General features: G+C 46.5%; 6 protein-coding genes and 2 long non-coding RNA genes across 18 annotated transcripts in view; 4 read left to right on the top strand and 4 right to left on the bottom strand.

The window, feature by feature from the left end:
- CCP110 (centriolar coiled-coil protein 110) overlaps window positions 1–57,768 on the bottom strand; it is a 113,222-nt gene extending 55,454 nt beyond the window's left edge. Inside the window, exons 1-4 of one of the 5 annotated variants that reach the window (XM_063934410.1) lie at window positions 54,487–54,576; window positions 52,486–52,761; window positions 52,090–52,222; window positions 36,087–36,215 (exon numbers count right to left, since the gene is read on the bottom strand). In XM_063934410.1, the coding sequence (XP_063790480.1) occupies window positions 36,087–36,191 (105 nt within the window). In that variant the 5' untranslated portion in view covers window positions 36,192–36,215; window positions 52,090–52,222; window positions 52,486–52,761; window positions 54,487–54,576. Of the gene's footprint in view, window positions 1–36,086; window positions 36,216–52,089; window positions 52,223–52,485; window positions 52,827–54,486; window positions 54,640–57,684 lie in introns of those variants that run through there. The other 4 variants (XM_063934411.1, XM_063934412.1, XM_063934409.1 and 1 more) reach the window with 4 other exon arrangements.
- Window positions 57,769–87,846: 30,078 nt separating this feature from the next.
- LOC134944171 (uncharacterized) lies at window positions 87,847–88,930 on the top strand. Its single transcript, XM_063932746.1, has 2 exons — window positions 87,847–88,244; window positions 88,340–88,930. The coding sequence occupies exons 1-2, from the start codon at window positions 87,972–87,974 to the stop codon at window positions 88,928–88,930; spliced, it is 864 nt and encodes a 287-aa protein (XP_063788816.1). The 5' UTR covers window positions 87,847–87,971.
- A 56,413-nt stretch (window positions 88,931–145,343) lies between these two features.
- Window positions 145,344–148,730, bottom strand: LOC134943666 (uncharacterized). The gene is made up of 2 exons (XR_010181674.1): window positions 147,971–148,730; window positions 145,344–145,537 (listed from the first exon to the last, which is right to left on the bottom strand). It is a non-coding gene; the product is annotated as an uncharacterized LOC134943666 (long non-coding RNA).
- Window positions 148,731–178,974: 30,244 nt separating this feature from the next.
- Window positions 178,975–562,725, bottom strand: TMC5 (transmembrane channel like 5). Of its 3 annotated transcripts, none has more exons than XM_063934401.1 (23): window positions 562,556–562,725; window positions 501,262–501,413; window positions 373,895–374,036; window positions 371,539–371,735; window positions 363,224–363,316; window positions 343,761–343,877; window positions 330,199–330,301; window positions 329,911–329,998; window positions 327,368–327,616; window positions 301,855–302,006; window positions 275,453–275,597; window positions 270,375–270,539; window positions 262,080–262,237; window positions 261,849–261,927; window positions 246,289–246,386; window positions 246,117–246,212; window positions 240,629–240,704; window positions 235,922–236,055; window positions 233,972–234,145; window positions 215,452–215,530; window positions 201,852–201,950; window positions 200,366–200,408; window positions 178,975–180,177 (listed from the first exon to the last, which is right to left on the bottom strand). In XM_063934401.1, the coding sequence occupies exons 3-23, from the start codon at window positions 373,966–373,968 to the stop codon at window positions 179,654–179,656; spliced, it is 2,943 nt and encodes a 980-aa protein (XP_063790471.1). In that variant the 5' UTR covers window positions 373,969–374,036; window positions 501,262–501,413; window positions 562,556–562,725; the 3' UTR covers window positions 178,975–179,653. The 3 variants fall into 3 exon arrangements, with proteins under 3 accessions (XP_063790471.1, XP_063790470.1, XP_063790469.1); XM_063934400.1 differs by lacking the exons at window positions 501,262–501,413; window positions 562,556–562,725 and adding exons at window positions 406,074–406,169; window positions 432,832–433,081; XM_063934399.1 differs by lacking the exons at window positions 501,262–501,413; window positions 562,556–562,725 and adding an exon at window positions 432,832–433,081.
- On the top strand, window positions 439,738–441,055 carry LOC134943664 (uncharacterized). Its single transcript, XR_010181673.1, has 4 exons — window positions 439,738–439,808; window positions 439,963–440,034; window positions 440,480–440,539; window positions 440,908–441,055. It is a non-coding gene; the product is annotated as an uncharacterized LOC134943664 (long non-coding RNA).
- A 28-nt stretch (window positions 562,726–562,753) lies between the features above and the next one.
- Window positions 562,754–698,084, top strand: TMC7 (transmembrane channel like 7). Of its 2 annotated transcripts, none has more exons than XM_063934405.1 (16): window positions 562,754–562,930; window positions 622,351–622,591; window positions 625,196–625,344; window positions 667,626–667,787; window positions 667,879–667,961; window positions 681,624–681,769; window positions 683,917–684,064; window positions 685,214–685,387; window positions 685,882–686,039; window positions 686,933–687,050; window positions 688,084–688,181; window positions 694,103–694,286; window positions 694,394–694,524; window positions 694,600–694,755; window positions 695,743–695,821; window positions 696,355–698,084. In XM_063934405.1, the coding sequence occupies exons 1-16, from the start codon at window positions 562,858–562,860 to the stop codon at window positions 696,415–696,417; spliced, it is 2,163 nt and encodes a 720-aa protein (XP_063790475.1). In that variant the 5' UTR covers window positions 562,754–562,857; the 3' UTR covers window positions 696,418–698,084. The 2 variants fall into 2 exon arrangements, with proteins under 2 accessions (XP_063790475.1, XP_063790476.1); XM_063934406.1 differs by having other exon boundaries at window positions 562,823–562,930; window positions 622,351–622,376.
- On the bottom strand, window positions 698,053–793,749 carry LOC134945238 (uncharacterized). 3 transcript variants are annotated; one of them, XM_063934402.1, is made up of 13 exons: window positions 793,630–793,749; window positions 793,409–793,499; window positions 791,093–791,278; window positions 787,552–787,604; window positions 780,192–780,300; window positions 778,606–778,645; window positions 778,200–778,348; window positions 777,391–777,564; window positions 777,236–777,314; window positions 755,423–756,612; window positions 738,872–739,020; window positions 706,676–706,745; window positions 698,053–699,091 (listed from the first exon to the last, which is right to left on the bottom strand). In XM_063934402.1, exons 1-13 carry the CDS (start codon window positions 793,680–793,682, stop codon window positions 698,891–698,893), a joined length of 2,544 nt encoding a protein of 847 aa, XP_063790472.1. In that variant the 5' UTR covers window positions 793,683–793,749; the 3' UTR covers window positions 698,053–698,890. The 3 variants fall into 3 exon arrangements, with proteins under 3 accessions (XP_063790472.1, XP_063790473.1, XP_063790474.1); XM_063934403.1 differs by having other exon boundaries at window positions 755,468–756,612; XM_063934404.1 differs by lacking the exons at window positions 780,192–780,300; window positions 793,409–793,499; window positions 793,630–793,749 and having other exon boundaries at window positions 791,093–791,109.
- Window positions 793,750–793,853: 104 nt separating this feature from the next.
- COQ7 (coenzyme Q7, hydroxylase) lies at window positions 793,854–842,643 on the top strand. Of its 2 annotated transcripts, XM_063934407.1 has the most exons (6): window positions 793,859–794,035; window positions 811,679–811,878; window positions 828,321–828,435; window positions 828,515–828,654; window positions 836,013–836,081; window positions 842,044–842,643. In XM_063934407.1, the coding sequence occupies exons 1-6, from the start codon at window positions 793,975–793,977 to the stop codon at window positions 842,119–842,121; spliced, it is 663 nt and encodes a 220-aa protein (XP_063790477.1). In that variant the 5' UTR covers window positions 793,859–793,974; the 3' UTR covers window positions 842,122–842,643. The 2 variants fall into 2 exon arrangements, with proteins under 2 accessions (XP_063790478.1, XP_063790477.1); XM_063934408.1 differs by lacking the exon at window positions 836,013–836,081 and having other exon boundaries at window positions 793,854–794,035.
- The last annotated feature ends 204,857 nt before the right edge of the window (window positions 842,644–1,047,500 follow it).

The following is a 1,047,500-nucleotide window of genomic DNA, read 5'->3' as shown; positions in this document are numbered from 1 at the left end:
TGCTTAAGGGGGGTACACACGGAGCGATGTTCAGCTAATTTCTAAGCAATCTGACTAGACTGCTTAGAAATTACCTGAACATCGCTCCATGTGTAGGGGTGCCGGCAGTTCATCGCTGTTTGGTGTGAATGGGGAGAGCCCAATATAACTTCTGTCTACTGTCGAAAGCGCCTACAAAAGGGCACGTGAATGTCAAAACTGGACCACGGAACAATGGAAGAAGGTGGTCTAGTCTGATGAATCGCATTTTCTCTTACATCATGTGGACAGACTTCTTCAGCAGGTACATAAAAATACTTTGGTGCTCCTATGGAACATTTGATTATCTGCGCTATCTGCACTTTGCAATACTTTCCTTTGGACTAAGAGACTGAACCTATTGCTGTTGCAGATAAGATGTGCTTTATGTACGGGCATTTCAACTTGAGCCTTTCAGCAATTAAAATAGTTTTAAGAGAGTATTACACAATCTTCTGCCATTTCTCTTTGTAGGAAGACTGAATTACACTGGCTATAGTGGAAGATAGTGACCATCCAAATGGAGGTATGCAGTCAGTTTGCCAGCGTTTAGGATACAGACGCCGAAATCCCAGCAGCCGACAATGCCGCCAGCCGGAATCCCGGCGTACCAGGGCTATTCCCACTCGTCTGTGTCCACGACACCAATAGAGTTGGAAAAGATCCTGTGGAGAGCACTGCGAGCCACCGAGCCCGCAAGGGGACTCTTAGCGCTCCCCCCGCTGCTGCCATTCTGCCCACTGGTAACATAACTTCCAACATAACCCTCTCCAGGAGGGACACAATGCTCTGCTTCTGGACTTCTCTTAATGTATGATTGCCGGCACCTGTGTTGAACAGGTAAATGGATAAGAAAGGTGTTTTAGCACAGGTGATGGTAATCATAAATTAAAAGGGAAGTCCAGGAGTAGAGCATTCTGTACCTCCTAGAGAGGGTCATGTCAGGAGGTATGTAGTAATACATACCGAACCCCAAAGGGATATCATTGCTAGGAGCTGCACCAATATATAAAGCTTATTTTCAGTTTGTAAAAAAAAATAATAATAATAATTATATACTAATAAATATTTTAATACCTACCGGTAAATCCTTTTCTCTTAGTCCGTAGAGGATGCTGGGGACTCCAAAAAGGACCATGGGGTATAGACGGGATCCGCAGGAGACATGGGCACACTATAAGACTTTGAATGGGTGTGAACTGGCTCCTCCCTCTCTAGACTCCAGTTAGACAACTGTGCCCAGGGAGACGGACATTTCTTTTTTTTTTTTTTCTTTTTTTTATTGAAGCATGGATAAGAACATACAGAATTCACAAAGTATTATAATACAATAGAGATATAGTGAAACAATGACATGACAACAGTGAAGTTTTCTGGTGGAAGTCATTAATTATCAACCCGTAAGGAAAGTAAAAAAGGTAAAAGAAGAAATCATTGTTACATGGCGATCATAGTGTAAGGTTACAAATATTCAATTCAAACCCTCAATAGAATACGTGGCTATCACCTCCCATCTTAAAAAAAAAAAAAAAGCAGGAAAAAAAAAAAAAAAAGAAGAATAGTTTAGATCGATGGTTCATCCAAGGCAATGGGGGGGGGGGGGGGGTCCCCGCCAAGGACACGTAGCCCATACCACGAAGTCAGACGCAGACTCTTATAGATTCCCTCCCGTACTGATAAGGGTTGTGTTGCTATGTAGCTTTCCCATACATCGAAGAAAGGGCCCACCCGTCTGTCCTTATCAAACATGGTTTCCACCCAGTCCATCCTAAAAATGTTATGGAATTTTTCCTTGTATAAGGAGAGTGAAGGGGGACCTGGATGAATCCAATTCTGTAGAATTGTTTTTTTTTGCTGCCGAGCTTATGGCCAAGAGCAACTTTCTCCCTCCCTTAGTTATACGCTGAGATTTTGGGGGGAATCCAAAAATGGCCCACTCGGGGGGAAAAGGGACATAATTTAGTAGCTTAATTTCTACTTCTCGTTTGATTCTCATCCAAAAGCCTCTGATTATTGGGCATTCCCATAAACCATGAAATAAATCTGCCGTGTCCCTAGAGCATTTGGGACATCTATCAGAAGGGATTAAGCCCATAAGGAACTGTCGAGTGGGAGAGAGATATGTTCTATGTATGACATTGTAAAATAATTCCTGATACATGTTTGAGGAGAGGAGTTTACATGAGTTGTTGAGAAATTTCAAAAAGGTCCTCGGTAGAGAAGGTTGGAAAATGAACCAACCATTGACTCATTCCAGTGCGTATATTGGTATGATCTATAGGGTTATCAAGGAGGGTGTAGTGGTAGGAAATCGCTTTTTTTTTTTTAGAGGGACCTTTCCGTATCAAATTATCCAAAGGATTATCCCAATCCTGACTTTTAAATTCTCTCAACACCTGGGCAGTGTAATGTTGTGCCTGTAGAAACGCTACTGGGTAGTATTGAAGTATGTCAAACCTAGTCACTGCTTCCGAGAAATTAAGAGGCCTCTTGTCCTTGAAGTGGAGTAAATTCCCTATTGAAGAGACCCCCCCCAACCGCCACAAGGTGAAGGGGTGAGCCGCCATGCCGCCCTGAAAGTCAGGATTTTTGCAGAGAGGGAGGTGAACAGAGAAGTGACCATTAAGCCCGCCCTTATGTCTCAAAATATGCCAGATCTTCCTCGTGTTCCACAAGAGAACATTGTCTCGAAGAGCAATCGGCACATTCCGGTCCTGGGAGTGGAGAAAGGTAATTATATTTAAATCTCCCAGTAGTTGAGATTCAAGCGCCGTGTTTGCATAAATATTGGTTCCATGTATCCAATCAATTATATACCGTAGGTGAGCTGCATGGCTATAACGCACCACGTTTGGGAAGTTAATGCCTCCACGATCCCTAGTCTGGCACAATTTAAGAAAACTAATACGGGGACGTTTACCTTGCCAAATAAAGGAGCGGAAGAGACTATTAATGAGTTTTGCATCCCTTTGAGTAAGGAGCAGAGGGAGAACCTGTAGCAGATAGAGCAGCCTAGGGAAAGTGACCATTTTGATCAGATTCGCTCTTCCTAGATAGGAAAGGGTTAAATTTTTCCAACTGGCCAATTCTGTAGAAATATTGGATATAGCTTTGCTAATGTTGTGTTTATATAGTTGAGAAGGATTTCTAGACAGGGTTATGCCTAAATAATTTATTGATGAGGAAGACCATTGGATGGGAACCAGTCTACTCCAATGCGGAATAGACCCCCCGGGACCCAAAAGCATTCCCACTGACTTGTCCGCGTTGATAACCAGTCCAGAGACCTCGCCATAAGAATTAATTTTATCCAAAAGAAGGGGGACTGTAATGCTAGGATTATTAATATACAGCAAGAGATCGTCCGCGAAAGCTGAGATTTTCACCTCACTCGACCCAATACGTATTCCCCTAAATTGTGGCCAGTGTTGAAGGATCCGTAAAACAGGGTCCAAAGATAAGTTAAAGAGCAGGGGGGAAAAAGGACAACCCTGACGGGTGCCTCTATGCAAGGCCAACGTGCTACTTCTTAAACCGTTAACCAAAATTGAGGTAGAGGGAGATTGATAAAAAAAAGAAATGAGTCTTATAAAATTTTCATCAAAGTCCCTCCGTTCTAGGACAGCAAACATATGTTGCCAAAGCACTGTGTCGAATGCCTTATGAGTGTCTACACTTAGTACCATATTATCTGAGTTGGGAGACTGCATCGAGGAAATGGTCGCTACAATCGCAGATCTTATAGCCCGAACCGAATGCCGCCCCGCAACAAAACCGAGTTGATGGTCAGTGAGTAAATTCGGAAGTATTAGTTGCAGGCGATTAGCCCTAATTTTGGACACAATTTTAAAATCAGTATTCAACGTCGTAATGGGCCTATAAGAACCCAGTAATTGGGGATCCTTATCTGGTTTCGGCAATAAAATCGTATGTGACTCATTAAATGACGGGTACAGTGGGGAGTCTCTATATATAGTTTGATAAAGCTCATGCAATGCTGGGATGATATTGTCATGTAGAATTTTGTAATAATCTCCAGACAGACCATCCGGTCCCGGGGCTTTTCGTGGTGGAAGTTTTTTGATAACTTGAGAGATTTCCTCCAGAGTTACCGCTCCACTAAGTTGTTCATTTTGGGCCTGTGATAGTTTAGGGAGGCGGGCTTCCTGAAGGATTCTGTTTTGTAATTCCGGATCTATTTCCTGATTAGCATAAAGGTTGCTGTAATATTCATGAAACAGATGCAGAATTTGTTTTGAGTCCGTGACGACAGTACGGTCATGCGGGTTTTTGATAGCCCCAATATGAGTCTTAGTCTTCCAGGGGCGTGACATATTGGCAAGAAGTCTTCCCGCCTTGTTCCCCCACCTATAGTATTTGTGTTTGGAAATCTCCAATGAATGTTTAGCCTGAGTGAGAAGGAACGATTCTAACAGTCGCCTGGCTTTTCTATATGTGTCTAAATTGCTGTCATTTGGATTTAAAGAATATGCGGTAAAACTGGCTGAAGCTTCCTCCCCTCAAGGCATTGTACGTGATTGTGGATTCTCTCCTTTTTCTAGCCACATAACTTATTATGTGTCCCCGCAACACCGCCTTTGAGGTTTCCCAGAATAGAAGGGGAGAGTCCCAATGCTCAATATTATCGTCTGTATATTCTGCCCATCGAGCATTAAGATAATAGATTCTGAAGATTTTAAACTTTAAGTGAGAAGGGAATCTCCACAGTCTATGCGGGGACCTAACAGACCCCACAGTCAATGCAACAGAAATTGGAGCATGGTCCGAAATCAGAATGTCATGTATGTTTGTGTTGGAAAGATTCGTCATGAGAGTGTCCGAGATCATAAAATAGTCTATTCTGGAAAAAGACCTATGTACTCCCGAGTGGAACGTGAACGATCTATCCGAGGGATTGAGCAATCGCCACGGATCCGACAGGCCTAGAGATGTTGCAAATGTCGGGACAATTCCCCATTGAGAGGAATGTGGGTTGGTAGCTGGCGGAGATTTGTCTAAAGTAGGATTTGCGACCGAGTTGAAGTCTCCCCCAATTATTAAAGGGAAATTATCCCTCTGGTTGAGGATCTGCAACATATTATTAAAAGATATATGTGTATCTACATTCGGGGCGTAAATATTGACTAAAGTGTATTTGTAGTCATAGATTTGAATGTCCATTATTATAAATCTTCCCTCAGGATCAGTAAGCTGGTTCAATATATTAAAAGGTAATGATCTGCGTAGCAGTATGGCGACACCTCTGGACTTGGTACGATAAGGTGCATCGACACATAGGCTTATCCAAGGGGTACGAAGAGAAGAATACTCCCCACTTTTCCAATGGGTCTCTTGAAGAAACATTACGTCCGCATTAAATTTCCGTAGGTGATTAACAATGCGTTTGCGTTTCACTGGGCTATTGGCACCACTCACATTCCAAGATATTATTTTTAGTTGGGCCGGGGCACTGGGGCTAGTGCTCCTTCCAGGCGGCATGGCTAACCCACCCCCCCAGGGGTAAATGAGGACAAGCAGACATTAGACTGTTTTGAAGAGATTGAGACGATATTTTGTGATGTGAAAAAAAAAATTAGGCTGAGAGGGTGGTTCGTTACCATGAGGGCGATCGCCACATATCCTGTACAAAAAATTATTAACATAGTAAGACATCCATGCTTCAAATCAACACTTTTTCTAATTTTCCTATAGCAGTAGCAAGTATCGTAGGGGCCCCGCAACATTTTAGCTACTTGGGACCACTAAACCTTCCCAAAAAATAAGAAAAAAAAAAAGAAAATTGGGAACAGGTAGGCCAGAGGAGGAAAAATAGTAAAATACCACACGCTAAAAAACAAAACCAATAAGCACAAAAAAAAAAACCAAAAAAAAAAAAGGGGGGGGGGGGGTTGGAGGACAAACGGGGTTGAAAATCAGTTTGTGGTGGCTCTAGCTGCTTATAAGATTGCAATAGGCATGGATCCAACAACTCGATCCGGTGCCCCGGGGGGCTTCCCGAATCACAATCCTCTCCAAGGCAACACTAGTAGGTATAGAGACCAAGGAGCCCTCCTGGTCCGACCAGGGCATTCCTACCATTTTAAACTAAAAGACAGTGTCACCTCCGCAAAGTGAGACATTTGTTACGAGAAAGAAAAAAAAGGGGGGGGGGGGGGGGGGGGGGGGGAGAGTACAAGGGTGCTAAGCATTTTGTGATACAGTCCCTCTAAACTACTGATGGTTCGGGGATCGAGGCGGTGAGTGGTTAGCCATAAGTTGGCGTTGTGCCAGTTGGGGGTCATCAAAGTATACGGGTTGGCCATCTATCAGCAGTTCAGAGTTTGGCTGGATACAGTAAAGCAAATCGGCGTTCGTGATCATGTAGATAACGACAGATCCCAGAAAATGCCTTTCGCTTTTGGGACACATTCGCGGAAAAATCCTGGAAAATTAAGATTTTATGGGTCTGGACAATTAATGGTTGTGAATTACGATATTGGGTCAAGATTTTTTTCTTTCACCCTGTAGTCTAAAAATTTGGCCACAACTGGTCTGGATCTACCCTGGACATTTCTTTGAATTGGGCCAACTCTGTGGGCCCTTTCAATTTGGGGTACAGGGAAATCTGCACCCAGACCCAAAGCTGGAGGGAGATCAACACTAAGAAAATGTATCAATTGGGCATCAGGAATCGATTCCGGGATCCCTATAAATCGAAGATTACTTCGCCTGTTGCGATTTTCGAGATCATCTATTTTATCTTGGAGGGACTGCAAAGCATTGGAGTGGGAATGTCCCTGCTGTTGTACTACCTGCAGGGAATCTTCCACATCACTAGTTCTCTGCTCTAAGGTATCCAGGCGAGTAGAGTGGGAGTCGAGTCTAGCTAATGCTGTGTCCAATTTAGTATTTAAATCCTCAAGAGGCTTATTCAAGAGGGGTAAGAATTTTTGACATTTCTTTTGCCATTTCAGCTAGGGGGAGAGATTCCACTGGGATAACCTGTATGGTAGCGGGTGCGGGAGAATCCTGTGAGTCATCCGACACGCACGCAGAGGGAGTGGAAGCCTTTTTATCCCCTTTATTCTTGTTTCTAACCATGTCTGAAGTAGACGGAGAGCAGTGTGTAACCGATAATTTGTCCACGAATTTATCCATGCCCCACCCCGGGCCCACCGAACAGAATAGGGCACCGCAACCACTCTATACCAGAACAGTAAATAGAAATAAGCTTAACACCTGTAAATTGTGCTGTGGTTACATATGATCAGTAAAAAGTATCCTCCAGCCACCCTGTTCATCTACCCTCCCATATCACATCCCTGTGAGGTAATCTAGTAAGGAAATTCCACAGTATAGAGGCACTGAGGAAAAGGAATCACGTCCGTTAGAGACAATACAATTCTGAAAGACACTGGAGGGTCACGTTAGTGAATAAAACAAAAAATAAAAACAGAAATCAGCCCCCCTGGGCGTATCTTTAGTTGAGAAAATAATAAAGCACCTACTAGGACAGTGCTGTGATGATAACAGATGAAACTTATGCACAATAGTATTAAATGTGAAAACACCTCTTAACCATAAGAAGTTTAAAGTCTGCACAAAAGTGATACATTCCCCACACTGTACCCCCTAGTCCCCCTCTGGTTGCACAGAAAAATAATAGCACTGGTTATGCTAGGAAAAACGCCCCCATCACCTCAGCATAAGAGCACAGCTATATTGAGCTCAACCACAGATAAGAGTAATAATTACAGTAAGGTCATGGGTAGGAATATACGGTTACATACCAATTGCAGTAGTTATTAAAAGAAAAAAAAAAAAAATACTTGAGAGAGAGGTAAGATGAGCAGAAAGCAAGGGATGGAGAGGAGGTAATGGGAGGCTCAAGAGTAATACCCAATGGGGGCAAGAAACCAGGTAAGGAAAAGTGGGGCAGAATATACAGAGGTGTTTGTTAGTACATGTACCACCCAGGTGCAGTAGGATATAGGAGCACCACTCGAGTGCAGAGCAAGTCCGGAGGAACACCAGAAATGCCAGCTGGTCCGTGTCCTCAGGCAGCAGCAGGTCCCATGTAGTAAGATGGGTAGTCTCGTGAGAGACACCCCACCAGCACGGTAGTCCAGAACCAGCTGTAGAGACACCTGCCCCAATCCAGCAGCAGATAATGGTGATTCGGTAAGGGGCTGCTTTCAGCACTATAGCAGAATAGGAGCCACCTTCTGAGGAGTCACAAGGAGGGCCGTGTAGGGAGATCAGGGGGGCAGGCACCCGGGCACACACTCAGAAGGTCCGATGGTGTCTGAGGCTTCCCAGCCGGGAGCAGCGGAAGGCAGTGCAGGGAAGAGCGCAGGATCACTTCACACCACCAATTCACTCCCACGATGGTCACCGCGGCGTCAGGGTTAAGGAAGCTGGGGGGGCGGCCTCCCAAAAGTAGCTCTAACTGAGGGTAGGTCACCAAAGGGGTCACCCGTAGTACCTGCTATAAGCCTGTATCTTTCCCCAGAGTCAGCTGGCGACGTCCGGTCCGCAGTCACTCACAGCAAGCAGGACTCCCAAGGCAGCGCGGTCAGCTCGTCCCTATGAACCGCAGCAGCGGCAGAGAGCCCTCCCGTCTCCACACTCCGCCGGGTCTTGTACAGCAGGCAGGCGCAGCGCACCTCCAACAGCGCCTCTGTTATAGGAGAAGTACACACCGCGGCCGCCGCCTCCAGCAGTGAAGTCCCGGCTCGTCCCCTGTGCTGATCGAGGCAGTGAGCTCCTGCAGCAGAGCGTCTCTCACCAACGGGACTTGCCTTTCTCCAGGTAGCCGCACCGCCGGGGATCTGTTGTGCGTGTGGGGGGTATTACATTCGTAACGAGTCACCGCCGGCCGCAGTCACGGAACAGCCCCAGCCGGATCCGCCTCTCACCGTGGGCTCCTGACCCGCCAATGTAGGCGGCCACGTCCCGGGCAATCCGTTGCAGACAGCCGTCGCCTCGCTGTACCTCAGGGCAATCCCATTCCACACCCCACAGGACAGGAAAAGGGCCGTTGAGAGCGGGTTAGGGAGGAAGCCCAGACAACCCTCACCTAGTTTTCGCGCCGCTGCACGGCGGTCATTCAGGTCATCAACATGTATGGCCAGACACCGGTAGATATTACGTCCACAAAGGCAAACGTACCCTCAAAAGGATCCACAGCCTCCAAGGATCACAGTCCCAATGAAACGGAGACCCTAATCTTGCGAAATAAGGGTAATGGAGATGAATTCTTCAAGCCTCTGCCTGGACTTGCATTAAAAAGCGGCCATGCTGGATGCCCCGCCCACCGGAAGTCCGAGACGGACATTTCGAGGAAAGAATTTATTGTTTAAACACGGTGAGTGCCATACCAGTGCCATACCAGCTCACACCTCGAACATACCGCAGAACGTTACATTCAATAGAACACCAGCCGTCGGCATGAAAAAGATACAGCAATATGCTGACCGAAAACGTAACACAACCTGTGTGTAAACACGACCAATAATAGCATACCGCATGCCATGGCATGAATGTCAGCAACCGACTTGACTGAAAAGAAACACCACATGAGTGTAACCACCAATAGCTGCAGATACAATACGCACTGGGACGGGCGCCCAGCATCCTCTACGGACTAAGAGAAAAGTGTCACGATCCAGGTAATTCCTTATCAGTATTTACCTTCCAAGTGCCTCCTGAGACTGTCCCAGCGTTCCAAGCCTGGATTCCATCTGCACTGTGTGTGCAGCACGCTGCATCTCACCGTCTCTAATCTCTTTACTGTGATTCTGGCAGCATCAGGGTTAAGTTTCACATGCAAGTTACAAACAATCTTTCCCTCCAAAAGCTAACATGGGCGCAGCCATGTTTTCCTAGTCACATGTTACCTTTCAGCTGCACTCTGCTCTCAGCCTGATTTCCCAGCAGCTGTACTCTGGTCTCTGGTTAATTGCCCAGCCAATCCCCGCTTCCCAGCAGGTATAAATATCCTGTTCCTGGGGTGGAAAGATTGTCAGTGCTTCAATTGTCTTCAGTGATTCTAGTGTGCAGTCCTCCCATGGACTCTCTCTGCAGTGTCTCATCATTGCACCCTGTGACTGGCAGTTACCAGACACCGGCTTCCAGCGGTGCTCTGCCCTGCCAGTAACCATCGGTGCTCCGCCATCGATCTCCAGTCACCATCGGTGCTCCGCCATCGATCTCCAGTCACCATCGGTTTTCTATCATCAGTACTCCTCTGAACTGTGTTTCCTATTACCAATACCAAGTCATCAGTACTCCTCTGAACTGTGTTTAATAAACTCTTTATACTTTTTACAAAGTTGTACCAGCCGATTCCAGCACCTTCGGATCTAGTCCTGTCCTATCCGTCGGTCTAAAGTCTCCGCCGGTTCAAGTTTGTCTGGTCTCGTCCATAAGTCCGGTACAGTCTCCTCTGGTTCCAGCCAGTTCAAGTCCATCAGGATTCAATCTAGATCCTTCCGTTTGTTCAGATAAAGAATTTATAAGAAGTGTCCTGGGGCCACTCCTAAAGGAGGGGGTGCTGTCACGATCCAGGTAATTCCTTATCAGTATTCACCTTCCAAGTGCCTCCTGAGACTGTCCCAGCGTTCCAAACCTGTATTCCATCTGCACTGTGTGTGCAGCACGCTGCATCTAATCTCTTTACTGTGATTCTGGCAGCATCAGGGTTAAGTTTCACATGCAAGTTACAAACAATCTTTCCCTCCAAAAGCTAACATGGGCGCAGCCATGTTTTCCTAGTCACATGTTACCTTTCAGCCTATCAGCTGCACTCTGCTCTCAGCCCGATTACCCAGCAGCTGTACTCTGGTCTCTGGTTAATTGCCAAGCCAATCCCTGATTCCTAGCAGGTATAAATATCCTGTTCCTGGGGTGGAAAGATGTCAGTGCTTCAAGTGTGCAGTTCTCCCATGGACTTTCTCTGCAGTGTCTCATCATTGCACCCTGTGACTGGCAGTTACCCGACACCGGCTTCCAGCGGTGCTCTGCCCTGCCAGTAACCATCGGTGTTCCGCCATCGATCTCCAATCACCATCGGTGCTCCGTCATCGATCCCCAGTCACCATCGGTGCTCCGTCATCAATCCCCAGTCACCATCGGTGCTCAGTCATCGATCGCCAGTCACCATCGGTGCTCAGTCATCGATCCCAAGTCACCATCGGTGCTCAGCCATCGATCCCAAGTTACCATCGGTTTTCTATCATCAGTACTCCTCTGAACTGTGTTTCCTATTAACAATACCAAGTCATCAGTATTCCTCTGAACTGTGTTTAATAAACTCTTTATACTTTTTACAAAGTTGTCTTGGTCACGCCTTCGGGCATTTGTTCTAAAGGTTCCCTGCATGTCCAAGAACCCTGTACTGCCTCCCAGGTACACATATACCTCAGCCCCTACAACTGAGGCTTCCCCCTGGTCAGCACCAGCCCTCAGTGTGACAAAAAGGATTTACCGGTAGGTATTAAAATCCTATTTTCTCATACGTCCTAGAGGATGCTGGGGACTCCAAAAGGACCATGGGGTCTATACCAAAGCTCCAGACCGGGCGGGAGAGTGCGGACGACTCTGCAGCACCGATTGACCAAACATGAGGTCCTCATCAGCCAGGATATCAAACTTGTAGAACTTAGCAAAACTGTTTGAACCCAACGAAAGTAGCTGCTCGACAAAGTTGAACCGCCGAGACTCCACGGGCAGCCGCCCAAGAAGAGCCCACCTTCCTGGTAATGGTAACCAGCCGTAGAATGAGCCTGCCGAATCGTATCACAGATCCAGCGAGCAACAGTCTGCTTAGAAGCAGGAGCCCCAGTTTTGTTGGGAGCATACAGGATAAACAGAGCCTCTGTTTCCCCAATCTGAGCCGTTCTGGAGACATAAATATTTAAAGCTCTGACTACATCGAGAGACTTCGAATCAGCCAAAGCTTCAGTAGGCACAGGCACCACAATAGGTTGGTTCATGTGAGACGCAGAAACCACTTTCTGCAGAAATTGTAGTAGAGTTCTCAATTCCGCTCTATCCACATGGAAGATCAAATAGGGCTCTTGTGGGACCAGGCTGCAAATTCCAACACCCGCCTTGCGGACGCCAAGGCCACAGCATGACCACTTTCCAAGTGAGAAATTTTAACTCAACCTTTCGTAAAGGTTCCAACCAGTGTGACATAAACTGCAACACCACGTTAAGGTCCTATGGTACCACTGGGGGCACAAATGGAGGTTGGATGTGCAGCACCCCCTTCCCAAAAGTCTGAACTTCTGGAAGGGTGGCCAATTCTTTTTGAAAGAAAATTGATAATGTTGAAATCCGCACTTTAATGGAGCCTAACTTTAGGCCTGCATCCACACCTGCTTGCAAAAAATGAGAGTCGTCCATACTCAGCTAGTGTTTACTCGTATGGACGACTACTAACAGATAAGCTGTTTTTTTTACCTTTATATTGTGCGGGCAACTATTTTATTATTAGGACTAGTTTTTTTTTATAAATGGGTTTATTTTTTATGAAACGTATTGCACTATTGGTTCTTTCTGCTTTTATCCTATATATGTGAGGTTATAAACCGGGGAGAAGTACCACCAGGATTACTTTGATGAAAAATATCCCTATTACACATTGAAAGCGTGGTATTATGCGATTCAATTAGGTGGTTGTAATTCCACCATCCAAGGTACACCTTGAATTCACTGAGGCGATACTAAAGGTGGAGGTCACAATATATGTGAGATACTGCACTAGGAGGTGCCTATTCTCATTTTTTGTCTTTATATATTGCTTCATATATGAACCCATAGAGCACTAAACAACTGTGCCCCCCTCCGTTTTACACTGTTAGTTGTGCCACAGTGTTTTGGCGGGGACAGCGTCTGTATAGAGTTGTGAGGGCTAAGCCACGCCCCCTTCTCGGCGCGCTTCAGTCCAGCTAATTTTTACTTTTTTATACTGGCGGGGGTCAGTATACAGTGCCTATGCACTGTATACCTCTTTGCCAGGCATGTAAATGAGGTATTTTTGCTGCCCAGGGCACCCCCCCCTGCGCCCTTGTAGGGCCGCTTGTGTGTGGGAGCAATGGCGCGCAGCGCGACCGCTGCGCGGTACCTCAGAGACTCTGAAGTCTTCTGACATCACTGAAGTCTTCTGTTCTTCCTTTACTCACCCGGCTTCTTTCTTCTGGCTCTGTGAGAGGGGTGACGGCGCGGCTCCGGGAACGAGCAGCTAGGCGAACCAAGTGATCAGACCCTCTGGAGCTAATGGTGTCCAGTAGCCAAAGAAGCAGAGCCTTGAAACTCACAGAAGTAGGTCTGCTTCTCTCCCCTAAGTCCCACGATGCAGGTAGCCTGTTGCCAGCAGGTCTCCCTGAAAATAACAAACCTAACAAAGTCTTTTAAGAGAAACTCAGGAGAGCTCCCCTAGTGTGTCCAGTCTCTCTGGGCACAGAGTCCAACTGGAGTCTGGAGGAGGGGCATAGAGGGAGGAGCCAGTTCACACCCATTCAAAGTTTTATAGTGTGCCCATGTCTCCTGCGGATCCAGTCTATACCCCATGGTCCTTTTGGAGTCCCCAGCATCCTCTAGGACGTATGAGAAAATAATAATAATAATAATAATAATAATAATAATAATAATAATAATAATAAGAATAAATAAGAATAAATATTTTAAATACCTACCGGTTAATTATTTTCTCATAGTCCATAAGGGTTATTGGGGACAAAATTAGTACGATGGGGTATCGACTGGTCCAAAGGAGCCAGTGCACTTTAAAATTTCTTCAACTGGGTGTACTGGCTCCGCCCCTCTATGCCCCTTCCCACATGCAGTTATAGGTAAACAGTGCCCGAAGGAGAATGACATACTTGAGAGAAGGAACATAACAATAATGGTGGTGAGAATTATACACCAGCAACACCAAAACATAACCAGGCCAGCAACGTCTGGCAACAGCAACAGCTGAACAGGTAACACAGAACCGCAGAAAGTAACCGCACTGAGGCGGGCGCCCAATATATCTTATGGATTACGAGAAAAGGATTTACCGGTAGGTATTTAAAATCCTATTTTATCTAGCATCCATAAGGGATATTGGGGACAGAATTAGTACGATGGGGATGTCCCAAAGTTTCCAGAACGTGCGGAAACTGCTGCAGCACCCCCTGCCCAAACTGGGTATCCTCTTTGGCCAGGGTATCAAATTTGTAGAGCTTCACAAAAGTGTTCTTCCCTGACCAGGTAGCAGCTCGGCATAGTTGCAAGGCCAAAACTCCATGGGCAGCCGCCCAGGAAGACCCCGCTGATCTTGTAGAGAGTGGGCCTTCAGAGACTTAGGAACAGGTAAGGCTGCCAACACATAGGTCTGTTGGATAGCAAGCCTTATCAAACAAGCAATGGACTGCTTTGAAGAAGGACAACCCTTTTTCTGCACATCATAGAGTACAAACAAGGAATCTGTCTTTCTGATCCGTGCGGTTCTTTTGATATAGATCTTAAAAGGCTCAAACAGCATCCAATGCCTCCGGAGGAGCAGAAGTGCCAGAACCACAATAGGTTGATTTAAGTGGAATGCAGAGACGACCTTCGGCAGGAACTGCTGCCTAGTCCCGAGCTCCGCTCTGTCCTCATAAAAGACCAAGTAGGGTCTTTTACACGATAAGGCCCCAAATTCTGAGGCACGCCTTGCAGAAGCCAGGGCCAGTAACATCACCATCTTCCACGTGAGGTACTTGTCTTCTACCGTCATCAGAGGTTCAAACCAGGAGGACTGTAGAAATTCCAACACTACATTCAAATCCCAGGGTGCCGTGGGCAGCACAAAAGGAGGTTGTAAGTGGAGTACCCCTTGCAAGAAGGTGTGAACTTCTGGCAACACTGCCAATTTCTTCTGGAAGAAAAAAGAGCTGAAATCTGAACCTTAATGGAATCCAGACGTAAGCCCTTATCCACACCATCCTGAAGAAAACATAAGAAACGTCCCAAGTGGAACTCTGCTGGCGGATACGCTTGTTCCTCACATGAAGAGACATATCTTCTCCAGATATGATCATAGTGTTTTGGACATCACAGGCTTCCTGGCCTGAACCATGGTAGCAATAACCTTTTTGGAAAGGCCTTTGTGAGCTAGGATGTTCCGCTCAACCTCCATGCCGTCAAACAAAGTTGCCGTAAGTCCGGGTAGACGGGTGGAGATTGCGACGACTCAGGAAGTCCGCTTTCTGAAACGAAGACTGCGGACATTACTCTTACATTTCTTTCTGCCCAGAGGAGTATCTTTGACACCTCTCGCATGCAGGCCCTGCTTTTTGTCCCTCCTTGTCAATTTATGTACGCCACTACCGTGGAGTTGTCCGACTATACTTGGACTGCGCGATCCCAGAGTAGAGGAGAGGCCCGAAACAGAGCATTGCTGATCACCTGAAGTTCCAGAATGTTGATCGGAAGTAGGGCTTCGTGGGATCCAGTGACCAGCAAGCAGTATGGTTTAGTATAAAGACAGGATCCAACTCCTGTCACACAAAAAATAAGAATTTACTTACCGATAATTCTATTTCTCGTAGTCCGTAGTGGATGCTGAAGACTCCGTAAGGACCATGGGGAATAGCGGCTCCGCAGGAGACTGGGCACATCTAAAGAAAGCTTTAGGACTATCTGGTGTGCACTGGCTCCTCCCCCTATGACCCTCCTCCAAGCCTCAGTTAGGATACTGTGCCCGGACGAGCGTACACAATAAGGAAGGATTTTGAATCCCGGGTAAGACTCATACCAGCCACACCAATCACACCGTACAACTTGTGATCTGAACCCAGTTAACAGCATGATAACAGAGGAGCCTCTAGAAAAGATGGCTCACTACAGCAATAACCCGATTTTTTGGTAACAATAACTATGTACCAGTATTGCAGACAATCCGCACTTGGGATGGGCGCCCAGCATCCACTACGGACTACGAGAAATAGAATTATCGGTAAGTAAATTCTTATTTTCTCTAACGTCCTAAGTGGATGCTGGGGACTCCGTAAGGACCATGGGGATTATACCAAAGCTCCCAAACGGGCGGGAGAGTGCGGATGACTCTGCAGCACCAATTGAGAGAACTCCAGGTCCTCCTCAGCCAGGGTATCAATTTTGTAGAATTTTACAAACGTATTTGCTCCTGACCAAGTAGCTGCTCGGCAAAGTTGTAAAGCCGAGACCCCTCGGGCAGCCGCCCAAGATGAGCCCACCTTCCTTGTGGAGTGGGCATTTACAGATTTTTGGCTGTGGCAGGCCTGCCACAGAATGTGCAAGCTGAATTGTACTACAAATCCAACGAGCAATAGTCTGCTTAGAAGCAGGAGCACCCAGCTTGTTGGGTGCATACAGGATAAACAGCGAGTCAGATTTTCTGACTCCAGCCGTCCTGGAAACATATTTTCAGGGCCCTGACAACGTCTAGCAACTTGGAGTCCAAGTCCCTAGTAGCCGCAGGCACCACAATAGGTTGGTTCAGGTGAAACGCTGAAACCACCTTAGGGAGAAACTGAGGACGAGTCCTCAATTCCGCCCTGTCCGAATGGAAAATCAGATAAGGGCTTTACAGGATAAAGCCGCCAATTCTGACAAGCGCCTGGCCCAGGCCAGGGCCAACAGCATGACCACTTTCCATGAGAGATATTTTAACTCCACAGATTTAAGTGGTTCAAACCAATGTGACTTTTGGAACCCAAAAAACTACATTGAGATCCCAAAGTGCCACAAAAGGAGGCTGTATATGCAGTACCCCTTTTAAAAACGTCTGAACTTCAGGGACTGAAGCTAGTTCTTTTTGGAAGAAAATTGACAGGGCCGAAATTTGAACCTTAATGGACCCCAATTTCAGGCCCATAGACACTCCTGTTTGCAGGAAATGTAGGAATCGACCCAGTTGAATTTCCTCCGTCGGGCCTTACTGGCCTCGCACCACGCAACATATTTTCGCCAAATGCGGTGATAATGTTTTGCGGTTACATCCTTCCTGGCTTTGATCAGGATAGGGATGACTTCATCCGGAATGCCTTTTTTCCTTCAGGATCCGGCGTTCAACCGCCATGCCGTCAAACGCAGCCGCGGTAAGTCTTGGAACAGCCAGGGTCCTTGTTGGAGCAGGTCCCTTCTTAGAGGTAGAGGCCACGGATCCTCCGTGAGCATCTCTTGAAGTTCCGGTTACCAAGTCCTTCTTGGCCAATCCGGAGCCACGAATATAGTGCTTACTCCTCTCCATCTTATCAATCTCAGTACCTTGGGTATGAGAGGCAGAGGAGGGAACACATACACTGACTGGTACACCCACGGTGTTACCAGAGCGTCTACAGCAGGCCTGGCCAACCTGTGGCTCTCCAGCTGTTGTAAAACTACAAGTCCCATCATGCTTTGCTACAGTTTTGCTATTAGGGAAGGCTAAAAAACTGTGGCAGGGCATGCTGGGATGTGTAGTTTCACAACATCTGGAGAGCCACAGGTTGGCCAGGCCTGGTCTACAGCTATTGCCTGAGGGTCCCTTGACCTGGCGCAATACCTGTCGAGTTTTTCCCAACGGTTTATAATCATGTGGAAGACTTCTGGGTGAAGTCCCCACTCTCCCGGGTGGAGGTCGTGCTGAGGAAGTCTGCTTCCCAGTTGTCCACTCCCGGAATGAATACTGCTGACAGTGCTATCACATGATTTTCCGCCCAGCGAAGAATCCTTGCAGCTTCTGCCATTGCCCTCCTGCTTCTTGTGCCACCCTGTCTGTTTACGTGGGTGACTGCCGTGATGTTGTCCGACTGGATCAACACCGGCTGACCTTGAAGCAGAGGTCTTGCTAAGCTTAGAGCATTGTAAATGGCCCTTAGCTTCAGGATATTTATGTGAAGTGATGTCTCCAGGCTTGACCATAAGCCCTGGATATTCCTTCCCTGTGTGACTGCTCCCCAGCCTCGCAGGCTGGCATCCGTGGTCACCAGGACCCAGTCCTGAATGCCGAATCTGCGGCCCTCTAGAAGATGAGCACTCTGGAACCACCACAGGAGGGACACCCTTGTCCTTGGTGACAGGGTTATCCGCTGATGCATCTGAAGATGCGACCCGGACCATTTGTCCAGCAGGTCCCACTGGAAAGTTCTTGCGTGGAATCTGCCGAATGGGATTGCTTCGTAGGAAGCCACCATTTTACCCAGAACCCTTGTGCATTGATGCACTGAGATTTGGCTCGGTTTTAGGAGGTTCCTGACTAGCTCGGATAACTCCCTGTCTTTCCCCTCCGGGAGAAACACCTTTTTCTCAACTGTGTCCAGGATCATCCCTGGGAACAGAAGACAAGTCGTCGGAACCAGCTGCGATTTTGGAATATTGAGAATCCAAATCGTGCTGCCGCAACACTACCCGAGATAGTGCTACACCGACCTCCAACTGTTCCCTGGATCTTACCCTTATCAGGGAATCGTCCATGTAAGGGATAACTAAAATTCCCTTCCTTCGAAGGAATATCATCATTTCGGCCATTACCTTGGTAAAGACCCGGGGTGCCGTGGACCATCCATACGGCAGCGTCTGAACTGATAGTGACAGTTCTGTACCATAAACCTGAGGTACCCTTGATGAGAAGGGTAAATTTTGACATGAAGGTAAGCATCCTTGATGTCCCGAGACATCATGTAGTCCCCTTCTTCCAGGTTCGCAATCACTGCTCTGAGTGACTCAATCTTGAATTTGAACCTCTGTATGCAAGTGTTCAAAGATTTTAGATTTAGAATCGGTCTCACCGAGCCGTCCGGCTTCGGTACCACAACAGTGTGGAATAATACCCCGTTCCCTGTTGCAGGAGGGGTACCTTGATTATCACCTGCTGGGAATACAGCTTGTGAATGGCTTCCAAAACTGTCTCCCTGTCAGAAGGAGACATTGGTAAAGCCGACTTTAGGAAAACGGCGAGGGGGAGACGTCTCGAATTCTAATTTGTACCCCTGAGATATCACCTGAAGGATCCAGGGGTCTACTTGCGAGTGAGCCCACTGCGCGCTGAAATTCATTGAGACGGGCCCCCCACCGTGCCTGATTCTGCTTGTAAAGCCCCAGCGTCATACTGAGGGCTTGGCAGAGGCGGGAGAGGGTTTCTGTTCCTGGGAACTGGCTGATTTCTGCAGCCTTTTTCCTCTCCCTCTGTCACGGGGCAGAAATGAGGAACATTTTGCCCGCTTGTCCACGAAAAGACTGCGCCTGATAATACGGCGTCTTCTCATGTTGAGAGGCGACCTGGGGTACAAACGTGGATTTCCCAGCTGTTGCCGTGGCCACCAGGTCTGAAAGACCGACCCCAAATAACTCCTCCACTTATTAAGGCAATACTTCCAAATGCCATTTGGAATACGCATCACCTGACCACTGACGTGTCCATAACCCTCTACTGGTAGAAATGGACAACGCACTTAGACTTGATGCCAGTCGGCAAATATTCCGCTGTGCATCACGCATATATAGAAATGCATCTTTTAAATGCTCTATAGGCAAAAATATACTGTCCCTATCTAGGGTATCAATATTTTCAGTCAGGGAATCCGACCACGCCAACCCAGCACTGCACATCCAGGCTGAGGCGATTGCTGGTCGCAGTATAACACCAGAATGTGTGTAAATACATTTTAGGATACCCTCCTGCTTTCTATCAGCAGGATCCTTAAGGGCGGCCATCTCAGGAGAGGGTAGAGCCCTTACAAGCGTGTGAGCGCTTTATCCACCCTAGGGGGTGTTTCCCAACGCACCCTAACCTCTGGCGGGAAAGGATATAATGCCAATAACATTTTAGAAATTATCAGTTGTTATCGGGGGAAAACCACGCATCATCACACACCTCATTTAATTTCTCAGATTCAGGAAAACTACAGGTAGTTTTTCCTCACCGAACATAATACCCCTTTTTGGTGGTACTCGTATTATCAGAAATGTGTAAAATAAGAATTTACTTACCGATAATTCTATTTCTCGGAGTCCGTAGTGGATGCTGGGGTTCCTGAAAGGACCATGGGGAATAGCGGCTCCGCAGGAGACAGGGCACAAAAGTAAAGCTTTCCGATCAGGTGGTGTGCACTGGCTCCTCCCCCTATGACCCTCCTCCAAGCCAGTTAGGTACTGTGCCCGGACGAGCGTACACAATAAGGGAGGAATTTTGAATCCCGGGTAAGACTCATACCAGCCACACCAATCACACCGTACAACTTGTGATCTAAACCCAGTTAACAGTATGATAACAGCGGAGCCTCTGAAAAGATGGCTCACAACAATAATAACCCGATTTTTGTAACTATGTACAAGTATTGCAGATAATCCGCACTTGGGATGGGCGCCCAGCATCCACTACGGACTCCGAGAAATAGAATTATCGGTAAGTAAATTCTTATTTTCTCTATCGTCCTAGTGGATGCTGGGGTTCCTGAAAGGACCATGGGGATTATACCAAAGCTCCCAAACGGGCGGGAGAGTGCGGATGACTCTGCAGCACCGAATGAGAGAACTCCAGGTCCTCCTTAGCCAGGGTATCAAATTTGTAGAATTTAGCAAACGTGTTTGCCCCTGACCAAGTAGCTGCTCGGCAAAGTTGTAAAGCCGAGACCCCTCGGGCAGCCGCCCAAGATAAGCCCACCTTCCTTGTGGAATGGGCATTTACATATTTTGGCTGTGGCAGGCCTGCCACAGAATGTGCAAGCTGAATTGTATTACACATCCAACTAGCAATAGTCTGCTTAGAAGCAAGAGCACCCAGTTTGTTGGGTGCATACAGGATAACAGCAAGTCAGTTTTCCTGACTCCAGCCGTCCTGGAACATATTTTCAGGGCCCTGACAACATCTAGCAACTTGGAGTCCTCCAAGTCCCTAGTAGGTGCAAGGCACCACAATAAGCTGGTTCAGGTGAAACACTGACACCACCTTAGGGAGAGAACTGGGGACGAGTCCGCAGCTCTGCCCTGTCCGAATGGACAAACAGATATGGGCTTTTTTGAGAAAAAACCACCAATTTGACACTCGCCTGGTCCAGGCCAGGGCCAAGAGCATGGTCACTGTTCATGTGAGATGCTTCAAATCCACAGATTTGACTGGTTTTAAACCAATGTGATTTGAGGAATCCCAGAACTACGTTGAGATCCGACAGTGCCACTGGAGGCACAAAAGGGGGTTGTATATGCAATACTCCCTTGACAAACTTCTGGACTTCAGGAACTGAAGCCAATTCTTTCTGGAAGAAAATCGACAGGGCCGAAATTTGAACCTTAATGGACCCCAATTTGAGGCCCATAGACACTCCTGTTTGCAGGAAATGCAGGAAACGACCGAGTTGAAATTTCTTTGTGGGGCCTTCCTGGCCTCACACCACGCAACATATTTTCGCCACATGTGGTGATAATGTTGTGCGGTCACCTCCTTTCTGGCTTTGACCAGGGTAGGAATGACCTCTTCCGGAATGCCTTTTTCCCTTAGGATCCGGCTTTCCACCGCCATGCCGACAAACGCAGCTGCGGTAAGTCTTGGAACAGACATGGTACTTGCTGAAGCAAGTCCCTTCTTAGCGGCAGAGGCCATAAGACCTCTGTAAGCATCACTTGAAGTTCCGGGTACCAAGTCCTTCTTGGCCAATCCGAAGCCATGAGTATAGTTCTTACTCCTCTACGTCTTATAATTCTCAGCACCTTAGGTATGAGAAGCAGAGGAGGAAACACATACACCGACTGGTACACCCACGGTGTTACCAGAACGTCCACAGCTATTGCCTGAGGGTCTCTTGACCTGGCGCAATACCTGTCCCGTTTTTTGTTCAGACGGGACGCCATCATGTCCACCTTTGGTATTTCCCAACGGTTTACAAACATGTGGAAAAAACTTCCCGATGAAGTTTCCACTCTCCCGGGTGGAGGTCGTGCCTGCTGAGAAAGTCTGCTTCCCAGTTTCCATTCCCGGGATGAAACACTGCTGACAGTGCTATCACATGATTTTCCGCCCAGCGAAAAGTCCTTGCAGTTTTTGCCATTGCCCTCCTGCTTCTTGTGTCGCCCTGTCTGTTTACGTGGGCGACTGCCGTGATGTTTTTCCCACTGGATCAATACCGGCTGACCTTGAAGCAGAGGTCTTGCTAAGCTTAGAGCATTATAAATTTACCCTTAGCTCCAGTATATTTATGTGGAGAAAAGTCTCCAGACTTGATCACACTCCCTGGAAATTTTTTCCTTGTGTGACTGCTCCCCAGCCTCTCGGGCTGGGCTCCGTGGTCACCAGCATCCAATCCTGAATGCCGAATCTGCGGCCCTCTAGAAGATGAGCACTCTATAACCACCACAGGAGAGACACCCTTGTCCTTGGATATAGGGTTATCCGCTGATGCATCTGAAGATGCGATCCGGGCCATTTGTCCAGCAGATCCCACTGAAAAGTTCTTGCGTGAAATCTGCCGAATGGAATTGCTTCGTAGGAAGCCACCATTTTTACCAGGACCCTTGTGCAATGATGCACTGTTTTTAGGAGGTTCCTGACTAGCTCGGATAACTCCCTGGCTTTCTCTTCCGGGAGAAACACCTTCTTCTGGACTGTGTCCAGAATCATCCCTAGGCACAGCAGACGTGTCGTCGGATCAGCTGCGATTTTGGAATATTTAGAATCCACCCGTGCTGTTGTAGCAGTATCCGAGATAGTGCTACTCCGTGGACTATGCCCTTATCAGGAGATCATCCAAGTAAGGGATACTTAAGACGCCTTTTCTTCGAAGAAGAATCATCATTTCGGCCATTACCTTGGTAAAGACCCGGGGTGCCGTGGACAATCCAAACGGCAGCGTCTGAAACTGATAGTGACAGTTCTGCACCACGAACCTGAGGTACCCTTAGTGAGAAGGGCAAATTTGGGACATAGAGGTAAGCATCCCTGATGTCCCGGGACACTATATAGTCCTCTTCTTCCTGGTTCGTTATCACTGCTCTGAGTGACTCCATCTTGATTTGAACCTTTGTAAGTGGTCAAAAAATTTTTTAGAATAAGTCTCACCTAGCCTTCTGGCTTCAGTACCACAATATAGTGTGGAATAATACCCCTTTTCTTGTAGTGGGAGGGGTAATTTAGTTATCACCTGCTGGGAACACAGCTTGTGAATTTTTTTCCATACTGCCTCCTTGTCGGAGGGAGACCTTGGTAAAGCAGACTTCAGGAGCCTGCGAAGGGGAAACGTCTCGACCTTCCAATCTGTACCCCTGGGATACTACTTGTAGGATCCAGGGGTCCTGTACGGTCTCAGCGCCATGCTGAGAACTTGTCAGAAGCGGTGGAACGCTTCTGTTCCTGGGAATGGGCTGCCTGCTGCAGTCTTCTTCCCTTTCCTCTATCCCTGGGCAGATATGATCTTATAGGGACGAGAGGACTGAGGCTGAAAAGACGGTGTCTTTTTCTGCAGAGATGTGACTTAGGGTAAAAAACGGTGGATTTTCCAGCAGTTGCCGTGGCCACCAGGTCCGATGGACCGACCCCAAATAACTCCTCTTCCTTTATACGGCAATACACCTTTGTGCCGTTTGGAATCTGCATCACCTGACCACTGTCGTGTCCATAACATCTTTTGGCAGTTATGGACATCGCATTTACTCATGATGCCAGAGTGCAAATATCCCTCTGTGCATCTCGCATATATAGAAATGCATCCTTTAAATGCTCTATAGTCAATAAAATACTGTCCCTGTCAAGGGTATCAATATTTTTAGTCAGGGAATCCGACCAAGCCACCCCAGCTCTGCACATCCAGGCTGAGGCGATCGCTGGTCGCAGTATAACACCAGTATGTGTGTATATACTTTTTATGATATTTTTCCAGCCTACTGTCAGCTGGTCCTTGAGGACGGCCCTATCTATAGACGGTACCGCCACTTGTTTTGATAAGCGTGTGAGCGCCTTATCCACCTTAAGGGGTGTTTCCCAACGCGCCCTAACTTCTGGCGGGAAAGGGTATACCGCCCATAATTTTCTATCGGGGGGAACCCACGCATCATCACACACTTTATTTAATTTATCTGATTCAGGAAAAACTATGGTAGTTTTTTCACATCCCACATAATACCCTCTTTTGTGGTACTTGTAGTATCAGAAATATGTAACACCTCCTTCATTGCCTTTAACGTGTGGCCCTAATAAGGAATACGTTTGTTTATTCACCGTCGACACTGGATTCAGTGTCCCTGTCTGTGTCGACCGACTAAAGTAAACGGGCGTTTTAAAACCCCTGACGGTGTTTTTGAGACGTCTGGACCGGTACTAATTGTTTGTCGGCCGTCTCATGTCGTCAACCGACCTTGCAGCGTGTTGACATTATCACGTAATTTCCTAAATAAGCCATCCATTCCGGTGTCGACTCCCTAGAGAGTGACATCACCATTACAGGCAATTGCTCCGCCTCCTCACCAACATCGTCCTCCTACATGTCGACACACACGTACCGACACACAGCACACACACAGGGAATGCTCTGATAGAGGACAGGACCCACTAGCCCTTTGGAGAGACAGAGGGAGAGTTTGCCAGCACACACCAAAAACGCTATAATTATATAGGGACAACCTTATATAAGTGTTTTCCCTTATAGCATCTTAATATATATAAGCATATCGCCAAATTAGTGCCCCCCCTCTCTGTTTTAACCCTGTTTCTGTAGTGCAGTGCAGGGGAGAGCCTGGGAGCCTTCCCTCCAGCCTTTCTGTGAGGGAAAATGGCGCTGTGTGCTGAGGAGATAGGCCCCGCCCCTTTTTCGGCGGCCTCGTCTCCCGCTCTTAACGGATTCTGGCAGGGGTTAAATATCTCCATATAGCCTCCGGAGGCTATATGTGAGGTATTTTTAGCCAAAATAGGTATTCATTTGCCTCCCAGGGCGCCCCCCTCCCAGCGCCCTGCACCCTCAGTGACTGCCGTGTGAAGTGTGCTGAGAGGAAAATGGCGCACAGCTGCAGTGCTGTGCGCTACCTTTAGAAGACTGAGGAGTCTTCTGCCGCCGATTCTGGACCTCTTCTTACTTCAGCATCTGCAAGGGGGCCGGCGGCAAGGCTCCGGTGACCATCCAGGCTGTACCTGTGATCGTCCCTCTGGAGCTGATGTCCAGTAGCCAGGAAGCCAATCCATCCTGCACGCAGGTGAGTTCACTTCTTCTCCCCTCTGTCCCTCGTTGCAGTGATCCTGTTGCCAGCAGGACTCACTGTAAAGTAAAAAACCTAAGCTAAACTTTCTCTAAGCAGCTCTTTAGGAGAGCCACCTAGAATTGCACCCTTCTCGGCCGGGCACAAAAATCTAACTGGCTTGGAGGAGGGTCATAGGGGGAGGAGCCAGTGCACACCACCTGATCGGAAAGCTTTACTTTTGTGCCCCGTCTCCTGCGGAGCCGCTATTCCCCATGGTCCTTTCAGGAACCCCAGCATCCACTAGGACGATAGAGAAAACATTTTTCATTGCCTCAATCATGTAACGTGTGGCCCTACTGGAAGTCACATTTGTCTCTTCACCGTCGACACTGGAGTCAGTATCCGTGTCGGCGTCTATATCTGCCATCTGAGGTAACGGGCGCTTTAGAGCCCCTGACGGCCTATGAGACGTCTGGACAGGCACAAGCTGAGTAGCCGGCTGTCTCATGTCAACCACTGTCTTTTATACAGAGCTGACACTGTCACGTAATTCCTTCCAACAGTTCATCCACTCAGGTGTCGACCCCCTAGGGGGTGACATCACTATTACAGGCAATCTGCTCCGTCTCCACATCATTTTTCTCCTCATACATGTCGACACAAACGTACCGACATACAGCACACACACAGGGAATGCTCTGATAGAGGACAGGACCCCACTAGCCCTTTGGGGAGACAGAGGGAGAGAGTTTGCCAGCACACACCAAAGCGCTAGATAGATAGAGAGATATATATATATATATATATATATATATATATATATATATATATATATATACATACATACATACATACATACATACATACATACACACAGGGATAACCTTATATAAGTGTTTTTCCCCTTATAGCTGCTGTATTGTTAATACTGCGCCTAATTAGTGCCCCCCTCTCTTTTTTAACCCTTTCTGTAGTGTAGTGACTGCAGGGGAGAGCCAGGGGAGCTTCCCTCCAACGGAGCTGTGAGGGAAAATGGCGCCAGTGTGCTGAGGAGATAGGCTCCGCCCCTTTTTCGCGGACTTTTCTCCTGCTTTTTTATGGATTCTGGCAGGGGTTAAAATTCATCCATATAGCCCTGGGGGCTATATGTGATGTATTTTCGCCAGCCAAGGTGTTTTTATTGCTGCTCAGGGCGCCCCCCCCTAGCGCCCTGCACCCTCAGTGACCGAAGTGTGAAGTGTGCTGAGGAGCAATGGCGCACAGCTGCAGTGCTGTGCGCTACCTTGGTGAAGACAGGATGTCTTCTGCCGACGATTTTCCGGACCTCTTCTGTCTTCTGGCTCTGTAAAGGGGGCCGGCGGCGCGGCTCTGGGACCCATCCATGGCTGGGCCTGTGATCGTCCCTCTGGAGCTAATGTCCAGTAGCCTAAGAAGCCCAATCCACTCTGCACGCAGGTGAGTTCGCTTCTTCTCCCCTTAGTCCCTCGATGCAGTGAGCCTGTTGCCAGCAGGTCTCACTGAAAATAAAAAACCTAAACTAAAACTTTCACTAAGAAGCTCAGGAGAGCCCCTAGTGTGCACCCTTCTCGTTCGGGCACAAAGATCTAACTGAGGCTTGGAGGAGGGTCATAGGGGGAGGAGCCAGTGCACACCAGATAGTCCTAAAGCTTTCTTTAGATGTGCCCAGTCTCCTGCGGAGCCGCTATTCCCCATGGTCCTTACGGAGTCCCCAGCATCCACTTAGGACGTTAGAGAAACAAAGGTGTTGGATTTTAGAAATGCTGACTTTGCAAAAATGGGGAGATGCTGAAGTGATTCATTGGCGGACTGGAGGAACTTGGAAGGAGTGCAGGAGAGGTGGGAAAAACTGAAAAGTGCAATACTAAGTGCAACAGTCCTTTGTATCAAAAGGGTTAGGAAAAGCACCAGGAAAAAGGAAGCCAGTGTGGTTCACAAAAGTAGTATCAACTAGTGTGAAAGCAAACAAGATGGCTTTTAGGAAATACAAACAGACCTCAAAATAATAAAGACAAAGAGGTGTATCTTGACAGACGGAAGGATGCTAAGAAAGTGATCAGACGTGCAAAGGCAGAAGCGGAGGAGAAAATGGCCCAGTCAGTAGATAAAGGGGGCAAATTTTTTTTTAAGTATATAAGTGAAAGGAGAAAATCAAATGGAGGAATAATAAGACTTAACACAGAGAGTGAGCATTTGGTGGAGGGAGACAAGGCAATAGCAGATCACCTAAATCATTATTTTTGCTTAGTATTTACTACAGAAGAAGGGATGGGGCCCCAGTTAAGTTGCAAGGACAGTCATAAAAATAAGGTAGATGAAAGTACATTTACAGAGGAGAAGGTCCTAACAGAACTATCAAAACTAAAAGTGGATAAATCAATAGGGCCAGATGGGATCCACCCAAGGATACTCAAAGAGCTAAAAGATGTGCTGGTTACACCTTTAACAGAATTGTTTAACCAGTCACTAAATACAGGTGCCATTCCAGAGGACTGGAAAAGAGCAAATGTAGTTACACTGCACAAAAGTGGAAGCAAGGAAGAAGCAAGTAACTACAGACCAGTACACCTTACATCAGTAGTAGGGAAAGTAATGGAAAAATTATTAAAACAAAGAGTTGTGGAATATCTTAAATCAAACAACTTACAGGTTTTAAAACAATATGGATTTACTGGTGGGAGATCATGCCAAACAAATCTTAGTTTTTTGACTCTGTGACGAAAATAATAGATCATGGGGGAGCTGTAGATGTAGCATATCTAGACTTTAGTAAGGCATTTGACACTGTCCCACATCGCAGACTGCTAAATAAACTTGAAAGCATGGGGGTGGATTATAAAACAGTTAAATGGATAAGAACCTGGTTGCAGGATAGGAAACAGACAGTTGTAGTAAATGGAGTGCAATCTATGGAGGGAAATGTTACCAGTGGAGTACCCCAGGGATCTGTACTTGGTCCAGTTCTCTTTAATATCTTTGTTGGGGACATTGCTAATGGTATTGAAGGGAAAGTATGCCTTTTTGCAGATGATACAAAGATATGCAACAGGGTAGACACACCGGGAGGGGTAAAACAAATGATTAATGACCTAGGTAGGCTTGAGAAATGGTCAAAAACGTGGCAACTACAGTTTAATGCTAAAAAATGCAAAATCATGCACTTGGGTCCCAAAAACCCAAAGGCTAAATATAGTATCAAGGGTACTATAATGGAAACTACTGAGGAGGAATGGGATTTAGGAGTCACTATTTCAAGTGACTTGAAGGCAGGAAAGCAATGCAGCAAAGCAATGAGAAAGGCAAGTCAGATGCTTGGTTGCATAGGGAGAGGAATCAGTAGCAGGAAAAGAAGTGATAATGCCACTGTATAGGTCATTGGTACGCCCCATCTGGAATACTGTGTCCAGTTCTGGATACCATATCTCCAGAAGGATATAAATACATTAGAGTGTAGAAAGAAGGGCAACTAAAATGGTGCATGGCCTACATCACAAAACTTACCCGGAAAGGCTAAAAAGATCTTAACATGTATAGTTTGGAGGAGGGAAGGGAAAGGGGGGACATGATAGAAACTTTCAAATACATCAAGGGTCTTAAAGTTCAGGAGGGAAGCATTCTTCAAAGGAAGAGAAGTATTAGAACTCGAGGACATACACTGAGACTGGGGGGGGGAGGTTCAGGGGAAATTTAAGGAATAATTACTTCACAGAAAGGGTAGTGGATAAGTGGAATAGCCTCCCATCAGAGGTGGTAGAAGCTAAGACTGTAGAGCAATTTAAACATGCTTGGGATAGGCATACGAATATCCTTACAAAGAATTAAAGTTAAGGTTCAAACAGGGTTGAGCTTGCCTAAAGAATAAAAAAAAGGGGCAGACTAGATGGGCCAAGTGGTTCTTATCTGCCATCAAATTCTATGGTTTCTATGTATGTTTGGGTTGTTGTCATGAGGCAGAATAAATTTGGAGCCAATTAGATGCCTCCCTGATAGTACTGCATGATGGCTAAGTACCTGCATGTATTTCTCAGCATTGAAGCACAAAGAGGGCAAAGGGTGATCAACCAAATATTGATTTAAATTAAGATTTCTCTTTTGTTCATTCACTTTGCATTTTGCTAATAGATAAAACATTTCCGTTTTTGAAAGCATTCCTACTTTGCAGCATTTTTTGCCCACACCTGCCTAACATTTTTGCACAGTATTGTATATAATTTGTGATACAAGCACTGTTAAAGGTTGTACATGGGAGATATATTTGTCCCAGATTTCTGACCTATATTTTTTAAAATCTCAGGAAAATGTGTGATTACAAAACAGATGATTTGTTAAAACATTTGGGCTTTAATAAAAATAAGATTTTACTTACCGGTAAATCTATTTCTCGTAGTCCGTAGAGGATGCTGGGGACTCCGTAAGGACCATGGGGATAGACGGGCTCCGCAGGAGACATGGGCACTTTAAGAAAGAATTTAGTTCCTGGTGTGCACTGGCTCCTCCCTCTATGCCCCTCCTCCAGACCTCAGTTAGAGAAACTGTGCCCAGAGGAGATGGACAGTACGAGGAAAGGATTTTGTTAATCCAAGGGCAAGATTCATACCAGCCACACCAATCACACCGTATAACTTGTGATAACTACCCAGTTAACAGTATGAAAACAACATATCATCAGTTCAAGACCGATGCAACTACAACGTAACCCTTATTGAAGCAATAACTATATACAAGTATTGAAGAAGAAGTCCGCACTTGGGACGGGCACCCAGCATCCTCTACGGACTACGAGAAATAGATTTACCAGTAAGTAAAATCTTATTTTCTCCAACGTCCTAGAGGATGCTGGGGACTCCGTAAGGACCATGGGGATTATACCAAAGCTCCCAAACGGGCAGGAGAGTGCGGATGACTCTGCAGCACCGATTGAGCAAACAAGAGGTCCTCCTCAGCCAGGGTATCAAACTTGTAGAACTTAGCAAAAGTGTTTGAACCTGACCAAGTAGCAGCTCGGCACAACTGTAATGCCGAGACCCCTCGGGCAGCCGCCCAAGAAAAGCCCACCTTCCTAGTGGAATGGGCCCTAACCGATTTAGGCAACGGCAATCCAGCCGTAGAATGAGCCTGCAGAATCGTGTTACAAATCCAGCGAGCAATAGTCTGCTTTGAAGCAGGAGCGCCAAGCTTGTTGGCAGCATACAGGACAAACAGTGATTCTGTTTTTCTGACTCTAGCCGTTCTGGCTACGTAAATTTTCAAAGCCCTGACCACCTCCAGAGACTTGGAGTCCTCCAAGTCACACGTAGCCACAGGCACCACAATAGGCTGGTTCATATGAAAGGATGTTACCACCTTAGGCAGGAATTGAGGAAGTGTCCTCAACTCCGCTCTATCGACATGGAAAACCAGATAGGGGCTTTTATGAAACAAAGCCGCAATTCCGAAACTTGCCTAGCCGAAGCCAAGGCTAATAACATAACCACCTTCCAAGTGAGATATTTTAACTCTACCGTTTTAGGTGGTTCAAACCAGTGTGACTTAAGGAAACTTAGCACCACGTTAAGGTCCCAGGGCTCCACCAGAGGTACAAAAGGAGGCTGAAAATACAGCACTCCCTTCACAAAAAAGTCTGAACTGCTGGGAGAGAAGCCAATTCTTTTTGAAAGAAAATGGATAGGGCCGAAATCTGAACCTTAATGGAGCCTAAGTTTTAGGCCCAAATTCACTCCAGTTTGTAGGAAGTGAAGGAAACGGCCCAGATGGAATGCCTTTTTCCGCTAGGATCCGGCGTTCAACCGCCATGCCGTCAAACGCAGCCGCGGTAAGTCTTGGAACAGACATGGGCCCTGTTGCAACAGGTCCTGCCTTAGAGGAAGAGGCCACGGATCTTCTGTAAGCATTTCCTGCAGATCCGGATACCAGATCCTTCGTGGCCAAACTGGAACAATGAGGATTGTTCTCACTCCTCCTTTTTCTTATTATTCTCAGCCCTTGGGTATGAGAGGAAGAGGAGGAAATTCATAAACTGACTGGAACACCCACTGTGTCACTAGTGCGTCTACCGCTACTGCCTGAGGGTCTCTTGACCAGGCGCAATAACTCTGCAGCTTTTTGTTGAGGCGGGACGCCATCATGTCTATCTGTGGCAGTCCCCACCGAACTGCAATCTGTGCGAAGACTTCCTGATGAAGTCCCCACTCTCCAGGACGTATGTCTGGTGAGGAAGTCCGCTTCCCAGTTGTTTACTTCCGGAATGAATACTGTTGACAGTGCTCCTACATGATTCTCCGCCCAGCGAAGAATTCTGGTGGCTTCCGCCATCGCCACTCTGCTCCTTGTGCCGCCATGGCGGTTTACATGAGCTACTGCAGTGACGTTGTCTGACTGGATCAGAACCGGTTGGTCGCGAAGAAAGGTCTCCGCTTGACGTAGGGCGTTGTATATGGCCCTTAGTTCCAATATGTGGATGTGAAGACAAGTCTCTTGATTTGACCAAAAGACCTTGGAATTTTCTTCCCTGTGTGACTGCTCCCCAGCCTCGGAGGCTCGCGTCCGTGGTCACCAGAATCCAGTCCCGAATCCGAATCTGCGGCCCTCTATAAGGTGAGCACTCTGCAGCCACCACAGGAGAGATGCCCTGGGGGATAGGGTGATCAACTGATGAATCTGTAGATGTGATCCGGACCACTTGTCCAGTAGGTCCCATTTGAAGTCCTCGCATGGAACCTGCCTAAGGGAATGTTTTTCCCAGGACTCGAGTGCAGTGATGCACTGACACCTGTCTTGGTTTCAATAGGTCCCTGACTAGAGTCATGAGTTCCTGGGCCTTCTCTATCTGAAGGTAAACCCATTTCTGGTCTGTATCCAGAATCAAACCCAAGAAGGGCAGACGAGTTATAGGAACCAACTGTGACCTCGGGAAACTGAGAATCCAGCCGTGTTGCTGTGACACCTTCAGCGAAAGTGACACGCTGTTGAACAACTGCTCTTATGATCTCGCCCTTATTAGGAGATCGTCCAAGTATGGGATAACCGACTCCTTGCTTGCATAGGAGCACCATTATTTCCACCAATTACCCTGAAATTGGTAATGACAATCCTGTACCGCAAGTTTCAGGTACGCCTGATGGGGTGGATAAATGGGAACATGAAGGTATGCAGCCTTTATGTCTAGATACACCCTCAAATCCCCCCCTTCCAGGCTGGCGATGATCGCTCTGGGCGATTCCACTTTAAATTTGAACCTTTTCCCGTATAGGTTCAGAGATTTTAATTTTGAAATAGGTCTGACCGAACCGTACGGTTTCAGGACTACAGCCAAGGTTGAGTCATATCGCCTTCCTTGTTGCAGGAGGGGAACCTTGAGCACCACCTGTTGGAGATACAATGTGTGAATTGTATTTAATATTATCTCCCTTTCTGGGGGAGAAGCCGGTAGGTCCGATAAGAAAAAAACGGCGAGGAGGCACCTTTCGAATTCCAGCTTGTAACCCAGAGAAACAATTTTTATTGCCCCGGGATCCACCTGTGAGTGAACTCTGATGTGGCTGAAGAGTTGAAGACGTGATCCCACTGGGACGGACTCCCTTAGCGGAGCTCCAGCGTCATGCGGTGGATGTAGTAGAGGCCGGGGAGGACTTCTGTTCCTGGGAACTAGCTGTGCCCTGTGCCCTACCTCTGGTAAGAAAGGATGCTCCTCGTACTTTGTTATTCTGCGACCCAAAGGACTGCATTTGATAATGTCGTTCTTTCTTAGGCTGTGAGGAAATATAAGGCAAAAGATCAGAATTACCAGCTATAGCTGTGGAGACCAGGTCCGAGAGCCCTTCTCCACACAATTCCTCAGCCTTGTAAGGTAAACCTTCCATATGCCTCTTTTAGTCGGCATCACCTGTCCATTGCATGTTCCACAGGACACGTCTAGCAGAAATCGACATAGCGTTGACTCTAGACACACACACACACACACACACACACACTAGGGTCAATAACATGGTATCCTTATCTAGGGTGTCAATCTCCGCTGATAAGGTATCTGTCCACGCTGCTACAGCGCTATAAACCCATGCCGACACAATCGCCGGTCTGGAGTAGTGTACCAGAATGTGTGTAAATGGACTTCAAAGTACTTTTACTGCATGCTATCTGCAGGATCCCTGAGGATAGCTGTTAAGTCAGCGCTACCTTTTGGATAAACGTGACAAAGCTTTGTCCACCCTAGGGGAAGATTCCCATCGTATCCTGGCCCTATTAGGGAAAGGATACTTCCTGAGAATTCTTTGTGGGAATCTGCAGTTTGTCTGGAGATTCCCGCTCTTTCTTCATGAGAGGAGGGAAATTTACCTCAGCTTTCTTCCCCTTAAACATGTGTACCCTCGTGTCAGGGACAGATGAGTCATCAGTGATATGCAAAACATCTTTTATTACAATAATCATATATTGAATACTTTTCTGCCAGTTTTGGCTGTAACTTTGCATTATCGTAGTCGACACTGGAGTCAGACTCCGTGTCGATATCAGTGTCCATTATTTTGGATAGTGAGCGTTGTGAGACTCTGAAGGTCTCTGCGACATAGGGACAGACATGTGTAGATTCACTGTCTGTTCTCAATCTTTTGTGCAATAAATTTACCTTAGCACTTAATTTCACATATCCAATCAGGTGTCGGCGTTGTCGACGGAGACACCACTCTCACACACACATTTGATCCATCTCCTCCTTAGGAGAGCCTTTTACCTCAGACATGTCGACACACACGTACCGACACACCACACACTCAGGGAATGCTCATCTGAAGATAATTACCCCACAAGGCCCTTTGGAGAGACAAAGAGAGAGTATGCCAGCACACACCCCAGCGCTATATGACCCAAGAAAAAACACAGCAATTTAATGTTTTTCCCAGTAGCGCTGTTATTATCTGCGCCGAATTATGTGCCCCCCCCCCCCCCCCCCCCTCCTCCCTCCTCTTCTTTAAAACCCTCTCTTCTACAGTGGTAAAAGCAGGGGAGATTCCGGGGAGCTTCCTCTCAGCAGTGCTGTGGAGAAAAACATGGCGCTGGTGAGTGCTGAGGGAGAAGCCCCGCCCCGACGGCAGGCTTCTGTCCCGCTAAAAGTGTAAAATTGGCGGGGGCTCCTGCATATATACAGTGTCCAGCTGTATATATGCTCCTTTTGCCAAATAAGAGGTTTATATTGCTGCCCAGGGCGCCCTTACAGTGACCGGAGTATGTGAGGTGTGTGGGAGCAATGGCGCACAGCTGCAGTGCTGTGCGTTACCTCAGTGAGGATCATGAAGTCATGAAGTCATGAAGTCTTCTGCCGCCTGTGAAGTCTTCTTTTCTTCTCATACTCACCCGGCTTCTATCTTCCGGCTCTGCGAGGGGGACGGCGGCGCGGCTCTGGGACGGACGGAGAGGGTGAGATCCTGCGTACCAATCCCTCTGGAGCTAATGGTGTCCAGTAGCCTAAGAAGTAGGACCTAGCTTCAGAGAGTAGGGCTGCTTCTCTCCCCTCAGTCCCTCGATGCAGGGAGTCTGTTGCCAGCAGAGCTCCCTGAAAATAAAAAAAACCTAACAAAATACTTTCTATCAGTAAACTCAGGAGAGCTCACTGAAAAGCACCCAGCTCCTCTGGGCACAGTATCAAACTGAGGTCTGGAGGAGGGGCATAGAGGGAGGAGCCAGTGCACACCAGGAACTAAATTCTTTCTTAAAGTGCCCATGTCTCCTGCGGAGCCCGTCAATCCCCATGGTCCTTACGGAGTCCCCAGCATCCTCTAGGACATTAGAGAAAGCTGGTTAAAGGTTCCTAGGGTTATGGATTGAGTGAGGGTGAGCTCCATCCATTAGGGCCATTTCAGGTCTTCAGCCAGAGAACTGGCTAATTAGTGCTTGTACCTGCGAACACTACTAAAGGTGTGTCATACTTTTACTCAGTGTCTCATTACCTGGGGCAACAGGCAGCAGCCCTGATGAGAGACACCATGATTACTGGCTCAGAGTTTTGTGCTTTGTGCTTATGTTTTGTGGTAGGGACATTAGCTCCTACCACTCAGAGGGAACCATCCTGTTTAGTTAGAAGCCTACACGGGCTAGGATTTATTTTTAGCCCCCACACACACACACACTAAACACGTATCACCTACACAAAGATTTAAAAAAAAAAAAAAAAAAAAAAAGTGTAGCAGTTGGTCACTCCACTCAGCAGGCACCTCAGTTTAGGGGGCCACAGAAGTCCATAGTATATAGTGCAATTAGCCAAAGATATCCACAACAGTCAGGCATAGCTTTACCCTATATCAAGCCTTGATAAAGGGTGAAATGATGTCCAAGATGTTGCAGATAGCTTTTGCCGATATGCACATATACTCTTCAGCGTTACGTTATATACCTTTATTTTTGAGCACAGTGTTTACAGATGGTAGCGAGCCTCAGGGCTATATATGTCCCTGTTATGCTATTAGAGACTCCAGCACAACAGATTAAAGGTGATGAAGGACCTTAAGTAATCCCATCTCCCATAGCTGAAGGCAGGGAAGCAAACCTAGTAATTATTATTCTCTATGGAGATGTTGGTGCAGTGGACGTCATCGCCTTGGAAAGGTTAAAAGCAGAGCTAGGATGGGGGAATTTAGAACACATTCTATAGGTCACTGTTACTGTGTAGTCAACCACTCTAGAAAAACCACCAGACCCTCTGCATTACTTTCCATAGCAGAAAAAGATTAAACATTAAATTAGTGCGCTCCCCGAATCTCCAGAGTGCAGGAGAACACACACCCATACCTGCAATTGTTGCTGTGCGGGGCAAGCCTCTCATACATTTGCTTCAGCTGTTTCCAGTGTAAAACTGACAATTTTCTTAATACCCTAAATGGAACATAATCAGACTCCTGTGTTACCTGAACAGTATCCAGAATCTCCTGTACACGATTTAGTAAGGATCTCTTCTTGTTGTTCTGTCGCTGGTCATTAAATTCAATGGCTTTCTGTCGATATTGCTGCATTTCTTGACTCTTTTCCACAGTGAGCTACAAAGAGAATTAAAATACTTGAATCAAATAATTTGGGGTTGTGACCAAAAACAGTTTTCACTAATACGGGCTCTAGAAGAAACGCTAAAGCCTACAGTGTATTGCACATAGCATCAATACTAAAGCCAGGTTTGACAGTGCGACACCACAATGTAGTGTTCTGCTATAAAGGGAGAGATAATTAAATGGAACAATTAAGCATAAACTGACATCTTTGTTCATGCAGATTACTACAATACAAAAATTTACAATTTCTACACATTTACATTTTTTTTTTTTTTTTAAATCACTTTAAGCAATAGGCAGAATAAACTAGCGGAAATACTGTTTGCTAGACTAAACTAGGTTAGAAACACTCAATTCACTAGTGACATCACCATTTGTGCATTAGAATATAATCTACAGCACCTAAAAACAGCATTTGTTTTATGCTACCACTGTTGCGGCAACCAATGCCTGTTCTTTAGATAGCACAGATTTACCGTAGAAAATTACATGGAAGGTTCAAGCCATTTTTAAAATCTACACAAATTAATCACAATATATCTGGCATCATAAAGCTTTGAGGAGTTGTCTCAGTACGGATGGTGTAATGGTTAGCATTACTGCCTCACAGCACTGAGGTCATGGGTTCAATTCCCACCATGACCCTAACTGTGTGGAGTTTGTATATTCTCCCCATACTTGTGTGGGTTTCCTCCGGATACTCCCGTTTCCTCCCACAATCCAAAAATATACTGGTAGGTTAATGGTCTCCCAACAAAATTAACCCTAGTGTGAACGTGTGTGTGTGTACATGTGGTAGGGAATATAGCTCCACTGGGGCAGGGACGGATGTGAATGGGAAAATATTCTCTGTAAAGCGCTGCGGAATATGTGTGCGCTATATAAATAAAATGCAGAAGAGACTGTATAACGTATTAGCTGATACATCCCCCTAGTCTGCCCCGATCACTTGCCTTTTATAAAGTCCAAAGGAGAGATTCATCTGTGAGATCTGCGGTTGTTGCATTATAATTGGAATATTAGAAGTGAACACACAGCAAACAAACAGAGCAGACAAAAAAAATAAGATTTTACTTACCGATAATTCTATTTCTCGTAGTCCGTAGTGGATGCTGGGACTCCGTCAGGACCATGGGGATTAGCGGCTCCGCAGGAGACAGGGCACAAAAATAAAGCTTTAGGATCAGGTGGTGTGCACTGGCTCCTCCCCCTATGACCCTCCTCCAAGCCTCAGTTAGGATACTGTGCCCGGACGAGCGTACACAATAAGGAAGGATTTTGAATCCCGGGTAAGACTCATACCAGCCACACCAATCACACCGTACAACTTGTGATCTGAACCCAGTTAACAGTATGACAAACGTAGGAGCCTCTGAACAGACGGCTCACAACAATAACCCGATTTTTTTGTAACAATAACTATGTACAAGTATTGCAGACAATCTGCACTTGGGATGGGCGCCCAGCATCCACTACGGACTACGAGAAATAGATTTATCGGTAAGTAAAATCTTATTTTCTCTGACGTCCTAGTGGATGCTGGGACTCCGTCAGGACCATGGGGATTATACCAAAGCTCCCAAACGGGCGGGAGAGTGCGGATGACTCTGCAGCACCGAATGAGAGAACTCCAGGTCCTCTTTAGCCAGGGTATCAAATTTGTAGAATTTTACAAACGTGTTCTCCCCCGACCACGTAGCTGCTCAGCAGAGTTGTAATGCCGAGACCCCTCGGGCAGCCGCCCAAGATGAGCCCACCTTCCTTGTGGAATGGGCCTTGACAGATTTAGGCTGTGGCAGGCCTACCACAGAATGTGCAAGTTGAATTGTGCTACAAATCCAACGAGCAATCGTCTGCTTAGAAGCAGGAGCACCCAAGCTTGTTGGGTGCATACAGTATAAACCGTGAATCAGATTTTCTGACTCCAGCCGTCCTTGAAATATATATTTTCAATGCCCGGACAACGTCCAGCAACTTGGAATCCTCCAAATCGCTAGTAGCCGCAGGCACCACAATAGGCTGGTTCAGGTGAAACGCTGACACCACCTTAGGCAGAAACTGAGGACGCGTCCGCAGTTCTGCCCTGTCCGAATGGAAAATCAGATATGGGCTTTTATACGATAAAGCCGCCAATTCTGATACTCTCCTGGCTGAAGCCAGGGCCAGTAGCATGGTTACTTTCCACGTAAGATATTTCAAATCCACCGATTTGAGTGGCTCAAACCAATGGGATTTGAGAAAATCCAAAACTACATTAAGGTCCCACGGAGCCACTGGGGGCACAACCGGGGGCTGTATATGTAGTACTCCTTTTACAAAAGTCTGGACTTCAGGAACTGAAGCCAATTCTTTCTGGAAGAAAATCGACAGGGCCGAAATTTGAACCTTAATGGACCCCAATTTGAGGCCCATAGACAATCCTGTTTGCAGGAAATGTAGGAATCGACCCAGTTGAAATTCCTCCGTGGGGGCCTTCCTGGCCTCACACCACGCAACATATTTTCTCCAAATGCGGTGATAATGTTGTGCAGTCACCTCCTTCCTGGCTTTTACCAGTGTAGGAATGACCTCTTCCGGAATGCCTTTTTCCCTTAGAATTCGGCGTTCAACCGCCATGCCGTCAAACGCAGCCGCGGTAAGTCTTGGAATAGACACGGTCCCTGCTGAAGCAGGTCCCGTCTTAGAGGTAGAGGCCACGGATCTTCCGTGAGCATCTCCTGAAGTTCCGGGTACCAAGTTCTTCTTGGCCAATCCGGAGCCACGAGTACTTTTGGTATGAGAGGCAGAGGAGGAAACACATACACTGACTGGAACACCCACGGTGTTACCAGAGCGTCCACAGCTATTGCCTGAGGGTCTCTTGACCTGGCGCAATACCTGTCCAGTTTTTTGTTGAGGCGAGACGCCATCATATCCACCTTTGGTTTTTCCCAACGGTTCACAATTATGTGGAAGACTTCTGGATGAAGTCCCCACTCTCCCGGGTGTAGATCGTGTCTGCTGAGGAAGTCTGCTTCCCAGTTGTCCACTCCCGGAATGAACACTGCTGACAGTGCTATCACATGATCTTCCGCCCAGCGAAGAATCCTTGCAGCTTCTGCCATTGCTCTCCTACTTCTTGTGCCGCCCTGTCTGTTTACGTGGGCGACTGCCGTGATGTTGTCCGACTGGATCAACACCGGCTGACCCTGAAGCAGGGGTTTTGCCAGGCTTAGAGCATTGTAAATCGCTCTTAGCTCCAGTATATTTATGTGAAGAGACATCTCCAGGCTTGACCATACTCCCTGGAAGTTTCTTCCCTGTGTGACCGCTCCCCAGCCTCTCAGACTGGCATCCGTGGTCACCAGGACCCAGTCCTGTATGCCGAATCTGCGGCCCTCTAACAGATGAGCACTCTGCAACCACCACCTTGTCCGTGGCGATAAGGTTATCCGCTGATGCATCTGCAGATGCGATCCGGACCATTTGTCCAGCAGATCCCACTGAAAAGTTCGTGCGTGGAATCTGCCGAATGGAAATCGCTTCGTAAGAAGCCACCATCTTTCCCAGGACTCTTGTGCATTGATGCAGACACTTTTCCTGGTTTTAGGAGGTTCCTGACAAGTTCGGATAACTCCCTGGCTTTCTCCTCCGGAAGAAACACCTTTTTCTGAACCGTGTCCAGAATCATTCCCAGGAACAGCAGACGTGTCGTCGGGTTCAATTGAGATTTTGGAAAATTCAGAATCCACCCGTGCTGTTGCAGCACTACTTGGGTTAGTGCTACTACGTCTTCCAGCTGTTCTCTGGACCTTGCCCTTATCAGGAGATCGTCCAAGTAAGGGATAATTAATACGCCTTTTCTTCGCAGAAGAAACATCATCTCGGCCATTACCTTGGTAAAGACCCGAGGTGCCGTGGACAATCCAAACGGCAGCGTCTGAAACTGATAATGACAATTTTGCACCACGAACCTGAGGTACCCTTGGTGTGAAGGGCAAATTGGGACATGCAGGCAAGCATCCTTGATGTCCAGGGACACCATAAAGTCCCCTTCTTCCAGATTCGCTATCACTGCTCTGAGTGATTCCATCTTGAACTTGAATTTTTGTATGTACAGGTTCAAAGATTTCAGATTAGAATAGGTCTTACCGAGCCGTCCGGCTTCGGTACCACAAATAGCGTGGAGTAATACCCCTTTCCCTGTTGTAGGAGGGGTACCTTGACTATCACCTGCTGAGAAAACAGCTTGTGAATGGCTTCCAATACCGTCGCCCTGTCTGAGGGAGACGTTGGCAAAGCAGACTTTAGGAACCGGCGAGGGGGAGATGTCTCGAATTCCAACCTGTAACCCTGAGATACTACCTGCAGGATCCAGGGGTCCACCTGTGAGCAAGCCCACTGCGCGCTGAAATTCTTGAGTCGACCCCCCACCGCTCCCGAGTCCGCTTGTAAAGCCCCAGCGTCATGCTGAGGGCTTTGCAGAACCCGGGGAGGGCTTCTGTTCCTGGGAAGGAGCTGCTTGCTGCCCTCTCTTACCCTTTCCTCTGCCTCGGGGCAGATATGACTGTCCTTTTGCCCGCTTGTTCTTATAGGACCGAAAGGACTGCGGCTGAAAAGACGGTGTCTTTTTCTGTTGGGAGGGGGTCTGAGGTAAAAAGGTGGATTTCCCGGCAGTTGCCGTGGCCACCAGATCCGATAGACCCACGCCAAATAATTCCTCCCCTTTATACGGCAATACTTCCATATGCCGTTTGGAATCCGCATCACCAGACCACTGTCGCGTCCATAAACTTCTTCTGGCAGATATGGACATCGCACTTACTCTCGATGCCAGAGTGCAAATATCCCTCTGAGCATCTCGCATATAAAGAAAAGCATCCTTTAATTGCTCTAAAGTCAATAAAATACTGTCCCTATCCAGGGTATCAATATTTTCAGTCAGGGAATCCGACCAGACCACCCCAGCACTGCACATCCAGGCTGAGGCGATGGCTGGTCGCAGTATAACACCAGTATGTGTGTATATACTTTTTAGGGTAGTTTCCAGCCTCCTATCAGCTGGATCCTTGAGGGCGGCCGTATCAGGAGACGGTAACGCCACTTGTTTTGATAAGCGTGCGAGCGCCTTATCCACCCTAGGGGGTGTTTCCCAGCGCGCCCTAACCTCTGGCGGGAAAGGGTATAATGCCAATAACTTTTTTGAAATTAGCACTTTTCTATCTGGGTTAACCCACGCTTCATCACATACATCATTCAATTCCTCTGATTCAGGAAAAACTACAGGTAGTTTTTTCACACCCCACATAATACCCCTTTTTGTGGTACTTGCAGTATCAGAGATATGTAAAGCCTCCTTCATTGCCGTGATCATATAACGTGTGGCCCTACTGGAAAATACGTTTGTTTCTTCACCGTCGACACTAGATTCAGTGTCCGTGTCCGGGTCTGTGTCGACCGACTGAGGTAAAGGGCGTTTTACAGCCCCTGACGGTGTCTGAGACGCCTGGGCAGGTACTAACTGGTTTGCCGGCCGTCTCATGTCGTCAACTGATTTTTGTAATGTGCTGACATTATCACGTAATTCCATAAACAAAGCCATCCATTCCGGTGTCGACTCCCTGGGGGGTGACATCACCATTACCGGCAATTGCTCTGCCTCCACACCAACATCGTCCTCATACATGTCGACACACACGTACCGACACACAGGGAATGCTCTATTGAAGACAGGACCCCACTAGCCCTTTGGGGAGACAGAGGGAGAGTTTGCCAGCACACACCCAAGCGCTATAATATATATGGGAACAACCCTATATAAAAGTGTTGTATCTTTATAGCAGCTTAAATATAGTAATATCGCCAAAAAGTGCCCCCCCTCTCTGTTTTACCCTGTTTCTGTAGTGCAGTGCAGGGGAGAGTCCTGGGAGCCTTCCTCACAGCGGAGCTGAGCAGGAAAATGGCGCTGTGTGCTGAGGAGAATAAGCCCCGCCCCCTATTTCGGCGGGCTCTTCTCCCGGAGTTTGTGAGATCTGGCAGGGGTTAAATACATCCATATAGCCTCAAGGGCTATATGTGATGTATTTTTAGCCATAAGAAAGGTATTATACATTGCTGCCCAGGGCGCCCCCCCCCAGCGCCCTGCACCCTCAGTGACCGCTGTGTGAAGTGTGCTGACAACAATGGCGCACAGCTGCAGTGCTGTGCGCTACCTCATGAAGACTAAAAAGTCTTCTGCCGCCTGTTTCTGGACCTCTTCAATCTTCGGCATCTGCAAGGGGGGTCGGCGGCGCGGCTCCGGGACCGGACTCCATGGCTGGGCCTGTGTTCGATCCCTCTGGAGCTAATGGTGTCCAGTAGCCTAAGAAGCCAATCCATCCTGCACGCAGGTGAGTTCACTTCTCTCCCCTAAGTCCCTCGATGCAGTGAGCCTGTTGCCAGCAGGACTCACTGAAAATAAAAAAACCTAATAACTTTTTCTAAGCAGCTCTTTAGGAGAGCCACCTAGATTGCACCCTGCTCGGACGGGCACAAAAACCTAACTGAGGCTTGGAGGAGGGTCATAGGGGGAGGAGCCAGTGCACACCACCTGATCCTAAAGCTTTATTTTTGTGCCCTGTCTCCTGCGGAGCCGCTAATCCCCATGGTCCTGACGGAGTCCCAGCATCCACTAGGACGTCCGAGAAAAAAAAAAAAAAAAAACCTCAAACTCAGGTCACAGAAGTACTCTGTATCAACTCCAGCCAGCGTAGTACATTAGTGTCAGCAACAGGGCAACAAGGCTACATTACTAGTTCTTACACAACAGTGTTTGACAGTTTGTTTGCTATTGCCAAGGATTACAACGCTGGAACGTATCAGGAAGTTAAAAACATGCTTGTTTGAAAAGCAAAGGGGATAATTATCCCATCTTGTGTGACTTACACCAGTCTCATATGACAGCTATATGGCAAATCTGAAAATAAGAGTGCTGAAAAGAAATTGATCTGCTAATATAAACTTCTAGGACCAGATCTAGTCAACCAGAAGAAATGACGAAAACCATCTTTAATGCGAAATGCATGTCTTAGACCCTGCCATTAATTTGTCCAGTCAGATTTACCAACCTTCCTGAAGGACATCTGATGTCAGGATCTGACACTGGTTGCCGTTTCGGAGCCCATACACTTTTGCATTAAGAGGTCTGTTATAGATGTGTCTTCATACATCCAGCCTCAATACGCCATGCAGCGCGGGATGCCTGGTGTGAGGGAGCCGCCAGGTCCCATGCAATTCTGCTAACGTTTGGAGTCTTTTTTTGCCAAGATTGCATCTTAGTCGCAACGTGATGCGACTAGGATGCACGATAAGACTGTGCTGGTTAATTTGATATATGACACTTGTATATTATGTGCGAGTCTATATACAGAGCAGAACTGAACTTATATTTGGAAAAAGCTGCTGCGGACACATTGTAGCACTTCATTTACAGATTCAGATACTCGGTCACACACAGCTATACAAGTGTCACATCAAATGAATCAGCAGTCTCCTTATTGCATCCTAGTTGCATTGCAAAGAAGCAAAACAGATGCCCGATGCTAGAAGACTCTCACGTGACCTGGTGTGCCAAGAGGGGCTGTTTGTATGACTGCAGCAATGATGTAGGAGGACATATCTGAAATGGCCTACCTGCCCGATAACAGTAGTGTGTAGGAGCACTTACAAAGTTGGGTCCTATAGACACTTCCAAGCCAATGACATGCTTACAAAGCAAGAAAGCTACATGAAGTCTGGACTACATCCAAATTTATGACATTTCTGTTCTACAGGGCGATTCAAAAGTCGCAGTACACCCTTTTGTTTCAAAAACTGTGCTGGAAATGGGAAAACTGAATACTCCAGTAGTGTATGGGTGAGGTGGGCTCTTTTAGGGTATGTACCGAATATGGGTACCATCTTTAAATCGGCCACCTTGAATCTAACTCAGTTTTTTCACATGTAACATGTCAAACAACATCAGAATTTGCTAAAAAGTTTATTGCTGCAAACAGATTTGAAATAGCAGTTATGGTTCAAAAGTTACAACGCTTTTTTTGTTGCAGGTAACTGAAGATGGCTTTGACAAAAGAGGAGAGAATTCAGGTCATTTTGATGTCTGGAGAACAAAGTTACCGTGTTATAGCTGCAGATTTTAACAACCGACACCCAGAAAGACCTCTAATTTCACATAACACTGTCAAGTGCCTAATTTCCAAATTCCAAGAAACTGGGACTGTGGTCATCCAAAAAGTACTACTGACGAGACAACCTCAACAATGGTTTTGGCATCCTTCGCGAAGAGCCCACAACGCCCACACATTAAATAACTGTCCTTTATGGAGACCAGTTCAGCCTGTAATTATAACAAAAAAAAGTGTTGCAGCAATACACTTTTCAGTAAATTCTGATGTTTGACATGTTACATGACCCCCTTTCCATTTGAAAAAAAATGACTTAGATGCAAGATGGCAGATTTCAAGATGGCACCCATGTTCAGTACATACCCTAAAAGATAGCCTACCTCACCCATACCTTACTGGCGCATTCAGTTTTCCTATTTCCAGCACAGTTTCTGAAACAAAAGGGTGTACTGCGACTTTTGACTCACCCTGTATTATAACAAAATCAGAAACTTCGTTTTAGTGACACTATATTCCAGAGATCTCCTGAACAGTCACGTACAGTACACAGTAAGCAATATATTACAGTGTGAACCCAAAGGGTTTTGGCAGAACAGTGCTTCAGGGAACAGAGAGCCAGACTACAATTAGTTTGTTAAAGACACCTTTTGCATAATGACATACTACACTAAACGTTATGACTGATGCCAAAAGGGTCAGATTACCAAGAATTGTAGTATTGAGGTAGTTCTTATAGGTAGAAAACACTGTACATGTATGGGCAAGTGACATGGACACTTCACCTGATCAAGAAAAACAAGTTGTTGACAATCCAGGCTCTTGCTGGACTGTACCAGTAGCTCCTGGGGGGCGGCTCTCTGCTCCAGACAGCAAAAACTCTGTGCACACTACCATATATTACACGATGTTGCGATTACGAACGGGTCACAATGACAGTCATCTGGTGTGTACCCTTGAATCGACCAAAGTAAGTATTTGATGATTTGGGTGGTCACTTCATCTCATCTGGGCGCGTGGCCTCTCTCGTATCCAAATGGTTTTATAAAACCTTTGAGATGAGCAAGTGGCTCTGCATTTACCAAGCTGTAAACAAAGCTAAGATGGGACTTACAGCCCATGTGGCTTGTTTACACCGATTAGCTCTAAACGTGCTTTTCATTCCCTAGTGTATTACACATTTTAATTAGTTTCAGTGGTGCCTCTCAAACCAATCCGTTCTCAGGTCTAGTGATTCATTTCTTCCCCTTGAAAGCAGATGGTGACCTAGTGATTGTTGATCCGCAGGCCTCACCTCAGCCAATCACACCGGTGCATTAAGAACTGCCTGGCAGCATGAAAAGCTTCACTCATGTTTAGTCTGCTGGGCAGAACTATATATTCTATAAACATTGAAACAGTCCCAATGGATATCAACTAATTCATATGGAATGGAAACAAAGCCATGCAAACCTCACTCCCTCTAGTCATCTGGCCAAGTAACTTCCCATTTATGCAAGCCCAAATGTGAATACCTCAGATGGGAGCAGGGTGGATTGGGCCAGTCCTGAGTAAACGAGAGCCAATCGCACTTATGCTCCTCTTAGTATGCCCAAATACAAAAACATTCCAATTTATGCTACCAAAAGGTTTTTTTCATGAGATTCAATAGGGCATATTCAATTGGGAGTGAATATTTAAATAGGAATTTGATACCTACCGGTAATTCCTTTTCTTGTAGTCCGTAGGGGATACTGGGATGGTCTTAGTACCATGGGGTATAAAATAGATGGGTCCTATTGGAGTCTTGGCAATTTAAATCTTTAGTGTGTGTGCTGGCTCCTCGTCTCTATGCCCCACCACCAGACTCAGTCTAGGAAACTGTGCCAGAGGAGACGGACATACATTGAGAGAGGAAATTAGTAGAGGAAAGTGGTGAGATTTCGAACCAGCACACAACAGGAAGATAGTAACATAACCATACTAGAAATTAGGGACAGCAACAGCTCATCCAACCCACAACAAGTAACAACATTTGCAGGAACAAAACCGAAGCACCGAAGTGGGCTCCCAGTATCCCCTACGGACTATGAGAAAAGGAATTACCGGTAGGTATCAAATTCCTATTTTCTCTAATGTCCTAGGGGATACTGGGATGGTCTTAGTACCATGGGGGAAGTCCCAAAGCTCCCAGACCAGGTGGGAGAGTGCAGAGACCCCTGCAAAACAGATTGCCCAAACCAAAGGTCATCAGTAGCCAAGGTGTCGAACTTGTAAAACTTAAACGTATCCGACCCTGACCAAGTGGCACAACTGTAAAGCAGAGACACCCCGGCCAGCCGCACAGGAAGACCCCACCGACCTAGTGGAATGGGCCCGAACAGGTAAAGCTGCCATTGAGTAAGCCTGATCCAACGCGCAATAGACTGCTTAGAAACAGGACAGTCAATCTTGTTGGCATCATACTGTACAATACAAAAAGCGAGTCAACTTCAGTGTCCGAGCAGACCGTTTGACACAGATCATAAAAGCCCGCGTGACATCCAAGGACTTTGGAGTAACAGCAGTGTCAACAACAACAACAACAACAACAACAACAACTGAAACTACCATCGGCTGACTGATATGAAAAGCAGACACCACCTTGGGCAGGAACTGATGACGAGTCCTAAACTCCGCTCTATCCTCATGGAACACCAGGTAGGGACTCTTACAGGACAAAGCCCCTAGCTCGACACACGTCTTGCCGAGGCCATAGCCAACAGCAAATATTATAACCAAATAGAGATCCCACGGTGCCGTGGGGGCCCACAAAGGGATGCTGAATATGAAAGACACCCTGCAGAAAGGTCTGCACTTATGGGAGGGCAGCCAACTGTTTTTGGAAAAATATAGACAGAACCGAAATCTGAAATTTAAGAGAGCCTAAATGTAGGCCCATGTCCATGCCTGACTGAAGATAAGGCAGGAAATGGCCCAGATCGAAATCCACAGCAGAAAACTGTTGACTTTCACACCAAGAGATATCTCTCTTCCATATACGATGCTAATGTTTCGACGTGATCCCTTTTCTGGCTTGGCTCATAGTCAAGATAACATTGGCCGGGATGCCCTTTCTGGCTAGAATCTCCCTTTCAAATGTAGCAGTGTTAAGTCTGAATAGATGAATTGCCCTTGCTGTAGAAGATCTTCTCGAAGTGGCAGAGGCCAAGCATCTTCGATTGACATGGACAGGAAGTCTGCATACCAGGCACTGCGCGGCCAATCCGGGGCAATGATAGTTACCCGAACTCCTTACCTTCTTATTCTTTTTAGAACTCTGGGAAGCAGAGGAATTAGGAGGTAAAAAAGGTACACCAACTGGCAAGACCATGGCGTCAGAGCATCCACAGCTACGGCTTGTGGATCCCTTGTCCTGGAACAATAACACAGGTGTTTCCTGTTGAGTCGATTAGCCATCATGTTGATTTGCGGAAATCGCCATCGCCGTGTTAGTTGTTGGAACACCTGCGGATGAAGGCCCCAATCCCCCAGGTGCAGGTCGTGCCTGCTAAGGAAGTCTGCTTCCCAGTTGTCTACTCCCAGGATGACGATGGCAGAGATGGCTTTGGCATTTTGTTCCGCCCAGAAGAATATCTAAGATACCTCTCTCATCGCAGCTCTGCTTTTTGTACCTCCTTGTCGGTTTATGTACACTACTACCGTTGCGTTGTCCAACTGTACTTGAATGGCTTGATTCTGAAGAAGAAGATATGAGGCCTGTAGAAGGGCATTGTAAATTGCCCTGAGTTCCAAGATGTTTATCGGAAGGACTGTTTCTTGACTTGACCACATTCCTTGGAACTGTGCCCCTTGGGTTACTGCTCCTTAACCACAGACGCAAGCCTCAGAGGTTAAGAGAATCCAAGTCTGAATTCTGAATGCTCGACCCTCCACCAGGTGAGAAGTCTGAAGCCACCACAGCAGGGAGATCCTGGCCTTGGGCGAGAAATGTATCATCCGATGCATCTGTAGATGTGAACTAGGCCCCCTGTCCAGCTGGAAGGGCCACACGTGGAATCTCCCATATTGGATTGCCTCGTAGGAGACTACCATTTTTCCCAGTAAACATATGCAAAAGATGCAGAGAGACCTTGTTCGGCTTCAGGAGGGACCGAACCATCATCTGGATTGTCCTTGCCTTGTCCATATGAAGGAAAATCCTCTGAGACACCGTTTCCAGGATCATACCCAGTAACTGAAGTCTCTGCGTCCGTTCCAGATGGGATTTTTGCAGATTGAGAACCCATAAGTGTGACGTGAGCAGGCGTGTTGGGAGGTTGATGCTTTCCCTCAACTGATCTCTGGACACAGCCTTGATCAGGAGATCGTTCAGATATGGAACGATGTTCACACCCTGCTTTTGAAGTAGCAGCATCATCTCTGCCATCACCTTTGTGAATACCCTCGGTGCCGTTGATAGGTCAAAAGGTAAAGCCTGAAATTCGTAATGACAGTCCTGCAGTGCCAACCATAAATACGCCTGATGAGGCGGCCAAATAGGGATGTGAAGGTACGCGTCTTTGATATCCAGGGAACTTCCTCCAGGCCAGAGACTACCGCTCTCAGAGATTCCATCTTGAATTTGAACACGCGTAAATACTGGTTCAGTGATTTGAGGTTTAGGATCGCTCTTACCGCACCGTCTGGTTTTGGTACTACAAACGGGTTGGAGTAATATTCCCTGTTCTGGAGTTGCGGCGGCACTGGAACAATGACCTGCATTTGTAACAGTTTTTGAATAGCTTCCTGTAGGGTTACTCTTGTTTCTTGTGAAACTAGTAAGCCTGACCTGAAGAATCTGTAGGTGGAATAGTTTGGAACTCTAACCTGTAACCCTGGGATATCATGTCCTTGAACCAGGAATCCTGGCAGGAATTTTCCCAGACTTGACTGAAGTATTTCTGGTGAGCACCCACCTGTAGATCCCAGAGCACGAGGCCAACCATCATGCGGAAGGCTTAGGAGGAGGCTGAACCTCAGCCGCTGGTCTACGAGGTTTACCTCTGTTACCTTTGGAGGTGTTGGAGGCAACCTAAATCTGGCAACCCGAAAGGACTGCAGATTGGATCCTGAGTAAGTTAGTCTAGCTGGCGGAGCCGCAAACAGTAAATAGGTGGACTTACTAGCAGTAGCCCGAGAAATTCATTTGTTCAGCTCTTCGCCAAACAGGGCCTCAACTGTAAACGGCAAGTTCTCAACTCCCTTTTAGGAGTCAGCATCTGCTGCCCACTGCCGTAGCCATAACCCTCTGCGTGCCAACACCGCTATCACGGTTTCAATGTTTTCAATTAAATTACCCGACAATTTGGCAATGGCTCGTGTAATCCAACCACAAGCTATAGTGGGTCTCAGAGCAACTCCCACTGCAGAATACAGTGACTTGAGAGTAGTCTCAAATTTACGATCAGCTGAATATTTTAGGGTGATATCACCAGGCACAGGTAGCACAGTTTTACGTGACAACCTGGAGACTGAAGTATCCACCACCAGTGGGTTTTCCAACACTTTCCCACCCTCAGGAGGAAAAGGAGAGGACGACAACATCTTAGGGATTTGAAACTTTTTATCAGGATTAACCCATGTCTCTTAAAGAGCATATTTAATTCCTTGGAAACAGGAAAGGAAGCCTCAGATTTTGGTTTTACCGAGAATAACATTTCCTCTGCAGTGTCTGCCTCTTTATCAGGAATATTTAGGACCTATCTAGAGTAAATGAGAGCTTCTATTCCTTAAGACACAGTACCATCCCCCACATCTACATCCACCTCCCCTTCCTCCAGATCTGAATTTCATGATCAGAATCAAGAGTGGAGTACTTGGGCTATTGTACGCTTTTGTGGACTAAGTAGAGGGGACTAAGACGCTAGTCTGTGGTCTGAATGTTTAGTTACTAAATCAGCCATAGACTTCTTTAAATCCTGCGTCTCCTGCTTGGCCAAAGCCAGCTCAGTGGAGAGGTTAGTAATCATCCCTTTAATGGAGTCCAGCCATGCTGGTTCTTGCAGACTGCTTCCCTGAGAAGGGACACTAAATTGTGTACACATCAATGATCCCTCTGGTGAAAGGGAAAACTTAGCGTTGCATAACTGACAGACTTTTGCCTGACATACTGTACAGTATAGCTAAACAGCGGACCAAGTACACAAGAAAAGGAATTAGTATGTGTGTATATATATATATATATATATATATATATGTAGCTCTGAGCTACTATAACCCTCTTGGTATCGGTAAGGTGCTGTGGAGGGTGCTGGGGGAGCAGCGCTTCACTGCAGCCAGCGTCTGAATGCAGTGTAAATAGCGCGTCTGATTCTGCTCTGACCTAAAGCCCCGCCCCTTCAATGCCGTGCGGTATTCCTGCTTTTTTATACTGGCATGTCTGTATAATATAGAACCCTGTATCTACACCAGCGCCAGTGTGGGATTTGATCTGAAACGCAGCCGTCCCCTTGTGGAGCCCTGCGTCTCTGTACCTTAATGCCACCAATGGAGCCGGCTCTGTACTCACTAGTCTTCAGCTCTGTTAGGGGTGGCGGCGTGCTGCGGGAATGTACGCTCACCGTCAGCGGTTTGCGAATAGTTCCTCCAGCAGCTATGTCATGTCAGTGGGGATCGGGACCATTAACGCTTTAAAAGGTTGGTACCCCATTCCCCCCCTAAGTCCCATGCTGCGGGCAGGCTGGTGCCATCCAGTCCTGCCTAAAAATAACAAACATAAAAATAAATGCAGAAAACTCTGTGACAGGATCCTTCGGGCACATTTTCTAAACTGAGTCTGGTGGAGGGGCATAGAGTGGAGGAGCCAGCACACACTCTAAAGATTTAAAGTGCCAAAGCTCCAATAGGACCCATCTATACACCATGGTACTAAGGCCATCCCAGTATCCCCTAGGACGTTAAGAGAAAAAAAATCTTGCACCGTGGATTTGGCGGTAAGGGACTTTGTGCGAGAATGGCCGTATTTTTAAAGTGGAATGAAACAGATGCCACTGATAGAACACCTGAATAATACAGCAAAAGATATTATGCCAGCGCTTTACAAAACCCGTAACTAACACCCCCCCCCCCCCCCCCCCACACCCCCTAATCTGCGAATAGTTACAATTTATATATAGAAATGGAAGGCAGCATTGCATAGGTATTATGAAAATGTATTACCGGTTAGAGTTTAAGGAATCATCTGAAAATCTAAGCTATGAGTTCCACTTAACCCTTCCCCTTAATTTTAGGAGGAATGTGATCACTGATTAAACATTGCTGAAACTCTTCAAAAAACATTTGTATATTGTTTACCATAAGGATTCGGAGTACTCAAGCACTTAAACAGTAACAGAAGAATACAATACATAATCCCAGCAATTATGCTGTTAGAAGTGTAATCTTCCCTTAAACTATAGATAAATGGCTGTAAAACACTGTCAGGACTGCTCTCAAGGACACGGATTAAAGCAATGTGTGATGGGTGGGTGCCAAGTAGTCACTGCTTTGAACTTTCGTCAACAGTTACACTATAGAGACGTGGAGTGGAAGCTCATCCTCTGCTCGATGATAATCAATAGAGGTTAGAATACATTAAAAGAAAGTATCCAGGAGATTTGTAATTTTCATCAATGATTGGCATGCACAGCGCTCAAGAACAATTCAGAAGGAGCATCTTAAATAGTCAGCTCTTTGTTTATTATTGTATCGCAATCTCATTGTCCTACCTAGAGTATGTATTTATTTGATTTTCTTCTGCGGTAATCACCATTTGTATTGGTTGTTTCCGTTAACATGTTATGGGGCAGACTCCGATCACTGTGATGTCCCTGCTGGAGCCTTGCGCACAGAAAGGTATTACTGTAAGTAGAACATTGTTTAGTAATTATTCCCAACACAAAAATAAGGGTTGTTTCTTCCCTGTAACATAAAGTGTCCTTACGTGGAAATAAAATGTTGCCTATACAGTAATACCAATAATGTACTAAACCAAAATTTGGGCTATATTTACGAAGCGGTGGCTTTGTGGGTAAAAATTTAAAAGGAGCACTAACATTAACTGGCATATTCAATTAGCAGTGGGGTCAACGGAATGTGTTCAAGCTATATGCGGTGAAACTTACATAATCCTTTGACGTGTGTGTTGCTGGCGCTGACTGCACACATGGACCAGGCTCAGAGTTCCGACAGGAACACCCCTCTCACACGCCTACACTCCTCCCATTCAGGAACTTACTTTCCGGTCACCCTCTCATCTGTGATCCCAGGGCTGTCTCCTGCAAGGTCTCTAGATACCAGGACACAGCAACAGAAAGTACACGGACAGTAGAAGTGCCTTCTTCTACAATCTCTTCATCCGGACAGTCCCTCTGCTCTCTCCTCAGCCGTCCACTGATTCACTTCATGACGACATGACAGCAGAAGCGAAAGGATACATGATTTTTCACTGTTTTTTGGGCACTGACTGAGGAGAAAGAGGTGCGGCATAGAAGATCTACACTGTCTAAATCAGGGATTCTCCAACTCGGTCCTCAGGAACCCACACAGTTCACATGTTCCAGGTCACCCAGCAGGAGCACAAGTGTACTTATTACTTACCGACACATTTTTAAAACATTCACAGGTGGAGCTAATTAATACACTTGTGATCTTTGAGGACACCTGGAAAACACTAACTGTTTGGGGTCCTGAGGACAGAGTTCATGATAGACAGTCATTAGGTCGACAGGGTCAAAAGGTCAATGTGACGATAGTAGACAAGTTTTTTTATTGCTTATTTTTGGGTGCCATTTTGTAGGTTTACCCATATCTAAGCACAATCTGTTGAAACATATCTTCGCTCATCACGCGTTGGGTAAGGTGGCTCGCTGCGTTCTACACAGGTTACTATTCCCAATTGTACAGTAGTCCATGTGGATAGTAAGCCAAGCAAAAGTTGGAACCCCCCCTTCCCTATAAAAAAAAAAAAAAACCACAACAAAACTTGTCGATCATTTGTGTATTGGCCATTGCCACATGGACAGTTTGTACTTGCGGACCTTAAGCACGGTCTACCAGATGAGAAAGAATAACTATGAAAAGAAGTTGCATACTGTATGTTTGGCCACATCTATTTTCGCTTTGAGAAACAGATTGCATACATAACTGTTATTGTTACATGTTATATCTGCCTCCCCTGCAGTGCACATGGTTTTGCCCAATTGCTAACAAAAATCCTGCTGCGATCAACTTGGAATTACCCCCATGGACTACACATATACAGAACTAAATTACCATAAAGCATACCTGACAAAGTCTTTGATGTTTCATTTCTGACTTAAGGGAGCATTACAAAAATCTAAAAGAAAACTTTTCCTATTAATAATTGTAAAAGATACTAGTTGGCTAACTTAAATAAATGCTCTTGCCTCCCACTTCTGCACTCTAACCATCTTGGCTGATTGGGTTGTGGGAGAAGAATCTAGTGCGCATACTATCTCCCTTTGTCAATGTGATAGGACCTCCCCATATTAAACAGACAACACCATGTCACATATACAGTAGCTACAAAGATTTCTTACAGACGGTGCGTCGTTCTGCATACTAGTGCAGAAAATACTTGAGGATAATAAGTGACATTTCATAATGGTATGCAGTCAATTTACCTACAATCAAAATCCCGATGGTCAAAATACAGACAGTTCACCGATTGTCAAAATATAGACAAGGTCAAAATACAGACATTAAAAATGTCGACAGGTATAAAAAAAAAAAAAAAAAGGCGACATGAGTTTTTCATATTTTACCATCCCAGTGGACATGGAGGGGGAATAGAACAGTGTGCCGAGCGCAGCGAGCCATGCGAGGGGACACGGTACACCTATACGTGTCCATGTTGACCTATGTCAACATACACACCCCAAAAAAAAAAAATGTAAAACCCAATGTCTAATTTTTTACATTTTAAATGTCAGTATTTTGACCGTGTCGACATTTTAAACATCTGTATTTTGACGTCCGTATTTTCATCTTGTTGGTATTTTGACCATCGGCATTTTGATTGTAGGCAAATCATACTGATCCCTTCATGACAAATCTCCAAATACAATGAACAGCAAAGGAGTACATAAGACTAAGACACTTACCAATGGTGAAAGGACTGCAACACCATGAAACTGAATGATAGATACTCTTTGCGGATCTGCCAGAGCAGGGTCGCTATGAATCACCTGGCCTTGCAACCTGGCAAATTGGGTTTTGCAAAAATCTTCATATGGTTCCATTGTTCTGAAACAAGACTGATAAATTCCTTGCCGTTACCATTTAATGCAATTAAAAGCCTAATTATTTTAGGACAACTTCAATTACGTGCGCTACAAAGTCAGGGACCAAAGTGATCAATACTCAACAACTGATTCACTGCCTAGTAAATTTTGTTTCTGGTAATAGATCAGAACATGGGGTGCACTCACCTAACATACGTAAACTTGCAAATCATGCCTTATACAGCACCGTTGAGGTTGGGGGCAGGTACAAATCACCCAGGATCGGGCTGCTGGAGGTACCATGGGGCTCCGCTAACACCCTGAGACACCCCCACCCCCAAGTTACCTGTGCGCTATCTTCTCTTTGATATTTTCAGGAAGATGGCGCCACACATAGCAGGCAGAGATTTGGCTATGGCAAAATGTTCAGAACTTTAGGCTTGGTTCCCAATTTAGGCTTAATATATCTGGTTTCTGGTTTTTACTGCATTAGGCTAGAAATGTCTATATGCCCGTAGCTTACAACCCAATTGTCCCCATTGACAACACAAGACAAATACCCTAGAGTCAAACGCTTAGAAGATGCAGATAGAAAACCCTCCATCACTATGACAAGATAATAACAGGTGAGTGTGTATTGTACTGGACCAATGACACTAAAAGCAAGATGTGCTCTAAAAATAGCGTTCAAAACAATAACAGATCTCTGTGTATTTATCTCTGCAGTAGATCCAATTACTTGGACTATAAATCACAAAAGTTCACATTTTACAATAAAACAAAGCACAAGATGATGGGACCCAACTAAATGTGTATTCTAGAGCAAATGTAAGTTGCTGATCAAATATAAATATACACTGCTCAAAAAAATAAAGGGAACACTAAAATAACACATCCTAGATCTGAATGAATGAAATATTCTTATTAAATACTTTGTTCTTTACATAGTTGAATGTGCTGACAACAAAATCACACACAAATTATCAATGGAAATCAAATTTATTAACCCATGGAGGTCTGGATTTGGAGTCACCCTCAAAATTAAAGTGGAAAAACACACTACAGGCTGATCCAACTTTGATGTAATGTCCTTAAAACAAGTCAAAATGAGGCTCAGTAGTGTGTGTGTGGCCTCCACGTGCCTGTATGACCTCCCTACAACCCACACAAGTGGCTTAGGTAGTGCAGCTCATCCAGGATGGCACATCAATGCGAGCTGTGGCAAGGTGGTTTGCTGTGTCTGTCAGCGTAGTGTCCAGAGCATAGAGGTGCTACCAGGAGACAGGCCAGTACATCAGGAGACGTGGAGGAGGCCGTAGGAGGACAACAACCCAGCAGCAGGACCGCTACCTCCGCCTTTGTGCAAGGAGGAACAGGAGGAGCACTGCCAGAGCCCTGCAAAATGACCTCCAGCAAGCCACAAATGTGCATGTGTCTACTCAAACGATCAGAAACAGACTCCATGAGGGTGGTATGAGGGCCCGACGCCCACAGGTGGGGGTTGTGCTTACAGCCCAACACCGTGCAGGACGTTTGGCATTTGCCCAAGAACACCAAGATTGGCAAATTCACCACTGGCACCCTGTGCTCTTCACACATGAAAGCAGGTTCTCACTGAGCACATGTGACAGACGTGACAGAGTCTGGAGACGCCAAGGAGAACGTTCTGCTGCCTGCAACATCCTCCAGCAAGACCGGTTTGCCAGTGGGTCAGTAGTGGTGTGGGGTGGCATTTCTTTGGGGGGCCGCACAGCCCTCCATGTGCTCACCAGAGGTAGCCTGACTGCCATTAGGTACCGAGATGAGATCCTCAGACCCCTTGTGAGACCATATGCTGGTGCGGTTGGCCCTGGGTTCCTCCTAATGCAAGACAATGCTAGACCTCATGTGGCTGGAGTGTGTTAGCAGTTCCTGCAAGACAAAGGCATTGATGCTATGGACTGGCCCGCCCGTTCCCCAGACCTGAATCCAATTGAGCACATCTGGGACATCATGTCTCGCTCCATCCACCAATGCCACGTTGCACCACAGACTGTCCAGGAGTTGGCGGATGCTTTAGTCCAGGTCTGGGAGGAGATCCCTCAGGAGAACATCCGCCACCTCATCAGGAGCATGCCCAGGCGTTGTAGAGAGGTCATACAGGCACGAGGAGGCCACAGACACTACTGAGCCTCATTTTGACTTGTTTTAAGGACATTACATCAAAGTTGGATCAGCCAGTAGTGTGTTTTTCCACTTTAATTTTGAGGGTGACTCCAAATCCAGACCTCCATGGGTTAATAAATTTGATTTCCATTGATAATGTGTGTGATTTTGTTGTCAGCACATTCAACTATGTAAAGAACAAAGTATTTAATAAGAATATTTCATTCAGATCTAGGATGTGTTATTTTAGTGTCCACTTTATTTTTTTGAGCAGAGTGTGTGTGTGTGTGTGTGTGTGTGTGTGTGTGTGTGTGTGTGTGTGTGTGTGTGTACACACACACACACACACACTAAATATAAAAGAAAAAAAAAGAAAAAAAAAACACCACATAGACATGTGAACACCTACCATAACACCGTACTATTAGCCCACCAATGTGACACAATACAAAACTATTATGGTTGGGTTGGGGATTGGTTGGTTCTTAGCCCACTTGATTCTAGCATCTACCAGAGCACCAGTGCGTTAGGTTATTGTTATTGGAAAGCCACAGACAGTGATCTATAGGGCACATAATGCCCTCACCCTAGCAGCACAGGACAGTGCAGGAGGGACACACACAGGTGGCAATAGTGATGCCAGTGACTAAAATAGCATCAGAAAGGAGGGTCTTGCTCCCAACAGCTTACACTCTAACACAATAATAAAAGGGGCATGGTCTTACAACTAACAAATGACAAAGACAGCATGAGTGGGCAAATTGGGCAGAGTGACTGCACACTGCAGAGCGTGAGACCATGAGCCCCATTGTGTGACAGAGCCAGCAACACCCGCTGCACAATATGACGCTATCCAGGATGAGAAGCAGAAGTCACCCGGTCCTCCCGTAACAACACAGCTGACACAGGGACGGGCATCAGCCGGGAACATACCTGACCCGCAGCTGCAGCTCTCACACTGGCATCTCCCCCGCCGGGGCTTCCGGCCGTTATTATGCCGGGGATAGGCGGCAGCTCAGTCCCTCTCCGACCTCCTCCCCGCCATATATGAGCTCCCTGGCGGCACACTGGCTTCGCCTGGCAACGGCCGTTGCGGGACCCGCCCCATTGGGAGGTGTAACAACAGGCTGACAGAGGGTCAGCGAGGAAGACCGCCCACTGCCTAGCACGGGAGACAGAAAGCCGCTTCCGGGAGTGGGCGGAGCCAGGCGGCACTGCTGCTGCTGGGTACTACCCATGTGTGCTACACAGCTACAGCAGCCACACACACACACAGAGCATGCAGTGCAGCAGGCAGGAGGTGACTGTGGTGATTTTGACTATGTAGTTAGTGCATATCGCTGTGTGTGTACACAGCCAGCGATAGCGATGCGTGTCCTCGCTGCTAAAAATAGACTGTGTAGGCAAGTCAATTTTGGCTAGGTAGCTGGAAAAGAAAAAGCATCCCCTTGCTTAAATGAGTTAGCCAAAATGGCCCATAGCCAAAATCACCTGCACACACGACAGATCCCTGCTTAAAATCTAAGCAATCTAGTCAGATTTTAAGCACGGAACTCTCCGTGCCGCCTTGCAAACTATGATTTTGCGCCCTCCCATAACTGAAAAAGAGACAACGCCGCCATAAAAAAGGGTGTTGTCTCACAAGGAAGGAGCCTTGCCACACAATAGTACTTCCAATTTAAATAGTGTCCCTTACAAACATTTTGCCACACAGTAGTGACCCTTATACAAGTTACATTACACATTAGTACCAATAACAACACCTGACGCCTACAGTACCACAGTAGTGACCCTTATACAAGTTACGCTACACAGTAGTATCCCTTATACATAATGCAGGATAGGCTCCTGGGCAAAGCAATGCACAGGGGCCCTTTCCCTATTGGCGTCAGCTCTGATGTCCGAGGGGTGGGGGGTGAGTGCAGTTTGAGGCACTGGAAAAATGCAGGATTTGCATGGATGGGGTTTCATGACATGCAAATATATTTATATATAACAGGGTTCCATGGAAGTTGCTTGCATATCCCCCCTAACAGCAAGCGTAGGAGACAGGCTCGTTTTTTTTCAATAGAAATAACGTGTATTCAATTAGTTAACATGTAAGCATATATTTTTTAATGAAAACAAAAAACGATGAGTGCCACTTGGTTCCTATTTCAGCTGTTTGGGGGATATGCAAGCTACCATCGCCATGGTACCCTGTTTTGCATATGATATTGGAGAAAGGCACCGCAGTTGCTGGACATACCTAAAGTGCCATTTATGTACTGTTTTTATATATATATATATATATATATATATATATATATATATATATAAGAGTAAAGTAAAGGGCGGCACTCCAATGGTTTTGGAAAAAAACAGCTCACCAAGCCAGCTTCAATTCAATCAACGTTTCAGGTGTCTTTATTAGCACCTGACGAAAGGTGCTAATAAAGACACCTGAAACGTTGATTGAATTGAAGCTGGCTTGGTGAGCTGTTTTTTTCCAAAACCATTGGAGTGCCGCCCTTTACTTTACTCTTGTCTGCTGGGCCTTGTGGTGCCACGGGAAGGCACCCTGGTAATTATCCTTTGCCGTAGGAGTGCCGGTCGTATTCAGAGCTATATATATATATATATATATATATATATATATAAAATTTCATATAATACATATATATTATATCAAAACCTGAGCCAAAAGGAGAATGTGAAAGAGGCATGGGGAGAGGGAAACTTATAGCCCTTTCACACCGCACAAATAACCCATTATTGCCGGGTCGACACGGGTTGGTGTGCAGTGGGAAAGCGCCATAGTCGAAATCCTGGGTTGAATACCGGGTCAGTGGCAGCGTAAATGGGCTCCCGGGTCAATGTGACCCGGGACCCATTCACTACAACAGGAAGAGGTGGCACGGAGATGATCTCATCTCCCAGCGCCGGCTCCACCTCCGCTGCCGGCTCCGCCCCCCCCACCGCTAGAGCAACCCGCCCGGCACATTGCCGGGTCGGGGAAGCCAGCAGTAGCGCCCAATGCCGGATTCCACACGGGAAGGACCCGTTTCCAATTCCCGGGTGGGATCAGGCATTGGCGGTGTGAAAGGGGTAATAGAGGGAGACAGAGGCACAGGGAGAGAGGCGTGGGGAGAAAGAGAGAGAGGCGTTGTTTCAGAGAGAAATATAAACATTGGGAGAAAGAGAGAGAATGAGGAATATATGGATAGATAGAGAGAGAGAGGACTCCCGGGCCATCAAACACCTGTAACAGTGGAGCCGCTCTTTAAGCTGCCTGTCAAACATTTGGCAGGTGCAGGCTGCGGCAGCCGGCAGCAAACGTATTGTGCACCGTGACAAGTGGGGGGAAGGGTGGGCGGTACATCAGTACATAGGCAGAGAGGAGGACCCGACCCGCTCTTCAAGCTGCCGGAACCACACACACACACACTACACATACATACATACATACATACATACATACATACATATATAAATACATACACATACACTTTCTCTTACTCTTATTGATGGCTGGCTGCCTTGCAGGCATTAGGATCTGTAGTCTTGTCCAGTGTAGCTCCTCCCCCTTATGTCCCATGTAGCTCCACCCCCTCCGTGGCACGAAGCCTGCCCCCTTTTCAGCCGGGCACTGCCGCTGTCACGGGGAAGGGAGGAGGAGGAGGCTACAAGCTGCCGACGCCACTGCCTGTCAGTGTGACAAGAACAGCAGCCGGCATCAGCAGCAGGAAGGCCAGGTGCAGCACGGAGATGCAAAGCAGGGAGAGCGCCTCTCCGGTTCGGCGCCTACCTGCTTTGCATCCCTTTGCTGAGCGGAAAGCACCGGGCCTGGTTGTCACCTCATACATTAAGTCATTGGCTTAGCCTTAAGTGCTTTTCCAATACAAAACCGGGGAACCCAGCATGCCTACCTCCCATCATTTACAAATACGAAATTAGGGATGGATGTGGGAAGACAACGGCTGGCATCCACTGATGTTCCCGATTCAATAAAAAGGGTTTATCCATTTGATAAGCTTTGAGAGTGTTGCCACCACCACATGCTGGTTTCTGGTCGCCAGCCAATAGTTCTTTACAGTCATTCAGCTGCGGTCACCTGAAAACTGCAGTTCAGCGCTATTGTGTGTTTCAGCGCACAGGGGCAGATTGGGATGGCAAACAGCAGCCCTAATGGGAGTGGGGGGCCGGATCCCTCCTAACAGGTGCTGATTCTGAGTTGGACGCAGTTGCGGCCCTTCTTGCATCTTTTGTTGCAGTTGTATCTGCCACTATAATGCGCTTCCCTGGTGTACATCCATACGTAAGAACATGCAAGGACGGAGAAGCTCACTTTCAGTGTCTATAGATGCTGCAGTCATGCTTTGTGTGACTTCAGACGCCACCATCAGTCGCACCATTGAAACTTTCACCGCATTATCCTAGGTGCAGATCATCCAAGTATGGCCATCCAATGTGAGCAATTCAGCGTCTCTATACACCTCAACTTTCAGCAGCACGCACATACTATGATATATCTGCGTCTGATTAGCCAACTGCCTAGGAGTGCCCAACACATTTCTTATATACTTCTCGGTGCAACTGAATCTATCCTGCAACTCCGTATGAGCACCATCGGGACGCATGTGTGGTGCAACTCAAACACTGCCCAAACAACCTGGCTCCTGCAGGAAAAAATGTGCACTTTGGCCCCCAGAAAAAAAAAACACATTGCCCCCCATTGAACCCCACAGTAAAATAAACTAATTGACCCCAACAGGTAAAAAAAAACACATTAGCCTCCAAAGAAAAAAAAACACATTGGCCCCCGCAAGAATATAATAAAGCACTTTGGTCACCACAGAAAAAACAAAAACAAATTGTCCCTTACAGAAAATAACAAAATGCATTGGCCCTCACAGGAAAAAAACAAACGCATTGACCTCAACAGTAAAATAAAAACACATTGGCCTCCACAGAACTAAAAAGCACTCTGGCTTAGACAAGAAAAAAATAGGGTGGATAGAGTATGTCCATGGGTTGTGGGGGGAGTATTGTGTGCGGCAGCCAGAGGGCAGGATGGGGAATGTATGTCCCTGGGGTGGGGTTGGTAGCGTAGATAGTGAATGTTCCTGCTGGCCTGACAGGGGTGGGGGTACTGAATGGGAGTAGAAGTGCGAAGCTGAAGTTAGGATGGGAGTAGAAGTTGTACGGAGCAAGGAGCAGACTGGGAGTAGCAGTGGTACGGAGCAGGGGGCAGACTGGGAGTAGCAGTGGTGGAGAGCAGGTGGCTGGCTGGAAGTAGTAGTGGGGAGCAGGGGACAGACTGGGCGAAGTAGTGGTGAGATCAGGGGCATGCTGGGAGTAGTAGTGTGGAGCATGGGGCAGGCTAGGAGACATAGTGGGAGGTAAGGGGGGCAGGCTGGGAGGATAGCGTGGCATTGTAACGGTAACCAGGATGCAATGACCTCGGTCACTCAGTGCTAGGGCAGCAGCTGGAGCTATGAGGCGGGAGAAGCGCCAGAGACTCGTTGCACTGTCCCTACTGCTGCTGGCAGGCTTCCCGGCAGGAGTACAGCCACCAAGGTGTGGATAGGGCCCGGCCCACCTGCAAACCATCCCGGCAACCCGATGGGCCTATTCACCCCTGCCATCACCTACTGTGCATGATAGTTAGGCCATTGACTAGTGTCCATGGGATGGTATAGCTATTATTCATTAATTGTGTCTATAATCCATTCAGTAAACTATGGTGAACCATGGAAAATGCCATCTGACCTACGACGGCAGGGGAGGAACAAGGTTCAGAACATGGGACCCAAAGTGTACTCTCGCGGAGTCTCTTCGCTCACTGTGCTTCAGGCTTACTTAAGGCAATAGATGTTGACGTGGATAGTAAAACTGGTAGCCCACCGACCTCGCTCTTTCTCCTGTTAGCTTAGGTCAGATGGTATTTCCCATGGTTCACCACAGTTTACGGAAAAAGATCTAGCCGCTACCATTATTCAATGGCCATCCATCCTGTCACATGTCACAGGCAGCAGCGGCCGCGCTTGCCCCTGCGTGTGTCTTGGATTACCCGGCGCCTCTCTCCCCCGGCGGTCTCCGGGTTCCGGCGTCGGGTCGGTGTGTCTCCTCGGCGGCTTCCCGGAGCGAGGGCGCCGCCATCATGAGTGTGGTCATGGAGGCGGAGCAGGACTGACGTCACCTGCCCGCTCCGCCAATCAGGCAAGGGCGGGAGATTCAAAGTCAGACGCCGGGCAGAGACCCGGCGCCTGAGTATCACCGATTCTGCCGTCAGAAGCTGTGATCTCCAGAGCTCCCACGTTCCTGCGGTCTCCGTGCCAGCATCTCCGTGCCTCCAAGCACCTCCGTGCCTCCAAGCATCTCCGTGCCTCCAAGCACCTCCGTGCCTCCAAGCACCTCCGTGCCTCCAAGAACCTCTGTGCCTCCAAGCACCTCTGTGCCTCCAAGCACTTCCGTGCCTCCAAGCATCTCCGTGCCTCCAAGCACTTCCGTGCCTCCAAGCATCTCCGTGCCTCCAAGCACCTCCGTGCCTCCAAGCACTTCCGTGCCTCCAAGCACCTCCGTGCCTCCAAGCACCTTTGTGCTTCCAAGCGCCCCACGTACCTTCGTGCCTCCAATACCTGTTACTCCAGCACCTCAGTGCCTCCAGCACCTCAGTGCCTCCAGCACCTCAGTGCCTCAGCACTCAGCATCGCTGTGCCTCCGGCATCTCCGTGCCTCAATACATGTGCCTCTAGCATCTCAGTGCCTCAGCACTCAGCATCGCTGTGCCTTCGGCACCTCCGTGCCTCAATACCTGTGCCTCCAGCACCTCAGTGCCTCCAGTACCTCTGTGCCTCAGCATTCAGCATCTTTACAAGTCTTGTCTTTCAGGAGACCTTCAAGTAATCCTCCGTGTCTCCTGCCTGCCGTCTTAATCCTGTATGAGGAAGACCTACATCGGCCATCTCTACTGCGACCCAGTGTTATGATTCCCGTACTCCAGACCAGAGGAGATCTTATGGCAGAGGTCTGAGTACTGGAAAGATATACTGGTTGTGGGAGCAGGAGAGCCTAGTAACCCCTGGCGCCCTAACTCCGTTGTCTCGCCCGTGTTATCAGAAATCCCCTGCGAGACTATGGTTGCTTGAGCCCATGGCAGCCGCGTTCGAAGGGCGGATTATGTCTGCCCAACCCCGATGCCCCCTCAGGTCTTAATGGGAGACAAAGGGAAATCCGAGACAGGGTGATAACAAGGGGCCCTCTGACTAAGCAACCAGGCCAGGGGTTACAAGCTAACTAACTAAACCAAAAGTATGTGCGGACTAGCCGCCAGGGAAAAGGACAACCAAAGATCCACTGATCCGTAACTCCTATCCAGCACCGCTGGATACCAGAGTGGATCAGGGGGAGCGGAATCCTCCGCAAAAGCTCCAGAACACAAAGATACAAAATAATAAACAGTAAGCGGTCAAGCCGCAACACACGGCTACGCCGCGACTCACGAACACCACAGGATGTTAAAGGTGCTCGGTCAGACTCCAGGAACAGATGACAATTTCCGAGTACAGGATCACTAAGGACAGGAACAACCGGATTGAGCAGGACTGGAAACTCTCTGTAACCAACACAGGCAAACAGGAAGCTATCACCGGCGTCTGTGAGAAGTCCAAAGGGTGCTTATAACTGTGAGCTCCCCAATCAGGAGCCAGACTGGGTAATCACAAGTAATGCCGTGCAGCTTGCATGCTGCACGGCCAGCACACCATTATACAATTAGAAAAGACCCAGCAACGGGGAACGCGGCCCGAACGTGGCGTCCCCGTTGCTAGGGTCTGAGCGGCTCCGTGCGCCCGGCGTCTAGCGTTGCCAGGGAGCCGGCGGCTGTACGCGCACGGTGTCCCTGGTTGCTAGGCGCCGGGCCGCACCGACGAGCGGACCCCGGCGCCTAACAGTACCCCCCCCCTTGAGGAGGGGTCAAGGAACCCCTAAAGCCCGGTTTCCGAGGAAATTCTCGAAAAAATGCCCTCTTGAGCCTCGGGGCATGGAGATCCTTATCCAGGACCCAAGACCTTTCTTCTGGACCATAACCTCTCCAATGCACCAAAAAATAAAGCCGACCCCGGGACAACTTGGAATCGAGAACCTTCTCCACCAAGAACTCCTGCTGACCCTGTACAACAATTGGTGATCTCCCCTGAGATATCTTACGAGGAAATCTACTGGGCGAAACATATGGTTTCAGCAATGAGCAATGGAAAGTATTTCCGATCCGTAAAGTTTTTGGTAAACGTAACCGGAAGGCAACTGGATTGACTTTTTTGATAATGTGAAATGGTCCAATAAATTTAGGACCCAATCTGGCTGAGGTTTGTCGAAGTTTAATGTTGCGAGTCGACAACCACACCCTATCTCCTACTTTAAAAGTGCACGGCCGCCGGAGCCTGTCAGAAAATCTCTTTTCCTGAAATGCCGCTTTTCTGAGAGCCAGGTGCACTTTTCTCCAAATGAGCCTAAGATGAGAGGTCAAGGTCAGTGAGGAGACAGAGGAATGTTGAAAAAAGGAATTAGCTCTGGGGTGAAAACCAAAAAATGGAGACACATTGGTGGAGGAATGACAGGCATTATTGTAAGCGAACTCCGCCAATGGAAGAAACTCAGACCAGTCATTTTGGAGTTTGGCCGAGTACAACCGCAAATATTGTTTTAGTGATTGATTAACTCGCTCAGTCTGCCCGTTGGATTGGGGATGGTAGCCTGACGTTAAAGATAATTTCATCTTCAATGAGACACAAAAAGATTTCCAAAACTGTGCAATGAATTGTGGACCCCGATCGGAAACAATATCAGTGGGTAACCCATGGAGTCTGAAAACATGGCGGAGGAACAAGACTGCCAATCCCTGGGCAGATGGCAATCGGGGAAGAGCAATGAAATGGGCCATTTTACTAAAACGGTCCACTACCACCCATATGACTCGGCATCCGGCTGACAGAGGGAGGTCCACCACAAAATCCATGGAGATATGAGACCATGGCCTAAGAGGAACATTCAAGGGCATAAGCTGACCGATAGGCAAAGAACGGGGAACTTTATGCTGTGCACAGACCTGACACGAAAAAACAAACTCCTTAATGTCTTTGGAAAGACCAGGCCACCATACTGAGCGGGAGACTAATTCCAAAGTCTTAGCGATTCCCGGATGCCCGGCAACTTTGCTATCATGAAACTCCGTCAAAACAGTTGCTCTCAAAAACTCAGGGACAAAAAGACGACCAGCAGGAGTATTTCCAGGAGCCTGATGTTGAAGCAGCTTTAACTGGGTAAATAAATCCTGTGTGAGGCCTGCCCGAATGACTGAAGACGGAAGTATGGGAGTAACAGGACTGTTGTCTTGAACTGGAAGAAAACTGCGTGACAGGGCATCTGCCTTGGTATTCTTGGAACCTGGCCTGAAGGTGATAATGAATTTGAAACGAGTAAAAAATAAAGCCCAACGAGCCTGCCGGGCATTCAGTCGTTTAGCTGATTCAATGTATTGAAGATTTTTGTGATCAGTCAAAACTGAAATGATATGAGTCGCTCCCTCAAGCCAATGCCTCCACTCCTCGAAAGCCCATTTAATAGCCAGCAATTCCCGGTTACCAACATCGTAGTTGGATTCAGCAGAAGAGAATTTTCTGGACATAAAGGCACAAGGGTGTAATTCAAGGGAATCCGGATCCTTCTGAGATAGGATAGCCCCTACTCCAACCTCTGAGGCATCAACCTCAACAATGAAAGGCAATTCTGGGTTGGGGTGTCTGAGGACAGGGGCTGAGACAAAGGCTTGTTTCAAGGCCTGAAAAGATAGCTCGGCTTCACGTGACCAATTGGTAGGATCCGCTCCCTTCTTAGTCAGTGCCACAATGGGAGCAACTAGGTCAGAGAAAGAGTGAATAAATCTTCTATAGTAGTTCGCAAACCCTAAAAAGCGCTGAATTGCTTTTAAGTTGGTGGGTTGCGCCCAACTAAGGATGGCTTGGAGCTTCTTTGGTTCCATACGGAATCCCCGAGGGGAAATAATGTATCCTAAAAAGGATACCTCCGTGACATGAAATTCACACTTCTCCAGCTTGGCATATAGGTGATTTTCACGTAATTTTTTTAGAACCTGACGCACCTGGGTAACATGTTGTTCTACAGAGTCAGAATAAATCAAAATATCGTCTAAGTAGACTACAACGAATTTTCCAAGAAATTCACGGAGCACATCGTTAATGAGATCCTGGAAAACTGCCGGAGCGTTAGACAGGCCGAATGGCATAACCAGATACTCATAGTGGCCTGACTGAGTACTGAATGCCGTTTTCCACTCATCCCCTGACTTGATTCTGATGAGGTTATATGCTCCTCTCAGGTCAATCTTAGAAAAAATCACAGCCGAACGTAGCTGATCAAAGAGGACAGAGATCAGTGGCAGAGGGTAAGTATTTTTTACTGAGATTTTATTCAAGGCTCTAAAGTCAATGCAGGGTCTGAGTGAACCATCCTTCTTCTCTACGAAGAAGAAGCCTGCACTTAAAGGGGATTTAGATGGCCTGATAAATCCTTTCCCTAGGCTTTCTTTAACATACTCATTCATGGCCACAGTTTCAGGTCCGGACAATGCATATAACCTTCCCTTAGGCAAAGTGGCACCAGGAATTAGCTCAATAGCACAATCATAAGGCCTATGGGGAGGCAGAATATCCGCATTGCCCTTGGAAAAAACATCAACAAAATCCTGGTATTCCACAGGAATGGGTGCGGGAATGGCAGCAGCTATTCTGATGGGAAGCGTAATACATTCCTTATTACAGATGGTACCCCATTGTGAGATCTCCCCCGACTGCCAATCAATGATGGGATTATGAAAGGCCAGCCAAGGGTGACCCAGAACCACTGGAACTGCTGGGCAATGGGTGAGGAAAAACTCAATTTTTTCAGAATGCAGAGCTCCTACCGAGAGTAGAACAGGAGGTGTACAGAGAGAAATAACCCCATTGGACAAGGGACTCCCATCTAAACCATGCATGGTGATACACCTACCCAAGGCTAACTGAGGAATACCTAAGGTCTTGGCCCATGTCAAATCCATAAAGTTCCCTGCAGCTCCACTGTCCACAAAAACAGAGACCGAGGAACAGAGGCTGCCAAAGGAAACTTTAGCTGGGACTAACAGTGAATTATTTGAGGAGATAAGCTGCAGACCAAAGTGAACCCCCTCACAATTCACTTGGTCGAGACGTTTCCCGACTTGTTCGGACAACTACGGGCAAAATGTCCCTTACCTCCACAGTATAAACAAAGACCAGAATTTTGCCTTCTGGTTCTTTCTTCAGAAGACAGTTTGGAGAGACCTATCTGCATAGGCTCCTCTATGTCCACAGGGATGGAAAAAACACAAGGAGTTGACCCGACAGATGCTCCTTTTTCAGCCCTCCGCTCTCTGAGCCGACGATCAATCTTAATGGAGAGCTCCATGAGTTTATCGAGAGTCTCAGGAGCGGGATACTGAAGGAGACTGTCTTTTATAGACTCAGATAAGCCGAGGCGAAACTGACTGCGCAGGGCTGGGTCATTCCATCCACAGTCGTTCGACCAACGGCGAAACTCCGTACAATAAATCTCTGCGGGATTCCTACCCTGTCTGAGAGCACGCAACTGACTCTCGGCGGATGCCTCTCTATCAGGGTCGTCATACAATAGCCCTAAAGACTTTAGAAAGGCGTCTACAGAAAATAAAGCCGGATCGTCTGTCTTTAAACCAAAAGCCCAGGTCTGAGGATCCCCCTGAAGCAGAGAAATAATAATTCCAACCCGCTGAGCCTCCGTACCTGAGGAGACTGGTCTCAAACGAAAATAAAGTTTACAAGACTCTTTAAAATTAAAAAACTGTTTTCTATCCCCAGAAAAACGGTCAGGCAGATGCATTTTTGGTTCAGGAATGACCCTCGGGGAAGTCCGTAATAGATCTTCCTGTGACCTCACCCGAAGAGACAGAACCTGAACCATCTGAGTAAGCTCTTGAATCTGGCTAACTAGAAGCTGGCCAGGATTTGGCCCGACACCGGTGGGATTCATGAGGCCGACAAATCTCCCAACTGAACAAGGGAAAAAATTAACTCCTGTTTAATTTTAAATTTAGTCTGGCCGGTGATAATGTTATGATTCCCGTACTCCAGACCAGAGGAGATCTTATGGCAGAGGTCTGAGTACTGGAAAGATATACTGGTTGTGGGAGCAGGAGAGCCTAGTAACCCCTGGCGCCCTAACTCCGTTGTCTCGCCCGTGTTATCAGAAATCCCCTGCGAGACTATGGTTGCTTGAGCCCATGGCAGCCGCGTTCGAAGGGCGGATTATGTCTGCCCAACCCCGATGCCCCCTCAGGTCTTAATGGGAGACAAAGGGAAATCCGAGACAGGGTGATAACAAGGGGCCCTCTGACTAAGCAACCAGGCCAGGGGTTACAAGCTAACTAACTAAACCAAAAGTATGTGCGGACTAGCCGCCAGGGAAAAGGACAACCAAAGATCCACTGATCCGTAACTCCTATCCAGCACCGCTGGATACCAGAGTGGATCAGGGGGAGCGGAATCCTCCGCAAAAGCTCCAGAACACAAAGATACAAAATAATAAACAGTAAGCGGTCAAGCCGCAACAAACGGCTACGCCGCGACTCACGAACACCACAGGATGTTAAAGGTGCTGGGTCAGACTCCAGGAACAGATGACAATTTCCGAGTACAGGATCACTAAGGACAGGAACAACCGGATTGAGCAGGACTGGAAACTCTCTGTAACCAACACAGGCAAACAGGAAGCTATCACCGGCGTCTGTGAGAAGTCCAAAGGGTGCTTATAACTGTGAGCTCCCCAATCAGGAGCCAGACTGGGTAATCACAAGTAATGCCGTGCAGCTTGCATGCTGCACGGCCAGCACACCATTATACAATTAGAAAAGACCCAGCAACGGGGAATGCGGCCCGAACGTGGCGTCCCCGTTGCTAGGGTCTGAGCGGCTCCGTGCGCCCGGCGTCTAGCGTTGCCAGGGAGCCGGCGGCTGTACGCGCACGGCGTCCCTGGTTGCTAGGCGCCGGGCCGCACCGACGAGCGGACCCCGGCGCCTAACACCCAGTAGCGGTTCTTCTTCCCGGTCACCGGAAGAAGCCCCGAGTCCACAACACTCCCAAACCAGGTCAGTGATAGTATACTCAGGCCTCATGGACCCGTGGGATCGGAACACGGACTCAAGTGCCATCCAGAACCTGGCTTCCCGAGTACAAAGTCAGGAACCGGCACAAGGTCAGGTGATGCAGTACCTCCAGCAGTTGTCCGGGCGTCTGGATCAGATTCAGGCGTCACTAGCCTCTGTAATTCCGGCACCAGTTCCAGTAGCTGCACCAGTTGCCGCTTCCAGCAATGTCCAACCATCGGCCGGTGCCACTCCGCACCTTCAGCTGCCTACTCCGTCCCGTTATAATGGGAATCCTAAAAATTGTCGTGGTTTCTTAAACCAATGCGAGGTACATTTCGAGCTACTTGCACACAACTTTCCTACAGACCGGTCCAAGGTAGCATATATTATCTCTCTGCTGGAAGGATCTGCCTTGGATTGGGTGTCTCCATTATGGGAACGATCTGATCCCGTGGTTTCCAACTACACCAACTTCATCACGTCCTTTCGAAGAATCTTCGACGAACCCGGCAGGATGACCACTGCTTCTTCCGACTTGCTCCGTGTTCGTCAGGGCTCCCGTTTCGTGGGTCAGTACGTGGTTCATTTCCAGACCATTGCCTTGGAATTACGCTGGAATAATGATGCCCTGAGAGCTGCCTTCTGGAACGGTCTCTCCGACCGGCTGAAAGATGAGCTGGTTACAAGGGATCTGCCGGATCCATTAGAAGAGTTGATTTCCCTTTGCATCAAGGTGGATCTTCGGATGCAGGAGCGTGGAAGAGAACGTAGCCGTTCGGATCGTTTCAGGTTCCGGAATCCTACTCCTAGACCGGTGGCTATGCCTAGCTCGGACGAGCCCATGCAAATTAACCGATCCCGACTGTCTCCGGAAGAACGACAGCGTCGTCGTGAAGGTAAACTTTGCCTTTACTGTGGAGCCGCAGATCACTTTCTCAAGTTTTGTAAATCCCGTCCGGGAAACGGGCAGGCCAAGCTGGGGGTTACGACAAAATCTTCTCCAATTTTGGATTGTTTGCTTCCTGTAACTCTAGTCACCGATTTAGCCTCCAAGTCTTGTGAAGCCCTGTTGGATTCCGGGGCTGCGGGGAACTTTGTTTCTTCCTCCTGTGTCCAAAGCATGGGTTTAAAGTTACGGCCTATCGAGCGGCCAATTTCGTTGACGGCTATCAACGGGACTAGAATTTCCAAGGGTCTCATAATGTGGCGCACGGAGCCAGTTAAGCTGCAGGTCGGGGCTCTACATCAAGAAAGTCTGGAACTCTTGGTGATCCCAGAAATGCACCATGATCTGGTCCTTGGAATGCCTTGGCTAAAAATTCATAATCCCCACATTGACTGGAAGTCTTCACAAATTCTGTCCTGGAGTTCCTTTTGTCACGCTAATTGTCTCACTCCTGTTTGTCCGCTCCGTGTCTCTTCCAAAACGGAGGAAGAGCATGTTCCGGAGGCGTATCAAGGGTACAAGGATGTGTTTTCGGAACAAGCAGCTGATCTGTTACCACCTCATAGGGCTTGGGACTGCCCAATTGACCTTGTCCCAGGGAAGACGCCACCTCGTGGTCGCACATATCCCCTGTCACTTCCCGAGACTCAAGCTATGTCGGAATATATTAAGTCCAATCTGCTCAAGGGATTTATTCGCCCCTCTTCCTCCCCTGCTGGAGCGGGCTTCTTTTTCGTGAAGAAGAAGGACGGGGGGTTGAGACCATGTATCGACTACCGCGGCTTAAACGATATCACTATCAAGAATAAATACCCCTTGCCACTAATCACAGAGTTATTTGATAGGGTTCGTGGTGCCCGCGTTTTCTCCAAACTCGACTTGAGGGGAGCTTATAATCTTATACGCATCCGAGAAGGGGATGAATGGAAGACTGCCTTCAATACCCGAGATGGGCATTACGAATACTTGGTGATGCCGTTCGGTCTTAGTAATGCTCCTGCTGTTTTCCAGGGATTCATCAACGAAATCTTTCGAGACATGTTATATCAGAGTGTTGTGGTATATTTGGACGTCATACTGATCTTTTCCAAGAATCTTGTTGAACACAGGACTCAAGTCAAAGAAGTGCTCCACCGTTTACGAGAGAATCATCTCTATGCTAAGCTTTCCAAATGTACCTTTGATGTAACATCAATTCCGTTCCTCGGTTATATCATCTCGGGGACGGAGCTTCGCATGGATCCGGAAAAGCTTTCTGCCATTCGTGACTGGACTCAACCTCTCTCTTTGAAAGCAATACAAAGGTTCCTGGGCTTTGCGAATTACTACAGGAAATTCATTAGAGGTTTCTCCACCATTTTTGCGCCCATTACTGCCCTGACAAGAAAGGGCTCTAATCCAAGTTTGTGGCCTCCCGAAGCCATTGAGGCATTTTCCCACTTGAAGTTAGCTTTCATGGCCGCTCCAGTTCTCCAACAACCAAATTTCGATGAACCTTTCTTCCTAGAGGTTGACGCATCTTCAGTCGGGGTTGGGGCCATTCTCTCTCAGTACTCCTCTGATAAGAAATTACATCCGTGTGGCTTCCACTCTCGTAAATTCTCTCCGGCCGAACGAAATTACACTATTGGAGACCAGGAACTTTTGGCAATTAAATCCGCCTTGGAAGAGTGGAGATACCTCTTGGAAGGGGCTAAACATGTGTTTACCATTTACACGGATCACAAAAATTTGCTGTACATCAAATCCGCACAATGCTTGAATCCTCGCCAAGGGAGATGGGCACTTTTCTTTACTCGATTTTCTTTTGTTATCAAGTACCGGGCCGGGACTCTCAATATTAAAGCAGATGCCCTGTCCCGTTCACAAGTTTCCACAGACGAGGATGAATCTTTTGAGCGGAGTTTAATTCTAAATCCAGTTTCTGTCTCCGCTGCTTTAACGACTCCAGCTCCTCCTCCTGGAAGAATGTCCGTACCAGCTAGATTCCGGCCAAGAATACTACAGTGGGTCCATAACTCCAAGTTTTCCGGTCATCCCGGTGCCCAGAAGATGTACAAGTTTCTGCAAAGGTTTTACTGGTGGAACACCATGAGGAAGGATGTACAGGATTACGTTAATTCTTGTCCACAGTGTACACAACATAAATCTCCTCGCCTGCCTCCTGCTGGGTTACTTCGTCCTTTGCCTATTCCTGTGAGACCCTGGAGTCACATTTCCATGGACTTCATCACTGACTTGCCCTGTTCCAAGGGTTGCAACACCGTCTGGGTAATCGTTGACCGTTTTTCGAAGATGGCACACTTCGTGCCTTTGACTGGTCTACCGACAGCTCTGAAACTAGCTCTACTGTTCATCCAAGAACATTTTCGGTTGCATGGGTTGCCACAAGAAATAGTCTCTGACCGTGGGGTACAGTTCACCGCAAGGTTTTGGAAAGCCCTCTGTTCGACTCTACAAATTAAACTTAAGTTTTCATCCGCTTATCATCCCCAAACGAATGGTCAAACGAAACGAGTCAATCAAGATCTAGAGACTTTCCTTCGCCTGTATCTCTCCCCTTCACAGGACAACTGGGTGGAGTTGTTGCCTTGGGCGGAGTTTGCCCATAACCATTTGTTTCATTCTTCCACTGGGGAATCTCCATTCTTCGTCAACTACGGGTTCCATCCACGTGTTCCAGAATTACCAAGCCTTCCGATAGAAGAGGTTCCAGCTGTAACGTCCACTCTATGACACTTTGGACAAATTTGGAGTAAGATTCATGCTAATCTTAAGAAGGTTTCAGTCCGGTACAAGCGAGCCGCTCCTCAATACAAGGTTGGTGACAGGGTATGGCTGTCCACACGTAATCTCCGGTTGAAGGTGCCCACCATAAAGTTTGCTCCAGGATTCATCGGTCCTTACCCTGTGCTACAAGTCTTAAATCCTGTGGTCTGTAAGCTGGGTTTGCCTTCCCACCTTCGAATACCTAACGCCTTTCATGTTTCTCTCCTCCGTCCCCTCATTCTGAATCGGTTCCACTCAGCATCCCCTAGGCCAACTTCTGTAGTGACTGAAGCTGGAACGGAGTTTGAAATCAAAGCTATTCTTGACTCTCGTTATCTTCATAAAAAACTACAGTACTTGGTAGAGTGGAAAGGTTATGGTCCTGAGGAGAGAAGTTGGATCAATGCTACTGAAGTAACGGCTCCCCGACTGGTTCGGATCTTCCACTCCAGACATCCAACTAAGCCCGGAAAGTGTCCAGGGGCCACTCCTGGAGGAGTGGGTACTGTCACACGTCGCAGGCAGCGGCGGCCGCGCTTGCCCCTGCATGTGTCTTGGATTACCCAGCGCCTCTCTCCCCCAGCGGTCTCCGGGTTCCGGCGTCGGGTCGGTGTGTCTCCTCGGCGGCTTCCCAAAGCGAGGGCGCCGCCATCATGAGTGTGGTCATGGAGGTGGAGCAGGACTGACGTCACCTGCCCGCTCCGCCAATCAGGCAAGGGCGGGAGATTCAAACTCAGACGCCGGGCAGAGACCCGGCGCCTGAGTATCATCGATTCTGCTGTCAGAAGCTGTGATCTCCAGAGCTCCCACGTTCCTGCGGTCTCCGTGCCAGCATCTCCGTGTCTCCAAGCACCTCCGTGCCTCAAAGCATCCCCGTGCCTCCAAGCACCTCCGTGCCTCCAAGCACTTCCGTGCCTCCAAGCATCTCCGTGCCTCCAAGCACTTCCGTGCCTCCAAGCACCTCCGTGCCTCCAAGCACTTCCAAGCGCCCCACGTACCTTCGTGCCTCCAATACCTGTGCCTCCAGCACCTCTGTGCCTCAGCACTCAGCATCGCTGTTCCTCCGGCACCTCCGTGCCTCAATACCTGTGCCTCCAGCACCTCAGTGCCTCAGCACTCAGCATCGCTGTGCCTCCGGCATATCCGTGCCTCAATACCTGTGCCTCTAGCATTTCAGTGCCTCAGCAGTCAGCATCGCTGTGCCTCCGGCACCTCCGTGCCTCAATACCTGTGCCTCCAGCACCTCAGTGCCTCCAGTACCTCTGTGCCTCAGCATTCAGCATCTTTACAAGTCTTGTCTTTCAGGAGACCTTCAAGTATTCCTCTGTGTCTCCTGCCTGCCGTCTTAATCCTGTATGAGGAAGACCTACATCCGGCCATCTCTACTGCGACCCAGTAGCGGTTCCTCTTCCCGGTCACCGGAAGAAGCCCCGAGTCCACAACACTCCCAAACCAGGTCAGTGATACATCCCTTACAAAACTGAGACAAGATAAGCCCTGCCCTGATCTACCAAGCTCCACCATGGTATTATCACATTTGTGTAAAACCCTATACACTTTTATGTAGTTCATTCCCCTTTCAAGGTCTGCAAATTAGGGCAGGTGGAAGGTGTGCTAATGTGTAGTGGGCAGAGGCCATGAGTATCACCACTGTTTTATTCTAACTTTTTGTCTAACTTTTTCTATTTCTCCTAATTACGGGAAAATAATAATTATTAATAACATTCACAAGAATTTTTAATTTATGTGTCTAAGTTTAAAATGCAAGAGCCGCGAGATGCTTACCTCTGGAATTATAATGTTGTCTATGAATGTGCAACATGTAAGTTTGTTATAGGCCCTACACACTTGTAGATAATACTGCACGATTTGAACGATCTCGTTCATTAATGAACGAGAACTCGTTCAAATCGTGCAGTGTGTATATACCAGCGATGAACGATGCGCGGCCCCGCGCTCGTTCATCGCTGGTCTATCATCGCTGATACATGCAAGTCAATCTGAACGATACCGACATATACAATGTGCGGTATTGTTCATTGTGTATGTATCAGCGATGAACGATACTCACAATACTGACGATCCTCCGCCCCGCCGCCTGCACGCCACGCCCGGCCGTCCGTCATCAGAGGAACTCCCGGCCGTCGTGAAGAGGAGCGCAGCCGCAGCACAGCCAGCCGCAGCATCGTGGAAGAGGAGCAGCGCGTCTTCGGTAAGTATAGCACAGTGTTCCCACTGGCCACCAATGTATAAACCACTGGCCACCAATGTATAAAACACTGGCCACCAATGACACACTGGCCACCAATGAATTTAATAAAATCCACTGCCCACCAATGCATAATGTCCCCCGGCAGTGTGCATGCAGCATGTGTTCCTAGTACACAGCATGCATATTGATATGCTGTGTACTGAGAACACATGCTGCATGCACACTGCCGGGGGACAAACCGCTGCCCACCAATGTATATAATATATCCCCTGCCCACCAATGCATAATGGTGGTCATTCCAAGTTGTTCGCTCATTAACGATTTTCGCTATATTGCGATTTTCCGCTTACTGCGCATGCGCAATGTCCGCAGTGCGACAGCGCCAAGTAAATTTGCTATGCAGTTAGGTATTTTACTCACGGCATTACGAGGTTTTTTCTTCGTTCTGGTGATCGTAATGTGATTGACAGGAAGTGGGTGTTTCTGGGCGTAAACTGGCCGTTTTATGGGTGTGTGTGAAAAAACGCTGCCGTTTCTGGGAAAAACGGAGGAGTGGCTAGAGAAACGGGGGGAGTGCCTGGGCGAACGCTGGCTGTGTTTGTGACGTCAAACCAGGGCCCTCATTCCAAGTTGTTCGCTCGCAAGCTGCTTTTAGCAGCTTTGCACACGCTAAGTCGCCGCCTACTGGGAGTGAATCTTAGCTTCTCAAAATTGCGACCGACGGATTCGCAATATTGCGAATAGACCTTTCTTAGCAGTTTCTGAGTAGCTCCGGACTTACTCTGCCATTGCGATCAGTTCAGTCAGTTTCGTTCCTGGTTGGAGCTACTCAGAAACTGCTAAGAAAGGTCTAATCGCAATATTGCGAATCCGTTGTTCGCAATTTTGAGAAGCTGAGATTCACTCCCAGTAGGCGGCGACTTAGCGTGTGCAAAGCTGCTAAAAGCAGCTTGCGAGCGAACAACTCGGAATGAGGGCTAATGTCCCCCGGCAGTGTGCATGCAGCATGTGTTCCAAGTACACAGTATGCATATTGATATGCTGTGTACTGAGAACACATGCTGCATGCACACTGCCGGGGGACAAACCGCTGCCCACCAATGTATTATGTCCCCCGGCAGTGTGCATGAAGCACACCCATGGATTCTACGTGGACAAGGGGACCGAGACTCGTGTCAACATAGGTAAGTATGTATGAATGTAAGTGTGCATGTATGTAATAAAGTTGTACTGTCACGGTGTGTGTGTACTGTTTTTATTTGGGTGTTTTTTTTGTAGTAGAACTACAGGTACCAGCGCCCCCCCCCGCATGCTGGTACTTGTGGTTCTCCAAGTACCAGCTTGCGTGGGAGGCTTGCTGGGACTTGTAGTTCTGCTGCAAAAAACAATATTCTTTTATTTGACACAAGGCTATCAGCCCCCCATCCGCAGCCCATGGATGGGGGAGACAGCCTCGGGCTTCACCCCTGGCCCTTGGGTGGCAGGAGGGGGGGGGGCCTTGATTTAAGGGGTCCCCACTCCTCCATTGTACCCCGGCCAGGGGTGACTAGTTAGTGATTTAATGCCCGGGCCGCAGGGACCGATATAAAAGTGTCCCCCGGCTGTGGCATTATCTCTCTGACTAGTGGAGCCCGATGCTATTGTTAAAAATACAGGGGACCCCTACGCTTTTTGTCCCCCGTGTTTTTAGCACCAGGACCGGACGCAGAGCCCGGTGCTGGTTGTTAAAATACGGGGGATCCCATGTCATTTTTCCCCCCGAATTTTTACAACCAGGACCAGCTCAAAGAGCCCGAGGCTGGTTATGCTAAGGAGGGGGGACCCCACGCAATTTTTTTCAGGTTTTTTTTAACACTTTTGTGCCGTCCATGAAGTCGAATCCAGGACGCACACTATCGTCAATTGGTCCGTTTTTCAACAGCGGGACTGTCGAATCCGTTTTGAAATGAATATGTTGAATTATTGACATATTGTCATTATGGGGTATTGTGTATAGAATTTTTAGGGAAAAAGTGTTTTTTTTCCCTTTTTTGAATAAGGTTGTAATATAACAAAATGTGGAAAAAGTGAAGCATATATAAATATATATTTACACAGGAGCAAAGGACTGCCACTCCAGGAAAGCAGAAATCAAATCAAATCACAGTTATATACACATCACTGGGCTAATTTGCTTTATTAAGGTACGTTTTTGTATTATATATATATATAACAAGTCAAAACTATATCACGCAAATTCACGTATCCTGTATTGTCAATTTTTAGCAGGCTTCTGATTTTCATCCACTGAATGATTTCCCGGCAGCGTCCTCCCGATAGAGCCGTACCACAAGCTCAATGATGCACATTTAGAGAAAACAAATGGAGGGGGCGCAGGGAGTGAGTATACAACTAATAACTCTTTTAATACGAGTATATGTGTATACATACATCTAGTTTGAGTAACACAGCATAGAGGACTATCACTGGCGCCTCCGAACAGCACACACAGAAAGCTGCTAGCCGCCGCTCGTCAGATACTCCTGGTCTGAGACCGCACACCGTCAGGTCAGCCAAAGAGACGTAGTACGTCCAGTGTCCCACTATCATGCCAACATGTTTCGTCCCAAGGACTTCGTCAGGGGGTGTGACACCTCCTTTTGGCTGACCCGACGGTGTGCGGTCTCTGACCAGGAGTATCTGATGAGCGGCAGGTAGCGGCTTTCTGTGTGTGCTGTCCGGAGGCGCCAGTGATAGTCCTCTGTGCTATGATACTCAAACTAGATGTATGTATACATATACTCATATTAAAAGAGTTATAAGTCGTGTACTCATTGCCTGCAGCCTCCATTTGTTTTCTCTACATATATATATATATATATATAAATATATATCTCCTATATAATAGCCCAGATCTGTGACTTTGTGATTCATTTGCTAACGCTGGGCGGAGTCACAACACTGGGCGGAGTTAGTCAAATGAGTCACAGATCTGGCCAAATCTATAGGAGACTAGGAGCAGAAGCAGATGGTATGGGCATGGCACAGGCAGGGGTGCATACCTCCCAGCTTTCTTCAGGAGCTTTCATCAGGCAGAAGGAGGGACACACACTCAGCGAAAAGGGGGCATGGCTTCACGGGAGGGTCCCCATTTTCGTCAGTGAGGGGGCATGCCCAGCGCTCTGTGAGCTGCTGGCATGCCCCCAGGGGCTGATTATAAGTCCAGGGGGCCCAGGGCACTTGAGACAGGGGAGCCCTATCTCATTGCTGAGCCTGCTGTGGGGTTGGGGGTGTGGCCTAATTGCGGGACGCGAAGCCACGCCCCCTTATGCAAATTCCTGTTGTTGTTTTTTAAATGGAATTTTGGCCCCTCAGCTAGGGCTAAATACAGAGGAGGTGGTCGCTCCCCCCTACACACCCGCACAGGCAGAAGAAAGCAGGGAGACTGCTGCCTCCCTGCAACACCACAGACCTGCCAACACGCAGCAGCATGTGCTGACTGTAGGACAATGCTGCTGCTGTTGCTGGCAGGACGGGGGAGCTTCTGAGCTGGGACAGAGCTACTCGAGCCGGGGGGCCCCCTAAAACTGTGGGTCCAACGGTACGTACCCCCTGCCCCCCCCTTAATTCGGCTCTGCTGCTGGAACCCCCCCTTAATCCGTACCCCCTGATGCCCCCTCTCCCTCTGTCTCCACTATTCACCGCTGCTCTGCTAAGCAGAACAGCGAGTACAGGAGCTTCCCAACTGCCCCCCACCACGGGACACTGCGACCCGCGGGTGGGACAGCGGGACAGACCCCAAAAAATGGGACTGTCCCGCGAAAATCGGGACAGTTGGGAGGTATGGGGGTGTGTGAGGGGGTATGCCGTACAGACAGACAGGCACCGGCTCACTGTGTGCTTGACCCCCCACATCAGGACACTCAGCAGGGTCTCTCTGGCGCTGAGGAGCGTCACTTTCTGGCACACTCCACGCTTCTTAGCTGCAGTTTTGTGGGGCACCTGCCGCTGTGCAGGTTCCGTACTGCCTCTGTTATCTCCAGCCCCGGCAACCCCACCGCTAGCTGCAGCGCTGCCACCCGCAGTGAGGTGCGCCCAGCTCCTTCACACAATTTAGCCGGCGGGTAGCGCTGCAGAAGTCCGAGCTGCTTGCAGGCTCCGACCCCCTCCTCCCTCCAGCCGCAGCGACTCCTGGGAACTAACCAGTCACTCCCAGTCTCCCCTTACCACAGTGCCCAGCTGCCGCGAGGTCCGCGCCGCGTGCATGCTATGACCCCCTCCTCCCTCCAGCCGCAGCGTCTCCTGGGGGCTAACCAGTCACTCCCAGTCTCCCCTTACCACATTGCCCGGCAGCTGCGCGAGGTCTGCGGTGTGTGACTGAGGAGGGGGGGAGGGATGCGGACGGGCAGAGGAAGCAGGACTCCAGCCTGAAAGAGTCAGCCATGCCAAGTCTCCACCAGCAGCAGATCCCAACAGGTTGGAGTGGAACAGCAGCAGTCAGCAGCAGTGACTCCGGTAAGACACATCTGTCTGTCACCACAGTTCTGTCCCTAATACCAATCTCTCCCGTGCCCTGTGTTCTGTCATGTACCCGTCACCCCTGGCCTTGCCCTGTCACTGTTATCCTGGCCCTGTCACCCTTATCCTGGACCTTTCACCCTTATCCTGGCCCTGTCACCCTTATGCTGGCCCTGTTACCCCTATCCTGGTCCTGTCACCCCTGTGCTTGCCCTGTCAACCCTATACTGGCCCTGTCACCCCTGTCCTGGTCCTGCCGCCCCTACCCTGGCCCTGTCACCCCTATCCTGTCCCTGTCATTTCTGTCCTGGCCCCATCGCCCCTGTCCTGGCCCCGTCACCCCTGTCCTGGCCCCGTCACCCCTGTTCTGACCCTGTCACCCCTGTCCTGGCCCTGTTACTGCATACCCTCCAACTACCTTTTTGGCAGGTACAGTACCCGCAGCGCCTCCAGACCCCTCCCCAATGCACCACACCTCCGCACCTTGCCCTCCACCACATGCGGCACTCCACCCATCCCCCACATGCTGTGCTTCCAGCCCCCCTCCACCACCCACGGCTCCCACTCCTCCGCCCCTTCACCACCCACAGCACCTCCAGACCCCCTCCACCATCCACCCCCCATATATGTCTCCCCCCACACCTGCCCCCCTCCACCCGCAGCATCTGCAGAACCCTCCTCCATCCGCGGTCCCCCCCTCACCCACCTCTCCCCCACCCATGGCACCCCCGCATTTGCCCCTCCACCACCTGCAGCACCTCCGGACCTCCTTCCCCATCCGCTGCACCACCCGTACCTGCCTCTCCCCTACCCATGGCACCTGCAGACCCCTACCCCACCCCCGGCACGCCCGCCCCTTCCCATCCCACAGCACCTCCGGAACCCTTCACCCATCCGCAACATCCCCACACCTGCCCCTCTCCCACCCGTGGCACCCCTGCCCCTCCCCCACCTGCAGTGTCTCTGGACCCCTCCCCCATCTGCGGCCCCCACTCCTCTGCCCCTCCCCCACCCACAGCACCTCCCGACCCTTCCCCATCCGGGCCGCCCCGCTTCCGCCCCCTCCACCGCAGCATCTACAGACACCCTCCCCCATCCGCAGTCCCACCCGCACCCGCTACATTCTGTACATCGTGCCCTGCAGGTGCTGTTCACGCCGTCGCAAGGGGCTGCGCCTCTTTCACCATCGCACGCCCTTTCATTGTGCAATATTTAACCACTAACAAAGGAATGCAGGTAATACTCCATATAATACAAATATTGACCCCCAGAAAGGCATTCAAGGGTTAAGGGGGCGTAGCCCCTTGCGACGGTGTGAAGAGCGCCCGTAGGGCTCGATGAAGCACCTAGTATATATATATATATATATATATATATATACACACACACACACACACAAACATTTTTATTATATTATTCTGTGCATATATATATATATATATGATATATATATAAAAATATATATATATATATTTCTCTAACGTCCTAGTGGATGCTGGGGACTCCGTCAGGACCATGGGGAATAGCGGGCTCCGCAGGAGACAGGGCACATCTAAAAAAAACTTTTAGGTCACATGGTGCGTACTGGCTCCTCCCCCTATGACCCTCCTCCAAGCCTCAGTTAGGTTTTTGTGCCCGTCCGAGAGGGTGCAATCTAGGTGGCTCTCTTAAAGAGCTGTTTAGAAAAGTTTTTTTTTAGGTTTCAATCACAGTGATTCCTGCTGGCAACAGGATCACTGCATCGAGGGACTTAGGGGAGAGATTTCCAACTCACCTGCGTGCAGGATGGATTGGAGTCTTAGGCTACTGGACACTTAGCTCCAGAGGGAGTCGGAACACAGGTCAGCCTGGGGTTCGTCCCGGAGCCGCGCCGCCGATCCCCCTTACAGACGCTGAAGAGACGGCAGAACGGAGGTCCGGAAAACAGGCGGCAGAAGACTCCACAGTCTTCATGAAGGTAGCGCACAGCACTGCAGCTGTGCGCCATTGTTGTCACACGGCTCACTGACTCAGTCACGGAGGGTGCAGGGCGCTGCTGGGGGCGCCCTGGGCAGCAATATAATTACCTTTAGTGGCAAAATAAATACATCACATATACCCATTAAGGCTATATGTATGTATTTTGACCCAGGCCAGTTTCTTAAAAACCGGGAGAAAAAGCCCGCCGGAAAAGGGGCGGAGCTTATTCTCCTCAGCACTCAGCGCCATTTTCCTGCTCAGCTCCGCTGGTGAGGAAGGCTCCCAGGACTCTCCCCTGCACTGCACTACAGAAACAGGGTAACAAAGAGAAGGGGGGCATAAATTGGCGATATTTATATATTAAGAGCGCATATATAGTAAACAACACCTTCTAGGGTTGTTTATATACATTTATAGCGCTTTTGGTGTGTGCTGGCAAACTCTCCCTCTGTCTCCCCAAAGGGCTAAGGGGTCCTGTCTTCGATTAGAGCATTCCCTGTGTGGCTGCTGTGTGTCGGTACGTGTGTGTCGACATGTATGAGGACGATGTTGGTGTGGAGGCAGAGCAATTGCCGATGATGGTAATGTCACCCCCTAGGGAGTCGACACCGGAATGGATGGCTTTAGTTATGGAATTACGTGATAATGTCAGCACACTACAAAAGTCAGTTGACGAAATAAGACGCCCGGCAAACCAGTTAGTACCGGTTCAGGCGTCTCAGACACCGTCAGGGGCTGTAAAACGTCCTTTACCTCAGTCAGTCGACACGGGTACCGACACAGATGAATCTAGTGTCGACGGTGAAGAAACAAACGTATTTTCCAATAGGGCCACACGTTATATGATCACGGCAATGAAGGAGGCGTTGCAGATCTCTGATACTGCTGGTACCTCAAAAAGGGGTATTATGTGGGGGGTGAAAAAACTACCTGTATTTTTCCCAGAATCAGAGGAATTGAATGATGTGTGTGATGAAGCGTGGGTTACCCCCGATAGAAAATTGCTAATTTCAAAGAAGTTATTGGCATTATACCCTTTCCCACCAGAGGTTAGGGCGCGCTGGGAAACACCCCCTAAGGTGGATAAGGCGCTCACACGTTTATCAAAGCAAGTGGCGTTGCCGTCTCCTGATACGGCCGCCCTCAAGGATCCAGCAGATAGGAGGCTGGAAACTACACTGAAGAGTATATACACACATACTGGTGTTATACTGCGACCGGCAATAGCCTCAGCCTGGATGTGCAGTGCTGGGGTAGTGTGGTTGGATTCTCTGACTGAAAATATTGAGACCCTGGATAGGGACAGTATTTTATTGACTCTAGAGCAATTAAAGGATGCTTTTCTTTATATGCGAGATGCTCAGAGGGATGTTTGTACTCTAGCATCAAGAGTAAGCGCGATGTCCATATCTGCCAGAAGAAGTTTATGGACGCGACAGTGGTCAGGTGATGCGGATTCCAAGAGGCATATGGAAGTATTGCCATATAAAGGAGAGGAATTGTTTGGGGTCGGTCTTTCGGACCTGGTGACCACGGCAACTGCCGGCAAATCCACCTTTTTACCTCAGACCCCCTCACAACAGAAAAAGACACCGTCTTTTCAGCCGCAGTCCTTTCGCTCCTATAAAAAGCGACCAAAAGGACAGTCTTATCTGCCGAGAGGCAGAGGAAAGGGTAAGAAAGGGCAGCACGCAGCCCCTGCCCAGGAACAGAAGCCCGCCCCGGCTTCTACAAAGCCATCAGCATGACGCTGGGGCTTTACAAGCGGACTCAGGAACGGTGGGGGGTCGACTCAAGATTTTCAGCAATCAATGGGCTCACTCACAAGTGGACCCGTGGGTCCTGCAGATAATATCTCAGGGCTACATGCTGGAGTTCGAAAGGTTTCCCCCTCGCCGGTTCCTAAAGTCTGCTTTACCAACGTCTCCCTCAGAAAGGACGTCGGTTTTGGAAGCCATTCACAAGCTGTATTCTCAGCAGGTGATAGTCAAGGTACCCCTCCTACAACAGGGAAAGGGGTATTATTCCACTCTATTTGTGGTACCGAAACCGGACGGTTCGGTAAGGCCTATTCTAAATCTGAAATCCTTGAACCTGTACATACAGAAATTCAAGTTCAAGATGGAGTCACTCAGGGCAGTGATAGCGAATCTGGAAGAAGGAGACTTCATGGTGTCCTTGGACATAAAAGATGCTTATCTACATGTCCCGATTTACCCCTCACACCAAGGGTATCTCAGGTTCGTGATACAAGACTGTCATTATCAGTTTCAAACGCTGCCGTTTGGTTTGTCCACGGCCCCTCGGGTCTTTACCAAGGTAATGACCGAAATGATAGTTCTTCTACGAAGAAAAGGCGTATTAATTATCCCTTACTTGGACGATCTCCTGATAAGGGCAAAGTCCAGAGAACAGCTGGAAGTCGGTGTGGCGCTAACACAAGTAGTGCTTCAGCAACACGGGTGGATTCTAAATCTTCCAAAATCTCAATTGACCCCGACAACGCATCTGCTGTTCCTGGGTATGATTCTGGACACGGTTCAGAAAAAGGTATTTCTCCCGGAAGAGAAAGCAAGGGAGTTATCCGAACTTGTCAGGAACCTCCTAAAACCAGGAACTGTGTCAGTACATCAATGCACAAGAGTCCTGGGAAAGATGGTGGCTTCGTACGAAGCGATTCCATTCGGCAGATTCCATGCACGGACATTTCAGTGGGATCTGCTGGACAAATGGTCCGGATCGCATCTGCACATGCATCAGCGGATAACACTGTCACCGAGAACAAGGTTGTCTCTCCTGTGGTGGTTGCAGACTGCCCATCTGTTAGTGGGCCGCAGATTCGGCATACAGGACTGGGTCCTGGTGACTACGGATGCCAGCCTACGAGGTTGGGGAGCAGTCACAAAGGGAAGAAACTTCCAGGGCGTGTGGTCAAACCTGGAGACGTCTCTTCACATAAATATACTGGAGCTAAGAGCGATCTACAATGCTCTAAGTATGGCAAAACCGCTGCTTCAGGGTCAGCCGGTGTTGATCCAGTCCGACAACATCACGGCAGTCGCCCACGTAAACCGACAAGGCGGCACGAGAAGCAGGAGTGCAATGGCAGAAGCTGCAAGGATTCTGCGCTGGGCGGAGAATCATGTCATAGCACTGTCAGCAGTGTTCATCCCGGGAGTGGACAACTGGGAAGCAGATTTCCTCAGCAGACACGACCTTCACCCGGGAGAGTGGGGACTTCATCCAGAAGTTTTCCACATGATTGTGAACCGTTGGGAAAAACCAAAGGTGGACATGATGGCGTCTCGCCTCAACAAAAAATTGGACAGGTATTGCGCCAGGTCAAGAGACCCTCAGGCAATAGCTGTGGACGCTCTGGTAACACCGTGGGTGTACCAGTCAGTGTATGTGTTCCCTCCTCTGCCTCTCATACCAAAGGTACTGAGAATTATACGGAAAAGAGGAGTAAGAACGATACTGGTGGCTCCGGACTGGCCAAGAAGAACTTGGTATCCGGAACTTCAAGAGATGCTCACGGAGGATCCGTGGCCTCTACCTCTAAGAAGGGATCTGCTTCAGCAGGGACCTTGTATGTTCCAAGACTTACCGCGTCTGCGTTTGACGGCATGGCGGTTGAACGCCGGATTCTAAAAGAAAAGGGCATTCCAGAGGAAGTTATTCCTACCTTGATTAAGGCTAGAAAGGAAGTGACTGTACAACATTATCACCGCATTTGGCGAAAATATGTTGCGTAGTGTGAGGCCAAGAAGGCTCCAACGGAAGAATTTCAATTGGGTCGATTCTTACATTTCCTGCAAGCAGGATTGTCTATGGGCCTAAAATTGGGGTCCATTAAAGTTCAAATTTCGGCCTTATCAATTTTCTTCCAGAAGGAATTGGCGTCAGTGCCTGAAGTACAAACTTTTGTCAAAGGTGTACTACATATACAACCCCCAATAGTGCCTCCAGTGGCACCGTGGGATTTGAACGTGGTTCTAAATTTTCTCAAATCTCATTGGTTTGAGCCGTTAAAATCGGTAGAATTCAAATACCTTACATGGAAGGTAACCATGCTGTTGGCCCTGGCTTCTGCCAGGAGGGTTTCAGAGTTGGCAGCTTTGTCATACAAGAGCCCATATCTGATATTCCATTCGGACAGGGCAGAATTGAGGACACGTCCTCAATTTCTCCCTAAGGTGGTTTCGGCATTTCACTTGAACCAGCCTATTGTGGTGCCTGCGGCTACTAGCGACTTGGAGGACTCCAAGTTACTGGACGTTGTCAGAGCATTAAAAATATATATTTCAAGGACAGCTGGAGTCAGAAAAACTGACTCGTTGTTTACATTGTATGCACCCAACAAGATGGGTGCTCCTGCGTCTAAACAGACGATTGCACGTTGGATCTGTAGCACAATCCAACTTGCACATTCTGTGGCAGGCGTGCCACAGCCTAAATCTGTAAAGGCCCACTCCACAAGGAAGGTGGGCTCATCTTGGGCGGCTGCCCGAGGGGTCTCGGCATTACAACTTTGCCGAGCAGCTACGTGGTCAGGGGAGAACACGTTTGTAAAATTTTACAAATTTGATACTCTGGCTAAAGAGGACCTGGAGTTTTCTCATTCGGTGCTGCAGAGTCATCCGCACTCTCCCGCCCGTTTGGGAGCTTTGGTATAATCCCCATGGTCCTGACGGAGTCCCCAGCATCCACTAGGACGTTAGAGAAAATAAGAATTTACTTACCGATAATTCTATTTCTCATAGTCCGTAGTGGATGCTGGGCGCCCATCCCAAGTGCGGATTGTCTGCAATGCTTGTACATAGTTATTGTTACAAAATCGGGTTATTACTGTTGTTGTGAGCCATCTTTTCAGAGGCTACTTCGTTTTGTTATCATACTGTTAACTGGGTTCAGATCACAAGTTGTACGGTGTGATTGGTGTGGCTGGTATGAGTCTTACCCGGGATTCAAGATCCTTCCTTATTGTGTACGCTCGTCCGGGCACAGTACCTAACTGAGGCTTGGAGGAGGGTCATAGGGGGAGGAGCCAGTACGCACCATGTGACCTAAAAGTTTTTTTAGATGTGCCCTGTCTCCTGCGGAGCCCGCTATTCCCCATGGTCCTGACGGAGTCCCCAGCATCCACTACGGACTATGAGAAATAGAATTATCGGTAAGTAAATTCTTATTTTTTTTTTTTGTAACATGGGTATTGTAAATAAGGACTCGTAGGCAGATTTTTAGGTTATAACCACAGTGTCTTTAATGACATCAGACACTGTAGCACAGCATACACAGGCTTGGGCCTGGTCACAGAGGTACATAGAGAATATAAACAGACAAACATAAAAGGTCCTAGCAATTCCCGTACTGAAAAGTAACTCTGCTGCAGTGGCTTGCAGCTACACATACCATGGTCTCCTGGCACGGCCAATGTTATATTATATCTGATTACTGTGTTAAGTTCTGATTTTAATATTTTAAAATTAAATCTCACCTTTCACAGAGACATGGATGCAAACCGTGAATTCTGGGCTGGATTCATCGATCTATACCAGGCCAATGAGTGCTTGTGGCGTGTGGGAACAAGGGATTACGCCAACAGAGGAAAGAAAAATCTGGCATACCAGTAATTGGCCATGTACAGCCTTGCCCAAGATAGTGGTGCCGACATCAAGTGGGTGAAAAGGAAGATCCAGAATCTGAGGACAGTATTTCTTAAGGAGCACAGGAAATACAAAGATTCCCAACGTTCAGGAGCGGGGTCAGATCAAGTCAAGAAGCCAACATTATGGTATTATGACTTGATGAAGTTCGTATTGGATGAGGAGCCTTCGAGGACAGCGCGGAGCACGGAGGAGCCGAACACGCCCGAGATGTTCGAGCCTGAGGAAGAGGAGAGTGTGGATCCGGTAAGTGTCCGCACAATACAGATGTCACTGTTTCTTGTTTAATTTGTTGCCTTATTATTTTCACATATTTTTCTTCATTTTGTTGGATAACTCAGCTGTCTTCGAGGGAGCTGGACGTGGAACCTGCAGTGGATGAGCCGGCAGACCAAGCCACTGTAAGGCCGGAGCTGGAGGAGAGTGAGGCGGCGATGGGAACGCCCCAGCTTCCGGCTAGAAAGAGACGCCGGCCAGCTATCCCTGGAAGATCTGTCTCGTCCAGCAGGTCAGATACAATTCTGAGGCAGGCAGAGGAGGTCCTAAAAAACAGACCGGATAGATTTGAAGCTATTGGAGACCATTTAGCCTGTGAGTTGCGGGAGATGAACCCCACTCAGCAAAAATACGCCCAGCGTCTGGTATATGCCATTATATCACATGGCCAGGATGATGAATTGACCAACCACAGTGGCGTTGTGTTAGATACCAGACAGGTGCCTAGTACATCTTATGCCCCTCCCCCAACTCACCCTCCCATTTATTCTGCGCCGGTAATTCCTCCTCAACAATACCCCACATATCCTGCTCCGGGTTACCAAATGCCACAATCCCCCTTCCCTGGCACCTCTTCAGGTGGAGTGTTCACCACTCTGTTGAGTGCACACTCCACTGTTCAAGGCGACCTAAATTTTTTATCAAAATGTTTTTGAATTTTTGAATTTGCGTTTAGGTTTGCTGTCTTCAGATTTGTATTTGACCTTCCTCATCCAATATGTTTTTTCTTGAAGTCAATGGTACCATAATGTTGGTTTTCTACACTTCATTTGACCCTGTAATAGAACGTTGTGAATGCTTTTATTTCATGTGCACTTTTGAAATACTGTCCTCACAATTCTTTTGCTTCTACTTCATCCCCAGTTATGTTGGCACCACTGTTTTTGCTGCACTGTATCTGGCTAATTGTTGGAATGCCTGATGCCTCTATTGGTGTAATCCCTGCTGTCATGGCACAAAAATCGATGAATCCAGCCCAGAATGTTTCTAATTTATTATTTTTCTAAAATTTATAATTACAAATTGTTACTAAAAATTGTGTAGAGTCTTTATTTATGGGGAGTGCTAAAAGGTTTACCAGGTATACACTGCACCAAACAAACTACAGAGCAGATATGCAGTGATTTAAAATGGATGCTGTTATTTATTGTACAAAGAACGAAGACCTGCCCACATTCCTAAAACCATGCTCAGTATTTAAATGAAGCTAGATCTTTCAAATCTTTCAAATCTTTCAAATCTTTCATCAGACATTGGCCCTCATTCCGAGTTGTTCGCTCGGTAAAAATCTTCGCATTGCAGCGATTTTCCGCTTAGTGCGCATGCGCAATGTCCGCACTGCGACTGCGCCAAGTAAATTTGCTATGAAGTTTGGATTTTTACTCACGGCTTTTTCTTCGCTCAGGCGATTGTAGTGTGGTTGACAGGAAATGGGTGTTACTGGGCGGAAACAGGCCGTTTTATGGGCGTGTGGGAAAAAACGCTACCGTTTCCGGAAAAAACGCAGGAGTGGCCGGAGAAACGGAGGAGTGTCTGGGCGAACGCTGGGTGTGTTTGTGACGTCAAACCAGGAACGACAAGCACTGAACTGATCGCAGATGCCGAGTAAGTCTGAAGCTACTCAGAAACTGCTACGAGGTGTGTAATCGCAATATTGCGAATACGTCGTTCGCAATTTTATGATGCTAAGATTCACTCCCAGTAGGCGGCGGCTTAGCGTGTGCAATACTGCTAAAATCGCCTTGCGAGCGAACAACTCGGAATGACCTCCATTGTTCAGTGTGTATGCACATAATCGTTCATGGGAAATCTTTCATCTATCATATCTTTCATCTTTTAAATCTTTCAAATCTACAAGTGTGTAGGGCCCATTAGACACTTAGTTGGTGAATTTACATTAGTCTTCCATAATAAAGCAAAAGGTAGAACAATAAAGCTTTTCATGATTTGCAATATTAAAACTCATTAATGCCACATCTCTTAAGGGGCCCTACACATTTGACGATGCGCCGCCGAGGTGCCCGACGGCCGATACGGCCGACGAGCGACCCGGCGTCGGGGGGGCAGTGACGGGGGGAGTGAAGTTTCTTCACTCCCCCCGTCACGCGGCTGCATTGAAGTGCAGGCAAATATGGACGAGATCGTCCATATTGGCCTGCATGCACAGCCGACGGGAGACCAGCGATGAACGAGCGCGGGGACGCGCATCGTTCATCGCTGGAGTCTCCACACTGAAAGATATGAACAGTTCTCGTTCATTTATGAACGAGATCGTTCATATCTTTCTGAAAATCGGCATGTGTGTAGGGCCTATTACGTTATACACCTCTCCTCCATGAGATCCCAAAGTGGTGCTCATGATGAGATTTGTGAGTCTCCTAGATATTCTGTAAGAGTAGACGTGTGATTAATGCAGGAAGTAAAAAAAGCACCTACCGCATTCTTCACATTATGATGGCGACGATGCTAAGGCGCCTTTTTATTTTCTTTGTAAATTACATCATGCTGAGTTTGACTGCAGTTATTAACTGAGCGCAATTACAGAAGCAGTGATAATGTCCCTACGCATTTCAAGCATTACAGTGAGTTATTGGAAGATGGGGCATAGGAGACACGTATCACCCGGGACGCCTGGACACCTTGGAGGTCATTCCGAGTTGTTCGCTCGCAAGGCGATTTTAGCAGAGTTGCTCATGCTAAGCCGCCGCCTACTGGGAGTGAATCTTAGCATCTTAAAATTGCGAACGATGTATTCGCAATATTGCGATTACACACCTCGTAGCAGTTTCTGAGTAGCTTCAGACTTACTCGGCATCTGCGATCATTTCTGTGCTTGTCGTTCCTGGTTTGACGTCACAAACACACCCAGCGTTCGCCCAGACACTCCCCCGTTTCTCCGGTTACTCCTGCGTTTTTTCCGGAAACGGTAGCGTTTTTTCCCACACGCCCATAAAACGGCCTGTTTCCGCCCAGTAACACCCATTTCCTGTCAATCACATTACGATCGCCAGAACGATGAAAATGCCGTGAGTAAAATTCCTAAGTGCATAGCAAATTTACTTGGCGCAGTCACAGTGCGGACATTGCGCATGCGCATTAAGCGGAAAATCGCTGCGATGCGAAGATTTTTACCGAGCGAACAACTCGGAATGAGGGCCTATATTTTGCTATCTGAATCTCTGCTACTAATATTACTGGCAGTAAAGTGACATGTGTCAGCATCTTCTTAAAGCTTGTCTGCTGAAGGTAGCATGAAGTGCTCTAATATGTCCTGGTAGATGGCTGCGTTAACCATGGACTTAATAAAGCACAGTGGACCAACACCAGCAGATGACATGGCTCCCCAATTCAACACAGACTGTAGAAACTTCACACTGGACTTCAAGCATCTTGGATTGTGTGCCTCTCCTTTCTTCCTCTACTCTGGGACCTTGGTTTCCAAATGAGATGCAAATTTTGCTCACATCAGAAAAGAGGACTTTGGACCATTGAGCAACAGACCAGTTCTTTTTTTCTTTAGTCCAGGTAAGATGCTTCTGACGTTGTTTGTTGTTCAGGAGCGGCTTGACAAGAGATGGAGATGCGGACTTCGGGGGTAATTCTGAGTTGATCGCAGCAGGAAATTTTTTAGCAGTTGGGCAAAACCATGTGCACTGCAGGGGAGGCAGATATAACATGTGCAGAGAGCTATAGATTTGGGTGTGGTGAGTTAAATCTGCAATCTAAATTGCAGTGTAAAAATAAGGCAGCCAGTATTTACCCTGCACAGAAACAAAATAACCCACCCAAATCTAACTCTCTCTGGAAATGTTATATCTGCCCCCCCCTGCAGTGCACATGGTTTTGCCCAACTGCTAAAATATTTCCTGCTGCGATCAACTTGGAATTACCCCCTTCATTTTCCAGCAGCACTTGGCACCTGCCCACACTTCCAAAAGTACCAAAACCTGGTTCAATGACCGTGGGATTACTGTGCTGGATTGGCCAGCAAACTCGCCTGACCTGAACCCCATAGAGACTCTATGGGGCCTTGCCAAGAGAAAGATGACAGACAGTATCTTGGTCTGCCATAACAGCTCAGCAGTGCCACAGGCTGATAGAATCCATGCCACGCCACATTGAGGCACTAATTAATGCAAAAGGGGCCAAACCAAGCACTGAGTATATATGCATGATTATACTTTTCAGAGGGCTGACATTTCTGTATTTAAAATTATTTTTTTATTGATTTTATATAATATTCTGATTTTCTGATATTTTGGATTTGGGGTTTTCTTAAGCTGTAAGCCACAATCATCAAAATTATAACAAATAAAGGCTTGAAATATCTCACGTTGCATGTAATGAGTCTATATAATATATTAGTTTCACCTTTTAAGTTGAATTACTGAAATAAATGAACTTCACCTGTATATGACTTGCTGGGATCAGTATGTAAAACCGGCAGCCGGGATCCCGTCCGTCAGTATGCCGACAGCGGGATCCTTGCCACCGATATTCTGGCAGCGGGGCGAGCACTACCAAGCCCCTTACGGGCTTGCTGCGCTCGCCATGCTGCGGGCACGGTGGCTCGCTACGCTCGCCACAGGACACCCATAGAGGGAGAAAAGCCTGTGGCGTCGGAATTCCGGCGGCAGTATTTCACCACTAGTCGGGATTCCTGCGTCAGCACTGTAACATCCGGGATCACAGCTAGCGATATGGTTTCCCGACTTGCTATGTAATCCCTCTTCTTGAACGCCATTCTCTGGGCTTATGTTAAGGAACTAAAACACAGTAATGTTTTCTAGATCACTTGAAACATTTGTTTAATATTATGATTATTTATAATAATGTAACATCAGGGCAAAAAAATACAATAAAATATATGCTCTATATAAGAGGGTCTATGGGGTGCAGGACCGAGATGTAGCACATATATGGGGTCAATCCAGTTAGGTGCGAGTTGCCGTTTTTGCTGTAAATTCACATTGCAAATTAATTTTGCAATCCAATTACAAACTTGAATTGAAGCAGTGAGAGTATATTCACATTTTTCCATTTGCTACTCCTTGTGGGGGAAATCTTTATTTTATGGTAAAAATATAGGGATTTGCCTCAGAAACCTTTGGAAACCCCCACCCCCGAATGACTAATAAGGCATTTGGAAGTTTTTAATTACCTTAACTGGGCCGATAATTACATGTAATTTTGGGGGTTAAAAAAATGGGCTCAGATTACCCTCAAATCAACTTTTTAGATTCATTATGCACCCCAAATTTAATGAAAGTATTTATTTCAGTCATAATTGCTTTGAATTATTTTTTTCATTTCTATTTTTTACTTTAAAATGGCCGCAAAATACCCCACAAGCACCTTTTTTCAATTTTTTTGCATTTTTCGTTTAATTCCTTTGTAATTAAACAAACTTCATAAGTATGTTCCATTCTTTTCCTTTTTTTTAAAGCAACAAGTATTTGCCTTTTGCACAATAGCATCCTTCTATATCATTCCTCTAACGAAATTGTCACTTTTCTGGGGTCCAGGAAGGTCTCCCCACTTTTTCGAACACTTCTCCCACATCGCATATTGGGGGTCATTCCGAGTTGTTCGCTCGTTGCCGATTTTCGCTATACTGCGATTAGTCGCTTACTGCGCATGCGCAAGGTTCGCAGAGCGCATGCGCTTAGTTATTTTACACAAAAGTTAGGTATTTTACTCACGGCATAACAAAGCTTTTTCATCGCTGTGCAGATCGTAGTGTGATTGACAGAAAGTGGGTGTTTCCGGGCGGAAACTGGCCGTTTTATGGGAGTGTGCGGAAAAATGCAGGCGTTCGAGTTGCAAAACACAGGAGTGGCTGGAGAACGGGGGAGTGGTTGGGCGAACGCTGGGTGTGTTTGTGACGTCAAACCAGGAACGAAAAGGACTGAGCTGGTCGCAATGGCTGAATAAGGGGGTGATTCCGAGTTGTTCGCTCGCTAGCTGCTTTTAGCAGCATTGCACACGCTAAGCCGCCGCCTACTGGGAGTGTATCTTAGCATAGCAGAATTGCTAACGAAAGCTTCGCTAATTTTCTCGTAACGATTACCCCGCAGTTTCTGAGTAGCTCCAGACTTACTCAGCCATTGCGACCAGCTCAGTCCTTTTCGTTCCTGGTTTGACGTCACAAACACACCCAGCGTTCGCCCAACTACTCCCCCGTTTCTCCAGCCACTCCTGCGTTTTGCAACTCGAACGCCTGCGTTTTTCCGCACACTCCCATAAAACGGCCAGTTTCCGCCCAGAAACACCCACTTCCTGTCAATCACACTACGATCAGCACAGCGATGAAAAAGCTTTGTTATGCCGTGAGTAAAATACCTAACTTTTGTGTAAAATAACTAAGCGCGTGCGCTCTGCGAACCTTGCGCATGCGCAGTAAGCGACTAATCGCAGTATAGCGAAAATCGGCAACGAGCGAACAACTCGGAATGACCCCCTAAGTCTGGAGCTACTCAGAAACTGCGGGGTAATCATTACGAGAAAATTAGCGAAGCTTTCGTTAGCAATTCTGCAATGCTAAGATACACTCCCAGTAGGCGGCGGCTTAGCGTGTGCAATGCTGCTAAAAGCAGCTAGCGAGCGAACAACTCGGAATCACCCCCATTGTAGAAAATTTGCACCCTATCATTGCAAGTACCGCAAATAAGTATTTTTAATTGGATTGGAGAACTCTCGGGTGGCTCATTTGTGCGAATGTCTGCGAATTTCATGAAAGAACTCGCACTCGCAGACTCGTACCTAATTGGATTGACCCCACAGTTTCTGTGATTATAAAATATTTTTTCCCCCCCTGATTTTGCTAATCTGTTACCCTATTAATGCATGAGCACAGACTGACATGATCAATATCTAACATACTCAGATAAGGGCATGACCACATAGTTCTAAGTGATAAACCTACTTTCTGCTACACCAGCTGGATAGCTAGTACCACAACACACTTTCATCACCATGATTCGTCACTGTGAAATCTTGGCACTTTAAAAATATGTAATGACTATGACAATAAGGAATGACAAAAATGCATGATACTGGTTATTCTTCTATGATGCCAAATAACACCAATTAAAAGGGTGTGGCCACAGTTTGCACAGCAGACATTTAAATTCTCTTTGCAGGGTAATTTGAATGTGCCATTACACAGTGTAGTGTGCATATAATTAGTGTTAGAGGAATCTTATTTTACAGTGCTGAGGAATATATTGGTACCGAGTATAATAACACTGAAATATATACATGAACATTCAAAAAAGATACATACTGTGGCCAGAGCAGGGTGCCGGTACATTGGAAATAAAAATCAAGCCCATCTGGAAACAGTTCTCTCATAGTATTTTATTATGATATGTAGCATACAGTTACAATTGCTGGAAATCTGCATTCTCCCGGTGCTTAGGTTGGGAATTGGCAAAATGCAACATGTTGGAAATTATTGATTCGCTGATTCTGACACAAAAATGATCGTATTCTGGGAGCTGGGGATCTTGAACCTGCTGTATAATGTTAATTTACTGATAGATTGCCGAATATTAGTATTAAGTAGCTGGATTAGTGGCTATGGGGGTCATTCCGAGTTGATCGTAGCTGTGCTAAATTTAGCACAGCTACGATCATCTTCCCTGACATGTGGGGGGACGCCCAGCATGTCAGTGCCGCAACCCCCGCACAAATACAAAAGCATCGCACAGCAGCGATGCTTTTGTATTTCAGGAGTAACTCCCGGCCAGCGCAGCTCCTGCGGCTGGCCAGGAGTTGTTTGTCACTGCCGCTGGCCGCAGCGTCTGCGTGAGATGTCACGCAGCCGCCACGGCCCGTCCCTCCAACGGTCCGGCCGGACCGCGCCTCCTCCCGCCCAGCAACAGCCGCTAGGCAACGACAACTGCCCGCGCCGGCGCATGCGCAGTTCTGACTCGATCGCTGTGCTGCAACAAACTGCAGCAAGCGATCGGATTGGAATGACCCCCTGTGTCCTATGCCTTATACTAATATAGTTTAATGTGTGCTGCTTTAATGTTGTTGAATGTCGTCAGGTGTAGCCTGTAGGTCATACTTTTCTTCTCTCCCAGAATGTCCAGGAGACTCCATCATTTTTGGGGGATGGGTAGGTGGCCAACCTATATTCTGCCCACTACCTAGTGAAATAGGCAGGACGGGGAGCATTGGACAGTGATTTGCAGGCCCACTCAGAGGGGGATGGTTGCTATTATGAAGCTATTCTATGAGATTTGTGTAATATTGGCTCCATCCACTCTTCATAGACCTACTGGCATGCTAACTTGAAGCGCCCAGACCCACCCCCATAAGCGTTCAGTTGCATCTCTCCTCCAGGCTTCTCTCACTGGGGCAAAAACCAATGTAGACAGAAATGTTGTAGGTGCCACTAGCTTGCCTAACATGTACCCAAAACAAGCTATTTACTAGCAATTGCCCATGTTGTGCCAGTCAGCTGGTGCACCATTTTTACCCCAAAAGACACTATTTTTGTATGTTGCAGTGGTTATCTGTAATAGCTAGTCAAATGCTTGCCCTTTGTTATATGCCCAGCTCAGTAGACACCGTGAAGACAATCCCTGCTAAGCTTCAGGAGGGGCGCTGTGGCCGCCCTCTGTTATGTATGTACCAAATTCATCAGGAGATTGCTATCTAAATTCAGCACCACTGTGGGATGCGGACCAGGCTTAACCACTTAATGTAATATGTATATTTAGGGTATGCCCCCTTCCCCCCCCCCCGTGTCCATAGGCTCCCATTATAAAATAACGTCCCACCCCCCATTGGCAACAGACCCCCCTAGTGGTCTTAAGATCTAATAAATATACCCCCGACAGAAAAAAATAAATACATCCACGTTTTATAACCCCACCCTGTAAAAAGCTCCTTTTCTTAGCACCCCTACTCTGTGACCAAAGTATATGGTTTTTTTTTAATATCATTTTAGCCCCCCTCCAACATCATTTACTTTATAGTACCCCTCCTCCACTAGTTATTGATCCCCCCTGTAGTCCCCCTCCATACACACACATTCTCATAGACATACACACACCCCCTTCCCTCCCACATGATGATCAGATCCCCCTGCTGCAGCTGGTCTCCACACACAAGATCAGACAAATTGTGCTGGTAAGTAACTAAGGGCCTAATTCAGACCTGATCGCTAGGGTACGTTTTTTTCATCCCTGATATCAGGTAGTCGCCGCCTACAGGGGGAGGGGGAATTCGCTGGCAGGTGTGCGACTGCATGTGCAGAGGCACAAAAAATACGTATGTGGTCCCGCGCTGCAGGTGAAGCTGACGTTTTAAATCGATTGGAATTCACCCTCCAGAATCCCCAAACACATGGACAAAACTACAAAATGATAAAAAAAACTGGCGCTCTCTAAAGTATTAAAACTTTAAAAGGTGATGCAAATACACTCCAATCTCTGAAGCTTCCTCCAGATCAGTGCACAGTTTTGTGCAGTCTCTGCAGAGCCCAGGACTTACTCTGCCGCTGCAATGATCGGGGCCAGAGCTAACGTGAGAAACCTTTCTTACAAACGCCTGGATCCTTCTGAATTTTTCCGGACACTCCTCTAAAATGGTCAGTTGCCACCCACAAACGCCCTCTTCCTGTCAGTCACCTTGTGATCGCCCGTGCGATCGCTTTGTTCGCACCATCACGCCGCTGCCCTGCGCTCCCCGTCGCTGCGGACCAACGCGCCTGCGCATTGCGGTGCATACGCAGTTCAGACCTGATCGCCCACACAGCAGCGATCGGGTCTGAATTAGGCCCTAAGTATGCCACCCCACACTGTGCTTCCCCAGAGCATGCGCTCCAGAATGCCGGCCAGACAACATTCTGGGTCGCAATTCCAGAAGTGATGTCAGTAGTCAGAGACCACCGCATCACTTCAGGAGATCTGGGGAGCCAGGGGAGATCCGTTCTGAAGCGAGGCAGCGCGTCACATGGCATCACAGGTCAGGTAACATACTCCTGGCTCTGATCACATAACATGCGACTAAGCCTGGCAAGTGGTTAAAAGAAAGGGTTTTTTTTACTGATGACTAAGGGTTACCGCTCCTATGGCTAGTCTCCATTCATGCTCCAGGTTAAGATAATAATAGACTCCATGGAAGAGCCTTTGGGTCCAATTCAGCATGGATTGCTGAAGTGTGGAAATCGCTGTATGGCAATTTCCACACTTCTGCACGTGCACGCACGCGCGAGGACTTAAACTGCAATCCCCTGCAATTGGCAAACTGAATGGCGCGGCTTGGTGAGTGGGACAGCACTCCAGAGGAATGATGAGTTGAGGAATGGTGACTATAATCTCTTTAGGGGCTCCCTGTATGGTATGCGGTTAATATACTGCTCATCGGGATCCCGACTGTCTCAATACCGAAGGGGGTGCTATACGGGGGTACTATACCGCCGCTGTAATACCGGCAAGGTAGGTGATTTCCCCTCTGTAGGTGTCCACGACACCCATAGAGGGAGAATAGAACCTGTGGCGAGCGAAACTTGCCTACGAGCCCGCAAGGGGCTTTATTGCGCTCACCCCGTGACGGGATTCTAGCGCCCAGGATGCCAATGTCAGTATACCGACAATCGGTATTCCGTGCGACGGGATCACAATCACATACTGATCCCCTCTGTATGATGGACCCCTTGGCTATTAGAACTATTCCTGTGTGAGTTGTAAATACTGTATATTGGCCCTCATTCCGAGTTGTTCGCTCGCTAGCTGCTTTTAGCAGCTTTGCACACGCTAAGCCGCCGCCTACTGGGAGTGAATCTTAGCTTTTCAAAATTGCGAACGAAAGATTCGCAATATTGCGAAAAGACTGCTCTGTGCAGTTTCTGAGTAGCTCCAGACTTACTCGGCATCTGCGATCAGTTCAGTGCTTGTCGTTCCTGGTTTGACGTCACAAACACACCCAGCGTTCGCCCAGGCACTCCTCCGTTTCTCCAGCCACTCCCGCGTTTTTCCCAGAAACGGTAGCGTTTTTTCACACACTCCCATAAAACGGCCTGTTTCCGCCCAGAAACACTCACTTCCTGTCAATCACACTCCGATCACCAGGACGAAGAAAAAAACACGTAATGCCGTGAGTAAAATTCCTAACTGCATAGCAAATTTACTTGGCGCAGTCGCACTGCGGACATTGCGCATGCGCATTAGCGACTAATCGCTCCGTTGCGAGAAAAAAATAACGAGCGAACAACTCGGAATGACCCCCATAGATATTTTGAGATATAAAAGTAAATGACCTTTTGCATTTTTCCAATCGTCTTTGTCTAAGTAATTCTGTACCTAGGTACCACAGTTAGCACATACTTTAGGTATACTTAGGGCAGCTAGCTAGACTGAATGGTCAAAAATAGCTACAGTATGACAGAAGCATGCATGGCTTTCTCTGTGACATGTAAAATGCTGCTGTATGTGCAGTGGAAATGTGGTCAGCCATCATATCTGTACCTGGTTTTTGCAAATAAAAATCTGCGTATTGCCATAGAATCTATTACATTCTTGTGTATAGTGTCTGTCTAACGCAAATGCAGTGGACACCAAACCAGTGGCGGAACTAGCGAGCGGTGGGCCCAGGTGCAACAAAATGCTTTGGCACCCCCCCCAACCCCCCCCCCCCTCCCCCCCCGACCAAGGATCTGGTGAGGGGGACCTGCTAGGGCCAGGGAAATGGATACCTAGCAACAGTGCCGTAATTAGACATTTTAGTGCTGTGTGCAAGAAACGACATTGGAGCGCCCCCCCCCCCCCCACTATGTAGAACAGGGGCAGTGCGCGCCGTAGGTGCGCGTAAAAAAAATAGGGGTGTGGCTTTGTGGGGAAGGGGTGTGGCCACAAAATAATACCAATTCATATAACGGTGCACAGTAGTCTCCATTATTCAAATGACACCGCGCGGTAGCGCCACTACACCAGGTAGAGCCCCTTTTACACCTTACGGCGGACAGATTCCCCTTTTTACACATTACGGCAGACAGCTTCCACCTTTTACACATCACGGCAGACAGCGTCCCCTTTTTACACATAACGGCAGACAGCGTCCCCTTTTTACACATAACGGCAGACAGCGACCCCTTTTTACACATTACGGCAGACAGCATCCCCCTTTTTACACATTAAGGCAGACAGAATAGATAGATAGATAGATAGATAGATAGATAGATAGATAGATAGATAGATGGCATAGATATACTTACTGTTTCCGCTGGCTCAGGCTCCTCGCGCAGCTTCTGGCAGATCCCGGGCAGCCAGGGAGAAGAAGGAGGAGAAAGAGGGAGGGGGACTCGGAAGCCGCAGCAGCGCAGTGTAATTGGTGGAGGCAATGCTGCTGCTGTCCCTCTCCTTCACCATAGGCTGTCCTCCGCCGCTGTGAATGCTGGGAAAGCGCATACCAGCATTCACAGCGGCAGAGGGCAGCCTATGGTGAAGGAGAGGGACAGCAGCAGCAGTGCCTACACCAATTACAGTGCGCTGCTGCAGCTACCTCCTCCCCCCTCCCCCCCTCCACCCCCCCCCCCCCCCCCGTAGCCGGTGCGCTCCTCTCCTAGGCGGCGGCGGCAGCTCTGGCTTTGGGCCCCTCGCCACGGTGGCGGGCCCCAGTGCAAGGCACTGCTTGCACTGGCGGTAGTTCCGCCACTGCACCAAACAGTATCTATATCTCAAACAGCCCCTACTGACAGCATCATCTTCATATGCAGGTCCGGCGCTACCCGCTCAGCAAAGGGATGCAGAGCAGGTAGGCACCAGGCTGGATAGGCGCTCTCCCTGCTCTGCATCCCTACTGCTGCCAGCTGCCGCATCTGTCACACTGTATGACAGGAAGTGGCGCCGGCAGTATGCAGCGTACTCCCACACCAGGCACACCCTAATCCAGGCACCCCACACACACACACAAAAGCCCCCCACCACCTCCGCCAATCTGCGAAATATAAAACAGCATGTGCTGTTTAATTTCTGCCCGGTCAGGGATGACTGTACTCAACTAACCAGGAGGATCACGTCTTCCCTGCTGCTCCCTGGCTCCGCCTCCCCTATCTTTTAAACTATCGGAGCACGCCTTAGCAGTCTCTTGTACACGCATAATGGCGTGACTACATCACGCTGCGCTTTCCCGCCCGCCCACACTTTCTTCCTGTACCATTAGAGGAGCGTTAGTTGCTGTACACAAACGCTCCTCCAAGATGCTGCCTAGTCCAAATTGTTATTGGCAGCAGTATTGTCACCACGACCTGGCTGTCATTGACTCTGGAGTAGCAGCGGGCCAGGCCAGCAGTCAGCCAAATCAAAGCAGCTACACAGCTGTAAGTTACCTGCTGATGCAGCAGCCTACAGAGAGCGTGAGGGGGATGTGGGGTGCATTATAGTCTACTGAGGTAAATTGGCATGAAACTGTATGAGGGAGAGCTGTGTATAAGTGACATTACTACTCTTGGCATTATGTGTAAGCATCACTGATAATGTGGGCATTATGTGTAAGCATCACTGATAATGTGGGCACTATGTGTAAGCATCACTGATAATGTGGGCAGTATGTGTAAGCATTACTCATAATGTGGGCATTATGTGCATAAGCGGCAATGATAATGTGGGCATTATGTGTATAAGCGGCACTGATAATGTGGGCATTATGTGTAAGCGGCGCTACTACTGTTTGTAAATTGTATTATATGTAAGCAGCAATGATAATGTGGGCATTATGTGTAAGCATTACTAATAATGCGTGCATTATGTGTATAGGCGGCACTGATAATGTGGGCATAATGTGTAAGTGGCGCTACTACTGTGTTTTATATGTAAGCAGCACTGATAATGTGGGCATTATGTGTATAAGCGGCACTACTACTGGGGGCAATATGTGTATAAGTATCATTACTACATGCAGTGTAATGTGAATAAGATTGTGCTACTGTGTGGCCACTCCCTTTCTGTATGAGACCACACCCTTTTTTTGCCACGTGTCCCTTTGTTAAGTATGTGAGGGCAAATTTATAGTTTGCAGGGGGGCGACAAACACCCTAGCATCGGCACTGTTCATATGCTTCTTGATGGCCAGCCCAGACTCATTGGAGAACAACCCCGGTGGTGGGGAGGGAGGGAGTCGTGGCGTGTAGCCCCTCATTTTCGTGGGGGGAGGGGGGGCAAGGACAGGGTCTGTGTCTGCTGATTTCCTTGCATCGTTTACGGAGCTGTGGCCGATGGTCCTGCAGAGTGATCCCATGCTACATCTTAAAACACAGCAGTGGATCACACTTGCATGCAGGAGGCATCTATTTACACCAGATGCCTCCTGCTGCATTATCATACTCCTGCTGCATTATCATACTCCTACTAGATTATCATACTCCTGCTTTATCATACTCCTGCTGCATTATCATACCCCTGCTGCATTATTATATGTTAACATCTATGCAGCAGAGATGCTAACAGCGTCCAATTCTAAATAAGGCCCGGTGTCAGCTTCTAGTTATTAGTTTCAAACAAATAATTGTGGAAAACAACAGCTATCATTATTAACTTTTACTTTTAAGGCGCCATAAAGTGTCTGCAGTGCACCATACAGGGCAAACATAGAAACACAGATGTAGGCCATAGCATACGTAATAAACATTAACATAACACCATAGTAGGAAGGTGGATAGAACATATAACAGGGGCATAGGTAGGCAACTCGCTGATGCTGCCAGTAGTCAAAGATGGGAATCGATTCAGTACTCAGTGAACCTGTATCCAAAGTACAACAGAGTCAGAGTAACTGAAGGGGAGAAGGAGGCAAGGGAGCACACATGGATGACATGGAGTGTAGGGATGACCATATGTGGGTTATCCATCGATGGTACCATTTATGACAATCTTCGATGGTATATAACTATCTGTTAGGGAGCCATCGATGATTTCACCCATCAATGGTTATCCCTGCTTTAATATGAAGTGGGCTGTGGGCCAATCAGTGAATGGGGTGGGGCTTCACGGGTGTCAGGGGGTGGAGCTATGCTCTGTGTCCAGACACATTGTAAAGAGGAAAAAAAACCTATTTGGTTGGTCTTTACCATCGCTGGCAGGAAACCATGTGGTTATCCACCCTCAATGGCTGAAATATTCGACATCGGCCATAGACCATCAATGATTTTTAATCGTCTATGGTCAATGGCCAGCCCTAATGGAGTGTGCTTAAAAGAACAAGCTTTCTCTGACGTCCTAGTGGATGCTGGGAACTCCGTAAGGACCATGGGAATAGCGGCTCCGCAGGAGACTGGGCACAAAAGTAAAAGCTTTAGGACTACCTGGTGTGCACTGGCTCCTCCCCCTATGACCCTCCTCCAAGCCTCAGTTAGATTTTTGTGCCCGGCCGAGAAGGGTGCACACTAGGGGCTCTCCTGAGCTTCTTAGTGAAAGTTTAAGTTTAGGTTTTTTATTTTCAGTGAGACCTGCTGGCAACAGGCTCACTGCATCGAGGGACTAAGGGGAGAAGAAGCGAACTCACCTGCGTGCAGAGTGGATTGGGCTTCTTAGGCTACTGGACACCATTAGCTCCAGAGGGACCGAACACAGGCCCAGCCTCGGAGCTCGGTCCCAGAGCCGCGCCGCCGGCCCCCTTACAGAGCCAGAAGCAAGAAGAGGTCCGGAAAAATCGGCGGCAGAAGACATCAGTCTTCAACAAGGTAGCGCACAGCACTGCAGCTGTGCGCCATTGTTACTCAGGCACACTTCCTCACACTCCGGTCACTGAGGGTGCAGGGCGCTAGGGGGGGGCGCACTGAGCAGCAATGTAAAACACCTTGGCTGGCATAAATACACCACATATAACCCCCAGGGCTATATGGATGTATTTTAACCCCTGCCAGAACTCACCAAAAAAGCGGGAGAAAAGGCCGCCGAGAAGGGGGCGGGGCCTATCTCCTCAGCACACGGGCGCCATTTTCCATCACAGCTCCGCTGGAAGGACGTCTCCCTGACTCTCCCCTGCAGTCCTGCACTACAGAAAAGGGTAAAAAAGAGAGGGGGGCACTAATTTGGCGCAGTTTTAATACTAACAGCAGCTATAAAGGGAAAAGCACATTTTATAGTGGTATTCCTGTCTATATATAGCGCTCTGGTGTGTGCTGGCATACTCTCCCTCTGTCTCCCCAAAGGGCTAGTGGGGTCCTGTCCTCTATCAGAGCATTCCCTGTGTGTGTGCGGTGTGTCGGTACGATTGTGTCGACATGTTTGAGGAGGAAAATGAGATGGAGGCGGAGCAATTGCCTATTATACAGTTGTCACCCCCTAGGGAGTCGACACCTGAGTGGATGAGCTTATGGAAGGAATTGCGTGACAGTGTCAGCTCTTTACGACAGACAGTTGACGACATGAGACAGCCGGCTACTCAGCTTGTGCCTGTCCAGGGGTCTCAAACGCCATCAGGGGCTTTAAAACGCCCGTTACCTCAAATGGCAGACACAGACACGGATACTGACTCCAGTGTCGATGATGAGGAGACAAACGTGACTTCCACTAGGGCCACACGTTACATGATTGAAGCAATAAAAAATGTATTGCATATCTCTGATAATACAAGTACCACTAAAAAGGGTATTATGTTTGGTGAGAAAAAACTGCCTGTAGTTTTTCCTGTATCCGAGGAATTAAATGAAGTGTGTGATAAGGCGTGGGTTTCCCCCGATAAAAAACTGATAATTCCTAAAAGGTTATTGGCATCGTACCCTTTCCCGCCAGAGGATAGGGCACGTTGGGAAACACCCCCTAGAGTGGATAAAGCGCTCACACGCTTGTCTAAACAGGTAGCACTACCCTCTCCTGATACGGCCGCCCTAAAGGAACCTGCCGATAGAAAGCTGGAGAATATCCTAAAATGTATATACTCTCACACGGGTGTTATACTGCGACCAGCAATCGCCTCAGCCTGGATGTGCAGTGCGGGCCTGGCGTGGTCGGATTCCCTGACTGAAAATATTGATACCCTAGATAGGGACAGTATATTACTGACTATAGAGCATTTGAAGGATGCATTTCTATATATGCGTGATGCACAGAGGGATATTTGCCGACTGGCATCAAGAGTTAGCGCGCTGTCCATTTCTGCAAGAAGAGGTTTATGGACGCGGCAGTGGTCAGGTGATGCGCATTCTAAAAGGCACATGGAAGTATTGCCTTATAAGGGGGAGGAGTTATTTGGGGTAGGTCTATCAGACCTGGTAGCCACGGCAACTGCTGGAAAATCCACATTTTTACCCCAGGTAGCTTCTCAACCTAAGAAGACGCCGTATTATCAAGCGCAGTCCTTTCGGCCCCATAAGGGCAAGCGGGCAAAAGGCGCCTCATTTCTGCCCCGTGGCAGAGGGAGAGGAAAAAGGCTGCAACAAACAGCCAGTTCCCAGGAACAAAAGCCCTCTCCCGCCTCCGCAAAGTCCTCAGCATGACGCTGGGGCTTTACAAGCAGACTCAGGCACGGTGGGGGCCCGTCTCAAGAAGTTCAGTGCGCAGTGGGCCCACTCGCAAGTGGACCCCTGGATCCTTCAAGTGGTATCTCAGGGGTACAAATTGGAATTCGAGACGTCTCCCCCTCGCCGTTTTCTAAAGTCTGCTTTACCGACGTCTCCCTCAGACAGGGAGGCAGTATTGGAAGCCATTCACAAGCTGTATTCCCAGCAGGTGATAATCAAGGTACCCCTCCTACAACAGGGAAAGGGGTACTATTCCACACTATTTGTGGTACCGAAGCCGGACGGCTCGGTGAGACCAATTTTAAACCTAAAATCCTTGAACACTTACATACAAAGGTTCAAATTCAAGATGGAGTCACTCAGAGCAGTGATTGCAAACCTGGAAGAAGGGGACTATATGGTGTCTCTGGACATCAAAGATGCTTACCTACATGTCCCAATTTACCCTTCTCACCAAGGGTACCTCAGGTTTGTGGTACAGAACTGTCACTATCAGTTTCAGACGCTGCCGTTTGGATTGTCCACGGCACCCCGGGTCTTTACCAAGGTAATGGCCGAAATGATGATACTCCTTCGAAGGAAGGGAGTTTTAGTTATCCCTTACTTGGACGATCTCCTGATAAGGGCAAGATCCAGGGAACAGTTGGAAGTCGGGGTAGCACTATCTCAGATAGTGCTGCGCCAGCACGGTTGGATTCTCAATATTCCAAAATCACAGCTGATCCCGACGACACGACTTCTATTCCTAGGGATGATCCTGGAGACACAGTCCAGAAAAAGGTGTTTCTCCCTGAGGAGAAAGCCAGGGAGTTATCCGAACTAGTCAGAAATCTCCTAAAACCAGGCCAAGTCTCAGTGCATCAATGCACAAGGGTCCTGGGAAAGATGGTGGCTTCTTACAAAGCAATCCCATTCGGCAGATTCCACGCAAGAACCTTCCAGTGGGATCTGCTAGACAAATGGTCCGGGTCGCATCTTCAGATGCACCAGCGATAATCTTGTCACCAAGGACAAGGGTGTCTCTCCTGTGGTGGTTGCAGAGTGCTCATCTTCTAGAGGGCCGCAGATTCGGCATTCAGGACTGGAAAGGGTTGAATTCCACCTCGTTACCACCTCTTGCTTCAGATGATGGCAGGGCAAGTTCAGGAATGTTTGGTGGTGCTCCAGTCTTCTATACGCGGTGCCTGAATGCCGAAAGTGGCCCGCAATTCTTCGGGCCACCGACAGCATCTCTTGCACGCCCCTGTCGTTTTTTAAATAATTCTGCACCACCAAATTCAATGTATGTGCAAAACATGGGACGTGCTGGAATTTGCCCAGATGTAATGCACGCACAATATTGGTGGCGTTGTCCGATGTCACAAATCCCCAGGAGAGTCCAATTGGAGTAAGCCATTCTGCGATGATGTTCCTAAGTTTCCGTAAGAGGTTGTCAGCTGTGTGCCTCTTATGGAAAGCGGTGATACAAAGCGTAGCCTGCCTAGGAACGAGTTGGCGTTTGCGAGATGCTGCTACTGGTGCCGCCGCTGCTGTTCTTGCTGCGGGAGGCAATACATCTACCCAGTGGGCTGTCACAGTCATATAGTCCTGAGTCTGCCCTGGTCCACTTGTCCACATGTCCGTGGTTAAGTGGACATTGGGTACAACTGCATTTTTTAGGACACTGGTGACTCTTTTTCTGATGTCTGTGTACATTTTCGGTATCGCCTGCCTAGAGAAATGGAACCTAGATGGTATTTGGTACCGGGGACACAGTACCTCAATCAATTCCCTAGTTCCCTGTGAATTAACGGTGGACACCGGAAACACGTTTCTCACCACCCAGGCTGCCAAGGCCTGAGTTATCCGCTTTGCAGCAGGATGACTGCTGTGATATTTCATCTTCCTTGCAAAGGACTGTTGGACAGTCAATTGCTTACTGGAAGTAGTACAAGTGGTCTTCCGACTTCCCCTCTGGGATGACGATCAGCAGCAGTAGGCGTTACACTCAAGGATGCATCGGAGGAATCCCAGGCAGGAGAGGACTCGTCTGACTTGACAGTGACATGGCCTGCAGGACTATTGGCTTTCCTGTCTAAGGAGGAAATTGACACTGAGGGAGTTGGTGGTGTGGTTTGCAGGAGCTTGGTTACAAGAGGAAGGGATTTAGTTGGCAGTGGACTGCTTCCGCTGTCACCCAAAGTTTTTGAACTTGTCAATGACTTCTGATGAATGCGCTCCAGGTGACGTATAAGGGAGGATGTTCCTAGGTGGTTAACGTCCTTACCCCTACTTATTACAGCTTGACAAAGGCAACACACGGCTTGACACCAGTTGTCCGCATTTCTGTTGAAATAATTCCACACCGAAGAGGTGATTTTTTTTTGTATTTTGACCAGGCATGTCAATGGCCATATTCGTCCCACGGACAACAGGTGTCTCCCCGGGTGCCTGACTTAAACAAACCACCTCACCATCAGAATCCTCCTTGTCAATTTCCTTCCCAGCGCCAGCAACACCCATATCCTCATCCTGGTGTACTTCAACAGTGACATCTTCAATTTGACTATCAGGAACTGGACTGCGGGTGCTCCTTCCAGCACTTGCAGGGGGCGTGCAAATGGTGGAAGGCGCCACCTCTTCCCGTCCAGTGTTGGGAAGGTCAGGCATCGCAACCGACACAATTGGACTCTCCTTGGGGATTTGTGATTTAGAAGAATGCACAGTTCTTTGCTGTGCTTTTGCTATCTTAGGTCTTTTAAGTTTTCTAGCAGGAGGATGAGTGCTTCCATCCTCATGTGAAGCTGACTCACTAGTCATGAGGAACATAGGAGAGGGCCTCAGCCGTTCCTTGCCACTCCGTGTCATAAATGGCATATTGGCAAGTTTACGCTTCTCCTCAGACGATTTTAATTTTGATTTTTGGGTCATTTTACTGAACTTTTGTTTTTTGGATTTTACATGCTCTCTACTATGACATTGGGCATCGGCCTTGGCAGACGACGTTGATGGCATTTCATCGTCTCAGCCATGACTAGTGGCAGCAGCTTCAGCATGAGGTGGAAGTGGATCTTGATCTTTCCCTATTTTACCCTCCACATTTTTGTTCTCCATTTTTTAATGTGTGGAATTATATGCCAGTAATATATTTATCAATAGCAATGGCCTACTACTATATATACTGCGCACAAAAACTGAAATGCACCACAGGTATGGATGGATAGTATACTTGACGACACAGAGGTAGGTAGAGCAGTGGCCTACTGTACCGTATTGCTATATATTATATACTGGTGGTCAGCAAACTGTGCAAAACTGAAATGCACCACAGGTATGCATGGATAGTATACTTGACGACACAGAGGTAGGTAGAGCAGTGGCCTACTGTACCGTTTTATAAATAACATCCTTAGAATTCCATTTCAATGCAAGAGAAAAAATGAACACCTACTATCTACAGTGTCACAAACAGCTATTAACATATATATTTGTGTCAAAACATACACAGAGATAATCTAAAACGGATATTTACAGTAATTAGCCATGAGGTTTCATCAGAACTTTGCATCCTACTAGGCGGGTAGGGTTACCACCTTTTCAGTTTCAGATACCCGGCCAGAGGGCATGACTGGTATCCGTTCACATGGTCGACCATGTTATGGTCGACAGTCATTAGGTCGACCACTATTGGTCGACATTGACATGGTCGACATTGACACATGGTCGACACATGAAAATGATCGACACATGAAAGGTCGACACATGAAAAGGTCGACATGAGTTTTTTTAACTTTTTTTTCTTTTGGGGAACTTTTCCATACTTTACGATCCACATGGACTACGATTGGAACGGTAAAGTGTGCCGAGCGAAGCGGTAGCGGAGCGAAGGCACCATGCCCGAAGCATGGCGAGCGAAGCGAGCCATGCGAGGGGACGCGGTGCACTAATTGGGATTCCCAGTCACTTTACGCAAAAAACGACACCAAAAAAAGTTAAAAAACTCATGTCGACCTTTTCATATGTCGACCTTTCATGTGTCGACCATTTTCATGTGTCGACCATGTGTCCATGTCGACCATGTCAATGTCGACCAATAGAGGTCGACCTAATGACTGTCGACCATAACATGGTCGACCATTCATACCGGAACCGGCATGACTACAACCATTGTATTTCTCATATTTCAGGCCCACACATACCTCTTTTCTATCTCTAGATGGGGTTATGTATACCAAGTTTATTAGCTTGCAAAGTCAGATCTGGTCTTAACAGTACTGAAATCTTTCACTGTTCATTTGCATACCTCCCAACATGACTCTCTCCAGGAGGGACACAATGCTCTGCTTCTGGATTTTTCTCTTAATTTATGATTGCTGGCACCTGTGTTGAACAGGTTAATGGATAAGAAAGGTGTTTCAGCACAGGTGATGGCAATCATACATTAAGAGGGAAGTCCAGGAGCAGAGCATTCTGTCCCTCCTGGAGAGGGTCATGTTGGGAGGTATGCATTTGCAGCCTTACGACCTGCTCAAGCACAGTCTGAAATCAGCTGATTTTTATTTTTTTAGCATTCTCAAGCTGGTAAGGACACACATATACAGTCTGACATTACCTATAATGTCTGTGCAAGTGTGTGGCCTTACCAGCTCGTTTATGCACAAATAAGAACACAGGGCACTTTGCATCACTGTAATAAGGGTACAAAAATCAGTTGCCAGAGAGCTTGGTTTCCGCAGGACATCTCACATGGATGCTACTTTATTAAATATTAGTGATGTGCACCGGAAATTTTTCAGGTTCTGTGTTTTGGTTTTGGATTCATTTCCGCGGCCGTGTTTTGGATTCGGACGCGTTTTGGCAAAACCTCCCTGAAAATTTTTTGTCAGATTCGGGTGTGTTTTGGATTCGGGTGTTTTTTTACAAAAAAAACTCAAAAACAGCTTAAATTATAGAATTTGGGGGTCATTTTGATCCCATAGTATTATTAACCTCAATAAACCATAATTTACACTCATTTCCAGTCTATTCTGAACACCTCACAATATTATTTTTAGTCCTAAAATTTGCACCGAGGTCGCTGGATGACAAAGCTAAGCGACCCAAGTGGCCGACACAAACACCTGGCCCATCTAGGAGTGGCACTGCAGTGTCAGACAGGATGGCAGATTAAAAAAATTGTCCCCAAACAGCACATGATGCAAAGAAAAAAAGAGGTGCAATGAGGTAGCTGTGTGACTAAGCTAAGCGACCCAAGTGGCCGACACAAACACCTGGCCCATCTAGGAGTGGCACTGCAGTGTCAGACAGGATGGCACTTAAAAAAAATAGTCCCCAAACAGCACATGATGCAAAGAAAAAAGAGGCGCAATGAGGTAGCTGTGTGACTAAGCTAAGCGACCCAAGTGGCCGACACAAACACCTGGCCCATCTAGGAGTGGCACTGCAGTATCAGACAGGATGGCAGATTAAAAAAATTGTCCCCAAACAGCACATGATGCAAAGAAAAAAAGAGGCGCAATGAGGTAGCTGTGTGACTAAGCTAAGCGACCCAAGTGGCCGACACAAACACCTGGCCCATCTAGGAGTGGCACTGCAGTGTCAGACAGGATGGCACTTCAAAAAAATAGTCCCCAAATAGCACATGATGCAAAGAAAAAAAGAGGCGCAATGAGGTAGCTGTGTGACTAAGCTAAGCGACCCAAGTGGCCGACACAAACACCTGGCCCATCTAGGAGTGGCACTGCAGTGTCAGACAGGATGGCACTTCAAAAAAATAGTCCCCAAACAGCACATGATGCAAAGAAAAAAAGAGGCGCAATGAGGTAGCTGTGTGACTAAGCTAAGCGACCCAAGTGGCCGACACAAACACCTGGCCCATCTAGGAGTGGCACTGCAGTGTCAGACAGGATGGCACTTCAAAACATAGTCCCCAAACAGCACATGATGCAAAGAAAAATGAAAGAAAAAAGAGGTGCAAGATGGAATTGTCCTTGGGCCCCCCCACCCACCCTTATGTTGTATAAACAGGACATGCACACTTTAACAAACCCATCATTTCAGCGACAGGGTCTGCCACACAACTGTGACTGAAATGACTGGTTGGTTTGGGCCCCCACCACAAAAGAAGCAATCAATCTCTCCTTGCACAAACTGGCTCTACAGAGGCAAGATGTCCACCTCCTCATCGTCCGATTCCTCACCCCTTTCACTGTGTACATCCCCCTCCTCACAGATTATTAATTCGTCCCCACTGGAATCCACCACCTCAGGTCCCTGTGTACTTTCTGGAGGCAATTGCTGGTGAATGTCTCCACGGAGGAATTGATTATAATTCATTTTGATGAACATCATCTTCTCCACATTTTCTGGAAGTAACCTCGTACGCCGATTGCTGGCAAGGTGAGCGGCTGCACTAAACACTCTTTCGGAGTACACACTAGAGGGGGGGCAACTTAGGTAAAATAAAGCCAGTTTGTGCAAGGGCCTCCAAATTGCTTCTTTTTCCTGCCTACTTGGATGCGGTCACTCATATAATCCTCCACCATTCTTTCAATGGTGACAGAATCATATGCAGTGACAGTAGACGACATGTCAGTAATCGTTGGCAGGTCCTTCAGTCCGGACCAGATGTCAGCACTCGCTCCATACTGCCCTGCATCACCGCCAGCGGGTGGGCTCGGAATTCTTAGCCTTTTCCTCGCAGCCCCAGTTGCGGGAGAATGTGAAGGAGGAGTTGTTGACAGGTCACGTTCCGCTTGACTTGACAATTTTCTCACCAGCAGGTCTTTGAACCTCTGCAGACTTGTGTCTGCCGGAAAGAGAGATACAACGTAGGTTTTAAATCTAGGATCGAGCATGGTGGCCAAAATGTAGTGCTCTGATTTCAACAGATTGACCACCCGTGAATCCTGGTTAAGCGAATTAAGGGCTCCATCCACAAGTCCCACATGCCTAGCGGAATCGCTCTGTTTTAGCTCCTCCTTCAATCTCTCCAGCTTCTTCTGCAAAAGCCTGATAAGGGGAATGACCTGACTCAGGCTGGCAGTGTCTGAACTGACTTCACGTGTGGCAAGTTCAAAGGGTTGCAGAACCTTGCACAACGTTGAAATCATTCTCCACTGCGCTTGAGTCAGGTGCATTCCCCCTCCTTTGCCTATATCGTAGGTAGCTGTATAGGCTTGAATGGCCTTTTGCTGCTCCTCCATCCTCTGAAGCATATAGAGGGTTGAATTCCACCTCGTTACCACCTCTTGCTTCAGATTATGGCAGGGCAGGTTCAGGAGTGTTTGCTGGTGCTCCAGTCTTCGGCACGCGGGGGCTGAATGCCGAAAGTGGCCCGCAATTCTTCGGGCCACCGACAGCATCTTTTGCACGCCCTTGTTGTTTTTTAAATAATTCTGCACCACCAAATTCAATGTATGTGCAAAACATGGGACGTGCTGGAATTTGCCCAGATGTAATGCACGCACAATATTGGTGGCATTGTCCGATGTCACAAATCCCCAGGAGAGTCCAATTGGAGTAAGCCATTCTGCGATGATGTTCCTAAGTTTCCGTTAGAGGTTGTCAGCTGTGTGCCTCTTATGGAAAGCGGTGATACAAAGCGTAGCCTGCCTAGGAACGAGTTGGCGTTTGCGAGATGCTGCTACTGGTGCCGTCGCTGCTGTTCTTGCTGCGGGAGGCAATACATCTACCCAGTGGGCTGTCACAGTCATATAGTCCTGAGTCTGCCCTGGTCCACTTGTCCACATGTCCGTGGTCAAGTGGACATTGGGTACAACTGCATTTTTTAGGACACTGGTGACTCTTTTTCTGATGTCTGTGTACATTTTCGGTATCGCCTGCCTAGAGAAATGGAACCTAGATGGTATTTGGTACCGGGGACACAGTACCTCAATCAATTCCCTAGTTCCCTGTGAATTAACGGTGGACACCGGAAACACGTTTCTCACCACCCAGGCTGCCAAGGCCTGAGTTATCCGCTTTGCAGCAGGATGACTGCTGTGATATTTCATCTTCCTCGCAAAGGACTGTTGGACAGTCAATTGCTTACTGGAAGTAGTACAAGTGGTCTTCCGACTTCCCCTCTGGGATGACGATCAGCAGCAGTAGGCGTTACACTCAAGGATGCATCGGAGGAATCCCAGGCAGGAGAGGACTCGTCAGACTTGACAGTGACATGGCCTGCAGGACTATTGGGTTTCCTGTCTAAGGAGGAAATTGACACTGAGGGAGTTGGTGGTGTGGTTTGCAGGAGCTTGGTTACAAGAGGAAGGGATTTAGTTGGCAGTGGACTGCTTCCGCTGTCACCCAAAGTTTTTGAACTTGTCAATGACTTCTGCTCCAGGTGACGTATAAGGGAGGATGTTCCTAGGTGGTTAACGTCCTTACCCCTACTTATTACAGCTTGACAAAGGCAACACACGGCTTGACACCAGTTGTCCGCATTTCTGTTGAAATAATTCCACACCGAAGAGGTGATTTTTTTTGTATTTTGACCAGGCATGTCAATGGCCATATTCGTCCCACGGACAACAGGTGTCTCCCCGGGTGCCTGACTTAAACAAACCACCTCACCATCAGAATCCTCCTTGTCAATTTCCTCCCCAGCGCCAGCAACACCCATATCCTCATCCTGGTGTACTTCAACAGTGACATCTTCAATTTGACTATCAGGAACTGGACTGCGGGTGCTCCTTCCAGCACTTGCAGGGGGCGTGCAAATGGTGGAAGGCGCCACCTCTTCCCGTCCAGTGTTGGGAAGGTCAGGCATCGCAACCGACACAATTGGACTCTCCTTGGGGATTTGTGATTTAGAAGAATGCACAGTTCTTTGCTGTGCTTTTGCTATCTTAGGTCTTTTAAGTTTTCTAGCAGGAGGATGAGTGCTTCCATCCTCATGTGAAGCTGACTCACTAGTCATGAGGAACATAGGAGAGGGCCTCAGCCGTTCCTTGCCACTCCGTGTCATAAATGGCATATTGGCAAGTTTACGCTTCTCCTTAGACGATTTTAATTTTGATTTTTGGGTCATTTTACTGAACTTTTGTTTTTTGGATTTCACATGCTCTCTACTATGACATTGGGCATCGGCCTTGGCAGACGACGTTGATGGCATTTCATCGTCTCAGCCATGACTAGTGGCAGCAGCTTCAGCATGAGGTGGAAGTGGATCTTAAACTTTCCCTATTTTACCCTCCACATTTTTGTTCTCCATTTTTTAATGTGTGGAATTATATGCCAGTAATATATTTATCAATAGCAATGGCCTACTACTATATATACTGCGCACAAAAACTGAAATGCACCACAGGTATGGATGGATAGTATACTTGACGACACAGAGGTAGGTAGAGCAGTGGCCTACTGTACCGTATTGCTATATATTATATACTGGTGGTCAGCAAACTGTGCAAAACTGAAATGCACCACAGGTATGGATGGATAGTATACTTGACGACACAGAGGTAGGTAGAGCAGTGGCCTTCTGTACTGTACTGCTATATATTTATATACTGGTGGTCAGCAAACTGTGCAAAACTGAAATGCACCACAGGTATGGATGGATAGTATACTTGACGACACAGAGGTAGGTAGAGCAGTGGCCTACTGTACCGTACTGCTATATATTATATACTGGTGGTCAGCAAACTGTGCAAAACTGAAATGCACCACAGGTATGGATGGATAGTATACTTGACGACACAGAGGTAGGTAGAGCAGTGGCCTACTGTACCGAACTGCTATATATTATATACTGGTGGTCAGCAAACAGTGCAAAACTGAAATGCACCACAGGTATGGATGAATAGTATACTTGACGACACAGAGGTAGGTAGAGCAGTGGCCTACTGTACCGTACTGCTATATATTATATACTGGTGGTCAGCAAACTGTGCAAAACTGAAATGCACCACAGGTATGGATGGATAGTATACTTGACGACACAGAGGTAGGTAGAGCAGTGGCCTTCTGTACCGTACTGCTATATATTTATATACTGGTGGTCAGCAAACTGTGCAAAACTGAAATGCACCACAGGTATGGATGGATAGTATACTTGACGACACAGAGGTAGGTAGAGCAGTGGCCTACTGTACCGTACTGCTATATAGTATATACTGGTGGTCAGCAAACTGTGCAAAACTGAAATGCACCACAGGTATGGATGGATAGTATACTTGACGACACAGAGGTAGGTAGAGCAGTGTCCTACTGTACCGTACTGCTATATATTATATACTGGTGGTCAGCAAACTTTGCAAAACTGAAATGCACCACAGGTATGGATGGATAGTATACTTGATGACACAGAGGTAGGTAGAGCAGTGGCCTACTGTACTGTACTGCTATATATTATATACTGGTGGTCAGCAAACTGTGCAAAATTGAAATGCACCACAGGTATGGATGGGATAGTATACTTGACGACACAGAGGTAGAGCAGTGGACTACTGGACCGTACTGCTATATATATAGTTATACTGGTGGTCAGCAAAATTCTGCACTGTCATCATACTTTATACTACAATGCAGCACAGATATGGAGCGTTTTTCAGGTAGAGAACGTATAATACTGGTGGTCACTGGTCAGCAAAACTCTGCACTGTCCTCCTACTATATAATACTGCTGGTTCCCAGTCCCCACAATAAAGCAATTAGCACACTGAGCACAGATATTTGCAGCACACTGAGCACAGATATGGAGCGTTTTTCAGGCAGAGAACGTAGATATTTGCACTTGCAGCACACTGAGCACAGATATTTGCAGCACACTGAGCACAGATATTTGCAGCCCACTGAACATAGAAACTGAGAGGACGCCAGCCCTCTCACGATCATCTCCAATGCACGAGTGAAAAATGGCGGCGATGCGCGGCTCCTTATATAGAATACGAATCTCGCGAGAATCCGACCGCGGGATGATGACGTTCGGGCGCGCTCGGGTTAACCGAGCAAGGCGGGAGGATCCGAGTTGCTCGGACCCGTGCAAAAAAAGGTGAAGTTCGGGCGGGTTCGGATCCCGAGGATCCGAACCCGCTCATCACTATTAAATATAGAGAAAGAGGGAGAGTAAAAATTGTTGAGAGTGTTGATCTTTTACATACAAAGAATACACTATATCACAGGTTCTCAAACTCGGTCCTCAGGACCCCACACAGTGCATGTTTTGCAGGTAATCCAGCAGGTGCACAGGTGTATTAATTACTCACTGACACATTTTAAAAGGTCTACAGGTAGAGCTAATTATTTCACTTGCGATTCTGTGAGGAGACCTGCAAAACATGCACTGTGTGGGGTCCTGAGGACCGAGTTTGAGAACCTATGCACTATATTATAGACCACACAGCATGGCTAGGGCAGGTATGACTCACTCAGTGACTCTCTCCGGATCAGTTCTTCTTAAATCTCTCTCCTGACTGTCATCCTTCATTCTTCCTGGTTCTCTGTCCACTCTATACTAGGGATGGCCATCAAGCATCGATGATTCGAAATCATCGATGGTCTATGACCGATGTCAAATACTTTTACCATCGATGGGGGAGAACCAGATGGTTTCCCGCCATCGATGGTTCAGTGCTACCGAATATATATATTTTTTATCCCTCAAAGTGTCAGGGCATGGAGCTTAGCCACGCCCCCTGATACCCGCAAAGCCATGCCCTCGGGCTCTGATTGGCCCGCATTTCATGTTACTGTAATGCAGGGGTGGCCATCGATGGGTAAAACCATTGATGGATCCCATCCTGATGGTTTTACACCATCGAGGTTATCCATCAATGATACCATCAATGGTGACCATCAATGGATTAACCACCGATGGCCATCCCTACTCTACACTCAGTGCTCACTGCCTGCAGCTCACAGTCAGGCTGCGGGTGGAGAAGGGACTTTGTGGGATGAGCTGTACTTGGTGGTAGTGGGCCAGGAGCCTGACAGGTGTGGTCAGGAGGTGTAGTGGGCATGGGCAGAAGGTAGATAGTGTCAAGCTGGGGGCAGATCTGAGTGGACAAGAATTCCCAAATACCACCTACCTGGGAAGAATAGACACAGGACATTTTTTGTGAATACTGGACTGTCCGGGGCATTCCTGGATGGCCGGTAACACTAGAGATGGGTTATCCAGGCAGAATAACCTAACTACATTTTTCTCTCATCTATAGAAATGCAAGCAAAAACATGCAAGGTTTTCCTCCTGTCATTGCTCACTATTTGCACAGCTGCATAAGTTTCTGATGGAACCTTGCACTTAAATGAATCGTCCCCAAAATCTGTTATGTGGGAATTATATAGTTGTATTAAAATAAATAAAGATTCAATCATCATTCCTCATTTCTGTTTTATTAATGACTTCACAGCATACTTTATAATTTAGTTTGTAACACATTCTATAAATAATAGTAAAAAACTGACTGTGGTCTCCCCCGAATATAGTATGGGGTAAAAAAAAAAAGAAAAATCTTAAGTCTATTGCACCTCAGTCCCAATGATCCAGTGTCAGTCACAATCCAGGGCATCAGTATCATGAGCTGACGTCTGACAGTGCAAACTGGTCAGTGTTATCAAGAATTATCATTACAGTACTGACCATCTGCTTGCTTTCCAGTCTCTGTTTTTCTTGAGTACTGAGGGGGTCATTCCGACCCGTTCGCACGCTGCTTTTTTTTGCAGCCGTGCGAACGGGTCTGAACTGCGCATGCGCGCGGCCGCCAATGCACAGGCGCATCATTGCCCGGCGATGGCCGTCGCCAGGCAGCAACGGCAGCTACGATGGAAGCGTTTGCAAGATTGACAGCAGGAAGTCGTAACTGGGAGGCAACTGACCGTTTTCTGGGTGTGGTGAGGCAAACGCAGGCGTGTCACGGTGTTTACAGGGCGGGCGTCTGACGTCAATTCCGGGACCAGACAGGCAGAAGTGATCGCAGTGACTGAGTAAGTTCAGAGCTACTCAGAAACTGTGCAAACAGCTTATGCACAGCTCCCCTGCAAAAACGTTCGCACCCTTGCTAAAGTAAAGTACACTCCCCTATAGGCAGCGACTAGCTGATCGCAGCGCTGCAAAAAACTGCTACCGTGTGATCAACTCGGAATGACCCCCTGAGTACTGAACTCTGGCTTGTCTCCTGCCCTTTGGTCTGTCTCACTTCTGTATAGTGGATTTTGTCTTATTTCCTGGCCTATTTTTCTCTTGATCACCATGTACCAAGCATTATCCTGCTTTACTGCCATAACAACAGACAGATCAGAATAATTTTCAAACTGCTTCTGGCAAGGTCAGCACTACTCTTCAGGGCTGTTTCTAGCCAATTTGGCTCCCAGTGCGAGATTTAAAAATGCCCCCCCCCCCCCCCCCCCCCCCCCCCATTGACATAAAACCAAAAAAAGCCCCCCCCTCCCCTTCCCCCATATAGTTATAGGGAAAAATGCTCCCGACAAGAGGGCGTGGCCTCAATAAAGCGGGTGTGGTCTTGGTAAAATGGGCGTGGCCTCTTCTGAAACGACTACCTTACACCCCAGTTTTTGACCTTGCGCCGACAGATTACGGCGACCACAGGAAAAAAATAAAAAAATTATATTATGCAATACACTGCAATGCCCTTGATACAGTAAATCCCCATTTTACACATATTATGGCAGGCAAGTGTCCCCATTTTACACATTACGGCAGGCAAGAGTCCCCATTTTACACATTACGGCAGGCAAGTGTCCCCATTTTACACATTACGGCAGGCAAGTGTCCCCATTTTACACATTACGGTAGGCAAGAGTCCCAATTTTACACATTACGGCAGGCAAGAGTCCCCATTTTACACATTACGGCAGGCAAGAGTCCCCATTTTGCACAATACGGCAGGCAAGAGTCCCCATTTTACACAATACGGCAGGCAAGAGTCCCCATTTTACACATTAGACAGACAAGAGTCCCCATTTTATACATTAGGCTGGCTAGAGTCCCCATTTTACACATTACGGCAGGCAAGTGTCCCCATTTTACACATTACGGCAAACAAGAGTCCCCATTTTACACATTACGGCAGGCAAGAGTCCCCATTTTACACATTACGGCAGGCAAGAGACCCCATTTTGCACAATACGCCAGGCAAGAGTCCCCATTTTACACAATACGGCAGGCAAGAGTCCCCATTTTATACATTAGGCAGGCAAGAGTCCCTATTTTATACATTAGGCAGGCAAAAGTCCCCATTTTATACATTACGCAGGCTAGAGTCCCCATTTTACACATTAGGCAGGTGACAGAGGAGGAGGGTGTCAAAGTCAGAAAAATATCACGCTGCACGTTGCCATATATTCACCTCATGCGCGTGCCTGCTGCACGTGCACATTCTCTCCCGTGCGTGCGGATACTCGCAGCCGTGTGATGGCGCCTCGGCCATGCACTCGAGCGCGTGGTATGTGCATTTACGGTAGAGTTTGTGTGCGTCTAGCGGGCGACTCAATCGTTAGATAATAAATCCATATAGCATGTTTTATAGATAATGTTCCCCTTAGTAATAACTGTAAGTTTGTTTAATGTGACTTGTTCACGGACTTGGGAATCCCTCTTTGTATGGTACGAAGGGTCAGACAGGGTTTGAACAGCTGTGTCTGGTACCTAACTGAAGAGTATTTTAATAGCAACAATCCGGTGCTGGTTAGGCAAAGATTAATCGCTCCTGCATATAGTTATGGCCATTAGTAGATTCTGGACATTTCATATATTTGCGATTCATTATCCATGCGGCGGGAATCCGGAGATTCCCACCCACCTGAGCTGTTTGAAATAGTCACAGCCCACCTGTTCAAACTAACCTATGACCTTTTGATATGATGCGAGGAGACATTCCTGTGTCCAATGAACAATGAGATTGTAGGTCCCTTTGTAGTATACTGTACTCAGTGTATATAAGATCAGCCAGCCTGAACAGCTCTCCCACTCTCCACAAACGGTTTTCATATTGATTAACTCGGAGCTGGTACCAGGCTGCGCTGCGATCGTTCCCAGTGTGTGTAAGTAATTCTCTGTGATTATCTCGCTCTTTGTTTGTATTGGCCACATTCTCTCTCTCTCTCTGTTTAGTTTAAGATTGTAACGTTATTGTATATTTCTGTCTAGATATTCTGTTAGAATTATATGTTAGTATGTAGTGTATGACTTGTAACTGTTTTACCCCTTTTCGATATAACTAAAAGCTTGTTAGTAAAGGTGTTGGATCCTTAGCACGGTATTGTGTGTTCATTACATTGCAGAGGGTAATAGGAGCGTCTCGATCGCTCAAACAGCTTTAGTGTTATACAAGGTTAAGCAGCGTTATATCGCTACAGTGTTTCAGTACAAGGTTTACAGTATAAGAATATCCTTTCTGTGTGTTACATTCAAGGTTTACTGATTGTCATCTTGTGAGCGTCTGCGCCGCTCGTGATCTCCTCGTGGTCTCGAGCGTCCGCTACGCTGATAGCGTAGCATTACGGTTGTCGCTCGCCTATAGCGTGCTCGACACCACGCATTAAGCTGTGAGCGAGCGTGCCGCATGTGCGTCTCGATCACGGCCTAGCGTATGCTACGCTAAGTACGTACCCTTACGGTACCCCATACGCCAATTGCGTACTGTGTCTCTTACCCATTATTGTGAAGTTATAAGGTAATCTAAATCAGCATTATCAATTGGCGGCTCGTCCGTCCTCCACATATCCGCACTAGCGAAAACAAACGTTATCCGTCAGCAAGGGCGGGAAGGCAGTATCCCTTCGTATCGGGATACAGGAGTGCTGACTAGATAAGCGCCTGTTTCGCTAGATTGAAGGAGTGCTGGTGGGATCCGGAACCGGAGGTAAGAACAATACGCTATTGTTTTTTTTTTTAACTGTTTATTTCTGTTTTGCATACACACGCATGCACACACACAACTGTATCTCTTTTCATTTGTGTATTTTCACATATCACCTTCCTGTTTGCCATTTCACAATTGATAACGTGCTGAGAAAGATTTGTTGCTATTGGTAGTTAAAAGTTAATATTAATACGTAAGGAAGTAATTTGTAAAACACGCACACGGCTTGCCTAAAAATACAAGGAAGTTCTGTGTGGTGTTCAGTAGATGATTACAATTAAAGGTCATTTACATTGATAAACGTGTTAGCTGTGTTACTGTGGACATACCTGGCTTGCGTACACGTGTCTCTAACAAGGGGCAGAACGAGTGTACGCGACGCAAGGGTCGACGCACGGAGCGTATATTACGCAACAGAGCATCTGGGTACGCCCACATAATACAAATCACACAATAGTATTATTTTAAATAGGCGAAAAGGAGGTAACGCGATAATAGCGCAAGTCAATTTCAGTGTCCAAAATTTTAAGCTAATAGATCCTTCTCTAATTTGCAACTCATCTGGACTGAACTGTGTTACTGAATGAAAGGGATTTCTGCGCAGAAACGAAAGTAAAGTGTATATGAGGTGAAAGAGTGTGTATACATATATATATAAGTTTCTAAAAAATTTTGGGGTTGAACCAAAGGAAATCGAGTTCTCGTGAAGGTACATACGTGTAAGTGACTGCATGGTGGCTTGGGAGGCATCCCTTGTTAAACATTAAAAAAGAGCATTAGAGTATAGCAGACCAGAAGGTCTACTGTAGCACAGACCAGGAGGTCCAGACAGACCAGGAGGTCCAGGTACAGCAGGCTAAGAAGTCCGCTATAGATAAAGAGTAGCACAACACCAGAAAGGGTTGGTGCGATACCCATATAGGCCATTAAGCTCAGGCTGAAGGAATTCGCAGCCACTATTTTCGATTCCACTGGTCGCTCCGCACATAAGATTAGTTGCTTATGTGCAGAACGATTGTACCGCACGTAATTGTGTGCATTAGTTAGTAACTTAACCCAGTACCATTTGCGTACGCTAGAGGGGTCATAAACGCTATTTGTACATTCTAACGTGATTTGTGTAATATTTTTTTTATTTTAAGGGAAGTTCGCTAGTCACTTGGGAACTATCCAACAACCAATAGTTACTGGAAAGGGTTAAGTGCTCTTCGGATCACACCCACATGTTCCAGTAAATAGAGGTTCAGGTCGCAGGGGCCCTAGGTTGAGTACGCCAGCGCTAAGGCAGTGTGTGGGCGTATTGGTCGACGTGGGCGAGTGAGTGGAGTACTTGGTAAACTTCGCCGCCGGCCTGCCCAGGACATCGTGGTTTTGTAAGGGTTTGCTGAAGACCCTGATTTGAAGGTCAGAGGTAGTGAAAGCAACACCTGCAAGGATGGGGGCCAGTTGTTCAGGTAGGGGGCGATCAACCTCGGTTCGGGTTGACTTAGTAAACCGACCAATCGGGTCGGCAAGGTATGTAATGTGTGAGAAATACGGATCACACACAGAGGTTTTGTGCGATGAATGGGAAAGAATGACTGTGCACGATGGGGAAAAGTTCCCACGGGTAGGCAGTTTTAGCCCAGATGTGTTGCAAAATCTAAGGAGAAGGATATGTCTCATTAAATCTGCAAAGAGACGAATCAAACATTATGACTATTTACAGTTATGGCAGCAGGAGGGTGAAATACAGAGAGGATTGGCTCAGGCGGCTGGATCTAACCCTATCAAGAAACTGATAGCCACGGCGCCACCGCCACCATACATAACGGGAGAGCAGGTGGTCACAGAGAATGGCACACTGGTGAATGATAAACATGCACTTAGTAACTGTATAAATGTTAAGAATAATGTGACTAAGATTATTGATGCAAATACTAACCCGTGCAAGCTGTACCCTGTTTTAAACTTTCCCCAGGAGTGTGATCAAGAGGATGAGCCAACAACAATATCGGCACTCTCTCTAGCAGCCACCATAGCAGAAACAACAGTGGGCACGGCCCAACCCGTAAGATTAGCGTCAAAGCCCCCTAGCGGAGGGACAGGTGAGGTCGTATCATCTGGTAAGTACGGCACCATACACTATGCTGAAACCATTTCACCACATATTGTAGAATCTACTCAGAAGGATGTTATTGGACTTAATCCCGTTAGGGTAATAGCAGTGCCAAATGGGAAAACTGACACTTCAGGAATCACTCCTGTCAGAAACATCGCCATGCACTGCCCCTTTTCCCGAATGGAATTAAGAACAATGGTGTCTGAATTCCCTGATCCTAGGAAAGATCTAGCTGCTAGTCAGAAATACATTAGAGATCTAGGAAATACTGTGGAGCCCAATAACAAAGACTGGCAGATATTGCTGAGGGCATGTTTACCCTCCAATGTCGACTCAGCAAGATTTTTAGCTGACTGTAAATTAGATGAAGATGTACCCCTTACGGATGTGTACAACCAAGATAATGTAAAGAGAATAAATTTACAGTTAAAAGAGTATTTTCCAGCTGTTGCCAAATGGAATAAATTTTTTTCCATCAAACAAAAAGAGGGAGAAACAGCTGCTGATTATTTTCATCGGGCACTACAGGAAATGGCTAAGTATACATGCATAGAAGATATTTCGACAAATGTAAATCATAGAGCAGTAGCAGTATCTGTGTTAATGGAAGGTTTAAAAGAAGTATTAAAGACAAGGGTACAGACCACCCAACCATGTTGGCGAGGTCTGTCGGTGGCTACTTTGAGAGAGGCCGCTGTTGATCATGAACGGAATATCACCAGACACAGGGAGTCACAAAGTGATAAGTTAATGGCCGTAAGTATACAGGCCCTGACCACAAGGCCATCTCTGTATAAATCTCCGACCCCTGTGGGTAAGTCAAATGTGGTAACTTGTTATTACTGTCATAAAGAGGGACATTTTGCACGAGACTGTAAATCAAAGAATGCACAAAGATCATACCAACCCCCTAGACAACGACATGACACACGAAATTGGGAGCAAGGACCGCAGAGACGGAGTTATGAGCCACACGCAGGGGAAACAAAAAGGTATCCCCCAAAAAGAGACTGGCAAGTCACTGATAGATCCCATTTACCCCCTTCACTAGTAATAGCTGCCAGCGCAATACAGGGAGGCCACCACGCACCATAGGGGCGAGGCCACACCTGTAATCTGCAGCCAGTGAAATTAATTGCGAACCTTGGAAGTGAACCCGAGGTCACAATTGATGTAGCTGGTAAATCTCTAAATTTCCTTGTAGATACGGGGGCGGCCAAGTCAGTGATAAATTCGACCGTGGGCATGAGAACCACTGGTAAAACAATTCCAGCCATGGGAGTAACAGGCGTAGTACAGCACTACCCTTTAAGCAAACCCGCAGAGATTACGATAGGGCCTTTGCATTCCAAGCATTCTTTCCTGCTGGCTGCATCGGCTCCGACTAATCTCTTAGGGAGAGATTTACTGTGCAAAATGGGATGCGTCATATACTGTACTCCTGAAGGTGTGTTCTTGGACATACCCGAAAACCACGCTCAGGAAGCGCAAGATATGCTAGACTCCCCAACAAGATTAATGTCACACACCGTTACTATAAATAGGTGTCCGTCCAAGGTAGAAGAAATGATTTCCCAGATACCGGAGTCACTTTGGACCAAAGATGGACAAGACACTGGATTGATGGCAAATGTAGCCCCAGTAGTTGTGCAAGTTAATGATGGTAGGATAGCTCCAAAAATCCCACAATATCCTCTGAAGCCAGAGGTGGAGTTAGGAGTTTACCCTGTAATAGAGCGCTTGCTACAACAGGGCATTCTGGTAAGGACGTCCAGCACTGCAAATAGTCCCATCTTCCCTGTTAAAAAGAGTGGGGGGAGGGGTTACCGATTAGTGCAGGATCTAAGAGGGATCAACAAAATAGTTGAGAGTCAATTCCCCGTAGTGCCAAATCCAGCTGTCATCCTAATGCAAATCCCTCCCACTGCCAAATTTTTCACTGTGATTGACCTCTGCTCCGCTTTCTTCTCGATACCTCTGCACCCTGACAGTCAATACTTATTTGCATTTACATACAGAGGAGTTCAATATACATGGACTCGCTTACCCCAAGGTTTCATAGACAGTCCAAGTATTTTCTCACAAGCTCTGCATGATTGTTTACAGTCTTTCCAACCAGTGAGTGGATCAGTATTGATACAGTACGTGGACGATTTACTACTGTGTTCAGATTCATTGGAAGCGTCCCTGAGAGATACGAAACAGCTCCTGTCTCATCTTTCAGACACAGGACACAAGGTTTCCAAAGACAAGTTACAATTATGCCAGACTCGTGTGAAGTATTTGGGACACTGTCTAACACAAGGACTGAGACACCTTACCGCTGATAGAATTCAAGCAATTCGTGACATGACCCTGCCACAAACCCAGCAACAGATTAGAACGTTTTTAGGAATGTGTGGGTATTGCCGTAACTGGATCCCAGGTTTTTCCATACTAGCCCTACCTTTGCAGGAGATGGTCTCATCAAGTAAACCTGATCGGATCTCGCACACAGACGAATCCGAGATGGCATTTGAGAGACTTAAACAGTGCCTAACGCAGGCACCGGCATTGGGTATGCCTGACTATGGGAAACCCTTTGAGCTGTACGGAACAGAGAGTGCTGGTTGCGCAGCAGGTGTCCTAACCCAGAAGCATGGTGATGCCAGCAGGCCGGTAGCCTACTACAGCGCTCAGCTAGATACGGTAGCGCGATTCCTCCCCACATGTTTGCGAAGCGTTGCAGCAATAGCATTGCTAGTCACGAAAAGCGAAGATGTAGTGCTAGGACACAACCTCACAATTCATACACCACATGCAGTGTCAGCCTTACTAAATTCTGCCCAAACCAGACACGTCTCATCAGCGCGGTTTACAAGATGGGAATTGGCACTGATGGCCCCCGTAAACATTACCATAAGGAGATGCAGCGCATTAAATCCTGCAATGTATCTCCCAGGTGTGCCTGGACAGGCACAAAGGGTGGAGGATGAGAATAATGGTGAAGGAGGATTTAATACAGAGGATGACACACATGATTGTATGGAATATTTGACCCAAAATTTCACGGCAAGGCCTGACATCAGTGACAACCCACTGGAAGATGTAGATTTTACTTTCTACACTGACGGTAGTTGTCACAGACAGATGGACTCGGGAGACTTGTGTCCTGGATACGCAGTCGTAGATGACCAAGGTACCATAGAAGCAGAACCGCTAGGCCCACCTCACTCAGCACAAGTTGCTGAACTGGTTGCCCTGACCAGAGCATGTGAATTGGCTAAGGGCAAGTCAGCCAATATCTACACAGATTCTAGGTACGCATTCGGAGTAGTCCATGATTTCGGAGCCCTATGGCGCCTCAGAAATTTCATGACGGCAGCTGGCACACCCGTAGCGCATGCAGCCCACATCAAAAGACTTCTAGCAGCGATACAGGAACCCGACAGAGTGGCTGTTATCAAGTGTAAAGCTCACACGTATAGCCAAGACCCGGTATCACTTGGTAACAGCCGAGCAGACGAAGCTGCTAAATCAGCAGCTAGTAACCCCATACAAACAGATAGTACACGACTGATGGCATTTAATACTGTAAACACACAGAAATTGTGTGAAATGCAAAATTTGTGTTCTCCACAGGAAAAGGCAGTTTGGAAGTCAAAAGGATATGACCAGGAGTCCTCAGGACTCTGGACAGATGGACATGGTAAACCAGTGGCACCCAGAGCATACCTTCCAAGTCTAGTGGAAGCAGCACATGGGCTGACTCATCTAGGCAAAGAGGGATGTGCAAGCTAGTAAGAGCTTATTGGTGCGCCCCAGGATTTTCTTCCCATGCGGGTAAAAGAGCGATGACATGCCTTACCTGCTTGAGGAAGAATATCGGAAAGGCAATACCGACAGAGCCATCTCATATCCCTCCAACAGATGGCCCTTTTCAGGTGATACAAATTGATTTCATACAATTGCCACCTTGTAGAAATTAAAAGTATGTTTTGGTCTGTATTGATGTATTCTCAAATTGGGTTGAAGCATTTCCTGCGGCCACAAATACCGCTGTATTTACTGCAAAGAAAATTGTGCAGGAATTTGTGTGTAGGTACGGTATCCCTAGAATAATTGAAAGTGATAGGGGTACCCATTTCACGGGTGAAGTCTTTCAAACAATGTGTAAATTGATGGGAATTAATAGTAAGCTGCATACTCCGTATCGCCCCCAGGCGAGTGCAAAGGTGGAAAGAGTTAACAGCACTATTAAAAATAAATTGAGCAAGGTAATGACTGAAACAGGACTGTTATGGCCCGAAGCTTTGCCAATCGTATTATACAGCATCAGAACCACTCCCAGGTCCCCTCTTAATCTGTCTCCTTTTGAAATTCTGTTTGGTCGACAACCCCATGTTATGATTAACCCCCAGGATGATTTGAAATGTAACAATGAAGTAACCGTAAAGTACTTGGTTAGGATGAGTAAGCAATTGAGGAATCAGAATGATAATCTAAAGTTGGTGATTCCTGATTTGCCAGACAGTAATTGTCATGACATTGAACCTGGGGATTATGTAATGATACGGAATTTTCTACGCTCAGGTTGCCTTATTGACAAATGGGAAGGACCATATCAAGTCTTATTGACCAGCACAACTGCTTTGAAGGTTGCCGAGAGAGAGACTTGGGTCCATTCGTCTCATTGTAAAAAGGTCACTGACCCAGAGAGGTCCCGTGATAAAGAACAGACGGTAGAGGTTGTATCACTAGAGTGTCTGTTCAGGGAGGATTGAGACGACACCTGAGCGCTGAGAATAACAAGACCGGAAGCTTGTCGAGCCAGATTTCTTTTTCCCATTTGTTATTTTCTCCAGTTCCCACCTCCCTCCTATTTCCTTTCCCCCTTCTTATTTTTCTCCTTTTACTCCTCAAAGATGGACTTGCCCCAAGAGACTGTGATCCGGATTTTCCTGTTGACCATGATGTTGACCAGAGCAGTCTGTTTCGGTGAGAGTACCATGGAGGTCGAGAAAGGATCAGGAATGGGTTCTGATGACCAGGATGCAGGCGTAGATTTCCAAGAACAACATAATCTCCGAGTAAAGGCGAGTATCAGAAAACGATCTGGTAGCATTGACAATAGAAGGATTGTTAGCTGAAGAGAATTGCATCTGTAGGCATTGTGACAATATAGTTGAGGATGGGTGCATAAAGAAATGTCAGTCCAGTTTTAATGTCCACATGGTCCGGCATCCATTGAGTGACTATCACTCATTAGTGGGTAAAGTGTTAAATCAGACAGACTGTTGGGTATGCTCTCAAGTACCTCAAGGCCATAGCAAAACAGGACTAGTACCATTCCCTTTAACGGTAGGAGAGGTACTTGAGCTAAGTGGTGGGAGGCCGGTGGACAAGAGGTTTAACATCTCTAGTCCTCCTAGTTTGAAGCTCCACCAATATCATGTGGACAGGTCCTTAGTGTGCTTTAACATTTCCAATACCCGAAAGCCGGGAAATTGGGAAGTGTCATGGAGTAATCAAACCATGACATTCTCACATAGAGCCGACAGATTGCCCATAGACACAGAACTTATACGCCAGATAGCCGACCATAGGAAATTCTTTCGGTATAGGTACACCTTAGGAAGTAGGATCATGCGAGTTGGAGAAGTATCACCAGGATACTGTGCACAGATCGTACAAACTGATACGTGTACTAAACAGATGGAAGAATTAGGGTTAGGAGAGTTCACATGGAAAATCTGTAATATGGTTATGTCACACTCCGTCCCATATGTTCTCCCCGATGATGCATACTTCATATGCGGGAGGAAGGCGTATAAGTGGCTTGCCCCAAACTCAGAAGGGTTATGTTATATTGGAAAAGTACTGCCTGAGGTAATGACTGTATCCCACACTAAAATGAAAGATATTCACCGTGGTGCCCAAGCTCCTTATACTCACACTCATTACGAGCACATCGTTAAACGGCACCTGATAGAAAGAACAGAGCATTCAGCCTCTGACCTGATCCATGAATCCACCGGGATTCAATTCCTACTCGCATTAGATATCACTCGTACCGCTAGAGGAGTGATAAATTATAAATATATATCTGCGCTTGCAAATTTATTAGACAATATCACCGAAATGTATGACGACACCTTCAGGTACACTGGGAAAGAGTTACAAGCCTACAAAACGGAACTGGTTCAGCATAGGATGATTCTCAATTACCTCACAGCTGTGACAGGCGGGTATTGTGTAACCCTGGCAACTCAATATGGAATCAAGTGCTGCACGTACATTACAAACAGCACGGAGGACCCAGCTGAGGTCATAGACCAAAAGATGGATGACATTTTACAATTAAAATGGGAGTTCCGAAGGAAACACAATCTCACCCTTGCTGCTGTGGGTAATGATCTGACCAGTTGGGTGTCATGGTTGAACCCACGAAATTGGTTCTCTGGTTTAGGAGAATGGGCCCAAGGTATTATCATGGATGTAGGGAAATTTCTTTTGTGTATTCTGGGTGTCATCATATTGGTCGGTCTGATATTTAGATGCGTTCGGGTTTTAACGAAGTGTAAACATAGTGCCCGAGTGATGAGTTTAAGAAGCGAGGACACTGTATTAACAACGATTAATTTGATGTATGACCCAACAATAGAGACAATGTTGTGATGAAAATGTGATTCCACGGTCCGTTTCTTTCACCCGTTTCTCCTTTGTTTTCCTCCAAGGTACAAAGACATCCGCTTGGAAGAAGAATTTGACAACCTTTTACACAGACCATTGATGGACAATGCCATAGACCCTCATTTTCCCTAGTGATTTTAAAATTTTACGATAGCCCAACACTTCAAAGATTGTAAGTCTATGGACATTGAGAAAGCTTTTTGCTCAAGCAATTATAGCAAAAGCATCGGGAGACTACAGTCAACATGTACATCGAGACAAGACACAAGACAAGACCTCAAGCAACAAATGTACATTAAACTCACATAGTTTATGACTGCATTTACCATAATTGCTTCTTATCTTCATCTCTACAACCTTCAGGTAATGACACACATAGTCGATAGGGAATATAGGCACAGATATCAGCACTCACATATCCCCCCATTCATGTATCATCAACTAAAATGTGCTCCCCCATTTTGTTGCAACCAAAAGCCGAAAAGAGCTCGGTAAAGTTTGACAGCTCATCCACAGACCCGTACTACGGGATAAGAAGGAATTCAAATGTATACTTCGCAATACCTCGAAGCGTGATTTAAAACACGTACGGCACAATGATACATGACCCCTCAAACAGGGACTCATACATACATGCTTCTACTATCTTACTAGGTCATACCTTTTTCCCACCTTCTTCTCTTCTCCCTTACCCAATCATAGAAATGTATTTTTACATGACATATATTTTTCTCTTTTTGAACTGTTTTTAGGAAGTGGCAGTTATTGATGACTGCCAAAGGATGGACTGTCAAAGTCAGAAAAATATCACGCTGCACGTTGCCATATATTCACCTCATGCGCGTGCCTGCTGCACGTGCACATTCTCTCCCATGCGTGCGGATACTCGCAGCCGCGTGATGGCGCCTCGGCCATGCGCTCGAGCGCGTGGTATGTGCATTTACGGTAGAGTTTGTGTGCGTCTAGCGGGCGACTCAATCGTTAGATAATAAATCCATATAGCATGTTTTATAGATAATGTTCCCCTTAGTAATAACTGTAAGTTTGTTTAATGTGACTTGTTCACGGACTTGGGAATCCCTCTTTGTATGGTACGAAGGGTCAGACAGGGTTTGAACAGCTGTGTCTGGTACCTAACTGAAGAGTATTTTAATAGCAACAATCCGGTGCTGGTTAGGCAAAGATTAATCGCTCCTGCGTATAGTTATGGCCATTAGTAGATTCTGGACATTTCATATATTTGCGATTCATTATCCATGCGGCGGGAATCCGGAGATTCCCACCCACCTGAGCTGTTTGAAATAGTCACAGCCCACCTGTTCAAACTAACCTATGACCTTTTGATATGATGCGAGGAGACATTCCTGTGTCCAATGAACAATGAGATTGTAGGTCCCTTTGTAGTATACTGTACTCAGTGTATATAAGATCAGCCAGCCTGAACAGCTCTCCCACTCTCCACAAACGGTTTTCATATTGATTAACTCGGAGCTGGTACCAGGCTGCGCTGCGATCGTTCCCAGTGTGTGTAAGTAATTCTCTGTGATTATCTCGCTCTTTGTTTGTATTGGCCACATTCTCTCTCTCTCTCTGTTTAGTTTAAGATTGTAACGTTATTGTATATTTCTGTCTAGATATTCTGTTAGAATTATGTTAGTATGTAGTGTATGACTTGTAACTGTTTTACCCCTTTTCGATATAACTAAAAGCTTGTTAGTAAAGGTGTTGGATCCTTAGCACGGTATTGTGTGTTCATTACATTGCAGAGGGTAATAGGAGCGTCTCGATCGCTCAAACAGCTTTAGTGTTATACAAGGTTAAGCAGCGTTATATCGCTACAGTGTTTCAGTACAAGGTTTACAGTATAAGAATATCCTGTGTGTTACATTCAAGGTTTACTGATTGTCATCTTGTGAGCGTCTGCGCCGCTCATGATCTCCTCGTGGTCTCGAGCGTCCGCTACGCTGATAGCGTAGCATTACGGTTGTCGCTCGCCTATAGCGTGCTCGACACCACGCATTAAGCTGTGAGCGAGCGTGCCGCATGTGCGTCTCGATCACGGCCTAGCGTATGCTACGCTAAGTACGTACCCTTACGGTACCCCATACGCCAATTGCGTACTGTGTCTCTTACCCATTATTGTGAAGTTATAAGGTAATGTAAATCAGCATTATCAAGGGGATGGGGCGGGGGGAGAGAGAGAGAGAGAGACTTACGTTTGAAGAGGTTCTTCCCGCTCTTCGGCCCGCTTCTCCCTCATCGCGCCGGCTCTTCCTTTAGCTTGTCTCCCTCCTCCTCCCTCTTCCCGAGTACCCAGCTCAGGGGGCGGAGTTTCGTGGAATGATGTGATTGCGTCGTGACGTCACGAAGCACCGCGTCATTCCGTGAAACTCCGCCTCCGAGCTGGGTACTTGGGAAGAGGGAGGCAACAGAGAGCAGCAGAAGTGGCACGGCTCGCCCGCCGCAAGAAACGGCACTGCTTCTCTTATAACATTATGCTTTTATTGAGTGCAGTGTGGTCTTGTTGATATTATCTAACTCATTAGCCACCCATTCAAATGGATCCTCCTCGGGCCACTGCAACTTCAATAGAGTGTTCTTTGGCTTAGGACATCCAAACTTTCAAGCTCAGATGTCAGTTATGCAAAATTGTTTAGGGAAATTACAGGCCACTCTACTTACCATAGTCCTGCCCCTTCCTGTCACAAGGATATCTGCCTACACATATACAGTACATAATCTTGGGTTACTCCACTGTCGGAAAGCCAGGACCTGTAAGAGAGTCTTTGATGTTCAGAGTCTTGTACAATTTACAACATTGGCCAGAATTTTTTGTTCTTTTATTTGTCTCACCTAAATCTTGTCACAACTTTTTTCTGTTTTGTGTTGAGTCATGGTTTAAGTTGTTAAGTCGTTAAGTGGTAAAGCCTTCAATCATATCTTAGTTCAATATGCTTGTCAGTGACCTAAGAACGAAAGATACCTCCATGTTATCATGGGGTATTGGTCATTAGGTCGACCACACTTAGGTCGACAGTCATTAGGTCTACCACTGTTGGTCGATAGTGACTAGGTCGACACCTGAAATAGGTCAACACAGTCAATAGGTCGACATGAACAAGGTCGACATGGATAAATGTCGACATGAGTTTTTTTTTACCTTTTTTGGTGTCGTTTCCTTCGTAAAGTAACTGGGAACCCCAATTAGTGCACCATGTCCCATCGCTTCGCTCACCATGCTTCGCCAGGTTACTATTCCCAATCGTAGTCCACGTGGATCGTAAAGTATGAAAAGGTTAAAAAAAATTAAAAACAAATGTGAAAAACTCATGTTGACTTTTTTCCATGTCGACCTAGTCGCCATGTCGACCTAACGCATGTCGACCAATGGTGGTTGACCTAATGACTGTCGACCTAAGTGTTGTTGACCTAATGACCGTATCCTGTTATCATGTTAAGAGTGGATTTATCTAACAGTACATAGGTAGCCATCTAGTGGTTACAGTGCATATCGCAACAGTACAGTATCAGGCATGATTCTTACCAGTTGTGGTATTATATGAACATCCAATAAATATTGAAAATCCACAGTGTCTTATGTCTTTGAATGAGCACAAATTACTAAAGAAAACAAATATTACATGTTAACTATAATTGAAACAACAATTAACATTATCAAAAATGCAAAAGCAAAACCACTAGTCATAAATTTACTCCCCATTTAGAACAAAAAATAGTCTCTAGAAAAGACCTTCTGTTTTATTCAGACCTGGGGGTATATTTACTAAGGTCCCGATTTTGGCCGAGTCTTTTTTTTTTTTAAAGAGTCATCTCGGGAATTTACTAAACACAAATCTCGGCAGTGATGAGGGTATTCTTATTTGTTTTAACGGCAGAGTTAACAAATACGAATGAGTACACTATCGGTCAAACACGCCTGTTATTTTATAGAACTCTGTAATTTACTAAGAATTCGTATTCACAATCACTGCCTTCAATAGCCAAACACTGCCGGTAAATGTTGGAATTCGTAAAAAAAAAGCAGTTTTCAAATAGACCTGCTTTTTGGATGCGTATTCTGATAGGCATGCACGGATCAGCGAGATCCGTGCATGCTTATCTGTGGGAAGGGGTGTGAAAGTGTTAAAAATAGAAAAAAAAAATGCATGGGGTCCCTCCTCATATGTATAACCAGCCTCGGGCTCTTTGAGCCGGTCCTGTTTGTAAAAATACAGGGGGAAAATTGCGTAGGGTCCCCCCATATTTAAACAACCAGCACCGGGCTCTGCGTCTGGTCCTGGTTCAAAGAATACGAAGGACAAAAGATGTAGGGGTCCCCCATATTTTTCAAACCAGCACCGGGCTCCACTAGCCAGAGAGATAATGCCACAGCCGGGGGACACTTTTATATAGGTCCCTGCGGCCGTGGCATTACCCTCACAACTAGTCACTCCTGGCTGGGGTACCCTGGAGGAGTGGGGACCCCTTAAATCAAGAAGTCCCCCCCTTCAGCCACCCAAGGGACAGAGGTGAAGCCCGAGGCTGTCCCCCCCATCCGTGGGCGGTGGATGGAAGGCTGATAGCCTTTGTGTAAAAAATAGTGACCCCCACGCATTTTTTTTTTACATTTTTAACTGTTTAAACTAGAGATGTGCGGCTGGCACTTTTCGTGTTTTGGTTTTGGTTCCAATTCCACTTTCGTGTTTTGGTTTTGGCTTGATTTTGCCAAAACCACCCTTTCGTGTTTTGGTTTTGGTTTTGGATCTGGATGATTTTTGGAGAGAAAAAAACATAAAAACAGCTAAAATCACAGAATTTGGGGGTAATTTTGCTCCTGCGGTATTATTAACCTTAATAACATTAATTTCCACTCATTACCAGTCTATTCTTAACACCTCACACCTCACAATATTGTTTTTAGGCCTAAAAGTTGCACCGAGGTGGCTGTATGACTAAGCTAAGCGACACAAGTGTGTGGCACAAACACCTGACCCATCTAGGAGTGGCACTGCAGTTGCAGACAAGATGGCACTATTCAAAAACTGGTCCCCAAACAGCACATGATGCAAAGAAGAAAAAGAGGTGCAATTAGGTAGCTGGATGGCCAAGCTAAGCGACACAAGTGTGTGGCACAAACACCTGGCCCATCTAGGAGTGGCACTGTAGTTATAGACACGATGGCAGATTTAAAAAATAGGCCCCAAACAGCACATGATGCAAAGAAGAAAAAGAGGAGCAATGAGGTAGCTTTATGACTAAGTTAAGCGACACAAGTGTGCGGCACAAACACCTGGCCCATCTAGGAGTGGCACTGCAGTGTCAGACAGGATGGCACCTAAAAAAACTAGTCCCCAAACTGCACATAATGCAAAGAAGAAAAAGACAGGACATGCACACCTTAGCAAACCCATCATTTCGGCGACAGGGTCTGCCACACGACTGTGGCTGAAATGACTGGTTTGTTCGGGCCCCCACCAAAAAAAGAAGCAATCAATCTCTCCTTGCACAAACTGGCTCTACAGAGGCAAGATGTCGACCTCATCATCATCCTCCGATTCCTCACCCTGTTCACTGTGTACATCCTCCTCACTGAGTATTAATTCGTCCCAACTGGAATCCACCATCACAGGTCCCTGTGTACTTTCTGGAGGCAATTACAGGTAAAGGTCTTACCGGAGGAATTTATAATTAAATTTGATGAACATCATCTTCTCCACATTTAGTGGAAGTAACCTCCTATGCCGATCGCTGACAAGGTTACTGGCTGCACTAAACACTCTTTCAGAGTACACACTGGAGGGGGGGCAACTTAGGTAAAATAAAGCAGTTTGTGCAAGGGCCTCCAAATTGCCTTTTTTTCCTGCCAGTATACGTACGGACTCTCTGACATGCCTACTTGGATGCTGTCACTCATATAATCCTCCACCATTCTTTCAGTGGTGACAGAATCATATGTAGTGGCAGTAGACATGTCAGTAATTGTTGGCAGGTCCTTCAGTCCGGAGCAGATGTCAGCTTTCCCTTCTAACTGCCCTGCATCACCGCCAGTGGGTGGGCTAGGAAATGTTATCCTTTCCCTTGCAGCCCCAGTGGTGGGAGAAATTGAAGGAGGAGCTGTTGACGGATCACGTTCCGCTTGAGTTGACAATTTAATAACCAGCAGGTCTTTGCACCTCTGCACACTTGTGTCTACTGGAAAGAGAAATACAACGTAGGCTTTAAACCTAGGATCGAGCACGGTGGCCAAAATGTAGTGCTCTGATTTCAACAGATTGACCACCCTTGAATCCTTGCAAATCGAATTAAGGGCTACATTCACAAGTCCCACATACTTTGCAGAATCGCTCCGTCTTAGCTCCTCCTTCAATTTATCCAGCTGCTTCTGCAAAAGCCTGATGAGGGGAATGACCTGACTCAAGCTGGCAGTGTCTGAACTGACTTCACGTGTGGCAAGTTTGAAGGGTTGGAGAACCTTGCATAAGACGGAAATCATTCTCCACTGCGCTTGAGTCAGGTGCATTACCCCTTCTTTGCCTATATCATAGGTGGATGTATAGGCTTGAATGGCCTTTTGCTGCTCCTCCATCCTCTGAAACATATAGAGTGTTGAAATACACCTCGTTACCACCTCTTGCTTCAGTTGATGGCGGGGCAGGTTCAGAAGTGTTTGCTGGTGCTCCAGTCTTCGGCACGCAGTGGCAGAATGCCGAAAGTGGCCCGCAATTTTTCGGGCCACCGACAGCATCTCCTGCACATCCCTGTCATTTTTCAAAAAATTCTGCACCACCAAATTAATTGTATGTGCAAAACTTTGGACATGCTGGAATTTCCCAGATGTAATGCATGCACAATATTGGTGGCGTTGTCCGATATCACAAATCCCCAGGAGAGTCCAATTGGGGTAAGCCATTCTGCGATGATGTTCCTCAGTTTCCGTAAGAGGTTGTCAGCTGTGTGCCTCTTATGAAAAGCGGTGATACATAGCATAGCCTGCCTAGGAACAAGTTGGCGTTTGCGAGATGCTGCTACTGGTGCGGCTGCTGTTGTTGCTGCAGGAGGCCATACATCTACCCAGTGGGCTGTTACAGTCATATAGTCCTTAGTCTGCCCTGTTCCACTTGTCCACATATCCGTGGTTAAGTGGAAACTGGATGCAACCGCATTTTGTAGGACACTGGTGACTCTTTTTCTGACGTCTGTGTTCATTCTCGGTATCGCCTGCCTAGAGAAATGGAACCTAGATGGGATTTGATACCGAGGACACACTATCTCCATCAATTCTCTAAGTCCCACTGAACTAATGGTGGATACCGGACACACCTCTAACACCAACATAGCTGTCAAGGCCTCAGTTATCCGCTTTGCAAAAGGATGACTGCTGTCATATTTCATCTTCCTCACAAAGGACTGTTGGACAGTCAATTGCTTATTGGAAGTAGCACAAGTTGTCTTCCGACTTCCCCTCTGGGATGACGATCGACTCCCAGCAGCAACAACAGCAGCAGCGGCGGCAGCAACAGCCGGCGTACCACTCCAGGATCCCCTGGAGGATTCCCGGTTAGGAGAGGACTCCTCAGTCTTGACAGTGACATGGCCTGCAGGACTATGGACGTTCCTGACTGAGGAGGAAGTTGACGTTGAGGGAGTTGGTGGTGTTGCTTGCAGGAGCTTGGGTACAGGAGGAAGATTGAATTTAGGTGTCAGTGAACTGCTTACGCTTTTACCCAAAGTTTCTGAACTTGACACTGACTTCTGATGAATGCGCAGCAGGTGACGTATAAAGGAGGATGTTCCTCAGTGGTTAACATCCTTACCCCTACTTATTACAGATTGACAGAGCTAACAGATGGCTTGACACCTGTTGTCCGGATTTGTGGAGAAATAATTCCACACCGAAGAGGTAGCTTTTTTGGTAGTTTGCCCAGGCATCACAATGAGCTTCTTCGTCCCAAGGACAACAGGTGTCTCCCCCGATGCCTGACTTAAAAAACCACATCACCATCAGAATCCTCATCGTCAACTTCCTCCTCAGCGCCAGCAACACCCATATCCTCATCCTGGTGTACTTCAACAGTGACATCTTCAATTTGAATATCAGGAACTGGACTGTGGGTGCTCCTTCCAGCACTTGCAGGGGGCGTGCAAATGATGGAAGGAGCCACCTCTTCCCGTCCAGTGTTGGGAAGGTCAGGCATCGCAACCGCCGACACACTTGGACTCTCCTTGGGGATTTGTGATACCATCTCAGAACGCACAGTTCTTTTCTGTGCTTTTTCCAGCTTAACTCTTTTAATTTTTCTAGCTGGAGGATGAGGGCTTCCATCGTCACGTGAAGCTGGACCACTAGCCATGAACATAGGCCAGGGCCTCAGCCGTTCCTTGCCACTCCGTGTCGTAAATGGTATATTGGCAAGTTTACATTTCTCCTCAGATGATTTACATTTATTTTTTTGGTTCTTTTTACTGAACTTTTGCTTTTTGGATTTTACATGCCCTCTACTATCACATTGGGCATCGGCCTTGGCAGACGACGTTGATGGCATTTCATCGTCTGTGTCATGGCTAGTGGCAGCAGCTTCAGCACTAGGAGGAAGTGGTTCTTCTTGCTCTTTCCCTATTTTATCCTCAAAATTTTTGTTTTCCATTTTTTTGGGGAGTTATATGAGACAATATGCGGCACAGGAATGACTTATGAGACAGGACACTACCACTGGTCTGATGCAGCACAACACAACAATACTGTAAGAGACTTGTGGTTGTTGTTGTTGTTATTATTATTATTATTATACTGCAGCAGTGGGCATATAGCAGCAGCGTATATCGTCACTGGAATGACTGATGAGACAGGACACTACCACTGGTCTGATGCAGCACAACACAACAATACTGTAAGAGACTTTGTGGTTGTTGTTGTTGTTATTATTATTATACGGCAGCAGTAGACATATAGCAGCAGCGTATACCGTCACTGGAATGACTGATGAGACAGGACACTACCACTGGTCTGATGCAGCACAACACAGTCAACAACACTTTATACAGCTACACTGGCAGGAGAGGACACCAACACTGTGACTGCCTGGACTGATGCAGCACAATACACTGTGACTACACTGGACTGAGCAGCACAACACAGCACAAGACTTGCCACCCCAATTTCCCACCCCCACACAGACACTGGAGGACGGAGACACGTCCTCTCACTACACTCTCCGAGACTGGAGTGAAAATGGACGCGGCGCGCGGCTCCTTATTGAAATCCAAATCCCGCGAGAATCTGACAGCAGGATGATGACATTTTGCTGCGTTCGGGTTTCCGAGTCAGGCGGGAAAACCCGAGCCTGACTCAGATCCGGGCTCAGAAGGCAAAGTCCGGTAGGGTTCGGTTCTCTGAGAACCGAACCCGCTCATCTCTAGTTTGAACACCTCATCAAGTACACAATGAAGCCCTGCACGGATCTCACTGATCCGGCTGGGCTTTAATGTGTTATGTCCGGCAGTGTTTTACTAATCACTCCCGTAAAACACTGCCCGACAATACGATTCACATCGACGTCGGAAAATACGGACATAGAAAACTCGGCAGCTTACTAAATTTGCGTACATGAATTCAAAACGTTGCAGTAAAATACGACCGATAAAAATCGAGATTAATCTCCCATCAAATCGGCCAAAACACGATTTTTTGTAAATATACCCCCAAGTATAAATTCCTAATCCAGGTCCATTCAAAAGTATAAGCTTTCATATAGGGGTATATGCAATTGCCGGCGAATTGCGGCAATTTTTCGCCCGTATTTTAATTCTACACAATTCGACCGTCGAATTCCGGCAGGTGTGTGCCGGAATTCTACATATTCAATAAAAAACGGATTCGACAGTCCCGCTGTCGAAAAACGGCCAATTTGACGGATTTTGATTAGATTTTTAAAAATGTTAAAAAAACGTGAAAAAACTGTAAAAAACCCGAAAAAAATTGCGTGGGGTCGCCCCTCCTAAGCATAACCAGCCTCGGGCTCTTTGAGCCGGTCCTGGTTGCCAAAATACGGGAAAAAAATGACAGGGGATCCCCCGTATTTTAACAACCAGCACCGGGCTCTGCACCTGGTCCTGGTGCAAAAAATACGGGGGACAAAAAGAGTAGGGGTCCCCCGTATTTTTTGTACCAGCACCGGGCTCCACTAGCTGGACAGATAATGCCACAGCCGGGGGTCACTTTTATACAGCGCCCTGCGGCCGTGGCATTAAATATCCAACTAGTCACCCCTGGCCGGGGTACCCTGGAGGAGTGGGGACCCCTTCAATCAAGGGGTCCCCCCCAGCCACCCAAGGGCCAGGGGTGAAGCCCGAGGCTGTCCCCCCCATCCAAGGGCTGCGGATGGGGGGCTGATAGCCTTGAGTAAAATGCACAAATATTGTTTTTTCCAGAAGAACTACAAGTCCCAGTAAGCCTCCCCCGCAAGCTGGTACTTGGAGAACCACAAGTACCAGCATGCGGGTGGAAAAACGGGCACGCTGGTACCTGTAGTTCTACTGGAAAAAAATACCCAAATAAAAACAGGAGACACACACCGTGAAAGTAAAAGTTTATTTCATACATGCCGACACATACATACTTACCTATGTTGACCCGCCGACTGCCACGTCTCCAATGTCGCCGACGATCCGGGGTACCTGAAAATAAAATGATACTCACCTCAATCCAGTGTCCTGTGATTTGTAATCCACGTACTTGGCAAAACAAAAAAACGAATACCCGGACCACACGGACTGAAAGGGGTCCCATGTTTACACATGGGACCCCTTTCCCCGAATGCAGAGACCCCCCGTGACTCCTGTCACAGAAAGGTCCCTTCAGCCAATCAGGAAGCGCGTGGCACTCATCAGATTGGCTCTGCGCATCTGAGCTCAGACGCGCATTGCACAGCCCCCTCCATCACTTTCAATGGTGGGAACTTTGCGGTCAGCGGTGAGGTCACCCGCGGTCAGCGGCTGACCGCGGGTAACCCCACCGCTGACCGCAAAGTTCCCACCATTGAAACTAATGGAGGGAGCTGTGCGATGCGCTGTCTGCCAGCTCAGACGCGCATACAGCCAATCAGGAGAGTGCCACGAAGTGGCGCTTCCTGATTGGCTGAAGGGACCTTTCTGTGACAGGAGTCACGGGGGGTCTCTGCATTCGGGGAAAGGGGTCCCATGTGTAAACATGGGACCCCTTTCAGCCCGTCTGGTTCGGGTTAATGCGGTTTGCTTTTTTGCCAAGTACGTGGATTATAATAAAAGACCAGGACACTGGATCAGGTGAGTATAATTTTATTTTCAGGTACCCCGGACGTCGACATTGGAGACGAGGCCAGAGTCGGCGTGTCAACATAGGTAAGTATGTGTGTCAGCATGAATGTAATAGTTATACTTTCACGGTGTCTGTGTCCTGTTTTTATTTGGGTATTTTTTTGCAGTAGAACTACAGGTACCAGCGGGCCCGTTTCCCCCCCGCATGCTGGTACTTGTGGTTCTCCAAGTACCGGCTTGCGGGGGAGGCTTGCTGGGACTTGTAGTTCTTCTGCAAAAAACAATATTCTTAAATTTTACTCAAGGCTATCAGTCCCCCATCCGCAGCCCTTGGATGGGGGGGACAGCCTCGGGCTTCACCCCTGGCCCTTGGGTGGCTGGGGGGGGGACCCCTTGATTGAAGGGGTCCCCACTCCTCCAGGGTACCCCGGCCAGGGGTGACTAGTTGGATATTTAATGCCACGGCCGCAGGGCGCTGTATAAAAGTGACCCCCGGCTGTGGCATTATCTGTCCAGCTAGTGGAGCCCGGTGCTGGTACAAAAAATATGGGGGACCCCTACTCTTTTTGTCCCCCGTATTTTTTGCACCAGGACCAGGCGCAGAGCCCGGTGCTGGTTGTTAAAATACGGGGGATCCCCTGTCATTTCCCCCCCCCCATATTTTGGCAACCAGGACCGGCTCAAAGAGCCCGAGGCTGGTTATGCTTAGGAGGGGGGACCCCACGCATTTTTTTTTTCAGATTTTTACCATTCCATTTAAAAAAATAAAATAAAAAAATAATAATATTTTTAAAAATATATAAATAATACTTGTGCCTCCAAAATAGACAAACCAAGTACCTAATCCCTTCTAATATAAATAGATATGCTATTACCAATTAAAAAAACACAAAAAAACACATGTTTTTTAAAAAATTTATTAGATTCCGCCAGCAAAGTGTGGCGGATTGAAAATTACGAATTTACTGTCTAAAAGCACTGTTGTCGAATTTACAATCTTCAATTGAATATACTTTTGTCGAATTGCCGCATTTGTACCATTGCAGAAATGTCGAATTTGACAAATGTCGAATTTCGAAAAGTCGAATTTGGAAAGTCTGTTTTTTTAACGAAAAGTACTGAATTGCATTGTCGAATTTTTTTTTGGGGCGAAAATGTCCAGTTTTTCAACATTTTCGGGAATTCGACCGCAATTGCATATACCCCATAGAGACTGTGAAAGCTAAGTAAACCCTGGGCTGCAGACCTGAGTACTATTTCAGGGATGCCAGCGTCGGCATTCTGACGGGTGTCAGGATTCTTGTGCCGTCATTCTGACAGCAGGGATCCCAAATGCCGGGATCCCAACTACATCCCACTATTAGTAATACAAGCTCACTGATGTCAGTGCTCCCAATCCATTAGCTGCATATTGGGGGTAATTCTGAGTTGATCGCAGCAGCAAGTTTGTTAGCAATTGGACAAAACCATGGCCCTCATTCCGAGTTGTTCGCTCGCTAGCCGCTTTTCGCAGCAGTGCACACGCTAAGCCGCCTCCCTCTGGGAGTGTATCTTAGCTTAGCAGAATTGCGAACGAAAGATTCGCAAAATTGCAAATAGACATTTCTTAGCAGTTTCTGAGTAGCTCGACATTTATTCTGCCACTGCGATCAGTTCAGTCAGTTTCGTTCCTGGTTTGACGTCACAAACACACCCAGCGTTCGCCCAGGCACTCCCCCGTTTCTCCAGCCACTCCCGCGTTTTTCCCAGAAACGGCAGCGTTTTTTCACACACTCCCATAAAACGGCCAGTTTCCGCCCATAAACACCCACTTCCTGTCAATCACACTACGATCACCAGAACGAAGAAAAAACCTCGTAATGCCGTGAGTAAAATACCAAACTTCTTAGCAAATTTACTTGGCGCAGCCGCAGTGCGAACATTGCGCATGCGCAGTTAGCGGCAAATCGCACCGATGCGAAGGAAAATAACGAGCGAACAACTCGGAATGAGGGCCCATGTGCACTGCAGGGGGGGGCAGATATAACATTTGCAGAGAGAGTTAGATTTGGGTGAGTTATTTTGTTTCTGTGTAGGGTAAATATTGGCTGCTTTATTTTTACACTGCAATTTAAATTTCAGTTTGAATACACCCCACCCAAATCTAACTCACTCTGCACATGTTATATCTGCCCCTCCTGCAGTGCACATAGGGGGTCATTCCGAATTGATCGCTATCTTTTTCGTTCGCACAGCATATGCGCAAAAATGCGAATATGTTGCACATTAGCGAATATCCGCCCCAACGTATTTTTGCAATTTCGTACGCAGAAGTACACAAAGTAGGCGTATACCAAATGACATCGCACTAATGCGAGAACCCATCGTACTCCCACAAACCTCATCGTAAAAATCCTAACTTCTCATAGATTTACACATTCCTCTTAAAATTGCACACGCTTTTGCTAAAATACGCACAGCGGCCCTCATTCCGAGTTGTTCGCTCGGTAAAAATCTTTGCATCGCAGCGATTTTCCGCTTAATGCGCATGCGCAATGTCCGCACTGCGACTGCGCCAAGTAAATTTGCTTTGTAGTTAGGAATATTACTCACGGCTTTTTCATCGTTCTGGCGATCGTAATGTGATTGACAGGAAATGGGTGTTACTGGGCGGAAACAGGCCGTTTTATGGGCGTGTGGGAAAAAACGCTACCGTTTCCGGAAAAAACGCAGGAGTGGCCGGAGAAACGGAGGAGTGTCTGGCCGAACGCTGGGTGTGTTTGTGACGTCAAACCAGGAACGACAAGCACTGAACTGATCGCAGATGCCGAGTAAGTCTGGAGCTACTCAGAAACTGCTACGAGGTGTGTAATCGCAATATTGCGAATACATCGTTCGCAATTTTAAGATGCTAAGATTCACTCCCAGTAGGCGGCGGCTTAGCATGAGCAAATCTGATAAAATCCGCTTGCGAGCGAACAACTCGGAATGAGGGCCAGCAATGGGGGTAATTCCAAGTTGATCGCAGCAGGATTTTTGTTAGCAATTGGGCAAAACCATGTGCACTGCAGGGGAGGCAGATATAATATGTGCAGAGAGAGTTAGATTTGGGTGGGGTGTGTTCAATCTGCAATCTAATTTGCAGTGTAAAAATAAAGCAGCCAGTATTTACCCTGCACAGAAATAAAATAACCCACCCAAATCTAACTCTTTCTGCACATGTTATATCTGCCTCCCCTGCAGTGCACATGGTTTTGCCCAATTGCTATCAAAAATCCTGCTGCGATCAACTTGGAATTACCCCCAATGTTTGTTTTTTTTTAAAGATAAATTACTGCTTTCAGTTCAAACTACACAAGCCATCCTCAATTACGATTCCAATTACTGTAATGAATGATAATGGTCATGACCAATTAAGTGTTCAAAGAATACCTAAAGCACACTTTGTAGGCATAATTGGCCCTCAACATTTAAATGTTTTAAATAAAAATATAGATGTGGTAAATTTGCCTGCTCTAATGTTGTTGTTTTTTTTTTTTTTTTGTGTGTGTAGAGGTGTAGTTTGTGAATAAAGGTGTTTACATGTTTTGTAAACAATAACCTCCTAACTTTTTTTTTGTTTGTTTTTTTGGTTTTAATTTTGAAATAACATTCTTAAATTAGATGTGTGAAATGTTTAAGCTAACCAATTTCTGCTAGCCAATCTGATGTTCCTTTATTGCATAAATAAACACAACACCCGCTTAACTTGAAAAAAAAAATATTTATTTTTGTTTTAATTTTTTTCATTAATTAACTGTTTTTTTTTTAAATAAAAATAAAAATAAATATTATGCAAACTTTTCTAACTGTGAAACATTATGTAACAAGGCTTGAAGGTTGTGGCGCATGCTGGCCAGAATGCCCGCAAAACTTGTGGGATCTCCAACCGCAACATCTGAAATTAAGAGGCAAAATAAACATGATTAAATTCCTCACATTACCTATTATACAAACAAGGTACAAAGAACACTTTTATGCAGGCATGTCCAAACTGCGGCCCTCCAGCTGTTGTGAAACTACATATACCAGCATGCCTTGACGCAGTTTTGCTGTCACAGAATGCTAAAGCTGTGTCTGGCCATGCTGGGATGTGTAGTTTGTCAACAGCTGGAGGGCCGCAGTTTGGACATGCCTGCTTTAATGGCAAAGTGACTACATCATGGATGTTTTAATGAGAAAACAGTATCAGAACAACCAGAGGCGGATTTAGACCTCATGGGGCCCTAAGCGAAAAACCGATTTGGGGCCCCCCTACCTCAAACAATCCATAGCACTATATTTTTGTTCTGACTTATGCCCCCTTACATTACAGATGGAGTTCCGTCTGTGCCTGGGCCTATCACCGCATCTGGGGCGCGCACGTGTCCGTGACACGCACGCGCCCCATTCACTGGAATGAGAGCGTCTGTGTGCACTCCCGGCGGGGCTAAGCGGCGACCAATCAGACAGAGAGTGCCCCATAGAGGTACTGTGCCCCACCGGCGCGCGCGCACAAAAAAAAAATGGGTGTGGCCAATTAAAATGGGACGTGAAACACAGACATATGCCCCCAATAGTGCAGTGCCAGATCCACAATTGCCCCCACAGTGCCAGATCCACAATTGACCCCACAGTGCCAGGTATACAAATGCCCCCACAGTGCCAGGTATACAAATGCCCCCACAGTGCCAGATCCACAAATGCCCCCACAGTGCCAGGTATACAAATGCCCCCACAGTGCCAGATCCACAAATGCCCCCACAGTGCCAGATCCACAAATGCCCCCACAGTGCCAGGTATACAAATGCCCCCACAGTGCCAGATCCACAAATGCCCCCACAGTGCCAGGTATACAAATGCCCCCACAGTGCCAGATCCACAATTGCCCCCACAGTGTCAGATCCACAATTGCCCCCACAGTGTCAGGTAATACCTGACACTGTGGGGGCAATTGTGGATCTGACACTGTGGGGGCAATTGTATACCTGACAGGTATACAAATGCCCCTACAGTGCCAGGTATACAAATGCCCCCACAGTGCCAGGTATACAATTGCCCCCACAGCAGCCAGTGCTGCAGCTGCTTACCGCTGCTGCACTGCTGCTGCTGCTCCTCCTCCGGGCTCCGGCTGTGAGGGACGGGTGAGTCAGGAGAGGAGAGCGCCCACCCAAATCTGGCGCGGAGGCGTATAGCGGACTTCGTTCAAACCAGCCGCCGGTTCGTGAGCCAATCAGAGCTCGCGGACCGGCGGCTTCTGATTGGCTGCCGGTCCGCGAGCTCTGATTGGCTCACGAACCGGCGGCTGGTTTGAAGTCCGCTATACGCCGCAGCGCCAGACACAGCCGCGCTGGCGGGCGCTCTCCTCTCCTGACAGCTGAGACACGCTGCCGCCGGACTGAGCGGCAGCGTGTCTCAGTGACACAAGCGGGGGGCCCGCTTCGGGCCCCCTGACCCGGTGGGCCCTAAGCAACCACTTAGGTTGCCTAGCGGCAAATCCGCCACTGAGAACAACACACAAGCCTGCTCAGCAAGGTTTTTTTTTTTTTTAACACAGTGTACGACACTATGGGGTACATACAGTAATATGGAAGTTATATTTTAGATGGAACGTTACCCATAGCAACCAATCAAATTCCACATATTATCTTGTAGAAGGTGCTAAATAAATGAAAAGTATAATCTGATTGGTTGCTATGGGCAACATCCCAACTTAAATAGAAATACCATCTTAGTAAATGTAACCTCATGCAGGGATTCATTCACATCTGGAGTGAAGCAGATTTTTTGTTTTTGTGGTTGGCCCTGCATCATCACACTGCATATCAACATCTTCAGAAGGACCACATATCCCAGCAGGCCCACACATCCTGAAAGCCTGCCTTACTACATAAGGTCAAACAGGTTTTTTTAAATGTGTATTATAAAATTTTTGGAGTGTAACTTTCACAACACTAATCACTGTGTCCTTAGCCTGGCTAACAAAGTGAAGCATGCGAGTTCAATGTGCAAATATTGGAATACCCAGGCACAAGTGTAAAAGTCAAACAACATACTAAACTCCACTCAGGTATAACTGTTTTGCTGATAATGTCGCACATATAAACCCTGTTGTCCATGCAACCCTGTCGACATAATGAGTGTCGACCTAGAGTGCTCATCCTAAACATTGCAGACGTAGAAACTGTACATCTAATGATCCTCGCACAAATGTAAATCCAACATCCATACCATGATGAAGAAGTACAAAAGTTGACCTTGGGAAAAATATTGGCCCCACTACAACACTGTATTTATTTGAATGTGAAGTTAAATTAGGTAACAAATTAAATGTAAATGTGTGTGAACTTACTCTCCTCTGCCACTTGTTCACTTCCCTCAAGTCGCTCCGGGGCCTCTGCTGCCCATTCAGATTGTGGGGAAGGAGGCTGGATGGGGGAAGGAGGCTGGATGGGGGAAGGACGCTGGATGGAGGAAGGAGTCTGGATTGTGGAAAGAGGATGGAAGGGGGATCTGGTTACAGAGGGTGGGTCGGATTGAGAGGGGGAGGGTGGCGGAGAGGTGGGTTGGGCCACAGAGGGGTGCAGAGAGGTGGGTTGGGCCACAGAGGGGAGGGGGGCAGAGAGGGGGATTGGGAAAGAGAGGGGGAGGTGGGCGGAGAGGTGGGTTAGGCCACAGTGGGGGAGGGGGGCAGAGAGGGGGATTGGGAAAGAGAGGGGGAGGTGGGCGGAGAGGTGGTTTGGGCTACAGAGGGGGAGGGTGACAGAGAGGGGTTTGGGTAAAGAGAGGGGGAGGGTGGCGGAGAGGGGGATTGGGCCACAGAAGGGGAGTGGGCCGGAGAAGTGGATTGTGAAAGAGAGGGGGAGTGGGGCTGAGAAGGGGATTGGGAAAGAGAGGGGGAGGGGGGCGGAGAGGGGGATTGGGCCACAGAAGGGGAGGGGGCCGGAGAAGTGGATTGTGAAAGAGAGGGCAGTGGGGCTGAGAAGGTGACTGGGAAAGAGAGGGGGAGGGGGCGGAGAGGGGGATTGGGTCACAGAAGGGGAGGGGGGCGGAGAAAGGGATTGGCCTGGGCTGCCACTTTGCGGCCTTCCATCCGCTGTTTGCCGTTGTGCTTGCCCTAGAATTAAATATGTAATATTTAGGTTGTGGCTTAAAAAATAATACCATCAGCATTTAAAAATTACATTGTTCTGTCCCATGTTAAAGACACAGAGCAAGTTATTGGGTTCAGTCGACAGCCTGTGTAGCAACTCACTACAACAACATGAACTTTTTCAGAAGCACTTTTGCTACACAGTCATCACTGCTTGCCATAAACACACATACTGTGTAAACTTGTCATGTTTGTTCTACAATAGTATAATTACAGTCTGCTAATTTTCTCACTATATAACTTCTTAGTGAAAATGTGCAGTATTTGCATTTAAAGTTTCTGCTAATAATCTCAGTGTAATACATATATTTAATGTAATATGTGAAACTTACTGCGTCTACGTCTACAGCGGATTTGTTGGCGCAATTCCGCCAACAGGTCCGGCGTGCGATGTCGGAGGTCACTCCAGCGCCTTTCCAGCTGGATTATACTCCTTCTGGTCCGGGTGCGTGTGTGCAGTATGCGGCGGACCTCCGCGTAGGCCTCGCGCTTTACCCTATTTGGTATAAAGGGCCCTGCACAGCCTACGTGTCGGTCCATTACCGCAACCAACACGCGCAGCTCCCGTCGTAAGAATGCAGCTGCGCACATGGTGCCAATGGCGTTTTCCATACATGGGCATATATTTATAGTGTGTGGTGCCATTTGATTGGTTGTAAATTTATGGTGTCATCTGTAATAAACTTTATTGATATGTGTGCATTAATGTGAAGGACAGTGGGTACAGTTCGCATTAGCGGAAATTCGCAGCCGCGGAAGAAAATAAAAAAAAAAACACACACACTCACTCACAATCACACACACACACACACACACACACACACACACACACTTATTGAAAAGTAATTGTTACAATCTGTGTACTCAGCACATTTTGCATGAACATTCAGCTGCACAAAGTCACAAAGTTTTCGACATTTAGGATCATATGTTGTGTCATTTTTAATGCACAAGCCAAACAAAAAAAATAAAATACAAATTATGGTTATTAACACAAATAGAATTAATTATAAATTACAAGAAAAAAACCCATTGTCAACAACAATATTACACAAAAAAACATGATAAGGAGAACATTACAGATTAATTATGTACTGAAAAAATAATATAGACTCACAAAACAAAACCAACACACTCTGAACTTTACCAAGCTACCTAAATTACATCAGTCCAAAATTATTAAACAAATACAGAGAGTTTTTGGAAACAAAACTAAAGATAAAAAAATAACAATACCTGAAATAATCCCGGACAATTCTAGCCCTTACTGCATTCCCCCGGCGGGACACATTCCCCCCACCGAATGTCCGGCCAACCCCTGGCTCCTCATCCGGCAATTCCTCCGTTTGGGGAAGCTCTACGCGACTCCTTATAGCGATGTTATGTAGGATAGCGCACAGGACCACAATTTTACTTACCATCTCCGGCGAATACATGATGTCGCCACCAGTGCAGTGGAGCACACGAAAACGCCCTTTAAGAACACCAATCGTGCGCTCCACCACCTGTCTAGTGGCAGTAAGCGCAGAGTTAATTGCCGTCTGTGGTCCTGGCCTGGGTTTACTGTAAGGAGTCATGAGCCAGGGGGTGCAAGGATATCCACGGTCTCCTGTTTGATAAGATGAAAATAGAAAAAGGAAAAATAAAACATTAAATAATATAATAGCAAAAATATGACTGCTCAAATCAAGAAAAATACCAAACTCACCCAATAGCCACATGTCTTGGCCTTTCATCGTTCTTAATCTCTGCCATATCCCTGATTGTCTAATGACATGGGCATCATGGGAGTTCCCAGGGAACTTAGCATTCAGGGACAGGATCTGGAGGGATGGCCCACAAACAAGCATTACATTCAGAGAATGAAACAGTTTCCTGTTTCTATAAATTTCTTCACTATGTCTTGGCGCAACAATAGCTACATGTGTCCCATCCACAACCCCAATAACGTGTGGGAAGCGACTACCACCTTCCTGAAATTGCCGCTTCACCACAGCCAGGGCACCAACATCCAAAGGCATTGCGATAAATTGCTTCACTCGCTTTAGGAAAGCTTGGCTGACACGCCGCAGGACCTTACTGAACTGGCCCTGCGACATGCCAACCAGATCTCCTACCGCATGCTGGTACGAACCAGTGGCCACAAAATGTAACACAGCAAGGAATTATGTCAATGCTGGTATTGCTGTAGGATAGCTAATGGATTGTTCTAGATCACTCTCTATTATGGAGAGAGTGTCTAGGATTAGATGAGGTGGCAGTCTGTATCTGCGCAACACTACATCATCAGGCATCCCAAAACGGAGGACTCGGGTAGGGAAAATTGGTGGCCTAGCACGCCTCCGTTGCCTTGGAGGATGAGGAGCCGGTTGGGGTTGGAGGGCTTGCGGCGGTTGGGGTGGGAGTGGTTCCATGGGTTGTGGTGGGAGGGCTTCAGCTGCAACATGAATGGACATCACCAACTTAAAATGAAGGTAAGAATCATTAAAAAACACCAACAAATAATATATATATATATAATTCAAAGTGTATGGGTGTTCACTTACTGCAGGAGCGTACTCCATATCTTCAAGATGAAAATACGGAACAAAATCACATAAATGAAAAAAAAAAACGCCACAGTTAGCTAAGTACCTACAACATAGGTTACCATCACAAATCAAAAACTTTTTGATATTTAAAACATACCCATATAATTACTGCAACAATATATTAAAAAAGTACTAAGTATGTTTTGTTTTGTTTTGTTTTGTTTTTAAATAAAAAAACATGCAAACATTAAAAAAAAAAAATTACCTGATCCGAAAATAAAGGATCCCTTTTTTGGAAACTGAGAATGAAAACTGGCCTACTTTGTCACTCAAAATGGAAATGCAAACACAAACAATAGAGACACCTACAAGAGAGAGAAATGGGTAATAAGAAATAAGACACACACTCGCAACAAACACACACCATGACACCCAGGGACAGGCAACTTACCTGCTCAGAAAAGAAAGGTGCACCTTTTTGTGAAAATTCAAATAAAATCTGGCCTACTTTGGCACTCAAAATGGAAATGCAAACACAAACAATAGAGACACCTACAAGAGAGAGATATGGGCAATAAGAAATAAGATACACACTCGCAACAAACACACACCATGACACCCAGGGACAGGCAACTTACCTGCTCAGAAAAGAAAGGTGCACCTTTTTGTGAAAATTCAAATAAAATCTGGCCTACTTTGGCAAACAAAATGGGACTGCAAAAACCAAGATAGACACCTACAAGAGAGAGAAATGGGCAATAAGAAATAAAATAACCACTCTCAACACTAGAACGGACACTGTAAATTACAGGTAACAAAACTATTAGATAGTACATGTTAATAAATTTATAGCAAAAAACATTAACCACCAAACTACAAATACCCATTTTAAACCACTACAAAGGACCATTGCACACCCATACATACTTGGTTTGTTAATATCCTAATTTTTAAGAAAAATATAAAAAAAATATGCTTTAAATACGCCCTCCGCAACACAACAGTAACACATTTGCAAGCAAACCAACGCACATTTTTATGCTATATACTGCAATAAAAACTCACTCTGAAATGTGAAAGGCAACACGTCCACCTTGCTTGTGTCTTCAAACAGCATTTAGCATCATACACCCACTGACACAGGCTGCAATCAAGGCTTTTAAATAGGCTGTACAACAATTACTGGAAGTATTAGCATAATTGACACCTGTGCGAATTACCGCACTGGAAACCACACGCAGCTATAAATCGCTAGACACCTGTGCAAACACACATGCCACCAGCAACATGGCTACTCGTGAGCAGATGGCAGCAGAGATGGACCAGGTGCAGCAGCAGATGTCCGCTTTGACACATAGGCACCTAGCGCTGCGGAGGCAGATGCTGGAAGCTGCAAGTGCGGATGTTGAAATTGCAGGACCCAGTACTGTACAAACTCCATCTTCTGATACCCAGGAGTTAGGAGTGAATCCCCTGCCAGACATAGATACTGGGGAAACTGAGGGAGATTCTGGCCTAGCATCTCAAACACAAAGTACACAAGCAGCTAGTGAAGAGGAAGCTGGTGAGGAGGGACAGGACGATAGCTCACAGGCTACATCCCCCCCAAAAAAAAGACAGCCCGCATTCACTAAGAGGGAGTTACGTGTTTTGGTCACACAGGCCATGGAAAAAATTCATGGAGGCCCCAAAAACATGGGTGCTGCATCCAAAGATCGAATCTGGAGGGACATCACTGATTCTGTTAATGAAGTTGGCTCAATAGTCCGCACCTCACAGGAAGTTAGAAGACGGTAAGTGTATATTGACACACCATTTTCTGAGCCAAGTATTATTAAAAACTTAGCTAGATGTGATGTTGCCTATAGCAACCAAATACATAACATGTGTACTATCAATTAAAGCAGGTATTCATAACTTTTATGTCCCTTGCCCCTATTTTTAATCACATATGTAGTTGGGCCGACTTCAAATCCCGCCTGAAGGGCAAGAGGTCTGCGGAGTGGAATGCCTCGAGGGCAACAGGGGGAGGTCCAGCTGCCACTGTGGAGTACACAGACCTTGAGGAGATGGCGATGGACTGTGTGAGCTACGAGGAGGGGGTTGGGGTGTCTCATATGGACACGGACCTGCCTGAAATACTGAATGCACATGACTTGCCAGGTAAGTTTACACACATATTCCTAAACAACTAATTTAGTGGTTCCAAAAGTCTCATGTTTTTTTTTTCTACTCTTTTTCCACTCATTCTTCTATTTGCTTTGAACATAACACAGCACAGGTGGGTGAGCAGGTAGAGTCAGAGGAGGGTTATGTGGCTGAGGCTGAGGTGGGGGGACCTAGTGTCTCTGGCACTGTGGGACCACAGATTCCATCCGTCCAGATTCCAACTGGCCCCCCCCACCCAACCCTCTGCTATCCCGGACATCCTGTCTCAAATTGCCAGGTATGGTGAGAGCCTGAATGCCTTTCAGGACAGGATGATCCGGGAGGTAAGCCAGATACCTGTCCGGCTCACTGAGCACAGAAACAGTGTGGAGCAAGGTGTAGCTCAACTCTGCCAAGGACTGGCAGAGATCAGGCAGGGCCAAGAGCAACTCGCCTCCTCCTTCCAACAAATTGCAAATTCCATTCTGCAAGGGCTCCAGGACATCGCTGTCTCCCTTGCCCACAGTGGCAGAGAGCCAGCCACATCTGCTCCCTTCCCTCCCTCTGCCCAGGAAGAACATCCCACTGGGCAGGACCCTCGGAGGTCGCTTCGCAGACCGAGCCGTGAAGAACTACATCAGGCGGGGAAAAAGAAGAGAAAGTGATGTCTCTCCAGATGGACAGCACCCATGTTTTACATGTTGCCTCGATGTTTGGGTTTTTTTTGGCTTGTGTGGCCAGAATGTACAACTCCCTCAAAGTGAAAGGGTATATTTGTGTTTATTTAAATTGTAGCCTGTGAGTTATTTTTGTCTACACCTGAGCCATCTTCCTCTTCCTAGCGTGCTGTGTATGGTTGTGTTTGTGTGTTGGTTCCAGAATCGACCTCAGTTCCCCTAAAAGTTTCGTCTGGCTGGGGGTTCACAACATATACTTAGTAAATATTAAACATCATATTTTGTCAGAAGATGGTGTTACCATAGTACTGGGTTCTGCTATGTGAATTTTGGCACTGGCATCTGCTTGTTGCTATGTCCATCTTTGTATGTGATGCTCATTTGTAGCCATGTTGTGTTGCTGATTTACTTTATTTTTTTAAGTAAAAAAATATATAAAAAAACTTATTTGTGTGTTTTATTAAAGGTTATGCACTATGGAAAACTGTGCCCTGTAAACTTTAACATGGCATATTGACATTTGTGGAACAAGGGAACAATCAGAATATTCATACAAACATTGCATATTAAAATTTAAAACATGTATACCTTGCACAACACTTAAGTGGCCATATAAAAAAAAAAAATTAGGAACTTGGGTTACTAGGGGCAACATGGCATAGTATTAGATATGGACACATATTCCCACAAAAAAACAAAAAAATTGTATTAAGTAACATTGGGGGTCATTCCGAGTTGTTCGCTCGCTAGCCGCTTTTCGCAGCAGTGCACACGCTAAGCCGCCGCCCTCTGGGAGTGAATCTTAGCTTAGCAGAATTGGGAATGAAAGATTCGCAAAATTGCGAATAGAAATTTCTTAGCAGTTTCTGAGTAGCTCGACACTTACTCTGCCACTGCGATCAGTTCAGTCAGTTTCGTTCCTGGTTTGACGTCACAAACACACCCAGCGTTCGCCCAGGCACTCCCCCGTTTCTCCAGCCACTCCCGCGTTTTTCCCAGAAATGGCAGCGTTTTTACACACACTCCCATAAAACGGCCAGTTTCCGCCCAGAAACACCCACTTCCTGTCAATCACACTACGATCACCAGAACGAAGAAAAAACCTTGTAATGCCGTGAGTAAAATACCAAACTTCTTAGCAAATTTACTTGACGCAGCCGCAGTGCGAACATTGCGCATGCGCAGTTAGCGGAAAATCGCACCGATGCGAAGGAAAATAATGAGCGAACAACTCGGAATGAGAGCCATTAAGTGTAGGCTGCATTATGTTGTTCATGTTATTTGGTATGTACAAAAGAATATGTCTATGTCGAGAAGATTTAGCTGATGTAGTTTATAAGTTGGTTTATTCACAGTTGACTACATTTGATAGTATTAAACAAATAATTTAAACATGCATTTAACATCAAAGTATTTAAAAAAAAAATACAGTGCATTATTTGTGAGTGTGTCAGATTTATACGTGCTAACAATAAAAATGTTATGTGGCCATACAATTGCTGTTTGTAGTATTTTGTAAGAGCAATGTTTGCCAAGTAATTGGTCAACAGGTGAATTCATTGGCAAATTAATTGCTAATTAGGGCAGACACACTTGTAACAGTACTTCGCAAGTGCTGAGTAGCTGCAGACTTACTCCTCGGCTGCGACAAGATAGCGAACATTTGTTGTGTACATTTTACCATCGGATACGCATTTCTGCACAAAACAGGCCTACTGCTGGTTGCCTACTCCCACACTAGCCGCCCACTTTCACGCCCATTTCGTTAGATAGCGAAGCCGATCCTCTGTCACGCCTCTGTCACTCCCTGTTTTCGGTGGTGTAGTACGAGCTGATTTTCAGTTAGTAATTTTGCACAAGCGTCGTATTGCTCCCTTTGCGCACGCGCATTTCTGCTTTCGCGCATGCGCAGTTTGCAAATTTTTGCCGTTTGCGATGCGATGAACTGCTGCGAACAACTCGGAATGAGGGCCATGGTTTTGCCCAACTGCTAACACATTTGCTGCTGCGATCAACTCAGAATTAGGCCTATTGCACCTTTCTTCCACATATATAAACCATATTTTCAGAATGAATTTTAAGCAGTCCATATACAAATTGTTTTAGATATTTTTGCATATTTGTCATACGTAATTGTTTCAGATCTTCAAACTAAATATTTTGTCCCCCATGGCCAGTTATTCTCAGCAGTACCCTGATTCCATATGAGGCAACTTTCCCACTCCTCCTCAGGGGAGATAACTGCTGTATCACATACCAGCCTCTTTGAGAATATAGCACTGGAAACTGGCCATTTGGTAATGGTAATGAAAACCAATCTCAGATTCTGAGGAGAAATAATAATCTGGTTGATGAATACTTTCCAACTTTTGAGTTTGGATTTTGGACAATTGTGGGAGTGATGCAGGGAAGTGGCTGCACCCACACAGGAAGGTGGCATGTTCACGCATCATGGATGTTTATCCACCACGTTCCACATGCTGGATTACTGCATGTCTTATTCCGATCCACTAAAAGCACCTCTAGACTACAGTGCACATTATGGAAGGTGTATGCTCACCCCTGCTCTGTGCACACCTCCCAACGTTCTGGTCAAACCGGATCTAGGTTGGTATGCAGGGTCAACGCTCTAAGGGGCTAATTTAGACCTGATCATAGATGTGCTAAATTTAGCACATCTATAATCAGTCACACTGACATGTGGGGGAACACCCAGCACATGGCTAGTCCGCCCCGCATGTCAGTCCCTGCCCCGTCGCACAAGTAAAAGCATTGCATGGCGGCAATGCTTTTGTACTTGAAGAGTAGCTCCCCACCAGCGCAGCTCCTGCGCGCTGGCCGGTAGATACTCGTCGCTGTGAGGGTCACAGCGGCTGGGTGTGACATCACGCAGCCAGTGCGGCCCTCCCCCCAACGGTCCAGGAACGCCTGCGTTGCCCGGACCGTGCCCCCTAAATGGTGGCCAAATGCCGCCGGCCCGCCCCCTCCGGCCCAACGACTGCCTCTGCCTGTCAATCAGGCAGAGGCAATCGCAGGGCTAAGACAGCCATCGGCACAGTTCAGACCTGATCGCTGCTGTGCGAAAACGCACAGCACCGATCAGGTCTGAATTAGGCCCTAAAATAGGTACTATCTCATCTAAATTGGTACAACTGGGAAGTATGGAGCTGGGTCAAAAAGGAAATGTTTTGCCCTAGAAGAGAAAAAGATTAGTTTGTTGGTTCAGACTAATGGGTCTCAGATAAAAATAATGTACTGGGAATAGGCAGGGCCGGATTAACAATGGGGCGGATGGAGCTGCAGCTCCAGGCCGCCCATTGAAAATAGGCCCACAGGCCCCTACAATGCAGCCGGCGCCAGCCAGGGTATTGTACCTGGTGGAGCCAGTGTCCGCTGCAGGTCATCTCGCAAATGTTTGCTGAAATGCATTGTGCCCCCAATCTCCCACTGCTCCGTCTCCGGAAGCTCAGTGCCGTCCAGGGGTGGGCGGAGAGTGTGAAACTGAAACCACGCCCACGATGTCATTGCTGGGCAAATGGGAGTAGGATGAGGCGGGGATGGGAAACTAGCCCCAAGAGCCAGCATCATTGGGTGTGTGGGGTGTCCAGTCCCCGGAGGCTCTGGGTTGTGGGCAGGGCTGGCGCCAGACTGGACATATGATTTTGATGTCACCTGTAGCTACCACGGGTGCAGGATGTACGGCTGCTATGGGGCCGAAAAACCAGTACACTCCTCCTGCAACAAGTACTGCTACACATGTTTGAGAATGCAACAGTGGGAACGCCACGCCTCCCAGCAACATACAGTCGGGTTGGACCACACCAGGCAGCCACTGACAGCATCAGACGGAAAACACCAGGATAAGAGGAGCCCGCAGCCTGACGCCTCCGAGAAGTAGCCGCACACCTAAAGAGGTGAGCGCTCAGTGCCTGCAGTAGCGCCTGAGAAGTGAGCACAAGCGGGAGGTATGCCCACTCATGGGAGAATGCTGTGGAGAGTAGTCACTCTCTTGTGGCTGGGAATGGTAAAGGGCATAGCAATGGGGCCCACACAGATATAGTTACGCCCCTGACCCTGTGTGCCTGCCACCACACCCTGTGTGCCTGCCACCACACCCTGTGTGTCTGTCACCTCACCCCTGTGTGTGCCTGCCACCTTATCCCTGTGTGCCTGACGCCTCACCCCTGTGTGCCTGCCACATCACCCTATGTGTGTGTCTGCCACCTTGCCCTATGTGCCTAATGCCTCACGCCTGTGTGTGCCTGCCACCTCACCCCTGTGTGTCTGTCACCTCACCCTGTGTCTGATGCCTCACCCTTGTGTGCCTGCCACATCACCCTATGTGTGTGTCTGCCACCTTACCCTATGTGCATAATGCCTCACCCCTGTGTGTGATGATCCCTCACCCATGTGTGTGCCTTCCACCTTATCCCTGTGTATGCCTGACACCTCACCCCTTTGTGTGCCTGCCACCCTACGCCTGTGTGCCTAATGCCTCACCCATGTGTGTCTGTCACCTCACCCTGTGTGCCAGAAGTTCACCCCTGTGTGTGTCTGTCACCTCACCCAGTGTGCTTGACGCCTCACCCGTGTGTGTCTGTCACCTCACCCCTGTGTGTGCCTGCCACCTTATCCCTGTGTGCCTGACACCTCACCCCTGTGTGTGCCTGCCACCATACCCCTATGTGCCTGATGCCTCACCCCTGTGTGTGCCTGCCACCTTACCCCTGTGTGCCTGATGCCTCACCCCTGTGTGTGTCTGTCACCTCACCCTGTGTGTCTGTCACCTCACCCCTGTGTGTGCCTGCCACCTTATCCCTGTGTGCCTGACGCCTCACCCCTGTGTGCCTGCCACATCACCCTATGTGTGTGTCTGCCACCTTGCCCTATGTGCCTAATGCCTCACCCCTGTGTGTGCCTGCCACCTCACCCCTGTGTGTCTGTCACCTCACCCTGTGTGCCTGATGCCTCACCCTTGTGTGCCTGCCACATCACCCTATGTGTGTGTCTGCCACCTTACCCTATGTGCCTAATGCCTCACCCCTGTGTGTGATGATCCCTCACCCATGTGTGTGCCTTCCACCTTATCCCTGTGTATGCCTGACACCTCACCCCTTTGTGTGCCTGCCACCTTACGCCTGTGTGCCTAATGCCTCACCCATGTGTGTCTGTCACCTCACCCTGTGTGCCAGAAGTTCACCCCTGTGTGTGTCTGTCACCTCACCCAGTGTGCTTGACGCCTCACCCGTGTGTGTCTGTAACCTCACCCCTGTGTGTGCCTGCCACCTTATCCCTGTGTGCCTGACACCTCACCCCTGTGTGTGCCTACCACCATACCCCTATGTGCCTGATGCCTCACCCCTGTGTGCCTGCCACCTTACCCCTGTGTGCCTGATGCCTCACCCCTGTGTGTGTCTGTCACCTCACCCTGTGTGCCTGACGCCTCACCCCTGTGTGTGTCTGTCACCTCACCCTGTGTGCCTGAAGCCTCACCCGTGTTCGTCTGCCACCTCACGCTAAGTGCCTTCCACCTTACCCCTGTGTGCCTGCCACTTTACCCCTGCGTGTACCTGCCGCCTCACCTGTGTGTATCTGCCACCTTACCCTTGTGCTGCCCCCTTACCCTCAACCTGTGTGCCTGACACATCAAAGACATATAAGCGGAGCAACATAATGTGGGTGCAACTCCATGGGGGGTGCAGTGCGACCGTCGTCGGGACAGATGACTGACGGCAGCCAGCCACTAACACTACGGCATCTGTACACAGTACCAAATAAAAAACAATTTCTGGCCCAGGCACGTTTGAGCCCAGCACTACTCGGAAGACGAGTTCAGCGTTGCATAGGCCTTGATGTCATGCACCTACGCGCCACACAGTGCATACTGACTTAGTCTGCTGCTGAGGGCAAGTGAGGAGGAGAGAAGCCAGATTCCACTGCAAGTTCTGCAATTACATCTCTGACATACTGTCTTTCAGGTTAATCTTCTGTGGGGGCAATGGGGGTGATTCAGAGTTGATTGTAGCTGTGCTAAATTTAGCACATCTACGACCAGGCACACTGACATGCGGGGGGACGCTCAGCACAGGGCTAGCCCGTCTCGCATGTCAGTCCCTGCCCTATTGTAGAAGTACAAAAGCATCACACAGCGGCAATGCTTTTGTACTTCCGGAGTAGCTCCCGGCCAGCGCAGCTTTTGCGTGCGACATCATGCAGCCACTGCGGCCTGCCCTCCGCACGGTCCGGCCAATGCAGCCAAACGCCGCCGTGCTGCACCCTCCCGCCCAGCGAACGCCTCTGCTTGTCAATCAGGCAGAGGAGATCGCTAGGCAACGACAGCCGTCGGCTGTCAGCCATGCGCCTGCGCACTGCGGCGCCGGTGCATGCGCACTTCTGACCTGATCGCTGCACTGCAATAAACGGCAGCGTGTAATCAGGTCAGAATGACCCCTAATGTGGGTTATTATCTTCCTGTGGGGGGAAATGTGGGTTATTATCTTCCTGTGGGGTGCAATGTGGGGGGGAGGGTTTCGGTGGGAGAAAATGTGGGGATGATTGTGCACAGTCGTATCTGTATTGGCGTCTTTTGCCAGATACACATCTGTGACTTTACGCAAATGCAGCTACAAGGCCCTTCCCTGGTGTACATCCATACATATGAATGTGCTAGGACTGAGGCACCCACTTGCAGCATCTGTAGACTTTGTAACAACGATTGGTGCTTCTGTGGGTGCACTATTGAAGCAGTGATGATACTATGATTTGGAGGTCACTACGGTTTAGCATACTGTGTATTGGGGGCATTGTGGTATGTCATACTATGAATTCGGGCACTATGGTGGCATACAATAAATTGGTGGGCACTATGCTGTGGCATACTTTAAATTGGGGGGCGCTGTGTATATCATACTATGAATTGGGGTCACTATGGTGTAGTATACTATGAATTGGGTTCCTGAGACTAACGTGTAGAGGAGTCTGATGACAAATAGGGAAGCCTGAAGGCGCGTATGTGTTGTTCTATAAATTTTTTCATATATTTTTGGCTGCAAATGATTTTTAGAAAAAATTGTGGAGTCCTTCATATCTATCTATCTATCTATCTATCTATCTATCTATCTATCTATCTATCTATCTATCTATCTATCTATCTATCTGTATATACACTTCTAAAACCGATTTTAGGGGGCTCCATTTTTTTTATTTGCCCTGGGCTTCATGAATCCTAGTTACGCCTCTGCCTGCCATCACCAGCTCAGGTCACTCACCTCCCCAGCCACCCCCACCTCGAACCGGCCAGCTGAAGTCCCGACCACTCCATGGCCTGTCTGAAACTGCCTGCCCCTGCCTGAATCTTCCTGAGACTCCGACCCCAGACCCATCCGCGGCTCCGCCCCATACCACACAAAGTCGTTGTCCCCCCCCCCCCCCCCCCCTCATCCAGTGTTATTGTTCATGCTTACCATTTCCACCACTTCCCCTGACAATCAAATGCGGGATGAAAGAGGGGAAGGGTATGGGTCAGGAGGCTGCTGTTTGTGAGGAGATCTGGGTCCTCCATGGATGTCAGAGCAGAGCTGGCGTGCAAATCCTGGTGAGTTGCAGCAGACACCAGGCCTGGGGGTCTACTATCCCATATTTAAGTGGTTTCTGTAAGTTTATCTGTGTTGTGTGTGTCAGTAAGTGTGGGGTCTGAGTCAGTAAGTGTGTGTGTCAGTAAGTGACAGTCATTAAGTGGTGTCTGTCATGTGTGTCTGTATCAGTAAGTTGTATCTGTGTCAGTAAGGAGTATCTATCAGTAAGTATGCACGTGCCAAAAAGTGATGTCTGTGTCCGTAAGCAGTGTGCGTGCCAGTGTTTATGTCAGTAAGTGTGTCTGTGTCAGTAAGTGTGACTGTGTCAGTATGTTTGTTAGTAAGTGGAATTTGTGTCAGTAAGGGGTGTCTGTGTTAGTAAGTGGTATCTGTCAGTAATGGGTGTTTGTGTCAGTAAGGGGTGTTTGTTTATGTAAGTGTGTCTGTGTCAGTAAAGGGGTCTGTATCAGGGTGTCTGTGCCATTAAGTGTGTATGTGTCAATAAGGGGTGTCTGTATCAGTGTATTTGCATCAGTAAGTGGAATCTGTGTTAGTAAGTGGTGTCTGTGTCGGTTTGAGTGTCCCAGGACGTCTCAGTTCTCTCTCTCTCTCTCTGCCCCCATCTTTTCTAATCATTCCACATCTGCTGTGTTGCCCCATCATTGCTACCCTTTCCACCTTCTTTGCATGTTGACACAGCTCTCTGTATTATATGGAGGTCACTGTGATGCTCCCTGTATGATATGGTGGTCACTGATGCTCTGCATTATATGGTCGTCACACACTTTTTTTGTTATAGTTAACTAATAAGTGGTTGAAGGTAGGCACTAGCTATAAATAGCCCCACTCATGGCACAGGCCACACCCCCTATTTAGAGAACATCCACACCACACTGGTCACATCCCCTCATCGCTAGTTACACTGCTGCAGCGCTTGTCACACCTTCTTCTGAGGCACACAATAGGCCCTTCATAAATTTCAGCTCCAGGCCCATCTGGACTTTAATCTGGCACTGGGAATAGGATCAGAATGATAAATGTTGGAGAAAAATAATGTACTGGGAGTGGGATCAGAATGCCTAGACCCAGGAGAAAAAAAATGTATTGAGAGTTGGATCAGAATGCCTAGACCTAGGAGAAAAAGAATGTATCGAGGGTGGAATCAGGATGCCTAGGCTTAGGAGGAAAAGAATGTACTGGAAGTGGGTTCAGAATGTTAGACCTAGGTTAAAAAGAATGTACTGGGAGTGGAATCAGGATGCTAAGCTTAGGAGAAAAAGAATGTGCTGGTAGTGCGATCAGAATGCTAGACCAAGGCAAAAAATAATGTACTGGGAGTGGGATCAGAATGCCTAGACCCAGGAGAAAAAAAATGTATTGAGAGTTGGATCAGAATGCCTAGACCTAGGAGAAAAAGAATGTATCGAGGGTGGAATCAGGATGCCTAGGCTTAGGAGGAAAAGAATGTACTGGAAGTGGGTTCAGAATGTTAGACCTAGGTTAAAAAGAATGTACTGGGAGTGGAATCAGGATGCTAAGCTTAGGAGAAAAAGAATGTGCTGGTAGTGGGATCAGAATGCTAGACCAAGGCAAAAAATAATGTACTGGGAGTGGGATCAGAATGCCTAGACCCAGGAGAAAAAAAATGTATTGAGAGTTGGATCAGAATGCCTAGACCTAGGAGAAAAAGAATGTATCGAGGGTGGAATCAGGATGCCTAGGCTTAGGAGAAAAAGAATGTGCTGGTAGTGGGATCAGAATGCTAGACCAAGGCAAAAAAAAATGTACTGGGAGGGGGATCAGAATGCTAGGTCTAGGAGAAAATGAATGTAATGGGCAAGGGATCAGAATGGAACTGGATCAAATGGTTAGCCTAGAAGAAAAATAAAGAAATGGCAGTATAGAGGAAGAGGGATAAAGAGGACTTACCGTAAATGTTTTAATACATTATTGAGGACAGACATTTTCTATATGTACAAATAGTAGAAATAGTTTATTGTCACTAAAAACATTTAAAAATTAAGAAGTAAAATTAGAATGCAGTACACTTATATTTCAGTGAGCAATGGGGGTCATTCCGAGTTGATCGCTCACTAGCTAGTTTTAGCAGCCGTGCAAACACTATGCCGCCGCCCACTGGGGAGTGTATTTTAGCTTAGCAGAAGTGCGAACGCTTGTGCAGCCGAGCTCTGCAAAAACAGTTTGTGCAGTTTCTGAGTAGCTCTGAACCTACTCAGCGCTTGCGATCACTTCAGCCTATTCGTGTCCGGATTTGACGTCATACACCCGCCCAGCGAACCCCCAGCCACGCCTGCATTTTTTCAGACATGTCTGTATTTTTGCAAACACTCCCTGAAAACGGTCAGTTGACACCCAGGAATGCCTGTCAATATTCTTGCGGTCATCAGTGCGACTAAAAACTTTGCTACAACCTGTGCACAACCACAACGTACGACGCGCGTGCGCATTGCGGTGCATACGCATGCGCACAAATGCCGATTTTTAGCCTGATCGCTGTGCTGCGAACAACGGCAGCTAGCGATCAACTCAGAATGACCCCCAATATACGAATTCAGACCAACAACTTGGACTATACTAGACCACTGGGGCAAATTACACTGGCGACCATTGCTCAGGCCAGGGAATCAGGTGGTTAATGTCAGCAAGGGGAGGTCAGCGCTTCCCCAGTGGCTTCAGCCCATGGTGCCATTCCGCTGAGGTCTTCCAGCCCTGAGCTGCTCCTCCTACACCCTCCTCCCTCTGAGAGACGCTGGGCAGCCATTTTCAGCTCTAAAGGTCTCTGGGAATGCTGGGTCCAGTCTCCCTGTATAGCTCTCCCAGTAGGAGTAAGGCTACCAGCGCTATTTCCTACCAGCCACTGCAGCTGAGTACTTGATTTTGATTTCTGCCAACTGCAGTTCAGTTTTGATTTGTTCATTGTATGTGACTTATGCTAGCTCTGTTGTCTGCTTATTCTTGCTGTTGTGATATGTAGCTATCCCTATTTTTCTCAGTAACCCTCAGATACTTAGTGTGTACAGGGTTTTCCATGATGCACATTACAAAATACATATTTGTAGGGACACATTGTCACATACTATTTTGTGTTGCACACTGCATATTGCCATATTGTGTGTACATCTCTCGCAGCTATGGCTAGCAAAGGCGAAGGAACTAATCAGGCTCTGCCCCTACCCTGGTGTCCTGTATAACCTGTGCACCAAGTCTATCACCTCAGGATGTTTTGCAAAATGTTCAGTGCGCCTCTTTCTATGCCCTGTCAAAGTCGAAAAATATTGTAATACATGCCCCATGTACTAACCCCATGCACATGCCCGCTGCGCGTGCACTCAGTCTGCCGTGCGTGGACATATCCGCAATTTGCATAACGTAGCTCCCCACGGCCATGCGCCTTAGAGCGTGGTATGCGCGTTTACGGTAGAGTTTGTGAACGCATAGAGGGTTATTAGAACATTACATATTTTAACCCAAATAGTGCACATTGTACACATAGCCCCCTGCACCACATCAGAAAGAAATAGCTGTTTAAAATGATAACAGAACAAAGGGATTCACCTTTACAGGATAGGAGGGGACAGAACAAGGTTACAAGGTGGTGTTTGGTATCCAGCTGTAGGGTATTTTAAGGGAAACATTCTGGTGTTGGTTTGAGGAAAATTGCATGTTCCTGAGGATAGTTAGATGCAGAAGCAGAATATAGGTTTAAACTTTATTTACTGTATATTATGTATGCGGGGGGAATCCAGAGGAGACCACCCACAAGAGCAGTTGAGAAAGACATAGCCCACCTTTTCAAATCAACCTATGACCTCTCCCGTAATGAAAAGGTACATCTCTGTGTCCAATAGACAAAGGGATTACAGTGACCATTGTATTGTTTTGGATGAAGTGAATAAAGAGAGCTTGCAGCAGGTTTGGACACACAAGACTCTGAACGCTATCTGTATGACCAGCGGAGGACCGACTCGGGTTGCGCTTGCGAACATTCTCACGTATGTACATTCTCTGTAGCCATTATTCTGTTTAGATTTACTTGTTAGCCTGTAGTGTATGAATTGTATTGTTTACCTTTTTGGAATCAATCCACAGTGGCCTAAGAACCCTGTGGTTTCAACTACAAATCGGTGTGGTGTCTTCAATTTCCTGCAAGGGAGTTTAAAGTGTATTTATCTGTATAAGGTGTATAAGTATTGATAAGGTGTACGCACTGCGGGTACTTTATACCATCAGCGCTACTTAAGGTTTAAGGTATAACATCATTGCAGAGCTTTGCTGCATAAGGTTTAAAGTGTAATCATGTCATTGCATTGTATAACTGTATAAGGTTTTAAGGTGTATTAATTGTGTGTGCGCACGCTGTGTGTGCTTTGTACCCACAGTGCGGCGTTTGTACACTGAGTGCGTACACGGTACGGGACTCTGTGCGCAAATAGCGTACAAAGTACGTAGCGTGAGCTAGCGACCGCAGCAGCTCCATGGTAAAGGTGTGTTTAAAGGTATAGCTTTATGGTTTAAGATAAAATCAACATTATCAGCCCCATCTGGCCAGTCAGCCCCCCATATGGTGAGTGCTGCGCTACCGTATTATGCTGCTGGAGTCGCTGCCAGAGCCAGACATGGATGGCATCCCCCCCAGCCACCACCCGCTGTAAGGGTAAACCGCCGGCATAACCAAGTCTAATGGCATACTCCTCTGCAGCCCTAATAATGCCTCATTCCCCTTCTGCCAGCGTCCCTCCTTCTTACCTCCACACCATCCCTGTCAGCACACCTGGCCTCACACCCTTGTCCTCGCACCCCTGCTGGCAGATATGATCACCGCGCACCCCTGCCCCCCCCCCATTCCGCCAGCACACATGATCATCGCGTACCCCCCTTCCCCCCGCTGGCACACATGATCCCCTGTATAGTGTCAGTGAGTGAGTGAGTGTGTGTTTGTGTGTGTGTGTATGGACCCCTGTATAGTGTCAGTGTACGTGTGTGTGTACGGACCCCTGTATAGTGTCAGTGTGTCAGTGGCGTGCGGTGAGGTCAGTGGCTGGTGAGGAACTGCAGCCCATCGAGTCCCGCTGATGACTCCTACCGCCGTTGAGCCAGTGCTCGCTACTGCCGCCGCCCCATTGTGGGGGGGTTGGGGTACTGTGTCTAGGGGTCCAGTAAACAGGGTGGGGAATGTGTGGGAGGAGGTGGTAGGATGGTTAGTGTATGTACCCACTGCTTTCAGGGGGGGTACTCTATGTTCAGGAGGCCGGGGGGAAGGGGGGATTACGGGTATGTTCCAGGGGCAGGTGGGAAGCATTGAGCAGGATGGGAGCAGTAGAAGTGCAGAGCAGAGGGTAGGATGGGAGTAGTCATGGTGGAGAGCAGGGGCAGGCTGGGATTAGTAGTAGTGAGGAGCAGTGGGGGCAGACTGGGACTAGTTGTGGTGAAGAGCAGGGGGCAGGCTGGGAATAGTAGTGGGGAGCATAAGGAAGACTAAATAGTAGTGGTGGGGAGCAGGGAGCAGGATGGAAGTAGTAGTGGGAAGCAGGGGCCAGGCTAAGAGTAGTAGTGGTGGGGAGCAGGGGGCAGGAAGGAAGTAGTAGTGGTGGAGAGCAGGGGGCAGGCTGGATGTAGTAGTGGGGAGCAGGGGCCAGACTAAGAGTAGTAGTGGGGGCAGGGTGGAAGTAGTAGTGGAAAGTGGGGGACAGGATGGGAGCCAGAGAAGTGCAGAGTGGGGGGGGGTAGGCAGGGATTAATAGAAAGGGGGTCAGGATGGGATCAGTGGTGGGAAGAAGTGGGCAGGATGAGAGTGGAAGGGACTCGGCGAGCGAGTTAGAATAAGCTGAACAATGATCTCACCTCTTCTTTGCAGCTCCCGGGTCTCAGCCACTGTTGCTCCCTCCATGCTGACAGCAGACTCACACAGTACATACGGACACTCGGAAAGCCTGAGTGGAAGTGATGGGTCACTCTTTTCCGGTAGCTCACACCCGTTTCTTCCCTGTGTGGTCCAGGGGAGCTTGGACACGGGGGTGGATGCAGCCTGCGATCGGGTTGGAGGGGGTGGGGCGCAGCACCTCTGCACCAACTTTACATGATCGGCTCTTCAATGCTTCCATGCCAGCCTACACACACTGTAGTGCCCGCCCCCCACCCCCACACGCCATCAAAGTAACAGCCGGGATACTGCCATTGGTATTGTGATCAGCGGTCTTACTCATCATACTCAACCCGTCTCAACACTACCTGTGTATTTTGAAAATGTGTCATGTGGTAATAGATAAACTTGTGCATCAGCAAGGAGATCTGTCAAGGATTCTTAAGGGCCAAGTTTGGCCACCACTGCCCTGTGGGAATGTTTGAATAACCTTTGAGAAGGAACAAGAGTAGACATCACACACAGGACCAGTTGTTATAGGAGGAGGAGGCTGGAGGCTGGTGATAATGCCCTATGACCTCTTGCAGTCACTTTCACTAGTATAACTGTAAATATGGCTGGCGCTGTCTGGGTGACAGTCGGCGGTGGAGGTGGCCCTGGGAGAGGGGCAAGACCTCCTTTGCAGCCCTACTCTTACTGGATATGATGCAGCTTTAGAAAAGGTAATGCCACTGGCGCTGCTGTATATGGTGGGAGTGGTTATATTATAGGCAGCCGCAGGTGTAAACTTGGTGGGGTGGGGGGTGGCTAACACTTGTAGCAGCCGGCCCGGGAAGGGGGATGGTTTGCTGACAGGCAGCCCCAGATAAGACAACGGGTCCGGCAGCTGCCTTGGCGTCCCACCAGGGCAATCCGTCCCTGCCTCCCTGCTCTCCGCTCCTGCTGCTGAGCACAGCATGTTTGCTGCTCGGCTGGACCGGCCCATCTGGCAGATCTGCCAGAAGATGGCCAGTTCAGAACTGCCCACTGCCCAAACACATCTGTTTCAGTGACAGGGGTGTGCTTTCACGTGGCTGAAAGCACGCCCCTGTCAAAGAGGCACTGCTATTAGGTGCCGCCTAGAGGACTTTTTTTAATGGTCTTTTCTGCCCAATGCTTAGCTCCGCCCCCCACTTCCGGACCTTTTACATTGCTATCTCCGAAATACATTTAAAACTTTTTCTTTTACACATTAAAAATGATTAAAATAATAGAAAAGGATATACTTATGACACTTAATATGTGTCATAAGTATAGTCTTTGTATTATATTAATCATTAATGACAGGGGAGGCACTGCCTCCCCTGACTGCACGTCCCTGCAGTGTGTGTGTGTGTGTGTGTGTGTGTGTGTGTGTGTGTGTGTGTGTGTGTGTATGGACCCCTGTATAGTGTCAGTGTGTCTGTGTGCGTGGGTGTGTGTGTAAGGACCCCTGTATAGTGTGTGTATGTGTGTGTGTAAGGACCCCTGTATAGTGTGTGTGTATGGACCCCTGTATAGTGTCAGTGTGTGTGTGTGTGTACGGATCCCTGTATAGTGTCAGTGTATGTGTGTGCGTGTAAGGACCCCTGTATAGTTTCAGTGTGTTTAAGGACCCCTGCATAGTGTGTGTGTCTCCTGTAAAGTGTCAGTGTGTGTGTGTGTGTGTGTGTGTGTGTGTGTGTGTGTGTGTGTGTGTGTGTGTGTGTGTGTGTGTGTGTGTGTGTGTGTGTGTGTGTGTGTGTGTGTGTGTGTGTGTGTGTGTGTGTGTGTGTGTGTGTGTGTGTGTGTGCGCGTGTGCAATGTATGGTGGGTTGGCTTGCTGGCTGCTACACGTGCTTGTCCAGTGCAGCAACACTGAAGCTTCATCACTGCACTCTACAAGGGAGATCCCACTTGCTGGAGCTGGGTGGACGCCGCCGTGAGCCTCCTCCTCCACTGCTCTCCCACTGCTGCTCCCACCACCGCAGACATCTCTCCTGCGCAGCCGCTGACAGCTCCTCCCCCCTCCCGGGCCACACTGACAGCTCCCCTCCACCAGTGCCGCTGATAGCCCCCCCCCCCCCCCCCACGGCGCAGCTGACAGTTCCACCCCCCCAGCACCACTGACAGCTCCCCTCCCCCGATGCCGTTGACAGCTCCCCCTGCCGCTGCTGTCAGCGCACCCGGCAGCCGCTGACAGCGGCAGGACATGACACTCGGAGCGGCCAAATCCGACAGTCGGATTTGGCCTCTCTTTTGAATAGGAATTGTTGGGTCCATTCCGACAACAGCATGTCGGAATGGACCCGACTCTTATTGAATATTCCCCTTTGTCTCCAGGTGGCTCCTGTACTCAACTCTAATACTGTGGCCGGAAGCCAGGGCCGGATTAATGTTTGTGGGGGTCTCAGGGCAATTAACCTGTGGGGGCCCCCAGCAATAAAATGGTCAATAAAATCTGCGGACAGTGCTATTAAAAAGTACCATGTAAATACTCTCAGCATCACAAATGTGCAGTTCACATTATGCCACACAGAAACACTACCCTGCATGCTGGTGACGTAGCTATGTGTGATGGCCGCTGGGTGACCGCCCCAGTTGCCTTGTTGATAATCTGACTGAGGAACAGGTATCCCTGCACTGTATGAGCTATAGGACAAAGTGCATAGCTGCAAACTAAGGGGGTGATTCAGATGTGGTTGGATTGAGCATGGCTGCTGCTTCCCGATGCTCATATGGTAGTGCAGCAGGAGGCGTCTGGTATAAGCAGACACCTTCTGCATGGATGTATGATCCTCTGCTGCATCTGAGGTGCACCATCAGCCAGCTTAGTGAACCTGAGGTTATGCAGCTCTGTTCCTAGGGCCAGGAAATGTCCATCAGAACACAGAGATCCTGGCCTTGTCACTCCCACAAAACATGAAACAGCACCAGTCACCGCCTCCTCCCTGCCTCCAAATGGCTGCAGACTTACTCACTTGACGTCTGCATCTGTACTGTGTATGACGACACAGGACTCGTACTGTACATGCACAGTATGGGCTTGGCATATTCGCAAAGTACCAAACATCAGTATTTGCCAGTACTGTGTCAGGACCTGAATCATGCCCTACTGCATGTGTGAGACTTCTTGTGCCTATTTAATGGACGGAAAGACATGTTATATGAGCCCATTTATTTCTAATCAGCTACAGGACTGGTTCTCTATCACTGCGCAGTGGAACTGGAAGCTCGGATTTTAGCTTTTACTTCCACTTTGTAACAGAAAACGTTTAAAATGTTTAAAAAAAAACAAAAAAAAACACAAAACTGAAATAATAATATTTTATGTATAAACCTACTGGATTTGACTTTTAATTAACAAAATAAATAAAATACTTTTTTTGTATGAATATGCTCAGTATGATAATAGAAACAGGAGGAAAGCCGTGGTACTGCCATTGTTAAATAGGCATCCCCATGCTTTGTACAGTTTCTTGCCCTTTATATAGATTCAGTATGTAATACTGATGGGCGGGATGCCGTCCGTCAGTATACCAACAGCGGCATCTCGGCCACCAGGATGCCGGCAGCAGGGCGAGCGCTAGGTTATGGGGCTAATTCAACAAGGAACGCAAAACTGCAAAAATTGCGAAAATACCCATAATGCGCATGCGCACAAAACACAACAGTCAAGCGAAATAAAATCTGAGACAAAAAATACAACTTCTGAGACGTAGCAAAAACTGCGTATACACTACAAAAACTAGGCGTGTAGGGGGCGTACTAAAGGGTTGGACTTTCAAAAACTATGAGCAGGGGCATGTTGTGGGCGTATGCAGATTTTAGATAGGCGGAGCATACGCATTTTTTGCAACTGAACGCACATTTGTGGTGTGCACTTTCTGAGTGACTACAGGTCTACCTTAAAATCTGCACAAGCTGACCTCAGTTGTAGAATGTTCGATATATACTGCCAGGGCCGGTTCTACACCTTGTGGCGCCCAGTGCGAAAGTTTCCACTTTGCGCACCCCCCGCGGCAAAAGTTTGTGCGCGCAAAAAAAATAGGGGCATGGCCTCATAGGGGAGGGGCGTGGCTGCAGTTATGCTCCTAGTAGCTGTGCCCCCAGATTTGCCCCAAGTAGTTGTGCCCCCAAGTTGATTTGCCCCCAGTAGTTGTACCCCCTGTTGCTTTGCCCCAGTAGTTGTGCCCCCTTTCTTTGCCCCCAGTAGTTGTGCCCTGTTTATTTGCCCCCAGTAGTTGTGCCCCCTCTTTCTTTGCCCCCAGTAGTTGTGCCCCCTTTCTTTGCCCCCAATAGTTGTGCCCCATTTCTTTGCCCCCAGTAATTGTGCACACACACACACACACACACAAAAATGAAAAAAAAAAAACACAATACTTACCACTGCCCCGCTCCTGCTTCCCGATCGCTGCTGCTGCTCCGTCTGGCCGCTGGCTCCTCTCTATGGGAGAGACGTCATGACGTCTCTCCTATAGCAGCGCCGCACAAACACTAGAGGTCAATACTGACCTCCAGTGTCTGTCGCTGGAGCCGGCTGCAGCGGATACCCACACAGCCCACGGCGTCTGCTGCAGCTGTGGAGCGGGGTGCGGGCAGGCGGCGGTGCCTGTGGCCGCGCCCCCATGCCGCAGCACCCCGGGATCCGCTCCTGTATACTGCAATCATTGCTTCATTACACCTAGCTGAAGCAGCTCACACTGCTGACCACAATTCAGTTTATTCAGCTGCATTGAAACGTAACAACATGTAAGGGAGCTTTAAACTATTTAACACATGTATTACTCTAAAATATATGTTAGTAGTAACCTAATAATTCTTTAAGTTAATAACAATGCTGGTTTGTCAAGTACACACTTGTTTTCCTTACAAACATGTACAATAACATTTATAAGCAATTTTTTTTTTTTGGTTAATGGCTTTTTGTTTAAAAGCGGAGTTATTTATGATTTAAAGCAACAAACAATTATCTTCAAAAATCATACCCACATACATGTGTAAGGTTCCCCCCCCCCCCCTTGACAAAGAAACACATGTTCAATAATATCACCAAAATAATTGTGATTTTGTGGACATTTTAATTATGCACCACTTTTTTTGTTTAAAAAAATATATATTTTCACATTAAACAATAACATAAGGAATGTTGGGGGTAATTCCAAGTTGATCGCAGCAGGATTTTTGACAGCAATTGAGCAAAACCATGTGCACTGCAGGGGAGGCAGATATAACATTTGCAGAGAGAGTTAGATTTGGATGGGTTATTTTGTTTCTGTGCAGGGTAAATACTGACTGCTTTATTTGTACACTGCAAATTAGATTGCAGATTGGATACACCCCACCCAAATCTAACTCTCTCTGCACATGTTATATCTGCCTCCCCTGCAGTGCACATGGTTTTGCCCAATTGCTAACAAAAATCCTGCTGCGATCAATTTGGAATTACCCCCGTTAATAATAACAAAGAAACATTAATATGTCATGTATATAAACTTTCAACATAAAAAAACTATTTTGTTTCCTTTTTCCGTCTGCGTTTGTGGATTCACCAGCAGAAGTAGCTCTTCTTGTTGTTTGACGCATCCTGTCAGTAGGCATGGTTGACTCAATGTTATGTGTAGCTGATGTTAAATTGTGACATCAGAAACCTTTACGCAAAAAATGCGACTAACTGTACGTTTTTTCGCAAAAAATGCGGATTTTTAAATTTCATTGCAAAATTTGCAAATTTGACATGTCCACCTTTTTTGTAACATTAAATTAGGGTTGCAGAATTTCCATTTGGATGTGTTTTCGCAATTTTGCGATTGGTCGCAGTTTTTGCAAATTTGTACTTTTTACGATACTTACTGAATTAGCCCCTATATTCCACGACACCCATAGAGGGAGAAAAGTCTGTGGCGTCGGCATTGTACCACTGTGTGGGATCCTGGCATCGGCATTGTGATCGCCGGGATCCCGTACAGCGGGATCTTCACCACTGCCCTTTATATACACTAGATAAATAAAATAGCATGTTATTTACATATAGTGGACACAGACCTTGTGTGGACTGACACAATATTTGTGATAATGCAGCCTGTCTATTTATTATTAAGTGCCAGTTTGTATTTTCATGAATATTAGGTCAGCCCACAACATGGCGGCCTCCACATAATACCTCTGATGTCACCGGGAACTTCCTAGTCATCTGACATTTTATATTCTCATTAAAATTGGTTCAGCTGCCTCTATTTTGTGTAGGTAAACTAGGTATTAGATGCACTTTTAATATGGACTTTTACGGACTGAGAAGATACTTATATAACAACAGACTTTATATTATAATGTGAGTTCTTAATAAAGCACCCTTGTGATACTATGTTATACATGTTTTGTATAGTGATGCAAATTTCTCATGTGGATGGACATCATTCCCCTGCTCAGGAGAAGCTACACAGCAGAATCAGGGAGGATTTTACGCCAGGTAGGAGACTATCAGGTAATTACATGTCACTTTCATCAGTGCCTCCGACTCTTCAGTCTTGTGTAACTAGAAAGCACATCATATCCTTCCAGAGAGCAAGCTGGAATTTGCAGTTCAAAAAATGCTGGAGAACTATAGGTAACCCTGGCATACACCCAGCTATATAATATACTTAGGTGGAGGTCAAATAGTCATGGGAACTTTGCACAGGTTATCTGGGTAGGAAAACTGTGCTTGTTTCCATTCACATCCCTTAGAAGTGTAAAAAAAATAAAGCAAGGTCTACGGTAGTAACCAGATAGGTACACAGATGGAACCTCACACTTAGTTACATCATCCCCTTAAATCAAGTTCTTGGTACCTAAAATCACCTGAAGAGATGGCTTGCTGCTCATGCACAAGTCACAATGGGCCATTACTGTATGCTCACCACCCAGGCTGAGCTTTGCCTGTCAGGCCATGATCTGGGTTCGGCTCAGATAAGGGAAAACTCAGCTAAATTTTCCATCTGTGTCCGAATTAGGGAAAATACCTATATATGTCTCCCCTACATGGCCATCACTGGAGAAGCCCAGGCTTACATATGGTCATATGCTCAAATAGCATGTAACACTAGGATATTCATTATTTGACTCCATTATTGTATATGGTGTTCCCCCTTCTTTGTCTAGTCTACTCTCCCTTGCTTAAGCTTATGCTGAATTTAACTAGCTGTGCCAGATTACTGGTATGGGGGCTGTGGTGTTCACCCCATGGCCCCCATACAGGACTGGACCACCAGGAAGATGGTCCCCACTTCTTTTGTGTTTCTGCCTCAAGTCCTGGTCACAGGCGCTCAGTAGCACTTACTCCCAGATCCGACATTCGGAGCGGGTGCAGGCTCCTATGAAGGCAGCTATAGTGGCATAATGCAGACTGGTAGGTGCTTCAGAGTGGCATAGTACAAATGGGTAGGTATGTCAGTGACGTGTGTGGCATATTGCAAAGTGCTAGGTACTGCAGTGAGTGGCATAATGCAATGTTATTAGTAGGGTCCTCCTAACAAGTTAGCTGTCTTGGCGTCCCAACAAACATTAATCCAACTGCTCTATAGCTACACTTTGTTATAAACTGGAATCCCCTTCAACCATTGGATTTATCAGCACCAGCACCTAGATTATACCACAAGCAACCACTGGAATTTGTCCTGACAAATTATTCAGCATTTTGTACCCTTTCATCTCACACCGAAGGATTCAGGTTAGTGTTGTCCCGAGTTTTTGGCAGGAACCTGCTTTCTATAAATCCCTTCCTTTTATCTTCTTCTAGCCTTTTTGTAGTCTCCTCATTAAGTAAAATATATGTCACCATATCTATAATTGCCTCCAAACCTAAAACTCATATAGAAACATAGAATTTGACGGCAGATAAGAACCACTTGGCCCATCTAGTCTGCCCTTCTTTTTTTTTTTTTAAACCATATTTTTTTCTCAAAACTTATTTGATCCTTATTTCTTTGTAAGGATATCCTTATGTCTATCCCATGCATGTTTAAATTGCTCTATTGTCTTAGCCTCTACCACCTCTGATGGGAGGCTATTCCACTTGTCCACTATCCTTTCTGAGAAGTAATTTTTCCTCATATAATTCTCCTGAACCTCCCCCGCTCCAGTCTCAGTGCATGCCCTCGTGTCCTATTGCTTCTCTTCATATGGAGAATGTTTCCCTCTTGGACTTTGTTAAAACTCTTGATATAGTTTAAAGTTTCTATCATGTCCCCCCTTTCCCTTTTCTGCTCCAAACTATACATATTGAGATGTTTTAGTCTATCTGGGTATGTTTTGTGATGTAGGCCATGCACCATTTTAGTTGCCCTTCTGTGTACAGTCTCTAATGTATTAATATCCTTTTGAAGATATGGCCTCCAAAATTGAACACAGTATTCTAGATGAGGCCGTACCAATGACCTATACAGTGGCATTATTACTTCTTTCTTTCTGCTGCTGATACCTCTCCCAATGCAGCCAAGCATCTGACTAGCCTTCCTCATTGCTTTGTTACATTGCTTACCTGCCTTTAAGTCACCTGAAATAGTGACTCCTAGATCCCTTTCCTCCTCAGTAGTTTCCAGTATAAGGCCATTGATACTATATTTAGCCTTTGGATTATTGAGACCCAAGTGCATGATTTTGCATTTTTGGGCATGAAACTGTAATTGCCACACTCTTGACCATTCCTCTAGTCTACCTAGATCCTCAGTCATTTGTTTTACCCCACCTGGTGTGTCTACCCTGTTGCATACCTTTGTCTCATCAGCAAAAAGGCATACTTTCCCTTTAATGCCATTTGCAATGCCACCAATAAAGATATTAAAAAGCACTGGTCCAAGTACAGATCCCTGGGGTACTCCTCTGGTAACATTTCCCTCCTGTGAATGCACTCCATTTACCACAACTCTCTGTTTTCTATCCTGCAACCAAGATCTTATCCATTCAATAATCCTAGTATCCAACCCCAAGCTTCCAAGTTTATTTAGCAGTCTGCGATGTGGAACAGTGTCAAAAGCCTTACTAAAGTCTAGATAAGCTATATCCACGGCTCCACCTTTATCCATCACTTTAGTCACACAGTCAAAAAAGTCAATAAGATTTGTTTGACATGATCTACCCCCAGTGAATCCATGCTGTTTGGGATCCTGTAAATTACTGGATTTGAGATAATCTACAACTCTTTCTTTTAAGAGTGTTTCCATCAATTTCCCTACTACTGATGTAAGACACACTGGTCTGTAGTTGTTTGCCTCTTCCTTGCTTCCACTTTTGTGCAGTGGGACTATGTTCGCTCTTTTCCAGTCCTCTGGAATTACTCCTGTAGCTAATGACTGGTTGAATAATTCTGTCAATTGTGCTACCAGCACCTCTTTAAGTTCTTTTAGTATCCTTGGATGTATCCCATCTGGCCCCATAGATTTGTCCACTTTCAGCTTTGAGAGTTCTGTTAGGACCTTCTCCTCTGTAAATGTACATGTTTATTTTTCTTGAATATCCCTGCAACTTAACTGTGGTCCCTTCCCCTCTCTTTCAGTTGTGAATACTGAGCAAAAATAATTATTAAGATGATCTGCTATTACATTGTCTCCCTCAACAAGACTCCCAGTCTCTGCCTTTAGTTTTATAATTCCGCCTTTTGTTTTTCTCCTTTTGCTTATATACCTAAAAAAAGTTTTGCCTCCTTTACCCACTGACTGGGACATTTTCTCCTCAGCTTGTGCCTTTGCACATCTGATTACCTTTTTTGTCTCCTTCTGTCTAACAAGATACACCTCTTTGTCTTCATTATTTTGTGTCTGCTTATATTTCCTAAAAGCCATCTTTTTTTCTTTCACAATACAGGTATTTGCTACTTCTTTCGCAAACCACACTGGCTTCCTTTTCCTTGTGTTTTTCCTAACACTTTTGATACAAAGGTCTGTTGCCTTTAATATTGCACTTTTTAATGTTTCCCACCTCTCCTGCACGGCTTCCAAGTTCCTCCACTCTGCCAAAGAATTGCTTACACATACTTAGTATATATCCATCTTAAAAAGTTATTTTTGTTGTTAACATTTTGGATGTTTAATCCTTTTGGTTGTTTTCTTTCTGTACTCTCCCCCCATTAAAATAAAATTGGAAAAAGGTATGTATAGAGTAAAAATCACCTGGCATTTGCATTATTGCCCTCGTTTGCATTGTAGATCTAATATGTGAATGTCCAGGGTAAGGCATCACCATAGCCTCAACTGTACATTGCTACGACTTGTACAGCGGCGGTGGATCCACAATTACTTGATTTTAGTTCTGCTGATCTCCCAGAGGGGATATTTAAAAAGTCAGACTGTATTGCTATGTAAGATACAGGAAAATATGCTATGTTAAGCTGCAAGTGCAGTTTCTTTACTACTCAGCTGATACTATGGTAGTAACTTTTGTTTTATACTACGCAGCAGAAACTAATAATATTTTTTACTAACCAGAAGATTCTAGTAACTACTGTATTTTATACCAATAACTATTTGATCCTGTCAATAATAGGAAAGCAATAAAAACAGGTAATGTTAGGTAAATTAGCCAGTGTCTTATTACCAGTACCCAATATAAACAGTATATGGTATTTTAAATTGAAGACTCACATAACAGTAGCCAAACGGTACTTAAAGCATAGTATTGTAGCTTAGAGAACAAACATAAAAAAAAAACTATGAATGATGATATTATCAAAATACTATTAATTAGTACCCTGAGATCATGGTATAAGTCAATTTCCCAGCACCCTCTCCCCCTCTCGGCCTCGGATGAGGCCGAAAGGGGGAGAGGAGCAGGTATTACTTTTACGGGCCTAGGCCTGTTGGAGGGGTCTGGTGGGGGCCAAGCTTTTCCCCATCTGTAATACTTCTCCTCTCAACCCTCTACCCCTGCGTCCAAGTCTGTACAGCACTGCCTTATTTGCTACTGTATCTGCGCTGCTATACAGCGGTAGTGGGCCAAGAGGAGTAGCGCTTCAGGTGGGCCCCAGAATCATCCCCCCCACCCGCGTGCCAAGTGCACAAACTATTTTGTTAGTGTTTTTTGGTGAGAGGTCATGATCACGACTCCTGGATTTGCCCTCTCCCAATACCTGGGCCTGTCTGAGCTCTCGATGGCCCTGTTTCCCAGAAAGACAAATGGGGAGAGGTCGCAAGCATTGGAGAGTGATACAGTAAAAAAGTTGTCCAAAGCTGATTGGTTGCTCCATTTTGGGTTCTCCATTATACCACTCTCCAGGCCTTGATACATCTACCACACTGAAATTATTTCTATCGATCTATATATTGCATCGTAGGTTTATTTTGTGTATAATCATTATAATACACAAAGGACATGAAACATAAATGCATCATAACCAAAAAAAAATAACATTTGATTTTATTTTAATAAATTATGTGTTAATCATAAGAGATAACAGATTTTCAGAACATCAACATCACTTAACATCTTAAAATAGTTTGTCTAACCTGTGTAATTGTTCCTATAAGGCACATAAAGTTTTATTTTGTGCAAATACATCATGCCAATTACTTATTATTAGACTTGCTGGATAGTTAGTTTGGCTTATATAAACCTCTTTTGGCATATTTAAAAAAAAACAAAAAACAGTTGTTTTGTATCATTCACCCTCTCCCGTTGTGGCTCATGTAGAGATGAATGCAATATATGCCAACATTTGGTGTATTCACGCAATATTTGTCTAATATACAGCGTGCATGCATCTTGTGCAAATTAGGTAAAATGCTTACTTTGCAAAATATATTGATTTCCCTTTTCCATAGGCTATAGAAGGTCTGTGCTGATCATCAGCATCTGCATAGATCATCCACCAGGGGGAAGCAGCTGCCATAGATATGATTCCTAAGAGGGATAGATGTGGCTGCTTTCCTCCACTACGTACATAAGGAACCCCCTTGCTGTACTTAAACTACTCCAGCCTGCCCCTTCTCTACCCCGTTCTACCTCTCTAAATGTGTGTTCACCTCAGCATAAGTCCCTATATGGTCAATACAGAAGTTCAATGTCTGTCAGATCAGTCCTGCACCATTAACAGTAGAGATCTGTCACTCCATCTGTGCTTGCTGTCTTGCTTTCATAGCCATTGCCAAGGCATCTGATGTTTTCTGACCCCTTGGCTGTTGTCTGTCAAACTCATCCATTTGCCTTACTCTGTTATTTGCCTCTGAAGTATTTGCCCTCATCTCCATTGTATCTCTTGGTTCTGCACTGTACGGTGGTTGCTGCTGCTCATGTTCAGCCTGTTGCCTCGCTCTCATCAACATCTCCATTGTATCTCTGCGGTCTGCAGTGTGACGTGGTTGCTGTTCCTCATGTTCACTCTGTTGCCTTGCCCTCATCACCATCTCCATAGAATCGCTAGATTCTTCACTGTACTGAGATTGCTGCTCCTCATGTTCAGCCTGTTGCCTTGCTCTCATAAGCATTGCCATTGTATCTGAAGCCTCAACATTTTCATTGAATGCTCTCCTATTCAGCTCTGGGGATTCTCCTTCTGAGTCTGCCTGCTGCCTTGCCCTCATTGCAAGTGCCAGGGCATCAGATGTACCAGTTCCATACGGTACGGCTTCTGTGATGGACAAATAAAAGAAATGTACTTAGAATGTTTCCGAAAAACATTAAAACACAATTTTTTTCCCAAAGAATACAGAAGAGTGTAAAAATGAACATATACTACAATGTTGTGACCAGTCTTCAGAGCACTCTTACCTGCTGTGGCTATGTCAATTGAGAAGACTAAACTGCCAATGAGCTGCAGCGACCCATTGCAGCCACTCAGACATTTATTTTTAATCATCTAAAATTCTGCTGATAGCCTGCCATGAACTTACTATATAGATGTGGACAAATTTGTTGATACCCTTACTTCATAATGAAACAATGCTTCATTTCTTCTGAAAAGTGATGGAATTAAAAGCTATTCTCTAATTTATACCTGCATGCATTTGCTCCATCATAGAATAAAGCAATGAAAGTGTGAAAGGAGAAAAAATATTGCTTATTCTCACCAAGAATTTGGCCTATACAAATTTGTTAAAGACAATTGGATTATAGGGATATTTAAAACTAATTGCTTCCTTGAAGTAGTATCACACATGTCTTCAATCTTCTAATCCAGGGGTGTCAAACTCAAATTCATCGGGGGCTGCATCAGCAGTTTGGTCCCCATCAAAGGGCCGGTTGTATCTGTAGGTCTATGTGTCCAGAGAGAGCGCGAGGGGGGAGATGCAGAGAGAGAGCGCGAGGGGGGAGACGCAGAGAGAGAGCGCGAGGGGGGAGACGCAGAGAGAGAGCGCGAGGGGGGAGACGCAGAGGGGGGAGAGACGGAGAGAGGAGCAGAGAGAGGGGGAGACAGAGAGGGGAAATGGATAGTGAGGAGATAGGGATAGAGAGGGGGGAGAGACGGAGAGAGAAAGGGGGGAGACAGACAGAGAGCGAGAAAGGAGGAGAGACGGAGAGTGGGGGGAGACAGAGAGGAAGGAGATGCATAGAGGGGATACATGAAGAGAGAGGGGGGGCAGAGGAGCGAGAGAGAGGAGGAGCAGCACTTTCCACTTGTACAACAATAGTATTGCATTTTCCTGCCTGGCATCAGTAGTGCTTACAATCAGGGGCTGTCACTGTGCATGGAGATGGCTGCCAGTGACTCTATGCATCCCTCCCATGAACTTTTGGCGCTGGTGACAATCAGGACCGGGGTGTAACAGCCAGGTGTCCGTGTGAACAGCAATAGAGAGAGGGACTTGGAATAGTTAAACAAGTCGGGCACATGCAGCATTTGAGTCTATGGTGGAGGAGCTGAAAGCAGAGCATCTCCTACTCCCCCTCCGGCCGGGAGTCGGGACCCGAGTCACTGACTGTGCAGTGACTGTCTTAATGCACAGGGCTCCGGGGCACTGGTGGTGGGCAGACAGGCGCAGCGTTGGTGGCGGCATTAAATGAGTTAGTGAGACTCATTGTAATGCCGGAAGCTCGGGGACCTGAACCAGCCCCCACCGCGGGAACAGTCAGCCCCCCTGTCACCGCTGATTGTAACAGCTCAGAGCTAAAGCAGCATCACCACCCGGAGCTGGCCGCGGGATCACGGAGTACCCAGCCCCGATCCCCGGCTGCGGAACACTGGCAGCTCTCAGACCCCAACACCCTCCTCCAGCCGCAGGTTATCCACTGTCCGAAGCACAACTCACCAAATCGAGGAGAGCTGCGCCATCAAGTCCGCACTGGCAAGGCTCCACCTCCTATTTTTAAAGTTTGCAGCCGGGCCACAGAGCCATCAATCAATCTGGCAGGCTAGGGATTGGCTGCAGCGAAGCGCGTCCCACGGACCCACCCATGTTTGAAATGTGAGTCCGCGGGCCATCAGACGAGGTCTGGCGGGCCGGATTTGGCCCGCGGGCCTTGTGTTTGACACCCCTGTTCTAATCAGTCTTTCAGCCTATTTAAACAGAGAAAATAAGTCACTCTGCTGTTTGGTACCATCATGTGCACCACACTGGACATGTACCAGAGAATGTAAAGGAGAAAGCTGTCTAAGGAGATCAGAAAGAAAATTATTGACCAGTGTGTTTGATGGGCCTGTGACTACAGTTCCAAATAATATTAAGAAGTTTACGAAATTTAAAGTCCAAGAGAAAATTGTTCCTTGAAAGGGATCAGGGAACCAAGAAGTAACCTCTTTGTGGGGGCACTCTTAAACAAATATTTAATTTAAAACGTAACTTTTATTAAGTCAAGGATTAAAAAACTAGATATAATACTTAGCCTTTTCCAAACATGAAAAATATATATAGAATAATTAAGTATAAGAACAAATTAAATATACTCAAAAATTGAGAGTTCTTGGTCTTTTCTAATCAGGCCACATAGTGTGAATCGCCCATAGGTGAAAATATATAGTGTCTTGTGAGAAAGAACAAAACAATCAAAATATTCGTGTAATTTCTCTTGGTACAATTAAATGTTAAGAAAAATGGTCGGACAGATAATCATATTCTGACCTAACGGCAAGTAAAGAAATTCATAGCGGGACATCCAGGTAGCAGCTTATAATTCTTTAAGAAAAAGATAGTGTCTTGCACATTAAACTAAACCGTAATACATGTCACTTCTTATTGTAGTGAGATTGTCATAAATATTGTGACTGAAGATATATATTCTCAAATATCTATAGGTGAATAATATCCTTATATATATGAGTAAAACATGCATTCACTGAAGACATAATTAATTGTTTTCACTAATGAGAAAAAAGGAGAGAAACATATAGACAATTCCTGCGGATCAACGTAATCATATGATTATCTGTAAGAGACCAATTGATTTAGGAGTATAGATTGATAATTTTTACAGACAACACGAAGAAGGTAATATCTGAACAATGATAGTAATCATATGATTATCTGTGAGAGACCAATTAATTTGAAAGTATGAGTTGATAATTTTTACAAACAACACAAAGGAGGTAATATCTGAACAATGATAATCTCCCTATGAATCAGACCATGAAACATGGTCCTGCAATCAATATAAGGAGTCCAAACACTCCATGAATTGTTACCGTTTGTTCTAAAGTAAGAGATGTAACAAAAAATCTATTCCAAACAAAAAGAGATAACATTAATTAAAGTTTATCTGTAACAAATAGCAGGATGCAAATATAAACTCACCAGAATATGTTTCTAGCAAGAAAAAGCTCCTAAATGCATGATAGGGAGAATAATAATCGATCTCTTTAGCATGGTAAATTGTCTAAGTAGTCTCCCGTTTATAGATAGTAAAAGAGCCCGTACCATATGTCAGGCCAACCTCTGCTGCCTTCCCATGTGTGTGCGGACACACAGTGAATGAGAGGTGAGAGAGCCGGTCCGACGGTAACGGGCTGAAGAAAGAAAGAAGTGGTTCGTCTGTCACCCGCTGCGGCACCCTGCAACCCTGTTAACCGTAGTCAGCGCAGAGTGAGCAGGAGTAGCCCGGCGGGTGATGAGAGTTCACTGAAATACCTAATGGGGATAAGGTGTCCCCATATACAGCTGCTGCGGCTGGCGTCTCCGTCCGTGCCGCGGTCCGGACCCAGTAACGTCTCTCAGGATTCCGGTAATAGCGTCATGTGACGCTCAAGAACAGAACGTACGTTTCACCCTGCGGCGGGCTTGATCACCTTCTGCCTAAGTGGTAAATCCCTTCATGGGGATTTAAATGATCCTGACCCAATCATGGCTTAGTTGGATATGTGATTGACAGCTAAGCCGTCCAATAGAGAAGTAATTAAATCATTGGTTTCCATATGGTCCAAGAATTACACTAATTGAATAAGGAGGTTTAGAAATGAAAGATTCCTGTTGCTGGTTATAGACACTTTATGGAATTTAAAGGGGTAAGAAAAATTAGACAAATATAAGATACTTATGTCTATAGTGAGAATTATAAAAATAATATTAATGATAACAAAAAATATATAAATAAAATTAATAAGATAATAATAAATAATATTGATAATGGAAATAATAATAATGAAAATTATATGTATATAATAAATAATGAGAATTAAATGGTAATCAATTATAGTAATTGGATAGAAAATAATAGGTATCCTGGAAATGATAATGAATATTGTATTATGATTAGAAACAGAAAAATAAGGAGAAAATTATTATGATAAAAATAAGACATATTGAATAATAAATGGAATAAACATCGAAAAACTGAGTTTTTCGATGTTTATTCCATTTATTATTCAATATGTCTTATTTTTATCATAATAATTTTCTCCTTATTTTTCTGTTTCTAATCATAATACAATATTCATTATCATTTCCAGGATACCTATTATTTTCTATCCAATTACTATAATTGATTACCATTTAATTCTCATTATTTATTATATACATATAATTTTCATTATTATTATTTCCATTATCAATATTATTTATTATTATCTTATTAATTTTATTTATATATTTTTTGTTATCATTAATATTATTTTTATAATTCTCACTATAGACATAAGTATCTTATATTTGTCTAATTTTTCTTACCCCTTTAAATTCCATAAAGTGTCTATAACCAGCAACAGGAATCTTTCATTTCTAAACCTCCTTATTCAATTAGTGTAATTCTTGGACCATATGGAAACCAATGATTTAATTACTTCTCTATTGGACGGCTTAGCTGTCAATCACATATCCAACTAAGCCATGATTGGGTCAGGATCATTTAAATCCCCATGAAGGGATTTACCACTTAGGCAGAAGGTGATCAAGCCCGCCGCAGGGTGAAACGTACGTTCTGTTCTTGAGCGTCACATGACGCTATTACCGGAATCCTGAGAGACGTTACTGGGTCCGGACCGCGGCACGGACGGAGACGCCAGCCGCAGCAGCTGTATATGGGGACACCTTATCCCCATTAGGTATTTCAGTGAACTCTCATCACCCGCCGGGCTACTCCTGCTCACTCTGCGCTGACTACGGTTAACAGGGTTGCAGGGTGCCGCAGCGGGTGACAGACGAACCACTTCTTTCTTTCTTCAGCCCGTTACCGTCGGACCGGCTCTCTCACCTCTCATTCACTGTGTGTCCGCACACACATGGGAAGGCAGCAGAGGTTGGCCTGACATATGGTACGGGCTCTTTTACTATCTATAAACGGGAGACTACTTAGACAATTTACCATGCTAAAGAGATCGATTATTATTCTCCCTATCATGCATTTAGGAGCTTTTTCTTGCTAGAAACATATTCTGGTGAGTTTATATTTGCATCCTGCTATTTGTTACAGATAAACTTTAATTAATGTTATCTCTTTTTGTTTGGAATAGATTTTTTGTTACATCTCTTACTTTAGAACAAACAGTAACAATTCATGGAGTGTTTGGACTCCTTATATTGATTGCAGGACCATGTTTCATGGTCTGATTCATAGGGAGATTATCATTGTTCAGATATTACCTCCTTTGTGTTGTTTGTAAAAATTATCAACTCATACTTTCAAATTAATTGGTCTCTCACAGATAATCATATGATTACTATCATTGTTCAGATATTACCTTCTTCGTGTTGTCTGTAAAAATTATCAATCTATACTCCTAAATCAATTGGTCTCTTACAGATAATCATATGATTACGTTGATCCGCAGGAATTGTCTATATGTTTCTCTCCTTTTTTCTCATTAGTGAAAACAATTAATTATGTCTTCAGTGAATGCATGTTTTACTCATATATATAAGGATATTATTCACCTATAGATATTTGAGAATATATATCTTCAGTCACAATATTTATGACAATCTCACTACAATAAGAAGTGACATGTATTACGGTTTAGTTTAATGTGCAAGACACTATCTTTTTCTTAAAGAATTATAAGCTGCTACCTGGATGTCCCGCTATGAATTTCTTTACTTGCCGTTAGGTCAGAATATGATTATCTGTCCGACCATTTTTCTTAACATTTAATTGTACCAAGAGAAATTACACGAATATTTTGATTGTTTTGTTCTTTCTCACAAGACACTATATATTTTCACCTATGGGCGATTCACACTATGTGGCCTGATTAGAAAAGACCAAGAACTCTCAATTTTTGAGTATATTTAATTTGTTCTTATACTTAATTATTCTATATATATTTTTCATGTTTGGAAAAGGCTAAGTATTATATCTAGTTTTTTAATCCTTGACTTAATAAAAGTTACGTTTTAAATTAAATATTTGTTTAAGAGTGCCCCCACAAAGAGGTTACTTCTTGGTTCCCTGATCCCTTTCAAGGAACAATTTTCTCTTGTTATTCGTTTGTTTTTTGACCCTGGGGAGCACCACCAGCAGGATAATTTTTTTCTGTAATATTTTGACCAAATACTATCTCATATTGCTGGTTTTCTATTTATTTTTCATTATTTTAGGTTGTGCAGGACATCCCCTCTCTTCCGAAATTTAAAGTCCATAGGCTGTAGCCAACTGGATGCCACTGCAAGAGGTTATTTGTTTACAGATGAAAAAATTAAGCTTTCAAAAAAATAATAAGAATTTACTCACCGGTAATTCTATTTCTCGTAGTCCGTAGTGGATGCTGGGAACTCCGTAAGGACCATGGGGAATAGACGGGCTCCGCAGGAGACTGGGCACTCTAAAGAAAAGATTAGGTACTATCTGGTGTGCACTGGCTCCTCCCTCTATGCCCCTCCTCCAGACCTCAGTTAGGGAAACTGTGCCCGGACGAGCTGACATTACAAGGAAAGGAAATTTGAATCCAGGGTAAGACTCATACCAGCCACACCAATCACACCGTACAACTTGTGATAACCTTACCCAGTTAACAGTATGAACAACAACTGAGCCTCACTCAACGGATGGCTCATAACAATAACCCTTATTTAAGCAATAACTATATACACGTATTGCAGAAAGTCCGCACTTGGGACGGGCGCCCAGCATCCACTACGGACTACGAGAAATAGAATTACCGGTGAGTAAATTCTTATTTTCTCTGACGTCCTAGTGGATGCTGGGAACTCCGTAAGGACCATGGGGATTATACCAAAGCTCCCAAACGGGCGGGAGAGTGCGGATGACTCTGCAGCACCGAATGAGCAAACACAAGGTCCTCCTCAGCCAGGGTATCAAACTTGTAGAACTTTGCAAATGTGTTTGAACCCGACCAAGTAGCCGCTCGGCAAAGCTGTAAAGCCGAGACCCCTCGGGCAGCCGCCCAAGAAGAGCCCACCTTCCTTGTGGAATGGGCTTTTACTGATTTTGGATGCGGCAATCCAGCCGCAGAATGAGCTAGCTGAATTGTGCTACAGATCCAGCGCGCAATAGTTTGCTTTGAAGCAGGAGCACCCAGCTTGTTGGGTGCATGCAGGATAAATAGCGAGTCAGTCTTCCTGACTCCAGCCGTTCTGGAAACATATATTTTCAAAGCCCTGACTACGTCCAGTAACTTGGAGTCCTCCAAGACCCGAGTAGCCGCAGGCACCACAATAGGTTGGTTCAAATGAAACGATGATACCACCTTTGGGAGAAATTGGGGACGAGTCCTCAATTCTGCCCTGTCCATATGGAAGATCAGATATGGGCTTTTACATGACAAAGCCGCCAATTCCGACACACGCCTAGCCGATGCCAAGGCCAACAGCATGACCACTTTCCACGTGAGATACTTTAGTTCCACGGTCCTAAGTGGCTTAAACCAGTGGGATTTCAGGAAATCCAACACAACGTTAAGATCCCAGGGTGCCACTGGTGGCACAAAAGGGGGCTGAATATGCAGCACTCCCTTAACAAATGTCTGAACCTCAGGCAGTCAAGCCAGTTCTTTTTGAAAGAAAATGGATAGGGCCGAAATCTGGACCTTTATGGACCCCAATTTTAGGCCCATAGTCACACCTGACTGTAGGAAGTGCAGGAATCGACCCAGCTGGAATTCCTCTGTAGGGGCCTTCCTGGCCTCACACCAAGCAACATATTTCGCCATATACTGTGATAATGCTTTGCTGTCACATCTTTCCTAGCCTTTATCAGCATAGGAATAACTTCACCCGGAATGCCTTTTTCAGCTAGGATCCGGCGTTCAACCGCCATGCCGTCAAACGCAGCCGCGGTAAGTCTTGGAACAGACAGGGCCCTTGTTGCAGCAGGTCCTGTCTGAGAGGCAGAGGCCATGGGTCCACTCCTCTGTGCGCATTTCTTGCAGTTCCGGGTACCAAGTCCTTCTTGGCCAATCCGGAACAATGAGTATTGTTCTTATTCCTCTCTTTCTTACTATTCTCAGTACCTTGGGTATGAGAGGAAGAGGAGGAAACACATATACCGACTGGTACACCCACGGTGTCACTAGGGCGTCCACAGCTATCGCCTGAGGGTCCCTTGACCTGGCGCAATATCTTTTTAGCTTTTTGTTGAGGCGGGACGCCATCATGTCCACCTGTGGCAGTTCCCATCGCTTTGCGATCTGTGTGAAGACTTCTTGATGAAGTCCCCACTCTCCCGGGTGGAGGTCGTGTCTGCTGAGGAAGTCTGCTTCCCAGTTGTCCACTCCCGGAATGAACACTGCTGACAGTGCTTGCACGTGATTCTCCGCCCACCGAAGAATCTTTGTGGCTTCCGCCATTGCCATCCTGCTTCTTGTGCCGCCCTGGCGGTTTACATGGGCGACCGCCGTGATGTTGTCTGACTGAATCAGGACTGGCCGGTTTCGAAGCAGGGGCTCTGCTTGACTCAGGGCGTTGTAAATGGCCCTTAGTTCCAGTATATTTATGTGTAGAGAAGTCTCCAGACTTGACCACAGCCCTTGGAAGTTTCTTCCCTGAGTGACTGCCCCCCACCCTCGGAGGCTTGCATCCGTGGTCACCAGGACCCAGTCCTGTATGCCGAACCTGCGGCCCTCGAGAAGGTGAGCACTCTGCAGCCACCACAGAAGAGACACCCTGGCCCTTGGGGACAGGGTGATCAGCCGATGCATCTGAAGATGCGATCCGGACCACTTGTCCAACAGATCCCACTGAAAGATCCTCGCATGGAACCTGCCGAAGGGAATGGCTTCGTATGAAGCCACCATCTTTCCCAGGACTCGCGTGCAGTGATGCACCGATGCCTGTTTTGGTTTCAGGAGGTCCCTGACCAGAGATGCTAAGTCCTGGGCCTTCTCCACCGGGAGAAACACCTTCTTCTGTTCTGTGTCCAGAACCAGGCCCAGGAAAAGCAGACGCGTCGTAGGAATCAGCTGCGACTTTGGAACATTCAGAATCCAGCCGTGCTGTTGCAACACTTCCTGAGAGAGTGCTACGCTGATCAACAACTGCTCCCTGGACCTCGCCTTTATGAGGAGATCGTCCAAGTACGGGATAATTATAACTCCCTTCTGCCGAAGGAGTATCATCATTTTGGCCATTACCTTGGTAAATATTCTCGGTGCCGTGGACAGGCCAAACGGCAACGTCTGGAACTGGTAATGACAGTCCTGTACCACAAACCTGAGGTACTCCTGGTGAGGTGGGTAAATGGGGACATGCAAGTAAGCATCTTTGATGTCCAGCGACACCATAAAATCCCCCTCTTCCAGGCTTGCAATAACCGCTCTGAGCGATTCCATTTTGAACTTGAATTTCTTTATATAAGTGTTCAAGGATTTTAAATTCAGAATGGGTCTCACCGAACCGTCCGGTTTCGGTACCACAAACATTGTGGAATAGTAACCCCTTCCCTGTTGAAGGAGGGGGACCCTGACAATCACTTGCTGGAGGTACAGCTTGTGAATTGCCGCCAGTACTACCTCCCTTTCCATGGGGGAAGCTGGCAAGGCTGATTTGAGGTAACGGCGGGGAGGAGTCGCTTCGTATTCCAGCTTGTATCCCTGAGATACAATTTGTATAGCCCAGAGATCCACCTGTTAGCGAACCCACTGGTTGCTGAAGTTTCGGAGACGCGCCCCCACCGCACCTAGCTCCGCCTATGGAGCCCCAACGTCATGCGGTGGACTTAGTGGAAGCAGGGGAGGACTTTTGTTCCTGGGAACTGGCTGCATGGTGCAGCTTCTTACCTCTACCCCTGCCTCTGGCAAGAAAGGATGCGCCCCTGACCCTCTTGCCTTTTTGGGAACGAAAGGACTGCATTTGATAATACGGTGCTTTCTTAGGCTGTGAGGAAACCTGAGGCAAGAAGAAAGTCGACTTTCCAGCTGTCGCTGTAAACACGAGGTCCGACAGACCGTCCCCAAACAATTCCTCACCCTTATAAGGCAAAACCTCCATGTGTTTTTTAGAATCAGCATCTCCTGTCCATTGCCGAGTCCATAAGACCCTCCTGGCAGAAATGGACATAGCATTAATTCTAGAGCCCAGCAGGCAAATGTCCCTCTGAGCATTCCGCATATATAAGACGACGTATTTGATATGGCCCAGGGTTAGCAAAACAGTATCTCTGTCGAGGGAATCTATGTCGTCTAACAGAGTATCTGTCCACGCTGCTACAGCACTACACATCCAGGCTGAAGCAATAGCAGGTCTCAGTAGAGTACCAGAGTGTGTATACACTGACTTCAGGATAGCTTCCTGCTTTCTATCCGCAGGCTCCTTTAGGGCGGCCGTATCCTGAGACGGCAGGGCCACCTTTTTAGATAAGCGTGTCAGTGCCTTGTCCACCCTAGGGGATGTTTCCCAACGTAACCTGTCCGTTGGCGGGAAAGGGTACGCAATCAGTAACCTCTTAGAAATCACTAATTTCTTATCAGGGGAACTCCACGCTTCTTCACACAATTCATTTAATTCATCAGATGGGGAAAAGTCACTGGCTGCTTTTTCTCCCCAAACATATAAACCCTCTTGGTATTAACAGGGTTAATCTCAGAAATGTGTAATACATCTTTCATTGCAATAATCATGTATCGGATGGCCTTGGTCATTTTAGACTGTAAATGTGCCTCATCATCGTCGACACTGGAGTCGGACTCCGTGTCGACATCTGTGTCAACCATCTGAGATAGAGGGCGTTTATGAGCCCCTGACGGTTTCTGAGTCGCCTGGGCAGGCGCGGGCTGAGACCCCGGCTGTCCCAAGGCTGCAGCGTCATCAAACCTTTTATGTAAGGAGTTTACATTGTCATTTAAGACCTTCCACGTATCCATCCAATCAGGTGTCGGCCCCGACGGGGGCGACACCACACTTATCTGCCCTTGCTCCGCCTCCACGTAACCTTCCTCATCAAACATGTCGACACAACCGTACCGACACACCGCACACACACAGGGAATGCTCAGACTGAGGACAGGACCCCACAAAGTCCTTTGGGGAGACAGAGAGAGAGTATGCCAGCACACACCACAGCGCTATATAACACAGGGATTCTCACTGATAATAAGTGATTTACCCAATAGCTGCTTTATATGTCTTATTTGCGCCTAAATTTATGTGCCCCCCCTCTCTTTTTAAACCGTCTTGTACCTGGATACTGCAGGGGAGAGCCTGCGGAGCTGCTTCCAGCGGAGCTGTGAAGAGAAAATGGCGCTGGTGTGCTGAGGAAGAAGGCCCCGTCCCCTCAGTGGCGGGCTTCTGTCCCGCTTTCTGTGTGAAAAAATGGCGGGGTTTTTTACATATATACAGTGCCAGACTGTATATATGTATTTTTATGCCAAAAGGTACTTCAATTGCAGCCCAGGGCGCCCCCCCACCAGCGCCCTGCACCCTACAGTGATCGGAGTGTGTAAGTGTGCTGGGAGCAATGGCGCACAGCTGCGGTGCTGTGCGCTACCTTAATGAAGACAGGAGTCTTCAGCCGCCGATTTCGTCGTCTTCAAGCTTCTGTTCTTCTGGCTCTGCGAGGGGGACTGCGGCGCGTCTCCGGGAACGGACGATCGAGGACAGGTGCCTGTGTTCGAACCCTCTGGAGCTAATGGTGTCCAGTAGCCTAAGAAGCACAAGCTAGCTGCAAGCAGGTAGGTTTGCTTCTCTCCCCTTAGTCCCACGTAGCAGTGAGTCTGTTGCCAGCAGAAGCTCACTGAAAATAAAAAACCTAATAAATACTTTCTTTACTAGTAAGCTCAGGAGAGCCCACTAGGAGCACCCAGCTCTGGCCGGGCACAGATTCTAACTGAGGTCTGGAGGAGGGGCATAGAGGGAGGAGCCAGTGCACACCAGATAGTACCTAATCTTTTCTTTAGAGTGCCCAGTCTCCTGCGGAGCCCGTCTATTCCCCATGGTCCTTACGGAGTTCCCAGCATCCACTAGGACGTCAGAGAATATACTGTGAATTATAAAGGAGGCTTGGTTATGTTTTGGGGCTGCTTAGCTGTGTCTGGCTTGAGGTGCCTTGAATCTGTACAGGGTGCAATGACTATCAAGGCATTCTGGAGCAAAACATACTGCCCAGTATCCTCACTGTCTCAGTCACAGGTTGTGGGTCCTCCAACAGCACAATGATCCAAAACACACAGCTAAAAGCAACCAAGAATGGATAAGAATAGAACATTGTACAGCGCAGAAACATGCAGTATGGAGAAGGCACCCATCAAACCTGAGACTGCTGGAGCAGTTTGCCGAGGAAGAGTAGTCAAACTACGTGCTGAAAGGTGCAGAAGTCCCACTGACAGCTACAGAAATCGCAAGATTGCATCTGAAGGTTGTGCAACACAATATTAGGTTAAGAGTCCAATCATTTTTTACCATGCCATTTTCATTTACTTTATTATTTGAAATATTCTATTGCAAAACAAATATCCAATGCAAAGTGTGATTTATATTATTATGATAATGGCTGCCAATTACTTTTGCCAGTTTCAAGTTGTTTCAGAGAAAAATATGGGATCTCCTGTTTTCGTGTAAGGGTACCAACAAATTTGCTGTTTACCCCATGCCAGTAAATCACACCTAAACACATGCAGGTATCAAATGTTCACTAATAACAGTTGCCAGCTGAAGAATGTTGTGAGTATGCTGCTGGTTATGTCTAAGGCAGACATTTACGTAGGCACATTTACACAAATAGGTATGTTTTATGCAGCCATATTTTGAGGTTAGTAATTTACATTAAGAATCTTCCTGCAGTGACATACGGGTATAGTATGGTATGCCGGCGGCCGGGCTCCCGGCGACCAGCATACCGCTGCGGGCACGGTAGCGCGATACGCGCGCCACGCTATTTATTCTCCCTCCAGGGGGGTCGTGGACCCCCAAGAGGGAGATAAAGTGTCGGTATACCGGCTGTCGGGATTCCGGCGCCGGTGTACTGTGCGCTGGGATCCCGACAGCCGGCAAACTGAAGACCACCCGTGACATACCAGTTTGATGTTTGGGGATATCTGTATCATTACTGTAAATGCTCCTAGATCTGTACAGGAGTACTCACTCAGTGTTCTCATCCTACCTAGGCAGCAGACTCCAAACTATCGCCAAAGCTTTAAACTCTTTATATGTTGTAAACAAAGACATAATTAACTGTTATTATTACTCTGATTTTGTGAATAATTCTCAACAGCACTCTACTATCTACCACATTAGTTAGGTCTGCTGCAAGTTATTCCTATAATAATGTTTCAGCATAATTTTATATAATACAGGTTGAGTATCCCTTATCCAAAATGCTTGGGACCGGAGGTATTTTGGATATCGGATTTTTCCGTATTTTGGAATAATTGCATACCATAATGAGATCTTATGATGATGGGACCTAAATCTAAGCACAGAATGCATTTATGTTACATATACACCCTAAACACACAGCCTGAAGGTAATTTTAGCCAATATTTTTTATAACTTTGTGCATTAAACAAAGTGTGTCTACATTCACACATTTAATTTATGTTTCATATACACCTTATATACACAGCCTGAAGGTCATTTAATACAATATTATTAATAACTTTGTGTATTAAACAAAGTTTGTGTACATTGAGCCATCAAAAAACAAAGGTTTCACTATCTCACTCTCACTCAAAAAAGTCCGTATTTCGGAATATTCCGTATTTCGGAATATTTGGATATGGGATACTCAACCTGTAATTTTATTATATTTTATTTATATAATTTTTATATAATTTTATATACTACGTTGAGATCCAAAAAGTGCCACAGGAGGCACAAAAAGGAGGCTGAATATGTAGTACTCCTTTAACCAAAGTCTGAACTTCAGGCAGTGAAGCCAGTTCTTTCTGGAAGAAATTCGACAGAGCCGAAATCTGGACCTTGATGGACCCCAATTTGAGGCCCAAACGTCACCCCTGCTTGCAGGAAGTGCAGGAATCGACATAGTTGAAATTCCTCCGTCGGGGCCTTCATGGCCTCCCACCAAGCAACAAATCTTCGCCAAACGCAGCGATAATGTCTTGCGGTGACATCTTTCCTGGCTATGATCAGGGTAGGGATGACTTCCTTCGGAATACCCTTTTCCTTTAGGATCCGGTGTTCTACCGCCATGCCGTCAAACGCAGCCGCGGTAAGTCTTGGAACAGACAGGGTCCCTGCTGCAGCAGGTCTTGTCTGAGCGGCAGAGGCCAAGGGTCCTCTGCCAGCATCTCTTGAAGTTCCGGGTACCAAGCTCTTCATGGCCAATCCGGAACCCCGAGTATGGTTTTCACTCCTCGCCTTCTTATTATTCTCAGTACCTTGGGTATGAGAGGTAGAGGAGGAGACACATAAACCGACTGGTACACCCATGGTGTCACTAGAGCGTCCCCAGCGATCGCCTGAAGGTCCCTTGACCTGGCGCCATATCTTTTCAACTTCTTGTTGAGGCGGGATGCCATCATGTCCACCCGTGGTCATTCCCAACGGTTTACCCGCATTTGGAAAACTTCTGGATGAAGTCCCCATTCTCCTGGGTGTAGGTCGCCCATCGGAGAATCCTTGTGGCTTCTGCCATCGCCATCCTGCTTCTTGTGCCGCCCTGTCTGTTTACATGGGCGACCGCCGTGATGTCGTCTGATTGGATCAGTACCGGCTGGTTCTAAAGCAGGGGCCTTGCTTGGCTTAGGGTATTGTAAATGGCCCTTAGCTGCAGAATATTTATGTGAAGCGAAATCTCCTTGGAAATATCTTCCCTGTGTGACTGCACCCCAGCCCCGAAGGCTGGCATCCGTGGTCACCAGGACCCAGTCCTGTATTCCGAATCTGCGGCCCTCTAGTAGATGAGCCCTCTGCAGCCACCACAGCAGCTACACCCTGTTTCTTGCTGACAGGGTTATCCGCTGTTGTATCTGTAGATGGGACCCGGACCATTAGTCCCACAGGTCCCACTGGAACGTCCTTGCGTGGAGTCTTCCGAATGGAATTATGCTTCGTACGAAGCTACCATTTTTCCCAGGACTCGTGTGCATTGATGTACCGACACCTGTCCTGGTTTTAGGATGTCTCTGACTAGAGATGACAACTCCTCGGCTTTTTCCACTGGAAGAAACACTCTTTTCTGGTCTGCGTTCAGAAACATTCCCAGGAACAGAAGACGTGTCGTCGGTACCAGCTGTGACTTTGGAATATTGAGAATCCAGTCGTGCTGTTGTAGCACTTCTGCTACCCCCACTACCAACTGTTCTTTGGACCTCGCCTTTATCAGGAGATCGTCCAAGTACGGGAAAATAAAAACTTTCTTCTTGCGAAGGAGTATCGTCACTTCGGCCATTACCTAGGTAAAGACCTTCGGTGCCGTGGACAACTCCAACGGCCGCGTCTGGAACTGATAGTGACAGTCCTGTACCACATATCTGAGGTACTCCTGGTGAGGGGGGTAAATGGGGACATGCAGGTACGCATCCTTGATGTCCAGGGAGACCCTGTAATCCCCCTCGTCCAGGCTCGTAATAACCGCCCTGAGCGATTCCATCTTGAACTTGAATCTTCTGATATAAAAGTTTAAGTATTTTAATTTCAAGATGGGTCTCACCGAACCGTTTCGGTACCACAACCACTGTGGAATAGTAACCCCTTCCTTGCTGAAGGAGGGGTACCTTGACAATCACTTGTTGTGATTATAGTGTTGAATATCCACCAACACCGTCTCCCTGGCAGAGGGAGGTGCCGGTAAGGCAGATTTTAGGAAACGGCGGGGGGAAGAACGTCTCGAACTCCAGCCTGTACCCCTGAGATCCTGCTTGAAGGACCCAGGGATCCATGTGAGAGAGCCCACTGTCCGCTGAAATATCTGAGACGGGCCCCCACCGTACCCGGGTCCGCCTGAGCAGCCCCAGCACCATGCTGTGGACCTACCGGACGCAGGGAGGACTTCTGCTCTTGGGAACTAGCTGTGTGTTGCAGCTTTTTTCCTCTACCTTTGCCTCTCGGCAGAAAGGATGAGCCTCTAGCCCTCTTGCTTTTCTGGGGCCGAAAGGACTGTACTTGATGATACGGTGCTTTTCTTTGTTGTGGGGTAGCCTGTGGCAAAAAAATCGATTTCCCAGCAGTAGCTGTGGAAACGAGGACTGAAAAACTATCCCCAAACAGTTTTACCCCCTTATAGGACAACTTCCATGTGCCGATTCGAGTCGGCATCGCCTGACCATTGTCAAGTCCATAACCCCCGTCTGGCGGCAATGGACCTAGCGCTTATTTTTGATGCCAGCCGGCAAATATCCCTCTGAGCATCACGCATGTATAAGACCACGTCTTTTATATGCTCTATTTTCAGCAAAATATTGTCCCTATCCATAGTTATTTTCCAACAGGGAATCTGACCACGCAGCGGGAGCACTGCACATCCATGCCGAAGCAACGGCTGGTCGCAATATAATGCCCTAGTGTGTGACCATATCTTATAGGGTAACCTCCTGCTTTCTATCAGCAGGTTCCTTCAGGGCGGCCGTATCCGGAGACGGTAGTGCCACCTTTTCTGATAAGCGTGTAAGCGCTGTATCTACCCTATGGGGTGTTTCCCCGCGTGACCTATCCTCTGGCGGGAAAGGGTACGCTGCCAATAACCGTTGTGGAAATTATCAATTTCTTACCGGGGGAAGACCACTCTTCCTCACACACCTCATTTAATTTCTCAGATGCAGGAAAAACTACTAATAGTTTTCTCTCACCAAACACAATACCCTTTTATGTGGTACCTGGGGTATAATCATAAATGTGTAATACATTTTTCATTGCCTCAATCCTGTAACGGGTGGACCTATTTGGAGGGTACACCAGTCTCATCGATGTCGACACTGGAGTCAGTATCCGTGTCGACATCTGTGTCTGTTATTTGAGGTAGCGGGCGATTTTAAAGCCCCCCATGACATTTGAGACGCTGGAACAGGCACAAGCTGAGTAGCCGGCTGTTCCGTGTCGTCGACCTTTTATTTAATGAGTTGACACTTTCACATAATCCTTCCATAAGTTCAACCACCCCGGTGTCGACCCCGCAGGGGGTGACAACATATTTACAGGCATTCGCTCCGCCTCCACCTCATTATCCTCCACATACCTGTCGACACAGCCGTACCGACACACAGCACACACACAGGGAATGCTCTGATAGAGGACAGGACCCCAGAAAGCCCTTTGGGGAGACAGAGGGAGAGTATGCCAGCACACACCAGGGCGCTATATATCACAGGGATAGCACCTATAAAAAAGTGTTTTCCCTTATAGCTGCATATATTTGTATACTGCGCCTAAATTGTGCCCCCCCTCTCTTTTTAACCCTTTCTGTAGTGTATTAACTGCAGGGGAGAGCCAGGGAGCTTCCCTCCAACGGAGCTGTGAGGGAAAATGGCGCCAGTGTGCTGAGGAGATAGGCTCCGCCCCCTTCTCGGCGGACTTTTCTCCCGCATTTTTCTGAAATCTGGCAGGGGTTAATATACATCCATATAGCCCTGGGGGTTATATGTGATGTATTTTTGCCAGCCAAGGTGTTTATATTGCTGCTCAGGGCGCCCCCCCCCAGCGCCCTGCACCCATCAGTGACCGGAGTGTGTGGTGTGCATGAGGAGCAATGGCGCACAGCTGCAGTGCTGTGCGCTACCTTGGTGAAGACTGATGTCTTCTGCCGCCGATTTTCCAGACCTCTTCTTGCTTCTGGCTCTGTAAGGGGGCCGGCGGCGCGGCTCTGGGACCGGACTCCGAGGCTGGGCCTGTGTTCGGTCCCTCTGGAGCTAATGGTGTCCAGTAGCCTAAGAAGCCCAAGCTGGCTGCAAGCAGGCAGGTTCGCTTCTTCTCCCCTTAGTCCCTCGATGCAGTGAGCCTGTTGCCAGCAGGTCTCACTGAAAATAAAAAACCTAAAACTAACTTTTTCTAAGAAGCTCAGGAGAGCCCCCTAGATTGCACCCAGCTCGGTCGGGCACAAAAATCTAACTGAGGCTTGGAGGAGGGTCATAGGGGGAGGAGCCAGTGCACACCAGGTAGTCCTAAAGCTTTCTTTTTTGTGCCCAGTCTCCTGCGGAGCCGCTATTCCCCATGGTCCTTACGGAGTTCCCAACATCCACTAGGACGTCAGAGAAATACGGGGGACAAAAGACGTAGGGATCCCCCGTATTTTTAACACCAGCACCGGGCTCCACTAGCTGGAGAGATAATGCCACAGCCGGGGGACACTTTTATATCGGTCCCTGCGGCCGTGGCATTTAATACCCAACTAGTCACCCCTGGCCAGGGTACCCTGGAGGAGTGGGGACCCCTTAAATCAAGGCCCCCCCCCCCCCCCTCCAGCCACCCAAGGGCCAGGGGTGAAGCCCGAGGCTGTCCCCCCCATCCATGGGCTGCGGATGGGGGGCTGATAGCCTTGTGACAAATAAAAGAATATTGTTTTTTGCAGCAGAACTACAAGTCCCAGCAAGCCTCCCCTGCAAGCTGGTACTTGGAGAACCACAAGTACCAGCATGCGGGGGGGAAACGGGCCCGCTGGTACCTGTAGTTCTTCTGCAAAAAAAAATACCCAAATAAAAACAGGACACGCACACCGTGAAAGTAAAACTTTATTACATACATGCCGACACACACATACTTACCTATGTTCACACGCCGACTCTGTCCACGTCTCCAAGATGAATCCATGGTGTACCTGAAAATAAAATTATACTCACCTAAATCCAGTGTAGCTGTCCTGTTCTTTTTTGTAATCCACGTACTTGGCAAAAAAACAAACAGCATACCCGAACCACGCACTGAAAGGGGTCCTATGTTTACACATGGGACCCCTTTCCCCGAATGCTGAGACCCCCCGTGACTCCTGCCACAGAGGGTCCCTTCAGCCAATCAGGGAGCACCACGTCGTGGCACTCTCCTGATTGGCTATGCGCGTCTGAGCTGTCAGACAGCGCATCGCACAGCCGCTCCATTATCTTCAATGGTGGGAACTTTGCGGTCTGCGGTGAGGTTACTCGCGGTCAGCGGCTGACCGCATGTATGTAATAAAGTGTCGGCATGTATGTAATAAAGTGTCGGCATGTATGTAATAAAGTTTTACTTTCACGGTGTGCGTGTCCTGTTTTTATTTGGGTATTTTTTTTGCAGAAGAACTACAGGTACCAGCGGGCCCGTTTCCCCCGCATGCTGGTACTTGTGGTTCTCCAAGTACCCGCGTGCGGGGGAGGCTTGCTGGGACTTGTAGTTCTGCTGCAAAAAACAATATTCTTTTATTTGTCACAAGGCTATCAGCCCCCCATCCGCAGCCCTTGGATGGGGGGGACAGCCTCGGGCTTCACCCCTGGCCCTTGGGTGGCTGGAGGGGGGGACCCCTTGATTTAAGGGGTCCCCACTCCTTTAGGGTACCCCGGCCAGGGGTGACTAGTTGGGGATTTGATGCCACGGCCGCAGGGACCGATATAAAAGTCCTCCGGCTGTGGCATTATCTCTCCAGCTAGTGGAGCCCTAAGCTGGTGTTAAAAATACGGGGGACCCCTACATCTTTTGTCCCCCGTATTTTTTGCACCAGGACCGGACGCAGAGCCCGGTGCTGGTTCTAAAAATACGGGGGATCCCCTGTCAATTTCCCCCCCGTATTTTTACAACCAGGATCGGCTCAAAGAGCCCGAGGCTGGTTATGCTTAGGAGGGGGGACCCCCACGCAATTTTTTTTTCTGGGTTTTTTAACCATTTTTGTGCCGTCCGAAAAGTCGAATCCAGGACGCACTTATCCGTCAATTGGTACGTTTTTTTTCGACAGCGGGACTGTCGAATCCGTTTTTAATTGAATATGTCGAATTCCAGCACCCGCCGGCCGGGATTCGACGGTCGAATTGTGTCGAAGTTAAAAACGGGCGAAAAAAAACCCGCAATTCGTCCGGAATTGCATATACCCCTATGTTTAAAATACAGAAGATCATTACCTAAGTTTCAAGAGCAAATTATATAACTTACCATTAGGAAACTGCAAGTCTTGTGTTTCGTGTGAAGGATGAACCTGAGGGATATCACAAAGTTACTATACGGTTTTTATTTCCAATGAGAGCAGTGCTATTACAGCACAAAACTACAAAAACCTTTGTTCTTTGTTTTCATAGTATTGTAAGTGAATAAGCTTTAATTTAGTGGCTGTTTACTCTCAAACACCTCTTTCTCCAGTAAATTTACACAAATAAAGTGCTGGTTTAGCAAACAACAATGAGAATATTGAAAAACCAGTTACCCACTTAACTGGCGAGGTCACATGAGCTGTGACGGCAGCTGGCTGGGCTTTCCAATGACACAGTCGCATCCCATGTGACCATGCCATCCTGCTGCACCCCCGGCGTTTAAAGGAAGACAATGTTTTGCATATGGCTTGATTAACATTTTTCACACCCACACGTCACACTTGTTTAGGGAGGATTGTCATAACAGTAATAAATAATAAACATAACCAGGCACATATGTGAATAGTATACAACAGAGGTTCTCAAACTCGGTCCTCAGGACCCCACACAGTGCATGTTTTGCAGGTCTCCTCACAGAATCGCAAGTGAAATAATTAGCTCCACCTGTGGACCTTTTAAAATGTGTCAGTGAGTAATTAATACACCTGTGCACCTGCTGAGTGACCTGCAAAACATGCACTGTGTGGGGTCCTGAGGACCGAGTTTGAGAACCTCTGGTATACAATGTCATACCTATCAAAACAGGAATTATTACAGATGTTATTGTAATCTCGTTATATATGTGCACTCTCCCTACTGTTTATCTGCACTTTACCCACTCTTTCCTTTTCGTTATATAGACCACAACCATTCAGATCCTTTATCACTTAAAGAATAACAACTATATTAACACTACAGAATACATACCTCCCAAATCTCCCAATTTTCACTGAACAGTCCTGTTTTTTTTGGGACTGTCCCACTGTCCCACCCACGAGTCACAGTGTCCTGAGGTGGACGGAGAAGCTGGGAAGCCCCTGTCACTCGCTGCTCTGCTGTAGAGTAGCAGTGTATAGTTGCGTCTATTCACGGTAGACAGAGGAACTGGGGGCATGGCCAGAAGCTCACAGAGTGCTGGACATGCGCCTCAGTGATGAAAATGGGAGGAGTGGCTCGCGATCAAGGCATTACCATGAAGTCATGCCCCCTTTTACAGAGGCCATGCCCCCTTTCAGAGAAGCCACACCCATTCTCGGGTGCGCAAAACTTTGCCACATGCAAGAGTCCCGAATCTCTAATCCTCAAAGTTGGGAGGTATGCAATATATGTATACAAATGATCACAATGCAGATATATCTTATTCAATAGATGTCTCTACAAATCTCTGCACTGGGTCCCCATAACATCTAGACTCAGTTCTGCTTACCCTCACCTACAACATTCTCAGAAACTCGTCCCTCGTACATCTCTGACCGTGTAACAAGATACACCCTGGAGGGTCAGGAACTAACCTGTCTTTGCGATGTTTGGTTTGGTGCACTTCGCTTTGTTCCATTCTGCTTCTGTGATTTCCGGAGTTCTGTCAGCAAATAGGTTTTGTCTTTTCCTTCCTACAGACAATATGAATAAAATAAATCATGCAGAGAAGCATGCAATGCTATATTATATGCTACACAAGTTACAGTCATATACAGGATCATATGACATGTTATATTACTACTAAGCATAGGCAGCATCAGGGGCGGATCCAGAACAAAATGACAGGGAGGGCACCACAATAGGGGAAGGAAGGGGGGGTTCGGCACATGTGCTCCTGTGAAAGGGGTGTGGCTTTGTAGCAAGGGGTTAGCCTCACAGAGAATGCCATACCTATGAGTCACGCCCTCGTTTTCATCACGCTGGGAGCATGGAGTACTCATATACGCAGCCACATATGCGCAGATACAGACACACATACAAAACACAGTCACGTATGCACGGACTGTCACATACAGTATACACACACAGTCACATATACACAGACAACCAGATACAGTAAACACACAGTCACATATAGTCGCATATACACACAGCCACATATGCAGTCACTTATACACCGACAGCCACATACAGTATACACACACACACAGTCACATACAGTTTACGTGTACACAGACAGCTGCATATGCACAGTCACATACTGTATACAGACAGCCAGATACAGTATACACAAAGTCACATATACACACACAGACAGCCACATACAGTACACACACACACACACACACACACACACACACACACACACACACACACACACACACACGTCACATATACAGACAGCCATATACAGTATACAGTCACATAAGCACAACCAGCCACATATATACAAACAACCACATTTGCAGCACCCACACACATATACACACAAACACAGCCACAGAATGTTAAAACATTAATACACTATGCCCCCTTCCCATTCTATTTTGGGCCACATAGTTACGGACTCTTCTATGCACCCTGCTGCATATGTGGTTGTTTGTAGAGGGTGACTGAGGAGGCTGGGGTCACAGGGAGATAGTGGGTGCCATGTGCCCACAGTGCCACATATGACCTCACAGTGCAAGATACAGATATGCCCCCACAGTGCCATGTGCCCACAGTGCCAGATATGCCCCCACAGTGCCAGATACAGATATGCCCCCACAGTGCCAGATATGCCCCCACAGTGCCAGATACAGATATGCCCTCCCAGTGCCATGTGCCCACAGTGCCAGATATGCCTTCATAGTGCCACATATGACCCCACAGTGCCACATATGACCCCATAGTGCCAGATACATATATGCCCCTACAGTGCCATGTGCCCACAGTGCCAGATATGCCCACACAGTGCCAGTCTGCCAGATATGCCCCCACAGCGCCACATATGACCCCACAGTGCCACATAGACATATGCCCCCACAGTGCTGCTTACCGTTTTGTGTGTGGAGAGCGCAGCGCGCGCTTCTCCTGCCTGCCGCTCTGCCCCTCAGTCTGGTCTCCGGCGGTGACGGCAGCGTGTACATCTCAAATCAGGTGCCGGTTCGCGAGCTCTGATTGGCTAACGAACCGGCACCTGATTTGAGTTATACACTCCGCCGTCACTGCCGGAGACCAAACTGAGTGGCAGAGCGGCAGTACTGCAGGCAGGAGGGGCGCGCCGTGATAGAGCGTGCCGTCCGTGGTCCAGGCTGCAGGCTAAAATTAAAGATAAGAAAAAATCTTCTAAATGACAGGGGGGGCACGTGCCTGGGTTCCCCCCCCCCCCCCCCCCCCCCCTGGATCCGCCACTGGGCAGCATTATACTTTATACATGATACAAGCAAAGGAAAATGTAAATGTATCTTCCCACAAGATTTTCTGATTACAGTTCATGAAACAATGGATAAATAGTCCCTGATTAAATACTAATATGACTTAGAAATAATCATTCTAACACATTATGCTCGCTCTCTCTCTATATATATATATATATATATATAGCAATTTATCACCGGCACTCCACTCAGTAAGCTGTATTGCCAGGTTGCCCTCCTTACCCACATAGCAAGTGGGATATGCAGACAGGGGGATGTTGAGGCGGCACTCCTAGGACTTCGTACTCCGATGTAGTAAAACGGCAACTAAGTACCTAAGGTACTTATACTACTTAGTAGCCGTTTTACTAAATCAGAGTACCAAGTCCTAGGAGTGCCGCCTCAACACCCCCCCCCCATTTTATATAATATATATATATATATATATATCATAGTGTGTGTGTGTGTGTGTGTGTGTGTGTGTGTGTGTGTGTGTATGTGTGTATATATATATATATATATATATAATCTGTTTAATTTTTATAGAAATTGCAAAGATATGAAATAGGAATGAGCATAGGCCATGTTGGTAGAGACCGCATACATCCAGGCGAATTTGCAGATAGTGAGTTCTGAGTCTCTTGCCTAAGTAGCACACATAACAGGAAAGACGTCATAACAATGGAAATAATAAGATTTTAAACCTACCGGTAAATCTTTTTCTCCTAGTCCGTAGAGGATGCTGGGCACTCCGTAAGAACCATGGGGTATAGACAGGCTCCGCAGGAGACATGGGCACTATAAAGAACTTTAGAATGGGTGTGCACTGGCTCCTCCCTCTATGCCCCTCCTCCAGACCTCAGTTAGAGAACTGTGCCCAGAGGAGACGGACAGTACGAGGAAAGGATTTTGGTAATCTAAGGGCAAGATTCATACCAGCCCAAACCATCCACACCGTATAACATGGAATATACGCAACCAGTTAACAGTATGCAACAAACAGTATCAGGCAAAGACTGATTTCAACTGTAACATAACCCTTGTATAAGCAATAACTATATACAAGCCTTGCAGAAAGTAGTCCGCACTGGGACGGGCACCCAGCATCCTCTACGGACTAGGAGAAAAAGATTTACCGGTAGGTTTAAAATCTTATTTTCTCTTACGTCCTAGAGGATGCTGGGGACTCCGTAAGGACCATGGGGTTTATACCAAAGCTCCAGACCGGGCAGGAGAGTGCGGACGACCCTGCAGCACCTACTGAGCAAACGCAAGGTCCTCATCAGCCAGGGTATCAAACTTGTAGAATTTTGCAGAAGTGTTTGAACCCGACCAAGTAGCTGCTCGGCACAACTGTACTGCCGAGACGCCTCGGGCAGCCGCCCAAGAGGAGCCCACCTTCCTAGTGGAATGGGCCTTTACCGAATTTGGTAACGGCAATCCTGCCGTAGAATGAGCCTGCTGAATCGTGTTACAGATCCAGCGAGCAATAGTCTGCTTCGAAGCAGGAGCGCCAACGTTGTTGGCTGCATACAGGACAAACAGTGCTTCTGTTTTCCTAACCCGAGCCGTCCTGGCTACATAGATTTTTAAGGCCCTGACTACATCCAAGGACTTGGAGTCTTCCAAGTCACCCGTAGCCACAGGCACCACAATAGGTTGGTTCATATGAAATGATGAAACCACCTTTGGCAAAAATTGAGGAAGAGTCCTCAACTCCGCTCTATCCACATGGAAAATCAGATGGCGGCCTTGTCTCACAAGAGCCCCTAATTCGGACACCCGCCTCGCAGATGCCAAGGCCAATAACATGACCACCTTCCAAGTGAGCAATTTTAATTCAACCGTCTGAAGCGGTTCAAACCAGTGAGTTTTTAGGAACCGTAATACCACGTTAAGGTCCCATGGTGCCACCGGGGGCACAAAAGGAGGCTGGTGTTATGAGCCACGGCTGTGGCTCATTCCTGTTTTGCATGTCAGTTAGGTATTTTATGTTATTCTTCTGTTTATGTTCCCCGTGGGTGTCATGGGGTGCTCGGAACTCACCCTTAAGGAGGGGATACTGTTATGAACCACAGGTAGTGGTTCATTCCTATTTTATGTTTATAAGTTGTTTCGCAGGCCAGGATTTCCCGTTGCTCTGTTTAAGAGTACTCTTGGTTGCTGCCGCTGGTGAGTCTGTGTATTTGCAGCTTGTTCCCATGTGTTCAGCCTCACCTGGCTGCTAATTGCATCTTGTCAGTTTGGAGTCATGCAACAGGGCAGCTGCATGAGATTATTAATTAGGCCTCTCTGTTATATGCTGGCTCAGTGCAATTCACAGAGGCTGGTGATATTTCTTGGTTTCCAGTCTGCTTGAGTTCTGAGCTTGTTCCTGCCAATTCCTGAGCTCCTGTGTAGCAGTGTCTGTCGAACTGCTTCCTGTGTCGATTCCTGTGTCGATTCCTGTGTCAGTCCCTGTGTCTGATCCCGTGTCCTGCCGTGAAGTGTTCCTGTACAGAAGTCCAGTGGCTTTGCCTATGCCTGGTCGAGTTTCTGGCTTCTTGGTGTCCACCGGTCTGTCGTTTGGGATTCTGCCTGTCCTCCAGTTCTGAGAGTCTGTCTCGGCAGCATTGGGGGTTCCTGTCCGTTTGCCAGTATTCGTACCGGTTCCGTGAGTAGCGGCTCTGCCGCGTCCGTCTGCCTAGGCCGCTGTATTCTGTTATTATTTCTGTCACTGGTGTTTTGCAGAGGGTTCTGCTTATGCTGTCACCGCCGGAACACAAGAGTATTGTGTCGGCGTGTGGTCAGCATTTCCTTTGTTGTTCTTTTCCTTTGGCGGCAAGCCGCACCTACATTTAGTTTTAGGCTAGTTAGTAGCCCCTGGCTTTGGTTGTTTCAGTTAGAGGGCCCCTTGTTATCACCCTGTCTCGGTACACTCTTTGTCTCTCATTAAGACCTGAGGGGGCATCGAAGTTGGGCAGACGTAATCCGCCCTTCAAACTCGGCTGCCATGGGCTCAAGCAACCATAGTCTCGCAAGAGTGTACTGACAGCACGGGCGAGACAACGGATATAGGGTGCCAGGGGCTATTCCCTTTCCATTCCCCCTTTCCCAGCATTACGTCCTGGTGCTCTGGACTCACTTCATAACATCTCCCTTGTTCTGAGCACCAGGAACCTAACAGCTGGATGTGCAGCACTCCCTTTACAAAAGCCTGGACTTCTGGGAGAGAAGCCAATTCCTTCTGAAAGAATATAGATAGGGCCGAAATCTGTACCTTAATGGAACCTAACTTCAGGCCCATATCCACTCCTGTCTGTAGAAAGTGGAGAAAACGGCCCAGATGGAAATGCTCCGTAGGAGCATCCTTGGCTTCACACCAAGAAACATACTTCCTCCAGATACGGTGATAATGTTTCGCCGTCACCGCCTTCCTAGCCTTTATCAGCGTAGGGATTACTTCTTCCGGAATACCTTTCCCAGCTAGGATTCGGTGTTCAACCGCCATGCCGTCAAACGTAACCGCGGTAAGTCTTGGAACACGCAGGGCCCCTGCTGTAACAGGTCTTCCCTGAGAGGAAGAGGCCACGGATCTTCTGTGAGCATTTCCTGAAGATCTGAATACCAGGCCCTTCGAGGCCAATCTGGAACAATGAGTATTGTCTGCACTTTTTTTCGTCTTACGATTCTCAATATTTTTGAGATGAGAGGAAGAGGAGGGAACACATAGACCGACTGAAACACCCATGGTGTCACCAGGGCGTCCACCGCTACTGCCTGAGGGTCCCTTGACCTGGCACAATACCTCCGAAGCTTCTTGTTGAGGCGTGACGCCATCATGTCTATTTGAGGAATTCCCCAAAGACTTGTTATCTCTGCAAAAACTTCTTGATGAAGTCCCCATTCTCCTGGATGGAGATCGTGCCTGCTGAGGAAGTCTGCTTCCCAGTTGTCCACTCCCGGAATGAAGACTGCTGACAGAGCGCTTTACGTGATTTTCCGCCCAGCGTAGAATCCTGGTGGCTTCCGCCATTGCCACTCTGCTCCTTGTCCCGCCTTGGCGGTTTACATGAGCCACTGCTGTGACGTTGTCTGATTGAACCAGAACCGGTAGGTCGCAAAGAAGATTCTCCGCTAGTCGTAGGCCGTTTTATATGGCCCTCAATTCCAGTACGTTGATGTGTAGACAAGCCTCCTGGCTTGACCATAGTCCCTGAAAATTTCTTCCTTGTGTGACTGCTCCCCATCCTCGGAGGCTCGCGTCCGTGGTTACCAGTCTTGAATGCCAAACCTGCGACCCTCTAGAAGGTGAGCACTCTGCAGCCACCACAGGAGAGACACCCTGGCCCTGGGGGACAGGATTATCTTCTGATGTATTTGTAGATGGGACCCGGACCACTTGTCCAGAAGGTCCCACTGAAATGTCCTCGTATGAAACCTGCCGAAGGGGATGGCCTCGTAGGCTGCCACCATTTTCCCCAGAACTCGAGAGCATTGATGAACAGACACTCTGTTTGGTTTTAGCAGGTCTCTGACCATGTTCTGGAGGTCCTGGGCTTTTTCCATTGGGAGAAAAACCCTCTTCTGTTCCGTGTCCAGAATCATGCCTAGGAATGATAGTTGAGTCGTTGGAATCAATTGTAACTTTGGCAGATTTAGAATCCAACCGTGCTGTTGTAGCACTCTCAGGGAGAGCAACACGCTTTTCAGCAATTGATCTCTCGATCTCGCTTTTATCAGGAGATCGTCCAAGTACGGGATAATTGTGACTCCCTGCCTGCGCAGGAGCACCATCATCTCCGCCATCACCTTGGTGAAAATCCTCGGGGCCGTGGAAAGCCCAAACGGCAACGTCTGAAACTGGTAATGACAGTCCTGTACAGCGAATCTCAGGTACTCCTGATGAGGATATATGGGGACATGAAGGTATGCATCCTTTATGTCTAGTGACACCATAAAATCCCCCCCTTCCAGACTGGAGATCACTGCCCGGAGCGATTCCATCTTGAATTTGAACTTTTTCAAGTACAGGTTTAGGGATTTTATATTTAAAATGGGTCTGACCGAGCCATCCGGCTTCGGGACCACGAACAGGGTTGAATAGTACCCTTTCCCCTGTTGGACTAGGTGAACCTTGATAATCACTTGCTGTTGACACAGCTTTTGAATTGCAGCTAACACTACTGCCCTCTCTGGGGGAGAAGCTGGCAAGGCCGACTTGAAAAATCGGCGAGGGGGCACCTCTTCGAATTCCAGTTTGTAGCCTTGGGATACAATTTCCATCGCTCAAGGATCCACGTCTGACAGAACCCAGACCTGGCTAAAGAGTCGAAGACGTGCCCCCACCGGTGGAGCCCCAGCGTCATGCGGTGGATTTAGTAGAAGCCGGGGAGGACTTCTGTTCCTGGGAACTAGCCGAAGCAGGCGTTCTTTTCCCTCTACCCTTGCCTCTGGTGAGGAAGGATGAGCCCCGACCTCTTCTGGACTTATGCGACCGAAAGGACTGCATCTGATATTGTGGAGTTTTCTTTTGCTGTGGGGGAACAAAAGGCAAAAAAGTAGATTTACCCGCGGTAGCTGTGGAAACCAGGTCCGCGAGACCTTCCCCAAATAAAACTTCACCCTTGTAAGGTAAAACCTCCATATGCTTCTTTGAGTCGGCATCACCCGTCCATTGGCGGGTCCACAGGGCTCGCCTAGCAGAAATCGCCATTGCGTTGGCTCTCGAACCTAGCAGCCCAACGTCTCTTTGAGCGTCTCTCATATATAAGACTGCATCTTTAATGTGACCTAAGGTCAATAAAATGGTATCCCTATCTAGGGTATCAATGTCAGCTGACAAGGTATCTGTCCAAGCTGCAACTTTGCTACATACCCTTGCCGATGCTATTGCCGGTCTGAGTAAAGCACTCGTATGTGTATAAATAGATTTTAAGGTAGTTTCCTGTCTGCGATCAGCAGGATCATTGAGGGCTGCCGTGTCTGGAGACGGTAGCGCCACCTTCTTGGACAAGCGCGTTAAAGCCTTGTCCACCCTGGGCGAGGATTCCCACCGTACCCTGTCCTGTGCAGGGAAAGGATACGCCATAAGAATCCTCTTGGGAATCTGCAGTTTTCTGTCTGGAGTTTCCCAAGCTTTTTCAAATAACTCGTTCAGCTCATAAGATGGGGGAAAGGTTACCTCAGGTTTCTTTTCCTTATACATGCGCACCCTCGTGTCAGGGACAGAGGGGTCATCTGTGATATGCAAAACATCTTTTATTGCAATAATCATATAATGAATACTTTTGGCCACCTTTGGGTGTAACCTTGCATCATCGTAGTCGACACTGGAGTCAGAATCCGTGTCGGTATCAGTGTCTGCTATTTGGGATAGAGAACGTTTTTGAGACCCTGAAGGGCCCTGTGACACAGTCAAAGCCATGGATTGACTCCCTGCTTTTTCCCTGGACTCTGCTTTGTCCATCCTCTTATGTAATAAGGTCACATTTGCATTTAAAACATTCCACATGTCCAACCAATCAGGTGCCGGCATTGCCGACGGAGACACCACAATCATCTGCTCCACCTCCTCCTTAGAGGAGCCTTCCGCTTCAGACATGTCGACACACTCGTACCGACACCCTCACACACACAGGGATATATTTATATGGAGACAGTTTCCCGATAAGGCCCTTAGGAGAGACAGTGAGAGAGTATGCCAGCACACACCCAGCGCCAACTGACACTGGAAACAAATTCCCAGATAATATAGCGCTTTTATATATATATATATATATATATATATATATATAATTATCTGTATAATTCACTCACTACACCTTACAAATGCCCCCCCTCTTTTCTGCCCTGTGTCACCCGTTTTCAGCAGGGGAGAGCCCGGGGAGCCAGCTTCTCTGCAGTGCTCTGTGGAGAAAATGGCGCTGGTTAGTGCTGTGGAATCAAGCTCCGCCCCCTCCAGCGGCGGGCTTCGGTCCCCTCAGTTTTGTAATACTGGCGGGGGATTTTTATATCTACTGCCTCCGCAGCCTATATATATGTATCTGCCAGTCCTAGAGGTTTATATTGCTGCCCAGGGCGCCCCCCCCTGCGCCCTGCACCCATCAGTGCCTGCAGTGTGTGTTGTGTGTGGGTGCAATGACGCGCAGCGTTATCGCTGTGTGCTTACCTCAGGGAAGATCTGAAGTCTTCTGCCGCCTTAGAAGTCTTCTTTCTTCATATACTCACCCGGCTTCTGTCTTCCGGCTCTGTGAGGAGGACGGCGGCGCGGCTCTGGGACAAACGGCGAGGGGAGACCTGCGTTCCGACTCCCTCTGGAGCTAATGGTGTCCAGTAGCCTTAGAAGCAGAGCCTATTAGTTAAGTAGGTCTGGTTCTCTCTCCTCAGTCCCACGATGCAGGGAGCCTGTTGCCAGCAGTGCTCCCTGAAAATAAAAAACCTAACAAAATTCTTTTTTCAGAGAAACTCAGGAGAGCTCCCTGTAATGCACCCAGTCTCCTCTGGGCACAGGAACCAACTGAGGTCTGGAGGAGGGGCATAGAGGGAGGAGGCAGTGCACACCCATACTAAAGTTCTTTATAGTGCCCATGTCTCCTGCGGAGCCCGTCTATACCCCATGGTCCTTGCGGAGTCCCCAGCATCCTCTAGGACGTAAGAGAAATATACATAAACTATGGTACAGGCAAATTAAAAACCAAGCTAAGTAGTAGTAAAAGGTGTGGAAAGTGTTGAAGAAGTAACAGTATGGGAGCGGGAGAAAAGGGGGTGAGTTGGAGGCCATCTCGGTGACCCCGATGGCTAGAGGAATGAAGGGGTAGAGAACACTCAAAATGAGGCAAACAATGAGATTTGTTAAAAATAAATAAATTATAGGACAAGGTCCAAAAAGACCTGGAAAGGATCTCTGCTGGTTGCCGAGTTACTGTACATAAGCCAATGACATAAACTTGGATATATTCTTGACACTTTTTTGTGGAGATAGGCAAATACTTTCACTAGGGCTGTCAAATGTCAGATCCTGTTCAAAAGATGTTGTCCAAAGGTTGTCTATGGGCAACGATTCTTACAAATGAAGTACAAACACAGAAAGATAGTTAACACACACTAAAGCAGGAGAAATATATTCCAGATAACAAAGAGAGCAGAAACCAGGCAGCTATAATCCAATCTAGAGATGTACAGGAGCAGCCTTACACAACGATCAGTGACCTCTGGCAGGGTGAATTGGCGGCATAGGAGAGTACGGAATACAGGTTCCTGCAACACACACTTTACCTGGCTGAGCTTGAGCTGTTTATTTTGCTTAGCACAGTTTACATCTAAAATGTATATTTTGCTAGATCTGCTTAGGGTACATATCTTAAGTAAGTAAACTCAAGTATTACGCTAGTAACTGGGCTCATTCTAAGGCTTTTTTTTTTTACTTAAAAATAGATTTTACAGTGACAGAAACTTTGATAAACTCAGCAATTTGTAATTTAGAACTAGCTGAACAAATTCCCCTGAACACACATACTCCCAAAATAAAGCATCTGGGTAATATATGTGTGCATGCAGAACACTCCATGAAGTCTCAAAGGCCATGGCCAGAATGTACCAGGCTCTGGTGATGGTCCTGAATAATAAAACTAATTGGTGCTATAAATTATTGTAAGGCAAAAAGGGTGGCCTGGCCTGGTTTGCTGTACCTTTAAGAAATTAATTTCTGGTAACTATACCACCTTGTTTTCTACAATGTTTCATCACTTATCAGCCTCAGTGCGTGCCAACACACTCAGTGTCCCGTGAGATGCCATGACTGCTGAAACTTTAATCACATATTTGGCCCAGAATGCCATGAACACAGGCCAATGTTTTTGTGCACCAATTTTAAAGATGCTCAGAGAAGTTCTCTCTGAGAAAAACTCGAGGGTCCACAGAGTGGGACAGTCCAGGGACAGACCGACTCATGTCTGCCACTGTGATAGGTGGTGACAAGCCCTGTTTTCTAATAAAAAGCTCTAATAGCATGGTGTCTAGAAGGGAAGACTTCATTATAGTTATTATCATGAGGGTTAGCAAGAGTGTGGAAAGCTTTGGTTTGCTGATGAGCAGCTCTGGAACGATGATGCCTGGACTGGGGGAGGGGTTACTTAATTACAGAGTAATTACTGAGTAGTAGTCTCTGATAACATGATATCTAGAATGTGGGACTTAATAACAATGCAATGACCGTAATGAGAGGAGATTTGGTAGTATGAGTTCCATAATGGCGGAATCAGAAGTTGTACAGCAAGAAGAGCTCAGTTTTTAAAGAATAAGACATTTTTGGGGAGGCTGTTACTGCTTGGAGGGAGGGGGTGTGACTTAGACACATGAGCAGTAGAAAAACATGGCTGTACTGTGTCAGACTACGGAAAGGCCAGAATCAGACCCTTATTGTTTTATGCACTACTGTGTAACATGGTATGAATTGAATGCGTAATGTGAGTTCAGGGCACTACTGTGTGTCATAAGAGCCAAGATAGCCTTCAACAGAATCAGTTACTCTGAACATGCATCTGACAGTGGGAGCTGTTACTATACCTGATAAATTGTTACAAATTAGGGCAAGTTCTTGATCCACCCAATACATGTTCGGGCTATCCCATACCCTGACTATTCTCAATGAGACCACACTCATTTTTCAGAGGGACTGTAGCATAAAACTTGGAGGCCCAATTAGGTATAGTGTTATTAAGTTTACTTATACAAGTCACCATTTATTAGAGTAACTGCTGTTACAGTATCTTCTTCACTATTATTTTCTTCTAGAGCTCTCCCATCAATCCTATTAATGTGAGATAATGTATGTGAGATAATGCTCTCTGAGCAAATATACAGTAAATACTAACAGTAAAATCACTGGGCGGTATTCAAATAAAATATCACACCCAATTAGGGTTGCCACCTCATCCCTTTAATTCTGGACACATATTTATTAATTACACAGGTTCTGTGGCTGATTAAAACCAGGTGAAATGAAGTCTTGAAGTCAGCCTGCCACAGACCCTGTGTAATTAATATGTGACTAGAATTAAAGGGATTAGATGGCAACGCTACGCCCAATCTCCTTTCTAAAGTGATCCCCGTTATCGCACACATACTGTAGTAATCAGGTTTAGCTGCGTAAAGGGTTAGGGCGCCTCGCTACCCCAGGGGTAGCGAGCTGAAATGATGATACCACGCCCGTCAGCAAAAACAGAACGGGTGTGGAAGGGGGTGGAAAAAATTGAATACCGCTCATTAAGTGTTGTTATGCTGTGATAGAGGACAGGGCTGATTGCTCTACAACTGTCAACTTTGTAAGATCTTCTAAAGTCTTATTCCAGCTTTATAATATGCTCTGAATTTAGATCCATACTATGCAGTTACAAAACAATACACAAATTATTTTAGCAAACTGTCATGACTGGAGAGTCTTCCCTTGGTAAGATCGGAGAACTCTGAGGATCTCCATCTCCTGAAGGTCTCCTGGTAGTGACCCCTGTACTCCCAGGGTTGAGACTCATAGAACCTACCAGCAGGTCTTCTTGCCTATAATAGCCGCTTTTCCCATAAGGCTTGATGTGCCTACCGGTACTGGGATGCCCACTAGGACTTATACCACTGACGGTAGTATGAGCTCAATGAGTACCGTAAATACACTACAGAGCAGAGGAGAGGTGGACAGGGCTAAGAGAAGGCAAACTATGGAGACAGGGCTGAGACTGAGGTACAAGAGAAGGGGAAAAGTGACGGACTGGGAGGAGGTAATACCTGACTAACAGACAAGATAATCTAACAAAAGGGAAAAGGAACATATAGCAACTGTTACATAAATAACAAGGAATGCTCCAAGCCAGTGGATGTTACTCCCCGCAACCGCAGTAACCTACACAAAGGAACAATATTACAGTTTGAAGGTGATTAGACAGGGAGAGCAGAACAGATACACAAAGAAGACAGAATGGTCCAGGCCAATAGATGTTGCCCCTGGCAACTGCAGTAACCAACAGAGAGGAGCAGTATTACTGTTGGGAGATGATAACAGTGGCAGGAGTGCTAGGTACTCGGGTGGTGATAAAGGTTTAATATCCAGTGAATAATACAATGTACACCTACCAACAGCACATGGAACATAAGCACAAACAATGAACTGGTTGCAGACAGGGGTGGTCTTCTGTATGCCGAATGTCGGGATCCCGGCGCACAGTATACCGGCGCCGGAATCCCGACACCCGGCATACTGACAACTATTCTCCCTCGTGGGGGTCCGCGACCCCCCTGGAGGGAGAATAAAATAGTGTAGCGCGCCACCGTGCCCGCAGCACAGTGTGCTCCTTTGCGCTCGCATACCGTACGACACCCGCAAATAGGGGTTCTGCAAAGCTGCAGCTGAGGAAGACAGGAAGACAGTAAACACACAAAGCTAGGCTCCCACACAGAGGTACAAGGGGCAGACAATAGGGGTTCTACCAGGCTGCAGCTGTGGAGGAATGGAAGATAGTAAACATACAATGCTAGGTTTCAAACACAGAGAGGGACACCGGCTCTCGCTGCAACTAAGCTCTATGATCAGCAAGCAGTGCAAGGCAGATTGAGGGGATAAAGTGAACAGGAGCCAATCACCAGACTCCTGCAGCCAAGCCTCCAAAGATCACTGATCCAATGCAGCTGCTACAGCAATTAAGCAGACAGAACAGAGCTGCAGACAGCACATGTAACAGTAAACAACTGGCAATTCATGTCAACGTGCTATTAATTTAAAGTAACTAAACATTCATTTATTTGAGATATACTGCACAGTACTCACATTGGCTATTTGCACAAGTAGTCTCTTCACCATTATCTTCTCTCCTTGTAAGATTTGCCAATAAAGATATGAGATAATTCTGCAACAATATTGGAAATGTTAGTAACTTTGTTGGGCAACTGTAGTTAACAACTATGATAAACATATAATTCTTTCTATCCTTTCCTCTCTCTCCTTCCTTTTTATTTTTCACTGCTGTAATTGATATTATAAAGCCTAGTTACATTTATTGTGTCATACAGACTAGTCGAATTTTCTTTTTGTTAAATTTACAATTGGTCACTTCATCGGTTAAATGGTTGAAGCGAGACAATGTCGCAATGTACTATTTCTTTTGCTATTTGACTGAATCAACATTTGTAGTTGTTCTTGTTGGAAATGTGTTTATATATATATTTTCTATGTATGACTTAAAATTTAATAAAAACAGTTTAAACAAATCATATACTTATTACAAACCCTATAAATTATGCTTGTACTGTTTGATATATTTTATCATAATATTTTTTTCTACCAAACCACCCATTCAAGGTACTGTACTTTTTTATTTCTCCTTTTGTATTTGTCTAATTAGGAGATGAATATATACAAACACTTTAGTTGTGTGTACTATATAGTTTCTGTGAAGCTGGTACTAATACCCCTTTTCCACTAAAAAACCTGGGTCTAACCGGGGTAACTAAACACGTTGTGGAGACGGCTTGAAACCCTGTTCACACCACAGGTTGGACTTGAGTTAGTAATGGGCCTTCCCTCTACCGGCACTTGGGCTGACTAGTTATGGGGGAGAATTCTATGGATTTGAGGATCCCCGTCAAGAGTGTCCCTTGACTGCGGCATTATCTAATTAACTAATTTAACTAATTTTGTGTGAGTTTACAACTCGCAACCTATTACACTGTATGTTTTCAATGTGAAAAATCTGGATGCGAGATTGCCCCCAGCAAGTAAGGGAAATGAGAGTTACATGCGAGTTTGCATGGTCTCGTAGGCTATTACATGTGTGAATTATAAACATGTGCAAGTTTAGCGCTAAACTTGCACCCTATTACATGTAGCCCAAAGTCTTGATTACAGTGAAACGCTGACATTTATTAAGAATGAAACCAGCACTTGATCCTAGCAGTTAGCCCTTTTTTGATCTGAGACTACAAATGTCTAAACAATTGCATGAATCTTATAAACAATGGATGCTGCACTGACTTACAGTCCAACAGGGTAAATAATAACCTGGTCTTAAAAATGTGTTAATTCTGAGAGCCATCCCAAAACCCATCTGTCACAACTGAGGGCCTGAGCTGACGGGAGGCAGCCTCAGTTGTAGGGGCTGAGATGTACCGGAACCTGGGAGGTTGTATCAGACCCCTGGACATGTAAGTAACATGAATAATAACTGCCCGAAGGCGTGACCACGACAACTTGGATAAAAGTCAATGATGTTTATTATGACAACTCCGCAACACAGCAGCAGTAAAAGAAAACGTAAAAGTCAGCAAAGAATAAATACAGTTCCTGAGTACTACAGGATGGCAGGAGCCACAGGGCACTGATAGTGTGAGATAGTTCTTATGATCTTCTAGATGGAAAGTCCTTACCAGGCCCGACTGTAGCAATGGAGATAACCCAGGATTGTGCCAGCTGGTGTTCCAGGAAAAGCTGGGTTGCTGAAGGTAAAACAGCTGCTGTGGATACTGGCTGGAACCAGACTGCTGTTAGCACGGAGTGGATACTGGCTGGAACCAGTTAAATAATAAATGAACTTGGGAGCGATGAAATATGAACTGAAATGTAGAACTTGAGAGCGGAGAAATAATAATACCGGTGGAGAGTGGTAAAGTGTAGAAAGGACACCGGCCCTTTAAGGGAAGCTGTACTCTGCTGGAAGCAGGTAATGTTGTAGCTGGAAACAGATGAATCCACGATGGATTGGAGAGTCAGGCTACACCGCAGGTGGAATGCTGGTGCGGGTCTCTATGGTGGAAGTCTTGAGACAGGAGCTGGAACCTGGAAGACAATCACAGGAGAGAGACAAACAGGAACTAGGTTTGACAACCAAAGCACTGACGTCTTCCTTGCTCAGGCACAGCTTACTTATACCTGCAGCAAGGAAGGGGTTGGCTAGGCAATTATGCAAATCAACAATACAAACAGCAGATTGGTGGAAATGATCAGATGACAGAATCCAAGATGGCTGCGCCCATGCAGACACTTGGAGGGAAGTTTGGTTTGTAATCCATGTGGTCTGGGAAACAGTAATGGCGGCGCCGGCCACCGGAGACGCCAGGCTGATAGATGCACATTTAACCACGCGGGCACAGCGGAGGCCGCGGCTGATGAAAACACCACTCTGACACTCTGCATGTGGAAACTCAGGAACAGCGGAATCCGGTCCTGGAACGCTGAGCCCGCCTTAGGAGGCATCTGAAGGGTAAGTAATGGCGTCCAGATACCCGGATCGTGACAGCACCCCCCCCTTTAGGAGTGGCCCCAGGACACTTCTTAGGCTTTAAAGGAAACTTTGCGTGGAAATTTCGGACCAAGGCAGGAGCATGGACGTCAGAGGCATTGGTCCAAGAGCGTTCTTCAGGACCATAGCCCTTCCAGTCAATGAGATACTGAAGTTGACCGTAACGGTGACGTGAGTCCAGGATCTTGGCCACTTCATACTCAACGCCTCGTTGAGTTTGGACTTTCGGAGTTGGTGGAAGTGAGGAATGAAACCGATTCAAGATTAGCGGTTTCAACAGGGAAACATGGAATGTCCTGGGTATTTTTAAGAAGGGAGGTAACTGGAGTCTGTAAGCAACAGGATTGATGACTTGATCAATTTTAAAAGGACCGATGTAGCGAGGTGCAAACTTCATACTGGGAACTCTTAACCTCAAATTCTTCGTGGATAACCATACCCGATCACCCACCTTGAGAGCAGGAACTGCTCGACGCTTCTTATCCGCAAACTTCTTGTACCTGAACGATGCCTTGAGCAGAGCTGATCGTACGCTCTTCCAGATATTGGCAAACTGATGCAAGGTGATATCCACTGCGGGAACAGAAGTTGCTGGAAGCGGTTGGAACTCAGGGACTTTAGGGTGGAATCCAAAGTTGGTGAAGAATGGTGTTGAAGAAGATGAAGAATGATACTGGTTGTTATGACAGAACTCGGCCCAGGGAAGTAATTGAACCCAGTCATCTTGAGAGGAGGACACATAGATGCGGAGGAAGGCCTCCAAGTCCTGATTCACCCTCTCAGTTTGACCATTGGTCTGAGGATGGTAAGCCGTGGAAAACTTTAACTTGACTTGGAGGACTTGACATAAACTTCGCCAGAATTTGGCTGTGAATTGAACTCCTCGATCTGAGATAATTTCTTCTGGAAGACCGTGGAGTCGGAAGATCTCTTGTATGAATACTTGAGCCAACTTGGAAGCTGACGGAAGACCGGTGAGAGGAATGAAGTGTGCCATCTTGGTGAACCGGTCAACTACCACCCAGATGGTATTGAACTTGTTGCACATGGGCAAATCTGTAATAAAATCCATCGACAAATGGGTCCATGGTCGACGGGGAACAGATAGTGGAACCAGTTGCCCCGCAGGCGACTGGCGGGATACTTTATGTTGAGCACACTTTGGGCAAGATGCAATAAACTCCAAAACGTCCTTTTTCAGAGTTGGCCACCAATAGGACCTAGAGATAAACTCCAGGGTTTTTTGGATACCTGTATGTCCGGCAAAACGGGAAGCATGGGCCCAATGCATGAGCTTCTTCCTTAGTGTCGGCTTCACAAAACTTTTCCCTGATGGGGGCGTAGAGTCCATCCCTACCGTGGAGAATGCCAACGGATTTATAATAGGATGCTTGTCTAAAGACTCTGACTCATTTTCTTGCTCCCATGAGCGGGAAAGGGCATCGGCCTTGCGATTCTGAGAGCCCGGACAGAACTGGAGTTTAAAGTCGAACCTGGAAAAGAAAAGTGCCCATCTGGCCTGACGAGGGTTGAGACATTGTGCGCCTTTTAGATATAGAAGGTTCTTGTGGTCTGTAAGGATGGTGATTGAATGAGAAGCTCCCTCCAACAGATATCTCCACTCCTCTAGAGCGAGCTTGATGGCTAGCAACTCCTGGTCGCCAATGGCATAGTTGCGCTCCGCTGGGGAGAACTTCCGTGAGAAGAAACTGCAAGGATGTAAATGACCATCTTTAGCCCTCTGAGATAACACCGCTCCTACTCCAACGGAGGAGGCATCCACCTCTAAGATGAAAGGAGAGTCGACGTCAGGCTGTTTCAGGACAGGTGCAGAGATGAACCTCTGTTTTAAAAGATGAAAAGCTTGCATGGCTTCTTCAGACCACTTGGACGGGTTAGCACCCTTCTTGGTGAAAGCAGTAATAGGCGCCACAATGGTGGAAAAGTCTCGTATAAACTTTCGGTAATAATTGGCGAACCCTAAGAACCTCTGGACCCCTTTGAGGGTTAAGGGTACCGGCCAATTCTGGATTGCTTGTAGTTTCTCAGGATCCATCTCTAGTCCGGAACCGGACACAATGTACCCTAGAAACGGAATGGACTTGACTTCAAAGACGCATTTCTCTAATTTGCAGTAGAGATGATTGACACGGAGACGGGACAGAACCTCCTTTACCCAGAAACGATGTTCCTCTAAATCGTTGGCAAAAATGAGGATATCATCTAGATAGACCACGACATGACGGTATAGAATGTCTCTGAAGATCTCATTGACGAAATGCTGGAAGACAGCTGGAGCATTGCTCAATCCGAAGGGCATGACGAGGTACTCATAATGTCCGTCACGGGTGTTAAATGCGGTCTTCCACTCGTCACCCTCACGGATCCGGATGAGATTGTATGCACCTCTCAGGTCCAGCTTTGTAAAGATGGTAGCTCCGCTAACTCTGTCAAAGAGCTCAGTAATCAGGGGTAAAGGATAGCGGTTCTTGATGGTAATGTCGTTCAAACCTCTGTAGTCGATGCACGGCCGCAGACCACCATCTTTCTTCTTTACAAAAAAGAAGCCTGCGCCGGCTGGAGAAGAAGAAGGTCGAATGAACCCCTTTGCTAGGTTCTCCTTAATGTATTCCTCCATAGAATGCGTCTCGGGGAGAGACAACGGATAAGTTCGGCCTCGAGGTGGAACCTTCCCTGGAACGAGATCAATCGGGCAGTCCCATTCTCTATGAGGAGGAAGGATATCAGCAGAAGCTTTACTGAACACATCCGTGAAATCTTGATATGGAGGAGGTGGAACATCAGACGACCTGGGGGAGGAAGAACAGACAGGCAACACTTTAAACAAACATGTCTTAGTACAGGAGGAACCCCATGCCAGGATTTGCGTAGTCGTCCAATCAATTGTAGGATTGTGAAGACGGAGCCATGGAAGGCCCAGGACCACAGGATGTGTGGCTCTTGGAATCACTAAAAGTGAAATAAGTTCGGAATGAAGAACTCCCACTCTCAGACGAACTGGTAGAGTCCTTAGAGAAATAACTGTATCAAAAATTTTACTGCCATCCACAGCAGTTAAGGAAAAGGACGAAGGAAGTCTCTCGGTGGGTAGGGACCACCGTTTAACATAGGCTTCGGTAATAAAGTTCCCAGCTGCTCCGGAATCCAGGAGGGCAATGACGTTCTGATAACGTTGAGCAACTTGAAGCGAGACTGGGAGGTTACAATCTTGAGGAGATGGAGAGGAGATCATTACTCCTAGCCGGCCCTCTCCTTGGCGAGCTAGGATTTGGAGTTTCCCGGACGTTTGGGACAGGCATTAATGGTGTGAGACGGAGCTGCACAATACAAACAGAGAAACTCGGAGAGACGTCTTCGGCGCTCAGCAGGAGTTAAACGGGAACGGCCAATTTGCATGGGTTCATCTTTAGTTGGTGACAGTTGGCGAGGAGGAGGAGCAGAAGATTTTGGAGCAGATGATCTTCCACGCTCAGTTGCTCTCTCTCTGAAACGTAAGTCAACTTTCGTACAAAGTGAGATTAACTCATCTAACTTGGAGGGTAAGTCTCTGGTAGCTAACTCATCTTTAATACGCTCGGATAAACCATGCCAGAATGCAGCATACAGGGCCTCGTCGTTCCATGCCAGTTCGGATGCCAGGATCTGGAACTGTATAAGATATTGTCCTACAGTATGTGATCCCTGGCGTAAACGGAGAATCTCAGACGAAGCTGAAGTTACCCGGCCTGGCTCGTCGAAGATGCGCCTGAATGTTGACACGAATGCAGTGTAAGAAGATAGCAGGGTGTCGGACCTCTCCCATAACGGTGATGCCCAATCAAGGGCTGAGCCACTGAGAAGAGAAATAATGTAGGCAATTTTTGTACGGTCACTGGGGAAATTGCCAGGTTGTAGCTCAAACTGAATCTCACACTGGTTGAGAAATCCCCTGCAGAATCTTGGAGATCCGTCAAATTTTGCTGGCGTTGGAAGATGAAGACGTGGAGCAGAAATGGGTAAGGTGGGTGGGGTTATAGCTGGAGTCACTGTGGTTGACGCACCAGACGCGCCTGATCCACGGAGAGTTGTCTGAATCCCATCCAGCCGAGTAGAGAGATCCTGGAGACATCGGATGATGTGGCCCTGTGCAGCCTCCTGATGTTCTAGTCGGGCTGCCAGTTCTTGCATCGGCCTGGCCGCTTGATCCTGGTCTCCGGCTGGATTCATTAGGTCAGTGCTTACTGTCACAACTGAGGGCCTGAGCTGACGGGAGGCAGCCTCAGTTGTAGGGGCTGAGATGTACCGGAACCTGGGAGGTTGTATCAGACCCCTGGACATGTAAGTAACATGAATAATAACTGCCCGAAGGCGTGACCACGACAACTTGGATAAAAGTCAATGATGTTTATTATGACAACTCCGCAACACAGCAGCAGTAAAAGAAAACGTAAAAGTCAGCAAAGAATAAATACAGTTCCTGAGTACTACAGGATGGCAGGAGCCACAGGGCACTGGTAGTGTGAGATAGTTCTTATGATCTTCTAGATGGAAAGTCCTTACCAGGCCCGACTGTAGCAATGGAGATAACCCAGGATTGTGCCAGCTGGTGTTCCAGGAAAAGCTGGGTTGCTGAAGGTAAAACAGCTGCTGTGGATACTGGCTGGAACCAGACTGCTGTTAGCACGGAGTGGATACTGGCTGGAACCAGTTAAATAATAAATGAACTTGGGAGCGATGAAATATGAACTGAAATGTAGAACTTGAGAGCGGAGAAATAATAATACCGGTGGAGAGTGGTAAAGTGTAGAAAGGACACCGGCCCTTTAAGGGAAGCTGTACTCTGCTGGAAGCAGGTAATGTTGTAGCTGGAAACAGATGAATCCACGATGGATTGGAGAGTCAGGCTACACCGCAGGTGGAATGCTGGTGCGGGTCTCTATGGTGGAAGTCTTGAGACAGGAGCTGGAACCTGGAAGACAATCACAGGAGAGAGACAAACAGGAACTAGGTTTGACAACCAAAGCACTGACGTCTTCCTTGCTCAGGCACAGCTTACTTATACCTGCAGCAAGGAAGGGGTTGGCTAGGCAATTATGCAAATCAACAATACAAACAGCAGATTGGTGGAAATGATCAGATGACAGAATCCAAGATGGCTGCGCCCATGCAGACACTTGGAGGGAAGTTTGGTTTGTAATCCATGTGGTCTGGGAAACAGTAATGGCGGCGCCGGCCACCGGAGACGCCAGGCTGATAGATGCACATTTAACCACGCGGGCACAGCGGAGGCCGCGGCTGATGAAAACACCACTCTGACACTCTGCATGTGGAAACTCAGGAACAGCGGAATCCGGTCCTGGAACGCTGAGCCCGCCTTAGGAGGCATCTGAAGGGTAAGTAATGGCGTCCAGATACCCGGATCGTGACACCATCTACAGAGACCAAGAACTAGTGCTAAGGTTAGCCATACAGTATGTAATACCCCTTTTCCACTAGCTAAATTTACCTGTGTTTTTGCATGGGGGCGCGCATCAACATGGGTTTTTAGTAAGTGGAAACGGCTCAACATGGGTTGAGTGACCCTGGAATCCTACCCGGGTAGCTACCTGGGTTGAACACGGTAACACGGTAATGACCCGGGTAATTGTGCAGTGGAAATGGTCATTACCCGTGTTTTCAGACTGAGTAACGAGTGACATCAATAGCTTTTACAAAGCTTACCCGGGTTAAGTGGAAACAGATCCGACCCGGAAATAACCCGTGTCGAAGTGCAGTGGAAACGGTGGGGCCGACACGGGTTGTAGCCGGGTTAAACATCCTGGATCAGACCTGGTACTCAGGTGGAAAAGGGGTATAATTTTTCCCTGGGGTACTGTTTTTTTTTTTTTTCCCTGCTACAAGAAAAGTACTTATTTCAGTGTTTAGGCTGCAATGTTTCCCAATCAAATTCCAGACGATCAAACAGAGGGGCAGATGTATTAAGCCTGGAGAAGTGATAAAGCAGTAATAAAGAAGTGATGAGTGGTAGGTGATAAAGCATTAGCCAATCATTATGGATTTGAAAAATGACAGTTAGGAGCTGACTGGCTATACGTTATCACCTTGCACTTATCACTGCTTTATCACTTCTTCATCCCTTCTCCAGGCTTAATACATCTGCCCCATTATTCCCAGGAATGTAAACTTCAGGGTTGGATGAAAGCAATTCTTGGTCCAGTGTGTAATAATAAAGTTCATGGTGAGTTCCGGTCTATTAGGATGTGGTAAAAAAAAAAATTGAGGACATTGGGGGTCATTCCGAGTTGATCGCTAGCTGCTGTTGTTCGCAGCGCAGTGATCAGGCTAAAAATTTCCATTTCTGTGCATGCGTATGCACCACAATGTGCACGCGCGACGTACGGGTACAAAGTCCTTTGTGGTTTTGCACAGGTTCTAGCGACGTTTTCATTTGCAGTGGCGGCCGCAAGAAGAGTGACAGGAAAGGGGCGTTTCTGGGTCTCAACTGACCGTTTTCAGGTAGTGCTTAGAAAAACGCAGGCGTGCCAGGGAAAATGCAGGCGTGTCTGGGCGAACACTGGGCGGGAGTGTGACGTCAAAAGCCAACCCTCCAACGTTAGAATCAACGCACACGAATAGTAAGTTAAGGGCTGGTCTTGTTTTGCACAAAATGTTTTTGCAGGCGCTCTGCTGGACAGGCGTTCGCACTTCTGCAAAGCAAAAATACACTCCCCAGTGGGCGGCGACAATACGTTTGCACGTCTGCTAAAAACTGCTAGCGAGCGAACAACTCGGAATGGCCACCATTATCCAGAAGATCAAAAGTTTGAAGGCCTTGTATTCAGAATAACTGTGAGGAGCTTGGAAATTGTCCTTAGAGAAGTTGCCATGTTATGGATGATGTTTATATTGTAAACTTCTTTTTGCTCAAAAGCTAAGGAATTATTTTGCCCCTTGAATATTGGGATACGTAGATAGACATCCTTCTGATGCTACTTGGTTAGCCTACCAATCTGATGTTGTGTCACCCCTGTATGTGTGTCCCTTCCCTTTAGAATGTATGGTTTCACGTGCAGGGCCCTCTTCCCACGTGTGCTTTTATGTCTCTTACATAACCTATCTATTTTTTAATACTCCCTTTGATGGCACCAAATCCCTCAGTTTTCTGCCACCGTGATACTTATTTCAGTGTTATTTGCTGACGTGGCCATGTTTATATACCCTGTACTTGTCCTATATTGTCTTGTACTGTAAGGGTGTGTACACACGGTGAGATCCTTGCTATGTCCTATTTTTACTTGCGATTTCCCTTGGACTCCCCGAAGGCCAGATAGGACAGATTTTGACTAACTTTTCTTGAGATCTGTACTATGTGTGCTTACGATTTTGGCTTATGTGAGATTTTGGCTTATGTGAGATGTCATTGACATGTGAGAAGAACTAGATAGTACACCGATCTAGCAAGGATTGACTTGCCTGCACAGTCTATCTTTTCTTGCGATGCCGACCTGGCGGGACCGCGCTTCGGGATCGCAAGGTGACTTTCACCTTGCGATCTGCACTAACTTTTCTTACGATTTTGACTATATAGTCAAAATCTTACGAAAAAATCTCACCGTGTGTACACACCCTTAGTCACTGTTTTCTTGTTTTTGCTTATTTGTTTATGTACTCTGTAATTGGGTATCCCTTGTGGCACAATATAAATAGAGCATTATAATAATATTAATAATAATAATAATAACTAGTACTGAAGATCAGGAATCTGCTGTGAAGACGAAAATAAGAATTTACTTACCGATAATTCTATTTCTCGTAGTCCGTAGTGGATGCTGGGGACTCCGTAAGGACCATGGGGAATAGCGGCTCCGCAGGAGACTGGGCACATCTAAAGAAAGCTTTAGGACTAACTGGTGTGCACTGGCTCCTCCCCCTATGACCCTCCTCCAAGCCTCAGTTAGGAAACTGTGCCCGGACGAGCGTACACAATAAGGAAGGATTTTGAATCCCGGGTAAGACTCATACCAGCCACACCAATCACACCGTATAACTTGTGATCTGAACCCAGTTAACAGTATGATAACAGAGGAGCCTCTGAAAAGATGGCTCCCAACAATAATAACCCGATTTTTGTAACAATAACTATGTACAAGTATTGTTTTCAGACAATCCGCACTTGGGATGGGCGCCCAGCATCCACTACGGACTACGAGAAATAGAATTATCGGTAAGTAAATTCTTATTTTCTCTAACGTCCTAAGTGGATGCTGGGGACTCCGTAAGGACCATGGGGATTATACCAAAGCTCCCAAACGGGCGGGAGAGTGCGGATGACTCTGCAGCACGGAATGAGAGAACTCCAGGTCCTCCTCAGCCAGGGTATCAAATTTGTAGAATTTAGCAAACGTGTTTGCCCCTGACCAAGTAGTTGCTCGGCAAAGTTGTAAAGCCGAGACCCCTCGGGCAGCCGCCCAAGATGAGCCCACTTTCCTTGTGGAACGGGCTTTTACAGACTTTAGCTGTGGCAGGCCTGCCACAGAATGTGCAAGCTGAATTGTACTACAAATCCAACGAGCAATAGTCTGCTTAGAAGCAGGAGCACCCAGCATGTTGGGTGCATACAGGATAAACAGCGAGTCAGATTTCCTGACTCCAGCCGTCCTGGAACATATTTTCAGGGCCCTGACAACATCCAGCAACTTGGATTCCTCCAAGTCCCTAGTAGCCGCAGGCACCACAATAGGTTGGTTCAGGTGAAAACGCTGGAACCACCTTAGGGAGAAACTGAGGACGAGTCCTCAATTCCGCCCTGTCCGAATGGAAAATCAGATAAGGGCTTTTACAGGATAAAGCCGCCAATCCTGACACGCGCCTGGCCCAGGCCAGGGCCAACAGCATGACCACTTTCCATGTGAGATATTTTAACTCCACAGATTTAAGTGGTTCAAACCAATGTGACTTTTGGAACCCAAACTATATTGAGATCCCAAATTGCCACTGGAGGCACAAAAGGAGGCTGTATATGCAGTACCCCTTTTACAAACGTCTAAACTTCAGGGACTGAAGCTAGTTCTTTTTTGGAAGAAAATTGACAGGGCCGAAATCTGAACCTTAATGGACCCCAATTTCAGGCCCATAGACACTCCTGTTTGCAGGAAATGTAGGAATCGACCCAGTTGAATTTCCTCCGTCGGGCCTTACTGGCCTCGCACTACGCAACATATTTTCGCCAATTGCGGTGATAATGTTTTTGCGGTTACATCCTTCCTGGCTTTTGATCAGGATAGGGATGACTTCATCCGGAATGCCTTTTTTCCTTCAGGATCCGGTGTTCAACCGCCATGCCGTCAAACGCAGCCGCGGTACGTCTTGGAACAGACAGGGTCCTTGCTGGAGCAAGTCCCTTCTTAGAGGTAGAGGCCACGGATCCTCCGTGAGCCTCTCTTGAAGTTCCGGTTACCAAGTCCTTTTTGGCCCATCCGGAGCCACGAATATAGTGCTTACTCCTCTCCATCTTATCAATCTCAGTACCTTGGGTATGAGAGGCAGAGGAGGGAACACATACACTGACTGGTACACCCACAGTGTTACCAGAGCGTCTACAACTATTGCCTGAGGGTCTCTTGACCTGGCGCAATACCTGTCGAGTTTTTTAATCATGTGGACGACTTCTGGGTGAAGTCCCCACTCTCCCGGGTGGAGGTCGTGCTGAGGAAGTCTGCTTCCCAGTTGTCTACTCCCGGAATGAATACTGTTGACAGTGCTATTACATGATTTTCCGCCCAGCGGAGAATCCTTGCAGCTTCTGCCATTGCCCTCCTGCTTCTTGTGCCACCCTGTCTGTTTACGTGGGTGACTGCCATGATGTTGTCCGACTGGATCAACACCGGCTGACCTTGAAGCAGAGGTCTTGCTAAGCTTAGAGCATTGTAAATGGCCCTTAGCTTCAGGATATTTATGTGAAGTGATGTATCCAGGCTTGACCCTAAGCCCTGGATATTCCTTCCCTGTGTGACTGCTCCCCAGCCTCGCAGGCTGGCATCCGTGGTCACCAGGACCCAGTCCTGAATGCCGAATCTGCGGCCCTCTAGAAGATGAGCACTCTGCAACCACCACAGGATGGATACCCTTGTCCTTGGTGACAGGGTTATCCGCTGATGCATCTGAAAATGCGACCCGGACCATTTGTCCAGTAGGTTCCACTGGAAAGTTCTTGCGTGGAATCTAACGAATGGGATTGCTTCGTAGGAAGCCACCATTTTTTCCCAGAACCCTTGTGCATTGATGCACTGAGACTTGGTTCGGTTTTAGGAGGTTCCTGATTAGCTCCCTGGCTTTCTCTTCCGGGAGAAACACCTTTTTTCTGGACTGTGTCCAGGATCATCCCTAGGAAACAGAAGACAAGTCGTCGGAACCAGCTGCGATTTTGGAATATTGAGAACTCAATCGTGCTGCCGCAACACTACCTGAGATAGTGCTACACCGACCTCCAACTGTTCCCTGGATCTTACCCTTATCAGGGAATCGTCCAATTAAGGGATAACTAAAATTTCCTTCCTTCGAAGGGATATCATTTCGTCCATTACCTTGGTAAAGACCCGGGGTGCCGTGGACCATCCCTACGGCAGCGTCTGAACTGATAGTGACAGTTCTGTACCATAACCTGAGGTACCCTTGGTGAGAAGGGTAAATTTTGACATGAAGGTAAGCATCCTTGATGTCCCGAGACATCATGTAGTCCCCTTCCTCCAGGTTCGCAATCACTGCTCTGAGTGACTCAATCTTGAATTTGAACCTCTGTATGTAAGTGTTCAAAGATTTTAGAATCGGTCTCACCGAGCCGTCTGGCTTCGGTACCACAATAGTGTGGAATAATACCCCGTTCCCTGTTGCAGGAGGGGTACCTTGATTATCACCTGCTGGGAATACAGCTTGTGAATGGCTTCCAAAACTGCCTCCCTGTCAGAGGGAGACGTCGGTAAAGCCGACTTTTGGAAACGGCGAGGGGGAGACGTCTCGAATTCCAATATGTACCCCTGAGATATTACCTGAAGGATCCAGGGGTCTACTTGCGAGTGAGCCCACTGCGCACTGAAATTCATTGAGAACGGGCCCCCACCGTGCCTGAGCTTGTAAAGCCCTAGCGTCATACTGAGGGCTTGGCAGAGGCGGGAAAGGGTTTCTGTTCCTGGGAACTGGCTGATCTCTGCAGCCTTTTTCCTCTCCCTCTGTCACGAGCAGAAAAGAGGAACCTTTTGTCCGCTTGCCAACAAAGGACTGCGCCTGATAATACGGCGTCTTATTTTGAGAGGCGACCTGGGGTACAAACGTGGATTTCCCAGCTGTTGCCGTGGCCACCAGGTCTAAAAGACCGACCCCAAATGTCCCCTTTCAAAGGCAATACTTCCAAATGCCGTTTGGAATCCGCATCACCTGCCCATTTTACTGGTAGAATTGGACAACGCACTTATACTTGATGCCAGTCGGCAATTATTCCGCTGTGCATCATGCATATATAGAAATGCATCTTTTAAATGCTCTATAGGCAATAATATACTATCCTTATCTAGGATATCAATATTTCCAGTCAGGGAATCCGACCATGCCAACCCAGCACTGCACCTCCAGGCTGAGGCGATAGCTGGTCGCAGTATAACACCAGTATGTGTGTAAATACCTTTTTTTGGATACCCTCCTGCTTTCTATCAGCAGGATCCTTAAGGGCGGCCATCTCATGAGAGGGTAGAGCCCTTGTTCTTACAAGCGTGTGAGCGCCTTATCCCCCCTAGGGGGTGTTTCCCAACGCATCCTAACCTCTGGCGGGAAAGGGTATGCAGCCAATACTTTTTAAGAAATTATTAATTGTTATCGGGGGGAAACCCACGCATCATCACACACCTCATTTTATTTCTCAGATTCAGGAAAACTACAGGTAGTTTTTCCCTCACCGAACATAATACCCCTTTTTTGGTGGTACTCGTATTATCAGAAATGTATAAAAACATTTTCCATTGTCTCAATCATGTAACGTGTGGCCCTACTGGAAATCACGGTTGTCTCATCACCGTCGACACAGGAGTCAGTATCCGTGTCGGCGTCTGTATCTGCCATCTGAGGTAACGGCCGCTTAGAGCCCCTGACGGCCTATGAGACGTCTAGACAGGCACAAGCTGAGTAGCCGGCTGTCTCATGTCAACCACTGTTTTTTTATATAGAGCTGACACTGTCACGTAATTTTCAACAGTACATCCACTCAGGTGTCGACCCCCTAGGGGGTGACATCACTGTTACAGACACTCTGCTCCGTCTCCACATCATTTTTCTCCTCATACATGTCGACACCAACGTACCGACACACAGCACACACACAGTGAATGCTCTGATAGAGGACAGGACCCCACTAGCCCTTTGGGGAGACAGAGGGAGAGTATGCCAGCACACACCAGAGCGCTATATATATACAGGGATAACCTTATATAAGTGTTTTTCCCCTTATAGCTGCTGTATGTTTTAATACTGCGCCTAATTAGTGCCCCCCTGTCTTTTTTTTAACCCTTTCTGTCTGCAGGGAAGAGCCAGGGAGCTTCCCTCCAACTGAGCTGTGAGGGAAAATGGCGCCAGTGTGCTGAGGAGATAGGCTCCGCCCCCTTTTCGGCGGCCTTATCTCCCGGTTTTTTGTATATTCTGGCAGGGGTTAAATGCATCCATATAGCCCAGGAGCTATATGTGATGCATTTTTTGCCATGTAAGGTATTCTGTCATGTTTTATTGCGTCTCAGGGCGCCCCCCCCCAGCGCCCTGCACCGTCAGTGACCGGAGTATGAAGTGTGCTGAGAGCAATGGCGCACAGCTGCAGTGCTGTGCGCTACCTTATTGAAGACAGGAACGTCTTCTGCCGCCGATTTTTCCGGACCTCTTCGCTCTTCTGGCTCTGTAAGGGGGCCGGCGGCGCGGCTCCGGGACCCATCCAGGCTGGACCTGTGATCGTCCCTCTGGAGCTAATGTCCAGTAGCCAAGAAGCCCAATCCACTCTGCACGCAGGTGAGTTCGCTTCTTCTCCCCTTAGTCCCTCGATGCAGTGAGCCTGTTGCCAGCAGGTCTCACTGAAAATAACAAACCTAAACTAAAACTTTCACTAAGAAGCTCACGAGAGCCCCTAGTGTGCACCCTTCTCGTCGGGCACAGAAATCTAACTGAGGCTTGGAGGAGGGTCATAGGGGGAGGAGCCAGTGCACACCAGTTAGTCCTAAAGCTTTCTTTAGATGTGCCCAGTCTCCTGCGGAGCCGCTATTCCCCATGGTCCTTACAGAGTCCCCAGCATCCACTTAGGAAGTTAGAGAAAACATGCATAATTTGTATGTTTACATCTTCACTAGGGACAGTGGAAAATATATACCTTCCATACACTGATCCCTTATCCACTTTTATAGAAGCCATTTGGAAAGCATTTTGCAGAACTACTTGTTCATCCCGGACATAAATTTTCATCCTTCTAGCAAATGAGGAAATTCCATGTGGTAGCTTGCTGTCAATACTACTCTTACCCATCAATTCTGCTTTATTTTAGCCCAGGTCAGAACTTATCCTGTCTCATACTGGTATCTGTTGGGCTTGCTTATCTTCAGAATGCTTTATCCTTGGTCTCCTTGTTCCCAGTTTTCATTTTCAAAAGCAATTCAATTTGCCAGATTGACAAGACTTTTATGCTTTGATTATGTATGTAACCTGGATCTTATTGCCTATTGTCTCTTCCTTCCTGCAATATCCTCTACTGTGGTTTTGCCAAGTCTGGACCAATATAGGCGTTACCATACAAATTGAAGCAGGCACAGTCTACTTAGATGCTGTATCAGCCTGCCATAGTACAATGCATTGTACCCTTTTTGCAGCTATTCACCATCAGCCTCAGTGAATCCATACATGTTATTGCCATAAAAAGGTTAGCCAAACAGAACGGCTGTACATAGTCAATGCCTCCCTAGATGTGCGCTTTTATTAAGCCATGCTATAATTTTTAGACAGAAATTGACAGGCCAGATAATGTCTAGTCTTAGAGCCATGCCAGGTATTATGTGTGTGTCCTTTTTAATATTGTCTCATGTCTTTTATCCATCTGGACTCTAGCATTCCATTTTCTACTATGAAAGATATTGTTGCAGCCATCCTAGTGATGGCTTCTTTAGACACAACTTCCAGGATCTTGACTCTCTTATTCAATGATTCTATGGGATATATCATTGCCACTCTTTTGAAAGGGAGTCAGGACTAGACCATTCTTCTTCTACACCATCATACAGTATGTATCTGGAAAGAGAATACCTGGAGAAGGCTGCTGAAATAACAATTGCAGTAGTGTCAAAATGAATAGCTAAAGGGCAGTAGAATATGTTGTTCATCAGCCCTTTACTGCACATGTACTGCCTACTTAAAGGCTATCATGGCTTAGAGGGCTATGATAGTATCTAGCCAGCCCCAACAGCAATTATCCAGCATTTTGATCAGTGGGGGTAAAGGGGACACAAGGGAAATCCATGGGAGTCCATGTTGATTATAAACTGGAAGAGAGTTACTATATCTGTCACTCCAGTCCTAACTGCACTGAAGACATAAGACACGACGGTGTCAACCTGTCTGAAATTCAAGTGGCTAATTGAATTCCCCCCATAGTGATGTTCTTTTGCAATGTTGGTGTATTGTATAAGGGGATTGTGGGCATTATCCTTAAACTAGCTAAACTATTTTGACATATCAGCATTGTAGTCAGAGGCGGATTTCACCTAAATGTAAGTAGTGATCATTGTGATCATATCTTGAGATGTCTTTTTTTGAGCTTCTAGTTAATTTAGTATCTTTGCCAGAGTGTACATAACCTAAAAAACATCTCAAGTTACTGTATATATCTAATGGCAAACAGGCAACCCAGGATGTTTCTGGGACAACCACAACACTCTGGAACATTGCCTAATGCAGCCCGTACACCAACCAATTCCTACAATATTTGATTCTCCGTTGATCTGCAAAATTCAACATGTTAGAAATCCTCGAGTCGACGATTCTGACCAGTTTTGGGTTCGTATAGGTGATTCAGGGATTTCCAACCTTTTTCTGATTTTTAAACACAATCACCAGTATAACGCAGAACTGTGCTGATGATTGTTGAAATATGGGCTGATTAAGACTGCTGTGTAATAGATATCTGACACTTTGTAGTTGTGAGCTGAGGTGGTAACGCTGTTGAGAGAATGTGGGCACACTGGCAGCGCCATGCAGCCTGCAGAGCTGCTTAAACATTATGATGTAACGTGCTGAGAGACGGGGACGGCACAAGGCTGCACAGAGCCCATCTCCAGCACTGCATACCCTAATAATAAACAGAGCATATATAATATCTATCTATCTATCTATATATAGTCACATTATTATCTTTGGTAAAACAAGACAACATAATTTTTTGATCTCTTCATCAATTTGATGCCTTGCCCAAGGTCTGCCCAAGGTCCAGGGTTGGTGTTTGAATAACCAGCGGATAGTAATAAACTAAAATAACATCTGTGGCAAAAGACTCCCAATACTCTGGGTCCATACAGAAGATGAGCCACTTCACTGAAGTCTTTAGCTGCCCTTTCTGCGGTTAGGTCATCACGCAAATGTGATGATCTAATTTAATTGAGTGTCCAATTTTATAATAATAGATATATACAGAGGGGAGAGAACAGAGGGGAGAGGTCCCTTCCAATACATGGTGAAATTAACCCAAACTGATGTTGTTCCACAAGTAGAAACCATATAGTTTTCATGCGCAACAGTATAATGGGAAGAGATCATACATATACAGTATTACATACTACTAAATAGCTTTGTGCAGTAATATCCCGTACAACCGTATAGACTGCTGCTCAAGTAGTCTAGTAGTTTCTTAGCATAATGTCCATTTACATTTTATTTTAAGTGCAGTGACTCTTCCGAAATACTGTAGATATACTAAGGACTGTACTGTAGAAATGGAATGAAAATATAACATTGTATGAAGATAAAGAAGATTAAATGCATACTTACAAAATGATCAATGTAAGAATGTAGAAGAAGAGAACGCTTTCAATCAAGTTGTGGTAAATCCACACAACCCATTTTGTGTTGTCAAAAACATTTATGTAAGCAATCCATTCATCAATTGAATCATAAGGAGTGGGCAGATACCGAAAAGGGCCACAACTGTTGGAAGGCTGCCGTCTAAAATAGGGAACATTGTAAAAGGTTTTATAAATACTATCTGTCAAAACAAGAAAAGAAAATGCAAAAGACAAACCGGTTTGGCTAGCGCTGACATGCCAAATATGAGTATATACAAATACTAAGAATTATAGTTGAAAAGGAAGAAACATGAGAGAATCACATTTTGCCATTAAAAGTGTCGCCCTATCAAATGAATGGCTTCAACATGATGGGAAACAGCGGCTTTTGCAAGCCAACACTTACGGGTATATTTATATCCTTAGGGGTATATTTACTAAAGTGCGGGTTTACAAAAGTGGAGATGTTGTCAATAGCAAACAATCAGATTCTAGCTATTATCTTCTAGAACAGGGGTGGGCAATTATTTTAGTTGGGGGGCCACTGAACAGTTTCCAGTGAATATCGGAGGGCCGACCCGGGCTGACCCCCCCCCCCCTTCCCCACGCATTACTGGAGAGAAAGTTACCAGCTCTCTCCCGCCCCCCCCCCCCCCCCCACCAACCCCTGTGGGCAAAGTTACCAGGCTCCCCCCCCCCCCCCCTCCCCCCAATCCCTTGAACACACAGTTACCAGCTTCTCCCCCTCTCCCATGCTCCCTGGACCAAATTATCAGATTCCACCTCTTGACAAAATTGCCAGTATGATATTGTTTAAAAATGTATATAGCATGACCGTGCATTAAAAATGGCAATTATTCTACCTTACAGGAGATTCAGGCACCGTGTATTCAAACTTTCTCTGCTCCTTGCTGTGCCGCCCGCATCCATGATCTGGCCCACCTCCAAGACCACCCACACCCCCAACATCACCTGCCGCCTGTTGTAATGATGGCCGGCTGACGGCAAGTGTCACATGACGTTACCGCGAGACCCACAACCAGGATTTTGCTCAGCGGCACCGGCAGCTTTGGAGGTGCTACAGAGCAATGACAAGCAGCTCAGCCTGTCGGGCCGCTTGTCATTGCACGCTAGTGGGAGGCAGCGGGCCGGGCAGGATCAGTTTGCGGGCTGCATCTGGCCTGTGGGCCGTATTTTGCCCACCCCTATTCTAGAAGATGCTACATAAATAAGTAGAATCTGAATGGTATCTATGGGTAACATCCCCACTTTTGTAAATATACCCCTTAATTGTCTAAAGATAAAGGAGACATGTTAAATGCAGAGCAGAGAATTATAAATGCAGATTTGACTACTGCATCGGTACTCTGTTACTATAGTATCAGCATATACTATTTAAATGACTAAGGTGTCTATGTATTAATTATTATTTGTGGGATATCCTCCAAATACAGCCGATTGAATTCCTAATCCATAGTATAAACAAGTGTCATCTAAAGTACAATCCCATGTTTAATAAATTATTTTTTAAAGAGGACTTACCAGCAGTCACCATACATGAAATATGGGGGATCCCACAAGGGAGGACCAGTATGTAAAACCTGTTGTCATGTCTCAGGCTTCACCCAGTTAAACTAAGGGGGTTAGGAGGAGGGGGGAAGCAGCAACATGACATGTCTGAGTTGTGCCCCAGGTTCTGCAAGACAAGTCCTTTACAGAGGCTGAATTTTATCAGGAAGCATCATGGTGCCCAGGAAATAGGTCCTATAGGAGAGGCTTCCACCATTCAGGTAAAGGTGGTAAGTTTGCTCTCAATAGGCACTATCAAAAGGGGGATTGTTATTTAACATTAACATGTCCCCATGAGGAGAGGCAAGAAAAGACATACAGTAGGATTTGTCTGATTTCACGATTGTAGTTTGTAGTTTTTCTCTACCTATATATAGTGACTCCAATGACACAAAGGACACCCACAAAAGATGGGAAGAAGAGGAGAAATATAAAAAGCGTGGTCATCTGGGATGCTCTCCAAGCTCTCCGAGGTGGGGTACAATTCATTGTGAGGCTCACCTAGATACAGAGAAGATGTTCACAATTTAATATATGTCTCATGTTACAGACATCTGAAGTCTTGTTTATATTTTCTACCCTGTATCTAACAGCAGTATGAATTAAGGAATAATACGGTGGTCATGGTGGGTCACACTTATAAACAGTAGGCTCTGACATCATGTGTAAAAGGATTTATCTTTTATTGTGATTAGGAGATTACAGTGATTTACAGAATAAATACTTACACCATGAAGCGTGTTTAACTGGCATACAAATAACCCAATTTCTGATTTTCTCACATATATCCATAATGTACATCGGAGCTTATTCATGAAATTATTATTTTTTTTATCATCAACTATTTAATTTTAACAATTACTTTTTCAAAAAGCAAAAAGGTTTTTTTTCAGAGTATAAACTGATAACGACTTTTCAACTGCTGCCATTCAAGACATTCTCCTGTGCCACAAACCATCTATGGTAAGACATTCTCCTGTGCCACAAACCATCTATGGTAAGACATTCTCCTGTGCCACAAACCATCTATGGTAAGACATTCTCCTGTGCCACAAACCATCTATGGTATTACTATCAAACATGATCAGACTCTTCTCCATTTTTCTAATCTTATGTTAACCTACTGTACCTCTTATTAGTCCCTATTCTACTCCCACTAACACTAATCTCTGGTACACAATCACTGCTGCATCCACCACCCTAGCTCCTCTTGTCTTTGTTCTGCTTATTGGATTGTTTGATCTCTCATGAGCAGGGCCCTCGCTATGCATTGTTTCCACATCTGCATATTTTTCCACTTTGTAGGTCTTTACTTTGGGCCTGATTCTGATTTACATGTAAGGTGGTTGTCAGGACACACGACCAGCATCGGCATCCTAAACACTCACCAGAGTCGCTTCAGGTGCGGTGGGGGGTCCGTCGGGTCCTCTGACAGGAGGGCTTCGGCATCTGGCAAGCTATGATGATCCTCTGCAGGGTTCCCGGGGACTCCAGTGATTGCTGTGCACACTAGTTTCCAAACTGCAGCACCTTCCCAGGCTGATTACACAGGTGCACAGATTCCAGATTGCAGAAGTGTTCTCAGACCATTTGTTAACTATTCATGTGTATGAGGTTTATTCAAGTTCCTGTGTGCAGTCTATGATATTTTCTGACATTGCTGCATTCCATGTTCCATGTTTAAACCCCATGCTGGGCTGTGACTGGCTGCAGTTTTCCTGCAGCCAGTCACAGCCCAGCTAGGGGTTTAAAGGAAGTCCAGCTGCAGCATTCTGGGCTTGTTCAACTAGTTACATAGTAGGTGTGACAAGTGAACCTGCATTTTGTCTTCTGTGCAGTTACCAGGTCCAGCAGCATGTCTTCAGCCAGTAGCAAGTCAAGTTCAGCTGTACTCCTCAGCCGGTAGCCAGTACGGTCCAGCAGCATCTCTTCAGGTGGTAGCCAGTCTGGTTCAGCTGTATTCCTCAGCTGGTAGTCAGTCCGTTCCAGCAGCATCTCTTCAGCCGGTAGCCAGTCTGGTTCAGCTGCATTCCTCAGATGATAGCCAGTCCAGTCGCGTCTCTTCAGTAGCCAGTCTGGTCCAGCTGCATTCTCCAGCCGGTAGCCAGTCCAGTTCAGCTATAATTCCTCAGCCAGTAGCCAGTCCACAATAGAGCCACTTGGTGGTTCATTACCTGAAATATATACCAACGGCAGTTCTCACTGCTACCCAAGTCTCATGTTAAAGAGCTATATACAACGTCCTCGGTTCTAGCCCAGAGACGCAGCCGATGGACACCAGTCATCACCTGAAACAGGTAACACTGTGCATCAAACCGTGACAGTGGTGTTAATTCCAGACGGTTTTGCAATCCAAAGTCTCAGGCAAATATCCATTGGTATGTCAGATGCATTTATGTAGCCACACCTCCCTCCATTTACCAGAGCAGCAATCATCTCTTTCATCATCGGTGCAGGAGATACAGCAAAAAGACGGAACTTTGCATACGCAGACCTTAGAAATAGAATGCAACTCTGTGTATATGCCTACAGCAAATTTATTCTATGTGCAAATACCCTAATACCACCCCAGCTGCAAATGAGAAGCAACCAAGACGCATACTTCAAGATGCTTATGCAGCTGATGAAGTGCACACAGTTTACTAAGAATCTCTTGACGCATCCACGTTCAGATTGCATGAAACTGTCTTAAATATCAAATAATAATTTCTAGTGCTGTAGAAGCGTGCCTTCAAAAAAATTATGAAAATATAATAATAATAATAATAATAATAATAATAATAATTAAATTGCAGTAGCCTGGGTTAAATATTCATAACTAATGTTAGGTGTATTTCTTTTAACAACTATATTATTCATCCACGGTTGCTGTTAATTAAAATAATAAGCCAGTGAAACCCTTGTGTATTACTAATTTAAGAAGAAATTATCTCCCTCTTATTCAACTCTGCGATCCACACAAGGGGGGTCATTCCGAGTTGATCGCTCGCTAGCAGTTTTTAGCAGCCATGCAAACGCTATGCCGCCGCCCACTGGGAGTGTATTTTAGCTTAGCAGAAGTGCGAACGGTTGTATCGCAGAGCGGCTACAAAGTTTTTTTGTGCAGTTTCAGAGTAGCTCAAAACCTACTCAGCGCTTGCGATCACTTCAGACTGTTCAGGTCCTTTTTTGACGTCACAAACCCGCCCAGCATTCCCCCAGCCACGCCTGCGTTTTTCCTGGCACGCCTGCGTTTTTCTGTACACTCCCTGAAAACGGTCAGTTGACACCCAGAAACGCCCACTTCATGTAAATCACTCTGCGGCCACCAGTGCGACTGAAATGCTTTGCAAGACCCTGTGCATAACTACATAGTTTGTTGTGCCCGTACGTTGCGTGTGCGCATTGCGCCGCATACGCATGCGCAGAACTGCCATTTTTAGCCTGATCGCTGCGCTGCGAACAAATGCATCTAGCGATCAACTCGGAATGACCCCCAAGATTTCTTCTCATGCTCTCTGTACTTCTGTTCTGCCAATCCTATTGCAATTGAAGCCCCAGGTTCTTGATTGTTGGCATACTGCACTTGGATCCAGACTCCAACACACATATATATTCGGATATCCACCTGGACACATACGTTGTTCCCGCGATAGGCTCTACAGCTATGGGTACAAGATGGTAATTCACCCCTTGACTCCTTCTGGTTCCCTGCATGTTGCCATACAACACAGGGGGTGTTTTCCAGCAACAGGTAATTACACCGCATTTATTCAAAGGGTTACGGTCGTTAGGTCGACACAAATTAGGTCGACACTCTTTAGGTCACCACTGAAGGTCGACAATGCCATTAGGTCGACATGCATTAGGTCGACATGAACGTTAGGTCGACAGGTCAAAAGGGCGACATGAGTTTATCACATTTTTTTTCTTAATTTTTGGGATTTTTTCATACTTAACGATCCACGTGGACTACGATTGGAACGGTAGTTCCGAAGTTTGCTCACCATGCGAGGGGACGCGGTGCACTAATATGGGTTCCCCGTCACTTTACGGACAAAACGACAAAAACATCATGTCGACCTTTTGACCTGTCGACCTAACGCCCATGTCGACCTAATGGCAATGTCGACCTTCAATGGTCGACCTAATGAGTTTCGACCTAAGTTGGGTCGACCCAACGACCCATACCCTTATTCAAATAACCGATACACCATCAGTGTATGTACTGCTAATAATATTAGCATGATGATGTCCTTTCATAATTCGAATTATAGTCAATTTATCTGATTGTCATACTTATGATCAATTATTACCGTTTATGAAATATAAACATTGACATATCTTATGTTATTCATCTGTTTAATACATTCTGGTGGTGCATAACTCATACTTGCCTACCCTACCAGAAGCTACGGGAGACACGATTTTTGGGGTAGTCCCGCAGCCCCAGAAAGGTAGGTGGCCCCCCCGCATTTTGCCGCTTCCTACTAAAGCATGCATGGATGAAGATAAAACACACAGCAATCTCAGCTATGGTGCAGAGGGGGCGGAGGCTAAAAGACGCAATTGCATCATTTAGCCATGTCCCCTACCCGTGGAACCGCGACTCTCGGGCATCTCTGTATCTTGGGGGCAGGACCTAATAGATTGACAGTCCAGCCCTGCCACATGAAGTGTCATGGTGTCTCTCCTCTCCAGGCTTCTCCCGGAGAGTAGACATAAAAAGTAGGTAACTATGGCCTAACCCTCCCTCCCTGTAGCCTAACCCTCCCCGTTGGTGCCTAACCCTAACCCTCCATCCCCACAGCTTAACCAGTGTGGAGTCCCGGCAGTTCCTCGTTCGGGGTCACGGCGTCTGCATTTCGATCCATATTTTGGTCCCGGCGTCGGTATAATGAGGCGTGTTGGGATTCTGGCGTTGGTATTCCGACTCCCAGGATCCCAAACACCGGGATCCTGACCGGATCCCCACAGGAAAGTTGTAATTACGTTACACCTGCATTCTCACTTGTCTTTCTGGTGGAATAATCAATAGTGTTGAATATGTCTATTGTTATCTTTATATGATACTGAATTTAGAAATAAATGTTACCTTTTTCACATAAAATATAATGAAGAGTTTGATCATCTGGATTAATGGAATCAGGGGAGAGAAAAAAATTCCAATCCTGTGAAAAATAATAAATAAAATGAAGATGTCAAATAAGATTGTAAATATCTTACAGTATGGTAAATAAGTTGCACTCTACGGCTACCTATTATACATCAGTCAAATCATCTTTTGCCTTTCAGGTGACAAACGTACTAAGGGGGTAATTCAGACCTGATCGTAGCAGCAAATTTGTTAGCAGTTGGGCAAAACCATGTGCACTGCAGGGGGGGCAGATATAACATGTGCAGTCAGAGTTAGATTTGGGTGTGGTGTGTTCTAGAATTCCAATATCCTTCAAACATATCCTTCAAATTACGTCCACGTTGAACGCTTAGCAGCGGTGGTTTTGTGTTGAACGTGGGTACAGTGGATCTGATATCACTCGATGTATAAGGAAGTCTCACCAGCTACACGATAACACAATCCCAAAACGTGAGATTGCTGAGGGATCTAATCGACTTATTTTCAAGACCAGTTGCAATACAAACCTTAGTTTTGTGGAAAAGTCAATCAAAAAGAATTGGCCGATCATCACTTCTGACCCTAAGTTTAAGAAGGTCAACACAAAACCACCACTGCTAAGCGTTCGGCGTGGACGTAATTTGAAGGATATGTTACTGAGACCCACTATGAAACCTGTGACCACGTGACTGAATAAGCGTAATGGGTGCTTTACATGTCTGCAATGTACCAAATGCAGGTTACTGATAACTGGGCAGTTCTTTTGCCACCCTCTGTATGGTACCAAGATTTTTCTTCGACACCATCTGACTTTCCTACTTGATCATGTGGTTTATTTTTTAATGTGCTCATGTGGCAAAATGTATGTGGGTAAAACAACCCGTACGTTCAGGGAACGAATGAACCAACATAGATCCTCCATACATTTAGCATTTGCAAGCGGTAAGACCGATAAACCTGTGGCGATGCACTTCGTACAAATGAAGCACCAACTGTCAACGTTGAGATGCATGATGATTGACTGGATACCTCCACTGGCTAGGGGAGGTAATAGAGGGGCTTGCCTCCTTAAACGTGAGGCGTATTGGATTCATCGTCTGGACACCCTGTCATCCAAAGGACTTAATGAACAAAACTCATTCAATATTTTTATTTAATAATAGACTTTCATTTTTAATTTTTTCTTCTTTTTTTTCTTTTTCTATTTCATTGTGTAAGTTTGTTTTGTGGCTGTTGGTAATTGAAAATGTATTACAATTGCGATTTTTTTTTTGCATAATTTTTTTGTGGGGCAGTCCACTATTTGCTCGTCACCTATACTTTACCTGATGACCACAAGATGTTGGGTTAATTTGTGTCAATGTTTCTGGCTACGAATTAACCATTTATGTAGTGTTTTTGTATTTGTGTAAGTTTGGCTATTTCTGTGTTATATATTTGCACTTTTGGATTTATGAAGGTTTTATATTAGGTATTTTCAGTGAAGCCGGTATCTGGGTTCACCCTTGTGGCACTATATACTAAGGCAAACATTATTGTAGGTGTAAAATCAGTCCCACTTAGTGTAATGCAGTGTTGGTGGCATTTACTAATACTATATTAATTAGCACGGTAACTGCCAGCTGCATTATAGAAGTATACTTTTCTAGCCTTGTTAAACACGGATGTCAAGATATACGCTAAAATGATAGCTAATCGTATATGCCCCTTCCTATCCCATCTTATTAAACCAGATCAGGTGGGGTTTATTCCGGGCAGGCAGGCTCCGGACAATACTCGCCGGGTCCTAGATGTGATGGATTACTATGATTCCCTTGGGTCCCCTCTTCTAATCCTTTCCTTGGATGCTGAAAAAGCATTCGACAGGCTTCACTGGGGGTTTGTGCAAGCTGCGTTGCGTCGCTTTGGTTTTCAGGGAAGTATACTAGACTCTATCCTCGCCCTCTTTTCTTCTCCTTCGGCGATGGTTTCAGTTAATGGATGCCTATCTGCTAGTTTTGATATCACCAATGGTACGAGGCAGGGCTGTCCGTTGTCACCTCTTATATTTGCCTTAGCAATGGAGCCTTTGGTGGAGACTATTAGGTTGGCAGCGGACGTTCATGGTCCTATTATTGGTGATGTTTCTCACAAACTCAGTCTTTTTGCGGACGATATCCTCTTATGTTTAACGAGACCGGAGTTCTCTCTCCCTGACCTTCACCGGGTTCTGAAGTAGTTTTCCGAGGTGTCCTATTATAAATTGAATACCTCCAAAACTGAGGCCCTCCCTTTGCAGATTTCCACAGATTCTATACGGGCACTTCAGGGTGATTTTAGATACGCGTGGCAGTCTAAATCCCTCAAATATTTAGGTATTAACCTAGCTAGAGACCGCAACTTAATCGACTACAACTATAAGCCGTTATTACAGGCCTTTGAAACTCTGACCAAAGATTGGATGCTGCATGAGGTGTCCTGGCTGGGCCGTATAGCGGGCGCTAAAATGGTGCTCCTACCAAAGTTAATGTACCTTTATAGAGCTATTCCGAGACTTCTCCCTAAGCCATTTCTCCATAAGTTTAAGCAAACTCTAATAAACTACATCTGGAAAGGCTCTAAACCTAAAATAGCTAGACATACCCTTTCCCTTCCGAGACTTAGGGGAGGTGCTGCCTTCCCGGACCTCGAGGCCTATCAATCAGCTTGTATCCTGAGCCAGGTTAAGGATTGGTTCTTATCAGGGTCCCCTAAACAGTGGGCTACTATTGAGAGCTCCATGGTGGCCCCCTTTAGGCTCCCTGATCTCCTATGGTTACCTGCTACAGTGACTCCTCGCCAGACCCAGACCTGTAAGGCGATAGCTACTACGCTTCATATTTGGCGTAAATTTATTTCCTCTCAAGCGGAGATTACTTTACCTTCTCCAGAACTGTCCCTGTCTGCTATAGCTGCCCTAATTCCTTCTTTGAACCTGGACACGTGGGCTGAAAAGGGGGTGGCCTCATTGAAGGATGTGCTCCGAGTAGAGGGCCTACTTCCTTTTTCCCACCTCCAGAGTGAGGCCAGTGTTTCACCTCGGGATTTTTATAAGTATCTCCAGTTGAGACATTGGATCCAGAGTCATATCTCATTCCCCTTGACTAATTTAGTTTGCCCTCCCCTACTGTTATCTAAACTTCAACTGACAGCTCGGAGAGGTAATATCTCTTGGTGGTACCAGTTCTTATTGTCGGGACGGGTCTATGGGAAACTGCCCTCTTTGATTAAATGGGAGAAGGACCTCTCCCGGGTCCTGGCCGATGAGGATTGGGATGTCATTTTCCGTACTTGCTTTAAAGTTTCTAAATGTGTTCACCACTCGGAAATGTTTTTTAAATTGCTCCACAGAGCCTATTTCACTCCCGAGCGGCTGTATAAAATCTGGCCTACAGTCTCCCAGTTTTGCTGGAGGGGCTGCGCCTCGATCAGTGATATCTTTCATGTGTTTTGGGCTTGCCTGGTCGTGCGACCGCTCTGGAGGGAAGTATTTTCTCTGATCGGTGAGGTGTTGGGAACTGATGTCCCTGCAGACCCTTTAATGGCTCTGTTTCATTTCTACCCAGGGCCACTGTCACAGGGTGACAGGTACCTTATGGGACATATTTTAATTGCCACTAAGGCCTCCATAGCTCAATTGTGGAAATCTCCTTTAGTTCCCACGTCTACTGTTATTTTAGATAAAGTCCACAGGCACTACCTATTTGAAACGGCAGAGACAGCATTTTCTTCCTCTGCCTCTTCTAGTCATATGAAGTGGTTTAAGTGGATTGAGTTCCGTGAGCGCATGGGTCATTCTGTTATCTACAGTTCACCCATAGACTCTCGATTCCCCTGCAGAAAATCCCTGAGTTAAAATCAATTCTACTGATTAGGTATTAGACATCTTGTTTTCGTATTCCCTGACTCCGTGATTGTGATGCGGCTTTGCCCGCCTTTGCTTTTACTGCTGTTGATTGTGTCTGGCAGTTTCCCTCCCCCCTTTCCCCTTTCCTCCTCTTTTCCTCTATTTTTTGTTATTACTTCTTTTTACCATCTTTGTAGTCATGTTTGATTGTATTTGATTTGTTGTATGCTACTAATAATATATTGACAAAAGCCAATAAAAATTATTGTTAAAAAAAAAGAAGTATACTTTTCTCCGTTTTTGTTTACAGGATGACGCTGTGTGAGGGAGATGGTTTTGTAGTTTAAACGGGCTGTACGTTGCCATGGCAATGAGCGGTCATGCTACTTTTTAAGGTAATGGCTGTGTTTGATAATAAGGCCGGGCGTTACCATGACGATGGTGACGACGTACATCCTGTATGTGTTCCACCGATTGTCTGCTTCTGGCCGCACGCGATCCGCCCGGAAGTGCTGGGAATAACAATGCGGCTGCGGCGGCTTTCCAGTACTTCTATTCTTATAATAGCTATATTTAGCGCAGAGGTGGTTATTACTGATAATGTGCTGTTTACTCTGCTGTAAATATATATGCTCTATGTTGTATATGTGCAGTTATATTGCTAATTGTTCCTATGTGCTGATTGGTTAATTGTTGTGGGAGGTGGTTTGCTTCTGGTATTTGTGGTGCCACGGGGTTGACTTCAGTTACTTTATGATCCTGGCTGCAGCATAACTTGGTCTTGAAAAAGGTCCGTGCCAGGACCAAAACGTCGACCTCTGTACTTGGTCATGTGAGTGTTGATTAAAATAATTTTTCTCTACAAGCAAATCTGGTGAGTGCTTCCCTATTGAAAATTGAATCTATCTATCTATCTATCTATCTATCTATCTATCTATCTATCTATCTATCTATCTATCTATATATACATACACACATATTTACACACCATATTTGTTCTCCCTTTTTTAAGGGAGTCGGGCACCAAACTCCCCCTTGCCTCCGGGTGGCTGTGATGAACTTATGCCCCTGGCTCTGCCAAATGGGTCGCAGGAGAAATGAGCTCCACCACCTCTCCAGGACCACTTTAAGCCCTGCTATTAAATTCTCAAAGAAAAATCCCCTTATCCACTTGGTGGATTAATACTACAGTACAAATAGTGGAGCAGATGTATTAAGCCTGCAGAAGGCATATAGAAGTGATAAACCAGTGATAAGTGCAAAGTGATAACACACCATCCAATCAGATGCAATATGTAAATTAACAGTTAGTAGCTGATTGTCTGGTGCGTTATCACCTTGCACTTATCACTACTTTATCACTTCTCCAGGCTTAATACATCTGCTCCAATGTCTGGAAATAAAGGTCAGCAAGACTCTCATTGGACACGTACACAGCCACTCTGGACATGCTCACCACTTTCCAGCCAGCAATCACATACGCACTCTAAACTCTCAGAAAGGTCATTAGATCCTGTGTGTACACACATAGACATCATTAGTGATCATGCTGAGGACTTGGAGACAGACAATAACTGAAACATACAGTACATGAGTGATTACCATGCCAATGTCTGCGCATAGATCAAATCCAAGACATTCCTTGCTATGTCAAATTCAGGCATTCCTAACTTTTTACAGCAATGCATCCCGATTATCCTACAAAAAAGAAGATACATTTATAAAACATGTATTTTAATCCTAAAAACAGGCACCATAAGGTCACATGACATACCTTCTTAGAAATTCTCCAAATAAGGAGCCCATCAATACAAAAAGAAAATCGATTACCACCAGCCGATAGATATCTTGTCCAATATATGATTCCCAGCACTGCAATGAAAGTAGGACATTATTCTTATAATTTTATAATATCCAGAAATGTACATAGGAGAGTGTTTCCCATAGCATTAACGTTTTTGAATGGCTCTAATAACTACTGTGTGACTACCAGGTATTACATTTTTCTACTGGGACATGTCAATGAGATTATCTTGTAAAGAATATATACTGTAATAACAGATACAGGCATAACTGGGAGCAACCACTAAGGAGCCAAAAGTTGCATCAATCATGGTTTTTCTTGCAAGGACCCTGCACTCCTCTTCTATGCATGCAGCGGTCTTCTGAGAGCAGAATGGGGGCCCATGAGGCTGATGTTGCATAGCAGAAGCCTCCCCTAAATTTTCCTATATGACAAACTACTAGAACATCAAAAAGCAGTGGCTAACAATTTTAAGGTGTGATACAGTTGTTTTTCTCTTGGCTCCAACTGTATTGTGGCCTATAGTGGTTGCATCCTCTGTATACCTAGTAGTGATGATCCTGTATTTAGGCGAGGATGACCTATTGTAGTCAGTCTTGACAATGCTAAATTCCTTTGTCGTATAAACAACCCTTTATGAAGCTAAGAACACTGTACGCTGTTTACTTAAGAAGTACCGTAATGGTACGCTATCTGCGTAGCGATCGCTCAGCCGTAGGCGAGACGCTCAAGCGTCACGTTCGCTCACGGCCCAGTGATCACAGGACACGTTATTGGTTATGTCTAGGGGAATGATTCGCTGTAGCGTAGCATACGCTCGAGACCACGAGGAGGTCACCAGCGATGCAGACGCTTACAACACTATACCTTTATGTTAAAACCTTATACCAATGAAATACACTGAATACCTTAATGTGAGTACAGGGTGTAAGTGCAACCTTGTGTAACCTGACTATCTACAAAGCTGCTTGAGCGTCACCGACGCTCAAGTGAACACTTATCACTATAGAAAATACACAGATACTGGTTTAGGTTCCAAGGCCTATTAACTGTATTATGTCTAATATACTTGTAAAAGGGGATAACAGTACATATGATACACTACAATATAACAGAGACTTCCTAACCACAGATCTAAACAATAAATACAAAAAGACAATACTATACTAACCTGAATGCTATACAATACAATGCTATAATACTATGAGAGATATAAGAGTAAAGAAGAGAGAGAGAGATGGAGAGAGAGAGAGAGGAATTGGCTCACAGAAAGACAATGATTACGGAGAGAAACTTACGCACAAAGGGTAACGATCGCAAGCGCCTCTGGACAGCCAGCTTCCCGATTATCAGCAATGATAACAGTTTGAAGAGAAGTAAAGGCTGGATGTCACAGGCCCGTCTTTTATGCTACTCACACAATGCAATCTATTGGTCCCTACAGTCTCACTGTCCATTGGACGCAGGAACTCGGCTTCGCATTATAACAAAGGTCACAAGTTGATTCATATCAGTGGCCCTGGTTATGCAAAACAATGGGTGATAACTAACACATTCCTGTCTTCTGGAGGGGGTATTGTTTGGCGAATACAAAACAGAATCCTGTCTGGGTTCTGTTCTATATTCATGATGTCCACTTTCAGTTGAGACAATGACATCTCAGCCCTCATTCTCCTGTATACAAATCCAGCCCCATTTGTAAACACAGGTGTTGACCCTCCTCATTGAGTCTCAAAAGCTCAGTGTAATTAAAGACTATTGTACTCCGTCTGCGGGAAAGATACTGATTTGGAGTACAATTGATCTTCAATTACTATTCCTGTGTTTACCTTATGCATGTGTAGATATGAGGCCCTCTTAACATGCAAACTATTGTTTGGGGGATCTCTGAGGTCAAAGAGACATTTGAGACCTACTGATGCCTGTCTCCAACTGTTCAGATGCATGACTAAGTAAGGACAAATAATAATAAATAAATGGACATAACTTCTTATGTCCATAACTATTCGCACGAGCAATTAATCTGCTCCAAACCAACACCGGAATATTGCTATTTAAATACTCTTCCGATAGGTACCAAACACCACTGTCTGACTCCTGTTAGACCCTTCGCACAATACAAAGAGGGATTCCTCCGTTCAGGGACATTCTATATTAACCAAACTTTCAGAATCTATCAAAGGGACCATAATCTATAAACTACATTAATTGTGAAAATATGTAACGAATGAGTCGCACGCTACGACTACGTAAACTCTACCGTAAATACGCATACCGCGCCTGTGAGTGCACGCTATTGCGGGTATGCGCCTCCACGGGAGAGCGCACGCACGCGCAGCGCGGACCAGTGTGCGGTGCAAATATGGCAACGTGCATAGAGACATTTTTCTGACTTCGACAGTCCACCCTTTGGCAGTCAATAATAACTGCCACAAAACATTTAAGGAGAAAAATGTAAGTCAGGGGTTAATTGATTTCCATGGTGGGGTAAGGAAGAAGAGAGGAGTAGGTGTGAAAAGGGTATGACCTAGTGAGAAAGTAGAAGCATGTGTGTATGAGTCCATGTTTGGGGGGTCATGTATCATCGTGCCGTACGTGTGGTAAATCAAGCTTCGAGGTATTGCGAAGTATACATTTGAATTCCTTCTTATCCCGTACTAAGGGTCTGTGGATGGGCTGTCAAACTCTACCGAGCTCATTTCGGCTGTGGTTGTAACAAAATGGGGATGCACATTTTAATTGATGATACATGAATGGGGGAGGTATGTGGTTGCTGATATCTGTGCCTGTATTCCCTATCGTCTATGTGTGTTATTACCTGAGGGTTGTAGAGATGAAGATAAAGAACACTTATGGAGAATGCAATGATATTCTATGTCAGGGAAATGTACATCTGTTGTTGAAGTTGTGTTCGGTATCTGTTGAGAGTCGTCTTCTTTGCGCTGTTTTGCTCCTTAGGCATGAGCAACAAGCTTTGTCAGTGCCATCAGATTTACAAAAATGTTGGGCTAGCGTGAGTTTAAAAATACTAGGGAAACTGGGGATCCATGGCAAAGTTCATCAAGTGTCCATATTTAAAGTTGTCAAATCTTCTTCTTTGGTCAATCCGTTGTCTGTATACATCTCGTCTCGTCAGCTTCCTCGTCCAAGGGGGTCTTTGTATCTTGGAGAAAAGCAGAAAAACAGGTGAAAGAAACGGACCGTATAATCGCATTTTCATCACATCCTGGTTTCTATCATTGGGTCATAAATCAAATCCAGGTTAATTACGGTTTCCTCACTCCTCAAGCTCATCACTTTTGTACTTTGTTTGCACCTCATTAAAGCCTGCCCGCATCTAAATATCAATCCAATCGATATAACGACACCCAAGATACATAGTAGAAACTTTCCAACATCCATTATGACTCCTTGAGCCCATTCTCCCAAACCGGAGAACCAATTTCGCGGGTTCAACCATGACACCCAACCAGTCAGCTCATTACCTACAGCAGCAAGGGTGAGATTGTGTTTTCGACGAAATTCCCACTTTAATTGCAGAATATCATCCATCTTTTGGTCTATGACCTCTACCGGATCCTCGGTGCTATTCGTGATATACGTGCAACACTTTATGCCGTACTGTGTTGCTAATGTAACACAATATCCGCCTGTTACTGCTGTAAGATAATTAAGAACCATCCTATGCTGAACTAGTTCTGTTTTGTAAGCTTGAAGTTCTCTTCCAGTGTATCTAAACGTGTCATCATACATTTCAGTGATATTATCTAACAAATTGGCGAGTGCGGAAATGTATTTATAATTCATCACTCCTCGAGCGGTACGAGTGAAATCTAACGCTACCAGAACCTGAATCCCGGTGGATTCATGGATAAGATCAGAGGCCGGATGCTCTAACCTTTCTGACAGTTGTCTTTTAACCCGGTGCTCGTAGTGAGTGTGAGTATAAGGAGCTTGGGCACCACGGTGTATGTCCTTCATTTTGTCATGTGTAACAGTCATCACTTCAGGCAATACTTTTCCAATATAACACAATCCTTCAGAGTTTGGGGCTAGCCACTTGTACGCCTTTCTCCCGCATATGAAATATGCGTCATCGGGGAGAACATAAGGGACGGAGAAGGACATGACCATGTTACAAACCTTCCAGGTGAAATCTCCTGACCCTAATTCTTCCATCTGCCTAATGCACGTATCAGTTTGTATGACATGTGCACAGTATCCTGGTGATACCTCTCCAACTCTAGTAATCCTATTTCCTAAGGTATATCGATACCGAAAAGATTTTCCTCTACTTGCTATGTGGCGTACCAGCTCTGTATCTGTAGGCATTCTATCTGCTCTGTGTGAAAAGGTCATGGTAAGGTTGCTCCATGACACTTCCCAATTTCCCGGTTTTCTGGGATTGGAGATGTTAAAACATATGAGGGACCTATCCACATGGTATTGGTGGAGCTTCAAACTAGGAGGGCTGGAGATATTAAACCTCCGGTCCACCGGTCTCCCACCACTTAGCTCAAGTAACTCCCCTAACGTTAAAGGAAATGGTACTAGCCCTGATTTGCTGTGTCCCTGAGGTACTTGAGAGCATACCCAACAATCGGTCTTATTTAACACATTACCCACTAAGGAGTGATAGTCACTCAATGGATGCCGGTCCATATGGATATTAAAACTGGATTGGCATTTCTTTGTTACAGAGCCTACAGATACAACTTTCTTTTTGAACTAACATTCCTTCACAGTTGTTTACAAATAACATGGTTGTTAGATCGTGCCCGGTACTCGCCTTTGCTTGGTGATTGGGTTGCTATTGGAAATTTACACCTCCGTCTCAGTCATCAGGACCTTTCTGGATCCTTTCTCGACCTCACTGGTACTCTCACCGAAACAGACTGCTCTGGTCAACATCATGGTTAACGGGAAAATCCATGTCACAGTCTCTTGGGGCAAGTCCATCTTACAGGAGGAGAAAAGAAGAAATTTGTAAAGGGGGTATAAGAAAATCAGTTTGAGGGGGAGAGAACTCGTTACGATAATAAGTTCTCTCGTTTTGTTGTTCTTTTTGTTCTGCTGTCCTCTCAAAAGGTGCTGTCTCTTCAGTCTTCCGAATGAACCTTCTGGTGATGTAATCTTTCTTCCTAACTAGCGATCTTTCTGTGTGGAGCAAAAATCTGGCATTACCATTGGTTAACACTTAGGGGTGACATACCATCTTTAAATCATGGAAACATGAGTGAGGAGAGAGAGAAAATAAAAAACAAAAGAGATAGAGAACAATTCATGTGCATATATACATTACATAACCCGACAATAACCACCAATAAGAGAAGAGAAACAAAGCATTTTTAAACGTTGTCAACATTAAGAAAACATTGTCAGACTATTAGGCTGTCGTATCTACGTGTCTAATGGTTTCCTTGAGCAGTCCCTCCCCACCAGCACTTGCATTATTCCACTGTCTGTATCTGGCCAGAATAAATTGTGGTGGATAGGTCATGCTGGGGTTTGGTAGACTTCTGCAAGGACCAAGCGAATATGCAATGTTTGAATTCTTACCAATAATCGTCAGAGATGGGGATAGAGAGAGAAAGAAAAAACATTTTTCACAAATACATTTACAACGTTTAACCTGGTCATTCCTGTGTCTTCAGTGAATGACCTCCCAATTTACTAACCGTTACCTCAGGCTTACCATCAGTCCTAATGATCACCTTTCCTAACTATATATTATGGGTGTGGCCCAAAATTCTTCCTATATGATCCCTGCTTGTAATTTGGTGTGTCATAACTTTTGCTCATTTTCATGTCTAGGGGGTCTGATTTTATGTGGGCTGTTGCAGTTACTGGCATAATGCCCTTCTCTTTTGCACAGATCACAAATCCTTAAGTTCCTCCATGTGCCAATGGCCTGGGGTTTTGGTTGATTTGATGCCTCCTCAAACGCTCGGATGTTCATCATCATCAATCGTTTCCCCTGTACTTCCCTGATTCTTTGGTTTTTATGATTATGGTGTTGTTTTTCTCTTGACCTACAATCTCTTGCAATGTGTCCCTTTTTATGACAACTGTAACAGACTTTCATATCTGGATTTCTCGCAGGGGTGTGTGGCTTTTGTTGGGGTGGTCTTGTGGTTTGGGCCTGAATATTTGCTGCCATTAACTTATCTTTTAGTGACTCTCTGTACCTGGTGCTATTCTGATCATGATTAATGACGGCCTCTCTTAGTGCGGCCACCGAGATCTCTCTCCAGTTTGGGTTGGTGGTCTGTACCCTTGTTTTTAATTCATCCTTTAAACCATTCATTAATACCTTAACCGCTATTCCTTTATGTTGTGCATTTGTCTTGATGTCTGCGATCCCAGTGTTCCTAGCCATTATTTGCAGTGCTCGATTGAAATAATTAGAAACATTTTCCTTTTCGTTTTGCCTTATGGAGAAAATTTCACTCCACTTGACAGTGGTTGGGAAATATATTCCTAACTGTCGGTTAATCTGCCTAATACATTCCTGATTGTGTTCCTCCATACAGGGTACCTCCATGTTTAATTTACAATCAGCAATGAATTTTTCAGGGTCAACCCTGGAGGGCAAACATGCCCTCAGCACTGTCCGCCACTCTTTGTTGGTGGGTTCTGTGGCGTTTCCTAGTTCTTTAATAAACCTTTGGCATTTGGCTAGATTTTTCCCAGGATCAGGAAATTCGGACATAATTGATCTCAATTCGGTCCGGGACAAGAGACAGCGCATTGCACTGTCCTTGACGGGAATGATTCCCTGATCGTCAGTCTTCCCATTGGGGACTGAGATCACCCTGGCCAGATCGAGCTCAGTTACATCATCTTGTGTTGGTCTTACAATATGGGGTACCTCTGTTTGTGCGTGATATGAAACATTGTACGTACCTGTGGACACGACCTCACCTGACCCTCCGTTAGGGGGTTCGATTATTGCCTTTACCAATTTGGTCGTGTCCACCTGGATGGCTTTTGTGATGGTTGCTGGAAGAGGTGCTGACATCGTTCTGGGCTCACTGTCTTGTTTGTATTCCTGAGGGAGGTTTGACATGGGGGGCAACTTGCACAGGTTAATAGTTGTACATTCAACAGTATTACAATAATCATAGTTACATTTATTACACTTATTCTTATAATCTATATTACAGTTGCTAAGAGCGTTTTTATTGTTCCACTTTTGTGCTTTTCTCTCCGCAATCAACTCCTCTCCTGCTGCCATGTCTCTCCCCTCAAGATAAGAGTTAGAAAAGTCAATAGACTCTTTTTGTAATTCACTTTCCTGTTGCCATAACTGTAAATATTCATAATGTTTATTTTGTCTCTTCGTTGGTTCAACGAGACTTATCCTCCTCCTTAAATTTTGTAACACTACTGGACTGAAGCTACCTATTCTTGGGAATTTGTCCCTGTCTTGTACAGTCATTCTCTCCCATTCATCACATAAAACTTCAGCGTGATTTCCATATTTCTTACACATCACATATCGTGCCGACCCGATGGATCGGTTCTCTGAATCAACCCGAACCGAGGTTGATCGCCCCCTACCTGAACAAATGGCCCCCATAATCTGCAGGCGTTGCCTATTCCTCCTTGAATATCAAGGCTTTCAGCGAACCCTTACAAACAAACCAAGATGTCCTTGGGCAGGCCGGCGGTGGTGGTTTATCAAGTACCCCACTTACTTCTCGCCCACGTTGGCCTGTGCTGCAATCACTGTAGCCAGAGCTGCTGTACCCAACCTAGGGCCCCTGTGAACCTTTATTTACTGGGGCGCTTTCCCCAGCAAGTATCGGTTGTTGGATAGTTCCTGAGTGACCAGCGAACTTCCCTTCCCAAAAAATAAAAAATTACACAAATCACGTCAGAATGTACAAATAGCGTTTGTGACCACTTTACTCTGATGGTATTAGGTCAGATTACTAACTACTGCACACAATTACGTGCGGTCCAATCGTTCAGTACACGAGCACTACTTGTCATGTACTGAAAGATCAATGGAATCGATGTTTCCGGCCGCGATTCCTTCAGCGAGAGCTTGTATGGCCTATATGGGTTCTGCACCAACACCCCAGGCGTTGTGCCACTGTACTTTTATAGCGGACCTCTTTGTCTTGTTACCTTATGACCTCCTGGTCTTGTTACCTTATGGTCCGCTATACTCTAATGCTCAAATATTATTTAACCAGAGATGCCTCCCTAGCCACCGTATATGTCACTTACACGTATGTCCCTCGACGAGTACTCGGCTTTTCCTTTTGGTTCCACCTTTTAAATTGTATAAACACACTCACTCAACACATGTACACTTTGTTTCTATGTCTATTTCTGCGCAGAAATTGTCTTCAGGCCAAGAGTGTTACCAATTAGGAGCAGGATCTGTTAAACTAAATTTCAGATTTTCTAAAAATAGATTTGCGTTATTTACCGCGTCGCGTTATCTACCGCTGTGCGTTAATTATCGCCTTTGCGTTACTTCACTTTATCACAACTTGAGCTACGTGGGCGTAACCGGACGCTACGTTGCGTAATGAACGCTGCGTGCGTCTGCCTTTTGGATTGCGTACGCTAGTCTTTGTTAGCGACACGTGTACGCAATGCAAAGGATCCACCGTAACACAATATATTTATTTATCAATGTAGGTGATCCCTGATCATCTACCGCAATCCACACTGACTGCCTTGTATCTTCAGACAAACCGTGTGTTGTTCTATACTTTAACTATTACCTCTACTATTAAATAACAGCAAATCTCCTTTTAGCACTTTCTATCAACTATAAAATTTGGCAAACAGGAATAGTGATATACGAAAAATGAAATACACAAGTGAAAAGAAATGCAGGTATGTATGCGTACGCAAGACAAAAGAAAAATAAACAGTTTTAAAAAGACACAAGCGTTTTGTTCTTACTTCCGGTTACCGGGTTCCTTCAGCACTCTTTATCTAAGCGAAGCAGACGCTTATCCCGCCAGCACTATGAGACAATCTCCCACCCTTTGCTGGGGGATAATGTCTGCTGATCTACCTAGTGCAGATGTGAGAAGTATAGGACGAGTCCCCAATTGACAATGCTAAATTCCTTTGTCGTATAAACAACCCTTTATGAAGCTAAGAACACTGTACGCTGTTTACTTAAGAAGTACCGTAATGGTACGCTATCTGCGTAGCGATCGCTCAGCCGTAGGCGAGACGCTCAAGCGTCACGTTCGCTCACGGCCCAGTGATCACAGGACACGTTATTGGTTATGTCTAGGGGAATGATTCGCTGTAGCGTAGCATACGCTCGAGACCACGAGGAGGTCACCAGCGATGCAGACGCTTACAACACTATACCTTTATGTTAAAACCTTATACCAATGAAATACACTGAATACCTTAATGTGAGTACAGGGTGTAAGTGCAACCTTGTGTAACCTGACTATCTACAAAGCTGCTTGAGCGTCACCGACGCTCAAGTGAACACTTATCACTATAGAAAATACACAGATACTGGTTTAGGTTCCAAGGCCTATTAACTGTATTATGTCTAATATACTTGTAAAAGGGGATAACAGTACATATGATACACTACAATATAACAGAGACTTCCTAACCACAGATCTAAACAATAAATACAAAAAGACAATACTATACTAACCTGAATGCTATACAATACAATGCTATAATACTATGAGAGATATAAGAGTAAAGAAGAGAGAGAGAGATGGAGAGAGAGAGAGAGGAATTGGCTCACAGAAAGACAATGATTACGGAGAGAAACTTACGCACAAAGGGTAACGATCGCAAGCGCCTCTGGACAGCCAGCTTCCCGATTATCAGCAATGATAACAGTTTGAAGAGAAGTAAAGGCTGGATGTCACAGGCCCGTCTTTTATGCTACTCACACAATGCAATCTATTGGTCCCTACAGTCTCACTGTCCATTGGACGCAGGAACTCGGCTTCGCATTATAACAAAGGTCACAAGTTGATTCATATCAGTGGCCCTGGTTATGCAAAACAATGGGTGATAACTAACACATTCCTGTCTTCTGGAGGGGGTATTGTTTGGCGAATACAAAACAGAATCCTGTCTGGGTTCTGTTCTATATTCATGATGTCCACTTTCAGTTGAGACAATGACATCTCAGCCCTCATTCTCCTGTATACAAATCCAGCCCCATTTGTAAACACAGGTGTTGACCCTCCTCATTGAGTCTCAAAAGCTCAGTGTAATTAAAGACTATTGTACTCCGTCTGCGGGAAAGATACTGATTTGGAGTACAATTGATCTTCAATTACTATTCCTGTGTTTACCTTATGCATGTGTAGATATGAGGCCCTCTTAACATGCAAACTATTGTTTGGGGGATCTCTGAGGTCAAAGAGACATTTGAGACCTACTGATGCCTGTCTCCAACTGTTCAGATGCATGACTAAGTAAGGACAAATAATAATAAATAAATGGACATAACTTCTTATGTCCATAACTATTCGCACGAGCAATTAATCTGCTCCAAACCAACACCGGAATATTGCTATTTAAATACTCTTCCGATAGGTACCAAACACCACTGTCTGACTCCTGTTAGACCCTTCGCACAATACAAAGAGGGATTCCTCCGTTCAGGGACATTCTATATTAACCAAACTTTCAGAATCTATCAAAGGGACCATAATCTATAAACTACATTAATTGTGAAAATATGTAACGAATGAGTCGCACGCTACGACTACGTAAACTCTACCGTAAATACGCATACCGCGCCTGTGAGTGCACGCTATTGCGGGTATGCGCCTCCACGGGAGAGCGCACGCACGCGCAGCGCGGACCAGTGTGCGGTGCAAATATGGCAACGTGCATAGAGACATTTTTCTGACTTCGACAGTCTCCACCTCATGCACAGTCTAGTGCAACCGATTTTGGAGTGAGCTGGGCTGGAACAACCTTTAGCAATTTTGGCAACCAGAATGTTAAATACAATGCAGAATATTTCTGAATATGAGCGTCCTTATATTGTGGGAAGCAGTGACCTACTGAATCATGTAGTGACTGAATTATGCAGATTAGTGATGTGAGACTCCTGTCAAAGCTACATAAAAAAAACAAAGGATCTTGAAAATGTTGTTTTCAAATAACAATGCAGCCTTTTTTACTGAATCATGGTTAGCTCATCATAAAGCACCGCCTCCCTTAACTTTTGGTTATTGAAGGGATGTGATCTTTTATGGTTTACGTGTCCTTGCATCTGGGTTACTTATTTAATCTAGAATTTTCGGATTAATGTGATATTGTGATAATCTGAATGTCTGTTTCCTCTGTTATTTTGTTTTCTAAATTGTCTTGAGTGATGCTGTACTATTCCCCTTTCTCCCTTTTCCCCGTTTTTCCTTTTTGTCTTCCCTCCCTCCAAATGCTAATTCATTTTTGCTGTATCTTGACAAAATCTTTCAATAAATAGTATTTGAAAAAAAATAAAAAAAATTGTTTTCAAAAAGTGTTACATATACTGTACATGTACATTTTAGGAACCTGTGTCAGTGTATGCCCTGGCTCATGGGGGCACTCTCAGAAAGCCAAACAGGCAAATATTAAATAGTTTACAAACGAAACAAAGAAAAATGCGCTTCAAACAATAGTGCTGCAACAGCTGCTAGGGTGGTCACCTCACCCTCAAAAGTGAATACAAAGAATATGGGTTTTGCAGTCGAGCGCATCTCTGGGATACGTATATCAGTCACAATGTGGGATAATAGATTGGTGTTCTCAAATCATAAAGTTCATCTTTCAGTCCAGGATTATACCAATAGTTTTCCTTTTCTCTCCAATCTATTTCAATGAGAGATTGATGTACACTCGTCCACATATAAAAGCACAAAAAGGACATATATAGTGTGATACAATTTATAAACACTTTTAATTTCCGCCGTAATGTCAATTAAAAAGGTTATACAAAATCCACCAATAAAGTGCCAATGTGCATACTGGATAGTGTGGGGTGTTCAAACGCCCACCCAAAACCGCTTGATGTTAAACAGACAGATCTTTTCCGGGTTCAGGATACTGCGGCAATTCCGGAATGGGGCGTCTCAATCCTTCACACTGCGAGACAGGTAGGTCAATCTGGCCACCTTGACCTATAAATTGTATCACACTATATGTCATCTTTGTGCTTTTATATGTGGACGAGTGTACATCAATCTCTCATTGAAATAGATTGGAGAGAAAAGGAAAACTATTGGTATAATCCTGGACTGAAAGATGAACTTTATGATTTGAGAACACCAATCCATTATCCCACATTGTGACTGATATATGTATCCCAGAGATGCACTCGGCCGCAAAACCCATATTCTAATTATTAAATAATGCATTCTTGTTCCACATGCTGGATGCATCAAGCATTGCATTTTGCTTGCGATGCATGCCTCCACTCTTCATAAGCATAAAAGCGTTTATTAATGCCATATACTTGAAGAAAATCACAAAGGACAGTTCTTGCGGTAAGAGCTGTCCTTTGCAGTAAAAGGACTTCCGGGTTTAGGATCCGGACGTGCACCGTGGGGGTGGGGGGGTGGGGAGGTATGCTAGGATGGATCCAATTAGATTCCTCTCAGCAGGTAATTGCAAAGGAAAACCCATAGGCTTCCCACCACATCCAAGCCCCAGAATCTATCGTATTCTGGGGCTTAGAGCATGTGCGGTAAAAGGCCAAACCTCAGAAAATTGCATTTTAAAGCCACATTTTTTTTAAAACATGGTGCATCCAATCCAAAGTGCTTTACAGAGAATATTAGGCCATTTACATCAATAGTCTTCACTACGCATGCGTAGCCCGGCCCACATAACAGTCACATCGGCTACTCCGGCACTAGTTCCATCATTAAACAAAGTGGGTAAAAAACATTCAAGACCACTAAATAATACATTTCCCAGTTATTGCAAGGAACGGACAATTCTTTTTATATCATATCTGTAGAAACATGTTTTGTACATCAGTAAAACCATACACATTATGCTGACGTGGGTCATTATATTCCAATGGAACATTGTAACCTCTACTACTGGTCACACAATCTTTATTTAAAACAATGAAAAGAACATAGAGATCGTTAACAAGTAAATTAAAGAATTTTTGCAAAGAGCAAAAACATTTTATTTAGATTAATACTGGCACATGTGGAACAATTTTTGGAGAATGGGAAAACTACATCACAACTTTATGTACTGCTGGAGGATCACAAATACACGGCTCATTTAATACTTTATGGTACAGTATATGTCCTGAATGGTAGAGGGTAATCCTCCTATTGCCTTATAGTTTTCTCCTATTCGATTTGATGTAGAGTTTTCAGGGGGAGGGGGCGGCGAGCACACAACTATTATTATTTTTTCCTTTTATGTTTTATTTGTAGTTATAGCTGTATATTGAATTTACAGTCTCACACATTAAGGGTTTTGTTCTCCGTGAATTCAGCATAATACTAATGTTATACTCAACCTACGAACTGTTTTGTTTTCGTGTATCATATTGTAACAAAAGACACTTGAGATGTTGACATTGTACAACTACTTTTGTGTTAGTGTCTAGCGAAGATGTGATACACTTGTCATTTATCTGTCATATGATACTGTAACACTCATTGCTTCAATAAAAAAATATATATAAATAGTGGCAGATGTACAGTTGTGGCTGGCACTTTGCTACTTTGCTGAGAAACCCCCACAATGCAGAGAGATCTTCATCATTGTTGGGAAATTTCTAACTGGGGGTTATTCAGAGATGAACGCAGATGGCTGCATAGGCTGAGCACAGTACAAGGCCGCCCAGCATGTGTGGGACTGCCTCCCGATGTGTTTGCAATCTCATTGCGAATGTATCGGATCTAGGGTCGGCCCCTGGCAGCGCAGCCTGGCTGCACTGCCAGGCGGTCAGTGGCCATTTTGGAGCGGCTGTATGTGACACAAAAAGTGTCCAGGATCATAGTGACACAGTAGTATACGCATAACCTCTCATCAGATAACCTTGATCCTACACTGCATCACTAGATCTTTAAAGACCGGTCTGAGTGACTGCAGAGTACTCTACACCCATCTCTTCACCTTCCCTAGTCAAGGAGATGGGCCATAAATTGTGACTGCTATACCACTGACTTCTACATATGTATTTTTCATTAGACATTATTTTATATTAGGTTACTTGTATTTTCTGCTTAGTGGTTTTTCAACGGACATTATACTACAGGACAACTTTTTATAGGAAAAACTGCTTTTTTTAGCGTGGGGGCCCAAAATCATAGTTATGCACCTAAGCCGCCCTTTTGCTAGTTCCACCACTGCTCCGGGGTATAAGAAATACTACTTACTTCTTTGATTACTGTAAACATTTATTAAAAAGAATGAAGCCATATTCTCTGAGCTGGCTTATTACACCTTTGCCAGGCCAGTCTCTGCAGATGTGCATATACGTGATTCAGCTTTGTGGCTCACAAACACACACGTGATCTAAAGGCTTGGATTTGGGATTCAGTTCCATTAATGGAAATTAAAGTATAGAAATAAATGCAATTTATATTAGGAACTAAATACATGCTTTTTAAACAGTATTTCATAAAACTAAATGCATTATTTTAATGGTTTTGGTCTGCTTTCACCATCCACAGATACTGTAGCAATAACAGAACAGATACTTTATAATCTGACATCCCCATGGAAACGCATGACAATGAATTGGGGAGTGAACATAAATCGTACAGTAACTTCTTTGATGAATTGGGTGATAAGCCCTAAAAACAACAAAAATGACTTTTTACCCTTTCATAAATATGCCCCTTAAATCACTCCCTGGTTGGCCTGAGGGCAACATTGTAAATAAGCTTCAGGTATAAAACTACGGGAACACTTTTTAAGTCTCAATTATTAAAAATAATACGTGTACCCTGAGAAATGCGTCATGCTGTGGAACAACGTTCCCATATACCAGTTCAGAGAGAAAAACACAGATTTGATGTACTGTTTATAAATAAAGTAACACCTAGATAAACATAAGGGTCTTGGTGCTGAATAGTTTTTATATTGTCTATGCAAAATTCAAATCTAAAATACGAACTAAATATACTATAAATTAGTAGAGATTGCTTTTGATGCCAGAATTAAATCATATATTACTTTTGTAATCACACATATTATTTATTAACATTTATTTATATCGCACAAGCATATTGTGCTGAGCTATACAATTGGGAACAGTAATAAAATGATTTTGTGAAATAACAGGCAAGAAGCAGGGGCACACTTAGAGAGGAGGAGGCCGCGTGAAGTCTTCATTTGTGCCCCCTCCTCTCCAGCAGACAGCGCAGTAGGAGCACTATTAGACTCTAGCGCTGTGCCAGAGTCTACTGCACGTGGCCACCCCATTTTCCTGGTGCACCGAACACCAATTATAGATATGACACTGGTAAGAGGGCCCTGCTCGCAAACGTACTTTATATTTCCAGAACTCATCTTTATATTAGTATAGTGAAGTGACTTACCTCAAAGCCACTCTCTGCAATATCTTGTAACCAGTAGGCGCACAAGATACCAATGATTGACATTTTCAGGAGTACATTTCTGGAAAGACATAACGACATTAACGTATATAGGAAAGAACATGTTAATTATTATTTGCAGTCATGCCACTTAGTAAGTGTAAGGTGGCTATGTGCTGGCACAGTGTACACATATGTCTAACACTGCATAAGCCTGTCCACTGTCAGTCTAACCTTATGATCACTGCATAGATCTGATGTTGAGGATACTTGAATTTCTCCACTAGGCCCAACATGGCAAAGACAAGGGGCATGATGAGATTAATGAGGGCGACCACCACAGGAACCTGTAACGTTGCTGCTTGTTTTGTCAGATCGTTTGTATTTGAATTCTGTTGAAAACAAAAATAGGATTTGAATTACCTACCGATAAATCCTTTTCTCGTAGTCCGTAGAAGATAGTAGTCTCGTAGAGGATACTGGGGTTCCATTTAGTACCATGGGGGTATAGATGGGTCCACTAGGAGCCATGGGCACTTTAAGAATTTGATAGTGTGGGCTGGCTCCTTCATCTATGCCCCTCCTACCAGACTCAGTCTAGGAAACTGTGCCCGAGGAGATGGACATACTTTGAGAGAAGGATAGATAAAGATAGTGGTGAGATTCCGAACCAGTACACACAAACAGAGGAAAGCTATGCTAACCCAACTTTAAACAGGAACAGCAACAGTGGAACCAACAATACTTAACCAAGTAACAGTGCAGGGAGAACAAAGCACCGGGCGGGCGCCCAGTATCATCTACGGACTATGAGAAAAGGATTTACCGGTAGGTAATTAAAATCCTATTTTCTCTTACGTCCTAGAGGATACTGGGGTTCCATTTAGTACCATGGGGATGTACCAAAGCTCCCAAACCGGGTGGGAGAGTGCTGAGGTTCCTGCAGAACTGATTTACCAAACTGAAGGTCCTCAGAGGCCAAAGTATCGAACTTGTAGAACTTAGCAAACATTTTCGAACATGACCAAGTAGCCGCTCGGCAGAGCTGTAAAGCCGAGACACCCAGGGCAGCCGCCCAGGAGGAACCCACTGACCTAGTAGAGTGGGCCTTAACAGATTTTGAAACCGGCAAGCCTGCCGTGGAATAAGCATGCTGAATAGTGAGCCCGATCCAGCGTGCAATTGTCTGCTTTGAAGCAGGACACCCAATTTTATTGGGATCATATAGAACGAACAGCGAGTCAGATTTCCTGTGACGAATTGTCCTCTTTATGTATAACTTCAAAGCCCGCACAACATCCAAATACTTTGAAGTAGCGAAAGTGTCGGTGATAACCAGAACCACAATAGGTTGGTTGATGTGAAATGCAGACACCACTTTCGGGAGAAATTGCTGACGAGTTCTGAGTTCAGCTCTGTCCTCATGGAAAATTAAATAGGGGCTCTTGTGAGACAAAGCCCCCAGCTCCGACAAACGTCTTGCTGAAGCCAAGGCCAACAGTGTGACGGTCTTCCACGTAAGATTTTACATCCACCTCCTGTAATGGTTCAAACCAGTCTGATTGGAGGAACTGCAGCACCAAACTGGGATCCCAAGGCGCCGTGGGAGGCCCAAAGGGAGGTTGTATGCGCAGAACACCTTTCAAAAACATCTGGACCTCAGGGAGAGAAGTCAATTGTTTTTGAAAGAAAATGGACAAGGCCGAAATCTGGACTTTTATGGAGCCCAGACGTAGGCCCACATCCACACCTGCCTGCAGAAAAAGCAGGAAACGTCCCAGGTGAAAATCCACTGCTCTCACACCAAGAGACATATTTCTTCGAAATATGGTGGTAATGTTTAGACGTTACCCTCTTCCTGGCTTGGATCATAGACGGGATAACTTTATTAGGGATCCCTCGTCTGGCTAGAATCAGCCGTGCAACTTCCATGCCGTCAAACGCAGCTGCGGTAAGTCCTGAAAGACGAACAGGCCCTGTTGCAAAAGATACTCGCAAAGAGGTAGAGGCCACAGATCCTCGAGAAGCATCTCTAGAAGGTCAGCGTACCAGGCCCTTCTTGGCCAGTCCAGAGCACTGAAGATTGCTTGAACCTTTTCCCTCTTTATTCTTTTGAGAATTCTTGGAATCAGAGGAAGTGGAGGAAACATGTACACCATCTGATGGACCCATGGAGTCGTCAGAGCATCCACCCCCACTGCCTGTGGGTCTCTCGACCTGGAACAATACCGTTTAAGCTTCTTGTGGAGATGAGAGGCCATCATGTCGATATGTGGATATCCCCACCGACGTGTCAAGCACCTGAACACTTCCGGGTGAAGGCCCCACTCCCCCAGGTGCAGGTCATGTCTGCTGAGGAAGTCTGCTTCCCAGTTGTCTACTCCCGGAATGAAGGCTGCTGACAACGCCGCAGCATTTTTTACTGCCCAGAGGAGAATTCTTGACACCTCTGACATTGCTACTCTGCTTTTCGTTCCACCTGGTCGGTTTATGTACGTCACTGTCGTAACATTGTCCGACTGGACTTGAATGTCCCAATCCTGAAGAAGATAAGAGGCCTGCAGAAGGGCGTTGTATATGGCCCTGAGTTCAGAATGTTGATTGGAAGGACAACTTCCTGACTTGACCATATTCCTTGAAACTGCACCCCCTGGGTGACTGCTCCCCAACCTCGGAGGCTTGCGTCCGTGGTTAACAGGATCCAGTCCTGAATTCCGAACCTCCGTCCCTCGACGAGGTGAGAGGTCTGTAGCCACCACAGAAGGGAGATCCTGGCTTTTGGCGACAGACGAATCCTCTGGTGCATGTGAAGATGCGATCTGGACCATATGCCCAACAGATCGAGTTGGAAGGTTCTTGAGTGAATCCTTCCGTATTGAAGCGCCTCCTCAGAGGCCACCATTTTTCCCAGAAGGCGAATGTATAGATGCACCGATATCAGGTTGGCTTCAGGACATCCCGAACCATCGACTGGATTACCAATGCCTTTTCCAACGGAAGGAACATTTTCTGCGACTCCATGTCCGGTATCATTCCCAGGAATGGGAGCCTCCGTGTTGGCTCTAGGTGAGATTTCGGAAGGTTCAGAATCCACCCGTGATCCTGGAGCAGTTTGGTTGAGAGGCCAGCAACCTCTCCCTGGACGGCGCCTTTATCAGAAGATCGTCCAGGTACGGAATTATGTTCACTCCCTGCTTGCGGAGTATAAACATCATCCCTGCCATCACCTTGGTGAACACCCTCGGTGCCGTGGAGAGACCAAATGGCAGGGCCTAGAATTGGTAGTGACAGTCCTGAAGTGCAAACTGTAGATAAGCCTGGTGAGGCGGCCAGATCGGACTGTGAAGGTACGCATTCTTGATATCCAGGAACACAAAGAATTCCCCTTCTTCCAGACCTGAGATTACCACTCTCAGAGACTCCATCTTGAACTTGAACACTCTTCAGAACGGGTTCAAGGAGTAGAGGTTCAGAATTGGTCATACCGAACCGTCCGGTTTCGGTACTACAAACAAGTTGGAATAGTACCCCTTGTTGTGTAGATGAGGTGGAACTGGAACAATGACTTGAGTCTGTACTAGTTTTTGGATGGCCTGCTGTAAAGTTATACTTGTCTCTTGTGAAGCTGGTAAGCCTGATTTGAAGAATCTGTGAAGTGGGAGCTCTTGGAACTCCAGTCTGTAGCCCTGGGAAATAAGATCTATTACCCAGGGATCCGGGAACGAACTTGATCAGATGTGACTGAAGAATTGTAGTCGGGCTCCCACCTGACAGACCTTCAGGCCTCGCGGTCCTCCGTCATGCTGAAGGCTTTGAGGAAGCAGAGCCTGAGCTCTGTTCCTGAACACCTGCAGTTGCTGGTTTGCGTGGTTTACCTCTTGCGCCTCTGGAAGCACCTCTGGATTTTCCCTTAAACTTGGCTGTCCGAAAGGACTGTAAATTTGAAGCTGAATAAGCTTTCCTGGCTGGGGGAGCTGCAGAAGGAAGATACGTAGAATTACTCGCAGTAGCTTTGGAGATCCATTTGTCTAGTTCGTCTCCAAACAAGGCCTCTCCTGTGAATGGTAGGCCTTCCATGCCTTTCCTGGAGTCCGCATCAGCAGTCCACTGGCGTAGCCACAAGCCCCTGCGTGCTGACACTGCCATAGTGGTGCTGCGTGCATTAAGCAAACCAATCTCTTTTATGCTTCCACCATAAAGTTTGCAGAGTCCTGTATATTCTGCAGGAGTAAAACAACACCCCCCCTAGACAAGGAATCTAACCCCTCAATTAGGTTACCTGACCATTTAGCAATGGCTTTTGTGATCCACGCACATGCACATGCAATAGTGGGTCTTTGGGCCACCACAGCAACTGTGTACAATGATTTGAGTGTAGTCTCAATTTTACGATCAGCCGTATCTTTTGGGGAGGGGAGGCTGCATCAGGGACATGCAATACAATTTTACGTGAAAGCCTAGAGACTGATGCATCCACTATCGGTGGATTTTCCCATTTTTTCCTATCCTCCAGAGGAAAAGGAAAAGATGAGAGCAACCTTTTAGGGATTTGAAATTTCTTATCAGGATTAACCCACGGTTCGTCAAACAGGGTATTCAATTGCTTTGACGCAGGAAAAGTGACTGAGGAATTCTTTTTTACATTAAAATAAGATTCCGCACACTCCTCTGACACCATATCAGGAATTTGCAGAACATCTCTGATAGCCTCTATAAGAGCCTCTATTCCCTGTGACAGAGTGGCACCCCCCACTCCAAATCCACCTCACCATCCTCCATGTCTGACCTGTCAGAGTCAGACTGCAGGATATGGGCCATAAATTGTTTTTGTGGACAAATGGGAGGGGATTGAGACGCATAAACTCATCCACAGTCTGTCTTAAGTATTGCGTCTCTTTCTCATTGCGGGATAGCTTTGTAAAAATATGTGAGATCATTCCTTTAATGGAATTAACCCATTCTGGTTCAGCCCCGCTATTCTGGGAAGGTGCACTGCCCTGAGTAGCCAGTAGTGAGCCCCCTGGTGAAGAGGAACACTCCGCTGTACAAGAAACACACTCTTTGCCTGACATAATGTAAATGTGATAGCAACAAACACACAGGAAAAGGTTAAGCACAATTAACCCACAAAGAGCCCTTCAGGGAGACACAGAGTAAATTGGAGCCAGCCCCCACCACACCCTTATCGCTAATGCCAAGCTTAGCCAGGTTGCAGACTAAGTACCCTGATAGGGGAGTTAGTACACTAATAATCACTCCCCCCTCCCCCCGCTATGACCCCCTGGTACCGCTGAGGTAATCTGGAGTCACAATGGAGGAGCTGCACGTCCATGTCAGTCAGCGTCTGTGTCCACTGCAGATGGAAAATGGCGCTGAGCTGCTGGATCCTCTCATAGTGAAGCCTCGCCTCTTCAATGGTGGCTGAGGTAATCTGTTGCTTAAAATGGAGAGAAAACCGTTTTAAAGCTGTTTTTGCCAGTGTGGGTACTGTGTACTGTCTGGAGACGCATTCCATCCCAGTTAGAAACCGTGCATCTCCGTACCCTATAATAATGGCCAGCAACCCGCTAGTCGGGATGCCAGCTTAGTACTCACCACTCATCTTTCTTCTGGCTCTGTTAGGGGTGGCGGCGTGTTGCTGGAATGTACGCTTGCCGTGGTGGGGCTTGCGAATAGTTCCCTCAGGAGCTCAGTGATCTGTCAGCGGGGAACGGGACCATTAACCCTTCAAGAGGTTGGGCCGTTCCCCCCCTCCTAAGTCCCATGAAGCAGGCAGGCTGGTGCCAACCAGCCCTGCCTGAAAATAACAAACATATAAAACAAATGCAGAAAACTCTTCAGGAGCTTCCTTCAGCGTGAACGCCTCCTCCGGAGTCTGGTAGGAGGGGCATAGAGGGAGGAGCCAGCCCACACTATCAAATTCTTAAAGTGCTCATGGCTATTAGTGGCCCGTCTATACCCCCATGGTACTAAATGGAACCCCAGTATCCTCTAGGATGTAAGAGCAGTATAGGGAAATGCCCTATGGGGCACCCGGAAAAGCCTAGGGGCATCTGGGCACTCTGGACATCTAAATTCCACTGTACTGGCTCCAGATTTCAGTGTTCCTGGCTGACAGTGCCTGTCCAGCAATGGGATGTACAGGCATTCCAGCACTGCTGCGTTGTTGCCTGTCACATAATATGACAGGCAGCAGAGCAGAAGCAGCAACAGAAAGCCTGTACTGCCCAGCACCGATCATACAGCTCCTGGAGCTTCCATCAGAAGACAGTAAAGGTAAGTCATTTATGAGAACTTGTTAAAGAGAGCAGTTAGGGTTTGCATTGCTGGAGACACACAAGGGGGAGAGATGATTGCTGGAGACACACAAGTGGAAGATATTTCATTGCTGGAAACAAAAGGGGAAGAGATGTGATGGCTTGAGACACTGACACCCTCTGCCTCCCCTGTCGCCCACTGTCAAGAGGCCACCCGTTCTTGGGTCCCACATGGGTGGGAGGGAGACACCAGCCAGAATCTTGCCTAGGCATCAAATTGGTCAGGGCTGTACCCTTATATCAGCTATACATTTACAGAAAGGCAAACATAAACCAGCAACTGAAAAATACATCAATACTTTGAAATATGCTCAAGGCTGAAATATCTGTGTTAGTGGGGCATAGCTATGCCCTATTGTGAATACTTTCATGTTGCAATGCCTGCTGAATGGGCCATGATTACGCCATCTTTGTGCCTAGTTGTACCTCCAAGGCAACCTAGGCCAGCAGACAGGGCTGGGCAGTTTGTAGCAACTTCTCCTCCTGGCATTCCTGAATGTGATAAATATATATTCATAGCTGTAAATGCTTTGCTTCATTGCAGAAGACACAAGTATGTGACAAGCTTGCTTTTGTCCATAAGTATTATCCATATACTGTAAGCAATGTTTGCTTACTTGCAAATAAATACTTGTAACTAACGTGTATCCAGGTCAATATGAAATATACTTTTTATTTGAAAAGTCACAGATGTGTAGACTAGCCTTCCAGCATAGGGGGTCATTCAGACCTGTTCGCACGCTAGTTTTTTTCGCTGCGCTGCGATCAGGTCAGAACTGCGCACGCGTATCGCAAGGATACAAAGCGGATCGTTGCTGCGCGATGGGTTTAACAAAGAATCCATTCGCACAGCCGATCGCAAGGAGACTGACAGGAAGAAGGCGTTTGTGGGTGTCAACGGACCGTTTTCTGGGAGTGGTTTGAAAAATGCAGGCGTGTCCAAGCGTTTGCAGGGTGGGTGTCTGACGTCAATTCCGGGACCGGACAGGGTGAAGTGATCGCAAGGGCTGAGTAAGTTCTGGGCAACTCAGTAACTGCACAAATAGTTTTTGTACCGCCTGGCTGCAACTGCGATCGCACACTTGCAAAGCAAAAATACACTCCCCTATGGGCGGCGACTATCTGCTCGCAGCAATGCAAAAACCCACTAGCGAGGTCTGAATTAGGCCCATAGTTAGATAAAGTGTACTAATTGCCTGCACACCCTACAAACATATGAGACTGAACAACTCCTCACAAGAGCAGTTGACTAGGAACCAGTTACAGGGCCGTCTTAAGAGCAGTGTAGCCCCCTGGGCAAATCAGTGCACTCCTGCGGTGGGGGGTATCACGCAGCTTTGGTGTTCCGCGGGCAGTAGGAGGTGTTCTATCTTGCACTCAGCATGTAAGATCTGGAGCAGTAATTTCTTCTAATTACTCCTCTACTGCACAGATGGTGGGAGATGTGGTGGGAGGGAGAACACTAAACTGTAGAAGGGGTCAGTGGGCAGAATGAAGAGGTCCTGGTACATGACTTACAGGGTGGTAGGTGGTGTTTAATACGCAGGGGAGGGGTGGATAGTGGAGTGGGCTTAATTTTCATCATTTTCCAGTGAGAAGGCAACTTGCTTGACTGCAGGTATCTCCAGTTCCTGGAAATTGATTTCTTAGCTTTCAGGAGGTACTGGGGACTTGGGTATCAGAGTTCAGGAGCCAGAGGAATCCACCGACAAAAATATAGCATTCCAGGCGTGTGGAGCTGGAGCAGGAACCAGCTGCTGGAAGGCTAATATCTCTGGTTCTGTGCATAGTAGAGACAAGCTGTCAGTGTCCATCGAAAGGTGAGAGTCCCAGTGTTTGGAGTATACCCTCAGACAAAATCTAAGTTAGACAGAACCCGAGATATCTAGCTGGGAAGAGCAATTAACAGGCTTGGATGGGGACTGCTACTTTGAAGTCAGATATCTCCGGTTCCCCAGGACTGATTTTTAAAAATCTAGTACCCCTGGAAAATGAGGACTCTCAGCTATCAGTATTGGGCCCATAAACTCCTGGGGCCCTTGGGCAACTGCCCATTAAGCGCATGCGAAAAGACAGCCCTGACCAGTTACATGTCTGAAGTATGAGGTACAAAGGTAAAAACTGACTCGTGATCTGACTAAGGAGCAAGCCTAAATACAGTACTTTCACATTCTCCCAATCAAAGGGGATGTATAGCCACCAAGAGAATTACCTGTGTAGAATTTTGGACATGAAGACAGAGGAAGTATACACCAGAACAACAGCCAAATGAGAGTATTACTGATGCGACCCAAACTGCTAGGTGAACACCAAACCGAGCCAATTTCTGACCAAAGGAAAGCTTTAACTTCTGTAGTAATTTTTCAGAAAGTGTTTCCTGTGATGAAGAACAGGAGAAGTACAAATAAAATATTGTGTCAAGTGCAGAAGAATATACACACTAACTATAATGCATTTGCCATGTAAGTCATTTACTAAATCTAGACTAGTTCCTTACTTAGGGGATCATAGACACTAAACTACTCAGCTAAATGCACAGCTCACTAGACTGACTCCAAACTCCACTATATATCATTGTTTTTCATTCATTACATGACACCCAAGCCCATAAGTAGTACCCTAAGCAGAAAGGTGGGTTGTATTACTACCATTGTTGGATCCTCATCCTTAGTCAGCTGAAGGACCATCACTGGAAAGAGCAAATCAAAAGGTGTCAAAGTGCATTCTTTCCTTACTCCTCGGTGGTGCTGATGCTGGTGGCGAACGGTTGTTTTTACAAAGTAGTATACACATTTGTGATATTTAGTCTTGGGGGTACATTTACTAAGCAGTGAAAAGAGTGGAGAAGTGAGCCAGTGGCAACCAATCAGCACTGAAGTAACATCTATAATTTGCATACTATAAAATTATACACAGCTGCTGATTGGTTGATGGGGAAACTTCTCCACTGGCTCACTTCTCCGCTCTTATCACTGCTTAGTAAATGTACCCCATAGTGTGCAATCAAGTGATCCCTTTTGATATTGTACTGAAGGGATGGTATCGGGATCCCGGCGATTGGGATGCCAGCAGTCATAATACCGAGAGCGGTATCCCGGCGCTCAGGATCCTGACACATACTAGGTGAGTATACTACCTCTAATCACCAAACCCCCTAAACCTAACCCTCCTTTTCTGCAACCTGACCTTAACCCTCCCCATCCCCCCGCAGTCTAACCCTCCCTGGTGGTGCCTAACCCTAACTACCTGGCTTTTGGAGGCAATCAAGCTTTTCATAAGAATGTTGGACGAAATCATTCATGACCAGGCAGATTTGGTGTCTGGACCGTATAGTAAAATTCACTAGATTAAGGGATCGACTCTGAACACCTTGAGCAACAGATTCCATAGCCCGGAGAAGATAATAGTGGTACTAAAATCTGACACACTTCTTTAATCTGCCCCTGCTCAGGGATTGTGAGGATGTAGACATTTGGATAAAGCGGTCACAACCTAGGGTGATGAAAACCATCTTCTCTGATTAAAATTACTTAGTGAAATTTTTCACTATCTTGCTAATTTGGCTCCCAAATAGTAGGGCACATTTTGACATTTGTGAGGCATTTCTGAACAGTTTTTTTGCTATGGACATGCTTTTCTCTTCTGTATATAAGCATGCTCCCAACTGTCCCAAGTTAGGTGGGGGCCCTGTACCTCAGTCCCTATTGGGACTGATTGTGCTGTCTCTGGTTCTTCGGAGCAGCTGTTGGGAGATAAGTATAAGTACATCTCTCTGTGACTCAGCTACTAATTGTTGTGGCTTTGGCCACCTTTGACTCATGTAAACTAATAGGTCCATGCTGGTAGCAGCAAGAAGCAATGCTCTTAAAAGTTCCTGAGCATAAGGAGCCCAGGTCATGCCGGCACTTCTAGTTCTACACGTGCCAAGACACTCTGGCAGCATTCTGGCAGTCATGGGTATGCTGGCACTTGTAGTCCTACAAGCACCTGCTAGGACCAGTAGTGCATCACTAAACAAAATACACATTTATCTTTTTAAATACCGTTACCCCATACCATGTGTGTTGTAAGAGCTCTAGTGCTTTTAGCATAGGGTTGATTTCTTCTGAAGGTAAGGGGCTGCATTCATTTTGTGACCCAGTTACCATAGGAAACATAGCCTGATACTCATCAGGCTAAGGCTGCATCACATTCTGACATTAGGAACGTATAGTGCTGCTTTCCCTGTTATAGAGTCACCCACCCAGCATGTCATATCCTTTTTGCAGACACTCTGCAGTAAGTAATAACCCCTCCTGACTTTACCGCTATCGGCGCGTGCTGATACTGACAATACTTTGGCGGTGGTGCAGTTTGTTTGGTCTTAGGGTATTTATTACACGTTTTCATTTTTACCTTATAAAAGGAAAAAAACAGACCTCTGCATCTGACCACATTTGGGTAATTGCAAACTTACTGCAAAACCCCCCCCACCCCCCCACCCCCATTAAATTCCACCACTCCATGTGTATTTAATCTACCTGGAAGATGTAGCTAGTAAATGTAAATGCTGCAATATAACTGCTATAGCCATTGCTTTAATACACACCTGCACCCTGTAACTAGCTTAAAAATGAAAGTATTTCATGTCTCAGTAAATATTATCAGAACATTCACTCAACAATTGTTTTAGCAACTTCTGTGAATGATGTTAGGGAGATGTTACTTATTTAAGTGTTATGTTCCCACTGAAGTTAATAATTGTGTTACGTATCTGCAGTGTCGGACTGGGGCATGTAGGGCCCTCCGGGGGGATGCAGTGGTAGGGGCCCATGTTTAGGGGTGAGGCCAGTCTGCTGAGGGGGTGTGGCCTGCCACCTCATTGGTTTAGAGAGTGCAACGTCTGGGTCCCTTCATAAATATATGCAGTAAATTCAGCTACTGCATACATGATAATGTACCAGATTAATAACAGCAATGCACTGTAGAAACTAGACCATAGTCCAGTATAAGGTAACATATGTATAATGTATAATTCAAGTGCACAGTCTAGAACCTGATCCTTAGACCAAGAGGTGGGCCCCCAGGCAGTGGGGCCCACCGGCGGTTTCCCCTGTACCACTGTGGGCCAGTCCAAGCCTGCGTATCTGCACAGTAAGCACCCATTTATGTTTATGGGTCCTGTATGTTATCAGCTGTGTGTCATCTGGAATTCCATTGCTGTTGCTTACTCAAGGAAAATGTTAATAATACTATTCCTGCCAAAACATCTCTCTCTCTCTCTCTCTATTGTTAATAAATTAAACTGGAGGTACAAACTAAATATTAAGCTTAAGTATGCATGATGTAATATGTAATAGTAAATAAAATGGTTAATTGAATTTATTCATTTGCTTTGCTTGACAGTAACTTACTTTATGCTGTGTCTACTCTAATTAAATGAAATGGAAAGTAACAGTAAATACATCATGTGAGACTAGAAGGGATGTTTGTACAATAATATTCTTTTGCATGTGTTTAAAATAGTATTTAGTGGCTAGTTCAGAGATATCGGATGTGAGCTGAACTGCGAATGCGCAGGATCCATACTGTGCAGAACATACCGTGCATAGTCGGACACAGAGCCCGCTAAGCCGCAGCGGCGTTTAGGGTCGGGGAAGGCGCGGCTTTGGGAAGAGTTTTGCAAAATAGGGGCGTCACCTGTTTTGTGGAAGTAGCAATGCCAGTGTCATACCCTAAATCTACTTGGAATCCTCTGTTGTATTTATACTAGAGATGTGTGGTTTCGGTTTTACTCGGATTTACTCGGGTCTCGAAACGGCATCTAATTGGATCAAGGATGTCACACGTTTTGAATAGCCAATGAGCAAAACCCGAAAAAACCAAACCCGCACATCTCTAATTTATACCTTCTGTGTCCCACCTGCAAAACTGACTCTAGTTAATGATTAATGATTCTGTTGGACCTATAAAAGCAATTCTTGAAGATTTGGGAACTCTGGCAGCGTCATGCTTACCTTTCACCACAATCAATGGCAATAATTTTTCTTTAATGTTTCTTTTTCCTCAGGGTATGGAGCACACAAATGTCTTAAATATAATAATGTTCACACTTTACTTTTTTCTTTGTACAATATGCTCACTGGTGCCAAGGTGGGAGGGGGTGGGGGTGGGAGGGTCCCTCTCTCTCTGCAGCGCCATCTTCGGAAAGATGGTGCCGCACAGTGAAAGCAAAGACTATGGCACTGTGCCAGAGTCTTTGCTCTCTAGTGCACCTGAGTCACCTTCCCAAATATCACTTGGAAGATGGCGCCGGCCCAGGAGAAAGGACCTATTTCCCAGAGTAAGAAGGTAAGATGTTGTTCCATGCCCCACCCCCTGGGATCTGCATGGGGCCACCCTGTGGGGCGCACTGCAATTACATTTTTAATTATAAGGGTTTTTTTCTTTGGCCATAATTAGGCTATGACCCCTAGAGTCCCAGGCCTGGTGCCGCTCTCTGTGACCCTGAACATGCTCATAGGATGTTATTTCAGTATTCCCTTCTTTGTATCACTACTGAAATTAAAATAAATGAAATCATACTTGCCTACTCTCCCAGAATGACCAGGAGGCTACCAAAAATTGTGTGGCACTACCGGCCACCCGGAAAAGAGGGCAAGTCTCCCGCTTCCTGCTGACACCCGCCTGCAACACCCGCTTATTAAGGGAAAGTAGGTTCTCGCTGAATCGCGTCATCTTGTAGCCCCCCCCTTCCCCGCGGGCTTTATGGTAATGTGTGCATTCTATAGCAGGGGTGGGGCCGTGATGATGCGCTCCCTGTTTTGCCGACCTGGTTGCTCCCTCCCAGAGGCAGCAGCCAGAACGTCGGCAAGTATGAATTAAATTATGTTTCCTTGTACTATTTTTCTCTAAAAGGCAAAATCGGTTTAAGGATAAATTCACGGCATGGATCTCATCACAGTGTATCACATGACCTTTATACTAGTGATGAGCGGATTCGGTTTTACTCGGTTCTCAAAACCGAATCTTATTGGCTATCCAAAACACGTGACATCAGTGAGCCAATAAGATTCGGTTTTGAGAACCGAGTAAAACCGAATCCGCTCATCACTACTTTATACATAAAGTACATGTACATAGCAAGATGATTTATTGTCAATTTATTTTGTGTGGTAAAAAACTGTTTTTCTTGACAATGCAGGAAAAAGTATCCATTAAGTATTGTTACCTAAACTGACAAAACAATTCAACACTTGACACCCATAAAGTCAATAGGTTCTTTGAGCACTGGTTCCATTTAAACCTTACCTTTATCTGTGTACTGAGATGTCTTTTTCTTAATTTTACAGCCTTCTCGTTATTCATGTTGAAATCCCAGCTACACAGCAGCTTTGAAGCATTTCCCGAAAATGAAGATGGGTTAATAAAGTTATTTCGAAATGACTTTGCTATACTGAAAAATACATGAAAAAAAGAAAATGTAAATAATAACGGGTACAAAACCTAGTGCAGTCAGCCTTATTAAAGTGCACCCAGCATCTACAAACGCCAGCAGCAGACATTGCAGCACTCAATTAGCGATGGGTGCATTCACACACTAAGGGTTTTTGTAGGTAAAGATGCATGCAAGAAAAACTCTCAACATGTTTCCAACACAAACGCAGGTTTACAAATAAGTGTATACTTATACCCCATGACAACCATGACTTATGTGACTTTGCATTGTTATAAATACCAAAATCACATGACCATATCTGTGCACAAAATAATAATATAATATGTGTCACATACATGATTGGGGATACGTTTAATTTGCTGGCTGTTGGGATCGCAGCAGTCAGAATACTGATACTGGAATCCCGCCATATGTGGCAGACTCCCGCAATGCTGCCAGCCGGAATACCGGCGCTACAGGACTATTCCGCTTGCCCCGCTGCTGGCATACTGGATGCCGGGATGCCGCAGTCCATATATTGACAGCCGGCCGCCGGTATATCATACATGACAGAAAAGTGACAGTTATTAATAAAATGAAAGCTGCATTTTAAATCTAGAACAGCACCGCAAATGATCCCCCCTGTCATAACCGGCAGAGGCTTATTTAGAGCCAAATCTATGAGTAGTTTATCATACAGCTCCAAGTTGTAACCAAACCGTTCATATTAGAAATGTAGTTATTAGAAAGTAACCATGATAATTTAGCTATTTAAACTTATAAAGAAGGCTTACTCTGTGGCACACTCTTTTATTACATATTTGTTTAGTGTATTATTTAAAACTTAACATTTATTATTTATTATTCTAAAATAGTGTTATCAATAAAACAGACAGGACAGAAAGAAATCTTCTCTTGAGATCGAAATACGACTATGAAAAGATCTCATTGATTGTACTATAACACTGTGATTAGTCTCTTATTGATTTTTTATATTTTCACTCTTGTTTGATCTCTACAACGGTTAGTCAGGAATTTCTATTAATAGGTAGCTTACATTTTATTAAGTACCTAGTTACACATTTATTGTGATTATTTCCAGACTTATTGTGGATTTCTTTCTGTCCTGTCTGTTTTATTGATAACACTATTTTAGAATAATAAATAATAAATGTTAAGTTTTACATAATACACTAAACAAATATGTAATAAAAGAGTTCAGCAAAAAGTATGCCTTCTTTAGAGGACGACCCACTAGTGGTCTATCTCTAATTCTCTAATCAGTTACTGTATCATGCTTATTGGCGCACCTCCAGCCCAATTTATAAGAATATAGGTTGTAATACCTATTCAAATAGACTCTCCAAGGTTGGCTTTCATGATTTATTATTACTAAGGAATCGTAAAAGCCTGTGCACAGCCCATTAGACTATGGGGTATATTCAATTAGCAGTGATAACGGACTTTTCACGTGAAAAGTCCGGTTTTCGGGTGAAAAAACTGACTTTTCACGTGAAACGCAATTACAGCCTATTCAATTTTCCGTGAAAACTTATCGGTGATCATTTTTTCACTAATTTCACTTCACCTTCTCTGAAGCAGGTGAAAAGTTGGGAAAAGTCACTATTTTAAGGTAAAAATAAGAATTTACTTACCGATAATTCTATTTCTCGGAGTCCGTAGTGGATGCTGGGGTTCCTGAAAGGACCATGGGGAATAGCGGCTCCGCAGGAGACAGGGCACAAAAAGTAAAGCTTTAGGATCAGGTGGTGTGCACTGGCTCCTCCCCCTATGACCCTCCTCCAAGCCTCAGTTAGGATACTGTGCCCGGACGAGCGTACACAATAAGGAAGGATTTTGAATCCCGGGTAAGACTCATACCAGCCACACTAATCACACTGTACAACCTGTGATCTGAACCCAGTTAACAGTATGATAACAGCGGAGCCTCTGAAAAGATGGCTCACAACAATAATAACCCGATTTTTGTAACTATGTACAAGTAATGCAGATAATCCGCACTTGGGATGGGCGCCCAGCATCCACTACGGACTCCGAGAAATAGAATTATCGGTAAGTAAATTCTTATTTTCTCTATCGTCCTAGTGGATGCTGGGGTTCCTGAAAGGACCATGGGGATTATACCAAAGCTCCCAAACGGGCGGGAGAGTGCGGATGACTCTGCAGCACCGAATGAGAGAACTCCAGGTCCTCCTTAGCCAGGGTATCAAATTTGTAGGATTTTACAAACGTGTTTGCCCCTGACTAAATAGCCGCTCGGCAAAGTTGTAAAGCCGAGACCTCTCGGGCAGCCGCCCAAGATGAGCCCACCTTCCTTGTGGAATGGGCATTTACATATTTTGGCTGTGGCAGGCCTGCCACAGAATGTGCAAGCTGAATTGTATTACACATCCAACTAGCAATAGTCTGCTTAGAAGCAAGAGCACCCAGTTTGTTGGGTGCATACAGGATAACAGCAAGTCAGTTTTCCTGACTCCAGCCGTCCTGGAACCTATACTTTCAGGGCCCTGACAACATCCAGCAACTTGGAGTCCTTTAAGTCCCTAGTAGGCGCAAGGCACCACAATAAGCTGGTTCAGGTGAAACACTGACACCACCTTAGGGAGAGAACTGGGGACGAGTCCGCAGCTCTGCCCTGTCCGAATGGACAAATAGATATGGGCTTTTTTGAGAAAAAACCCACCAATTTGACACTCGCCTGGCCCAGGCCAGAGCCAAGAGCATGGTCACTTTTCATGTGAGATGCTTCAAATCCACAGATTTGACTGGTTTTAAACCAATGTGATTTGAGGAATCCCAGAACTACGTTGAGATCCCACAGTGCCACTGGAGGCACAAAAGGGGGTTGTATATGCAATACTCCCTTGACAAACTTCTGGACTTCAGGAACTGAAGCCAATTATTTCTGGAAGAAAATCGACAGGGCCGAAATTTGAACCTTAATGGGCCCCAATTTGAGGCCCATAGACACTCCTGTTTGCAGGAAATGCAGGAATCGACCGAGTTGAAATTTCTTCGTGGGGCCTTCCTGGCCTCACACCACGCAACATATTTTCGCCACATGTGGTGATAATGTTGTGCGGTCACCTCCTTCCTGGCTTTGACCAGGGTAGGAATGACCTCTTCCGGAATGCCTTTTTCCCTTAGGATCCGGCGTTCCACCGCCATGCCATCAAACGCAGCTGCGGTAAGTCTTGGAACAGACATGGTACTTGCTGAAGCAAGTCCCTTCTTAGCGGCAGAGGCCATAAGTCCTCTGTGAGCATCTCTTGAAGTTCCGGGTACCAAGTCCTTCTTGGCCAATCCGGAGCCATGAGTATAGTTCTTACTCCTCTACGTCTTATAATTCTCAGTACCTTAGGTATGAGAAGCAGAGGAGGGAACACATACACCGACTGGTACACCCACGGTGTTACCAGAACGTCCACAGCTATTGCCTGAGGGTCTCTTGACCTGGCGCAATACCTGTCCCGTTTTTTGTTCAGACGGGACGCCATCATGTCCACCTTTGGTATTTCCCAACGGTTCACAATCATGTGGAAAAACTTCCCGATGAAGTTTCCACTCTCCCGGGTGGAGGTCGTGCCTGCTGAGGAAGTCTGCTTCCCAGTTTCCACTCCCGGAATGAAACACTGCTGACAGTGCTATCACATGATTTTCCGCCCAGCGAAAAGTCCTTGCAGTTTTTGCCATTGCCCTCCTGCTTCTTGTGCCGCCCTGTCTGTTTACGTGGGCGACTGCCGTGATGTTTTTCCCACTGGATCAATACCGGCTGACCTTGAAGCAGAGGTCTTGCTAAGCTTAGAGCATTATAAATTTACCCTTAGCTCCAGTATATTTATGTGGAGAAAAGTCTCCAGACTTGATCACACTCCCTGGAAATTTTTTCCTTGTGTGACTGCTCCCCAGCCTCTCGGGCTGGCCTCCGTGGTCACCAGCATCCAATCCTGAATGCCGAATCTGCGGCCCTCTAGAAGATGAGCACTCTGTAACCACCACAGGAGAGACACCCTTGTCCTTGGATATAGGGTTATCCGCTGATGCATCTGAAGATGCGATCCGGACCATTTGTCCAGCAGATCCCACTGAAAAGTTCTTGCGTGAAATCTGCCGAATGGAATTGCTTCGTAGGAAGCCACCATTTTTACCAGGACCCTTGTGCAATGATGCACTGACACTTTTCCTGGTTTTAGGAGGTTCTTGACTAGCTCGGATAACTCCCTGGCTTTCTCTTCCGGGAGAAACACCTTTTTCTGGACTGTGTCCAGAATCATCCCTAGGCACAGCAGACGTGTCGTCAGGATCAGCTGCGATTTTGGAATATTTAGAATCCATCCGTGCTGTTGTAGCAGTATCCGAGATAGTGCTACTCCGACCTCTAACTGTTCCCTGGACTTTGCCCTTATCAGGAGATCGTCCAAGTAAGGGGTAATTAAGACGCCTTTTCTTCGAAGAAGAATCATCATTTCGGCCATTACCTTGGTAAAGACCCGGGGTGCCGTGGACAATCCAAACGGCAGCGTCTGAAACTGACAGTGACAGTTCTATACCACGAACCTGAGGTACCCTTAGTGATTCGTTATCACTGCTCTGAGTGACTCCATCTTGATTTGAACCTTTGTAAGTGTTCAAATTTTTTTAGATTTAGAATAGGTCTCACCTAGCCTTCTGGCTTCAGTACCACAATATAGTGTGGAATAATACCCCTTTCCTTGTTGTAGGAGGGGTAATTTGATTATCACCTGCTGGGAATACAGCTTGTGAATTTTTTCCCATACTGCCTCCTTGTCGGAGGGATACCTTGGTAAAGCAGACTTCAGGAGCCTGCGAGGGGGAAACGTTTCGACATTCCAATCTGTACCCCTGGGATACTACTTGTAGGATCCAGGGGTCCTGTACGGTCCCAGCGTCATGCTGAGAGCTTGGCAGAAGCGGTGGAAGGCTTCTGTTCCTGGGAATGGGCTGCCTGCTGCAGTCTTCTTCCCTTTCCTCTATCCCTGGGCAAATATGACTCTTATAGGGACGAAAGGACTGAGGCTGAAAAGACGGTGTCTTTTTCTGCAGAGATGTGACTTAGGGTAAAAACGGTGGATTTTCCAGCAGTTGCCGTGGCCACCAGGTCCGATGGACCGACCCCAAATAACTCCTCTTCCTTTATACGGCAATACACCTTTGTGCCGTTTGGAATCTGCATCACCTGACCACTGTCGTGTCCATAAACATCTTCTGGCAGATATGGACATCGCACTTACTCTTGATGCCAGAGTGCAAATATCCCTCTGTGCATCTCGCATATATAGAAATGCATCCTTTAAATGCTCTATAGTCAATAAAATACTGTCCCTGTCAAGGGTATCAATATTTTTAGTCAGGGAATCCGACCAAGCCACCCCAGCTCTGCAAATCCAGGCTGAGGCGATCGCTGGTCGCAGTATAACACCAGTATGTGTGTATATACTTTTATATGATATTTTCCAGCCTCTTGTCAGCTGGCTCCTTGAGGACGGCCCTATCTATAGACGGTACCGCCACTTGTTTTGATAAGCGTGTGAGCGCCTTATCCACCCTAAGGGGTGTTTCCCAACGCGCCCTAACTTCTGGCGGGAAAGGGTATACCGCCAATAATTTTCTATCGGGGGGAACCCACGCATCATCACACACTTCATTTAATTTATCTGATTCAGGAAAAACTACAGGTAGTTTTTTCACATCCCACATAATACCCTCTTTTGTGGTACTTGTAGTATCAGAAATATGTAACACCTCCTTCATTGCCCTTAACGTGTGGCCCTAATAAGGAATACGTTTGTTTATTCACCGTCGACACTGGATTCAGTGTCCGTGTCTGTGTCTGTGTCGACCGACTAAGGTAAACGGGCGTTTTAAAACCCCTGACGGTGTTTTTGAGACGTCTGGACCGGTACTAATTGTTTGTCGGCCGTCTCATGTCGTCAACCGACCTTGCAGCGTGTTGACATTATCACGTAATTCCCTAAATAAGCCATCCATTCCGGTGTCGACTCCCTAGAGAGTGACATCACCATTACAGGCAATTGCTCCGCCTCCTCACCAACATCGTCCTCATACATGTCGACACACACGTACCGACACACAGCACATACACAGGGAATGCTCTGATAGAGGACAGGACCCACTAGCCCTTTGGAGAGACAGAGGGAGAGTTTGCCAGCACACACCAAAAAACGCTATAATTATATAGGGACAACCTTATATAAGTGTTTTCCCTTATAGCATCTTTTTATATATTTCTAACGCCAAATTAGTGCCCCCCCTCTCTGTTTTAACCCTGTTTCTGTAGTGCAGTGCAGGGGAGAGCCTGGGAGCCTTCCCTCCAGCCTTTCTGTGAGGGAAAATGGCGCTGTGTGCTGAGGAGATAGGCCCCGCCCCTTTTTCGGTGGGCTCGTCTCCCGCTCTTCAACGGATTCTGGCAGGGGTTAAATATCTCCATATAGCCCCCGGAGGCTATATGTGAGGTATTTTTTGCCAAAAAATAGGTTTACATTGCCTCCCAGGGCGCCCCCCTCCCAGCGCCCTGCACCCTCAGTGACTGCCGTGTGAAGTGTGCTGAGAGCAATGGCGCACAGCTGCAGTGCTGTGCGCTACCTTAAGAAGACTGAGGAGTCTTCTGCCGCCGATTCTGGACCTTCTTCTCTTTTCAGCATCTGCAAGGGGGCCGGCGGCGAGGCTCCGGTGACCATCCAGGCTGTACCTGTGATCGTCCCTCTGGAGCTAATGTCCAGTAGCCAAAGAAGCCAATCCATCCTGCACGCAGGTGAGTTCACTTCTTCTCCCCTAAGTCCCTCGTTGCAGTGATCCTGTTGCCAGCAGGACTCACTGTAAAATAAAAAACCTAAGCTAAACTTTTCTAAGCAGCTCTTTAGGAGAGCCACCTAGATTGCACCCTTCTCGGCCGGGCACAAAAATCTAACTGAGGCTTGGAGGAGGGTCATAGGGGGAGGAGCCAGTGCACACCACCTGATCCTAAAGCTTTACTTTTTGTGCCCTGTCTCCTGCGGAGCCGCTATTCCCCATGGTCCTTTCAGGAACCCCAGCATCCACTAGGACGATAGAGAAAATGTTTGGATATGGTACAGAACTCCTGGGACACCCCCCTTAATGACTAATTAGGCACGTTGAAGTTTTTAATTATTATTAATTGGCCAATAATGACATGTCATTTTTGGGGTGAAAAAGTAAAAAGTCATGGAAATTGGGGTTCAAGGTATGGGACAGGTATATTGGGGTGCTTTTAGGTGTTTTTTAGGCTTGCAGATGGGAGTAATCGGTCTGTTTCCACTTTTTTTTAAAAGTACCCTAAAATGACCCAAATATATACTTATACCCATTTTCATGTACCCAAAATTTAATGAGAGCATTTATTTTGCTCAAAAAAAATTGCTTTCTATAATTTTTTTGCATTTTTTAAAAAATGCATATAACAGCCATTTCACACAATTTAAGTCCCCAAAAACGCTCTAATGTGATCTCTAACACACTTCTCTTCTGTTTTCCTATGTTAGTTTAGCATTTTTTGGGGTACAGGCTGATTTCCCCATTTTCACCTGCACTTTTCACTGCAAGAATTTTCATGTGAAACCCGGTCGGAATTGAATAGGTCGAAAAACGGAGCGTTTTCGCGGCATTTTTCGGCCGATTGCCGCGAAAAATTTTCGGGCGCAAAATTGCCGCGAATTTGCGGATAATTGAATATCCCCCTATATGTCTTCTCTGTAAACTATTTAAACTTATATAACTTACAATTATCAGCTCTATATCCCGAATGGAAAGCAAAAGAGAATAGACTGCCCCCCCCCCCCCCTTCCACCTCGGCACCAGTGAGCGTATGTTAATAGATACATGCTACTATACAAACATAGAAATTTGGCTGCTTGACACGTTGCGTATATTTCAAATGCTGTAAATAAACACTTAGTTGTTGAAATCACAACTTGGAGTACAACTTTCCATAACTTACACTGCATCTACTATTTCCTGGCACTCGTGATAACACATTGGAACCTTTATTGTCCATTCTCTCTCTTTCTCTCTCTCTCTCTCTCTCTCTCTCTCTCTCTGTACACAGGATAGATAGATAGATAGATAGATAGATAGATAGATAGATAGATAGATAGATAGATAGATAGATAGACTAGAAGAGTCACAGAAGGTAGCTGCTGGAATCCAATCAGGAACTGGAACAACTTGATAGTGAAAAACAACCAGGAACACTAGAAGGGGCAGGCATCAGGAACACTAGGTCTTTGGATTGCGCTGTAACACTGTATAGCCACCTGGGACACTTGGGTAGGCAGACGTTGGGAACAATGGCCTCTGGATAGTGCTGTAACACTGGATAGCAACCTGGGATACTTGGGTAGGCAGACGTTGGGAACACTGGCCTCTGGATAGTGCTGTAACACTGGATAGCAACCTGGGACACTAGGTTAGGCAGGCATCAGGAATTGAACAGTACAGCAGTAACTTCCATCGGGACTGTGGCCGGGCTGAGCAGAAACCGGACTGGGGCTGGAATGAGCAGGAACCAGAATTGCACCGGAATGAGAAGGAACCGGAATGGCACCAGACTGAGCAGGAACTGCACTGGGACCGGACTAAGCAGGAACTGGAAATTATGCATTTCATAATATATACACACCTTATTGACACATGTAGTATTAATGTTCAGAGAGAAAAACAGGATTTTGATACCTGCCGGTAAATCCTTTTCTCCTAGTCCGCAGAGGATGCTGGGGTCCACTTCATGACCATAGGGTATAGACGTTTCCGCAGGAGCCATGGGCACTCTTAAGACTTTTCAATGGGTGTGAACTGGCTCCTCCCTCTATGCCCCTCCTCCAGACCTCAGTTATAGGAACTGTGCCCAGGGAGACGGACATTTCGAGGAAAGGATTTACTTTAAACTAGTGGTGAGATACATACCAGCTCACACCTCAACCATGCCGCACAACATGGCATTCAACAGAACACACGCCAACAGGCATGAACCAATTACAGCAACATGCTGAAACTAATATAACACAACTTGTGTAACTCTAATAACAATACTGCAGGTAAAGTACGCACTGGGACGGGCGCCCAGCATCCTCTACGGACTAGGAGAAAAGGATTTACAGGTAGGTATCAAAATCCTGTTTTCTCATACGTCCTAGAGGATGCTGGGGTCCACTTCATGACCATGGGGTTTATACCAAAGCTCCAGTACAGGCGGGAGAGTGCGGATGACCCTGCAGCACTGATTGACCGAACTTGAGGTCTTCATCGGCCAAGGTGTCAAACTTGTAGAATTTAGCAAATGTGTTTGACCCCGACCAAGTAGCTGCTCGGCAAAGTTGCAATGCCGAGACCCCCCCGGACAGCCGCCCAGGATGAGCCCACCTTCCTAGTGGAATAGGCCTTCACCGACGTCGGTAACGGCAATCCAGCCGTAGTATGAGCGTGCTGAATCGTACTTCTGATCCAACGCGCAATAGTCTGCTTGGAAGCAGGACACCTAATCTTGTTGGGAGCATACAGGACAAACAAAGACTCTGTTTTCCATATTTGAGCTGTTCTAGCAACATAAATCTTCAAAGCCCTAACCACATCTAGAGACTTTGACTCAGTGAACGTGTCAGTAACTACTGGCACCACAATAGGTTGGTTTATGTGGAAAGATGAAACCACCTTCGGAAGAAAATGTTGACGAGTCCTTAACTTTGCCCTATCTTCATGGAAGAACAGGTAAGGGCTCTTGTGAGACAAGGCCCCCAATTCAGACACCCGCCGTGCGGATGCCAATGCCAAAAGCATCACCCCTTTCCAAGTGAGAAACTTCAACTCTATCTCTTGTAGAGGCTCAAACCAATCTGATTGAAGGAACTGCAACACCACGTTAAGGTCCCATGGTGCCACTGGAGGCACAAATGGAGGCTGGATGTGCAGAACCCCTTTCACAAAGGTCTGAACCTCTGGATGGGAGGCCAATTGTTTTTGGAAGAACACTAATAAGGACGAAATCTGGACCTTGATTGATCCCAATCATAGGCCCGCCTCCACACCAGCCTGCAGAAAATGGAGAAAACGTCCCAACTCAAACTCTTCCATAGGAGCCTACTTGGATTCACACCAAGACACATATTTTCTCCAAATATGGTGGTAATGTTTTGACATTACTCCTTTCCTGGACTGAATAAGGGTGGGGATGACTTCCTTGGGAACACCCTTTCAGGCTAGGATCCGGTGCTCAACAGCCATGCCGTCAAACGTAGCCGCGGTAAGTCTTGATACGCGCACGGCCCCTGCTGCAGCAGGTCCTCGCGAAGAGGAAGAGGCCGAGGATCTTCTATGAGCAACTCCTGAAGATCTGGGTACCAAGCCCTCCTTGGCCAGTCTGGGGCAATGAGGATTGCTAGAACTCTCATTCTTCTTATGATCCTGATCACTTTTGGGATCAGCGGAAGTGGAGGGAAGACATACACCGACCGGAACACCCACTGGGCCACCAGCTCATCCACTGCTATTGCTTGAGGGTCTCTCGACCTGGAACAATATTTCTGAAGCTTCTTGTTGAGACGAGATGCCATCATGTCTACTTGAGGAACTCCCCAAAGACTTGTCACCTCTATGAAGACTTCTTGGTGGAGGCCCCACTCTCCTGGATGGAGATTGTGTCTGCTGAGGAAGTCTGCTTCCCAGTTGTCTACTCCCGGAATGAAAATTGCCGACAGACCCTTTACATGTCTTTCTGCCCAGAGGAGGATCTTCGTCACCTCTGCCATTACCGCTCTGCTTTTCATTCCGCCCTGCCTGTTTATGTACGTGACTGCTGTTACATTGTCCGACTGGATCTTGAAAAAGATGTACCGCTTGTTGAAGGCCGTTGTAAATGGCTCTCAATTCCAGCACATTTATGTGAACGTAGGCTTCCTGACTTGACCATTTTCCCTGGAAGCTTTCTCCCTGAGTGACAGCTCCCCAGCCTCAGAGACTTGCATCCGTGGTTACCAGGAGCCAGTCCTGAATCCCGAAGGAATTATATTGACTCCTTTTTGACGCAGGAGAACCATCATCTCCACCATCACCTTGGTGAATACCCTCGGTACCGTGGAGAGACCGAAAGGTAACGTCTGGAATTAGTAATGGCAATCCTGAACCGCGAATCTCAAATAAGCCTGGTGAGGAGGATAAATGGGAACATGCAGGTAAGCATCTTTTATGTCTACAGACACCATGTAGTCCCCCTCCTCCAGACTGGAAATCACTGCCCTCAGTGATTCCATTTTGAACTTGAATCATTTCAAGTAGAGATTCAGATTTTTCAGGTTTAGGATCGGTCTGACCGAGCCGTCCGGCTTCGGAACTACAAAAAGGCTTGAATAAAACCCCTCCCCTTGTTGTGACAAAGGTACCAGGACTATGACCTGATCCTGACATAATTTTTGGATTGCCGCTGTTACTGCTTCCCTTTCTGGAAGAGAAGCTGGCAAGGTCGATTCGAAAAATCGGCATAGGGGAACATCTTGAAACTCCAACTTGTATCCCTGGGACACTATTTGCAACACCCAGGGATCCAGGCCAGACAGAATCCAACCTTGGCTGAACAGTTTGAGAAGTGCCCCCACCCGAGCGGCCTCCCGCAAAGGAGCCCCAGCGTCATGCTGAAGATTTGGCAGAAGTAGGGGTAGACTTCTGCTCCTGGGAACATGAAGCTGCTGTGGACTACTTTCCCTTTCCCCTTCCCCTATCCGCAAAGAAGGGGGAACCTCTCGCTTTTTTGTATTTATTGGGCCGAAAGTGCGGGTGATATGTGCGGGTGATATGTCTTTTTTGCCGATGCAGGCGCAGAGGGCAAAAATGTTGACTTACCTGCGGTAGCCACCGAGACGAACGCATCCAGTCCATCGCCAAATAAGGCCTCACCTTTATATGGGAGAGCCTCCATATTTCTTTTGGAATCTGCATCCGCGTTCCACTGGCGAATCCACAACGCCCGCCAAGCCGATACTGCCATGGTAGCGGCTTGTGAACTTAAGAGTCCAATATCTTTCATCGCTTCTAGCATGTATGCGGCAGCGTCTTTGATATTCCCTAACTTAAGAAGTATCTCATCTTTATCAATTGTGTCAATTTCTGATGACACGCTTTCTGACCATTTTTCAATAGCGCTACTCACCCACGCGCAAGCAATCGTGGGCCTGAGCAGCGTACCATTGGCAACATAAATGGATTTCAATGTAGTTTCCATCTTTCGTTCTGCCGGCTCTTTTAGTGAAGCTGTGCCAGGTGCAGGGAGAATTACCTTCTTTGTCAACCTGGACAGTGCACTGTCTAACACAGGGGGTGACTCCCATTATTTCCTGTCCTCCACCGGGAAAGGATAAGCTATCTGAATTCTCTTGGGAATACGAAATTTCTTTTCGGGATTCACCCACATCCCTTCAAAGAGTGTATTAAGCTCGTGGGAAGGAGGGAAAGTGACCTTAGATTTCTTTTCTTTATAGAAATAAGCCTTCTCCTGAGGTACAGGAGTGGCTTCCGTGACTTCCAGAACTTCCCTTATAGCCACAATCATATATTGTATATTTTTTTCCAATTTATGATCTATTTCTCTGGAGTCACTATCGTCGACACAAGAATCAGTGTCCGTATCAGTATCAGTATTCACAATGGAGGTAATTCCAAGTTGATCGCAGCAGGAAATTTTTTAGCAGTTGGGCAAAACCATGTGCACTGCAGGGGGGGGCAGATATAACATGTGCAGAGAGAGATAGATTTGGGTGTGGTGAGTTCAATCTGCAATCTAAATTGCAGTGTAAAAATAAAGCAGCCAGTATTTACCATGCACAGAAACAAAATACCCACCCAAATCTAACTCTCTCTGCAAATGTTATATCTGCCCCCCCTGCAGTGCACATGGTTTTGCCCAACTGGTAAAAAATTTCCTGCTGCGATCAACTTGGAATTACCCCCCATATTCGCAAATGGGTGGTCATTCCAAGTTGTTCGCTCGTTATTTTTTTTTCGCAACGGAGCGATTAGTCGCTAATGCGCATGCGCAATGTCCGCAGTGCGACTGCGCCAAGTAAATTTGCTATGCAGTTAGGTTTTTTACTCACGGCATTACAAGGTTTTTTCTTCGTTCTGGTGATCGTAATGTGATTGACAGGAAGTGGGTGTTTCTGGGCGAAAACTGGCCGTTTTATGGGAGTGTGTGAAAAAACGCTGCCGTTTCTGGGAAAAACGCGGGAGTGTCTGAAGAAACGGGGGAGTGTCTGGGCGAACGCTGGGTGTGTTTGTGACGTCAAACCAGGAACGAAACTGACTGAAATGATCGCAGTTGCCGAGTAAGTGTGGAGCTACTCAGAAACTGCTAAGAAGTGTCTATTCGCAATTCTGCTAATCTTTCGTTCGCAATTATGGTAAGCTAAGATTCACTCCCAGTAGGCGGCGGCTTAGCGTGTGCAATGCTGCTAAAAGCAGCTTGCGAGCGAACAACTCGGAATGAGGGCCATGGTCTCTTATGTGACCCAGAGGGGTTGCCTGCGGATGGAAGAACAGAGCCCTGAAAAATCACATCCTCCACAGATTTTCTCCAGCACTCAGCATGAGATTCAGACTTATCTAATCTCCTATTGATATGATGCATACTATCACGTATTTCTTTCACCCATGCAGGCTCTTGGTGTGCCGGCAGCGCCACCACATTACACTTCTGTGTCCCTAAAATGGTTTCCTCCATGGGGAGGAACTTCCTGCCTCTGACATGTCTTACACATGTGTACAACACACACACAGACACACTGGGACTTATAGGGGACAGAACCACAGTAAAATCTGTCAGAGGGACACAGTTTAGGAGCAGCAAGTTCACAACCCCAGCGCCAGTATCTAATGCCTGTGAACACAGAATGCCCACTGACATGCAGCGCTTTTTACAGAGTAAAACACACTTGTAAAGCACCAAATTCGCTTGTGCCCCCCCCCCCCCCTGTTTTGCACCCTGATACTTGTAGTCAGAAGTGAAGGAGGACCAGCGATGTCTCTGCAGCCTAAGGAGAACATGGCACTGAGCAGTGTGCTGCCTGCCTGAGGAAAAGCTCCTCCCTTTTTACCTCAGAAACTTTTCATAATATTTATACTGGCGGGGGTAGGGCTGTGCCTGGGCATCTTATGCCCCCTTTTTGCCAGTTTATAGAGGTGTTTTTGCTGCCCAGGGCACCCCCCCCCCCCTGCGCGCCCTGCACCCTGCAGTGCCTGTGTGTGTGGGCAGCAATGGCGCTCTGCGCTCGCGCCAGCCGCGCTGTACCTCAGCCGTCACTTTTCTTGATAGAAGATCTGTCTTCTTCTACTCACCTGTCTTCTGACTTCTGGCTCTGTGAGGGGGTGACGGCGTGCTGTGGGAGTGAGCATCTAGGCACGGCTAGCGTTCAGTTCCCTTCAGGAGCTAATGGTGTCCTGTCAGCCAGAAGCAGAGCCATGAAACTCTTCAGGAAGTTGGTTCCTACTTCTGCCCCCTCAGTCCCACGAAGCAGGGAGTCTGTTGCCAGCAGTTCTCCCTGAAAATAAAAAACCTAACATAAGTCTTTTCAGAGAAACTCAGTAGAGCTCATCGAGTGCATCCAGTATGCCTGGGCACATTTCTAAAACTGAGGTCTGGAGGAGGGGCATAGAGGGAGAAGCCAGTTCACACCCATTGAAAAGTCTTAAGAGTGCTCATGGCTCCTGCGGAGCCGTCTATACCCCATGGTCATGAAGTGGACCCCAGCATCCTCTAGGACGTATGAGAAAGCCATATTACTATATCAGTATACTGTTTTCATAATGGATCAGAACAGCGTATGTCTCTATATCATTACATTTGTCCACTTTTGTAAACAACATACAAGTGCCTCTTTAAAGCAGTTTGACAGGTAAACATAAGAACAGCATATATCTCTATATCATCAACTTTTGTCCACTCTTGTAAACAACATACATGTGCCTCTTTAAAGCAGTTTGCGAGAGAGGTAAACGTAAGGGCAGTTAGAATCTCGAATTTCAGCATCTGACCTCATAAGTTATGCCTTTAAGGACTCACAGTGATTAAAGATGTTACAAAGGGATACTATGTCAATGGATCAGTATACTGTGCTGATAGCACATCATATTGTTCCACAGATTGAAGAGAACCATATATATATAAGTTGCACAGTTTTAGTAACAGTCCTTAATGATAGTAATATGTGTGCAGGGCTGTTTGGTCAAAATAGAGAAATAGAGGTACAGGTTCAGTCACTGATGTAGAAGAAAGTGTATAACACTACTGCTGCACCTTTCCACACTCGATCTCCCAACACTGGTGTCTTAATATAACATTGCAGTGACGGGATAGAGAGGTCAGCACGAGAGAGATTTTGTAGGGAGAAATAATAAGCAGGGCCGGTGACAGGGAGGGTCAAAGGGGAACACCTGTACCGGGCCCCAAGTATACGCCACTTAGTGCTCAGCAGCAGGGCCGGTTCTGTGATCTGTGGCGCCCCGGGCAAAATATGGGGGGCGTGGCTTCGATTGGGGGCGTGGTCAGCTCGCTGAAAGGAAAAATAAAAATAAATAAAAACTATACTTACCATCCCCGTTCCTGATCCAGACCCCCTCCGCCGGCGGCGCCGCTCTTCTCCTCTCCTCTGTTCTCTTCGATCTATGGGAGAGACGTTATTACGTCTCTCCCATAGAACAGCATAGACACTAGAGGTCAATTATGACCCCTAGTGTCTGTGCCACTATGCTGTGCGGTGCGCGATGACGTCATCGCGCATCGCACAGCAGAGGTCCTCAAGACGAAGGGAAACTAGACCGTAGCGTCTAGTTTCCCTTCATGGAGAGGACCTTTGCTGTGCGGTGCGCGATGACGCGATGACGTCATCGCGCACCGCACAACTAAGGTCCTCTCCATGAAGGGAAACTAGACGCTACGCGTCTGGTTCCCTTCAAAGCGGGGGGGTACAGCAGGGCACTACGGGGGGCACAGTGGCGGATCTTGCCCTGGTGCGGCGCCCTCCGGATGGCGCCGGCGCCCTCCGGAAGGCGGCGCCCCGGGCAAAAGTACCGCTTGCCCGTGGCAAGAACCGCCACTGCTCAGCAGTGATGTAAGCCGTCTCTTATCCAAATAGGGCAACGAGCTGTAGGTGGAGTGACAGGAGACTCTCACACACACAGTAACTGTGTGGCATGAGTGTGCACCCGCTCTTCTGGGTTCAGCTCAATTATGGGACATGACAGCAGCTCCCCATGCCAGGATATCTGTGCCCTCTGCCAAACTTTTCTGGGGGGGTGTGAGGACCGCACGGTACTGTACCTTCTGTGCAGTGTTCAGGTCAATACACAGACTATTTTGTAAATAAAAGTCAAGAAATACAAGTGCTATATATATATATATATATATATACACTGCTCAAAAAAATAAAGGGAACACTAAAATAACACATCCTAGATCTGAATGAATGAAATATTCTTATTAAATACTTTGTTCTTTACATAGTTGAATGTGCTGACAACAAAATCACACAAAAATTATCAATGGAAATCAAATTTATTAACCCATGGAGGTCTGGATTTGGAGTCACACTCAAAATTAAAGTGGAAAAACACACTACAGGCTGATCCAACTTTGATGTAATGTCCTTAAAACAAGTCAAAATGAGACTCAGTAGTGTGTGTGGCCTCCACGTGCCTGTATGACCTCCCTACAACGCCTGGGCATGCTCCTGATGAGGTGGTGGATGGTCTCCTGAGGGATCTCCTCCCAGACCTGGACTAAAGCATCCGCCAACTCCTGGACAGTCTGTGGTGCAACGTGGCATTGGTGGATGGAGCGAGACATGATGTCCCAGATGTGCTCAATTGGATTCAGGTCTGGGGAATGGGTCGGCCAGTCCATAGCATCAATGCCTTCGTCTTGCAGGAACTGCTGACACACTCCAGCCACATGAGGTCTAGCATTGTCTTGCATTAGGAGGAACCCAGGGCCAACCGCACCAGCATATGGTCTCACAAGGGGTTTGAGGATCTCATCTCGGTACCTAATGGCAGTCAGGCTACCTCTGGCGAGCACATGGAGGGCTGTGCGGCCCCCCAAAGAAATGCCACCTCACACCATTACTGACCCACTGCCAAACAGGTCATGCTGGAGGATGTTGCAGGCAGTAGAACGTTCTCCTTGGCGTCTCCAGACTCTGTCACGTCTGTCACATGTGCTCAGTGAGAACCTGCTTTCATCTGTGAAGAGCACAGGGTGCCAGTGGCGAATTTGCCAATCTTGGTGTTCTCTGGCAAATGCCAAAAGTCCTGCACGGTGTTGGGCTGTAAGCACAACCCCCACCTGTGGACGTCGGGCTCTCATACCACCCTCATGGAGTCTGTTTCTGATCGTCTGAGTAGACACATGCACATTTGTGGCATGCTGGAGGTCATTTTGCAGGGCTCTGGCAGTGCTCCTCCTGTTCCTCCTTGCACAAAGGCGGAAGTAGCGGTCCTGCTGCTGGGTTGTTGCCCTCCTACGGCCTCCTCTACGTCTCCTGATGTACTGACCTGTCTCCTGGTAGCGCCTCCATGCTCTGGACACTACGCTGACAGACACAGCAAACCTTCTTGCCACAGCTCGCATTGATGTGCCATCCTGGATGAGCTGCACTACCTGAGCCACTTGTCTGGGTTGTAGACTCCGTCTCATGCTACCACTAGAGTGAAAGCACCGCCAGCTTTCAAAAGTGACCAAAACATAAGCCAGAAAGCATAGGAGCTGAGAAGTGGTCTGTGGTCACCACCTGCAGAACAACTCCTTAATTGGGGGTGTCTTGCTAATTGCCTATAATTTCCACCTGTTGTCTATTCCATTTGCATAACAGCATGTGAAATTGATTGTCAATCAGTGTTGCTTCCTAAGTGGACAGTTTGATTTCACAGAAGTGTGACTGACTTGGAGTTACATTGTGTTGTTTAAGTGTTCCCTTTATTTTTTTGAGCAGTGTATATATATATATATATATATATATATACACAGTGGGGCAAAAAAGTATTTGTACAGCCACCGATTGTGCAAGTTGACCCACTTAAAAAGATGAGAGAGGTCTGTAATTTCCATCATAGGTACACTTCAACTGTGAGAGACAGAATCTGAAAAAAAAACTAGGAAATCACATTGTATGATTTTTAGACAATTTATTTGTATATTCTTGCGGAAAATAAATATTTGGACAATCAAAAAGTTTAACTCAATACTTTGTAATATAACCTCGGTTGGCAATTACAGAGGTCAAATGTTTCCTGTAGTTCTTGACCAGGTTTGCACACACTGTAGCAGGTATTTTATCCCACTCTTCCATGCAGATCTTCTCTAGATCTGTCATGTTTTGGGGCTGTCGCCGGGCAACACGGACATTCAGCTCCCTCCACAGATTTTCTATTGGGTTGAGGTCTGGAGACTGGCTAGGCCACTCCAGGATCTTTAAATGCTTCTTACGGAGCCACTCCTTAGTTGCCCGGGCGGTGTGTTTGGGGTCATTGTCATATTGGAAGACCCAGCCACGTTCCATCTTCAATGCTCTTACTGAGGGAAGGAGGTTTTTGCCCAAAATCTCATGATACATGGCCCCATTCATCCTCTCCTTAATACGGATCAGTCGTCCTATCCCCTTTGCAGAAAAGCAGCCCCAAAGCATGATGTTTCCACCCCCATGCTTCACAGTAGGTATGGTGTTCTTGGGATGCCATTCATCATTCTTCTCCCTCCAAACACGGCGAGTGGAGTTTATACCAAAAAGTTCGATTTTCCTCTCATCTAACCACATTACATTCTCCCAATCCTCCTCTGGATCATCCAGATGGTCACTGGCAAACTTTAGCCGGGCCTGGACATGTGCTGGCTTAAGCAAGGGGACCTTTCGGGCGCTGCAGAATTTCAATCCATGACAACGTAGTGTGTTACTAATGGTAACCTTTGTGACTGTGGTCCCAGCTCTCTTGAGGTCATTGACCAGGTCCCCCCGTGTAGTTCTGGGCTGATTCCTCACCGTTCTCAAGATCAATGATACCCCACGAGGTGAGATCTTGCATGGAGCCCCAGGTCGAGGGAGATTGTCAGTGATCTTGTATTTCTTCAATTTTTTTAATAATTGCGCCAACAGTTGATCTCTTCTCACCAAGCTGCTTGCCTAATGTCGAGTAGCTCATCCCAGCCTTGTGCAGCTCTACAATTTTGTCCCTGGTGTCCTTAGACAGCTCTCTGGTCTTGGCCATGGTTGAGAGGTAGCAGTCTGACTATTTGAGGGTGTGGACAGGTGTCTTTTATACATATAACCAGTTCAAACAGGTGCCATTAATACAGGTGAGTGGAGGATAGAAGAGCTTCTTAAAGAAGAAGTAACAGGTTTGTGAGAGCCAGAAATCTTGCTGCTTGGTAGGTGTCCAAATATTTATTTTCCACAAGAATATACAAGTAAATTGTTTAAAAATCATACAATGTGATTTCCTGGGTTTTTTTTCAGATTCTGTCTCTCACAGTTGAAGTGTACCTATGATGGAAATTACAGATCTCTCTCATCTTTTTAAGTGGGTCAACTTGCACTATCGGTGTCTGTCCAAATACTTTTTTGTACCATTGTGTATATGTATATATGTATATATATATATATATATATATATATATATACATACATACACTAATATTTCTATACATTTTTCTTGTAAAATCCCCATTTCTTTGTACAATGATGTGCAGTATGGAAGTTTTGCAGAACAAGCCATATTACCTGAAGAGCAGAATTAGGAAACAGGTTGCCAGATACAATCCAATAATAAGATTTTACTTACCGATAAATCTATTTCTCGGAGTCCGTAGTGGATGCTGGGGTTCCTGAAAGGACCATGGGGAATAGCGGCTCCGCAGGAGACAGGGCACAAAAAGTAAAGCTTTTTCCGATCAGGTGGTGTGCACTGGCTCCTCCCCCTATGACCCTCCTCCAGACTCCAGTTAGGTACTGTGCCCGGACGAGCGTACACAATAAGGGAGGATTTTGAATCCCGGGTAAGACTCATACCAGCCACACCAATCACACCGTACAACTTGTGATCTAAACCCAGTTAACAGTATGATAACAGCGGAGCCTCTGAAAGATGGCTTCCTACAACAATAACCCGAATAAGTTAACAATAACTATGTACAATTTATGCAGATAATCCGCACTTGGGATGGGCGCCCAGCATCCACTACGGACTCCGAGAAATAGATTTATCGGTAAGTAAAATCTTATTTTCTCTATCGTCCTAGTGGATGCTGGGGTTCCTGAAAGGACCATGGGGATTATACCAAAGCTCCCAAACGGGCGGGAGAGTGCGGATGACTCTGCAGCACCGAATGAGAGAACTCCAGGTCCTCCTTAGCCAGAGTATCAAATTTGTAAAATTTTACAAACGTGTTCTCCCCTGACCACGTAGCTGCTCGGCAAAGTTGTAATGCCGAGACCCCTCGGGCAGCCGCCCAAGATGAGCCCACCTTCCTTGTGGAGTGGGCCTTTACAGATTTAGGCTGTGGCAGGCCTGCCACAGAATGTGCCAGCTGGATTGTGCTACAGATCCAACGAGCAATCGTCTGCTTAGACGCAGGAGCACCCATCTTGTTGGGTGCATACAATATAAACAACGAGTCAGATTTTCTGACTCCAGCTGTTCTTGCAATATATATTTTTAATGCTCTGACAACGTCCAGTAACTTGGAGTCCTCCAAGTCACTTGTAGCCGCAGGCACTACAATAGGCTGGTTCAGATGAAATGCTGACACCACCTTAGGGAGAAAATGCGGACGAGTCCGCAGTTCTGCCCTGTCCGAATGGAAAATCAGATATGGGCTTTTGTAAGATAAAGCTGCCAATTCTGACACTCTCCTGGCAGAAGCCAGGGCTAGAAGCATGGTCACTTTCCAAGTGAGATATTTCAAATCCACCTTATTTAGTGGTTCAAACCAATGAGATTTTAGAAAATCCAAAACTACATTGAGATCCCACGGTGCCACTGGAGGCACCACAGGGGGCTGTATATGCAGCACTCCCTTAACAAAGGTCTGGACTTCAGGGACTGAAGCCAATTCTTTTTGAAAGAAAATCGACAGGGCCGAAATTTGAACCTTAATAGATCCCAATTTGAGACCCATAGACAATCCTGATTGCAGGAAATGTAGGAATCGACCCAGTTGAAATTCCTCCGTCGGAGCACTCCGATCTTCGCACCACGCAACATATTTTCGCCAAATTCGGTGATAATGTTGCACGGTTACTTCTTTCCTTGCTTTAATCAAAGTAGGAATGACTTCTTCCGGCATGCCTTTTTCCATTAGGATCCGGCGTTCAACCGCCATGCCGTCAAACGCAGCCGCGGTAAGTCTTGAAACAGACAGGGACCCTGCTGAAGCAAGTCCCTCCTTAGAGGTAGAGGCCACGGATCTTCCGTGATCATCTCTTGAAGTTCCGGGTACCAAGTCCTTCTTGGCCAATCCGGAACCACTAGTATCGTTCTTACGCCTCTTTGCCGTATAATTCTCAATACTTTTGGTATGAGAGGCAGAGGAGGAAACACATACACCGACTGGTACACCCAAGGCGTTACCAGCGCGTCCACAGCTATTGCCTGCGGATCTCTTGACCTGGCGCAATACCTGTCCAGTTTTTTGTTGAGGCGAGACGCCATCATGTCCACCATTGGTCTTTCCCAACGGGTTACCAGCATGTGGAAGACTTCTGGATGAAGTCCCCACTCTCCCGGGTGAAGATCGTGTCTGCTGAGGAAGTCTGCTTCCCAGTTGTCCACTCCCGGGATGAACACTGCTGACAGCGCTATCACATGATTCTCTGCCCAGCGAAGAATCCTTGCAGCTTCTGCCATTGCACTCCTGCTTCTTGTGCCGCCCTGTCTGTTCACATGGGCGACTGCCGTGATGTTGTCCGACTGGATCAACACCGGTTTTCCCTGAAGCAGAGGTTCTGCCTGGCTTAGAGCATTGTATATTGCTCTTAGTTCCAGAATGTTTATGTGAAGAGACGTTTCCAGGCTCGTCCATACTCCCTGGAAGTTTCTTCCTTGTGTGACTGCTCCCCAGCCTCTCAGGCTGGCGTCCGTGGTCACCAGGATCCAATCCTGTATGCCGAATCTGCGGCCCTCCAATAGATGAGGACTCTGCAACCACCACAGAAGAGACACCCTTGTCCTTGGAGACAGGGTTATCCGTAGGTGCATCTGAAGATGCGACCCTGACCATTTGTCCAACAGATCCCTTTGGAAAATTCTTGCGTGGAATCTGCCGAATGGAATTGCTTCGTAAGAAGCCACCATTTTTCCCAGGACTCTTGTGCATTGATGTACAGACACCTTTCCTGGTTTTAGGAGGTTCCTGACAAGCTCGGATAACTCCTTGGCTTTTTCCTCCGGGAGAAAAACCTTTTTCTGAACCGTGTCCAGAATCATCCCTAGGAACAGCAGACGAGTTGTCGGCATTAACTGGGATTTTGGAATATTCAGAATCCACCCGTGCTGTTTTAGCACTTCTTGAGACAGTGCTAAGCCCATCTCTAGCTGTTCTCTGGACCTCGCCCTTATTAGGAGATCGTCCAAGTATGGGATAATTAATACGCCTTTTCTTCGAAGAAGAATCATCATCTCGGCCATTACCTTTGTAAAGATCCGAGGTGCCGTGGACAATCCGAACGGCAGCGTCTGAAACTGATAGTGACAGTTTTGTACAACGAACCTGAGGTACCCCTGGTGTGAGGGGTAAATTGGAACGTGGAGATACGCATCCTTGATGTCCAAGGATACCAGAAAGTCCCCCTCTTCCAGGTTCGCTATCACTGCTCTGAGTGACTCCATTTTGAACTTGAACTTCTTTATGTACAGGTTCAAGGACTTCAGATTTAGAATAGGCCTTACCGAGCCATCCGGCTTCGGTACCACAAAAAGAGTGGAATAATACCCCTTCCCTTGTTGTAGAAGAGGTACCTTGACTATCACCTGCTGAGAGTACAGCTTGTGAATGGCTTCCAAAACCGTCTCCCTTTCGGAGGGGGACGTTGGTAAAGCAGACTTCAGGAAACGGCGAGGTGGATCCGTCTCTAATTCCAACCTGTACCCTTGAGATATTATCTGCAGGATCCAGGGATCTACCTGCGAGTGAGCCCACTGCGCGCTGTAATTTTTGAGACGACCGCCCACCGTCCCCGAGTCCGCTTGAGAAGCCCCAGCGTCATGCTGAGGCTTTTGTAGAAGCCGGGGAGGGCTTCTGTTCCTGGGAAGGAGCTGCGTGTTGCTGTCTCTTCCCTCGACCTTTGCCTCGTGGCAGATATGAATAGCCCTTTGCTCTCTTATTTTTAAAGGAACGAAAGGGCTGCGGTTGAAAAGTCGGTGCCTTTTTCTGTGGGGGAGTGACTTGAGGTAGAAAGGTGGATTTCCCGGCTGTAGCCGTGGCCACCAAATCTGATAGACCGACTCCAAATAACTCCTCCCCTTTATACGGCAAAACTTCCATATGCCGTTTTGAATCCGCATCGCCTGTCCACTGTCGCGTCCATAAAGCTCTTCTGGCCGAAATGGACATAGCACTTACCCGTGATGCCAGTGTGCAGATATCCCTCTGTGCATCACGCATATAAAGAAATGCATCCTTTATTTGTTCTAACGACAGTAAAATATTGTCCCTGTCCAGGGTATCAATATTTTCAATCAGGGACTCTGACCAAACTACCCCAGCACTGCCCATCCAGGCAGTCGCTACAGCTGGTCGTAGTATAACACCTGCATGTGTGTATATACTTTTTTGGATATTTTCCATCCTCCTATCTGATGGATCTTTAAGTGCGGCCGTCTCAGGAGAGGGTAACGCCACTTGTTTCGATAAGCGTGTTAGCGCCTTGTCCACCCTAGGAGGTGTTTCCCAGCGCTCCCTAACCTCTGGCGGGAAAGGGTATAATGCCAATAATTTCTTTGAAATTATCAGCTTTTTATCAGGGGCAACCCACGCTTCATTACACACGTCATTTAATTCTTCTGATTCAGGAAAAACTATAGGTAGTTTTTTCATACCCCACATAATACCCTGTTTAGTGGTACCTGTAGTATCAGCTAAATGTAACGCCTCCTTCATTGCCAAAATCATATAACGTGTGGCCCTACTGGAAAATACGGTTGATTCGTCACCGTCACCACTGGAGTCATCGCCTGTGTCTGGGTCTGTGTCGACCGACTGAGGCAAAGGGCGTTTCACAGCCCCTGACGGTGTTTGAGTCGCCTGGACAGGCACTAATTGATTGTCCGGCCGTCTCATGTCGTCAAACGACTGCTTTAGCGTGTTGACACTATCCCGTAGTTCCATAAATAAAGGCATCCATTCCGGTGTCGACTCCCTAGGGGGTGACATCCTCATATTTGGCAATTGCTCCGCCTCCACACCAATATCGTCCTCATACATGTCGACACACACGTACCGACACACAGCAGACACACAGGGAATGCTCCTAACGAAGACAGGACCCACTAGCCCTTTGGGGAGACAGAGGGAGAGTTTGCCAGCACACACCAAAAGCGCTATATATATATCAGGGATAGCCTTATAATAAGTGCTCCCTTATAGCTGCTTTGTTATATCAAAATATCGCCATAAATGTGCCCCCCCCTCTCTGTTTTACCCTGTTTCTGTAGTGCAGTGCAGGGGAGAGACTTGGGAGCCGTCCTGACCAGCGGAGCTGTGAGAGGAAATGGCGCCGTGTGCTGAGGAGATAGGCCCCGCCCCTTTTCTGGCGGGCTCGTCTCCCGCTATTTAGAAAAATTAGGCAGGGGTTAAATATCTCCATATAGCCTCTAGGGCTATATGTGAGGTATTTTTAGCCTTTATAGGTAATCATTTTGCCTCCCAGGGCGCCCCCCTCCCAGCGCCCTGCACCCTCAGTGACTGCCGTGTGAAGTGTGCTGAGAGGAAAATGGCGCACAGCTGCAGTGCTGTGCGCTACCTTTTGAAGACTGCAGGAGTCTTCAGCCGCCGATTCTGGACCTCTTCTGTCTTCAGCATCTGCAAGGGGGCCGGCGGCGTGGCTCCGGTGACCATCCAGGCTGTACCTGTGATCGTCCCTCTGGAGCTTGATGTCCAGTAGCCAAGAAGCCAATCCATCCTGCACGCAGGTGAGTTGACTCCTTCTCCCCTCAGTCCCTCGCTGCAGTGATCCTGTTGCCAGCAGGAATCACTGTAAAATAAAAAACCTAGCTAAACTTTTTCTAAGCAGCTCTTTAGGAGAGCCACCTAGATTGCACCCTTCTCGGCCGGGCACAAAAATCTAACTGGAGTCTGGAGGAGGGTCATAGGGGGAGGAGCCAGTGCACACCACCTGATCGGAAAAAGCTTTACTTTTTGTGCCCTGTCTCCTGCGGAGCCGCTATTCCCCATGGTCCTTTCAGGAACCCCAGCATCCACTTAGACGATAGAGAAAGTCAATATATATGTTCCAAGATGTACCTTCGTTTATATGTTTTCAACTTATATCACTCATGTTCCCAATATCTATACTTACCTATTTGTTAAGTTTGTGCCTTCATATATAGGTGATTGTATGATATGGCTATATGACCGTTGGCACTATAACGCTGAGATTAATGAGAGTAGATTATATATGTCATGTAACGTGTAGGTTGCTTAGCAACGATAGAGGCTCTATATAGCGTCTTATGTGAGTAATGACAGAGGATGTGACGTATCGCCCTAGACGGGAGGTGCGTCTTACTGATGCGTTCCACTGCGTATTATCCGCTGGTCCCGCTTCCGCGTAGTTGTAAAGTGGTAATGCGTTCCACCGGTCACGTGTTCCTTGTGTATTTCCGCCGGCGTGATGTTTCTGTGTGTCTATTCTACCTCCACATTTTTGATATGTCACTGTGTATAACTGAAAGGGGTATATATTGTGATATGGTGCTTAGTATATTTGAACCTTGACAAAGGTCCCAGGGGGGACCGAAACGTCTGCACGCTGTTTGTACCCATGCTGAAATAAAAAACTTTCATAGATGCCATGACTAGACTGGTGAGTGCACTCTCAACTACGGATATATATATATATATATATATATATATATATATACACTAATATTTCTATACATTTTTCTTTTAAAATCCCCATTTCTTTGTACAATGATGTGCAGTATGGAAGCTTTGCAGAACAAGCCATATTACCTGAAGAGCAGAATTAGGAAACAGGTTGCCAGATACAATCCAATAGTCAATATATATGCTAATTGCATGTTGTATGGTGCTAGATTGGCTTCCTTCCTGATGGTGCCATTTGTGTAAAATCCATAGTACAAAACTGTATTTGCAAAATAGCCCTGGAAAAGAAAGCAGGAATTTACTGAAATGTTCCTTTATGAATGTAAAACTTAAGCTGTTTATAGGTAAATATTAGGGTGGCCAATACCGGGATCGGGATCGTCGGGATCCCAGGATTTGGGGCCAAAATCGCCGGGATTTCAATCCCGGGATTGGAGCTTCCAATCCCGGGATTTCGGGACTGTGCTGCGCATGCGCTGTTTCATATATCTTCCAGGCAGCGCTGAGCACTCGGCTCAGACACTGCCTGGCTGTGCAGCTGTGCGTGGCGCTGCATGACGTCAGAGGTCACATGGCGCATCGCAGCCACATGCTTTCAGCAGCTCCCGCCAGCTGCCAGTCATCCAAAGCAGGGGTCGAGACTGCCTCTGCTTGTCACAGCGCGACATGACAGATCCTGTCAAAAACAACAGGGGGCTCATCAGTAATGGATGGATGGATGGCCGGCCCCAGAATCGAGTGGCAGTTGGAAGTGGGGACTAGAGGAGGACGGAGCCCTGCTGCTGCAGCTGCCGACAACTGCCTGCAGTAGTGTCAGAACAGCGCCACACTGTCCAGCAGTCCCATGCCCAGTTTCAAACCATAATTTGTGCTGGTCAATCATTTTTATTTTAGAAAAAGTAAAAAATACATATTTTTCTCATTGACCTACTCAATCCCGGGGATCCTGGGAATCCGGGATTGAGCATTTTTCAATCCCGAATCCCGGGATTGAAAAAACGACCCGGGATTGGCCTCCCTAGTAAATACAGTTGTGTGGAAAGTAGATTTTGATAACTTTCCCTAGAAGTATGGTAGGTGGTAGCACCTTATTATATTATCATAATCGCATAAAGGACCAAATACTGGACTATATATTCATGAGTGAAAAAAATGCATTTCAGAAATATTTCAAGAGAAATATTTACATGGAGCTGCAATATTTTAAGTGTAAAGAAATAACAACAAACGTGCAATGATAAATCGAAATAGGAAGTGTGAGTTATCATATTCAAACGAGTTACCTTTTATATTCATGTTTTATGAGATTTGTGGCAATTATCCCTCTTTTTTATGAATTTGTAATAAATTGTTATGTTATATATTTTTATTGTGAAACGTCCTTTTTAATCATTGGATTAACTGCCGACACCAGTATCCTTTCTCTCTCTTTTTTCGTGCAATAATAAATGTCTATTGTGCCAACACTTCCCAATGCCAAGCCCCACACCCATCTCATAAACTTTTTTTTTCATTATTATGATTATTATTATTATTGTTGTTGTTGTTATTGTTACAGTAAGAGCATAGCAGAAATCTTTACAGTGAGCCCTTTTCTCTGGTCCATGCATCTACTGTACCTGACCCCACAGAGAGGAATGGATCTCTAGGTAGATTAGACTTAGGTCGACAGTATCTATGTCTACCACTATTGGTCGACAGTAAGTAGGTCGACATTGTTTCTAGGTTCACAGGGACTCTAGGTCGACATGTGCTAGGTCGACATGAGAAAAGGTCGACATGAGTTTTTTCACTTTTTTTGGTGTTGTTTTTTCCGTACAGTGACTGGGAACCCCAATTAGTGCACCGTGTCCGCTTGCATGGCTCGTTTCCCTCGCCATGCTTCAGGCAAGGTTACCGTTCCCAATTGTAGTCCACGTGGATCGTAAAGTACGAAAAAGTAAAAAAAAATAAGATTTTAAACCTACCGGTAAATCTTTTTCTCGTAGTCCGTAGAGGATGCTGGGGACTCCGTAAGGACCATGGGGATAGACGGGCTCCGCAGGAGACATGGTCACTTTAAGAAAGTCTTTAGACCTGGGTGTGCACTGGCTCCTCCCTCTATGCCCCTCCTCCAGACCTCAGTTAGAGAAACTGTGCCCAGAGGAGACGGACAGTACGAGGAAAGGATTTTGTTAATCCAAGGGCAAGATTCATACCAGCCACACCAATCACACCGTATAACTTGTGATAACTACCCAGTTAACAGTATGAAACCAACATATCATCAGTTCAGGACCGATGCAACTATAACATAACCCTTATTGAAGAAATAACTATATACAAGTATTGCAGAAGTAGTCCGCACTTGGGACGGGCGCCCAGCATCCTCTACGGACTACGAGAAAAATATTTACCGGTAGGTTTAAAATCTTATTTTCTCTTACGTCCTAGAGGATGCTAGGGACTCCGTAAGGACCATGGGGATTATACCAAAGCTCCCAAACGGGCGGGAGAGTGCGGATGACTCTGCAGCACCGATTGAGCAAACATGAGGTCCTCCTCAGCCAGGGTATCAAACTTATAGAACTTTGCAAAGGTGTTTGACCCCGACCAAGTAGCAGCTCGACACAGCTGTAGTGCCGAGACCCCTCGGGCAGCCGCCCAAGAAGAGCCCACTTTCCTAGTGGAATGGGCCTTTACCGATTTCGGTAACGGCAATCCAGCCGTAGAATCCGCCTGCTGAATCGTGTTACAGATCCAGCGAGCAATAGACTGCTTTGAAGCAGGGGCACCAACCTTGTTGGTTGCATACAGGACAAACAGTGCTTCTGTTTTTCTGACCCTAGCCGTTCTGGCCACGTAAATTTTGAAAGCCCTGACCACATCAAGCAACTCGGAATCCTCCAAGACACGCGTAGCCACAGGCACCACAATAGGTTGGTTCATATGAAATGATGATACCACTTTTGGCAGGAATTGAGGACGGGTCCGCAATTCCGCCCTATCCATATGGAAAACCCGATAGGGGCTTTTATGTGACAAAGCCGCTAATTCCGACACTCGCCTAGCCGAAGCCAAGGCTAATAACATGACCACCTTCCACGTGAGATATTTCAACTCCACCGTTTTCAGTGGTTCAAACCAGTACGACTCTAAGAAACTTAACACCATGTTAAGGTCCCAAGGTGCCACCGGAGGTACAAAAGTAGGCTGAATATGCAGAACTCCCTTCACAAAAGTCTGAACTTCTGGGAGATAAGCCAATTCTTTTTGAAAGAAAATGGATAGGGCCGAAATCTGGACCTTAATGGAGCCTAATTTTAGGCCCAAATTCACTCCAGTTTGCAGGAAGGGAAGGAAACGGCCCAGATGGAATTCTTCCGTAGGAGCATTCCTGGCCTCACACCAAGAAACATACTTTCGCCATATGCGTTGATAATGTTTTGACGTTACGTCCTTCCTAGCCTTTATTAGCGTAGGGATGACCTCCACCGGAATGCCTTTCTCTGCTAGGATCCGGCGTTCAACCGCCATGCCGTCAAATGTAGCCGCGGTAAGTCTTGGAACAGACAGGGCCCCTGTTGCAACAGGTCCTGCCTTAGAGGAAGAGGCCACGGATCTTCTGTGAGCATTTCCTGCAGATCCGAATACCAGGTCCTTCGTGGCCAATCTGGAACAATGAGGATTGTTCTCACACCTCTTTTTCTTATTAACCTCAACACCTTGAGTATGAGAGGAAGAGGAGGAAATACATAGACCGACTGTAACACCCACGGTGTCACTAGGGCGTCTACAGCTACTGCCTGAGGGTCTCTTGACCTGGTGCAATACCTCTGCAGCTTTTTGTTCAGGCGGGACGCCATCATGTCTATCTGTGGCAGTTCCCACCGACTCGCAATCTGTGCGAAGACTACTTGATGAAGCCCCCACTCTCCCGGATGTAGGTCGTGTCTGCTTAGGAAGTCTGCTTCCCAATTGTCTACTCCCGGAATGAACACTGCTGACAGTGCGCTTACATGATTCTCCGCCCAGCGAAGAATTCTGGTGGCTTCCGCCATCGCCACTCTGCTCCTTGTGCCGCCTTGGCGGTTTACATGAGCCACTGCGGTGACGTTGTCTGACTGAATCAGAACTGGTTGGTTGCGAAGTAAGGTCTCCGCTTGACGTAGGGCGTTGTATATGGCCCTTTGTTCCAGGATGTTGATGTGAAGACAAGTCTCTTGACTTGACCAAAGACCTTGGAAATTTCTTCCCTGTGTGACTGCTCCCCAACCTCGGAGGCTTGCATCTGTGGTCACCAGGATCCAGTCCTGAGTGCCGAATCTGCGACCCTCGAGAAGGTGAGCACTCTGCAGCCACCACATGAGTGACACCCTGGCCCTGGGAGACAGGGTGATCCACCGATGCATCTGTAGATGTGACCCGGACCACTTGACCAGTAGGTCCCACTGGAAAGTCCTCGCATGGAACCTGCCGAAGGGAATGGCTTTGTATGATGCCACCATCCTTCCCAGGACTCGAGTGCAGTGATGCACTGACACCTGTTTTGGTTTCAATAGGTTCCTGACCAGAGTAATGAGTTCCTAGGCCTTTTCTATCGGAAGATAAACCCTCTTCTGGTCCGTGTCCAGAATCATGCCCAAGAAAGGCAGACGAGTCGTAGGAACCAACTGCGACTTTGGAATATTGAGAATCCAGCCGTGTTGCTGTAACACTTCCAGTGAAAGTGATACGCTGTTCAGCAACTGCTCTCTTGATCTCGCTTTTATGAGGAGATCGTCCAAGTACGGGATAATTGTGACACCTTGCTTCCGCAGGAGCACCATCATTTCCGCCATTACCTTGGTGAAAACCCTCGGGGCCGTGGAGAGACCAAATGGCAACGTCTGAAATTGGTAATGACAATCCTGTACCGCAAATCTGAGGTAGGCCTGATGAGGTGGATAAATGGGGACATGAAGGTATGCATCCTTTATGTCCAGAGACACCATAAAATCCCCCCCTTCCAGGCTTGCGATGACCGCTCTTAGCGATTCCATCTTGAACTTGAACCTTTTTTAAGTATAGGTTCAGGGATTTTAAATTTAATATGGGTCTGACCGAACCGTCCGGTTTCGGGACTACAAATAGGGTCGAGTAATATCCCCTTCCTTGTTGAAGGAGGGGAACCTTGACCACCACCTGTTGAAGATACAATTTTTGTATTGCCTGTAATACTATCTCCCTTTCCTGGGGAGAAGTTGGAAAGGGCGATTTGAAAAATCGGCGACGAGGCACGTCCTTGCATTCCAGCTTGTAACCCTGAGAAAAAATTTCTATCGCCCAGGGATCCACCTGGGAGTGAACCCAGATGTGGCTGAAACCCCGAAGACGTGCCCCCACTGGGGCGGACTCCACCAGTGGAGCCCCAGCGTCATGCGGTGGATTTTGTAGAGGCCGGGGAGGACTTCTGTTCCTGGGAACTAGCTGTGTTGTGCAGCTTCTTCCCTCTGCCCCTACCTCTGGCCAGAAAGGACGCACCTCGCACTTTCTTGTTTCTTTATGATCAAAAGGACTGCATTTGGTAATGCGGTGCTCTCTTAGGCTGTGAGGGAATATAAGGCAAAACATTTGATTTTCCAGCAGTAGCTGTGGAGACTAGGTCCGAGAGACCTTCCCCAAACAATTCCTCACCCCTGTAAGGTAAAACCTCCATATGCCTTTTTGAGTCGGCATCACCTGTCCATTGCCGTGTCCATAGGACTCTTCTGGCAGAAATCGACATAGCGTTTATTCTAGAATCCAGAAGACTAATGTCTCTTTGAGCATCTCTCATATACAGGACAGCATCTTTTATATGCCCTAAGGTCAATAAAATAGTATCCTTATCTAGGGTATCAAGCTCCTCTGATAAGGTATCCGTCCATGCTGCTACAGCACTACACACCCAGGCCGACGCCATTGCCGGTCTGAGTAGTGTACCAGAATGTGTGTAAATGGACTTCATAGTACTTTTACTGCATGCTATCTGCAGGATCCCTGAGGATAGCTGTTAAGTCAGCTCTACCTTTTGGGTAAACGTGTCAATCCCCCCTAGGGGAAGATTCCCATCGTATCCTGGCCCTAGTAGAGAAAGGATACTGCCTGAGAATTCTTTGTGGGAATCTGCAGTTTCTTGTCTGGAGATTCCCGCTCTTTTTCTTCATGAGAGGAGGGAAATTTACCTCAGCTTTCTTCCCCTTAAACATGTGTACCCTCGTGTCAGGGACAGCTGAGTCATCAGTGATATGCAAAACATCTTTTATTACAATAATCATATATTGAATACTTTGCTGCCAGTTTTGGCTGTACTTTGCATTATCGTAGTTGACACCGGAGTCAGACTCCGTGTCGATATCAGTGTCTATTATTTTGGATAGTGAGCTTTGTGAGACTCTGAAAGTCTCTGCGACATAGGGACAGACATGGGTAGAGTCTGTTCTCTAATCTTTTGTGCAATAAATTTACCTCAGCACTTAATTCCACATATCCATTCAGGTGTCGGCGTTGTCGACGGAGACACCACACACACACACACACACACACACACATTTGCTCCATCTCCTCCTTAGGAGAGCCTTTTACCTCAGACATGTCGACACACACGTACCGACACACCACACTCTCAGGGAATGCTCTTTCTGAAGACAGTTCCCCCACAAGGCCCTTTGGAGAGACAGAGAGAGAGTATGCCAGCACACACCCCAGCGCTATATGACCCAGGAAAAAACACAGCAATTTAATGTTTACCCAGTAGCGCTGTTATTATTATCTGCGCCGAATTATGTGCCCCCCCTCTTCTTTAAAACCCTCTCATCTACCGTGGTATAAGCAGGGGAGAGTCCGGGGAGCTTCCTCTCAGCGGTGCTGTGGAGAAAAACATGGCGCTGGTGAGTGCTGAGGGAGAAGCCCCGCCCCTTCGGCGGCGGGCTTCAGTCCCGCTAAAAGTGTAAAATTGGCGGGGGCTCATGCATATATACAGTGTCCAGCTGTATATATGCTCTCTTTTCCCAAATAAGAGGTTTATATTGCTGCCCAGAGCGCCCCCCCCTGCGCCCTGCACCCTTATGACTGCCGTGTGTGAGATGTATGGGAGCAATGACGCACAGCTGCAGTGCTGTGCGTTACCTCAGTGAAGTCTTCTGCCGACTGTGAAGTCTTCTTTTCTTCTCATACTCACCCGGCTTCAATCTTCCGGCTCTGCGAGGGGGACGGCGGCGCGGCTCTGGGACGGACGGCGAGGGTGAGATCCTGCGTACCAATCCCTCTGGAGCTACTGGTGTCCAGTACCCTAAGAAGCAGGACCTTGCATCTCACATGAGTAGGGCTGCTTCTCTCCCCTCAGTCCCTTGATGCAGGGAGTCTGTTGCCAGCAGGCTCCCTGAAAATAAAAAACCTAACAAAATACTTTCTGTCAGCAAGCTCAGGAGAGCTCACTGGAAAGCACCCAGTCTCCACTGGGCACAGTATTAAACTGAGGTCTGGAGGAGGGGCATAGAGGGAGGAGCCAGTGCACACCCAGGTCTAAAGACTTTCTTAAAGTGCCCATGTCTCCTGCGGAGCCCATCTATCCCCATGGTCCTTACGGAGTCCCCAGCATCCTCTAGGACGTAAGAGAAAAAAAATGATTTTTTTTTTTGAGAAACTCATGTCAACCTAGAACATGTCGAGATAGAAACCATGTCGACCGTACTTACTGTCGGCCAATAGTGTTCGACCTAGACACTGTCGACCTACTTACTGTCGACCTAAAGACTGGATCCCCTCTGATTATGCAGCAGCAGGTATGGATCTGGCTACAGAATTACTCTGAGAGCAACAAATGTATGATGAATTCCTCTGAATGAAGCAGATGATGGTTGGTTGGATGATATTATGAGGCTCAGAGGATTAATGCAGAATGATAAAGTGATGGGTTATTGGAGAATGATGATGGTGAAAGAAGGGTAATGATGGAACATGAGGTGTTTGTTATCATTACCATCCTTACTTTATATGGCACAATAAGGGGTCCAGACTGCCTTCAAAGTATATAAACACAAACAGTATGAACAAAACAATAAAAAAAAAGTGACTAACGGCAGACCTCCTAACCGCCCCAATTTTGGTGGGCACTATTTTGCCATTCCGTCTCCTTCTCATTTGCTGGTCTGCATAGCATAGAGTATAGGGGGTGTCTGGGGGCACCCCAGCAGCTTAGGAAGCTCTTTGTATGGCCCCAGCATAAAAAAAATGCATGTGTACAATGTTCCGCTCCCACTCTCCACAATGTTGGGAGGTGTGTTACATACCTCCCAACAATGGAAGGGTGGCATGTGGGACTCCTTGTGCATGGTAGCCGAAAAGGGGGTGTGGACTACAAAGGGGCATGGCTTTGCAGGGATGATGCAAACATAAGTCACGCCCCCCGTTTTTATCACTGAGGGGTCATGCCCAGCACTATGTGAGCTGCTGGCATGCCCCCTGTCCCTCCATCTCCAGTGAATAGATGGTGTGCGCATCACTGCTGCTCTGCTAAGCAGGGCAGCGAGTGACAGGAGCCTCCCAACTGTCCCCCCCCCACCGTGGGACACTGTGGCCTGCGGGTGGGACAGTCCTAAAAAATTTGGGACAGTTGGGAGGTATAGTGTTAATAGTACAAAACTTAACAGAACACGGACAAGGTTTATAAACAGGCTGCAGCAGCAAGACCCAAATAAGCATCGGGGTAGCTGATCGCAAAGGTTAGGTGCTGTTGTTGGCAGTGGGAAGAAAATTATGGCATAAGTGAGGAAAAGCATGTGAGAAAAGAGGGCCTTGCTCATGAGAGCTTACAGTCTAAAGGTATTATATTAATATCCCTTATTTATAATGCTTTTACATTGCGCTGTATATTGAGGGGATCATATTACAAATTACATACAATGGCATTAGTCACAAGGTGAAGATGTCCCTGTCCTAAACCTTATAATCTAAGAGGTGTGGGGAGCAATTGATACATAAGGTAGTGGAATAACAACAGCAGTTTGTGGTGGGGAAAGTGTGTGCGGTTGCAGTCAGGCAGAAGTATTATCAGCCACCAATATTAAGGCAGCCAGTAGTGACTGACATCTTTCAGCGGTCACAGGTGGTGTGTTACGGTTGGAACAATGAGACAATAAAAGATTAGTCGTTGTAGAAATCTTTAGGCCTTTGCTGCTGGCAACCATGATGTTCCGTAACCGGTCACATTAACCAAACCTAATCCCTATTCTGGTTCTGGAGAAGGCTTTCGGTTTTGTACTGCATGGACACTGTTGTGGTAATCCAGCAGCTCTGTCACGATCCGGGTATCTGGACGCCATTTCTTACCCATCAGATGCCTCCTAAGGCTGGCTCAGCGCTCCAGGACCGGATCCCATCTGTTATCCTAATGTTCACATTCCTGCATCCTCTCCTGTCTCTCTGAGACGCTGTCACAGTAACGCCTTATTACATCTGGCATGGCGTCTCCCGCGGCCTCCGCCGCCGTCCCTGAGCTTCTGCATGCAGAGTGTCAGAGTGGCGATTACGTCAGCCGCGGCCTCCGCTGTGTCCGCGTGGTTGGATGTGCACTTGTCAGCCTGGCGTCTCCTGTCTCCAGTGGCCGGCGCCGCCATTACTGTTTTCATTACCACATGGATTACAAACCAAACTTCCCTCCAAGTGTCTGCATGGGCGCAGCCATCTTGGATTCTGTCAGCTGATCATTTTCTCCAATCTGTTGTCAGTATTGTTAATCTGCATAATTGCCTAGCCAATCCCTTCCTTGCTGCAGGTATAAATACACTGTGCCTGAGCAAGGAAGGCGTCAGTGCTTTGGTTGTCAAACCTAGTTCCTGTTTGTCTCTCTCCTGTGATTGTCTTCCAGGTTCCAGCTCCTGTCTCAAGACTTCCACCATAGAGACCCGCACCAGCATTCCACCTGCGGTGTAGCCTGACTCTCCAATCCATTGTGGATTCACCTGTTTCCAGCTACAACATTACCTGCTTCCAGCTCAGCTTCCAGCAGAGTACAGCTTCCCTTAAAGGGCCGGTGTCCTTTCTACACTTTACCACTCTCCACCGGTATTATTATTTCTCCGCTCTCAAGTTCTACATTTCAGTTCATATTTCATCGCTCCCAAGTTCATTTATTATTTAACTGGTTCCAGCCAGTATCCACTCCGTGCTAACAACAGTCTGGTTCCAGCCAGTATCCACAGCAGCTGTTTTATCTTCAGCAACCCAGCTTTTCCTGGAACACCAGCTGGCACAATCCTGGGTTATCTCCATTGCTACAGTCGGGCCTGGTAAGGACTTTCCATCTAGAAGATCATAAGAACTATCTCACACTACCAGTGCCCTGTGGCTCCTGCCATCCTGTAGTACCCAGGAACTGTATTTATTCTTTGCTGACTTTTACGTTTTCTTTTACTGCTGCTGTGTTGCGGAGTTGTCATAATAAACATCATTGACTTTTATCCAAGTTGTCGTGGTCACGCCTTCGGGCAGTTATTATTCATGTTACTTACATGTCCAGGGGTCTGATACAACCTCCCAGGTTCCGGTACATCTCAGCCCCTACAACTGAGGCTGCCTCCCGTCAGCTCAGGCCCTCAGTTGTGACAGTAAGCACTGACCTAATGAATCCAGCCGGAGACCAGGATCAAGCGGCCAGGCCGATGCAAGAACTGGCAGCCCGACTAGAACATCAGGAGGCTGCACAGGGCCACATCATCCGCTGTCTCCAGGATCTCTCTACTCGGCTGGATGGGATTCAGACAACTCTCCGTGGATCAGGCGCGTCTGGTGCGTCAACCACAGTGACTCCAGCTATAACCCCACCCACCTTACCCATTTCTGCTCCACGTCTTCATCTTCCAACGCCAGCAAAATTTGACGGATCTCCAAGATTCTGCAGGGGATTTCTCAACCAGTGTGAGATTCAGTTTGAGCTACAACCTGGCAATTTTCCCAGTGACCGTACAAAAATTGCCTACATTATTTCTCTTCTCAGTGGCTCAGCCCTTGATTGGGCATCACCGTTATGGGAGAGGTCCGACACCCTGCTATCTTCCTACACTGCCTTCGTGTCAACATTCAGGCGCATCTTCGACGAGCCAGGCCGGGTAACCTCAGCTTCATCCGAGATTCTCCGTTTACGCCAGGGGTCACGTACTGTAGGACAATATCTGATACAGTTCCAGATCCTGGCATCCGAACTGGCATGGAACGACGAGGCTCTGTATGCTGCATTCTGGCATGGCTTATCTGAGCGTATTAAAGATGAGTTAGCTACCAGAGACTTACCTTCTAAGTTAGATGAGCTAATCTCACTCTGCACGAAAGTTGATTTACGTTTCAGAGAGAGAGCAACTGAGCGTGGAAGATCATCTGCTCCAAAATCTTCTGCTCCTCCTCCTCGTCAACTGTCACCATCTAAAGATGAGCCCATGCAACTTGGCCGTTCCCGTTTAACTCCTGCTGAGCGCCGAAGACGTCTCTCCGAGTTTCTCTGTCTCTATTGTGCAGCTCCGTCTCACACCATTAATGCCTGTCCCAAACGTCCGGGAAACTCCAAATCCTAGCTCGCCAAGGAGAGGGCCGGCTAGGAGTAATGATCTCCTCTCCTTCTCCTCAAGATTGTAATCTCCCAGTCTCGCTTCAAGTTGCTCAACGTTATCGGAACGTCATTGCCCTCCTTGATTCCGGAGCAGCTGGGAACTTTATTACTGAAGCCTATGTTAAACGGTGGTCCCTATCCACCGAGAGACTTCCTTCGTCCATTTCTTTAACTGCCGTGGATGGCAGCAAAATTTTTGATGCAGTTATTTCTTTAAGGACTCTACCAGTTCGTCTGAGAGTGGGAGTTCTTCATTCCGAACTTATTTCTTTTTTAGTGATTCCAAGAGCCACACATCCTGTGGTCCTGGGCCTTCCATGGCTCCGTCTTCACAATCCTACAATTGATTGGACGACTACGCAAATCCTGGCATGGGGTTCCTCCTGTGCTGAGACATGTTTGTTTAAAGTATTGCCTGTCTTTTCTTCCTCCCCCAGGTCGTCTGATGTTCCACCTCCTCCATATCAAGATTTCACGGATGTGTTCAGTAAAGCTTCTGCTGATATCCTTCCTCCTCATAGAGAATGGGACTGTCCGATTGATCTCGTTCCAGGGAAGGTTCCACCTCGAGGCCGAACTTATCCGTTGTCTCTGCCTGAGACGCATTCTATGGAGGAATATATTAAAGAGAACCTAGCAAAGGGGTTCATTCGACCTTCTTCTTCTCCAGCCGGCGCAGGCTTCTTTTTTGTAAAAAAGAAAGATGGTGGTCTGCGGCCGTGCATCGACTACAGAGGTTTGAACGACATTACCATCAAGAACCGTTATCCTTTACCCCTGATTACTGAGCTCTTTGACAGAGTTAGCGGAGCTACCATCTTTACAAAGCTGGACTTGCGAGGTGCATACAATCTCATCCGGATCCGTGAGGGTGACGAGTGGAAGACCGCCTTTAACACCCGTGACAGACATTATGAGTACCTCGTCATGCCCTTCGGATTGAGCAATGCTCCAGCTGTCTTCCAGCATTTTGTCAATGAGATCTTCAGAGACATTCTATACCGTCATGTCGTGGTCTATCTAGACGATATCCTCATTTTTGCCAACGATTTAGAGGAACATCGTTTTTGGGTTAAAGAGGTTCTGTCCCGTCTCCGTGTCAATCATCTCTATTGCAAATTAGAAAAATGCGTCTTTGAAGTCAAGTCCATTCCGTTTCTAGGGTACATTGTGTCCGGTTCCGGACTAGAGATGGATCCTGAGAAACTACAAGCAATCCAAAATTGGCCGGTACCCTTAACCCTCAAAGGGGTCCAGAGGTTCTTAGGGTTCGCCAACTATTACCGAAAGTTTATACGAGACTTTTCCACCATTGTGGCGCCTATTACTGCTTTCACTAAGAAGGGTGCTAACCCGTCCAAGTGGTCTGAAGAAGCCATGCAAGCATTTCATCTTTTAAAACAAAGGTTCATCTCTGCGCCTGTTCTGAAACAGCCTGACATCGACTCTCCTTTCATCTTAGAGGTGGATGCCTCCTCCGTTGGAGTAGGAGCGGTGTTATCTCAGAGGGCTAAAGATGGCCATTTACACCCTTGCAGTTTCTTCTCCCGGAAGTTCTCCCCAGCTGAGCGCAACTATGCCATTGGCGACCAGGAGTTGCTAGCCATCAAGCTCGCTCTAGAAGAGTGGAGGTATCTGTTGGAGGGAGCTTCTCATTCAATCACCATACTTACAGACCACAAGAACCTTTTATACCTGAAGGGCGCACAATGTCTCAACCCTCGTCAGGCCAGATGGGCACTTTTCTTTTCCAGGTTCGACTTTAAACTCCAGTTCTGTCCGGGCTCTCAGAATCGCAAGGCCGATGCCCTTTCCCGCTCATGGGAGCAAGAAAATGAGTCAGAGTCTTCAGACAAGCATCCTATTATAAATCCGTTGGCATTCTCCACGGTAGGGATGGACTCTACGCCCCCATCAGGGAAAAGTTTTGTGAAGCCGATGCTAAGGAAGAAGCTCATGCATTGGGCCCATGCTTCCTGTTTTGCCGGACATACAGGTATCCAAAAAACCCTGGAGTTTATCTCTAGGTCCTATTGGTGGCCAACTCTGAAAAAGGACGTCTTGGAGTTTATTGCATCTTGCCCAAAGTGTGCCCAACATAAAGTATCCCGCCAGTCGCCTGCGGGGCAACTGGTTCCACTATCCGTTCCCCGTCGACCATGGACCCACTTGTCGATGGATTTCATTACAGACTTACCCATGTGCAACAAGTTCAATACCACCTGGGTGGTAGTTGACCGGTTCACCAAGATGGCACACTTCATTCCTCTCACCGGTCTTCCGTCAGCTTCCAAGTTGGCTCAAGTATTCATACAAGAGATCTTCCGACTCCACGGTCTTCCTGAAGAAATTATCTCAGATCGAGGAGTTCAATTCACAGCCAAATTCTGGCGAAGTTTATGTCAAGTCCTTCAAGTCAAGCTAAAGTTTTCCACGGCTTACCATCCTCAGACCAATGGTCAAACCGAGAGGGTGAATCAGGACTTGGAGGCCTTCCTCCGCATCTATGTGTCCTCCTCTCAAGATGACTGGGTTCAATTACTTCCCTGGGCCGAGTTCTGTCATAACAACCAGTATCATTCTTCATCTGCTTCAACACCATTCTTCACTAACTTTGGATTCCACCCTAAAGTCCCTGAGTTCCAACCGCTTCCAGCAACTTCTGTTCCCGCAGTGGATATCACCTTGCATCAGTTTGCCAATATCTGGAAGAGCGTACGATCAGCTCTGCTCAAGGCATCGTTCAGGTACAAGAAGTTTGCGGATAAGAAGCGTCGAGCAGTTCCTGCTCTCAAGGTGGGTGATCGGGTATGGTTATCCACGAAGAATTTGAGGTTAAGAGTTCCCAGTATGAAGTTTGCACCTCGCTATATCGGTCCTTTCAAGATTGAACAAGTCATCAATCCTGTTGCTTACAGACTTCAGTTGCCTCCCTTCTTAAAAATACCCAGGACATTCCATGTTTCCCTGTTGAAACCGCTGATCTTGAATCGGTTTCATTCCTCACTTCCTCCAACTCCGAAAGTCCAAACTCAACGAGGCGTTGAGTATGAAGTGGCCAAGATCCTGGACTCACGTCACCGTTACGGTCAACTACAGTATCTTATTGACTGGAAGGGTTACGGCCCTGAGGAACGTTCATGGACCAATGCTTCTGATGTCCATGCTCCTGCCTTGGTCCGGAGATTCCATTCCAAGTTTCCTCAAAAGCCAAAGAAGTGTCCTGGGGCCACTCCTAAAGGGGGGGGTGCTGTCACGATCCGGGTATCTGGACGCCATTTCTTACCCATCAGATGCCTCCTAAGGCTGGCTCAGCGCTCCAGGACCGGATCCCATCTGTTATCCTAATGTTCACATTCCTGCATCCTCTCCTGTCTCTCTGAGACGCTGTCACAGTAACGCCTTATTACATCTGGCATGGCGTCTCCCGCGGCCTCCGCCGCCGTCCCTGAGCTTCTGCATGCAGAGTGTCAGAGTGGCGATTACGTCAGCCGCGGCCTCCGCTGTGTCCGCGTGGTTGGATGTGCACTTGTCAGCCTGGCGTCTCCTGTCTCCAGTGGCCGGCGCCGCCATTACTGTTTTCATTACCACATGGATTACAAACCAAACTTCCCTCCAAGTGTCTGCATGGGCGCAGCCATCTTGGATTCTGTCAGCTGATCATTTTCTCCAATCTGTTGTCAGTATTGTTAATCTGCATAATTGCCTAGCCAATCCCTTCCTTGCTGCAGGTATAAATACACTGTGCCTGAGCAAGGAAGGCGTCAGTGCTTTGGTTGTCAAACCTAGTTCCTGTTTGTCTCTCTCCTGTGATTGTCTTCCAGGTTCCAGCTCCTGTCTCAAGACTTCCACCATAGAGACCCGCACCAGCATTCCACCTGCGGTGTAGCCTGACTCTCCAATCCATTGTGGATTCACCTGTTTCCAGCTACAACATTACCTGCTTCCAGCTCAGCTTCCAGCAGAGTACAGCTTCCCTTAAAGGGCCGGTGTCCTTTCTACACTTTACCACTCTCCACCGGTATTATTATTTCTCCGCTCTCAAGTTCTACATTTCAGTTCATATTTCATCGCTCCCAAGTTCATTTATTATTTAACTGGTTCCAGCCAGTATCCACTCCGTGCTAACAACAGTCTGGTTCCAGCCAGTATCCACAGCAGCTGTTTTATCTTCAGCAACCCAGCTTTTCCTGGAACACCAGCTGGCACAATCCTGGGTTATCTCCATTGCTACAGTCGGGCCTGGTAAGGACTTTCCATCTAGAAGATCATAAGAACTATCTCACACTACCAGTGCCCTGTGGCTCCTGCCATCCTGTAGTACTCAGGAACTGTATTTATTCTTTGCTGACTTTTACGTTTTCTTTTACTGCTGCTGTGTTGCGGAGTTGTCATAATAAACATCATTGACTTTTATCCAAGTTGTCGTGGTCACGCCTTCGGGCAGTTATTATTCATGTTACTTACATGTCCAGGGGTCTGATACAACCTCCCAGGTTCCGGTACATCTCAGCCCCTACAACTGAGGCTGCCTCCCGTCAGCTCAGGCCCTCAGTTGTGACAAGCTCGCAGTGGCTGTATACCCTATATAACATGATACTCACTGCTGGCCACATAGCCACGGCACTTGTTCCTCATGCTCTCAGACATTGTGGTGACAAGCTGCGGCCACCATGGAGTGCGTAGGGTGGCAACAGCAATGACGGTTACACTCACCGATAGCTGACTGAAGGGGCGAGGCCATCGAGAGAGATAGAGTGGAGAAGTTGCCCATAACAACCAATAAGCTTCTCAATATCATTTATCTAGTACAGTCTAAAATGACAGAAGCTGATTGGATTCTGTAGGCAACCTCGCCACATTTTCTCTCTCTAAGGTTTGCCACATCTACCCCTAAGAGTTTTCCAGTAGCTCTTTAAAACAACATTGTCCACCGCAACATTTCTCTAATTTCCCACCGCCCTTATATTAGGTTGCCTGTGTTATATTAAGTAATAATATGGTATGTAAGGCATACAATGAATTTAAAGTGCAGCCACCTCTATCTGCTCTCAATCAATCAATTAATGATACGTTAAGTATGAGGGGATAAAGGCTGATGATGGAGGATGAGGGCTTAATGATTAATTAATTAATGAATGAGTGAATGAATATTTGCTTTTAAAATAGAAATTCCTTGGGTACACAACCTAATGAAGTGTGCCTCACATGCTTACAGTGTCGGACTGGGTAATGAAGGGCCCACCGGGGGAATGCAGTGATAGGGGCCAATACTTAGGGGTGTGGCCAGCCTTCACAGAGGATTGAAATACACAATTGTCTTGTGCAGTGTAATGCAATATATCTACCATGTATAATACAAGTGCAGTCTGGAACCTGATCCCTAGAGGAAGGAGTTAGCCCTCAGGCATTGGGGCCCACCGGTGGTTTTCCCTGTACCCCTGTGGACCAGTCCGACCCTGCATGCTTATGCTAAATACATATATACAGGGGCGCAGTCAGGTGAGCCGGGCCCAGGTAATCGGAGAGGGACGTGGCCAATGCAGGGAAGTGTGGCCAGCCCCCCTCCTTTAGAAATAATTTTGTAAAAGTTGCATTTGCAGCCATGAATCGGGCGCACAAGCTGGGGTTGCACCGGGTAAGCAGCAGGTGGCGGAGCCGGTAAAGGGCAGTGGGACCTGGGACCCTCCAATAGGCCCGGGTAACTCAATCTGAATTTTCCCTCATGTTTAAGAGCAATAGATGGCTGTGTTCCAGGGACAGGAAAGGTGAACAACAAATTGTATAGTGTTTACAGTTGTGAAACACTATGAGAATCTGTGGTTACATCTGTCATGAAGGTGCACCAATAGCAGAGCAGAAATCAAGTATTGTGGATCCCAGTAGCTGGTGGCCACTCACTAAAGACACTAGATGGTTCTAATAGTTGTGTAATAATAGTAGTAGGTACAGACTACTGTAGTATGGCTTAGTGAAGCTGTGACACTAGAAGGACCTGGGAGGAATAAGTATATTTCAGGAAATGCTTAGACTGAGATGCCCTTAATGTTCAGAGAGAGAAAAGTATAACAGCCGTGGCCAGGATCAATATGGGGTCTAGTACACAATAAGGGATATATTCATCATGGGAAAATTGTGCAATGATAATTTTTAGTTTTCAATTCTCATTGCATTCTCTTACATTTTTTTCATGATTCATCATGCCACAATCAGAAAATTATCACTTTCGAAAAACTGGTCTTTTTGAGAAGACAGTTTTTTCCGAAAGAGATAACTTCCCCTCTGCAGTCGCATTCCCCCCCAAATACCCTCACATACACACACACACACACACACACACACACACACACACACACACACCTTGTTGCTGTCCGGAACCCGAATCTGAATAGATCCCTCCGCTACACATGCTGTTACACAAGCTGACAGCAGCTTGGGAACAAATTCAGGACGCTGTACGTCATCTCAGAATGGAGAACAATTACCCTTTTAAACTCCGGAAAAAGCTTTTTCAGAGTTTGATGATTGTCACAATTTCTACATTCCCTGAGGAGTGTAGAAATTGTTACATTTAAAGGATGATGAATAGGAAAAATTGGATAGCAGTGGTCTGGATCAACGCCACATTCTGGTTCATAAGTACCCCTAAATTTTACCATGAACTGTGTTTCTCTGTTTGACGAAATAAATCTTAGACTTTGGTGTAACCATGAGATGTAAGCAAAGAACAAAGAACAGTTATGCTGTCTGAGGTGCTGACAGAAGTTTTGTGAAAGGAACAAGATGTTACCTTTTTATGAGGTAGTCTACTGTTCCCCACAGTATAGTACATCTCTGTGTAGGAGGGCACTTTGTTGTGATGTCTATAGATATTTTGTTCCATGAAGCTGAAGATGTGGGTATTGGTTATAAAAGAGACGTGGGAGTCGTGGGACCCAACACAAAGATTTGATTCAAGCCCATATTGGATATGCAGAGACATAATAAAGAAAAAGTTCTCTCAAGTGGCACAGGATAATAGAGTCTAACAAAATAGGACCTGGAGACAGCAGCTGTCCTTCAGGAGTAGGTTAACTCAGTGGTGCCGAGGAGGGGGGGCGAGCATGTATTAATACCCCACTCCCCGTCTTCCGAGGGACATCTTCAGAAAGATGCCACACAATGAAAGTAAAGACTGTAGCATTGTCTTTGCACTCTTTTGACGTGTACATCTTCCCAGAGCAAGCAAGGTAAGATGATGATGCGCAACATCCCAATCCCCCCAGATATGTACGGCGCCCCCCTACCCAACCCCATTGAATATGTGGGCAATTCATTTTTTGTGACTTATACTTTTGTAGGAGGCATAGCCACGTCCCCTCTGATTAGTCCCTCCACCCATAGTACTCGGGCCCGGCAACACTCTCTACAGGACTTGGTTAACCCCCAGAAGGAGATAAAATATAAACAACAAAAATGGACTGTGCTAGTTCCCAGCCTTATAAAAAGTAAAATATACATGAAATGAACTACAATTTGGCACTCTTTTTGTCTTTGAGAAAGTTGTCTAACCAAACGCATCAAATGCAAAATTGCAGTATCCTGTTGGACCCTCTGAGAAGGACTTGGCCTCTAGAGCGACTACCCTACACTTGTCTGGTGAAAACGACTGCCAAGGATTCAATGGAGACCCGCAATCTGCACCACTGAGGATACTCACGGAACTCCCAAGGATTCAATGGAGACCCACAATCTGCACCACTGAGGATACTCATGGAACTCCCATCCCTACAGAGGCTGTAAACCAACATTCAACTCCTGTTTGACTTTACTCAGGGATAACACCCATTTTTTAATGGCAAATCTGTGTCGTGAACTTGATGGTGTACTTCACATTCAGTTACAGTGTGCACACTTATCTACATTGATTGTATATCAGAATTTACACCACAGAACATCTATGTCAGAACACTACAATTCCAGATCCACAGTCTAAATGGATCTATTATCTGGCTACAACTCATAAGTTACAAATCATACTTCGAATCATACTTACTACACTGGTTTTGGACTAACATTCTGAATGAATCTGGGAGTATTCACCTGCTTATGTTTGTACCTTTTACTGAGATCTGGGTCCCTAAGACTGGAAGGGTTATTATATAAGCATATATGAGTACTATGTTTACAAAGATGATGTCAATTACATATTATTGAATGTTTTAATATTGTCATTGTGTTAATCTTAATAAATTGTACTTACTGCTTCTAATTTACTTTATTTAATGCTGAGATCTGTCACTGTCCATTTTTTGTGTTTATTACTTTTTCTAAATTTGAGGCAACCAATAATATCTGGTGATAAGTCTAGGGTTTTCTGACCAACACCTTGAGAGTTATGATACTATTGCAAAATCGGGACCCGGTCTGAAGATCAACAGTATTTAGGTCGACCACTATAGGTCGACAGCCACTAGGTCGACAGGGTCAGAAGGTCGACATGTTCTAGATCTACAGGTCAAAAGGACGACATTAGTTTTTCCAAAAAAAAATTCTTTTTTTTTTTTACTTTTTCATACGTAACGATCCACGTGGACTACGACTGGAACGGTAATCTGCCGAGCGAAGCGGTAGCGGAGTGAGGCACCTTGCCGAAGCATAGCGAGCCATGCGAGGGGACACTGTGCACTAATTGGGATTCCCGGTCACTCTACGAAGAAAACGACACCAAAAAATATATTAAAAACTCATGTCGACCTTTTGACCTGTCGACCTAGAACATGTCGACCTTCTGACCCTGTCGACCTTCTGAACCTGTCGACCTAGTGACTGTTGACCTAGAGTGGTCGACCTAAATATTGTCGACCTAGACACTGTCGATCTAATGATCCACACCCTGCAAAATCTTTTGTCTTAAGGCAAAACTGTTTTAGAGATGCCTTATTGAGCTCCAGTTCAGTTTGTAATAATGGAGAATGAGGGTTAATGGCAATGATTGCGTGAAAGAAAAAAATCTAAGTAATTAAAGCCAGATTAAGGGAGAGTGTCTTGAGGTGAGTGCCCCTGGGTCCCCCCTATCTTAGGGGACCCCCTGACAAGAGCACACTGTTGAGTTGTGGCACTGTGCAGTTCCATAGTGGGGATGGGTCGGATACTCTCAGGAGTTCCTCCTGGCTGGAACTGTTCCACAGGGCCTGCAGTGCTGCTGCCTCACGGAGGTGCAGGGAGAGGGTGGGGGGCACAGCCTTTATCCAACCCTGACCTTGATGAAACATGCCTATACACAAACATCTATTGACTGTTTGACTTGCTAGCAGCTCATATTCACATTGGAATCTGTTAATACGTACTAAGAAACTTGAAAAGGAAACTCTGTATGCAAATAAACGTTGGCAAGGTAACATTATGTTGTAGAAAACACCTTTGTACCTTAAGGTTAAAAAAAACATGTCATAGACGGACATGTTTCTGGGACAGAAAAATATTGAGAACAATTGTACAGTGTATAAAGTTTTGAATTTCTGTAAAAAATTGTAGTTATATCTGTCGTGAAGTTGCCTCAATAAAAATAATAATAATGATAGTAATAATAATATGTTTATTTATATAGGGCTTTTCTCCAAAAGAAAACGGTTTAGTTTTACTGAAAATAAAGAAAATAAGAGTATTTAACAGAGGATTAGACTTGCAGAAAATACAGAAAGCCATGAAAATAATACAGAGGTGAGGCAGCTATTTTGGATAATAAATTCCAAGAATAAATTATCCTGCCGGCAGAGATACAAGGCAAGGCAGTCATCTTGGGTGCACTACATAGTTCACACTATGAGTAAAGTGAAAAATGACTAACAGGATAACTGCTGAATAAATTGTTCTATGGGTTGTTCATTGTGGTCATTAATGTACCAGGTGCGGCAGCCATCTAGGGAACACTACATCAGTTACAGTGTATGGATCGGTAATAGAAGTATGATACACGGTGGGGAATAACAAGACAGAAACAAATTTATCAGAACACAGGGAAGCACCCAGCATGGGACAGGGGAGGGATGGTAGACAAGGGGAGAAGGGACTATGGATTACAGGTGAAACTCAGAAAATTAGAATATCGTGCAAAAGTTAATTTATTTCAGTAATTCAACTTAAAAGGTGAAACTAATATATTATATAAATTTATTACATGCAAAGTGAGATATTTCAAGCCTTTATTTGTTATAATTTTGATGATTGTGGCTTACAGTTTAAGATAACCCCAAATCCAAAATCTCAGAAAATTTGAATATTACATAGAATCAATAAAAAAAGGATTTTAAATACAGAAATGGCGGCCCTCTGAAAAGTATAAGCATGGTTTGGGCCCCTTTGGCATGAATTATTGCCTCAATGTGGCGTGGCATGGACTCTATCAGCCTGTGGCACTGCTGAAGTGTTATGGAAGACCAGGATACTTCAATAGCGGCCTTCAGCTCTTCTTCATTGTTCAGTCTCATGTCTCTCATATTTCTCTTGGCAATGCCCCATAGAGTTTCTATGGGGTTTATGTCAGGCAAGTTTGCTGGCCAATCCAGCACAGTAATCCCACGGTCATTGAACCAGGTTTTGGTACTTTTGGCAGTGTGGGCAGGTGCCAAGTACTGCTGGAAAATGAAGTCAGCATCTCCATAAAGCTTGTCTGCTGAAGGAAGCATGAAGTGCTCTAAAATGTCCTGGTAGACGGCTACGTTGAGTCTGGACTTAATAAAGCACAGTAGACCAACACCAGAAGATGACATGGCTCCCCAAATCAACACAGACTGTGGAACTTCACACTGGACTTCATGCATCTTGGATTGTGTGCCTCTCCATTCTTCCTCCAAACTCTCGGACCTTGGTTTCTAAATGAGATGCAAAATTTGCTCTCATCAGAAAAGAGGACTTTGGACCGGTGAGCAACAGGCCAGTTCTTTTTTTCTTGTCAGGAAAAGGCCATTCAAAAGTGTGGGGGAGCTTCACAAGGAGTGGACTGAGGCTGGAGTTAGTGCATCAAGAGCCACCACACACAGACGGATCCTGGACATGGGCTTCAAATGTCGAATTCCTCTTGTCAAGCCGCTCCTGAACAACAAATAACGTCAGAAACATCTTACCTTGGCTAAAGAAAAAAGAGAATCTCTGGGGCAATGCCAAGAGAAAGATGAGAGACATGAGATCGAACAATGCAGAAGAGCTGAAGGCCACTACTGAAGCATCCTTGTCTTCTATAACACCTCAGTAGCGCCACAGGCTGACAGAATCCATGCCATGCCGCATTGAGGCAGTAATTCATGCAAAAGGGGCCCAAATCAAGTACTGAGTACATATGAATAATTATACTTTTCAGACGGCTGACATTTCTGTATTTAGAATCGTTTTTTACTTATTTTATGTAATATTCTAGTTTTCTGAGAATTTGGATTTGGGGTTTTCTTAAGCTGTAAACCACAATCATCAAAATTATAACAAATAAAGGCTTGAAATATCTCACGTTGCATGTAACGAGTCTATATAATATATTAGTTTCACCCTTTAAGGTGAATTACTGAAATAAATTAACTTTTGCACGATATTCTAATTTTCTAAGTTTCACCTGTATAAGATAACGAGCAGGGCCTTCCTACCTCTATGACTGTCTGTTATTACCCAGTTTTGTTTTATCACTGTTGTTTCCAATTGTTTTGTTTTGTTTTATTTTATCACTGTTGTTTCCAACTCTAAAGCACAACAGAATTCGCTGCTCTCTCTCTCTCTTTCTCTCTCTCTCTCTCTACATATATCTATATATATATGAACTGTTCAATAAATAAATTACAGGGTAGTATAGAGTTATATGGGTAATGTATGGTAGCAACAAATGAATAAGAACATTGAGAAACTACAAAATATCAGATTTCATAAATAGTAATAATACACAATGTTATGCAGTAATGGATACAATTAGGTGAACTGATGAGGGGTGCGAAGCAGCATTAATAGGTTCAATGTTTGAGAAATTGTATAATTTGGGCAGAGCTGTGTATAATAAAAAATATAGACAATAAGAGTACAAATCAAAGTGTTACTTAGATGTAAACCGCATGACAGCATTTTCCAGGGAAGGCGTTCAGTACGTAGCTTCCAGGGTGTTCAGAAGGAATGCGATTAGCATCCTGGCTGTCGGTATGCCAGCGGTCAAGTGACCGATGCCGGAATCCCGACACCACTTGGAATCCCAGCACTGGAACACCTACCGCCGACAACTCGAAGGCAAGTATTGGGGTGACAGTTAGGGTTAGGCACTAGAGGAGGGGCTAGCTGTAGCCACCAGGTAAGTCGTAACTTCCAGGTAGTGCTTAGACGTGATATGCGCTTGAGAGTTCTGAGGTAGTAACGAGAATTTGTATGATATTAATAATGTATTTTTTTTGTACTATTATATTTTAAGACTCTTATTATAATATAATCATAGTTATGTTACTGTTACTATATAATATCAGAACATAATAGTTTGCAATACAGTCATAAATAGACAAACAGATTTAAACTGTGGTCCACAATATGGGGGGTATTCAATTGTTTGAAAAGTCAGGTTTTTCTTGTCCACTAGATAGGAAAAAACAGACACCCAACTGGCTTTTTAAACAATTGAATACCCCCCTTTGTGTCTTGTGTGAATTTACTTTTAACACTGTATAAATAATATTTGTCATTTATTGATTAAAAAAGTTAAAAAAAAATTAACTTTTTTATTATATAGAACCTCAAACACTACTGTGTTCAACATTTTTCATTCAAAGTCCTCAATTAAAAATGACCACTTAAAAATTACCAAAACTTAATATGATAAAATATGCCACTCTTTGGATGCTGCTGCTGTGTGAAAATACTGTATGCTAATGCCTGCAGGAGGCGTCTGAAGGAAAAAGACGCCCCCTGACAGCATCACAGATCAGATTGCTGCGGCCCAAGATCTGGCATAGAATCACCATCGAGACCATCAGTTGCGATTGTGACAGCACTGGTCATCTAAGCAAGCCTAAGCTTACTCAGAATGGCCGCCTCCTGCCTGCTTGTGAGGCCAGTAAATCTGTGTCGGAAGACGCAGACACTGGTTTCGCTACTCCCAGAATTGGGGCCAACACGCATTGTAGTGCAGTTCACATTATACCACATTGTAGTGCTCCAAATCCCATTATGTTGTATCGTGATGCCCCAGTCCAGACAGATTGACTGGCCGCTGAGGAAGCGCTGCTAATTGGCCGGAGTGCATTCTGTGGCAATCGATGACAGAAAACTTTTGATGGCTATCCTTAGTTAGGCAACAGGTACCTGCAAAATGCAGTGTTTGAGAAGAAAAGAAAGAATAGGGAAGACGTACAGAGTGAGATTCACTGTACAGTTAGCAGTTTTGTCTCTGCAGGTAGTAGGTAGGGTACAGGGAAGGTGAGAGCTTGTGACGATAGAGGTTTAGATCTGGAAACTGCATAAAATACAGAACATATGAAGCTGCAGGTTCCATAAAAAGCTCTAAAATGTTTTACTTTCACAGATGTTGCCATTTCTTAAGTAAAATGTAATTCCTTAGAATCATGCACATTTATGCTAAAACAATAGCATAAACTGCATAAGGCAGGGGTTCTCAAACTGTGTGCCGTGGAACCCTGGGATACCTCAGGACACTTGCAGGGGTGCCCTGGGTTGGTGGTCCAGGACCAATTCAAATTATTTATGGACAATGTAATAGGCAAAACCAGTGCTGGGGGCTGCCAATCATAAAATATGTGGACAAACAGAAGCAAATTCTGTCCCTCGCCACATAACTGAACCTAAGGATGACCTATAAACACAATTTACTTAAATGTAATATTTCTTTCTAAATTTCTCAATAAGAAACTTTTGGCCTAGGGGTGCCGTGAAAAAAAATACTGATACTATAGGGCGCCATATTTCAAAAAAGTTTGGGAACCACTGACATAAGGAATACTGTATGCACTGTCAGCACTGCATATTTCACACCTTCCTGAATGACTCTTACTAAAAGTAACTGTAACGCTTCACACTTACCGCTCCTGTAAGTAGTTCTAGACCAGTAAAGGACACATTGTTAGGACCCATGTCAAAAAACTGTGGGATGGTTATAAAACTGAAGTTGATCACAAAGGAAAAGATGTTGAACATCAGCAGCCACTTGAGGAAAATGAAGTAAGATAGAATGCTCGTTCCAAACTTCCCTCCTATGACTTTCAATGTGCCTTGCCAAAGCTGCAATGCCTCCAAGGCATCTGATGCCCCCTGCTTGAATCTCCGGAAAGACTGTTGAGTAAAAATGTGCCAGAAAGATATACAGGGGTTGAAAATAATACAATGCTGCAGGACATACTAACACATTACTATTTATTAATCACAACCTGTCGTGGTTCTCATGTGTGTGTTTTCATGGAACAGTATTGGTTTTTCTTTCTCATAGGAAACTTAAAAGTACGGAAGTCAAATTAATATTTCTCCCTCTCACAATCCCTTTATGGCCTACCATACTGGTCGGTATTTTTATATGTACAGATGTAACCACCCAGAGATTCCAGCAGTGACTGACTGATGTATAAACACTGTACTCTGCTCAGCTGCCTAGCCTACTCTAACATTTGAGTCACAATGCCGACCCACCAGCCATCTTTTTAACCACTTAACTGACGATTTATTTTGCCGAAAACAGCTCCGAAATTGTCAGGGTTTTTTTTTATGAGTGAATTAGGTGAAGAACATGACTTTAACCCTATCCCAAATGATTTAAGTAAAAAAAAAAAAGGAAAAAAATATATATATATTTTTTTCAATATTTTTTGTTCAAACATCAAAACATCGATCGGGAATATCGCGACCACCGGAACCTCGGGAACATTGCGGCTTTTATTTTGAAAGCCGGACAGCCTGCAGGTATACGGGGGGGAGGGGTCTGGGGTGGCTTGGGAGGGTTAATTTACTGTCCCCAGCGGCTGCCATTGTCTGCAGCCGCTGGAGGGGGGGGATCCTGCCGTGCTGACCGATCAGCAGTGATCGGCAGCACGGCAGATACAGGGGGAGAGTGCAGGGAGGCAGCAGCGGAGGTAAGTTTATCCTCCCTGCCGCTGTTAACACTCTCTATCTGACTGGTCGCATCCTGTGCGACCAGGTCAGATAGAGCACTTGCAGGCATGGTCGCATATGAGGCGACCATGCCAGGCAAGTGGTTAAGTGATGGAACAGCAAGGCAATGCAAGTGTAGCAGCCGCCATGAGTGAACAGAGATAGCCACTGAAGCCATCGTAACATGCTCAGCAACTGTGTACTCCATCGCAACTGCAGGCAGATGCAAGGGACATCGCTTCAGAGTGTCTCCATGGCTGGCCAGAATAGCCAAGGGAGCTGCGATGCTGGTGCAATGCTCTATGCGTTCAAGATTGCAGACACCCTGAAAACAGACACGACACACTCCTCGTTACCTCTCCCACACTACCTCTTCCTCCCAATCACTCTGCGACTGATTCCTCACTGCATGGGGCATCGCAAAGGTACCTTAGCACGTGGGCACTGTGCCTGCGATGCAGGCGCAGTCTGCTGATAATCACTCAGTTGCAACACCATCGAAGTTGCGACTGCCTTTCGATCAGGCCCTTGTATGGTACCATATTTCCAGGTTTCTTAAAACTGTGTTTCCAAGCAGCTTTTCTGCATCCCAAATAATATATCATGTTTTATTTTACAGCACATTCTGGGGCGGGATGAAATGGAGTCCGAGATTGCTGAAGGTGCAGGATGACAGCCGATCTCTGACATTTTTTTAAAGTGGCAAACACAAGGCATAACCATGCCTTGTAAGTGATTGCCTTCCTTTAAAAAAAAGTCTGAGATCGGCCAGCGTCCCGCACCTCCAGCAATCTCGGACTCCATTATATCCCGCCGCTGATGTCGGTACATTATGATGCCAATTCCCAATACTATGTGATAGCAAATGTATCCTATTGCAACAGATTAGAGAGGCAGAGCAGCTGTAATGAAGCACAGGTGTGTAGAGCTGCATGTTGTTCTTATTGACCCTGTATGTGATCATTTGGGTTTTGGCAAGTGTCACAATTCCGGGGGAGAAGACTAAAATGGGATTCAGCTGCCACTCCTCAGATTCGCAGAGGAGGCACTTTTAGCTTCAATGGGCCCCTATTAGGTCAGTGTGCTACAAGAGTATTGGATCTGCTTATCAATTTACCATATTTAATATAACCAACACTTCTAATCAGACATTCTTATGACATAACACCACCGTTCAACAGGAATATTTGTGTAGTGTATGGGATAACGCACCTCTTACTATGAATTATTAAAGATATTAGAGTTCTTCATGGATTTCTATGGCATTACTTGAATACAGAATTATTCTTTAGAATTTATAGTAGGCAGTGCATTTATCCAATGTATGTTTGTTATACATCAGACCCTGTATCTTGTTCATTGTGTATGATTTGTTAACTTGACATTCCCCCCCCACCCACAGATACACACACACACACACACACACACACACACACACACACACACACACACACACACACAGACAAAACAAACATTACACCTACTAATTTAACACTACGCAGACATCCGGCGCAACAGTCCATATGGAAACCATCTTTGGAAGATTTCTGCTTCTGTATCATGACACTGTTCCTGCGAAAAGTTGTGTTTATGTTATTAATTCCATCATTAGAAACAATGTCTAAAGGAAATAAATAAAATCTCAGTATTTAATAGAAATTTTTCTGTAGTATACTACAGTTGCCACTGTCTAGCTGAGCATATAAGAGGGCTTATAGCAGGAGGTGGCTCATCCCAGATTTGTCATTTATAATACAGGCTATGGCCATTACCTCAGGTCACGTTTGTTATTCAGACACATCGGAAGTTTCCGCACTTCTTTAGCTATGTCAGCAGATGACATTTCAACCAGTTTTGTGACAAGCTTTTCCTGTTCTGTTTAAATTCAGAAAAAAAATAAAACACAAACCTAATATTACAAACAAACGTAAAATGAATTAACATAATGGTTTCATGTTTTATTACATAACATATTTTACATGGGAGATGCAAAAATCTAGAAACAATTCTGCTGATTATGCAACAGTAAGTCTAAAACTATGGCGTAGAAGAAAATTGTAGCCATAACAAAGCTGATTGCACTGGCAGGTGTCCTGTCTTCTACACAAGTAAAGGAACTAATAGTTTTGGGATGGCTGATAAATTACATTTATTGAGTCAACTTCACTGACTCTCTCATAAGGCTAACAAAAATGTGGGCATATTATTAAAGAGCATCCATTTTTAAGAGGTACCAGCAAATATTAAAGAGGCCCAGGATTTAAGAAGGAGGGACCGCAGGAGATGTCTCCAGTATCTTCTGCCGTCTCTCTATATCCGACAAAATCAAAAGCTGCCCCATAGGATTCTATAAGGGCTGATAAACTGTGCAATTTACCAAGCTTCGAAACACAAAGCCTATATCACAGGTTCTTTTAGAGAGAGGGATCCTCTAGATCCCTCTCCATCTGCCCCTGCTGACACGTGCAAACGCCATAATGCACAGTACACCTACCAACACTAAACCTGGAAGCAGAGTGATAGCGCAAGCCCGAGATAGACTGGGGCTGTATTTCAGCACGTGCCGGCCTACACACAAAATAGGGTGTCGTCATGCGGTACAGAGTTGTAGCCACACCTCATAGAGGCACGTCGTATGTAACAAGGACACCAAGCCACCCCAGCCCTTTTAGCAGATCCATGGGAGGCGGAGCTGCTTGGGCAGACTTTTGAGCCAGACTGGCCCATCAGGCCATCATAGGTATATCGGACTATGCCAAGCCTGGGCAACAATGAGGGGAGTGAATAAGACTGAAAATCTGAGAACAGAGCTGAAGCTTCTTAGGAGTTAGGGTCCAGAGATACATGTAACGTTCACTGTAACACTGGAGTTGCTTTAATGAGAACCCAATCATCACATACAAAGGCATGATCACTAATGTTATAATCATAATAGTAAAGCAAACGTTCATTCAATAAGCAAGTCATTAGGCCTTATTGAGGGTGTAACTTTACTCCTGGATAAACCATGTTGCGATGCAGAGGTGAAAAGCAGTTTATTTTACATGCAGGGAAAATGCTGCTTTTGCATATAGCACACAAATACCTCCCAGCATTATTTTAGCACTGCAATTAGAGTTGAGCTTCCTCCCAGCTAAACCTGTCCACGCATTTTATGTTTTACCCCTTCAGTACAACATGCTTTTGCCAGGGTACAAACGTGTGTTCTCTAACCTGAATGATACATTACTCTATATGAGGAGCATTGCTGTGGAAGAAAGGAAGTCCTTGCCTTAACAGCGTCACAGCATCAATCCCTTCTGCATGGGGTGACCTTCTCTCTTCCCCCTTCCACTTTTGCATAGTCCAAGCGGCCAATAAGAAATGTAATTAGATGGCCAAAACATAACATATTTTAGCTGTGACCCCAATGAATGAAGGGGGTCATTCCGAGTTGATCACTCGCTGCCGATTTTCGCAGCGCAGCGATCAGGTAAAAAAATAGCAAAACTGCGCAAGCGTATGCCCCGCAATGTGCATGCGCGTCGTACGGGTACAAAGCGCATCATTGCTGAGGATGGATCTAGCGAAGAATCCATTCACACAGCCGATCGCAAAGGTGATTGACAGAAAGAGGGCGTTTATGGGTGTCAACTGACCATTTTCTGGGAGTGGTTGGGAAAACACAGGCGTGTCCAGGCGTTTGCAGGGCGGGTGTCAATTCCGGGCCCTTCAACGCTGGATTCATCGCACAGGATAAGTAACTGCAGGGCTAGTCTTGTTTTACACAAAACCTTTTTAGCATAGCAGGGCTGCACAAGCGATCGCAGCCTTGCTATGCTAAAATACACTCCCCCATAGGTGGCGTCTAGTTGATCGCACGAGCAGCAAAAAGTTGCTACGTGCGATCAACTCGGAATGACCCCCGAAGTCCGGATCGCTGAGTGCAGAACACACAGGCATCCTATCAGAAACAAACAGACAGTGCTGCAAGTGTCAGCTATACCCACGGACACATCTATGCATGCACAGGTATCCATGCATATAGGTAAATAGGGGTACATGTTCATACACACGTACCACGCACATACAGGCACACAGAGATACAAAAGCACTTACTGACGTGACAATTACACAAACACACGAGCGATACACACATAAATAGAAATTACACTGTGTGATTAACAAACACACACAAGTACACATGCATCCAAAGGTGTAACAACATGTAAAAAAAAAAATCAAAAAGTAGTTTTCAGTTTATATCAAAATCATTCTCCAATGTACAAAAATATTCATAGCTGCCCAAAAGTACGGTAAGGGCACACATATAAAGAGAAACCTACATATTGTACACACTGTAATGCTGAAAAAAAGCACATTTACAGGATCAGACATGGGGCCTGATTCTGAGTCGCAAACAATGCTGATATTCGTGCAAAGGGTCAACGCTCTTCAACTGCACATACACGGAAGTTGCTAAAAAGTCAAACATTGCATGAATCCCACGGTGTACGTACAGAGCCACGGCAGTGATGAGACGGCTTCAGAAATGTATTGGAAATGACATGGGCTTTCCCAGGCAGTGACTGGGAGGTGGCTATTCAGAGGCGTGTTGCATAACTGGTTGCAAACTCAGATGCTTAATCACTTACACCGGAGGCCATGCTTTGATGGAGAATCTGCACCTAGCATGGGGCAGGAGATCTCCGAGGGTAGCATTTAAAGATGTACCAAGTGGCTTATGATACACAATGTGGGTGCCGCAGTCCTTGCATATTCATACGCACACTTGTGGGAAGGACCAAGGACGACTGGCGCTGTCTAGCAGCCCTGGCATTGTACAGTAGTATGCACATGTACCTGCAGTGCATACACACAGTAAGGGGGCAAGGTCACGGTTTACTGGGGCATGCTGCGAGTCACGGGAACCTGGCCTCGTGGCACGCCCCCGTGTTTCTGTATGCCAAGTGGCCGAGCAGAGGGCAGGGACACATAGCTGTTCCGCCAGCACCTGTCTACAGTATGTGAGCCAGGCAACCAAGCAGAAAGCATTAGCCAGAAGTGCCAGATGGGAAAGGCCGACCCTAGTATTAGCATAAAGTCGCAGATGCGTCTATGGCAAAAGATGCTACATCGGTCGTAACAGCATGCAACTCAGGATCAGCCCCATAATGTAGCTGCATACTCTTACAAACCCTTGTGCATACAAAGAGACACACATATATAGCACACTTGTACAAATCACACATGGACACACATACAATATGTTATGCGGTTGTGCTTCTATTTTACACTCTCTATACTATTTACGTAACAATTTACCATTAGGAAGCAAGCAGATCGCTGTTGCTAGTAACAGTGGCGGAACATGTGAGTGATGGGCCCAGGTGCAAAAATATAATTTGGGCCCCCCTCCTCCATCTCAACCCAAGTTCAGAGTATACCACACGGCAATGAGTAACAGGTAGGAGCAGAGGGTGACAGTGGGAGGGAGAGAGATTCAGAGGGTGACAGCGGAAGGCAAAGGGAGGCAGACGGTGACATGGAGAGGCAGTGGGTGACAGGGAGAGGGTGACAGGGAGATGCAGTGGAGCCCACCCTGCTCTCTGTACTGGGCCATTCATCCAACATTGCTCAAGATGGTCTGTGGAGGGAAGCCAAGGGATAACTCAAGGCTGGTCTGGGCAGCAGTGGGCCCCTTAGTCCTCAGGGGCCCCGGTGCAATGCACCTGCTGCACCAATGGTAGTTCCGCCTCTGGCTAGTAATATATAGGCTACCGTCTGTATTTTTTTGGGGAAAGGGGGTGGAATTTACATTGCAGCTTTGCAGACAATGCTCAGTCATGGACAGGAAAAAAACAAGGTTACTTAAAGACCTTTCTTTCCTCTTTATAACCTGAATATAAAAAACAGGAAGAATCCAAGTGGGCTGAGTTGTACCATTGTTTACAACGGGATGCTCAACCCGCTTGTCCTTGAATACATTCATATACCTATATGATCAGACTTTAATTGTAAAATTTATACTGATTTTCTATTTCCTGCTGTTTTAATTACTTGTATATAGGATATCCTATATTAATAGCACAATAAATCAACTTTTTAATTTCTTCTCATATGATTTAGTAATTCTAAAGAAAAAAAGTTTCTATACATTCAGTGACAGTGTCTGCTTCAAAACACAGTTAAACAGTCAATCTATAGAACAACCATTGTCCTTTTATATGGGTGTAAGCTTCCCCCTCCCAGCATTATCTCTGTATGCACCACTCCCTTCTCTCTCTTATTTATAATTAGAAATACTTTACTTTCTTATCAGTCATTATTATAGGAGAGAATGGTAGGGAGGGGAAGAGAGGGGGAAGACCCCCTTGAGGGTCACTCCGGCTACTGCATTCCTTCCAAAATTAGGAACCCTGCATCCGGGACATGTGGTGTGGGGATCAGTATTATTTGCCAATGGACGGTATACAGACAGCGGCATCCTGTCCATCAGAATTCCTACAGCCCCTCAGTGATGCCCATAACCATCACCTTTTTCTTACCCTAACCCTACCTTGGAGGTGCCTAACCCTAACACTCCCCGCTAGGTGCCTAATTCTGACCCACCCTTTCCTGCTGCCTAAACCTAACCCTCCCCGCTTGATGCCTAACCCTAACCTCCCCTTCTTAGTGGCTAAACCTAACCTTCCCTCCCCGGTCCCTAACCCTAACCTTCTTGTCCCTGATCCCTAACGCTAACCTTTCTTCTCCTGCCTAAACCTAACCTCTCCGTCGGGTCAGGACGCCAGCGCTTCCGGCTGTGAGGACTTTCGGGATGCCGGCTGTTGGTAATGTGGTGGTGGCATCCTGAGCGGCGCCGGTATGTTGACGCCAGCATCACGTCCTCCCTCGGGATCCTAACGTCAGTATATTGACCACCGGGATCCCATCTGTCAGGAAGCCGACTGCTTTCCGTGGTGTGGCCCAGCATGTTTGGATTGTGATCTGCCTGGAGTGATAGGCAACCTTCCTGTCAACATAAAAACCACCCTTCTTTCCACTTCAGTGCACACAGCAGGGGTATACGTCTAAACCCTCTGCAAAATCAGACAAAGTCACGATCATGGGACAGTCCCCTCAAACTGGGACTGTACCACCAAAATTGGGAAAGTTTGGAGGCATGCAGGTGTGTGCATGTTAGGCGCGGCGGCTCTCGCCAGCACCCGACCATTGCTAAGCAACAGGCCCGGCGCGTCATGTCCGCCGTGACTCCCTCTGCTCCCCGCACAGTGCCTGGCAACAAGAGGACGCTGTGCGCGGAGAGCCGCCGGGTCCTTAGAAACGGGGACGCCGGAGGCGGACCGCGTTCCCCGCTGTCCTGTAATTAAGATTCACCTGTCAGCGCTGGGTCGTGCAGCAGAGCAGCTGCACGACATTTCTAATTTGGGTTCCCTTCAGCCATGGGAGCAGATCCCTGTTATATTCTCCCTCAGTGCCTGACACAGATGCCGGTGATAGCTTCTTGTGGGCTGCTTCCTGCTCTGGAATATTCCATGTCCGGTGTTTTGTGATCCAGTCAACCTTGTTCCATTGGTCCTGAGTCCTGTGTCGGAGTCTTTCCAGCCTTCCAGTCGTTGGAATCCTTGCCTATGATCTCAGGGTTCCCGCTCCACCTGCGTGTATTCTCCCCGGTGTTGTGAGTAGCGGCTTTGCCACGCCCTGCAGCCTAGACCGTATTATTCTCTTAATTTGGACTCTGGTGTTCTCTGCAGAGGTCTCCGCTCTAGCTGTTCCCGCCGGAATTCGACGGTGTCGGGTTGGCGTGTGGACAGCGTTGCCTTTGTTGCCTTTTTTTTTGGGCGGCCGCGCTGCACATACTTTTGGTTAAAGTTCTGTAGTAGCCCCTAGCTCGGTATATTGTTTATTTAGAGGTTCCCCTTGTTCTCGCCCAGTCTCAGTTTACGCCTTGTCTCCAACTAAGACTGGGGGGGCATCAGAGTTGGGCAGACATAATCCGCCCTTCAAACACGGCTGCCGTGGGCCCAAGCAAACATAGTCTCGCAGGCGTAGACTGACCACGTGGGTGAGCCAACGGAGTCAGGGTTCCTGGGGGTTGCTGCTGAACTTCGCCCTTCTTGCAGCGTCACGTTCCTGAGCTTGGGGCTTATCCACCCAGTCTTTTTCGTTCTGAGCACAGTGAACGTAACATTATCACCGGCCCAAAAAATTAGAACTGATATTTAAACCAGGGTGGCCTTGAAATTCTGTCCTCATGAACCTGTCAGTACTAGGACAGAATCCCAGCCAGGTTTTGGCCAATCAGATCCAAGAACTCACTCAGATGGTGCAGGATCTTACCCTTCGGGTGAGGTCGCAGGAGGACCTTTTACGAGCCTCCCCGAGTATGTCTCCTGAACCTAAGATGAACCTTCCTGATCGCTTTTCGGGTAACCGAAAAGATTTCTTTAACTTTCGGGAAGGCTGTAAACTTTATTTTCGTTTAAGGCCCCGGTCTTCAGGTACTGAGTCCCAGCGGGTGGGTATAGTGATGTCCTTACTTCAAGGGGATCCACAAACCTGGGCCTTTGGGCTAAAACCCGATGACGCAGCCTTACTCACAGTAGATGCTTTTTTCAAGTCCTTAGGCCTTTTGTATGATGACCCTGACAGGGAAGCATCAGCTGAGAGCCACTTACGTGCACTAAAACAGGGTAAAAATCCAGCTGAGGCGTATTGTACAGAGTTTCGCCGTTGGTCGAACAACTGTGGCTGGAATGATCCTGCCCTGCGAAGTCAGTTTCGCCTCGGTCTGTCAGAAGTAATCAAGGATAGTCTCATTCAGTATCCAGCTCCGGAGACTTTGGATAAGCTCATGGAGCTTGCTATTAAGATTGATCACCGTCTCCGAGAGCGGAGGGCTGAAAGAGGGGCTAGTTTCAGGTCTATTCCATGTGTGTATGCTGTCCCTGAGGACGTCGAGGAGCCCATGCAAGTGGGTCTTTCCCGGCTGTCTCCAGAAGAGAGAGCCAGAAGGCTAAATTTAGGGCTCTGCTTATATTGTACTGGCAAGGGACATGTTACGCGCATCTGCCCTAATAAACAGGGAAACGCTCTGACCAAGTGAATTGTGAGGGGGTTCACTTGGGTCTGCAGTTAGTCTCCTCACATGATTCCTTGCTAGTGCCTGTTGAAATTTCTTCAGGAAGCCTCAGTTCTTTTGTTTCAGCCTTCATCGATAGTGGAGCTGCCGGGAACTTTATGGATCTTACTTGGGCTCCGGCTCTGGGAGTTCCGCAGCTTCAACTAGATAGACCTATTACTATGCACGGACTAGACGGTGGTCCACTCTCTAAAGGGGTAATTACCCATCGGACCCCACCAGTACGATTGACAGTAGGGGTATTACATTCCGAAAGGACTGAGTTCCTTCTCACCCCTTGTCCGGCCGTGCCTGTGGTCTTAGGTCATCCATGGCTCCTCCTTCATAATCCAACCATAGATTGTCAGTCTGGGAAGATTTCTCGGTGGGGTTCCTACTGTGTTAGGGGATGTATTTCTCGTCCAGTCCGGGTCGCGGCCGCCACTCCGGAACTCTTACCTTCGGTATATCAGGACTTTGCTGATGTTTTCTCCAAGGGTAATGCGCTATATTCTGCCACCCCACCGGTCTTATGACTGCACCATTGACCTCGTTCCTGGTGCCACTCTGCCAAAAGGGAGACAATATGCTCTATCTGGCCCCGAGACTAAGGCCATGGATGATTATGTGCAGGAAAGCCTGAAAAAGGGGTTTATTAGGCCCTCGAAATCTCCCTTAAGTGCAGGGTTTTTCTTTGTTGAAAAGAAAGACGGATGTCTAAGGCCGTGCATAGACTACCGAGCCCTGAATAAGATCTCTATTAAGAACACCTACCCCTTACCTTTAATTTCGGTGTTTTTGATCAGCTCCGCACTGCGGTTATTTTCTCTAAGATCGATCTTAGAGGAGCATATAACCTCATCCGAATTAGATCCGGGGATGAGTGGAAGACGGCTTTTAGTACTCAGTCCGGACATTACGAATATCTTGTGATGCCGTTCGGTCTATCTAACGCTCCTGCAGTGTTTCAGGATCTTATAAACGATGTCCTCCGCGACTTTCTAGGGAAGTTCGTGGTTGTCTATTTGGATGACATTTTAATTTACTCTGAGTCTCCTAAACAGCATGTTGTCCATGTGTGGCAAGTGCTTCAAAGGTTACGTGAGAACCATTTGCACGCTAAATTGGAGAAATGTGATTTCCACATCACGGAGGTGTCCTTTTTAGGATATATTATTTCTCCAAAGGGGTTTTTAATGGAACCTAAGAAACTCCAGGCTATCTTAAGTTGGGCGCAACCCACTAACTTGAAGGCTATCCAGAGATTTTTGGGTTTTGCGAATTATTGTGGCGTTAACAAGAAAGGGAGCTGATCCTTCCAACTGGTCGCCTCAAGCCGAATCTGCCTTCCAGGCTCTGAAACAGGCCTTTGTCTCGACTCCTGTCCTCAGACACCCCAACTCTGACCTTCCCTTTATTGTCGAGGTGGACGCCTCAGAGGTTGGAGTGGGAGCCATCTTATCTCAAGAAGACCCCAAGTCTCTGGGGTTACACCCTTGTGCCTTCATGTCCAGGAAATTCTCATCTGCTGAATCTAACTATGATGTTGGTAATCGGGAATTGCTGGCAGTTAAATGGGCCTTTGAGGAGTGGAGGCACTGGCTTGAAGGAGCTAAGCATACCATTACGGTATTCACTGACCACAAGAATTTATAGTATATTGAATCAGCAAAACGGCTTAATTCCCGGCAGGCGCGTTGGGCGCTGTTCTTTACACGGTTCAAGTTCATCATCACCTACAGGCCCGGTTCTAAGAACACCAAGGCCGATGCCCTGTCACACTGTTTTCTTCCGGCTCACCATAACCACTCTTCCGCAACTCCCATTTTCCCAACATCTGTTATCCAGGCCGGCCTCGCACAGGATTTACTCACACAGCTTGTCCTGGTTCAGCAGCAAGCTCCCAGTAATACGCCTGTTGGTCGTCTCTTCGTTCCCGATTTCTTGAGAGGCAGTGTCCTCACAGAGTTTCATGATAATAAGGTTGCTGGCCATCCTGGTGTTGCGAAAACCTTGGAGTTAATCTCTCGCTCAGTGTGGTGGCCTAATCTTTCTAAGGATGTTAGGGAATTTGTTCTCTCCTGTCAAGATTGTGCTAAGCACAAAGTGTCCCGATCCTTGCCTGTCGGGCAGCTCATGCCTCTTTCAATTCCACTCAGGCCTTGGTCACACATTTCCATGGATTTTGTGGTAGATCTTCCTCTTTCATCTGGGTTTCAGGTGATCTGGGTGGTCGTGGACCGTTTTAGCAAGATGGCCCACTTCATTGCTTTACCCCGATTACCGTCCGCTCAAGTTTTGGCAGTCTTGTTCCACCGCCATGTTTTCAGACTTCATGGTTTACCTGTGGATATAGTCTCGGACCGGGGACCACAGTTTATTGCCCGTTTTTGGAAGCATTTTTGTGCCTCGTTAAACATGAAACTCTGTTTAACATCTGGATACCATCCACAGTCTAACGGGCAGACGGAACATGTGAATCAATCACTGAAGCAATATTTACATCTTTATACTGCCAAACTTCAGAACAATTGGTCAGATTATCTTCCCCTGGCCGAGTTTGCCTACAATAACTCCTGCCATTCATCCACCAAGGTGTCTCCGTTCTTTACTGTCCTGGGCTTCCATCCTAGAGCCAATTCCTTTACTCCTCATTGTCCAGCTTCTTCTTTGGCCTTAACCTCCCGTCTCAGAGCTATTTGGAAGAAGGTTCACCTTGCTCTTAAGAAAGCTGCCTTCCGGGAGAAATTTTTTTCAGATAGGTTCCGACGCCCATGCACCTTTAAGGTAGGAGATAAGGTGTGGTTGTCAACCCGCAACATCAAGCTCCAACAACCTTCGGCTAGATTGGGACCCAGATTTATCGGACCATTTCTTATTATCGAAAAGATTAATCCAGTGGCTTTTTGGCTACAGTTGCCTAAGTCACTTAAAATCTCAAACACCTTTCTTTGTCCTCTGTTGAAGCCATATGTTCTTTCCAGGAAATTTCCTCTGAAAATTTTCTGGGGAAGACCTTCGGTGAATGTTCAGGGTCAACAAGAATTCCTAGTGGATAAGGTGTTGGATTCAAAATTTTCTCGTGGCCTACTGTATTTTTTGGTCCATTGGAAGGGGTATGGCCCAAAGGAGAGATCTTGGGTCCTGGACAAGGATTTGCATGCCCCTAGACTTAAGAGGTTGTTCTTTCGGGAATTTCCCCATAAACCCGGGTGTAGGGGTTCCTTAACCCCTCCTCAACGGGGGGTACTGTTAGGCGCGGCGGCTCTCACCGGCGCCCGACCATTGCTAAGCAACAGTCCCGGCGCGTCACATCCGCCGCGCCTCCCTCTGCTCCCCGCACAGCGCTTGGCAACAAGAGGATGCTGTGCGCGGAGAGCCGCCGGGTCCTTAGCAACGGGGATGCCGGAGACGGACCGCATTCCCCATTGTCCTGTAATTAAGATTCACCTGTCAGCGCTGGGTCGTGCAGCAGAGCAGCTGCACGACATTTCTAATTTGGGTTCCCTTCTGCCATTGGAGCAGATTTCTGTTATATTCTCCCTCAGTGCCTCACACAGACGCCGGTGATAACTTCTTGTGGGCTGCTTCCTGCTCTGGAATATTCCTTGTCCGGTGTTCTGTGATCCAGTCAACCTTGTTCCAGTGGTCCTGAGTCCTGGGGTCCGGAAGCCTGTGTCGGAGTCTTTCCAGCCTTCCAGTCGTTGTAATCCTTGCCTATGATCTCAGGGTTCCCGCTCCACCTGCGTGTATTCTCCCCGGTGTTGTGAGTAGCGGCTTCGCCGCGCCCTGCGGCCTAGACCGTATTATTCTCTTAATTTGGACTCTGGTGTTCTCTGCGGAGGTCTCCGCTCTAGCTGTTCCTGCCGGAATTCGATGGTGTCGGGTTGGCGTGTGGACAGCGTTGCCTTTTTGTTTTGGCGGCCGCGCCGCACATACTTTTGGTTAAAGTTCTGTAGTAGCCCCTAGCTTGGTGTATTGTTTAGTTAGAGGTTCCCCTTGTTCTCGCCCCGTCTCAGTTTACGCCTTGTCTCCAACTAAGACCGAGCAGGCACCGGAGTTGGGCAGACATAATCCGCCCTTCAAACGTGGCTGCCGTGGGCCCAAGCAAACATAGTCTTGCAGGCGTAGACTGACCACGTGGGTGAGCCAACGGAGTAAGGGTTCCTGGGGGTTGCTGCTGAACTTCGCCCTTCTTGCAGCGTCCCGTTCCTGTGCTTGGGGCTTATCCACCCAGTCCCTTTCGTTCTGAGCACAGTGAACGTAACAGTGCATAGATACTGACAGTCACCTACAGAAAGGTCTTTACCTAAAGACAGAATATAAACCCAGAGAACAGTGTCACATTTACTTTCCTTCACACAGCACACACTACTAAACATTTTAAGGTCAGTGTCCCAATCCAGTGGCAGGAGGGTGAGTCTTCTGAGTACTCAGAGATATGTGCACCTACAGTTACATCCTCCTTTATTTACAACATACATTTCTCAGTAATGTCATACACGAACTTGAATTCAAAACCTAATACTCTGCAGTCAGTATTTGCTCCTGCATAGAAAGCCTGGTAATTCAAACTACATGAAGCAAGTTGTAATTGTCAGATGAGATCATTGCAGCTAAGCAGATCTATGTAGTGTGCCGCCACACATCCAGTCACATGCCTCCTTGTCTCTCTCCAGCCTCATGCCCCCTGTCTCTCTCCAGCCTCATTCCCCCTGTCTCTCTTCAGCCTCTTGCCCCCTGTCTCTCTCCAGCCTCTTGCCCCCTGTCTCTCTCCAGCCTCATGCCCCCTGTCTCTCTCCAGCCTCATGTTCGCTGTCCCTCTCCAACCTCATGCTGGCTTGTCGCTCTGTAGCCTCATGCCCCCCCTGTTTTTCTCCAGCTTCATGCCCCCTGTCTATCTCCAGCCTTATGTCCACCGTCTCTCTCTAGCCTCAAGCCACGTTTCTCTCCAGCCTCATGATAAAATTCCCCTCAGTATGTCTCATACATAATTAACCCCACTGTGTCTCCAGCATCATTAGCACCCCTCTTCCCCTGTGTCTTCGGCCAGCACCATCCCACCTGGTTTGCTTCAGGCTCCTCTCACCATTGGGATTAGGTAAAAACAGGAATGGTCCGGACCTAGGAATGCCGGACTGAACTGTGTCCCTGCACCAAACTCTGTAATTTTGGTGCTTGTATTGCTCATCCCCATCTGGGAGGTGTCCTGTTTGCGGGGTGGGGAGTGCATGTGACCCACAGACACCCAATGGATGGGACACCGGATGGATGTGAATGAGCTCTATAAGCTCCAGAATGGCAATTTGCTGCAGGAAAACAGTCTAGTATAGCATTGCGGGGTACTGACCGTTCCGGTTTTACCCAATCCCTTTACCATGGTGTCTGATGTTCTACTAGCTGCCTGGTCTGTTAACGCATCTTGGCCCTCATTCCGAGTTGTTCGCTCGGTATTTTTCATCGCATCGCAATGAAAATCCGCTTAGTACGCATGCGCAATGTTCGCACTGCGACTGCGCCAAGTAACTTTGCTATGTAGAAAGTAATTTTACTCACGGCTTTTTCATCGCTCCGGCGATCGTAATGTGATTGACAGGAAATGGGTGTTACTGGGCGGAAACACGGCGTTTCAGGGGCGTGTGGCTGAAAACGCTACCGTTTCCGGAAAAAACGCAGGAGTGGCCGGAGAAGCGGTGGGAGTGCCTGGGCGAACGCTGGGTGTGTTTGTGACGTCAACCAGGAACGACAAGCACTGAACTGATCGCACAGGCAGAGTAAGTCTGAAGCTACTCTAAAACTGCTAAGTAGTTTGTGAGCGCAATATTGCGAATACATCGGTCGCAATTTTAAGATGCTAAGATACACTCCCAGTAGGCGGCGGCTTAGCGTGTGTAACTCTGCTAAATTCGCCTTGCGACCGATCAACTCGGAATGAGGGCCCTTAATTGTACAGCTCTGGCTATTCCCTTCAGCAGCATAATATCAGTAATATCATGCTGCAAAAAACAACTTAGGACCTAGACATGCTCACTTGTCACCAGGCCTGGTGTAGACCATGGCCCACAACTTTCCTACACCTGGTGTAGGTAATACTTGAGCTCGAGTACCACGTAGCCCCCCTAACTGTACCACCGGAGGTACCCATACTACCAGTTGAGAATCGCTGGCATACAGCATTATTTAGGACATTCTGTTTACTGGAGCATTTGTATTGTTGCTAATAGCACTTACCTTGTCTTTTACTGTAATCAAGCTCATCATCCAGGGATGGGTCAAGCATGCAAATGGGTGACGGGATCAGTAGCTGTGTTGGAAGTGTAGCCTGCCGTCTCGATCGTCTATGTATTCCTTTATAGAACATAAGAACAGTTTTAACGCTGTGTAACTAAACAGTGTGTGATTGGTTAAACAAATCTTAATATCTAGGGAGCATAGCAACTATTTTAGAAACATTATACCATAATAATAATAATCATAATAATAATAATAATAATAATAATAATATTTATAATACAAATAATAATGATAATTATAAAATAAAATCATAAAAAAATATAGTATTGTGTAGTTATTATTAGTTACTTCTGTATGAGCAAATGGATAGCTAATGCCAACAGTGTGACCGCCTTCCAAGTGAGAAACTTGACCTCAACCCCCTGTAAAGGCTCGAACCAATCCGACTGCAGGAACTGCAACACCACGTTAAGATCCCAAGGTGCTGTAGGAAGCACAAAGGGAGGCTGCATGTGCAGCACCCCTTTCAAGAAAGTCTGAACCTCAGGGAGGGAAGCCAACTGTTTCTGGAAGAAAACGGACAAGGCCGAAATCTGGACTTTTATGGAGCCCAAACGTAAGGCCACATCCACACCTGCTTGCAGGAAGAGGAGAAACCGCCCAAGTTGAAACTCCACCGTAGGAAACTTTCTGGATTCACACCAAGACACATACTTTTTCCAAATGCGATGGTAATGTTTAGACGTTACTCCTTTCCTAGCCTGTAACAGGGTAGGAATAACCTTTTTCGGAATGCCTTTCCGAGCTAAGATCTGGCATTCAACCTCAATGCCGTCAAACGTAGCTGTGGTAAGTCTTGATATGCGAACGGCCCCTGTTGTAGAAGGTCCTCTCGGATCTTCCAGCAGTTACTCCAGAAGATCCGCGTACCAAGCCCTTCTTGGCCAGTCTGGAGCAATGAGGATCGCCTGAACTCTTGTTCTTTTGATTATTTTGAGAATCCTTGGGATGAGTGGAAGTGTAGGAAACACATACACTAACACGGAGTTACCAGGGCGTCCACCGCCACTGCCTGTGGGTCCCTCGAATTGGAGCAATACCTCCGAAGCCTCTTGTTGAGTCGTGAGGCCATCATGTCTATACGCCCCAAAGACTTGTCACCTCTGCGAACACCTCTGGGTGGAGGCCCCACTCTCCTGGATGTAGATCGTTTCTGCTGAGGTAGTCTGCTTCCCAGTTGTCCACCCCCGGAATGAAGATTGCTGACAGCGCCACCGTGTGTTTTTCCGCCCAGAGGATGATTCTTGTTACCTCTGACATTGCAGCTCTGCTCTTCGTTCCGCCTTGTTGGTTTATGTAGGCCACTGTCGTTACACTGTCTGACTGAACTTGAATGGCTTGATCTTTTAGAAGATGTGCCGCCTGTAGAAGACCATTGTACACGGCTCTTAGTTCCAGAATGTTTATTGGAAGCACGGATTCCAAACCTGACCTTCCTTGGAAGTTTTCCCTTTGAGTGACTGCTCCCCAACCTCTGAGACTTGCATCCGTGGTTAGAAGGATCCAATTCTGAATCTCGAACCTGCGGCCCACCAGTAGGTGAGAAGTCTGCTGCCACCGGAGGAGCGAGATTCTGGCTTTCGGCGACAGACGTATTATATGGTGCATGTGAAGATGAGATCCTGACCATTTGTCCAGGAGATCCAGCTGGAAAGACCGTGCATGAAATCTTCTGTACTATAGAGCCTCGTAGGAGGCAACAATCTTCCCCAGAAGGCGAATGCACTGATGAACCGACACTCGGGCTGGCTTCAGAACATCCCGGACCATTGATTGGATCACCAATGCTTTTTCCACTGGTAGAAACACCCTCTGCACTTCCATGTCAAGAATCATCCCCAGAAAGGACAGTCTTCTCGTCGTCAGGATCCAACCATGAGCCCGAAGCAGTCGAGTCGTGAGAGTAATGGACTGCAACAACTTCTTCCTGGACGATGCTTTTATCAGCAGATCGTCCAGATATGGAAGTATGTTCACACCCTGCTTGCGGTGCAGAAGCATCATCTCTGCCATTACCTTGGTCAACACTCGGTGCCCTGGATAGGCCGAATGGCAGAGCCTGGAACTGATAGTGACAGTCCAAACAGCGCAAACCTGAAGTAAGCCTGGTGTGGCAGCCAAATAGGAATGTGAAGGTATGCATCCTTGATATCCAAGGATACCAGGAATTCCCCCTCCTCTCGACCTGAGATCGCCGCTTTAAGAGATTCCATCTTGAACTTGAATTCCCTCAAATAATAAGAATTTACTTACCGATAATTCTATTTCTCGTAGTCCGTAGTGGATGCTGGGAACTCCGTAAGGACCATGGGGGGGTAGCGGCTCCGCAGGAGACTGGGCACAAAAGTAAAGCTTTAGGACTACCTGGTGTGCACTGGCTCCTCCCCCTATGACCCTCCTCCAAGCCTCAGTTAGGATACTGTGCCCGGACGAGCGTACACAATAAGGAAGGATTTTGAATCCCGGGTAAGACTCATACCAGCCACACCAATCACACCGTATAACCTGTGATCTGAACCCAGTTAACAGCATGATAACAGAGGAGCCTCTGGAAGGATGGCTCACAACAATAATAACCCGATTTTTGTAACAATAACTATGTACAAGTATTGCAGACAATCCGCACTTGGGATGGGCGCCCAGCATCCACTACGGACTACGAGAAATAGAATTATCGGTAAGTAAATTCTTATTTTCTCTGACGTCCTAGTGGATGCTGGGAACTCCGTAAGGACCATGGGGATTATACCAAAGCTCCCAAACGGGCGGGAGAGTGCGGATGACTCTGCAGCACCGAATGAGAGAACTCCAGGTCCTCCTCAGCCAGGGTATCAAATTTGTAGAATTTAGCAAACGTGTTTGCCCCTGACCAAGTAGCTGCTCGGCAAAGTTGTAACGCCGAGACCCCTCGGGCAGCCGCCCAAGATGAGCCCACCTTCCTTGTGGAATGGGATTTTACAGATTTTGGCTGTGGCAGGCCTGCCACAGAATGTGCAAGCTGAATTGTACTACAAATCCAACGAGCAATAGTCTGCTTAGAAGCAGGAGCACCCAGCTTGTTGGGTGCATACAGGATAAACAGCGAGTCAGATTTCCTGACTCCAGCCGTCCTGGAAACATATATTTTCAAGGCCCTGACTACGTCTAACAACTTGGAGTCCTCCAAGTCACTAGTAGCCGCAGGTGCCACAATAGGTTGGTTCAGATGAAACACTGAAACCACCTTAGGGAGAAAATGAGGACGAGTCCTCAATTCCGCCCTGTCTGAATGGAAGATCAGATAAGGGCTTTTACAGGATAAAGCCCGCCAATTCTGACACGCGCCTGGCCGAGGCCAGGGCCAACAACATGACCACTTTCCATGTGAGATATTTTAACTCCACAGATTCAAGTGGCTCAAACCAATGTGACTTTAGGAACCCCAAAACTACATTGAGATCCCCAAGGTGCCACTGGAGGCACAAAAGGAGGCTGTATATGCAGTACCCCTTTTACAAACGTCTGAACTTCAGGAACTGAAGCTAGTTCTTTCTGGAAGAAAATTGACAGGGCCGAAATTTGAACCTTAATGGACCCCAATTTTAGGCCCATAGACACTCCTGTTTACAGGAAATGCAGGAATCGTCCTAGTTGAAATTCCTCCATCGGGGCCTTACTGGCCTCGCACCACGCAACATATTTTCGCCAAATGCGGTGATAATGCTTTGCGGTTACATCCTTCCTGGCTTGATCAGAGTAGGGATGACTTCATCCGGAATGCCTTTTTCCTTCAGGATCCGGTGGTCAACCGCCCTGCCGTCAAACGCAGCCGCGGTAAGTCTTGGAATAGACAGGGTCCTTGCTGGAGCAGGTCCCGTCTTAGAGGTAGAGGCCACGGGTCCTCCGTGAGCATCTCTTGAAGTTCCGGGTACCAAGTCCTTCTTGACCAATCCGGAGCCACGAGTATAGTTCTTACTCCCCTCCGTCTTATAATTCTCAGTACTTTTGGTATGAGAGGAAGAGGAGGTAAACACATACACTGACTGGTACCCCCACGGTGTTACCAGAGCGTCCACAGCTATTGCCTGAGGGTCCCTTGACCTGGCGCAATACCTGTCCAATTTTTTGTTTAGGCGGGACGCCATCATGTCCACCTTTGGTTTTTCCCAATGGTTTACAATCATGTGGAAGACTTCTGGGTGAAGTCCCCACTCTCCCGGGTGGAGGTCGTGCCTGCTGAGGAAGTCTGCTTCCCAGTTGTCCACTCCCGGAATGAACACTGCTGACAATGCTATCACATGATTTTCCGCCCAGCGAAAAATCCTTGCAGCTTCTGCCATTGCCCTCCTGCTTCTTGTGCCGCCCTGTCTGTTTACGTGGGCGACCGCCGTGATGTTGTCCGACTGGATCAGCACCGGCTGACCTTGAAGCAGAGGTCTTGCTTGGCTTAGGGCATTGTAAATGGCCCTTAGCTCCAAAATATTTATGTGAAGTGATGTCTCCAGGCTTGACCACAAGCCCTGGAAATTTCTTCCCTGTGTGACTGCTCCCCAGCCTCGCAGGCTGGCATCCGTGGTCACCAGGACCCAGTCCTGAATGCCGAATCTGCGTCCCTCTAGAAGATGAGCACTCTGCAACCACCACAGGAGAGACACCCTTGTCTTTGGTGACAGGGTTATCCGCTGATGCATCTGAAAATGCGATCCGGACCATTTGTCCAGCAGGTTCCACTGGAAAGTTCTTGCGTGGAATCTGCCGAATGGAATTTCTTCGTAGGAAGCCACCATTTTTCCCAGGACCCTTGTGCACTGATGCACTGACACTTGGCCTGGTTTTAGGAGGTTTCTGACTAGTTCGGATAACTCCCTGGCTTTCTCCTCCGGGAGAAAACACCTTTTTCTGGACTGTGTCCAGGATCATCCCTAGGAATAGAAGGCGTGTCGTCGGGATCAGCTGCGATTTTGGAATATTGGGAATCCAACCGTGCTGCCGCAGCACTATCTGAGATAGTGCTACCCCGACTTCCAACTGTTCCCTGGATCTTGCCCTTATCAGGAGATCGTCCAAGTAAGGGATAACTAAAACTCCCTTCTTTCGAAGGAGTATCATCATTTCGGCCATTACCTTGGTAAAGACCCGGGGTGCCGTGGACAATCCAAACGGCAGCGTCTGAAACTGATAGTGACAGTTCTGTACCACAAACCTGAGGTACCCTTGGAGAAGGGTAAATTGGGACATGTACGTAAGCATCTTTGATGTCCAGAGAGACCATATAGTCCCCTTCTTCCAGGTTTGCAATCACTGCTCTGAGTGACTCCATCTTGAATTTGAACCTTTGTATGTAAGTGTTCAAGGATTTTAGATTTAAAATTGGTCTCACCGAGCCGTCCGGCTTTGGTACCACAAATAGTGTGGAATAGTACCCCTTTCCCTGTTGCAGGAGGGGTACCTTGATTATCACCTGCTGGGAATACAGCCTGTGAATGGCTTGCAATACTGCCTCCCTGTCTGAGGGAGACGTCGGTAAAGCAGACTTTATGAAACGGCGAGGGGGAGACGTCTCGAATTTCTTGAGACGGGCCCCCACCGTGCCTGAGTCCGCTTGTAAAGCCCCAGCGTCATGCTGAGGACTTTGCGGAGGCGGGAGAGGGCTTTTGTTCCTGGGAACTGGCTGTTTGCTGCAGCCTTTTTCCTCTCCCTCTGCCACGGGGCAGAAATGAGGCGCCTTTTGCCCGCTTGCCCTTATGGGGCCGAAAGGACTGCGCCTGATAATACGGCGTCTTCTTAGGTTGAGAAGCTACCTGGGGTAAAAATGTGGATTTTCCAGCAGTTGCCGTGGCTACCAGGTCTGATAGGCCTACCCCAAATAACTCCTCCCCCTTATAAGGCAATACTTCCATGTGCCTTTTAGAATCCGCATCACCTGACCACTGCCGCGTCCATAAACCTCTTCTTGCAGAAATGGACAGCGCGCTAACTCTTGATGCCAGTCGGCAAATATCCCTCTGTGCATCACGCATATATAAAAATGCATCTTTCAAATGCTCTATAACCAGTAATATACTGTCCCTATCTAGGGTATCAATATTTTCAGTCAGGGAATCCGACCACGCCACGCCCGCACTGCACATCCAGGCTGAGGCGATTGCTGGTCGCAGTATAACACCCGTGTGAGTGTATATACATTTTAGGATATTCTCCTGCTTTCTATCGGCAGGTTCCTTTAGGGCGGCCGTATCAGGAGAGGGTAGTGCTACCTGTTTAGACAAGCGTGTGAGCGCTTTATCCACCCTAGGGGGTGTTTCCCAACGTGCCCTATCCTCTGGCGGGAAAGGGTATGATGCCAATAACCTTTTAGGAATTATCAGTTTTTTATCGGGGGAAACCCACGCCTCATCACACACTTCATTTAATTCCTCGGATACAGGAAAAACTACAGGCAGTTTTTTCTCACCAAACATAATACCCTTTTTAGTGGTACTTGTATTATCAGAGATATGCAATACATTTTTCATTGCTGCAATCATGTAACGTGTGGCCCTACTGGAAGTCACGTTTATCTCCTCATCATCGACACTGGAGTCAGTATCCGTGTCTGTGTCTGCCATTTGAGGTAACGGGCGTTTTAAAGCCCCTGATGGCGTTTGAGACCCCTGGACAGGCACAAGCTGAGTAGCCGGCTGTCTCATGTCGTCAACTGTCTTTCGTAAAGAACTGACACTGTCACGCAATTCCTTCCATAAGCTCAGCCACTCAGGTGTCGACTCCCTAGGGGGTGACAACTCTATAATAGGCAATTGCTCCGCCTCCATCTCATTTTCCTCCTCAAACATGTCGACACAATCGTACCGACACACCGCACACACACAGGGAATGCTCTGATAGAGGACAGGACCCCACTAGCCCTTTGGGGAGACAGAGGGAGAGTATGCCAGCACACACCAGAGCGCTATATATAGACAGAAATACCACTATAAAATGTGCTTTTCCCTTTATAGCTGCTGTTAGTATCAAAACTGCGCCAAATTAGTGCCCCCCTCTCTTTTTTACCCTTTTCTGTAGTGCAGGACTGCAGGGGAGAGTTAGGGAGACGTCCTTCCAGCGGAGCTGTGATGGAAAATGGCGCCCGTGTGCTGAGGAGATAGGCTCCGCCCCCTTCTCGGCTGCCTTTTCTCCCGCTTTTTGGTGAGTTCTGGCAGGGGTTAAAATACATCCATATAGCCCTGGGGGTTATATGTGGTGTATTTATGCCAGCCAAGGTGTTTACATTGCTGCTCAGGGCGCCCCCCCCTAGCGCCCTGCACCCTCAGTGACCGAAGTGTGAAGTGTGCCTGAGTAACAATGGCGCACAGCTGCAGTGCTGTGCGCTACCTTGTTGAAGACTGATGTCTTCTGCCGCCGATTTTTCCGGACCTCTTCTTGCTTCTGGCTCTGTAAGGGGGCCGGCGGCGCGGCTCTGGGACCGAGCTCCGAGGCTGGGCCTGTGTTCGGTCCCTCTGGAGCTAATGGTGTCCAGTAGCCTAAGAAGCCCAATCCACTCTGCACGCAGGTGAGTTCGCTTCTTCTCCCCTTAGTCCCTCGATGCAGTGAGCCTGTTGCCAGCAGGTCTCACTGAAAATAAAAAACCTAAAACTAAACTTTCACTAAGAAGCTCAGGAGAGCCCCTAGTGTGCACCCTTCTCGGCCGGGCACAAAAATCTAACTGAGGCTTGGAGGAGGGTCATAGGGGGAGGAGCCAGTGCACACCAGGTAGTCCTAAAGCTTTACTTTTGTGCCCAGTCTCCTGCGGAGCCGCTACCCCCCCATGGTCCTTACGGAGTTCCTAGCATCCACTAGGACGTCAGAGAAATGGATTTAATGATTTGAGGTCCAATATTGGTCTGACCGAACCGTCTGGCTTTGGCACCACAAAAAGGTTTGAATAGTAACCCTTGTTTTCCAGGTGAGATGGAACTTGAACAATGACATTTGCCGTTGCCAATTTTTGAATGGCGTCTTGTAAGATAGCCAGCAAAGCTGGTAAGCCCGATTTGAAAAATCTGTGAGGTGGGAGTTCTTGAAACTCTAGTCTGTACCACTGAGTTACGATATCTTGTACCCAGGGGTCCAGGCCTGAGGATGCTCAGACCTGACTGAAATTTCTTAGACGTGCTCCCACCTGCCCGACCCCCAGGCTGGGAGGTCCACCGTCATGCTGAGGATTTTGAGGAAACAGAACCCGGTTTTCCCCGACCACCTCGGAAGAAGGTGGAAGGGGACTTGGACTTCCTAACCTTTCCGGTCCGAAAGGACTGCATTGTAGACGCAGAGAAGGATTTCTTTGGCGTCGGAGTGGCTGAGGGAAAAATGGTTGACTTACCCGCGGTTGCTTTGGAGATCCACGCATCCAAAGCTTCCCCAAATAGAGCCTGACCTGCGAAGGGTAGGTTCTCCACACTCTTCTTGGATTCCGTATCCGCAGACCATTGGCGCAGCCAGAGTCCCCTGCGCGCCGAGACATCCATGGAAGACGTCTGTGCAGTCAGATTACCAAGGTCCTTCATGGCCTCCACCATGAAACCCGCAGAATCCTGTATGTGACGTAAAAAATTTCAATGTCACTTCAATCCATAGTATCTAAATCCTCTAGTAACGTACCTGACCACTTTACTATGGCTTTAGAAATCCATGCACAAGCAATAGTGGGCCTAAGCGCCACGCCTGAAGCAGTGTATATGGATTAGAGCGTAGTCTCACTCTTGCGGTCTGCCGGCTCTTTCACAGCAGTAGACCCAGGGACAGGTAAAAATAAGATTTTACTTACCGATAAATCTATTTCTCGGAGTCCGTAGTGGATGCTGGGGTTCCTGAAAGGACCATGGGGAATAGCGGCTCCGCAGGAGACAGGGCACAAAAAGTAAAGCTTTTCCGATCAGGTGGTGTGCACTGGCTCCTCCCCCTATGACCCTCCTCCAGACTCCAGTTAGGTACTGTGCCCGGACGAGCGTACACAATAAGGGAGGATTTTGAATCCCGGGTAAGACTCATACCAGCCACACCAATCACACCGTACAACTTGTGATCTAAACCCAGTTAACAGTATGATAACAGCGGAGCCTCTGAAAGATGGCTTCCTTTAACAATAACCCGAATTAGTTAACAATAACTATGTACAACGTATGCAGATAATCCGCACTTGGGATGGGCGCCCAGCATCCACTACGGACTCCGAGAAATAGATTTATCGGTAAGTAAAATCTTATTTTCTCTATCGTCCTAGTGGATGCTGGGGTTCCTGAAAGGACCATGGGGATTATACCAAAGCTCCCAAACGGGCGGGAGAGTGCGGATGACTCTGCAGCACCGAATGAGAGAACTCCAGGTCCTCCTTAGCCAGAGTATCAAATTTGTAAAATTTTACAAACGTGTTCTCCCCTGACCACGTAGCTGCTCGGCAAAGTTGTAATGCCGAGACCCCTCGGGCAGCCGCCCAAGATGAGCCCACCTTCCTTGTGGAGTGGGCCTTTACAGATTTAGGCTGTGGCAAGCCTGCCACAGAATGTGCAAGTTGGATTGTGCTACAGATCCAACGAGCAATCGTCTGCTTAGACGCAGGAGCACCCATCTTGTTGGGTGCATACAATATAAACAACGAGTCAGATTTTCTGACTCCAGCTGTCCTTGCAATATATATTTTTAATGCTCTGACAACGTCCAGTAACTTGGAGTCCTCCAAGTCACTTGTAGCCGCAGGCACTACAATAGGCTGGTTCAGATGAAATGCTGACACCACCTTAGGGAGAAAATGCGGACGAGTTCGCAGTTCTGCCCTGTCCGAATGGAAAATCAGATATGGGCTTTTGTAAGATAAAGCTGCCAATTCTGACACTCTCCTGGCAGAAGCCAGGGCTAGAAGCATGGTCACTTTCCATGTGAGATATTTCAAATCCACCTTTTTTAGTGGTTCAAACCAATGAGATTTTAGGAAGTCCAAAACCACATTTAGATCCCACGGTGCCACTGGAGGCACCACAGGAGGCTGTATATGCAGCACTCCCTTAACAAAGGTCTGGACTTCAGGGACTGAAGCCAATTCTTTTTGAAAGAAAATCGACAGGGCCGAAATTTGAACCTTAATAGATCCCAATTTGAGACCCATTGACAATCCTGATTGCAGGAAATGTAGGAATCGACCCAGTTGAAATTCCTCCGTCGGAGCACTCCGATCTTCGCACCACGCAACATATTTTCGCCAAATTCGGTGATAATGTTGCACGGTTACTTCCTTCCTTGCTTTAATCAAAGTAGGAATGACTTCTTCCGGCATGCCTCTTTCCTTTAGGATCCGGCGTTCAACCGCCATGCCGTCAAACGCAGCCGCGGTAAGTCTTGAAACAGACAGGGACCCTGCTGAAGCAAGTCCCTCCTTAGAGGTAGAGGCCACGGATCTTCCGTGATCATCTCTTGAAGTTCCGGGTACCAAGTCCTCCTTGGCCAATCCGGAACCACTAGTATCGTTCTTACGCCTCTTTGCCGTATAATTCTCAATACTTTTGGTATGAGAGGCAGAGGAGGAAACACATACACCGACTGGTACACCCAAGGCGTTACCAGCGCGTCCACAGCTATTGCCTGCGGATCTCTTGACCTGGCGCAATACCTGTCCAGTTTTTTGTTGAGGCGAGACGCCATCATGTCCACCATTGGTCTTTCCCAACGGGTTACCAGCATGTGGAAGACTTCTGGATGAAGTCCCCACTCTCCCGGGTGAAGATCGTGTCTGCTGAGGAAGTCTGCTTCCCAGTTGTCCACTCCCGGGATGAACACTGCTGACAGTGCTATCACATGATTCTCTGCCCAGCGAAGAATCCTTGCAGCTTCTGCCATTGCCCTCCTGCTTCTTGTGCCGCCCTGTCTGTTCACATGGGCGACTGCCGTGATGTTGTCCGACTGGATCAATACCGGTTTTCCCTGAAGCAGAGGTTCTGCCTGGTTTAGAGCATTGTATATTGCTCTTAGTTCCAGAATGTTTATGTGAAGAGACGTTTCCAGGCTCGTCCATACTCCCTGGAAGTTTCTTCCTTGTGTGACTGCTCCCCAGCCTCTCAGGCTGGCGTCCGTGGTCACCAGGATCCAATCCTGTATGCCGAATCTGCGGCCCTCCAATAGATGAGCACTCTGCAACCACCACAGAAGAGACACCCTTGTCCTTGGAGACAGGGTTATCCGTAGGTGCATCTGAAGATGCGACCCTGACCATTTGTCCAACAGATCCCTTTGGAAAATTCTTGCGTGGAATCTGCCGAATGGAATCGCTTCGTAAGAAGCCACCATTTTTCCCAGGACTCTTGTGCATTGATGTACAGACACCTTTCCTGGTTTTAGGAGGTTCCTGACAAGCTCGGATAACTCCTTGGCTTTTTCCTCCGGGAGAAAAACCTTTTTCTGAACCGTGTCCAGAATCATCCCTAGGAACAGCAGACGAGTTGTCGGCATTAACTGGGATTTTGGAATATTCAGAATCCACCCGTGCTGTTTTAGCACTTCTTGAGACAGTGCTAATCCCATCTCTAGCTGTTCTCTGGACCTCGCCCTTATTAGGAGATCGTCCAAGTATGGGATAATTAATACGCCTTTTCTTCGAAGAAGAATCATCATCTCGGCCATTACCTTTGTAAAGATCCGAGGTGCCGTGGACAATCCGAACGGCAGCGTCTGAAACTGATAGTGACAGTTTTGTACAACGAACCTGAGGTACCCCTGGTGTGAGGGGTAAATTGGAACGTGGAGATACGCATCCTTGATGTCCAAGGATACCATAAAGTTCCCCTCTTCCAGGTTCGCTATCACTGCTCTGAGTGACTCCATTTTGAACTTGAACTTCTTTATGTACAGGTTCAAGGACTTCAGATTTAGAATAGGCCTTACCGAGCCATCCGGCTTCGGTACCACAAAAAGAGTGGAATAATACCCCTTCCCTTGTTGCAGAAGAGGTACCTTGACTATCACCTGCTGAGAGTACAGCTTGTGAATGGCTTCCAACACCGTCTCCCTTTCGGAGGGGGACGTTGGTAAAGCAGACCTCAGGAAACGGCGAGGTGGATCTGTCTCTAATTCCAACCTGTATCCCTGAGATATTATCTGCAGGATCCAGGGATCTACTTGCGAGTGAGCCCACTGCGCGCTGTAATTTTTGAGACGACCGCCCACCGTCCCCGAGTCCGCTTGAGAAGCCCCAGCGTCATGCTGAGGCTTTTGTAGAAGCCGAGGAGGGCTTCTGATCCTGGGAAGGAGCTGCGTGTTGCTGTCTCTTCCCTCGACCTTTGCCTCGTGGCAAATATGAATAGCCCTTTGCTCTCTTATTTTTAAAGGAACGAAAGGGCTGCGGTTGAAAAGTCGGTGCCTTTTTCTGTTGGGGAGTGACTTGAGGTAGAAAGGTGGATTTCCCGGCTGTAGCCGTGGCCACCAAATCTGATAGACCGACTCCAAATAACTCCTCCCCCTTATACGGCAAAACTTCCATATGCCGTTTTGAATCCGCATCGCCTGTCCACTGTCGCGTCCATAAAGCTCTTCTGGCCGAAATGGACATAGCACTTACCCGTGATGCCAGTGTGCATATATCCCTCTGTGCATCACGCATATAAAGAAATGCATCCTTTATTTGTTCTAACGACAGTAGAATATTGTCCCTGTCCAGGGTATCAATATTTTCAATCAGGGATTCTGACCAAACTACCCCCGCACTGCCCATCCAGGCAGTTGCTACAGCTGGTCGTAGTATAACACCTGCATGTGTGTATATACTTTTTTGGATATTTTCCATCCTCCTATCTGATGGATCTTTAAGTGCGGCCGTCTCAGGAGAGGGTAACGCCACTTGTTTAGATAAGCGTGTTAGCGCCTTGTCCACCCTAGGAGGTGTTTCCCAGCGCTCCCTAACCTCTGGCGGGAAAGGGTATAATGCCAATAATTTCTTTGAAATTATCAGCTTTTTATCAGGGGCAACCCACGCTTCATTACACACGTCATTTAGTTCTTCTGATTCAGGAAAAACTATAGGTAGTTTTTTCATACCCCACATAATACCCTGTTTAGTGGTACCTGTAGTATCAGCTAAATGTAACGCCTCCTTCATTGCCAAAATCATATAACGTGTGGCCCTACTGGAAAATACGGTTGATTCGTCACCGTCACCACTGGAGTCATCGCCTGTGTCTGGGTCTGTGTCGACCGACTGAGGCAAAGGGCGTTTCACAGGCCCTGACGGTGTTTGAGTCGCCTGGACAGGCACTAATTGATTGTCCGGCCGTCTCATGTCGTCAAACGACTGCTTTAGCGTGTTGACACTATCCCGTAGTTCCATAAATAAAGGCATCCATTCTGGTGTCGACCCCCTAGGAGGTGACATCCCCATATTTGGCAATTGCTCCGCCTCCACACCAATATCGTCCTCATACATGTCGACACACACGTACCGACACACAGCAGACACACAGGGAATGCTCCTAATGAAGACAGGACCCACTAGCCCTTTGGGGAGACAGAGGGAGAGTTTGCCAGCACACACCAAAAGCGCTATATATATATCAGGGATAGCCTTATAATAAGTGCTCCCCTATAGCTGCTTTGTTATATAAAAATATCGCCATAAATTTGCCCCCCCTCTCTGTTTTACCCTGTTTCTGTAGTGCAGTGCAGGGGAGAGACCTGGGAGCCGTCCTGACCAGCGGAGCTGTGAGAGGAAATGGCGCCGTGTGCTGAGGAGATAGGCCCCGCCCCTTTTCCGGCGGGCTCGTCTCCCGCTATTTTGAGAAATCAGGCAGGGGTTAAATATCTCCATATAGCCTCTAGGGCTATATGTGAGGTATTTTTAGCCTTTATAGGTACTCATTTTGCCTCCCAGGGCGCCCCCCTCCCAGCGCCCTGCACCCTCAGTGACTGCCGTGTGAAGTGTGCTGAGAGGAAAATGGCGCACAGCTGCAGTGCTGTGCGCTACCTTTAGAAGACTGCAGGAGTCTTCAGCCGCCGATTCTGGACCTCTTCTGTCTTCAGCATCTGCAAGGGGGCCGGCGGCGCGGCTCCGGTGACCATCCAGGCTGTACCTGTGATCGTCCCTCTGGAGCTTGATGTCCAGTAGCCAAGAAGCCAATCCATCCTGCACGCAGGTGAGTTGACTCCTTCTCCCCTCAGTCCCTCGCTGCAGTGATCCTGTTGCCAGCAGGAATCACTGTAACATAAAAAACCTAGCTAAACTTTCTCTAAGCAGCTCTTTAGGAGAGCCACCTAGATTGCACCCTTCTCGGCCGGGCACAAAAATCTAACTGGAGTCTGGAGGAGGGTCATAGGGGGAGGAGCCAGTGCACACCACCTGATCGGAAAAGCTTTACTTTTTGTGCCCTGTCTCCTGCGGAGCCGCTATTCCCCATGGTCCTTTCAGGAACCCCAGCATCCACTAGGACGATAGAGAAACCACATTTTTAGACAATCTAGAAACAAAAGCGTCTACTATAGGAGGGTTTTCCCACTTTTTCCTATCCTCTTCAGGGGAAGGAAAAGCAACCAGAACGCTTTTTGTGATCTGGATTTTTTTTCTCTGGGTTCTCCCAGTATTTTTCAAATACTGCGTTTAATTCCCTAGACGCAGGAAAGGTAAGGGAGACTTTCTTATTGTCTGTAAAGAAAGCCTCCTCAACCTGTTCAGGTACCTTGTCAGTAATGTGTAAAACATCCCGAATGGCCTCAATCATTAGCTGCACCCCTTTAGCAAGGGATGCCTCCCCCGCAGAATGTCCCCATCACCGTCACCCGTATCAGAGTCGGTATCAGTGTCGTCTTGCATTACCTGGGCAAGAGCACGCTTTTGGGGGCATATACCAGCGGACTTAGATGAGGTAGTGGGAGATGAATACGACAAAGCCTCCACAGATTGTTTTTAAACCTGTGTTTCAGTCTCATAATGAGCTATCCTAGATAAAATCTGGGATATCATCCCTTTAATAAAATAGAACCCAAGCCACTTGGGTTCGGGTTCAGAGGGCTGAGACAGTGAATTGCATTCCTGAGTATATGGAATGGACTCTTCCGGAGAAGATACATACTTTGCAGCACAAGATACAGAGTCCCTAGACATGGTAATGTGAGATATATAGCACACACACACACACACACACGGAAATGTCAGACACAGTTTTCCCCAAGTACCTTCAGAGAGACACAGAGTTATGGAGCCAGCCCACACAGCGCCCCAGTAGACAGTTATTAAATAATTGCCTGGTGCTAACTGTGCAACCTTAATAGACTACACAGTAATGTACACTCTCCCCCCCCCCCCCCTTCCCCCTTCAGTGCTCCCTGTCAGCGTCTCTGTATGTGATCTGCAGGGAGAAAATGGCGCTGGTGAGCTGCTGGATCCGCTCTGAGGAGAAGCTCCACCCCCTAAAATGGCACGTCTTCCTGCACTTTTAAAGATTATACTGGCCTGAGGTAATCAATGCTAGCAGCAGTACAGTGTCCCTGATAGCTTCTGTGACCAGTGTAAGGGTGTCTGCACTGGCCCAGGGAGACGCTCACAGCGCCGCATCTCTGTGCCTCTGAGCCCTCCTGAGCGCAGCAGCAGCGCTGCGCTCCCACCCTGATGCTGCCATTCTCACCGGATCCCCGCTTGTCGGGTAACCGGTGTCCAACTCACCACCGACGTCTTCTGGCTCTGTTAAGGGGTGGCGGCAGTGCTGCGGGAGCAGGCGTTCGCCTCGGGGGCTTGCGATCGACACCCTCAGGAGCTCAGTGTCCTGTCAGCGAAGATAGTGACCATTAACCTCAGAGGGTTGGACACTACTCCCCCCCTAATCCCACAAAGTAGGGAGGCTGTTGCCAGCAGCCTCCCTGTGTCTAACTCTAAACAAAAAACAATAAAACTAGAAAAACTCCTGTGGAGCTCCCCTAGCTGTGACCGGCTCCTCCGGGCACATTTTCTAAACTGAGTCTGGTAGGAGGGGCATAGAGGGAGGAGCTAGCCCACACTATTAAACTCTTAAAGTGCCCATGGCTCCTAGTGGACCCGTCTATACCCCATGGTACTAATGTGGACCCCAGCATCCTCTAGGACGTAAGAGAAATACCGGCAGACAGAATCCTGACCGCTGGCTGGTTACCCCTCTAGGGTGGTGGTCCACGACACCACCCGGAGGGGAATAGAAACCTGTGGCGACCGAAGCGTGGTGAGCGCAGCAAGGCCACGAGGGGACACGCTGCGCTCGCTGCTGGGATCCCAGCTGTCGGGCTCCCGGCGTTTGTCTCCTGTCTGCCGGGATCTCGTCACAGCTACTGCAGGAACGTCTTCTCTGCCTGAAACTGGAGTTCATCGAAGTGCTTTGTTACAATAGTTCTTTGTTTCTTCCTTTCAGACTCTTCTTAATATGTTTTACTTGTATTACCCTGTCAGAAGCTATACCCTATAATTACAGTTCAGTGGAGGTACATGGTAGAATGGATAGCATGTAAAAGAAAATATTCATGGCAACCTGTGCCAGAATATGTTTGTAACCTGTAACTAAGTAACACAAACTCAAGAACTTGAAAAGTAATTTATGACTCCCATGAAATATATTTCTCCTAGGTAGGCAACCTTTACGGGCAATGCAATCCTGCAGAGAACATTGTCATTGGCTACTGGATGAAACACAATATGTACTATACATGCCCCTTTCCTTATACAATGGAACAAAAATCCTGGAAAATGAACCATATACAAAACACAACTATTCATATCTGTGGTTGCAGAAATATTCTGATTATTGTCATATTCTTCAAAAATCAGATAATGAACCTTAATAGAGACACATGTAACAAACACAGGTATATGATTATTGAAATATGCATCTGACATATAACGTTGTATCCCAAACAGGATCCCAAGCAGCATGGATTTACTGGGGGGAAATCATGTCAAACAAACCTTATTGACTTTTTGACTGGGTGACCAAAGTAATAGATAAAGAGTGTGCCATAGATATAGCTTATCTAGACTTTAGGAAGGCTTGTGACACTGTCCCACATCGCAGACTGCTAAATAAACTCAAAATCATAGGATTGGATTCTAAGGGTGTGTACACACGGTGAGATCCCTGCTATGTTCGATTTTGACTATGCGATTTCCCTTGAACTCCCCCAGAGACCAGATAGCACAGATTGTACAGATTTTGACTATCTGTGCTTGAGATTTTGTCTATGTACGATTTTGACTAAGTGCCAATTTTTACTATACTTTGTACTAGATTGTACACTAGATAGTCAAGATTGACTTGCCTGCACAGTCTATCTAGCCTTACGATACCGACCCCACGGGAGCGCGCATCGGGATCGAATCTGTATCGCAAGCTGCCTAGCACCATGAGATATGCACTAACTTTTCATAAGATTTTGACTATATAGTCAAAATCTCACAGATTTATCTCACCATGTGTACACACCCTAAGATGTTGAATTGAAAAGATCTTGGTTGCAGGATAGAAAACAGAGAGTTGTAGTAAATGTAGTAAATTCACAGGAGGGAAATGTTACCAGTGAAGTACCCCAGGGATCTGCATTTGGATTAGTACTTTTAATATCTTTATTGGTGACATTGCAAATGGTAGATGACACAAAGGTAAGCAACAGGGTAGACACACCAGGAGGGGTAAAACAAATGATTGATGATCTACAGACGGAGCCACGCTCATTGAGGGTGGCTACATTGCAGGCGGGGGCAGGCGGGGGCACCCGGGCGCGCCTGCGAGCACACAGAGACACTCCCATTCACTTTGAATGGGGCGCGTGCATGTCTACGATGCACGCACGTCCCATTCATGCCTGGGAGTCTGCCTCGCATTCAGTCGCAGATGGAGCCACGATTAGCGTGGCTCCATCTGTAGGTAGACTAGAAGGATGGTCAAGAGTGTGGCAATTACAGTTTAATGCCAAACAATGCAAAATCAAGGCTTGGGTCTCAAAAATCCAAAGGCTAAATAAAGTATTAATGGCACTATACTGGAAACTACTGAGGAGGAAAGGGATCTAGGAGTCATTATGTCAGGTGAATTAAAGGCAGGTAAGCAATGTAACAAGGCAATGAGGAAAGCAAGTCAGATGCTTGGCTGCATTGGGAGAGGAATCAGCAGCAAAAAGAAAGAAGTAATAATGCCACTGTATAGGTCATTGGTACGGCCTCATCTAGAATACAGTGTTCAGTTCTGGAGGCCATATCTTCAGAAAGATATAAATACATCAGAGATCGTACAAAGAAGGGCAACTAAAATGGTGCATGGCCTACATCATAAAACTTACCCGGAAAGACAAAAAAATCTGAGTAGATATAGTTTGGAGCCAGAGGGTACCCGTGTGCAGTCTCTATGTGTGGGCCCCCTCCTCTTCCGTAGCCGGCAGCGCGCAGTTAGCGCTCTGAGCACTGAGACCGCGCCATATTATCGGAGTCCTGCGCATGCACTGTAGACTTTGGCACTGTGCCAGAGTCTCTAGTGCTCAGTGCGCTAGCAGTGGCGGTGCCGACTACGGGACGGGAGGGGGCCCACACATGGTCACCGATGGACACCGGAAAAATAAGTATAGAAGAAATGGGTGCAGTGTGTGCGGTGTGGGCCCCCTCTGGACCTAGGGGCCCGTGTGCACCGCATACATTGCCCCCATTATAGATATGCCACTGTTTGGAGCAGAGAAGGGAAAGGAGACATGATAGAAACTTTCAAATACATCCGAGTTTAAATTAGGTCCAGAATGGAAACATTCTACAAATGAAGAAAAGTATTAAAATACAAGGACATGCACTGAAACTGGATGGTGGTAGGCTTAGTGAAAATTTGAGGAAAAAATGACTGCACAGAAAGGGTAGTAGACAAGTGGAATAGCCTCCCATCAGAGGTGGTAGAGGCAAAGACAGTAGAGCAATTTAAGCATGCATGAGACAGATATAAGGATATCCTCACAAAGAAATAAGAATGAAATAGGGTTGAGGTAACAACATGGCTGAAAAGGCGGCTGACTAGATGGGCCAAATGGTTCTTATCTGCTGTCAAATTCTATGTTTCTATCCAATTTCTTTGCCTAATTGTTACAGGCAGCGGTGTCTCAAATAATCTATGTATTATAATAGTGATTGCTGCTATTTGGGTATAAACAGTTATCTTTGAATATACTGCATTGAGAACAGTTCTACCATTCACAGTAAATGTGATTTACTTATTGTTGCTTCAATAAGAGCTAATACTTATGAACTAAAACATCAGAATATCATTCATCCAATTACAGCAATCATACTGCTTGGCTTCCAGCAACATATTCCTATATATGTCATTTTTTAAATGTATGGGTATCTGGTTTTTAAGATATGTTAATTGAATAAATTATTATGTGTATTCCATCTATGCTCGGCTAATCTGTATTCATACCTTCTTGTGATACATCAGTGGCATTGTCAATACCCTGTCTGGAATCAATATAAGAAGGCCCCTGGTTTAGGTCCTGTTGAAAGGCAGGATTATCTAGGAAAGAAAACAAATTACAATTTGTGGAAGAAGTAATGCAAGTATGTAACCAATGACATTTTCGCTATTGCAGTTATATTTTGTAAGAATGTACTGTATGTGTTCCAAATACTGTAAGTAGCTGTAAACTAGCTGGAAAAGAATCAATTTAAACCTGCAGTCATGGTGGCCATTTCTCATGGGATGTCATGAATTAAGACTCACGAATTCCGCTTCCCAGACTCCTCAGACAATTTTAAAACAAGGGCACTTGGCTACTTTCAACATGAAAGTTTTGATGACAAAAATGGTGCCTCTTCCGTACTTTTGTGAGAACATCTTAACTCTTCAACTCCACCCCCCCCCCCCCCCACACACACACACACACACACACACACACATCACCCATGCAAGCTGCTGTGCATATGCAGGCCACTTTGCTCTGAAACCTAAAACATGAAGTGTCCTGGGCCTTTTAATGGGAACTATGAATATGCAAATATATGCCAAATGGAGCACATCTAAATATAAGTGCCATTTTTTATGGAAAGTATGTGCATATTAAGATGGCAGCAGAGGAGGGTTCAGAAATGTGCATTTTCTGATAGGAAGGTCTTGGTGGATTGGGAAGATCCTAACTAAAAAGGACTGATTTTATTTATTTATTTATTTATTTAGTTAGTTAGTTAGTTAGTTAGTTAGTTAGTTTGTTAGTTAGTTATTACTTTCAACTGCCCTTTTTTCAATCCACCCATTGGGGGTAATTCCAAGTTGATCGCAGCAGGATTTTTGTTAGCAATTGGGCAAAACCATGTGCACTGCAGGGGAGGCAGATATAACATGTGCAGAGAGAGTTAAATTTGGGTGGGGTGTGTTCAATCTGCAATCTAATTTGAAGTAAAAATAAAGCAGCCAGTATTTACCCTGCACAGAAATAAAATAACCCACCCAAATCTAACTCTTTCTGCACATGTTATATCTGCCTCCCCTGCAGTGCACATGGTTTTGCCCAATTGCTATCAAAAATCCTGCTGCGATCAACTTGGAATTACCCCCATTGAGTCCCACATATCAAGAGACATTCAACTGGAAACCTACTTCTGTACTAGGTTGGCATAAATCAGACCTGCTGTTGTGCATACTTACGTCCCATTATAGGCCCTCATTCCGAGTTGATCTCTTGCTGCCGTTTTTCGCAGCATAGCGATCATGCTAAAAACCGGCTGTTCTGCGCATGCGTATGGGCCGCAGGGCGCACGCGCCAATTAATATCACACAAAACTAAGCAATTTTACACAGGGGCATGCAACGCTTTTCAGTCGCTCTGCTGATCGGTGAGTGATTGACAGGAAGTGGGTATTTCTGGGCGGAAACTGACCGTTTTCCTGGAGTGTGCTAAAAAACGCAGTCTGGCTAAAACGCAGGAGTGGCTGGGGAAACGGCTGGCCGAACGCAGGGCGTGTGTGTGACGTCAAAGCAGGAACTAAACGGACTGAGGTGATCGCAATGTAGGAGTAGCTCTGGAGCTACTCAGAAACTGCAGGAAAAGATTTTCAAGCAATTCTTCTAACCTTTCGATCGCACTTCTGCTAAGCTAAGATACACTCCCAGAGGGTGGCGGCCTAGCGTGTGCACTGCTGCTAAAAGTAGCTAGCGAGCGATCAACTCGGAATGATAGCCATAGTACACAGATGTAATTCGGCAGTATTAGTAGTAAAATCTAAGTCACATTATTCTATTCATAAACAACAGAATGGAATGGAGTTTCATATACAATTCCATTTTCCATATAAATGCTATGAAATAAAAACATCCTCATTTCATCCTAATATCCGATTCCAATAAAAATGCTTCCTGCACTATTCATCAACAAAAATGGCAAATAAGGGATCCAAAACGACTGCTATAACTCAATATTACATACTGTAGCCAGGCATACCCAGGCATTCCCAACCGCGGTCCTCGAGACACACCAACAGTGCGGGTTTTAGTGATATCCAGGCTGCAGCACAGATGGTTAAATCAAAATAACTGAGCTACTAATTAAGTCACCTGTGCTGAAGCCTGGATATCGCTAAAACCTGCACTGTTATAGTGTGCCTTGAGGACCGAGGTTGGGAAACACTGCACTACCCTAATGAGTTACGTAGTACTATCAGCTGGAGGGGTCCATATGTAAGCGTACAGAAGCGGCTAGACGGTGGCAGTACTGCTGGTTTTAATCAGAATTATCATTGTCATCACTTATCTTCACAGCAGGCCTTCTTAAGGGGGGTACTCACGGAGTGATCGCTGCTTAAAATCTAAGCAATCTAACTAGATTGCTTAGATTTTAAGCAGTGATCACTCTGTGTGTACCCTCACAGCGATAGCGATGCGCAGCCCCGCGCATCGCTATCACTGGTTCTAGATTGGCCTGCATGCAGGCCAATCTAGCAGGTCGCTCACTTCACCCGCTGGGTGAAATGAGCGCCCCCCCCCCCCCCCCCCCCCCGTCTCGCCCCGCACGCTCAGCACACATCACTCCCCACATCTATCGGTGAGTACTGGCCTTAAGAAGCATAGCTGGGGATGTGTCAAAATCTCATCAGGTCACATCTCCAAAGGAATGTGCCATTTTATGTGTACATGCTCTAATTGTACGGTTTACAAATTGCCTACTCTCAGGTGTAACGGGGGATACGGTCGTTAGGTCGACACAGCTTAGGTCGACAGTCATTAGGTCGACCACTGAAGGTCAACAATGACATTAGGTCGACATGGGCATTAGGTCGACATGAGGTTTTTTTAAAAAGAAAATATTTTTGGACTTTTTCATATTTCCGATCCACGTGGATTTCAATTGGGAACGGTAAGCGAGCCATGCGAGGGGACACGGTGCACTAATTGGGTTCCCCGTCACTTTACAAAGAAAACGACACCAAAAAAAGTAAAAAAACTCATGTTGACCTTTTCACCTGTCGACCTAGTACATGTCGACCTAATGCCCATGTTGATCTAGTGCATGTCGACCTAATGCCCATGTCGACCTTCAGTGGTCAACCTAATGACTGTCGACCTAAGGTGCGTCGACCCAACGACCCATACCCTATAAGGGGCAGCTAGTCTAACATATACAAAGCTATAGATATGGACTTTGTATGCGTGCTCATTATACAAATGTGACTGTCTATGCTAATACTATGAAAATTTACATAAATCCAACTCTAATAAGGACCATTAAGGTTCAATTGTTGTAGCAAATGCAGCAGCTGTGTTTTTATTGTTTATTTCTTATTTGCTTTCTCAACCTTCACTACGCTTCAAATAAGGTATAATTTCTATAGAATAGAAAACCTAATGCACTAACCTATACACAGAACAATTTTACCCAAGATCCAAGCAACTTTATTACTTTCTCAGTGAAGAAATGATTTTGAGAACATCTGATTTCTAGTGTACACAGCAGTGATTTATCATTCCCTTCTGAACGATTATCCAAAGTCTCGTCACAAAGTTGACGTTATTAAGTAATAGGATTTTAATACCTACCAGTAAATCCTTTTCTCTTAGTCCGTAGAGGATGCTGGGGATGCTTCAAGAACCATGGGGTATAGACGGGATCCGCAGGAGACATGGGCACTTTAAGACTTTGAATGGGTGTGAACTGGCTCCTCCCTCTATGCCCCTCCTCCAGACTCCAGTTATAGGAACTGTGCCCAGGGAGACGGACATTTCGAGGAAAAGGATTTATTTAATTATTTTAAACTAAGGTGAGATACATACCAGCTAACACCTCCAACACGCCATACAACATGGCATTCAACAAACAACGCATGCAACGGCATGACCAACAACAGTCACAGATTGACTGAACTCAACGCAACATGAGCGTAACTATAACCAAACTGCAGATACAGCACGCACTGGGACGGGCGCCCAGCATCCTCTACGGACTAAGAGAAAAAGATTTATCGGTAGGTATTAAAATCCTATTTTCTCATACATCCTAGAGGATGCTGGGGATGCTTCAAGAACCATGGGGTTTATACCAAAGCTCTAGAACGGGCGGGAGAGTGCAGATGACTCTGCAGCACCGATTGACCAAACAAGAGGTCCTCATCGGCCAAGGTATCAAACTTGTAAAACTTCGCAAAGGTGTTTGATCCCGACCAAGTAGCAGCTCGGCAAAGTTGTAACGCCGAGACTCCACGGGCAGCCGCCCAGGATGAGCCCACCTTTCTGGTAGAATGGGCTTTCACCGATTTCGGTAACGGCAATCCAGCCGTAGAATGAGCCTGCTGGATCGTATTACAAATCCAGCGCGCAATAGTCTGCTTAGAAGCAGGAGCCCCAATCTTGTTGGGAGCCCACAGGACAAACAGAGCCTCTGTTTTCCCAATCTGAGCCGTTCTGGCGACATAAATTTTCAAAGCTCTGACCACATCAAGAGACTTCGACTCCGCCAAGGCGTCAGTAGCCACTGGCACCACAATAGGCTGGTTTACGTGAAACGATGAAACCACTTTTGGTAGAAATTGCTGACGAGTTCTCAACTCCGCTCTATCTGCATGGAAGATTAAATAGGGGCTTTTGTGAGACAAAGCCGCCAACTCAGACACCCGCCTTGCGGATGCCAAGGCCAACAGCATGACCACTTTCCAAGTAAGGAATTTTAACTCAACCTTGCGCAAAGGTTCAAACCAATGTGATTGCAAGAATTGCAACACCACATTAAGATCCCACGGTGCCACAGGAGGCACAAATGGAGGTTGTATGTGCAGCACGCCTTTTACGAAGGTCTGAACTTCTAGAAGAGAAGCCAATTCTTCCTGAAAAAAGATCGACAAGGCCGAAATCTGTACTTTAATAGACCCTTACTTCTGGCCCGCTTCAACACCTGTTTGTAGGAAATGGAGCAAACGCCCCAGGTGAAATTCTTCCATAGGAGTCTTCTTGGATTCACACCAAGACACATATTTCCTCCAAATACGGTGGTAATGCTTTGCCGTTACTTCTTTTCTAGCCTGAAGAAGTGTGGGAATGACTTCACTGGGAATACCCTTTCGGGCTAGGATTTGGCGTTCAACCGCCACGCCGTCAAACGCAGCCGCGGTAAGTCCTGATACACGCACGGCCCCTGTTGTAACAGGTCCTCCTGAAGAGGAAGATCTGGATACCAGGCCCTTTTTGGCCAATCCGGAACAATGAGGATCGCCGGAACCCTTGTTCTTTTTATAATTTTTATCACCTTTGGAATGAGTGGAAGTGGAGGGAACACATATACCGATGGAAACACCCACGGTGTCACTAGGGCATCCACCGCTATCGCTTGAGGGTCCCTTGACCTGGAACAATATCTCTGAAGTTTCTTGTTGAGGCGGGACGCCATCATGTCTACTTGAGGAACTCCCCATCGACTTGTCACTTCTGCAAAGACCTCTGGATGAACACCCCACTCTCCTGGATGGAGATCGTGTCTGCTGAGGAAGTCTGCTTCCCAGTTGTCCACTCCTGGAATGAAGACTGCTGACAGAGTGCTGGCATGTCTTTCCGCCCAGCGAAGAATCTTCGTGGCCTTGGCCATCGCCGCTCTGCTCCTTGTTCCGCCTTGGCGGTTTATGTACGCCACCGCTGTCACGTTGTCTGACTGAATCAAGACAGGCAGACCTTGATGTTCTGCTTGCAGTATGTCGTTGTAAATGGCTCTTAATTCCAGAATGTTTATGTATAGACAAGCTTCCTGGCTTGACCACTTTCCCTGAAAGTTTCTTCCCTGTGTGACTGCTCCCCAGCCTCGGAGGCTTGCATCTGTGGTCACCAGGATCCAATCTTGAATCCTTAACCTGCGTCCCTCCAGAAGGTGAGAACTGTGCAGCCACCACAGAAGGGAGATTCTGGTCCTGGAAGATAGAATTATTTTCCGGTGCATGTCCAGGTGAGACCTGGACCACTGGTCCAACAGGTTCCACTGAAACACCCTGGCATGGAACCTGCCATACGGAATGGCCTCGTAGGCCGCCACCATCTTCCCCAGCAACCGAGTGCATTGAAGAACTGACACCTTTGCCGGTTTCAGAATCTGTTTTACCATGTTCTGTATTTCCAGAGCTTTTTCCACTGGAAGAAAAACTCTCTGCAATTCTGTATCCAGAATCATACCCAGGAACGACAGCCGTGTCGTCGGATCCAACTGTGATTTTGGTAAATTTAGGAGCTAACCATGTTGTTGCAGAATCGTCAGTGAAAGGGCAACATTCTTCAGCAATTGCTCTTTGGACCTCGCCTTTATGAGGAGATCGTCCAAGTACGGGATAATTGTGATTCCCTGCTTGCGCAGGAGAACCATCATTTCCGCCATTACTTTGGTGAAAATCCTCGGAGCCGTGGACAGACCAAACGGCAACGTCTGAAACTGGTAATGACAATCCTGCACAGCAAATCTCAGGTAAGCCTGATGTGGAGGATATATGGAGACATGCAAGTAGGCATCTTTTATGTCGACCGACACCATAAAATCCCCCTCTTCCAGACTGGAGATCACTGCTCGGAGAGATTCCATCTTGAATTTTAATTTTTTTAGAAAGAAATTGAGGGATTTTAGGTTCAGAATCGGTCTGACTGAGCCATCCGCCTTCGGGACCACGAACAGGCTCGAATAAAAGCCTTCCCCCTGTTGTGACGGGGGCACTGTGACAATTACTTAATTTTGACACAACTTTAGTATCGCAGCGCTTACTATCTCCCTTTCTCGAAGAGAAGCTGGCAAGGCCGATTTGAAAAATCGGTGAGGGGGCACGTCTTGAAACTCCAACCTGTATCCTTGGGTTACTATTTCTACTATCCAAGGATCCAGGTCCGAGTGCACCCAGACCTGACCGAAGAGTTGGAGACGTGCCCTCACCGGTGCGGACTCCCGCAGAAGAGCCCCAGCGTCATGCGGTGGATTTGGTAGAAGCCGGAGAGGACTTCTGCTCTTGGGAACTTGCCACAGCCTGTGACCTTTTTCCCCTTCTTCTCCCCCTCACAGCAAGGAAGGAGGACCCACGTCCTTTTTTGAACTTATTGGGCCGAAAGGACTGCATCTGATAGTGAGGCGATTTCTTCTGCCGTGCAGGAACATAAGGTAAAAATGAAGACTTACCCGCAGTAACCGTAGACACCAGGTCAGTGAGGCCGTCACCAAACAAGACCCTACCGTTAAACGGTAGAGACTCCATCGCCTTCTTAGAGTCAGCGTCAGCATTCCATTGATGAATCCACAATGCTCTCCTTGCTGAGACTGCCATGGCATTGGCCCTTGATCCCTTACAGCTTCTTTTAAATATGCTGCAGCATCCCTGATGTGACCCAGAGTCAAAAGCACACTACCCCTGTCTAGGGTATCTACCTCAGATGACAAGTTATCTGCCCACTTTTCAATAGCGCTAGTCACCCATGCCGAAGCAACGGCAGGCCTGAGTAGCGACCCTGTAGTGACATAAATGGATTTTAGTGTATTTTCCTGCTTACGATCCGCAGGATCCTTTAGGGCTGCCGTGTCAGGGGACAAAAGCTCCACCTTTTTGGACAGACGCGATAAAGCTTTGTCCACCGTGGGGATTGACTCCCACCTTTCCCTGTCCCCAGAGGGGAACGGATATGCCACTGGAATTCTTTTGGGAACATGTATCTTCTTGTCAGGAGTTTCCCAAGCCTTTTCAAAAAGTGCGTTCAGTTCATGAGAGGGAGGAAACGTTACCTCATGTTTCTTTCCTTTAAACATACAGACCCTCGTATCAGGAACAGCAGGGTCCTCCGTGATATGTAATACGTCTTTTATCGCCACAATCATGTACTGAATACTCTTAGCCAGTTTTGGATGTAATCTGGCATCACTATAGTCGACACTGGAATCAGAGTCCGTGTCGGTATCTGTATCTGCTATCTGGGTAAATGCACGTTTCTGTGACCCCAAAGGGGTCTGGACCTATGACAAAGCATCCTCCATGGATTTCCTCCATGTCTGGTTCTTAGACTCAGATTTATCAAATCTCTTAGTCAACCTAGTCACAATTGCGTTTAAAACACTCAACATATTCACCCAATCATCCGTCGGCGGTGCCGACACGGCCACTCTCACAGAATTTTCTCTCCCCACTCCAGCCTCCTCCTGGGAAGAGCATTCAGCCTCAGACATGTCAACACACATGTATCGACACCCACAACCACACTGGGGCTATACACACTGAAGATATCACATAACAGGTGTTTTTACTTACAGTGTCCTATGCTGTATGGTTCATCACTTGAAAGAGGATATCTGGGTATCTGCAGATCGTAATCTGTCTCCAATTGCGGTCCCTGGCCTCCCCTCCAGTCTCGCTCCTCCCCGCGATAACTATTATCACCAACATCCTCTACATATGGATTATGGTGGAATGAAGAGTTCTGTCTGGATGAGGGTCTGCTCTGCAGCCTACAAAAGAATGGGTATTCATTTTTCATAAAAGATTATGGAGCAATGAACATACAGTCAGAATAAAGGGTAAACATAATAGTTCCCGGCGAGTCTGCCCAATGTTTTAAAGTAGTATTCATTTAAGAGGCAAAATTAAATCGATTTTTTTTTTAAAAAGATTGCTACTTTAGAATGTTGGGCAGACTCACCGGGAAGCTGCCGATGTCTGCAGTTTGCAAGCTACATTTATCCCTAAGAATACATTTATAGATCCATAGCCAGATGACTCATCAGTTAGCAAATACATCCATAAGCCATACTTATAAATTATTATATATTTAGTTTAGCATAGGGCCATAGAGATAAAGTCGCACATTAATTAGAGGTGGTTGTAAAACTGCGAGTGTTATGTACATGCCAAAGTGTTTCTGTACACTTATGATTCTGCTGCTCGGTTTTCAGTTGATCATACACTAAAATATGTGCAGTTTGAAATCCAGAGTATTGTTATCTATCATCATATTCATCAACGACACAGTAATACACACCAGGCCTGTGGGATGTTTAATGCATGCATCCTATAAGGTACTGTATATTTTAAGGATACATGTATGTCAAACTCTAAAACATGGTTAAATTGTGTTCCCATGTCATTACTGTACTAAGCTTGTAAGTTACCTCCCATGCAAAAAATCTTCAAGTGCAGGATGCCATGGTCTAAGATAAAGTTGAGACAAAAAACTTAACTCATCCACGTCCACTGTGCGCCAAATTGTAGGAAAAGTTGAAAATTCTATTTTTATGAAGCACAAATGGTTTTTAATTCCAACTCAATCAGGCCCTTTCTGTTGCACTTCATGTGTAACGCTAAACTCTTTTAGGCTTACTGTATGCTCAAATGCAGACAACAATGTCATTTTAGTACAAAATACCAGCTACAAGCCAATCTGCCTATAGTATGCTGTACTTTATAAACTAACCTAAATAAGCTGAATACATAAATGACATATTTGGGATAACTATATAGTGGGTCAGTTTCTTTCTGCGTGTTCCAAACTGTGACACATCACATGCCGTTTTTAACTCAACCCCACAGGATAAAATCAAATTTGAATTATTCATTATTTATTACAAAATTGATACTTGATTATACTAAAGGGAGCAATTTTTATTAGCTATTACAACTACAGGGGGGGTTATATAAATTACTTTGCTATCGGTGGAATGCAAAATTATTTATACCTAAATGGTTATTACACACAGTTTTTGCAGTAGTCTGGTAAGTGGGAATACTGGGGGAAATGTATTATAGCAGCACGGATCGTGCCGCTACAGCACTTCCTGCTTCACCTCATTACCAAGGCAAAGCAGGAAGCTACATCAGCAAGATGTATTAACATCTTATCTGCCAGAGCGTGAGAGTAAAAACTCCCCCCTCTGGCAATCCCCTACAGAACAGTCTTTCCACCTGGCCGGCACCTCTGGGCATGCGCGAGATCTCGCTACTATCACGAGATCGCATGTGTAGCCCAGAGCCGGCAGCTGCCACAGCCGGGAACAGCGCTGTCCCTGGCTGCAGTGAATGGGCAATGACACCTGCAGCTGCCGAAGAGGGGAGATATATTATAGTGGCACAGATCGTGCCGCTACAGCACTTCCTTGTCTGCCATAGCGGGGTAGTGAAAAATCCCCCCTCCAGCGATGTTTAGTTAGTGCCCAGGTGGGTTAAGATTTATTTTTATGTTTTGTAGTGCACAATAAGACTAGCCATGGCTTGATTACACTAACACTCTGGACTGGTGTGCTGTTTTCCTAGCTGCTGTGTGTTTGGAGGTGCCCATCTACCCCAGGAGAGAGCACCCTTATCCCGACTCGTCACAATTAGGAATGATGTTTTGGAGATTTAAAGGAGAATAGATTGTTATGATGTTTTGCAATGTACCAATGACTAACAAGACTACCGGCGTCAGCATTGTGACTGGTGGGATCCCCACAGGCCGTCTGGTGATTGCCTCCCGTGTGTAATAACTTACTTAAGCCATTGTCTTTTTGCAGGGGTTTTAAGTCATATACACTTTGATGTGCGGATTGCCATTGGTAGTTTGCTCAGGTTAGAAAATGCACAGATATCACCTGAAAACCTGTGTTAGTATTAGTACCCATTGGCGTGTACATACCCTCTGTCAATCTCCAGAGTCTCTGAGTCATGGTACGCAGCATTATAAAAGCCATCCCTGTAATTTAATGCCATGATAATGCTACTTCCTCTGCTCTGTACACAGGAATCTACTTTCTCAGAACTTCGTCCTCCACGCTATTCTGGGGAAAAAGGAGATATTATATCAGAGCTTTTTGGTCATTTACATCTCACCAATCTGTTTTGATGTAGTTAGGCAGCCTGTTTTTGGCTTGCTGGGGTTCAACAACAGCTGTCGAAAAACAGGTTGTCTACCGATATAAACATAAACATAGAATAATCTGTTAAAGAAAACTATTATAAAATTAACATAAGAATACATTAATTACAACTAATCATCATTATTTTGTATATTTGGTTATTATTAACACAAATAATAAAGATACAAATTATAGATAATAGGAATTTACTCACCGGTAATTCTATTTCTCGTAGTCCGTATTGGATGCTGGGTACTCCGTAAGGACCATGGGGTATAGACGGGCTCCGCAGGAGACTGGGCACTCTTAAAAGAAAGATTAGGTACTATATCTGGTGTGCACTGGCTCCTCCCTCTATGCCCCTCCTCCAGACCTCAGTTAGGGAAACTGTGCCCGGAAGAGCTGACATTACTAGGAAAGGATTTGGAATCCAGGGTAAGACTCATACCAGCCACACCAATCACACCGTACAACTCGTGATAACTATAACCAGTTAACAGTATGAACAATAACTGAGCCTCTCTCAACAGATGGCTCATACAATAACCCTTTAGTTAAGCAATAACTATATACATGTATTGCAGAGAGTCCGCACTTGGGACGGGCTCCCAGCATCCACTACGGACTACGAGAAATAGAATTACCGGTGAGTAAATTCTTATTTTCTCTGACGTCCTAGTGGATGCTGGGTACTCCGTAAGGACCATGGGGATTATACCAAAGCTCCCAAACGGGCGGGAGAGTGCAGATGACTCTGCAGCACCGAGTGAGCAAACTCAAGGTCCTCCTCAGCCAGGGTATCAAACTTGTAGAATTTTGCAAAAGTGTTTGAACCCGACCAAGTAGCAGCTCGGCAAAGTTGTAAAGCCGAGACCCCTCGGGCAGCCGCCCAAGAAGAGCCCACCTTCCTCGTGGAATGGGCTTTTACTAATTTAGGATGCGGCAGTCCAGCCGCTGAATGTGCAAGCTGAATCGTGCTACAGATCCAGCGAGCAATAGTCTGCTTTGAAGCAGGAGCACCCAGCTTGTTGGGTGCATGCAGGATAAATAGCGAGTCAGTTTTTCTGACTCTAGCCGTCCTGGAAACATAAAGTTTCAGGGCCCGGACTACGTCCAGCAACTTGGAATCCTCCAAGTCCCTAGTAGCCGCAGGCACCACAATAGGTTGGTTCAAACGAAACGATGATACCACCTTAGGGAGAAATTGGGGACGAGTCCTCCATTCTGCCCTTTCCATATGGAAGATCAGATATGGGCTTTTACATGACAAAGCCGCCAATTCTGACACACGCCTAGTCCAAGCTAAGGCCAAAAGCATGACCACTTTCCACGTGAGATATTTTAGCTCCACGGTCTTAAGTGGCTCAAACCAGTGGGATTTTAGGAATCCAACACACGTTAAGATCCCAAGGTGCCACTGGAGGCACAAAAGGGGCTGAATATGCAGCACCCCTGTAACAACGTCCGAACTTCAGACAGTGAAGCCAGTTCTTTTTGAGAGAAAAAGGGATAAGGCCGAAATCTTGGCCTTTATGAATCCTAATTTTAGGCCCATAGTCACTCCTGACTGTAGGAAGTGCAGGAATCGACCCCCCTGGAATTCCTCTGTAGGGCCTTCCCGGCCACACACCAAGCAACCTATTTTCGCCATATACAGTGAAAAAGTCTTGCTGTCACGTCTTTCCTAGCCTTTATCAGCGTAGGAATAACTGCATCCGGAATGCCCTTTTCCGCTAGGATCCGGCGTTCAACCGCCATGCCATCCAACGCAGCCGCGGTAAGTCTTGGATCAGACAGGGTCCCTGTTGCAACATGTCCTGACTGAGAGGCAGAGGCCATGGGTCCTCTGAGAGCATTTCTTGCAGTTCCGGGTACCGAGTCCTTCTTGGCCAATCCGGAGCAAAGAATATTGTTCACACTCCTCCGTTTATTACAATTCTCAGCCCTTGGGTCTGAGAGGAAGAGGAGGGAATATATAGACCGACTGGAACACCCACGGTGTTACTAGTGTGACCACAGCTATCGCCTGAGAGTCCCTTGACCCAGCGTAAAACCTTTTTTATCTTTTTATTGAGGTGGGACGCCATGTAGTCCACCTGAGGCAGTTTCCATCAATTTGCAAAACTGCGTGAAGACTTCCTGATGAAGTCACCACTTTCCCGGGTGGAGGTCGTGTCCACTCCCGGAATGAACACTGCTGACAGTGCGCTTACTTGATTCTCCGCCCAGCGAAGAATTCTGGTGGCTTCTACCCTCGCCACCCTGCTCCTTGTGCCGCCCTGGCGGTTTACATGAGCCCCTGCGGTCTGACTGGATCAGAACCGGTTGGTCGCGAAGCAGGAACTCCGCTTGACTTAGGGCGTTGTATATGGCCCTTAGTTTCAGGATATTGATGTGAAGGCAAGTCTGTTGGCTTGACCACAAACCTTGGAATTTTCTTCCCTGTGTAACTGCCCCCCACCCTCGGAGGCTTGCATCCGTGGTCACCAGGACCCAGTCCTGAATGCCGAATCTGCGGCCCTCGAGAAGGTGAGCACTCCGCAGCCACCACAGGAGAGACACCCTGGCCCTGGGGGATAGGGTGATTAACCGATGCATCTGAAGATGCGATCCGGACCACTTGTCCAGTAAGTTCCATTGTCCTTGCATGGAACCAGCCGAAGGGGATGGCCTCGTATGATGCCATCATCCTTCCAAGGACTCGAGTGCAGTGATGCACTGACACCTGTTTTGGTTTTCAATGGATTCCTGACCAGTGTCATGAGCTCCTGAGCTCTCTCTATCGGGAGATAAACCCTCTTCTGGTCTGTGTCTAGGATCATGCCTAGGCGAGGCAGATGAGCTGTAGGAACCAACTGCGACTTCGGACTATATAGAATCCAGTCGTGTTGCCGTTTCACTTCCAGAGAAGGTGATACGCTGTCCAGCAACTGCTCTCTTGATCTCGCTTTTATGAGATCATCCAAGTATGTGATAATAGTGACACCTTGCTTCCGCAGGAGCACCATCATATCCGCCATTACCTTGGTGAAATTGGTAATGACAATCCCGTACAGCAATTCTGAGGTACGCCTGATGAGGTATATAAATGGGGACACGAAGGTATGCATCCCTTATGTCCCGATTCATTTCAGGCTTGCAATGACCGCTCTTAGCGATTCCATCTTGAACCTAAACCTTTTCAGGTATATGTTCAGGGATTTTAATACAATATGGGTCTAACCGAACCGTCTGGTTTCGGGATTATAACATGGTCGAATAATAACACCCTCTTGTTGAAGGAGGAGACCCATGACCACCACCTGTTGAAGATACAATTTACGAATTGCAGTTAACACTGGCTCCCTCTCTTGGGGGGAAGCCCGCCGGGTCCTCGGTGAGGGGGCATCTTCTCACAGTCCAGCCTGTATCCCTGCGATACAATTTCTATTGCCCAGGGATCTAACAGGGAGTGAACCCGCTTGTGGCTGAACTTACGAAGGCGTGTCCCCACCGGGCCTAGCTCCGCCTGTGGAGCCCCAGCGACATGCGGTGGATTTTTGTAGAGGCCGGGGAGGACTTCTGTTCCTGGGGACTAGCTGTGTTGTACAGCTTCTTTCCTCTGCCCCCGGCTCTGACAAGAAAAGACGCACCTCAGACTTTCTTGTTTCTTTATTCGAAAAGCTGCATTTAATAATGTCGTGCTTTCCTAGGCTGTGCAGGAATATAAGGAAAAATATCAGAATTACCAGCTATAGCTGTGGAGACCAGGCCCGAGAACCTTTCTCCACACAATCCTCAGCCTTCCATATGCCTCTTAAGTCGGCATCATCTGTCCAATGTATATTCTACAGGACACGTCAAGCAGAAATCGACATAGCTTTTGTCTCTAGGACCCAGTATACTCATGTCCCTTTGGGCATGCTTTATAATTATATATCTATCACTTAAGACAACATCTTAAAATATTTATATGCATACTAGGGTCTCAATCTCTGCTGATAAGGTACCTGTCCACGCTGCCACAGCGCTATAAACCCATGCCGACACAATCGCCGGTCTGGGTAGTATACTAGAATGTGCACACTATCTGCAGGATCCCTGAGAATAGCTAGTGCAAACAGGACACCCAAGGAGAAGATTCTCAACACATCCTGGCCCTAGTGGGGAAAGGATACAGCCTGAGAATTCTCTTGTGGGAAGCTGCCGTCTCTTGTCTGGAGATTCCCGCTCTTTTTCCTCATGAGAGGAGGGAAATTTACCTCAGCATTCTTCCCCTTAACATGTGTACTCTCGTGTCAGGGACAGATGAGTCATCAGTGATATGCAAATCATCTTTTATTCCAATAATCATATATTGAATATCTTTTAACCCTCTTGGCTGTAACTTTGCATTATCGTAGTCGACAGTGGAGTTAAACTCCGTGTCGATACTTTGTTATTTTGGATAGTGAACATAGAGAGACTCTGAAGGACTCTGTGACATAGGGACAGACCAGGGTAGATTTCCTTTCTGTTCCCTAACATTTTGAGCAATAATTTTACCTCAGCACTTACACATATCCAAACAGGTGTCGGCGTTGTCGACGGAGACACCCTCCCACACACATATCCGCTCTATCACCTCCTTAGAGGAGCCTTTTACCTCAGACATGTCGACACACGCGTACCGACACACCACACACACAGGGGATGCTCTATTTGAAGACAGTTCCCCCACCAGGCCCTTTGGAGAGACAGAGAGAGAGTATGCCAGCACACACCACAGCGCTATATAATACAGGGATGTACACTATACTGAGTGATTTTTCCCCTATAGCAGCTTATATACACAGTTTTGCGCCTAAATTTATGTGCCCCCCCCTCTCTTTTTTACCCTTTGTGTACCAGGATACTGCAGGGGAGAGCCTGGGGAGCTTCCTTCCAGCTGAGCTGTGAAGAGAAAATGGCGCCGGTGTGCTGAGGAAGAAGGCCCGGCCCCCTCAGCGGCGGGCTTCTGTCCTTTTATGTACTTTAATGACGGGGGTTAATGCACATATACAGTTTATCAGACTGTATTATGTGCTTTTCGCCAAGTAAGGTAATCTAATTGCTGCCCAGGGCGCCCCCCCCAGCGCCCTGCACCCATCAGTGACCGGAGTGTGTGGTGTGCTAAGGGAGCAATGGCGCACAGCTGCAGTGCTGTGCGCTACCTTAATGAAGACCGGAGTCTTCAGCCGCCGATTTTCAACTTCTCTTCGTTCTTCTGGCTCTGCAAGGGGGACGGCGGCGCGGCTTCGGGACCGGACGACCGAGGACTGGGCCTGTGTTCGATCCCTCTGGAGCTAATGGTGTCCAGTAGCCTTAGAAGCCCAAGCTAGCTGCAAGCAGGTAGGTTCGCTTCTCTCCCCTCAGTCCCACATAGCAGTGAGTCTGTTGCCAGCAGATCTCACTGAAAATAAAAAACCTAACAAATACTTTCTTTTCTAGGAAGCTCAGGAGAGCCCCTAGGGTGCATCCAGCTCTGGCCGGGCACAGATACTAACTGAGGTCTGGAGGAGGGGCATAGAGGGAGGAGCCAGTGCACACCAGATATAGTACCTAATCTTTCTTTTAAGAGTGCCCAGTCTCCTGCGGAGCCCGTCTATACCCCATGGTCCTTACGGAGTACCCAGCATCCACTAGGACGTCAGAGAAATAACAATTACCTATAGTATTCTAACTCACTGATGTCAGATCTTCTTCCGCTCAGTGATGTGTAACTAATAAACATGTTACAGGTATGTGACATTAGTATGTGATAATAGCAGAGCAGAATTCTAAATCTAAACTGAGCATATGAATGTATGGATCAATAGGTCGACCCTAATTCCATAATTAGGTCAACGGTCAATAGATCAACCCAGTGTCGGACTGGGGCATGAATGGCCCACCGGGGGGATGCAATGGTAGGGGCCCATGTTTTGGGGTGTGGCAGAGCAGAGACGGCCCTAACCAATTTGATGCCCTAGGCAAGATTTTGGCTGGTGCCCCCTAGCACCACCGTTATTTCCGCCTCTGACCATGCGTCCCTTTCCCAGCACCATTACCCCTCACCCATCGCAGTCCTCATTTTGGTGCTGCTACCCCATATATTTTAAATAGGAACAGTGCGCACATTTGGTGCCCAGCTCAAAAAGGGGCGTGTTCTTGCTGGGAAGGGGCATGGCCACACAATAGTACCCCCAATTCAAATTACGCCACACAGTAGTGCAACTTTATTCACATTTTATCATATGATAGTGTCCCCTATTCACGTTACATCACACAGTAGTACCATGTTACTTTATATACATTATTCCACACAGTAGTGTCCCTTATTCACATTAGATCACACTGAATTGCTCCTTATTCACATTACATCACACCATATTGCTCTTTATTCACATTACACCACACAGTAGTGCCCGTCCTATACGTTACACCACACCAGGGGTTAAAGTGATCCAGAACAGGTCAGAACTGCGTTCCATTAGTTCCATTTGGAGACAGGACGCAGTTCTGCCTCCTCTGGCTCACCAAACCCGATGTGTGCCCGGCGCCACAGAGAGATGCCGGGCGCCCACTGAATTTGTGCTACCAGTGGGCGCTTTGCTTCCTCTCCACAATGGCAGCCAGAGGCAGGAGCCACTGGCGTTTCTATAATGGGTGCAGTGTGTGCGGTGCACACGGGCCCCAGAGTCCAGAGGGGGCCCCCATTGCACACACTGCACCCATTTTCTAAATACTCACCCCTCCGGAATCCCACGGTGATGTCCACGGCGGTATTAAAACTCTGTGAAAATGGCCCAGCGGCCATTTTCCCGGAGATCTGCGCATGCACAGTAGAGTCTGAGCACTAGAGTGCTCAGACTCTCAGCGCTGCCGGCAGAGAGGAAGGGGCCCGAACGGAGGAAGCTGCACCCGGGCCTCCTCCTCTCTTAAAGCGCCCCTGGCAGGAGCTCACTACTGAGCTCTGGCTTAGTTATAGCCCCTGTAGTTATAGCCCTTGCAGTTATGTCTCCAGTAGAAAAATGCATCTTATTTGCATTACTATGTGGCTAGGATGCACAAGCAGCTTCTGCTGAATAAAATGACATGCAGCATACCTATATTCTGTGTGCGACTGTGGCTGTATCTGCATACAAAATGCTACATTACAGTGATTTCCAGGAATACACTGTAACGTAGCATTTCGTATGCAGATACAGCCACAGTCACACACAGAATATAGGCATGCCACATATCATTTTAATCAGCAGAAGCTGCTTGTGCCCCTAGGCATACCAAATGCCCTGGGCATTTGCCTAGTTTGCCTATGCCTAGGGCCGACTCTGTGGCAGAGGCTTGGCTAACCATTAGAGAGTGCATGGTTTGGGCCCCTTGATAAATAGATGTAGTAAATGCTGATAGTGCATGCATGATAATGAATCAGATTAATAACAGCAATGCACTATAGAAAATACACCATAGTAATGTGCAGTATAAGGTAACATTTATAATGTATAATTCAAGTGCACAGTCTGAAACTTGATCCCTAAAGGAGCAGGTGGGCCCCCAGGCAGTGGGGCACACCGGTGGTTTCCCCTGTACCCCTGTGGGCCAGGCCAACCCTGGGTCGACCCCATGTGGTCGACTTGGCATAAGTCAACTGAGTCAAAAGGTTGACACGTGAAGAAGTACAACATGGAAACGGTCGACACAGCAAACGAACAATACAACTTTTTAAAGTTTTTTTTGTGTCATTTTGTTTGTCAAACCACACGTGACCCCAATTAATATACCTTGCTTCGGGTACTATTCCTAATCATAGTCCACGTAGATGGTTAAAGATAAAAAAGTTGAAGAAAAAAAAGAAGAACTTGTGTCGACCATATATTGTTAACTATTTGAACCTGTCAACTTATTGCACCTGTCGGACCTTCAGCACTGTCTACCTTTAACATGTCATTGTCAGCCTATTGACTGTCGACCTAATTATGGTCAAGCTATCATCCGGATACTGAGTGTATGGCAGGGGTGGGCATAATACATTCCCCTCCGATGCTCATCTTCCTACCCAGTGTCATGTGGGACCCGACAGGCAATTGTGTCTGGCAAGTTGACTCATAGTCAGCGGTGGATTAAACATGATTTACATAGTGGCAGCGGAGGCAGTGTTATTGTACAGAGCAACACAAACTCATCAGGTCTAGGTGTACTGCGACTACTTATGGCCATTGGAAACCGATTATTGCCAATCAGTAATGTTTCTGACCATATGAAGATACTTCTGCATCTGTTGCCGGGATTGTGATAGTTGACACCAATGCATGCTTCTTTCCGGTGGCTACTAAATTGGCTGGCTTCCAGAAGGAAAAACTCATTGAGAGCACAGCAGAGCTACTTTGCACAGGCACAACCTTCAGCTGCCCACTGAGCATGGACGATATAAAACCATCAATGGTTAAACCAGTGAATGGTTTACATGCAATGGCTACATGCCATGGTAAGGTGTGCCGTAATGGCCTCCTTCTAATTGCCATCCATAGCTACCATACCTGCAGCACAACTACATCTATGCATTGGGTGGATTACCAGCAAAGGAACAAGACTTCATCAAATCTGGTCACACCTATCAACCAATCAGTTTGTGGCTTTAGATGTAGCTCCACCTCCTTGAGCCGTTACAAAACATTAAGGAGCTGGAGGTCACTGTGTAGGAAGATGAGCATCATATGGAGGGGAAAGTATCAAACCATCTAAAGAGTGAAGAAGTGGACAAGTGGAGAAGTTGTATATAGCTTCTACATATTCATTTATAGAATTAACTTATTAAATGCTAGCTATGAGCAAATTCTTTACTTGTCCACCTCTCCATTCTTTAGAAGGTTTGATACATTTCCCTATGGAGGGGTGCTGCAGTGACTGTACTGTACTGTATGATCACCTTGCAAACACGTCATCTGTCAAGTGAGTTACTTCTGTTGTCTCAGATTGGTAATGATTCCATATCTAAGTACTGAAATCATGCCAACAAACACCAGCCAGACCTTTACTCTTTGCAGCAAATGTGTGATGTTATTACCCTAAATCAAACTGCAGGAAGGCTGTATTACTTGGGAAACCTGCCTGAACTGTAAAAACAAAGCGCCTTGTTTTTACTTGCATGATACTTCCTTATTAGACCACCAAAAAGTTTTTTACAGATGTTAAAAAATTTCTATATATATATCAAACTAAAATAATGATAAGGTCACTTTTTTTTTTTTTAAGAATGTATTTTTATTGTTTATACATTTTATTGGTAAAAGCAATGGCTACAATCACATAATTGATTCAACTCAAAACTTTTACTATCAAATACTCAGTTTGTACCACTTTATATGATGTAGCTCTGATGTGCTGTTAGTTACTGTTATACGTTCTATAAAACATTAATGAGACTTATAGGAAAAGAGCAAAATGTAACAAATTTTCCACTTATTTAAGTATTATATTTTTATTTGTAAGGCACCACAAGCTCTGTAGCACTGTACAAAGGGATAAGACAAGAAATTCAGACTAATACAGACTTAATTCAAGCGAACATTTAGCATATTATGTAGTGAGGGACCTACTCATACAAGCTTACACTCTATAGGGGACATAGGTGGACACAATGGAGAGATGAGGGAAGAGACTGCAGAGGTAGGCCGGTTACACATCAGAACGATGTGTAACCGGCTGATCCGGTGGACGACGGGACCCTGCATCGGCAAAAGGGCTAAGAAGCGACGGAGGATGCCATGCTGCATTTACGGTTAGGCACCACTGTATGATTCTGTTTTTGTACAAAGCTAACCCTGGTGTATATTTGTGTTGTTGTATGATGAAAAGCAGATTATAAGCCCCATGTTAGCATGAATAAAATGATGTTTACAGCAGAAAATGAAGCAAACGTTACAAGCTATTTTGTCCTTGCCAGCTTCAGCACTGCAGTCCCTCTGAGCAGCACATGCTTTTCAGCATAAGTTTCAGCAGCATATCCTGTCACCTATTTCTCAGCTGGAAAAAGCATGCTTGTGTGATGGAGTCCTATTACTTTATACACCATGCTCTAAAATAAAGTATCCTTTTGCATACGATGGATCGTATTCGATCCCAGTCATGGCTGCGGGATCCGACAAATCCTTGTGGCAGCCATGACGATCTCTGGATCCGATCCGATGCGCGCGGGACTGTGCGTCGGATTGGGATCGGAGATAAAACACATATGATGTGATACTATTTACACAATTTATCGGCCCGATGGGTCGAAAACATGTGAAAAAGGGCCATATAGTATAAGTGTTTGGGCACCTTAACACTTTACAATTAAATAGTAAATGATGTGCTACATTATTTATTTTCAGGTTCCTGTCTCCTTCCTTTCTTTTTAAATAGCATGATAATAAGAATAAGGAGACAGATTCAGGAGGTATTCTAGTGATGTATAAAGTCACTGTGGTGTTTTTTATATAAACACATACAGTACCGCAGGGCCACAAAATTCCAAATTTCTTTTTCTCAGTACAACAGACAGGTAAGACAACTAACTAGTTAAAAAGATCTGATATGTTATCCAACAGGAAATGTACACGCTTTGTGTAAGGTGATTTACCAGGAAGGAAAAAAGTTGACTTTGTGTTGACGATTGCCCAGCCCTATCACATATTCAACAAGTACACGGATGTAAACTCAATTCAGGTAGTATTAGTGAAGAACATGTAAATACTGTATATTAAGTGATATGGCCACTTTTTTTTTAGAGATTGGCTTGTGCCAAAATCCTACTTTGACAAAGGCATGTTTGAAAAAATCTGTGTTGTAAATTGTCAACCCTAGTTCTAAACATTTAAAATAAAGCATAGCATTTACAGTGTATATTTTTCCACATACATGTGATTCAGTACCTGTTAAAGAGCTCTTGGTCAGACAAAGCAACATATTATGGGACCATGGAAGCTCAAAGGGATACAGCACTATTCCCAATTATGCAGTATAACATGCTTAGCTAGTGACACATGGAAGGACATGGGCTGCTTCTGCCTAACAACCAGGGATTGGATCTAATCATACAAATCGATGGCAGTTGTAGCCAATGTTTTCAGTGTGGGGGCTGAGGGACAATAGAATAGAGCACATGTTCTCAAACTCGGTCCTCAGGACCTCACACGGTTCATGTTTTGCAGGTCACCTGTAGATTTTAAAAATGTGACAGTTGGTGATACACAGTGCAGCTGCTGGGTGACATGGAAAACGTGAACCGTGTGGGGTCCTGAGGACCGAGTTTGAGAACCACTGGAATAGAGGACTACTCCTCCATGTTCACCATACATTTTTCAACCAATTGATATAAAAAGTGTCTCTAAAGCATATCAATATACTGCAGAGGTGATGGATAAAATTAGCATGTGTACAGATAGCCTATGGCACAGATGTAAGGTGAACTAGCAGATCTAGCTGCCATTCAAAATTCCCTATGATTTACTATGTACAAGCAGAGGTGTAGCTCAGTGCCATGGTGCCCGGAGTAAGGGTATGTTTTGTCCCCCTGCACTGAATTGGGGGCCTAGCCAACATATGGTGTTGAAAAGAAACAATATTTAAAAATCCTAAATTTGTGACAGGGCCGGTTCTAGACCTTGTGGAGCTCAGGGCAAAAGTTTCCTTTGGGTGCCCCCCATGTTTAAAATAGGATCAGTGCATGCTGAAGGCTTGTAAGAACAATATCGATGCAGTACAGCTGGCGTAATAGTTAGTATTACTGCCTCATAGTGCTGAGGTCATTCCCACCATGGCCCTAACTGTGTGGAGTTTATATATTCTCCCCGTGCTTGTGTGAGATTCCTCCCACAATACAAAAATATACTGGGAGGTTAATTGGCTCCCAATTGTGTGTGTGGGGTAAGGAATATATATTGTAAACTCCCATGGGGCAGGGACTGATGTGAATGGCAATATATTCTCTGTAAAACGCTGCGGAATATATGTGCACCATATAAATAACAGGTAATAATAAATAAATAAATAATAGCTTCATTGGGAAACCACAGAATAGTACCAATTCACTTTACACCGCTCAGTAGTGTCCGTTATTCACATTACACCACACAGTAGAGCCCCTTATACACGTTAATTCACACAGTAGAGCCCCTTATACACATTACACCATGGTAGAGCCGCAATGGAAGTAGCTGTATTTAACTATTTACTTGTTTCATTGAAATAAATTAAAAACAATATCTATGCCCCGACTGACCTGACCTCACAACCCCCCTATTCTTCAATGAAAATAATGCCCCAAATGTGATCCCCCTGAGATCTGATAATCTCTCAATGCCTCAGTAAAAATAATACCCTAGAACTGCCATCCCAGTTCTGATAATTCCACTAGGCTTCAACGAACATAATGTCCCAGAATTGCCTGAGGGGCAGTGAGCGCTGCACCGCAGCAGCCTGAGAGGCAAAGAGAGGTGCTTGAACAGCCTGCGAGACAGTGATGTGCTGCAGTTTCTAATGCAGAGAAAAGTGCTGCAGTAGCTGGGTCAGAGAGAGTTGTTGCAAAGACAGGTGCAGAAGCAGCAGCTGGGACAGAGAGAGGTGCTGCAGCATCAATGTATAGAGAAGTGTTGCAGCAGCCAAGGCAGAGAGAGGTGCTACAGAAGCATGGGCAGAGAGAACTGCTGCAGCATCTGAAGTAGAGACATGTGCTGCAGCTTCCAGAAAAGAGAGAGGTGCTGCAGCAATGGGGGCAGAGAGTGGTACTGCAGGACAGAAGTAACCCTGCTGCACAGCTACAAGCAGACAGCGAGACATACTGTATAAATAGGGCGGGCAAAGCTCCGGCATGTGCCGGCTGTCAGTGTCTCCAGCTGTCACTTCTGGCCTGCCCTGTTCCCTACCTAGTCTCAGAGTCCGGGTCAGTGTGCGCCCCTCTGCTTCTCCTCCTCCTGCTTTGTGGCTGCCAGTACAGTGGCACACAGGAAGGGGATGGTGGCGGGTGGCAGTGCGCCCTCTAACTTTTTTGGCGCCAGGAGCTCGCGCTTCACTGGAGCCACCCTCGCTACACCCCTGTTACTTTACTAAAAAATATTTTGAACATCCCAAACACAAAATCACTGCATGAATCAATAGCAAAAATTAGATTTTAAACTTTGATTAACTGCTAATTGCTGCCCTCAAATCCTTTTACCCAGGTCTGATTCTGGAGGATGTCATGTAACACTTAGAGGCGATTCTCTTAGATGTGAATTGCCCCACACATAATATTACCACACGAAATGTAGGCAAGTGCTGTACAATTTACATGAGGGTGTGCTTAGCCCAAATGTATGAATTTAGGGCCTAATTCAGCATGGGTTGTAGATATTTAGGGTTGCCCTCTGCCTACGCAGCCTAGCTGCTAAGGCAGACAGCAACCCGCCATGTTTAAGCTTGCAGCGGCTGCGTGTGACGTCATGCAGCCCACCTGTGTTGTCCGGACCGCTCCCCTAAAACGTGGCCACAACGCCCCCTCCCGCCCCTCAAATGCCTCTGCTTGTCAATCAGGCAGAGGCGTTCCCACATATGAGATGTTGTTGCAGTGCGCCTTCTGCGCATGCACACACTGCAGAGGGCTTCAGAATGACAATGCTGTCGGAGCAGCGTTCCATGCTGAATTAGGCACAAAGCCAGGTATGGTTAGATGGAATTCCACGTGCCTAAATTTCATATCGAAAAAATAAGAATTTACTTACCGATAATTCTATTTCTCGTAGTCCGTAGTGGATGCTGGGGACTCCGTCAGGACCATGGGGTTTAGCGGCTCCGCAGGAGACAGGGCACAATAATAAAAGCTTTAGGATCAGGTGGTGTGCACTGGCTCCTCCCCCTATGACCCTCCTCCAAGCCTCAGTTAGGATACTGTGCCCGGACGAGCGTGCATAATAAGGAAGGATATTGAATCCCGGGTAAGACTCATACCAGCCACACCAATCACACCGTACAACCTGTGATCTGAACCCAGTTAACAGCATGATAACAACGAAGGAGCCTCTGAAAAGATGGCTCACAACAAGAATAACCCGATTTTTGTAACAATAACTATGTACAAGTATTGCAGACAATCCGCACTTGGGATGGGCGCCCAGCATCCACTACGGACTACGAGAAATAGAATTATCGGTAAGTAAATTCTTATTTTCTCTAACGTCCTAAGTGGATGCTGGGGACTCCGTCAGGACCATGGGGATTATACCAAAGCTCCCAAACGGGCGGGAGAGTGCGGATGACTCTGCAGCACCGAATGAGAGAACTCCAGGTCCTCCTCAGTCAGGGTGTGCCCCTGACCAAGTAGCAGCTCGGCAAAGTTGTAAAGCCGAGACCCCTCGGGCAGCCGCCCAAGATGAGCCCACTTCCTTGTGGAATGGGCTTTTACTGATTTTGGCTGTGGCAAGCCTGCCACAGAATGTGCAAGCTGAATTGTACTACAAATCCAGCGAGCAATCGTCTGCTTAGAAGCAGGAACACCCATCTTGTTGGGTGCATACAGGCTAAACAGCGAGTCAGATTTTCTGACTCCAGTCGTCCTGGAAACATATATTTTCAGGGCCCTGACAACGTCAAGTAACTTGGAGTCCTCCAAGTCCCTAGTAGCCGCAGGTACCACAATAGGTTGGTTCATGTGAAAAACAGAAAACACCTTAAGGAGAAATTGAGGACGAGTCCTCAATTCTGCCCTGTCAGAATGAAAAATTAAGTAAGGGCTTTTATATGATAAAGCCGTCCATTCTGACACACGCCTGGCTGAAGCCAGGGCTAATAGAATCTTCACCTTCCATGTGAAATATTTTAATTCCACAGTGGTGAGTGGATCAAACCAATGTGACTTTAGGAAACTCAAAACAACATTGAGATCCCAAGGTGCCACTGGGGGCACAAAAGGAGGCTGTATATGCAGTACCCCTTTTACAAACGTCGGAACTTCAGGCACTGAAGCCAGTTCTTTCTGGAAGAAATTCGACAGGGTCGAAATTTGAACCTTAATGGACCCTAATTTTAGGCCCATAGACAGTCCTGTTTTCAGGAAATGTAGGAAACGACCCAGTTGGAATTCCTCTGTAGGGACCTTCTTGGCCTCACACCACGCAACATATTTTCGCCAAATGCGGTGAAAATGTTTTGCGGTTACATCCTTCCTGGCTTCGACCAGGGTAGGGATGACTTCATCTGGAATGCCCTTTCAGGATCCGGCGTTCAACTGCCATGCCGTCAAACGCAGCCGCGGTAAGTCTTGGAACAGGCAAGGCCCCTGCTGGAGCAGGTCCTCTCTTAAAGGTAGAGGCCACGGTTCTTCCGTGAGCATCTCTTGAAGTTCCGGGTACCAAGTCCTTCTTGACCCATCCGGAACCACGAGTATCGTTCTTACTCATCTCCTTCTTATGATTCTCAGTACTTTTGGTATGAGATGCATAGGAGGGAACACATACCCTGACTGGTACACCCACAGTGTTACCAGAGCGTCCACCGCTATTGCCTGAGGGTCCCTTGACCTGGCGCAATATCTGTCTAGTTTTTTGTTCAGGCGGGACGCCATCATGTCCACCTTTGGTTTTTCCCAACGGTTTACAATCATGTGGAAGACTTCCCGCTGAAGTCCCCACTCTCCCGGGTGGAGGTTATGCCTGCTGAGGAAGTCTGCTTCCCAGTTTTCCACTCCCGGAATTAACACTGCTGAGAGTGTTATCACATGATTTTTCGCCCAGCGAAGAATCCTTGCAGTTTCTGCCATTTCCCTCCTGCTTCATGTGCCGCCCTGTCTGTTTACGTGGGCGACTGCCGTGATGTTGTCCCACTGGATCAATACCGGCTGACCTTGAAGCAGAGGTCTTGCTAAGCTTAGAGCCTTGTAAATTGCCCTTAGCTCCAGTATATTTATGTGGAGAGAAGTCTCCAGACTTGATCACACTCCCTGGAAATTTTTTTTTTTTTTTTCTTGTGTGACTGCTCCCCAGCCACTCAGGCTGGCATCCGTGGTCACCAGGACCCAGTCCTGAATGTCGAATCTGCGGCCCTTTCATAGATGAGCACTCTGCAGCCACCGCAGAAGAAAACACCCTTGTCCTTGGAGACAGGGTTATCCGCTGATGCATCTGAAGATGCGATCCGGACCATTTTCCCAGCAGATTCCACTGAAAGGTTCTTGCGTGAAATCTACCGAATGGGATCGCTTTGTAAGAAACCACCATTTTTCACAGGACCCTTGTGCAATGATGCACTGATACTTTTCCTGGTTTTAGGAGGTTCCTGACTAGCTCGGATAACTCCCTGGCCTTCTTCTCCGGGAGAAAACATCCTTTTCTGGACTGTGTCCAGAATCATTCCTAGGAACATTAGACGTGTCGTCGGAAAAAGCTGCGATTTTGGAATATTTAGAATCCACTCGTGCTGTCGTAGAACTACTTGAGATAGTGCTACTCCGACCGCCAACTGTTCTCTGGACCTTGCCCTTATCAGGAAAGCGTCCATATTTCTTTTAGGAAGAATCATCATTTCGGCCATTACCATGGTAAAGACCCGGGGTGCCGTGGACAATCCAAACGGCAACGTCTGAACTGATAGTGACAGTTCTGTACCACGAACCTGAGATACCCTTGGTGAGAAGGGCAAAATTTGGACATGTAGGTAAGCGTCCCTGATATCCAGTGACACCATATCGTCCTGGTTCGCTATCACTGCTCTGAGTGACTCCATCTTGATTTGAACCCTTGTATGTAATTGTTCAAATCTTTTAGATCTCACCGAGCCGTTTGGCTTCAGTACCACAATATAGTGTGGAATAATACCCCTTCCCTTGTTGTAGGAGGGGTACTTTGATTATCACCTGCTGGGAATACAGCCTGTGAATTTTTTCCCAATACTGCCTCCCTGTCGGAGGGAGACGTTGGTAAAGCAGACTTCAGGAACTTGTGAGGGGAAGACGTCTCGAATTTCCAATGTACACCTGGGATACTACGTGTAGGATCCAGGAGTCCACTTGCGAGTGAGCCCACTGCGTGCTGAAACTCTTGAGATGACCCCCCACCGCACCTGAGTCCGCTTGTATGGCCCCAGCGTCATGCTGCGGACTTGGCAGAAGCTGTGGAGGACTTCTGTTCCTGGGAATGGGCTGCCTGCTGCAGTCTTCTTCCCTTTCCTCTAACCCTGGGCAGATATGACTGGCCTTTTGCCCGCCTGCCTTTATGGGTACGAAAGGACTGAGACTGAAAAGACTGTGTCCTTTTCTGCTGAGATGTGACTTGGGGTAACAAAAGTGGATTTTCCAGCTGTTGCCATGGCCACCAGGTCCGATGGACCGCCCCTTTATACGGCAATACTTCCATGTGCCGTCTGGAATCTGCATCACCTGACCACTGTCGTGTCTATAAACATCGTCTGGCAGATATGGACATCACATCTACTCTTGATGCCAGAATGCAAATATCCCTCTGCGCATCTCGCATATATAGAAATGCTCTATAGTCAATAAAATATTGTTCCTGTCAAGGGTATCAATATTTTCAGTCAGGAAATCCGACCAAGCCCCCCCAGCGCTGCACATCCAGGCTGAGGCGATTGCTGGTCGTAGTATAACACCAGTATGTGTGTATATACTTTTTAGGATATTTTTCAGCTTCCTATCAGCTGGCTCCTTGAGGGCGGCCGTATCTGGAGACGGTAACGCCACTTGTTTTTATAAGCGTGTGAGCGCCTTATCCACCCTAAGGTGTGTTTCCCAACTCGCCCTCACTTCTGGCGGGAAAGGGTATACCTCCAATAATTTTCTATCGGAGGAAACCCACGTATCATCACACACTTTAATTTATCTGATTCAGGAAAAACTACAAGTAGATTATTCCCACCCTACATAATACCCATATTTGTGGTACTTGTAGTATCAGAAATATATAACACCTCCTTCATTGCCCTTAACATGTAACATGTGGCCCTAAAGGAAAATACGTTTGTTTCTTCACCGTCGACACTGAAGTCAGTGTCCGTGTCTGTGTCTGTGTCCACCAACTGAGGTAAATGGGCGTTTTTACAAGCCCCTGACGGTGTCTGAGACGCCTGGACAGGTACTAATTTGTTTGCCGGCCGTCTCATGTCGTCAACCGACCTTGCATCGTGTTGACATTATCACGTAATTCCTAAATAAGCCATCCATTCCGGTGTCGACTCCCTAGAGAGTGACATCACCAATACAGGCAATTTGCTCCGCCTCCTCACCAACATCGTCCTCCTACATGTCGACACACACGTACCGACACACAGCACACACACAGGGAATGCTCTGATAGAGGACAGGACCCCACTAGCCCTTTGGGGAGACAGAGGGAGAGTTTGCCAGCACACACCAAAAACGCTATAATTATACAGGGACAACCCCTTATACAAGTGTTTTCCCTTATAGCATTTTTATATATGTAATCATATCGCCAAATAAGTGCCCCCCCTCTCTGTTTTAACCCTGTTTCTGTAGTGCAGTGCAGGGGAGAGCCTGGGAGCCTTCCTCACAGCAGAGCTGAGCAGGAAAATGGCGCCGTGTGCTGAGGAGAATAGGCCCCGCCCCCTTTTCGGCGGGCTCTTCTCCCGGAGTTTGTGAGATCTGGCAGGGGTTAAATACATCCATATAGCCTCAAGGGCTATATGTGATGTATTTTAACCATAAAAAGGTATTATACATTGCTGCCCAGGGCGCCCCCCCCAGCGCCCTGCACCCTCAGTGACAGTTGGTGACTGTTGGTGAAGTGTGCTGACAACAATGGCGCACAGCTGCAGTGCTGTGCGCTACCTTATGAAGACTGAAAGTCTTCTGCCGCCTGTTTCTGGACCTCTGGACCTCTTCAACTTCGGCATCTGCAAGGGGGGTCGGCGGCACGGCTCCGGGACGAACCCCAGGGTGAGACCTGTGTTCCGACTCCCTCTGGAGCTAATGGTGTCCAGTAGCCTAAGAAGCAAATCCATCCTGCACGCAGGTGAGTTTACTTCTCTCCCCTAAGTCCCTCGTAGCAGTGAGCCTGTTGCCAGCAGGTCTCACTGAAAGAAAAAAACCTAATTTAAACTTTTATTCTAAGCAGCTCAGGAGAGCCACCTAGATTGCACCCTTCTCGGCCGGGCACAAAAATCTAACTGAGGCTTGGAGGAGGGTCATAGGGGGAGGAGCCAGTGCACACCACCTGATCCTAAAGCTTTTATTATTGTGCCCTGTCTCCTGCGGAGCCGCTAAACCCCATGGTCCTGACGGAGTCCCCAGCATCCACTTAGGACGTTAGAGAAATTATGTGAGAAGCAATACAGATATAACACTGTCACATGCTGATTTCTTGCACGATAATGTCCTTTTGGTAACCGACAGCTCGGTAAGGGGTAAGGAATGTTGAAATTAAGAATGTTTACATTTGATATATTGACAGCATAATGTCAACACTGAATAATGACATTCAAAATTTTGAGATATTCAGAATGTCAACATTTAACATGTCAACATTAACAGTGTCAACAGTTACATAATGTCAGCACTGCCAAAATGTCACATTGTGAATGTTGTCAGCCAAAATTTTTACAATGATATTTTAGCCTAAAACTAGACCTTATTCTCTCCCTAGCTGAAGCATAACCCTCACCATAAAAATGAATGTGTAGACATTCTGGCTATTTTTTATTTTATTTATTAACAGTTTATTATCTAGCGCAGCATATTTCATTGCACTTTACAATTGGAAACAACAGTGATAAAACAAAAACTGGGCAATAACAGACAGTCGTAGAGGTAGGAAGCTTATAATCTACGGTGAAGTAGGCATTGATACACAAGGATAGGTTTTATCTACTGCATAATGGTCCACCAGATTGCAGAGGTTCTTGGTGGGCTGTATGATATGGTCATACAGAACTGTTGGCCTGGGGTCAGGAGGATGGGAAAGTGAAGAAAGAGAAAATATGTGAGGATATGTGTAGACTGTACTGTGGGGATGTAATTGGATAGGAACGTTTATGAAGGTTCTATGGTCAGTTCTGGAATTTGATAAACTAGCCTGAAGACGTGAGTTTTCAGGGAACACCTGAAGGTTTGGAGACTAGAGTAGAGTCTTATTGTACGTGGGAGGGCATTCCACAGAGTGGGTGCAGCCCGAAGAAAGTCCTGCAATCACGAATGGGAGTGAATAATGAGTGTGGATGAGAGACGTAGGATCTTGTGAACAGCGGAGAGATTGGTTTGGGAGACATTTTGAGATGAGCATAGAGATGTACAATGGTGTAGTTTGGTTAATGGCTTTGTGTGTGAGTACAAGTTATTTATATTGAATACTGTAAAATACTGGTGACCAATGGAGGGGCTGACAAAGCAGATCCGCAGGAGATGAATGTCTGGCAAGGAAGATTAGTCTTGCAGCTGCATTCAGAATGGATTGTAGTGGTGAGAATCTCTTTGTGGTAAGACTAATAAGAAGACTATTGCAATAATCAATGAGAGAGATAATGAGAGCATGGATTACAGTTTTTGCAGTGTCTTGTGAAATGGTCGGTGGAAATATAATCAACTCTGTTTTGGAAATTAAATTTGAAGTGGCGAGATGTCATCCAAGATGAAATGGCAGAAAGGCATTCAGTAATAGGGACCAATACAGATGGTGACAAATCAGGGGAAATAGGCAGATTTGAGTATCATATGTGTACAGATGACGCTGAAATCCAAAAGAGCTGATTAGTTTGCCAAGAGATGTGCTATAGTTTGAGAAAAGCAGAGGGCCTAAGACTGAGCCTTGCGGTATTCCAACTGATAGACATAGCGCAGAGGAGGTGGAATCAGAGAAGCGGACACTGAAAGAGGAATTCAATAGGTAGGATGAGAACCAAGAAAGGGCTGTGGTGGTCATTCCGAGTTGTTCGCTAGCTGCATTCGTTCGCTGTGCAGCGATGAGGCCAAAAAATGCACTTCTGCGCATGCGTACGCGGCGCAATGTGACGCGCCACGTACTATTACAACGAAAAATGTCGTTTCACAAAGGGTCTAGCGATGCTTTCCAGTCGCACTGGCTGTCGCAGATAATTGACATGAAGTGGGCGTTTCTGGGTGTCAACTGACCGTTTTCAGGGAGTGTTCGAAAAAACGCAAGCGTGGCTGGACGAACGCAGGGCGTGTTTGTGACGTCAAATCAGGAACTAAATGGTTTGAAGTGATTACAAGCGCTGAGTAGGTTTGAAGCTACTCTTAAACTGCACAAAATTATTTTGTAGCCGCTCTGCGATCCTTTCGTTCGCACTTCTGCTAAGCTAAAATACACTCCCAGTGGGAGGTGGCATAGCGTTTGCACGGCTGCTAAAAAACTGCTAGCGAGCGATCAACTCGGAATGACCACCTATGTCATTTGCTAAAACATATGAAACATGGATTTAAATTTTTAGGCACTACTAAAATATGTAAATGTATGCTATTCTAATCTGATTGCATCAATCATTTTTAAAGTGGAATAGTTGCAGCAAGCGTTTATCTTTTGCTGTTTTTATCTATAATAAATAAAAAATACTACAGTTGTCCTGGGGATACTAAGCAGAGGTGGTAATAGTAACTTATTGTGTTGCTGACCCCGGCGCAGATTCAGAGGCGCACGCCAACCGCCAGCAAGAGCAATGTTCATGTAGTGAAGTGATTATTTGCTGCTGCGCATGTACAGAAAAGTGTGATAACCCCTACAGCGCATGCGTTGCCCTAAGTGTACACACATAGGCGCTGTTGTAATCCATTTAGAGAGCATCAGAAAGGTGGCGGAAAAGTGATGGTCATTCCTGAGCTCTGACTGGGAGGTGGCCTCAGTGAAGGCAAAAAAATCTGTCTCATGGGCCTTATGGGAATGAATGTTCTGCCCGTCCCAGTGAGGGCAGCTGCATTCTCAGACACACACACTCTTCCACAGAGGTCTTGTACAGATGGAGAAACTGCATGTGCCATAAGGCAGGTGCAAAGGTCAATGGTGGTGTGACTAGAATTACCGGCGGTGTTACAATGCGCAGGGGTAAAGAAAGTGGGCATCTAAGTGCTTGCACATTCATGTGCACACTTGTACACAAGAGGAAGGCTGGAACTTTTGCTGTGTGCACAAAAGATGCAAATTGCTTTGGGATGTCCTACAGCCCACAAGAGAAGGATCACAAGACCCTTTCCTGGCAGGGCAGCCCCATAGCAGGTAATGGACTAACGCCATCTGAAGATGACGTTAGTGCAAGCAGGCAAGATCTGCATAGTTATGCTTTGCAGATCTCGTAAAATACTGTACCAGTGAGGACATAGGGCGGGGGGTGTCACAATCCTGACTGTAATTCTCATATTTGGTGACTTACCCCTGCTTTCTGTCCTGGATCCTGTGTCTTTTCACTCACGGAGTTAAACAGCTTGTCAGCACTGAGTTTCCTGAGTTCTCTGCCTGAGAGGTAATCAGCTCCACCTGTGGTGATCTCCTGTGTGAGGCTGAATTCAGTAATCTAAAAGCAAGCATCCTGTGTTTTGCAGAAGTCCAGGCTTCAGTGTTCTCTTGGCCTGCTAGGCCTCATTCTACATCACAGCCTTGGCTAGAGTAGTCACATGACAGTGACATCACCTAATCCTGCCCACCAATCATCAAGGACCAGGAAGTATAAATCAGGAGGCTGAGTTGGAATCTGGGCCAGTTCCTCGTGTCACATACAGCCTTGTGAGAGTCTTTATGCTGAGCTCCCTTAAGGTAACCATTGTACCTAAGTTCCTGTGGAAACTCTGTTCCCTTGTTCCTGTATGGTTACTTGTGTGTTGCCATTTGATTTCACCATTTCCCTGAGTCTCAATGTAAAGGCACAGCTGCAATGTTTCGTCTTAAAGGCACAGTACTGAATTCCATGTTCTCCACTGAAAACCACAGCTGTCGTGTTTCAGTTTTACTACTGTTGTAGTTGGGATCTCCAGAGCTCAGTACTTCCGTGCTTCCAACACCTCCGTGCCTCCGTGCTTCCAGCATCTCCGTGACTCAGCACCTCTGTGCCTCTGTGCCTCAGTACCTCCGTGCCTCAGGACCTCCGTGCCTCAGTACCTCCGTGCCTTCGTGCCTCAGTACCTCCGTGCTTCCAGCACCTCCGTGCCTCCGTGCTTCCAGCACCTCCGTGACTCAGCATCTCCGTGCCTCAGCACCTCAGTACCTCCGTGCCTCAGGACCTCCGTGCCTCCGTGCCTCAGTACCTCCGTGCTTCCAGCACCTCCGTGCCTCCGTGCTTCCAGCACCTCCGTGACTCAGCATCTCCGTGCCTCAGCACCTCCGTGCCTCAGTACCTCCGTGCTTCCAGCACCTCCGTGCCTCCGTGCTTCCAGCATCTCCGTGCCTCAGCACCTCCGTGCCTCCGTGCCTCAGCACCTCCGTGCCTCAGTACCTCCGTGCTTCCAGCACCTCCGTGCCTCCGTGCCTCAGCACCCCAGTGTCTCTACGCACTCCAGTGTCTCTACGCACCCCAGTGTCTTCACGCACCTCAGTGCCTCTACGCACCTCAGTGCCTCTACGCACCTCAGTGCCTCCAAGTACCTCAGTGTCTCCAAGTACCTCAGTGTCTCCAAGCACCTCAGTGTCTCCAAGCACCTCAGTGTCTCCAAGCACCTCAGTGTCCCCAAGCACCCCGTGCCCTTTAGCACAGTTGTACCTGTTATTCTTCACTGATTCATCAGCGCCTTTCCAGTTCTGTCTTTCAGGAGACCTTCAGCGCCCACACGTGCTTCCTGTCTGCCGACCTCATCCTGCATGAGGAGAACCTGGATTCGGCCATCTCTGCCGCGGTTCCTCTTCCCAGTCACCGGAAGAGACCCCGAGTCCACAACACTTCCAAAACCAGGTCAGTGGTGGTATTCGTGTAGTCCTCCAGTCGCCCGCGCAGACTTCGCTAGCACCGGGTTCACAAAAACCTTAGTCATGACAGTAGGAACTGGCCCCATGGACCCGGCCGAAAGTGTTTGTCTGACGCAGGACCTCCTAAGCAATATTGCAGGACGCTTGGAAGGTCTGGAGTCGACTCAGCATCAATTGGCACAGTGTCTGCAGCGGAATTCTTTCTCCAGAGATTCTCTGACCTTCTGCTCTAAGACTCCTGACCAACTGCAGATATTCTACCAGATGTTATTACAGTTACAAGAACTTTTGCCTAGTATTCTCTCTGTAATGCCTGATCTCCTCAGGAATACTACCAACGTTGTTGATCCTGTTTTGTCCCAACCAGTTAATAGAGTCTCTTCCTCTGTGCAAGGAAAAGTTGTTCATCAGAGCTATCCACGGCCCAAGCTCTCTGAAGCTGAACGTCAGCGGCGTAGGGAGCTACACCTCTGTCTTTACTGTGGAAATTCCGGTCATTTTGTTAAAGACTGCATTCTTCGCAAGCCAGGGAATGGTGACAAATCGCAGTATCACAGTGCTCATGTCTACAAGTCATCCACAGTAGCCGATCCTGCTACTGCTGACGGGGGTATCAAGATGGCTACTCGGAAAGAGACTCAAATTTATGACTGGGGTCCGGTGATTAAAAGACCTTATCCCAAGTTGGGTGTCCAGAGAAGAATATTCAAGCCATTTAGAGTCACAGAGGAGTCAGAGTGTCCAGCCCCAGGGGGGGCGTCCGTGTCTTCAGCCCCAGGAGGGGCGTCTTCAGAGTGTCCAGCCCCAGGAGGGGCGTCTTCAGAGTGTCCAGCCCCAGGAGGGGCGTCTTCAGAGTGTCCAGCCCCAGGAGGGGCGTCTTCAGAGTGTCCAGCCCCAGGAGGGGCGTCTTCAGAGTGTCCAGCCCCAGGAGGGGCGTCTTCAGAGTGTCCAGCCCCAGGAGGGGCGTCTTCAGAGTGTCCAGCCCCAGGAGGGGCGTCTTCAAAGTGTCCAGCCCCAGGAGGGGCGTCTTCAGAGTGTCTAGCCCCAGGAGGGGCGTCTTCAGAGTGTCTAGCCCCAGGAGGGGCGTCTTCAAAGTGTCCAGCCCCAGGAGGGGCGTCTTCAGAGTGTCTAGCCCCAGGAGGGGCGTCTTCAGAGTGTCCAGCCCCAGGGGGGGCGTCCGTGTCTTCAGCCCCAGGGGGGGCGTCTTCAGAGTGTCCAGCCCCAAGAAGGGGTTCTTCAGAGTGTCCAGCCCCAAGAAGGGGTTCTTCAGAGCGTCCAGCCCCAGTGAGGGGTTCAGAGCGTCCAGCCCCAGTGAGGGGTTCAGAGCGCCCAGCCCCAGTGAGGGGTTCAGAGCGTCCAGCCCCAGGAGGGGGTTCTTCAGAGGGCACAGCCCCAGGAGGGGGTTCTTCAGAGGGTCCAGCCCCAGGAGGGGGTTCCGAGGGTACAGCCCCAGGAAGGGGATCCGAGGGTCCAGAGCCAGAGGGTCTACAGAGTGCTGCCCAGCCAGAGGGTCTACAGAGTGCTGCCCAGCCAGAGGGTCTACAGAGTGCTGCCCAGCCAGAGGGTCTACAGAGTGCTGCCCAGCCAGAGGGTCTACAGAGTGCTGCCCAGCCAGAGGGCCTTCAGAGCGCTGCCCAGCCAGAGAGCCTTCAGAGCGCTGCCCAGCCAGAGAGCCTTCAGAGCGCTGCCCAGCCAGAGAGCCTTCAGAGCGCTGCCCAGCCAGAGAGCCTTCAGAGCGCTGCCCAGCCAGAGAGCCTTCAGAGCGCTGCCCAGCCAGAGAGCCTTCAGAGCGCTGCCCAGCCAGAGAGCCTTCAGAGCGCAGCCCAGCCCCGTGAAGAGAGGGCTCTTGCCTCAGCCCAGCCCCGTGAAGTGGGGGCTCTTGCCTCAGCCCAGCCCCTTGAAGTGGGGGCTCTTGCCTCAGCCCAGCCCCTTGAAGTGGGGGCTCTTGCCTCAGCCCAGCCCCTTGAAGTGGGGGCTCTTGCCTCAGCCCAGCCCCGTGAAGTGGGGGCTCTTGCCTCAGCCCAGCCCCGTGAAGTGGGGGCTCTTGCCTCAGCCCAGCCCCGTGAAGTGGGGGCTCCTGCCTTGGTTCAGCCCCGTGAAGAAAGGACTCAGTCCGTCCCGGTTCCAGCCGGTCCAGCAATACTCCAGGCCCAGCCTGGTCAGTCCGTTCCGGTTCCAGCCGGTCCAGCAATACTCCAGGCCCAGCTTGGCCAGTCCCTTCCGGTTCCAGCCGGTCCAGCAATACTCCAGGCTCTGCCTGGTCAGTTCGTTCCGGTTCCAGCCGGTCCAGTGTTACTCCAGGACCAGCCTGGTCAGTCTCCTTTGGTTCCAGCCAATTCAAGCATCCCCGGATCCAATCCAGTCCTACTCGTCCAGTCAAAGATTTCTCCAGTTTCAGCCTCTAAGCTTTCGTCTGATGGTTTACCACCTATTTACTTCGATGGAGATTTACTGCAATATGCCGCTTTGGTTGAACAATTTCTGTCTCGGATGGAGTCTGATCCTTCAGGTGCAGTAACTCCTTCCAACGTTACTCGATATCTGTTCCTGGCATTCAGAGGAAGAGCTTTGGAGTGGGCCAACATGCTTTTTGAGAGTAATGATCCTGTGTTCCATGACTTACAGAATTTTAGTAATGCTGTGGTTAAAGAATTTGGTCCTAAACCTATGGAATCTGACTCGGTAAAGAAATCAGGCTCTAAAGGGAATGCAGAAGGAAGTTTGTGCTGTCCTCCCAGGGATAATCTAAGAATCTCCTTCAGTAAGAATCCGACCATTAAAATTGCTCATGTTGGAGTCTCTCCTAGCCCAGAGAATTTAAATCTCCAGTGCACCTCATTTTCATCTGCAAACTGTGTATTTATGGGAGATTCATATCTTCCATTAGACTTGGACTCAGACTCTGAATTTGATCCAGTCCATGATGCTACTCCTTTCTTGGGAGCCCCCATGTTTTCTAAGGAAGGTTTTTCTTTACAGGAGATCCCGCGGTCCTTGGTCAAAACTAAACGTTCCCATAAGAAGAAGAGGCATCAACGAAGGTCCTAAATTCTTCTGTATGAATTTCTCAAGTTCCCCTAAGATTAGATGGGTGTCCGGAGTCCACCCTCGAAGAGGGGGATACTGTCACAATCCTGACTGTAATTCTCATATTTGGTGACTTACCCCTGCTTTCTGTCCTGGATCCTGTGTCTTTTCACTCACGGAGTTAAACAGCTTGTCAGCACTGAGTTTCCTGAGTTCTCTGCCTGAGAGGTAATCAGCTCCACCTGTGGTGATCTCCTGTGTGAGGCTGAATTCAGTAATCTAAAAGCAAGCATCCTGTGTTTTGCAGAAGTCCAGGCTTCAGTGTTCTCTTGGCCTGCTAGGCCTCATTCTACATCACAGCCTTGGCTAGAGTAGTCACATGACAGTGACATCACCTAATCCTGCCCACCAATCATCAAGGACCAGGAAGTATAAATCAGGAGGCTGAGTTGGAATCTGGGCCAGTTCCTCGTGTCACATACAGCCTTGTGAGAGTCTTTATGCTGAGCTCCCTTAAGGTAACCATTGTACCTAAGTTCCTGTGGAAACTCTGTTCCCTTGTTCCTGTATGGTTACTTGTGTGTTGCCATTTGATTTCACCATTTCCCTGAGTCTCAATGTAAAGGCACAGCTGCAATGTTTCGTCTTAAAGGCACAGTACTGAATTCCATGTTCTCCACTGAAAACCACAGCTGTCGTGTTTCAGTTTTACTACTGTTGTAGTTGGGATCTCCAGAGCTCAGTACTTCCGTGCTTCCAACACCTCCGTGCCTCCGTGCTTCCAGCATCTCCGTGACTCAGCACCTCTGTGCCTCAGTACCTCCGTGCCTCAGGACCTCCGTGCCTCCGTGCCTCAGTACCTCCGTGCCTTCGTGCCTCAGTACCTCCGTGCTTCCAGCACCTCCGTGCCTCCGTGCTTCCAGCACCTCCGTGACTCAGCATCTCCGTGCCTCAGCACCTCAGTACCTCCGTGCCTCAGGACCTCCGTGCCTCCGTGCCTCAGTACCTCAGTGCTTCCAGCACCTCCGTGCCTCCGTGCTTCCAGCACCTCCGTGACTCAGCATCTCCGTGCCTCAGCACCTCCGTGCCTCAGTACCTCCGTGCTTCCAGCACCTCCGTGCCTCTGTGCTTCCAGCATCTCCGTGCCTCAGCACCTCCGTGCCTCAGCACCTCCGTGCCTCAGTACCTCCGTGCTTCCAGCACCTCCGTGCCTCCGTGCCTCAGCACCCCAGTGTCTCTACGCACTCCAGTGTCTCTACGCACCCCAGTGTCTCTACGCACCTCAGTGTCTCTACGCACCTCAGTGCCTCTACGCACCTCAGTGCCTCTACGCACCTCAGTGCCTCTACGCACCTCAGTGCCTCTACGCACCTCAGTGCCTCTACGCACCTCAGTGTCTCCAAGTACCTCAGTGTCTCCAAGTACCTCAGTGTCTCCAAGCACCTCAGTGTCTCCAAGCACCTCAGTGTCTCCAAGCACCTCAGTGTCCCCAAGCACCCCGTGCCCTTTAGCACAGTTGTACCTGTTATTCTTCACTGATTCATCAGCGCCTTTCCAGTTCTGTCTTTCAGGAGACCTTCAGCGCCCACACGTGCTTCCTGTCTGCCGACCTCATCCTGCATGAGGAGAACCTGGATTCGGCCATCTCTGCCGCGGTTCCTCTTCCCAGTCACCGGAAGAGACCCCGAGTCCACAACACTTCCAAAACCAGGTCAGTGGTGGTATTCGTGTAGTCCTCCAGTCGCCCGCGCAGACTTCGCTAGCACCGGGTTCACAAAAACCTTAGTCATGACAGGGGGGTTTATTTGCCCGTGGGGTGAATGCGGTGGGGTGGTTTGCCTTCAGGTACTTCCATAGCTGTGTGGCCATGGGGGTTGGGTTCCTGGCAGGTGGGGGGAGGCTGCACAGTAATGTGGCTGCGAGGGTGGGGGCAGTTGTTGTTTATTTATGGGGGGGCGACGGTGGTCTGGCTCCTACACTTTCATCCTGGCTCCTAGATTTTGAAAAAATTATTTGTCAAGCTCTGCACTATATGGTGTTATTTGTTGTGTACATGGCTGACTAAATATTAGTTTATTTGAATAATGAATATTATTTCAAATATCAGGCTTCAGAGCAGTCATCACCACGATACTTAATAAACAGGTTCGCCCATACACATTGGGGTGCTTTGCCGGTGACACATAATGCCACCAGGTTTATCACCTGCGCCAAAGACTTTGTTGAATTTTCATAATGTGAGAAATTACTGTTTCCGGCAGTCAGTGCCCTCTGATAATAAAGGGCGTAACACTGAGATGGTGTGACACAATTCATAAAAATCTCCAGTTGTAGTCTCTTATAATGTTTCCTGCACAATGTACACAGTTAGGTACGGTATTAGCACTTGCCTGTTATTTACCAAGTGAATGTGTGCTGAAATTCATATTCAGAGACCTATGCAAATATTTGCTAAACCTATAGGACACATTCTGATAACACAATAGAGAGCACTCAAGATAAGATATAGTATTTAAATAAACCTCAATACATTATAAATACAATATATTATAGTGACAGTTAGTTGTGTGTTATTTGCTTGTGTCGTTCTTCCCAGAACAGAATGTTTTTAAATATAGTTACCTGGGAATATGTAACTTTTATCACACTAAGTTAACTATTGATTTCTTTTGAAGATAATGATCACTAAAACTATATTATTTTTGGACTGAGGTGATACTAGGCTGAGGTACGTACTGAAAACTTTATGTGACTTCTATGTACACTGAAGGCAGCATTACTGCATCACCGCACTGAGGTAATGGGTGCGATTCCCACCATGGCCCTAAATGTGTGGAGTTTGTATATTCTCCCTGTGCTTGTGTGGGTTTTCTCCAGGTGTTTCAGTTTCCTCCAACAATCCAAAAATATACTGGCAGGCTAATTGGCTTCCAACAAAAGTAACCCTAGTATGAATGTGTGTGCGTGTACATGTGGTAGGGAATATAGATTGTAAGCTCCACTGGGGCAGGGACTAATGTGAATGGCCAAATATTCTTTGTAAAGTGCTGCGGAATATGTGTGCGCTATATAAGTAATTAGTAATAAATAAATAATAAGGCAGCCATTATGTAGGTGAGATGTTTGTGAGAATGACACCTATCAAGTCACTAAGTCCTTTTGCTACCCCACAAAGGGATGAGGCACAAAGTAGTTTTCAGTGATCGGACATTCCAGTTATACACATTTTAAGATTTGTCCGCGTCCGCACACACCCATATGCACTTTAGTTTACACTGGCATCTTCTGAAAGAGGATAATAGTAATAGTTAATGATGTGGGACCGGCAGACCATCCAGGGCACCAGTAAAAAACCAAGGTATTTTGTGGTGTGCATTGAGAAGGCGCAGTAAGTGAGGTTCTGAGTACCGAGATACTACCCCTGAGGGACCAACCCACTCTACACTAGCTGCATGAAGGGGCGGGACCAATATAACTAACTAGCCCTGCAAATCACACTGGGGCCTAACGATACAAGGTGCCCATCCCCATTGTGGTGCCATTTGCTTATTTGCATGCATGTGATTCATTACAAATAAAGCAATGAAGGTTATTCATAAAGATATGAAATATGGGCTATCTTGATTTTCCAACACACTTTACACATCCTATAAATTAATCCAAACTATTAAACCCAATCACAAAAAGAAACAGCCTCACTAATTCCAGTCAAGAAAATCACAGGAAACATATACTGCAAAATGTTTACTAAAGGCGATAGACTAAAGAAGTACTGGGGAGCCGGATAGCAACTTGACTAGTTTCACCACTGACAAAAGGTGTGGTGCTCTGTGAGCGGCTTCGTCAGAGTGCGTACTACATATGGGCAGCAGTTACATTCCTCAAGGCTGCTCATAGCCTGCACGGAATAACAGCATACACCTATGTACAACGTGTGTATTTCCCTGAGCTGGCCATAATAAAGACTGCAAATAATTAGTGAACATGAGCCATAATGGGTAATTGTATAAAAGTGAATTTCCTCCTTATTTTAAGCTATGACACAGAAGTTTAGTCAGTGTAAGCAATTTCTCTGTGTGTCATAGGGGCCATTGGACTACACTAAGGACCTTATTCAGTAAGGATTGCAAATTCTGCATATTAGCAGAATTTGTAATCCTTTTGATCGCATGCTGGGGGCCGCCCATCTCAGGGCAAGGCCACCCAGCATGTTACCCGCCGCCTCCACCCTGCGACCACGGTCGTACCACAGAATTTGTTGATGTCTCCTGCTGGCATAGCCTAGCTGCGACTGCAGGAGGCCCGACGCCATCTTTGTGATCGCAGTGGCTGCATGTGATGTCATGCAGCTGCCCCGATCACGCCCACGACACGCGCTCCATTCGTCTGCCGCCGCAACCGTTTCTCAGACGCCACCTTCGGCAACGCTTCATCTCTGCCAAATAAACGGAGTGTTGCCACCCCCTTTCCCGCCCCGCCACCGCCTCTGCCTGATTAACAGGCAGAGGCATTCGCATTTTCTGTGGGTTGCCCGCAGTAAATGCAGGCGCCCGCGCAGGACGGGCCCTGCGCATGTACCCCCATCATCTTTGTCATTTTAGCGGTTAGATTACGTTTTGCGATCCAACCTGAATGAGAGTCTAAGTTTCTAGTATACAGTAAAGGGACAAAAGGCTCCTTCCATAATTTCAAATTAGTTTTCTGCCAGTTATTCTTAAAAAATATACATAAACTATTCTGAACTGCTATTATTATTTCCATGCATATACACCTTTACTGTATGTATTAGCGTGCACATACTGGAAAGAGAGGCACAATGCAAGTATATAGTGGGGAGATATACTGTAGATCTATGCAGACACCTGAGTAACTAAGGGGTACAGTCCTCCCCTAGTACAACTAATAAAACATTTAGGGCCTTGGAACCAATACTAATTCATTTGAAACTGGAAAAACATATATAATGTGTAATATCATAGGCCAGTGATTCTCAAACTGCACCCTGGGGTGCCTCAGGGCACTTGCAGGCGTGCCTTGGATTGGTGGATCAGGACCATTTAAAATTACTTACGGTCAGTGTAATAGGAAAAACCAGTGCTGGTGGCTGCCAATCATACAATATGTAGACAAACAGAAGCAAATCTTGTCCCTCACCACATCACTGAACCTAAGGATGACATATAAACACAGTTTACTTAATTTAATCTTTCTTTCTAAATTTCTGACCTAGGGGTGCCATGAAATAATTAAATTGATGGGGCAGTGCAGTTTTTTGGGATGCCCTGTCCCGCTGTCCCACCAGTGAGTTGCAGAGTCCACTGCGCATGTGCATGCAGCATCTAAACTAGGGGTGGGCAAAATACGGCCCGCGGGCCGGATGCGGCCCGCGAACCGATCCTGCCCGGCCCGCTGCCTCCCACCTGCATGCAATGACAAGCGGCCCTTCCAGCCCAGGTCACCAGCAGCGGCTGCGAGCTAATGCCTGCGGCAGCGCGGCTCTGTTGCCGCAGCCGGCACTATGTGATCTCTCCCCCTTCTCCGTCAGCGCAGCTCCTCCTCCCCCTGCTATTCTCACTCACCCAGCCAGCCAGGCGAAGCTCCGCCTCTGAGACAGGGGGAAGGACTGCTTTGCCGTGCGGAGAATGGTGGGCTCTCAGTAGCAGGGGTCTCCTCGGGGCATGTGTCCTGGGCCCCCCTCCTTTAATGGGAAATCCCTGATTATCAGAAAGAAGAAAGGAGGAAGTAGTGTCCCTGCAGGGGGCGGGGCTATCCAGCACGGAGCACAGCCCTGATGCTCCTGCACTTTATTATGAATGGCAGGTAGGATGATGGGCTTCCAAAGAAGTCAAAGTTTTCATGCAGTGACAGTCTTTCATTTAAGGTATGAGGGACCATAAATTATATTATGTCTGTGTAACTGTAAATGATAATGTGCCTGTAACTCTGTGTATGTGTCTGTATATGTATATGTCTCTGTATAACTCTATATGTGTCTATAGCTCTGTATATGTGTCTGTAGCTCTGTATATGTGTCTGTAGCTCTATATGTGTCTGTGTAACTCTATGTATACTGTATGTCTGTAACTCTGTATATGTGTCTGTGTAACTCTGTATATGTGTCTGTGTAACTATGTATATGTAACTCTGTATATGTGTCTGTGTAACTCTGTATATGTAGCTCTGTGTATGTGTTGGATCAGTATGATTCACCGCCACTTGGGATCCCGTCGTTCAAAATACCGACGCTGGGATCCCGATATCTCGAAACTGAGTAAGGGGTGTTCTCCCTTCTTCCCAACGCCCTAACCCTCCCTCCCCGCAACCTAACCCTAACCTCCTCCCTTGGTGCCTAACCCTAACCACCCCCCATGGTTGCCTAAACCTAGGGCCCTTCCCCCAGTAGCCTAACCCTAACCCTCCGAGGGCGGTGCCCAACCCTAACCTCCACTCCTCGCAGCCTAACCCAAACCCTCCCCCCACCCCCACCCACAGTGTGTAAAAGAGAGCTCTACCTGCTGTAATGTGTGTAAGTGACGCTACTGTGTGGCATCATTTAAATAATGGAGACTATTGTGCAGCCTAATATGAATCTGTATGATTTTTTGGCCACGTCCCTATATTTTTGGCGCATGGAGGGGGGGGCTGCTATTTTGTGTGCGGCCCTCGAATACTGACAGGAATGTGTCAAGTGGACCCTCAGCTGAAATAATTGCCCACCCCTGATCTAAACAGTAAAGAGAAAGGCTGGGGCCAGCCCAGCAACTCAGGAAGCCCAGCACCTCAGGAAACCACGCAGTTTCGGTGTGCACACAAAGTACCAATTCCATTTTCCGAAATGTAGGGAGCTATGCTTTACTTCATTTGTTTATATACAATTCAGTGTTCAGTATATTAGGTTAACAGTGACAATATTGAAATTTAAAATTACAAAATGATAATGTTGACATGGTAATATCGACAGACATGTAGACATATTCAGCATGTCAACATTCATGTTCGCCATGTCAACATGGTCAGTGTCGACAATCCATTTTTATGTAAGCCTAATCCTAACACTTATGTCAGTGCGTCATATATCAACATTTTGTCAACATATTTCAGAAGCCAACATGTTACATGCTGATATAATTGCTGCCATTCTGGTGTTGACATAGAGATTGTCACCATACTGACTGCATACCAATTTATACAGCTCATCAAGTAGCATTGAAAATGTAAGGTAATACCCTAAGGGGAAAATTCAATTAAGAGCGAGTAGCCGCAGTCTATAGAGATGCAAGCAGAATTCAGCTATTGTGATTGAATCTGCCTCTAAATATATTTCTCCTTAGCAAAATACTAACATATGCTATATAAATAATAGTAATAATAATAATAATAATTATTATTATTATATGACCAATTTTAAAAGCATTGGAAATACCTCGAAATATTATTTATTATTATTATCCTTTATTTATATGGCGCCACAAGGGTTCTGCAGCACCCAATTACAGAGTACATAAATTATGAAAACAGGAAAACAGCAACTTAGAGTTGAAGACAATATAGGACAAGTACAGGGAAAATAAAACATAGCTACATCAGCAGGTGACACTGAAATAAGTATCAGGTGGCAGTAGACTGCTGGATTTGGTGCAGTTGAAGATTATTAAAGTAAGAAAAAGGATAAGGATACTGCACAACTGGAAGAATGTCCTGATTGCAGGACAGTGGCACAGTTCGCTGACATCATAAATGTTCTGCCGAAATTGGGATGGTTGGGCTGTAAGTCCAATGCCTAGAGGCACTTCTATGCAGCCCTAGGGTACTTAGTTTGTCTCACAGCAGGGGGCTATGTGAAACTGCGGAAGGAGAGTGACGGTGACAGGGACGTGCGGTGAGCTAAATTGCTCAGGAGGCACTGGCTTGCAACAAAGCCAGATTTACACAAAATATTTGAGCATTATACACAGGTGCAGCAGTATAAACTCCTGAAAATTTTGTGAGTTTTGATTAGAGATGTTCTGAAAAGATAAGCAGGTGAGGCAGTCTATAGACTTTTTACTCCACAGTTTTGGCTATAAAAATGATTAGAATAATGCAAATAAGATATTTCAAACATATTCTTTATATTTTTCATATACTGTATACAGTAAAAACTCTGGCACAAATGTTAATATGACAGGAAAGGCTCTGCCTCACCTGCCTCACCCCATCGCACGTCACTGGAGGGTGAGATGAATGCATGGACATCCATACTAAAGTGCTAATCAAAAAAGTCAAAAGTTTCTATACTACAGAAAAGTAACCACCGGGAAATCTTTTCAACATTTAACGGAAGGTATAAAAATACGTATTGCGTAACTGGAAATGCCGCTTATTGTATTTATAGATGTTTAATTTTAGCAACAACTGAAAGCATTTCATACATATGCTCTACTGGAATGCAAATATTAATGAAAGGAAAAGGGATAACAGAGATTACAGGCCTTTATGCAATGCTCCTCATTGTCTTGTTAAGTAAACATAACCTTTATCTTGTTGCAATAAAGTGTATTCAGGTTGTACTGCAAATATTTTTATATTTCCATAATATATATCCATATTTTTATGGCACAGAAAAGAGTCAACAAATAGATGGGTGTAGTGTTACTCAATGAGGAGTATTTCCAGTAATGGAGAGAGGTGACTATGCCAACAAAAGATGCTCTGCAATCAGCACTGTGGTATGTTGTGCAGGAACGACTGCGCATTTCATTCAGCCGCAGACGCAGAGGGAATTGTGAAAGCAAGTTAAGCTGCCCATACATCAACAATCAATTGGCACAAAAAATCTACAAAATCCAACATGCATGATCGAAATCCTCAAGGAGGAAGATTTCTAACATGTTGGACTAATGGACTTTGCAGATCAATGGAGAATCGTAGATTGAGGAATCGGGCTTGTTGATGTATGGACTGCTTAAGACTTTAGTATGGAATCCTAACGCACTAAGCATAATAATAATAATAATAATAATAAAATAATAATAATAAAAATAATATTAATATGAATAATAAAAATAACAACAACAATTTGAAACAAAAATGTATCTCCTTATTTGCCCAATGCAACAAAATCCAGTAAATGTACATATAAACTTTCAAGGGCCCATACATCTGGCATCTATCAAGGCTATTCTCTGTTCTGCCAGTGCCTGTATTGAGTCATCGGCAAAGTCCAACATGTTGGAAATACTTGATTCACCAATTCCTACCCAAAAATGAGAGTCTGGGATTTTTAACATGTAGGATCTCGCTGATCCCCCGAAAAATTGAAGATTTTCAGAAACGACCTGGATCAGATCAATACTGCCCCTTAGATGTATGGCATGCATTACCTCCATAGAGTGTATAGGTAATTCATATATTTGCACAATAAATGGAACAGTGTTAAACTTAAATGCATATTATTGTAGAGAGACAAGTCGTAAAGTATGCGAAAAACAGATTAAAGAAACGTTTTGTCTGCGATAGCCCCACGGAATATCCTATTTGCAAAGGATTGTGTACCCCACAATTATCTTATCACCGTCTCAGGATGACAATAGCATAGGTAGACAGTGCAAAACTGCTTTATTCAATTAAATAAAGTATTTTTCTACTGGAAGCAATTAGTAACTACTAGTGTCCTGGCGATGAAGTATGTTTAGTTTTAATGGTAACCACAGGTGTCTGCTTATAGGATAAACAAAGGATAAGCCAAGTACAAACCTGCTTTAGCTAACAGCACCACTCTTTCTCCCTCTGCTTTAGCAAACTGCACCACTCTTTCTCCCCCTACTTTAACTAACTGCACCACTCTTTCTCCCCCTGCATTAGCTAACTGTAGTGTTCAGTCTCGGCTGTTTTAGCAGGGCGCCGTGCCCTGCCCGTTTTTTTAACAGGCAAAACCCGCCCTGCCCCTTTTGCGGCGCCCTGCTAGAACAGCCGCCCGCTCCCTGCCCTCCCGGCGTGTATAGATGCCGTGCGCATGCGCGAGGCATCCATTCACGCATTGGGAGAGGGCTGGGGGAAGCCCAGCACCGACGGAGGTGCTGGGCACGCCCCCAACAGTGACGTCGGCGGCCACAGACGCTCTCTATAGTAGCGTCTGTGGGCCGCACCGCCCCCTAAAATGACGGAGGTGTGGCCACGCCCCCTAATTTGCGTGGCCGCGCCCCCATTTCGGGCGCGCGCGCGGCTTCGACGCGCGCGCACATGTGCCCCCTTGAGTCCGGCGCCCTGCCCCTTTTCACTCCTAGAGTGAACACTATAACTGCACCACTCTTTTTCCCCCTGCATTAGCTAACTGCACCACTCTTTTTCCCCCTGCATTAGCTAACTGCACCACTCTTTTTCCCCCCTGCATTAGCTAACTGTACCACTCTTTCTCCCCCTACTTTAGCTAACTGCACCACTCTTTCACCGCCTGCATTAGCTAACTGCACCACTCTTTCTCCCCCTGCATTAGCTAACTGCACCACTCTTTCTCCCCCTGCTTTAGCCAACTGCACCACTCTTTCTCCCTCTGCTTTAGCTAATTGCACCACTCTTTCTCCCCCTGCTTTAGCTAATTGCTGTTATCTGCATTCTCCTCCTTTGCCTTCCCCCTGTGTTTCTACCTCTGTCCATTACCCCAAGACTCTGCATGCACCTTTGTATTTTCCTATACCTCCATCTTCAAATGAGTGCATCTGACCACCATGTATACATCTGGCTCTACTTTTATATGTGTGTGTGAGCTAAACTGCAAGATAATCCTCTTGCTCAACTATTTTGTGAGGCCCCCTTTAAAAAAAGTCTCATTAAAGGCACAAATTAAAAAAGGTATCTTGAGATTAATCAATGCCAAAAGACAAATCAAAGGTAAATAAAATTAATTTCAGAATAAAATAGCACATGCTAGATAAACGTAATCTATCACTATCAGTAGACTGCATTGAAACCTGCATTGCTGTTATGGAATTTGGTACATATATTGTATAATGACTGTGTGCCATGTTTTATGCGTGCAGTCATAGTTGCCTACCCTCCCTCATTCTGCAGGAGACTCCCTGAAATAGTAGCAATCTCCCTCACTTCCGGAATAGTCCATCAATCTCCCTGATTGCACCTTACCCCCATTATGCAGCTGTTACTTTCTTGGGAAAAATGAAAAAGTCAGCGATACATAAATTGAAATGGGCTTATTATCAGTGCCATGTCCCTGCATTGGTTATAAAGCACAATGATCCCTATGGCTACATATATTTTAAATAAGGTTTCCCGTGACCATTTACAGTATATGGAACCTCTTGTAATACACAATACACAAAGAATTCCTGAAAATTATCACTGCCTTTTCATTAACAAGTAGATCTTACAAACTTTGGGGCTCATTTACATATGGATGTTAGTCATGTTTATGACGCGTCTCTCAGATGGGATCCGGTCTGAAGATCGACAGTGTCTAGGTCGACAATGTTTAGGTCGACCACTATAGGTCGACAGTCACTAGGTCGACATGGATGGAAGGGGTCGACAGGGTTTCTAGGTCGACAGGTCTAAAGGTCGACATGAGTTTTTCAATTTTTTTATTTTTTTTTATTTTTTCATACTTAACGATCCACGTGGACTACGATTGGAACGGTAAAGTGTGCCGAGCGAAGCGGTAGCGGAGCGAAGGCACCATGCCCGAAGCATGGCGGGCGAAGCGAGCCATGCGAGGGGACGCGGTGCACTAATTTGGGATCCCGGTCACTTTACGAAGAAAACGACACCAAAGAAGAAAAAAATCCTCATGTCGACCTTTAGACCTGTCGACCTAGCACATGTCGACCTAGAAACCCTGTCGACCTTCCATCCATGTCGACCTAGTGACTGTCGACCTATAGTGGTCGACCTAAACATTGTCGACCTAGATACTGTCGATAAAACGAACCACACCCCTCTCAGATGTCCGCACTGATAGGTGTTACTTTCACATCTCCCTGAAATGCTTTTTCAAAAGTAGGCAAGTATGCGTGCAATGCAAATATCACAGAGGAACTGAAATAATACTTATATAACTACCCATTAGAAGCATATGGTTAGGTGTTTTTGTAGCATTGTGTGATATTGTCTGGTGATTGTAGGTGATTAACAAACAATAGCTGCTAAAGGGCTGCATCATTTGAAAGCGAGGTCTCCCCTTTTTCAAGTGTGGGTGTCTCCATGTGTACAGGTGCAATTATGGGTGTAAGGGGGTACATAGTGCCCTCTTGCCCTTGTATGAAAAAAGTATGTCTAGCGATAACTTGTGATCACCAAACAATAGCTACTAGAGTAACGCATCATTGGAAAGAAGGCACTCCCTTTTTCTAAATGTGAGAGTCCCCACATGTACAAGTGCAATATTAGGCATAAGGGGGTACACAGGGCCTGATTCTGGTTAGTTAGTAAGCCCAATGATTCACATACTAATCCGATGGTGGGTGATCTGCGCATGTGTAAAACGAGTCCTGTGATTGTGCTAGCAGTGCTCAACAATCAGGTTGTAGCAGTTTGGGGGCGGAGAGGGGGGGAGGGAGGGGTTCCAGCCAGCATTTTCAAAAATGAGGTGTTGTCCCCATTTTCAGGGAATACTGAGGCCAGGGTCTGTGCCCACTGACGCAGATTTCCTGGCCTTGGTTATGGAGCGGTGTCTGGCAGTATGTGTAATCAGAAGATTATTTAGCTGGCCAATGGTGTCACAGAGTGATCTAATGCTGCATCCTCGGACGCAGCAGTGGACCACACATGCATGCAGAAGATATCTATTTCTATGTATTGCTTCCTGCTGCATTAGCATATGTTAGCACTGCTGTTGCATGCAAGGACGCAGCAGCAATTCTAACAATTTTCAAATCAGAATCAGACCCATAGTGTCCTCCCGCCCATATACATAAAACATATTACAATATTACAGGTGAAACTCAGAAAATTAGAATATCGTTCAAAAGTTCATTTATTTCAGTAATTCAACTTAAAAGGTGAAACTAATATATTATATAGAATCATTACATGCAAAGTGAGATATTTCAAGCCTTTATTTGTTAGAATTTTGATGATTGTAGCTTACAGCTTAAGAAAACCCTAAATCCAAAATCTCAGAAAATTAGAATATTACATAAAATCAATAAAAAAGGATTTTAAATAAAGAAATGTTGGCCCTCTGAAAACTATAATCATTCATATGTACTCAGTACTTGGTTTGGCCCCTTTTGCATAAATTACTGCCTCAATGCGGCGTGGCATGGATTCTATCAGCCTGTGGCAGTGCTGAGGTGTTATGGAAGACCAGGATGCTTCAATAGCGGCCTTCAGCTCTTCTACATTGTTCCGTCTCATGTCTCTCATCTTTCTCTTGGCAATGCCCTATAGATTCTCTATGGGGTTCAGGTCAGGCGAGTTTGCTGGACAATTCAGGCCATTCAGACCGGTGGGGATGGTCATTTTTTTGTTTTTGTGGCTGCGGGAACTGTTGATGACAAATGGGATTTGTCATCCACAGCTTAGGTATATACTGTATGCTACTTGTCATCTGCAGCGAAGATGTTAAATTAAACATCTGTAACTACTGAAGACGCGACAGACTTGAAAAGCGCCAGATAGTAAACTGACCCCTTTGGGTTTTCAGGGACTTGTTTTCAGGGACTTGTTTCTCTGTTGTCTAGACTTTAGGTTTGTAAACTGCTAGTAGAATGCAACAGTGAACGCAAACAGGCTTTCAAAGAATTTCCAAAGAAAATAGCTTAAACTATGATACGGATCTCCTATGTATGTGTTTAACCAGACTGCATTTAGACTTTGTCAGTCAGCACATAAACGCACGGTAGGAAAGCTGATCTAATTTTTGTTTTTGCATGTTGTTATAATTTAATGAGAAGTATCCATTTCTGCAATTGTTTCTACTAAAGCAAGAGAAAAGAAGCATAAATTATACATACTGTACCCTGGATCCAATACCATTGACTGAGTTTGAATTCCAGGTACATAAAGTTTATGTATAACTGTATAGCAAGTGCACTCATTATAGCATTGCCATTTCTGTGCTTCTGGTTTTTTCAGAGACTTCAGTAAAAATTAACCACACAGCCGGAGATGAATTTTGGCGTTGCTAAGGGATAACTAGGGGTGGGCTGGCTTTTTGTTTTGTTTTGCAGAAACGCTAAGAATATTTTGAACTATTTCAAATTGAGTATGGGGTTCCTGTGACTTTTTAGAAATTTCTGTGGATTTTATTGACTTCTTTATGATAAGAGAATCAGTGGCGTAACTAGGGCCCCGCAGCCACTGCGATCGCTTGGAGGCGCACACTGTGCCCTCCCGTGTCCTTCCCGAAACGCACAGCAGCGGGGGAGGGGGGTGTCCCTGGCACTGGGGGAGCATATTTGGCACTGGGAAGGGGGGGGGGTATGTGTGTACCTGGCACTGGGGTAGCATATTTGGCACTGGGGGGGGGGGGGGGGGGGTGTGTGTTATATGTGTACCTGGCACTGGGGGAGCATATTTGGCACTGGGGGGTATATGTGTACCTGGCACTGGGGGGCATATTTGGCATTGGGGGGTATATGTGTACCTGGCACTAGGGGCATATGTGTACCTGGCACTGGGGGGGGGGGCATATTTGGCACTGGGGGGGGATATATGTGTACCTGGCACTGGGGGGGCATATTTGGCAATGGGGGGTATAGCTGTACCTGGCACTGGGGGGGGGGGGTATATGTGTACCTGGCACTGGGGGGCATAGTTGGCAATGGGGGGAATATCTGTACCTGGCACTGGGGGGCATATTTGGCACTGGGGGTATATATGTAGCTGGCACTGGGGGGACATATTTGGCACTTGGGGTATATGTGTACCTGGCACTGGGGGGGGGGCATATTTGGCACTGAGGGTATGTGTGTAGCTGGCACTGGGGGGGCATATGGGGCATATGTGTATCTGGCACTGTGGGGGGATATCTGGCACTGGGGGCATATGTGACACTGGGAGCACAGGCCTAGTAACAAGCATTACCCCCTGGTTACAAGCACAACACCCAGCTCATGAAATCCATGGCAAAAAGCATTACCCCCTAGCAACGAGCATGACACCCAGTGCATGATACACCTGGCAACAAATATTATCCCCTGGCAACAAATTTGAAACCCAGCACATGATACCTCTGGCAACAAGCATAACACCCAGTGCATGAAACCCCTGGCAACGAGCCGAGCATAACACCCTGGGCATGAAAATCCCTGGCACCGTGCATAAAACCAAGAGCATGAAACACCTGGCAACAATCAGGTAATTTAAAAGTAATTAGAAGCCTTACTGTAGGACTTAATGTGTAATGGGCTTTGCGGTGTGTGGCATAATGTATCACGGACATTGCGGTGTGTGTCATAATGTGTCACAGGCATTACGGTGTGTGGTATACTATATCACGGGCATTGTGGTATGTGGTATAATGTCTCAGGGGCATTGCAGTGTGTGGCATAATGTATAACGGGCATTGCGGTGTGTGGCATAGGGTTTAATGGGCATTGCGGTATGTGTCACAGGCATTACAGTGTGTGGTATACTATATCACGGGCATTGTGGTATGTGGTATAATGTCCCAGGGGCATTGCAGTGTGTGGCATAATGTATAATGGGCATTGCGGTGTGTGGCATAGGGTACAGTGGGCATTGCGGTATGTATCACAGGCATTACAGTGTGTGGTATACTATATCACGGGCATTGTGGTATGTGGTATAATGTCTCAGGGGCATTGCAGTGTGTGGCATAATGTATCACGGACATTGCGGTGTGTGTCATAATGTGTCACAGGCATTACGGTGTGTGGTATACTATATCACGGGCATTGTGGTATGTGGTATAATGTCTCAGGGTCATTGCAGTGTGTGGCATAATGTATCACGGACATTGCAGGGTGTGGCATAATGTATCACGGACATTGCGGTGTGTGTCATAATGTGTCACAGGCATTGTATGTACTATAATGTATCAGGAGCATTGCAGTGTGTAACATAATGTATAATGTCATTGCGATGCGTGTCATAATGTGTCACAGGCATTACGGTGTGTGGCATAATGTGTCGGGGGCATTATGGTGTGTTCCATATTGTGTCATGGGCATTATTGTGTGTGGCATAATGTCTAAGGGCCATTGCAGTATGTGACATAATGTATAGTGGGCATTACTATAAGGAGGAAAAATGACAAATAATGTAAGGGGCATAAATCAGGATTATTTATTTTCCTGTGGTGGCCAACGTCTGGGCGTGCAGGTTGCAAAACTGGGGTATAAGGTAGTCTTTTCCTGCAATGCCACACCCCTTTATGCAAAGACATGCCCCTTTTTTTGCAGCGCGTGCAGATTTACTAGTGCCAATTATGAGGCGGGGGGGCAGGGAATGTTTTGGCTTGGGGGAGAAAAATTTCTAGTTACGCCCCTGGAGAGAATTATATGGGGAACGTTTTTTGCCATACTGATTAAAATCTGGCCGTGATTTTCAGAGCGCATTAAGAATGGTCTTATGCATTACAGCATGCCCAGCAGGTAACACTTTGTACTTAATTTTAGAAAACTCAGCTCTATACAGTATGTTGCATACAGTGCACCTATCACATATCAGTTTAATTCAACTTAGTACTGGGCAGGAAACTGCCCAAATTGTGGCATAAGGTCATATACTTTGTGCACTCAATGTGGGTCTGCCTGTGGTTGAAAGATTTTGGTTACTAGTATGTTTTTGCAATCCCCAAGAATTAACTGTGAAAACCTTTTAGGTACAGTATTTGCCAATATGTGTTTAATCTCTGCACCTTGGCCAAAGTATGTAATGATTAGGGAGCAGTTCTGTAATTCAGCACGCTCTTATCCAGTGCCATAATGGTCAGGATGGCATTCGCCATTGTCGACAATCTGGGCGAGCTTCCTGGCTCAGCCACCCACAAACTTAGCAGAGGCCCAACGCTAGGGAAGGATCTCTGCAAAGCCTTGCTTTTGGTCCAAGATCCTGGCTCGGGGCTCCTTTATACAGCCTCCATGGGGAAACAGTTACAATACTGCTAGTCGGGATCCCGGACGTCACAATGCCGACGCCAGATCCCGGCTAGCGGTGGAATACTGCCGCTGGAATCTCAGCACCACAGGCTTTTCTCCCTCTATGGGTGTCGTGAACAACCATAGAGGGAGAATGTTATGGGAGTGTCATGGGCATGAATATAACCTATGGCAAGCGCAGCGAGCCACCGTGCCCATAGCATGGTGAGATCAGCGAGCCGGCAAGGGGCTTGTGTGATATGCGCAAAAGCGTACCTGGAGTCTCACGTCTGTCCAGTTGCGGCCCGTCCGGTCATCCAGTTCCTGCTTGTGCGGAGCCTGCTGGAATCTGCGGGGGAACACCTGTATAGGACCTGGGCAGAAGGACGGAGATACCCCAGTACAGACAACACCCCTACGTGCACAAAGGATCACTACAGTGAGAGGCGGTCACGAAGATTTATTACAAAAGAGAGAGCAGTCACCGTTGAAGTAACTTGTGCGACTGGTTTGTAAACTTAGTACATTTCAAAAGGCACATCGCAACCTTAACATGAATACTTTTGGTTATACATCAACACTGAAACAGGTATTTAGAGAAAATAAAACTATTTCAGGAACCTTTAAGCAGTATATCAATAGGCCACTAGTTGGCGTTATGGGCTCAAACAAAAAGGGACCCCTGGCCCTGCACATAACCCAAAGCAGTTCCAGTGTGAGTCCACACAGTATAGTCACTGCAGGGTATCTCTCTACCCCAGCTGGGGTAGGGCAAACGGGGAAAAGTACAGACTGCCCGGGTTTGGAGTCTATGGTGACTCAAAGCAATGTCTCTGTCGGGGGATCCGGTGGTGGTCCAATTATTAGGGGAGCATACAAGGAGAACGTGGGTTGGAGGTGCAACCGTATGCGAAGTGCTGGGGTTCAGGGCACTGTGGTGCAGTTCCTAAAGGGGTCTTGGGTACTCTAGAGGGCACACTAGGGGAGGTGCAAGTACCTGTGCCTCACGGGTGCTTCCTCCTGGGTGCTCTCCTGCCGAAGGTCAGGCTCTCCAGCGTGACCCTTGTTCTTCCTCTCTCTGGCCCGCAGCAGCTCCCTGTATCTGGCCTCTTCCGCGGCAGTGTGGAGTCTGGTGGCAGGGGCAGTGCGGCCTTGTACCCGGCGGCCGGGCGTGACGTCACTCCTCCGGCAGCTGGCAGCAGCGCACACGCTGGTTTTCTCTGGCTCCCGCCCGCTGTTCTCCTCTTACTGCTGCGGCAGTCAGCGGCGCTGGGCTCCGTCCCTCCTTGCGGCTTCCTCCGGTCTCTCTCTTCACTTCCCTCTTTTAGGCGCCAACTCCTCCTCTGCTTCTCCCGCTCTGCGGGCAGCCAATCCCCGCATTTTTTGGTTAGGAGGCACTGGGTCCTAGTGCCCTCCAGCTAGTCCTCCTGTCAGACGCGGTTGCCTAGCAACCAGCTGACCAGCCACATTAACCACTGCAGTCCCTGGTGGGTTAAGGTATTCAGCAGTGGCTGGGGGGCGGATACTGGGCATCACACTTGCTAGTGCTCGCCCCGCTGCTGGCACACCGGTGGCCGGGATCCCTCTGTGGATGTACTGTCAGTTTTTGATACCGATCCCCCTCCATGATGTTGTGGCAAAGAAATGCGACTTCATGTCAACGCAACGCGGCAGAGTAGAAGTTTTAGTTAGTCAAGTCCGTCACTTTCCCAGGATGCATGGACCCCTAGATACGGAACTCATCTTATCCACACTAAGATCTCAATATGAAGTGTCTAGCAGTGCATAACGCAGGTGCGTGGTAACAGAGCTCACAGGAAATTGTTGGATTTTGTTTCAGATACAATGTTATATTCCTCTTTACCTCCTGTTTAACTCAAGTATTGGTCAGAATAATTCTTTTTTTTTAAATACTGTTTATTGAGATTTCTGCCAAAATACAAAGGAGGACGGGGATGGGGAAGACAGAAGGAAAAAGGGAGGAGGGGAGGGGGGGGGGGGGGGGGGGTACAGCAATGCAAACATTTGATGTCCATTATGTAAGTATATCAGAGACCGAATGTCAACGGGGGGGGGGGGGGGGGCATTTAAAGTGTGCCAACCATGGGTACCAGACCTCAGTGAAGGTCCCAGCCCTGCTCTCGATCACGCTAGAGAGAAACTCCATATGATATGTATCCCATACAGCCGCGATCACCGCCGCAATGGAGGGGACTGTGTGCGACTTCCAATGAAAAGCAATCTTACATCTCAGTGCGGTCGCAATGTGCCAGATGAGTCTTTGTATGGGTCTTGGTGTTCCAGGGATGGGCCTTGGGAAGAGGAAGAAAGTTGGGGAGAAGGGCACGGTCACTCCGGTGATTCGCAAGATCAATTTCCGGATGGCTTTCCAGCGCGATGTTATCCCGGGACAGTCCCAGAATACATGGAGCAGGGTACCCTCCAATCCGCAACCCCTCCAACATCTATCCGATGCGGCAGGAAATATTCTACTCAGACGCGTCGGCACCAAGTACCAACGAACATAAATTTTAAACGAGTTTTCTCTATGTCTAATAGAGGTCGCTGAGGAGACTAGGTTTTGTTTAATCTGTTCCCAGGTATCTGGCTCCAAGTGGTCCTGTAATTCAGTTTCCCAAGCTATTTCATGAGGGGTCAATGTGGGTAGATCATGAGTAAGCATGAGGCGGTATATAGATGATAGGAGGCCCCTAGAGGGAGAGCGCAGAAAGCATAATGATTCCAGAGGTGATCGGGTTAAGGAGCTATGTGAGTGTATGTATGCTATGTGAAAGCTACGTAGTTGTAGATATTGAAAGAAGCAATGTGGAGGGAGTTCATATCTACTCTGTAAGTCAGAGAAGGCTGGGAAAGAGCGAGAGGGCGCCATGTCGTTAATAAACAACAGGTCGAGCGTCTGCCAATGTTGGAAAGTACGTGGGGACTGACCTTCAGGGAACAACGGATTGTCCCAGAGGGGTGCAAGAGCGGGGGGGGAGGACAATAAGGAGAAAGTCTTAGTGAGTCTGTCCCAAAGTGTGATGGTAAATGCTATAGATGGGAAATTAGAACATTCGGGGGGTCTGTGAGTTCGAGGGATCCAGAGGAGGGTGGAGATGGACCTCATACGAACAAGTTCGGATTCCAATTGAACCCATCTACGAGACGCTGTATGTGAGTGCAAGAGGACGGCCTGAGATAGGTGGGCCGCGTAGTAATACAATTTAATGTTGGGTACTCCAAGTCCACCCTCTCTGTTCCTGTTATAAAGTGTCTTAAAACGAACCCGAGGTCTCTTGCCTGACCACAGAAAGTGTAAGAATTTCTTCTGCAAATCTGAGAACACCTGTGAAGGTATTCATATCGGGAGCGCCTGGAATAGGTATAAGAGACGAGGCAGGACGTTCATTTTCAGGGCGTTGGCCCGTCCAGACCAAGAAATAAACTGACCTGACCATTTCTGGAGATCGCCAGTGACATTATGAATTAGTTCAGGGTAATTGGCTTTATATAATTGGGAGTGTTGTCTGGTGAGGAATACGCCTAGGTATTTCAGGCGGGATTTTTTCCAGTCAAATTTGAAGTTGCTGCATAAAGAGGCCTTTAACTGGGCTTGCAAGTGAAAGTCTAGTACCTCCGTTTTAGCATCGTTTACTTTAAAGTTGGAAATAAAACCAAATTCCTGTATAATTTTTAGAAGGTTTGGGAGAGAGATGTGCGGGTTCGAGAGAGTGAGCAAAATATCGTCTGCATATAAGGAGATCTTGAACTGAGAAGAACCAATTGTAATCCCCGAGATATCCGGGCAGTCGCGGATCCCCGACGCCAGTGGTTCCATCATCAGCGCGAAAATTAAGGGTGACAAAGGACAGCCCTGTCTTGTACCATTCGCATGGTCAGAATAATTCTATATACAGTACATTCTTAATACGGGTTCAGTATGATTTACCGACGGACACAGATTATGACTGTCAGTATTGTGTCCGTCGGTAAATCAACTGCTACCTCTTAATACAGTGAGAAGAAGCACACTAGCTATGCAACTAAACTGGATTACAGCCAGTACATGCTGATTAAGCTAACAATACAACGAAGAAAAAAAAAACCAAAACAACAGACCATGTATTAAGTATACACAGCACTTCCGTAAAGCATTTCAGAATCTGGTGTGTTCCCCTTTCCAAAAATTAACGTGGAGGAAACCTTATCCAGCCCACCCAGTATAGATTTATAGGGTGCTAGAGGTAGGGGGCCTGATTCAGAGCCACACACCATCCACACATAATGTGGATGTTCACCTAGTTGAGTGATGTTTTGTAACTGCGCATACGTGTAAATTTCGGGGGGGAAAACAGCGTATGCGAGACACATGCAAGAGTGTATGCACAAAAGCACATTTGTGATCGAGACAGACAATATCAGACATCTAGTGGGCAGTGACTGGGATGAGTCTAGAAATGAATGCAAAAATGGTCCGTTCAGTAGGGGTGTTATGGGAGTGTCACGGGCATGTCAATGCAAGCAGCAAGACACACAGGAGGCCATGGCCAGTCAGAGAAACTGCAACTGCCCTAGGGCTGGTGCAACCCATGGTGGGTGGCTCAGACCTTACACATTCAGCCGCACTAATTCATGCCAAGAGACAGTGAAACGAGTTAATGGTCAGCCTCTGGTACCTATGTACAGCCAGGAACGCTTTTGGTATTACACTTGGACATTTACAGCCATCAGGAAATCCAGCAACAGCCCCTGTGGATAAAAGGAATATCCATTAACTATTGCGGTGGAGCCCATAACCTGCCTTGGACCCTTGCTAGAGTGGACAAATCCAAAGAGACCCACAGGTAATTATACCAAAAAGCCTGTATATCTGAACCTAAAGGCTTCATTTAGCACGTGCAAATTGTCCTTGAGGGGTTTATGAACCTCAGTTTTGTGTTATTTTCCCTAAATTTTAGCACATCAGGAGACTATTGGATACAGTGGAGGTGACCCTTGGATTTTGGTTCTTCGGTATGGTATACCAGGCCCCGGCAGGCAATTGGTACAATTTCCTCCTCCTCTTAAGACAGAGGTTCTCAAACACGGTCCTCAAGCCACCCTAACGGTCCAGGTTTTAAGTATATCCGTGCTTGGCCACAGGTGACTTAATTAGTACCACAGCAATTTGATTTAACCATCTGTGCTGAGCCTTGGATATACTTAAAACCTGGATCGTTGGGGTGCCTTGAGGACCACGTTTGAGAGCCTCTGTCTTAAGATATAATTGTAAAATTGAAACAAAAGGCGGTGACCATATTTTCTCCGCTGCTTGGTGTTTTGTCATTTATTCAATGGGTTATTATTGGTTGATTGTGGGACAGAAACGATCTCTGTCTAATGCTGCATTCAGACTGCAAATGCCGGATCCTACCCGGTAGGACAAACGTTGTACTTACCGGGTGGGATCCGGCATTTGCACTCCGCTGCTGGCTTTCCGACCCGGCAATATACCGGGTCGGTTGCCATAACAACGGAGCGCGCAGCAGCAGCAGGGGCGGGGGTGGAGGCGGCGTCGTGAGATGAGCTCATCTCCAGCGCCGCCTCTCCCTATCTTGTGAATGGGAACCGTGTCGCATCGACACGGCTCCCATTCACACCGCACCTGACCCGGTAATCAACCCGGGTAAAACCCTTCTTTTTTACTGGGTTGATTTACCGGGTCAGGCGACCGGCTAAATCGGCCAGTGTGCTTTCACATCGCACACTGACTCGGTTCGACACGGCAATATGCCGTGTCGGTACCGGGTTATTTGTGCGATGTGAAAGGGGTATAAGATGGGGACAGTGGCAGCACTGAGGTCGGTGACACCCGGTGCAGCCATAGGCTCATCTGAAAAGGGGGCATGGCTTACCAGAATGGGGGTGTGGCCTTGCGGAAGATGCCATTTGTGTCACTATTGGGGGTGTAGCCTCGTAGGAAGCTTCCCAGTCACATCACTTTGGGGGCTTGCCCAGCATCTAAGGTCCCCCCCCATATATTCTATACTGTGTACATGTGTACTTCAGCTTGGATTAGAACCCCACCCATCTACCCAAGGGCATTTTTAATTAGCATGAATCTCTGAAATTTACAGACTGCATTTTGGGAAAGGCACTATGGGGTATATTCAATTGCTGTTGGATCCATTCCGACATGCATTTGTGGGAATGGATCTGACAAGCCCTATTCAATGAGCGGCCAAATCCAACTGTCGGATTTGTCCGTTCTCGGTGTCCCATCTGTGCAGCAGTCAGCCCTCCCCGTGCGGCTCCCGTACCATGCTTCCACCCGCCAGCGCCCGCCACGGCTGCGATGACTGCAGCTACACTATGTGACTGACTAGTGTCAGACAACAGTGTGAGAGACACGGGCCGCGCCAGGACGGTTACCGCGCCGTGCCCGCGGTACTCCCCCGCCGCTGAGACTCGGACCACGTTAGCCTTGTATGAGATCACAGGGAGTGACGCCTAGAGGTACTTGCCGCTGCCCCTATAGCCTGCCGCCCCTATCCCACGTCTCATCTTCTTAATCCGACTTTTTTAAAGTCGGACTGAGACTGTCAGAAACGGGGCCAAAAGTCAGATTTGGCCCCGTTTCCGACAGAAGCACCCAGATTGGCGGCTATTCAGCTGATTCACGTCCTTTCCGACAAGTTGAATTTCCCGACTTGTCGTAAATCTGGGGGGGGGGGGATTGAGTAGGTCGGTACCCCTACCGATCTGAAAAACTCGAATACTGCCATCTTTCGAACAAGATGGCGGTTTCGACAGTAATTGAATATGCCCCTATGATGGTAAGTCCTGAATACATTTATACAATTTGTCAGGTTTAGGGATGAGTATGAGTTGCTGTAGCCCGGCTGCTTTGGGACATCACATTGTAATACTTAATTCAGCACTTTTTTTTAGCACCTAATTATTTAACTACCTATGTAACAATGTTTAACATACTAATTATTTCCTCTCACCCATGTAACACTTTTAACACATAGCTTATGCTTTTAACTTATGAACACATATTAACAATTTAACCTCTTACTAGTGTGGTGCCTTGGGGAGGTTGGCCTCTGCTGGGAATGGGGGGGGGGGGGGGGACTGTGCTCTGGGCTTGGCCCTTAGTATTAGGGGCCCACCAGATGAGGTCACCTGGTCGTTGGTTGGCCAAACATTATGCTAAGAACCTCCTTTTTGATCTATGTTAGATTACAGAGTTTATTTCAATTATTCTGATTAGCAGTGCTTAGTATTATAGAGTATGCATCTGCAATGTTTTCTTCTGTGTGGTACTACAAGTCTCAGTATGTCAATTCTCTTTATGTTAGGCATTAGGGTGTGAAGCCCAAGCCCCCCATATATTTAACTGCCCATATCTTCAAATGCTAGATAGACCAGAAAGACAAGTTGAAGTTACTGCCATCAGCATTAACAATGCATTCTGATAATGATCTGTGAGATCTTTCACATTTGCATTAACCTTTTGGTGACAACAGAACACAACATTCCTCCATTAAAACTACCCATAAGCATGTACTCTAACACATTTCTTAATGCTCACAGTCAGGCCCGGCGCTAACTGCTCAGCAAAGGGATGCAAAGCAGGGAGGTGCCAGGAAGGAGAGGCGCTCTCCCTGCTCTGTATCCCTGTGCTGAGCTGATGCCCCTGCTGCTGCCGGCTGCTGCGCCTATCACACTCCATGACAGGCAGCGGCACCGGCAGCTACAAGCCTCCTCTCACCTCCCTTCCCCTGTCACACACTCACAGTGCAGTGTGCGGACTTGAAATGGGGAGGAGCTACATGGTAATAAGGGGCGGCGCTACACGGGACCAGGCTGCAGACTGTAACACAGGGGATAAGCTGCCAGAGACTTCCTTATGTAAGCGGCTGGAAAACAAATGAGTGAGTGAAAGTGTGTGTTTGTGTGTGTCAGCGGTACAGGGGGAGTTACGTGTGTAAGCATCACTGGTACAGGGGGCGTTACGTGTGTAAGCATCACTGGTACTGGAGGTGTTACGTGTGTAAGCGGCACTGCTACATGGGGTGATACGTGTGTTTGTGTCACTGGTACAGGGGATGTTACGTGTGTAAGCATCACTGGTACTGGGGGCGTTATGTGTGCAAGCGTCACTGGCACAGGAGGCGTTACGCGTGTAAGTGTCACTGGTACAGGGGGCGTTACGTGTGTAAGTGTCATTGGTACAGGGGGCGTTACGTGTGCAAGCGTCACTGGTACAGGGTGTGTTACTTGTGCAAGTGTCACTACTACAGGGGGTGTTACATGTGCAAGCGTCACTGCTACAGGGTGTGTTACGTGTGCAAGCACCACTGCTACAGGGTGCGTTACTCATGCAAGCGTCACTGGTACAGGTGGCGTTACATGTGCAAGCGTCACTGGTACAAGGTGCATAACATGTGCAATTGTCACTGCTACAGGGTGCGTTACGTGTGCAAGTGTCACTGCTACAGGGGGCGTTACGTGTGCAAGTGTCACTGCTACAGGGGGCGTTACGTGTGTAAGCGTCACTGCTACATGGAGCGTTAAGTGTGTAAGCGTCACTACTACAGGGTTTATTGTGTGTATAAGCGGCACTGCTACAGGGAGCATTATGTGTATAAACGTTACTGGTACAGGGGGCGTTATGTGTGTAAGCGTCACTGGAACAGGGGGCATTACGTGTGTAAGCGTCACTGCTACAAGGAGCGTCTTGTATAAGCATCACTGCTACAAGGGCCATTACGTGTGTAAGTGTCACTGCTACAGGGTGCGTTACATGTGTAAGCATTACTGCGTCTTGTATAAGCGTCACTGGTGTTACGTGTAAAAGCGCCACTACTACACAGGTCGTTGTGTATAAGCGGCACTACCACAGGGGGCATTGTGTGTAAGCAGCACTACTACAGGGAGCATTATGTGTTTAAGCGTCACTGTTACAGGGGACATTATGGCCCTCATTACGAACTGATCGCTCGCTAGCTATTTTTTGCAGCCATGCAAACGCATAGTCGCCGCCCACGGGGGAGTGTATTTTCGCTTTGCAAGTGTGCGATCGCATGTGCAGCTGAGCGGTACAAAAACATTTTGTGCAAAACAAGACCAGCCCTGAAGTTACTTATCCTGTGCGATGATCCTAGCGACGGAGGTCCCGGAATTGACGTCAGACACCCGCCCTGCAAACGCCTGGACACGCCTGCGTTTTCCCTATCACTCCCAGAAATGGTCAGTTGACACCCATAAACGCCCTCTTCCTGTCAATCTCCTTGCGATCGGTTGTGTGAATGGATTCTACGCTAGAAGCATTGCACAGCAACAATGCTGTTTGTACCCGTACGACACGCGTGCACATTGCGGTGCATACCCATTCGCAGTTTTGACGTTTTTTTAACTGATCGCTGTGCTGCGAAAATCGTCAGCGAACTATCAACTCAGAATGACCTCCTATGTGCGCTGTCCCTTTGTAAAGTATGTGAGGGCGCAAATTTCTAGTTTGCAGTGGTCGCCGAACACCCTGGCACCGGCCCTGCTCACAGTAATCATTATTTCATAGAAAAAGCAATTTTAATAATAAAAATAGTGATCTTACAAAAAGGTATTTATAGGTGAATGCAAGCTATAGATGGATTTTCCCTTCTAAAAAAAATCTCTTCCTTCTTCATTAAAGTCCTGCTACCGTACGTACAATTGCCCTTAGCAGCCTGGACACTAGTCAAAACATATACAGGAGTGGTGGACGGAAACCAAAACTAAACCACCAATGGTTATATTTCAGAGGTGGGGAGGACCGAACACGAGTTAACGCTTTAGGTGCTGGACTACATCAAAGCTTGCAATCTACAGTATGGGGCAGATGTATTAAGCCTGGAGAAGGCATAAGGAAGTGATAAACCAGTGATAAGTGAAAGGTGATAAACGCACCAGCCAATCAGATCCTAACTGTTAATTTACATATTGGAGCTGATTGGCTGGTGCGTTTATCACCTTGCACTTATCACTGGTTTATCACTTCCTTATGCCTTCTCCAGGTTAATACATCTGCTCTTTGATATCTACAATTTACTTATTTTTCCAAATCTTAAACCTCAGATTTTAGTGGGCAAAATGTCAAAATAATTTGTGAGTAGCCCTTATCCAGAGAAATGATCACTTTTGCCACTGAGCTGTTCTACATCAGAGCTATTTACTATGATGTCTTTTGAGTTTTGCCCTCTGGGCTAGCAATACAATCCTACTTGGGGTGTTGGCAGCATAACACATTTGCATTATTACATTAGAGCATCGGATCTTTAGAACTCACTTTAGGAATGAACGTAGAAGTGTCTGAAAATCCTATCAGTTTCTTGAAAAAAGTAATACACCATTTGGTAAGGAAGGTAACTTTACATCAATCTCACTGTGAAATGATTCTGCCAGTTATATACTATAGCAAAGGCAGGACCGGATTAAGCCCTTGGGGGCCCCAGGGCACCCAAGACAGGGGGCCCCCCCACCAGCAACCAACCCCCGCAGGGGCAAAAGCAGGATTCGGAAGGGGGGTTTCCTTTGATGCACGTGTGTGTGTGTGTGTGTGTGTGTGTGTGTGTGTGTGTGTGTGTGTGTGTGTGTGTGTGTGTGGACTTCGTAATCACATATCACAAACACCAGCTAGTTCAGCAACGTTTCTGGTTTTATTTACCAATATGACGTGATTCTATATCAATTATCTCTTATTAGCTCCACCCCCTCTGCTCTGACCCCCGAATCGCGGTGTACAACCACGAGGGGGCGGGGCTCCCAACGCCGGCCGTAGGACCGGACAGCGGGCATTGAAAACAAAAAAACATTTGGGCCACCCCCCTATACCCCTATACCCCACCTCCCCCTCCCCCAGCACAAAGCCAGCCACCGGCTACAGGAGCTGTCGGGGTCAAGGCTCCACGCTGCAGCAGGGAGGAGAAGACTCCCGGCTGCTGGGGAGGGAGGATTCCGCGCTGCCAGCGGGTGTGTGATGTCCCACTCGCGGCTGTGCGTGTGGCTCCCTCCCCACTCCTCACGGGTCAGCGACTGATACAGGGCAGAGGGAACAGCAGCACCAGAGCGGTGCAGACCAGCTTCGGCTGGGGGGCCCCTTATGCCAGGGGGGCCCGGGGTACTGACCCCCTTGGCACCCCCCTTACTCCGGCTCTGAGCAAAGGTTTAAGGTAGCATTGAACAACTCTGATTAGCCCTAGAAGCATCACATGTTAACCTGCACTAAAGCTCATTATTAATATTAAAATTGGATAAAAAGAGGAGCCTGCATTTACTGTCTAAAAATAATGTAATATAATTGTTGTCAGCAGCTGTCTGATACCAGTGATGACTTGGACTGCCTTTTAAAATGTCAGCACTCAAATTGAATATTATAATACTTGGGCCCCCCCCCCCCCCCCCCCATGTCTGCTTTGTTCCACCATTACTCTTTTTGCTCCTACCATCAGACTGTTGCTCGTTAACATGATGTCTGTACGGAAAATACACGTCTGGCCTGGTGTGTGAAGAGCATTTGCTGTACGTAACATACATAGGAGAACATGCCAATCTAAAGGTGAATCCCAAGTAACATTCTGCAATAATATATTATTTATGCATCTCCTCCCTAATTAATTCTACATTTTAGGCATAATTAGACTTTAAAGTTGAACTTCCCCTACACCTTCCAAATGGGCTGGATTCCCATTATCTTTGTACATAACCAATTCAGTCAACGATTCACAAACCACTACTTTTGATTGCTGACATTCAAGATGAGGACGTTTAAAATGTCAACAGATATATTGACAATGTCACATTGACTTAAAGATGACATATACAAATCGGGTTAGGCTGCGGCTATGGTTAGGCTGCGGTTAGGGTTAGGCTGCGATTAGGGTTAGGCTGCGGTTAGGGTTAGGCTGTGGTTAGGCTGTGATTAGGGCTAGGCTGCGGTTAGGGTTAGGCTGTGATTAGGCTGTGATTAGGGTTAGGCTGCAGTTAGGGTTAGGCTGCGGTTAGGGTTAGGCTGCGGTTAGGGTTAGGCTGTGATTAGGGCTAGGCTGCAGTTAGGGTTAGGCTGCGGTTAGGGTTAGGCTGCGATTAGGCTGCGATTATGGCTAGGCTGCGGTTAGGGTTAGGCTGCGGTTAGGGCTAGGCTGCGGTTAGGGTTAGACTGTGGTTAGGGTTAGGCTGCAATTAGGGTTAGGCTGCGGTTAGGGTTAGGTTGTGATTAGGGCTAGGCTGCGGTTAGGGTTAGGCTGTGGTTAGGGTTAGCGACGATTAGGGTTAGGCTGCGGTTAGGGTTAGGCTGTGATTAGGCTGTGATTAGGGCTAGGCTAAGGTTAGGGTTAGGCTGCGGTTATGGTTAGGCTGCGATTAGGCTGTGATTAGGGCTAGGCTGCGGTTAGGGTTAGGCTGCAGTTAGGGTTAGGCTGCGGTTAGGGTTAGGCTGCGATTAGGGTTAGGCTGCGATTAGGGTTAGGCTGTGATTAAGGTTAGGATGTGGTCAGGGTTAGGCTGCGGTTAGGGATAGGCTGTGATTAGGGTTAGGCTGTGGGGGAGTTACAGGGAAATCGCAGTCAAAATCGTCCATAGACAATATTTCACCATGTGTATGCACCTTTAGACTACAGTTAGGGTTAGTTTTAGTCTAAAAAACTACTGTTGACATTCTGACTGTCGACATTCACAATGTCAACATTATGTCAGTATCAACACTGCGGGTGGCGATACTGTATGTCATCTGTCAACATTTTGAACATATAGTCATGTCGGAACATGACGACATTATGGTGCCGACATGCTGAATGTTTCCATTCTGTATGTCAACATATCATATCCAACCCGCCAGGAAATTTGTGGATGAAGATTAAGCAACCTTCAAACGCATTTTTCTACATTATAGGGACATGGAAAATGGTGATTCCAGGGATCAGGGTAGGATTGGCCATTAGTTTTCCCAGTGGGTGGTTGCCCTATGGGACCTACTAGGGGACTGTGTGGTTTTTTTTTTTCATTCACCTATTTTCTAAACTTGTACTGCTCGGCAGCAGGTATTGGGGTTGGGCATTCTGCTGTAGCCTGCATAAAGTGCCTGACTTTTTTCCTCCCGTGTTGGGGCTGTGAAGCCTACTGCTACAGTGCATGGCTCATACTTCATCCCTCAGCAGCAGTAGCAGTCTCTGCTCTCTGCCTGCCCTGATGTGCCACACACCAGCACTCTGCTGCGCTGCTAGAGCTAACACAACGGGTATTGCCGCCCCTTAATGACCCAATGTCACAATACAATTTAAAGCATGCTAGGCTGAACACTGACTCAAACAATAAAATGAACTCTGACATCTTGTCAACTGTCCAAAATTTCAAGGAACAATCACAGTTTTAAAGATCTGACCCTTGAAATGTCCCTACTCTTCTGCCTTTGCCAAATGCAAAATACGATCCCTCTTTTTTCTTGTAAGAAGCATTTCTTATCAGGTATTATTATCCTCCAGGCATTATAAATGAATAATTACTAAAGCGACAAAACGATTTCAAAAGTCCACATTCCATCCAGACAGTATTATATGTGCTGTGCTTGCATGCCCAGGACCGCTGAGAGATCTATTATGACCAAGTACTAGGGGACATGCCTGGCCAAGCGTATTTGGGGTATGGCCGAGCATAGTTGTGAATACCAGATCCCTCTATACATGCTGGACTGTCCAGCGAAGGGGGTGCGCTCACATTGTCTCACCTCTTCGACAGCCTGGGCCCACAGACATGTAAAGGTTCTGCTACTCTGTACCCAACCCCCTCCTTTCTCTCACAGAGGGTCATTCAGGTGCGGTTGATCTTTCTATTCCTGTTGCAATGATTTGCCGTATGCAATTGTGATTTTATGGTAATATTGGATGAAGCTAACCTCTGCAAAAGGATGCCCACCGCGATTGCATCATTTGTGTATAGCGATGCATGATTACAGAAACATCGCTAACATCATCGCACATGGGATTGCTACGCAGAGCCTGAGAGTCTCTGAAGACACCCACACTTAGCTGCTCTCCAGGAACGCACAGGCCTCCCCAGTAGCAAGTGTGATCACAGCTGCTAATGTATGCACGCCCAGAAAACACCATCCGAATGGCCATGATTCATATGACCTCTCCTCGTTACCACCCCCAAACGCTGACTTCTTGTCACTCAGTTTGCGACTAAACTCTCACTGCGACCGCACTCGCAAATCACTTGCTGCACGTGTCCACTGCGGATAACACATATGTACAGTGCGAAAACATTGATCGTTATGCGTAAAGCTGACGCTTTGCGCCCGCACCTGAGTGACCCCCTCTATGCACCTCTAAAGATGCCACACTCCAGCAATGTCTCCATGAGAATTCTTTTAAAATGACGGCAAAAATGCAATGACCACTAACAAAAACAGCAGAGCATAGTAGTGTTATAACTACAGTAACTGGATATATAAACAACTGGATATCTGGTCTAATTTTGGTCTATATATCTAAAAAGTACAAACACTAATGCAGTCAATTAAAAACAGTATACCCATTACCCACTAATTAAAACGATCTCCCCCCCCCCCCTTCCCCCCATCACTCTCTCTCTCTCTCTCTCTCTCTCTCTCTCTCTCTCACACGTGTTTGTCTTTGTATTCTCTAGCATTAGTTATACAATGTACTTTACATATTGTATAACGTGCATTAAATGAACAGAAGGTAAAGTTTCCCTAAGCCACCCAGGCATACAGTGCATGCTACAAGTTCTCCTGTTCAGTGCTCTTACCTCAGACTACATCCATATGTCATGGAGCGAAAGGATCAGATCCTACAGAACAGCAGTCTGGTACCAGTCCAATGTGTGACCCAGCAGCAGGTGTATAGTACACAGAGTTGTAACACACAGCTGCCAGTCATACAAACACACAGCAGCAGCTCCCCTCCTCTTCTCACTGTTATATACAGCAACACGTCCTCCTGGAAATCTCCTGCACGCTGTTCCCTGGGAGACCAAGCACTGACTGGCTGCAGTCTCTGCCTACTATACAGTACAGACTGTATGACTCTCCTACACAATGACATCAAGTGACAGCAATCATGTATTATACGGCTAATAGTGACATTAGGAAACAGTGCTGTATAACTGTGAGAGGCACAGAGGGCAGGTCCCTGGGCAGTCTTCCCAGTTACACGTTACAGGGAAATATGACAATGAAAAGGAATAGTGTTTCCATTCTTTTTTTTCCTGGTCACAGGGAAATTTGATTCTTGAAATACCTTTAAATGGGATAAAATTACCTTTATTTCAGTGAATTTTCATATTCTGTAGTTAGTTTTGTTAGCTCTCCTGTTATGTACTTACCACAGCATTAGAAGTACAACATTTAACAGAGAAATTACAGGGAATTTAACTAAGAAAGACAGGAAAAAAAGAGACCAGGAAACCTGAAAATAGAATTTACTCACCGGTAATTCTATTTCTCGTAGTCCGTAGTGGATGCTGGGTACTCCGTAAGGACCATGGGGAATAGACGGGCTCCGCAGGAGACTGGGCACTCTTTAAAGAAAGATTAGGTACTACATCTGGTGTGCACTGGCTCCTCCCTCTATGCCCCTCCTCCAGATCTCAGTTAGGGAAACTGTGCCCGGAAGAGCTGACATTACTAGGAAAGGATTTGGAATCCAGGGTAAGACTCATACCAGCCACACCAATCACACCGTACAACCTGTGATAACTATACCCAGTTAACAGTATGAACAATAGCTGAGCCTCATTTAACAGATGGCTCAGAACAATAACCCTTTAGTTAAGCAATAACTATATACAAGTATTGCAGAAGTCCGCACTTGGGACGGGCTCCCAGCATCCACTACGGACTACGAGAAATAGAATTACCGGTGAGTAAATTCTTATTTTCTCTGACGTCCTAGTGGATGCTGGGGACTCCGTAAGGACCATGGGGATTATACCAAAGCTCCCAAACGGGCGGGAGAGTGCGGATAACTCTGCAGCACCGAATGAGCAAACTCAAGGTCCTCCTCAGCCAGGGTATCAAACTTGTAGAATTTAGCAAACGTGTTTGACCCCGACCAGGTAGCAGCTCGGCAAAGTTGTAATGCCGAGACCCCTTGGGCAGCCGCCCAAGAAGAGCCCCCTTCCTCGTGGAACGGGCTTTTACTGAATTAGGATGCGGCAGTCCAGCCACAGAATGTGCAAGTTGAATCGTGCTACAGATCCAGCGAGCAATAGTCTGCTTAGAAGCAGGAGCACCCAGCTTGTTGGGTGCATGCAGGATAAACAGCGAGTCAGTATTTCTGACTCTAGCCGTCCTGGAAACATAGATTTACAGGGCCCCGACTACGTCCAGCAACTTGGAATCCTCCAAGTCCCGAGTAGCCGCAGGCACCACAATAGGTTGGTTCAAATGAAACGCTGATACCACCTTAGGGAGAAATTGGGGACGAATCCTCAATTCTGCCCTGTCCATATGGAAGATCAGATAAGGGCCTTTAACAGCGTAGGAATCATTTCATCTGGAACGCCCTTTTCCGTTAGGATCCGGCGTTCAACCGCCAAGCCTTCAAACGCAGCCGCGGTAAGTCTTGGAACAGACAGGGCCCCTGCAGTAGCAGGTCCTGTCTGAGAGACAGAGGCCATGGGTCCTCCGAGATCATTTCTTGTAGTTCTGGGTACCAAGTTCTTCTTGGCCAATCCGGAACTACGAGTACAGTTCTTACTCCTCTCTTACTTACTATCCTCAGTACCTTGGGTATGAGAGGAAGAGGAGGGAACACATAAACCGACTGGTACACCCACGGTGTCACTAGTGCATCCACAGCTATCGCCTGAGGGTCTCTTGACCTGGCGCAATACTTTTTTAGCTTTTTGTTGAGGCGGGACGCCATCATGTCCACCTGTGGCCGTTCCCAACGGTTCACAATCTGCGTGAAGACTTCTGGATGAAGTCCCCACTCTCCCGGGTGGAGGTCGTGCCTGCTGAGGAAGTCTGCTTCCTAGTTTTCCACACCCGGAATGAACACTGCTGACAGTTTTAGCACGTGATACTCCGCCCATCGGAGAATGCTTGTGGCTACTGCCAACGCCATCCTGCTTCTTGTGCCACCTTGTCGGTTTACATGGGCGACAGCCGTGATGTTGGCTGAGTGAATCAGCACCGGCTGGTTTTGAAGCAGGGGTTCTGCTTGACTTAGGGCATTGTAAATGGCCCTTAGGTCCAGAATATTTATGTGTAGGGAAGTCTCCTGACTCGACCATTGTCCTTGGAAGTTTCTTCCCTGAGTGACTGCTCCCCAACCTCGGAGGCTTGCATCCGTGGTCACCAGGACCCAGTCCTGAATGCCGAATCTGCGGCCCTCGAGAAGATGAGCACTCTGCAGCCACCACAGCAGAGACACCCTGGCCCTCGGGGACAGGGCGATCAGCCGATGCATCTGAAGATGCGATCCTCACTTGTCTAACAGGTCCCACTGAAAGTTCCTTGCATGGAACCTGCCGAAGGGAATTGCTTCGTAAGAAGCTACCCTCTTTCCCAGGACTCGCGTGCCATGATGCACCGACACCTGTTTTGGTTTCAGGAGGTCTCTGACCAGAGATGACAACTCCTTGGCCTTCTCCTCCGGGAGAAACACCTTCTTCTGTTCTGTGTCCAGAAACATGCCCAATATCAGCAGACGCGTTGTAGGAACCAGCTGCGACTTTGGGATATTCAGAATCCAGCCGTGCTGTTGTAGCACTTCCTGAAATAGTGCTACTCCGATCAACAACTGCTCCTTGGACCTCGCCTTTATAAGGAGATCGTCCAAGTACGGGATAATTATAACTCCCTTCTTTCGAAGGAGTATCACCATTTCGGCCATTACCTTGGTACACACCCTCGGTGCCGTGGATAGACCAAACGGCAACCTCTGGAATTGGTAATGGCAGTTCTGTACCACAAACCTGAGGTACTCCTGGTGAGGTGGGTAAATGGGGACATGTAGGTAAGCATCCATGATGTCCAGTAACACCATAAAATCCCCCTCTTCCAGGCTTGCAATAACCGCCCTGAGCGATTCTATTTTGAACTTGAACTTCCTTATATAAGTGTTCAAGGATTACAAATTTAGAATGGGTCTCACCGAACTGTCTGGTTTCGGTATCACAAACATTGTGGAATAGTAACCTCGTCCCTGCTGAAGGAGAGGAACTTTGATTATCACCTGCTGGAGGTACAGCTTGTGAATTGCCGCCAGTACTACCTCCCTTTCCTTGGGAATAGCAGGCAAGGCTGATTTGAGGTAACGGCGAGGGGGAGACGTCTCGAACTCCAGCTTGTATCCCTGAGATACCTGTAGAACCCAGAGATCCACCTGTGCGCGAACCCACTGGTCGCTGAAGTTCCGGAGACGGGCCCCCACCGCACCTGGCTCCACCTGTGGAGCCCCAGCGTCATGTGGTGGACTTAGTGGAAGCAGGGGAGTATATTTGTTCCTGGGAACTGGCTGTCTGGTGCAGCTTTTTCCCTCTACCTCTGCCTCTGGGCAGAAAGGACGCGCCTCTAACCCGCTTGCCTTTCTGAGGCCGAAAGGACTGTACTTGATAATACGGTGCTTTCTTAGGCTGTGAGGGAACCTGAGGTAAAAAGGTCGACCTCCCAGCTGTTGCTGTGGACACGAGGTCCGAGAGACCGTCTCCAAACAATTCCTCACCCTTATAAGGCAAAACTTCCATGTGGCTTTTAGAATCAGCATCACCTGTCCACTGCCGAGTCCATAATACTCTCCTGGCAGAAATGGACATTGCATTAATTCTAGATGCCATCCGGCAAATGTCCCTCTGTGCATCTCTCATATATAAGACTACGTCTTTAATATGCTCTATAGTTAGCAAAATAGTATCCCTGTCAAGGGAATCAATGTTATCTGACAGGGAATCAGACCATGCTGCTGCAGCACTACACATCCATGCTGAAGCAATAGCAGGTCTCAGTATAGTACCTGAGTGTGTACTTCAGGATAGCCTCCTGCTTTCTATCTGTAGGCTCCTTTAAGGCGTCCGTATCCTGAGACGGCAGTGCCACCTTTTTTGATAAGCGTGTGAGCGCCTTGTCCACCCTAGGGGATGTCTCCCAGCGTAGCCTATCCGTTGGCGGGAAAGGGTACGCCATTAGTAACCGTTTAGAAATCACTAGTTTCTTATCTGGGGAACACCACGCTTCTTCACACAATTCATTTAACTCATCAGATGGGGGAAAAGTCACTGGCTGCTTTTTCTCCCCAAACATAATACCCTTTTTTGTGGTAACCGGGTTAATGTCAGAAATGTGCAACACATTTTTCATTGCCGTAATCATACATCGGATGGCCCTTGTGGATTGTACATTAGTCTCATCCTCGTCGACACTGGAGTCAGACTCCGTGTCGACATCTGTGTCTGCCATCTGAGGTAGCGGGCGTTTTTGAGCCCCTGATGGCCTCTGAGACGTTTGGGCAGGAGCGGGCTGAGATGCCGGCTGTCCCAAAGCTGTTACGTCATCGAACCTTTTATGCAAGGAGTTGACACTGTCGGTTAATACCTTCCACATATCCATCCACTCTGGTGTCGGCCCCGCAGGGGGCGACATCACACTTATTGGCTCCTGCTCCGCCTCCACGTAAGCGTCCTCATCAAACATGTCGACACAGCCATACTGACACACCGCACACACACACAGGGAATGCTCTGACTGAGGACAGGACCCCACAAAGTCCTTTGGGGAGACAGAGAGACAGTATGCCAGCACACACCACAGCGCTATATAACCAGGGATTTACACTAAAGTGAGTGATTTTTCCCTATAGCAGCTTATTATACACAGTTTGCGCCTAAATTTAGTGCCCCCCCCCCTCTCTTTTTTACCCTTGAAGCCTGGAAACTGCAGGGGAGAGCCTGGGGAGCTGCCTTCCAGCGGAGCTGTGAAGATAAAATGGCGCCCGTGTGCTGAGGAAGATAGCCCCGCCCCTTTCTCTGCGGACTTCTCCCGCTTTTTTATATGCTTTATGGCGGGGGATTATGCACATATACAGTTTATTAGCTGTATTATGTGCTATTTAGCCATGTAAGGTACTGTAATTGCTGCCCAGGGCGCCCCCCCCCCCCCTCCCCCCCCCCAGCGCCCTGCACCCATCAGTGACCGGAGTGTGTGGTGTGCAGAGGGAGCAATGGCGCACAGCTGCAGTGCTGTGCGCTACCTTAATGAAGACCGGAGTCTTCAGCCGCCGATTTTCAACTTCTCTTCGGTTCTTCTGGCTCTGCAAGGGGGACGGCGGCGCGGCTCCGGGACCGGACGACCGAGGACTGGGCCTGTGTTCGATCCCTCTGGAGCTAATGGTGTCCAGTAGCCTAAGAAGCCCAAGCTAGCTGCAAGCAGGTAGGTTCGCTTCTCTCCCCTCATTCCCACGTAGCAGTGAGTCTGTTGCCAGCAGATCTCACTGAAAATAAAAAACCTAACAAATACTTTCTTTCTAGGAAGCTCAGGAGAGCCCCTAGAGTGCATCCAGCTCTGGCCGGGCACAGATTCTAACTGAGGTCTGGAGGAGGGGCATAGAGGGAGGAGCCAGTGCACACCAGATGTAGTACCTAATCTTTCTTTAAAGAGTGCCCAGTCTCCTGCGGAGCCCGTCTATTCCCCATGGTCCTTACGGACTACCCAGCATCCACTAGGACATCAGAGAAAATGGAAACACTGCCCCTGGGAGAGCAGGCTCATATGGGAGGGACGTAGTAAACGGAATGACAGCTCTGGTCTGCATATCTCCCAACTGTCCCGATTTTCGCGGGACAGTCCTGTTTTTTTTTTTTTGGGCTGTCCCACTCGCAGGCCGTAGTGTCCAGCGGTGGGGGTGGTGGGTTTGGACAGCTGGGAGGCTCCTGTCACTCGCTGCCCTGCTTAGCACCCCTGTGGATCACCAAAATGAGCCGACACTCAAATGGCCGGTAAAAGCCGTGATTTTCACACTTTTCTATGTGAAAATGGCATAATAGTTCTCAGTAGAATAGGTTTTCATTTCCTTATGACTTGTGCTGCAAGCAGAGGCAGACAATTGTTTGTGTAAAAGATCCTAGACGCAAAGTATTATTCCCACCACCCCTAGTAGTGTCTAGTTATTCTGCTTCCAGTGACAGCTACATTATAATGTGACAAGAAAATTTTATTTTTATTACTCTTCTAAGTTTTTTTTTTTTTTTTTTTACCATAAAACATTTTAAAAAGCCTAAAGCTTATTGCTGTCAGAGTGCTTCACCAGTGGTGTAACTAACGAGGGTGCAGGGTATGCAGCTGCTATGGGGCCCGAGCTACCCACAGGGCCCGCTACTCCCCCTGCACCCAGTCATGAGCTGCCTCCAAAGCCTGCAGCTCCCTTCTCCCCCGCCGACCGTGAGAACGGCTGCTGATAGCACCCCCCTCCTCAGCAGGCTGCAGCCATGCAGAGGATGTAGAGGATGGTGTGGGGGGCCCTTCCTGGCCAACTCCATGTCCCGGCTGCTGGTGCTGCGATTCGCAGGTATTTAGGGGGTGGAGCCTAAACCAGAAACTTCTATTTAGGTTTCACAAACTGGCAATTCGGATGAGATCAGGAGATATTATTCCATTCAGTCTTTTTTATTGATTTAGACTTGTCATATTTCCAACTAAGACATCCCATCTTTATAGGGTCTGATCGGATAATATCTCCTGATCGCATCCGAATTGCCAGTTTGTGAAATCTAAATAGAAGTTTCTGGTAGGTGAGCTTGACATCTAATTAATCAATAGTGTCATTAGGATCTCTTTCTAAATAATTTTGATTGTCACATTTTATATTTTAAGTTGTTGCTGCATTGGAGGTGATCTATTGCTAGTACCCCTTTCTAATCAAACACTCCATAACCCTATAGGAAATACATGGATGTACTATTGATGTACTTCAGCCAACACCCATAATTTGATGGTTTGTTAAGTTTCCACAGGTGAGCATATACTCTCATAAATGAGCACACACCTTAATCACGTTTAGTATGTAGAAAAGACTATATCCTATTTCGGCTACATATGAATCGTTTTAGTAGAATTCCCATCGGTTACAATCTACCTATTTCAGTATGGTCCCTCATTAACCACCATATGTATGTATGTAGATACAACATGGACATTGATGTTTTGTTTTAACAAATTCATCGTATATCATTTTGTTAATAAGAGGCACATTTCAATATTAGTGGGAGAATCTATTGAAAACTGACCAGTGGTATGTTTAATAAATGTTTAACGACTATACCTAACTCCTGATGAGCACCATAATATTAATTGAGTGATTGGTGCCAACTATTGCATTTAAGAATCATTACTAATAGAATGATGCCTCATTTCTAAGATGTTTTTGTATTCTAATAGAAGTACAATTCTAATTTGTAGGAATACACTCTCAGTGAATTCATGCTCTGTTTGTATTCCCTTTGGTGAACCCATTCTTTGGTATGTACAATTACTTCATTTAATCAATTAAGTATCACGTGCACTAGATGCCATCCTTGGTCATTATGTAAACTGTTCATTAATTGATGTGTACTGAACTATATAGTTATATGGTATATATTTGGTATTTAAATTTGAACCATTCAGTAGGGATCCAATCCTTACTTTACACTCCATATGTTTTTCCTCCTCCTCCGATGTTCTCCTTACTTTTTTTTCAGTATATCCTCCCTTCTTTGCATTTCTATGTGATTTGTTTTGTATATAAAGCAGGTAAAATTTTATTAAATAATGAAGTGGTTTCATGAAGTTGAAATATATGTGAAGGGACACTGTTTGATATATATATTTTTTGTTGAACCACCCAGATTTGCACCCCTGATGAAGTCCTAAGGGACGAAACGCATTGGGTTTCAACGATTGTGCGTTTTCCGTAAAAACAGTGAACTGATCATTCATACTTTCTCATGCTGAGGAATAAGTATTTCATCTAATGATTGAAAACATCATGTATAACAAACAATCAGAAATGAATGTATTGCTCATATGACATATGTGATCTTGTGATTCATGTTATAAAAGTATACATGTTTTTTAATAAATGATTTTATAATTATATAAGTATATCTGTGGTGGTAAAGCTCCCCAAGAGAACTTTTGTTTTTGTCCATTCTATGTGCAGTACTCCTTCTGACAGGGGGTACCTCTCAGTGGTTTGAGCTATTAGACCAGTGGTTCCCAAACTTTTTTGAATCACGGCACCCTAGAGTATCAGAATTTTTTTCACGGCACCCCTAAGCCAATAGTTTCTTATTGAAAAATTTAGAAAGAAATATAAAATTAAGTAAATTGTCTTTCTATGTCATCCTTAGGGTAACTTATGTGGTGAGGGACAAGATTTGCTTTTGATTGTATTTTTATCTTTTATGATTGGCAGCCATTAACACTGGTTTTGCTTTTTACATTGACCATGCAGAATTTGAATTGGTTCTGGACCATCACCCCGAGGCACCCCTGCAAGTGTCCCGAGGCACCCCAGGGTGCCACGGCACACAGTTTGGGAACCACTGTATTAGACTATAGCGCAATTAAGGGGTCTTAAGTTTTTCTGTTTATATATATATATATATATATATATATATAGATAGATAGAGAGAGAGAGAGATGTGTATGCCCTGCCGAAAATGCAGAAGCATTGAAACGTTGGCAGTATTTTGGCATTTGTACGTGTCTTTTTTTCTCCGGAGTGCTGCTGGATATACTTTGTTGTACATCTGAGGGGCTTGTACTGGTTCTTCAGCAAGGAGGGCAACAGGGAAAGCTATTAAGATATGCAGTGAGTGCCGTTCTAAAAGACTATTTGTATATATAGAGAGAGGGAGAAATTTGGGGATGCATATAGATATTTCTGGAGCTGGGGATACTGTAGATAGATAGATATATAGATACACGCAGGGGGGGGTCCAAGTACCTGGAAACCCCCCTGTCCACAGTTGGATTGGTGCAGTTGAACAATGGCCCTCATTCTGAGTTGTTCGCTCGCTAGCTGCTTTTAGCAGCTTTGTACACGCTAAGCCGCCGCCTACTGGGAGTGAATCTTAGCTGTGCTGAATTGCGAACGAAAGGTTCGCAGAATTGCGAATAGAATAGCGATTAGAAATTTCTTTGCAGTTTCTGAGTAGCTCGAGACTTACTCTGCCACTGCGATCAGTTCAGTCAGTTTCGTTCCTGGTTTGACGTCACACACACGCCCAGCGTTCGCCCAGCCACTCCCCCGTTTCTCCAGACACTCCCGCCTTTTTCCCTGAAACGCCTGCGTTTTTTCACACACACCCATAAAACGGTCAGTTTCCGCCCAGAATCACCAGAACGATGAAAAATCTTCGTTAAGCCGTGAGTAAAATACCAAACTTTTGTGCTAATTTACTTGGCGCAGGCGCACTGCGAAAATTGCGCATGCGCAGTTTGCGACTTATCGCACCGATGCGAAGAAAAAGAATGAGCGAACAACTCCGAATGAGGGCCAATATTTTTAGTTCCTCTGCAATTTCCCTTCCTATGGGGCTTACCAACAGAGCTGGCCTGGTAGAGTCAGATGCAGTGTCGCCTGAGTGCATGTATGTGTCGCCAGTCAGGGGGTGCCGATGGTAGCGGCGGGTTGGATGGGGGGATTAGGATGTGGGCGTCTTTAATAAATGATGCTGGCTGGGTTACCACTCTCTGACCCAGCGGAAGCAGGCAGCGTCTATATTAAATTATGATTGCTGTGTTTTATTTTTATATGAAAGAGGTGTGTGTGTGTACTGTATACTATAGTGTGTGTGTGCGTACAGTATTGTATACTATAGTGTGTGTGTTTGTGTGTGTGTGTTTATGCATGTGTATGTTAGTATGTTGTGTGTGTATGCTATGTGTATGTATTCTAGTGCGTGTGTGTGTGTGTGCGCGCTCGCTATGTGTTAGGGGACATGCTCTGATGAGATTTAATCCATAACATCTCCTTGGAGTAGCGGCCACTGTCTTTGATGGAAAAAAAAATAAAAAAATGGTGCCCGCACAGTCACAATTCCATATACTTCAAAAGTGCAGCACTTGGCGTAATAAACACAGTAGACAAATTACAACAACGTTTCAGTGCTTTACCACTATCATCAGGTTACCTTGTAATCTGTCTACTGTGTTTATTGCGCCGAATCTTTGATGTGTATGTATGTATGTGTGTATATATATATATATATATATATATATATAGATACAAAAAAATGTCTTCCACCCCGCGCTCAACCCACCAGCAGCAATATGGAGAAAGTCCCTGTTAGTGAACTTTCAAAGAATAACATAAACAAAACAATAACCAATTGCGCTTGGTATAACTTTAAAACACTCAGATTTTAGTATTTCCAGTAGCTGTTCTTCCACGGTGTGGATTCTTATAACTGGTATCACCTGCAAGTATACCCTCACACCAGAGAACACACCCGAACAAAAAGACGGCCAGAATGGCCTAAATTAGATATGATACCAAATTGTTTTTATTAAAAAAAAAAACACATATAGAATTCCATAAATTCATATGAACATTTTTTTACAAATAAAAGGTTCCATACATTCATATAAACATTCTTAAAAGAAATACATCCAGATACAGTCAATAGGTTTTCTGTTCAAGCCTTTAAAGAACACCCTCACCCTTATAGGTGTATATTCTGTAGGGTGTACTGATGAACTAGATAAGAGACCATAACTGATTCGACCCAACGCGTTTCGTCAGAACGACTTCATCAGGGGTTTCTGTATGGTATCACAAAAAAGGAACAAAGGCCTTCATGGATATAAAACATCCATAGTCCACATATATAGGACCAACTTTTAATAGAGATGGATAATTCACCCAGAATGGTTGTAGGATGGTAAAACCAAGCATAAACGCATACGCCTTTAAGGGTATTCAGCTAGTTAATGAACCTGATTGCAGACTCTTTTCAGTTTGTATGCAGGGTCTGTTAAATTTGAACCTGCAGCCACCAGGAAAGAGACACAAGTAACAGCCAAATCCAAAATCTTTGGATTTGGCTGTTACTTGTGTCTCTTTCCTTGTGGCTGCAGGTTCAAATTTAACAGACCCTGCATACAAACTGAAAAGAGTCTTTAACTAGCTGAATACCCTTAAAGGCGTATGCGTTTATGGTTGGTTTTTACCATACTACAACCATGTACTATATTGAGATGCACATTTCTAGGCCTACAGTATTTAATATACAGTAAGCAGCATTGTTGTTAGGCAATAATTGAAGAATTTACATACAGTACTGACATGTACTGTATGTAATGCTTGTATATCATGTCAGTCGCCCCTTATGCTGTACACTACTGTAAGTCTCACAGGGCCCATGCACTTCCAAGGAGGGTTATTTACTGTACTGTATCTGTTTCATACAGGAAACTAATTGCAGTCCATAACACTGAAGTGGTATTTTCAGTACTGTACAGTATACAATACTTAAATTTGAACATCAGGTACTGGATAGTAAACATGTACAGTATTAACTTCTATCATAAAACTCTTATACATTTTCAGATGTGTAAATTTTAGACTACAGTATTCACAAATGTTTTTTCTCCATACAGGAATTATAGTTGGACAACATGCCAGTAACTATCAACAAAACGATGAGCAAGATAATCGCCAACATGAAAAAAGAAAATAAAACCATCAAAGAGATCCATGCATTGCTCAAGGAAAGTGGCATTATAGTCACTTTAGAAACGGTGCGCTATCATGCATTCGAGAGAACAACGCCCAGATTTGTATTTCCTACGAAATGCACATGGTACGTACTGTACACTACTGTAATCTTTAAATGACTTGCTTTATACCATAGACAATTTTTTGGAAATAAAAAAAAAACTTCATCTATTGTAACTGTGATTGTGCTGTTCATTAATTCATATTTTTCATACTGTATTGTACTGTAGGAGAGTGCAACAAATTGTGGAGGAACTAACTCGTGAGGATGATGAGCGTACTGCTTTGCAAATAAAACGAATTCTCCATTCCAAGTATGACCTGGACATATCGGCCACCAGCATCAGAAGGATGCGACGGAAAATGGGATGGACCTTTGGCGCAACAAGGTAAAATACTGAAAGCAGTATAAACCATACAGTAAATGCACTGTTAATAATCCCTTGATACGTGATATAACAATGCCATAAATCATTATACAGAGTGTGTACTTTATACTATATACAGTATGTGTGTGTGTGTATATACTGTATATATTCTATCCCAAAAGAGATACCTACTGTATAGGCACTCAGAGACAGCAATGAAGCATTGCCGGCTTATTGTGATGATTACATACTGTATACTGTGTGTGTGTGTGTGTGTGTGTGTGTGTGTGTGTACAGTATGTATATATATATTACTCTGTATGTACCTTAATGTATGTACAGTTTAATGTATACAGTAGGTATATAATACAGTATACTGCACATACAGTCTACTGTATATACAGTAATCTGTAAATCTGTAATTTCATAACTGTATCTGATTTCATTATTTTTGGCTCTTCACAGAGCTGATGTGCACCGGAAATTTTTCGGGTTTTGTGTTTTGGTTTTGGATTCAGTTCCGCGGCCGTGTTTTGGATTCGGACGCGTTTTGGCAAAACCTCACTGAAAACTTTTTGTCGGATTCGGGTTTGTTTTGGATTCGGGTGTTTTTTAAAAAAAAACCCTGAAAAACAGCTTAAATCGTAGAATTTGGGGGTCATTTTTATCCCATAGTATTATTAAGCTCAATAACCATAATTTCCACTCATTTACAGTCTATTCTGAACACCTCACACCTCACAATATTATTTTTAGTCCTAAAATTTGCACAGAGGTCGCTGGATGACTAAGCTAAGCGACCTAAGTGGCCGACACAAACACCTGGTCCATCTAGGAGTGGCACTGCAGTGTCAGACAGGATGGCATTTCAAAAAAATAGTCCCCAAACAGCACATGAAGCAAAGAAAAAAAGAGGCGCAATGAGGTAGCTGTGTGACTAAGTTAGGGACACAAGTGGCCGACACAAACACCTGGCCCATCTAGGAGTGGCACTGCAGTGTCAGACAGGATGGCACTTCAAAAAAATAGTCCCCAAACAGCACATGATGCAAAGAAAAAAAGAGGCGCAATGAGGTAGCTGTGTGACTAAGCTAAGCGACCCAAGTGGCCGACACAAACACCTTGCCCATCTATGAGTGGCACTGCAGTGTCAGACAGGATGGCACTTCAAAACAATAGTCCCCAAACAGCACATGATGCAAAGAAAAAAAGAGGCGCAATGAGGTAGCTGTGTGACTAAGCTAAGCGACCCAAGTGGCCGACACAAACACCTGGCCCATCTAGGAGTGGCACTGCAGTGTCAGACAGGATGGCAGATTTAAAAAAAATAGTCCCCAAACAGCACATGATGCAAAGAAAAAAAGAGGTGCACCAAGGTCGCTGGATGGCTAAGCTAAGCGACACAAGTGGCCGACACAAACACCTGGCCCATCTAGGAGTGGCACTGCAGTGTCAGACAGGATGGCACTTCCAAAAATAGTCCCCAAACAGCACATGATTCAAAGAAAAATTAAAGAAAAAAGAGGTGCAAGATGGAATTGTCGTTGGGCCCTCCCACCCACCCTTATGTTGTATAAACAGGACATGCACACTTTAACAAACCCATCATTTCAGCGACAGGGTCTGCCACACGACTGTGACTGAAATGACTGGTTGGTTTGGGCCCACACCAAAAAAAGAAGCAATCAATCTCTCCTTGCACAAACTGGCTCTACAGAGGCAAGATGTCCACCTCCTCCTCTTCCTCCGATTCCTCACCCCTTTCACTGTGTACATCTCCCTCCTCACAGATTATTAATTCGTCCCCACTGGAATCCACCATCTCAGGTCCCTGTGTACTTTCAGGAGGCAATTGCTGGAATTGATTATAATTCATTTTGATGAACATCATCTTCTCCACATTTTCTGGAAGTAACCTCGTACGCCGATTGCTGACAAGGTGAGCGGCTGCACTAAACACTCTTTCGGAGTACACACTGGAGGGGGGGCAATTTAGGTAAAATAAAGCCAGTTTGTGCAAGGGCCTCCAAATTGCCTCTTTTTCCTGCCAGTATACGTACGGACTGTCTGACGTGCCTACTTGGATGCGGTCACTCATATAATCCTCCACCATTCTTTCAATGGTGACAGAATCATATGCAGTGACAGTAGACGACATGTCAGTAATCGTTGGCAGGTCCTTCAGTCCGGACAAGATGTCAGCACTCGCACCCAGACTGCACTGCATTACCGCCAGCAGGTGGGCTCGGAATTCTTAGCCTTTTCCTCGCACCCCCAGTTGCGGGAGAATGTGAAGGAGGAGCTGTTGACGGGTCACGTTCCGCTTGACTTGACAATTTTCTCACCAGCAGGTCTTTGAACCTCTGCAGACTTGTGTCTGCCGGAAAGAGAGATACAACGTAGGTATTAAATCTAGAATCGAGCACGGTGGCCAAAATGTAGTGCTCTGATTTCAACAGATTGACCACCCGTGAATCCTGGTTAAGCGAATGAAGGGCTCCATCCACAAGTCCCACATGCCTAGCGGAATCGCTCTGTTTTAGCTCCTCCTTCAATGTCTCCAGCTTCTTCTGCAAAAGCCTGATGAGGGGAATGACCTGACTCAGGCTGGCAGTGTCTGAACTGACTTCACGTGTGGCAAGTTCAAAGGGTTGCAGAACCTTGCACAACGTTGAAATCATTCTCCACTGCGCTTGAGTCAGGTGCATTCCCCCTCCTTTGCCAATATCGTAGGCAGATGTATAGGCTTGAATGGCCTTTTGCTGCTCCTCCATCCTCTGAAGCATATAGAGGGTTGAATTCCACCTCGTTACCACCTCTTGCTTCAGATGATGGCAGGGCAGGTTCAGGACTGTTTGCTGGTGCTCCAGTCTTCGGCACGCGGTGTCTGAATGCCGAAAGTGGCCCGCAATTCTTCGGGCCACCAACAGCATCTCTTGCATGCCCCTGTCGTTTTTTAAATAATTCTGCACCACCAAATTCAACGTATGTGCAAAACATGGGACGTGCTGGAATTTGCCCAGATGTAATGCACGCACAATATTGGTGGCGTTGTCCGATGTCACAAATCCCCAGGAGAGTCCAATTGGGGTAAGCCATTCTGCGATGATGTTCCTCAGTTTCCGTAAGAGGTTGTCAGCTGTGTGCCTCTTATGGAAAGCGGTGATACAAAGCGTAGCCTGCCTAGGAACGAGTTGGCGTTTGCGAGATGCTGCTACTGGTGCCGCCGCTGCTGTTCTTGCTGCGGGAGGCAATACATCTACCCAGTGGGCTGTCACAGTCATATAGTCCTGAGTCTGCCCTGCTCCACTTGTCCACATGTCCGTGGTTAAGTGGACATTGGGTACAACTGCATTTTTTAGGACACTGGTGACTCTTTTTCTGACGTCTGTGTAAATTTTCGGTATCGCCTGCCTAGAGAAATGGAACCTAGATGGTATTTGGTACCGGGGACACAGTACCTCAATCAAGTCTCTAGTTCCCTGTGAATTAACGGTGGATACCGGAAACACGTTTCTCACCACCCAGGCTGCCAAGGCCTGCGTTATCCGCTTTGCAGCAGGATGACTGCTGTGATATTTCATCTTCCTCGCAAAGGACTGTTGGACAGTCAATTGCTTACTGGAAGTAGTACAAGTGGTCTTCCGACTTCCCCTCTGGGATGACGATCGACTCCCAGCAGCAACAACAGCAGCGCCAGCAGCAGTAGGCGTTGCACTCAAGGATGCATCAGAGGAATCCCAGGCAGGAGAGGACTCGTCAGACTTGACAGTGACATGGCCTGCAGGACTATTGGCTTTCCTGTCTAAGGAGGAAATTGATACTGAGGGAGTTGGTGGTGAGGTTTGCAGGAGCTTGGTTACAAGAGGAAGGGATTTAGTGGTCAGTGGACTGCTTCCGCTGTCATCCAAAGTTTTTTAACTTGTCACTGACTTCTGATGAATGCGGTCCAGGTGACGTATAAGGGAGGATGTTCCTAGGTGGTTAACGTCCTTACCCCTACTTATTACAGCTTGACAAAGGCAACACACGGCTTGACACCAGTTGTCCGCATTTCTGTTGAAATAATTCCACACCGAAGAGGTGATTTTTTTTGTATTTTGATCAGGCATGTCAATGGCCATATTCGTCCCACGGACAACAGGTGTCTCCCCGGGTGCCTGACTTAAACAAACCACCTCACTATCAGAATCCTCCTTGTCAATTTTCTCCCCAGCGCCAGCAACACCCATATCCTCATCCTGGTTTACTTCAACAGTGACATCTTCAATTTGACTATCAGGAACTGGACTGCGGGTGCTCCTTCCAGCACTTCCAGGGGGCGTGCAAATGGTGGAAGGCGCAACCTCTTCCCGTCCAGTGTTGGGAAGGTCAGGCATCGCAACCGACACAATTGGACTCTCCTTGGGGATTTGTGATTTAGAAGAACGCACAGTTCTTTGCTGTGCTTTTGCCATCTTAACTCTTTTAAGTTTTCTAGCAGGAGGATGAGTGCTTCCATCCTCATGTGAAGCTGAACTACTAGCCATGAACATAGGCCAGGCCCTCAGCCGTTCCTTGCCACTCCGTGTCGTAAATAGCACATTGGCAAGTTTACGCTTCTCCTCAGACAATTTTGATTTAGATTTTTGGGTCATTTTACTGAGCTTTATTTTTTTGGATTTTACATGCTCTCTACTATGACATTGGGCATCGGCCTTGGCAGACGACGTTGTGGCATTTCATCGCCTCGGCCATGACTAGTGGCAGCAGCTTCAGAACGAGGTGGAAGTGGATCTTGATCTTTCCCTATTTTACCCTCCACATTTTTGTTCTCCATTTTTTAATGTGTGGAATTATATGCCAGTAATATATCAATAGCAATGGCCTACTACTATATATACTGCGCACAACTGAAATGCACCACAGGTATGGATGGATAGTATACTTGACGACACAGAGGTAGGTAGAGCAGTGGCCTACTGTACCGTACTGCTATGTATTATATACTGGTGGTCAGCAAACTGTGCAAAACTGAAATGCACCACAGGTATGGATGGATAGTATACTTGACGACACAGAGGTAGGTAGAGCAGTGGCCTTCTGTACCGTACTGCTATATATTATATACTGGTGGTCAGCAAAATGTGCAAAACTGAAATGCACCACAGGTATGGATGGATAGTATACTTGACGACACAGAGGTAGGTAGAGCAGTGGCCTACTGTACCGTACTGCTATGTATTATATACTGGTGGTCAGCAAACTGTGCAAAACTGAAATGCACCACAGGTATGGATGGATAGTATACTTGACGACACAGAGGAAGGTAGAGCAGTGGCCTTCTGTACCGTACTGCTATATATTATATACTGGTGGTCAGCAAAATGTGCAAAACTGAAATGCACCACAGGTATGGATGGATAGTATACTTGACGACACAGAGGTAGGTAGAGCAGTGGCCTTCTGTACCATACTGCTATATATAATATACTGGTGGTCAGCAAACTGTGCAAAACTGAAATGCACCACAGGTATGGATGGATAGTATACTTGACGACACAGAGGTAGGTAGAGCAGTGGACTACTGTACCGTACTGCTATATATATAGTTATACTGGTGGTCAGCAAAATTCTGCACTGTCCTCCTACTATATACTACAATGCAGCACAATATGGAGCGTTTTTCAGGCAGAGAACGTATAATACTGGTGGTCACTGGTCAGCAAAACGCTGCACTGTCCTCCTACTATATAATACTGCTGGTCCCCAGTCCCCACAATAAAGCAATTAGCACACTGAGCACAGATATTTGCAGCACACTGAGCACAGATATGGAGCGTTTTTCAGGCAGAGAACGTATAATACTGGTGGTCACTGGTCAGCAAAACTCTGCACTGTCCTCCTACTATATAATACTGCTGGTCCCCAGTACCCACAATAAAGCAATTAGCACACTGAGCACAGATATTTGCAGCACACTGAGCACAGATATGGAGCGTTTTTCAGGCAGAGAATGTAGATATTTGCACTTGCAGCACACTGAGCACAGATATTTGCAGCACACTGAGCACAGATATTTGCAGCACGCTGAGCAGATATTTGCAGCCCACTGAACATAGAAACTGAGAGGAAGCCAGCCACGTCCTCTCACAATCATCTCCAATGCACGAGTGAAAAATGGCGGCGACGCGCTGCTCCTTATATAGAATACGAATCTCGCGAGAATCCGACCGCGGGATGATGACGTTCGGGCGCGCTCGGGTTAACCGAGCAAGGCGGGAGGATCCGAGTTGCTCGGACCCGTGAAAAAAAGGTGAAGTTCGGGCGGGTTCGGATCCTGAGGATTCGAACCCGCTCATCACTAATATATATATATATATATATATATATATATACACTGCTCAAAAAAATAAAGGGAACACTAAAATAACACATCATAGATCTGAATGAATGTAATATTCTTATTAAATACTTTGTTATTTACATAGTTGAATGTGCTGACAACAATATCACACAAAAATTATCAATGGAAATCAAATCTATTAACCCATGGAGGTCTGGATTTGCAGTCACACTCAAAATTAAAGTGGAAAAACACACCACAGGCTGCTCCAACTTTGATGTAATGTCCTTAAAACAAGTCAAAATTAGGCTCAGTAGTGTGTGTGGCCTCCACGTGCCTGTATGACCTCCCTACAAAGCCTGGGCATGCTCCTGATGAGGTGGCGGATGGTCTCCTGAGGGATCTCCTCCCAGACCTAGACTAAAGCATCCGCCAACTCCTGGACAGTCTGTGGTCTGTTGGTGGATGGAGCAAGACATGATGTCCCAGATGTGCTCAATTGGATTTAGGTCTGGGGAACGGGCGGGCCAGTCCATAGCATCAATGCCTTCGTCTTGCAGGAACTGTTGACACACTCCAGCCACATGAGGTCTAGCATTGTCTTGAATTAGGAGGAACCCAGCGCCAACCGCACCAGCATATGGTCTCACAAGGGGTCTGAGGATCTCATCTCGGTACCTAATGGCAGTCAGGCTACCTCTGGCGAGCACATGGAGGGCTGTGCGGCCCCCCAAATAAATGCCACCCCCACCATTACTGACCCACTGCCAAACCAGTCATGCTGGAGGATGTTGTAGGCAGCAGAACGTTCTCCTTGGCATCTCCAGACTCTATCACGTCTGTCACATGTGCTCAGTGAGAACCTGCTTTCATCTGTGAAGAGCACAGGGCGCCAGTGGCGAATTTGCCAATCTTGGTGTTCTCTGGCAAATGCCAAACGTCCTGCACGGTGATGGGCTGTAAACACAACCCCCACCTGTGGACGTCGGGCCCTCATACCACCCTCATGGAGTCTGTTTCTGATCGTTTGAGTAGACACATGCACATTTGTGGTTAGCTGGAGGTAATTTTGCAGGGCTCTAGCAGTGCTCCTCCTGTTCCTCCTTGCACAAAGGCGGAGGTAGCGGTCCTGCTGCTGGGTTGTTGCCCTCCTACGGCCTCCTCCACGTCTCCTGATGTACTGGCCTGTCTCCTGGTAGCGCCTCCATGCTCTGGACACTACGCTGACAGACACAGCAAACCTTCTTGCCACAGCTCACATTGATGTGCCGTCCTGGATGAGCTGCACTACCTGAGCCACTTGTGTGGGTTGTAGACTCCGTCTCATGCTACCACTAGAGTGAAAGCACTGCCAGCTTTCAAAAGTGACCAAAACATCAGCCAGAAAGCATAGGAGCTGAGAAGTGGTCTGTGGTCACCACCTGCAGAACAACTCCTTTATTGGGGGTGTCTTGCTAATTGCCTATAATTTCCACCTGTTGTCTATTCCATTTGCACAACAGCATGTGAAATTGATTGTCAATCAGTGCTGCTTCCTAAGTGGACAGTTTGATTTCACAGAAGTGTGATTGACTTGGAGTTACATTGTGTTGTTTAAGTGTTCCCTTTATTTTTTTGAGCAGTGTATATATATCTCCTATATATTAGCCCTGTGACTCTGTGCCTGCATTTCTAACGCTGGGTGGAGTCACAGACCTGGGCGGACTTAGCACCTCCTGCCCTGTCCCAGTGTCAGCACACCACACACCACTAGCAGAAGGGACCACCAGCCAGAGATTCCACACACCATTCCCAGGTACAAGCCAGCAGTGCACTGACGCCCCACACTGCCAGGTAAGCATGGACACCCAGACAGCCTCACCCCACACCACCGCTCCCCTGCAAACACCCACCACCACCTAGCACACCCACCTTCCCCTCCACGGCGGGACACATAGCCACAACCGAGGCCGCCGATAACCCCCCCTACCATCTGTAAGATTCCAGCTGCACCACGGCTACACACTCACGGCTAAACGCCCTCCACACCCCGCCCGCACATACCGCTCCCCCCTCCCCACTGCCGCTGCACACACTGTCTGCAGGAGCCGCCCGACACTGGACCGCCAGCCTCCCTCAGGACAACGCCAGCTCCCTCTGCACTTCACCAGCCCCGTCACCCGCACCTGTCTGGCTGCGGGCGACAGGGCCGCACACACCGCTTCCCCCCTCCCCACTGCCACTGCACAAACTGTATCACGCAGCCGCCCGACACTGGACCGCCAGCCTCCCTCAGGACAATGTCAGCTGCCTCTGCACTTCACCAGCCCCGTCACCCGCACCTGTCTGCTGCACCTCACAAGCACATCCCCCAAACAAGCTAACCCCATACCTAACATCCACCGTCCACACATACACCACCCAACCATTAGCCCATGCACCATCCCCCTAACCAACTCCCCACCCCCCTTCCTTACAGCACCCCACCCCAAATACCCTCCATCATCCCACTACGCTCCCCATGTGCAACTCCCCCACCCATGCCACGTTCCAACACCCACCCCTGTCCCTGTGTACCCCCCACACACAAATGCAACAAGTACTACACCACCTACCACCTACACCATCCCTTACCCCTTGCCCCTGTATACCCAGTCACCGGCCACCATCCACAGTTCAGCCCATACACACTCATTCACCTTCCCCAGCATCTTACAGGGCCACAGGCCAAACCTACTAACACTCACACACACCACCACACCAAACACATTACCTTCACCACCATCACAAAGCCAACCTTCACACTCCCTAACACATACATCCTCAATCCCTAACCCATCAAACCTCCCCACCACACCCACAAAACCCCCTATGCACCTATGCACACCCTGCCAAATGCAGCACTCCCTCTCAACCCACATACACACCACATGGTCCTCCCTCACACACAGCACATCCGTTCCCCCTTGGAAAATTCCATACCCCCCACTGCCAACCCTCCACCACTCCCAACAACCACATACCCCATTTATACCACCTCTGCACCAACATCCCCATCCACAAGGCCATTTTACAATCAAACATCCACCACATGCACCACCTACAACAACCCTCTCCACAAACAGTCAATACCTCAATCACAGAGCAACGCCAACACACACACCTCCACCTCACTACACCCACCCCCTTTCACATACAAACTACACACCATGTACACTTTTACCCCACATCCACACAACACACACCTGCCCAACACCCACAACACCTCACAATAACAGCCACCAAACACTGTAGCCCCATACTTGAAACACAGCTTATGCATATACACCACCCCTGCAGCTCACACGAAACCTCAACAAAACCATCAGCCTCCCCCTACCCTACTCTCCACCCCTCCTATGAACACAACAAAGCCCCACATACCCTTCACCATCCACCCACACACCCCATGTGGAACTCCACCACCTATGGCAGCCTCGGACATACCCTCCCCAATCCCCCTGCCACACACACCCACAACTCCAACAAGCCCAACACCTCCTGCCCCCTCCACCATCCCTCAGCCCACAGGGGCATAGCCCCTTACGACGGTGGGAAGAGCGCCCGTAGAGCGCGATGAATCACCTAGTATATGCAGGCTCGGACTGGCCCACAGGGGTACAGGGGAAACCACCGGTAGGCCCCACTGCCTGGGGGGCCCTCCTCCTCTAGGGATCAGGCTCTAGACTGTGCACTTGAATTATATATTATACATATGTTACCTTATACTGCACAGGATTATGATGTATTCTCTACATTGCTGTCATTAATCTGGCACATTATCATGCATGCATATAAATGATCAAGGAGTCCAGACCAGGTACTCTAAAATAGTTAGCCAAACCTCAGTGGTGGCTGGCCACACCCCCTTTGGAGGCTGGCCACACCTCTAATCATGGGCCCCTACCACTGCATACCCCCGGTGGGCCCTTCATGCTCCAGTCCGACACTGAGTATATGTATATATATCGTGATGTGGGCTGAGCGGGGGGAGAGATGTGTGCTGAGCATTCTGTGATAGATCGCTCAGCACACATCTCCCCATGTGTACACCCCTATAGACAGTTAGCACAGTAGGCTAATTAACAGCAGAGACATTTCAGTGTAAATAAAATAACAGTTCAAAATAATAAACTTTCTTTAGGTGAGGGGAAGGAGATAAGATAACAGTTCCAAGCAGACTTTGTTGAGATCAGGAAAATAGAGCCAGTAAGATATGAAATGTATATATAGATAAGAAATCAGAAATGGAATATTTAGTTACCCATAAAGAAAAACATAAGTAGAGATAAGATTCCAGATAAAGCTCTTTGCTGCTAAAGTGACATGCTATTGATGCATGCTTGAAGGTTCATGCCTCAGCATACAAACTGTATATAGGCCCTCATTCCGAGTTGATCGCTCGCTAGCTACTTTTAGCAGCCGTGCAAACGCACAGTCGCCGCCCACGGGGGAGTGTATTTTCACTTTGCAAGAGTGCGAATGCCTGTGCAGCCAAGCGGTACAAAAACATTTTGTGCAAAACAAGACCAGCACTGTAGTTATTGATAAAGCTGAATATTTATCTTATATAAAACCCTTTATGAGGTCTAAGAACACTGTACGCTATTTACGTATGAAGTACCGTAAGGGTACGCTCGTTGCGTAACAATCGCTTAGCCGTAGTCGAGACGCTCAAGCGTCACGTTCGCTCACGGCCAAGAGATCACAGGCAGGCACGCTATTGGCTGCTGACTAACGTAATGATTCGCTATAGCGTAGCGGACGCTCGGGACCACGAGGAGATCACCAGCGGCGCTGACGCCAACAATGTTAAACCTTTAAATCTAAACCATAAACAGTATAATATGCAGTAAAACCTTAGTGTAGAAATAGGGTGTAGATGCAACCTAGTGTAACCTTATTAACTCAAATGCTGTTCGAGCGCCACCGACACTCTGAGAATACTAAACACTATAAGAAATACACAGATACCTGGGCTTAGGGTCCAACGCCTAATAAATATATATTATAAATGATATACTTGCAAAAGAATTAACACAATACAAGTCATACACTACAATATAACATAGACTACCTAACCAGATAACTACACAGGAAATACAATACAATACAATTTACGTTTTAAGGGAAAAATAAGAGAGAAAGAGGAGAAGAGAGAGAGAGAGAGAAATTGGCCCACAATAACAAGAAGATCAATATGGTTGCGGAGAAACACTTACGCACAAAGGAAACGATCGCATGCGCCTCTGGACATCCAGCTCCCGATTTTCAGCAATGATAACCGTTGAAGAGTGAGAGCTGGATGTGATCGGCTTGTCTATTTATGCCCCACACACAATACAATTCAATGGTCCCTACAATCTCATTGTTCATTGGACACAGGAATTCCTCCTCGCATTATAACAAAAGGTCATAGGTTGATTCATACAGGTGGGCCGTGACTATTTCCAACAGCTCAGGTGGGAGGGAAACTGGGTTTCCCGCCGCATGGATAAGTAAGTGCAAATACAGTAAATGTTCATAAACTTCTTATGTCCATAACTATTCGCACGAGCGATTAATCTGCTTCAAACCAACACCGGAATATTGCTAATTAAATACTCTTCCGATGGGTACTAAACACCACTGTATTACTCCTGTCTGACCCTTCGTATCAAACAAAGAGGGATTTCTCTGTTCATGAACATTCTATATTAACCAAACTTTCAGGATCTATCAAAGGGACCATGATCTACAAAATACATTATATAGTGGAAATATGTAATGATTGAGTCGCACGCTACGATCACATAAACTCTACCGTAAATACGCATACCATGCGCCTGCGGGTGCCCGCGACTGTGAGTATGCGCACGTACGGGAGAGCGTACGCATGCGCAGCACGGACCTGTGTGAGGTGCAAATATGGTAGTGTGCATAGAGATATTTTTCTGACTTTGACAGTTCACCCTTTGGCAGTCAACAATAACTGCCACCTTCTAAAACATTTCAAAAAGAGAAAAATATATGTCAGGGGTTAATACATTTACATGGTTGGGTAGGGGAGGAGAGGAGAAGGTAGGAAAAAGGGTATGACCTAGTGAGATAGCAGAAGCATGTGTGTATGAATCCGTGCTTGGGGGTCATGTATCATCGTGCCGTACGAGTTTTAAATCAAGCTTCGAGGTATTGCGAAGTATACATTTGAATTCCTTCTTATCCCGTGGTACGGGTCTGTGGATGGGCTGTCAAACTTTACCGAGCTCTTTTCGGCTTTGGTTGTAACAAAATGGGGGAGCACATTTTAGTTGATGATACATGAATGGGGGAGATATGTGATTGCTGATATCTGTGCCTGTATTCCCTATCGACATTGTGTGTCATTACCTGAGGGTTGTAGAAATGAAGAAAAGACATAATTACGGTAAATGCGGTGGTATTCTATGTCAGGTAAATGTACATTCGTCGATTGAGGTCTTGTTTGGTGTCTGTTGAATGCAGTCTTCTTTGTGCTTTTGCCCATAAGGTGCGAGCAAAAGCTGTCAATGTCCATAGATTTACAAAAGTGTTGGGCTAGCGTAATTTTAAAATTTCTAGGGAAACTGGGGATCCATGGCATAGTTCATCAAAAATCTGTGTATCAGGTTGTCAAAACTTCTTCTTTAATCCATCTGTTGTCTGTATATCGGCTCATCAAACTCCTCGTCCAAGTGGGTCTTTTTACCTTGGAGAAAACGGAAAAACAGGTGAAAGAAACGGACCGTAGAAATCGCATTTTCATCACATCATTGTTTCTAAATTTGGGTCATAAATCAAATCCATTGGAATTACAGTTTCCTCACTCCTTAAACTCATCACCCTAGTACGATGATTGCACTTCATTAAAGCCTGACCGCATCTAAATATCAAACCAATTGATATGACAACACCTAAGATACATAGGAGAAACTTCCCAACATCCATTATGACTCCTTGAGCCCAGTCTCCTAAACCAGAGAACCAATTTCGCGGGTTCAACCATGACACCCAACCAGTCAGCTCATTACCTACTGCAGCAAGAGTGAGATTGTGTCTCCTGCGAAATTCCCACTTCAGTTGGAGAATATCGTCCATCTTTTGGTCTATGACCTCGACCGGGTCCTCGGTGCTTTTCGTAATATATGTGCAACATTTCACGCCGTATTGTGTTGCCAGTGTGACACAATATCCGCCTGTCACTGCTGTGAGGTAATTAAGAACCATTCTATGCTGTACCAGTTCTGTTTTATAAGCTTGAAGTTCTCTTCCAGTATACCTAAACGTGTCATCATACATTTCAGTGATATTATCTAACAAATTTGCAAGCGCAGATATGTATTTATAATTCAACACTCCTCTGGCGGTGCGAGTGATGTCTAACGCGATTAGAAACTGAATCCCGGTGGATTCATGGATCATGTCAGAGGCCGGATGCTCTGTTCTTTCTATCAGGTGCCGTTTAACTACGTGCTCGTAATGGGTGTGAGTATAAGGAGTTTGGGCAACACGGTGTATGTCTTTCATTTTGTCATGTGATACAGTCATTACTTCAGGCAGTACTTTTCCAATATAACACAATCCTTCAGAGTTTGGGGCAAGCCACTTATACGCCTTTCTCCCGCATATGAAATATGCATCATCGGGGAGAACATATGGGACGGAGTAGGACATAACCATATTACACACCTTCCATGTGAAATCTCCTAACCCTAATTCTTCCATCTGCTTAGTACACGTATCAGGTTGTACGATATGTGCACAGTATCCTGGTGATACCTCTCCAACTCTCGTAATCCTATTTCCTAAGGTATACCTATACCGGAAAGATTTTCCTCTACTGGCTATGTGGCGTATAAGCTCTGTATCTGTAGGCATTCTATCTGCTCTATGCAAAAAGGTCATGGTTTGATTACTCCATGACACTTCCCAATTTCCCGGCTTTCGGGGATTGGAGATGTTTAAAACATAATAGGGACCTATCCACATGGTATTGGTGGAGCTTCAAACTAGGAGGGCTGGAGATATTAAACCTCCTGTCCACCGGTCTCCCACCACTTAACTCAAGTACCTCCCCTAACGTTAAAGGAAATGGTACTAGCCCTGATTTGCTATGACCTTGAGGTACTTGAGAGCATACCCAACAATCTGTTTTATTTAACACACTACCCACTAAGGAGTGATAGTCACTCAATGGATGCCGGTCCATATGGATATTAAAACTGGATTGGCATTTCTTTATGCACCCATCCTCAATGACATTGTTACAGAGCCGACAGATACAGTTTTCTTCAGCTAACAATCCTTCACAATTCCTTCTATGGTCAATGCTATCGGATCGTTTTCTGATACTCGCCTTTACTTGTTGGTTAAGTTGTTCTTGGAAAACTACGCCTCCATCTTTATCATCAGAACCCATTCCAGAACCTCTCTCGACCTCCATGGTACTCTCGCCGGAACAGACTGCTCTGGTCAACATCATGGTCAACAGGAAAATCCGGATCACAGTCTCTTGGGGCAAGTCCATCTTGTAGGAGGAAACGGAGAAGAATGAGAAGGGGGAAAAAAAATAATTTGAGGGAGAGGGGATGGGAAGTTGGAGAAAAACAATAAAAGGGAACAGGGGATCGACAACTGCTTTTGGTCTTGTGATTTTCAATGCTCAGGTGCCGCCTCAATCCTCCTGGAACAGACACTCCAGTGATACAACCTCTACCGTCTGTTCCTTATCACGGGACCTCTCTGGATCAGCAACCTTCTTGCAGTGGGACGAATGAACCCAAGTCTCTCTCTCAGCAACCTTCAATGCTGTAGTGCTAGTCAATAAGACCTGGTATGGTCCTTCCCATCTGTCAATAAGGCAACCTGAGCGTAGAAAATTCCGTATCATTACATAATCCCCAGGTTCAATGTCATGACAATTACTATCTGGTAAATCAGGAATCACTAACTTCAGATTATCATTTTGATTCCTTAACTGTTTACTCATGTTAATCAAGTATTTTACAGTCACTTCATTGTTACACTTCAAATCATCCTGAGGGTTAATCATAACATGCGGTTGTCGACCAAACAAGATTTCAAAGGGAGACAGATTAAGAGGGGACCTGGGAGTGGTTCTGATGCTGTACAGTACAATGGGTAAAGCTTCTGGCCATGTCAATCCTGTCTCTGTCATCACTTTACTCAGTTTATTTTTAATAGTGCTGTTCACTCTTTCCACTTTCGCACTCGCCTGTGGACGGTATGGAGTGTGCAGCTTGCTATCAATTCCCATCAATTTACACATTCCTTGAAAGACATCACCTGTAAAATGGGTACCCCTATCACTTTCGATAATTCTAGGGATACCATATCTACATACAAATTCCTGCACAATTTTCTTAGCAGTAAACATAGCGGTATTTGTGGCCGCCGGAAATGCTTCGACCCAATTTGAGAAAACATCTATACAAACAAGTACATATTTCAAATTTCGACAAGGGGGTAATTGAATAAAGTCAATCTGTATTACCTGGAAAGGGCCGCCGGCAGGTGGGATATGAGATGGTTCTGTAGGTATTGCCTTTCCGATGTTCTTTCTCAAACAGGTAAGGCATGACATTGCTCTTTTACTCGCATGAGATGAAAATCCTGGGGCACACCAATATGCTCTTACCAACTTGCACATCCCTTCCTTGCCCAGATGAGTCAGCCCGTGGGCTGCCTCAGCTAAACATGGAAGGTATGCTCTGGGGGCCACTGGTTTACCGTGTCCATCCGTCCAGAGTCCTGAGGACTCCTGGCCATATCCTTTTGCCTTCCAGACTGCCTTTTCCTGTGTGGAACACAAATTTTGCATCTCACACAACTTCTGTGTGTTGATGGTATTAAATACCATCAGTTGTGTGGTGTCTGTCTGTCTGGGGGTAGCAGCTGCTAATTTAGCAGCTTCGTCTGCTCGGCTGTTACCAAGTGATACTGGGTCTTGGCTATATGTGTGTGCTTTACATTTGATAACAGCCACTCTGTCGGGTTCCTGTATCGCTGTTAGAAGCCTTTTTATGTGAGCTGCATGTGCTACCGGTGTACCAGCTGCCGTCATGAAATTTCTGAGGCGCCATAGGGCTCCGAAATCATGGACTACCCCGAATGCGTATCTAGAATCGGTGTACATATTGGCTGATTTGCCCTTAGCCAATTCACATGCTCTGGTTAGGGCGACCAGTTCAGCAACCTGGGCTGAGTGAGGTGGGCCTAGCGGTTCCGCTTCTATGGTGCCTTGGTCATCTACGACTGCGTATCCAGTACACAAGTCTCCCGAGTCTGACTGTCTATGACAACTACCGTCTGTGTAGAACGTAAGTTCTACATCTTCCAGTGGGTTGTCACTGATGTCAGGCCTTGCGGTAAAATTTTGGGTCAAATATTCCATACAATCATGTGTGTCTTCCTTTGTATTAAATTCTCCTTCCCCACCACTCTCATCCTCCACCCTTTGTGCCTGTCCAGGCACACCTGGGAGATATTTTGCAGGATTTAATGCACTGCATCTCCTTATGGTGATGTTTACGGGGGCCATTAGTGCCAATTCCCATCTTGTAAACCGCGCTGATGAGACGTGTCTGGTTTGGGCAGAATTTAACAAGGCTGACACTGCATGTGGTGTATGAATTGTGAGGTTGTGACCTAGCACGACGTCTTCGCTTTTCGTTACTAGCAATGCTATCGCAGCAACGCTTCGCAAGCATGTGGGGAGGGATCGCGCTACCGTATCTAGCTGAGCGCTGTAATATGCTACTGGCCTGCTGGCATCACCGTGCTTTTGGGTTAGTACGCCTGCCGCGCAACCAGCACTTTCTGTTCCGTATAGTTCAAAGGGTTTCCCATAGTCTGGCATACCTAATGCTGGTGCCTGCGTTAGGCACTGTTTAAGTCTCTCAAATGCTGTCTCGGACTCGTCTGTATGCGAAATCCGATCAGGTTTGTTTGAGGAGACCATCTCCTGCAAGGGTAACGCTAGAATGGAAAACCCTGGGATCCAGTTACGGCAATACCCACACATTCCTAAAAATGTTCTGATCTGTTGCTGGGTTTGTGGCAGAGTCATGTCTCTAATTGCTTGAATTCTATCAGCGGTCAGGTGTCTCAGTCCTTGTGTTAGACAGTGTCCCAAATATTTTACCTTAGTTTGGCATAATTGCAACTTGTCTTTGGAAACCTTGTGTCCTGTGTCTGAAAGATGAAACAGGAGCTGTTTCGTATCCTTCAGGGATGCTTCCAATGAATCAGAACACAGTAGTAGATCATCCACGTACTGTATTAATACTGATCCACTCACTGGTTGGAAAGACTGTAAACAATCATGCAAAGCCTGGGAAAATATACTTGGACTATCTATGAATCCTTGTGGTAATCGAGTCCATGTGTATTGGACTCCTCTGTATGTAAATGCAAACAAATATTGACTGTCAGGGTGCAGAGGTACCGAAAAGAAAGCGGAGCAGAGGTCAATAACAGTGAAAAATTTCGCAGTGGGAGGGATTTGCATTAGGATGACAGCTGGATTTGGCACTACGGGGAACTGACTCTCAACTATTTTGTTAATCCCCCTTAGATCCTGCACTAGCCGGTAACCCCTCCCCCCACTCTTTTTAACAGGGAAGATGGGACTATTGGCAGTGCTGGACGTTCTTACCAGAATGCCCTGTTGTAGCAAGCGCTCTATTACGGGATACACTCCTAACTCCACCTCTGGCTTCAGAGGGTACTGTGGGATTTTTGGAGCTATCCTACCATCTTTTACTTGTACAACTACCGGAGCTACGTTTGCCATTAATCCAGTGTCCTGTCCATCTTTAGTCCAAAGTGACTCTGGTATCTGAGATGTCATTTCTTCTACTTGGGAGGGAGTCCTATTTGTCATAATGGTATGTGACATTAATTTTGATGGGGAGTCTAACATGTCTCGTACTTCCTGAGCGTGATTCTCAGGTATGTCCAAGAATACACCTTCAGGAGTACAATAAATGACGCACCCCATTTTACACAGTAAGTCTCTTCCCAGGAGATTAGTCGGTGCCGATGCAGCCAGCAAAAAGGAATGCTTGGTATGTAAAGGCCCTACTGTAATCTCGGCTGGTTTGCTAACAGGGTAGTGCTGGACTACTCCCGTTACCCCTATGGCTGGAATTGTCTTACCAGTGGTTCTCATGCCCACTGTCGAATTTATCACTGATTTGGCCGCCCCTGTATCTACAAGAAAGTTTAATGATTTACCAGCTACATTGATTGCAATTTCTGGTTCACTTCCAAGGCTTGCAATCAATTTTACTGGCTGCAGATTACAGGTATGGCCACACCCCTATTGGGTATGGTGACCTCCCTGAATCCCGCTGGCAGCAACTACTTGTGATGGAGTTAATTGGGAGCTACCAGAGGCTTGCCAGTCTCTGTTCGGGGGATATCTTTTTGTTTCCCCTGCATGTGGCTCATAACTCCGTTTCTGCGGACCCTGATCCCAATGTCGTGTGTCGTGTCGTTGTCTAGGGGGTTGATAAGATTTTTGTATATTTCTCGATCTACAGTCTCGTGCAAAGTGTCCCTGTTTGTGACAAGAATAACATGTTACCACATTTGACTTACCCACAGGGTTTGGTGATATTAACACAGGCTGTTTTGTGGTCAAGGCCTGTATACTTACTGCCATTAACTTATCACCTTGTTGTTCCCTGTGTCTGGTGATGTTCCTATCGTGATCAATAGCAGCCTCTCTCAAAGTAGCCACAGACAGACCTCGCCAACATGGTTGTGTGGTCTGTACCCTAGTCTTTAATGATTCTTTTAAACCATCCATCAGTACCGATACTGCTACTTCTCGATGGTTTATGTTTGTTTTAATGTCCTCTATGCCTGTGTATTTTGCCATTTCTAATAATGCCCTGTGGAAATATTCTGCAGCAGTTTCTGACTCTTTCTGTCTAATGGAGAAAATCTTGTTCCACTTAACTACCGCTGGGAAATACTCTTTTAACTGTAAACTTATTCTTTTTACGTTGTCTTTGTTGTACACATCTGTAAGAGGTACTGTCACAACTGAGGGCCTGAGCTGACGGGAGGCAGCCTCAGTTGTAGGGGCTGAGATGTACCGGAACCTGGGAGGTTGTATCAGACCCCTGGACATGTAAGTAACATGAATAATAACTGCCCGAAGGCGTGACCACGACAACTTGGATAAAAGTCAATGATGTTTATTATGACAACTCCGCAACACAGCAGCAGTAAAAGAAAACGTAAAAGTCAGCAAAGAATAAATACAGTTCCTGGGTACTACAGGATGGCAGGAGCCACAGGGCACTGGTAGTGTGAGATAGTTCTTATGATCTTCTAGATGGAAAGTCCTTACCAGGCCCGACTGTAGAAATGGAGATAACCCAGGATTGTGCCAGCTGGTGTTCCAGGAAAAGCTGGGTTGCTGAAGATAAAACAGCTGCTGTGGATACTGGCTGGAACCAGACTGTTGTTAGCACGGAGTGGATACTGGCTGGAACCAGTTAAATAATAAATGAACTTGGGAGCGATGAAATATGAACTGAAATGTAGAACTTGAGAGCGGAGAAATAATAATACCGGTGGAGAGTGGTGAAGTGTAGAAAGGACACCGGCCCTTTAAGGGAAGCTGTACTCTGCTGGAAGCAGGTAATGTTGTAGCTGGAAACAGATGAATCCACAATGGATTGGAGAGTCAGGCTACACCGCAGGTGGAATGCTGGTGCGGGTCTCTATGGTGGAAGTCTTGAGACAGGAGCTGGAACCTGGAAGACAATCACAGGAGAGAGACAAACAGGAACTAGGTTTGACAACCAAAGCACTGACGCCTTCCTTGCTCAGGCACAGTGTATTTATACCTGCAGCAAGGAAGGGATTGGCTAGGCAATTATGCAGATTATCAATACTGAGAACAGATTGGTGGAAATGATCAGCTGACAGAATCCAAGATGGCTGCGCCCATGCAGACACTTGGAGGGAAGTTTGGTTTGTAATCCATGTGGTAATGAAAACAGTAATGGCGGCGCCGGCCACCGGAGACAGGAGGCGCCAGGCTGACAGATGCACATCCAACCACGCGGACACAGCGGAGGCCGCGGCTGACGTAATCGCCACTCAGACACTCTGCATGCAGAAGTTCAGGGACAGCGGCGGAGGCCGCGGGAGACGCCATGCCAGGTGTAATATGGCGTTTACTGTGACAGCGTCCCAGAGTGACAGGAGAGGATACAGGAATGTACACATCAGGATAACAGATGGGATCCGGTCCTGGAGCGCTGAGCCAGCCTTAGGAGGCATCTGATGGGTAAGAAATGGCGTCCAGATACCCGGATCGTGACAGCACCCCCCCCTTTAGGAGTGGCCCCAGGACACTTCTTTGGCTTTTGAGGAAACTTGGAATGGAATCTCCGGACCAAGGCAGGAGCATGGACATCAGAAGCATTGGTCCATGAACGTTCCTCAGGACCATAACCCTTCCAGTCAATAAGATATTGTAGTTGACCGTAACGGTGACGTGAGTCCAGGATCTTGGCCACTTCATACTCAACGCCTCGTTGAGTTTGGACTTTCGGAGTTGGAGGAAGTGAGGAATGAAACCGATTCAAGATCAGCGGTTTCAACAGGGAAACATGGAATGTCCTGGGTATTTTTAAGAAGGGAGGCAACTGGAGTCTGTAAGCAACAGGATTGATGACTTGTTCAATCTTGAAAGGACCGATATAGCGAGGTGCAAACTTCATACTGGGAACTCTTAACCTCAAATTCTTCGTGGATAACCATACCCGATCACCCACCTTGAGAGCAGGAACTGCTCGACGCTTCTTATCCGCAAACTTCTTGTACCTGAACGATGCCTTGAGCAGAGCTGATCGTACGCTCTTCCAGATATTGGCAAACTGATGCAAGGTGATATCCACTGCGGGAACAGAAGTTGCTGGAAGCGGTTGGAACTCAGGGACTTTAGGGTGGAATCCAAAGTTAGTGAAGAATGGTGTTGAAGCAGATGAAGAATGATACTGGTTGTTATGACAGAACTCGGCCCAGGGAAGTAATTGAACCCAGTCATCTTGAGAGGAGGACACATAGATGCGGAGGAAGGCCTCCAAGTCCTGATTCACCCTCTCGGTTTGACCATTGGTCTGAGGATGGTAAGCCGTGGAAAACTTTAGCTTGACTTGGAGGACTTGACATAAACTTCGCCAGAATTTGGCTGTGAATTGAACTCCTCGATCTGAGATAATTTCTTCAGGAAGACCGTGGAGTCGGAAGATCTCTTGTATGAATACTTGAGCCAACTTGGAAGCTGACGGAAGACCGGTGAGAGGAATGAAGTGTGCCATCTTGGTGAACCGGTCAACTACCACCCAGATGGTATTGAACTTGTTGCACATGGGTAAGTCTGTAATGAAATCCATCGACAAGTGGGTCCATGGTCGACGGGGAACGGATAGTGGAACCAGTTGCCCCGCAGGCGACTGGCGGGATACTTTATGTTGGGCACACTTTGGGCAAGATGCAATAAACTCCAAGACGTCCTTTTTCAGAGTTGGCCACCAATAGGACCTAGAGATAAACTCCAGGGTTTTTTGGATACCTGTATGTCCGGCAAAACGGGAAGCATGGGCCCTATGCATGAGCTTCTTCCTTAGCATCGGCTTCACAAAACTTTTCCCTGATGGGGGCGTAGAGTCCATCCCTACCGTGGAGAATGCCAACGGATTTATAATAGGATGCTTGTCTGAAGACTCTGACTCATTTTCTTGCTCCCATGAGCGGGAAAGGGCATCGGCCTTGCGATTCTGAGAGCCCGGACAGAACTGGAGTTTAAAGTCGAACCTGGAAAAGAAAAGTGCCCATCTGGCCTGACGAGGGTTGAGACATTGTGCGCCCTTCAGGTATAAAAGGTTCTTGTGGTCTGTAAGTATGGTGATTGAATGAGAAGCTCCCTCCAACAGATACCTCCACTCTTCTAGAGCGAGCTTGATGGCTAGCAACTCCTGGTCGCCAATGGCATAGTTGCGCTCAGCTGGGGAGAACTTCCGGGAGAAGAAACTGCAAGGGTGTAAATGGCCATCTTTAGCCCTCTGAGATAACACCGCTCCTACTCCAACGGAGGAGGCATCCACCTCTAAGATGAAAGGAGAGTCGATGTCAGGCTGTTTCAGAACAGGCGCAGAGATGAACCTTTGTTTTAAAAGATGAAATGCTTGCATGGCTTCTTCAGACCACTTGGACGGGTTAGCACCCTTCTTAGTGAAAGCAGTAATAGGCGCCACAATGGTGGAAAAGTCTCGTATAAACTTTCGGTAATAGTTGGCGAACCCTAAGAACCTCTGGACCCCTTTGAGGGTTAAGGGTACCGGCCAATTTTGGATTGCTTGTAGTTTCTCAGGATCCATCTCTAGTCCGGAACCGGACACAATGTACCCTAGAAACGGAATGGACTTGACTTCAAAGACGCATTTTTCTAATTTGCAATAGAGATGATTGACACGGAGACGGGACAGAACCTCTTTAACCCAAAAACGATGTTCCTCTAAATCGTTGGCAAAAATGAGGATATCGTCTAGATAGACCACGACATGACGGTATAGAATGTCTCTGAAGATCTCATTGACAAAATGCTGGAAGACAGCTGGAGCATTGCTCAATCCGAAGGGCATGACGAGGTACTCATAATGTCCGTCACGGGTGTTAAAGGCGGTCTTCCACTCGTCACCCTCACGGATCCGGATGAGATTGTATGCACCTCGCAAGTCCAGCTTTGTAAAGATGGTAGCTCCGCTAACTCTGTCAAAGAGCTCAGTAATCAGGGGTAAAGGATAACGGTTCTTGATGGTAATGTCATTCAAACCTCTGTAGTCGATACACGGCCGCAGACCACCATCTTTCTTTTTTACAAAAAAGAAGCCTGCGCCGGCTGGAGAAGAAGAAGGTCGAATGAACCCCTTTGCTAGGTTCTCTTTAATATATTCCTCCATAGAATGCGTCTCAGGCAGGGACAACGGATAAGTTCGGCCTCGAGGTGGAACCTTCCCTGGAACGAGATCAATCGGACAGTCCCATTCTCTATGAGGAGGAAGGATATCAGCAGAAGCTTTACTGAACACATCCGTGAAATCTTGATATGGAGGAGGTGGAACATCAGACGACCTGGGGGAGGAAGAACAGACAGGCAATACTTTAAACAAACATGTCTCAGCACAGGAGGAACCCCATGCCAGGATTTGCGTAGTCGTCCAATCAATTGTAGGATTGTGAAGACGGAGCCATGGAAGGCCCAGGACCACAGGATGTGTGGCTCTTGGAATCACTAAAAAAGAAATAAGTTCGGAATGAAGAACTCCCACTCTCAGACGAACTGGTAGAGTCCTTAAAGAAATAACTGCATCAAAAATTTTGCTGCCATCCACGGCAGTTAAAGAAATGGACGAAGGAAGTCTCTCGGTGGGTAGGGACCACCGTTTAACATAGGCTTCGGTAATAAAGTTCCCTGCTGCTCCGGAATCAAGGAGGGCAATGACGTTCCGATAACGTTGAGCAACTTGAAGCGAGACTGGGAGATTACAATCTTGAGGAGATGGAGAGGAGATCATTACTCCTAGCCGGCCCTCTCCTTGGCGAGCTAGGATTTGGAGTTTCCCGGACGTTTGGGACAGGCATTAATGGTGTGAGACGGAGCTGCACAATAGAGACAGAGAAACTCGGAGAGACGTCTTCGGCGCTCAGCAGGAGTTAAACGGGAACGGCCAAGTTGCATGGGCTCATCTTTAGATGGTGACAGTTGACGAGGAGGAGGAGCAGAAGATTTTGGAGCAGATGATCTTCCACGCTCAGTTGCTCTCTCTCTGAAACGTAAATCAACTTTCGTGCAGAGTGAGATTAGCTCATCTAACTTAGAGGGTAAGTCTCTGGTAGCTAACTCATCTTTAATACGCTCAGATAAGCCATGCCAGAATGCAGCATACAGGGCCTCGTCGTTCCATGCCAGTTCGGATGCCAGGATCTGGAACTGTATCAGATATTGTCCTACAGTACGTGACCCCTGGCGTAAACGGAGAATCTCGGATGAAGCTGAGGTTACCCGGCCTGGCTCGTCGAAGATGCGCCTGAATGTTGACACGAAGGCAGTGTAGGAAGATAGCAGGGTGTCGGACCTCTCCCATAACGGTGATGCCCAATCAAGGGCTGAGCCACTGAGAAGAGAAATAATGTAGGCAATTTTTGTACGGTCACTGGGAAAATTGCCAGGTTGTAGCTCAAACTGAATCTCACACTGGTTGAGAAATCCCCTGCAGAATCTTGGAGATCCGTCAAATTTTGCTGGCGTTGGAAGATGAAGACGTGGAGCAGAAATGGGTAAGGTGGGTGGGGTTATAGCTGGAGTCACTGTGGTTGACGCACCAGACGCGCCTGATCCACGGAGAGTTGTCTGAATCCCATCCAGCCGAGTAGAGAGATCCTGGAGACAGCGGATGATGTGGCCCTGTGCAGCCTCCTGATGTTCTAGTCGGGCTGCCAGTTCTTGCATCGGCCTGGCCGCTTGATCCTGGTCTCCGGCTGGATTCCTTAGGTCAGTGCTTACTGTCACAACTGAGGGCCTGAGCTGACGGGAGGCAGCCTCAGTTGTAGGGGCTGAGATGTATCGGAACCTGGGAGGTTGTATCAGACCCCTGGACATGTAAGTAACATGAATAATAACTGCCCGAAGGCGTGACCACGACAACTTGGATAAAAGTCAATGATGTTTATTATGACAACTCCGCAACACAGCAGCAGTAAAAGAAAACGTAAAAGTCAGCAAAGAATAAATACAGTTCCTGGGTACTACAGGATGGCAGGAGCCACAGGGCACTGGTAGTGTGAGATAGTTCTTATGATCTTCTAGATGGAAAGTCCTTACCAGGCCCGACTGTAGCAATGGAGATAACCCAGGATTGTGCCAGCTGGTGTTCCAGGAAAAGCTGGGTTGCTGAAGATAAAACAGCTGCTGTGGATACTGGCTGGAACCAGACTGTTGTTAGCACGGAGTGGATACTGGCTGGAACCAGTTAAATAATAAATGAACTTGGGAGCGATGAAATATGAACTGAAATGTAGAACTTGAGAGCGGAGAAATAATAATACCGGTGGAGAGTGGTGAAGTGTAGAAAGGACACCGGCCCTTTAAGGGAAGCTGTACTCTGCTGGAAGCTGAGCTGGAAGCAGGTAATGTTGTAGCTGGAAACAGATGAATCCACAATGGATTGGAGAGTCAGGCTACACCGCAGGTGGAATGCTGGTGCGGGTCTCTATGGTGGAAGTCTTGAGACAGGAGCTGGAACCTGGAAGACAATCACAGGAGAGAGACAAACAGGAACTAGGTTTGACAACCAAAGCACTGACGCCTTCCTTGCTCAGGCACAGTGTATTTATACCTGCAGCAAGGAAGGGATTGGCTAGGCAATTATGCAGATTATCAATACTGAGAACAGATTGGTGGAAATGATCAGCTGACAGAATCCAAGATGGCTGCGCCCATGCAGACACTTGGAGGGAAGTTTGGTTTGTAATCCATGTGGTAATGAAAACAGTAATGGCGGCGCCGGCCACCGGAGACAGGAGGCGCCAGGCTGACAGATGCACATCCAACCACGCGGACACAGCGGAGGCCGCGGCTGACGTAATCGCCACTCAGACACTCTGCATGCAGAAGTTCAGGGACGGCGGCGGAGGCCGCGGGAGACGCCATGCCAGGTGTAATATGGCGTTTACTGTGACAGCGTCCCAGAGTGACAGGAGAGGATACAGGAATGTACACATCAGGATAACAGATGGGATCCGGTCCTGGAGCGCTGAGCCAGCCTTAGGAGGCATCTGATGGGTAAGAAATGGCGTCCAGATACCCGGATCGTGACAGGTACATCCTGATCTAATCCACAGTCAGCTAAAAATTGAGTTGCGTCAACATTGGAGGGTAAACATGCTCTCAGCAATATCTGCCAGTCTTTGTTGTTGGGCTCTACCGTGTTACCTAGGTCTCTGATGTATTTTTGGCTGGCAACTAAGTCTTTTCTAGGGTCAGGGAATTCAGACACTATGGTCCTTAATTCCATTCGGGAAAATGGGCTATACATGGCAATGTTCCTAACAGGAGTGACTCCTGAAGTGTCTGTTTTCCCATTTGGAACTACTATTACCTTAACAGGATTAACTCTAACAACCTCATTCTGTGTAGATTCTACAGGCTGTGGTGAAATAGTTTCAGCATAGTGTATGGTGCCGTACTTACCCGTTGATACGACCTCACCTATCCCTCCGCTAGGGGCCTTTGTTACTAATCTCGGGGGTGGAGCTGTGCCTACTGTGGTCTCTGCTATGGTGGCTGCTAGAGAGAGCGCTGAAATTGTTGCCGATTCGTCCTCTTGATCACACTCCTGAGGAAAGTTCAAAACAGGGTACAACTTGCACGGGTTAATACTTGCATTGGTTAATTGGTTAACATTATCTTTAACATTTACACAGTTGCTAAGTGTTTGTGTGTTACACCTTAGTGCGTCATTCTCCGCAACCAATTTCTCTCCTGATATGTATGGTGGCGGTGGGGCCGTGGCTATCAGTTTTCTGATCGAGCCAGATCCCGCCGCCTGAGCCAATCCTCTCTGTATGTCACCCTCCTGTTGCCACAACTGCAAATAATCATAATGCTTGATTCGTCTCTTTGCTGATTTAATGAGACATATCCTTCTCCTTAGATTCGTTAACACTTCTGTGCTGAAGCTACCTACTCTTGGGAATTTCTCCCCGTCATGTACTGTCATTCTCTCCCATTCATCACATAAAGCTTCTGTGTGACTTCCGTACTTTTCACACATTACGTACCTTGCCGACCCGACTGGACGGTTTATGGAATCAACCCGAACCGAGGTTGATCGCCCCCTTCCTGAACAACTGGCCCCCATAATTTGCAGGTGTTACGGACCCTTACAAAAAACCAAGATATTCACGATAGGTTGACGGTAAGGTTTACCGAGCACCTTACTCACTCTGCCCACGCCGACCAATACGACCTGATCACACCGATATGGTGCTGGCGTACTCGACCCAGGGCACCTATTTAACCTTTGTTTACTGGAACATGCGAGGGATATCCGCAGAACACTTACTCTTTCCAGTAAAGGTGAGGTTGTTGGACAATTCCTGAGTGACCAGCGAACTTCCCTTTGTAAAAATAAAAAATTACACAAATCACGTCAGAATGTACAAATAGCGTTTATGACCTTCGTACACAAATAGTACCGGTCAGGTTTACTAATGCACACAATTACGTGCGGTACAATCGTTCAGCACATAAGCAACTAATCTTATGTACGGAGCGACCAGTGGAATCGAAAATTGCGGCTGCGAATTCCTTCAGCAAGAGCTTGTATGGCCTATATGGGTGTTGCACCAACCCTTTTAGGTGTTGTGCCTGTGGACTGTATAGCGGACTTCCTTGTCTGCTGTACCTGAACCTGCTGGTCTGCTATGACCTCCTGGTCTGCTACAGTATGACCTCCTGGTCTGCTATACTCTAATGCTCAAATTTTATGTTTAACCAAGGATGCCTCCCTAGCCACCGTGCATGTCACTTACACGTATGTACCTCACGAGAACTCGATGATTTCTTTTGGTTCAACCTCAAAATTGTATGTAAAAACACTCACCACATGTACACTTTTGTTTCTATTTCTATTTCTGCGCAGAAATTTCTCTTTAGACCAGATGTGTTACAAATTAGGAGAAGGATCTATTAATTTAAATTTTGAATGTTAAAATAAATTTTTCGCTATTTATCGCCTGTTGCGTTATTTATCGCCTGTTGCGCTATTTAAAAATCAACACTATCGTGTGGCTTGAGTTACGTGGGCGTACCCAGACGCTCCGTTGCGTAATTTACGCTGCGTGCGTCGGCCTTTGCGTACGCGAGTCTCTCCCTTTGTTAGAGACACGTGTACACCAGTCTTTGTCTACCGTAACACAACTAACACGTTTTATCAATGTAGATGATCCTTGATCATCTACCAAGCACCACACCAATCTCTCTTTATACCTTTAGGTAGAGTTGCGTGTGCGCTTTACACTTTATCCCTTTACTTTTACACTTTAACTATGAAATAGCGACAAATCTCTCTTAGTACGTTTATCAATTATACAATGGCAAACAGGAGAGTGATATATGAAAATACACGAATGAAAAGAAATACAGATATGCGTGCGTGTGTACGCAAGACAGAAATAAACAGTTTTAAAAAGACACTATCGTTTTGTTCTTACCTCCGGTCCCGGATTCCTTCAGCACCCTTTACTAAGCGAAGCAGACGCTTATCCAAACAGCACTACGAGGAATATGATCTCCCGCCCTTTGCTGCTGGATAATGTCTGCTGAAATTACCTAGTGCAGATATGTGAAGGACGGGCGAGCCGCCAATTGATAAAGCTGAATATTTATCTTATATAAAACCCTTTATGAGGTCTAAGAACACTGTACGCTATTTACGTATGAAGTACCGTAAGGGTACGCTCGTTGCGTAACAATCGCTTAGCCGTAGTCGAGACGCTCAAGCGTCACGTTCGCTCACGGCCAAGAGATCACAGGCAGGCACGCTATTGGCTGCTGACTAACGTACTGATTCGCTATAGCGTAGCGGACGCTCGGGACCACGAGGAGATCACCAGCGGCGCTGATGCCAACAATGTTAAACCTTTAAATCTAAACCATAAACAGTATAATATGCAGTAAAACCTTAGTGTAGAAATAGGGTGTAGATGCAACCTAGTGTAACCTTATTAACTCAAATGCTGTTCGAGCGCCACCGACACTCTGAGAATACTAAACACTATAAGAAATACACAGATACCTGGGCTTAGGGTCCAACGCCTAATAAATATATATTATAAATGATATACTTGCAAAAGAATTAACACAATACAAGTCATACACTACAATATAACATAGACTACCTAACCAGATAACTACACAGGAAATACAATACAATACAATTTACGTTTTAAGGGAAAAATAAGAGAGAAAGAGGAGAAGAGAGAGAGAAATTGGCCCACAATAACAAGAAGATCAATATGGTTGCGGAGAAACACTTACGCACAAAGGAAACGATCGCATGCGCCTCTGGACATCCAGCTCCCGATTTTCAGCAATGATAACCGTTGAAGAGTGAGAGCTGGATGTGATCGGCTTGTCTATTTATGCCCCACACACAATACAATTCAATGGTCCCTACAATCTCATTGTTCATTGGACACAGGAATTCCTCCTCGCATTATAACAAAAGGTCATAGGTTGATTCATACAGGTGGGCCGTGACTATTTCCAACAGCTCAGGTGGGAGGGAAACTGGGTTTCCCGCCGCATGGATAAGTAAGTGCAAATACAGTAAATGTTCATAAACTTCTTATGTCCATAACTATTCGCACGAGCGATTAATCTGCTTCAAACCAACACCGGAATATTGCTAATTAAATACTCTTCCGATGGGTACTAAACACCACTGTATTACTCCTGTCTGACCCTTCGTATCAAACAAAGAGGGATTTCTCTGTTCATGAACATTCTATATTAACCAAACTTTCAGGATCTATCAAAGGGACCATGATCTACAAAATACATTATATAGTGGAAATATGTAATGATTGAGTCGCACGCTACGATCACATAAACTCTACCGTAAATACGCATACCGTGCGCCTGCGGGTGCCCGCGACTGTGAGTATGCGCACGTACGGGAGAGCGTACGCATGCGCAGCACGGACCTGTGTGAGGTGCAAATATGGTAGTGTGCATAGAGATATTTTTCTGACTTTGACATTATTTATTCCGTGCGATGATTGCTGTGACAAAGTCCCGGAATTGACGTCAGATACCTGCCCTGCAAACGCCTGGACACGCCTACTTTTTTCCAAACAACACACCCATAAACGCTTTCTTTCTGTCACTCTCCTTGCGATCGGCTGTGCGAATAGAATCGTCGCTAGAAGCAATGCAAAACACTGATGCTCTTTGTACCCGTACGCCACACGTGCGCATTGCGGCCCATACGCATGCGTAGTTTTGCCATTTTTTTAAATGATCGCTACGCAGCGAACAACGGCAGCTAGCGATCAACTCAGAATGAGGGCCATAGTAAATACTGTATAAGTGCTTTTCTAAATCATGGAAATATAGGAAGGTATACTGCAATTGTTGCAAACCCTACAAGTCGCACACATGACATGAAGATGTCTCTCAACCATCCTGCTTTTCAGGCACTGTCCCACCATCCCACCCGGGCAGAAAGTGCCCACAGGCCATGTTACTGATGGGGTGTGACCGAATCCAGAGAGGTGTGGCCACACCCCTTCAAACTGTAAAAATATTGTTACGGCAGCCACACAAGGGGAAATTTGTTCCCCTCAGCATAACTGCAAAGGGGAACAATGTCCCTCTTAGCAGCTGACCTGGGCTTGGGCCTCTCCAACAAGCCCAGGCCCCGGTATTTATACCCGCTCCACCCCACCTCTCAGCGATCCTGCACCTACGGGCCGCAGTGTACCAAGGACGGAAAGGTTGGAAGGTCAAGCTCTCACCAGCGCACAAGCTCAAAAAATGTACGAATTACAGGACATCAAGTTATGGAGGAGTAGGTACATACACTGCTCTCATGGTGAATATCAGTGTCAGCTGCTTGCAAAGTACCTGACATTACACAATACAGGTTGAGTATCCCATATCCAAATATTCCGAAATACGGATTTTTTTGAATGGGAGTGAGATAGTGAAACCTTTGTTTTCTGATGGCTCAATGTACACAAGCTTTGTTTAATACTAAAAATTATTTAAAAAATTGTATTAAATGACCTTCAGGCTGTATGTATAAGGTGTATATGAAACATAAATGAATTGTGTGAATGTAGAAAGTTATTAAAAATAATGGATAAAATGACCTTCAGGCTGTGTGTATAAGGTGCATATAAAACATAAATGCATTCTGTGCTTAGACTTGGGTCCTATCCCAATGATATCTCATTATGGTATGCAATTATTCCAAAATACGAAAAAATCCGATATCCAAAAAACTTCTGGTCCCAAGCATTTTGGATAAGGGAAACTCAACCTGTACTAGGAGTGGCCATACTTAATTTTTCACAAGCTTATTCCACAGAATGATGACTATTTTAGAGGATTTTGAGAATGACACATTTTAAATACTGCATTTATCTGTATAATTACTGTATGATCTTCCTTCAAAGCTTTGTGCCCCAAATCACTCTAGTGACACCGAAACTGTGCAGTTATATGTCTGGAGCTGAGGACCTGTGCAGGCACCATTTGGCAGCAGCATAGTATGCAGCATATTTTTGTGAATTGCTGGTATGGCAGGGCCATAACGTGAGCACAAGGAGCTCAGCATTACAGATGTTTACTGCCCTCATGTATGCAACAAAATGTGTATGATGTGAGGGCTGTCTTTTTCAGCCTGTGCACATTACTGCACTGCTACAGATCACCAAATAACCTCTACTGAAATGGCTGCTAATCTTATTTTCCAATAAAATATAATAGAAGACCTTTGTGTGTAGTCTCAAAAATAAAATTTAAAAATAATAAAAATGATATTAAATAGACCACCCTTGAATGTACTAAATGCAGTGGTTAAGATGAGATCAGGGCTGGTGCTAGGGTGTTCGGCGCTCCCCCTGCAAACTATACATTTGCGCCCTCCCATATTTTACAAAGGGACAGCATGCTGCAATAAGGGGTGTGGTCTCACAAGAAAGAGGAGTGGCCACACAATAGTACCTCCATTTCAAATTACGCCACACAGCAGCACAATCTTATTCTCATTACCCCGCGCATAGAAGCGATGTTTATACACATAATATCCCCAGTAGTAGCGCCAGTTATACACATAATAGCCCCTGTAGTAGCGCCGGTTATACGCATAATAGCCCCTGTAGTAGTGCCGGTTATGCGCATAAAAGCCGCTGTAGTAGCGCCGGTTATATGCATAATAGCCGCTGTAGTAGCGCCAGTTATATATAATGCCCCATAGGCGTGCACAGCTAATTTTATAAGGGGGTGCACTGCAGGAGGGGCATGTCTAGCAGTATTTTACATTCTCTCAGTAAAATCACATAGCTTAATCTAATTTCTCTCTAGTTCCTAATGATAATGTAGACATAATAGACCCCAGAGAAATAAAATGAAACCAGCCGGAACTGTTTGTCTGCTACATTATAACCCTGAGTCCTAGCTGACGCTGCACCCTATCGCTGCTTACACTTCTCCAATCTATCCCTGACCCAGTGGCGGAACTAGCATGTGGTGGGCCGAGGTGCATATGCAATCCCACCACACACACCCCACACCCCTTGCACCCCACACCCCGTCATCTACACTCTGTTTTTGAGTGGGACAATCTGTATAATTTACACATGTGCCGTCAGAGCCACATTGGGCAATTTTTTTGCCATCAGACCCCTCCTACGCAGGACACCAGCATTTGTCACACATGTCTCCATGCTCACCAGCTACTGACAGTAGCACCCCTTATTCACATTATGCCACACAGTATGAGCCAAATTCACATTACGTCACACAGTAGGAGCAGAAATTCACATTACGCCACACGGAATCAGCAAAAATTCACATTACGCTACACGGTATCAGCAGAAATTCACATACCGCCTCACGGTATGAACAGAAATTCACATTATGCCACACGGTATGAGCTGAAATTCACATTAAGGCACACAGTATGAGACGAAATTCACATTACACCACACGGTATGAGCCGAAATTCACATTAAGGCACACAGTATGAGCAGAAATTCACATTACGCCATACAGTATTACATAGAGAGAACATACAGTCTCCACACATTATAAGTCGCTATGCTTGCAAATACGCGCAGCGAGCACAGCAATATATGGTAGCACACACATTTACACGGACATGCCACAGAGATAGATTCGACACATATTTCATACAGCACATAATTATAGTAATATCAAGCGCCAGAAATCATAATAATTTAAAATTATATAATGGAGTAACGTCATGTATGCATATTATTGGAGCAGAGCAAGATAGACATGTCGTGCTTGGTATTACAGTAACCAGAATAATGTGTAGATTCATTTGATACTTGTTATTAAGTTGTAGGACATTGCAACAAGTAGTTATGATTAAATGTATGAAAGCTAAAGTCACTCCTATTAGAACAATGGACAGGAAACTCAGGCCAGCCCTTTTGATGTCTTCAAGGCTGAATTTGGTTTGCATACGAATAGACCAGTGACTCATCATGAATGAGAAAGTTCCCTCCCTTAGACTAGATGTGTGCACTCCCCCAAACTATATAGCACATTGCTGAAGAGACACACAGGAGTCTCTGTCCTTCCCTGGGTGCTGTTCGAGATGCTGTCTGCCCAGTTCCTGTATTTATTTACAGAGAGAGAAAGAGTGATATGGAGGGAAGAATTTATATGAGAAAGATATGGTAATTGTATCGCTGGCCTGTAACTGTATGTATTAACTGCTTACTGTATAAATTGTAACCATGTAACTATATGTATACTGTACATTGTGATATATTGAATACATAAACTTTTAATAACAAATATATACATCAATGAGCTTTGGAACTCAGATAATGTGTGGGTGTATTGTTTTCTCTTATGGGATGCAGTGTTTTGCGATGTATTGCGCACATTCATGGCACATGGTAATAAGATGTGCAGGCGTCTACAGTATATATTAGAGCGGGCATTTTAAATATTTGTTAGAAAGCAATTTGGTATTTACAGATGGGGGCTCATCCGGGATATCACGGTCTTAATGATGCACTGTACATTACAAACGCGATGCTGTGGTCGATCAGCTTATGGTGGACGCATCGTGACGCTGAGAAATCATATCCGTGTGTTCTGTTATGTTATCAGTAAGCCGATGATATGAAATTCAAAGGACAATGTGTTTCTCATAATATTTAAAATGCTAAAATGTATTTTTATTGTTGCAAAACAAAGTTCAAATAAGTCATATTGTGTTTGATTCAGATTGGATTGTTTATCTGTTAAGTAGATTTAAAAGTACATTTAAAAGTTGCTGCATAGCCTTGATATAGTTTTTTTTTAAAACTCAGGCCTAAAGTAACTTCTGGTGCTTGTATAATTTGTGATTTTTTTGTGACAAAGGAGCCGCATGGTTTGTCCTCCATTTTGGCCTAACCACATGGCCTGTCCACCATCTTGTGTAAACCTCATGGATGTGGAAGGGGGAGGAGCAGTGGCCATTTTAGGAAGGTCACTTTCTAAATAGCTGATTTTCAGTCTGCTCAGAACAATCAGTTTCCTTTGTCACATCCAGCACCATTTAGGAGTTACCAATGCATTTATTTAACCCAGGCCATAGTCAATTACAAATAGTTTCAATTGGGCCCAGTGAGAGTAAATGGTGAGATAAGTGTTTTTTTTCCTTCTTGTCTGTGCGTAATTACCTTACATCAAATGGGGGGTTGAACACAGATAGAAAAAGGAAAGAGAGGTTTTGGGTTTTTTTTTCCTTCTTTTTCTCTTTTCTTCCAAGACTTGTAGTGTCTGCTTACTAAGGAGTATAGCCATTGACATGCAAATTAACCTGTGTAACTACTTTTTTTTAGTAGTGAAAAGCAAATATCTTTGATATGAAAATTAGAGGCAGTAAAGAGGTAAGGTGTCTCATAGAAGGCCAGTGAATGATACATATATATAATATTATTATAATTATGTGTATATTTATATCAGTGTATGTTCTGCAAGATAGCTATCCAATCTGAATCATATAATTTAAATTATAGATTATTGCAGTCATTATAGATCTGTGTGAAATCGGATATATTTGTTTGCTATACAGATAAATTTGAAATAAATGTATTTAAGGGAGTAATTATAAGAAGAAAAATAAACGCAGTTCTGGCCTGGTTGTTAAGGTTTATTCAGAAAAAAACAAAACAAAACTGGGCGTTGTGTTAAGTGAGCGATTATAGTTAGTATTGATCACATTTATAGAGACTGCGTGGTAGAGCGCTCGTAGTGTAAAAGGCACGCTGGTCGCATGGTTATGCAAGGTTGCATAGGAATACGGACGCTAAGTACAAAGCATACAATATTTGTTCAATTAAGGTGGGATAGTAGACATTCAATACAATAGCACATAACTGTCCAATTTCAAAAGCAGGTTACTCTAAAATTTAGTTTAAAAACTGTAAGCACCTCTGGAATAAAGCTACTGACCTAAAGGGAGTAAACAATTTTCTGTACAGAAAAACAAAGTGTATTTGAGTGAGTGAAAGTGGAGTGAGAGGATTTGTACCCGGGAATTCGGGATCCCGTCGTTGGTACACCAAGTGAGTGGAGGCTTGGCGGCGTGAAGCGGCTGACTCATGTTAGTATAGATAGTAAAGTACGCAAATCGTGAGGTGATTTGTAGAGGAGCGTGATATAGAATTGTGCATTGTGCAGAAGTATAGAAATTGTGAATTGAAGTTTAAAGGTTTTGTATTACGCTCCGGCTGAGGTTTCGCAGCTTGTGATTCGATTCCAGTGGTCGTAGGGCGGATAGGTAATAAGTACCTATATGCTGTGCGATTGGACTGCATGTTTGTGGGTGCGATACATAGCACAACTTGATACCCCTTTTACGAGCTTTTGCGTAAAATCACGGTATCAGCGCCGTGTAGAGCATATGCAAGCGTGATTTGTGTATAAGTGCATAGGGAGTTTTCGCTGGTCTCTCTCGGGAAAATCTCCAACGGTAGATATTAACTGGAAAAGGTAAGTCACTCCTAACACTTTCAGTGAAATAGAAACCAGTTAGGGACCTCACTGGGTACGCGGTGGTCACTATTGGAGTGAGTCATGGTACATCAGCGGAGAAGGAGTGGGTGAAAGCGCTCTAAGAACTTTCACCATCTATTCGTGTTGTGCATTGGGGATTGCGTAAAAGGAAAAAGTCCGCAATGGGATCCAATTGCACAAGCGGTGGACGTATAGTAGCCAGGGTTCAGGCTGAAGAGCCGCGGCCCAAGGGGTCAGCAAGGTTTATTATGTGTGGGAAATATGGTCCACCCGCTGAGACTTTTTGTTCTGAATGGGTACGTATGACTGACAAAGATAGGGTATCATTCCCTAGGGTGGGCAGCTTTGAATCAGAGGTGTTACAGAACGTAAAGATTAAAATATGTCTGATTAAATCCGGAAAACAAAGGGTCAGACATACAAATTGTTTAAACCTGTGGCAGCAAGAGGGGTTGGTGAGTTTGATCCTAAGGTATTGCAGGTGGTATGTCTAACCGAAGTCATATAAGACAAGAATGGAAATATAAGAACTGTTTGAACTTGTAGCAACAGTAAACAAGTAGGAAGACAAAGAGAATGCAAGTACACCGCCATATGTAGATGTGGAAGCAGTTACGGCCAGCATACAAACTATAGAAAATAATAAATATATGAAAAATATGACTGTAACCTATATATGTACTAATCAATGTTGAAGTTTTATTTAGGAGGAGAAGGATACCTGATTGGTTTCACCCATCTCTCATACACTCAGAGGAGTATCCAACTGGTAAAATAAGAGCTGTAGCCTGGGGGGGGGGGGGAAGTGGCTGAGACCAGTGGAACTGGTAAAATGGTATCATTCATGTACATATATAGTAAAACCCAGAAATAAAACAAAAATCAAGAAATTAACATCAGAAGTGGAGAAAAACCTGTCCGCACATTAGTATTTGCCAGTAGGAAGGTGGGCAGAGACAGGGTAACCCCCGGGTATTTCTTTTAGTTACCATATAAGAAGTATTCATTCCTAGTAATGCCCCTAGTCAAGATGAGCTCGGAAATGTTTGTTGGACAATGTACAGACCCTTAATACGGAATGTGAAGGATTGAATGAATACATCGCATGACCTAGAACCTTGTTAAAAAAATTTTTTTTTTGTCTTTTGCTGTAATAGAAAACTCTCCGTCTGGATAAGATCACTGGTAAACACTAATTCGGCAAATGGGAGGTAGCTGTCTCTGTGCTAATGGACAGGCTCAATAAGGCATTGAGGGTCAGGGTGCAGACTTCTTTGCAAAATTGGAAAGGGGTCACAGTAGCTAATCTTAGAGAGTGTGCTATTGAACATCACAAGAATAGTGCTAGGCGCAGAGAACAACAGGTGGAGAGGTTGAGGACGGTAAGTATACAGGCACATACAGGAAAGACCCATCAGTCCAAACCCCAGATCCCTAATGGTAAGTCAAGGTCAATAATATGTTACACTTGTAGGAAGGAAGGGCATTTTGCCAGAGATTGTAGGAGTAGTGGGACACATAGTCAATATAGACCCCCTAGACAGAAAACACAAGCCACATTATTAAACACATAGACGGGACCAAGGGACATATAGTAAGGAATCACGAGCCATATAGAAAACACAGATTCGGTTAATGGGAAGAACGGAATATATGCAACATTACCCTTTGACAAAACTTGCTGGGGTTAAGATGGGGCCTCTAAACTTTTGCTTCTTTTTCCTAGCAGAAATGGCCCCTGATTAACTTAACAGGAGCTTTGTTAGGTATGATATACATATAATGTGCTCCCGCTCAGGAAGTACAAAGTATGTTAGACACCCACGAAGACTAATGCTACATTTCACTGTTCTATATGCATGTCCATCACAGGTAGAGGAAAATATCTCACAGATACCGGGTTCCCTATGAACTTAGGATGGACAGGACACTGGATTGATGGCTGGGATAGTCCCAATAGCGATACAACAAACACAGAATTTTTTTTAAGGGGAGTAGACCAAGTAGAGAATCACTTCCCCGTAGTGCCCAATCCAGTTGACAAATTTTTATAAAATCTTCTCCACCTCTACAAACTCATCTGTCACCAACCTCTATTCTGTTTCTCCACAGTTTCCTCTTCATCTTTTGCGTTCACACAGGGTGGTACAATACATGGACCCAACTACAGTTCAAACTCCACATGCCTAGGTCCTTCAGAGTTTCTGCCCAAACCCAGTATATCCCAACAGCATGATAACACCAGTATTACTGCAGTGTGCCTTGTCATGCACAAAGGGTGGAGGAAGGATGAGAATACTGGTGAAGGGAAATTTTGTATAGACACTGATATGCCTGTTGGTGAATGGCAAACCTGAAATTTTCTTTTTCATTTCTTCTTCTTTCTCTCCTCTAGAGATGTTTTTTTCTTTTTCTTTTTTGAGTTATGCTCATGGTACTCTACATTGCAAACACACAACGACTTCGTACAGTTAACACCCTTTAGGAATTATTGTTATGTATTGGTGTGCACTGATGTTTTCTCAAACTGGGTAGAGGCACTTCCTGCCGCCACGGATGCTGCTGTGTTTACCGCAAAGAAAAATTGTGCAGAAATTTGTGTGTAGATAACGGTACCCCTAGAAGTAGGAGCAAAGCTTGAAATTGTAGACTATTGTGATCATAGATACTGCCACTAGTATTATGTAGCATCGGAACCACTCCCAGATCTTCACTTAACGAATCACCCTCTTCGAAATTTGTTTTAGTTTTGGTTTTGGTATTTGTGTCTTTTTGGTTTTTTTTGGAAGACAACCTCATGTCATGATTGATCCGCACAATGATCAGAAATACACCAATGAGGTGACAGTACAGTACTTTATCGAGATGAGCCAGCATTTGAGAACTTGACAAAAGAACTTGAAAGTGTTGATTGCTGGTATGCCAAATACTAACTATCTTGATTGTGAACCAAGAGACTGTGTGATTGTTCTTACGCACAGGTTGCCTAATAGACAGGTGGGAAGGACCGTACCAAGTTTTGTTGACAGCACTATACCAGTGAAAGTAGCCGAGAGAGAGACTTGGGTCCACAATTCCCATTGCAGGAAAGTCGGTAGTCCGGAAGGAATTCGTAAATGGAGTGAGATCGCAAAAGTATCACCAGAGACTCTGTTCCGTGAAGACTAAGAGGTGGCACTGTTGAACACTACCTGAGCATTCTAAATGATTGCAGAAAGACCAGTCATTGTAATTGATTTGTTATGAACAAGAGTTGTTTTGTTCTATTTCTCTCTTCTCTCTTTCCCGCTGACAAACATTTTGTTTTTCAGGACATTCTATTTTTGCAAGGTTTTTTTATGAGGAGTCGAGTGTGGGACTGGAACTGGTTCTGGAGGAAGGAGTGATTTCCTTATAGGATCCCAGGATTAGCCGATCAGTTTGTTAAAGCCAGATAAAAATCAAAGGTCTAGTAGTTATGGAGTTCGGAGGTAATCAGGAACAATCAGACAATGGCTATTCACACATTGCAGATAAAGAGCTCATTAATATATGTGGAAGAAAGGTTTATGAGTGGCTCTCCCCGAACTCCGAAGGTTTATGTTATTTAGGAAGGACACTACTTATAACCCTTGTTCAATGATTAAACAGACCTAGCATATGTTCCAGAAATGGAAACAATGTTCAGAAAATGATAGGAATATGTAGATCATGAAAATTTTATATGTCACTTTCACGATTTGTTTGTGTCTTCTTCATCTACCCAGCAGAACCTCAATGGAATCCAAACATCAGTGTACAAAGACGTAGGTACATGTATGTGTGAAATGTTCATCCAAATCAGACATTATAGGCCAAAGCACTGTCCCAGCATATTCTATAGGTTGAATGTTGTCCCACACCCAACCAGTGGTCCAGTGACCGCCGAGTGCATATAGAGGATGTCTCGTCCTCCTCCCTGTCTTCCCCAAATATGGTCAAACATCTGATTTGTGAAATGAATACATACTTGTGTCTAGGTCACCGATTATTGTCTGAATTTTTTTTTTCTTATGTTAATAATTGATGGCAGTTATTGTTTAATGCCAAAGGGTGGACTGTCAAAGTCACAAAATTATTACATAGAGAGAACATACAGACTCCACACATTATAAGTCGCTATGCATGCAAATACGCGCAGCGAGCACAGCAATATATGGTAACACACGCATTTACACGGACATGCCACAGAGATAGATTCGACACGTATTTCATACAGCACATAATTATAATAATATTAAGCGCCAGACATCATAATGATTTAAAATTATATAATGGAGTAACGTCATGTATGCGTATTATTGGAGCAGAGCAAGATAGACATGTCGTGCTTGGTATTACAGTAACCAGATTAATGTGTAGATTCATTTGATACTTGTCATTAAGTTGTAGGACATTGCAACAAGTAGTTATGATTAAATGTATGAAAGCTAAAGTCACTTCTATTAGAACAATGGACAGGAAACTCAGGCCAGCCCTTTTGATGTCTTCAAGGCTGAACCTGGTTAGCATACGAATAGACCAGTGACTCATCATGAATGAGAAAGTTCCCTCCCTTAGACTAGATGTGTGCACTCCCCCAAACTATATAGCACATTGCTGAAGAGACACACAGTAGTCTCTGTCCTTCCCTGGGTGCTGTTAGAGATGCTGTCTGCCCAGTTCCTGTATTTATTTACAGAGAGAGAAAGAGTGATATGGAGGGAAGAATTTATATGAGAAAGATATGGTAATTGTATCGCTGGCCTGTAACTGTATGTATTAACTGCTTACTGTATAAATTGTAACCATGTAACTATATGTATACTGTACATTGTGATATATTGAATACATATCCTTTTAATAACAAATATATACATCAATGAGCTTTGGAACTCAGATAATGTGTGGGTGTATTGTTTTCTCTTATGGGATGCAGTGTTTTGCGATGTATAGCGCACATTCATGGCACATGGTAATAAGATGTGCAGGCGTCTACAGTATATATTAGAGCGGGCATTTTAAATATTTGTTAGAAAGCAATTTGCTATTTACAAATATGAGACAAAATTCACATTATGCAACATGTTATGAGCTGAAATTCACATTACGCCATACAGTATGAGACGAAATTCACATTACGCAACACGTTATGAGCTGAAATTAACATTAAGGCACACAGTATGAGCAGAAATTCACATTATACCACACGTTATGAGCAGAAATTCACATTAAGGCACACAGTATGAGCCAAAATTCACATTACACCACACGGTATGAGCCGAAATTCACATTAAGGCACACTGTATGAGCAGAAATTCACATTACGCAACACAGTATGGCCCCAGCGGTGCCAGATACAGATACCCCCCCTTCCTTCCCGAAGTGCCAGTTACAGGTAATCCCCCCTCAGAGGTGCCTGATGCAGATAATCTCCCAGTAGTGCTCACCACCGCTGCTGTTACTGGCTTGCTGCTGCTTCTTGTGCTGTGTGAGGGGAGGAGAGCGCAGTGCAGCGAGCATCTCTCCTAAATCCCGCTCCTCACTGACAGAAGCCTCCTGCGGCAGCCATTTGAAACATGGTGCCAGTCGTCAGCCTATCAAAGCTTGCGGTCCGGCAGCCAATCAAGAGCCGCTGAGGCCGGTCCCCGAACTCTGATTGGCTGGCGGCTGACACCAAATTTAGAATGGATGGGATCGGGCTTGGGCGCAGGGAGAATCGATTGGCACTGTGAGGTGGGGGCGGACATGATTAGGCAAACTCATGTAGGACAGAAACCTCCCATGCGCACGCCTATGTAATGCCCTCAATTTTTTTACAAATCATGCCCCCCCCCCACACACACATACACATAGATAGATACAAATATACACACATACATACACACATACTGTAGATACACATACACATAGATACACACACACACACACACACACACACACACACACACACACTGTAGATACACACACACATTCATACAAATAGATACACACACACACACTTTTTCACTCTCCTTAAACATACCATTTGGCTGGCTGGAATCTGGATCTGCAGCAGTTTCTGTCCTCCTCCTGCAGCATGGTACCGTGTAGCTCTGCCCCTCAGCACCATGTAGCCCCACCCCCTTTCCGGCCAGGACACGAGTGGGCAGTGCAGGGGGCTGGAGGGAAGCTTGCCAGCGCCGCTGCCTGTCAAACATTATGACAGGCACAGCAGCCGGCAGCAGGGGGCACAGGCGCAGCACAGGGATGCAGAGCAGGGAAAGCGCCTCTCCTAGCCTGGCGCCTACCTGCTTTGCATTACTTTGATGAGCGGATAGCGCTGGGACTGGATGAGATATTTTATATTTTCTATCTCCAAGGACAGGAGGAAGATTCACAGTCACCAACAAAATTAAACTATATACACAGTGGCGGATCTACAATTTTGGGTCCCTGAAGCTTGAACTATTATGGGGGCCCCTGTGCAACCAGCAACAATAGGGCAAGGTCTTCCTTGTCCTAGTGATGGAAAAAGGGGTGGTGGGGTAGAATCACCACACATGTACCCCCTCTTTCAATAATCACCTCACAGAACCCCCACTTGCCTGGCATGGTTGCATCAAAACATAAGCATTACTTTTTTTCCTGATATGAGCACTCTGTCTAGAAGTTTTTGAATGCTTTATAGCTAAATAGTTAAATATTAAGATATGAATATATGCTGGCAGCGCATATCCGATTATGAACATAGTGTATACTAATGTATTATGATATTAAAGTGTATACTAATGTATTTATATTAATTTGGTTTAAAACCACTATGTATTGATAATATTTTTATGATTACGAATCGTCGTAATATGTTTTTAATACTGATGGTCAACGTTTATGAACATAAAAACCAACTGTGGAATGCAAAAGTTCAGACGGAACGCAAAAAAAACAGAAGCTGGAAGTCATCATTACAATGGCCCCGCCCCTTGGTCCCAAGATACAACTTTGGGGATTTATTAAATCAGAGTGAGACATTTTTTAGACTTTTTTTTTATTTGAAAAACTTAGTTTTTGTTGTTGTTTTTTTTAGAAAATCAAAATTAAGATTTTTATAATTTGTAATTTTACATTTTGATTGAAACATACTATTTTGTTATATATCATGAAAATTTAAATCTCTCTGCACATGTTACATCTGCACCACCTGCACCGCCACATGTTTTTGCCTATTAGTGTGCTTTTTTGGTTTGCTAAGAAACCTGAATCACCCCTTAGTTCAAATGACATCAATGATGGATAAGAAACGATACCACAGTATTTTAGTGCAACACGCTGTATCATAGTGGAGCTCAAAATATTGGAAAGGGGTTCATAATGCAACAGGATAATGACCCTAAGCCAGTGGTTCTCAAACGGAGTGCCGTGGCACCATGGGGTGCCTCAGGACACTTGCAAGATTGGTGCCTTAGATTGGTGTTCCAGGACTAATTCAAATTATTTATGGTCAATGTAATAGGCAAAACCAGTGCTGGTGGCTGCCAATCATAAAATATGTGGACAAACAGAAACAAATCTTGTCCCTCACCACACAACTGAACTTAAGGATGATATATAAAAACAGTGTACTGAATATAATATTTATTTTTACATTTTTAAATTTGTCAATAAGACACTTTTGGCCTAGGGGTGATGTGAAAAAATTCTGATACTCTAGGGTGCCGTGATTAAAAAAAAACTGTGTATCAATTATTTGAAAAGTAAATAAAAGCAGAAAATTCTACAAATTATGACATGGCCTCCTCAGTCACCTGATCTCAATCCATTGAGAAACTCTGGGATGAATTACACAGATTAAGTTTATGTAATAGCTTCAACAAATACTAAAAACTTATGGCAATGTCTGAACAAGGGGGGTCATTCCGAGTTGTTCGCTCGTTATTTTTTTATCGCAACGGAGCGATTAGTCGCTAATGCGCATGCGCAATGTCCGCAGTGCGACTGCGCCAAGTAAATTTGCTATGCAGTTAGGAATTTTACTCACGGCATTACGAGGTTTTTTCTTCGTTCTGGTGATCGTAATGTGATTGACAGGAAGTGGGTGTTTCTGGGCGGAAACTGGCCGTTTTATGGGAGTGTGTGAAAAAACGCTACCGTTTCTGGGAAAAACGTGGGAGTGGCTGGAGAAACGGAGGAGTGTCTGAGCGAACGCTGGGTGTGTTTGTGACGTCAAACCAGGAACGACAAGCACTGAACTGATCGCACTGGAAGAGTAAGTCTCGAGCTACTCAGAAACTGCACAGAGAAGTCTTTTCGCAATATTGCGAATCTTTCGTTCGCAATTTTGATAAGCTAAGATTCACTCCCAGTAGGCGGCGGCTTAGCGTGTGCAAAGCTGCTAAAAGCAGCTTGCGAGCGAACAACTTGGAATGACCCCCAAGGCCTGCAAAGGTATAACTTACAAAACTTTAGAAAGGTTGGTGTCTGCAATGCCCAAATTATGTGAAGCAGTGATACGCACCAAAGGAGGACACTGTTACGTTCCTGATGCTCAGAACTGGAGAGATGTTGCAAGGTGAGTTCAGAGCACCAGGACGCAACGCTGAACTAAGGAGTGGTATGAGAATAGCCCCTAGCACCCTACCTCTGTTGTCTTACCCATGTGGTCAATTCACGCCTGAGTGACTATGGTTTCTTGGGCCCACGGCAGCCGCATTTGAAGGGCGGATTAGGTCTGCCCAACTCCGATGCCCCCAGGTCTTAGCGTGAGACAAAGCGTGAACTGAGACAGGATAATAACAAGGGGACCTCTAACTAAAACAAACAAAAGCTAGGGGCTACTAACTACCCTGAAACTAAATATATGTGCGGCACGCCGCCAAAGGAAAAGAACAACAAAAGATACCACTGTCCGTTCCCCCACATGGCACCGCCGAGTTCTGGGGAGGACAGTGAAAAGCGGAAACCTCCGCAAAAACCACCAACACAAAAGTAACACAAGGATTAAGCGGCCTAGGCCGCAACTCGCGGCAGAAGCCGCTACTCACAAACCGGGAGAGAATCCCAAGTAACGAGAACCCACGGATGACTGCAACAGGTACGTTTTGGACAGGAAGGATTCCCAGGACCGGCTTCAGAACTCCAGGACACGGGAGCACAGGGAGCAGGATCGACCAGATACAGCTAAACCAGGAACAGACGTTACCAGGCAGGGACAGCATACAGGAAGCTATCACCGGCGTCTGTGCCAGGTAGTGAGGGAGAATTTAACAGGGAACCCTCCAATACCTGCAGTGAAGCCTGATTAGTAATGTCGTGCAGCTGCCCTGCTGCACGACCAGAGTTAACAAGTGTAATGATTGGCAGGAAGCAACGGGGAACGCGGTAGTCAGTGGCGTCCCCGTTGCTAAGGGTCCGGCGGTTAAGCACGCACAGCGTCTTAGCGTTGCTAGGGACCCGGTGGCTCAGCACGCATGGTGTCCTAGCGTTGCTAGGGACCCGGCGGCTCAGCGCGCACGGCATCCCAGCGTTGCTAGGCGCTGGGCGGGCAGGGAAGGAGGTGCGGCGGCCGTGAGCGTCGCTTGGAAACAGACCGAGCGGCGCCGTGGACCGCGGCACCTAACAGTACCCCCCCCTTGAGGAGGGGTTAAAAAAAACCTAAAGCCGGGTTTCTGAGGAAATTCCTGAAAGAATAATCTCTTAAGTTTAGGGGCATGTAGATCCTTATCCAGGACCCAAGACCTTTCCTCCGGACCATAGCCTTTCCAGTGAACCAAAAAATAAAGCCGGCCCCGAGAAACCTTGGAATCTAAAACCTTCTCCACCAAGAACTCTTGTTGCCCCTGAACATCCACCGGAGGTCTACCCTGGGAAGTCTTAGGAGGGAATCTCCTGGAAGAAATATACTGCTTCAGAAGGGAACAGTGAAAAGTATTGCCAATTTTAAGTGATTTAGGCAAGCGTAGCCGAAAAGCAACTGGGTTGACCTTCTTAACGATAAGGAACGGTCAAATAAATTTGGGTCCCAATCTAACCGAGGGTTGTCGGAGCTTGATGTTGCGGGTTGACAACCACACCTTACCTCCCACCTTAAAAGTGCAGGGGCGTCGGAACCTATCAGAATTTTTTTTTTCTCGGAAAGCAGCCTTCTTAAGGGCAAGGTGAACCTTTTTCCAAATCATTCTGAGATGGGAAGTTAAGGTTAACGAGGAGACTGGAAAATGAGGGTAAAAAGAATTGGCTCTAGGATGAAAGCCCAAGACCGAAAAGAATGGGGACTCCTTGGTGGAAGAATGACAAGAGTTATTATAGGCAAACTCGGCCAAAGGAAGAAATTCAGACCAATCATTCTGAAGTTTGGCTGAATATAACTGTAAATACTGTTTTAACGACTGATTAACACGTTCAGTCTGTCCGTTAGACTGTGGATGGTACCCAGATGTTAAAGAGAGTTTCATATTTAATGAGGCACAAAAACGTTTCCAGAAACGGGCGATGAATTGCGGACCCCGATCAGAGACAATATCCCTGGGTAAACCATGGAGCCTGAACACATGGCGGAGAAACAAAACTGCCAACCCTTGAGCAGAGGGTAATCGGGGAAGAGCAATGAAGTGGGCCATCTTACTAAAACGGTCTACTACCACCCAAATGACTCGAAATCCGGCTGAAAGAGGAAGGTCCACCACGAAATCCATGGATATATGTGACCATGGCCTGAGAGGAACGGTCAAAGGTATGAGTTGCCCGACCGGCAACGATCGAGATACATTGTGCTGAGCACAAACCTGACAGGAACGGACAAATTCCCTTACATCTTTAGAAAGATTAGGCCACCACACTGAGCGAGAGACTAACTCGAAGGTCTTAGTGATACACGGATGACCAGAAACTTTGTTATCATGAAACTCAGCTAGAACAGTGCCTCTCAGAAATTCAGGGACGAAGAGACGATCTGCAGGAGTAACTTTGGGAGCCTGCTGCTGAAGCTGGACAAGCTGTGTAAATAAATCCTGTGTGAGGCCTGCCCGAATGACAGACGATGGAACTATGGGGGTAGTAGCCGGATGGTTATTGTGAACCGGAAGAAAACAACGTGACAGGGCATCAGCTTTCGTATTCTTGGAACCGGGCCTGAAGGTGATAATAAACCTGAAACAAGTAAAAAACAGCGCCCAACGTGCCTGTCGGGCATTAAGCCGTTTAGCAGACTCAATATACTGCAGGTTCTTGTGGTCAGTAAACACCGTAATGGTATGCCTAGCTCCTTCCAGCCAATGCCTCCACTCCTCGAAAGCCCATTTAACTGCCAACTATTATCGATAACCAACATCATAGTTGGATTCTGCGGAGAAGAATTTCCTGGACATGAAGGCACATGGGTGTAATTCCTGAGACTCCGGTTCTTCCTGAGAAAGGATAGCCCCCACTCCAACCTCTGAGGCATCTACCTCGACAATAAAGGGGAGCTCCGGGTTAGGGTGTCTGAGTACTGGAGCTGAAACAAAGGCCTGCTTTAAGGACTGAAAGGCAGACTTGGCTTCAGGCGACCAATTGGAAGGGTCCGCTCCTTTTTTAGTCAATGCTACTATAGGAGCAACCAAATCAGAGAAGGTATGAATAAAACGCCTATAGTAATTTGCAAACCCTAAAAAGCGCTTAATTGCTTTTAAGTTCGTGGGTTGTGCCCAATTTAGGATGGCCTGGAGTTTCTTAGGTTCCATGAAAAACCCCTTAGGAGAAATAATATACCCCAGGAAGGACACTTCTGTGATGTGGAAATCACATTTCTCTAGTTTGGCGTATAAATGATTTTCCCGTAATTTCTGAAGGACCAGTCGCACATGAGTAATATGTTGTTCAAAAGACTCAGAGTAAATCAAAATGTCGTCTAAATAAACGACTACAAACTTTCCAAGAAAGTCACGAAGGATGTCGTTAAAGAGATCTTGAAATACCGCAGGAGCATTTGACAGCCCAAACGGCATCACCAGGTATTCATAATGTCCTGACTGTGTGCTGAAAGCCGTCTTCCACTCATCCCCAGATCTTATTCGGATGAGATTGTAAGCCCCTCTAAGATCGATCTTGGAGAAGATAACGGCAGACCGGAGCTGATCAAAGAGTACTGAAATCAATGGCAAGGGGTAGGTGTTTTTAACAGAAATTTTATTCAGAGCCCGAAAATCAATACATGGTCTGAGCGACCCATCTTTTTTCTCAACAAAAAAGAACCCTGCACTCAATGGAGATTTCGAGGGTCTAATGAAGCCTTTTTTTAGGCTCTCCTGTACATAATCATTCATTGCCGTGGTTTCCGGCCCAGACAGGGCATATAGTCTCCCCTTAGGTAAAGAGGCACCGAGAACTAAATCAATAGCACAGCCATAGGACCGATGAGGAGGCAGTATATCCGCATTACCCTTGGAGAAAACGTCGGCAAAGTCCTGATATTCCAAAGAAATAAGTTCTGGGGTGACGGCCGCAACCTGGACTGGACGGGAAATACACTCCTTAACACAAAAGGGACCCCATCGGGAAATCTCCCCAGACCGCCAATCTATGGACGGATTATGAAAGGCAAGCCAGGGGTGACCCAAAATTACGGGGACAGCCGGACATTGAGTAAGGTAAAATTCGATTTTCTCTGAATGTAGGGCCCCTACTGTCAGTTGTACTGGAGGTGTGCGGTGAGTGATAACCCCATTAGAAAGCGGACCACCATCCAAGCCGTGCATGGTGATACGTTTATCCAAAGGTATCTGTGGAACGCCTAAAGCCTGAGCCCAACCAAGATCCATGAAATTTCCCGCAGCTCCACTGTCGATGAAGGCCGACACCAACGAACTGAGGCTACCAAAGGAAATTTTTACAGGAACTAATAAGGAATCGTTAGAGGAGATTAACTGCAGACCCAAGTGAACCCCCTCACTACTCACTTGGTCAGAGCGTTTCCCTGCTTACTCGGGCAATTACGTGCGATATGTCCCTTGCCACCACAATACAAGCAAAGACCAGAATTTAGCCTTCTGGTTCTTTCCTCTGGGGACAGCCGGGAGAGACCCATTTGCATGGGCTCCTCGACGTCCTCAGGGAAAGTATATACACATGGACTAGGCCTGAAACTAGCTCCTCTTTCAGCCCTCCGCTCACGGAGACGACGATCAATTTTAATAGCGAGCTCCATGAGTTTGTCTAGAGTCTCAGGAGCGGGGTACTGAAGGAGACTGTCTTTAATAACTTCAGACAAACCAAGGCGAAACTGACTGCGCAGGGCCGGGTCATTCCAACCACAGTCGTTCGACCAACGGCGAAACTCGGTACAATACGCCTCAGCTGGGTTTTTCCCTTGCTTAAGTGCACGCAGGTGGCTCTCAGCTGATGCTTCTCTATCAGGGTCATCATACAAAAGGCCTAAGGACTTAAAAAAGGCATCCACCGATAGCAAGGCAACATCATCCGCTTTTAGCCCAAAAGCCCAGGTCTGTGGATCACCTTGTAATAATGACATCACAATCCCGACCCGTTGAGACTCAGTACCAGAGGAACGGGGCCTTAAACGAAAATAAAGCTTACAAGCTTCCTAAAAATTAAAAAAATCCTTTCGGTTACCCGAAAAACGGTCGGGTAAATGCATTTTTGGTTCTGGAATCATACTCGGGGAGGCTCGCAAAAGATCTTCCTGCGATCTCACCCGAAGAGTAAGATCCTGAACCATCTGAGTTAATTCCTGAATCTGGTTGGCCAAAAGCTGGCTGCGATTTGGACCTAAAACTGCCGGATTCATGAGGCCGAATTTCTAAGCCCACCAATACAAAACAACATTTTTTTTTTTTTTTTGGGCCGGTGATAATGTTACGTTCCTGATGCTCAGAACTGGAGAGATGTTGCAAGGTGAGTTCAGAGCACCAGGACGCGACACTGAACTAAGGAGTGGTACGAGAATAGCCCCTAGCACCCTACCTCCGTTGTCTTACCCGTGTGGTCAATTCACGCCTGAGTGACTATGGTTTCTTGGGCAGCTGCGTTTGAAAGGCGGATTAGGTCTGCCCAACTCCGATGCCCCCAGGTCTTAGCGTGAGACAAAGCGTGAACCGAGACAGGATAATAACAAGGGGACCTCTAACTAAAACAAACAAAAGCTAGGGGCTACTAACTACCCTGAAACTAAATATATGTGCGGCACGCCGCCAAAGGAAAAGAACAACAAAAGATACCACTGTCCGTTCCCCCACACGGCACCGCCGAGTTCTGGGGAGGACAGTGAAAAGCGGAAACCTCCGCAAAAACCACCAACACAAAAGTAATACAAGGATTAAGCGGCCTAGGCCGCAACTCGCGGCAGAAGCCGCTACTCACAAACCGGGAGAGAACCCCAAGTAACGAGAACCCACGGATGACTGCAACAGGTTCGTTTTGGACAGGAAGGATTCCCAGGACCGGCTTCAGAACTCCAGGACACGGGAGCACAGGGAGCAGGATCGACCAGATACAGCTAAACCAGGAACAGACGTTACCAGGCAGGAACAGCATACAGGAAGCTATCACCGGCGTCTGTGCCAGGTAGTGAGGGAGAATTTAACAGGGAACCCTCCAATAGCTGCAGTGTAGCCTGATTAGTAATGTCGTGCAGCTGCCCTGCTGCACGACCAGAGTTAACAAGTGTAATGATTGGCAGGAAGCAACGGGGAACGCGGTAGTCAGTGGCGTCCCCGTTGCTAAGGGTCCGGCGGTTAAGCACGCACAGCGTCTTAGCGTTGCTAGGGACCCGGTGGCTCAGCGCGCACGGCGTCCTAGCGTTGCTAGGGACCCGGCGGCTCAGCGCGCACGGCGTCTCAGCGTTGCTAGGCGCCGGGCGGGCAGGGAAGGAGGTGCGGCGGCCGTGAGCGTCGCTCGGAAACAGACCGAGTGGCGCCGTGGACCGCGGCACCTAACAGACACATTGATGAAAGCCAAATTTAATATTAAATTTGTTATACTATAAAATTAGAAATAATTTTTAGTTACAATATCATGTGAAACATTTACTATGAATAAATATTTTAATTATCTCACTACATTACATCTTTTATTAACAATTATTTTCCTTGGCCAAAGACTTTTGCACACTAGTGTACATATCTGCCTAAAGATTTTGCAGTTTTCTTCACACCCAAGGCATTAATTGATATACCAAATTTAATTACAATATGAAACGGTCAGTTTGTAACCCTGTGTCATACTTGCCTACTATACTGAAATGGCTGGGAGGCTCCCAAAAATCGGGTGGCACTCCTAGCCTCCAGGAAAAGTGGGCAAGTCTCCCGGCCAGAATCCACCCACCTGAAACCCCCATCCACCCAAACCGCTGCTCCCACCAACAACAACACCCTGCAGTGCCCACTGTGAAGATACCGGGTTCCAGACCCCTTGGTATCCACTGTGTTGATTACAATTTTTCTTGCATGACACAATTCTTGCAGGACTCCTTTGTTGTTGTGTTTGTAGGATTGTGCTGCTGACTCCATTCTGCTGTAATATCCTGCTTCCGTGCTTGTAACCTGAGTGATCCCACTGCTGCCACCAAATGTGAAGATGCCGGGTTCCAAATCACTCAGGGACGGTGGTGGATGAAAAACCAACAGTGGTTTATTAAACAGAATGGGTTATAAACAGTTCAGCACACTTCTGTAATCCAATTCCACATGACAACTGGCCCCAATCCAAATGAACTCGAGCCATGGGTATAACCATCATCTGACCTCCTGCCATCTAAATTTTGATTTTGCTGTTTTTTAGCCATTGATCCAGTGGAACTAAAATGGACCGAACCAGGATAATAGAGGCGCCTGAGTCCCGGAGGCCCTGTAGGTTCTGGCCATTAACTCTGATGGGCTGTCGGTTACCCTCCATATTTGCTGGGGTAGCCTTCCTGGGTACTGCCACTACCTCTACCTGATAAACTACTTCCTCTGCCTCTGGCGCATCGGGATAGTAGTACCCCTTCCAACCCTCAGCTGATGTCTCCTGACACACTGCCACTCGGGGCATGGCTGGTCTCGCTCCCAACAATGGCCTTCTTCATTGTGGGCAATCTCACTGTGTGTGCCCTGGCTGTTGGCAAATGTAACACCTTCTGGAGTCAGACAGCCTTGGACTGCGAGGTCTGGGTGCACTAGGGTGCATGGCTGGGGTACGGGGTGACATTGGGCATGATGTAGCCAAGGGTGTATCTCGATCAGGTGGGGCATTCGGACAAGCACCCATTCTCCTCTACTAGTCCCTCTCCATTGGGGACGGTTAGTCAGAAATTCATCCGCCAGTGCTGCTGCTGCTTCTGGGTCTATGAGGTTTCTGTCCACCACCCACTCTTGGACTTCTGGAGCCATTTTGTTCATTAGTTGCTCCAATATGAAGAGATTTTTAATGTCCTTTGCAGTTGTGGCTTGCTTCCCTTCTAGCCACCGATCACAGTTCCTTCGCAATAAACTACTAAATTCCGTGTACGAAGAATCTCTAGTTTTTGCTGTGGATCGTAACTTAGTGCAGTAGGATTTGGGGGTAACTGCATACCGAGCAAACAACACTCTCCGAATCTCCTGTAGTCTCTTCCTTGCTCTGGGCTCAGGGCATGTTATGCTTCCTGAGCTCGACCCATCAAACTAGGCACTAAATATTTTGACCACTCCCTCTCAGGTATGTCATGCATATTCATCGTGGACTCAAATACCTGAAGGTGCGTGTCAATATCCGTGGCTGATTCCACAAAGTGCGGTACATCGTTGTAGCCCAGTCACGGCATCTGTCTTTCTTCCCACACTGGTGCTGATGCCATCGATGGTACTATGACAGGTCTCCTCAGCGCCTCTCCCAATGCTGCTGCCCTCTCATGTGCAGCAGCTCCTGGTCCCAGGACGTCAAGCCAAATCTTCAGCTGTTCCGTGTTGCCGACAGTTATTGCAGCTGCAGGGGCGGCCATTGCGCCCTAGTACGATTACTAGTCCCCTCCACTGGGTCCTGGACCATATCCTACTGTTCCTCCTCTCCAGCAGGGTGTTCTAAGTCGCACCAATTTTTCGATTAGAGACCCCTTGGTATCCACTGTGTTGATTACAATTTTTCTTACATGACACAGTTCTTGCAGGACTCGTTTCTTGTTTTGTTTGTAGGATTGTGCTGCTGACTCTATTCTGCTGTAATATCCTGCTTCCGTCCATGTAACCTGAGTGATCCCACTACTACCACCAAATGTGAAGATACCGGGTTTCAAATCACTCAGGCATGGTGGTGGATGAAAAACCAACAGTGTTTTATTGATCAGAATGGGTTATAAACAGTTCAGCACACTTCTGTAAACCAACTCCATACGACAATTTCCACCACAAACTCCTGACAGAACATTACTTCTTAGTCAAGGAGCATAGAATCTCTTCCAGCAACACAGAGTCCCAGATAAATCCAATATAATGGGTCCCCAAGCAGATCCATGGCAGAACATTACTTCGTAGCCTGGGGTCAAAGAATCTGTCTTCAGCTCTCTGGGAAGCACTATTTATACCCCAGCAGCTTTGTTTTAGGATTTTAAGGCATTGGAATACAACACATAGTCTCGTCAAGGTAATCACATCAGTCAGAAAGACAACTTGTCTGGCCATCTCACTGTTGGACAATAGGGATAAACAAAATGGACAATGGTACCTTATATGGGTGTAGTACTGGTGACCGGCGGTCTCCTGACCGCCGGTCACCTTACCGACGCCGGGATCCCGGCAGAATACCGACGCCGGGATCCCGGCGGGGAGGGGCGAGTGCAGAAAGCCCCTTGTGGGCTCGCTGCGCTCGCCACGCTGCGCTCGCCACGCTGCGGGCTCGGTGGCGACCTGCGGTCGCCACGGGTTCTATTCCCACTCTATGGGTGTCGTGGACACCCATGAGTGGAAATAGTCCCTGTTGGTCGGCATGCCGACCATCGGGATAGTGAGCCGTCGGGCTCACGGAGGAGGTCATGTGACTGTCGGTCACATGAATACAACCCCCTTATATGACTCACCCTTTGAGTGTCCACTGTGGTGTTAGTAAACAATAGGAAATTAGGTCTAACATGAATACATTATCTAAAGGGTAACAGATAACATAACACAATTGCATATAACAATTTTAAGATTGATTTAAACACAATATTGGGTGAGCAGCAATGGACATGTTATGGAGAATGAACAAACAGACAAATTGAATGTATACAGATATGGGTATAAAAAGAACATATTTGACATGGGAAATGAGGCATAGCTATATTAATTGTCACAGACCTCTCATTTCCTCACACCCACATATAATACGGTTTGGGGAGTCTGATTACACGAATTGCGCTGATTCACGTCATTGTGGCCCCACCCCCTGCCTCAGAATGCCCACCAGCAGGTTAGACTTTGAATACCTGCAAATTACAAACGGTAATGCATTAGGACAACAGGCGTTATGAACTTTTGGAGGACTCTCCTAATTATCCCCAGATCCTGGCAAAACATAAGTGGCTATATTTTGATATCTCTGCCATTCACTCAACTACTATTTTCTCCAGATGATATACTGTATATTCACTATTGGCGTCTGCAGATGGCTATGAATTAGTATGGATAAAGGATACTTATAGCTTTAGTTCTAAATAGGTCCTGGATATAATATATAATAATATATTGCATTATATGTTTGATTCCAATTTTCAATAATTGTGCTTTTTTAATATTACTTACTAATAATTTTCTTTACATTCTAATATATATATAACTAATTTTTTTTCAGGAGCACTAGCATTGACCATGCTGTTTTCTGATGTTACGGACAGGGCCACCAAGAGAGGACACTAGCCTAGGCACTGAAGGGGTCATGGCCAAATCCAGGGAAGCATGGCCAAAATGTTTTGTACAAATAGTTTCCCCAGCGCTGCTTATAACCACACAGGGGGGGACCAGTGACCACACTGGGGGCATCAGTGGCCGCACAGGGGCACCTCAGACTGCATAGGGCACTTTTGTCCCCATGAGCAGTCCTGCAAATCAGGTCAATGTCCCTCTTGGCAGCTGACCCGGGATGAGGCCCTTCAACCAGCCCGGGCCAGGGTCATACCCCCTCCTCTCTGTGCCCCTGGTGACAGACAGGTAGCTTGTCATCAGTGGTGCTGAGAGGGGGCGGGAGCAGGTACTCTTTACCCAGGTCTGTTGGAGGGGCCCGGATCCCGCTGCCCCCTTCCCCCCTTCCCCATTGCAAACAGTGGACAGGCAGGGAGAGAGGACTGACTGTTATTGCTGCAGCAGCAATCAGCCTCTCTCCTATGTGCAGTTATGCACGGGAGGGAGGCAATCGCACCTACCCCCTGCCGCCCACCAAATCTAACATAGGTGTCCCCTCCCCCCGCTGATGCCACACATAAAGAATATTTGTTCTTATTTTCTAAGGAGGGGACCTGGCTACACCACCCCCATTTGCCACGCCCCCTCCCGGTACCGGAGCCCAGAAGAGCTGTCGGCACCCCTGCCTGTCATAGTGTGACCCTGACAACTCCAAATGAGAGGACTTCATAGATGGAAGGATGTGGCAGCTCCCTGCAAATGTCTGCGATTTGTGTGATATTACTGGAATTTGCTCTGTATATTTGGCACACAGATTTGTCTGGATGTTTTATATTGTGTTTTTGCATTCTGGATAGACACTTTTTTTGTAAGTGTTATTTATAAGATTTACTCAGCAATAAACCCATACCTATTTGCTGGGAAGCTAACTTTGAGGGAAAAAATTGTGTCCCTCCATTCAAAGGCATTTACTTAGTATGGCACTCCAAGGAAAAAACCTGGTCGCTCCTATTATACAGTAAATGTTAATGTTATATGGAATATTACAATGTAGGAAAGACTAATGACCCATGACACAGGGACTTACATGTTGTGTCGTCTCTTAGATGTGGGTAAAGAATTATTTGGGGGAAGCCAATCTGCAAATTAGCCTCCAAAGTCTCTTGCAAACCCGGAAAACGAGCATCCCAAGTGCTGGCCTCCTCACAGCCTTTGCCTCACTCATCAACTAGGCAGGCCCTGTAGGAATTATAATAAAACAACATCATCATCAACAAAAACATCTTTGAACATTTGTTTTCACTAGACTATGGGTTCCCTGGCTCTACGAATACAAAGCTGGAACTGAAGGTGTCTGGGGAAAAGGGAACCCCGGCTAGCCACCACTGGGCCAGCACTTTCTGCCTGCAACACACACACTCACTAGCCTGCCTCTCATCAGTCAGTGTATCTAAATGAATCAGATTTTGAGGACATCAATGACTGATGCTGCAACTTGGAGGCCCATAGCAGCTATACATAGGAGAAACAAGGATGGACTTGACAGGTCAGGCATACTATATGGCATAGCAAACGCTTTTAGGTTAGTATCACTGTTGTATGATAACTGTGCTCAGACTGTGACTGTCTGCAAGCTGCAGGAATATGAAATGTATTTGCGGATGCACTGAATTAAGGTTACCCCTAGCGATCGCAATGTTTAAGGTGGCGCATGTGCGATGCGGCTGCTGCACTGCGGCCAGCTCTCAATCAGCCCCAGTGGGTGAAATTCAATTGTTTGAAAAGTCGGTTGGGTGTCTGTTTTCTCCTATCTAATAGGAAAAAACAGACACCCAACTGACTTTTCAAATAACTGAATACCCCCAATGTGTTTATTTTTGTCATCTCATCATATATGTTGCATGGACAAAAGAGTGATTAGTATTTCTCTTACGTCCTAGAGGATGCTGGGGACTCCGTAAGGACCATGGGGTATAGACGGGCTCCGCAGGAGATAGGGCACCTAAAAAGAACTTTTACTATGGGTGTGCACTGGCTCCTCCCTCTATGCCCCTCCTCCAGACCTCAGTTAGATCTTGTGCCCAGAGGAGAATGGGTGCACTGCAGAGAGCTCTCCAGAGTTTTCTGTTGAAAAATTATTTTGTTAGGTTTTTTATTTTCAGGGAGTCCTATTGGCAACAGGCTCCCTGCATCGTGGGACTGAGGGGAGAGAAGCAGGGCTGGCTTAACGGTTGGGCTCTGTTTCTAAGGCTACTGGACACCATTAGCTCCAGAGGGAGTCGGAACACAGGTCTCACCTGGGGTTCGTCCCGGAGCCGCGCCGCCGTCCTCCTCACAGATGTCGAAGATAGTAGCCGGGTGAGTATGAGAAGGCAGAAGACATCATAAGCGGCAGAAGACATCAGATCTTCATGAGGTAAGGCGCGCAGCGGTAAGCTGCGCGCCATTTCTCCCATTCACACACACAGAGCAGCACTGAAGGGTGCAGGGCGCAGGGGCAGGGGGGGGCGCCCTGGGCAGCAATAAACCTCACATTTGGGCACTGACAAGGTAGATTAGGCTGCTGGGCAGTAATTCAACGATCCCCCGCCATTTTCTATAAAAAAATCACCGGGACCGAAGCCCGCCGTCGGGTGGGCGGAGCTTGATCCCCAGCACTAACCAGCGCCATTTTCTCCACAGAAGCTGCATGGGACAACGCTGGCTCCCTGGTCTCTCCCATGCTGAACATTCAGGCTGGAAAAAAGAGGAGGGGGGCATTTTGAGCGCAGTGAGTGGGAATCTGGTCATTTTATATATAAAAGCGCTATCTGGTCATATTTTTCCAGTGTTATTAAGCGCTGGGTGTGTGCTGGCATACTCTCTCTCTGTCTCTCCTAAGGGCCTGGTTGGGGTTTTGTCCCCTTATAGGTTAATCCCTGTGTGTGGGGGGTGTCGGTACGTGGTGTCGACATGTCTGAAGCGGAAGGCTTTTCCAAGGAGGAGGTGGAGCAAATGAGTGGTGTGTCCCCGTCGGTTGTGCCGACTCAGGAATGGATGGACATGTGGCATATGTTGAATGCAAGTGTGGCATCCTTACATAAGAGGCTTGATAAGGCTGAATTAGGGGGGACATCAGGGGGTCAATCCTCGGATTGGACCGACTCACAGGGCCCGTCGGGGTCTCAAAAGCGTCCCTTAACACAAGACACTACTACCGACACGGACTCTGATTCCAGTGTCGACTATGACGAAGTGAAATTGCACCCTAGGGTGACAAAAAGCATTCAGTGTATGATTGTGGCAATAAGGGATGTGTTGCATATTGCGGATGAACCCTCAGTCCCCGACACAAGGGCACACATGTTTCAGGGAAAGAAACAGATTATACATTTTCCCACATCTCATGAACTAAATGATTTCTTTGAAAAAGCTTGGGAGACTCCGGAAAAGAGACCGCAGATACCCAAAAGAATTTATATGGCGTACCCCTTCCCTAAACAGGACAGGGAGCGTTGGGAATCACCTCCCACTGTGGACAAGGCCCTGACGCGCTTGTCCAAGAAAGTGGCGCTACTGTCTCCTGACACAGCTGCCCTTAGGGACCCTGCAGATCGCAGGCAAGAGACTACCTTAAAGTGTATTTATTCTCATACTGGAGCAGTCCTTAGACCGACAATTGCGTCGGCATGGGTGTGTAGCGCGATTTCAGCTTGGACAGATGAGCTGACAGCTGATTTTGATAAGATGGATAAGGATACTATATTCTTAACTCTAGCCCATATTAAACACGCAGTCTTATTTATGAGGGATGCTCAAAGGGACATTGGTTTGCTGGCTTCTAGGGCCAAAGCCATGTCTATCTCTGTGAGAAGATCCTTATGGACTCGCCAATGGACGGGTGATGCAGATTCCAAAAAACATATGGAAGTTCTACCCTATAAGGGAGATGTATTGTTTGGGGATGGGCTGACGGACCTGGTTTCCACAGCTACAGCAGGTAAATCAAACTTTTTACCATTTATTCCCCAACAGCAAAAGAAAGTACCACCCTATCAGATGCAGTCCTTTCGGTCGCACAAGTCCAGAAGAGGTCGGAGATCCTCCTTCCTCGCCAGAGGTAAGGGCAGAGGCAAAAGAGCACCTGCTTCGGCAGGTGCCCAGGAACAAAAGTCCTCCCCGGCAACTCCAAAGCCCACAGCATGACGCTGGGGCTCCCCTGAGGGAGTCCGCACCGGTGGGGGCACGTCTTCGACTTTTCAGCCAGGCCTTGGTCAGCTCAGGCCTGAATCCTTGGGTGTTGGAAATAGTTTCCCAGGGTTACTTAGCTGCAATTCAAACGCTGTGTCTACAGCAAGTAATAATCAGGGTTCCCCTGAACCAGCAGGGAAGAGGTTACTACTCAACCCTATTTGTGGTCCCGAAACCGGACGGTTCGGTCAGACCTATTTTGAATCTGAAATCCCTAAACCTGTACATAAAAAGATTCAAATTCAAAATGGAATCTCTCAGAGCGATAATAGCCTATATGGAGGAGGGGGAGTTTATGGTGTCTCTGGACATAAAGGATGCGTACCTTCATGTCCCCATATATTCCCCCCATCAGGAATACCTGAGATTCGCTGTACAGGATTGTCATTACCAATTTCAGACGTTGCCGTTTGGGCTTTCCACGGCCCCGAGGATTTTCACTAAGATAATGGCGGAAAAGATGGTGGTCCTGCGCAAGCATGGAGTCACAATTATCCCATACTTGGACGATCTCCAAATAAAAGCGAGATGCAGAGAGAAATTGCTGAGCAGTGTGGCGCTCTCTCTGAGAGTGCTCCAGCAACACGGTTGGATTCTAAATCTACCGAAGTCACAGTTGATTCCGACAACTCGACTAACGTTCCTAGGTATGATACTGGATTCGGAACAAATAAAGGTCTTTCTCCCACTGGAGAAAGCCCAGGACATCCAGAACATGGTCAGAGACGTGCTAAAAACGAAAAGGGTGTCAGTTCACCAATGCACTCGAGTTCTGGGAAAAATGGTGGCGGCCTACGAGGCCATCCCCTTTGGAAGGTTCCATGCAAGGACTTTTCAATGGGACCTTCTGGACAAGTGGTCCGGGTCCCATCTGCACTTACATCGGAAAATAACTCTGTCCCCAGGGGCCAGGGTGTCTCTCCTGTGGTGGTTGTAAAGTACTCACCTGCTGGAGGGTCGCAGGTTCGGAATTCAGGATTGGATCCTGGTTACCACGGATGCGAGCCTCCGAGGATGGGGAGCAGTCACACAAGGAAGAAATTTTCAGGGACTGTGGTCAGACCAGGAGTCCTGTCTACACATCAATGTGTTGGAACCTACCGGTAAATCTATTTCTCCTAGTCCGTAGAGGATGCTGGGCGCCCGTCCCAGTGCGGAAACTCTGCAAGACTTGTATATAGTTGTTGCTCACATAAGGGTTCTGTTACAGTTGAAATCGGTCTTGGATCGTTACTGTTATTGTTCATACGGTTAACTGGTTATGTATGATCCAGGTTACATGGTATGATTGGTGTGGGCTGGTATGAATCTTGCCCTTGGATTTCTAAATCCTGCCTTTTATTGTCCATCTCCTCTGGGCACAGTTCTCTAACTGAGGTCTGGAGGAGGGGCATAGAGGGAGGAGCCAGTGCACACCCATAGTAAAAGTTCTTTTTAGGTGCCCTATCTCCTGCGGAGCCCGTCTATACCCCATGGTCCTTACGGAGTCCCCAGCATCCTCTACGGACTAGGAGAAATAGATTTACCGGTAGGTTTAAAATCGTATTTTCTCATACGTCCTAGAGGATGCTGGGGACACTTCAAGAACCATGGGGTATAGACAGGATCCACAGGAGACATAAGAACTTTAAGACTTTCAAAGGGGTGTGAACTGGCTCCTCCCTCTATGCCCCTCCTCCAAACTCCAGTTTAGAATCTGTGCCCAGGCAGACTGGATGCACACTGAGGAGCTCTACTGAGTCTCTCTGAAAAGACTTTGTTAGGTTTTTTATTTTCAGGGAGAACTGCTGGCAACAGTCTCCCTGCTTTGTGAGTTTAAAGGCTCTGCTTCTTTGGCTACTGGACACCATTAGCTCCTGAGGGTCTGATCGCTAGGTACGCCTAGATGCTCGTTCCCAGAGCCTGCCGTCACCTCCCTTGCAGAGCCAGAAGTCAGAAGACAGGTGAGTAGAAGATCAGAAGACTTCAGTGATGGCTTTGAGGTACCGCACAGCGGGCGCACTGCGCACCGTGCTCCCACATTCAGCGGCACTACAGGGTGCAGGGCGCAGGGGGGGGGCGCCCTGGGCAGCATATATACCTCAAATATCTGACTGGCAACAGCGGACTAAGTGCCAAGGCACTGTCCGGACCCCCAGTATAAAAAAGTTTAAAAAAGAGCGGGTCTGAAGCACGCCAGTACGGGGGCGGGGCTTAGCCCTCACAGCACACAGCCCGGCGCCATTTTCTCTTCACGAGGCTGCAGAGACGCTGGTCCTTCCTCAACACTGCTGTACAAGTAACAGGGTGAAAAAACGAGGGGGGGGGGCACAGTGATTTTGGTGCATTATATTATATTATAAAAGCGCTGCAGGTCTGGAACATTGTCTGAAGTGTTTTCAGACCGGGATTAGGCGCTGGGGTGTGAGCTAACAATATCTCCCTCTGTGTCTCTCTGACAGGCTTTACTGTAGGTCTGTCCCCTATAGGCCCAGTGTATCTGCGTGTGGTGGGTGCACGTGTGTCGGCATGTCTGAGGTGGAGTGCTCTTCCCAGGAGTAGACTATGTTAGGGACACAAAACGCTGTGGGAGTGACCCTGTCGGCACCGCCGACACCGGATTGGGTGAATGTGTGACTCTGATTAATAAAAGATTGGATAAATCTGAGTCTCAGAACCAGGCTTGGAAGAAATCCGTAGAGGATGTGTTGTTTCAAGTCCAGACCCCCTCGGGGTCACAAAAACATTAATTTGCCCAGCTGGCAGACACGGATACTGACACGGACACTGACTCAAGTGTCGACTATAGTGATGCCAGATTAGATCCAAAACTGGCAAAGAGCATTCAGTACATGATTGTGGCTATAAAAGATGTATTACATATCACGGAGGACCCTACTGTTCCTGATACTAGGGTCTGTATGTATAAAGGGAAGAAACCTCAGGTAACATTTCCTCCCTCTCATGAACTGAACGCATTTTGTGAAAAGGTTTGGGAAAATCCTGACAAAAAGTTGTAGATTCCCAAAAGGATCGTAGTGGCGTATCCGTTTCTCTCAGGGGATAGGGAAAAATGGGAGTCACCCCCCATTGTGGACAAAGCTTTATCACGGCTGTCCAAAAAGGTGGCTCTTCCGTCCCCTGACAGGGCAGCCCTAAAGGATCCTGCGGATCGTAGGCAGGAAAGTACATTGAAATCCATTTATATCACCGCGGGTACACTACTCAGACCATCTGCGTGGGTGAGTAGTGCTATCGAAATATCGAAAAATGGGCAGATAACTTGTTATCTGAAATGGATACCCTGGATAGGGATAGCATTCTTCTGACACTAGGTCATATCAGAAACACTGCAGTCTACCTAAAGGAAGCTGCAAGAGATATTGGCCTCTTGGGATCACGGGCCAATGCCATGGCAGTCTCAGCTAGGAGAGCATTGTGGATTCATCAACGGAATGCTGATGCTGACTCTAAGAAAGCTATGGAGTCTCTGCCGTATAAAGGTGGTGTATTGTTTGGTGACGGCCTCGCTGAGTTGGTATCTACGGCTACCGCGGGTAAGTCATCATTTTTACCTTATGTGCCTGCACCACAAAAGAAAGCACACTATCAGATGCAGTCCTTTCGGCCCAATAAATACAGAAAAGGCCGAGGGTCTTCCTTCCTTGCTACTAGAGGAAAGGGAAAGGGTAAGCGATCACCAGCTTCTGCCAAGTCCAACCGCATGACGCTGGGGCTTCTCTGCGGGAGTCCGCACCGGTGGGGGCACGTCTCAGGCTCTTCAGTCAGTTCTGGGCTCGTTCGGGCCTGGACCCATGGGTTTTAGAAATAGTGTCCCAAGGGTACAAACTGGAGTTTCAAGAAGTCCCCCCTCACCGATTTTTCAAATCTGCCTTACCAGCTTCTCTTCCAGACAGGGAAGTGGTATGCGCTGCAATACAAAAATTGTGTCACAATCAAGTCATTGTCAGGGTTCCCCCGTCGCAACAGGGAGAAGGATTTTATTCGAGCCTGTTCATGGTCCCGAAGCCGGACGGCTCAGTCAGACCAATCCTGAACCTCAAATCCCTCAATTTCTACCTGAGAAAATTCAAATTCAAGATGGAATCTCTCCGGGCAGTGATTTCCAGTCTGGAGGAGGGGGATTTCATGGTGTCGGTAGACATAAAGGATGCCTACTTACATGTTTCCATGTATCCTCCACATCAGGCTTACCTGAGGTTTGCTGTTCAGGATTGTCATTACCAATTTCAGATGTTGCCGTTTGGTCTGTCCACGGCTCCGAGGGTTTTCACCAAAGTAATGGCCGAAATTATAGTTCTCCTGCGCAAACAAGGACTCACAATTATCCCGTACTTGCACGATCTCCTGATAAAGGTGAGATCCAGGGACCAATTACTGCAGAACGTTACGCTCTCTCTAACAATTCTGCAGCAACATGGTTGGCTCCTAAACTTGCCAAAATCGCAGTTGGTCCCAAAGAGACGGCTGTTGTTTTGGGGAATGATTCTGGACACAGAATTACAGAGAGTTTTTCTTCCAGTGGAAAAGGCTCTGGAAATTCAGAACCTGGTCAAACTAATTCTGAAACCAGCAAGGGTATCGATCCATCAATGCACTCGGTTGCTGGGGAAGATGGTGGCGGCCTATGAGGCCATTCAGTTTGGCAGATTCCATGCCAGAGTGTTTCAGTGGGACCTATTGGACAAGTGGTCCGGGTCCCATCTGCACATGCACCGAAGGATAACCCTGTCCTCCAAGACCAGAATCTCACTCCTGTGGTGGCTGCACAGCTCTTACCTCCTAGAGGGACGCAGGTTCGGGGTCCAGGACTGGATCGTAGTGACCACGGATGCGAGTCTCCGAGGCTGGGGAGCAGTCATGCAGGGGGAAAGCTTCCAGGGGAAATGGTCAAGCCAGGAAAGGTGTCTACACAATAACGTTCTGGAGTTAAGGGCCATTCACAACGGCCTTCTGCAAGCGATACATCTTCTTCGCAATCGTCCCGTCTTGATTCAGTCGGACAACATAACAGCAGTGGCGTACATAAACCGCCAGGGCGGAACAAGGAGCAGAGCGGCAATGGCAGAGGCCACAAAGGTGCTCCGTTGGGCGGAAAGACATACAAGCGCTCTGTCAGCAATCTTCATTCCAGGAGTGGACAACTGGGAAGCAGACTTCCTCAGCAGACACGATCTCCATCCAGGAGAGTGGGGGCTTCATCAAGAGGTCTTTGCAGAAGTGACAAGTCTTTGGGGAATTCCTCAAATAGACATGATGGCGTCTCGCCTCAACAAGAAACTTCAGAGATATTGTTCCAGGTCGAGAGACCCTCAAGCAATGGCAGTGGACACCCTAGTGACACCGTGGGTGTTTTGGTCGGTGTACGTGTTTCCTCCGTTTCCACTCATTCCAAAAGTGATAAAGATCATAAGAAGAACAAAGGTTCAAGCGATCCTCATTGTTTCAGATTGGCCAAGGAGGGCTTGGTATCCAGATCTTCAGGAATTACTCATAGGAGATCCATGGCCTCTTCCTCTGAGGGAGGATCTGTTACAGCAGGGGCCGTGCGTGTACCACGACTTACAGCGGCTACGTTTGATGGCTTGGCGGTTGAACGCCGGATCCTAGCCCGAAAGGGTATTCCCAGTGAAGTTATTACCACACATCTTCAGGATAGAAAAGGAGTAACGTCTAAATATTATCACCGTATTTGGAGAAAGTACGTGTCTTGGTGTGAATCCCAGAAAGCTCCTACGGAAGAATTTCAGTTAGGACGTTTTCTCCATTTTCTACAAGCCGGTGTGGATGCGGGCCTAAAGTTGGGCTCAATTAAAGTTAAAATTTCGGTTTTATCGGTTTTCTTCCAAAAACAATTGGCCTCCTTTCCAGAAGTTCAGACCTTCATGAAAGGCGTATTGCACATCCAACCTCCCTTTGTACCCCCTGTGGCACCATGGGATCTAAACGTGGTGTTGCAGTTCCTTCAATCTCATTGGTTTGAACCTTTACAAGAGGTAGAGTTGAAATTCCTTACTTGGAAAGTGGTCATGCTGTTGGCCTTGGCATCCGCAAAGCGGGTGACTGAATTGGCGGCCTTGTCTCACAAGAGCCCTTATTTGATCTTCCATGAAGATAGAGCAGAATTGAGGACTCGTCAGCAGTTTCTGCCGAAAGTGGTTTAATCGTTCTACTTGAACCAGCCTATTGTGGTGCCAGTGGCTACTGACGCCTTGCTGGAATCGAAGCTTCTCGATGTAGTAAGTGCTTTGAAAATTTATGTCGCCAGAACGGCTCAGTTTAGGAAAACAGAGGCTCTGTTTGTCCTGTATGCTCACAATAAAATTAGGGCTCCTGCTTCCAAGCAGACTATTGCGCGCTGGATCTGTCATACGATTCAGCAGGCTCATTCTACGGCTGGATTGCCATTACCGAAATCGGTGAAGGCCCATTCTACCAGAAAGGTGCCTGAGGGGTCTCGGCTTTACAACTTTGCAGAGCGGCTACTTGGTCGGGTTCAAACACCTTTGCGAAGTTCTACAAGTTTGATACCCTGGCTGATGAGTACCTCATGTTTGGTCAATCGGTGCTGCAGAGTCATCCGCACTCTCCCGCCCGTTCTAGAGCTTTGGTATAAACCCCATGGTTCTTGAAGTGTCCCCAGCATCCTCTAGGACGTATGACAAAATAGGATTTTAATACCTACCGGTAAATCCTTTTCTCTTAGTCCGTAGAGGATGCTGGGCGCCCGTCCCAGTGCGTACTGTATCTGCAGTTATTAGTTATGGTTACACACATGTTGTGTTACGTTTATGGTCAGCCTGTTGCTGATGTTGTTCATGCCGTTGACTTGCGTTGTTGAATGCCATGTTGTATGGCGTGCTTGAGGTGTGAGCTGGTATGTATCTCACCTTAGTTTAACAATAAATCCTTTTCCTGTAAATGTCCGTCTCCCTGGGCACAGTTCCTATAACTGGAGTCTGGAGGAGGGGCATAGAGGGAGGAGCCAGTACACACCTCTTTGAAAGTCTTAAAGTGCCCATGTCTCCTGTGGATCCCGTCTATGGTTCTTGAAGTGTCCCCAGCATCCTCTACGGACTAAGAGAAAAGGATTTACCGGTAGGTATTAAAATCCTATTTTACACCAATGGTATAGTGGTATAGTTTTCAGTTACAGAAGATTCTACATGTGAAGGGGCATACACACTAGACGATTTAAGTAGACAATATGCACAATAAAGATACTATCGAGCATATCGTCAAGTGTGTTTACATGATAACGATGCACGCTCCCATGGGTCGTTATTGTTTATCAACTGAACATTCAGTCCAATTTATGCTATATCTTTTATGACTGCATGTTCAGAGATGGGAGGAGTGACGTCACTGAACGATATCGTTCACTATAACGTTCAGTGTGTATGCTTTCATTCTGCAACTGGGGACATTTCAAGGGAAATCTTTACCTTTATTTGTTCAAAATCTACTAGTGTGTGCCTGCCTTGACTGACAAATTTGTCTGCAGTGCAAACATACCACAAACATTCTCATTTTGCTGACCAATACATTTACAGAGAGGACGCATTCCAGTTTCATTAATGTTAGGTATGAGGCCAACAATCTAGAGTATGCACGATTACATCAAAAAATAACTGAAAAATATTGCAGAGCCTGTAGCAATACTTGAAAGCCTGGGAAACAGGTGGATCTCAAGCCTCACTGACATCGTCTTGCCCAGCTGCCTCAGGCTGTTTCTCTCAAGACACCAAATGCCTTCTGCAGATCTTCTATAATATCACACACAGAATAATTGTATCACATACATCTGGTACATACATGAGGCTCCACCAAAATGTTTAACCTCTAGAAATTAAGTATTAAGTCCCTTATACCCCTTTCAGACATATGACCCGGGAATTTGCCTGCATCAGTCCCGGGATTTTCTCTTCAGCAAAAACCCGGGTTTTTCAACAGACCCCCTTTCACACTACACCACAGACTCGGGAAATTCTAGGGTTGGCCCCTTTCAGACATAAGCTGTTTTTTCCAGTTTTGAGGGCAGTCTCATCATTTTAAGGGGACGGTTTGCTTGCACACAATAATGAGGTCATGCAAATGGAAGGGCAGGCTATAAATGGACTGGGTGTGGTGCCCATAATGTATTGCTGAATTGCTTGATCCATGGCTGACAAACATTTGTGTAGCATGGAGAGTTTGTTTGCTGTGGAGTTGCTGTTTTACACAGCAAATGATGCTCACCCTGTTCTTAATTGCACAGACTGAGCTGAAAAGGAGAACGGAGATATTTTTGGAGGAGAGGGAGACCAACTGCCGACATTATTTACGCCGGAGGAGGGCCTTTCTCATGACCAGCATCTCGTCCATATTGCGGATAACCGGAGGGTCATCTTGCACACTGTGGGCTCGAGATCGCAGACATGGTGAGGCCTTTTGGGCTACGGTGGAGGCATATACAGAGAACCATTGGAAGGCACATTTTAGGATGTCGCATGGCACCTCCTGAGACTCCTCACCCTGGCACTTACCAGCAACACCACCTGCTGGAGACAGCCCATTTCCCCAAGCAGGAGATTAGCGATCGCTTTGTGGTGGTATGCCACCCCTGGCGAGTGCCGTACCGTCTCCTGCTTGTTTGGTGTCGGGATCTCCACCATGTGTGTTTTTGTATGTGAGGTGACCAAGGCAATCCTGGACACCTTGTATCACTGGTTTATTGCCCTACCCCAGGGGAACCGACTGGCTGAGACTGTTTCTGGGTTTTTGCATCGCGGTTACCCACAGTGTGCCGGAGCAATTGATGGCACCCACATCCCTATAATAGCTCCCCCAGACAGCCCAGCTGACTACCACAACAGGAAGGGATGGTATTCAATTATTCTACAAGCGGTCGTTGACCATAGATATTGGTAAGTCACTTTCATATTTTTAATTTGGATGGATACTATATGTGTATATTTGTAACAATATGATATCTGTATTTCCCAGCTTTACTGATGTCTTTATTGGCTGGCCTGGTCGTGCACATGATGCTCATATGCTAGCCAATTCGGATCTGTTCAAGATTGCGGAGCAGAGACAAAATGGGTGGCTGTTTCCTCGTGAGGTAAACATATGTACTATTCTGATTAGCTTTTATGACAAATATATGCATATAATATTTAGTAAAACTATTTTCTTTTGTAGACGTCAAAGTTTGTGGACAGTGTGGAGGTACCTGTTCATATAATTATTTCCCTATAGATTGTAAGCTTGCGAGCAGGGCCTTCCTACCTCTATATGTTTGTTTTTACCCAGTTTTGTTCTATTACTGTTGTTCTAATTGTAAAGCGCAACGGAATATGCTGCGCTATATAAGAAACTGTTAATAAATAAAATAAATAAATAAATATAATTGGGGATGCCACTTACCCATTACGGAGGTGGCTTATGAAAGGATTCAGCCAACAGGTTCAGCTTTCACCGGAGAAGATCTACTACACCCATACCCTCAGCTCTGCCCGAATGGTGGTGGAGAACGCATTTGAACGGCTGAAGGCATTTGGTTGGCTGAAGGGACGCTGTCTATTAAAGTGCAATGATGTGGACATTCACTTTGTGACTGATGTTGTTGCTGCTTGCTGCATCCTACATAACATCTGTGAGATGCAGAGGGACCAATACCTCTCAGAGTGGGATGTCTTGGAGGAGCCTGTTTGGAATGATCCTGCTCCCATAATCACCCCCTCTTTTGGCCAAAGTACTCAGAGTTCCGCAGAATTAATACGAACCAAGATTGTTAATAATTTTAATTCCATGTTAGGAACACAGTAATCCCATATATATATATATATATATATATATACGGCAGATAGAGACATGCAGCGGCACTCAGAGACTGATCCCAGTTGATAACGTGCAAACAGTAACTTTAATCCATAGGAAACAAAGTGGGGTGACCAACGTTTCGGGGCACTAACGCCCCTTTGTCAAGGTGATACAAATGTGCAAAGAAACAGCATAACTTTAAATAAGCAATGAAGACCCGCGAACGGGACACATGCCGGCGGAAAGTCAGTGGGAACGGAGTCCGTTCGGTGCACTTCCGGGTGTGGTGACGTCAGCGCGACCTTGCGTCGTGGTCCGTCACTCCCTGGAAACACGGAGCTTACACGGTCGCCTAGGAGACCAGCGCTTGGTAGTAACCAGTGGGCGGATAGACGTAGGTACAGCTGACGGAACAAAGAAATGCAGTGCAATATAAACATGTATAAGAATCTGTAAAACTAAATACATGTAAAATACTTGTGTGATTGGTGAAAGTGCATTGTTAAAAAGATACACAATATGGCATACATGAAGTAAAAAACACATATGAAGTGAATAATAAAAAATGGAAAATGGAAAATAAAAATAAAGAATAATAATACGAGCAGGTCATGTATAGCTGGATACATACTATAGAATAAATGAGTAAGAAGACAGCGACAGTGTGACCATATATCATTTCACAAGGTAGGTAAACCATGTGGGCAATTAATAGCAGCAGAAGAAGATTATAATTGAATATAAACAAACTAATGCATGGTTAATAACCTCACTGTACACAGATAATGAAAAAACCTTTGTTGCATGCTCACAACATATAGGCCTTAAAGATATGGTCAAAAACTTAGGTTTGAAACACACTCCAAGCGATCTTATCGTTGAGGCCTTTAGGTCTAATAGTATTAAGTGAATAAATCCATCTGGCCTCCAATCGTAGGAGTTGGCCCCCACGGTCACCGCCGCGTGTTGACTTAGGAATATGGTCAATGATCTGTAAGTTCAAGTCCTGAAGAGAATGGTGAAATTCAGCATAGTGTTTCGCAACTGGCTGATCTGAAGATTTTCCAGAGATCGCATACTTGATGGCCGATCTGTGCATGGCAAAGCGTTCTCGGGCAGTGCGTACCGTCTTGCCCACATACTGTAACTTACAGGGGCAAGTAATTAAATATACAATATGGGTAGTGGTGCATGTGACAACATGCCTAATATTGAATGATTTGCCCGTAGAGGTAGATTTAAAGGATGCCCCTGGTTGCATATTGGCACAGTTTTGCACCCAAAGCATCTGTAGCATCCCGGAGGTTTGGTCAAAAAGTTAGAAGTTGAATGTTCCCCGAAGCCTGTTATGTCCGAATGCACCAAATAATCCTTAATGCTTTTACCTTTCTTGTAGCATGTAAGGGGTCTTTTGTTCTTAAAGTTAGGTAATTTCTTATCAGTGGATATTATCGGCCACATAGCTTTGAGGGCTCGAGGTACCACAGGACTGGCGGTGGTATATTTGGTAACTAATGGTACCAATTGGGCTTGTTTCTTAGGTTTTTGTTGTAACAGATTGTGCCGAGAAATATCCGCAACCTCTCGTTTGTGCTTAGAAAGTTCGCCTGCGTCATAACCCCTGACTAAAAAGCGGTTCACAACAGTAGAAAGGGCCTGATCTTATCTAGATGGATCACTAGTGATTCTTGCTGCCCTCATCAATTGGGACCTAGGAAGGCCTTTTTTCAGCGCCCTGGGGTGGTGGCTGTTGGCTCGCAGTAAAGTGTTCTTATCAGTCGGCTTGTAGAAGATATCTGTTCGGATGCTTCCATTGTTAATGGAAACTTGGACGTCCAGGTAATTGAAAGAATGGAAATTGCTTTCCGCTGTGATTTTAATTGGTGAATCTCTACTGTTGATTTTGTTGACTGGTTGCTCGAAGAGCAATTGGCCCCCCGTCCAAAGAATGAACACGTCATCAATATAACGTGAGTAGTGTAGAATATGGCTGCTGCTGACAGTGTCAGTGAAGAACATAGCCTGCTCCTCCTGCATCATGAACACATTGGCGAAGGAAGGGGAGACGTTGCTCCCCATAGCACATCCGCTGGTTTGACAAAAGTATTTCCCATCAAACAAAAAATAGTTCCTAGTCAAGGTGAGTTCTAACAATTTAAGAAATAAATCCAGATTAACAGTGGTCAAATTTTCTATAATGAGGAACTGTTTCATGGCCACCAGGCCCTGGGTATGGGGGATGCTGGTAAATAAGCTGCAGATGTCAATGGTGCAAATAAAAGTGTCTTCAGGTATGTTAGAAAGTAAAGACAAGCGGTTCAGAAAAGATGTAGTATCTTTCACAAAGTTCGGCTGTTTCAAAATAAGCGGTTGCAAAATGCCGTCCAGAAAAACGGAAACAGGTTGATATAATGATTGATGGGCAGAGATTATAGGTCTACCAGGGGGATGGATTAAATTTTTGTGTACCTTGGGTACGGTAAACAAAATGGGAAACTTGGGGAATTCCTGTTTGAGGGCACAGCAAAGTTTCTCAGAAATGTAGGAAGATGCGCAGGCTTGGTCCAAAATATTATCCACCTCTTGCTTGTATCTAGATGTAGGATCAGAAGGCAGACTTTTGTAGACTGATACATCGCCGAGCTGCTTGTATATTTCTGACTTGTAGTCGGCCAGATTCATAATCACGATATCGCCCCCCTTATCAGCGGGGCGGATAACGATGTCTCGATATGATCCCAATTGATTCAAGGCTTTAAATTCAAGTCTGGAAAGATTTTGGTGTACTTTAGAGGAGGCAGCAGTGTATTTGGTGACTGAATCGTCCAGGAGTCTAGTAAAGGTCTTGATTGATGCGTTACTAGACTGAGGGTCAAACGATGATCTGTGTCTAGAATTGATGAATTCCTGATGCGGATCAGTTGATGGAACCGTGTGATGATCCTGAAAGTATTCTTGTAACCTTAATTTACGAGAAAAATTATGTAACTCAGCTTGCCATGTAAGACCATCAAACCTGTTAGTGGGTATAAAGGATAAACCATTATTAAGGACTTTAATTTCCATCTCGGTAAGGGTGCGGTCCGAGAGGTTAAAAATTTAACTTTCCTCCTTGTGTATAAAAGTTGAACATATGAAGCGGCACTCCGAGTCTGTCAAATTCAAATGTATTTCACTCAAAGTGATCCAACGTTTCGGGGTCTATGCGCCCCTTTGTCAAGGTTCACCTTGACAAAGGGGCGCATAGACCCCGAAACGTTGGATCACTTTGAATGAAATACATTTGAATTTGACAGACTCGGAGTGCCGCTTCATATGTTCAACTTATCCATCCTTATCCAAGAGGGCACCAGAGCACTGTGAGCTATATGGGGGAGTGCCGGTCCTAACAGACTTGTGTGTGTGTGTGTGTGTATATATATATATATATATATAGAGAGAGAGAGAGAGAGAGAGAGAGAGAAGAGAGAGAGAGAGAGAGAGAGAGAGAGAGAGAGAGAAGATAGAATAATGGGGGGCGCCAATAGTGCATTAAAAGATGACAATTTATTGACACATCATAAAACACAGGTCTAAAAATGTAAGCGTACTAAAGATGGCGGTATAATCACCGCTGATACATTCGTTTTAAAATCAAAGATACAAGATGGATTCACCGTTGTTCAGCGTCCATCCATAAGCCACGCCCCTACCGGTTTCGTCACCAGGACTTCATCAGAGGGCTTGGCTTAACATTTCCCTTAGAGCTTTTAAATCCTAAAAACCTGTTTGCATTCTCCAATAAGTGTTATACATTAGCAGGTTCAAGTAATCATTCATTAGTGAGTGAAATTTATCAACAACACATACATTTACACAGAAAAAGGCTATCTAATACAAATGAATATCATGCAGTCATATTTTTATCCTAAAATTACATTGATAAAACATTTGTAATAAATGAACAGTTACAAGCAGCAAAGTACACCGTTCGTTAAACCAAAAAAGGAGTGAGTTCATAACCTTCATTTAATCCATCTGGAGATAAAGTGTTCAAAGTAATGATCCAGAAGGTTTCTCGTCTGTTAACTCTGTTTATTCTATCCCCACCACGTTTATCCACAGGTATATGTTCCAAACCTAAAATTTTTAATGAAGATGGTTCACTATTATGGCACTGTTTAAAGTGCCGGGGGACACTATGATTATCCATATTATTTTTTATATTTCTTAGATGTTCTAATATCCGCAGTTTTAGAACTCTTTTGGTTTTTCCTATATACCTCTTTCCGCAACAACATTCCAGCAAGTATATAACATGAGTAGTGTTACAATTAATAAACTTATCGATTTTATATTCTTTTACAGGAGTGCCCCTGTCCTTAAGTGATTTCATGCCTTTCATACCGTGGCTGCACACTTTGCATCTGCCACATGTGAAAAACCCTTTAATCTGATCAAACATGTTGCCATTGGAGATTCCCGTTGCCAAGGGGAGTAAACTTGGTGCCAGGTGTGTTTTCAAGGTCTTAGCTCTTTTAAAAACTACATCCGGCTTTTGTGACACATGTTCTGCTAACACCGGGTCCATTTGTATAATATGCCATTGCCAATGGCGTGTCAAAGACTTTTGAATGTCACTATTGAAAGAGTTATACTGTGTTGTAAAGGGACAAAAAATGACAACCTCCCTATCCTTTTTATTTTTTATTAGTTTCTTTATATTGTAACAGATCTTTTCTTTCTAGTTCAAATTTCGGCTTTATCGGTTTTCTTCCAAAAACAATTGGCCTTTTTTCCAGAAGTTCAGACCTTCGTGAAAGGCGTATTGCACATTATTATTATTATTATTATTATTATTACTACCAGTTATTTATATAGCGCACACATATTCCGCAGCGCTTTACAGAGAATATTTGGCCAGTCACATCAGTCCCTGCCCCAGTGGAGCTTACAATCTATATTCCCTACCACATGTACATGCCCCCACATTCACACTAGGGTTAATTTTTGTTGAGAGCCAATTAACCTACGAGTATATTTTTGGATTGTGGGAGGAAACCGGAGTACCCGGAGGAAACCCACGCAAGTACGGGGAGAATATACAAACTCCACACAGTTAGGGCCATGGTGGGAATCGAACCCATGACCTCAGTACTGTGAGGCAGTAATGCTAACCATTACACCATCCGTACTGCCCAACCAGCCCACATCCAACCTCCCTTTGTGCCCCCTGTGGCACCATGGGATCTTAACGTGGTGTTGCAGTTCCTTCAATCTCATTGGTTTGAACCTTTACAGGAGGTAGAGTTGAAATTCCTTACTTGGAAAGTGGTCATGCTGTTGGCCTTAGCATCCGCAAGGCGGGTGTCTGAATTGGCGGCCTTGTCTCACAAGAGCCCTTATTTGATCTTCCATGAAGATAGAGCAGAATTGAGGACTCGTCAGCAGTTTCTGCCGAAAGTGGTTTCATCGTTCTACTTGAACCAGCCTATTGTGGTGCCAGTGGCTACTGACGCAAGGGGCTTATTTGCGCTCGCCACGCTGTCAGTATGCCGGCAGTCGGGCTCCCGGTGCCGGTATGCTGGTCGCCGGGAGCCCGGCCGCCGGCATACCAGACTACACCCACTGGGATGCAGGGACGGATCTAGACTTTTCTTTAGGGGGGGGGGGGTTTACAGTTTCATCTTGACTCCTCCCTCTACAGTCCCAACTCCTCCCATCTGCAATCCTAACTCCTCCTCTCTCAATTCTGACTGAACTTTTTGAGTGAGACTGAGATAGAGCTTTGTGATCGTTCTATGTACATGTGACTGTGCTATGGGGTAATTGTATTTATTAGCCCTAGTACCCACACGCCAGCAAGTGAGGGGCAAATGCTCTGTAACCCTTGCTCTCCTGGCTCCTCTGTGCTGCTGTGGTATAAGCTGCAGCACATCGTTCTGCCTCAGGCTCTCCCAGTAGAGCTCTCTTCTGCTCAAAAGTGGGCGTGGCTATGACTGTGTTAGGGGGGGCCGTCGCCCCCTTCACCCCCCCCTAGATCCGGCCCTGCAGGGATGTAGGCCCTGAAGATGGGGGAGACTGGGCTTGCTGTGCATACCGTGTTTTTGGACCAAATGCGGTGTAAGAAGGCGATTGTTGGCCAGAATGAGTGTTTGTAAATTGTGGTGTAGAGGTCATTTTGGAAACAAGCTGACCTAGGAATTCACGGTTCTCGCTGCGGATCTTATCCTGCATAGCTACCATTTGCGTTAGCAAATTCCTCTGCAGTTCACGTTCATTTACCATAAATTTTTGCAATCTTGCATCCTCTTGACTCTGCCAATCTGAAGCCATCTAGCATAGTTGCTCTCACAGGATAGTGGTCATGGCTTTTGTAGCGACCTCTGTTTTGGTCTTCTTTTCCTAAGAGCTGGAACTGTGTAAACTGAAAAACAGAAATTATTTTGACCATCTCAAAGGTAACAATGGGATATTGCGCAGAACTGGACAAATAGATTTATTTAAAAAATCGGATTTTAATACCTACCGGTAAATCCTTTTCTCTTAGTCCGTAGAGGATGCTGGGGACTCCAAAAGGACCATGGGGTATAGATGGGATCCGCAGGAGAAATGGGCACCTCAAGACTTTAAATGGGTGTGAACTGGCTCCTCCCTCTATGCCCCTCCTCCAGACCCCAGTTACAGGAACTGTGCCCAGGGAGACGGACATTTCGAGGAAAAGGATTTTTGTTAACCAAGGGTGAGATACATACCAGCTCAAACCACAACACACCGTACAACATGGCATTTAACTAAAACCAATTAACAGCATGAACCAAAAAATCAGCAACAGGCTGATCGAAACTAAAACACAACCTTTGTGTAGCAAAAAGCAATAACCATGAACAAGTACTGCAGATAGAGTCCGCACTGGGACGGGCGCCCAGCATCCTCTACGGACTAAGAGAAAAGGATTTACCGGTAGGTATTAAAATCCTATTTTCTCCTTCGTCCTAGAGGATGCTAGAGACTCCAAAAGGACCATGGGGTTTATACCAAAGCTCCAGACCGGGCGGGAGAGTGCGGATGACTCTGCAGCACCGATTGAGCAAACATGAGGTCCTCATCAGCCAGGGTATCAAACTTGTAGAATTTTGCAAAAGTGTTTGAACCCGACCAAGTAGCTGCTCGGCAAAGTTGTAGCGCCGAGACACCCCGGGCAGCCGCCCAAGATGAGCCCACCTTCCTGGTAGAATGGGCCTTCACTGATTTCGGTAACGGCAATCCAGCCATAGAATGAGCATGCTGAATCGCATTACAGATCCAGCGTGCAATAGTCTGCTTAGAAGCAGGAGCCCCAATCTTGTTGGAAGCGTACAGGACAAACAGAGCCTCCGTTTTCCTAATACGAGCCGTTCTGGCAACATAAATTTTCAGAGCTCTGACCACATCGAGAGACTTTGAATCAGCCAAGGCTTCAGAAGCCACAGGTAACACAATAGGTTGGTTCATGTGAAACGATGAAACCACCTTGGGTAAAAATTGTTGACGAGTTCCCAACTCCGCTCTATCCTCGTGGAAAATCAAATAGGGGCTTTTGTGAGACAAAGCCGCCAATTCCGACACCCGCCTTGCGGAAGCCAAGGCCAACAGCATGACCACTTTCCAAGTGAGAAATTTCAACTCAACCGTTTGTAAAGGTTCAAACCAATGTGACATAAGGAACTGTAACACCACATTAAGGTCCCATGGTGCCACTGGGGGCACAAATGGAGGTTGGATGTGCAGCACGCCTTTCACAATAGTCTATACTTCTGGAAGCGAGGCCAATTCCCTTTGAAAGAAAATTGATAAGGCCGAAATCTGCACTTTAATGGAGCTTAACTTCAGGCCCGCATCCACACCTGCTTGTAAAAAATGGAGAAACCGACACAGCTGAAATTCTTCCGTAGGAGCCTTCTTGGATTCACACCAAGACACATATTTTCTCCAAATACGGTGGTAATGCTTCACCGTTATCTCCTTCCTAGCTTTCAGTAGAGTGGGGATGACCTCACCGGGAATACCCTTTCGCGCTAGGATTTTGCGTTCAACCGCCACGCCGTCAAACGCAACCGCGGTAAGTCTTGGAACACGCATGGCCCTTTCTGTAACAGATCCTCTCGTAGAGGAAGAGGCCAGGGATCTTCTATGAGTAATTCCTGAAGATCCGGATACCAGGCCCTCCGTGGCCAATCTGGAACAATGAGTATCACCTGAACCCTTGTTTTTCTTATGATCCGTATCACCTTTGGGATGAGTGGAAGTGGAGGGAATACATAGACCGACTGATACACCCACGGTGTCACTAGGACGTCCACTGCTACTGCTTGAGGGTCCCTCGACCAGGAACAGTATGTCTGAAGTTTCTTGTTGAGGCGAGACGCCATCATGTCTATTTGAGGAATTCCCCAATGACTTGTCACTTCTGCAAAGACCTCTTGATGAAGACCCCACTCTCCTGGATGGAGATCGTGTCTGCTGAGGAAGTCTGCTTCCCAGTTGTCCACGACTGGAATGAAGACCGCCGACAGAGCGCTTGCCTGTTTTTACGCCCAGTGAAGAACTTCTGTGGCCTCCGCCATCGCCGCTCTGCTCCTTGTTCCGACCTGGCGGTTCATGTGCGCCACTGCGGTTATGTTGTCCGACTAAATCAGGACGGGCAGGCCGCAAAGAAGATGTTCTGCTTGTATAAGGCTGTTGTAGATGGCCCTTAATTCCAGAATGTTTATGTGCAGACAAGCCTCCTGGCTTGACCATTTTCCCTGGAAATTTTGTCCCTGTGTGACTGCAACCTCGGAGACTTGCATCCGTGGTCACCAGGATCCAATCCTGGATCCCGAACCTGCGTCCCTCTAGAAGGTGAGAACTTTGGAGCCACCACAGGAGAGAAATCCTGGCCCTGGGAGAGAGGCTTATCTTCCGGTGCATGTGTAGGTGAGACCCAGACCACTTGTCGTCATGCGGTGGACTTGGCAGAAGCCGAGGAGAACTTCTGCTCCTGGGAGCTTGCCACAGCCGGTGATCTTTTTCCCCTTCCCTTACCTCTAGCAGCAAGGAAGGAGGACCCTCGTCCTTTTTTGAATTTACTAGACCGAAAGGACTGCATCTGATACGGAGGCATTTTCTTTTGCTGTGGAGGGACAAAAGGTTGAAAAAATTACTTACCCGCGGTAGCTGTAGATACCAGGTCCGCGAGCCCCTCACCAAACAAAACACTACCCTTATAAGGCAGTGCCTCCATAGCCCTCTTAGAGTCAGCATCACCATTCCATTGATGAGTCCATAATGCCCTAGCCGAGATTGCCATGGCATTGGTCCTTGATCCCAAGAGGCCAATATCTCTCGCAGCCTCCCTTAGATAGCCTGCAGCGTCCCTGATATGACCCAGCGTCAAAAGAATGCTATCCCTGTCCAGGGTGTCCAAGTCGGATAATAAGTTATCTGCCCACTTTTCAATAGCACTACTCACCCATGCTGATGCCACTGCAGGTCTGAGCAGTGTACCCGTAGTGACATAAATAGATTTCAAGGTAGTTTCCTGCTTACGATCCGCAGGATCCTTTAGGGCCGCCGTGTCAGGGGACGGAAGCGCCACCTTCTTGGACAGCCGTGCTAGAGCCTTGTCCACATTGGGGGTCGACTCCCACTTTTTCCTATCCTCAGAGGGAAACGGATATGCCATAATAATTCTCTTGGGAATCAGCAACTTTCTCTCAGGAATTTCCCAAGCCTTTTCAAAAAGAGTGTTCAGTTCATGAGAGGGAGGAAATGTTACCGGAGATTTCTTTCCTTTAAACATACAGACCCGTGTCTCAGGAACAGCAGGGTCTTCCGTGATATGTAACACTTCTTTTATTGCCACAATCATGTACTGAATGCTCTTAGCCAGTTTAGGATTCAATCTGGCATCACCATAGTCGACACTGGAGTCCGAATCCGTGTCAGTATCTGTGTCTGCTATCTGGGTAAACAAACGTTTTTGTTACCCTGACGGGGTCTGAGTTTGTGACAAAACATCTTCCATGGATTGTCTCCATGTTTGGTTCTGAGACTCAGATTTGTCTAATCTCTTATGCAACGAAGCCACACTTGCATTTAAGACACTCCACATATCTACCCAATCAGCAGTCGGCGGCGCCGACAGAGTCACTCCCACATTCTGTTCTACCCCCACACCAGCCTCCTCCTGGGAAGAGCATTCAGCCTCAGACATGTCGACACACGTGTACCGACACCCACTATCACACTGGGCTATAGGGAACAGACCCACAGTAAGGCCCTTCAGAAAGACAGAGAGGGAGTTTGCCAGCTCACACCTAGCGCCTCACCCGGTCTGAAGGAATATACAATGCCCCAGACCTTGCAGCGCTTTTATATATATATATATATATATATTCAACACCAATTATGCTGTGCCCCCCCCCCCCCCCTGTTTTTGCACCGTTACTTGTGACAGAAGTGAAGGGCCAGGACCAGCGTCTCTGCAGCTTGCTGTGAAGAGAGAGAGAAGATGGCGCTGACAAGAGCTGGAAGGATGAAGCCCCGCCCCCTAAATGGCGCGCTTGAGTCCCGCTTATTATTAAACTGGCGGGGGGTCTGTATACAGTGCCTGGGCACTGTATACCTCTTTGCCAGATCCCAAAAAGAGATTTTATTGCTGCCCAGGGCGCCCCCCCTGCGCCCTGCACCAGTGTAGTGCCGTTTTTGAGCGGGAGCAATGGCGCGCAGCGCGACCGCTGCACGTTACCACCAAGACTGATGTCTTCTGCCGCCTTCACTGAAGTCTTCTTTGCTTCGGTTACTCACCCGGCTTCTCTCTTCTGGCTTTGTGAGGGGGACGGCGGCGCGGCTCCGGGAACGAGCAGCTAGGCTATACCAAGTGATCAGACCCTCTGGAGCTAATGGTGTCCAGTAGCCTAAGAAGCAGAGCCTTTAACTCACAGAAGTAGGTCTGCTTCTCTCCCCTCAGTCCCACGAAGCAGGGAGCCTGTTGCCAGCAGTGCTCCCTGAAAACAATGGCCCTCATTCCGAGTTGTTCGCTCGCAAGCTGCTTTTAGCAGCATTGCACACGCTAAGCCACCGCCTACTGGGAGTGAATCTTAGCTTAGCAAAATTGCGAACGAAAGATTCTCAAAATTGTGAATAGAAATTTCTAAGCAGTTTCTGAGTAGCTCGACACTTACTCTGCCACTGCGATCAGTTCAGTCAGTTTCGTTCCTGGTTTGACGTCACAAACACACCCAGCGTTCGCCCAGACACTCCCCCGTTTCTCCAGCCACTCCCGCGTTTTTCCCAGAAACGGCAGCGTTTTTTCACACACTCCCATAAAACGGCCAGTTTCCGCCCAGAAACACCCACTTCCTGTCAATCACACAACGATCACCAGAACGAAGAAAAAACCTTGTAATGCCATGAGTAAAATACCAAACTTCTTAGCAAATTTACTTGGCGCAGTCACAGTGCGAACATTGCGCATGCGCAGTTTGCGGAAAATCGCTGCGATGCGAAGAAAAAGAACGAGCGAACAACTCGGAATGAGGGCCAATAAACCTAACAGAAAGTCTTTTCTAGAGAAACTCTGTAGAGCTCCCCTAGTGTGTGTCCAGTCTCTCTGGGCACAGAATCTAACTGGTGTCTGGAGGAGGGGCATAGAGGGAGGAGCCAGTTCACACCCATTTAAAGTCTTGAGGTGCCCATGTCTCCTGCAGATCCCCTCTATACCCCATGGTCCTTTTGGAGTCCCCAGCATCCTCTAGGACGAAGGAGAAACAGGATTTTAATACCTACCGGTAAATCCTTTTCTCCTAGTCCGTAGAGGATGCTGGGGTCCACTTCAGTACCATGGGGTATAGACGGTTCCGCAGGAGCCATGAGCACTTTAAGACTTTTTCAGAGTGTGAACTGGTTCCTCCGTCTATGCCCCTCCTCCAGACCTCAGTATAGAAACTGTGCCCAGGGAGACGGACATTTCGAGAAAAGGATTTACTTAAGTTAATGGTGAGATTCATACCAGCTCACACTTCAACCATGCCGCACACATGGCATTCAACAAAACACATGCCAACGGGCATGAACATTACAGCAACCGTGCTGAAAATATTTTTAACAAATTAACAACTGCAGGTAAGTACGCACTGGGCTGGGTGCCCAGCATCCTCTACGGACTAGGAGAAAAGGATTTACCGGTAGGTATTAAAATCCTGTTTCTCAACTCCAGAACGTTTATGTGAAGACAAGTTTCTTGACTTGACCATCTTCCTTGGAAGCTCTCCCCCTGTGTGACTGCTCCCCAGCCTTGGAGACTTGCATCCGTGGTCACCAGGATCCAGTCTTGAACCCCGAACCTGCGTCCCTCTAGGAGGTGAGAACTGTGTAGCCACCACAGGAGCGAAATTCTGGCTTTGGGTGACAGGATTATCCTCTGATGCATGTGTAGATGGGATCCGGACCACTTGTCCAATAGGTCCCACTGGAATACTCTGGCATGGAATCGACCAAACTGTATGGCCTCGTAGGCCGCTACCATCTTCCCCAACACCCGAATGCATTGAATCGACACGCTTGTTGGTTTCAGAATTTGTGTGACCATTCTCTGGATTTCCAGAGCCTTTTCTACTGGAAGAAATACCCTCTGTAGTTCTGTGTCCAGTATCCTCCCCAGAAAGGACAATCTTGTCGTCGGTTCCAATTGTGACTTTGGAAAATGTATGATCCAACCGTGATGTTGAAGTACTGTCAGGGAAAGCGCAATGTTCTGCACCAACCTTTCCCTAGACCTCGCTTTTATCAGGAGATCATCCAGGTAAGGAATTATATTGACTCCTTGCTGTCGAAGGAGGACCATCATCTCCGCCATCACCTTGGTGAACACCCTCGGTGCCGTGGAGAGTCCGAACGGCAACATCTGAAATTGGTAATGACAATCCTGCACTGCGAATCTCAGATAAGCTTGATGCGGAGGATAAATGAGAACATGTAAGTAAGCATCTTTTATGTCCACTGACACAATGAATTCCCCCTCCTCCAGACTGGAAATCACTGCCTTCAGAGATTCCATCTTGCACTTGAACCTTTGCAGGTAGATATTCAGATTTTTCAGGTTTAGAATCGGTCTGACCGAGCCGTCCGGCTTTGGAACTACAAATAGGCTTGAATAAAACCCTTCTCCTTGTAACAAGGGAACCAGGACAATGACTTGATCCTGACACAATTTTAGTATTGCTGCTGCTACCACTTCCCTGTCCGGGATAGAAGATGGTAAGGTCGATTTGAAAAATCGGCATGGGGGAAAGTCTTGAAACTCCAGTTTGTACCCTTGGGACACTATTTGTACGACCCATGGGTCCATGCCAGATTGAACCCAGAAGTGACTGAAGAGATTCAGACGTTCCCCCACCTGAGCGGACTCCCGCAAGGGAGCCCCAGCGTCATGCTGAAGATTTGGCAGAAGCAGAGGTTGATTTCTGCTCCTGTGATCCTGGAGACACTGTGGACTTTTTTCCTTTTCCCCTTCCTCTACCCGCAAAGAAAGGGGAACCTTTACCCTTTTTGTATTTATTGGGCCGAAAGGACTGCATCTGAGAGTGATGTGTCTTTTTCGCCGGTGCAGGAGCATAAGGCAAGAATGTCGACATACCCGCGGTAGCCGCAGAAACTAAAGCATCCAGCCCATCTCCAAATAAGGCCTCACCTTTGTACGGGAGAGCCTCCATATTCCTTTTGAAATCTGCGTCACCATTCCAATGGCGAATCCACAATGCCCTCCATGCTAAGATTGCCATGGTAGCAGCTCTTGATCCCAAGAGACCAATATCTTTCATGACGACTAGAATATATGCAGCAGCGTCTTTGATATGACCTAACGTTAGGAGTATCTCATCTCTATCTATTGTGTCAATGTCTGATGACAAGTTTTCTGACCACTTTTCAATAGCATTACTCACCCACGCACAGGCAATGGTAGGCCTGAGTAATGTCCCATTGGCCACATAAATAGATTTCAACGTATTCTCTAACTTGCGGTCTGCCAGCTCTTTAAGTGAAGCCGTCCCAGGCGCAGGTAGAATCACCTTTTTTGTTAACCTTGACAGGGCACTGTCTAAAACAGGGGGTGACTCCCACCTTTTCCTGTCCTCTGCAGGGAAAGGATAAGCTATCTGAATTCTTTTGGGAACCTGGAACTTCTTTTCAGGATTTGTCAAAACTCCCTCAAAGAGACTGTTCAGTTCATGAGATGGAGGAAAAGTTACATTTACTTTCTTTTCCTTACAAAAATAAGCCTTCTCCTGTGGTAAAGGAGGGGCCTCCGTAACTTCTAATACCTCCTTTATAGCAACAATCATGTATTGAATGTTTTTCGCTAACTTTGGACCTATTCCCATGGAATCACTAGTGTCAACACAGGAATCAGAGTCCGTGTCGGTATCAGTTTGTACTATTTGTGCAAATGACCTTTTATGTGTACCAGAGGAATCCCCTGTGGATGAAAGGGCAGAACTATGAAAAATCACATCTTCAACAGATTTTCTCAAGGTTTCTGCATGAGACTCAGACTTATCCAATCTCTTACTGATATGATTCACACTATCACGTAATTCTTTCACCCATTCAGGCTCTTGGTGTGCCGGCCACGCCACCACATTACAACTCTGTGTCCCTAAAATGGCTCCCTCAGGGGAAGAGCTCCCTGCCTCAGATATGTCACACACGTGCACAATCACACCACAGACACTCCGAGGCATATAGGGGACAGACCCACAGTAAAATCTGTCAGAGGGACACAGAAAGGAATTGCCAGTCCACAACTCAGCGCCTAAAAAAAAATCCCTGTGTTGTGTACTTTGTACACAGAGACAAAAAATCCCTGTGTCGCGTACTTTTTACACAGAGACTTTCTGCGCTATATATTGATAATGTCGATTTTGATTACCTTATAACCTTCACAATAATGGGTAAGAGACACAGTACGCAATTGGCGTATGGGGTACCGTAAGGGTACGCACTTAGCGTAGCATACGCTCGGCCGTGATCAAGACGCACATGCGGCACGCTCGCTCACAGCTTAATGCGTGGTGTCGAGCACGCTATAGGCGAGCGACTACCGTAATGCTACGCTACCAGCGAGGCGGACGCTCGAGACCACGAGGAGATCACAAGCGGCGCAGACGCTTACAAGATGACAATCAGTAAACCTTGAATGTACCACACAGAAAGGATACTCTTATACTGTAAACCTTGTACTGAAACACTGTAGTGATATAACGCTGCTTAACCTTGTTAACACTAAAGCTGTTTGAGCGATCGAGACGCTCCTATTACCCACTGCAAATGTAATGAACACACGAAACCTTGCTAAGGTTCCAACACCTTTACTAACAAGCTTTTAGTTATATCGAAAAGAGAAACAGTTAACAAGTCATACACTACAGACTAACATATAATTCTAACAGGATATCTAGACAGAAATATACGCAATAGTAAACAATCGCAAATACAAATACATAGACTATGAATGAATGGCTAACATTACACGGGTAACAAAGTGGCAACAGAGAAACATACCATACGGGGAACACTCGCAGGCGCAACCGGAATCCAGTCCTCCAATTATCAGCGATAACTGTTGAAGAGAGAGTACTGGCCGGTCTGGGGACAGTGACCCTTATATACACAACATACAGTGTACTTCAAAGGGCCCTACAACCTTATTGTTCATTGGACACAGGAATGTCTCTCTGCACTATAACAAAAGGTCATAGGTGGATTTGAACAGGTGGGCTGTGACTATTTCAAACAGCTCAGGTGGGAGGGAATCTCTGGATTCCCGCCGCATGGATAATGAACTGCAAATATAGGATATGTCCAGAAACTACTAATGGCCATAACTACACGCAGGAGCGATTAATCTTTACCTAACCAACACCGGATTATTGCTATTAAAATACTCTTCGGTTAGGTACCAGACACCACTGTTCAACCTTAATCAGACCCTTTGTACCACGCAAAGAGGGATTCCCAAGTCCGTGAACAAGTCACATTAAACAAACTTACAGTTATCATTAAGGGGAACATTACCTATAAAACCTGCTATATGGATTTATTATCTAGCGATTGAGTCCCTCGCTAGACGCACACAAACTCTACCGTAAATGCACATACCACGCGCTCGAGCGCATGGCCGAGGCGCCATCACGCGGCTGCGAGTATCCGCACGCACGGGAGAGAATGTGCACGTGCAGCAGGCACGCGCATGAGGTGAATATATGGCAACGTGTAGCATGATATTTTTCTGACTTTGACAGTCCACCCTTTGGCAGTCATCAATAACTGCCACTTCCTAAAACAGTTCAAAAAGAGAAAAATATATGTCATGTATAATACATTTCTATGATTGGGTAAGGGAAAAGAGAAGAAGGTGGGAAAAAGGTATGACCTAGTGAGATAGTAGAAGCATGTGTGTATGAGTCCATGTTTGAGGGGTCATGTATCATCGTGCCATACGTGTTTTAAATCAAGCTTCGAGGTATTGCGAAGTATACATTTGAATTCCTTCTTATCCCGTATTACGGGCCTGTGGATGGGCTGTCAAACTTTACCGAGCTCTTTTCGGCTTTTGGTTGCAACAAAATGGGGGAGCACATTTTAGTTGATGATACATGAATGGGGGGATATGTGAGTGCTGATATCTGTGCCTATATTCCCTATCGACTATGTGTGTCATTACCTGAAGGTTGTAGAAATGAAGATAAGAAGCAATTATGGTAAATGCAGTCATAAACTATGTGAGTTTAATATACATTTGTTGATTGAGGTCTTGTCTTGTGTCTTGTCTCGATGTACATGTTGACTGTAGTCTCCCGATGCTTTTGCTATAATTGCTTGAGCAAAAAGCTTTCTCAATGTCCATAGACTTACAATCTTTAAAGTGTTGGGCTATCGTAAAAGTTAAAGTCACTAGGGATATTGGGGGTCTATGGCATTGTCCATCAATGGTCTGTATAAAAGGTTGTCAAATTCTTCTTCCAAGCGGATGTCTTTGTACCTTGGAGGAAAACAAAGGAGAAACGGGTGAAAGAAACGGACCGTGGAATCACATTTTCATCACAACATTGTCTCTATCGTTGGGTCATAAATCAAATTAGTCGTTGTTATTGTAGTATCTTCACTTCTTAAACTCATCACTCGGGTACTACGTTTACACTTCGTTAAAACCCGAACGCATCTAAATATTAGACCGACCAATATGATGACACCCAGAATACACAAAAGAAATTTCCCTACGTCCATGATAACTCCTTGGGCCCATTCTCCTAAACCAGAGAACCAATTTTGTGGGTTCAACCATGACACCCAACTGGTCAGCTCATTACCCACAGCAGCAAGGGTGAGATTGTGTTTCCTTCGGAACTCCCATTTTAATTGCAAGATGTCATCCATCTTTTGGTCTATGACCTCGACCGGGTCCTCAGTGCTGTTTGTAATATACGTGCAACACTTTATTCCATATTGAGTCGCTAGGGTAACACAATACCCGCCTGTCACAGCTGTGAGATAATTGAGAATCATCCTATGCTGAACCAGTTGTTTTGTAGGCTTGTAACTCTCTCCCCGTATACCTGAATGTGTCGTGATACATTTCAGTGATATTGTCTAATAAATTTGCAAGTGCAAATATATATTTGTAATTTATCACTCCTCTGGCGGTACGAGTGATATCTAACACGATTAGGAATTGAATCCCGGTGGATTCATGGATCAGGTCAGAGGCCGGATGCTCTGTTCTTTCTATCAGGTGTGCTCGTAATGAGTGTGAGTATAAGGAGCTTGGGCACCACGGTGAATATCTTTCATTTTAGTGTGGGATACAGTCATTACCTCAGGCAGTACTTTTCCAATATAACATAACCCTTCTGAGTTTGGGGCAAGCCACTTATACGCCTTCCTCCCGCATATGAAATATGCATCATCGGGGAGAACATATGGGACGGAGTGTGACATAACCATATTACAAATTTTCCATGTGAACTTTCCTAGCCCTAATTCTCCCATCTGTTTAGTACACGTATCAGTTTGTACAATCTGTGCACAGTATCCTGGTGATACTTCTCCAACTCGCATGATCCTACTTCCTAAGGTGTACCTATACCGAAAGAATTTCCTATGGTCGGCTATCTGGCGTATAAGTTCTGTGTCTATGGGCAATCTGTCGGCTCTATGTGAGAATGTCATGGTTTGGTTACCCCATGACACTTCCCAATTTCCCGGCTTTCGGGGATTGGAAATGTTAAAGCACACTAAGGACCTATCCACATGATATTGGTGGAGCTTCAAACTAGGAGGACTAGAGATATTAAATCTCTTGTCCACCGGCCTCCCACCACTTAGCTCAAGTACCTCTCCTACCGTTAAAGGGAATGGTACTAGTCCTGATTTGCTATGGCCTTGAGGTACTTGAGAGCATACCCAACAATCTGTCTGATTTAATACTTTACCCACTAAGGAGTGATAGTCACTCAATGGATGCCGATCCATATGGATATTAAAACTGGACTGACATTTCTTTATGCACCCATCCTCAACTATATTGTCACAATGTCTACAGATGCAGTTCTCTTCAGCTAACAATCCTTCACAATTCCTTCTATTGTCAATGCTACCAGATCGTTTTCTGATACTCGCCTTTGCTCGATGATTATGTTGTTCTTGGAAAACTACGCCTCCATCCTGGTCATCAGAACCCATTCCAGATCCTTTCTCGACTTCCATGGTACTCTCACCGAAACAGACTGTTCTGGTTAACACCATGGTTAACAGGAAAATCCGTATCACAGTCTCTTGGGGCAAGTCCATCTTAGAGGAGTAAAAGGAGAAAAATAAGAAGGGGAAAAGGAAATAGGAGGGAGGTGGGAACTGGAGAAAATAACAAATGGGAAAAAGAAATCTGTCTCGACAAGCTTCCGGTCTTGTTATTCTCAGCGCTAAGGTGTCGTCTCAATCCTTCCTGAACAGACACTCTAGTGATACAACCTCTACCGTCTGTTCTTTGTCACGGGACCTCTCTGGATCCGCAACCTTTTTACAATGAGACGTATGGACCCAAGTCTCTCTCTCGGCAACCTTCAAAGCAGTTGTGCTGGTCAATAAGACTTGATATGGTCCTTCCCATCTGTCAATAAGGCAACCTGAGCCTAGAAAATTCCGTATCATTACATAATCTCCAGGTTCAATGTCATGACAATTACTATCTGGCAAATCAGGAATCACCAATTTTAGATTATCATTCTGATTCCTCAATTGCTTACTCATCTTAACCAAGTACTTTACGGTTACTTCATTGTTACATTTCAAATCATCCTGGGGGTTAATCATAACATGGGGTTGTCGACCAAACAGAATTTCAAAAGGAGACAGATTAAGAGGGGACCTGGGAGTGGTTCTGATGCTGTATAATACAATTGGCAAAGCTTCAGACCACAACAGTCCTGTTTCAGTCATTACATTGCTCAATTTATTTTTAATAGTGCTGTTAACTCTTTCCACCTTTGCACTCGCCTGGGGGCGATACGGAGTGTGCAGCTTACTATTAATTCCCATCAATTTACACATTGTTTGAAAGACTTCACCTGTAAAGTGGGTACCCCTATCACTTTCAATTATTCTAGGGATACCGTACCTACACACAAGTTCCTGCACAATTTTCTTTGCAGTGAATACAGCGGTATTTGTGGCCGCGGGAAATGCTTCGACCCAATTTGAGAACACATCAATACAGACCAAAACATACTTTAAATTTCTACAAGGTGGCAATTGTATGAAATCAATTTGTATCACCTGGAAAGGGCCATCTGTTGGAGGGATATGAGATGGCTCTGTCGGTATTGCCTTTCCGATATTCTTCCTCAAGCAGGTAAGGCATGTCATCGCTCTTTTACCCGCATGGGAAGAAAATCCTGGGGCGCACCAATAAGCTCTTACTAGCTTACACATCCCTTCTTTGCCCAGATGAGTCAGCCCGTGTGCTGCTTCCGCTAGACTTGGAAGGTATGCTCTGGGTGCCACTGGTTTACCTTGTCCATCTGTCCAGAGTCCTGAGGACTCCTGGCCATATCCTTTTGACCTCCAAACTGCCTTTTCCTGTGGGGAACACAAATTTTGCATTTCACACAATTTCTGTGTGTTTACAGTATTAAATACCATCAGTTGTGTGATGTCTGTCTGTCTGAGGGTACCGGCTGCTAATTTAGCAGCTTCGTCTGCTCGGCTGTTACCAAGTGATATCGGGTCTTGGCTATACGTGTGAGCTTTACACTTGATAACAGCCACTCTGTCGGGTTCCTGTATCGCTGTTAGAAGTCTTTTGATGTGGGCTGCATGCGCTACTGGTGTGCCAGCTGCCGTCATGAAATTTCTGAGGCGCCATAGGGCTCCGAAATCATGGACTACTCCGAAGGCGTACCTAGAATCTGTGTAAATATTGGCTGACTTGCCCTTAGCCAATTCACATGCTCTGGTTAGGGCAACCAGTTCAGCAACTTGTGCTGAGTGAGGTGGGCCTAGCGGTTCTGCTTCTATGGTACCTTGGTCATCTACGACTGCGTATCCAGTACACAAGTCTCCCGAGTCCGTCTGTCTGTGACAACTACCGTCAGTGTAGAAGGTAAAATCTACATCTTCCAGTGGGTTGTCACTGATGTCAGGCCTTGCCGTGAAATTTTGGGTCAAATATTCCATACAATCATGCATGTCATCCCCTGTATTAAATCCTCCTTCACCATCACTCTCATCCTCCACCCTTTGTGCCTGTCCAGGCACACCTGGGAGATACGTTGCAGGATTTAATGCGCTGCATCTCTTTATGGTAATGTTTACGGGGGCCATCAATGCCAATTCCCATCTTGTAAACCGCGCTGATGAGACGTGTCTGGTTTGGGCAGAATTCAGCAAAGCTGACACTGCATGGGGCGTATGGATTGTGAGGTTGTGTCCTAGCACTACATCTTCGCTTTTTGTAACTAGCAATGCTATCGCTGCAACAGTTTGCAAGCAAGTGGGGAGGGATCGCGCTACCGTGTCAAGCTGAGCGCTGTAGTAAGCTACCGGCCTGCTGGCATCACCATGCTTCTGGGTTAAGACACCTGCTGCGCACCCAGCACTCTCTGTTCCGTACAGCTCAAAGGGTTTCCCATAATCTGGCATACCTAATGCTGGTGCCTGCGTTAGGCACTGTTTAAGTCTCTCAAATGCCATCTCGGATTCGTCTGTGTGCGAAATCCGATCAGGTTTGCTTGATGAGACCATCTCCTGCAAAGGTAAGGCCAGTATGGAAAAACCTGGGATCCAGTTACGGCAATACCCACACATTCCTAAAAACGTTCTAATCTGTTGCTGGGTTTGTGGCAGGGTCATGTCACGAATTGCTTGAATTCTATCAGCGGTGAGGTGTCTCAGTCCTTGTGTCAGACAGTGTCCCAAATACTTCACCCGGGCCTGGCATAATTGTAATTTGTCCTTGGAAACCTTGTGTCCTGTGTCTGAAAGATGAAACAGGAGCTGTTTCGTATCTCTCAGGGACGCTTCCAGTGAATCTGAACACAGTAGTAAATCGTCCACGTACTGGATCAATACTGATCCACTCTCTGGTTGGAAAGACTGTAAACAATCATGCAGAGCTTGTGAGAAAATACTTGGACTGTCTATGAAACCTTGTGGTAATCGAGTCCATGTATATTGAACTCCTCTGTATGTGAATGCAAATAAGTATTGACTGTCAGGGTGCAGAGGTACCGAGAAGAAAGCGGAGCAGAGGTCAATCACAGTGAAAAATTTGGCAGTGGGAGGGATTTGCATTAGGATAACAGCTGGATTTGGCACTACGGGGAATTGACTCTCAACTATTTTGTTGACCCCTCTTAGATCCTGCACTAATCTATAACCCTTCCCCCCACTCTTTTTAACAGGGAAGATGGGACTATTGGCAGTGCTGGACGTCCTCACCAGAATGCCCTGTTGTAGCAAGCGCTCTATTACAGGGTAAACTCCTAACTCCACCTCTGGCTTCAGAGGGTACTGTGGGATTTTTGGAGCTATCCTACCATCTTTTACTTGCACAACTACTGGGGCTACATTTGCCATCAATCCAGTGTCTTGTCCGTCCTTGGTCCAAAGTGATTCCGGTATCTGGGAAATCATTTCTTCTACCCTGGACGGACACCTATTTACAACAACAGTGTGTGACATTAATCTTGTTGGGGAGTCTAACATATCTTGTGCTTCCTGAGCGTGGTTTTCGGGTATGTCCAAGAACACACCTTCAGGAGCACAATATATGACGCATCCCATTTTGCACAGTAAATCTCTCCCTAAGAGATTAGTCGGAGCCGATGCAGCCAGCAGAAAAGAATGCTTGGTATGCAAAGGCCCTATCGTAACCTCTGTTGGTTTGCTTAAAGGGTATTGTCGTACTACTCCTGTTACTCCCATGGCTGGAATTGTTTTACCAGTGGTTCTCATGCCCACGGTCGAATTTATCACTGACTTGGCCGCCCCCGTATCTACAAGGAAATTTAGAGATTTACCAGCTACATCAATTGTAACCTCGGGTTCACTTCCAAGGCTCGCAATCAATTTCACTGGCTGCAGATTACAGGTGTGACCACACCCCTATGGTGCGTGGTGACCTCCCTGCATTGCAGTGGCAGCTATTACCTGTGAAGGGGGTAAATGGGTATTATCAGAGACTTGCCAATCTCTTTTTGGGGGATACCTTCTTGTTTCCCCTGCGTGTGGCTCATAACTCCGTCTCTGCGGTCCTTGATCCCAATTTCGTATGTCATGTCGTTGTCTAGGGTTTTTATGTGCATTATGTGAGTTATTTGTACAGTTACGTGCAAAATGTCCTTCCCTGTTACAATTGTAACATTTTACCACATGCGGCTTACCACTAGGGGTCTGTGATCGGGACTGAGGCGGCCTTGTTGTAAGGGCCTGGATACTTATTGCCATCAGTCTATCACTTTGTGACTCCCTGCGTCTTGTGATGTTCCTGTCGTGCCCAACAGCAGTCTCTCTTAAGGCGGCCACCGACATACCTCTCCAGTTAGGTTGAGTAGTTTGTACTCTACTCCTTAATACCTCCTTTAAACCGTCCATCAAGACGGACACCGCTATCTCTCTATGGTGTATATTTGCCACAATGTCCACGATCCCAGTATATTAAGCCATTTCCTCTAATGCCCTGTGGAAATAGTCAGGGGCAGTTACTCCTTCCATTTGTTTAATGGAGAATATTTTGTTCCATTTTACTACAGCTGGGAAGTATATTCCCAACTGCAGATTGATTCTGGTTACATTGTCTTGATTATATTCGTCCGTAAGGGGTACCTCCTCATCTAATTTACAGTCGGCTATAAACTTTATGGGGTCAATACTAGAGGGCAGACATGCCCGCAGTAGTGTCCGCCAATCTTTGTTGTTAGGTTCAGTGGAGTTACCTAGGTCCTTAATGAACCTCTGACATGCGGCTAAATCTTTTCTGGGATCAGGAAATTCAGACAAAATTGTTCTTAATTCTGCTTGGGACCAGGGACAGTGCATAGCAATATTCCTAATGGGTGTGGCTCCATTTGTGTCAGTTTTACCATTGGGGACCGCTATTACTCTAACAGGGTTAATATTAATTACTTCACTCTGGTTTGATTCTTCAGTGTATGGTGCAATAGTTTCAGCATATTGTACAGTGCCGTACTTACCTGTAGACACAACCTCACCTGTCCCTGAGCTATGGGCTTTAGATGCCAATCTTACTGGTTGGGCGATGCCCACTGAAGTATCGCTTATGGTGGCCGCTAGAGAGAGAGCTGAAATCGTAGTGGGCTCATCTTCTTGGTCGTATTCCTGGGGGAAGTTTAACATAGGATACAACTTGCATGGGTTAGCGTTAGTATCAACATTTGCATTAACTTTTATCTTAACCTTATCACTACTACATTGATTAAGTGCACTCTTATCGTACACCCGCATGTCATTCTCTGTAGCCACTTTGTCCCCTACTATATATGGTGGTGGTGCCGTTGCTATTAGATTTCTACCAGGATTTGGAATTGCTTTCTGAGCTAATTCCTGTTGTATTTCACTTTCCTGTTGCCATATCTGTAAACAATCATAATGTCTAATCCTCTGCTTTGCAGATTTTATTAGACCTATCCTTTTTCTTAGATTCTGCAATACATCAGGGTTCAGACTGCCTACCCGGGGAAACTGTTCCCCATCATCCTCTGTCATACGTTCCCATTCTTTGCATAATACCTGTGTGTGTGATCCGTATTTTTCACACATTATATACCTTGCGGACCCTTTGGGCCAGCAACTACCAACGTGAACCCTTGTTGGACGTCCCTTCTTTGAACAACTGGCCCCCATCGTTTGTAGATATTGCTGTCTTAGCTAATTCTCACAAACAGACCAGATTGCCCGCGGTAAGGCGACGGTGAAAGTTCAACTAGTGCCTTCACTCACTCTGCGCCCCAATTGGCCAATCCAATCCGTGGGATCTTTTGTAACCTCTATTTACTGGGGCGTGTGGGAGTATGCGATCCCTCCCCAGCAAGTATTGGTCGTTGGAGATTTCCCTGAGTGAGCAGTGAAACTCCCTTAAAATAACAAAAACCTACACAAATAACGTTAGAATGTACAAATAGCGTTTATGATCCCACAGTAAATTTTTAATGGGTATCAAGGTAACAAACTAATGCACACAATTACGTGCGGTCCAGTCGCACAGCGCATAAATAACTAAATATTTATACGCTTTACGACCAATGGAATCGGTTGTTTAGGCTGCGAAACCTTCAGCCGGAGCTTTAACTTGACTATATGGGTGCTACGCCAAACCCCCGGGGCTGCGCTTAAATACCTTGCAGTCCTTTTGTCTGCGGAAACTACTTGCTCCTTTTACCTTCTACAAATGTTAACGCGGGCAAGCCAGTCCACGCCACCAAGTGTCCACTCACCTGATGTGGTCTCCGACGGGATCCCGATTTGTGGGTTCACAAAAATAATACCTTAAGTTCCACACTCACTCCTACTCACTCATATACACACTGATCTTTTTCTGTACAGAAATTCCTTTCATACAGGTAGGGGTCTAATCCCTGGGTTTTGCAGTAGAAAAAGGTTTTCTTTTAACTAATACTTTTTGGAAAAACTGAACAACCGTGTGCTATTATCAGGTGGCTGTACTATACCGCCCACCCTAAACAAGGTTATTGTGTGATTTGAGTCTCAGTGGGCGTATCCGTACGCTCCGTTGCGTAAAACACGCCGCGTGCGTATGCCTTTGCGTCACGTACGTGATCTCGCACGTTGTCCGAGACACGTATGCACAAAGTGCAGATATGCCCACCGCGACACAATCAACACGCTTCTATCAATGTAAACGATATTCAACTATAATCGCTTACCGTACACCACACAGTATTTGCTATGCTGTGTGCGTGTCCTTTACAATTATTCCCTTAAAAATTATCCTATTTAATCTCAACTAAATAGCACCAGATTTCTTCAGCACGTGTCTAATAATCAATTCTAATGGCAACAAGAAAGTGAGCTTCAACAATGTAGATGTGTGCGTGCGTGTGTGCGTATGCAAAAACAGAAATAAACAGTTTTAAAAGATACTAACGTATTGTTCTTACCTCTGGTTCCGGATTCCACCCCAGCACTCCTACAGCGTAGCGTAACAGACGCTTATCTAGTCAGCACCACTGTATCCCTCACCACCAATACGGATACGAAGGGATACTGCGTTCCCGCCCTTTGCTGACAGATAAAGTCTGATTACAGTAGTGAGGATATGTGGAGGACGGACGAGCCCTCAATTGATAATGTCGATTTTGATTACCTTATAACCTTCACAATAATGGGTAAGAGACACAGCACGCAATTGGCGTATGGGGTACCGTAAGGGTACGCACTTAGCGTAGCATACGCTCGGCCGTGATCGAGACGCACATGCGGCACGCTCGCTCACAGCTTAATGCGTGGTGTCGAGCACGCTATAGGCGAGCGACTACCGTAATGCTACGCTACCAGCGTAGCGGACGCTCGAGACCACGAGGAGATCACGAGCGGCGCAGACGCTTACAAGATGACAATCAGTAAACCTTGAATGTACCACACAGAAAGGATACTCTTATACTGTAAACCTTGTACTGAAACACTGTAGCGATATAACGCTGCTTAACCTTGTTAACACTAAAGCTGTTTGAGCGATCGAGATGCTCCTATTACCCACTGCAAATGTAATGAACACACGAAACCTTGCTAAGGTTCCAACACCTTTACTAACAAGCTTTTAGTTATATCGAAAAGAGAAACAGTTAACAAGTCATACACTACAGACTAACATATAATTCTAACAGGATATCTAGACAGAAATATACGCAATAGTAAACAATCACAAATACAAATACATAGACTATGAATGAATGGCTAACATTACACGGGTAACAAAGTGGCAACAGAGAAACATACCATACGGGGAACACTCGCAGGCGCAACCGGAATCCAGTCCTCCAATTATCAGCGATAACTGTTGAAGAGAGAGTACTGGCCGGTCTGGGGACAGTGACCCTTATATACACAACATACAGTGTACTTCAAAGGGCCCTACAACCTTATTGTTCATTGGACACAGGAATGTCTCTCTGCACTATAACAAAAGGTCATAGGTGGATTTGAACAGGTGGGCTGTGACTATTTCAAACAGCTCAGGTGGGAGGGAATCTCCGGATTTCCGCCGCATGGATAATGAACTGCAAATATAGGATATGTCCAGAAACTTCTAATGGCCATAACTACACGCAGGAGCGATTAATCTTTACCTAACCAACACCGGATTATTGCTATTAAAATACTCTTCGGTTAGGTACCAGACACCACTGTTCAACCTTAATCAGACCCTTTGTACCACGCAAAGAGGGATTCCCAAGTCCGTGAACAAGTCACATTAAACAAACTTACAGTTATCATTAAGGGGAACATTACCTATAAAACCTGCTATATGGATTTATTATCTAGCGATTGAGTCGCTCGCTAGACGCACACAAACTCTACCGTAAATGCACATACCACGCGCTCGAGCGCATGGCCGAGGCGCCATCACGCGGCTGCGAGTATCCGCACGCACGGGAGAGAATGTGCACGTGCAGCAGGCACGCGCATGAGGTGAATATATGGCAACGTGTAGCATGATATTTTTCTGACTTTGACAATATATTGCCAATAATAGGTTATAGAACCACAATATACACTTCCCCACCCTTTTTGCACCCTGATACTTGATTCAGAAGTGGAGAGGAGGATCAGCGTTTCTTCCCCTGCTGTGTGCTGGAAGAAAATGGCGCTGAGCAGTGTGCTGGCTGCCTGAGGAAGAAGCCCCGCCCCCTGCAATGGCGTGTTTTTCCTCAGCTACTGAATTAGATATTTATATTGGCGGGGGTGTAGGACTGTGCCACAGCATCATATGCCACCTTTTGCCAGTGAGAGTAGGTTTCATGCTGCCCAGGGCGCCCCCCCCCCCCCCCGCGCCCTTCCCGCTTGCTGCGCGGTACCTTAAGCCATTACGATGACCGGAGATCCCTCTCTGCAGACCTCCAGTAATACACTCACCAGTCTTCTGACTTCTGGCTCTGTTAGGGGGGTGACGGCATGCTGTGGGAGTGAGTGCATAGCCGCAGCTAGTGTTCAGTACCCTTCAGGAGCTAATGGTGTCCTGTCAGCAGAAGCAGAGCTATGAAACTCTTTAGGAAGTTGGTTCCTACTTCGTCCCCCTAAGTCCCACGAAGCAGGGAGACTGTTGCCAGCAGTCTCCCTGATAATAAAAAACCTAACATAAAGTCTTTTAGTGAAACTCAGTAGAACTCCACTAGAGTGCGACCAGTCTGCCTGGGCACATTTTCTAAACTGAGGTCTGGAGGAGAGGCATAGAGGGAGGAGCCAGTTCACACTGTGAAAAAGTCTTAAAGTGCCCATGGCTCCTGCGGAACCGTCTATGCCCCATGGTACTGAAGTGGACCCTAGCATCCTCTAGGACGTATGAGAAATATTAATACATCTGTGCTTGCAGTTACCATATGGTAGCACAATTTGAACGCAGCAACAGGTACAGTTTAATAATAACACCCTATTACGTCACATAATATCATAGTCATTACTGTTAGTATACTACATAAAACTATTGTCATATGTTAAATATGTCTCTGACAATGATAATGCAGGAAACTTACTGTTTGAGTGTAGGGTAGGCTTGTCTCCCTGAGTCTGTGGTAGGGAATCGTCCCCCTTGCTCTGCGACGATGCTGTCACATCTGTGTCCTTGTATGGATCGATGATGATGGTGACATCCGAATCAACGTCTGGATCATCATCAAATAGGCTCTGCGATGATGCCGGGCTCTGCTGGCTGCAGTCTGGAGATGATGTTGCCGTGGCTGATGGTATAGCAGACAGCGTGCCAGCATCACTAGATGAGGATAGGGCAACGGGATTGCTAAGTGCTGTATGGCCAAACACGTTGCTGCACAGTTCATATAAGGGCCACTCCATCCTTCCTATACCACTGCGGTTTTGATTGTGGTCATGGACCTTGGTATATTGTTTCTTAAGGGATTTTAGTTTGTTAAGAACTTGCTGTTGTGTCTTCACAATACCTCTGCTGGACAGGATCTATGCAATGTTGCCATATCTCATGGCATCCTTAACAGTGCCTGTTATTTGTGATTTTATTTCCTCCTCACCCCTCACATGTAGTAGCTCCTGGACCTCCTCCCCTCCTCCCCAGTGAGTCATTATGAACAAAATGGCAGTCTCTTCACTGGCACCGTCTGGCACACTTCTCAGCACACTTCTGCAGACTTCTCTGCACAGCTCTGTTACTCTGGCACCCTCTGGCACTGGCACACATACATGCACAGCTCTGTGTACCTTCTGCACTCCACAATTCCCTGCAAAGCTCTCTGCTCCCTCCCATGCTGCTGTGGCGTCTGTTCCCCTCCGTCTGCCGCTGATGAGGTCATCAGCAGGCATCAGGTGGCCCTTTCTGGCCAATGAAAACATTTTTCATGCAGCCAGAGAGCAAATTCCCGGGTCCGCGCCTTTCAGACTTAACCCGGGAAGCCAACCCGGGAAGAAAGACCCAGTAAAAACCCAGGTCAATTGCAGGGTTGGCGACCCGGATCACATTCCCAGGTCGGTGCCTTTCAGACTTACCAAATTCCCGGGTTGATGCGCGTTCATGTGTAAAATCCCGGGAATTTAGAGCATGTCTGAAAGGGGTATAAAAGACCGCTATATGTGCCACAACCCTATGTACTGTATGTTACTTATTTACCAACTTTTTGCTCCTTGTGAGAATTTAAGGTTATTGTAACAATGTACATGATAGCAATTATAAAATAAATGAATATGTATTCTAATTTTTATATCAGTTAAAATACTACAAAATATTTCTATGACCTACACCATTAACGTGAGACATGTTGGTTAGAGAGACCTTCTAAGGAACTTTATTTTCCCTGTATAACATTGTTTGTCTGATATAATTGCTTTCCACTATTATACAAAACACTGGAAAATAGTGCACCTAAGGTCACACAAAGGATCATTAAATAGCCGTGAATACATCATGGGTGCCTGGCAACAGCCGCACTTTACAACAGGCTAAACATGCTGAAAACTGATGGTTTACATAACTCTCTGATGGTGGGGCGGCTGTGCATGTGCAGGACCCATTCTGGCCATGGCCCTCATTCCGAGTTGTTCGCTCGTTATTTTTCATCGCATCGCAGTGAGAATTCTCTTAGTGCGCATGCGTAATGTTCGCACTGCGCATGCGTCAAGTAACTTTACTAAGAAGAAAGTAATTTTACTCACGGCTTTTTCGTCGCTCCGGAGAACGCATTGTGATTGACAGGAAATGGGTGTTACTGGGCGGATGTACGGCGTTTTAGGGGCGTGTGGCAGGAAACGCTACCGTTTCCGGGAAAAACGCAGGCGTGTCTGGAGAAACGGTGGGAGTGCTTGGGCGAACGCTGGGTGTGTTTATGACGTCAGCCGGGACCGAAAAGCACTGAATTGATCGCACAGGCAGAGTAAGTCTGGAGTTACTCAGAAACTGCTAACTCGGTTTTGATCGCAATATTGCGAATACATCGGTCGCACATTTAAGATGTTTAGATTCACTCCCAGTAGGCGGCGGCTTAGCGTGTGTAACTCTGCTACATTCGCCTTGCGAGCGAACAACTCGGAATGAGGGCCCATGTGCAGGACCTATTCTGCGCTTCAGCAGCAAAACGGGTCCTGCACTCTCGCACACAGTGCCCCAGTCTGCCGGTGTGTGGGTAACTATAAATGTGGGGCGTGTTGTTTTCTGGGCGTGGTGAGGTCAGGGTCTGTGTCTTTGGAAGCAGATTTCCTGGTCTCTGCAGCGTGAACAGCCTGGTCAACCTGTGTAATGTAAGGGTTAGCACCAAGCAACTGTTACGATCTGAAGTGTTCAATACCTTCCTATGCACCCAGCTCAATATACTTAATTACCAGTAACAACTACTGCATTGATTTCCAAACCCAAATGACATCACTTTTTATTTGCAAATGCCAACATGCAACGTGTGGAAGTAAAAGTGTTGTATGAACATAACACCATAGCACTGGTTATGGGGTGAATTAATTCAATATGTGGAGACAATATCCCAAGAAACTGCAGTTATAAGATATACATAGTAACATAGTTGTTGAGGTTGAAAAAAGACAATTATCCATCGAGTTCAACCTATAGAGCCATGTTATGTGTAGAGCCATCATTATTACAAATACATACTTGGATGCTGTTTTCGGCTAAGAACATATCTAACCCTTTCTTAAATCCATTGATTGAGTCCGACATTACAACCTTCTCTGGCAGTGAATTCCATAATCTTACTGGGCGCACTGTGAAGAAACCCTTCCAACGTTTGGTTAAACAGGGTGACCTCGTGTCCTATGTATAGATCTCACAATAAGTAAATCGCCTGAAAGTTTCTTATATTGTCCCTTGATGTATTTGAAGATATTGATCATATCTCCTCTTAGACACCCTTTTCTAGTGTAAACATATCTAACCTAGATAGCCTTTCCTCATAATCCATTAACTCAAAGCCTTTAATTAATTTTGTAGCTCTTCTCTGGAGCTTTTCAAGTACTACTATGTCTTTTTTTATAGTGAGGTGCCCAGAACTGTACACAGTATTCGAGATGCGGCCATACCAATGATTTATACAGTGGCAGGATTACACTTGCATCCCTTGTTTCTTTTCCCCGTTTTATGCATGCTAATACCTTATTTGCCTTTACTGCTTTATCCTGACATTAGGCACTGCGGCTAAGTCTACTGTCAATGAGCACCCCCAAATCCTTCTGCATTACAGATTTGCCAAGAATTACCCCATTTAGGGCATAATTCGGTGTGCAATACTACCAGAATTTTTGAGAAAAAGATGCGATCGCCTCTGCCTGTCAATCAGGCAGAGGTGGTTGCGGGGCGGGAAGAGACAGAACGTTGCGGGGGGCGGTGCGGCGTGAATGGGTGGCAGAGGTGGCTGAACGGGGGTGTATCAGGGGCGTGACCACGGTGGCTGCTTGACGTCACACGCAGCCGCTGCTATCAGGAAGATGGCGGCGGGTCTCCTGCGGCTACAGGAGTCTTCCTTAATTTCTGCTAACAAACAGAAATTGAGATCACATCGCAATTTCTGCTTGTTTGATGGGGAGGCTCCGGTCAGCATGCTGGGTGGCCTTGCCCAGTGATGGGTGGGCCCCAGCATGCAATCCAAAGGATAGCAAATTCTGCTAATTAGCAGAATTTGCTATCCTTACTGAATTAGGCTTTTAATTCATAGATTGCAATTTTTTTTTTTTATCCCAAAATGAATAACTTTGCTTTTCTCTATATTAAACCGCATGCACCACTTAATTGCCCAAACCTCCAGTTTAATTAAGTCGCTTTGAAGAGAGTCATCATCTTGGTCTGGTTTAATTATCTGACATAGTTTAGTGTCATCTGCAAAAATGCACACTTTACTCTCAAGACCATCGCCTATGTCATTTATAAATATGTTAAACAGTAGAGGACCTAGTACAGACCCTTGAGGTACACCACTTAATACTTTAGCCCAGCTCGGAAATGTTCCATTGATCACCACTCGCTGTTCCCTATTTTCTAACCAATTTTCCACCCAAGAACAAATGGTGTCCCCAAGACCAAGCTCTCTTAATTTAAGAATCAACCTCACGTGAGGTACTGTGTTGAAGGCTTTTTGCAAAATCTAAGCATTTCCCATGTCTAAGTTTGCACTCACTTCTTCATAAAAGCTAATTAGGTTCATTTGACTTGACCTATCCCTCACAAACCCATGCTGGTTCCCACTAATTATGTTTAAGCATCCCAAATACTCCTGAATGGGATCTACTATGATATCCCAGCTGTCGGGATCCTGACAGTGGGGTGAGTGCAAAAGAGCCCCTTGCTGGCTCGCTGCGCTCACTACGCTATTTATTCTCCCTCCAGGAGTCTCTTGGACACCCCAAGAGGGAGAACAGTATCCTGGTGGTCGGGATCCCGACGCCAGTATGCTGAACGCTGGGATCCCGACAGCCAGGATATCAAATGCTTCCCTCCTAAAAGATATCCCTTAATATACCTTCCAATATTTTCCACACTATAGATGTCAGTCTTAACGGCCTGTAATTTCCAGGATTAGATTTAGTTCCCTATTTAAATAGTCGCACAACAGCTGCTATTCGCCAGTACCTAGGAACTACTGTATGCCTGTTGTAATAGAAGCTTCAAAGATTGAGTATAATGGCTTTGCTATCCCTGAGCTTAGTTCCATTAGAACCCTTGGATGAATTCCGTCATGCCCTAGAGATTTATCAATGTTAATTTCTCTATCGTCCTAGTGGATGCTGGGGTTCCTGAAAGGACCATGGGGAATAGCGGCTCCGCAGGAGACAGGGCACAAAAAGTAAAGCTTTAGGATCAGGTGGTGTGCACTGGCTCCTCCCCCTATGACCCTCCTCCAAGCCTCAGTTAGATTTTTGTGCCCGGCCGAGAAGGGTGCAATCTAGGTGGCTCTCCTAAAGAGCTGCTTAGAAAAGTTTAGCTTAGGTTTTTTATTTTACAGTGAGTCCTGCTGGCAACAGGATCACTGCAACGAGGGACTTAGGGGAGAAGAAGTGAACTCACCTGCGTGCAGGATGGATTGGCTTCTTGGCTACTGGACATTAGCTCCAGAGGGACGATCACAGGTACAGCCTGGATGGTCACCGGAGCCTCGCCGCCGGCCCCCTTGCAGATGCTGAAACGAGAAGAGGTCCAGAATCGGCGGCAGAAGACTCCTCAGTCTTCTTAAGGTAGCGCACAGCACTGCAGCTGTGCGCCATTTTCCTCTCAGCACACTTCACACGGCAGTCACTGAGGGTGCAGGGCGCTGGGAGGGGGGCGCCCTGGGAGGCAAATGAAAACCTTTTTGGCTAAAAATACCTCACATATAGCCTCCGAGGGCTATATGGAGATATTTAACCCCTGCCAGAATCCGTTAAGAGCGGGAGACGAGGCCGCCGAAAAAGGGGCGGGGCCTATCTCCTCAGCACACAGCGCCATTTTCCCTCACAGAAAGGCTGGAGGGAAGGCTCCCAGGCTCTCCCCTGCACTGTACTACAGAAACAGGGTTAAAACAGAGAGGGGGGGCACTAATTTGGCGTTAGAAATATATAAAAAAGATGCTATAAGGGAAAACACTTATATAAGGTTGTCCCTATATAATTATAGCGTTTTTGGTGTGTGCTGGCAAACTCTCCCTCTGTCTCTCCAAAGGGCTAGTGGGTCCTGTCCTCTATCAGAGCATTCCCTGTGTGTGTGCTGTGTGTCGGTACGTGTGTGTCGACATGTATGAGGACGATGTTGGTGAGGAGGCGGAGCAATTGCCTGTAATGGTGATGTCACTCTCTAGGGAGTCGACACCGGAATGGATGGCTTATTTAGGGAATTACGTGATAATGTCAACACGCGCCAAGGTCGGTTGACGACATGAGACGGCCGACAAACAATTAGTACCGGTCCAGACGTCTCAAAAACACCGTCAGGGGTTTTAAAACGCCCGTTTACTTTAGTCGGTCGACACAGACAGGGACACTGAATCCAGTGTCAACGGTGAATAAACAAACGTATTCCTTATTAGGGCCACACGTTAAGGGCAATGAAGGAGGTGTTACATATTTCTGATACTACAAGTACCACAAAAGAGGGTATTATGTGGGATGTGAAAAAACTACCGTAGTTTTTCCTGAATCAGATAAATTAAATGAAGTGTGTGATGATGCGTGGGTTCCCCCCGATAGAAAATATGGGCGGTATACCCTTTCCCGCCAGAAGTTAGGGCGCGTTGGGAAACACCCCTTAGGGTGGATAAGGCGCTCACACGCTTATCAGAACAAGTGGCGGTACCGTCTATAGATAGGGCCGTCCTCAAGGAGTCAGCTGACAGGAGGCTGGAAAAATATCATAAAAAGTATATACACACATACTGGTGTTATACTGCGACCAGCGATCGCCTCAGCCTGGATGTGCAGAGCTGGGGTGGCTTGGTCGGATTCCCTGACTAAAAATATTGATACCCTTGACAGGGACAGTATTTTATTGACTATAGAGCATTTAAAGGATGTATTTCTATATATGCGAGATGCACAGAGGGATATTTGCACTCTGGCATCAAGAGTAAGTGCGATGTCCATATCTGCCAGAAGATGTTTATGGACACGACAGTGGTCAGGTGATGCAGATTCCAAACGGCACAAAGGTGTATTGCCGTATAAAGGAAGAGGAGTTATTTGGGGTCGGTCCATCGGACCTGGTGGCCACGGCAACTGCTGGAAAATCCACCGTTTTTACCCTAAGTCACATCTCTGCAGAAAAAGACACCGTCTTTTCAGCTTCAGTCCTTTCGTCCCTATAAGAGTCATATCTGCCCAGGGATAGAGGAAAGGGAAGAAGACTGCAGCAGGCAGCCCATTCCCAGGAACAGAAGCGTTCCACCGCTTCTGACAAGCTCTCAGCATGACGCTGAGACCGTACAGGACCCCTGGATCCTACAAGTAGTATCCCAGGGGTACAGTTTGGAATGTCGAGACGTTTCCCCTGCGCAGGCTCCTGAAGTCTGCTTTACCAAGGTCTCCCTCCGACAAGGAGGCAGTATGGGAAAAAATTCACGAGCTGTATTCCCAGCAGGTGATAATTAAATTACCCCTCCTACAACAAGAAAAGGGGTATTATTCCACACTATATTGTGGTACTGAAGCCAGAAGGCTAGGTGAGACCTATTCTAAATCTAAAAAAATTTGAACACTTACAAAGGTTCAAATCAAGATGGAGTCACTCAGAGCAGTGATAACGAACCGGGAAGAAGGGGACTATCTGGTGTCCCGAGACATCAGGGATGCTTACCTCCATGTCCCAAATTTGCCCTTATCACTAAGGGTACCTCAGGTTCGTGGTACAGAACTGTCACTATCAGTTTCAGACGCTGCCGTTTGGATTGTCTACGGCACCCCGGGTCTTTACCAAGGTAATGGCCGAAATGATGGTTCTTCTTCGAAGAAAAGGCGTCTTAATTATCCCTTACTTGGACGATCTCCTGATAAGGGCAAAGTCCAGGGAACAGTTGGAGGTCGGAGTAGCACTATCTCGGATACTGTTACAACAGCAGGGGTGGATTCTAAATATTCCAAAATCGCAGCTGATCCCGACAACAAGTCTCCTGTGCTTAGGGATGATTCTGGACACAGTCCAGAAAAAAGGTGTTTCTCCCGGAAGAGAAAGCCAGGGAGTTATCCGAGCTAGTCAGGAACCTCCTAAAATCAGTGCATCATTGCACAAGGGCCATGGTAAAAAATTGGTGACTTCCTTCGAAGCAATTCCAGTCGGCAGATTTCATGCAAGAACTTTTCAGTGGGATCTGCTGGACAAATGGTCCGGATCGCATCTTCAGATGCATCAGCGGATAACCCTATATCCAAGGACAAGGGTGTCTCTCCTGTGGTGGTTACAGAGTGCTCATCTTCTAGAGGGCCGCAGATTCGGCATTCAGTTTTGGATGTTGGTGACCACGGAGGCCAGCCCGAGAGGCTGGGGAGCAGTCACACAAGGAAAAAATTTCCAGGGAGTGTGATCAAGTCTGGAGATTTTTCTCCACATAAATATAGCTAAGGGTAAATTTATAATGCTCTAAGCTTAGCAAGACCTCTGCTTCAAGGTCAGCCGGTATTGATCCAGTGGGATAAAACATCACGGCAGTCGCCCACGTAAATAGACAGGGCGGCACAAGAAGCAGGAGGGCAGTGGCAAAAACTGCAAGGACTTTTCGCTGGGCGGAAAATCATGTGATAGCACTGTCAGCAGTTTTCATTCCGGGAATGGAAACTGGGAAGCAGACTTCCTCAGTAGGCACGACCTCCACCCGGCAGAGTGGGAACTTCATGGGGAAGTTTTCCACATAATTGTAAACCGTTGGGAATTACCAAAGGTGGACATGATGGCGTCCCGTCTGAACAAAAAACGGGACAGGTATTGCGCCAGGTTAAGAGACCCTCAGGCAATAGCTGTGGACGTTCTGGTAACACCGTGGGTGTACCAGTCGGTGTATGTGTTCCATCCTCTGCTTTTCATACCTAAGGTACTGAGAATTATAAGACGTAGAGGAGTAAGAACTATACTCATGGCTCCGGATTGGCCAAGAAGGACTTGGTACCCGGAACTTCAAGAGATGCTCACAGAGGACTTATGGCCTCTGCCGCTAAGAAGGGACTTGTTTCAGCAAGTACCATGTCTGTTCCAAGACTTACCGCAGCTGCGTTTGACGGCATGGCGGTGGAACGCCGGATCCTAAGGGAAAAGGCATTCAGGAAGAGGTCATTCCTACCCTGGTCAAAGCCAGAAAGGAGGTGACCGCACAACATTATCACCACATGTGGCGAAAATATGTTGCGTGGTGTGAGGCCAGGAAGGCCCCACGAAGAAATTTCAACTCGGTCGATTCTTGCATTTCTTGCAAACAGGAGTGTCTATGGGCCTCAAATTGGGGTCCATTAAGGTTCAAATTTCGGCCCTGTCGACTTTTCTTCCAGAAAGAATTGGCTTCAGTTCCTGAAGTCCAGAAGTTTGTCAAGGGAGTATTGCATATACAACCCCCTTTTGTGCCTCCAGTGGCACTGTGGGATCTCAACGTAGTTCTGGGATTCCTCAAAACACATTGGTTTAAAACCAGTCAAATCTGTGGATTTGAAGCATCTCACATGAAAAGTGAACATGCTCTTGGACCTGGCCTGGACCAGGCGAGTGTCAAATTGGTGTTTTTTTTCTCAAAAAAGCCCATATCTGTTTGTCCATTCGGACAGGGCAGAGCTGCGGACTCGTCCCCAGTTCTCTCCCTAAGGTGGTGTCAGTGTTTCACCTGAACCAGCTTATTGTGGTGTCTTGCGCCTACTAGGGACTTGGAGGACTCCAAGTTGCTAGATGTGGTCAGGGCCCTGAAAATATAGGTTCCAGGACGGCTGGAGTCAGGAAAACTGACTTGCTGTTATCCTGTATGCACCCAACAAACTGGGTGCTCTTGCTTTTAAGCAGACTTTTGCTAGTTGGATGTGTAATACAATTCAGCTTGCACATTCTGTGGCAGGCCTGCCACAGCCAAAATATGTAATGCCCATTCCACAAGGAAGGTGGGCTCATCTTGGGCGGCTGCCCGAGGGGTCTCGGCTTTACAACTTTGCCGAGCGGCTATTTAGTCAGGGGCAAACACGTTTGTAAAATCCTACAAATTTGATACCCTGGCTAAGGAGGACCTGGAGTTCTCTCATTCGGTGCTGCAGAGTCATCCGCACTCTCCCGCCCGTTTGGGAGCTTTGGTATAATCCCCATGGTCCTTTCAGGAACCCCAGCATCCACTAGGACGATAGAGAAAATAAGAATTTACTTACCGATAATTCTATTTCTCGGAGTCCGTAGTGGATGCTGGGCGCCCATCCCAAGTGCGGATTATCTGCATTACTTGTACATAGTTACAAAAATCGGGTTATTATTGTTGTGAGCCATCCTTTCAGAGGCTCCGCTGTTATCATACTGTTAACTGGGTTCAGATCACAGGTTGTACAGTATGATTGGTGTGGCTGGTATGAGTCTTACCCGGGATTCATAAATCCTTCCTTATTGTGTACGCTAGTCCGGGCACAGTACCTAACGGAGGCTTGGAGGAGGGTCATAGGGGGAGGAGCCAGTGCACACCACCTGATCCTAAAGCTTTACTTTTTGTGCCCTGTCTCCTGCGGAGCCGCTATTCCCCATGGTCCTTTCAGGAACCCCAGCATCCACTACGGACTCCGAGAAATAGAATTATCGGTAAGTAAATTCTTATTTTTTTGTAGTCGCTCGTGGACTACATCCTCACTTAAACACGTTAAGTGTTTTGGATCATTATTCTTACTGTTATCATGTACTATTCCCACCATTTTTTTCTCTCTAGTAAATGCCGATGAAAATAATTTGTTTAATATCTCTGCATTTTCATTGTCACTATTTAACAATTCGCCTAGTTCACTTTTTAGAGGCCCTTTGTTGTCTATTTTTAACCTTTTTCTATTGCTATACTTATAAATGTATAATTTTTCATATTTGGAGCTGTTGTGCTAGACGTAGGGCAGGATGATATTAATTTCAAGTATTGAGCAGGTTATCTGACCAAAGAGGGGGAATCAGGTTAATTTAATTTATGAAGCTGGTTACCTGACCTCAGTGTGCATAGGGTGTTATTAATGTTATGTATGTAGCAGGTTACCTGACCACAGACGAAGTAAATAAGAATTTACTCACCGGTAATTCTATTTCTCGTAGTCCGTAGTGGATGCTGGGAACTCCGTAAGGACCATGGGGAATAGCGGGCTCCGAAGGAGGCTGGGCACTCTAGAAAGATTTATGACTACCTGGTGTGCACTGGCTCCTCCCACTATGACCCTCCTCCAAGCCTCAGTTAGGACACTGTGCTCGGACGAGCTGACATAATAAGGAAGGATTTAGAATCCCGGGTAAGACTCTTACCAGCCACACCAATCACACCGTACAACTCGTGATACTATATCCAGTTTGACAGTATGAAAACAACTGAGCCTCTCAACAGATGGCTCAACAATAACCCTTTAGTTAACAATAACTATTTACAAGTATTGCAGACAATCCGCACTTGGGATGGGCGCCCAGCATCCACTACGGACTACGAGAAATAGAATTACCGGTGAGTAAATTCTTATTTTCTCTGACGTCCTAGTGGATGCTGGGAACTCCGTAAGGACCATGGGAATTATACCAAAGCTCCCAAACGGGTGGGAGAGTGCGGATGACTCTGTAGCACCGAATGAGAGAACTCCAGGTCCTCCTCAGCCAGGGTATCAAATTTGTAGAATTTTGCAAACGTGTTTGCCCCTGACCAAGTAGCTGCTCGGCAAAGTTGTAAAGCCGAGACCCCTCGGGCAGCCGCCCAAGATGAGCCCACCTTCCTTGTGGAATGGGCATTTACAGATTTTGGCTGTGGCAGGCCTGCCACAGAATGTGCAAGCTGAATTGTACTACAAATCCAGCGAGCAATAGACTGCTTAGAAGCAGGAGCACCCAGCTTGTTGGGTGCATACAGGATAAACAGCGAGTCAGATTTTCTGACTCCAGCCGTCCTGGAAACATATATTTTCAGGGCCCTGACAACGTCTAGCAACTTGGAGTCCTCCAATTCACTAGTAGCCGCCGGCACCACAATAGGCTGGTTCAGGTGAAACGCTGACACCACCTTAGGGAGAAATTGGGGACGAGTCCTCAATTCTGCCCTATCCATATGGAAAATCAGATAAGGGCTTTTACATGATAAAGCCGCCAATTCTGACACTCGCCTGGCTGAAGCCAAGGCCAATAACATGACCACTTTCCACGTGAGATATTTCAGATCCACGGTTTTTAGTGGCTCAAACCAATGTGATTTTAAGAAACTCAACATCACGTTGAGATCCCAAGGTGCCACAGGAGGCACAAACGGGGGCTGAATATGCAGCACTCCTTTCACAAATGTCTGAACTTCAGGTACTGAAGCTAGTTCTTTTTGAAAGAAAATCGACAGAGCCGAGATCTGTACTTTAATGGAGCCTAGTTTTAGGCCCCTATTCACTCCTGCTTGCAGGAAATGCAGAAATCGACCTAGTTGAAATTCCTCTGTTGGGGCCTTTTTGGCCTCGCACCATGCAACATATTTCCGCCATATGCGGTGATAATGCTTTGCCGTAACATCTTTCCTGGCCTTAATAAGCGTAGGAATGACTTCTTCCGGAATACCCTTTTCCTTTAGGATCCGGTGTTCAACCGCCATGCCGTCAAACGCAGCCGCGGTAAGTCTTGGAATAGACAGGGCCCCTGCTGTAGCAGGTCCTGTCTGAGCGGTAGAGGCCACGGGTCCTCTGAGAGCATCTCTTGAAGTTCCGGGTACCACGCTCGTCTTGGCCAATCCGGAACCACGAGAATTGTGTTTACTCCTCGCTTTCTTATTATTCTCAATACCTTTGGTATGAGAGGCAGAGGAGGGAACACATAAACCGACTGGTACACCCACGGTGTCACTAGAGCGTCCACAGCTATCGCCTGAGGGTCCCTTGACCTGGCGCAATATCTTTTTAACTTTTTGTTGAGACGGGACGCCATCATGTCCACCTGTGGTTTTTCCCAACGGTTTACCAGCATCTGGAAGACTTCTGGATGAAGTCCCCACTCTCCCGGGTGGAGGTCGTGTCTGCTGAGGAAGTCTGCTTCCCAGTTGTCCACTCCCGGAATGAACACTGCTGACAGTGCTAGTACATGATTCTCCGCCCATCGGAGAATTCTTGTGGCTTCTGCCATCGCCATCCTGCTTCTTGTGCCGCCCTGTCGATTTACATGGGCGACTGCCGTGATGTTGTCTGACTGGATCAGCACCGGCTGGTGTAGGAGCAGGGATTTTGCTTGACTTAGGGCATTGTAGATGGCCCTTAGTTCCAGAATATTTATGTGAAGGGAAGTCTCCTGACTCGACCATAGTCCTTGGAAGTTTCTTCCCTGTGTGACTGCCCCCCAGCCTCGAAGGCTGGCATCCGTGGTCACCAGGACCCAGTCCTGTATGCCGAACCTGCGGCCCTCTAGAAGATGGGCACTCTGCAGCCACCACAGTAGAGACACCCTGGTTCTTGGAGACAGGGTTATTAAGCGATGCATCTGAAGATGCGATCCGGACCACTGGTCCAACAGGTCCCACTAAAAGATTCTGGCATGGAACCTGCCGAAGGGAATTGCTTCGTAAGAAGCCACCATCTTTCCCAGGACCCGCGTGCAGCGATGCACTGATACCTGTTTTGGTTGCAGGAGGTCTCTGACTAGAGATGACAACTCCCTGGCTTTCTCCTCCGGGAGAAACACTTTCTTCTGGACTGTATCCAGAATCATACCCAGGAACAGTAGCCGTGTCGTCGGAACCAACTGTGACTTTGGGATATTCAGAATCCAGCCGTGCTGGTGCAGCACCTCCTGAGATAGTGCTACTCCCACCAACAACTGTTCCTTGGACCTCGCTTTTTATTAGGAGATCGTCCAAGTACGGGATAATTAAAACTCCCTTTTTTCGAAGGAGTATCATCATTTCCGCCATAACCTTGGTAAATACCCTCGGTGCCGTGGACAGTCCAAACGGCAGCGTCTGGAATTGGTAATGGCAATCCTGTACCACAAATCTGAGGTACTCCTGGTGAGGATGGTAAATGGGGACATGCAAGTAAGCATCCTTGATGTCCAGGGATACCATGTAATCCCCCTCGTCCAGGCTTGCAATAACCGCCCTGAGCGATTCCATCTTGAACTTGAATTTTTTTATGTATGTGTTCAAGGATTTCAAATTTAAAATGGGTCTCACCGAACCGTCCGGTTTCGGTACCACAAATAGTGTGGAATAGTAACCCCGGCCTTGTTGAAGTAGGGGGTACCTTGATTATCACCTGCTGGGAATACAGCTTGTGAATTGCCGCTAGCACCGCCTCCCTGTCTGAGGGAGCAATCGGCAAGGCAGATTTTAGGAACCGGTGGGGTGGAGACGCCTCGAATTCCAGTTTGTACCCCTGAGATACTATTTGAAGGATCCAGGGATCCACCCGTGAGCGAGCCCACTGATCGCTGAAATTCTTGAGGCGGCCCCCCACCGTACCTGGCTCCGCCTGTGGAGCCCCACCGTCATGCGGCGGACTTGGAAGAAGAAGCGGGGGAGGACTTTTGCTCCTGGGAACCTGCTGTTTGTTGCAGCCTTTTTCCCCTACCTCTGCCTCTGGACAGAAAAGACCCGCCTTTTCCACGCCTGTTTTTCTGGGTCCGAAAGGACTGAACCTGATAAAACGGCGCCTTCTTAGGCTGTGAGGGGACATGGGGTAAAAATGCTGACTTCCCAGACGTTGCTGTGGAAACTAGGTCCGAGAGACCATCCCCAAATAACTCCTCACCCTTATATGGCAACACTTCCATGTGCCTTTTAGAATCTGCATCTCCTGTCCACTGGCGAGTCCATAAGCCTCTCCTAGCAGAAATGGACAATGCACTTACTTTAGATGCCAGTCGGCAGATTTCCCTCTGTGCATCTCTCATATATAAGACTGAGTCTTTTATATGGTCTATGGTTAACAGGATCGTGTCTCTGTCTAATGTGTCAATATTTTCTGACAGTTTATCTGACCACGCAGCGGCAGCACTGCACATCCAAGCTGACGCAATAGCTGGCCTAAGTATAATGCCTGAGTGTGTATATAGAGACTTCAGGATCGCCTCCTGCTTTCTATCAGCAGGTTCCTTGAGGGCGGCCGTATCCGGAGACGGTAGTGCCACCTTTTTAGACAAACGTGTGAGCGCTTTATCCACCCTAGGAGGTGTTTCCCAACGTGACCTATCCTCTGGCGGGAAAGGGAACGCCATTAGTACCTTCTTAGGAATTACCAATTTTTTATCAGGGAAAACCCACGCTTCTTCACACACTTCATTTAATTCATCTGATGGGGGAAAGACTACGGGTAGTTTTTTCTCTCCAAACATAATACCCTTTTTATTGGTACCTGTATTTATATCAGAAATGTGTAACACCTCTTTCATTGCCTCAATCATGCAGTGAATGGCCTTAGTGGGCATCAGGTTAGACTCATCGTCGTCGACACTGGTGTCAGTATCAGTGTCGACATCTGGGTCTGCGGTCTGAGGTAGCGGGCGTTTTAGAGCCCCTGATGACCTGTGCGACGCCTGGACAGGCACGAGCTGAGAAGTCGGCTGTCCCACATTTGGCATGTCGTCAAATTTCTTATGTAAGGAGTCTATACGTGCACTCATTTCTTTCCATAAGTTCAACCACTCAGGTGTCTGCCCCGCAGGGGGTGACATCCCTTCTAAAGGCATCTGCTCCGCCTCCACATCATTATCCTCATCAAACATGTCGACACAGCCGTACCGACACACCGCATACACACAAGGAATGCTCCAACTGAGGACAGGACCCACAAAAGCCCTTTGGGGGGACAGAGTGAGAGTATGCCAGCACACACCAGAGCGCTATATAATGCAGGGACTAACTGAGTTATGTCCCCTATAGCTGCTTTTTCTATATAATTTATACTGCGCCTAAATTTAGTGCCCCCCCTCTCTGTTTTTACCCTTTTCTGTAGTGTAGACTGCAGGGGAGAGCCAGGGAGCTTCCTTCCAGCAGATCTGTGAAGGAGAAATGGCGCCAGTGTGCTGTGGGAGATAGCTCCGCCCCTTTTCCGTGGACTATTCTCCCGCTTTTTTCTATATTCTGGCAGGGGTATTTTCCACATATATAGCCTCTGGGGCTATATATTGTGGTATTTTTGCCAGCCAAGGTGTTAATATTGCTTCTCAGGGCGCCAGCGCCCTGCACCCTCAGTGACCGGAGTGTGAAGTGTGTGTGAGGAGCAATGGCGCACAGCTGCAGTGCTGTGCGCTACCTTGGTGAAGACTGATGTCTTCTGCCGCCGATTTTCCGGACCTCTTCTTGCTTCTGGCTCTGTAAGGGGGACGGCGGCGCGGCTTCGGGACCGAACACCAAGGACTGGGCCTGCGGTCGATCCGTCTGGAGCTAATGGTGTCCAGTAGCCTAAGAAGCCCAATCCGGCTGCAAGCAGGCGAGTTCGCTTCTTCTCCCCTTAGTCCCTCGCTGCAGTGAGCCTGTTGCCAGCAGGTCTCACTGAAAATAAAAAACCTAAATCTATACTTTCTTTCTAAGGGCTCAGGAGAGCCCCTAGTGTGCATCCAACCTCGGCCGGGCACAAAATCTAACTGAGGCTTGGAGGAGGGTCATAGTGGGAGGAGCCAGTGCACACCAGGTAGTCATAAATCTTTCTAGAGTGCCCAGCCTCCTTCGGAGCCCGCTATTCCCCATGGTCCTTACGGAGTTCCCAGCATCCACTAGGACGTCAGAGAAATAATGTAACAGGCGGAGTAATGTGAAGTCTGCAGCAGGTTACCTCACCAAAGAGGGTACAAGGCGTAGTATTGTAAAGTCTGTAGTAGCAGGCTACCTGACCACAGAGGGCGCAGGGTGTAGTAATGTAAAGACTGTAGCAGGCTACCTGACCACAGAGGGCACAGGGAGTAGTAATGTAACGTATGGAGCAGGTCACCTGACCAGAGAGGGCACAGGGAGTAGTAATGTAACGTATAGAGCAGGTCACCTGACCTGACAGGGCACAGGGAGTAGTAATGTAACGTATGGAGCGGGTTACCTAACTAGAGAGGGCACAGGGCATAGTAATGTAACGTATGGAGCGGGTTACCTGACCACAGAGGGCACTGGGCGTAGTAATGTTAAGTATAGAGCGGGTCACCTGACCACAGAGGGCACACGGTGTAGTAATGTAACTTATGGAGCGGGTTACCTGACCACAGAGGGCACACGGTGTAGTAATATAACGTATGGAGCGGGTTATTTGACCACAGAGAGCACAGGGCGTAGTAATGTAATGTATGGAGCGGGTTACCTGACCACAGAGGGCACAGGACATAGTAATGTAAAGACTGTAGCAGGCTACCTGACCACAGAGGGCTCAGGGCGTAGTAATGTAATGTATGGAGCGGGTTACCTGACCAGAGAGGGCACAGGGCGTAGTAATGTAACATATGGAGCTGGTCACCTGACCAGAGAGAGCACAGGGCATAGTAATGTAACGTATGGAGCAGGTTACCTGACCACAGAGGGCACAGGGCATAGTAATGTAATGTATGGAGCGGGTTACCTGACCAGAGAGGGCACATGGTGTAGTAATGTAACGTATGGAGTGGGTTACCTGACCACAGAGGGCACTGGGCGTAGTAATGTAACGTATGGAGCGAGTCACTCGACCAGAGAGGGCACAGGGCGTAGTAATGTAACGTATGGAGCGGGTTATTTGACCACAGAGGGCACAGGGCATAGTAATGTAACGTATGGAGCGGGTTACCTGACCACAGAGGGCACAGGGTGTAGTAATGTAATGTATGGAGCAGGTTACCTGACCACAGTGGGCACAGGGTGTAGTAATATAACGTATGGAGCAGGTCACCTGACCAGAGAGGGCACAGGGCGTAGTAATGTAACGTATGAAGCAGGTCACCTGACCAGAGAGGGCACAGGGTGTAGTAATGTAATGTATGGAGCGGGTTACCTGACCAGAGAGGGCACATGGCATAGTAATGTAACGTATGGAGCGGGTTACCTGATCAGAGAGGGCACAGGGTGTAGTAATGTAACGTATGGAGCGGGTTACCTGACCACGGAGGGCACAGGGTGTAGTAATGTAACGTATGGAGCGGGTTACCTGACCAGAGAGGGCACAGGGTGTAGTAATATAACGTATGGAGCGGGTTACCTGACCAGAGAGGGCACAGGGTGTAGTAATGTAACGTATGGAGCGGGTTACCTGACCAGAGAGGGCACATGGCGTAGTAATGTAACGTATGGAGCTGGCTACCTGACCAGAGAGGGCACAGGGCGTAGTAATGTAACGTATGGAGCGGGTTACCTGAGCAGAGAGGGCACAGGGCATAGTAATGTAACGTATGGAGCGGGTTACCTGACCAGAGAGGGCACTGGGTGTAGTAATGTAACGTATGGAGCGGGTTACCTCATCACAGAGGGCACAGGGTGTAGTAATGTAATGTATGGAGCGGATCACCTGACCACAGAGGGCACAGGGCATAGTAATGTAACGTATGGAGCGGGTTACCTGACCAGAGAAGGCACAGGGCGTAGTAATGTAACGTATGGAGCGGGTAACCTGACCACAGAGGGCACAGGGCGTAGTAATGTAACGTATGGAGCGGGTTACCTGACCACAGAGGGCACAGGGTGTAGTAATGTAACATATGGAGCGGGTTACCTGACCACAGAGGGCACTGGGCGTAGTAATGTAACGTATGGAGCGGGTTATTTGACCACAGAGGGCACAGGGTGTAGTAATGTAACGTATGGAGCAGGTTACCTGACTAGAGAGGGCACAGGGTGTAGTAATGTAACTTATGGAGCGGGTTACCTGACCACAGAGGGCACACGGTGTAGTAATATAACGTATGGAGCGGGTTATTTGACCACAGAGGGCACAGGGCGTAGTAATGTAATGTATGGAGCGGGTTACCTGACCAGAGAGGGCACAGGGTGTAGTAATGTAACGTATGGAGCGGGTTATTTGACCACAGAGGGCACAGGGCATAGTAATGTAACATATGGAGCAGGTTACCTGACCAGAGAGGGCACAGGGTGTAGTAATGTAACGTATAGAGCTGGTTACCTGACCAGAGAGGGCACAGGGCGTAGTAATGTAACGTATGGAGTTGGCTACCTGACCAGAGAGGGCACAGGGCGTAGTAATGTAACGTATGGAGCGGGTTACCTGACCAGAGAGGGCACAGGGCGTAGTAATGTAATGTATGGAGCGGGTTACCTGACCAGAGAGGGCACAGGGTGTAGTAATGTAACGTACGAAGCGGGTTATTTGACCACAGTGGGCACAGGGCATAGTAATGTAACATATGGAGCAGGTTACCTGACCAGAGAGGGCACAGGGTGTAGTAATGTAACGTATAGAGCTGGTTACCTGACCAGAGAGGGCACAGGGCGTAGTAATGTAACGTATGGAGTTGGCTACCTGACCAGAGAGGGCACAGGGCGTAGTAATGTAACGTATGGAGCGGGTTACCTGACTACAGAGGGCACAGGGTGTAGTAATATAATGTATGGAGCGGGTTACCTGACCAGAGAGGGCACAGGGCGTAGTAATGTAACGTTTGGAGCGGGTCACCTGACCAGAGAGGGCACAGGGAGTAGTAATGTAACGGGTTCAGTAGGATTTACCGATGGACACAATACCGATAGTCATAATCCCAACAGCCATCGACCGACTGTCAAAATACTGGCACGGTCAAAATAGCAAAATTCATTATGTCATGTTCAATATGCCAACATAGTAAGAAAACCGACATTTGAAATGCCGACATTTCAAAATACCGACATGAGTTTTTCTGCTGTTTTTGGTGTCAATATGGACATAGGTCGACATGGACACTGTGTAAGTGTACCGTGTCCCATCGCATGGCTGGCTGCATTTGCCATATTCCCCCTCCAGGTCCACTGGGATGGTAAAGTATGAACAAGTCTGTTTTTGTGCAAAAATTCCTTAAAAACATGTCGCAATATTGACATGTTGGCAATTCAAATGTTAGTATTCTGACTATGTCAATATTTTGAACATGTCGGTATAATGAAAGTTAGTATTTTGACCATGTCGGTATTTTGACTGTTGGTAAATGGCTGTTGGTATTATGACCGTTGGTATTGTGTACGTCAGTAAATCAACTTCTACCCAATGTAACGTAGCGGGTTACCTGACCACAGAGGGCACAGGATGTAGTTATAATGAATTATGTAGCAGGTTCCCTGACCAGATTGTAGTAATGTAATGAATTATGTAGCAGGTTACCTGAACACAGGGGGTACAGTGTGTCAGTAATATAAGGTATAACCTAGGCACATTGCTTACTGTGAGGGGATTTCTCTGGCCGGTGAATGTATAGAGCTACTGTACTGTAGCTACGCTAGTGCTGTGAGGGGAGGGCGCTGTGTGAATGACCAGTCATAGGTACAGGTATACGTCAAGCACAGTCAGCCCTCTGACCACACACTTACACAGCCTGCCAGTGCCGCCTACTATGCTGCTCATTATCATATGCCGCTGACTCTGACACACCTGGCGTAACACACGCCCCTCGCTTTCCATCCAACCAATCCTTGCTCACAACCGCCTCCCGGAAATGAAGACCCTGCTCTCCGGCTGTCATAGTAACTGCTCGCCGGGGAGGGGCTCGGGGAGGGGGGAGTGGTGAGCGTGTCCTGGGAGGGGCTCTGGGAGGGGCTCAGGGAGGGGCACTCTCATGCTCTGCTCTGTCTGACACAAAACCTCGGTACCGGGGAACCCGGCCCGGACAGCCATGGACCCCGGGCAGAACATCACCATGACACGCAGGGAGCTGGGCTCAGCGGACGGCGAGGCAGCAGATAACGGTAGGTGGCCCCGGGATTTCCGTCTCACCTGAGATGATAAGCCGCACCCCCGGACCTGCGGGAGTCTGTAGCTCCTGGACAGGCACACTGCAGCGTGTATGCGGCGCCCAGGCTTCACTTGCCCCGCAGTTATACATACTTGTATACAGTTTAGGAGAACTTAAAATTACTCTTTTTCATGTCTGTGTCCATTCAGGTCTGTGTGCAGGCAGTGCACCCCCATCATGTGGTATGGAAGGTCGACATGAGTTTTTTAGGATTTTTTTTGGTGTTTTTTTATTTGTCCATACAGTGGCTGTGAATCCCAATTAGTGCACCGTGTCCCCTCGCATTCGGGCAAGGTGCCTCACTCCACTGCGCTCTGCACAGGTTACTATTCTCAATCGTAGTCCACGTGGATCGTTAAGTATGGAAAAGTTCAAAAAAAGAAAAATTGTGAAAAACTCCTGTCGACCTAGAGACCCTGTTGACCAATAGTGGCCGACCTAGTTACTGTCGACCTAGAGACACTGGCGTGCGCAGCACATTTTATTAGGGGGTGCACCGTCGGAGGGGTGTGTCTAGCACCGCCTTTTGGGCGTGTCTAGCACCATCTATTGATGGTCAACGCATATAATATATCCACCTTTGTACCAATCCTAATAATGCAGATACATTGTCAGATGTTGTAGTGTGCATCATACAAACACCCCTGATGGCACTCACTGCAATTACACTGCTCCTCCTCAGCCTGGTCTGGCTCCCCCTCTCTTTCCCCCGCAAGCTGCAGCAGCTTACTTACAAGTCAGTCACTCACTGACACTGACAGTCGCAGACTAGTACTGCTGCTGCTGGAAAAATGAGTGACGTGTCAATGCTGCTGCCGACCGCCTGCCAGTATTGAATTTGTCTTCCTAAGAGGAATGCTGGCTGCATGCTGCTCCACATCAGTGGCTGGCGTTGGCATAGCATAGGAGAGATGTGGGCGTGTGACGGGTGGGCGTGTGAGCAGCATGACGTCATCACGTCACATCACGCTGTTTTTATACATTGAGGTGGAGCCGGGAATTTGAAAGCTGGTGGCAGTGGCACCCGTGTATAACCCATGTGTCCGGTCAGTAATGCAGTCCTGACAGGATGCAGCGCAGAGGGGACAATAATCAACCTGCTCAGCGATCGCTGCATCAGGCATTTGAGATCAGGGTGCCAGACATTAGGGGGTGCCTGTGCGCACTAGGCACCCCCCCTGCGCACACCTATGCCTAGAGACCGGATCCCATCATACAGCCCCAGTCATACCCCCAACATGTCACTCTCTGTGGCTGGCCTCATATACATCATGTGTGCTTTAGTAACTAGAGGGGAGTGTGTGTTTCATGTAGCAAGTAAACTAAAATGATATTTATTTCATAATAATTTTTATTGTTCGTATTATCATCATCGTCCCACAAGAGGTCAGAATAGACTTTGTGGGGCATTGGCAATGAAACTCATTTGTTCTGTAGACCCTGTAGTGCAGGGATGGGGAACCTTTGGCCCTCCAGCTGTTGTTGAACTACACATCCCAGCATGCCCTGCAACAGTTTTAGCATGGCCAAATAGCAAAAATGTAGCAAGGCATGCTGGTATGTGTAGTTCAACAACAGCTGGAGGGCTGAAGGTTCCCCATCCCTGCTGTAATGTGATTGATTAAAAACTGTAACGCAGCGGAATGCTGGAACAGAGCGGCTCCCTGCAGCAAACTCTGCCATTCTGGAGCTTTTAGTGTTTGTCCTATCTGTTGGGTGTCACCAGGGAGATGGAGAGGGAGAGATTACAGCAGTATAGTCTGGGAATGGGGTAATAACCGAAATGGCCCAGACCATACGGGGAGGCTGTAATCTCTCCCCCCCTGGTGACAGCTGTCACAGGCACCCCCCTGGACGGGGATGATCACTACAAGCTCCAGAACAGCAGGGAGTCGGTCTGGTCCGGACTGGTTCCGGTTTTTACTAAATCCCCCTCTTAAAATAACAAAACAGTATTTATTAAGGATACATCATAGATCAGAAATTCATTCATACAGTTCTGTGTCTTGGTGCCAATCCAAAACCGCATACATCAATTCTGTGTAAACGTTTATGTGTTTCATGGGACCGCTGTTTGAACTCCTGACAGGAAGCAGGCTAAATGTTGCTACTCTGTTATATAAAGGGCGGGATTCGAATCCTTTATTGCCCCTGATCTACCGTCTAAAGTGACGGGAGATTGTGGGGCGATATTCTATGGCCCCCTGTTATCGCGCTGATCGCGCCCATAAGAAACGGGTTTAGCCGCGTAAAGCAGCTAAACCCGACTAAAGTCATGGGCGCGATCGCGAAAAGTCCCGTTTGGGTGTCCAAACGGGTCACTTTTCGTGCATTTTAGCTCACCACCCCAGGGGGTGGCGAGCTGAAATGCTGATATCGCGCCCATCGGCAGTAACATTTGAATACTGCCCGAGTGCGCAATGGGGGGCGGGAGGGCAGCTGCAAGATTTGAATCCCGCCCATAGTGTGTTATTTTTACCACAAGATTTGGGATTTCAATAATCAGAAAAATTTTAGGTAAAAACTGAAGAATTGGCCAGTGGTCCCGTGAAATGCGTAACACAAGATTATGCAGAATTTATGTATGCTGTATCGCCTTGGCACCTTTTAAGACACAGATGTGATTACATTTATGATCTATGATGAATCCTTAATAAATATTGTTTTTTAAAGAAATGTTATATACTCTTCAATTGGGGCAACCTGCGCCAGAAAAGACTCTATCTACGTTGGATCTTTTTGAAGAGGACCTGGATTCCTTTTCTCCTTTGAAGTCAGCAAACGCCACCAACTGGCTGGATTTAATTTCCCAAATTGCCAGTCTGAAAGGGGTCTCTTGCCGGGTCACACCCGGGAAGGACCAGTGTACAATTCCCGGGTGCGACTCGCGCTTGCGATGTGAAAGGGGTATAATATGGAGCCAGAATGAATACAGTGGAAAACAGAATTTATAGGTTGAACAGAAAATGGTACATAACTAAGGGATTAGGGCAGTGGTTCCCAAACTTTTTTGAATCATGGCGCACTAGAGCAGTGGTCAGGGAACAGGGGTAAATTACCCCAAATGGGGTAAAAAATAAAATTACTGGGGGTAATGGACGGTCGCTCTGCCGAGACACAGCCCCGTCCAGCACCGGCTGGTTCGCGATATGACGTGCTGATGTCACACCGTGCTCCTGGCCGCCCTGTGCTGTGTTCCTGGCCGCGGTGTGACGTGCTGATGTAACACCGCGCTCCCTCACATCCGCCCGTCCTGCGCTGTACTGTCCTGCGGCCCGCCAACCCACACACAGAACTTGAAGTGTTCTGTGGCTGACCGCTGACGGAGTTCCGCAGGATCAGACAGTGGCCCACATAACAGTGGGAAATTCCCACTGACATTACTGAGGTGAGGATGTGACCATCTGTCTCTTAAAAGTCGTGTGCCCCCCCCCCCCCAATTCATCTTTCTTACATTCATTCTGGTGTTTTGGGAGAAAGTGTTAATTAACCCATTCATTGCCAAAAATTAATTAAAACAATTAGAAAGGGCCGCGCTAGAGAACCAATAATGATTATTCAATAATACCGGTGGTTCCAATTAATACATATTTATTTCACACACACTAAAGCATTTAAAAACACTCATTAATAACAAGTGAGTAAAATAAATATGTATTAATTGGAACCACCGGTATTATTGAATAATCATTATTGTTTCTCTAGCGCGGCCCTTTCTAATTGTTTTAGTTTGTCGCCTAATTGAGACCCGTACAGATAGGTCTCTGGGGTCCGTCGCAATTGAACCAATTATTTATTTTATTTTATATTTGTTTATTTAATCCCCATATTCCACTGATCCATCCACGCTATCAGGTGTTTATATTTTGCCAAAAAATAATTGGTGAAAAAAATAAATAAACACTCTCTCTCTCTCTCTCAGAAATGCCATATAAACAGTGATAACCAGTATATATGCACAATAAAATATGATTTCCTTCCTTTCAAATCAAGGGGGTAACGCAGGCATATCTAAATATATTTTGGGGTAAAAGGTAAAAAAGTTCCCTGACCCCTTGCCCTAGAGCAGGCATTCCCAACCACGGTCCTCAAGGCACACCAACAGTGCAGGTTTTAGTGATATCCAGGCTTCAGCACAGGTGACTTAATTAGTAGCTCAGTTATTTTGATTTAACCATCTGTGCTGCAGCCTGGATATCACTAAAACCTGCACTGTTGGTGTGCCTTGAGGACCGTGGTTGGGAATGCCTGCCCTAGAGTATCAGATTTTTTTTCACAGCACCCTTAGGCCAAATGTTTCTTATTCAGAAATTTAGAAAAAAAATGAAATTAATTAACTGTGTGGTATGGGGACAGGATTTGCTTCTGTTTGTTCCCATATTTTATGATTGGCAGCCATCACCACTGAGTTAGGGGAAAGAGTAGGGGTACATGGAGGAACAGGACTCCCTTATTATATTTTCATAACCTTTTTTAAAACCTTAACAAAGGAAAAAATAAGATTTTAAACCTACCGGTAAATCTATTTCTCCTAGTCCGTAGAGGATGCTGGTGACTCCGTAAGGACCATGGGGTATAGACGGGCTCCGCAGGAGATAGGGCACCTAAAAAGAACTTTGACTATGGGTGTGCACTGGCTCCTCCCTCTATGCCCCTCCTCCAGACCTCAGTTAGAGAACTGTGCCTAGAGGAGATGGACAATACAAGGCAGGATTTAGCAATCCAAGGGCAAGATTCATACCAGCCCACACCAATCATACCATGTAACCTGGAACATACATAACCAGTAAACAGTATGAACAAAACAACAGTAACGGTCCAAGACCGATGTCAACTGTAACATAACCCTTATGTAAGCAACAACTATATACAAGTCTTGCAGAGTTTCCGCACTGGGTCGGGCGCCCAGCATCCTCTACGGGCTAGGAGAAATAGATTTACCGGTATGTTTAAAATCTTATTTTCTCTTACGTCCTAGAGGATGCTGGGGACTCCGTAAGGACCATGGGGTTTATACCAAAGCATCCAATCGGGGAGAGTGCGGACGACTCTGCAGCACCGACTGAGCAAACGCTAGGTCCTCATCAGCCAGGGTATCAAACTTGTAGAATTTAGCAAAAGTGTTTGACCCCGACCACGTCGCCGCTCGGCAAAGTTGTAAAGCCGAGACGCCTCGGGCAGCCGCCCAAGAAGAGCCCACCTTCCTAATGGAATGGGCCTTAACCGAATTTGGTACTGGCAATCCAGCCGTAGAGAGAGCCTGCTGAATCGTATTACAGATCCAGCGAGCAAAAGTCTGCTTTGAAGCAGGAGGGCCAATCTTATTGGCCGCATACAGGAGAAACAGAGCCTCTGTTTTCCTAATTCTAGCCGTCCTGGCTACATAAATTTTTAAGGCCCTGACTACGTCCAGGGATCTGGAATCCTCCAGGTCACCGGTAGCCACAGGCGCCACTATAGGTTGATTCATATGGAACGACGAATCCACTTTAGGCAAAAATTGCGGACGTGTCCTCAATTCAGCTCGATCCACATGAAAAATCAAGTAGGGGCTCTTGTGTGATAGAGCCGCCAATTCTGACACTCGCCTTGCTGATGCTAAGGCCAACAACATTACCACCTTCCAGGTAAGAAATTTCAACTCAACCTTGTTAAGCGGTTTAAACCAGTGTGATTTTAGGAACTGCAACACCACGTTCAGGTCCCATGGTGCTACTGGAGGCACAAAAGGGGGCTGGATGTGCAGCACTCCCTTTACACACGTCTGGACTTCTGGAAGAGAAGCCAATTCCTTCTGAAAGAAAATCGAGAGGGCCGAAATCTGTACCTTAACCGAGCCTAATTTCAGGCCCATATCCACTCTTGTCTGTAGGAAGTGGAGAAGACGACCCAAATTAAAATCTTCCGTAGGTGCATTCTTGGTCTCACACCAAGACACATACTTTCGCCAGATACGGTGATAATGTTTTATCGTCACCTCCTTCCTAGCCTTTATTAAAGTAGGGATGACCTCTTCCGGAATCCCCTTTTTTGCTAGGATTCGGCGTTCAACCGCCATGCCGTCAAACGTAACCGCGGTAAGTCTTGAAATACACAGGGCCCCTGCTGCAACAGGTCTTCCCTGAGAGGAAGAGGCCAGGGGTCTCCTGTGAGCATCTCTTCTAGTTCCGAGTACCAAGCCCTTCGAGGCCAGTCTGGGACAACGAGTATCGTCTGTACTCTTCTTCGTCTTATGATCCTCAACACTTTTGTGATGAGAGTAAGAGGAGGGAACACGTAGACCGATTCGAACACCCACGGTGTTACCAGTGCGTCTACTGCTACTGCCTGAGGGTCCCGAGACCTGGCGCAATACCTCCGAAGTTTTTTGTTGAGGCGTGACGCCATCATGTCTATTTGAGGAGTTCCCCAAAGACGTGTTACGTCTGCAAAGACTTCTTGATGAAGTCCCCACTCTCCTGGATGGAGATCGTGTCTGCTGAGGAAGTCTGCTTCCCAGTTGTCCACTCCCGGAATGAAGACAGCCGACAGAGCGCTTACATGATTTTCCGCCCAGCGAAGGATCCTTGTGGCTTCCGCCATCGCGACTCTGCTACTTGTCCCGCCTTGGCGGTTCACATGAGCCACTGCTGTGACATTGTCTGATTGAATCAGGACCGGAAGGTTTCGAAGAAAACTCTCCGCTTGTCGTAGGCCGTTGTAAATGTCCCTGAGTTCCAACACATTGATGTGTAGACAGGACTCCTGGTCTGACCAAAGACCCTGAAAAGTCTTTCCCTGTGTGACCGCTCCCCATCCTCGGAGGCTTGCGTCCGTGGTAACCAGGATCCAGTCCTGAATCCCGAACCGGCGACCCTCCAGCAGGTGAGCACTTTGCAACCATCACAGGAGGGACACTCTGGTTCCTGGGGACAGAGTTATTTTCCGATGTAAATGCAGATGGGACCCGGACCACTTGTCCAGAAGGTCCCATTGAAAAGTCCTTGCATGGAACCTTCCGAAGGGAATGGCCTCGTAGGCCGCCCCCATTTTCCCCAGAACTCGAGTGCATTGGTGAACTGACACCCTTTTCGGTTTTAGCAGGTCTCTGACCATGTTCTGGATGTCTTGGGCTTTCTCTATTGGGAGGAAGACCTTCATTTGTTCCGTATCCAGTATCATACCTAGGAACGGTAGTCGAGTTGTCGGAATCAACTGTGACTTCGGTAGATTTAGAATCCAACCGTGTTGCTGGAGCACTCTCAGAGAGAGCGCCACACTGCTCAGCAATTTCTCTCTTGATCTCGCTTTTATCAGGAGATCGTCCAAGTATGGCCGGACCACGCCTACGAAACGGCGGCCAAACCCTGCCGTTTCGCCTGCTCCCGACCATCGTTCGCCTCTGCCTGTCAATCAGGCAGAGGTGATCGCTGTCCTGCCACGGCCGTCGTCCGTCCCGAATGTGCCGGCGCACAAAGGCGCCGGCGCATGCACAGCAGGTACCCGTTCGCTCTGCTGCGTGAAAACGCAGCGAGCGAACCGGTCGGAATGACCCCCCTTTGGGCAGTTTTGCCCATTCCTCTTTGCAGCACCTCTCAAGCTCCATCAGGTTGGATGGGAACCGTCGGTGCACAGCCATTTTCAGATCTCCCCAGAGATGTTCAATTGGATTCAAGTCTGGGCTCTGGCTGTGCCACTCAAGGACATTCAGAGATGTACTGAAGCCACTCCTTTGATATCTTGGCTATGTGCTTAGGGTCGTTGTCCTGCTGAGAGATGAACGGTCGCTCCAGTCTGAGGTCAAGAGCGCTCTGGAACAGGTTTTATCCAGGATGTCTCTGTACATTGCTGCATTCATCTTTCCCTCTATCCTGACTAGTTTCCCAGTTCCTGCCGCTGAAAAACATCCCCACAGCATGATGCTGCCACCACCATGCTTCACTGTAGGGATGGTATTGGCCTGGTGATGAGCGGTGCCTGGTTTCCTCCAAACATGACGCCTGGCATTCATGCCAAAGAGTTCAATCTTTGTCTCCTCAGACCAGAGAATTTTGTTTCTCTTACGTCCTAGAGGATGCTGGGGACTCCGTAAGGACCATGGGGTATAGACGGGCTCCGCAGGAGACATGGGCACTATAAAGAACTTTTAGTATGGGTGTGCACTGGCTCCTCCCTCTATGCCCCTCCTCCAGACCTCAGTTAGATTTTGTGCCCAGAGGAGATAGGGTGCATTACAGGGGAGTTCTCCTGAGTTTCTCTGAAAGAATTTTGTTAGGTTTTTTATTTTCATGGAGCACTGCTGGCAACAGGCTCCCTGCATCGTGGGACTGAGGGGAGAGAATCAGACCTACTTAAATGATAGGCTCTGCTTCTTAGGCTACTGGACACCATTAGCTCCAGAGGGAGTCGGAACGCAGGTCTCACCCCGCCGTTCGTCCCAGAGCCGCGCCGCCGTCCTCCTCGCAGAGCCGGAAGATAGAAGCCGGGTGAGTATAAGAAGAAAAGAAGACTTCAAGGCGGCAGAAGACTTCAGATCATCACTGAGGTAAGCGCGCAGCGGTAACGCTGCGCGCCATTGCTCCCACACACTACACACACACTGAAGGCACTGATGGGTGCGGGGGGGGGGGGCGCCCTGGGCAGCAATAAACCTCTGGACTGGCAATAAGGGTACATTAGGCTGCGGAGGCAGTAAATGCAGAGATCCCCCGCCATTTTTTGTATATTGAAGCGGGACCGAAGCCCGCCGCTGGAGGGGGCACTAACCGCGCCATTATCTCCACAGAACGCTGCAGAGAAGCTGGCTCCCCGGACTCTCCCCTGCTGAACTCGGTGACAGAGGGCTGAAAAGAGGGGGGGGGGGGGGGGGCATTTTTAAGGCGCAGTGAGTGTATACACATTGATTATATATATATAAAAAGCGCTATCTGGGTTTTATTCCAGTGTCGGCGCTGGGTGTGTGCTGGCATACTCTCGCTCTCTCTCCAAAGGGCCTTGTTGGGGAATTGTCCCCTTATAGATATATCCCTGTGTGTGTGGGGGTGTTGGTACGTGCGTGTCGGCATGTCTGAAGCGGAAGGCTCGTCCAAGGAGGAGGTGGAGCAGATGAGTGGTGTGTCTCCGTCGGAGGCGCAGACTCATAATTGAATGGACATGTGGCATATGTTAAATGCAAGTGTGGCCTCATTACATAAGAGACTGGACAAAGCAGAGTCCAGGGAGAAAGCAGGGAGTCAATCCACGGATTGGACTGGGTCACAGGGCCCCTCTGGGTCTCAAAAACGTCCCCTATCCCAAATAGTAGACACTGGTACCGACACGGATTCTGACTCCAGTGTCGACTACGATGATGCAAAATTACACCCAAGGGTGGCAAAAAGTATTCAGTGTATGATTATTTCAATAAAAGATATTTTGCATATCACTGATGACCCCTCTGTCCCTGACATGAGGGTGCGCATGTATAAGGAAAAGAAACCTGAGGTAACCTTTCCCCCATCCCATGAGCTTAACGAGTTATTTGAAAAAGCTTGGAAAACTCCTGATAAACTGCAGATACCCAAAAGGGTTCTTATGGCGTATCCTTTCCCTGCACAGGACAGTGTACATTGGGAATCCTCTCCCAGGGTGGACAAGGCTTTAACACGCCTGTCCAAGAAGGTGGCGCTACCGTCTCCGGACACTGCAGCCCTCAAGGATCCTGCTGATCACAGACAGGAGACTACTTTAAAGTCTATTTATGCGCATACAGGTGCTTTGCTCAGACCGGCAATAGCATCGGCATGGGTGTGTAGCGCAGTTGCAGCATGGACAGATACCTTGTCAGCTGACCTTGATACCTTAGACAGGGATACCATTTTATTAACCTTAGCTCACATTAAAGACGCACTCTTATATATGAGGGACGCTCAAAGAGACGTTGGGCTGCTGGGTTCCAGAGCCAATGCCATGGCTATTTCTGCGAGACGAGCTCTATGGACCCGCCAATGGACGGGTGATGCAGACTCAAAGAAGCATATGGAGGTTTTACCTTACAAGGGTGGTGTTTGGGGATGGGCTCGCGGACCTGGTTTCCACAGCTACCGCGGGTAAATCTACTTTTTTTTACTTTTTTTTCCCCAATAGCAAAAGAAAACACAGTATCGGATGCAGTCCTTTCGGTCGCATAAGTCCAGAAGAGGTCGGGGCTCCTCCTTCCTTGCCAGAGGTAAGGGTAGAGGAAAGAGAACACCTGCTTCGGCTAGTTCTCAGGAGCAGAAGTCCTCCCCAGCTTCTACAAAATCCACTGCATGCCGCTGGGGCTTCCCTAAGGGAGTCCGCACCAGTGGGGGCACGCCTTCGACTTTTCAGCCAGATCTGGGTTCTTTCAGACGTGGATCCTTGGGCGATGGAAATTGTTTCCCAAGGCTACAAGCTGGAATTCGAAGAGGTGCCCCCTCGCCGATTTTTCAAGTCTGCCTTGCCAGCTTCACCCCCGGAGAGGGAAGTGGTGTTAGCTGCAATTCAAAAGCTGTGTCAACAGCAAGTGGTTGTCAAGGTTCCCCTGGTCCAACAGGGAAAAGGGTATTATTCAACCCTGTTTGTGGTCCCGAAGCCGGATGGTTCGGCCAGACCCATTTTAAATCTAAAATCCCTAGACCTGTACTTGAAAAAGTTCAAATTCAAGATGGAATCGCTCAGAGCTGTAATATCCAGCCTGGAAGGGAGGGATTTTATGGTGTCATTAGACATAAAGGATGCATACCTTCATGTCCCCATATATCCCCCTCATCAGGAGTACCTGAGATTTGCTGTACAGGACTGTCATTACCAGTTTCAGCCGTTTGCCGTTTGTGCTTTCCACGGCCCCGAGGATTTTCACCAAGGTGATGGCAGAGATGATGGTGCTCCTGCGCAGGCAGGGTGTCACAATTATCCCATACTTGGACGATCTCCTGATAAAGGCGAGATCGAGAGATCAATTGCTGAAGAGCGTGTCGCTCTCCCTGAGAGTGCTGCAACAGCACGGTTGGATTCTCAATCTGCCAGAGTCACAATTGGTTCCAACGACTCGGCTATCATTCCTAGGCATGATTCTGGACACGGAACAAAAGAGGGTTTTTCTCCCATTGGAAAAAGCCCAGGATCTCCAGAACATGGTCAGAGACCTGCTAAAACCAAAAAGAGTGTCTGTTCATCAGTGCACTCGAGTTCTGGGAAAAATTGTGGCAGCCTACGAGGCCATCCCATTCGGCAGGTTTCATGCGAGGACTTTTCAGTGGGACCTTCTGGACAAGTGGTCCGGGTCCCATCTACAAATACATCAGAAAATAACCCTGTCTCCCATGGCCAGGGTGTCTCTCCTGTGGTGGCTGCAGAGTGCTCACCTTCTAGAGCAGGGGTGTCCAACCTTTCACCTTCCCTGGGCCACATTAGAAGATGAAAATTTGGTTTGGGCCGCACATAAAATAAAATAACAGTAACGATACCTGATCATCCAAAAAAACCATAGAAAACATAGTTAACATATTAAACTTACTTGGAAATGAAGTTAGTGAGATGTTTGACATTGTTTCTCAGCCACCAATGCATCCCCCCCCCCCCCACACACACGCACACTGTAGTCCTCTTCCTCTCCTCCTCCTCTCCCTCCCCCCCCCCCCCCCCCTCCACACTGTGCTTCTTCAAGGGTCCACAAATTTATCCCGCTGGGCTGAGCTCTGTGCTGCTGTCACGTGTGCCACTATGCAGTAGAGGAGGGCTACACTGTGACCGACAGCGGACCCCAAACCCCCCCCCCCCCCTCCCGGACACATTGTACTGCAGTGGCACCTGACTTCATCCTCGTTACCCCCTCCCCCCGAACCAATCTGTACTGTGGAGTTTAGACACCGCCGGCCTCATTTTACTGCTGCAGCGCTGGACATCAAGTCCATCCCAGCTCCCAAGAAACCTCCCGGACACTGTATTGCGGCGTGGCGCTGGACTTCAGACCAGACCCTCCCTTCCCCCGACACTGTACAGCGGTTCAGACCTCCTCTTCCCCCCCCCCCCCCCCGGGACACTGTACAGCGGCGCGGGCCGCGGCCACGGACTTCAGATCCCGATTCCCCCCCCCCCCCCCTCCCCCGGACACTGTACAGCGGCGCGGCCACGGACTTCAGACACCCACCCCCGGCTCACTTACGAGTTCTTGTAGAACCAATTTCTCCGCTGGGCTCCTCTACTCTCGTGCTGCTCAGTCACGTGTGCCGCTATGCAGCGGAGGAGGGCTACACTGTGACTGACAGCGGATAGGGCGTGAGCTGGTGCTAGTCCCAGCGGCAGCAATCCAATCAGGATGTGCTGACAGCCTGCTGGGGCCGGCTCAGCTTCACATGTGGTGTCCGTACTCTGCAAAAAAGAAAAATGGATGGGGCGGGTGTAGCGCGCTGGCGTCACCGTTGTGACGTGCCCCGGCCGCATTCCTGCCGCAAGCGCCGGCAGTGTAACTTGAAACTTTAGTTTAGAATTTCTTAAAAAATAAAAAATTGCACTGGGCCGCATTACTAGCCGACCTGGGTCGCATGCGGCCCGCGGGCCGCAGGTTGGACAAGCCTGTTCTAGAGGGTCGCAGGTTCGGCATTCAAGACTGGGTTCTGGTGACCACAGACGCGAGCCTCCGAGGATGGGGAGCAGTCACTCAAGGAAGACATTTTCAGGGACTATGGTCAAGCCAGGAGGCTTGTCTACACATCAACATACTGGAATTGAGGGCCATATACAACGGCCTACGACAAGTGGAGAATCTTCTTCGCGACCTACCGGTTCTGATTCAATCAGACAACGTCACAGCCGTGGCTCATGTAATCCGCCAAGGCGGGACAAGGAGCAGAGTGGCGATGGCGGAAGCCACCGGGATTCTTCGCTGGGCGGAAAATCACGTAAGCGCTCTGTCAGCAGTCTTCATTCCAGGAGTGGACAACTGGGAAGCAGACTTCCTTAGCAGACACGATCTCCATCCAGGAGAGTGGGGACTTCATCAAGAAGTTTTTGCAGAGATAACAAGTCTTTGGGGAATTCCTCAAATAGACATGATGGCGTCAAACCTTAACAAGAAGCTTCGGAGGTATTGTGCTAGGTCACGGGACCCTCAGGCAGTAGCGGTGGACGCCCTGGTGACACCATGGGTGTTTCAGTCGGTCTATGTGTTTACTCCTTTTCCTCTCATCTCAAAAATATTGAGAATCATAAGACAAAAAAGAGTGCAGACAATACTCATTGTTCAAGATTGGCCTCGAAGGGCCTGGTACTCAGATCTTCAGGAAATGCTCACAGAAGATCCGTGGCCTCTTCCTCTCAGGGAAGACCTGTTACAGCAGGGGCCCTGCGTGTTCCAAGACATACCGCGGTTACGTTTGACGGCATGGCGGTTGAACACCGAATCCTAGCTGGGAAGGGTATTCCGGAGGAAGTCATCCCTACTCTGATAAAGGCTAGGAAAGAGGTGACAGCAAAGCATTATCACCGTATCTGGAGGAAGTATGTATCTTGGTGTGAAGCCAAGAATGCTCCTACGGAAGATTTCCATCTGGGCCGGTTTCTCCACTTTCTACAGACAGGAGTGGATATGGGCCTGAAGCTAGGCTCCATTAAGGTACAGATTTCGGCCCTATCTATATTCTTCCAGAAGGAATTGGCTTCTCTACCAGAAGTTCAGACGTTTGTGAAGGGAGTGCTGCACATCCAGCCCCCCTTTGTGCCCCCAGTGGCACCTTAACGTGGTGTTAAGTTTCCTAAAATCTCACTGGTTTGAGCCTCTTCAAACGGTTGAATTAACATTTCTCACGTGGAAGGTGGTCATATTATTGGCCTTGGCATATGCAAGGCGGGTATCCGAATTGGCGGCCTTGTCCCACAAGAGCCCCTATTTGATTTTCCATGTGGATAGAGCGGAGCTGAGGACTCGTCCTCAAATTTGGTAAAGGCCCATTCCACTAGGAAGGTGGGCTCTTCTTGGGCGTCTGCCCGAGGCGTCTCGGCATTACAGCTTTGCCGAGCAGCTACTTGGTTGGGTTCAAACACTTTTGCAAAATTCTACAAGTTTGATACCCTGGCTGATGAGGACCTTGCGTTTGCTCAGTCGGTGCTGCAGAGTCATCCACACTCTCCCGCCCGGTTTGGAGCTTTGGTATAAACCCCATGGTCCTTACGGAGTCCCCAGCATCCTCTAGGACGTTAGAGAAAATAAGATTTTAAACCTACCGGTACATCTTTTTCTCCTAGTCCGTAGAGGATGCTGGGCGCCCGTCCCAGTGCGGACTAAATCTGCAAGACTTGTATATAGTTGTTGCTTACATAAGGGTTATGTTACAGTTGGAATCGGTCTTTGACTTATACTGTTTTTTGTTCATACTGTTAACTGGTTGCGTATTTTCCAGGTTATATGGTATGATTGGTGTGGGCTGGTATGAATCTTGCCCTTAGATTAACAAAATCCTTTCCTCATGTTGTCCATCTCCTCTGGGCACAGTTTCTCTAACTGAGGTCTGGAGGAGGGGCATAGAGGGAGGAGCCAGTGCACACACATACCAGAAGTTCTTTATAGTGCCCATGTCTCCTGCGGAGCCCGTCTATACCCCATGGTCCTTACGGAGTCCCCAGCATCCTCTACGGACTAGGAGAAAAAGATTTACCGGTAGGTTTAAAATCTTATTTTCTCATGGTCTGAGAGTCCTTCAGGTGCATTTTGGCAAACTCCAGGTGGGCTGCCATGTGCTTTTTACTAGTGGCTTCCGTCTGGCCACTCTACCACACATGCCTGATTGGTGGATTGCTGAGGAGATGGTTGTCCTTCTGGAAGGTTCTCCTCTGTCCACAGAGGAATGCTGCAGCTCTGACAGAGTGACCATCGGGTTCTTGGTCACCTCCCTGACTAGGGCCCTTCTCCCCCGATCGCTCAGCTTAGATGGCTGGCCAGCTCTAGGAAGAGTCCTGGTGGTTCCGAACTTCTTCCATTTATGGATGATGGAGGCCACTCTGCTCATTGGGACCTTCAAAGCAGCAGATATTTTTCTGTACCCTTCCCCAGATGTGTCTCGAGACAATCCTGTCTTAGAGGTCTACAGACAGTTCCTTTTGACTTCGTGCTTGGTTTGTGCTCAGACATGCACTGTCAAGTGTGGGACCTTATATAGACAGGTATGTGCCTTTCCAAATGATGTCAACTGAATTTACCACAGGTGGACTCCATTTAAGCTGTAGGAGATTTTTAAGGATTATCAGTGGAAACATGATTCACCTGAGCTCAATTTTGAGCTTCGTGGCAAAGGCTGTGAATATTTTATGTACATGTGATTTCTTAGTTTTTTTTATTTTTAACAAATTTGCAAAAATCTCAAAAAAACATTTTTCATGTTGTCATTATAGGGCATTGTGTGCAGAATTTTGAGGGAAAAAATGAATTTATTCCTTTTTGGAATAAGGCTGTAACATAACAAAATGTGGAAAAAGTGAAGCGCTGTGAATACTTTCCGGATGCACTGTACACACCCAAGCACATGCTCCCTTTTTACCGCATTGACGCTTGGAGCTTTTTAGCCATATACTTAGCTCTCCTTGGCGATTACTCCCCAGAATGCTATTGTGTCCCCCTTTCCCCTGGAAACTACAATACAGTGTGGTGCTTTGGCCTTCCACTTTCGTTTCCACAGTTCCAGACTCTCTGCTGGCAGCTATCTCAGACATGTTTGTTGCTTTATTCCTCCTTCATTACTGGTGCTGCTTTTTGCTCCTGTAACATCTGATTACTCCTTTATTAAACGTTGTACTTGCTGTCATTTCTTTTGTTTGCTCTCCTTTGCTATTATGAGTCTCAAGTCACGACAGCGGCCCATTTGGAAATTTTTTTTGCTCCACTCCTGTCCCAGGACTGGGTCAATCCTTGTCTGACTCCCCACCCTCCGTTAATTTGCTGCAAAACCCTCCCCCCAGTGCCTGATACCCCTACAGTCAACATGGAACAATTACTACAGGCCATCACGGATTCTGAACGAGGGCTGACTGACCATATTGCTGAGGTCCATAATGGTCTGTCGTTGATTTGGCAAGATATGCAGAAAATGAGGGCCTGTCTTGGAGAATCTGAAAATCGTAATTCTACTGTACTGGGTCACCTAGCTATTGGACATTTTGTTGTTGAAACAATATTAATCTGGTTGGTTTACGTGAGAAGGCAGAAGGTCCAGACCCAGAGCACTTCTTGGCATCCTGGTTGCTTACCATGTTCGAATGTAAACTTTTCACTTCTCAATTTGCTGTTGAAAGAGCATATTGCATACCTACAAGAGCTATCCCTGCAGGGGATGTAGTTATATTGCCGGTACCGGCAGTCAGGATCCCGGCGGTCAGGATACCGACGCCAGACTGCTGACAATGCCGCCAGCCGGAATACCGGCTAATGGGTTATTCCCACTTGTGGGTGTCCATGAGCCACCGAGCCCAAAGCGTGGCAAACGCAGTGAGCCCACAAGGGGCTTTGTTGCGTTCGTCCCCCTGCTGGCATTATGACTCCCGGGATCCTGACGTCGGTATGCTGACTGCCGGTCACCCATACCCAACCCCCCTCCGGTAGCTATACCTTTTATAGTGAAGATTCTGCATTATAAAGATGAGACACAGTATAGTTCTGGCTAGATCCAAAGGTACCCTAGAATTAAATGGACAATGACTTGCTTTGTTTCAAGATTTTTCTGCAGATATCCAAAAGTCTAGGGCCAAATTCCAACGAGTTATGAGATGTTCTGTGTGACTTAACAGCACTTGTATGTTATCATGTTTCCTGTCTGACTTAAGAGGCTGCTGCTTGGCTTGACCTTCATTTGTGCTTGGCTTGACCTTCATTTGCCTAGACATAGGGACTCTACTGGCTGATTCTGCTTCCCTTAAGGACCCTTTTTTGCTGTTAGCTCTGCATTCTCATTATTTCTGTTTATTTGTTTTTACCTTGGAGGATTCTTGTCTGATTATAGACCAAGGCTAATGATAGGATTAAATTATGCACCTAGTATAGTGTGTCTCCTGGAGACCCATTTGATGGGGAGTAGGATTTTGACCCTCACAAAGCCATGAGTGGGATGGTCTTTCCAGAGGGTTGTCCATCCTCATTAACAAATGTATGAGTTTTATCTGTCATAAAGTACAGGTTAGAGGGTTGTCCATCCTCATTAACAAATGTATGAGTTTTATCTGTCATAAAGTACAGGTTGACCTCCTGAGATATGTTTTTCTCATAGGATTGGTACATGCCCCCCATTTGTGCTGTTTGCAGTCTATACTCCCCCACCCTACAATGCTGAGATACTTGCTAAGTGTCGTGAATTCCTGTTTGAATTACCAATGGATCCTGTATTGCACAGAATATGGGGATAAATGGGGAATTTTAATGCAGTATTGGATGAGACTTGGATAGATGGGGAGAGTGTTCACATTCCCTTGTTAGTAACCCCCTCCACTTTCTCCTGCCTCATTGTAGAGAAGGGCTTGGTGCATGCTTGGCTATTTAAACTAGTGATGTGCACCGGACATTTTTCGGGTTTTGTGTTTTGGTTTTGGATTCGGTTCCGCGGCCGTGTTTTGGATTCGGACGCGTTTTGGCAAAACCTCACCAAAATTTTTTTGTCGGATTCGGGTGTTTTTTTCAAAAAACCCTAAAAAACAGCTTAAATCATATAATTTGGGGGTCATTTTGATCCCATAGTATTATTAACCTCAATAACCATAATTTCCACTCATTTCCAGTCTATTCTGAATACCTCACACCTCACAATATTATTTTTAGTCCTAAAATATGCACCGAGGTCGCTGGATGGCTAAGCTAAGCGACACAAGTGGCCGACACAAACACCTGGCCCATCTAGGAGTGGCACTGCAGTGTCAGACAGGATGGCACTTCAAAAAAATTGTCCCCAAACAGCACATGATGCAAAGAAAAATGAAAGAAAAAAGAGGTGCAAGATGGAATTGTCCTTGGGCCCTCCCACCCACCCTTATGTTGTATAAACAGGACATGCACACTTTAACGAACCCATCATTTCAGCGACAGGGTCTGCCACACGACTGTGACTGAAATGACTGGTTGGTTTGGGCCCCCACCAAAAAAGAAGCAATCAATCTCTCCTTGCACAAACTGGCTCTACAGCGGCAAGATGTCCTCCTCATCATCATCCTCCGATTCCTCACCCCTTTCACTGTGTACATCCCCCTCCTCACAGATTATTAATTCGTCCTCACTGGAATCCACCATCTCAGATCCCTGTGTACTTTCTGGAGGCAATTGCTGGTGAATGTCTCCACGGAGGAATTGATTATAATTCATTTTGATGAACATCATCTTCTCCACATTTTCTGGAAGTAACCTCGTACGCCGATTGCTGACAAGGTGAGCGGCTGCACTAAACACTCTTTCGGAGTACACACTGGAGGGAGGGCAACTTAGGTAGAATAAAGCCAGTTTGTGCAAGGGCCTCCACATTGCCTCTTTTTCCTGCCAGTTTACGTATGGACTGTCTGACGTGCCTACTTGGATGCGGTCACTCATATAATCCTCCACCATTCTTTCAATGGTGAGAGAATCATATACAGTGACAGTAGACGACATGTCAGTAATCGTTGGCAGGTCCTTCAGTCCGTACCAGATGTCCGCACTCGCTCCAGACTGCCCTGCATCACCGCCAGCGGGTGGGCTCGGAATTCTTAGCCTTTTCCTCGCACCCCCAGTTGCGGGAGAATGTGAAGGAGGAGCTGTTGACGCGTCACGTTCCACTTGACTTGACAATTTTCTCACCAGCAGGTCTTTGAACCTCTGCAGACTTGTGTCTGCCGGAAAGAGAGATACAACGTAGGTTTTAAATCTAGGATCGAGCACGGTGGACAAAATGTAGTGCTCTGATTTCAGCAGATTGACCACCCGTGAATCCTGGTTAAGCGAATTAAGGGCTCCATCCTCAAGTCCCACATGCCTAGCGGAATCGCTCTGTGTTAGCTCCTCCTTCAATGTCTCCAGCTTCTTCTGCAAAAGCCTGATGAGGGGAATGACCTGACTCAGGCTGGCAGTGTCTGAACTGACTTCACGTGTGGCAAGTTCAAAGGGTTGCAGAACCTTGCACAACGTTGAAATCATTCTCCACTGCGCTTGAGTCAGGTGCATTCCCTCTCCTTTGCCTATATCGTGGGCAGATGTATAGGCTTGAATGGCCTTTTGCTGCTCCTCCATCCTCTGAAGCATATAGAGGGTTGAATTCCACCTCGTTACCACCTCTTGCTTCAGATGATGGCAGGGCAGGTTCAGGATTGTTTGGTGGTGCTCCAGTCTCCTGTACGCGGTGGCTGAATGCCGAAAGTGGCCCGCAATTCTTCGGGCCACCGACAGCATCTCTTGCACGCCCCTGTCGTTTTTTAAATAATTCTGCACCACCAAATTCAATGTATGTGCAAAACATGGGACGTGCTGGAATTTGCCCAGATGTAATGCACGCACAATATTGCTGGCGTTGTCCGATGTTACAAATCCCCAGGAGAGTCCAATTGGGGTAAGCCATTCTGCGATGATGTTCCTCAGTTTTCGTAAGAGGTTGTCAGCTGTGTGCCTTTTATGGAAAGCGGTGATACAAAGCGTAGCCTGCCTAGGAACGAGTTGGCGTTTACGAGATGCTGCTACTGGTGCCGCCGCTGCTGTTCTTGCTGTGGGAGGCAATACATCTACCCAGTGGGCTGTCACAGTCATATAGTCCTGAGTCTGCCCTGCTCCACTTGTCCACATGTCCGTGGTTAAGTGGACATTGGGTACAACTGCATTTTTTAGGACACTGGTGACTCTTTTTCTGACGTCTGTGTACATTTTCGGTATCGCCTGCCTAGAGAAATGGAACCTAGATGGTATTTGGTACCGGGGACACAGTACCTCAATCAAGTCTCTAGTTGCCTCTGAATTAACGGTGGATACCGGAACCACGTTTCTCACCGCCCAAGCTGCCAAGGCCTGAGTTATCTGCTTTGCAGCAGGATGACTGCTGTGATATTTAATCTTCCTCGCAAAGGACTGTTGGACAGTCAATTGCTTACTGGAAGTAGTACAAGTGGTCTTCCGACTTCCCCTCTGGGATGACGATCGACTCCCAGCAGCAACAACAGCAGCGCCAGCAGAAGTAGGCGTTACACTCAAGGATGCATCGGAGGAATCCCAGGCAGGAGAGGACTCGTCAGACTTGACAGTGACATGGCCTGCAGGACTATTGGCTTTCCTGGGTAAGGAGGAAATTGACACTGACTGAGTTGGTGGTGTGGTTTGCAGGAGCTTGGTTACAAGAGGAAGGGATTTAGTGGTCAGTGGACTGCTTCCGCTGTCATCCAAAGTTTTTGAATTTGTCACTGACTTATGATGAATGCGCTGCAGGTGACGTATAAGGGAGGATGTTCCGAGGTGGTTAACGTCCTTACCCCTACTTATTACAGCTTGACAAAGGCAACACACGGCTTGACACCTGTTGTCCGCATTTGTGTTGAAATAATTCCACACCGAAGAGCTGATTTTTTTTGTATTTTGACCAGGCATGTCAATGGCCATATTCGTCCCACGGACAACAGGTGTCTCCCCGGGTGCCTGACTTAAACAAACCACCTCACCATCAGAATCCTCCTTGTCAATTTCCTCCCCAGCGCCAGCAACACCCATATCCTCATCCTGGTGTACTTCAACAGTGACATCTTCAATTTGACTATCAGGAACTGGACTGCGGGTGCTCCTTCCAGCACTTGCAGGGGACGTGCAAATGGTGGAAGGTGCAATCTCTTCCCGTCCAGTGTTGGGAAGGTCAGGCATCGCAACCGACACAATTGGACTCTCCTTGGGGATTTGTGATTTAGAAGAACGCACAGTTCTTTGCTGTGCTTTTGCCAGCTTAAGTCTTTTCATTTTTCTAGCGAGAGGTGAGTGCTTCCATCCTCATGTGAATCTGAACCACTAGCCATGAACATAGGCCAGGGCCTCAGCCGTTCCTTACCACTCCGTGTCGTAAATGGCATATTGGCAAGTTTACGCTTCTCATCAGACGCTTTCAATTTTGATTTTTGGGTCATTTTACTGAACTTTTGTTTTTTGGATTTTACATGCTCTCTACTATGACATTGGGCATCGGCCTTGGCAAACGACGTTGATGGCATTTCATCGTCTCGGCCATGACTAGTGGCAGCAGCTTCAGCACGAGGTGGAAGTGGATTTTGATCTTTCCCTATTTTAACCTCCACATTTTTGTTCTCAATTTTTTAATGTGTGGAATTATATGCCAGTATCAATAGCAATGGCATACTACTGTTATACTGCGCACAACTAAAATGCACCACAGGTATAGAATGTAGATGGATAGTATACTTAATGACGACACAGAGGTAGGTACAGCAGTGGCCTACCGTACCGTACTGCTATATATAGTATACTGGTGGTCACTGTGTCAGCAAACTGCAAAACTAAAATGCACCACAGGTATAGAATGTAGATGGATAGTATACTTAATGACGACACAGAGGTAGGTACAGCAGTGGCCTTCCGTACCGTACTGCTATATATAGTATACTGGTGGTCACTGTGTCAGCAAACTGCAAAACTAAAATGCACCACAGGTATAGAATGTAGATGGATAGTATACTTAATGACGACACAGAGGTAGGTACAGCAGTGGCCTTCCGTACCGTACTGCTATATATAGTATACTGGTGGTCACTGTGTCAGCAAACTGCAAAACTAAAATGCACCACAGGTATAGAATGTAGATGGATAGTATACTTAATGACGACACAGAGGTAGGTACAGCAGTGGCCTTCCGTACCGTACTGCTATATATAGTATACTGGTGGTCACTGTGTCAGCAAACTGCAAAACTAAAATGCACCACAGGTATAGAATGTAGATGGATAGTATACTTAATGACGAAACAGAGGTAGGTACAGCAGTGGCCTTCCGTACCGTACTGCTATATATAGTATACTGGTGGACACTGTGTCAGCAAACTGCAAAACTAAAATGCACCACAGGTATAGAATGTAGATGGATAGTATACTTAATGACGACACAGAGGTAGGTACAGCAGTGGCCTTCCGTACCGTACTGCTATATATAGTATACTGGTGGTCACTGGTCAGCAAAACTCTGCACTGTACTCCTCCTATAAAATATTATACTGGTGGTCCCCAGTCCCCACAATAAAGCAGCACACTGAGCACAGATATGGAGTGTTTTTCAGGCAGACAACGTATACTGGTGGTCACTGTCAGCAAAACTGCACTGTACTCCTGCTATATAATACAGCTGCTTCCCAGTCCCCACAATTAAGCAGTGTGAGCACAGATATATGCAGCACACTGAGCACAGATATGGAGCGTTTTTTTTCAGGCAGAGAACGGATAAAACTGGTGGTCACTGATCAGCAAAACTCTGCACTGTACTCCTCCTATATTATACAGCTGCTCCCCAGTCCTCCCCACAATTAAGCAATAAAGCACAATCAAGTTCAACAATAACTGCTCCCCACGTCCTCTCCCTAACATTTCCAATGCACGAGTGAAAATGGCGGCGACGCGCGGCTGCTTATACAGAATCCGAATCTTGCGAGAATCCGTCAGCGGGATGATGACGTTCGGGCGCGCTCGGGTTAACCGAGCAAGGCGGGAGGATCCGAGTAAGCCTCGGACCCGTGTAAAAAGGGTGAAGTTCGGGGGGGTTCGGTTTCCGAGAAACCGAACCCGCTCATCACTAATTTAAACACCCTGGGGCTAGATGTTATTCATGCTTCTCTTGCTCTTATAATGTTTTATTTCCCTGTATAGCTATAGTGTTGGTGCCTCACTCTCTGCAATTGTATCTGTTGATTTATTTGGAAAAATATCCACATTCAAATACCCTTCTACCAACAAAGTTCCAAGCAAAAGCAACCACGTTTAATGACCTCTTGTTTAACCATGAAGTTGTGTCAACAGTGGCACAAATAGATTGGTGGAAAATGCACATTAGTTCAGAAACTGTAGCTGGTAATGAAAATATCATGGTGGCAGTAGAGCAATTGCTCAGAGCTGCAGCATCATCCGCTTCAGTAGAAAGAATATTTTCAAAATTTGGTTTAGTGCCGTCAAAACTGAGAAACCGCCTGGGGAACTGACAAAGCTGCAAAACTTGTGTTTCTTTTTTGTAGGATTATTCAGATTTACGAATCAGTCTAGGGGTGCCGTGAAAAAAATCCTGATACTCTAGGCAAGGCTCTGTGATTCAAAAAAGTTTGGGAACCACTGGAATAGAGGGTCTGTCTCAGAGATGTACACTAATGATGCCGTAGCTGCAAATGTGCACTGGGGTGGTGTGCGAAAATATGCAGATGCCAACCGTTGGTTTTGCAAGTCCGCAGTGTCGGCCATAGATCAGTTGCTTATTGAACTATTAAGTAGCCCTGTGGTTGTGCAGCTTGGTCTCAGGAAGTCAGACAGCAGAGCCACTGTGTACTGCGTATGGAATCGCAGACGCAGGCTGAAAACGGTCATGACAAGCATGTGTTTCCTTCCCCAAATGATCCCTGTCACTCGCATTGTGAAAAAATCCTTGTTGTAACTGCAGTTATAAGACCATCCCTGATACATGTGCAGTGCGGTCAGACAATAATAATCGCAAAAACATCAGGTTTGCGTCCATCTCTGAATCGGGCCCAGAGTTTTTTCGTGAGCACCACCTGCAAGTGCCACTTGTATAATGAGTAAGTACCATCTCTTTATATACTTGCTGATGAAGAGGTGTTGTATTATTTTAGATACAGTACAGATAGAGAGGCAGATGTATTAACCTGGAGAAGGCATAAGGAAGTGATAAACCAGTGATAAGTGTAAGGTGATAAAGGAACCAGCCAATCAGTTCCTAACTGTTAATTTACATATTGGAGCTGATTGGCTGGTGTCTTTCACCTTGCACTTATCACTGGTTCCTTATGCCTTCTCCAAGTTAATACATCTGCCCCAGAATCTCTTATTCCTGAGAGTTCTGATGAACATTTGAATCCTACTTATTGTCAGAATTCACATTAAATTTAAGCACCTTTGATAATATATATGGCCTATGTCGTGGTTTGTTAACGATCCTTTAAAATTGACGATACCAAGTGGATGAATTACTTTCTTCTCCAACATAAGTGCTTGTCTGTTGTTTTGTGATCTCCCGTAGATTTCAATTATTTTTTTAAAGTAATCCTTGTGTCTAGTGATTGTTGTGAAGTGGAAATAACTGTTAAATGGAGATTATATACCTGCCCATGGTGATTGAGAAAGGACATTCCTTTTGGCTGTATTTTCCTCAGTATGGGCTTTCATATATCTCTTATGCACATTTATGTTGATAGTGCAGGATTATGATTCAAATTAGATTTGCTATTGATAAGGACGACACGTTGTTGTTGCTAGATTCAGTCACTGGCGCAATGTGCACTCCCTGTGATAGATTTGCGATTAAGGTCACGGTGAGGATTCATTTGCAAGTGCTGGACAGGGAGCGTCCGTTTGGCGTGAGGTAACGGAGTGGCGGTAATAACACAGGGATTTCAGGGCCATTTTCTACGTGTGTATCAGCCGCTGACTGTGAGCCTGTGTGCAAAAATCACGTCTCCGGCGTCTCAATTGCGGCAGCCAGGCGAAGTGACCATAGACTCACCCAGAAGTTTGATGTGTGCGTGATCTGCGTCGATGATGCGAATGAGTACACAGCTGCGGGCAGCCTGTGAATTTTCCGGTGGACATCTCTATACAAATCCCAGCGGCTGTTACATTAGCTTATATTCACACATCCTCTGAGTCAAAAATCACATCTGTGGCGACATTAAAATACTTTAAACAGTAACAAAATTGAGGAAAAAGTGCGTGTGTGTGTGTAAAGGCAAAAGAAAGATCTGAAAAGAATGACCCTCGCCATTCAGATGCTACGGCCTTAGAAAACTGTGGGCCTGATTCAGAGGTGTATACAGTAGCGTTGTCACACAAAAATGCACAAAGTAGAACTTAGAAATAAATGAGAGCGCAATTGCAATTAATAAAATTATATATACTTTAATACATGCACATCATATATTAGACAGAATTAAAAACAAGGTTAATCTAAAAAGTTAATTAATATTGGTGCTTGACACACCCCCAGTGTCGAAAGCCTGTGTGTATATATAAATAAATATTGCTGATGTTTTATATTATTTTTAAAAGTGGAGTTAGAGATTAACTCTACTAATATTGAACACTTGTTTTAGATTATTAAGTACACCTGTTTGCTGCTAAATGGCCTCTGTGGATTGGCCAACTGCACAATAAATATCGAATCAGCTTGACACCTAATTATACCTTCTGAGGAAACCGCTATACGTTGACAGCGGAGAAACGCGTAAAGGCTACCCCTGTGAGGACCACAACACTGTTCCAAACTCTGTCTCCACTGTTCCACTGCCAGTCTACAACCGCGCTCATTTCCACGTGTACCCTGAGAAACATCTCATCAGCTCGCTCCTAATTGTGGAGTACAGAGCACGGGCTGACAGGGACGCTGTGAGCGGCGCTGCTGACAGCCGCTCTCCCTCTCTTCATACGGCATTTGGATCCAGAGAGGTGTATGCTCCTTCTCCCTCCGCTGCACCAGATATTGGGAAGTTTATTGCTATTGAACTCCAGCAGCGGTGAGCATCAGACTTTACTCCTAAAAACCATCATTTAATATTCCGTGGAACTTTATTCAAATATAGTAGAAAAAGCTACCAACACTTGAGACAGTGATTGATTTACAGGCAATTACCGGATCAGTTACAGGTTGTGGAACCCTCAGGGGGTGTGTCAAGCACCAATATTAATTGACTTTTTAGATTAACCTTGTTTTTAATTCTGTCTAATATATGATGTGCATGTATTAAAGTATATATAATTTTATTAATTGCAATTGCGCTCTCATTTATTTCCAACTATTGTCTTTAATTGGGTGATAATCCAAATCACCTGTTGGGAGCAGCAACTACAATTATTTATTTACAAGTGTTCAATTTAGACCTAAAGGAAGCTTGCGCCTAATAACAAGTGTTATTGCTGTTTATTTTTGTTTTTTACAAAGTAGAACTGAAGGGACCGCTATTGTGATCACTTAATTTCTTACACATTGCAGGATTGAGCTTCTTTTGGAGATCTGTCCATGCAAGTGTTTTTTGTTTTTGTTTTTTTAAATACATTTATGCGAGTATTAAGTTTTATACACATTTGGGGGAGAGGCGGTGGGTGATAGGTGGAGAAAGGCAGTGGGGCTTTGGGTGGGGGGGAGGGGTGGGGGGTAACTGGGAGGAAGAGGGTAAGCAGGGAGAGACGGAAGGTGTCAGGGGTAGGCAGAGAGTGGTCCAGGTAGGTAGTTGGAGGCTTTGGGTGACTATGGAAAGGCAGTTGGTTTTTAATTAAGGTGTGTTCCCCCTCCACAGATCTATCCCATACGGTCAGGACCGGACTGCCCATCAGGCACTTCTGGCATATGCCAAAAGGGCCGATGGGCTGGTCCAGTCCCACAGAGAGCTAGGAAGGCTGTGCGCAGCGCAAACTCCGGCTCCCTGGTTTGGCCACCCCCAATCTGAAGTGTGTGTCTCCAAGAAAATGGGGGCGCGCCACGAGTCCGTGCTCCCTCGACTCGTAACACACCCCTGTGCGCCATATCCATGTGCCCCCGCCTGTAGTGTGCCTTTTAACAAAAATGGGGGTGTGCCACGAGTTCACGCTCCCTGACTCGCAGCACGCCCACATGTACTGTGCCTGTGCGCCCCCTCTGCCGTGCGCACACTTTTACGAATGCCAGGGCCTAATAGTAGCCCCAGTCCGCCCCTGCATACGGTCTATGATCAGTGCTCCCCTCCTTTCCCCTCGTGGTTACCTCCCCATAGGCTGCACTTATGCATTTTTTTACAGACTCAGAGAGTCCTGCTTACTGGCAAGGGATCCGGTCACGATCCCGGCTGTTAATATACAGAAGGCAGAATCCCAACACTAATGAAAAATGCCGGCGCCGGAGTCCCGTCACCCAGGATCCTTATCGATACGCAGCCGGGCTGACGGAGAGGTAAGCAGTGGGGGGGGGGAGGTTTAGGTTTATGCTGGGGGGGGGGTTAGGTTTAAGCTGCGGGGGGGGGGGGATAGAGTTAGGGGGCCTTGGGGAAAGGTAAGTATACCTGCTGGTATTCTGACCGCTGGCATCTTGTCAGTTGGCATTGCAATGCCATCCCACTATCAGCTGGCTCCTCTGAGCCTGACTTCAGCTCTCTGCTGGTGCTGGCTGTCAGCTTCTGTGGAGGGCTGCAGAGCATGCTGCTGGGTGGTATGACGGGAGAGACTGAGCGCTGGGTTGGGGGGGGACTGGAGAGGCTGATCACTGGGGTGGGGGCAGAGCGGCCTGATGGTCTACTCTCCAAGTGTCTCAGCCAGACATCCAAGCAGTCTGAAGTAAAAGATACTTCAGCTTTATTTCAGACTGCTCAGATAACTGGTTGAGAGACCTGAGGAAGCATCAGCACAAACCCATGCTGAGATGGTCACGACCCACAGTTTGAGAACCGCTGCTGTGGTCTATGCAATTATATTGAACCAGAATACCCTTTCGAACTACAGTTTTTTATCACTCCAGTGGTTCCCAAACTTTTTAAAATTACAGCAACTTACTGTAGAGTATCAGCGTTTATTTCATGACACACCTAGACCAAAAGTTATTAAATGAAGTAAATTTTGCTTATATGCAATCCTTAGGTTCAGTTATATACGGGCCATAAATAATTTGATTATTTGATTTGGTCCTGGACCACCAACCCATGGCACTCCTGCAAATGCTTCAAGGCTGCTAGTTTGGGAACCAATGCTCTAACTGATCAATTTTACTCTTTTCCATCTAGGCTTTGCTTCTAGGCGATGCATAGCATATCGACATTGAACATGTTGACATTCATTTTGCCGACACTGTCCTAATCCTTACCCCTACCTCCCCATATTGCCTTTCCTCTTACCCTCCCCTTCTGCATCCTAACCCTTGTGTCGTCATTCTGCACATTGTGGACATTTCACATGTCCACATTTTGAACATTTCAACATATTCCATATCAACAATGTGGACATTGTGACAGCATCCAGGTAAAAAGTCAATTTTCCTGAGGCAATTAATATTGAAGTGGGGTAAAAGTCAGAAAACATCTAGGCTCGTTCGCTGATCATAACTTTACAACCTATTCTCAGAAATTCATAAATATTCTTTCAAGTTAATAACAAATCAAGTTTAATTCCTCACTTCACTGCTACCTGCTCACAGAATGCAGAACTGTATACAATTTACACGGTAACAATACAGGAGATCCTCAGTGTTAGTAAACAGGTGCCTGTGTTTGGAAGGTTTGCACTGCGGTTTATTGTTTGAGCATTGCTATATTTACATAATAAAATAAGGAATATCATAACAATGTTCCTTTTCTGATTTTACACAGAATATATTTTGATGACGATCAAAATACATATTTTGAATGTGAATATTGCTTTACAAACATACTCTGTTTCCGGATACAATGGCAGGTTTACATTTCAGCTCATTGTTACATGTTCATACAAGCTGTAGAAATATGTCAGTTGCCTAGCTTAGATTTCCTTTGTGCCCATGACATGTCAGCAGGGGATGAGAGGTTTTTGTACTATAGTGAACAGAACAGTGCAGTTTATTTGAGGATTTCTTTGTTTTTGCGATAATAGCTTTCATACATTAATACAATTTCTTTGTTGTCTTGGTTATTATTACTTTCTCTTATACCCCTTTCAGATATGCGAGCTGGCAATTGGCCGGGTCTAAGGCCAGGGGTAAGAGCCAGTGTAGTTGGTAGCAGACAGGATATGGATCATGAAGATATTTGTCACACAGGTTTGATTCAAGTGTTCAAAATACCCCCATTAAATTTATTTTTCTCTAACGTCCTAGTGGATGCTGGGGACTCCGAAAGGACCATGGGGAATAGCGGCTCCGCAGGAGACTGGGCACAAAAGTAAAAAGCTTTAGGACTACCTGGTGTGCACTGGCTCCTCCCCCTATGACCCTCCTCCAAGCCTCCGTTAGATTTTTGTGCCCGAACGAGACGGGTGCAGGCTAAGGGGCTCTCCTGAGCTGCTTAGTGTAAAAGTTTAAAGTAGGTTTTTCTCTAACGTCCTAAGTGGATGCTGGGGACTCCGTAAGGACCAAGGGGGAATAGCGGCTCCGCAGGAGACTGGGCACATCTAAAGAAAGCTTTAGGACTATCTGGTGTGCACTGGCTCCTCCCCCTATGACCCTCCTCCAAGCCTCAGTTAGATCTTTGTGCCCGAACGAGAAGGGTGCACACTAGGGGCTCTCCTGAGCTTCTTAGTGAAAGTTTTAGTTTAGGTTTTTTATTTTCAGTGAGACCTGCTGGCAACAGGCTCACTGCTTTGAGGGACTAAGGCAGGGGTGGGCAATTATTTCAGCTGGGGGGCCGCTTAACACTTCCAGTGAATGTTCGAGGGCCACACACATGGGCGGGGACTAATATGAATGACAAATATTTGTAGGAGTAAGTCCTGGGCTGCGCAGAGACTGCACAAAGTAGATTTTTGCAGCTCTGCGTACACATACGATCGTACACTTGCACGGGTGAATTTACATTCCCCCTGGGGGCGGCGACTACCCGAACGCAGGACAGCAAAATTTGCAGCACAGTGATCAGGTCTGAATCAGCTTCTTAGTCAGCAGTTGCTGAAAAATAAGACCCGTTATAGGGCCCAATTCTGACCCGGTCGCAGCTGTGTATTTTCGCACAGCAGATGATCGGGTCTGAACTGCGCATGCATTGCAGTGCGCAGGCACGTCGGTCCGCCGCGCTGGGGAGCGTCGGGCAGTGATGGGATGGTGCGAACAAAGCGATCGTACAGGCGATCGCAAGGTGATTGACAGAAAGAGGCCGTTTGTGGGTGGTAACTGACCGGTTTAGAGGAGTGCACGGAAAAATGCAGGAGAGACCAGGCGTTTGGAGGGAGGGTTTCTGACGTCAGCTCCGGCCCCGATCATCCCAGTGGAAGAGTAAGTCCTGGGCTGCGCAGAGACTGCACAAACTTCTGTTTCTGCAGCTCTCCTGCACATGCGATTACCCTCCTCCCCCTGTAGGCGGTGACTACCTGATCGTAGCAGTGCAAAAATCACACCCTAGCGATCAGTTCTGAATTAGGCCCATAGTTTTTTATATATATATACACAAAGTGTAGTAATCCCGGCACTCCCTCTCCAAATGGCAATGTGCTGCAGTGCCCTCCTAGAGAAACAATGCTGATCCTCAATATAATGGATGGAGACAGGCGGCACTCAAGCAGACTCAAATAGAGTGAAAAAAGCGGTCCGTTTATTGATCCAATATGGATCAATAAACGGACCGCTTTTTTCACTCTATTTGAGGCTGCTTGAGTGCCGCCTGTCTCCATCCATTATATATATATATATATATATATATATATATATATATATATAAAACTATAAAAACATAGTATTATATACATATATATATATATATATATATATATATATATATATGTATATATATAACTGTAAAAACACACACACCATGTGTGTAGCCCCCTCAGCGATAGCGATGCGCGGCCCCGCACATCGCTATCGCTGCTGCTAGATTGCATGCAGGCCAATCTAGCGGGTCGCTCACTTCACCCGCTGGGTGAAGTGATCGCCCCCCCTCGTCTCCCCCCGCACGGTCAGCACAGATCGCGCTGTGCTGAGCGGCAGGAGAAATGTGTGCTGAGCGGTTCGCTCAGCACACATCTCTCCCAAATCGGCCCGTGGGTACTTGGCTTAAAAAACATATCCAGTAATAAAAAAAATAAAAATAAAAAACTGCTGAAAACAAACAAACAGCATCCTGTGTAATGCTGTTATCAATCGTATTCACAGCTCCCCTCTCCCTTAAACCCATATAGTAGTCTCTACCCCCCTTCCCCCACCCCTGAACCCACATAGCAGTCAATACCCCCCTTCACCCCTTCCCCTGAACCTATACAGCAGTCTCTACCCCCCTCCTCTCCACTCTCCCTCCTCCTCCTCCTCTCCCCCCCGCCCTCCTCCTCCCCCCCCCCCGTACCCATATAGCAGCTTTACCTTAGATGTGTTTTTTTCACTGTGGCAGATCTGCTGCCCAGATTATCCACCTTCCCTGCCAGATCCGCTGCCCGCTGCGCAGAGCCGCTGCTGCTACCCGCTGCACTCTCCTGCCGTGGCTCCGCCGCTATGCCGCCCAGCGCCTGATGTCACAGAGGAAATCCCGGTCAGCAGACCGGGTATTTCCTCAGCGGCGCTGCGTCTCGGAGCTTCGTAGCGCAATGACAAGCGGCTCAGCCGGGCCGCTTGTCATTGCACAGTGGTATGGGACAGCGGGCCAGGCAGAATCGGTTCGCGGGCCGCATCCGGCCCGCGGGCCGCATGTTGCCCACCCCTAGACTAAGGGGAGAAGAAGCGAACTCACCTGCGTGCAGAGTGGATTGGGCTTCTTAGGCTACTGGACATTAGCTCCAGAGGGACGATCACAGGCCCAGCCTGGATGGGTCCCAGAGCCGCGCCGCCGGCCCCCTTACAGAGCCAGAAGGCAGAAGAGGTCCGGAAAATCGGCGGCAGAAGACGTCCTGTCTTCAACAAGGTAGCGCACAGCACTGCAGCTGTGCGCCATTGCTCTCAGCACACTTCACACTCCGGTCACTGAGGGTGCAGGGCGCTGGGGGGGGCGCCCTGAGACGCAATAAAAACACCTTGGATGGCAAAAAATGCATCACATATAGCTCCTGGGCTATATGGATGCATTTAACCCCTGCCAAAATACATAGAAAAACGGGAGATAAGGCCGCCGATAAGGGGGCGGAGCCTATCTCCTCAGCACACTGGCGCCATTTTCCCTCACAGCTCCGTTGGAGGGAAGCTCCCTGTCTCTCCCCTTCAGTCACTACACTACAGAAAGGGTTAAAAAAGACGGGGGGCACAAATTACGCGCAGTATTAAAGATACAGCAGCTATAAGGGGAAAAACACTTATATAAGGTTATCCCTGTATATATATAGCGCTCTGGTGTGTGCTGGCAAACTCTCCCTCTGTCTCCCCAAAGGGCTAGTGGGGTCCTGTCCTCTATCAGAGCATTCCCTGTGTGTGTGCTGTATGTCGGTACATTTGTGTCGACATGTATGAGGAGAAAAATGATGTGGAGACGGAGCAGATTGCCTGTAATAGTGATGTCACCCCCTAGGGGGTCGACACCTGAGTGGATGAACTGTTGGAAGGAATTACATGACAGTGTTAGCTCTGTATAAAAGACAGTGGTTGACATGAGACAGCCGGCTACTCAGCTTGTGCCTGTCCAGACGTCTCATAGGCCGTCAGGGGCTCTAAAGCGCCCGTTAACTCAGATGGCAGATATAGACGCCGACACGGATACTGACTCCAGTGTCGACCGTGAAGAGACAAATGTGACTTCCAGTAGGGCCACACGTTACATGATTGAGGCAATGAAAAATGTTTTTACACATTTCTGTTAATACGAGTACCACCAAAAAGGGGTATTATGTTCGGTGAGGAAAAACTACCTGTAGTTTTCCTGAATCTGAGAAATTAAATGAGGTGTGTGATGATGCGTGGTTTTCCCCCGATAACAACTGATAATTTCTAAAATGTTATTGGCATTATATCCTTTCCCGCCAGAGGTTAGGGTGCGTTGGGAAACACCCCCTAGGGTGGATAAAGCGCTCACACGCTTGTAAGGGCTCTACCCTCTCCTGAGATGGCCGCCCTTAAGGATCCTGCTGATAGAAAGCAGGAGGGTATCCTAAAATGTATTTACACACATACTGGTGTTATACTGCGACCAGCAATCGCCTCAGCCTGGATGTGCAGTGCTGGGTTGGCGTGGTCGGATTCCCTGACTGAAAATATTGATACCCTAGATAGGGGCAGTATATTTTTGCCTATAGAGCATTTAAAAGATGCATTTCTATATATGCGTGATGCACAGCGGAATATTTGCCGACTGGCATCAAGTCAAAGTGCGTTGTCCATTTCTACCAGTAGAGGGTTATGGACACGTCAGTGGTCAGGTGATGCGTATTCCAAACGGCATTTGGAAGTATTGCCTTATTAAAGGGAGGAGTTATTTGGGGTCGGTCTTTCAGACCTGGTGGCCACGGCAACAGCTGGGAAATCCACGTTTGTACCCCAGGTCGCCTCTCAACAAGACGCCGTATTATCAGGCGCAGTCTTTTCGTGGACAAGCGGGCAAAAGATTCCTCATTTCTGCCCCGTGACAGAGGGAGAGGAAAAGGCTGCAGAAATCAGCCAGTTCCCAGGAACAGAAACCCTCTCCCGCCTCTGCCAAGCCCTCAGTATGACGCTGGGGCTTTACAAGCAGAATCAGGCACGGTGGGGGGCCCGTCTCAATGAATTTCAGCGCGCAGTGGGCTCACTCGCAAGTAGACCCCTGGATCCTTCAGGTGATATCTCAGGGGTACAAATTAGAATTCGAGACGTCTCCCCCTCGCCGTTTCCTAAAGTCGGCTTTACCGATGTCTCCTTCTGACAGGGAGACTGTTTTGGAAGCCATTCACAAGCTGTATTCCCAGCAGGTGATAACAAGGTACCCCTCCTGCAACAGGGAACGGGGTATTATTCCACACTGTTGTGGTACCGAAGCCGGACGGCTCGGTGAGACCGATTCTAAATCTAAAATCTTTGAACACTTACATACAGAGGTTCAAATTCAAGATTGAGTCACTCAGAGCAGTGATTGCGAACCTGGAAGAAGGGGACTACATGATGTCTCGGGACATCAAAGATACTTACCTTCATGTCAAAATTTACCCTTCTCATCAAGGGTACCTCAGGTTTATGGTACAGAACTGTCACTATCAGTTCAGACGCTGCCGTATGGATGGTCCAAGGCACCCCGGGTCTTTACCAAGGTAATGGCCGAAATGATGATATTCCTTCGAAGAAAGGGAATTTTAGTTATCCTTTACTTGGACGATTCCCTGATAAGGGTAAGATCCAGGGAACAGTTGGAGGTCGGTGTAGCACTATTTCAGGTAGTGTTGCGGCAGCACGATTGGATTCTCAATATTCCAAAATCGCAGCTGGTTCCGACGACTTGTCTTCTGTTCCTAGGGATGATCCTGGACACAGTCCAGAAAAAGGCTTTTCTCCCGGAGGAGAAAGCCAGGGAGTTATCCGAGCTATTCAGGAACCTCCTAAAACCGAGCCAAGTCTCAGTGCATCAATGCACAAGGGTTCTGGGTAAAATGGTGGCTTCCTAAGAAGCAATCCCATTCGGCAGATTCCACGCAAGATCTTTCCAGTGGGACCTGCTGGACAAATGGTCCGGGTCGCATCTTCAGATGCATCAGCGGAAAACCCTGTCACCAAGGACAAGGGTGTCCCTCCTGTGGTGGTTGCAGAGTGCTCATCTTCTAGAGGGCCGCAGATTCGGCATTCAGGACTGGGTCCTGGTGACCACGGATGCCAGCCTGCGAGGCTGGGGAGCAGTCACACAGGGAAGGAATATCCAGGGCTTATGGTCAAGTCTGGAGACATCACTTCACATAAATATCCTGAAGCTAAGGGCCATTTACAATGCTCTAAGCTTAGCAAGACCTCTGCTTCAAGGTCAGCCGGTGTTGATCCAGTCGGACAACATCACGGCAGTCACCCACGTAAACAGACAGGGTGGCACAAGAAGCAGGAGGGCAAGGGCAGAAGCTGCAAGGATTCTTCGCTGGGCGGAAAATCATGTGATAGCACTGTCAGCAGTATTCATTCCGGGAGCGGACAACTGGGAAGCAGACTTCCTCAGCACGACCTCCACCCGGGAGAGTGGGGACTTCACCCAGAAGTCTTCCACATGATTATAAACCGTTGGGAAAAACTCGACAGGTATTGCGCCAGGTCAAGGGACCCTCAGGCAATAGCTGTAGACGTTCTGGTAACACCGTGGGTGTACCAGTCAGTGTATGTGTTCCCTCCTCTGCCTCTCATACCCAAGGTACTGAGATTGATAAAATGAAGAGGAGTAAGCACTATATTCGTGGCTCCGGATTGGCCAAGAAGGACTTGGTAACCGGAACTTCAAGAGATGCTCACGGAGGATCCGTGGCCTCTACCTCTAAGAAGGGACCTGCTCCAGCAAGGACCCTGTCTGTTCCAAGACTTACCACGGCTGCGTTTGACGGCATGGCGGTTGAACGCCGGATCCTGAAAAGGCATTCCGGATGAAGTCATCCCTATCCTGATCAAAGCCAGGAAGGATGTAACCGCAAAACATTATCACCGCATTTGGCGAAAATATGTTGCGTGGTGCGAGGCCAGTAAGGCCCGACGGAGGAAATTCAACTGGGTCGTTTCCTACATTTCCTGCAAACAGGAGTGTCTATGGGCCTGAAATTGGGGTCCATTAAGGTTCAAATTTCGGCCCTGTCAATTTTCTTCCAAAAAGAACTAGCTTCAGTCCCTGAAGTTCAGACGTTTGTAAAAGGGGTACTGCATATACAGCCTCCTTTTGTGCCTTCAGTGGCACTTTGGGATCTCAATGTAGTTTTTGGGTTCCAAAAGTCACATTGGTTTGAACCACTTAAATCTGTGGAGTTAAAATATCTCGCATGGAAAGTGGTCATGCTGTTGGCCCTGGCCTGGGCCAGGCGCGTGTCAGAATTGGCGGCTTTATCCTGTAAAAGCCCTTATCTGATTTTCCATTCGGACAGGGCGGAATTGAGGACTAGTCCTCAGTTTCTCCCTAAGGTGGTTTCAGCGTTTCACCTGAACCAACCTATTGTGGTGCCTGCGGCTACTAGGGACTTGGAGGACTCCAAGTTGCTAGACGTTGTCAGGGCCCTGAAAATATATGTTTCCAGGACGGCTGGAGTCAGGAAAACTGACTCGCTGTTTATCCTGTTTGCACCCAACAAGCTGGGTGCTCCTGCTTCTAAGCAGACTATTGCTCGTTGGATTTGTAGTACAATTCAGCTTGCACATTCGGTGGCAGGCCTGCCACAGCCAAAAATCTGTAAATGCCCACTCCACAAGGAGGGTGGGCTCATCTTGGGCGGCTGCCCGAGGGGTCTCGGCTTTACAACTTTGCCGAGCAGCTACTTGGTCAGGAGCAAATACGTTTGTAAAATTCTACAAAATTGATACCCTGGCTGAGGAGGACCTGGAGTTCTCTCATTTGGTGCTGCAGAGTCATCCGCACTCTCCCGCCCGTTTGGGAGCTTTGGTATAATCCCCATGGTCCTTACGGAGTCCCCAGCATCCACTTAGGACGTTAGAGAAAATAAGAATTTACTTACCGATAATTCTATTTCTCGTAGTCCGTAGTGGATGCTGGGCGCCCATCCCAAGTGCGGATTGTCTGCAATACTGGTACATAGTTATTGTTACCAAAAAATCGGGTTATTGCTGTAGTGAGCCATCTTTTCTAGAGGCTCCTCTGTTATCATGCTGTTAACTGGGTTCAGATCACAAGTTGTACAGTGTGATTGGTGTGGCTGGTATGAGTCTTACCCGGGATTCAAGATCCTTCCTTATTGTGTACGCTCGTCCGGGCACAGTATCCTAACTGAGGCTTGGAGGAGGGTCATAGGGGGAGGGGCCAGTGCACACCAGATAGTCCTAAAGCTTTCTTTAGATGTGCCCAGTCTCCTGCGGAGCTGCTATTCCCCCTTGGTCCTTACGGAGTCCCCAGCATCCACTACGGACTACGAGAAATAGAATTATCGGTAAGTAAATTCTTATTTTTATTTTCAGTGAGACCTGCTGGCAACAGGCTCACTGCACCGAGGGACTAAGGGGAGAAGAAGCGAACTCACCTGCGTGCAGAGTGGATTGGGCTTCTTAGGCTACTGGACATTAGCTCCAGAGGGACGATCACAGGCCCAGCCATGGATGGGTCCCAGAGCCGCGCCGCCGGCCCCCTTACAGAGCCAGAAGAGTGAAGAGGTCCGGAAAATCGGCGGCAGAAGACGTCCTGTCTTCAATAAGGTAGCGCACAGCACCGCAGCTGTGCGCCATTGCTCTCAGCACACTTCACACTCCGGTCACTGAGGGTGCAGGGCGCTGGGGGGGGCGCCCTGAGACGCAATAAAAAACCTTTTTTTGGCAAAAAATACATCACATATAGCTCCTGGGCTATATGGATGCATTTAACCCCTGCCAATTTTTCCATTAAAAAGCGGGAGAAAGGCCGCCGAGAAGGGGGCGGAGCCTATCTCCTCAGCACACTGGCGCCATTTTTTCCTCACAGCTCCGTTGGAGGAAGGCTCCCTGACTCTCCCCTGCAGTCCTGCACTACAGAAACAGGGTAAAACAAGAGAGGGGGGGGGCACTAAATTGGCATATTAATATATACAGCAGCTATATTAGGGAAAAACACTTCTATAAGGTTATCCCTGTATATATATAGCGCTCTGGTGTGTGCTGGCAAACTCTCCCTCTGTCTCCCCAAAGGGCTAGTGGGGTCCTGTCCTCTATCAGAGCATTCCCTGTGTGTGTGCTGTGTGTCGGTACGCTGTGTCGACATGTATGAGGAGGAAAATGGTGTGGAGGCGGAGCAATTGCCTGTGTTAGTGATGTCACCCCCTAGGGAGTCGACACCTGACTGGATGGTCTTATGGAAAGAATTACGTGATAGTGTCGGCACTTTACAAAAGACTGTTGACGACATGAGACAGCCGGCAAATCAGTTAATACCTGTACAGGCGTCTCAAACACCGTCAGGGGCTATAAAACGCCCGTTACCTCAGGTCGATACAGACACTGACACGGACACTGACTCCAGTGTCGACGGTGAGGAAACAAACGTATTTTCCAGTAGGGCCACACGTTACATGATCACGGCAATGAAGGAGGTTTTGAACATTTCTGATACTACAAGTACCACAAAAAAGGGTATTATGTGGGGTGTGAAAAAACTACCCGTAGTTTTTCCGGAATCAGATGAATTAAATGAGGTGTGTGATGAAGCGTGGGTTTCCCCCGATAAAAAACTGCTAATTTCTAAAAAATTATTAGCATTATACCCTTTCCCGCCAGAGGTTAGGGCGCGTTGGGAAACACCCCCTAGAGTGGATAAGGCGCTCACACGCTTATCAAAACAAGTGGCGTTACCGACTCCTGATACGGCCGCCCTCAAGGAACCAGCTGATAGGAAGCTGGAAAATATCCTAAAAAGTATATACACACATACTGGTATTATACTGCGACCAGCAATCGCCTCAGCCTGGATGTGCAGTGCTGGGGTGGCTTGGTCGGATTCCCTGACTGAAAATATTGATACCCTGGACAGGGACAATATATTATTGACTATAGAGCATTTAAAGGATGCATTTCTATATATGCGTGATGCACAGAGGGATATTTGCACTCTGGCATCAAGAGTAAGTGCGATGTCCATTTCTGCCAGAAGAGGGTTATGGACGCGACAGTGGTCAGGTGATGCGGATTCCAAACGGCATATGGAAGTATTGCCGTATAAAGGGGAGGAGTTATTTGGGGTCGGTCTATCGGACCTGGTGGCCACGGCAACGGCTGGGAAATCCACCTTTTTACCCCAAGTCACCTCACAGCAGAAAAAGATACCGTCTTTTCAGGCTCAGTCCTTTCGTCCCCATAAGGGCAAGCGGGCAAAAGGCCACTCATATCTGCCCCGGGGCAGAGGAAGGGGAAAAAGATTGCAGCAGACAGCCTCTTCCCACGAACAGAAGCCCTCCCCCGCTTCTGCCAAGTCCTCAGCATGACGCTGGGGCCTTACAAGCGGACTCAGGCACGGTGGGGGCCCGTCTCAAGAATTTCAGCGCGCAGTGGGCTCACTCGCAAGTGGACCCCTGGATCCTGCAGGTAGTATCTCAGGGGTACAAATTGGAATTCGAGACGTCTCCCCCTCGCCGGTTCCTGAAGTCTGCTTTACCAACGTCTCCCCCCGACAGGGAGGCGGTATTGGAAGCCATTCGCAAGCTGTATTCCCAGCAAGTGATAATCAAGGTATCCCTCCTACAACAGGGAAAGGGGTATTATTCCACGCTGTTTGTGGTACCGAAGCCGGACGGCTCGGTGACACCCATTTTAAATCTGAAATCCTTGAACACTTACATAAAAAGGTTCAAGTTCAAGATGGAGTCACTCAGAGCAGTGATAGCGAACCTGGAAGAAGGGGACTATATGGTGTCTCTGGACATCAAGGATGCTTACCTCCATGTCCCAATTTGCCCTTCTCACCAAGGGTACCTCAGGTTTGTGGAACAGAACTGTCACTATCAGTTTCAGACGCTGCCGTTTGGATTGTCCACGGCACCCCGGGTCTTTACCAAGGTAATGGCCGAAATGATGATTCTTCTTCGAAGAAAAGGCGTCTTAATTATCCCTTACTTGGACGATCTCCTGATAAGGGCAAGGTCCAGAGAACAGTTAGAGGTCGGAGTAGCACTATCTCAAGTAGTACTACGACAGCACGGATGGATTCTAAATATTCCAAAATCGCAGCTGATTCCGACGACACGTCTGCTGTTCCTAGGAATGATTCTGGACACAGTACAGAAAAAGGTGTTTCTCCCGGAAGAGAAAGCCAGGGAGTTATCCGACCTAGTCAGGAACCTCCTAAGACCAGGCCAAGTGTCAGTACATCAATGCACAAGGGTCCTGGGAAAGATGGTGGCTTCTTACGAAGCGATTCCATTCGGCAGATTCCACGCAAGAACTTTTCAGTGGGATCTGCTGGACAAATGGTCCGGATCGCATCTTCAAATGCATCAGCGGATAACCCTGTCTCCAAGGACAAGGGTGTCTCTCCTGTGGTGGTTACAGAGTGCTCATCTCCTAGAGGGCCGCAGATTCGGCATTCAGGATTGGGTCCTGGTGACCACGGATGCCAGCCTGAGTGGCTGGGGAGCAGTCACACAGGGAAGAAATTTCCAGGGCTTGTGGTCAAGCATGGAAACGTCACTTCACATAAATATCCTGGAACTCAGGGCCATATACAATGCCCTAAGTCAGGCAAGACCTCTGCTTCAGGGTCAGCCGGTGTTGATCCAGTCGGACAACATCACGGCAGTCGCCCACGTAAACAGACAGGGCGGCACAAGAAGCAGGAGGGCAATGACGGAAGTGGCAAGGATTCTTCGCTGGGCGGAAAATCATGTGATAGCACTGTCAGCAGTGTTCATTCCGGGAGTGGACAACTGGGAAGCAGACTTCCTCAGCAGACACGATCTTCACCCGGGGGAGTGGGGACTTCACCCAGAAGTCTTCCACATGATTGTGAACCGTTGGGAAAAACCAAAGGTGGACATGATGGCGTCCCGCCTCAACAAAAAACTGGACAGATATTGCGCCAGGTCAAGGGACCCTCAGGCAATAGCTGTGGACGCTCTGGTAACACCGTGGGTGTACCAGTCAGTGTATGTGTTCCCTCCTCTTCCTCTCATACCAAAAGTACTGAGAATCATAAGAAGGAGAGGAGTAAAGACTATACTCGTGGCTCCGGATTGGCCAAGAAGGACTTGGTACCCGGAAATTCAAGAGATGCTCACGGAAGACCCGTGGCCTCTACCTCTAAGAAAGGACCTGCTCCAGCAGGGACCATGTCTGTTCCAAGACTTACCGCGGCTGCGTTTGACGGCATGGCGGTTGAACGCCGGATCCTGAAGGAAAAAGGCATTCCGGATGAAGTACACCCTACCCTGATCAAAGCCAGGAAGGATGTGACCGTACAACATTATCACCGTATTTGGCGAAAATATGTTGCGTGGTGCGAGGCCAGGAAGGCCCCTACAGAGGAATTTCAACTGGGTCGATTCCTGCATTTCCTGCAAACAGGACTGTCTATGGGCCTAAAATTAGGGTCCATTAAGGTTCAAATTTCGGCCCTGTCAATATTCTTCCAAAAAGAACTAGCTTCTGTTCCTGAAGTTCAGACGTTTGTCAAGGGAGTACTGCATATACAGCCTCCTTTTGTGCCTCCAGTGGCACCTTGGGATCTCAATGTAGTTTTGGGGTTCCTAAAATCACATTGGTTTGAACCACTCACCACTGTGGACTTAAAATATCTCACATGGAAAGTGGTAATGCTGTTAGCCCTGGCTTCAGCCAGGCGTGTTTCAGAATTGGCGGCTTTATCCTATAAAAGCCCTTACCTAATTTTTCATACGGACAGGGCAGAATTGAGGACTCGTCCTCAATTTCTCCCTAAGGTGGTTTCAGCATTTCACTTAAACCAGCCTATTGTGGTGCCTGCGGCTACTAGGGACTTGGAGGATTCCAAGTTACTGGACGTAGTCAGGGCCCTGAAAATATATGTTTCCAGGATGGCTGGAGTCAGAAAATCTGACTCGCTGTTTATCCTGTATGCACCCAACAAGCTGGGTGCTTCTGCTTCTAAGCAGACTATTGCTCGTTGGATTTGTAGTACAATTCAGCTTGCACATTCTGTGGCAGGCCTGCCACAGCCAAAATCTGTAAAAGCCCATTCCACAAGGAAAGTGGGCTCATCTTGGGCGGCTGCCCGAGGGGTCTCGGCTTTACAACTTTGCCGAGCAGCTACTTGGTCAGGGGCAAACACGTTTGCTAAATTCTACAAATTTGATACCCTGGCTGAGGAGGACCTGGAGTTCTCTCATTCGGTGCTGCAGAGTCATCCGCACTCTCCCGCCCGTTTGGGAGCTTTGGTATAATCCCCATGGTCCTTTCGGAGTCCCCAGCATCCACTAGGACGTTAGAGAAAATAAGAATTTACTTACCGATAATTCTATTTCTCATAGTCCGTAGTGGATGCTGGGCGCCCATCCCAAGTGCGGATTGTCTGCATTACTTGTACATAGTTATTGTTACAAAAATCGGGTTATTGTTGTTGTGAGCCATCTTTTCAGAGGCTCCTTCTGTTATCATGCTGTTAACTGGGTTCAGATCACAAGTTGTACGGTGTGATTGGTGTGGCTGGTAAGAGTCTTACCCAGGATTCAAAATCCTTCCTTATTGTGTACGCTCGTCCGGGCACAGTATCCTAACTGAGGCTTGGAGGAGGGTCATAGGGGGAGGAGCCAGTATACACCAGGTAGTCCTAAAGCTTTTTACTTTTGTGCCCAGTCTCCTGCGGAGCCGCTATTCCCCATGGTCCTTTCGGAGTCCCCAGCATCCACTACGGACTATGAGAAATAGAATTATCGGTAAGTAAATTCTTATTATAAGGGGAATTATTTTTTGGAAAAAGAATATGGGGTGTGGGGGAAGCTACCACAGGCAAAAATGTATGACCAATCAGACAAAGAGGGAAAGAAATGATTGCTCTATTGTGGTGCGCAACATTAGGGCAATCAATACTTTCCCTCATCTGATTGAGAAGACAGGATATACCTGGGCATCTTGAACTGCTATACAAGATCGTGGGGCCTATGCATCGTGGAGGGCAAATTGTGGCAGAGGATACCAGAGCAATTTAGCATTGCTCCAGTGCCGGAACAGCTGCTCCAGAAAATAAGCTGTCCCTGCTATCATTAACACTGCTATACCACCCCCGTGCTGGCTTCTTTGCATTTGTGACCTGAGGTCATGCATGTAGACAGCTTAGGGTTGCGCAGTGGGAGGCGGCGGAGTGGGGGTCCTCTTTGCTTCCCTGGACCTCCTTCCCATAGTAAGGATTGGGTCTCCGAGAACAAACACCACCTGAAGAGTTTTCGGAGTTAGCTGAATATTAGGCGGCCCTATCTGATTAAGCCCGTTACGTAAAATATTGAGAAATTAGCGTTTCCGTATGTGTAGCAGGCCCTTAAGTGATGATGAATATGCCCCCATGTTCCTCTGAAATGAAACTTCTGTAGTATGTACTGAAAGAGAATTGAACATGTAATATCTCCCCATCACAGAAACTGTTACACCTCGAGGCAATACTGACAAGTAAGGACAGGTTTGCAAATATAAGGATTTCATTTCTGCTCTAAGCTGTTGTCCTATAATGAAACTGCAAAGCTTATGTGCCATTGACCTTGCTTGCTACAGTCTTGAAAACGAGATGCAGTAAATTTACCTACAATCAAAATCCCAATGGTCAAAATACAGACAACCATTGACAATAGTTAGAATACTGACACGCTCAAAATACCGACATTGAAAATGTCGACAGGATTTTTTCATTGGAACCGACTTGTTCATACTTTACCATCCCAGTGGACGTGTAAGGGGAATATAATAGCGTGCCACGCGCAGCGAGCCATGCGAGGGGACGCGGTACACTTATACGGTGTTCATGTTGACCTATGTCGACATACACCCCCCAAAAAATGTAAAAACTCATGTAGACTTTTTGACGTATCGATATTTTAAATATCTGTATTTTGACTAGAGATGAGCGGGTTTGGTTCGTCGAGATCCGAACCCCCCTGAACTTCACCTATTTTACACTGGTCCGAGGCAGCCTCGGATCTTCCCGCCTTGCTTGGTTAACCCGAACGCGGCCGAACGTCATCATCCCGCTGTCGGATTCTCGCGAGATTCGTATTCTATATAAAGAGCCGCGCGTCGCCGCCATTTTCACTCATGCATTGGAGATTGAACGGAGAGGACGTGGCTACGTTCTCTGCTTGAAAAGCTCCAAATCTGTGCTCAGTGTGCTGCAAATATCTGTGCTCAGTGTGCTGCATTTTGGTGACCAACAGTATATATTTGTGCAGTACAGTAGGCCATTGCTGTATCTTGCAGCTCTGTGTCACTGCAAGTATCCATTCCATATCTGTGCTGCATTTTTGTGAGCAGTATATATAGTAGTACAGTGCAGCATTTTGGTGACCAACAGTATATAGTTGTGCAGTACAGTAGGCCATTGCTACGGATATAATAATATTACTGGTATATAATTCCACACATTAAAAAATGGAGAACAAAAATGTGGAGGGTGAAATACGGAAAGATCAAGATCCACTTCCACCTAGTGCTGAAGCTGCTGCCACTAGTCGTGGCAGAGACGATTCAATGCCATCAACGTCGTCTGCCAAGGCCGATGCCCAATGTCATAGTAGAGAGCATGTAAAATCCAAAAACCAAAAGTTCAGTAAAATGACCCAAAAATCTAAATTAAAAGCGTCTGAGGAGAAGCGTAAACCTGCCACTATGCCATTTACGACACGGAGTGGCAAGAAATGGCTGAGGCCCTGGCCTATGTTCATGGCTAGTGGTTCAGCTTCACATGAGAATGGAAGCACTCATCCTCCCGTTAGAATACTGAAAAGAGTTAAGATGGCAAAAGCACAGCAAAGAACTGTGCGTTCTTCTAAATCACAAATCCCCAAGGAGAGTCCAATTGTGTCGGTTGCGATGCCTGACCTTCCCAACACTGGACAGGAAGAGGTGGCTCCTTCCACCATTTGCACGCCCCCTGGAAGTGCTGGAAGGAGCACCCACAGTCCAGTTCCTGATAGTCAAATTGAAGATGTCACTGTTGAAGTACACCAGGATGAGGATATGGGTGTTGCTGGCGCTGAGGAGGAAATTGACAAGGAGGATTCTGATGGTGAGGTGGTTTGTTTAAGTCAGGCACCCGGGGAGACACCTGTTGTCCGTGGGATGAATATGGCCATTGACATGCCTGGTTAAATTACAAAAAAAAAAATCACCTCTTCGGTGTGGAATTATTTCAACAGAAATGCGGACAACAGGTGTCAAGCCGTGTGTTGCCTTTGTCAAGCTGTAATAAGTATGGGTAAGGACGTTAACCACCTAGGAACATCCTCCCTTATACGTCACCTGGAGCGCATTCATCAGAAGTCATTGACAAGTTCAAAAACTTTGGGTGACATTGGAAGCAGTCCACTGACAACTAAATCCCTTCCTCTTGTACCCAAGCTCCTGCAAACCACACCACCAACTCCCTCAGTGTCAATTTCCTCCTTAGACAGGAACGCCAATAGTCCTGCAGGCCATGTCACTGGCAAGTCTGACGAGTCCTCTCCTGATTGGGATTCCTCCGATGGATCCTTGAGTGTAACGCCTACTGCTGCTGTTGTTGCTGCTGGGAGTCGATCATCCCAGAGGGGAAGTCGGAAGACCACTTGTACTACTTCCAGTAAGCAATTGACTGTCCAACAGTCCTTTGCGAGGAAGATGAAATATGACAGCAGTCATCCTGTTGCAAAGCGGATCACTCAGGCCTTGGCAGCTGTGTTGGTGTTAGACGTGTGTCTGGTGTTCGGCGTTAGTTCACAGGGACTTAGAGAATTTCTTGAGGTAGTGTGACCCCGGTACCAAATACCATCTAGGTTCCACTTCTCTAGGCAGGCGATACCAAGAATGTACACAGACGTTAGCAAAAGACTCACCAGTGTCCTAAAAAATGCAGTTGTACCCAATGTCCACTTAACCACGGACATGTGGACAAGTGGAGCAGGGCAGACTCAGGACTATATGACTGTGACAGCCCACTGGGTAGATGTATTGCCTCCCGCAACAGCAGCAGCGGCACCAGTAGCAGCATCTCGCAAACACCAACTCGTTCCTAGGCAGGCTACGCTTTGTATCACCGCTTTCCTTAAGAGGCACACAGCTGACAACCTCTTACGGAAACTGAGGAACATCATCGCAGAATGGCTTACCCCAATTGGACTTTCTTGGGGATTTGTGACATCAGACAACGCCACCAATATTGCGCGTGCATTACATGTGGGCAAATTCCAGCACGTCCCATGTTTTGCACAAACATTGAATTTGGTGGTGCAGAATTTTTTTTAAAATGACAGGGACGTGCAAGAGATGCTGTCGGTGGCCCGAAGAATTGCGGGCCACTTTCGGCATTCAGCCACCGCGTGCCGAAGACTGGAGCACCAGCAAACACTCCTGAACCTGCCCCACCATCATCTGAAGCAAGAGGTGGTAACGAGGTGGAATTCAACCCTCTATATGCGTCAGAGGATAGAGGAGCAGCAAAAGGCCATTTAAGCCTATACATCTGCCTACGATATAGGCAAAGGAGGGGGAATGCACCTGACTAAAGCGCAGTGGAGAATGATTTCAACGTTGTGCAAGGTTCTGCAACCCTTTGAACTTGCCACACATGAAGTCAGTTCAGACACTGCCAACCTGAGTCAGGTCATTCCCCTCATCAGGCTTTTGCAGAAGCAGCTGGAGAGATTGAAGGAGGAGCTAAAACGGAGCGATTCCGCTAAGTATGTGGGACTTGTGGATGGAGCCCTTCATTCACTTTGCCAGGATTCAAGGGTGGTCAATCTGTTGAAATCAGAGCACTACATTTTGTCCACCGTGCTCGATCCTAGGTTTAAAGCCTACGTTGTATCTCTCTTTCCAGCAGACAAAGTCTGCAGAGGTTCAAAGACCTGCTGGTGAGAAAATTGTCAACTCAAGCGGAACGTGACCCGTCAACCGCTCCTCCTTCACATTCTCCCGCAACTGGGGCTGCTAGGAAAAGGCTAAGAATTCCGAGCCCACCTGCTGGCGGTGATGCAGTGCAGTCTGGAGCGAGTGTTGACATCTGGTACGGCCTGAAGGACCTGCCAACGATTACTGACATGTCGTCTACTGTCACTGCATATGATTCTGTCACCATTGAAAGAATGGTGGAGGATTATATGAGTGACCGCATCCAAGTAGGCACGTCAGACAGTCCGTACGTATACTGGCAGGAAAAAGAGGCAATTTGGAGGCCCTTGCACAAACTGGCTTTATTTTACCTAAGTTGCCCCCCCTCCAGTGTGTACTCCGAAAGAGTGTTTAGTGCAGCCAGTCATCTTGTCAGCGATCAGCGTACGAGGTTACTTCCACAAAATGTGGAGAAGATGATGTTCATCAAAATTAATTATAATCAATTCCTCCGTGGAGACATTCACCATCAATTGCCTCCAGAAAGTACACAGGGACCTGAGATGGTGATTTCCAGTGGGGACAAATTAATTCTCTGTGAGGAGGGGGATGTACACAGTGAAAGAGGTAAGGAATCGGAGGATGATGATGAGGTGGACATCTTGCCTCTGTAGAGCCAGTTTGAGCAAGGAGAGATTGACTGCTTCTTTTTTTGGTTGGGCCCAAACCAACCAGTCATTTCAGCCACAGTAGTGTGGCAGACCCTGTGGCTGAAATGATGGGTTTGTTAAAGTGTGCATGTCCTGTTTATACAACATAAGGGTGGGTGGGAGGGCCCAAGCACAATTCCATCTTTCACCTCTTTTTTTATTTTTATTTATTTTTTATTTATCTTTGCATCATGTGATGTTTGGGGCCAATTTTATTAAGTGCCATCCTGTCTGACACTGCAGTGCCACTCCTAGATGGGCCAGGTGTTTGTGCCGCCCACTTCGGTCGCTTAGCTTAGTCATCCAGCTACCTCAGTGCAAATTTTAGGACTAAAAATAATATTGTGAGGTGTTCAGAATAGACTGGAAATTATGGTTATTGAGGTTAATAATACTATAGGATCAAAATTACCCCCAAATTCTATGATTTAAGCTGTTTTTGAGGGTTTTTTGAAAAAAAAAACACCCGAATCCAAAACACACCCGAATCCTACAAAATTTTCAGGGAGGTTTTGCCAAAACGCGTCCGAATCCAAAACACGGCTGTGGAACCGAATCCAAAACACAAAACCCGAAAAATTTCCGGTGCACATCTCTAATTTTGACCATGTTTGTATTTTGATCTTGTCGGTATTTTGGCCATTGGTAAATAGTTGTCTGTATTTTGACTGTTCAGATTTTGATTGTAAGTAAATCATACTCATCCCTTGAAAACACGTGATATTGTTCAGCAATATTCCTGTCATAATATCAGCCACTTACATTAGAAGCCACATGCTTCTGAAGCTTACTAAATGCTGTGAAAAACTGTATTGGCATTTTCATGAGCAATTTTTATCTTTTTATAGTGAATAGCTTTATACAGTTTGTGCAGCATTTTACATTTATTTTTTATCTGTTTGGTGAAAATGCTACATTTACTGTCAGAAACATTTGAAACTGACTGAACTAAAGGTAATTTTATACTAATTTACTGTATGTTTGTACGGGATGCAGTTAAAATACCGTCTGTCGTGATTCCTGCATTCAGGAGACCGATGCCGGCATCCCAACAGCTGGTAAAATACTGCCGGACGGAATCCCGACCTCCGCTGGGTATTACCACTTGGTTGGTGGGTCCACACCACCAACCAAGTGTGAATATAACCTGTGGCAAGCGAAGCAAGCCACCGGGCCCGAAGCATTGTGAGCGCAGTGAGACCGCGAGGGGCCTCGCTGCTGGGATTCCAACAGACGGGATGCCGCTGTCTGTATATTGACAGCCGGCATCCCATCTGTTGGTTAAACATACCAATTCCGTTTAAACAACTCCTGTAATTAAGATGAGTTATATAACATTAACTTTTCTACTGCTGTAGTAGCTAAAAGAACATTGTTTTTTGTGCCTTCTTGTGGATATTTGCCGTACTTGCCTCTCTTTTTCTATAGTACTACTTCAAAGATGTCTACTTTTTTTTTTTTAAGTTTGCTCCACACCCCTCCCCCTTTCCGCTCCCACACTTCCCCACCTAGTGGCCGGCCGGGTCCTGTGGCACTGGGCCTGTCTCTCTCATGGTCCCGGATCACACTGCATGCATATTCTGGAGTGGTGGTTTATTTTTTTGTTAAAACAGTGTTGCTTTTTGCAGCACAGATATCTGCTGCCCAAATTAAAAATAAAATGCCCCCAAATTAAAAATAAAATGCCCATTTTCTCAGAACAGGAAGTTGAAGGCAATTTATGTAAACAAAATACTCCTTATGTACATAATTTATTTGTTTATAAGTGTAACCACCCACAAGTATACATTTATCTAATTGTAGTTAGCAGAGTTTTCATAAGAATTTGTTACCAGCTTGTAGCTCCTTGGTTAACAGAGGAGGCTCAGTGAAGCCAAGTTTGAATGGACAGGCCGAGAAATGCTTTGTGAAGAGTGGGTTTGGCTCTTGCTGCCAGTATAGCTATCAGTGTGGGACTTTATTAAAGGTCCATTATGTAGCCTTATTAGTGAGGAACGATGTACTCCTGTCTTTATTACTTTCAAGTTGGGTACACATCTGGATCATTTGATGGGCGATAGGCCGATATTACGAAAGGCGACAGAATTAGTCAGGTAGGACTGAAAACGCCATGGTCTGTAAGAGCCACAGTCAATTGGAGAGGCAATCGAGACCCAAATCAGAGCATGGTCGGACAAGCCAATGGGTTCTATAGCCGAGTCAACTACCTTAGGTAAAGCGTCACAGGATAATAAAAAATAGTCCATACGAGACAGGGGGGTGTGAGCCGCAGACAAACACGTGAACTCCTTATCAATGGGGTGGAAAGTTCTCCAAACGTCCACCAAGCGGAGCGAGGAAGCCAACTGCAGAACCCCCAGGGGATGGAGTGGGGGAGGGTGGCGTGGGGGGGGGGGGGGGGGGTGCTGCTGTCGGTCTATAGTTGTGGAAGCCACCAAATTAAAATCGCCACTAATTAAAATAGTAGAATCACTAAAAGGGGAAGGTTCAGCCACAATACACTGCATAAAACGTTTAGAATAAGTATTTGGGGCGTAAAGGTTGAAAAGTACATACTTGGTATGGACCAGCGTAACCTCAGATATTACATAGCGGCCTAAGGGGTCACTAATAGAGGAATGGAGGGTAGGAGATGGTTGCTTCCTACCTAAGGTAACCACTACACGTTTTTTTTTAGATGTAAAGGAGGCTGCCGATAATACAGAGTACCCCATAACATTCAGTTTCAAAACTTCCGGCGGCATCAAATGTGTTTCCTGGAGCATAATTACATCAATACCTTTTCTCTAACGTCCTAGTGGATGCTGGGAACTCCGTAAGGACCATGGGGAATAGCGGGCTCCGAAGGAGGCTGGGCACTCTAGAAAGATTTATGACTACCTGGTGTGCACTGGCTCCTCCCACTATGACCCTCCTCCAAGCCTCAGTTAGATCTTGTGCCCGGCCGAGGTTGGATGCACACTAGGGGCTCTCCTGAGCCCTTAGAAAGAAAGTATAGATTTAGGTTTTTTATTTTCAGTGAGACCTGCTGGCAACAGGCTCACTGCAGCGAGGGACTAAGGGGAGAAGAAGCGAACTCGCCTGCTTGCAGCCGGATCGGGCTTCTTAGGCTACTGGACACCATTAGCTCCAGAGGGATCGACCGCAGGCCCAGTCCTTGGTGTTCGGTCCCGGAGCCGCGCCGCCGTCCCCCTTACAGAGCCAGAAGCAAGAAGAGGTCCGGAAAAACGGCGGCAGAAGACATCAGTCTTCACCAAGGTAGCGCACAGCACTGCAGCTGTGCGCCATTGCTCCTCATGCACACCACACACTCCGGTCACTGATGGGTGCAGGGCGCTGGGGGGGGGGGGCGCCCTGAGCAGCAATATAAACACCTTGGCTGGCAAAAATACATCACATATAACCCCCAGGGCTATATGGATGTATATTAACCCCTGCCAGATTCCATAAAAATGCGGGAGAAAAGTCAGCGAAAAAGGGGCGGAGCCTATCTCCTCAGCACACTGGCGCCATTTTTCCCTCACAGCTCCGTTGGAGGGAAGCTCCCTGGCTCTCCCCTGCAGTCTACACTACAGAACAGGGTTAAAACAGAGAGGGGGGGCACTAAATTTAGGCGCAGTATAAATTATATAAAAGCAGCTATAGGGGACATAACTCAGTTAGTCCCTGCATTATATAGCGCTCTGGTGTGTGCTGGCATACTCTCACTCTGTCCCCCCAAAGGGCTTTTGTGGGTCCTGTCCTCATTGGAGCATTCCTTGTGTGTGTGCGGTGTGTCGGTACGGCTGTGTCGACATGTTTGATGAGGAGACTTATGTGGAGGCGGAGCAGATGCCGATAAATGAGATGTCGCCCCTGTGGGCTGAACCAGAGTGGATGGATAGGTGGAAGGTATTAACCGACAGTGTCAACTCCTTACATAAAAGGCTGGATGACGTAACAGCTATGGGACAGCCGGCTTCTCAGCCCGCGCCTGCCCAGACGTCTCGAAGGCCATCAACGCTCCCTCAGATGGCAGACACAGATGTCGACAAGGAGTCTGACTCCAGTGTCGACGAGGTTGAGACATATACACAATCCACTAGGAACATCCGTTACATGATCCCGGCAATATAAAATGTGTTACACATTTCTGACATTAACCCAAGTACCACTAAAAACAAAGGGTTTTATGTGTGGGGAGAAAAAGCAGGCAGTGTTTTGTTCCCCCATCAAATGAGTGAATGAAGTGTGAAAAAGCGTGGGTTTCCCCGATAAGAAACTGGTAATTTCTAACAAGTTACTGATGGCGTACCCTTTCCCGCCAGAGGATAAGTTACGCTGGGAGATATCCCCTAGGGTGGATAAGGCGCTCACACGTTTGTCAAGGTGGCACTGCCGTCTTAGGATACGGCCACTTTGAAGGTACCTGCTGATAAATAGCAGGAGGCTATCCTGAAGTCTGTAATTACACACTCAGGTACTAGACTGAGCCCTGCAGACTGCTGCAGCGTGGTCTGTACCCCTTTCAAACAGGGATACTATTTTGCGAACATAAGACGTCGTCTTATATATGAGGGATGCACAGAGGAATATTTTGCCGGCTGGCATCCTGAATTATTGCAATGTCCATTCTGTCAGGAGGGTATTGGAGACCCGACACTGGACAGGTGATGCTGACTTTAAAAGGCACATAGAGCCTTATAAGGGTGAGGAATTGGTTGGGGATGGTCTCTGGGACCTCGTATCCACAGCAACAGCTGGGATGAAAATATTTTACCTCAGGTTTCCTCACAGCCTAAGAAACGCACTGTATTATCAGGTACAGTCCTTTTGGCTTCAAAAAAGCAGGCGGGTCAAACGAGGGAAGAGGAAAAAGCTGCACCAGCAGCCAGTCTCCAGAATCAAAATTCTTCCCCTGCTTCCTCTGAGTCCACCGCATGACGCGGGGGCTCCACAGGCGTAGCCAGGTACGGTGGGGGGCCGCCTCAAAAATTTCAGCGATCAGTGGGCTCGCTCACAGGTGGATCCCTGGATCCTTCAAGTAGTATCTCAGCGGTACAAGCTGGAAGTCGAGGCGTCTCCCCCCCGCCGTTTACTCAAATCTGCCTTGCCGACAACTCCCTCAGGCAGGGAGGCTGTGCTAGAGGCAATTCACAAGCTGTATTCCCAGCAGGTGATAGTCAAGGTGCCCCTACTTCAATAAGGACGGGGTTACTATTCCACACTGTTTGTGGTACCGAAACCAGCCGGTTCGGTGAGACCCATTTTAAAATGGAAATCCTTGAACACTTACATAACAAAGTTCAAGATGGAATCGCTCAGGGCGTTTATTGCAAGCCTGGACGAGGGGGATTACATGGTATCCCTGGACATCAAGGATGCTTACCTGCATGTCCCTATTTACCTTCCTCACCAGGAGTACCTCAGATTGTGGTACAGGATTGCCATTACCAATTCCAGACACTACCGTTTGGACTGTCCACGGCACCGAGGGTGTTTACCAAGGTAATGGCAGAAATGATGATACTCCTTCAAAATAAAAAGGGAGTTTTTATTTATCCCATACTTGGATGATCTCCTTATAAAGGCAAGGTCCAGGGAGCAGTTACTGGTCGGAGTAGCACTATCTCAGGAGGTGCTACAACAGCATGGCTGGATTATGAACATTCCAAAGTCACAGCTGGTTCCTTCCACTCGCTTACTGTTCCTGGGGATGATTTTGGACACAGAACAGAAAAAAGTGTTTCTCCCGCAGGAGAAAGCCAAGGAGCTGTCATCTCTAGTCAGAGACCTCCTAAAACCAAAAAGGGTATCGGTGCATCGTTGCACACGAGTCCTGGGAAAAATGGTGGCTTCATACGAAGCAATTCCATTCTGCAGGTTCCATGCGAGGACCTTCCCGTGAGACCTCTTAGATAAGTGGTCGGGATCGCATCTTCAAATGCATCAAATGATAACCCAGTCTCCAAAGACCAGGGTGTCTCTACTGTGGTGGATGCAGGGTGCTCATCTTCTAGAGGGCCGCAGTTTCGGCATACAGGACTGGGTCCTGGTGACCACGGATGCCAGCCTTCAAGGCTGGGGAGCAGTCACACAGGGAAGAAACTTCCAGGGCCTATGGTCAAGTCAGGAGACTTCCCTACATATAAATTCTGGAACTGAGGGCCATTTACAATGCCCTAAGTCAGGCAAGACCCCTGCTTCAAAACCAGCCGGTACTGATACAGTCAGACAACATCACGGCAGTCGCCCATGTGACCCGACAGGGCGGCACAAGAAGCAGGATGGCAATGGCAGAAGCCACAAGGATTCTCCGATGGGCGGAAAATCATGTACTAGCACTGTCAGCAGTGTTCATTCCGGGAGTGGACAACTGGGAAGCAGACTTCCTCAGCAGACACGACCTACACCCGGGAGAGTGGGGACTTCATCCAGAAGTCTTCCTGCTGTTGGTAAACCGTTGGGAAAGGCCACAGGTGGACATGATGGCGTCCCGCCTCAACAAAAAGCTAAAGAGATATTGCGCCAGGTCAAGGGACCCTCAGGCGATAGCTGTGGACGCTCTAGTGACACCGTGGGTGTACCAGTCGGTTTATGTGTTCCCTACTCTGCCTCTCATACCAAAGGTACTGAGAATAATAAGATGGCGAGGAGTAAGAACGATACTCGTGGTTCCGGATTGGCCAAGAAGGGCTTGGAACCCGGAACTTCAGGAAATGATATCAGAGGACCCATGGCCTCTGCCACTCAGACACGACCTGCTTCAGCAGGGGCCCTGTCTGTTCCAAGACTTACCGCGGCTGCGTTTGACGGCATGGCGATTGAGCGCCGGATCCTGAAGGAAAAGGGTATTCCGGAAGAAGTCATTCCTGCGCTTATTAAAGCCAGGAAAGATGTTACGGCAAAGCATTATCACCGCATGTGGCGGAAATATGTTGCATGGTGCGAGGCCAAAAAGGCCCCAACAGAGGAATTTCCACTAGGTCGATTTCTACATTTCCTGCAAGCAGGAGTGAATATGGGCCTAAGTCTAGGCTCCATTAAAGTACAGATCTCGGCTCTGTCGATTTTCTTTCAAAAAGAATTAGCTTCAGTACCTGAAGTTCAGGCATTGTGAAAGGAGTGCTGCATATTCAGCCCCCGTTTGTGCCCCCTGTGGCACCTTGGGATCTCAACGTGGTGTTGAGTTTTCTTAAAATCACATTGGTTTGAGCCACTAAAAACCGTGGATCTAAAATATCTCACGTGGAAAGTGGTCATGTTATTGGCCTTGGCTTCAGCCAGGCGAGTGTCAGAATTGGCGGCTTTATCATGTAAAAGCCCTTATCTGATTTTCCATATGGATAGGGCAGAATTGAGGACTCGTCCCCAATTTCTTCCTAAGGTGGTGTCAGCGTTTTCACCTGAACCAGCCTATTGTGGTGCCGGCGGCTACTAGTGAATTGGAGGACTCCAAGTTGCTAGACGTTGTCAGGGTTCTGAAAATATATGTTTCCAGGACGGCTGGAGTCAGAAACTCTGACTCGCTGTTTATCCTGTATGCACCCAACAAGCTGGGTGCTCCTGCTTCTAAGCAGTCTATTGCTCGCTGGATTTGTAGTACAATTCAGCTTGCACATTCTGTGGCAGGCCTACCACAGCCACAATCTGTAAATGCCCATTCCACAAGGAAGGTGGGCTCATCTTGGGCGGCTGCCCGAGGGGTCTCGGCTTTACAACTTTGCCGAGCAGCTACTTGGTCAGGGGCAAACACGTTTGCAAAATTCTACAAATTTGATACCCTGGCTGAGGAGGACCTGGAGTTCTCTCATTCGGTGCTACAGAGTCATCCGTACTCTCCCGCCCGTTTGGGAGCTTTGGTATAATCCCCATGGTCCTTACGGAGTTCCCAGCATCCACTAGGACGTTAGAGAAAATAAGAATTTACTCACCGGTAATTCTATTTCTCGTAGTCCGTAGTGGATGCTGGGCGCCCATCCCAAGTGCGGATTGTCTGCAATACTTGTAAATAGTTATTGTTAACTAAAGGGTTATTGTTGAGCCATCTGTTGAGAGGCTCAGTTGTTTTCATACTGTCAAACTGGATATAGTATCACGAGTTGTACGGTGTGATTGGTGTGGCTGGTAAGAGTCTTACCCGGGATTCTAAATCCTTCCTTATTATGTCTGCTCGTCCGGGCACAGTGTCCTAACTGAGGCTTGGAGGAGGGTCATAGTGGGAGGAGCCAGTGCACACCAGGTAGTCATAAATCTTTCTAGAGTGCCCAGCCTCCTTCGGAGCCCGCTATTCCCCATGGTCCTTACGGAGTTCCCAGCATCCACTACGGACTACGAGAAATAGAATTACCGGTGAGTAAATTCTTATTTTTTACGGATATAAGTGTAAAGCTTTGTCCTCTTAGCACAGGGGTGGGGAACCTTTTTTCTACCGAGGGCCATTTGGATATTTATAAAATCCTTCGGGGGCCATACAAGTCTGCCCCCGCGCGCGCCCAAAAAATGGGTGTGGCCAGTTAAAATGGGACGTGATACACATATGCCCCCAATAGTGCAGTGCCAGATCCACAATTGCCTCCACAGTGCCAGGTATACAGATGCCCCTCACAGTGCCAGGTATACAGATGCCCCTCACAGTGCCAGGTATACAGATGCCCCTCACAGTGCCAGGTATACAGATGCCCCTCACAGTGCCAGGTATACAGATGCCCCTCACAGTGCCAGGTATACAGATGCCCCCACAGTGCCAGGTATACAAATGCCCCTCACAGTGCCAGGTATACAGATGTCCCCACAGTGCCAGGTATACAGATGTCCCCACAGTGCCAGGTATACAGATGCTCCTCACAGTGCCAGGTATACAAATGCCCCTCACAGTGCCAGGTATACAGATGCCCCTCACAGTGCCAGGTATACAGATGCCCCTCACAGTGCCAGGTATACAGATAACCCCCCCCCCCCCGTCTCCGTCCCGCTTACGGCTCCTTTCAGCGGGTACACGGAGGAGAGCGCGGCTATGTTGGGCGGCGGCGTGTAAGACTTGAAACCAGCCGCCGGTTCGAGAGCCAATCAGAGCTCGCGGACCGGCAGCCGCGGCTCCTGATTGGCTGCCGGTCTGCGAGCTCTGATTGGCTCACGAACCGGCGGCTGGTTTCAAGTCCTACACGCCGCCGCCGCCCGACAATAGCCGCGCTCTCCTCCGTGTGGTGACAGCTGAGACACGCTGCCGCCGGACTGTGCGGCGGCGTGTCTCACTGAGAGGAGCGGGTGGGCCGGACCAAACGGCTTCGCGGGCCTTATACGGCCCGCGGGCCGGAGGTTCCCCACCCCTGTCTTAGCAGGTGAGTGGATCCCACCCACATTCCACCAACCAAATATTAAGGGAACCATCCTACAAAATTAAAAAAGGGTAAAAAATAAAAGGCAGAAGTTCTGCTCAAACAAACGCAGCAGCATAACCCGGTAGCGAGCAGGCACCAATCATATAACCTGAACAGGAATCCTCGCGGATGAGGAGGGGGAGGGAAGTGTGGGAAATAGAGAAGAAAAGAGTAAGAAAGAACCACAGAGAAATCGGAAAGAAGTAGGAATGAAGAAAGAGAAACCATCGGAAAGGAGGGAGGAGAGGCCTCCCAAAAGGTCTTGAAAACAAGAGACCAGACTTCCTAGGCATAACAATAACATGAGTACAACAATAAGAAAACATAACAGAACTAAAGCCCCATAGGGCTGCAGCGAATAATAAAGCAGCATCTTCTTAGTCAATAATGTAGAATATACCAAAATAAAAAATAAATGATGAAGACTGCTTGTGGTAAACTGATATCCGTGAACCACCACACACCGCCAGCGAGGGGGTGGGGGGGGGGGAGGGGAGGAGGGAGAGAGGGGTAAAAATAGGAAAATAAATTTCAGTAATAAATCCAGAATTACATTATAATAAACCTATAGAAAATTAGAAGAGAGAGAAACAGAACAATAGTAAAACGGCATCAGCATATATAAGCTAGGGAAGAATTCCCGGTATCACCGTAGAAATATCAAGATATATATTGCAATAAACAACAAAAGGTCACCAAAATATGTGTATCAATCACAAGAGTCCAGCCGGAACTGGGCAGGGGAGACAGAATGGTCACGCGCGGAAGCCTTCTCCCTTAGATACTGCGTGGCATCATCAGGAGTAGAGAAATCCACAGTAGAATCTCTGACAAAGAGCCGCAGCCGGGCAGGAAACATAAGGGCAAAGCGACGGACAGATTTTACCAGATCCGCACAGACCGTAGAGAACGCCTTGCGAGCCCTTCGGCCAAGTAGTCCTGGAATATCAAGAGCTTGTGGCTTTCCCACATCAAAGGACGTTGCTTCCTGGAGGCCTGCCAGATGACCTCGCGGTGCAGGAAATTGAGGCAGTGAAAAATGGTGACCCGTGGCCGGGAGTTCGTATTGGCCCGGGCCGGACCGATATGGTGCGCCCGTTCCACAACCAGGTCAGAGCAGGGAGTCATTCACATCAAGCAGGTCCAGCAGGGTAGTGGTTAAGAATTGAGTGAGCGCTTTCTCTTTAAGAGATTCAGGTAGTCCCACAATACGGAGATTATTTCTCCTAGACCTGTTTTCCAAACTGTCCAGTTTATCCAGGACTTGAAGATGCTGTTTATGCAGGACCTCATATTGCTTAAGAGTGAAAACATCCTGAAAAGTCTCTCCCAGTGTAACCTCAGTAGTATGCACTTTGTGAGTAAGCTGCTGGATGTTGGCATTAGTTTCCTGTAAGGCTTATTTGAAAGATGCAGCCTGCTCCTGCATGAGGGGGGCCATAGTGGAGTTTATAGCCCGCACAATGCCCATATAGCTGGCCAGAGGGGAGCAGGGAGGGTCAGGAGGGGTCCCAGCATCATCAGCCAGGTAGGATTAGAGGCATCGCTGGAAGTTGAGGGAGAAGCCGCGGCCGCCATTTGGATCCGCTGCTCCGCTGATCTCGGCGGCGGCGCTGTTGTTAACTGGGCATGGAGAAGGCAAGAAACCTCTCCATGCACAGCAGGTGGCTTCCCTTCGTCAGCGGAGGCGGTTCGGCTGGCGGCACCCGGAGTCGGGCGGGAGCGGGGGGAGAAGCTGCTGGCACAGAGGAGCAGCACTAGCAAGCTGACATCCCCGCCAGAGCCGGAACAGGAAGTCCACCCCATTTATTATTTATTACCAATTTATATAGCACACATACAGGACCTGATTCATGTTTGTAAGAAAAGCAAGCAACTTGCCAAAACTATGTTGCACTGTAGGTGGGGCAGATGAAACTCGCAGAGAGATTTATATTTCGGTGGGGTGTGTTCAAACCATACTTGACTACTTCTCCTGGAGAGGAGAAGCTGCAGGAGACTTTGGGGGTTGGGGCCGGGCTGTGACCTCATTAAGCCCCGCCCCACATCGGGTGCCTCCCGCAGCTTCCGGGAGAGTAGGCAAGTATGGTTCAAACTGAAATCTAAATTGCAGTGTAAGAATAAAGTGGTTTAACATTTGTCATTTGTAAGCTACATGCAAAAGCAGCTAGTATTTACCCTGCACAGAAAAAAACAAATGTATTTGCACCTCTTGCATGGCAATATGGTTTGTTCCAGACACCGTTATTTACTTTTTTGCTTTACTTACCTATATGAATCAGGCCATATTCTGCAGCGCTTCACGTCAGTCCCTGCTCCATTATGGTTTGTTTTCCCTATCTTCTACACACAACAATTTTTCTTTTTTTTTGACAGTAGCCAGTTAACCTACTAGTACATTTTTGGAGTGTGGGAGAAAACCAGAGTAACCCATGCAAATATGGAGAGAATATATAAACTCCACACAGTTAGGGCTGTGTTGGGAATTGTACCCAATACCGGAGTGCTGTGAGACAGTAATGCTAACCATTACACCATCCATGCTGCTCACAATCTGTACAACACATATTTGCAGTTTTAATAGGTTCCTGCAACATTTGCTTATGCTTTTGTGAGTTACTCTTCAGGCCTCGGCATTTGAAATTAACAGATTTTTAGTTCTGCACAATCACTATGGCTGTCCACAATTAATCTTATTTTATATCATAATGGCCAGAAATCACGTTAACCATGTACGCCTGACATCTTGCAGTCCCCTAGCATTCAGGATTGTTCTCATGAGTCTTTGTTCACATGAGACTGATCACCTGGTAAAAACAAATACAAGTAATACTCTCTCCGCTGCACCAAGTTATATGGAGATAATCTGAGGTTAAGGTGTGGTTCTTTTTTATATTGTATGACTTAAATCTGATTTCTCTTTCAGATGTTTTCCTCCCAGATGAGAATGTGGTACGTCCTAATCAATTTTTGTGTGAGTTACCAAGTTACCAATCCCTGTTAAGACGGAAGCCTTCAAATTATGGAACCATTGAAACACGCAAAAGTAGTCGGCGGCTGAAAGCTTCACTATCCCGGGAGCTGAGTCGCCAGGAATCTGTGGATGGTGACCTAAGTGTTCCTCCGCGGGATCATGCTCTCAGTATGCAGGAAAAAAGGAAATTGAGGTTTCTATGACTGCTCTTAAATTTGAGTGTTTGTTGTTGATTAAGCATGTGATGGACAAGAATGATAGAAATCCAAAATAATGAATGACTCTTATTCTACCACTGTTAGGGGTCAATCCAATTAACCGTAAAGGGGGCGACTAGCTGTTGCAGTGGCATGGAAACGTTTGCATTTGCATTGCAATTCGTCCCCCTCGTGGCTAGATGTCACCCCGGGTTCCCAGATTTTTCTATGCAGCCTTATGGGGCTATCACAATGCAGACACCATTCGCTGGTAAGATCAGTGCAGCCACATCTGTAGGACCAATGAACACTTTATCAAGGTGCTAGTCACATCGAGCATATGACGCAGGCCAATCTTCAGTGCCAGATTAAACCCTGTGGAGGCCCTAGGCAGTCAGAATCTCGGATTCCCCCTCACAAATTATCTCCTATTACGTTTTTAATTTTAACAACCAATAATTTTAATAAACCAATTTTATTGCACAAAACAAACATTATCAATTATTAATGTTATTAAACAAAAGTGTGTAACATTACATTAGTACAGTATTTTCTCTATAGTCTGTTTTTATTTAAAAAAAATCATTTTTATTGTAAAATTTCATATCAAATCATGCAAAATGTTTCTCTTTAATGTAAAGTTTTTGTTTTAGTTGATTTTTTTTTTCTATCTTTTGGAAACAATTTAAGAAAGCTTGATTGTAATTTTCTTTCAAGATAAAATCAATATCATTTTGAGCCATTGTCATGGGGCCCGTAGACGGATACCTACTCTGCCTGTTTGGTAATCTGGCACTGGTGGTCTTTGAGCAGGGGTGGGTGGTGGTCACACAATCAGAGCGGTTGATGCAGAAATCTCTACCTGTCTCCCAGCCTGCAGCCAGACAGTGAATTGCTGTGAACATGCTGATTGGTGGATGGCAGGAGCTATCCACCAATAAGAGTGCTGACAGCCATTCACTGTATGGAAACGTGAAAAGGTGTGTGTGGTGGTGGTGGTGGGGGGGGGGATGATGTTATACTTTTTTTTATTTTCGTTTCCCAGAAATCGGTGTGTAGGGGCCTTAGTGCATTGCTTTGCCCTACTATGCTGTTAGGATGACCCTGATATGACAGTGGGCAAGAAAGATTTTTCCTGTTCCTGCTATTTCACCACTTTGATAAAGTGCTCATGTGCATTGCACTGCCATCTCCCCAAGGAGATCTACTCTCTTGATTTGCCAGAACAGCATTTCAAAAAAATAAATGAGCATGGTACAAGGGATTTGGAATGTGATTGAAATTATCCTGATTTTACGAGTACAATTGGAAATGTTGACAGGTTTATAGGTTGTCAACTGCACTGCAATCTGTTTTCCTATTATTTGCAATCAAGCTCAGAAAGCACCCTGCAACTGGCTTGATGACTGATAGTTTAGAGGCAATTCAGTTGTTCTTTAGGCAGCAATAAGTAATGGGCACCCGATGGAGCAATTCAATTGTTGTTCTGATCAGGCACATGTGCTGCAAACGCCCTAATTTCTGCTCGTAGCCTTCTGAGGTGGTGAGCAGAAATGGGTGAAAAGGCCTACTTTTGGGCACCTAAACTGGCACTTTCTGCATCTCACTAATTAGTTTAGACAGGTTTAACTATTTGCACGACTAAACCTAGTACATTTGAGCACGATAATTCATGGACACCCAAAACAATTTTAATTGATCCGTTGGGTGTCCATTAATTATCGCTACCCCAGAAAAAATTGACTTGTCCCCCTTTGACATGATTGGGGAAATTTCATGCCTCGCCTTTCCCCATCAATACTTTTTAGTATATAGTCTTTTATTAAACTTTTGATTTTGTATTCATAAAATTAGTAATTATTCTTTTGTATGAAACAAAACGTAGGGTAGAAATTTTACTATGTGGGAGTTTGGCAAACTGATGTGGTTTTACTATAGCAAAGCCATTTGAAATATGAAAGGTTTATGTACACAGGGCCTAATTCAAGGTTGATTGCAAAACAACATTGTCATCTAATGGGCAAAACCATGTGCACTGCAGGGGGGGGCAGATATAACATGTGCAGAGAGAGAGTTATATTTGGTTGGGTTGTGTTCAAACTGAAATCTAAATTGCAGTGTAAAAATAAAGCAGCCAGTATTTACCCTGCACAGAAACAAAATAACCCACCCAAATCTAACTCTCTCTGCACATGTTATATCTACCCCACCTGCAGTGCATATGGTTTTGCCAATTAGAGGAAAATGTTGTTTTGCAATCAACCTTGAATTAGGCACACTAAACGTAAATGCCTTACAGATTGAGTATGGTCTCTTTGGTGTTCTATGCGGTATGCCCTGACCTGGCCTCCTCTAGCTCTTTAACCTTTTACAGTGTATATTTGTGTGTGTGTTTGTCCCGTCACTTTGCTGCATTTCATTTCTCTATTTGTATTGACTAAAGATGCAAATAACATTCATATTTTCTTTATGTTTGCGATATTATTTTATTAATATACAAAATCCATGTCTCCACAAATGTGTATTCTAGCCTTGTTTGTTTTTATTTTCAATAGAAAAACTCTTTATGTATTTTAAACTACATTTTGTTTTTATTTTAGGGATTTTCAGACACTGCACTCCGAATATCCTACTGGATGGAGTCAATGGAAAGACAACAGCAGAAATGTATACAGGATCGCCAGAGATGATGTAACTGCGATATTATCTAATTTGCAGCTCTGGAGAAGCAATATTCATAGTATTGAGGGTAAATGTTGGTCATAGTGATTCTTACCATTCTGTCTCTGGGTGTTGTCTGTACAGCTTTGTCCAAGGGACCCCTTGTTTCTGATAAATGGTGAAACTGAATGCTGGGTTCCTAGTATAACTGTAGTAAACTGACTATATATATATATATATATATATATATATATATATATAAAATCTAAAAAAAATAAAGGGTACACTTAAACAACACAATGTAACTCAAAGTCAATCACACTTCTGTGAAATCAAACTGTCCACTTAGGAAGCAACACTGATTGACAATCAATTTCACATGCTGTTGTGCAAATGGAATAGACAACAGGTGGAATGTATAGGCAATTAGCAAGACACCCCCAATAAAGGAGTTGCTCTGCAGGTGGTGACCACAGACCACTTCTCAGCTCCTATGCTTTCTGGCTGATGTTTTGGTTACTTTTGAAAGCTGGCGGTGCTTTCACTCTAGTGGTAGCATGAGACGGAGTCTACAACCCACACCAGTGGCTCAGGTTGTGCAGCTCATCCAGGATGGCACATCAATGCGAGCTGTGGCAAGAAGGTTTGCTGTGTCTGTCAGCGTAGTGTCCAGAGCATGGAGGCGCTACCAGGAGACAGGCCAGTACATCAGGAGACGTGGAGGAGGCCGTAGGAGGGCAACAACCCAGCAGCAGGACCGCTACCTCCGCCTTTGGCAAAGGAGGAACAGGAGGAGCACTGCCAGAGCCCTGCAAAATGACCTCCAGCAAGCCACAAATGTGCATGTGTCTACTCAAACGATCAGAAACAGACTCCATGAGGGTGGTATGAGGGCACGACGTCCACAGGTGAGGGTTGTGCTTACAGCCCAACACCGTGCAGGACGTTTGGCATTTGCCAGAGAACACCAAGATTGGCAAATTTGCCACTGGCGCCCTGTGCTCTTCACAGATGAAAGCAGGTTCTCACTGAGCACATGTGACAGACGTGACAGAGTCTGGAGACGCCAATGAGAACGTTCTGCTGCCTGCAACATCCTCCAGCATGACCGGTTTGGCAGTGGTTCAGTAATGGTGTGGGGTGGCATTTCTTTGGGGGGCCGCACAGCCCTCCATGTGCTCACCAGAGGTAGCCTGACTGCCATTAGGTACTGAGATCCTCAGACCCCTTGTGAGACCATATGCTGGTGCGGTTGGCCCTGGGTTCCTCCTAATACAAGACAATGCTAGACCTCATGTGGCTGGAGTGTGTCAGCAGTTCCTGCAAGACGAAGGCATTGATGCTATGGACTGGCCCGCCCGATCCCCAGACCTGAATCCAATTGAGCACATCTGGGACATCATGTCTCGCTCCATCCACCAACGCCACGTTGCACCACAGACTGTCCAGGAGTTGGCGGATGCGTTAGTCCAGGTCTGGGAGGAGATCCCTCAAGAGACCATCCGCCACCTCATCAGGAGCATGCCCAGGTGTTGTAAAGAGGTCATACAGGTACGTAGAGGCCACACACACACTACTGAGCCTAATTTTGACTTGTTTTAAGGACATTACATCAAAGTTGGATCAGCCTGTAGTGTGTTTTTCCACTTTAATTTTGAGTGTGACTCCAAATCCAGACCTCCATGGGTTAATAAATTTGATTTCCATTGATCATTTTTGTGTGATTTTGTTGTCAGCACATTCAACTATGTAAAGAACAAAGTATTTAATAAGAATTTCTCTAACGTCCTAGTGGATGCTGGGAACTCCGAAAGGACCATGGGGAATAGCGGGCTCCGAAGGAGGCTGGGCACTCTAGAAAGATTTATGACCACCTGGTGTGCACTGGCTCCTCCCACTATGACCCTCCTCCAAGCCTCAGTTAGATCTTGTGCCCGGCCGAGGTTGGATGCACACTAGGGGCTCTCCTGAGCCTCTAGAAAGAAAGTATAGAATTAGGTTTTTTATTTTCAGTGAGACCTGCTGGCAACAGGCTCACTGCAGCGAGGGACTAAGGGGAGAAGAAGCGAACTCGCCTGCTTGCAGCCGGATTGGGCTTCTTAGGCTACTGGACACCATTAGCTCCAGAGGGATCGACCGCAGGCCCAGTCCTTGGTGTTCGGTCCCGGAGCCGCGCCGCCGTCCCCCTTACAGAGCCAGAAGCAAGAAGAGGTCCGGAAAATCGGCGGCAGAAGACATCAGTCTTCACCAAGGTAGCGCACAGCACTGCAGCTGTGCGCCATTGCTCCTCATGCACACTTCACACTCCGGTCACTGAGGGTGCAGGGCGCTTGGGGGGGGGGCGCCCTGAGCAGCAATAAAAACACCTTGGCTGGCAAAAATACCACAATATATAGTCCCAGAGGCTATATATGTGGTAAATACCCCTGCCAGAATCCAGAAAAAAGCGGGAGAATAGGCCGCAGAAAAGGGGCGGAGCTATCTCCCTTAGACACACTGGCGCCATTTTCTCTTCACAGTGCAGCTGGAAGAAAGCTCCCCAGGCTCTCCCCTGTAGTTTTCAGGCTCAAAGGGTTAAAAAGAGAGGGGGGGCACTAAATTTAGGCGCAATATTGTATATACAAGCAGCTATTGGGGAAAATTCACTCAGTTATAATGTTAATCCCCACATTATATAGCGCTCTGGTGTGTGCTGGCATACTCTCTCTCTGTCTCCCCAAAGGGCTTTGTGGGGTCCTGTCCTCAGTCAGAGCATTCCCTGTGTGTGTGCGGTGTGTCGGTACAGCTGTGTCGACATGTTTGAGGAGGAGGCTTATATAGTGACGGAGCAGATGCCGATAAATGTGATGTCGCCCCCTGGGGGCCGACACCAGAGTGGATGGTTAGGTGAAAGGTATTAACCGACAGTGTCAACTCCTTACATAAAAGGGTGGATGACGTAACAGCTGTGGGACAGCCGGATTCTCAGCCCGCGCCTGCCCAGGCGTCTCAAAGGCCATCAGGGGCTCAAAAACGCCCGCTCATTCAGATGGCAGACACAGATGTCGACACGGAGTCTGACTCCAGTGTCGTCAAGGTTGAGACATATACACAATCCACTAGGAACTTCCGTGACTTGATCCCGGCAATAAAAAATGTGTTACACATTTCTGACATTAACCTCTAAAAATGGGTTTTTATGTTTGGGGAGAAAAAGCAGGCAGTGTTTTGTTCCCCCATCAGATGAATGAATGAAGTGTGTGAGAAGCGTGGGTTCCCCCTGATAAGAAACTGGTAATTTCAAAAAAGTTACTGATGGCGTACCTTTTCCCGCCAGAGGATAAGTTACGCTGGGAGATATCCCCTAGGGTGGATAAGGCGCTCACACGGTTGTCAAAATAGGTGGCACTGCCGTTTTAGGAACGGCCACTTTGAAGGTACCTGTTGATAAAAAGCAGGAGGCTATCCTGAAGTCTGTTTTACACACTCAGGTACTAGACTAAAACCTGAAGAGCGTGCTGCTGCAGCGTGGTCGGTGACCCTGTCAAACATACTAGTTTGCTAACATGAGAACATATTAAAGACGTTGTCTTATATATGAGGGATGCACAGAGGGATATTTTGCCGGCTGGCATCCAAAATGAATGTAATGTCCATTCTGTCAGGAGGGTATTAGAGACCTGTCACTGGACAGGTGATGCTGACTTTAAAAGGCGCATAGAGATTCTGCCTTATAAGGGTGAGGAATTATTTGGGGATGGTCTCTGGGACCTCGTATCCGCAGCAACAGCTGGGAAGAAATATTTTTACCTCAGTTTTCCTCACAGACTAAGAAAGCACTGTATTATCAGGTACAGTCCTTTCGGCTTCAGAAAAGCAAGCGGGTCAAAGGCGCTTCCTTTCTGTACAGAGACAAGGGAAGAGGGAAAAAGCTGCACCAGTCAGCCTGTTCCCAGAATCATAATTCTTCTCTCGCTTCCTCTGAGTCCACAGCATGACGCGGGGGCTCCACAGGTGTAGCCAGGTACGGTGGGGGGCCGTCTCAAAAATTTCAGCGATCAGTGGGCTCGCTCACAGGTGGATCCCTGTTTCATTCAAGTAGTATTTCAAGGGTACAAGCTGGAATTCGAGATGTCTTCCCCCCGCCGTTTCCTCAAATATGCCTTGCCGACAACTCCCTCAGGCAGGGAGGCTGTGCTAGAGGCAATTAATAAGCTGTATTCCCATCAGGTAATACTTAAGGTGCCCCTACTTCAACAAGGACGGGGTTACTATTCCACACGGTTTGGGGTACCGAAACCGCATGGTTCGGTGTGACCCTTTTTTATATTTAAAATCCTTGAACACATACATAAAAAATTCAAGTTCAAGATGGAATCGCCCAGGGCGGTTATTGCAAGCCTGGACGAGGGGGATTACATGGTATCCCGGGACATCAAGGATGCTTACCTGCATGTCCCCATTTACTATCCTCGCCAGGAGTACCTCAGATTTGTGGTACAGGATTACCATTACCAAGTCCAGACTCTGCCGTTTGGACTGTACATGGCACCGAGGGTGTTACCAAGGTAATGGCCGGAATGATGATACTTCTTCGAAAAAGGGGAGTTTTTAATGATCCCGTACTTGGACAATCTCCTTATAAGGGCGAGGTCCAAGGAGCAGTTGCTAGTCGGGGTAGCACTATTTTGGAAAGTGCTACAACAGCACGGTTGGATTCTAAACAGTCCAAAGACACAGCTGTTTCCTACGACACGTCTACTGTTCCTGGGGATGGTTCTGGACACAGACCAGAAATAAGTGTTTCTCCCGGAGGAGAAAGCCATGGAGCTGTCATCTCTAGTCAGAGACCTCCTGAAGCCAAAACAGTTATCGGTGCATCATTGCACGCGAGTCCTGGGAAAAATGATAGCTTCCTACGAAGCAATCCCATTCGGCAGGTTCCATGCAAGAACTTTTCAGGGGGACCTGTTGGACAGGTGGTCCGGATCACATCTTCAGATGCATTGGCTGATAACCCTGTCTCCAAGGACCAGGGTATCTCTACTGTAGTGGCTGCAGAGTGCCCATCTTCAAGAGGGCCGCAGGTTCGACATACAGGACTAGGTCCTAGTGACCATGGATGCCAGCCTTTGAGGCTGGGGGGCAGTCACACAGGGAAGAAGCTTCCAGGGACTTTGGTCAAGTCAGGTGACTTCCCTACATAAATATTTTGGAACTGAGGGCCATTTACAATGCCCTGAGTCAGGCAAGGCCTCTGCTTCAAAAGGCCGGTCCTGATCCAATCAGACAACATCACGGCAGTCGCCCATGTAAACCAACAGGGCGGCACAAGAAGCAGGATGGTGATGGCAGAAGCCACAAGGATTCTCCGATGGGCGGAAAATCATGTGTTAGCACTGTCAGCAGTGTTCATTCTCGGAGTGGACAACTGGGAAGCAGATCTTCTCAGCAGACACGACTTCCACCCGAGAGAGTGGGGACTTCATCCAGAAGTCTTCCAAAGGATTGTACACCATTGGGAAAGGCCACAGGTGGACATGAAGGCGTCCCGCCTCAACAAAAAGCTATAAAAGATATGGCGCCAGGTCAAGGGACCTTCAGGCGATAGCTGTGGACGCTCTGGTAACACCGTGGGTGTACCAGTCGGTTTATGTGTTCCCCCCCCTCTGCCTCTCATACCAAAGGTACTGAGAATAATAAGAAGGCGAGGAGTAAGAACGATACTCGTGGTTCCGGATTGGCCAAGAAGAGCCTGGTACCCAGAACTTCAAGAAATAATATCAGAGGACCCATGGCCTCTGCCGCTCAGACGGGACCTGCTGCAGCAGGGGCCCTGTCTGTTCCAAGACTTACCGCGGCTACGTTTTGATGGCATGGCGGTTGAACGCCGGATCCTAAAGGAAAAGGGCATTCCGGAGGAAGTCATTCCTACGCTGATTCAAGCCAGGAAAGATGTAACTGCAAAACATTATCACCGCGTATGGCGGAAATATGTTGCTTGGTGTGAGGCCACAAAAGGCCCCAACAGAGGAATTTCAACTAGGTCGTTTTCTGCATTTCCTACAAACAGGAGTGTCTATGGGCCTAAAATTAGGCTCCATTAAGATACAGATCTCGGCTCTGTCGATTTTCTTCCAGAAAGAATTAACTTCAGTTCCTGAAGTTCAGACATTGTAAAAGGAGTGCTGTATATTCAGCCCCCGGTTGTGCCTCCAGTGGCACCTTGGGATCTCAACGTGGTGTTGAGTTTCTTAAAATCACATTGGTTTGAACCACTAAAAACCGTGGATCTAAAATATCTCACGCGGAAAGTGGTCATGTTATTGACCTTGGCTTCGGCCAGGCGTGTATCAGAATTGGCGGCTTTGTCATATAAAGTCCTTATCTGATTTTCCATATGGAGAGGGCAGAATTGAGGACTCGTCCCCAGTTTCTCCCTAAGGTGGTATCAGTTTTTCACTTGAACCAACCTATTGTGGTGACTGCGGCTACTAGGGACTTGGAGGATTCCAAGTTACTGGACGTAGTCAGGGCCTTGAAAAATTATATTTCCAGGACGGCTAGAGTCAAGAAAATTGACTCGCTATTTATCCTGTATGCACCCAACAGACTGGGTGCTCCTGCTTCTAAGCAGACTATCGCTCGCTGGATCTGTGACACGATTCAGCAGGCGCATTCTGCGGCTGGACTGCCGCATCCTAAATCAGTGAAAGCCCATTCCACAGGGAAGGTGGGCTCATCTTGGGCGGCTGCCCAAGAGGTCTCGGCTTTACAACTTTGCCGAGCTGTTACTTGGTCAGGGGCAAACACGTTTGCAAAATTCTACAAATTTGATACCCTGGCTGAGGAGGACCTTGAGTTCTCTCATTCGGTGCTGCAGAGTCATCCGCACTCTCCCGCCCGTTTGGGAACTTTGGTATAATCCCCATGGTCCTTTCGGAGTTCCCAGCATCCACTAGGATGTTAGAGAAAATAAGATTTTACTCACCGGTAAATCTATTTCTCGTAGTCCGTAGTGGATGCTGGGCGCCCATCCCAAGTGCGGATTGTCTGCAATAATGGTAAATAGTTATTGCTAACTAAAGGGTTATTGTTGAGCCATCTGTTGAGAGGCTCAGTTGTTTTCATACTGTCAAACTGGATATAGTATCACGAGTTGTACGGTGTGATTGGTGTGGCTGGTATGAGTCTTACCCGGGATTCAAAATCCCTCCTTATTATGTCAGCTCGTCCGGGCACAGTGTCCTAACTGAGGCTTGGAGGAGGGTCATAGTGGGAGGAGCCAGTGCACACCAGGTGGTCATAAATCTTTCTAGAGTGCCCAGCCTCCTTCGGAGCCCGCTATTCCCCATGGTCCTTTCGGAGTTCCCAGCATCCACTACGGACTACGAGAAATAGATTTACCGGTGAGTAAAATCTTATTATTTAATTCATTCAGATCTAGGATGTGTTGTTTTATTTTAGTGTTCCCTTTATTTTTTTGAGCAGTGTGTATGTATGTATGTATGTATGTATGTATATGTGTGTGTGTGTGTGTGTGTGTGTGTATATATATGTATGTATGTATGTATGCATGCATGTATGTATGTGTGTGTGTGTGTGTGTGTGTGTGTGTATATATATATATATATATATATATATATATATATATATATATATATATATATATATATATATATATATATATCCAAAAACAGAGGCACTCCCGGACTTCAAGCAATTTCACAAAATCGTGGTGATTCATTCAACGTTTCGGGGTACTGCCCCCCGACATCAGGACACACACAGCACACAGTGCAAACCAAACAGTGTTTAAATACAATTTACAGGTCTCCTAATCACGTTTCCAGACTCTCAGCATGTGATTAGGAGACCTGTAAGTTGGATTGTATGGTAGGGGGTTGGCAGGCCCCAGGAGTGCACCCTGGCCAAGGTATTGCAGTAACTTCCACGGAGTGCCGGCTTTTGGAAATTCTCTCTCTCTCTCTCTCTCTCTCTCTCTCTCTCTCTCTCTCTCTCTCTCTCTCTCTCTCTCTCTCTCTCTCTCTCTCTCTCTCTATATATATATATATATATATATATATATATATATATATATATATATATATATCTATAATCTATATATATATATATATATATATACTAGGCGATTCATCGCGCCCTACGGGCGCTCTTCACAGATTATATATATATATATATATATATATATAACAAAAAAAGGCAGCGGCACTCCGTTGTAGAATGGAAAAATGCTGTGTATTAAATCAAAACATAACAAACAGTGGTCACGATGACCCAACGTTTCGGGGTCCTTAAACCCCTTGATATATATATTTGTTTATTTTTGGTTATTTTTTTCTAACGATCTACATACTGCTTCAATTTATTGTCATGCGTTGCGTCAAGATATTCATACATTCAAATTTGTGTACACGTAGGGTAGGCGGTCATATTTGTGATTTCATCAGTGTATTGTTCATCAGCATTTAGATGTTAGTAGACGAGCTGCATTATAGCTATGAGATTTCCTTATGTCAGTTTGTTTACTACAGCACCTTACTGGTGCTATGTCATGTCCCTATGATGATTCTAGCAATCAGTTTAACTTTAGGTGCACCGGCAATCCTTTGCCTTGTTGTTATTGTATGTTTCTATGGTTACGGGTCTATCTGTTATACGTCATATGACGCTGCCTTTGTTGCGTCATGACGTCATCGGTTATGCGCGGCCGCCGGGTGTGCAGTCCCGTTGCGGTGTTTGGCGCCACATTTGGTGGTATGGGTATATAAGGTAAGATGTTTGCAGTGTATGTTGTTACCTGACGAAAATGCCGCTTTGAATAAAAGGCATTGAAACGTTGTTATCCACTCAGTGTCAGTGTCAAAATCCTTGGAGTGCCGCACCATCAGTCTGCTATTCGTTCTTCTCTTGTGAGGGCACCCAGGTTATCATTACAATATGTGGCTGTGCCGGATCACCACCTCTGTCTACATTTGAACTCCCTATTTGTAGGAGCTCCGATCAGAGCATCCCTGTTACATTCTAACCAGGTACCACCTGTTGTGTTTCATACCAGAAACTGTTTTATTTTTTGCACATTTTTATTAGTGTTGTGTGGGTATTACTGCATTGTTTGCACATTTTTCTCTATCTGCACTTGTGTTGCACTTTATTGTTATGACTGACTTGGAACCTGACCAGATGACTAGCGGTTTTGCAGCCACGTCCTATCCAATCGTTGACACCTACTCATATTCTGAAGCTGAAGCTGAGTCTATCCTATGCTCCGGTGCTTTAAATGAACAAGCTGAAGCTTTGCCGTTTGATGATGTTTATCGTGAGCTCCTTAGGCTCAAAAGGAGGGAGATTGACTATCAGTTTCATGCTCTGTCACTCAGTGATTATCATAGAGCCAAAAAGATCCTTAGGGGCTTACGTGTGCGTAATGGCCCTACAATTGGGAAACATGACCCTGCTTTCTGCAGAAAATGAGTCTCAATAGTGAACAAATGTTCCTTTTATCTCATGCTCCTCATAATTGAGTTTTCAACTAAAGCGGTCACCATTATGAAAGATAAAATTGATGCCTTTGAGGCTATACACAATTCTAATTTGACTGCTGACACTAGTACAGAATGGTACACCAAACTTAACTCCCAATTGCAGGTCTACAAAAGGGACCTGATTAAGTTCAAAAAGACTAAACAGGCCAAAGTCAACGCTGACTATGAACTTAACACCGGATATCAATGGACCTATCCTGCCAGAGGGTCCGATTTCAGAAAACAATTTTTTAGACGTAACAGGAGACCAGGAGGGAGACAAATGGACTCTTCAACAGAAGTCAACTCATCTGCCAGTGATACTGACAGAGGTGGTTCCGACACAGCTTCCCGCGGACAGAAGGACCCTTTAGGGGTGACCGCGCGGGTACAGTACACCCGCGGCAGCGCAAATACACAAGACGCGGGGGCCAAAACAAAAGGCAGGGGACGTGGAAACAAACAGACCACGAAGAAACACTAATTGTGAATCTATCATCTTATGAACTATCCCCTGCAGAGACTGCCGTTTTATCCAAGGGGTTATCTTTCGTACCTACCACCAGATTTAATCTGCTTGAGTGGAGTGTAGAACAACACAGACTACACCGACAGTTGAAGTTGAGTGAATTTCATTGCAAACGCAGTATACCCACCACTGCACAAACCCAGGATCAATCTACTCCTGTTACTTCTGATTTGCCGGTCCAGCTGATGAAATTGGCTCCTAAATCATCTTTTGAACCACAATCTTTCAACCCTTCAATAAAAACATTTATGCGTCTATTACACAATGACGTCCATACGAGCATCTCAAGTCGAACTCCGCATCGGCATAATTTATCCTTCATAGAACAATCAGCCTTAGCGGACCTGGCTGTTAACAAAGATCTGATTTTCCGCCCAGCTGACAAGGGGGGAGCCTTGGTGATCCAGGACTTGGTGAATTATAAGAAACAGGTGGCTCTCTATTTGGATGACCCCAAGACCTACCGACGAATTCCTGAAGATCCCACCAAAGTATTTAAAGGAGAACTATCTACTATCCTCAAATAGGCGGTGGGCAATGGGACTATTTCAGATCAATTGAGTAAAGCCTTATTACCTGCATTCCTGTTGGTCCCCCTGTTTTACTCCATACCAAAGATACACAAGTCGCTCACTGATCCCCCGGGCAGACCTATAATTGCTGCCCGTGGTAGTCTTACACAACCTCTGTCAGTATATCTAGATGCGATACTACAACCACATATAAGGAAACATCCGAGATATTTGCTAGATACAACATCACTTTTAGTGAAATTACTAGCTCTCCCAGCATTATCTTCTGATGTCACTATGTTTTCAATTGATGTAGTTAGCCTGTATACCGTCATCCCCCATGATATGGGTTTGATGGCGCTAAGACGGTTTTTGAATGACCAGTCGTCCTATAATGGTCCTGATGTTTCTTTCCTAGAGGAGATACTTCAATTTATTTTGACAAAAATGTTTTTTCTTTGCAACGGGGTATTCTATCTGCAATTGATTGGGTGTGCTATGGGGGCGGCGGTAGCCCCCTCATATGCTAACATCTTCATGTTTGACGTTGAACAAGCTACATTTTTTTCTGACCCCTCAATTGCCGATAGAATCCTATTTTTTTGCCGCTATATAGATGACTTGCTTATTTTTTGGCGTGGGGATAGTTGCGATTTGGTCAGACATCTTGAATCACACAACTCCAGTACCAACTGTCAAAGTCGAAAAATATCATGATGCATATGCCTTGCACTAACCCCATGCACATGCCCGCTGCTCGTGCACCCACTCCCCCGTGCGCATAAGATGTGTATTTACGGCGGAGTTTGTGAGCGCGTAGCGTGCGACTTGATCGTAGCATATTTAACCCAAATAGTGCATTTTGTAGTTAATATTCCCCTAGACCATGTCAGCGAGTATGATTAGTTTAAACTGTTCCTGGACAGAGAGATTCCTCTTTGCATGATAGGAAGGGTCAGATAAAGGTTGAAAGGTGGTGTCTAGTATCCAGCTGTAGGGTATTTTAAGGGTAATATTCCTATGTTAGTTAGGAAAGAATCGCATGTTCCTGCGCATAGTTATGTGCAGAAGTAGAAAATAGATATAAAATTGTATTTAAAATATATTACGAATGGGGAGGGGACGAGAATGGAATTCAGTCACACATTAATTTCCCACAGACTGAGATACAATGGCCCTATTTACACTAAGCTTTGAGATTCTATGAAGAGGGCATACACCTTTGTTTATGAATAGGGCCAGGTTTCTCTCCAGAATAATGAGTGCTGAGTTACCATTGTCTCAACTGAAAGAAAGAGACAAACAAGAGTGAACAATGCCCAGGAGCAGAATATGTTTGGAAGATCAGAAACAATAGCTTTCCACAACAAAACCAGACAAATAGGAATTTAGAATACTAACAAGTCCTAGTCCAAAATCCATGGAGATAGAGGTATTCATTTATATATAATATATGTGTGTGTGAATAAATATATAATTCCTAACAAATTGTAATAGCAGGAGTGTGTGTGTGTGTGTGTGTATATGTATATGTGTATATATATATATATATATATATAATATGTGGATATATGAATATCTTGAAGATTGAAATAGATAGAAATATCATGTGTGGGTTCATATTGTTCAAAGTCACGTGAACATTAATCTGGTGGGAATAAGAACATTGTTAAAACTTACCTCATTAAGATATTAATAATACCAGATTTATGTTTAATGTGATGGGTTTAAACTGATCATGGGGCGGGAACTCCACATCCCAAGTCCTAGCCATCGCCCACTTCTTGAACTAACCAATGGTCCCCGGTGCAGGACATGTCCCACCCCCTAACCAATGGAAGAAGAGCACACAGTGTCTATTGTATTATGTCTTGAGCTAGTGAATAAATAGAGCTTGCAGCAGGCTTGGTCAGACAAGACTCTGAAGGCTTTCTCCCTGATAGCTGAGGACTGGATTCCAGGTTGCGCTGGCGAAACATTCTCACGTATGTATATTTCTCTGTAGCCATTGTTCGCCATTGTTCGTTTTATTCTCTGCTATCATGTTAGATTTCTATGTTAGTTTGTAGTGTATGATTTGTACTGTTTTTCCCCTTTTACTCTGAATAATCCACGGCAGTGTTAGATCTGCTGCGGTTATAACCAAACCCGGTGTTGTGTTTTCACTTTCCTGCAAAGGGCTCTCTTAGCGTCTTAATCGCTCAAACAGCATACACATTGTTAAGGGTTTTAAACGTTAAATCATTACAGTACTTGGTTATTAAGGTTTATAGTATAAGCATATTCTTACTGTGGTTTTAATAATAAGGTTTAAAGGTTATCGACTGTGTGTGCGCTCGCTGTGTGTATTCCGTACACTCAGCGCAGCGCGTGTACGCCAAGTGTGTACCACGTACGGTACTCTGTACGCAAATAGCGTGCAAAGTACGTAGCACGTGCACGTTGTCTAGCGGCCATAGCGGTTCAGCGGTAATAGTGTATAGCTTTATGTTTAAAGATAATATTTGACATTATCACAGCCCAGTTAAATTTACTTTTTCCTTTAGTATAACTAATATTCATTTTTTGGATGTGGCCATCTCTATTGTTGAGGCCCATATTTCAACTAATCTTTATTCGAAACCTACTGATCGTAACAACCTACTTTCTCTGACGTCCTAGTGGATGCTGGGAACTCCGTAAGGACCATGGGGAATAGACGGGCTCCGCAGGAGACTGGGCACTCTAAAAGAAAGATTAGGTACTATCTGGTGTGCACTGGCTCCTCCCACTATGACCCTCCTCCAGACCTCAGTTAGATTTCTGTGCCCGGCCGAGCTGGATGCACACTAGGGGCTCTCCTGAGCTCCTAGAAAGAAAGTTTATTTTAGGTTTTTTATTTTACAGTGAGACCTGCTGGCAACAGGCTCACTGCATCGAGGGACTAAGGGGAGAAGAAGCGAACCTACCTGCTTGCAGCTAGCTTGGGCTTCTTAGGCTACTGGACACCATTAGCTCCAGAGGGATCGACCGCATGGAACTGGCCTTGGTGTTCGTTCCCGGAGCCGCGCCGCCGTCCCCCTTACAGAGCCAGAAGCAAGAAGAGGTCCGGAAAATCGTCGGCAGAAGACTTCGGTCTTCACCAAGGTAGCGCACAGCACTGCAGCTGTGCGCCATTGCTCCTCATGCACACTTCACACTCCGGTCACTGAGGGTGCAGGGCGCTGGGGGGGGCGCCCTGAGGGCAATATATGACACCTTGGCTGGCAAATCTACATCATATATAGTCCTAGAGGCTATATAGATGTAAAATTACCCCTGCCAGTATTCCAGAAAAAGCGGGAGAAAGTCAGTTGAAAAAGGGGCGGGGCTTCTCCCTCAGCACACTGGCACCATTTTCTCTTCACAGTGCAGCTGGAAGACAGCTCCCCAGGCTCTCCCCTGTAGTTTTCAGGCTCAAAGGGTTAAAAAGAGAGGGGGGACGGACGGACAAAATTTAGGCGCAATATTGTATATACAAGCAGCTATTGGGAAAAATTCACTCAATATAGTGTTAATCCCAAAATTATATAGCGCTCTGGTGTGTGCTGGCATACTCTCTCTCTGTCTCCCCAGAGGGCTGTGTGGGGTCCTGTCCTCAGTCAGAGCATTCCCTGTGTGTGTGCGGTGTGTCGGTACGGCTGTGTCGACACGTTTGATGAGGAGGCTTATGTGATGGCAGAGCAGATGCCGATAAATGTGATGTCGCCCCCTGTGGGGCCGACACCAGAGTGGATGGATAGGTGGAAGGTATAAACCGACAGTGTCAACTCCTTACATAAAAGGCTGGATGACGTAACAGCTATGGGACAGCCGGCTTCTCAGCCCGCGCCTGCCCAGGCGTCTCAAAGGCCATCAGGGGCTCAAAAACGCCCACTCCCTCAGATGGCAGACACAGATGTCGACACGGAGTCTGACTCCAGTGTCGACGAGGTTGAGACATATACACAATCCACTAGGAACATCCGTTACATGATCCCGGCAATAAAAAATGTATTACACATTTCTGACATTAACCCAAGTACCACTAGAAAAGGGTTTTATGTTTGGGGAGAAAAAGCAGGCAGTGTTTTGTTCCCCCATCAAATGAGTGAATGAAGTGTGAAAAAGCGTGGGTTCCCCCGATAAGAAACTGGTAATTTCTAAAAAGTTACTGATGACGTACCCTTTCCCGCCAGAGGATAAGTTACGCTGGGAGATATCCCCTAGGGTGGATAAGGCGCTCACACGTTTGTCAAAAAAGGTGGCACTGCCGTCTTAGGATACCGCCACTTTGAAGGTACCTGCTGATAAAAAGCAGGAGGCTATCCTGAAGTCTGTATTTACACACTCAGGTACTAGACTGAGACCTGCAGATAGTGCTGCTGCAGCGTGGTCTGTAACCCTGTCAAACAGGGATACTATTTTGCGAACATAAGACGTCGTCTTATATATGAGGGATGCACAGAGGTATATTTTGCCGGCTGGCATCCAGAATTAATGCAATGTCCATTCTGTCATGAGGGTATTAGAGACCCGACACTGGACAGGTGATGCTGACTTTAAAAGGCACATAAAGCCTTATAAGGGTGAGGAATTGTTTGGGGATGGTCTCTGGGACCTCGTAACCACAGCAACAGCTGGGAAGAAAATTTTTTACCTCAGGTTTCCGCACAGCCTAAGAAAGCACTGTATTATCAGGTACAGTCCTTTCGGCTTCAGAAAAGCAAGCGGGTCAAAGGCGCTTCCTTTCTGCACAGAGACGAGGGAAGAGGGAAAAAGCTGCACCAGTCAGCCAGTTCCCAGAATCAAAATTCTTCCCCCGCTTCCTCTGAGTACACCGCATGACGCGGGGGCTCCACAGGCGTAGCCAGGTACGGTGGGGGGCCGCCTCAAAAATTTCAGCGATCAGTGGGCTCGCTCACAGGTGGATCCCTGGATCCTTCAAGTAGTATCTCAGGGGTACAAGCTGGAATTCGAGGCGTCTCCCCCCCGCCGTTTCCTCAAATCTGCCTTGCCGACAACTCCCTCAGGCAGGGAGGCTGTGCTAGAGGCAATTCACAAGCTGTATTCCCAGCAGGTGATAGTCAAGGTGCCCCTACTTCAACAAGGACTGGGCTACTATTCCACACTGTTTGTGGTACCGAAACCGGACGGTTCGGTGAGACCCATTTTAAATTTGAAATCCTTGAACACATACATAAAAAAATTCAAGTTCAAGATGGAATCGCTCAGGGCGGTTATTGCAAGCCTGGAGGAGGGGGATTACATGGTATCCCTGGACATCAAGGATGCTTACCTACATGTCCCCATTTACCATCCTCACCAGGAGTACCTCAGATTTGTGGTACAGGATTGCCATTACCAATTCCAAACACTGCCGTTTGGACTGTCCACGGCACCGAGGGTCTTTACCAAGGTAATGGCAGAAATGATGATACTCCTTCGAAAAAAGGGAGTTTTAATTATCCCGTACTTGGACGATCTCCTTATAAAGGAGAGGTCCAAGGAGCAGTTGTTGGTCGGAGTAGCACTATCTCGGGAAGTGCTACAACAGCACGGATGGATTCTATACATTCCAAAGTCACAGATGGTTCCTACCACACGCCTACTGTTCCTGGGGATGGTTCTGGACACAGAACAGAAAAAAGTGTTTCTCCCGCAGGAGAAAGCCAAGGAGCTGTCATCTCTAGTCAGAGACCTCCTGAAACCAAAACAGGTATCGGTGCATCACTGCACACGAGTCCTGGGAAAAATGGTAGCTTCTTACGAAGCAAAATTCCATTCGGCAGGTTCCATGCAAGAACCTTTCAGTGGGACCTCTTGGACAAGTGGTCGGGATCGCATCTTCAGATGCATCGGCTGATAACCCTGTCTCCAAGGACCAGGGTATCTCTACTGTGGTGGCTGCAGAGTGCTCATCTTCAAGAGGGCCGCAGATTCGGCATACAGGACTGGGTCCTGGTAACCACGGATGCCAGCCTTCGAGGCTGGGGGGCAGTCACACAGGGAAGAAATTTCCAAGGACTTTGGTCAAGTCAGGAGTCGTCCCTACACATAAATATTCTGGAACTAAGGGCCATTTACAATGCCCTAAGTCTGGCAAGGCCTCTGCTTCAAAACCAGCCGGTACTGATCCAATCAGACAACATCACGGCAGTCGCCCATGTAAACCGACAGGGCGGCACAAGAAGCAAGATGGCGATGGCAGAAGCCACAAGGATTCTCCGATGGGCGGAAAATCACGTCTTAGCACTGTCAGCAGTGTTCATTCCGGGAGTGGACAACTGGGAAGCAGACTTCCTCAGCAGACACGACCTACACCCGGGAGAGTGGGGACTTCATCCAGAAGTCTTCCAACTGTTGGTAAACCGTTGGGAAAGGCCACAGGTGGACATGATGGCGTCCCGCCTAAACAAAAAACTAGATATTGCGCCAGGTCAAGGGACCCTCAGGCAATAGCTGTGGACGCTCTAGTGACACCGTGGGTGTACCAGTCGGTTTATGTATTCCCTCCTCTGCCTCTCATACCAAAGGTACTGAGAATAATAAGAAAACGAGGAGTAAGAACGATACTCGTGGTTCCGGATGGGCCAAGAAGAGCTTGGTACCCAGAACTTCAAGAAATGATATCAGAGGACCCATGGCCTCTACCGCTCAGACAGGATCTGCTACAGCAGGGGCCCTGTCTGTTCCAAGACTTACCGTGGCTGCGTTTGACGGCTTGGCGGTTGAATTCCGGATCCTAAAGAAAAAGGGCATTTCGGAAGAAGTCATTCCTACGCTGATAAAAGCCAGGAAAGAAGTAACCGCAAACCATTATCACCGTATTTGGTGAAAATATGTTGCGTGGTGTGAGGCCAGGAAGGCCCCAACAGAGGAATTTCAGCTGGGTCGTTTTCTGCACTTCCTACAGTCAGGGGTGACTATGGGCCTTAAATTGAGTTCCATTAAGGTCCAGATTTCGGCTCTGTCGATTTTCTTCCAGAAAGAACTGGCTTCACTGCCTGGAGTTCAGACATTTGTAAAGGGAGTGCTACATATTCAGCCCCCTTTTGTGCCTCCTGTGGCACCTTGGGATCTCAACGTGGTGTTGAGTTTCTTAAAATCACATTGGTTTGAGCCACTTAAAACTGTGGATTTGAAATATCTCACGTGGAAAGTGGTCATGTTATTGGCCTTGGCTTCGGCCAGGCGTGTGTCAGAATTGGCGGCTTTGTCATGTAAAAGCCCTTATCTGATTTTCCATATGGATAGGGCAGAATTGAGGACTCGTCCCCAGTTTCTCCCTAAGGTGGTATCAGCTTTTCACTTGAACCAACCTATTGTAGTGCCTGCGGCTACTAGGGACTTGGAAGATTCCAAGTTACTGGACGTAGTCAGGGCCTTAAAAATGTATATTTCCAGGACGGCTGGAGTCAGGAAAACTGACTAGCTTTTTATCCTGTAGGCACCCAACAAAATAGGTGCTCCTGCTTCTAAGCAGACTATTGCTCGCTGAATTTGTAGCACAATTCAGCTGGAGCAATCTGCGGCTAGATTGCCGCATCCTAAATCAGTAAAAGCCCATTCCACGAGGAAAGTGGGCTCATCTTGGGCGGTTGCCCGAGGGGTCTCGGCTTTACAATTTTGCCGAGCTGCAACTTGGTCAGGGGCAAACACGTTTGCTAAATTCTACAAAATTGATACCCTGGCTGAGGAGGACCTTGAGTTCTCTCATTCTGTGCTGCAGAGTCATCCGCACTCTCCCGCCCGTTTGGGAGCTTTGGTATAATCCCCATGGTCCTTACGGAGTTCCCAGCATCCACTAGGACGTCAGAGAAAATAAGATTTTACTCACCGGTAAATCTATTTCTCGTAGTCCGTAGTGGATGCTGGGCGCCCATCCCAAGTGCGGATTGTCTGCAATACTTGTATGTAGTTATTGCCTAACTAAGGGTTATTGTTGAGCCATCTGTTGAGAGGCTCAGTTATATTTCATACTGTTAACTGGGTGTAGTATCACGAGTTATACGGTGTGATTGGTGTGGCTGGTATGAGTCTTACCCGGGATTCAAAATCCTTCCTTATTGTGTCAGCTCTTCCGGGCACAGTATCCTAACTGAGGTCTGGAGGAGGGTCATAGTGGGAGGAGCCAGTGCACACCAGATAGTACCTAATCTTTCTTTTAGAGTGCCCAGTCTCCTGCGGAGCCCGTCTATTCCCCATGGTCCTTACGGAGTTCCCAGCATCCACTACGGACTACGAGAAATAGATTTACCGGTGAGTAAAATCTTATTTTCTCTGACGTCCTAGTGGATGCTGGGAACTCCGTAAGGACCCTGGGGAATAGACGGGCTCCGCAGGAGACTGGGCACTCTAAAGAAAAGATTAGGTACTATCTGGTGTGCACTGGCTCCTCCCTCTATGCCCCTCCTCCAGACCCCAGCCAGTTAGAATCTGTGCCCGGCCAGAGCTGGGTGCTCCTAGTGGGCTCTCCTGAGCTTACTAGTAAAGAAAGAAAGAATTTATTAGGTTTTTTATTTTCAGTGAGCTTCTGCTGGCAACAGACTCACTGCTACGTGGGACTAAGGGGAGAGAAGCAAACCTACCTGCTTGCAGCTAGCTTGTGCTTCTTAGGCTACTGGACACCATTAGCTTCAGAGGGTTCGAACACAGGCACCTGTCCTCGATCGTCCGTTCCCGGAGCCTCGCCGCCGTCCCCCTTGCAGAGCCAGAAGAACAGAAGCTAGAAGACGACGAAATCGGCGGCTGAAGACTCCTGTCTTCATTAAGGTAGCGCACAGCACCGCAGCTGTGCGCCATTGCTCCCAGCACACTTACACACTCCGGTCACTGTAGGGTGCAGGGGGGGGGGGGCATAAAAATACATATATACAGTCTAGCACTGTATATATGTAAAAACCCCTGCCATTATTTTACACTGAAAGCGGGACAGAAGCCCGCCACTGAGGGGGCGGGGCCTTCTTCCTCAGCACACCAGCGCCATTTTTTCTTCACAGCTCCACTGGAAGCAGCTCCCCAGGCTCTCCCCTGCAGTATCCAGGTACAAGACGGGTTAAAAAGAGAGGGGGGGCACATAAATTTAGGCGCAAAGAATACTAAAAAAAGCAGCTATTGGGTACATCACTTATTAGCAGTGAAAATCCCTGTGTTATATAGCGCTGTGGTGTGTGCTGGCATACTCTCTCTCTCTCTCTCTCTCTCTCTCTCTCTGTCTCCCTAAAGGACTTTGTGGGGTCCTGTCCTCAGTCTGAGCATTCCCTGTGTGTGTGTGCGCGGTGTGTCGGTACGGCTGTGTCGACATGTTTGATGAGGAAGGTTACGTGGAGGCGGAGCAAGGGCATATAAGTTTGGTGTCGGGGCCGACACCTGATTGGATGGATATGTGGAAGGTCTTAAATGACAATGTAAACTCCTTACATAAAAGGTTTGATGACGCTGCAGCCTTGGGACAGCCGGGGTCTCAGCCCGTGCCTGCCCAGGCGACTCAGAAACCGTCAGGGGCTCATAAACGCCCTCTATCTCAGATGGTTGACACAGATGTCGACACGGAGTCCGACTCCAGTGTCGACGATGATGAGGCACATTTACAGTCTAAAATGACCAAGGCCATCCGATACATGATTATTGCAATGAAAGATGTATTACACATTTCTGAGAGTAACCCGGTTAATACCAAGAGGGTTTATATGTTTGGGGAGAAAAAGCAGCCAGTGACTTTTCCCCCATCTGATGAATTAAATGAATTGTGTGAAGAAGCGTGGAGTTCCCCTGATAAGAAATGAGTGATTTCTAAGAGGTTACTGATGGCGTACCCTTTCCCGCCAACGGACAGGTTACGTTGGGAAACATCCCCTAGGGTGGACAAGGCGCTGACACGCTTATCTAAAAAGGTGGCCCTGCCGTCTCAGGATACGGCCGCCCTAAAGGAGCCTGCGGATAGAAAGCAGGAAGCTATCCTGAAGTCAGTGTATACACACTCTGGTACTCTACTGAGACCTGCTATTGCTTCAGCCTGGATGTGTAGTGCTGTAGCAGCGTGGACAGATATTCTGTTAGATGACATAGATTCCCTCGACAGAGATACTGTTTTGCTAACCCGGGGCCATATCAAAGACGTTGTCTTATATATGCGAGATGCTCAGAGGGACATTTGCCTGCTGGGCTCTAGAATTAATGCTATGTCCATTTCTGCCAGGAGGGTCTTATGGACTCGGCAATGGACAGGAGATGCTGATTCTAAAAAACACATGGAGGTTTTGCCTTATAAGGGTGAGGAATTTGGGGACGGTCTGTCGGACCTCGTGTCTACAGCGACAGCTGGAAAGTCCACTTTCTTGCCTCAGGTTTCCTCACAGCCTAAGAAAGCACCGTATTATCAAATGCAGTCCTTTCGTTCCCAAAAAGGCAAGAAAAAGGCGGAAATTCACAAGCTGTACCTCCAGCAAGTGATTGTCAGGGTCCCCCTCCTTCAACAGGGAAGGGGTTACTATTCCACAATGTTTGTGGTACCGAAACCGGACAGTTCGGTGAGACCCATTCTGAATTTAAAGTCCTTGAACACTTATATAAAGAAATTCAAGTTCAAAATGGAATCGCTCAGAGCGGTTATTGCAAGCCTGGAAGAGGGGGATTTTATGGTGTCGCTGGACATCAAAGATGCTTACTTGCATGTCCCCATTTACCCACCTCACCAGGAGTACCTCAGATTTGTGGTACAGGACTGTCATTACCAGTTCCAGACGTTGCCATTTGGCCTGTCCACGGCACCGAGAATATTTACCAAGGTAATGGTCGAAATGATGATACTCCTTCGGCAGAAGGGAGTTATAATTATCCCGTACTTGGACGATCTCCTCATAAAGGCGAGGTCCAGGGAGCAGTTGTTGATCAGCGTAGCACTCTCTCAGGAAGTGTTGCAACAGCACGGCTGGATTCTGAATGTTCCAAAGTCGCAGCTGATTCCTACGACGCGTCTGCTTTTCCTGGGCATGATTCTGGACACAGAACAGAAGAAGGTGTTTCTCCCGGTGGAGAAGGCCCAGGAATTAGCATCTCTGGTCAGGGACCTCCTGAAACCAAAACAGGTATCGGTGCATCACTGCACGCGAGTCCTGGGAAAGATGGTGGCTTCATACGAAGCCATTCCCTTCGGCAGGTTCCATGCGAGGATCTTTCAGTGGGATCTGTTGGACAAGTGGTCCGGATCGCATCTTCAGATGCATCGGCTGATCACCCTATCCCCCAGGGCCAGGGTGTCTCTTCTGTGGTGGCTGCAGAGTGCTCACCTTCTCGAGGGCCGCAGGTTCGGCATACAGGACTGGGTCCTGGTGACCACGGATGCAAGCCTCCGAGGATGGGGGGCAGTCACTCAGGGAAGAAACTTCCAAGGGCTGTGGTCAAGTCAGGAGGCTTGTCTGCACATCAATATCCTGGAACTAAGGGCCATATACAATGCCCTAAGTCAAGCGGAGCCTCTGCTTCGAAACCAACCGGTGCTGATTCAGTCAGACAACATCACCGCAGTGGCCCATGTAAACCGCCAGGGCGGCACAAGAGGCAGGGTGGCAATGGCGGAAGCCACCAGTATTCTTCGATGGGCGGAGAATCACGTGCAAGCACTGTCATCAGTGTTCATTCCGGGAGTGGACAACTGGGAAGCAGACTTCCTCAGCAGACACGACCTCCACCCGGGAGAGTGGGGACTTCATCAAGAAGTCTTCCAACTGATTGCAAACCGATGGGAACTGCCACAGGTGGACATGATGGCGTCCCGCCTCAACAAAAAGCTAAAAAGATATTGCGCCAGGTCAAGGGACCCTCAGGCGATAGCTGTGGACGCCCTAGTGACACCGTGGGTGTACCAGTCGGTATATGTGTTTCTTCCTCTTCCTCTCATACCAAAAGTACTGAGAATAGTAAGAAAGAGAGGAAAAAGAACTACTCATTGTTCCGGACTGGCCAAGAAGGACTTGGTACCCGGAATTGCAAGAAATGCGCACAGAGGACCCATGGCCTCTGCCTCTCAGACAGGACCTGCTGCAACAAGGGCCCTGTCTGTTCCAAGACTTACCGCGGCTGCGTTTGACGGCATGGCGGTTGAACGCCAGATCCTAGCGGAAAAAGGCATTCCGGATGAAGTTATTCCTACGCTGATAAAGGCTAGGAAAGACGTGACAGCAAAGCATTATCACCGTATATGGCGAAAATATGTAGCTTGGTGTGAGGCCAGGAAGGCCCCTACAGAGGAATTCCAACTGGGTCGTTTCCTGCACTTCCTACAGTCAGTGGTGACTATGGGCCTAAAATTGGGGTCCATAAAGGTCCAGATTTCGGCCCTATCCATTTTCTTTCAAAAAGAACTGGCTTCACTGCCTGAGGTTCAGACATTTGTTAAGGGAGTGCTGCATATTCAGCCCCCTTTTGTGCCACCAGTGGCACCCTGGGATCTTAACGTTGTGTTGGATTTCCTGAAATCCCACTGGTTTGAGCCACTTAAGACCGTGGAACTGAAGTATCTCACGTGGAAAGTGGTCATGCTGTTGGCCTTAGCATCGGCTAGGCGTGTGTCGGAATTGGCGGCTTTGTCATGTAAAAGCACATATCTGATCTTCCATATGGACAGGGCAGAATTGAGGACTCGTCCCCAATTTCTCCCAAAGGTGGTGTCCTCGTTTCATTTGAACCAACCTATTGTGGTGCCTGCGGCTACTCGGGACTTGGAGGACTCCAAGTTGCTGGACGTAGTCAGGGCTTTGAAAATATATGTTTCCAGAACGGCTGGAGTCAGGAAGACTGACTCGCTGTTTATCTTGCATGCCCCCAACAAGCTGGGTGCTCCTGCTTCAAAGCAAACTATTGCTCGCTGGATCTGTAGCACGATTCAGCAGGCTCATTCTGCGGCTGGATTGCCGCATCCAAAATCAGTAAAAGCCCATTCCACAAGGAAGGTGGGCTCTTCTTGGGCGGCTGCCCAAGGGGTCTCGGCTTTACAACTTTGCCGAGCGGCTACTATTTGGTCGGGTTCAAACCCATTTGCAAAGTTCTACAAGTTTGATACCCTGGCTGAGGAGGACCTTGTGTTTGCTCATTCAGAGTCATCCGCACTCTCCCGCCCGTTTGGGAGCTTTGGTATAATCCCCATGGTCCTTACGGAGTTCCCAGCATCCACTAGGACGTCAGAGAAAATAAGAATTTACTCACCGGTTATTCTATTTCTCGTAGTCCGTAGTGGATGCTGGGCGCCCGTCCCAAGTGCGGCCTTTCTGCAATACGTGTATATAGTTATAGTTATTGCTTAACTAAGGGTTTTTGTTATGAGCCATCCGTTGAGTGAGGCTCAGTTGTTGTTCATACTGTTAACTGGGTAAAGGTATCACAAGTTGTACGGTGTGATTGGTGTGGCTGGTATGAGTCTTACCCTGGATTCAAAATTTCCTTTCCTTGTAATGTCAGCTCTTCCGGGTACAGTTTCCCTGGCTGGGGTCTGGAGGAGGGGCATAGAGGGAGGAGCCAGTGCACACCAGATAGTACCTAATCTTTTCTTTAGAGTGCCCAGTCTCCTGCGGAGCCCGTCTATTCCCCATGGTCCTTACGGAGTTCCCAGCATCCACTACGGACTACGAGAAATAGAATTACGGTGAGTAAATTCTTATTTTTGGCCAATAGTTGTCACCCTGTACCTTTAATTAAAGGGCTCCCTTACTCGCAGTTTATTCGAGTAAGGCGCATAACCTCCGATATTAAGCAAGCTGAGACCCAGATTGACGTATTATTTGAGAAATTTCTGAAACGTGGGTATGATTTTGCTCAGTTACAACAAACTAAAGCTAAGGTTTTTAAATATTGACAGAATGTCTTTATTGCAATCTAATACTAAATCTAAGAAAACCATTCTGCCCTGGGTTACTCAGTATACACCAGCCAGCCCTGGCATTAACAAAATAGCTAAAAGTTTATGGCCAATTATCAAATCTAGATCCAGATTGTGGTCTTTCAGGCACACAATTGTTGTCTTGCTATAAGCGGGGACGTAACATTCGTGATGTCCTTGTCAAAGCAGACATAACTGAACCCAGCCCTGGTATTTATCGTGGTAAAACAGGTTGCATCAGATGCACCTGTGTAACCTGTAAGTACCTGATTCCAGGTGACACATTCTACCATCCGCATAATGGTAAATTATTACATATAAAACATAGACTTACATGTAACTCAATTTTTACTGTTTACCAAATCATTTGTCCGTGTGGCCTATCTTATATAGGCAAGACGGAACGTCCCTTTAAGGAACCGATGGCAGCACATCGTTCAGCCATCAAAGCTGCATTGTCTACGGGTAAAAGTGACCAGCCTGTCGCGAGACATTTTGCTAAGGCTGCACATAACCTTACCACGTTGAAATATAGAATGATTGACCACGTCCCACACTCCATACGTGGGGGTAACCGCGGCCTCAAACTATTGCAATGCGAGGCCCGTTGGATTTTCCGCCTAGGGACTTTGGCCCCCAAGGGCTTAAACGAGCATTCTGGCATCAGTATATTGGCCTCACATGGCTAATTTATATTTGTGCCTTCAATTTTTTCTGTCTTTAGTTTTACTTTTAGTTTTATGTTTATGTTTATTTTTGGTTATTTTTTTCTAACTACCTACGTACTGCTTCAATTTCTTGTCATGCGTTGCGTCAAGATATTCATACATTCAAATTTGTGTACACGTAGGGTAGGCGGTCATATTTGTGATTTGATCAGTGTATTGTTCATCAGCATTTAGATGTTAGTAGACGAGCTGCATTATAGCTATGAGATTTCCTTATGTCAGGTTGTTTACTACAGCACCTTACTGGTGCTATGTCATGTCCCTATGATGATTCTAGCAATCAGTTTAACTTTAGGTGCACCGGCAATCCTTTGCCTTGTTATTGTTGTATGTTTCTATGGTTACGGGTCTATCTGTAATACGTCATATGACGCTGCCTTTGTTGCGTCATGACGTCATCGGTTATGTGCGGCCGCCGGGTGTGCAGTCCTGTTGCGGTGTTTGGCGCCACATTTGGTGGTATGGGTATATAAGGTAAGATGTTTGCAGTGTATGTTGTTACCTGACGAAAATGCCACTTTGAATAAAAGGCATTGAAACGTTGTTATCCACTCAGTGTCCGTGTCAAAATCCTTGGAGTGCCGCACCATCAGTCTGCTATCTATCTATATCTATATCTATATATCTACGGTATATATATCTATATAATATAATATAATTTTTTTAAAGTTTTTTTTTTTTATCAGTTCAACTTTTCCGTTTGTAGTGAAAGGGGAACATATGTGGTCTTGACTATCTCTGACACCTTAGTAGTTACATATATTATGGTTTTAGTCAAGTACTTAAAAAAAAAAAATAACATATGAGGCACTGAAGGTTGTAGTTGTGTGGATTAAGAGGCTAAAGGGGGGTACACACGGAGAGATCCGTGCTTAAAATCTAAGCAATCTTGCTAGATTGCTTAGATTTTAAGCACGGATCTGCCGTGTGTATGCCCCCCAGCGATAGGGCCGCGCATCGCTATTGCCGGTGCTAGATTGAGCCTGCATGCAGGCTCAATCTAGCGGGTCGCTCACTTCACCGTTGTGTGAAGTGAGCGGCCCCCCGTCGGCTTTCCCCCTCGCTCAGCACATCGCGCTGTGCTGAGCGGGGTGAGAGATGTGTGTTGAGCAGTCTGTGTTAAGATCGCTCAGCACACATCTCTCCCGTGAGTACCCCCCTTTATTCATAGTTGTTGGATAATGGCACAGCCAAAGATATGCAGCAGCTGTGTGAAATTATGCAAAATCCACAGGAGGCGCCTTTTTCTTAAAGATGTGCACTGCCGACTTCTTTTCAACTGCGTTAACATTGGACATCTGAATAACCCTCAGGATACTCGGGGGTGTTCGGCAGAGTCACGCAGGCGGGACCTGTGAAGCCTTGTCCAAGGACAGAGTCACTGGCTTCAGCACGTTCAGAAAATGGGGCATATATTCTCATTTTCTGGAATGCTCCCCATCATCACCCCTGAACATAAGAAAACATCATAGACTTAGATATCTTTGAATCAGACCATGCAGGGGTGATTCAATTTGGCGCTAGGTTTTCACTGCAAAAAAAGAATTTTGTATTACCGTGTGTATATTGGGTGCAGTGCACACTAGCATATTACCATAGCATGGATGTGTGTCCGGGTGAGAATAGCTTGTACTGTTTTCCTGTTCCTCCTCCGACATCCACTTGGATAAGCGCTCCCATGCATTGTACGGATAGTTTCCTGCATTGTGGTGTTCTTTTATTTACAATTACAAAAACGCTCTCTGTAACTTGCTATACAAGATTCTTAGGTCATATGAGAAACAAATGTTTCCTTGGCATACATTGCAGTGTTCACTTCTCTCCTGTTACCTTTTCTTGATGATCTTTTGGTTGTGGATTTATGTTTCTGTCAGTATAACTGTGTACTGGTGTTTTATAGCACTATAGCAATAGGACATTGATTATGGTACATTTTGGAGGGTTACAAAGTTTTCTTCAGTCATTTGAGAACAGTACACGCTCAAAGTCAGCAGAAGATTTTAGGGCTTCTAGATTTTAGGACTGCGGTTAAGGTTAGTTGGTAAGTCTATGGAAAACTGCATTATTGACGTGACGACTGTCTGCTTTTTGCACCACACCCTGAAAAACAACCGCCTGCCATCATCTGGGTAGCGGTTTATGGGAATTTTCATGTATTTCTCTTTTTGTATATTGTAACAGTTCCTAGAAAATATAGTGCATGACTGTAGATCAGTGGTCTCCAACCTTAACTGGGGCGTGAGCTACTTTCGGAAAATAAAACCTCTGAAGGAGCTACCCCCTCCCCCCAATGCGCATGCGTTCCTCCGAAAGTGGGTGTGGCCTCACAAAAGTGGGTGTGGTCTCACAACTACAAGTAATGCCCCACGTAGTGCCAGATACACAAATAATGCCCCTCAGCAGTGCAGTATATATACAAATAATGCACCCCAGCAGTGCCAGATACAATTCCCCCCGCAGCGCCAGATAAAATGTCCCCCCCGCAGTGTCCGATACAGTGCCCCACACAGTGCTAACCCTTGCTGGCTTCTTCTACTGCCGCCGATGCTGCTGCTCCTGTATGAGGGACGGAAGGGGAGGAGAGCGCTGCGCGCGCCTCTCCTGTGAAAAGTCCGGAGTGCGGCTGCAGTGAGGGTGAAAGAGTCTCCGACAGCGGCGGGCATTTAAAATATGGTGCCGGTAAGTCAGCCAATCAAAACTCGCGGTCCTGCAGCCAATCAGGTGCCGCCACTGCCGGTCCACAAGCTCTGATTGGCTGAGGGCTGGCACCATATTAAAAATGAAGGGAGGAGGAGTGCCAGTTACTGCCCAAGCCGGTGCGCTCTGTGAGCTACCAAAAATACTACGGCGAGCTACCGGTAGCTCGCGAGCTACGGGTTGGAGATCACTGCTGTAGATGTTACTGCTATGCTGTAGATTTTGCAGCAGCTTTTGCGTACACTGAACTTGTGTTAAAGCTAGGATTTATCATTCCTACCAGTGCCGTAGTTAGACAATTTAGCGCTGTGTGCAAGAAACGGCATCGGCCCCCCCATCTTATGTAACATAGGGGCAGTGCGCGCGTCAAAAATATAGGGGTGTGGCCACAAAATAACAACAATTCATATTACGGTGCACAGTAGTCTCCATTATTCAAATTACGCTGTCACACGGCGGGCGCTTACCGCCGCTGGTCCCGCGATCCATCCTCTGCCCGTGTGGCTGCCTGCGGCGCTCTGTGGCCACACAGGGATGCGGCTGGGTCGGCGGCAGGGTGACGGCTACCGGAGGCTGGAGGGAGGACCTAGTGGCCTGCAGCTTCCTGGCGTGTCTGCAGTGCTGGGAGCGGCCATGTTGGAGACCAAGGGCAGCACCAAATGAGCGTGATGGGTGAGTGTCAGCCAATCCTGTCTTCCTGCTGCCTATAAATAGGCTGGGATTATTAAATTCTGTGCCAGTGCTTTGTTGTGATTACTCTGTGCCTTAGGTCTGTGCTCCCGCAGTTTGTTCTGTGCGTCTCTTGTTAATTGGTCCCATCAGGCTCTCAGAGTTCTCAGCCGACTTTCGCTGTACAACGCTCGCCAGCTCTCCAGTGCGCAGTCACGGTCAACCGCTTTCCCACCGGTGCCTTCCGATTCCGCAGGATTCTCGCGGTGGTTCACCAGCTTCAGCATGTGCTCTTCATTCTCATCTTCGCATCATCCTGCAACCAGTCTTCACAGTTCTTCATTCACGTCTTCGCATCATCCTGCAACCAGTCTTCACAGTTCTTCATTCACGTCTTCGCATCATCCTGCAACCAGTCTTCACAGTTCTTCATTCACGTCTTCGCATCATCCTGCAACCAGTCTTCACAGTTCTTCATTCACGTCTTCGCATCATCCTGCAACCAGTCTTCACAGTTCTTCATTCACGTCTTCGCATCATCCTGCAACCAGTCTTCACAGTTCTTCACTCACGCCTTCGTATCATCCAGCAACCAGTCTTCACTATTCCACATTAACGTTTTCGCATCATCCGGCTAACAGTCTTAACAGTTCTTCAGCCTTGCCTTCCCATCACTCAACAACTCAACTTCACAGTTCTTCAGTCTTGTCTTTATATCAACCTAAGTATGTTCCTCACAGTTCTTCAATCTCGACCTTGTATCATTCAGTGACTTCATTCCCTGCAGTTTCCCAATCCTGAACTAAATAGTCTCAGTCTTCCTACAGTTTCATTCTGATCTGTTATCCTTAATAAATATATGAAAAGGAATTACTTCGTCCTCCTTGTTTCCAGCACTCAGGGGCATCTGCTCCTTCAGTTGGTCAGAGTCCAACGGATCCACAAACAGCCTGTTCTGACATACGCCGCACAGTAGTGCCACTACACCAGGTAGAGCCCTTTTTACAAATTACGGCAGGTAGAGTCCCCCTTTTACACGTTACGGCAGGTAGAGTCCCCCTTTTACACGTTCTGGCAGGCAGAGTCCCCTTTTTTACACGTTCTGGCAGGCAGAGTCCCCTTTTTTACACGTTCTGGCAGGCAGAGTCCCCTTTTTTACACGTTCTGGCAGGCAGAGTCCCCTTTTTTTACACGTTACGGCAGGCAGAGTCCCCTTTTTTACATGTTACTGCAGGCAGAGTCCCCTTTTTTACATGTTACTGCAGGCAGAGTCCCCTTTTTTACACATTGTGGTGGGCAGAGTCCCCTTTTTTACACATTGTGGTGGGCAGAGTCCCCTTTTTTACACATTGTGGTGGGCAGAGTCCCTTTTGTACACATTGCGGCGGGCAGAGTTCCCATTTGTACACATTGTGGTGGGCAGAGTCCCCTTTGTACACATTAAAACAGGCATTTGCGTTGTGTGCCACCCAGTTACGGCCCTGTATAAATAGATATACAGTAGGTAGATAGACAGAATAGATGATAGACACTTACTGTGTCTCCACTGTCTTAGGCAGTCGGGCTCCACGGTGCAGCTGCTGGCAGTCACAGATCCCAGGCAGGGGAGGAGGAGGAGGAGGGAGGGGGACTCGAGAAGCAGCAGCGCACTGTAATTGGTAGTGGCGCCGCTGCAGCTGTCCCTCTCCTTCCACATTGGCTGGCCGCCACCGCTGTGAATGCTGGGATGAGGGAAGCGCATCCCAGCATTCACAGCAGCGGTGGCCAGCCTGTGTGGAAGGAGTGCGCTGCTGCGGCTCCAGAGTCCCCCTCCCTCCCACTCCTCCCCTGCCCCCGGAGCTGCTTCTTTTCTCGCTCCGGCGGCAGCACACACAGGCTGCTTGTAATGAGTCAGTTTGACTCATTACAATGCCGCTGACTAAAGTCCCCTTGGAACGGGGATGCGGGCAGTTGTGGCCTCAGGGCGACTGTGCTGTGTGCCAGGCACCACTGTCACACACGTAGTTACGGTCCTAATTCTTCCTTAAACTTCTTTTGCCCTATTATTTTGCCCTCACACTCTTGCTCTCTATTACATGCACCCTCTTACTCTTTTCTTTGCTATTTCTCTTACGTCCTAGAGGATGCTGGGGACTCCGTAAGGACCATGGGGATAGACGGGCTCCGCAGGAGACATGGGCACTTTAAGAAAGACTTTAGGTCTGGGTGTGCACTGGCTCCTCCCTCTATGCCCCTCCTCTAGACCTCAGTTTGATACTGTGCCCAGAGGAGATGGGTGTACTACAGGGAGCTCTCCTGAGCTTCCTGTCAGAAAGTATATTTGTTAGGTTTTTTATTTTCAGGGAGCCTGCTGGCAACAGACTCCCTGCATCGAGGGACTAAGGAGAGAGAAACAGACCTACTTCTGTGAGTTTCAAGGCTCTGTTTCTTAGGCTAGTGGACACCATTAGCTCCAGAGGGATTGGTACGCAGGTCTCACCCTCGCTGTCCGTCCCAGAGCCGCGCCGCCGTCCTCCTCGCAGAGCCGGAAGATAGAAGCCAGGTGAGTATGAGAAGAAAAGAAGACTTCAGAGGCGGCAGAAGACTTCATGATCTTCACTGAGGTAACGCACAGCAGTAAAGCTGTGCGCCATTGCTCCCATACACATCACACACCGCAGTCACTGTAAGGGTGCAGGGCGAAGGGGGCGCCCTGGGCAGCAATAAAACCTCTCCATTGGCAAAATAAGTATATACATGTACAGATGGGCACTGTACATGTATATAACAGAGCCCCCACCAGTTTTCAGGAATTTTGAGCGGGACAGAAGCCCGCCGCCGAGGGGGCGGGGCTTCTCCCTCAGAACTCACCAGCGCCATTTTTCTCCACAGCTCAGCGCTGAGAGGAAGCTCCCTGGACTCTCCCCTGCTAATACACGGTGATAGAGGGGTTTTAAGAGGGGGCGGGGCACAAATTTGGCGGATATAAAGTATAAATAGCGCTACTGGATAAACATTTAGTGTTTTTTTTTTCCAGGGTCATATAGCGCTGGGGTGTGTGCTGGCATACTCTCTCTCTGTCTCTCCAAAGGGCCTGGTGGGGAAACTATCTTCAGATAAGAGGTTCCCTGTGTGTGTGGTGTGTCGGTACGCGAGTGTCGACATGTCTGAGGTAGAAGGCTCACCTACGGAGGAGGGGGAGCGTATGAATGTGAGGTCTCCGTCAGCGGTGCCGACACCTGACTGGATGGATATGTGGAATGTTTTAAGTGCTAGTGTGAACTTATTGCACAAAAGATTAGACAAAGCTGAAGCTAAGGAACAGTCAGGGAGTGAACCCAGGTCTGTCCCTATATCGCCGGGACCTTCAGGGTCTCAGAAGCGCCCACTATCCCAGATAGGAGACACAGATACCGACACGGATTCGGACTCCAGTGTCGACTACGATGATGCAAAGTTACAGCCAAAAGTGGCTAAATGTATTCGATATATGATTATTGCAATAAAAGAAGTGTTGCATATCACAGAGGAACCCCCTGTCCCTGACACGAGGGTACACATGTATAAGGGAAAGAAGCCTGAGGTAACTTTTCCCTCCTCACATGAGTTAAACGAATTATGTGAAAAAGCGTGGGAATCTCCAGACAAAAAACTGCAGCTTCCCAAAAGGATTCTTATGGCGTATCCTTTCCCGCCAACGGACAGGATACGGTGGGAATCCTCCCCTAAGGTGAACAAAGCGTTGACACGCTTGTCAAAAAAGATAGTGCTTCCATCCCAAGATACGGCTACCCTCAAGGATCCTGCTGACCGCAAGCAGGAGGTTACCTTGAAATCCATTTACACACATTCTGGTACATTACTCAGACCGGCAATTGCGTCGGCCTGGGTTTGTAGCGCTGTAGCAGCATGGACAGATTCCTTTTCAGCGGTAATTGAGACCCTGGATAAAGATACCATTTTATTGACCCTAGGCCATATAAAGGATGCTGTCTTATATATGAGAGATGCTCAAAGAGACATTAGTTTACTGGGTTCCAGAATAAACGCTATGTCAATTTCTACTATGGACCCGGCCGTGGACAGGTGATGCCGACTCAAAAAGACATATGGAGGTCTTACCTTACAAGGGTGAGGAATTGTTTGGGGAAGGGCTCTCGGACCTGGTCTCCACAGCTACGGCAGGTAAATCGAATTTTTCGCCTCATGTTCTCTCACAACCTAAGAAAGCGCCACATTATCAAATGCAGTCCTTTCGTTCAAATAAAAGCAAAAGAGTATGTGGATCGTCCTTTCTTGCCAGAGGTAAGGGCAGAGGTAAAAAGCTGCACAGCACAGCTAGTTCCCAGGAACAGAAGTCCTCCCCGGCCTCTGCAAAATCCACCGCATGACGCTGGGGCTCCGCTGAGGGAGTCCGCCCCAGTGGGGGCATGTCTTCGACTTTTCAGCCACATCTGGGTTCACTCACAGGTGGATCCCTGGGCAATAGAAATTGTTTCTCAGGGATACAAGCTGGAATTCGAAGAGGTGCCTCCTCGCCGGTTTTTCAAATCTGCTCTACCGACTTCTCCCCTAGAAAGGGAGATAGTGTTAAATGCTATTCACAAATTGTGTCTTCAACAAGTGGTTGTCGAAGTTCCCCTGCTTCAGAGAGGGAAGGGATACTACTCAACCCTGTTTGTAGTACCGAAACTAAACGGTTCGGTCAGACCCATATTGAATTTAAAATCCCTGAACCTATACTTAAAACGGTTCAAGTTCAAGATGGAATCGCTCAGAGCGGTCATCGCCAGCCTGGAAGGGGGGGGATTTCATGGTATCTCTGGACATAAAGGATGCATACCTTCATGTCCCCATTTATCCACCTCACCAGGCGTACCTGAGCTTTGCGGTACAGGATTGTCATTACCAATTTCAGACGTTGCCGTTTGGGCTTTCCACGGCCCGAGGATTTTCACCAAGGTAATGGCGAAAATGATGGTGCTCCTGCGCAAGCAGGGTGTCACAATTATCCCATACTTGGACGATCTCCTCATAAAAGCGAGATCACGAGAGAAGTTACTGAACAGCGTGTCACTTTCATTGAAGGTGTTACAGCAACACGGCTGGATTCTCAATATCCCGAAGTCGCAGCTGGTTCCTACGACTAGTCTGACCTTCTTAGGCATGATTCTGGACACAGACCAGAAAAGGGTTTTTCTTCCGATAGAAAAAGCTCAGAAACTCATGACTCTAGTCAAGAACCTATTGAAGCCAAAACAAGTGTCTGTGCATCATTGCACTCAAGTCCTGGGAAAAATGGTGGCAACATACGAAGCCATTCCCTTCGGCAGGTTCCATGCAAGGACTTTCCAATGGGACATATTGGACAAGTGGTCCGGGTCACATCTACAAATTCATCAGCTGATCACCCTGTACCCAGGGCCAGGGTATCTCTCCTGTGGTGGCTGCAGAGTGCTCACCTTTTGGAAGGCCGCAGGTTCGGCATTCAGGATTGGCTCCTGGTGACCACGGACGCGAGCCTCAGAGGGTGGGGAGCAGTCGCACAGGGAAGAGACTTGTCTTCACATCAACATCCTGGAACTGAGGGCCATATACAATGCCCTACGTCAAGCGGAGAACTTACTTTGCGACCAGCCAGTTCTAATCCAGTCAGACAACTTCACCGCAGTGGCTCATGTAAACCACCAAGGCGGCACAAGGAGCAGAGTGGCAATGGCGGAAGCCACCAGGATTCTTCGCTGGGCGGAAAATCATGTAAGCGCACTGTCAGCAGTGTTCATTCCGGGAGTGGACAACTGGGAAGCAGACTTCCTCAGCAGACACGACCTGCATCCAGGGGAGTGGGGACTTCATCGGGAAGTCTTCGCACAGATTGCAAGTCAGTGGGAACTGCCCCAGATAGACATGATGGCGTCACGCCTCAACAAAAAGCTACAAAGGTATTGCGCCAAATCAAAAAGACCCTCAGGCGGTAGCAGTAGACGCCCTAGTGACACCGTGGGTGTTCCAGTCGGTCTATGTGTTTCCTCCTCTTCCTCTCATACCCAAGGTGTTGAGAATAATAAGAAAAAGAGGAGTACAGACAATTCTCATTGTTCCAGATTGGCCACGAAGGGCCTGGTATCCGGATCTGCTGGAAATGCTCACAGAAGATCCGTGGCCTCTTCCTCTAAGACAGGACCTGTTACAACAGGGGCCATGTCTGTTCCAAGACTTAGCGCGGCTGCGTTTGACGGCACGGCGGTTGAACGCCGGATCCTAGCGGAAAAGGGAATTCCGGATGAGGTAATTCCTACTCTGATAAAGGCTAGGAAAGCCGTGACAGCGAAACATTATCACCGGATATGGCGAAAATATGTTTCTTGGTGTGAGGCCAGGAATGCTCCTACGGAAGAATTCCATCTGGGCCGTTTCCTTCACTTCCTACAGACTGGAGTGAATTTGGGCCTAAAATTGGGCTCCATTAAGGTTCAGTTTCGGACTTATCCATTTTCTTTCAAAAAGAATTGGCTTCTCTCCCAGAAGTACAGACTTTTGTGAAGGGAGTGCTGCATATTCAGCCTCCTTTTATACCTCCGGTGGCGCCTTGGGACCTTAACGTGGTGAGTTTCCTTTTAAGTCGCACTGGTTTGAACCACTTCAAACGGTGGAGTTAAAATATCTCACTTGGAAGGTGGTCATGTTATTAGCCTTGGCTTCGGCTAGGCGAGTGTCGGAATTGGCGGCTTTGTCTCATCTATCTGGTTTTCCATATGGATAGGGCGGAATTGCGGACCCGTCCTCAATTCTTGCCTAAGGTGGTGTCATCTTTTCATATGAACCAACCTATTCTGGTGCCTGTGGCTACAGGAGATTTAGAGGATTCCGAGTCCCTTGATGTAGTCAGGGCTTTGAAAATGTATGTGGCCAGAACGGCTAGAGTCAGGAAAACAGAAGCACTGTTTGTCCTATATGCAGCCAACAAGGTTGGCGCCCCTGCTTCGAAGCAGACTATTGCTCGCTGGATCTGTAACACGATTCAGCAGGCGCATTCTACGGCTGGATTGCCGTTCCCAAAATCGGTCAAGGCCCATTCCACTAGGAAGGTGGGCTCGTCTTGGGCGGCTGCCCGAGGGGTCTCGGCACTACAACTGTGCCGAGCTGCTACTTGGTCGGGTTCAAACACCTTTGCAAAGTTCTGTAAGTTTGATACTCTGGCTGAGGAGGACCTAAGGTTTGCTCATTCGGTGCTGCAGAGTCATCCGCACTCTCCCGCCCGTTTGGGAGCTTTGGTATAATCCCCATGGTCCTTACGGAGTCCCCAGCATCCTCTAGGACGTAAGAGAAAATAAGATTTTAAACCTACCGGTAAATCTTTTTCTCCTAGTCCGTAGAGGATGCTGGGAGCCCGTCCCAAGTGCGGACTACTTCTGCGAGACTTGTATATAGTTTTGCTTACATAAGGGTTATGTTTTAGTTTCATCAGGTTGGACTGATGCTACGTTGTTTTTTCATACTGTTAACTGTTTAATAGATACACAAGTTATACGGTGTGATTGGTGTGGCTGGTATGAATCTTGCCCATGGATTAACAAAGATCCTTTCCTCGTACTGTCCGTCTCCTCTGGGCACAGTTTCTCTAACTGAGGTCTAGAGGAGGGGCATAGAGGGAGGAGCCAGTGCACACCCAGACCTAAAGTCTTTCTTAAAGTGCCCATGTCTCCTGCGGAGCCCGTCTATCCCCATGGTCCTTAGGGAGTCCCCAGCATCCTCTACGGACTACGAGAAAAAGATTTACCGGTAGGTTTAAAATCTTATTTTTTTCTCTCTCTTATTTTCCTAAATTAATGGCAGGAGATAACTTAGGTTATAAGACGGAAGTCTACAGACTTGGGGGTGAATCAGTCAATAATTTAACAGGCAAAACGAACTTGGTTTTGCCGTTTAAATGATTGCCCCTTTAAAACATCATTCAGACTCACCGGGTACTCACCAATGCCTGCAAGCTGCAGGCTCTTACATTCATCCACCTGGTGTCTCTAGCTGGATGTCACATCCATGTGTGTCCTTTGAACTTGGTAACAAAGTTTCTGCCACCCCTCTGGTTTAATGGTCAAATCTTAAAGCAATTGAACTGACTTTCCTCTTTCTGTGTTTATTCTGTAAATCGTAAATAAACCCCTCTATGGGGTTTATTTACTAAAGTGCGTGGTTTGGATATGTTGCCATAGTAACCTATCTGATTCTACATACTTATCATTTATCTAGCACCTTCTAGAAGATCATAGTTAGACTCTGGTTGCTATAGGCAATATCCCCACTTCTATAAACCTGCACTTTAGTATATATATCTCTTTGTCTCTGCCTTTTTATCTCTGTTGTGTTTCCGTTCTCTTTGTTTTCCTCTTTCAATATTTTTCTTCAGAAAGATGCAGATTGAAGGTATGCTGTGACTGGAATAGCATCACACAAGTAAAGTTGTATATAATAAAATGATGATGCCCAGCTCCACACATATTGGCAGTTACTGTAGGGCAGACACCACAAGTTTTCCCTTGCACTTCTATGGGCTGTTCCAGGGAAAGTCTTGCAGTGCCAAGTGATGATGCTGTTCCGGAGCAGTACTTCACGTTAAGCCCAGTACTCACGGGCCGATCAAGGAGAGATGCGTGCTGAGCGAACCGCTCAGCACACATCTCTCCTGCCGCTCAGCACAGCGCGATCTGTGCTGAGCGTGCGGGGGGAGACGGGGGGGCCGCTCACTTCACCCAGCGGGTGAAGTGAGCGACCCGCTAGATTGGCCTGCATGCAGGCCAATCTAGCAGCGGCGATAGCGATGTGCGGGGCCGCGCATCGCTATCGCCGAGGGGGCTACACACGGAGCGATCCTGCCGATATTCTAAGCAATCTAGTCAGATTGCTTAGAATATCGCTCCGTGAGTACCCCCCTTTAGTGTCTGTGACTTGAAGTCCCTCTATGAGGTGCACAGGAAAACTTGCGATGCCGGCAGCCGCGAATTTCAGGAAAGGCACATCACGTCAATGTAGGGGAATTCAATTCCACCATAAATTATACGTACAGTATTACATATTAAACTTCCTCTAACAAACTCCTTTATATTTATATTACCATACTAAAAATCATGTACTATATACTGTACATTCAGAATTGATTGTAAACATTAATATGTGTGAAAGGAAGATTTAAAGGTATGAGATTTACCCCATACATTTATAAAGCTGAACTGCACTCTAATGCGCACATTTTTTTTTCTTTTTTCTGTATTTGTTAACTTTTTCATTCATGCCCATGAAGCCTGTTTTTTTTTTTCCTTAGCTAATTTATTACATTTTATATTGAGCTCCGGGATGGCAGGACTGTGATTTACAGTGCATCCGGAAAGTATTAACAACGCTTTGCTTTTTCCACAGTTTGTTATGTTACAGCCTTATTCCACAATAGAGTAAATGATTTTTTCCCCTCAAAATTCTACACACAATACCCCATAATGACGTTAAAGTTTTTTTTTAGATTTTTGCAGATTTAAGAAAAATAAAAAACTAAGAAATCACATGTACATGAGTATTCACAGCCTTTGCTCAATGCTTTGTTGATGCACCTTTGGCAGCAATTACAGCCCATTCCTCTTTGCAGGTTCTCTCAACTCCATCAGGTTAGATGGGAAGGGTCAGTGCACAGCCATTTTCAGATCTCTCCAGAGATGTTCAATTGTATTCAAGTCTGGACTCTGGCTGGGCCACTCAAGGACATTCACAGAGTTTTCCTGAAGCCACTCCTTTGATATCTTGGTTGTGTGCTTAGGGTCGTTGTCCTGCTGAAAGATGAACCGTCGCCCCAGTTTGGAGCAGGTTTTCATCCAGGATGTCTCTGTACATTGCTGCGTTCATCTTTCCCTCTATCCTGACTAGTCTCCCAGTTCCTGCAGCTGAAAAACATCCCCACAGCATGATGCTGCCACCACCATGCTTAACTGTAGGGATGGTATTGGCCTGGTGATGAGTGGTGCCTGGTTTCCCCCAAACATGACGCCTGGCATTCACGCCAAAGAGTTAAATCTTTGTCTCATCAGACCAGAGAATTTTGTTTCTCATGACTGTGAGTCCTTCGGGTGCATTTTGGCAAACTCCTGGTGGGCTGCCATGTGCTTTTTACTAAGGAGAGGCTTCCATCTGGCCACTCTACCATACAGGCCTGATTGGTGGATTGCTGCAGAGATGGTTGTCCTTCTGGAAGGTTCTCCTCTCTCCACAGAGGAATGCTGTAGCTCTGACAGACTGACCTTCCGGTTCTTGGTCACCTCCCTGATCGCTCAGTTTAGATGGCTAGCTCTAGTAGGAGTCTTGGTGGTTCCAAACTTCTTCCATTTATGGATAATGGAGGCCACTGTGCTCATTGGGACCTTCAAAGCAGCAGATATTTTTCTGTACCCTTCCCGAGATTTGTGCCTCGAGACAATCCTGTCTCGGAGGTCTACAGACAATTCCTTTTGACTTCATGCTTGGGTTGTGCTCAGACACGCACTGTCAAGTGTGGGACCTTTATATAGGGAGGTGTGTGCCTTTCCAAATCATGTCTAATAAATTGAAATTACCACAGGTGGGCTCCAATGAAGCTGTAGGAACATCAAGGATGATCAGTGGAAACAGGATGCACCTGAGCTCAATTTTGAGCTTCATGGCAAAGGCTGTGAATACTTATGTACATGTGATTTCTTAGTTTTTTTTATTTTTAATAAATTTGCAAAATCTCAAAGAAACTTTTTTTCACATTGTCATTATGTGGTATTGTGTATTTTTTGAGGGGAAAAATGTATTTATTCCATTTTGTAATAATGCTGTAACATGACAAAATGTGGAAAAAGTGAAGCGCTGTGAATACTTTCCGGATGCACTGTATGTTCTCACACACCTTATGCATAAAGCACCCTGGGAAGTGTTTAATAATGTATCACTGTTACTGGGTATGAGATTGGCACTGACTGTAAAAGTGTGTCCTCAAAATTATGGGTGAGCATGGAAGCTGTCAGGATTTCCTGTACAGCTACACTGTCTTCCCTATATATTTGACCAAGTGAAGCCCTTAACACATCGCACAAATGGCGATATCTAATCAACCTGCCCGGCCTATCTTATTAGCCCCGATGGCGGTGCTTATTGGGAATTGGTTTCATTTGCCTCAGGCAGGCGAAACCAAATCCCTGATAAGTAACCATTTATTCAACGATAACTGCTGCAAAAACACATAGTTCTGTGGGTTTTCATGGACCCAATGTGTTTTTGGGCGAATAGGAGTAATTTTGTGCACGGAAAAAAATGGGTTATAATTGGATAGCCCAAAAATTACCATTCGGTAAAATCGTGTTAAATACCCATTTTTTTTTCTCCTCTGAAAAATTAGCGTAGCTAATTGGAGACTCCCCAGAGTGTGCAGTTTTAAAATATATCCTGTTCTAAGTATCTTTCTGTTATGCTGCAGGTACAAACAACCGAGTTTATGGGTGCATGTAGTGATTACCTTTAGTTTCTAAACTTGTAGAGAAACTTCTGTATGTTTACAGAAGTTTGAATAGTGTGGATAGTTAATCTTCTCCTTTTTGTTTGCAGCATAGTGCCATTGTGGGGTCAGCAATATAATTATTGTCTGGTGGTCATGTCTTATCATGAATGATTATTGGACAATCTACAGATGTGTCCTCATACCTCTTGCCACAGTACGCCACGCAGCGGGTGATGCCTGGCGTGAGTAAGCTGACTGGTCCTGTGCATCACCGTGCATGTGATATGCAGCATGCCTATATCCTGTGTGCGACCGCGTCTGTATCTGCATACGAAATGGAGCGTTACAGTATTTTCTAGGTGTAGCATTTTGTATGCAGATACAGCAGCAGTCAGGCACAAAATATAGGCATGCTGCATATCATTTTAATCCACAAAATCTGCATGTGCATTCTATTTGCATTGATTTGCAAATGACGCATTTTAATGGAAAAAGACGCACTAGAAGAAGCCAGGCGCTATCGAGTCACGCCACGCCATGGCATGAATAGAAGGGCTGTTTAACGTGCAGGGAGGCTAGATGTTAGTGGACACGTCTGTATTCTTACTGTTATTTTGTGAAGTACTGTACACCTGATAATCACCTTATATGGTCTTACTCCATATGTCCTCTCTCCGCAACTTCAAATATAAGAACCGTAATTATGCAGTTTGTCTTGCAACAAAAACAGTGATGCGACAGAAGTACTGGAAATGTGCATTAGTTGCTGATATCTCATTGCATCTCCTGAGTCCAGATAATGCACATACTGCACATCATTTTTTTGGTTTGAATTGAATAATTTCTTTCTCACAGGTACTTTAAGGGTGTGTACACATGGGGGGTAATTCCAAGTTGATCGCAGCAGGATTTTTAATAGCAATTGGGCAAAACCATGTGCACTGCAGGGGAGGCAGATATAACCTGTGCAGAAAGAGTTAGATTTGGGTGGGTTATTTTATTTCTGTGCAGGGTAAATACTGGCTGCTTTATTTTTACACTGCAAATTAGATTGCAGATTGAACACACCCCACCGAAAGCTAACTCTCTCTGCACATGTTATATCTGCCTCCCCTGCAGTGCGCATGGTTTTGCCCAATTGCTAACAAAAATCCTGCTGCGATCAATTTGGAATTACCCCCATGGTGAGATCCCTGCTATGTTCGATTTTGACTATGCGATTTCCCTTGAACTCCCCCAGAGCCCAGATAGCACAGATTGTACAGATTTTGACTATCTGTGCTTGAGATTTTGTCTATGTACGATTTTGACTAAGTGCCAATTTTGACTATACTTTGTACTAGATTGTACACTAGATAGTCAAGATTGACTTGCCTGCACAGTCTATCTAGCCTTACGATACCGACCCCACGGGAGCGCGCATCGGGATCGAATCTTTATCGCAAGCTGCCTAGCACCATGAGATATGCACTAACTTTTCATAAGATTTTGACTATATAGTCAAAATCTCACAGATTTATCTCACCGTGTGTACACACCCTTACAGCGTTCCCTCCTTATCCCAATCGTATCCCTCTACCTCCCCGTATTATTCCTATTCCCCTGTCTTGTCAATGGACTATTGTCTTTTTTTTACAAATATGAGAGAAATCTGCAGTATGTAGACGTGTGAATTAATGAGTGCTCCTTGGCTATAGTTAGGCAATGTCTCTAAGCTTCTTGGGTGAGAGACGATTATAGAAAACCAATATTTATTGGATTAAAATGTCCACATACTTTTGTAAGCAACTTTAATGCACTCCTGTACTGTATGTTCTAGCTTAAGACCAAAGGGGGTAATTCTGAGTTGATCGCAGCAGCAAGAAAGTTAGCAATTGGGCAAACCCATGTGCACTGCAGGTGTGGCAGATATAACATTTGCAGAGAGAGTTAGATTTGGGTGGGTTATTTTATTTCTGTGCAGGGTAAATTCTGGCTGCTTTATTTTTACACTGCAAATTAAATTGCAGATTGAACACACCCCACCCAAATCTAACTCTCTCTGCACATGATATATCTGCCCCCCCTGCAGTGCACATGGTTTTGCCCAACTGCTAAAAAATTTCCTGCTGCGATCAACTTGGAATTACCTCCAATATGTAGACGCATGCCGTGCACCATTTAGTGTCCTCATAGTGGTTGCTTTTCTTGTTTATGTTTAGACTCAAATCAAAATAAAAAAAGTGCACAGCTGTATTACTGTAGTGGGCCGCCATTGGCCAAGTTCTGTGTATTGTGGTATTACAGACTTGTCTACTAAAATCAGGGCAAACTTTATTTTTCTTGGTATTCTTTTGTAATGATAGTTTTCTTTTTCAGGGAAATTTGGGACGGGTATTGGCTCTTATTTCTCCTTTCTGAGATTCCTGGTGCTGCTGAATTGTGTTATTTTCCTTCTGATGTTCTTTTTTACCATTCTGCCACTCGCCATTTCTAAACAAGGAGCTTTTAACAGCAGCCAAATCATTCCATCCAGTCTTGGTGAGATATCAGCTATTCCATACAATGTACATTACTACAGCAAGCTCAGTCACTGTACGCATACTATTCTAAATGTCCTTCTCATTTGTAGAATCAGAATGCACAGTATACTCTCCAACTACCCAAGGACTTGTGTATTTCTACAATAACATCATAGATCTTCTGTCTGGGACGGTATGTTTCTTTTTTAAGATATTAAGGAGCTATGAGAAATATCACTATAGACAGTGTGTGTGAATCAATGAGTCAAAGGGTCAGGCCATCAATGAGAAAACTATTAGCCGTGCTCACCGCGACCATTAGAGCTAAATTAGGGGGAAATAAGGATGTAATAGCATATTTCAGACAAGAAATCCATCCTTTGCATTCTATTTTTCAATGTATTAAACAATAATAGGACAGATTAGAATAGTTGATATATAGGTACTTTAAAATGTACTATATGTTAAAAACAGGGACTATTTGTTCCATATATTTGTATACATGTTACAGTACATGGTCAACTAAAAGGCTTCATCAGTCTGACCAGCTACAAATATATTGAGCCTTTCCTGTATGCAGTTTTCAATGACAGCATTATTCAACAACAAGGGAATCCTCCTGCTGGAGGGGAGCTGCAACTTGCACTGTATACTTTGGTTGTAAGTGGGGGGGCTATAAGCACCTATGTATTATATGTTATGAAGCTTGATGATTTGGGCACATTTTTTTTATTTTATTATTTATTGCTTAATAAAAGTACATTTTCTATTATATTTAATATATAATTATATTTAATGTTACATTGACCACACAGTTGTGGAATATTCAAGGGTAAAGCAAATATTTAATAATTATGTATTATGATATAAATATATATGATATAAATGCATGACTGTGAAGCACAGAATAAAGCTAGGCTGAAAAGCAATTCTTTTATAAGAAGTTTCAGAAGGATTTCTACAAACCAAATAAATGAAATACCTCTACAGGTGTATCCATCCATTTAATAGTGGTTTAGCCGGCCATTTATTAACAGGTGCTGATTATGTGGAATTGATTTGGACCGAGCGCTTGTGTATGCTGTTGTGATGTACTGAATGAATAAATAAGAAATAAATTTAAATAAACAGAAGTAAATAAAAATAAAAATAAAAATAAAAATAAAAATAAAAACAAAAATAAAAACAAAATAAAAACAAGGGGAAGGGTGGGATGGAAGGTAGGGGGAAGTGCAATGTTTACAGCTCCTCTTGTGTATTTTTTGGAGCTTATGGACACTTTAGATGAAAAAAGGGCTCAGTCTGTTCGTTTGTAGCAGAAAAAACTTTCCCTGACTTACCCTACTATCCACTATGGATGTGGTTCTGGTGTTGCTCTGGCAGGGCAGGGGATGGCTTCTCCTGCCTGTGCTGTTCAAACCGGCTCCACTCTTTCTGGCCACACTATAGCCGCTGCGTCGTTCGCAAACCGGAAGTTCGGGTTTTTACTTCCGGTGTTCGGGCGCTTGCGGCGGCGGGCTCCGTGTCCTGTGTTTAAGGCTTCTTCTTGTACTCCAACGCGTTTCGAATCCGCAGCAGGATTCTTTTTCAAGGAGATGATAAAACTGTATATGAAAAATGTCCGTTTTATATAGTATAACTTTATTAGTAAAACCGGATATGCCCGTGACCGGAAGTGGGTTATCCCGGCGGCATCCTCATGGTAAAAAGCTTCCATAGGGAAGTAAGTGAATATTTCGAATAAATGAATCTTTGCACTTCATAAAAGGGGAAAAAAGGGGTAAGGTAGAGGGTAAAAATGACTAAAAATAAAAATAACAATAAAAATAAATAAAAATGAAAATAAAAATAAATATAAATATAAAAATAAAAATACAGATAAAAATAAAATTAAAATTAAAAAATAATAAATATAAAAATAAATATGGTTAAGGTAGCATTTGTGTTACAGGAAGACATTTAGTTCTATGTCAATATTCAGACCGTATGGTTCTAGACTCTTCATTTTATATATCCATTCGGTCTCTTTTTTCTTCAGTGTTTTTACAATGTCCTCTCCTCTCCAGTGAGCTTCAATCTTTTGAATTCCAATAAATTTCAGCCCAGTGGGGTCCTGGTTGTGTTTTGTTAGAAAATGTGCTGAGACGCTGTGTGTTTTCAAGCCTCTCTTTATGTTGTACACATGTTCTGCTATCCTGACTTTGAGTTTGCGTTTTGTTTGTCCTACGTATTGTTTTCCACATGTACATTCCAGGATGTACACGACTCCTTCTGTGTGGCAGGTTACATGATTCGGAATTTCGAATTCTTCTTTTGTTATGTTTGACTTAAAGGCGGTTACAGGTTTAGTAGATGTCTTCTGGTTTCTACAACCAATGCAGGTCATGCACTGGTGAAAACCTTTTGTTTTTATTTGATTTTGTACTTGTTGCATTGGTAAAAAGCTATGAGTCAGTTGTTGTTTTAAGTTATTAGCTTTCCTGTAGATTATTTTTGGTTTTCTAGGGATAGATGCTTTTAGATCTTCATCAAGAGAAAGGATATGCCAATGTTTTTCAAGTATTTGTTCAACATCTTTATGATTACTGGTGAATTGTGTTATAAAGGTGACCGGTAGTTCTTTTTTGTCTTTTTGTTTGAAAGTCAATAAATCTTTTCTGTCCATGTTTTTCACTTTTTCTAATTGTTGTGTTAAATGGCTTTCTTTATATCCCTTTTGAAGGAATTTTGTTTTCATTTCATTTGCTTGATGTTCAAATACTGTCTGATCTGTGCAATTTCGTTTTAGTCGACGAAATTGTCCTCCTGGGATGTTGTTTATCCATTGTTTGTGATGGTTGCTGTTATGTGAAAGCATATTGTTACCGTTTACTTTTTTGAAATGAGTTCTTGTTAGGATGTGGTTTGTTTCTATGTAAATTTCCAAATCGAGGAAAATTACCATTTCTTCACTATGTATAGTGGTGAATTCGAGATTCATACTGTTACTGTTGATGTGTTCCTTGAATTGTGATAGGTCTTCTTGAGTTCCTTTCCAGATGAAGAACACGTCATCTATGTATCGATGCCAGCTTATGATATTTGACAGAAAAGGGTTGTTATTCCAGATGTTGAGGTCCTCCCAGTATGCAACAAATAAATTAGCATAACTGGGTGCGAATGACGTTCCCATCGCTGTCCCGCACTGTTGTAGGAAGAAATCGCCTTCATACCAGAAATAGTTGTTGTAGAGAATGAATTCAATGCTGTCCATGATGAAATTGATTTGGGAATTGGTGATTGTCGTCTGAGAGCAAAGGAAGTGTCGAGTTGCCTCACATCCTGCATGATGATTAATTGCAGTATACAGGGATTTGATGTCGCTTGTACATAATATGTACCCTTCTTGCCATTCTGTATTATTGATTACTTGCAGTATATTTGTGGTGTCTTTAAGGAAACTTCTTTGCTTTCCCACAATGTCCTGAAGATAATGATCGATGTATTTTGATAAATTCGCAGAAACTGAGCAGATTCCAGATACGATGGGTCTCCCCGGTGGATTGTCCAGATTTTTATGGATTTTTGGGAGGTAGTAGAAGGTTGGGATTTTTGGATCTTTTATACAGATGTAGTCGTGTTCTTTTTTGTTGATAATTCCCAATTCTAAACCTTCTAACATTTGCTCTCTTAGTTTTGCTGTGATTTCCTGTGTTGGGTCTTTTGTCAATTTTTTGTATGTTGCTTGGTCTGAAAGGAGTCTTTCTGCTTCTTGTTTGTAAGTGTCTAGGTCTAAGATCACCACGCCCCCTCCTTTGTCCGCTGGTTTTATTACCACTGTTTTATCTTCTTTTAAGTTTTTTAATGCATTTCTTTCGTCTTTTGTGAAGTTGAAACCCTGCTTTGGTTTGGTTGTTAGGTTTTCTATTTCCTTTTCCACGAGATTTTGAAAAGTGGTGATATGAGGACCTTTTATATGAGTTGGAAAAAAAGTTGATGTTGGTTTTAAATCTGTGTGTAAAAATTCGTGATCCGTTATTGGTATTCTTTCTTTTGGTCGTTCCTGATTTTGTGAAAAAATTTTTTTGATACATAATTTTCTTACAAACTTATGTGTATCGATGAACAGGTTAAATTTATTCGTGCCTGAATGTGGGGCAAATTTCAAGCCTTTTCGTAGAACATTTTCCTCGTAGGTTGATAATGATCTCTTACTCAAATTGAATATCGTCTCTGATGTTGATGGTGTATCTATCACTTCTTTCCTTGTGGTCTTTTGTCTTTTTCCTCCTCTTGTCCCTCTTTTTCTAAAGTGGTGTTCCTCCTCTTTTTGGTTGCTGATAGCACGTAATCGGGTGGTTTCTCTGGTCCCCAAACGGTGTCTAAAAAATCCTGGTCATCATCGTCTTCTTCTTCACTTATTTGGTCATCTTCCAGATATCTTTTTTTCGTATTCCTCCCCTTTTGATCTTCTTTTTGTTCTATTTTCTTCATTAGGTCATTTAGATCATTAGCTTCTTCTTTTCTTGCTTGTTCTACCCCATTTCGGTATGACTGTTTAATTAGTGTATAGGGATTGTTTGGACGATGATTAACAGTTTGTTGTTTCTCCCGTGTTGAACTCGTCCCTGGTTTTGGATAAGGTGTTTTTTTCGGAGTATACGATCTCTGTGGTTTGGTTCTGGATGCTAGTTGATCCCTCTGTGGTTGTCTTCTTTGTTCCCAGTTCTTAATAGGCTGTTTAAAGGCTTGTCTTCTAGTGTTTTGTTGATACTGGTAGTGCTTTTTTTCTTCCTGATCTCTCTTATACTTTTTCTGTTTTTGTACTATGATGGTATCTTCTAGTTTCTCCATTTTTTGATGGGTCAAATTCATCAGGGTTTTATAGTCTTCCATTGTGTGAAGGGGTTCAAATTTCTTTTCTATTTCAATAATTGCATCTGTGATGTTTTTTAAGGATATTTTTCTTTCTTCTATGATTGCATTAATTAATTGCTTTGAACAGTTGTCTAGAATCATGTTCCATTTGTTGTGGAAGTTTGGATCTGCTGGGTCAAACGTGCATTGTTTTTGCATCCGTAGGCCTTTGGGGATCATTTCCTGTTCCAAATATTTTGTTAGTGTTGTTAATTCCCACCATTGTTTGATTTCTTTTATATAAAGTTTTTCTAGTTTTAGAAATTGGCTGCAGAAACGCTCATCTTCTACCTGTATTTCTGCTATTGGCAAGATATTAGTTATAGAGAAGATGTCATCCAAATTTTGACGTTTCTGATTGTATGTTTTGTATGCCATGTGTAGCTGCAGCTGCTATTTAGAAGATATGAAAAATGGATAAGTATAGTGTGCTGCGCTTGTGAATTAAAGCTGCTCAGGTTAGTGTTTAACGTATGTGGAATTGATTTGGACCGAGCGCTTGTGTATGCTGTTGTGATGTACTGAATGAATAAATAAGAAATAAATTTAAATAAACAGAAGTAAATAAAAATAAAAATAAAAATAAAAATAAAAATAAAAACAAAAATAAAAACAAAATAAAAACAAGGGGAAGGGTGGGATGGAAGGTAGGGGGAAGTGCAATGTTTACAGCTCCTCTTGTGTATTTTTTGGAGCTTATGGACACTTTAGATGAAAAAAGGGCTCAGTCTGTTCGTTTGTAGCAGAAAAAACTTTCCCTGACTTACCCTACTATCCACTATGGATGTGGTTCTGGTGTTGCTCTGGCAGGGCAGGGGATGGCTTCTCCTGCCTGTGCTGTTCAAACCGGCTCCACTCTTTCTGGCCACACTATAGCCGCTGCGTCGTTCGCAAACCGGAAGTTCGGGTTTTTACTTCCGGTGTTCGGGCGCTTGCGGCGGCGGGCTCCGTGTCCTGTGTTTAAGGCTTCTTCTTGTACTCCAACGCGTTTCGAATCCGCAGCAGGATTCTTTTTCAAGGAGATGATAAAACTGTATATGAAAAATGTCCGTTTTATATAGTATAACTTTATTAGTAAAACCGGATATGCCCGTGACCGGAAGTGGGTTATCCCGGCGGCATCCTCATGGTAAAAAGCTTCCATAGGGAAGTAAGTGAATATTTCGAATAAATGAATCTTTGCACTTCATAAAAGGGGAAAAAAGGGGTAAGGTAGAGGGTAAAAATGACTAAAAATAAAAATAACAATAAAAATAAATAAAAATGAAAATAAAAATAAATATAAATATAAAAATAAAAATACAGATAAAAATAAAATTAAAATTAAAAAATAATAAATATAAAAATAAATATGGTTAAGGTAGCATTTGTGTTACAGGAAGACATTTAGTTCTATGTCAATATTCAGACCGTATGGTTCTAGACTCTTCATTTTATATATCCATTCGGTCTCTTTTTTCTTCAGTGTTTTTACAATGTCCTCTCCTCTCCAGTGAGCTTCAATCTTTTGAATTCCAATAAATTTCAGCCCAGTGGGGTCCTGGTTGTGTTTTGTTAGAAAATGTGCTGAGACGCTGTGTGTTTTCAAGCCTCTCTTTATGTTGTACACATGTTCTGCTATCCTGACTTTGAGTTTGCGTTTTGTTTGTCCTACGTATTGTTTTCCACATGTACATTCCAGGATGTACACGACTCCTTCTGTGTGGCAGGTTACATGATTCGGAATTTCGAATTCTTCTTTTGTTATGTTTGACTTAAAGGCGGTTACAGGTTTAGTAGATGTCTTCTGGTTTCTACAACCAATGCAGGTCATGCACTGGTGAAAACCTTTTGTTTTTATTTGATTTTGTACTTGTTGCATTGGTAAAAAGCTATGAGTCAGTTGTTGTTTTAAGTTATTAGCTTTCCTGTAGATTATTTTTGGTTTTCTAGGGATAGATGCTTTTAGATCTTCATCAAGAGAAAGGATATGCCAATGTTTTTCAAGTATTTGTTCAACATCTTTATGATTACTGGTGAATTGTGTTATAAAGGTGACCGGTAGTTCTTTTTTGTCTTTTTGTTTGAAAGTCAATAAATCTTTTCTGTCCATGTTTTTCACTTTTTCTAATTGTTGTGTTAAATGGCTTTCTTTATATCCCTTTTGAAGGAATTTTGTTTTCATTTCATTTGCTTGATGTTCAAATACTGTCTGATCTGTGCAATTTCGTTTTAGTCGACGAAATTGTCCGCCTGGGATGTTGTTTATCCATTGTTTGTGATGGTTGCTGTTATGTGAAAGCATATTGTTACCGTTTACTTTTTTGAAATGAGTTCTTGTTAGGATGTGGTTTGTTTCTATGTAAATTTCCAAATCGAGGAAAATTACCATTTCTTCACTATGTATAGTGGTGAATTCGAGATTCATACTGTTACTGTTGATGTGTTCCTTGAATTGTGATAGGTCTTCTTGAGTTCCTTTCCAGATGAAGAACACGTCATCTATGTATCGATGCCAGCTTATGATATTTGACAGAAAAGGGTTGTTATTCCAGATGTTGAGGTCCTCCCAGTATGCAACAAATAAATTAGCATAACTGGGTGCGAATGACGTTCCCATCGCTGTCCCGCACTGTTGTAGGAAGAAATCGCCTTCATACCAGAAATAGTTGTTGTAGAGAATGAATTCAATGCTGTCCATGATGAAATTGATTTGGGAATTGGTGATTGTCGTCTGAGAGCAAAGGAAGTGTCGAGTTGCCTCACATCCTGCATGATGATTAATTGCAGTATACAGGGATTTGATGTCGCTTGTACATAATATGTACCCTTCTTGCCATTCTGTATTATTGATTACTTGCAGTATATTTGTGGTGTCTTTAAGGAAACTTCTTTGCTTTCCCACAATGTCCTGAAGATAATGATCGATGTATTTTGATAAATTCGCAGAAACTGAGCAGATTCCAGATACGATGGGTCTCCCCGGTGGATTGTCCAGATTTTTATGGATTTTTGGGAGGTAGTAGAAGGTTGGGATTTTTGGATCTTTTATACAGATGTAGTCGTATTCTTTTTTGTTGATAATTCCCAATTCTAAACCTTCTAACATTTGCTCTCTTAGTTTTGCTGTGATTTCCTGTGTTGGGTCTTTTGTCAATTTTTTGTATGTTGCTTGGTCTGAAAGGAGTCTTTCTGCTTCTTGTTTGTAAGTGTCTAGGTCTAAGATCACCACGCCCCCTCCTTTGTCCGCTGGTTTTATTACCAGCAAGCGCCCGAACACCGGAAGTAAAAACCCGAACTTCCGGTTTGCGAACGACGCAGCGGCTATAGTGTGGCCAGAAAGAGTGGAGCCGGTTTGAACAGCACAGGCAGGAGAAGCCATCCCCTGCCCTGCCAGAGCAACACCAGAACCACATCCATAGTGGATAGTAGGGTAAGTCAGGGAAAGTTTTTTCTGCTACAAACGAACAGACTGAGCCCTTTTTTCATCTAAAGTGTCCATAAGCTCCAAAAAATACACAAGAGGAGCTGTAAACATTGCACTTCCCCCTACCTTCCATCCCACCCTTCCCCTTGTTTTTATTTTGTTTTTATTTTTGTTTTTATTTTTATTTTTATTTTTATTTTTATTTTTATTTACTTCTGTTTATTTAAATTTATTTCTTATTTATTCATTCAGTACATCACAACAGCATACACAAGCGCTCGGTCCAAATCAATTCCACATACGTTAAACACTAACCTGAGCAGCTTTAATTCACAAGCGCAGCACACTATACTTATCCATTTTTCATATCTTCTAAATAGCAGCTGCAGCTACACATGGCATACAAAACATACAATCAGAAACGTCAAAATTTGGATGACATCTTCTCTATAACTAATATCTTGCCAATAGCAGAAATACAGGTAGAAGATGAGCGTTTCTGCAGCCAATTTCTAAAACTAGAAAAACTTTATATAAAAGAAATCAAACAATGGTGGGAATTAACAACACTAACAAAATATTTGGAACAGGAAATGATCCCCAAAGGCCTACGGATGCAAAAACAATGCACGTTTGACCCAGCAGATCCAAACTTCCACAACAAATGGAACATGATTCTAGACAACTGTTCAAAGCAATTAATTAATGCAATCATAGAAGAAAGAAAAATATCCTTAAAAAACATCACAGATGCAATTATTGAAATAGAAAAGAAATTTGAACCCCTTCACACAATGGAAGACTATAAAACCCTGATGAATTTGACCCATCAAAAAATGGAGAAACTAGAAGATACCATCATAGTACAAAAACAGAAAAAGTATAAGAGAGATCAGGAAGAAAAAAAGCACTACCAGTATCAACAAAACACTAGAAGACAAGCCTTTAAACAGCCTATTAAGAACTGGGAACAAAGAAGACAACCACAGAGGGATCAACTAGCATCCAGAACCAAACCACAGAGATCGTATACTCCGAAAAAAACACCTTATCCAAAACCAGGGACGAGTTCAACACGGGAGAAACAACAAACTGTTAATCATCGTCCAAACAATCCCTATACACTAATTAAACAGTCATACCGAAATGGGGTAGAACAAGCAAGAAAAGAAGAAGCTAATGATCTAAATGACCTAATGAAGAAAATAGAACAAAAAGAAGATCAAAAGGGGAGGAATACGAAAAAAAGATATCTGGAAGATGACCAAATAAGTGAAGAAGAAGACGATGATGACCAGGATTTTTTAGACACCGTTTGGGGACCAGAGAAACCACCCGATTACGTGCTATCAGCAACCAAAAAGAGGAGGAACACCACTTTAGAAAAAGAGGGACAAGAGGAGGAAAAAGACAAAAGACCACAAGGAAAGAAGTGATAGATACACCATCAACATCAGAGACGATATTCAATTTGAGTAAGAGATCATTATCAACCTACGAGGAAAATGTTCTACGAAAAGGCTTGAAATTTGCCCCACATTCAGGCACGAATAAATTTAACCTGTTCATCGATACACATAAGTTTGTAAGAAAATTATGTATCAAAAAATTTTTTTCACAAAATCAGGAACGACCAAAAGAAAGAATACCAATAACGGATCACGAATTTTTACACACAGATTTAAAACCAACATCAACTTTTTTTCCAACTCATATAAAAGGTCCTCATATCACCACTTTTCAAAATCTCGTGGAAAAGGAAATAGAAAACCTAACAACCAAACCAAAGCAGGGTTTCAACTTCACAAAAGACGAAAGAAATGCATTAAAAAACTTAAAAGAAGATAAAACAGTGGTAATAAAACCAGCGGACAAAGGAGGGGGCGTGGTGATCTTAGACCTAGACACTTACAAACAAGAAGCAGAAAGACTCCTTTCAGACCAAGCAACATACAAAAAATTGACAAAAGACCCAACACAGGAAATCACAGCAAAACTAAGAGAGCAAATGTTAGAAGGTTTAGAATTGGGAATTATCAACAAAAAAGAATACGACTACATCTGTATAAAAGATCCAAAAATCCCAACCTTCTACTACCTCCCAAAAATCCATAAAAATCTGGACAATCCACCGGGGAGACCCATCGTATCTGGAATCTGCTCAGTTTCTGCGAATTTATCAAAATACATCGATCATTATCTTCAGGACATTGTGGGAAAGCAAAGAAGTTTCCTTAAAGACACCACAAATATACTGCAAGTAATCAATAATACAGAATGGCAAGAAGGGTACATATTATGTACAAGCGACATCAAATCCCTGTATACTGCAATTAATCATCATGCAGGATGTGAGGCAACTCGACACTTCCTTTGCTCTCAGACGACAATCACCAATTCCCAAATCAATTTCATCATGGACAGCATTGAATTCATTCTCTACAACAACTATTTCTGGTATGAAGGCGATTTCTTCCTACAACAGTGCGGGACAGCGATGGGAACGTCATTCGCACCCAGTTATGCTAATTTATTTGTTGCATACTGGGAGGACCTCAACATCTGGAATAACAACCCTTTTCTGTCAAATATCATAAGCTGGCATCGATACATAGATGACGTGTTCTTCATCTGGAAAGGAACTCAAGAAGACCTATCACAATTCAAGGAACACATCAACAGTAACAGTATGAATCTCGAATTCACCACTATACATAGTGAAGAAATGGTAATTTTCCTCGATTTGGAAATTTACATAGAAACAAACCACATCCTAACAAGAACTCATTTCAAAAAAGTAAACGGTAACAATATGCTTTCACATAACAGCAACCATCACAAACAATGGATAAACAACATCCCAGGCGGACAATTTCGTCGACTAAAACGAAATTGCACAGATCAGACAGTATTTGAACATCAAGCAAATGAAATGAAAACAAAATTCCTTCAAAAGGGATATAAAGAAAGCCATTTAACACAACAATTAGAAAAAGTGAAAAACATGGACAGAAAAGATTTATTGACTTTCAAACAAAAAGACAAAAAAGAACTACCGGTCACCTTTATAACACAATTCACCAGTAATCATAAAGATGTTGAACAAATACTTGAAAAACATTGGCATATCCTTTCTCTTGATGAAGATCTAAAAGCATCTATCCCTAGAAAACCAAAAATAATCTACAGGAAAGCTAATAACTTAAAACAACAACTGACTCATAGCTTTTTACCAATGCAACAAGTACAAAATCAAATAAAAACAAAAGGTTTTCACCAGTGCATGACCTGCATTGGTTGTAGAAACCAGAAGACATCTACTAAACCTGTAACCGCCTTTAAGTCAAACATAACAAAAGAAGAATTCGAAATTCCGAATCATGTAACCTGCCACACAGAAGGAGTCGTGTACATCCTGGAATGTACATGTGGAAAACAATACGTAGGACAAACAAAACGCAAACTCAAAGTCAGGATAGCAGAACATGTGTACAACATAAAGAGAGGCTTGAAAACACACAGCGTCTCAGCACATTTTCTAACAAAACACAACCAGGACCCCACTGGGCTGAAATTTATTGGAATTCAAAAGATTGAAGCTCACTGGAGAGGAGAGGACATTGTAAAAACACTGAAGAAAAAAGAGACCGAATGGATATATAAAATGAAGAGTCTAGAACCATACGGTCTGAATATTGACATAGAACTAAATGTCTTCCTGTAACACAAATGCTACCTTAACCATATTTATTTTTATATTTATTATTTTTTAATTTTAATTTTATTTTTATCTGTATTTTTATTTTTATATTTATTTTTATTTTCATTTTTATTTATTTTTATTGTTATTTTTATTTTTAGTCATTTTTACCCTCTACCTTACCCCTTTTTTCCCCTTTTATGAAGTGCAAAGATTCATTTATTCGAAATATTCACTTACTTCCCTATGGAAGCTTTTTACCATGAGGATGCCGCCGGGATAACCCACTTCCGGTCACGGGCATATCCGGTTTTACTAATAAAGTTATACTATATAAAACGGACATTTTTCATATACAGTTTTATCATCTCCTTGAAAAAGAATCCTGCTGCGGATTCGAAACGCGTTGGAGTACAAGAAGAAGCCTTAAACACAGGACACGGAGCCCGCCGCCGCAAGCGCCCGAACACCGGAAGTAAAAACCCGAACTTCCGGTTTGCGAACGACGCAGCGGCTATAGTGTGGCCAGAAAGAGTGGAGCCGGTTTGAACAGCACAGGCAGGAGAAGCCATCCCCTGCCCTGCCAGAGCAACACCAGAACCACATCCATAGTGGATAGTAGGGTAAGTCAGGGAAAGTTTTTTCTGCTACAAACGAACAGACTGAGCCCTTTTTTCATCTAAAGTGTCCATAAGCTCCAAAAAATACACAAGAGGAGCTGTAAACATTGCACTTCCCCCTACCTTCCATCCCACCCTTCCCCTTGTTTTTATTTTGTTTTTATTTTTGTTTTTATTTTTATTTTTATTTTTATTTTTATTTTTATTTACTTCTGTTTATTTAAATTTATTTCTTATTTATTCATTCAGTACATCACAACAGCATACACAAGCGCTCGGTCCAAATCAATTCCACATACGTTAAACACTAACCTGAGCAGCTTTAATTCACAAGCGCAGCACACTATACTTATCCATTTTTCAGGTGCTGATTATGATGATTGTGTATTCTTATCGCATCAATAAAAAAATCTCTTACAGTGCCAGTTTATCAATAGAATGTCGCCAAGCCAGCTGAGTATATTCAAATATATAATATATGTATGATCTTTGCATAGTCCATTCACAGGAAGTGCGTTTGTGCATTCTAAACATTTTAGCCACAACCTCTTCTGCCATCACAATAAGCATCACAAATATATTGGACTAAAAATAGTTTCTCCAATTTTTACTGTATACAGAATTTTTATCCATTTAAAAAAAAGAAAGTTACGTTTGTTGATGTAAATAACCTTTCAGATGCACTTTGGTTCTGTAGTACTGAGCAGGGCTTCCCTTGGCCTTTGTGGCAACCCCTGTATAAGCTATCATGTCACCGGGTTCACTATGGTATGCCGGCGGTCGGGCTCCCGGCGACCAGCATACCGGCGCCGGGAGCCCGACCGCCGGCTTACCGACAGCGTGGCGAGCGCAAATGAGCCCCTTGCGGGCTCGCTGCGCTCGCCACGCTACAGGACCCCCACGAGGGAGAATAAGTGTCGGTATGCCGGCTGTCGGGATCCCGGCGCCGGTATACTGTGCTCCGGGATCCCGTCAGTCGGCATACTGAAGACCACCCATGTCACCATGGACCAGAATCTCTACAGAATGATTCCAGTTCCTAGTTGAATCCATGCCACAAAGACTTTGGGCTGTTCTGAGGGCAAAGTAAGGCCTACCCAGTACAACAATGGTGTATATAATAAAGTGACTACTGAATATATTATGTGTTTATGTATTATAATGTATTTTCTGTTCAGTGAATATTAGATGAAATCAGGCTTTCTAACTATTCACTGTTACTTTTTATTTCAGGGTTTCCTTGAGCTGACTTACCTGTTCTATGGTTATTATACCGTAGACTTGGTTACTATTTACATCTTCCACTATAGCCTACCACTAGCCTATATAATGGTCACATTTGTTTACTTGTTCTTAAGCATCATCTGGATTGTGAAAAGGTAATATCCCTTTATTTTATTACCTCTACAGTACCTTAGTTTTCAAACCTTTATGGCTTTGTACTAAATAAGAACAGCCCAAAATGTAGTAAAAGGTTTAGTTTAATGAGTTTATGTGGGGGAAAAACATACTTACCATGGATGATCTATTAATTGGATCTGAAAGGGTTATTGATGGATGTAACTGTCCCATGTTGCACTCCTCTTTCCGCATAAAGCTCAGTCTGTTTTGCTGATGCCCCTCCCATGTGCACCATCCATTTGCCTATTTGCCAAAGGTGAGGGTTTGGTGTGAGACAGTTGCAACCACTCATGATCCGATGAATAATGTCTCTGAAGTAGGTGTACTCTCATTTATTTCAATATTGAATGCTGCCAAAATCCTTTTTTTTCTGCTTGTTTTATCCTTTACTTCCCTTGCCCCTGTACTGCCCCTGTACTGAGCCTGTTTTGATCTGGTTACATTCAGACATTGATATTTTGTAAATCTTTTTTTTTTGCTTGGGTTATCCTTTAATTCCCTCGCCCCTGTGCTGAGCCTGTTTTAACCTGCTTACATTCAGACATCGATATTTTGTAATATTTTTTTTTGTGTGCAATGCAGTATCCACACATTTACGCCTTGTTTTTTTACAGAAAACATGACATCTACCCAAAGTGTTTTTTGTTTTTAAAAAAAAAGAAATTGCTAGAAAGGCAAATGTGGATATTTTTATTTAGATTTATTTCCTAAACACCACAAAGACATACTTTTTTTTTGTTTTGATTCTACAAATAGGTTTTCATATTAGGGTGCTTTAAGCAATCAGCTCCTAACTGTCGTGTTTGAAAAATGACAGTAATACCACTTTCAGACAGAAAAATTAAAATTCTCAGATTTTTCCTGGATTTATGAAACCGGGTTGGACTCGGGTAATAGCCCCTAACCCCCTTTCACACCGCACATTTAACCCGGATTATTCCGAGGTCGACCCCTTTCATACACCCCTATTCAGCCCTGCAATATACTATGGGTCATAAGAAATGGACTGTTTTTATGGCACACAGAGATGAGGTCATGAAAAGTGGGTGGTGACTGCTCACTGCATTGCATTAACCGTGGCCGACGAGTTACTGCTGAGTAGCCCGGAGTTCTTGAGTTATTGCTGTTTTTTACAGCAAATGAGAGCCTGATTCAGCTGCTTGCACTGTGCTACTGTCAGGCGGAGAAGGGAGCAATTTCCAATGCGCAATGTTGTGTCTCATTATTTGTGCAGCACAATTGTGACATCAGACGCCAGTGCCCTGCCTGCTAAGCCAATCAGCCAGTTCCCTGCCTGCTCAGCCAGTAAGCGCTGTTAACTGCGACCTGTTTTGAAAAACACGGATCAGACCCTTTCACACAGCCAGCAACCTGTGTAAGAGCCAGGAAAAACCCAGGTAAAAACCTGCGTCAAAGTCCCGGGAATTCAGTCCCAGGTTGACCCTTTCAGACAGAAAAAAAATCCGGGTCGACCTGGCTTGTGTTAGGAAATTACCGGGTTGTTTTGTCTGTCTGAAAGGGGTATTAGGAGAGGATTGGTTGGAGCACCATTTAAGATTAGTAAAGAGTGATAACACAAACGTCACTCGTTAAATCTGCCCCTAAAATCTGATTTTTCTTGATTAGTTTTTTGCCATTTTGAATGAAATGCTTACAAGGGGCTTTTTTGCGCTCACCCCGCTGCCGGCATTCTGGCGGTCGGGATCCTGGCGCCGGTTATGCTGGGCGCCGGGATCCTGACAGTGGGCCAGTCGTACTACACCCCAATAGTGGGATCTGTAGACTGGGCAGCGAGGATACTCAAGACCCAGGCCCAAAAAACGTCTTGCACTGCCCTATTTCAGTGCCCACCTCCATCCCCTGCACTTTTTTTCTATTGTGCATCATAAGCCCCACCCCCTCTGATGATGTCTTTGTAACCCAACTTCATCCCCTCCTCCACACTGGTACTAAATACTGCTGGGGGCTAAGCAAGTATGTTTTTTACTTTTTTCTGAAGTGCATGAGCAGCATTTTTCATATAAGTGTTGAATACGAATCAGACTTGTCCTTAGCACTCAACGGTTTCAGCGTAAACAAAGCGAAATTATTTTTGTTGAGTCTTAGTTGTTACTTTTTCTTTCAGGGCGGTAGAAGGCTTTAAACAGAGCCTGGTGCGTGATGAAGACCGGTTTCAGAGTTACTGTAATAAAATATTTGCAGGCTGGGATTTCTGCATTACAGACCAGTACTATGCACGTTTAAAGCACAGCAGTTTGCAGAACGAATTAAAAGTGAGTTACCTGGTGCCACATTGTGTTCTCCCACAGTCATTGATGTGCAGTGTTTGCTGTGTATATGAATAGGACCTGTATTTCTACATTTCTTAAACCTCAGGAGTAAAGAATACTGCTTAACCTTTTAAAGTGAACAATATTTGCTTAATAAAACCTGGATTGTTACTTTCAGTTTTTAAAAACACCTGTTAAGCCTTTGACCTGTATAGCTAGACTCCATTTGTAGATAATGATCTTCAAGCAAATCCAAAGTCTGTTTTTTGTTGTATGACATTGTTTGGTGCCATAAACATATAGGGTAGTATTCAAATGTTCTTCCCTCCCTCCCGCCCCCTATCGCACCCGCCGACGGTATTCTAATGTTACTGCTGACGGGCGCAGCAGCTTCATTTCCGCTCGCTACCCCCAGAGGTAGCGAGCTGAAATGCGTGTAAAGAGACCTGTTTGGGCGCCCAAACGGAGCTCTTCGCGATCGCGCAAATTACTTTAGTCTGATTTTAGGTGCTTGACGTGCCTAGACCAGACTGTAATCGGCGTGATCAACGTGAAAGCGGGGCACATTTAAATATCGCCCCTCTATATCCCGTCACATTAGATGGGAGATAGTGGGTGCGATATGATTTGAATCCGGCCCAGGGAATGATTCAGTCTCCGTCCTAAATGAAGAGACTACATAAATAGGGCTTGCTGTATTTATCAGTGTGCAATCTATTAAGGCTTTGAGGTAAATTCATGGGTTTTCAAAAGTGTAAGTATTGCCTGTAACAACCGGTCAGATTTTGGCGATCATTAATTTGGTACGTTTGACAAAATTATAACTAGAGTTTGATAGGTTGTTACGGGCAACACATCCACTTTTGTAAACCCGCACTTTATTAATTGTACCCTTTTTGTGTGTGGGGATTTACACCGAGTTTCTGTTGCTTATTTCAGTGAGCATAATCGCTTGAATTATTATAACGAGCCCTATCACAGGTTCAGCTCTGCGTGTATGTATATAATAGAAATAGAGAGAATAATAGATTTTAACTTAATCCTATGAGCATGTCAATAACTTTGCATTAAATTGACCTAGCTACAGATTTTAATGAAAAGAAATTATGTGCCATGCCTGTTAAACATCAATGAATTTTGTTGTACTCTCAGACAGACCTGGCAGAAGAAAGGATACGCCAAAGGAAAGAGAAGCGGACACGAAGAGAGACCATTAGAATCTATTTCTTGAGATTATTTTTGAATATTATTGTCATTGGTGTATTATGTGTCTGTTTTTATGCAATCTACTTGGCTACAGCCTATTCACAGGAACACACCAGTGCTGTGAGTATCAACACTAGAGAACCAAAACAAACATTTTTATGCTGAACTCAGGGTCGCAACTAAGGAGGGGGATTTGGGGGGGTGCCAAGTCAGTCAGAGACAAAAAGCGAGTAAACCCGTGATGAGTCAGAAGCATGCTGTGGTGGGGGTAGGCTTCAGAGGGAAAATCAGGAACAGATAAGGGAGGGGGGGGGGGGCACAGGGGGGCGGGTACCCCTGAGCCCCAGTCTCTCATGGGGCCACCAGCTGGAGCTTCCCCGACCCATCTTTAGCTGATGTCCTGTTGTTGTGATTAATAAGCATTGTGCAAGAATAGAGGGACCCGTATCAACTGACACAGTAGAGTCCCGCTCCCCCCACACCAAATTACTGCCTTGCCCTGGGTAACAGAAATCCTAGTTTCCGCCCTGCTAAACCTATTGTTATTAAGTATCTATGCTAATCTTCTTCTCTTGTATTGTTGTTACACAAATCTCTTTCTGATATCTTTACAGATGAGCTCTCAAAAAACTGACACACTGAGCTTGCTGGTGGAATATCTACCATCTATAGTCATCACCATTGCCAACTTTATCACGCCACTCATCTTTGAAACTATAGTACGATATGAAGATTATGCCCCAGCCTTTGAGATTCGCTTTACACTTATAAGGTATGCACAAAGGAAACTTTTTATTTTTATTTTGTTGTTGCTGTTTTTATAGTATGTCATGAGGGAATGGTGATTTCTCACTGGAGTACTCTACAGGCAGTTGATGGGGAATGTCTGTTATTAAGGGGTCTATTTACTAAGCCTTGGATGGAGGTAAAGCGGACGGAGATAAAGTACCAACCAATCCGCTCAAAACTGTCATTTTTCAAACCCAGCCTGTGACATGGCAGTTAGGAACTGGTTGGCTGGTACTTTATCCCCGTCCACTTTATCTCCATCAAAGGCTTAGTAAATAGACCCCTATATCGTAAACCTCCATGTACTTCTAGAGTCTATGTACTAAGCTTTGGAGAGAGAGAAAGTGGACGACGATAAATTGCTAGCCAACCAGCTCATAATTGTAATTTTTCAAATACATGGCAGTAAGGAGCGGATTACCTGGGACTTTATCTTTGTCCACTTTATCTTTTTCCAATGCTTAGTACATAGACCCCTTAGTCTTGTATCACTCCATTAAATTGGACCATAGCTTAATCCATTATTTCGTTGATGATTACTGATGATCACTTGAAACCAAAACTACCAGAATTATAATCACAAACTTACTAAAGGCCTACAAGGGATGCTTTGTATGTAATTTTTGTCCGGCGCCCTGCTCTGATATAGCATGTGTTACCATGTGGCAGTCTGTAATGCTGTGCAATATGATAAAGCATATGCTGAGCTAATTTGATACAGACTGCACTATGGATGATACTGATTGAGTGGAAGACATAATGATGAAATCACATTTTGTAACAATCAGTTGCTATTTAGAAGGAAATACTGTACACTTGTAACCAGAAATATAACCTGTAAATGGAGTTCTGTGGTCCTGAAATACTGTCTTCTAGGTGTGTGTTTGTACGGTTGGCTAGCATTGCTATACTGCTTATCTCTTTATGGACTAAAATCACTTCATGCTCAAACCGGAACTGCCAGCCTTGTGGATACAACTATAAAGACTACCCGGTAAGCCAGCACTTCCCTGTGATTCCTTTTGAACTAGATAATGATCACTGCTACAGAATAATTTTACATTTTTATGCTGATTGATCTACTGTATTTTGGAAGGAAAGTTTTCATTATTATTATTATTTATTAACAGTTATTTATACAGTGCACATATATTTCGCACCGCTTTTACAGAGTCACTCACGTCAGTCCCTGCCCCAGAGCTTATAGAGCTTACAATCTGTATTTCCCAAGATATTTTTTTCTCCTGCACTGGACCAATGACTCTAATATAATGTGATTAAACCCATAATGTCTGAGCCCTAGTTTGATTGTGGAATCTGATCATGAGTGTTGAGATTTAAACTGCCTGGAGATCCAATCAGCTTACTCGGTAATAAGAAATCCGTATTTAAAAAAGATCAATCAGATGGTGTGGAATGCAAATTATTTGTTAATACAAATAGATACAAATACCTGGGGTGTTCAGTCCTTCACTCCCAGGGCAAACACATAAGTGAACAAATATTGTTATAGGTAAGTAAGGAGGATCATTTTATTTCACTCATAATTAAAGAACATTTAAATCTATATATACAGTATCAAAACGATGTTCATATATAAACCTAAAATTGTTTTACAGAAAAATACCTCAAAACCAGTATAACACAAATAGCAATATTAAAAATCTAGAGTTCTAGATGACAGCGGTCATAAGACCGGCATTGGAATCCTGACTCTGTTCAGAATTCCGACGCTGGAACCCAGACAGCCAGCATCCCGAACATAAGTATGCCGGGAGGCTTTGGGCTAGGTAGTGAGGGGTAGATTAGGGCACTAGGGGAGGTTTAGGGTTAGGCCGACGTACGGATAAGGGTTAGCATGCTTATTAAAATGTGTCTGCATTCTAACCGTCGTGATGCAGCAGTCTGTATTCTGACCGCTGGCATCCTGACTGTCAGGATCCCGTACCCAATCCATAAATTTGCCATGGGCTTCTTCTCTACTCTTTACACTGCTTGATAACTACTGTTTGTTTGTCTTTTTACAGTGCTGGGAATCACGAGTGGGACAAGAAATGTACAAGCTTATGATGTTTGACTTTATAATAATTGTGGCAATAACAATTTTTATTGAATTCCCAAGGAAGTAAGTTTGCATTATTATTTAGGCGAGAACAGTATTGGAATTAGGTGACATGGGGCATATGCTGTACATTATCACATCCAACTGATCTGCAAAGGAACATTGAAGGCCTTCATTGTTAGGATAGTGGTTCTCACCTCCAGTCCTCAAGTACCTTCAACAATTCATGGTTTGCTGATTTCTCTAATCATGCACAGGTGATTTAATCTATTTTACTGGTCACTAATTACCCCACCTGTTTCCACAGGCAGAAATCCTCAAAAAACATAATTGCTAGGAACATGTGATGGTTGAAGTTGAGAACCAATGTTAGGCAAGGAGGTCTCTGAGTGTCTAATACTGACCCCGCTCCCTTTGTGCATGATGTTTTGCATAGGGGGTGGGGCCGCTGGCATTTTGAAGATGCTACGCTGCGAGCAGCTGTAAACACTGCAGGGTGCCTGCCAGTAACGTCCAAAGAATCAGAATCCGCTTTATTGGCCAGGTATACCTGCGTATACTAGGAATTTGTCTTCCGTTTGCTATACAACAGCCAAGTAGGTAACAGATAAGCAGGATGGGGAGCAGTTGGCAAGAAAGTCATACAGATAGGTATATCGTAGGGACACAAGTGAGTTACATATATGTCTAGTCAGTCAGTGTTCAGGAGCTCAGCAGGTGGACCGCTTGGGGAAAGAAACTTTTGAGGCTACCCGGCAGGGAAGGCCCTGTAACACCTGCCTCAAGGATGCAAGTTAAACATGCTGTGGCTGGAGTGTAGCTGGTCCTTTTACTATCTTCGTTGCCCGCTTTTTAGCTGTGGACAGGTCCAGGTCCTGGACTGAGGGATGGTTGGCCCTGATCTGCTCTGTGGTTCTCACCACCTTTTGAAGCCTCCATCTGTCCCTCGCGGTAGTGGAGCCGTACCATAACAGTATCGAGAAGCACAATACCGACTCCGCAATCACGGAGTAGAAGAGGAGCAGAAGCTTCTGTGGGATGTTGAACTTCCTTAGTTGCCTGAGGAAGAACAACCTCTGCTGCGCTTTCCCGACAGTGGTGTCAGCGTTTGACCCCCATTTAAGGTCCCGGGAGATTGTGGTCCCTAGGAACTTGAAGGAGTCCACTAGCTATACCACATTGTCAGCAATCGTTAGCGAAGGTGCACTAGCTGACTTCTTCCTGAAGTCCACTATCATCTTGACAGTTTTGAGGGGGTTAAGCTCAAGGTTGTTGTGGCTGCACCACTGAGCCAACCAGTCTACTTCCTGTCTATAGGCCGATTTGTCCCTGTCCTTGATGAGGGTGATGATGGTGGTGTTATCGGCGAATTTGATGATCTTTACTGGTTGCGCCTCGGAGGTGCAGTCATTTGTGTACAGGGAGAAGAGCAGGGGTGAGAGGACACAGCCCTGGGGGCCCCTGTACTAATGGACCATGCTTGAAAGGTAAATTCCCCCGCTTTCACACCTGTGTCCAGGAACAGGTAGCTTCTGGGACCCCTAGGCTAAGTAATTTGGAGAGGAGGATGCTGGGGACAATTGTATTGAAGTCCGAGCTGAAATAGACAAACAGGACCCTCGTGTAGGTACCCGGGAATGTCTAGGTGCTGTAGAATGTAGTGCAGGCCCAGGTTGACTGCGTCCTCGACACACCGATTCGATCGATAAGCGAACTGTAGGGGGTCCAGTTGGCGGCCAGTCACAATTTTCGGGTGATTCAAAACCAGACGCTCAAATGTTTTCATGACCGCAGACGTCAGTGCTATCGGCCTGTAATTGTTCAGGTTCGTGATAGAGGGTTTCTTTGGGACTGGGACGATAGTGGACCTTTTGAGGCAGGAAGGGACTTTCTGTAGCTCCAGCGATTGCTATGGGCGGCAATGCTGCAGATATACTGGCTGCAGTGTGCCGTTCCAGAAGCAAGGGCCATGGGCTCTGCGTGGCTGCACCGGTTACACACCCCTGGTTAGGAGGTAATGAGCTACCTAGTAAAGTAAAATAACACTCCTATCAGAACGTGCAATGGTACTGTAAGTCTATTTGTAATGTGGCTGTACAGAAACTAAAGTATTTTCTTTACGGTTTGGATGATACAATAGCGTAGCAAAACCTGTTTAGGCACAGAACAAGCTACAAGTTATAAAAAGGCGACAAAATACAAAAAAATGTAATATATTAAAAATATCTCACTAAACATGGTGATTGCAAGAGCACTCTTCTCCTTAAATAGTACGTTCTATTGAGCTTTATGTTAGAGTACACTGTATGAGGATCAGTTTTGCATCAGTTATACATTGCAGCCCAATCATACTGTATACGTAGTGACACAAGTTATAAAACTGGTGACGCTCAGATGTTGTATTCCCATATAGTAACATACTGCAAAGAATATCTTTTAGATTTAAGGTGGGATTTTCTAAGATGTTCATTTGGGGAGAAAAAATAGGATTTCTGTACTTGCGTTAAATCCATTTCTCCTGAACATTGGTGTTGCGTGCGGATAGTGTGCGACTCAGGCCGTGTGTGTACAAGGAGGAAGCCTGCTACTGGCTTCAGAACAGCTGGACAATGACTCCTACCACATAACACAGGTGGGTGTAGGAACCATGCGCGGCCTATTTATCAGAGGGCGTAGTACTGGCCAGATCTGTTTTCCAGTATGATGTCCGCTCCGTAAGAATTAAACTGTACCCTAGATATTGAACTATTTGATTTAGCTGAAAACCGAAATCTTGGGTCTGGGACAGTGACGTAACCAGAACTTTGTGGGCCCCATAATAACGTATTGAAGTGGCTGCTCTCCCAGTGCTTATTGGAAGACCTCTTTTATTAATTTTCTGCCCAATAAAAGTGCCCTTGTTCATTTTCTGAACCATAGTAGTGCCCTAGTTAATATTATGCTCCATAGTAGTGCCCCAGGTTATTTTGTGAACCATTGTAGTTCTCTAGTTTACGTGATGTCACATTGTAGGGCTGCTAGTGCACATTATGCCACACAGTAACCCCATTAATATTGTGACATACAGTGTCCCCAATTCATATTATGCCACATTACAGTGCCCCCTGTTCATACTTTGTCACATTGGAGTTCTTTTCAGCTTGAATTATCCCACGTTACTTTGCCCCAGTTCATATTATTCCACACTGTAATGCCTCCATGTCATATTGTGCCATATTATAGTGCTCCAGTACTACTTATGTAACATAATAGTGCCCTCCTACATTGCAATGAGCAGATCAGATTATGACACATTACAGTGCCCTCCAGTTTATTTTGTTCCACATTACAGTGGCCTCCAGTTTGAATTATACATTACAGTGCCCCCTTACCATTATAACTTCCACTTTACACTCCTCTCCCTGAAAATCTAATGTCACACAATTCAGACTGGATCAGACCCAATTGCTTATGTTGGGCATACAAGCTACAATTATCTGGGCGATCCATCCAATATCAACGGCCAGATAATTGCAGCGTGTATTCGGATGACCGATCCAAAAATATTGATGGGTTGGGCATGCAGGATTGTCCAGCATGTCCCTCTGATGCAGTATTTTCAACGTTTTTGGCCAGCTGTGGCTGACCAGTGGACATTCCCCTATTCCTTCATGTGGGAAGGGGCGGGGAAATGTCTTCAACTTTATAACCTGGGTCCAGGCCCCCCCTAAGCCTCTGGGCCCCATAGCAGTGGCACCCCTTGCACCCACTATAGTTATGCCCATGCTCTGGGAGTATTCCCTGTATAATAAAATAACTCTGAATCCCTGTGGCCTTTTGATTTTGTTTAATTCTGGACTAATTCAGCTATAATTCAGCTTCCAAGGAGCTTGGCCAAAGAGTCTGGCATGGAGTGTCTGCTGAAGCTGAAATTCTGGTATCTAAGATCTGCATCCAGACTAGTCTGACTCAAGTACTCAAATGCTTCTTTAGTATACTTGTTCTACTTTCCTGACCCCAAGGTGACTACAACTCTGCCACTGTAATGACTCTAACTAATCCTGAGTGAGACAATTAAACCCAAGAACCCTGATGAGAGGAACAGAAGGATTCTTGCTACTTGTTCAGTGATGTATTGAGCTAAAGATCTCACCCAGATAAGCTCCACTGTATTGGCTGCGTCCCCATCCATGACATGAACATGCCGCAGACAGATAACTGCATTACAAGGTGCTCATCGGGCATCTGGTTCCTGTTGTCTACTTGGTATTTTAGCCTGGCATTTGGAAGAGGTAAAATACACGGCAGATTTTCCTGCCATAGATTTTGCCTTGGAACACAGTTTATAAAATTGTGCAGTTAAGTTCTACTTGCAAAGACCCTTCACCAGCCAACAAACTAGGATGATGAAGAAAGTTCTATTTGTACACACGTAAAGATCCAATCTAATGGTTCTGTTGCATGTGTTCTTTTGTTTTTTGAAACTTGTATATGGTTTCTATATAGGTACACCAAAATGTTACTTTACATATTTTATTAACCCTGCAATGCTCACGGAGCTACATATGTGTCCTTATACACTATTGCTGCAGTCTTGCCAAACATTCCTCCTCTGCGAGCCGGGTCCCGTGAGACTTGACTTTGCCAGGCATCTTTTTTGCTTGAATGTGCGTCTTAACTGCAATGCGATGTGAAAAAAAAACACACTGCACTGATTCATGGGATGCGTGACACTTATATATGTGCAATTGAGTCTGAATATGTATTTGTAGTGCTACAATGCAGCAATTAGACAATTCATTAATGAAAATATACATGTCTTAAAGTAATTTTAAAGAGAAGTGGGTGGTTTGTTTAACTTGCACACAAAGTACAGATGAGCAGTAACATGGCACAGAATTTTATTTTACTGTAATCTTATCTTGTATGTCATTATTGGTGTATAATGGGAAGCAGTTAGTTTCCCAACGGTCGGGATCCCGGCGGTCATAATGCTGATGCCAGAATTCCGACATCCATAGGAATCTCGGCGGTTAAAATCCCGACCAGGGCTCCGAATCCACACTCGGGGGCTGGTCCACTCCACCCTCCGAGGGGAAATAAGTTAGCGTGGTGAGCGCAGCAAGCCCGCGAGGCGACATTCTGCGCTCGCCGTTGGGATTGCATTGGTATCCCAACTGCCGGTTACCAACTGTGTAACATGTTGTGGTTATGATTACTGATGTGTACCCATGGCATTCTCTTGCTGACAGGTAGTGAAAATCTGGTTTTGATGAACTTTTGTTACTTTTTTTTAGCCTATTGACTAGAAATATGTAACTGTTAGACCTATCTTAAGGCCCGTACACACTGGTCTATATATCGGCCGTTCTCTTGAACGGCCGATATATCGCGGGACCGTCGGCCAGTGTGTACGGCCGATACGTCTGTGAACTCCGTCGTTCACAGACGTATCGCGTCGGCCGTGCAGCACAGCCGACGGCCAATATATCTACCGATATATTGGAGCGTCGCTGTGTGTGTACGGGGCAGTCGGCCGACCGCCTGTACACATGCTGCGGCGGCCGGCGTTGATTGACAGCTGAACTGGGCGGGCGTGTGTACACGCCCGCCCAGTTCATGACGTCCGTCCCTGACGGATCGGGCAGTCTGTATGCACAGCACACTGCCCGATCCGTCCATAGATATATCTGCAGATCAATTGATCTACAGATATATCTATTAGTGTGTACCCACCTTTACGCTTGTAGCTGAATCTTTTCTTTTAACCACATTAGTTGTAGATGTGATCCTCACATTTGTGGTGTCCGCAGTGATTCAACAGTACATGTTGTAATTCAGCAGTGCTATGTAAAAAAATGACTGATTCCACCCAAACAGGTGGAAATGATGGACAGACAGATGGATTAGTATTGCACCACATATCTAAAGACTGATCAAAGCCATCAAATGATTCCTGTGTAAAAGATTTATTTCGCAGATAACCATTGTTCTCTGTCCTTTAGGTTGTTGGTCACCTATTGCTTATGGAAACCAGTTCAGTGGTGGGGCCAGCAGGAGTTTGAGATCCCTCAGAATGTACTGGAGATTGTGTATGGACAGACAATCTGCTGGATTGGAACTTTCTATTCCCCACTTCTTCCAGCCATAGCAGCTTTAAAGTACTTCATTATATTCTATGTTAAAAAGGTAGATCTTTAAATATATAGTCATAGATTATTTCTTTCTCAGTGAAGAAGTGTCTGTAGTACATAAACGAATAAATGATGCATATGTATTACTATTTGTTTTTTCAGATTACTCTAATGGAAAACTGTAGACCGGCTACTAGGCCTTTCCGTGCCTCTAGCTCCAATTTCTTCTTCCAGGTGGTACTACTAATTGGCCTGATCCTTGCATGCGTCCCGGTGGGAATTGGAATTGCCCAGTAAGTAAGGCTCTCCCTATAGACCTGTCTCTTTACACACCTCAGCAGAATAACAATGTATGATTCAATCTGCAGAATACCGGCTTCTAAAGCATGTGGTCCATTCCTGAACTATAACACATCCTGGCAAATCATTCCAAGCACTGTGGACCAGTTTCCAGAAGGCCTAAAGAAGACCATTTATGTAATCGCATCAGAATCCTTTGCTGTTCCATTTTTTATGTTGTCATGGTAAGTTTTCAAAAATGTTTTAGAATATGACTCTGGTAATTAATACAAATGAAAACTATAATAATGTGCATGCTTATTTTGCCTTAAAAATATTTTTTTGGACCTGGTGGCATGAAATTCTATAGGGTGATTGTCCAGAAAGTGAACAAAGTCCCATGCATCACACGCTTTTACATTTCATTTTTCCCTTTTAAACTGGTCTGTGAAGAAATTGTTGTTATATGAAAACGTAGTTGCTCAGTAGCAATGCCTTACCCTATAACTAAAATCTTGATATTTACTAGAAGTATGTAGTTTGAATTTGTGTACCTGTCCCATGCATCACGGAGAATTGCCCCATATCATTTATAGGTCTTCCCTCAAGATGTGCAAAGGCAACTGTGTGTATGGGGGTGTGATTCACATCATTATAACCCTGCCTTTAGCAATTAGACAGATATTCCAATTTAAGTTCATCTTGGCTTATTATTGCCTGGAAGTTAATGAGTCAGACAGATTCCAGTCATACACAGGTCACTCCCCACCGTGCTCTTTTCTTAACTCCATCAATTCCCTTTATTATCTTTGTGTCTATTATTTCTATTTTAAAATAATTTTTTGTTTTATTAATGAAAGTTTTTTTTTTGTTTTTTTTTGGGGGGGGGGGGGGGGGTTAGTTTTCGATGATTATAAAAGAGATTACATGAACTAGTACAGATGTACAGAGGGTAATTGCAGCAATGGCTCCGGCTCAGGTCAGTAATTACGTACAGTAGCACAGTAACTGAGGTGGAGGATGTGAGCTCTGCAGATACATCTGTTGTCACATGTAGGGTAAAAACACCGGTCATGTCCATAAGGTGCCTGGGAAGAATCCTAATGCCCTAGCAGGTATGGCCGGTAATCCAAATACCTGAGTTACTTGTTGCGCTAAATAATAAATAATGCTAGGACATTGATCCGTTCCATGAAGTGTAAATGGTCACATAGTATTCTCTTTTTCTGCAGCCTGGTTATGTTCTACTTCATGGCATTGGTAGGCGCCCACAAGAGGGTGGTGGAGCAGCTGCAGGAACATCTGGTCATGGTAAGAATATGATATTATGACCTATGTGTAATCGTTTATCTGCTGTATTACTTGTGTATTATAAATCTTTATACTGTCCAGGCTCAAAATAGTAAACACTTGGGGTATGTTGCACAAACTAGGCAGAAAAGACTCCTAAATCTAAATACACAGTTTCTTACAGAAAATTAGGGCTTTCCCCAATCCTTACTCTTGATCATTATGTGCAGAATTAAATAAGGATGGCACAAATCTTATTTGATTATATTACGATTAATATGTGCAGGTTGCTCTGCGCCAACACATACATTTGAGCTGGAACTACAACACTGAAATAGGTAATAAAACAGCCCACCCACCGGCTCTGGAAAGGTACCACAGCCTGATAATTGCAGGCAATGTTTCTATGTTCCTGGGAATAACCTTATATTACTGACTTGGAAAATTAGTATTCTGTCTCTTTAATCTTTAATGGCTCAGCCCATATCTGTTCTAGCAAGTTACTGTAATGTACAATGACATTTGGCTAAGAAGTGTTCTATGCTTGTTTGCAGGAGAGCAGAGACAAAATGTTCCTTATCAAACAACTGACAGAAGCGCACTCCATCTATATCTAACACAGCGTATGATCTGTAAAGGGAACAAGGGCATGTATAGTTCTATGTCTACTGAACCAAAGCAACTATGTGACAGTGTGACCTGTGCTACGTTGTTCTCCCGGCTTACTGTTTATTACGCACATTCTAGAATGTAGCTCCCCCAGTTACATGGGGTTACAACATTTGGCTAGGCTAATGTGGACTTTTATTATTGATAACAATGTCTTAAAGTTAAACCTCACAGTAACATGTTCTATGGAGGAATGTGCCTGGAAAACTGTAGGTGGGAATGCATTACCTATCCTATGAGAAAGGGAGAAACAAATGGGTTTATTTATTTTAAATTGTGAATGTTTGGTCCTACTGTATCCATTCTGTGTTTTGCATGGCGAGCCAACTAATATAACTCCAGGATCATGGTGCTCTTGCCTGTAGAATGGAGTACCAGTGTCATTTTTAACAAAATATGTATCCGAAGAAGTTTATTTGTCAATATATTTTTGTAATTAAACACTACAGATGTTTGTCGTTTTTAAGCACTGCACTCCCTCCCATATTTGTTGTGATGTCCTTCTCACGGCTGTCACTGCTCAGCAGGAAAACAGCTGGTGGAAAAGGGTGGTATTCAGGTTGTCGGGATCCCGGCGCACAGTATACCGGCGCCGGAATCCTGACAGCCGGCATACCGACACTTTTTCTCCCTCGTGGGGGTCCACGACCCCCCTGGAGGGAGAATAGATAGCGTGGCACGCGTAGAGAGCCCGCAAGGGGCTCATTTGCGCTCGCCACGCTGTCAGTATGCCGGTGGTCGGGCTTCCGGCGCCGGTATGCTGGTCGCCGGAAGCCCGGCCGCCGGCATACCATACTACACCCGTGGAAAATCCTCTAGTATTTGAGAGGGGTTCCAATGCTGCCAGAACTTGGATGTTTCTCACTAAGAGGGATATACAGTAGCAAACCTTCTAAAGAGGACTGCAACTAATCAGCTTCTAGTTTTCATTTATCAAGTCAATTCTATAAAATGATTGGTAGAAGCTGGTTGCTATGGGTAACTACTCTACCTGTCCTATATAGAAGTTTTCATATATCTCCCTTTTTAATTGTACTTGTTTTTATACAGAACTTTTCTTATTGAATGGCTTCTACTATGATCCTAAATACAGGCAGCATTGTATGAAAGGCTCCTGTGTGATAGCCTGTCATAGGTGTTTATCTGTTAAGCAGAGGTATAGCAAAGTTCTATACACCAGTCACATTGTATTATTTGTTTACGGCATTTGATGGCAATGCTGCTTTAATTAATATTGTATTCATTTTTTATTTAGGTCAATTGAAGCAGCCTAATGTTATACAGTATGTACACTACAAAACATTTATATACATGTATGTAAATGTATGTTTCAGCATTTAATAGCACTTTATTTGGTATGTTGCTGAAACTAGCGGTTTCTCACATGATATTAACTGAATGTTTATGAATAAACAAACACAGGGTTACAAGCGATAAACACAAGAGGTCAGATAAAATAGGCCATTACAGCATGTTGTATTTGTTTGTGCAGGATTCTTGGGGAATACTTTGTACCTGTCCTAGTAAAAGTTTTTAAAACTGTCCTATTAGCTGTCTCTCTGCCAAAGTGTTTTATTTCAAAAGTGGATAAAAATAAAATCTGTATTTTAATGTTTCTGTGGTTGTGTTGTACATATACAGTAGTAGCGCCAAATCAAAATCTAATTTGGTGAAAAAACACTTTCATTCGTAAAGTTACATTTATATAAGTTTTATTCTATCTCAAATGGACATTTGATTTGTATTTAAAGCTGCACAAGTGGGGTCTCTAGGTTGACATGTTCTAGGTCGACAGGTCAAAAGGTCAACATGAGTTTTTCACATTTTTTCTTCTTCTTTTTTTGAATCGTTTCATACTTAACAATCCACGTGGACTATGAATGGAACGGTAATCTGTGCCGAGCAAAGCGGTAGCGGAGCGAGGCACCTTGCCCGAAGCATAGCGAGCCATGTGAGGGGACACGGTTCACTAATTGGGGTTCCCAGTCACTTTACGAAGAAAACTACACCAAAAAAACTCATGTCGACCTGTTGACCTAAAGACCCTGTTGACCTAGTTACTGTTGACCTAGTTACTATCTACCTTCCATACCACCACCAGGGGCGCAGTGATCTACCGATTGGCGCATGATGTCACAAAGCAGCTATTGTTGCAGGGCTGGATTTTTGGAGCATCTTTTCCCTTATTGTACACACTGTTACATGGCCGAGAAAAAGAGAGAGAAAAGAAAATGTGGGGATCAGGAACCAAAACCAAATAAGAGACGACACATGGCAGGTGAGATGGCCTGTGGGTTCTTTTCTGCCTTCAAATTCTGTGTTCAATTACCCAACAGATCCAGTTCCATCTATCTGAGCTTTCACAGTATTACAGACTGTTTCCCCATTTTTTTTTCCTGCTTGCAGTATTGCAATTAATGTTTACTCGGACTGCATCTTCGGAAGAGCAATGTCCGAAACAGTCTTAGAATCTTCATCGGGAATTTCCTGTTTTGCGCCATTGTCCAGAAGTAGTTTCATAGTCTTGGTATTTCCATTTTGTATGGCATAATGTAAAGCAGTCTTCCCAAACATGTCCTCATGGTCTATGTTCACTTTTCCCACATTAGTGTCTAAAATCACCTATGTTAGAAAATAAGAATTTACTTACCGATAATTCTATTTCTCGTAGTCCGTAGTGGATGCTGGGAACTCCGTAAGGACCATGGGGAATAGCGGCTCCGCAGGAGACAGGGCACATCTAAAGAAAGCTTTAGGACCACCTGGTGTGCACTGGCTCCTCCCCCCATGACCCTCCTCCAAGCCTCAGTTAGGATACTGTGCCCGGACGAGCGTACACAATAAGGAAGGATTTTGAATCCCGGGTAAGACTCATACCAGCCACACCAATCACACTGTACAACTTGTGATCTGAACCCAGTTAACAGCATGATAATAGAGAAGCCTCTATAAAAGATGGCTCACTACAACAATAACCCGAATTTTTTTGGTAACAATAATTATGTACCAGTATTGCAGACAATCCGCACTTGGGATGGGCGCCCAGCATCCACTACGGACTACGAGAAATAGAATTATCGGTAAGTAAATTCTTATTTTCTCTGACGTCCTAGTGGATGCTGGGAACTCCGTAAGGACCATGGGGATTATACCAAAGCTCCCAAACGGGCGGGAGAGTGCGGATGACTCTGCAGCACCGAATGAGAGAACTCCAGGTCCTCCTCAGCCAGGGTATCAAATTTGTAGAATTTTACAAACGTATTTGCTCCTGACCAAGTAACTGCTCGGCAAAGTTGTAAAGCCGAGACCCCCTCGGGCAGCTGCCCAAGATGAGCCCACCTTCCTTGTGGAGTGGGCATTTTAAGATTTTTGGCTGTGGCAGGCCTGCCACAGAATGTGCAAGCTGAATTGTACTACAAATCCAACGAGCAATCGTCTGCTTAGAAGCAGGAGCACCCAGTTTTTTGGGTGCATACAGGATAAACAGCGAGTCAGATTTTCTGACTCCAGCCGTCCTGGAAACATATATTTTCAGGGCCCTGACCACGTCAAGCAACTTGGAATCCTCCAAGTCCTTAGTAGCCGCAGGTACCACAATAGGTTGCTTCATGTGAAATGCAGAAACCACCTTAGGTAGAAATTGAGGACAAGTCCTCAATTCTGCCCTGTCAGAATGAAATATTAAATAAGGGCTTTTATATGATAAAGCCGCCAATTCTGACACACGCCTGGCTGAAGCCAGGGCTAACAGCATCGTCACCTTCCATGTGAGATATTTTAAGTCCACAGTGGTGAGTGGTTCAAACCAATGTGACTTTAGGAAACTCAACACAACATTGAGATCCCAAGGTGCCACTGGAGGCACAAAAGGAGGCTGTATATGCAGTACCCCTTTTACAAATGTCTGAACTTCAGGCACTGAAGCCAGTTCCTTTTGGAAGAAAATCGACAGGGCCGAAATTTGAACCTTAATGGACCCTAATTTTAGGCCCATAGACAGTCCTGTTTGCAGGAAATGGAGGAAACGACCCAGTTGAAATTCCTCTGTAGGGGCCTTCTTGGCCTCCCACCACGCAACATATTTTCGCCAAATGCGGTGATAATGTTTTGCGGTTACGTCCTTCCTGGCCTTGACCAGGGTAGGGATGACTTCATTTGGAATGCCTTTTTCCTTCAGGATCCGGCGTTCAACCGCCAAGCTGTCAAACGCAGCCGCGGTAAGTCTTGGAACAGACAAGGCCCCTGCTGGAGCAGGTCCTTTCTTAGAGGTAGAGGCCACGGTTCGTCCGTGAGCATCTCTTGAAGTTCCGGATACCAAGTCCTTCTTGGCCAATCCGGAACCACGAGTATAGTTCTTACTCCTCTCCTTCTTTTTTGGTATGAGAGGCAGAGGAGGGAACACATACACTGACTGGTACACCCACGGTGTTACCAGAGCGTCCACCGCTATTGCCTGAGGGTCCCCTGACCTGGCGCAATATCTGTCTAGTTTTTTGTTTAGACGGGACGCCATTATGTCCACCTTTGGTTTTTCCCAACGGTTTACAATCAGGTGGAAGACTTCTGGGTGAAGATCCCACTCTCCCGGGTGAAGGTCGTGTCTGCTGAGGAAGTCTGCTTCCCAGTTGTCCACTCCCGGAATGAACACTGCTGACAGTGCTATCACATGATTTTCCGCCCAGCGAAGAATCCTTGCAGCTTCTGCCATTGCCCCCCTGCTTCCCGTGCCGCCCTGTCTGTTTACGTGGGCGACTGACGTGATGTTGTCCGATTGGATCAATACCGCCTGACCCTGAAGCAGGGGTTTCGCTTGACTTAGGGCATTGTAAATGGCCCTTAGTTCCAGAATGTTTATATGAAGAGATGTCTCCAGGCTTGACCATAAGCCCTGGAAATTCCTTCCCTGTGTGACTGCTCCCCAGCCTCGCAGGCTGGCATCCGTGGCCACCAGGACCCAGTCCCGAATGCCGAATCTGCGGCCCTCTAGAAGATGAGCACTCTGCAACCACCAGAGGAGGGATACCCTTGTCCCCGGTGACAGGGTTATCCGCTGAAGCATCTGAAGATGCGACCCGGACCATTTGTCCAGTAGGTTCCACTGGAAAGTCTTGCGTGGAATCTGCCGAATGGGATTGCTTCGTAGGAAGCCACCATTTTTACCCAGAACCCTTGTGCATTGATGCACTGAGACTTGGTTCGGTTTTAGGAGGTTCCTGACTAGCTCGGATAACTCCCTGGCTTTCTCCTCCGGGAGAAACACCTTCTTTCTGGACTGAGTCCAGGATCATCCCTAGGAACAGAAGACAAGTCGTCGGAACCAGCTGCGATTTTGGAATATTGAGAATCCAATCGTGCTGCCGCAACACTACCTGATATAGTGCTACACCGATCTCCAACTGTTCCCTGGATCTTACCCTTATCAGGGAATCGTCCAAGTAACGGATAACTAAAATTCCCTTCCTTCGAAGGAATATCATCATTACGGTCATTACTTCAGTAAAGACCCGGGGTGCCGTGGACCATCCCTACGGCAGCGTCCGAACTGATAGTGACAGTTCTGTACCATAACCTGAAATACCCTTGGTGAGAAGGGTAAATTTTGACATGAAGGTAAGCATCCTTGATGTCCCGAGACATCATGTAGTCCCCTTCTTCCAGGTTTGCAATCACTGCTCTGAGTGACTCAATTTTGAATTTGAACCTCTGTATGCAAGTGTTCAAAGATTTTAGATTTTAGATTTTAAAATCGGTCTCACCGAGCCGTCTGGCTTCGGTACCACAATAGTGTGGAATAATACCCCGTTCCCTGTTGCAGGAGGGGTACCTTGATTATCACCTGCTGGGAATACAGCTTGTGAATGGTTTCCAAAACTGCCTCCCTGTCAGCGGGAGACGTCGGTAAAACAGACCTTTGGAAACGGCGAGGGGGATACGTCTCGAATTCCAATTTGTACCCCTGAAATATTACCTGAAGGATCCAGGGGTCTACTTGCGAGTGAGCCCACTGCGCACTGAAATTCATTGAGAACGGGACCCCACCGTGCCTGAACTTGTAAAGCCCTAGCGTCATACTGAGGGCTTGGCAGAGGCGGAAAAGAGTTTCTGTTCCTTGGAACTGGCTGATCTCTGCAGCCATTTTCCTCTCCCTCTGTCACGAGCAGAAAAGAGGAACCCTTTTGTCCGCTTGCCAACCAGGCCTGCGCCTGATAATACGGCGTCTTATTTTGAGAGGCGACCTGGGGTACATCCCCTCTTTTAAGGCAATACTTCCAAATGCCGTTTGGAATCCGCATCACCTGACCACTTTACTGGTATAATTGGACAACGCACTTATACTTGATGCCAGTCGGCAAATATTCCGCTGTGCATCATGCATATATAGAAATGCATCTTTTAATTGCTCTATAGGCAATAATATACTGTCCTTATCTAGGATATCATATTTCCAGTCAGGGAATCCGACCATGCCAACCCAGCACTGCACATCCAGGCTGAGGCGATTGCTGGTCGCAGTATAACACCAGTATGTGTGTAAATACATTTTAGGATACCCTCCTGCTTTCTATCAGCAGGATCCTTAAGGGCGGCCATCTCAAGAGAGGGTAGAGCCCTTGTTCTTACAAGCGTGTGAGCGCCTTATCCCCCCTAGGGGGTGTTTCCCAACGCACCCTAACCTCTGGCGGGAAAAGGTATACTGCCAATAACTTTTTAGAAATTATGAATTGTTATCGGGGGGAAACCCACGCATTTTATTTCTCAGATTCAGGAAAACTACAGGAAGTTTTTCCTCACCAACATAATACCCCTTTTTTTTTTTTTTTTTGGTGGTATTCATATTATCAGAAAAGTGTAAACTTTTTTCATTGCCTCAATCATGCAATGTGTGGCCCTATTTGGAAATCACGGTTGTCTCTTCACCGTCGACACAGGAGTCAGTATCCGTGTCGGCGTCTGTATCTGAGGTAACGGGCGCTTTAGAGCCCCTATATGAGACGTCTGGACATGCACAAGCTGAGTAGCCGGCTGTCTCATGTCAACCACTGTCTTTTATACAAAGCTGACATTGTCACGCAATTTCCACAGTACATCCACTCAGGTGTCGACCCCCCAGGGGGTGACAACACTATTACAGACACTCTACTCCGTCTCCTCATCATTTTTCTCCTCATACATGTCGACACAAACGTACCGACACACAGCACACACACAGGGAATGCTCTGATAGAGGACAGGACCCCACTAGCCCTTTGGGGAGACAGAGGGAGAGTTTGCCAGCACACACCAGAGCGCTATATATATACAGGGATAACCTTATATAAGTGTTTTTCCCTTTATAGCTGCTGTATTGTTTATACTGCGCCTAATTTGTGCCCCCCTCTCTTTTTTAACCCCTTTCTGTAGTGTAGTGACTGCAGGGGAGAGCCAGGGAGCTTCCCTCTAACTGAGCTGTGAGGGAAAATGGCGCCAGTGTGCTGAGGAGATAGGCTCCGCCCCTTTCTCGGCGTCCTTATCATCCGTTTTCTTGTATGTTTTGGCAGGGGTTAAATGCATCCATATAGCCCAGGCGTTATATGTGATGCATTTATTTTAGCCATAAAAGGTTTTCTAATGATTTATTGCGTCTCAGGGCGCTGCCCCCCCAGCGCCCTGCACCCTCAGTGACCGGAGTGTGAAGTGTGCTGAGAGCAATGGCGCACAGCTGCGGTGCTGTGCGCCTACCTTTATCTGAAGACAGGAAAGTCTTCTGCCGCCGATTTTTCCGGACCTCTTCGCTCTTCTGGCTCTGTAAGGGGGCCGGCGGCGCGGCTCCGGTGACCCATCCAGGCTGAACCTGTGATCGTCCCTCTGGAGCTAATGTCCAGTAGCCTAAGAAGCCCAATCCACTCTGCACGCAGGTGAGTTCGCTTCTTCTCCCCTTAGTCCCTCGATGCAGTGAGCCTGTTGCCAGCAGGTCTCACTGAAAATAATAAACCTAAACTAAAACTTTCACAAAGAGCTCAGGAGAGCCCCTAGTGTGCACCCTTCTCGTCGGGCACAGAAATCTAACTGAGGCTTGGAGGAGGGTCATGGGGGGAGGAGCCAGTGCACACCAGGTAGTCCTAAAGCTTTCTTTAGATGTGCCCTGTCTCCTGCGGAGCCGCTATTCCCCATGGTCCTTACGGAGTTCCCAGCATCCACTAGGACGTCAGAGAAATACAACTATTGCATTGTTTATTTTTTATTATTAGAATAACATAGGAATAGGAACATTAAGGGTATACAACAACTTAAAGGTATAATGGCAGATTACTAGGTCTTGTACTAAATACCAGACATCTGATTCCTTTCCTCAACACCGTTATCACTCACATGTTGGCCTAGCATGCCGCAATGCTCATTAGGCAACAATAAATGACGAGAGGGAAAATAAGACATGTGGTAAATTGCATGAAACCTGGGCTCCATCCCCAACATCAACAGCATTGGCCATACATCCTTCCCCATACATAGCAGACCTTGAAACTGCCTAGAGAACACCACAAACACACAAATCATCTAATCTCTACAAATCCATGTTGGAAGCAAGAAAGCAAAAGTTTGCAGGGTCCATTTGTGTATTTCTTTCACCCCTCTTCCTGCTCTCCTTACAGAATTAATGAACCGTGAGAGAAAAAAAGCTGATGAGACCCTTCATTACAAGCCCATATGGCAGGGGCATTTTAAAAGAGGAGGGGATCCGTGTGCAGCCTCCGTTGCGGGCCCCCTCCTCTTCCGGCAGCAGAAGATTCTGGCATAATGCCAGAGTCTATGGTCTCCGGAAACATGGTGCCCGCGCCTTGTACCCGGGGACCTCTCCGTTTTGCAAGTGATTTGTGCCCGCACAGCAGGTAAGTATAATATATGGGTGCAGTGTGAACGGTATGGACCCCCCTGGACCCAGGGGCCTGTTTGCACTGCACATATTGCACCTATTTGAGCAATAGGAAGCTGAAATGAAATCTGTATCAGGGCAGAAACACGGGTCCTACATCATTTACACTAGGAAATGCGTAATACTGGGAGTCTAGTACAGATACACAAATGACCCCAAATATAGGGGCTGGATTTTATGCCTCACAGCAGCCTTATGTTTTGCCATGCCTACCCATAATCTCTTGCATTGAGTTGGGTACGGGAGACCGGTAGTTAAGATGCCAGTGGTCAGAAAACTGACCCCGGCATCACAACTGGTCTTAATCTCGACAGGGGCGCAGCACTAAATGAACCCTAACCCTCCCTCCCTGCAGCCTAACCCTATCATTCCCCCCACCAACAGCTTAACCCTTAACCTTCCGGGCATACTTACGGTCACGTTTCCGGAACAGGCATGCCGTCAGGTGTCGGGATTCCGGCGCTGGGATCCCGAACGCCGGCATGCTGACTACATCCCCTTGCATTAGTATGCTTTATTAGGTGAAGACATGCATTTGATCATGTCTAGGTTATAACAGCTAACTAAGTTGCATAACCCAAGAATGGTGGCACTCTGCCTGAGCCACAGAATTATGGGCAGAGATATGGAGATGTTATCTTATTTGTAATGGAGACCAATTAGGAAAACGGCATTCACTACTTACAGCCAAACAATACAGCTTGCAGAAAGCCTCCTGTGCGCTTATTGGACATCATCATTGCAAGGCATTCATCTATGGCTTCTTTGACAAAACTAGAAGAGTATCTGACATCAAACAAAATGAAGGTATGTTGATGTGGAATAATGTCCCCTACTCCAGAGAGTAATTAGTGAGCCCCCAATGCAGAAAAGGTATTCACATGCTCCTGGCAGGCTAATAGCAAGGCATTCCACTACAATAACACTAGTATTTTGGATCCGCCCGGTCACAAGCATGTAAAATGTGGACTGTTTCGCTGTAACAGAAAAAATAATTCTGGAAGTATTTGCTGAAGATGAATAAATTGTTTACCCTAGGCTAGGGATGTTTAGGGGGTGCTGATAGAAGGTAACAGTCTTCCTTACATCTGTAAGATGCAGTGGGAGCTGTCAGGCAGCTAGTGAGAGCTGTGAGGGAGGGGCGAGGCCTGCAGCTCTCTACGGAGGCTGTGCCTGACTGACACAATGGTACATTGTGTAAAAGAGTTGTCGTTAAGTTTCTATATTTCTACTGAGATTTTGTAAAACTCTGTGTATTATTGTGGCCCTTTATTAATAAATGATAATATAAATACCTGACAAATGACTGGATCCTCTTGAGTTGCTGCATGATGTAATAATGTTTTACCTTCTTCATCCCTGAAACTGTACATGTTTAGGAGATAATTTTTCAGTTAGTGGAACATGCATAATGCAGGCTGAATATTTTAATTCAATATCTTAGGTGTATTTTGTGGTATTCGGATGATAGATCGACAATTTATTGGTCAAGGTCGACATGCATTAAGTCAACAGGTACAAAAAATCGACAGATGAAAGATTGACGGTGCTTAAGGTCAACAGGTTCATAAGATCAACATGAAAATTGTCGACTCGTTTTTTGGTCTTCTACGTTTTCTCAACATTTGCTTGCTTTACTATCCATGTGGACATCTGTTGGAATAGTGTTTTTTTTAAAGTGTTGACCTTTTGTACCTGTCAACCATAACATTGTCAATCCATTGATCCACACCCATATTTTGCAAAGGAAAGAGCTAATTTATTACACTTCCAGTCTGTTTCTCCATACTACAGAATAGGCCATGTAAACTCAATTGGAAAAAGTTTTCAATTGCAAAACAATCTAACACAAGTGATGAAAGCAAAACATGATATAATATGGGGATCCTATGTTGTAGTATTGCAGTACTTAGTCCTAGCAAGGTAGCACATCCCATTATAATAAGCTAGGGTGTGCAGTCCAGGCCCCGTTTCCATATAGTCTATATTATGTGTGTGTATACACACCTGAGGGATCAGGACAGCCCTCATCTCTGGATTAGCACCCCACCCACTGCCTCTCAGGCTTTTAAACAGGGAACCAGCACATTCTGATTGCACAAAAGACATAGGTATGATCCTTTTAATTATATACAAAGTCAGTTTGGGGGTGAGCTTTTGGGGCGTGGAGCTCCCTATATTGCTCTGGCTGGGCCACCTTGGGGCATCACCACCTTACATTTACTTTTAACACTTATATCACATTGTGTTTGTTTTATATTTATGTAGCATTTCTCTTTCATCCACTAGGGGACACTGGAGTCATATACAATAGGGGTGTGAAGCTTGCAACCGGAGGTGTGGCACAATCTAAAAATTAGCATTGTCTGCACAGCCGGCTCCTCCCCCTTCACATCCCTTATCCCTCAGTTTGAAAAATTGTGCCTAGGAGGTAACAGGCACTGAAGGGAGCTCCTGCTCCGTGAAGAATTTTTTTATCTTAATTCATTTTATTTTTATTTCTTTTGTCTTTTGATGACTGGCCCAATCCCTCCTAACTAAAAGGAGGGTGCAGGCTTTACAAGAGGTAAAACAATGCCCAATCCCACCTACATCAAAGGAGGGTGCAGGCTTTACCTAAATACTTTAAGCTATGTCAACCTAATAAAAGGGGGATAAAGGCTTTCAGAATGGAGAGACAAGGATCCCAGATAAAGGAATCTGCATCTCTCTATGGAAAATCCGGAGCACAGAGTCAGCATTTCCAAGGGCAGTGAGTACTGGTGATTTTATGGACCTTAGAAATAAGGGCTATTAGACTTCTTCTATTAGGTGTACACGCTGCTGCATCCAGGCTCCCTGTAACTTAGGTCCTGGCACACTAGCAGCACAGCTCCCCCGCCGCCTCCTCCCTCCCCCCCCCACCTCCATCTCACAGCGCGGGCTCAGACACCGCCGCCAGCGCTCCCTGGCATCGGCTCCCGATAAAGGTCAGCTCCCCTGCGCCTCCCCTTCCTCTACAGCGAGGAAGCGCACTGACTTCCCGCCGCACATTAATGACAACGGAGGGCTGGGGGAGGCTAATCGCGGCTGTCAGCGGCGGTGTCCTCGCATACAGCGGGGACACGCGCGCTGTCCTCCCGCCGCACGCAGAGTTGGGCTCTCACTCTTCTCTCTCCCACCGGCAGTCAGAGGAAGACGGACGCGCCTGTCAGTAAACGGGGCGCTTAGAAAGTACGTCCAGCCGCCCGCTCAGATGGTTCCTCGTCCCTTCCCGCCGCCAGCAGAGGGCTGAGGGGGACGACAACGGGTAGTTAAGCAGGACCCTTTTCTAATAAGGCCGACCGGGGGCAGCCGTTAAGGGGGGAGAGGGACCCTAGGGAGCCTTAGTAATATATATATATATATATATATATATATATATATTTCTCTGACGTCCTAGTGGATGCTGGGGACTCCGTAAGGACCATGGGGAATAGACGGGCTCCGCAGGAGACTGGGCACACTATAAGAAAGATTTGGTACTACCTGGTGTGCACTGGCTCCTCCCTCTATGCCCCTCCTCCAGACCTCAGTTAGATTTCTGTGCCCGGCCGAGCTGGATGCACACTAGGGGCTCTCCTGAGCTCCTAGAAAGAAAGTATATGTTAGGTTTTTTATTTTACAGTGAGACCTGCTGGCAACAGGCTCACTGCAACGAGGGACTAAGGGGAGAAGAAGCGAACCTACCTGCTTGCAGCTAGCTTGGGCTTCTTAGGCTACTGGACACCATTAGCTCCAGAGGGATCGACCGCAGGACCCGTCCTTGGTGTTCGTTCCCGGAGCCGCGCCGCCGTCCCCCTTACAGAGCCAGAAGCAAGAAGATGGTCCGGAAAATCGGCGGCAGAAGACTTCAGTCTTCACCAAGGTAGCGCACAGCACTGCAGCTGTGCGCCATTGCTCCTCATACACACTTCACACTCCGGTCACTGTGGGTGCAGGGCGCTGGGGGGGGGGCGCCCTGAGCAGCAATAAAATCACCTTGGCTGGCAAAATAACCACAATATATAGCCCCAGAGGCTATATATGTGGTAATTACCCCTGCCAGAATACAGAAAAAAGCGGGAGAAAAGTCCGCCGAAAAAGGGGCGGAGCCATCTCCCTCAGCACACTGGCGCCATTTCTCCCTCACAGTTCCGCTGGAAGGAAGCTCCCTGACTCTCCCCTACAGTCTACACTACAGAAAAGAGTAAAAAAGAGAGGGGGGGCACAAAATTGAGGCGCAGTAAATATTATAGCATCTATAGGGGACATAATTCAGTTAGTCCCTGCATTATATAGCGCTCTGGTGTGTGCTGGCATACTCTCTCTCTGTCTCCCCAAAGGGCTTTTGTGGGGTCCTGTCTCCTTTTAAGAGCATTCCCTGTGTGTGTGTGCGGTGTGTCGGTACGGCTGTCGACATGTTTGATGAGGAGACATGTGGAGGCGGAGCAGATGCCTATAAATGTGATGTCACCCCCTGCGGGGCAGACACCTGAGTGGATGGACTTATGGAAGGAATTACGTGCAAGTATCGACTCCTTACATAAAAAATTTGACGACATGCCAAATGCGGGACAGCCGGCTTCTCAGCTCGTGCCTGCCCAGGCAATTCAAAGGCCATCAGGGGCTCTAAAACGCCCACTACCTCAGATGGCAGACACAGATGTCGACACGGATACTGATACCAGTGTCGACGACGAGTCAAATTTAATGTCCACTAGGGCCATTCGTTGAATGATTGAGGCAATGAAAGAGGTTTTACACATTTCTGATATGAACCCAGGTACCTCAAAAAAGGGTATTATGTTTGGGGTGAAAAAACTACCAATAGTTTCTCTAACGTCCTAAGTGGATGCTGGGGACTCCGTAAGGACCATGGGGAATAGCGGCTCCGCAGGAGACTGGGCTCAAAAGTAAAGCTTTAGAACTACCTGGTGTGCACTGGCTCCTCCCCCTATGACCCTCCTCCAAGCCTCAGTTAGATTTTTGTGCCCGAACGAGAAGGGTGCACACTAGGTGGCTCTCCTGAGCTGCTTAGTGAAAAGTTTAGTTTTAGGTTTTTTATTTTCAGTGAGACCTGCTGGCAACAGGCTCACTGCATCGAGGGACTAAGGGGAGAAGAAGCGAACTCACCTGCGTGCAGAGTGGATTGGGCTTCTTAGGCTACTGGACATTAGCTCCAGAGGGACGATCACAGGCCCAGCCATGGATGGGTCCCAGAGCCGCGCCGCCGGCCCCCTTACAGAGCCAGAAGACAGAAGAGGTCCGGAAAATCGGCGGCAGAAGACGTCCTGTCTTCAACAAGGTAGCGCACAGCACTGCAGCTGTGCGCCATTGCTCTCAGCACACTTCACACTCCGGTCACTGAGGGTGCAGGGCGCTGGGGGGGGCGCCCTGAGACGCAATAAAAACACCTTGGATGGCAAAAAAATGCATCACATATAGCTCCTGGGCTATATGGATGCATTTAACCCCTGCCAGAATACATAGAAAAACGGGAGATAAGGCCGCCGATAAGGGGGCGGAGCCTATCTCCTCAGCACACTGGCGCCATTTTCCCTCAAAGCTCCGTTGGAGGGAAGCTCCCTGGCTCTCCCCTGCAGTCACTACACTACAGAAAGGGTTAAAAAAGAGAGGGGGGCACTAATTACGCGCAGTATTAAATAAAACAGCAGCTATAAGGGGAAAAACACTTATATAAGGTTATCCCTGTATATATATAGCGCTCTGGTGTGTGCTGGCAAACTCTCCCTCTGTCTCCCCAAAGGGCTAGTGGGGTCCTGTCCTCTATCAGAGCATTCCCTGTGTGTGTGCTGTATGTCGGTACGTTTGTGTCGACATGTATGAGGAGAAAGTGGAGACGGAGCAGATTGCCTGTAATAGTGATGTCACCCCCTAGGGGGTCGACACCTGAGTGGATGAACTGTTGGAAGGAATTACGTGACAGTGTCAGCTCTGTATAAAAGACAGTGGTTGACATGAGACAGCCGGCTACTCAGCTTGTGCCTGTCCAGACGTCTCATAGGCCGTCAGGGGCTCTAAAGCGCCCGTTACCTCAGATAGCAGATATAGACGCCGACACGGATACTGACTCCAGTGTCGACGGTGAAGAGACAAATGTGACTTCCAGTAGGGCCACACGTTACATGATTGAGGCAATGAAAAATGTTTTACACATTTCTGATAATACGAGTACCACCAAAAAAGGGGTATTATGTTCGGTGAGGAAAAACTACCTGTAGTTTTCCTGAATCTGAGAAATTAAATGAGGTGTGTGATGATGCGTGGGTTTCCCCCGATAACAACTGATAATTTCTAAAATGTTATTGGCATTATATCCTTTCCCGCCAGAGGTTATGGTGCGTTGGGAAACACCCCCTAGGGTGGATAAAGCGCTCACACGCTTGTAAGGGCTCTACCCTCTCCTGAGATGGCCGCCCTTAAGGATCCTGCTGATAGAAAGCAGGAGGGTATCCTGAAATGTATTTACACACATACTGGTATTATACTGCGACCAGCAATCGCCTCAGCCTGGATGTGCAGTGCTGGGTTGGCGTGGTCGGATTCCCTGACTGAAAATATTGATACCCTAGATAGGGACAGTATATTTTTGCCTATAGAGCATTTAAAAGATGCATTTCTATATATGCGTGATGCACAGCGGAATATTTGCCGACTGGCATCAAGTCTAAGTGCGTTGTCCATTTCTACCAGTAGAGGGTTATGGACACGACAGTGGTCAGGTGATGCAGATTTCAAACGGCATTTGGAAGTATTGCCTTATTAAGGGGAGGAGTTATTTGGGGTCGGTCTTTGAGACCTGGTGGCCACGGCAACAGCTGGGAAATCCACGTTTGTACCCCAGGTCGCCTCTCAACATGAGAAGACGCCGTATTATCAGGCGCAGTCTTTTCGTGGACAAGCGGGCAAAAGGTTCCTCATTTCTGCCCCGTGACAGAGGGAGAGGAAAAAGGCTGCAGAAATCAGCCAGTTCCCAGGAACAGAAACCCTCTCCCGCCTCTGCCAAGCCCTCAGTATGACGCTGGGGCTTTACAAGCAGAATCACGCACAGTGGGGGGCCCGTCTCAATGAATTTCAGCGCGCAGTGGGCTCACTCGCAAGTAGACCCCTGGATCCTTCAGGTGATATCTCAGGGGTACAAATTGGAATTCGAGACGTCTCCCCCTCGCCGTTTCCTAAAGTCGGCTTTACCGATGTCTCCTTCTGACAGGGAGACAGTTTTGGAAGCCATTCACAAGCTGTATTCCCAGCAGGTGATAATCAAGGTACCCCTCCTGCAACAGGGAACGGGGTATTATTCCACACTGTTGTGGTACCGAAGCCGGACGGCTCGGTGAGACCGATTCTAAATCTAAAATCTTTGAACACTTACATACAGAGGTTCAAATTCAAGATTGAGTCACTTAGAGCAGTGATTGCGAACCTGGAAGAAGGGGACTACATGATGTCTCGGGACATCAAGGATGCTTACCTTCATGTCCAAATTTACCCTTCTCACCAAGGGTACCTCAGGTTTATGGTACAGAACTGTCACTATCAGTTCAGACACTGCCGTATGGATGGTCCACGGCACCCCGGGTCTTTACCAAGGAAATGGCCGAAATGATGATATTCCTTCGAAGGAAGGGAATTTTAGTTATCCCTTACTTGGACGATTCCCTGATAAGGGTAAGATCCAGGGAACAGTTGGAGGTCGGTGTAACACTATCTCAGGTAGTGTTGCGGCAGCACGATTGGATTCTCAATATTCCAAAATCGCAGCTGGTTCCGACGACTCGTCTTCTGTTCCTAGGGATGATCCTGGACACAGTCCAGAAAAAGGTGTTTCTCCCGGAGGAGAAAGCCAGGGAGTTATCCGAGCTAGTCAGGAACCTCCTAAAACCGAGCCAAATCTCAGTGCATCAATGCACAAGGGTTCTGGGTAAAATGGTGGCTTCCTACGAAGCAATCCCATTCGGCAGATTCCACGCAAGAACTTTCCAGTGGGACCTGCTGGACAAATGGTCCGGGTCGCATCTTCAGATGCATCAGCGGATGACCCTGTCACCAAGAACAAGGGTGTCCCTCCTGTGGTGGTTGCAGAGTGCTCATCTTCTAGAGGGCCGCAGATTCGGCATTCAGGACTGGGTCCTGGTGACCACGGATGCCAGCCTGCGAGGCTGGGGAGCAGTCACACAGGGGAGGAATTTCCAGGGCTTATGGTCAAGCCTAGAGACATCACTTCACATAAATATCCTGAAGCTAAGGGCCAGTTACAAGGCTCTAAGCTTAGCAAGACCTCTGCTTCAAGGTCAGCCGGTGTTGATCCAGTCGGACAACATCACGGCAGTCACCCACGTAAACAGACAGGGTGGCACAAGAAGCAGGAGGGCAATGGCAGAAGCTGCAAGGATTCTTCGCTGGGCGGAAAATCATGTGATAGCACTGTCAGCAATTCCGGGAGTGGACAACTGGGAAGCAGACTTCCTCAGCAGACACGACCTCCACCCGGGAGAGTGGGGACTTCACCCAAAAGTCTTCCACATGATTATAAACCGTTGGGAAAAACTCGACAGGTATTGCGCCAGGTCAAGGGACCCTCAGGCAATAGCTGTAGACGCTCTGGTAACACCGTGGGTGTACCAGTCAGTGTATGTGTTCCCTCATCTGCCTCTCATACCCAAGGTACTGAGATTGATAAGATGGAGAGGAGTAAGCACTATATTCGTGGCTCCGGATTGGCCAAGAAGGACTTGGTAACCGGAACTTCAAGAGATGCTCACGGAGGATCCGTGGCCTCTACCTCTAAGAAGGGACCTGCTCCAGCAAGGACCCTGTCTGTTCCAAGACTTACCGTGGCTGCGTTTGACGGCATGGCGGTTGAACGCCGGATCCTGAAGGAAAAAAGGCATTCCGGATGAAGTCATCCCTATCCTGATCAAAGCCAGGAAGGATGTAACCGCAAAACATTATCACCGCATTTGGCGAAAATATGTTGCGTGGTGCGAGGCCAGTAAGGCCCGACGGAGGAAATTCAACTGGGTCGATTCCTACATTTCCTGCAAACAGGAGTGTCTATGGGCCTGAAATTGGGGTCCATTAAGGTTCAAATTTCGGCCCTGTCAATCTTCTTCCAAAAAGAACTAGCTTCAGTCCCTGAAGTTCAGACGTTGTAAAAGGGGTACTGCATATACAGCCTCCTTTTGTGCCTCCAGTGGCACCTTGGGATCTCAATGTAGTTTTTGGGTTCCAAAAAGTCACATTGGTTTGAACCACTTAAATCTGTGGAGTTAAAATATCTCACATGGAAAGTGGTCATGCTGTTGGCACTGGCCTGGGCCAGGCATGTGTCAGAATTGGCGGCTTGATCCTGTAAAAGCCTTATCTGATTTTCCATTCGGACAGGGCGGAATTGAGGACTCATCCTCAGTTTCTCCCTAAGGTGGTTTCAGCGTTTCACCTGAACCAACCTATTGTGGTGCCTGCGGCTACTAGGGACTTGGAGGACTCCAAGTTGCTAGACGTTGTCAGGGCCCTGAAAATATATGTTTCCAGGACGGCTGGAGTCAGAAAATCTGACTCGCTGTTTATCCTGTATGCACCCAACAAGCTGGGTGCTCCTGCTTCTAAGCAGACTATTGCTCGTTGGATTTGTAGTACAATTCAGCTTGCACATTCTGTGGCAGGCCTGCCACAGCCAAAAATCTGTAAATGCCCACTCCACAAGGAAGATGGGCTCATCTTGGGCGGCTGCCCGAGGGGTCTCGGCTTTACAACTTTGCCGAGCAGCTACTTGGTCAGGAGCAAATACGTTTGTAAAATTCTACAAAATTGATACCCTGGCTGAGGAGGACCTGGAGTTCTCTCATTTGGTGCTGCAGAGTCATCCGCACTCTCCCGCCCGTTTGGGAGCTTTGGTATAATCCCCATGGTCCTTACGGAGTCCCCAGCATCCACTTAGGACGTTAGAGAAAATAAGAATTTACTTACCGATAATTCTATTTCTCGTAGTCCGTAGTGGATGCTGGGCGCCCATCCCAAGTGCGGATTGTCTGCAATACTGGTACATAGTTATTGTTACCAAAAAAATCGGGTTATTGCTGTAGTGAGCCATCTTTTCTAGAGGCTCCTCTGTTATCATGCTGTTAACTGGGTTTAGATCACGAGTTGTACGGTGTGATTGGTGTGGCTGGTATGAGTCTTACCCGGGATTCAAAATCCTTCCTTATTGTGTACGCTCGTCCGGGCACAGTATCCTAACTGAGGCTTGGAGGAGGGTCATAGGGGGAGGAGCCAGTGCACACCAGGTAGTTCTAAAGCTTTACTTTTGTGCCCAGTCTCCTGCGGAGCCGCTATTCCCCATGGTCCTTACGGAGTCCCCAGCATCCACTACGGACTACGAGAAATAGAATTATCGGTAAGTAAATTCTTATTTTTTCCCCCATCTGAAGAATTAAATGAAGTGTGTGAAGAAGCGTGGGCTTTCCCTGATAAAAAATTGGTGATTTCAAAAAAATTACTAATGGCGTTCCCTTTCTCGCCAGAGGATAGGTCATGTTGGGAAACTCCCTAGGGTGGATTAAGCGCTCACACGTTTGTCTAAAAAGGTGGCACTACCGTCTCCGGAAATGGCCGCCCTAAAGGAACCTGCTGATAGAAAGCAGGAGGCTATCCTAAAGTCTATATATACACACACTGGTGTGATACTGAGACCAGCTATTGCTTCAGCGTGGATGTGCAGTGCTGCTGCCGCTTGGTCAGATTCCCTGTCGGAAAATATTGACACCCTAGACAGGGACACGATATTGCTAACCGTAGAGCATATAAAAGACTCAGTCTTGTACATGAGAGATGCACAGAGGGAGATCTGCCGGCTGGCATCTAGAATAAGCGCATTGTCCATTTCTGCTAGGAGAGGCTTATGGACTCGGCAGTGGACAGGAGATGCAGATTCTAAAAGGCACATGGAAGTTTTGCCTTATAAGGGTGAGGAGTTATTCGGGGATGGTCTCTCAGACCTTGTTTCCACAGCAACAGCTGGGAAGTCAGCATTATTGCCCCATGTCCCCTCACAGCCTAAGAAAGCGCCGTATTATCAGGTACAGTCCTTTCGACCCCAGAAAAACAGGCGGGGAAAAGGCGGGTCCTTTCTGTCTAGAGGCAGAGGAAGGGGAAAAAAGCTGCACCACGCAGCAGGTTCCCAGGAACAAAAGTCCTCCCCCGCTTCTTCCAAATCCGCCGCATGACGGTGGGACTCCACAGGCGGAGCCAGGTACGGTGGGGGGCCGCCTCAAAAATTTCAGCGATCAGTGGGTTCGCTCACGGGTGGATCCCTGGATCCTTCAAGTAGTATCTCAGGGGTACAAGCTGGAATTCGAGGCGCCTCCCCCCCGCAGTTTCCTCAAATCGGCCTTACCGACAACTCCCTCGGGCAGGGAGGCTGTACTAGAGGCAATTCACAAGCTGTATTCCCAGCAGGTGATAGTCAAAGTACCCCTACTTCAACAAGGACGGGGTTACTATTCCACACTGTTTGTGGTACCGAAACCGGACGGTTCGGTGAGACCCATTTTAAATTTGAAATCCTTGAACACATACATAAAAAGATTCAAGTTCAAGATGGAATCGCTCAGGGCGGTTATTGCAAGCCTGGACGAGGGGGATTACATGGTATCCCTGGACATCAAGGATGCTTACCTGCATGTCCCAATTTACCTTCCTCACCAGGAGTACCTCAGATTTGTGGTACAGGATTGCCATTACCAATTCCAGACACTACCGTTTGGACTGTCCACGGCACCGAGGGTGTTTACCAAGGTAATGGCAGAAATGATGATACTCCTTCGAAAAAAGGGAGTTTTAATTATCCCGTACTGGGACGATCTCCTAAAAAAGGCGAGGTCCAGGGAGCAGTTACTGGTCGGAGTAGCACTATCTCGGGAAGTGCTACAACAGCATGGCTGGATTCTGAACATTCCAAAGTCACAACTGGTTCCTTCCACACGCTTACTGTTCCTGGGGATGATTCTGGACACAGAACAGAAAAAAGTGTTTCTCTCGCAGGAGAAAGCCAAGGAGCTGTCATCTCTAGTCAGAGACCTCCTAAAACCAAAACGGGTATCGGTGCATCATTGCACACGAGTCCTGGGAAAAATGGTGGCTTCATACGAAGCAATTCCGTTTGGCAGGTTCCATGCAAGGACCTTCCAGTGGGACCTCTTGAACAAGTGGTCGGGATCGCATCTTCAGATGCATCAACTGATAACCCTGTCTCCAAGGACCAGGGTGTCTCTACTGTGGTGGCTGCAGAGTGCTCATCTTCTAGAGGGCCGCAGATTCGGCATACAGGACTGGGTCCTGGTGACCACGGATGCCAGCCTGCGAGGCTGGGGAGCAGTCACACAGGGAAGGAATTTCCAGGGCTTATGGTCAAGCCTAGAGACATCACTTCACATAAATATCCTGAAGCTAAGGGCGTGGACAACTGGGAAGCAGACTTCCTCAGCAGACACGACCTACACCCAGGAGAGTGGGGACTTCATCCAGAAGTCTTCCTACTGTTGGTAAACCGTTGGGAAAGGCCACAGGTGGACATGATGGCGTCCCGCCTCAACAAAAAGCTAAAGAGATATTGCGCCAGGTCAAGGGACCCTCAGGCGATAGCTGTGGACGCTCTAGTGACACCGTGGGTGTACCAGTCGGTTTATGTGTTCCCTCCTCTGCCTCTCATACCAAAGGTTCTGAGAATAATAAGAAGGCGAGGAGTAAGAACGATACTCGTGGTTCCGGATTGGCCAAGAAGAGCTTGGTACCCGGAACTTCAAGAAATGTTATCAGAGGACCCATGGCCTCTGCCGCTCAGACAGGATCTGCTACAGCAGGGGCCCTGTCTGTTCCAAGACTTACCGCGGCTGCGTTTGACGGCATGGCGGTTGAATTCCGGATCCTAAAGGAAAAGGGCATTCCGGAGGAAGTCATTCCTACGCTGATAAAAGCCAGGAAAGAAGTAACCGCAAACCATTATCACCGCATTTGGCGAAAATATGTTGCGTGGTGTGAGGCCAGGAAGGCCCCTACAGAGGAATTTCAGCTGGGTCGTTTTCTGCACTTCCTACAGTCAGGAGTGACTATGGGCCTAAAATTGGGTTCCATTAAGGTCCAGATTTCGGCTCTGTCGATTTTCTTCCAGAAAGAACTGGCTTCACTGCCTGAAGTTCAGACTTTTGTAAAGGGAGTGTTTCATATTCAGCCCCCTTTTGTGCCTCCTGTGGCACCTTGGGATCTCAATGTGGTGTTGAGTTTCCTAAAATCACATTGGTTTGAACCACTTAAAACCGTGGATCTGAAATATCTCACGTGGAAAGTGGTCATGTTATTGGCCTTGGCTTCGGCCAGGCGTGTGTCAGAATTGGCGGCTTTGTCATTTAAAAGCCCTTATCTGATTTTCCATATGGATAGGGCAGAATTGAGGACTCGTCCCCAGTTTCTCCCTAAGGTGGTATCAGCTTTTCAACCAACCTATTGTGGTGCCTGCGGCTACTAGGGACTTGGAGGATTCCAAGTTACTGGACGTAGTCAGGGCCTTGAAAATTTATGTTTCCAGGACGGCTGGAGTCAGGAAAACTGACTCGCTTTTTATCCTGTATACACCCAACAAAATAGGTGCTCCCGCTTCTAAGCAGACTATTGCTCGCTGGATTTGTAGCACAATTCAGCTGGCGCATTCTGCGGCTGGATTGCCGCATCCTAAATCAGTGAAAGCCCATTCCACGAGGAAGGTGGGCTCATCTTGGGCGGCTGCCCGAGGGGTCTCGGCTTTACAATTTTGCCGAGCTGCAACTTGGTCAGGGGCAAACACGTTTGCTAAATTCTACAAATTTGATACCCTGGCTGAGGAGGACCTTGAGTTCTCTCATTCGGTGCTGCAGAGTCATCCGCACTCTCCCGCCCGTTTGGGAGCTTTGGTATAATCCCCATGGTCCTTACGGAGTCCCCAGCATCCACTTAGGACGTCAGAGAAAATAAGAATTTACTCACCGGTAATTCTATTTCTCGTAGTCCGTAGTGGATGCTGGGCGCCCATCCCAAGTGCGGATTGTCTGCAATACTTGTATATAGTTATTGCCTAACTAAAGGGTTATTGTTGAGCCATCTGTTGAGAGGCTCAGTTATATTTCATACTGTTAACTGGGTTTAATATCACGAGTTATACGGTGTGATTGGTGTGGCTGGTATGAGTCTTACCCGGGATTCAAAATCCTTCCTTATTGTGTCAGCTCTTCCGGGCACAGTATCCTAACTGAGGTCTGGAGGAGGGGCATAGAGGGAGGAGCCAGTGCACACCAGGTAGTACCAAATCTTTCTTATAGTGTGCCCAGTCTCCTGCGGAGCCCGTCTATTCCCCATGGTCCTTACGGAGTCCCCAGCATCCACTACGGACTACGAGAAATAGAATTACCGGTGTGTAAATTCTTATTTAATAAATAATGGCGGCCATTATTAAAGAATAGAGGCGCCAAATGGATCCTCAGGCGTTTTTAACTTTAAAATAGGTAGACTTCCTGGCCAGTTACAGCGCCCTCTGCTGGAGCAATAGGACTCTGCTGCAATGGATTTTTTTTAATGTATGATGACAGGCATTTTTATGCTTTAGATTTTCAAGGGACTTCTAAACTAAAGATCCAGATGAAATGATGGGAACGACTGGATCACAACCCTGACCTCAGAACTGAAATACAGTTGAGGATGCGAGGGTTGCAACGTGGCTGGTGATATTATTATTATTATTATTATTGATATTATTAATATTATTATTCTTAGTTTTTATTTTTTTGTGTTTTGTATGTACTGTTAGTAAGATCCAGCTAGATGAATCCAGTATACCTTTACTCCCACCACCCGTTCCCGTCTTTCTGTCCCTAATAAAAAGGAGGGAAAGCACTGAGGGGTACGGTCTTTAAAAGAATCACTTACCACCATCACTAACACTGATTATGTTTGCACAAAATTTAGTAAGAGGGTGAGCGGCTCCCGGCTATGCGTGGCCTGTCTAGTTAAGGACGCCCGGCACGGGAGGAAGGCTCCGCCAAGGTCATGGGAGCAAGCCCTAACAGGCATCTCAAAATACCTGTCAGAAAAAAGAAAAAAAAACACCCGTTACGGTCTTTCTGTTCCTATTATAAAGGTGGAAAGCACTGAGGAGCGCTCTCTGGGGTACGGCTTCAAATGTTAAAAGCACTTACCAAGAGCTTAGTATGTGTGCACAAACTGTAACAAGATCAGCGCTAGTTTGGGTGACTCCCGGGTATGTGTTTCCTGTTTATTTAAAGGCGCTCAACATGGGAGCAAGATTCCGCCACGGTCAAGCTCTGACAAAGCTTTCAAAAGCAATGTCAAAATTCCGCAAACAGCAGTCAAAGGGGCTGAGGGATTATCAAAGACCATGGAGGTATTCTGATTTAACTTAATCCCTCCTGCACAGGCATTATGCAATGTGAGCAGGGCGTTTCGGAAAACCCTCCCCATCTTACACGAAGGAGGATGAGGGTCTTATTATAGATGAAAGGGCGAGATAATTGAGTCTGCCTTAGATCAGGAACTTAGATTCCCTTATAAAAGCGGTTATGTAGATCCTACGCTTCCTGACGTAAGGAGTTCAGGAACCAGAGAGTTTTCAATTTATTCGTATCCCTCTCCTCGTTGACAAATGTCACCTATACCTAAAGTGACTGCCTTAAAGGATACGTCATGTCGCAGGGTGCACACTGCATTAAAATCATTTTATAACAGCACATTTGTCGCATGGGCTGGGCGTAAGAAAGTAGCCTAGAGAAAATTTCTCAGTTAGCGGAGCATATTCGAAAATCAGCGACTTATATGTGTCAGACTTAAAGGGTCGCTAGTAGAATAGCGTCCCGCATCTCGATTTCGGCCATTTCCACTAGAAGAATTTTATGGCTCAGAGAATGGCTAGTGGTCTACGATTCCCGGAGTAGAGGCTATTCCATTTTGGGGTTTAGATGTTATATGATGAGTTCAACAAGTAGATTTTACAGGCAACTACAGTGAAATCTACCGTTCTACCTATTTCTTACTCAAGCACCACTTCACACGTTAGAGGAGGTGGCTCGGGACCAGTGTTTAAGTTCATTCGATCGCTGTCGTACCTAGCCAGAAGACAGTCGACACCAGAAAAGCATGACGGTCTCCCTGCTCACCTAGGGTCCACCTTGGGGACGTCTGGGCCAAAACATCACCAGACGTCTGGGTCAGCAGATATTTCCCAGGGTTACAGGATAGAGTTACAGGAGTGTACACTGAGGCTGTTTATTAGCAGTGCGAGGGCCTAAGGTGCCCATTGCGAGCACGAGCGTTACAGAAGGCAAATTCAAAGACTCCTTCATACAAAGGCTTAAGTCGCCAGTCCCTGACCCTCAATGAGGAACGGGATTTTATTCAAAACTTTTGGTAATGCAAAATACCTTCATATTCCGATTTGGACCCCTCACCAAGCTTACTTAAGATTTGCGCCAGTGTGGAATTACTACCGAATCAGGGCCCTGCCATTCGGTCTATCATCAGCCCCAAGAATCTTTATAAAGATCATAACAATAGTGGTGACAGGATTGAGACAGTTGAGGGTCACGATCATACCTTCTCAAGACGATCTACTGATATAGACCTCATCTCAGAAACAGCTGATAAAGGATGCTCAGCATCTCATCAAAGTAATCCAACCTCATGCTAACTCAACGGACTCAATTCCTCTGTCTCATCTTGGACACTATACAATTGAGAGTATTCCTACCAGAGCACTAGATCCAGGACCCACAAAGGTTACTGGCTCAGGTACTAAGGACACAGACGGTTTCTCTACACCTCTGTGTGCTACTTCTCGAGAAGAGGGTGGCGTCATTCACAGCTCTCCGGTACGGCAGACTTCATTCCCGACCATTCCAGATGAAACTCATTGCTCAGGGAGCAGATTCGCACTGGCTTCTACATCGAAGAATCCAACTTCCACCACACATACGAACCTACTGATTTGGTGGTCGTTGCACAAGAATCTCGCAGCATGCAAGAGATTCGGCATTTGGGATTGGAGGATCCTGACAACGAACGCCAATCTCAGAGGTTGGGATGCCGTCCTAGTGGTACAAAGTCCTAACGGTTTGCAGATTCAAGATGGAATAAATCCAGTCAGTTATTGCGGGCTTAGAACATGAAGGGCAGCCTGCCCAGATACATTCTCAAACTGAGAGCAGTTGGCGGTGCGCTTCTCTTAGCCGCAGACCTAGTCATGGGTCAACACTTAAAGATACAGTCGGACAATGTCACGACGACTGCTTGTTCCCCCTTGATGGTTTATGCAATGAGCAGGATGGCGTTAATGAAAGCCACAAAGATCTTGTTGTGGGCAGAAAGGCGAAACATCATCCTCTCGGCAGTGTTCATTCCAGGTGTGGAAAACTGGGAAGCAGATGATCTCAACTGCCAGGACATGTATCCGGGAAAGTGGTGCCTACATCCACAGATTTTCGACAGGGTGGTGAGGAGATGGGGTCTACCTCTAGTCGATCTAATGGCGTCTTGGCGAAACCATCAGCTGCCCAGATCTGTGTCCAGGACAAGATATCCAGCAGCAGAAGGAGTGACCGCAGTAACACTTCCTTGGTGTTACAAGAGGGTTTTTATTTCTCCACCTTTCCCACTCATACCCAGGGTTCTGTAACGGTTGAACCGAGAATGAGTACGGGCAATTCTAATGGCACCAGATTGGCCCAACAGGAGTTGGTACTCAATCCTGCGAGGGTTACTGGTGGAAGATCGTTGGCGATTACCTCAAAGGGAGGACCTGCTATCTCAGGGACTGTTCCAACATTTAACGGCGGGGCTATTGTAACCCGGATCTTAACACACAGAGGGATACCAAGAACGACTGTTCCTACGATAATTACCGCTAGGAAGCCGGTCACAGCCATGCACTACTACAGGATTTGGAAGATGTACATGGACTGGTGTCAAGAACGTGGGTGGAATTTGACGAACTTCCACTTATCCAGACTTCTGCTGTTCCTTCAGACCGGTCTAGATATAGGACTAAGGCTGGGCTCTCTGAACGTTCAAATTTCGGCTCTCTCCATCCTATGTCAACAAGCGTTTAGCATTCTTGCCAGAGGTTCAAGCTTTTTTACAGGGGGTTCTGAGGATACAACCCCCTTTTCGCCCTACAAATGCGCCATGGGACTGTAGTTTGGGTTGGAATTTTTCAGATCTCCAACGTTTGAGTCGTTAGCAAAAACAGAGCTGAACTATATCTTTGACAAGGTCACGTTATTGCTTGCCTTGGTTTCGGCCAGGTGGGTTTCTATGTTGGGAGCCCTATCGTGTAAGAGTCCTTTGAATGTCGCATGGGGTTAGAGCAGAACTCCGTACAAGAACAGGTTTCCTTCCTAAGGTGGTTTCGGGGTTTCCTGTAAACCAGCCAACTGTGGTCCCATCTTTTCAGAGTCTCACAGATGGGGATGTGTCTTTGGCTGTTGTCCAAGCTTTACGGATATACGTACAAGTTACGTCGGCCTTCAAACTGTCGGACCATTGTTTGTTCTTTATGAGGGTTGGCCAGCATCTAAGCTGCTTTTGTCTCGATGGATTCGACTTGCCATTGGGCAAGCTTATGGTTCCTGTGGCAAACAGGTTCCGGCTCATACGGGTGCTCCTACCAGATCAATGGGTGCCTCGTGGAGGGCCGTCAGAGGTGTTTTTACTACTCAACTTTGCAGAGCGGCGACGTGGTCCTCAACCCACACGTTCGCGAAATTTTACAAGTTTGATGCCTTTGCGTCCGGACACTAAATTCGGACGTTTAGTTTTGCAGACCACTGACAGCACGCCCTCCCTGGGGGATAACTTTGGGACGTCCCCTATTGTATATGACTCCAGTGTCCCCTAGTGGATGAAAGAGAAAAGAGGATTTTGGTACTTACCGATAAATCCATTTCTCTGAATCCTCTAGGGGACACTGGACGCCCGCCTCGGTGCTGTCAACCTGCTGTGTTCAAGGTTCTTGTTCAAACAGTTCGTGCACACAGCGTTGGTTTTTCTGTTAAGAATTACTCGGAAGCTGTTTGATATGTGATACGGTTCGGTTCCTCGCCATGTGCTCTAGTTTCATGTCCTGCTCTCTCGGTAAAATTTTCCAAACTGAGGGATGAGGGATGTGAAGGGGGAGGAGCCGGCTGTGCAGACAATGCTAATTTTTAGATTGTGCCACACCTCCGGTTGCAAGCTTCACACCCCTATTGTATATGACTCCAGTGTCCCCTAGAGGATTCAGAGAAATGGATTTATCGGTAAGTACCAAAATCCTCTTTTTTCACATATCTTTTACACTTATAACACTGCTCAGCTAAACTTCACATTCTAACACTCTAACACTTTACTGCTGTCCTCTTTTTTTTTTCTTCTACATTTAGCAGCCTCTTTCATTTGCTTAACACTGATCTTTCACTCCTATCCTTTTTATGTGTGGTGCCCTGGGGTGGTCTGGGGGGTGCTCTGCGTCCCGGAGGTGAACCCCTATAGTGTTAGGGACCTGTCCGATGAGGTCACCGTGAAGCAGGTGGGCAGGCTCATATACTGGCCAATATATGCCAAGAACCGCAAATATTATATTATATTATGGTTATAATAATTTTAATGGTGTATGGTGCACCTGCACCCTTTGTTCCTATGTTGTAATATTGCAGTACTTAGTCCCAGCAAGGTAGCACATCCCATTATAATAAGCTAGGGTGTGCAGTCCAGGCCCCGTTTCCATATAGATAATATGAGGATTGTCACTTTGGGGCTGATACAGAGTTGGGAACAAGGTTAGTGTCATTTACAAATGAAAAAGCTGTAAATTGTGTATTTTCATCCATATGTGCAGCTCAACATGAAATCCAGAAAGCAACAGTAGCGTATGCATCTGGTTTACGCCGACACAAACCAGACACTTCTGTTCATTTGCACCATGTTGTAAATCATTTAGCTTATGTTCACCAAAGGCATTCACTATAAGGCATGGCTGGCCAAATCGGTCCTCGAGATCTACCAACAGTTCATGTTTTCCAGGCCTCCTGGAGACCTGTAGAATTGTCAGTTAGGAATGAATGCTGCACATCTTTATTAGTAATGCCTACACCTGTGCACCAGCTAGGTCGTCTGGAAAATGTGACCTGTTGGTAGATCTCGAGGACTGGTTTGGCCAGCCCTGCTATAAGGCATTAAACATCGGTACCTCCCTAGTGCAACAGAAACAACTCCCCATCCTGCTCAGAAAAGCATAATCTATACAATCAGTGTACACAGAACATGTGCAATCAGCCAATCACTAGCTGCTGGATAAGTGTCGGTGATTATAGTAATTTGCTGTTTGCACTTCCCTATGCTTTTGCAGTAGTATATGCCCATTATTCCTGGTTAGCATGTGTCAAAGTCAGAAAAATATCTCTACACACACTGCCATATTTGCACCTCATACTGGTCCGTGCTGCGCATGCGTACGCTCTCCCGTACGTGCGCATACTCACAGTCGCGGGCACCCGCAGGCGCATGGTATGCGTATTTACGGTAGAGTTTATGCGATCGTAGCGTGCGACTCAATCATTACATATTTTCACTAATAATGTATTTTGTAGATCATGGTCCCTTTGATAGATTCTGAAAGTTTGGTTAATATAGAATGTTCATGAACAGAGAAATCCCTCTTTGTTTGATACGAAGGGTCAGACAGGAGTAATACAGTGGTGTTTAGTATCCATCGGAAGAATATTTAATTAGAAATATTCCGGTGTTGGTTTGAAGCAGATCAATCGCTCGTGCGAATAGTTATGGACATAAGAAGTTTATGAACATTTACTTTATTTGCACTTTATTACCCATGCGGCGGGAAACCCAGTTTCCCTCCCACCTGAGCAGTTGGAAATAGTCACAGCCCACCTGTATGAATCAACCTATGACCTTTTGTTATAATGCGAAGCCGAATTCCTGTGTCCAATGAACAATGAGATTGTAGGGACCATTGAATTGTATTGTGTGTGGGGCATAAATAGGCAGGCCGACCATATCCAGGTCACTCTCTTCAACGGTTCTCATTGCTGATAATTGGGAGCTGGATATCGAGGCGCATGCGATCGTTTCCCCTTGTGCGTAAGTGTTTCTCCGCAACTATATTGATCTTCTTGTTATTGTGGGCCAATCTCTCTCAATTTCTCTCTCTCTCTCTCTCTCCTTCTCTTTCTCACTCATTTTTCCCTTAAACTTAATTGTATTGTATTTACTGTGTAGTTATCTGGTTAGGTAGTCTATGTTATATTGTAGTGTATGACTTGTATTGTGTTTAACTCTTTTGCAAGTTTAGCATTCATAATATATATTTTAGGCGTTGGACCCTGAGCACGGTATCTGTGTGTTTCTTATAGTATTAAGTATTCTCAGAGTGTCGGTGACGCTCAAACAGCTTTTAAGGTAATAAGGTTATACTGTGTTGCATTTACTCTCTAATATTACACTAAGGTTTTACTGCACAATACACTGTTTATGGTTTAGATACAAAGGTTTAATATAGTGAGCGTCAGCGCCGCTGGTGATCTCCTCGTGGTCCCGAGCGTTCGCTACGCTATAGCGAATCATTACTTTAGTCAACAGCCAATAACGTGCCTGCCTGTGATCTCTTGGCCGTGAGTGAACGTGACGCTTGAGCGTCTCGATCACGGCGAAGCGATTGTTACGCAACTAGCGTACCCTTACGGTACTTCATACATAGATAGCGTACAGTGTTCTTAGACCTCATAAAGGGTATTATATACGATAAATATTTAGCTTTATCAATTGGCGGCTCGTCCTGTCCTTCACATATCTGCACTAGGTAATTTCAGCAGACATTATCCAGCAGCAAAGGGCGGGAGATCATATTCCTCGTAGTGCTGTTTGGATAAGCGTCTGCTTCTCTTAGTAAAGGGTGCTGAAGGAATCCGGGAACCGGAGGTAAGAACAAAACAATAGTGTCTTTTTAAAACTGTTTATTTTTCTGTCTTGCGTACACACGCACGCACACATATATATCTGCATTTCCTTTTCATTGGTGTATTTTCGTATGTCACTCTCCTGTTTGCCAGCTCTATAGTTGATAAACGTATAAATTGTGTTACGGTGGATCTTTGCTTTGCGTACACGTGTCTCTAACAAAAGACTGAGACTTGCGTACGCAATCCAAGGGCCGACGCACGCAGCGTATATTACGCAACGGAGCGTACGGGTACGCCCACGTAAACTCAAATCACAAGTTTTTTTTTTCTCTCCTCTAAACGCGATAAGTAGCGCCACGCGGTAAATAACGCCAGGCGATAAATCGCGCAAAAAATTTTTTTTTTAATTCCAAATTTAAATTAATAGATCCTTCTCCTAATTTGTAACATATCTGGTCTAAAGAGACATTTCTGCGCAGAAATAGAAATAGAAACAAAAGTGTACATGTGGTGAGTGAGTGTGTTGTATACAATTTTACAGGTTGAACCACAAGAAAAGTCGAGTACTCGTGAGGTACATGCGTGTAAGTGACGTACATGGTGGCTAGGGAGGCATCCCTGGTTAAATATACAATTTGAGCATTAGAGTGTAGCAGACCAGGAGGTCATACTGTAACAGACCAGGAGGTCATAGCAGACCAACAGGTTCAGGTACAGCAGACAAGGAAGTCCGCTATACAGTCCACAGGCACAACACCAAGAAAGGGTTGGTGCAACACCCATATAGGCCATATAAGCTCTGGCTGAAGGAATTCGCAGCCGTAATTTTCGATTCCACTGGTCGCTCAGTACATAAGATTAGTTGCTTGTGTACTAAACGATTGTACCGCACGTAATTGTGTGCATTAGTAAACCTGACCGGTACTATTTGTGTACGAAGGTCATAAACGCTATTTGTACATTCTAACGTGATTTGTGTAACTTTTTTTATTTTAAGGGAAGTTCGCTGCTCACTCAGGAACTATCCAGCAACCAATAGTTACTGGAAAGAGTAAGTGTTCTTCGGAGCACCCTCACAGGTTCCAGTAAATAGAGGTTCAGGTCGCAGGGGCCCTAGGTCGAGTACGCCAGCACCATATCGGTGTGATCAGGTCGTATTGGTCGGCGTGGGCGAGTGAGTGGGGTACTCGGTAAACCGCCACCGTCAGCCTATTTTGGGCATTTGGTTTGCGTAAGGGTTGGTTAAATAAAGCAACACCTTCGAACTATGGGGGCCACTTGTTCAGGTAGGGGGCGATCAACCTCGGTTCGGGTTGATTCAGTGAACCGACCAATTGGGTCGGCAAGGTATGTAATGTGTGAGAAATACGGAAGTCACACAGAAGCTTTATGTGATGAATGGGAGAGAATGACAGTACATGACGGGGAGAAATTCCCAAGAGTAGGTAGCTTCAGCACAGAAGTGTTAACGAATTTAAGGAGAAGGATATGTCTCATTAAATCAACAAAGAGACGAATCAAACATTACGATTATTTGCAGTTGTGGCAGCAGGAAGGTGACATACAGAGAGGATTGGCTCAGGCGGCGGGATCTGGCTCAATCAGAAAACTGATAGCCACGGCCCCACCGCCACCATACATATCAGGAGAGAAATTGGTTGCGGAGAATGACGCACTAAGGTGTAACACACAAACACTTAGCAACTGTGTAAATGTTAAAGATAATGTTAACCAATTAACCAATACAAGTATTAACCCGTGCAAGTTGTACCCTGTTTTGAACTTTCCTCAGGAGTGTGATCAAGAAGACGAATCGGCAACAATTTCAGCGCTCTCTCTAGCAGCCACCATAGCAGAGACCACAGTAGGCACAGCTCCACCCACGAGATTAGTAACAAAGGCCCCTAGCGGAGGGATAGGTGAGGTTGTGTCTACAGGTAAGTACGGCACCATACACTATGCTGAAGCCATTTCACCACAGGCTGTAGAACCCACACAGAGTGATGTTGTTAGAGTTAATCCTGTCAGGGTAATAGCTGTTCCAAATGGGAAAACTGACACAACAGGGGTCACCCCTGTGAGGAACATTGCCATGTATAGCCCATTTTCCAGAATGGAATTAAGGACCATCGTGTCTGAATTCCCTGACCCTAGAAAAGATTTAGTTGCCAGTCAAAAATACATCAGAGACTTAGGTAACACTGTAGAGCCCAACAATAAAGACTGGCAGATATTGCTGAGAGCATGTTTACCCTCCAATGTTGACGCAACTCAATTTTTAGCTGATTGCGGATTAGATCAGGATGTACCTCTTACAGATGTGTACAACAAAGACAATGTAAAAAGAATAAACTTACAGTTAAAAGAATATTTCCCAGCGGTAGTCAGATGGAACAAGATATTCTCCATTAAACAGAAGGAGTCAGAGACAGCTGCAGAGTATTTTCACAGAGCATTATCAGAAATGGCAAAATACACAGGCATAGAGGACATCAAAACAAACATAAACCATCGAGAAGTAGCAGTATCGGTACTGATGGATGGTTTAAAAGAGTCATTGAAGACTAGGGTACAGACCACACAACCATGTTGGCGAGGTCTGTCTGTGGCTACTTTGAGAGAGGCTGCTATTGATCACGATAGGAACATCACCAGACACAGGAAACAACAAAGTGATAAGTTAATGGCCGTAAGTATACAGGCCCTGACCACAAGGCAGCCTTTGTTTGTATCACCAAACCCTGTGGGTAAGTCAAGTGTGGTTACTTGTTATTCTTGTCATAAACAGGGACACATGGCACGAGATTGTAGAGTAAAGAATGTACGAAACTCATACCAACCCCCTAGACAACGACACGACACACGACATTGGGAGCAAGGTCCGCAGAAACGGAGTTATGAGCCACATGCAGGGGAAACAAAAAGATACCCCCCAAACAGAGATTGGCAAACCTCTGGTAGTTCCCAGCTAACTCCCTCACAAGTAGTTGCTGCCAGCGGGATTCAGGGAGGTCACCATACCCAATAGGGGTGTGGCCATACCTGTAATCTGCAGCCAGTAAAATTGATTGCAAGTCTTGGAAGTGAACCAGAAATTGCAATCAATGTAGCTGGTAAATCATTAAACTTTCTTGTAGACACAGGGGCGGCCAAATCAGTGATAAATTCGACAGTGGGCATGAGGACCACAGGTAGGACAATTCCAGCCGTGGGAGTAACAGGAGTAGTCCAGCATTACCCTGTTAGCAAACCAGCAGAGATTACAATAGGGCCTTTACATACCAAGCATTCCTTTTTGCTGGCTGCATCGGCACCGACCAATCTCCTGGGAAGAGACTTATTGTGTAAAATGGGGTGCGTCATTTATTGTACTCCTGAAGGTGTATTCTTGGACATACCTGAGAATCACGCTCAGGAAGTACGAGACATGTTAGACTCCCCGTCAAAATTAATGTCACATACCACTATGACAAATAGGACTCCCTCCCAAGTAGAAGAAATGACATCTCAGATACCAGAGTCACTTTGGACTAAAGATGGACAGGACACTGGATTAATGGCAAACGTAGCTCCGGTAGTTGTACAAGTAAAAGATGGTAGGATAGCTCCAAAAATCCCACAGTACCCTCTGAAGCCAGAGGTAGAGTTAGGAGTTTACCCAGTAATAGAGCGCTTGCTACAACAGGGCATTCTGGTAAGAACGTCCAGCACTGCTAATAGTCCCATCTTCCCTGTGAAAAAGAGTGGGGGGAGGGGTTACCGGCTAGTGCAGGATCTAAGGGGGATTAACAAAATAGTTGAGAGTCAGTTCCCCGTAGTGCCAAATCCAGCTGTCATCCTAATGCAAATCCCTCCCACTGCGAAATTTTTCACTGTTATTGACCTCTGCTCCGCTTTCTTTTCGGTACCTCTGCACCCTGACAGTCAATATTTGTTCGCATTTACATACAGAGGAGTCCAATATACATGGACTCGATTACCACAAGGATTCATAGATAGCCCAAGTATATTTTCTCAAGCTTTGCATGATTGTTTACAGTCTTTCCAACCAGTGAATGGATCAGTATTAATACAGTACGTGGATGATCTACTACTGTGTTCTGATTCATTGGAGGCATCCCTGAAGGATACGAAACAGCTCCTGTTTCATCTTTCAGACACAGGACACAAGGTTTCCAAAGACAAGTTGCAATTATGCCAAACCAGGGTAAAATATTTGGGACACTGTTTAACACAAGGACAGAGACACCTGACCGCTGATAGAATTCAAGCAATTAGAGACATGACTCTGCCACAAACCCAGCGACAGATCAGAACATTTTTAGGAATGTGTGGGTATTGCCGTAACTGGATCCCAGGGTTTTCCATTTTAGCGTTACCTTTGCAGGAAATGGTCTCCTCAAACAAACCTGATAGGATTTCGCATACAGACGAGTCCGAAACAGCATTTGAGAGACTTAAACAGTGCCTAACGCAGGCACCAGCACTAGGTATGCCAGACTATGGGAAACCCTTTGAACTATACGGAACAGAAAGTGCTGGTTGCGCGGCAGGCGTACTAACCCAAAAGCACGGTGATGCCAGCAGGCCAGTTGCATACTACAGCGCTCAGCTAGACACGGTAGCGCGATCCCTCCCCACATGCTTGCGAAGCGTTGCTGCGATAGCATTGCTAGTAACGAAAAGCGAAGACGTCGTGCTAGGTCACAACCTCACAATTCATACACCGCATGCAGTGTCAGCCTTGTTAAATTCTGCCCAAACCAGGCACGTCTCATCAGCGCGGTTTACAAGATGGGAATTGGCACTAATGGCCCCCGTAAACATCACCATAAGGAGATGCAGTGCATTAAATCCTGCAACATATCTCCCAAGTGTGTCTGGACAGACCCAAAGGGTGGAGGATGAGAGTACTGGGGAAGGAGGATTTAATACAAAGGAAGATACTCATGATTGTATAGAATATTTGACCCAAAATTTTACCGCAAGGCCTGACATCAGTGACAACCCACTGGAAGATGCAGAACTTACGTTCTACACGGACGGTAGTTGTCATAGACAGTCAGACTCGGGAGACTTGTGTACTGGATACGCAGTCGTAGATGACCAAGGCACCATAGAAGCGGAACCGCTAGGCCCACCTCACTCAGCCCAGGTTGCTGAACTGGTCGCCCTAACCAGAGCATGTGAATTGGCTAAGGGCAAATCAGCCAATATCTACACCGACTCTAGATACGCATTCGGGGTAGTCCATGATTTCGGAGCCCTATGGCGCCTCAGAAATTTCATGACGGCAGCTGGTACACCGGTAGCGCATGCAGCTCACATAAAAAGGCTTCTAACAGCGATACAGGAACCCGACAGAGTGGCTGTTATCAAATGTAAAGCACATACATATAGCCAAGACCCAGTATCACTTGGTAACAGCCGAGCAGACGAAGCAGCTAAGTTAGCAGCTGCTACCCCCAGACAGACAGACACCACACAACTGATGGTATTTAATACCATCAACACACAGAAGTTGTGTGAGATGCAAAATTTGTGTTCCACACAGGAAAAGGCAGTCTGGAAGGCAAAGGGATATGGCCAGGAGTCCTCAGGACTCTGGACGGATGGACAAGGTAAACCAGTGGCCCCCAGAACATACCTTCCATGTCTGGCTGAAGCAGCTCACGGGCTGACTCATCTAGGCAAGGAAGGGATGTGCAAATTGGTAAGAGCATATTGGTGCGCCCCAGGATTCTCCTCTCATGCGAGTAAAAGAGCAATGTCATGCCTTACCTGTTTGAGAAAGAATATTGGAAAGGCAATACCTACAGAACCATCCCATATCCCACCTGCCGGCGGCCCTTTCCAGGTAATACAGATTGACTTCATTCAATTACCCCCTTGTCGAAATTTGAAATATGTACTTGTTTGTATAGATGTTTTCTCAAATTGGGTTGAAGCATTTCCAGCGGCCACAAATACCGCTATGTTTACTGCGAAGAAAATTGTGCAGGAATTTGTATGTAGATATGGTATCCCTAGAATTATCGAAAGTGATAGGGGTACCCATTTTACAGGTGATGTCTTTCAAGGAATGTGTAAATTGATGGGAATTGATAGCAAGCTGCACACTCCGTACCGTCCACAGGCGAGTGCGAAGGTCGAAAGAGTGAACAGCACTATTAAAAATAAATTGAGTAAAGTGATGGCAGAGACAGGATTGACATGGCCAGAAGCTTTACCCATTGTACTGTACAGCATCAGAACCACTCCCAGGTCCCCTCTTAATCTGTCCCCTTTTGAAATCTTGTTTGGTCGACAACCGCATGTCATGATTAACCCTCAGGATGATTTGAAATGTAACAATGAAGTAACTGTAAAATACTTGATTAACATGAGTAAACAGTTAAGGAATCAAAATGATAATCTGAAGTTGGTGATTCCTGATTTACCAGATAGTAATTGTCATGACATTGAACCTGGGGATTATGTAATGATACGGAATTTTCTACGCTCAGGTTGCCTTATTGACAGATGGGAAGGACCATACCAGGTCTTATTGACTAGCACTACAGCATTGAAGGTTGCTGAGAGAGAGACTTGGGTTCATTCATCCCACTGCAAGAAGGTTGCTGATCCAGAGAAGTCCAGTGATAAGGAACAGACGGTAGAGGTTGTATCACTGGAGTGTCTGTTCCAGGAGGACTGAGGCGGCACCTGAGCCGTGAAAATCTCAAGACCAAGAGCTGTTGTCGACTCCCCATTCCCTTTTATTGTTTTTCTCCACTTCCCATCCCCTCTCCCTAAAATTTCTTTTTCCCCCCTTCTCATTCTTCTCCGTTTCCTCCTATAAGATGGACTTGCCCCAAGAGACTGTGATCCGGATTTTCCTGTTGACCATGATGTTGACCAGAGCAGTCTGTTCCGGCGAGAGTACCATGGAGGTCGAGAGAGGTTCTGGAATGGGTTCTGATGATAAAGATGGAAGCGTAGTTTTCCGAGAACAACATAATCAACAAGCAAAGGCGAGTATCAGAAAACGATCCGATAGCATTGACCATAGAAGGAATTGTGAAGGATTGTTAGCTGAAGAAAACTGTATCTGTAGGCTCTGTAACAATGTCATTGAGGATGGGTGCATTAAGAAATGCCAATCCAGTTTTAACATCCATATGGACCGGCATCCATTGAGTGACTATCACTCCTTAGTGGGTAATGTGTTAAACAAAACAGATTGTTGGGTATGCTCTCAAGTACCTCAGGGTCATAGCAAATCAGGGCTAGTACCATTTCCTTTAACGATAGAGGAGGTACTTGAGTTAAATGGTGGGAGACCGGTGGACCGGAGGTTTAATATCTCCAGCCCTCCTAGTTTGAAGCTCCACCAATACCATGTGGATAGGTCCCTATTATGTTTCAACATCTCCAATCCCCGAAAACCGGGAAATTGGGAAGTGTCATGGAGTAACCACACCATGACCTTTTCGCATAGAGCAGATAGAATGCCTACAGATACAGAGCTTGTACGCCACATAGCCAGTAGAGGAAAATCTTTCCGGTATAGGTATACCTTAGGAAATAGGATTACTAAAGTTGGAGAGGTATCACCAGGATACTGTGCACATATCGTACAACCTGATACGTGTACTAAGCAGATGGAAGAATTAGGGTTAGGAGAGTTCACATGGAAGGTGTGTAATATGGTTATGTCCTACTCCGTCCCATATGTTCTCCCCGATGATGCATATTTCATATGCGGGAGAAAGGCGTACAAGTGGCTTGTTCCAAACTCTGAAGGATTGTGTTATATTGGAAAAGTACTGCCTGAACTAATGACTGTATCACATGACAAAATGAAAGACATACACCGTGGTGCCCAAGCTCCTTATACTCACACCCATTACGAGCACGTTGTTAAAAGGCACCTGATAGAGAAGACAGAGCATCCGGCCTCTGATCTGATAAGTGAATCCACCGGGATTCAATTCTTAATCGCGTTAGATTTCACCCGCACCGCTAGAGGAGTGCTGAATTATAAATACATATCGGCGCTCGCAAATTTGTTAGATAATATCACTGAAATGTATGATGACACGTTTAGGTACACTGGAAGAGAACTTCAGGCTTATAAAACAGAACTGGTACAGCATAGAATGGTTCTCAATTACCTCACAGCAGTGACAGGCGGATATTGTGTCACACTGGCAACACAATACGGCGTGAAATGTTGCACATATATTACGAATAGCACCGAGGATCCGGTCGAGGTCATAGACCAAAAGATGGACGATATTCTCCAATTGAAGTGGGAATTTCGCAGGAGACACAATCTCACTCTTGCTGCTGTAGGTAATGAGCTGACTGGTTGGGTGTCATGGTTGAACCCGCGAAATTGGTTTTCTGGTTTAGGAGACTGGGCTCAAGGAGTCATAATGGATGTTGGGAAGTTTCTCCTATGTATCTTAGGTGTTGTCATATCGATTGGATTGATATTTAGATGCGGTCAGGCTTTAATGAAGTGCAATCATCGTACTAGGGTAATGAGTTTAAGGAGTGAGGAAACTGTAATTAACCTGGACTTGATTTATGACCCAAATGTAGAAACAATGATGTGATGAAAATGCGATTTCTACGGTCCGTTTCTTTCACCTGTTTTTCTGTTTTTCTCCAAGATAAAAAGACCCCCTTGGACGAGGAAGTTGACAAGACACTATACAGACAACGGATTGACCAAAGAAGAAGTTTTGACCACTTTAGATACGGACATTTGATGAACTTTGCCATGGATCCCCAGTTTCCCTAGAATTCTTAAACTCACGCTAGCCCAACATTTTTGTAAATCTATTGGCATTGACAAAGCTTTTTGCTCGCACCTAATGGGCAAAACAGCGCAAAGAAGACGACTTTCAACTGATACCGAACAAAACCTCAATCGACGACTGTACATTTACCTGACATAGAATACCACCGCATTTACCGTAATTATGTCTTTTCTTCATTTCTACAACCCACAGGTAATGACACACATAGTCGATAGGGAATACAGGCACAGATATCAGCAATCACATATCTCCCCCATTCATGTATCATCAACTAAAATGTGCTTCCCCATTTTGTTACAACCAAAACCGAAAAGAGCTCGGTAAAGTTTGACAGCCCATCCACAGACCCGTACCACGGGATAAGAAGGAATTCAAATGTATACTTCGCAATACCTCGAAGCTTGATTTACAACACGTACGGCACGATGATACATGACCCCCCAAACATGGACCCATACACACATGCTTCTGCTATCTCACTAGGTCATACCCTCTTCCCACCTACTCCTCACTCCTCCCTTACCCAACCATGGAAATGAATTAACCCCTGACATATATTTTTCTCCTTTTGAAATGTTTTAGAAGGTGGCAGTTATTATTGACTGCCAAAGGGTGGACTGTCAAAGTCAGAAAAATATCTCTACACACACTGCCATATTTGCACCTCATACTGGTCCGTGCTGCGCATGCGTACGCTCTCCCGTACGTGCGCATACTCACAGTCGCGGGCACCCGCAGGCGCATGGTATGCGTATTTACGGTAGAGTTTATGCGATCGTAGCGTGCGACTCAATCATTACATATTTTCACTAATAATGTATTTTGTAGATCATGGTCCCTTTGATAGATTCTGAAAGTTTGGTTAATATAGAATGTTCATGAACAGAGAAATCCCTCTTTGTTTGATACGAAGGGTCAGACAGGAGTAATACAGTGGTGTTTAGTATCCATCGGAAGAATATTTAATTAGAAATATTCCGGTGTTGGTTTGAAGCAGATCAATCGCTCGTGCGAATAGTTATGGACATAAGAAGTTTATGAACATTTACTTTATTTGCACTTTATTACCCATGCGGCGGGAAACCCAGTTTCCCTCCCACCTGAGCAGTTGGAAATAGTCACAGCCCACCTGTATGAATCAACCTATGACCTTTTGTTATAATGCGAAGCCGAATTCCTGTGTCCAATGAACAATGAGATTGTAGGGACCATTGAATTGTATTGTGTGTGGGGCATAAATAGGCAGGCCGACCATATCCAGGTCACTCTCTTCAACGGTTCTCATTGCTGATAATCGGGAGCTGGATATCGAGGCGCATGCGATCGTTTCCCCTTGTGCGTAAGTGTTTCTCCGCAACTATATTGATCTTCTTGTTATTGTGGGCCAATCTCTCTCAATTTCTCTCTCTCTCTCTCTCTCTCTCCTTCTCTTTCTCACTCATTTTTCCCTTAAACGTAATTGTATTGTATTTACTGTGTAGTTATCTGGTTAGGTAGTCTATGTTATATTGTAGTGTATGACTTGTATTGTGTTTAACTCTTTTGCAAGTTTAGCATTCATAATATATATTTTAGGCGTTGGACCCTGAGCACGGTATCTGTGTGTTTCTTATAGTATTAAGTATTCTCAGAGTGTCGGTGACGCTCAAACAGCTTTTAAGGTAATAAGGTTATACTGTGTTGCATTTACTCTCTAATATTACACTAAGGTTTTACTGCACAATACACTGTTTATGGTTTAGATACAAAGGTTTAATATAGTGAGCGTCAGCGCCGCTGGTGATCTCCTCGTGGTCCCGAGCGTTCGCTACGCTATAGCGAATCATTACTTTAGTCAACAGCCAATAACGTGCCTGCCTGTGATCTCTTGGCCGTGAGTGAACGTGACGCTTGAGCGTCTCGATCACGGCGAAGCGATTGTTACGCAACTAGCGTACCCTTACGGTACTTCATACATAGATAGCGTACAGTGTTCTTAGACCTCATAAAGGGTATTATATACGATAAATATTTAGCTTTATCACATGTGTTCACAATTGTACCAACATGCCCTTATTGTACTTGACCTATATTAGAAAGCTGCCAATCTGCCCATCCTGGCACAGGCTCAAGTGCGCTGTGCCGCCCCTTGAGTGCTCGTCATCATGACGTTGCGCACTTGATGTAATTACATTGCATAAAGGGGGTGAGGCTGCTGGTACCTCTTGCAGTGCTAACCATAAAGCCCTCAGTGACCCTGGCTGCAGGGTACCATTCTAGGCACATTTAGGAGCCAGGAAGCAAATGCCGTAGGGCAGTGACTATGTCGCCCACAGAGACCGGTGCTCAATGCTGGTGCACCTGTCACACACCCATAGTTATGGCCCTACAAGTGTAAATGGCAGAATTGCACAAATGTGCATGGGCAAAGAGTGAGCATGCAATATAGACTACACCAACGGGCACAGTACTCCCTCTGCATCAGCACCCTCATCTTACAGAGCTGTGAATAGTGAATGCGGTTTCTAACAGTGATCTGCTGGGAGAGGTGCATCCAGAGCTAGGAAACTACAACCAATAAGATGCCATGCTTCTTAGCCCGTAGTGCTGCCTGTTACTCAAACCTCTTCAAATCCGCAATTGCCATTAACTACTTTTTTAGGGTTCCCATCTCCAGCATGATAAGCCATACCTGGGTATAAAGACATGCGACTGACATAAGTTTCTAAGTTTAATCCTGTCGTTACTGCGAATTGCAGCTAATGAGCTTTTAAACATATTCACAATTTCACTGTAGGAATCCACTCTCCCTTCTCTGTAAATATCTTTCTTCGCTCCTTTCTGGAATAAAAAAAAAAAAAAGAAATGATGACAATGATTAAATAATAATGTTTCCTGCAAGAAACGGGAATCAGGATAACAAAATCTTCCATTTGCTAAGAAACATTCATCTAAAACCTTCGGTAAGGGTACAAACTATGAAGAGATTGCGCTCCACGTGAATATTATTTTGCATGGGGTAAAAGGGTAAAATACATTGCTCTATGTTGCAGTACCTGATCTAGGCAGCTACATGGAAATATTACTTATGTATCTTAATATAATGAATAAGATGTTGGTAAATGGCATAAACAGAGAATAATAAAAAAATAGCCATAATTATTAGTATTACACCTATACAATCGTCAGCCCATTCTTTTGATTTCAAGACGTTTGTTCGATATCGGAGAGTGTGTACGCACCTCTGCTCGTGTTTTTTCAGAAGAAAACCGGTTGAACCGAAGGATTGCATCTTAAGTACTGTTTAATATTCAGCTGATCCGACCAAGGGTCAGATCGAACCAAGGGGGTCATTCTGACCTGATCGCATGCTGCTGTTCATCACAGCGATCAGGTAAAAAGTGCGCATGCGCCACAGTGCGCTCGCTGGGCGGCACAGCGGTGTTTGTCCATTTTGCGGGTGCGGTCCGGCCAACCCAGGCGTGGCCGGTCAGTGTAGGCGGCAGTGACGTCACACGCAGCCGCTGCGACCCGGGCAGCGACGAGTAGCTCACTGCCAGCAAAAGCTGCGCTGGCCGGGAGCTACTCCTGAAGTACAAAAGCATCGCCGCAGTGCGATGCTTTTGTATCTCTGCGGGGGGGGGGGGGTGTTGTGTTTGACATGCGGGGCGGACTAGCCCTGTGCTCCTCTTCCCCCCCTCATGTCAAAATTTTTTGCAGGGCTACGATCAGGTCAGAATTAGGCCCCAAACGTGTGTATGCACCTTCGACCGTTCTTACAACTGCAGTGGCGCAGAGAGAGGAGGGCGGGTACTTGTAAGCAAAGACTCTGGCCAAATATCAGTAGGAAGATGGCAACAGCCGAGGAGGAGGATAGGTCATAAGCAAGGTAGGAAGTGGGCGCCCTCCCCCGTGCTCTCCCTGCCCCTCTTGGATTAGAAGGGTGCCCACTTTGGAGTACACAAATTAATTTTTTTTTACATGTTATTTTTATGGGGTGTGGCCATCATAATGCATCAGAGGGAGGGGGGGGGGGCTCATCTAGGGGATAACTGGTAGTTCATACATATTTACTTAATGAAGATGATCACTGGTTCTGTTGAGGACATGAAGTAGGCCCCCATACATCAGCAATCAATTGGGACAATTTGGTGTTTTGCAGATGATTGTGCAAATGTGCAGTGTATGGGGTTCAACAATATAATTATAAGTATGACTTGCGCTGCCGTCCCAAAGCTCTGATCAGCCACCCAGGAAGCGGATACGTGTAAGTCCAGAAGGTTCAGTGTCTCAAGACTTTTATTATCTTTATTTATCTCTATTAATTTCTTAATAGTGAATCGACTGGAAATGGTACATCCAGTTTTTCAACATGTTTAATTTCATAGATAAACGGGGTCTGTTGATCGCTGGAATCTGGTCTCTAGGTTGACCACACTTAGGTCGACAGTCATTAGGTCGATCACTATTGGTCGACATGATCAGTAGGTTGAAATGGCAAATGTTGACACATGAAAATGTCAACATGTGTTTTATAAAAAAAATAAAAATTATTTTTTAAACTTTTTCTTACTTTATGATCCACGTGGACTGCGATTGGGAATAGTAACCTGAACCATGGCGAGGGAACACGGTATACTAATTAAGGTTCCCAGTCAGTATACGAGGAAAACAACACCAAAAAACTCATGTCGACCTTTTTTCCATGTCAACCTTTTCCACATCGACCTCATGACCATGTTGACCTATTTCAGGTGTCGACCTAATGACTGTTGACCTAGTTAGAGTCGACCCAATGAACCACACCCAGATTGCTATTGTATGGTAACAATCAGTAGATTTGCAGACCATTACTAGTAAACTGATGGGGCCTTTGAAGACTGTCAGATCTATATTTGCTGAAAATTAGCTGCAAATCACTGAAAAAATAGGATTTTAATACCTACCGCTAAATCCTTTTCTCTTAGTCCGTAGAGGATGCTGGGGATGCTTCAAGAACCATGGGGTATAGACGGGATCCGCAGGACACATGGGCACTTTAAGACTTTGAATGGCTGTGAACTGGCTCCTCCCTCTATGCCCCTCCTGCAGACTCCAGTTTAAGTAACTGTGCCCAGGGAGACGGACATTTCGAGGAAAGAATTTATTGTTAAACCACGGTGAGCATCTTACCAGCTCACACCTCCAGTATGCCGCAGAACGTGGCATTCAATAGAACACCAGCCGACGGCATGAAGAATAAGCAGCGATATGCTGACATAAAGCATAACGCAACCTGTGTGTAAACACAACCAATAACAGCATAACGCATGCCACGGCATGAATAACGTCAGCAACAGGCTTACTTAAACGCAACACACCACGTGTGTAACCATACCCAATAACTGCAGATACAGTACGCACTGGGACGGGCGCCCAGCATCCTCTACGGACTAAGAGAAAAGGATTTACCAGTAGGTATTAAAATCCTATTTTCTCATACGTCCTAGAGGATGCTGGGGACCCTTCAAGAACCATGGGGTTTATAACAAAGCTCTAGAACGGGCGGGAGAGTGCGGATGACTCTGCAGCACCGATTGACCCAACAAGAGGTCCTCATCAGCCAGGGTATCAAACTTGTAAAATTCTCAAAGGTGTTTGAACCCGACCAAGTAGCTGCTCGGCAAAACCGTAATGCCGAGACCCCTCGGGCAGCCGCCCAGGATGCGCCCACCTCTCTGGTAAAATGGGTCTTCACCGATTTCGGTAACGGCAATTCAGCCGTAGAATGAGCCTGCTGAATCGTATTACAGATTCAGCGTGCAATAGTCTGCTTGGAAGCAGGATCCCAAATCTTGTTTTCGAGCATACAGGACAAACAGAGCCTCCGTTGTCCTAATCTGAGCCGTTCTGACGATATAAATTTTGAAAACTCTGACCACATTGAGAGACTTCTATTCCGTCAAGACTTCAGTAGCCACTGGCACCACAATAGGTTGGTTCATGTGAAACGATGAAACCACTTTTGGCATAAAATTGCTGAAGAGTTCTCAACTCCGCTCCATCCGTATGGAAGATTAAATAGGGGCACTTGTGGAACAAAGCCGCTGATTCAGACACCCGCCTCGCGGATGCCAAGGCCAACAGCCTGACCACTTTCCAAGTGACGAATTACAGCTCTACCTTACGTAAAGGTTCAAAACAATGAGATTGCCGGAACTGCAACACCACGTTAAGACCCTATGGAGCTCCAGGGGGGCACAAAGGGAGGTTGGATGTGCAACACTCCTTTTACGAAAGTTCGAACTTTTGTAAAGGAGGCCAATTGTTTTTGGAATAAAACCGATAAGGCTGAATCTGAACCTTAATCGAGCCCAACTTAAGACCCGCATCCACACCATCTTGTGAAAAAAGGAGAAAATGATCCCACTGGAATCTTCCGTAGAAGCCTTCTTGGATTCGCACCAAAACACATACTTTCTCCAAATACGGTGGTAATGTTTTTACGTTACTCCTCTACTGGTCTGAAGAAAAGTAGGGATGACTTCACTGGAAATATCCTCTCAGCTAGGATCCGGCGTTCACCTGAAGATCCGGATACCAGGTCCTCTCAGGCCAGTCTGGAACAATGAGGATCACCTGAACCTTTGTTCTTCTTATGATCTTTAGCATTTTTGGAAAAAAATGGAAGCGGAGGGGACGCATAGACCGACTGAAACACCCGCTGAGTCATTAGGGCGTCCACTGCTATAGCTTGAGGGTCCCTTGACCTTTAACAATATCTCTGAAGCTTCTTATTGAGGCGAGACGCCATCTTGTCTATTTTAGGAATCCCTCAACGACTTGTCACTTCTGTGAAAACCTCTGGATGAAGACACCACTCTCCTGGATGGAGAACGTGTCTGCCGAGGAAGCCTGCTTCCCAGTTGTCCACTCCTGGAACGAACATCGCTGACAGAGCACGCATATGATTTTGTCGCCCAACGGAAAATCTTTCTGGCTTTTGCCATTGCTGCTACGGTCTTTGCTTGTAGAAAACCGTAATAAACGGTTAGACCGTTAATGTGGTGACAAGTATCCTAACTTGACCTCTAGACCGTTAATGTGGTGACAAGTATCCTAACTTGACCCTCTTCCTTGGAAGTTTTCTTCCTGTCTGACAGCTCCCCCGCCTCTAAGGCATGCATCAGTGGTCCCTAGGAACCAGTCCTGGAACCCGAACCTACGCTTTTGAGAACTGTGCCGCTACCACAGGAGTGAAATTCTGGTCTTGAAAAAACAGGATTATCCCAGGTGGAAACCCAGAGCCGGCCATAGCTATAGGCAAACTAGGCAATTGCCTAGGGCATTTGATATGCCCAGGGGCATCAGCAGCTTCTGCTGATTAAAATATGTGGCATGCCTATATTCTGTGTGTAGCAATTCATATGCAGATACAGCCACAGTCTCACACAGTATAAAGGCATGCTGTATATCATTTTAATCAGCAGAAGCTGCTTGTGCATCCTAGCCACATAACAATGCAAATAAGATGCATTTTCATTAAAAAATTTGCCCGACATTAGCACTGAGGCAATATTTATGAGGACACATCTGTATCCAAGCAGAGGCAGAGGTCACAGTGTTAGTGGCAGTGTGAGTGCTGTGTGCATGTGAGAGGGTTGGTTGTGCAGTAGTGTTCGGAATATGTGTAAGGAGCATTATGTGTGTCATGTAAAAATGCATTAATAATGTGCAACATATGTGTAAGGGGCACTATGTGTGTCATTATGTGTTTAAGGACATTAATAATGTGTGGCATACTGTATGTGTAATAGGGTACTACTGTATGTGTGTCATTATGTGTATAGGGGCACTAACAATGTGCAGCAAATGTGCAGGGGGCACTATGTGTGTCATTATGTGTATTAGGGCATTAATAATGTGCGGCATATGTGTAAGGGACATTATGTGTAAAAGGGCATTAATAAAGGTTGTCATCATAATGTGTAAGCACATTATGTTTAGAAGGACATTAATAATGTGTCTCATATGTGTTAGGGGCATTACTGTGTGGAATTATGTGTTTAAGGTGCTCTTCTATGTGGTGTTGCGTATAGAAAGGGCACTACTGTGTCGTCTAATGTGAATAAAGAGCAATAGGGTGTAGTGTAATGTGAATAAGGAGCAATTCAGTGTGATGTAATGTGAATAAGGGGCTCTACTGTGAGGAGTAACGTTTATAAGGTAAAGTGATACTACTGTGGGATGTAATATGAATTATGGAAACTATCGCATGATCAAATGTGAATAAAGTGCAGTACTGTGTGGCGTATTTGGAATTGGGGTTACTATTGTGTGGCCATGCCCCTTGCCAGCAAAAACACACCCCTTTTTGGGCTGTGCGCCAAATGTGCGAACTGTTCCTATTTAAAATATAGGGGTACAAACACCAAAATAAGGACTGCTATGGCTGATGGTTCTGGGAAAGAAATGCAAGGTCAGAGGCAGAACCAGCAGTGGTGCTAGGGGGCACTAGCCAAAATCTTGCCTAGGGCATCATATTGGTTAGGGCCGGCTCTGTGGAAACCGGACTACTTGTCCAACTGGTCCCGATAAAAACACTCTGGCATTTAACCTGCTCACTGAATGGCCTCGTAGGCCGCAACCATCTTTTTCATCAATGGAATGTAATGATGGATTGACCCTGTTGCAGATCTGACCCGACTCTGGACCCTCAGAGCTTTTTTCCACTGGAAGAAACAACTCTCAACAGTTCTGTGTCTAACAGTATTTCCAACGCCGACAACCGTGTCGTTGGGATCAACAGTGATTCTGGCAAGTTCAGGAGCCAACCACTTTGTTGAAGAACTGTCAGGGAGAATGCAACGTTTTGCACCACTTGGTTTCTTGATCTCACCGTAATCAGGAGAGCGTCCCAGTACAGAATAATAATGACTCTTTTACTATCGAAGGAAATCCTTCATACCGCCATCACTCCGGTGAATTGGTAATGACAATCCTGAATAGCAAACCCAGGTAAGCCTAATGTGGAAGAAACCGTAATTAGACCCCCTTTCTCCTTTTCCAGATTGGAGATCCCTGCCCTGAGAGATTCCAGCTTGTAGTTCAACTTCTTAAGTAGAAATTTTGGGGATTTTAGAGTTAGGATTGTTCTGACCGAGCCGTCCGGCCTCGGGAGCACGAAAAAGCTTGAATAACAGCTTCTTCTTTTTTTTTCTTTCTGTGACCGGGACAGCAGGACAATGACCTGATCCTGACACAACTCTTGTATGGCGTCACATACTACCTCCCCATCCAGAGGAGAATCGGTAAGGTCTATTTGAAAAAATCGGTGAGGGGAAACGTCTGGAAACTGCAGTATGTCCCCCTTGGGACTCTATTCTTAAACTCACTGGTCCATGTCCGTTCCAGGACTGACTGAAGAGTGTTATACGTGGTCCCACCGGTGTGGGCTCCCGCAAGATAGACCCAGCGTCATGTGGTGGATGTGGCAGAAACAGAGGATAATTTCTGCTACTGCGAACTTGAAAAAGACTGCTGTCCTCTTACCTTATTCACCTTCCTCTGCCTGTAAAGAAAGGGAAATCCGTATCTATCGGTCGAAATGACTGCATCCTACAATAATACGTCACCAACCGTTGTGAGGGAACATAGGGTAAGTAGGTAGACTTACCAGTGGTATCTGCCGAGATCAACTTAACAAGGCCATCCCCAAACCAGGTTTCGCCTTCATAGGGAAGAGACTCCAGTTCTTCTCGGAGTCAGCCTCAGCATTCCATTGGTGAATCCACAACGCCCTCCTAGTCGAGACCGCCATGGAATTGGCCTGCGAACCCAAGAGTCCTATATCCCTTGTGGTCGCACGGTCTGCTGCAATGTTATAGATATGACCCAACTTAAGGAGTACCCTGCATACAACTACTCCCCCATGCGCACGTAATGCAAGTATAATCAACGTACACGCGGACACATAATTAGAGTATCACATATCTTCCTGCATACCATCCTTTGTGACAGGGCCCCGTGCAGAACAGGGGGTGACTCTCACTTTATTCTATCCACGGCGGGAAAAGAATAAACACTCGGAATCCTCTTGAGGATTTGAAAACATCTTGTCACGGCCGCTCAGCACATGAGAAGGAATAACTTTACCTCAGCATTCATTATAAATTTTTTATATATATACATATATACCTTTAAATACACCTATACACACAAATATCTATCTATCTATCTATCTATATATATATATCTATATATATATCTATATATATATATATATATATATATATAAAACTCATATATAAATATCCCTTTTGACAGGAACAGCAGGGTCCCTAGTGACATTAATATGTTCTTAATGTGTATTAAACATGTACTGAATGCCGATTTTGTGGATCTAGTCAGGAAACATTATGGTCGACATAAGAAACAGTATTCGTGTCGATCTCCGGGAGTAGTAACTGGGCAAAAATAAGATTTTAAACCTACCGGTAAATCTTTTTCTTCTAGTCCGTAGAGGATGCTGGGGACTCCGTAAGGACCATGGGGTATAGACTGGCTCCGCAGGAGACATGGGCACCTATAAAGAACTTTTAGTATGGGTGTGCACTGGCTCCTCCCTCTATGCCCCTCCTCCAGACCTCAGTTAGAGAACTGTGCCCAGAGGAGATGGACAATACGAGGAAAGGATTTTGTTAATCTAAGGGCAAGATTCATACCAGCCCACACCAATCATACCATATAACCTGGAATACCCAAAACCAGTTAACAGTATGAACAAACAACAGCATCGGTCCAAGACCGATTCCAACTGTAACATAACCCTTATGTAAGCAATAACTATATACAAGTCTTGCAGATTTTCCGCACTGGGACGGGCGCCCAGCATCCTTTACGGACTAGGAGAAAAAGATTTACCGGTAGGTTTAAAATCTTATTTTCTCTTACGTCCTAGAGGATGCTGGGGGACACTGTAAGGACCATGGGGTTTATACCAAAGCTCCCAATCGGGCGGGAGAGTGCGGATGACTCTGTAGTACCGACTGAGCAAATGCTAGGTCCTCATCAGCCAGGGTATCAAACTTGTAGAATTTAGCAAAAGTGTTTGAACCCGACCAAGGGGGTAATTCCATGTTGATCGCAGCAGGAATTCTGTTAGCAATTGGGCAAAACCATGTGCACTGCAGGGGAGGCAGATATAACATGTGCAGAGAGAGTTAGATTTGGGTGTGGTGTGTTCAATCTGCAATCTAATTTGCAGTGTAAAAATAAAGCAGCCAGTATTTACCCTGCACAGAAATAAAATAACCCACCCAAATCTAACTCTCTCTGCAAATGTTATATCTGCCACACCTGCAGTGCACATGGTTTTGCCCAACTGCTAAAAAATTTCCTGCTGCGATCAACTTGGAATTACCCCCCAAGTCGCCGCTCGGCAAAGCTGTAATGCCGAGATGCCTCGGGCAGCCCCCCAAGAAGAGCCCACCTTCCTAGTGGAATGGGCCTTTACTGAATGTGGTAACGGCAATCCAGCCGTAACATAAGCCTGCTGAATCGTGTTACAGATCCAGCGAGCAATAGTCTGCTTTGAAGCAGGCGCGCCAATCTTGTTGGCTGCATACAGGACAAACAGAGCCTCTGTTTTCCTAATTCTAGCCGTCCTGGCTACATAAATCTTTAAGGCCCTGACTACATCCAGGGACATGGAATCCTCCAAGTCACTCGTAGCCACAGGCACCACGATAGGTTGGTTCATATGAAATGAAGACACCACCTTAGGTAAAAATTGAGGACAAGTCCTCAATTCTGCTCTATCCACATGAAAAATCAAATAGGGGCTCTTGTGAGACAATGCCGCCAATTCAGACACCCGCCTTGCCGAAGCTAAGGCCAATAACATGACCACCTTCCAGGTGAGAAATTTAAACTCAACCGTTTTAAGGGGTTCAAACCAGTGTGACTTAAGGAACTGTAACACCACGTTCAGGTCCCATGGCGCCACTGGGGCCACAAAAAGAGGCTGGATGCGTAGCACTACCTTCACAAAAGTCTGGACTTCTGGAAGAGAAGCCAATTCCTTCTGAAAGAATATCGATAAGGCCGAAATCTGTACCTTAACAGAGCCTAACTTCGGGCCCATATCCACTCCTGTCTGTAGAAAGTGGAGAAAAACGGCCCAGGTGGAAATCTTCCGTAGGAGCATTCTTGGCTTCACACCAAGATACATACTTCCTCCAGATACGGTGATAATGTTTTGCCGTCACCTCCTTCCTAGCCTTTATTAGAGTAGGTATGACCTCCTCCGGAATACCCTTCTCAGCTAGGATCCGGCGTTCAACCACCATGCCGTCAAACGTAACTGCAGTAAGTCTTGGAACGTGCAGGGTCCCTGCTGTAACAGGTCCTCCCTTAGCGGAAGAGGTCAAGGATCTTCTGCGAGCATCTCCTGAATATCTGAGTACCAGGCCCTTCAAGGCCAGTCTGGAACAATGAGTATTGTCTGTACTCTTTTCCGTCTTATGATCCTTAACACCTTTGTGATGAGAGGCAGAGGAGGAAACACATAGACCGACTGGAACACCCATGGAGTTACCAGAGCATCTACTGCTATTGCCTGAGGGTCCCGGGACCTGGCACAGTACCTCCGAAGCTCCTTGTTGAGGCGTGACGCCATCATGTCTATTTGAGGAACTCCCCAGAGACCCGTTATCTCTGCAAAGACTTCTTGATGAAGTCCCCACTCTCCTGGATGGAGATCAGGTCTGCTGAGGAAGTCTGCCTCCCAGTTGTCCACCCCCGGAATGAAGACAGCTGACAGAACGCTTACGTGATTTTCCGCCCAGCGAAGAATCCTGGTGGCTTCCGCCATCGCGACTCTGCTCCTTGTCCCGCCTTGGCGGTTCACATGAGCCACGGCTGTGACATTGTCTGATTGAATCAGAACCGGTAGGTTGCGAAGAAGACCCTCCGCTTGTCGAAGGCCGTTGTATATGGCCCTTAATTCCAGCACGTTGATGTGCAGACAGGACTCCTGGCTTGACCATAGTCCTTGAAAGTTTCTTCCTTGGGTGACTGCTCCCCATCCTCGGAGGCTCGCGTCCGTGGTTACCAGAACCCAGTCCTGAACGCCGAACCTGCGACCCTCTAGAAGGTGAGCACTTTGCAGCCACCATAGGAGAGACACCCTGGCCCTGGGGTACAGTGTTATTTTCTGATGTATTTGTAGATGGGACCCAGACCACTTGTCCAAAATGTCCCATTGAAACGTCCTCGCATGGAACCTGCCGAAGGGAATGGCCTCGTAGGCTGCCACCATTTTCCCCAGAACTCGAGTGCATTGATGAACTGACACTCTTTTTGGCTTTAGCAGGTCTCTGACCATGTTCTGGAGGTCCTGGGCTCTTTCCAACGGTAGAAAAACCTTCTTTCGTTCCGTGTCTAGTATCATGCCTAGGAACGATAGTCGAGTTGTTGGAACCAACTGTGACTTTGGCAGATTGAGAATCCAACCGTGTTGCTGGAGCACTCTCAGAGAGAGTGACACGTTCTTCAGTAATTGATCGTTTGATCTCGCCTTTATCAGGAGATTGTCCAAGTATGGGATAATTGTGACCTCTTGCCTGCGCAGGATCACCATAATTTCCGCCATTATCTTGGTGAAAATCCTCGGGGCCGTTGAAAGCCCAAACGGCAACGTCTGAAACCGGAAATGACAATCCTGTACCGCGAATCTCAGGTACTCCTGATGAGCGGGATATATGGGGATATATGGGGACATGAAGGTAAGCATCCTTTATGTCCAGTGACACCATAAAATCCCCCCCTTCCAGGCTGGCTATTACAGCTCGGAGTGATTCCATCTTGAATTTGAAACGTTTCAAGTACAGATTTAGGGATTTTAGATTTAAAATGGGCCTGACCGAACCATCCGGCTTCGGGACCACAAAGAGGGTCGAATAGTACCCTTTTCCCTGTTGGCTCAGGGGAACCCCGATAATCACTTGCTGTTGACACAGCGTTTGAATTGCAGCTAACACTACTTCCCGCTCTGGGGTAGAAGCTGGTAAGGCCGACTTGAAAAATCGGCGTGGGGGCACCTCTTCGAATTCCAGCTTGTAGCCTTGGGAAACTATCTCCATCGCCCAAGGATCTACGTCTGACCGAACCCAGACCTGGCTGAAGAGTCGAAGACGTGCCCCCACCGGTGCGGACTCCCGCAGGGGAGCCCCAGCGTCATGCGGTGGATTTTGTAGAAGCCGGGGAGGACTTCTGTTCCTGGGAACCCGCCGTGGCAGGTGTTCTTTTCCCTCTACCCTTACCTCTGGCAAGGAAGGAGGAGCCCCGACCTCTTCTGGGCTTTTGCGACCGAAAGGACTGCATCTGATACTGATGCAGGTAGATTTACCTGCGGTAGCTGTGGAAACCAGGTCCACGAGCCCATCCCCAAACAACACATCACCCTTATAGAGTAAAACCTCCATATGCTTTTTTGAATCCGCATCACCCGTCCATTGGCGGGTCCATAAGGATCGTCTCGCTGAAAAAGCTATGGCATTGGCTCTGGAGCCCAACAATGCAATGTTTTTTTGAACGTCTCTCATATATAAGACTGCGTCTTTAATATGTGCTAAAGTTAGCAAAATAGTATCCCTATCTAGGGTATCAAGGTCAGCTGACAGGGTATCTGTCCAAGCTGCAACTGCACTACATACCCATGCCGACGCAATTGCCGGTCTAAGTAAAGTACCAGTATGTGTATAAATAGACTTTAATGTAGTCTCCTGCCTGCGGTCCGCAGGGTCCTTGAGGGCCGCTGTATCTGGAGACGGCAGCGCCACCTTCTTGGACAGGCGTGTTAGAGCCTTGTCCACTATGGAAGAGGATTCCCAACGTGCCCTGTCCTGTGTAGGGAAAGGGTACGCCATAAGAACCCTTTTGGGAATCTGCAGTCTCCTATCTGGAGATTCCCAAGCTTTTTCAAATAACTCATTAAGTTCATGAGATGGAGGAAAGGGTACGCCATAAGAACCCTTTTGGGAATCTGCAGTCTCCTATCTGGAGATTCCCAAGCTTTTTCAAATAACTCATTAAGTTCATGAGATGGAGGAAAGTTTACCACAGGTTTCTTTTCCTTATACATGCGCACCCTCGTGTCGGGAACAGAGGGGTCGTCTGTGATATGCAAAACATCTTTTATTGCAATAATCATATACTGAATAGTTTTTGCCACCCTAGGGTGCAATCTAGCATCATCCTAGTCGACACTGGAATCAAGAGTCCGTGTCGGTATCTGTGTCCACAATTTGTGACAAGGGACGCTTTTGAGACCCTGACGGGCCCTGTGAGTCGGTCCAATCTGTGGATTGACCCCCTGATGTCTTCTTGGATTCTGCTTTGTCTAGCCTCTTATGCAATGATGCTACACTTGCATTTAACATATGCCACATGTCCATCCATTCCTGAGTCGGCACTACCGACGGGGACACACCACTCATCTCCTCCACCTCCTCCTTTGATAAGCCTTCCGCTTCAGACATGCCGACACGCACGTACCGACCCTCCACACACACAGGGATATAACTATACGGGGACAATTCCCCAACCAGGCCCTTTGGAGAGACGGAGACACACCCAGCGCCAAACTGACACTGGAAAACCCAGATAGCGCTTATGTAATGCCACTGCGCTTGAAATGTGCCCCCGTCCTCTTTTTATCAGCCCTCTGATGCGTTCAGCAGGGGAGAGTCCGGGGAGCCAGCGTTCTCTGCAGCTTCTGTGGAGAAAATGGCGCTGGTTAGTGCTGAGGGATCAAGCTCCGCCCCCTCCAGTGGCGGGCTTCGGTCCCGCTTCAATTTCATAAAAATGGCGGGGGATCGTCTATTTGCTGCCTCCGCAGCCTAATATATATATTTGTACCAAAAACGAGGTTTATTGCTGCCCAGGGCGCCCCCCCCTGCGCCCTGCACCCATCTGTGCCTGTGTGTGTTGTGTGGGAGCAATGGCGCGCAGCGTTACCGCTGCGCGCTTACCTCATGAAGATCTGAAGTCTTCTGCCGCTTTGAAGTCTTCTTTTCTTCTCATACTTACCCGGCTTCTATCTTCCGGCCTGCGAGGAGGACGGCGGCGCGGCTCCGGGACGAACCCCAGGGTGAGACCTGTGTTCCGACTCCCTCTGGAGCTAATGGTGTCCAGTAGCCTAAGAAGCAGATCCTATCATTTAAGTAAGTCTCCTTCTCTCTCCTCAGTCCCACGATGCAGGGAGTCTGTTGCCAGCAGTGCTCCCTGAAAATAAAAAACCTAACAAAATTCTTTTACACAGAAAACTCAGGAGAGCTCCCTGTAATGCACCCTATCTCCTCTGGCACAAGATCTAACTGAGGTCTGGAGGAGGGGCATAGAGGGAGGAGCCAGTGCACACCCATACTAAAAGTTCTTTATAGGTGCCCATGTCTCCTGCGGAGCCCATCTATACCTCATGGTCCTTACGGAGTCCCCAGCATCCTCTAGGACGTAAGAGAAATAAAATGTTTGCGATCCCGAGGGGTCTGAGGGAAATCTATTCTATGAATATGACACCCTCCATAAATATTACTACGTCTGTGTTCGTGCCACAGACCTATGCAACCTTACTATACATACATATACATATAGGTATAGCCCTTTCTGATATGCATCACATTATCATGCCAATTTTTACCCAGTCAGATATTGTTGGTGCAGACAGGGTCACCACCACACGTCTGTGTCTCCCATATAGTTTTCTCTTGGGAAGACCATACATCTACTAACATGTTGACACTTATTCACATGTACCAAGTACCATTAGGAGTCGGCGGTGCCGACAGAGTCATTCCCACAGCCGTTTGTGGCATAGCACTCAGCTTCAAATATGCCGACACATGTGTACCAAACACATTACACTGGCTATAAGGGATAGACCCCAGTACATCCTGTCAGGGAAACACAGAAGGAGTTTACCAGCTCATTTCCACAGCGCTCATTATATAATGTGCTTTTTATTTTTAACTTATAATGCACCAAACAACTGTGCCCCCCCCCCCCCCCCTCGTTTTTCACTGTGATCTGTACAGCAGTGCTTTGGAAGGACCAGCGTCTCTGTGAGGAGAAAATGGCGCTGAAATGAGCTGTGAGGGGTAAGCCCCGCCCCCTTAATGGCGTGCTTCAGCCCCGCTATTTCTTACATATATTTATACTGGCGGGGGTTAAACCTAGTGCCTGGGCACTTATATATTCGTTTGCCAGTCTCTGTTGAGGATTTATATGCTGCCCAGGGCGCCCTGCACCCTACAGTGCCTGTGTGTGTGAGCATGGCGCACAGCGCGCCCGCTGTGCGGTACCTCAAAGCCGTCACTGAAGTCTTCTGATCTTCTTCTACTCACCCGTCTTCTGGCTCTGCAAGGGGGGTGACAGCGGGCTCTGGGAACGAGCATCTAGGCGTACCTAGCGATCAGACCCTCTGGAGCTAATGGTGTCCAGTAGCCAAAGAAGCAGAGCCTTGAAACTCACAGAAGTAGGTCTGCTTCTCTCCCCTAAGTCCCACGATCCAGGGAGACTGTTGCCAGCAGTGCTCCCTGAAAATAATAAACCTAACATAAAGTCTTTTCAGAGAAACTCAGTAGAGCTCTCCTGTGTGTGACCAGTCTCACTGGGCACAGAATCTAAACTGGAGTCTGGAGGAGGGGCATAGAGGGAGGAGCCAGTTCACACCCATTCAAAGTCTTAAAGTGCCCATGTCTCCTGCGGATCCCGTCTATACCCCATGGTTCTTGAAACGTCCCTAGCATCCTCTAGGACAGGGGTGTCAAACTCAAATTCATCGGGGGCCGCATCAGCAGTTTGGTCCCCATCAAAGGGCCGGTTGTATCTGTAGGTCTATCCAAAATTTACCGCTCCACCTGCCTTATATGTGCCCAGCCATCTGCCCCCTTTTAAAGTGCCCAGCCATGTGCCCCCTTTTATAGTGCCCAGCCATGTGCCCCCTTTTATAGTGCACAGGTCCCCATTTTACACATTGCGGCAGGCACAGGTCCCCATTTTACACATTGCGGCAGGCACAGGTCCCCATTTTACACATAGCGGCAGGTACAGGTCCCCATTTTACACATTGTGGCAGGCACAGGTCCCCATTTTACACATTGTGGCAGGCACAGGTCCCCATTTTACACATAGCGGCAGGTACAGGTCCCCATTTTACACATTGTGGCAGGCACAGGTCCCCATTTTACACATTGTGGCAGGCACAGGTCCCCATTTTACACATAGCGGCAGGTACAGGTCCCCATTTTACACATTGTGGCAGGCACAGGTCCCCATTTTACACATTGTGGCAGGCACAGGTCCCCATTTTACACATTGTGGCAGGCACAGGTCCCCATTTTACACATTGTGGCAGGCACAGGTCCCCATTTTACACATTGCGGCAGGCACAGGTCCCCATTTTACACATTGCGGCAGGCACAGGTCCCCATTTTACACATAGCGGCAGGTACAGGTCCCCATTTTACACATTGTGGCAGGCACAGGTCCCCATTTTACACATTGTGGCAGGCACAGGTCCCCATTTTACACATAGCGGCAGGTACAGGTCCCCATTTTACACATAGCGGCAGGTACAGGTCCCCATTTTACACATTGTGGCAGGTGGTGGAAGGAGGGAGAGAGAGAGAAAGAGAGGAAGGGAGAGGGGCTGACTTACATTTGAAGCGGTTCTCGCCGCTCTTCAGCCGCCTCTCCCTCCTCGTCTGCGCGGCTCCCTTCTCCCTCCTCCGACGGGGTTTCGTTGAATGACGCGTTTGCGCCGTGACGTCACGACGCAATCGCGTCATTCCGCGAAACCCCGCCCCCCCCGAGCTGGGCACTCGGGAGAAGGGGGTTTCATGGCGGCGGCACCGCGGGCCATCAGACGAGGTCTGGCGGGCCGGATTTGGCCCGCGGGCCTTGTCTTTGACACCCCTGCTCTAGGACGTATGAGAAATATCTAATGTATGGGTACAGGTTGGTGGATTGGGGAATCTTTAAAATGTAAAAAAATTTTTTTTTTTTAAATCACAGAATCTGTGACTTGTTTTTTTGTGTTGCTGATATATGGAGCCATAGGGAGATAGGGAATGAAGAAGTGGGAGGGAAAAGTATCTTTCAGAAACAACACAAAAATGTGTTTAAAGTTGTGCATTTATATTCTGCTCATTGATTATGGCTGTCACATATTGCAAGTAATGAAATCAAAAGGGATAGGTACCGTGTAGCGTCTAAAAGACCTGTTCATGAATGTCACATGGCATACCCTCATGTTGTATTCTTCATTATTATCTTCTGTCCCTGTAACCAAACGGCCGGATTTTAAAGGAGTTTCAGAGTCCTCGTCTTCCGACAGGCTGAGTGAGGTATCATAAAACAGGTAGTCCTCATCCAGCGTGGAATCAGACACATAGCTACAGCCATCTCCACAGGAGCAGCAGTAACCGGATGTTTGTGCGGCATCACTGTCTAGCTGGAAACATGACCCAGTATATCCATGGCTCTGTGTATGGACCTCAATGTCTTCATCTGCTTTAGCTCTGTGAAAATCAGTTGCTTCAGCATTGTTCCAGCAGTTAGAACAGGGCTGAGAATCTGCTCGGGGGGAGCTGGCAGGCACGTTGTCCACAGATTGTGAGAGCACTTGTAATAAGAGAAGCTGTGAGGCTCTATCATCAATCCCATCCTTTGTGCCATCACTGGGTAAATACTGTGAATCCTGATTCATGCCATCAGATGATGCTCTAATGGTTTCTTTTGTGTCTCCATTAATCAAAGCAAAGCTTGTATTTTTCCAGGCATGGCCATTTACTTCATCAATGACAGGTGACTCTTTGCTTTCATGAGATACCACTGCATAGCTTGCTGGGCTGCCAGCGTTCCCATAATTTGGAGCAGTAAGTGCTTCTGCCTGTAGGTTATTCTGTACTAGAAGATTTCCAACTGTACTTATGGCTGTAGCGGTTACACCATTATCTAAATCTTTCTCACCAATTGGAGATTGCTGGATGCTACCGTCTGCTGCTATGGTCTTAGATGGTGGCTCCACCACCATAATGACCTGATCAGACACATTTTTACTTGTCCCATCTGTATTCCCTGGAGACACAGTCGGGGCTCCCATTTCACACCTGTAAACCTTCTGAGGCTGTCTCTCAGCTGAAGCACGTTTCCTTATTACTGTCTTCTGTGATTCTTTACTTTCAGCTCTTCTATGTGATGCAACTGATTTATTAACATTTGTTTTAGAAACCTTATCAGGATTAGCTTTTGTAGCAGTTTCCACTGGTTTGCACGAGGATATCTGAAGTCCCATGGATGTGATTGGAGAAGTGTTCCTGCAGCCATGTAGCTCAGCGTCCGCAATGGATGGTGTGCTTTGTTTCTTGTTTGTCTGACCGTCGTCTTCATCTGAAACGGACAACCACCACAATACATTATGTTTTGTGTGAACGGCTAAACAATATTTGTTTTTGCTGAATAGTTTTAGGTTTGCTGTACCAGGAGCACAAACTCACTAATTAGCCACACCCACCTCATTGCCACGACTACTGGTTACCTTTGGCCGCTGGTGCTGATAATATGTTGGCTGCAGAGACTGGCTCTGTTGCATGAACCACCACAGTCCGGAATGGAGAGAGCCACTTGTTACATGGGAACACATAGGGCGGGATGTACTAATGTACATCGCCGCCCATTGCCACAAAGCTGATCGCATATGTACTAACATATGCAATCAGCATTGCGGAGGACAGCTCTTCCGATAAGAGCTGACCTCCGCGATGCGCAGCGGCAGCCTGACTTTCGGGATTCGGCCCGGGAGTCAGTCTGCGCATGCGCGGGGTGACGGGGGCGGCCGCAGGGCATGCTGGGAGGGATCCGATCGGATCCCTCACACAGCACCGCGGAGAGAAGCCCATAGGCTTCTATGGACTATCGCCAGCTAAAGCTGGCGTACCCCGCCGCGGCGCTGACCTGCCGGCCGGGGGTTAGTACATCAGGAAAATGCGGTAAACAGGGAGTTTACCGCATTTTCCGCTTAGTACATCCGGCTCATAATCTGTTGTCCCTTTCCTCACAGTAATGCTTCAGCAATAGCACCTGCAGTCTGACAGAAATCACATTAGCTTACCCTATGCCTCTGTGGGTGATATTATTATTATTGTATTTTATATATATATGGCGCCATAAGGATTACGCAGCACCTAACAAAGTACACAAACACATGGACAAAACAAGAAAACGGAGAGACAATGTAGGACAAATAAGAGGATTTTGGTACTTACCGATAAATCCATTTCTCTTTCATCCTCTAGGGGACACTGGAGTCCTATACAGTAGGGTTGTGAAGCCTTGAACCGGAGGTGTGGCACAATCTAAAATTAGCATTGCCTGCACAGCCGGCTCCTCCCCCTTCACATCCCTCCTCCCTCAGTTTGAAAAATGTGACTGAGAGAATAGGACATGACACTATAGCCCATGGCGAGGAACCGAACCGTACAACATATCAAACAGCGACCAAGAACTCTTAACCGAACAACTAACGCTGTTTGCACGAACTGTTTTAAAACAAGAACTTTGAACACAGCAGGTTGACAGCACCGAGGCGGGCGTCCAGTGTTCCCTAGAGGATTCAGAGAAATGTATTTATCGGTAAGTACCAAAATCCTCTTTTCTCTTTCATCCACTAGGGGACACTGGAGTCCTATACAGTAGGGGACGTCCCAAAGTTTTCCCCCAGGGAGGGAGTGCTGTCGGTGGCCTGCAAAACCAAACGTCCGAACTTAGATTCTCCGGAAGCAAAAGTATCAAACTTGTAAAATCTTGCGAACGTGTGGGCTGAAGACCACGTCGCCACTCTGCAAAGTTGCGTAGTGGAAGCACCTCTGGCAGCCGCCCACGAGGCACCCACTGATCGGGTAGTATGAGCACCCGTCTGAACTGGAACCTGTTTGCCACAGGAAATATAAGCTTGCCGAATGGCAAGTCTAATCCATCTAGACAGAGTCTGCTTAGATGCCGGCCAACCCTTCTTTGGCCCATCATAAAGAACAAACAAATGGTCCGACTTTCTGAAAGACGACGTAACCTGTACATATACCCGTAAATCTCGGACAGCATCCAAGGACACGTCCACAGCTGTGAGACCCTGGAAGGATGGGACCACTATTGGCTGGTTAACGTGAAACCCCGAAACCACCTTCGGAAGGAAGTCTGCTCTTGTACCGAGTTCCGCCCTATCCTCATGAAAAACCAAGAAAGGACTCTTACAGGATAAGGCTCCCAACTCAGAAACCCGCCTAGCCGAAGCCAAGGCAAGCAATAACGTGACCTTTCAAGAAAGATATTTCAGGTCTGTGCTCGTCAACGGCTCAAAAACCGATGACTTTAAATATTCTAACACCAAATTCAAGTCCCATGGTGCCGTGGGAGGCCGAAAAGGAGGTTGAATCCTCAGAACCCCCTGTAAAAAGGTTTGAATCTCTGGAAAGGATGCTAGCCGCTGTTGAAAAAGAATGGAGAGAGCCGAAATCTGAACCTTCAGAGAGCCCAGTCTGAGCCCTCCTTCTAGACCGGCCTGAAGGAAAAGTAGAAGTCGAGATAAATGGAAGTTCGTTTAATTCCATCCCCGCTCCTGACACCAAGCCATGTACCGTCTCCATATTCTGTAGTAGTGCCTGGCTGTGACCGGTTTTCTAGCAGCAATCATTGTAGGGATGGCCGTTCGTGGAATCCCTCTGTTTCTTAAGATCCGGGTTTCAATAGCCACGCCGTCAAACGCAGCCTGTTCAGGTCGGGGTGTAGGAACGGTCCCTGAGATAGCAGGTCCTCTCTCTGAGGTAACCTCCAAGGATCTTCCGCAAGTAATCCCCGCAGATCGGAGTACCAACTCCTGCGGGGCCAATCTGGTGTGATTAGAATGGCCCACACTCGTTCCCGTTTTACCCTTTTCAGAACCCTGGGTATGAGTGGGAATGGTGGAAATATGTAAACCCTCCTGTAACACCAAGGAAGTGTTAATGCGTCCACTCCTTCTGCCTCTGGATCTCGCGTCCTTGACACATCTGGGCAGCTGATGGTTTTGTCGAGACGCCATTAGGTCCACCTGAGGTAGACCCCATCTTCTCACAATCATGTTGAAAATCCGTGGATGAAGGCACCACTCTCCCGGATGCATGTCCTGGCGACTGAGGTAATCTGCTTCCCAGTTCTCCACACCTGGAATGAACACTGCCGAGAGAATGATGTCTCTTCTTTTCGCCCACAACAAGATCTTTGTGGCTTCCTTTAACGCCATCCTGCTCTTTGTTCCTCCGTGACGGTTTATATAAGCCGTCGTTGTGACATTGTCTGACTGAATCCTGATGTGTTGATTCTCGACTAGGTCTTCTGCTAAGAGAAGTGCATTGTAAACTGCTCTTAGTTCGAGGATATTTATGGGTAGTTTGCTCTCCTGTGGCGTTCACCGTCCTTGAAACTGATGGTCGTCTAGGACGGCTCCCCAACCTCTGAGACTGGCATCCGTCGTCAGGATCCTCCAATCCCAAATGCCGCATTTCTTGCCGGCTGCAAGGTTCTTGTGTAACGACCACCATATCAGAGAGACCCGTACTTGTGGGTGAAGTCGGATTCTCCGATGGAGAAGCCAGTGCGAGCCTGCTCCCTGAGCAATGAGGTTCATTTGGAATGGTCGGGAATGAAGTCTGCCGTACTGGAGAGCTTCGAACGACGCCACCATCTTCCCGAGAAGTTGCACACAGAGGTGCAGAGAAACGGTTTGCGTCCTCAGTACCTGAGCCACTAATCTCTGTAGGTCCTCGACCTTGTTCTCTGGTAGGAACACCCGTAATAGGACCGTGTCCAAGATGAGACCGAGGAATTGAATCCGTTGAGTCGGTATGAGGTTGGACTTTTGGAAATTGACAATCCATCCATGCTGAATTAGGAATTGATGGGATGTCTGAACATCCTTGAGCAGTCGATTCTGAGATGGAGCCTTGATCAATAAATCGTCCAGATAAGGTATAATCGTGACTCCCAACAGCCTCAGTCCTGCAACCATGATCGCCATGATCTTTGTGAAAATTCTTGGGGCTGATGCTAGGCCGAACGGCAATGCCCGGAATTGGTAGTGATCCACCACCAGTGCAAGCCTGGTGAGGAGTCCAGATTGGAATATGCAGATATGCATCCTTTATGTCCATGGATACCATGAACTCGCCCTGTTCTAAGCCTGCAATGACTGATTGGATTGATTCCATCTTGAATCTGTAGACTCTTAAAAACTGGTTGAAAACTTTTAAATTGAGTATTGGTCTGACCGTCCCGTCTGGCTTTGGCACGACAAAAAGATTGGAATAGAACCCCGTTCCTCTCTGAGAAGCTGGAACCGGAATAATGACCTCTGCATGTAGCAATTTGAGAATTGCTGCCCGTGGTGCCCTTGCTTTCTGAGGACACTGAGGCAATCCTGTTGTAAAAAACTGACTGTGAGGCCTCTGTTGAAATTCCAGTTTGTATCCCTGAGAGATCAAGTTGTTCACCCAAAGTTCTGGTGAGGTTTTGGCCCAGATGTCCTGAAAACCTTCCAGTCGGCCGCCCCACCAAGGGGGACCCCAGGTGAGCTGGGAGGCCGTCATGCCACGGTCTTGTCAGCAGGATTATCCTGCTTTCTGGTTGCTGCTTGTGAGCGGCCTCTACCTCTGCCCCCACGTGCTTGTGTACCGAAACCCCTTCCTCTGGCTCGAAAGGACTGAGATCTAAATGAAGTAAATGCTGGTCCCAAATAACCTCTCCTAGTCTGTGGAGCGGTTCTCGTATAAGGAGTAGGCAGAAAAGTGGACTTCCCCGCTGTAGCCTGCGAAATCCACTTGTCCAACTCTGGTCCGAACAGCATTTCACCCCCAAAGGGAATGGATTCTACTGCCTTTTTGGTGTCAGAGTCTCCTTGCCATTCTCTAAGCCATAAAATCTTTCTAGCCGATATGGCCGATGCAGATATGCGTGATGCGATTCTGCTAATATCCTTAGAAGCCTGACAGAAGTATGAAGCAGATTCTCGAATGTGTTCCGCCAGTTGGGTAATCTCTTCTAAGCTATTTTCCTCCTCAATAGCTTGTACAATACGTCCAGACCATGCCCCCATGGCCTTGTTAACCCAAGCACAGACGATTGCAGGTCTCTGCGCTGCACCAGCTGCTACGAAAATTGACTTTAACGCTGTGTCCACCTTACGGTCTGACGCATCCTTTAAAGTAGTTACGTTAGGAATTGGTAAGATTGTCTTCTTTGACAACCTTCCTAGGGAAGCATCCACTACCGGCGGATTCTCCCACTTGTCCATTACACCCCTAGGTAGGGGATAAGTTATCTGAAACCGTTTCGGAAATTGAAATCGTTTGTCAGGTTGTTTCCAAGCCTCCTCCATCTGAGACTGGAGGGATTTAGGTATGGGAAACACTGCTGAACGCGGCTTTTGGGATTCGAACAAATCGAAATCTTCCGGCTCCCGTATTTCTTCTACCTGAAAGTTTAAGATCTCCTTTACCGCGTCAATCAAGGAGTCCAGACCAGAGATTGCCGTGTCCTCCTCTGGAAAATCGGCATCTAGGTTAGGTTCAATTAACTCACCTTCCTCCGTATCAAGAAGAAAAACCTCTTCCTCCTTGGATTCCGGTATAATAGGAAGCATTCTTTTAACTGCCTTGCGCACACTCGTTTCTGCGTGTGTGGGCGGCGTTAACTTGATGAGAAATTCCTCCATCGTCTTTGAGAATCCCGCAGCCCATTCCGATTGCTGCCTGCGCGATTCTGCCATCTCCTTGGAGATTCTATTAGCAAGGTTGTCTTCCCATGCCTTAGCCAGAGCACTGCTCCCAGGTGGAGCGTCCTTGTCTAAGCAGGAGTCGCACACCCCGGAGCTGCCAACCCGCGTGCTCTTCTTGTTACATTTCGTACAGACATAACAGGTCTTTGAGGTCTTGGTTGCCTTAGACATGTTGTTTCTAAAACCCTCTACCGGGTTACTACGCAGCGCTGTCACCCTTTAAACTAGGAAGAGAAAGACTGGGAGATGACGGAAGCGAAGGTATTGGATTCGGCTGGAAATTTTTTTTTTTATCAGCCCTCTGTTATAGAGAAGGGGCAGGTCAATTATTTTTACAGAAAAAAAAAAATTAGAAGAAAATAAAAACACCAGCCGACTCTCAACTCCCACACCCCAACCGTATAGCAGCTACGTTGCTAGAGTTGGTATCCGCCTGCTTCCGTGTATTTTCTTCAGGATCTTTGAAATAGAAGTCCCTTGAAAATATAAATTTGTAAATGATTACTTTTCAGGAGATCCTCATATATATTTATTTTCCCCAGCAGAGGGAGCTGTTTAGCAGAATATCTCTACTGTTATTAATATATGCACTATCCAAACAGTGCAGCAGAGGGAGCTGTTTGCAGAATGTCTTAATATTATATGCACTATTCAAACAGTGCAGCAGGGGGAGCAGTGTAATAAAAAAACAATTTCCCTTCTTTACTGAGCGGGAAGGTGGGGGGGTGGGGGGTGGAAGGAGGTCCCTTCTTTACACAGACGCCATGTCTTACCGCCATTCTGTAACTCAACATGGCCCCCACCAAACGGTAAGACATTTTATTTTATTTTTTTACAGCTCTTCCCTTTAACAATCTCACTGCTCTCTGACATTATTCTCTTAACGCCGCGCGCTTGTTTAGCCGCGCGGCGTACGTCTATATGAGGCTTCCGCCAGCTGGCGCGCGCCGCTTCCCCTGGCTGATGCGCACACCGAACCCGTTGACCAGTGCGCGCCGGGGCTGTTTCCCGAAGCGGTGCCTGTGCACCGCTTCGTCTCCGCTGTGCAGCGCGCCGCTCAGCCGTCTCTCCCTGCACACAGGTAAGACACGCTGAGTCCCGCGCCGCACTTGGCTCCCGCGCGCTGGCCGCTGAAAACACTTTGCAGTGCAGCAGAGGGTGCACACTTAAAGAGAGAGAGAGTGAGAGACATCCTAAGGGAGAGAGGGAGAGAAAGAAGAATTTTTTTTTTTTTTTTAAGAATTATACCTAAAAGACCCTATGCTACTTTACCAGTACTCACTATTTAGAGGACTCTGGAGGATCTCCTGCGGAGAGATGCAGATCCCTTCAATGGGGATCTTTGTCTCTTCAATATCAAGCAGCCTTGTCCCCCTTTTGTTAGGTTGACGCAGATCTTTTCAGATTTTTAGTCAGGAGCTCAGGTTCTCCACGTGTTGTGCCTCCAGCACAATTTTTCAAACTGAGGGAGGAGGGATGTGAAGGGGGAGGAGCCGGCTGTGCAGACAATGCTAATTTGAGATTGTGCCACACCTCCGGTTCAAGGCTTCACACCCCTACTGTATAGGACTCCAGTGTCCCCTAGAGGATGAAAGAGAAACAATGGTCGTGACACTGAAATAGGCATCAGGATGGCCGAGGCTGAAGGAAAGGCGCCGTTGTAGGGAGCATGGAGTGAATGATAGACTAAGGGGTCTATTTACTAAGCCCTGGATGGAGATAAAGTCGCTGGAGATAAAGTACCAGCCAATCGGCTCCTAATTGCCATGTTACAGGCTGTGTTTGAAAAATGACAGCTAGGAGCTGATTGGCTGGTACTTTATCTCCAGCGACTTTATCTCCATCCAAGGCTTAGTAAACAGACCCCTAAGAAAGAAAGGGAAAAGCACATGAGGGGAGAGGGTACCTACTCGTAAGATTTTACATTCTAAAAGGAGAGTGGAAGACAGACCAAGGTGACACAGATGGGGTAGCAGTGAGCATGGAACGGAGGGTTAGGGTGAGAGACAGCTGGGTTTAATGAAGTAGTTGGTATTGAGAGCCAGTTTGAAGTTTTGTAAAGAGGTGGTCTGATGGGTAGAGGTAGAGAATTCCAGAGATAGGGAGCAGGATGTGCACAATCTTGGAGGTAGAATGGGAGGAAGTAATCAGTTGGCAGGAGAGGAATCGTGCATTTGTGTAGTGAAGAGGGTGGGTGGGAGTATAAAGGGAGATAACGTCAGAGATTTAAATGGGTGAGGGCTTTATAAGAGAGTGTGGCAAACTTGAATTGGATTCTGACGGTGAAGGTGAGCCAGTGTAAGGCTTGTTAGAGAGGGGAGGTGGATGTTGTATGTTTGAAGAGGAAGATGAGACAGGCAGCAGCATTGAGGATAGATTGGAGTGGATAGAGGCAGTTGTCAGGGAGGAGATTACAGTAGTCCAATCTGGGGATGACCAGTGAGTGTATGAGGGTCTTAGTAGCATCTATGGTGAGAAAGGGTCTGATCCTGGATAAGTTGAAGACAGCATACTTGGGGTTGGGGACTAGAGGAGATAGTTGTGTTATCAATAGATAATGAAATTGTGGGAGGTGAGGTTATGCAGGAGGGTTGGGAAGATGATAATCTCAGTCTTAGACATGTTAAGTTTAAGAAAGTGCTGGTACAGGAAGAGGTAACAGAGAGACAGTTGGAGATACGAGTGAGGAGGGAAGACGAGAAGTCAGGGGAGGAAAGGTATATCGGAGTATCATCAGTATAGAGATGATGATGTTAGTCAGAAGGGCTAATGACCTTACCTGAAAAGGACATGTAGAAAGAGAAAAAGGACATGTCCAAGAATAGAGCCTTGGGGGACAACTACTGTTAGTGGAAGTGTGTGTGTGTTGAGGTCATGAGAGGAGACAAAGAAAGGGATGGTCTGGGCGGTAGGAGTGCAGCCAAGAGAGGGCAGTATCACGTAGACCAAGGGAGTGAATGATTCGCAGGGGGAGAGGGCAGTCCACGGTGTCAAAAGCAGCAGAGAGGTCAAGAAAAATAAGCAGAGAGTAGTGGCCTTTGGATTTGGCAGCAGGGAGTTCATTGCAGACTTTCGTGAGGGCAGTTTCAGTGGAGTGGATGGAAGCTAGACTGAAATGGGTCAAGCAGGGAGTGGGAGGAAAGAAAGGTGGTAAGGTGGTTGTAACTGGAGAGAGTGTTAGGAACAAGGGTAGGTTTTTTTAAGAACAGGGGAGACAAGGGCATGCTTGAAGGCAGAGGGGGCAGTGCCTGATGAGAGGGAGAGATTTAGAAGGTGGGAAAGATGGCAACAGGAAGGAGAGAGGTAGCGGAAGAGGCCGGAGAGAATAGGGTCAAGTGGGGAGGTGGTGGTGGGTAGACTGGATGAGGGCCATGAGTTCCTCTCCAGATACAGGGTATAAGGAAGTCAGGGTTGGTAGGAAGGATGGGGAGAGGTTGCTGAGGGTCTAATGGAATTTGATGTCCTTACGTATGTAGTTAATTTTAGATGTGAAGTGGGTGGCAAAGTCAAGAGCAGAGAGTGAGGAAGAGAATTGAGGTGGGGGAGGGCAAAGGAGGGAGTTGATAGTGGCAAAGAGACGCTGGAGGTTTGAAGACTGGGAGGATATGAGGTTCTTGAAATATGACTGTTTAGAGAGGGAGAGGGCAGCACTGTAGGATGAGAACATTAATTTGAAATGGAGGAAGTCCACCTTAGAGTGTGATTTCCCTAACTGCCCCTCAGTGGTACGTAAACATTTTGCAGCTATCTGGTGAATTTGCAGTGCCAGGGTTGAGGTGTTGATGTGCAAGGGTGAATAGTGGTTGCTGGAGTAAGAGCAGACGTAAGGGTGGCATTGTATAGGGAAGTGATTAGTTCAGGGCAGGAGAGAGAAGTGAGTCGAACAGGGAGGATAAGGAAATGGCACTGATAACCTCAATGTTACGCTAAGTGATGGTAGTCTTAGGAGGCAGAGGTGGAGAAGCATAGTGGGATACGTTAAAAGAGAGCATGTGATGGTCTCAGAGGGGAAATTGGGAGTTGAAGTAATCAGAAATATTACAACGGTGAGTGAAAACCAGATCAAGTGAGTGCTCACTCACATGGGAGGATGAGGGGGTCCACTGGGAGAGACCAAGCAATGATGTGAGGTTAAGGAGTTTAGAGGCAGAGGATTTTCTGGGGATATCAACTGGGATGTTGAAATCACTTAAGATAATGGAGGGAATGTCTGAGGGTATCCGGTCGTTAGGTCGACCACTATTGGTTGACAGTAAGTAGGTCGACGGGGTCTTTAGATCGACATGTTCTAGGTCGACAGGTCAAAAGGTCGACATGAGTTTTTCAATTTTTTCTTTTTTTAAACATTTTCTTACTTAATGATCCACGTGGGAACGGTAACCTGCCCCTAAGCATGGTGAGCAAAGCGAGCCATGCGAGGGGACACGGTGCACTAATTGGGGTTCCCGGTCACTGTACGGAGAAAACGACACCAAAAAAACATTAAAAACTCATGTCGACCTTTTGACCTGTCAACCTAGACCATGTCGACCTACTTACTGTTGACCAATAGTGATGACCTAAACACTGTGGACCTACTTACTGTCGACCTTACATACCACACCCTGTCTGAGGAGGAGAAAGTGAGTGAGCCAGGAAGCAATGTTGTTGAGGAATTTGGTAGGAAACATGCGCATATACTTTGGAATAACTGCATTTATGTGGATATGTAGATATACAGCCAGGTTCATAAATATTGGGACATCGACACAATTCTGATATTTTGGGCTCTATACCAGTGGCGGAACTAGCAAGCGGTGGGCCCAGGTGCGACAAAATGCTTTGCCCCCCCATCCCATCCAAGTCCACCCCCTCACCCCTTGAGAGGATCTGGTGAGGGGGACCTGCTCAGGGCCAGAGAAATGGATACCTAGCAACAGTGCCGTAACTAGACATTTTAGCACTGTGTGCAAGAAACGGCATCGGAGCCCCACCCCTGCATGCAAAACAGGGGCAGTGCGCGCCGTAGTCGCGCGCAAAAATACATAGTGGCGTGGCTTCGCGGGGAAGGGGTGTGGCCACAAAATAATACCAATTCCTAAAACGGTGCACAGTAGTCTCCATTCTTCAAATTACGCCGCACAGTAGCACCACTACACCAGGTAGAGACCCTTTTACACCTTACAGCGAACAGATTCCTCTGTTTACACATTACGGCAGACAGCGTCCCCTTTTTACACATTACGGCAGACAGCGTCCCCCTTTTTATACATTACGGCAGACAGCGTCCCCTTTTTACACATAGCAGCAGACAGCGTGCCCTTGTTACACATAGCGGCAGACAGCGTGCACTTTTTACACATTACGGCAGACAGCGTACACTTTTTACACATAACGGCAGACAGCGTGCCCTTGTTAAACATAGCGGCAGACAGCGTACACTTTTTACACATTACGGCAGACAGCGTCCCCTTTTTACACATAACGGCAGACAGCGTCCCCCTTTTTACACATTACGGCAGACAGTGTCCCCTTTTTACACATAACGGCAGACGGCGTCCCCCTTTTTACACATAACGGCAGACAGCGTCCCCTTTTTACACATAACGGCAGACAACGTACACTTTTTACACATAGCGGCAGACAGCGTGCCTTTGTTACACATTACGGCAGACAGCGTGCCCTTGTTACACATTACGGCAGACAGCGTGCCCTTGTTACACATTACGGCAGACAGCGTGCCCTTGTTACACATTACGGCAGACAGCGTGCCCTTGTTACACATTACGGCAGACAGCGTGCCCTTGTTACACATTACGGCAGACAGCGTGCCCTTGTTACACATTACGGCAGACAGCGTGCCCTTGTTACACATTACGGCAGACAGCGTGCCCTTGTTACACATTACGGCAGACAGCGTGCCCTTGTTACACATTACGGCAGACAGCGTGCCCTTGTTACACATTACGGCAGACAGCGTGCCCTTGTTACACATTACGGCAGACAGCGTGCCCTTGTTACACATTACGGCAGACAGCGTGCCCTTGTTACACATTACGGCAGACAGCGTGCCCTTGTTACACATTACGGCAGACAGCGTGCCCTTGTTACACATTACGGCAGACAGCGTGCCCTTGTTACACATTACGGCAGACAGCGTGCCCTTGTTACACGTTACGGCAGGCAGATTCCCCCTTTTTACACGTTGCGGCAGGCAGTGCCCCGTTTTTACACATTGCAGCAGGCAGATTCCCCATTTTTACACATTGCGGCAGGCAGATTCCCCATTTTTACACATTGCGGCAGGCAGATTCCCCATTTTTACACATTGCGGCAGGCAGATTCCCCATTTTTACACATTGCGGCAGGCAGTCCCCCCTTTTTACACATTGCGGCAGGCAGTCCCCCATTTTTACACATAGCGGCAGGCAGTCCACCCTTTTTACACTTTGCGGTAGGCAGTCCCCCATTTTTACACATAGCGGCAGGCAGTCCCAACAAATAAAGAAAGAAAGAGACAGAAAGAAAGAAAGAAATAAAGAGAAAGAAAGAAAGTAGAATCATACTTACCCTCTCCGCTGGCTCAGGCTCCTCGTGCAGCTTGACGATTCCCGGGCAGTAGACGAGGTGGAGGAGGGAGCCGCAGCAGCGCTGTGTTATTGATGGAGGCGCTGCTGCTGCTGCCCCCCTGCTTCACTATAGGTTGTTCTCGGAAGACAGCCTATAGTGAAGCAGAGGGGCAGCAGCAGCAGCGCCTCCACCAGTAACAAAGCGCTGCTGCGGCTCCCTCCTTCACCTCCGTCCTCCTCCTTCCCCCGTCCGTTCCGCTGCTCTTCTCCTCTGTGGGCGGCTGTGCGCTGCGGGCAGCGGTTGCCCGCAGCGCACAGCGGCATGTAATGAGTCAGTTTGACTCATTACATGCTTGGGCCCCTGGACAGAGGCGGGCCCCAGTGCAACGCACTGCTTGCCCTGCCGGTAGTTCCGCCTCTGCTCTATACACCACCACAATGGATTTGAAATGAAACAAACAAGATGTGCTTTAACTGCAGACTTTCCGCTTTAATTTGAGGGTATTTACATTCAAATCATGCGAACGGTGTAGGAATTAAAACAGTTTCTATATGTGCCTCCCACTTTTTAAGGGACCAAAAGTAATGGGACAATCGACTCAAAAGCTATTTCATGGACAGGAGTGGGCTATTCCCTCATTATTTCATCATCAATTAAGCAGGTAAAAGCTCTGGAGTAGATTCCAGGTGTGACATTTGCATTTGGAATCTGTTGCGGTCGACTCTCAATATGAGATCCAAAGAGCTGCCACTATCAGTGAAGCAAGCCATCATTAGGCTGAAAAATCAAAACAAACCCATCAGAGAGATAGCAAAAACATTAGGTGTGGCCAAATCAACTGTTTGGAACATTCTTAAAAAGAAAGAACGCACTGGAGAGCTCAGCAACACCAAAGACCCGGAAGACCACGGAAAATAAGAATTTACTCACCGGTAATTCTATTTCTCGTAGTCCGTAGTGGATGCTGGGAACTCCGTAAGGACCATGGGGAATAGACGGGCTCCGCAGGAGACTGGGCACACTAAAAGAAAGATTAGGTACTATCTGGTGTGCACTGGCTCCTCCCTCTATGCCCCTCCTCCAGACCTCAGTTAGGGAAACTGTGCCCCGGAAGAGCTGACATTACAAGGAAAGGATTTGGAATCCAGGGTAAGACTCATACCAGCCACACCAATCACACCGTACAACTCGTGATAACTATACCCAGTTAACAGTATGAAACAAAAAACTGAGCCTCATTTAAAAGATGGCTCATAACAATAACCCTTAAGTTAAGCAATAGCTATATACATGTATTGCAGAGAGTCCGCACTTGGGACGGGCGCCCAGCATCCACTACGGACTACGAGAAATAGAATTACCGGTGAGTAAATTCTTATTTTCTCTGACGTCCTAGTGGATGCTGGGAACTCCGTAAGGACCATGGGGATTATACCAAAGCTCCCAAACGGGCGGGAGAGTGCGGATGACTCTGCAGCACCGAATGAGCAAACTCAAGGTCCTCCTCAGCCAGGGTATCAAACTTGTAGAATTTTACAAATATGTTTGAACCCGACCAAGTAGCAGCTCGGCAAAGCTGTAATGCCAAGACCCCTCGGGCAGCCGCCCAAGAAAGAGCCCACCTTCCTTGTGGAATGGGCTTTTACTGATTTAGGATGCGGCAGTCCAGCCGCAGAATGTGCCAGCTGAAACGTGCCACAGATCCAGCGAGCAATAGTCTGCTTTTAAGCAGGAGCACCCAGTTTGTTGGGTGCATGCAGGATAAATAGCGAGTCAGTTTTTCTGACTCTAGCCGTCCTGGAAACATAACTTTTCAGGGCCCGGACCACGTCCAGCAACTTGGAGTCCTCCAAGTCCCTAGTAGCCGCAGGCACCACCATAGGTTGGTTCAAATGAAACGATGATACCACCTTAGGGAGAAATTGGGGACGAGTCCTCAATTCTGCCCTTTCCATATGGAAGATCAGATGTGGGCTCTTACATGACAAAGCCGCCAATTCTGACACACGCCTAGTCCAAGCTAAGGCCAAAAGCATGACCACTTTCCACGTGAGATATTTTAGCTCCACGGTCTTAAGTGGCTCAAACCAGTGGGATTTTAGGAATCCAATACAACGTTAAGATCCCAAGGTGCCACTGGTGGCACAAAAGGAGGCTAAATATGCAGCACCCCTGTAACAATGTCTGAACTTCAGGCAGTGAAGCCAGTTCTTTTTGAGAGAAAAAGGGATAGGGCCGAAATCTTGACCCTTATGGATCCTAATTTTAGGCCCATAGTCACTCCTGACTGTAGGAAGTGCAGGAATCGACCCCTCTGGAATTCCTCTGTAGGGCCTTCCCGGCCACACACCAAGCAACCTATTTTCGCCATATACAGTGAAAAAGTCTTGCTGTCACGTCTTTCCTAGCCTTTATCAGCGTAGGAATAACTGCATCCGGAATGCCCTTTTCCGCAAGGATCCGGCGTTCAACCGCCATGCCGTCAAACGCAGCCGCAATAAGTCTTGGAACAGACAGGGCCCCTGTTGCAACATGTCCTGTTTGAGAGGCAGAGGCCATGGGTCCTCTGAGAGCATTTCTTGCAGTTCCGGGTACCAAGTCCTTCTTGGCCAATCCGGAGCAAAGAATATTGTTCACACTCCTCCTTTTATTACAATTCTCAGCCCTTGGGTCTGAGAGGAAGAGGAGGGAATACATAGACCGACTGGAACACCCACGGTGTTACTAGTGCGACCACAGCTATCGCCTGAGAGTCCCTTGACCCAGCGTAAAACCTTTTTTATCTTTTTATTGAGGTGGGACGCCATCTAGTCCACCTGAGGCAGTTCCCATCAATTTGCAAAACTGCGTGAAGACTTCCTGATGAAGTTACCACTTCCCCGGGTGGAGGTCGTGCCTGCTGAGGAAGTCTGCTTCCCAGTTGTCCACTCCCGGAATGAACACTGCTGACAGTGCGCTTACTTGATTCTCCGCCCAGCGAAGAATTCTGGTGGCTTCTACCCTCGCCACCCTGCTCCTTGTGCCGCCTTGGCGGTTTACATGAGCCCCAGCGGTCTGACTGGATCAGAACCGGCTGGTCGCAAAGCAGGAACTCCGCTTGACTTAGGGCGTTGTATATGGCCCTTAGTTCCAGGATATTGATGTGAAGGCAAGTCTGTTGGCTTGACCACATACCTTGGAATTTTCTTCCCTGTGTAACTGCGCCCCACCCTCGGAGGCTTGCATCCGTGGTAACCAGGACCCAGTCCTGAATGCCGAATCTGCGGCCCTCGAGAAGGTGAGCACTCCGCAGCCACCACAGGAGAGACACCCTGGCCCTGGGGGATAGGGTGATTAACCGATGCATCTGAAGATGTGATCCGGACCACTTGTCCAGTAAGTTCCATTGTTCTTGCATGGAACCAGCCGAAGGGGATGGCCTCGTATGATGCCACCATCCTTCCCAGGACTCGAGTGCAGTGATGCACTGACACCTGTTTTGTTTTTCAATAGATTCCTGACCAGTGTCATGAGCTCCTGAGCTCTCTCTATCGGGAGATAAACCCTTTTCTGGTCTGTGTCTAGGATCATGCCTAGGCGAGGCAGATGAGCTGTAGGAACCAACTGCGACTTCGGAATATATAGAATCCAGTCGTGTTGCCGTTTCACTTCCAGAGAAAGTGATACGCTGTCCAGCAACTGCTCTCTTGATCTCGCTTTTATGAGGAGATCATCCAAGTATGTGATAATAGTGACACCTTGCTTCCGCCGGAGCACCATCATATCCGCCAATACCTTGTGAAATTGGTAATGACAATCCCGTACCGCAATTCTGAGGTACGCCTGATGAGGTGGATAAATGGGGACCTGAAGGTATACATCCCTTATGTCCCGATTCACGATAAAGTCTCCCCCTTTTCAGGCTTGCAATGACCGCTCTTAGCGATTCCAGCTTGAACTTGAACCTTTTCAGGTATATGTTCAGGGATTTTAATTCAATATGGGTCTAACCGAACCGTCTGGTTTCGGGATTACAACATGGTCGAATAATAACACCCTCTTGTTGAAGGAGGGGACCCTTGACCACCACCTGTTGAAGATACAATTTGCGAATTGCAGTTAACACTGGCTCCCTCTCTTGGGGGGAAGCCCGCCGGGTCATCGGTGAGGGGGCATCTTCTCACAGTCCAGCCTGTATCCCTGCGACACAATTTCTATTGCCCAGGGATCTAACAGGGAGTGAACCCACTTGTGGCTGAACTTACGAAGGCGTGTCCCCACCGGGCCTAGCTCCGCCTATGGAGCCCCAGCGACATGCGGTGGATTTTTGTAGAGGCCGGGGAGGACTTCTGTTCCTGGGGACTAGCTGTGTTGTACAGCTTCTTTCCTCTGCCCCCGGCTCTGACAAGAAAGGATGCACCTCAGACTTTCTTGTTTCTTTATTCGAAAAGCTGCATTTAATAATGTCGTGCTTTCCTAGGCTGTGCAGGAATATAGGGCAACTAGCAGAATTACCAACTATATCTGTGGAGACCAGGCCCGAGAACCTTTCTCCACACAATCCTCAGCCTTCCATATGCCTCTTAAGTCGGCATCATCTGTCCAATCTATATTCTACAGGACACGTCAAGCAGAAATCGACATAGCTTTTGTCTCTAGGACCCAGTATACTCATGTCCCTTTGGGCATGCTTTATAATTATATATCTATCACTTAAGACAGCATCTTAATATATTTATATGCATACTAGGGTCTCAATCTCTGCAGATAAGGTACCTGTCCACGCTGTCACAGCGCTATAAACCCATGCCGACACAATCGCCGGTCTGGGCAGTATACTAGAATGTGCACACTATCTGCAGGATCCCTGAGAATAGCTAGTGCAAACAGGACACCCAAGGGGAAGATTCTCAACACATCCTGGCCCTAGTGGGAAAAGGATACAGCCTGAGAACTCTCTTGTGGGAAGCTGCCGTCTCTTGTCTGGAGATTCCCGCTCTTTTTCCTCATGAGAGGAAGGAAATTTACCTCAGCATTCTTCCCCTTAACATGTGTACTCTCGTGTCAGGGACAGATGAGTCATCAGTGATATGCAAATCCTCTTTTATTCCAATAATCATATATGGAATATCTTTTAGCCCTCTTGGCTGTAACTTTGCATTATCATAGTCGACAGTGGAGTTAAACTCCGTGTCGATTTGTTATTTTGGATAGTGAGCATAGAGAGACTCTGAAGGTCTCTGTGACATAGGGACAGACCAGGGTAGATTTCCTTTCTGTTCCCTAACCTTTTGTGCAATAATTTTACCTCAGCACTTACACATATCCAAACAGGTGTCGGCGTTGTCGACGGAGACACCCTCCCACACACATATCTGCTCTATCACCTCCTTAGAGGAGCCTTTTACCTCAGACATGTCGACACACGCGTACCGACACACCACACACACAGGGGATGCTCTATTCGAAGACAGTTCCCCCACCAGGCCCTTTGGAGAGACAGAGAGAGAGTATGCCAGCACACACCCCAGCGCTATATAACCCAGGGATTACACCACAACTCAGTGTTTACCCAGTAGCTGCTGTATATACAAATTTTGCGCCTAAATTTATGTGCCCCCCCCCCCCCCCTCTCTTTTCACCCTTTGTGTACCAGGATACTGCAGGGGAGAGCCTGGGGAGCTTCCTTCCAACTGAGCTGTGAAGAGAAAATGGCGCCGGTGTGCTGAGGAAGAAGGCCCGGCCCCCTCAGCGGCGGGCTTCTGTCCTTTTATGTACTTTAATGGCGGGGGTTTTTACACATATACAGTACTAGACTGTATTATGTGTGTTTTTATTGCCAAAAGGTAATCTAATTGCAGCCCAGGGCGCCCCCCCCAGCGCCCTGCACCCACCAGTGACCGGAGCGTGTGGTGTGCTGTGGGAGCAATGGCGCACAGCTGCAGTGCTGTGCGCTACCTTATTGAAGACCGGAGTCTTCAGCCGCCGATTTTCTCCTGGAATCTTCCGTCTTCTGGCTCTGCAAGGGGGACGGCGGCGCGGCTCCGGGAACGGACGATCGAGGTCGGGCCCTGTGTTCGATCCCTCTGGAGCTAATGGTGTCCAGTAGCCTTAGAAGCACAAGCAAGCTGCAAGCAGGTAGGTTTGCTTCTCTCCCCTCACTCCCTCGTAGCAGTGAGTCTGTTGCCAGCAGATCTCACTGAAAATAAAAAACCTAACAAATACTTTCTTTTCTAGTGAGCTCAGGAGAGCCCACTAGGTGCATCCAGCTCTGGCCGGGCACAGATTCTAACTGAGGTCTGGAGGAGGGGCATAGAGGGGGGAGCCAGTGCACACCAGATAGTACCTAATCTTTCTTTTAGTGTGCCCAGTCTCCTGCGGAGCCCGTCTATTCCCCATGGTCCTTACGGAGTTCCCAGCATCCACTAGGACGTCAGAGAAAACAACTGCGGTGGATGACAGAAGAATTATTTCTCTGGTGAAGAAAAACCCCTTCACAACAGTTGCCCACATCATGAACACTCTCCAGGAGGTAGGTGTATATGTGTCAAAGTCAACAATCAAGAGAAGACTTCACAAGAGTGAATATAGAGGGTTCACCACAAGATATAAACCATTGGTGAGCCACTAAAACAGGAAGTCCAGATTAGAGTTTGACAAACAACATCTAAAAAAGCCTTTACAGTTCGTGAACAACATCCTATGGACAGATGAGACAAAGATCAACTTGTACCAGAGTGTTGGGAAGAGAAGAGTATGGAGAAGGAACGGAACTGCTCATGATCCAAAACATACCACCTCATCAGTGAAGCATGGTGGTGGTAGTGTCATGGCGTGGGCATGTATGGCTGCCAATGGAACTGGTTCCCTAGTATTTATTGATAATGTGACTGCTGACAAAAGCAGCAGGATGAATTCTGAAGTGTTTTGGGCAATATTATCTGCTCATATTCAGTCAAATGCTTCAGAACTCATTGGACGGCGCTTCACAGTGCAGATGGACAATGACCCGAAGCATACTGCGAAAGCAACCAAAGAGTTTTTTAAGGCAAATAAGTGGAATGTCAATCACCTGACCTGAATCCGATTGAGCATGCATTTCACTTGATGAAGACAAAACTGAAGGGAAAATGCCCCAAGAACAAGCAGGAACTGAAGACATTTGCATTAGAGGCCTGGCAGAGCATCACCAGGGATGAAACCCAGCGTCTGGTGATGTCTATGCGTTCCAGACTTCAGGCTGTAATTGACTGCAATGGATTTGCAACAAAGTATTAAAAAGTGAAAGTTTGATTTAGGATTGTTTAGTTTGTCCCATTACTTTTGGTCCCTTAAAAAGTGGGAGGCACATATAGAAACTGTTTTAATTCCTACACCGTTCGCATGATTTGAATGTAAATACCCTCAAATTAAAGTGGAAAGTCTGCAGTTAAAGCACATCTTGTTTGTTTCATTTCAAATCCATTGTGGTGGTGTATAGAGCCCAAAATATGAGAATTGTGTCGATGTCCCAATATTTATGGACCTGACTGTATGTGCATATACTTTGTATAACTGCATGGCATATATATATATATATATATATATATATATATATATATATATATATATATATATATAAAATCTATATCAGATTGCTGCACACATTTCTGAATGAATCGGAGGTGCTCTTCTCAGGGTTTAATAAAACATCAAACAATGTGAGACTTACTGTTCGGCACTGTCCATGCATGGCTGCCTCAGTTCCATTATCACTGGGCTCTATTAGTCACATATGCCGGGTGATAGCACTCATTTCCCAACCAAATTTGCCAGCTGGCCCAATAATGGGCCTAATACAGACCTGGTCGCAGCAGCAAAATTTTTCTCTAAAGGGTAAAACCATGTTGCACTGCAGGTGGGGCAGATATAACGTGCAGAGAGATTTAGATTTCGGTGGGGTGTGTTCAAACTGAACCCTAAAATGAAAGTTTATATTACTGTGAGATGAATTTAGCATGGACTTTTATAGATAAAGGAGGAATTAGATGTAGAAGAGTGGGATGTACTAAAGGGGGGTACACACGGAGAGATCCGTGCTTAAAATCTAAGCAATCTTGCTAGATTGCTTAGATTTTAAGCACGGATCTGCCGTGTGCATGCCCTCCAGCGATAGCGATGCGCGGCCCCGCGCATCGCTATCGCCGGTGCTAGATTGAGCCTGCATGCAGGCTCAATCTAGCGGGTCGCTCACTTCACCGTTGTGTGAAGTGAGCGGCCCCCCGTCGGCTTTCCCCCTCGCTCAGCACATCGCGCTGTGCTGAGCGGGGTGAGAGATGTGTGCTGAGCGGTCTGTGTTAAGATCGCTCAGCATACATCTCTCCCGTGAGTACCCCCCTTAACAAAGAACAAAAGTCAACAAATGCAGCTGCATTGCTGGAACACCTGCTAATGATTATGTTGTAGTCACTAGGATCATAGGGCCTAATTCAGACCTGATCGCAGCAGCAAAATCTTTCTCTAATGGGCAAACCCATGTGCACTGCAGGTGTGGCAGATATAACATGTGCAGAGAGATTTAGATTTGGGTGGTTTTTTTTTTGTTTCTGTGCAGAGTAAATACTTGCTGCTTTATTTTTACACTGCAATGCCAATAACTGCAATACAATCACACCAGTAGGCTGGTAGAGACTACCTTACCTTTCTGTTTTCTGTCAACTCCTATCATTACGTGCTTCAGTTCTCCAACATCCCTTGTTTTCACATGACAAGTAGCAGCCTTCAATCCAAAGGAGAAAAGTTATGATGTAAGCTGCACTGCCAGGTTTTTGCTGATAGAGGAGCACAATTCTTACCTGCCCAGCACAGGATCTGGTAGTGTTCACCAAAGAGGTTTGAAGAAGCAGTGTTTTAGATCTCCCACTCTCACCAACTAGCCTCATACACAGGGACGGTTTAGCTGCTTTTGGAGAACTGGCTCCTGTATTGATAGCAATGTCATAACCTATCTTCTCACTTGTCGCCAGCACCTACAGTATACATAGATATTGTAAATACAGTGGTTTTCTCGTTGCAAATCACAGTATGGTGGATATAAAAACCTAATTAACAAATTGACAAAACAGCATACTGTGTGACTTTCAGACAACAACACGGCTTAGTATGACAATTGTAGTAATATGTCCATTGATAATCAGGGTTATCGACTAAAGACCCTCAAAGGTGCAAATGTGCAGTCACCCATAACAACTGAGCAGCAGTTTGGTGCCATCCTTCTATTGGAAATTGGACAATGCAATCTGTTTTCTCAATACACTTCAGAACTTAGGGGGAAGACGTATCAAGCCTTCTAAAAGGGTGAAGTGGACACGTTGCCCATGGGAACCAATCGGCTGCATTTTACAAATAGTAGCTAAAAACTGATTGGTTTTTATGGGGAACTTGTCCATTTCTCCACTCTTTTAGAAGGCTTGATTCATCTCCCCCCTCAGCCTTCTATAGACTAATCCTAACCACAATAGTGGCTACTGCAACCTGTGTTTCTGTATCCAGTAAATCATGATCTCGGGCCATACCAACTTTAAGGCAGAAGACAAGAAGTCCGACAAAATAGCTCCAGTCACACAGTGCATTGTGTGGCTACATGGGAATAGCAGTAACGTACAGTCTGATTATTCTCAAAGCCAGCATCCAGGCTCCCATCACAGCCTGCGTGACTGCTTGTGTCCCCCAGAGATGATGCGTCTGTATTGGAAGAATGATCTTGCCCGGAGGTCGGAATATTCACACATAACGAAGAATGCGATTGCCCCACTGCAATAAAAACATGAAGTCAATAAAAGAAATATCCCATAAAATAACTGTTACCTTTTCTCTCTAAGGGGTACGTTTACTAAAGCTTCTAAAACTGAAATGAAATGATGTTGCCCATAGAAACCAATCAGATTCTGTCTATCATTTCCTAGGATGCAGTAAAGAAATGATAGAGAGACGCTGATTGGTTGCTATGGGCAACATCACTTCTTTTCACTTTTAGAAGCTTTTGTAAATTTATCCCTAGGACTACTTACTTCTGCCTCGGTGACAGCGTTGGATAGGACTACTTGGAGTCTAAAACAAGAATGGAAAAAGGAATAAAAACACACATCACTACAACACAATCCTGGGAAACATATAACAAGTGGCCGATTCAATTGTTTAACCCGCGGCTACCACTAGGGGGTGCAAAAGGAGCAATTCAATTGTTGCTCTGTTTAGATCTCGCAGCCTCCTGAGGTGCAAAAAGTAATGTGCCCTAAGTCGGCACTTTCAGCGTCCAAACAGGCGTTTTGAAATCTAATCCAGGATTTTGAATGGGTTTAGCCATTTTACACGGTTCAACCCTGTCTGTTTGGGCATGACATGCACGATATTCATGAGCGCCCAAACATAACTGAATCCTGACAATTGTTTGGGCGTTTATACCCAAAACAATTGAATCAGTCCCTAAGTGCTCATACATACGTGTAAAAAAACGAACCTGATTGAAAGTGAAGACAAAACCCCTTTTACTTTGTCCTCACTTTTACTGGTGTTAGATTATACCTAATAAGTGTGAGGAAAAGCAGTAAGGAGGGGAAGCTGTTGGGGAGGGATAGGGCTGGCAAGTGATTGACAGTCAGGGACCGATTGGGGGAGATAATGAAGGAGAGGTGGGAAAAACACAGGCGTGTCACAACCGGTTTGGGGGCATGTTGTTGCTGTGATCCAGTACACAGTATTAATGTCCCCGGGGTCTTCCTTCCTACGGTCATTGGGCTATTTAGATGGCTGATGTTTACCTCATGTGCATCTGATAGTTGCATCTCTGTATGCAAGCAGTGGGTCAGAAATGGCGAATATGGGTGTCTCTACACAGCTCCTGATGGCGGCGACATCTATATATTTTCCCGTATCCGTAGGGGCAGTACGGATGGTGTAATGGTTATCATTACTGCCTCACCGCACTGAGGTAATGGGTGCGATTCCCACCATGGCCATAACTGTGTGGAGTTTGTATATTCTCCCCGTGCTTGCATAGGGTTTCCTCCGGGTACTCCGGTTTCCTCCCACAATCCAAAAATATACTGGTAGGTTAATTGGCTCCCAACAAAAGTAACCCTAGCGTGAATGTGTGTACATGTGGTAGGGATATATAGATTGTAAGCTCCACTGGGGCAGGGACTTATGTGAATGGGCAAATATTCTCTGTAGAGCGCTGCGGAATATGTGTGCGCTATATAAATAACTGGTAATAAAATACACATTCTCAGCTGTGAATGCATTTGCATAGACCTCTGAATCAGGCCCTAAGGCCCAGTACACACTAGACCGGACGCACAATATATTCTGGCCAAATAGAACATATAAGCCGGATCATTCAGTGTTTACCAGCGATTGTGCACTCCCACATGTCGCCTGCAACATCTTCTGCTGAGCCGTGCTACACAGCCAACCAGAAGATATCGTGTATGATGCCATGCTGCCGAATGCTGCAAGCATCCAACAGCGCACCATTTTCCCCTGCGTCATGCAAGTGTGTATGTACGGCACAGTTGCTCTGATGAGTACACGGCCAAAGACCATGGCCACACTGAAGGCACGGCCCTGGAGAAACATGCTTGCTGGAGCTACTTACAGTGGCCACAATGAGATCTGCCGCAGATGTAACAAGCCTTCTGAGTTCTCCATGTGATATATGTGGCAGGGAGCTGTGACTGAGGCCTGAAGAGTAGTTTCCCAAATCACTACAAAAAGACACATACGCTTTGCTCTGGTCCATGTAACCACACCAAACCCTTAGTAAAGTACACAGATTTACAGTGCAAGTCCACCTTTAGTTATCATATTTATTATACTATAAAGATCATTTTTAGACAACAGCAATTGCAGAGTTTAAACTGGAGAACTGGTGGACGCTCTGGGCTCTGCCAAATGCTAGATACTCAGCACAGACATTCTTGTGCAATACCGCTCTGTATATCCATAAGAAGGGTGCTGAGTCGGATGCAGCTGCAGACCCATCTTTTGGTGGTCACGTGTCTGCCAATTCATGCAAATACGAGTTTTTAGGGGCATTTGCACAAGCACAGTAGCAAACAAATAAATAAATCGCCCAACTCTATCTGCATCAGCATTGTGCGATACTCAGAATCAGGACCACTATATCATAGGTCAGCTCTGTCATTCCCCTGTTATCAAGTGGAAGTCTGGGTACAGCATATAGGGGGGGGATTCCATTCCAGGCGAAAACACCCACTTATCTGAATCAGTGTGGCAGTAGCCATGCTTTATGGCAGCACAGTCTCACAAAAAAGTGTTCACAGACCCATAGTGTATCGAGAACTTTTGAGTGAATTTGGGAATCGGCCAGGCGGGCGAAGGGTGCGAGATGTGGTGCCGTGGCATTTAAACCCAGCAGCAATGGCAATTCGCCCCCTTTGCCTGGAACTGAATTCCCCCATAGAGGCTAATTCAGAGGTGGTTAAAGTTGCTATAACTGCCGATTCCTTGGAAGCAGCAGCGATAGCTCTGTATGTTAGTGCAGCAGGAGGCGTCTATCAAAAGTAGTCGCCTCCTGCTGCAGTAGAGATCTGACCTGCATCCAACGACGCAGCATCGGATCACTCACTCACCATCAGGTGGCTTGTGGCACACCGCCCGTCACAGATCCCTGGCCTCTTCCATCCCCCTAAATGGTGGCGACACACCTCAGTTTTCACAAACGGAGTAGCCACTGTCGCCTTCTCCCCACCAACAAATGACATCAGACTGTCAATCACTGACAATGTGATGCCAGACTGCGTCCTGTGTCGAACATTGATACTTTGTGCATCAGGGCGCAGTAACAACCAGACCTGAATGAGGTCCATTATGCCTCATTCCTTCCCCCTTGCTCCTCCTGAATACTGCAAGATAATCTGTCCAATCAGAAGCAGCCTTTTACCCTATATTGTCTTAATTCATCCTACACCACCTGTAAGGAACTGCCAAATCTCCAGACAAGCCCCAAACTCTGACGGCTGGTGAGTGGCTTATGGGGTGGCGAACAGTGTTCTTCTACTCGAGGGTGAAGTATATAGTAAGAAGTCGAAAGTTGGATGTACCAATAAAGCCAATGCTGTGCACATCCGCAGTCTGCCTTTCCTGTCCATACCCTCTTCTGTGGATTTACACTATAGGCGAGTGGTAAAAGTACAAGGTACATGTGCTGAGCATTGGGATCACAAACCGGAGTCTTGGGGATTTATCCCAAAACAACACACGACATTCATTTAGTTGTAGGACAAAAGTTTCTCTTTAGCATTGGCCCACTCCTCAGTAGGTTATTGTTTCTTTAATGCTGGGTTGGAACAAAGTAATTTTGTTTGGGTTTAGCAATAACTATTATTTAATACCCAGAAAAAATAAGAATTTACTTACCGATAATTCTATTTCTCGTAGTCCGTAGTGGATGCTGGGAACTCCGTAAGGACCATGGGGAATAGCGGCTCCGCAGGAGACTGGGCACATCTAAAGAAAGCTTTAGGATCACCTGGTGTGCACTGGCTCCTCCCCCTATGACCCTCCTCCAAGCCTCAGTTAGGATACTGTGCCCGGACGAGCGTACACAATAAGGAAGGATTTTGAATCCCGGGTAAGACTCATACCAGCCACACCAATCACACTGTACAACTTGTGATCTGAACCCAGTTAACAGCATGATAATAGAGGAGCCTCTAGAAAAGATGGCTCACTACAACAATAACCCGAATTTTTTGGTAACAATAATCATGTACCAGTATTGCAGACAATCCGCACTTGGGATGGGCGCCCAGCATCCACTACGGACTACGAGAAATAGAATTATCGGTAAGTAAATTCTTATTTTCTCTGACGTCCTAGTGGACGCTGGGAACTCCGTAAGGACCATGGGGATTATACCAAAGCTCCCAAACGGGCGGGAGAGTGCGGATGACTCTGCAGCACCGAATGAGAGAACTCCAGGTCCTCCTCAGCCAGGGTATCAAATTTGTAGAATTTTACAAACGTATTTGCTCCTGACCAAGTAACTGCTCGGCAAAGTTGTAAAGCCGAGACCCCTCGGGCAGCTGCCCAAGATGAGCCCACCTTCCTTGTGGAGTGGGCATTTACAGATTTTTGGCTGTGGCAGGCCTGCCACAGAATGTGCAAGCTGAATTGTACTACAAATCCAACGAGCAATCGTCTGCTTAGAAGCAGGAGCACCCAGCTTGTTGGGTGCATACAGGATAAACAGCGAGTCAGATTTTCTGACTCCAGCCGTCCTGGAAACATATATTTTCAGGGCCCTGACCACGTCAAGCAACTTGGAATCCTCCAAGTCCTTAGTAGCCGCAGGTACCACAATAGGTTGGTTCATGTGAAATGCAGAAAACACCTTAGGTAGAAATTGAGGACAAGTCCTCAATTCTGCCCTGTCAGAATGAAATATTAAGTAATGGCTTTTATATGATAAAGCCGCCAATTCTGACACACGCCTGGCTGAAGCCAGGGCTAACTCGTCACTTCCATGTGAGATATTTTAAGTCCACAGTGGTGAGTGGTTCAAACCAATGTGACTTTAGGAAACTCAACACAACATTGAGATCCCAAGGTGCCACTGGAGGCACAAAAGGAGGCTGTATATGCAGTACCCCTTTTACAAATGTCTGAACTTCAGGCACTGAAGCCAATTCTTTTTGGAAGAAAATCGACAGGGCCGAAATTTTAACCTTAATGGACCCTAATTTTAGGCCCATAGACAGTCCTGTTTGCAGGAAATGGAGGAAACGACCCAGTTGAAATTCCTCTGTAGGGGCCTTCTTGGCCTCACCCCACGCAACATATTTTCGCCAAATGCGGTTATAATGTTTTGCGGTTACGTCCTTCCTGGCCTTGACCAGGGTAGGGATGACTTCATCTGGAATGCCTTTTTCCTTCAGGATCCGGCGTTCAACCGCCATGCCATCAAACGCAGCCGCGGTAAGTCTTGGAACAGACAAGGCCCCTGCTGGAGCAGGTCCTTTCTTTGAGGTAGAGGCCACGGTTCGTCCGTGAGCATCTCTTGAAGTTCCGGATACCAAGTCCTTCTTGGCCAATCCGGAACCACGAGTATAGTTCTTACTCCTCTCCTTCTTATGATTCTCAGTACTTTTGGTATGAGAGGCAGAGGAGGGAACACATACACTGACTGGTACACCCACGGTGTTACCAGAGCGTCCACCGCTATTGCCTGAGGGTCCCTTGACCTGGCGCAATATCTGTCTAGTTTTTTGTTTAGACGGGACGCCCTTATGTCCACCTTTGGTTTTTCCCAACGGTTTACAATCAGGTGGAAGACTTCTGGGTGAAGTCCCCACTCTCCCGGGTGAAGGTCGTGTCTGCTGAGGAAGTCTGCTTCCCAGTTGTCCACTCCCGGAATGAACACTGCTGACAGTGCTATCACATGATTTTCCGCCCAGCGAAAATCCTTGCAGCTTTTGCCATTGCCCTCCTGCTTCTCGTGCCGCCCTGTCTGTTTACGTGGGCGACTGACGTGATGTTGTCCGATTGGATCAATACCGCCTGACCCTGAAGCAGGGGTTTCGCTTGACTTAGGGCATTGTAAATGGCCCTTAGTTCCAGAATGTTTATATGAAGAGATGTCTCCAGGCTTGACCATAAGCCCTGGAAATTCCTTCCCTGTGTGACTGCTCCCCAGCCTCGCAGGCTGGCATCCGTGGCCACCAGGACCCAGTCCCGAATGCCGAATCTGCGGCCCTCTAGAAGATGAGCACTCTGCAACCACCACAGGAGGGATATCCTTGTCCCTGGTGACAGGGTTATCCGCTGAAGCATCTGAAGATGCGACCCGGACCATTTGTCCAGTAGGTTCCACTGTGCGTGGAATCTGCCGAATGGGATTGCTTCGTAGGAAGCCACCATTTTTACCCAGAACCCTTGTGCATTGATGCACTGAGACTTGGTTCGGTTTTAGGAGGTTCCTGACTAGCTCGGATAACTCCCTGGCTTTCTCCTCCGGGAGAAACACCTTCTTTCTGGACTGTGTCCAGGATCATCCCTAGGAACAGAAGACAAGTCGTCGGAACCAGCTGCGATTTTGGAATATTGAGAATCCAATCGTGCTGCCGCAACACTACCTGATATAGTGCTACACCGATCTCCAACTGTTCCCTGGATCTTACCCTTATCAGGGAATCGTCCAAGTAAAGGATAACTAAAATTCCCTTCCTTCGAAGGAATATCATCATTTCGGTCATTACTTCAGTAAAGACCCGGGGTGCCGTGGACCATCCCTACGGCAGCGTCCGAACTGATACAGTTCTGTACCATAACCTGAAATACCCTTGGTGAGAAGGGTAAATTTTGACATGAAGGTAAGCATCCGTGATGTCCCGAGACATCATGTAGTCCCCTTCTTCCAGGTTTGCAATCACTGCTCTGAGTGACTCAATTTTGAATTTGAACCTCTGTATGCAAGTGTTCAAAGATTTTAGATTTTAGAATTTAAAATCGGTCTCACCGAGCCGTCTGGCTTCGGTACCACAATAGTGTGGAATAATACCCCGTTCCCTGTTGCAGGAGGGGTACCTTGATTATCACCTGCTGGGAATACAGCTTGTGAATGGCTTCCAAAACTGCCTCCCTGTCAGCGGGAGACGTCAGTAAAACAGACTTTTGGAAACGGCGAGGGGAATACGTCTCGAATTCCAATTTGTACCCCTGAAATATTATCTGAAGGATCCAGGGGTCTACTTGCGAGTGAGCCCACTGCGCACTGAAATTCATTGAGAACGGGACCCCACCGTGCCTGAACTTGTAAAGCCCTAGCGTCATACTGAGGGCTTGGCAGAGGCGGAAAAGGGTTTCTGTTCCTTGGAACTGGCTGATCTCTGCAGCCATTTTCCTCTCCCTCTGTCACGAGCAGAAAAGAGGAACCCTTTTGTCCGCTTGCCAACCAGGACTGCGCCTGATAATACGGCGTCTTATTTTGAGAGGCGACCTGGGGTACATCCCCTCTTTTAAGGCAATACTTCCAAATGCCGTTTGGAATCCGCATCACCTGACCACTTTACTGGAATAATTGGACAACGCACTTATACTTGATGCCAGTCGGCAAATATTCCGCTGTGCATCATGCATATATAGAAATGCATCTTTTAATTGTTCTATAGGCAATAATATACTGTCCTTATCTAGGATATCATATTTCCAGTCAGGGACTCCGACTACGCCAACCCAGCACTGCACATCCAGGCTGAGGCGATTGCTGGTCGCAGTATAACACCAGTATGTGTGTAAATACATTTTAGGATACCCTCCTGCTTTCTATCAGCAGGATCCTTAAGGGCGGCCATCTCAAGAGAGGGTAGAGCCCTTGTTCTTACAAGCGTGTGAGCGCCTTATCTCCCCTAGGGGGTGTTTCCCAACGCACCCTAACCTCTGGCGGGAAAAGGTATACTGCCAATAACTTTTTAGAAATTATCAATTGTTATCGGGGGGAAACCCACGCATCATCACACACCTCATTTTATTTCTCAGATTCAGGAAAACTACAGGAAGTTTTTCCTCACCAAACATAATACCCCTTTTTTTTTTTTTTTTTGGTGGTATTCATATTATCAGAAAAGTGTAAACTTTTCCCATTGCCTCAATCATGCAATGTGTGGCCCTATTGGAAATCACGGTTGTCTCTTCACCGTCGACACAGGAGTCAGTATCCGTGTCGGCGTCTGTATCTGAGGTAACGGGCGCTTTAGGGCCCCTGTATGAGACGTCTGGACATGCACAAGCTGAGTAGCCGGCTGTCTCATGTCAACCACTGTCTTTTATACAAAGCTGACACTGTCACGCAATTTCAACAGTACATCCACTCAGGTGTCGACCCCCTAGGGGGTGACAACACTATTACAGACACTCTACTCCGTCTCCTCATCATTTTTCTCCTCATACATGTCGACACAAACGTACCGACACACAGCACACACACAGGGAATGCTCTGATAGAGGACAGGACCCCACTAGCCCTTTGGGGAGACAGAGGGAGAGTTTGCCAGCACACACCAGAGCGCTATATATATACAGGGATAACCTTATATAAGTGTTTTTTTCCCTTTATAGCTGCTGTATTGTTTATACTGCGCCTAATTTGTGCCCCCCTCTCTTTTTTAACCCCTTTCTGTAGTGTAGTGACTGCAGGGGAGAGCCAGGGAGCTTCCCTCCAACTGAGCTGTGAGGGAAAATGGCGCCAGTGTGCTGAGGAGATAGGCTCCGCCCCTTTCTCGGCGTCCTTATCATCCTTTTTCTGTATGTTTTGGCAGGGGTTAAATGCATCCATATAGCCCAGGAGTTATATGTGATGCATTTATTTTAGCCATATAAGGTTTTTATCGATGTATTGCGTCTCAGGGCGCTGCCCCCCCCAGCGCCCTGCACCCTCAGTGACCGGAGTGTGAAGTGTGCTGAGAGCAATGGCGCACAGCTGCGGTGCTGTGCGCTACCTTATCTGAAGACAGGATCGTCTTCTGCCGCCGATTTTTCCGGACCTCTTCGCTCTTCTGGCTCTGTAAGGGGGCCGGCGGCGCGGCTCCGGGACCCATCCAGGCTGAACCTGTGATCGTCCCTCTGGAGCTAATGTCCAGTAGCCTAAGAAGCCCAATCCACTCTGCACGCAGGTGAGTTCGCTTCTTCTCCCCTTAGTCCCTCGATGCAGTGAGCCTGTTGCCAGCAGGTCTCACTGAAAATAATAAACCTAAACTAAAACTTTCACAAAGAGCTCAGGAGAGCCCCTAGTGTGCACCCTTCTCGTCGGGCACAGAAATCTAACTGAGGCTTGGAGGAGGGTCATAGGGGGAGGAGCCAGTGCACACCAGGTGATCCTAAAGCTTTCTTTAGATGTGCCCAGTCTCCTGCGGAGCCGCTATTCCCCATGGTCCTTACGGAGTTCCCAGCATCCACTAGGACGTCAGAGAAATAGCAGAAAAACATAGAGGGATTACCTGCATTTCCAGTTCATACTTCGCAGATGGACACAATTACTTGAAAAACGGTCCTGTAATAATAAAGCAGAAAGATAAGTGGATAGAGGGATAGTAGGATAAATAAGCAAAATATACAGAAGTTGAGATGGCTTTCCAATGGAAACACTTTACTCACAAATCCTAAATGACACTTTTATAAAACAATAAATAAAACAACAAAAGTAATGTACAAACTTGGGACAGGCCACAGTTACACAATGCAGAGGTAATCCCGAAAATAAAGACCATTTGCGCATTCCCGCCACACAGGTTATTCACCCTCCGCAACCGATCGTCAGACGGTCTCCTTAACCTGTTATGTAAGTGCTCTCTGGTTGGGCGGTCTCCCTAACCTGTTATTAAGTGCTCTCTGGTTGGGCGGTCTTCCCAACCTGCTATGTAAGTGCTCTCTGGTTGGGCGGTCTCCCTAACCTGTTATGTAAGCGCTCTGTGTTTGGGCAGTCTCTCTAACCTGTAATGTAAGTGCTCTGTGGTAGGGCGGGCTCCCTAAACTGTTATGTAAGTGTTCTGTGTAGAGATGTGCGGTTCGGATTTGGCTCGGATTTTCCTGCCAAATTCAGATTCCAAAACGTAATTTTTGTCCACAGAAGAAGATGACGTTTTCCCGCCAAAATGTCATCTTCCATGGACAAAGATGATGTTTTGGCGCCAAAAGACGTTTATAATCCGAATTTGGCTGGAAAATCCATGCCAAATCCAAACCGCTCATCTCTAGTTATGTGGTCGGGCGGTCTCCCAAACCTGTTATTTAAGTGCTCTGTGGACGTGCAGTCTCCCTAACCTGCTGTGTAAGTGCTCCGTGGTCGGGCGGTCTCCCTAACCTGCTGTGTAAGTGCTCTGTGGTAGGGTGGTCTCTTTAAGCTGTTGTGTAAGTGCTCTATGGTCGGGCGGTCTCCCTAAGCTATTGTGTAAGTGCTCTATGGTCGAGCGGTCTCCCTAACCTGCTGTGTAAGTGCTCTGTGGTAGGGTGGTCTCTTTAAGCTGTTGTGTGAGTGCTCTATGGTCGGGCGGTCTCCCTAAGCTATTGTGTAAGTGCTCTATGGTCGAGCGGTCTCCCAACCTGCTGTGTAAGTGCTCTGTGGTCGGGCAGTCTCTCTAACCTTTTGTGTAAGTGCTCTGCAGTCGGGCGGTCTCCCTAACCAAAAATATGCTAATGATTTAGACGCCGTCTTGGGCATAGAGATTGCCACTGCAGGCGCCTCACATCCACCGCTCAAGCACATAAGCAGAAACATTGGGAGCATCAGGAGTACACTGAGCCTCTGAGTAACCCTCAGACAAAGCGGCTCTGCTAAGACATGTGAACAAATCTGCAGTGGCTGACTGGGCAAACCCCAGCAAGTGGTCCCATTATCTCCCCAAAACACTCACAACCTGTCACTCTGTGAATAAATCCTCTGTGCGCTCACCATCGCTAATCGTTTAAGCTGTGACACACGTGCAGTGCCAAAAAATAGCTCCACTGCGTCCAACATCCATATTGTGGTGTTTGCTGGACACGCCTTTTACTGCCCCTGATTTGTAGCCTGCATCAAACAAATAGACAAATACTTGTATGTGCTCAATACAGTGTATATGCCCTTCTTTGTACTAGATGGTGTGGATGGAGGGTTTCAGATAGTGTTATCAGCTAGCGAGAGTCTGGTTGGGTAATTGTCCTCCATGTAAATAAGGTCTCTCATAAACAGTTCTTTAAATCCACTATTTTGCAAATGTCTGACCCAGAAGAAGCCGATTCTGCTTCCGTCTCTCATGAGTTGCTGTGGTTTGAGACGTCATCACATGCTGAGGAGGAGTGTTGGAAGTGGATCACAGGATCCCTGGGCCGTACATTAAATCAGGAGCTAAAGTGGATTCATTCATATGAAAGATGACATCCCAGACTTTGAATTAATACAGTGAATTTATAGAACTATTTATGGCAATTATGGGAGACAATATTTACATGGAGGACAATTACCCAACCAGACCCACACTAACTGATAACACTATCTGAAACATTGTGGACTAAGGGGGGAGATGTACTAAATAGTGAAGAGTGAGCCAGTGGAGAAGTTGCCCATGGCAACCAATCAGCTGTGCTGTATAATTTTATAGTATGCAAATTATAAATGTTACTTCAGTGGTGATTGGTTGCCATAGGCAACTTCACGCTTTTCACTGCTTAGTACATCTCCCTCTTAATACACTCTGCATCTGCAACATCACGTAAAAGAAGAGCATATACAGAGTCGCACTCATCTGAGGCGGCTCCATTGCAAACGAGCACTCCCGGCGTGACTAGATGATCCGTCCTCCTATTCACGCTGGGAGTGCACAGAGACGCTCCCATTCAGAGCGTCTCTGTCCGAGCGCGCGGACAGAGACGCTCTCCAGTCAAATGAATGGGGCGCGTCTCCGTCACGGGCGCGCGCTCCCAGGTGGATGGGGACGATCTAGGTGCGCTCTGGCGGGCGTGCCTAGTCACAGACGGATCCATCTGTACACTGTACTGGGTTCTGTATTTGACTATGTGCTACATATAGGGTGGTATCCTATTAGCCGCGATAACCTGTTTTTGAAAACCAGACTTTTACTGCGAATTACGGAAATCCCCTATCTAATTAGATGAGAAAACTTTTCCCACAATAATTTACTGCAGAATTCACTTTACCTACTCTGAGCAGGTGAAAACTTGGGGATATCCATATTTTAAGGTAAAAATGTGGGGATTTGGTTCAGAACCCCCCGGGACACCCCCACTAATGACTAAATAGGCTTAGAAATTTTTATTTTTAATTGACCAATAATGACATGTCAGTTTTGGGGTGAAAAAGTGCAAAGTGATGGAATTTAGGGTTCAAGGGAGAGGATAGGTATATTTGGGTGCTGTATGAGTGGAACAATTGTTTTCAGGCTTGCAGGTAGGAGTAGTCGGTCTGTTTACCTTTTTGTTTTTTTAAAGTCCCATAAAATGACCAAAATATATTCTGATACCCATTTTTATGTACCCCGAATTCAATTTGAGCAACTATTTTGCTTTTATAACATTTTTCCATTAAAAAAAAAAATGCATTTAACAGCCATTTGACTCAAGTTAAGTACCCCAAATATATTTAAAATGCCCTATAATACACTTCTATACTGTTGTCCTATGTTAGGTTAGCATTTTTTTAAGGTAAAGGCTGATTTCCTCAGATTTTTTACTTTTTTTTTTAATGTGGAATAGGATAGGGCTAAAAATGCGAGCGCGCATACCCGTGAAAAGCCGTTTTTGCTGCAACTTTTACCTGATAGATGCAAAAAAATTAGCACAAAAAATTGCAGTGATTTTGCGCAAACTGAATACCACCATAGAGTGTAGGCTCTATGCAGACAGCACAACAGAGTTGTTAGAAACCATATGTATCTCTATACATGAGCGCAGTACTCATTCATTAATGTAATCCTGCCTGACACAATGACTGCTGTGTGCTGTAGAATTCCCTGGAGCCCATATCATGATGATATTTATACATACAGAAATGGACAATGATGACATCTTCTTCCTGATTTTCCTCTGCACTTGATGCTTCCGCTCCTGGTTTATTTGCACTATCTGGGTCCATTCCGCTCCAGATTTCCCACCGCAGCTCGGAAGGGAAGCTTTTATTTTATTCTCCAGAAAAGTCTTCTTGGGTCTCTGAGTCTGATGCAGTGCGGGGGTCTGAATTACAGCACACGTGCCACATACTGGCGTTATTATAAACATCACATATCTTCATTAATATCATTTACTATGCAAAATATTATTGTTGCAATTATTATTAGTTACACATACAAAATACTCCAGTTTTTATTCATTTTTACACATGCAAAATTGTGTTTTCAATTTATTAACATATGAAAAATATTCTCCTTAAATAATAAAAAATACAGATAACAGAAGTGGACCTTCCCAGGCCTCTCTGTGTGCTCCTTCACTATTGCTGTATGTGTAACCCAATAATTCATTTTAAGAAACAAATCACTGACAGGGGATGAATACAGTGAAATGATTAAACATAAATCCAGACTTGTAAGTCCTGCAATACTCAGCCAGGGACCAAGCAATTCAGGGGCAGTGTCATGCTCTAGGGTTCCACTAGATACTGGAATATTAGGGAGCGGTTTTTATTTATTAAACAAAAGACTATGGGGTCAAATTCTAAGGTGAGAGGTTCTTTTTGAACTGGTGATGTTGCTCATAGCAACCAATGAGATTCCACTTAACATTTATCTAGCTGCTTCTAGAAGATAATAGATAGAATCTGACTGGTTGTTATGGGCAACATCACCAGTTCTAAAAAAAACTCCCATTTTAGTAAATTTAGAGATTATCAAGGAGAAGCTGTTGGAGCAATAAACCACAATCAGAAGCCTGACTTGAGATCAGTGTGCAGAAATCGCTCCCAGAGATAGGGATGGCCATCGGTGCCTTCCCCATCAATGGTTACCATCGAAGGGTGTTTCTGCCAGAACCATTGATGGCTGAAAACTATGCTACCATTTACCATCGATGGTTCTTGCTATCGAACAGCCGCACATGCGCAGAAGAAGCTTCACTGTACAAATAGTCAGTCAGCAGTAATTGTCTCCTCCCTGAAAGGCTGACCACATACGCCCATTTAGGGAGGGCAAGGTGCAAGTAGCTGCCCTCCCTGTCTATGAAAATAGATACAGTGGGCAGGGAGAGACAGGACCGCTCACTGCTGACTGACAGCAGAGCAGACGTCATAGAAACATAGAATTTGACGGCAGATAAGAACCACTTGGCCTATCTAGTCTGCCCCTTTTTTTTTATCCTTTAGGTAATCTCAACCCTTTTTGAACCTTCGTCGCTCGTCTTAAGGAGACTGCCCTCCCATCCATCCACCCCCAACTCCTGCTACATTAAAAAAACATCACCACTGGCCCCACACCCACCATCGATGGCAAAAATCAATCTGGTTCTCTGCCTTCGATGGTAAAAGTATTCAACATCAGATACAGACCATCGATTATTTGGAATCATCGTTGGTAGATGGCCATCCCTACCCAGATATAGCTCGGAGTGCAGCATTAAAATCTGGGACTGTCCCTGAAAATTAAGGACAGTTGCTCACAATGTGACAACGTGCTACATAACTGTCACATATTGAATCATATACCATATATCACATCTGATATGAACGGGAACTTAGGGGGACATTTACTACGCAGTGATAAGAGCTGAGAAGTGAGCCAGTGGAGAAGTTGCCCCATCAACCAATCAGCAGCTCTGTATAATTGTATAGTATGCATATTATATATGTTACTCCAGTGCTGATTGGTTGCCATGGGCACTTCTCCACTGGCTCACTTCTCCGCTCTTATCACTGCTTAGTAACTGTCCCCTTTACTGTCGGAGGGCCCTGCGGTGGGTTAGGTTCCACTGTAGAGTGAAAATTGCTGTATAGCGCAACACTGATGCCTTTTCCAGCTGTAAATGTAGCCACGGACATCCCTTGCTCACTTTATGGAGTCATATGCAGCTTGGCATTTACAGTAGAAGGCTTACAACACCGTAAAGCATCACTGTTCTGTAAGTAGCGCCCTCCCTGACGTCCTGTCAGTATATAACTGAACACCGCAGTATTAGCAGAACACTGAATGGGTGTAGTACTGGTGACCGGCGGTGTGGAAATAGTCCCTGTTGGTCGGCATGCCGACCATCGGGATAGTGAGCCGTCGGGCTCGTGGAGGAGGTCATGTGACTGTCGGTCAGCTGACTGGTGGTCACATGAATACCACCCCACTGAATAGCAGGGCGCTCCTGTATAGAACAAAATGAACTTACCAGATAGAGCAGATACTTTTTATTTGAATCCTTCAGATTCACAGAGAGATCAAAGCCAGCTTCTTTTCTCTCCACGTCAAGATAATATTTTCTGTAATTGAAAATAAACAGTAAATTAATAATTAGATAAAAGAGGAGTACACAACTGCACAACACATTAGGTTACAGATTAAGCACTGTCCATTATTAAGAAGAGACAATCTGCAGAACCCCCAACTCACAGCCTGGCAGCCACTGCCGGGATAATGTCACTGGTGGGGACACTGCAGTCCATGTCTGCTGCTGTGGATGCTGCCGTGCTGTGTGTGCTGTTATAGCTAGAAGGGTGTGGTGCATGCAACAGGTTACCTGGGCACTGGCCGCTAGGTGAGACTTCAACAAAATGGCTCCTTAAATTGCAGACACAGAATTGTTAATTTGTAGCTCTATCATTTAGAACACAGCTGGTTTCCTAGCAGCGGCCGCATGGTGGATGATGTCAGATTAGAGCGACAGTGACACTGACAGCCAGGTTTCGGGCCAGGTTTCTGGCAGAGAGGAGAAGGTCGATTCCCTTGGTTGAGAAGATGGAGAGAGCTGCGGGGCTCAGGCTCCGACAGCTGGTCTCCGGTCTGCAGGGGACGCCAGGTAATACCATTATGGTGCAAGCTGAGGCACAGCCTTGGGCAATTAATGAACATTTAATAAAAACAATAAGGTTCCCTGAATTAAACTAAGCAAAATAAACTTATATACAAAGTTATTTATTTAGTTACTTCGATTTATTCATTTACACTAGTATATGAACTAGGCTTCCCTGGAGTCACTGAGGAGACACCAGTGCATGGCAGGAGTTACAGCAAATGATATTCATGGATGTACTGTTACCTTTGAATGCGCCGTAAACCGATTATCAAGCATTCCCAACCTCGTCCACAAGGCACACTAATGCTGGGTACACACTTATAGAAATATCGGCAGATCAATTGATTTGCAGATATACCTATAGGCGGATCAGGCAGCGTGTTGTGCATACACTGCCCGATCCATCGTGACTGATGCCACAGTGATTAACAGCATCCAGTTGCACTGTCAGTCACCGCCAGCTTGTGCGGCGAGTGTACGGGCGGTCGTCTGATCCCCCCACCCCACAGCGCACACAGCACGATGCAACAGTATATCTGTAGATATATCAGTCATCGGCTGTGCTGCAACAATGTCCTTGAATGACGTTGTTCGCAGACATATTGCTGGTACACACTGGCCGATAGACCATCAACATATCAGCCAGTGTTTGCGCACCTTAACAGCGCAGGTTTTAGTGATATCCAGGCTTCAGCACAGATGTTTAAATCATAATAACTGAGGTACTAATTAAGTCACCTGTGCTCAAGCGTGTATATCACTAAAACATGGACTGTTAGTGTGCCTTGAGGACCAAGAGTGAGAATACCTGTCGAGGACTGTATGTGCCCACCGGATTGCGGTCTATACTAGTGAGGCCACCTTACACACTTTAGGAAGGCTGCACATTGGGCCTTATTTAGAGTCGGTCTGAAACACGACTTGTGGGGAGGGGGAGCTGTCTCACATTGCCTATTCACAGATAACATGCACAATCTACGTCTTTTTTCAGTCTGTGTGTAGTGGTGGGAAGTGGGCGTCCCTGCACTCTCAGCCAGAGTACAGTAAGGGCATGGTGTGGGTGTGAAGTTGGAAAGTGTGACTGAATGGCTGCTGTAAAGTCTCATGTGCAGCCTTCTGAAGGTGCCTGAGCTGCCTGTGCTCTGACTCTGGTATAAGTACAACGCTGATATTGATGACCCACTCTTTTATGCAAAACCCCTAAATTTTCTGCAACTCTGTTATAAGTGATATTACACTGCAGTGCCCACCTGTTTTTCACAGATAAAGAATGGCTCACATACAGTAGGGTAAGCTATATGGGGTTTTTTTATGCCCCTTTTATACTGCCGCACAAACCAGGGTTATTGCTGGGTTAACCCAGGTTATTTATTATTATTATTTATTACCAGTTATTTATATAGCGCACACATATTCCGTAGCACTGTACAGAGAATATTTGTCCATTCACATCAGTCCCTGCCCCAGTGGAGCTTACAATCTATATTCTCTATCAGATGTACACACAGACACATTCACACTAGGGTTAATTTTTTTTGTTGGGAGCCAGTTGACCTACCAGTATATTTTTGGATTGTGGGAGGAAACCCACACAAAACTCCGCACAGTTAGGGCCATGGTGGGAATAGAACTTATGACCACAGTGCTGTGAGGCAGTAATGCTAACTATTACACCATCCGTTGGTGTAATATAGTTAACCAGGTTGGTCCAGGAAGGACCCAGGTTACAGGACAGTGTGAACGGGTAATCCGGGTTGTCTGACCCCTATGGAGAGCCGGCTCACTGGCACTTGGAGATTACTGTATGTCATTTCCAAGCGCCGGTAGAACAGAAGCCCCAGCAACATCCCGGGACCAGCCTGCAGTGTGAACGTGTTACAAAGCGCTGTAACAGTACTTGAAACCTGTGTTCAGATACCTGGGCTGGACCTGGGGTTGGTCTGGAAGGGGTATAAATGTCACTAAATGAAATACAATTTCCTATAGGCCACTGCTTCTCTGTGAATTTTACAGGCTTCAATAAACTTGAATCCTTTATATCTGCTTATCCATTAACTGTGATTCCATTGTGTGCTGCTTATGTTCAGTACTGATAGTGACACCAGTCACTCCTCCAGTCACAGTATCATCTCACCTACTGTAGGTATGACAAGGGGAGGGAGCCGCTGCTCCAGATTCGCCATAGCTGGCAAAGATGCAATTTGTTATCGGACGTGTTTTGTGATTTCATTCCAGACTGACTTTGAATAAGACCCATTACAATAATAAATAAAAAAGGTGCATTTGGCTAAAGAAAGATAATTATCAGTTACATTATTTCAGCAAGAATTTTAAACAAGAGTAACAAGCTATAAGAAACAAAACCTGACAATGGAGCAGGAAAGAGCTGGGGTCGCAAATTAATTTTTGTAGTGCTGCATTCCCATCACTACGTTATACACTCACTACTGTATATGGATTGCAAAATTTGCAATTCACAATCTGGCCGATTATCGAACGACTGCGCATGCACACATTCACATTGCACATGCGCGAGTAAAAATAGCAACAGAAATTGCATACACATCTTGATCGCAATGCAGCCGCTGTTTGACTGACAGGAAGCCGGCGTTCCTGGGCAGAAACCCGCCGTTTTTTTGGTGTTTTTAAGGAGGGCCTCTGACATCAGCGATGACCATTTCCAGCCTTTTGTGTTGCAAGAATTGTCGACGACCTTGCCTGGTGCAGATAGGAAAAATCTTCGATATTCCGGGAATTGCGTATTGTTTTGCGATCAGCCTGCATATTGCGATGCATTTGCAATTTCTGCAATGGGCGTTTTTCTCTATTTCTGGGCGGCAACTATTTGATCGCAGCAACTGATTTTTAGCATAAATTGCAATCCTTACTGAATGAGGTCCATAGTTCTATTCCCTATTCTCTGACAACAGATAGGGTAAAGGCGTGTACACACGGCGCGATGCTGCTTTAGCCCGACATTGACTATTCGACGGGGCCGCAGGCCGGACCCGCCGATATAGTCAATGTTGGGCTGCCTGCACAGTCTATTTTTGCCTGCGATGCCGATCTCGCGGGATCGCGCTTTGGCATCACAAGCTGTGTACACACAGTGCAATATGCACTCAATTTCTTTTCGATTTTGACTATAAAGTCAAAATCGTAAGGAAAGTTAAATACATTGTCAAAGTCAGAAAAATATCACTATGCACACTGCCATATTTGCACCTCATGCGAGTGCCTGTTGCACGTTCATGAGCCCTGCCGTGCGTGCGCATACTCGCCGTTGCGGGCACCCGCAGGCGCACGGTGTGCGCATTTACGGTAAAGTTTATGTGCGTCTAGCGGGCGACTCGTTCATAACATATTTTAACTGTATAACGTATTTTGTAGATCATGGTCCCTTTGATAGATTCTGAAAGTTTAGTTAATATAGCATGTTCATGGACAAAGAGATCCCTCTTTGTTTGATACAAAGGGTCAGACAGGGATTATACAGTGGTGTTTAGTATCCATCGGAAGAGTATTTAATTAGCAATATTCCGGTGTTGGTTTGAAGCAGATTAATCGCTCGTGCGAATAGTTATGGACATAAGAAGTTTATGTCCATTTACTATTATTTGCACTTACTTATCCATGCGGCGGGAAACCTAGTTTCCCACCCACCTGAGCAGTTGGAAGTAGACACAGCCCACCTGTATGAATCAACCTATGACCTTTTGTTATAATGCGAAGACGAATTCCTGTGTCCAATGAACAATGAGATTGTAGGGACCATTGAATGGTATTGTTTGTGGGGCATAAATAGACAAGCCGATCATATCCAGCTCACTCTCTTCAACGGTTCTCATTGCTGATAATCGGGAGCTGGATATCGAGGCGCATGCGATCGTTCCCCTTGTGCGTAAGTCTTCTCCGCAATCATATTGTCTTTATTGTTATTGTGAGCCATCTCTCTCTCTCTCTCTCTCTCTCTCTCTCTCTCTCTCTCTCTCTCTCTCTCTCTCTCTCTCTCTCTCTCTCTTCTCTTTCTCTCGTTTCTCTTATATAGTTATTGTACTGATATTGTATTTCATGTGTAGTTATCTGGTTAGGTAGTCTATGTTATATTGGTAGTGTATGACTTGTATTGTATTATTCTTTTGCAAGTATAACATTCACATAAGGCGTTAGACCCTAAGCCCAGTATTTGTGTATTTCTTATAGTGTTAAGTATTCTTAGAGCGTCGGTGACGCTAGAACAGCTGTTGAGTTAATAAGGTTACACTGTGTTGCATCTACACTCTATCATTTCACTAAGGTTTTCCTGTATAATACATTGTTCATGGTTTACACATAAAGGTTTAACATTGTGAGCGTTAGCGCCGCTGGTGATCTCCTCGTGGTCCCGAGCGTTCGCTACGCTATAGCGAACCATTACGTTAGTCGGCAGCCAATAGCGTGCCTGTCTGTGATCTCTTGGCCGTGAGCGAACGTCACGCTTGAGCGTCTCGACTACGGCTAAGCGATCGTACGCAACGTGCGTACCCTTACGGTATTCCATACGTCAATAGCGTACAGTGTTCTTAGACCTCTTAAAGGGTTTTAAGTAAGATAAATATTTAGCTTTAACAATTGGCGGCTCGTCCGTCCTTCACATATCTCTGCTAGGTAATGTCAGCAGACATTATCCATCAGCAAAGGGCGGGAGATCATATTCCTCGCAGTGCTGACTGGATAAGCGTCTGCTTCGCTTAGTAAAGGGTGCTGAAGGAATCCGGGAACCGGAGGTAAGAACAACACGCTAGTGTCTTTTAAAACTGTTTATTTCTGTCTTGCGTACGCACACACGCATATCTGCATTTCTTTTTTTCGTGTATTTTCATATATCACTCTCCTGTTTGCCATTTTATAATTGATAAACGTGCTAAGAGAGATTTGTCGCTATTTCATAGTTAAAGTGTAAAAGTAATACATTAAGGGATAAAGTGCAAAGCACGCACGCAGCTCTACCTAAAGATACAAGGAGAGATTGGTGTGGTGTTCGGTAGATGATCGAGGATCATCTACATTGATAAACGTGTAAATTGTGTTACGGTGGATATTTGCTTTGCGTACACGTGTCTCTAACAAAGGGTGAGACTTGCGTACGCAACTCAAAGGCCGACGCACGCAGCGTATATTACGTAACGGAGCGCCCGGGTACGCCCACGTAACTCAAATCACACACTAGTGTTATTGTAACAGGCGAAAAGGTGGCAACGCGATAAATAGCGCAAATCGATTTTAGTGTCCGAAATTTAGACTAACAGATCCTTCTCCAAATTTACAACACATCTGGTCTAAAGGAAAGAAAATTTCTGCGCAGAAATAGAAATAGAAACAAAAGTGTACATGTGATGAGTGAGTGTTTTGTATATATAAGTTTATACAATTTTTGAGGTTGAACCACAAGAAGTCGAGTTCTCGCAGGGTACATGCATGTAAGTGACGTACATGGTGGCTAGGGAGGCATCCCTTGTTAAACATAGAATCTGAGCATTAGAGTATAGCAGACCAGGAGGTCACACTGTAGCACAGACCAGGAGGTCCAGAACAGACCAGGAGGTCCAGGTACAGCAGACAAGGAAGTCCGCTATAAATAGAGAAAAGAGCACAACCCAGGGGGTTGGTGCAGAACCCATATAGGCCAATAAAGCTCATGCTGAAGGAATTCGCAGCCGCAATTTTCGATTCCACTGGTCGCTCCGCACATAAGATTAGTTGCTTATGTGCTGAACGATTGTACCGCACGTAATTGTGTGCATTAGTTAATCTGACCAGTACCATTTGTGTACGAAACGGGTCATAAATACTATTTGTACATTCTGACGTGATTTGTGTAATTTTTTATTTTCTAAAGGGAAGTTCGCTGGTCACTCAGGAATTATCCAACAACCAACAGTTACTGGAAAGGGTTAATGCTCTGCGGATCACACTCACATGTTCCAGTAAACAAAGGTTCATAGGGGCCCTGGGTCGAGTACGCCAGCACTAGGGCAGTGTGTAGGTCGTATTGGTCGGCGTGGGCGAGTGAGTGGGGTACTCTGTAAACCGCCACCGTCAGCCTATCGTGAACATTTTGGTTTTTGTAAGGGTTGGCTGAAGAAAGCAACGCCTACAGGTATGGGGGCCAATTGTTCAGGTAGGGGGCGATCAACCTCGGTTCGGGTTGATTCAGTAAACCGACCAATCGGGTCGGCAAGGTACGTAATGTGTGAAAAATACGGTTCACACACAGAGGTTTTATGTGATGAATGGGAGAGAATGACTGTACATGACGGGGAGAAATTCCCAAGAGTAGGTAGCTTTAGCCCAGAAGTGTTACAAAATTTAAGGAGGAGGATATGTCTCATTAAATCAACAAAGAGACGAATCAAACATTATGATTATTTGCAGTTATGGCAACAGGAGGGTGAAATACAGAGAGGATTGGCTCAGGCGGCGGGATCTAATCCTATCAGGAAACTGATAGCCACGGCCCCGCCGCCACCATACATATCAGGAGAGAAATTGGTTGCGGAGAATGACGCACTAGGGTGTAACAAACAAACACTTAGCAACTGTGTAAATGTTAATAAGTTAACCAATGCAAGTATTAACCCGTGCAAGTTGTACCCTGTTTTGAACTTTCCCCAGGAGTGTGACCAAGAGGACGAATCGGCAACAATATCGGCGCTCTCTCTAGCAGCCACCATATCAGAAACTACAGTAGGCACGGCCCAACCCTTAAGATTAGTAACAAAGGCCCCTAGCGGAGGGACAGGTGAGGTCGTATCTACTGGTAAGTACGGCACCATACACTATGCTGAAACCATTTCACCACAGGCTGTAGAATCTACACAGAATGATGTTGCTAGACTTAATCCTGTTAGGGTGATAGCTGTTCCAAATGGGAAAACAGACACCACAGGAGTCACTCCCATTAGGAACATTGCCATGTACAGCCCATTTTCCCGAATGGAATTAAGAACCATAGTGTCTGAATTCCCTGACCCTAGGAAAGACTTAGTTGCTAGCCAGAAATACATCAGAGACCTAGGGAACACTTTAGAGCCCAATAACAAAGACTGGCAGGTATTGCTGAGAGCTTGTTTACCCTCCAATGTCGACTTGGCTCAATTTTTAGCTGACTGTGGATTGGATCAGGATGTACCTCTTACAGATGTGTACAACAAAGATAATGTAAAAAGGATAAGTTTACAGTTAAAGGAGTATTTCCCAGCTGTAGTTAAATGGAACAAGATATTCTCCATTAAACAAAAGGAGTCAGAAACAGCTGCAGAGTATTTTCACAGGGCATTACTAGATATGGCTAAATACACAGGCATAGAGGACATTAAAACAAACATAAACCATCGAGAAGTAGCAGTGTCTGTACTAATGGATGGTTTAAAAGAGGCATTAAAGACAAGGGTACAGACCACGCAACCATGTTGGCGAGGTCTGTCGGTGGCTACTTTGAGAGAGGCAGCTGTTGATCACGATCGGAATATCACCAGACACAGGGAATTACAAGGTGATAAGTTAATGGCCGTAAGTATACAGGCCCTGACCACAAGGCAGCCTTTGTATAAATCACCAAACCCTGTGGGTAAGTCAAATGTGGTAACCTGTTATTCTTGTCATAGAGAGGGACACTTTGCACGAGACTGTAAATCGAGAAACATACAAAAGTCTTATCAACCCCCTAGACAACGACACGACACACGACATTGGGAGCAGGGTCCACAGAAACAAAGTTATGAGCCACATGCAGGGGAAACAAAAAGATACCCCCCGAACAGAGACTGGCAAGCCTCTGGTAGTTCCCATTTAACCCCTTCACAAGTAGTTGCTGCCAGCGGGATTCAGGGAGGTCACCATACCCAATAGGGGTGTGGCCATACCTGTAATCTGCAGCCAGTAAAATTGATTGCAAGTTTTGGAAGTGAACCCGAAATTGCAATTAATGTAGCTGGTAAATCATTAAATTTTCTTGTAGATACGGGGGCGGCCAAATCAGTGATAAATTCGACAGTGGGCATGAGAACCACTGGTAAGACAATTCCAGCCATGGGAGTAACGGGAGTAGTCCAGCACTACCCTGTTAGCAAACCAGCCGAGATTACAATAGGGCCTTTACATACCAAGCATTCCTTTTTGCTGGCTGCATCGGCACCGACTAATCTCCTGGGAAGAGACTTATTGTGTAAAATGGGGTGCGTCATTTATTGTACTCCTGAAGGTGTATTCTTGGACATACCTGAGAATCACGCTCAGGAAGTGTGAGACATGTTAGACTCCCCATCAAAATTAATGTCACATACCATTATGACAAATAGGACTCCCTCCCAGGTAGAAGAAATGACATCCCAGATACCAGAGTCACTTTGGACTAAAGATGGACAGGACACTGGATTAATGGCAAACGTAGCTCCGGTAGTTGTACAAGTAAAAGATGGTAGGATAGCTCCAAAAATCCCACAGTACCCTCTGAAGCCAGAGGTGGAGTTAGGAGTTTACCCAGTAATAGAGCGCTTGCTACAACAGGGCATTCTGGTAAGAACATCCAGCACTGCCAATAGTCCCATCTTCCCTGTGAAAAAGAGTGGGGGGAGGGGTTACAGGCTAGTGCAGGATCTAAGGGGGATTAACAAAATAGTTGAGTCAGTTCCCCGTAGTGCCAAATCCAGCTGTCATCCTTATGCAAATCCCTCCCACTGCGAAATTTTTCACTGTTATTGACCTCTGCTCCGCTTTCTTTTCGGTACCTCTGCACCCTGACAGCCAATATTTGTTTGCATTTACATACAGAGGAGTCCAATACACATGGACTCGATTACCACAAGGTTTCATAGATAGTCCAAGTATATTTTCTCAGGCTTTGCATGATTGTTTACAGTCTTTCCAACCAGAGAGTGGATCAATATTGATACAGTACGTGGATGATTTACTACTGTGTTCAGATTCGTTGGAAGCATCCCTGAAGGATACGAAACAGCTCCTGTTTCATCTTTCAGACACAGGACACAAGGTTTCCAAAGACAAGTTACAATTATGCCAAACTAAAGTAAAATATTTGGGACACTGTCTAACACAAGGACTGAGACACCTGACCGCTGATAGAATTCAAGCAATTAGAGACATGACTCTGCCACAAACCCAGCAACAGATCAGAACGTTTTTAGGAATGTGTGGGTATTGCCGTAACTGGATCCCAGGATTTTCCATTCTGGCATTACCTTTGCAGGAGATGGTCTCCTCAAACAAACCTGATCGGATTTCGCATACAGACGAGTCCGAGATGGCATTTGAGAGACTTAAACAGCGCCTAACGCAGGCGCCAGCATTAGGTATGCCAGACTATGGGAAACCCTTTGAGCTGTACGGAACAGAAAGTGCTGGTTGCGCGGCAGGCGTCTTAACCCAAAAGCACGGTGATGCCAACAGGCCAGTAGCATACTACAGCGCTCAGCTAGATACGGTAGCGCGATCCCTCCCCACATGCTTGCGAAGCGTTGCTGCGATAGCATTGCTAGTAACGAAAAGCGAAGATGTAGTGCTAGGTCACAACCTCACAATTCATACACCACATGCAGTGTCAGCCTTGCTAAATTCTGCCCAAACCAGGCACGTCTCATCAGCGCGGTTTACAAGATGGGAATTGGCACTAATGGCCCCCGTAAACATCACCATAAGGAGATGCAGTGCATTAAATCCTGCAACATATCTCCCAGGTGTGCCTGGACAGGCACAAAGGGTGGAGGATGAGAGTGGTGGGGAAGGAGAATTTAATACAAAGGAGGACACACATGATTGTATGGAATATTTGACCCAAAATTTTACCGCAAGGCCTGACATCAGTGACAACCCACTGGAAGATGTAGATCTTACCTTCTACACGGATGGTAGTTTTCACAGACAGTCGGACTCGGGAGACTTGTGTACTGGATACGCAGTCGTAGACGACCAAGGCACCATAGAAGCTGAACTGCTAGGCCCACCTCACTCAGCCCAGGTTGCTGAACTGGTCGCCCTAACCAGAGCATGTGAATTGGCTAAGGGCAAATCAGCCAATATCTACACCGACTCTAGATACGCCTTCGGGGTAGTCCATGATTTCGGAGCCCTATGGCGCCTCAGAAACTTCATGACGGCAGCTGGTACACCGGTAGCGCATGCAGCCCACATCAAAAGGCTTCTAACAGCGATACAGGAACCCGACAGAGTGGCTGTTATCAAGTGTAAAGCACACACATATAGCCAGGACCCAGTATCACTTGGTAACAGCCGAGCAGACGAAGCAGCTAAGTTAGCAGCTGGTACCCCCAGACAAACAGACACCACACAACTGATGGTATTTAATACCATCAACACACAGAAGTTGTGTGAAATGCAAAATTTGTGTTCCACACAGGAAAAGGCAGTCTGGAAGGCAAAGGGATATGGCCAGGAGTCCTCAGGACTCTGGACGGATGGACAAGGTAAACCAGTGGCCCCCAGAGCATATCTTCCATGTTTAGCTGAGGCAGCACACGGGCTGACTCATCTGGGCAAGGAGGGAATGTGCAAGTTGGTAAGAGCATATTGGTGCGCCCCAGGATTTTCATCTCATGCGAGTAAGAGAGCAATGTCATGCCTTACCTGTTTGAGAAAGAATATCGGAAAGGCAATACCAACAGAACCATCTCATATCCCACCTACAGGCGGCCTTTTTCAGGTAATACAGATTGACTTTATCCAATTACCCCCTTGTCGAAATTTGAAATATGTACTTGTTTGTATAGATGTATTCTCAAATTGGGTCGAAGCATTTCCTGCGGCCACAAACACCGCTATGTTTACTGCTAAGAAAATTGTGCAGGAATTTGTATGTAGATATGGTATCCCTAGAATAATCGAAAGTGATAGGGGTACCCATTTTACAGGTGATGTCTTTCAAGGAATGTGTAAGTTGATGGGAATTGATAGCAAGCTGCACACTCCATACCGTCCACAGGCGAGTGCGAAGGTGGAAAGAGTGAACAGCACTATTAAAAATAAACTGAGCAAAGTTATGGCAGAAACAGGATTGACATGGCCAGAAGCTTTACCCATTGTACTGTACAGCATCAGAACCACTCCCAGGTCCCCTCTTAATCTGTCTCCCTTTGAAATCTTGTTTGGTCGACAACCGCATGTTATGATTAACCCTCAGGATGATTTGAAGTGTAACAATGAAGTGACTGTAAAGTACCTGGTTAACATGAGTAAACAGTTAAGGAATCAAAATGATAATTTGAAGTTGGTGATTCCTGATTTACCAGATAGTAATTGTCATGACATTGAACCTAGGGATTATGTAATGATACGGAATTTTCTACGTTCAGGTTGCCTTATTGACAGATGGGAAGGACCATACCAAGTCTTATTGACTAGCACTACAGCATTGAAGGTTGCCGAGAGAGAGACTTGGGTTCATTCGTCCCACTGTAAGAAGGTTGCTGATCCAGAGAGGTCCCGTGATAAGGAACAGACGGTAGAGGAAGTTGTATCACTGGAGTGTCTGTTCCAGGAGGACTGAGGCGGCACCTGAGCATCGGAAAATCATAAGATCAAAAGTAGTTGTCGATTCCCTGTTCCCTTTTATTGTTTTTCTCCACTTCCCATCCCCTCTCCCTCAAATTATTTCCCCCCCCCTTCTCATTCTTCTCCGTTTCCTCCTATAAGATGGACTTGCCCCAAGAGACTGTGATCCGGATTTTCCTGTTGACCATGATGTTGACCAGAGCAGTCTGTTCCGGCGAGAGTACCATGGAGGTCGAGAGAGGTTCTGGAATGGGTTCTGATGACAAAGATGGAGGCGTAGTTTTCCAAGAACAACTTAACCAACAAGTAAAGGCGAGTATCAGAAAACGATCCGATAGCATTGACAATAGAAGGAATTGTGAAGGATTGTTAGCTGAAGAAAACTGTATCTGTAGGCTCTGTGACAATGTAGTTGAGGATGGGTGCATCAAGAAATGTCAGTCCAGTTTTAATATCCACATGGACCGGCATCCCTTGAGTGACTATCACTCCTTAGTGGGTAGTGTGTTAAATCAAACAGATTGCTGGGTATGCTCTCAAGTACCTCAAGGTCATAGCAAATCAGGACTAGTACCATTTCCTTTAACGGTAGGGGAGGTACTTGAGTTAAAGGGTGGGAGACCGGTGGACAGGAGGTTTAATATCTCCAGTCCTCCTAGTTTGAAGCTCCACCAATATCATGTGGATAGATCCCTAATATGTTTTAACATTACCAATCCCCGAAAGCCGGGAAATTGGGAAGTGTCATGGAGTAACCAAACCATGACCTTTTCATATAGAGCAGATAGAATGCCGACAGATACAGAGCTTATACGCCACATAGCCAGTAGAGAAAAATCTTTCCGATATAGGTATACCCTAGGAAGTAGGATTACGAGAGTTGGAGAAGTATCACCAGGATACTGTGCACATATCGTACAAACTGATACGTGTACTAGACAGATGGGAGAATTAGGGGTAGGAGATTTCACATGGAGGATGTGTAATATGGTTATGTCCTACTCCGTCCCATATGTTCTCCCCGATGATGCATATTTCATATGCGGGAGGAAGGCGTATAAGTGGCTTGCCCCAAACTCTGAAGGATTGTGTTATATTGGAAAAGTACTGCCTGAGGTAATGACTGTATCACATGCCAAAATGAAAGATATACACCGTGGTGCCCAAGCTCCTTATACTCACACCCACTACGAGCACGTAATTAAAAGGCAACTGACAGAAAGGACAGAGCATTCGGCCTCTGACATGATCCATGAATCCACCGGGATTCAGGTTCTACTTGCGTTAGATTTCACTCGCACCGCTAGAGGAGTGCTGAACTATAGATATATCTCTGCGCTTGCAAATTTGTTAGACAATATCACAGAAATGTATGATGACACGTTTAGGTATACTGGAAGAGAACTTCAAGCTTATAAAACAGAACTGGTTCAGCATAGAATGGTTCTTAATTATCTCACGGCAGTAACAGGTGGATATTGTGTCACACTGGCAACGCAGTACGGCGTGAAATGCTGCACATATATTACTAATAGCACCGAGGACCCGGTCGAGGTCATAGACCAAAAGATGGATGATATTCTCCAATTAAAGTGGGAATTTCGCAGGAGACACAATCTCACCCTTGCTGCTGTGGGTAATGAGCTGACTGGTTGGGTGTCATGGTTGAACCCGCGAAATTGGTTCTCTGGTTTAGGAGAATGGGCTCAAGGAGTCATAATGGATGTAGGGAAGTTTCTCCTATGTATCTTAGGTGTTGTCATATCGATTGGCTTGATATTTAGATGCGGTCAGGCTTTAACGAAGTGCAAACGTAGTACCAGGGTAATGAGTCTAAGGAGTGAGGAAATTGTAATTCCAATGGATTTGATTTATGACCCAACTGTAGAAACAATGATGTGATGAAAATGCGATTATACGGTCCGTTTCTTTCACCTGTTTTTCCGGTTTTTCCAAGGTAAAAAGACCCACTTTTGACGAGGAATTTGATGATCCTGTATACAGACAACTGATGGATTAAAGAAGAAGTTTTGACAACCTTATACACAGATATTTGATGAACTATGCCATAGACCCCCAGTTTCCCTAGAAATTTTAAAATTACGCTAGCCCAACACTTTTGTAAGTCTATGGACATTGACAAAGCTTTTTGCCCACACCCTTTGGCAAAAGCCCAAAGAAGACTGCATTCAACAGACACCGAACAAGACTTCAACCGACAAATGTTCATTAACCTGACATAGAATACCACTGCATTTACCATAAGTGTTCTTTATCTTCATCTCTACAACCTTCAGGTAATGACACACATAGTCGATAGGGAATACAGGCACAGATATCAGCAATCACATATTCCCCCATTCATGTATCATCAACTAAAATGTGCTCCCCCATTTTGTTGCAACCAAAATCCGAAAAGAGCTCGGTAAAGTTTGACAGCCCATCCACAGACCCGTACCGCGGGATAAGAAGGAATTCAAATGTATACTTCGCAATACCTCGAAGCTTGATTTAAAACACGTACGGCACGATGATACATGACCCCCCCAAACATGGATTCATACACACATGCTTCTGCTATCTCAATAGGTCCTACCCTTTTCCTACCTTCTCTCTCCTCCCCTACCCAACCATGGAAATGTATTTACACCTGACATATATTTTTCTCGTTTTGAAATGTTTTAGGAAGTGGCAGTTATTGTTGACTGCCAAAGGGTGGACTGTCAAAGTCAGAAAAATATCACTATGCACACTGCCATATTTGCATCTCATGCGAGTGCCTGTTGCACGTTCATGAGCCCTGCCGTGCGTGCGCATACTCGCCGTTGCGGGCACCCGCAGGCACACGGTGTGCGCATTTACGGTAAAGTTTATGTGCGTCTAGCGGGCGACTCGTTCATAACATATTTTAACTGTATAACGTATTTTGTAGATCATGGTCCCTTTGATAGATTCTGAAAGTTTAGTTAATATAGCATGTTCATGGACAAAGAGATCCCTCTTTGTTTGATACAAAGGGTCAGACAGGGATTATACAGTGCTGTTTAGTATCCATCGGAAGAGTATTTAATTAGCAATATTCCGGTGTTGGTTTGAAGCAGATTAATCGCTCGTGCGAATAGTTATGGACATAAGAAGTTTATGTCCATTTACTATTATTTGCACTTACTTATCCATGCGGCGGGAAACCTAGTTTCCCACCCACCTGAGCAGTTGGAAGTAGACACAGCCCACCTGTATGAATCAACCTATGACCTTTTGTTATAATGCGAAGACAAATTCCTGTGTCCAATGAACAATGAGATTGTAGGGACCATTGAATGGTATTGTTTGTGGGGCATAAATAGACAAGCCGATCATATCCAGCTCACTCTCTTCAACGGTTCTCATTGCTGATAATCGGGAGCTGGATATCGAGGCGCATGCGATCGTTCCCCTTGTGCGTAAGTCTTCTCCGCAATCATATTGTCTTTGTTATTGTGAGCCATATCTCTCTCTCTCTCTCTCTCTCTCTCTCTCTTCTCTTTCTCTCGTTTCTCTTATATAGTTATTGTACTGATATTGTATTTCATGTGTAGTTATCTGGTTAGGTAGTCTATGTTATATTGGTAGTGTATGACTTGTATTGTATTATTCTTTTGCAAGTATAACATTCACATAAGGCGTTAGACCCTAAGCCCAGTATTTGTGTATTTCTTATAGTGTTAAGTATTCTTAGAGCGTCGGTGACGCTAGAACAGCTGTTGAGTTAATAAGGTTACACTGTGTTGCATCTACACTCTATCATTTCACTAAGGTTTTCCTGTATAATACATTGTTCATGGTTTACACATAAAGGTTTAACATTGTGAGCGTTAGCGCCGCTGGTGATCTCCTCGTGGTCCCGAGCATTCGCTACGCTATAGCGAACCATTACGTTAGTCGGCAGCCAATAGCGTGCCTGTCTGTGATCTCTTGGCCGTGAGCGAACGTGACGCTTGAGCGTCTCGACTACGGCTAAGCGATCGTACGCAACGTGCGTACCCTTACGGTATTCCATACGTCAATAGCGTACAGTGTTCTTAGACCTCTTAAAGGGTTTTAAGTAAGATAAATATTTAGCTTTAACAACATATCACACCGTGGGGTAAATTTACTAAGATGGGAGTTCTATTTAAGATGGGATGTTGCCTATAGCAACCAATCAGATTTCAGGTATTCTAGAAGGTGCTAGATAAATGAGAAGTATAATCTGATTGGTCGCTATTAAATAGAACTCCCGTCTTAGTAAATTTACCCCTGTGTGTACACAGCTGAAGAGTTATATACTTACAGATAAATCCTTTGGGTTTGCTTTGCAGATTTAACCTATGAAAAGACCAAAATTATAAACATACATTTAACAAGTTTACACTGTGCCACAGCTCTTTATCATGTGTTCATTTATATAGCCCAGTGGTTCTCAACCTCGGTCCTCAAGTACCCCCAGCAGTTCATGTTTTCCAGGTCTCCTCACAGGACTGCAAGTGAAATAATTTGCTCCACCTGTGGGTCTTTTATAATGTGTCAGTGAGTAATGAATACACTTGTTCAACTACTAGGTGACCTGGAAAACATGAACTGTCGGTGGTACTTGAGGACCGAGGTTGAGAACCACTGATGTAGCCTACGATGCTCTAACACTGTACACAAGCATTGCAGTGTACATTGGTGTACGAAAATCTGATCAGTGCCTTGTAGCCCATTAGTAACTGTAGCATACAGTTTGCTTAATAAAAAACATATTCACTTCTTTACTTTATTAAAGTGGCAATCATTTACAAGGCAAAACCATGCCTTGCAAATGATTGCCACTTTTTTTTTTTTAAAGTCTGAGATTGGCCGGCATCCCGCAACCTGCAGCAAACTCTGACCCTATTACATATGCCTATTAAAGAACTTTTTTTTTTTTTAAATGAATAATTTTATAGCCAGAAGAAATCTGGATTTAAAACACTGCTACCGTGTAGTTGTCGTCGCTTCTTATTGTTGGTCTATATTTTAATGTTTCTCCACTGTTTGAGCAGGAAATGAAATCAAACCTATTTTGTATATATGAAATACAAATCCCCAAGGAAGGGGAAGGACAAAAGAAACCAGGAATAATTCAAGGTGCACTCTACCCAACTGACAATTTTGAATATAATTTAACGAGAGTGTATATCCACAGCAATAGTAGCAAATATCGGTTTAAATGCCCATGACCTAAATTATTGCCTGAAATTATTTTTCTTGTGGGACTGAATATGTCCTTTATTAATAGAGCGAAATATTAAAATCAAAAGAAAAAGATGTGATAGAAAATAAACATAATGTGAATAAAGATTTAAAAACAAAGCTAATGTGTTATTCCCTTTATGTACTTCCTTATAATTATTTCAAATGTACATAACCATGCATATACTTATACAGCACTGTATCAGTGCTAAATTAATTGATATGAAATATGTACATTTGAAATAATTATAAGGAAGTACATAAAGGGAATAACACATTAGCTTTGCTTTTAAATCTTTATTCACATTATGTTTATTTTCTATCACATCTTTGATTTTAATATTTCGCTCTATTAATAAAGGACAAATTCAGTCCCACAAGAAAAATAATTTCAGGCAATAATTTAGGTCATTGGCATTTAAACCGATATTTGCTACTATTGCTGTGGATATACACTCTCGTTAAATTATATTCAAAATTGTCAGTTGGGTAGAGTGCACCTTGAATTATACCTGGTTTCTTTTGTCCTTCCCCTTCCTTGGGGATTTGTATTTCATATCCTTATTTAAACCAGGTGGTAGCACCTTTTGGAGCCTTCAACCCTTCTGTTTCTCACATACATGTGTGAACCCCCAAAACCAGGGTTTGAATGGATAGAATGAAAGGCACCCCAACTTTGTAACGCAAACTATCATTAATTAATCTCGGTGCGGGTTACCCTCCAGTACTTGGTAGGAGCTTTTTGCTTGACCAGCACTGGAACTTCTTGATCTATTTTGTATATAGTGTATCCCAAAAACAAAACAATAACGTTTAACTGTTCCTCGTTTCTGCTCTTATTAACAGGCCGCAAGGGACAGTGCTGCTACCAGGTGCGCGGTGTTCCGGTCAGGCTCTGCAGCTCACTGGGGTATGCCGATAATGAAGACAAAGCTCTGCTGGATCGTATAATACGAGTAGACCACGCTGGGGAATATGGAGCAAATCGGATTTATGCTGGACAGATGGCCGTATTGGGAAGGTCATCAGTAGGACCCATCATTCAGGTTATTATGTATACATTTATGATTTGTTTTTAATGTTCCTTAACTATGTTTTCTCAGAGGTGTCTGAAAACTGCATGCCTGTGGCATAAGGGACAATGAAACGTAATCATAATCTCTGCTTATTCTTCTTGACCTCTCTGCTGCTTTTGACACTGTGGACCACCCTCTCCTTCTGTAAATCCTTCACTCTCTTGATTTGCGTAATACTGCCCTCTCCTGGCTGTTCTCCTACTTCCCTGATCGTTCCTTCTCTGTCTCCTCTCATGACACTACCTCCCCCCCACTTCCACTAACTGTTGGTGTCCCCCAAGGCTCTGTTCTTGGTCCTCTCCTTTTCTCTCTCTATACGTCCTCTTTAAGTGAGCTCATTAGTTCTTTTAACTTCCAATATCACCTCTATGCTGATGACTCTCAAATCTACTTTTCCTCCCCTGATCTCTCCCTGGCTCTCCTCACTCGTACCTCCAACTGTCTCTCTGCTATATCTACCTGGATGTCCCAGCGCTTTCTTAAACTCAACATGTCTAAGACTGAGCTGATCATCTTCCAACCCTCCCGCACATCCTCACCTCCCACAATCTCATTATCCATTGATGGCACGACTATCTCCTCTAACCCCCAAGTACGCTGTCTTGGCGTAATCCTTGACTCCTCCCTCTCCTTCAAATCACACATTCAGCACCTCTCACAAACCTGTCATTTTCATCTCAAAAACATTTCCAGGATCAGACCTTTTCTCACCCAGGATGCCACTAAGATCATTATTCACTCACTGATTATTTCCAGACTGGATTACTGTAATCTCCTAACTGGCCTCCCTGACAATTACCTCTCTCCACTCCAATCTATCCTCAATGCTGCTGCCCGGCTCATCTTCCTCACCAAACGCACTACGTCCACCTCCCCACTCCTACAAGCCCTTCACTGGCTTCCCTTCCCCTTCAGAATCCAATTCAAACTTCTCACTCTCACTTACAAAGCTCTCACCCACTCCTCTCCCATTTACATCTCTGACCTTACCTCCCTTTACTCTCCCACCCGTCCTCTTCGCTCTGCTAATGCACGCCGACTCTCCTGTCTTCTGATTACTTCCTCCCACTCCTATCTCCAAATTTTTCACGTGCTGCTCCCTTTCTCTGGAATTCTTTACCTCTCCCCCTCAGACTCTCCAGCTCTCTACAGAACTTCAAACGGGCTCTTAAGACCCACTTCTTTACCAAACCCAGCCAAATGTCATCCTAACCCCCTGTCCCATGCTCTGTCTACCCCATCTGTGTCATCCTTGTCTGTCTGCCCCTCCCCTTTAGAATGTAAGCTCTCACGAGTAGGGCCCTCTTCCCTCATGTGCTTATCTTTTTCTTACGTTAATAATCCCCAACTGCCCGGGGGGTCGTGGCCTAGCAGGACATGGAGTAGCAGCTCGGCGTGAGTGTTCTGCGCTCTCATTCATCCGATTTATAATATCCTGTGGGGTCCCTCCGAGCCCAATCTACCTCGTCTGGTGGGGGCAGGAGCCGAGCCGCCGTGGAGCTATTGCGGGCTGCCGGACGGGTGCTGACCGCGGAGGATTTGAGCGCCGCGTCTCCTCTCCCCTGGCCTCCTAAGATGGCGCCGTAACTTCCGGTCCCGGCTCTCCAGCGCGCCCTTACAGTGTACGCCGCGCAGGAACCGTTCTCTCACTGGGAACTGCTGTATAAGCCTGCCGGAGCCTGGACACCACTCTCCCACACTAACCCAGCGCTGCTGTGAGCTGTAACACCCGCGACCCCCCCTCTCCTGTGCTGCCTGTGTGCAACAGGACCTGGGGCTGGCTTGGGGCCCTATATGAACTAGGGGTCGTGCTCCTTCTTTCTGGGTCCCTGTTGTACGCTCTCCTGGATCTGCTCTGGACTGTTATATGTTCTTATGAGGGGCTGTGATTATATCCTCCTGCTTTGAGTGTGTGCATACATTTATATCATTCTGGGCTCTACAATTTCTGTGCTGCTGACTGGTCTTCACTGAGCTACCGATCCTGATTTACTCTAATATATCTAAAAATGGTGAGGAATCACCACAAATCTGCTGCAGCCCGGCTTGCCCGGTACTCGCATACCCCTGGAAGGCATGCAGCGTAGCCGGCTGGGGGTGGGGAAACCCCTCCACCGGTGTCCCCCAGTCAATCATCCTCCTCTGGTGATACTTCTGATGATGTGCTGCAAAAAGTGTTGGAAGCCCTGGCGGCTAGCGAATCCCGTCTCTCTGACAAGATCGGCCAGGTACAGGCTAACCTGACCATAATCCATCACGATATCCAAAAGATTAGAGAACGGGTCGGAGAAGTCGAGACCCGAACATCCACACTGGAGGATAAGATCTCTCTGCTTAGCTCCCGAGTTACTGCCATTGATGGTTAGCTGTCCGATATAAAAGGCAAGATGCTAGATATGGAAGGCAGACTGAGGAGGAATAATGTCCGCTTTGTGAGGCTCCCGGAGAAGGAGGAGGGCAATGCCCCGGAGCAGTTAGTTGAATCTTGGCTGAAAAATTATTTTGGGGCTGACTCCTTTACGCCTTTCTTCACAGTTGAACGGGCTCACAGAATCCCTTTCAGGCCGCTGCCGCCAGGTGCGCCACTGCGCACACTTATAGCGAAATTTCTCCATTACCGGGATCGGGATGCTGTTCTATCTCTGGCGCGCACCAAGGGTCCCCTGTTGTGGAATGGCTCCAAAATTTCCGTGTTTCCTGACTTTGCGCTGGAGGTGCAAAAGTACCGTGCACAATTTGTTCCGATTAAAAGACGCCTCAGGGAACTTAATCTACAGTATGCAATGCTTTTTCCTTCTAGGCTAAGGGTGGTGGCGGACGGAGAAACAAAATTCTTTGCTACACCTCGGGACGCTGCCCTGTGGCTGGATCGATGGGCCCCGGCCAGGCGGGCGCTTGCTGATGATCCTTAATGCCTGATATGTTCTTACGTTTAGGCTGGTACTTCTTGCTGATATCTGCGTTGCAGTATGTTACCCGGATAATACTACATTGCCTCTGCTAATGTTTTATTTTTTCACTTCACTGGTGTTTATATTTAGGGCTCGGGGTGGGGTCTCCTCACTTTTTTTGGGTGAGGGTGGGGGACCTACGCCTTTTGTCTTTGGGTCATTTTATTCATTGCCCTTTTATGTTGTTATAGTTTGTTTTTTCTTTGTTAAAGGGGAACAGGTATGCCTCAGTTCGGGTGGGTATACAGGGAGGGAGGGCAGGACGGGAGGTATTGTATTTTGTTTGTTTGTTTTGTTTTTTTCTTTTCTTGCATGTGTTGCAGACGCTATGGGTTCATTGATCTTTTCAACTTCATCTAGTGTTGGTGCTGTTGGCCTGTCGGGGATACGCGGGACCGATCATATATTTTGTTTTGTCTTGACTTATGGCCTCTAATCAACTTATATTTCTATCCATGAATGTCCGGGGGCTGAACAATAAAGTCAAACGTTCACTAGTGCTCCGTCACTTTAAACAATATGGTGCAGATATTATTTGCCTCATGGAGACCCATCTGGTGGGGGCAAAAGTCCTGGCTCTTAAGAAACCATGGGTGGGCTGGGCTTACCACTCCACCCGTACGTCGCATTCACGGGGTGTGTCAATTCTAGTTAGAAGATCGGTCCCGTTTGTCCTTGATCAGGTCCAATTGGACCAGTGGGGCAGATATTTTTCTAAAATGTCAAGTTTATTCTATGTCTTTGCTTATCCTGGCAGTTTATATACCGCCCCCTTATTCCCCGGAGGTTCTCAGAAAGGCAGCCGAGTTTATCACGTTATATCCAAATGTTGCCATAGTTTGTCTTGGTGACTTTAATAACGTCATCGACCATGCTCTAGATAGAACTAGACAGTCCCCTGATGCTACGGTGGTGCGCAGGAGGGACTTTGCGCTGTTGGTGGACAGTCTGGGCTTGGTCGATGCGTGGAGGGTCCGTCATCCTGGTATATGACAGTATACATGCTTCTCTCCTACCTACTTATCCTTCTCCAGGATAGATTTGGCCCTCACCTCTAAAGGCTTGCTGCCAAGGTTGGTTGATGTTCAGTATGCTACTAGGGGCATATCAGATCATTCCCCGGTAATTCTCTGTTTAGACATGGGAGATGTTAGGGGGGCACGGTTTTGGAGGTTTAATTCCTTTTGGCTGACTCAGATGGGCACCGGTGCGGAGTTGGTGGAGATGTGGGAGGCCTTTTTGCTGGAAAATCAGAGCTCAGTGTCTGACACAGTTTTATGGGATGCCTTCAAGGCATATGTCCGTGGCACCCTGATCAAAACAGTGGCTGGCTTGAAATTTGGTTATGCCCAGGGTGAGCGTGACCTTGAGGCAGGATGTAGGAGGCTGGAGCTGCAGTATATGGCTGATGGTCTTGACACTACGAGGGAGAGGTGGTTGCTTGCGCAGGCTGAGTGGCGTGATTGTTTGGCTGATAAGGCTAAGTACCGTCTACTTTATGCTCACCACACGTACTATGCAACGGGTGATAGGCCTGGTAGCTTTATGGCAACATTGGCGGGTGCGGACAGGGCATCTAATACGGTGCCTGCAATTTGTACAAATGACAATGTGACTCATTTTAATACTCCCGATATCGTGGGGGACTTTGTAGATTACTATAGACGGCTGTATAGTTCTAGGCTTACTCACACTGAGACGGAAATAGAGATGTACTTAGCTGATATTCCATTACCCACGCTGTCCCAGGACGCTATAACGTTTTTGGACTCCCCCTTAACGCTGACTGAGGTGGAATCCGCTGTTAACTCTTTTCCTGGAGGGAAGGCCCCGTGTCTTGATGGAATGCCCCTGGAACTTTGTAAAAAGCACTTACCTTTTTATGGCCCTAAACTCCTTGATATATATAATAATTTATTTGCGCAGGGGAGGCTGCCTGACTCTATGGCTGAGGCCCTAATTATAGTTCTCCTTAAGCCGGATAAAGACCCAACACGGGTCGAATCTTATCGTCCGATTTCCTTGTTAACAACTGACGTTAAGATTTTAGCTAAAATACTAGCGACAAGGCTTAGCGCTGTGATTCTACAATTGATACATGAGGACCAATCAGGGTTCATGCCGGGCCTGTCCACTTTACCTAATCTACTTAGACTCTATACGCATCTCCAGGCCCCTCACGAGGGGGTCCTGCTCCTCAGCTGTAGTTTCCCTAGATGCTGCTAAGGCGTTTGATTCTGTGGAGTGGGGCTTCTTGAGGGGGACGCTGGACCGATTTGGTATTGGACCTATTTTTAAAAAGTGGGTCCAACTGCTTTATTATGCACCCCAGGCTAGGGTTTCTGTTAACGGCCACATATCCTCCACTTTCTCTCTACAGAGAGGGACGAGACAGGGTTGCCCGTTGTCCCCGATCCTATTTGCTCTGGCCTGTATTGTTAGATCCTCCTCGCGGGTGGCGGGCTTCCGGTTGGGTGGCAGGACAGACAAAATTGCTCTTTATGCAGACGATATTCTGTTGTTTGTACCTGATTACTTTACCACTATGCCTCATATTTTGGAAGTAATTGACACTTTTGGGGGATTCTCTGGTTTGTCCATTAACTGGGACAAGTCCTGTGTCCTTCCGCTTAGAGGCCTTTGTCCTGTCTGCCCTCCCGGGGACCTGCCGCTTCGCTGGGTGGACTCCTTTAAATACCTGGGGATATGGGTTACCAACCGGTCCTTGCAATTTATTGATCTGAATATACGCCCACAAATGGACTATCTATGGTCTCGTGTCAGGGTGTGGAGTAAACTGCCACTTACTGTTACGGGTAGGATAAACCTAATTAAAATGGTCGTATTACCTAAAATGCTGTATGTCCTCCAACATTCCCCTGTCTATCTCCCCCAGAGATTATTTGGTATCGTAGGGGTCAATTCAATTCGGCAACTTATGAATAGCGCCGGGAATTAGCTCCTGACGCTATTCAATTCAGCTCCAGTTAAGTCGGCGATGTCCCGTTCTCGCCGACTAAACAGGTTGAATTGTCGGGAGAACGGGCATTCTCCGACTTAACTCCCCGGCGCGAAGCTGATTCCCGACACAATTAGCCTCGCGCCGGCCGCGAGGCAGCACTTTTGTCGGGTTTCTTCTCTCATCCCCCGGGGATGAGAGAAGAATTCCCGACAATTGCGGGAAACTAGCAGCTGAATTGAATAGCGTCGGGAGCTAATTCCCGGCGCTATTCATAAATTGCAGAATTGAATTGACCCCATAGATGGTCTCTTGTCCTCACTGGTTTGGTCCAACCGTAGAGCTCGGATTAAACTAGATACCCTAACTAGACCTCGGGACTCAGGGGGTCTGGCCCTCCCTAAACTTAGATTCTATTACTTAGCGGCTCAGTTATTCCATCTAATTCCTTGGGTCTCCGACTCGTCTGGGGATTTATTAATCTCTACTGTATTACTAGCATCTAAAATCAATTTGTCACCCCTCCAGCTCCTACTTAGTGACAATGTTGCACTCCTTAAGATGCCATTGGTTAAACAAGCGATTATGGTGTGGAAGCAGATACATTCTATGTTGGGGGGGAGGGATGGGATCCTGACACCCCATTGATGCACACTCATGCTCTCACTCATTTCACGTCCCTACAAATGGGATCGGTGTGGGGATGCTGGGGTGTTTGTTCCCTCAATCAATTGTACTCCTCGGGCACGTTTATTTCTTTTGGACAAATGCAGACTGAGTTTAATATACCCGCATCCTTTTATTATAGATATATTCAGCTTCGCCATGCCTGCGCGTCTCAGTTTAGTGCTGCTCCACCTCTCCTTCGGAAGTCACCGGTTCACCTGCTCCTGACTGATACTCTAGGCTCCGGGACTGTTTCTGCTCTCTACTCCGCTCTGCTCGGTGCCCATCACTCTGACAGTCTCTCACACCTTAAATCTAAATGGGAGGCTGATTTGGGACCGGTCTCCCTAGATGTATGGGAGGAGGCCTTGGGGACTTCACGTACCGCTACCACCTTGGCTCGTTTTCAACAGATACACTTGTTTATATTACACCGAGTCTACATTACTCCCACCCGTCTTGTCAACATAGGGGGACGGAGTGACTCTAGGTGCCCGAAGTGCGCCTCTCTGGACGGTACCTTCTGGCATCTATTGTGGGCCTGTCCGGTGGTGCAGGACTTTTGGCAGGCGGTGATACGGAAAATAGCCTGTACGGGAATCCCCTTTGACGTGTTTACCCCCCTTGTGTGTATCCTTGGGGTCATAGATGAGGAGATATTGGATGCTCATTATAGAAGATATATTCTTAATTTATGTGCTTTGGCCAAAGTATTGATAGCACGCTCCTGGATGGCGACTGCGGGCCCTGACATTAATAAATGGACCCTGTTAGTGAACTCGGTTGTGTCCCATGAAAAGTTTGTTTACATTTCTAGGAAAGCCCCGGATAAATGTTATAAGATATTGGATAGGTGGTTATCGTCCCCACTATACCAGTGTACCCGAGCTACTGCCTCGAATTGATATCTGGTCACTTCATGTACCACCATTGTATGAACAAATGAAAAGAAGTCACGACACTCGTTATGTATAACTTGTAGCTGTTTGCAACTTTATTCATGTTCTGTTGATGCATACAACATTCGTTGTTGTTTTTTTTTCTCTGTGTACACATGGTGCATACCTTTTTATTCAATGTTATGGTTTGTCTGTTTGTCTGGAAAAATCAATAAAAACTTATTGAATTTAAAAAAAATAATAATCCTCAACTGCCCAAATCCCGCAGTTTTTTGGCCACCTTGGAATTTATCTCTATGTCGTCTACTGGTGTAGTTATGCTTAGTTACCCTGTACTTGTCCTATATTGTCTTCAACTGTAAGTCACTGTTTTCCTGTTTTGATTATGTGCATATGTACTCTGTAATTGGGCGCTGCGGAACCCTTGTGGCGCCATATAAATAAAGGATAATAATAATAATCATAGGCATTGTGTGGTCATCAGCACCATGTTCTCAGTAGTATTTATTTCTTCATATGTCAATCCAGATACATGGCAATGACAATTAGGATACATGTACAGGTTGAGTATCCCTTATCCAGAATTCAAAATCACACAATTTTGGTTCTCCTACTGAGATAATAACATATGTGTGTATCTATCTATCTATCTCTATCTATCTATCTATCTATCTATCTATCTATCTATCTATCTATCTATCTAATATATCTATATCTATATATACACATAATATATATATATATATATATATATATATATATATATATATATATATATATATATATATATAATATAATATAATATAATATAATATATCTATCATTATCTCAGTAGGGGACCCAAAAATGTGAGATTTTGAATTTTGGATAAGGGATACTCAACCTGTATTAAAGAATAATCCTAATATAAATATTTTAATTCATTGTTAGTGCAGATTAGGGTCACTGCACATATATAGACGTGGATATATTATAACACTGTATCTCTAGATTCACAATTATCCTGTTAAACCTTATGCAGGCCATACATCTATAGTCCTATTCCCCGTTCTCCGATGATCAGGAATCTGCGTGCGCAGTACAGCATATTAAAAATCTCTGACTTGCCGATTACAGTCATTTTTGGGTCAGGATTGTTGAATGGAGGATTTCCACCATGTTGGATTTCCCTGATCCTTCAGTCCAGGCATTGGCAGAACAGGTAATTACCCCCATAGTTGCCAGGGGTGGTCTTCTGGTTACCGGCGGTCGGGCTCCCGGCGCTCAGTATACCGGCGCCGGGAGCCCGACAGCCGGCATACCGACACTTATTTTCCCTCGTGGGGGTCCACGACCCCCATAGAGGGAGAATAAAATAGTGTGGCGCGCGTAGCGCGCCTCCGTGCCCGTAGCGTGGCGAGCGCAGCGAGCCCGCAAGGGGCTCATTTGCCCTCGCCACACTGTCGGTAAGCCGGCGGTCGGGCTCCCGGCGCCGGTATGCTGGTCGCCGGGAGCCCGACCGCCGGCCAGCCGTAGTGAACCCGTTGCCAGATATATGGGCACCTTAAGCTTAATCAGATGTGCCTGGTGGAGATAGGCTCTCATTTATGTTTGTGTATATCAGCAGACTTAAACAGAATATGTTTTTCTCTATCATCCTAGTGGATGCTGGGGTTCCTGAAAGGACCATGGGGAATAGCGGCTCCGCAGGAGACAGGGCACAAAAAGTAAAGCTTTTCCAGATCAGGTGGTGTGCACTGGCTCCTCCCCCTATGACCCTCCTCCAGACTCCAGTTAGATTTTTGTGCCCGGCCGAGAAGGGTGCAATCTAGGTGGCTCTCCTAAAGAGCTGCTTAGAAAAAGTTTAGCTTAGGTTTTTTATTTTACAGTGAGTCCTGCTGGCAACAGGATCACTGCAACGAGGGACTGAGGGGAGAAGAAGTGAACTCACCTGCGTGCAGGATGGATTGGCTTCTTGGCTACTGGACATCAGCTCCAGAGGGACGATCACAGGTACAGCCTGGATGGTCACCGGAGCCGCGCCGCCGGCCCCCTTGCAGATGCTGAAGTCAGAAGAGGTCCAGAATCGGCGGCTGAAGACTCCTGCAGTCTTCTAAAGGTAGCGCACAGCACTGCAGCTGTGCGCCATTTTCCTCTCAGCACACTTCACACGCAGTCACTGAGGGTGCAGGGCGCTGGGGGGGGGCGCCCTGGGAGGCAAATGTAACCTATATAAAGGCTAAAAATACCTCACATATAGCCCCCAGAGGCTATATGGAGATATTTAACCCCTGCCTGGATTCACTAAATAGCGGGAGACGAGCCCGCCGGAAAAGGGGCGGGGCCTATCTCCTCAGCACACGGCGCCATTTCCTCTCACAGCTCCGCTGGTCAGGACGGCTCCCAGGTCTCTCCCCTGCACTGCACTACAGAAACAGGGTAAAACAGAGAGGGGGGGCAAATTTATGGCGATATTTTGATATATATAAAGCAGCTATAAGGGAGCACTTATTATAAGGCTATCCCTGTTTATATATAGCGCTTTTGGTGTGTGCTGGCAAACTCTCCCTCTGTCTCCCCAAAGGGCTAGTGGGTCCTGTCTTCGTTAGGAGCATTCCCTGTGTGTCTGCTGTGTGTCGGTACGTGTGTGTCGACATGTATGAGGACGATATTGGTGTGGAGGCGGAGCAATTGCCAAATATGAGGATGTCACCCCCTAGGGAGTCGACACCAGAATGGATGCCTTTATTTATGGAACTACGGGATAGTGTCAACACGCTAAAGCAGTCGTTTGACGACATGAGACGGCCGGACAATCAATTAGTGCCTGTCCAGGCGACTCAAACACCGTCAGGGGCTGTGAAACGCCCTTTGCCTCAGTCGGTCGACACAGACCCAGACACAGGCACTGACTCCAGTGGTGACGGTGACGAATCAACCGTATTTTCCAGTAGGACCACACGTTATATGATTTTGGCAATGAAGGAGGCGTTACATTTAGCTGATACTACAGGTACCACTAAACAGGGTATTATGTGGGGTGTGAAAAAACTACCTATAGTTTTTCCTGAATCAGAAAAATTAAATGACGTGTGTAATGAAGCGTGGGTTGCCCCTGATAAAAAGCTGATAATTTCAAAGAAATTATTGGCATTATACCCTTTCCCGCCAGAGGTTAGGGAGCGCTGGGAAACACCTCCTAGGGTGGACAAGGCGCTAACACGCTTATCTAAACAAGTGGCGTTACCCTCTCCTGAGACGGCCGCACTTAAAGATCCATCAGATAGGAGGATGGAAAATATCCAAAAAAGTATATACACACATGCAGGTGTTATACTACGACCAGCTATAGCGACTGCCTGGATGTGCAGTGCTGGGGTAGTTTGGTCAGAGTCCCTGATTGAAAATATTGATACCCTGGACAGGGACAATATTTTACTGTCGTTAGAACAAATAAAGGATGCATTTCTTTATATGCGTGATGCACAGAGGGATATCTGCACACTGGCATCACGGGTAAGTGCTATGTCCATTTCGGCCAGAAGAGCTTTATGGACGCGACAGTGGACAGGCGATGCGGATTCAAAACGACATATGGAAGTTTTGCCGTATAAAGGGGAGGAGTTATTTGGAGTCGGTCTATCAGATTTGGTGGCCACGGCTACAGCCGGGAAATCCACCTTTCTACCTCAAGTCACTCCCCAACAGAAAAAGGCACCGACTTTTCAACCGCAGCCCTTTCGTTCCTTTAAAAATAAGAGAGCAAAGGGCTATTCATATCTGCCACGAGGCATAGGTCGAGGGAAGAGACAGCAACAGGCAGCTCCTTCCCAGGAACAGAAGCCTTCCCCGGCTTCTACAAAAGCCTCAGCATGACGCTGGGGCTTCTCAAGCGGACTCGGGGACGGTGGGTGGTCGTCTCAAAAATTACAGCGCGCAGTGGGCTCACTCGCAGGTAGATCCCTGGATCCTGCAGATAATATCTCAGGGGTACAGGTTGGAATTAGAGACAGATCCACCTCGCCGTTTCCTGAAGTCTGCTTTACCAACGTCCCCCTCCGAAAGGGAGACGGTTTTGGAAGCCATTCACAAGCTGTACTCTCAGCAGGTGATAGTCAAGGTACCTCTTCTACAACAAGGGAAGGGGTATTATTCCACTCTTTTTGTGGTACCGAAGCCGGATGGCTCGGTAAGGCCTATTCTAAATCTGAAGTCCTTGAACCTGTACATAAAGAAGTTCAAGTTCAAGATGGAGTCACTCAGAGCAGTGATAGCGAACCTGGAAGAGGGGGACTTTATGGTATCCTTGGACATCAAGGATGCGTATCTCCACGTTCCAATTTACCCCTCACACCAGGGGTACCTCAGGTTCGTTGTACAAAACTGTCACTATCAGTTTCAGACGCTGCCGTTCGGATTGTCCACGGCACCTCGGGTCTTTACAAAGGTAATGGCCGAGATGATGATTCTTCTTCGAAGAAAAGGCATATTAATTATCCCATACTTGGACGATCTCCTAATAAGGGCAAGGTCCAGAGAACAGCTAGAGATGGGATTAGCACTGTCGCAAGAAGTGCTAAAACAGCACGGGTGGATTCTGAATATTCCAAAATCCCAGTTAATGCCGACAACTCGTCTGCTGTTCCTAGGGATGATTCTGGACACGGTTCAGAAAAAGGTTTTTCTCCCGGAGGAAAAAGCCAAGGAGTTATCCGAGCTTGTCAGGAACCTCCTAAAACCAGGAAAGGTGTCTGTACATCAATGCACAAGAGTCCTGGGAAAAATGGTGGCTTCTTACGAAGCAATTCCATTCGGCAGATTCCACGCAAGAATTTTCCAAAGGGATCTGTTGGACAAATGGTCAGGGTCGCATCTTCAGATGCACCTGCGGATAACCCTGTCTCCAAGGACAAGGGTGTCTCTTCTGTGGTGGTTGCAGAGTGCTCATCTATTGGAGGGCCGCAGATTCGGCATACAGGATTGGATCCTGGTGACCACGGACGCCAGCCTGAGAGGCTGGGGAGCAGTCACACAAGGAAGAAACTTCCAGGGAGTATGGACGAGCCTGGAAACGTCTCTTCACATAAACATTCTGGAACTAAGAGCAATATACAATGCTCTAAGCCAGGCAGAACCTCTGCTTCAGGGAAAACCGGTGTTGATCCAGTCGGACAACATCACGGCAGTCGCCCATGTGAACAGACAGGGCGGCACAAGAAGCAGGAGTGCAATGGCAGAAGCTGCAAGGATTCTTCGCTGGGCAGAGAATCATGTGATAGCACTGTCAGCAGTGTTCATCCCGGGAGTGGACAACTGGGAAGCAGACTTCCTCAGCAGACACGATCTTCACCCGGGAGAGTGGGGACTTCATCCAGAAGTCTTCCACTTGCTGGTAACCCGTTGGGAAAGACCAATGGTGGACATGATGGCGTCTCGCCTCAACAAAAAACTGGACAGGTATTGCGCCAGGTCAAGAGATCCGCAGGCAATAGCTGTGGACGCGCTGGTAACGCCTTGGGTGTACCAGTCGGTGTATGCGTTTCCTCCTCTGCCTCTCATACCAAAAGTATTGAGAATTATACGGCAAAGAGGCGTAAGGACGATACTAGTGGTTCCGGATTGGCCAAGAAGGACTTGGTACCCGGAACTTCAAGAGATGATCACGGAAGATCCGTGGCCTCTACCTCTAAGGAGGGACTTGCTTCAGCAGGGTCCCTGTCTGTTTCAAGACTTACCGCGGCTGCGTTTGACGGCATGGCGGTTGAACGCCGGATCCTAAAGGAAAAAGGCATGCCGGAAGAAGTCATTCCTACTTTGATTAAAGCAAGGAAGGAAGTAACCGTGCAACATTATCACCGAATTTGGCGAAAATATGTTGCGTGGTGCGAAGATCGGAGTGCTCCGACGGAGGAATTTCAACTGGGTCGATTCCTACATTTCCTGCAATCAGGATTGTCTATGGGTCTCAAATTGGGATCTATTAAGGTTCAAATTTCGGCCCTGTCGATTTTCTTTCAAAAAGAATTGGCTTCAGTCCCTGAAGTCCAGACCTTTGTTAAGGGAGTGCTACATATACAGCCTCCTGTGGTGCCTCCAGTGGCACCGTGGGATCTCAATGTGGTTTTGGACTTTCTAAAATCTCATTGGTTTGAACCACTAAAGAAGGTGGATTTGAAATATCTCACATGGAAAGTGACCATGCTTCTAGCCCTGGCTTCGGCCAGGAGAGTGTCAGAACTGGCAGCTTTATCTTACAAAAGCCCATATCTGATTTTCCATTCGGACAGGGCAGAACTGCGGACTCGTCCGCATTTTCTCCCTAAGGTGGTGTCAGCATTTCATCTGAACCAGCCTATTGTAGTGCCTGCGGCTACAAGTGACTTGGAGGACTCCAAGTTACTGGACGTTGTCAGAGCATTAAAAATATATATTGCAAGGACAGCTGGAGTCAGAAAATCTGACTCGTTGTTTATATTGTATGCACCCAACAAGATGGGTGCTCCTGCGTCTAAGCAGACGATTGCTCGTTGGATCTGTAGCACAATCCAACTTGCACATTCTGTGGCAGGCCTGCCACAGCCTAAATCTGTAAAGGCCCACTCCACAAGGAAGGTGGGCTCATCTTGGGCGGCTGCCCGAGGGGTCTCGGCATTACAACTTTGCCGAGCAGCTACGTGGTCAGGGGAGAACACGTTTGTAAAATTTTACAAATTTGATACTCTGGCTAAGGAGGACCTGGAGTTCTCTCATTCGGTGCTGCAGAGTCATCCGCACTCTCCCGCCCGTTTGGGAGCTTTGGTATAATCCCCATGGTCCTTTCAGGAACCCCAGCATCCACTAGGACGATAGAGAAAATAAGATTTTACTTACCGATAAATCTATTTCTCGGAGTCCGTAGTGGATGCTGGGCGCCCATCCCAAGTGCGGATTATCTGCAATAATTGTACATAGTTATTGTTAACTAATTCGGGTTATTGTTGAAGGAAGCCATCTTTCAGAGGCTCCGCTGTTATCATACTGTTAACTGGGTTTAGATCACAAGTTGTACGGTGTGATTGGTGTGGCTGGTATGAGTCTTACCCGGGATTCAAAATCCTCCCTTATTGTGTACGCTCGTCCGGGCACAGTACCTAACTGGAGTCTGGAGGAGGGTCATAGGGGGAGGAGCCAGTGCACACCACCTGATCTGGAAAAGCTTTACTTTTTGTGCCCTGTCTCCTGCGGAGCCGCTATTCCCCATGGTCCTTTCAGGAACCCCAGCATCCACTACGGACTCCGAGAAATAGATTTATCGGTAAGTAAAATCTTATTTTACACCATACTTTCCCCAGCATCTCAGCTTTATCTTCCATAATTTAATTCTGACTGTTTGCGGAGACTATTACATGAGTATTTGCAATTCTTACTTTGTTTTTGTTTAGTGGATCTATAAGGGGCCCCTCTAGCTCAAATGTCAAGGAGATGTCCATTGTGACACAAATGTTATAAGTAAACCCCACTTCCCTCAAGTATCAGAGTGATACATGTCCAATGCCTGAGACTCTCACCCCATACTACATGGGACATATGTACCATTTCTTTAAAAAATGTCAGGAGAGTTCTGCTGTTATGCACTACGGATGCATGGAGGCCTGTCATGTGTCCAGAGCACTGATTGGTTGGTGCTCCCAGCACAATACAAGTTATTCAGGTGTCAGGCTATATACATTCTACCAAATCTTATTGCACAGTTATTAACTATGGGGGCGATACTGTAAAATGGTGACCATATTCAGCATTTGGCTGCTCATGAGCACAGTACCAAAGGCAGGCATGTCCAAACTGCGGCCCTCCAGCTGTTGTGAAACTACATATCTCAGCATGCCCGGACACAGTTTTGCTGTCAGAGAATGTCAAAGCTGTGTCAGGGCATGCTGGGATGTGTAGTTTCTCAACAGCTGGAGGGCCGCAGTTTGGACATGCCTGACCTAGGGATAAGAGATGCTGAAGGTGTAATACTAATGCTTCTAACAAGTGTACAAGCCAAACAAGGCACATAATGACCATTTCTATTCTTGTGAGTGAATAAATACCACATACCCACTAAAGGCCAAACATATATTTTAGGCACCTCACACATCATAAACAAGAATTACATGTATTTATTTTGTTGGTCTAATTTTTAATTCTATAACTAATTAAGGAATAAAAGAGTCATCTCTCAATAGCAAGAAGCTTACACCCACAGAACTGCCACTTACTGGATGTATTTTGTTGTGTGCACTATTCTCTGCTAAATCTTGAGACAGTTGTGTGTGGAAATCCCAGGAGATCAGCATTTTCTGATCTACTCAAATCACCCCATCTACACCAACAATCTTTCCACGGCTTAAGTCACTTAGATCACAACAACTGAGCCTCTTAACCTTGCCTGTATGTTTTATGCATCGAGTTGCTACAATATGCTTGGCCGATTAGATATTTTCATTAACAAGCAGGTGTACCTAATAAAGCGGCCACCAAGGGTATGTAATAGTGTATATTATTCTGATTTCAAAGTTAGAACAACTTGAAGAAGGAGCAATTTGCCCCAGTGACAAACCAATCTGTAATGCAAGGGGTTAAAATGCAGCTTTTCTGTTTGTGTGTATTCAGGGAAAATACTGGCTGCTTTTGCATGTAGGGAACATAGCATTATACTAGAACACAAGCTGTCATTATTGTAAATCTGCCTGACTTGCATTGCAACATGGTTTTGCCAGGTGCAAATTCTGAATCAAACCCACACCAGGCAACTAAATCTATTGTAGTGCAAATGGAGAGGCAGCGAGGTATCCCAAGCTCATTACCTCGTGTGTTATCCATTATATATCAAGATCTGTAAATTGTCTCCCAGATCTAGAAGTACAAACCTAATAGTAAAAGTTTGATTACCATTGTGTAGTAACGTCTTCTGTATAACCGTGTTTGTTCCTACAGCATATGTGGGATCAGGAGAAAGAGCACTTGAAAAAGTTTGATGAGCTCATGGTTTCAAACCGGGTCCGGCCTACAATACTGCTGCCGTTTTGGAATGTGGCTGGGTTTGTATTAGGTAAGTTTCTGCATCACTATCATTATCTCTGTGCCATTATATCTATATACTCATATGTTGTACGTTTTGCCAATCTCAGGGGCTGGGACTGCTCTGTTGGGGAAGAAAGGCGCAATGGCGTGTACAGTGGCGGTGGAGGAGTCTATATCTAACCATTACAACAATCAGATCAGAGCGCTTATGGAGAGGGACCCTGAGAAGCACAGAGAATTACTACAGGTATTTATATTACGTGGACAGTAACCTATTTCATGGTCCTTGTGTGTCTGCATTATACAGGGCTGCTTTTAGAACCTTGCATTAGATCAAACACCTGAATTGCAGACAGGCAGGTTTTAGACCTGTAAAAGTTCTAAATCATTGGGTGCACTTCAGGAGCAGTGTTTCCTTTTATATTGTCTATACAAGTGGCTGAGGGTTTAATATTTAGGGGGTATCCATTTACCCATAATAAAACATCGGGTGCAAAAAATGTAAGGTTTCTTTTGCAATATTTCCTGAAATTTTTTTACAGGTTATCCAATTAGGTTAAAAAAATGTTTTCTTATGAAAACACACAAGTTCAGCGCCTTCTTTGTATTTTTTGCGGCTTCAGCCAAACGGGACAGATGAAAGAAAATCCCTGATAAGCTGGGCTAATTGGATAGCCACCGGCGAAGCAATTACACGTGGTCAATGACCATTGGTAATTGTATCCCCCTCCATAGTCTTGCTGTACTGCAGTACAAAGCGTCAGCTGACTGATACACTGTAACCTGATGGCAACCACACAGCACTGGTGGATAATACAGTACTACCTGATGCAGCCATGTCACTCACAATAGCAATATTGTTCTCACATGACTCCTGTAGGTCATAGGAACCCTCTATAGGCCCAGTACCGGGTCAGTGAATGAGAAAGACGCATAGGATGTGCCTTACATCATGCTCACCAGCAGGCCAGGCAATAGCCCCCTGCTGTCTGCCCCTGGGAGGCTAATACTCCTTTCACATCGTCAAAATAACCTGGTATATTGCCGTCGTGAGCCGGGTCGAGGTGCGGTCTGAAAGGAGTATGTTACAATTTCCCGGGTCGACTGTTCCGGTATTTCAACCTGGGAATAAAGTAGGGTTATTCCCGGGTTGAAGTGCAGTGTGAGCGGGTTGCCGGGTGCTACTGTAAATGAGATGTCAGTGCGACACGGTGTTACTCGCACTAATCTTCCCTGAGCGCATTGCTTCTTCAGTAAGCAAGTTTGGGATAATTAGTAAGCAGGTGCGATAGTGTTAAAGTCACAGCGGTGTGAAATTGTGGGCCGCTGATAGTGGCTGCAGGTCAGGTTTTGGTGTAACAAAAACTGGAGACTCTAAGCTGCTGCTTCTGAGCATCTGTTCTTGCTTTCCCCAGTCTCATTATTAATACATTTGTGGTGTAAATACTACAGGCCAGTATTTTCTAATTCAGTATCACCAATTAATGATGTGGTGGTGTAATAGTGCATTATTTGCCGCCCGTTGGCATCATATCGGATGAGCAATAATTGTCGCAGTTGGGCAGTGCCATATATATGGATGCTGGGGACTCCGTAAGAACCATGGGGAATAGACGGGCTCCGCAGGAGACAGGGCACTCTAAGAAAGAATTAGGAATACTGGTGTGCACTGGCTCCTCCCTCTATGTCCCTCCTCCAGACCTCAGTTTGAATCTGTGCCCGGACGAGCTGGGTGCACTTTAGTGAGCTCTCCTGAGCTTGCTAAATAGAAAGTATTTTGTTAGGATTTTTTTATTTTCAGAGAGATCTGCTGGCAACAGACTCTCTGCTACGTGGGACTGAGGGGAGAGAAGTAGCCCTACTAACTGCGGATAGGTCATGCTTCTTAGGCTACTGGACACCATTAGCTCCAGAGGGATCGAACACAGGAACGCACCCTTGGTCGTCCGATCCCAGAGCCGCGCCGCCGTCCCCCTCGCAGAGCCAGCAGCCAGAAGCCGGCGTGAGAAGCAAGAAGACGTCAAAAGCGGCGGCAGAAGACTCCAGTCTTCATATGAGGTAGCGCACAGCACTGCAGCTGTGCGCCATTGCTCCCACATTAAACCCACACACTCCGGTCACTGCAGGGTGCAGGGCGCAGGGGGGGGGCGCCCTGGGCAGCAATAAGGTACCTCTTGGCAAAAGCAGCATATATACAGGTGGGCACTGTATATATGCATGAGCCCCCGCCATTATTTTACACAAAATCGCGGGACAGAAGCCCGCCGCTGAGGGGTCGGGGCTTCTTCCTCAGCACTCACCAGCGCCATTTTCTCTCCACAGCTCCGCTGAGAGGACGCTCCCCAGGCTCTCCCCTGCAGACTCACGGTAGAAAGAGGGTAAAAAGAGAGGGGGGGGGGCACATAAATTTAGCGCAAAATCAGTGTATACAGCAGCTACTGGGTAAACACTAAGTTACTGTGTAATTCCTGGGTCATATAGCGCTGGGGTGTGTGCTGGCATACTCTCTCTCTGTCTCTCCAAAAGGCCTTGTGGGGGTTCTGTCCTCAAATAGAGCATCCCCTGTGTGTGTGGTGTCGGTACGCTTGTGTCGGCATGTTTGACGAGGAAGGCTATGTGGAAGCAGAGCAGGTACAAATGAATGTGGGATCGCCGCCGACGCCCGATTGGATGGATATGTGGAAGGTTTTAAATGATAATGTTACTTCCTTGCATAAAAGGTTGGATAAAGCTGAAGCCTTGGGACAGTCAGGGTCTCAACCCATGCCTGATCCTACAGCGCAGAGGCCGTCAGGGTCTCAGAAGCGCCCACTATCCCAAATTGTTGACACAGATATCTACACGGATTCTGACTCCAGTGTCGATAGCGATGATGCAAAGTTGCAGCCTAAAATGGCTAAAGCCATCCGCTACATGATTATAGCAATGAAGGCTGTATTGCACATCTCAGAGGAAAACCCAGTCCCTGACAAGAGGGTTTATATGTTTGGGGAAAAAAGGCATGAGGTGACCTTTCCCCCTTCACATGAGTTAAATGAGTTATGTGAAAAAGCTTGGGAATCTCCAGATAGGAAAATGCAGATTTCCAAGCGGTTGCTTATGGCGTATCCTTTCCCGCCAGCGGATAGGTTACGCTGGGAATCCTCCCCTAGGGTAGACAAAGCTTTGACACGCTTATCTAAGAAGGTAGCCCTGCCGTCACAGGATACGGCCACCTTAAAAGATCCTGCGGATAGAAAGCAGAAAGGTATCCTGAAGTCCGTTTATACACATTCAGGTACCATACTAAGGCCGGCAATTGCGTCGGCCTGGATGTGTAGTGCTGTAGCAGCATGGACAGATACTTTATCTGAGGAACTTGATACCTTGGACAAGGATACTATATTACTGACCCTGGGGCATATAAAAGACGCTGTCCTATATATGAGAGATGCCCAGAGAGACATTAGCCTACTGGGCTCTAGAATAAATGCAATGTCGATTTCTGCCAGAAGGGTCCTGTGGACTCGGCAATGGACAGGTGATGCCGACTCAAAAAGGCACATGGAGGTTTTACCTTATAAGGGTGAGGAATTGTTTGGTGACGGTCTCTCGGACCTAGTTTCCACAGCTACGGCTGGGAAGTCAAATTTTTTGCCATATATTCCCTCACAACCTAAGAAAGCACCATATTACCAAATGCAGTCCTTTCGATCACAAAGAGGCAAGAAAGTCCGAGGTGCGTCCTTTCTTGCCAGAGGCAGGGGTAGAGGAAAGAAGCTGCACAACACAGCTAGTTCCCAGGAACAGAAGTCCTCCCTGGCTTCCACTAAATCCACCGCATGACGCTGGGGCTCCACAGGTGGAGCCAGGATCGGTGGGGGCACGTCTCCGAAATTTCAGCCACCAGTGGGTTCGCTCACGGGTGGATCCCTGGGCTATACAGATTGTATCTAAGGGATACAAGCTGGAATTCGAAGTGATGCCCCCTCACCGTTACCTCAAATCGGCCCTGCCAGCTTCCCCCATAGAGAGGGAAATAGTGTTAGCGGCAATTCACAAATTATATCTCCAGCAGGTGGTGGTGAAGGTTCCCCTCCTGCAACAGGGAAGGGGTTACTATTCCACAATGTTTGTGGTACCGAAACCGGACGGTTCGGTCAGACCCATATTGAATTTAAAATCCCTGAACATTTACCTGAAAAGGTTCAAGTTCAAGATGGAATCGCTCAGAGCGGTCATTGCAAGCCTGGAAGAGGGGGATTTTATGGTGTCTCTGGACATAAAGGATGCTTACCTGCATGTCCCCATTTATCCACCTCATCAGGAGTACCTCAGATTTGTGGTACAGGACTGTCATTACCAATTCCAGACGTTGCCGTTTGGTCTGTCCACGGCACCGAGAATATTTACCAAGGTAATGGCAGAAATGATGGTGCTTCTGCGAAAGCAAGGAGTCACAATTATCCCATACTTGGACGATCTCCTCATAAAGACGAGGTCCAGAGAGCAGTTGCTGATCAGCGTAGCACACTCTCGGGAAGTGTTGCAACAGCACGGATAGATTCTGAATATTCCAAAGTCGCAGCTGATTCCTACGACGCGTCTGCCCTTCCTGGGCATGATTCTGGACACAGACCAGAAGAAGGTTTTTCTCCCGGTGGAGAAGGCTCAGGAGCTCATGACTCTGGTCAGAGACCTCTTAAAACCAAAACAGGTGTCGGTGCATCAATGCACACGAGTCCTGGGAAAGATGGTGGCGTCATACAAAGCCATTCCCTTCGGCAGGTTCCATGCGAGGACTGTTCAGTGGGATCTGTTGGACAAGTGGTCCGGATCGCATCTTCAGATGCAGCGGCTGATCACCCTATCCCCCAGGGCCAGGGTGTCTCTTCTGTGGTGGCTGCAGAGTGCTCACCTTCTCGAGGGTCGCAGGTTCGGCATTCAGGACTGGGTCCTGGTGACCACGGATGCAAGCCTCCGAGGGTGGGGGGCGGTCACACAGGGAAGAAATTTCCAAGGTCTGTGGTCAAGTCAGGAGACTTGTCTGCACATCAATATTCTGGAACTAAGGGCCATATACAACGCCCTAAGTCAAGCGGAGCCTCTGCTTCGCAACCAACCGGTGCTGATTCAGTCAGACAACATCACCGCAGTGGCTCATGTAAACCCCCAAGGCGGCACAAGGAGCAGGGTGGCGATGGCGGAAGCCACCAGAATTCTTCACTGGGCGGAGAATCACGTAAAAGCACTGTCAGCAGTGTTCATTCCGGGAGTGGACAACTGGGAAGCAGATTTCCTCAGCAGGCACGACCTCCACCCGGGAGAGTGGGGACTTCATCAAGAAGTCTTCACACAGATTACAAGTCGTTAGGAACTGCCACAGGTGGACATGATGGCGTCCCGCCTCAACAAAAAGCTACAGAGGTATTGCGCCAGGTCAAGAGACCCTCAGGCGATAGCTGTAGACGCACTGGTGACACCGTGGGTGTTCCAGTCGGTTTATGTGTTTCCTCCTCTTCCTCTCATACCCAAGGTGCTGAGAATCATAAGAAAAAGAGGAGTGAGAACAATACTCATTGTTCCGGATTGGCCAAGAAGGACTTGGTATCCAGAGCTGCAAGAAATGCTCACAGATGACCCATGGCCTCTGCCTCTAAGGCAGGATCTGTTGCAGCAGGGGCCCTGTCTGTTCCAAGACTTACCGCGCTGCGTTTGACGGCATGGCGGTTGAACGCCGGATCCTAGCAGAAAAAGGGATTCCGGATGAGGTTATTCCTACGCTAATAAAGGCTAGGAAGGACGTGACGGCTAAACATTATCACCGTATATGGCGAAAATATGTTGCTTGGTGCGAGGCCAGGAATGCCCCTACAGAGGAATTCCAGCTGGGCCGTTTCCTTCACTTCCTACAGTCGGGAGTGACTTTGGGCCTAAAATTGGGGTCCATTAAGGTCCAGATTTTGGCCCTATCCATTTTCTTTTAAAAAGAACTGGCTTCTCTTCCTGAAGTTCAGACGTTTGTAAAGGGAGTGCTGCATATTCAGCCCCCGTTAGTGCCTCCAGTGGCACCTTGGGATCTTAACGTGGTGCTGAGTTTCCTGAAATCACACTGGTTTGAGCCACTTAAAACCGTGGAGTTAAAATATCTCACGTGGAAGGTGGTCATGCTATTAGCCTTGGCTTCGGCTAGGCGTGTGTCAGAATTGGCGGCTTTGTCACATAAAAGCCCCTATCTGTTTTTTTATATGGACAGGGCAGAATTGCGGACTCGTCCACAATTTCTGCCAAAAGTGGTGTCATCTTTTCATATGAACCAACCTATTGTCGTGCCTGTGGCTACTAGTGACTTGGAGGATTCCGAGTTACTAGATGTAGTCAGGGTTTTGAAGGTTTATGTAGCCAGAACGGCTAGAGTCAGGAAAAACTGAGTCGTTCTTTATCCTGTATGCATCCAACAAGCTGGGTGCTCCTGCTTCAAAGCAAACTATTGCTCGCTGGATCTGTAACGCGATTCAGCAGGCTCATTCTGCGGCTGGCTTGCCGTTTCCAAAATCAGTAAAAGCCATTCCACTAGGAAGGTGGGCTCTTCTTGGGCGGCTGCCCGAGGGGTCTCGGCATTACAGCTTTGCCGAGCGGCTACTTGGTCAGGTTCAAACACCTTTGCAAAGTTCTACAAGTTTGATACACTGGCTGAGGAGGACCTTGTGTTTGCTCATTCGGTGCTGCAGAGTCATCCGCACTCTCCCGCCCGTTTGGGAGCTTTGGTATAATCCCCATGGTCCTTACGGAGTCCCCAGCATCCACTAGGTTGTTAGAGAAAATAAGATTTTACTTACCGGTAAATCTATTTCTCGTAGTCCGTAGTGGATGCTGGGCGCCCGTCCCAAGTGCGGACTTCTTCTGCAATACTTGTATATAGTTATTGCTTAAATAAGGGTTATGTTATGGTTGCATCAGGGTTGATCTGATGCTCTATTGTTGTTCATACTGCTAACTGGGTAAGTTTATCACAAGTTATACGGTGTGATTGGTGTGACTGGTATGAGTCTTACCCTGGATTCCAAAATCCTTTCCTTGTACTGTCAGCTCTTCCGGGCACAGTTTCCTTAACTGAGGTCTGGAGAAGGGACATAGAGGGAGGAGCCAGTGCACACCAGTATTCCTAATTCTTTCTTAGAGTGCCCTGTCTCCTGCGGAGCCCGTCTATTCCCCATGGTCCTTACGGAGTCCCCAGCATCCACTACGGACTACGAGAAATAGATTTACCGGTAAGTAAAATCTTATTTTATAAATTAACAAAATGCAAAGTGAATGAGCAGTAGAGAAATCTAAATCAAATCAATATTTGGTGATTCTCTGCCGAAGAAGGTTATCATGGCTTAATCAAAAGGGGTTAGACAATTTTTTTTTTGCAGAAAAAGAAATCCAAGGATACAACTTCTAATTATTAGATTAGATATAGGTTGAACTCGATGGACAAACTGTCTTTTTTTCAACCTAAATAACTGTAATTCAATAGTGTTATTATTCCAAAATCATTTTCCAACATGTCCGATAATTACAATCCCAATTCAATTCTATATAATATTGTTGGGCTGCATCTGACCATTGCCTCCTCCATAGACAATAAAGAAGTTTCGGGATGATGAGATGGAGCACCATGACACAGGACTGGAGCACGATGCAGAGCTGGTAAGAGCTGACTTGTTTTGTGCTTAACTCCTAACCAACAGATTTTCCAGAGAACTAGTTTTTCTCCAGAAAAGTAGTCATCATTTTAAAGTGCCCACTATACATATAAATGCAACCCTGCATTGTAAAAATAAGATTTTACTTACCGATAAATCTATTTCTCGTAGTCCGTAGTGGATGCTGGGACTCCGTAAGGACCATAGGGATATAGCGGCTCCGCAGGAGACAGGGCACAATAATAAAAGCTTTAGGATCAGGTGGTGTGCACTGGCTCCTCCCCCTATGACCCTCCTCCAAGCCTCAGTTAGGATACTGTGCCCGGACGAGCGTGCATAATAAGGAAGGATATTGAATCCCGGGTAAGACTCATACCAGCCACACCAATCACACCGTACAACCTGTGATCTGAACCCAGTTAACAGTATGATAACAACGAAGGAGCCTCTGAAAAGACGGCTCACAACAAGAATAACCCGATTTTTGTAACAATAACTATGTACAAGTATTGCAGACAATCCGCACTTGGGATGGGCGCCCAGCATCCACTACGGACTACGAGAAATAGATTTATCGGTAAGTAAAATCTTATTTTCTCTGACGTCCTAGTGGATGCTGGGACTCCGTAAGGACCATGGGGATTATACCAAAGCTCCCAAACGGGCGGGAGAGTGCGGATGACCCTGCAGCACCGAATGAGAGAACTCCATGTCCTCCTCAGCCAGGGTATCAAATTTGTAGAATTTAGCAAACGTGTTTGCCCCTGACCAAGTAACTGCTCTGCAAAGTTGTAAAGCCGAGACCCCTCGGGCAGTCGCCCAAGATGAGCCCCCTTCCTTTTGGAATGGGCTTTTACAGATTTTGGCTGTGGCAGGCCTGCCACAGAATGTGTAAACTGAATTGTATTACAAATCCAGCGAGCAATCGTCTGCTTAGAAGCAGGAGCACCCATCTTGTTGGGTGCATACAGGCTAAACAGCGAGTCAGATTTTCTGACTCCAGCCGTCCTGGAAACATATTTTTCAGGGCCCTGACAACGTCAAGTAACTTGGAGTCCTCCAAGTCCCTAGTACCCGCAGGTACCACAATAGGTTGGTTCATGTGAAAAACAGAAAACACCTTAAGGAGAAATTGAGGACGAGTCCTCAATTCTGCCCTGTCAGAATGAAAAATTAAGTAAGGGCTTTATATATGATAAAGCCGCCAATTCTGACACACGCCTGGCTGAAGCCAGGGCTAATAAAATATCTCACATGGAAGGTGACGATGCTAAGTCCACAGTGGTGAGTGGTTCAAACCAATGTGACTTTAGGAAACTCAAAACAACATTGAGATCCCAAGGTGCCACTGGGGCACAAAAGGAGGCTGTATATGCAGTACCCCTTTTACAAACATCTGAACGTCAGGCACTAAAGCCAGTTCTTTCTGGAAGAAATTCGACAGGGCCGAAATTTGAACCTTAATGGACCCTAATTTTAGGCCCATAGACAGTCCTGTTTTTCAGGAAATGTAGGAAACGACCCAGTTGGAATTCCTCTGTAGGGGCCTTCTTGGCCTCACACCACGCAACATATCTTCACCAAATGCGGTGAAAATGTTTTGCGGTTACATCCTTCCTGTCTTCGACCAGGGTAGGGATGACTTCATCTGGAATGCCCTTTCAGGATCCGGCGTTCAACCGCCATGCCGTCAAACGCGGCCGCGGTAAGTCTTGGAACAGACAAGGCCCCTGCTGGAGCAGGTCCTTTCTTAAAGGTAGAGGCCACGGGTCTTCCGTGAACATCTCTTGAAGTTTCGGGTACCAAGTCCTTCTTGGCCAATCCGGAACCACGAGTATCGTTCTTACTCCTCTCCCTCTTATGATTCTCAGTACTTTTGGTATGAGAGGCATAGGAGGGAACACATACTCTGACTGGTACACCCACAGTGTTACCAGAGCGTCCACCGCTATTGCCTGAGGGTCCCTTGACCTGGCGCAATATCTGTCTAGTTTTTTGTTCAGGCGGGACGCCATCATGTCCCCCTTTGGTTTTTCCCAACGGTTTACAATCATGTGGAAGACTTCCCGATGAAGTCCCCACTCTCCCGGGTGGAGGTCATGCCTGCTGAGGAAGTCTGCTTCCCAGTTTTCCACTCCCGGAATGAACACTGCTGAGAGTGTTATCACATGATTTTTCGCCCAGCGAAGAATCCTTGTAGTTTCTGCCATTTCCCTTCTGCTTCTTGTGCCGCCCTGTCTGTTTACGTGGGCGACTGCCGTGATGTTGTCCCACTGGATCAATACCGGCTGACCTTGAAGCAGAAGTCTTGCTAAGCTTAGAGCATTGTAAATTGCCCTTAGCTCCAGTATATTTATGTGGAGAGAAGTCTCCAGACTTGATCACACTCTCTGGAAATTTTTTCCTTGTGTGACTGCTCCCCAGCCACTCAGGCTGGCATCCGTGGTCACCAGGACCCAGTCCTGAATGCCGAATCTGCGGCCCTTTCATAGATGAGCACTCTGTAGCCACCGCAGAAGAAACACCCTTGTCCTTGGAGACAGGGTTATCCGCTGATGCATCTGAAGATGCGATCCGGACCATTTTTCCAGCAGATCCCACGGAAAGGTTCTTTCGTGAAATCTACCGAATGGGATCGCTTTGTAAGAAACCACCATTTTTCACAGGATCCTTGTGCAATGATGCACTGATACTTTTCCTGGTTTTAGGAGGTTCCTGACTAGCTCGGATAACTCCCTGGCTTTCTTCTCCGGGAGAAAACATCCTTTTCTGGACTGTGTCCAGAATCATCCCTAGGAACAGTAGACGTGTCGTCGGAAAAAACTGCGATTTTGGAATATTTAGAATCCACTCGTGCTGTCGTAGAACTACTTAAGATAGTGCTACTCCGACCTCCAACTGTTCTCTGGACCTTGCCCTTATCAGGAAAGCGTCCATATTTCTTTTAAGAAGAATCATCATTTCGGCCATTACCTTGGTAAAGACCCGGGGTGCCGTGGACAATCCAAACGGCAGCGTCTGAACTGATAGTGACAGTTCTGTACCACGAACCTGAGGTACCCTTGGTGAGAAGGCAAATTTGGACATGTAGGTAAGCGTCCCTGATATCCAGTGACACCATATCGTCCCCTTCTTCCTGGTTCGCTATCACTACTCTGAGTGACTCCATCTTGATTTGAACGCTTGTATGTAAGTGTTCAAATATTTCAGATCTCACCGAGCCGTCTGGCTTCAGTACCACAATATAGTGTGGAATAATACCCCTTCCCTTGTTGTAGAAGGGGTACTTTGATTATCACCTGCTGGGTGAATTGTTCCCAAACCTGCCTCCCTGTCGGAGGGAGACGTTGGTAAAGCAGACTTCAGGAACTTGTGAGGGGGAGACGTCTCGAATTTCCAATGTACACCTGGGATACTACGTGTAGGATCCAGGAGTCCACTTGTGAGTGAGCCCCCTGCGTGCTGAAACTCTTGAGATGACCCCCTACCGCACCTGAGTCCGCTTGTACGGCCCCAGCGTCATGCTGCGGACTTGGCAGAAGCTGTGGAGGGCTTCTGTTCCTGGGAATGGGCTGCCTGCTGCAGTCTTCTTCCCTTTCCTCTACCCCTGGGCAGATATGACTGGCCCTTTTGCCCGCCTGCCCTTATGGGGACGAAAGGACTGAGACTGAAAAGACTGTGTCCTTTTCTGCTGAGATGTGACTTGGGGTAACAAAAGGTGGATTTTTCAGCTGTTGCCATGGCCACCAGGTCCGATGGACCGCCCCTTTATACGGCAATACTTCCATGTGCCGTCTGGAATCTGCATCACCTGACCACTGTCGTGTCTTCGTCTGGCAGATATGGACATCACATTTACTCTTGATGCCAGAATGCAAATATCCCTCTGCGCATCTCGCATATATAGAAATGCATCTATAGTCAATAAAATCTTGTCCCTGTCAAGGGTATCAATATTTTCAGTCAGGAAATCCGACCAAGCCCCCTCAGCGCTGCACATCCAGGCTGAGGCGATTGCTGGTCGTAGTATAACACCAGTATGTGTGTATATACTTTTAGGATATTTTTCAGCTTCCTATCAGCTGGCTCCTTGAGGGCTGCCGTATCTGGAGACGGTAACGCCCCTTGTTTTTATAAGCGTGTGAGTGCCTTATCCACCCTAAGGTGTGTTTCCCAACTCGCCCTAACTTCTGGCGGGAAAGGGTATACCGCCAATAATTTTCTATCGGAGGAAACCCACGTATCATCACACACTTCATTTAATTTATCTGATTCAGGAAAAACTACAAGTAGTTTATTCACACCCTACATAATACCCTTATTTGTGGTACTTGTAGTATCAGAAATATGTAACACCTCCTTCATTGCCCTTAACATGAAACGTGTGGCCCTAAAGGAAAATACGTTTGTTTCTTCACCGTCGACACTGGTGTCAGTGTCCGTGTGAGGTAAATGGGCGTTTTTACAAGCCCCTGACGGTGTCTGAGACGCCTGGACAGGTACTAATTTGTTTGCCGGCCGTCTCATGTCGTCAACCGACCTTGCAGCGTGTTGACATTATAACGTAATTCCTAAATAAGCCATCCATTCCAGTGTCGACTCCCTAGAGAGTGACATCACCAATACAGGCAATTTGCTCCGCCTCCTCACCAACATCGTCCTCCTACATGTCGACACACACGTACCGACACACATCACACACACAGGGAATGCTCTGATAGAGGACAGGACCCCACTAGCCCTTTGGGGAGACAGAGGGAGAGTTTGCCAGCACACACCAAAAACGCTATAATTATACAGGGACAACCCCTTATACAAGTGTTTTCCCTTATAGCATTTTTATATATGTAATCATATCGCCAAATAAGTGCCCCCCCTCTCTGTTTTATCCCTGTTTCTGTAGTGCAGTGCAGGGGAGAGCCTGGGAGCCTTCCTCACAGCAGAGCTGAGCAGGAAAATGGCGCCGTGTGCTGAGGAGAATAGGCCCCGCCCCCTTTTCGGCGGGCTCTTCTCCCGGAGTTTGTGAGATCTGGCAGGGGTTAAATACATCCATATAGCCTCAAGGGCTATATGTGATGTATTTTAGCCATAAAAAGGTATTATACATTGCTGCCCAGGGCGCCCCCCCCAGCGCCCTGCACCCTCAGTGACAGTTGGTGACTGTTGGTGAAGTGTGCTGACAACAATGGCGCACAGCTGCAGTGCTGTGCGCTACCTTATGAAGACTGAAAGTCTTCTGCCGCCTGTTTCTGGACCTCTGGACCTCTTCAACTTCGGCATCTGCAAGGGGGGTTGGCGGCACGGCTCCGGGACCGGACTCCATGGCTGGGCCTGTGTTCGATCCCTCTGGAGCTAATGGTGTCCAGTAGCCTAAGAAGCAAATCCATCCTGCACGCAGGTGAGTTTACTTCTCTCCCCTAAGTCCCTCGTAGCAGTGAGCCTGTTGCCAGCAGGACTCACTGAAAATAAAAAACCTAACTTAAACTTTTATTCTAAGCAGCTCAGGAGAGCCACCTAGATTGCACCCTTCTCGTCGGGCACAAAAATCTAACTGAGGCTTGGAGGAGGGTCATAGGGGGAGGAGCCAGTGCACACCACCTGATCCTAAAGCTTTTATTATTGTGCCCCGTCTCCTGCGGAGCCGCTATATCCCCATGGTCCTTACGGAGTCCCAGCATCCACTAGGACGTCAGAGAAATGTATTTATATTTGGGTGTTCAATGCAAGAAGAGCATGGCATGCTATAGTGACTAGTGTAGACACATTAGACTGATATTCCTTTGTGGACTGGAGCCAGCAGGCCTTATTATGTGGCAGCTATCTCTTGTGCTTTCATAAGCTGAATATACCCTTCCAGCCAGTAGCCTTGGTGTCACTAAAGTTCAGAAATGTGGAACAAATAATTTATTGTTTTTGGAATGACTCTGTAAATGTCAAGGTAAAACTTTCCTGTCTTTTTCCTGCAGGCTCCAGCCTACTCTGTGTTGAAGGGTGTCATACAAGTGGGATGCCGAACAGCTGTGTATTTATCTGAACGCCTGTGAGAAAAGGACAATTTGTAATTTTGCAGAAAGGAATTTGTGGGGATTACGGCTCTCGCGCACAATGAAACCTTTTTTGTTTTACAGAGCCTTGGAAAGCAATGAACTGTATCTCTCCACTGCTGTCTTATAAATGGTCACTAGATGGCAGTGTGGCTTATTGGATGTGAAGAACTTGTACTACGATTGTACTGATCATAAGAACAAGTTATAGTGTATCGGTTATGTATACCAAGTGGAAGCAGGCATTCTCTGAAGCAATATTCAGGAGAATGCAGCCTTTCTGCTCACTTGAAACCAGCGATATCACGGAGGCATGGTTTTATACAGCACTGTATTTCAAGTTCCCATTTTAATGATTGGCTTGTTTATGATAAGTGATGCTTTCCATTGTTTATATCAGATGTAGATGTGGAACTGATATTTTACTAGGTGTTGGATGTTTAATGATGTATAACTATTGTCAGTGGAATTATTCTGTTGTCATTTTTACGGCTGGAATCCTCTAAATTTGGTAAATGATAACTGCTGTTGTCCTTTCTTCACCTGTGTTTTATAGAACAATATAGATCCTGGTACGGATTGCTGCAGAATTACTTCAGTCATAATCACAGTTACAGTTTGGTGCAAATGTAATAAAAATAACATGCTTGTTGCAGACTTAGGGGGTATTCAGCCTGTTGCCGACTGAGGGGGGAATTCAATTTGCCGCTGTAAATTACTGCAGCTAATTGATTCCGAGAGGGTAATTAATTTCTCCCCTATAGGCGGAACTGTTGATGATTTTGTTTCACCTGCCTAGAGGCAGGAGAAACAAGATCACCGATAAGTGCGTTTTTTTCCCCGCGAAAGCAAATGGATCCGGATTCTTTTTTTTCGCACGCTATCAAGGAAGTTTTACCCCCCAAAATATAGGTAATTGATTGAATTGCCTCATGAAACATTGGGCAAAAGATCACGATAAAGCCTGTTTCTCTGACGTCCTAAGTGGATGCTGGGACTCCGTAAGGACCATGGGGAATAGCGGCTCCGCAGGACACTGGGCACAACTAAAGAAAGCTTTAGGACTACCTGGTGTGCACTGGCTCCTCCCACTATGACCCTCCTCCAGACCTCAGTTAGAATCTTGTGCCCGGCTGAGCTGGATGCACACTAGGGGCTCTCCTGAGCTCCTAGAAAAGAAAGTATACTTTTAGGTTTTTTATTTTCAGTGAGATCTGCTGGCAACAGACTCACTGCTACGAGGGACTAAGGGGAGAAGAAGCGAACCTACCTGCTTGCAGCTAGCTTGGGCTTCTTAGGCTACTGGACACCATTAGCTCCAGAGGGATCGAACACAGGGCCCGACCTCGATCGTCCGGTCCATGAGCCGCGCCGCCGTCCCCCTTACAGAGCCAGAAGCAAGAAGAAGGGTCCTGGAAATCGGCGGCAGAAGACTTCGGTCTTCACCAAGGTAGCGCACAGCACTGCAGCTGTGCGCCATTGCTTCCCATGCACACCTCACACTCCGGTCACTGATGGGTGCAGGGCGCTGGGGGGGGGGGGGCGCCCTGGGCTGCAATATTAAGACCTTGGCTGGCAAAATAACACATAATATAGTCATAGAGACTATATATGTGTAAAATACCCCTGCCAGATATACTTAGAAAAAAGCGGGAGAAGTCCGCCGAAAAAGGGGCGGGGCTATCTCCCTCAGCACACTGACGCCATTTTCTCTTCACAGTGCAGCTGGAAGACAGCTCCCCAGGCTCTCCCCTGTAGTTTTCAGGCTCAAAGGGTTAAAAAGAGAGGGGGGGCACTAAATTTAGGCGCAGAATTGTGTATTATAGCAGCTATAAGGGAAAAATCACTGTGGGTAGTGTGAATCCCTGTATTATATAGCGCTTTGGTGTGTGCTGGCATACTCTCTCTCTGTCTCCCCAAAGGATTTTGTGGGGTCCTGTCCTCAGTCAGAGCATTTCCTGTGTGTGTGCGGTGTGTCGGTACGGCTGTGTCGACATGTTTGATGAGGAAGGTTACGTGGAAGGCGGAGCAGATGCCGATAAATGTGATGTCGCCCCCTGTGGGGCCGACACCAGAGTGGATGGATAGGTGGAAGGTATTAACCGACCGTGTCAACTCCTTACATAAAAGGCTGGATGACGTAACAGCTGTGGGACAGCCGGCTTCTCAGCCCGCGCCTGCCCAGGCGTCTCAAAGGCCATCAGGGGCTCAAAAAACGCCCGCTACCTCAGATGGCAGACACAGATGTCGACACGGAGTCTGACTCCAGTGTCGACGAGGTTGAGACATATACACAATCCACTAGGAACACCCGTTGCATGATCTCGGCAATGAAAAATGTGTTACACATTTCTGACATTAACCCAAGTACCACAAAAAAGGGGTTTTATGTTTGGGGAGAAAAAGCAGCCAGTGTTTTGTTCCCCCATCAGATGAGTGAATGAAGTGTGTGAAGAAGCGTGGGTTCCCCCGATAAGAAACTGGTAATTTCTAAAAAGTTACTGATGGCGTACCCTTTCCCGCCAGAGGATAGGTCACGTTGGGAGATATCCCCTAGGGTGGATAAGGCGCTCACACGTTTGTCAAAAAAGGTGGCACTGCCGTCTTAGGATACGGCCACTTTGAAGGAGCCTGCTGATAAAAAGCAGGAGGCTATCCTGAAGTCTGTATATACACACTCAGGTACTATACTGAGACCTGCAATTGCCTCAGCATGGATAGTGCTGCTGCACTGTTACCCTGTCAGGACAGGGACACTATTTTGCTAACCATAGAGCATATTAAAGACGTAGTCTCAGTGATCGCAAAAACGCGGCATAGCGCGTATTTTACCCAATATGAAGGTCCAGGGACTCACTTTTTCTGAATGGGTGGGTCCCCGGGGACGCGCTCCACTGGGATTGGCTGGAGGTGTAATGATTGATTTCTACCTTGTCCGGCTGCAAAGAGAACTAAATATGTGGAGAAGGAGCCTCTTGGTCAAGGGAGACATCAATCATTACACCTCTAGCCAATCTGAGTGGAGCGCGTCCCCAGGGACACACCCATTCAGAAAAAGTGTATTTGACTCTTCCCTGCTTCCCGGGCGCTCTGGCCGCGACAGTGAGTGACCGTCTGTGAGTGTGTATTCATAACCCTGCAGCTACCAGCCTGTTCAGTGCTGGCGCTGCTGCAGTTCTGATCGGCTGACGCGCTGTTTTAGATATGAATCACATGGGGGAGGGGGGGCCACGCACCTCTGAAGTCCTGCATGCTTCAGTAAGTGCAGCGGGGATGGGGTTGGGGAGTATGTTCCAGGCGCACACCGCACAGGAGGATCTGGCAGTGAAGGAGGGAAAGGGTGGCTACAGTGCACTACTGCACGTCAGTGCTAGTGTTCGCATCCCCTAGCAAAGTCCGTCCTTGATCCTCTCTATGTAATCCATCACGAAGCTCTCATTGTACACACTCCCTTACCACCCGGGATTTATGGAGATCAGCGGCAGCCTCTGCTTGATTTATTAGGCTGTGCTGTGAACGGAGCTCGGAGGTGGTGGGGGAGGGCCGCAGTGTCCATACAGTTATTACTGTGTGCAGCCAGCTCCCAGCATAGGACAGGGCTAGGCACAAGCCAGGGGTGAGGGCTGCTCTGAACATTCAGCTCATGGAGCCCAAGAGGCTGAGCTGCAGGGAGACATGTAATAGTAGCCAGTAGCAACAGCAGGTTGGATCCTGTCCCCTCTCTCTCTCTCTCTCTCCCTGGCCATATTACACCATCTCCAGCCTGCACATCAAGTAGTGGTAGTCTGAGGTGGTGGCTGCAATGTGTAAGTGATCCTCTACCTGGCGCAATGTGTATAACGTGCTCTACCTGGCACATTGTGTGTAACGTGCTCTACCTGGCACATTGTGTGTAACGTGCTCTACCTGGCACATTGTGTGTAACGTTCTCTACCTGGCGCATTGTGTATAACGTGCTCTATCTGGTGCAATCTGTATAATGTGCTCTATCTGGCGCAATGTGTGTAACATGCTGTACCTGGCGCAATGTGTGTAACGTGCTCTACCTGGTGCAATGTGTATAACATGCTCTATCTGGTGCAATCTGTATAACGTGCTCTATCTGGCGCAATGTGTGTAACGTGCTCTATCTGGTGCAATCTGTATAACGTGCTCTATCTGGCGCATGTGTGTAACGTGCTCTATCTGGCGCAATGTGTGTAACGTGCTCTATCTGGCGCAATGTGTGTAACGTGCTCTATCTGGCGCAATGTGTGTAACGTGCTCTACCTGTCGCATTGTGTATGATGTGTTCTATCTGGAGCAATATGTATAACGTGCACTAACTGGCGCAGTGTGTATAGGAGGTTCTACTTGGTGCAATGTGTATAAGCGGCACTACTGTGTGGCGTAATGTGAATTGGCACTATTATGTGGCCACGCCCCTTCCCCATGAAGTCACGCCCCTAAATTTTTGCAACTGCCTATAGTCTGGGGTCTTGGAGGTGGGGCAGCAATTCACTTTCTGCCAAAGGGCACCAAAATGTCTAGTTACAGCTCTGGTGCAGGGTGTCCTGCATGCTACACAACCCAGCAGCATTGTCACCCCAACCCCCCCCCCCCCCCTTGCAACTCTTTTTTTGTGGTGTCCAAATAAGATTAAGATCAATAAGAGCCTTTAACCCAATGGGACCCAGAAAAGGACCGGTTGGACCCCAATTTTTAAAAGTGAGGGGTCCCTGGGACCCACTTTTTAGGGGGCTCAGCGCGATCACTGAGTCTTGTATATGAGGGATGCACAGAGGGATATTTGCCGGCTGGCATCCAGAATTAATGCAATGTCCATTCTGCCAGGAGGGTATTAGGGACCCGGCAGTGGACAGGTGATGCTGACTTTAAAAGGCACATCTGCCTTATAAGGGTGAGGAATTGTTGGGGATGGTCTCTGGGACCTCGTATCCACAGCAACAGCTGGGAAGAAAAATTTTTACCTCAGGTTTCCTCACAGCCTAAGAAAGCACGGTATTATCAGGTACAGTCCTTTCGGCTTCAGAAAAGCAAGCGGGTCAAAGGTGCTTCCTTTCTGCACAGAGACAAGGGAAGAGGGAAAAAGCTGCACCAGACAGCCAGTTCCCAGGATCAAAAATCTTCCCCCGCTTCCTCTGAGTCCACCGCATGACGCTGGGGCTCCACAGGTGGAGCCAGGTGCGGTGGGGGCGCGTCTCGGGAACTTCAGCGACCAGTGGGCTCGCTCACAGGTGGATCCCTGGGGTCTGCAAGTAGTATCACAGGGATACAAGCTGGAGTTCGAGGCGACTCCCCCTCGCCGTTACCTCAAATCAGCCTTGCCTGCTTCCCTCGGAGAAAGGGGAGGTAGTACTGGCGGCAATTCACAAGCTGTACTTCCAGCAGGTGATAATCAGGGTACCCCTCCTTCAACAAGGCCGGGGTTACTATTCCACAATGTTTGTGGTACCGAAACCAGACGGTTCGGTGAGACCCATTCTAAAAGTGAAATCCTTGAACACTTATATACGAAGGTTCAAGTTCAAAATTGAATCGCTCAGGGCGGTTATTGCAAGCCTGGACGAAGGGGATTACATGGTATCACTGGACATCAAAGATGCTTACCTGCATGTCCCCATTTACCCTCCTCACCAGGAGTACCTCAAAATTGTGGTACAGGACTGTCATTACCAATTCCAGACGTTGCCGTTGGTCTGTCCCCGGCACCGAGGGTATTTACCAAGGTAATGGCCGAAATGATGATACTCCTTCAAAAAAAGGGAGTTATAATTATCCCTACTTAGACGATCTCCTTATAAAGGCGAGGTCCAGGGAACAGTTGTTGGTTGGAGTAGCACTATCTCGGGAAGTGCTACAACAGCACGGCTGGATTCTGAATATTCCAAAGTCGCAGCTGGTTCCTACGACGCGTCTACTGTTCCTGGGTATGGTTCTGGACACAGAACAGGAAAAAGTGTTTCTCCCGGAGGAGAAGGCCAAGGAGTTGTCATCTCTAGTCAGAGACCTCCTAAAACAAATACAGGTGTCGGTGCATCAATGCACGCGAGTCCTGGGAAAGATGGTAGCTTCTTACGAAGAAATTCCATTCGGCAGGTTCCAAGCAAGGATCTTCCAGGGGGATCTGTTGGACAAGTGGTCCGGGTCGCATCTTCAGATGCATCGGCTGATAACCCTGTCTCCAAGGGCCAGGGTGTCGCTGTTGTGGTGGCTGCAGAGTGCTCATCTTCTAGAGGGCCGCAGATTCGGCATACAGGACTGGGTCCTGGTGACCACGGATGCCAGCCTTCGAGGCTGGGGGGAAGTCACACAGGGAAGAAACTTCCAAGGACTATGGTCGAGTCAGGAGACTTCCCTACACATAAATATTCTGGAACTAAGGGCCATTTACAATGCCCTAAGTTAGGCTAGACCCCTGCTTCAACACCAGCCGGTGCTGATCCAGTCAGACAACATCACGGCGGTCGCCCATGTATACCAACAGGGCGGCACAAGAAGCAGGATGGCGATGGCAGAAGCCACAATGATTTTTCGATGGGCGGAAAATCATGTGTTAGCACTGTCAGCAGTGTTCATTTCCGGAGTGGACAACTGGGAAGCAGACTTTCTCAGCTGGCACGACGTCCACCCGGGAGAGTGGGGATTTCATCCAGAAGTCTTCCAAATGATTGTACACCATTGGGAAAGGCCACAGGTGGACATGATGGCGTCCCGCCTCAACAAAAAGCTAAAAAGATATTGCGCCAGGTCAAGGGACCCTCAGGAGATAGCTGTGGACGCTCTGGTGACACCGTGGGTGTACCAGTCAGTTTATGTGTTCCCTCCACTTCCTCTCATACCCAAGGTACTGAGGATAATAAGAAAAAGAGGAGTAAGAACTATACTCATTGTTCCGGATTGGCCAAGAAGAGCTTGGTACCTGGAACTTCAAGAACTGATCTCAGAGGACCCATGGCCTCTGCCGCTCAGACAGGAACTGCTGCAGCAGGGGCCCTGTCTGTTCCAAGACTTACCGCGGCTGCGTTTGACGGCATGGCGGTTGAACGCCGGATCCTGAAGGAAAAGGGCATTCCGGAGGAAGTCATCCCTACGCTGATTAAAGCTAGGAAAGAAGTGACCGCAAACCATTATCACCGCATATGGCGAAAATATGTTGCGTGGTATGAGGCCAGGAAGGCCCCAACGGAGGAATTTCAGCTGGGCCATTTTCTGCACTTCCTACAGTCAGGGGTGACTATGGGCCTAAAATTGGGTTCCATTAAGGTCCAGATTTCGGCTCTGTCGATTTTCTTCCAGAAAGAACTGGCTTCACTGCCTGAAGTTCAGACATTTGTTAAGGGAGTGCTGCATATTCACCCCCCTTTCGTGCCTCCAGTGGCACCTTGGGATCTCAACGTGGTGTTGGATTTCCTAAAGTCGCATTGGTTTGAGCCACTTAAAACCGTGGATTTGAAATATTTCACGTGGAAAGTGGTCATGCTGTTTGCCTTGGCTTCGGCCAGGCGTGTGTCAGAATTGGCGGCTTTGTCATGTAAAAGCCCTTATCGGATTTTCCATATGGATAGGGCAGAATTGAGGACTCGTCCCCAGTTTCTCCCTAAGGTGGTATCAGCTTTTCATTTGAACCAACCTATTGTAGTGCCTGTGGCTACTAAAGACTTGGAGGATTCCAAGTTGTTGGACGTAGTCAGGGCCCTGAAAATTTATGTTTCCAGGACAGCTAGTGTCAGGAAAACTGACTCGCTATTTATCCTGTATGCACCCAACAAGCTGGGTGCTCCTGCTTCAATGCAGACTATTGCTCGCTGTATCTGTAGTACGATTCAGCTTGCACATTCTGCGGCTGGACTGCCGCATCCTAGATCAGTGAAAACCCATTCCACGAGGAAGGTGGGCTCTTCTTGGGCGGCTGCCCGAGGGGTCTCGGCTTTACAACTTAGCCGAGCAGCTACTTGGTCGGGGTCAAACACATTTGCAAAATTCTACAAGTTTGATACCCTGTCTGAGGAGGACCTAGAGTTTGCTCATTCGGTGCTGCAGAGTCATCCGCACTCTCCCGCCCGTTTGGGAGCTTTGGTATAATCCCCATGGTCCTTACGGAGTCCCAGCATCCACTTAGGACGTCAGAGAAAATAAGATTTTACTCACCGGTAAATCTATTTCTCGTAGTCCGTAGTGGATGCTGGGCGCCCATCCCAAGTGCGGATTGTCTGCAATACTTGTATATAGTTATTATTTAACTAAAGGGTTATTGTTGAGCCATCTGTTGAGAGGCTCAGTTATATTTCATACTGTTAACTGGGTATAGTATCACGAGTTATACGGTGTGATTGGTGTGGCTGGTATGAGTCTTACCCGGGATTCAAAATCCTTCCTTATTGTGTCAGCTCTTCCGGGCACAGTATCCTAACTGAGGTCTGGAGGAGGGTCATAGTGGGAGGAGCCAGTGTACACCAGGTAGTCCTAAAGCTTTCTTTAGTTGTGCCCAGTCTCCTGCGGAGCCGCTATTCCCCATGGTCCTTACGGAGTCCCAGCATCCACTACGGACTACGAGAAATAGATTTACCGGTGAGTAAAATCTTATTTATTTATTTTTTTGCTGTAAAATTTACAGCGATCAAATAACTTACCTCCTGATTACTAACCCCATTAAGCTGTTTCAGCTTCTCATTGCCTACCTCAGAATTATACATAGTAGAGCCTGATTCAGTTGCAAATTAGCAATGGTTTTTCAGTGTGCATGTGCCACAATGTTGCTACAACCACATCACAGTGTGCTGTATGCCGCAGCTTGATTGACAAGCTGCAGGCATTTGTGGGAAAAGGGGGCTATTGCCCAAAGCTGAGGTTCCATTTGGGAGGAAGGGGGGGTGGGGGCGGAGCCAGCATCTGCACCTTCAGTCACAGACTTACTGACTTCAGCAGCTTAGCTGTGGCGAACATAATGAGCAAACCTCTGATGTTCGATGGTCACAGCCTTGTGTGTGATGTTGATCTGATGCTGCGTCTTCTGGTGCAGGCAGCGGATCTGAGAAGCTGGCTGTGGCAAAGACGCCACCTGCTGCATTTGCAATGAACTAAGAAAGCTGCAAGCACTGACCCGGGCTACCTGTGCCTCTGATTCAGGCCCACAGTTTCATGCTTATTAATACTCTAGACATGGGTCAGACAAGAACAGTGGTTTAATGACCTTTTCTTGGATGCGTCACAAAAGGAGGAAATACATGTGTGAAAAAAGAACGCTATTGGAGCATTGCACAGGTATAATAGAGAATAATATTCAATTCTATGTTTGTCCCTAGTGTTTTATAGTAAAATGTAATGGGCTGTCAGACGTTTCATCAGGTCTTCCTCTTCCAGGGAAACTACCAATCATGTTCTGCTCCAGGTTTCCTCAGCTAAGTACACCCCCACATTAAGAGTTAGGTTCCATCCCCCACAAACCTGAACAGTGACTCCTTAAACCCTTCACCCATATTGATGCTTACATACATCACACCTGGGGCCAGAGTCAGATGCCTTTGTTCCTGCTGTTGTAGTCACAAAGTGCCAATGTTCCCTACTTTGCGCATATGCAATACAGGTCCTGGGTCGTCGAAAGCAGAATGACTACAGATGCCAAGTGATTGACAGTCTGCAGCTGTTTGGGGGAGGCAACAGCAGCTGTTTCACAAAACTGTGTGTTGCCTCCATTTTGTAGGCGTGCTGAGGTCAAGCTCACTCTTTTCCAATGGGGAATTCCTAGCCTCTTGGGAGGAGCTGCAGCAACCGGTTTGCATGACCCCATGAGTCACTCAGCCGGCTGATCATGTAACAGGTGATCTAATGCTGTGTCCTTGGATCCAGTGGTGGATCACACATGTTTGCAGGGGGTGTCTACTTTCACCAGACACCTCCTGCGGCATTACCATATCTGTGCATCACGCCTGCTTCCAATTAAGCGGCAGCGATGCTCACTCCACCCACATCTGACTCAGGCCTCTGATGGTGCCATGCCCGCAGCATGACATGTTTCATGGTAATAGTGTTCCCGTCTCCCAGACATGTGTGACTTATGGATCTGCAGTGATTAAAATGAGTATTCAAAACTGAACATGGCGGAAGTGATTCAGAATTGCATTACGTGCCTGGAAATAAATGTGAATGTTCACCTGTATTCAGAGTTGGTCCGTATCACCCCTGTCCATCCACTTGTGAAAGTATCTAATATCACTAGCATTATGGACTTGCACCATTCCTATCCTTGGTGCAAGAGAGCCAGCATGGGTCGCAATTCTGACTGCATGCCATTGCACTCACATAACTTAGCCTATGTGGTAGTGCTTTAAAGCTATGAACATAATGGAATGGACTTGTGTGCAATACAGATGAAAGTGCTGGCGGTCAATGTAGCCTGCCCCCTCACAGTTCTCATTGAATCGGATCTCCCCTCTGGTTCTCCATTTATATGCCCTATGCCAAGCTGCAGTGCTTCCCTCCCCTTCAACAGTGCCCTGAAGACTGCTCTGTGCCTCAGCTCTCCCAGTGTGGCAGCTGCAGGTAGGTGTCAGTGTGTCCCAGAACCCTCCTGTCTCCCTCTGTGGTGTCTGCCTGCCCCCACTAATACCGCTTTAAGATCACTAATGCCAGGCCGCACCTGGGAATTGGAAACGAGTCCTTCCTGGGTGCGACCCGGCATTGGACCCTGAGAACTGGCTTCCTGACCCGGTTAAGTTGCCATCGGGGGCAGAGACATCAGCGTCATCGGGGGCGGGGGCGGATGCGCTGCTAGGAGATGAGAACATCTCTGCGCCGCCTCTCTCTCTATGTTGTGAACGTGTACTGGGTCGCATCGAAACGGAATCCCGTTCACACTGTACATAGCCCGGGAATAACCCTTCTTTATTCCCGGGTTGAATTACCGGCTCAGGCAACCTGGGAATTCGGGACTGACCCTTTCACACCGCATAGCGACCCGCGTCGACCTGCAATATACCGAGTCGATACTAGGTTTTCTCTATCGTCCTAGTGGATGCTGGGGTTCCTGAAAGGACCATGGGGAATAGCGGCTCCGCAGGAGACAGGGCACAAAAAGTAAAGCTTTTCCGATCAGGTGGTGTGCACTGGCTCCTCCCCCTATGACCCTCCTCCAGACTCCAGTTAGATTTTTGTGCCCGGCCGAGAAGGGTGCAATCTAGGTGGCTCTCCTAAAGAGCTGCTTAGAGAAAGTTTAGCTAGGTTTTTTATGTTACAGTGATTCCTGCTGGCAACAGGATCACTGCAGCGAGGGACTGAGGGGAGAAGGAGTCAACTCACCTGCGTGCAGGATGGATTGGCTTCTTGGCTACTGGACATCAAGCTCCAGAGGGACGATCACAGGTACAGCCTGGATGGTCACCGGAGCCGCGCCGCCGGCCCCCTTGCAGATGCTGAAGACAGAAGAGGTCCAGAATCGGCGGCTGAAGACTCCTGCAGTCTTCTAAAGGTAGCGCACAGCACTGCAGCTGTGCGCCATTTTCCTCTCAGCACACTTCACACGGCAGTCACTGAGGGTGCAGGGCGCTGGGAGGGGGGCGCCCTGGGAGGCAAAATGAGTACCTATAAAGGCTAAAAATACCTCACATATAGCCCTAGAGGCTATATGGAGATATTTAACCCCTGCCTGATTTCTCAAAATAGCGGGAGACGAGCCCGCCGGAAAAGGGGCGGGGCCTATCTCCTCAGCACACGGCGCCATTTCCTCTCACAGCTCCGCTGGTCAGGACGGCTCCCAGGTCTCTCCCCTGCACTGCACTACAGAAACAGGGTAAAACAGAGAGGGGGGGCAAATTTATGGCGATATTTTTATATAACAAAGCAGCTATAGGGGAGCACTTATTATAAGGCTATCCCTGATATATATATAGCGCTTTTGGTGTGTGCTGGCAAACTCTCCCTCTGTCTCCCCAAAGGGCTAGTGGGTCCTGTCTTCATTAGGAGCATTCCCTGTGTGTCTGCTGTGTGTCGGTACGTGTGTGTCGACATGTATGAGGACGATATTGGTGTGGAGGCGGAGCAATTGCCAAATATGGGGATGTCACCTCCTAGGGGGTCGACACCAGAATGGATGCCTTTATTTATGGAACTACGGGATAGTGTCAACACGCTAAAGCAGTCGTTTGACGACATGAGACGGCCGGACAATCAATTAGTGCCTGTCCAGGCGACTCAAACACCGTCAGGGGCTGTGAAACGCCCTTTGCCTCAGTCGGTCGACACAGACCCAGACACAGGCGATGACTCCAGTGGTGACGGTGACGAATCAACCGTATTTTCCAGTAGGGCCACACGTTATATGATTTTGGCAATGAAGGAGGCGTTACATTTAGCTGATACTACAGGTACCACTAAACAGGGTATTATGTGGGGTATGAAAAAACTACCTATAGTTTTTCCTGAATCAGAAGAACTAAATGACGTGTGTAATGAAGCGTGGGTTGCCCCTGATAAAAAGCTGATAATTTCAAAGAAATTATTGGCATTATACCCTTTCCCGCCAGAGGTTAGGGAGCGCTGGGAAACACCTCCTAGGGTGGACAAGGCGCTAACACGCTTATCTAAACAAGTGGCGTTACCCTCTCCTGAGACGGCCGCACTTAAAGATCCATCAGATAGGAGGATGGAAAATATCCAAAAAAGTATATACACACATGCAGGTGTTATACTACGACCAGCTGTAGCAACTGCCTGGATGGGCAGTGCGGGGGTAGTTTGGTCAGAATCCCTGATTGAAAATATTGATACCCTGGACAGGGACAATATTCTACTGTCGTTAGAACAAATAAAGGATGCATTTCTTTATATGCGTGATGCACAGAGGGATATATGCACACTGGCATCACGGGTAAGTGCTATGTCCATTTCGGCCAGAAGAGCTTTATGGACGCGACAGTGGACAGGCGATGCGGATTCAAAACGGCATATGGAAGTTTTGCCGTATAAGGGGGAGGAGTTATTTGGAGTCGGTCTATCAGATTTGGTGGCCACGGCTACAGCCGGGAAATCCACCTTTCTACCTCAAGTCACTCCCCAACAGAAAAAGGCACCGACTTTTCAACCGCAGCCCTTTCGTTCCTTTAAAAATAAGAGAGCAAAGGGCTATTCATATTTGCCACGAGGCAAAGGTCGAGGGAAGAGACAGCAACACGCAGCTCCTTCCCAGGATCAGAAGCCCTCCCCGGCTTCTACAAAAGCCTCAGCATGACGCTGGGGCTTCTCAAGCGGACTCGGGGACGGTGGGCGGTCGTCTCAAAAATTACAGCGCGCAGTGGGCTCACTCGCAAGTAGATCCCTGGATCCTGCAGATAATATCTCAGGGATACAGGTTGGAATTAGAGACAGATCCACCTCGCCGTTTCCTGAGGTCTGCTTTACCAACGTCCCCCTCCGAAAGGGAGACGGTGTTGGAAGCCATTCACAAGCTGTACTCTCAGCAGGTGATAGTCAAGGTACCTCTTCTGCAACAAGGGAAGGGGTATTATTCCACTCTTTTTGTGGTACCGAAGCCGGATGGCTCGGTAAGGCCTATTCTAAATCTGAAGTCCTTGAACCTGTACATAAAGAAGTTCAAGTTCAAAATGGAGTCACTCAGAGCAGTGATAGCGAACCTGGAAGAGGGGAACTTTATGGTATCCTTGGACATCAAGGATGCGTATCTCCACGTTCCAATTTACCCCTCACACCAGGGGTACCTCAGGTTCGTTGTACAAAACTGTCACTATCAGTTTCAGACGCTGCCGTTCGGATTGTCCACGGCACCTCGGATCTTTACAAAGGTAATGGCCGAGATGATGATTCTTCTTCGAAGAAAAGGCGTATTAATTATCCCATACTTGGACGATCTCCTAATAAGGGCGAGGTCCAGAGAACAGCTAGAGATGGGATTAGCACTGTCTCAAGAAGTGCTAAAACAGCACGGGTGGATTCTGAATATTCCAAAATCCCAGTTAATGCCGACAACTCGTCTGCTGTTCCTAGGGATGATTCTGGACACGGTTCAGAAAAAGGTTTTTCTCCCGGAGGAAAAAGCCAAGGAGTTATCCGAGCTTGTCAGGAACCTCCTAAAACCAGGAAAGGTGTCTGTACATCAATGCACAAGAGTCCTGGGAAAAATGGTGGCTTCTTACGAAGCGATTCCATTCGGCAGATTCCACGCAAGAATTTTCCAAAGGGATCTGTTGGACAAATGGTCAGGGTCGCATCTTCAGATGCACCTACGGATAACCCTGTCTCCAAGGACAAGGGTGTCTCTTCTGTGGTGGTTGCAGAGTGCTCATCTATTGGAGGGCCGCAGATTCGGCATACAGGATTGGATCCTGGTGACCACGGACGCCAGCCTGAGAGGCTGGGGAGCAGTCACACAAGGAAGAAACTTCCAGGGAGTATGGACGAGCCTGGAAACGTCTCTTCACATAAACATTCTGGAACTAAGAGCAATATACAATGCTCTAAACCAGGCAGAACCTCTGCTTCAGGGAAAACCGGTATTGATCCAGTCGGACAACATCACGGCAGTCGCCCATGTGAACAGACAGGGCGGCACAAGAAGCAGGAGGGCAATGGCAGAAGCTGCAAGGATTCTTCGCTGGGCAGAGAATCATGTGATAGCACTGTCAGCAGTGTTCATCCCGGGAGTGGACAACTGGGAAGCAGACTTCCTCAGCAGACACGATCTTCACCCGGGAGAGTGGGGACTTCATCCAGAAGTCTTCCACATGCTGGTAACCCGTTGGGAAAGACCAATGGTGGACATGATGGCGTCTCGCCTCAACAAAAAACTGGACAGGTATTGCGCCAGGTCAAGAGATCCGCAGGCAATAGCTGTGGACGCGCTGGTAACGCCTTGGGTGTACCAGTCGGTGTATGTGTTTCCTCCTCTGCCTCTCATACCAAAAGTATTGAAAATTATACGGCAAAGAGGCGTAAGAACGATACTAGTGGTTCCGGATTGGCCAAGGAGGACTTGGTACCCGGAACTTCAAGAGATGATCACGGAAGATCCGTGGCCTCTACCTCTAAGGAGGGACTTGCTTCAGCAGGGTCCCTGTCTGTTTCAAGACTTACCGCGGCTGCGTTTGACGGCATGGCGGTTGAACGCCGGATCCTAAAGGAAAGAGGCATGCCGGAAGAAGTCATTCCTACTTTGATTAAAGCAAGGAAGGAAGTAACCGTGCAACATTATCACCGAATTTGGCGAAAATATGTTGCGTGGTGCGAAGATCGGAGTGCTCCGACGGAGGAATTTCAACTGGGTCGATTCCTACATTTCCTGCAATCAGGATTGTCAATGGGTCTCAAATTGGGATCTATTAAGGTTCAAATTTCGGCCCTGTCGATTTTCTTTCAAAAAGAATTGGCTTCAGTCCCTGAAGTCCAGACCTTTGTTAAGGGAGTGCTGCATATACAGCCTCCTGTGGTGCCTCCAGTGGCACCGTGGGATCTAAATGTGGTTTTGGACTTCCTAAGATCTCATTGGTTTGAACCACTAAAAAAGGTGGATTTGAAATATCTCACATGGAAAGTGACCATGCTTCTAGCCCTGGCTTCTGCCAGGAGAGTGTCAGAATTGGCAGCTTTATCTTACAAAAGCCCATATCTGATTTTCCATTCGGACAGGGCAGAACTGCGAACTCGTCCGCATTTTCTCCCTAAGGTGGTGTCAGCATTTCATCTGAACCAGCCTATTGTAGTGCCTGCGGCTACAAGTGACTTGGAGGACTCCAAGTTACTGGACGTTGTCAGAGCATTAAAAATATATATTGCAAGGACAGCTGGAGTCAGAAAATCTGACTCGTTGTTTATATTGTATGCACCCAACAAGATGGGTGCTCCTGCGTCTAAGCAGACGATTGCTCGTTGGATCTGTAGCACAATCCAACTTGCACATTCTGTGGCAGGCTTGCCACAGCCTAAATCTGTAAAGGCCCACTCCACAAGGAAGGTGGGCTCATCTTGGGCGGCTGCCCGAGGGGTCTCGGCATTACAACTTTGCCGAGCGGCTACGTGGTCAGGGGAGAACACGTTTGTAAAATTTTACAAATTTGATACTCTGGCTAAGGAGGACCTGGAGTTCTCTCATTCGGTGCTGCAGAGTCATCCGCACTCTCCCGCCCGTTTGGGAGCTTTGGTATAATCCCCATGGTCCTTTCAGGAACCCCAGCATCCACTAGGACGATAGAGAAAATAAGATTTTACTTACCGATAAATCTATTTCTCGGAGTCCGTAGTGGATGCTGGGCGCCCATCCCAAGTGCGGATTATCTGCATAAGTTGTACATAGTTATTGTTAACTAATTCGGGTTATTGTTAAAGGAAGCCATCTTTCAGAGGCTCCGCTGTTATCATACTGTTAACTGGGTTTAGATCACAAGTTGTACGGTGTGATTGGTGTGGCTGGTATGAGTCTTACCCGGGATTCAAAATCCTCCCTTATTGTGTACGCTCGTCCGGGCACAGTACCTAACTGGAGTCTGGAGGAGGGTCATAGGGGGAGGAGCCAGTGCACACCACCTGATCGGAAAAGCTTTACTTTTTGTGCCCTGTCTCCTGCGGAGCCGCTATTCCCCATGGTCCTTTCAGGAACCCCAGCATCCACTACGGACTCCGAGAAATAGATTTATCGGTAAGTAAAATCTTATTATTTGTGTGGTGTGAAGGGTATAACCAGTCCACTGCTACTCGACCAGCTTAAGAGGAGGTAGGAGAACTCTATACATATTTACTAGGAAGTGTATGTGCCTACACAGTGCACGTGCACCCAGAAAACCAGTAGTTTGCCCCTATAATTCCATGCCTCTCCTGGTACACAGATGTTCTAGATGATATATCACCCAGTGCAAATGTATTGATCTACAGCGAAAAAGAGGGCAAAGGGAGAGATAACTGGGGAAACATGGGTAAAAACAATGAGAGTTAGGGGAAAGGGAGTGGGGAGGGCCGCATTAAGGATTGAACAGGAGGAGAAAAATGGGGGGGGGGGGGGTAGATGGCGGCACAGACATGAAATGGTGGGGTAAAGAGAGGACAAAACTGGCAACAACAGCTAGCGACCCGGCAATATCGGGTTAGTAATACTACAAGAATATAAAATCACATTGACCGCTTACACACGATTGATGAATAACCTGCTTGTGGACCAGTGGAGGATACATATACCCCTTTATGCGACGACTTCCACATCTATTAAGGATATGTAAGTACATCTGGGGCTCTAATAATTGTGCCCAGAAGCTGGCAATGTTGATGGGCGCACCACTTGCCCATAATATGTCCCTGGAAAGATCAAATAATGTACTCCTGAGTGACAAGTGATTGATACTGAGTAGAGTTTTACTACATTAATACCCTGAGTAAGAGACAATATATTATGCAGTAAACACAGGTGTCCTAGTAGAGAAAAGGTGGTGCCCTAAGACTAAAGCAATACTATAGGAAAGTTGAATACAGTAACATGCTTACCAAGAATATAATGGGAACTCTGCTTAAAGGTTCATGCTGACTACTTCTATTTTAAATTCATGCTCAGTTCCTAGAGCTCTGCCCTGTCTCATGCTAAACATCGTACTTTAAATCTATCACCATTAACCCTCACCCGCAGTGTGTATGTTGTGACTGCTATGCCACTGTATGTCTCTGTCCTTACTTTCTCTCCTGTCTGTCGCAATTATATTATATGTTAAAGGTGCAACTATATATGCATAAGGGTATAAACTCAATGAAAGCAATCAAATACATAAGCACTGTATACAATGAACGAAACTGATGGAGATACTTAAACCAATCAACAAATTATTCTGGGTGGATTTTTACAACTTGTCCTTGCGTCGGTGCGGGGACATGAAACAACATGTCCCCACGCCGACATCAGGATGATCAGTCTGTGACTCTGCAGCGCTCAGAGTCACAGATTAAACATCCTGACGAGAAACACTTGGAAGATTCTCTACATCAAATAATTTTTTTTGAAACAAATAGAAAATTGACTGAAGGCAATATCACCCATTGTTATGTTGTTTTCCATGGTATTTGCCAAATCAAGTATATCTGCTGGTCTGGTTACTCTAAACTGGAAAGTGCCCGTGATCCCGTAAAGAAACCTCTACACCATTTCATTGTAAAGATTTGACTCGTATCTCTGGTAGTGGACTTTCAGTTCACCCTCAATCATCATCTGAAACACAGGGTGTCTGTACATGCTCCCTTGAAACTTTATTCTCCGTCTTGTATTTTGGATGTTTTGTTGTTTCATGTCCCCACGCCGACATAAGGGCAAGTTGTGAAAATCCACCCAGAAGAATTTGTCAGTTGGCCTAAGTATCTTCAGTTTCTTTCATTGTATACACTGCTTATTTATTTGGTTGGTTTCATTGAATTTGTACCTTTATGCATGTATAGTTGTGCCTTTGACCTATAATCCATTTATTTACCACAGTTCTCTATTTTCCTGGTTGGGCAGGTTCAGGTAATGGTTGAACAGCCACTATCTGCGCCAAAGTTCCATAGTTCCTTTTAGTTCCCTTTCCTATCTGTCTCTCTTTTCTCCTATTAATATAATTTTATCCCCCCTACCGAATACTTTTCCCTTGTGCTTCACACACACATTTCCTTTTGCCCTGGACCTTCTCCAACCACCCCCATCTACCAACACTATCACCTACACCCCTAACCTTCCTTCTCCTCTGCTGCCATTGCTAGACTATTGGAGGCTGCCAATTCGATGCAATATAGATGAACCCAAGGATGGCAGGTAAAAATATTTTCTCTGACGTCCTAGTGGATGCTGGGACTCCGTCAGGACCATGGGGATTAGCGGCTCCGCAGGAGACAGGGCACAAAAATAAAAGCTTTAGGACTAGGTGGTGTGCACTGGCTCCTCCCCCTATGACCCTCCTCCAAGCCTCAGTTAGGTTTTTGTGCCCGTCCGAGCAGGGTGCAATCTAGGTGGCTCTCCTAAAGAGCTGCTTAGAAAAAGTTATTAGGTTTTTTATTTTCAGTGAGTCCTGCTGGCAACAGGCTCACTGCAACGAGGGACTTAGGGGAGAAGAAGTGAACTCACCTGCGTGCAGGATGGATTGGCTTCTTAGGCTACTGGACACCATTAGCTCCAGAGGGATCGAACACAGGCCCAGCCATGGAGTCCGGTCCCGGAGCCGCGCCGCCGACCCCCTTGCAGATGCCGAAAAGTGAAGAGGTCCAGAAACCGGCGGCAGAAGACTTTTCAGTCTTCATGAGGTAGCGCACAGCACTGCAGCTGTGCGCCATTGTTGTCAGCACACTTCACACCAGCGGTCACTGAGGGTGCAGTGCGCTGGGGGGGGGCGCCCTGGGCAGCAATGATAATACCTTGTTCTGGCTAAAAATACATCACATATAGCCCCTGGGGCTATATGGATGTATTTAACCCCTGCCAGGTCTCACAAACACCGGGAGAAGAGCCCGCCGAAATAGGGGGCGGGGCCTATCTCCTCAGCACACAGCGCCATTTTCCTGCACAGCTCCGCTGCGAGGAAGGCTCCCAGGACTCTCCCCTGCACTGCACTACAGAAACAGGGTAAAAAAACAGAGAGGGGGGGGCACTTTTTTGGCGATATTGATATATTAAGCTGCTATAAAGGAAACAACACTTCTGTAGGGTTGTTCCTATATATTTATAGCGCTTGGGTGTGTGCTGGCAAACTCTCCCTCTGTCTCCCCAAAGGGCTAGTGGGGTCCTGTCTTCGATAAGAGCATTCACTGTGTGTCTGCTGTGTGTCGGTACGTGTGTGTCGACATGTATGAGGACGATGTTGGTGTGGAGGCGGAGCAATTGCCGGTAATGGTGATGTCACCCCCTAGGGAGTCGACACCGGAATGGATGGCTTTGTTTATGGAATTACGTGATAATGTCAGCACGTTACAAAAATCAGTTGACGACATGAGACGGCCGGCAAACCAGTTAGTACCTGTCCAGGCGTCTCAGACACCGTCAGGGGCTGTAAAACGCCCTTTACCTCAGTCGGTCGACACAGACCCAGACACGGACACCGAATCTAGTGTCGATGGTGAAGAAACAAACGTATTTTCCAGTAGGGCCACACGTTATATGATCACGGCAATGAAGGAGGCTTTGCATATCTCTGATACTGCAAGTACCACAAAAAGGGGTATTATGTGGGGTCTGAAAAAACTACCTGTAGTTTTTCCTGAATCAGAGGAATTGAATGAAGTGTGTGATGAAGCGTGGGTTAACCCCGATAGAAAACTGCTAATTTCAAAGAAGTTATTGGCATTATATCCTTTCCCGCCAGAGGTTAGGGCGCGCTGGGAAACACCCCCTAGGGTGGATAAGGCACTCACACGCTTATCAAAACAAGTGGCGTTACCGTCTCCTGAAACGGCCGCCCTCAAGGATCCAGCTGATAGGAGGCTGGAAACTACCCTGAAAAGTATATACACTCATACGGGTGTTATACTGCGACCAGCCATCGCCTCTGCATGGATGTGCAGTGCTGGGGTGGTTTGGTCGGATTCCCTGACTGAAAATATTGATACCCTGGATAGGGACAGTATTTTATTGACTATAGAGCAATTAAATGCTTTTCTTTATATGCGAGATGCTCAGAGGGATATTTGCACTCTGGCATCGAGAGTAAGTGCGATGTCCATATCTGCCAGAAGAAGTTTATGGACGCGACAGTGGTCAGTTGATGCGGATTCCAAACGGCATATGGAAGTATTGCCGTATAAAGGGGAGGAATTATTTGGGGTCGGTCTATCGGATTTGGTGGCCACGGCAACAGCCGGGAAATCCACCTTTTTACCTCAGGTCCCCTCCCAACAGAAAAAGACACCGTCTTTTCAGCCGCAGTCCTTTCGTTCCTATAAGAACAAGCGGGCAAAAGGACAGTCATATCTGCCCCGAGGCAAAGGAAAGGGTAAGAGAGTGCACCAAGCAGCTCCCTCCCAGGAGCAGAAGCCCTCCCCGGCTTCTGCAAAGCCCTCAGCATGACGTTGGGGCTTTACAAGCGGACTCAGGGGCGGTGGGGGGTCGACTCAAGAATTTCAGCGCACAGTGGGCTCACTCACAGGTGGACCCCTGGATCCTGCAGGTAGTATCTCAGGGTTACAGGTTGGAATTCGAGAAGTCTCCCCCTCGCCGGTTCCTAAAGTCTGCTCTGCCAACGTCTCCCTCAGACAGGGCGACGGTATTGGAAGCCATTCACAAGCTGTATTCTCAGCAGGTGATAGTCAAGGTACCCCTCCTACAACAGGGAAAGGGGTATTATTCCACACTATTTGTGGTACCGAAGCCGGACGGCTCGGTAAGACCTATTCTAAATCTGAAATCTTTGAACCTGTACATACAAAAATTCAAGTTCAAGATGGAGTCACTCAGAGCAGTGATAGCGAATCTGGAAGAAGGGGACTTTATGGTGTCCCTGGACATCAAGGATGCTTACCTGCATGTCCCAATTTGCCCTTCACATCAAGGGTACCTCAGGTTCGTGGTGCAAAACTGTCATTATCAGTTTCAGACGCTGCCGTTTGGATTGTCCACGGCACCTCGGGTCTTTACCAAGGTAATGGCCGACATGATGTTTCTTCTGCGAAGAAAAGGCGTATTAATTATCCCTTACTTGGACGATCTCCTGATAAGGGCAAGGTCCAGAGAACAGCTGGGGGACGTAGTAGCACTAACCAAAGTAGTGCTGCAACAGCACGGGTGGATTCTGAATTTTCCAAAATCTCAATTGACCCCGACGACACGTCTGCTGTTCCTGGGAATGATTCTGGACACGGTTCAGAAAAAGGTGTTTCTTCCAGAGGAGAAAGCCAGGGAGTTATCCGAACTTGTCAGGAACCTCCTGAAACCAGGAAAAGTGTCTGTGCATCAATGCACAAGAGTCCTGGGAAAAATGGTGGCTTCTTACGAAGCGATTCCATTCGGCAGATTCCACGCACGAACTTTTCAGTGGGATCTGCTGGACAAATGGTCCGGATCGCATCTGCAGATGCATCAGCGGATAACTTTGTCTCCACGGACAAGGGTGTCTCTTCTGTGGTGGTTGCAGAGTGCTCATCTGTTAGAGGGCCGCAGATTCGGCATACAGGACTGGGTCCTGGTGACCACGGATGCCAGGCTGAGAGGCTGGGGAGCGGTCACACAGGGAAGAAACTTCCAGGGAGTGTGGTCAAGCCTGGAGATGTCTCTTCACATAAATATACTGGAGCTAAGAGCGATTTACAATGCTCTAAGCCTGGCAAAACCCCTGCTTCAGGGTCAGCCGGTGTTGATCCAGTCGGACAACATCACGGCAGTCGCCCACGTAAACAGACAGGGCGGCACAAGAAGCAGGAGGGCAATGGCAGAAGCTGCAAGGATTCTTCGCTGGGCGGAAGATCATGTGATAGCACTGTCAGCAGTGTTCATTCCGGAAGTGGACAACTGGGAAGCGGATTTCCTCAGCAGACACGATCTACACCCGGGAGAGTGGGGACTTCATCCAGAAGTCTTCCACATGATTGTGAACCGTTGGGAAAAACCAAAGGTGGATATGATGGCGTCCCGCCTCAACAAAAAACTGGACAGGTATTGCGCCAGGTCAAGAGACCCTCAGGCAATAGCTGTGGACGCTCTGGTAACACCGTGGGTGTTCCAGTCAGTGTATGTGTTTCCTCCTCTGCCTCTCATACCAAAAGTACTGAGAATTATACGGCAAAGGGGAGTAAGAACGATACTCGTGGCTCCGGATTGGCCAAGAAGAACTTGGTACCCGGAACTTCAGGAGATGCTCACGGAAGATCCGTGGCCTCTACCTCTAAGACGGGACCTGCTTCAGCAGGGACCGTGTCTATTCCAAGACTTACCGCGGCTGCGTTTGACGGCATGGCGGTTGAACGCCGAATTCTAAGGGAAAAAGGCATTCCGGAAGAGGTCATCCCTACCCTGGTAAAAGCCAGGAAGGAGGTGACTGCACAACATTATCACCGCATTTGGAGAAAATATGTTGCGTGGTGTGAGGCCAGGAAGGCCCCGATGGAGGAATTTCAACTGGGTCGATTCCTACATTTCCTGCAAACAGGATTGTCTATGGGCCTCAAATTAGGGTCCATTAAGGTTGAAATTTCGGCCCTGTCGATTTTCTTCCAGAAAGAATTGGCTTCAGTTCCTGAAGTCCAGACTTTTGTAAAAGGAGTACTACATATACAGCCCCCGGTTGTGCCCCCAGTGGCTCCGTGGGATCTTAATGTAGTTTTGGATTTTCTCAAATCCCATTGGTTTGAGCCACTCAAATCGGTGGATTTGAAATATCTTACATGGAAAGTAACCATGCTACTGGCCCTGGCTTCAGCCAGGAGAGTGTCAGAATTGGCGGCTTTATCGTATAAAAGCCCATATCTGATTTTCCATTCGGACAGGGCAGAACTGCGGACGCGTCCTCAGTTTCTGCCTAAGGTGGTTTCAGCGTTTCACCTGAACCAGCCTATTGTGGTGCCTGCGGCTACTAGCGATTTGGAGGATTCCAAGTTGCTGGACGTTGTCAGGGCATTGAAAATATATATTTCAAGGACGGCTGGAGTCAGAAAATCTGACTCGCTGTTTATACTGTATGCACCCAACAAGCTGGGTGCTCCTGCTTCTAAGCTGACGATTGCTCGTTGGATTTGTAGCACAATTCAACTTGCACATTCTGTGGCAGGCCTGCCACAGCCTAAATCTATCAAGGCCCATTCCACAAGGAAGGTGGGCTCATCTTGGGCGGCTGCCCGAGGGGTCTCGGCATTACAACTCTGCCGAGCAGCTACGTGGTCGGGGGAGAACACGTTTGTAAAATTCTACAAATTTGATACCCTGGCTAAAGAGGACCTGGAGTTCTCTCATTCGGTGCTGCAGAGTCATCCGCACTCTCCCGCCCGTTTGGGAGCTTTGGTATAATCCCCATGGTCCTGACGGAGTCCCAGCATCCACTAGGACGTCAGAGAAAATAAGATTTTACTTACCGATAAATCTATTTCTCGTAGTCCGTAGTGGATGCTGGGCGCCCATCCCAAGTGCGGATTGTCTGCAATACTTGTACATAGTTATTGTTACAAAAAAATCGGGTTGTTATTGTTGTGAGCCGTCTGTTCAGAGGCTCCTACGTTTGTCATACTGTTAACTGGGTTCAGATCACAGGTTATACGGTGTGATTGGTGTGGCTGGTATGAGTCTTACCCGGGATTCAAAATCCTTCCTTATTGTGTACGCTCGCCCGGGCACAGTATCCTAACTGAGGCTTGGAGGAGGGTCATAGGGGGAGTAGCCAGTGCACACCACCTAGTCCTAAAGCTTTTATTTTTGTGCCCTGTCTCCTGCGGAGCCGCTAATCCCCATGGTCCTGACGGAGTCCCAGCATCCACTACGGACTACGAGAAATAGATTTATCGGTAAGTAAAATCTTATTTTTTTTCTGTATAGATCCGGCAATCTTAGGCTTACTCATGTAAATTGGCTCAATAAGTAAGGTAACAAGACCTTTCAGTCCGTAAATGTATTCAACTCGTATATATGCATATAAGCAATATTATGGCCTTGATACAGATTATTTTTCCACATATTCCAATACTAGTCTAAGCATTTGTTCCAACGGGATGCATTCTGCAAATTTATGCCCATTATGCACCATTGAGTATTGCACCAGCCCTGTGGCAGGTGCAGTGTCTCCGTCTGTCCAGGGCCACCTATGCTTGTGGCTGTGAATGTACTGACACGCTTGTGACACTCCCATAATAGTACTATGCCCACTGAATGGACCATGTGTGTGTGTGTGCACTAGTAGCCACCACTCAGCCACCGCTCGGGAACACCCGTCGCTTTCCCGACACCTCTGTGATACCTATGGATGCAGCAGCTTTGTGCAGTCACCCTGTGTAACGCAGGCGCTGCCGGGGTTTCAGAACTCTGCGCATGTGCAGTTGTAAATAATCACTCGGCTACTGTACGTGAACATCAGCATTGCGTGCTCCTCGGAATAAGGCCTGGTCATTTATAATACAGAGTACTCTTTTTACTTTTTAAGGGGTTGAAATATCTTGTGTGGATGGTGGAAATTTTCTTCTACAAAAAATAAGATATCACTTGTGTGATTACTGCATACAAAATCCTAATATAGGTGTTGGAATGCGACAGGCGCACAAAGTGAGAAATGGGCTCAGCACAGGGGTGAGGTAAGCCTCAGCAGCGAAGGTAAATACATTTGTACCCTGTCCATTTAAAGGTATCACCACCTCCAGCCCAATTGTTTCTTCATGACCAGTACAACACTTAACACTTTCTGATATGAGAAACATTTAAAATACCCCTTTGCCATCTAATAGAAGTGAAAAGCCCAATATCAAAGCTGAAAGTCAGATTAACATAGCGATGACAGCTTTACAGCGTCAGCCACATTCAAAGGCAACGTACATGTCAGGGTGAAGCTGTTGTACTTGTTACTGAATTTTAGTCAGCCTGAACCTTCTGCCTTCCCGGAGTGACTTAACAGACCTCTCGTATTATGATAAAAATAGTCCCCCTTGATGTGATCACTATAATGGCTGAGGAATGTACCAGTTGTCTGTTCACTTGTTTACAATAATAGTGATCCGGCTGCCAAGCATCAAACAGATTCACGGTATAAATTGAAGATTACCTGGATTGCGGGAAAGATTAGCAAAGTGCACTTTGATGTGAATGTATCTGTTACAGCAGATGCTATCAGAAAGAGTTAGCAAGTAAATTACAAAAGAATATTGCTTTTTATGTTTTATATAGATACTTAGTGGCAGTATAATAGTATCCTGTTTTAAACCATTTTAAATTCCAGTTTATTCGGAAATATTTTGCTTTGAGCTAGTAATGCGATGGGTACAGACATCACATAGTGATCTCTTGTTATTACAAACAAGGTTACAAGGGTTGGTTCCATGTAGTGTTTTGCAGTGCTTAGAGTGCACTTGGTATTGGTCTTTAACATTTTATAACACAATAAATAATACTTGCAGCCTATTCTTCCACTGGCTTAGCAAAACACAGAGGAAAGTTTAGGAAACACTTTCATTCTGCAGAAGTGTCGTGAGCATTGGCGTTTCTATAGTGGGTGTAATGTCTGTGGTGCACACTGGAGCCTGGGTCAAGGGGTGGGGGGCACACCTCTAACACTGCACCCATGTTCTATTATTCATCTTTCCAGAGTCCCGCGTCGTGCACTGCAGCCGCGGCAAAAATCTCAGTCAAAATGGCAGCTGCGCATAAGCAGTAGTGAAATTAGTCTCCAGGACATGGCGGATGCCATGTTTCCGAAGACTTGCACATGCTTAGTAGACTCTATTGCACCGTCGAGAGGAGGTGGCCCACCCGCAGTCTACACTCGGGCCTACTCCTCTGTTAAAACGCCCCTGGCCATGAGATGACCTTCGCAGCACACTTTAAGGTGCACACATGGGGGTAAATTTACTAAGCTTTGTGTTTGTCCGAATTTGCAAACACGGGAGTGTTTGACACATTTTTCAGTCACGGAAATCTACCAAAGACAAAACAAAGTGCTGGCACAAATAGAAATTCAAAACACCAGTGTAATCACAAATACGATCAAATACACCATCGGTCAAACTTTTCATAGAAAACAATAGAACAATGAAATCTACTGTTTTTGCAAACACAACCGTTAGTTGTCCAAACTCACCCCCATAATAGTTTCAAATGCACCAGCTCACCGTCAGCGTGTTTGCAAAATCAGTCATGATAATTTCATTACTTACAATAGAAAATATCTCATTTAACCAAAAAAACTGTTAAGCATAACCAATATACTTATTATCAGTGGTCGAAGTGGAAATTTTGAAGTAGGGGTATGGAAAAGTGAAGGTTGCAATTATGCGCGTGCCTCCGGGAAAGGGGGCGTGGCCACCCAAAAGGGGGCGAGACCTTCAGTGTAGTAGGACTTCTTATACTATCTGGTACTGGTGCCCCTTTCGCCACACAGTATGAGCCGAAATCCACATTACAGCACACGGCAGGGAGAGTGACAGCAGGAACAGGGAGAGTGACAGCAGGGACAGGGAGAGTGAAAGCAGGGACATAGGGAAGCAGGGGACCATTACCAGAGATGAGCAGCGGAGGTGCGGAAGGGACTGTGGTCGGCGGCGGCGGAGGAGCCCATGGACTGCGGGGGATGCGGCAGTACTAAGCTGTCCTTCATTGCTGCAGTGTTGATGTCCCTCTGACCACTGCCAGTTGTGGTCTGTGGCGGTCAGCTTTCAGTGGCGGTGCAGTGTGCGGCAGTGAGCGTTGGTCAGCGGCGGGCGGCTGTGAGCCTAGAGCCTCACAGGTCCAGCGCTCTACACAGCCACCTAGCCGGGCAGGGACGGGAGCTGCATGTGCAGTAGGCTGGCCGCTTCCCTCGCGTCCTGCTGCACACTCTTTAATTTAATTTAAAAAAAAGACTTCCGGGTCAGTGGAAGAAGTGCCGGTTTTGGATACAATAACCATACAAGTTCATTTTAGTTCTAACTGAATAAACTGTATATACACAGGTCCTTTTAGTTTCTTTAAATGTGAATGTGTTGCGACATGTTTTTTCATTTGGGTTACCCAAATAATTGTTTAAAATAAATCACATATACTTTGCCCAGGGCCAGTTCTAGACCAAGCAGAGCCCATGGCAAAAATTTCCTTTGGCGAAAAGAACAATTTGAGCAGAATGATATGTGGTGCAAGCCAGGGTGCAGGTCAGATTAAATCTCTGACATTTTTGTTTTGTTTAACTAGATTGCATACTTTTTCCTGTAATTTGCATCTTAATTCAATAATGGTGTACTAAGTACTTGAGATTAGTATTTTAACTAACCCCTCTATATCCTACACTACATCACTGACCCCTCTATACCCTACACTACATTCATGACCCCTATATACCCTACACTACATCACTGACCCCTGTACACCCTTCACTATATTATTGACTTCTCTATACCCTACACTACAACACTGATCCCCCTACACCCTTCACTATATCAAGGACCCCTGTGTACCCTACACTATGTCACTGATCCCTCTACACTCTTCACTACATCAAGGACCCCTGTATACTCTGCACTACATCACAAACACCTGAATACCTGACACTATATCACTTACCCCTCAATACCCCCACACCATATAACTGACCTCTCTATACCCTACACTACATCACTGACCCCTGTATACCCTACACTACATCACTGACACCTCCAAGGGCAGACCCAGAGAAAAATGGAAGGGGGGCACCATGATAAGGGAAGGGGGAGTGGTTAGCGGTGATAGGGGCCCACAAGTGATCATATCTTCCTGTTGTATATCCCAGTGATTGCATCTAATATTCCAGTCATGCCACTCTGGCCACCAGATGCTCCCAGTGAACCTCTCCGGCCCTACAGACATCTGAGTAACCATCAGGTTTCTCAGGATGTCCGGAAAAACTACGCTGCCAGGGCGAATTAAACTGCGTTCAAGGACACAGCCACTTGCTTTGATGCGCCCAGAAAACAGTGTTGATACCTGACACTTCTGGAATGCTCCCATTTGCCTCCACCAAACACCAGCAACATGCCAATCATGCTGTGGCTTTCAGAGCACTGCAACCAACATCACTGAAACTGAATCTGCACATGCACATTGTGCTCCTCAACTGCCTTTTTCAATTGCATGAACATCTAGCTAGTGTCCACCTCTGAATCAGCCCCTCAATCTTACAAGGGTTGTTACCCAGCATCTGCACTGACCAGCCAGTGACCGGCTGCGACTTTTATATTCAACTGGTCTCACAGTGAGTCACTTTACCTGGGTTGTCCTTGGGACCTCCTACAGCATTTACCTTGTGGTGGTCACCATGTACCATGGGGATGCAATCAATTTGGGATCCCAGGTGGTCAGGATACCGACGTCAGAATCCCAACAGCTGACAATGCTGACAGCCGGAATCCCAGCACACAGGGACTATTTCCACTCGTGGGTGTCCACGACTCCCATAGGGTAAGAACACAACCTGTGGAGAGCGCAGAAAATCACCGAGCCCGCAGCGTGGCGAGCACAGCAAGCCCGCAAGGAGAGTCTTAGCTCTCGTCCCGCTGCTGGCATTCTGGTGGGCGGGATGCCACTGTCAGGATCTTGACAGCCGGCATCCCGCCTACCGGTAAAAAGTATGTAACCCGTACCATGTACAACCTGACTTCAGCATGTCTGTGCAAACTGCAATCAGTACAGCTGGGAGCTTGATGGATTCATAAAGATGGGTCTACCAATGAGCAAAGGAATATCACAATGGCAGTATAGCTGCCCTTGCCAGGCAATTTTAAGAACACATCCATACATACTTAAACATTAGCATACTACTGATATCAGTAGACATACTGTAATGATACAGCCTGGCAAGAAAGGAATGCCTGGTGGGTTAAAATTTTATTTTCAATGCCTGACACCCCTAATCTTGCCATAGTATATATATATATATATAGAGAGAGTTGTATTATGAGCATGTAGAGTGTCCTGTTCCTGTTGGGTAGGTAGGGTGTTCTATGACTACTGTAGCATGTAATATAATTGTATTCTGGTTATTATGGGAGGGATCAGTATACAGCATTTTAGAACGGTATTATAATCATATAGCCATTCATCAGACGATCAACCAAAATAGGCCAGTGTGGCAGAGTTAGAGACTGCCACGTGTGAGGGAGGTGTTATCCTCCTGAGATTCAGGTGGTGACTCCACCTGATTCATGGCCTATTTAATACCTGGTAATGTAATTGCAGGTTGCCTGATGGAGGAAGGAACCTGCACTTCAGGCATGTCCAAACTGCGGCCCTCCAGCTGTTGAGAAACTACACATCCCAGCATGCACTGACACAGCTTTAGCATTCTCTGACAGCAAAACTGTGTCAGGGCATGCTGGGATATGTAGTTTCACAACAGCTGGAGGGCCGCAGTTTGGACATGCCTGCTGTACTTGTTATCCTCCATCAGTAACAAAAATATCTGAAAACCATCGCTACTGTAATATGAATACCATGAAACAAATAAAATGTCCATGTGAGAGGCACAGTGAGGTGAGTCAAATCACTAAGTCAGTGGTTCTCAAAGTAGTGCCCAGAGTATCAGCACCCCTAGGCCAAGAGTTTCTGAATGAGAAAGTCAGACAAAATGTTTTAATTGAGCATTGACCATAAATAATATGATCTGGTCCTGGACCAGCAACCTGTAGCACCCTTGCAAGTGCCGGGTAGCAACCCAGAGTGCAGTGGCATCCAGTTTGGCAACCACTGCACCAAGGGCCTAATTCAGAGTTGATTGCAGCAGCAAATTTGTTAGCAGTTGGGCAAAACCATGTGCACTGCAGGGGGGGGGGGGGGGGGGGGCAGATATAACGTGCAGAGAGAGTTACAGTGGATTAGGGTGGAGTGTGTTCAAACTGAAATCTAAATTGCAGTGTACAGTAAATATAAAGCAGCCAGTATTTACCCTGTACAGAAACAAAATAACCCACCCAATCTAACTCTCTCTGCAAATGTTATATCTGACACACTTGCAGTGCACATAGGGGGTCATTCCGAGTTGATCGCACACTGCAACTTTTTGCAGCCCGTGCGATCAGAAAGTCGCCGCCTATGGGGGAGTGTATTTTAGCTGTGCAAGTGTGCAAACGCTTGTGCAGGGGAGCTGTACAAATAGCATTTTGTGCAGTTTCTGAGTAGCTCTGAACTTACTCAGCCGCTGCGATCACTTCAGCCTGTCAGGTCCCGGAATTGACGTCAGACACCCACCCTGCAAACGCCTGCGTTTTCCTCTCCATTCCCAGAAAACAGTCAGTTGCCACCCCTGAACACCTTCCTGCTGTCAGTCACCTAGCGATCGCCGCTGCAATCGAAATCTTCATAAGAACATTCGCTGCCTGGCGTTACCCGTCATGGGGCAGCGACGCGCCTGCGCATTGCGGTCGCTTCACATGCACATACCTGATAAAGCTAAATATTTATCGTATATAAAACACTTTAAGAGGTCTAAGAACACTGTACGCTATCTACGTAAGAAGTACCGTAAGGGTACGCAAGTTGCGTAACGATCGCTCAACCGTAGTCGAGACGCTCAAGCGTCACGTTCGCTTACGGCCCAGAGATCACAGGCAGGCACGCTATTGGCTGCCGACTAACGTAATGATTCGCTATAGCGTAGCGGACGCTCGGGACCACGAGGAGATCACCAGCGGTGCAGACGCTTACAACGTTAAACCTTTATATCTATACCTTTAACAACGAAATATACAGTAAACCTTAGTGTGGTGATAACGTGTAAATGTAACCTGGTGTAACCTGATTAACTCACAAGCTGTTTGAGCGTCACCGACGCTCTGAGATTACTTAACACTATAAGGAATACACAGATACCTGGGCTTAGGGTCCAAAACCTATTATATGTATTATAACTATTATACTTGCAAAAGGAATCACAGTACAAATGATACACTACAATATAACATAGACTACCTAACCAGATAACTACACGGGAAATACAATACAATACAATTACGTTTAAGGGAAAATAAGAGAGGAAAAGGGGAAGAGAGAGAGAGAGAGAGAGAGAAATGGCTCATAATAACAAGAAGATCAATATGATTTCAGAGAAGCTTACACATGTGAGGAACAATCGCTGCGCAGTCAGTCAATGCTGAGAATCTTTGTTTAGAAAGTACTTGAGCTTACCCATGCTGCCTGTCCCTATATACACAACACCCAGCAACACAATTGTCCCTACAATGCCGCATGGGGCAGAAGCTTGACTCCATTTTGGGAAAACTCCACTTGATTCCAAAGACTACACCACATGGCTGAAAGGGGGAGGGGAAAATACCCGGCAGCAGCCATTTTAGATTTGCAGGCCCAAACACATGGCACTCTCTACTACACCACAATCACATAGCAGAAAACACAAGACTCCATTTATTCCAAAATGTCCAAGCCTCAAAACAATGCATATGTTCTGATTTTACAATTCCAAACAATCTAAATACTTCACAGGGCACAAACAAGTTACATTCACACAGCTGCGCAAGCCTCACCATCCCCAAGCCATTTGTTTCTCCAAACCAACCACTCTATGCTTACCCATCATTCCACAACTACCCCACCACAAAACACACATTTAAAACTACTCTATGCCAATAAGCCATGAGATATTGAGATTATGATACTTAGCCTTTTATGCCTGGCGATGATCCAGCCATGCTTCTGAGACCTCTGTTCTGAGTGCACCCACATCACATCTGCTCTCTGTGGCAACCAGCAACACTGACCCCAACCCCCCCCCAGACAGGAACTATCCTCCTGTGTGTCTGTTCCTAGGGGAGGGGTCTCTCTCTCTCCTTTGTATATGCTAATCAGGTTCAGCCCTGAAAATCTTAGTAAAGGATTTGCTTGATCATCCATTGTTCCCAACAAAGTGATTTTAGCTTTTATACATTCAATCATATCTATCCGCTACAATGTCCCACAACTTAATAACAAGTATCAAATTAATCTACGCATTGAGCTGGTTGTTTTAATACCAAACATGATGTCTGGTGCTTGATATTATTATAATTATGTACTGTATGAAATAAGTGTCGAATCCATCTCCGTGCCATGTCCGAGCAAATGCGTGTGTTTCCATATATTGCTGTGCTCACTGCGCATATTTGCAAGTATAGCGACTTAAATGTGTGTGGTTTGTATGCTCTTTCTATGTAATATTTTTTTGACTTTGACAGTCCACCCTTTGGCAGTCACCAATAACTGCCACTTCCTAAAACATTTCAAAAAGAGAAAAATATATGTCATATGTAAATACATTTCTATGATTGGGTAAGGGAGGAGAGAAGAAGGTGGGAAAAAGGTATGACCTAGTGAGATAGCAGAAGTATGTATGTATGAATCCATGTTTGGGGGGTCATGTATCATCGTGCCGTACGTGTTTTAAATCAAGCTTCGAGGTATTGCGAAGTATACATTTGAATTCCTTCTTATCCCGTATTAAGGGTCTGTGGATGGGCTGTCAAACTCTACCGAGCTCGTTTCGGCTTTTGGTTGCAACAAAATGGGGGAGCACATTTTAGTTGATGATACATGAATGGGGGAGGTATGTGGTTGCTGATATCTGTGCCTGTGTTCCCTATCGACTATGTGTGTCATTACCTGAGGGTTGTAGAGATGAAGATAAAGAACACTTATGGAAAATGCAGTGGTATTCTATGTCAGGTTAATGTACATCTGTCGGTTGAAGTTTTGTTCGGTATCAGTTGAAAGTCGTCTTCTTTGCGCTGTTTTGCCCATTAGGTGCGAGCAAAAAGCTTTGTCAATGCCATTAGATTTACAAAAAAATGTTGGGCTAGCGTAAGTTTAAGAATTCTAGGGAAACTGGGGATCCATGGCAAAGTTCATCAAATGTCCGTATCTAAAGTGGTCAAAACTTCTTCTTTGGTCAATCCGTTGTCTGCATAGCGTCTCGTCAACTTCCTCGTCCAAGTGGGTCTTTTTATCTTGGAGAAAAACGGAGAAACAGGTGAAAGAAACGGACCGTATAATCGCATTTTCATTACATCATTGTTTCTATCGTTGGGTCATAGATCAAATCCAGGTTAATTACAGTTTCCTCACTCCTCAAACTCATCACTCTTGTACTTTGTTTGCACTTCATTAAAGCCTGACCGCATCTAAATATCAAGCCAATTGATATGACAACACCTAAGATACATAGGAGAAACTTCCCAACATCCATTATGACTCCTTGAGCCCAGTCTCCTAAACCGGAGAACCAATTTCGCGGGTTCAACCATGACACCCAACCAGTCAGCTCATTACCTACAGCAGCAAGAGTGAGATTGTGTTTTCGGCGAAATTCCCACTTCAATTGGAGAATATCGTCCATCTTTTGGTCTATGACCTCGACCGGATCCTCGGTGCTATTCGTGATATACGTGCAACACTTCACGCCGTACTGTGTTGCCAATGTAACACAATATCCACCTGTCACTGCTGTGAGGTAATTAAGAACCATTCTATGCTGCACCAGTTCTGTTTTATAAGCTTGAAGTTCCCTTCCAGTATATCTAAACGTGTCGTCATACATTTCAGTGATATTATCTAACAAATTTGCGAGCGCCGATATGTATTTATAATTCAGCACTCCTCTAGCGGTGCGGGTGAAATCTAACGCGATTAAGAATTGAATCCCGGTGGATTCACTTATCAGATCAGAGGCCGGATGCTCTGTCTTCTCTATCAGGTGCCTTTTAACAACGTGCTCGTAATGGGTGTGAGTATAAGGAGCTTGGGCACCACGGTGTATGTCTTTCATTTTGTCATGTGATACAGTCATTACTTCAGGCAATACTTTTCCAATATAACACAATCCTTCAGAGTTTGGGGCAAGCCACTTGTACGCCTTTCTCCCGCATATGAAATATGCATCATCGGGGAGAACATATGGGACGGAGTAGGACATAACCATATTACACACCTTCCATGTGAAATCTCCTGACCCTAATTCTTCCATCTGCTTAGTACACGTATCAGGTTGTACGATATGTGCACAGTATCCTGGTGATACTTCTCCAACTCTCGTAATCCTATTTCCTAAGGTGTACCTATACCGGAAAGATTTTCCTCTACTGGCTATGTGGCGTACAAGCTCTGTATCTGTAGGCATTCTATCTGCTCTATGCGAAAAGGTCATGGTTTGGTTGCTCCATGACACTTCCCAATTTCCCGGCTTTCGGGGATTGGAGATGTTAAAACATAATAGGGACCTATCCACATGGTATTGGTGGAGCTTTAAACTAGGAGGACTGGAGATGTTAAACCTCCTGTCCACCGGTCTCCCACCACTTAACTCAAGTACCTCCCCTAACGTTAAAGGAAATGGTACTAGCCCTGATTTGCTGTGACCCTGAGGTACTTGAGAGCATACCCAACAATCTGTTTTGTTTAACACACTACCCACTAAGGAGTGATAGTCACTCAATGGATGCCGGTCCATATGGATATTAAAACTGGATTGGCATTTCTTAATGCACCCGTCCTCAATTACATTGTTACAGAGCCTACAGATACAGTTTTCTTCAGCTAACAATCCGTCACAATTTCTTCTATGGTCAATGCTATCGGATCGTTTTCTGATACTCGCCTTTGCTTGTTGGTTAGGTTGCTATTGGAAATTTACACCTCCGTCTCAGTCATCAGGACCTTTCTGGATCCTTTCTCGACCTCACTGGTACTCTCACCGAAACAGACTGCTCTGGTCAACATCATGGTCAACAGGAAAATCCATATCACAGTCTCTTGGGGCCAGTCCATCTTACAGGAGGAGAAAAGAAGAAATTTGTAAAGGGGGTATAAGAAAACAGTTTGAGGGGGAGAGAACTTGTTACGATAATAAGTTCTCTCGTCTTGTTGTTCTTTTTGTTCTGCTGTCCTCTCAAAGGTGCTGTCTCTCAGTCTTCCAAACGAACATTCTGGTGATGCAATATTCCTTCCTAACCGACGATCTTTCTGTAAGGAGCGAAAATCTGGCATTACCATTGGTCCAACTGAGGGGTGACATACCATCTTTAAACCATGAAAACATGAGTGAGAAGAGAGAGAGAGTCAAAAAAACAAAAGAGAGAGAGAACACTTCATGTGCATATATATATATATTACATAACTCAACAACAAACAACAATAACAAAGCATTTTTATCAAACATTTTTCAACATTAAGAAAACATTGTTAGCATTATCAGGCTGTCATATCTACGTGTCTAATGGTCTCCTTGAACAGTCCCTCCCCACCAGCACCTGCATTACTCCACTGTTTGTATCTGGCCAGAAATACATTGTGGCGGATAGGTCATGCTGGGGTTTGGTAGACTTCTGCAAGGACCAAGTGGATATGCAATGTGTGAATTCTTACCAATAATCGTCAGAGATGGGGATAGAGAGAGAGAGAAAAAAAACATTTCACAGATATATTTACAATGTATCACCTGGTCATTCCTGTGTCTTCAGGGAATGACCTCCCAATTTATTAACCGTTACCTCAGGCTTACCATCAGTTCTAGTGATCACCTTTCTTGACTACATCTATGGGTGTGGCGAAAAATTCTTCCTATGTGATCCCTGATTGTAATTTGGTGTGTTGTAATTTTGCTCATTTCTTGGTCTAGGGGGTCTGACTTTATGTGGGTTATTACAGTTGCTGGCATAATGCCCTTCTCTTCTACAATGATAACAAATCCTTGGCTTTCTCCATGTGCTAGGGGCCTGGGGTTTTGGTCGACTTGATGCCTCCTCTAGTGCTTGGATGCTCATTGCCATCAACCGTTCTCCCTGCGCTTCCCTGGTTCTTTGGATATTGCGGTCATGCTCGATAGCGGACTCTCTTAATGCAGCCACCGAGATGCCTCTCCAGTGAGGTATGGAGGTTTGTACCCTGATTTTTAGTGTGTCTTTTAAGCTGTCCATTAATACAGACACAGCTACCTCTCTGTGGTGTACGTTAGTGTCAGTGTCATCTATACCCGTGTACCTAGCCATATCCTGCAGAGCCCGGTGAAAATACTCTGATGCGGATTCACCTTCTTTTTGTTTTATTGTAAAGATTTTATTCCATTTTACTACTGTGGGAAAATATTCTTTCAACTGTAGATTGATTCTTTTTACATTATCTTGGTTATACTCGTTTGTTAGTGGCACTTCCTCATCTAGCTTACAATCAGCGATAAATTTCAATGAATCAACATCGGGGGGTAAACATGCCCTCAAAACTGTCCTCCAATCTTTGTTATTTGGCTCTGCAGTATGTCCTAGCACTCTAATGTATCTTTGACAAGCAACTAAGTCTTTCCTGGGATCAGGAAATTCAGACAGAATTGTTCTTAATTCTGTTCGGGAAAAGGGGCAGTACATGGCGATGTTCCTGACGGGGGTGACTCCTGAAGAGTCAGTTTTCCCATTTGGTACTGCAATTACCCTGACAGGATTAAGTCCAGTAACGTCATTCTGAATTGATTCTACAATATGAGGTACATTTGTTTGTGCGTAATGTATAATACCATACGTACCTGTGGACACGACCTCACCTGACCCTCCATTAGGGGGTTTGATTACAGTCTTTACCGATTGGGTCGCGTCCACCTGGATGTCTTGTGTGATGGCTTCTGGAAGAGGTGCCGACATCGTTCTGGGCTCACTTTCTTGTTGGTGTTCCTGAGGAAAGTTTGACATGGGGTGCGACTTGCATGGGTTAATAGTTGTACATTTAACAGTATTACAATTATCTTTGTTACATTTATTACACTTATTCTTATCATCTATACTACAGTTGCTAAGAGCGTTTTTATTGTTCACCCTTGTGCTTTTCTCCGCAACCATAATCCCCTCCATTGCCATGTCTCTCCTCTCAAGATGAAAGTTAGGTATGTAAGTTACATTTCTCTGCATGTCACTTTCCTGTAGCCATATCTGCAAACAATCATCATTTTTAACTCGTTGTTTTCCAGGATTTTATGAGACCGATCCTCCGCCTTAAATTATGCAACACCTCTAAGTCAAAACTACCTATCCCGGGAAATGGTGCCTTATCCCCCGCAGTCATTCGTGTCCATTCATCACAAAAGGTCTCAGTGTGGGGACCATACCTCCTCCACATTACTAACCGAGCAGACCCTCGGGGTCTGCAAGCCTCTGGAGTCTGAATCCTGACCTCCGACCGTCTCTGTATTGTGCACTTGGCTGCCATTGTGGACCTTTCTAACACAGAAAAACTTCCTAAAATGCACCAAACACAGAACTTACACAAATCACGCTTGCATGTGCTCCCTACAACACGTATGAGGGCAAGATTTACGCATGGATATACGACCTCATATCACGTTGCGTTATTGGTCACACATACAACCGTGCGGTCCAATCGTACCACTTATAGACACTTGTTGCCCATAAATGGTAGGATCATTGGCCAGAGCGTAATACAATGAAAACTTTATCACACTCTGTTGCACGTTTTCACTTCAGGCCGTGCTCATAGATCACACAGATCACAAAGTCCACAAAGCGGGATTCAATACACTCATACCGTTTTCAACCCACTATCATTCTTATAGTTTTCTGATCAGAAAAAAATCATTTCCCGTAGTCTGATAGCTCTCCCCAGAGGTGTTGCAGTAAAGTAAGGTATTTAAACTAAGTTTTGGAAAGCTGAAATCAATTTGTGCTATTTATCGCTTTGCGTTATTTACCGCGTTGCGCTACTTATCGCCTGTTGTTTGAGTTACGTGGGCGTACCCAGACGCTCCGTTGCGTAATATACGCTGCGTGCGTCGGCCTTTGGATTGCGTACGCAAGTCTTTGTTAGAGACACGTGTACGCAAAGCAAAGATCCACCGTAACACAATTTATACTTTTATCAATGTAGATGATCCTTGATCATCTACCACACACCACACTGACTTCGCCTTATCTCCCAGGCAAAAACTGTGTGTTTGTCTACACTTTAACTATATTACCTTTACTCAAACTATTGAAATAGCGGCAAATCTCTCTCAGCACGTTTATCAACTATAAACTGGCAAACAGGAGAGTGACATACGAAAATACACAAATGAAAAGGAAATGCAGATATATATGTGTGCGTGCAAGACAGAAAAATAAACAGTTTTAAAAGACACTAGCGTTTTGCTCTTACCTCCGGTTCCCGGATTCCTTCAGCACCCTTTACCTAAGCGAAGCAGACGCTTATCCCGTCAGCACTACGAGGGATACAACCTCCCGCCCTTTGCTGATGGATAATGTCTGCTGATATTACCTAGTGCAGATATGTGAAGGACTGGACGGCCCCCAATTGATAAAGCTAAATATTTATCGTATATAAAACACTTTAAGAGGTCTAAGAACACTGTACGCTATCTACGTAAGAAGTACCGTAAGGGTACGCAAGTTGCGTAACGATCGCTCAACCGTAGTCGAGACGCTCAAGCGTCACGTTCGCTTACGGCCCAGAGATCACAGGCAGGCACGCTATTGGCTGCCGACTAACGTAATGATTCGCTATAGCGTAGCGGACGCTCGGGACCACGAGGAGATCACCAGCGGTGCAGACGCTTACAACGTTAAACCTTTATATCTATACCTTTAACAACGAAATATACAGTAAACCTTAGTGTGGTGATAACGTGTAAATGCAACCTGGTGTAACCTGATTAACTCACAAGCTGTTTGAGCGTCACCGACGCTCTGAGATTACTTAACACTATAAGGAATACACAGATACCTGGGCTTAGGGTCCAAAACCTATTATATGTATTATAACTATTATACTTGCAAAAGGAATCACAGTACAAATGATACACTACAATATAACATAGACTACCTAACCAGATAACTACACGGGAAATACAATACAATACAATACAATTACGTTTAAGGGAAAATAAGAGAGGAAAAGGGGAAGAGAGAGAGAGAGAGAGAGAGAGAGAGAGAGAGAAATGGCTCATAATAACAAGAAGATCAATATGATTTCAGAGAAGCTTACACATGTGAGGAACAATCGCTGCGCAGTCAGTCAATGCTGAGAATCTTTGTTTAGAAAGTACTTGAGCTTACCCATGCTGCCTGTCCCTATATACACAACACCCAGCAACACAATTGTCCCTACAATGCCGCATGGGGCAGAAGCTTGACTCCATTTTGGGAAAACTCCACTTGATTCCAAAGACTACACCACATGGCTGAAAGGGGGAGGGGAAAATACCCGGCAGCAGCCATTTTAGATTTGCAGGCCCAAACACATGGCACTCTCTACTACACCACAATCACATAGCAGAAAACACAAGACTCCATTTATTCCAAAATGTCCAAGCCTCAAAACAATGCATATGTTCTGATTTTACAATTCCAAACAATCTAAATACTTCACAGGGCACAAACAAGTTACATTCACACAGCTGCGCAAGCCTCACCATCCCCAAGCCATTTGTTTCTCCAAACCAACCACTCTATGCTTACCCATCATTCCACAACTACCCCACCACAAAACACACATTTAAAACTACTCTATGCCAATAAGCCATGAGATATTGAGATTATGATACTTAGCCTTTTATGCCTGGCGATGATCCAGCCATGCTTCTGAGACCTCTGTTCTGAGTGCACCCACATCACATCTGCTCTCTGTGGCAACCAGCAACACTGACCCCAACCCCCCCCCAGACAGGAACTATCCTCCTGTGTGTCTGTTCCTAGGGGAGGGGTCTCTCTCTCTCCTTTGTATATGCTAATCAGGTTCAGCCCTGAAAATCTTAGTAAAGGATTTGCTTGATCATCCATTGTTCCCAACAAAGTGATTTTAGCTTTTATACATTCAATCATATCTATCCGCTACAATGTCCCACAACTTAATAACAAGTATCAAATTAATCTACGCATTGAGCTGGTTGTTTTAATACCAAACATGATGTCTGGTGCTTGATATTATTATAATTATGTACTGTATGAAATAAGTGTCGAATCCATCTCCGTGCCATGTCCGAGCAAATGCGTGTGTTTCCATATATTGCTGTCCTCGCTGCGCATATTTGCAAGTATAGCGACTTAAATGTGTGTGTGGTTTGTATGCTCTCTCTATGTAATATTTTTTTGACTTTGACATACCGGACCCAATCGCACGGCAGCGAAAAACTGCAGCGTGCGATCGGGTCTGAATGACCTCCATAGTTTTGCCCAACTGCTAACAAATTTGCTGCTTCGATCAACTCTGAATTACCCCCTAGAAATCATATACCAATGATAACAATAGGGGATAGGGGCATAAATTAGATTTAGAAATCATGGTATCAAAATATATAACTAAACTAGTAAAAATGAGAGAAATTTATTGTATTAAAATAAATATGATAATAAAGTTAAAAATCTGACCGGCATATAAGTAATAAACAATTGCTTAGATCAAACATGCATGAGTAGTACACAAAAAATAAATACCAAATTATATGAGTATGATCAAAATTATTGATTTTTCCTCTTGAATAGGATGTTTATTAGGGGTGTGGTATGGAAGGTCGATCACATTTAGGTTGACAGTTTCTAGGTCGACCACTATTGGGCGACAGTAACTAGGTCGACAGGGATTCTAGGTCAACATGTTCTAGGTTGACAGGTCAAAAGGTCGACATGAAGTGTTTTTTTAATTGTTTCTCTAACGTCCTAGTGGATGCTGGGGACTCCGAAAGGACCATGGGGATTAGCGGCTCCGCAGGAGACTGGGCACAAAGTAAAAGCTTTAGGACTAGCTGGTGTGCACTGGCTCCTCCCCCTATGACCCTCCTCCAAGCCTCAGTTAAGATTTTGTGCCCGAACGAGAAGGGTGCAATCTAGGTGGCTCTCCTGAGCTGCTTAGAGTAAAAGTTTAAATAGGTTTTTTTATTTTCAGTGAGACCTGCTGGCAACAGGCTCACTGCATCGAGGGACTAAGGGGAGAAGAAGCGAACTCACCTGCGTGCAGAGTGGATTGGGCTTCTTAGGCTACTGGACATTAGCTCCAGAGGGACGATCACAGGCCCAGCCATGGATGGGTCCCGGAGCCGCGCCGCCGGCCCCCTTACAGAGCCAGAAGAGTGAAGAGGTCCGGAAAATCGGCGGCAGAAGACGTCCTGTCTTCAATAAGGTAGCGCACAGCACCGCAGCTGTGCGCCATTGCTCTCAGCACACTTCACACTCCGGTCACTGAGGGTGCAGGGCGCTGGGGGGGGGGCGCCCTGGGACGCAATGAAAATACCTTAAATGGCTAAAAATACATCACATATAGCTCCTGGGCTATATGGATGTATTTAACCCCTGCCAATTTTCCACAAAAAAGCGGGAGAAAGGCCGCCGAAAAAGGGGCGGAGCCTATCTCCTCAGCACACAAGCGCCATTTTTTCCTCACAGCTCCGTTGGAGGATGGCTCCCTGACTCTCCCCTGCAGTCCTGTCCTCTGTCAGAGCATTCCCTGTGTGTGTGCTGTGTGTCGGTACGCTGTGTCGACATGTATGAGGAGGAAAATGGTGTGGAGGCGGAGCAATTGCCTGTGTTAGTGATGTCACCCCCTAGGGAGTCGACACCTGACTGGATGGTCTTATGGAAAGAATTACGTGATAGTGTCGGCACTTTACAAAAGACTGTTGACGACATGAGACAGCCGGCAAATCAAAACGCCCGTTACCTCAGGTCGATACAGACACTGACACGGACACTGACTCCAGTGTCGACGGTGAGGAAACAAACGTATTTTCCAGTAGGGCCACACGTTATATGATCACGGCAATGAAGGAGATTTTGAACATTTCTGATACTACAAGTACCACAAAAAAGGGTATTATGTGGGGTGTGAAAAAACTACCCGTAGTTTTTCCTGAATCAGATGAATTAAATGAGGTGTGTGATGAAGCGTGGGTTTCCCCCGATAAAAAACTGCTAATTTCTAAAAAATTATTGGCATTATACCCTTTCCCGCCAGAGGTTAGGGCGCGTTGGGAAACACCCCCTAGCGTAGATAAGGCGCTCACATGCTTATCAAAACAAGTGGCGTTACCGTCTCCTGATACGGCCGCCCTCAAGGAACCAGCTGATAGGAAGCTGGAAAATATCCTTAAAAGTATATACACACATACTGGTATTATACTGCGACCAGCAATCGCTTCAGCCTGGATGTGCAGTGCTGGGGTGGCTTGGTCGGATTCCCTGACTGAAAATATTGATACCCTGGACAGGGACAATATATTATTGACTATAGAGCATTTAAAGGATGCATTTCTATATATGCGAGATGCACAGAGGGATATTTGCACTCTGGCATCAAGAGTAAGTGCGATGTCCATTTCTGCCAGAAGAGGATTATGGACGCGACAGTGGTCAGGGGATGCGGATTCCAAACGGCATATGGAAGTATTGCCGTATAAAGGGGAGGAGTTATTTGGGGTCGGTCTATCGGACCTGGTGGCCACGGCAACGGCTGGAAAATCCACCTTTTTACCCCAAGTCACCTCGCAGCAGAAAAAGATACCGTCTTTTCAGGCTCAGTCCTTTCGTCCCCATAAGGGCAAGCGGGCAAAAGGCCTCTCATATCTGCCCCGGGGCAGAGGAAGGGGAAAAAGACTGCAGCAAACAGCCTCTTCCCACGAACAGAAGCCCTCCCCCGCTTCTGCCAAGTCCTCAGCATGACGCTGGGGCCTTACAAGCGGACTCAGGCACGGTGAGGGCCCGTCTCAAGAATTTCAGCGCGCAGTGAGCTCACTCGCAAGTGGACCCCTGGATCCTGCAGGTAGTATCTCAGGGGTACAAATTGGAATTCGAGACGTCTCCCCCTCGCCGGTTCCTGAAGTCTGCTTTACCAACGTCTCCCCCCGACAGGGAGGCGGTATTGGAAGCCATTCACAAGCTGTATTCCCAGCAGGTGATAATCAAGGTACCCCTCCTACAACAGGGAAAGGGGTATTATTCCACGCTATTTGTGGTACCGAAGCCGGACGGCTCGGTGAGACCCATTTTAAATCTGAAATCCTTGAACACTTACATAAAAAGGTTCAAGTTCAAGATGGAGTCACTCAGAGCAGTGATAGCGAACCTGGAAGAAGGGGACTATATGGTGTCTCTGGACATCAAGGATGCTTACCTCCATGTCCCAATTTGCCCTTCTCACCAAGGGTACCTCAGGTTTGTGGTACAGAACTGTCACTATCAGTTTCAGACGCTGCCGTTGGATTGTCCACGGCACCCCGGGTCTTTACCAAGGTAATGGCCGAAATGATGATTCTTCTTCGAAGAAAAGGCGTCTTAATTATCCCTTACTTGGACGATCTCCTGATAAGGGCAAGGTCCAGAGAACAGTTAGAGGTCGGAGTAGCACTATCTCAAGTAGTACTACAACAGCACGGATGGATTCTAAATATTCCAAAATCGCAGCTGATTCCGACGACACGTCTGCTGTTCCTAGGGATGATTCTGGACACAGTACAGAAAAAGGTGTTTCTCCCAGAGGAGAAAGCCAAGGAGTTATCCGACCTAGTCAGGAACCTCCTAAGACCAGGCCAAGTGTCAGTACATCAATGCACAAGGGTCCTAGGAAAGATGGTGGCTTCTTACGAAGCGATTCCATTCGGCAGATTCCACGCAAGAACTTTTCAGTGGGATCTGCTGGACAAATGGTCCGGATCGCATCTTCAAATGCATCAAGGGATAACCCTGTCTCCAAGGACAAGGGTGTCTCTCCTGTGGTGGTTACAGAGTGCTCATCTCCTAGAGGGCCGCAGATTCGGCATTCAGGATTGGGTCCTGGTGACCACGGATGCCAGCCTGAGAGGCTGGGGACGATCTTCACCCGGGGGAGTGGGGACTTCACCCAGAAGTCTTCCACATGATTGTGAACCGTTGGGAAAAACCAAAGGTGGACATGATGGCGTCCCGCCTCAACAAAAAACTGGACAGATATTGCGCCAGGTCAAGAGACCCTCAGGCAATAGCTGTGGACGCTCTGGTAACACCGTGGGTGTACCAGTCAGTGTATGTGTTCCCTCCTCTTCCTCTCATACCAAAAGTACTGAGAATCATAAGAAGGAGAGGAGTAAAGACTATACTCGTGGCTCCGGATTGGCCAAGAAGGACTTGGTACCCGGAAATTCAAGAGATGCTCACGGAAGACCCGTGGCCTCTACCTCTAAGAAAGGACCTGCTCCAGCAGGGACCATGTCTGTTCCAAGACTTACCGCGGCTGCGTTTGACGGCATGGCGGTTGAACGCCGGATCCTGAAGGAAAAAGGCATTCCGGATGAAGTCATCCCTACCCTGATCAAAGCCAGGAAGGATGTAACCATACAACATTATCACCGTATTTGGCGTAAATATGTTGCGTGGTGCGAGGCCAGGAAGACCCCTATAGAGGAATTTCAACTGGGTCGTTTCCTGCATTTCCTGCAAACAGGACTGTCTATGGGCCTCAAATTAGGGTCCATTAAGGTTCAAATTTCGGCCCTGTCAATATTCTTCCAAAAAGAACTGGCTTCTGTTCCTGAAGTTCAGACGTTTATCAAGGGAGTACTGCATATACAGCCTCCTTTTGTGCCTCCAGTGGCACCTTGGGATCTCAATGTAGTTTTGGGATTCCTAAAATCACATTGGTTTGAACCACTCACCACTGTGGACTTAAAATATCTCACATGGAAAGTGGTAATGCTGTTAGCCCTGGCTTCAGCCAGGCGTGTCTCAGAATTGGCGGCTTTATCCTATAAAAGCCCTTACCTAATTTTTCATACGGACAGGGCAGAATTGAGGACTCGTCCTCAATTTCTCCCTAAGGTGGTTTCAGCATTTCACTTAAACCAGCCTATTGTGGTGCCTGCGGCTACTAGGGACTTGGAGGATTCCAAGTTGCTGGACGTAGTCAGGGCCCTGAAAATATATGTTTCCAGGACGGCTGGAGTCAGGAAATCTGATTCGCTGTTTATCCTGTATGCACCCAACAAGCTGGGTGCTCCTGCTTCTAAGCAGACGATTGCTCGTTGGATTTGTAGTACAATTCAGCTTGCACATTCTGTGGCAGGCCTGCCACAGCCAAAATCTGTAAAAGCCCATTCCACACGGAAAGTGGGCTCATCTTGGGCGGCTGCCCGAGGGGTCTCGGCTTTACAACTTTGCCGAGCAGCTACTTGGTCAGGGGCAAACACGTTTGCTAAATTCTACAAATTTGATACCCTGGCTGAGGAGGACCTGGAGTTCTCTCATTCGGTGCTGCAGAGTCATCCGCACTCTCCCGCCCGTTTGGGAGCTTTGGTATAATCCCCATGGTCCTTTCGGAGTCCCCAGCATCCACTAGGACGTTAGAGAAAATAAGAATTTACTTACCGATAATTCTATTTCTCATAGTCCGTAGTGGATGCTGGGCGCCCATCCCAAGTGCGGATTGTCTGCATTACTTGTACATAGGCCCTCATTCCGAGTTGTTCGCTCGTTCTTTTTCATCGCATCGCAGTGAAAATCCGCTTAGTACGCATGCGCAAAGTTCGCACTGCGACTGCGCCAAGTAACTTTACTATGAAGAAAGTATTTTTACTCACGGCTTTTTCTTCGCTCCGGCGATCGTAATGTGATTGACAGGAAATGGGTGATACTGGGCGGAAACACGGCGTTTCAGGGGCGTGTGGCTGAAAACGCTACCGTTTCCGGAAAAAACGCAGGAGTGGCCGGAGAAACGGTGGGAGTGCCTGGGCGAACACTGGGTGTGTTTGTGACGTCAACCAGGAACGACAAGCACTGAACTGATCGCACAGGCAGAGTAAGTCTGGAGCTACTCTGAAACTGCTAAGTAGTTAGTAATCGCAATATTGCGAATACATCGGTCGCAATTTTAAGAAGCTAAGATTCACTCCCAGTAGGCGGCGGCTTAGCGTGTGTAACTCTGCTAAATTTGCCTTGCGACCGATCAACTCGGAATGAGGGCCATAGTTATTGTTACAAAAATCGGGTTATTGTTGTTGTGAGCCATCTTTTCAGAGGCTCCTTCTGTTATCATGCTGTTAACTGGGTTCAGATCACAAGTTGTACGGTGTGATTGGTGTGGCTGGTATGAGTCTTACCCGGGATTCAAAATCCTTCCTTATTGTGTACGCTCGTCCGGGCACAGTATCCTAACTGAGGATTGGAGGAGGGTCATAGGGGGAGGAGCCAGTGCACACCAGCTAGTCCTAAAGCTTTTACTTTGTGCCCAGTCTCCTGCGGAGCCGCTAATCCCCATGGTCCTTTCGGAGTCCCCAGCATCCACTATGGACTATGAGAAATAGAATTATCGGTAAGTAAATTCTTATTTTTTTGGTGCTGTTTTCTCCGTACAGTGACCGGGAACACCAATTAGTGCACTGTGTCCCCTCGCATCGGGCAAGGTGCCTCGCTCTGCTACCGCAACGCTCGGCACAGGTTACTATTCCCAATCGTAGTCCACGTGGATCGTTAAGTATGAAAAAGTTCAAAAAACGAAAAAATTGTGAAAAACTCATGTCGACCTAGAACATGTCGACCCAGAGACCCTGTCGACCTAGTTACTGTCGACCAATAGTGGTCGACCTTATCATTGTCGACCTAAGTGTGGTCGACCTAGAGACCGGATACCGTTTATTAGCACATTTGTGTTTATGTTTTTTTTTTTTAAATGATTACAAGAAATGTATTCAGGGTTTGTGATTGATGCATAATGATCACATGATATGCCACCTCCAGCATTTAAAGGAGGAGTCCGCATCAGCTACACATAACTTGGTAAAGAATCTGCGGCTTCTGAAACACGGTGCGCGTAGATGTACTCCTGGATCTGTCAGTGTATCACTTTGCAGCCACAGACAAACTGTTACTACAGTTTGTGAGAAGCTCTATCTCGGTAGGAAGCCACTCTCCCCTCCAATGGAGATTCACTGTTTGTCTATTATCCATATTTTGTATGTGTCCCATTTTATGGGGAATATATGAGATTTTCAAGATAATGCACTATTAGCACTTCTACTTTTTGTTTTGGAGGAATTGTGGATAATCGTATAATACCACATAGATTGTTAGATGGACATGTATACTCAGATATGGTTATTCTATTAGATTGTAAAAGGTATTTGTATGTTATCAAGTGTTGCATTCGAGGAACAATATTGTTACACTAGTTACCAGCCCTAGGGGTGGTTTGGCCATAGGGCTTGTAACGAAACGAGATGGACTTGGACTGAGAACCTTTTTATTCATCACTCGTTTCTCTCAGTATAATGTACTTTTTAATCCTTGGCCCAGTCTAGGTATATACACCAGAGCATAGGTGTATCATGTGTTATTTCATGTCATTAGGTATTTAGTGTCTTGCTATTACCTGCAATATGGTATGTATTGGAGATATAAAGACAATTGCCATACTGTGTGACTATAGCAGGACAGGTCATAATGTGTGACAGGAGGAGAGCCAGGCAGCTGTGCTAGTTCATTACCATTTGTATCACATATGTGAGTCCATTGTGTGAGGTGTGATAGGTGTTGCTGGTAATGTAATCAGAACAATGACTGAGTGACTGGTAAGATAGCTAGCTGCCAGCCCATGTTATTTATATAGGTCATCAGGTCATCTGGGAGGTAATTAGGTTAGAACTCCCAGAGGATGTACAATGGGTCTCCACAGCAGGATACTGGCTGAAATAGCCTTGGGATATCCTGACCCAACCTCCTGAGTAGACTGTTTGGCACCAGAGGGGATCTGCCAGTCAGGTATATAAGGAGAGCAGGTCTCAATGGAAGGGAGTCTATTGTGGTGGATCCTGTGAATCAGACATCAGCAGGAAACACTCTGAGCTGGGCATCGTTGTGCCACCAGAGGAAACCCTACCAGGACAGGGTCAGTGTGAGCCAGTACCCCAGGCTGGGGGACACAGGACTGTCTAGCAAGAGGTAGTGGTAAGGATACAGATTACTTCTATTGCTACTTATGGATGCTGACTGCAAGAGTCTGCTGGAGGATATGTGCTACCAATTACCCTGTAACATGTGACTATTTTATGGTGCTGTGCTGTCATAATAAAGACTTATTTTTTATATATTCTGATCTGCCCGAGTGAATTGAATCCCACAGAGGGTAACCACCATCCCAGTGAAGCGTGGTTTCCTCACAATTGGTGGCAGCAGTGGGATCACTTGGTCCGGTATCACAAGAACCGGGAGGCTGCGAGGAATGCAAGCGTTTGCAGTCCAAGAGCCTTGCAGGGACAGCACAACACGGGAAACACAGCACTCAGAGAAAGCCAGTCAGAGGACTTATAAGAAACGTGAGCCATGAAGAGATACAGCTCCCTAAACCTGAAGAGGATCCAGGAAATATGCCGGGCAAGGTAAATTTCTACTACCCGTGATGACTCCAGGACACAGCTAGTGGGAAAACTACACCAAGGGGACATGTCCCTACTCGATGAGGCAATCGGTATGAAAACAGTGGAGGTCCCAGCAATAGAATTCTCTAAAGTTGGGACTCATGTAGCAGAGATTCTGGATGCCAGGCAATCAGGTGTGGACCAGGAGCAACCCTGTATGTTGGTACTGAGTGATGGGGCCATGCTATTTGCAAAACCATCTGAGGTGAGCGTTATTAAGGAAAGGCAGGAGAACTTCCCAGAAATGGTGGGGGAATGGTCCAAGGAAACTGGGGTGAGTTACTACACCACCTCACTGCCTGAGGAGCAGACGCCACTGGAGTCCACAGACCTGGCACTACTCTTTCAGGAACAGCCAGTAAAGATTCCTGAGATCGCAGCTACCGTGCAGACCAAACCAACCACAGGCCAGTCAGCAGTGCGCAGTGGAAGCTGTGACTACGATCAGCTTTGCCGAGAGCTGCAGGAAGTTCTGAATCGGTGGATCTTGAAAAAAGGTCTTGGGTCAGTAAAAGCATGGCTGCCTGACATTTTACTCAACCTTCAGGATTGGGTGGCCAAGTGGAAGCCACAGTCCCAGGAAAAGCCAAAAAAGGGGCAGAAGGAAGGCCCAATGCGACCCAGCAACCGAGGACACTTGGGAAAAGTCTGGAAGCGGTGCCATCGATGTGGACATTGGGGGCATCTACGTCGGGAGTGTCCCAGAAAAGGAGGTCAATTGGATCAATCCCAACCCATGGGTGTTGTTGGCAGGAGCCACTGTTGGAAAAACAAACATTACCTCCCTGATGCGCCAGAGGCGAGGGGGGTAAATGCCACTTGCAATGTTATTGTTGGTGAAAAGCAAAGCAACAGGCAAAGGAAGAACTTTCACCACTACACACCAGTGACAACTGGGTATCAGCAACCCATTTTCCCCACCTCCGGACCTCTGAGGGTGAGTAGCCAAGACCATCCTGAGGGGGTGTTAGTCCTAGGGGAGGAGGCTAAGTCTAGACTGCAAGAAGCCCAGTTACTAGATCCAGAACTAGATGGGATGCGGGCAATTGCAGATAGGGCATCTGAGACAGGGATGCCAGAGGAATGTGTTTGGATGGATGGATTACTGCATACCGTGTCCAGTCCAAATCATAAGTACAGGCTGGTAGTCCCACCCGAATATCGGGGTCTGTTCCTAGCTCAGGCCCATAGGGCAGGTACCAGTCACTGGGGAAAACGAAGAACAAGAGCCCGGCTCAGGCAGCATTTCATGTGGTTAGGTTTAGCAAGGGATGTAGATCGCTACATAGCCAACTGTGCAGATTGCCAGAATAAGTTACAGCACGGCTGCATCAGTGACAGTCAGACACAGGAGGAGGGTAGGCAGCATAGACAGCAAGACATTGAGGACTGTGTGCTATCACTGTCAGTAGTCCCTGGGGGAGGTAAAGAGCAGCAGGAATCCTGCAGGCAGTCAGTCCATAAGCGGGCGCAGACTGGGGAAATAAGTAACCCCAGGACAGATAGGAACTGGGGGAGGTGGAGGCGCAGCCAGGCAGGGCCCCAGGCAACCAAGGAAAGGCAGTGGGTAGGTCACTCAGACAGTAGGGCTCAGACTAGCTACTGGAGAAGGAGACAGAGACTTCCTTCAGAGGTTCGGGGAACGGTGGTTACAAGAGAACAACATGGGACAACAAGTAAACGCTGGAAGTGGTGCACAGACCAGCAGGAATTGTTTCAACATGCGGAGGTCAACATACAACCTGCAGTAGTGTCTGCAGAAGAGACTGGGGCTCAAGTTTAAAAAGTGGGTGAGGTATATGTAACGAAACGAGATGGACTTGGACTGAGAACCTTTTTATTCATCACTCGTTTCTCTCAGTATAATGTACTTTTTAATCCTTGGCCCAGTCTAGGTATATACACCAGAGCATAGGTGTATCATGTGTTATTTCATGTTATTAGGTATTTAGTGTCTTGCTATTACCTGCAATATGGTATGTATTGGAGATATAAAGACAATTGCCATACTGTGTGACTATAGCAGGACAGGTCATAATGTGTGACAGGAGGAGAGCCAGGCAGCTGTGCTAGTTCATTACCATTTGTATCACATATGTGAGTCCATTGTGTGAGGTGTGATAGGTGTTGCTGGTAATGTAATCAGAACAATGACTGAGTGACTGGTAAGATAGCTAGCTGCCAGCCCATGTTATTTATATAGGTCATCAGGTCATCTGGGAGGTAATTAGGTTAGAACTCCCAGAGGATGTACAATGGGTCTCCACAGCAGGATACTGGCTGAAATAGCCTTGGGATATCCTGACCCAACCTCCTGAGTATACTGTTTGGCACCAGAGGGGATCTGCCAGTCAGGTATATAAGGAGAGCAGGTCTCAATGGAAGGGAGTCTATTGTGGTGGATCCTGTGAATCAGACATCAGCAGGAAACACTCTGAGCTGGGCATCGTTGTGCCACCAGAGGAAACCCTACCAGGACAGGGTCAGTGTGAGCCAGTACCCCAGGCTGGGGGACACAGGACTGTCTAGCAAGAGGTAGTGGTAAGGATACAGATTACTTCTATTGCTACTTATGGATGCTGACTGCAAGAGTCTGCTGGAGGATATGTGCTACCAATTACCCTGTAACATGTGACTATTTTATGGTGCTGTGCTGTCATAATAAAGACTTATTTTTTATATATTCTGATCTGCCCGAGTGAATTGAATCCCACAGAGGGTAACCACCATCCCAGTGAAGCGTGGTTTCCTCACAGGGCTCACCAGGAAGATTACTGGTAGGCCGACGTGTCTGTGAAGCCTGTTTTGTGTGATGTCATGTGGACCCACCCCCATATGACAGGCAACTCACTGACTCAGTACACTGCGTTGTCCCCATTGATTCTGTTATTCCATCTCTGCAGTACAGCAACTCAGCCATCCAGTCATGCTGCCATCATTACACGGTATGTTATACTTCTTGTGCTGCCCTTGTTGGGCCACTTCTACAAAATTTTACAGGGCCATTTTCAGTTCCCAATCCACTCCTGGTCTCAGACACAACTGCAGCAAAAGGTGCATGAAAGGCAGCAATTGCGTACAAACAGGCATTATGAACAAACAGTGGCGTAACTAGAAATTTTTCTCCCCCAAGCCAAAAAATTCTTCAGCGCCCCCCCCCCCCATCCCCCATAATTGGCACTATTAAAGGGATAAATGTGCGCGCGCCTTCGGCGCGCGCTGCAAAATAGGGTGTGTGGCTTCGTTGGGATGGGCGTGGCTTCACATAAAGGGACGTGGCATTGCAGGAAAAGACTACGTTATACCCCAGTTTTCCAACCTGCACGCCCAGACGTTAGCCACCACTGGAAAGAAAAATAATCCTGATTCATGCCCCTTACCAGGGGCGGATCCAGAAGAAAATGATAGGGGGGGCACGATGGAAGGGGCAAGTACATTTGGGTGCGGCTTCGGTGCATGTGAGGTGGCGCTTCTTATACAATGCCCACAGTTGTAGCGCTCATTATGCAATGTCCACTGTACTGGTAGTGCCCCTTATATAGACCCCATAGTAGTGGTGTCCCTTATGCAATGCCCGTATTGCCCCCAGTAGTAATGTTGCCTGTAGTAATGCCCCCAGTCATTATGCCCCCAGTGGTAATGCCCCTGCAGTTATGACCCCAGTAGTTTACCCCCCTTTAGTTTAGCCTCCCAGTGGTAATGCCCCCTCTAGTTTAGCCACCAGTAGTAATGCCCCCCTGTAGTTTGCCCCATTGTAGTTTAGCCCCTGTAGTTATGCCCCCTTATAGTTTAGCCTCCAGTAGTAATGCCCCCAGTAGTTTGGCCCCTGTAGTTATCCCCCAGTAGTTTGGCCCCTGTAGTTATGCCCCCAGTAGGTTGGCCCCCCTGTAGTTTATCCCCCAAGTAGTAATGCCCCTGTAGTTAAGCCGCCAGTAGTAATGCCCTCCTGTAGTATGCCCCCAGTAGTTAGCACCTTTGTAGTTGGCCCCCAGTAGTTTGCCCCCAGTAATGATGTCCTCCAGTAGTTTGCCCCCAGTAGTAATGCCCCCTAGGACTTTGCCCCAATAGATGACCCCCCAGTAGTAATGCCCCCAGTAGCTGCCCCCCAGCAATAATGCCCCCAGTAGCTGCCCCCAATAGATGACCCCCCAGTAGATGCCCTCCAGTAATAATGCCCCCAGTAAAAATGTCCCCCAGTAGCTGCCCCCAATAGATGACCCCCCAGTAGTAATGCCCCCCAGTAATAATGCCCCCCAGTAAAAATGTCCCTCATTAGGTGCCCCCAATAATAATGCCCCCAGTAGGTGCCTCCCAGTAATAATGCCCCCAGTAGATGGCCCCCAGTAAAAATGTCCCCCAGTAGCTGCCCCCAATAGATGACCCCCCCCAGTAGTGATGCCCCCAGATATAATGCCCCCAGTAGATGTCCCCCAGTAATAATGCCCCCAGTAGATGGCCCCCAGTAAAAATGTCCCTCATTAGGTGCCCCCAATAGATGACCCCCCAGTAGTAATGCCCCCAGTAGGTGCCCCCCAGTAATAATGCCCCCAGTAGATGGCCCCCAGTAAAAATGTCCCCAGTAGCTGCCCCCAATAAATGACCCCCCCCAGTACTGATGCCCCCAGTAGATGCCCCCAGATATAATGCCCCCAGTAGTAATGCCCCCCCCAGTAGTAATGCCCCTTGTTGATGCCCCCCAGTAGTAAAGTCCCCCCGTAGTTTTCCCCCAGTAGATGCCCCCGCTGCATTAAGGAAGAAAAAAAACATACTTACCGAGCCCCGTTCCCGCACCGCTGCAGTCCTCCTCCTCCCTGGGCGTCCGCTCCTCAGTAAGCACTATGAGAGAGACATCATGACTGACGTCTCTCCCATAGCGCACAGTGACAGCTCAGTACTGAGCTCCTGCCTCCGGCTGCCGCTGTGCAGGGAGACGGGCGCCCGCTGGTAACACAATCTCAGCGGGCGCCCGTCATCTCCCTGTGCGGCGCCGGGGGAGAACGGGGGGGTCGCAGGGGGAGAACGGGGGACGGAGGCCGCAAATGACAGGGGGGGCACGGGCCCGAGTGCCCCCCCCCCCTGGATCCGCCACTGCCCCTTACATTATTTGTAATTTTTCCTCCTTATAGTAATGCCCAGTATACATTATGCCACATACTGCAATGGCCCTTAGACATTATGCCACACACAATAATGCACATGACACAATATGCACACACCATAATGCCCCCGACACATTATGCCACACACCGTAATGCCCCCGACACATTATGACAGGAATCGCAATGCCCGTTATACATTATGCTACACACTGCAATGCCCCTGATACATTATACCACATACCACAATGCCCGTGATATAGTATACAACACACCGTAATGCCTGACACATTATGACAGGAATCGCAATGCCCGTTATACATAATGCTACACACTGCAATGCCCCTGATACATTATACCACATACCACAATGCCCGTGATATAGTATACAACACACCGTAATGCCTGACACATACCGCAATGCCCGTTATACCCTATGCTACACACCGCAATGCCCGTTATACCCTATGCTACACACCGCAATGCCCGTTATACATTATGCCACACTGCAATGACCCTGAGACATTATACCACATACCACAATGCCCGTGATACAGTATGCCACACACCGCAATGCCTGTGACACATTATGACACACACCGCAATGTCCGTGATACATTATGCCACACACCGTAATGCCCATTACACATTAAGTCCTACAGTAAGGCTTCTAATTACTTTTAAATTACCTGCTCGTTGCCAGGGGTTTTCATGCTCAGGGTGTCATGCTCGTTGCCAGGGGTTTCATGCACTGGGTGTCATGCTCGTTGCCAGGTGTTTCATGCACTGGGTGTCATGCTCGTTGCCAGGGGTTTCATGCACTGGGTGTCATGCTCGTTGCTAGGGGGTAGTGCTTGTTGCTAGGGCTGTGCTCCCAGTGCCACATATGTCCCCAGTGCCAGATATTACCCCACGGTGCCAGGTACTCACATGACCCCAGTGCACAATATAGCCCCCCCCCCCTATGTGCCAGGTACACATATACCCCCCCAGTGCCACATATGCCCCCAGTGCCAGATATTCCCCCTCAGTGCCACATATGCCCCCAGTGCCAGATATCCCCCCCCCCAGTGCCACATATGCCCCCAGTGCCAGATATTCCCCCCCAGTGCCAGCTATGCTCCCAGTGCCAGATTCCCCCCCCCAGTGCCACATATGCCCCCAGTGCCAGATATTCCCTCCAGTGCCACATATGCCCCCAGTGCCAGATATTACCCCCCCCCAGTGCCAGATATGCTCCCAGTGCCAGATTCCCCCACCCCCCCCAGTGCCACATATGCCCCCAGTGCCAGATATTCCCCCCCCCAGTGCCATATATGCCCCCTCCCTCGCCGCCGCTGCTGCTCCCCCGCTGGTTTGTGTTGGAGGGACACGGAGGGCACAGCGCGCGCCTCTCCTGTGTCCCTCCTGCATCATCTCCGGCGGCCGCGGGTCTAATAAACGAAGTGCCGTTCGTGAGCTCTGATTGGCTCACGAACCGGCACTTCTTCTGTTAGACCCGCGGCCGCCGGAGATGATGCAGGATGGACACAGGAGAGGCGCACGCTGTGCCCTCCGTGTCCCTCCAACACGGCAGGGAGGGTTAGTAGGAGCAGATTGACATGCGGACGCTCGTCCGCATGTCAATCTGTGCTAAATCAGTGGCGCCCCCGCAGCCCCTCGCCCCCAAGCCACCGCGAGGGCTGCGGGGGCAGTAGTTACGCCACTGTGAACAAACCCCAACCCCTCATAAGACCTCACCCTCATTAGGGCTGCTTCCATAAATTTCCATGGCTGGTTTTCCATCCCAATCTGACCATAGAGGTACTGTTTAGCTGCCTGCAGCTGAATGCATTGTGATGTCACAGATGTACTCTAAGGGCCTAATTCAGATCTGTTCGCTCGCTATCGTTTTTTGCTGCGCAGCGATCAGGTAACTACTGCGCATGCGTATACACCGCAATGCACAGGCCCGTCGTACGGGTACAAAGCGTATCTTTGCTGTGCACTGGTTCTAGCGAAGAAACCAAATGCACAGCCGATTACAAGGAGATTGACAGGAAGAGGGTGTTTGTGAGTATCAACTGACTGTTTTCTGGGAGTGTTTTTTGAAAAACGCAGGCGTGCCGAAGCATTTGCAGGGCGGGTGTCTGACGTCAATTCCGGGCTCGAATATCCTGAGGTGATCGCAGTGGCTGAGTAAGGTCAGAGCTACTCAGAAACTGCACAAACTGTTTTTGTACTGCTCGGCTGCACATGCGTTCGCACAATTGCAAAGCTAAAATACACTCCCCTATCGGCGGCGTCTATCTGTTCGCAGCGCTGCTAATTGAATTAGGCCCTAAGATCCTCCAGCTGAATGCATTGTGATGCCAAAGAGGTACTGTCTAGCTACTGCAGCTGAATGCATTGTGATATCACACAAAGGTGGTGTCTGGCACTGGCTGCTTGCAGCTGAATACTTTGTGATGTCACAGACGTAATCTAAGCTCCTACAGCTGAATTCATTGTGATTTCACAGAGGAACTGTCTAGCTACCTGCAGCTGATTACATTGTGATGTCACAGATGTACTCTCTAATAGTCTTCACTTGAATGCATTGTGATGTCACAGAGGAACTATCTAGCTACCTGCAGCTCAGTGCATTGTGATGTCACAGAGGTACTATCTAGCTTCTTTTAGCTGAAGGCATTGTAATGTCACAGATGTACTCCCTAATTGCCTTCAGCTGAATGCATTGTGATGTCACAGATGTACTTTCTAGCTCTCTGCAGCTGAGTGCATTGTGATGTCACAGAGGATAACAGTATAAAGAACAGGATTGTCTCTTTGTTGACGCACAATAGAAGAAAGATAAATCTAAAATGTAACTTTTTTTTTAAATTCTCTTTATTTTGAATTAAAAAGTGGTAAACAGTACAACAGGACATAGAGATATACAGAGCAATATACATGCAGAAGTGCAAATTAGCAACTATGCCAAGATAAAATGATGTATATCTAAATAAAAGATGTTTGTGATTACCACTCTGTTTTTGTATTTTTTTTAAACAGATTACATATAAGATGATATTACAATAGTAAATACTTTTGAAGGGAGGGGAAAGGAGAGAAGAGAGAAGAAGAAAAAAAAGGGAGAAGGGAACAGAGGTGGAAGGAACCATGGTAGTCTGTATTTGGCGTAATCATGGAGAGGTAAAATTTACCAAGTAGTAAAGTAGAAACTCGCCCCCAACACAGGGTTGGGAGGAATTGTCTACGTCACACCAGGCGTTTGTCTCTGAAAATAAGAATACCAGGGGTATTCCATTGAGCTGTGATGTATTCCATTGACGCTGCGAACCAAACTTTATTGATAACAGCCTGAATGGACGGAGCAGCTGGTTGTTTCCAATTTGCGGCAATCAGCAACTTAGCAGAGCCAAGTATATGATTGCTCAATTTGCTTTTAGGGATTGAAGGCCTATCCACCGGTTTACAAAATAAGGCTTGTAAAGGACATTTGGGAATGGTGAAGTTGTACATTTTACTCAAAAGGGAGAAAATGGCGTCCCAATAGCAGCTGATCAAGGGGCAATCCCACCATATATGCATGAAGGAGCCCTGGTGACCATAATGCAGCCAACATTGATCTGAACTGGAAGGGAAAATACGATGGATGACCGTGGGAACCCTGTACCACCTCACATAAACCTTGAAAGCATTCTCCTTGAAGTTCGAGTTAATAGATGTTTTTGCTACTGATTCCTTTATGTCTGACCAATCCTCCTCAGTTAACGTTATGTCTAGGTCTCGTTCCCAGGCTAATTCAAATGATTCTTTAGCGGGTGGTGAGCCAGCTAAAAGAGAGTACAGGATCGATATAACCCCTCTATGGTCAGGATCATATATACACATTCGTTCAAAGGGGAGTGATTTTCTAGATGTAACGGGTCTGTTGAGAGAGTGCACAAAACTAAGTATCTGTAGGTAATCAAAGTGTCTAAGGTTCTGGGTATTGTATTTCTCACATAACGCCTTGAAAGTTTGCGGAGCAAAATCCCCAGAAACATGCAATAATCTAGTAATACCCAGCGAGGCCCATGGCTTTAGATAGGGTGTCATACACCCCAGAGGGAAATCAGGGTGGCGCCAAAGAGGGGCCAGTGGAGATGGATAAGGAGCTAGATGAAGTCTTTATTCAGAGAGTCCCAGGTTTTAAGTACTGAAGAAACACAAGGTGTAACTGCTACCGAGGCTGGTCTCATTTTTGGTGGTAACCATGGGAGAAAACTAACCAACTGATAGTTGATCAAATTGCTTTTCTCTGATGTCCTAAGTGGATGCTGGGGACTCCGTAAGGACCATGGGGATTAGCGGCTCCGCAGGAGACTGGGCACAACTAAAGAAAGCTTTAGGACAGGCATGTCCAACCTGTGGCCCTCCAGCTGTTGTGAAACTACATATCCCAGCATGCCCTGACACAGTTTTGCTGTTAGAGAATGCTAAAACTGTGTCAGGGCATGCTGGGATGTGTAGTTTCTCAACAGCTGGAGGGCCGCAGGTTGGACAGGCCTGCTTTAGGACTACCTGGTGTGCACTGGCTCCTCCCACCAAGACCCTCCTCCAGACCTCAGTTAGATTCTTGTGCCCGGCTGAGCTGGATGCACACTAGGGGCTCTCCTGATCTCCTAGAAAGAAAGTATATTTAGGTTTTTTATTTTACAGTGAGATCTGCTGGCAACAGACTCACTGCAGCGAGGGACTAAGGGGAGAAGAAGCGAACCTACCTAACAGGTGGTAGTTTGGGCTTCTTAGGCTACTGGACACCATTAGCTCCAGAGGGATCGACCGCAGGACCCGACGTTGGTGTTCGTTCCCGGAGCCGCGCCGCCGTCCCCCTTACAAAGCCAGAAGCATGAAGAGTCCGGAAAATCGGCGGCAGAAGACTTCGGTCTTCACCAAGGTAGCGCACAGCACTGCAGCTGTGCGCCATTGCTCCTCATGTACACCTCACACTCTGGTCACTGATGGGTGCAGGGCGCTGGGGGGGGCGCCCTGAGGGCAATATATGACACCTTGGCTGGCAAATCTACATCATATATAGTCCTAGAGGCTATATAGATGTAAAATTACCCCTGCCAGTATTCCAGAAAAAGCGGGAGAAAGTCAGTTGAAAAAGGGGCGGGGCTTCTCCCTCAGCACACTGGCGCCATTTTCTCTTCACAGTGCAGCTGGAAGACAGCTCCCCAGGCTCTCCCCTGTAGTTTTCAGGCTCAAAGGGTTAAAAAGAGAGGGGGGGGGCACTAAATTTAGGCGCAATATATGTATACAAGCAGCTATTTGGGGAAAAATCACTCAGTTATAGTGTTAATCCCTGCATTATATAGCGCTCTGGTGTGTGCTGGCATACTCTCTCTCTGTCTCCCCAAAGGACTTTGTGGGGTCCTGTCCTCAGTCAGAGCATTCCCTGTGTGTGTGCGGTGTGTCGGTACGGCTGTGTCGACATGTTGGATGAGGAAGGTTACGTGGAGGCGGAGCAGAGGCCGATAAATGGGATGTCGCCCCCTGTGGGGCCGACACCAGAGTGGATGGATAGGTGGAAGGTATTAACCGACAGTGTCAACTCCTTACATAAAAGGCTGGATGACGTAACAGCTGTGGGACAGCCGGCATCTCAGCCCACACCTGCCCAGGCGTCTCAAAGGCCATCAGGGGCTCAAAAAACGCCCGTTACCTCAGATGGCAGACACAGATGTCGACACGGAGTCTGACTCCAGTAACGACGAGGTTGAGACATATACACAATCCACTAGGAACATCCGTTACATGATCTCGGCAATGAAAAATGTGTTACGCATTTTCTGACATGAACCCGAGTACCACATAAAAGGGGTTTTATTTTTGGGGAGAAAAAGCAGCCAGTGTTTTATTCCCCCATCAGATGAATGAATGAAGTGTGTAAAGAAGCGTGGTTTCCCCCGATAAGAAACTGGTAATTTCTAAAAAGTTACTGATGGCGTACCCTTTCCCGCCAGAGGATAGGTCACGTTGGGAGATATCCCTTAGGGTGGATAAGGCGCTCACACGTTTGTCAAAAGGTGGCACTGCCGTCTTAGGATACGGCCACCTTGAAGGAACCTGCTGATAAAAAGCAGGAGGCGATCCTGAAGTCTGTATTTACACACTCAGGTTATATACTGAGACCTGCAATTGCCTCAGCATAAATAGGGCTGCTGCAGCGTGGTCTGATACCCTGTCAGATAATATTAATACGCTAACATTGAGCATATTTAAGACGTTGTCTTATATATAAAGGATGCACAGAGGGATATTTGCCGGCTAGCATCCAGAATTAATGCAATGTCCATTCTGCCAGGAGGGTATTAGAAACCCGGCAGTGGACAGGTGATGCTGCCTGTAAAAGGCACATGGAGATTCTGCCTTATAAGGGTGAGGAATTGTTTGGGGATGGTCTCTGGGACCTCGTATCCACAGCAACAGCTGGGAAGAAATTTTTTTACCTCAGGTTTCCTCACAGCCTAAGAAAGCACCGTATTTTCAGGTACAGTCCTTTCGGCTTCAGAAAAGCAAGCGGGTCAAAGGCGCTTCCTTTCTGCACAGAGACAAGGGAAGAAGGAAAAAAGCTGCACCAGCAGCCAGTTCCCAGGATCAAAAATCTTACCCCGCTTCCTCTGAGTCCACCGCATGACGCTGGTGCTCCACAGGTGGAGACAGGTGCGGTAGGGGCGCGTCTCGGGAACTTCAGGGACCAGTGGGCTTGCCCACAGGTGGATCTCTAGGTTCTGCAAATAGTATCACAGGGATACAGGCTGGAGTTCGAGGCGACTCCCCCTCGCCGTTACCTCACATCAGCCTTGCCGGCTGCCCTCGGAGAAAGGTAGTACTGGCGGCAATTCACAAGCTGTACTTCCAGCAGGTGAAAGCAAGGTACCCCTCCTTCAACAAGGCCGGGGTTACTATTCCAAAATGTTGTGGTACCAAAACCAGACGGTTCGGTGAGACCCATTCTAAAATTGAAAGCCTTGAACACTTATATACGAAGGTTCAAGTTCAAAATGGAATCGCTCAGGGCGATTATTGCAAGCCTGGAGAATTTCATGGTATCACTGGACATCAAGGATGATTACCTGCATGTCCCTATTTACCCTTTTCACCAGGAGTACCTCAATATTGTGGTACAGGATTGTCATTACCAATTCCAGACGTTGCCGTTGGTCTGTCCCCGGCACCGAGGTATTTACCAAGCTAATGGCCGAAATAATTATCCCGTACTTGGACGATCTCCTTATAAAGGCGAGGTCCAGGGAGCAGTTGTTCGTCGGAGTAGCACTATCTCGGGAAGTGCTACAACAGCACGGCTGGATTCTGAATATTCCAAAGTCGCAGCTGGTTCCTACGACGCGTCTACTGTTCCTGGGTATGGTTCTGGACACAGAACAGGATAAAAAGGGTTTCTCCCGGAGGAGAAGTCCAAGGAGTTGTTGTCTCTAGACAGAGACCTCCTAATACGTATACAGGTGTCGGTGCATCAATGCACGCGAGCCCTGGGAAAGATGGTAGCTTCTTACGAAGAAATTCCATTCGCCAGGTCCCATGCAAGGATTTGCCAGTGGGATCTGTTGGACAAGTGGTCCGGGTCGCATCTTCAGATGCATCGGCGGATAACCCTGTCTCCAAGGGTCAGGGTGTCGCTGTTGTGGTGGCTGCAGAGTGCTCATCTTCTAGGGGGACGCAGATTCGGCATACAGGACTGGGTCCTGGTGACCACGGATGCCAGCCTTCGAGGCTGGGGGGCAGTCACACAGGGAAGGAACTTCCAAGGCTATGGAAAAGTCAGGAGACTTCCCTACACATAAATATTCTGGAACTGAGGGCCATTTACAATGCCCTAAGTCAGGCTAGACCCCTGCTTCAACACCGGCCGGTGCTGATCCAGTCAGACAACATCACGGCGGTCGCTCATGTAAACCGACAGGGCGGCACAAGAAGCAGGATGGCGATGGCAGAAGCCACAAGGATTCTCCGATGGGCGGAAAATCATGTGTTAGCACTGTCAGCAGTGTTCATTCCCGGAGTGGACAACTAAGAAACCTCCAGCCGGGAGAGTGGGGACTTCATCCAGAAGTCTTCCAAATGATTGTACACCGTTGGGAAAGGCCACAGGTGGACATGATGGCGTCCCGCCTCAACTAAAAGTTACAAAGATATTGCGCCAGGTCAAGGACCCTCAGGCGATAGCTGTGGACGCTCTGGTAACACCGTGGGTGTACCAGTCGGTGTATGTGTTCCCTTCTCTGCCTCTCTTACCCAGGGTAATGAGAATAATAAGAAGGAGAGGATTAAGAACTATACTCATTGTTCCGGGTTGGCCAAGAAGAGCTTGGTAACCAGAACTCCAAGAAATGATCTCAGAGGACCCATGGCCTCTGCCGCTCAGACAGGACCTGCTGCAGCAGGGGGCCTGTCTGTTCCAAGACGTTTTCAGTGGGATCTGCTGGACAAATGGTCCGGATCGCATCTTCAAATGCATCAAGGGATAACCCTGTCTCCAAGGACAAGGGTGTCTCTCCTGTGGTGGTTACAGAGTGCTCATCTCCTAGAGGGCCGCAGATTCGGCATTCAGGATTGGGTCCTGGTGACCACGGATGCCAGCCTGAGAGGCTGGGGACGATCTTCACCCGGGGGAGTGGGGACTTCACCCAGAAGTCTTCCACATGATTGTGAACCGTTGGGAAAAACCAAAGGTGGACATGATGGCGTCCCGCCTCAACAAAAAACTGGACAGATATTGCGCCAGGTCAAGAGACCCTCAGGCAATAGCTGTGGACGCTCTGGTAACACCGTGGGTGTACCAGTCAGTGTATGTGTTCCCTCCTCTTCCTCTCATACCAAAAGTACTGAGAATCATAAGAAGGAGAGGAGTAAAGACTATACTCGTGGCTCCGGATTGGCCAAGAAGGACTTGGTACCCGGAAATTCAAGAGATGCTCACGGAAGACCCGTGGCCTCTACCTCTAAGAAAGGACCTGCTCCAGCAGGGACCATGTCTGTTCCAAGACTTACCGCGGCTGCGTTTGACGGCATGGCGGTTGAACGCCGGATCCTGAAGGAAAAAGGCATTCCGGATGAAGTCATCCCTACCCTGATCAAAGCCAGGAAGGATGTAACCATACAACATTATCACCGTATTTGGCGTAAATATGTTGCGTGGTGCGAGGCCAGGAAGACCCCTATAGAGGAATTTCAACTGGGTCGTTTCCTGCATTTCCTGCAAACAGGACTGTCTATGGGCCTCAAATTAGGGTCCATTAAGGTTCAAATTTCGGCCCTGTCAATATTCTTCCAAAAAGAACTGGCTTCTGTTCCTGAAGTTCAGACGTTTATCAAGGGAGTACTGCATATACAGCCTCCTTTTGTGCCTCCAGTGGCACCTTGGGATCTCAATGTAGTTTTGGGATTCCTAAAATCACATTGGTTTGAACCACTCACCACTGTGGACTTAAAATATCTCACATGGAAAGTGGTAATGCTGTTAGCCCTGGCTTCAGCCAGGCGTGTCTCAGAATTGGCGGCTTTATCCTATAAAAGCCCTTACCTAATTTTTCATACGGACAGGGCAGAATTGAGGACTCGTCCTCAATTTCTCCCTAAGGTGGTTTCAGCATTTCACTTAAACCAGCCTATTGTGGTGCCTGCGGCTACTAGGGACTTGGAGGATTCCAAGTTGCTGGACGTAGTCAGGGCCCTGAAAATATATGTTTCCAGGACGGCTGGAGTCAGGAAATCTGATTCGCTGTTTATCCTGTATGCACCCAACAAGCTGGGTGCTCCTGCTTCTAAGCAGACGATTGCTCGTTGGATTTGTAGTACAATTCAGCTGGCACATTCTGTGGCAGGCCTGCCACAGCCAAAATCTGTAAAAGCCCATTCCACACGGAAAGTGGGCTCATCTTGGGCGGCTGCCCGAGGGGTCTCGGCTTTACAACTTTGCTGAGCAGCTACTTGGTCAGGGGCAAACACGTTTGCTAAATTCTACAAATTTGATACCCTGGCTGAGGAGGACCTGGAGTTCTCTCATTCGGTGCTGCAGAGTCATCCGCACTCTCCCGCCCGTTTGGGAGCTTTGGTATAATCCCCATGGTCCTTTCGGAGTCCCCAGCATCCACTAGGACGTTAGAGAAAATAAGAATTTACTTACCAAGTAACTTTACTATGAAGAAAGTATTTTTACTCACGGCTTTTTCTTCGCTCCGGCGATCGTAATGTGATTGACAGGAAATGGGTGTTACTGGGCGGAAACACGGCGTTTCAGGGGCGTGTGGCTGAAAACGCTACCGTTTCCGGAAAAAACGCAGGAGTGGCCGGAGAAACGGTGGGAGTGCCTGGGCGAACGCTGGGTGTGTTTGTGACGTCAACCAGGAACGACAAGCACTGAACTGATCGCACAGGCAGAGTAAGTCTGGAGCTACTCTGAAACTGCTAAGTAGTTAGTAATCGCAATATTGCGAATACATCGGTCGCAATTTTAAGAAGCTAAGATTCACTCCCAGTAGGCGGCGGCTTAGCGTGTGTAACTCTGCTAAATTCGCCTTGCGACCGATCAACTCGGAATGAGGGCCATAGTTATTGTTACAAAAATCGGGTTATTGTTGTTGTGAGCCATCTTTTCAGAGGCTCCTTCTGTTATCATGCTGTTAACTGGGTTCAGATCACAAGTTGTACGGTGTGATTGGTGTGGCTGGTATGAGTCTTACCCGGGATTCAAAATCCTTCCTTATTGTGTACGCTCGTCCGGGCACAGTATCCTAACTGAGGATTGGAGGAGGGTCATAGGGGGAGGAGCCAGTGCACACCAGCTAGTCCTAAAGCTTTTACTTTGTGCCCAGTCTCCTGCGGAGCCGCTAATCCCCATGGTCCTTTCGGAGTCCCCAGCATCCACTACGGACTATGAGAAATAGAATTATCGGTAAGTAAATTCTTATTTTTTTGGTGCTGTTTTCTCCGTACAGTGACCGGGAACACCAATTAGTGCACTGTGTCCCCTCGCATCGGGCAAGGTGCCTCGCTCTGCTACCGCAACGCTCGGCACAGGTTACTATTCCCAATCGTAGTCCACGTGGATCGTTAAGTATGAAAAAGTTCAAAAAACGAAAAAATTGTGAAAAACTCATGTCGACCTAGAACATGTCGACCCAGAGACCCTGTCGACCTAGTTACTGTCGACCAATAGTGGTCGACCTTATCATTGTCGACCTAAGTGTGGTCGACCTAGAGACCGGATACCGTTTATTAGCACATTTGTGTTTATGTTTTTTTTTTTTAAATGATTACAAGAAATGTATTCAGGGTTTGTGATTGATGCATAATGATCACATGATATGCCACCTCCAGCATTTAAAGGAGGAGTCCGCATCAGCTACACATAACTTGGTAAAGAATCTGCGGCTTCTGAAACACGGTGCGCGTAGATGTACTCCTGGATCTGTCAGTGTATCACTTTGCAGCCACAGACAAACTGTTACTACAGTTTGTGAGAAGCTCTATCCGGGTAGGAAGCCACTCTCCCCTCCAATGGAGATTCACTGTTTGTCTATTATCCATATTTTGTATGTGTCCCATTTTATGGGGAATATATGAGATTTTCAAGATAATGCACTATTAGCACTTCTACTTTTTGTTTTGGAGGAATTGTGGATAATCGTATAATACCACATAGATTGTTAGATGGACATGTATACTCAGATATGGTTATTCTATTAGATTGTAAAAGGTATTTGTATGTTATCAAGTGTTGCATTCGAGGAACAATATTGTTACACTAGTTACCAGCCCTAGGGGTGGTTTGGCCATAGGGCTTGTAACGAAACGAGATGGACTTGGACTGAGAACCTTTTTATTCATCACTCGTTTCTCTCAGTATAATGTACTTTTTAATCCTTGGCCCAGTCTAGGTATATACACCAGAGCATAGGTGTATCATGTGTTATTTCATGTTATTAGGTATTTAGTGTCTTGCTATTACCTGCAATATGGTATGTATTGGAGATATAAAGACAATTGCCATACTGTGTGACTATAGCAGGACAGGTCATAATGTGTGACAGGAGGAGAGCCAGGCAGCTGTGCTAGTTCATTACCATTTGTATCACATATGTGAGTCCATTGTGTGAGGTGTGATAGGTGTTGCTGGTAATGTAATCAGAACAATGACTGAGTGACTGGTAAGATAGCTAGCTGCCAGCCCATGTTATTTATATAGGTCATCAGGTCATCTGGGAGGTAATTAGGTTAGAACTCCCAGAGGATGTACAATGGGTCTCCACAGCAGGATACTGGCTGAAATAGCCTTGGGATATCCTGACCCAACCTCCTGAGTAGACTGTTTGGCACCAGAGGGGATCTGCCAGTCAGGTATATAAGGAGAGCAGGTCTCAATGGAAGGGAGTCTATTGTGGTGGATCCTGTGAATCAGACATCAGCAGGAAACACTCTGAGCTGGGCATCGTTGTGCCACCAGAGGAAACCCTACCAGGACAGGGTCAGTGTGAGCCAGTACCCCAGGCTGGGGGACACAGGACTGTCTAGCAAGAGGTAGTGGTAAGGATACAGATTACTTCTATTGCTACTTATGGATGCTGACTGCAAGAGTCTGCTGGAGGATATGTGCTACCAATTACCCTGTAACATGTGACTATTTTATGGTGCTGTGCTGTCATAATAAAGACTTATTTTTTATATATTCTGATCTGCCCGAGTGAATTGAATCCCACAGAGGGTAACCACCATCCCAGTGAAGCGTGGTTTCCTCACAATTGGTGGCAGCAGTGGGATCACTTGGTCCGGTATCACAAGAACCGGGAGGCTGCGAGGAATGCAAGCGTTTGCAGTCCAAGAGCCTTGCAGGGACAGCACAACACGGGAAACACAGCACTCAGAGAAAGCCAGTCAGAGGACTTATAAGAAACGTGAGCCATGAAGAGATACAGCTCCCTAAACCTGAAGAGGATCCAGGAAATATGCCGGGCAAGGTAAATTTCTACTACCCGTGATGACTCCAGGACACAGCTAGTGGGAAAACTACACCAAGGGGACATGTCCCTACTCGATGAGGCAATCGGTATGAAAACAGTGGAGGTCCCAGCAATAGAATTCTCTAAAGTTGGGACTCCTGTAGCAGAGATTCTGGATGCCAGGCAATCAGGTGTGGACCAGGAGCAACCCTGTATGTTGGTACTGAGTGATGGGGCCATGCTATTTGCAAAACCATCTGAGGTGAGCGTTATTAAGGAAAGGCAGGAGAACTTCCCAGAAATGGTGGGGGAATGGTCCAAGGAAACTGGGGTGAGTTACTACACCACCTCACTGCCTGAGGAGCAGACGCCACTGGAGTCCACAGACCTGGCACTACTCTTTCAGGAACAGCCAGTAAAGATTCCTGAGATCGCAGCTACCGTGCAGACCAAACCAACCACAGGCCAGTCAGCAGTGCGCAGTGGAAGCTGTGACTACGATCAGCTTTGCCGAGAGCTGCAGGAAGTTCTGAATCGGTGGATCTTGAAAAAAGGTCTTGGGTCAGTAAAAGCATGGCTGCCTGACATTTTACTCAACCTTCAGGATTGGGTGGCCAAGTGGAAGCCACAGTCCCAGGAAAAGCCAAAAAAGGGGCAGAAGGAAGGCCCAATGCGACCCAGCAACCGAGGACACTTGGGAAAAGTCTGGAAGCGGTGCCATCGATGTGGACATTGGGGGCATCTACGTCGGGAGTGTCCCAGAAAAGGAGGTCAATTGGATCAATCCCAACCCATGGGTGTTGTTGGCAGGAGCCACTGTTGGAAAAACAAACATTACCTCCCTGATGCGCCAGAGGCGAGGGGGGTAAATGCCACTTGCAATGTTATTGTTGGTGAAAAGCAAAGCAACAGGCAAAGGAAGAACTTTCACCACTACACACCAGTGACAACTGGGTATCAGCAACCCATTTTCCCCACCTCCGGACCTCTGAGGGTGAGTAGCCAAGACCATCCTGAGGGGGTGTTAGTCCTAGGGGAGGAGGCTAAGTCTAGACTGCAAGAAGCCCAGTTACTAGATCCAGAACTAGATGGGATGCGGGCAATTGCAGATAGGGCATCTGAGACAGGGATGCCAGAGGAATGTGTTTGGATGGATGGATTACTGCATACCGTGTCCAGTCCAAATCATAAGTACAGGCTGGTAGTCCCACCCGAATATCGGGGTCTGTTCCTAGCTCAGGCCCATAGGGCAGGTACCAGTCACTGGGGAAAACGAAGAACAAGAGCCCGGCTCAGGCAGCATTTCATGTGGTTAGGTTTAGCAAGGGATGTAGATCGCTACATAGCCAACTGTGCAGATTGCCAGAATAAGTTACAGCACGGCTGCATCAGTGACAGTCAGACACAGGAGGAGGGTAGGCAGCATAGACAGCAAGACATTGAGGACTGTGTGCTATCACTGTCAGTAGTCCCTGGGGGAGGTAAAGAGCAGCAGGAATCCTGCAGGCAGTCAGTCCATAAGCGGGCGCAGACTGGGGAAATAAGTAACCCCAGGACAGATAGGAACTGGGGGAGGTGGAGGCGCAGCCAGGCAGGGCCCCAGGCAACCAAGGAAAGGCAGTGGGTAGGTCACTCAGACAGTAGGGCTCAGACTAGCTACTGGAGAAGGAGACAGACTTCCTTCAGAGGTTCGGGGAACTGACTGGTGCTGGTGGTTACAAGAGAACAACATGGGACAACAAGTAAACGCTGGAAGTGGTGCACAGACCAGCAGGAATTGTTTCAACATGCGGAGGTCAACATACAACCTGCAGTAGTGTCTGCAGAAGAGACTGGGGCTCAAGTTTAAAAAGTGGGTGAGGTATATGTAACGAAACGAGATGGACTTGGACTGAGAACCTTTTTATTCATCACTCGTTTCTCTCAGTATAATGTACTTTTTAATCCTTGGCCCAGTCTAGGTATATACACCAGAGCATAGGTGTATCATGTGTTATTTCATGTTATTAGGTATTTAGTGTCTTGCTATTACCTGCAATATGGTATGTATTGGAGATATAAAGACAATTGCCATACTGTGTGACTATAGCAGGACAGGTCATAATGTGTGACAGGAGGAGAGCCAGGCAGCTGTGCTAGTTCATTACCATTTGTATCACATATGTGAGTCCATTGTGTGAGGTGTGATAGGTGTTGCTGGTAATGTAATCAGAACAATGACTGAGTGACTGGTAAGATAGCTAGCTGCCAGCCCATGTTATTTATATAGGTCATCAGGTCATCTGGGAGGTAATTAGGTTAGAACTCCCAGAGGATGTACAATGGGTCTCCACAGCAGGATACTGGCTGAAATAGCCTTGGGATATCCTGACCCAACCTCCTGAGTATACTGTTTGGCACCAGAGGGGATCTGCCAGTCAGGTATATAAGGAGAGCAGGTCTCAATGGAAGGGAGTCTATTGTGGTGGATCCTGTGAATCAGACATCAGCAGGAAACACTCTGAGCTGGGCATCGTTGTGCCACCAGAGGAAACCCTACCAGGACAGGGTCAGTGTGAGCCAGTACCCCAGGCTGGGGGACACAGGACTGTCTAGCAAGAGGTAGTGGTAAGGATACAGATTACTTCTATTGCTACTTATGGATGCTGACTGCAAGAGTCTGCTGGAGGATATGTGCTACCAATTACCCTGTAACATGTGACTATTTTATGGTGCTGTGCTGTCATAATAAAGACTTATTTTTTATATATTCTGATCTGCCCGAGTGAATTGAATCCCACAGAGGGTAACCACCATCCCAGTGAAGCGTGGTTTCCTCACAGGGCTCACCAGGAAGATTACTGGTAGGCCGACGTGTCTGTGAAGCCTGTTTTGTGTGATGTCATGTGGACCCACCCCCATATGACAGGCAACTCACTGACTCAGTACACTGCGTTGTCCCCATTGATTCTGTTATTCCATCTCTGCAGTACAGCAACTCAGCCATCCAGTCATGCTGCCATCATTACACGGTATGTTATACTTCTTGTGCTGCCCTTGTTGGGCCACTTCTACAAAATTTTACAGGGCCATTTTCAGTTCCCAATCCACTCCTGGTCTCAGACACAACTGCAGCAAAAGATGCATGAAAGGCAGCAATTGCGTACAAACAGGCATTATGAACAAACAGTGGCGTAACTAGAAATTTTTCTCCCCCAAGCCAAAAAATTCTTCAGCGCCCCCCCCCCCATCCCCCATAATTGGCACTATTAAAGGGATAAATGTGCGCGCGCCTTCGGCGCGCGCTGCAAAATAGGGTGTGTGGCTTCGTTGGGATGGGCGTGGCTTCACATAAAGGGACGTGGCATTGCAGGAAAAGACTACGTTATACCCCAGTTTTCCAACCTGCACGCCCAGACGTTAGCCACCACTGGAAAGAAAAATAATCCTGATTCATGCCCCTTACCAGGGGCGGATCCAGAAGAAAATGATAGGGGGGGCACGATGGAAGGGGCAAGTACATTTGGGTGCGGCTTCGGTGCATGTGAGGTGGCGCTTCTTATACAATGCCCACAGTTGTAGCGCTCATTATGCAATGTCCACTGTACTGGTAGTGCCCCTTATATAGACCCCATAGTAGTGGTGTCCCTTATGCAATGCCCGTATTGCCCCCAGTAGTAATGTTGCCTGTAGTAATGCCCCCAGTCATTATGCCCCCAGTGGTAATGCCCCTGCAGTTATGACCCCAGTAGTTTACCCCCCCTTTAGTTTAGCCTCCCAGTGGTAATGCCCCCTCTAGTTTAGCCACCAGTAGTAATGCCCCCCTGTAGTTTGCCCCATTGTAGTTTAGCCCCTGTAGTTATGCCCCCTTATAGTTTAGCCTCCAGTAGTAATGCCCCCAGTAGTTTGGCCCCTGTAGTTATCCCCCAGTAGTTTGGCCCCTGTAGTTATGCCCCCAGTAGGTTGGCTCCCCTGTAGTTTATCCCCCAAGTAGTAATGCCCCTGTAGTTAAGCCGCCAGTAGTAATGCCCTCCTGTAGTATGCCCCCAGTAGTTAGCACCTTTGTAGTTGGCCCCCAGTAGTTTGCCCCCAGTAATGATGTCCTCCAGTAGTTTGCCCCCAGTAGTAATGCCCCCTAGGACTTTGCCCCAATAGATGACCCCCAGTAGTAATGCCCCCAGTAGCTGCCCCCCAGTAATAATGCCCCCAGTAGCTGCCCCCAATAGATGACCCCCCAGTAGATGCCCTCCAGTAATAATGCCCCCAGTAAAAATGTCCCCCAGTAGCTGCCCCCAATAGATGACCCCCCAGTAGTAATGCCCCCCAGTAATAATGCCCCCCAGTAAAAATGTCCCTCATTAGGTGCCCCCAATAATAATGGCCCCAGTAGGTGCCTCCCAGTAATAATGCCCCCAGTAGATGGCCCCCAGTAAAAATGTCCCCCAGTAGCTGCCCCCAATAGATGACCCCCCCCAGTAGTGATGCCCCCAGATATAATGCCCCCAGTAGATGTCCCCCAGTAATAATGCCCCCAGTAGATGGCCCCCAGTAAAAATGTCCCTCATTAGGTGCCCCCAATAGATGACCCCCCAGTAGTAATGCCCCCAGTAGGTGCCCCCCAGTAATAATGCCCCCAGTAGATGGCCCCCAGTAAAAATGTCCCCAGTAGCTGCCCCCAATAGATGACCCCCCCCAGTACTGATGCCCCCAGTAGATGCCCCCAGATATAATGCCCCCAGTAGTAATGCCCCCCCAGTAGTAATGCCCCTTGTTGATGCCCCCCAGTAGTAAAGTCCCCCCGTAGTTTTCCCCCAGTAGATGCCCCCGCTGCATTAAGGAAGAAAAAAAACATACTTACCGAGCCCCGTTCCCGCGCCGCTGCAGTCCTCCTCCTCCCTGGGCGTACGCTCCTCAGTAAGCACTATGAGAGAGACATCATGACTGACGTCTCTCCCATAGCGCACAGTGACAGCTCAGTACTGAGCTCCTGCCTCCGGCTGCCGCTGTGCAGGGAGACGGGCGCCCGCTGGTAACACAATCTCAGCGGGCGCCCGTCATCTCCCTGTGCGGCGCCGGGGGAGAACGGGGGGGTCGCAGGGGGAGAACGGGGGACGGAGGCCGCAAATGACAGGGGGGGCACGGGCCCGAGTGCCCCCCCCCCTGGATCCGCCACTGCCCCTTACATTATTTGTAATTTTTCCTCCTTATAGTAATGCCCAGTATACATTATGCCACATACTGCAATGGCCCTTAGACATTATGCCACACACAATAATGCACATGACACAATATGCACACACCATAATGCCCCCGACACATTATGCCACACACCGTAATGCCCCCGACACATTATGACAGGAATCGCAATGCCCGTTATACATTATGCTACACACTGCAATGCCCCTGATACATTATACCACATACCACAATGCCCGTGATATAGTATACAACACACCGTAATGCCTGACACATTATGACAGGAATCGCAATGCCCGTTATACATAATGCTACACACTGCAATGCCCCTGATACATTATACCACATACCACAATGCCCGTGATATAGTATACAACACACCGTAATGCCTGACACATACCGCAATGCCCGTTATACCCTATGCTACACACCGCAATGCCCGTTATACATTATGCCACACTGCAATGACCCTGAGACATTATACCACATACCACAATGCCCGTGATACAGTATGCCACACACCGCAATGCCTGTGACACATTATGACACACACCGCAATGTCCGTGATACATTATGCCACACACCGTAATGCCCATTACACATTAAGTCCTACAGTAAGGCTTCTAATTACTTTTAAATTACCTGCTCGTTGCCAGGGGTTTTCATGCTCAGGGTGTCATGCTCGTTGCCAGGGGTTTCATGCACTGGGTGTCATGCTCGTTGCCAGGTGTTTCATGCACTGGGTGTCATGCTCGTTGCCAGGGGTTTCATGCACTGGGTGTCATGCTCGTTGCTAGGGGGTAGTGCTTGTTGCTAGGGCTGTGCTCCCAGTGCCACATATGTCCCCAGTGCCAGATATTACCCCACGGTGCCAGGTACTCACATGACCCCAGTGCACAATATAGCCCCCCCCCCTATGTGCCAGGTACACATATACCCCCCCAGTGCCACATATGCCCCCAGTGCCAGATATTCCCCCTCAGTGCCACATATGCCCCCAGTGCCAGATATCCCCCCCCCAGTGCCACATATGCCCCCAGTGCCAGATATTCCCCCCCAGTGCCAGCTATGCTCCCAGTGCCAGATTCCCCCCCCCAGTGCCACATATGCCCCCAGTGCCAGATATTCCCTCCAGTGCCACATATGCCCCCAGTGCCAGATATTACCCCCCCCCAGTGCCAGATATGCTCCCAGTGCCAGATTCCCCCACCCCCCCAGTGCCACATATGCCCCCAGTGCCAGATATTCCCCCCCCAGTGCCATATATGCCCCCTCCCTCGCCGCCGCTGCTGCTCCCCCGCTGGTTTGTGTTGGAGGGACACGGAGGGCACAGCGCGCGCCTCTCCTGTGTCCCTCCTGCATCATCTCCGGCGGCCGCGGGTCTAATAAACGAAGTGCCATTCGTGAGCTCTGATTGGCTCACGAACCGGCACTTCTTCTGTTAGACCCGCGGCCGCCGGAGATGATGCAGGATGGACACAGGAGAGGCGCACGCTGTGCCCTCCGTGTCCCTCCAACACGGCAGGGAGGGTTAGTAGGAGCAGATTGACATGCGGACGCTCGTCCGCATGTCAATCTGTGCTAAATCAGTGGCGCCCCCGCAGCCCCTCGCCCCCAAGCCACCGCGAGGGCTGCGGGGGCAGTAGTTACGCCACTGTGAACAAACCCCAACCCCTCATAAGACCTCACCCTCATTAGGGCTGCTTCCATAAATTTCCATGGCTGGTTTTCCATCCCAATCTGACCATAGAGGTACTGTTTAGCTGCCTGCAGCTGAATGCATTGTGATGTCACAGATGTACTCTAAGGGCCTAATTCAGATCTGTTCGCTCGCTATCGTTTTTTGCTGCGCAGCGATCAGGTAACTACTGCGCATGCGTATACACCGCAATGCACAGGCACGTCGTATGGGTACAAAGCGTATCTTTGCTGTGCACTGGTTCTAGCGAAGAAACCAAATGCAGAGCCGATTACAAGGAGATTGACAGGAAGAGGGTGTTTGTGAGTATCAACTGACTGTTTTCTGGGAGTGTTTTTTGAAAAACGCAGGCGTGCCGAAGCATTTGCAGGGCGGGTGTCTGACGTCAATTCCGGGCTCGAATATCCTGAGGTGATCGCAGTGGCTGAGTAAGGTCAGAGCTACTCAGAAACTGCACAAACTGTTTTTGTACTGCTCGGCTGCACATGCGTTCGCACAATTGCAAAGCTAAAATACACTCCCCTATCGGCGGCGTCTATCTGTTCGCAGCGCTGCTAATTGAATTAGGCCCTAAGATCCTCCAGCTGAATGCATTGTAATGCCAAAGAGGTACTGTCTAGCTACTGCAGCTGAATGCATTGTGATATCACACAAAGGTGGTGTCTGGCACTGGCTGCTTGCAGCTGAATACTTTGTGATGTCACAGACGTAATCTAAGCTCCTACAGCTGAATTCATTGTGATTTCACAGAGGAACTGTCTAGCTACCTGCAGCTGATTACATTGTGATGTCACAGATGTACTCTCTAATAGTCTTCACTTGAATGCATTGTGATGTCACAGAGGAACTATCTAGCTACCTGCAGCTCAGTGCATTGTGATGTCACAGAGGTACTATCTAGCTTCTTTTAGCTGAAGGCATTGTAATGTCACAGATGTACTCCCTAATTGCCTTCACCTGAATGCATTGTGATGTCACAGAGGAACTATCTAGCTACCTGCAGCTCAGTGCATTGTGATGTCACAGAGGTACTATCTAGCTTCTTTTAGCTGAAGGCATTGTGATGTCACAGATGTACTCCCTAATTGCCTTCAGCTGAATGCATTGTGATGTCACAGATGTACTTTCTAGCTCTCTGCAGCTGAGTGCATTGTGATGTCACAGAGGATAACAGTATAAAGAACAGGATTGTCTCTTTGTTGACGCACAATAGAAGAAAGATAAATCTAAAATGTAACTTTTTTTTTAAATTCTCTTTATTTTGAATTAAAAAGTGGTAAACAGTACAACAGGACATAGAGATATACAGAGCAATATACATGCAGAAGTGCAAATTAGCAACTATGCCAAGATAAAATGATGTATATCTAAATAAAAGATGTTTGTGATTACCACTCTGTTTTTGTATTTTTTTTAAACAGATTACATATAAGATGATATTACAATAGTAAATACTTTTGAAGGGAGGGGAAAGGAGAGAAGAGAGAAGAAGAAAAAAAAGGGAGAAGGGAACAGAGGTGGAAGGAACCATGGTAGTCTGTATTTGGCGTAATCATGGAGAGGTAAAATTTACCAAGTAGTAAAGTAGAAACTCGCCCCCAACACAGGGTTGGGAGGAATTGTCTACGTCACACCAGGCGTTTGTCTCTGAAAATAAGAATACCAGGGGTATTCCATTGAGCTGTGATGTATTCCATTGACGCTGCGAACCAAACTTTATTGATAACAGCCTGAATGGACGGAGCAGCTGGTTGTTTCCAATTTGCGGCAATCAGCAACTTAGCAGAGCCAAGTATATGATTGCTCAATTTGCTTTTAGGGATTGAAGGCCTATCCACCGGTTTACAAAATAAGGCTTGTAAAGGACATTTGGGAATGGTGAAGTTGTACATTTTACTCAAAAGGGAGAAAATGGCGTCCCAATAGCAGCTGATCAAGGGGCAATCCCACCATATATGCATGAAGGAGCCCTGGTGACCATAATGCAGCCAACATTGATCTGAACTGGAAGGGAAAATACGATGGATGACCGTGGGAACCCTGTACCACCTTGCATAAACCTTGAAAGCATTCTCCTTGAAGTTCGAGTTAATAGATGTTTTTGCTACTGATTCCTTTATGTCTGACCAATCCTCCTCAGTTAACGTTATGTCTAGGTCTCGTTCCCAGGCTAATTCAAATGATTCTTTAGCGGGTGGTGAGCCAGCTAAAAGAGAGTACAGGATCGATATAACCCCTCTATGGTCAGGATCATATATACACATTCGTTCAAAGGGGAGTGATTTTCTAGATGTAACGGGTCTGTTGAGAGAGTGCACAAAACTAAGTATCTGTAGGTAATCAAAGTGTCTAAGGTTCTGGGTATTGTATTTCTCACATAACGCCTTGAAAGTTTGCGGAGCAAAATCCCCAGAAACATGCAATAATCTAGTAATACCCAGCGAGGCCCATGGCTTTAGATAGGGTGTCATACACCCCAGAGGGAAATCAGGGTGGCGCCAAAGAGGGGCCAGTGGAGATGGATAAGGAGCTAGATGAAGTCTTTATTCAGAGAGTCCCAGGTTTTAAGTACTGAAGAAACACAAGGTGTAACTGCTACCGAGGCTGGTCTCATTTTTGGTGGTAACCATGGGAGAAAACTAACCAACTGATAGGACATCAGAGAAAAGCAATTTGATCAACTAAGTGGATGCTGGGGACTCCGTAAGGACCATGGGGATTAGCGGCTCCGCAGGAGACTGGGCACAACTAAAGAAAGCTTTAGGACTACCTGGTGTGCACTGGCTCCTCCCACCAAGACCCTCCTCCAGACCTCAGTTAGATTCTTGTGCCCGGCTGAGCTGGATGCACACTAGGGGCTCTCCTGATCTCCTAGAAAGAAAGTATATTTAGGTTTTTTATTTTACAGTGAGATCTGCTGGCAACAGACTCACTGCAGCGAGGGACTAAGGGGAGAAGAAGCGAACCTACCTAACAGGTGGTAGTTTGGGCTTCTTAGGCTACTGGACACCATTAGCTCCAGAGGGATCGACCGCAGGACCCGACGTTGGTGTTCGTTCCCGGAGCCGCGCCGCCGTCCCCCTTACAAAGCCAGAAGCATGAAGAGTCCGGAAAATCGGCGGCAGAAGACTTCGGTCTTCACCAAGGTAGCGCACAGCACTGCAGCTGTGCGCCATTGCTCCTCATGTACACCTCACACTCCGGTCACTGATGGGTGCAGGGCGCTGGGGGGGGCGCCCTGAGGGCAATATATGACACCTTGGCTGGCAAATCTACATCATATATAGTCCTAGAGGCTATATAGATGTAAAATTACCCCTGCCAGTATTCCAGAAAAAGCGGGAGAAAGTCAGTTGAAAAAGGGGCGGGGCTTCTCCCTCAGCACACTGGCGCCATTTTCTCTTCACAGTGCAGCTGGAAGACAGCTCCCCAGGCTCTCCCCTGTAGTTTTCAGGCTCAAAGGGTTAAAAAGAGAGGGGGGGGGGGCACTAAATTTAGGCGCAATATATGTATACAAGCAGCTATTTGGGGAAAAATCACTCAGTTATAGTGTTAATCCCTGCATTATATAGCGCTCTGGTGTGTGCTGGCATACTCTCTCTCTGTCTCCCCAAAGGACTTTGTGGGGTCCTGTCCTCAGTCAGAGCATTCCCTGTGTGTGTGCGGTGTGTCGGTACGGCTGTGTCGACATGTTGGATGAGGAAGGTTACGTGGAGGCGGAGCAGAGGCCGATAAATGGGATGTCGCCCCCTGTGGGGCCGACACCAGAGTGGATGGATAGGTGGAAGGTATTAACCGACAGTGTCAACTCCTTACATAAAAGGCTGGATGACGTAACAGCTGTGGGACAGCCGGCATCTCAGCCCGCACCTGCCCAGGCGTCTCAAAGGCCATCAGGGGCTCAAAAAACGCCCGTTACCTCAGATGGCAGACACAGATGTCGACACGGAGTCTGACTCCAGTAACGACGAGGTTGAGACATATACACAATCCACTAGGAACATCAGTTACATGATCTCGGCAATGAAAAATGTGTTACGCATTTTCTGACATGAACCCAAGTACCACATAAAAGGGGTTTTATTTTGGGGGAGAAAAAGCAGCCAGTGTTTTATTCCCCCATCAGATGAATGAATGAAGTGTGTAAAGAAGCGTGGTTTCCCCCGATAAGAAACTGGTAATTTCTAAAAAGTTACTGATGGCGTACCCTTTCCCGCCAGAGGATAGGTCACGTTGGGAGATATCCCTTAGGGTGGATAAGGCGCTCACACGTTTGTCAAAAGGTGGCACTGCCGTCTTAGGATACGGCCACCTTGAAGGAACCTGCTGATAAAAAGCAGGAGGCGATCCTGAAGTCTGTATTTACACACTCAGGTTATATACTGAGACCTGCAATTGCCTCAGCATAAATAGGGCTGCTGCAGCGTGGTCTGATACCCTGTCAGATAATATTAATACGCTAAGACAGGGATAATATTTTGCTAACATTGAGCATATTTAAGACGTTGTCTTATATATAAAGGATGCACAGAGGGATATTTGCCGGCTAGCATCCAGAATTAATGCAATGTCCATTCTGCCAGGAGGGTATTAGAAACCCGGCAGTGGACAGGTGATGCTGCCTGTAAAAGGCACATGGAGATTCTGCCTTATAAGGGTGAGGAATTGTTTGGGGATGGTCTCTGGGACCTCGTATCCACAGCAACAGCTGGGAAGAAATTTTTTTACCTCAGGTTTCCTCACAGCCTAAGAAAGCACCGTATTTTCAGGTACAGTCCTTTCGGCTTCAGAAAAGCAAGCGGGTCAAAGGCGCTTCCTTTCTGCACAGAGACAAGGGAAGAAGGAAAAAAGCTGCACCAGCAGCCAGTTCCCAGGATCAAAAATCTTACCCCGCTTCCTCTGAGTCCACCGCATGACGCTGGTGCTCCACAGGTGGAGACAGGTGCGGTAGGGGCGCGTCTCGGGAACTTCAGGGACCAGTGGGCTTGCCCACAGGTGGATCTCTAGGTTCTGCAAATAGTATCACAGGGATACAGGCTGGAGTTCGAGGCGACTCCCCCTCGCCGTTACCTCACATCAGCCTTGCCGGCTGCCCTCGGAGAAAGGTAGTACTGGCGGCAATTCACAAGCTGTACTTCCAGCAGGTGAAAGCAAGGTACCCCTCCTTCAACAAGGCCGGGGTTACTATTCCAAAATGTTGTGGTACCAAAACCAGACGGTTCGGTGAGACCCATTCTAAAATTGAAAGCCTTGAACACTTATATACGAAGGTTCAAGTTCAAAATGGAATCGCTCAGGGCGATTATTGCAAGCCTGGAGAATTTCATGGTATCACTGGACATCAAGGATGATTACCTGCATGTCCCTATTTACCCTTTTCACCAGGAGTACCTCAATATTGTGGTACAGGATTGTCATTACCAATTCCAGACGTTGCCGTTGGTCTGTCCCCGGCACCGAGGTATTTACCAAGCTAATGGCCGAAATAATTATCCCGTACTTGGACGATCTCCTTATAAAGGCGAGGTCCAGGGAGCAGTTGTTCGTCGGAGTAGCACTATCTCGGGAAGTGCTACAACAGCACGGCTGGATTCTGAATATTCCAAAGTCGCAGCTGGTTCCTACGACGCGTCTACTGTTCCTGGGTATGGTTCTGGACACAGAACAGGATAAAAAGGGTTTCTCCCGGAGGAGAAGTCCAAGGAGTTGTTGTCTCTAGACAGAGACCTCCTAATACGTATACAGGTGTCGGTGCATCAATGCACGCGAGCCCTGGGAAAGATGGTAGCTTCTTACGAAGAAATTCCATTCGCCAGGTCCCATGCAAGGATTTGCCAGTGGGATCTGTTGGACAAGTGGTCCGGGTCGCATCTTCAGATGCATCGGCGGATAACCCTGTCTCCAAGGGTCAGGGTGTCGCTGTTGTGGTGGCTGCAGAGTGCTCATCTTCTAGGGGGACGCAGATTCGGCATACAGGACTGGGTCCTGGTGACCACGGATGCCAGCCTTCGAGGCTGGGGGGCAGTCACACAGGGAAGGAACTTCCAAGGCTATGGAAAAGTCAGGAGACTTCCCTACACATAAATATTCTGGAACTGAGGGCCATTTACAATGCCCTAAGTCAGGCTAGACCCCTGCTTCAACACCGGCCGGTGCTGATCCAGTCAGACAACATCACGGCGGTCGCTCATGTAAACCGACAGGGCGGCACAAGAAGCAGGATGGCGATGGCAGAAGCCACAAGGATTCTCCGATGGGCGGAAAATCATGTGTTAGCACTGTCAGCAGTGTTCATTCCCGGAGTGGACAACTAAGAAACCTCCAGCCGGGAGAGTGGGGACTTCATCCAGAAGTCTTCCAAATGATTGTACACCGTTGGGAAAGGCCACAGGTGGACATGATGGCGTCCCGCCTCAACTAAAAGTTACAAAGATATTGCGCCAGGTCAAGGACCCTCAGGCGATAGCTGTGGACGCTCTGGTAACACCGTGGGTGTACCAGTCGGTGTATGTGTTCCCTTCTCTGCCTCTCTTACCCAGGGTAATGAGAATAATAAGAAGGAGAGGATTAAGAACTATACTCATTGTTCCGGGTTGGCCAAGAAGAGCTTGGTAACCAGAACTCCAAGAAATGATCTCAGAGGACCCATGGCCTCTGCCGCTCAGACAGGACCTGCTGCAGCAGGGGGCCTGTCTGTTCCAAGACGTACCGCGGCTGCGTTGACGGCATGGCGGTTGAACGCCGGATCCTGAAGGAAAAGGGAATTCTGGAGGAAGTTATCCCTACACTATTTGAAGCTAGGAAAGAAGTGAACGCAAACCATTATCACCGCATATGGCGGAAATATGTTGCGTACTGTGAGGCCAGGAAGGCCCCAAAGGAGATATTTCAGCTAGGTCGATTTCTGCACTTCCTACAGTCAGAGGTGACTATGGGCCTAAAATTGGGTTCCATTAAGGTCCAGATTTCGGCTCTATCGATTTTCTTCCAAAATTGAACTGGCTTCACTGCCTGAAGTTCAGACTTTTGTTAAGGGAGTGCTGCATAGTCAGCCCCCGTTTGTGCCTCCACTGGCACCGTGGGATCTCAATGTGGTGTTGGATTTCCTGAAGTCGCATTGGGTTGAGCCACTTAAATCCGTGGAGCTATAATACCTCACGTGGAAAGTGGTCATTCTGTGGGCCTTGGCGTCGGCCAGGCGTGTATCAGAATTGGCGGCTTTGTCATACAAAAGCCCTTATCTGTATTTCTCTATCGTCCTAGTGGATGCTGGGGTTCCTGAAAGGACCATGGGGAATAGCGGCTCCGCAGGAGACAGGGCACAAAAGTAAAGCTTTTCCGATCAGGTGGTGTGCACTGGCTCCTCCCCCTATGACCCTCCTCCAGACTCCAGTTAGATTTTTGTGCCCGGCCGAGAAGGGTGCAATTCTAGGTGGCTCTCCTAAAGAGCTGCTTAGAGAAAGTTTAGCTTAGGTTTTTTATTTTACAGTGAGTCCTGCTGGCAACAGGATCACTGCAACGAGGGACTGAGGGGAGAAGAAGTGAACTCACCTGCGTGCAGGATGGATTGGCTTCTTGGCTACTGGACATCAGCTCCAGAGGGACGATCACAGGTACAGCCTGGATGGTCACCGGAGCCGCGCCGCCGGCCCCCTTGCAGATGCTGAAGTTAGAAGAGGTCCAGAATCGGCGGCTGAAGACTCTGACAGTCTTCTAAAGGTAGCGCACAGCACTGCAGCTGTGCGCCATTTTCCTCTCAGCACACTTCACACGCTGTCACTGAGGGTGCAGGGCGCTGGGGGGGGGCGCCCTGGGAGGCAAATGTAAACCTATATACTGGCTAAAAATACCTCACATATAGCCCCCAGAGGCTATATGGAGATATTTAACCCCTGCCAAACTTCACTAAAGAGCGGGAGACGAGCCCGCCGGAAAAGGGGCGGGGCCTATCTCCTCAGCACACAGCGCCATTTTTTCTCTCACAGAAAGGCTGGAGAGAAGGCTCCCAGGCTCTCCCCTGCACTGCACTACAGAAACAGGGTTTAAACAGAGAGGGGGGCACTACTTGGCGATATAAATATATATATAAAGATGCTATTAGGGAGAAACACTTATATAAGGTTGTCCCTATGTAATTATAGCGTTTTTTTGGTGTGTGCTGGCAAACTCTCCCTCTGTCTCTCCAAAGGGCTAGTGGGGTCCTGTCCTCTGTCAGAGCATTCCAGGTGTGTGTGCTGTGTGTCGGTACGTGTGTGTCGACATGTATGAGGACGATGTTGGAGGAGGCGGAGAAATTGCCTGTAATGGTGATGTCACTCTCTAGGGAGTCGACACCGGAATGGATGGCTTATTTAGAGAATTACGTGAAAATGTCAACACGCTGCAAGGTCGGTTGACGACATGAGACGGCCGACAAACAATTAGTACCGGTCCAGGCGTCTCAGAAACACCGTCAGGGGTTTTAAAAAAACAGACACGGACACTGAATCCAGTGTCGACGGTGAATAAACAAACGTATTCCTCATTAGGGCCACACGTTAAGGGCAATGAAGGAGGTGTTACATATTTCTGATACTACAAGTACCACAAAAAAGGGTATTATGTGGGAGTGAAAAAACTACCTGTAGTTTTTCCTGAATCAGATAAAATAAAATGAAGTGTGTGATGATGCGTGGGTTTACCCCGATAGCAAATATTGGCGTTATACCTTTTCCCGCCAGAAGTTAGGGCGCGTTGGGAAACACCCCTTAGGGTGGATAAGGCGCTCACACGCTTATCAAGTGGCGTTACCGTCTCCAGATACGGCCGCCCTCAAGGAGCCAGCTGATAGGCAGCTGGAAAAATATCCTAAAAAGTATATACACACATACGGTGGTTATACTGCGACCAGCGATCGCCATCAGCCTGGAGATGCAGTGCTGGGTTGGCTTGGTCGAATTCCCTGACTAAAAATATTTTATTGATATAGAGCATTTAATAGGATGCATTCTATATATATGTATACGAGATGCACAGAGGGATATTTGCACTCTGGCATCAAGATAAGTGCGTTGTCCATATCTCCCAGACGATGTCATGGACACGACAGTGGTCAGGTGATACAGATCCCATACGGCACATGGAAGTATTGCCGTATAAAGGGAAGGAGTTATTTGGGGTCGGTCCATCGGACCTGGGGGCCACGGCTACAGCTGGGAAATCCAACCTTTTTACCCCAAGTTACATCTCAGCAGAAAAAGACACTGTCTTTTCAGCCTCAATCCTTCCGTTTCCCATGTGGGCAAGCGGGCAAAAGGCCAGTCATATCTGCCCAGACATAGAGGAAAGGGAAGTAGACTGCAGCAGGCAGCCCCTTCCCAGGAAAAGAAGCCCTCCACCGCGTCTGCCAAGTCCTCAGCGTGACGCTGGGGCCGTGCAAGCGGACTCAGGTGAGGTGGGGGGGTAGTCTCAAGAGTCTCAGCGCGCAGTGGGATCACTCGCAAGTTGACCCCTAGATCGTACAAGTATTATCCCAGGGGTACAGATTGGAGAGTCGAGACATTTTTTCCTCGCAGGTTCCTGAAGCCTGCTTTACCAACGGCTCCCTCCGACAGGGAGGCAGTATTGGGAAAAAATTCACAAGCTGTATTTCCAGCAGGTGATAATCAAAGTACCCCTCCTACAACAAGGAAAAGGGTATTAGTCTTCCACACTATATTGTGGTACTGAAGCCAGACGGCTTGGTGAGACATAGTCTAAATCTGAAATCTTTGAACACTTACATAAAAAGGTTCAAATCAAGATGGAGTCACTCAGAGCAGTGATAGAGAACCGGAAAAAAGGGGACTATATGGTGTCCCTGGACATCAAGGATTACCTCTATGTCCAAATTTGCCCTTCTCAACAAGGGTACCTCTGGTTCGTGATACAGAACTGTCAATATCAGTTTCAGACGCTGCCGTTGAATTATCCACGGCACCCCGGGCCTTTACCAAGGTAATGGCCGAAAAGATGATTCTTAAAAGAAGAAAGGCATCTTAATTATCCCTTACTTGGACGATATCCTGAAAGGGACAAGTTTCCAGAGAACAGTTGGAGGTCGGAAAAGAACTATCTAAAGTAGTTCTACGACAGCACGAGTGGATTCTAAATATTCCAAAAATCGCAGCTGTTTTCCGATGATACGTCTGCTGTTCCTAGGAATGATTCTGGGCATAGTCCAGAAAGAGGTATTTCTCCTGGAGGGGAAAGCCAGGGAGTTATCCGACCTAGTCAGAAACCTCCTAAAACCAGGCCAAGTATCAGTGCATCAATGCACAGGAGTCCTGGGAAAAATGGTGGCTTCTTACGAAGCGATTCCATTCGGCAGATCTCACGCAAAAACTTTTCAGGGGGATTTGCGGGACGAATGGTCCGGATCGCATCTTCAGATGCATCAGCGGATAACCCTGTCTCCAAGGACAAGGGTGTCTCTTCTGTGGGGGCTGCAGAGTGCTCATCTTCTAGAGGGCAGCACATTCAGCATTCAGGACTGTGTTCTGGTGACCACGGATGCCAGTCTGAGAGGCTGGGGAACAGTCACACAGGGAAGAAATTTCCAAGGAAGTGTGGTCAAGTCTGGAGATTTCTCTCCACATGAATATACTGGAGCTAAGGGCAATTTACGATGCTCTGAGCCTAGGAAGACCTCTGCTTCAAAGTCAACCGGTGCTGATCCAGTAGGACATCATCATGGCAGTCGCCCACGTAAACAGACGGGGCGGCACAAGAAGCAGGAGGGCAATGACAGCAAGGATTCTTCGCTGGGCGAAAAATCATGTGATAACACTGTCAGCAGTGTTCATTCCGGGAGTGGACAACTAGGAAGATTTCCTCAGCATGAATGAATTCCACCCGGAAAAGTGGGAACTTCATCTGGAAGTTTCCACATGTTTGTAAACCGTTGGGAAAGACCAAAGGTGGTTATGATGGCGTCCCACATGAAGCGCCAGGTCTAGAGATCCTCAGGCAATAGCTGGGACGCTCTGGTAACACCGTGGGTGTACCAGTCGGTGTATGTGTTCCCTCCTCTGCCTTTCATACCCAGTGTATGGAGAATGATAGGAAGGAGAGGAGTAAGGACTATACTCGTGGCTCCGGTTTGGCCAAGAAGAACTTGGTACCCGGAACTTCAAGAGATACTAGAAAGGATCTTGATTCAGCAAGAATCATGTCTGTTCCATGACTTACCGCAGCCGCGTTGACGGGTGAACGCCGGATCCTAAGGGAAAAAGGCATTCCGGAAGAGGTCATCCCTACCCTGGTCAGAGCCAGGAAGGAGGTGACCGCACAACATTATCACTGCTTAGGTGAAAATGTGTTCCATGGTGTGAGGCCAGGAAGGCTCCACGGAAGAATTTCAACTAGGTTAATTCCTACATTTCCTGCAAACAGGAGTGTATATGGGTCTCAAATTGGGGTCCATTAAGGTTCAAATTTCGACCGGTCGATTTTCTTCCAGAAAGAAATTGGCTTCAGTTCCTGAAGTCCAGAAGTTGTTAAGGGAGTACTGCATATACAACCCCCTTTTGATGTCTCCAGTGGCACTGGGCGATCTCAACGTAGTTTGGGATTCCTAAAATCACATTGGTTTAAACAACTCAAATCTGTGGATTTGATATATCTCACATGGAAAGCGACCATGCTGTTGGTCCTGGCCTCGGCCAGGCGAGTGTCAGAATTGGCGGCTTTATCTCACAAAGCCATATCTGATTGTCCATTCGGACAGAGCAAAGCTGTGGACTCGTCCCCAGTTTCTCCCTAAGGTGGTGTCAGCGTTTCACCTGAACCAGCTTATTGTGGTACCTGCGGCTACTAGGGACTTGGAGGACTCCAAGTTGCTGGATGTTGTCAGGGCCCTGAAAATATAGTTTCCAGGTCGGCTGGAGTCAGGAAATCTGACTTGCTGTTTATCCTGTATGCACCCAACAAGCTGGGTGCTCCTGCTTCTAAGCAGACTATTGCTCGTTGGATTTGTAGTACAATTCAGCTTGCACATTCTGTGGCAGGCTTGCCACAGCAAAAAATATGTAAATGCCCATTCCACAAGGAAGGTGGGCTCATCTTGGGCGGCTGCCCGAGGGGTCTCGGCATTACAACTCTGCCGAGCAGCTACGTGGTCGGGGGTGAACACGTTTGTAAAATTCTACAAATTTGATACCCTGGCAAAAAGAGGACCTGGAGTTCTCTCATTCGGTGCTGCAGAGTCATCCGCACTCTCCCGCCCGTTTGGGAGCTTTGGTATAATCCCCATGGTCCTTTCAGGAACCCCAGCATCCACTAGGACGATAGAGAAAATAAGAATTTACTTACCGATAATTCTATTTCTCGGAGTCCGTAGTGGATGCTGGGCGCCCATCCCAAGTGCGGATTATTCTGCAATACTTGTACATAGTTATTGTTACAAAAATCGGGTTATTGTTGTAGGAAGCCGTCTTTCAGAGGCTCCTTTTGTTATCATACTGTTAACTGGGTTTAGATCACAAGTTGTACGGTGTGATTGGTGTGGCTGGTATGAGTCTTACCCGGGATTCAAAATTCCTCCCTTATTGTGTACGCTCGTCCGGGCACAGTACCTAACTGGAGTCTGGAGGAGGGTCATAGGGGGAGGAGCCAGTGCACACCACCTGATCGGAAAAGCTTTACTTTTGTGCCCTGTCTCCTGCGGAGCCGCTATTCCCCATGGTCCTTTCAGGAACCCCAGCATCCACTACGGACTCCGAGAAATAGAATTATCGGTAAGTAAATTCTTATTTTTATATGGATAAGGCGGAATTGAGGACTCGTTCCCAATTCCTTCCTAAGGTGGTATCATTTTTTAATGTGAACCAACCTATTATGGTGCCTGCGGCTACTTGGGACTTGGAGGATTCCAAGTTACTGGATGTAGTCAGGGCCCTGAAAAGTATATGTTTCCAGGACAGCTGGAGTCAGGAAAACTGACTCGCTATTTCTCCTGTATGCACCCAACAAGCTGGGTGCTCCTGCTTCTAAGCAGACGATTGCTCGCTGGATCTGTAGCACGATTCAACTTGCACATTCTGCGGCTGGACTGCCGCACCCTAATTCTGTAAAAGCCCATTCCACAAGAAAAGTGGGCTCTTCTTGGGCGGCTGCCCGAGGGGTCTCGGCTTTACAATTTTGCCGAGCTGATACTTGGTCGGGTTAAAACATTTTTGTAAGAGTCTACAAGTTTGATACCCTGGCTGAGGAGGACCTAGAGTTTGCTCATTCGGTGCTGCAGAGTCATCCGCACTATCCCGCCCGTTTGGGAGCTTTGGTATAATCCCCATGGTCCTTACGGAGTCCCAGCATCCACTTAGGACGTCAGAAAAAATAAGATTTTACTCACCGGTAAATCTATTTCTCGTAGTCCGTAGTGGATGCTGGGCGCCCATCCCAAGTGCGGATTGTCTGCAATACTTGTTTATAGTTATTGCCTAACTAAAGGGTTATTGTTGAGCCATCTGTTGAGAGGCTCAGTTATATTTCATACTGTTAACTGGGTATAGTATCACGAGTTATACGGTGTGATTGGTGTGGCTGGTATGAGTCTTACCCGGGATTCAAAATCCTTCCTTATTGTGTCAGCTCTTACGGGCACAGTATCCTTACTGAGGTCTGGAGGAGGGTCTTGGTGGGAGGAGCCAGTGCACACCAGGTAGTCCTAAAGCTTTCTTTAGTTATGCCCAGTCTCCTGCGGAGCCGCTAATCCCCATGGTCCTTACGGAGTCCCAGCATCCACTACGGACTACGAGAAATAGATTTACCGGTGAGTAAAATCTTATTTTCAGATACACCCATTTCTTAGCACCTTCTTTTGCATGCCAGGCTACTATATGGCTCAATTGCGTAGCTTGGAAGTAACATTCGAAAATAGGGAGGCCTAAACCGCCGTTATTAGAGGATTTGGCCAAACATGATCTGCTGAGTCTAGGGGTCTTATTTGCCCATATAAATTTACCACATAATGATTGTACGGTGCGGAAAAATGAGGCTGGGACATCTATGGGAATAGTTTGAAACAAGTAAAGCAGCCGTGGTAGAATATTAATTTTAATCGAATGTATTTTTCCCGTCCAGGAGATGTACAGAGGGGCCCAATTGGTTAAATCGTTAGTAATAGTATGCAAGATCAGAGCTAAAATGTAACTTTTAATATTAATTAAAATTCCGTGTGATGTGAAAAATATGAGACAAAAATAATAAAATGACACACAAAAATTAAAAATAAACTCACTGTGTATTCAATTTTGAATTATGATTACTTTTATGTGTGTCGACTCTCTTGTTTCTTATGTAACTGGGATCAAATGTTCCATGAGCGGTTACTAAGGATTGCTGGGTAGTTATACACTATAATTAGTGATGTAGATATTCTTGGAGAAACGCGTTGCAGGTTCGCCGTATAAACATTGAAGAGATAGTGGGGGTCATTCCGAGTTGATCGCACGTAGCAACTTTTTGCTGCCCGTGCGATCAACTGGATTCCGCCTATGAGGGAGGACCTTTTTGCATAGCAAGGCTGCGAACGCTTGTGCAGCCCTGCTATGCAAAAAAAGTTTTGTGTAGAACTGGACCAGCGTAACAGTTACTTACCCTGTGTGATCGATCCAGCGAAGCAGGTCCCGGAATTGATGTCAGACATCCGCCCTCCAAACGCCTGGACACGCCTGCGTTGGACTAACCACTCCCAGAAAACGGTGAGTTGCCGCCACACAGGCACAGAACCGTCCCGTTCGCACCACTGTGACAACCAGCAGCATGCAAACGGGTCAGAATGACCACCAATGTCTGCTATGGATATAGCCCTGATTTCACAGTATGTCTCTCAAAAAATTGGGAAAATTATGCAACAGTAGTCCTCAAGATAATAAGAAATCAATTGAGGATAGTGTCCATACTACATCAATTTTACAGATGCATTGACCTATATTATAATTAAGTTGTATCCAGCATATGGTGGAAAAGTATATCATAAATCAGACAACTCTATTGCTAAACTCATACCATTATTAATTGCAACTGATTATTCATTAGTCCTATGAATGTAATAATTTCCATATCAACATGGGACGAGTCTGCTGTAAAATTATGCTTTAAAGCGCACAATATCTTGGCAAATAGTGGTTTAACAGCTTATCAGGCTTGTTATATCGCCACTATAGAATAGCTGTTATGCTGATTACTCTACCTCAGTAAAACACAAATTACTGCTGTCTGTATATAATTATATTCCGTAAAAATCTACTATTTGTGATATTGGTAATTAAATTAATACACCATAGATATCCATCTTTGGACACATCATATCTATTGTAGATTTCCCAATCACGTTTATATCTCGAGCCAGTGTCAGTATATCTTTTCAATTGTTTGTCTCCAATTCTGGCTATACAGTAGCACAATGATTATAACAATGTTGACACAGATGTACTCTCTAAGGGGGTCATTCCGAGTCGTTCGCACGGAAAATTTCTTCGCATCGCAGCGTTTTTCCGCTTAGTGCGCATGCGCAATGTCCGCACTGCGACTGCGCCAAGTAAATTTGCTATGAAGTTTGGATTTTTACTCACGGCTTTTTCTTCGCTCAGGCGATCGTAGTGTGATTGACAGGAAATGGGTGTTACTGGGCTGAAACAGGCTGTTTTATGGGCGTGTGGGAAAAAACGCTACCGTTTCCGGAAAAAACGCAGGAGTGGCTGGAGAAACGGGGAAGGTCTGGGCGAACGCTGGGTGTGTTTGTGACGTCAAACCAGGAACGACAAGCACTGAACTGATCGCAGATGCCGAGTAAGTCTGAAGCTACTCTGAAACTGCTACGAGATGTGTAATCGCAATATTGCAAATCTTTCGGTCGCAATTTTACTATGCTAAGATTCACTCCCAGTAGGCGGCGGCTTAGCGTGTGCAATACTGCTAAAATCGCCTTGCGAGCGAACAACTCGGAATGAGGGCCTAAGTGCCTGCAGCTGAATGCATTGTGATGTCCCAGATATACTCTAAGATCCTGCAGCTGAATGCATGGGATGACACAGAGGTATTGTATAGCTGTCTGCAGCTGCATACATTGTGATGGCACAGAGGTACTGTCTAGCTGCCTGCAGCTGCATACATTGTGATGTCACAGATGTACTCTCTACTTGCCTTCAGCTGAATACATTGTGATGTCACAAAGGTACTGTCTAGCTACCTGCAACTGATAGCATTGTGATGTCACAAAGGTACTGTCTAGTTACCAGCAGCTGAATGCATTATAATGGCACAGAGGAACGGTCTAGCTGCCTGTAGCTGAATGCATTGTGATGTCACAGAGGACCTGTCTAGCTTCCTGAAGCTTAATGCATTGTGATGTCACAGATGTACTCTCTAATTGCCTTCAGCTGAATGCATTGTGATATCACAGAGGTACTGTCTAGCTGTCTGCAGCTGAATGCACTGTGATGTCACTGAATGCCTTTCTGCCATTTCATCTTGGATGACATCTCGCCACCTCAAACTTAATATTTCAAAGACAGAGTTAATTATATTTCCACCGGCCAATAGTAGGTACCAACCTGATATCTCTATCACTGTTGAAAACTCGACTATCTATCCTACCACACAAGCTCGCTGCCTAGGTCTCATCCTTGACTCTGATCTGTCCTTTGTTACCCACATTCAATCTGTCTCAAGATCATGTTACATGCATCTAAAAAACATATCCAAAATACGACCATACCTTACACAAGACACTGCTAAAACTCTAATCTATGCTCTCATTATCTCCCGCATTGATTATTGCAATAGTCTCCTAACTGGTCTTCCCAAAACGAGACTCTCACCACTACAATCCATTCTGAATGCAGCGGCGAGGCTAATCTTCCTTGCTAAACTTTCATCGTCTGCAGATCCAACCTGTCAGTCCCTCCATCGGTTACCTGTATTCTACAGTATTCAATATAAAATACTTTTACTCAAACATATGGCCATTAACCAAACTACACCAATGTACATCACTTCGCTTATCTCAAAATATCTCCCAACCCGACCTCTTCGCTCTTCACAAGACCTGCGTCTCTCATCCACAGTCATTACTCGCTCCCACTCACGATTGCAGGACTTTCATTGGGCTGCACCCACTCTGTGGAATGCCCTACCACGCACAATAAGACTCTCCTCTAGTCTCTAAACCTTCAAGCGTTCCCTGAAAACTCACCTCTTTAGGCAAGCATATCAAATTCCAGAACCACCCACATAACTTTCATAAACCTTCCTATCAAATTGCATCCACTCTGCACAATCCACACATATCCTCACATGTCTTCTCATTCTTCACTTTCCCTTCCTCTGCAATCTGGTGGACAACTATACAATAGATAGCACGTTTCCTTGTGTATACATGCCTATTTCCCTACAGATTGTAAGCTTGCGAGCAGGGCCTTCCTACCTCTATGACTGTTTGTTTGTTTATTTATTTATTATTAACAGTTTCTTATATAGCGCAGCAAATTCCGTTGCGCTTTACAATTTGAAATAACAATAACAAACTGGGTGATAACAGTCATAGAGGTAGGAAGGCCCTGCTCGCAAGCTTACAATCTATAGGGAAATAGGCATATGTACACAAGGAAAGGTGCTATCTTTTGCATAGAATGAGAAGACATGTGAGGATATGTGTGGATTGTACAGAGTGGATGTAATTTGATAGGAAGGTTTATGAAAGTTATGTGGGTGGTTCAGGAATTTGATACGCTTGCCTAAAGAGGTGAGTTTTGAGGGAACGCTTGAAGGTTTGGAGACTAGAGGAGAGTCTTACTGTGCGTGGTAGGGCATTCCACAGAGTGGGTGCAGCCTGATGAAAGTCCTGCAGTCGTGAGTGGGAGCGAGTAATGAGTGTGGATGAGAGACGCAGGTCTTGTGAAGAGCGAAGAGGTCGGGTTGGGAGATATTTTGTGATAGCACGTTTCCTTGTGTACACATGCCTATTTCCCTAGAGATTGTAAGCTTGCGAGCAGGGCCTTCCTACCTCTATGACTGTTTGTTATTACCCAATTTTGTTATTTCATTGTTATTTCCAATTGTAAAGTGCAACGGAATTTGCTGCGCTATATAAGAAACTGTTAATAAATAAATAATAAATAATTAATGTCACAGAGGTACTAACTATCTAGCAGCCTGCAGCTGAATGCATTGTGATGTCACAGAGGAACTGTCTAGCTGCCTGCAGCTGAATGCATTGTGATGTACTCTCTAAGGGAGTCATTCAGATCTGATCGCTGCTGTGTGTTTTCGCAAAGCGGACGTTCAGATCCTAACTGCACATGCGTATGCGCCGCAATGCGCAGGCACATCGGACAACAGCAACAGGCATCGCCGGGCAGAGATGGGATTGTGCGAAAAAAATGATCGCACGGGCGTTCCCAGGGTGATTGACAGGAAGAGGCCGTTTGTGGGTGGCAACTGACCATTTACACGGAGTGTCCGGAAAAACACAGGCGGACTCAAGCGTTTTCAGGGAGGGTGTCAGACGTCCGCTCCGGCCCCGATCAGCAGGAATCAATCGCACTAGAAGAGTAAGTCCTGGGCTGCACATAGACTGCACAAACTGATTTTTAGCAGCTCTGCTATACATGCGATCACACACTTGCACAGCGAAAATACACTCCCTCTGTAGGCGGCGACTATCTGAACGCAGGACAGCTAAAGACGCAGCCCAACAATCAGATCTGAATGACCCCTAAGTGTCTGCAGCTGAGTGCATTGTGATGTCACAAAGGAAATGTCAAAGTTCCTGAAGCTGAATGTATTATAATGTCAAAGATACTGGCGTTTCTATAATGGGTGCAGTGTGTGCTGTGCACACGGGGCCCTGAGTCCAGAGGGGGCCCCCACCGCACACACTGCACCCATTTTTAAAATACTCACTCCTCCGAAGTCCAGCGCCGGCATCCGCAGCGCTATTAGAACTCCGTGAAAATGGCTCAGCGGCCAATTTCACGGAGTTCTGCGCATGCACAGTAGAGAAATCTCAGGGAAAATGGCCGCCGCGCCATATTCCCAGCGATCTGAGCATGCGCAGTAAAGTCTGAGCCCTCTAGTGCTCAGAGTCTACAGCGCTCCTGGCAGACAGGAGGGGGCTAGAATGGAGGAGGCTGAACACGGGCCTCCTCCTCTCTTAAAACGCCCCTGGTCAAAGATTTACTCTCTAACTGCCTTCAGCTGAATGCACTATGATGTCACAAAAGTACTTTCTAGCTCTCTGCAGCTGAATGCATTGTGATGTCACAAACATACTTTCTAGCTCTCAGCAGCTGAATGCCTTGTGATGTCACATAGGAACAGTCTAGGTGCCTTCAGCTGAATGCATTGTGATGTCACACAGGTACTTTCTACCTACCGGCAGCTGAATGCATTGTGATATCTCAGAGTAACTGTCTAGCTGCCTGCAGCAGAGTCCATTGTGATGTCACAGAGGTACTGTTTAGCTGCCTGCAGCTGAATGCATTGTGATGTCACATAGGAACTGTTTAGCTACCTGCAGCTGAATACATTGTAATGTCACAGATGTACTCTAAGATCAGCAGCTGAATGCATGGGATGTCACAGATGTACTTTCTACTTGCCTTCAGCTGAATACATTGTGATGTCACAAAGGTACTTTCTAGCTACCTGCAGCTGATAGCATTGTGATGTCACAAAGGTACTGTCTAGTTACCAGCAGCTGAATGCATTATGATGGCACAGAAGAACGGTCTAGCTGCCTGCAGCTGAATGCATTGTGATGTCACAGATGTACTCTCTAAGTGCCTGCAGCTAAATGCATTGTGATGTCACAGTTACTGCCTAGCTGCCTGCAGCTGAGTGCATTGTGATGTCACAGATGTACTCCCTAATTGCTTTCAGGTAAATGCATTGTGATGTCACTAAGGTATTTTATAGATCTCTGAAGCTGAATGCATTGTGATGTCACAGAAGTACTGTCTAGCTTCTTTCAGATGAATGCATTGTGGTGTTACAGAGGCACGTCCTAGCTGCCTGCAGCTAGATGCATTGTGATGTCACAGATGTACTCTCTAGCTACCTGCAGCTGAATGCATTATGATGTCACAGAAGAACTGCCTAGCTGACTGTAACTGAGTGCATTGTGATGTCATAGATGGACTCTCTACGTGCATGCAGCTGAATGCATTGTGATGTCACAAAGGTACTTTCTAGCTACCTGCAGCTGATAGCATTGTGATGTCACAAAGGTACTGTCTAGTTACCAGCAGCTGAATGCATTATGATGGCACAGAGGAACGGTCTAGCTGCCTGTAGCTGAATGCATTGTGATGTCACAGATGTACTCTCTAAGTGCCTGCAGCTAAATGCATTGTGATGTCACAGTTACTACCTAGCTGCCTGCAGCTGAGTGCATTGTGATATCACAGAGTAACTGTCTAGTTTCTGAAGCTGAATGCATTGTGATGTCACAGATGTACTCCCTAATTGCCTTCAGGTAAATGCATTGTGATGTCACTAAGGTATTTTCTAGATCTCTGAAGCTGAATGCATTGTGATGTCACAGAAGTACTGTCTAGCTTCTTTCAGATGAATGCATTGTGGTGTTACAGAGGCACTTCCTAGCTGCCTGCAGCTAGATACATTGTGATGTCACAGATGTACTCTCTAGCTACCTGCAGCTGAATGCATTATGATGTCACAGAAGAACTGCCTAGCTGACTGTAACTGAGTGCATTGTGATGTCATAGATGGACTCTCTACGTGCATGCAGCTGAATGCATTGTGATGTCACAGAGGTACTATCTAGCTGCCTGCAGGTAAATGCATTGTGATGTCACAGAATAACTGACTAGCTACCTTTAGCTGAATGCATTGTGATGTCACAGATGTACTCTAAGATCCTGCAGCTGAATGTATGTGATGTCACCAAGGTACTGTATAGCTGCATGCATCTAAATGCTTCGTGATGTCGCAGAGGTACTGTCTAGCTGCCTTTAGCTAAATGCATTGTGATGTCACAGATGTACTCCCTAACTGCCTTCAGCTGAATACATTGTGATGTAACAAAGGTATTTTCTAGCTACCTGCAGCTGAATGCATTGTGATGTCACAGAGGAACAGTCTAGCTACCTTCAGCTGAATGCATTGTGATGTCACAGATGCACTCTCTAAGTGCCTGCAGCTGAATGCATTGTAATGTCACAGCTGTGCGCTAAGATCCTGCAGCTGAATGTATGTGATGTCACCAAGGTACTGTCTAGCTGCCTTCAGCTAAATGCATTGTGATGTCACAGATGTATTCCCTAAGTGCCTTCAGCTAAATGCATTGTGATGTCACAAGGGGACTTTCTAGCTCTCTGAAGCTGAATGCATTGTGATGTCACATAAGTACTGTCTAGCTGCTTTCAGATTAATGTATTGTGATGTTACAGAGGCACTTCAAAGCTGCCTGCAGCTGGATGCATTGTGATGTCACAGAGGAACTGGCTAGCTGACTGCAGCTGAGTGCATTGTGATGTCACAAATGTACTCTCTAAGTGCCTGCAGCTGAATGCATTGTGATGTTACAGAGGTACTATCTAGCTGCCTGCAGCTGAGTGCAGTGTGATGTCACAGAGGAACTGTCTAGCTTCCTTCAGCTGAATGCATTGTGATGTCACAGATGTACTCCCTAATTGCCTTCAGCTGAATGTATTGTGATGTCACAAATGTACTTTCTAGCTCTCTGTAGCTGAGTCCATTGTGATGTCTCAGAGGAACTGTCTAGTTATCTTCAGCTGAAAGTATTGAGATGTCACAGATGCACTCTCTAAGTGCCTTCAGCTGTATGCATTGTGATATCACAGATGTACTCCCTAATTGCCTTCATCTGAATACATTGTGATGTCACAAAGGTACTTTCTAGCTACCTGCAACTGAATGCATTGTGATGTCACAGAGGAACAGTTTAGCTGCCTTCAGCTGAATGCATTGTGATGTCACAGATGTACTCTAAGATCCTGCAGCTGAATGTATGTGATGTCACCAAGGTACTGTATAGCTGCATGCATCTAAATGCTTCGTGATGTCACAGAGGTACTGTCTAGCTGCCTTTAGCTAAATGCATTGTGATATCACAGATGTACTCTCTAATTGCCTTCAGCTGAATGCATTGTGATGTCACAAAGGTACTTTCTAGCTAACTGCAGCAGAATTCATTGTGATGTCAAAAAGGTACTGTCTAGCTACCTGCAGCTAACTGCATTGTGATGTCAAAGAGAAACTGTCTAGATGCCTGCAGCTCAGTGCATTGTGATGTAACAGATGTACTCTCTATTTGCCTGCAGCTGAACGCATTGTGATGTCACAGAAGTACTATACAGCTGCCTGTAGCTGAGTGTATTGCAATGTCACAGAGGAACTGTCAAACTTCCTGAAGCTGAATGTATTATGATGTCAAAGATGTACTCCCTAATTGCCTTCAGCTGAATGCACTATGATGTCACAAAAGTACTTTCTAGCTCTCTGCAGCTGAATGCATTGTGATGTCACAGAAGTACTGTCTAGCTGCTTTCAGATGAATGCATTGTGATGTTACAGAGGCACTTCCTAGCTGCCTGCAGCTAGATGCATTGTGATGTCACAGATGTACTCTCTAGCTACCTGCAGCTGAATGCATTATTATGTCACAGAAGAACTGTCTAGCTGACTGTAGCTGAGTGCATTGTGATGTCACAGATATAGTCTCTATGTGCCTGCAGCTGAATGCATTGTAATGTTACAGAGGTACTATCTAGCTACCTGCAGCTGAGTGCATTGTGATGTCACAGAGGAACTGTCTAGCTTCCTTCAGCTGAATGCATTGTGATGTCACAAATGTACTTTCTAGCTCTCTGCAGCTGAGTGCATTGTGATGTCACCGATGTACTGTATAGCTGCCTGCAGTTGGATGCATTGTGATGTCACAAAGGCACTGTCTAAGTGCCTGCAGCTGAATACTTTGTGACATCACAAATGTACACTCTAAGTACCTGCAGCTGAGTGCATTGTGATGTCACAGACGTACTTTTACATCCTGCAGCTTAATGCATTGTAATGTCACCAAGGTACTGTATAGCTGCCTGCATCTGAATTCTTTGAGATTCCACAGAAGTACTGTCTAGCTGTCGGCAGCTGAATGCATTGTAAAGGCACAGAGGTACTATCTAGCTGCCTACAGCTAAGTGCATTGTGATATCACAGAGTATCTATCTAGTTCCTGAAGCTGAATGCATTGTGATGTCACTAAGGTAGTTTCTAACTCTCTGAAGCTGAATGCATTGTGATGTCACAGAAGTACTGTCTAGCTGCTTTCAGATGAATGCAATGTGATGTCACAGAGGCACTTCCTAGCTGCCTGCAGCTGGATACATTGTGATGTCACAGATGTACTCTCTAGCTACCTGCAGCTGAATGCATTATGATGTCACAGATGTACTTTCTAAGTGCCTGCAGCTGAATACATTGTGATGTCACAGGTACTATCTAGCTGCCTGTAGCTAAGTGCATTGTGATGTCACAGAGGTACTATCTAGCTTCTTTTAGCTGAAGGCATTGTAATGTCACAGATGTACTTTCTAGCTGTCTGCAGCTGAGTGCATTGTGATGTCACAGAGGATAACAGTATAAAGAACACTGTCTCTTTGTTGGCGCACAATAGAAGAAAGATAAATCTAAAATGGAACTTTTTGTTATAATTCTCTTTATTTTGAAATAAAAAGTGGTAAAAATACAACAGGACATAGAGATATATAGAGCAATATACATGCAGAAGTGCAAATTAGCAACTATGCCAAGATAAAATGATGTATATCTAAATAAAAGATGCTCGTGATTACCACTCTGTTTTTTCTATATTTTTTAAACAGATTACATATAAGATGATATTACAATAGTAAATACTTTTGAAGGGAGGGGAAAGGAGAGAAGAAAAAGATAAAAAAAAAAGGGAGGGTGGAACAGAGGTGGAAGGAACCATGGATGGGGGTAGTCGGTATTTGGCGGAATCATGGAGAGGTAAAATTTACCAAGTAGTAAAGTAGAAACTCACCCCCAACACAGGGTTGGGAGGAATTGTCTACGTCACACCAGGCGTTTGTCTCTGAAAATAAGAATACCAGGGGTTTCATGTAACTGAAAATTTCCCAACAGAGTCATGAAGTAAAGCTGTGATGTATTCCATTGAAGCTGCGAACCAAACTTTATTGATAACTGCCTGAATGGATGGAGCAGCTGGTTGTTTCCAATTTGCGGCAATAAGCAATTTAGCAGAGCCAAGTATATGATTGCTCAATTTGCTTTTAGGGATTGAAGGCCTATCCACAGGTTTACAAAGTAAGGCTTGTAAAGGACATTTGGGAATGGTGCAGTTGTAAATTTTACCCAAAAGGGAGAAAATGGCGTCCCAATAGCAGCTGATCAAGGGGCAATCCCACCATATATGCATGAAGGAGCCCTGGTGACCGTAATGCCGCCAACATTGATCTGAACTGGAAGGGAACCTTTGCAATCTGGCAGACAACTATGCAATAGATAGCACCTTTTCTTGTGTATACATGCCTATTTCCCTATAGATTGTAAGCTTGCGAGCAGGGCCTTCCTACCTCTATAACTGTTTGTTATTACCCAGTTTTGTTATATCATTGTTATTTCCAATTGTAAAGCGCAATGGAATTTGCTGCGCTATATAAGAAACTGTTAATAAATAAATAATAAAAAATGTCACGGAGGTACTATCTAGCAGCCTGCAGCTGAATACAATGTGATGTCACAGATGTACTCTCTATTTGCCTTCAGCTGAATGCATTGTGATGTCACAAAGGTACTGTCTAGCTGCCTGCAGCTGAATGCATTGTGATGTCAGAAAGGTACTTTTAGCTACCTGCAGCTGAATGCATTGTGATGTCACAGAGGAACTGTCTAGCTGCCTGCAGCTGAATGCATTGTGATGTCACAGAGGAACTGTCTAGCTGCCTGCAGCTGAATGCATTGTGATGTACTCTCTAAGGGAGTCATTCAGATCTGATCGCTGCTGTGTGTTTTCGCAAAGCGGACGATCAGATCCTAACTGCGCATGCGTATGCACCGCAATGCACAGGCGCTTCGGACAACAGCAACAGGCATCACCGGGCAGCGATGGGATTGTGCGAAAAAAACGATCGCATGGGCGTTCCTAAGGCGATTGACAGAAAAAGGCTGTTTGCGGGTGGCAACTGACCATTTACAGGGGGTGTCCGGAAAAACACAGGCGGACTCATCTCCGGCCCCGATCAGCAGGAATCAATCGCACTGGAAGAGTAAGTCCTGGGCTGCGCAGAGACTGCACAAACTGATTTTTAGCAGCTCTGCTACACATGCGATCACACACTTGCACGGCGAAAATACACTCCCTCTGTAGGAGGCGACTATCTGAACGCAGTACAGCTAAAAATGCAGCCCAGCAATCAGATCTGAATGACCCCTAAGTGTCTGCAGCTGACTGCATGTGATGTCACAGAGGTACTGTATAGCTGTCTGCAGATGCATACATTCTGATGGCACAGAGGTAATGTCTAGCTGCCTGCAGCTGAATGCATTGTGATGTCACAGATTGTACTCTCTAATTGCCTTCAGCTGAATGCATTGTGATGTCACAAAGGTACTTTCTAGCTAACTGCAGCTGAATTCATTGTGATGTCAAAAAGGTACTGTCTAGCTACCTGTGTCACGCTTGGCTGAAAATGAGGATCCCGCGACTGAGGTTTGCCTGAGGAAGCGGACACTTGCGAGGGAAGAAGATGAGGTGGCTGGATGTAATTCCTACTCATAGGTCAGGAGCAAAGAAAGGGGAGGCTACCGAGATGAGATAGTCACTGTAAATAATGAACTGCGGGTGATAATCTGTGTTTTGGAAAACTGAAAACGGTGAGCTGTGGCTTGGATAACGAGGCTGAAGAACGCTTGAAGATAATGAACTGTGGTTTGAAAAACGAGGTTGAAGAACACTGAAGATGAAGGACTATGAACGGTGGGCTGTGGCTTGGATAACGAGGCTGAAGAACACTTGAAGATAATGAACTGTGGTTTGAAAGACGAGGTTGAAGAACACTGAAGATGAAGGACTGTGAACGGTGGCCTGTGGCTTGGATAACGAGGCTGAAGAACACTTGAAGATAATGAACTGTGGTTTGAAAGACGAGGTTGAAGAACACTGAAGATGAAGGACTGTGAATGGTGGGCTGCGGCTTGGGTAACGAGGCTGAAGAACACTTGAAGATAAAGGACTGTGAACAGTGGGCTGTGGCTTTGATAATGAGGCTGAAGTGCACGGTAACTGTCGATGACCAAGATCCTTGAAGAATCAAGATTACCTAGTACGCCCCTCTCAGATGGTATCAGGTTAGGGACGGCGGGACTGCTGCAATCAGAAAGACCGAGGCAGAGCAAAGCTGGAGAGTAACCAAGGTACCGAAGTAACTTGAAGCACTGGCACTCATAACCTGAACCAGCTCCCTTTTAAGAGGAGAGATCTCCCTGGATTGGCTGGACAGAATGAGCCTGTGCAATAGGTTCAAGCTTTGGTCTCCAACATGGCCGCCCCTGTGCAGCAGACACATTTAGTGTTTACCAGCAGAACTCCCCCTGGCCTCTACGGAAGCTGCTCCCTAGTGCCAGCAAGCCCGCTGCAGCAGCCTCCGGCTACTACGAGCGGACCCGCCAGCATCTCACCACCACACACGGACCTGTCGCAGCAGCCCAGCGCCGCCGCTTCCCGCCAGACACCTGAGCGGTAACCGCCGCGGCTCCGATCATATGGTAAGGCTCCGAGATGTGACAGTACCCCTCCCTTTGAGGGTGGACTCCGGACACCTTCTTGGTTTGGTTTGATACCTGGCATGAAAGGCTCGAATTAGTCTTGGAGCGTGGGCATCCTCTGCATATACCCAAGACCTTTCCTCGGGTCCATATCCTTTCCAGTCAATAAGATATTGGAGACGACCATACCTCTTCCGAGAGTCGATGATCTGGTGAATTTCAAATTCATCTTCTTGAGCAGACTGGATTTTAGGAGTTTTAGGCAAAGCAGCCCGAAATCGGTTGAGAACTAGAGGTTTCAAAAGAGAAATATGGAAGGCGTTTGGAATTTTCAAATGGGGAGGTAGTTTTACCTTGTAAGCTACTGGGTTTAAGACCCTTTCGATTGGGTATGGTCCAATAAACCTGGATGCGAATTTCTTAGTAGGCACTCTCAATCTCAAGTTACGGGTAGAGATCCAAACACGATCTCCCGGTTTGAGATCTGGAACAGCCCTCCGTCTTCGATCAGCAAAAGTCTTGTATCTCTTAGATGTCTTAAGCAAAGCCTGGTGTACTTGTTTCCAAGTCTTGGTGAACTGTCGTAATGCCAGCTCTGTTGCAGGAACCTCAAGTGTTGGAAGATGTTGAAAATCAGGAATCCTCGGGTGATGGAAAAGGTTATTATGGGCAAACTCAGCAAACGGAAGATAATCCAACCAGTTATTTTGGGAAGAGGACATAAACAGACGTAGGAAGATTTCAAGATCCTGATTCACTCTTTCAGTCAGGCCATCTGTCTGAGGATGATATGCAGAGGAAAAATTTAGTTTAACTCCAAGGGCTGATCAGAGTGATTTCCAAAACCTGGCTACAAACTGTGGTCCTCGATCTGATATGATCTCCTGTGGTAATCCATGTAGTCAGAAGATCTCTGTTATAAATAATTTTGCCAGACGAGACACTGTTGGAAGGCCAGGTAGAGGAACAAAGTGTGCCATTTTAGAGAAGCGGTCCACAATGACCCAGATAGTGTTTAGTCCTCCAGAAGCGGGTAAATCAGTTATAAAGTCCATAGAGATGTGTGTCCACGGTTTTTGTGGTATCGGCAATGGGTGAAGTAAACCAGGAGGAGAACCCTTAGGACTTTTATGCTGTGCGCATTTTGGACAAGTGGCTATAAATTCCTGCACGTCAGTCTTGAGATGAGGCCACCAGTAAGAACGCTGTAAAAATTTAAGAGTTTTGAGACCCCCTGCTGGGCCCATAAAAGGTGATGTATGAGCCCAAGTCAATAACTTTTTACGAAGGTTCGGAGCAACGAAAGTTCTTCCTGGTGGGAAATTTGTGTTGTATGAGTGGCGGAGAAAGAAATGGGATCCAAAATAAATTGTTCTCCTGTGCAATCAGCAGAGGCACCAGAACTTAGGGAGTGTGAAAGGGCATCTGCTTTTCTGTTAAGCGAACCTGGACGGTAGCTGAGTGTAAAGTTGAAACGGGAGAAGAATAGAGCCCATCTTGCTTGACGTGGATTTAGACATCGAGCTGTTTGCAAGTATAGGAGTTTCTTATGATCGTTGGTTACTGAGATTGGATGTTGTGCTCCTTCCAACAGAAATCTCCACTCTTCAAAAGCCAACTTAATTGCCAGTAGTTCTTGTTCCCCAATGGCGTAATTCTATTCAGCAGGAGAAAATCTTCGTGAGAAATATGCGCATGGATGGACTTTTTTTTATCTTCGAAGAGCTGAGATAAAACTGCTCCCACACCCACAGTGGAGGCATCCACCTGCACAAGGAAAGGACGACTGAGATGAGGCTGATGAAGAATTGGGGCAGTTGTAAAAGCTCTTTTTAAAGAAGAAAAGGCATCCATGGCCCCTAAGGACCACTTGGCTGGATCTGCTTCCTTTCTAGTTAAAGCGGTAATGGGAGCAATGATGGAAGAGTAATTCTTGATACATTTTCTGTAGAAGTTGGCAAAACCAAGAAATGTTGAACCCCTTTAGAGTGGTTGGTAACGACCAATCCCGAATTGCTTGGACCTTGGCCGGATCCATCTCCTGAGATAATGTAGCCGAGATACGGGATTGAGGACTCTTCAAAGGTGCAGTACATTTCTCCAACTTGCAAAACAATTTATTCCTCCTCAGACGCTCAAGAACTTCCTTGACTTGAACGCGATGGGTCTTGAGATCTCTGGAAAAAATTAAAATGTCATCCAAGTATACCACCAAGCAGTTGTAAAGAAGATCCCTGAAAATCTAATTTACGAAGTTTTGGAAGACCACTGGGGCATTACACAAGCCAAAGGGCATTACCAGGTATTCGTAATGCCCATCCCAGGTATTAAATGCGGTCTTCCATTCATCTCCTGAGCGGATGCGTATCAAATTATAAGCTCCCCTCAGATCCAACTTGGTGAACACTGTGGCTCCCTTTACTCAGTCAAATAACTCTGGGATCAGTGGCAAGGGGTATCTGTTCTTAACTGTAATCTCATTAAGACCCCTGTAGTCGATACAAAGTCGATGTAATTCCTACTCATGGGTCAGGAGCAAAGAAAGGGGAGGCTACTGAGATGAGATAGTAACTGTAAATAATGAACTGCGGGTGATAATCTGTGACTTGGAAAACTGAAGACTATGAGCTGTGGCTTGAATAACGAGGCTGAGGAGCACTGAAGATGAAGGACTGTGAACGATGAGCTCTGGCTTGGATAATGAGGTTGAAGAACACTTGAAGATAATGAACTGTGGTTTGAAAGACGAGGTTGAAGAACACTGAAGATGAAGGACTGTGAACGGTGGCCTGTGGCTTGGATAACGAGGCTGAAGAACACTTGAAGATAATGAACTGTGGTTTGAAAGACGAGGTTGAAGAACACTGAAGATGAAGGACTGTGAATGGTGGGTTGCGGCTTGGGTAACGAGGCTGAAGAACACTTGAAGATAAAGGACTGTGAACGGTGGGCTGTGGCTTGGATAACGAGGCTGAAGAGCATGGTAACTGTCGACGACCAAGATCCTTGAAGAATCAAGATTACCGAGTACGCCCCTCTCAGATGGTATCAGGTTAGGGATGGAGGGACTGCTGCAATCAGAAAGACTGAGGCAGAGCAAAGCTGGAGAGTAACCAAGGTACCGAAGTAACCTGGGAGCACAGGGCTGGAGATCCTACACCTAAGTAGTAACTTGAAGCACTGGCACTCATAAACTGAACCAGCTCCCTTTTAAGAGGAGAGCTCTCCCTGGATTGGCTGGACAGAAAGAGCCTATGCAATAGGTTCAAGCTTTGGCCTCCAAAATGGCCGCCTCTGTGCAGCAGACACATTTAGTGTTTACCACCAGAACTCCCCCTGGCCTCTCCGGAAGCTGCTCCCTAGTGCCAGCAAGCCCGCTGCAGCAGACTCCGACTACTACGAGCGGACCCGCCAGCATCTCCTCACCGCCGCACACGGACCCGTCGCAGCAGCCCAGCACCGCCGCTGCCCACCAGAGACCTGAGCGGTATCCGCCGCGGCTCCGATCATACGGTAAGGCTCCGGGACGTGACAATCTGCAGCTAACTGCATTGTGATGTCACAGAGAAACTGTCTAGCTGCCTGCAGGTGGGTGCATTGTGATGTAACATATGTACTCTCTACGTGCCTGCAGCTGAACGCATTGTGATGTCACAGAAGTACTATCCAGCTGCCTGCTGCTGAGTGCATTGCGAAGTCACAGAGGAAATGTCAAACTTCCTGAAGCTGAATGTATTATGATGTCAAAGATGCACTCCCTAATTGCATTTAGCTGAATGCACTATGATGTCACAAAAGTACTTTCTAGCTCTCTGCAGCTGAATGCATTGTGATGTCACAGAAGTACTGTCTAGCTCAGGGGTGGGGAACCTTTTTTCTACCAAGGGCCATTTGGATATTTATAAAAATCCTTCAGGGGCCATAGAAAAATCATCAACTTAAAAATTAGCCTGCCCCCAGTCAGTGGTTATGCCCCCAGTCACTTGTTATGCCAGATTAGATTTGCCAACTGTCAGTTGTTTTGGCCCATTAGATATGCCCCATCAGTTGTTATGCCCCATTAAATATGCCCCCTGTAGTTATGCCCCATTAAATATGCCCCCTAGTAGTGCCGCTTACACACACATTAAAAGAAAGAAAAACCCATAATGCTCGCCAGCCCTGCTCCTGCTTCCGGATCGCTGCCCTCCCTCTCCTCGAAACTATGGGAGAGATGTCATGACGTCTTTCCCATAGCACTGCACAGCCACACATGTACACTGCCTGAGCCAGAAGCTGGAGCTCAGGAGTGAGCTCCTGCCTCCGGCTGCTGCTGAGGAGCCGGGCGCCCGCTGGTGGTAAAATCTCAGCGGGCGTTCAGCATCTCCTCTCGTTTAGGTGAGCCTGGCCGGGCCGGATCAAGTGGCTTTGAGGGCCTTATACGGCCCTCGGGCCTGAGGTTCCCCACCCCTAGTCTAGCTGCTTTCAGATGAATGCATTGTGATGTCACAGATGTACTCTCTAGCTACCTGCAGCTGAATGCATTATGATGTCACAGAAGAACTGTCTAGCTGACTGTAGCTGAGTGCATTGTGATGTCACAGATATAGTCTCTACGTGCCTGCAGCTGAATGCATTGTAATGTTACAGAGGTACTATCTAGCTGCCTGCAGCTGAGTGCATTGTGATATCACAGAGGTACTATCTAGCTTCCTTCAGCTGAATGCATTGTGATGTCACAAATGTACTCCCTAATTGCCATAAGCTGAATGCATTGTGATGTCACAAAATGTACTTTTTAGCTCTCTGCAGCTGAGTGCATTGTGATGTCACCGATGTACTGTATAGCTGCCTGCAGTTGGATGCATTGTGATGTCACAGAGGCACTGTCGAAGTGCCTGCAGCTGAATACTTTGTGACATCACAAATGTACTCTCTAAGTGCCTGCAGCTGAGTGCATTGTGATGTCACAGACGTACTCTTACATCCTGCAGGTTAATGCATTGTAATGTCACCAAGGTACTGTATAGCTGCCTGCATCTGAATTCTTTGAGATGCCACAGAAGTACTGTCTAGCTGTCAGCAGCTGAATACACTGTAAAGGCACAGAGGTACTATCTAGCTGCCTGCAGCTGGGTGCATTGTGATATCACAGAGTATCTATCTAGTTCCTGAAGCTGAATGCATTGTGATGTCACAAAAGTACTTTCTAGCTCTCTGCAGCTGAATGCATTGTGATGTCACAGAAGTACTGTCTAGCTGCTTTCAGATGAATGCATTGTGATGTTACAGAGGCACTTCCTAGCTGCCTGCAGCTAGATGCATTGTGATGTCACAGATGTACTCTCTAGCTACCTGCAGCTGAATGCATTATGATGTCACAGATGTACTCTCTAAGTGCCTGCAGCTGAATACATTGTGATGTCACAAAGGTACTATCTAGCTGCCTGTAGCTCAGTGCATTGTGATGTCACAGAGGTACTATCTAGCTTCTTTTAGCTGAAGGCATTGTAATGTCACAGATGTACTCCCTAATTGCCTTCAGCTGAATGCATTGTGATGTCACAAATGTACTTTCTAGCTCTCTGCAGCTGAGTGCATTGTGATGTCACAGAGGATAACAGTATAAAGAACATTGTCTCTTTGTTGGCGCACAATAGAAGAAAGATAAATCTAAAATGTAACTCTGTTATAATTCTCTTTATTTTGAAATAAAAAGTGGTAAACAATACAACAGGACATAGAGATATACAGAGCAATATACATGCAGAAGTGCAAATTAGCAACTATGCCAAGATAAAATGATGTATATCTAAATAAAAGATGCTCGTGATTACCACTCTGTTTTTTGTATATTTTTTAAACAGATTACATATAAGATGATATTACAATAGTAAATACTTTTGAAGGGAGGGGAAAGGAGAGAAGAAAAAGCTAAAAATAAAAAAAAAGGGAGAGGGGAACAGAGGTGGAAGGAACCATGGATGGGGGGTAGTCAGTATTTGTCGGAATCATGGAGAGGTAAAATTTACCAAGTAGTAAAGTAGAAACTCGCCCCAGCACAAGCTGCGAACCAAACTTTATTAATAACTGCCTGAATGGACGGAGCAGCTGGTTGTTTCCAATTTGCGGCAATCAGCAACTTAGCAGAGCCAAGTATATGATTGCTCAATTTGCTTTTAGGGATTGAAGGCCTATCCAACGGTTTACAAAGTAAGGCTTGTAAAGGACATTTGGGAATGGTGGAGTTGTAAATTGGGAGAAAAAGGGAGAAAATGGCGTCCCAATAGCAGCTGATCAAAGGGCAGTCCCACCATATATGCATGAAGGAGCCCTGGTGACCGTAATGCCGCCAACATTGATCTGAACTGGAAGGGAAAATACGATGGATGACCGTGGGAACCCTGTACCACCTCACATAAACCTTGAAGTTCAAGTTAATAGATGTTTTTGCTACTGATTCCTTTATGTCTTTATGTCCAATCCTTCTCAGTTAACGTTATGTCTAGGTCTCGTTCCCAGGCTAATTCAAATGATTCTTTAGCGGGTGGTGAGCCAGCTAAAAGAGAGTACAGGATCGATATAACCCCTCTACGGTCAGGATCATATATACACATTCGTTCAAAGGGGAGTGGTTTTCTAGATTTAACGGGTCTGTTGAGAGAGTGCACAAAACTAAGTATCTGTAGGTAATCAAAGTGTCTAAGGTTCTGGGTATCATATTTCTCACGTAACGCCTTGAAAGTTTGCGGAGCAAAATCCCCAGAAACATGCAATAATCTAGTAATACCCAGCGAGGCCCATGGCTTTAGATAGGGTGTCATACACCCCAGAGGGAAATCAGGGTGGCACCAAAGAGGGGTCAGTGGAGATGGATAAGGAGCTAGATGAAGTCTTTATTCAGAGAGTCCCAGGTTTTAAGTACTGAAGAAACACAAGGGGTAACTGCTACCGAGGCTGGTCTCATTTTTGGTGGTAACCATGGGAGAAAACTAACCGACTGATAGTTGATCATATTGCTTTTCAGATACACCCATTTCTTAGCACCTTCTTTTGCATGCCAGGCTACTATATGGCTCAATTGCGTAGCTTGGAAGTAACATTCGAAAATAGGGAGGCCTAAACCGCCGTCATTAGAAGATTTGGCCAAACATGATCTGCTGAGTCTAGGGGTCTTATTTGCCCATATAAATAAATTTACCACATAATGATTGTACGGTGCGGAAAAATGAGGCTGGGACATCTATGGGAATAGTTTGAAACAAGTAAAGCAGCCATGGTAGAATATTAATTTTAATCGAATGTATTTTTCCCGTCCAGGAGATGTACAGAAGGGCCCAATTGGTTAAATCGTTAGTAATAGTATGCAAGATCAGAGCTAAAATGTAACTTTTAATATTATCAATTAAAATTACGTGTTATGTGAAAAATATGAGACAAAAATAATGACTAAAATTACACACAAAAATTAAAAATAAACTCACTGTGTATTGAAAACTGAATTATGATTACTTTTATGTGTGTCGACTCTCTTGTTTCTTATGTAACTGGGATCAAATGTTCCATGAGCGGTTACTGAGGATTGCTGGGTAGTTATACACTAAAATTAGTGAAGTAGATATTCTTGGAGAAACGCGCTGCAGGTTCGCCGTATAAACATTGAAGAGATAGTGGGGGTCATTCCGAGTTGATCGCACGTAGCAACTTTTTGCTGCCCTTGCAATCAACTCGCCGCCGCCTATGGGGGAGGACCTTTTTGCATAGCAAGGCTGCGAACGCTTGTGCAGCCCTGCTATGCAAAAAAAGTTTTGTGTAGAACTAGACCAGGGTAACAGTTACTTACTTTGCGCGATCGATCCAGCGATGCAGGTCCCGGAATTGACGTCAGACATCCGCCCTCCAAACGCCTGGACACGCCTGCGTTGGACTCACCACTCGCAGAAAACGGCGAGTTGCCTCCCCAGAACGCCTTCCTGCTGTTAATCTTTTTTGCGATTGCACCAGTGATCGCTTTCTTAGTTTTTCTGGTCGTTGCCCGGCGACGGCCGTCACTGGGCAACGACGCACGTGCACATTGCGCTGGCTGCCGTGCAGGCACAGAACCGTCCCATTTGCACCAATGTGACAACCAGCAGCATGCGAACGGGTCAGAATGACCCCCAATGTCTGCTATGGATATATCCCTGATTTCAAAGTATGTCTCTCAAAAAATTGGGAAAATTATGCAACAGTAGTCCTTAAGATAATAAGAAATCAATTGAGGATAGGGTCCATACTATATCAATTTTACAGATGCATTGACCTATACAGGTTGAGTATCCCTTATCCAAAATGCTTGGGACCAGAGGTATTTTGGATATGGGATTTTTCCATATTTTTGAATAATTGCATACCATAATGAGATATCATGGTGATGGGACCTAAATCTAAGCACAGAATGAATTTATGTTACATATACACCTTATACATACAGCCTGAATGTCATTTTAGCCAATATTTTTAATAACTTTGTGCATTAAACAAAGTGTGTGTACATTCACACAATTCATTTATGTTTCTTATACACCTTATACACACAGCCTGAAGGTCATTTAATACAATATTTTTAATAACTTTGTGTATTAAACAAGGTTTGTGTACATTGAGCCATCAAAAAACAAAAGTTTCACTATCTCACTCTCACTCCAAAAAGTCCGTATTTCGGAATATTCCGTATTTCGGATATTTGGCTATGGGATACTCAACCTGTATTATAATTAAGTTGTATCCAGCATATGGTGGAAATGTATATCATAAATCAGACAACTCTATTGCTAAACATTGTTAATTGCAACTGATTATTCATTAGTCCTATGAATGTAATAATTTCCATATCAACATGGGACGAGTCTGCTGTAAATTTATGCTTTAAAGCGCACAATATCTTGGCAAATAGTGGTTTAACAGCTTATCAGGCTTGTTATATCACCACTATAGAATAGCTGTTATGCTGATTATTCTAGCTCAGAAACACAAATTACTGCTGTCTGTATATAATTATATTCCGTAATAATCTACTATTTGTGATATTGGGAATCAAATTAAATTAATACACCATAGATATCCATCTTTGGACACATCATATCTATTGTAGATTTCCCAATCACGTTTATATCTCGAGCCAGTGTCAGTATATCTTTTCAATTGTTTGTCTCCAATTCTGGCTATACAGTAGCACAATGATTATAACAATGTTTACACAGATGTACTCTCTAAGTGCCTGCAGCTGAATGCATTGTGATGTCGCAGATATACTCTAAGATCCTGCAGCTGAATGCATGGGATGTCACAGAGGTATTGTATAGCTGTCTGCAGCTGCATACATTGTGATGGCACAGAGGTACTGTCTAGCTGCCTGCAGCTGAATGCATTGTGATGTCACAGATGTACTCTCTACTTGCCTTCAGCTGATTACATTGTGATGTCACAAAGGTACTGTCTAGCTACCTGCAGCTGATAGCATTGTGATGTCACAAAGGTACTGTCTAGTTACCAGCAGCTGAAAGCATTATGATGGCACAGAGGAACGGTCTAGCTGCCTGCAGCTGAATGCATTGTGATGTCACAGAGGACCTGTCTAGCTTCCTGAAGCTTAATGCATTGTGATGTGATGTCACAGATGTACTCTCTAATTGCCTTCAGCGGAATCCATTGTGATATCACAGAGGTACTGTCTAGCTGTCTGCAGCTGAATGCACTGTGATGTCACTGAATGCCTTTCTGCCATTTCATCTTGGATGACATCTCGTCACCTCAAACTTAATATTTCAAAGACAGAGTTAATTATATTTCCATCGGCCAATAGTAGGTACCAACCTGATATCTCTATCACTGTTGAAAACTCGACTATCTACCCTACCACACAAGCTCGCTGCCTAGGTCTCATCCTTGACTCTGATCTGTCCTTTGTTACCCACATTCAATCTGTCTCAAGATCATGTTACATGCATCTAAAAAAACATATCCAAAATACCTTACACAAGACACTGCTAAAACTCTCATCTATGCTCTCATTATCTCCCGCATTGATTATTGCAATAGTCTCCTAACTGGTCTTCCCAAAACGAGACTCTCACCACTACAATCCATTCTGAATGCAGCGGCGAGGCTAATCTTCCTCACTAAACTTTCATCGTCTGCAAATCCAACCTGTCAGTCCCTCCATTGGTTACCTGTAATCTACCGTATTCAATATAAAATACTTTTACTAAAACATATGGCCATTAACCAAACTACACCAATGTACATCACTTCGCTTATCTCAAAATATATCTCAACCCGACCTCTTCGCTCTTCACAAGACCTGCGTCTCTCATCCACACTCATTACTCGCTCCCACTAACGATTGCAGGACTTTCATCGGGCTGCACCCACTCTGTGAAATGCCCTACCACGCGCAGTAAGACTCTCCTCTAGTCTCCAAACCTTCAAGCGTTCCCTGAAATCTCACCTCTTTAGGCAAGCATATCAAATTCCAGAACCGCCCACATAACTTTCATAAACCTTCCTATCAAATTGCATCCACTCTGCACAGTCCACACATATCCTCACATGTCTTCTCATTCTTCACTTTCCCTTCCTCTGCAATCTGGCAGACAACTATGCAATAAATAGCACGTTTCCTTGTGTATACATGCCTATTTCCCTATAGATTGTAAGCTTGCGAGCAGGGCCTTCCTACCTGTCACACTCACGGCGCTGCGACTGCCGCGCTTACTGCTCCGGGTGCGCTGGGTCTCCCGGCGGTCATCACCCCCGGTGGGCTCCGGGTCGTCGCATCTTGCTGGCGCTGCCTCCGGCGGGTTCCTGGGGTGTGGGCGCCGCCATTGCGCCCGGCATCCACGAGAGCGTGGTGAGCGGGTGACATCATCGGCCCCTTCCGCCAATCAGGAGAGGGAGGGAAGTTCAAAGGCAGACGCCGTACAGAGCCCCGGCGCCTGAGTATCGTCTTTCCAATGATCACCAGTGCTAGCAGCGTTCAGCGTGTTCTCAAGCTGAACGTCTCCTGTGTTCCAGCTTTACAGAGTATCTTTCAGTGGGACATTCCCTGTGCTACCAGCGTTACAGAGTATCTCTCAGTGGGACATTCCCTGTGCTACCAGCGTTACAGTGTATCACTCAGTGGAACCTTCCCCGTGCTACCAGCGTTACAGTGTATCACTCAGTGGGACATTCTCTGCGTTTCCAGCGTTACAGTGTATCTCTCAGAGGGACACCTCCTGTGCTTCCAGTATTACAGGGTATCCCTAAGTGGAACGTCTCCCAAACTTCCAGAGTTACATCGTTCTCAAATCTTCATTCATCTCTTTAGCATCGCTCACAAGTTCTTCATTCTTCTGTGTGCTTCATATCGTTCTCAAATCTTCATTCATCTCTTCAGCATCGCTCACAAGTTCTTCATTCTTCTGTGTGCTTCAACATCGTTCTCAAATCTTCATTCATCTCTTCAACATCGCTCACAAGTTCTTCATTCTTCTGTATGCTTCAACATCGTTCTCAAATCTTAATTTCTTCAACATCGCTCACAAGTTCTTCATTCTTCTGTGTACTTCAGCATCGCCCCCAAGCCTTGGCCACAACTAATTCTTTAGCATTACACGTCGGTTACAACGGCTAAGTTCTGCATGAGGAAAACCTACATCCGGCCATCCCTGCTCCGGCCCAGCTGTGGTTCCTCTTCCCTATCATCGGAAGAACCCCCGAGTTCTCAACACTCCCAACCCAGGTCAGTGACAGTATACTCAGGCCACATGGACCCGGGGGATCGGAACCCAGAGTCAAACGCCATCCAAAACTTGGCTCCCCGAGTTCAGAGTCAGGAGGCGGCACAGAGCCAGGTGATGCAGTATCTCCAGGAATTATCCGGCCGGCTGGATCAAATTCAGGCCTCCCTGGCTTCAGTAGTTCCGGCTCCTGCTCCAGTACCCGCTCCAGTAGTCGTCTCCAGTAATGTTCAATCCTCGTCTGGAACCAGGTCACGCCTTCAGCTTCCCACTCCCTCTCGCTATAATGGGAATCCAAAGAATTGCCGTGGTTTTCTCAACCAATGCGAGGTGCATTTTGAACTTCTCTCACACAATTTCCCCACAGATCAGTCCAAAGTGGCATACATTATTTCCTTGCTTGAAGGTTCAGCGTTGGATTGGGTGTCTCCATTGTGGGAACGATCTGACCCATTGGTTTCCAGTTACACTCATTTCATCGCGTCATTCTGAAGGATTTTTGATGAGCCCAGCAGAACGACTGCTGCTTCCTCGGACCTGCTCCGAGTCCGTCAAGGCTCCCGTTCTGTGGGACAGTATGTGGTTCACTTCCAGACCATTGCCTCAGAACTATGCTGGAATAATGATGCTCTCAGGGCCGCTTTCTGGAACGGGCTCTCTGACCGTCTGAAGGACGAGCTGGTCACTAGGGATCTGCCGGATCCTTTAGAAGAGTTGATCTCACTCTGTGTCAAGGTGGATCTTCGCATGCAGGAACGAGGTGGCGAACGTAGTCGGTCGGGTCGATCCAGATTCCGGCTTCTCCCGCCTAAGCAAACAGTTACCCCGAGTCCGGACGAACCCATGCAAATCAACCGATCCCGGCTGTCCCCGAAGGAACGACAACGCCGTCGTGAGGGTAAACTCTGCCTCTACTGTGGAGCCGCGGATCACTTTATCAAGTTCTGCAAGTCCCGTCCGGGAAACGGGCAGGCCTAGCTTGTTCCGGAGGAGTCAAGTTAGGGGTTACATCTAAATCTTCTCCGACAGTGGATTGTTTACTCTCCGTGTCTCTGTTTTCTGAGTCTATAGCCAAACCTGTTAAGGCCCTGCTGGTCTCTGGGGCTGCAGGGAATTTTGTTTCTCTTTCTTGTGTTCAGAGTCTGGGTTTACAGTTACAGTCTGTAAAACGACCTATAACGTTGACTGCCATCAATGGTACCAAAATATCTAATGGTCTTATTACAAGTCGCACAGAGCCAATCAAGCTGCAGGTCGGAGCTCTGCATCAAGAACATTTGGAGTTTCTAGTAATTCCGGAGATGCCTCACGATCTTGTTCTTGGTCTACCTTGGCTTAAAATTCACAACCCTCACGTCGACTGGAAGTCGTCACAAATATTGTCCTGGAGTTCGTTTTGTCACTCTAGTTGTCTCACTCCTGTTTACCCGCTCCGTGCATCTTCCAAGTCGGATGAGGAGCTCATTCCGGAGGCCTACAGGGAGTTCACAGATGTGTTCTCGGAACAGGCGGCCGATCAGTTACCACCCCATAGACCCTGGGACTGTCCCATTGAGCTTATCCCAGGGAAAATGCCACCCCGGGGACGCACATATCCCTTGTCATTACCCGAGACCCAAGCTATGTCGGACTATATCAAATCTAATCTACTGAAAGGATTCATTCGCCCCTCTACCTCCCTGGCTGGAGCAGGTTTCTTTTTCGTGAAGAAGAAGGATGGGGGGTTAAGACCATGTATTGATTATCGTGGCTTAAACAATATCAGCGTTAAGAACAAATACCCTTTGCTGCTTATTGAGCTATTTGATAGGGTTCGTGGAGCCCACGTCTTCACTAAGCTCGACTTAAGAGGAGCCTATAATCTGATACGTATCCGACAGGGGGGTGAATGGAAGACGGCCTTCAATACCAGGGGTGGGCATTACGAATATCTGGTAATGCCATTTGGCCTCAGCAATGCCCCTGACATTTTTCAGGGATTTGTAAATTAAATCTTCCGAGATATGTTATACCAAAGCGTAGTGGTGTACCTGGATGACATTCTGATATTTTCTAAGAATCTTGCAGAGCACAGAGTACAGGTCAAAGAAGTACTTCTTCGCTTATGAAGGAATCGTCTTACAGCAAGATTTCCAAATGTATCTTTGAGGTCCCTTCGATTCCGTTCCTTGGTTATGTCATCTCGGGTACGGAGCTTCGTATGGATCCGGAAAAACTCACTGTCATTCGGGACTGGACTCAGCCACTCTCCTTGAAAGCGGTACAAAATTCCTGGGCTTTGCAAATTACTACCGGAAATTCATTAAGGGATTTTCTACCATCGTTGCACCCATTACTGCCCTAACCAAAAAGGGGTCTGACCCAAGTCTCTGGTCTTCCGAAGCTGTAGATGCGTTTGCCCGGTTGAAATCAGCCTTTATGTCTGCTCCGGTACTCCAACAACCGAATTTCTCAAAACCATTCTTCTTGGAAGTCGATGCTTCCTCAGTAGGCATCGGTGCCGTCCTTTCACAGTGCTCTTCTGATGGGAAGTTACATCCATGTGGTTTCCATTCTCGTAAGTTCTCTCCTGCTGAACGAAACTACACCATTGGAGATCAGGAACTTTTAGCAATAAAATCTGCCCTAGAAGAATGGAGGTACTTATTGGAAGGTGCTAAACACCTAATTACTATTTACACCGATCACAAGAACTTGTTGTATATCAAGACGGCCCAGTGCTTGAATCCCCGTCAAGCTAGATGGGCGCTCTTCTTCACTCGGTTCTCGTTCGTTATTAAGTACCGGGCCGGGACTCTTAACGCTAAGGCTGATGCTCTGTCTCGTTCTTTAACGGCCTCAGATGAGTAGGAAATCCTTTGAAGAGAGTTTAATTCTCAGTCCAGTCTCTATTTCAGCAGCTCCCACCTCTCTGGTTCCTCCTCCTGGGAGAATGTCTGTGCCAGTTGAATTTCGACCAAAGTTACTGCAGTGGGCTCATATCTCCAAGTTTTCCGGTCATTCTGGTGTTCAAAAAATGTGTGAATTTCTACGAAGGTCATATTGGTGGAACACCATGAAGAAGGATATACAAGATTATGTCAATTCATGTCCTCAATGTGCTCAGCACAAAACTCTTCGTCTGCCTCCTGCGGGGTTGCTTCGTCCACTGTCCATTCCTAAGAAACCCTGGACCCATATTTCTATGGACTTTATTACCGAATTACCCCTCTCCAAGGGTTACAATACCATCTGGGTGATTATTGACCGCTTTTCAAAAATGGCACATTTTGTTCCGTTGACCTGTTTACCAACTGCTCCCAAGTTGGCTTTACTATTTATTCGTGAACACTTCCGCCTGCACGGGTTACCTCGGGAGATAGTCTCTGATCGAGGGGTACAGTTCACTGCAAGATTTTGGAGGGCCCTCTGCTCAGCCTTACAAATAAAACTCAAGTTCTTATCTGCTTACCATCCACAAACCAATGGGCAAACTGAACGTGTCAATCAAGATTTAGAGACTTTTCTCCGCGTTTATCTCTCTCCTTCACAGGACGATTGGGTGGAACTATTACCCTGGGCCGAGTTTGCCCATAATCATCTGTACCACTCTTCCACTGGTGAGTCCCCATTCTTCATTAATTACGGATTCTATCCACGAGTCCCAGAATTACCAATTTTTCCTTCGGCGGATGTTCCTGCTGCAGCTTCCACTCTCCGGCACTTCAGTCAAATCTGGAGTAGGGTTCATGCTAATCTCAAGAAAATCTCTGGCCGCTACAAATTCGTTGCGGATAGAAAACGGCGAGCAGCTCCTCAATACAAAGTTGGTGACAGGGTATGGCTCTCTACCCGCAATCTTCATTTAAGAGTACCCGCTATGAAGTTTGCTCCAAGGTTCATCGGTCTTTACCCCGTTTTGCAAGTCCTGAACCATGTTGTCTGCAAATTGGGATTGCCTTCCCACTTTCGGGTACCAAATTCTTTCCATGTTTCTCTCCTTCGTCCCCTCATTTTAAATCGGTTTCATTCAGAGTCTCCTAGCCCAACCTCGGTAGAGACTGAAGCTGGAACAGAATTTGAAATCAAAACTATTCTTGACTCTCGTTATCTTCACAAGAATTTACAGTATCTGGTAGAATGGAAAGGTTATGGTCCTGAGGAGAGGAGCTGGGTCAAAGCTTCTGAAGTCACTGCTCCCCGACTAGTCCGGATCTTTCATTCTAAACAACATCCAACGAAACCAGGAAAGTGTCCAGGAGCCACTCCTAGAGGAGGGGGTACTGTCACATTCGCTGTGCTGCGGCTGCCGTGCTTACCGCTCCGGGTGCGCTGGGTCTCCCGGCGGTCGTCGCCCCCGGTGGGCTCCGGGTCGTCGCGTCTTGCTGGTGCTGCCTCCGGCGGGTTCCCTGGGTGTAGGCGCCGCCATTGCACCCGGCATCCACGAGAGCGTGGTGAGCGGGTGATGTCATCGGCCGCTTCCGCCAATCAGGAGAGGGCAGGAAGTTCAAAGGCAGACGCCGTACAGAGCCCCGGTGCCTGAGTATCGTCTTTCCAATGATCACCAGTGCTAGCAGCGTTCAGTGTGTTCTCAAGCTGAACGTCTCCTGTGTTCCAGCTTTACAGAGTATCTTTCAGTTGGACATTCCCTGTGCTACCAGTGTTACAGAGTATCTCTCAGTGGGACATTCCCTGTGCTACCAGTGTTACAGTGTATCACTCAGTGGAACTTTCCCCGTGCTACCAGCGTTACAGTGTATCACTCAGTGGAACCTTTCCTGTGCTACCAGCGTTACAGTGTATCACTCAGTGGGACATTCTCTGCGTTTCCAGCGTTACAGTGTATCTCTCAGAGGGACACCTCCTGTGCTTCCAGTATTACAGGGTATCCCTAAGTGGAACATCTCCCAAACTTCCAGAGTTACATCGTTCTCAAATCTTCATTCATCTCTTCAGCATCGCTCACAAGTTCTTCATTCTTCTGTGTGCTTCAACATCGTTCTCAAATCTTCATTCATCTCTTCAGCATCGCTCACAAGTTCTTCATTCTTCTGTGTGCTTCAACATCGTTCTCAAATCTTCATTCATCTCTTCAACATCGCTCACAAGTTCTTCATTCTTCTGTGTGCTTCAACATCGTTCTCAAATCTTCATTTCTTCAAGATCGCTCACAAGTTCTTCATTCTTCTGTGTACTTCAGCATCGCCCCCAAGCCTTGGCCACAACTAATTCTTTAGCATTACACGTCGGTTACAACGGCTAAGTTCTTCATGAGGAAAACCTACATCCGGCCATCCCTGCTCCGGCCCAGCTGTGGTTACACTTCCCGATCATAGGAAGAACCCCCGAGTTCTCAACACTCCCAACCCAGGTCAGTGACACTACCTCTATGACTGTTTGTTATTACCCAGTTTTGTTATTTCATTGTTATTTCCAATTGTAAAGCGCAACGGAATTTGCTGCGCTATATAAGAAACTGTTAATAAATAAATAAATAATAAATATCACAGAGGTACTATCTAGCAGCCTGCAGCTGAATACAATGTGATGTCACAGATGTACTCTCTATTTGCCTTCAGCTGAATACATTGTGATGTCACAAAGGTACTGTCTAGCTGCCTGCAGCTGAATGCATTGTGATGTCAGAAAGGTACTTTTAGCTACCTGCAGCTGAATGCATTGTGATGTCACAGAGGAACTGTCTAGCTGCCTGCAGCTGAGTGCATTGTGATGTCACAGAGGAACTGTCTAGCTGCCTGCAGCTGAGTGCATTGTGATGTACTCTCTAAGGGAGTCATTCAGATCTGATCGCTGCCCTGTGTTTTCGCAAAGCGGACGATCAGATCCTAACTGCGCAGGCGCGTCGGACAACAGTAACAGACATCGCCGGGCAACGATGGGATTGTGCGAAAAAAACGATTGCACGGGCGTTCCCAGGGTGATTGACAGGAAGAGGCCGTTTGTGCGTGGCCACTGACCGTTTACAGGGAGTATCCGGAAAAACACAGGCAGACTCAAGCGTTTTCAGGGAGGGTGTCTGACGTCAGCTCCGGCCCGATCAGCAGGAATCAATCGCACTAGAAGAGTAAGTCCTGGGCTGCGCAGAGACTGCACAAACTGATTTTTAGTAGCTCTGCTACACATGCGATCACACACTTGCACAGCGAAAATACACTCCCTCTGTAGGCGGCGACTATCTGAACGCAGGACAGCTAAAAACGCAGCCCAGCAATCAGATCTGAATGACCCTTAAGTGTCTGCAGCTAACTGCATTGTGATGTCACAGAGAAACGGTCTAGCTGCCTGCAGCTGAGTGCATTGCGATGTTACAAAGGAAATGTCAAACTTCCTGAAGCTGAATGTATTATGATGTCAAAGATACTGGCGTTTCTATAATGGGTGCAGTGTGTGCTGTGCACACGGGGCCCCCACCGCACCCATTTTTAAAATACTCACTCCTCCGAAGTCCAGCGCCGACATCCGCAGCGCTATTAGAACTCCGTGAAAATGGCTCAGCGTCACACATAGGAACAGTCTAGCTACCTTCAGCTGAATGCATTGTGATGTCACAGATGCACTCTCTAAGTGCCTGCAGCTGAATGCATTGTGGTGTCACAGCTGTGCTCTAAGATCCTGCAGCTGAAGGTATGTCATGTTTCCAAGGTACTGTATAGCTGCATGCATCTAAATGCTTTGTGATGTCACAGAGGTACTGTCTATCTGCCTTCAGCTAAATGCATTGTGATGTCACAGATATATTCCCTAAGTGCCTTCAGCTAAATGCATTGTGATGTCACAAGGGGACTTTCTAGCTCTCTGAAGCTGAATGCATTGTGATGTCACATAAGTACTGCATACTTACCTACATTTGATTTCTCCTCTCCGGGAGAAGCCCGGAGAGGAGACGCTGCAAGTGTCTTCGGGGGGCGGGCCGGACTGTGACATAACTAAGCCCCACCCCCAGCATAGGGAAATGCCGTGATTCGCGGGTCCGCGGGAAGGGGGCGGGGCTAAAATGAGGCAATTTGCGTCATTTTAACCCCTTCTCCACCCAACGGACCCGCGATTGCGGGAGGTAATCTCTTCATCCTGCTCGCATCACTAGGGTGCGAGCAGGATGCGGGAGACCTGCCCACTCTTCCGGGGGTGCGGGGGGCTATCCCAAAAAACGGGAGCCTCCCGCAGCTTCCGGGAGAGTAGGTAAGTATGAAGTACTGTCTAGCTGCTTTCAGATGAATGTATTGTGATATTACAGAGGCACTACATAGCTGCCTGCAGCAGGATGCATTGTGATGTCACAGAGGAACTGCCTAGCTGAGTGCATTGTGATGTCACAAATGTACTCTCTAAGTGCCTGCAGCCGAATGTATTGTGATGTCACAAATGTACTTTCTAGCTTTCTGCAGCCATGTCTCAGAGGAACTGTTTAGCTATCTTCAGCTGAAAGCATTGAGATGTCACAGATGCACTCTCTAAGTGCCTTTAGCTGTATGCATTGTGATGTCACAGATGTACTCCCTAATTGCCTTCATCTGAATACATTGTGATGTCACAAAGGTACTTTCTAGCTACCTGCAACTGAATGCATTGTGATGTCACAGAGGAACAGTTTAGCTGCCTTCAGCTGAATGCATTGTGATGTCACAGATGTACTCTAAGATCCTGCAGCTGAATGTATGTGATGTCACCAAGGTACTTTTTAGCTGCATGCATCTAAATGCTTTGTAATGTCACAGAGGTACTGTCTAGCTCCCTTCAGCTAAATGCATTATGATGTACTGTCTAATTGTCTTTAGCTGATTACATTGTGATGTCACAAAGGTACTTTCTAGCTACCTGCAGCTGAATGCATTGTGATGCCACAAAGGTCTTGTCTAGCTACTTGCAGCTGAATGCATTGTGATGTCACAGAGGTACTGTCTAGCTGCCTTTAGCTAAATGCATTGTGATGTCACAGATGTACTCCTTAACTACCTTCAGCTGAATACATTGTGATGTCACAAAGGTACTTTCTAGCTTCCTGCAGCTGAATGCATTGTGATGTCACAGAGGAACAGTCTAGCTACCTTCAGCTGAATGTATTGTGATGTCACAGGTGTACTCTAAGATCCTGCAGCTTAATATATGTGATGTCACCAACGCTTTGTGATGTCACAGAGGAATAGTCTAGCTGCTTTCAGATGAATGCATTGTGATGTCCCAGAGGTACTATCTAGCTGTCTTCAGTTGGATGCATTGTGATGTCACAGAGGCACTGTCTAAGTGCCTGCAGCTGAATGCTTTGTGACATCACAGGTGTACTCACTCAGTGCCTGCAGCTGAGTGCATTGTGATGTCACAGAAGTACTCTAAGATCCTGCAGCTGAATGCATTGTGATGTCACCGAAGTACTGTATAGCTGCCTGCATCTGAAGTCTTTGTGATGCCACAAAAATACTGTGTAGTTGTCGGCAGCTGAATGCATTGTAATGGCACAGAAGCACTGTCTAGCTGCCTGCAGCTGAATACATTGTGATGTCACAGATGTACTCTTTATTTGCCTGCAGCTAAATGCATTGTGATGTTACAGATGTACTATCTAGCTGCCTGCAGCTAAGTGCATTGTGATGTCACAGAGGAATTGTCTAGCTTCCTTCAGCTGAATGCATTGTGATGTTACCGATGTGCCATCACAGTGCCTGCAACTAAGTGCATGGTGATATCACAGAGAAACTGTCTAGTTCCTGAAGCTGAATGCATTGTGATGTCACAGATGTACTCCCTAATTGCCATAAGCAAAATGCATTGTGATGTCAATAAGGTACTTTCTAGCCCTCTGAAGCTGAATGCATTGTGATGTTGCAGAAGTACTGTCTAGCTCCTTTCAGATGAATGCATTGTGATGTTACATAGGCACTTCCTAGCTGCATGCATTGTGATGTCACCAATGTACTCTAGCTACCTGCAGCTCCTTTCAGATGAATGCATTGTGATGTTACATATGTACTATCTAGCTGCCTGCAGCTAAGTGCATTGTGATGTCACAGATGTACTGTATAGCTTCCTGCAGTTGGATGCACTGTGATGTCACAGATGTACTCTCTATTTGCCTTCAGCTGAATGCATTGTGATGTCACAAAGGTACTGTCTAGCTGCCTGCAGCTACATTCTTTGTGATGTCACAGAGGAACTGTCTAGCTTCCTTCATCTGAATGCATTGTCATGTCACCGATGTACTGTATAGCTACCTGCATTTGGATGCACTGTGATGTCACAGAGGCAATGTCTAAATGCCTGCAGCTAAATGCTTTGTGACATCACAAATGTACTCTCTAAGTGCCTGCAGCTGAGTGCATTGTGATGTCACAGATGTACTCTAAGATTCTGCAGCTGAATATATGTGATGTCACCAACGCATTGTGCTGTCACAGAGGAATAGTCTAGCTGCTTTTAGATGAATGCATTGTGATGTCCCAGAGGTACTATCTAGCTGTCTGCAGCTGAACACTTTGTGACATCACAGGTGTACTCTCGCAGTGCCTGCAGCTGAGTGCATTGTGATGTCACAGAAGTACTCTAAAATCCTGCAGCTGAATGCATTGTGATGTCACTGAGGTACTGTATAGCTGCCTGCATCTGAATTCTTTGTGATGCCACAAAAATACTGTGTAGTTGTTGGCAGCTGAATACATTGTAATGGCACAGAAGCACTGTCTAGCTTCCTGCAGCTGAATACATTGTGATGTCACAGATGTACTCTTTATTTGCCTGCAGCTGAATGCATTGTGATGTTACAGATGTACTATCTAGCTGCCTGCAGCTAAGTGCATTGTGATGTCACAGAAAAATTGTCTAGCTTCCTTCAGCTGAATGCATTGTGATATCACCGATGTGACATCACAGTGCCTGCAACTAAGTGCATTGTGATATCACAGAGTAACTGTCTTGTTCCTGAAGCTGAATGCATTGTGATGTCACAGATGTACTCCCTAATTGCCATAAGCGAAAATGCATTGTGATGTCAATAAGGTACTTTCTAGCTCTCTGAAGCTGAATGCATTGTGATGTCACAGAACTACTGTCTAGCTCCTTTCAGATGAATGCATTGTGAATGCATTGTGATGTTATATAGGCACTCCCTAGCTGCCTGCAGCTGCATGCATTGTGATGTCACCGATGTACTCTAGCTACCTGCAGCTCCTTTCAGCTGAATGCATTGTGATGTCACCGATGTACTGTATAGCTTCCTGCGGTCGGATGCACTGTGATGTCACAGCTAAATGCATTGTGATGTCACAAAGGTATTGTCTAGCTGCCTGCAGCTAAATTCATTGTGATGTCACAGATGTACTCTCTAAGTGCCTGCAGATAAATACATTGTGATGTCACAGAGGAAATGTCTAGCTTCCTTCAGCTGAATGCATTGTGATGTCACCGATGTACTGTATAGCTGCCTGCAGTTGGATGCACTGTGATGTCAGAGGGGCACTGTCTAAGTGCCTGCAGCTAAATGCTTTGTGACATCACAAATGTACTCTCTAAAAGCCTGCAGCTGAGTGCATTGTGATGTCACCAAGGTACTGTATAGCTGACTGCATCTGAATTCTTTGAGATGCTACAGAAGTACTTTCTAGCTGTCGGCAGCTTAATGCATTGTAAAGGCACAGTGGTACTGCCTGCAGCTGAGTGCATTTTGATGTCACAGAGGTACAGCTAGCTGCCTGCAGCTGAGTGCAATGTGATGTCACAGAGGAACTGTCTATCTTCCTGAAGCTTAATGCATTGTGATGTCACAGATGTACTCCCTAATTGCAATCCCCTGAATGCATTATGATGTCACAGATGAACGTTCTAGCTGCCGGCAGCTGAATGCATTGTGATATCACAGATGTACTCTCTAAGTGCCTGCAGCTAAATGCATTGTGATATCACAGAGTAACTGTCTAGTTCCTGAAGCTGAATGCATTGTGATGTCACAGATATACTCCCTAATTTCCATCAGTTAACTGCATTATGATGGCACAGAGGTACGGTCTAGCTGCCTGTAGCTGAATGCATTGTGATGTCACAGATGTACTCTCTAAGTGCATGCAGCTACATGCATTGTGATGTCACAGATGTACTCTCAAGCTACCTGCAGCTGAATGCATTATGATGTCACAGAGGAACTGTCTAGCTGACTGCATTGTGATGTCACAGATGTACTCTCTAAGTGCCTGCAGCTGAATGCATTGTGATGTTATAGAGGTACTATCTAGCTGCCTGTAGCTCAGTGCATTGTGATGTCACAGAGGTACTGTCTAGCTTCCTTCAGCTGAGTGCATTGTAATGTCACAGATTTACTCCCTAATTGCCTTCAGCTGAATACATTGTGATGTCACAAATGTACTTTCTAGCTCTCTGCAGCTGAGTGCATTGTGATGTCACAGAGGATAACAGTATAAAGAACAGGATTGTCTCTTTGACGCACAATAGAAGAAAGATAAATCTAAAATGTAACTTTTAATATTATCAGTTAAAATTCTGTGTGATGTGAAAAATATGAGATAAAAATAATTAATACAATTACACACAAAAATTAAAAATAAACTCACTGTGTATTCAATTCTTAATTCTGATTACTTTTATGTGTGTCGACTCTCTTGTTTCTTATATAAATGGGATCAAATGTTCCATGAGCGGTTACTAAGGATTGCTGGGTAGTTATACACTATAATTAGTGAAGTAGATATTCTTGGAGAAACGCGCTGCAGGTTTGCCGTTTAAACATTGAAGAGATAATGTCTGCTATGGATATATCCTTATGTCTCTCAAAAAAATGGGAAAATTATACAACAGTAGTCCTCAAGATAATAGGAAATCAATTGAGGATATTGTCCATACTACATCAATTTTACAGATGCATTGACTTATATTATAGTTAAGTTGTACCCAGTATATGGTGGAAAAGTATATCATAAATCAGACAACTCAATTGCTAAACTCATACCAGTATTAATTGCAACTGATTATCCATTAGTCCTATGAATGTATTAATTTCCATATCAACATGGGACGAGTCTGCTGTAAAATTATGCTTTAAAGCGCACAATATGTTGGAAAATAGTGGTTTGAGAGCTTATCAAGCTTGTTATATCACCCCTACATATAGTTATTATGCTAAGGATTCCAGCTCAATAATACACAAATTACTGCTATCCGTATATGATGTATTAATTTTCATATTAACATAAAACAAATCTGCTGTGGAGTTATGCTTTGAAACGCACATTATGTTAGCAAATAGTGGTATAAAAGCTTATCAGGCTTGTTATATCACCACTATAGAATAGCTGTTATGCTGATTATGCAACCTCAGAACACAAATTACTGCTGTCTGTATATAATTATATTCCCTGAAAATCTACTATTTGTGATATTGGGAATTAAATTAATATACCATAGATATCCATCTTTTGACACATCATAGATTTCCCAATCACGTTTATATCTCGAGCCAGTGTCAGTATATCTTTTCAATTGTTTGTCTCCAATTCTGGCTATACAGTAGCACAATGATTATAACAATGTTGACACAGATGTACTCTCTAATTGCCTGCAGCTGAATGCATTGTGATGTCGCAGATATACTCTGAGATCCTGCAGCTGAATGCATGGGATGTCACAGAGGTATTGTATAGCTGTCTGCAGCTGCATACATTGTGATGGCACAGAGGTACTGTCTAGCTGCCTGCAGCTGAATGCATTGTGATGTCACAGATGTACTCTCTACTTGCCTTCAGCTGATAGCATTGTGATGTCACAAAGGTACTGTCTAGTTACCAGCAGCTGAATGCAATATGATGACACAGAGGAACGGTCTAGCTGCCTGCAGCTGAATGCATTGTGATGTCACAGAGGACCCGTCTAGCTTCCTGAAGCTTAATGCATTGTGATGTCACAGATGTACTCTCTAATTGCCTTCAGCTGAATCCATTGTGATATCACAGAGGTACTGTCTAGCTGTCTGCAGCTGAATGCACTGTGATGTCACTGAATGCCTTTCTGCCATTTCATCTTGGATGACATCTCGTCACCTCAAACTTAATATTTCAAAGACAGAGTTAATTATATTTCCACCGGCCAATAGTATGTACCAACCTGATATCTCTATCACTGTTGAAAACTCGACTATCTACCCTACCACACAAGCTCGCTGCCTAGGTCTCATCCTTGACTCTGATCTGTCCTTTGTCACCCACATTCAATCTGTCTCAAGATCATGTTACATGCATCTAAAAAACATATCCAAAATACGACCATACCTTACATAAGACACTGCTAAAACTCTAATCTATGCTCTCATTATCTCCCGCATTGATTATTGCAATAGTCTCCTAACTGGTCTTCCCAAAATGATACTCTCACCACTACAATCCATTCTGAATGCAGCGGCGAGGCTAATCTTCCTCGCTAAACTTTCATCGTCTGCAAATCCAACCTGTCAGTCCCTCCATTGGTTACCTGTATTCTACCGTATTCAATGTAAAATACTTTTACTCACACATAAGGCCATTAACCAAACTACACCAATGTACATCACTTCGCTTATCTCAAAATATCTCCCAACCCGACCTCTTCGCTCTTCACAAGACCTGCGTCTCTCATCCACACTCATTACTCACTCCCACTCACGATTGCAGGACTTTCATCAGGCTGCACCCACTCTGTGGAATGCCCTACCACGCACAGTAAGACTCTTCTCTAGTCTCCAAACCTTCAAGCGTTCCCTGAAATCTCACCTCTTTAGGCAAGCATATCAAATTCCAGAACCGCCCGGCGCCCACATAACTTTCATAAACCTTCCTATCAAATTGCATCCACTCTGCACAGTCCACACATATCCTCACATGTCTTCTCATTCTTCACTTTCCCTTCCTCTCAAACCCGTTTAATCATTGCTGTATGACCATATCATACAGCCCACCAAGAACTTTTGCAATCTGGCATACAACTATGCAATAGATAGCACCTTTCCTTGTGTATACATGCCTATTTCCCTATAGATTGTAAGTTTGCGAGCAGGGCCTTCCTACCTTTATGACTGTTTGTTATTACCCAGTTTTGTTATATCATTGTTATTTCCTATTGTAAAGCGCAACGGAATTTGCTGCACTATATAAGAAACTGTTAATAAATAAATAATAAAAAATAAATGTGAATACAATGTGATGTCACTGATGTACTCTCTATTTGCCTTCAGCTGAATGCATTGTGATGTCACAAAGGTACTGTCTAGCTGCCTGCAGCTGAATTCATTGTGATGTCACAGATGTACTCTCTAAGTGCCTGCAGCTGAATGAATTGTGATGTCACAGAAGATCATTCTAGGTGCCTTCAGCTGAATGCATTGTGATGTCACAGAGGTACTTTCTACCTACTAGCAGCTGAATGCAATGTAATGCCCCACAGTAACTGTCTAGCTACCTGCAGATGATAGCATTGTGATGTCATAAAGGAACTGTCTAGTTACCAGCAGTTGAATGCATTAGGATGGCACAGAGGAACGGTCTAGCTGCCTGCAGCTGAATTCAATGTGATGTTACAGAGGTACTATCTAGCTGCCTGCATCTGAATGCTTTGTGATATCATAGAGGTATTGTCTAGCTGTCTTCAGGTGAATGCACTTTGATGTTACAGTGGTACTGTCTAGCAGCCTACAGCTGAATGCATTGTGATGTCACAGAGGAACTGTCTAACTACCTGCAGATAGCAATGTGATGTCATTACCAGCAGTTGAATGCATTATGATGGCACAGAGGAACGGTCTAGCTGCCTGCAGCTGAATGAAATGTAATGTCACAGAGGTACTGTCTAACTGACTGCAGCTGAATGCACTGTGATGTCATGGAGGTACTGTTTAGCAGCCTGCAGCTGAATGCATTGTGATGTCACAGATGTACTCTCTATTTGTATTCAGCTGAATGCACTTTGATGTCACAGAGGTACTGTATAGCTGCCTACAGCTGAATGCATTGTGATGTCACAAAGGAACTGTCTACCTGCAGATAGCAATGTGATGTCATAAAGGTACTGTCTAGTTACTAGCAGTTCAATTCATAATGATGGCACAGAGGTACTGTATAGCTGCCTGCATCTGAATGCTTTGTGACATCACAGAGGTACTGTCTAGCAGCCTGCAGCAGAATACAATGTGATGTCACAGATGTACTCTCTATTAGCCTTCAGCTGAATGCATTGTGATGTCACAAAAGTACTGTCTAGCTGCCTACAGCTGAATGCATTGTGATGTCAGAAAGGTACTTTTAGCTACCTGCAGCTGAATGCATTGTGATGTCACAGAGGCACTGTCTAGCTGCCTGCAGTTAAGTGTATTGTGATGTCACAGACATACTCTCTGCGTGCCTGCAGCTGAACGCATTGTGATGTCACAGAAGTACTATCCAGCTGCCTGCAGCTGAGTGCATTGCGATGTCACAGACAATGGTGGTCATTCCGAGTTGTTCGCTCGGTAAATTTCTTCGCATCGCAGCGATTTACTGCTTATTGCGCATGCGCAATGTTCGCACTGCGACTGTGCCAAGTAAATTTGCTATGCAGTTAGGAATTTTACTCACGGCATTACGAGGTTTTTTCTTCGTTCTGGTGATCGTAATGTGATTGACAGGAAGTGGGTGTTTCTGGGCGGAAACTGGACGTTTTATGGGAGTGTGTGAAAAAACGCTACCGTTTCTGGGAAAAACGCGGGAGTGGCTGGAGAAACGGAGGAGTGTCTGGGCGAACGTTGGGTGTGTTTGTGACGTCAAACCAGGAACGGCAAGCACTGAACTGATCGCACGGGCAGAGTAAGTCTCGAGCTACTCAGAAACTGCACAGAGAAGTCTTTTCGCAATATTGCGAATCTTTCGTTCGCAATTTTGATAAGCCATGATTCACTCCCAGTAGGTGGCGGCTTAGCGTGTGCAAAGCTGCTAAAAGCAGCTTGCGAGCGAACAACTCGGAATGAGGGCCAATGTGTCTAACTTCCTGAAGCTTAATTCATTATGATGTCACAGGTGTACTACCAAATTGCCTTCAGCTGAATGCACTGTGGTGTCACAAAAGTACTTTCTAGCTCTCTGCAGCTGAATGCATTTTGATGTCACAGAGGAACTGTCTAGCTACCTGCAGCTGAATGCATTTTAATGTTACAGAAGTACTATAGCTGCCTGCAGCTGAGTGCATTTTGAAATTGCAGGAGTACTCTAAGATCCTGCAGCTGAATGCATTGTGATGTCACAGAAGAACATTCTAGGTGCCTTCAGCTGAATGCATTGTGATGTCACAGAGGTACTTTCTACCTATTAGCAGCTGAATGCAATGTAATGCCACAGATTAACTGTCTAGCTACCTGCAGATGATAGCATTGTGATGTCATAAAGGTACTGTCTAGTTACCAGCAGTTGAATGCATTATGATGGCACAGAGGAACGGTCTAGCTGCCTGCAGCTGAATGCAATGTAATGTCACAGAGGTACTATCTAGCTGTCTGCAGCTGAATGCACTGTGATGTCATGGAGGTACTGTTTAGCAGCCTGCAGCTAAATGCATTGTTATGTCACAGAGGTACTGTATAGCTGCCTGCATCTGAATGCTTTGTGACATGACAATGCTAAATTCCTTTGTCGTATAACAACCCTTTATGAAGCTAAGAACACTGTACGCTGTTTACTTAAGAAGTACCGTAATGGTACGCTAGTTGCGTAACGATCGCTCAGCCGTAGGCGAGACGCTCAAGCGTCACGTTCGCTCACGGCCCATCGATCACAGGACACGTTATTGGTTATGTCTAGGGTAATGATTCGCTATGGCGTAGCTTACGCTCGAGACCACGAGGAGGTCACCAGCGATGCAGACGCTCACAACACTATACCTTTATGTTAAAACCTTATACCAATGAAATACAAAGAATACCTTAATGTGAGTACAGGGTGTAAGTGCAACCTTGTGTAACCTGACTAACTACAAAGCTGCTTGAGCGTCACCGACGCTCAAGTGAACACTTAACACTATAGGAAATACACAGATGCTGGTTTAGGTTCCAAAGCCTATTGACTGTATTATATCTAATATACTTGTAAAAGGGGATAACAGTACAAATGATACACTACAATATAACAGAGACTTCCTAACCACAGAACTAAACAATAAATACAAAAAGACAATACTACACTGACCTAAATGCAATACAATACAATACTATCTAATACAATACAATACTAGCCTAGTCTAGGGGAGATATGAGAGAACAGAACAGAGAGAGAGAGAGAGAGAGAGAGAGAGAGAGATGAGATGAGAGAAATTGGCTCACAGAAAGACAATGATAACGGAGAGAAACTTACGCACAAAGGGTATGATCGCCTGCGCCTCGATATCCAGCTCCCGGCTATCAGCAGATAACCGTTGATGAGAGAGTGAGAGCTGGAGGTGGTCGGCCTGCCTATTTATGCCCCACACACAATGCAATCTCCTGGTCCTACAATCCCATTGTCCATTGGCCGAAGGAATTCGGCCCTGTATCATAACAAAAGGTCATAGGGTGATTCATACAGGTGGGCTGTGACGATTTCCAACAGCTCAGGTGGGTGGGAAACTGGGTTTCCCGCCGCATACCTGAGTATGTGTAATTAATAGAAATGGACATAAACTTCTTATGTCCATAACTATTCGCACGAGCGATTAATACGCTCCAAACCAACACCGGAATATTGCTAATTAAATACTCTTCCGATGGGTACCAAACACTGCTGTATGATTCCTGTTAGACCCTTTGTACGATATAAAGAGGGATTCCTCAGCTCTGGGACATTGTATTTTAACCAAACTTTCAGAATCTATCAAAGGGACCATGATCTATAAACTACATTAATTGTGAACATTTGTAACGAATGAGTCGCACGCTACGACTACATAAACTCTACCGTAAATACGCATACCGCGCCTGCGAGTGCACGTTATTGCGGGTATGCGAATCCACGGGAGAGCGCATGCACGCGCAGCGCGGACCAGTGTGCGGTGCAAATATGGCAACGTGCATTGAGACATTTTTCTGACTTTGACAGTCCACCCTTTGGCAGTCAATAATAACTGCCACAAAACATTTAAGGAGAAAAATGTAAGTCAGGGGTTAATTGATTTCCATGGTTGGGTAGGGGAGAAGAGAGGAGAAGGTGTGAAGAGGGTATGACCTAGTGAGATAGCAGAAGCATGTGTGTATGAATCCATGTTTGGGGGGTCATGTATCATCGTGCCGTACGTGTTGTAAATCAAGCTTCGAGGTATTGCGAAATATACATTTGAATTCCTTCTTATCCTGTGGTACAGGTCTGTGGATGGGCTGTCAAACTCTACCGAGCTCATTTCGGCTGTGGTTGTAACAAAATGGGGATGCACATTTTAGTTGATGATACATGAATGGGGGAGGTATGTGGTTGCTGATATCTGTGCCTGTATTCCCTATCGTCTATGTGTGTCGTTACCTGAGGGTTGTAGAGATGAAGATAAAGAACACTTACGAAAAATGCAATGATATTCTATGTCAGGGAAATGTACATCTGTCGTCGAAGTTGTTTTCGGTATCTGTTGAGAGTCGTCTTCTTTGCGCTGTATTGCTCCTTAGGCATGAGCAAATAGCTTTGTCTGAGCCATCATGTTGGGCTAGCGTGAGTTTAAAGATACTAGGGAAACTGGGGATCCATGGCAAAGTTCATCAAGTGTCCATATTTAAAGTTGTCAAATCTTCTTCTTTGGTGCTTGTCTGTTGTCTGTATACATCTCGTCTCGTCAGCTTCCTCGTCCAAGGGGGTCTTTGTATCTTGGAGAAAAGCAGAAAGACAGGTGAAAGAAACGGACCGTATAATCGCATTTTCATCACATCCTGGTTTCTATCATTGGGTCATAAATCAAATCCAGGTTAATTACGGTTTCCTCACTCCTCAAGCTCATCACTTTTGTACTTTGTTTGCACCTCATTAAAGCCTGCCCGCATCTAAATATCAATCCAATCGATATAACGACACCCAAGATACATAGTAGAAACTTTCCAACATCCATTATGACTCCTTGAGCCCACTCTCCCAAACCGGAGAACCAATTTCGCGGGTTCAACCATGACACCCAACTAGTCAGCTCATTACCTACAGCAGCAAGGGTGAGATTGTGTTTTCGACGAAATTCCCACTTCAATTGGAGAATATCGTCCATCTTTTGGTCTATGACCTCTACCGGATCCTCGGTGCTATTTGTGATATACGTGCAACACTTTATGCCGTACTGTGTTGCCAATGTAACACAATATCCGCCTGTTACTGCTGTAAGATAATTAAGAACCATTCTATGCTGTACTAGTTCTGTTTTGTAAGCTTGAAGTTCTCTTCCAGTGTATCTAAACGTGTCATCATACATTTCAGTGATATTATCTAACAAATTGGCGAGTGCGGAAATGTATCTATAATTCATCACTCCTCGAGCGGTACGAGTGAAATCTAACGCTACCAGAACCTGAATCCCGGTGGATTCATGGATAAGATCAGAGGCCGGATGCTCTAACCTTTCTGACAGTTGTCTTTTAACTCGGTGCTCGTAATGAGTGTGAGTATAAGGAGCTTGGGCACCACGGTGTATGTCCTTCATTTTGTCATGTGTAACAGTCATCACTTCAGGCAATACTTTTCCAATATAACACAATCCTTCAGAGTTTGGGGCAAGCCACTTGTACGCCTTTCTCCCGCATATGAAATATGCATCATCGGGGAGAACATAAGGGACGGAGAAGGACATGATCATGTTACAAACCTTCCAGGTGAAATCTCCTGACCCTAATTCTTCCATCTGCTTAATGCACGTATCGGTTTGTACGATATGTGCACAGTATCCTGGTGATACCTCTCCAACTCTAGTAATCCTATTTCCTAAGGTATATCGATACCGGAAAGATTTTCCTCTACTGGCTATGTGGCGTACGAGCTCTGTATCTGTAGGCATTCTATCTGCTCTGTGGGAAAAGGTCATGGTAAGGTTGCTCCATGACACTTCCCAATTTCCCGGTTTTCTGGGATTGGAGATGTTAAAACATAAGAGGGACCTATCCACATGGTATTGGTGGAGCTTCAAACTAGGAGGGCTGGAGATGTTAAACCTCCGGTCCACCGGTCTCCCACCACTTAGCTCAAGTACCTCCCCTAACGTTAAAGGAAATGGTACTAGCCCTGATTTGCTGTGACCCTGAGGTACTTGAGAGCATACCCAACAATCTGTTTGGTTTAACACGTTACCCACTAAGGAGTGATAGTCACTCAATGGATGCCGGTCTATATGGATATTAAAACTAGATTGGCATTTCTTTATGCATCCATCTTCAACCAGATTATCACAGAGCCTACAGATACAATTTTCTTCAGCTAACAATCCATCACAATTTCTTCTATCGGATCGTTTTCTGATACTCGCCTTTGCTTGTTGGTTTGGTTGATCTTGGAAAACTACGCCTCCATCATCATAATCGGAACCCATTCCAGAACCTCTTTCGACCGCTATGGTACTCTCGCCGGAACAGACTGCTCTGGTCAACATCATGGTTAACATCAAAATCCGGATCACAGTCTCTTGGGGCAAGTCCATCTTTGAGGAGGAAATAGAGAAGAATGAGAAGGGGGAAAAAGAAATTTTAAGGGAGAGGGGCTGGGAAGTGGAGAAAAACAATAAAAGGGAGAAGGGAGTCGACAACTGCTTTCGGTCTTCAAGGCTCAGGTGCCGCCTCAGTCCTCCTGGAACAGACACTCCAGTGATACAACCTCTACCGTCTGTTCCTTATCACGGGACTTCTCGGGATCAGCAACCTTCTTGCAGTGGGATGAATGGACCCAAGTCTCTCTCTCAGCAACCTTCAATGCTGTGGTGCTGGTCAATAAGACCTGGTATGGTCCTTCCCATCTATCAATAAGACAACCTGAGCGTAGAAAATTTCGTATCATTACATAATCCCCAGGTTCAATGTCATGACAATTACTATCTGGTAAATCAGGAATCACCAACTTCAGATTATCATTTTGATTCCTCAACTGCTTACTCATGTTAATCAAGTACTTTACAGTTACTTCATTGTTACATTTCAAATCATCCTGAGGGTTAATCATGACATGCGGTTGTCGACCAAACAAGATTTCAAAAGGAGACAGATTAAGAGGGGACCTGGGAGTGGTTCTGATGCTATACAAAACAATGGGTAAAGCTTCTGGCCACGTCAATCCTGTCTCTGCCATTACTTTACTCAATTTATTTTTAATAGTGCTGTTCACTCTTTCGACCTTCGCACTCGCCTGTGGACGGTACGGAGTGTGCAGCTTGCTATCAATACCCATCAATTTACACATTCCTTGAAAGACATCACCTGTAAAATGGGTACCCCTATCACTTTCAATGATTCTAGGGATACCATATCTACATACAAATTCCTGCACAATTTTCTTAGCTGTAAACATAGCGGTATTTGTAGCTGCTGGAAAAGCCTCGACCCAATTCGAGAAAACATCTATACAGACAAGTACATATTTCAAATTTCGACATGGGGGTAATTGAATGAAGTCAATTTGTATTACCTGGAAAGGGCCGCCGGCAGGTGGGATATGGGATGGTTCTGTAGGTATTGCTTTTCCAATATTCTTTCTCAGACAGGTAAGGCATGACATTGCTCTTTTACTCGCATGAGAGGAGAATCCTGGGGCGCACCAGTATGCTCTTACCAATTTGCACATCCCCTCCTTGCCTAGATGAGTCAGCCCGTGAGCTGCTTCAGCCAGACATGGAAGGTATGCCCTGGGGGCCACTGGTTTACCATGTCCATCCGTCCAGAGCCCTGAGGACTCCTGGCCATATCCCTTTGCCCTCCAGACTGCTCTTTCCTGTGTGGAACACAAATTCTGCATCTCACACAACTTCTGTGTGTTGATGGTATTAAATACCATCAACTGTGTGGTGTTTGTCCGTATGGGGGTAGCAGCTGCAAGCTTTGCGGCTTCGTCTGCTCGGCTGTTACCAAGGGATACTGGGTCTTGGCTATATGTATGTGCTTTACATTTGATAACAGCCACTCTGTCGGGTTCCTGTATCGCTGTTAGAAGCCTTTTTATATGAGCTGCATGCGCTATCGGTGTACCAGCCGCCGTCATGAAATTTCTGAGCCGCCATAGCGCTCCGAAATCATGGACTACCCCGAACGCGTATCTGGAATCGGTGTAGATATTGGCTGACTTACCCTTAGCCAATTCACATGCTCTGGTTAGGGCGACCAGTTCAGCAACCTGGGCTGAGTGAGGTGGGCCTAGCGGTTCCGCTTCTATGGTGTCTTGGTCATCTACGACTGCGTATCCAGTACACAAGTCTCCCGAGTCTGACTGTCTGTGACAACTACCGTCCGTGTAGAACATGAGTTCTGCATCTTTCAGTGGATTGTCACTGATGTCAGGCCTTGCGGTAAAATTTTGGGTCAAATATTCCATACAATCATGTGTATCTTCCTTTGCATTAAATCCTCCTTCCCCATCACTCTCACCTTCCACCCTTTGTGTCTGACCAGGCACACCTGGGAGAAATGTTGCAGGATTTAATGCGCTGCATCTCCTTATGGTGATGTTTACGGGGGCCATTAATGCCAATTCCCATCTTGTAAACCTTGCTGATGAGACGTGTCTGGTTTGGGCAGAATTCAATAAGGCAGATACCGCATGCGGTGTATGGATTGTGAGGTTGTGGCCTAGCACGACATCTTCGCTTTTCGTCGCTAGCAATGCTATCGCCGCAACGCTACGCAAGCATGTGGGGAGGGATCGCGCTACCGTGTCTAGCTGGGCGCTGTAGTATGCAATTGGCCTGCTGGTGTCACCGTGTTTTTGTGTTAGTACACCTGCTGCGCACCCAGCACTTTCTGTTCCGTATAGTTCAAAGGGTTTCCCATAGTCTGGCATACCTAGTGCTGGTGCCTGCGTTAGGCACTGTTTGAGTCTCTCAAATGCTGTTTCAGATTCGTCTGTATGCGAAATCCGATCAGGTTTGTTTGAAGAGACCATTTCCTGCAAAGGTAGCGCCAATATGGAAAACCCTGGGATCCAATTACGGCAATACCCACACATTCCTAAAAACGTCCTGATCTGTTGTTGGGTTTGTGGCAGTGTCATGTCTCTAATGGCTTGGATTCTATCAGCGGTCAGGTGTCTCAGTCCTTGTGTTAGACAGTGTCCCAAATATTTTACCTTAGCTTGGCATAATTGCAACTTGTCTTTGGAAACCTTGTGACCTGTGTCTGAAAGATGAAACAGGAGCTGTTTCGTATCCTTCAGAGATGCTTCCAGTGAATCTGAACACAGTAATAAATCGTCCACATACTGTATCAATACTGATCCACTGTCTGGTTGGAAAGACTGTAAACAATCATGCAAAGCCTGAGAAAATATACTTGGACTATCTATGAAACCTTGGGGTAACCGAGTCCACGTGTATTGGACTCCTCTGTATGTGAATGCAAACAAATATTGGCTGTCAGGGTGCAGAGGTACCGAAAAGAAAGCGGAGCAGAGGTCAATAACAGTGAAAAATTTGGCAGTGGGAGGAATTTGCATTAGGATGACAGCTGGATTAGGCACTACGGGGAACTGACTCTCAACTATTTTGTTAATCCCCCTTAGATCCTGCACTAGCCTGTAACCCCTCCCCCCACTCTTTTTAACAGGGAAGATGGGACTATTTGCTGTGCTGGACGTTCTTACTAGAATGCCCTGTTGTAGCAAGCGCTCTATTACGGGAAAAACTCCTAACTCCACCTCTGGCTTCAGAGGATACTGTGGGATTTTTGGAGCTATCCTACCATCTTTTACTTGTACAACTACTGGAGCTACGTTTGCCATTAATCCAGTGTCCTGTCCATCTTTTGTCCAAAGTGACTCTGGTATCTGAGATATCATCTCTTCTACTTGGGATGGATTCCTATTTGTCATAATGGAATGTGACATTAATTTTGATGGGGAGTCTAGCATGTCCCGTACTTCCTGAGCGTGATTCTCAGGAATGTCCAAGAATACACCTTCAGGAGTACAATAAATGACGCAACCCATTTTACATAGTAAGTCTCTTCCCAGGAGATTGGTTGGTGCCGATGCAGCCAGCAAAAAGGAATGCTTGGTATGCAAAGGCCCTATTGTAATCTCGGCTGGTTTGCTAACAGGGTAGTGCTGGACTACTCCTGTTACTCCCATGGCTGGAATTGTCCTACCAGTGGTTCTCATGCCCACTGTCGAATTTATCACTGACTTGGCCGCCCCTGTGTCTACAAGAAAGTTTAAAGTTTTACCAGCTACATTGATTGCAATTTCTGGTTCGTTTCCAAGACTAGCAATCAACTTAACTGGCTGCAGATTACAGGTATGGCCACACCCCTATTGGGTATGCTGACCTCCCTGAATCCCGCTGGCAGCAACTACTTGTGAGGGAGTTAGCTGGGAACTACCAGAGGCATGCCAATCTCTGTTCGGGGGATATCTTTTTGTTTCCCCTGTATGTGGCTCAAAACTCCGCCTCTGTGGACCCTGCTCCCAATGTCGTGTGTTGTGTTGTTGTCTAGGGGGTTGAAAAGATCTTTGTACATTCTTTGTTCTACATTCTCGTGCAAAGTGTCCCGGTCTGTTACAAGAAAAACATGTTATTACACTTGCCTTACCCACAGGATTCGGTGGTACATACGCAGGCTGCCTTGTGGTCAGCGCCTGTATACTTACGGACATCAACTTATCACTTTGCGACTCTCTGTGCCTAGTGATGTTTCTGTCGTGATCAATAGCAGCCTCTCTCAAGCCGGACACTGACAGACCTCGCCAGCACGGTTGCGTGGTCTGAACCCTAGTCTTTAATGTTTCCTTTAAACCATCCATCAGTACAGATACTGCTACTTCCCGATGGTTTGGGTTGGTCTTAATGTCTTCTATACCAGTGTACTTTGCCATTTCTAATAGTGCCCGGTGAAAATATTCTGTTGCCGTTTCGGACTCCTTTTGCTTAATGGAAAATATTTTATTCCATTTAACAACGGCTGGAAATACTCCTTTAGCTGTAAATTTATCCTTTTTACATTATCCTTGTTGTACACGTCTGTAAGCGGTACATCTTTATCCAATGCACAATCAGCTAAAAACTGAGTTGCATCAACATTGGAAGGTAAACAAGCTCTTAGCAGTATCTGCCAATCCTTGTTGTTGGGTTCTACAGTGTTACCTAGATCCCTGATGTATTTTTGGCTAGCAACTAAATCCTTTCTGGGGTCAGGAAATTCGGACACTATTGTTCTTAATTCCATTCTGGAAAATGGAGTGTACATGGCAATGTTCCTTATGGGAGTGGCTCCAGACACATCTGTTTTTCCATTGGGAACTGCTATTACCCTTACAGGAGCAATTCTAACAGCCTCTTCCTGTGTAGATTCTACAGCTTGTTGTGGTACAATTGTTTCAGTGTAGTGCATGGTGCCGTACTTACCCGTTGACACGACCTCACCTATCCCTCCGCTAGGGGCTTTCACTAATCTCGTGGGTGTCGCTGTGCCTACTGTGGTCTCTGCTATGGTGGCTGCAAGAGAGAGAGCTGAAATTGTTGCTGAATCGTCTTCTTGATCACACTCCTGAGGAAGGTTCAAAACAGGGTACATCTTGCACGGGTTAATACTTGCATGAGTTATTTGGTTAACATCATTAACATTTACAGTGTTACTAAGAGTTTGTGTTTTACAACCCAGTGCGTTTCTCTCCGCAATCAACTTCTCTCCTGCAATGTATGGTGGAGGAGGAGCTGTGGCAATCAACTTCCTGACTGCCCCAGATCCTGCCGCCAGAGCCAAACCTCTCTGTATCTCACCTTCCTGGTGCCATAACTGTAAATAATCATGATGCTGAATTCGTCTCTTTGCTGATTTTACGAGACATATCCTCCTCCTTAAATTTTGTAACACTTCTGGACTAAAGCTACCTATTCTTGGGAATTTGTCCCTGTCTTGTACAGTCATTCTCTCCCATTCATCACATAAAGATTCGGTGTGAATTCCATATTTTTCACACATTACATATCGTGCCGACCCAACTGGTCGGTTCACAGAATCAACCTGAACCAGGGTTGATCGCCCCCTACCTGAACAAATGGCCCCCATAATCTGCAGGCGTTGCTTATTCCTCCTTGAATATCAAGGCTTTCAGCGAACCCTTACAAACAAACCAAGATGTCCTTGGGCAGGCCGGCGGTGGTGGTTTATCAAGTACCCCACTTACTTCTCGCCCACGTTGGCCAGTACTGCAATCACTGTAACCAGAGCTGCTGTACCCAACCTAGGGCCCCTGTGAACCTTTATTTACTGGAACATATGAGGGTTACCCGCAGGACACTTACTCTTTCCAGTAAAGTTGGGGTTGTTAGATAGTTCCTGAGTGACCAGCGAACTTCCCTTCCAAAAATAAAAAATTACACAAATCACGTCAGAATGTACAGATAGCGTTTGTGACCACTTTACTCTAATGGTATTAGGTCAGATTACTAACTACTGCACACAATAACGTGCGGTCCAATCGTTCAGTATACGAGCACTACTTGTCATGTACTGAAAGATCAATGGAATCTATGTTTCCGGCTGCGATTCCTTCAGCCAGAGCTTATGGCCTATATGGGTTCTGCACCAACACCCCAGGCGTTGTGCCACTGGACTTTTATAGCGGACCTCTTTGTCTATTTTACCTGTTACCTTATGACCTCCTGGTCTTGTTACCTTATGACCTCCTGGTCTTGTTACCTTATGACCTCCTGGTCTTGTTACCTTATGGTCCGCTATACTCTAATGCTCAAATATTATTTAACCAGGGATGCCTCCCTAGCCACCGTATATGTCACTTACACGTATGTCCCTTGACGAGTACCCGGCTTTCCTTTTGGTTCCACCTTAAAGTTATATAAACTTTTGTATACAAAACACACTCACTCAACACAAGTACACTTTTGTTTCTATATCTATTTCTGCGCAGAAATTGTCTTTAGGCCAAAAGTGTTACCAATTAGGAGCAGGATCTGTTAAACTAAATTTCAGATTTTCCAAAAATAGATTTGCGTTATTTACCGCTTCGCGTTATCTACCGCTGTGCGTTAATTATCGCCTTTGCGTTACTTCACTTTATCACAACTTGAGCTACGTGGGCGTAACCGGACGCTACGTTGCGTAATGAACGCTGCGTGCGTCTGCCTTTTGGATTGCGTACGCTAGTCTTTGTTAGCGACACGTGTACGCAATGCAAAGGATCCACCGTAACACAATATATTTTTATCAATGTAAATGATCCCTGATCATCTACCGCAATCCACACTGACTGCCTTGTATCTCAGACAAACCGTGTGTTTGTTCTATACTTTAACTATCACCTCTACTATGAAATAACAGCAAATCTCTTTTAGCACTTTCTATCAACTATAAAATTGGCAAACAGGAATAGTGATATACGAAATTTGAAAAAGAAATGCAGATAAATGTATGCGTGCGTGTATACGCAAGACAGAAGAGAAATAAAACAGTTTTAAAAGACACAAGCGTTTTGTTCTTACTTCCGGTTCCCGGATTCCTTCAGCACTCTTTATCTAAGCGAAGCAGACGCTTATCCCGTCAGCACTGTGAGACAACCTCCCACCCTTTGCTGGAGGGATAATGTCTGCTGATCTACCTAGTGCAGATATGAGAAGGATAGGACGAGTCCCCAATTGACAATGCTAAATTCCTTTGTCGTATAACAACCCTTTATGAAGCTAAGAACACTGTACGCTGTTTACTTAAGAAGTACCGTAATGGTACGCTAGTTGCGTAACGATCGCTCAGCCGTAGGCGAGACGCTCAAGCGTCACGTTCGCTCACGGCCCAGCGATCACAGGACACGTTATTGGTTATGTCTAGGGTAATGATTCGCTATGGCGTAGCTTACGCTCGAGACCACGAGGAGGTCACCAGCGATGCAGACGCTCACAACACTATACCTTTATGTTAAAACCTTATACCAATGAAATACAAAGAATACCTTAATGTGAGTACAGGGTGTAAGTGCAACCTTGTGTAACCTGACTAACTACAAAGCTGCTTGAGCGTCACCGACGCTCAAGTGAACACTTAACACTATAGGAAATACACAGATGCTGGTTTAGGTTCCAAAGCCTATTGACTGTATTATATCTAATATACTTGTAAAAGGGGATAACAGTACAAATGATACACTACAATATAACAGAGACTTCCTAACCACAGAACTAAACAATAAATACAAAAAGACAATACTACACTGACCTAAATGCAATACAATACAATACTATCTAATACAATACAATACTAGCCTAGTCTAGGGGAGATATGAGAGAACAGAACAGAGAGAGAGAGAGAGAGAGAGAGAGAGAGATGAGATGAGAGAAATTGGCTCACAGAAAGACAATGATAACGGAGAGAAACTTACGCACAAAGGGTATGATCGCCTGCGCCTCGATATCCAGCTCCCGGCTATCAGCAGATAACCGTTGATGAGAGAGTGAGAGCTGGAGGTGGTCGGCCTGCCTATTTATGCCCCACACACAATGCAATCTCCTGGTCCTACAATCCCATTGTCCATTGGCCGAAGGAATTCGGCCCTGTATCATAACAAAAGGTCATAGGGTGATTCATACAGGTGGGCTGTGACGATTTCCAACAGCTCAGGTGGGTGGGAAACTGGGTTTCCCGCCGCATACCTGAGTATGTGTAATTAATAGAAATGGACATAAACTTCTTATGTCCATAACTATTCGCACGAGCGATTAATACGCTCCAAACCAACACCGGAATATTGCTAATTAAATACTCTTCCGATGGGTACCAAACACTGCTGTATGATTCCTGTTAGACCCTTTGTACGATATAAAGAGGGATTCCTCAGCTCTGGGACATTGTATTTTAACCAAACTTTCAGAATCTATCAAAGGGACCATGATCTATAAACTACATTAATTGTGAACATTTGTAACGAATGAGTCGCACGCTACGACTACATAAACTCTACCGTAAATACGCATACCGCGCCTGCGAGTGCACGTTATTGCGGGTATGCGAATCCACGGGAGAGCGCATGCACGCGCAGCGCGGACCAGTGTGCGGTGCAAATATGGCAACGTGCATTGAGACATTTTTCTGACTTTGACAGACATCACAGAGGTACTGTCTAGCTGTCTGCAGCTGAATGCACTGTGATGTCACAGAGGTACTGTCTAGCAGCCTGCAGCTGAATACAATCTGATGTCACAGAGGTACTGCCTAGCTGCCTGCATCTGAATGCATTGTGATGTCAGAAAGGTGCTTTTAGCTACCTGCAGCTGAATGCATTGTGATGTCGCAGAGGAAATGTCTAGCTGCCTGCAGTTGAGTGCATTGTGATGTCACAGACATACTCTCTACGTGCCTGCAGCTGAACACATTGTGATGTCACAGAAGTACTATCCAGCTGCCTGGAGCTGAGTGCATTGCTATGTCACAGAGGAAATGTCTTACTTCCTGAAGCTGAATGCATTATGATGTCACAGGTGTACTACCAAATTGCCTTCAGCTGAATGCACTGTGGTGTCACAAAAGTACTTTCTAGCTCTCTGCAGCTGAATGCATTTTGATGTCACAAAGGAACAGTCTAGGTGCCTTCAGCTGAATGCAATGTGATATCACAGAGTAACTGTCTAGCTGCCTGCAGCAGAGTCCATTCTGATGTCACAGAGGTACTGTTTAGCTGCCTATATAGTAGTGGGGGTTTGTGGGGACTGCACTTACATCTAGTAATTATAGGGAGCAGCTGCTATGGAGAGAGGTAAGGTTACCACAGACCTTAAAGATGTACTATAGTTGAGAATATGTTACTCCCAGCGCTTACTCTATATAAAATATAAGGCTATTGGTATTTAAAATAAAACCAATTTATTTTCTTAATAAAAATGCAGTTATGTTAATAAAAATTACGTGTAGGTTTGTAATATTTAATACTGGTGTAGAATTCAACGGACAGATAATTAGTGCAAATAGGCAGTGACTAAGAGTTTAGAATAGAGTGAATACAGTTAAAATAGAATTAGATAAGGAATAGTAAGTAAAAATAGAATAAAAGAAAAAGAAAAAATAATAGTAAATAATAGATTGAATGAACAGTATTTTGGATAGATATGCTAAAGTGCTTTTTACTCTACCCACCGTTTTTTTGTTGCATATGTCAATCCCAAAGTTTGGGTGGTAAGGGGATTTGTTTTTATGTCTCTGTGTCCCTCTGGAATTTGCTTTATAGAAACAACTGTTATTATGTCCCAATGTATTGCAACAATTATATCATTCAGAACTATTTCCTTTATAGGAACAGCTAGTGGAAAGTCTGGATACTTTGTAGTCGCACAATGTCAGTTCAATTGAGGTCTCTGATTACTTACGGTTCCTCCGTTACTGGAGGTGCTTGTCCGCAGTGGGACCCCTTCGAGCCCGGCTGGATGCCGCTGCTTGGCAGCTTGTGCGGGCGCTGGTCCGGGGTACGGGGATGTCTGCTGGCAGACTGATGGAGCTGTACTGCGGGAGGACAGTGCAGTCTGTGTCCAAAGTCCGTAGCCGATCTACGCGTTTCACCTGTGTTATCAGGCTTCGTCAGGATGCCCATTCTTCCGTACTCCGTCCTTATATCCTCCAGGTCTGCCCTTTCTCGTGGGCTGAGTGTGACGTCATTTCTGCCCTTAATTGGTGTCATTCCGTATGCTTAATGAATGTTCAGCGCAAATAAAACTTTTCTTGTCTTTTGTTTAAAATTTAAAATATAGGTGTTACTAGTTTGGTAAATAATAAAAATAATTAATGATAAATAACAAAAAAAATAGAATTAAATAAAAAGAATTGGAAAAATATATCAGAAAAATTAGTAAGGATTAGGCAAGATTATCCAAGGGAAAAAGAGCCACTGCATGTGTGCCGGAAAGGACATATATAATTAATTCAAAATTGCACAGTACAATATATAATTATTATATATATATTCAGAATATGCAATTAATTAATATAAATAGTAGTGGTATGCACTTTATGATGGTAATATTGAAGTGGAGATTTCAGAAATTAATTAATTAATTAGATCGATGATGGTAATATTCAAATGGAGATTCTCAGAATTAATCAATTAATTTAATTCAGACAGAACGTATGTAACCCCACAGGAATTAATCTATTCCCATTGTTAATGATTAAGTATAATATATGGGATCAGTACTAAATCCTGCTGGACGGGATCCCGGCAGTCGAAATCCCGACGCCGGAATCCCGACCACAGAATCCCGACAGGGGTGGCGAGCGGAGAGCAGCCCCTTGCGGGCTCACTTTGCTCGCCACGCTGCTGGCACGGTGCCTCGCTACGCTCGGCACACTATTTTATTCTCCCTCTATGGGTGTCGTGGATACCCACGGAGGGAGAATATGTCAGGATTGCGGCGGACGGGATTTCGGCGTCGGTATTTCGACCGCCGGGATCCCGTCCAGCGGGATATTGACCGCATCCCTAATATATGTATAATAGAAATATACAAAAAAAAATGAATAAAATTTGATCAATTAATGTTGGTAATATTGAGGTGGAAATTCCAAAAATTAATGATGGTAATATAAATATAAAAAAAAATAAAAAAAATAAGTAATAAAAAATATAAATAATAAATACAAATAAAGAAGGAGATTCTCCAATTAATTTTGATTAATTTGAATAGGACGTATGTTGAGCCACATGAATTTATCTATTCCCGTTGTGCAGTAAAAACGGTAGTATAGTATATAGACTTTTTATTCAAGGGTTTAATGTATATGACATAATGGAGGGATTATTGCAACTTTTGTTGAAGTTGTTAGGCTTTCAGAAAGGGGTGTAGTTCGAAGTCTGCATTTAGTCCTTCTGGTGTTAAAGTTGCAAGTTCATAAATGAGTTTTGATTCTTCCTTCAATAATAACTGGTCTCATTCTCCGCCTCTCCAGGGTTTCTTTATATGTTTGAGACCTATAAATTTTAAAGTTGATGGATCACTTCCGTGGTTATCCTTGAAATGTTTTGTAATACTGTAGTTGTCTTTTTCGTTCTTGATATTATTCAGGTGTTCATTGATTCTAATATATAATTTCCGGGTATTTTTTCCTATACATTGTAGTCCACATGGACAAACGAGGAGATAGATGACTCCAATGGTGTTGCAGGTGATCTTGTCTCTAATTTTGAATTCTTTGTTGTTACTTCTTGAGAGAATGTTTTTTTTACAGATTTTGTGGTTGTTGTTTTAGTTTTTTTGCATGCTAAACAGTTGTTGCATCTGTAGAAACCTGGTTCTCCATATTTTAGCCACATGTCTATTTTTGGTTCCATTTTTAGATGGTTTCTTATTAGATCTCTTCCTATCGTCGGAGCACATCTGTAAATAATTTTTGGTTTTGGTGGTAATATGGTTTTTAATTCTTTATCTGTTGTAAGAATATGCCAGTGTTTCCTTAGGCTTGTTTCTACAAAATTCCTTTGTCCTGAGTAAATGGTAATGAATAATAGTTCTTTATTCGTTTCTTCTTTCTTATTGTTGTAATGTAATAGATCGGATCTGTTAATCATTTTTATTTCACCTTTATCTTTTTCTAGCTTTTCTTTTGTATAACTCTTGCTTTCAAACTGACTCAGGAGTTTGGTGGTCTGGTGATCGTAGTCTTCCTTTCTGAAACAGTTTCTTCTGATCCTTCTCATTTGTCCCTTTGGGATATTGGAAAGCCATTGAGGGTGGTGATTACTTCTAGCGTCCAGGTAATTGTTACAGTCTACAGGTTTCATGTATGTTTTGGTTTCAATGCTGTTGTTGTGAATAAAAATGGTAAGGTCTAGGAAGTTACTGCTATTGCGGCTTATCTCGTGTGTAAATGTTAGATTGTCCGTGTTTGTGTTGATTTTTCTCAGGAAATCTTGTAGTATTTCTTCTTCTCCATCCCATATTATTATCACGTCGTCTATGTATCTTGCCCATACCTTCAGGTTGGCGAGATGTTCATTGTTGGTCCAAATCATTTCATTTAACTGGATAAAGAATTGTTCCCCAAACCAGAAATAATTGTGGGTCAGAATTAATCTAATTCCTTGTAGGATAAAAGTGACTTGTTCTTCTTTTAGACTTGACCCTTCTTGTAGAATTCTTTCAACATTTTTACATCCATCTTCATGTCTGATGCTTGTATATAGAGTTTTTATATCACACGTTGCCAAGATGTAGGAATTCTACCAGGTTAACTCAGCTAATAAGCTGAGGACTTGTGTGGTGTCTTTCAAGTAGCTGCGTTGTTGTATTACTAGGGGTTTTAGAAAGTGATCTATGTAGCAGGAGAGGTCAGGGAGTCGATTCCTGATACTATCGGTCTCCCTGGTGGATTCTGTTGGTCTTTGTGGACCTTTGGTAAGTGATAAAACACAGGAATTATGGGATGTTCTGGTTTCAGGAAGTTGTGTTCCTCTTTTGTAATGATTTTGTCCTCCATCGCCTTTTTCAATACTTCTGATAATTTTTTACTGGCTTCTATTGTCCAGTCCTTCTTCAAAGGTTGATAGGTTTGGTCTTCTTTTATGAGCTTCCATGCTTCTTCCTCCTATCTTTCTCTGTCCATGATGACCACACCTCCGCCCTTGTCTGCTTGTTTGATGACAATTTCTTTGTTTTCCTTTAAATTCTTCAAAGCAGCTTTTTCTTTCTTTGATAAATTTTGTATATATTTGGATCCTATATTTTCGGGGATTTTTTTGATGTCGTCTTCCACTAGCTTTTGGAAGGTGTTTAGTAGATGGCCTTTTAGGTGTTGAGGGTAGAAGGTTGATTTGGCTTTGAACTTTGTATGTTTATAGGTATCTTCTCTTTCTTCCTTATTTTCTCCGGGATCCTTTCCTTTATTGAAAAATGTCTTTAATGTTATTTTTCTAAGGAACTTGTGGAGATCAATGAAAGTGTCGAATTTGTTCAAACAGTTCGTCGGGGCAAATTTAAGGCCCTTTTTTAGAACAGAAATTTCCATATCGCTTAGTTTATGCCTGCTTAGGTTAAATATCCCTTTTTCTGTTGTTTCCTTTGGTTTTTCTTTTGGCCTATTCTTTGTTCACCCTCGCTTTCCTTGTTGGTGGAACTTGGGCTTCTTTTTTTTCTCCTTCTCTTTCCCTTTTCTTCTTCTGAGCCTGTTGTCTTTGGAATCGTTCCCGTGCTTCTGAACGAGTGATTCTTCTGGGCTAGCTCTAAAAAAGCATCCAGAAACTGTTCAGTTTCGTCCTGTTCTTCTTGTGCATGTGCGTTTTCTTCTGTATTCTGAAGACATTTGGTTGTTTTTTGTGTAGTCTATCCATCAGTGTTCGTGCAGAGGTGTCGAGTATTTCTTGATGGTCTTCCCTGCTTTGATTGAAACTTCTTGTCAAAGTATTTGTTGAGGGGTATTTTGTTCTGGATTCTCCTTGAACTTGTTTATCCACATATCTCATCCTTGTTTCCCTTCTCCTATAGTCTATTCCTCTTTCTGGTGAGTTTTCTTTATTCCTCCTTCATGCCTCACACCTCATTCTCTGTTGTGGTTCTGTTTCTCCATATGTTGTGTATGATCTGGGATACATTTTTTGTTGATCATATTGTCTCCATTGTCTCATGGGATGGTGATATTCCCTGTCTTGTTGGGGGATTGTTCTTTCCAAATATCTATTTGTGGTTATGTCAAAATTGTCTACTCTGGGTGTTTTCATCCAGTTATAGTGATCTCCTTTGTAGTCCTCAATGTCCCTCTTGAACTTCTTTCTTTTTTGTTCAATAACTTCATCTTCTAATTTTCTCAGTTTAATCTTTGTAAGGTTCTCGAGGTTCTTGAAGTCTGCTAGATCTTCTAGAGGTTCTAGATTTTTTCCTGATGGTTTGGATGTCTTCTATTTTCTTGAGGGTTTCTTCCCTATCTTCAACAATTAATTGCATTAATTTGAGAGAACAGGAGTCAAATGCATCTCGCCATTTATTCTCAAAATTCATTTCTTGTGAGGTGAAGGATGGTTTTTTATTTAGTCTCAGACCTCGAGGGACCATCCTTTTTTCTATATACTTCATAAGAGTGGTACTTTCCCACCATTGTATTATTTCTTTCATTTCTAATTTCTCTAATTTGTTGTATAAATCACAAAAAGTTTCCTCGAGTGTTGTTGTTTCTCTCTGTTTTGTCATGGATGCATTGTGATGTCACAGATGTACTCTCTAGGTACCTGCAGCCGAATGCATGATGATGTCACAGAGAAACTGTCCAGCTGACTGCAGATGAGTGCATTGTGATGTTACAGAGGTACTATCTAGCTGCTTGCAGCTGAGTGCATTTTGATGTCACAGAGGAAATGTCTACCTTCCTTCAGCTGAATGCATTATGATGTCACAAAGGTACTTTCTACCTGCCAGAAGCTGAATGCATTGTGATGTCACTGAGTAATTGTTTAGCTGCCTGCAGCTGAATGCATTGTGATGTCAAAGAGGAACTGTCTAGCTACCTGCAGCTGAATACATTGTGATGTGACAGATGTACTCCCAAATTTCCTTTAGCTGAATGCATTGTGATGTCACAAATGTACTGTCTAGTTACCTACAGCTGAATTCATTGTAATGTTACAGAGGTACTCTCTAGCTTCCTGTAGCTGAATGCATTGTGATGTCACAGATGTACTCTCTAAGTGCCTGCAGCTGAATGCATTGTGATGTTGCAGGAGTACTCTAAGATCCTGCAGCTGAATGCATTGTGATGTCACAGAAGAACATTCTAAGTACATTCAGCTGAATGCATTGTGATGTCACAGAGGTACTTTCTACCTATTAGCAGCTGAATGCAATGTAATGCCACAGAGTAACTGGCTAGCTACCTGCAGATGAGTGCATTGTGATGTCATAAAGGTACTGTCTAGTTACCAGCAGTTGAATGCACTATGATGGCACAAAGAAATGGTCTAGCTGCCTGCAGCTGAATTCAATGTGATGTTACAGAGATACTATCTAGCTGCCTGCATCTGAATGCTTTGTGATAACACAGAGGTATTGTCTAGCTGTCTGCAGCTGAATGCGTTGTGATGTCACAGAGGTACTGTCTAGATGCCTACAGCTAAATGCATTGTGATGTCACAAATGTACTTTCTAGCTCTTTGCAGCTGAGTGCATTGTGATGTCAGGGCCGAAACTAGGGGGGGGCTAGGGGGGCAGGCGACCTGGGCGCCGGATTGGAGGGGGCGCCGAGACCCCCTAACACCCGCCGCGGCACTTTTATAACGTTGAAACCCCCTTCTCCCGAGTGCCCAGCTCGGGGGGCGGGGTTTCGCGGAATGACGCGATTGCGTCGTGACGTCACGGCGCAAACGCGTCATTCCACGAAACCCCGCCGGAGGAGGGAGAAGGGGGAGCCGCGCAGACTGGACGAGGAGGGAGAGGCGGCTGAAGAGCGGCGAGAACCGCTTCAAATGTAAGTCAGCCCCTCTCCCTTCCTCTCTCTCTCTCTCCCTCCACCACCGTCCTGCCGCAATGTGTAAAATGGGGACCTGTGCCTGCCGCAATGTGTAAAATGGGGACCTGTGCCTGCCTCAATGTGTAAAATGGGGACACTTTTTCCTGCCACAATGTGTAAAATGGGGACACTTGCCAGCGTACTGTGTAAAATGGGGACCTGTGCCTGCCTCAATGTGTAAAATGGGGACACTTTTTCCTGCCACAATGTGTAAAATGGGGACACTTGCCAGCGTACTGTGTAAAATGGGGACCTGTGCCTGCCGCAATGTGTAAAATGGGGACACTTTTTCCTGCCGCAATGTGTAAAATGGGGACCTGTGCCTGCCGCAATGTGTAAAATGGGGACACTTTTTCCTGCCGCAATGTGTAAAATGGTGACACTTTTTCCTGCCGCAATGTGTAAAATGGGGACACTTTCCTGCCGCAATGTGTAAAATGGGGACACTTGCCAGCGTACTGTGTAAAATGGGGACACGTGCCTGCCGCAATGTGTCAAATGGGGACACTTTTTCCTGCCGCAATGTGTAAAATGGGGACACTTGCCAGCGTACTGTGTAAAATGGGGACACGTGCCTGCCGCAATGTGTAAAATGGGGACACTTTTTCCTGCCGCAATGTGTAAAATGGGGACACTTTTTCCTGCCGCAATGTGTAAAATGGGGACACCTGTCTGCCGCAATGTGTAAAATGGGGTCACCTGTCTGCCGCAATGTGTAAAATGGGGACACTTTTTCCTGCCGCAATGTGTAAAATGGGGACACCTGTCTGCCGCAATGTGTAAAATGGGGTCACCTGTCTGCCGCAATGTGTAAAATGGGGAATGGGGACACTTGCCTGTCGTACTGTGCAAAATGGGGACACTTTTTCCTGGATATGAAATTCATGTTAGAAAAGGCAATTTTTCAGGTAAAAAAGTTCTGAAAGAGATATATATATATATATAATATTTTTATTCATGTATTTATTTATTTTAATTTTTTTTATTATTATTTTTATTTATTTATTGTAAAATAATTTTTTTTTTTTGCCGGGGGGGGGGGGGGGGGGGTGTCAAATGACTACCTTGCCCCGGGTGACAAAAATCCTAGTTTCGGCCCTGGTGATGTCACAGAGGAACAGTCTAGCAGCCTGCAGATGAATGCATTGTGATGTCACAGATGTACTCTAAGATTCTGCAACTGAATGCATGTGATGTCACCAAGTTACTGTATAGCTGCCTGCATCTGAATTATTTGTGATGCCACAGAAGTACTGTCTAACTGTCGGCGGCTTAATGTATTATAATGCCACAGAATCACTGTCTAGTTGACTGCAGTTGAGTGCATTGTGATGTCACAGATGCACTCTCTAAGTGCCTGCAGCTGAATGCATTGTGATGTCATTGATGTACTCTAAGAAATAGATATACCCGAAGGTACTTGGGCGCTTAGGGTGTGAGATGCTTCGCCGAGCTGCAGTCACAAGAAAAAGGGAGAGTCACTCCCGTTGCGTTTACAAAAAATAGGAAAAAGAAGTGTGTGACTGCGCTGGATTTGATGAATACAACACTAGTAATAAAATATAACAATTTATTCCTAAAATTGTACAATTGGTAAATATCAATAAAATATGCACATAAATGAACTTTTAAAAAATGCAAGTGCTAAAATGTGAACTAGCATCCTATGGGACCACCCAGTTGGCCAGGTAGGAATTCGGACTTTCTGGAGATGAATGCAGTGACCGTTCCTGATGTATTTCCCCTGTAATATAGTCCAGCTAGAACAATAGTCTCAGAATATAGGCAGGGTCCAAATTAATGGACTAGTTACCGTTAGAGGATGTAGTGCTCCAAAATTGATGATGCAGGGACCACAACCAGGAAGCGACCTTAAGGAGGACCGAACCATTCCCCAAGCTTGTCCAGACAATCTTCTCAACGCTCAGATTTCCAACGGCAAACACCACACAAAGGACAGCACTTAACCGTAACGCATGAGGAGCTCACCATCATCAATTTTGGAGCACTACATCCTCTAACGGTAACTAGTCCATTAATTTGGACCCTGCCTATATTCTGAGACTATTGTTCTAGCTGGACTATATTACAGGGGAAATACATCAGGAACGGTCACTGCATTCATCTCCAGAAAGTCCGAATTCCTACCTGGCCAACTGGGTGGTCCCATAGGATGTTAGTTCACATTTTAGCACTTGCATTTTTTAAAAGTTCATTTATGTGCATATTTTATTGATATTTACCAATTGTACAATTTTAGGAATAAATTGTTATATTTTATTACTAGTGTTGTATTCATCAAATCCAGCGCAGTCACACACTTCTTTTTCCTATTTGATGTACTCTAAGATCCTGCAACTGAATGCATGGGATGTCACCAAGGTACTGAATAGCTGCATGCATCTAAATGCTTTGTGATGGCACAGAGGTATTTTCTTGCTGACTTCAGCTAAATGCATTGTGATGTCACAGATGTACTCTCTAATTGCCTGCAGCTGAATATACTGTATTGTGATGTCACAATGTTAGTTTCTTGGTACTTGCAGTTGAATTTATTGTGATGTCACAGAGTTACTGTCTAGCTTCCTGATGCTGAATGCATTGTGATGTCACAGATGTACTCCATAATTGATATCAGCTGAATATATTGCGATGTCACAAATATACTTTCTAGCTCTTTGCAGCTGAATGCATTGTGATGCCACAGTGGAACAGTCTGATTTCAGATGAATGGATTGTGATGTCCCAGAGGCACTATCTAAATGCCTGCAGCTGAATGCATTGTGATGTCTCTGAGGTACTGTATAGCTGCCTGCATCTGAATTCTTTATGATGTTACAGAAGAACTGTCTAGCTGTCAGCAGCTGAATGCATTGTAATGGCACAGAGGCACTGTCTAACTTCCTGCAGCTGAATGATTTGTGATATAATCCATAATTTCCATCAGCTGAATGCATTGTGATGTCCCAAATATACTTTCTAGCTCTTTGCCGCTGAATGCATTGTGATGCCACAGAGAAACAGTCTAACTGCTTTCAGATGAATACAGGGCCGTAACTACGTGTGTGCCAAGGGGGCTTGGCACACAGCGCAGTTGCCCTGGGGGCGCAACGGCCAGCGGCATGTAATGAGTCAAATTGACTCATTACATGCCGCCTCTGTGTGCGCCATGCGCCGCGCTGGAGGAGAGAGACCAGCGCCGGGTTCAAGGAGGAGGAGGGAGGGGGAACAGTGAGCCGCAGCAGCGCTATTTGATTGGTAGTAAGCGCCGCTGCAGCATCCCCCTCTCCTTCTGTATTGGCTGCCCGGCGCTGCTATGGATGCTGGGATGCGGTTCCTTCATCCCAGCATCCACAGCAGCGCCAGGCAACCAATACAGAAGGAGAGAGGGATGCTGCAGCGGCGCTTACTACCAATCAAATAGCGCTGCTGCGGCTCCCTGCTCCCCCTCCCTCCTCCTCCTTCTCACCTCACACAGCCTGCACCGAGAGGGAGCTGCACGAGGAGCCTGTCAGCGGGGAGAAGGTAAGTATGTCTCTCTCTCTCTCTCTCTTTCTCTCTCCCTTTCTCTCTCTCTCTCTCTCTCTCTCAGGGGGACACCGTCTGCCGCAATGTGTAAAAAGGGGTCCTGGCTGCCGCAATGTATAAAAAGGGGGTCTGGCTGCCGCAATGTGTAAAAAGGGGGCCTGGCTGCCGCAATGTGTAAAATGGGGTCCTGGCTGCCGCAATGTGTAAAAAGGGGGACTGGCTGCCGCAAAGTGTAAAAAGGGGACCTGGCTGCCGCAATGTGTAAAAAGGGGGACTGGCTGCCGCAATGTGTAAAAAGGGGGACTGGCTGCCACAATGTATAAAAAGGGGTCTGGCTGCCGCAATGTGTAAAAAGGGTGCCTGGCTGCCGCAATGTGTAAAGAGGGGGCCTGGCTGCCGCAATGTGTAAAGAGGGGGACTGGCTGCCGCAATGTGTAAAAAGGGGGACGCTGTCTGCTGTAATGTATAAAAGGGGCTCTACCTGGTGTAGTGGCGCTACTGTGCAGTGTAATTTGAATAATGTAGACTACTGTGCACCGTAGTATGAATTGCTGTTATTTTGTGGCCACGCCCCTTCCCCGTGAAGCCACGCCCCTATAAATTTTTCGCACCCCTATGGCGCGCACTGCCCCTGTCTTACATGGGGGGGGGCGCCACTGTCGTTTCTTGCACACAGCGCTAAAATGGCTAGTTACGGCACTGGATGAATACATTGTGATGTCACAGATGTACTCTCTAATTGCCTGCAGCGGAATGCATTGTGATGTCACAGATCCAGCAGTTGATTGCATGTAATGTCACTGAGGTCCTGTATAGCTGTCTGCATCTGATTGCTTTGTGATATCACACGTACTGTCTAGCTGTCTGCAGATATATGCACTGTGATGTTATGGAGGTACTGTCTAGCTGCCTGCAGCTGAATACAATGTGATGTCACACATGTACTCTCTATTTGCCTTAAGCTGAATGCATCATGATGTCACAAAGGTACTGTATTGCTACCTGCAGCTGAATGCATTGTGATGTCACAGAGGAACTGTCTAGCTGCCTGCACCTGAGTCCATTGTGATGTCACAGATGTACTCTCTCAGGGGATCTGTCAGATTTGATCGCTGCTGTGTGTTTTTGCACAGCGTATGATCAGATCCTAACTGCGCATGCATATGCACCGCAATGCGTAGGTGCGTCGGACAACAGCAACAGGCATCGCCGGGCAGCTATGGGACTGTGCGAAAAAGCCGATCTCACGGGCGTTCGCAAGGTGATTGACAGGAAGAGGCCGTTTGTGGGTGGCAACTGTGGCACTATGGGAGTGTCTGGAAAAACACAGACGGACTCAAGCGTTTTCAGGGAGGGTGTCTGACGTCAGCTCCGGCCCCGATCAGCAGGAGTCAATCACACTGGAAGAGTAAGTCCTGGGATGCGCAGAGACTGCACAAACTGATCTTTAGCAGCTCTGCTACACATGCGATCACACAATTCCACAGTGAAAATACACGACTATCTGAACCCAGGACAGCTAAAAACGAAGCCCAGAGATCAGATCTGAATAACCCCTAAGTGTCTGCAGCAGACTGCATTGTGATGTCACAGAAGTACTGTCTAGCTGCCTTCAGCTGAATGCATTGTAATGTCACAGAGGTACTGTCTAGCTGCCTTCAGCTGAATGCATTGTGATGTCACAGAGGTACTGTCTAGCTGCCTTCAGCTGAATGCATTGTGATGTCACAGAGGTACTGTCTAGCTGCCTTCAGCTGAATGCATTGTGATGTCACAGATGTACTCTCTAATTTCCTTCAGCTGAATGTGTGGGAATGTGTCCTGTTTTACAGGACACATTCCAGCTGCAGCAGCCAGAGCGCCTGTGTCCCCTGCGGGACAATGTCTCTGACAGCGCGGGGACAGCTTGTTTGTCCCCAGCGCCTGTCAGTGTGTGGCGGTGGCGGGTGTCCGGTGCAGGGATTACCCTTTTCCCTGCACCGGACCAGAGACTGCGGGGGCATTTGAATGTTGGCGCCCTCCGGGAGCCAATCGCGGCTCCCGGAGCGGCAGCCAATAGGAGAGAGACGCGGCGAGCCAATCGGCGCTCGCCGCGTCATAGGCCCCGCCCCCGGCGTCTGACGTCAGACGCCGGGCGGGACGGAGCGAAGGAGGCCGCGCCGAAGAGCGGCGAAGACAGAAGACACGGGCGGGAGCCGAAGAGGTTGCGCGCGCAGAAGAGCGCAAAGAAGGAGGAAGACGCCGCCGCAGAAAGGAGACGACGACGGCCGCGGGGAGAAGAGCTCCGGTGGCCGCTGAAGAGGCCGGAAGACGTCGGGCCCCAGGAAGGAGATGTCCAGCGGCGGCTGGACGCGGAGCAGCGGAGGCGACGCCGCTGGCCAGGACGGGTCAGCGGCAGAAGACGGTGTCGGAGGCCCTCGGGTTAGGTAAGGCCTCAGTGAGGCTATCCTCCCCTCTTCCTCCCTCGACCACCAGGGACGGGCATTAGGCCCGCGGGCACAAGTCAGGCACTAGGCCTGTGGCGCAGTTAGGAGATTGGGGGTCATTTGTCTGATTAGGTGGTTTGGGCATTAGGCCCAAGCCACCCAACCCCTGCGGCACCAGATAGGCAGGCACTAGGCCTGGGGGGCACATGTTGGGCACTAGGCCCATGAGAATAGTCAGGCCACCGGCCTGTGGGCACAGTTAGGCGGGCATTAGGCCCGAGGGGCAGTTCAGGCAATAGGCCTGTTGGGACGTTAGAGGGCGCTAGGCCCTAGCGTATTTTGGCCAGTAAGTACAGATAAGGTGACCCTGGGCACAAGGCCCAGGTCACCCAACGGGCAGCAAGTTAGGCGGGCGCTAGGCCCGTGGGCGAAGTCAGGCCTCCGGCCTGTGTGCAGTTAGGGGGCGCCAGGCCCAGCGAAGCAGTGTTTTCCCCGAGGTGAGTAAAGGTGGCACTGGGCGTTAGGCTCAGGCCACCCTGAGAGTACGGTAGGTGGGTGAGCTGTGCGGTCCCCACTACTGGGTGTTCTGAGTCGGGTAGAAAAGGGACAGCACCGTTTTATGTTGTAACTCCGATAGTGTGATATATGTTGTTACCGTGCAGGGCAAAGTGTATGTGTTGTGTAAGTTGTGCATAGTTGTGTTGCACCACACCCACAGAGCTAGTTTGAGGGCTCCGCTGTTGTAGATAGTATAGGGTGTGACACTAGGGTAGAGTTAGGCCCTGCACGGCTGTTTCTCTTTGCCTCCTTACAGGGACCTGTAAGTGGAGAAGATCGGAGTGCAAGACTTGTGACGGTGAGTAGCATCCGTGTACGTCTGTCCCTTGTTTGTCCCCGAGCGCCGGAGTTAGGATTGCTCACGGACGTGAGAATCCCTTTCATCACACTACGTGCGAAAGCCCGAGTGTGTGAAAGCTGGGTAGCTGAGGCTTTGTGCCGGTGATGACCATTCACCCAGCCGGTGAAGGTCGCAGCCACCCCTGGGGTATCCCCTGTTCCACCGGAAGCAGGGTCGATACCCCCTTTAATGTAGACCATTCTCTCCTCAGCTCGGTCGACGGTCAGCTCCAAGAGGGAATCGCCGTGTCCGGATCCGACTGAAGAATTCCAGGTCCGTTGAAGGTTCCGGTACCTGAAGGTGAGAGAGAGCGGCGCCTGGTGAGTACCGAGTCTACACCTGCACGGCAGCAGGCACCACCACACGCACTCGCAGGCCAACCGCACCTCTCACACTTGGCGTAGTCGGCAGGATCGAGAGACCGGATCACGGACACGATGTGGAACGCCACCAAGAAGACCTCCCTGCGGACGGCTCCGGAGAAGACTCACCCCCGGATGTGTGCGGACCAGAGCGACTGGGTGACGGTGTCTGGGGCAGACATCCTGAAGATGGTGCAGCGGTCGGTCCAGCGGGAAAAAGAAGAGCGCCGGGAGAAGGGGCGCAAGAAGGCCGCTGTGACGCCCTGCAAGAAATGTCGGCAAACAGGTCACTTTGCCGACGAGTGTACTTGGCGAGAGACGTCCCCAAAGAAGGTGGTCCAGGAAGCGGACCGAAGACGTCAGAAGGGCCAAGCGAAGGAGTCCTGGTGTTTGCTCTGCGGAAACTACGGGCATGAGCACAACAGTTGTCCCTGGGACGAAGAGTCGAGCGAAGACGAGGTTGATTCCCGGTGTGAAAACTGTGGAGATCCCCGACATCTGCTCCTGGAATGTCCATGGACTGAAGACAGGACGGACTACGAGGCCACGGTGAAGCGATGACGGAGTCTCATCAGCAGCTTTGGGACCGGGTGGCTGCAGAGCCTGTGTGTGCGCTCTGCGAGGCGAGAGGACATGCGCTTCCCGATTGTCCGTGGAATGAAGACCGGATGATTGCGGATGGTCGCGCCCAGAGATGGGAGGAGGAAACCAGGGAACTGGAGCGGAAGGCCTTGCTTGAAGTTAGTTCGCAGGTGCCCATTTCCTCTGAGCCGGAACCAACGGGTGAAGATTCCCCAGTGAAGGAGGTGGACCAGGAACCCGTCTTGGAGAAGGTGGCAGTGGCCCTCCCTTGTTGGAAGTGTCGACGACCAGGACATGCGGCCAGTGAGTGCCCCTGGGAAGATGCCGCGGACCTACTCTGTCCCAAGAAAGTGACCCCAGTAAGGCAGAATCCTTTCCCGCATGAGGCGGAGGTGGACGACTGGGAGGTGAAGAGGCCACGCTGCGAAGAAAAGCGTGAAGACCCAGTGACTGAGACGTCCGGAATCTCCCCGCGATGGAACCGTCCACGACCAGGACGTGCGGAACAGGAGTGTCCTGGGTACCAAGAGATGCCAGCGGAAGCAAAGGAGTACGCTGAGGAAGTAACGATGCCAGCGGAAGCGAAGGAGTACGCTGAGGAAGTAACGATGCCAGCGGAAGCGAAGGAGTACGCTGAGGAAGCAGAGGTGCCAGCGGAAGTGAAGAAGTACGCTGAGGAGGAAAGTAATACCCCAGGCCAGATATCGGAGGAGGACTCGGACTACGGTGAGCTGTCCGCCGACGAATCCCTCCCAGAACAGATGGAGGACGACTCTGGCATCGGAAGCGCAGACGAGAGTGACTGGCAGGATCGGGTGGAGTCATGCTCCCAGTTGAATGCCCTCCGTGAAGAGGAGGAGATAGTCCTGGAGCAAGAATACCTGCCAGGAGTGTTGAAATGGACCGACGTACGGGGACAGGACTGTGATGCCGTGGGAGGACCCGTTCCAGAGGAAGACACAGGACCTTTGGAGATGCCCCACGAGGAAATTCTACATGTGGTGGCTGTTGCCCGGGAGGAAACGGATGCCCCGGAGGATTCCGCTGTTGGGTGGTGGTCGATACCACACCCGGAAGACAGGGACGAAGCCACAGACGATATCGGAGGCCAAGAGTGGGTGACTGTTGTCCCCGTGGAGGAAGATTCCCCTTGGTGGCCAGCGTCAAGCGACCGTGAGGAGATGCCACTCCCCCAGAGGATCCGCCGATGGAGGTCAGGCCGTAAGAGGAACCCGGAGCTGGAGGAGGAAAGATGTGGGGTCACAGCTGGTCCAGGCTGGGCCCCCGAATGCACCCTCGCCGGAAGGACCTTGGAATTCCCTGACCCGCGGACGATGGACGCCGTGGAGATCTTTGTAGGGACTACAAAGGAAAAAGGGGGGGGAAATGTGGGAATGTGTCCTGTTTTACAGGACACATTCCAGCTGCAGCAGCCAGAGCGCCTGTGTCCCCTGCGGGACAATGTCTCTGACAGCGCGGGGACAGCTTGTTTGTCCCCAGCGCCTGTCAGTGTGTGGCGGCGGCGGGTGTCCGGTGCAGGGATTACCCTTTTCCCTGCACCAGACCAGAGACTGCGGGGGCATTTGAATGTTGGCGCCCTCCGGGAGCCAATCGCGGCTCCCGGAGCGGCAGCCAATAGGAGAGAGACGCGGCGAGCCAATCGTCGCTCGCCGCGTCATAGGCCCCGCCCCCGGCGTCTGACGTCAGACGCCGGGCGGGACGGAGCGAAGGAGGCCGCGCCGAAGAGCGGCGAAGACAGAAGACACGGGCGGGAGCCGAAGAGGTTGCGCGCGCAGAAGAGCGCGAAGAAGGAGGAAGACGCCGCCGCAGAAAGGAGACGACGACGGCCGCGGGGAGAAGAGCTCCGGTGGCCGCTGAAGAGGCCGGAAGACGTCGGGCCCCAGGAAGGAGATGTCCAGCGGCGGCTGGACGCGGAGCAGCGGAGGCGACGCCGCTGGCCAGGACGGGTCAGCGGCAGAAGACGGTGTCGGAGGCCCTCGGGTTAGGTAAGGCCTCAGTGAGGCTATCCTCCCCTCTTCCTCCCTCGACCACCAGGGACGGGCATTAGGCCCGCGGGCACAAGTCAGGCACTAGGCCTGTGGCGCAGTTAGGAGATTGGGGGTCATTTGTCTGATTAGGTGGTTTGGGCATTAGGCCCAAGCCACCCAACCCCTGCGGCACCAGATAGGCAGGCACTAGGCCTGGGGGGCACATGTTGGGCACTAGGCCCATGAGAATAGTCAGGCCACCGGCCTGTGGGCACAGTTAGGCGGGCATTAGGCCCGAGGGGCAGTTCAGGCAATAGGCCTGTTGGGACGTTAGAGGGCGCTAGGCCCTAGCGTATTTTGGCCAGTAAGTACAGATAAGGTGACCCTGGGCACAAGGCCCAGGTCACCCAACGGGCAGCAAGTTAGGCGGGCGCTAGGCCCGTGGGCGAAGTCAGGCCTCCGGCCTGTGTGCAGTTAGGGGACGCCAGGCCCAGCGAAGCAGTGTTTTCCCCGAGGTGAGTAAAGGTGGCACTGGGCGTTAGGCTCAGGCCACCCTGAGAGTACGGTAGGTGGGTGAGCTGTGCGGTCCCCACTACTGGGTGTTCTGAGTCGGGTAGAAAAGGGACAGCACCGTTTTATGTTGTAACTCCGATAGTGTGATATATGTTGTTACCGTGCAGGGCAAAGTGTATGTGTTGTGTAAGTTGTGCATAGTTGTGTTGCACCACACCCACAGAGCTAGTTTGAGGGCTCCGCTGTTGTAGATAGTATAGGGTGTGACACTAGGGTAGAGTTAGGCCCTGCACGGCTTTTTCTCTTTGCCTCCTTACAGGGACCTGTAAGTGGAGAAGATCGGAGTGCAAGACTTGTGACGGTGAGTAGCATCCGTGTACGTCTGTCCCTTGTTTGTCCCCGAGCGCCGGAGTTAGGATTGCTCACGGACGTGAGAATCCCTTTCATCACACTACGTGCGAAAGCGCAAGTGTGTGAAAGCTGGGTAGCTGAGGCTTTGTGCCGGTGATGACCATTCACCCAGCCGGTGAAGGTCGCAGCCACCCCTGGGGTATCCCCTGTTCCACCGGAAGCAGGGTCGATACCCCCTTTAATGTAGACCATTCTCTCCTCAGCTCGGTCGACGGTCAGCTCCAAGAGGGAATCGCCGTGTCCGGATCCGACTGAAGAATTCCAGGTCCGTTGAAGGTTCCGGTACCTGAAGGTGAGAGAGAGCGGCGCCTGGTGAGTACCGAGTCTACACCTGCACGGCAGCAGGCACCACCACACGCACTCGCAGGCCAACCGCACCTCTCACAAATGCATTGTGATGTCACAGATGTACTCTCTAATTTCCTTCAGCTGAATGCATTGTGATGTCACAAAGGTACTTTCTGTCTAGCTACCTGAAGCTTAATGCATTGTGATGTCACAGATGTACTACGTAATTGCCATCAGCTGAATGCATTATGATGTCACAGAGGTAATGTCTAGCTGACTGCAGCTGAATGCATTGTGATGTCACAGATGTACTCTCTAAGTGCCTGCAGCTAAATGCATTGTGATATTACAGAGTAACTGTCTAGCTTCCTGAAGCTTAATGCATTGTGATGTCACAGATGTACTCCCTAATTGCCATCAGCTGACTGCATTATGATGTCACAGAGGTACTGACTAGCTGCCTGCAACTGAATGCATTGTGATATCACAGGTGTACTCTCTAATTTCCTTCAGCTGAATGCATTGTGATGTCACAAATGTACTTTCTAGCTGACTGCAGCTGGATGCATTGTGATGTCACAAAGGTACTGTCTAGCTACCTGCAGCTAAATGCATTGTGATGTCAAAGAGAAACTGTCTAGATGCAGGCAGCTGAGTGCATTGTGATGTCATAGATGTATTTCCTACATGACTTCAGCTGAACGCATTGTGATGTCACAGAAGTACTATCCAGCTGCCCGCAGCTTAGTGCATTGCGATGTCACAGAGGAAATGTCAAACTTCCTGAAGCTGATTGCATTATGATGTCACAGATGTTCTCCCTAATTGCCTTCAGCTGAATGCACTGTGATGTCACAAAAGTATTTTCTACCTCTCTGCAGCTGAATGCATTGTGATGCCACAAATGTACTTTCTAGCTCTCTGCAGCTAAATGCTTTGTGATGTCACAGAGAAACAATCTAGGTGCCTTGAGCTGAATACATTGTGATGTCACAGAGGTACTTTCTACCTACCTGCAGCTGAATGCATTGTGATGTCACATACGTACTCTCTAAGTGCCTGTAGCAAATTGTATTGTAATGTCACAGAGGTACTACCTAGCTGCATGCAGCTAAGTGCATTGTGATATCATAGAATAAATGTCTAGTTCCTGAAGCTGAATGCATTGTGATGTTACAGATGTATTCCCTAATTGCTTTCAGGTAAATGCATTGTGATGTCACTAAGGTACTTTCTAGGTCTCTGAAGCTAAATGCATTGTGATGTTACAGAAGTACTGTCTAGCTGATTTCAGATACATGCATTGTGATGTCACAGAGGCACTTCCTAGCTGCCTGCAGATGGATGCATTGTGATGTCACAGATGTACTCTCTAGGTACCTGCAGCCGAATGCATGATGATGTCACAGAGGAACTGTCTAGCTGACTGCAGCTGAGTGCATTGCGATGTTACAGAGTTAATATCTAGCTGCTTGCTGCTGAGTGCATTGTGATGTCACAGAGGAACTGTCTAGCTTCCTTCAGCTGAATGCATTGTGATGTCACAAAGGTACTTTCTACCTACAAGCAGCTTATTGCATTGTGATGTCACTGAGTAATTGTCTAGCTGCCTGCAGCAGAGTGCATTCTGATGTCACAGACGTACTGTTTAGCTGCCTGCAGCTGAATATATTGTGAGGTCACATATGTTCTCCCTAATTGCCTTTAGCTGAATGTCATAAAGGTACTGTCTAGCTACCTACAGATGAATGAATTGGAATATCATAGCGGTACTATCTAGCTACCTGCAGCTGAATGCATTGTGATGTCACAGATGTACTCTCTAAGTGCCTGGAACTGAATGCATTGTGATGTCACAGATGTACTCTCTAAGTGCCTGCAGCTGAATGCATTGTGATGTCACAGATGTACTCTCTAAGTGCCTGCAGCTGAATGCATTGTGATGTCGCAGATATACTCTAAGACCCTGCAACTGAATGCGTGAGATTTCACAGTGGTACTGTATAGCTGCCTGCATCCTACTGTTTTATGATATCACAGAGGTATTATCTTGCTGTCTGCAGCTGAATGCACTGTGATGTCACAGAGGTACTGTCTAGCTGCCTTCAGCTAAATGCATTGTGATGTCACAGATGTACTCTCTAAATGCCTTCAGCTGAATGCACTGTGATGTCACAAAGGTACTGTCTAGCTACCTGCAGCTGATAACATTGTGATGACACAAAGGTACTGTCTAGTTACCAGCAGCTGAATGCATTATGATGGCACAGAGGAACGGTCTAACTTCCTTTAGCTGAATGCATTGTGATGTCACTAAGGTACTGTCTAGCTACCTGCAGCTCAGTGCCGTAACTAGGCATTTTAGCGCTGTGTGCAAGGAACGACAGTGGCGCCCCTCCCCCCCCCATGTAAGATAGGGGCAGAGCGCGCCGTAGGCGCGCCAATTTTTTTTAGGGGCGTGGCTTCACGGGGAAGGGGCGTGGCCACAAAATAATAGCAATTCATACTACGGTGCACAGTAGTCTACATTATTCAAATTACGCTGCACAGTAGCGCCACTACACCAAGTAGAGCCCCTTTTATACATTACAGCAGACAGTGTCCCCCTTTTTACACATTGCGGCAGCCAGTCCCCCTTTTTACACATTGCGGCAGATAGACCCTTTTTACACATTGCGGCAGCCAGTCCCCCTTTTTACACATTACAGCAGCCAGTTTCCCTTTTAACGCATTGCGGCAGCCGGTCCTTCTTTTTACACATTGCGGCAGACAGCGTCCCTTTTTTACAATTACAGCAGACAGCGTCCCCGTTTTTACACATTACGGCAGACGGTGTCCCCCTTTATACACATTGCGGCAGCCAGTCCCCATTTTTTACACATTGCGGCAGCCAGTCCCATTTTACACATTGCGGCAGCCAGGACCCCATTTTACACATTGCGGCAGCCAGTCCCCATTTTTTACACATTGCGGCAGCCAGTCCCATTTTACACATTGCGGCAGCCAGTCCCATTTTACACATTGCGGCAGCCAGTCCCATTTTTTACACATTGCGGCAGCCATCCCCCTTTTTACACATTGCGGCAGCCAGTCCCATTTTTTACACATTGCGGCAGCCAGTCCCATTTTACACATTGCGGCAGCCAGTCCCATTTTTTACACATTGCGGCAGCCATCCCCCTTTTTTACACATTGCGGCAGCCAGTCCCATTTTTTACACATTGCGGCAGCCAGTCCCATTTTACACATTGCGGCAGCCAGTCCCATTTTTTACACATTGCGTCAGCCATCCCCCTTTTTTACACATTGCGGCAGCCAGTCCCATTTTACACATTGCGGTAGCCAGTCCCATTTTTTACACATTGCGGCAGCCATCCCCCTTTTTTACACATTGCGGCAGCCAGTCCCATTTTTTACACATTGCGGCAGCCAGTCCCATTTTTTACACATTGCGGCAGGCGGTGTCCGAGAGAGAGAGAGAGAGAGACAGAGAGAGACAGAGAGAGAGAGAGAGAGAGAGGGGGGGGGGGAATATACTTACCTTCTCCCCGCTGACAGGCTCCTCGTGCTGCTCCCTCGGTGGCGGCAGTGAGATGAGAAGGAAGAGGAGGGAGGGGGAGCAGGGAGCCGCAGCAGCGCTATGTTATTGGTAGTAAGCGCCGCTGCAGCATCCCCCTCTCCTTCTGTATTGGCTGCCGGGCAGCCAATACGGAAGGAGAGGGGGATGCTGCAGCGGCGCTTACTACCAATAACATAGCGCTGCTGCGGCTCCCTGCTCCCCCTCCCTCCTCCTCCTTGTCCGCTGCCTCCGGCGCTGGTCTCTCTCCTCCAGTGCGGCGCACGGCGCACACAGAGGCGGCATGTAATGAGTCAATTTGACTCATTACATGCCGCTGGCCGTGCGCCCCCAGGGCAACTGCGCTGTGTGCCAAGCCCCCTTGGCACACACGTAGTTACGGCTCTGCTGCAGCTGATAACATTGTGATGACACAAAGGTACTGTCTAGTTACCAGCAGCTGAATGCATTATGATGGCACAGAGGAACGGTCTAGCTTCCTTCAGCTGAATGCATTGTGATGTTACAGATATACTCTCTAAGGGGGTCATTCCGACCAGATTGCACTCTGCTGTTTTTTGCAGCGCAGCAATCAGGTCACTACTGCGCATGCATATGCGCCGCAATGCGCAGACACGTCATACGGGTACAAAGTGGATCGTTGTTGGGCGATGGATTTTAAGAAAATTAACAGGAAGAAGGCATTTATGGGTGTCAACTGACCGTTTTCAGGGAGTGGTTGGAAAAATGCAGGCGTGTCCAAGTGTTTGCAGGAAGGGGATCTGACGTCAAATCCAGAATCGGACAGGCTGAAGTGATCGCAGCGGCTGTGTAAATTCAGACCTACTCGGAAACGGCACAAACTGTTTTTATACTGCTTGGCTACACAGGCGTTCACACACTTTTCAAAGCTAAAATACACTCCACTGTGGGCGGCGACTATGAGTTTGCACAGCTGCTAAAAACAGCTAGCGAGCGATCAACTCGGAATGACCCCCTAAGTACCTGCAGCTAAATGCATTGTAATGTCAGAGACTACCTAGCTGCCTGCAGCTGAGTGCATTGTGATATCACAGAGTAACTGTCTAGTTCCTATAGTTCCTGAAGCTTAATGCATTGTGATGTCACAGATGTACTCCCTAATTGACTTCAGCTTAATGCATTGTGATGTCACTAAGGTAATTTCTAGCTCTCTGAAGATGACTGCATTGTGATGTCACAGAAGTACTGTCTAGCTGTTTTCAGATAAATGCATTGTGATATCACAGAGGCACCTCCTAGCTGCCTGCAGATGGATGCATTGTGATGTCACAGATGTACTCCCTAATTGCCTTCAGCTTAATGCATTGTGATGTCACTAAGGTAATTTCTAGCTCTCTGTAGATGAATGTATTGTGATGTCACAGAAGTACTGTCTAGCTGTTTTCAGATAAATGCATTGTGATATCACAGAGGCACCTCCTAGCTGCCTGCAGATGGATGCATTGTGATGTCACAGATGTACTCTCTAGGTACATGCAGCCGAAGGCATTGTGATATTACAGAGGTACTATCTAGCTGCCTGCAGCTGAATGCATTGTGATGTCACAGATGTACTCCCTAATTGCTTTCAGCTAAATGCATTGTCATGTCAAAAATTTACTCTAAGATCCTGCAGCTGAATGCATGTGATGTCACCAAGTTACTGTATAGCTGCCTGCATCTAAATGCTTTGTGATGTCACAGAGGTACTATCTAGCTGTCTTCAGCTAAATGTCATTATGATGTCACAGATGTACTCTCTAATTGCCTGCAGTTGAATACATTGTGATGTCATAAAGGTACTTTCTAGCTACCTGCAGCTGAATGCATTGTGATGTCACAGAGGAACAGTCTAGCTCTCTGCAGCTGAATGCATTGTCAAATCATAGAGGAACAGTCTAGCTACCTTCAGTTGAATGCATTGTGATGTCACAGATGTACTCTCTAATTTCCTTCAGCTGAATGCATTGTGATATCACAAAGGTACTTTCTGTCTAGCTTCCTGAAGCTTAATGCAATGTGATGACACAGATGTACTCCCTAATTGCCATCAGCTGAATGCATTATGATGTCACAAAGGAACGGTTTAGCTGCCTGCAGCTGAATGCCTTGTGATGTCACAGATGTACTCTCTAATTTCCTTCAGCTGAATGCATTGTGATGTCACAAAGGTACTTTCTAGCTAACTGCAAGTGAATGCATTGTGATGTCACAAAGGTACTGTCTAGCTACCTGCAACTAAATGCATTGTGATGTCACAGAGAAACTGTCTAGATGCCTGCAGCTGAGTGCATTGTGATGTCACAGATGTACTTCCTACATGCCTTCAGCTGAACGCATTGTGATGTCACAGAAGTACTATCCAGTTGCCTGCAGCTGAGTGCATTGTGATGTAACAGAGGAAATGTCTACCTTCCTGAAGCTGATTGCATTATGATGTCACAGATGTTCTCGCTAATTGCCTTCAGCTGAATGCACTGTGATGTCACAAAAGTATTTTCTACCTCTCTGCAGCTGAATGCATTGTGATGCCACAAATGTACTTTCTAGCTCTCTGCAGCTGAATGCTTTGTGATGTCACAGACATACCTTCTAAGGGGTGGTCTTCTGGTTGCCGCATGTCGGGATCCCGGCGCACAGTGTACCGTCGCCGGAATCCCGACACCCAGCACACCGACACATAATCTCCCTCGTGGGGGTCCAGGACCCCCCTGGCCGGAGAATAAATAGCGTGGCGCACGTAGCGTGCCACCATGCCCGCAACGTGGTGAGCGCAGCGAGCCCGCAAGGTGCTCATTTGCGCTCGCCACACTGTCGGTATGCCGGCGGTCGGGCTCCCGGCGCCGGTATGCTGGTCACCGGGAGCCCGGCCGCCGGCATACCATACTACACCCCCTTCTAAATGCCTGCAGCAAATTGCATTGTAATGTCACAGAGGTGCTACCTAGCTGCCTGCAGCTGAGTGCATTGTGATATCACAGAGTAACTGTCTAGTTCCCGAAGATGAATGCATTGTGATGTTACAGATGTATTCCCTAATTGTTTTCAGGGAGTGGTTGGAAAAACACAGGCGTGTCCAAGCGTTTGCAGGGAGGGGATCTGACGTCAATTCTGGGACCGGACAGGCTGAAGAGATCGCAGCGGCTGTGTAAATTCAGACCTACTCGGAAACTGCACAAACTGTTTTTATACTGCTTGGCTACACAGGCGTTCACACACTTGCAAAGCTAAAATACACTCCACTGTGGGCAGCGACTATGAGATTGCACGGCTGCTAAAAACAGCTAGCGAGCGATCAACTCGGAATGACCCCCTAAGTACCTGCAGCTAAATGCATTGTAATGTCAGAGACTACCTAGCTGCCTGCAGATGAGTGCATTGTGATATCACAGAGTAACTGTCTAGTTCTTATAGTTACTGAAGCTTAATGCATTGTGATGTCACAGATGAACTCCCTAATTGCCTTCACCTTAATGCATTGTGATGTCACTAAGGTAATTTCTAGCTCTCTGAAGATGACTGCATTGTGATGTCACAGAAGTACTGTCTAGCTGTTTTCAGATAAATGCATTGTGATATCACAGAGGCACCTCCTAGCTGCCTGCAGATGGATGCATTGTGATGTCACAGATGTACTCTCTAGGTACATGCAGCCGATTGCATTGTGATATTACAGAGGTACTATCTAGCTGCCTGCAGCTGAATGCATTGTGATGTCACAGATGTACTCCCTAATTGCTTTCAGCTGAATGCATTGTCATGTCACAAATTTACTCTAAGATCCTGCAGCTGAATGCATGTGATGTCACCAAGTAACTGTATAGCTGCCTACATCTAAATTCTTTGTGATGTCACAGAGGTACTATCTAGCTGCCTTCAGCTATGTCATTGTGATGTCACAGATGTACTCTCTAATTGCCTGCAGCTGAATACATTGTGATGTCATAAAGGTACTTTCTAGCTACCTGTAGCTGAATGCATTGTGATGTCACAGAGGAACAGTCTAGCTCTCTGCAGCTGAATGCATTGTGAAATCACAGAGGAACAGTCTAGCTACCTTCAGCTGAATGCATTGTGATGTCAGAGATGTACTCTCTAATTTCCTTCAGCTGAATGCATTGTGATGTCACAAAGGTACTTTCTGTCTAGCTTCCTGATGCTTAATGCATTGTGATGTCACAGATGTACTCCCTAATTGCCATCAGCTGAATGCATTGTGATGTCACAGAGGAACGGTCTAGCTGCTGATAAAGCTAATTATTTATCGTATAACCTTCACTATATGTAGGTAAAAGACTCAGTACGCAATTGGCGTATGGGGTACCGTAAGGGTACGCACAGCTTAACGCTTGGTGTCGAGCACGCTATAGGTGGCCGACTACCGTAATGCTACGCTACCAGCGTAGCAGACGCTCGTGACCACGAGGGGAACACGAGCGGCGCAGACGCTCACGGGATGACACTCAGTAAACCTTGTATGCAACACACTGAAAGATTGAGTTTGTACTGTAAATCTTACTACTGAAATACTGTAGCGATATAACGCTGCTTAACCTTGTTAATATAAAAGCTGCTTGAGCGATTGAGACGCTCCGATTACCCTCAGCAATGTAATAAACACACAATACCTTGCTAAGGTTCCAACACCTTTACTAACAACATTTAGCTATGTAAAAAGGGGAAAACAGTTAACAGTTCATACACTACAGACTAACATCAATATCTAAGCAAAATAACTACACATAAATATACAATAGCGGCACAATCGCAAACAATAACATACAATGAGAGAGAGAGAGAACGTGGCAAAATACAGTCAGAGAATAAGTTGGAAACAAAGAATAACTTACACACCGGGGAACGATCGCTGCGCAGTCCTGGTACCAGCTCTCTAGTTAGTCAATGATGAAAACCGTTGTGGAGAGAAGACTGAGCTGGCCAGGCTGGCTGTTCTTATATACACTGCGTACAGTACACTACAAAGGGACCTATAATCTCATTGTTCATTGGACACAGGAATGTCTCCCCGCATTATAACAAAAGGTCATAGGTTGGTTTGAACAGATGGGCTGTGACTATATCGAACTGCTCAGGTGGGAGGGAATCTCAAGAATCCCGCCGCATGGATAATGAACCGCAAATATAGTAAATGTCCAGAAACTACTAATAGACATAACTATACGCAGGAGCGATTAATCTTTACCTAACCAGCACCAGATTGTTCCTAATAAAATGTTCTTTAGTTAGGTACCAAACACCACTGCTCAAACCCTGTCTGACCCTTCGTATCATGCAAAGAGGAATTCCTCTGTCCAGCGACCAGTTACAATAAACAAACTTACAGTTATTATTAAGGGGAACATTATCTACAAAACATACTATTTGGATTTACTATGTAACGATTGAGTCGCCCGCTAGATGCACACAAACTCTACCGTAAATGCAGATACCACGCGCTCAAGCGCATGGCCGTGGAGGCGCCGTCACGCAACTGCGAATATGTGCACGCACGGGAGAGAATGTGCACGTGCAGCGGGCAAGCGCATGAGGTGAATATATGGAAACGTGTAGCATGATATTTTTCTGACTTTGACAGTCCACCCTTTGGCAGTCATCAATAACTGCCACTTCCTAAAACAGTAAAAAAAAAAAGAAAAATATATGTCATCATGTAAATACCTTTTTATGATTGGGTAAAGGGAGGAGAGGGGAAGGTGGGAAAAGGTATGACCTAGTGAGATAGTAGAAGCATGTGTGTATGAATCCATGTTTGAGGGGTCATGTATCATCGTGCCGTACGTGTTTTAAATCAAGCTTCGAGGTATTGCAAAGTATACATTTGAATCCTTCTTATCCCGTATTAAGGGTCTGTGGATGGGCTGTCAAACTTTACCGAGCTCTTTTCGGCTTTTGGTTGCAACAAATGGGGGAGCACATTTAGTTGATGATACATGAATGGGGGGATATGTGAGTGCTGATATCTGTGTCTATATTCCCTATCGACTATGTGTGTCATTACCTGAAGGTTGTAGAGGTAAAGATAAGAAGCAATTATTATAAATGCAGTCATAAACTATGTGAGTTTAAATAAACAGTCGCCGGTTGAGGTCTTGTCTGATGTCTTGTCTTGATGTACATGTTGTCTGATGTCTCTCGATGCTTTTGCTATAAATGGTGACAAAAGCTTTTCCATTGTCCAAAAAATTACAGTCACTAAAATATTTGGGCTTTCGTAAAAGTTAAAGTCACTAGGGATATTGGGAGCTTGTAGCATTAGTTCATCAATGGTCTGTATAAAAGAGGTTGTCAAATTCTTCTTCCAAGCGGATGTCTTTGTACCTTGGAGGAAAACAAAGGAGAAACGGGTGAAAGAAACGGACCGCGGAATCACATTTTCATCACAACATTGTCTCTATCGTTGGGTCATAAATCAAATTTGTTGTTGTTATTGCAGTGTCCTCGCTCCTCAGACTCATCACTCTAGTACTACCTTTACACTTCGTTAAAGCCCGAACGCATCTAAATATCAGGCCAACAAATATGACGACTCCCAGAATACACAAAAGAAATTTCCCTACATCCATAATAATACCTTGGGCCCATTCTCCTAAGCCCGAGAACCAATTTCGTGGGTTCAACCATGACACCCAACCGGTCAGCTCATTGCCCACAGCGGCGAGAGTGAGATTATGTCTCCTTCGGAACTCCCACTTTAATTGTAGAATGTCATCCATCTTTTGGTCTATGACCTCGGCCGGGTCCTCAGTGCTGCTTGTAATGTACGTGCAGCACTTTATTCCATATTGAGTTGCTAGGGTAACACAATACCCGCCTGTCACAGCTGTGAGGTAATTGAGAATCATCCTATGCTGAACCAGTTCTGTTTTGTAGGCTTGTAACTCTTTCCCAGTGTACCTGAACGTGTCGTCATACATTTCGGTGATATTGTCTAACAAATTTGCTAGCGCAGATATATATCTATAATTTATCACTCCTCTGGCGGTACGAGTGATATCTAACGCGAGTAGGAATTGAATCCCGGTGGATTCATGGATCAGATCAGAGGCCGGATGCTCTGTCCTCTCTATCAGGTGCCGTTTAACGATGTGCTCGTAATGAGTGTGAGTATAAGGAGCTTGGGCACTGCGGTGAATATCTTTCATTTTGTTATGGGTTACAGTCATTACTTCAGGCAGTACTTTTCCAATATAACACAATCCTTCTGAGTTTGGGGCAAGCCACTTATACGCCTTCCTCCCGCATATGAACTATGCATCATCGGGGAGAACATATGGGACTGAGTATGACATTACCATGTTACAAATTTTCCATGTGAAACCTCCTAACCCTAATTCTCCCATCTGTTTAGTACACGTATCTGTTTGTACGATATGTGCACAGTATCCTGGTGATACTTCTCCAACTCGCATGGTCCTACTTCCTAAAGTGTACCTATACCGGAAAAATCTTCCATGGTCGGCTATCTGGCGTATAAGTTCTGTGTCTATGGGCATTCTGTCGGCTCTGTATGAAAAGGTCATGGTTTGATTACTCCATGACACTTCCCAATTTCCCGGCTTTCGGGGGTTGGAAATGTTAAAGCATACTAAGGACCTATCCACATGATATTGGTGGAGCTTCAAACTAGGAGGACTAGAGATATTAAACCTCTTGTCCACCGGCCTCCCACCACTTAGCTCAAGTACCTCTCCTACAGTTAAAGGGAATGGTACTAGTCCTGATTTGCTATGACCTTGAGGTACTTGAGAGCATACCCAACAGTCTGTCTGGTTTAACACTTTACCCACTAAGGAGTGATAGTCACTCAATGGATGCCGGTCCATGTGGATATTAAAACCGGACTGACATTTCTTGATGCACCCATCCTCAACTATATTGTCACAATGCCTACAGATGCAGTTTTCTTCAGCTAACAATCCTTCACAATTCCTTCTATTGTCAATGCTACCAGATCGTTTTCTGATACTCGCCTTTACTCGGTGATTATGTTGCTCTTGGAAAACTATGCCTCCATCCTGGTCATTAGAACCCATTCCAGATCCCTTCTCGACCTCCATGGTACTCTCACCGAAACAGACTGCTCTGGACAACATCATGGTCAACAGGAAAATCCGGATCACAGTCTCTTGGGGCAAGTCCATCTTATAGGAGGAAAAGGAGAAATTTGTAATGGGGGTACAAAAAAAATAATTGAGGGGAAAGAAAATTGTTACGATGTCTTTTGTCCTCTAGTCTTGTTGTTCTTTTTGCTCTGCTGTCATCTCAAAGGTGCTGTCTCTCAGTCTTCCAAACGAACATTCTGGCGATACAACATTCCTTCCAAATCTGCGATCTTTCTGTAAGGAGCAAAAATCTTGCATTACCATTTGTCTAACTGATGTGTGACATACCATCTTTAAAGCATGAGAACATGAGAGAGAAGAGGAAGAAAAAAAAACAAACGAGAGAGAGAACAATTCATATATATGTTACCTAAAACAACAAACAAAAAAAACATTGTCAGATCTTCCGTTCACCATCAGGCTGTCACACCAACACATCCATTGGTATATTTGCGCAGTCCCCTCCCCACCAGTATTTCCACACTGCACCCTTTTGTGCCTGGCCAGGACACACCGATGTCGGTAGGTCACACTGGGGTTAGGTAGACTTCTGCAAAGACCAAGTAGCTATGTGATGTTTGAGTTCTGCCGATGAACGTTAGAGATGGGGAAAAAAAAAACATTTACAGACAAATTACAACGTTTTACCCGGCCGTTCCTGTGTCTACAAGGAACTGACCTCCTAACATCATTAACTGTACCTTCAGGCTTACTATCAGTCCTAATGATCACCTTTCCTGACTGCATCTTATGGGTGTAGATCAAAATTTTACATATGTGGTACCTGATTACAATTTTGTGTATCCCGACTTTGCTCATGTTCTTGTCTAGGGGGTCTGACTTTATGTGGGCTGTTACAGTTGCTGGCGTAATGCCCTTCCCTTTTACACAAATAACAAACCTTGGGCTTCCTCCAAGTGCCAGTGACCTGGGGTCTTGGTTGGTTTGATGCCTCCTCAAACGCTTGGATGCTCATCACCATCAACCGCTTTCCCTGTACTTCCCTGATTCCTTGGATACCATGGTTATGTTGTTGTCTAGGGGGTTGATATGACTTTTGTCTACTTCTTGATCTACAATCTCTTGCAAAATGTCCCTCTTTGTGACAATGGTAACAAACTACCACATTTGAATTTCTCACAAGGGTTTGGGTCTTAAGCTGGTGTGGCTTCGTTGTCAGGGCTTGTCTACTGATTGTCGTTTGCTTACTGCCCTGTGACTCCAGGTGTCTTTTGATGTTCCACTCGACAACGGCTGGGAAATATTTTCCTAACTGTCGGTTGATCTGCTTAATACATTCCTGAATGTGTTCCTCCGTTTGAGGTACTTCTGTGTCTAATTTACAATCAGTAATACATTTTGCAGGGTCAACACACTGGAGGGCAAACATGCCCTCAGCACTGTCCGCCAACCTTTGTTGGTGGGTTCTGTGGAGTTTCCTAGTTCTTTAATGAACCTCTGACATGCAACTAGATCTGTCCTAGGATCAGGGAATTCAGACATAATTGCTCTCAATTCCATCCGGGACCAGGGACGGCGCATTGCACTGTCCCTGACGGGAATGATTCCCTGAGCGTCAGTCTTCCCATTGGGGACTGTGATCACCCTGACAGGATTAAATTCAATTACATCATCTTGTGTTGGTTCTACAATATGAGGTACATTTGTTTGTGCGTGATATATAACACCGTACGTACCTGTGGACACAACCTCACCTGACCCTCCGTTAGGGGGTTTGATTACTGCCTTTACCGATTTGGTCGCGTCCACCTGGATGTCTTGTATGATGGCTGCTGGAAAAGGTGCCGACATCGTGCTGGGCTCACTTTCTTGCTGGTAATCCTGAGGGAAGTTTAACATGGAGTGCAACTTGCACGGGTTAACAGTTGTACATTTAACAGTTTTACTTTGATCTTTGTTACATTTGTTACTTTTATCATTGTTACATTTGTTACTTTTATCATCAATAATACAGTTGCTAAGTGCATTTTTATCATACACCAGTGTGCCACTCTCTGTAACCACCTTCTCTCTTGTTGCCATATTTTTCTTACCACAGTGAGAGTCAGCTGTGTAAGCTAATCCTCCTTGTCTCTCACCTTCCCATTGCCATAACTGTAAACAATCATAATGTCTGATTCGTCTCTTTACAGATTTAATGAGACCTATCCTTCTTTTTAGATTTTGCAATACCTCAGGGTTCAAACTGCCTACCCGGGGAGACTGTTCCCCATCATCCTCAGTCATTCGTTCCCATTCTTTGACCTGTGTGTGTGATTTTTCACACATTATATACCGTGCTGACCCTTTGGGCCAACAAATACCAACGTGAACCCTTGTTGGACGTCCCTTCTTTGAGCAATTGGCCCCCATCGTTTGCAGATATCGCTGTCTCAGCGAATTCTTACAAAACAAACCAAGGTTGCCCGCGGTAAGGCGACGGTGAAAGTTCAACTAGTGCCTTCACTCACTTTACGCCCCAATTGGCCAATACGAGTTCCATCAATGTGCCCACCACTGGTCGTACCCAATTCGCGGGATCTTTTTGTAACCTCTATTTACTGGGGCGTGTGGGAGTATGCTACCCTCCCCAGTAAGTATTGGTTGTTGGAGATTTCCTGAGTGAACAGCGAAACTCCCTTAAAATAACAAAAACCTACACAAATCACGTTAGAATGTACAAATAGCGTTTATGATCCCACAGTAAATTTTAATGGGTATCAAGGTAACAAACTAATGCACACAATAACGTGCGGTCCAGTCGCACTGCGCATAAGTAACTTAATATTTATACGCTGTACGACCAACGGAATCGGTTGTTTAGGCTGCGAAACCTTCAGCCGGAGCTCAACTTGTCTATATGGGTACTACGCAAAACCCCCCGGGCTGCGCTTAAACCTTCGCAGTCCTTTTGTCTGCGGATACTACTTGCTCCTTTTACCTTGTATAATGTTAACGCGGGCAAGCCAGTCCCACGCCACCAAGTGTCCACTCACCTGATGTGGTCTCCGACGGGATCCCGATTTCTGGGTTCACAAAATAATACCTTTATTTACACACTCACTCCTGTTCATTCATATACACTCTAATCTTTCTGTACAGAAATTCCTTTCATACAGGCAGTAGTCCAATCCCAGAGGAGTTGCAACTAGAGAAGGATCTATTAGCTTAAAATTTTGGACAATGAGATTGATTTTGCGCTATTATCGCGTTGCCTCCATATCGCCTACTAAAACAATACTATCGTGTGATTTGTATTATGTGGGCGTACCCAGACGCTCCGTTGCGTAATATACGCTCCGTGCGTCGGCCCTTGCGTCGCGTACGCTAGTCCCGCCCTTTGTTAGAGACACGTGTACGCAAGCCAGGTATATCCACAGAAATACAACTAACACGTTTATATCAATGTAGATGATCTTTAACTGTAATCATCTACTGAACACCACACAGATCTTTCCTTGTATCTTTAGGTAAAGCCGTGTGCGTGTTTTACGAATTACCCCTCAACGTATTATTTTTACTTTTAACTACCAATAGCAACAAATCTTTCTCAGCACGTTATCAATTATAAATGGCAAACAGGAAGGTGAGATGTGAAAATACACGAATGAAAAGAAATACGGGTGTGTGCGTGCGTGCGTGTGTGCGTACGCAATGTGTATCAAACAGAAATAAAACAGTTTTAAAAGACAATAGCGTTTTGTTCTTACCTTCCACCTTCCGGATTCCACCAGCACTCCTACAGCGTAGCGTAACAGACGCTTATCTAGTCAGCACTACTGTATCCCTCACCACCAATATGGATACGAAAGGATACTGCTTTACCGCCCTTTGCTGACAGATAAAGTCTGTGTGCACTAGTGTGGATATGTGGAGGACGGACGAGGCCCCAATTGATAAAGCTAATTATTTATCGTATAACCTTCACTATATGTAGGTAAAAGACTCAGTACGCAATTGGCGTATGGGGTACCGTAAGGTTACGCACTTAGCGTAGCAGACGCTTAGCCGTGGTCGAGGCGCACATGCGGCACGCTCGCTCACAGCTTAACGCTTGGTGTCGAGCACGCTATAGGCGGCCGACTACCGTAATGCTACGCTACCAGCGTAGCGGATGCTCGTGACCACGAGGGGAACACGAGCGGCGCAGACGCTCACGGGATGACACTCAGTAAACCTTGTATGCAACACACTGAAAGATTGAGTTTGTACTGTAAATCTTACTACTGAAATACTGTAGCGATATAACGCTGCTTAACCTTGTTAATATAAAAGCTGCTTGAGCGATTGAGACGGTCCGATTACCCTCAGCAATGTAATAAACACACAATACCTTGCTAAGGTTCCAACACCTTTACTAACAACATTTCTCTATCGTCCTAAGTGGATGCTGGGGTTCCTGAAAGGACCATGGGGAATAGCGGCTCCGCAGGAGACAGGGCACAAAAAAGTAAAGCTTTACTAGGTCAGGTGGTGTGCACTGGCTCCTCCCCCTATGACCCTCCTCCAGACTCCAGTTAGATTTTGTGCCCGAACGAGAAGGGTGCAATCTAGGTGGCTCTCCTAAAGAGCTGCTTAGAGAAAGTTTAGTTTAGGTTTTTTTTCTTTACAGTGAGTCCTGCTGGCAACAGGATCACTGCAACGTGGGACTTAGGGGGAAAGTAGTAAACTCACCTGCATGCAGAGTGGATTTGCTGCTTGGCTACTGGACACCATTAGCTCCAGAGGGATCGAACACAGGCCCAGCCGTGGAGTCCGGTCCCGGAGCCGCGCCGCCGACCCCCTTGCAGATGCTGAAGCGTGAAGAGGTCCGGAAACCGGCGGCTGAAGACTCCTCAGTCTTCATAAGGTAGCGCACAGCACTGCAGCTGTGCGCCATTTTCCTCTCAGCACACTTCACTGGGCAGTCACTGAGGGTGCAGAGCGCTGGGGGGGGGCGCTCTGAGAGGCAAATATAAACCTTATACAAGGCTAAAAATACCTCACATATAGCCCATAGGGGCTATATGGAGATATTTAACCCCTGCCTGACTGGAAAAATAGCGGGAGAAGAACCCGCCGAAAAAGGGGCGGGGCCTATCTCCTCAGCACACGGCGCCATTTTCTGTCACAGCTCCGCTGGTCAGAACGGCTCCCAGGTCTCTCCCCTGCACTGCACTACAGAAACAGGGTAAAACAGAGAGGGGGGGCACATTAATGGCTATATATATATATATTAAAGCAGCTATAAGGGAGCACTTAATATAAGGATATCCCTTGTATATATAGCGCTTTGTGGTGTGTGCTGGCAGACTCTCCCTCTGTCTCCCCAAAAGGGCTAGTGGGTCCTGTCTTCATTAGAGCATTCCCTGTGAGTTTGCGGTGTGTGTCGGTACGTGGTGTCGACATGTATGAGGACGATATTGGTGTGGAGGCGGAGCAATTGCCAAATATGCAGATGTCACCCCCCAGGGGGTCGACACCAGAATGGATGCCTTTATTTGTGGAATTACGTGATGGTTTATCTTCCCTTAAACAGTCAGTTGAGGACATGAGGCGGCCGGACAATCAATTAATGCCTGTCCAGGCGCCTCAAACACCGTCAGGGGCTGTAAAACGCCCTTTGCCTCAGTCGGTCGACACAGACCCAGACACGGGCACTGATTCCAGTGACGACGGTAGAAATTCAAACGTATTTTCCAGTAGGGCCACACGTTATATGATTTTGGCAATGAAGGAGACGTTACATTTAGCTGATACTACAGATACCGTAAAACAGGGTATTATGTATGGTGTGAAAAAACTACAAACAGTTTTTCCTGAATCAGAAGAATTAAATGACGTGTGTGATGAAGCGTGGGTTGCTCCTGATAAAAAGTTGATAATTTCAAAAAAGTTATTGGCATTATACCCTTTCCCGCCAGAGGTTAGGGCGCGCTGGGAAACACCCCCTAAGGTGGACAAGGCGCTCACACGCTTATCCAAACAAGTGGCGTTACCCTCTCCTGAGACGGCCGCACTTAAGGATCCATCAGATAGAAAGATGGAAGTTATTCAAAAGAATATATACACACATGCAGGTGTTATACTACGACCAGCTATAGCAACTGCCTGGATGTGCAGTGCTGGAGTAGTTTGGTCAGAATCCCTGATTGAAAATATTGATACCCTAGATAGGGACAATGTTTTACTGTCGTTAGAACAAATAAAGGATGCATTTATCTATATGCGTGATGCACAGAGGGATATTTGCACACTGGCATCTCGGGTGAGTGCTATGTCCATTTCAGCCAGAAGAGCCTTATGGACACGACAGTGGACAGGCGATGCGGATTCAAAACGTCACATGGAGGTTTTGCCGTATAAAGGGGAGGAGTTATTTGGAGTTGGTCTATCAGACTTGGTGGCCACGGCTACTGCCGGGAAATCCACTTTTTTACCTCAAGTCACTCCCCAACAGAGAAAGGCACCGACCTTTCAACCGCAGCCTTTTCGCTCCTACAAAAATAAGAGAGCAAAGGGCTTGTCGTACCTGCCACGAGGCAGAGGAAGAGGGAAGAGACACCAACAGGCAGCTCCTTCCCAGGAACAGAAGCCCTCCCCGGCTCCTGCAAAAACCTCAGCATGACGCTGGGGCCTCTCAAGCGGACTCGGGGACAGTGGGGGGCCGTCTCAAAAATTACAGCGCGCAGTGGGCTCACTCGCAGGTAGACCCCTGGATCCTGCAGATAATATCTCAGGGGTACAGGTTGGAATTAGAGACGGATCCTCCTCATCGTTTCCTGAAGTCTGCCTTACCAACCGTCTCTTCCGAAAGGGAGAGGGTGTTGGAAGCCATTCACAAGCTGTACGCTCAGCAGGTGATAGTCAAAGTACCCCTATTACAACAAGGAAAGGGGTATTATTCCACTCTATTTGTGGTACCGAAGCCGGATGGCTCGGTAAGGCCTATTCTAAATCTGAAGTCCTTGAACCTCTACATAAAAAAGTTCAAGTTCAAGATGGAGTCACTCAGAGCAGTGATAGCGAACCTGGAAGAAGGGGACTTTATGGTATCCTTGGACATCAAGGATGCGTATCTACACGTTCCGATTTACCCCGCACACCAGGGGTACCTCAGGTTCATTGTTCAAAACTGTCACTATCAGTTTCAGACGCTGCCGTTCGGATTGTCCACGGCGCCTCGGGTCTTTACCAAGGTAATGGCCGAGATGATGATTCTTCTTCGAAGAAAAGGCGTATTAGTTATCCCATACTTGGACGATCTCCTAATAAGGGCAAGGTCCAGAGAACAGCTGGAGACAGCTTTAGCACTATCTCAAGAGGTGCTAAGACAACACGGGTGGATTCTGAATATTCCAAAATCCCATTTAATCCCGACAACTCGTCTGCTGTTCCTAGGAATGATTCTGGACACGGTTCAGAAAAAGGTTTTCCTTCCAGAGGAAAAAGCCAAGGAGTTATCCGATCTGGTCAGGAACCTCCTAAAACCAGGAAAAGTGTCAGTACATCAATGCACAAGAGTCCTGGGAAAAATGGTGGCTTCTTACGAAGCAATTCCATTCGGCAGATTCCATGCAAGAATATTCCAAAGGGATCTGTTGGACAAATGGTCAGGGTCGCATCTGCAGATGCACCTGCGAATAACCCTGTCACCAAAGACAAGGGTGTCACTTCTGTGGTGGTTGCAGAAGGCTCACCTATTAGAAGGCCGCAGATTCGGCATTCAGGATTGGATCCTGGTGACCACGGACGCCAGCCTGAGAGGCTGGGGAGCAGTCACACAAGGAAGAAACTTCCAGGGAGTATGGACGAGTCTGGAAAAGTCTCTTCACATAAACATTCTGGAACTAAGAGCAATCTACAATGCTCTAAGCCAGGCGGAACTTCTCCTGCAAGGAAAGCCGGTGTTGATTCAGTCGGACAACATCACGGCGGTCGCCCATGTAAACAGGCAGGGCGGCACAAGAAGCAGGAGTGCAATGGCAGAAGCTGCCAAGATTCTTCGCTGGGCGGAGAATCACGTGATAGCACTGTCAGCAGTGTTCATCCCGGGCGTGGACAACTGGGAAGCAGACTTCCTCAGCAGACACGATCTTCATCCGGGAGAGTGGGGTCTACATCCAGAAGTCTTCAACATGTTAATAGACCGTTGGGAAAGACCAATTGTAGACATGATGGCGTCTCGCCTCAACAAGAAACTGGACAAATATTGCGCCAGGTCAAGAGATCCACAGGCAATAGCTGTGGACGCACTGGTAACTCCTTGGGTGTACCAGTCAGTGTATGTGTTTCCTCCTCTGCCGCTCATACCAAAGGTATTGAAGATCATACGGCAAAGAAGAGTAAGAACAATACTAGTGGTTCCGGATTGGCCGAGAAGGACTTGGTATCCGGAACTTCAAGAGATGCTCACGGACGAACCGTGGCCTCTACCTCTGAGAAGGGACCTGCTACAGCAGGGTCCCTGTCTTTTTCAAGACTTACCGCGGCTGCGTTTGACGGCATGGCGGTTGAACGCCAGATCCTAAAAGGGAAAGGCATTCCAGAAGAAGTCATTCCTACCTTGATTAAGGCACGGAAGGAAGTCACCGTGAAACATTATCACCGCATTTGGCGAAAATATGTAGCGTGGTGCGAGGATCGGAGGGTTCCGACGGAGGAATTCCAACTGGGTCGTTTCCTACATTTCCTGCAATCAGGATTATCTATGGGTCTCAAATTGGGATCCATTAAGGTTCAAATTTCGGCCCTGTCAATATTCTTCCAAAAAGAATTGGCCTCTGTCCCTGAGGTCCAGACTTTTGTCAAGGGAGTACTGCATATACAGCCTCCTGTGGTGCCTCCGGTGGCACCGTGGGATCTAAATGTAGTTTTAGATTTCCTCAAATCCCATTGGTTTGAACCATTGAAAAAGGTGGATTTGAAATATCTCACATTGAAAGTGACTATGTTACTAGCCCTGGCCTCTGCCAGGAGAGTATCTGAATTGGCGGCTTTATCTTATAAAAGTCCTTATCTAATCTTCCATTCGGATAGGGCAGAACTGCGGACTCGTCCGCATTTTCTCCCTAAAGTGGTATCAGCATTTCATCTGAACCAACCTATTGTGGTGCCTGCGGCCACTAGCGACTTGGAGGACTCCAAGTTGTTGGACGTTGTCAGAGCCTTAAAAATATACATTGCAAGGACGGCTGGAGTCAGAAAATCTGACTCGCTGTTTATATTGTATGCACCCAACAAGTTGGGCGCACCTGCTTCTAAGCAGTCGATTGCTCGTTGGATTTGTAACACAATTCAACTTGCACATTCTGTGGCAGGCCTGCCACAGCCTAAAACTGTAAAAGCCCACTCCACAAGGAAGGTGGGCTCATCTTGGGCGGCTGCCCGAGGGGTCTCGGCATTACAACTCTGCCGAGCAGCTACGTGGTCGGGGGAGAACACGTTTGTAAAATTTTACAAATTTGATACCCTGGCAAAGGAGGACCTGGAGTTCTCTCATTCGGTGCTGCAGAGTCATCCGCACTCTCCCGCCCGTTTGGGAGCTTTGGTATAATCCCCATGGTCCTTTCAGGAACCCCAGCATCCACTTAGGACGATAGAGAAAATAAGAATTTACTTACCGATAATTCTATTTCTCGGAGTCCGTAGTGGATGCTGGGCGCCCATCCCAAGTGCGGATTATCTGCAATACTTGTACATAGTTATTGTTAACTAATTCGGGTTATTGTTAAGGAGCCATCTTTAAGAGGCCCTTTCTGTTGTCATACTGTTAACTGGGTTTAGATCACAAGTTGTACGGTGTGATTGGTGTGGCTGGTATGAGTCTTACCCGGGATTCAAAATGCCTCCCTTATTGTGTATGCTCGTCCGGGCACAGTACCTAACTGGAGTCTGGAGGAGGGTCATAGGGGGAGGAGCCAGTGCACACCACCTGACCTAGTAAAGCTTTACTTTTTTGTGCCCTGTCTCCTGCGGAGCCGCTATTCCCCATGGTCCTTTCAGGAACCCCAGCATCCACTACGGACTCCGAGAAATAGAATTATCGGTAAGTAAATTCTTATTTTAGCTATGTAAAAAGGGGAAAACAGTTAACAGTTCATACACTACAGACTAACATCAATATCTAAGCAAAATAACTACACATAAATATACAATAGCGGCACAATCGCAAACAATAACATACAATGAGAGAGAGAGAGAGAACGTGGCAAAATACAGTCAGAGAATAAGTTGGTTACAGAGAATAACTTAAACACTGGGGAACGATCGCTGCGCAGTCCTGGTACCAGCTCTCTAGTTAGTCAATGATGAAAACCGTTGTGGAGAGAAGACTGAGCTGGCCAGGCTGGCTGTTCTTATATACACTGCGTACAGTACACTACAAAGGGACCTATAATCTCATTGTTCATTGGACACAGGAATGTCTCCCCGCATTATAACAAAAGGTCATAGGTTGGTTTGAACAGGTGGGCTGTGACTATATCGAACTGCTCAGGTGGGAGGGAATCTCAAGATTCCAGCCGCATGGATAATGAACCGCAAATATAGTAAATGTCCAGAAACCACTAATAGACATAACTATACGCAGGAGCGATTAATCTTTACCTAACCAGCACCGGATTGTTCCTAATAAAATGTTGTTTAGTTAGGTACCAAACACCACTGCTCAAACCCTGTCTGACCCTTCGTATCATGCAAAGAGGAATTCCTCTGTCCAGCGACCAGTTACAATAAAGAAACTTACAGTTATTATTAAGGGGAACATTATCTATAAAACATACTATTTGGATTTACTATGTAACGATTGAGTCGCCCGCTAGATGCACACAAACTCTACCGTAAATGCACATACCACGCGCTCAAGTGCATGGCCGTGGAGGCGCCGCCACGCAACTGCGAATATGTGCACGCATGGGAGAGAATGTGCACGTGCAGCGGGCAAGCGCATGGGGTGAATATATGGCAACGTGTAGCATATTTTTCCGACTTTGACACTGCCTGCAGCTGAATGCATTGTGATGTCACAGATGTACTCACTAAGTACCTGCAGCTAAATGCATTGTGATATCACAGAGTAACTGTCTAGCTTCCTGAAGCTTAATGCATTGTGATGTCACAAATGTACTTTCTAGCTAACTGCAGCTGAATGCATTGTGATGTCACAAATGTACTGCCTAGCTACCTGTAGCTAAATGCATTGTAATGTCACAGAGAAACTGTCTAGATACCTGCAGCTAAATGCATTGTGATGTCACAGAGAAACTGTCTAGATGCCTGCAGCTGAGTGCATTGTGATGTCACAGATGTACTTCCTACATGCCTTCAGCTGAACCCATTGTGATGTCACAGAAGTACTATCCAGCTGCCTGCAGCTGAGTGCATTGCGATGTCACAGAGGAAATGTCTAACTTCCTGAAGCTGATTGCATTATGATGTCACAGATGTTCTCCCTAATTGCCTTCAGCTGAATGCACTGTGATGTCACAAAAGTTTTTTCTACCTCTCTGCAGCTGAATGCATTGTGATGCCACAAATGTACTTTGTGATGTCACAGAGAAACAATCTAGGTTCCTTCAGTTGAATACATTGTGATGTCACAGAGGTAATTTCTACCTACCTGCAGCTGAATGCATTGTGATGTCACAGACGTACTACCTAGCTGCCTGCAGCTGGATGCATTGTGATGTCACAGATGTACTCTCTGGGTACCTGCAGCCGAATGCATTGTGATGTCACAGAGAAACTGTCTAGCTGACTGCAGCTGGGTGCATTGTGTAATTGTCTAGCTGCCTGCAGCAGAGTGCATTCTGATGTCACAGAGGTACTGTTTAGCTGCCTGCAGCTGAATATATTGTGATGTCACATATGTACTCCTTAATTGCCTGTAGCTGAATGCATTCTGATGTCACAAAGGTACTGTCTAGCTACCTACAGGTGAATGAATTATAATATTATAGTGGTACTATCTAGCTACCTGCAGCTGAATGCATTGTGATGTCACAGATGTACTCTCTAAGTGCCTGCAACTGAATGCATTGTGACGTCGCAGATATACTCTAAGATCCTGCAGCTGAATGCATGGGATTTTACAGTGGTACTGTATAGCCAGAGCCGGATTAAGGGGGGGGCCCAGGGGGTACATTACCCTGGGCCCCCCTGTCTTAGGGGCCCCCATCCCTGTTGTCCCCTACAGGCCGTTTTAATGCTTTTTTTTTAAAATGACGTTAACCGCCCCTCAGCATACATCTGAGCAGCCAGCGCTGTGGTCACCGATCTACAGCTGCCATCAGAGACCATCACATGCAGGGAAGCAGTAACCTCACAGAATGCAGCAGCCCCATAGCAAGATACTCTCCTGCTGGACCCGTCCTGTGCCACTTATACTCAACGGGCTCAGATGGTGCCTGCTGCAAGGTAGAGGTTGTTTTTTTCAAGTTGCAAGTGTAAAGGGGGCGTAACCAAACGGCCGTGATTAGGCCACGCCCCCAACTTTGCCGGGATTCGTCTTCTCCTTCTGTGTCTGGCTCCTTTGGTCTTGCCAGCATTCGGCAGCGACTTCAGACTTGGAGATGAGGGGTAAAGTGTGTGTGTGTGTGTGTGTGTGTGTGTGTGTGTGTGTGTGTGTGTCTGTGTGTGTGTGTGTGTGTGTTACTCTGTGTTTGTGTGTGGTCCAAATGTGTGGGGGTGTGTGTATGATCCAAAATACATGTTACCAAGGGACTTAAATTGACATCACCAAATAGTATTTGTATGTATGTGTATATATATATATTTTTATTTTTTTATATTTTTTTCCCCTCACATACATCCCCACCAAATCACCAATCTGTATTTGCTTTATATATATATATATATATATATATATATATAGCACATTTTGCTGACACTCGATCACTTCTTGTGGAGATGTGTATCTCTGTACCCTCTCGCCACCACGGCTGTGGTCAGTATAGCAGATACGAAGACGAGCAGCACTCACAGGTCTTCTAACTATAGTACACCCTGTGACAAGTTGCATTGAAACAAAGTGCGCAGCGCCCGGTAGTGTTGGTCTCCACACAACTTGTCACAGGGTGAAGTTATAAAGGTAAAGTTGATTTTTATAGTATATTGTCCTGACGAAAGATTTGAGGAAATTAACTAATGCATGCTGTCTTGTACCTATGATGTACTATACTTAGAAGACCTGTGAGTGCCGCTCGTCTTTCTATCTGTTAAATATATATATATATACAGGGGCGTCGGAATAGGGGGGGCAAGGGGGCAGCTCGCTCCCCCCAAACATGAGAGAGGCGCCTCTGCAAAGCAGGGAGGCGCTCTCCCTGCTTTGCTACTCTGCAGCTGCCGATTGCCGCTGTGCCTGTCACAATGCATGACAGGCAGCAGCGCTGGCAGCACAGGGATGGGAGGAGGGGTTAGCTTGTACTCACTGAGAGCAGCAGCAGGGGAAGTCCCTGCAACTCACTGCGGTGCCTCGTCTCCTCCCCTCCCTGGTATCAGCAATAAGGTCAGAAGAACATGTGCCGAGCAGTGATTGGAGGAGCTCGGCACATGCTGATTAGAAGAGCCCCTGATTGGAGGAGCTGTCACATGCTCCTCTGACCCCTGGAACACGGAGGATGTCACACAGCATGGCCCTTGTCTAAATGTGAGTAATGTATTCAACCTGACTCCTCTGTCTCCATAGCTCCTGCCTGTCTCTGCCACCCTCTCTATGCAGCTGCTGTCTCTCTCTCTCTCTGACTGCTACATGGTTTTCTCTCTGTCAAGCATCTGCCTCCCCTCCTGTCTCTCTGCCCAGCATCTGCCACCCCTCTCCGCAGCATCTGTTCCCCCCTCTCTCTGCTCATCATCTGTCCCCCTCTCTGCAGCATCTGTCCCCCCTTCTCTCTGCCCAGCATCTACTCCCCCTCTTTCTGACCATCATCTGGCCCCCTCTCTGCAGCATCTGTCCCCTCTTCTCTCTGCCCAGCATCTACTCCCCCTCTTTCTGACCATCATCTGCCCCCCTCTCTGCAGCATCTGTCCCCCCTTCTCTCTGCCCAGCATCTGCTCCCCCTCTTTCTGCCCATCATCTGCCCCCCTCTCCGCAGCATCTGTCCCCCCCTCTCTCTGCCCATCATCTGTCCCCCTCTCTGCAGCATCTGTCCCCCCTTCTCTCTGCCCATCATCTGTCCTCTCCACAGCATCTGTCCCCCCTTCTCTCTGCCTAGCATCTGCCCCCCTCTCCGCAGCATCTGCCTCCCCTCTCTCTGCCCAGCATCTGCCCCCTCTCCGCAGCATCTGTCCCCCCTCTCTCTGCCCATCATCTGTCCTCTCCACAGCATCTGTCCCCCCTTCTCTCTGCCCAGCATCTGCTCCCCCTCTTTCTGCCCCCTCTCCGCAGCATCTGTCCCCCCTCTCCGCAGCATCTGTCCCCCCTCTCTCTGCCAATCATCTGCCCCCCTCTCCGCAGCATCTGTCCCCACTCTCTCTGACCAGCATCTGCCTCCCCTCTCTCTGCCCGTCATCTGTCCCCCTCTCTGCAGCATTTGTCCCCCCTTCTCTCTGCGCAGCATCTGCCCCCTCTCTCTCTGCCAATCATCTGCCCCCTCTCCACAGCATCTGTCCCCCCTCTCTCTGCCCAATATCTGCCCCCCTCTTCGCAGCATCTGTCCCCCCTCCCTCTGACCAGCATCTGCCTCCGCTCTCCCTGCCCATCATCTGCCCCCCTCTCCGCAGCATCTGTCCACCCCTCTTTCTGCCCATCATCTATCCTCCTCTCCGCAGCATCTGTCCCCCCCCTCTCCCTGTCCATCATCTGTCCCCCTCTCTGCAGCATTTGTCCCCCCCTTCTCTCTGCCCAGCATCTGCTCCCCCTCTTTCTGCCCATCATCTGCCCCCCCTCTCCACAGCATCTGTCCCTCCTCTCTCTGCCCAGCATCTGCCCCCCTCTCCGCAGCATCTGTCCTCCCTCTCTCTGCCCAGCATCTGCTCCCCCTCTTTCTGCCCATCATCTGCCCCCTCTCCGCAGCATCTGTCCCCCCTCTCTCTGCCCAGCATCTGCCCCCCTCTCCGCAGCATCTGTCCCCCCTTCTCTGTGCCCAGTATCTGCTCCCCCTCTTTCTGCACATCATCTGCCCCCCTCTCCGCAGCATCTGTCCCCCCTCCCTCTGACCAGCATCTGCCTCCGCTCTCTCTGCCCATCATCTGCCCCCCTCCCCGCAGCATCTGTCCACCCCTCTTTCTGCCCATCATCTATCCTCCTCTCCGCAGCATCTGTCCCCCCCCCTCTGTCCATCATCTGTCCCCCTCTCCGCAGCATTTGTCCCCCCTTCTCTCTGCCCAGCATCTGCTCCCCCTCTCCGCAACATTTGTCCCCCCTTCTCTCTGCCCAGCATCTGCTCCCCCTCTCCGCAACATTTGTCCCCCCTTCTCTCTGCCCAGCATCTGCTATCCTCTTTTTGCCCATCATCTGCCCCCCCCTCTCCACAGCATCTGTCCCCCCTCTCTCTGCCCAGCATCTGCCACCCTCTCCGCAGCATTTGTCCCCCTCTCTCTGCCCATCATCTGTCCTCCTCTCCGCAGCATAGGTCCCCCCTCTCAGCAGCATTTGTCCCCCCTTCTCTCTGCCCAGCATCTGCTCCCCCTCTTTCTGCCCATCATCTGCCCCCCTCTCCGCAGTATCTGTCCCCCCTCTCTCTGCCCAGCATCTGTTCCCCCTCTCTCTGCCCATCATCTGTCCTCTCCACAGCATCTGTCCCCCCCCTCTCCCTGCCCATCATCTGCCCCCCTCTCCGCAGCATCTGTCCCCCCTCTCTCTGCCCAACATCTGCCTCCCCTCCTCTCTCTCTGCCTGGCATCTGCCTCCCGCTGATAGTGCTCCTGTATACCAGCGCCTCTGCCCCTGCTCACGCCGGCACTGGGAGCGCTGTGGTTGGATACCTGCCGCGCAGCGGCGGAACTACTGCACCGGGGCCCAAAGCAACACAGGGGCCCACAGCAGTAGTATGAACAGTACTAATAATGAGTCAAACTGACCAATTATAGTACTCCAAGTACGCAGCCGGCTGCAGGACATGACAAAGAGGAAGGATGCGGTCCGGGGTCTTCTGTTTCCTTCCATCCCCTCCTCTCTCCTCTGACCTCCTCCGCTGGTGCTGACACAGTGCTGCTTCTGGCTGAGGTCTGACTGTGACATCTGATCTCATGACATCCCCAGTGCAGAAATTTAATGAGAGGACGCCCACTGCAAGGTACCCGCTTTTGCAAGTTTGGCAATATACCAGAAAGCAGCCAGTGCTTACCAAGCACTATGAGATATTAACTTATGTACTGTATGTGGGGCTGAACTGTCAAGCTGACACAGAGACCAGCCAGGGTACAGTATATATTATTCAACTGCCTGCACACTGTCAGAACACCTAACGCTGCATCCCCATGCACAGAATCCGACACCTGGGAGTTATGTGTCCTAACCCTCCCCCTCTACCCCCCTAAACCTCCCTACATGCAGCCTCACCCTAACCCTCCAATCCCCGCAGCCTAACCCTCCCTCACCGCAGTCGAACCCTAACCCCCCGCCCCTCTTTAGTGCCTAACCCTCCCCCCTTAGTGCCTAACCTTCCCTCCCCTCAGCCTAACCCTAACCCTCCCCCTTAGAGCCTATCCCTCCCCTCCCCGCAGACTAACCCTCCCCGGGGGTGCATAACCCTAATCCCCCCCTTCCCACGGCCTAAACCTAACCTCCCCCCCTCCCCGCAGCCTAACCTTAACACCCACTTCCCGCAGCCTAAACCTAACTCCCCCCACTTCCACACTCCACGGCTTACTTCTCCGGTTGCACATCACACAGACATCTAGGATCCGGCGTCGGGATTGTGATCCTATTCGGGATACCAACGCCAGCATTCCGAGCAGTGTCGGGATTCCGACGTAGGTATTTCAAATGCCGGGATCCAAACCAGATCCCATGTTTACCATGTTGCTGGTAATGCTAATAATCATAATGATGCACCTACACATATGCCTTTCATGTCACCCACTGTCACACTGTTCTGGGAAGCTAGGGGCGCCAAACTCAGATTATATCTTGCCCCCCCCAACCTAAAAACGTTCTGACGCCCCTGTATATGTATATATATATATACACAAACATTATTTTTAGTCCATGGAGGCCCCCTGCTCTTTAGTGCCCCAGGCCTCCCGGGGTCTTAATCCGGCTCTGTGTATAGCTGCCTGCATCTGAAAGCTTTGTGATATCACAGAGGTGTTATCTTGCTGTCTGCAGCTGAATGCACTGTGATGTCACAGAGGTACTGTCTAGCTGCCTTCAGCTAAATGCATTTGTGATGTCACAGATGTACTCTCTAAATGCCTTCAGCTGAATGCACTGTGATGTCACAAAGGTACTGTCTAGCTACCTGCAGCTGATAACATTGTGATGACACAAAGGTACTGTCTAGTTACCAGCAGCTGAATGCATTATGATGGCACAGAGGAACGGTCTAGCTGCCTGTAGCTGAATGCATTGTGATGTCACAGATGTACTCTCTAAGGGGGTCATTCCGACCTGATCGCATGCTGCTGTTTTTTGCAGCGCAGCGATCAGGTCACTACTGCTCATGCATATGCGCCGCAATGCGCAGGCGCGTCATACGGGTACAAAGTGGATCGTTGTTGGCTGATGGATTTAACGAAGAATCCATTCGCACAGGCTGTCGCAAGAAGATTAACGGGAAGAAGACATTTATGGGTGTCAACTGACCGATTTCAAGGAGTGGTTGGAAAAACACAGGCGTGTCCAAGCGTTTCCAGGGAGGGGATCTGACGTCAATTCCGGGATCGGACAGGCTGAAGTGATCGCAGCGGCTGTGTAAATTCAGACCTACTCGGAAACGGCACAAACTGTTTTTATACTGCTTGGCTACACAGGCGTTCACACACTTGAAAAGCTAAAATACACTCCGCTGTGGGCAGCGACTATGAGATTGCACGGCTGCTAAAAACAGCTAGCGAGCGATCAACTCGGAATGACCCCCTAAGTACCTGCAGCTAAATGCATTGTAATGTCAGAGACTACCTAGCTGCCTGCAGCTGAGTGCATTGTGATATCACAGAGTAACTGTCTAGTTCCTATAGTTCCTGAAGCTTAATGCATTGTGATGTCACAGATGAAATCCCTAATTGCCTTCAGCTTAATGCATTGTGATGTCACTAAGGTAATTTCTAGCTCTCTGAAGATGACTGCATTGTGATGTCACAGAAGTACTGTCTAGCTGTTTTCAGATAAATGCATTGTGATATCACAGAGGCACCTCCTAGCTGCCTGCAGATGGATGCATTGGGATGTCACAGATGTACTCTCTAGGTACATGCAGCCGAAGGCATTGTGATATTACAGAGGTACTATCTAGCTGCCTGCAGCTGAATGCATTGTGATGTCACAGATGTACTCCCTAATTGCTTTCAGCTAAATGCATTGTCATGTCACAAATTTACTCTAAGATCCTGCATCTGAATGCATGTGATGTCACCAAGTTACTGTATAGCTGCCTGCATCTAAATGCTTTGTGATGTCACAGAGGTACTATCTAGCTGTCTTCAGCTAAATGTCATTATGATGTCACAGATGTACTCTCCAATTGCCTGCAGTTGAATACATTGTGATGTCATAAAGGTACTTTCTAGCTACCTGCAGCTGAATGCATTGTGATGTCACAGAGGAACAGTCTAGCTCTCTGCAGCTGAATGCATTGTCAAATCATAGAGGAACAGTCTAGCTACCTTCAGTTGAATGCATTGTGATGTCACAGATGTACTATCTAATTTCCTTCAGCTAAATGCATTGTGATATCACAAAGGTACTTTCTGTCTAGCTTCCTGAAGCTTAATGCAATGTGATGACACAGATGTACTCCCTAATTGCCATCAGCTGAATGCATTATGATGTCACAGAGGAACGGTCTAGCTGCCTGCAGCTGAATGCCTTGTGATGTCACAGATGTACTCTCTAATTTCCTTCAGCTGAATGCATTGTGATGTCACAAAGGTACTTTCTAGCTAACAGCAAGTGAATGCATTGTGATGTCACAAAGGTACTGTCTAGCTACCTGCAACTAAATGCATTGTGATGTCACAGAGAAACTGTCTAGATGCTTGCAGCTGAGTGCATTGTGATGTCACAGATGTACTTCCTAAATGCCTTCAGCTGAACGCATTGTGATGTCACAGAAGTACTATCCAGTTGCCTGCAGCTGAGTGCATTGTGATGTAACAGAGGAAATGTCTACCTTCCTGAAGCTGATTGCATTATGATGTCACAGATGTTCTCCCTAATTGCCTTCAGCTGAATGCACTGTGATGTCACAAAAGTATTTTCTACCTCTCTGCAGCTGAATGCTTTGTGATGTCACAGAGAAACAATGTAGGTGCCTTCAGCTGAATACATTGTGATGTCACAGAGGTACTTTCTACCTACCTGCAGCTGAATGCATTGTGATGTCACAGACACACCTTCTAAGGGTGGTCTTCTAGTTGCCGCATGTCGGGATCCTGGCGCACAGTGTACCGTCGCCGGAATCCCGACACCCAGCACACCGACACATGATCTCCCTCGTGGGGGTCCAGGACCCCCCTGGCCGGAGAATAAATAGCGTGGCGCACGTAGCGTGCCACCATGCCCGCAGCGTGGTGAGCGCAGCGAGCCCGCAAGGGGCTCATTTGCGCTCGCCACACTGTCGGTATGCCGGCGGTCGGGCTCCCGTCGCCGGTATGCTGGTCACCGGGAGCCCGGGCGCCGGCTTACCATACTACACCCCCTTCTAAATGCCTGCAGCAAATTGCATTGTAATGTCACAGAGGTGCTACCTAGCTGCCTGCAGCTGAGTGCATTGTGATATCAAAGAGTAACTGTCTAGTTCCTGAAGATGAATGCATTGTGATGTTACAGATGTATTCCCTAATTGTTTTTAGGGAGTGGTTGGAAAAACACAGGCGTGTCCAAGCGTTTGCAGGGAGGGGATCTGACGTCAATTCTGGAACCGGACAGGCTGAAGAGATCGCAGCGGCTGTGTAAATTCAGACCTACTCGGAAACTGCACAAACTGTTTTTATACTGCTTGGCTACACAGGCGTTCACACACTTGCAAAGCTAAAATACACTCCACTGTGGGCAGCGACTATGAGATTGCACGGCTGCTAAAAACAGCTAGCGAGCGATCAACTCAGAATGACCCCCTAAGTACCTGCAGCTAAATGCATTGTAATGTCAGAGACTACCTAGCTGCCTGCAGATGAGTGCATTGTGATATCACAGAGTAACTGTCTAGTTCTTATAGTTACTGAAGCTTAATGCATTGTGATGTCACAGATGTACTCCCTAATTGTCTTCACCTTAATGCATTGTGATGTCACTAAGGTAATTTCTAGCTCTCTGAAGATGACTGCATTGTGATGTCACAGAAGTACTGTCTAGCTGTTTTCAGATAAATGCATTGTGATATCACAGAGGCACCTCCTAGCTGCCTGCAGATGGATGCATTGTGATGTCACAGATGTACTCTCTAGGTACATGCAGCCGAATGCATTGTGATATTACAGAGGTACTGTCTAGCTGCCTGCAGCTGAATGCATTGTGATGTCACAGATGTACTCCCTAATTGCTTTCAGCTGAATGCATTGTCATGTCACAAATTTACTCTTAAGATCCTGCAGCTGAATGCATGTGATGTCGCCAAGTAACTGTATAGCTGCCTACATCTAAATTCTTTGTGCTGTCACAGAGGTACTATCTAGCTGCCTTCAGCTATGTCATTGTGATGTCACAGATGTACTCTCTAATTGCCTGCAGCTGAATACATTGTGATGTCATAAAGGTACTTTCTAGCTACCTGTAGCTGAATGCATTGTGATGTCACAGAGGAACAGTCTAGCTCTCTGCAGCTGAATGCATTGTGAAATCACAGAGGAACAGTCTAGCTACCTACAGCTGAATGCATTGTGATGTCAGAGATGTACTCTCTAATTTCCTTCAGCTGAATGCATTGTGATGTCACAAAGGTACTTTCTGTCTAGCTTCCTGATGCTTAATGCATTGTGATGTCACAGATGTACTCCCTAATTGCCATCAGCTGAATGCATTGTGATGTCACAGAGGAACGGTCTAGCTGCCTGCAGCTGAATGCATTGTGATGTCACAGAGTAACTGTCTAGCTTCCTGAAGCTTAATGCATTGTGATGTCACAGATGTACTCCCTAATTCCCATCAGCTGACTGCATTATGATAACACAGAGGTACTGTCTAGCTGCCTGCAGCTGAATGCATTGTGATGTCACAAATATACTTTCTAGCTAACTGCTACTGAATGCATTGTTATGTCACAAAGGTACTGTCTAGATACCTGCAGCTAAATGCATTGTGATGTCACAGAGAAACTGTCTAGATGCCTGCAGCTGAGTGCATTGTGATGTCACAGATGTACTTCCTACATGCCTTCAGCTGAACCCATTGTGATGTCACAGAAGTACTATCCAGCTGCCTGCCGCTGAGTGCATTGCGGTGTCACAGAGGAAATGTCTAACTTCCTGAAGCTGATTGCATTATGATGTCACAGATGTTCTCCCTAATTGCCTTCAGCTGAATGCACTGTGATGTCACAAAAGTTTTTTCTACCTCTCTGCAGCTGAATGCATTGTGATGCCACAAATGTATTTTGTGATGTCACAGAGAAACAATCTAGGTTCCTTCAGTTGAATACATTGTGATGTCACAGAGGTAATTTCTACCTACCTGCAGCTGAATGTATTGTGATGTCACAGACGTACTCTCTAAGTGCCTGCAGCAAATTGCATTGTAATGTCACAGAGGTACTACCTAGCTGCCTGCAGCTGGATGCATTGTGATGTCACAGATGTACTCTCTGGGTACCTGCAGCCGAATGCATTGTGATGTCACAGAGAAACTGTCTAGCTGACTGCAGCTGGGTGCATTGTGTAATTGTCTAGCTGCCTGCAGCAGAGTGCATTCTGATGTCACAGAGGTACTGTTTAGCTGCCTGCAGCTGAATATATTGTGATGTCACATATGTACTCCTTAATTGCCTGTAGCTGAATGCATTCTGATGTCACAAAGGTACTGTCTAGCTACCTACAGGTGAATGAATTATAATATTATAGTGGTACTATCTAGCTACCTGCAGCTGAATGCATTGTGATGTCACAGATGTACTCTCTAAGTGCCTGCAACTGAATGCATTGTGATGTCGCAGATATACTCTAAGATCCTGCAGCTGAATGCATGGGATTTTACAGTGGTACTGTATAGCTGCCTGCATCTGAATGCTTTGTGATATCACAGAGGTGTTATCTTGCTGTCTGCAGCTGAATGCACTGTGATGTCACAGAGGTACTGTCTAGCTGCCTTCAGCTAAATGCATTGTGATGTCACAGATGTACTCTCTAAATGCCTTCAGCTGAATGCACTGTGATGTCACAAAGGTACTGTCTAGCTACCTGCAGCTGATAACATTGTGATGACACAAAGGTACTGTCTAGTTACCAGCAGCTGAATGCATTATGATGGCACAGAGGAACGGTCTAGCTGCCTGTAGCTGAATGCATTGTGATGTCACAGATGTACTCTCTAAGGGGGTCATTCCGACCTGATCGCATGCTGCTGTTTTTTGCAGCGCAGCGATCAGGTCACTACTGCGCATGCATATGCGCCGCAATGCGCAGGCGCGTCATACGGGTACAAAGTGGATCGTTGTTGGCTGATGGATTTAACGAAGAATCCATTCGCACAGGCTGTCGCAAGAAGGTTAACGGGAAGAAGGCATTTATGGGTGTCAACTGACCGATTTCAGGGAGTGGTTGGAAAAACACAGGCGTGTCCAAGCGTTTCCAGCCTGCAGCTGAATGCATTGTGATGTCACAGATGTACTCCCTAATTGCTTTCAGCTAAATGCATTGTCATGTCACAAATTTACTTTAAGATCCTGCAGCTGAATGCATGTGATGTCACCAAGTAACTGTATAGCTGCCTGCATCTAAATGCTTTGTGATGTCACAGAGGTACTATCTAGCTGCCTTTAGCTAAATGTCATTGTGATGTCACATATGTACTCCCTAATTGCCTGCAGCTGAATGCATTGTGATGTCACATAGGAACAGTCTAGCTCTCTGCAGCTGAATGCATTGTGAAATCATAGAGGAACAGTCTAGCTACCTTCAGCTGAATGCATTGTGATGTCACAGATGTACTCCGTAATTGCCATCAGCTGAATGCATTATGATGTCACAGAGGTAATGTCTAGCTGACTGCAGCTGAATGCATTGTGACGTCACAGATGTACTCTCTAAGTGCCTGCAGCTAAATGCATTGTGATATCACAGAGTAATTGTCTAGCTTCCTGAAGCTTAATGCATTGTGATGTCGCAGATGTACTCCCTAATTCCCATCATCTGACTGCATTATGATGTCACAGAGGTACTGCCTAGCTGCCTGCAGCTGAATACATTGCGATGTCACAGATGTACTCACTAATTTCCTTCAGCTGAATGCAGTGTGATGTCACAAAGGTACTTTCTAGCTAACTGCAGGTGAATGCATTGTGATGTTGCAAAGGTACTGTCTAGATACCTGCAGCTAAATGCATTGTGATGTCACAGAGAAACTGTCTAGATGCCTGCAGCTGAGTGCATTGTGATGTCACAGATGTACTTCCTACATGCCTTCAGCTGAACGCATTGTGATGTCACAGAAGTACTATCCAGGTGCCTGCAGCTGAGTGCATTGCGATGTCACAGAGGAAATGTCTACCTTCCTGAAGCTGATTGCATTATAATGTCACAGATGTACTCCCTAATTGCCTTCAACTGAATGCACTGTGATGTCACAAAAGTATTTTCTACCTCTCTGCAGCTGAATGCATTGTGATGCCACAAATGTACTTTCTAGCTCTCTGCAGCTGAATGCTTTGTGATGTCACAGAGAAACAATCTAGGTGCCTTCAGCTGAATACATTGTGATATCACAGAGGTACTTTCTACCTACCTGCAGCTGAATGCATTGTCATGTCACAGATATACTCTCTAAGTGCATGCTGTAAATTGCATTGTAATGTCACAGAGGTACTACCTAGCTGCCTGCAGCTGAGTGCATTGTGATATCACAGAGTAACTGTCTAGTTCCTGAAGATGAATGTATTGTGATGTTACAGATGTATTCCCTAATTGCTTTCAGCTAAATGCATTGTGATGTCACTAAGGTACTTTCTAGGTCTCTGAAGCTAAATGCATTGCAATGTTACAGAAGTACTGTCTAGCTGCTTTCAGATAAATGCATTGTGATGTCACAGGGGCACCTCCTAGCTGCCTGCAGCTGGATGCATTGTGATGTCACAGATGTACTCTCTAGGTACCTGCAGCCGAATGCATGATGATGTCACAGAGAAACTGTCTAGCTGACTGCAGCTGAGTGCATTGTGATGTTACAGAGGTACTATCTAGCGGCTTGCAGCTGAGTGCATTGTGATGTCACAGAGGAACTGTCTACCTTCCTTCAGCTGAATGCATTGTGATGTCAGAAAGGTACTTTCTACCTACCAGCAGCTTATTGCATTGTGATGTCACTGAGTAATTGTCTAGCTGCCTGCAGCTGAGTGCATTCTGATGTCACAGAGGTACTGTTTAGCTGCCTGCAGCTGAATACATTGTGATGTAACATATGTACTCCCTAATTGCCTTTAGCTGAATGCATTGTGATGTCACAAAGGTACTGTCTAGCTACCTACAGGTGAATGAAATTTAATATCATAGTGGTACTATCTAGCTACCTGCAGCTGAATGCATTGTGATGTCACAGATGTACTCTCTAAGTGCCTGCAGCTGAATGCATGTCGCTGATATACGCTAAGATCCTGCAGCTTAATGCATGGGATTTCACGGTGGTACTGTATAGTTGCTTTCATCTGACTGCTTTGGGATATCACAGAGGTACTGTCTAGCTGCCTTCAGCTAAATGCATTGTGATGTCACAGATGTACTCTCTAAATGCCTTCAGCTGAATGCATTGTGATGTCACTAAGGTACTGTCTAGCTAACTGCAGCTGCTAACATTGTGATGACACAAAGGTACTGTCTAGTTACCAGCAGCTGAATGCATTATGATGGCACAGAGGAACGGTCTAGCTGCCTGCAGCTGAATGCATTGTGATGTCACAGATGTACACTCTAAGGGGGTCATTCCGACCTGATTGCATGCTGCCATTTTTTGCTGCGCAGCGATCAGGTCACTACTGCGCATGCATATGCTCCGCAATGCGCAGGCGCGTCATACGGGTACAAAGTGGATCGTTGTTGGGCGATGAATTTAACAAAGAATCCATTCGCAAGCCGGTCACAAGAAGATTGACAGGAAGAAGGCATCTATGGGTGTCAACTGACCGTTTTCAGGGAGTGGTTGGAAAAATGCAGGTGTGTCCAAGTGTTTGCAGGAAGGGGATCTGACGTCAATTCCAGAACCGGGCAGGCTGAAGTGATCGCAGCGGCTGTATGAATACAGACCTACTCGGAAACTGCACAAACTGTTTTTATACTGCTTGGCTACACAGGCGTTCACACACTTAAAAAGCTAAAATACACTCCACTGTGGGCGGCGACTATGAGTTTGCACGGCTGCTAAAAACAGCTAGCGAGCGATCAACTTGGTATGACCCCCTAAGTACCTGCAGCTAAATGCATTGTAATGTCGGAGACTACCTAGCTGCCTCCAGCTGAGTGCATTGTGATATCACAGAGTAACTGTCTAGTTCTTTAAGTTCCTGAAGCTTAATGCATTGTGATGTCACAGATGTACTCCATAATTGCCTTCAGCTTAATGCATTGTGATGTCACTAAGGTAATTTCTAGCTCTCTGAAGATGAATGTATTGTGATGTCACAGAAGTACTGTCTAGCTGTTTTCAGATAAATGCATTGTGATATCACAGAGGCACCTCCTAGCTGCCTGCAGATGGATGCATTGTGATGTCACAGATGTACTCTCCAGGTACATGCAGCCGAATGCATTGTGATATTACAGATGTACTATCTAGCTGCCTGCAGCTGAATGCATTGTGATGTCCCAGATGTACTCCCTAATTGCTTTCAGCTGAATGCATTGTCATGTCACAAATTTACTCTAAGATCCTGCAGCTGAATGCATGTGATGTCACCAAGTTACTGTATAGCTGCCTGCATCTAAATGCTTTGTGATGTCACAGAGGTACTATCTAGCTGCCTTCAGCTAAATGTCTTTGTGATATCACAGATGTACTCTCTAATTACCTGCAGCTGAATACATTGTGATGTCATAAAGGTACTTTCTAGCTACCTGTAGCTGAATGCATTTTGATGTCAGAGAGGAACAGTCTAGCTCTCTGCAGCTGAATGCATTGTGAAATCACAGAGGAACAGTCTAGCTACCTTCAGCTGAATGCATTGTGATGTCACAGATGTACTCTCTAATTTCCTTCAGCTGAATGCATTGTGATGTCACAAAGGTACTTTCTGTCTAGCTTCCTGCAGCTGAATGCATTGTGATGTCACAGATGTACTCTCTAAGTGCCTGCAGCTAAATGCATTGTGATATCACAGAGTAACTGTCTAGCTTCCTGAAGCTTAATGCATTGTGATGTCACAAATGTACTTTCTAGCTAACTGCAGCTGAATGCATTGTGATGTCACAAAGGTACTGTCTAGCTACCTGTAGCTAAATGCATTGTGATGTCACAGAGAAACTGTCTAGATTCCTGCAGCTGAGTGCATTGTGATGTCACAGATGTACTTCCTACATGCCTTCAGCTGAACGCATTGTGATGTCACAGTACTATCCAGGTGCCTGCAGCTGAGTGCATTGCGATGTCACAGAGGAAATGTCTAACTTCCTGAAGCTGATTGCATTATGATGTCACAGATGTACTCCCTAATTGCCTTCAACTGAATGCACTGTGATGTCACAAAAGTATTTTCTACCTCTCTGCAGCTGAATGCACTGTGATGCCACAAATGTACTTTCTAGCTCTCTGCAGCTGAATGCCTTGTGATGTCACAGAGAAACAATCTAGGTGCCTTCAGCTGAATACATTGTGATGTCACAGAGGTACTTTCTACCTACCTGCAGCTGAATGCATTGTCATGTCACAGATATACTCTCTAAGTGCATGCTGCAAATTGCATTGTAATGTCACAGAGGTACTACCTAGCTGCCTGCAGCTGAGTGCATTGTGATATCACAGAGTAACTGTCTAGTTCCTGAAGATGAATGCATTGTGATGTTACAGATGTATACCCTAATTGCTTTCAGCTAAATGCATTGTGATGTCACTAAGGTACTTTCTAGGTCTCTGAAGCTAAATGCATTGCAATGTTACAGAAGTACTGTCTAGCTGCTTTCAGATAAATGCATTGTGATGTCACAGGGGCACCTCCTAGCTGCCTGCAGCTGGATGAATTGTGATGTCACAGATGTACTCTCTAGGTACATGCAGCCGAATGCATGATGATGTCACAGAGAAACTGTCTAGCTGACTGCAGCTGAGTGCATTGTGATGTTACAGAGGTACTATCTAGCGGCTTGCAGCTGAGTGCATTGTGATGTCACAGAGGAACTGTCTACCTTCCTTCAGCTGAATGCATTGTGATGTCAGAAAGGTACTTTCTACCTACCAGCAGTTGAATGCATTGTGATGTCACTGAGTAATTGTCTAGCTGCCTGCAGCAGAGTGCATTCTGATGTCACAGAGGTACTGTTTAGCTGCCTGCAGCTGAATACATTGTGATGTCACATATGTACTCCCTAATTGCCTTTTAGCTGAATGCATTGTGATGTCACAAAGGTACTCTCTAGCTACCTACAGGTGAATGAAATTTAATATCATAGTGGTACTATCTAGCTACCTGCAGCTGAATGCATTGTGATGTCACAGATGTACTCTCTAAGTGCCTGCAGCTGAATGCATTGTGATGTCACAAAGGTACTGTCTAGCTACCTGCAGCTGATAACATTGTGATGACACAAAGGTACTGTCTAGTTACCAGCAGCTGAATGCATTATGATGGCACAGAGGAACGGTCTAGCTGCCTGCAGCTGAATGCATTGTGATGTCACAGATGTACTCTCTAAGGGGGTCATTCCGACCTGATTGCATGCTGCCGTTTTTTGCAGCGCAGCGATCAGGTCACTACTGCGCATGCATATGCGCCGCAATGCACAGGCGCGTCATACGGGTACAAAGTGGATCGTTGTTGGGCGATGAATTTAACAAAGAATCCATTCGCAAGCCGGTCGCAAGAAGATTGACAGGAACAAGACATTTATGGGTGTCAACTGACCGTTTTCAGGGAGTGGTTGGAAAAATGCAGGCGTGTCCAAGTGTTTGCAGGGAGGGGATCTGACGTCAAATCCAGAACCGGGCAGGCTGAAGTGATCACAGCAGCTGTGTAAATTCAGACCTACTCGGAAACTGCACAAACTGTTTTTATACTGCTTGGCTACACAGGCGTTCACACACTTGCAAAGCTAAAATACACTCCACTGTGGGCGGCGACTATGAGATTGCACGGCTGCTAAAAACAGCTAGTGAGCGATCAACTCGGAATGACCCCCTAAGTACCTGCAGCTAAATGCATTGTAATGTCAGAGACTACCTAGCTGCCTCCAGCTGAGTGCATTGTGATATCACAGAGTAACTGTCTAGTTCCTATACTTCCTGAAGCTTAATGCATTGTGATGTCACAGATGTACTCCCTAATTGCCTTCAGCTTAATGCATTGTGATGTCACTAAGGTAATTTCTAGCTTTCTGAAGATGAATGCATTGTGATGTCACAGAGGAACAGTCTAGCTGTTTTCAGATGAATGCATTGTGATATCACAGAGGCACCTCCTAGCTTCCTGCAGATGGATGCATTGTGATGTCACAGATGTACTCTCTAGGTACATGCAGCTGAATGCATTGTGATATTACAGAGGTACTATCTTGCTGCCTGCAGCTGAATGCATTGTGATGTTACAGATGTACTCCCTAATTGCTTTCAGCTGAATGCATTGTCATGTCACAAATTTACGCTAAGATCCTGCAGCTGAATGCATGTGATGTCACCAAGTTACTGTATAGCTGCCTGCATCTAAATGCTTTGTGATGTCACAGAGGTACTATCTAGCTGCTTTCAAAGGAACAGTCTAGCTCTCTGCAGCTGAATGCATTGCGAAATCACAGAGAAACAGTCTAGCTACCTCCAGCTTAATGCACTGTGATGTCACAGATACACTCTAAGATCCTGCAGATGAATGCATGTGATGTCACCAAGGTACTGTATAGCTGCCTGCTGCTGAATGCACTGTGATGTCACAGAGGTACTGCCTAGCTGCCTGCAGCTGATTGCATTGTGATGTCACAGATGTACTCGCTACTTGCCTTCAGCTGAATGCATTGTGATGCCACAAAGGTGATGTCTAGCTACCTGCAGATGATAGCATTGTGATGTCATAAAGGTACTGTCTAGTTACCAGCAGTTGAATGCATTATGATGGCACAGAGGAACGGTCTAGCTGCCTGCAGCGGAATGCATTGTGATGTCACAAATGTACTCTCTAAGTGCCTGCAGCTAAATGCATTATGATGTCACAGAGGTACTACCTAGCTGCCTTTAGCTGAGTGCATTGTGATATCACAGAGTATTTGTCTAGTTGCATTGTGATGACAAAGATGTACTACCTAATTGCCTTCAGCTAAATTTATTGTGATGACACTAAGGTACTTTCTAGATCTCTAAAGCTGAATACATTGTGATGTCACAGAAGTACTGTCTAGCTGCCTGCAGTTGGATGCATTGTGGTTGTGATGTCACAAATGTACTCTCTAGCTACCTGCAGCTGAATGCATTATGATGTCACAGAGGAACTGTCTAGCTGACTGCAACTGAGTGTATTGTGATGTCACAGATGTACTCTCTAAGTGCCTGCATCTGAAAGCAATGTGATGTTACAGAGGTACTATCTAGCTGCCTGCAGCTGAGTGCATTGTGATGTCACAGAGGGACTGTCTAGCTGCCTGCAGTTGAATACATTGTGATTTCACAGATGTACTCTCTAATTGCCTGCAGCTGAATGCATTGTGATATCACAGAGTAACTTTCTAGCTGCCTGCAGCTGAGTGCATTGTGATGTCACAGATGTACTCTAAGATCCTGTAGCTGATTGCACTGTGATGTCACTGGGGTACTGTATAGCTGCCCGCATCTGAATACTTTGTGATATAACAGAGGTACTGTTTATTTGCCTTCAGCTGAATGCATTGTGATGTCACAAAGGTACTGTCTAGCTGCTTGTAGCTGAATGCATTGTGATGTCACAAAGTTACTTTTAGCTACCTACAGCTGAATGCATTGTGATGTCACAGAGGAACTGTCTAGCTGCCAGCAGGAATCAATCAGACTGGAAGAGTAAGTCCTGGGCTGCGCATAGACTGCACAAACTGATTTTTAGCAGCTCTGCTACACATGCGATCACACACTTGCACAGTGAAAATGCACTCCCCCTGTAGGCGGCGACTATCTGAATGCAGGACAGCTAGAAATGCAGTCCAGCGATCATATCTGAATGACCCCCCCAATTATCTGCAGCTGACTGCATTGTGATGTCACAGAGGTACTGTCTACCTGTCTGCAGCTGCATACATTGTGATACCACAGAGGTACTGTCTAGCTGCCTGCAGCTGAATACATTGTGATGTCACATATGTGCTCTCTAATTGCCTTCAGCTGAATGCATTGTGATGTCACAAAAGTACTTTCTAGCTAACTGCAGCTCAATGCATTGTGATGTCACAAAGGTACTGTCTAGTTACCTGCAGTTAAATGCATTGTGATGTCACAGAGGAACAGTCTATGGGCTGTAACACATGCGCTGGCTCCCGCTGCCTGGCAAAATCCCGGACGGCTTTTTCATGCTGCCGTGCTGCTGAGACACATTCAGAGCAATGTGTCACACGGCATGGCCCCAGCACGGCTGCCGGGTTGCAGCCGGAAATATCCACTGCAAGGTCCGGCAGCCGGGCAAAGTCCGTGCAGTCTTTGTAGGCAGAGAACCGTGTGTGAAAAGGGGAGCTTTCACACACAACTTTTTTTTAGTCGCCGCCGCTGCTGCTGTGCATGCGCATAGCATGGGTTCACTACGGCTGGCCGGCGGTCGGGCTCCCGGCGACCAGCATACCGGCGCCGGGAGCCCGACCGCCGGCTTACCGACAGTGTGGCGAGCGCAAATGAGCCCCTTGCGGGCTCGCTGCGCTCGCCACGCTACGGGCACGGTGGCGCGCTACGCGCGCCACACTATTTTATTCTCCCTCTATGGGGGTCGTGGACCTCCACGAGGGAAAATAAGTGTCGGTATGCCGGCTGTCGGGCTCCCGGCGCCGGTATACTGAGCGCCGGGAGCCCGACCGCCGGCATACAGAAGACCACCCCATAGCATTACACACGGCTCAAAGCCATTGTGTGTGAAAGACCCTGCCAGATGGCAAAAAGCCGGACGAAGTTTGTCCGCCTTTTTGCCATTCGGGGAAAACCGGAGCGTGTGTAATATCCCTATGTGCCTTCAGCTGAATGCATTGTGATGTCACAGAATTACTTTCTACCTACCTGCAGCTGAATGCATTGTGATGTTACAGACATACTCTCTACATGACTGCAGCTGAACGCATTGTGATGTCACAGAAGTACTATCCAGCTGCCTGCAGCTGAGTGCATTGCGATGTGACAGAGGAAATGTCTAACTTCCTGAAGCTGAATGCATTATGATGTCACAGATGTACTCCAAAATTGCCGTCAGCTGAATGCATTGTGATGTCACAAAAGTACTTTCTAGCTTTCTGCAGCTGAATGCATTGTAATCTGACAGAGGAACAGTCTAGCTGCTTTCAGATGAATGCATTGTGATGTCCCAGAGGCACTGTCTATGTGCCTACAGCTGAATGCTTTGTGACATCACAGATGTACTCTCTAAGTACTGCAACTGAGTGCATTGTGATGTCACAGATGTACTCTAAGAACCCGCAGCTAAATGCATGGTGATGTCACCGCGGTACTGTATAGCTGCCTGCATCTGAATTATTTGTGATGCCACAGAAGTACTGTCTAACTGTCAGTAGCTAAATGCATTGTAATGGCACAGAAGCACTGTCTAGCTGCCTACAGCTGAATATTTTTCTATGTCACAGATGTACTCTCTCATTGCCTACAGCTGAATGCATTGTGATGTCACAGAGTAACTTTCTTGCTGCCTGTAGCTGAGTGCATTGTGATGTCACAGATGCACTTTCTAAGTGCCTTCAGCTGAATGCATTGTGATGTCACAGATGTACTGGAAGAGTAAGTCCTGGGCTGCACATAGAATGCACAAACTGATTTTTAGAAGCTCTGCTACACATGCGATCACACACTTGCATGGCGAAAATGCACTCCCCCTGTAGGCGGCAACTATCTGAATGCAAAATAGCTAGAAATGCAGCCCAGCGATCATATCTGAATGACCCCCACTCAGGGTCGGTGCAAGGTTTCTTGGCACCCTAGGCAAAATGTCTGCCTACTGCCCCCCAACATCATCAGTTACTCACTTTCCCAGTCACTAAGGTGAAAGTTCATAGGTGGCGTCTTATACATTTCCCAGCCGTCTGACTGCATTATCTCTCAAATATATCATTATTTGATAGCTACTCAGTGGCACCACCTTCTCAGATCCTAGCACCCTACCCAGCAGCCTAGATTTTTCTATTCCATTCGTCTCTCATACATACATACATACATACATACATACATACATACATACATACATACATACATACACTGCCTCTCTCATATATACATTCATACTCTCTCATTCCTTCACAACTCTCTACTTTTTCTCTGCCTTTCTCATTCTCGCTCTCTTTTACATATATATTATCTCCCTTTATATCTGCCACACACACATCTCTCTTTCTATTTTATTCTGTCTCTCATACATATATACATACATACATACATACATACATACATACATACACTGCCTCTCTCATACATACATACATACATACATACATACATACATATTCACTGACTCTCTCATACATACACTGCCTGTCTCATACATACATACATACATACATACATACACTGCCTCTCTCATACATACATACATATTCACTCACTCTCTCATACATACACTGCCTCTCTCATACTTACATACATACATACATACATACATGCATACACTGCCTCTCTCATACATACATACATACATACATACATACATACATACATATTCACTGACTCTCTCATACATATACTGCCTCTCTCATACATACATACATACATACATACACTGCCTCTCTCATACATACATACATACATACATACATACACACACTGCCTCCCTCATACATATATACAGACACTGCCTCTCTCATACATACATAGATACATACACTGCCTCTCTAATACATACACTGACTCTCATATATACATACATACATACATACATACATACACTGCCTCCATACATACGCACAGGGTTGATATCGGGTGACCGGCAGTTGGGAGACCACCGGCCACCATAC

This window comes from Pseudophryne corroboree, chromosome 7 (assembly GCF_028390025.1).
Source record: "Pseudophryne corroboree isolate aPseCor3 chromosome 7, aPseCor3.hap2, whole genome shotgun sequence".
In the NCBI taxonomy this organism is placed as follows: domain Eukaryota; kingdom Metazoa; phylum Chordata; class Amphibia; order Anura; family Myobatrachidae; genus Pseudophryne; species Pseudophryne corroboree.
Note: the sequence above shows the minus strand (reverse complement) of the source record. Positions and strands in the feature narration are given on the sequence as shown.

Bases quoted from the DNA above. Each gene is read 5' to 3' on its own strand.
- LOC134944171 (XM_063932746.1), top strand. From the start codon at position 87,972: ATGTACAGCCTTGCCCAAGATAGTGGTGCCGACATCAAGTGGGTGAAA. The intron at 88,245-88,339 runs GTAAGTGTCCGC...TGGATAACTCAG, and splicing joins AAGAGGAGAGTGTGGATCCG to CTGTCTTCGAGGGAGCTGGA.
- TMC5 (XM_063934401.1), bottom strand. From the start codon at position 373,968: ATGGCATTAAATTACAGGGATGGCTTTTATAATGCTGCGTACCATGAC. The intron at 234,146-235,921 runs GTAGAGAAAAAC...TCCCTATTTTAG, and splicing joins ATTGGAGTCACTATATATAG to ACGGCAGCCTTCCAACAGTT. The intron at 180,178-200,365 runs GTAAGTTATATA...TGTCCATCACAG, and splicing joins AGACTTGCAGTTTCCTAATG to AAGCCGTACCGTATGGAACT.
- TMC7 (XM_063934405.1), top strand. From the start codon at position 562,858: ATGGACCCCGGGCAGAACATCACCATGACACGCAGGGAGCTGGGCTCA. The intron at 562,931-622,350 runs GTAGGTGGCCCC...TTTCTCTTTCAG, and splicing joins CGGCGAGGCAGCAGATAACG to ATGTTTTCCTCCCAGATGAG. The intron at 667,962-681,623 runs GTATGTTTCTTT...TTTTTATTTCAG, and splicing joins TAGATCTTCTGTCTGGGACG to GGTTTCCTTGAGCTGACTTA.
- LOC134945238 (XM_063934402.1), bottom strand. From the start codon at position 793,682: ATGGACTGCAGTGTCCCCACCAGTGACATTATCCCGGCAGTGGCTGCC. The intron at 777,315-777,390 runs GTAAGAATTGTG...TTTGGATTGAAG, and splicing joins CCAGATCCTGTGCTGGGCAG to GCTGCTACTTGTCATGTGAA. The intron at 756,613-777,235 runs GTAAGGTAGTCT...TGTCCGTTTCAG, and splicing joins AGTTGACAGAAAACAGAAAG to ATGAAGACGACGGTCAGACA.
- COQ7 (XM_063934407.1), top strand. From the start codon at position 793,975: ATGGAGAGAGCTGCGGGGCTCAGGCTCCGACAGCTGGTCTCCGGTCTG. The intron at 828,436-828,514 runs GTAAGTTTCTGC...TGCCAATCTCAG, and splicing joins TGTGGCTGGGTTTGTATTAG to GGGCTGGGACTGCTCTGTTG. The intron at 828,655-836,012 runs GTATTTATATTA...CCTCCTCCATAG, and splicing joins AGCACAGAGAATTACTACAG to ACAATAAAGAAGTTTCGGGA.